General features: G+C 40.7%; 2 protein-coding genes and 2 long non-coding RNA genes across 10 annotated transcripts; all 4 read left to right on the forward strand.

Annotated features, from left to right (window-relative positions):
* Positions 1-168: 168 nt before the first annotated feature.
* On the forward strand, positions 169-1295 carry LOC307180509. The gene is made up of 3 exons (XR_013825756.1): positions 169-245; positions 611-731; positions 904-1295. It is a non-coding gene; the product is annotated as an uncharacterized lncRNA (long non-coding RNA).
* Positions 1296-278795: 277500 nt separating this feature from the next.
* On the forward strand, positions 278796-291605 carry ZIC3 (Zic family member 3). Of its 3 annotated transcripts, none has more exons than XM_079911313.1 (4): positions 278796-278909; positions 280530-281741; positions 282861-283024; positions 283845-285637. In XM_079911313.1, the coding sequence occupies exons 2-4, from the start codon at positions 280691-280693 to the stop codon at positions 284022-284024; spliced, it is 1395 nt and encodes a 464-aa protein (XP_079767439.1). In that variant the 5' UTR covers positions 278796-278909; positions 280530-280690; the 3' UTR covers positions 284025-285637. The 3 variants fall into 3 exon arrangements, with proteins under 3 accessions (XP_079767439.1, XP_079767441.1, XP_079767440.1); XM_079911315.1 differs by lacking the exon at positions 278796-278909 and adding an exon at positions 280073-280148 and having other exon boundaries at positions 280491-281741; XM_079911314.1 differs by lacking the exons at positions 278796-278909; positions 283845-285637 and adding an exon at positions 291063-291605 and having other exon boundaries at positions 280570-281741.
* Positions 291606-393702: 102097 nt separating this feature from the next.
* On the forward strand, positions 393703-904296 carry LOC307180943. Of its 5 annotated transcripts, none has more exons than XR_013825808.1 (13): positions 393703-393813; positions 403695-403828; positions 563598-563673; positions 654252-654529; positions 681116-681220; positions 728759-728833; positions 758245-758420; positions 759423-759557; positions 760050-760141; positions 783959-784062; positions 886163-886319; positions 889649-889686; positions 904243-904296. It is a non-coding gene; the product is annotated as an uncharacterized lncRNA (long non-coding RNA). The 5 variants fall into 5 exon arrangements; XR_013825809.1 differs by having other exon boundaries at positions 758282-758420; XR_013825810.1 differs by lacking the exon at positions 760050-760141 and having other exon boundaries at positions 758282-758420.
* Positions 904297-966660: 62364 nt separating this feature from the next.
* LOC307180942 (putative MAGE domain-containing protein MAGEA13P) lies at positions 966661-967723 on the forward strand (the record flags this gene model as incomplete). The annotated part of the gene is given in 4 exon segments (XM_079911605.1): positions 966661-966766; positions 966769-966845; positions 966847-967428; positions 967432-967723. Coding segments are annotated over 4 exon segments (1029 nt in total). The 3' UTR covers positions 967696-967723.
* Positions 967724-1075518: the final 107795 nt, after the last annotated feature.

The raw sequence follows: 1075518 nt of genomic DNA on the forward strand, positions 1-1075518 counted from the left end.
AGGAGGGAGGGGCGGGGCCTGCTCCAGCCTGAGCGCCGCGGGCGGGGCGCGGTGCAGCGGTCGAGGAGATGAACAGGAAGTGCTTTCTGTCAGCAGCCGCCACCACCACCACCACAGCAAAGCGTAGTCTTTCCTTACAGATGATTCCACCTGCCTTTGACACCGGGAGCCACACATCCCAGCCGGCTCGCCGGTGTTTCATTGAAATGGCCGCCTGTGTGGAGTTCAGAGGGGAAAATAATGAAGTAGGTTTTCCTCTTCCCTTTCTACAGTAGCCCCACGAGAGTATACATTTGATAAGGGCCAAAGTCTGTTTGTGAAAAGGAACCTCTGAGGGGAGATACGGCACCTAAGACCAAAGACCTTAATTTTGCCTCAAATTTTGGCTCTACTGTTTCTATAGAGACCAAAGGGAAGCTTTGGCTCCCCCATTCAGCTATTAAAGTTTAGTGCATTGAAAACTGTCTTCATGCTGTGATACCCTTTCAGGGAGGAGAATAGGGTCTGAACTAATCCATGAAAGTTGTCATGCTATGAACTAGTAGTCAAGCTTTTTCCTTTCAATTGAATCTAAAACTATACTGTACTTCACACTTGATTGGTCCTTCAGATGGAAGGATTCAATATCCCTGCTGGAAATCAGCTCGTCTTCTTCACACAGTGCTGTTGAACGTGGAAAGAACTTACTTCTGAGGCATAATTACCAGCTCTAACATATGAAAAGTCGTAAGGTTATTTAATTTTCTTCCTTTTCTTAAATTCTGGTCAAACTCTTTAAAAGTGCTGACTTTTATTTCCCCCTCTGACAAGCTTGTTTACCAGACTGTGTCTCCATTCTTGGGCTTGCTGTTTGTCAATAGATGTTGGGACCTATACATGCCTCACCAGCCTTTCTTTCCTCAGGATGATAGACAGACATACAGCATAAATGTATTGAAGACAAAAAATATCTTCTGAATGCAGCCGTCAGCAAGCCATTGAATGTCCTGTAGCAAAGGTAACGGGTCACTTATTTACCATGAAGACTGGGACAAGAACTCGAGGAATCTGAGCGGTGCTATGCCGATTGTCTAAGGGAAAGGACGCTTTTCCTTTCCCACTCAAAGAGTCAGCTTTGTTTGTTTGCACATGTTTTAGATCAATAACTGGTAAGAGTAAAGGCAGAACAAAAGCTCTAATAGCCATGAGCCATCTGCAGTGTGAATCGACATTTCCCAAGTTAAACACTACTGTCTTGTGAATGAATACGCAGAGTGTGTATGATTTTTTTTTTAATTGAAAAAAAAATGCCTTGATCTAGCTACACCAAAAGGGGGCACCAGGGTATTAAAGAAGTTATCATGTTTTCGGAGGCTATAAATGAAATTAAGTGAAGTTTGGAGAGGTTTTTAGTATAATTAATATGTACACGAGTTTTAAAACTTGTTATTCTAAAAAGTCGGTTGGGTGGTTTCAAGAATTTTGGTAAGAACGTTTTGATATCTCAGTGGAATTTTCTATTGGTTTAGGGTGATTTCTTTGGAGTTGGATGGCATAAAGGAACATATTTTACTTGATGAAAACTAATATAAAGAAAAATCGCGTATACGTCTCCTTAGAATTCTATGGGTATTAACACTCATGGTATTTTTCATTGAAATTTTGCTATATTGTCTTTAAAATAGAAGTTTGCCTCTTCTTTGTTGTCTAAGACACTTAGTAAATCTAAGAGTATTTGTTTTTATGTATCTGTGTCTAGGTGGAAAATATTCAGCATTCTGTACTGGCTTTTCTGAGAGAAGGATGCAGAAAGCAGGGACCTGGGGGTTATGTCAAATAGTCGCTAATTTAGAGATTGAGGACCATTGCTCCCAGAATCCAGAAGGAATAAGTAAAGAGAATAGAAAGCATTTTGTGGAAAGATTTTCAAACTGTACATTTTGGTTAATCCGGGGTTATTTTTGTGATTCCAGTGAAAAGAATTTAGTGGAGGAAAATAGAGAGATGAAATATTCTTAATGAGGTTATAAATATATACAGTGCAACCAGATGCCTCTTCTGCTTTAATGTCACCTATGAGGAGTAAAAACCAGTTCGATTTCTAATTTTGTTAGTGATAAAGTGCTATTTATGTTGTCTTCCCCATTACCCTGATCCCGTATCCTTTTCCCTCCCCCACGTGAAATAGAGACCTTTTATATGTAATCAAATCTGAACTGGTTGGTTAGCTAATAATTCCTCTTAAAAATGGAAATCAGTGGCTGCATGATCCTGTTTTCTCTGTATATCTCTACCGTTTCTAAAGATGGCTGCAATCTAAACAAAGTGGGTTGTCTTTTCACAGACAGTTTCTCCTTTTATTCTTAGATGTCCAGTCATAGCTTCTTAAAAAAAGATAAGATGATAAATTTATCTTTGACATCATGTTTTATAGTTTAATTTTTACCCAGCCTTTGGTCTTGCCCATTATTTTATACTTTGTGATGATTTATGGAATCACATATTATGCAATGCAAGGCAATTTACAAGCTGCTATTACATCCCTGTAACTTTTATGAAATATATGACTAATTAGTATATTGTTTAACTGGGAGAATTAGATTAAAAAAACAAACGTCTTTCAGTTTATTTGAAACATATGGACTTTATTCAATTGAAGTAAATATTCAGGTACAATAAATTATTATGTGTAGTGCTGGTTGATAGCTGTAAATTTATTTTAAAATATGGCAATACTAAAAAAAAGTTATAGACACCAAAAAATATGGCAATACTGAGAAGTTTTTATGACTCTTGTTTATTTGACATAAAACAGAATAGGATTATTGAATTTCATGTGTTTTTATTATCAACAGTGTAGTGATTAGCATGTACAGAAATGTCCACTTAAAGGCAGGGAAAGAAAGTTACTGTCGATTTCTGTTTGTTGGGGTTCTCCCCACATGTACTGTAGAGGATGTTTGGCTTGATCGTGAAATATTTAAAATGTGGTCAACAAACACTGCTCCCTCTAACTGGGTATTTTCAAAGTTGTATTTTTAAAAATAGTAGTTGTTTAGTTAATAATAATTGCATTATTTTACGTCTGCTTTAAGGAATTAATAGTCCTTAGTGGCACTGAAAAAGAAAAATCCTGTTTTCAGGGTAATGCTCTGTAACTTGCTTATATATAAAATATTGTATAGATATATAGATAGATATTCATATAAACATTTTATTTCTCTGTATGCTCTTCAGGAGGCCCCGCCACTTTGACAAAGGGTCGATATGACTGGCTAAATCAGTTGTTACACATTTTTGGAATAACAGAAAACCAGACGAGCCAAGATCTAAAAATGCAGTTAATCATGATGCTGATGACCAGTGTTTTGTTGCGGCCTCAGTCTGTGCTTTAGGAGATCTTGTGTTGGGTTTCAGTATTGTTCCATTTTGGAGAAATACGCATATGGTGGTATTTGTATAAGGTCAGAACAGGCAAAATAATAAGAAGTAGGTCCGTTTTTCATCTGTGCTTTTTAGTTCTTTTGCCTAGCATTTCTTATGACAAGATTTCACATCAGCAAGCCATAAAGAATTTTTCTTGCCTTAATTTTTTTCCAAAAAGTCAGTTTATTAATGCTTAAAAATTTGTCCATCCACATGTTCAGTGGCTTATTTTTGTGGTGTTTTCAAGTCACCTCTCCATGGAAGCAAATTAGTGGCCAAGTAGAGCTTATGAAAGAACCTGAAACACAGAAAGGTCTCCAAAGGAGCTATTCTCCTTCAGGGAAGCTATCTCTGGATTAAAAAAAAAAGAGAATCAAAATCACAGCTGAAAGGGTCCCTGATCTGTTCCCTGGCATGATGTGTTTGTTGAAAACTCTGTATAGAGCGGTTTCACGTTAGATAGGTAGTTGCTTTTTACAGATCGATTGCCTACATGGGCACAATCTGTGGGAGTTTTCAGTCACAAGTTTTGGGGTTTTTTCCATAATCCAGCTCGATTCCTGTATGTGGACTGAAAGGGACATTTTGGCCTCTGATTATAAAGACAGGAAAGAACTATAGAAAACCTGATGGAATTAAGGGGAAAAGAGTGTTCAAGGCAAGTAATCAAAAGGCAAAAGTTTCCTTTCAAATGAAGTTCTACCTTATTCTAAAACCAGACATTCCACATAAGAATCTTACCAAAAAGAGCTAGTTTCAGAGACTGAAGAATATGCATCCTGCCCAGCTTCTTGCAGCCCCTTCTACAAGTTGGGTTTTGATGTTTGAGGCAGTAAACTAAAACCTCAGAACAAAATTTGATCCCAAAGAAAACAAATGGGGCTACATGTTGTTTCTCTAAAAGAGACAAGCGGAATAGCTGAGGTAAACTTGAGGACTGATTTGACTTGTCATTCGGCAGAGCTACAGTCTCTAAATTCACAATGGACTTTCCAGCTTAACTGGCCTTAATGCAGCTGTTTATTAGAAATTGCAGTGTTATGTGTCGGTGTTGGTTGAGTGATGTGATTAGGGGTGGGATGACCAGAATGAAATTAAAGAGGTGTTCCAAACTTCACAATTTCAAACATTTCCCCGAACTGATGTGGAGACAATACCAATCTCTCTATTTATAAAACTGAATTCTCTCAGTTTGAATAGTGAGAACAAAGGTGCTAATCTGTAGTTCTGAGAAAGGCCAATTATGCCCTCTGCATCAGACAGGGTCTGATATGATTCTAAATAATTGCCAAATCAGATGCACATGAATGTAGTTTTATTATTTATTCAAAACCCATTAACCCAGTGTTTATGTCATGTGGAATTGGGTGCATTTGCAATAAGTTCACCTATATAGAAATGCTCCACCTCAACTTGCAAAAACGTGAAGAGACATTGAGGATCTGTTTGAAGCCATTGGGACTGTTCTGAATTAGAATGAGCTGGTTAGGCAAAGCAGCCAAAGCTGGAGTATCTCAGGAGTCCCACCCTTTGTAGTTTAAAAATACTTTTCTTAATCATTTTCACATTTTTAATTTCATTAGATTCCTTATCACACTCTGAGAAAATAGATATTTAACCCCATTTTCCGGGTGAGAAAACTGAGGCCCAGAGAAGAAGTCACGAGACTTTCACAAAATCAGGTGGCCAGTTAGCAGCGAAACCCCAGTCAGCGTGACTTTGTTAAAGCGAGCATGATACATTGGCAGCCTGCAGACTTCTGCAGTGGACTCACTGCCCTTGCATATTTGGCCCTTGCATGGTGTTAAATACATGTTTTTAAATTAGCTGCTAACATTAAAAAATTGAGAGAGATTTCACTTTATTAAAAATCAGGATTTCTGGATTTGGGGGAGAAGAAGCAAAAGATTTGGCAACCCTGGACCATTTCTCCAAGACAAGCCCTCACTAGGACTGAGCTGTGGCTCCCCTGCCCCACAGTGCAGACCTTCTCCACTTTGCCAGCCTCTGCCAGGCCCGGCTGGTTACTTGTCTAGGTCTTGTGAATATTTGAGCGCTAAATGCCCCACACTAAACCATTGATTAGCAATCTTTCTTCAGTATGAGGTTGCATTTTAAACTGAAAAAAAAAATGGCAACCTCTGCTTTAGATCTCTGTCTTCCTTATCAGGTACAGATATCTTCAAGGCCAAGTATGGAGTGTCATTCCTCTTGGAGCCTCCCCAGATCCTAGCACGATGACCAGCACACAGTGTGCTCTCAGGAAATTGCTAGGGTGGGGAGGGCATGATAGCTGTCCTATCACTAGAGTTTTCACCATACTGACCTGTAGAGAAGTTCTATAAATCGGGTTTTGAGAAGGGAATCAAGTCCATTAGACTTGAGAATTGCAAATCCTACTCCTAACTGGACAGAAACTCAAAAACTGCATTTTGCTCATTTGATCTGGAGGCTACATCTGCAAGATCCCAGACAACTCTATGGATAAAATGTATCGTTGAGATGATGCTCTGGATTTGTGTAGGTGTTTCCGATTGTGTAGACACAACCTCTATGGACTGACTACTCCAACCTGGGCCCGTTACTCAGAGTATGGGCCGGTCACATGAGGTGCCTGCTTCCTTGTGACCATGGCCTGAAAAGTGCCATTTGCAATTTTCCAAGCTTTTCCCTCAGAAAAAATTTAATAATTTAAAGATGCCAGTCAGCACAATGCCATGTCTGTGTTTTGGGGGTGGAGAGGTAGGGGTTGTAGAATGTCTTTATGTACAGTAGCCTCTCCCCTCTGAACTTTTCCAGCAGTTATGATCTGTATTATTTCTGGGGTATTCACATTCACAGAATTAGAGAATGTTAACTGGTGTCATGTTTTGGATACAAAATGGCAACCCAGAGAGACTCGTCCAAGTCATCTGGTTCCCGATTTGTGGATTCCATTTGTCTTCACTAGATGACAGATCTCCCTGAGGGCAACGACTGGGCATTAGTCATCTTTGTGCCCTTCCCAGCAGATAGTGTAGTACGTCTTGCATGTAGCTGGCACTGAGTCAGCTTGAGTTCTCATGAAAGCCATGACATTTTCAGACTGACTTGGGATATAGAGGCCATGATGATTTCCTTGTCAGGCTTGCGTTTTAGGACAGGAGACCCTCAGTATGGCTGCGCACTAGGATTTTCAAGTGAGCTCAAGCCAAGCATTTGGTGGCAAGTAAAATGGCCACTGAAGGCATGCTTTTGAAAAGGATTTGATGCTGTTTTTTAAGAGCTTTTTTGGAGGAGTACAGGAGACAGAAAAGTGTGTGTTTTTTTTTCTTTTATTAGTTATCCAATAGATATTCCTTTAAAAAATACTACACACAAAATTTGAAGGTTGCAAACTGATCTCACTCAATGAAATCCAAGAGAAAGTACTTCCTGATGCCCGAGGCCTTTCGTATTATCCTTTACCTAATTCTTTACAAGTGATTTTTAAGCTAGTAACTGCCAGAAATAGGCCCATCTGCAGAAACTGAGCACATTTTCCTCCACAATATGACAATGCTATCTGACAGCTATCAGAACTTGAAATTCAGGGGCTTGCAAAGTACACTTCTTCAAGTGTAGCTCGTTTCCAATAAAAGCATTCAGTGTTCTGTTTATTTCCCTTCATTGAAATTCATTTAAATTTTCTCTTCCGTGGAAACACTTCTGTGTTTCTATAATCATTATGTATGTGCTTTCTGGTCTTGTACTTTAATTTGTTTTATTTCCATAAGATCTTTTTAAAATTTAATATTGAGACAACAGAAACATGGCATGTATAAATGTTGTTTTGTTTCTTAAAAGTATTATAAAACCATTCCATTTTTATTCTCCATCACATTTGGGTTTTGGAGGTTCCCTCTCCAAATTCTGTTTCCAGTAGGAGTTGCTGAGAGATGCTGAGAACGGCGACTCAGTGCTATGGTATACACGTACAAGTTGACTAACTTCCAAAATGGCAGCAATCCCAAGAGTCCAGGAAGTTCTTTTTCTTTCCAAAGGAAGTATCACTCTATGTCGGGTCAAAATAAATTGGGTTCCGGCCTTAGCTCTGCCGTTTCCAATTAGTGAGAACTTCAGAAGTTACTTAGCCTTTCTAGGCCTCATCTATAAAATGAAGGGTCATCACAGGGACCAGACCCATAGGGTTGTTGTGAACATTAAATGGGCTAATGCAGGTAAAGTGCTTTGCCCAGTGCCCAGCACAGTAAATAGCATTTTCAGATTATTATTATCGGTAATAATGTTTGATTCCTAGCTCAGTTCTGAGTGGCATTTGGAACTCTGGTACAAAAAGTCAGGGAGGAAAGGAAGTGGCTTCTCTGGCTGGTGTTATAAAAAGACACGAAGCTTTTAGAAGTACAGTCAGTGCATAGCTCTATCCTCATCCCCAGAGAAATGGCAAGAGATGAGCAGGACTGCACAAAACCACCCTTGATTGCTGCAAAACAAACCTAAATTGCTCCAGTATATAGCTACTGGAACCCACAGGATGGTCAGCTACAGCAACCCCTGGCCTGCCTAGACCCCTCTCGCTCACTTTAAACTCGCTATCTTTAAGGCAGCAAGCGGGTGGTATTGCTTCTGTACCCATGAAGCTATCAAACACTCAACATAAATTGTTTCTGGGAAGAGATTATCTTGGGAAGCTAAAGGGCAGTCTTCGGCTGGCTGTATATGTAATCATTTATCATCTTGCTAAGCACCCTTGAAGACCAGGGAAACATTTTGCTCTCAGGAGCGCCAAAACACGTCAGCATCTTTTCATTTACAAAAATAAAAGTTGGTTTAGAGTTTTAGAAAAGTCTTCATTTGCCAGCCAGTCTATGTGAAAATGATTTTAGATTTGGAAAAGTCATGTTGCAATTGGAAGTGGCTTTGCTTTGTCTGGGCATTCTGCCTCCTTGTCCTCGTCTTGATGACTTCTCTTCCTACATGTCCTTTCAAATGCACACTGGCACCTCTGGGCCTCACACTGCAGATTAGACACTGGGTGTACCTTATGCCTAGGGTTGGGGGGAAACAAGAGATGTGGCAAGAAGGAGAACTAAAAGTAATGTAAGCAGCCATTTATTAGGCATTTTCCTAAGCCAGGGACTGCAATGAATGGCTTTCATGAGTTCTTACTTAATAACCGCCCAAACCTGTATGTTATAGGAACTATTATTTTCATTTTACAGAGGAGAAAACCGAGGCTCAGAGAGGTTAGATGACTTTCCCAAAGGTTGTACGGCTGGTTAAGTGATAGAAATGGAGATTCAAGACCAGGCTAGTTGCACTCTCATTCTCATTTAACCACTGTGCCATATTCTTCTTCTGATAATATAAAAATATTGGGTCCCCTTCCCCCCACCTCTCAGGAAATCGGTTCACAGTTTGGATTTCTCATCTTTGCCTTGGAAGACCTTGGTTGAGTGAAGAGAGGACACAATGGTGAAAACTTGAGGCTAGAAGCCTTGTCCAGGTCAGACCAAGCAAATCCCTGTACCTTACTCTACCAGGTTCAAGATGAGATTTTACAGAGAAACAAATTAACTTCAAATCCTGCTCTGTCACTTGCTAACTGTGAGAATGTAAACAAGTTTCTCTGACCCACAGTGTCCTCTTCTATAAAATGGTATAACTCCTACTTCATAGGACTAGTGAGAGAATTAAGTGACACATTGCACAAAAGAGAGATCATGGGGGTACTGCTTAGAGCCCAAACTACAGCACCAGAATCCCAGCTTCCCTGATTTACCAGTTGTGTGACCTAAGGCAATTTGCTTAAACTCATGTGGCCTCATCTGTAAAATGGTGGTAATAGCACCTACTTCATAGGACGGCTGTGAGGAGTAAGTGAGTTAATATATGTCAAGCCTTTAGACAGATTCTGGCCCATAATAAATATTCCGTAATTTTGCTATTATGCAAGGTACTTGACACCAAAAAATGGCAGTTTCTGTTGTCTTGGTATTGGCCACCAGTCCCAATCGCCTTCAGAAATTGTCCTAGCCTACACACAGTTCCTGAGAACCCAAACAGAGACCTATTTCAGATAAATCCCAAACAACTTGCTTTAGTTTTCCCCAAGTAAGGAGCCATGGCTCCTTATCATATCATTATGCCCAGGCAGAGGGAGACAGAGGAGAGACTAGGAATCCGTGGCCTCAGGATTTGGGTATGTGCTGGGGCAAAGGGGCAGCGAAGAAGATACTCAAAGTCACCCTGGAGGAACTCTCTCTGGAATTGTGATTTCCCATCTACAAGCTATCCAGAATCGAGAACTGTCATGTGTCTCCTTCCTCTCAGGCCTCTTACAGGTCCTGGGAATTGTTCCCTTTCTCCTGAGGCACAGGATGGGTAGCACAGAATGCTTTAAATAATGTATAACTCCCACCCCAGACTAGATTCCCTGTGTAGGAGTGGAGTGGAGAGGACTGCTAAGGGCGACTGGGGCAATCTTTCATTTTGGTGAAGAAACCTTCCAGAGGGATGCTATGTGGTTCATGGATATGCCAGATTGCTGTCGCACAGTGTTAAGTAGTGGCTGTGAGCTCCATAAAGACAGAGGCTGGGTCTGTTTACCACCGTACGCCTAGCCCAGGGCTTGGTGCACTGTAGGAAGGCTCAGAAAGGCTGGGGAACGTGAGAGGGGGGAATGGTTTGCAGGGATACCGTCAGAGCATATACATTTATCCTTCTCTCCAAAAAGAGGTGGCATTAAGTCCCAGCATCCATTGGTTACCTCAGTACCAACTTAGACAAAAATCTTTCTCCAAATCTCCCTTCTTTCCTGCCAAATAAACACAATTTAGGGCTACCATTGTTTCTCCTCAGTTCGGGTTACAAGTTTTTTTCCTTAGTTCTTTTCTTCCTACGGAACCTTGATTGCCCTGGGCATAGCATTTATGTAAATTTCAAGTGCCACTCCTATTTGTCTCTGGGTTAACCTAATGGTTTATGTTAATGTCAATCAGGTCTGCCATTCAGACCTCTTATCCCTTTCACCTTTCACCTAATTGCTGGGAGCCAATTTCCCTCAAGGACCTGGCTGTCAGGCCCAGTCTATTTCTTCATCCTCTTGCTTCTTTCCTTCCTTCCTTCCTTCCTTCCTTCCTTTCTCCCTCCCTTCCTTCCTTCCCTGTTGAATATCTATTCCATTTGATTGTTCTCAGAAGCAGTGAGTAGATGATTTCCTGTGTTCCTGACACATGATACCTATGTGCAACCATCACGAAACTAATTGCTTCCAGAAAGGTCTATATGCACAGTTACATGCAATAACAGGACCGATCTTGCAAACACAATGTGAGTGGAAGAAGCTTGACACAAAGGAGAAAATACTATCATGCTGCAAGCTTCCGGTTATATAAAGTTCGAAACCAAGCAAAATTAAACTCTTTAATCTTGGGGGGCAGTGACTGGGAGGGGGAACTGGAGGGGCTTCTGGAGTGCAGGTCAGGTTGTATTTCTTGATCTGGGTGCTGGTTACAAGAACATGTTCAATTTTTGAAAATTCATCAAACTGAACACTTGAGATTTGTGCATGTTTCTGTATGTAGGTTGTACATCAATGACGTTTTCCCCAAATAGGGGATTATCAAGCCTCCACTATGTAGAAACTCCTGTACTGTGTGACACTGGGGATTCTTTTCCCTTCCAAAGAGGTCAGAAAATAAAATCTGAGATAGGCAAAGTACCCCTTGAGTTTCCCCTTGATGGTTAGAGTACCTGCAGCCAAACCCTAGTCTGTCTTTGGGGTCCTCCAAAGACCCTTCCAAGTCTGCCTCAGCCCCCGCATCTTCCCTTGCTCAAATGCTTTACTTTTCTACTAAATGCTGTTAAATAATGTCTCTTCCCTTGCGTTGCAATTTACCGATTTCCAGTGAACTCGCCTGGACTCCCCAGCTTCACTTTAAGCCCCTCAAGAGCAGAAACCGGGCTTCCCTGGTGGTGCAGTGGTTGGGGGTCCGCCTGCCGGTGCAGGGGACGTGGGTTCGTGCCCCGGTCTGGGGGGATCCCGCATGCCCGTGGAGCGGCTGGGCCCGTGGGCCATGGCTGCTGGGCCTGCGCGTCCGGAGCCTGTGCTCCGCAATGGGGGGGGGGGGGGCGCAACGGTGAGAGGCCCGCATACTGCAAAAAAAAAAAAAGAGTAGAAACCTAGTTATACAATTCTTTGTAAATTCCCACAGCATAGCATAGCACAGGGCTGGGCACAAATGCCCCATTCATAGCTGCAGTCAAAATAGATTCTAATACCCAGACAAGAGGGAGCTGGAAAGTTCTTCCATGATCAGGATGGATCTGATTTTCCTTTCTCTTCCATTTCTAGGCCCACTCAACATATTCTCTGCTTTCACATGTAAGTCATGAGCCAACAGTTTTCCAGATTTCATGTTGGCATAATGTGGTCTTTCCCTTGAATTGGGACCTGTAACTCAAATACGTATTCAGGTTTGGTGAGGCTGTCACTTTAAAGAATCAGTAGACCCTGAGCATTTTTTGATATGACATCCATAGCTTCAGCTATTTATGAGTGGGTCTTAAAGGCCCATGACATGTAGTAATTTGTAATTTTGCTGAGGCATAAATTTGAATTGCACACATTTCAAGGCTGATGTGATAGAGCAATTGGCTTAGTAAGAATGTGATGGTCCTTAGGAGAAAAATAGAAGTTTTATGGAGGAAATTTATGCCAATTATATAATTGTGGGATTTGTGAATTGGAGGGGGGTTAGAGATGAAGTTTTCTGGGTGTCCTTCCTGAATGTCAAGGGTTCATTGTACTTAACAATTTCCTAATCACAATAGTCAGAGATTTAGTCTTGAGATATTTATTTCTCTTTAGCATTCATTTGTTTAAAACGTTCTTAAATGCAAGGCATATAATGAAATACTTATTGAGAGGTAGGAAGAGATTCAGAAGAAAATGAGCAGATTTTTCATAATGGGTGAGAGAGGAAGGGGGGGAGAAAGAGAGAGAGAGAGGGAGAGAAAGAAACAAGAAATGACATTGAGCAAAAAAATTGGGGGTCAAGGATCTTGGGGTTTTTTTGGTCCCAGCTCTGCACTGAAATCTGTTTGATAGATAAACTGACCAGCTTTTGGGCCGGTTGCTCGCCTTCTCTAGTCTTCAGTTTCCCTGTCTGTAAAGTGAGGAGGTTCAAGCGGATTATCTCTTAGGTACTTTCAGGCATGACATTATAGGAATTTATGACCAAAAGCTGCATTTCTGTTTTCATCTGAGCCTCTGTTCTCAGTGATGCCCTCCAGAACAGATTGATAAGTGTAATTACTGAGTATCCACTGGGCTAAAGCCCTCAGAGCATGAGGCTGCATTCACAAGTGGCTTTTCACCTCAGGAAAGGCGTGGACAGCCCCTAGGGCACCATCAGGTTTAAATAAACAACCAAATGAACAAATGACTCATACATTTTTATTAATTTGTAATTTTTAAAAACTTCTCTGGATTTTCTTTTGATTTCAAAAGAGAAACATTTTTACACTCTCTGTTATCTCTTCTGAGATTTAATGTTTCATTTCAGGAACTAGAAAAGTGGACCAAAGTGCCCTTAATTTCAGGAAGCTCAGCAGATGAAATGCAGTGATCCAGAAAGGTTGCTGGCCTCAGGAATTGGAGGTGAAAAGTGGGAATGGTGTCCAACCTGGAATCACAAACTAGTCAGAACTGGAAGAGAAAGTAAAACATTATCTATTCTTAGATGGAGGAGGAAATTGAAGCTTAAAGAAGAGAAATGACTTCCATTCAACTTTTATTTTGAAAATACATATTCAGTACCTACTATGTGCCAAATGCTGAGGATATAGCAGTGAACAAGGCAGACAAAGGCCCATCCTTACAGAGCTGACATTACGGTGATTGAGAGAGTAACGTTATTAAGTCACACAAATAAATATGTCAAGTCTTAGAAAGGAGAGGTACTTGGTGCCCTGGGAGCTGAGAATGAAGTGCTTGACTTGGTTAGGAAAATCAGCAAATGCCTTCCTGAGGGAGCCATGTTATGGTGAGAGCAGAAGGGTGTGTAGGAGCTGAGCAGGTGACAGAAGGGTGGTATGTTTGCAGGCTCCGTGGCAGGACAGAACACAACTAGACCCAGGAACTGGAGGCACGGCATTGGGGCTGGAGAGGAGAGAATCCGGGTAAAGGCAGTGCAAGATAAGACTGCAGCTGTGGGAAGGAGCCAGGCTGTGCAGAGTCTTTGTCCTACAGGTAATAGGAAGTCATTGGAGGGTTTTAAGCACAGGAAGGACATGGTAAGATTTGTGTTTTTAAAAGATCACTCTGACTACTATGGGGCTGAGAAGGTTATGTGGTGAGAGGCAAGGCTGGGTAAGTAGTTTGGGTCCAGCTGTGAAAGAGCTTGAACAACAGGCTAAGGTATTGGACTTAGTTCTGTGGACAGTGAGGACTCATCAAAAGGAGCCTCTGGGCCACTCAAGGGGATGGTTATAAGAGAGGCCTGTGTGAACTCAACAAATATTCTTTTTTTTTAAATAATTTTTTAATAGATTTATTTATTTTTATTTATTTAATTTTGGCTGCATTGGGTCTTCGTTGCTGTGTGCCGGTTTTCTCTAGTTGCGGCGAGCGGGGGCTACTCTTTGTTGAGGTGCGTGGCCCTCTTATTGCGGTGGCTTCTCTTGTTGCGGAGCACAGGCTCTAGGCATGCGGGCTTCAGTAGGTGTGGCACGTGGGCTCAGTATTTGTGGCTCGCGGGCTCTAGAGTGCAGGCTCAGTAGTTGTGGCACGCGGGCCTAGTTGCTTCTCGGCACGTGGGATCCTCCCGGACCAGGGCTCGCTCCAGTGTGTCCCCTGCACTGGCAGGCGGATTCTTAACCACTGCACCACCAGGGAAGTCCCCTCAACAAATATTCTTAATATTTGGTAGACACCATGAAGGGGTAGATGAGAAATAGATGCCCTGGTCTTCACCCTCCATATTCTGAAGTTAGCAGCTGACCCAGATAATCACTGAAAGTTCCTGGCCTTCATCTAACAAGAAGTGTGATGCTGTTTTCCCAAACATTTAAGTCACTGAAGAATATACCAAAAATATAATTCTCTCTCACATATCTCTGATTCAACAAGTGTTTATGGGGCCCTTGATATGAACCTAGTAGCAAGGTTCATAGTATTAGTTATCTATTGCTGTGTAACAAATTACCCCAAAACTTAGCAGCTTAAATCTAAACACATTTATTGTCTCACAGTTTCTATGGGAGAGAAATTCAGGCATGGATTAGCTGAGTATTCTGCTTAAAGGTCTCTCACAGGCTGCAATGGAGGTGTCATCCAGGGCTGGAATCTCATTTGAAAGTTGGATTGGGGAAGGATATGCTTCCTAGATCATGTGGTTGTTGGCAGAATTCAGTTCCTGGAGGGTTGTTGGATTGAGGGCTTCAGTTCCTTGTAGGCTGTTGGCTGGAGGTCACCCTCAGTTCCTTGCCCTGTGGGCCATTCCATCATGGCAGCTTGTGGTAGCCAGTGAAGCAAGAGAGAATCTTGATGCTTGCTCTCAGGGACTTTGCAGTCTCCTTGGGGAGGTGAGATCTGGATCTAGGAAACAGTCAGCAACAATGTATATTACTGAGTATAATTAAATGCTCAAATGTATAATAGGCATGAAAGATTCACAGACTTTTGGTGGGGAGGGTTAGTGACACAGGGAGGGATATAGTGTGTGCAGTGATGTGGAGGCAGGGCACTATGGTATGTTCAGAGAACGGTGAGACCGGCAGCCTGCGTGAGTGGAGGGTAAGTTTGGGGGGTGTAATGGAAAGCAGGAGAACTAAACAACAGACTCCAAGTGTACCTTAGAGATCTGAGAGAGAATCAGAGCCAATGAATGTTCCTGTTAATCCCCAAGGGGGTGACCACACGACTGGACCTCAAAAGTACACATGTTGATGAGTATGTACTTTGACAAGAGTTGTGATTTTTAGCATTTACAGTGTAATTTTATGTAAGTAATCATTGCTACTTTCAGGATGTTTTTCTGAACACTTCCCTTTCAGAACAAAATAATTGGGCCATAGCTCTTCCTTTGATTATTTTACATTTGTTTTGTTCCCAAATATAAGTGAGAAAGCCTTTTCTTGTCGTGGTAGTATATGATTTCTCTTTGAGGTCAATATTAGAATATCTTTCTCTCATGTCTGGTCCTCTGACCCTGAGCAGGCTCATCCCACTTTCAATACACAAGATTGTAAACTAATAAAATAGCCATCATTACTAAATAGTTGAAAATGATGGAGTTGGCACATTTTATTTGTAGTTCTCTATGGGGATTAAAAGCGATTTGGGGAAATGATTTGCTTTGTTCCAGCCCTGAGCACAGTGCCATGTAGCATCTGATAAATGTGCCCAGCAGATGACTTACTGAGTGCAATGCCAATGATTGTTAAATTTGACAAGGAATTTGACTTGACCTGGTACAGTTTTACCCAGTTCCTTGTGCAAAATGAGAGATCAGTCCGGATACCTATTGCATTTGTATCATTTAAAACTGCTCTGAGGGATCTCCACCTCCCAGGTAGAGGCTCTGTACAACAATAAACCAGTTTATCAAAGATGGGATTTAGTGCTCGTTGTTTTTCTATTAGGGAGGAATTACGCTAAGCCCAGCAGCAGACATTTTGTGTTACCATGGCAGCCCATATTTCCTGCAGGGTTGTGACCCCTAATGACTACAGTGGGAAGGCAGGAAAAATAGAGACTCTTTGAAGATTAGTAAATAAATGCATTACTTATGCAAACCGTCTCTGAGATGGTACCACAGTACAGAAGGAAAATGAGGAAGCTCTTCAGATTGAACAAATGCTTATATGCAAATACCTGCATTGGAAGAAAACAAATCACCTTTCATTTGATTATTTCTTTAAAAGTCCGTTTGGTCTGATAATGAAAGTAATATAAACTGGACTTCATACTGATAAAATAGTATTATTGTGCATGAAAATACAAACAGCCATTGATGTTTTCCTTTCATTCTCAACAACTAATTTTTTTCACTCATTGGTTCTTCGAATGTAACATGGCTCCTAAAATGACTGTGCAATATTCCTTTTTGGATCACAGACAGGAAAAAATAAATGAGCATATTCAACGTTATGTAGGCATTGAGAATTCTGTCCGCCTCTCCTTGGTGAAAGTGGTTTAGTATTGTTTTTGACAGACTTGGTTTGTCTTAATTGACCTGATACATTTCTGAGCAAGAGCTGAAAATAAGAGGAAATCAAGCATCAATCTGGGCCTACTGTTTGCAAGTGATTTTCTCAGTACATATTTCCTTTGACGTCACACCTACATTTATTCATACAAGAAATATTGAGTGCCTACTATACTACTCCTGTTCAAGGCACTGTGTTCCGGTGAAAATGAATCTGAACTTGCATTATGTGGGTAGATCAAATACAAATGGATTGTGTTTGCTTGGTATACACTCTGCTGCTCCTCAAATGACTTATTTTGTTGAGAATAAAGAGGGAAAATATGGTATAACGTGGTTAACCCCGTGTCTGGGGTGTTGCCCTCCATTTCTTTTCCTGGTGTATTTATGTCAGAAACGTTTATTTACGGGGCAGCTGTTCTGTGCCAGGCAGATCTCCAGCCATTGGAGATGGAGTTGTGGACAAGACCTAGCCTTTGCCCTCAAGGATAACACAGTACAGCCATGGTTGCAGCAGCTCACTTTGACTTACCAGTTTGCCCTGCTGGTATGCTAGTAATCAGCAAGGGCTGCACTGGGTAGAGTGTTTCCAGTGGTTTAGGTTGATTTGTGCTAACCTGTCAGTGGCCTCTTACCTTGTTCTCCTTGTATCAAGGGCACAGATCTTGGCCAGGCAGTGTTCACTTCCTTTTTATTACTTAGTTCTTCTGTAATATTTTTTTTACTATATCTTCTGCACATTCTCTCCAGTCAGGAAGATTTTTCAGAGCTTTACTCTCTATAGGTGTTTTTTTTTTTAAATTGGAGGAATATTGTCATTTTATTCCATACATTACCTCTGTCCCCTTCTTCAGAGATTCTGATATACCCTTCCTTTACCACCCCCTACCCCAGCCAAAGATTGAGACTGACTGGGAGGACTAGTCTAGAGATCCATTCTTTAATTTTGGCTTTAATAGCTCTTGGTAGGTCTAGAATGAATCCGCTGCATGAGTAAGCCAGTATTTTAAGTACTTGAAATTCCTTGGCCGAAAGTGCTAAATAAAATTGTATATGTTACCACTCTAAGAGGCAGGATGTCCTTTTAAATAATAATAATAATTTTAAAAACCTCAACTATCAACACAGTCCAAAATCGTTGTTGCACTCTGGCCATAAAGTTATGAGGTTTCAGTTGGAACAGTCCATGCCTTGTATGAATAAATCTGTTTACACTGGTTCCTTCTCCATCCGATCCATCCCAAAGGGTTGCTAGAGAAGGGAAGAAAGCTGAGACTAGACAAGACCATAGTGGGAAGGCAGTGCCCTGGAAAATGGGAAGGGTCGACTGGGTTGAACACTACTGAAAACAATGATGTCCTGTCTCCGTGCTAACTAGCCAAGGGTGGTAAGCCTTGACTGGGCTGACTTAGCTGCAGCTGATTGTGCTTGTAGATATCATTAGGAGCTATCCATATGGTGAGAAGCCGCCTCCTACTGCCTAGCTGTAAGGCTAAGAAATAAATACCTCTATTCATCAAGCGAGGGACCGACAGACCATAACCGTGTTCCTATCTCTCAGAGACAGCAAATAAGCATCATAAGTCATGGTGAAAATATTTATGAAAGTCCTTTCCAACTTTAAGACTCTTTGATTTTATGATAAAATCTTGGAGAGCAGTTTCTAAAACTCACTTAATATTCTGTCCTTTCTTGCCTTCTGGCTTTCCATACAATAATTCCACACAGCTTCCTAGATCATGGCCTTAGCAGGAAGAGAGAGCCTTTATCACTGTCCCTTTGCAAATTCTCTGAGATTACTAGGCTTAATTGCTGAGCGGCTGTGCAGCTGTCAAGCACAGGGTTTGGAAAACACTAGGGATTGGCATCAGGAAAAGGGCATATGGAGGGAGCTGTGCCAGTGAGAGTGATGTTTTGCCTCTACCTTGCCTCTACCTGTTCCCACCAGGTTCCAGGCATCTTTCCCAGACACCCCAGTATAGCTTCAAACCAGAGAAGTGGAATGGCTGAATTTGGGTCGTCCTGGCCTGTAAAAGGAAAAGGAGGAAGGGCAGCCCAGCTTCTGCACATCCTAATGTGTTTGCTTATGGGACCTGGCGTTGGTCTCACTCCTGTGTGTAGCTCTGACATCATAGAGACATCACATATGAAGCCAGGAGTGAGCCTTCCAATCTGTGATTGCCTCAGAAGTGAAAGATTAGCTGGAGGAGATAATGAAAAGAGCAAGTATCCTTAGCAGGCCACAGATTCTAGAGAAAAGTCTTTCAAAATCATACATGGATGGACTTGAGAGTAGTCTTCTTCATCTGGGCCAGAAGTGCTCGTAAGGGAAGAGAGACGTTAACAGTGTTCATAACACTGAAGAACTATTTTGCAGGCCATCTCCATGACAAGCCTGCTGGTGGCATCCGATGGCAATTCTAGGGGGAGGGGATTTATGGAAAGAAAAACTAGGGCTGTAGAGAGAAATCGGGGCTCAGAAAATGTAAGAAGAAAAAAATTAAAGAAAATAAAAATTAAAGAAAATGTAAGAAGACGGGTGAGACGACAGGATGATGGATGCAGCACGTGGCGCTGCACACGGGCTCCCAGGAGAGGAGCCCATTCACTGACCAGGGGTGAGTCAGCCGGCAATGGTTTGAAATCGAAGAGCAGTGGTGAGGGGATCGTTTGCTGGCTGGTCGCCAGAGCCTGAGAAGAGCACTTTGGAAGTAGCTCAGAGGAGGATACAGTCACTGGGTCAGGACTGGAGTGGCTTGGGGCAGAGACGGGTTTGCTTTGCATAAGATCAAAATTTCCTTTCATACCACGGATGTAAACATGCTGATAGTAGGAATTTTGGAACATGCAGAATATTATGCAGAAACTAAAAACAACTCATAATTCTACTACCCAGAGATAATCACTATTAACATTTGAAGTAATCCTTTAGGACTTTCCACGCTAAACCCATACGTATATTTCTGTACAAATTTGGGGTTGGTATGTTTTACAACCTACTTTTATCCACCACTTAATAACATATTGTGATTGTTCTCCTTTTCTTCACTTGTCTGAATCCTACTCATCTCTAAGAGCACAGCCTAAGCCTCACTCGCTTATAGCAAATTCCCCTGAACCCTAAACATGGTGCAGTCCCTATCCTCAGGTCTCCCTTGGCACCTTGTTCTTGACATTTGACAGCATTCATTTCTTCTGTTATTTCTTATCTCTTCTGTGAGAGTACAAGTCTGTCTTGTGTGCTGCTGTATCCCAAGAATCTGGCCCATATGGGCAAGAACTCAAAAATGCCTTTGTTAAATACGTGAGTGAGAGCATTTCTGACCTGCAACTTAGTGGACCTATAATTTAGGGCCAACATAAATAGATTTAGAAATCCCGAGCTTGGAACCTAGGCTGTGGGTCAAGAGAAGAAGCAACCAGAGCGAGAGTGCTTGACTAATGATTTCTATGTGTCGTGCTGGCTTCGCCTACAAGGCTGTCCACCCACAACTTGCCCCATCTGAATATGGTTTGAACCCTGAAGACTCCTTACTTTGCCGTCGACTTACTTCATTCCACACTGGCGATGAACCTGTGATGTGGGGAGGAGTTTCCAGAAGCACGATGCTGGGCTAAGGGAAAGGCTATGGTACGAGACCATCATAGGCCATGGGGAACCTGGACACATTCATTCGATTGGCTTTGCTTCAGCACTGAGGTGCTGTCAAAAAACATTCATTGGATCTTTAAGCCCCAAGGTAAGGAGCTACTAGATGCAGCCTGAGAGAAGGCTGGGTGGATGATGAGAAGATCTCAGCAGCTCAAGCACTTGATGGAACCCTAGCAAACTGCGTAGGGGAGGATTTTGATCTATTTCAGGAAAGCAAGGCTACCTGAGTCACATCTTGCTCAGCACAGCGCTACTCTATATTTATGTAAATAATCCAGTCACCAGCTAGTTTCTTCTCATACTTTTGATGAAGCTGGAGAATAGTAGACTCTTCTGACAATAATTTCATTGAGCAGAGTTTTTTTTAAGTCCAATAAAGTCTCACAAAGTCAATTACTGTCACTGATGTTCCTGCAACAATGAAGTTAAGAGAAAATGATCGTTTTGATTTTTGATGAAGAGAGAATTGTAAAGTAAAATTCCTAAGCGTTTGATCATCTGATAACTATTCTCTGGCATTTAAAGGCCAGTAATCTTTGCAGAAGTGGCAAAGCACATTTAGTATCCAAGCAGTGTATGTTTCTTGTACATTTCTACAGTTAATTACCTTTCTTGTTTTCCTGTTCCTAATCAAGTTTAAGACTACACTGAAATGTCCTGTAAATTTAAAAATAATTCCATTTGGAATTCTCTCTACAAAGACTAACCTCCTTAAGGTCGATCATAATTACTTCATCCATTCAGGATCCTACCATGTGTGAGCACTGTGCTAGGAGCACAGTGACAGATGAAGGAAGACAGTTGAAGGAAGCAGGGCCCCTGCTGCCAAGCCACTCACCATCCTGCTCCAAAGCTTTCAAAGGCTTTAATGTCAAAATTCTTCTGCTGGGCTTTCATGGCCTTTTGCCTCTGAGAGGGATACAATGTCATCTCCCCTGGCTATTCTCTCCTTTTCCTCTTCTTCCAGACACAACCTCTGTTCCAGTCCTATTACAGACACCGCATGCAACCTCGCATCCTTGTCCTCATGCTTGCTGTCCTCTCCCATCCTCTGAAGCCTCAGCTCAAAATCTCTTCCACGTGTCTTCTTGGCTGTACTTGCAAAATACATATCCAGAGTCTGATCACCTCTCACTGCCTCTACTGCTACCACCCTGATTCAAGCCACCATCGTGTCTCCCCAGGACTATTTGGAAGAGTCTCCTACCTACCTCTCTGCTTCACTTCTGTACGCCAAAGTCTATTCTTCACACATTAAAGTCATATCATGTCACCTCTCTGCTTAGAACCCTCCATCAACTCCCCATCTCACTCAGAGTCTAAGCCAAAGTCTTCTCCATGCCCTACAAGGCTGCACATGGTCTGGCCCCTCTGTTACTTTTCTGACCTATTTCTCACCACTCTTCCCCTCGTGTGCTCTACCCTAGAGGATCTCAACCCTAATAGATCTAGCACCCTCTTTTGATAATAAATACTTTTAATGCCCCTTTTAGTACCTTGAAAGGAGAGGTATAAATAATATAACTCGCCTATCCACATATTTGTAAGATGTCAGCGCCCCCAAAATAACATAAAAGAAATACGAGGAAGTAATTTACAATAAAATAGTACATATTTTAATATATAAATCCTGGGGCACAGCTACACTTGAAAATGTAATGAAGTAGGAAGAAGTTTTGTACCTGTAATGAAAAAGCATAGTGAAAGTGACAGCTCCAAATGCTGATTGATGAAAGCATGTTGTAGGGGCTATTCTAATGTCCACAACTGTGTGGCTGTCAGTGATACGATTTTTTTCTGAAATGGTGAATTTTCTTGGTAGAGTTCCAAACAAAATGAAATATGGTCTTTCCTGCCACCAACATCCCTCTTCTAAGTAGCGTCCTCCAATCGGTGGAACCGTTAAAAATCAAAACCCAAAACCATAAAAAACAAAAACAAAAAAACCCCCACCCACTCACATTTTCAAAATGTCCTCTAGGGGGCACTGATGCCGCATTGAGAATGATTGCTCAGCCCCTTGACCTTGCTTCCCCTCCACTAAGCAAAGCTTGTTCCCATCTCAGGGCCTTTGCACTTGCTGTTCTCTTTGCCTGGAAGGCTCTTCCCCCAAACATAAATAGATGACTCCTTCTCTCTTCCCTCAGGTCTCTGCTCAAATGACACTGCTTTAGAGAGAGCTTCCCTGACCATTCTGTCTAAAATAGTACCCCTGCTCCATAGAGCTCTATCTTTTCACTCTTCTTAAATTTTCTTCATGATGCTGTAACTGTTGCTATCTAACATTACTTTAGGTGTCTATTTGATTATGTATGTACTGCCTGGCTCTCCCACTAGACTCTGGTGACTAAAAGGAAATCTCCGAGACTTAAGAGACTTCTATCTTTTGCTTGGCTCTATTTCCAGAGTCTGGGATGGTGCCTGGCCTGTAGTAGGTGCTCAGTAAATATTTGTTGAAATGATGTCTGTCACCTCCACCTCCTGTGCACTCTTATGCAAGTCAGCACCATTATGAATTATGTGTGGCCACGGTGAGGTCGGTGACTGTTTTCTTCTCTGTGGCTTTTCTTATTATGAGCAGGTACCAGAGTATCCAAAGGCAGCCAGGTTGCTAACCAGCCAATCACCTGTCTGTGCCATGCTTATTTTTATCCTTTTCTTTTGTTCCCATCTACGGTAAGCATTTCTAAATCAGCATTTGAATTACACACAAAATGATGCCACTGCACTGCTTAGGAATGGTTTCTTTTCCTGGATAGGCTAAAACATTGTCCCTATGGCCTGGGTTACCTCTTTGATTTACCTAGTACTTCAACAAACCAAACAACGTGGTGTACTGGGTGTCTGATCCCCGATGTGGGGAGGGGGTATCAGCCAAGTGAGAAGATTAGGTCCCAAGGACAGGGGCTTGATGAGTGGAGGGGAGGGGCTCCCCAGAGTGGCAAGAGATAGAGGGGCCAGAGTGTGAATGCAAACTGCATACACGAGGATGCCCCAAGAATCAGGAGAAACGTACCTTGTCTTTTGGTGGCAGGGACAAAAGAGGAGAGGGAAAGAAAGATAAAAGGTCAGGAGTTGGATCACTTCCTCTGGGTCTCTGTTGAAATGTCATCTCATCCACCAGATCATCCCTGAACACCTTAAACAAAATGAGACTCCTTCACTGTCACACTGTATTCCTCTTAACACGCCTCTTCTTCTTTGTAGCATCATTACCACCTGACATCATATATTTAAATTGCTATTTGTTTATATTCTACCTCCCTGCCCAGCACACCCTCCCCGCAACTAGGATGTCAGAACAGTGGTCATCACACAATCCTCAGTAAACTTTTGTTGAATGAATGAAAGAAAATATACCAAGGTATGACTGACCAGGATATTATTTGATCTGGGTACTCCCAAGAGATATCTGCTTGGTGTCCTATGTGAAGGTGGGAATACCCTAATTCCTCTATCCCAGTGAGCTATGAGAGGGACCAGAGAGTAACATGGGAATAAACATGTTTGGGAAAGTATGGCCGCTGACTTTAATTGCAAGGGTCATCCGTAGATATATTAATTGTAATTGCTTACTTTTCCCGAACATATTCCTTTGTTCCCCTCCTTTCCTCTCTCTTTCACACTAAGATAGATTGAAAAACCACAGAAGAGGCCGTCACCAAAAGTGGTCCCTTGCCCTCAAATATTTGTGTAACTCAGACCAGCTTTTGGGTGATTAGAAATTCTACAGGATTGAAAGACCAATTTTTTCCTGGATGTCTAGTTCCTGCTCTTTTAGGAATTCATTCAAATACTGGGAGAATATATTAATGAATCCAGGTTTTCTATGATTCCAGGATGACACTAACAAACAGGCTTCCTAACCATTAAATAATCATAGTAAGAGCTACAATCAGGCTTCCTAACCATTAGATAATCATAGTAAGAGCTACAATCAGGCTTCCTAACCATTAAATAATCATAGTAAGAGCTATGCCATTTATTGACCTGTTGCTATACACCATGTACTGTACTATGTTCTAACAACAGCACTACGAAGTACGTATTATTATCATCCCCATCTTACAGAGGGGCAAACTGAGGCACAGACAGGTTATTTCATTTGTCCAAGGTCACAGAGCTGGTGATAAGTGACAGAGACCATGATTTTATTCATTACATCTTGCAGTAAGTGGGAAGGCTAGGAGTTAATTAAGAGGCAGTCCTACTCCCGACGGCTCTGCCAACCCAGGTCAGGAGTGGGGACTGATATCCAACCAGAAACCTCTAAAGTGATGCTCCACATAGTCAAACCTACAGAAATGTCAGCAAGCTTTGTACCCACCCAGCCTTTGCCAGGAGTGTTGGTAGGCTCAAAAACAAATGCTACTCCCTCCCCACCCCAGTGTCTCTCCAACCTTTCTGCTTTGTTGTAACAAGGAAACAAAGAATCAGGAAGACTGGTTTCTCTGCATGGGTACTTTCTGAACAGCTGTGTGTTGTATTCTGCTCCCAAGTTCTTCCATGAAAGGGATTTTAGCTGCTTTCAAATACAACTTTCTGCTGCACATAACTATTATTTGTTTATACATATCCTATGTTTCCTACTCAGTTGAAGCTCCTAAAAATCAGGGACCAAATCTTAGTCACCTTGTACTCTCCTCAGTAACCTTTGACCTTCAAGCCACACTAATCCCCCGATCCCCCTTGAACTTTATACATCTCACTAGATGGTTCCCAGAGCTCCATGTCGTGCCTTGACATGCAGTAGGCACTCAATATATACTTCTTGTTTGCTTCCTTTATCTTGGTCCTCTTTACAGCAAAACATTAGATCCTCTCACTTTGTTTTTGCCCTTAATCATTCACTCATTCATTCATTGTTTCTTTCATTCTTTTATTCAACATTGTTTCTTTCATTCTTTTATTCAACAAATCTCTCCCCTCAGAGAGAGTAGGAATTTCTCTCTCTCTCTCTGTCTCTGTCTCTCACTTTCTTCAAGGTTGACTCCTATAGTCTGAGTTCTGTGCAAATATATACCCATTCCTTTACATCATCAGTGTTCCCTGAGGGGGAGAACACTCTCCCCAGGGGCTGGGACCCCCAGGTAGGGACAGCAATGATACCTGACACTTAAATTGCTATTATCAGTTTCCTGAGTACCTTCTTACACCTCTTGTTTGCACACTACAACATTATTGTGAGTTAGGCATATATTATAAGAATTCTCATTTTACAGATAAGCAAACAATCTTGGGGAATTTTAATGATTTTCCCAAAGTCAAACAGCAAATTGAGTGGCAGAAGTGGGATTCATACCTGGAATTTTGGATGTCTACTTCAAAACGTACTCTTTCTGGGGCATGTTGGGGGAGCAGAAGAACCTGGGGACCACCTTGCCTCCAGACCTCAAATCCAACTTGCTGTCCCCAGTACCTCACAGTTTGGATAAACAGGAAGAACAGTTTCACTCTTCACTAGGTCTCTGTTGGGCAGTGTTCAGTTTGTTTACTAGGAACAAAAAACCGTAAGTAGGAAACTGTTCCAGATCTCCCAAGCAGAGATGTGTTTATATTCTCACCATAAGCCTGAGACCAGCCTTTCTGGACCAGGCTCCCATCTAAGAGTTTTGCACTGGGGCAGACCACAAGGGGCCTCTGACATCTGCTGAACACCAGACCCATGCTTTCTCAGACATCCCCTACTTCCATTCTGGAAGCTGCTTTTTCCCCATTTGAAAATTGCTGATATCATCAACATTTTGAAGTTCATCGCCATTCACTCCTGTTGGTAGCATGTGCTAAACTCAGCCTGTGTTAATCTAAGAAGGTGCCAGTCCCAACCCAAATGACTCTGCTCCAACTCACGTCAACACAGCTTTACTACAGTTTCTGTAGAAAGTTGAGCATCGAAATCCTTCTCCATGAAAGAAATTAAAGAAGACCTAAATAAATGGAAAGGCATCCTGTGTTCATGGATTGGAAAACTTAATATTGTTAAGATGACAGTACTATCCAAAGTGATGTACAGATTCAATGCAATTCCTTATCCAAATCCCTTCTTTTTGTTTTTTCTGAAGAAATGAAAATGTTGATCCTACAATTCATGTGGAACTACCAAGAAACCTGCATATCCAAAACAATCCTGAAAAAGAACAAAATTGGAGGACTTACACTAGCCAATTTCTAAATGTACTACAGAGGTACGGTAATCAAGTCATTGTGGGCTGGCATAAGCATAGATATATAAATACATGGAACAGAACTCAGAGTCCAGAAATAAACGCATATGTCTATGGTCACCTGACTTTTTTACAAGGATACCAGGACCCTTCAATGAGGGAAGAATCATTTCTATGGGAAATGGTGCTGGGACATCCAGATATCTATTTGCAAAAGAATGAAGTTGGACCCCTACCTCATACCATATACAAAAGTTAAGTCAAAACAAATCAAAGACTTAAGTGTAAGTGCTAATACTATAAAACTCTTAGAAGAAAACATAAGGATAAATATTCATGACCATGGATTTAACAATGGATTCCTAAAGATGAAGTTGTGATACATGCCACAGCATGGATGAACCTAGAAAATATTATGCTAAATGAAAGAAACCAGACACAAAAGGTTACATATTGTATGACTATTTAAATGAAATATCTAGAATAGGGAAAACCATAGAGACAGAAAGCAGATTAATGTTTGCCGGGGGCTGGGAGCAAGGAGGGGAAGTGACATGGAATGTGACTGTAACTGTGACTGCTTAATGTAACAGGGTTTCCTTTTGGGGTGATGAAATGTTTGGGGACTAAATGGAGGTGATGATTGCTCAACATTGTGAGTGTACTGAATGCCAATAAATTGTATACTTTAAAATGGTTAGCTCTTCTGAATAGCCAAAACAGTCTTGAGAAATAAGAACAGGGCTGGAGGAATCATGCTCCCTAACTTCAGACCATACTACAAAGCTACAGTCATCTAAACAGTATGGTACTGGCACAAAAACAGGCACATAGATCAGTGGCATGGCTTAGAGAGCCTAGAAATAAACCCACACATTTATGGTTAATTAATCTATTTCAAAGGAGGCAAGAATATACAGTGGAAAAAAGACAGTCTCTTCAATAAATGGTGCTGGGAAAACTGTATAGCTACATGCAAAAGAATGACATTAGAACATTTCTGACACCATATACAAAATAAACTCAAAATGGATTAAAGACCTAAATGTAAGACTGGATACTATAAAACTCCTAGAGGAAAATGTAGGCAGAACACTCTTTGGCACATACTGCAGCAATATTTTTTCGGATCCATCTCCTAGAATAATGGAATTAAAAACAAAAATAAACAAATGGGACCTAATTAAACTTAAAAGTTTTCGCACAGCAAAGTAAACCAAAAACTAAACGAAAAGACAACCCTCAGAATGGGAGAAAATATTTGCAAATGAAGCAACTGACAAGGGATTAATGTCCAAAATATACAAACATCTCATACAGCTTAATATAAAAAAAAAAACAACCAACCCAATCCAAAAATGGGCAGAAGACCTAAACAGACATTTCTCCAAAGATACACCAGATGGGCAACAGGCACATGAAAAGATGCTCAATATCGCTAATTATTAGAGAAATGCAGATCAAAACTACAATAAGGCATCACCTCACACCAGTCAGAATGGCCATCATCAAAAAATCTATAAACAGGGGCTTCCCTGGTGGTACAGTGGTTGAGAGTCCACCTGCCAATGCAGGGGACACTGGTTCGTGCCCCGATCTGGGAAGATCCCACATGCTGCAGAGTGGCTGGGCCTGTGAGCCATGGCCGCTGGGCCTGCACATCCGGAGCCTGTGCTCCGCAATGGGAGAGGCCACAGCAGTGAGAGGCCCGCGTACCGCAAAAAAAAAAAAAAAAAAAAAAAAAATCTACAAACAATAAATGCTGGAGAGGGTGTAGTAAAAAGGGAACCCTCCTACACTGTTGGTGGGAATGTAAATTGGTAAGCCACTATGGAGAACAGTATGGAGGTTCCTTAAAAAACTAAAAATAGAGCTATCATATGATGCAGCAACCCCACTCCTGGGCATATATCAGGAGAAAACCATAACTTGAAAAATACATGCACCCCAATGTTCATTGCATCAGTATTTGCAATAGCCAAGACATGGAAACAACCTAAATGTCCATCGGTAGATGAATGGATAAAGAAGATGTGGTGTATATACACAATGGAATATTACTCAGCCATAAAAAAGAATGAAATAATGCCATTTGCAGCAACATGGATGGGCCTAGAGATTATCATACTAAGCGAAGTAAGACAAAGACAGATATCATATGATATCACTTATTTGTGGAATCTTAAAAAAATGATACCAATGTTCTTATTTACAAAACAGAAACAGACCCACAGACTTAGAAAACAAACTTATGGTTACCAAAGGGGATAGCTGGGGGTCGGGGGGAGATAAATTAGGAGTTTGGGATTAACATATACACACTACTATATATAAAATAAACAACAAGGACCTACTGTATAGCACAGGGAACTATGTTCAATATCTTATAATAATGGAAAAGAATCTGAAAAAGATTATACATATATATGAATCATTTTGCTGTACACTTGAAGCTAGCACAACGTTGTAAGTTAACTGTATTTCAATTTTAAAAAATTAACTTCCCAAAGAGGAAAAAAAAAGGTTATGTCTACGTTATGTGAATTTTAATTCAATTTGTAAAATCCTGTTCCCATTCTATGCAGCACTGTCACCAAGAGGGCCTTTCTCCACGTACCAAGGAGTATGGCAGTCCAGCTAGGGTCACATGCAGTAGCTCTGCTTCTGTGGGCTTTCATATTTTCTCAACAGACTCGGAAAATTCTTCATGATCTGAGTCTTTAGCCAGCAGGTATCTTTGACTGAGGGACAGAATTCAATCACCCCTGCTCTGTGCACATAAATGGTGGTGCTGAATCATCTAAATGAGGATATGTCACACTCAGAGTGCACATGTGTCCCCTGCAGACTCACACATCACAGATACCTGTGAGTAGCACAGCAAACCCCCCATCCTGTTCTTCCCATAACAACTTCCAAGATTTGAGTTTTCCTCTATCTGAAGAGTCACTTTGGAGTTGATGGGCTTAGGAATGCCCCCTCCCTTGGAAGCAGGGAAGAGCACGTTCTGTCCTCAACAACAGTGTCTCAGCTAAGGCTCCTTGTGTCAGTGGAGTCAGAGGTTTGTAAATGATCCTAATGTGTTGAAGATGAGAAATCGGATCTCCGTTTCGGTGAAGGATAATGTTTATTGCATACTAAAGGGCACTCAAGGAGATGGCAGCTAATAATACAGTAGTTGTATGAACATGTGTGCCATTAAAAATTGTAATTAAGCCAGGTCCCTGAGCACCAATAACGAAACCCAATGAAATCGTCTGTCGGAGGGTTGGGTTACAATTCCACATTGTGAAGGGATTTGTGGCAGCATCTGCAATGGTGGCAAAAGCACCAGAGTTGACCATGGGTCTTGGAGCAGGAAGGGCCAGAAGATCCAGGGTCAGTGGGATTCACTTGCTTCCACTTAGGATTTGGCAAAAGTAGACACAGTGGCATAGATACAAATGATAGGAAATTCTCAGGAAGTTACTAAAAGGGAAAGCAAATATGTTTGGAGATCTCAGAAGTAATTTCCAGGGAACACAAAAACAAATGATAATATTCACTGTTATTTTACTGTTAGCAAGCTTTTATTAAATGTTTACCACATGCAAGCACTCTGCTGAGCTCTTTATAGGAATTATATAATTCTTACAACCCTGTAAGGTAGGTGTTGGTATTAGCCCAGATTTACAGATGAGGAAACTGAGACTTCAAAAAAGATTAAGTCACCTGCCCATGGGTTAACCAGCTCATAAATTATAGACCCAGGAATCAAATCTAGGACTGCTGACTCCAAGGCAGGGGAGTGGGGCCTTGTCCCAGTCCCAAGGTCTTACTCGGTGCCTTGCTAGGGATGAAGTATGTGAGGGATGGGGAACCAACCTTTATTGATAGCATAATTTGTGTCATTTAATCCTCACACACCCCTGGTGAGTTGGGTACTACTATTCCCACTTCATATATGAGGAAACTATTGAGTCTATCAGTGGCTGAGTCTCATGGGGAGAGCTGTTTTTCAGGATGAAGTTTTTTAAACCTTAAGAAAGAACTTTAGGGTACCTCCACTGGCATCCATAGACCTCCATAGGACGCTTTCAGGGTCTCCACTGACCTTTCCTGATTTTGAGTACCTGGTCTGTGCATATATGCACAAATGGCCATAATGGCCAGGACATAACACATTAGTGGCCCCACTACTCTAGGCCTGGCTACCCTCTAAGTGTGAACTGGAGGGGTAAATTGTGCTCAAGTGACCCCCCCTTCTGGTGGGGGGTCTGTTGGTTTGGCCATTTTATTGGGATCCCTTTTGATGCTCTAAGTTTCAAATAGACTACTGGAAAACTACTGGCTGCTGAGAGGGCAAGGCTGACATCAGAGAGGGGAAGTTCCTGAGACTGGAGATGGGAAATAATAAGGACTTAGGTGGCTGGTTCATGGAAACCATCAAATTCATTCTTCTTTTCTTAGCCATCCAAATTGCCACCTAAAACACCACCAGCTGCTCTGCTTCCTGTGGTCTATCTGGCGGTGGGTGGAAAAGAAGACCCCATTTGCAGTTACCTGACATAACCATAAAAACAACAGTTGCAGCAGCAACTAATGTCATCGAGCAGCACCCTGTATGTTTCATGTCCTTACATGCTTGGATGTGATCTAATTCAACCCTCACGACAGCCCTCTGCAGTAGATACTATTATACCGCTAGACCTACCCTGCCCCATTTTTACTGATGAGACACATGAGGCCTGGAGAAGTCAAGTGACCTGCCCAAGGGCACAGAGCTAGTAAGTGGTAGAGGCAGAATTCAAGTGCAGTCTTCCACTTCAGGACTAGTGCTCTGATGCTCTCCTGTTCCTTGGGGCTGCAGGATGTCTGCTGCCTTCCGTGCTGCCATTTTGTCATTGTCCTCCACCTCTTTGAGGGTCTTCTTGAGCCTGAAAGCCATAAGAGATTGCTCTGAGTGGGCTCAGTGGACAGAACTCAAAGGTGCAGAAAGACAGATGCTGATGTAGGTGGGAGAGGCCGGGGTGGGGGAAGTTAGACAATTTAAGCTGAAAATTGCCAGCTTCAGAAGTGCATCAGTAAGTGGAGTTGGGGAGAATGGGTAGGGTGAATTAAGTAAAATTGGTATTCGTCTTCTCTAATTTTCTTTCACTTTTGCCCTGAGAGGGCAATTAAGGAAACAAATGGTTTGTGGAGATTAGCTGACTGGTAGCTCTGCATATTAATATAATGACATTTGGCTATACCAGGCTGACTTTCTATTTAAGGTAGCTTTGTCTTTTCAGGCTGAAGAACTGACTTCAGAGAATTAGCTCCTGCAGATTAAAAATAAAATAAAATTAGTCTGCACCCCATCTCCACCCTACTTGTGTCCCCACCAAGAAAAATACGACCATTGGCAGAAAGCAAAAGGAATTTGAAAGGCTGAGATCCCTTCTGCTGACAGTCATCGGAGTGAAACCAGCCTAGGGGCCCACAGTGAGGCGAGAAGTGAGCCCAGGCTGGGGTGGGGGGGGGGTGCCATCAATTTGCAAGAAGATCCCCATCCAACATGAGTCAAAATTTAATTGCATTCAGCAAACCTTTGCTGGGCCCCATGTTTGCTAGGCACTGCAGATGCAGAGAAGGTTAATGCTGGGCCCCTTCTCTCAGGGGGTGTCTAGCCTAGTGGGGGTGAAGGACACATGATAATGTTGTCTGAGAGGCATCAAGGAGTTGACATCTGGCTTAGTCTAGAAGAATGGATAATAATTGGACAGCTATGGTACAGGGAATGGTTTCTTTCTAGAGGCAGAGGATGGTGATGCTAGTGCGTGGTGGGCACTGCAGTGCCCACAGTGACCCCTTCATAAGAAACCTGAGCATGCCTGTGCTACCTGCCCAAGGATCAATCAGCCCATTGGCAGTCCTAGCATCTGTGGCTCGATCAGTAAGCAAAATCTCAAAACACTGATTGAATCTTAGGGAGCAGTTTGGAAAGTGGTTAAGTACATGCACTTTTGACTCAGACCTAGTCTGGAATCATGTCTGTGCCTCTACCAAGCTGTGTGACCTTGGACAGGTAACTTAACCTCTCTGAGCCTCAGTTGACTCACCTTCTTCAGGTGAAAAGTAAAGATAAATAATAGTATCTGTCCCATGGGACTGTTGTGAAGCTTGAGATCCTGCTTATATAACACAGATGTCAGCTGTTGAAGTCTTCTTAGCCTTGAGGTCTTGGTAATAGTGGCTTAAACTCCCATTCCCTCTCCCCAAGACATCTGCAAATTCCTGGGGGGGTTTACAATTGCATGGGAACCTATATCTCTGGCTTTCTCCCACTTCTGAGTTCCTGTTCTTCAAATTATGGCCATTTGAGGGTTTTTTAAACCTCTCTCTCAGTATTAACCCAAACTTAGAATCGAAATTCATTTTTTGATTTCAACAGCAACACAACAACCCCCCAATATTAACAACAGCAAAACCAATGATTCACAGAGCCTGTATCGTCTAACATACTTTATTGAAGGTTTAGGAAAGTAGAAGAAGTTGTTGCAGCACAGCAAACACCTTGAAATTGAAAAAAGTCCTTTGGCTCCTCCTCCAAGTTGTTTAGCTGGCTTCTCTCAGCTCTCTCCTCTGCTCCCTCTCTTTTGTAAATGAAGGTACCAATTTTTTTTCCATTTTCTGATGCAGAGCAACTCATCTCTCTTTAGCCCTTAATCCCCAAGCTTAGCATTCGGCTTTTTTTGTATTTGAATAAGCAAGTGTCTGGCTGAGGCTTAGAAACGATCCCCTAGAAGGACCTAATTAAGTTTTTGGACAAGTTGCCATCTACCTCCCTGTTTTCATGGAGTGGAGGGTGATTTTTTTTCTCATTATGCATGTTAAGCACTTTATACAAATCTCATCGATACTAGGCACACAATAAAATAATAGCTGTTGTTATTGTAATAATTTTAATATTTTGGACTGATTTGGGTATAAATTAATAAATGTATTATACATTTATATTGGTGGAAAAGTCAAAGGAGATTATCTCTAGAAGAGCCCTTACAGATCCAGTATTTCTCAAAATGTGTTTCTTGGAACACTGTTTGCACAGGCTGTTTGTAGCTCATCCAAGAAATAAGGTTTCCTTCCTTGATTATATTAGAGTCATGCTGCATACTGTATCCCACTCTTGGAAATCTGAAATTCACATTAGCCCCTTAAAGGCTCTAAGAAATCCTGAAATAAAGATAATCTATTTAACTTTGTTTAGCCTTGTGTTCTCCAGTTATATATGACTACAAAATTTTTTTGTGTTCAACAAACAAATGCTGCAATTACTGTGTCATGAAATTTACTTTGGGATATGTTAACCTGCCACCAACGAATCGTTTTACAAATGATTAAAGTGAGATGCAAAAAGGGGCAGGACCTGAACCAAGGGCACCCAGCTAGCTAGCAGTTTCTGATTGTGAGGCAGCAAGTGGAATGGAGATTGTGAAGAGTGTCTCAGAAAAGATCTAAGTATACCCACAGTCTTTTCACACTCTTCACCTACTTCAGCTTGATACAACCTGAAGGCCTTTGTTCAGAAAGAGCCTACTGCAAGAGTTTGGTCTACATTCTCTGTCTACCTTTCTTTGTCTCCTCCTATCTACACTAATCAGGCTTCAAATCCCACTGTTTAACTAAAACTGCTCTTATGAAAGTCATCAATGAACTTCATGTTAACAAATTCAGTGGTCATTTCTATGTCCTCATCTTAAATAACTTCTTGGCAGCATGCAACACATCTGACCATTTCCTTTTTCTTGAAATACTCTCCTTTCCTGGTTTCATATACTATGGAATCTTCTGGTTTCCCTCCAGCAACTCTTGCCACAGTTCACTGTTGTTGCTTTTTATTGTTGTTATTGTTTTTTCAGTGACTTTTCTGAACGAAATCTGTAAAGTCTTTATTCTTTGTCATGTGTGACCACTGAAGTCTCGTTTGGCTTAGTTTAGTGGTCAGCTAATGGTTGGACAGAGATGTCTTTAAACGTCTGGAAATGGTAAGTCCCCTAATCTTTTTGAGGGGCTATGTGTACATGTTGGGGCACATCGCCTACATTCTGACAGGCAGTTGTCAACTCTGCCTTAGTCTTCACTTCCTGCTTTCATATAGCTTCAGAGTTGTCCAGAGGTGAGAGATTAGGGCTTTCTCAGGTGAGAGGTTAGGGCCTTCTCAGGTGTGAGTATGTGCACAACCTTGTGTTCATGTGCACAGTCCTACACATGCACATGGCCTTCTAGATTCCCAGGAATAAGTCAGGTCTCTTCAAAGGCCCTTATGGACATCTCATTTCCCAGATTTTCCTTTTAAGCTTTTTAGTTAGTCTTTTGTTTGCCCCAGCTTTTATATACTGCCTCAGGAAGCTGTTTTGTTAAACAATTGCTGCTGATTGTTTTTGACAAATAGCCCTGGGAAAAAACTACTTGCTCTAGGCATACTTGAGTCCAGCTGGTGCTCTCTTTAGTCTGTATCCTGAATCCCAGCACTTCTCACCACCCTACTGCCATCATCCTGATCCAAGCCACCGTTGTCTCTCACCTGAATTACTGTCATAATCTCCTGTTACTCCTGACTCCATTCTTGCCCTCCTATAATCCATTCTCCACACAGTGGATCTTTTAGAAATGCTCTTCAAATGAGGTGATCCAACTGCTTAAAAACTTTTAGTGGCTTTTCTGTTGTCCTTTGGAGAAAAGCCAAGCTCTTCCCATGGTGCTCCAGGCCCTTTATAATCTTGCCCCTGCCTGCCTAATTGCCTCAACTCATTTTTCCCCTAAGCTATCAACCTTGTTTGTGTCTTTCAATTTCTTGACTACATCATACTCTTTCGCACTATAGGGCCTTCACACTTCAGGTTGTGACATGCCAGTTTCCCAGGGTTTTCTAGTTTTAGCACTGAAAGTCCCATATTTCAGGAATCCCTCAATCCTGGGCACACCAGGACAGTTGGTCACCCTACTTCATACACAGTGTCATCCCTAATTAGACTACTGTTCTCCCAATTCATCATGTAGATATATCCTGTTCACCCTTTAATCTCAGTTTAAATATTCCTCCTTTAGTGAGGCCTTCCTTGAACACTCAGTTGAAGTAGGGCCTCCCTGTTTTCCCCTCCTATTATTCTCTACTATTCCCCTTAGCACAACTTATAATGATTTGTAATTATGTATTCATTTGTTTGTTTACTTTTATTGCATGTCTCTTCCACTAGACTGTACTCTATGGGGGTAGTAGCTGTTTTTGTCTTACCCATGTATTCCTGGCATCCAGCACAACACGTGGTACATAGTAGGAGCTCAGTAAATACTTGTTGAATGAATGGATGCCCTACCACCATAGATTGATCTGCCACTCCCTATTTAATGTTAAAGCATTTGTATTCAATGGAGGTTTTCCTCTGTGGCCTATCTGTATTCCCTAGACGAGGTTAATGCACCCTTCTTAGATAGCGATGTTGTGTGACTCCTTCATACTTTTTTTTTTTAGATGTTGGGGGCAGGAGTTTATTAATTAATTAATTTTTTTTTTTGCTGTGTTGGGTCTTCGTTTCTGTGCGAGGGCTTTCTCTAGTTGTGGCAAGTGGGGGCCACTCTTCATCGCGGTGCGCGGGCCTCTCACTATCGCGGCCTCTCTTGTTGCGGAGCACAGGCTCCAGACGCGCAGGCTCAGTAGTTGTGGCTCACGGGCCTAGATGCTCCGCAGCATGTGGGATCCTCCCAGACCAGGGCTCGAACCCGTGTCCCCTGCATTAGCAGGCAGATTTTCAACCACTGTGCCATCAGGGAAGCCCCCTCCTTCATACTTTTTAAAATCCTAAAAACCCGAAGAAGTAAGCAAGTCCAGTGGAAACTGTTTATGGTACAACTTTGATCTGAATAAGAACAGGGCTAGCCCATGTAGTGCCTTCATGTGAATTGTAGAAAAGTGTCCCCTCAACTTTTACAAGTTGGCTTTTAAAAAACCATTTAAGGAGATGGAGTAAAGAGAGATCGGCTCAATTCTCTCAACTCATGTCTTACTCTCTAGCCACATGGCCTTGTACACTCACAAATTGCACAACTATAAGCCACAGCCCTGATTCTGAGGGAAAATTTGTTAGCGAGGTGAGAGGAAGAGTGATGAGAAAGCAACAGAGCCCCAGGAGATACAGTGCCTGCCTCTGGTAGAAACTGGACTTCTTTTGCAAATTGGCTTTTAAAAAGCCATTTAAGGAGAGGTAATAAAAAGAGATTGACTCAATCATCTCAACTCGTGTCAGCGGTTAAGCGTCAAGAGCACATATTCTGGAATCCCACAGGCCTGGGTTTGCATTCTAGCTCAGCCTTTTACTAGCTGTGTGACCTTGGAGAAGTGCCTCCATTTTCTCATCTGTAAAATGGCTCACAAGGTCCTTATGAACATTAAATAAGAGCATGTGTATAATATATGTTTATTTCAGTGTCTTATATATAGCAAGTCTTAAATAACTAGTTATTAGTAATATTGATACATAATATTATTTATATTATATAAAATATAATATACAGAATACTAGATTTCTAAGAAAAAATTAGAATGAGCTTCAAAGGTAGCTTTGAACAGGCGGCCCCTTCCCCTGCAGCCAGCTTGGAGTTTGAAACTTGGGTTTTTATTAAAAGATAGAATTGGAAAGCTTCCCAGATTGTACATCTGGCCCGGTCCCTAGCCAGCCTGGTGACGGTGTAGGGTGACGAGCAAGGTGACTCACTTGTCCCAGTAGAAGCCTCATCTCCTGTGAAACAGCAGGGGTGGGGGCAGGGATGCTGAGCAAGATGTAAATAAGGCCCCCCAGAGCGATGGCCATGCCAAATATCCAAGTATTGTACAGGTGGCTGGCTACAGGCCTATCCTCAGGAAGAAGGCACGTGGGCTCCAGGGATGACTTATCTCTCTTTTCACTAAAAGAAAAGACTTCCAGGCTTCCAAGACAGCTCTTTGCCAGGGGAAGGCATAACCCAGAGCACTGTGGGACCCTGGGTGGTGTCTAGGTGGCAGACTGGGTAGGCAACGGGAAGATGTTGGACCTAGAGGAGGCCAAGGACACGGAGAGGAGAGAGTCAGCCCAGTGTTGGAGCACCTCTGTGTGCTACCACTTTGTCTCCGATTCAGGAAGACATCTAAACCCAGGGAAAATGGTTCGAGTGAACAGCCATAAAGGCAACCTTGAAAGGGAAAGAAAGGATGGAAGAATAGCTTGGGGTACCGAGTACCAGGACATTTGAGTTTTGATAGGGATACCACATCCTTTACCCAAGATCACTCAGGCAGGGGAAATCTCCAAACCCTAGTTGGCTTTATAATATAATGGATAGTGACGATACTAATAACAATGACAACAGTAATAGTAGTTAGCAGTTGATGAACATCATAGCCTGGCCCTGCACTAAGTGCCTACACAGACTACCTTGTTTTGTCCTCTCAACAGCCCAGTGAAGTGGGAACCATTACCATCCTTATTTTACAGGTGAGGAAACTGAGGTTTAGAGAGGCAAAGGAGTCTAGCCCAGGTCAGGCCACGGAGCCCACATTTGAACCAAGGTCTCTCTGACACTAAAGTTCCTAACCCCAAATCAGAACACATGGCCTAACATTCCACAAACATGGGGTTCATCAGACATCTCCAGGAGGAAAATTCAGGGCCTTTGGTCACCACCTCCCTGCACAGCCTGGGCTCTGAGAGGCCCAGGTTATTTTTTAACTTGTTCACTCTATCATTTACCATCACATAACTTTACTAGCCATGCAACCTTGAGCAAGGGCTTACACAGAACCTAGCACACAGCCAGCACTCCATAATGCTAGCTGGTATTATTATTGTTATTAGCTTCCCTGAGCCTGTTTCACCCGGATAAAAATGGGATAGTAGGGCCCACACTATCTCTCTCACAGGCTTATTGTGAGGTCAAATGAGATGATGAATGAAAAGGACTTTGTAAACTGAGGTCAGTGGGAATGCACTATGCTCTCATTAATGAATTCATTAGTTCCTTCAGCAAACTTGTCCTAGACGATTATTATGGGCTGGGGTAGACACTAAGCTGAAATAGACAGAGGCTCTGCCTTTGTACCTTCACATTCTCCCTGAAGATCTTAATAATTATGTCTTTCTGTACCACAGGCTAGAGATTTTCACTGCCATTTCACAGATGAGGTTAAGTAATACATCCAAAATCATATAGTAATACAGAATTAATAATAATAGGTATCTGGGACTTCCCTGGTGGCGCAGTGGTTAAGAATCCGCCTGCCAATGCAGGGGACTGGGGTTCGAGCCCTGGTCCGGGAAGATCCCACATGCCACGGAGCAACTAAGCCCGTGCACCACAACTACTGAGCCTGTGCTCTAGAGCCCGCAAGCCACAACTACTGAGCCCACGTGCCACAACTACTGAAGCCTGCATGCCTAAAGCCCGTGCTCCGTAGCAAGAGAAGCCACCGCAATGAGAAGCCCGCACACCGCAACGAAGAGTAGCCCCCGCTCGCCGCAACTAGAGAAAGCCTGCGTGCAGCAATGAAGACCCAATGCAGCCAAAAATAAATAAATTAAATAAATACATTTTAAAAAATAATAGGTATCTGTGTGATCTTGGGCTGGTTACTTAACCTCTCCATGATAGGTTGAATAATGGCCCCCAAAATATCTAGGTTCTTATCCCTGGGTCTGTATATATTACCTTATGTGGAAAAAGGGACTTTGCCCATGTGATTAAATTAAGGACCTTGAGATGAGAAGATTATCTTGGATGATCTAGGTGGGTCCTAAATGCAATCACATGTATCCTTGTAAGAGAGGGGCAGAGGGAGATTTGACATAGACAGAAGAGGAGAAGGCAATGTGATCGTGGAGTAATGGCAGATTAGGGTGATTTGGCCAAAAGCCAAGGAGTTCTGGCAGCCACCAAAGCTGGAAGTGGCGAAGAATGGATTCCCCTGCAGAGCCTTCTGAGAAGTGGCTCAGCTGACACCTTGATTTCCACCCTATAGTACTGGTTTTGGACTTCTGGCCTCCAGAATTATTCTGTGAGAGATCATTTCCTTTTGTTTTAAGCCAACAAGTTTGAGGTACTTTGTTACAGCAGCCATAGGAAATGGCTAATATACTCTCCATGCCTCAGTTTCCTCACTTGGAAAATAGAGTTAATAATAAGATCCATTTCATACGGTTGTTGTAAGGATTCATGGGGTTAATACATGCAAATGACTTTCAAACAGTGCATGTCATATTCATATTGAAATCACCGTATAACTATTAGCTGTTGTCCCTGCTATTATTGTTGTTGCCATTGTTGTTATCATCAACAGAGTATTTACTGTATGCCAGGTCCTATACTTCGGTCTCTAGAGACATTCTTCATGCAAGTGAGAGTGCTGGGCTTGTAACTCAAGTTTTCTGGATTCCAAAACTGTGCATTTATTTTTCACATTTAATTATAGTTATTATCACATAAAGGTCCTATAAAAGAAGTTTATCTCCAGCCTTTGCAGCACCTCTATTCTACACCTGGCCCTCAACCTATTATCCCAGAATTCAGGGTTTATTGGGCAGGAACTCTACCTTAGGAGGGCAGGTGCTCCTTGCTGAGTGAGTCCAGCCCATCCCCGGTTCCGAGCTCCCTGCTGGAAATGCTGGAGAGGAGTGGGATGGAATGAAGCACCGTTCCCTCCGGAGACTGAAATAGCATCTCATATTCGTAGGACCAAGGGCATCACTGCCTTTCTCATTTCTCCTCTGAGCATCTGGCACATACTAGCATTCCATAAATATTTGGTAAATTACTGAATCTCTTTGGGATGGTTGGAAAACAAAATTCCATTACCCAAACAGAGACTTTGAGGCCAACAGATGTTACATGAGTGGTGCATTTATCAGGGCACTGGGAGGAATGAGACGGTGTACCTAAAGGGGTAACTTGAGGAGAGTCTAAGGAGGGGACTACTTACAAAAGTGTTTGTTAGCTGGGTAAAGGGAACCCACAAGGGATGGTGAAAAACCCTGGGTCTAGGCAGAGCAGGGAGCTGTTCCCACCCCTAGCCAGAAGGAGCAATGGGAGGGAGTAGACATAGAACCCAATGAAAGCTGTAGCTGTGGGAGGGGGAGTACGTAGCAGAAGATGTGGCTTTTGGTGAAAGATTGCAAGCTCTGCCAACCTGTGGCCCAGTGTCTTAGTCTATTCAGGCTGCTATTACAAAATATCATAAACTGGGTGGCTTATAGACAAATTTATTTCTCAGTTCTGGAAGCTGGGAAGCCCAAGATCAAGGCGCTGGCAGATTCAGTGTCTAGTGAGGACCTGCTTCCTCGTTCACAGACTGTGGTCTTTCTGCTGTGTCTTCACATGAGGGAAGGGGTGAAGGAACTCTCCGGGGTCTCTTTTATAAGGGCACTAATCCCATTCCTAAGGACTCTGCTCTCATGACCTATTCACCTCCCAAGGGCCCCATCTCCAAATACCATCACATTGGGGATTAGGTTTCAATTTAGGAATTTGGGGGGAAGGGGGACACAAACATTCAGTCTATAGTACCCAGACAGTAAGGGAGCCAGAGAAATAAATACCCCATTTTCTTTCGCCTTCAGCCATTCAGTCTTCTGCCAGAGCTTTTCATTGACCAAATCCAACCAGAAGCCAGAGGGCTAGGGAACCCAGGTGCAGTCCTCTTGGGTCTGCCTCTTGGGGCACAGAGCAGGATGGAGAAGGGTGGAGAGCAGATCTGGAGGGACAAATGGAGAACATCTAGCAGGGCTACCTTCCCAAGGTCATCTAGCAAGACCAGTGCTAGGCTGAAAATAGGGCTTTTAGTGATTCCAGGCTCATTTCCTGCCACTTTCGTGCTTGTGAACAACTTAACCTCATGGTGCATTTAGTGATTGGCCAGGTACTTGTCATTTTCATTTGGTCTTAGAACTTCTGACAGTTTTTTTTCCCCTTGTCAATGGGTTTGAAAAGTAAAATCTCTCTATCATTGCTCAATTCTTTTCATTGTTTTTTGTGACATCTCATTTTTAATTATACTTTCCACAGGCCATGAGTGAATTAATATAGGGGATAAATTAATAAAATCTCTATAGTCTGCCTACAGGCTATACTTACCCACTTATGCAAAATGAGAACTAAACTCTATAAATTTTTCTGAAAGTTTTAGTTGCTGATAAATTAGAATCAGAAATGGGAATTTTTCTTGTCCTCTGGGAGATTGAACTTAATTGCCTGGAGATATGTTGGCAAAGGACAAAAAATCCTGACCTGTCTGCTGCAGGTATTACAGGCATCAGATCCTTTATTCTCAGGGCTGGAAAGGTCTGGCCCCTCTGCCTCTGGGCCTTCAAGGTGGCCACTCACCAGTATATAGAGTTGACCCTTGAACAAGGCAGGGGTTGGGGCATTGCCCCTCCACGCAGCCGAAAATCTGCGTATAACATATAGTTGTCCCTACGTATATATGCAGTTCCTCTGTATCTGCGGATTCAACCAACTGTGGACCGTGTAGTACTATAGTCTTTACTACTGAAAAAATTTCCATGTGTAAGTGGACCCACGCTGTTCAGATCTGTATTGTTCAAAGGTCAACTGTACTTACCGCACATAGGTCAGAAGGATTGGCCACCAGAAGCCTGGAATCTGGAGTCAGCCAGATCTGAGTTGATTTCCAGCTCTGCTATGTGGCTTTGGCCAAGTCACTTAATCTCTCTGAGCCTCAGTTTCCCCTCTGACAAAGTGGGGATATGACGTGCCTACCTTTCTGGATTGCTGTCAGGGTGAAATGAGGTCGTGCCATCCATCCCTTCGTGTGCTGCCTGAGGGGTGGTCAGTGCTCCTTAAATAATGGAACAGCCAGTGGGAGCCTCTCTCTTCCCCCACCCCTCCTGGCTCCCAGCCAGCTTGTGTTACTGATACATCCATCTCCTCGTCCCGTATCCCAACCTGCATACCCACCTCTGGCTCCCTTGTGTGCAAAAGCCCTCTGAACACATTCCTGGCACTTTGGCTCTTAGCCATCCTGTGTACTTTTCAGCTTTGGTCCTTGTTTTGGCCTCAACGCTCCTTCCCCATTGTCTCAGATCAGGACTCCCTGCCACAGCCTTGGCCTCCCAGAACCCAGCTCCCAGCCAGCCCAAGCTTTGTGTCCCTAGGAACCAAGGGGAATGAATAGTGGGGTGCAGATAGGGTCTTCAGCAATCTTGCAGTCCACCTCAGCCCCTTAAGACAGGAAGGAGACTTTGGTGAAAAGTCCAGGTACGAGCATCAGGCAGCCCTGGGTGTGAATTCCAGTTCTGCCACTTAGTAAGGGCAGGATCTTATGCAAGTCATTTAACATCTTTATGCCTCTATTTCCTCATCTGTAAAATAGTGAAAGATAGATCCTACCTCACGGGGTTGTTGGGAGGACTAAATGAGGCACCGTTTGGAGAATGCTTAGAAGAGTGCTCGATGATGATGATTTCACCTGACTGCACTCAGCAGTCCAGCAGTGGACCCTGAAGGTACAAGAGACAAAGCTCGAGCTTGGCACAAAGGCACCCACAACAGACACTCTTGCTGCAAAGCCCCCGCCATCTTTGGGGCCCTCTTCCTCCACCCCACCAGCAGCTCTATCCTCTCCATCCATTCCATTCCCGCTTCCAACAGTGGCAACGCTGCCCCGGAGCTATAAGGATCAGTTACCAGATGACCAAGCATTTGGTCGAATTTTTCACTCATTCATTTTCCATTCATCTTCCTCATACTTATGTGAGTTGGGCCGAAAGCAGGGCTTATGGGTTTTTTATTTTGTATTTTTTTGGACAAGAAGATAGACCATTTTTTTTCTCCTCAGCAGGGTCAGCCTGGCAGCCCAGGAGTTGCCAAGTGGGTGTCCAGCATAAGAGACCATCTGGGCCTTCTGGATTTTCTTTCCTTTTCTTTTTTTAATATTTATTTATTTGGCTGTGCCGGGTGTTAGTTGCAGCATGAGGGATCTGGTTCCCTGACCAGGGATCGAACCCGGGCTTCCTGCATTGGGAGCGCAGAGTCTTAACCACTGGACCACCAGGGAAGTCCCTTTCCGGATTTTCATACCATCATTACCTGGTCTGCCTGGGTACCCCGTGGGCTCATCTTTGTGGCGTGCAGCCCCATATCCGTCTATAGTCAACCCCGAGGAGTCTGCTGTGGTCATCATCCAGCTCCCCACATCTAGCAGTTGGAGAGAAACCCAGAGAACAGAAGCAAGGTGATTTGCCCAAGGTTACACAGCCACTCAGTTGCCTGAAAACTCTCAGTCGCTTCTCATTCTAGGAGTAGTTCATAGCACGTGACAGCGCCAAGTAGCTAAGAATGGGGACTCCAAGAGAGTGGGGCTCCTCCCCTGGCACCACCTCTCGTCACCTGGCAGATCTTGGACAGAGTACTTGACCTCATTGAGTTTGATTTCTCTGCTGTAAACTAGGAAGGATGGCAGCCTCTACCTCATAGAACGATGAGGATTCCAGGCAGCCCAGGCCTGAGTCATGGTTCTGGTAGTTATCTGTGCACCTGAAAGGCCCTGAGGGTCCCTACCCATAGAGTGAAAGTGAGACCCCACGTCACTCTGCCCCACACGGCCTGGCAAGTCGCTCCAAGGCCACTCCCTTTCCTCCCTGCCGGCATCCTTAGTGCAGCTTGTGTGTGAGGGGGCCATCAGCCTAGGTGCCAGCTTCCAGGTGAAAATGGCACTGACATCCCTTGAGTCCTCACTGGACCCAAACCAGACTGTGTTCTTCTCAGACAGCAGGAGAGTGACCCTGCCACCTCCGCCAGGGGACTCAGATCTAGTCTGTGCAGCCAGATGGGCAGCTGCCTGTGGTCCTCTTAGTGCTTCTCTTCCCTGCCACACCCCAGGGTGCAGAGGGACCGCTTAGTGCCGGGCCCCTGCTGCATGCTTCACGCACATCACCTCATCTAATCCTCCCAGGCATCCCCTCACTCAGCCCTTTCCACTCTTACTGGCTTCCTTGCTGTCCCCACACCTGTCAGCAGGTTCCCACCCTAGAGCCTTTGCACTTGCGGTGAACCTCTGCCTGGCACGTCCTTTCCCCAGGCATCCACATGGCTTGCTTCAGATCAACTTTTCAATAAGGCCTTCCCCGACTACTCTATTTAAAATTGCAATCCCCACTTCCCACCGTAACACTCTAGCCCCCTCTCATACATGCATAGCATTTATCACCATGTAACATGGTACATATTTACTTATTATCTTGTTATTTGTCTGTCTCCCTGAGGACCAAGATTTCTGTCTGCTTTATTCTCTGCTGTATCCTCAGAGCCTAGCACCATGCCTGGTACATAGTAGGCACACAATAAATATTTGCTGAATAAATGGAGGATCCCACGAGGTAGCTGTTATTTATGATGCCCACTTTACAGCCAGAGGTACAGAGAACTCATTTTAATTTGCTTTACACCACACGGTTGGGATCCGAACACAAAGCAGTCTGTTCTTAGAGCTCTAACACGCGACTCCTACACTGTACTGCCTTTGGCCACAGAGGGCTTCTTGGTGAGCCACAAGTGGATCCTCAAACTGGAGCTGGCTGTGGAACTGGACGCTTCCTGTCCGTTCCCCAGGACCCAGCCCCCAACTCTGGGAAGCAAAGGGGGAGCCATAGGCAGGGTGTAATGCCAGGGTGCAGAGGGTTTCAGCCTCTGACCTGGGGACATGTGGGTGGGTGGCCCTTACCCTGCCCAGCCAGCACCCCACCAGCCTTCCAGACAGACATTTCCCAGAGACTAGGGAAGGCGCAATTTGAATCCCACTTTCTTTGTCTCTGTTACTCTAACTGAAAAGAGCAGTGCTTCCTTGATACTGAGATCTGCTCAACCCTGTCCCCAGCCACCTGACATCCTGGCCACCTTTGAAAAGCCTCCGGAGCTTGCCCACTGCCTCCAGTCTCTAGGGCTTTGGCTTCTGGGTCATAGTCTGTCTACACTTGCCTTTGCCAGAATCTTTGGGGACTTCTGTGTCTCTTGTGATGACCCTGCAAACACCCAAGTCTCTGAGTTCCTTGACCTTCTTACGTTCAATGACCTCCCCCTTCCCTTCCCTTGGACCATAGGACCGCAGCAAAGGCCTCAGCATCTCTCAGAACTGCTGCCACCACCCGCATGATCTCAAACTCCGCAGTTTCTCCTGCTCATTCACGATCCCCTCGTCTCCTCCCACCTCTGCTACTGAAGCTGCTCTTGTTTCACGTCCCTTTCACTCTCCACTTGCCCTGGTTCCCTCCAACATTCCTCTTCTTCCAGACAATGGATCAAACTTCTAGTGTAGGCCATTTCAGCTACACTGGCCCCGATTCTAGAAACTCTCCTGTCTGAACTTCCAGTGGGACAGCCCTGCTGATCCGCGGCTCCACCCAGGCTGCCGGGCTGCACCTCTGCCCCTTGCGCTGCCCTCCGGCACTTTCCCTCTCGTGGATGCCGCCTCCGCTCTCTGCTCTCTGCAAACCCAGGCCTCACCACTCCCCTTACCTCCGGCAGAGGCCCTCGCCTTTGACTGAGGGGGTCTAGGCTCCTCAGGTCTCTCTCCTGCATTTCCCTATCAACCTGTGCCCTTCAAAGTCACTGATGCTCTCCTCCCCAGCCAGGGCAATGGCCTTGTACACTCTTTTGTATTTCCTCAAAGGTGGTGTTTATTTTTTTCCTTTCAGGACAGATAGGATTTTGGGGAGAGGGGTATGTTTAAAAGTCTTTATGTCCATCCCCGTGCATAATTTTGGGGATCAAGCTGTCAGACCATCGGTAGTTCAATAAACAAACCTCCTCCTTCATCCCAGGCCCTTCACTAGGTGCTGGAAGTGCTTCATAGATGAGACCCTTGGGCAGCTCCTGGGCTCATGCGGTAGGCCCCTATCCGGAGGGAGAAGAGTGCAGGGGAGGGCAACAAGAGGTAGTTTTGAAGTCAGACAAAATCAACTGCAAATTCTGACTTACTAGCTATGCTACTTTGGACAAGTCACTTTATCTCTCTGAGCCTTAGTTTCCTTGCCTGTAAAATGGGAATAATAGTAGTGCTCATTTTAGTTCTGAATTATGTTTCCATTCTTCAATGTCAGGAAAGAGGTGACTCATAGTAAACTAGCTAAAAATGGGGAAATCTTTTAATAGCTGCTCTGGGCTGAATTGTGTGTGCCCCCCCTCTGCCGCAATTCTTATGTTGAGGTCCTAACCCCAATGTGATTGTATTTGGAGGTAGGGTCTTTAGGTAGTAATTAAGGTTAAATGAGGTTATAAGGGTAGAGCCCTAATCTGATAGGACTGTGACCTTATTAGGAGAGGAAGATATTCTCTCTTTTTTCTCTGTCTCTCCACCATGTGAGGATGCAGCAAGAAGGCAGCCGTCTGTAAGCCAGAATGAGCATTCTCATCAGAAATCAAATCAGCCAGCACTTCGATCGTGTACTTCCCAGCCTCTGAAATTATGAGAAATAATTTCTGTTGTTTAAGCCACCAGTCTATGGTATTTTGTTATGGCAGCCTGACCTGACTGATAACCATAGCTTGCCTTGCAATATGGAGATATGCTTCAGTCAACAAAGATGGCAGGTGGAATCCAAAAAGGCCAAACTCATTGAAACAGAGAGTAAAATGGTGGTTATCAGGGATTGGGGGGTAGGGGGGATGGGACAGATGTTGTTTAAGCATACAAACTTGCAATAAGTAGTGACTAAGCCCTAGAGATCTAATGCACAGTGCAGTGAAAAGACAGCAGTGTTGTGTTATAATCATCAAACTTGCTGAGAGACTAAAACTCAACTATTCCAACCACTGAAAAGAAAGGATAATTATATAACATGACAGGGGTGCTAATTGTAGCTACATGGCCATCACATTACAACGTGAAATTTATCAAATTAACATGTTGTACACCTTAAATTCACACGTTATATGTCAAATATATTTCAATTAGAAAAAAACAAAGATGGTAGAACAGGCTTTACTATAAGAAATGCACAGAAATAGTCAACCTGGTAGCTTAAGCTAAAGCATTGGTAAAAGCCAAAATGTTAAAACTCGGTGTAGACAACATCTGAGTGCCTAGGCTAAATTTGCTATAAATTTTAATATAATTTTATATTATTTATTTTCATATATATATATATATATATATATATGTACATTCACACACAGAAAGCCTCAGAGTCAAATATTTGCAGAACTCCTGAAGCAGTTGCTCTGAACACTTAGGTTCATGGCCACCATTTGCAAACTATTGCACTGGAAAATAACAGGTGAATGGAAAGCCAAATCCTTAAAATGTATAGAAAGACTCTGGCTCCAGCAGATCACTGGGGAAGGAAATGTAGGCTAGTCTAATTCATAAGGGGGTGTTTTCTCAATAAATTCAAATAAGAAGCTTTCTGAGGATGGACTGCATTGCAATCTTTTGGAAGGGGTGTGGGCAAGTGAATAGAAAATGGGCAAGGTTATTTTTGTAAAGGAATATGCTAGAATGGCATTCTGGAATTTCTGTCTCCAAATGATGCCCACTGGTAGCAGCATCCCCAAGCATCACTTTTTTTTTTTCTTTTTTTTTTTGCGTTATGTGGGCCTCTCACTGTCGTGGCCTCTCTCGTTGCGGAGCACAGGCTCCGGACGTGCTGGCTCAGCGGCCATGGCTTGTGGGCCTAGCTGCTCCGCGGCATGTGGGATCTTCCCGGACCGGGGCACGAACCCGTGTCCCCTGCATCGGCAGGCGGACTCTCAACCACTGCGCCACCAGGGAAGCCCCCAAGCATCACTTTTTAAGGTCCATCAATTGCTGGTATAACAAAACACACCTATTAAACCACTGAAATTTTATGCCCTCAAATCAATTGAGAAAAATACTTTGCAATATATTTATATATCATGAAAGGAGCTGTATTTTTTCAGCTGTTTTCCTTAAGCCAGTGAGCAACTGCCTTTCATTTCATAATTTATTTCTATTTTTCTCCCCACATCCACTCGTGCCTCCCTAGAGTCCATTCTCCACATATCAGCCAGAAGAATTTTTTTTTTAAAGATGTTGGGGGATTTTATTAATTAATTTTATTATTTATTTTTGGCTGTGTTGGGTCTTCGTTTCTGTGCGAGGGCTTTCTCTAGTTGTGGCAAGCGGGGGCCACTCTTCATCGCAGTTCGCGGGCCTCTCACTATCGCGGCCTCTCTTGTTGCGGAGCACAGGCTCCAGACGCGCAGGCTCAGTAGTTGTGGCTCACGGGCCTAGTTGCTCCGCGGCACGTGGGATCTTCCCAGACCAGGGCTCGAACCCGTGTCCCCTGCATTAGCAGGCAGATTCTCAACCACTGCGCCACCAGGGAAGCCCAGCCAGAAAAATTTTTAAGATGACCTTTGGACATTTGAAAAAAACAACATGCCTTGGGGGCATTTGACATGAAAAGCATATACCCCTTCCTACCTGCACCCCTTCCGGTTGAGTATCACTACTTTATTCCTATACATTTTTCCTCTACTTTTTCCTTTAAAAGATTTTCCTGAAAAACTATGGTTAATATGTCTAGACCATCAGTTTCCTTTGTCCCCACTCCCCACAGATTTCTAGTATATGTTACTTGTTGGTCATCACTTTGATATGTAGTTCACAGAGTCAACTTTGAAGGAGAGTGACACAGGGACTCATGAGAGTCATTGAGTGTCAAGACATCTGAAGTCAGCGCAACTCAACAGCTGTTCACTGGCCTTCCATGGGCAAAGCACCACACATAGTCCAGTGGAGACTGCAGAGATCATGTGTTCTCTGGCCTCATAAGCTCTCAATTTAGTTCAAGCCCCAGCTCTGCCCCTCATCTGCTCTGTGACCCCAAGCAAGCCCGTTACTGTGCTTGTACATCAGTTTCTTCATCTATCAAGTGTGGGGACTCACACATGACCTCTCAGGTTCTTTGCAGTTCTCCCACTGCAGGAGACAATGGTGCCGTGGAACTCTGCTTCTCCACCTTGCATCGTGGAACTTCCCTGGCCTACTTAAAGGCAAGGAAACAATCGCACTGACAGCCACATGCCCAGTCAGCGTGTTAGGAAAATACCTGTGCTCAACTCCTTCTACTCTCTTCTTTCCTCCTAGGTTCTCCTCACAACTCCCTAGATTCTCTTGTGTCCATTCCTTTTCATCCTGCATCCTTATACTTTAGGAGGAGACAGCGATCAGGGCATCCTCTGAGGAAAGAGTCCATAGATATATGTGCATAGGGGCTTAAAGATGCATCTCCCCTTACTGAGCACTCTTCTCTTGGGAAGGGCTGTCTCCAAAACAGCTCAGAAGAAAGTCACTGTTTTAGCTACCCCAATATGCCAAATTGCTTTAAAATAGAAAAAGTCTCTTTCATTTTCTCAATCTAGATCAATCCTGATAGTTTCCTCCCTATGGGACATTAGTGAATAATAGAATTAAGTGCTAATAAGTTACAGAGAAAGGAGAAATATTCCTAATGCTTAGTCTCATCTTTTTAATATTCACGGTCATTGGGTTCCTTATTAATATTAGAATTAGGTACTGTTAAATATGGTTAAGAATAGTAACCTTTCTAGGCCTTTCATTTCTTCTTCAGTTGGGACTTACTTATGGTGTATTACATTGTATATAAACTTTGCCCCAGGAATTTTGATAACATGGGTCACTCCATTCCTCAAGCACACATGCATTCCCTGAAATAATGAAAGAGTTGCTATTAGAACTATGTGGGTGACTATGCTGAATACAGCCTCCTTTTCTGATTTTCCCCCTTGAAATGGAGTTGGTTATGGTATCACTGAAACCCCCATCTTGGTGCCCTAGTGATGTGATATGAAGAGGAAGGAAAGCATTTCATTTTACAGACTTGTTCCTTAGGACTTTATTTAACAGTCTGATAAAAGGGGAGGTGATGAGATCGTATGGAATATTGAAGGACACTTTGCTAAATGACCATTTGGGGGGAAAAGGAAATTCTTTTCAAGTCAGATTCCTAGCTATCTTCCTATTCTGGTTTAAAAGAGAAAACCCAAAGCTGTACATGACTGTGAGTATTCTGTCTGCTGTGTTCGAGGGAGAGTAGAAATGGGCAAGTTTTATGCACTATTATATCAATAGAGACGTATAAGTATGGATAATTATGCTTCTTGAGGTACAGTTTTGGGTGACTAAATAACTGAATCCTTGAAGTAAATGCTATAATATCTGGATTATTGAGACTGCCTCTTGGCATTGATGGAATTAGCCAGATAACTGCCGACCCTCATATGAGTTTGTACCATGGAGTACAGTGTCTGGGCTGAACTTTCCTGGAGGTCGACCCATTCATCAGACACTGCAGGTTAAGCTAAGAGAACACGCAGCAGCTCCACATGATTGGGTTTACCAGTTACAAGAACCGTGAACATTTAGGTCAGGCCCTTACATTTGACTGGTTATAAGCCAGGATGCACAGTTAATGGAAAGTGTCATCACTTTATCTGCTGTGATAACATCCAACCATTGTACTGTCCAGAAAGACTTTGGAAATAATAATGGTAATATAATTTTGTTTTGGCTTTAGCCAAGAAAACACCTAAAATTCATCTGACTAAATTTTGTTTCACTAACATTTACTCATGTAATGGAAATTTACCTACTGGGTTTGGCTTATGGACTGTGTCCTCTGCTAGAGTCTCTTTTTCTCCGCTCTGTTGTTATAGTAACTGAACATATAACAGCAAAAAAGATTATAACATGCTTCTTCAAAAGTTCTCTTTGTTACTTGAAATATTCATCCATACCACTCGCTTTGCACACCCTTTGGGACAACCAAATAATATAGAGCTGGGAAGTGGTCATGCACCCAAGAGAAGAAGAATAAGAAAAAAAGGAGAGAATAGGTAAGAATAATTAAAGGCCTGAGGGTCATTCCATTACTCTTCACCAAAACACACACACACACACACACACACACACATACACACACACTAAAAAAACTGCTTTTATTATGCAAACAAAAGGGATCTTATTATCTACCTTATTCACTTTAAAGAAGATAAATGCAGGAACAAAACACGCTTTTTATATTCAAATTGTCTGACAGAAGCAAATAGCATATATCTCACACCTTGTCTTCAAAGGGATGATGTATTATTTTTATTTTTACCATTTAGCATTATGTTTTCCAAAGGCTTTTAGATCTTTTCTTACGACTCTTCCCCCAACAGTCCCCTGGACTCAGCATAACCAACTCATTTTGTGTTTCCAGAAAAAAAGAAGTAGTGGATATGGGCCTCCATAACGGATCTTCCCAGAGACCTGGGAAGTCTCCAGTAGCAGGGTGGGCCTCTTCACTCTTCCTTACCATAGCCACTACTCATTGAGCACCTACTTTGTACTACTATGTGTGAGGCATTTAGCATACTTTATTGAATTTAATCCTGTCAGCAGCCCTGAAAGATAGGCAGTGTTTCTGTTACCACTTGCTTTTCTAACTTCATGTCTTAAATTGTTAAATGGCAATCAGAACACAGCTATAGGTAAAAAGGTACTAAGAAACATTTATTATAATTGTAGCTCCAGAGATATTAAATAATTTGGGTACCCCTGATAGAAACATGGAAAAGATCAGTTGGAAAATTTGCTTAAACTTTGTGATAGGCAAAATTCTAAGAGGGCCCTAATAATTCCCATACTCTGATACCTACAGTCTTATATAAGCCCCTCCCCTTGAATGTAGGTGGAGCTTGTTACTTGCTTCTGACCAATAGAATATGCAAAGGTGGTGGGATTTTGCGGATGTATATAAGGCCTCTAGTCAGTTAACTTTGAGTTAATTAAAAGAAGATTATCTTGGGTGGGCTTGACCTAATCAGGTAAGCCCTTTAAAAGAGGTTCCAGGCCTTCCCTGAAAAAAGAGACTCGAAGAAGACAGACTCTCTCCTGCTGGCCCTGAAGAGGAAGCTGCCATGAGTTTTTCTGCAGCAAGAGAATGAATTTGGCCAACAACCATGTGACCATGGAAGAGGACCTGGAGCCTTAGATGAGATCCTGGCCCCAGCTTGATTACAGCTTTGTGAAAGCCTGAGCAGAGGACCCAGCCACACTGTCCCCAGATTCCTGAGCCATGAAAGCTGTGCAATAATACATGGGTGTTGTTTTAAGCCACTGTGTTAGTGGTAATTTGTTACATAGCAATAGAAAACAAATACGAAGTTCATGAGCCTTACTTATCTCCTCTAAAAAAAAACAGGAATGCTTAGTCACACCTCAAGAAGAGGTTGAAAAGATTCAGGTAGTAAGTGCTTTAGCCATTTCAGCATTATTTGGGTAGTGATAAGAACATGGGCTCTGGAGTGAGGTAGACTTGAGTTCTGACACTTACTAGCTGTTCGACTTTAGCTAAGTCATTAGATCTCTCTGAAGATGCCATTTTCCATGGCTATGTTTCTGTTCCCATTTAACAATTAAAGACATGAAATTCCAAAGAGTTTGACTTGTTTACATAAGCAGATAGAGTCTAATTGGGGTTAATCCAAACACTGAATTCTCCAGGCCAGGGTTTCAATGGGGAAAAGTTTTGTAAAAGGAATTCCTGGGCCGTTCTTGTTTTAGGCAAGGTAGGAATGGTGAGGACTGGGATTAACGTAAATTCATTTTAAGGCCTCTTTAGTTGCTCAGTTTTTAGGCTTCTAGAATCTAGCTGAGTGTTTGCTGACTGCTCTTACTCCCTGTTCTGTTATCCAAAGGCAAATAAACAGATCATCAAATTATAGATAGGGAAAGTGGCCTGTTCAAAGTCACAGAATCAGGACCAGAACTCACGTTCCCTTGCCCTCCCTACCCTGCTCCTTCAACTATATCGTCCTGCTCTTCCTAGAATTTCTCCTGATTTGCTGTGAGGCCCCTAGAAAATAATTTCCACACTTGGTTTCTTTCTTTGTTGTTTTGCCCAAGGCCTGTATCCTTTAACTTGATTACATCTTGTCTGCCTGATAGAAAGTAATTTCAGCAAGTGCTTAGCTCTAATGGTTGCCGCCAATGCAGACTGCCAGCACCCGCTCACACATCCCACAGTACCATTCATCTCCATGATTTTTCACTTCCTGCTTGCCCCAAGATGCATGCATGGCTCACATGTAGTTTCCGTAGAAAAGTAAAGGTAGAAAAAAAAGCCATAATGAAAAATATGCTCACTTGGAAGTGAAAAAAAAAGTGAAGATAGAACTTAGTGGATTGCTGGAAGGGCAGTGTTGTTCTTCTTGACAAAATCCTACTCATCTTTCAAGACCAGCTTAGTTGACACCTCATCTAGGACTCATTCTCTGTCCCACCTCAGGCAGAGTTTATCTCTTTCTTCCTCCACCGTGTTCCCATTGCATTTTGACTAGAACTCTTCCTTGGTATTTATCAAGTGTTGCCTTGTAGTAAAGTCATTCTCCCCAACACAGAGGCAGTATACTCTCAGAGAACACAGACCAGCTTTTACTTATCTTTGCATCAGCTACCTGTTGTGCAGTGCCTGGCACAGAGAAGGCACTCAATCACTCTTTGCTGAGTTGAATCTAAAATAAAAATTTTTTAACTTGGAAATTTGCTGTAGCATATTTTGGATAAAGTTTCTTTACTGATTAATGAAATTGTTTATATTTTCAGAGTTAAGATCTGGGAGGGGGGGCGGGGGAATGTGATGCATAAGCATCTTCCAATTATAGACTTTCATCAGCATCTTACATGCAAAAAACCAAAGTTGATGAATGCAGTTTTGTTTTCAGTCTGCCCTGTTTTCCATTCCATATGGGTGCAGTACACAGTTGGTATATCAGTCAGGGTTCAGGGCAAGAAACAGAAACCACTCAAGGTATACCAATCAGAAATTTATACAGGGAATTCATACTGAAAAACTACTTGAAGGGCTAAAGGAGGGGACTCTTTGCTGGGCATCCAAAAATGACTCCCAGAGATTGGGATTGTCATGTATCACTACTATATATAAAATAGATAACTAATAAGGACTGACTGTATAGCACAGGGAACTCTACTCAATACTCTGTAATGACCTATATGGGAAAAGAATCTAAAAAAGAGGGTGTATATATATATATATATATATATATATGTATATATATATATATATATATATAAAAAACTGATTCACTTTGCTGTACACCTGAAACTAACACAACATTGTAAATCAACTATACTCCACTAAAAATTAATTAAAAAATAAAAAAGTAAAGAGTAGAGGAAGAGGAGGAAACTCTTAAACCCTATTGAATAAAAAATCCTGGGAAATAAATATAGCAAGAAATTGTAAAAAAAAAAAAAAAAATGACTCCCAGAACAAGGCCACCAATGGACTCATCAAATTCAAGAACACACTGCTGTTGCTGTTATCCTGGAATCAGGAAGATGAAATTAGGAAGCTGCTACGGCCACCATTTCTACCCCAACTGCCTCTAGGCCCACACGGAAATGGTGGCTGGGCACTAGACCATGCACTCTGGCAGGTGCCTCGGCTGCAACTGCTTCCCAACATCCAGGAAGCTAGAAAATGGACAGAAGGCCACCAGTACAGAAAAATCTCGCATCTCTGAGACCATGCTTGCTAGCAGAACACAACTAAAAGGGCAGAGAGATGGCCTCCATTTCACTTTTGTCTTCAAAAAAACCAAACAAGTGCATCCAATTGGTAGTATCTATTTTGCATTCAGAGCCCCAGTTGCAAGAGAGAATGGGAAATGTAGTTTCTAGCTTTCCAACCTCTGAAAGTAGGAGGGTGGGATGGAGACTGAGTGAGCTAAAATGCGACATCCCTACAAGCCGATTCTGGGATAGTCTGCTGGCCTTGCACAGCCATGGCACTTAGGAGCTTCCTGCCCCGTGGTCAGATGGACACATTGTCCTAAAGATGTAATTGTACGAAATATGTCAGTCATTTTCCACTCTGCCCACAGCAGGAGAAACTTCAAGAGAAACTTCCTGTCCCATAGCCTCGTTGACTGGTCAGTGGATTGTGTGGCCTGGTCTCCTTTCTGTACCCTATGTGACCAGGATGGGCCGTTGGCCCAATTGGGTCTCATATATATAGGCTGGCCAGGGACCCAAGTGGCTCAGATGGCCTGGTTTGAAAACAGGAGCTGAGCCAGTAGATTTGTGTCCTCAGGAACTTAGTATGGGGAACTGAGAATCTGTGCTGGGACAGCTGAGCCGGAAAGTCATCAGGGAGATGAGGGCTGGAGTGGCCATTGTAGGCTATGTACAAGGTAGAATTGTTATGAAATCAGATGGCTAAAAAGGTGGATGAAGCACACAGGCAGCTGTGAAACAGGCATGCCCAAGAGGAGAAACAGCAGCCTCTGAGTGATCCCCAGAGAAGGTAGCTGTCTCTGTGCTTGGCATCTTTGAGGCCAGTTCCAATCCAAGCTGCAAGACTCTCTCCATTTCCCTTGGGAGTAACTTGAGTGGGCTTACCACATAGGAAAAGAGCCCTGACTAATACCAGTACACAAGGGAAAGTGGGAGAGTCACTTCTTCCCCTGGACCATGTGGCAAAGACAATGCCATGTTCGCCACCCTATTTCCTCTTCCTTTAGCAGGAAGAGTACATTTGGCAGCCTTTCTTAGAGGGCTACTGTAAGTTCTTACCAGTGGGAATGTAAGCTGAAGTGATGTGTCATTTCCAGTCCAAGGTAGTTATTTTTCACATATTTTTAAATTAATTAATTAATTTGGCTGTGTCGGGTCTTAATTGCGGCACGCGGGATCTTCATTGCGGCATGCGGGATCTTTCACTGTGGTACATGCGCTTCTCTCTAGTTATTGCCTCGTGGGATGTGGGATCTTAGTTCCCCGGCCAGGGATCGAACACGCGTCCCCTGCATTGGAAGGCGGATTCTTAACCACTGGACCACCAGGGAAGTCCCCAAGGTAGTTCAAAATGGTGTGATCTCTCTTGCTCTGCTCCTCATCCGTGCAGCTGGAAGGTAAAATCCCTGAGATGGCGGCATTGCAGTATAGAAGTAGCCAGGATCTCTGAGTCACTTGTTGGAGGAAAACTGCCAAGGAGATCTGATTAACCTTCATCAGACTGTAGCATGACGTTTGTTGAGCTAAAACACAGATTAAGGGGATGGGAAGAATGTGTAGATTGCAGCAGCTAGTATTAATTGCCCTAGTCTGACAAGGCTGACATCCTGGACCACCATCCTAACACAAGAGAGGCTGGTGTCATGTCTGCATTGCTCTAGGGATGCTGTTGTTCATTTATGCTTGGGAGTTATATGTTGTCTGTCAGTTGCCAGGAACACTCTTAGTCTGATTTGGATGTGGGAAGAATTAATACCAGCAGTTGAGAAGAACTGAGTTTGCAGTGACATACCGTGGAAGCATTCCCTTACAGCTTTCTGAAAAACAGGTGAGGCACAAAGAACATTTAAAGCCCTCTGTATGCCCAGGGAGTGTTTCTCCCTTTCAGCAGATGGAAGCTACTTCTACCTAAGGGAGTCAAAAAGGGAAGAACATGGGCTCCTTAACTGAAGTCAATGGCAGTATTTCTGTGTAGTTCAGTGAATGACTTGACCATGCAAACTTCATAAGGAAGGGACCATGACTGCCTTGTTCAGCACTGTATCTCCTGAATCAGGAACAATGCCCACTGTAGGTGGTCAATAAACATTTGTTGAATGAAAGAGTGAGGTGAGATGAAGTCAGATTCTCACATCTTCGATTAGGAGATTATTTGACTTTAAAATCTCTGTAAAGGACTTTTAGTTAGCCAAGAACTGTAAGCTGGTCCTCATGAGCATTTCTAGGTGTTCATGAAAAGCTCATCAGAAGCGTCCTTAAGTAATTGTTACAGGCAACACCTGTAGACATGGGTGAGCCAGCTCTCTCAGCAATTCTCCTAATTTGCTGTGGGAACTTGGGCAAATGGTTTCACTGAGCCTCAGTTTCTTCATTTAAAAAAGAAGATACGAATCTTTGCCCTGTCTGCCTCAGGGAGTTGTGAGGTTCAAATGGCCCAATGGCCGTGGAAGACCTTTGTAAACTATAAAGTGTGTGAGGCTTTGTGTGTGTGTGTGTGTTTGTGTGTGTGCGTACATATATACACCTATGTATGTAGGTATGCATGTATAAAATAAATCATTAGCAGTCATGTGTTCTCCAAAGAACATAAAGCCTTATTCCTCCCACAGCGTTTATATATTTTTATTACTCCCTTTGGATATATATCCCCAAATTCTATGTCAGTGTAAGGGCAATTAGCTGCCACATCTGTATAATTGTGGACAGATGAAGAAGACAAAGGGGAATAGGTGATCCACATGTCTCAGGGTTACAAGTGAAGGACAAGGATGACTGAAGCCAAGGTAAATCAAGTAGGTCTAAGTGGTGTAGGAAGCAGAGCTGCCATCACAGATTTGGGTACTGTTTGGACTTGGTAATTGGTGTATACTTACAGGTGTGCCTCACTCTGCATAATGGATGAGTTCTCGTGACTAGATATGTAGACATTCAGTCACTTTAAGGGCAAGAGGTACTCACTAATTCATTCACTCACTCATTCATTCCCATGGAGCACTCCTCCTGTGGTTTGATAAAGCAAGAATTACTGTTTAAAGGGAATGTTTACTCTCGGATCTTTCTAGTCACCAGCTTTCATCTGCTCAGTGCTGTTCATTGTGTGAAGGCCTGCGTGCAGCACAGTGAGGGGCATAGTGATGTATAAGGCATGTCCCTGTTCTCAGCAGACCATATTAAACTGGGATTAGTTAGGGAAGCCTTGTCAGAAGAGGTGGTATGTTCATTTTCAACAAATTACCATATATATAGTGACTTCAAATCACACCCATTTGTTAGCGTGCACTCCTGTAGGGTAGAGCTCAAGTGACTTCTCTGCTCAGCGTATCACGAATCTGAAATCAAGGTGTTGGCTGGGCTGAGTTTTCATGTGGATAATCCGGGAACAGTCTGCTTCCAAGCGTATTCAGGTTATTGGCTGAATTCAGTTCATTGAGATTGCAGGACTGAAGTCCCTGTGTCCTTGCTGAATGTCAGCCAGGGATCACAGTCAGCTCCTAGGGCTGCCCACGTTCCTTGCCACGTGGTCTCCTCCACGTTCAAAGCAATAGTCGTGTGTCAAATTCTTCTCAAGCTTCAAATCTCTGACTTCCTCCTCTGCAACCAGCTGAAGGAAACTTTGCTTTTAAAGGGTCCACCTGATTAAATCAGACCCATGGAGGATAATCTCCCCTTGCCATATAATGCAACATAAATGTGGGAATGATATCTCACTATAGCCACAGATTCCACTCACACTTAAGGTTCATGGAGGGCATGTACACTGGGGGCAGACATCTTAAGGGCAATTTTAGGAGCTTACTTACCAGAGGTGGATGTCAGGCTAGTCCTTGAGAATGGCAAGCTGTACATGCTACAAAACCATGGTGGAGAGATCTGGAAGGTGCAGCTTTCCTATTCTGAGCCTCCCATACCTGCTTCCTTCATTGTTTTCTGATGATGGCTCTCCCTTCTTTACATTACTGAATACCAAATAAAGTCAGTTGGACCAGTTAGTGTCTATATCAGGTCTTTGGGAGTGGTTTTCTGTACGACAACTTTGAGGAGTGCTTCTCTCTGTAAATGCCTAGAAGGCAGGCACTGCATTTTCTTTTATGACTCCCACTCACAAAGTAAGTCAGAACAACAAACTTCCCCCAATCCTCATATTTCTTACACTTTTCTCTCCCAAACTTGATAGCTGGGCTTGGAAAAGAATCATCTGTATTCCCCTTCTTCGTCTCCTTGCTTATGAATATCTCCCCCATCCACTGCAATCTAGCCACTGCCCCCCACCATTCCATTTGGTTTGGCCCAACATAATAGACTGACCTGGATTCCAACACTGGCTCAGTCACTTACCTGATGTGTGACCTTGGGCAAATTACATAAGTCTCAGCCTCAGTTTCCTCTTCTATAAAAGGGAATGGTATCCATGCTGCAGTGTCGTGGTGAAGTTTAGCGATATTGCATACGAAGCACCAACACATGGATGCTATTACGCTTTCATGATTCTAAGCTTCTTGGTAGCAGAAAGCATATTTTAAAGGTGCACGGGACATTCTGATGCAGCTTTTTGGTGCTGACACTTTGATAAAATAGGAAGAAAATGCACCCATGTCCAAATGAGTCTAGGAAAACATCCCTATTGAGAATTTCACATCCTTATCTCCCACATTTCCTTGCACAGTGCCTGACGCATAATAGGAACTCTATCAGTGTTTGTTAATGGTAGAAATGAAGAATTAATCTGTTTTCTTCATCTCAATTGTAGTCTTCTTGAGGGCAGATATTTTTTTCTTGTTACTAAGATTCCATGTGTTTTGTTCTCTCAAAAGGAAATATTAATTTTATCATGACATTTTTCAAAAGATAAGTAATATTCGATGATGGATAATTCTTTCATTCATCCAGATTCTTAGACTTAGGTGAACCCTGAGGGAAGGCTGAACTCAAGCATTCCAGTAAGAAAAGATTAGCTCTTTAATGTTTAAGAGTCATCAGGGAAAACGAGATTCCACAACCTTCCTCAGTAACTTGATTCAGAGTTAGATAAGATAGCAGGAAGACAATAAGGATTATTAAAATCCCTCATGCTCGACTTGTCTATTTCCAAATGCTAATGGGATCCCCAGGAAGTCAGGCCACTTCCTTTTTCCTTCTTTCCGGGGTGTGTGTGTGTGTGTGTGTGTGTGTGTATGTGTGTGTGTGTGTGTGTGTGTGTGTGTGTGTTTAATGGACTGGAGAATGGAGAAGAGATTGTTTGCCCTGGCTGAAGTAGGGAAGGAAAATGGGCTCCCCCAGAGAATCTGAATCAAAGTTTTCCTATAGCAGAGTGGTTAAGAAATAGAGCTTAGGCTTTCAAAAATATGGACTCTGTTTCAAATTCAAACTCCACGGTCTGATTTTAGGTAGCAAGTTATTTAACCCCTCTGAGCTTCAGTTTCCTCATCTGAAACATGGGGATGATAATAGTAACTTCCCCAAGGATGGTCATTAAGATTAAATGAGAGAATTCATGGAAAGCCCTTAGCACATGCTTAGTAGTATAACAATAAATGCTAGCTGTTTATATCACAAGTAGAATTCTCTTTGAACAAGAGTATTTTCATGCCTAACTTGATATTGTGGTCATCATGAAGTTATTCCCATGCCTTGGCAGACAGTCAACGTTATACTGCTTTGCTGATGAAAATAAGCACTCCTGTGTGAGCACCACATTCCAAAGACCCCCATCACTTAGCAGGGGGATAAAATTATCGTTCTGTAAAATCAAAGGTAGGTCTGTGTTAGGACCATGTTGGGACAAAAGCTTCACGTTAAATACCATGTTAGTCATAATAAAATGTTATGCTTTTCCCAATGGGTTAGTGATATTTTGGTTGGGTGGATTGGGAAAAGAATTAGAGGGGTTGTTTTGGTTTTATTTTAAGAGTAAGTACTTCCTTAGAGGACTGAAAGATGCCTGCCCCAAATGGAGTTCCTATTTGGGGGCCTAATCCTGGCAATAAAGTACCTCCTTCCTTTAAGGAAAAGGCAGAATCCAGGGCTAATCAGATGTTTAGCTATCTGAGTTATTTAGGGGGCCTGGAACAGCGGTTTCTGATTCAGTAGGTTTTGGATGCAGCCTGAAATTTTGCATTTCCGACAAGTTCCCAGGTGATGCTAGTACTGCCGTTCCAGGGAGACCTTGGAGGACCGCTGCCTTAGAATAAAGTGAAGGAATAACAGCCCTTTCCACCTGTAGAGTGTTGTTTACTTTTGCCAGTCCCGTTCACATCCATTATCACATTGGAACCTCATGGATGTCCCATTTGACAAAAAGTCTTGTGGATATCAATTGCTCGTGAGAAATAAGAGGTTAAGCAGAAATGCACAAACTTTTGATTCTGCAGTATACTGTGATCCATTATGAACTGATATCCTGTCTGTGGGACAGTGATATTTTGTGTGTGGGGGAAGGCCCTGAGGGAAAGAAAACTCTAAAAAGGAGATGGGGAATGTGGGTCACCTATGCTTACTTCTCCCCACTGCATCTATGAGAACATTGCCAGCAGTCTTTTCCCCTTGGGCCCAAATTTGCTCTCAGAACCCTTCTGACCAAGGTGCTCCAGGCAGCCACTACCAGCCAATCAGAGTTGACACAAACTGCTATGTTCCATTCATTCTCCAAAGGGAAATGAAGATGAACTAAATTGAATGGAACTGACTGTGTGAATTACCAACTGCAGCTTAAACTGAAGATATAGTCACAAGACACAGTGATTCTAGTGACTTTCCGGGTACTTTAGCAGCCTGTGAAGTCCTTTAGAGGAAAACAAAGCTATTCTGGTAAACAAACTTCTCCAGCCCAGCAGATTCCAAGAACTGGCCAATATCAAGATATCATTCATTCATTTATTCAACTATTATTTATTCTTGTGCTAAACACTGTGCTAGACACTTTAGGGTACACAGATGGGTCGAACAGGATCTAGGAGAGAAGATAAAAGATGTGCAAAACTATACCTTAGGGCTTCAAGAGGCAAAGATAAGGGGTATGAGATGTCACTCTCAGGTGTGAACTTAGATCTGCCTGTGTTGTACCCATTTCCATGCCTGAGTCACAATGTCTCAGGGAACATTAGTTAACTCCCTGAAACCTCTGCTCTTTGGTAATTGTTTTTCAAGAGAGATTTAGCAATTGGCAGGTGACCAGTAGCTCAGTTCCCTGCTTAACATTAGCCAAGATTGAGACGAAATGGGATGGTTCTTTGTTATGACTTTCATGATTTAGCTGCAACCATCTTGGGTTTTGGTGATGAGAAATCATAGGCGTATAACATTCCCACAACTCAAGTCTGAAACAGAATTTGGGTCTGGATGGGAGTCTCCTGCAAGAATGGAGGAAAATGCGACCTGGAAAGGAAAGAGGCTCTGGGGAAAAAATGGGCCATTCATTATTTTTGAAGGCCAAAGATTAAAAATTTCTTGTTGAGTACCTGGAAATGGGTTCCTGCAGTAATACTGTAGCAGCAGGGCCCATGAAACAAATGGTCCAGGCTTCAGAAGTATTGGCAATAGCCAATTATTGGTAAAGTCCAGCTCAAAACCTCTCTCTCACTCTCTCTCTCTTTCACGCACACACACATCACTGTTGTTTAAATGTACGTACTCATATGATTATATCTCTTTTTGTGTTTTATAATAAGGAGAGAGACACTAGCATTGCTTCTAGAATCATGTCAAACAGCATGAGGAATCAAGAAGCCATGGAAACAGCATCTCTGGTTATGTGTAACTATAAAAAGCAATTGGATTTTGGAAAAACTAAACAACAATTAAAAAACCAACTAAGGGTTTTCTTATGAACTGTCTCACAACTACAGTAATGATGTGTTCATTTGTACCTCATTCCATATATATATATATATATATATATATATATATATATATACACACACACACATATATATATATAAAGAGAGAGAGACTGAGAGGGATATATATTTATATTAATATATATTAGAGTCATCCTGAAATAAGCCTTAGTAGCTTAGCTTTTCCCTTGATTCTGAGGTTTTGTTTTTCTGTAAAGTTTGTGCATTTTTACATGTTAATAATCTCTTACACATGTACAGCAAAGCTCTTTCACATTTGCTACCTCGTCTTGTCCTAACACCTTTGTGAGGCAGATAAAGCCACCAAATTTCAGACAGGAAGTTGAGGCTCTGGAATGTAAAATGGCCTGTGCAAAGGCACAGAGTCACCAGAAGTGGGAGTCTGGACGGTGATCCCTATTCTCAGCCTCTCAGAGCAATGTTCTCCCTGCTCTACTACCTGGGAGTGTGTAGTACGTGTATCTGTCCCATTGAATAAGTGGAACTCCCCCGCTGGCCATTCAGATCCACTCTGTGGGACCTATGCTTTATTCCTCCCCTGGATGAAAACCAGGGCTAGTTCTGTGACTTTTCTGGTCACTCTTGGATAATGAAAAGTTCTCTCGTCACTTCTGGTCCCAAAATATATCCCATTTTCAGTAAAGAGTCCAGTCCGGTCCCACTTAAGATTAAAATCCCAACAGTCTAAATGTCCATCAATAGATGAATGGATAAAGAAAATGTGAGATACACACACACACGCACACACGCACACACACACACAGAGGAATATTATTCAGCCATGAGAAAGAAGGAAATCCTGTCATTTGCAACAACATGGACGGACCTTGAGGGTAGTATGCTAAGTATATAAATAATAAGTTAGAGAAATATAAGTACTTTATTGTGGTAATCATTTCACAATACGTATGTCTGTCAAATCATCACATTGTACACCTTAAATGTACACAGTGCTATATGTCAAGTATATCTCAATAAAGCTGGAAACAAAATAAATTTTAAAATTAAAAAAAAGCCAAAATCCCTATCCTCATTTAAAGCAAAACTGTCTCCATTCCCTCAAATAGAGCCTGCAGTGGAAAGGGAGATAGTGGTCATCTTATTCTCAAGTTCCATGCCTTGCACTTCTACTCCCCACCCTTGCTTAGCTAACTATGGCTTCTGACCTCCTCAGATGTCAAAGCAGAGACAGACAAGTAAGGGGGCAAGAAAGACCTTATTTAATCAGTGCTGCCATGATAATCCAGCATCAGCGCTCTCTGATGTATTATGTAGTGTTATATTATGATCTTCCCATGTCCCTGCTTTAAAAAAAAAGGCTCCTCTACCCACAATCTCAACTCCTTCATTCTCAACAAACCAACTTACTTTCTTCCCTAACGAGTTGCTTGAGACTCTTTAAAGTACATTGGTTTAAGAACGGAGATTCTGAAATCACAGCAGCTTAACTTCAAGTCACAGTTCTATTCCTTACTAGCTGTGTGACTTTAGATAAGGCAGCCAACCTGTTTGAACCTCAATTTTCTCATCTGTAAAATGGGGACAATAATAGTGTTACCTTGCAGGTTTATAGTGAGGATTACAAGAGATAATGTATATAAAACACTTGGCATAAGTCCTGGAGCACAGTAAGTACTCAGTGAATGTTGCCTATTATTGCTTTTACTATTACTCATGCAACAATCATTCATTGACTACCTACCATGAGCTCCTCATTGTGATAGAACTTAGAGAGATGAAAGGCAAAGACCCAGTTCCTGCACTCAAGGAGTTGACAGTCTACAGCAGAGGTCCTCAAACTTGCACATTAGATTCACCTGAAGGGCTTTTAAAACTGTCAATGCAATTAAATCAGAATATCTGGGTGTGTGTGACCTGGGCATCAGGATGTTTTCAGGTGATATGACTATGTGGCCAGGGTTGAGAACCACTGATCCAGAGTAGCAGTTGGCAAATGTTTTTTGGAAAGGACCAGAGAGTAAATACTTTTGACTTTGTGGGCCATGTACTCTCTATTGCAACTACTGAACTCTGTGGCTGAAGCACAAAAGTAGCCATAGACAGTATGTAAATGAATGGGCGTGGCTGTGTTCCAATTAAACTTTATCTACAAAACAGAAGCCAGGGGCTTCCCTGGTGGCGCAGTGGTTGAGAGTCCGCCTACGATGCAGGGGACACGGGTTCGTGCCCCGGTCCGGGAAGACCCCACGTGCCGTGGAGCGGCTGGGCCCGTGAGCCATGGCCGCTGAGCCTGCGCGTCCAGAGCCTGTGCTCCGCAACGGGAGAGGCCACAGCAGTGAGAGGCCCGCGTACCGCAAGAAAACCAAAAAACAGAAGCCAGGCCCTAGCTTGCTGATTCCTGGTGTAGACTATTGAAGTAAATCAAAGATTACATTAAACCACGGTGGGTGCAATGATAGGTCAGGCAGCGCATTCTGGAAGCAGGGAAGTCTAAGCTGGATCTTGCAGAGTGTGTAGCAGCTAGCCAGGAGAGGCATGGGGTGGGGGCACAGATGGAGGACAGATCTTCCAAGGAGAAAGAAAACGGCAGCAATAGCTATTAGGTAAACCTGGAGAATTGGTGGACCTGAAAATAGTTGGTATAGCTTGAGTGTACAGTAGTTGCTAGGGGAGAGGTAGTAGATAAACCTGGAGAGATATGAACAAATATGCAGGAGCCAGACCACGACGAACTTTATTTGTTGAGTTAAGGAGTCTAAACTTTATCTTGCAGACCATGGGGAATAGTTGCGTTATGAGAGTCACATTTTTGAATGGGCACTCTGGCAGGTGAGGATGAGGGATGTGGGGATGTGTCACAGCAGACTGGTAGCAGTTAGGGAACAATTATAGTGATCTTGTAAGACATAATGAGTGTGAACAAAGTAATTGCTGTAGTGATGAGAAGTAGAGGAATTCAAAATACATGAAGAACTAGACTCGACAGCAGGAGATGGATTGATTGAATTGAGAGAGGGCAGTTTAAGGAGAGGAGTGCATCAAGAATGGAGCCTAGGGCTTCCCTGGTGGCGCAGTGGTTGGGGGTCCGCCTGCCGATGCAGGGGATGCGGGTTCGTGCCCCGGTTCGGGAGGATCCCACATGCCGCGGAGCGGCTGGGCCCGTGAGCCATGGCCGCTGAGCCTGCGCGTCCGGAGCCTGTGCTCCGCGACGGGAGAGGCCACAGCAGTGAGAGGCCTGCGTACTGCAAAAAAAAAAAAAAAAAAAAAGAATGGAGCCTACCTTTCTGGCTTGTGCAGAAAGCCATGAGAGCATTTGATGCTGTTTCCTGAGATAAGGAGCACTGGAAGAGGAGCACTGATGAAAAGATGACAGGAAGACTATGAGTGTGATTTAAAACATGTGGAGTTTGCGATGCCAGTGGGACGTTCATGTGGCTATATCCAATAAACAGTCTTGAGCAGAGGAGTGAGGTTAGGATGGATAATAGAGATGGGCAGTCGATAGCATATAGATGTAATTAATGCAGTGGTTTGGATGAGTTCACCCATGGACTGACTCCAGAGATGACTGTGGTCACCACTTCCATTGGGATGGGGAAGAAAGAGGAAGGACTACATGAGGATTCAGGAAATAATTGCAGGTTTTGAGGGAACTCCTACCCAATGGTCTCTACTGTCTCTGAAATAGGAGATCTATGCCTCCAGATCCACACTCCACCCTTTTCCATCGTGCTCTGTAAGCAAGAGGCTGACCTCCATGACACTTCAGGTTGAGTTTGGTCAGTGGAAGTGACTAGCAGGAGACAGAAGAATGCGAGAAGAGTGAGTCCTGGGTATTTGTTCCCCTAGTTCCTCCCTTACTGGGTTGCTTCAGGCCAACTACTTCTCTCTACAAAAGTCCATAGCACCCGTCAGTTGCCCTCCCAAGTTCTGGTGACTGCTTGTTTTCCTAGCCCCTGAACACACAGACATTTAACACTTCACACTGTTGCTAGCCCCAGAGTCTGTGCTCTGTCATATTGGTTTCCTGAAATTCTGCCCCCACCTTTCTAAATGATCTCTTCATTAAATTAATTTTCACTATCCAGTTTGCATATGACATCTGATGCCTGCAAGGACCCAGACTGATAGAGGAGGCAAAGTCATTTAGCGAGAATGAGGGAAATGATGTGAGAAGTAGTTTAAGAAGAAGGAATGAGGTTTGGAGTAACTTTCATGGAGAACGAAAGAAGGGGCTGATAAGAGACATTGACAGGATTGCTGGGCAGTGTTGAGGGAAAGCCCCAGTGGAGGCCGGAAGCTGCTCTTATATAGGAGCAGAGAAGCAGATGGTTGGCTTGATCCATGGGAAGAGTTATTTACCAGATGCCAAATGAGTTCAGAGTATTGGTAAAGAATAGTTGCAAAGCAAGCTAACTTAGAAACAAGACTGGAGAGAGAAGTCATAAAGCTATCTGGTTACTGATAGACTAGGGAAAATGGATAATATAATGACTACATTTCTCCCTACAAGTACACAATCCAATAGTCATTTGAAAAAGGGTTATTTAAAGAGTTGAAACCTTCACATCTCAGCCACCCTGGCAGGGCCCAGACTAGGATGAGGCAAGCAAAGTGTCTAGGGTCCAAACGTAAGATGCACTCACTGTCAGGTGCCAAAGCTGCACTCCCATGACCCTGAGAGTGAGTGCCTCCTTATATCTTGCACCCTTAGTGCTTCCGTTTCTCACCCGAGGAGCCCCTAGCACACAGAATCCTGATCCGGACATAACCGTTAACATTTTGGTACATTTCCTTCCAGTCTGTTCTCCTAATCATTTATCTATTTCACTAAGTTGAGGTCATACTGCTCATGCAATTTTGTACCCAGCTCCATTTATTTGACGTTATAATGAAATTGAATCTTCTTTAGAACTGCTTTTATGATGTTTCTGTTCATTTGGTAATGCACACTCACTGCAGCAAAACCAGACAATACAGATAAGCAAAAAAGAAAAAAAAAAGAATCATCTGTAATCTCACCATCCAGAGACAATGACTGCCGTCACTGTGCTGCATACTGAGATTGATTCATGAATCAAAGAAGTATTTCTGTTGTAGAAATATACTGCCAGCTTGTGGAAGGCTGTGCAGAGAAAGTTTGCAGTTAATCGAGTGTAGGGAAGTTGGGAGAAGGATTTTGGGGAAGAAGGGAAGGCACAGAGCCACAACCTCGAGTGGAAAACAAACACACCCTGTCAAAGGACCCTACATTTTACTCCCAACATCAAAGAGTCTGTTCTCCCACTCAAAGTGAAAAGATTTCATCTGTGGTGAAATTATATAGTAAAAAAAAAAAACACCTGCTGGTTTGAATACTTTGTAATAATGACACACTCTGTAAGCTAGTTTTTCTTTGGGGAGGGTGGGCAACTGTTTTCCTGTAGTCCTCCAAGTGAAAGATACATGATGTCACATTCCCTGGTGAGAGGCAGGATGTCTGGTCACGGCCACGATAAATGTGACTATGATCTTCCTTAGTAATATGTGATCACCATTTATAGAAGTATTTTAGATTCTAGCTTTCCATTAGAAAACTTTGGTAAGTCTTGATGGCTCCTCCATTACCTAGAGAATAATTTTTTAAGAACCCTCCTCATTATCTGGCCCTAGGCTAGCTTTTCAGCATTTTCTCTTTCTCCACTACCACCACCACCTTCGCCTCAATTGCTACCACCTCTTCCCTTCCTCCTGTAATTCTAGTTAGTAGGGTTAGTCCCCCGCCCCAAATTTATCCCTATTTTCCAGCTTCCCCCTCTTGTTCTGCTCAGATTGCCTCTAAAGCCTCACCTTCCCCCAGCTTTACCTGTTGAACTCCGCCTTCCCCAAAGATCCAACCCAAATGATAATTCTACTGTGAAGTCTTCCCAGATCCAGCCCATCAGAAGTATTATGAATTGGATTTCTGATACTGCTCAGGTTCTTATTGAAGTAAGGGATATAGTTTTGAGTAGAGTCAATAAGTATTTTCTTGTTAGGATATTTGATGTTAAGGCACAGAGATAAATAGGAAATTCTAATCAATAAGATGCAGTCTATAGATATCCTGATAAATGGCGACGTTTATATATGCAACCTAAGCAAGGTGTCACTTTGAAGGGTTGATAAGTGCTGAGGAAGCAAAAATCATATGTCTCATGAAGGTGGATGGTATAGGACCAGTTAAATAAAAGATGAGAATTGGGACCCACATGTGGGGATGTGGGTGGAGAGAGGAAGACTAAGAGATAAGAGAGAGAGAGGTAATATCCTCTCCCTTCACTAATGGTAGGTATAGTAGGAAACACCTGGAGTTTGGAGGGGAGGAATCTGAGAGCCAGGCCAGACCTTGCACTAAACATTTTATAAACACTGTCTTCTCTAGTCTCAAAAGCACACTTTGCTGGAATTGGCCAACCTAGATGTGAGTCATGGGTCTATCACTCACTAGCTTTGTTCATTTGGGCAAATAACTTCATGTACTCCAAGTCTCACATTTCTCATCTGTAAAATAGGACAAACAATGATGGCTTTCTAAAGGGTTCGTGCAACAATCCAATGAGATAATGTATGTAAAGGAGCTCTGTATACTGTGTATGCATCACCACAAAAATGCCTGACAAGGTACAAGTAAAAGAAAACATTTGTTATCGTTACTTTATTCATTCTGTCAATAAATTTTGCCCTGTTTGCCAAGAATCAAGGCTATAGAAGCTTTCTTCACCAAGTACAGTCTATGAATGCTAGGACCTAGCTGGGACTTGTCATTACAGGGGACCTGGGTGCTTGGAGCATTTTTTCTGGGTTACAGTTCATAACTTGGAAACCTACCTATGGGAATCTGCTTCCTTGAGGGGCTGAAGGGACCAAAGAATCAGAAGAGAGTGCAGTTGTCCCAGCAACCAGGGCCAGAGCTTACTCGGTTGAGTCTTCAAAGAGCAGGACGAAATGGTCCAAAATCTGACTTGTCTCCCACCCACTGGATGAGTCTGGATACCAGACCATGTATTGCATGGACATGCTGGTTTGCTTGTCATGTGACATGCACCCTGATCAGTCTCACACCTACAATAATGCATCTGTACACCCAAGACTGATGCAGTTGTTCTTGAGGATGGACTTGGATGTGAGAAAGGTAACAGGCTCAGGGCTATTTTTCCCCAAGGAAGTTCCTTGCAAAAGGAGGCCCCTAATCCTCAGCAGTGCCAGTGAAAGTAAAAGTAAACACAGGTTGATAAAAGCCTAAACCTGGAATTTGCTCACAGACTGAGTGAGTGGGAAATTTATTCTGGTGCTAGATTTGGACCTCTGCTTTCAGGTGGAAGGGACATGCTGGCTCCAATTCCATGCTTTCTCTCTCTCTCTCTGTTTCTCTCTGCCTCTCTGTCTCTCCCCCCCCTTCTCTCTTTCCTCTCTCTTCTCTCTCTAAAACAGCTTTATTGGCATTCAATAAAGGGAACATACTCAATATTGTACACTTTGATAACTATTGATGTATATATACACTCAGGAAACCATCACTACAATTAAGATAATGAACACATTAGCACCCCCAAAATTTCCTTCCCTTTCCTTCAGTACGTGGCCTTTTTGTTTTGTTTATGGTTTCCTTTGCTGTGCAAAAGCTTTTAGTTTGATGTAGACCCACTTGTTTATTTTTGCTTTTGTTTCCTTTGCCTGAAGAGACATATCCAAACAAATATTGCTAAGTCCGATGTCAAAGAGAATACTGCCTATGTTTTCTTCTAGGAGTTTTATGGTTTCACATCTTACATATAATTATTTAATCCATTTTATTTTGGTATGTGTTGTGAGAAAGTAGTCCAGCTTGATTCTTTTGCATGTAGTTGTCTAGTTTTTCCAACACCATTTATTGAAGAAGCTGTCTTTTCTCCCTTGTATATTCTTGACTCCTTTGTCATAGATTAATTGACCTTGCAAGTGTGGATTCGTTTCTAGCTCTCTATTATGTTCCATTGATATATGTGTTTGTGCCAGTAACATACTGTTTTGATTATTGTATCTTTGTAGTATAGTTTGAAATCAGGGACCATCACACCTCCAACTTTGTTCCTGCTTCTCAACATTGTTTTAGATAGTTGAGGGTTTTTTGTGTTTCCAATCAAATTTTTGAATTATGTACTCTAGTTCTGTGAAAAATGCCATTGGTATTTTGATACGGGTTGGATTATATCTGTAGATTGCCTTGGGTAATATGGTCATTTTAACAATATTAATTCTTCCAGTCCATGAACATGGTTTATCTGTTCACCTCTTTATGTCATCTCCAATTTCCTTTATCAATGGCTTATAGTTTTCCAAGTGCAAGTCTTTTACCTCCTTGGTTAGATTTATCCCTAGGTATTTTATTCTTTGTGATGCAATTGTAAATGGGATTGTTTTCTTAATTTCTCTTTCTGATAGTCCGCTATTAGTGTATAGAAATGCAACATTTCTGTATATTAATTTTTAATGTATTTTTATTGAAGTATAGTTGATTTGCAAAGTTGCTTTCTGACTTACTTCACTCTGTATGACAGACTCTAGGTCCATTCACCTCAGTACAGATAACTCAATTTCTTAATATTCCATTGTATATATGTGCCACATCTTCTTTATCCATTCATCTGTCGATGGACACTTAGGTTGCTTCCATGTCCTGGCTATTGTAAATAGAGCTGTAATGAACATTGTGGTACATGACTCTTTTTGAATTATGGTTTTCTCAGGGTATATGTCCAGTAGTGGGATTGCTGGGTCATACGGTAGTTCTATTTTTAGTTTTTTTAAGGAACCTCCATATTGTTTTCCATAGTGGTTATATCAATTTACATTCCCACCAACAGTGTAGGAGGGTTCCCTTTTCACCACACCCTTTCCAGCATTTATTGTTTCTAGCTTTTTTGATAATGGCCATTCTGACTGGCGTGAGGTGATACCTCATTGTAGTTTTCATTTGCATTTCTCTAATAATTAGTGATGTTGAGCAGCTTTTCATGTGCCTCTTGGCCGTCTATATGTCTTCCTTGGTGAAATGTCTATTTAGGTCTTCCACCCATCTTTTTTTTTTTTTTTTTTTTTTCTGTACGCGGGCCTCTCACTGCTGTGGCCTCTCCCAATGCGGAGCACAGGCTCCGGATGCGCAGGCTCAGCGGCCATGGCTCACGGGCCCAGCCGCTCCGCGGCATGTGGGATCTTCCCGGACCGGGGCACGAACCCGTGTCCCCTGCATCGGCAGGCGGACTCTCAAGCACTGCGCCACCAGGGAAGCCCATTCCACCCATCTTTTAACTGGATTGTTTGTTTTTTTGATATTGAGCTCCATGAGCTGTTTATATATTTTGGAGATAAATCCTTTGTCTGTTGTTTCATTTGCAAATATTTTCTCCCATTCTGAGGGTTGTCTTTTTGTCTTGTTTATGGCTTCCTTTGCTGTGCAAAAGCGTTTAAGTTTAATTAAGTCCAATTTGTATATTTTTGTTTTTATTTCTGTTACTCTAGGAGGTGGGTCAAAAAAGATCTTGCTGTGGTTTATGTTAAAGAGTGTTTTTCCTATGTTTTCCTCTAAGAGTTTCATAGTGTCTGGTCTTACATTTAAGTCTTTAAACCATTTGGAGTTTATTTTTGTGTATGGTGTTAGGAAGTGTTCTAATTTCATTCTTTTATATGTAGCTGTCCAGTTTTCCCAGCACCACTTATTGAAGAGGCTGTCTTTTCTCCATTGTATGTTCTTGCCTCCTTTGTCATAAATTAGGTGCCCATATGTGTGTGGGTTTATCTCTGGGCATTCTATCCTGTACCATTGATCTCTATTTCTGTTTTTGTGCCAGTACCATACTGTCTTGATTACTGTAGCTTTGTGGTATAGTTTGAAGTCGGGGAGCCTGACTCCTCCAACTCCGTTTTTCTTTCTCAAGATTGCTTTAGCTATTTGGGGTCTCTTGTGTTTCCATAAGAATTGTAAGATTTTTTGTTCTAATTCTGTGAAGAATGCCATTGGTAGTTTGATAGGGATTGCATTGAATCTGTAGAGTGCTTTGGATAGTATAGTCATTTTCACAATGTTGATTCTTCCAATCCAAGAACATGGTATATTTCTCCATCTGTTTATGTCATCTTTGATTTCTTTCATCAGTGTTTTATAGTTTTCTGAGTACAAGTCTTTTGCCTCCTTAGGTGCGTTTATTCCTAGGTATTTGATTCTTTTTGTTGCAATGGTAAATGGGAGTGTTTCCTTAATTTCTCTTTCTGATTTTTCATTGTTGGTGTACAGGAATACCAGAGATTTCTGTGCATTAATTTTGTATCCTGCAACCTTACCAAATTTATTGATTAGTTCTAGTAGTTTTCTGGTGGCATCTTTAGGATTTTCTCTGTATAGTATCATGTTATTGGCAAACAGTGACAGTTTTACTTCTTCTTTTCCAATTTGTATTCCTTTTATTTCTTTTGCTTCTCTGATTGCTGTGGCTAGGACTTCCAAAACTATGTTGAATAAGAGTGATGAGAGTGGACATCCTTGTCTTGTTCCTGATCTTAGTGGAAATGGTTTCAGTTTTTCACCATTGAGTATGATGCTTGCTGTGGGTTTGTCATATATGGCCTTTGTTATGTTGAGGTAGGTTCCCTCTATGCCCATTTTTCTGGAGAGTTTTTATCATAAATGGGTGTTGAATTTTGTCAAAAGCTTTTTCTGCATCTATTGAGATGATCATATGGTTTTTATTCCTTCATTTGTTAATGTGGTGTGTCACATTGATTGATTTGTGTATATTGAAGAATTCTTGCATCCCTGGGATAAATCCCACTTGATCATGGTGTATGATCCTTTTAACGTGCTGTTGGATTCTGTTTGCTAGTATTTTGTTCAGGATTTTTACATGGATGTTCATCAGTGATATTGATCTATAAGTTTCTTTTTTTGTGATATCTTTTTCTGGTTTTGGTATCAGGGTGATGGTGGCTTTGTAGAATGAATTTGGGAGTGTTTCTCCCTCCGCAATTTTTTGGAAGAGTTTGAGAAGGATTGGTGTTAGCTCTTCTCTAAATGTTTGGTAGAATTCACCTGTGAAGCCATCTGGTCGTGGACTTTTGTTTGTTGGAAGATTTTTAATTATGGTTTCAATTTCATTACTTGTGATAGGTCTGTTTATATTTTCTAATTCTTCCTGGTTCAGTCTTGGAAAATTGTACCTTTCCAAGAATTTGTCCATTTCTTCGTGGTTGTCCATTTCATTGGCATATAGTTGTTTGCAGTACTCTCTTATAATCCTTTGTATTTCTGCAGTGTCAGTTGTGATTTCTCCTTTTTCATTTATAATTTTATTGATTTGTGTCCTCCCCCTTTTTTTCTTGATGAGTCTGGCTAAGGGTTTATCAATTTTCTTTATCTTCTCAAAGAACCAGCTTTTAGTTTTATTGATCTTTGCTATTGTTTTCCTTGTTTCTATTTCATTTATTTCTGCTCTGATCTTTATGATTTCTTTCCTTCTACTGACTGGGTTTTCTTTGTTCCTCTTTCTCTAGTTGTTTTAAGTGTAGTGTTAGATTGTTTATTTGAGGTTTTTCTTGTTTCTTGAGGTGAGATTGAATTGCCGTAAACTTCCCTCTTAGAACTGCTTTTGCTGTGTCCCATAGGTTTTGGGTCATCGTGTTTTCATTGTCATATTTTTCTATGTATTTTTTAATTTCTTCTTTGATTTCTTCAGTGATCTCTTGGTTATTTAGTAGTGTACTGCTTAGCCTCCATTTATTTGTGTTTTTTACAGTTTTTTTTCTTGTAATTGATTTCCAATCTCATAGCACTGTGGTCAGAAAAGATGCTTGATACAATTTCAATTTTCTTAAATTTTCCGAGGCTTGATTTGTGCCCCAAGGTGTGATCTATCCTGGAGAATGTTCTGTGTGCACTTGAGAAGAAAGTGTATTCTGCCACTTTTGGGTGGAATGTTCTATAAATATCAATTAGATCTCTCTTGTCTATTGTGTCATTTAAAGCTTGAGTTCCTTATTTATTTTCTGTTTGGATGATCTGTCCATTGGTGTAAGTGGGGTGATAAAGTCCCCTACTATTATTGTGTCACTGTTGATTTCTCCTTTCATGGTTGTTAGCATTTGCCTTATGCATTGAGGTGCTCCTATGTTGTGTGCATAAACATTTATAATTGTTATATCTTCTTCTTGGATTGATCCTTTGATCATTATGTAGTGTCCCGCATTATCTCTTGTAACAGTCTTTACTTTAAAGTCTATTTTATCTGATACAAGTATTGCTACTCCAGCTTTCTTTTGATTTCCATTTGCATGGAATATCTTTTTCCATCCCCTCACTTTCAGTCTGTATGTGTCCCTGGGTCTGAATTGGGTCTCTTGTAGAGAGCATATATATGGGTCTTGTTTTTGTATCCATTCAGCCAGTCTGTGTCTTTTGGTTGGCTCATTTAATCCATTTACATTCAAGGTTATTATCGATATGTATGTTCCTACTACCATTTTCTTAATAGTTTTGGGTTTGTTATTGTAGGTCTTTTCCTTCTCTTGTATTTCCTGCCTAGAGAAGTTCCTTTAGCATTGGTTGCAAAGCTGGTTTGGTGTTGGTGAATTATCTTAGCTTTTGCTTGTCTGAAAAGCTTTTGACTTCTCCATTGGGTCTGAATGAGATCCTTGCTGGGTACAGTAGTCTTGGTTGTAGGTTTTTCTCTTTCATCACTTTAAGTATATCCTGCCACTCTCTTCTGGCCTGCAGAGTTTCCACTGAAAAACCAGCTGATAACCTTTTGGGGATTCCTTTGTATGTTATTTTTTGTTTTTCCCTTGCTGCTTGTAATATTTTTTCTTTGAATTTAATTTTTGTTATTTTGATTAATATGTGTCTTGGTGTGTTTTTCCTAGGGTTTATCCTGTATGGGACTATCTGTGCTTCCTGAACTTGGGTGACTATTTCCTTTCCCATGTTAGGGAAGTTTTCAACTATAATTTCTTGAAGTATTTTCTCAGACCCTTTCTTTTTCTTTTCTTCTTTTGGGATCCCTATAATTCGAATGTTGTTGCGTTTAGTGTTGTCCCAGATGTCTCTGAGATTGTCCTCAATTCTTTTCATTCTTTTTTCTTTGTTCTACTCCTTGGCAGTTATTTCCACCATTGTGACTTCCAGGTCACTTATTTGTTCTTCTGCCTCAGTTATTCTGTTATTGATTCCTTCTAGTGTATTTTTCATTTCAGTTATTGTGTTGTTCATCTCTGTTTGTTTGTTCTTTAGTTATTCTAGATCTTTGTTAAACATTTCTTGTATTTTCTCAATTCGTGCTTCCATTCTATTTCCGAGATTCTGGATCATCTTTACTATCATTACTCTGAATTCTTTATCAGGTAGATTGCCTATTTCCTCTTCATTTATTTGGTTTTGTAGATTTTTACCTTGCTCCTTCATCTGTGACGTATTTTTTTGCCATCTCATTTTTTTTATGAGTTTGTGCTCCTGTTTTACTGGTTGTTTGGCCTGAGGCTTCCAACATTGGAGTTTGTAGGCTATTGGGTAGATCTGGGTCTTGGTGCTGAGACGAGGACCTCTGTGAGACCTCTCTGTGAGACCTCACTCCTATGAATATTCCCTGGGGTCTGAGGTTCTCTGTTAGTCCAGTGGTTCGGACTTAGAGCTCCCACCGCAGGAGCTTCTGCCCAACCCCAGGCTCGCAAACCAAGATCCTGCAAGCCTCGTGGGGTGGCAAAAAAAAAAAAAAGAGAACAATAACAAAGTAAAAAAAAGTAGACTAGGAAACTAACTAACAGATATGTTAGAAAGAATGTAAAAATAAAAATATAGATGAATCAACAGCCAGAAGTTACTTTAGTACCAGTGTTAAAAACGAGGAGGAGGGAAAAGAAAAAAAAGGGAGGGGAGAGGCCTTGGCTGTGGAGGGCAGGGCCTAAGCAAGGGCGAGGTTTGGGTGGTGGGTGGGGCCAATGCTCAGGACCCACAGGGCTGGAAAAGGCCCTGGGGACTGTGGGGGGTGGGGCTTAGGCTCAAGGAACAGAAGGGGCCCAGGCGTGCCCCCCACCCCTGGTCTCAGAGGGCATGGGACTTCATCTGTGAGCACAGCAGGCTTCCTGGGCTCGAGGGGGTGGGGCAAATGCCCTCGTCTCCTGTCCTGCTCCTTCAGTCTGGGGTCTGGGAGGGCCCCTCCCACCTGCCTCTCCTGATCTCCCTGGTCTCCCTCCTATGTCCCCCAGACCAATGCGGCTGTCCGAGGGGACTTGGAGAGCAGGGGACCGGCCTGGGAGCTCAGCAGGTTCCCTGTGCCCAAGTGGGTGGGGCAAACGCCCTCTGCTCCTCTCCTGCTCCTCCTTCAGGGCCCCTCCTGCCTGCCTCTCCTGATCTCCCCGGCCTCCCTCCTATGCCTCCAGGACCCACGTGGCCTGGAGGGGGCTTTGGATTGCAGGGGACAGGCCTGGGAGCTCAGCAGGCTCCCCGGGCCCCAGTGGGTAGGGCAATCGCCCTCCACTCCTCTCCCACTCCTCCTGGATGGCTCCTCTCGCGTGCCACTCCTGATCTCCCTGGCCTCCCTCCTATGCCCCCAGGACCCACGCAGCCTGGATGGGGCTTTGGAGTCGGGGGAACTGGCTGGGGAGCTCAGCAGGCTCCCCAGCCTGAGCCCTCTGCTCCTCTCTCGCTCTTCCTGGAGAGTCCATCCCACCTGCCTCTCCTGATCTCCCTGGCCTCAGGGACACCGATCCTGTCTGGCCTCCACTTCTCCTCCCCCCTCAGTCCCCCTGTGTCCTACCAGTTCACGCTGGGGTTCCTCCTGTCTCCTTGGGCATTAGAGTCCCCCACCAGCAGTGGCAGGCACCCTAGTTGTGGGGAGACGCTAACTCAGCATCTTCCCACATGGCCATCTTGACTCCGCCTCCCGGGATTGTTTCTTAATTTCTCTTTCTGATAGTTCACTGTTAGTGTATAGAAATGCAGCATTTCTGTATGTAAATTTTGTATCCTGAAACATTACTGAATTCACTTATTAGTTCTAATAGTTTTTTGGTGGCATATTTAGGATTTTCGATGTATAGTATCATGATATTTGCAAACAGTGACACTTTTACTTCTTCCTTTCCAATCTGGATTCCTTTATTTATTTTTCTTGTCTGATTGCTGTGGCTAAGACTGCCAATAGTATGGGTGCTGGCCTGCTGGTATGCAGGGCTAGGTCCTGGGGTGAGTGGCTGCAGGGTCCATGAGGTCCCAGGACTGATGCCAGACTGCCAGTGGACAGCACTGGGTCCCAGGATGGCTGGCTGTGGGGCCTGGGGTGGGGGGTCATGGGACTGGTGCTGACCTGTTGGTGGGTGGTAAGCCCTGGGTGCTAATAGGCTAGAGGGAGGGCTCCAAGATGGCACTTATTAGCACAAGTGTCCTCATGGTAGAATAAGCTCCCCAAAATGGCTGCCTCCAGCATCTGTGTCCCCAGTGGGAGTCCCAGTTGCCTCTTGCCTCTCGGGGAGGCTCTCCAAGATCAGCAAGTGGGTCTGACCCAAGCTCCTTTCAAATTACTGCCTCTAGCATCTGTGTCCCCAGTGGGAGTCCCAGTTGCCTCCTACCTCTCCAGGAGGCTCTCCAAGATCAGCAAGTGGGTCTGACCCAAGCTCCTTTCAAATTACTGCCTCTCGCATCTGTGTCCCCAGTGGGATTCCCAGTTGCCTCCTACCTCTCCAGGAGGCTCTCCAAGATCAGCAAGTGGGTCTGACCCAAGCTCCTTTCAAATTACTGCCTCTGTGCTGGATATGGAGCATGTGAAATTTTGTGCACACAATTTACAGTCCTCTAGCTCTTCTGTATGCAAGCCCTGCTGGCCTTCAAAGCCAGACATTCTGGGGGCTTGTTTTCCGGGTGCAGGACCCCTAGGCTGAGGAGCCCAATGTGGGCCTTGAACCCCTCACTCCTTGGAGAAAACCTCTGCAGTTGTGATTATCCTCCCATTTGTGGGTTGCCTGCCTGGGGTGTGGGTCTTGACCATACTGCATCTCCACTCCTCCTACCCATCTCATTGTAGTTCCTTCTTTATATCTTTAGTTGTGGGGAATCTTTTCTGCAAATCTTCAGCTCATTCTCATAGGTAATTGCTCTGTAAACAGCTGTAATTTTTGTCTGTCCACAAGAAGAGGTAGGCTCAAGGTCTTCCTACTCCACCATTTTGGCCATATTCTGAACAGTTGCTTTCTTTTATCTTGGGTAAATACCTAGGAATAAAAAGGTTGGCCCATATGATAGGTATGTGTTTAGATTTTTAAGAAACTGCCAAGTAATTTTACAAAGTGATTGTGTCATTTTACATTCTTACCAGCAATATAAGAGGGTCCCAGTTCTTCTTCCTGGCCAACACTTGGAATGGTTAGTCTTTTAAAGTTTTGCCATTCTAATAGGTATATAATTGTATTTTTATTGTGCTTTTAATTTGTATTTCTGTAATGATTAATGATTTTGAGCACCTTCTCATGTACTTATTTCCCATGTGTATATCTTCTCCGGTGAAACGTCTTTTCAAATATTTTGTCCATTTTTAATGGATTATCTTTTCTTATTGTGTTTTGATAGTTAGTTATTTATTCTGGATACAAGTCCTTTATCCAATATGTGATTTGCAAATATTTACTCCCTGACTGTAGCTGCCTTTTAATTTTCGTGTTAGTGTCTTTTGAAGAGCAGTAGTGTTTACTTTTGACGCAGTTCAGTTTATCAGTTATTTTCTTTGATAGATCATTCTTTTGGTGCCATGTCTAAGAAATCTTTGCTTAACCGAAAGTCACAAAGATTTTTCTCCTACATTTTCATCTATAAGTTTTATAGTTTTAGGTTTCACTCAGGTCTGTGATCCACTTTGAGTTAATTTTTTTTTAATTAATTAATTTATTTTTGGCTGTGTTGGGTCTTTGTTTCTGTGAGAGGGCTTTCTCTAGTTGCGGCAAGCAGGGGCCACTCTTCATCACAGTGCGTGGGCCTCTCACTATCGCGGCCTCTCTTGTTGTGGAGCACAGGCTCCAGACGAGCAGGCTCAGTAGTTGTGGCTCACGGGCCCAGTTGCTCTGCGGCATGTGGGATCTTCCCAGACCAGGGCTCGAACCCGTGTCCCCTGCATTGGCAGGCAGATTCTCAACCACTGCACCACCAGGGAAGCCCGAGTTAATTTTTTATATGGTACAATTTTTTTATATCGATTGATGTTTTATTTATTTATTTATTTGCATGTAGAATTGTTCCAGAACCATTTGTTGAAAGGATTATCCTTTCTACATGAATTTCATTTGCACCTTTGTCAAAAATCAGTTGTCCTTATTTAGATGGGTCTATTTCTGGAGTCTCTATTCTGTTGATTTGTCTATTTTGATGCCAATACCACACGGACTTGATTACTGACATTTTATAGTAAGTCTTGAAATTCCCCAACTTTGTTATTTTTCAAAAGTGTTTTGTGTTGCTATTCTAGGTTTTTTTGTACTCCCATATGAAATGTGAGATCTGATTGTTGGGTTCAACAAAAGCCTACTGGGATTTTGATTGGGAGTGTATTGAATCTATAGATCATTTTGGGAGAATTTACATTTTAACAATATTATGTCTTTCAACTGATGAACAAGATAAATATCCCCATTTATTGAGATTTTGTTTAATTTCTCTCAGCAATATTTTGTAGTTTTTAGTATGCAGGTCTTGCACTTCTTTTCTAAAATGTGTTCCTAAGTATTTTATTATTTTTGATGCTATTGAAAACTCAATTATTTTATTAATTTCAATTTTGGATTGTTCATTTGTTCAAATTGAAATTGTTCAATTTGGAACAATTCTACATGCAAATAAATAAATAAATAAAACGTCAATCAATATAAAACAAAGTGTACCATATAAAAAATTAACTCAGGGGCTTCCCTGGTGGTGCAGTGGTTGGGAGTCCGCCTGCTGAGGCAGGGGACACAGGTTCATGCTCTGGTCCAGGAGGATCCCACGTGCCGCGGAGCGGCTGGGCTGGTGAGCCATGGCTGCTGGGCCTGTGCTTCTGGAGCCTGTGCTCCGCAATCGGAGAGGCCACGGCAGTGAGAGGCACGCGTACCACAAAAAACAAACAAAAAAAAAACCAATGTCATCTATGAATAGAGATAGTTCTACTTCTTCCTTTCCAATCTAGATGCGCCCCCCCCCCCTTTTTGTTACCTTATTGCACTGGCTAGAACCTCCAGTATAATGTTGAATAGAACTGATGAAAGATATCCATGTATTTTTCCTGAACTTTGGGGAAAGCATACAGGCTTTCATCATTAAGTATGGGGGGTTAGCTGTGGGGTTTTTGTAGATAGCCTTTATCAGGTTGAGGAAGTTGCCTTCTAGTTCTAGTTTGCTAGGACTTTGACCCATGGATTATTTAGAAGTATGTTATTTAATTTCCAAATATTTGAGAGTTTTCCAAATATCTTTCTGTTATTGATTTCTAATTTAATTCCTTTGTGCTCAGAGGACATATTTTGTATAAATGTTTCATGTACTCTTGAAAAGAATGTGGATTCTTCTGCCATTGGGTAGTGTGTTCTGTAAATGCCAGTTAAATCATTTTGGTTGATGGGGTTGTTGAATTCTTCTATATCACTGTAGATTTTCTGTCTAGTTGTTCTACCAGTTGTTGAAAAAGAGGTATCAAAATCTCCAAATATTGTGGATTAATTTATTTCCCCCTGCAGTTCTGATTTTGCTTTGTGTATTTTGAAGCTCTGTTATTAACTGCATAAGTTTTTAAGATTGATAATGTTCTTGGTGAGTTGACCACTTTATTACTAAGAAGTAAATTATAGTTCTGGTAAGAGCTCTCTTCCTGACATGCGTTTGGCTACCTTCTCCCTATATGCTCACATGGGCTTTCCTCTGTGTGTATGTATGGAGAGAGAGAGAGAGAGAGAGGTCTTTGTTTTCTCTTCTTGTTAGGACATCAGTCCTATCGGATTAATGCCCCAGCCTTATAACCTGATTTAACCTTAATTACTTCCCTAAAGGCCCTGTCTCCAAATAAAATTACGTTGGGGGTTAGAGCTTCAACATATGAATTCTGTAGGGGCACAAACATTCAGTCCATAAAAGGGCGACTTCTAAAAATACTGCTAAAAATATTGTGAAACTGTTGGGCAAAGAATTATGTTCATGATGGATAATGACAACTGTAATCACTGTTAACATGGATCATTGTTATGTAGAAATCTTTTCTAGCTAGGGAGGGGTGTGATAAATAAAAATAATCTGTGTAGAAATTTAGGAAGTACTTTAGTATAACTATCATCTTTCAGACCTGAACCCATGTTCCAGCTAGTGGAACATACTGCCCCCAGTGCACTATGAAGGAATGGTTTATGTTGGGGTGGGTGTGGTAAATAGTAAATAGTAAACGTAGTAAATAGTAAACGTAGTAGAATCCACTGGTTACCTTCCTTACTCATACTTTGTGTTTTTGAGATAAAAGAATTGTTCTTTATCAGTAATGTATCACCGATGTGTTTATGACTGCGGAAGTCGTCTGAATTGTTTTGGAAAGGAAGTGTTTTCACTGGTATGACTAATGCGGCAGGAATCAATTCATTGGAAATGGACATTATCTGATGATTGTCCTCTTTAACGTATTAAATAGCTTTTACTTCACATTGAGATATCCTGGACTCTGACTTGAGCTATTATCCTATAATATCAGCTTCATTGAGAATTAGCAGTTAATTGTGAGACACTTGAGGCTAATACCACATTGTGATTAGCTGATGAATTATTGGGGAAAGGAGACCGATGTGCATAAACGTCATACTGCCCTCATCCTTTCATCAGTCTCAGCCGCCTCGCTTTTCCTCTAGCACTTTAAGAATGCTGGTTCCCTGACTTTATCACAGAATCTGTCCTTGGCCTCACTAAGGTGCCCAAAATGCCCGCTCTGGCTACTTCTGGGATTATACAGAGTCAACTGAAGCCACTTCCTCTTGAGGACCCTGGGCCAGTGACTTCAAAGTCATTCCCATTTGTTCTGCTCATTAAGTTGCTTCTTGTCCTAAGAGCACACTGAATCCAGTTCTCTCTCCCACCCTAGGCCTCAGCGCCAAAGCTGACAAGATGTCACACAACTGAGGACTGGGAATTCAACTCCAGGCCCCAAGCCAGGTTGGGGCTTCCTGGATGAGTGTTTACAGGGACACTATGAGGCCTGGAGAAGGGGAAAGCCTGAAATAAGAGAAGAGTGGGAAGACAAGGCAGCTACTGCTGCTTAAAGGAGGGAGACAAGATTAGAAGCATGCTCAGTAGATAAAGAATGGCCACAGGGATTTGGTTATTTACTGCTGTCGTCATCTCTGGCAGCCTTCCTAAGACAATGGCAGATCCTATAAAGACTGTTGGAGGGACAGGTGAAATCTAATGGCAAGGGCTTCAATCTTGAGGGCTCTGGTCTTGTCTCTGCCTTTGATTTACTGAAATACCTTTGACTTTTCCTTCCTGCCCACCACACCCACCCCAACATACACCATTCCTTCATAGTGCACTGGGGGCAGTATGTTCCGCTAGCTGGAACATGGGTTTCTGGGATCTGGAATCCCATCATCTACTGTGCATTTGGCCTCCACTCAAAGTAAGTACACTTAGAGGTCATAGAGCTTTGGGAACTAAGGGGTTTCTATTAGTACAGTATATATATGAAAATTTACATGTGTGTTGGTGCTCTTAAAGTTGAATGAGAGATTCTTCATCATAATTTTGATTGTTTATTGTTTGGGGTTTGGTTTTGTTTAAATTGAATGAGGAAACTGGGAAATTTCCAGACTTTGAATTTCTTGAGCATGTCTTCATTATATGCAGGTTGGCTTATGTTTCATGGTTAATGAATCAGGAAAATTGGAATACTGCTTCCAGATCAAGAAAGCAAGTAGAAAATAGAAGTGTCCTTGGAGACATTCAGCCGCAAGGAGAAGAAAACTAGCATCATTTTCAGCACTTATTATGTGCCTGGCAATCAACACACATCACCTCTTCTAGTCCTCTCACCAACTCTGGGAGGTAGAGGTGGATATTTCCCCCATTGTAAAGTGAGGAAACCGAAGCATGAGAGAGTTAAATAATATGCCCCAAATCACGCAGCTAGTGAGTGTCCAAGCGGGGACTAAGAGGTCTAGGAGAGTCTAAAACTATTACACCATGCAGCCTCCAAGAAACATGCTTTCTCCTTTACACAACCTGTTACATTCTTATGTGAACAATCTTGCTGCTCGAAGAAGCCATTTTGAAGTTTGAGCCCTGTTCACACCTCTGATGTGACTGAGCTGAAGCCATCACAAGCTTAGAGCATCTGGCGAAATCTGCCAGATCTGGGCCAATGGAGAACTTCTCAGAGGCCCAGGCCATGTGAAAGGGGCTGGGTTAGCAATTGTGAATGCCAAGGAGTGACTGGGCCTGATAGGGAGAGTGGAAAAGAAGCCAAGCAGAGGAGCTGAGAGAGCAGGGCTTCAGACCCCAGGATAACCAGGCCAGGCAAGAGATTCTGCAGGGTGAATGGCGGCCAAGATACAGAGGATCCAAGGACAGAAGTAGGCAGATGGGTGGGGTAGATACCACCCTCTACAGAGCTCCCTGGTGCTGAAATGCAGGGTGTGGGGTGACAGAGAGAGTGAAACCGAGGTGGAGAAAAGGAGAAAGACAGAGACAGAGAGATACATAGGCAGAGAGGAACAGAATGTATCCAGGTAGCACTTTGGCGGCCCAAGCAGGTCAGTGCGAATGTCACAGAGCACTTCAACGGTCCCAGAAATGCCATAATCCTCACTCGGAGGACAACTTCTCCATGCAGACCATCCATTAGAGAGTTCCCAGATCTTCAGAAGACTCTTCTGACCTTCCTTCTGCCATCCCTAACCAGAAAGCCTGAACAACAATGAGCTTCCAAATTACAGATGCTTAGATAAAACATGAAATTTTGTCTCACCACAAAAACGTCCTAGCTGAGCTCACTCGTGTTTACGCGACTACCTAGTTTTGCCACCTTCCAAAATATCATCGCACAACCCCTGGTGGGGAAGCATCTGCATGTATGGGATGGGGAGGAGGGTGGGAGACAAGAAGAAGGCAGAGAGTTGCACATTTTATAGTTGAACCTCTCCCTCCTTTAATGATTTCCCTGCATTGTCTGCACAAAGCCCTTGCAGCCATTGTAGAGCAGAAGAACATGCCATTTACATGTTCACGTGTTTTTCTTCTCTGCTTCTCAGCAAGTCAGCAGGTATTCCTAGAGATGGCACTAGCAGGAGAAAGAATGTTGCCAAAGAAGGACCCAGGCACTGCTGAGCAGGAAAGGTGGTTACTGTCAGTACAAGGCAATTCTGCAGCTGGATCCCCACCCCTCAAAGAACAGGCAAAGCAGAGCCTGCCTCTCTCCCAAAGCTCCCGTCCACTTTCTGGACCCCTTGGCGAATTTGGAAAAAAAAAAAAGACAGCTCCTGTTCGCTTTCTTTTTTTTTTTTTTTATAACATCTTTATTCGAGTATAATTGCTTCACGATGATGTGTTAGTTTCTGCTTTATAACAAAGTGAATCAGCTATACATATACATATGTTCCCATATCTCTTCCCTCTTGTGTCTCCCTCCCACCCTCCCTATCCCACCCCTCTAGGTGGTCACAAAGCACCGAGCTGAGCTCCCTGTGCTATGCGGCTGCTTCCCACTAACTATCTATTTTACCTTTGGTAGTGTATATATATCCATGCCACTCTCTCACTTTGTCACAGCTTACCCTTCTCCCTCCCCATATCCTCAAGTCCATTCTCTAGTAGGTCTGTGTCTTTATTCCTGTCTAACCCCTAGGTTCTTCATGACATTGTTTTTTTCTTAAATTCCATATATATGTGTTAGCATACGGTATTTGTCTCTCTCTTTCTGACTTACTTCACTCTGTATGACAGACTCTAGGTCTATCCACCTCATTACAAATAGCTCAATTTCGTTTCTTTTTATGGCTGAGTAATATTCCATTGTATATATGTGCCACATCTTCTTTATCTGTTCATCTGTTGATGGACACTTAGGTTGCTTCCATCTCCTGGCTATTGTAAATAGAGCTGCAATGAACATTTTGCTACATGACTCTTTTTGAATTATGGTTTTCTCAGGGTATATGTCAGGAGAGGGATTGCTGAGTCGAATGGTAGTTCTATATTTAGTTTTTTAAGGAACCTCCATACTGTTCTCCGTAGTGGCTGTATCAATTTACATTGCTACCATAAATGCAAAAGGGTTCCCTTTTCTCCACACCCTCTCCAGAATTTATTGTTTGTAGATTTTTTGATGATGGCCATTCTAACTGGTGTGAGATGATATCTCATTGTAGTTTTGATTTGCATTTCTCTAATGATTAATGATGTTGAGCATTCTTTCATGTGTTCATTGGCAATCTGTATATCATCTTTGGAAAAATGTCTATTTAGGTTTTCTGCCCATTTTTGGAATGGGTTGTTTGTTTTTTTGTTATTGAGCTGCATGAGCTGCTTGTAAATTTTGTAGATTAATCCTTTCTCAGTTGCTTCATTTGCAAATATATTCTCCCATTCTGATGGTTGTCTTTTGGTCTTGTTTATGGTTTCCTTTGCTGTGCAAAAGCTTTGAACTTTCATTAGGTCCCATTTGTTTATTTTTGTTTTTATTTCCATTTCTCTAGGAGGTAGGTCAAAAAGTATCTTGCTGTGCTTTATGTCATAGAGTGTTCTGCCTATGTTTTCGTCTAAGAGTTTGATAGTTTCTGGCCTTACATTTAGGTGGTCTTTAATCCATTTTGAGCTTATTTTTGTGTATGGTGTTAGGGAGTGTTCTATTCTCATTCTTTTACATGTACTTGTCCAGTTTTCACAGCACCACTTACTGAAGAGGCTGTCCTTTCTCCACTGTATATTCTTGCCTCCTTTATCAAAGATAAGGTGACCATATGTGCGTGGGTTTATCTCTTGGCTTTCTATCCTTTTCCATTGATCTATATTTCTGTTTTTTTGTGCCAGTACCATACTGTCTTGATTACTGTAGCTTTGTAGTATAGTCTGAAGTCAGGGAGCCTGATTCCTCCACCTCCATTTTTCATTCTCAAAATTGCTTTGGCTATTTGGGGTCTTTTGTGTTTCCATACAAATTGTGAAATTTTTTGTTCTAGTTCTGTGAAAAATGCCAGTGGTAGTTTGATAGGGATTGCATTGAATCTGTAGACAGCTTTGGGTAGTAGAGTCATTTTCACAGTGTTGATTCTTCCAATCCAAGAACATGGTATCTCTCTCCATCTATTTGTGTTGTCTTTAATTTCTTTCATCAGTGTCTTATAATTTTCTGCATACAGGTCTTTTGTCTCCTTAGGTAGGTTTATTCCTAGATATTTTTTTCTTTTTGTTGCAGTGGTAAATGGGAGTGTTTTCTTGATTTCACTTTCAGATTTTTCATCATTAGTGTATAGGAATGCCAGAGATTTCTGTGCATTAATTTTGTATCCTGCTACTTTAACAAATTCATTGATTAGCTCTCGTAGTTTTCTGGTAGCATCTTTAGGATTCTCTATGTATAGTATCATGTCATCTGCAAACAGTGACAGCTTTACTTCTTTTCCGATTTGGATTCCTTTTATTTCCTTTTCTTCTCTGATTGCTGTGGCTAAAACTTCCACAGTTATGTTGAATAAGAGTGGTGAGAGTGGGCAACCTTATGTTCTTCCTGATCTTAGTGGAAATGCTTTCAGTTTTTCACCATTGAGGATGATGTTGGCTGTGGGTTTGTCATATATGGCCTTTATTATGTTGAGGAAAGTTCCCTCTATGCCTACTTTCTGCAGGGTTTTTATCATAAATGGGTGTTGAATTTTGTCGAAAGCTTTCCCTGCATCTATTGAGATGACCGTGTGGTTTTTCTCCTTCAATTTGTTAATGGTGTATCACATTGATTGACTTGTGTATATTGAAGAATCCTTGCATTCCTGGAATAAACCCCCCTTGATCATGGTGTATGATCCTTTTAATGTGCTGTTGGATTCTGTTTGCTAGTATTATTTTCAGGATTTTTGCATCTATGTTCATCAGTGATATTGGCCTGTAGTTTTCTTTCTTTGTGACATCCTTGTCTGGTTTTGGTATCATGGTGATGGTGGCCTCGTAGAATGAGTTTGGGAGTGTTCCTCCCTCTGCTATATTTTGGAAGATTTTGAGAAGGATAGGTGTTAGCTCTCCTCTAAATGTTTGATAGAATTCCCCTGTGAAGCCATCTGGTCCTGGTCTTTTGTTTGTTGGAAGATTTTTTTTGTTGTTCTTGGGTATGCGGGCCTCTCACTGTTGTGGCCTCTCCCGTTGAGGAGCACAGGCTCTGGACACGCAGGCTCAGTGGCCATGGCTCACAGGCCTCGCCACTTCACGGCATGTGGGATCTTCCCGGACTGGGGCACGAACCCATGTCCCCTGCATCGGCAGGCAGACTCTCAACCACTGCACCACCAGCGAAGACCTGTTGGAAGATTTTTACTCACAGTTTCAAATTCAGTGCTTGTGATTGGTCTGTTCATATTTTCTATTTCTTCCTGATTCAGTCTTTGCAGGCTGTGCATTTCTAAGAATTTTTCCATTTCCTCCAGGTTGTCCATTTTATTGGCATAGAGTTGCTTGTAGTAATCTCTCATGATCTTTTGTATTTCTGCAGTGTCAGTTGTTACTTCTCCTTTTTCATTTCTAATTCTATTGATTTGAGTCTTCCCCCTTTTCTTCTTGATGAGTCTGGCTAATGGTTTATTAATTTTTTTATCTTCTCAAAGAACCAGCTTTTAGTTTTATTGATCTTTGCTATCATTTTCCTTCATTTCTTTTTCATTTATTTCTGATCTGATCTTTATGATTTCTTTCACTCTGCTAACTTTGGGGTTTTTTGTTCTTCTTTCTCTAATTGCTTTAGGTACAAGGTTAGGTTGTTTATTCAAGATGCTTCCTGTTTCTTAAGGTAGCATTGTATTGCTATAAACTTCCCTCTCAGAACTGCTTTTGCTGCATCCCTTAGGTTTTGGGTCGTCGTGTCTCCATTGTCATTTGTTTCTAGGTACTTTTTGATTTCCTCTTTGATTTCTTCAGTGATCACTTCATTATTAAGTAGTGTATTGTTTAGCCTCCATGTGTTTATATTTTTTACAGATCTTTTCCTGTAATTGATATGTAGTCTCATAGCGTTGTGGTAGGAAGAGATACGTGATACAATTTCAATTTTGTTAAATTTACCAAGGCTTGATTTGTGACCCAAGATATGATCTATCCTGGAGAATGTTCCATGAGCACTTGAGAAAAATGTGTATTCTGTTGTTTTTGGATGGAATGTCGTATAAATATCAATTAAGTCCATCTTGTTTAATGTGTCATTTAAAGCTTGTGTTTCCTTATTTATTTTCATTTTGGATGATCTGTTCATTGGTGAAAGTGGGGTGTTAAAGTCCCCTACTATGAATGTGTTACTGTCGATTTCCCCTTTTATGGCTGTTAGTATTTGCCTTAGATATTGAGGTGCTCCTATGTTGGGTGCATAAATATTTATAATTGTTATATCTTCTTCTTGGATCTATCCCTTGATCATTATGTAGTGTCCTTCTTTGTCTCTTCTAATAGTCTTTATTTTAAAGTCTGTTTTGTCTGATACGAAAATTGCTACTCCAGCTTTCTTTTGGTTTCCATTTGCATGGAATATCTTTTTCCATCCCTTCACTTTCAGTCTGTATGTGTGTCTAGGTCTGAAGTGCGTGTCTTGTAGACAGCATATATATATGGGTCTTGTTTTTGTATCCATTCAGCCAGTCTCTGTCTTTTGGTGGGAGCATTTAATGCATTTACGTTTAAGGTAATTATCGATATGTATATTCCTATTCCCATTTTCTTAATTGTTTTGGGTTTGTTATTGTAGGTCTTTTCCTTCTCTTGTGTTTCTTGCCTAGAGAAGATCCTTTAGCATTTGTTGTAAAGCTGTTTTGGTGGTGCTGAACTCTCTCAGCTTTTTCTTGTCTGTAAAGGTTTTAATTTCTCCATCCAATCTGAATGAGATCTTTGCTGGGTAGAGTAATCTTGGTGGTAGGTTTTTCTCCTTCATCACTTTAAATATGTCCTGCCAGTCCCTTCTGGCTTGCAGAGTTTCTGCTGAAAGATCAGCTGTTAACCTTATGGGGATTCCCTTGTGTGTTATTTTCCCCTTGCTGCTTTTAATATGTTTTCTTTGTATTTAATTTTTGACAGTTTGATTAATATGTGTCTTGGCGTGTTTCTCCTTGGATTTATCCTGTATGGGACTCTCTGTGCTTCCTGGACTTGATTAACTATTTCCTTTCCCATATTAGGGAAGTTTTCAACTATAATCTCTTCAAATATTTTCTCAGTCCCTTTCTTTTTCTCTTCTTCTTCTGGAGCCCCTGTAATTCGAATGCTGTTGTGTTTAATGTTTTCCCAGAGGTCTCTGAGACTGTCCTCAGTTCTTTTCATTCTTTTTTCTTTATTCTGCTCTGCAGTAGTTACTTCCACTATTTTATCTTCCAGGTCACTTATCCGTTCTTCTGCCTCAGTTATTCTGCTATTGATCCCTTCTAGAGTATTTTTAATTTCATTTATTGTGTTGTTCATCATTGCTTGTTTCATCTTTAGTTCTTCTAGGTCCTTTTTAAATGTTTCTTGCATTTTGTCTATTCTATTTCCAAGATTTTGGATCATCTTTACTATCATTATTCTGAATTCTTTTTCAGGTAGACTGCCTATTTCCTCTTCATTTGTTAGGTCTGGTGCATTTTTATCTTGCTCCTTTATCTGCTGTGTGTTTTTCTGTCTTCTCATTTTGTTTATCTTACTGTGTTTGGGGTCTCCTTTTTGTAGGCTGCAGGTTCGTAGTTCCCGTTGTGTTTGGTGTCTGTCCCCAGTGGCTAAGGTTGGTTTAGTGGGTTGTGTAGGCTTCCTGGTGGAGGGGACTAGTGCCTCTGTTCTTGTGGATGAGGCTGGATCTTGTCTTTCTGGTGGACAGGTCCACGTCTGGTGGTGTGTTTTGGGGTGCCTGTGGACTTATTATGATTTTAGGCAGCCTCTCTGCTAATGGTTGGGGTTATGTTCCTGTCTTGCTAGTTGTTTGGCATAGGGTGTCCAGCACTGTCGCTTGCTCTTCATTGAGTGAAGCTGGATGTTGATGTTGAGATGGAGATCTCTGGGAGATTTTCGCCATTTGATATTATGTGGAGCTGGGAAGTCTCTTGTGGACCAGTGTCCTGAATTTGGCTCTCCCACCTCAGAGGCACAGCACTGACTCCTGGCTGTAGCACCAAGAGCCTTTCATCCACACAGCTCAGAATAAAAGGGAGAAAAAGTAGAGAGAAAGAAAGAGGATAAAATAAGATAAAGTAAGGTAAAATAAAATAAAGTTATTAAAATAAAAAAATAATTATTAAGAAAAAATTAAAAGAAAAAAAACGGACAGATAGAACCCTAGGACAAATGGTGAAAGCAAAGCTATACAGACAGAAACTCACACAGAAGCATACACATACACACTCACAAAAAGAAGAAAAGGGGAAAAAATAATAAATCTTGCTCTCAAAGTCCACCTCCTCATTTTGGGATGAGTCGTTGTCTATTCAGGTATTCCACAGATGCAGGGTACATCAAGTTGATTGTGGAGCTTTAATCTGCTGCTCCTGAGGCTGCTGGGAGAGATTTCCCTTTCTCTTCTTTGTTCGCACAGCTCCTGGGGTTCACCTTTGGATTTGGCCCCACCTCTGCATGTAGGTCGCCGGAGGGCATCTGTTCTTCGCTCAGACAGGACAGGGTTAAAGGAGCCGCTCCTTCGGGGGCTCTGGCTCACTCAGGCCGGGGGGAGGGAGGGGTACGGAGTGCGGGGCAAACCTGCGACGGCAGATGCCAGCGTGACTTTGCACCAGCTAGAGGCGTGCCGTGCGTTCTCCCGGGTAAGTTGTCCCTGGATCCCGGGACCCTGGCAGTGGCGGGCTGTACAGGCTCCCCAGAAGTGGGGTGTGGATAGTGACCTGTGCTCGCACACAGGCTTCTTGGTGGTGGCAGCAGAAGCCTTAGCATCTCATGCCCGTCTCTGGGGTCCGTGCTGTTAGCCGCGGCTCGCGCCCGTCTCTGGGGTTCGCGCTTTTAGCCACGGCTCGCGCCCGTCTCTGGAGCTCCTTTAAGCGGCGCTCTTAATCCCCTCTCCTCGCGCACCAGGAAACAAAGAGGGAAGAAAAAGTCTCTTGCCTCTTTGGCAGGTCCAGAGTTTTCCCCGGACTCCCTCCTGGCTAGCCGTGGTTCACTAACGCCCTGCAGGCTGTGTTCACACCGCCCACCCCAGTCAAAGCCCGATCCTCAGCTCCCAGCCCCGCCCGCCCTGGCGGGTGAGCAGACAAGCCTCTCGGGCTGGTGAGTGCCGGTCGGCCCTGACCCTCTGTTTGGGAATCTCTCCGCTTTGCCCTCCGCACACCTGTTGCTGCGCTCTCCTCTGCAGCGCCAAAGCTCCCCCGCTCCGCCACCCGCAGTCTACGCCCGCAAAGGGGCTTCTGGTGTGTAGAAACCTTTCCTCCTTCATGGCTACCTCCCACTGGTGCAGGTCCCGTCCCTATTCTTTTGTCTCTGTTTATTCTTTTTTCTTTTGCCCTACCTAGGTACGTGGGGAGTTTCTTGCTTTTTGGGAGATCTAAGGTCTCTGCCAGTGTTCAGTAGGTGTTCTGTAGGAGTTGTTCAACGTGTAGATATATTTCTGATGTATCTGTGGGGAGGAAGGTGATCTCCGCGTCTTACTCTTCCACCACCTTCCCCCTCTCTCTCTCCTGTTTGCTTTTAAGTGCCATTGTTTTTCAGGTCATATTTCACATTTTATCCTTTTAAAACAGGACTCCAGACATCAGTTGACAATGACATTAGAAGTGGATGATTGGGTTTCCCAGATTTGGGAGCAAGGCCTTAAACTCCCCACAAACCTGGGCCTTCAGGAACTACCATGCTTCCCCACCACCCAACCCAGTCTTAACCCACCAATCATAGAGAATCTTAAACAGCTGTTGGATTTTCTTGGCAGTCAGATTCAGTGTTATTTTGTAATCAGTGTGGAGAAAACTTCCTCTACTTGCTAGGAGTCAGGAGGTTGTACTTTGCCAACTCATAAATGAACACCCGCCCCCGACCTCCAATTTCAGAATCCCAGAACTCAGCAAGGTTCTCTCCTGTCAAAATGTATTCTGTTCTCTCTAAAAAAGGCGTGAGGGCCTCAACGGGCATTTTTGGATTCTTCTCATCTGCCTACAATTACCTTTAATAATAATGACGCATGAATGGAAACGTAATGAGTTAGCCTGGAACACTGGAGTGGGTGTTTAATTGGCCCTGCCATTCTCAAAATCTGAGATAAAAAAAAAAGACTGCTAAGGAAGGCCCTCTCCAGCTGGGCACTTTGGGAAGAATTTAGCTGTGCCACCAATTCCCGAGCAGCATTATATGTCCCTCTGCCAGTCCTTAAATTAGCCCATTCTGAGCCTGGGCAATCAGGCTGTTTAGCTTCCTGGACTGATTCAGTTCATGGAGGGCTATTCTTTTTTTTTTAAAAGAAACATCTTTATTGGAGTATAATTGCTTTACAATGGTGTGTTATTTTCTGCTTTATAACAAAGTGAATCAGCTATACGTATACATATGTTCCCATATCCCCTCCCTCTTGCGTCTCCCTCCCACCCTCCCTATCCCACCCCTCTAGGTGGTCACAGAGCACCGAGCTGATCTCCCTGTGCTATGCGGCTGCTTCCCACTAGCTATCTATTTTACATTTGGTTGTGTATATATGTCAATGGAGCCAAGTCTATTTTTGTGGTGGTCTGGCAGTTCTGAAATGTTTTTCTTCCTGAAAAGGCCGGCACTCTTTTGTTTTCCTTTGGCATAGATGTGGCCCTAATATAATGTTTCCAGGTAACAAGGAGACTTTAGAAGAGCAAGTCTCAAAGTCTGGGTTCTCAAAGTGGGATTGGAGGAACCCTGGGGATCCCTGAGATGCTTTCCTCCTTTTCCCAACTACATACCTGTGTGTGATAGGTTTTCCAACATATATTGCATCCCAAACAACATAGCTGCAGACTGAATGTAGAAGCAGATATGAGAACCCAGCCGTCTTCCGTTAAGCCAGACATTAAAGAGCTTTGCAAACGTAAGTGAATACCACTCTTCTCACTAAATTTAGTGTGGTTTTGGAAAATATAATTATTTTCCATAAAAATATTTGTGATGGACTTCTGATCTTCTTCTTCGTAAATGAAATAATAAATATTTTTCAATTTTTCAACTTTAATTTATAATCTGATACATAGCAATAAATACGACCCACAAAAACCAAAACACTTTGGAGGTTCTTAATAATTTTTAAGAGTGTAAAGGGATCCTGAGACAGAAACGTGTGAGAACCATGGTTATAGAGGGTTTAGAAGAAATTCTAGAAAAAGATCAAAACACCAGTGTGTTGAAGTTCTACCATTGAGGTGTGGTCCTTCAGCAGGGAGACAGGCGTACCTCTGTCCTTCCTTGGCTCCTGCGTCCAGACTTCTCTTGCTTCTGCCGGGTGTGGCTGGATCACAGGGACATTTGGAATAGGCGTCAGAGAGACTGCCAAAAAGCAATAAGCACCCAACTTAAAGTAAGCACAGCATTTTTTAGCATGGTGGCTATAAGCTCAGGCTTTCGACTCAGGCAGATTTTGTTCAAAAGTCCTATCTTTGCAATTTATTAGCTAAATGACTTTGAACATGTTACTTAATCTTTCTGAACCTAGTTATTTCTTTATGTATAAAATTGGGATGCCTATTCCAAAGGGTTTTCATGAGAATTAAAGATGACACATACACCAAGTACCAGGCACAGAGTAGGTGCTCAGCAAATGGTAGCTCTTATCATTATTATTCAGTGTAGCATCTTAGGAGGGCACAGTAGTTTATGGAGATGTGTAAATACTCCCGTAACCATCCAGCCCTTCCTCCAGGCTCTTCTTACCAACTGCCATCCCCTACATGCATATGCACTTGTGTATTTGCACATGTGTGTACAGACACAAATTCACTGGACCGGTATTTACTGAGCAATTTACTGAGCAGATATTCTTAGGAGTGAGAATAAAACAGCAAACACAACAGACCTGGTCCCTCCTCTCCAGGAGCTTCCCATCTAGCTGGAGAGCCAGAGAAGTAAACAGGCAATTGCAACCCGATGCTAGGACAGAGGTAAGCCAGGTGACTGTGGAAGCCAGAGGAGGACTACTCATTCTCAGATCTCAGCTCAAGCATCAGTCTCCTCTGGCAGTCTTCCTTGTCTGTTCCCCTGTCATCAGCCAGATCTCATAAAGCTGTGTGTTTTTCCCCATTAGAGCAGCTATCTCAAGGTATTATTACATTAATGGGATTGCTTGTCTGAAATTTGTCTTTCCCACAAGATTGTAAGCTCCCTGAAGGCTGAAAAGTGTGTGTTTTTGCTCACCACTGACTATTACAGTGCCTTAGACATAATAGCTGCTCAATAAGTGTGAGTTGAATGAGGGAGTGAGGACATGAATGCTCCTACTTACCAATTTATACTGTCTTTCAGCCAACCCACCTTCACTCTGCCCTAGAAAAACACAGGCTTATCATACCCACTTCTGCCTTTCCTCTACCTCATTCCCTGTCTGAAATGTCTCAGCCCAATGGCTTTACACTTGCACTACCTGGCTCAGAAAACACCTGCCCATTAAATGGATGGACTAACTCATCCCCAACCTGCCAGGCCCAAGCTCTCCCTGACTGGCCCTTCTCTCTCTCTCTCCATTAAATTTATGTGCTACTGTGTAATATTAGAAGTCATATTTTCATAAACAGGTCTTGTTTCCCCTGAGAAAGGAAGGAGACCTATTCCATATGTACAGTGTAGTGGCTAAGCATCTGACTTTGAACTTGGCCTGACCTGGCCTCAAATACTGGGTGTGCCACTTACTAGCTGTGCACCCTTGGGAGGTCACTTCCCACCCTCTGGCCCTCAGTTTTCTCATTTGAAATATTACAGAGTTGGATGACATGACCTCTTAGGTCATTTCCCACTCTGAGGATTCTAGACGTTCTATGAGATGTTAAAGAAATGGGTGCTCCTTTATTCCTGTGGAGTCTTGACGCACTGTCCCATGAAAAAGGGAGAAGTGAAAAAAGACAGATATGGTCCAATGGACCATCAAAATCAAGAGAAAAACAAAGACTATTCTAAAATGTGAAGAGTGGTGATTTCTGGATGGAATTGCAGGTGACTATTCTCCATTTTCAGAGGTATTGGCTCCCCACTCCATGGTTTCTAGCCTCTCCTTCCCACACTTAATTAAAACCAGCCCCCAAACCCAATGATATTGCCTATTTTCAGATTCTGTACACATCTTGGGTCTGCTCGCGGTCTAAGTAGGAGATATATAAACAGCAATCCCGCGAGCTCCCACTGCAGGCCAGACCCTGTGCTGGGCTTGAAGCAGTGAAAATTCAGGGATGGCAGGCATGTGGGCACAGTGGGGATGCGAGAGCAGCATGGCTCCCTGGGGGCAGAAATGGTGGAACTCCTCCATTCAGGACCGCCGTTCCACACTTGTCCTGATACAAGTGTCAGAGACAGAGGCATGATCACTGGATGAACATTTCTCCACACAGGATCAAAGCATTTGCCTTATTTTGGGGTGGTCTGTAGCTGGGGTGGTTTTCCCCACTTCTGAATGTGGTATGCATTTCCCCTGATCTGCTTTGCTCTGTGGCAGGCTTGCTTCTTTTTTTCTTTTTCTTGTTTTCCTTCTTTTCTTTTTTAGTCACAACAAAGCAAAGATCAGCCAAAAGGAATGATTTTTTCATTGGCTTTACAAATCTGGCCTGGCCCCAATAACATCATTCCCTACCTCTGAGGAACTGGAAACCTGAAGTGAACTTGAACTCTTATGTTGTGCTACTCGCTTTCCATGAAGTGTTATGAATAAAAAAATAAGCTGCTATTGTTGAGATGAACCCACTTCCAGAATACTGTGGGTGCTCATTAAGTGTTAAATAATCATATGTTTGGTGACGCAGCAAGCTTGATTTATACTCATTATTATAATTTTTGCCCTCTTCCTAATCCGTGGAGTTGGATCATGTGAGTTGGGCCACCCCATCGTTAGGGGAAATTAGTGAGGGAAATTCGTGACGGGCTACACACATTTCTCTCCACCTAGCACACCATAATGACAATTTACCTGTCAGCCTTCCTGACACTAATCTTTGCCTGTGGCTCTTTCTGGTCTGACTTTCTAAATCCCCTTGTAGTTATTTAAATCTTTGAAGGCTGATTCTTTAGGGAGATAGAGAAATGATGATCATGGGCAATATATTATTTCTGGAGTGGAAAAAACAGCCTTTTCAAAGCTTTCTCTCACTTCCATCAGAGCTTGAACTATATTGTGCTTCTCCCAGGTATCAGCATATATGTGGGTGGTTGCATGGAGGCTGCTTTATAGAGTGTGGGGAATTGCTTGGTCACGCCTATCAATCAGCAAGGGCTGTACTTGAATTTCTCTGATTAGCTACAGACATTTTGGGGGAATATTTGACTTGTGACCAAGTTTCCAAGACCCACACTTTCTCTTGAGGCTCATCTCCACATCTTAAAACATAACAATTAGCAAAGGACCTATTTGATGGTTTTAAGCATGCGGACAAGATGCTTAAATTGTCTAATTGTGTGGACTAGAAGGAGAAGGCAAAAATCCCTATACCCTTTATTTTTTTAAAAAATAAAAAGCTTTTAAACAGTCAAGTTCGATTCGGTGCCTTTCACTGCATGACCTTGGGCTGTCTCTGGGCCGCTGACTCTATAGTTCATCTGTTTCAAACTTCTTTCACTTTGCCCTGTTCCTGCAGACTTTTATGTACAGCTATCCAGTGGTGTTGGAGACAGGCTTCTACAATCAACCCATTGGGCTTTCACAGAATCCAGACAAGACAGAACATGAGTTTTCATGGGCAAAGACTGGGCCCTGTCTTCTTTCTCTTCTCTCCCACACCACACCCCCCAGCTCATAAGGGAAGAAAAGCCTCAAGACTGGTGGACTGGATTTTCCAGATCCTAAATGAAGACACTTCAGTCAGAGGGGCACAAGCATGAGGGTGAGGACAAAAAAGGTAGATGGTGTAAAACGGGGATGAGCATTCAAATTCTAAGCCCTTGGGATCACCATATGCTCAGGCCAGTGACCTCCTAGTATTGTGATGCTCTGTTATCGTGAGAGCTGACATGAACCTATCAAGGCAACACTTATATATACACTTGTGGATTAGGAGGCAGAAGACCCTGCCACCTGAGCCTGGGGGGCCAGCCAGATCCACATTCATACCCTGGGTCTGCCCCTTACTAAGTGCATAACCCTGGACTGGTGACAACCTTGGTGCCTCTTAGCTGTAAAATGAGGGTCATAACAGTACGTACTTCAAAGAGTTATTGCGAGGATTAAATGATGTGAGCATGTAGAGCAAGCAGAACAGTGCCCAACATACAGTAAGGGCTGAGTAAACATAAGCTATTGTACACATCATTGGATCTTCTTGTCTTTTTGCTTAAAAAAAAAATCAAACAGTGTGTAACCACTCAAGTGTTTGTAGTGGGAGAGGTGAATAGAGCAGTAGAATAAGCATGGCCAAATCAAAAGCCCGCAGACTCACAGGAGTCGAGGTATCAGTTCAATGCACAAAAGGGGGTTCTGTTTTGAGCCTGAAAGTACGCAAGTCTGTGTTTGGTCTCACCTCATTCTCTCTGGGTGTTCCAGACCATTCCTACCCAGACAAGACATTTGGGCTCTTCTGAGTTTAATCTCGATGTGTCAGGGTATACTGGTGCTGGCCCATGCTCACAATGATGTCACTCTTGTTGACACCGGTCAGGGAGATTAATTTTGAAACTGGTGGCTTAATGTCCTGAGAATGCCTGCAAGTGAGGGGGATTTTCAGGGTATGATAATTATTAGGTTAGCCCCAGGACAAACTTGTGATTAAACGACAATTCATTTTACAATTACTAAAGGAGAATATTTAACAATAGTTAATCTAAATTGTCCTTACATTTAAATACACGACAAGGTTTTGTTAATGTCATCTTAAGGTCAACATAGAAAACACAGGAAATGCAAAGAAAGGAAGGTGCCTTTAACAAAGCTCATGCCCATCCCAGGCAATTTTGGATTATTAAGCTATCGATGTCTTCAAGCCAAGAAAACTGACGTCCTCATCTTAATCTAAAATCAGGCTGTGATTCTGGGATGAGAACTTGCATTTCTATGTCCTGGGTGCTTTCTGACACCCACCCTCATCTTTCTCCTACCCTTGTTTAGCCTTGCCCTTTCATGTCCAGCCTCCAGATTTCTCAAGGTCTGTGCTTCCCATTTCCGAGCTCAGGTGTCCTCCAGCATAAAATGAGGTCATGTGGCTGAGAGGGTCTCCAGGGTCTCCCCAGTGCTGGCACTCAGACATGACGCCTATCAAGACTCACTTAAGGCTGTGTTTGGTTTGCTCGGCCACCAGGGGCAAGAGAGAGAAGGGGAGAGGTCCAGTATCCAAGCATCCTAGGGTGATAGTTGGATGCTAAAGGCGTCCTTGAGGGAACAATAAAACAAAATCAAAAGAAGTGTAAATGTCCGCGGGCTTTAGGTCCATCAGCTGCAGCATTTGAAATGCCACTACAGTTGTATTGGAGTGTGCTAACTTTTAAAATGAGCACCTAACCTTTTAGGGCTTTGTCGTGAGAGCTTTTAATCCAAATTCACATTTCAGTTGCATAACCAAAGTCCATTGCTCAGACATTCCTGGCCTAAGTCAAACACTCACAGTACTATTTGAGAGTTTACGTTTGCCGGATGGCTGAATCGAAGGAAATCTTCATTAAAGTCAATGGAGAAGAAAATTAAGTCATTCAAATTGCTATTTCTGGAGTTGTAGAACTTGAAAGTGTCCAAACAAGAAATATTCCATTATTTATGGTGGTGACTCCATTTGTGACCATTGAAGTGCTCAACTAGTCTCTTTCATCTTTCCCATAGAGTCTGCTGGCGGCAGCGCTGAGGAAGGAAAAGGTAGTAGATAAAATAAATAGTGGCTCTGGGGCCCAATACTAATTCTTCTTAGTGCAAATTGTGGAGATATAAAGAGGTAAATGACAGATTGTGAGCTGAAATTCTGAAACCATCTCTCGCCCAACAGGGAAGATGACTTTTCTGGAGTTTCACTCTTCTTTTATGCCTCCTTATTAGAATGGCCTTTAGGACCCACGAGGCATTCACTAGAGATAATATGGTTCCTTTGGTGGAAACTAGGGGTTGTTTGGTAATGAAATAGCACTGTTGCTTGGGACGATTAGGCCCCAGGTACTGATGAGGAAGTTTAACTGGCTGCTTCCCATTTCATTCAATACTGAGCTAGACACTGGACAGCTATTTTGTTATCTCTTGAGATTTGGAACTCCCAGCACATCTTGTGATACCAATTCCACTCTAACCTATCTCCTTGGATAGCAGAGATTCTTAATCTGAGCTTAATGTGGTCCATAAACCCCTTGAAATTGCATGTAACATTTTGTGGGTAGGAGTACATCTGCTTCTTTCCTGGGAGAATACATAGCTTTCATTGGATTTCCAAAAGAATCTGTGGCCATGAAGAGACTAACAGGAACTTTGCCATCTGAAGAAACTTGAACTAACCCCATCATGTTTTGTCTCTGTTCAGAAGGCATTGCATTAATCCAGAATGACCGCTGCATGTGCCATTTTTTCTGGTCGTAATGGCCTCTTTGTTTCTAAGAGACCTGTGTGTGTTCCTCTCCTGATAGAGGCCATATGTGTGGTCCATGTCGCCTGTGTGTGTTCCTCTCCTGAAAGAAGCCCTGATCAGTCAAGTCAGACTGCCTTGCTGCTTTGGATCCTTTTAAAAATTTCTTTTCTCCATGCCTAGACCCCTGTGGTCCTCTCCTGCCATTCTAGGCTTCTGGGGTTGGAGGTGACTGCTTTTTTGTTTGTTTGTTTGTTTTTACAGCTAGTACAGCTGAATTTCATAGTTAACAAGTACAAGAGCTGGGATTCAAACCCAATCTCCAAAGTCAGTGCTTATATTCTCTGCACACCTCGTATTGCCCTCCCAGTGAAACCAAAGGTAAAATGGCTGCTGCTCGTTGTTTGGCTAAAATCAGTATCTAAAGCTCCTCTGCTAATGGATTTGCTGCCATCAGCCCCCACTTTCTGAGCTGATGCGGAAGTCTTATCTGTGGTTACTTCGTTCATTTCCATTTAAATTCTTTTTCCGGAGTCAATACTGAGAGTCACAAAGGTTTCCTCAACTACTAGATCTCGAGTGAGTGACTCATCCAAACACAATGATTATGCCATCCTATTTGCCCATCATAATTACCTATCCATTTTAAACCTCCAAAATGCCTGTTTCAGTGGTTAATAGCAATGGAAAAATAAATTAAAGCATATATGCCAGTGTGTATGTGTGGTCATTACCGCCTTGTTATGTGCATCAGTGCCATTGTCCGCCTCAGAGCTGTGATCGCAGACGAGCTGCCCCTTCTCCCCAGCGCACTCCAGCAGCCGCCTGCTCCTGCTGTTCAGCCAGTATGTGCTTAGTGAATGCAAATTAATATTAATATCAATCAGCCTAAGCCAAGTCAGCCTCTCCTAAGTAGGGAGGTGAATCTGCATAAAATCAAATGAGATAATGTATGTGAAAGTACTCTGAAAATTATAAAGCACTATACAAATCAAGGTATTTTTACAATAAAATCATAACATATTCCTAAACCAAATATGAATTATTTTTTAAATGGTTTGCTGTTTTAGATTAGCTGTACCATTTACAGATGTTCAATAAATATTTGTTCAATTGTATTGTTGAACTGAGGTAATCAAGAGTTGACTGTACGTGAAAACAAAGACGTCTATGAAAGATTTAACTAGTACAGTAGGTTAGAGAGTGTGTCATAAATGAAGTTTAAAAGAAGATGGGTGATTCAAATACAAAAGAATATAATTTATGTTTTCATTCGAGAATAGAAGACTCACTTGAAATCTCTTCCTTTTCAAGATCGGGTGATTACAGCTTACCTTGTGAAAATCTTTTACAAGTTATATACAACAAGAGCTTCACTGGATTTCAATTTGAAGCAAACTGTGCGATCCTAATTAAACAATTTTTAATACTATTCAAGATGAAAAAGATGTCAGCTCACGTCAAAATACTTTGGTGGCGGGACTCAGGTTTGTGATGAAGCTTTTTGATGTTTTGTCACTTCTTTTCATCCCCCATCATTTACTAGTTTATAACTAATTTTGAAACATGCTGAAGGAGAATTCTGGTCTATCTCAAGACATACTGTTTGTAACAATGATCAATTTTATTTATTTAAATACAACCGGTTACTTTCAGTTCTAAAATAGTGCCCAGGAGAAATAAAGTGTAAGCACATTAGTGATTAAGGCACAGATTTTCTTTGTCTCATGGTATATTTACCCACCTTTTAGAAGGAAAACAAAAGATACCTGGACAATTGACTGAAATTTGTCAGTGAGTAAACAGATCCTTGTGCCTGGCATTTGGAAAAGTTGAATAGCTTGGTCTCTGGGTGCGTCTTAAGAATTTGATTCCATATATGAATTCCGAAATTTTTGTAGATCTTATCACTTGGAAGCTGTAAATGAAAACTGCTAACATTTGGAACATTTAAGTTAGGCTTAAAGAAGCAAGCTAGGCAGCCTAGTGGAAAATGGTAACAGCAGAAATAGATGAAACTTGCAAAACCCTTCCTGTGGCTTTATTTGCTAAGCGGATAAACCAGTAGCTTGCTAAATTTATGAACAGAGGAAATCCCAAGTGCAATTTCATGAGTTTCTGGAAATACATTTGCTAAGAGCATTTTTAAGAGAAATTTTGGGAAATAATGATGATTGGGGAATTAATATTGTAGCTTTTTTAAAGATTAAGAGTGCATTTTCTTACCCATTTCTTTAATATCAATGTACAACTAGTGTCAAACAGAAAATTTGACACTGAGCTAAGATAAGGATCCTATTTTTTCCCAGTACAACTATTCACATTAATATATGAGTATAAAAAGTAACGATATGTCTCCAGTATAACATTGTCTTAAAGTAGTGATTTAAAATAAAACAGTTTTTAACATAACATTGTAAATCAACTATACTTCAATTTAAAAAAATAAAAAATTGAAAATAAACAGTTTTTAAATCATAGTGCTACCTTGTTTTAGACCATTTTCATTAACTGTGGAATGTTGGGAGATTTAATGTAACTCAGCCATGGATTTTAGCAATATAATATAATATAATATGACTAAATATTATTTGAGTCCCATATTTATAAATTAATGTCAAATATAATATTGATTTCAAATTCAGTGTCATACCAAGTCACAATGAAAAGAAATATGAAAAGTTTAAAAGCTTATCACTTGGGCTTCCTTGGTGGTGCAGTGGTTAAGAATCCACCTGCCAATGTAGGGGACACGGGTTCGAGCCCTGGTCCGGGAAGATCCCGGACATGCCGCGGAGCAACTAAGCCCATGCGCCACAACTACTGAGCCTGCGCTCTAGACCCTCAAGCCACAACTACTGAGCCCGCACACCACAACTACTGAAGCCTGCAAGTCTAGAGCCCGTGCTCTGCAACAAGAGAAGCCACTGCAATGAGAAGCCCGCGCACCACAACGAAGAGTAACCCCCACTCGCCGCAACTAGAGAAAGCCCGCGCATAGCAAGGAAGACCCAAAACAGCCAAAAATAAATAAATAAAATAAAAAAATGAAAAAATAAAAGCTTACCACTTATCTCCCCTCCCAGTTCCCCCAGGGTCTAATATTGCCTGGTATGAAGAAGACATTTTATTTGTCTTTCCTATGATAGTATATTTTGCTTCAACCACAGTAGGACTACCGGAACTATGATTGCAACCAGATGATTCTGTCACCTAAAGAACACGACACTTGGTTTACCCATGATAGACTGTGGCCTGATTGCCATATAAAAACCTGCCTGCGGAGGAGCAAACAGGTCAAAGGAAGGCTGCCATAAGCCCTTGCTTGCATCTCATGGTCTCTCTATGGCTCAACAAACAGGTGGAGACCACTTTTCTACATTATACTTCCACAAGCTTTTGTTTATTCACACCTCTCTCCCTTAAAACACTCTCTTCTCCTGTTTTGGGGGACATACTCCTACTTCTCTATATCTTTTTTCTCTTCTTTCCAACTTGTGGAGAGTCTTTGAGGTTCACGCCTTGAACATCTGCTCACCTCTCTACTATCTGCTTCAAGGTTCTCACCCACTCTTATGGTTCCACCTATCACCCATTGAAAGGGGACTCTTCTAAACTTTGTCCAGCCCTGACGTCTGCTGTAAACTTCACTTTCCTGTCTTCAGATGCCTAGTACATGCTGCAACTCAAATGTCCAGCCATTACCTCTACTCTACTTGCCTACAACTGGACACATCTTACTCTCTGACTACTCTTTTCCCCAAATCCCAGTTCAACTTCCCTGTGTCTGTCAAGGTTAGCACTGTTCTCCTGTTTACCATTCATCAACACTACTGATCTTGACGACAACTTTCACTCAAGCCCTTGAGAATGAACTCTATTATTTATTAAGAACTTGACTATGTGCAAAAAAAAAAAAAAAATCAAACCAGACTCCTCTCTCATACCACATACAAAAATAAACTCAAAATGGATTCAATAGTTAAATGTAAGCTCTGAAACCATGAAACTTCTAGAAGAAAATGTAGGCAGTATGCTCTTAGCAATATTTTTTTGGATATGTCTCCTCAGGCAAAGGAACAAAAGCAAAAATAAACAAATGGGGTTACATCAAACTGAAAAGCTTTTGCACAGCGAAGGAAACTATCAACAAAATGAAAAGGCTGCCTACTGAATGGGAGAAGATATTTGCAGAAGATATAAAACATTTCCATCACCTCGGAAAGTTCCTTTGTGCTTCTTCCTAGTCAAATCTCTCCACCCAAGATAAGCACTGATCTGATTTTTTTCCACCATAGATTAATTTTCATATTCTAGAATTTCATGTACATAGACTCATACAGTATATACTCTTTTGTACTCAGCATAATGCTATTGAGAGTTATTCGTGTTGTCAGGCAACCTATCACATTTTTAAAGATCTCTGTGTAGAACAAAAAGTAAAACCCACATTTGCAATCCATGAGGTGTTAAGGTGCAAGCCCTGCACTGTGCTTGAATGTCTCTTCTCTCTCCTCATACCCAAGTGCCATCAAATTCATGTTCTTTTGAGAGATCTCATCTCTCTTCTTTCTCACTGCTACCCTCTGCCATCATTTGGTGATACTTTGGTTCCAGCAGGGCATTTGGACAAGGTTTCTTATGACATCCTAGAGAACAAGATGGTGATATAAGGGCTAAATGGTGGTTTAGTTAGCTATATCTACAAGTGCTTAGGTAGCTATGGCCAGAGTGTACAATATTCAATGGAGGACAACTTGGAGGAAGGCTCTCTATTAGAGCGCCCTAGAGCTCTCTTCTTGATCTTGCACCGTTCAACTTGTTTTTTTAAGACTTGGATGAAAATAGTTTTGTTTGTCAAGCTTGTAAATAACACAAAGATAAGGGAGAGTGTAACATAACGGATGACAGAACTGAGTTTCAAAATCTTGACATGCTATAAGGATAGGTCAAAACCAAGAAGATGAAATTTAACAAGGATAAAGTGAAAGAACTGCATTTACGTTTTAAAAAGTCAATTGCCAAAGTACATCACGAGGAATATTTGCCCTGACAGCACTCCAAGTGAAAAATATCTCAAGTATAGTGTGAGTCACCAGTATTTTGATAAGAACAAAAACAAATAGACCAAAGGAAAAACTAATAATGCAGTCACAGCTCACATTAATAGAGGTGTATGAGGAAGTAGCTCTAATTTAATACAATGGTTAAAAGCATGGGTCTTGGAGTAAGAAAATATTGTTTCTGCCAGGTTAAGTTAAAGATCCCTCTTGGACCTCCAACTGGAGATGTGGCATAGATAGTTGGCTATAAGAAATGGGTAGGCTAGTGATATAAATTTGGGGCTTGTCAGCAAGTAGATGGTATTTAGAGCCATACGACTAGATGAAATCAGAAAGATGATGAATATAGACACTGAAAACAGAGAAGAGAAGATGTCTGTATCAGTTTGCTAGGGCTGCCATAACAAAATATGGCAGACTGGGTGGCTTAAATAACAGACATTTCTTTTCTCACAGTTCTGGGGGCTAGAAGCCCAAGATCAAAGTGTCGGCAGGGTTGGTTTTTCCTGAGGTCTCCCTCCTTGGCTTGTAGATGGCCACTTTCTTGCTGTGTCCTCACATGGCCTTTCCTCTGTGCATGTGTGCCCTTGGTGTTTCTATGTGTCCAAATTTCTTCTTCTAATAAAGACACCAGTCAGATTGGATTAAGGCCCACTCCAAAGGCCTCATTTTAACTTAATCACCTGTTTAAAGGTTCTATCTCCAAACACAGTCACATTCTGAGGTACTGGGGGTTAGAGCTTCAACATATGATTTTGAGAGGGCACAATTCAGAATAATAAGGGCCAAGAATTGAGACTTCATACTACAACATTTAGAAGTCAGGCAAAGAGTAAAGGGGAGCCAGCAAAGAAGACTTAGAAGTAGCAGCCAAATAAAGGAAAAAGCATGAGAACATGAATTTCTAGAGCACTAAGGAAGAAAGAGGTTTCAGAAGGGAGGAGTAATCCGCCATGTCAAATACTGCTGAGACATGAATAAGGATAAGAACTGAGAAGGATCATTGAATTTGGCAAAGATAGAGGCCATTGTTGGCCTTGATAATTGCCATTTCAGCTGAATGGTGGAATTGGGAGCCTGAGAAAAGAGGAAGGGAAGTGAGGAAATAAAGATAGCAATTAGAGACAACCATTCTGAAAAGTTTTTCTGTGATTGGGGAGAGAAATTGAGAAGAAGTGAGAAATAAGAAAGTTGCAGGCACAGAGCACTTAAAAAGGTGAGATGAGCTGGAATCTAGTGTTTGAACTTGGATAAAAGACAGAGCATATTACCTATTACTACAAGAAGGAAGGCAGAGTGGGTGCATCTGGGTTGATGCAATTGGTGGTGAGAAGGTGAGGTAGTTCTGCTCTGATGCAAACATTGCTACATCTGTATCTCTTTTCCTGCTGTACCTCCTGCCTCATATTCTCTTTCCCTAACCAAATCCTCTCTACCTATCCAGGCTTAGCCTCTTTGCTTTGAAAAAAGCACTGCACCTGGAACCAGAAAACCTGGATTCAAGTCCCAGTTCTTCTCACTATAAGCTGTGTGACTTCAGACAAGTCACTTACCTTCTCTGAGCTCATTTCCTCATCAGTACACTTAGAACAAAAATCCCTCTTCATACATTTTAAAAATGCAAAGATGAAAATGAGATATCGTCTATAAATCCTACCTCCTCTAAGAAGCTTACATGACCATGTTAGCCTTTTTGGAACTCCTTCGGGTCTTTACCATTCATCTGCTGTCTGACACTCTTATCTAATTGCTCTCCAGTGTATTATTGCTGATTTGATCACAAGATAATACATTTCTGAAGAGCAGGAACTGAGTTTTCTATGAATTATATTGGGGGAGTAGGTAGGAAGAGACGAATTCATTAAGCATCTGCTACTTGCCAGGGTATTTAGGTACATTATCTGATTTAATTCTTACAACAATCTGAACATATGGACATTATTTTAAAGATGAGGAAACTGAGTCCTAGAGGGATTAAGCAGCTTCTCCAAAGCCACCCAGCTAGTAAGTGGCAGAGCCATAATTTGAACTCTGAACTCCAAACTCCAACCCTATCTAGTCTTTCCACTACTCCAACCCACACTCTCTGATGCCAGGCAATTTTGGCTGCAGTTGGATTTTTTTTGCCAAGGCTTTAATTACTGAGAGGAAATGACATTTTGATTAGCACATGTTTTTGCGGTTATAATGCCAAACAAACAGCTTCTGCTTTTCTCATAGAAATTTTTGATAGTGCTGGTTCATATCCAACTCTCTGGAAATTGGTAATCTTGCTACAAATAAAACTATTTTTATTTCATTTGCTTTGCTTGTTCCATCATCGTAAGAAAGTCAGAAATGATGACGAATCATAAATTGTTGACCCTCAAAGGGACCTCAGAAAGCATCTATCCCAACCTCCTTCCTTTTATAGAAGAGAAAACTGGGGCCCAGAGAGGGCAGCTACCCTGTTGAAGAGTACACAGTAGAAAGTGGCAGAGCCAAGACTGACCCTTTTTTTTTTTTTTTTTTTTGCGGTACGCGGGCCTCTCACTGTTGTGGCGTCTCCCGCTGCGGAGCACAGGCTCCGGACGCGCAGGCCCAGCGGCCATGGCTCACGGGCCCACCCACTCCGCGGCACGTGGGATCTTCCTGGACCGGGGCACGAACCCGTGTCCCCTGCATCGGCAGGCGGACTCTCAACCACTGCGCCACCAGGGAAACCCAAGACTGACCCTTTTTAATCCCCAGTCTCACACACTTTCCTTCAGTCTACCAACCCCTCCTTATAAGCTGGCCCTTTGTCCCTAAATTGGTAGCCCGAAGAACCCAGAGATTTTCTTCATTTCTGTATAGAGTTTAAAGGGCAAAGCCTCAAAGCATGCTTTGCTGGGTTAATGTCTAAAGAGGCTGGGAGAGGAGTGCCAGGAAAACCAGGGAAGTCTGTACTTCTGACATTTACTAGTTTTTTTTTAAGCATTGTTTTATTGCTTCTGTGCAATAAAATTCAGGGAATTAATATATGAACTCTTTGGAAGCAAGGTAATATTTACTTGCTTTAAGGTTTCATCACTGACCTTTTCTTCTCAAAACAGCCCTGAGAAATGGGCAGCTGCGGGTAGATTTTAAGGTTATTTTAAATCCAGCTGTCCTCCCTGGAATATTGGAACAACTCCTCTGATCAATAGCCTCCCTTTCAAGTTTATAAATGATGTGCAGGAAATGTCTTTATGAAAGACTGAACCAAGGGGACATCTAGATGAAGAATGGATGGTGCCAAAGGCCTCAGTTGCTGTTTCCATCTATCTCAGGAGATGAGCTTCTCCCTGACCGCTTTCTGCCCTTGAGTGAAGACAGATTAACATTAGTTGGAAGAGGCTTCATTCCTTAATTAGGACTACCTATGGCCCTGCTGGCTCTATAGCTAGGCAGTATGTGTATGTGTGTGTGTGCGTGCGCGTGTGCGTGCGCGTGTGCGTGTGTGTGTGTATGTGTTGGGGGTGGGTGGCGAGCACTTCTATATCATTGTGAACTTGGCAAAGTGCATGCTACAGTTTTCCCCAAACCATATTGTGACATAGGGTTAATTATCTCACACATTATAATTGAAATCTCAGGATTTCATATCTGGAGCCAAGGACAGAGTACTATACACAGATCTGTTTGGAGCTGAGTTACCCAGTGTATGGAGGGAAAAAACAATGCAAAATAAAGCAAATAATACTTGCAAACTTTCTTCTGTTTCATTCAAAGAGCCTCACAGAAGAGCAGATATCTCCTTTATGTCCTGTTTTAGGTTTCTTAAGTCCTTCTAAAAAGCGGGGTCCAGCCTTTGAACCTTGGTAATTTGAGCCAAACCCACCCATCAGTCATTGAATCAGCAATTATCGAGCACCTACTATATGCTATGATCTGTGTTTGGTGCCGAGAGACTGCAAAGCACGGACCAGGAGATAAATGGGAGGACAAATCCAGCACAATATGAAACCATTAGATATTCAATCTGAAACCCAATTCATTGATTTTCATTCGAGACCTGCACCAACCTTGGATAAACCCAGCAACAAAGTGTTGACTTCAGGCTTATGTGAAACACGTATTCGAATCCCTTCCAAAGAACCTCACTCTGCCTTACTTAAATATCGACCAGCATTCAAGCATGTAGAACAGCAGCCAAAATACATTTTCTTATTTTTAATAGATGATATTTTTTCTGGGTTTATTGAGAATGATTTTTGAAACTGCTCTTAGCTTTTCCCTAGTAATGGATGTACCAGGTAACCAGTGCCTAAAGCAGCCAATGAACTCAAGTCTGTTGAATCATTTTCTGCACAAAGACGGCTGTTCTGTGCCCCACTATCGACCTGCTTCCATTTGCCTGAGTATGCCCATTATGCAGCAGTGTACCCAGAAAGGGCTATTTTAAGGGACAGAAGATTTTCCTTTTTTCTTTTAATGAATAAGCTTTGCAAGACAAAAACAAGGTGCTTGGCTTTTGTTTTTAGTTTTTGTTGAACAAAGAACATTGATTTAACTGTCAGAAACATGTTCTATCTTCCTGAAGAGCTTAGAGGCTGGAAGCCATAGAAAGGGCACTAGATTAGGTGTCAGGAGGCTAGGCTTATAGCCCTGACTCTGCCACTGGGTAGCCGTACGACCTGGAAAAAATAGCTGATCATCTCTGGGCTTCAGTTTCTCTTTCTCTAGAATTAAGAAGACAAGACAGGACAGAAGTTAAGAGGCGGTTCTTCCACTTACCAGTCGTGTGGATTTGAAAAAGTCACTTAACCTCTCTAGGCCTCAGTTTCCTTGTCTGAGAAATGGAGATAATAACAATATCTACCTCACAGTGTTTCATGGGGATTAAATAAGAAAATACATGTAAATGATGAGTACAGTGCCTGGCACATAGTGATTGGGAAGTATAAGCAATTGTTAGTGTTCCAGGTTAAATTAAATCGTGATAGCCCCTTCTGGCTCTAAGTTTCTGTAAACACTTAAGATCAGTAAAATTTTTAGTATCATTTTAAGTGAACATTTTTCTTCATGTTTTGATTATTGCATTTATTAACTGGCCATAGCATGTTAAACAATTGCTACAAGTTGATTAATGTGAAATCTCATCAATAGTAACTCCTTTGCGTTATTTCATAGAATTGTTTCTGAAAAAAATTCTTCTCCCTGAAACTGAAAGAATGAGAAAGCAGGTATTTAATACTTCATGTCTACAGAAGAAATACCAGCAGATAGAGGCCACTGATTCTCATATCAACTGGTACTTTAACCCATAAGAAAGAAGAGAGGAAAGGATTTACTGTGTTTGTGAGGAATCCAAGACCTTTCTCTGTGATCTTTGTAGATGTAAGATTACAGAAGTTCGCCTTGAGCTATGGTTGTTTTATCAGTATTCAGTGAGTGGTGTGTGGTTTGGGAGACATTCATCTTACATATGTGGGAGAATAGATTGACTGAGGCAAGCCTATGGAACTTCCTAGAATAAAAATCCTCGGGCTTCCCTGGTGGCGCAGTGGTTGAGAGTCCGCCTGCTGATGCAGGGGACACGGGTTCGTGCCCCGGTCCAGGAAGATCCCACATGCCGTGGAGCGGCTGGGCCCGTGAGCCATGGCCGCTGAGCCTGCGCGTCCGGAGCCTGTGCTCCACAATGGAAGAGGCCACAACAGTGAGAGGCCCGCGTACAGCTAAAAAAAAAAAAAAAATCCTCAAGACAAACCCAATATTGTTTTAAAATGCTGAGCCCGTGTACGCATGTCCGTGCGTACATGTGTGTGTGTGAGATTACTGAATTCAGGCTAATGTTTCCTGTGTAGACCTTTAATAGTCAATATGCATAGAATATAGAATAGGGCTGTGAGAATTATTTTTTGATTCAGGTAACTAATTAAAAGTGCTTTATGAGAAGACAGGAGTCTGTGTCTTTCTCTGCATGGGACTTTCCTGTTTTTTCCTTGTCAACAAAGTTGAAGTCAAAGTGGCCATGTGAGATTGTGGAAGAGCTCGACATGAAAAGACGAGATCTAGGGTTGGTGCCAGGAGATCTCATTTTGCCCACCTAGGTGGGTATTATGTAATGTGTCTCCTAAAAGAAGAAGCTGTGTAGTAATTGTCTTTTAATCTGTTGCTGAAGAGCCTCTTGCTCATGTTAACATTTACAAGGACAGGATGGCCAGATCCAGTTGAGATCCAACTGTTTCTTAGCTTTCATCTGACCTTGGTAGCACTATCGCATCATTTACCAGTGCTCTCTGGCAAAGAGGACTGAAGCAATCATTTTGTATGTACGCGTGTGGAGGTGCAAGGTGGAGTTGTCTCTTTAGACTGAACCTGCACATAACAACATTGCTAAAAGGTTTGCCCTTTACCCCATCCGCATCTTCTATTATATATACTGAGCTAGTGACAGTTCAGAAAGTAATTGTCAGCTTGCCTGGAAGACCCAATTTGTGCATTAAGATAATGCTGTCCTGATCTCTTGCACCAGTTTGTTTATTGTTTCCTTTGTGAAATATTTTTATTCATCAGACCATAAACCCATACTTACCATATTGAACAGCTCACCCTCTAGATATGAAATAAAAAGTAGAATCTCCCTCTGAGGGCAGTGGGAACTCCAGAAATGTGAATTAGTGGTAGGAGTGATAGGGAAGACAGCTTCCTGTGACATTAGCTTCTCAAACTAATAGTGTACATGTGCAGTAAGTAATAACTCTTCAGGTTTAAGTGTAGATATTGCATCTTAGGAGTAACGTTAGTAGAATATACCTAGGAAAGCGACCAGGCTGAAGAGAGGTCTAGAAAACATAACGAACAAGAAAGGGCTGACGTAACTATATGTTTAGCCTGGAGAGAAGACTAAACCAACCCATGCTGACTCTTACAAGATTTGACAATGGAAGAGACAGTGCACTTGTTTTGTGTAACTACAGAAGCAAAATCTAGAATATATAGATAGAAATTGCAAGAAAGCAAATTTCAGATAAACAGTACAAATAAACAAAACCTTGTAAAAATGAAAACTATCCAAAAATAGAATACATTTACTCAGAAAGTAGCGGCAGCTTCCTAGAGATGTTGAAGTTAGTTGAGCCTTTGGTAGAGATGCTGTAGAAAGGATGCTTGCATGAGTGGGAGACTGGTTAAGTAATCTCTAAAGTTATCCCTTTCGTACTCTAAATTACTTTTTTCTATGATGCTGATCAAGAACTAGGAAAATAAAATCATATACCTTCATTCATTCATCCGTCCAAGTGTCCATTCTTTAATTTATTTAAAAAACACTTCTTGAGTGACTACTATGTGCCAGGTACTATGTTAAGCACAAGATATATGACACAGAAATGTATGATACAGAAATGTAAATATTGATAGGTCATTACAGTATAGGATGATGCGTGCAAAGACAGATGTATAAGTAACAGAAAGAGTCATGGAGATGTTATGGGGAAGTGGAATCTAGGAAGATCTGACGGAGGAGAAAGTCATGCCTGAGTAGAATCTGAAGGGATTCATTGGAATTTGCCCGGAAAGCATGGTGGTTAAGGTGGGAAGACCATTCTACTTTTTTTTTTTTTGCGGTACGCGGGCCTCTCACTGCTGTGGCCTCTCCCGTTGCGGAGCACAGGCTCCGGACGCGCAGGCCCAGCGGCCATGGCTCACGGGCCCAGCCTCTCCGCGGCACGTGGGCTCTTCCCGGACCGGGGCACGAACCCGTGTCCCCTGCATTGGCAGGCGGACTCTCAACCACTGCGCCACCAGGGAAGTGGAAGACCATTCTAAATGGGGAAAATATGTTCAAAGACATGGAGCAAGTTTGTAAAATTTTAGGTAACTCGTCATTGCTGGAGCATAACGTCTGTCAGGAGATAGGGGAGAGGAGATGGGATGAGGAAGAAAGTGTGAAACTGGGCTAGATCTTGAGTGGCCACTCCAAGGAGCCTGAACCTTTATGGATGCCAGGAAGCTGGGCACGAATGTGCCTTCCTTCTATTCCTGCCCTTGGCTTTGCCTACACAATCCTTGCATCTGAGTTGGAAGTCATTCATAGCAAAAACAAAATGAAAATAGAGATCAGTTATTTTCTGCTGCCACAAAGTCAGCTTAATTTCCAGAATCTCATTATCTGATTTCTCTATATCTGTTATCATTTTGATCCGAATGTAACAAAAAAAAAATCGAACATAAGAGTTTTACCATTTACCACAAATTGAACAATATTATGTGTTTTCTAAGCTATTTCAAATGTCTGTGGACAGGAAATGAAATAATATCCGTAGCTGTTCCTTCATAGAAAGCCTGTTTCCCAGTTGATATGGTATGTTCTTTTTAAGTTATAAGCAAATGGAATCATCTTAACAACAACAATATAAACCTTCCAGAGTTTAGCATTGTTTTGGTTCTGATTTTTAAAGAAAAGCTCTTATCTCTTTAGTCATACAATTCAAATGAGCTTTAATTTTTGTAAAATCTCCATAATTGGCCTTATTAATTAGATGGTCAATCAGATTTGGGGAGAACGCAGACTTATGGACTTTTAAAAAAATAACCTGCAATGTTATTATTTTCAAGTATTGTACTTGAGACTCCTGTAAGTGCTTTAAAAAAAAACGCACATTCTTGTTTAATGCAAATGCTGCTGTAACTACAGTTCTTGAAAACAGTTGGTCTGTATTGGGTTTTTAATATTCATATTTATTAATTTTATTCTGAATGCGCACAGGGAGTGTTCTGGATCAGAGACAGCTTATTGTTATTAAGTTAAAAAGCAAATAATGACCTCGATTCCCCATACCCTGATTTTTAGCCCTGGAGTAACACGATGAAAGCCACGTCAAATCTCCTACACATGCAAGGTCTGTATCACAGGGGAGGAACGGGAAAATGGGTTTTCTCTTTTTTAAATACAGAAGAAAGAAGCAGCTACCTCCTGCTTCCCTCTTGAAAGGAGGGAGTGAAACCTTTCTCTTTGGAGACAAAATGGAAAGGATTCTGGCTTCTTACTCCAGCCTTTTGGACTATAAATTCATCTTTCTAAGGACTAGATGTGTCTCTAAGTCTTATGACCTAGAAATGTCTCCAAGGTCCCTGGCCTCGCTTTTCCTTGAAATGTAAACATTTACCTCCAGAGTTAGATAAATCCCCCTGGAGTTCTGTCACTATCTATACAGTTGTAAATTACCTTCCCAAGGCTTACTCTTAGCCCAAGATCCCAAGTTTTCAACAACATTTATTTATAAGTCCCCAGTCTCTGCAGATACACAAAAATATTTTCTCTATACTCCATAGTCAGCCTACACTCTCAATGAGGCTAACATTTCTTTGTGTTAAGGATGCATGCTTGCTTAGCAAATCTTTTTCCCTATGCTCAGTAAAAATAAGCTTCAGCTCAGTATGTTCTCATCATAATAAATTTTAGTATAATTCATTCAACAAATTCAACAGATACTGGCAGAGTGCCTACTGTGTGCCAGGCCTTATTCTAAAGAGGTATTTAACTTAACTTGTAAGTAGATTTGTTCCAGAGTTGGCATTTTACTGTTCCCTGTGTACCTTCCCCTTCCATTAGAATGACTCTTCTCCAGTTAGATCAATTCTTGTTTCATTTGCTATTCCAACAGTTCTAAATGATCACAGTACCAAAAACATGCAATCTGAAAAAAATTTTGAGCAAGATTTGGAACATTGTTCTTTGGGGACTATTAAATTCAATCATTTTTCTTTGTACTTTGCCATCCTTCCTTATCACTTATAATCCTAACTGCTAATCTTCAAGACAGTCACATATCTTTCTTCACTAAACTCAAGCACATTAATTTGCATGCTAGACTAACTCAAATGACTTCTCAGCTTTAAAGCAAGGAAAGGTTTTCTCCAAAATATTTCCGACTATCAAACAGTTTTGTTTGCCAGATTTTAAAGTCCACTTTTATCACTAAGTCCATGGTTGCTTAAAAGTATATGGTTTTTTCATAACCTGCTTATCCTTCACTAAAAGAAAATCAAAGTATTTATACTGACAGCATCATAGGTAGTCAAAATCAAAGTGACCCTTCACTAACATGTCTCTGGGTCATTTCTTAAGATCATCTTAGAAAAGATAGTAGTTTTATGAGCAAAAAATAAAAATATAACCAAAAAGATAGTTTAGTACAGTTAAAGGACAAAACTTGGAATTCCAAGCATAGCAAACCATAATGAGTTATTTCTCCTAAAGCTTTGAATTTAGTGCAAAAATAGGTTGAAACAATAAGAAGTTAGTTATAGCATAGTTTTTGTTACTTTCCAGTCAATAAAACACCTGGGGAATTTAATATGATTTTTTAATGTTCATTTCATCCATTTATATCTTTCCATTATAGTTCAGAGCAAGTAAATAACTTGTGCCAGAAAATAATCAATAATAACATGTGTAGTGTATATTTTTCCAACCAAAGAGTGATTATGAGTTTGAGGCTAGGCCAGCCAGGTTAGCAACACATGGCTGAGTGTTGAAGACATGCTTCGACACACATATAGAGCCCTTTGACAAGGCTGGGAGACTTACTGCTTCCAGGAATTTAAGGTAAATTCTGTCCAATTATTAGCTGACCACTAAGCTAACCAAGCAGTGACTTCAGTGCCCACACACAGTAAAGAATACAGAGTTTACATAATTTATTCAGAAACGTCTCTAAACAAACAGCAGCAACAACAACAATGACAAACAGCAACAAAAAGAAACCCTGAGGAGAGGGGAATCTGATTTTCAGACTCGCCACATTATATTATGTAAAATGTCCAGTTTAAAACAAAAAATATGGGGTATACAAAAAAAAGAACAAGAAAATATATCCCCGGGGGCGGGGGGAGGCAATCAATAAAAACTGTCCTTGAGGGAGCCAAGACTTTGGACTTATTAGACAAAGACTGTAGATCAGCTATTTTAAACTTGTTCAAAGAACCAAATAAAAGCAGCTCTAAAGAACCTAAGAAAGCATGAGAATGATGTCTTACCAAATAGAAAATACCAGTAAAGAGATAGACTTTATAAAAGGGAACCAAATAGAAATTCTGGAGTTGAAAAGCACAATAATTGAAATGAAGAATCTACTTGCAGAACCCAACAGCAGATTTGAACAGTCAGCAGAAAGAATCAGTGGACTTGAAAATAGGTCGATTGAGATTATCCACTTCGAGGAACAGAAAGAAAAAAGAATGAAGAAAAATGAATAGAGCCTCAGAGACCTGTGGGGCACCATCAAGCATATTATCATATGGAAATCCCAGAAGGAGAGAAAAGAGAGAAGAGACAGGAAGAATATTTGAAGAAATAATGCCTGAAAACTGTTGAAATTTGAAAAAATACATTAATTTACATATCCAAGAAGCTCAATAAACTCAGAAAGATTCTTACGTAGATACATGATAATCAAAATGTCAAAAGAAAGAGACAAAGAGAGAATCTTGAAAGCAGCAAGAGAGAAATGACTCATTGTGTAAAAGAGATACACAACAATTATAAGAGCTGATTTCTCATCAGAAAACATGGAGGTCAAAAGGGGATGGGATGACATAGTCAAAGTTATAAAAGTGCTAAAAGAATTCTATATCCAGAAAAGACTATCCTTCAAAAATAAAGGAGAAATTAAGACAGTCCTAGGTAAACAAAAACTGAGAGATTTCAATTCTAGCAAACCTGCCCTACAAGAAATCAGGCTGAAATGAAAGGGCATTAATTCAAATCCACAGGAAAAAATAAAGAGCAATGGTAAAGGTAACTACATAATTAAATATAAAATAGTATAAATCTATTTTTGTAACTTTTTCTTGTATTTGATTTAAAAGACAACTGTATAATACACAAATACATCGGTGTTAATGGATACACAATGCATAATATGCAATTTGTATGAGGATAACAGCACAAAAGAATGGGGAGGGAATGAAGTTATATAGGAGCAAATATTTTGTACACTATTGAAATTAACTTGGTGTCAATCTGAATGAGATTGTTATAAATTAAGATATTATCATTTTTAATATTTTATTTTATTTTATTTTGGCCACGCCACATGGCTTGCAGGATCTTAATTCCTGACCAGGGATCGAAGCCGAGCCCCCTGTAGTGGAAGCGTGGAGTCTAATCACTGAAACACCAGGGAATTCCCAAGATATTATTAATTGTAATTCCCAAGTAATCCACTAAGAAATCCATTCAAAAACATATAGTGGAAATAAAATAAAAGATACCCAGATTGAAAGGAAGAAATAAAACTATCTCTGTTTACAGATGACATGATCTTGTATACAGAAAATCATAAATGATCTACTAAAAAACTGCTGTGTAATGAGTTCATCACAATTGCAGGATATAAAATCAATATACAAAAATCAGTTTCTATACACCTGCAATAAACAATCTAAAAACAAAATTAAAACAATTTTATTTACAATAGCATCAAAAATTTTTAAATATTTTGGAATATATTTAACAAAAGAATAATAAAACTAATACCCTGAAAACTATCAAAGATTGCTGAAAGAAATTAAACAATATCTAAACAACCGAAAAAATATCCCACGTTAATTGATTGGAAGACTTATTATTGTTAATATATCAATATTCCCCAAATTGATATACAGATTAAAAGCAATCCTTATGAGAATCCCAGTTGGTTTCTTTGTGGAAATTGATAAACGGATCCTAAAACTCATGTGGAGATTCAAGGGACCCAGAATAGCCAAAGCAATCTTGAAAAAGAACAAAGTTGGAGGACTCACACTTCCCAATTTTAGCACTTGACTGTAAAGCAACAGTAATCAAGACAGTGTGGTACTGGCCTAAGGATAAACACATACAACAGTGGAATAGAATTGAGAATCTAGAAATAAACCCATGTATCCATGGTCAATTGATTTTTAACAAGGATGCCAAGGGCCTTTAGTGGAGAAAGAGTCTTTTCAAAAAATCATGTCAGGACAACTGGATAGCCAAATGCAAAGGAATGAAGCTGTGCCTTTACCTTCACATCATATGCAAAAATTAACTCAAAATGGATCAAAGGGTTAAGTACTCTTTTTTAAATAATTATTTATTTATTTGGCTGCATTGGGTCTTAGTTTCAGCACTCGGGATCTTTGTTGCAGCATGCGGGATCTAGTTCCCCGACCAGGGGTCGAACCCCGGCCCCCTGCATTGGGAGCACGGAGTCTTAGCCACTGGACCACCAAAGAAGTCCCAGGTTATGTACTCTTAACCTATATAAAACTCTTAGGAGAAAACTGAGGCAAATATTTGTGACCTTGGACTTGGCAATGAATTCTCAAAAATGACACCATAAGCAACAAAAGAAAAATGGATAAAACTGGACTTCATCAAAATTAAAAAATTTTGTGCATTGAAAGGACACTATTGAGAAAGTGAAAAGTCAGTTAACATTTTGGTAGAAAATATTTGCAATCTATGTATTTGTTAAAGGACCCGTAGCTAGAATATAAAGAACTCTTACAACTCAATAAGGAAAAAGACAGATAACCTGGCTAAAAAATAGGCAAAAAATCTGAATAGCTACTTCTACAAAGAAGATATACAAGTGGCACATAAAAAGATGTTGGAAGTCATTAGCTATCAGGTAAATGCAGATCAAAACTAAGATGAGGGGCTTCCCTGGTGGCGCAGTGGTTGAGAGTCCGCCTGCCGATGCAGGGGACACGGGTTCGTGCCCCGGTCCGGGAAGATCCCCCATGCCGCAGAGCGGCTGGGCCCGTGAGCCATGGCCGCTGAGCCTGCGCGTCCGGAGCCTGTGCTCCGCGACGGGAGAGGCCACAACAGTGAGAGGCCCACGTACTGCAAAAACAAAACAAAACAAAACTACAATGAGGTATTACTTTGTGCTCACTAGGATGGATAAATCAAAAGGTGAGGTAAATGTTGAAGAAATCAGAGCCCTCACACACTGCTGCTAGTAATGTAAAATGGAGCAGCCACTTTGGAAAACAGTCTGCAATTCCTCAGAAAGTTAAGCATAAAGAAATGAAAATACACGTACACATAAAAACTTGTACACAAATGTTCATAACAACATTATTCATAATAGCTAAGAACTGGAAACAACCCAAATGTCTAGCAGCTGATGAATGGATAAAGAAATATATAGTATGTTCATATAATGGAATATTATTTGGCTATAAAAATGAATGAAATATTGATACATGCTACAGCTTGTATGAACATTGAGAATCTTATGCTAAGTGAAATAAGCCAGATACAAAAGGCCACACAATTGTATGATTCCATTAATATGAAATGTCCAGGACAGGCAAATCTGTAGAGACAGAAAGTACATTAGTGGTTTCCAGGGCATGGAGTATGGGGGTGGGGGAATTGGGACTAACTGATGAAGAATACAAGGTTTCTTACAGGGGTTATGAAAATATTCTAGAATTAGAGGGTGGTGATGATTGCACAACCTTGTGAATATACTAAAAAACCAAAGAACTGTATACTTTTCAAAAGATGAATTTTATGACATGTGAATTATATCCAAATAAGAAATGAGTTAAAAGGAGAATAAGAAGAATGAAGTTTTGTTATATCACCATTTGTTGGACTCAAAAGTTTTACCAAAAAAGTTTTACCATTGGCCCAGTACAAGACAATATAAACTCTAGTTACATCACAGTATGACTTCTATTTCTAGAAGGAACAATATATTGCAGGTAGGTGGCACAAGTGGTGAGGAGATATGAAATAAAGCCTATCAAAAAATGAGTTTAGGGCTTCCCTGGTGGCGCAGTGGTTGAGAGTCCGCCTGCCGATGCAGGGGACATGGGTTCGTGCCCCGGTCCGGGAAGATCCCACATGCCGCGGAGCGGCTGGGCCCGTGAGCCATGGCTGCTGGGCCTGCGCGTCCGGAGCCTGTGCTCCGCAACGGGAGAGGCCACAACAGTGAGAGGCCCGTGTACCGCAAAAAAAAAAAAAAATGAGTTTAACTACCACCTACATCACAGATAAGATCAGTGACTTTGTATCAGAGTGTTCTGAGCGATCTGCCTAGGCAAGTAAGTGTCAGTGACAAATAGAGTGACCAACTGTCTTAGTTTGCCTGAGACAGGATTTTCCTGCGGTCTGGTATTTTCGGTGCTAGACCTGGGATTATCTTGGACAAACCAGGATGGTAGGTCACCCTAGACAACAGTTGGGCCTGTGCCATGAATCTGGACTGCTCATGTACTGGGCTATGCCTGAATCTGCCCAAGCCCCTGGGGATCTTCAAAGCATCAGAGAAGAGTGGAGTATTCATGGGTTCCAGCTATCAATAACGCTCTTATATCAGGCCCCTCCCTACACACAAGAAGAACGACAAGTAGGGAGGCCATAAAAGATTTCATCGGATGGACTATTACTCTAGGTGACACCCTGCCTTCTTGCAGCCATTTTCTTGCCTTCTAAATTCAAAAGTGGCCAATGATAAGAGTGAAAGGGCAAGTGGTTGTACACAGAAATGTGCACACATCCCTTTTGAGGAAGATCTTCATTCCAAATGAAAAAAAAAATGTAATAGCACACTTACCATGTGCCAAGCCCTCTTCTAAACAGCGCAAATATAAATTCATTGTATCCTCTTATAACTCTGTGAAGTACATACTATTATTATCGTCATTTTTCATTATCCCCATTTTATGTATGAGGAAACTAATATGCAGACAGGTTAAGTAGCTTACTGAAGGTCACACAGCTAATAAATATTAAGCTCAAGGATTCGAACCCTGGAAACCTGACTCCAGAGTCCAAAGTCTTAGCCACTATGCTAAACTGCATCCTGAAATAAGACATATTATGAGTGGACAAAGAAGTGCAGACCCACAAAGACAAGGCAAGTGAGGAAGGGCTTGAGCCTGAAGGAATAATTCAAATAAATCAGGAAAATTACCTTCTCAGTCCTCTAATGCTAATTGACTCATAACCTATAATTACACCCTGCCAGAGGCAGGGCTTAGAAGAATTTTGTGTGGATCATCTTCTCCCCACATCTCTAACTCAAGATGCCTGCATTTGGGGCTTCTATTAAAAAGGGCAATGTGTAATTTCCAAAGAGATGAATTTGAATACTTGAGTATAAAATATTCAGTGTTTTTCAAAGTGATTGACATCTTTAATTCATAGTTTGTCTTGACTGTTGTCAGTCAAAGCATAAAAGTTCAGAAAATGGGGCTTCCCTGGTGGCGCAGTGGTTGAGAATCCGCCTGCCGATGCAGGGGACACAGGTTCGTGCCCCGGTCCGGGAGGATCCCACGTGCCGTGGAGCGGCTGGGCCCGTGACCCATGGCCACTGAGCCTGCATGTCTGGAGCCCGTGCTCCGCAATGGGAGAGGCCACAACAGTGAGAGGCCTGCGTACCGCAAAAAAAAAAAAAAAAAAAAATTCAGAAAATGGCATGGACAGGGGTGACAGTGGTGGGGCTTGGACAGTGGAGTGAAGTGGGGATCAACCAGGAAGCACATTAAAGGAAAACATTAAAGCCTATTTCCAGCAGACATTCTCAGAAACACTACAGGAAATTAATACAAATGACTGGCATAATCACACTCGATAAAACCGGGAGCAGGTGTCTGGTAGTCCTACAGTCAAAACAACTTAATAAGATTATAGTGCATAGAGGGCTTAAGGAGTTCATGGCTTAGGATAAGTAGGATTCAGTTTTCATTAGAGATACGTAAATAGGAGACATTCTGCTACAGCTAAAAGTCCCTCATTCAACAAGCATTTACGTTGAGTGCCTACTATGTGCCAGGGTCTGTAGTAGTGTTAAAGATACAGTAATGAAAGAGACAAACACAGTCCCTGCCTTCATGGTCTTAATAAGTAAAATAGATATTTTAAAAAGCATCACAGATAAATATATAAATTACAAATTCTGATAGGTTCTTGAAGGAAAAGAATAGGATTTTATGGAAAAGACTAACTACAGAGGCTGATTTGATAGAAGCCTCAGAGTCAGCTCCTCTGAGTCAGTGAAACTTAAGCCAAAACCTAAAGGATGAGTAGGAATTGGACACGGATTTGGAGGTAGAGTTGAAAGTGGACTTCTAGGTAAACAGTCTTGAGGTGGGAGAGAGCTTGGCAACATTCTAGGAATTGAGAAGGCCAGTATGGCTGCAGAGAAATGAGCAATGATCAGAGTGGTGCAAGATGAGAATGGACAGGTGGGAACAGGCTGGATCATATAGATCCTTGTAGACCAAGGAAGGGAGTCTAGATTTTATTTTAAGTACAATGGGAAGTCACTCACACCATGCCTAACCCAACCCTCTAGGTGGTCAGAAAGCACCGAGCTGATCTCCCTGTGCTATGCGGCTGCTTCCCACTAGCTATCTATTTTACATTTGGTAGTGTATATATGTCCATGCCACTCTCTCACTTTGTCCCAGCTTACCCTTCCCCTCCCCGTGTCCTCAAATCCATTCTCTACATCTGCGTGTTTATTCCTATCCTGCCTCTAGGTTCATCAGAACCTTTTATTTTTAGATTCCATATATATGTGCTAGCATATGGTATTTGTTTTTCTCTTTCTGACTTACGTCACTTTGTATGACAGGCTCTAGGTCCATCCACCTCACTACAAAAAACTCAATTTCATTTCTTTTTATGGCTGAGTAATATTCTGTTGTACATACGGGCCACATCTTCTTTATCCATTCATCTGTCGATGGACACTTAGGTTGTTTCCACGTCCTGGCTATTGTAAATAGTGCTGCAGTGAACAGTGTGGTACATGATTCTTTTTTTTTTTTTTTTTTTTTTGCAGTACGCGGGCCTCTCACTGTTGTGGCCTCTCCCGTTGCAGAGCACAGGCTCCGGACGCGCAGGCTCAGCGGCCATGGCTCACGAGCCCAGCTGCTCCGCAGCATGTGGGATCTTCCCGGACCGGGGCACAAAACCGGGTCCCCTGCATCGGCAGGCAGACTCTCAACCACTGTGCCACCAGGGAAGCCCACATGACTCTTTTTGAATTATGGTTTTCTCAGGGTATATGCCCAGTAGTGGGATTGCTGGGTCATATGGTAGTTCTATTTTTAGTTTTTTAAGGAACCTCCATACTGTTCTCCATAGTGGCTGTATCAATTTACATTCCCACCAACAGTGCAAGAGGGTTCACTTTTCTCCACACCCTCTCCAGCATTTATTGTTTGTAGAGGTTTTAATGATGGCCATTCTGACTGGTGTGAGGAGATACCTCATTGTCATTTTGATTTGCATTTCTCTAATGATTAGTGATGTTGAGGATCCTTTCATGTGCTAGTTGGCAATCTGTATATCTTCTTTGAGGAAATGTCTATTCAGGTCTTCTGCCCATTTTTGGATTGGGTTGGTTGTTTTTCTGATATTGAACTGCATGAGCTCCTTGTATATTTTGAAGACTAATCCTTTGTCAGTTGCTTGGTTTGCAACTATTTTCTCCCATTCTGAGGGTTGTGTTTCCATCTTGTTTACGGTTTCCTTTGCTGTACAAAAGCTTTTAAGTTTCATTAGGTCCCACTTGTTTATTTTTGTTTTTATTTCCATTTCTCTAGGAGGTGGATCAAAAGGGATCTTGCTGTGATTTTTGTCATAGAGTGTTCTGCCTATGTTTTCCTCTAAGAGTTTTATACTGTCTGGCCTTACATTTGGTCTTTAATCCATTTTGAGTATATTTGTGTGTATGGCGCTTGGGAGTGTTCTGATTTCATTCTGTTACATGTAGCTGTCCAGTTTTCCCAGCACCACTTACTGAAGAGGCTGTCTTTTCTCCATTGTATATTCTTGCCTCCATTATCAAAGATGAGGTGACCATATATGAGTGGGTTTATCTCCGGGCCTTCTATCCTGTTCCCTTGATCTATATTTCTGTGTTTGATGCCTTGATCATTATGTAGTGTCCTTCTTTGTCTCTAGTAATAGTCTTTATTTTAAAGTCTATTTTTTCTGATATGAGAATTGCTACTCCAGCTTTCTTTTGATTTCCATTTGCATGGAATATCTTTTTCCATCCCCTCAATTTCAGTCTGCATGTGTCCCTAGGTCTGAAGTGGGACTCTTGTAGACAGCATATATGTGGGTCTTGTTTCTTTATCCATTCAGCCAGTTGATGTCTTTTTGTTGGAGCATTTAATCCATTTACATTTAAGGTAATTATCAATATGTATGTTCCTATTACCAATTTCTTAATTTTTGGGGGTTTGTTTTTGTAGGTCTTTTCCTTCTCTTGTGTTTCTTGCCCAGAGAAGTTCCTTTAGCATTTATTGTAAAGCTGGTTTGGTGGTGCTGAATTCTCTTAACTTTTGCTTCTCTGTAAAGGTTTTAATTTCTCTGTCGAATCTGAATGAGATCCTTGCTGGGTAGAGTAATCTTGGTTGTCGGTTTTTCCCTTCATCACTTTAAATATGTCCTGCCACTCCTGTCTGGCTTGCAGAGTTTCTGCTGAAAGATCAGCTGTTAACCTTTTGGGGATTCCCTTGTATGTTATTTGTTGCTTTTCCCTTGCTGCTTTTAATACTTTTTATTTGTATTTAATTTTCGGTAGTTTGATTAGTATGTGTCTTGGCATGTTTCTCCTTCACTTTATCCTGTATGGGACTCTCTGCACTTCTTGGACTTGATTGACTATTTCCTTTCCCATGTTAGTGGAGTTTTCAACTATAATCTCTTCCAATATTTTCTCAGACCATTTCTTTTTCTCTTCTTCTTCTGGGACCCCTATAATTCAAACTGTTGCTGTGTTTAATGTTGTCCCAGAGGTCTCTGAGACTGTCCTCAATTCTTTTCATTCTTTTTTCTTTATTCTTCTCTGCAGTAGTTATTTCCAGTAGTTTATCTTCCAGGTCACTTATCCGTTCTTCTGCCTTAGTTATTCTGCTATTGATTCCTTCTAGAGAATTTTTAATTTCATTTATTGTGTTGTTCCTCATTGTTTGTTTGCTCTTTAGTTCTTCTAGGTCCTTGTTAAACGTTTCTTGTATTTTCTCCATCCTATTTCCAAGATTTTGGATCTTTACTCTCATTACTGTGAATTCTTTTTCAGGGAGACTGCCTATTTCCTCTTCATTTGGTTGGGCTGGTGGACTTTTACCTTTCTCCTTCATCTGCTGTGTGTTTCTCTGTCTTCTCATTTTGGTTATCTTACTGTGTTTGGGGTCTCCTTTTCGCAGGCTGCAGGTTCATAGTTCCCTTTGATTTTTGTGTCTGCCCCCAGTGGGTAAGGTTGGTTTAGTGGCTTGTGTAGGCTTCCTGGTGGAGGGGACTGGTGCCTGTGTTCTGGTGGGTGGGGCTGCATCTTGTCTTTCTGGTGAGCAGGGTCACGTCCAGTGGTGTGTTTTGGGGTTTCTGTGAACTTAGTATGATTTTGGGCAGCCTCTCTTCTAATGGGTGGGGCTGTGTTCCTATCCTGCTAGTTGTTTGGCATGGGGCGTTCGGCACTGGAGCTTGCTGGCCACTGGGTTGAGCTGGGTCTTAGCGTTGAGACGGAGATCTCTGGGAGAGCTTTTACTGATTGATTTTACGGGGGCTGTGAGGTCTCTGGTGGTCCAATGTCCTATACTCAGCTCTCCCACCTCAGAGGTTCAGGCCTGACACCAGGCCAGAGTACCAAGACCCTGTCAGCCACGCGGCTTTTGGGAAGTCTGAGGTCTTCTGCCAGTGTTCAGTAGGTGTTCTGTAGGAGTTGTTTCACATGTAGATGTATTTTTGATGTATTCGTGGGGAGGAAGATGATCTCCACGTCTTATTCCTCTGCCATCTTGAAGGTCCCCCCCCATTGTAGGATTATTAATTGTCCTAATTTCACTATTAATGTGTCTCAGGGAATAGGGAGGCCCGAGGGGAGGGAGAGAGATGGGGGAATGGCTGGTCAGTGGAGCAGTCAGAACACACACAACATTTACTGATTAAGTTTGCTGTCTCATATGGGTGGGTTTTGTGGTGCCCTGAAACAATTACAATAGTAACATCAGAGATCACTGATCACAGATAACCATAACAAATATAATAATACTGAAAATGTTTGGACTATTGTGATAATTACTAAAATGTGACACAGAGACATGAAGTGAGCAAATCCCATTGGAAAAGTGATGCCAATAGACTTGCTTGCTGCAAGTTTGCCACAAACTTTCAATATGTAAAAAGATTAATTAATTAATTTAAAAACACAAAAAAAACCTGTATCTGCGAAGTGCAATAAAATGAGTTATGCCTGTATTAGACGTCTCAGTCATTGCAAAGCAAGAAAAGGAAATAGAAGGTATACAGACTAAAAAAGAAGTAAAACTGTCTTTGTTATATTGGCACGTGACATGGTTGTGTACATTTTAAGGAATTCTAAAATATCTCCAAAAATGCTACTAGAACTAATAAGTGAATTTATAGATAAAAAGATACGCAGACAATATAAAAAGCAATTGTATTTCTATGTACTAACAGTAAAAATTTGAAAATTTAAATTTAAAAAATAGAATTTACAATAGCATCCAAAAACATGGCATGCTTAGGAGTAAATTTAACAAAATATGAGCAAGACCTATAAACTGAAAACTATAAAATATTGTCAAAAGAAATTAAGGAAAATATGTAAATTGCGAGATATACCATGATCATGGACTAGAAGGCCAAAAATTGGTATCAGTTCTCCCAAAAATGATTTATAAATGCAATACAATCCCAGTGAAAATGCCAGCGTACTTTTTGTAGAAATTGACAAACTGAATCTATGATATATATGGAAATGGAAAAATCTAGAAGGGCCAAAACAATTTAACAAATAAGCAAATAAACAAAATAGAACAAAGTTGAAGACAAACTATCTGATTTCAAGGCTTTCTATTGGGTTGGCCAAAAAGTTCGTTTGGGTTTTTCCATAAGATGTTATAGAAAGAACATTTTGGCCAACCCTATATAATGCTACATTAATCAAGGATAGGCATATAGATCAGTGGATTAGGATAGAGAGTCAAGAAATAAACCCTCACATATAGAGTCAGTTGATTTGGGGAATGGGTACTCTTCAATAAGTGGTGCTGGAACTACTGGATATCCATATGGGGAAAGAATAAACATCAACCATTGTCTCACACCATACACAAAAATTAACTTAAATGAATTATATATCTACATTAAAAACCTACAACTCCAAAACTTCTAGAAGAAAACATAGGGAAAAATTTTGACCTTGAATTAAGCAAAGATTTCCTATATAGTATGCAAAAGGCATAAACCATAAAAGAAAAAAATTGATAAAATAGACTTTATACAATATTAAAGTTTCTGCTCCTTGAAAGACACAAATAAGAAAATGAAAAGGCAAACCATAGACTAGGAGAAAATATTTGTAATGCATATATCTGATATAGGACTTGTATCAAGAATATATAAAGACCTCTTACAGCTCAATAAGAAGAAGACAGACAACCCCCCCTAAATGGTCAAGATGCATGAATAAAAGACCAAAAAAGAAGATATAAGAATAGCAGGGACAAAAAGAAAAGAAAAAAAAAAGAATAGCAGGGACTTCCCTGGTGGTCCAGTGGTAAAGAATCTGGTTTACAATGCAGGGGACGTGGGTTCGATCCCTGGTCAGGGAACTAAGATCCCACATGCCGCAGGCCAACTAAGCCCACATGCCACAGCTACTGAGCTCAGGCGCCTCAACTAGAGCCTGTGTGCTGCAAACTACAGAGCCCACGCACCCTGGAGCCTGCGTGCCACAACTAGAGAAGAGAAAACCCACACACCACAACTAGAGAGAAGCCTGCGCACCACAACAAAGATCCCACGTGCCGCAATGAAAGATCCTGCATGCCTCAACAAAGATCTTGCGTGCCACAACTAAGACCCAACACAGCCAGAATAAATTAAATAAATAATAAATAAGTTTTTTAAAAAAGAATAGCAAATAAGCCTCTGAAAAAATGCTCTACATTACTTGTCTTCATAGAAAGTCAAGTTAAAACCACATGAGGTACCACTACACAACCATTAGAATGGCTAAAATCAAAGACTGACCATACCAAGTACTGGTGAGGAGGTGGAACAAATGGAACTTTCACACATTGCTTGCAGGAATGGTAAAGTGGTACAACCACTTTGGAAAACTCCTTGGCAGTTTTTTATAAAATTAAACATTCAGTAACCATACAATTCAGAAATCATACTGTTAGGTACTTACCCACTATAAATAAAAACTTATGTCTACACAGAAACTTCTACACAGATATTTATTGCATCTTTATTCATAATAGCCAGTGCAGTTCTGGTAAAACTGGCTCACTGGGGGAAAAGAATTTCTGATTTGTCAATTTCCTTTGTGGAAATACCCCCGCCATGGTTGATTTCAAGCTACCAGCCTGTCATCACCAAACAGGGAGTTGAGAAGAGATGTGTACCATCAGCTCCTACAAGACAGTATGAGCCAGCTTCAGCACACCAGTAATTTTTAGCTCAAAATTGGAAACGACCCAAATGTCTATCAATGGTTGAGTGGATAAATGAGTTGTGGTATATACCATGTAATGGAATGCCATTCAGCAATGAAAAGGAATAAACTACTAATGCATGGTACAACATGGACGAATCTCAAAGACATGCAGAATGAAAGAAGCCAGACACAAAAGAGTATGTACAGTATAATTCCATTTATATGAAATTCTAGAAAATGCAAACTAAAACTTAGGTGACAGAAAGATCGATGGTTCTCCAAGTCTGGCAGTAGGGTGGGAGGTGGGGTGAAGGTGAATATATTTATCAGAACTCATCAAACTGTATCCTTTAAATGGGTGTAATTTATTGTATGTAAATTATACCTCAATAAAGTTCATTAAAAAGCTTATTTTCTAGTTTTTGCCCACTAACTAGTAAAATCTTCCTCTAGTTTATGTCCATTAATTTGACTTTTCACCACTGGAAAAACGTAATGTTATTTGCAGAAACAGACATTTATATATGTACTCTTACTGTCAGAGCATTCATAAAAACATTAAACAGGAGTAGTTCTGGCACTCAGAGAGAGCCCATTGTTAATACCTCTCTAACTAAAAATGTATCCTTTAATCCTTACCTTTTCTACAGTGTCTCTAAGTTGGTTTCCTATTTGTCTCTCCTCCCCTGCCTCTCATTCTCCATATCCTGGCTGTCTTCATGTGCTATGTGCAGAGTAGACATGATGTTCTTATGAACAGCCTGAGAAGGTGGTATTACTCTCACACAGTAATAGTATCACTAACCTAAAAGAAAAATTCTCCAAGATTTGGATACCCTAGCAGCAAACTAATTATTTAACCCCCAGAAAGCTAGTAAAATAATTCATATAGCAAACATTTACATAGCACTTACTATGTGTCAGGCATTGTTCTGTGAGCTTCATATTAAATTAATATGTTTGATCCTCTCAACTCTCTGAAATAGGTACACCATCATTATCCCAATTTTACTAAGGAGGAGACTGACGCACAGAGTGATTAAGTATCTTATCCAAGGTCACACAACTAGTAAGTGTAAGAGTTGGGATTCAATTACCTTTGTTTGCAAGGAACTTTGTTCTTCAAAGTATAGAACTTTTATAATAAATACAATTGTCAGTCAGTTCTGTGGCAAAGAAAATGGAACAAAACATCATTCTTTTTATTGCAGCCATGAAAAAGAAGAATTTGAACAGTATGTATAATACAACTCCAATTTTGTCACTGCATAGCACACACACAAATGGATGGATTGACAAAAATCCATTGACAGGTCTTGAAAGATAAAAACCAAAATGATAACAAAGACTATCTCTGGGTGGCAAAATTATATATGATATTTTTTCCTTCCTCGTGATTTTCTGTATTTTCCAAATATGCATTACATTTATAATTTGAAAAAAAAAGTCAATGTGTTTCAACTATGTGTGGCTTTTAAATATTTCCTGGCATTCTATGATATTGAAGAATCTATGCAGTCAGTCAAAAGTTCTCTTCCCACAAACTATACATCACAGTAAAGAGCAAGGAACATTCAAGTTTTACCTGATGTAATACCTGTTTTTTATATAGATTAATTTCATATACTATTTTATACTACTCATAATAGTTTGGCCTTGTGAATTTTAACTAGGATGGCTTTTATCAACTTGTTTTGCTGTACATTTTGGAAGAGATGGATTAATTGGAAATTTATATGCAATAGCATGGGAGGAATTATATGTCCTAAGCCAGATTTACTTATGATAATAGACTTAATTGGAAAATTCTTTAATGTAGAGTTTTAATAAGGGCATTAAAGAAACTGGGAAATTTGAAGAACATCTAATCATTTCTGAATTATAATTGTAAATGAGTGCAGATGACCTAATCTGCTTACGTAAATGATAATTATTAATTTAGCAATTGTACAAATGAGCTCAAAACATGAACTACAATAATTACAATACAAACCAATAACTTCCTTGTCTGCCATTTGCACAAATGATTAAATTATATGAGGAATGTTTTCTGTATACTTTAAAAGCTAATGTAAATTTAAGAACCCAGGGAAATTATTAGTGTAATTAAAACTAATAGGTATACACAAATATGGAAAACAAACAGCTCGATTTGTAAAGCTTGAAGAAAGAACATTTCATTCTACTTTAAATCCTAATATCATGCATCTTTCATTATAACTGTAATGAGTAATGAATCACTGGAAAAATATCACTTCCTGTAGTAGGTTACCATCCATAGTACTGGTTTTAAAAAAGCATTTTGCGCTTATGGCTTTCCCCAAGAACGATGTCTTCTCATTTCCATCTCACCGCAAATAATTTTACGCTTTGCAAATAATACTCTGTATTGTCAGTTAACCAAGAGCCTCAAGTGGAAACCCAAGGTAAATTTCAAAGCGTCTTTAAATGCCAGATGCCTTTCGTTATATTATGATTCTGGTTCAAAGAGTTTGTGCAGAAGAAAAAAAAAACTGGGGGAGTGAAATATCAGAAAAGTACAGTGTTTAAATCTATTTATTGTTGAGGGGTGGCGATAAAGCACAAATCTCATTGAAGGAGTAGCAGGACTGGGAACAGCGAGCCCAGACGGGGTGCGCAAGGCCCAGGCTCTGGGACCTCTGCTGGGCCGAGAGCCCCCAGCGGCTCCTGGGCCGCGCCTTGGACCTCGCGCTCCAGCGGCCCTTGGCGAGCCTAGCCTTTGTTTCCTTCTCCAAATCGTCCCAGTGCGGCCACGGAGAGACCCGCCCGTCCCTGGGTAACCGCGCGCTGCGAAGGGCTCCGGAATTCCCGTGGCACCGACGCAGGAGAGTCCAGGACCTTGATCGCCTTCTCGGGAGTGTGTCCTTCTAACCCAGGAGCGGTGCGGAGTAGGGATGGCTCAACGGCAGGCCAGGCCCGGTAACAACCAACTACCCCACCACCCCTATCACGCGCCTGGAAGCCACATGAGAGCGGTAGGCCCAGTTTACAGAGGGGAAGGGCAAGCGATGGCGTGGCCTTGAGGACCGGTCCAAGGGCCGTTCCCCCGGGAACGACTGCTCCGGCCACTACTGCTCCGGCGGCCTGCGCCCTCCGTGTTCAGGGCAGCTGCCCAGAGTCCTCCTTCCTACTATTGCAGAAACCCGGGGATTCACTAATCTTCATGCGAAGCTTTGGAATGCGGGTTTTGGAGATTAACAGAAGCTTTTCGAATCCCGGATATACCACCTGACCTCTCTGCATCTCAGTCTCCTTGTTTGTAAAAAGAGGACAATTATAGAACCTACTTTGAGGTTGCTTTAAGATTCAGTGAAGCAATACATGTATGGTGTCTGGCATAGAAATGCTCGTTATTAGCATTTTTATTATTATTATTATATATGATATGTACATGTGACTGGAGTTAGATCAGAGATGGACAACTGTTCTCTTGATAGCCTGATGGAATCTGAATCAAACTAGGACCATATGTTTAAATCATGAGGTATATCACACCCTTAGAAAAAGTGCACAAAACGTGTAAAGTTCACAACAGAGCTTCTCAAACTTTAACATGCACAGAAATCACATGGGGATCTGTTAAAATGCATGTTTGGGGTAAAGTCTGATATTCTCCACTTGCCACAAGGGTTGAAACAATAAATATAAATCAAACATCTATGTAGTTACCATCCACATCAAGAAAAAGAACATTGCCAGCATGGCATAATGGCATCAATCCATTCCACTTTACTTTCAGAGTTAACCATTTTCCTGACTGCTGTGGTAATCACTACCTTGCTTTTCTTTATAGTTTTGAATCTATGTATGTGTCCCTAAACAATGTGGTTTATTATGCTTGACTGTGTTTGAAGTTTATGCAAACAAAATTGTAATATGCATGTTCCTTTGTAATTTGCCTGTCTCTCATACTTGTGAGATTCATCCATGTTGATGAGTATAGCTGCCATTCATCCTTTTTTACTATTGTATGGTATTCTTTTGCAAAATTATTCCACATTTTAAGTTTTATTATATAGATCATAAAATTTGCTATTTTAACCATTTTTAAGTATACAATTCAGTGGCATTGACTACATTCACAATGTTGTACAACCATCACCACTATCAATTTCCAGAACTTTCTTATAACCCCAAACAAAAATTCTGTAACCATTAAGTGATAGCTCCCATTCACCTCTTCCTCCAGCCACCGGTAACCTCTAATCTACTTACCATTTCTATGAATTTACCTATTCTCGATATTTCATAGAGGTGGAATCATACAATATTTGTCCTTTTGTGTCTAGCTTATTTCAATTAGCATGTTTTCAAGGTTCATCCATGTTGTAGCATGTATCACAACTTCATTTCTTTTTATGGCTGAATAATTGTCCATTGTGTATATATACCACGTTTTGTTTATCCATTCATCTGTTGATGGATTCTTCCTGTCTTTTGGCTACTGTGAATAGTGCTGCAATGAATATTGGTGTACAGGTATCTGTTTGAGTTCCTATTTTCAATTCTTTCGGGTTTATATACCTAGGCATGGAATTACTAGGTCATATGGTAATTCTATGTTTAGCTTTTTGAGCAACTGCCAACTGTTTTCCACAGTGGCTGCACCATTTTACATTCCCACTACCAATGAATGAGGGTTCTGATTTCTCCACATCCTTGCCAACACTTCTTATTTTCTGATTTTTTTAAATTATAGCCATCTTAATAGGTGTGACGTAGTACCTCATTGTGGTTTTTATTTGCATTTCTCTAACAACTAATGATATTGAGCATGTTTTCATGTGCTTATTGGCCATTTGTATTTCTTTGAAAAATTCTTTTCTTGTCCTTTGCCCATTTTTTATTTGAGTTCTTTGTCTTTTTGGTTAAGTTTTAGGAGTTCTTTATATATTCTTTTTTCCCCAGGTTTATTGAAATAAAACAGATAAATAGGAATTGTATATGTTTAAGGTGTGCAACTTGATGTTTGATATATGTTGTGAAAAAATTAAAACTACCATGTGATCTTTATATATTCTTGATGCTAGACATTTATCAGATATATGATTTGAAAATACTTTCTCCCATTCTGTAGATTTTCTTTTTACTTTCTTGATAATGTCCTTTGAGGGACAGAAGCCTTAAATTTTGATGAAGTTCAATTTATCTGTTTTTCCTTTGTTGTTCAAGCTTTTGTTGTTATATCTAAGAATCCTTTGCCAAATTCAAGGCCATGAATATTTTTACCCCTATGTTTTCTTCTAATAGTTTAGGTCTTATCTTTAGGTCACTGATTCATTTTGAGTTAATTTTATATGTATTGTGAGGTAGGGATCAAACTTCATTCTTTTGCTTGTGGAAATCCAGTTGTCTCAGAACCATTTGCTGAAGAGGTCGCTCTTTCCCCATGGAATGAATTTGGCACCCTTGTCAAAAATCAATTGGCCATAGGTGTATGGGTTTATTTTTGTACTCTCAATTCTGCTACATTGGTCTATATGTCTATCCTTATGCCAGTACCATGCTTTAAAAAAATTTCTTTAGCTTTTCAGTAAGTTTTGAAATAAGAAGTGTGAGACCTCCAACTTTTTTCTTTTTTAACAAAATTGTCTTGGCTATTTGGAGTCCCATGCAATGCCATTTGAATTTGAGGATTGGCTTTTCCATCTCTGAAAAAAAATGCTGTTGGAATTTTGACAGGGATTGCATTTAATCTGTAGCCTACTTTGGGTAGTATTAACATCTTAACAATGTAGTCGTCCTACTCATGAACAACAAATGTCTTTCTATTTTTTTAGGTCTTCTTTAAATACTTTCAGCAATGTTTTGCATTTTTCAGTGTACAAGTATTTCACCTCTTTGACTAAATTTATTCATAGGTATTTTATTCATTTATATGCTATTGTAAATGGAATTGCTTTCTTAATTTCCTTCTCTGATTGTCCACTGCAGGTGTATAGAAACAGAACTGATTTTTGTGTTAATCTTGTACTCTGAAATTTTGCTGAATTCATTTATTAGCTTTAGTATCTTTCTTGTGGATTCTCTGGAGTTTTCTATGTATAGGATCACATTATCCTCAAATAGAAATAGTTTTATTTATTTCTTTTCAATTTGGATGCCTTTTATTATTTATTTTTCTTGTTTAGTTGCTTTGGCTAGAACTTTAAGTACAGTGTAGAATAGCCATGGTGAAAATGGGCATTCTTGTAATGTTCCTGATTTTAGAGGGAAAGTTTTCAGTTTTTCACCATTGAGTATGATGTTACCTGTGGGTTTGTTTTTTTTTTATAAATTCCCCTAACCATGTTGAAGAAGTTCCCTTATATGCATAGTTTTCAGTGTTTTTTATCATGAAAGGGTGTGGGATTTTTGTCAAATGCCTTTTCTGCATCAATTGAGATAATCATGTGGGGGTTTTTTCTGCATTATATTAGTGTGGTGTATTAAATTGATTGGTTTTCTTATGTTGAACCACCTCTTTTAATATGTTGTTGGATTCATTTTGCTAGTATTGTGTTGAGGATTTTTGTACCTCTATTCATAAGGGATTAGCCTATAATTCTCCTTTCTTAAGATATCTCTATCTGGCTTCAGTATTAGGGCAATGCTGAGTTAGGAATTGTTCCCTCCTCTTCTGTTTCTTGGAAGAATTTGATAAGAATTGGTGTTTATTTTTTAAATGTTTGGTAGAAGCCATCATTGAAGGCATTTTTTTTTCTTTTTCTTTTTTGGAAGGTTTTTGATTACCGATTAAATCTCTTTACTTGTTACAGGTCTGTTGAGATTTTCATTTCTTCTTGTGTCAGTTTAAGTAATATGTGTGTTCCTAGGAACGTGTCCGTTTCACTTAGGTTATCTAATTTATTGGTGTACAACAACTTGTTCATAGCATTCTCTTTAATCCTTTAATGTCCCCACTTTCATTTCTGATTTTAGTTATTTGTATATTCTTTTTTTCCCTTTGTCTAAAAGCTTATCTAAAGGTTTGCCAATTGTGTTGGTCTTTTCATTGAACCAGCTTTTGTTTTTGTTGATTATCTCTATTATTTTTCTATTCTCTTATTTATATCCATTGTAATCTTTATTATTCCTTTCCTTCTGCCGGCTTTGGGTTTACGTTACTCTTTTTCTGTATCCTCAAGGACTAAAGTTAGGTTATTGATTTAAGATCTTTCTTTTTAAAATGTAGGTATTTATTGCTATAACTTTCCAAGTACTGCCTTCACTGGGTCCCATAAGTTTTGGTATGTTGTGTTTTTATTTTCATTTGTCTCTATTTTCTAATTTCCTTTGTGATTTCTTCTTTGACCATTTGGATTTTTAAAGAGTGTGTTGTTTAATTTCCACATATTTGTGAATGTTCTAGTTTTCCTTCTGTTATTGATTTACAGCTTCATTCCACTGTAGTTGGAAAAGGTACTTTGCATGATTTCAATATTTTAAAATTTATTGGGACTTGTTTTGTGGTCTATCCTGGATAATATTCCATGTGCACTTGAGAAGAATGTTTATTCTGCTGTTGTTGAGTGGATTCTTCTATATATGTCTGATAGATCTCATTGGTTTTTAGTGTTATTCAAGTCCTCTGATTTACTATACCACATTTTATTTACCCATTCTACTACTGCTGGGCAATTGCATTGGTTATAGTTTCTTGCTATTATAAACAAAGAAGTAGAAAAATATCTCCCGGTGCACAAGTTTCTCATAACATATACTAAAGAGTGGTATTGCTATGTGTAGATTTTGCACATGTTCAAATTCACTAGCCAGTGCTTATTTCCCAAAATTACTGTACCAATTTACACTCCCATCCCAGTGTATAAGAGTTCCCAGGGCTTCCCTGGTGGCACAGTGGTTGAGAGTCTGCCTGCCGATGCAGGAGACACAGGTTCGTGCCCTGGTCCGGGAAGATCCCACATGCTGTGGAGCGGCTGGGCCTGTGAGCCATGGCCACTGAGCCTACGTGTCTGGAGCCCGTGCTCCGCAACGGGAGAGGCCACAACAGTGAGAGGCCCGCATACCGCAAAAAATAAATAAATAAATAAATAATAATAAAGAGTTCCCAGTACTCCACAACCTGACTACAGTTAGTATGGTCAGACTTGTTAGTTTTGTCAGTCTGGTGGGTGGGTTATGGCATCTCGTTGTGGACTTAATTTTTATTTTCCTGACTACAATAAATTAAATTTGTCACTTTGTCCTTTTCTCTCTTTTAGTTTCTCTCATATCCAATTCTTTTCCTCCATTCATGCCGTGTTCCTCCCCCTCCCATATGATTCAGAGAGTCAGCACAGTGGTTAAACATGCATGTTTGGAGTCAGAGTTGGGTTGTAGTCCTGCGCTATCACTTTCTAACTGTGTGATGTCTGGCAAGTTACTTAACAGAACTTGGCCTAAACACTTAACAATTGCTCACTATTATTATACAGCTTAACTTTAAAATCAGAAAAATTGACATTAAAATTCCAGCTTTGTACCCAATGTTTTAACAAACTTTTAAAAAACTTTTTATTTTGCAATAATTGTAGTTGCAAAAAATGTACATGGAGGTCCTACACACCTTTCATCCAGTTTCCCCCAAGGGTTTTATCTTACATAATTATAGTGTAATATCAAAACCAGAAGTTTGACATTGTACAATGTATATGTATGTCATTTTATGATGTGTAGATTCATATAGCTACCACTGCAATTAAAGTATACAACTATTCTCTTACCACAAGAATCTCCTTCATGCCTTTATAACCACACACACAGCACTCCTCCCACCATCCCTAGCCTCTGGCAAGTACTGTAATCTGTTCCACATCTCTATAATTTTGTTATTTCAGGAACGTTATATGAGCTGAATCATACAGTATGCACCCTTTTGAGACTGGCTTTTTTCACTCAGCATAATTCCCTGGAAATACATCCAAGTTGTTGCTTGTATAAATAGTTCATTCCTTTTTACTGCTGAGTAGTAGTCCATGCTAAATGTACCACAGTTTGTTTAGCTATACACCCATTGAAGGATATCTTGGCTACCTCCAATTTGGGCTATTATGAATAAAGCTGCTATGAACTTTTGTATAGAGGGTTTTTTTGTGAACATAAGTTTTCATTAGATGAAATTGAGCACATTCAGAGTGGTATGGACATAGACCCTAAATTTTCATTAGGAATAAATGCCTGATAGTACAATATCTGGATAATGTGGTGAGCTTATTTTTAGTTTTGACCAGAACTGCCAAACTATTATCCAAAGAGGCTGTACCATTTTACTTTCCCAACAATAATGTATGAATGATTCACTTTCTCCACATGCTCATCAGCATTTGATTTTGCCACTATTTACATTTTAGCACTTCTGATTGTTGTGTAGTGATATCTCATTGTGGTTTTAATTTCCCTAATGGCTAATGATGTTGAACAGCTTTCTATATGCTTATTTTCCATCTGCATACCTTCTTTAGTAAGGTGTCTCTTCAGCTCCTTAGCACATTTTTAAATTGAGTTGTTTGTTTTCTTACTGTAGAGTGTTGAGTTCTTTGTATGTTCTAGATTCTAATTCTTTGCCAATAGAGGCTTGCAAATATGTTCTCCCATTCAGTAGCTTGACTTATTTTTGTTAGTTTGAAGTATAGTTGATTTACAATATTATATTAGTTTCAGGTGTACAACATAGTGATTCAATATTTTTCTAGATCAGTCTCCATTTAAAGTTATTACAAAACAATGGCTATATTTCCTTGTGCTGAACAATATATCTTTGTTGCTTATTTATTTTCTCCAAGTACTTTGTATCTCTTAATCCCTTACCCCTGTTTTGCCTCTCCCCACTTCCCTCTCCCTACTGGTAGCCACTAGTGTGCTCTCTATATCTGTGAGTCTGTTTCTGTTTTGTTATATACATTTGTTTGTTTTATTTTTTAGATTCCATGTTTAAGTGATAACATAGAGTAGTTGTATTTTTCTGTCTGACTTATTTCACTAAGTTCTAAGTCCATCCAATGTTGTTGCAAATAGCAGAATTTCATTCTTTTTCATGGCTATTGTTAAAATGTCCAGATTTAATGCAATCCCTATCAAAATACCCACAACATTTTCCACAGAACTAGAACAAATAATCCTAAAATTTAAATGGAACTACAAAAGACCCAGAATTGCCAAAGCAATCTTGAGAAAAAAGAATAAAGCTGGAGGTATCACACTCCCTGACTTCAGACTGTACTACAAAGTTATAGTAATCAAAACTGCATGGTACTGGCACAAAAACAGACACAGATAATGGAATATAATAGAGAGCCCAGAAATAAACCCATGCACTTATGGTCAATTAATCGACAACAAAGAAGGCAAGAATATACAGTGGAGAAAAGACAATCTCTTCAATAAGAGATTGTCTGGGAAAACTGGACAGTTACATGTAAAAGAATGAGATTAGAACATTTCCTCACACCATATACGAAAGTGAATTCAAAATAGATTAAAGACCTAAATGTAAGACCTGAACCATAAAATCCCTAGAAGAGAACATAGGCAGAACACCCTTTGACATAAATCATAGCAATATTTTGGGGGATCTGTCTCCTAATGCAAAAGAAATGAAAGCAAAAATAAACAAATGGGACCTAATTAAACTTAAAAGCTTTTGCACAGCAAAAGAAACCATTGACAAAATGAAAATACAACCTGGTGAATGGGAGAAAGTACTTGCAAATGATATGACCAATAAGTGGTTAATATCCAAAATATATAAACGATAACTTGTCTTTTTAATAGAGTATTTCATATAGCAATAGTTTTTTATTTTTATGAGGTCAAAACTATCAATTTTTCCTTTTGTGGACCATACTTTTGGTGTCAAGTCTAAAAATTCTTCACTTAACTCTAGGTCCTAATGACTTTCTTCTATTTTTTCTTTAAGTTTTTATAGTTTTATGTTTTACATTTAAGTCTATAATCCATTTCAAGTTGATTTTTCAATTATAGTAGAAGGATCATTGTTCTTTTTGCCTATGGATATCGAGTTGCTTAGGCAGCAATTGTTGAAAAGGCTGTCTTGACTTCATTGAGTTGATTTTGTACCTTTGTCAAAAATAAGCTGGGTATATTTGTGTGGGTCTATTACTGGGTTACCTATTCTGTCCCATTAATCTATATGTCTATCTCTCAGTGCCACTCAGTCTTGATTACTGTAGCTATATAACAAATCTTAATATTGCCTAGAATGATTCTCCCACTTTTTATTTTTCAAAATTGTTTTAGCTCTTCCATATGAATTTGCCTTTCCATATAAATTGTATTTTTATTTTTTAGCTTTATAGAGATATAATTGACATAAAATCTTGGGTAAGTTTAAGGTGTACAACTTGTTGATTTGGTGCACTTATATATTACAGAATTCTTACCACCATAGCATTAGCTAACATCTATATCATGTCACATAATTACCATTTTTTGTGTGTGTGGTGAGAACAGTTAAGATTGACTCTCCTAGCCACTTTCAAGTATATAATACAGTATTATTAATTATGACCACTATGCTGTACATTATCCTCAGAATTCATTCATCTTACAAGTGGAAGTTTGTACCCTTTGACCAGCATCTTTCCACCAACCCAGCCCCTGGTAACCACCATTCTCCTCTGTTTCTATGGCTTTGGCTTTTTTAGATTCCACATATAAGTGATATCATACAGTATTTGTCTTTCTCTGAGTTATTTCACTTAGCATAATGCCCACAATGCCCATCCATGTTGTCACATATATATATATCACATCTTCTTTATCCATTCATCCACTGACAGACACTTAGGTCATTTCTATAACTTGGCTTTTGTGAATAATGCTTCAATAAGCATGGATGTCCAGATATCTCTTTGAGATCCTGATTTTATTTCCTTTTGATATACACCCAGAAGTGGGATTGCTGGATCATATGGTAATTCTATTTTTAATTTTTTGAGGAACCTTCATACTGTTTTCCACATTGGCTGCCACCAATTTACATTCCCATCAACAGTGTACAAAGGTTCCCTTTTCTCCACATCCTCACCAATATTCATGTCTTTTGTCTTTTTTATAATAGCCATTCTAACAGGTGTGAGGTGATATCACATTGTGGTTTGGGTTTGCATTTCCATGATGATAAGTGATGTTGAGCACCTTTTCATGTACTTGTTGGCCATTTGTATATTTTCTTTGGAAAAATGTCTATTTAGTTTCTCTGCCCATTTTTAATCCAGATTATTTGTTATTGTTGTTTTGTGTGAGTTATTGAGTTGTATGTTATATATTTTGGATATTAACTCCTTATCAGATACATGATTTGCAAATATTTTCTTCCATTCCTTAGGTTACCTTTTCATTTTGTTGATTGTTGTTATAAATTTTAGAACTTTATTGTCTATTTACACAAAACACTTACTGGGAGTTTGATAGAAATTGCATTCGACCTGTAGATAAATTTGGAAGAGAAATGACATCTTTACTCTTTTGAATCTTCCAATTCATGAAAATAGTATGCCTTACCATTTATTTAGATCTTCTTTGATTTATTTCATCAGCATTATGTTGTTTTCATTACATAAATCCTGTATGTGTTTTGTTAGATCTACATTTAAGCGTTTTACTTTTTTAGTGATTATAAATTGTATTGCATTTAAAATTTCCATGTCCACATGTTCATTGCTAGTATACAGAAATTCAATTGATTTTTGTATGTTAATCTTGTATCCTACAACCTTGTTAGACTCACTTATTAGTTCTAGGAGTTTTTGTGTGTTCTTAGGGGTTTCCTATATAGACAATCATGTCGTCTACAAATAGGGACAATTTTATTTGTTCCTTTCTGATTTACATACTTTTTAATTTACTTTGCTTGTTTTATTGCAGTGGTTAGGACTTCCAGTACTATGTTGAAAAAGAGTGATGAGAGCAGACATCCTTGCCTTTTTCCCATTCTTGGAGGGAAAGAATTCAGTCTTTCACTGAATTAAATATGTTAGATGTAGGTTTTTTGTAGATATTATTTATCAAGTTGGAGGATTCCCTCTCCAGTCCTACTTTGCTGAGAGTTTGAATTGGCATTGAATTAGGAAACATTTTTATGATAATTACTATGTGCTATACAAAGTTCACAATTCTTTTGATTAGCTCATTTAATTATCATAAAAATCTTAAGAGTTAGGTACTATCAATAGCATCTTCTTTTCAAAGATAAGAAAACTGAGGCACGGGAAGGGCAAATAAATTAAACAAGTTAAAACAGCTAGGAAGTAGCAAAGTCAGAATTAAAACCAAGCTGTCTAATTTCAGAATCTGTGTACTCAGTCAATGCCATATGCCAACTTTGAACAATTTACATTAGCTTTGGGGACTTAGGTTTCTTCATTTGTAAAATGGAGATGATGAATCCTAACTCATTGGGAAGATTAAGTGAAATAATGTATGTGCTTGGCATATGGTAAAAGTGCTCAATGGATGTCAGCTATGTCAGTTACTATAGCCTTACTATCAACTCTCTGGGCTGGAGAGATCGGTAGAGTCTGTGGCATATGAATCTGGTCTATAGAAATAGAGACATCCTTTCCAGCTAAGCTGGAAAATGAGTCAACTCATTCTAATTTAAGACTGTAGAACATACAGGATTAGAGACAGAGGAACTTGAGATCCCCCCTCCCACTCCCACGGTGAAGCTTTATATTATATTTATACCCAGTGTAGAATCTCCAGGACTGGAAGCCACCTTAAAATTCCCAGGACATACAAAGAAAAGATATAGAAAGTACTTAATGAGAAGTATAATATCATAGGCATTTATTGAGCTCTCTTTTGTGCAGGGCAGGGTCAGTAAGAAAATATATTCAGACCTTTCCTTTCTCAGTCTTCACACAAGTAGTTGTTATTTTGGTAGAAATTGGACGTTGTACTGAACAGGCTGCATTTGTCTGTAGTTACATTTTTTCCCCAATTTATTTTCAGGTGTGTATCAATTATTGGCTTTTTTTTTTAAACTCAGGAAGAAAGTGACTGAGGAAAAAACTTTGAATGCTTTTAGCAAATCACAGGTGTGTGTTCAGTGTTCCTGGATGGGATTAACAGGCATGCTGAGTGAGCAGAGTATTTCAATCAAAATATACACTGAGCACTCAGAGTATAGCAGGAAAAGAGGGAAAAGCATAATGTGAATAGAAATCCTTTTATTCCAAGGGTAGTGGAAACTCAGACAGCAGCTTATACACCTGGGTTCCTGTGATGCTCTTTCCATCACAGCCGTAAACAGCTTTTTGGACCTTTTGGCTGCCGTTCTTTTCCAGCCGAGAAGCTTTTCTTCTGTTTTATGCTACCACCACCTGCTGTCCTGTTCCTACCGCACAGAAACTCTTCTCCCCTTTTCCAGACAAGAACTAATCTGACTGCAAGCCCATGATAGGGGCATCTTTAACTGAGTTTAAGCAATGACACAACTTTTTAAGACTTAATTTTAAAAGCACAGACTTCTAAAATAGAAATGTCTTGTTTTAAATGCCTGTAAATAAAGTACTTTTCTTTGTCATGTGATGATGAAGGGCTGAATATATGATTTTCACCATGGCAAGAGGAAACAATTGCATGGGTGAACCATTTTTTTATTTAACAAGCATATAGTGTTTAGTATGTGTCAGTCACTGTCTTAAGTGCTCTACTAGAATAAGTCTTGTAGTCCTTATAACAAGGTACTATTATTACTGTGAGGTAGTTTCTATTACTCCCATTTTAAAAATGAGAGAACCAGGGCACAGAGGTCAAATAACATGCTCAAGGTCACTGTAGTGGATTATATTAGTGTTTAAAATATTAGGTGCTCCTCCCTGTTGGCAACAGTCTTAGCTATGTTACTGTGTTGCTTTCCTTTCTCCATTTACGTTCAGCTTGGCCATGTAACTTGCATTGTCCTATGACATATGAACAGAAGTAAAATGTTCTGAACAAAAGCCGTAAAGTCAGCTCAGAGTTCACCGTGTTCTTTTCCTCTTTATCCATGAGACCAACAGTGTGAGAGAGGGGACATTCTTTCATATTGGATTGGAGAATGAAGACAGATGGAGCAGATGGAGCTGACCCACATAGTACACATAACATGACCAAGAACTAAACCTTTGTGACTGTGAACCACCCAAATCCTTGGGTTATTTGTTCAGATGTTTGTAATCTTTGCCAGTGTAACATACAACCACCAGATCTCATTGGCATTTATTTATTATATTTATATTTACATTTATATTTATTTCTTGCTTTCAAGTTGGCAGGTCAGTGGGACACCCTGATCCATGTGTCTCATTCAAGGGCCCAAGGTGGAGGGCCATCAGCTATCAGTGGCTTTTCATGCAGTGGCAGAATCACAAGAGAGCAAGTCCAACTCATATTTTAAACTGTTCAAGTGGCATCATGTCCTCTAAAATCTTATTGGATAAAGCAAGTCACATGGCCAAGACCAAAGTCAAGATTTAGGGAAGAATAATCTGCTCTCCATAATGCAATGACAAGGGCATGGATGTAGTGAAGAGTTGGGACCAATTATTAAATCTAACATGGTTACTAATTCATAATTTAGCTAAGGTGAATGAGAGTGTCAACAGCTGAAATTCAAATCCAGGCAGGCTGGCTTTATACATTTGTATTTAAAAGTTTTTTGAGATATAATTCAAATTCCATAAAATTCACTCTTTTGAAGTGTACAATTCAGTGCTTTTTCGTATATTCACAAAAAATCACCACTATTTAATTCCAGAACATTTTAATCACCCCAAGGAAACAGCATATCTTTAGCAGTCACTTTCCATTTCCTCCTACTTCTAGCCCCTTGAAAACACTAGTATTTTTTCTGTCTCTATGGATTTGCCTTTTCTAAGGAGTTCATATAAATAAAATCATACAGTATGTGGCCTTTTGTGTCTGGCTTCTTTCACTTAGCATAATATTTTTAATGTATTTCCATGCTGTAGAATGTATCAGTATTTTATTCCTTTTATGGTTAAATAATATTCTATTATATGTATATATCACATTCTGTTTATCCCGTCATCAGTTAGATGGACTTTTGGGTTGTTTCCATTTCTGTTTCAGTTCGCTTCACTATATAACTAGGAGAAAATTGCTAGGTCATATGGTAGGTTATCTAATGTGTTGGCATACAAATATTCATAATATTCCCTTATAAACCTTTTTCTTTTGTAAACTCAGTAGTAATATATCCTCTTTTATTCCTGATTTTAGGAATTTGAGCTTTCTCACTTTTTTTCTTGGCCAATATGGCTAAAGATTTGTCAATTTTGTTGATCTTTTCAAAGAACCAATTTTCAGTTTTGTTGTCTTTCTCTATTGTTTTTCAGTTCTCTATTATTTTATTTACTCTAATCTTTATTATTGTCTTCCTTCTGCTTACTTTGAGTTTACTTTGATCTTCTTTTTCATAGTTTCTTAAGGTGGAAGTTTGTTAGTGATTTTGAGGTTTTATAATATCGGTATTACAGCTGTAAATTTCTTTCTTAGCACTATTATTGCTGCATTCCATAAATTTTGGTATGTTGTGTTTCATTTTTGCTCATCTCAAAGTATTTTGTAATATCCCTTGCAATTTCTTCTCTGACCTGTTGCTTATTTCAAACTGTGTTCTTTAATTTCTACATATTTGTTATTGAATTTTAATTTTATCCCATTGTGGTCAGAGTACACTTTATGATTTAAATCCTTTTACATTTATTGTTTTATGGCCTAACCTGTGGTCTATCCTAGAAAATCTTACATGTGCACTTGAAAAGGATTTGTGTTCTGCCACTGTTGCATGAACTGTTCTATAGATAAATGTTAATTCTAGTTTGTGTATAGTGTTGCTCAAGTCTTCTATTTCTTTTTTGATCTCCTGTCTGGTTGTTCTGTTCATTATTGAATATGGGTATTGAAGTCTCCAAGTATTATTATTGAATTGTATTTTTTGTTGGTTAACACTTTTTTCTCCTATCTGATTGACAGCTGCATAAAGTAATAAATTATAAGTGTATATTGGTGGACACACAGTAGATAAAGTTGTAATTTGTATGACAGTAACATCACAAAAAAAAGGAGGGAAGGAGGGAGGGAAAGAAGATATGTAGGATCAAAGTTTTTATGTATTATTGAAATTTAGTTGGTATTAATCTAAACTAGATTATTATGATAAAATGTTAATTGCAATTCCAAGGTAACCACTAAGAAAGTAACTCAAAAAATGCCATAAGGTAAATGACACAGGTGTTAAAATAGTAGATGAGAAAATATCTATTTAATATAGAAAGCACTAATGGGGGAATAAATGAACAAAATAAAAGCAAAACATATAGAAAACAAATAGCAAAATGGCAGATGAACATCCTACCTTATCACTAATTACACTAAATGTAAATCAATTAAGCACTCCAATTATAGGCAACGGTTTGGGCTTCCCTGGTGCGCAGTGGTTAAGAGTCCGCCTGCCAATGCAGGGGACACGTGTTCAAGCCCTAGTCTGGGAAGATCCCACATGCCGCAGAGCAACTAAGCTAGTGCGCCACAGCTACTGAGCCTGCGCTCTAGAGCCCGTGAGCCACAACTACTGAAGCCTGCGTGCTTAAAGTCCATGCTCCACAACAAGAGAAGCCACCGCAATGAGAAGCCCACACACCACAACAAAGAGTAGCCCCTGCTTGCCACAACTAGAGAAAGCCCGAGCACAGCAACAAAGACCCAACTCAACCAAAAATAAATAAATTAATTAATTTTTAAAAAAGGCAACGGTTTGCAGAATTGATACAAAATACATGATATAACTATATGCTGTTTACAAGAGACATACTTTAGATTCAAAGACACAGGTAGGTTGAAAGTAAAAGAATAGAAAAAAGATATACCATGAAATAGAGCTGGAACCAGAATAGAGCTGGAATGGCTACTAATATGAGACAAAATAGACTTTAAGACAAAAGTTGTTACTGGAGACAAAAGGGACATTTCATAATGCTAAAAGTGTCAATCATTCAAAAAAACCTATAAACATATATACACTTAACAAGAGAGATCCAAAACACCAATTTTATTTTATGTTTTTAATACTCTATTTTCAAAGCAGTTTTAGGTTCACAGCAAAATTAAGCAGAAAATACAGAGTTCCCACATACCACCTGAACAACTTCTCCCACTATCAACATCCCACACCGGAGTGGTACATTTTGTTACAATTGCTAAACTTACATTGACACATCATTATCATCCGAAGTCCATAGTTTATGTCAGGGCTCACTCTTGTATATTCTATGGGTTTTGAGGAATGTATTATGATATGTATCCACAATTATAATATTGTACGGAATATTTTCACTGCCCTAAAATAATTCCCTGTGCTTTACGTAAACCATTTATCTCTCCCTCCCTCCCACCGAACCCCTGGCAACCATTGATCTTTTTGCTGTCTCCATAGTTTTGCCTTTTCAGGATGTCATATAGTTGAAATCATACAGCATGTAGCCTTTTCAGATTGATTTCTTTCACTTAGTAATATGCATTTAAAGTTGTTGCATATCCTTTCATGGCTTGATAGCTCATTTCTTTTTAGCACTGAATAATATTCCATTGCACCGTTTAATTATTCACCTACTGAAGGACACCTTCGTTACTTCCAAGTTTTGGCAATGATGACTAAAGCTGCCATAAACATCCATGTGCAGGTTTTTGGTGTGGACATGAGTTTTCAACTTCTTTGGGTAAATACCAAGGAGGGTGATTGCTATATCATGTGGTAAAAGAATGTTTTATAAGAAACAACCAAACTGTCTTCCAAAGTCGTCTCATTTTACATTCCCAACAGCAATGAATGAATGTTTCTGTTGCTCCGCATCTTTTGCAGCACTTGGTGTTTCAGTGTTCTGGATTTTGGCTATTCTAATAAGTATATAATGGTATCTCGTTGTTTTAATTTGCAATTCCCCAATGACCCAAGTCTCTAGTGTTGAGAATGTTTCCAGATGCTTATTTGCCATCTGTATATCTTCTTTGGTGTGGTGTCTATTCAGATCTTTTACCCATTTTTCAGTTGGGTTGTTCATTTTCTTATTGTTGAATTTTTAATAGTTCTTTGTAGCTCTGTTCATTTTTCTTCATTCTTTTCTCTTTCTGTTCCTCAGACTGAATAATTTCAATTTACTTATGTTCCCTGGTTCTTCTGCTTAATCAAATTTGCTGATGAGTTCCTGTAGTGAATTTTTCATTGCAGTTATTCTGCTTTTCATCTCTAGAATTTCCATTTGATTCATTTTTTATAATTTATATCCCTTTAGTGAGGCATCTTTCTCATGCCATTCTTTAGTTCTCCAGACATGGTTGCCTTTAGTTATTAAATATATATAAAATGGCTGATGTTTAGTCATTGTCTAGTAAATACTACATCCAAACTTCCTCAAACACAGTTTTTCTTCATTACATTTTTCCTGTGTATAGACCATAATTTCTTGGGTTTTTTGCATGCCTCATAATTTTTTGTTGCAAAATGAGCATTCTAAATAATATAATGTGGCAGCTCTGGAAATCATATTCTTTCCTTTCCCAGAGTTTGTTGTTGTAATATGTTTGTTTAGTGACTTTTCTGAATGAATTTTCTAAAGTCTATGTTCTTTTTTGTGTGTGGTCTCTGAAGTATCTGCATCACTTGAGAGGGGTCTTATTAAAATGCTCCTTCCCTACCCTCAAATTCTACCATACAGTTCATACGATTTTACCCATACAATTCAGCCACACTGATCTGTGCTTAAGGGGGGAGATTAGTAATATATAGTGGTTAAGAAAAAGGGCTTGAGATCCAGGCTGCCTGGGTTTAAAGTCTTGTTCTGGCACTTACTAGCTGGTATCTGCTTCATTAATGATTAATAATGATATAATGAAAGGTGCTTAAAATAGTGCCTGGCACAGTACAAGTGACATAGTCAACAAACATTAGCTATTATTTTTAAGAGTATTGACATTATTATATTCCCTCAGTAGGTCCTTTGTGCTTGATGTACTCTCTGCCTGCACTCTTCTAGGACTTCTTGTGGCTGGCCTCTTCTTGTCATTTGAGTCTGTTCATATGTTACCTCTTCAGAGAGACTCTCCTGACTACTCAATATATGAAACCTTCTTCCATCATTCTCTGTTACATTACTCTGTTTTATTGTCTTCAGAACATGTGTCACTCTGCAATTATTCTATTTATTTATTACTTCTTCACTGTGTGCCTGTTCACTGCACCCCCCAAATACAATGCTGCATGAGGACAGGGGCCATGTCTACTTTTGGTTACTTGTCAGTGGATCCTCAGGACCTAGAGCAGTTCCTGATGCATAATGGGGACTCAATACATATTTGATTAATGTATTTCCTTTGTACAGCCTTTACAGAAAAAAAATAATAAAAGTTATAGAAAAGCAAGTGGAAGACCCAAGTAAACAGAGCAACATACTGTATTCATAGATAAGAAGACATGGTATCATAAAGATAAGAATTCCTTCTCCCCAAAAATCTAGAATTTAAATGGATTCCAAACATGGGTTTTTCATAGAGCTCAATAAGCTAATCTACAATCCATATATAATAATAACTGATCAAGCATAGTCATGACAATTTAGAAAAAGAATGTGGAGGAGAAAGTTGGAGAAGGATAGAACTGCAGGGAGAAAAAGAGAAACCCACAATTATGGTCAGAAATTTCAATAACCTTCTCTCAATAACTGATATAAAAAGTAAACAGAAAATCAGCAAGGATACAATAGTTTGGAAAAACACTATCAACTACCTTGACCTAAATGACATTATTATACTCTACCCAACAACAGCAGAATGCACATTCTTTTCTTGTGCACATGGAGCATTTACCAACATACACTACACTCTAGGCCATAAAACAAGTGTCAATAATTTTTCTTTTCATTGAATGATTCTTTAAATTCTATAGTGCTTTATAATTTTTGAAAGTTTCACACACATGATTTCATATAATCCCATAATAACATTTAATTGTATTTCTGGGTTTTTTTATTTTTTATACAATTTTGAAAGGTTACTTTCCATCTACAGTTATTACAAAATATTGGCTATATTCCCCGTGTTGTACAATATATCCTTGAGCCTATCTTACACCCAATAGTTTGTACCTCCTACTTTCTCATCCCTATATTGCCCCTCTCCCCTTCCTACTCCCCACTGGTACCCACTAGTTTCTTCTCTATATCTGTGAGTCTGCTTCTTTTTTGTTTTATTCACTAGTTTGTTGTACTTTTTAGATTCCATATATAAGTGACATCATACAGTATTTGTCTTCCTCTGTCTGAATTATTTCACTTAGCACAATGCCTTCCTAGTCCATCCATGTTGCTGCAAATGGCAAAACTTCATTCTTTCTTATGGCTGAGTAGTATTCCATTGTATATACATACCACATCTTCGTTATCCATTCATCTGTTGATGGACACTTATGTTGCTTCCATACCTTGGCAACTATAAATAATGCTGCTATGAACACTGGAGTGCATGTATCTTTTCAAATTAGTGTTTTTGGTTTTTTCAGATATATACCCAGGAGGGGAATTGCTGAGTCATATGGTAGTTCTATTTTTAGCTTTTTGAGAAACCTCCATACTGTTTTCCACAGTGGCTGCACCAATCTACATTCCCACCAACAGTGTACGAGGGTTCCCTTCTCTCCACATCGTCATCAACATTTGTTTTTTGTGTTCTTTTTGATGATAGCCATTCTGACCAGTGTGAAGTGATATCTCATTGTGGTTTTGATTTTCAGTCTGTTCTCTTAATGGAATTAAAATGGAAAATATGTCACAGAAAGCTAACCGGAAAATTCCCAAATATTTGGAAAGTAAAACAACAAAACAAAAACCCCACCCTTCTGGATATCCCATGGGTCAAAGAAAATAATCAAAAGAAAAAGTAGAATTTTTTACACTGACTAATAATGAAAAGAATTTATGGGATGTCACTTAAAGCAGTACTTGCAGGGAAATGTATGGCACTGAATACCTCTATTAGAAAAGGAAGAATGGTCTGAAATGAATGACCTCAATTTGCACCTTAAGAAGCTAAAAAAAAGAAGTACAAACAAAACCCAAAGTAAGTAGAAGAAAGCATAAGTCAATGAAATAGGGAGTATAAAAACAATAGAGAAAATCAGAGAAACCAAAAGCTGGTTCACTGGTGAGACCAATAACATTGATAAACCTCTATATAGACTGATCAGGAAGAAAGAAAAAACACCGTAAATTACCAATGTTAAGAGTGAGAGAGGGGACGTGATACAAGTGGTATCCTGGAAGGCAAGGAGGAAGTGTGTCAAGGTAGGAGGAAGTAATCAACTGTACCAAATGCTGCTGCTAGGTCAAGAAATAATGAGGATGCAAAACCGGCGTTGGCTGAATTCCCTTGCGACCTTGGTAAAAGTTTTGGCAGAGTAGTGGGGAGAAAAGCCTCAGTGAATCAGGTTCAAAAGAGAATGAAATTAATCCTTTGTCAGTTGCTTCGTTTGCAAATATTTTCTCCCATTCTGAGGGTTGCCTTTTCGTCTTGTTTATGGTTTCCTTTGCTGTGCAAAAGCTTTTACGTTTCATTAGGTCCCACTTGTTTATTTTTGTTTTCATTTCCATTTCTCTAGGAGGTGGGTCCAAAAGGATCTTGCTGTGATTTATGTCATAGAGTGTTCTGCCTAGGTTTTCCTCTAAGAGTTTTATAGTGTCTGGCCTTACATTTGGTCTTTAATCCACTTTGAGTTTATTTTTGTGTATGGTGTTAGGGAGTGTTCTAATTTCATTCTTTTACATGTAGCTGTCCAGTTTTCCCAGCACCACTTATTGAAGAGGCTGTCTTTCCTCCATTGTATTTGCAATGAAGCAACTGACAAAGGATGAATCTCCAAAATATACAAGCAGCTCATGCAGCTCAATATCAAAAAAACAAACAATCCAATCCAGAAATGGGCAGAAGACCTAAATAGACATTTCTCCAAAGAAGACATACAGATGGGCAACAAACACATGAAAGGATGCTCAACATCACTAATCATAAGAGAAATGCAAATCAAAACCACAATGAGGTATCACCTCACACCGGTCAGAATGGCCATCATCAAAAAATCTACAAACAATAAATGCTGGAGAGGGTGTGGAGAAAAGGGAACCTTCCTACACTGTTGGTGGGAATGTAAATTGATACAGCCACTATGGAGAACGGTATGGAGTTTCCTTAAAAAACTAAAAATAGAACTACCATATGACCCAGCAATCCCACTACTGGGCATATACCCTGAGAAAACCATAATTCAAAAAGAGACATGGACCACAATGTTCATTGCAGCACTATTTACAATAGCCAGGACATGGAAGCAACCTAAGTGTCCATCGACAGATGAATGGATAAAGAAGATGTGGCACATATATACAATGGAATATTACTCAGCCATAAAAAGAAACGAAATTGACTTATTTGTAGTGAGGTGGATGGACCTAGAGTCTGTCACACAGCGTGAAGTAAGTGAGAAAGAGAAAACCAAATACCGTATGCTAATGAATATATATGGAATCTAAAAAAAGAATATGGCAGTGAAGAACCTAGGGGCAGGACAGGAATAAAGACGTAGACTAGAGAATGGAGTTGAGGACACGGGGAGGGGAAAGGGTAAATTGGGACGAAGTGAGAGAGTAGCATTGACATATATACACTACCAAATGTAAAATAGATAGCTAGTCAGAAGCAGCTGCATAGCACAGAGAGATCAGCTCGGTGCTTTGTGACCACCTAGAGGGGTGGGATAGGGAGCGTGGGAGGGAGATGCAAGAGGGAGGGGATATGGGGATATATGTATACATATAGCTGATTCACTTTGTTATACAGAAGAAAGTAACACAACATTGTAAAGCAATTATACTCCAATAAAGATGTTAAAAAATATAATGAAAGAAGAATTTAAATCCATGAGTATAGACAACTCTTGAATTTTGCTGCAGAATGGAGCAGAGAAGTAGGTCGGTATCTAGGAGAGGAAGTAGGGTCAAGAAAGAGTATACTTTTTAAGACAGGAGAAATAACAACATGATTGTATGGTAATGGGAATGATCCATTAGAGAGAGAAAATTTGATGATGCAGAAGGGAGAAAGAAGAATTGTTAAGCTCATGTCTTTGAGTATGCAAAAAGAGTAGACTCTATTGTGTACACAAGAAGACGAGACGCTATCCTTAGCCAGTAGCACAGTGGCTCATTCATAATAACTGGAGAGAAGGACAAGGCCAGGGGTTCAGAATCTCCAGGTAGGTGTGAACACATGGTACTGGGAACTTGTGGATGATGTCTTCTGATTACTTCTATTTTCTGGAGGAAATGGGAAACAAGGTCATTAGCTGAGAATGGGGATGGGAGAGGAGGTAGTAGAGGCTTGAGTAGAGAGACGAAGATGTCTAAAGCCCCTTTCAATTCTGACATTCTGTGATCTTGAAGCACAGGATAAAAAACAGAAGAGCCTGCACTTTTTTCCCCTTGGAGGGAGAAGTAAGTTCTTTCTATATAAGAACCACAGAAAAAAAAAAACTGCATGAGATTGCATGTGATATCAAGAAAAATTAGAAATAACCTAAATATCCATTAGCTGCTGGAAAGGTTAACTAAATTATGACCCACCCACATTATGGAATAGTATGCAGTGGATTAATAAAATAAAGTAGTTCTATACTAGTCCACATGGAAAGATGCCCTCGGCTTGTAAGGAGATGGAGTAGATGTTGTTTTTCTTCTCATTGCTATTCTCTTCCTTCCTCCCTTAAAAAGTCCTCAGCTTTGAATCTTGTAATCAGACTAAACCCCTCATCACCCCCTCTTGTTGCTGTTGTTCACAGACCCCCATGTTTTGCTGAGACAAAGTGAACATCCCTCTATAGTTAAATGCAAACTCTAGCAAGCAGGTATTAGATCATTTTGTTTCCTTTGCCATCAAAAAGGCCCCAGAGCAGTGAAAAGAGGCAGGCCAAAGAAAGAAGTCCTATCCTGTGGTAATTGTTGCTAATACACAATGTCACACCTCTCAACCCACATTTCTGAGGATTTTAAAGTACAGAAGACAGAGTTAAGGCAGGGACCGAGGAGAGCAGGTGATGGAGACCATAAAGGAAGCATTCTTTTCACGCAAAAGTTCTCTATTATGGGATTTTTAAAGATGTCTTATTGGATCAATTTACCTAAAGTAATAAAACACTATTTAATGGAAAAAGCACTGATCATGTGAAGCTAATGTTTTTATTGAAAAAATTTTCTAATATTCCTAGGTCAATTATAGTTTATGCTTCTGTCTTTCCTACCATTTAAAAGCATAAAAACAATAACTAACTTTAAGGATCAAAAATTGTTTGCAAGCACTGAAAAAGTATGAATGAAGATGATGTGAACAACGAAGAAAAAGGAAGAAAAAAACGGAGGTGAAGGAAGAGGAAGAAGAGAAAGAGAAGGACAAAGGATGAAGAGACAATGATAGGAACCATCTCTGCCTTAGAGAAAGACGTCAACTTCAGAATCAGGGTAGTGATATTACAAAATGGACTTCTGGAGTAGATTTGCTTGCTTTCTTTTATAAGCTTATAGTTTCTGTTTACACTGTCAAAGCTTTTTGAAGAATATGATACTACTTCTAGCTTGTAAATTCCTTGAGGGCACAGGCCGTGTCTTATAGATCTTTGTATCTCACATAACATCTAGACAATTACTAGCCACAGTGGAGGTGCTCAATAAATATCTGTGGAAGGAATGACTGCAGAAGCCGAGGGATATTCTTTTTAAAAGGAGTAAGAAATGAAGTTTAATAAAATTTAAAATGCATTTTCCAAATATTAGGTTAATTGTAAATCCATACATTTCAAAGTAAATCTACTCTATATTTTGCCAAATAATTTCTATTTTATCTATATATTAGCTTTTTAATTATTTTAACATGCAATGAACTCTTTATGGCTCATGAAAACTTTTTTTTAATATGTTTTCTTAACTTTTCATTTTGGAAATTTCCAAACTACAAACAAATTTAAAGAATATAACCTTCACCTAAATTCACCAGTTGTTAATACTTTGCCAAATTTATTTTATAGCAAAAAAAATTCCTTTTGGAGCCACTTCAATAATACAAAGAATGTTGAAGCTTTTTTGTAGAAAGCAGAAAGGGTATTTCATCAACTCTGATGATGAAGTAAAACCTCAAACATTTCTAAGACTTTAAGACCTTGATGAAAGAGACTGCCAGGCCTATTTTAGTTCACAATTTTAAATCAACCTGAGACAAGTGTAATTAAAACAGTTCTTTTTAGACATTCACTTAAAGCATGGATATATTTTTAAATTAAAACATGAATTTTTTTGGTTATAAATCTGTGAATAATTTTGACCAATAAGTGTAACATCTATATTAGTCTTTTGATTGGTGGTATATATTTACTTTGATTTTTAGAAGATAAATATATGATTTAGCACAGAACCTGGCACAAAAGCATTCCATGTTCTTTTTATTTTACCTGTGTTATAGAGGAGAGTTCAATTTGTAAATCTAGAATTAAGTATGATATTTGTACACTGCATGTCAAAGTTGAATTGTAGGCTAGATAATAAACATTTCAAACCACAGCATATATATCCTGGGAGTTAACCATACATTTGAACTCGTTTCCTGCAATGCAGTTATCTTTGCTCACAATGGATTTCCAGGTTTCTTTTTTTAATAACATTAGATAAAAATTTAGAAATTCGCAGTTTGTCTCAGTTGAATTTTGGTGCCTTGATTTTTCATATGCAAATTAGGATAGCTTATCATTATATATCATATATATATATGTTTTAAGGAATAAAAATATTTATTTAGCTCTTCCACAATTCACAAAGTCTTTTCACTAACATTACCTCATTCATTCTTCACAATATTCCTATGAACAAGCTAAGGTTGTAGAGAGATCTGGAAATGTTTCACCCCATGAACAATTCAAAGACAGGCATTTTTTGAAGGGTAGATTCAGTTAGGTGGAAATTCTTCACATAGGCTAAATTCTGCCTTGAGGAAGAGGAATCGTATTTATTATATTGCTTTCCAGGGCAGAACTAAGACTAGTAGGTAAAAAATAATAGTAGTGATATAAAAAATAAGAAATATAAATAAAGCAATAATAAAGATCAATTTTACCATACATGATGTGGCAGGTACTTATAATTAGCACTTTACATACATTCTTTCATTTAATAATGGAAAATATATTATTATACCCATCTTACACATGAGGACACTGAAGCTTTGAAAGATTAGGTAACTTGCCTAAGGTCACACAGATAATCAGTGGTGGTGCAGGAATTTGAATATGTATCTGACTCCAGAGCCAGTGACCTCATCTTCCATGTTATACTATCTTTTCTTTATGCCATACTGCCCATACATGGGAAATGGAGTTACCTGAAGGATTCATTCCAGAATGTATAAGGGGTGAACTGAGAACTCTCAATGGTGTTAAACACTGATATTTGCCATGCAAACTGGCTCTGAACTACCGTTGGTTCATACTGAACACTAGGACTGAGTGGGGAGAACCTGGGGCATTCTGAGTGTTCTGGAAATAAAGCATTGACATTTGTCCCAGAAAAGAGTAAGAGGTAGTGGCTGAATAGTTCCTAGAGGTCAGGAAGGCAAGATGGCATCCAGAATCCACATGGGTAAAGAGCAGGAAAGAAGCTAAGTACCACCATCCATCTAGTTGCTCAAACACAAACCTATCAATCATCTCCGATTTGTTCCTGTCTTTCCACTTAACCTTTCCCAATCTGGCTCACCAGGAGGTCCCATCAACACTATCTCCAACGTATTTACTAAATCCCTCCATTTCTCTCCATCACCACCATCCTAGTTGAGATTCTCCTCATCTCCCACCTGAATAACTGCCATAGCCTCTAGCTGGTCTTGCTGACACTCCAACTCCTACAGTCTATCCTCACAAGAAGCCGGAGTGATCTTGTGAAAATGTAAACCAGATCACGTCACTCCTCTGCTCAGAATAGTTCAGGGGCTCCTCTCCGGTCATAGGATAAAGACAAATTCCTTCCTGAGACCTACAGAGTCCTCACATGGACTGGCCCCCACTTGCCTCCCCAGCCCCCTCACACCCCACGCTCACCCTTGCTCTGTCCATGCCCCGGGCAAGGTAGTGGAGTGGTTAAGAGTCTGGGCTCTGGACTCAGACTGCCTGGACTTGAATTCTGGCTCAACCGTTTAGTAACTCTGTGACCTTGGGCAATTTACTTAAGGGTTCTGTACCTCAATTTCTCCTCTCTGTAAAATGGAAATAATACCAGTACCTAGCTCGCAGACACTAAACTCACTATGCAGTCCAAAATGTCGATAGTGCTAGGTCGAAAAACCCTGTTGCAGGAAGAATGTTGAAGGCAAAAAAGGAAACAGGTTTCACTGGAAGAATGTATTAGGAGGAATGGAATTGTTTTAAGTGCCACGTTTTGTTTTCCCCTCATGACAGACTAATCTGAGGATTAAATGTAAAATATGCCTTTCGCTGTTTATCAATACAGGTCAAAATTAGCTAGCGCTTCTGAAAGTTATCATTCTTCAAATAGAATAAAGCACAGTGTTGAACTGCAGAACTGACCACCCATGATTTTGTCCACCAACACATTCTTTGCTCCTTTAATTCCCATTAATCCACGGTGGTGGATAGGGTTCAAAAATCTTTCTGAGCACACAACTCTGGGCCAGTCCTGACCTCTTGCTGCCATCTTACGGAAATAGCTTCTCCAATGGCCTCGGACCCTGTGGTCCTAGCTACATGAATGGTAGCTTCCATTTTGATTAAAATTCTTTAGCCACAGTCATATTTCCTTTCGTCTTTGCGGCAAACCGTGTGAAATAGATGAATGTGTCAGCACACACAAGAGCAAGGAGATGGGACTCTGACAATTGTAAGCTATTCACAAAGTTTTTCCATAATTGTGAATTCAGGGCACAGTTTTTATGCCCAGAAACAAATGGTTTGCAAAAAAACTCATCTTAGCACTCTTTTTTCCCAAAAGGTTGATGATAACTATTGCTTTGTTAAACTTTATGAATTACATTTCAAAAGAGAAAATACCACTCTAATCCACTTTCTATTGATGACAGCAAGATTAACTGTTGTCTCAAACTCATGTCCCTCCCACAATGACTAACAAAGTATTTGTATGTGTTGCCCAGGGATCTACCCGCTCATTAAAAAGACCCATGTTGCAAATACCAATCTAGAAACCTTCTATTGGCTTCTAGAACAAATACAAATAAGCAGATTATGTCGTTTATCCCCTCTCTCTTTGTATCTGTAGTTAGACGTATGGAATAGAATGTGATAAAATAGATTTTAAGGAAATAGTAGCAGACAGAAATTTTGCTGCTGAGGAAAATACTTGTTTTAAGAAATACAAGCACCAGTAAAAAGATCTGCCAGGAGATTGGAGTTGGGGAGAATGGGGAATAATGATTTACTGGGTACAGGGTTTTATTTGGGCTTGATGAATATTTTTTTGTTGGTTTGGTTTGGGTTGTTGTTTTTTTTTTTTAAGTGGGTGTTTTCATATGCTTGGATTAAGACTGAATTTAGTAATGAAAGTAAGTTAATTTTTTTTAATTACCATCTTAACCATTTTAAAGTGTACAGTTCAGAGGTATTAAGTACATTCACGTTATGGTCGTGCAACCATCATCACCGTCCTTGATGAACATGTTTTGTAGCTACATAGCGGTGGTGGTCGCACAACGTTGTGAATGTACTAAATATCGCTGCATTGTTCACCTTAAAATGGTTAATTTTGTTACGTAAATTGTACCTCTGTTCTAAAAAATGTATGCATGTGGCTATTGAAATATAGTGGTTATATAACGCACATTCAACTTGACATTCAGAGGGTTAACCTGCATCTCCAACATCAGAAAACGCCTCCTGCATGTTTGCATACTTAGGGTATTTGTACATATTATAATTTTCTCCTCCTTTTTGATAAAACAGGATTTCAGCTAATAAAGGTAACCAAATTACCAGGAAATATAATCCAAGAATATTAAAAATATGTCATTGAATTTTATATTATTGGTGAACCTAACTACTGAGAATGGAAGCTGTGTCCTGAATGTTTGTCAATTCCAGTTCTTCAGCTCTATAATGAACAGCAGTAGGTCTTTCACTCACTGAGACCAATATGATTTTTTTCCTACCTTGCATCTCTATTTCAGCTGAAAGAAAAGGAGAAAAACATCTTCTATGAAATAGTGGCCTTTCTATTTATTGTAGATCACTTCCGAGTTGCTTCAGACAACTGGCTTTTTTGTCCAGGTGTCTTGTTTATCTCTCCCTGTGTTCTGGCAACAACCCAACCATTCTGAATTCCCCATCTGCAAAACCAGGTGGGAAACTAACACACCATTACTCCATGCCTCCAGAGCCCCTTTTGAAAAAGGCTTCAACAGAAATAGATAAATTCCCCCCTCCTTCCAAGGCCAACATAACTCAAGGCAGCGAGATCAGACAAAAAATTCATTTATGGTTGGTTGGCCGAATCCCCTCCCCCTCCCCCAAAGGCCAATATATCTCCTGGGGTGTTTGGTATTTCCAGAGAGGTCCCTAAGTTGAGAGACAGAAGTAAATTGTTTTATATACACATAACACACACAGAGTCAGAAAAGTAGAAAGAAGTAACTCAGCGGGCCAGTGCTAAAACCTTGCGAGAGAGACACGTGCGCGCGCGCAGCCAATCTATAAAGCCTGGTGCCTTCCCTCAGACTGGTTTTCTATTCCCTCTTTTCTGCCCGGATACACGTGTTGGGGGAAGGGACCAGAGGCATATTTCGCAGGGCTTTCTTTCCGCAGCAACCCGGGCAAGGAGCTCCAGACTTCCCCTCCCCTCCCTCTCCCTTCATCCCAGAATGGCCCCCTGCATCTCCCCCCAGCCAAATCCTCCACCCTCCCCCAAATCAGATTGACGCCACCGTCGAGTTAGCTCCTAGGAAGAAGTCATCTTGCTATGGAGTGTGAGCCCGTCCACACGGGGGCATGGGCAGGGGCAGCGGGGGCGGTAACAACACCTCACACCAAACAAAAACGACGATTATCAGATTGTATTTAATTTCTAATGAATCATTAAGACAAATAGGACCATTTTCGTTTCCATTGGACCCCTTTCCTTTCCGTGGGCCTCTCTTGCCCGCGCGGACCGTCCCCACATCCCCGGAGCCTCGCCGCTCTAAGGCGAGCAAGGAGTCCCCAGATAACTATTTAGTATAAACAAACCGTGAGGCTTTAATGGAATTACCTCAGCCTGCTAGTAAATAATTTATAGTAGGCAGTAAATAAAATATGGTTCTATGTCTTTAAAAGAGTTGTCAAGTGGAAAACACCCACCAGAGGGATGTAAACCCCGAAGATTGCCACGCTTAAAGACGCCGGTTGGGATGGAGAGCCGGGGAAAAGACAACATGTTTTTATACCCTGAGGGAAGACGTTGGTGCTGCCAGAGCCGGAGCCGGCTGCTTTCAGGGAAGGTTTCCGCGGGCAGGAGGGAAGAGACCCGACGTCTCTTTCACTGAGCTGAGGGGCAAGTGATTAAAATGCAAAGGAAGGAGGCTGCACTTTCAGAATAATACCTTCCATTTGAAAGCCTAGACGCTTTCAAATTCGTTATCACACTTAATCCTCGCCACCACCCTTCCAGAAAGATCAGGCCAGGACCATGATTCCCATTTTGCAGATGGGTTAAAAAAAAAACGCTCTGAGGCTAAGGGCCAGCCTTCAGGTTAAGTGGATGACGGAAGTGTCCAGGTCTTTGCAGCTCCGGCCCGAGCAGTCGTTCTTCCCCGCGGCGCCCCCAGGCTAGTGCCCCCCACCAGACAACTCAGGCTGCCCGCCCAGCACACTAGTCCCGTTTTACAACACCCCGGCATCTCTTCTGTTTTCGGTGACCTGAGGGCCCTCTAAATAAATTTTCTGCCCCCCCTTCTCCGTATCACCCACCCCCCGAAGGCGCATCCCCAGTTCGGAGAGGAGGACAGATTTATGAGCGTCTCCTCAAGGTTACCCTCAAGACAACCTTGACCATGAAACCAGAATCTTGAACACTTGACCTAAATTTCCAAGGGCATCTGTTTCCGTCTGTAATTGTCACCAGGCTTCATTTGAAATTCGATCCTGTGTCACTAATGGTATTAACAGGAGCTAAGGTCCAACCTTCCAACGGGAGACTGTTGCATATGATTTTACTTCCAAACGAAAGTAAATCAGTTTCTATAAACCTGCAGCAATCCCCTCCCCGAGTACAATAAAACTGTTGTCGCAATCAATAAATCTCTGGTTTGGGGCAATGAAAATTAGATAACTGTTCTCTCTCTCTTTCTGTCTCTTCTCCCCCACCCCCCACCCCCATAAGACAAAGCCACTATTCAAAGAACGGGGCATCTTGTTAACCATTTCTGAAGTCCCTCGCTGTACCCGGCGCCTTTCAGACACGCACCTCTCAGTCATCGGAGAAAACCAGACGTTTAATTATGGTGACTTTTGTTCGATCATTACGGATAATAAAGGCAACCTTTTCGCTAGATACAATTATAACGCAGGCTGCTCCAACACCTGCACGGATCGCATTTTGTCTCCAGCGTGGTTTCTCTCTCCTCCTCTAAACTGCCTTTGAATTTCTCCTTCTCTTCTGACCAGAAGATTTAATATGTTGCAAGAGATAGATTTCACGAAAACGCCTTGTCCCTTCTGTAGCTACATCTGCTCCGACCTATTAAGAAAAGTAAGACATTTTGATACTAATTGCAAATAAATTGTGATGTGTTCACCGAGTAATTGATTTAATGAAGTTCATATGAAACTCCTGAGATTGGCCAAGTGAAAGGTCCCCTGGTGCGTCTATTGTGCAGGGAAAGGAAGGTTGGTTTTTCGTTTTCTTTCTTTCTTAAAACACACACACACACACACACACACACGCACGCACACACACACACACGTGGCGTGGCGGGTGGAGGGGGGATGAAGAGGGGGGTCGGCACAGATGTTACCTCCGCAGTCGACGCGGTGGCGGGAAGGAGCCCCCGGGATCGCGCCTCCCGCCCGCCCGCCGCGAGCTCCGAGTCCCGCCAAACGAAGCGCAGGCGGCCGCGCCCCGACTGGGCCCCGGCAGCCCAGTACGCGCGGTTCAGCGGCAGACACGGTCGCTAGCGTCCTCGGAGTTGCTGAGGTCGCATCGGGTGTTGCCTCTAGGTTCTGCTCCTCCGCTTCCCGCAGTCTCGATGCCGGCCTCTAAGCCACTTTCCCGGCCCAAAGGCCAGAGGCCAGGAGGCTGAGCGAGAAGGAGGGGGCACCAGGTGGCTCCTCGCCCGGTCCCGGCCCCCAGGCCGCAGCCGGGGAGAAAGCTGCCGTAGCTGGTACACGCCACCCCATGCGGCCCGGGGGTTCCGGGGTGCTGGGGGCCCAGGCCCACCCCGCAGCCGAGAATCTGGACAACGAGGCCGCCTTCGGCGCTCACGCCGATTTTCCTTTTCAACCTTTCTGACCAAATTGGCAAGTTAAGGGGCTGGGGCTTGCGGGCTGCAGAAACGGAGTAAGAATTTTCTGAACACCTGCTGAGCCACAATTAGCTCCCTTTTTCCCAGCAGAGGGTATTATTACTCCCCTTTAACAGATGCAGACACTGAGGCCGGAAGGACCCTTGGAGGTTCTCGAAAAACGTTCCCCAGTTTTCCCCCAGAGCCCTCCCAACATTCTCTTGGGTAACTTAGTCTGGAGGTCGTGGGGGCCAGGGCAGAACCGGCCACAGGGCCCGGCCCATGTCTCCGGGTTGGCTGCGCACAGCCGGCGGCTCGAGTTTGGAATTTTTGTTTCGTTTTGTTTTAAAGACAGAGGAGCTCGTTTGAATAATCAGAGCCTGAGCTGAGCTAGCGGCTGACTCAAGTTCCTCGGAGTTGCCCTGCTGATGAACTTTCCCCGAGCTGCTTCCTCCCGGGTCCGGGAGCCGCTAATCTGGGTCCCAGAGCGCTCGCAAGGCCCAGCGGGGCTGGGGGAGGTGCTGACTCTGCACCGCGGGCGTTCGCTGCCCGGACCCGCGAGCCCGGGTGGAGGGACGAAAGGGGGCCCTCCCAGCCGCCTCCACCCACTTCGGGGCAGCCGCGCCCACTGTGCACGGGGACTGGACCGCCCGCAGCGTGCAGGCCGGTTCTCCTTGGAGGTGGCAAAGAGTTTAAAACTCAGGCGAACGCAAACGGTCACCGCTGGGGTCCGACAGCGTCCACCTTCTCTCCCCGAGGGGCCAGCCCTGGCGCGAAACCAGGCGAAGGAATCAGCCCCTTGCTTTCCCCTTCGACATTTCCGACTGGCTGGTGTTCCAACGCCCGGCCCCGAGCGCCCAAGAAGTGAGTGGGACCCGCCTGGGCCAGGCCGCCATAAGTGCCAGCTTGTCCCGGGGCGGAACTGGGCACCAAGTGCTCAGCCTGCTCCTTCCCGGGAAGCTCTGCTCCCCACGCTTCTGTCGGGGTTCGCCCGGCGCAGGCCCACCCTTTCGGGGGCTCTCGGCCGGCCCCATTCGTTGTTGGGACCGAAGCACCTCTCCTTTTGTCTCGGTGGAGCCCTTTCCTCCTTATTTTTCCGGGACGCAAAAGGAATGGGGGGGCTAGGCCACCTCGCCCCGGTACGGGGGACCCCAGCTAGCCGCCCCTGCCCCAGGCTCAGCATTTCCGCGACCCAAGAGGGGGTCTGGACGTCTGGAGCCCCCTCCCCCACCTGTGGGCCTCGGAGTAGGTGAAGTAGGAGCAACCTTCTCCAGCCCAAGGTCACAAGCACACTTTCTGGGGCCGCGAAGCCCTGGCTGCCCCTTTCCCCCATCCGCTTCAGCACTGACGCCGGCCCGGAGGCCAGGGTGTCAGGACGCGGGTCGGCTCTAGCGTCGCGGGGCCGGGAAGTCGGGGGGCCTGGGCCGCAAGGGTCTTCGGGATTGCGGAGGGAGGCGCCGGTTGGGGGAGAAAAGTTAGATTTGAGAGGCTTGGCGGGCCAGGATTGTTTCGGATGACCTTTTCTCCCCAGGAAGTGGGCACCAGCAGCTGATAATCACGGGCGAGGGGCGTGCAGTCTTTGTGAACATTTTTCACATTCCTGGAACCTGGGCAAGATTGACAGGGGCCTTGGAAGGTATGGGACTCGCGGTAACCCGCCTAGTTTGAAGTTGCAGCCTGTGCGCCCCAGGGCCCTGCCCCTCCCGGGCTCAGTGGACCCCAGGACGTGGCTGCACCCCTGGTCCGGGCGCCCCGCTGCGGCGCCCCCTAAGGCCGGGAGGTGGGACCCGGCGGGGGCGGGGATCCCCGGGGCGGGGGCTGGGTCCGGATGGGGGGCGGGAAGCGGGGTGTGCGCGGGCCCCGCCTGGGAAGCGGTCACCCGCGGGGGCTTGGCATCTGAAAGTGCGATACGGGTAGCTGGGAGTGGAGATTTACGATCCTAGAGGACAGAGCGTGAAAGGGGTATCATCATCAGTTTTGACTGAAAGAAAGAAAACATATTTTTAACAAAAAGAAGGGCCCTTGCCATTCACCCGCGTTGTTAGGACAACGTGAACTATCCTTGAAATGATTAGTTCCACTTCAAAGGAATTTACATTCAACAGTGAAAACTCAGCCTCTTTTTATTTATTCGAAAAGACTTTTCACTACGGAGAGTCATATGTTCGGTCCTTCTATTTATTTTTCCGCATTCACGGTGCACTTGTATTAAATCAACAGAAAGAGCTGCACAACTCACTCATTATGCGGACCAGCCCGGGGTTCCGGGGACCCAGAGCTACAGGTAGACGGGGCGGGGGAGAGGGTGCTGGGCTTGAGGTCTGGGACCACGCAGGCGACCGCCAGGCAGAGGGGATGCGGTGGAGAGTTAGGGGAGCAGGTCTGCGGAGGGGGAAGCATGGCACCGAAAAAAACCTGACCTAAGCCCCACCCAAACGCGGTAACCGGAGCTCTCCAGCGCTGGGTACAGCTCCTGGCACGCTTCACTGTTTCTCGTGAAGAAAGTGGACCCGAAGTTTCCAGCGACACCCCAGAAAGCTGTTAAAAACTGATCGGGTTGACACAACTTCGCCGGTCACGATTCAATCCCATCTCCACAAATTGAGAAGACACACGCTCATGTCTTAGTAGCTTGGGATGTTTGCTCTCACACATATTCCCAGGGCCCACAAGTACACGCCCCAACGGCACCCCCGGGTCGCCACTTGTCACCAAATCCAGGAAACCTCTAATCAAAGGAACAAAAGTAAAAAGTTTAGGCGTGCCGCGTCTTGGGGGCGGGGTGGAGTGGGGTGCTACCTCACTGACAGTCTCCGAGCATCTCTGGCTGGGATAAGGTTCCACCGCCTCCGGCGACTGGGCAGCAGCCACCAATTCTCAGCTTCACCTCACACCCACCTCTAGCCCATGAACCCCATACTCCCTACCCCACTCCAAACTTGCTCTTTTCTTCAGCCCAGGGCTAAGTTTTTCTCAGCAGTAACTGGTGATGCTAAACTTTTTCTTGATGACCTTTTCCAGCTTCTAATTAAAGGGGAAGGAGAATCTGTGTTAGCCATTGTATTCAAGAGTTTGTCCACCATCTCCTAATGTATCTTGATTCACACACCCCCATTACACACACACACAAACTGAGCCTATACCTTGAATTATTGTCAACATGAATTCTAGCAGTTGCCCTTTCTAACCAGGTTTCTGGGTCTCCCTCACTTAGATTCAGAAGCAGTGGCCACAGGCTGCTTAGCTAGGAATTAAAGGTGGCCGACATTTGCCACCTGTAGCAAAGGTGTGAGCTGAGGTAGCGACTGGGGAAGGCCCTCATTTTCCTGTCTCTGCACAAGACCTTTCAGGGTTGAATGAGAAGTCGGGTTTTGTTCAGCAGCCTTCTTCCCCATGGATCCTCTTGGATTTATTTCACCCTCTTGCTCTGATGGTTTCCTTTTGCTTCTTCTCCTGCCCAAACCTGAAGTTTATCCTGAGACATCCCTTGACCTCTCCCTCTCCTTCTAAGAGCTCTCTGGGACAGCTTTCCTGTCCTCTCGTCCCTGACCCTTCACAGAGAATCAAACTACAGTAAGTCAGAACCCCAAGCAGAACTCTGGATGTGCCAGTCCCCCGGTGGTTTGAGAGAATGTGCAGACAATCATGAGATTCAGACCCCCACCCCTAACTAGATCTATGCCTTAGTCAGTGAACTCTTGGAGACTTCCACGTGGGTTGGTGTTTGTTCCTCAGTGGTATCTACACTTCGCTGCAGGTAGCAAATGCATTCCGGTGTCCAACCCTGTACGGTTGCCTTGGAGGTGCCTCTCTTGATCTCATGAAGGAAGGAAGGAAGGAAAGAAAAAGAAAGAAGGAAAAAAGAAGAAGGAAGGAAGGAAGGGAGGGAGAGAGGGAAAGGAGAGGCCCCAGTAGAAAGCAATACTGGGAGAGCTCTGGGAGGCCTCCAGCTGAAAAGGCTAGAGAATGAGAGGCTCCTGGCTCCCAAGGCAACTCTGGTGGGGGGAGGGCAGGAGGAGACGTGTGAGAAAAGTGACACATCCTAAAGCACACCCCAGGAGAGCTGGGGATCTAGGAAGGACTCAAAATGTATTTCTAATTACTTTTCATGCTCCCAAGAAAGAGGCTCCTTTTAAGTTCTATTTTAAAAGCTGGTTATTGTTCTGAGTCATAGTCTACGCTCTGAAAGCGCCGTTTATACATTTTAACTTTCTGTATAGGGTAGAAGGATGGTAAATGCTATCAATGTACTTTTCTGGCAAAATCTGTAGAAAATCAAAACTTGGCAACTTCTTCAGTAATAGTTTTCTCATTATAAGAACTGATTAGGAGTAGCAAAGACATTGATTTGTGAAAAAATTTATGGATTCTTTATAAGAAATGAGGAAACTCTCATTCATGTCTTGTTTCTGTTTAATGTATATCTCAGGTGCCTGAGGCTCCAAATGTGCAAATGTGAATTATGCAGACATGGCTGCAGAGCAGACATCCAGTCAGCAGAGGGCAGACTCGTCACTGTCAAACCCTGTTTCCAGATTCGGAGGTGACAATGGTAGGTAGGGGTCAGAATGGTGGATGCAATCTGGTTGGAATGGGGCTCCAGTGGAGATCTAGAAAATGAGAATAAATGTCTATTTCTTGAAAGTAAAAACAAAGAGAGCAAGAGAGGACATGTTGGTAAGTTTTATACCCAAAGAGAGTTCAAAAAGTAAAAGTATCTCAGGACTGGAAAAACAGACCTTGAAAATCTTGATTTGACCGCTCTGAGGTTGAGTTCAGAGTATCCACCGAATAAAGACCTGATGTTTGCTGTATGCCCATGATACCTGGAAACACTTATGCCTTCTCAAAACCACGAAGCAGCTGTAAAGATCACTGAATATGACAGTGAAAGCCCTTGGTCCTTGTACCTTCCAGTGAGTTCTTAGTCAAGTCACTTCCCCTCTCTGCGTTTCAGTTTCTTCATCTGTAATAGGAGTAGCTCACCTCTAAGGTCCCTTCTTGCTCTAACAGGATGGGGTCCTGGGAACAAAATGAGATCTGAGCCCACTTAGAATTTAATCCTCCTATTCTAGGATCCTCAAACCCTGGTTTCGAAAAGATGGTAGTACGCAGGCAGGGATGAAGGTAGCAAGCAATACTGACGACTGCTTTGTGATGCTAACTTTTTGCATTATCCAGCTTGAGAGCTGTTCTGAGAACAACACTTTAACTTGTGTGCTAGAAACAGTAGAAACAAAGATGCTCTCAGGCTGATGGACCCAGACAGCAAATGAGTTGTAAGTAGAAATTCTTGAGGGAAAAAAAAAAAAAGCCCTGAGACTGGGGCACTGTCCACCAGGGGAAGGCTGAGATTTCGGGGTCAGGCCAGAATGCTAAAGTTTGAGTGGACCCTTAACATTCTCCTGGCCTCGGTCTAGTGACCTTGGGGAACCATCAGATTCAAGAAGGCCACTGTCATGTCCGTTGACAGATTTGTGTTCCTCAGGCCTTTTCAACCCACAGTGAAGTTTTGGTTTTCCTCTGGTGAGCAGTTTTTACACTGATGGGAATACCTGAAGCAGTTGCTTGAATTGGACTTTCTTGTTTCTGTCTAGAGTGTATAGTAGATTGGTTAACACAAAGAGCAGGGCCACCGCTGATTTTGTTATTCCACTCTTAATTGGCATGAAGCTTCTAAAACTGACAACAACAAAGCCATTGCAGCTGTGGATGTGCACTTGTTCACTGGCTGAGTAGCTCAGAACGTGTCGTGAATAGGAAAAATCATGACATCCTTGAAGGCCTAAAGTCGACTGTGTTCTGGAATCTGCCTTCCTCTGTCGCCTCCACCTCACTTCCCAGCTTTATGTGGCCAAGCTGTGGGCTCATAGACGCTGAAGCTCCAGATAGACTAGTCTGGCATTCAGCAAAGTTAAGTGTTTGGGAGAAAGTGCTGACACTCGCCTTAGACCTGCCCAGTCCAGTACTGTGGTCACTAGCCACACGGGCACTTGAAATGTGGCTAGGCCAAACTGAGGTGTGCTGTAAGTGGCAAATGCACACTAGAGTTTAAAGACTTGGTACAAAAAAATGCTAAATATCTCAGTAATAATTTTCATATTTTACATGTGGAAATAATACTGGATTAAATATAATATATTATTAAAACAATTTCAACTGTTTTTCTTTTCACTTTTTAAATAGGACTACCAGAAAATAAAAATTACACATATGGTTCACAATTGTGCCTCAGATTCTGACTCTGTTGGGTAGCACTCCCTAGGCAGTTGGGAAAGGGCTCCTAAACACCTACTCGGTGCCCAGCACTAGAACAGACCATATTTTCTTGCTGATATATCTCCAGAGTCAAGTACAGTGCCTGACAGATAGTAGGGGCTTACACTTGAATGAATGCCCCCTCCAATACTCCAGACCTAGAAAACACTGACTTTGGAAGAGACAGCCAGGAAGGAGATGTTTTCCCCCAGGCAGCTCCACCCTGCTGTTGCATGGTTGCGAGTAAAAAGAGCTTGGGAAATTGCAGACCTTAGTTTAAGATTCAGCTCAGCAAGTCACTCACTCACTGTGTGACCTTGAGCAAGTCACTTGTCTCCTAACCTCCTTCCCTTCCTCGGTGTAGTAAGAAGGTTGTGCCACATAGCTATCCTAGGTGCCTTCCAGGGCTGATATTCTGGCTCTTTGAACAGGGAGGGGGAGAGAAACCTTTACCCACTCACAATCACCATGCCTCTCTCAAGTTCTCTTTGGGCTCCCTCTTGCTTGCTTTGCTTTTCCTCGTTTCCTCTTCACCTTTGTCCATTACACTCTGTGCTCTTGATTCTCTCTCTCCCCCCCATCCCCCCAAGCAATGCTAGTACTGTCTTTCTCCTGCTTTTGTATTGTTCTGCGTCGCCAGTTGCTGGGGATGGAAAATGAGGGAGGAAAAGAAAACCTTTCCCATCCCGGAAGTGACGACAGCAGGTTTTGGAGGGAGTGGAACTCCTCGCGTACCTTTACTTTTAGTACTCTGGCGGCGGCGGTAAGGGACAGTACTGGCCAACAAGAGGCCCAGGGTTTAGAGCAGTCAGGAGCTAGAGCAAGACTGCAGCCGAGACTTTTCAAGGAGGCCATCACGATCTCAGCTGACACTTGCTTCCCTGCTGGCGCTCTTAAAGTTTCCCCTAAAGTTAGGGGTCCTACAGTGCCAGTTTGAAGCATTTGCTCATCTAGCTGTTGAATGGGAACAAAAATCCTCTAGGTCATAAACCCAAATGCCTTCTCAGGGGTCAGGTAGGGAGCATCAGTGGGTAGGGTGGGTGAGTGTGAGACAGTAAGGAATGCTGGGAGCCATGGCAAACCCGAGAGGGCTTGTTCTGGCTAAAGGCATTCAAAGTCTTCTTCCTTTTTTTTTTCTTTTTACATCTTTATTGGAGTATAATTGCTTTACAATGGTGTGTTAGTTTCTGCTTTATAACAAAGTGAATCAGTTATACATATACATATGTTCCCCTCCCTCTTGCGTCTCCCTCCCTCCCACCCTCCCTATCCCACCCCTCTAGGTGGTCACAAAGCACCGAGCTGATCTCCCTGTGCTATGCGGCTGCTTCCCACTAGCTATCTACCTTACGTTTGGTAGTGTATATATGTCCATGCCTCTCTCTCGCTTTGTCACAGCTTACCCTTCCCCCTCCCCATATCCTCAAGTCCGTTCTCCAGTAGGTCTGTGTCTTTATTCCTGTCTAACCCCTAGGTTCTTCATGACATTTTTTTTTCTTGAATTCCATATATATGTGTTAGCATACGGTATTTGTCTTTCTCTTTCTGACTTACTTCAGTCTGTATGACAGACTCTAGGTCCATCCACCTCACTACAAATAACTCAATTTTGTTTCTTTTTATGGCTGAGTTCCTTTTGATTTTTAAGTGCTGTGGTGACGAAGCAAAACACAACTCTAGCCTGAATTTGGTTCACATCCAATGTACTTCAAAGTTTGCCATCCTGCCTAGCTTATCTATTGTCTAGGTTTTGGCTAGATTCTTTCTAGATTTTTTTTTAGGATGGTGGATGACATACTAAGACAAATAACTTTAGAATTCGTAGTCTATATTTAAAGTGTAATTTCCAATGAACATATGCAAACCTTCCCTTCCTTCCCATACTCTTTCGTCCTAGAAACATACTCATCTCCACCCTGGGGTCCTCTGTTGCTTTCAAGCGTTGCTTGAACATTAGTTATGTTTCAACTTCAAAGCAAAGCAAAGTGTCTTTTTGAGATTTGCATTCTTTGAGATATGATTATATATTTTCAGCAGATTTCTCCAAATACTTAAAATACTAGTACTTACATACACATAAGCTGAAGTTCTTGATAACTTGGCATTTCTTCTGATGGGAAGAGTTACTCTGAAACTGTCCAGGCTGTCATGGAATTGGAAGGTCTCAGAGCACATCTTGCCAAGGCCACATCTGCCTCGCTAATGCATCTTTCTACCTACTGAGGGGAAAAGATGCCTTCACACCCAAATGACCTAAATCCACAGTCACCACTCCTCTGTCATCCTGCGTCGAGCACTCTAAAGACAGGGCCTGTGTCTAAGCCATCCTGTAGCCCCAGCACCCACTCAAAATTTATTGAACTGAACTGTCCTTCTGGACTGTTATGGAGCTGAACTGGCTCCTTCCCTAAATATGCTTTTTCACTGTTCATTTATTTATTTAGCACACATCCATTGCAAATATGTTTTCTGCTATGAAAATGGAAGGAGAAAATGTTTAAGCAGATTCTTTCCCTTGTAACCTTTTCAAAGAAAGGCATACATCCTGAGTATCACTTGTTGAGTGCCAGCCACTCTTCTAGGTACCGAGGACGCACTGGTGAAATGACAGTCCCCACTCTCACAGAGCTCAGGATGGACGATGGCAGAGGCTGGGCCTTAGTGGAGCTCAGGCGTCGCTTCTTGGAGGAAGAGCCTCCACGCTCCCCATCTTCCTCCCTTGTGCCTCTTTAGTAATTTGTGTGCCCCTCGCCACAGACCTTGTTGTTCCGTGTTTTAGTTGGCTGTCCGCTTCTCGCAATCTGGACTCTCGGCTGCTCACGTCTGGAGACTTGGGTTCCATCACTGCTGCATCCCCAGGACGTAACTTGGCTCCTGCCATAGAAGTGGCACACAATCAAAGTGTGCTGACTTAGTGGATGAAGAATTGACAATTTTATACAGAGTTTGAAAATGACCAATGAGACTTAAGGATATTGGAGTCAGAACAATTTGTAGTTGAGGTCGAACACAAAGTAGTGAGTGGGTTACTAGAAGACAAAAGAGCATCTTGGCTCTGGGGTGATGGAAGTTCCGTGCTGGAATCTGCTCCCACTGCATTCATCTGAGCATTCCGTTTCAGAGTGACATGAAACACTGTAACATTGTAGTTCAGTGGAACACCACTGGATTTTGGAGGAGATGTTAATTTGAAGCAGAAGTTTAAGAATATCCTTGGAGTCTATTTCTTTCACCCTTCCTGCTACATATATAGAGAAAGACACTAAGTCTATAATCCATATCCAGATCGATATCTCTATCTTTCTATCTTCAATTTTCTTTTGCTCTTAGGATTTTAAAATGCTTTTGAAGCTGAAGAAGAATAATGTGGGGAAACTAAACCATATGAGGTTAGCATGTGGGAAGTGGGAGTGAGCGCCTTCAAAACATGTATTTTGCTTCCTGGATTTGAATTTTTTCTTTTCCTTTTCGTTCTTTCTTTCTTTCTTTCAAAATTGTGTGAAGCTTTTTTACTGAAAGGTAATTGTTGGGGAATTGAGCATTATGTTTCCAGTTGTACTGATATAAAAAATCCAGCCATTTAGATTCCTGTGTTGCAATTCCTTTTTCTATAGCTTTTCTGAATCATTTTCTAGCCCTTTCTCTGCCCATTGCACCTCTGTATTTTCTGGAGTAGCACCCTCTTAACCTCAAATACAAAACGCCATCAAAGACACTTTGGAAAGTCCCTTACACTGGGACAGTGTTTGAAGCATGTCCTTTTTTCCCCTAACATTTCCTGGGGAATTGTTTTAAACTAAATGCACCCTCATCTTCCAGCCTTTCATACGTCAGCTCTTGCCTTGCTATCATTCACTTAATAAGCTTCCAAAGACTGATGATTTCACCTGGGTGATGCCAAATGTCCTGTAAAACACTTCCTGTTTTCTTTCCTACGTGTATCCCTTTAATTCTGTGTTTTTTCGTAGCCCTTAACTTTGGGCTTAGGCAGGTTGCAGTCAGCATCTGCACCTCCTAAAATGCCCCAGCGCCTGCATTCTGCTGCTCTGGTGCTGGGTCATCACGATACCCACGGTCCCCACCTGTCTCCCCTGCATGTCTCTTGCACACAGGCATAGAGCCCTCACTGGCTTCCAGTCAGAGCACAGTATGGAAAAAGGAGCCCTTTGAGTTGAGGGTCGGGGCCTTAGTGGGGAAGCTTCAGTGATCACAACGCACTCAGTAAGCATTCTTTTCTGCCCCATTTTCTCCAGAGAGGAGGCTTGGGGCCTGTCATGTTGGAGGGCTGCTGAGAATGGTAGAGCTTCCTTCTGGGCCTGCCCCATGATTCTCCTAGACATTTCAACCCAGCCATGTGTTTGTTCCCAGTGGACTGAGTTCCTGTCATCTGAGGAGTACGTTTAAAGTGGTTCAAGTCTGAAGTGTAGTGGTTGGCTTGACCCCGGCTGACAGGGCTGCTCCTGTTATCAGCAATTAGAAGTGCTTCCAGCCATTCATCTGTCTCCTTGTCTCTTTTCCTTTCCCTATAACCTTCTCGGCTAGGGGAAAGAGACAGCATAATCACTTTTCCTGTCTGACCTCGGCCAGGGAAAAGCTAAAAGAGAATCAGTTAGTTCTAGGAGATGAGAAAGTGTGTGTGTGTGTCTGTGTGTGTGTGTGTGTGTGTGTGGTGGGCAGGGAGGAGGGAATACAAATCAATCTAAGATTTTCTGGCCCCATATTTTCATTTAAATATTTGAAAAGAAAAACTCTGAAGAATTAGTCATCCAGTTGCCAGTCGGAGATGTACAGCCAAGGCGAAAACACCTACTCTGTCCAACTCTGTTCCTGGTAGAGAAGAGACTTGGAGGACAAAGTCCTCACCCTCACGTTATGGCTCATCTTCCTTTGGCTCTTTGAGGACTTGGAAGAGCAGTCTATACTTGAAGCCTCTGCTTCTTTCCTTCAACCCATGTCTCAGGTTGGGTTCTCTGGGAAGCAGAGTCTGAGACAGAGTTAGAATGCAGGATATTTATGAATGAGTTCCCTTGGGGTTAACATCTGTGGAAGGGAAGGAGGGGAGACGGGCTTAGGCCGAGGGAAAAGATGGGCCGTTATTCAGGCCCAGTGATTGCTCAGCCAACCTCACAGGGCTCTCCAGGTGGAGGTGGTCCTTCAGAGTTGCCCTGAGCTAGACTGAGATGGCTGGGGCTTTATGCGCCCACGTAAATCAGTCATTAGATGTGTGCCACCCTGAAAAGAAGTGTGACCTTTAGGCGAGGGGTGTCTCTGAAGCTGAGGCCATCTCTGAAGGGGCTGGCTCCTGAAGACCCTGTGCAGGTAGTACTCCCAGCAGCTGAGCGACAGATTTTGCATTGAAGGGACAACTGGGTGGTACATCACGGTGGCTACCACAACCCACTGTAAGGTGGCTTTTCGGAAGCCAACTAAATCCCTTTTGCCAAGGTTAGCAATGAACCCCTCATTAGAAAGCTTAACAGCCTTGTCTTGATCCTCTTCTTACATGAATTTTCCTAGCACTTGGCATTGTTGATCAACTTCTCTGGCTTCGAAACCTCCCTTCACTTCTGCTGTAGTTCACTTTTACTTTTCTGAAACTCCTTCGAAGTCATCACTCTATTTTCCTCAGTGAACCATTCAATTATAGGTGCTGTCCCCACCCCCTTGTTGCATCCTAGCTCCCTCTCTCTCTCTCTCTCTCTTTTGGCTACACGGCACGGCTTCTGAGATCTTAGTTCCCTGATTCCCTGACCAGGGGTCGAAGCTGCACCCTTGGCGGTGAAAGCTCAGAGTCCTAACCGCTGGACCGCCAGGGAATTCCCTCTCCTTCTCTTTCTTTTCTGTGTTCTTTTTCCCTCTGGATGATCTATCCCACCCACCTCCAAATTCCAAAAGCTACATCTCTTTTCTGAGCTCCAGGTGTATTTCCAACTGACCACTAGATATCCACAACATAAGTGTCCTGCTGTCGCAAATTCAGCCTGTCTGTATTAGTCAGCTTGTGCTACCATAACAGAATCCCACAGGCTGGGCGGCTCAAGCAACAGAAATTTATTTCCTCACAGCTCTGGAGACTGGAATTATAAGATCAAGGTGCCAGTAGGGTTGGTGTCTGCTGAGAGCTCTCTCACTTTGAGTTGAAGGTTCCCGCCTTCTTGCTGTGTCCTCACACGGCCTCTTCTCCGTGCACAGATGAAGAGAGAGAGAGATCTCTAGTATCTTTTCCTCTTCTAATAAAGACACCAGCCCTATCTGAATAGGGCCCCACCCATATGACCTCATTTAACCTTAATTACCTCCCTAAAGGCCCTATCTCCAAATATGGTCACATTGGGGAATAGGGCTTCAACATATAAATTTTGTTTTGCAGGAGGCGGGGGACACAATTCAGTCCAAAAACTGTCCTAAAATGAACTCTTTATTCTATTTCTCCTATCACTGTCCCTCATACTTGCCCTTACCCTCTCTTCCCTTCTCAGTAAATCATACCACCCAGTGGCTTAAGCCAGAAACTTGAGAATCGTCATTGCCTTTTCTTTTCCCTCACCTTCTACATCTAAGCTGTAGTATTTATGTATTGCTGTGTAACAAATTATCCCTAAACTTAGCATCTTAATACAATAAACACTTGTTATCTCACTCAGTTTCTCTGGGTGATAAATCTAAGAACAGCTTAACTGGGTGATCCTGGCTCAGAGTCTCTCATGAGGTCGCAGTCAAAATGTTGGCTGAGGATGTAGTCATCTGAAGGCTTGATTAGAGCTGCAGGATCAGTATTAAAAATTGCTCACTTACGTGGCCATTGGCAGGAGACCTCACTTCCTCATTGGCTACTGGCAAAAAGTACTCATTCCTCAATAGATGGGCTTCTCCACTGGGCTGCTTGAGTGACCTCATGACATGACAGCTAGCTTCCCCAGAGTGAGTGATCCAAGAGAGCAAGGAGGAGACCAAATGTCTTTTATAACCTAGTCTCAGAAACTATACACCCTCACTTCTACCATATTCTATTCAATAGAGACAAGTTACTGAATACACACTAAAAGAGAGGACAACTAAAGTCCTTTGGAAAGGAGGCGTATCAGATAATTTATGGACATATCTTAAAATCTCCTAAACATCTCATATCCACCCAACTTCAATGCATTCTTAGACTGTTATACTGACCTCCTGAATTGTCTCCTTACTTTTAATTTTTCTAAAACCCAGATATAATCATGTGAACCCCAGTGGCTCTCTGGAACCTGCAGAATAAAGCCCACATTCATTAGCATGACATTCAAGGCTCTCCATAATTTTGCTAGAAACTTTTTAAAATTTAACTTCATTCTTTTTTTTTAACTTCATTCTTTTTTTTTTAACTTCATTCTTCATTCTTAGTACGTCCCTCTGAACAATCCATACACATTCATACTTCCATGCTTTTGATCATCTTTTTACTCTCTCTCTCTGCCTGGAATTTCTGTGGTTGTTCTAAATTGTTCATCTTCCCTGTATCTACACCCTCTGCCATGTAACTCTGCACTTCCTCTAGAGGCAGAATATACTTCTCACCTTTCAGCTTTGGACTTAGCTATGTGACTTACTTTGACCAATAGTTACGTTAGCAGCTGTGATGTAAGCAAGGGCTTGAATGTGCTTGAGTAGTTGGACTTGCTCTCTTGCACTTCGGCTATGGCCATGAGAAGAGCTTTCTTTGGGCAGCTACTGCCCTTTCAGCCTGGGCTCCAGAAGGAACACACACACACACACACACACACACACACAACCCCTGCATATTGGAGCCAAGCCCCAGTGGAGCCCAGCCTAGAGCAGCTGATCTCTGGGCAATCTATGGTTGTATGAGTAAGAATAAATGATTGCTGTTTAAAGTCACTTAGCTTTGGGATGGTTTGCTACACAGCATATGATCATGGCAATAGCTAACTAATCTACTCTTCCTTATTTTCTTTGCTTGCCAAAATGCTACTCAACCTTCAAACTCCAGCTCAGATGACACCTCCTCTATGAAGCCTTCCCAAGTTTTCACAATGAAAATGAATTACTCCCTTCTCTGAAATCTCACGTTTTATGTGCATTTTATTATAGTAACTTTTTTTGCTTTGTATTTTCAATTTCCTAATGGATTTGTAAGCTTGCTGAAAGCAGAGTTCATATTTTGTCCTTATGTGATCCTCTGAACACTGGGCACATAGTAGGCACCCAATAAATGTTCAATGACTAGATAAATGAATGAAATCAGCAGATAACTCACTACTAGAGTGGGTATTACAAAACGGAAGCATCATAAGTTTTCAGAGAGTCAATCACAATGGACCAGGATACTCCAGAGTTAGTAAGGTCTAGTAGCTTCTCAATAAAGGTTTTATTTGTCATTAGTCATTGGTTACAAGGAACAGATACTCACCCAACCTAGTTCGCAAACAAAGCAGAGTTTATTGAAAATAAATGACACAGGGGATTGTCACAGAACTCAGGGTCAGTAAACAAAGTAAGCCAGGCCTCATAGGGGCCGCAAAGCCATCGGGAATTGACACTACATGGGACCACCCAGTCTCTCTCCCGTGGCATCTCTGATCTACTCTTCTGTCTCATTGCCGACCTGCTTTCTCAGTTCACTCATCTGCTGCATATGGAGCATCGTGATCATCCTCAAGCAGCAGTTGCCCATAGATAAGCAGCTCAGTGTCCTGGGACCTCAATTCCAGATTCCCAGGAAGAGGATTGAATTGGTCCAGCTTTGAATTAGGTGGACTCAGTCAGCTGAGAGCAGGATGCATGGGTTAACTTGGGCAGCTTAGGCTCATCTCTTCGGCAGGGATTATGGATGGGAAGCAGTTCTCAGAGAAAGTGTGGGGAGGCAGGCACTTCAAACTTACCTACTAAATGTTTACTGCATCAGAAAGTCATGACTATGTCTTAGAGGAGCTTTTTCTTTTATGGGCCTACTCAATAGCCTTAAAGTTCAAGATCATCAGAACTTGTATGGGCTGGAGAAGGAGAATCTCCTTGGTCTGTGACTATCACTCTTGCATGACACTCACAATAGTCTGGCCTTTGGAAAGAGCTTAGCACAGTGCCTAGCATATAATAACGCACTCAATAAACGTTAGCTATTGTTATTTGTAGATGTGGCCAAGAGGCTGCATTACTGAAGATTTGAATCTGTAGGCTCCTAGATGTGAAGATCTTCCTACAGAATCTTCGGTCCCTAAGAACTCAGGATGGAACAGGAGCCTGAAAGGAAACATCAACCTCTAAGGGCCCTTTGTGAAGTGACTGCTTGTAGTTATCATTGTTCAAACAGCTAACCTTATTTACCAACTATTTGGAAGAAAGGGCAGTCTCAGATACCACTAGTTAAGCATAGATGAAAAACACAGGGATCAAGTATGTAAATGAGGTTGTATATAGTACATATTACTTCTTAAGAGATACTTGGGGCAAACAACCCTTTCCTGGGGTGAGCACAGTGATCTCAGCTCTCAGCCAGCTGAGTGAAACCAGAGAGATGGGAATGCAACTGCTCAGGAGTCATGCTGTTGAGTCATGAGGATGTTTTAAAGGAGAGGAAGTGTTTCAATAAGTGGTGTTGGGAAAACTGGAGAGCTGCATGCAAAAGAATCAATTTGGACTACTTTCTCACACTATATACAAAAATAAACTCAAAATGGATTAAAGACATAAGTGTAAGACCTGAAACCATAAAACTCCTAGAAGAAAACATAGGCAAGATGCTCTCTGACATCAGTCTTAGCAATATTTTTTGGATCTGTTTCCTGAGGCAAAGGATACAAAGGTAAAAATAAACAAATGGGACTTAATCAAACTAAAAAGCTTTTGCACAGCAAAGGAAACCATTGGCTAAACAAAAAGGGAGCCTACTGAATGGGAGAAGATATTTGCAAGCAATATATCCGATAACAGGCTAATATCCAAAATATACAAAGAATCCGTACAACTCAACATCAAACAAACAACCCAGTTCAAAAACAGGCAGAGGAAACTGAATAGACAGTTTTCCAAAGAAGACATACGGGTGGCCAACAGACACATGAAAAGATGCTCGACATCTAATTATTAGGGAAATGCAAGTTAAAACCACAATAAGATATAATCCCACACCTGTCAGGATGGCTATCATCAAAAAGACAACACATAAAAAGTGTTGGCAAGGATGTGGAGAAGAGGGAACCGTCGTGCACTGTTGGTGGATTTTAAATTGGTGCAGCCACTATGAAAAACAGTATGGAGGTTCCTTTAAAAATTAAAAATAGAATTGCCGTATGATCCAGCAATTTCACTTCTGGATATTTGCCCAAAGGAAACAAAAACACTAATTTGAAAAGATCTATGCAGCTGTGTGTTCATTAAATCATTATTTATAACAGCCAAGATATGGAAGCAACCAAAGTGTCCATCAATAGACAAATGGATAAAGAAGATGTGGGATATATATATGATGTGATATATAGATATAGAAATAGATGCAGTGGAATATTACTCAGCCATAAAAAATGAAATCTTGCCATTTGCAACAACATGGATGGATCTAGAGTGTATTAAGCTAAGTGAAATAAGTCAGACAGAGAAAGACAAATACTGTATGATTTCACTTATATGTGGAATGTATAAAAACAAAACAAACAAAACAAAATGGAAACAAACTTACAGATACACAGAATGAATGGGTGGCTGCCCATGGGGAGGGGGATGGGAGAGCAAAATAGGTAAAGAGGGTTAAGAAGTACAAACCTCCAGTTATATAATAAGTAAACCACAGAGATGTAATATACAGCATAAGGAATGTGGTCAATAATATAGTAATAAATATAAAAATAGTTATTTTTTATGTCCCCCCTTTGTATGGGGACAGATGGTTACTAGACTCTTGTGGTGATCATTTCATAACATTTGCAAATGTCAAATCATTATGTAGAACACCTGAAACTAACGTAATATTGTACAACTGTATTTCGGTTAAAAAAAAAAGAGGAAGTGTTATAGTGATGAGAGCTTTCAGGTGACTATCTGAGGAAAGGTGACTCAAAATGAGACATGGAAACCCCTAACCCAAGTAAAGAAAAAGTTGAGGGCTTTTAGAGCACTCCAAAGGCAAGAGAAATGTCAGTCTGGATAGAGGGGGAGGCTTTGCTGTTTGAGCAAAAGGTGCTCTGGGCTTAGAAAAGACATTGTGTTGGGCTGGCACTTCTAAGCTCCATTCAAGCTGGCCTTGGGTCTGTCCCATTCACCAGTATGTTCTGAGAGCCTGGCACAGTACCTGCCACACAGTACTGAGCTAGCTAGAATTCATTCATTCATTCATTCATTCATTTCTTTTCTCATTCATTCATTCTTTTGTCCATTCATTCAGGAATACATGCCTTATAGGTTTTCTCAACCTCAGCACCATTGTTATTTTGAGCCAGATAATTTTTTGTTGTGGGAGGCTGTCCTGTGAATTGTAGGAACTTTAGGGGATCCCTGACCTCTACACACTAGATATCAGTAGCTGACCTCTCCCAGTTGTGACACCAAATGTGTCTCCAGATGTTGCCAAATGTCCCCCGGGTGGGGGCGGGGGGCAAAGTCGTCTCTGGTTGAGAACACTTGTACCAGAATCCAAGAGTTTCACTATGATTCCCCAAGAATGGTGGTTTCAATCTGAAATCAAGAAGTGCGCCTCTAGCCATGGAAAAGTTTAGCTTTTCCATGGCTAGAGGGAACTGAGAAAAGTAATTCAGTCTTGGACTGGGAGTGTGTACAGTGTGCAAGTGAGGAGAAAGTGGCAAGAAAGGTCTCAAAGCAAGGATGTTCAAGCTTTTTGGCCCCTGTGCCTTTCTAAAACTATTTTGAAAAAATAAGAATCCCTCACACACATTTTGTTTTTATTTATTTATTCTTTAGGTTATTGGGGTATGGAGCACAATATCCTTTTTTTTTTTACATTTTCCCAGCTTTATTGTGCTATTACTGACACATAACCTATTAAGTTTAAAGTGTACAATGTGATGATTTGAAACATAAATATACTGGAAAATAATTACCACAATAATGTTAGTTAATACCTCCATCCCCTCACATAATTAGAATTGTTTTTTTTTGCGGTACGCGGGCCTCTCACTGTTGTGACCTCTCCCGTTGCGGAGCACAGGCTCCGGACGCGCAGGCTCAGCGGCCATGGCTCACGGGCCCAGCCGCTCCGTGGCATGTGGGAACCTCCCGGACCGGGGCACGAACCCGTGTCCCCTGCATCGGCAGGCGGACTCTCAACCACTGCGCCACCAGGGAAGCCCTGTGGTGATAAAATTTAAGATCCACTCTTTTAACAACTTTCAACGATCAATATATAATACAGTATTGTTAATTATCATCACTGTGTTCTACATTAGATTCCCAGAACTTATTCATCTTATAGGTGTAAGTTTGTATCCTTTGACCAACACCACCCCATTTCCCTCACCCCCCAGCCCCTGGCAACCACCGTTCTTTATTTCTGTGAGTTTGGCATTTTTAGATTCCACATATAAGTGAGAACATACCAAATTATTTTTCTCTGTCTGGCTTATCTCACTTAGCATAATGCCCTCAAGATCCATCCATGTTACCACAGAGTGTGTGCGCGTGTGTATGTGTGTGTGTGTATTAATATATATATTGCTTCCATATCTTGGCTATTGTAGATGATGCTTCAGTGAACATGAAGGTGCAGATATCTCTTCAAGATAGTGGTTTTTTTCTTTTCCATTATAGTTTATTACAAGACATTGAATATAGTTCCCTGTGCTATATAGTAGGACCTTGTTGTTTATTTTATATGTAGTAGTTTGTGTCTGCTAATCCCAAACTCCTAATTTGTCCCTCCCCCCTTTCCCTTTTTGTAACCAAAAGTTTGTTTTCTATGTCTGTGAGTCTGCTTCTGTTTTGTAAATAAGTTCATTTGTATCATTTTTTTAGATTCCACATATAAGTGATATCATATCATATTTGTCTTTGTCTGACTTACTTCACTTAGTATGATAATCTCTAGGTCAATCTATGTTGCTACAAATGGCATTATTTCATTCTTCTTTTATGGCTGAGTAGTATTCCATTGTATATATACACCACATCTTCTTTATCCATTCATCTGTCGATGGACATTTAGGTTGTTTCCATGTCTTGGCTATTGTAAATACTGCTGCAATGAACATTGGGGTGCACGTAACATTTCAAGTTATGGTTTTCTTCTGATATACACCGAGGAGTGGAGTTGCTGGATCATATGGTAACTCTATTTTTAGTTTTTTGAGGAACCTTACTGTTCTCCATAGTGGCTGCACCAATCTACATTCCCACCAACAGTGTAGGAGGGTTCCCTTTCTCCACACCGTCTTCAGCATTTATTATATGTAGACTTCTTTATGATGGCCATTCTGACTGGTGTGAGGTGATACCTCATTGTAGATTTGATTTGCATTTTTCTAATAATTAGTGATGTTGAGCATCTTTTCACGTGTCTATTGGCAATCTGTATGTCTTCTTTGGAGAAATGTCTAGTTAGGTCTTCTGCCCATTTTTTGATTGGGTTGTTTGGTTTTTTTTTGTTATTCAGCTGTATGAGCTGTTTGTATATTTTGGAAATTAATCCCTTGTCAATCACATCATTTGCAAATATTTTCTCCCAGTCCATAGGTTGTCTCTTTGTTTTGTTTATGGTGTCTTTTGCTGTGCAAAAGCTTATAAGTTTGATTAGGTCCCATTTGTTTATTTTTGCTTTTATTTCTCTTGCCTTGGGAGACTGACCTAAGAAAACATTGGTATGATTTATGTCAGAGAATGTTTTGCCTATGTTTTCTTCTAGGAGTCTTACAGTGTCCTGTCTTATATTTAAGTCTTTAAGCCATTTTGAGTTATTTTTGTGTGTGGTGAGAGGGTGTGTTCTAGCTTCAGTGATTTACATGCGGCTGCCCAGCTTTCCCAACACCACTTGCTGAAAACTGTCTTTTCTCCATTGTATATTCTTGCCTCCTTTGTCGAAAATTAATTGACATAGGTGTGTGGGTTTATTTCTGGGCTCTCTATTCTGTCCCATTGATCCATATGTCTGTTTCAAGATACTGGTTTTATTTACTTCAGGTATATACCCAGAAGTGGGATTGCTGGATCATGTGGTAATTCTATTTTTAATTTTTTGAGGAAACTTCATACTGTTTTCCATAGTGACTGTACCAATATGCATTCCCATCAGCAGTGCGTAAGGGTTTCCTTCTCTCCACTGTCTTGTCGTCAATTATTGATGAGGTTTTTCTGTGAAATTAGTTCATGTACCTGAGATAACTATTATTTAATGCTAAAATGAGACAGGAATCAACATTGATTTTATTTCTGTTTTTCATTTTTATAGATGTAAGTTCAAAGCAACTTTATTCACATAAGTAAGCATATTAGGTTAGGACGAGTGAAGTTTTGTTCAATGTCAGCTGATTTTTTAAACCTCTTTTCATGTTACATGCCCCCCAAATTACATAATAATTATCACTGAAAACTTTTAAAATTGTGGCAAAATATGCATCACAAAATTTACCATTTCCACCATTTAAAGTGTACAGTTAAATGGCATTAAGTGTATTCACATTGTGGAGCAACCATCACCACCATCCATTTCCAGAACTTTTCCATCTTCCCCAGCTGAAACCCTGTGAGCACTAAGCACTAACTCCCCAATCCCTCCTGCCCCTGGCGACTACCATTCTAGTTTCTGTCTCTATGAATTTGAGTCCTGTAAGTACCTCAGGTAAGTGGAACCACACAATATTTTTCATTTTGTATCTGGCTTATTTCACTTAGCATAGTGTCTTCAAGTCTCATCCATGTTGTATCATGTGTCAGAATTCCTTTCCTTTTAAAGGCTGAATAATATTCCATTGTATGGATAGACCACATTTGTTTATCCCTTCATTCATCAGTGGACAGTTGAGCTGCTCCTATTTTTGGCAATTGTGAATAATGAGTATACACATGTATGTCTGAGTCCTGCTTTTAGTTCTTTGGGGTTATACCCAGAAGAGGAATTACTGGATCATATGGTACTTCTATTTTTAACTTTTTGAGGAACTGTCATACTGTTTTCCACAGTGGCTGCACCATTTTACATTTCCACCAGCAATGCACAAGAGTTCCATTGAAAAATCTGTTTAATGATCAGTCAGCTGACAATCCAAGTAGGCCCTTCTTCAATTTTGTTAAAAGCGAAGCGTTAGCTACCACCTACTTGAAAAGAGACTTGTTACCCAGTTTTGATTAGAGTCATCCACTTTTTAAACACTGGCACAGTATTTCAAATTGCCTCCTTGTTTGTTTTCCCAGAGGTGTTTACATTCCTGGGTCAATGCACCATAGTGAGAGTTAGGATGGGTAAAAGTTAGCTTTTCTTTGGTGAACCGAGAGAAAGTTTGTGGTAAAAGGAGGTAGAAATGTAAAACTGGCTCCCTGCTTCCACCACGGACACTTTCTCAAGCAGATAGATTTTAGGAGAAAGTACGTAGTGAAATTGAGGATCTGAAACTTGGTTTCCTTAAAACCTCAGGGAGAGTCTTCATGTTCTCCCAGGGAAAATACAGACCCCAGTTTGAAGACCAATGGAATCTCTTTAAAGAAGGGGCAAGTCTAACTGGAAGAACTTGGAGAGACTGAGTAATGTCCTAAATCAGTGCTTCATAAACTGTAATGTGCATCAGAATCACCCGGGTGGGAGGGCTTGTTAAGACACAGATTGTTGAGCCCCGCCAATGGAGTTTCCGACTCAGTAGGTCTAGGTTGGGGCCCGAGAATTTGCATCACTCATAAGCTCCTGGTGATGAGGCTGCTGGGCCGGCACCACACTGAGAACCACTGCTCTAAGGTAAACCACGTGAATCTCGGGAGCCCATGCACTTACCTCTGTAACTGACTGATTCTTGTCTAGAGATTCTCCCACACTGTAGCACATGAGTTTATGCACTTAATTGATGGCTGCACTGTTTGGACACTGCAGGGGAGAAATTTAGCCTGTTACATTACTTGTTGTTTTGTATTATATCTCCATCCCCCATTGAGAGGCTTTTCTAAGGAGGAATTAGGTCTTACCTCTCTGTCATCCATTGTAGATGCCTGATGACTATTTGTAGAACTTGATACTAGGATTGTCTTCCCATGAAAAAGTTTGACTGATACACTTATTGACTTAGTATTTCCAACAGGAAAATGTAGACATCATTTCTTAGGATTAAAACGTGTTATTTACCCTTTTAAGATAAATTCAGATGTAATCAAGGAGAACATAAAAGGAAATAATGAGCTCTATGATGTCATCCAAATCTAATATTACCCTTTAAGCAACGGCACTGCATTAACTAAATCTGCCCTCTTTTTCTGTGACCATGAGGCTAATGGGCATACATATATAATGGGGGTTTTATAAAAAGATTTAAAATCTACTGATGCTACAGATATGTAAAACACTATAGGACGAAGAGGACAAAAAAGAATCAAACACGTACCCTACCATCAAGAAGCTCCCAGTGTAGTAGGAAAAAGCAAATTTGAACAGAAATACCTAGAGAAAGTGCCATAAGATAGAGAAGTAAAGGATTCTGGGATTTCACAGTACAGAAGTATAAACTTCAAGTTAGTCCTTGGAGAAGGTGGAACACTCAGGGAAACTTCCACGTAGGCAATGTCATGTGAGGCAGGCCACGGAGAACAGGTAGGAGCTGCCTGTGGAGAACTGGGGCAAAGAGTGGGAAGAGAGGGCTTCCCTGGTGGCGCAGTGGTTGAGAGTCCGCCTGCCAATGCAGTGGACGCGGGTTCGTGCCCCGGTCCGGGAAGATCCCACACGGCGCGGAGCAGCTGGGCCCGTGAGCCATGGCCACTGAGCCTGCGCGTCCGGAGCCTGTGCTCCGCAACGGGAGAGGCCACAACAGTGAGAGGCCCGCATACCTCAAAAAAAAAAAAAAAAAAGAGTGGGAAGAGAGAATTTCAGGCTGAGGGAACAAAGAGCAGGAACAAAGCCACTGAGGCAGGGAACCATGAGAGCTCTGGGAGGAGCAGATAGAGACCCCACATGATTGGAGGACAAAGTGCATGAAATAAGTAGGGACCAAGGATGGGACCAGTTCATATTGGGCCTTGAATGACTGACAAGCTAAGGAATTTGAACTTTATTCGGTAAACAATGGACAACCATTGATGGTGGTTGAGCAAGGAGTGGAATGTTCAGAGATGTACTTCAGGAAGATTCATTTGAAAGGAATGTGTAGGAGACATGAAAAAGGATAGAGCCCAACGGCAGGGAAACCAATTACAGTGGTCTATAAGGACAGAGAGGAGAGGACAGATGATGCCAGTTTAAGAATAGACAAAATTTAGTAATTCATTGGATGTGACAGATGGAGGGAAAAGAGGAATCATATACAATGCTGAGGTTTTAGGTCTGGGTAATTGGGTAAATGGCAATGTCAGAAATTGGGAATGGTGGTGGAGCAGACATCCTTTTGGATGTCTCACAGCAGTTAGTCAGAAGTGAAGTTCAGGAAGGCACCAAAGTTGTAGATGAAGATTTCAGACGTATTTCTATAAAGATGAGAACCAAAGGGGTATTATTAGAGAGGGGAGATATGAGGGGATTGCCATGGCAAAAACAGTAGAAGGGGAAGAAGTAAATATGAGAGTCAAGGACTGACCCTTGAGAGACTCTGTATTTATTCCGTCAGTCTGCCGATTTTTGTTAGTGTGCCTACTTTGACTTAGGCCACTTATTTAGTGGGTGGGAGGAGGAAGAGGAAGGGAGGTGGAGACAAGAAAGTAGTGATAGAGAGGTGGGAAGGTAAAGTGCCGTGCAGTTGCAGTGAAGAGAGCATTACAAGCTGGGGATGTTGCAAAAGTGAGTGGCTCCAGAAAGGTTGGAAAGGATAAAACATATAAAGAGTTCATTGAGGGGACTTCCCTGGCAGTCCAGTGGTTAGGACTCTGCACTCTCACTGCCAAGGCCTGGGTTCAATCCCTGGTCAGGGAACTAAAATCCCACAAGCCACGCGGTGTGGCCAAAAAAAATAAAAGAGTTCATTGGGTTTGGCAATGAGGTCTCAAGTGATCTCCATGTAGTAGACAGACTTCTAAGATGACCCTCAGTGATCTCTGCTTCCAGGAATTCATGCCTCTCTGTAAGCTCTTCCCTTTTTGTATGGTTTGGACCTAGTGACTTTTTTCTAGCGAACAGAATACAGTGAAAGTGATGGGATATTACTTCTAAGATTAAGTTTAAAAAGACTGTGACTTCCATCTTACATTCTATCTCTCTTGCTCTCTCACTTGCTCACGCTGATAAATCCAGCTGCCATGTTATGAGCTGCTCTTTGGAGAGGCCCATGGGGCAGGGAACTGGGGGTGGCCTCTGGCCAACAGCCAGCAAGAAACTGAGGCCCTCGTTCATTCCGCGTCCATGAAGAATTGCATCCTGCCAACAACTACATGACTGAACTTGAAATTGAATCCTTCCCCAGTCAAGCTTCGAAAAGAGTGCAGCTCCAGCCGACACCAGAATTGCCACCTGTGAAGAGACCCTGAGCCAGAGGCTCCGGTTATGCCAGGCCCAATTTCCTGAGCCACAGAAACTGTGAGATAATAAATGTATGTTGTCTTAAGTCATTAAATTTGGAGGTAATTTGTGATGCAGCGATAGGTAACTAACACACTGCACTTTGAGTAGAGTCCTGAGGGCAGGAGCCAAAGCACAAGGGATTACGGAGCACATGTAAAGAGACGCAGGCAGGAAATCCAAACAACCCTTCCAAGAGGTGCAATGGTGAAGGGAAGGAAGAAAGCGATATTTACTACCCCAAGCTGATTTTCCAATGGACATAATCAATTAAAATCTTATTTAGAACTATTAGGATTACACAGACTTACTGTAGCCTCAGGACTATTTGAAGTGACATTACTTAAACATGCAGAGATTTATGAGTCTTTATTAGGTCCGTTCTTGCTGAGAACCTACTAAGTGATAATAACCATCACCTTTCGTACTTGGATATCAATGTGCACCTGGCCACAGCCTTCTCATGTGATAGCTGTGAACGCTCACTTCCTGTGAAGTAGGCTTGACAGGCGCCACCGAAGCAAGATCCATCTTTATGTCTTCGTAATGGGATGAACTTGGTTCTTGTGACACAACACTTACTGCTGGCACAATAAAAACTGAGCTAGACAGATGTGACCATAAAGTACAAAGCTGGTTCCACAAACCTTGTATGGCAAAGGTGTGTGGACTCCATGCGGGGTGTGGAGTTGTAACGGGGGGAGGGGTGTCCCAGTGCAGCACGAACACATCGTCACAAGCGAATGTACTGAGAGCCACATATTGTCATGCTCCTGAGGATAAAGCCCGGCTTGATTATACAATCCACCCCCCTCTGCCAGCACAGAGGCCCCAGCTGTTGCTCTTAGCAAAGGACTGACATTAACTGACACTTTATCATTTTTATGGGCAGAACACTTGATACCAGCGATGTCTCTGCCAGCTTTGGAAAGAAAACTCTCCCAAGATCTCTGCATTTTGGTGACATCTGCAAAAGGCTACAACGGAGCCTACCCATTTGTGGGCACACTTTGGCATGTGCCTACGAAGCTTGACTTTCGGAGTCTTCCTAATTGACCCAGGCAATTACTCGGCACGTAATTCCTCAGACAACCAAGGGTTCCAGAAAGGCTGTGCAGAAGCTGCCAGTCAGCTCATCCGTCCCAACCCACCCTGCTGTGCTTCAGACAGTGACTTCCGATCTGCATCAGTTTGGGAAGGCAAGAAACAAACCCTGGGGCCCGTCCAGTGGCGTCAGAGGCCTAACAGCACACTCGTGCATGTGCTGGAATCCACAGCATCTTGACTCAGCTGGGCCATCCTGGGAGTATGTGAGCAAATGAAACAGGTGTTTATTCATGCCATACCGATTACTGGAAAGCATTCTTCCTCCTCCTAAGAGGTAATGATGGTGGTAAAATACACTTAGTGCTTTTATTTATTTTTCCATTCCTTTCATTTTGATCTTTCCATGGTTAAGAAAAATGATTTTCTCTACTCAGTGCTAGGGTTTCTAAAATGCTGCTTACAAAGAGGTAAAAACGAGTGGATTGGTCACCAAAACCTATTCACACAGATGAGTCTTCACTTTGTAAGCAATAGTAGCAGCAATAAAGACGTTTCTCCCTCTGATTTAACTTTCTTAGATCTGTAATATGTAACTAATAATTTGCTTAAAAATAATTCTGTCTTCTTGGTAATGAGAGAGGTTTTATCCCCCATCCTCACCCGCACCGAGAGGGGGAAAGACAGTGAAGACATCTGAAGTTTCATTTACAGGGTTTTACTAATTTATCTCTCTAATGTTTGTTTACATGGATAGTTCCTCTCAGCTTCTGTTTCGATATTGAGTGTTGCCATCATTTATTTATGTACTATTTAACAGACACTTACACAGCACGTACTCTGTACCAGTCACTGTTCTAAGCACTTTACGAATATGAACTCATTTCCTCTTCCTAATAACTCCATGAGGCAGGTATCATTCTCATCATCCTCCCTATTTAAGAGACGAAGAAACTAGGGCACAGAGAGGTGAGGAGCTTGCCCAGAGTTGCACAGCTGGGAATGATGGGGCTGAGATCCTTCCCCAGGCAATCCCTGCTCAAGCCTATTGCACTCTGCTGTCTCTGTCAGTCACTTCATTAGTTTGGCTTCTGAAGGTTTTCAAAGTGCTGTTTTAAGTCACATAAAACTGCCAACCACAGAGTGTGCCCAAGCACTGAGTCAATAGAAATGATGACAGCACTGTCCATTCTTGGTAAATGACTTTCAGCCAAGGTTGGGCCCCCAGGGGCCAGGAACATGTTGCCTGTGAGACTTGGACTCCTTGGGAACTCTTTGAAGGGTGTTCCAGTGCCTTTTTTCCATCTAGTGAACTGTTACTCATCCTTCAAGACCTAGTTCAAATGTCCCCTCCTTTGGACATTGCCCCTGAAATCCACGCAAGCAGGACACATTGATGGTGGATGTGCCAGAGGGCAGTCTGAGAGAATACTGTGAGGTGAACTACGCCCAAGCCTGGGATTTAACAAGCTCCCAGTGATGTGGGAGTAATTGCAAACATTTCTAGAGTGCTTACTATATATATATTTATATACATATAAATGTGTGTGTATATATATATATATATATATATATATATATATATATATATATCACATATTTTTAATGAGACGCAGTTTGGTGCGAGCCATGAGGTGGTGGCCTTTGGATTCCATTTCAGCTCTGACTGTGAGAACTGGGCAAGTCCTGAGCTCCTGGATGAATTTTCTCACCCATAAAAGAATAGGTGGTGCCTTCTGGTTCCAGCATCATCTTTTATTCGAGTAGCTTTATTTTACCCAGCTCTACATTGGAGATAATCATACATCGGCCCCCTTTTCTGCCCCAGTTCTCTCCTAACTCCTGAGGCAAGTGTGAGCCTCCTGGAAGTGGATGTGGGGACCTCAGTGGCTGTGTTTGGGCACATTTTTCCTCTTCTCCTAGAACCTGCCCTACCTAGCCCCCCTCTCAATACGTACACCCAATATCTGTAACTCTACCTCTCAGGAAATTAATTGTAAATACAGTGTATGTTTCAATAAGATTATTTGAAATGCAAAAACATATACTTAGAAAATATTCAAACTCGTAGGAAAGTTGCAAGACTCGTATCAATGTGTTTCTTTCCTGAATCATTTGATAGTAAGCAGTCGACATGATGCCCTATCACCCCTGAATGCTTTGGTGTATTTTCCTGCAAAGAAGTACATTCTCCTTTATAACCACAATATAACCATTCAACGCAGGATGTTAACACTGATGCATCACTACCATCTAATCCAAAAACTCCATTCAAGTTTCTCTAAATTCCCCAACAATGAATGTCCTTTATAACAAAAGGATCCAATCCAGGATCACGGGTAGCATTTAATTTTCTTGTCTTTTTAGTCTCCTTCAGTCTGGGATAGTTCCTCAGTCTTTCCTTGTTTTTCGTGATAATGACATTTTTGAAGACTACAGACCATTTCTTTTGCAGAGTGTCCCTTAGTTTCGGTTTGTCTGATGTTTCCTCATGATTAGGTCCAAGTTCTGTGTCTTTTGCAGGAATAGCACGGAAGCGATGCTGTGTTCTCATTGCATCCTATCAGGTGGCCCATGATTTCAATTTGTCCCATTACTAATGATGTTCACTTTGATCACTTCATTAAGGTGGCAGTATTTGCCAGCCTTCTCCACAGTAAAGTTATTCCCTTTGTAATTAATAAGTATTCTGTGGGGAGGGGAGGTACTCTGAGACTATGCCAATATCCCATTCCTCATCAAACTTCCACCCACTAATTTTAGCATCCATTGATGTTTCTTGGCTAAATTAATTATTACTATGACGGTTGCCAAATGGTGATATTTTTCCTAATTTAATCATCCCTTAAACATTTATTAGTAGATTTTTTATGCAAGAAGCTTTTCCTTCTCCCTATTTACTTATTTATTTAAAGATGGACCTATGGGTTCCTATGTTTCAGTAAAACTTTACAAATCTTTCTTCCCTGGCTCTTCTCAAATCTATTATGTAATCTTACACTTCTCCCTTCTGGCAGAATGTGGGGCAGACAGCAATTGAAAAATTCAGCCTGTTCTCAGAGACCTTGTCAATCTCTCCAAGCCACAGAGCCTGATTGCACAAGGTTGACCTCATAACGTAAGGACCTTGACCTTGTAACGTTAGGATTTTCATTATAAGATAATGATAGCTAATTTTATTATGCACTTAGACCATTTGCTAAGTTGTTGACATGCATTATTTGAATTCACCAATAATAAAACTCTGTGAAGTAGATGTTATCATCATCTACAATTTACATATAAAGGGGTCAAGGCATTGAGAAGTTTATTTACTTGCCCAAGGACACACAGCCTGTAAGTGTCCAAGTAAGGACCTCAATCTGTATGAGTCCTAAACTGCTGCCAATGATCACTTTGCTGTCTTGTCCCCAACTTACCTTCTGCAAACACAGAAGTCCCTGAGACCTGCCTGAGTAATCACTTTCCATTTGATCCCCATTTTTATTTGTTCTCTGGGCCAAAGTGCTAGCCTCTTCAGCAATCTGTCCTTGGAGTATAGCTTTCTTAAATCCATCATGGGGACTGAGGTTGAACTGGTTTGCTAGATAAAAACAGAGATTGTCAAACTCCAGGTGTGAAAAGTCAGCAGGCTTCAGAGACACTGAATTCAATGACAAAATAAAATCAGAAGAATGAAAAACCCAGCACCCTCCCTCACCCCCAATGTTAGCTTTAAGACCTAAGATTTTGGGGCTTAGACTTAAATTTCCCAACAAATGTTCCAGTCAGAGTGGGGCACGCACAATGAACTGGGCTCCGCGGTGACATTCCCTTCCCCGCCAACGTCTTTGCTGAGCTTGGACACATCAGGCTGCTTGGAGTTAAGCCCCTGAGGTCGTACAGTTTGCAATTCATGCTGAAAGTCTGAGGCATTAAGGCCAACACACAGCAAGCCTTCCCTGAGTGTGACTGTGGGAGACTGGTGCTGGGGTACCTCATTCCCCACCCCCGACCCCTGTTCATTCATTCATTCATCGAATGTTTATTAAGCACTGTTGTCCAGGTGATGTAGTACAAGGTGACTAAAATCCTTGATCACAGAATTCAGAGTCATCAAGTGGAGGAGTGAGACAAGCACGTGGGACTCCAGAAGTATGGCCAGTGCTAAGGGAATACAAATACAGTCCCTCACTCAACAGCTAGTCTCAAAACTCCATACTTCCCAGATGTCCCACAGAGATTATATGTTCCTTCATGCATTCAGTGAAGGACTATTTACTGACAACCTGCTCTGTGCTGGGCACCAGAAGCAGGGAGAAGGACAGCAGCCCTCAGAGAACTCACTGTCCTGCCCAGGAAATTGTCAAGCGGAGGGACAATGACAGTCCCCACTGGGAGAGACACAGGCTTCAAGAAGCACAGGGTAGGAATCCCCACCTAGTCTGCATGAGAGTTAAAGAAGGCTCGGAAGGCTTTCCGGAAGAAGCGGCCTTGAAGCTGTGAGGGGGAGTCTGCCAGATCACAGGGGAATTAGGTTTTCGTGAGACCCAGGAGGCCCGGAGAGCAAGACAGCAGGCGATGGGGGCTGGAGCTGAGGGGCTCGGGAAAGATGGGGCCTCAGGGGTCATGGGTGCAGCCCAGCTAATGGAGACTGAGCTGTAGCCTGAGGAAAGGAGGCTCCTGAGAGCAAATCAGGAAAAGCACGATAAGGGGAGAGGACCCCAGGCTGCCACTGCAGAGAGCCTATCTAGGCCCTATTTCTCCTGGCTGGCAACAATCTCAAAGGGGCACCAAATACCCCTGAAGGAATCCAAATATGGTTCTAGTTACTACAGGTTTTCACCAGATTCCCCTAACACAACGGGTGAAAAGTAAATAGCTCTTGTCCCTGCTCCAAGGAGTCCTCAAGTGGAGCTTGTGAACACACACATGTGCATGTGCAAACACACACACACTTCTTGCTAACCTTACTTATCTCTGTTGATATTGTTTGCACAGGCCTGTGCAAATTTCCAGGGGCAGCTCCGAGCCAGGCCTCTGGCTGGTGACCACGTTTTTCATGGCCTTGGCAGCCAGCCAAAAAGTTGAAACCACAAAATTCATGGCTTAGGGCAATTTACTAGAAATACTGGTTCACTTTACTGCATTTAAAAGATGTTAAGAGGCCTCCAAAGAAATATCCATTCCAGCCTGCTGTGACCTGCTCCTAGCTTAACTTCTGGGTCCTCAAGCTCGCTGTGGCCAGCAGCCTCGGGCTGTCTTCCCACCCCCCCACCCCCGCACTCTGCTGCCCTATCGCCCTGGGAGCTACAGAAGGAGGGGTCTGGAGAGGGAGGTGAGACTTCTGATGAGAATTTCACTGTAAGAGCCCAACCCTGCAGCGCTTAGGAAATCCAGTGCTGTGTTATGTAAAGTCCACAGGCAGACCTGGTAGATCACGGCTTTACTGCCTTCAACCTCTGCGACCTCGGGCGCCTCGCACAAGCTCTCTGAACCTCAGCTTCCTCTTCAGGAAAGTGAGAATAAGCCAATAATGGAGGCTTTGAGGGATGGTTAAACAAGATGACTGAAGCGCTCTGTAAACTCGGAAATATAAATATTTCTGTTGTCATTTTTCTCTCTGCCCAAAGGAAAGACCTGAGAGAGAGCCAACTGGTTACCTACTCAAGGCAGAAATGGCAGCATGGCCAGACCTGTGGCTGGACTCGAGACCGCTCGCTGCTCGTGCGGAGATGCTTCCTCCCCGGACTCCTCCTTGGAGTGCTCCCTTGCCCCCTTTCTGTTTTCCCTACTCTGACCAACCTATGTTGTGTGCTAATTGGGTGCAATCAGCTGAGTGATCTGTGAACTGAATATTGGCTACATTTGGTATATCTCCAATCCTGTGGTCCTTCCCTGGCCTCGCTGCTGGGCCCTGTGACAAAACAGGGAGTCACATGATCTGGCCAAAAGGTGGGGAATAAGTTGCAGGGAACAAGAGTGGCTGGAAGCAGGTAGAGGGTCAGGCAGCCATCGAAATAAGTAGCTCTGACTGGAGCTGCCAATGCTGGAGACAGAGTGAGGTGGGCAGATTCGGGATTCGCTGATGCACTGAGGATGGAGTAGTGAAAAGCAAGGAATCAGTGGTCAGAGGAACTGTGGGGGGGCGGAGCCATTCCTCAGAAGGAGAATCTGGTGAAGGAGTAGCTTGGTGGGGTAGGTTGGGGTGTGCTGTGAGACCCATGGGTTGGGGCAGGCCACGTTAAATTGGAGATATCTGTTCTAGGCACTGGGGGTTAAGTGATGGACAAGAATAGGTACAGTCCCTGTCCTCATTTCAACTGTGGTCTCCAGTAGAGCTTCTTAACTGGGGTCCATGAATATGCTTGAGGGGAGTCTGTGGACCTCCTGAAAGTCCATCACTAAATGTCCCTCCACCTGAATCCTTTTGGGATTGTGATCAAAACTATTGATTTCCCCAGAAAAAAAAAAAACAGACACACACACGCACACACACACACACACACACACACACACACAGTAGGGCTGATACTCCCTCTTGTAAGACATATTGTAATGCTATTGAACTCTATGCAGAGCCCTGCACCTACTCAGCAATTTCGCACATCCTAGCCTTTGCTCGTGAAGTCCGGCCACCCGGAAGGACTTCCCTTCATCTCGTGCCCCTGGTGCTTAACTAACCTCCGATCATATTTCTTATCTCTGTGCCTTTCTCTGAATGAGAAATATACACCTGGTCCAGGCCCTCCTTGAACTGATGGTCTAGCCAGGAAATACAGATATCAAACAAGGAATGACCATCAAGTGGGATGAGCGCCTTAAAGAAGTGCAGGGTGCTGGGGGACAGAGAAATCTAACCTCATCATAGGTGCTGGTGGCGAAGTCCATCAGGGGAGAGTTCCTGCAAGCAGGATCTGGACATCAAGAACTGAAAGAGAAACAGCATGGGGCAGGTGGGGAGGGGGACAGGGAAGAAGAGTGTGTCTGGCAGGGAGAGAGCATGTCTAAAGGCCTGGGGTGAGGGGACCATGGAGTATAAGGGAGAATACTCGGGAGAGGGCCTCATAGGTCCAGTAAAGCTTCAATGGGAAGGCACTGAGAAGTTTTAAGGGGGACAGGACGTGATCAGATTTTTACTGGGGAAAGAGCACTGACTGCTGGGTGCAGCATGGTTGGAGTAGGGGCTGAGAGGAGAGCAGGCGGCCCTGTTCCTGCTGTAACCATCCCAGGGACCGGCGAGCGTGCAGGAGGAGGGACCTGCCACTTCCTTCCTCCCACTCTACCTTAAGCCCCTTTTGAAACCACAGTCATTTCTACCAACACAAAGTGGCTTATTTTTCTTTGCCAAGAGGCCAAAACTCATCCTTTCTTGCCCGTAGCCCATTTGGGCATCTGACAGAAAAGAGACTGCGTCCCAGAGAATATGTCCCTGCTCCGTAGGAAGAAAGATGTGTTTAGACCCCACCTTTCTTCGGAACCCTCTAAGCCTGACCTTCTGAATTACTTGGAAGCACTTACTGCTGCGGATGATGAGTGGTGGGCTTGCAAGCCCCAGTATGGCATTCTCGGGCCACTCTCCCATCAGCCTGGCAGGAGGCGGAGAAATGGGATGGTCCCGGGGTATGGGGGAGGGTGTCAGGGGACCCACAGAGAGAGAGGGCTTGGATCTTCTCGAGTTGACACAAAGGATTTCTCTCAAGACTGGGAGGTATAGGAAGAATGTAGCATTTGATTCTGGTTTATAATTAACTGGCGGAGTAGTCATAGGGGTAGATTTTGGAGACAATAATGCTTTCAAAATCCCTTCTGCGGTTTCCTGTGCTTTAGGGCTTATTAGTGTCCGGAGGTTGGAGACTCTGTCCAAAACCTGCTCAGGGCATTGGAAATACTTCATGGGGTCATATCCTTATGCATGGCATAGGTTTTGAACACAGGCTCAAGAGTCAGACTGCCTGAATTCAGAACGTGACACTGCCACTTAGCTGGGTGACACTGGTTAACACAACCTCTGGGAGCCTCTGTTTACCCATTGGAAAATCAGGATGCTAATATTACCGACTTCACAGGATTGTTGTGAGGGTAGGACAGGATGGCACATGCCAAGTACCTGGTACATCATGTTAATAGTAGTTATTGAATACTTACTATTAACCTGTAACGAAACCATCTGGCAATTCAAACTCCCTCCCCACCCCCAGTGTTTGTTATCTTACTTCTTATGCTGCAAACAAACACTTTTAGAGACTTCCTTAAATACTCTGGAATAAAGAGTCTCAAACAAGATTAGCCTAAAAGCCAATGCTTGGAGCTATGAAAGAGTTGATTTGTTTTCTAACGTGATTGATTTTGCTCAATCTAAGGAAACACGAAAAAGTGGAGAAAAACAATAAGACCAAATTTTAAAGTTTGTATCATAATGCAGAAAAGGAGCAAACGTTTAGAAAGACAAACTCAGTGCCATCCACAATGAAACTAGAAAGCACAAACACTAACAATGGTTGTGTCTGAGTGATGAGGGCGTAGGTGTTCTTTCTTTTTTTTCAACAAACCTGCATTTTCTGACTTTCCTTTAAGGAACTTATATTACTTATACACAGTTTTAAAACTTACAAGTAAAAAGAAGAGAAAAAGCAGTGCAAATGCTGTCTTAAACTTCCATCTGAAAGTTCATAGCAGTGCAAAATAAGCTAATTACAGCTTCAAAAAATTAACTAGTTTAATTCATGCTGTTTGTTCACTGAGAGTTAATTTAATATACTTATCCTAGAAAATAATGCATTATTCAGTTTAATCAATATTCATTTGTTCTTTGCATAATCATATTTGCAAAAGCATTTATTAACAATGTGCCTGCAGACTCCCAGGGAAAGGCCATGCTATAAGTAGAGTAAAATTTTTGAAATAAAAGAAAAACAATGAATTTGCCAACATTAGGCAAATGATTGATTCTAATATGCTGCAGGTTTTCATTTAAAATGCAGCCAGGAGTCTTTTGCATAGTGTTTTCACTGGAAGCAGCAACAGATACACCGTCAAATTAATGAATATCATGTTAATTCAGAAGGAAATTAAATCTGGGTTGTTATTGAATAGTTGGCATATTGGTACATGTGACACTGGCTCTTTCTACATAACCTCAGTTGACTGGAACAGTCAATGCTATGGATATTTGCAAATGTTTGTTCTTCTGTAGCTAGGAAATACATATTTTTCCATTTAAGTCCAGATGCTTAACGTGATGTAGACACAGATAAAGACTCATGTTAGGTTTCTCAAACATCGGGATGTGAAAAACGTCACCTTTTAGGAATAAAGAGAAGTTTCCTATGAATGAGTCCTATTTGCATTGTTGAATTTTTCTTTGAAAATATTTCTTAGATTGTGATTATTATTTTTTATTGATTCATTTTATGTGGTTTTTCAGAGCTCAAACTTTCAAGAAAAAATGGGAAACTGGATTTAGAGAATTGTTGACTAGCCTCCGTATGACACTAAGGACAACACACCCTTTGGAGAATGGGTAACGTTACAGTGATACCTTCATTTCCATTTTATTTGTTGAGTATTTTTTAGCTGAAATATAGTTGCAAATATTTAAAAAAATAAAGTAACGAATTAAAGCTATTTTCAGGTAAGTTGGAAACCTGGAGGAAAATACAGCTTGGGGGCAGAGGTTGTGGGAGGCTAGGGTAAACACTAAATAAAGATATAATAGATTATATTCACTTCCAGATTGGAGAACTAACCCTGAAGAATTTTGCATGGTTCTTCCATGACATACAACTTAAACATTTTTTTAATCCTAAGGAGAAGTGTCTAAAGACTTAAATTCCATTATTATTCAGAAACAGCTATAAGAAAAAGGTGCCTACTAGTAGTAAGGTAATACCCCACAAATGGGGGCAGGTTGAGGAGAAAAAGTAGTATTAAGAAAATTTTCACTGTCAGAATGGTCATGGATATCTTCCGAATATAAGGGGATCCCATTTAAACACAACTCATTAGGTGGAATATACTTACAGAAGTAACAAAGTATGGTAATAATCCTTCAGCCAGCATCTGATGCCTCAACTATGCAAAAAGGTAAGATGTCTTCTCTCTACTGAACTTAAAAGGCCATTGAGCAAACATTGCAACTCCTGGCAGCCTTGAACAGGGTAATTAAATAAACAGTGAAGGGATTTCCTATAAGACAAACCTCTCTACAGAAGGGGCAGCTAAATGCTTTGAGTTTTCAAAGAAAATATTTATCTAGGGAGAGGTGAGCAATGGAACACATTTAACAACTAAGGTAACACACAGGACATTCCTCCTTCAGATGTAATTCCGTATCAAACTCAGAGGCTTCTCAGCTTGTGATTTTAGAAATGACCCTTAATATCATGGATGGTCCCAGGGACCCGATTTTTTCCTCCTCCACCAGCACAGTCTTAGAAGTTTGTTAAAGAAAAACTTCATTTGAATATCCTGCCAGATCAGCACAGGTACAGTAGCCCAGGCGAAAAATAGTTTACAACCCAACTCGTGGTTGTAGCACGGTGACTTTAATTCTTAAAGACACATGCCTACTTTGTAGATGCCTGTTGGTCAGAGTTTATCCTTGTCGGGCACTATCTCTTATGCAGGGGAGACCTTTCTCAGTTCAGGAGACGTTGTATTGGGACGGGATCATCTCAGAAAAAAAAAGGTCCTGTAGGACACAGAGTTAGTTACTCAGATGCCAGCAAACTCACCTGATAACCCAGCTGTAGACTCCAGAGGGCTGCAGCTGGATAAACAAAGCTGCTCTGTCATTTACTTAAAAAAAACAATATGATACGGCTTCGCTGGTGGCGCAGTGGTTGAGAGTCTGCCTGCCGATGCAGGGGACACGGGTTCATGCCCCGGTCCACGAAGATCCCACATGCCACGGAGCGGCTGGGCCCGTGAGCCATGGCCGCTGAGCCCGCACATCCGGAGCCTGTGCTCCGCAACGGGAGAGGCCACAACAGTGAGAGGCCTGCGTACTGAAAAAAAAAAAAACCCAATATGATAAAAACCCTCCAGAAAGTAGGCATAGAGGGAACTTCCTCAACATAATAAAGGCCACATATGACAAACCCACAGCCAACATCGTTCTCAATGGTGAAACTCTGAAATCATTTCCTCTAAAATCAGGAACAAGACAAGGTTGCCCACTCTCACCACTCTTATTCAACATAGTTTTGGAATTTTTAGCCACAGCAATCAGAGAAGAAAAAGAAATAAAAGGAATCCAAATCGGAAAAGAAAAAGTAAAGCTGTCACTGTTTGCAGATCACATGATACTACACATAGAGAATCCTAAGGATTCTACCAGAAAACTACTAGAGCTAATCAATAAATTTGGTAAAGTAGCAGGATACAAAATTAATGCACAGAAATCTCTTGCATTCCTATACACTAAAGATGAAAAATCTGAAAGAGGAATTAAGGAAACACTCCCATTTACCATTGCAACAAAAAGAATAAAATATCTAGGAATAAACCTACCTAAGGAGACAAAACACCTGTATGCAGAAAACTATAAGACACTGATGAAAGAAATTAAAGATGATACAAACAGATGGAGAGATATACCTTGTTCTTGGATTGGAAGAATCAATGTTGTGAAAATGACTATTCTACCCAAAGCAATCTACAGATTCAATGCAATCCCTATCAAACTACCAATGGCATTTTTCACAGGACTAGAACAAAAAAATTCACAATTTGTATGGAAACACAAAAGACCCTGAATAGCCAACGCAATCTTGAGAAATAAAAACGGAGCTGGAGGAATCAGGCTCCTTGACTTCAGACTATACTACAAAGCTACAGTAATCAAGACAGTATAGTACTGGCACAAAAACAGAAATATAGATCAATGGAACAGGATAGAAAGCCCAGAGATAAACCCACGCACATACGGTCACCTTATCTTTGATAAAGGAGGCAAGAATGTACAATGGAGAAAAGACAGCCTCTTCAATAAGTGGTGCTGGGAAAACTGGACAGCTACATGTAAAAGAATGAAATTAGAACACTCCCTAACACCATACACAAAAATAAACTCAAAGTGGATTAAAGACCTAAATGTAAGGCCAGAAACTATCAAACTCTTAGAGGAAAACATAGGCAGAACACTCTATGACATAAATCACAGCAAGATGCTTTTTGACCCACCTCCTAGAGAAATGGAAATAAAAACAAAAATAAACAAATGGGCCCTAATGAAACTTAAAAGCTTTTGCACAGCAAAGGAAACCATAAACAAGACAAAAAGATAACCCTCAGAATGGGAGAAAATATTTGCAAACGAAGCAACTGACAAGGGATTAATCTCCAAAATATACAAGCAGCTCATGCAGCTCAATATCAGAAAAACAAACAACCCAATCCAAAAATGGGCAGAAGACCTAAATAGACATTTCTCCAAAGAAGATATACAGATTGTCAGGAAACACATGAAAGAATGCTCAACATCACTAATCATTAGAGAAATGCAAATCAAAACTACAGTGAGATATCACCTCACACCAGCCAGAATGACCATCATCAAAAAATCTACAAACAATAAATGCTGGAGAAGGTGTGGAGAAAAGGGAACCCTCTTGCACTGTTGGTTGGAATGTAAGTTGATACAGCCACTATGGAGAACAGTATGGAGGTTCCTTAAAAAACTACAAATAGAACTACCATATGACCCTGCAATCCCACTACTGGGCATATACCCTGAGAAAACCATAATTCAAAAAGAGACATGTACCACAATGTTCATTGCAGCAGTATTTACAATAGCCATGACATGGAAGCAACCTAAATGTCCATCGACAGATGAATGGATAAAGAAGATGTGGCACATGTGTACAATGGAATATTACTCAGCCATAAAAAGAAACAAAACTGAGTTATTTGTAGTGAGGTGGGTGGACCTAGAGTCTGTCATACAGAGTGAAGTAAGTCAGAAAGAGAAAAACAAATACTGTATGCTAACACATATATATGGAATCTTAAAAAATAAAAAAGGTTCTGAAGAACCTAGGGGCAGGACAGGAATAAAGACGCAGACGTAGAGAATGGACTTGAGGACACGGGGAGGGGGAAGGGTAAGCTGGGACGAAGTGAGAGAGTGGCATGGACATATGTACACTACCATATGTCAAACAGATAGCTAGTGGGAAGCAGCCGCATAGGACAGGGAGATCAGCTCGGTGCTTTGTGACCACCTAGAGGGGTGGGATAGGGAGGGTGGGAGGGAGGGAGACGCAAGGGGGAAGAGATATGGGAACATATGTATATGTATAGCTGATTCACTTTGTTATAAAGCAGAAACTAACACACCATTGTAAAGCAATTATACTCCAATAAAGATATTTAAAAAATAAAAACAATAAACACTCTTCCAAATCCAAGGGGAAACAGTTTTATAAAGGACCCCAAGGAATGTATTCCATGTCGCCGAGAGGGGTTTTTAACTTCTTCACTCATGCCAATTTCTTGCCAAAGTGAAGAACTACCGTATTATATTTACAAATACACTTGTTAAACCAGGAACTCTTTTAGATTAATTACGCTGTGATTTAACAGTTGCTATGGTATGCCATTGTATGCAAAAATAAGGGTATAATCATAGCTAATCTCTGCCGCTACCTTTAGCAGGTCTCAGTGTTATCCCTTATTTAGCAAGACTTGGTATTTCCTACACATTCCACTCCCCCCAGTATTGCAGTGTTATACTGTGATTCACGCGTTTATTGCACCTGTATATCTCTAATAAGTCTGCATTTCTTAAGTGGGCTGGCTACAAGGATGAGTTTCTAGAACTGTGAGTTTGCTTAAAGCAGACAGTAATGTAAAGTCGTATAACATCAAGCAATGTTGCTCTTAATTCTTTGAAACTAGCCATCGCAAAGGATCTGCCTCCAAAATCCTATGAATCCAATAAGAAAAATATACCTGTGTTCCAATTAAGCCACTCATTTAAAACTCTTTTTAATAGGAAAACTTTCGAAATATACAAGTGAAAAGAATAGTACAGTTAAGCCCCATTGACCCAGCCTGAGCAGGAACTATGATTTTGCCATCCTTGCTTCATCTCTTCACCACCTACCTGTGTTGGGCTGAATTATGTTAAAGCAAATGCCAGAATCGTGTCATTTCTCCTCTGTGTACTTCAGGATACGTTTTAAAAATATATGGGCATTTTCTAAGTTAACCAGAATGCCAGTTTCATAGCAAATGTAATTAATGACAATTTCTTGTCATCATGTAATACCCAATTCATATTCACATTTCCCAGGTTTCCTCCAAATCCAAACCACTCCATTTAATCATTCCTCTATGGGAGCAAGGAGGAACATCGGGTTAGAGCTTCTTACCAAGTTTTCTATACAGAACAACCCTTCCAGTCCACACCCCGGGGCCCCCCACTTGTTTGTTGAACCTAGCCTTTCTCTTGTTTGAGGAAAGAAATCAAAGGTGACACAAGGAAAGGTAGTTTTGCCAGGGCAGCTGCAGCTCCTGGAATTGAAGCCCAAGAAAGCTGCTATTGATTTCTGCAGCCTTCTGCCCAAGTGCGGTAATTCTCCTAGTGAATATTGCAGGCATATTGAAAAGGCCACCTTCCTAGCTGTCTCTGTTCTCTGTCCACTGTGTGCATCGGCAGTTAATTGAGAAGCTGATTAAAGAATCAGCTAACCCAAATTGAGTGGTTTTGTTGTCTCCTTTTTCATTTGATTCAGCTATAAAAGATTAAGTAAATGCATTTCCCCTCCTTCCCAAAGGTGCAAAATCTCGAACGCATGCCAGCTAACTGTTCTCTCCTATGACTAATTGATGTTTTGCACTCACAGCCTTGAAAAATAATCCTTTCCATGCCCAGTGATGGTTGTAATGAGATATATTATGCTGACAGCTTGAGCCCTCATGAAGGTATGCAGCTCAGCTTGTAAATAATTGTGTGTGCAATTTTAAAATTTCCTATAAAATATGCACTGTTTGGGATGGAGTCTGTGCTTGCCAGCACTTGGCCAGCTGTGCCCAAAGGTGCATCTCAGACACTGTTTGGCCCCAGAGCCTCCAACCAGCCATGTGTAACCTGGGGATGCTGTATAAGTCGCCTGGCATCTAGCACCATGCTTGGCAAACGGGGATTAGTCAACAAATGTTTGTAGAATGAACGAATGAATAAATGAATGAGTGAGGACCAAAAGAAATCAATCTTACCACAGTAAAGGTTTATTTCTCACCAAAGAAAGAAAAAGAAAAACTAAATCAGCCCAGTCCCAGACGAGCACACAGGAGGCTAGCAGCTCAGTGGGGCTCTGACTGAGCTCAGTCCCACGTGCGATGAGCAGAGGCTATTGGTTGACTCATTTCAAATGAGTCTTTAATGTGTTTTTTCTCAAAAGATATGCTCATCTCCCCAGCACTCACAAATTCATATTTTTATTTGTGGGTAAGAAAGTAAAAAACCTCTGTTAAAAAATTCTCTAAAACCATAAATAACAATGTTTCAATTAGGAAAAGCAGGAAGACAGATTGACTCAAGTGGAACTATTGGGTGGCCTTGTAGATGACGGATTCAGGCAGGAGCTGCTGAATGGTACAAAGCTTTATACGAGACCTCTCAAACCATGCGTCTCCAACTACCCTTTGACCTAATAATCTCACGTATGGGACTATATCCCATGGAAATAAGCCAAAAGGCAAAACCTAATTTTATAAGGATATTTATAGCAAAGCCGCTTATAATAGAGGAAAATTGGAAACAACCCAAATGTCCAACAGTAAGGGGATTGGCTAAGCCAAGAATAGCATATCAACTCAGTGGTTCACCGCGCAGCCATTAGAGCATCGAGCAGGTGGTTAGTTCCAACGTGTGGCAATGTCTGCATGAAATAATGGTAATTAGAGAAAGCAGGACACAAAGCATCATGTGCCCTGTGATTACAACTCTGCAAAAATATACCTGGTATTTTGAAAAGGGTCAGAAAGTTATCTAGAGTGATATAAACACAGTTGTAAGTTCACTGAATTCCTTTTCAGCCTTGTGGATGGTTAAATGTGTAACACATGGAAGGAAGGAAGGGAGGGAGGGAGGGAGGGAGGGGAAACTGCTGACTGCAAAGGGGGACTACTATTTAAAACATTCTTTTATTCAGGGATGTTCATTGATTAAGAAACATCAGAGAGAAATACAAGTGGAAAATCAGAAAGACTCAGGAACATCTAGATCAAGTCTATATGCCTAAATAGAAAGTCGAAATTTATTTGGAACAAGATCCTTTCTGAATGCCTTGCAGCATTGGATCAACAATTGGAAGCCATAATGCCCAAGATGTGTTCAGACTCCTACAGGGAAAGACAACTTCCCGCGACCAGCAGTGTGTGTTCCTTAGAAAACCACTTTTCAAGTGATGATGTCACCATTAAAGAAAAAAAATCAGCATCTGCAGAATTCACCATCACCCAGCAGAGAACAGCATGCCAAAACCTTTCGAATTGATTTCTGGGCATTTACAGCACACCTTCCAGATTCTGTGGCTTAAATTAGTCAGTAATGAAAATTAGAAAGCATTAGTTTTGGATCGTATTACAGCATGACCTCTGCCACTAAACGGGGGAGGGTCTTAGAAAATAAGTACAAAAAAAAAAAGAAAAGAAAAGAAGTACAATCATTGCCTTAAGACTTAGTCCTAAACGTTTGCTGGAGGACATCTTCAAAGATGTTTTTAAATCTTTTTTCTATGTTAAAATTAGCCTTCATTGTTGCCGATTTTTTTCTCAGTATTTCTTACAGATGCAATTATAATTGAGAAGGGAGGATATAATGTGTTTTGGAAGAAGGAGCATCACATGCCTGTGGCTGTTGTAGCATTTTAAATATTACAGGATCAGATCCAGGGTGAAAATCCCTTAAAATTATTTTAGGTATCACGACATTCAATATCAATCAACATGCAAGTTGAGAAGAAGCCAAAGATGATGACGGACAGCCGAAATGTGTTTGATCTGAAAGTTTTCATTTGTGCCACCATTTTATTGCTGCAAAGGGACGACAGCAAAATGGTGGCTGCCTATACTGTGTTCCTGTGAACAGGACACATGTAAAACAGACACCCCCTGGGAGGTGTTAATATGCTACCTCAGCCTTAAAAGCAGTGCCCTTGCTGACACACAGACTGACTCTCTGGCATCTGTGCTGATATTAAAGTTGCAAAATCAAATATTAAGAAGCCGTATTTTTCTCAAAGGAAAAAGATTTACCAGTTTAATTAAACAGCACATCCCTTTTCTTTGCATCTCCCTCTCTTCCCTCCCCCATTGCCCCCTGGGGAATAGAAAGAATTCTGGTGCTACAAGAAACCTAGAGCTCTAAGGAGCCTAAGTGCTTTGACTGTATTTGTGAGCATGAGATCTATTTAAAGACAAGTGGCTAGGTCTAGCTTCTCCTCTTTTAGCCACCGTTGGAGGTTCATGCAGTGTGATTTCCTCTTAGTTGTTGAACAAGCAGTGATTCTGTCTATTTTGTGATTTTTTTTTAAATGAGGGAATAAAGAAGTAGACACCAATCAGTCCCCTGACCCTAAACAAAGCACTGGTTTTTATTCTCTATCCTTTGTCTCTCCCTCCTCCCATACTCTCTCAGGTTCTAAAGAAGTTCATCATCTTTGCCTTTTCACATGCACAGATAGTGTGTGTGTGTGTGTGTGTGTGTGTGTGTGTGTGATGGTTAAGTTTCTTTAACTATAAAATGGAGATAATACTTCTTGTATTCACCTCATAGGGTTCTTATGAGGATAAAATGAGATCAAGGATGTGAAAGTGCTTTGAAAAAAGTTAAAAGCACACTACAATTGAAAGTAATTGTGATGGCCATCTTTTCCTTTGAGGTCTTAATAGTATTTATGCTACAGGTAGAGTGTTGAATTAGACAATTTCTACATTTTGGTAGGTATTTGCTGAAAGTTAAATAGTTTTCCAATGACTTTAACCAAAGTGTTAGTAATGTTTGTCCTTTAGACAGGTTCTCACATTGTTCCCAAGTTGGTCACTCTTGAAGCTTTGGTTTAGCTCGGTGCTTCAGAGGCGGGAAAAAGATGACCAAGGGAGCCCCCAGATCAGCCTAGGCAAAGGGGAGGAATGGAGAACAGCATGGATAGGAGGGAGTGGAAAATGGGCTCTGTCATCACCAGTTACTTCTGGAAAAATATGCCTGGGGAGAGGAAAGAGGCTTGGATACCATTTTCTTTGGCAAAAGGTAATTAGATAAATATAAATCTTTATACCAAAATCTTGTTTAAAATATTCTTCGGCAAGTGCTGGGGTGCCCCTGGAACTGAGGCAGTTTGTAATTAAGATCATGAGCTCAAGTGGTTGCTACTCAGTTGCTAAGGAATATCAGCTCTCCAAAGCTGGGTGACTCCATTCACAATCGGAATGAAGTGGTAGGCCTGCTTGGCAAAGTTTTATTCAAACACCTTAGTAAGGCTTTCTTCAAAATGACTGGCTCTGTTGTTCTGCAATCGCACATTCGAGAATACATGGCACCCTCAGACCCCACCTCTTTCCAGGCATGAGCGTCCTTCCCTTCACACATTCAACACTTCTGCCATTCTACGTTGGTCTCCTAGAACTGCCATCTCTACACCCACTGCGGATTGCTGAGCAGTCACTGAATGAATGGGAATTTTGGGGTGTCTCATGAGGATACCACTTATTTCAGCAGCGTTAATTTTTTGGATACAGCGGTTCAGGCAACTTCTCACTTTGCATCCAGTCTTTATAAAAGTGAATGGATACAGAGAGCAAACTGGTGGTTGCCAGAGGGGAGGGGCAAAATATGTGAAGGGGATTAAGAGATATAATCTTCCAGTTATAAAATAAATAAGCCACGGGGATGTAATGTACAGCATGAGAAATAGAGTCAATAATACTGTAATAATTTCGTGTGGGGATAGATTATTACTGGAATTGTCATAGTGATCCGTTCATAATGTGTTTGGTGGATCGTTATGTTGTACAACAGAAACTAACACAATACTGTATGTCAACTATACTTCAATGGAAAGAATAATAAAGTGATATGCAGATTCCAAGTAATAAATGAATGGAAAGTAGAAAACAGAATAACAAAAGTGTTGGTACTAGTGAGAAGAAGCTCGGGTCTCTTAGACATAATACGATTAAGATAAAGATGGAAATCATTACACGGTCCAAAATTAGAGACTCATTAATCTTAGTCTTTAGATTCAGTTTTTTGACACAGAGAATGTGTACAAAAGGCTGTGAATGTATCCTTCAGGTTCATGTGGGTTTTTCAATACTATTTTTCATTTTCTGGGAATGGGACACCCCACTCTATCCCATATCATGTAAGACAATTTTCCACACTCTCAAACTTCTACATGGATTTTTAGTAGTCCATTAGGCGTGAAAACAGGAGACTCTGTATACGTCAGGTATTGCGGCACCAACTGCATTCTGGTGAGTTTCTCTCTGTCCCATGGACATAAAAATTCAGCCCTTTAATTGTACTGTTTCTCTGCCTGGAATAGCCTTCCTCTCTTTTACCCTGATCAAATTCCTAGCCATCAATCCAGCCCCACCTCCTCCACGTAAGCTGGCTTGGCACATAAGGAAACTGAGGCTTGGAGAAGTTAAATGACCAAATTTACTTAGTTAGTAAGTGGAGGAACCAGGTAACAAATGCAAAAGCAGTTTGACTTTACGGCAAATACTCTTATACTGGCCTAATACTGTGCTCGTTGAGCATGCTTTCAAGTGCTTTAACCTTGAAAACCTAAAGTATATTTTGCCAAATACCTTTGTCTATTTTAAACAATTTTACTGAGGTATAATTTAGGTACTATAAAATGCATCCAGTTTAAGTGTACAGTGCCTTAGTTTTTAAACTCTTCTGCACTTTGCGAGAAATGAAATATTTTGTTTCATCTTTACTTAGTTTATCAAAATGTTATCTCATAAAAAATATTTGATATTTAAGAATCCTCTGGTTCTTCACTCTAATTTACTTTTCTTAGAAACAGTCATTGCCACTAGTATAATGTAATAATATCCGACCCCAACCTATTTGAGTTCTTTTCAGCACTTCTAGCTACTAGTTCTCAAGTGGGTTCAAAAATCCAACACAGTATGAAATTTAAGCAATGGAATTTCTAAAACAGATTCTCCAGTATAGATTAAAAATGCGTCTCGAGAAGATCACTTTAAATTTGCTCAAACAAAACATGCTGAAGACTTGGAAGAATCCAGTGGAGTTGCATTACTGATGCATTACTATTGTCTTCTTGACACTAAAACAAAATGCTAAGATGTAAGAAAGCTACCCCCTGTGGTGGGACTGAACCGATTTTAGTTCCGTTTTGAGCTGAATCACAGAGTCTCCTCTGAGTTGCAAGGGAACCAAGTGATAAAGTTGTTCAAATCTTTTCTGGTACGTAAATGCCCTCAGCAACATGCAGCTTCTGCTTGAACACTTGATGGAGATCTCGCTACCCAGAGAAGCCTCAATCATGAGAAACCTTAAGTTGAATACAAATCTACTGCTCTGTAACTCCTGCTAATTTGTCTTTCTGCTGCTTTCCAAAACTATCCAGAAAACAATCCTTTCCCACTTCCTAGCGCCTCTAATATCTGAAGACAGCTCACAAGTCCCCAGCCTGTCAGCAGTTTGTTCATCCTTTCCCTCAGTAATACAGTTTTGAATCCCTAAATTATAGTAGGAATTCTCTGTGCATATTTATCAAAATTCCTTTTATAAAGTGTCCCCTAGAACCAAGCACAGTCCTCTAAATGCGGTCTAATCAGTGCAGAGCACAAAGGATATTCATCTTCTTTTTTTCTCCAGCTTTATTGAGGTATAGTTGACAAATTAGGGACTTCCCTGACGGTCCAGTGGTTAGGACTCCGCGCTTCCGCTGCAGCAGACATGGGTTAGATTCCTGGTCGGGGAACTAAGATCCTGCCTGCCGTGCAGCCAAAAAAAAAAAAAAAAATCGACAACTTAAAAATGTGTACATTTAAAGTGTACAATGTGATGATTCTACATAGGTATACACTGTGAAATGATTACCACAATCAAGTTAATTAACATATCTATAACCTCCTAAACCATAGTTACCATTTTTTGTGTGTGTGATGAGAACATCTAAGATCTACTCTCTTAGCACATTTCAAGTAAAAATCCAGTATTATTAACTGCAGTCATCATGCTGCACATTAGATTCCCAGAACTTATTCATCTAATAACTGAAAGTTTGTACCCCATTTCCCCCACCCCCAGCCCCTAACCACCATTCTATTCTCTGGTTCCATGAATTTGACGTTTTTGATTCCACATATAAGTGAGATCATACAGTATTTGTCCTTCTGTGTCTGGCTTATTTCACTTAGTATAATGTCCTCCGGGTTTAGGATCCCTCATCTTGTGCTTGGTGTTCTCTTTAACCAAATACAATTGCCATTTTGTAAGTCAAAAATCGTCAAGCATCAGCAACTTCAACTGGTCGATCTACTGTATTTCATTAATACAATCCACAATCGAATTATCTGTTTTTTTTATCTTTATTGGAGTGTAATTGCTTTACAATGGTGTGTTAGTTTCTGCTTTACAACAAAATGAATCAGTTATACATATACATATGTTCCCATATCTCTTCCCTCTTGCGTCTCCCTCCCTCCCACCCTCCCTATCCCACCCCTCCAGGCGATCACAAAGCACCGAGCTGATCTCCCTGTGCTATGCGGCTGCTTCCCACTAGCTATCTATTTTACATTTGGTAGTGTATATATGCCCATGCCTCTCTCTCGCTTTGTCACAGCTTACCCTTCCCCCTCCCCGTATTCTCTAGTAGGTCCGTGTCTTTATTCCTGTTTTACCCCTAGGTTTTTCATGACATATTTTTTCTTAAATTCCATATATATGTGTTAGCATACGGTATTTGTCTCTCTCTTTCTGACTTACTTCACTCTGTATGACAGACTCTAGGTCTATCCACATCATTACAAATAGCTCAATTTCATTTCTTTTTATGGCTGAGTAATATTCCATTGTATATATGTGCCACATCTTCTTTATCCATTCATCCGATGATGGGCACTTAGATTGTTTCCATCTCTGGGCTATTGTAAATAGAGTTGCAATGAACATTTTGGTACATGACTCTTTTTGAATTATGGTTTTCTCAGGGTATATGCCCACTAGTGGGATTGCTGGGTCATATGGTAGTTCTATTTGTAGTTTTTAAAGGAACCTCCATACTGTTCTCCACAGTGGCTGTATCAATTCACATTCCCACCAGCAGTGCAAGAGGGTTCCCTTTTCTCCACACCCTCTCCAGCATTTATTGTTTCTAGATTTTTTGATGATGGCCATTCTGACCGGTGTGAGATGATATCTCATCATAGTTTTGATTTGCATTTCTCTAATGATTAGTGATGTTGAGCATTCTTTCATGTGTTTGTTGGCAGTCTGTATATCTTCTTTGGAGAAATGTCTATTTAGGTCTTCTGCCCATTTTTGGATTGGGTTGTTTGTTTTTTTTGTTATTAAGCTTCATGAGCTGCTTATAAATTTTGGAGATTGATTGATTTGCATATATTGAAGAATCCTTGCATTCCTGGAATAAACCCCACTTGATCATGGTGTATGATCCGTTTAATGTGCTGTTGGATTCTGTTTGCTAGTATTTTTTTGAGGATTTTCGCATCTATGTTCATCAGTGATATTGGCCTGTAGTTTTCTTTCTTTGTGACATCCTTGTCTGGTTTTGGGAATTATCTGTTTCAGCAGCAGCATCATACTGTTGACTAATATAGAGCTTAGTCAACTAAAACTTACAACTCTTCCTATGCTTTATGCTTACTGTTAATCCACATTCTCCTGGTCTTGAAATTGTGCAGTTGCTTTTTTGAACCTAGGCGCTCACTTTACACTTATTGAAGATAATATTTGAAGAAGCCTTTGGAAATCCTGGTTATATCATCCAGAATATAGACTCTCCCCCACCATCTTTGTGTCATTGCAAATCAGATACTCATGCCCTCAAACTCCTCATATAGGTTGGTGATAATGAGGGTGAACATTATTGGGCCAAGGAAAAAATACTAAAGGGCAGAGATCTTGTTAGTTACCCACCTTCTGTTTCAGGGAAATAAGTACTTTGTACTCATTTCATCAGGGAGCATAAGGCTAACTTGAGAGGTCGCCCTCTCCCCTCCTGCTCTGTGGCCACTCATTCTCAGGCACCACACACACCTCTCAGTATGGTCAGCAAGGCAACAAACATGCTATTCAGAGAACTTCACTAAGTGGCCAGGTGCCTGCCGCTGGGCTCTTTTGTTTGAAATTTGGCTACTGCCTCCAGACCTGGTCACGCCCCCTTGGAAGGGCTGTTTGGCTCACTCTGAGGGAATTTTGTGCTTGACTCCAATGAAGCTTGTAAGACCTCCAGCAGAGTTTGACCCCTGACCCAAACCTTCCTAGGGTCCCCCCTCCCTAGCGCCAATATCCACCCGGCCAAGCCCCTTTGTGTGGAAATGCAGCCCTGCTTTCCAAGACCCTGCTTCAGACAGAACTCTTCCCAACGCTTGAGGAACTCAGTGTCAAGGAAACACAGTGGGGGGGCCTTGGAGTTGTCATATAACCAACCTTATCTGGCAACTTTGTTTCTTCTGATCCACAGGCAAGCCCTTTGCATCCCCAAACTTCTCCATTATCTTCTGGTTGATGCCAAGAATTCCATCATTGCCAATTTATTCCTTTAACTTAACGTTATTTCCTGTTAAACTAGTTTCTTCAAGGAAAGGTAAGCCATAGACTTTCTGGCAAGTCAGTGCAATGTTCTTCAGCTGTTTCTCTGACATGACTGTGGAAGAGGGGAAAGGAGCACGAGGAGGCCAGGAAGCCTAAAGAAACCAAGTACTTTGGGATTTAATTTCAGTTTGTAAGTGAATGAAATAAATATTAAACCTTGTTTAATAATAATAACAGTAAATACTTAACAATGTTTGCCTCACATCAACCCTGTGATACAGGTAAAATTGTTAGCCCCTTTTCCAGATGAGAAAACTGAGGCTCAGAGAAATTAAATAATTCGCCCAAGGTCATACAGCTAGTAAGGAATACAGTCAAGTTTTAAACACAGGAAGTCTTGCCCTAGAGCTTAAGCCTTACTGCCTCTGCCTGTGTCCCTTCTCGGTCCCTCCATGAGTCTTTCCTGTTGGTATTGAGAGCAGTCCACGGAGCTCAGTCAGTGAGTGGACATCAGTAGGAGAGGCCCCTGCAGCTGCTCTGTGGCAGGCCCTATGGGCACATTCCATATGGAGAAGGTCATTGTCCCCACCATGTGCCCTCTGATGGGCACACGGCAGAGTTAATGAGTGGATAGCAGATGAGCAGACTTGCCTCATCAAATTTTCTGTAAGGATCATTACAATTTGAGTAATGTAGTACAAGCTTCATAAACCAGAGGGGTTCAGTCTCTACAGGAGACCTGATATAAAATAGTGTTGTCGACTGAACAGTGCAGAGATTGGCTGATTGGTTTGGGTGAGCAAATAAACCCACAGGCGAGCTTAGGTACATCACAGAATCTCAGAGCTAGATGGGGCTTTAGAGAGTCATCTGGTCTAGCAACCCATAAAACAATTACCTCTAAATTACCCCCCCCGTACACACACCACCACCACAACCAGTTGTAGTCTAGCTTAAACACCTCTAAGAACGGGGAACTCACTACCTCCCAGAGCTGTCTTTTCTGTCTGTTAAGAGTGATAGAATGCAGTTCAGTCCTGGTGATTAAGAACGCATTTTGTGCCTGTCAGAAGTTCATCACTGAAGTGGCAGGGAAGGAGAATTCTCAATACCTCTAACAGGGCCTCTGTCCCTGAGAGGTCACTTATATTCAGGAGGAAAAAGGACTCCAGATTTTTCTTAGGCAACAATAATGAAAAGCCGGGTTAGGTAAATGAGAAACCCCACAGGAAGTCCTAGGAGTTCCCTGATTGAGCAGCTGCAGGGAGCTTCGGGGCTGAGCTTTTGGGACAGCTCCACTCGGCTCCACTGCCCTTTGTCTGGGCTCTGGGCCCCCCAGGGATGGGATTCCTATAGTGAACTTGACAAAGGAGAGCAGAGAAAGATATTCTTGAAGCACAACCTTCAGTCCTAGGGCTCTCTGGGAAACAGCTGGGAATCCCAAGCTAGGCAGCCAGCAATCCAGCAGACAGAAAGGGAATCTCTCTGCACCAGCAAGCACAGTCCAAGGCCCCAAAGAGAACATGTGCCAAAGCAGAAAGAATTGTTACAGACCCAACAGAGAAAGAATTTAGGCATCAGCCTCCTTAGCAAAAAGTCTTCCTTCTCGGAGGCCTCAGCACCCCAAAGGCAACCTGGGGTAATGCCTTTAATAACAGTAGTAGATGCCAGTTAGTGAGCACTTACTCTGTGGCAGGCCCGGTGTCCCCCTACTTTATATGTGTAATCTCCTTTGATCCCCACAATATCACCAGAAGGTAGATGCTATTGTTTTCCTCATTCTTCAGGTCCAGAGAGGTTAGGTAATATGCCCAAGGCCACACAGCTGGTAAATGGCAGGGCCAGAATTCTAACCAGAGCTGGAACCTAGGCTTCTCTGACTCCAGAGTCTATGTGGTAGCCACTTTGTCATGCTACCTGTCCCAGTGAGGCAGGACAAAGTCTCTCTCTGCTTCTCTAGCCACAATTTAATTAATTCTTCACATTGCCCCCAGAGTTACCATCTTGCTAATATTGCCAGCTCTACTCAAAATCTTCAGTGGCTGTCTTTCTGCTTCTAGCACAAAGTTCAAGATCTTAAGGATAGTATTGAAGGTCATCTCAGTTTGGCTCAACTTACTCTTTAGATCCATTTTCTATTACTAGCTTCATCCCCCCGTGTCCCACCTCACCTCATCCTGCCTTATGCTCCAACCATGCTGGCTGACTCGCCATTCTCTGAAAATGCCACACCTCATCCTCTCTTTTCTTCCACTGGTCCCTCTGCTTGGAAATTCCTTCCTTTCTTCACCTGGCTGATTTATTTCTTCTTCCAAGCCCAGTTGACGTATCAACTTCTTCCTGAACTCTTCCTCAAGTCTCTCAGTTAGAATTATCCCTGCCTCCTCCCATCTCTTATATCCTTTTGTGGTTAATAATCTTATAATGTTTTCACACTCCCTATATTACAGTTATTCCTGCAAGAGCATCTCTTCTAGTCAAAATAGAAAACGCCAGGAGCACACAGAAACCATGCCTTCTATTCAGCTCTGTCGCTGAATGAAGGGAATTGCAGGTTTGGGGGTTGCTCAACCCCAGGTCTCGCCTCTAAGGTGCGGTCTCCATAGGTCTAGGCCGCGCCAATAAATGCAATCCAGGAAGGAGCAAAAGAGGAGGCTGAAAGAGGCTCCAATGACAATCTTGCCTCATTCACTTGCAAGTGTTCCCATCAGCTGCTTCACCTCCTTTGTGGTTGTCTCCATTCAAAAAGCCTCAGCCTTCCCGCAATCTTGCCAAAACAAAACTTTCAAAATATTTTAAGAGAATTAAAGGCATCTCTTTGAGGGTAGACTGCTGCAACAACCCAGATGGATCTCAAAAATTTAATGTTGATCAAAAGAAGCCACACAAAGAAGAATGCATCCTGTATCATTTCATTCAATGAGATTTAAGAACAGGTAAAAGTGATCTATGGTTTTAGATGTCAGCATAGTGGTTACCTTTGGGGGAGGGGGGTTAATGGGTGGAAACACTGAAGGAAGCTTCTGGGGTGCTGAAAATGTTCTTTATCTTGACTTGGGGAGTGGTTACATAGATATGTGTATGTATAAACGTTTCCTGAGTTGTACTTAAACTTGATGCACTTCACTGTATGTGTGTTATACCTCGATTACAAAAAATAAATAAACCACCTTCCTTCCAAGTTCCCAGAAACCAGACTTTCAAAATATTTTAACTAATTTTTCCACGTGTCTTTTGAGGGCAGCCTGTATCTCTAAACCACAAAGACAACAAAAACCCTCCTAAGATTAAGAAAAAAATGATTGCACTTTAGGATCCACACACAGTTTAAGAAACGTTCAACCAAGATGATTTGAAGATTCAGATCCAGGAGTTTGGGCCTACAGAAAACACTGAGTCCTACAGAGGCTCTAAGCGGGAGTAAGTTATACATTTAAATTTCATAAGAGCAGGTAGCCTCTCAGAAACACCATTTCCCATCTCTCCTCCACTCTACTCAACCTCGAGCCTAATTGCCACATCACCTCTTCTGTGGTGCATTCTCTGGTCCCTTTTGTACCTCACACTCCAAGATCAAAGCAATCCCAACTAGTTAGTAGTAGAGCATGACTTAGGGCCTTGCTACTCAAAGTGTGGTCCACAGACAAGCAGCATAGGTATTACCTGAGAGTTTGCTTAGAAATGAAGAATCACTGGCTCCACCCCAGACCTACAGAATCAGAATATGCATTTTAATTTGATTCCAAGGGGACTCATGCACATGAAAGATTAAGATGAGGTTTAAGAGAGCTCTTACTCACATTTAAAAGTGCTTCCAAATCACCTGAGGCAATCCTTACAGTTGCAAATGCATGGGGGTCTTACCTCAGATGTTCTGATTCAAAAATTCTAGAGCTGGGAATCTGGATTGTAATAAGGCTGGGCTTGAAAGTTTCCAAGAAAGTTGGCTCAAACTTGAACAGTTTCTTGCTAATAGAGGCAACACCACAGATGGTAACTGAGTTCCTTGCCAGTTCCCAGAAGCCTGCTGAACAGGTAGGTGTCAATCATGATTTGAGACCTAGCTATCAAAAGAGAGGCTCATGGAAAATGTAGACACTAGGCCTCACCAATCAGGACTCAAAGCTGCCCTTTCCTTACAGTCCAGCGCCCGCCAGAGAATCCTAGGTCAAGTACTCATCCATTCTCTTTTTGGCATTTTCCATCTGCCTCAAAGAGGAGAAAACCCACCTCCTCCAGGATCTCGGTGTTCTTAGAACACAGACTGTTCCACCTAGACTGAACGCCAGGTGCCACTGCAAGCAAACCAGGGCCAGAAGGAGTCAAAGACCCTGTCACCTGTCACTGTGGGCAAAACCTCCCTGGACAATGGCAGCCACGGGTACCTGAAGGCTTCTCCCAAGCCTGGTACCCTGGAGCCAGAGAGCAAGGAAAAGGCTTGGCAGGAAATTCTAGTCACCATGTTAGGAAACACTCACAGCAGTTGAAAGTGGCAACGTTCAGATGTCCCATCCATTGTTGTCAAGTACAGGATTTTACTAAGCATTCAACTAAAGTGGCCAGTTATCAGATTGACAAAAATGAAAATGAATATAGTAACACCCAGGGTGGCTGAGGGGAAGAGAAGGGGACACTCACACCACTGGGGAGAAAATAAATGAAGACTAACTTTTAGAAGGCATTTTGGCAATATGTGTCCTGCAGGGAAGGTGCGAAGTGGGGTACTTGGAAATTCAGCGGAAATGACCTAAAACCCGATCAAGATTACAATCTCCTACCTTTTCTTGCCAATTATATTGGCTAACGCTGTAAAGAATGAGAACACCCATTGCTGGTGAGACTGTAAGGAAGTGGGCACTTTTGTTTACTGATGATGATAAGGCTAAACTTGGTATATCCTTTCTGGAGGGCATTTTGGAAATAATAATCAAAAGCCTTAAACGTGTGCCTACTTGCTGATCTAGAAATTCCATTCTAAGAATTTATTCAAAGGAAATGATTTTAAATGTGTGAACAGATGTTTACACAAAAATGTTTGTCACAAGTTTGCTTGTAATAGTGAAAACTGGAAACAACCTACATAGGCAACAAGACCGGTTAAAGAAATGATGTGCAGTCTGTACAGTGGGATTCCATGTAACCACGGAAAATGTTATTTCAGTCTATTTTTGTGGACCTACAAAGGTGTTAACAATATATTGTTAAATGAAAAATCAGTGTGTATCGTAGGATCCTGTTTTTCAAAATATATGTCTGCATAGATTTTTTAGCATAGGAAAATGTCTGGTGTGATAGATGGGTCTAGTCCTTGCATGGGAGGATTAGAGAGGCTTTTTTAAATTACTTTTGTTTTTTCACATTTTCATATTTTTCTATCATGACTATGAATTTTTATGAAAATTTTAAAAATAGTAATTCTTTCAAAAACTAAAGAAAGATCAGCCAGGATAAAGACCTAAAGGAGGAGGTGCCCTGTTATTAGTCTAACGTGCCGATCTTCAGAGCACAGAGAACCCCTAGAGTGAAATGCAAAGCAGTTACAATTTGTTCTTGAAATGAGACTTATCGTAAATGGCTAAGGAACAGAGATGAAGTGTCATCAATTTAAAAAAAAGAAGTGGAAGCTGAGCCCTTGTGTTCTCCCTAAAAAGATGTTACATTGGCAATCCTTCTAGCTTATCTACTTGACATATAAGGGCAGGAGGCTGAGAGAAAAGTACAGTTACTAGTCCTGTCATTTTATTTGGACACTCATATTTAGATCCCATTCATACTTAGATGACCTAGCCATTCTACTGACTTGCCCCACCATCAGACTACTCGCTGGGGAGCCCCAGAGCTTACAGGGCAGGGCAGAGGAAAACATGGACATATGGACATCTTTGAGAGTCAGCAGAGCTGCTGAGGGGACTTCATGAAATTGAGTCTCTCAAGCCTACCTGAAGAACGACTGTCCAGTAGTGGGGAGAGCTGCCGTCTCCCAATAAGCCATGAGGCACCCAGCCCAACGCAGCTGGACCAGGGCACTAGGGCAATGCAGAAGGGTGACCAAAAGGAGTTTTGTCATCAGTCATCCTCAGTACGATGCTTCTCTCACCCCAAATCCTACTGAGAGCTGTGGTTGTGAACACTGCTGTTCATGACCCATTCGTGGGTCATGACATCACAACCAGTATGTTTAAATATGCAATAGAACAGAATGATACAGGTTAAGATAGAATAGGAAAATATAGGACAGAAGCTATGAAAGTGCCTCCTGGGTAGCAAGAGAACAAGTATGTTGTGTGTGTGCCTGTGCGTGTGTGTATGTACTGGTAGTGATATTTAATGTATTATTTACTCTGGGACATGGTCAAAAAGTTGGAAAGTTGAAGAACTAGTGGTTTTGGGTCTGGATGCTTCTGCCCACTACACCACAGGGCATCGTCACTTGAATCCCCCAACCCACGTCTGCTGCCTGTTTGCTGCTTTGGACTCATCAACCTCTTCACCCAGATATGTTTTGACTGGGCCTGACTTTTAAAAAAATTTTTTTATTTTATATTGGAGTACAGTATAGTTGATTTACAATGTTGTGTCAGTAACCTATATGGGGAAAGGATCTGAAAAAGAATGGATATATGTATATGTATAACTGATTCATTTTGCTGTACACCTAACTGAGCCTGACTTTTAAAAAATACAGTCCCAATGCCATAATTTTTTTTCCAAGATGACCAAAAGCCTACGTAAAAATAACTATCAGTATAAAAATACCCTTTAGTCAGGGAACAATGCTTGAATTTAAGGCACTTTTTTCTCCCACCTACTCATGTGCAGAGGCTAGATTCATTTTATGAAACAAAAAAAGTCATACTTACTATGACTTTTTATACTTTTCTAAAATACTTTTATAAGTTTTATACTTTAGTTTTATACTTATAGTTTTATACTTTTATAAGTTTTATACTTTTCTAAAATATTCTGTCTTTAAAATATTCTCTCTATAGGCTTTAATGTTGATCGTTCCTAATAGATAATATTCGACTTACAGAAAAGGCATAGGTTTATTAAGTGGCCCGTTTTTAAAAAAACAAAACAAAACAACCTAAAGACATAATTGGATCAAGAAGTGAAAGAAAAAAATTAATCTCAACAAAATATCTCCTGGACTCAGTTTCTGAGCAATTGCCTTATAGTCTATAATTATGAATAAAATACCCTTTGAAAAGACCTCATCAGAATCAGAGAGAAATGAGAACAATAGGGTAGGTATTACAAAAGATTGGTTCTTCTCAGATAATTGTTTTTAATAAAATGGTAAAAGTGTAGAAAACACCAGGCAACTATAATTAGGATAATAATCTATTGTTATACAGGAATATATATACCCTGTTTTCGCTTCTATTGGAAAGCAACAAAGAAAATGAAGTAAAGGATGAGTGAATACGTTTGAATGATAGTTATACATTAAACTGTAGCGGTCATTAATTAATCTTTCCCTTACGGCAGAGCCAGCCTAATAACGAACAGTGGATGCTGTGTTGCACGCAGGCTCTGAGAGCACTCTACTTTTAGAGAGCAGCCCGGGGGACTACAGGACTGCTTTAACATATGACTGCCTACATTTTCTATTTATTTGCTTAGGTACAATGGTATTCAGACACAAAACATCTCCTCTAAACTGTTGAATTCTTTTCTGTCAGCTGTGAGTGTGTGAAGCTATCTCTGGTCTTTAGTTGAAAGAAATTCCAGGAGTGGAGGATCCATGAAGATCCATGAACACCTTAATTTGATTGTGACCTTGACAGAAAGATGTTTATGAGACACAGGACCTAACGGAAAAGATCTGGTTTTCATCTTCACTTTCCAGATAAAAAATAAGAGGGAGCAAAATCAAACCATCTCCCCTGCTCCAGGCTGGGGAGAAGAGGACCACCTTTGTCTAGGAGTTCCTGTCCCCTGGCTGCTCTGGGTCAGAGGACAGCCAGACCTTTCCCTGCCGCCTCTAGAGGAACATGCCTTTGCCCATTCCAAGGAGACTGCCACTACATGCTGGGCCTAGGGACCTGACATGGGAGCCATGCCAAGTGAGCTTCAGGGAGAGGTCCTCGCCTCCAGGGCCACAATTCTTTTTCTTCTCCCCTGAAGCTGGGAACCCTCAAACAGGTAGGCCCCAACAATCCTGATTTAAGTATAAACTTGGTGGTATTGTGCCAGTAGTTAATGGCACAGGCTTTGGAGGAGGACTGCATAAGCTCAGGTCCTCTGCCATCTATAGCAGAGGTTCCCTGAACCTCAGTTTATGCATCTATAAAATGGGAGTGAACACAGTGCCTCTCTCAAAGGGCTGTGATGAGGATTAAATAATTAAATACAAATAAAGTTCTTAGCCTGGAACATAGTGAACACTTAAATACTAGCTATTTTTACAGTTGTCATCAACTGGAAATATTCATCTCCCTTATTTTTCAGTCTAATAGAAGTTTGGGGACTGCATTAAAGAAGAGCTAAGTGATCACTGCTAGAAAAGTCTAGACTTTTAAACTAAACCCTAAGGATCTAGGATTGTCTTCTCTAAACAATTGTTAGTTTTCTATAACAACAGAGTCTTCTCTGCTCCCTTCCATTAGATGACTCCTGCTACCCAACACGCGCACGCATGTGTGCGCACACACACACACACACACACACACACACACACACACATATCTCTCCCCTCAGCTCAGGGTCCTTATAGAAAGCTGAGCTGGAATTATTAGTTTAGGTGTCCCACCAGATGAGTGTGTGTGTGTGCTTGGGGGAGTGTGTGTTGTGTGTGTGTGTGTGTGTGTGTGTGTGTGTGTGTGTGTTCACTGGAGTCTTTCTTTGCCAAGGTCAAATAGATGGATCTTTGCTTAAGGCGAGTACTTTGAGCTTCCCCTTCCCTGATTATGTTTGATTCCTCCCCACACCTCTCCTGCCGAATGGCATTGCATCTTCTGCTTTGAACACTCCCAGAGTAAGCTCACCATGCCCTAAGGCCACCATACTTATCTTTAGCAAACTCCTTCTATTTACAATTTCCTTCTTATTTTGGTCTGAAATCTCTACCCTTCTAGCTTCATCTAGATCCTACTTCTGCCTCCTCAGGGGCCCTAACACCATTGAGTAAAATAAAGCCATTTATATCATGAATATCAGTAAGAAAAGTCGTATTCCTTCCAAAGGGAGGGGTGGAGCAGCTCTGCATCTCCACTTACAGTTGTTTGAGATGACTGGTGTCTTGGGTTGGCATGAGTTTACCTTGGACCCAGAGCCCCCCTGTCTGGGGCAGCTCCCCTGGCTGTCTCCCATCTCCAGGAGCAATCTTCCACCTTTCTTTCCCCTGACTGCTCTTGGCCCAGCTTGGGTACATAATATCCACCTCACCTGACCTGACACTGGGTTTTAATCGGGATCCCCTCAGGAGTATAGGTTGCCCTGATTCACCTTGGGGTATAAATACTGACAGCTGAGAGCCTAGAAGCCCAGACTCTGTGAGGAGCAGCAATATCACCCCTCTTCCCTCTCCCTCCCCCCACACAGTGTGGACAGAATCATTTAAGTCTCACAAAGTGTCAGAGGTCAGGACATTGTTTTCCCTCAACACATTAAAACAGATAAAGTGAGGAAATAAAGTCACTCAGTCAAGGATACTGTCAGAGATGCTACTGGAGGGTGCCGTGTTCCCCGGGCATCCACACAACAGACCCACACATCTGTTGAGTTACAGCCGTATAAAGTGCAGTTGATTTGGCTTAAGCCCATCAGTGATCATCTACCCATCGCTGCAGGCAAGTCCTAAAATCAAGGAGGGGAGCACTGGTGTGTACACACTGTGTGTGTTTTGGGGGTAAAGGGTGCCACACCTATGAATGGCTGTACCACATGTACATTTTATGTTACAAATTTCCTTTGAAACTTAATTAATTTTGATCTCTGTATTAGTTATATAATTTATTTCACATTCTGCCAATTTTTAAAGTCATTTTACAGCCTTAGAAATATAACATTATCTTAGGCTTTCCCATCTATTATGTAATTAACACAGTGAAAAACAGAACTTTGGAAGTTGCACAGTATCAATGCCTGTCTGCTCTAGGAAGACTTAAAAATTGTGTTAGGGCTTCCCTGGTGGCGCAGTGGTTGAGAGTCCGCCTGCCGATGCAGGGGACACGGGTTCGTGCCCTGCTCTGGGAAGATCCCACATGCCGCGGAGCGGCTGGGCCCGTGAGCCATGGCCGCTGAGCCTGCGCGTCCGGAGCCTGTGCTCCGCAACGGGAGAGGTCACAACAGTGAGAGGCCAGCGTACCACACACACACACACACACACACACAAAAAAATTGTGTTAAATGCCATTTTCCATCACCTCTCTCTGCTGTGGAAAGACAACAAGCTCTCACATAGCTCTCCAAATTTTAAACCCAACTTTTTGTTCCATAAAATAGTGTTTCTAAATAATTACTCGGCAACTTTGTTTTCTAAATTAAAGAAAGAGATGGAAAAGGGGACTAGGATTTATTGAACTCCAATCATGAGCTACATGTTTTACTTATATGAGTGGTAAAAGTTTGAGGGAAAGTTTCCTTTGTCTAGTGAAAATGAAAGACTGTGCTTAGGGCTTCCCTGGTGGCGCAGTGGTTGAGAGTCCGCCTGCCGATGCAGGGGACACGGGTTCCTGCCCCGGTCCGGGAGGATCCCACATGCCGCGGAGCGGCCGGGCCCGTGAGCCATGGCCGCTGAGCCTGCGCGTCCGGAGCCTGTGCTCCGCAGCGGGAGAGGCCACAACGGTGAGAGGCCCGCGTACCGAAAAAAAAAAAAAAAAAAGAGTAAAAAAAAAAATACTGTGCTTATATTTGTAAATGCTAAGAAAATGAAATATATTATTAAACCTGGATTGTGCTTAAAATCAGTTTACACAACAATTTCCCAGAGTCTGTTTTGATGAACACGAATATTTTCAAACCTTTTTATTCTGAATTAATTTTAGATTTACAAAAGAACTGCAAAGAGTACGAAGAGCTTCCGTATATTGTTCCTTCAGCTTCCCCTGAGGTGAGCATCTTACATAACCAGAGTCAATTTGTCAAAACGAAGACATAAATATTAGTGCAATACTATTAACGAAACTCCAGATTTTACTCGGATTTCACCAGTTTTTCCACGAATGACCTTTTTCTGCACCAGGCTGCATTTATTCATCAAGTGCCCCTAGTCTCTCCAACCTATAACAATTTCTATGTCTTTTATTGTCTTCCACAACCTTGACACAGGTGAATACTCATGTTACTGGATCTTCTGTGGGGAAAAAAATATTTTATAATCAATTAAGTTTAGAAAATGCTAAATAAAACAGACTTCTTGGACACTAGAAAAATATGCTAATGTGTTTTATGAATATTCGAGAGGGGCCTGCAATAAGCAGCGTTTCCCGAACATTTGGCCCCAGAGGCCACGATTCACAGAGCTGCTCTCCAGGCTAGGGTTCTCCAGGCTAGGGAAAGTCCGGTTTATACGATTTGTATTACATGAATGTCCTACCTGTTCTTCCTACCTCTGGTCCTGTACGTCTTCCCTCCATTCTCCAGTCAACCCCTAGAGTGAACTTTGCATACTGCAAAACTGCTCCAAAACCTTTCTTTAGCCTACGCTGAACTACAGGACTGGAACTCACACTCTTCAGCGTACAGTCCAAGCCCACGGCAACCTAGTTGCAGCCCACCTTCCCAGCCACAGCCATTTCTTCCCCTGCGGTCCTCAGCCGCACTAGCTGCTCCAGTATCTCCCCAGCCTGTCTCTTGCCTTTTCAGCACTCTCACTCTGCCTTTCACTTCCTCCTTCTTGGTCTGTCAAAACCCATATCATCCTCCTGGTCCAGTACAAATGCTATCTCCTTTCTGAAGTCTCCCTCCCTCTTCCACTCCTACAAGCCTAAGATCAGAATGAATCACTCTGCTCCTGGTTCTCATCATCACAGTGTCCACAGCACTCATTTCATTTTGCCACCTATTAGAGTCAGCTGCATGTCTGTGCCCCGCTCTAGGCTGTGAGCTCCTTGAAGATGAGAAATGGACCTTGTTTGGCTTCTCGTCTTTGGACTTGAACAAAATAGGGGCTCATTAAATGCTTGACAAATGAATGAACAGAAGTCTATAGTACTTTACACTTTCTAAGTCTTTTGAGTCTCAAAATAATCCTATAAGGAAGGAGTGATAATCATTCCCAGATTACAGTTAAGGAAGCTGAGGCATAGGTTGGTTAAGTGACTTGCCCAGCTGTCACATAGGTAATCAGGTGTAGAGCAATATTCCCTGATCTCAGTTAGTAACTGTTCTTTTCAACCTCCCCACATAGCCTTCTTGAGCAAGTAAGTGGCCATCAAACATTAAGCATCTACCGTGTGCTGAGAACTAAGATGTGGGGGACCCAGAAATGAATAAGAATGAAGAAGCATTTCTGCTGAAACAGGTGGGAGTGGTATTACTTTATGGACAAAAACATCCTGACCTGAGAAAGGCAGTGAGAAGATAAAAGGATCAGAAAAGCCTCGGAGACAGGGACGTGTTGGTGGCAACCAGAGAGAGATAGCTACTGGTTGTCAAAGATCAGGCAAGCTGGGAAGAGCTGTGTCAAGCTGGAAATCTGTTCGGAGACAGTGATGAAGCCAGCACTCTTTGATTGCCTAAAATTGGCTGTGCAGAAATGGATGGCAATGGAGACGTTTGCTGCTGGGGAAAGAATATACTTTAAATTTAATGAGGACAACTCTAGAAGCCCTGCTGATTCCTGATTGATAAGTACTAAGGCGCCTCACTTAACTTGCAGGCACAGCTGTCTGCACTGAGCTTCGGTGGTTATTGGGCAGCAGCTCTGCCCGCAGGGAAACAGTCCCTGCCTTTTTGCCTGTTTGTGATTTCACCTCCTGGACAGCAAATGGGCGAAGGAGCAAGCCCAGAGCCCCGCAACCCCAAAAAGATTATTTTGTCCAAGGCCAATATTGCCTATTGAATTCTCACCAGCCTGATTAGAAAGGATTATTCCGAAGGCCTGTGAAGTATCTAGTAACCAATCTTCCTGAGTTATTTTTGAATAGCTATTGAATGGATAATTTCCATACCCATTATCAAAATGATATGCTGGAGGTGAAATTTAGCCGTATTGTATTTGATCAGTAATTGCAGAAATGTTTCCCTCAGATTTAATGCCTTATTGGCAGCAGGTCTCCCTACAGGCGCAGAAGACTTTGGGATACTTTTTGGTTGACACGAATGCTTTATTATTGTAATATTTTTGTTGCGGTGGGAGGAGGGGGGACTAGATTTATTTGGGCATCTGAAGATGAATTGAAAGGTTTTCTTTCACCTCCTGAGAGCAGCATTTGGCAACATAGCGTTTTCCACCAGCAACAGTGAGTGAATAATATATCTCCCAGTCGCCCAAGCCTCAGTGCCTGGAACAAGAGTAGACCCCGACGCTCCCCGTGGACAGCAAATCCGACGACAGCAGCCACTCATGCAGGTCCCTGTTAGCAGAAATAAATGGAATAGGAAATGAAGCTTGAGCTATTTGACTGTGGAAAGGTAACTCGAGTCCTGAGGTTCACTTTATGCCTCTGCCTTGTAAGATTCTAGATCAGCCGCTGCCAATAGTAATATAATGCAAGCCACATGTGTAATTTTAATTTTTCCCCATTTAAAAAAAGTGAAAAGAAACGACCAAAATTAATTTTAATATTTTATTTAACCAAATATATCCAAAATATTATCATTTCAACATAAAATCAATATAATATTATTAATTACATTTTTTTCATACTAGCTCTTCAAAATTGGGTGTATATTTTACCCTTACAGGACATCTCAATTCAACTAGCCACGTTTCAAGGGCTCGGTAACCACATGTGGCTAGGGGTCGCTGTACTGGACAGCACAGGTCTAGCTTGAGCTGCATACCAGGGATTGCAGCTTCCAATTTAGTCCCTGATTTGAACTGGTCCTTTTGGTTTGCTCTGCCCCTAGGCCAGGGAAAAGCTCAGATTGCCCTCATCTTTTATATGGAGCCCTGTCCCCATTCAATCCTGTAGTCCTATGCAGACCTTGCCAGGGTTGTCAAATCCCCAAATCAAAATCATCTGCTGACTGTTGGGACAAGTAAGGTTGCACAACGATTTATGCAAAGAAAGGAAAAGGCAGCCTCCCACATCACTTTCAGAAGGAAATGACTACGGTAGAGACTCAGCCAGTTTCATTTCAGTTTCATCAATTCATTAGAAATTTTGTTGAATGCTTACTATGTGCTAACCTGGACAATGGTTTCAAAGAGCTTGGCCTGTATGTTCAGCACTGTCTATTGGGGACATTTTGGAACAATTGTATTACATTTTTCTTTGTAAGAATAAATGGAAATTCAGAAAAACAAAAGGAATAATACTAATGACAAGAAACATCTCAAACTTAATTGAGACAAAGATGGAAATCATTGGATATGCTGTAACAGGGTAAATATTTAGCTTTGATTGGATTCCCATTGGGCTTAAGGCATTTATGTCTTCAGCTGTAAACAAAAGAATCACAATTCTGGAACATAAATAAAATTATAAACATCTATTTTTGAAAAATGTGACTGGAAAGTAAAGTATAATTGGGGATTTTTATATTATGTTTTAGCTCTCTGGGAATCAGCTCCCTCCCACGTTTCCAATAACATGTGGGTCTGCTATTTGACTCATATGTTGGATTTTTGCATATATTTTCAGGATTGCTTTCTATTGTTTTCTATATATTTTCAGGGAGCTACTTGAATAACGTTTGGAGTCATCAGCTTTAAGATGATAGTTAAACCTTGAAGTAGCTGCAGCTGTTTCCTAAATGTCTCACTGGTTGGCTAGTGTTCCTGTCAACACCTTATGCAGCCAAGTTTCTTGGTTGACAAAAATATATAAAGATAATTCATTAAGAAGCTTCACCACTGGAAAAGTCCCATTTTTGAAAATCACATTTTTCTAAATTTCTCCTATTATTTTTCATTTTATGCCACTCGGGATTGAAATGGACAGAGGGTCAAGTCAAGTAATAAAGTAAATTAAAATAAAAGAGTTAATGAAAGCTACCTTGTAAGCCTGCCAGGGTGGCCATGAAGAACAGCTTTTCTATAATAATCACGTTCTATGACTCCTAATATTTGAACATGTATTTTATATCCTGGTTGTGACTGAAAGTAGCCCAATATGTTTAGAAGCAAAGAAAAAATATTAGCCCATAAAAATTCCCTTTTAAAAACGGAAGCTATCCAATTTGCTTGGCTACAAGAAGCGTTGCCAGGAACTTCTACCTCTTTGGAAATTAATCCCAGCAGGTGAACTATTATGTTCCCACCTTGGGCTGGAAGAGCATGTGCTGGGAGTCACTAGCCTCGTAACCTTGGAATTTATGCAAAATAACATACCTGTGAACTTTACAAACCAAATGAATGCATTTAAGACAATTTAAATTCTGCTTGGTTGAAAGAAACAACTGAGAATGGATGTTTGAAGAATACTTCTTCTGCATACAGACTGCTCTTCTTTCTTATGCCAACATCTAGGTCAGGGATCGGCTGATAATAATAATAAAAAAGATATTCATATCCTATTGAGAACTTTCAAAAGTTGGATTTTATTTCCCCTTTTCTATTGTGAAACTCACTAAATATTGCAAACAAAACAAGGCAGTAGTCATCAGTGCCGTTATAATCACAGGTGTGATGTTGAGGTCTGTAAGTTAAGATGTACCTTAACCATTTGCGAATATTTTCTCCCACTCCGTAGGTTGTCTTTTCATTTCGTTTATGGCTTCTTCTGCTGAGCAAAAGCTTATAAGCTTGATTAGGTCCCATTTGTTTATTTTTGCTTTGCTTTCTTTTGCCTTGGGAGGTTGACCTAAGAAAACATGGCTATTATTTATGTTAGAGAATGTTTTGCCTATGTTCTCTTCTAGGAGTTTTAGCAACATGGATGGACCTAGAGATTATCATATTAAGTGAAGTAAGTCAGACAGAGAAAGACACAAATCGTATGATATCACTTATATGTGGAATCTAAAAAAATGATACAAATGAACTTGTTTACAAAACAGAAACAGACTCACAGACATAGAAAACAAACTTATGGTTACCAAAGGGGGAAGGGGGGGAGAGATAAATTAGGAGTTTGGGATTAACATATACACGCTACTATATATAAGACAGATAAACAACAAGGACCTACTCAATATATTATATCACCCAATATATATATTACTCAATATATTATAATAACCTATAATGGAAAAAATCTGTAAAAGAATATACGTATGTATAACTGAATCACTTTGCTGTACACCTGAAACTAACAAAGCATTGTAGATCAACTATACTTCAATTTAAAAAGTTTAAAAAAAAAATGTACCCTTAAGACAAACCAGATCACAACCTGTTGGGATGGCTTCCTGCTTTTTTCTGAAAGGCAGTACCTAGAGCTCTGCTTCTCAAAGTTTACTGTGCATGTGACTCACATGGGGATCTTGTTAAAATGTGTATTCTGATTCTGTGGGTCTCAGATAGGGTCTGAAACTGAAATTTGTTATGAGCTCCCAGGGGATGCTGGTGCTGCTGATTCACAGGGCACACTGAGTAGCAAGGGGTCTAGAATATAAGGCGAAGCTTATACACTCAGAAATGCACTGTGTCTTCCTTTACAGGAGGCATGATTCACTTAGGAAATGAATGTGTTTGCTCCTCTATCTAAATATTTATTTGGGGAGTGTTCGTCTTCGTGAAGGAAAGAAAGGACAAGGGAAGTAGCTTCCTGAGTGTACATTGTATGCCAGGGACTATTTGGGCACTTCCATTTAATTCTGACAAGTATCACGCAAGGAAAAAGGAACTGAGGGAGATGTCTTTGTCTAAGATCAAAGTTTCTTTCCTCTGGACCATCCTGTCTCCAAGTCTCCAATCTTATGGCCATGGCCAAAGGTGCCATCTAATTCACCTCTTTTTCAACATGATTTTCTGCGATTCTCAAAAGAAACATAATCCAAGCTGAAAATGCTTTACCTCATTTCATGAAATTTAATAGAGCCCCATGACAGCTCTGAATATACTACCAGTTAGTTACTTTGTGTCCCTGAAAATACAACAGTTATACTCAATAACAACCTAGTATTTCATCCTTAAGCAGAAAAGCAGGGTTTGGTGTTGTCCTCTGACCCCATGTGTCTGTCTTGAGTCACTCACTCCTGGCCACACCTCCGGGATGCCAAAACAAAGCCAATCCATCAGTTGTTTGATCAAAATGAAGTCAAGAAATCAGTTTGCATTCGTCATTGAACTGTCCCGCCACTAAGGCGAAGTCAAGAGGGCTTGAAACACTTCCAACAGGCATTCCAAGAAAACACATTTCAATCGGTCATGGATTAACATGACCCAAATCTATCGGGTTCCTTAAAAAACTACCAATAGAACTACCATACGACCCAGCAATCCCACTACTGGGCATATACCCTGAGAAAACCATAATTCAAAAAGAGTCATGGGGCTTCCCTGGTGGCGCAGTGGTTGAGAGTCCGCCTGCCGATGCAGGGGACACGGGTTCGTGCCCCGGTCTGGGAAGATCCCACATGCCGCGGAGCGGCTGGGCCCGTGAGCCATGGCTGCTGAGCCTGCGCGTCCAGAGCCTGTGCTCCGCAACGGGAGAGGCCACAGCAGTGAGAGGCCCGCATACCGCCAAAAAAAAAAAAAAAAAAAGAGTCATGTACCACAATGCTCATTGCAGCACTATTTACAATAACCAGGACATGGAAGCAACCTAAGTGTCCATCATCGGATGAATGGATAAAGAAGATGTGGCACATATATACAATGGAATATTACTCAGCCATAAAAAGAAATGAAATTGAGCTATTTGTAATGAGGTGGATGGACCCAGAGTCTGCCATACAGAGTGAAGTAAGTCAGAAAGAGAAAGACAAATACCGTATGCTAACACATATATATGGAATTTAAGAAAAAAAATGTCATGAAGAACCTAGGAGTAAGACAGGAATAAAGACACAGACCTACTAGAGAACGGACTTGAGGATATGTTGGGGGGAAGGGTAAGCTGTGACAAAGCGAGAGAGAGTGGCATGGACATATATACACTACAAAAGGTAAAATAGATAGCTAGTGGGAAGCAGCCGCATAGCACAGGGAGATCAGCTCGGTGCTTTGTGACCACCTAGAGGGGTGGGATAGGGAGGGTGGGAGGGAGGGAGACGCAAGAGGGAAGAGATATGGGAACATATGTATATGTATAACTGATTCACTTTGTTATAAAGCAGAAACTAACACACCATTGTAAAGCAATTATACTCCAATAAAGATGTTAAAAAAAATAAAAAAGAAAGAAAAAGGGAACAGGGGACCAATGGCAGAATCTATACCTACCATTTTGAAGCAACTTGGTTTCTGCTGCATCCTGAAAGCAGATCTCATTCTGCCTGGGAATAAGGGACATGATCAGGAGTAAATAGAACCACCAAGTTGTCCCACCAAATTCAATTCATCAGGCAATTACCAAGCCCCTGCTGCATGCACTGTGTTCAGGGAGACTGAAAAGAGTAAGGGCCAAGGTCTGCTCTCAAAACTGCATGGGCAGGTATACAAATGATTTGGACAAGGTCCAGGAAGTTAAGGGACAGAAAGAAAATGCCAAGCAAATGGCATCAAGATTCAGGGGAGGGAGAGATCATAACCTGTTAGGGACATCGGGAAAGCCTTCCTGGCCAAAGTGATATTTGAGGCGAGCCTTGTAGAATAAGTAGAATTTCCACATGTAGCTCTGACAAGGGGGTGGAGCCTGTATCCGGGAGAAGAAGCAGCCTAAGCAAAGAAATGCATGAAAGCAGAAAAGTGTAGACAATATTCAGGGGACTCTGGTTTGCCTGAAATGTAGGACGTGCTTACTGCACAAATAACTAAGAAGAGGAGATAAGGCCAGGCAAGTGGTTGGAGGCTGCATTGTAGAAGACCCTAAATAACCCATTTAACCGGGGAGGCTCTTATTATTAGAGAGCAAAATGATGGTTTATATGATTCCTAAATATATCTGCACAAAACACTCTTATCTTCGCTAAAATATCATCCAGCTTTGATATAATGTGGCAGATAGGCTACGCCAATGTTGTGTATTAAATCTGAAAACTTCAGTGCCACCCTGCCAGTTATTAAGGCATACGACAAAGCCAGGGTGATCAGAACAGTGTGGTATTGACCCCCAAGCAGACCAATAGTCCAGTGGATCAGAAGTGAGCACTCGGAAACAGTCACACACACACACACACACACACACACACACACACACACACACACACACATGCTGTTTCAGGTATGAATTGCTACCTAACAAGTTACCCTTGCCTGCCTGAGTCTGTGCTCCACAGAGCAGCCAGAGTGATCGCTTTAAAACTGTTTGAGTCACTCATATGCTCGAAATCCTCCAGTGGCTTCTCAACACGCTCCAGATAAAACCCAAATCCCTGGCATGACGTCTAAGGCCCTCTATGTTCCGGTACTTATTACCTTTCCATCCTTATCTTTTAACACTTTCTCCTTTGCTCACTCAGCTCCGCCCACCTCTTTGCTGGTCCTTTAACACACTTACCTCAGGAAACTTGCTGCTTCCAAAGCTTAAATGACAATTCCCCCATATAGCCCCATAACTCAAATCAAGTCTTCATTCAAATGTCACTGCTTCAGAGAGGCCTTCCCTGACCGATCTATCTGAAATAGGACCCCCATCACTCTCGGTCCCTTTGTATCTCAGCACTCACCACCACTTGATGTATCATCTCTTCATTTGTTTATTTCCGCCTCCTCCTACTAGAATATCAGTTCTGTGAGGAGAAGGATTTTTGTGGTTGGTTCTCTACTGTAGCCCTAGTACCCAGGACAGTGCCTGGTACACAGTAGCACTGAGAAGGTAGGGATCCAGGCTACTCTAACAACTAAGGAAACGCCCTTCCTGCCTGCCTTGCCCACTCCAATCTACTCTGCGCTTGCAGTCACGAATCTCATCCTTTCACTCTGATTCAAATTCCCCAGGGGTTCATTATCACTACTTACACAACAAGGCCCACATCCCTAGGCCTATATTCAAGGTCCTCCTTGCTTAAGCCCCAGCCTGACTTTTCTAGTTTTATGCCTCACTTTTCCTTGCCAATCAATTTATCTGTGCTCTGGTCCAACTGTTTTCAAGTTTATCAGTGGAACACTGATACTTTTCCCCCAAATAAGATCTTACATGGAACCCTAATGTAGAAAATAGATTAAAGCAGAGGTATTTTGGTTGAAACTGCACTAGGCATCCTAGGGATTCCTCCAATTTGACCTTCCTTCTTCCCTGCAGTACCCTCCGAAGCAGCCCCAGCAAACCTGGTTTGAAAAGCTCTAACAGTGTATGTCTCCCAATACTTCTGAACACCCCATGTCCCCTACCCTGAATGTCCTTCAAGACCATCTGTGCAGGTCCAAATCCTACCTACACTCAAGGTCCGGTCAAATATCATCTCCTCCACTAAGATTTCCCTGGTCTCATTAGATTTGACTCTTTCCTCCTCTGAACTTTGTTTATACATCCTTTATGGCCCTTACTTCCTTGCTTCCTGCATTAGGAAGATTGGTTTATAAGTTGTTTGTCTTACGAGGCTGTAAGCCATTAAAAGAAATGGGCAGTCAGTGTTTGCCCAACGAACGATTCATCTCTGTAGCCCTAATAATCCTAGTGCAGTGCCCTGTACCCAGTAGGTGCTCTAATACACATTTGTTTGTTGGATGAACGAATGATTAATGAGTTTCCTACATTATATGGAACAAAACCAGTTTTTAAATTGAGCTTATTTAGCCTGTGGTTTGTTTCTTTCCCTTTTGGTCATAAAAACAGACAATGCCTCCGGTCCCCTGTGGCTCCTGGAGGCTTCAGTAAGCTGCCGAATAGCATTACTGAATTTATGATTGGATTAATGAAAAGGTTGTAGCAAAATTATCCTAGTGAGGAAATGATCCTTCTGGGGACTTCAATTTCAACTGGTAGGGCAACATTCGTTTTAAATGAAAGAAAATATGTCATTGTGTAGACTTGTATAGCTGATAAAAATGCCAGAAGGAGTTCGTCCCACGGCACACTGTAGTAGATGCAAATGGGAAGAAACTCACCATGGCAAACTGAAGAAAAGGGAAGCATGCTGTGTGACCTTACAAGAGTTACTCCCCCACTTGGGGCCTCCCGTTTCTCAGTTTTTTTCGTGTGTAAATGGAGTTTCATTTCAACGATCTCCAAGTTTCCCTCCAGCCCAAGCCATCTATGGTTCTCTTGGATGATAAGCAGGCTACCGGTTTCCACTGGAGAAAGTCCCAGATAGCTACTCCCCTTAAGCACCTGGCATTCAATCCCACTCTTCCATGAGGACCCCCTTCTAGTAACCCTGCTGGGTACAAGGGACATTTGAACCTGTCCCTTGCCAATTACCCACTGGATACATTTCCACAGAAGGAAAGGCAAATGGAGATCTGTCCAGGGAAGAAGACCCATGCTGGCCAGCCAATTTACTGGATAAAATTATCCTTCTTGCTCCCAGATATCCAAGTGGTTGAAAAGGAATGAGACCGCTAACCACAGCCTCCACCTGATGCTGCAGTCATCACTGGGTGATCTCAACCACATACTGTAGCAGTAAGGAACCTGTTATGTGGACTGAATGCTTGTGTGTCTCCCAAACTTCAGATGTTGAAATCCTAACCCCCAAGTTGATGGTACTTGGAGGTGGTGCCTTTGGGTGGTGATTAGGTCATGAGGGCAGAGCCCTCATGAATGGGATTAGTGTCCTTGTAAAAGAGACCCCAGAGAACTCCCCACTTCCACCATGTGAGGATACAGCAAGAAGATAACCCTCTATGAACGAGGAAGTGGGCCCTCACCCGGTGCCGATATGCCAGTGCCTTGATTTTGGACTTCCAGCTTCCAGATCTGTGAGAAATATATCTGCTATTTAAGCACGCAGTCTATGGTGTTTTCGTTATAGCAGCCCGAATGGACTGAGACAGGCCTTCACTACACTGCATGATCCTCACCACCTTCAGCTCCTAGTACCTGTGCTGGGGTTCTGCAAGGCAGTCAGCTCTCACTCCTAAGTGGGAAGAGCTGCCTCCTCACATCCGCCTGTCCTTTTCTCTACACAGGTTTAAGGAGTCCATTCTCCGAGCTCCTCTTTTGAAAGCACCACCGTGAGTCTAACTGAAGTAGTAGGTTTGTTCTCAGCAACTTATCTCTATCCCCATCATTGGCATTAGAAGAATAGTAAACTTTCTGTTCAAGCAGCTCAGCAGACACAGTTTTGCACTCAGCAGACCATTGGTTTGAAATTTGGCTTCATCAGTAATGACCTCTGTGACCCTGATCAAGTTACTTCCCCTCTTTGATCTTCAGTTTCCTCATCTATCAAATGTGGATGATAATAGTACCTTCCTCAAGGATTGATGTGAGGAATAAATGAGCTGATGCTTTTAGTAAAACACTTAGAGCAGCGCCTCACATATAACAAAAATTCTATAGATATTGACTATTATCACTATTATTATTAATAATAAAATTTTCTAAGTATAGTTAAGCCCCACTAACTCTGAATAAGGTGTTAGTGGCTGGTGGTTGAGGGGGTAGAAAACTTCCTATCAGGATTTATTATAATGATATGAAAATCATATTTATATAGGGCTTACAGTGTGTCCATTCTAAACACCTTATATATATTAACTTAATTCCCACAACAACCCTATGAAGTAGGTATTATTATTACTACTATTATTCCCATGTTATAGAAACAAAGCAGTTGAGACACTTGTCTGTAGTCACACGGTTGGTAAGTGACAAAGTTGGGGCATGAGCCCAGGACACCCAGCCCCAGAGCCTGCACTCAGCCCCGCTGGTAAACTGCCCCTACACAGCTAACTATAGAATAATGTGAATGGAAATGTAGCTTCACTACCTCAGACTTGGGGTGGTAACCCTTCCAATCACTCACTGTATCTTCTCCTGTAATAAATGGTCACTAATTAATTGTGATTAGCACATTATTCGTGTGAAATTGTTGTAGGCAAACTGCTGCCACTAAAGGTAGAAAGTGGCAAGAAATGTATTCTTGTTCCCTGATGAGAAGGGAAATGTTTCTTCTTCCATCTTGAGTCTCTGTGGCTGGGCTTACCCGACCCTTCTTTCCATCAGTGGTAGACTTTACCTCAGCACACACAAAATTAATGCTTTTATGACAAATGACTCTTGTTTATACACATAAGATTTGCTCATTAAAGTATTTACAAGGTTCTTTGAGGTTGTTTCTACGTCTTTCTCACTCGCTACCCCACAAAAGCAACCAGTCTGTTCAGTTAATTCAGAGGGAGGAAAATCAAGCTGGCTACATTTTCATTCATTGAGCAATTACAACATGCCAGGTGCTATACATGCATTATCTCAAGTAATTCTCAATCCAACCCAATAAGTTAGGCCCTATTGTCAACCCCGTGGTGAAAATTAAAAAACAAAGGGTTACAAAATTTGTTACCTACCTGAAACCACAAAGAAAGTGGCAAGAGGGGCCCCATCCTCAGTTTGATACTTTAGAGTACCATGCTCTGGTGGTCCTCTAGCTGTGTCCCTCCCACGAGGCAAGGAATCTGTGGGGCCCAGTGAAAGTGTCCACCCAGAGCTGGGCCTCCGTCCACCCTGCTTCTAGAGCAAACACAGGGATCTTTGGACCCCAGATTTTCCTGCCCAGTGACTCCAAACTCACTTCTGGAGCCTGAGGGGGACTCGTCCTTGTGTCCATCCTCTCCAAGTACATGATGATGCTACTGGTATGACACCCCTAGGTCTGAGGAGTGATCAAGGGGTGGCTCTTTGCGGGGCTTTTGAGGAATTCTGGATCTGAGAGCTGAGGTGTATACTTGCTTGTGTAGGAAGCCCCCTGTGATGAGAACCAGAATCCAGGGTAGGAAGAAAGAAGAGACAAGCTGTAGGCCAGGGGACTGATTCTCCCCACGTGGCCATGTTCCAGCCCAGAATTCTAAGGAGTACAAGAATTTTAAGTTCCAACCCAACCTTTCTGATTATTATAAAGGTATGTGTGTCAGGATAGGAAGACAGAATATATTTTATTGGCTAGTCTGCTCATGTGTCCCAGGTAACTCTTGTTAGAGGCAGGCTTGCACCCACATATACACCAGACACAATCGTACTCTTCTTTTAGGGGATCAGCTCAAATACCACTTCTTCCAGAAATTTGTTTCAGAGGGCACAAACCAGAACTGTTATCCCTCTCTCCTCTGGTGCCAGCCTTTCTCCCACCCTGCCTGGCCACACTATCTACGCTCCATCTGTCTTCCCCAAGAGATTGTGAACTAAGAACTAAAATTCATCCATCTGCCTGCCCCTCAGTGCCCAGCATAGTGTCTCCCGCAAATATATGTCTGGGGCTTCCCTGGTGGCGCAGTGGTTGAGGGTCCGCCTGCCGATGCAGGGGACATGGGTTCGTGCCCCGGTCCGGGAGGATCCCACATGCCGCGGAGCGGCTGGGCCCGTGAGCCGTGGCCGCTGAGCCTGCGTGTCCGGAGCCTGTGCTCCGCAGCGGGAGAGGCCACAACAGTGAGAGGCCCGCGTACCGCAAACAAACAAAAAAAAAGAAAAAAAAAATATGTCTGGAGATGCTTGTTGAATGAAAAGACAACAAAGGAGAAAATAGAGGCAGTAGTACTCCTTGGGGAGAAAGGAAAGGGTGTGAAGCAATCAGGAAAGTCCTTGACATAAAGACAGGTGAGCTGACAAGAGTTTTCTTTTTTCTTTTCTTTTCTTTTTTTAATGGAAAATTTCCAACATATAAAAAAGGAGTGAGGAGTGTAATGAAGTTCCAAATGCCCTTCTCCGCTGCAGCAGTGATGAACTCACAGCCAACCTTGTTTCATCTGTACCCTCACTCACTCGCTCCACCTCAATCTTGGATTATTTTGAAGCAAGCCTCAGACGTATCTTTTCAACTCTAAGTATTTTCAGCATGAAAAGCAAGAGTTTGTTTATCCAGAATTTGATGCTGTACACCTTAAACTTATACAGTGATGTATGTCAATTATTTCTCAATAAAACTGGAAGAAAAAATTTGGTATCATCATGTCCAGCTGAGCAACCACTGGAAACTGACAAGACCTGAACAGAATTAATTTGGGCAAGTGCGGAGGCTTGCAGGACGGGGGCTCGTGCAGACTGGTAGCCTGTGTGTGAGCAGGGAAGGCAGTCTCTTCTCCTTCCCACTGTGCTTCTTGGTGGCAAGGAGCTAGGCCAGCATGGGGCCCATGGCCGTGGTTTCTCACTGAGCCCGCCATCTTTCTTTGCTCGTTGCAAACCCCATACTTAGGATTTTAGACACCTTTGTGCACATCCATGCTGACTTGTCTTAATTCTGTCAAAGCCTTCTCCCTCTCCCCTGGAGCTGTCTGGGAATTCTGGTTCATTGCTGCTGGCAGCTTTTTACTCCCTTTGTGCTTAACTTGTTGAAATACGAAAGGGGTTGGACAGTGTCGGACAATATGGCCCCCGTCACGCCACATTTTGCATTGAAATCATCTTTAAGGGCTTTGCTCCTTGACACAGACGGTCTCCATATCCTAGGAGATGGTCCTTTGGCGCGAAAATGAGAAAGCTGTGCCTCCTGTGAATCAAGAAACTTGGCGAGTTTATCCGGGCTCAAGTCAAAGGCACACTTCATTGTCCTAGGGCCTCTTAGTTTCTCCTCCTGGGGAGCATTTGTGACTCCTCTGTAACACATATATGAGTCTGTGCTCCTCTTTTCCATTTAGTGGTGGGCCCCATGCATGCTAAGGCTCCTTCTCTTTTCTGGCCAAAACCAGCCTTCACCTTTTTGTACTGCCACATGCAAGGTGACCTGCCTGAGTCCACTCCCTGCTTCCCCAGAGCCCTCCTAAGAAGGCTCGTGCTTCTTCCTCCTGTCTGCATCTGGTCCATCCTTTTACAGCCTGCTGCTAATTGTTCTGTTCTTGCCTGTTTTAGCTCTGTGATTGCCACCTCTTAGAAGCCTCTCTTTCTTCTTTAGTGACCTTTTTGGCTTCTTCAGTAATTAATACGTCTCTTACAGTAAGGGAAGTAAGCAAATCTATAATCACCCTTTCAGTCTCTTTTCCTGACTGCTTTTATACTTCACTGACTCCGTGGCTTAGAGAGCCGTCATGTCCTCATTCTCTCTCCCCCTATTTAGTAACTCTTTGCTTTCCATCTCTCTCTTATGAATTTTCCACCCACTGGGCCAAACTGACATCAGACACTTAATTCTCCTGGAAGACATTCCTTTTCCACTTCATTGATGTATTCCATACTTCTCCTTCATAGCATATATGACTACAGAATCAGCTATTTAATGAGTATTCCTCCTTGCTACTAAGCTCCAGGAGGGCAGAGATGGCATCTAGGCCACAGTAGGTCCTCAATAAGTATTTGTTGAAAAGGAAACAGAATAAATGAATGAATGAACATCCTTGAACCAATTTCTTTCAGCATATCTTCTAAAATTTGATCTCTCATTACTTTCTTTCAGTTTTATTTTATTATTATTACAAACCAAACCAATTGTTCCTTGGGAAAAACTCTTCTTCCAAAATTCCATATACTGCAAGCCAGACACTTCTTTTTTTGTTGCTCTTTTGTTTTTTCAGCTATTACATTTGCCTTAAATCCACAGTTTAAAGTATTCAATGGATTCCTGCTTTTATGGGGATTTTTTTTCATCTGACTTTAATAGCACAATCAATTGGATCAGCTATGCTACAACGTAAACATTCTTTTTTAAAAATATTTATTTATTTACTTGGCCACACCAAGTCTTAGTTGCGGCATGCGGGATCTTCGTTGCATCACACAGGATCTTTTAGTTGCAGCCTGTGAACTCTTAGTTGTAGCATGTGGGATCTAGTTCCCTGACCAGGGATCGAACCCGGGCCCCCAGCTTTGAGAGAGTGGAGTCTTAGCCGTTGGAGCACCAGGGAAGTCCCATAAACATTCTTTATGTAAACTGATCATTTCAATATTAACTACTTTTTAATAGTATCAATAATCCTCTAGGTTCTGTTATTTGGTAATAGGAAATGTCTAATTTTGTGTGGATATGTTATTAGTGTATAGATGTGTGAGTTGCATTTAAGAATTATGAAAAATAAAAGCAAATCCAAGGAGTTGTATGGACTTGAGAATAAAAGATGTTTGAATTTCTCTTACCTTATTTGAAGATATTAAGTTGAATCTTCCAAGATTAAGAGATTCTAAGAGGAACAATTTTGATGATCTCAGAAGCATGTATTTCAAAGGCTTCTTACTAATGAAGACTAAATGTAGGTGGATGGAATCCAGCTACTGCATTTTATGTTCAAATGTAGTCAGACCTGGACTAAAATCCTAGCTTCGCTAATCACTAGCTGTGTAAGATAAACAAACTCACTTTCCCTTTCTGAGCCTCTATTTCCTCATCTGTAAAACAGGATAAACAAACGTGTTTATGCTCTACGTACCAATACATAGAACTAACAAAGATTAGTATCTAGAATATATAAAAAGCCCCTTAAAATCAATTAAAAGAAAACTAACAACCCAAAAGAAAAATGGCCAAGTATATGATGAAGCAGTTCACAGAAGAGGAAACCTGAATGGTGACTAAACACATGACACTACATTAACTCTCCCTAGTTACCATGGAACAAAAATTAAGACCACAAAAGGTACATTATTACACACAATCCAATTGGCAAAAATATTAGAGTCTGGCAATGTAAAATATTGCAAGAAGACAGAGAAATAGATCCTTTCATATTTTACAGAGGGGATTGTAAATAGGAAGACTGTTCTAGCAATGTGTAGTAACAGATATTCCTACTACATGTTCTAGGAATCCCACTTCTTGATATTTACAAGAAGACATGTACAAAGTTGTCCACTACAGCATTGTAATGGCAAAAAGCTGGAGAGAAAATGTCCACCAACCAGAGGAGTACGCAGGGGGCTTTAACTATATTTCTGCTGTTTTATTTCTTGAGCTGGGCGATTGGTGCAGAGTTGCGAATTATCATATGGTCTATGGGTCTAAGTTTTTAAATGCCTACCTCATAATATGGCTGTAAAGTTTAAACGAGGTAATGGATTGAAAATACTCAGCACAATGTTTGACACCTAGCAAGTGCTCTATAAATGTTAATTTTCTGTCACATTAACACACACACACACACACACACACACACACCTGCCCACGCCTCCCCACCTCAGCCTTTACATTGCACGTTTAACTCTTTTTTTTTTTAAGATCTAAACTTAAAAATAAAAATACATTGCACTGCTTGCTTTTATTTTATTTTTGGCCACACCACACGGCATGCGGGAACTTAGTCCCCTAACCAGGGATCAAACCTGGGCCCCCTGCAATGGAAGCGTGGAGTCTTAACCACTGGACCGCCAGGAAAGTCCCAAGGTCTTTGTAAATATCCTTTGATGGTGACACAAGACTCCAAACACCTGAGCCCACTTTGTGCATCCTCACCTTACCCTGCAGCTTCCCTCCTCTCTACTCTAAGGAAGTTTGTCCCTTAGAACTAATGAAACTAAATTCCCCTTTTTAGGATTCATTTTTCGCCTTACCTGGAGATGGAAAGTCACAATCTACTCTAAAAGGGTTCCAACTGGGGACTTCCCTGGTGGTCCAGTGGGTAAGACTCCATGCTCCCAATGCAGGGAGCCCAGGTTCAGTCTCTGGTCAGGAAACTAGATCCCGCATGCCACAACTAAGACCCGGCCTAAATAAATAAATCAATATTTTAAAAAATAATAATAATAAATAAAAGGGTTCCAACTGTACACAGGCCAGTCCTCCCAATATTGTTTGTGAAATGTTTCGGTCACCTATTGCTATGTTAACAAAGTACCTCAAAATTTAGTGGCTTACAGCAAGGCCCATTTTCTTTGCTCCGGATTTTTCAGCTTGGGCTGGGCTCATCTGGGTAGGTAGCTCTTCTGCTGTTCTTGACAGGGGCCTCCTGTGTGGCTGCATTCAACTGTTGGGGCAGCTAGGGACTAGGCACAGCCCACACGTCAGGATGGCTGAGACCTCCGCTCTCCACGTAGTCGGAGAGCTTCTCTCTCTCCATGGGGGCTCTGCATGTTTTCTGCAGCAGGGTAGCTGGGCTTTTGACATGGTGGCTCAAAGCTCCTAAGAGCACAAAACCAAAAACTGCCAGATTATAAGACCCAGAACAGGCACAGTGTCATTTCTGCTGCATTTTATTAGTTAAATCAGGTTCCAGCCCCAGCCCAGATGCAAGGAGAGGGACATCTACACAGATGTGAATACTCACCTATCGCCTCATCCATCCAGCCTGGTGACTCGAGAGAACAGAGGTGAGCCCTCTATTCTAGCCTCTGGGTCACTGAGGAAGACAGACTGCCACTCCGCATGCTCTCCCTCCACCCCAGGCTCACTGGTAGACTCCTCTTGACTTAGAAGCTCTCTTTCAACTCCACATACATACATGGTGTGATTACTGGGTGCTGGGCATTATGCTGTGCTCTGGAAGGAACTCCAGAGTAAATAGCAGCGGTTTGTGCCCTTGAGGAGTTCATAGTGCAGCCAACAAAGAAGGGGGCTTAGAACCTATCTTCCCAGCTGACAGGAGGCGACCTCACAAACCAAATCAAGAGCTGGGAGACATCCGGGCTAGATGATGGCCACCATAGCCACTTGCCCTAACAGGCTGAGCCCTAGGTCACGAAAGGGCACTGATTAGTCTAACAGGCATCATTTTGCTAAGGGCGTGAGGCTGTTACTAGCCTGTGGCTTTATTGTTTAGATCAACATTTTTTAGATTCTGAAACTAAAAGCTAGCTACTTTTGCCCTGTACAACCTAGTACTATCTGCATTGTTCATAATAGGAGCCAAACAAAGATTTATTTTTAAGTTGAAATGAATGAGTGTTTTTTTAATGTCTAAGAAATGCTGTCATACATAGAACGCCACTATTACAAAAATACCCAGTAAACCTCCAAAGACACAGATACGCACCCATATATGCATACATAAAATAGCTATTAGTCCTAGATTATTTTAGTCTGCTTTTAGCCGATTACATTTTTTAAAGTTCTAGGACACTTCGAGAAGCAAATAGGCACCACTTGTACTCCATAGCTAATCACTTTTAATTCTTCCAGTAGTCATTTTGATAATGTCAGACATAATTAAATCACTTTTCAGTAACGTGGGTCTAATTCCCCCTATGCAAAGTAGTCCATTTTAATTCAGGTTTGGAATCCCTGCCAGAGCTCTTGAGGCTGCTCTTTCTATCGGGTCATTATTGAAGGAAGTTTATTTTTATGATCATAAATTCTTATACAAATAGATCTCACACAATAACACGGAACCCCTGCTAGTCTTTCCCAACTGTTGTCATGAGATGTTATCATACTCCATATTATATGAATAAATAAGAAGCTGGAAGTTTCTAAACTACACCAAGTATACTGTAGGGAGTTATGAAGGTGACTCCTGGATCCCTGATAATCTGTCCTTGCACTAAGAATCCAGATTAAATGGAATCTTATCAAATCAGGTATGAAGAAACTGAGGGCAGAGCTGCTTTTATCTTTAATGTAAATAAGGACTGGAGCGCATCTTTTTTTTTTTAAGGCATGATTTTTCTCTTGATGAACGATGTGGCTTGTCTGACATCATTAAGGCCCTTTGTGTGGTTTTAATCTGCAGTTTGGATACTAGAGAGTGTTACGCTATTTTCACTCCTTAAAGTGACATAAGCTTGGTTAATGGAAGAAAGAAGATGAACCCCTGAGGGTCCTCAGCTAAAAAGCATTACTTACGGATAAATCAGTCTTCTATTTGGGTTGGAGAAAATCAGCTGAAGAGAGGTGTTGAGTGGTCAGGAAATGGAAAGGAAGTTGAAGAAAGGAAAATGGGAAGGGAATGAGTCAAAGCCACCTTCGTGGTCTTGACCATTCTTCTTCACAATGGGACCCTTTCTCTTCTCCAAGCTCCTCCTTTCACACACAGAGCCTGACGGCCTAAAATTGCAGGAAGTGGAGAGTTGGTAACATTAATAGCTAAAAGAAAGAAACATCCAGCCCTGCCCCCAGATAAGCCAGATACTCTTTTGTCTTTCAGCATAAAACTTGGAAAATAAGGGCATGCATGGTATGAAATATAGCTTTGTCTTAAAGTATCTAAAGAGGAAAAAAAGACCAAATTGCAATCTTAAACTTACTGTGAAAATGTGTTTTAGTCACTGCATTTTCCTTTCTTGGTACATCTACATCCTTACAAATGGATTCATGTTAGAATCCTTGGACCAAATCTGCAGAGAAAGATTCAGCCCTAACTCTCTTGCATATTTGTTGTTGTTGTTTAACTCAACCAGACCTGGATTCATTAACTGCTTGTCATGTTTTGATATGTGGATCAAGAATTGATCAATAGCTGGCAAAATTTAATAAAAGGAGCTCATTTCTGGAGAAACGAGCTCGTTGCCATGCCAACTATCGATCTTCCCTGATGGAGGCTCGGCAGTCAGTCACAAAATGGGCCCTGTCAGGCAGACCCTACTGTCTGTCCATAGGAAATCACTGGGTCGCCAACCTCAAATGAGTTCCTAAAAATGACATCCGGTTCACAATGGAGAGAACTAGGCTACACTTGTCTGCAGGGAAGACTCTGCCTTACTATTGCTCGAAGCACATCTATTCCATTGAGCACCTGAGAATCTTGTCACATAGCTGGTATGGAATGCAACATGATGGAAATACAGCATTGCGTTCTGCTTGTGCAGTGCTTGCCATATTACAGCCATGGAGAAAAAATGAACAGCTTAATGTATTACTGCTTCATGTTTATGAAGTATAAATGGAAAGAAATCTGTGTACTCTGTGTCATTATGTACTCGCTTCCTAGGTGTGAGAAAGATTAATAGCACCTCTATCAAAGAGAGAACTGGGTCTGTACTATGTTGTATAACATAAAGGCCAGGGGAAAAAGAGAGTGAGAGAATAATAATCAAAGAACTCTTTGAACTTTTTCAAACTCTGAAAACTCCTTTTAAAGTTAAGAAGTCATCAGAATATTTGAAAATGTCACAGATTCTAATTTGGGGAATTTCATTTGCTTTTATAGGAACTAAGACATCTTTAAATATAGAAATTGCATTTTATTATATTGTTAAGTGAATAAAGTGCTTTCATATTTGTTCAACAAATATTCATTTGAACACCCACTATGTAGAAGGGAAAGCTCATGAATGTAACTTTTACCTGCAGAACAAGCTTTTGGAATCATACTGTCGTAAGGATTGAGATATGAGGTAATGGTCTCCTGTTTAAGCTTTGTCCAGCAATCTTCAAGCCTCAGGGACATGATTTCTCCCTCCCCAATCAACTGAACTCAGGAACCAGTTTGTGATGGTGAGAGAGGACCACACTCAAAACAGAACCAACCATCACATATATAGTCAATAGATTTTTGACAAGGGTGCCAAAATCATTCAATGGGGAAAGGACAGTTTTTTCAACAAATGGTGCTGGGGCAACTGGACACCCACATGCAAAAGAATGAAACTGGACCTTCACCTTACTTCATATATAAAAATGAACTCAAAATGGATCAAAGATCTAAAAGTAAGACCTGAAACTATAAACCTCTTAGAAGAAAACATTGGAGGAAATCTTCATGACATATGGTTTGGCAATGACTTTGTGGATATGACACCAAAACATAGGCAAAAAAAAGAAAAAAAATAGATAAATTGGACTTCATCAAAATTAAGAACTTTTATGCATTAAAGGATCTTATCAAGAAAGCAAAACGACAGCCTACTAAAAAAAAAAAGACAGCCTACTGAATGGGGAAAAATATTTGCAAATCATATACCTGATAAGGCAGCCATATCCACGATATGCAAAAAAACTCCTGTAATTCAACAACAACAAAAAACAACCTAATTCAAAAACGGGCAAAGGATTGAATGGATATATTTCCAAAGTAGATATGCAAATGACCAATAAGCACATAAAAAGATGTTCAACATCATTACTCATTAGGGAAATACAAATTAGAACCACAATAAGCTGCCACTTTTACACCTACTAGGACGGCTACAATTTTTAAAAAAATAGAAAAAAAGGTTGGTGAGGATATGAAGAAATTGGAACCCTCGTGCATTGCTGGTGGGAATGTTAAATGGTGCAACCACTGTGAAAAACAGATTGGTGGTTTCTCAAAAGGTTAAATGTAGAACTACCATGTTACCCAGCAATTCCACTCCAAAAGAATTGAAAGCAGGGACTCAAATAGATATTTGTACATAGTAGCATTATTCACAATAGCCAAAAGGTGGAAAGAACCCAAGTGTCCATCAACAGATGAATGGATAAACAGAAGGTGATATTTACATACAACAGGATATTATTCAGCCGTAAAAAGGGATGAAATTTGTTACCTTGCTACAACATGGATGAACCTTGAAACATTATGCTCAGTAAAATAAGCAAGACACAAAAGGACAAATATTATATAATTCTACTTACACGAGGTACCTAGAATAGTCAAATTCATAGAGATAGAAAGTAGAATACTGGTTACCAGCGACTTGGGTGAGAGGAAATGGGGAATTATTGTTTAATGGGTACAGAGTTGCAGTTTGGGAGGATGAAAAAGTTCTGGAGAAGGATGGTGGTGATGGCTGCACAGCGATGTGAATGTACTTAATGCCACTGAAATGTACACTTAAAACGGTTAAAATGATAATGTTATGCATATATTAACACAATTTTTTAAAACTTAACCTGAAACTAATATTGTATATCCATTATAATTCAGTTTTGAAAATAATTTAAATTGAAACAATACTAAACTTGAGAGATAGTCTGGTTTTAAAAAAACCAAAACAGAAGCAGAATCATCTGCTATCATTCCCTTTTCTAATTAATAAATACCCTCAGCAAAGACATATTTCTCCACTTTCATCCCAGCGTCCCATGGTGCTGTAATTGTCAGCTTCCTTCTCCATCTTCCCCACTGCTGTGAGCATCTTGAGGGCAGAGGTTGGCTTTTCTTTTCTTTTTTTTTTTTACATCTTTATTGGAGTAGACTTGCTTTACAATGGTGTGTTAGTTTCTGCTTTATAACAAAGTGAATCAGTTATACATATACATATGTTCCCATATCTCTTCCCTCTTGCATCTCCCTCCCTCCCACCCTCCCTATCCCACCCCTCTAGGTGGTCACAAAGCATCGAGCTGATCCTCCCAGTGCTATGCGGCTGCTTCCCACTAGCTATTTATTTTACATTTGGTAGTGTATATATGTCCATGCCACTCTCTCACTTTGGCCCAGCTTACCCTTCCCCCTCCCCATATCCTCAAGTCCATTCTCTAGTAGGTCTGTGTCTTTATTCCCATCTTATTCCTATGTTCTTCATGACATTTTTTTCTTAGATTCCATATATATGTGTTAGCATACTGTATTTGTCTTTCTCTTTCCGACTTACTTCACTCTGTATGACAGTCTCTAGGTCCATCCACCTCATTACAAATAGCTCAATTTTGTTTCTTTTCATGGCTGAGTAATATTCCATTGTATACATATGCCACATCTTTTTTTTTCTGCACTGTATTTTTTTTTCTTTTTTTTACATCTTTATTAGAGTATAATTGCTTTACAATGGTGTGTTAGTTTCTGCTTTATAACAAAGTGAATCAGTTACACATATGCATATATCCCCATATCCCCTTCCTCTTGCGTCTCCCTCCCACCTTCCCTATCCCACCCCTCTAGGTGGTCACAAAGCACCGAGCTGATCGCCCTGTGCTATGCGGCTGCTTCCCACTAGCTATCTATTTTACGTTTGGTAGTGTATATATGTCCATGCCACTCTCTCGCTTTGTCACAGCTTACCCTTCCCCCTCCCCGTATCCTCAAGTCCATTCTCTAGTAGGTCTGTGTCTTTATTCCCGTCTTACCCCTAGGTTCTTCATGACATTTTTTCTCTTAAATTCCATATATATGTGTTAGCATACGGTATTTGTCTTTCTCTTTCTGACTTACTTCACTCTGTATGACAGATTCTAGGTCTATCCACCTCATTACAAATAGCTCAATTTTGTTTCTTTTTATGGCTGAGTAATATTCCATTGTATATATGTGCCACATCTTCTTTATCGATTCATCCGATGATGGACACATAGGTTGTTTCCATCTCCGGGCTATTGTAAATAGAGCTGCAATGAACATTTTGGTACACGACTCTTTTTGAATTATGGTTTTCTCGGGGTATATGCCCACTAGTGGGATTGCTGGGTCATATGGTAGTTCTATTTGTAGTTTTTTAAGGAACCTCCATACTGTCCTCCATAGTGGCTGCACCAATTCACATTCCCACCAGCAGTGCAAGAGGGTTCCCTTTTCTCCACACCCTCTCCAGCATTTATTGTTTCTAGATTTTTTGATGATGGCCATTCTGACCGGTGTGAGATGATATCACATTGTAGTTTTGATTTGCATTTCTCTAATGATTAGTGATGTTGAGCATTCTTTCATGTGTTTGTTGGCAGTCTGTATATCTTCTTTGCAGAAATGTCTATTAGGTCTTCTGTCCATTTTTGGATTGGGTTGTTTGTTTTTTTGTTATTGAGCTGCATGATTTGCTTGGAAATTTTGGAGATTAATCCTTTGTCAGTTGCTTCATTTGCAAATATTTTCTCCCATTCTGAGGGCTGTCTTTTGGTCTTGTTTATGGTTTCCTTTGCTGTGCAAAAGCTTTTAAGTGTCATTACGTCCCATTTGTTTATTTTTGTTTTTATTTCCATTTCTCTAGGAGGTGGGTCAAAAAGGATCTTGCTGTCATTTATGTCATAGAGTGTTCTGCCTATGTTTTCCTCTAAGAGTTTGATAGTTTCTGGCCTTACATTTAGGTCTTTAGTCCATTTTGAGCTTATTTTTGTGTATGGTGTAAGGGAGTGTTCTAAACTCATATTTTACATGTACCTGTCCAGTTTTCCCAGCACCACTTATTGAAGAGGCTGTGCTTTTTCAACTGTACATTCCTGCCTCCTTTATCAAAGACAAGGTGACCATATGAGCATGGGTTTATCTCTGGGCTTTCTATCCTGTTCCATTGATCTCTATTTCAGTTTTTGTGCCAGTACCATACTGTCTTGATTACTGTAGCTTTGTAGTATACTCTGAAGTCAGGAATCCTGATTCCTCCAGCTCAATTTTTCGTTCTCAAGACTGCTTTGGCTATTCGGGGTCTTTTGTGTTTCCATACAAATTTTGAAATTTTTTGTTCTAGTTCTGTGAAAAATGCCAGTGGTAGTCTGATAGGGATTGCATTGAATCTGTGATTGCTTTGGGTAGTAGAGTCATTTACAAATGTTGATTTGTCCAATCCAAGAACATGGTATATCTCTCCATCTATTTGTATCATATTTAATTTCTTTCATCAGTGTCTTATAATTTTCTGCATACAGGTCTTTTGTCTCCTTAGGTAGGTTTATTCCTAGATATTTTATTCAGTTTGTTGCAATGTTAAATGGGAGTGTTTTCTTGATTTCACTTTCAGATTTTTCATCATTAGTATATAGGAATGCCAGAGGTTTCTGTGCATTAATTTTGTATCCTGCTACTTTACCAAATTCATTGATTAGCTCTAGTAGCTTTCTGGTAGCATCTTTAGGATTCTCTAGGTATAGTATCATGTAATCTGCAAACAGTAACAGCTTTACTTCTTCTTTTCTGATTTGGATTCCTTTTATTTCCTTTTCTTCTCTGACTGCTGTGGCTAAAACTTCCAAAACTATGTTGAATAATAGTGGTGAGAGTGGGCAACTTTGTCTTGTTCCTGATCTTAGTGGAAATGCTTTCAGTTTTTCAAAATTGAGGAAGATGTTGGCTGTGGGTTTGTCATAAATGGCCTTTATTATGTTGAGGAAAGTTCCATCTATGCCTACTTTCTGGAGGGTTTTTATCATAAATGGGTGTTGAACTTTGTCGAAAGATTTCTCTGCATCCATTGAGATGACCATGTGATTTTTCTCCTTCAATTTGTTAATATGGTGTATCACATTGATTGATTTGCATATATTGAAGAATCCTTGCATTCCTGGAATAAACCCCACTTGATCATGGTGTATGATCCTTTTAATGTGCTGTTGGATTCTGTTTGCTAGTATTTTGTTGAGGGTTTTTGCATCTATGTTCATCAGTGATATTGGCCTGTAATTTTCTTTCTTTGTGACACCCTTGTCTGGTTTTGGTATCAGGGTGATGGTGGCCTCGTAGAATGAGTTTGGGAGTGTTCCTCACTCTGCTATATTTTGGAAGAGTTTGAGAAAGATAGGTGTTAGCTCTTCTCTAAATGTTTGATAGAATTTGCCTGTGAAGCCATCTGGTCCTGGGCTTTTGTTTGTTGGAAGATTTTTAATCACAGTTTCAATTTCAGTGCTTGTGACTGGTCTGTTCATATTTTCTATTTCTTCCTGATTCAGTCTTGGCAGGTTGTGCATTTCTAAGAATTTGTCCATTTCTTCCAGGTTGTCCATTTTATTGGTATAGAGTTGTTTGTAGTAATCTCTCATGATCTTTTGTATTTCTGCAGTGTCAGTTGTTACTTCTCCTTTTTCATCTGTAATTCTATTGATTTGAGTTTTCTCCCTTTTTTATTAATGAGTCTGGCTAACGGTTTATCAATTTTGTTTATCTTCTCAAAGAACCAGCTTTTAGTTTTATTGATCTTTGCTATCATTTCCTTCATTTCTTTTTCTGATCTATTCTTTATGATTTCTTTCCTTCTGCTAACTTCGGGGGTTTTTTTGTTCTTCTTTCTCTAATTGCTTTAGGTGCAAGGTTAGGTTGTTTATTCGAAATGTTTCCTGTTTCTTAAGGTAGGCTTGTATTGCTATAAACTTCCCTCTTAGAACTGCTTTTGCTGCATCCCATAAGTTTTGGGTCGTCGTGTCTCCATTGTCATTTGTTTCTAGGTATTTTTTGATTTCCTCTTTGATGTCTTCAGTGATCACTTCGTTATTAAGTAGTGTATTGTTTAGCCTCCATCTGTCTGTATTTTTTACAGATCTTTTCCTGTAATTGATATCGAGTCTCATAGCATTGTGGTCGAAAAAGATAGTTGATACAATTTCAATTTTCTTAAATTTACCAAGGCTTGATTTGTGACCCAAGATATGATCTGTCCTGGAGAATGTTCCATGAGCACTTGAGAAAAATGTGTATTCTGTTGTTTGTGGATGGAATGTCCTATAAATACCAATTAAGTCCATCTTGTTTAATGTATCATTTAAAGCTTGTGTTTCCTTATTTACTTTCATTTTGGATGATCTGTCCATTGGTGAAAGTGGGGTGTTAAAATCCGCTACTCTGAATGTGTTACTGTCGATTTCCCCTTTTATGGCTGTTAGTATTTGCCTTATGTATTGAGGTGCTCCTATGTTGGGTGCATAAGTATTTACAATTGTTATATCTTCTTCTTGGATGAATCCCTTGATCATTATGTAGTGTCTTTCTTTGTCTCTTCTAATAGTCTTTATTTTTTTTTTTTTTTATTTTTTTTTTTTTACGTTACGCGGGCCTCTCACTGTTGTGGCCTCTCCTGTTGCGGAGCACAGGCTCCGGACGCGCAGGCTCAGCGGCCATGGCTCACGGGCGCAGCCACCCCGCGGCATGTGGGATCTTCCTGGACCGGGGCACGAACTCGTGTCCCCTGCATCGGCAGGCGGATTCTCAACCACTGCGCCACCAGGGAAGCCCCAATAGTCTTTATTTTAAAGTCTATTTTGTCTGATATGAGAATTGCTACTCCAGCTTTCTTTTGGTTTCCATTTGCATGAAATATCTTTTTCCATCCCCTTACTTTCAGTCTGTATGTGTCTCTAGGTCTGAAGTTGGTCTCTTGCAGACAGCATATATAAGGGTCTTGTTTTTGTATCCATTCAGCCAATCTGTGTCTTTTGGTGGGAGCATTTAATGCATCTACATTTAAGGTAATTATCTGTATGTATGTTCCCATTCCCAGTTTCTTAATTGTTTTGGGTTTGTTATTGTAGCTCTTTTCCTTCTCTTGTGTTTCTTGCCTAGAGGAGATCCTTTAGCATTTGTTGTAAAGCTGGTTTGGTGGTGCTGAACTCTCTCAGCTTTTGCTTGTCTGTAAAGGTTTTAATTTCTCCATCAAATCTGAATGAGATCCTTGCTGGGTAGAGTAATCTTGGTGGTAGGTTTTTCTCCTTCATCACTTTAAATATGTCCTGCCAGTCCCTTCCAGCTTGCAGAGTTTCTGCTGAAAGATCAGCTGTTAATCTTAGGGGGATTCCCTTGTGTATTATTTGTTTTTTTTCCCTTCCTGCTTTTAATATGTTTTCTTTGTATTTAATTTTACAGTTTGATTAATATATGTCTTGGTGTGTTTCTCCTTGGTTTTATCCTGTATGGGACTCTCTGTGCTTCCTAGACTTGATTAACTATTTCCTTTCCCATATTAGGGAAGTTTTCAACTATTATCTCTTCAAGTATTTTCTCAGTCCCTTTCTTTTTCTCTTCTTCTTCTGGAACCCCTATAATTCGAATGTTGTTGTGTTTAATGTTTTCCCAGAGGTCTCTGAGACTGTCCTCAGTTCTTTTCATTTTTTTGTTCTTTATTCTACTCTGCAGTCGTTATTTCCACTACTTTATCTTCCAGGTCACTTATCCGTTCTTCTGCCTCAGTTATTCTGCTATTGATCCCTTCTAGAGTATTTTTAATTTCATTTATTGTGTTGTTCATCATTGCTTGTTTCATCTTTAGTTCTTCTAGGTCCTTGTTAAATGTTTCTTGCATTTTCTCTATTCTATTTCCAAGATTTTGGATCATCTTTACTATCATTATTCTGAATTCTTTTTCAGGTAGACTGCCTATTTCCACTTCATTTGTTACGTCTAGTGGGGTTTTATCTTGCTCCTTCATCTGTGGTGTGTTTTTCTGTCTTTTCATTTTTCTTACCTTACTGTGTTTGGGGTCTCCTTTTTGCAGGCTGCAGGTTCGTAGTTCCCGTTGTTTTTGGTGTCTGTCCCCAGTGCCTAAGGTTGGTTGAGTGGGTTGTGTAGGCTTCCTGGTGGAGGAGACTAGTGCCCGTGTTCTGGTGGATGAGGCTGGATCTTGTCTTTCTGGTGGGCAGGTCCACGTGTGGTGGTGTGTTTTGGGGTGTCTGTGGACTTATTATGATTTTAGGCAGCCTCTCTGCTAATGGGTGGGGTTATGTTCCTGTCTTGCTAGTTGTTTGGCATAGGGTGTGCAGCACTGTCGCTTGCTGGTCGTTGAGTGAAGCTGGGTGCTGGTGTTGAGATGGAGATCTCTGGGAGATTTTCGCCATTTGGTGTTATGTGGAGCTGGGAGGTCTCTTGTGGACCAGAGTCCTGAATTTGGCTCTCCCATCTCAGAGGCACAGCACTGACTCCTGGCTGCAGCACCAAGAGCCTTTCATCCACACGGCTCAGAATAAAAGGAAGAAAAAGTAGAAAAAAAGAAAGAAAGAGGATTAAAGAAAATAAAGTAAGATAAAATAAAATAAAGTAATTAAAATCAAAAATAATTATTAAGAAAAAAAAATTTTTTAACAAAAACGGATGGATAGAACCCTAGGACAAATGGTGAAAGCAAAGCTATACAGACAGAATCTCATACAGAAGCATACACATACACACTCACAAAAAGAGGAAAAGGGGAAAAAATAATAAATCTTGCTCTCAAAGTCCACCTCCTCAATTTGGGATGATTCGTTGTCTATTCGTGTATTGCACAGATGCAGGGTACTCAGGTTGATTGTGGAGCTTTAATCCGCTGCTTCTGAGGCTGCTGGGAGAGATTTCCCTTTCTCTTCTTTGTTCTCACAGCTCCCAGGGCCTCGGCTTTGGATTTGGCCCCGCCTCTGCGTGTAGGTCGCTGGAGGGCGTCTGTTCTTCGCTCAGAGAGGACGGGGTTAAAGGAGCCGCTGATTCGGGGGCTCTGGCTCACTCAGGCCGGGGGGGAGGGAGGGGCACGGAGTGCGGGGCGGGCCTGCGGCGGCAGAGGCCAGCGTGACGTTGCAGCAGCCTGAGGCGCGCCGTGCGTTCTCCTGGGGAAGTTGTCCCTGGATCAAGGGACCCTGGCAGTGGCGGGCTGCACAGGCTTCCTGGAAGCGGGGTGTGGCTAGTGACCTGTGCTCTTACACAGGCTTCTTGGTGGCGGCAGCAGCAGCCTTAGCGTCTCATGCCTGTCTCTGGGGTCCGCGCTTTTAGCCGCGGCTCACGCCCTTCTCTGGAGCTCCTTTAAGCAGCGCTCTTAAACCCCTCTCCTCGCGCACCAGGAAACAAAGCGGGAAGAAAATGTCTCTTGCCTCTTCGGCAGGTCCAGACTTTTCCCCGGACTCCCTCCCGGCTAGCCGTGGCGCACTAGCCCCCTTCAGGCTGTGTTCACGCCACCAACCCCAGTCCTCTCCCTGCGCTCCGACCGAAGCCCGAGCCTCAGCTCCCAGCCCCGCCCGCCCCGGCGGGGGAGCAGACAAGCCTCTCGGGCTGGTGAGTGCCGGTCGGCACCGATCCTCTGTGCGGAAATCTCCTCTCTTTGCCCTCCGCACCCCGTGGCTGCGCTCTCCTCTGCGGCTCTGAAGCTCCCCACTCTGCCACCCGCAGTCTCCGCCCGCGAAGGGGCTTCTAGTGTGTGGAAACCTTTCCTCCTTCACGGCTCCCTCCCACTGGTGCAGGTCCTGTCCCTATCCTTTTGTCTCTGTTTATTCTTTTTTCTTTTTCCCTACCCAGGTACTTGGGGGCTTTCTTGCCTTTTGGGAGGTCTGAGGTCTTCTGCCAGCGTTCAGTAGGTGTTCTGTAGGAGTCGTTCCACGTGTAGCTGTATTTCTGGTGTATCTGTGGGGAGGAAGGTGATCTCCGCGTCTTACTCTTCCACCATCTTCCCCCTCTCTCTGGCTTTTCTTTATGATAGAGGGCTGGATGGAAGTGGGCTTTGGATTCAAATAGGCCTTAGAGTCCAATTCCAAATGTACCAATAACTAGCCAGGGGGCCTTAAGCCACCTCTTGAAGTCTCTGTGACTGCTTTCTCACCTGCAAAGTGGAGGTTGTTTTAAATAAGGTGATACATGTAAAGTGCCTGGAATCATAAGCATTCAAAACATCTCAGTTACAGGAACAACATTAATTTTAGTATTTAAAACTGGATGATGTTTAATGTAAAAAATTAATAACTTTAATCAATACAATGATTTCTATTATAATTATTATACCCAACATAGGCCTCACACATGCCTGGCTAGTGGCAGGGGAGTTTCAGGGGATGTGCTTTTACCACACTGTAATTGCCAAGTGCAATGGGCTCTTTTCTTGTTTGTCTTCCCACTAGATTGGGCTTTCCTGGAGGGCTGAAACAGTGTCTTATCTCGGTATCTGCAGCATGTTGTATAGTACTTGGTATACAGTAAACAAAAATCAGTACATGTTTATTGAATGAAGAAAATGAATGAATCGGGGACTGGGTACATTGGGAAACCAAGTGAGAGAACCCCAAAGGAGAGGGAGGAGAAATGAGGAAGGAGATGATAAGGACTGCTTGTGTGGCCACTTCCGTCTATGTGGAAGTTTTCCTAGAGCTCTTCTCAAGACTTGCGAGGTCTTCTGATTATTCTGAGAGAATGGCCTTTCCTTGTTCATGCTTCCTAATTAGAAGGTAGCAATGTAGAAAGTTACAAGGTATTTGCCTGTTTCCTTGTTTGCCTCCCGCCTCTAAGCTGGGAGCGCCTGGAGACAACAAACCATCCTTCATTCGTCTTTGTGTTCCAGTATCTAGAGCAGTGCCTGACACACACTGGTGGTGCTCAGTGCGTGTATAATGCACGAAAGAAGCAGAACAGTATTGGATCCTATGTTCACATTTTACTTTACTAAAGAACTCTTACATTGGGAAGGGGGCAGTCCTGGCACAGTCAACGCTCTTGAATAAATGAATGAATGAATGAATGAACCTTATTGGTTAATGTTAGGTTTGGGCTTTTCTTTCCCTGAGAAGAGGGGCACAGTAAAACATTCCTTCTTCAACATCCTTTAGGCATGTTTAAATGATCTCCTGCTCATCATGAACTTAGGCTTATACAAATAAATAGGAGTCTGTCCATGCTTTCAGGATTTTAGGAAGTAGGAGATGGTAACAAATTGAGGGAGGTATAACAGGGAAAATAATAAAGGCCCAAGAATTTTCCATCTGAAGGACGTTAAAATAGCAGACAAAGGGGAAGAGAAAGAAAAAATAAGGAATGCAGAAGAGAGAAAACTCATGGATGTTTGCACCCTGCAATCTGGAGGAAAGAAATTCATAGAGCATCACTTTTATTTAGAATGATAGTGTTGTCTTATTTTGATGCTGCTCTCTCCCTCCCCTGCAGTCTCTTCCTGCTGCAAAGCCCTTAGGAAATGTTTTTGAGTTTACTGGCTAGTTCACATCCTCTCACTATTTTCAGTTTGGGGAGTCTAGGTTAAAAACAGTCCAGTGACTTGACTCCATTTTGCATAATTGTCCCTGACTTCTGAGTTCTATATTGAGATCTCCTGACTTTCTTTTAAAATATCATTGCAAGATTTCCTAGAGTGGATTTTCATCGTAGGAAATGCTTTATCATTAGGAGCAATGAGTCACTCCAACCTGGAATATGTGTTAGTTCATCACCACCAGCAAGTACACCAATGTGTGGTCTAGCCAGGGAACAGTTGCCACCAGCCCAAACCTGCTCCTCCTGGTGACATAGGGCTGTCAGCTGGGCCTGCAAGCAGCCCTGCGTGGCATCCATTCTCCATGGCTGATCCTGTACTCCATCCACAGTCCAGTCAGGCCTCACAGGGACCCAAAATTTAGCTCCAGTGACAGGTTAAATCCTGCTAGAACAAACTGTGCAGTCTGGCGCCAAATTCCTTTGCTATAGAGGAACTCAGCTATAATAAATAGTGCTTGAAATCCAGCCATCAGTGGGACTTCCTGCCATATGGAGTTTTTTGGCGTGTGTGATGGTATTTCTTGTAACATAAGTTGACCTGCATCGTTTGGGGTCCTGCTGTACTTCCTTTCTGGGCATGAATGTCTGAAGAGGCCTGGTTACTCAGGCTATCACTTTGAAAGAGTCCTTCCATTTTTAAATATATGGTAGCAAAGGGAGTATTCAGATACACAAAAGTGGGAAGGCTCCGCTTTCACAAAGAAGAAGTCTATAAGTATCTCTAACTGAAAGGCAAACTGCCTTCAATTTGTCAAATATGCCAGCAAGACAACAATGCTAAAACCTTTTGGGAATTTACAAATAAATTGTACAAATTGTACACATGGTATACCTTTATGTCTCACAGTACAACCTCATCTTATCTGTAGACACCTCTTTTCAATTTCCTTTGCAGTTTTGGAGGAAAGGCAGTTTGAAAGTTCCTCCACATCTAGGTGTGCCCCATCCACAGAGTGTTTCAGGACTTCTTGAGCCACGGCCACTCAGAATTCCCATGTTATGTGACATCATGGCTTTGCTATATGCCATTAGCACCTAGAAATAATCTATTGTTCCAAAAAGAATAGCTCTTATATCATGAGAGCAGGGCACAAACTTGGCTACATTCTGAGGATACAATGAGGAGGAGGACACAGTTCTGATCCTTCCTTGGGGAGTTTACAGGCTAATGAAGAAGGGAGTCAAGGAGCTGTGATCTGTTGTGATTCACGGTGTAGCGAGGGGCACACAGCAGATACTTGAAACTAGTCATTGATTTATTTTCAGGTACACAACCAAGCCAATAACAAAATCCAAATTCCGGCCTTCTTTTTATTTGTGTATCTACTCTGCACTGCTTCTTAAAGTTGGATTGAATACAGATAGGCCCCAACCCAGTAATAATTTAAGCCAAATCTTTCCCTGTGTTTTTATTTTATTTATTTATTTATTTATTATTTTCGGCTGTGTTGGGTCTTTGTTGCTGCCCGCGGGCTTTCTCTAGTTGCAGCGAGCAGGGGCTACTCTTTGTTGCAGTGCACGGGCTTCTCATTGCACTGCAATGGCTTCTCTTGTTGTGGAGCACGGGCTCTAGGCACGCAGGCTTCAGTAGTTGTGGCTCGCGAGCTCAGTAGTTGTGGCTCACGGGCTCTAGAGCGCAGGCTCAGTAGTTGTGGCGCACAGGCTTAGCTGCTCCGCGGCATGTGGGATCTTCCCGGACCAGGGCTCGAACCCGTGTCCCCTGTATTGGCAGGCGGATTCTTAACCACTGTGCCATCAGAGAAGTCTCTCCCTGTGTTTTTATTTCCTAATTTTAAAGGTCTGAGGAGTTCTCTTATAGACACAGAAAGAGATTTTAAAAGAGCACCTACAACATCTACTCAGCACTGACTAGGTGCCAGACACTGTAATAACCCTTTAATCACCAACATAATTCTTTTTATAGATGGGGAAACTGAGGCTCGGGGAGTTTAAATAACTCACCAATGTGACACAACTAGTAAATGGGAGGGCCGAGAAGGATTCTCCACTTCTTAGGAGCATGTGAGGCTGTTTCTTGTACATAGGTGTTAACATAATTACAAATGACTCTTTCTCTTCCAATGACTGAGGCAGGACATCCCAGATTGGAATTTGAAATGCATTTTACCTAAGGAAATATGTAGATGGTATTCAGGTGTGGTTGAAATGAGGTAGAAAACATACAGGAAATTAAACCACAGAGAAAAGTCAAGTCAGAAACCACTGAACAATGAGAAAGATGTCTCTTACCGCTATACCCACCAAAACAGATTCATGTTTTACAAATCTGATAGATCGTCCCAGGTGTCAATGATTGTAAATCTCGACCCTGGAAGTTTAAAGAAGACTGCTACCTCTCCAAGCCAGAAAGAAAAAGACTGTTCTCAGCAAAGTGCACTTCCGTAAAATTATATTCAGCACTTCCCAGGTGGTGCAGTGGTTAAGAATCTGCCTGCCAATGCAGGTGACACTGGTTTGAGCTGTGGTCCGGGAAGATCCCACATGCTGCGGAGCAACTAAGCCCATGTGCCACAACTGCTGAGCCTGCGTGCTATAGCCTGTGAGCCACAACTACTGAGCACACGCGCCACGGCTACTGGTCCCGTGCGCCTAGAGCCCGTGCTCCACAACAAGAGAAGCCACTGCAATGAGAAGCCCACGCACCACAACGAAGAGTAGCCCCTGATCGCCGCAACTAGAGAAAGCCCAGGTGCAGCAACGAAGACCCAATGCAGCCAAAAATAAATAAATAAGTCTAAAAAATAAAAATAAAGAAATAAAATTATATTCAAAGCAAATATCTGAGCATAAGCTATGCAAAACCATGAACACTAAACTCACAGGGCCAAAGCCACATAATTCTACTTAGTAGCCAGGGCAAAGCCACGATATTTTTAGAGCCTTTTACTCTAACCACATTGTTTCTTCTTCTCCTCAGAAAGTCCAAAGCAGAGGAGAACCCAAGTGTGGATGTATTCTTCCTGAATCCAATGAGGCTGCCTGTCTAAATCCCCTACTGTTCAGTCTAACAGAGATAAGAGCCAAACTACAATCACCTAATGCCAAAAGAGTTTAGAATTCTCTTGCCTTTCTCCACACACGTGTTCAAACTTTTTGACACAAAGAAATGTAACAGCTATTAAAATGCAACTGAAAATATGCTGTGACTCAAGTCACGGTCACTTAAAGTTAGGGAGTCATTGATTCCAGAATGAGCTATTTAAAGTGAGTGTTACAGAGATTTAATAAGAACCTAAGTGGTACAAACCGAGTCCAAATGCAGGGACTACACTGAAATCATTTTCTTAATTGAGAAATCTCTTACCTGTCTCATTACTTGTCTGTTGGGAGATTATTTTTAATTGTCACAATACTCCTTGTGTTTGATATTTTCAGTTATGTGGATAGGCATCTGGGGACTCCAGAGTTACTTAGTCTGTGGCTCATAAGCGAAAATGGATGTGATCCTGACAGATATCAGTTGGCTAGGATTGCTAACCTGAGCACTGTCGGATGGTTCTGGAAGGTCTGGGAGACAGATGTGCCCTCCCTTGGAAGGATGGAGAGAAAAGATCCCACCTGATTTTTCACCAGTGAATTCCCTGGGGAACCAACACCACTCCTTGCAATTAGGTTAACCAAGGCCAAGCAAAACCAACTATGGTTGACAGATTCAGCTGGAACCTGGGATCACCATGACCCCAGGAAGGAGGTCAGGACATCCTTCTCAGGTAACCTGCTTCTACTTTCTCTGTTAGGTTGCACTTCCTCTTGATCTGAATTCTTGAAGGAATGGATCATGGGGATTTCTCATCTCATTCTTAGGAAAGAATCTTCTGCTCAGAAATAATCCAAAGGGCTTAGAAATGCCATAGCCACTCTCCCTCAGCCCCGTTCTGGCTCCACCCAGTTATTCTCTCAATGCTGTCAAACTTGATCTTGACTTTTTACGCAGGACTCTGGTCATAGATCCTTAGGAATGGAAGGGCTCGTAGGTGTCATCCAGTCCAGCTGCCTCCAGATTTGCACATGAGTTCAATAGAAACCCAGATAGCTTAAGTAACTTGTCCAAGGTCACTTGGCTAGTTTAGGGCACTCCATTCAGTTGCCCATTGTGTCTCCACTTCACCACCTTCTTTGTCTTGAGATCATATTTCCAGAACTCTGCTACTGGCAGAGCTCAGGCCCAGGACTGACTCTAGGCATTCTGAAATACTGTCATTCTTCTGGGTACCTTGTGAGGGTGAGAGTTGAGTTGAGCTATTGAGAACTGGGCAGTGATTAAGGAAAGGAAAACTGATGGGGTTGCAGGAGTTCCATTTTCCCAATCCCACGATGCATGTAGCTCGAGGCTTGCCCAATGGGTTCTCCTTCCTCACCTGGTACTTCCAGTTCCTTAGGTTGCATTTTGTGACTCCTCCCACACATTCTGGACTGCTACTGATAATCCTATTATCTTCACTTACCTGGGAACACATTGGAATGGAAATGAAGGGAAGGGCAGAGTCTCTTTGCTGGTCCACATCCCCTTGGGGCTGGGTCTTTGGCCGCCCTGGGTAGAGATGGGCCACTGGATCAGGGAAGACTTGCCCTATTTTAGAGAGAGGGGTTTCCAGCTTGGCCCTGGCTAGGTCTGAACTGATAAGGGGCTCAGTTAAGGTATCTCCAGGTGGCAATAGAGTTGCTCTTTGGGGATCTGAGGCACGAAAGCATCTGTCCTAAGTTGGTATGATGGCAGGTAGGATAAGGGGCTATAGTCATAGATTCAGGTTTGGAAGAGATTTTAAAAGTAACTTCATACAACACACTTTTCTCCAAGACCCCACAAAGATGGTGAAGCACATTAACCCCTTCTAGCCACTCTGCCTGCTCTGACACATTACAGAGGAAGCCACTTTACCAGAGATTACTTTATTCATGTTAGTAGCCATCACTGAGTGGCCACTATGATGTGGCTCTATTTCATCTAATTTACCCGAAGACCATAAAGATAGGCACCATTATTAACCTTCTTTCACAGATGTGGAAACTAAGGTTCAGAGCTCTTAAGTCACTTGTGCCAGGTCAAGAAGCTAGTTAACGGCAAGATGTAGAGAATCAAACCTTCCTAAAACTGTTTGACTAAAGTCTGTGCACTGATCGCAGGACTTTTGAGAAAGAGAGAGGATGAGTGAATGAATGAATGAAGTGTGTAAGAGAGAGAGCGAAAGAGAGAGAGACAGAGACAGAGGGAGAGAGACGGGGGGGGGCTGGGGGGGAGAGAGAGTTGTGTTGGGTCTTCTGTGGGGTGAAGAGTTTAGACTGGATTCCCCATAATCTCAGCTTGACCAGAGGGTGGGAATCAGTTAAAACTTTGCAAGGAATGGGACATTTTTAGGTGAGGCAGTGTGAGCCACTGTCCCCCAAGCCAGGAAGACTAACAGCAAAAGCCACTGCTTCCCCCAGAGCGCCCTTGAGGTCTTGTCCCAAAGCCCCTCAGGACCTACCCGGCAAGCTTGTGAACGCCAGGGCAGTATTTATGCCCTCCCTCCCTAGATCCCCGCCCCCGCCCCGCCCCGGTCCCGGCCTAAGACACGTCAGAGTGAGCAAAAAAGCGCCACCGCTCTTCCCACTTGAACTTTTCAAAGCAAAAATGCTGTGCCCATCCCCCCGCCCGGAGTCGGGGCCCTCAAGGCCAGGTTGGGTGCAGGTGGCGCTAGCCTGCACACCCCGATTCCCACTCTGTGCACAAGCTTTCTGGAATGTCTACCGGAACCGAGCGTCGGTACTTCTGTTTACACTTGACCCCGTGTTTTGCAGCCCCAAGCTGGGTGTGGCCCCAAGTAAGTTCGAAATAGCAAGCAGAGTAGCTGGGCCAGCTGGAACGCAAAGCATTTTCAGAACAGCCTCGGTCACCGGGGGCGGCGATTCTCAGGCTGCCAGGTGCGCCCGAAACTTTCCCCCAGACTCTGTGCGGGCCCGGCCCGGACAGTGGGACCGTCCTGCTCCAGAGGCGGCTCCAGGGTTGGGGGGGGTCGGGGGACTTCCCAGCCGCAGTCCCCGCAAGTCCGCTTCCCGTGAAGTGGGCTACTGGCATGCTGCCCGGCATCCTGGGCAGACAAGGACCCTCTAATCCTGCCTTTGCTCCCTGGATCAGCTAATTTCAACAGTGCACTGTGCTTGACAGTATCACAGACATCTTCTCCCCAGATTCTGACGTCCACCCAATGAAAGGATAGGTGATTATCATTATTCCCAATATAAAGATGGGGGTGAAGCAGAGAGGCGACGTGACTCCCCCAAGGCCCAGGGCTGGTCAACAGCAGTCTAGACAGGGCTCTAGATCCTGTACCTCATGCCAGGCAGTTGCTGAAGGCAGACTCGGTGGGCAGTTGTGCCTCCCACTCAAAGCCTCTTTCATTTTGACCCTTGTCTTCCAGCCTCAGGAGGAAAAGAAGAGGTTAGGGACCACTAAAACCGGTTAAGAAAGGAGGCTTCACAGTTGGATCAAGTTAGGTGGTGGAGGGGCCTACTAAGTTCTAAACACTTGCAAACAAGTCACTTCAGCCCTGTGCCTCAGCTTCCTGATATGTAAAATGAGGGATAATAGTACCAACCTCGGAGGGTTGTGGAGGGGATTTCTTGGCACGATGTACGTTCAGCGCCCTATATTTAGTAGGTGTTAAATAAATCGCTGTTTCGTTGCTCTCCCGGAGCGCTCTGAACACCCCAAGTCTCACAAAGTTGTGAAATCATTTTCTAAACGACTGGAAAGTCCAAGGTGAGGTGGGGAAGCTGAGAGAGGAGGCAACTTTGAACTGGCTGGAAGCAGATATTAATGGGGGACAACCAGTTGACATGGATGGAAGTCTAAAAAAATTATAAGCGCAAAGGGCAGAAGGGCCAGTCGGTGCACTGGGCAAACTGGATTAAGCCAGCAGATGTTTTTGTTTTTGTTTTTGTTTGTGGCCAGACTTTGACAGAAAGGAGCCAGTTTGGGGGCGGTGGGAGGAGCGGCCGTGCCGGGACCCTTGAGGGTCCTCCGGCCTCCCGTGCAGGGCACCAAGTGTTTGCCCCAGGCATGCTCGTTCCTAATTCTCAACCCCAGGAGAGCAAGGGGCACGTTCCTCCCACCTGCCTCTTGGCTGGGGAGGTAGTGCGCAACGCCGAGGCAGGGGGAAGTCAGATGAGAAGACGCGGGCTGGAAAGCGGTGGCCGGGGCAGCGGCGGGACAGCTGGGTAGTGGGGAGCCCCGCACCGCGGACGAGCATCCCGCCCGGCAGGGGCTCAGCCGACCGCCGGGATCTTCGCCTATCGTCTCTCTCTGGCCTGTGGGGAGAAGAGGTCCCACCGAGAAAACGGTCACACGGTGCGGGACAGGAGCTATTTGTGTCTGGTGTTCTCGACCCGTGAGGTTTCACAGCCAGGCAGCGATCTCAGCCCGGCAGTGGAGAGCGAGCAGTAGGGCTGCGTCTGCACGCTCGTGGACCGCTCGGAACTGCTTGAGCACAGCCTGGGCTTGGCCTCGGCTTCTTAGCAGGAGCTTGGACAGCCTTATTTTTGCGATCCCTAAACATTTAAAGCCCCCCGTTTTTTGAAGAGGCAGCCCGGGATCAAAGTGGCCCTCTGGCCCCCAGAGAAGGGGCGCAGTCAGCCCCTTAACGCGGAAGTCCAGGCAAGGCAGGGCAGATGGCCCGATAAGCCCTCACTCCACCCTGCTGCTGCTGAGCGACCACCCCTGTCCCTCAGGATCGTCGGGCTCAGGGACTGAGGTGAGGGGCGCTGCACCGCCAATACCCCAGCAACCTCTGGCTGCTGCAGTGAAAAACTTCCCGCGCTGGCAGGGCTCTGGGGACAGAGGAGGTGGTAGAAGATCAAGTCCGTCCAGGGGACAGAAGGGCTCAAAGGAAGTTTTTAGGAGTCTCTGTGAGAGGAGGGCAAAGGGGAGAGGCAGGAGTCCATCCGTTTGCCAAACAAACATATGGTGAGCCCGCGTCTACCGCCAAAAACCAGGCGCTGTGCGGAATGCCCTAGAAGGACCCTTCCTTTTACAGGGAAGAAATCGAGGCCTGGACAGGAGCCAGGATTGTCCCGACGTCAGTCAACTTGTAGGAGCCTAGCTGAGACTGGAAGCCAGGTCCTAATTCCAACTTGAATGATGTGTGACACTGTCCCTTCTCTCAAAGGTAGACGCAGTAAATCATCGGAGCTCCTTGGCCTCTGGCCCTTATTGCCAACCGCTTCTCCAGGTACGGCCTAAGACAACAGCGGGCTCCTGGGTGGCGGTGGCGCAGGTGGGCTTTGCCAGCCGGGGAGAGCGCGGCTGCTGGAGGTAAACGCTATCCGCAAGGTCCTGGGTTCGGTCTGGGCTTCCTGGCTTGGCCCTGGGACCCTCAGCAAGGACTGGTACCCAAGCCGTGGAGGGAGCCTGGGAAGGACGCATGCGGGGAGCTCAGTCGGGGCCCGGGGTGGTGGGCGACGACAGCTCGGGCCAGACTGGGCGCTGCCTTTGCTTCAGGCTCTTCCACCAGGGTTCGGGGAGCCACAGGCTTCCCAGCGGACCGCGGCTTGTCTCCTGCGTACGCGGAAGTCCTCGTCTCCCCGTCGCGGCTGTTGGCAAGCTGCCTATTACAGCCGTCGAGTTCACACTTGAACTGCTTTATGCCTGGAAGCAGAAACCTAAATGTTCACCCCGGATTCCCAGAGCCACGATGCAATATAAAAGAAGAGTAATAACGTGTTCACTGGAGACAAGCAATTCCCCGCATCAAAAGGACCCATTATGTCCAGGATTTTTTTTTTCTATATACATCCATACCAAGATTTCACCACGCTCCCCATTGCATCAAGCATTTCAGAAATTTCCGTGTGATCCGACGCTCAGAGACAGACTGGCGTGGTCCGGGGGTCACAGCAAAACCCCAGCCCCTGTCACCTTGCTAAACCGAGGCAGGTGAAACCCCTCGCGCCTGCATCCCTCCCGGTCCACAGGCTTCTGCGGCCCCCGGCGCCTGCACTGGGGCCACCTTCGCACTTGCAAACTTCGCCAAAGGCTGTGGCCAAAGCCCACACTTTGTCTTACAAAGCACGGAAGGGGAGCATTGCCTCGACACAGGCTTCCCGGCAGGCTCCTCAGGCCTCCCCGAGGGCACCAGGCATCAGCAACTTTCCTCCTCACGGGGAGCGGAGGCGTCCCTCTTCCGCCCGGCGGCCCTACCTGCGGGAGTCCGGGAAGGGAACTCCGGAGAAGCTACCGACCCGCAGGGCTTGCGCTCCACGGGGCGGGGCCTTGGGGAGAAGATGAGGGGAGCCCCTGGGAGTCACGGAGCGCCGGGCAGGGTTGGGCGAGGATTCCTGCTGATCTGCACCCCAGCCACCGCGTGGAACCCGAGGCCCAGCTGAAGGGGGGGGGAGGGCTGAGGGCTTCTTCTTCCCTCGTTTTAGAGTCAGCCTGAGGACCTTGTCGTCACTGAAGAGACCCCTGGGAAGGGGCAGGGGGAACGGCGATTTCCCTTCCAACGGGAGAGAGCCGGGGGGTGGGGTGAGGGGGGTTGAGCAAAAATCCAGGGAACCTGGGCCCCCTCCTCTCCCCGCCCTAGGCTCCTGGATGGACCCAGGCCCCTCCCAACGAGTGAGCCCTTTGGGGAATGCTAAAGAAAGAAACTGGCAGGTGGGGAAAGAGGTACTCTTGGGCGCTGGAGGGGAAGTGTCGCAGTCCGGTGGACATGGAACATGTGCGCGGAGGGCGCGTGTAACTGGAGACTAGGGCGGGTCTGCAGGAGTGTGTGAGAGAGAGTGAGCGAGAGACAGAGACAGAGAAATGAGAGACAGAGAGGCAGAATGGACTCACACTGGACTATTTCGAAATGCAGACTTTTGTCTATTCTACAAATGCATAAATCTCACACAGTTTTCACTTGTTCATCCCCTGAGACCTTAGCCAAACCGCACTCTCCTGGTTCAAGTTCGAAGTGGAACTGGAAACAAAAGCAGGCGACGATTCCGGCGCTGCCGGAAAGGAGGACCACAAAGCCTCCTCCCCCGTCTCCCCTCCCGGAGCCGGGAAGCCAATGTGAAGATCAAAAGCTTCCACAGCACCCCGGCGGGGCGCGCGCCCCCAGCCCTGACAGAGACTGACTAAAGGATGGGGGATCGGGGGGAGGGGGAAAATCTGTGGGACTCCGGAGCTGGGCGGCTCCTTCCAACCCTTCCTTGCATCCAGAGAAGGCGCGGGCGTAGGCCCTCATCCTCGTGGGTTCTCGGCAGTGGTTTACGAGTTTATATTTGGCCTTTCAGAGCCGCCCGCGCTGTCCCAGCGGCTCCGTGGTCCATTAGGCCAGTAAGCGTCCCAATTGGGGAACTGTAAGCTCTGTCCGGCCCGAGGCCACCAATTCGGTACTACCGGTGGGCGTCCCTAGCCGGGCCTCTCTTTCAGGGCTAGGGTTCTGCGAGAGCTGCTGGGGCCTGAGTGGTTTCGTGGCCGCTCCGGGGGCGGGAACGGCCTTGCCCAGAAGGCTGGGGAAGTCCCCCGAACCTCTGGCTAGGATGGGGCTGGGAGAGGGGGCCAGAGAGGAGAAACCTAGGCTAAACCGGGCAAAGCAGGAGCCCTCTCTCGTGGGTGTGGCCGGCCGTGCCTCCCTCTCCCCAAACTCGCGGGTCCCACAGCTCTGGAGGGGAGGCGCATCCCGAGGGCCCCAAGACTCCCTGTAGTCGAGGCGCAGCGTCAGGCTGCGCTGGGACTTGCTTTCCCGGGGCAGACGGGCCAGGAGGGCGGCTACTGAGCCTCGCCGATCCACGCCAGTGGCTGCTGGGTGGAAGCTGTCGCGCGGCCATGACAAGCCGGGTCCTCAGCATTGACCCGAGTTAGCGTCGGGATACCCCCGCCAAGTGACCGCCACCTGAGAAAGCCCAGGCGGCGCACAATGCGCCGGCGCCTCGTTAGGGCCGGGCGGGCGCTCAGGGAGCCAGGCCTGCACTGTCCGCGGCCTCATCATTCATTTCCCTGGACGTGCTGGTAAAAATGCATCAAAACAGGCTGCGGAGCGCGGTATAAAAGCACAGCGGGATGAGCTGCTTTCCAAAAAGGATCTCGGTGATTGGACCGGGCTCTGTGTGATTGACAAGAGCTTAGTTTGGTAAAGGGAAGACACGCAAGCTTTCACAGCGGGATCCCTTTTCTAAAATATATCACACTAGCCTTTGAAAAGCGCCGCACACTATAAGGAAATAGCGTTTCACGGCTCGCTTTATGGTGCGATGACATTTCTTTAAAACACAGCGAAGATCAAAAAAGGTAGAGAGAGAAATAAAATGTGTTGCAAACACAATGTTTTAATTAGTTTATTCTGCGCGTTGCTTTTATCTGACGTATACATTGCGGGTTCCCCTTTAATTAAACAGCCCCTCTCAAGCGGCGGCAGGCAAGGAAGGGAGGCGAGGCGCTGCGCCCCTTGGTTCCCTTTAGGGAAAACGGAAGGGCTGGCCGGCCCCGGAGCCAGGCTCGCAGGCCCTTGTGCCCTCTGGGCCAGGATCAGGCGGCTGAGGCTTTGGGGCTTCGGGAAGCGGCAGGACCTGAGCGCCCCACGGAGGCAGAGAGGAGGGAGGGGAAGGAGAGGAGAGGAAGGGGAGGAGGTTTCCCTCTTCTGGGAACAGAATGGCACGAAGGCCGTCCAAGTAGCTCGGGCTCTGAGCCAACATCTTACCCCTCCCCCAGCGTCCCCCCAGCACCACTACTACCCCCACCCCTGCTAGCGGCCGACGTCCCTCCTCCCCCGGGCCCTCTCGGCTCTCCAGGTTGGGCGGGTACGGGGGAACGATAGGCACCAGGATAAGCATTGGGGTCTCTGCCCACTCCCCGGCTTTGGGGCTCCGACTTCCGGCCACTTCGCCCTCCTTGGGTCCCAAAATAGCGGATCCTCTGTCCGGACCAACGGGAAGAGGAGACTTAGTCAGCGTCCGCTCACTGAAAGCGCGGGCGCCGCAAGCGCTGTTGTAAGTGACGCCTCAAGAAAGGCGAGGGAGAAGCTAAGGTAGGATGTGTTGTGAGACTAAGCAAGGCATGTTCTTACACACACACACACACTCACACAACGCGCTTACTTCTTGGGAAGCTCTGCAGACTTGAGCTCCACCAATAACTACCTTCTCCCTCCCAAACACGCCGTGGCCTGGCTTCAGTCTCAGCCCAGCCCTTGAGCCTAACACAGAGCAGGCCCATGCAGCACTCTCAGCAATATTTGCTGCTCCAGCTGGGAGGTAATGATGGTAGGCACGTTGTAGCCTTACACTCAGAGAGCATTGTTTGTTCATTCTGCGGTGAGACCAGAAAATTCAAAATATAAACCTTTGGGGGGCGAGGAGGGGGCGGAATAAGAGATGTAGATTTGGCCCTCTAGACAAAGCCAAACACAACCCCGTAAATTGATGGACTGGTCATAAGACCTCCTCTCCTGACCAAATTTGTTCCTTCTACTGAAACTAGTAATGAAAGTCAAGGTTTTCGGCCTGGGAGGAGAGATGGGGGTGAGGAGACCCACCACAGGGCTGGGATGCCTCCTTTCCACCTTTTGCTCAGAGGAAAATTTCCTTCTGACCTAATTCCACTCAAGGAAATGAGACAGAAGGCAGGATGGGCTGCTGAATACCTCTGTAGCGTGTTTGACTATGCAAGGAGGTCTGCAGTGTTGCCTCTCTTTGGAAAAGGGGAAGATCCGTTACTTCTCCCACCAAATGTTTTTTCTTTTTTTTTTTTTTTGGCCCGAGCCGCGCAGCTTTTGGGATCTCAGTTCCCCGATCAGGGATTGACCGGGCTGAAAGCGCTGAATATTAACCACTAGACCACCAGGAAACTCCCAGTATATTTTTTAAGTATTGGAGTTTGAATATTGGGATTTGTGAAAATGTCTGGAAGTCATGATCCTCAATATCAAGGACTCTTTTTATAATCATATACACTCTCTCTATGTAATAGCATACATAAGCAACATATGATATGTTTGGATGGAAATGTAAAAAAACAACTGCAAAGACCATTTGATAATAATCAAAATAATTCACTTAATATGTGGTTTCTATGAATCAGAAAATGTGGTGTTACAGAGCATAGGCATAATATGCTGTCTCCATTGTATTATCCTCTAAAGCTCTTTCTTTCATTAAATTATTTGTAATGAGTCTACCCTATAAAAACAATTAAGAAAAATTAACCGACGTGTGTGATGACAAAGCAGTGCCAAGCCCACTTCCAGAGCAGTCTGCCTTCCAACCTTTTTGAGCATTATACTCAAAACGATGATTTGAACCTACCACCGCTGTAGAATAACAACGTAGCTCAAGAAATGAAGCTCATGTATGGAACTGAGCTATAAAGGACTCTCCCATGCTAGTCTTCTCTCTCTCTCTCTTTCTCTGTGTGTGTGTATTTCAAGGAGTTACGGAATTGGAAAATTAATAATAATAAAAAATAAGCCTCCAGTTGTTACCAAGTGATCTTTAAAATTGTTTTAGAGGGGCCGGAGTGTAAGCAATATTAAATGAAGCCTCTGAAGAGGCTTGAAGACTTTATATTGCAGAATAGGACAAAAGAAGAATACAATGGAATAAGCCGCTCCCCAAGTTAAGAAAGTAATAAACTCAAGCTGATTTCTTTTTCCTCACAAAAAGATAAACTCTTCTATAAAAGTTCAATTTGGGTATTCATCCCAGCAAACTCCAGTAACATATCTGAGTTGGAAAAGACATAACTCAGAGAGGCATGTTTACAAAAATAAATAAGCTCTATTAGTTACTCCAAACTTCCAAGCAATCAATATAGTATTCATGAAATACCAATTGTAAAACTTCAAATCCTAGCATTTGTTTTTAAGGTATTCAAATATTCTGTTGGTCCATGTGCAAGACTGTCACAATGTGCCATCCTTTACTCTTCTCTCCCCCACAGTGCCTACGACAGTGTCCTGCATATAGCAGGCAAGTGGTAAATATTTTTTGAATAGAGTGAAACTAGCTAATGTATTGCTTGTGTGAATTTAAAAAAAGTTTTCTAAGGAAAAAAAGTTAAGTTTCAAATCACTCTGCAACCTGAGCTGCAACCACTTGCCCCCATCTCTCTCTGCCTTCCACAACTTCAGGGAGATGTCCCTGGAGCCTGAACCAAACTGCGTGATCCCTGGACAGCTCTGTTCCTCGTAATTGTCTAAACCTGAGAGGCCTAAGGCTCCCCTCACCAGTCGTGGCGAGTCCAGCTAGGGTAGGGAGGGGGAAGCAGAGAAAGTATTCCTGAGGAACAGTTCCAAGTGAGAGGAAATGCCTCCCCATCCACATCCACTTCTCCTTTCTTCTGGCAGGAAGTCAGGACTGGACTGGGTAAGATGGAGAGAAGTGGGATCAGAGCAGCCCTTTTGTTCAAGCAGCTCCGTCCCTCACTGTCTTCCTGTGGACTTTTTGTTCTGTGACAGCAAAACTGTAGCTCTTTAGTTGAAATAAAACAAATGGGACCAGAGCCAAGAGCAAACCATTTCTTGATCAGATGCTCGTGATTTCTTCCACCTCAGACCAGGGCACGGCAAGAGTGCATTTCTAGAAAGCAGAGAGTGAGGCAGGAGTTGAAGGTGAGGTTCTCCTTCATGGGAACATCTGGTGGGCAAAGGGAACAGATAGGGATAGCAGTCTGCAGTGGGGACTCCACGTTTACTCTCAGAGCACACCAAGTTTGTGTAGCTTAGACCTGCGTAGTGACGCCAGGGCCACAATGTGCCGGGGGAGGTTGCGGGGTTGGAGTAAAGAGGCTCCGGCCATTGACCTACCCTAGCCCAGTGATTCCCTCATTAGAATCACCTGGGGAGCTTTAAAATATAGTAATATGGTACCCCTCCCTAGACTAAGCTAGTCAGAAGTTCCGGGGTAGTCTGGGCATCTGAATCTTTCAAAGATCCCCGGGAGATTCCAATGTGGAGCTGGGGTTTCCAATCCTGGGAATCCTGGCTCCATTCTACTGTTTCGGTGGCAGAAGGCAGGCAATTCCTCCCTCTTCCAAATTTGAGGAGGTGTGATGTCTGCAAAGGAAACTAGATATTGCAATATAACTCTCTGAGAACCACAAAAATAACAGATCAGGCCAGAGTTGGAGCTTTTAAGTGTGTGCATAAAGGAAATGGGTCCCCCTCCACTCCTAGGGGGCGTATTAGAAACTGGGGAGGTCAGGCATGTGTATACTGATGTTCACAGTGGTAAAGGGCTATATATAAACCACCAAGAAGGCTAGTTTGCATCAGAAGGCAGTGGAGGCGCCCGTGGCTTCAGAAATACTTAGAGGCCAAAACCACTTCAGGAAGACTGGAGAGGTGAGAAATAAGAATTAGTGAACTTTTTGTAAAGTGGAAAAGGGGTACTTAGGTGATGGGGGGGTAGAGGGGTCTTCTGGAATGTTCTTGAGGCCACTGAGCTGAGGACAGATTCAGCCTGTGGAACTAGTACTGAGGGAGTGCGGAAAAGAATGTTCTAGGCCGTGCTTTTTTCCTCTACATTTTATAGGTAGATAGATAAGAACCTCTGTCAAGAAATGTGGGGGGCTTCCCTGGTGGCGCAGTGGTTGAGAGTCCGCCTGCCGAAGCAGGGGACACGGGTTCGTGCCCCGGTCCGGGAAGATCCCACATGCCGCAGAGCGGCTGGGCCCGTGAGCCATGGCCGCTGAGCCTGCGCGTCTGGAGCCTGGGCTCCGCGGCAGGAGAGGCCACAGCAGTGAGAGGCCCGCGTACCGCAAAAAAAAAAGAAAAAAAGAAAAAAGAAATGTGGGGTGGGGAAACAGGAGGGGAGGAAAATGGATGTCTGCTGATAAAATGTGTTTCACAAGGGCCTTGGTCCTGAGGAAAACTTGACCTTTTGCCCTGGAAGGCTGCAAAGGGGTTTCTGCACAACTGGTGTTGACTGAAGCGTGTGTGTGTGTGTGCGTGTGTGTGTGTGCGTGTGTGTGTGTGTGTGTGTGTGTGTGTGTGTGTGTGTGTGTAGATTGGGAGAAGGACAGGGCTGGGCAGAGGTACCCCAGACTCTGGGAACTCCTCAAGGGCCCATTGGGTGTTCTTGCTCAGATCGAAAGTCAGGGAGGGGGAGAGAGGGCAAGGAACAGTGTTCTTTGGGGTTCAGGTCGGTGTGGAATTTGGATCCTGGGGAGGGAGCCTCGGGTGCACACAGACAGAGCAAATTAGGAAAGGACAAGCAGACCGATCCCAGCCTCCAGTCCCACTGGGGTGGCAAGAGGTCACCGCACGGGACCTCGAGGCCTGCAGGGCACGGAGTCTCAAGGTCCCCAGTGCACGAGTCCTTCCGCAACATCTGCTGTTTATGGGGGCCCTGCAGTCAGTAGCACACGGGGTTTCCATCAAGGGGTTAAGGACCTGCTCTGAGAGGGGAGGCAGGAGCCCTAGGGGGCGCAGTTTGGAAGTGGCAGCAGGGGAGGGTGCTAGTCCCAGAGTTCTGCGGCCCCCTCTCGTCTTCCGAGAGCTGAGGGTTTCTCTAGGCAGGGCCAGGAGGGGGCTCGCTTTAAATATCGTGCCCTCGGGACTTCCCTGGTGGCTCAGTGGTTAAGACTCCGCGCTTCCACACCAGGGGGCACAAATGCCAGGGATCGGGGAACTAAGATCCCTCAGCGGCTCAGTGCAGCCAAAAAAAAAGTCAGTCTTCCACATAGCCCCACCAAGATGGCTCCTGGCCCGCTTGAAGAGAAATGGCACCCTTGGGCCTGCTGGGGTCACGGGTCCCCAAGCTGATTTTTCGCAAATGGCGCCTGTGGAAAACCCTAGGTTCAAGGAAGTCCCTCTTTCTCCACTCCCATAGGCACGTGATACCTGGTCCGGCCGCCTCTCCCGGTTGAGACAATTTAGCCTAGCTTCTCAGCTCATCTAGGCCTTCTAGGCCAGGTGCCTGAATCTTAGTGTTACCAGATAAGATACAGCTCGTTCAGTTAAATTCAAATTTCAGACAAAGAAGGAATAATCTTTCAATGTAAGTATCTCCCATGCAATATTTGGGACATACTTATACTTAAGAAAATCATTGTTTATTTGAAATTCAAATTTAACTGAGCATCCCAGATTTATGTGCTAAGTCTGGTAGCCCTACCAGAGTGGAGTGACTACTTGTGTCTGGAGGAACTGTTGACTCTGTTTGCCAGCCTGGGCCAGGTTCAAAAGGTGAAGTGTAGGGCTTCCCTGGTGGCGCAGTAGTTGAGAGTCCGCCTGCCGATGCAGGGAACACGGGTTCGTGCCCCGGTCCGGGAGGATCCCACATGCCGCGGAAGGGCTGGTCCCGTGAGCCGTGGCCGCTGAGCCTGCGCGTCCGGAGCCTGTGCTCCGCAACGGGAGAGGTAGCAACAGTGAGAGGCTCGCGTACCGGTTAAAAAAAAAAAAAAAGGTGAAGTGTAATCTACCAAAACCGAGTCTTGGTAGATTACAAGCGGGACAAAGGTTAAGGGCAGGGAGGAATTGCAACATTGTAGAGAAATTCCGGACAGGGCTGAAGTCTGAGAGGAAGGAAGAGGAGGGGAGAGATATACACAAGAGGCCAAGCTAAGGTTGTTGGGAGCACCCTGGGACCTTTATGGTTTTAAAGAAAGGAGGGGCATTCAAAGGGAGGGGGCCTAAAATCCTTGCCCAAGTGTACTGGCTGACAGCATTTGTCCATGGGAGAAAGGGAGGGAGTGTTTCTGGGAGAGAAAGAGGCGAGGGATGAAGTCCAGGCCCTCGCTGCGGAGGAGCAGTTGAATTGGGGAAGAGTTGTGACCTCTCTTCCTCAGAGACCCTCGGGCCTGGGGAACTGGGGTCGCTTCCCTTGGGCTTCCTGAAGGCAGGCTGCTCAACGGCCTTAGCCTGGACTCACATGTCTCGCTGGGTTTGGCGGCTGCAGTTGCCCCTCAGGGCTCAATCATGCAGAAAGGGTCAATAAACTATGTATATCTAGCCAAAGAAGAAAGACAATAAAACCACCCTCAGGGTCAGAGGTCACCCAGTCACGGATTGAGATATTCACAACCCTTTTTCCTTTCTCCTCTCTTCTTGTCCTCTCATTCTCCCTCAGGCTCATCCTCCCTTGACTCTACTTTTCGCCTTTCTCCAAAGCCAAAGTTATCCCCGGAAATAACTGAGGTGTGAGGCTGAAAAAAAAATCATCTCATGCAAAATGAAGCTTGAAAAGTAGGAGAGTGATGGTGGATAAAACCCACCGGTTAGGAATACCTAGCTTCCGTGCAGGCTGCCGTCCAACCTCTAGTCCACGGGTCAGCAAATGTTTTCTGTAAAGCATCATATAGAAAATATTTTAGCTTTGCAAGCCACATTCAGTCTCTGTAGCATAATCTCCCCACCCCATTTCTTCTCCTCCTCCTTCTTTTTCTACTTCTAACTCTTTAAAGATTAAAAAAAAATTCTTGGCTCCTGGGGCCATACAAATACAACAGGCCAGATTTGGTTTGCGAGTTGCTAAATCACATTCATGCTAGAAGTTAGTCTAATTCACCTCCACTCTGTTTGGGGCAGGGGTGTGTGTGTGTGGTGGGGGGAAGAGGTGAGAAGGGAGGCCCCCATGCTTTGTTTTAATATCAAAGCCCTTTCCTCCTGTCCCTTCACTAGGAAAGGACTAGAGGAGTGAATCCAAACCAAATGCAAAAACCACAGTCAATTCGATTTTTAAAATGCTGTTCCTGAACTATATAAAGTTCCTTGGGAGTTGAATGAGCCAGGGACAGCATTTCTTTAGGTGGCAGGGATTCTCACTCCAATTTGGTCAAAAGGGAAGATAACTCAGGTAATGCAGCATCTGCCCCCCACCCCCAGGGAGAAGGGGAGGAGGAAGGGGGAATGGTGGTAGAAGAGGCCTGGAATAGGTAAATGGAGCTCGGATGCTGGGGGCATCAAGGATGAGAGTCACTGCCAGAAACCATGATGTGCTACAGAGGTGCCCTTCCTGTCACCTTGGGTGCAGGATCCTGTCTCAAAGCAGAGAAATGAATAAGTAAGTACCTCAGGAGAGTCAAGGCTTCTCTCCACTTGTTTTGGAGCCGAAATCATTTACTAGAACTAATGGAACATTTAGCAGTTAGAAGGAACTTGGAACCCTGGGTAAATGAGAGCTCCAGAATGTTAGGCAAGCTTTGCACCCCAAATCCATTCTCCTTCCTCCATCTCTTCAGGTGACTGGGGAAGGACTTGGAATCACATATCAAATGCATCATTGCGTATTTCTGCCCCTGCCTGGATCTCTCGCTCCGCTTGCCTAAGTGCTTTCCTACCTACAAAGTGTTTTGATCCCAAGGGAAGGGGAAGTCTTCTTTCAATGTGACTTGTCCTTCTGGCATCCAGAGCCCCTCCCAGTGTACCTTAGAGTCTGGAGGCTAACATCTAGGCACCCCCAGGGCAATAAAGGTACTCATTGGCTGCAGGTCCTGGTGGGCCAGGACCACCGCTCACCATGAGCCTGGCACCCAGACTTGGCTAGTGACAGAACACTGCCCACTGCCTAGGGTTTCACTCCATTTCCCGTATTTCCAGGGCTCTCTTCATAATCTCAAACTAGATTCTGATAGCTCTAGTTCAACTTCCTGCCTTTCTCCAAGTTCAACCCTATTTACTTCAACCTGTGTCTCTGAAGTTCAAATATCTATCTATCGTTTATCTGTCTATCTATCTGCACAGCCTTGATTGACAAGTACAATGAATGAAAATGTCTCATTCCTGTCTGGTTTGCATTTCATTACATTGGGCAGCGATATGCGGTGGACTGCAGAGGACAAAGACAAAACAGATTTTTAAAAAGGGTTGGTTAACAATATCTATTTGTTCATTCTATATTGAATTTAAAGGTATCCAGGACTTATAAAATTTTTGTCAAATGATGAGAGGGTAGTGAAAACTCTGATCTAGCCAATAAAATCTGGACCCCAAATGAGCGGTTGGTGAGAGTGTCGCCTAGTCCCGGAGCTCCCGAGATCGATAGTTTAGCTCAGCCCCTGAAGCCAATTAAGAGCTTTATCTTAGCATAAAAATAAAGAGGAGTTAAAAACGCATTCCTTTCCCAGCTTTCTTCCCCCTTCATTTTTTATTGCGATTTGCAGTTTTTCTTTTAAAAAGATCTGGGACTCTGAAGAAAGGGTGGGGATTGATGTAAAGAAAGTGTCGTTTACCAGGGAAAAAAATTGCAAATAATGGTGAGTTTCAAGGACATGTTTCAACGAGAAACACTTTGTGCCTCGCTAGGAAGAGGCAGGGGCACCAAATTCAGCGTCTTGGAATAATTCCTTTCCTGGATTCAAAGATTCATTTATTGAAATAAATCAGGAAGCATTGGCAGAACGGAAATCCCCTTGCTGGGTTTAAAGGGTCTTTAAAATGTTGCGAGTGTTAGATTGCAAGTCTTTTCTAAATACAAAACAGAAGAAAAGACCGCAGTGTTTCCCTTGGACTTAAAATTGCTAGGTCTCCGACTTAGGATAATTTCATGTCCGCCACAGAAAATGTGTTTAGGAAGAAATTCCGCCCGATAGCACAACTGCTGTACATGTTTTGTTTTTTAGTAGGCTGGATTGAAGAGAAAAGTGCTGCAGAGTGGGGCTCTGGCTTGTATGGAGAAACCAGTTCGTCCCTACTGCCCCTCTGGACGTTCTGTTTCCCTCCTGCTTCTCCAAGATGGATCCTAAAATTCTGGCTCAAAAGCTTTGCTCGTTTGGCAATGATCAGTTTCTCTGATTTTATTTATTGCTTCAGATTTGGGCATGAAAATAAATCTTTTTCCTATTTACTGTTTGAACTCAGTGTGAGGGAAAGGATCCCATTATATTTCCTATCCGTACAGACATGTGGATATTTAGACCAGACCACATACAACTGGGGGACGCATAAAAGAGATTTATTGGTTAATTTACGCCGCCTAATACACATGTAAACCCCAGTAAGCCAAAGCTGCCGAGGGAGCCTCGGTTCTAGCGTAAAATAAGAACCACGACCCCTGGATTCCAGTCGCCCTGCCCTGCCCTGCCCTGCCCAGGGATTCTTTCCTCTACCTGAGAAACGAAGAAACCAGAGCTTTCTTCTGCCTCGCCTCAGCCTGTGTGCAGAAAAAAACTTTTCTTCACTTGCCTCTTTCCGCCACGACTCTGCTCTCAGACTCAGCTCCCTAAAGCCCCCTGTCCCCCGAAGTTGTTCCCAGGGTCTCCTCCGAAAAGTGAGTTGAGGGGCGGCGGGCTGCAGGTAATCAGGAGAACTTTGCTTATTATTATTATTGCCCAACAGGAGTGGTTTGCTTTGCTGGGGGGGGGGGTGTTTTCTTTTGCAGCAACTTGCTATATCTGGAGGTATTTCGCTTTCTATCGTGTTCCAAGGCTCAGGGTTCCCCTCCCCAAAAAGAAACCTCCACTCAGACCAACCGAAATAGAATTCGAAATGGCCTGCCTTTGCCCTGCTGCTCACATAGTCCCCAGCCTTGTCCTCTTGGGGGCATCGGGGGTCCCTGCGCCCCAACGAGCAACGACACCCCCTCAGAGTCGCACACTCGGGCTGGGCCGGGCTGCCCCAGGAAGGGCTCCACCGCCCGGGGTTTTGGCCTGGCTGAACCGCCTCAGGTCGGCCCCTTAACAAGCATCCCCCCTCCCCACTTCTCGGTTGATGACCTAATTGAATTATGCCTTTTTGTTCCTGGGACTACAGAGCACGTGCTGGAGGCAATTAATTATCGGAATGTGGCCATATCAAAACGGACACTGGGCACCGGGTAGGTCAGCGGCGGCGACATCCCCTGCCCTGCGCTCGGGACCCCTCCCCGCAAAGGGGCAGGCGAGGCTCCCTCGGCGCCCTCCTTCCTCGGCTCCACGTCCCGCTGCCAGCCCGGACTCCCAAACGCGCCGGGCCCCTGGTTCTCGGGGTACCTGGCGGGGCTCCCCGGAAACCCTCGCATCAGCGCTGGCCGGGTTAGGGCTCGGGAGTCGCCTCCTCCCCGCCCCAGAGCCCCGCTCTCCTCGGGGCTGGCGCCGGTAGGAAATCCAAACTTTTTCAGACCAACTGTGCGCCCAGGGTCCGTGGGGCTTGGTGGGAGGTGAAGAGAGGTAGAAGGAAGGGAGAATATTAAAGGGGGAAGGGGGAAGAAATGGGAAAAAGAAAGAAAAGCAATCATCCCTTTTTGTAAACCTGACTCCAGGGAATTCATTTGCATGATTTAGGCTTATTTGTTCTTCAGTGAACATTTCCTCCCCCCCGCCCCACCCCCCCCCCGCAAAGAAACCCTCTGCTGAGCGGCACGGAAGCCAGTCTTGGAGAGCTGTTTTCAGTAGATGTAATAATTTAAGTCAGCAGTGAACTCACCTTCCAACCTGGGGAGAGAGCTGTGATGTAGAGGGAGAATTGGGGCGAGTTTGAAGGGAGGGGGTGACTACGTAAGTGCGCTACCGGCAGGGTTTCCCCCCAGAAAACTGGCAAAGAAAGAAGGTGAAGTCTTGACCAGGCCAGGCGGATTGGGGGGGCAGGAAGTGAAAGGCTGCAGTTATAAAGCGCTGCTTGAGGCGGTCTCGCCAAGCGCCTCTGAACTTGATCAGATGTTCGGTTTCCTACAGAGACATGGCGGCCAGGCTGTGAGGCTGCCTCAAGGCGCAGACTTTGGGGCTCGGCTCTCTTCGGGGTGTGACAATCACAGCCATCTTTCTCTCCGCCTTTTCTTTTCACTCTCACTCTCCTACAGTCTTCGCAAATGCCCTGCTGGACAAAAAATGAGTGGATTTATAGCCCTGTCTGAACCTGCTCATTATGTCCAGAAAGACCTCGCACCAGACAGGAGAGGGGAGAGTGATCCCACACACAACCCTGGAAAGTCAATCCTTAAGGGTAAGAAGTTCCCGAGGTCACTATATGCTTCTCCAGGTAGGAGTAGAAGAGGGCAAAGCCTTGGCAGTTCAGAGGGAAGAAAATTCCACCTCACGATCCCCATTCCCGCCCCCCACTTTTGCATTTGAAAATGTTGAGAATTCGAAGCTGTTTAGCCCTGTGGTTTGAAAATGGCACTGATCCTGTGTGTGTCTAGTGAGTTTGCTGTGTAGTGTGCATGTTTGGTGTGCACAGGCTAAGTGTACACTGTGCATGTTTAGTATTTGTGCTTCTGTGTGTTTGCTGTTACGTGCGTGTGTTTATCCTGTTGTGTGTTTAATTTGTTGTGTGCCTGTTTACTGTTTTATGTGTAGTTTGTTGTGTTACTGGGTTGTGTGTACTTACTGTCGCTAGTTGTGTGTGTTTAGTGTGGTGTGTGTGAGCTTACTGTGTTATATGTGTTCGCCGTCTTATGCCTGGTGTGTCGTGTGGGGGGGGATGGCGGGGACAGTGGTGGGAACAGTATACTACAGCCACGACTCACAAACCAGAGTCAATGCGCGGCTCAGACGGAAGTAAGGGAGATGGCTCTAACTGTAACCATTTCTCCTCCTTCGGGCCTCGGCCGGCCGGCAGCACCTTCGGTCACAGACGGCGAGCTGGCCGACCTGGGTCCGGGCTCTCGGGGACATCAGGGCCCACCGTGGCGCGTGAGGAAGACGCGGCTAATGGGCCGCGAGGGTGGAACTGTTGTTCTCGCCCCGGGATCCGCGCCCTTAGGCCGCGGAAGGGGCACATTCTCTTGGCGTTGAGGCGGAGCGGGCCAAGCGGGGCTGGACGTCCAGCGCCGCGCCGACGGTGGGAACGATCCTCGCGCGGCAAAGAGTTCATTTGGCCAAAGCGGGTAAAGCTTGCCCGAGGGGTGCTCGCCCGCTTCTGGCGGGAGGGAAGCCAGGGAGAGGCCCTGGCTCCGCCCTGCCGGTCGCCAGCTTGAGCCTGGCTCCAGTTCCCCACGGCAGCGCCAGCCCCGCGGAGCCCACTCGCGGGCGCCCGGCCGCCGCCGCCTCACCTGCCAGGCTCCCGGCCACGGCCCAATCAGCGGCGGCCGCTGGGCCGCGGCTGCCATGTTCCCCGCTCCAAGCTGCCAATCAGTGTGGCGACAGCCAATAGGCTGCGGGGCCGGGGGTCAGGTGACCGCGGGCCAGCTGGCTCCCCATTGGCCCTCGCCGCGCGGCCTCCCGCTCGGTTTATGTGAGAGGAGTGAGTGAGTGACTTTATCAGTCCAAGGACATTACTCTGGAGGCGAAGAGGCTGGGACTGGCGCGGCGAGCCGCGAGGACCGAGCCTGCCTCCTGCCCGCCGGCCGCGAGCTGGCTCTGCTTCTAAGCGCAGTCTAGCCGTGAGGCCCGTGCCGAGGGAGCCTCCTGGCCCCGCGGTTGTGCGCTCTCGGGGAGAGGAGGGGTGCCCCGGACAGGATTGGCAAACTCCGCCCTCCACTTATTATTTTGCTTATTTTTCTTTGTGCGCGCTTGTTAGTTTGTTAAACCAGATCTAGTCCCAGAGTCTTTTCTCCTCCCTTCTCCCCCCTCCTCCCCCCTCCAGGTCCTTCTACTTCCCCTCCTCCCTCCTATCCCTCTGCAGGAGACTCGCAGCGACGGAAAGTTGCAGCCCCTGGTACTGCCTTGGGGGTCTCCCGACAGTGTCCAACCGCCTCCACCCCTCTCCGACTGCGACACTTCGGAGATCTCCTTCGCCCGCACCCTCGTTTCAGCCGGATCGCTGGTGACCAGAACGCCCCACCCATGACGATGCTCCTGGACGGAGGCCCGCAGTTCCCCGGGCTGGGAGTGGGCAGCTTCGGCGCGCCGCGCCACCACGAGATGCCCAACCGCGAGCCGGCGGGCATTGGGCTGAATCCCTTCGGGGACTCGCCCCACGCCGCCGCCGCCGCCGCTGCCTTCAAGCTGAGCCCCGCCGCGGCTCACGATCTGTCTTCCGGCCAGAGCTCGGCGTTCACGCCGCAGGGTTCGGGTTACGCCAACGCCCTGGGCCATCATCACCACCACCATCACCACCATCACCACGCCGGCCAGGTGCCCAGCTACGGCGGTGCCGCCTCCGCCGCCTTCAACTCCACTCGCGACTTTCTGTTCCGCCAGCGCGGCTCTGGGCTCGGCGAGGCGGCCTCGGGTGGCGGGCAGCACGGGCTCTTCGCCGGCTCGGCGAGCAGCCTGCACGCTCCGGCTGGCATTCCTGAGCCCCCTGGCTACCTGCTCTTCCCCGGGCTGCACGAGCAGGGCGCCGGTCACCCGTCGCCCACCGGGCACGTGGACAACAACCAGGTCCACCTGGGGCTGCGCGGAGAGCTGTTCGGCCGCGCCGACCCGTACCGCCCGGTGGCCAGCCCGCGCACGGACCCCTACACGGCCGGCGCGCAGTTCCCTAACTACAGCCCCATGAACATGAACATGGGCGTGAACGTGGCGGCCCACCACGGGCCCGGCGCCTTCTTCCGTTACATGCGGCAGCCCATCAAGCAGGAGCTGTCGTGCAAGTGGATCGACGAGGCTCAGCTGAGCCGGCCCAAGAAGAGCTGCGACCGGACCTTCAGCACCATGCACGAGTTGGTGACACACGTCACCATGGAGCATGTGGGGGGACCGGAGCAGAACAACCACGTCTGCTACTGGGAGGAGTGCCCCCGCGAGGGCAAGTCCTTCAAGGCGAAGTACAAACTGGTCAATCACATTCGGGTGCACACGGGCGAGAAGCCCTTCCCTTGCCCCTTCCCAGGCTGCGGGAAGATCTTTGCCCGCTCCGAGAACCTCAAGATCCACAAGAGGACCCACACAGGTAAGGGGGAGGGCGGGAGGGCGGGCGCGGGGTCCGCCGCGGCACCGCGCCACGAAGCCGACTTTCAGCGCGAGGGAGCGAGGGGTGGCGGCGAGAGAGAGGGGCGGCGCCCCGCCGGGGCCGCTCGAAAAAGTAGCGCTGTCACTGTCCCTCCACCTCTCGCCTTCCCCGCCCCGCGGCGCTTTTGCCCAGTTCTAGCTTCGCGGGCAGACGGCTCTGCGGTCTCAGGAACTAATTGGAACCTTCTCGCGCCCAGGAACAAACTGGCGCCGCCTCTTTTTGTCTCTTTCTGGGTTACTATGAAGGGACTCCGAACGTGTGGAGAGGAATTGCTTACAAGCGACTTAGTCTCGGCGCACAGTCGGGGGAGGCAACCATAGAAATGCTAATGAAAACTAACTTTCGGTTACTTCCGCTCTTTTTTACCATTGATTGGCACATCTCCTAATTAAATGATACTTTTGTCAAACTATTTTTATTTGGAGTTCCAGGTTCAATTCAGTCCTCCGGGAGGAAAGTTAAAGTAGAAAAGGCACCACAGTTTCGTGGCTTGTTCAGAGCATCTTGTAAAACTGTCCGGAGCCCCTGGATTTATGTAGTTTTCCCTTTTCGAACGTTAAGTACGACGACCCAAGCTTTTTAATACTGGGCTTAGCAAAACCGCTGCATTTGAAAGAGGCAAATTAAAAGGTACAAAGGAGGAACTAAAAGGGATTGTCCCGTCCCCGGTCCATTGTCCCGCCCAGCCTTGGCTGCAACGCCGAGATATCGGCGGAACGGGGCTGCGCTTGGAGGCCCCGGGCCGGGTAGGGGGGTACCGCTACTCAGGGGCAACTTTGGAGGAGCCAGGGGCTTTCCATCCCGCGCGAGAACAAAGGGCCGGGCAGGTTCTGGGCCGGCCCTGCCCCACCCCCGCCCCCGACCACCACTCCCCACCCCAGCAGGCTCAACCCGCGCTCTCCATTTTTCACCAGGGAAAAGAGATGCTACAGCCGCCCCCAGTCGGCGCTCCCTCTCGGGAGGGAGGACCGCCGGACGCTCTGTCTCCCGCTGCTTGGCCCAAGGAAGCTCGCGGCCCCTGACCATATTTACCCCCCTTTGCGTTTCTGCCTTCTGCAGGTGAGAAACCTTTCAAATGTGAATTTGAAGGCTGTGACAGACGCTTTGCCAACAGCAGCGACCGCAAGAAGCACATGCATGTGCACACCTCGGACAAGCCCTATATCTGCAAAGTGTGCGACAAGTCCTACACGCACCCGAGCTCCCTGCGCAAGCACATGAAGGTAATTACCTCTTTATTAGCGGTCGGCGGTTTATAAACACTCGGCCCGACACCGGGTCGCGGAACGGAAGCGCCTGCGCTGCCAACCCTGTATCTTCCACGTTAAATCCGATTTGCTCCAGCGTTGACACCTTGAACCCATTTTGGGGACCCGGAGGGGGGCGGGGGAGAGCACAGTGGGGAGGAGGAGGGAGCGGAGGGAACAATCAGTTGTTTACTGGGAAGCTCTAACCGAGCTCGCCAGGGCTGGAGGTCTCAGTGGCCGCCTCTACCCGGCTCAGCCCGCGGTGGGAACCGAGAGTGCCCGCGCCGAACCCGGGGGCGGGTGGTTCATTCCCTCTTCGGCTTTCGGTAAAACAATAGGGCCGAGGAGCGCGGTGGGATTCCCACGCATTTGTCTGAGACCTCGCAGCGCCCAGGGCGCCCGTGCCACCTTTCTCTGTACCTGCTTTCCCAAGCCGAAGCGGGCTTGGCGAAACCTGGGCCCGGAGTATTTTGTAGGGCCCCAAAGACTACGTGCTTACCCCGCTCCATCCGCGGAGAAAGCATTTCTGAAGGGGCATGAATAAATCAGAGTGCTTTATTTCTTTTCCATAATGCCAGTCTTAGGACTCAGACTGTTTTGTTGGTGAACATCTTGGGGTTTTCTAGACATCGGTAATGTGGAAATTAAAAACAAAACCCCCAAATCAGCAGCATTTCTCTTTTAAGTGGGTCACTGGGCGGTCTTGCTCTTACAGTGCTCTAATTCTGCTCTTGTTTTTGCTTGCACAATGCCAGTTGGAATTATATTCATTATAATATATACATGTTAATTTTAGGTTCATGAATCTCAAGGGTCAGATTCCTCCCCTGCTGCCAGTTCAGGCTATGAATCTTCCACTCCACCCGCTATAGCTTCTGCAAACAGTAAAGATACCACTAAAACCCCTTCTGCAGTTCAAACTAGCACCAGCCACAACCCTGGACTTCCTCCCAATTTTAACGAATGGTACGTCTGAGGACAAACACAAACACAAACCCTGTTAACCATAGAATGGACCAAATGCATTTAAAAAAGAAAACTGAGACCAATCAGATGGAAATGGAGTTTTAAGGCAAGAGGCCATACATAGGGCTACATCTTGTTAATTGCAATTGTCCAGGAAGGTTTTGGGGCAAGATCCCAAAGTAGCCATGCCCTTTTTTCTCAGGATTAGAAAATATGTTTTGGCATTTGAAGGATTAAAAAAAAAATCTTCTCACTGCTTTTTCCTCCCTTTTCTCTTGCTCTCTGCTCACCCCATCCCTAAATGCCTTCAGTTCATTTTAACTCTTGTCCTGTTTCCTGAGAGGAAGTTATAGAAGGCTTATTGGTGGTGGTGGTGGTGATGTTAAAACTGATGGAAAAATCTTCGCCTTAGTGGTGATTGTTTAAACTCTCACAGTCTTAAACCGTGCCAAAGTCCTGTTATGTCTTGAACTTTTCCTCAAAGCATTACACTTGTGAATGTATTTTTGTCTAATGGGGTCGAAACTGTTGTTCAGTATTTTTTCAGGCTGAGGATGTGATGTTACTCTACACAGATTGTGACGTTTAGTATACAGTTGCCTTTTGTAATAACTTTTTTTTTTGTAAATACATATCCATTGATGCCATATTTATCGTTTGTAATTTAATTATTGCTACAAGTGCCGGGAACTGAACAATATTTATGGAAAATGTTTTCTAACAAATTCTGTACAGCTTTTGATTATAACCGCTTTAGCATTAAATTTTATTGTTTTGAAAGAACACAATTTACAATTTTTGAACCACTGACTCCTTTCTCTTGTTTTGTAACAGCCTCCTTCTACAAAGAGGAGACGAGAGCAAATGAAACTTGTTTGTTGGTATTTATAACTCACTCAGATCCCTTTTTTAATTGTTAAATTATTTTTCTATTGCAGTATAGATTCTTTACAGTGTCAGTTTCCATCTGGGAAGACCCTCCTTTCTTTATCTCTAGCTCAGATGGTTGTTTAACTGCGAGTTTAAATGTGTTTGTCCTGGATTTTCGGCATGCAAATCAAGTATTACTGATCAATTCAGTTAGTGGCCATGACATCTCAATCTTGTACTTCAAAGACTGAGAAGCTGGATTTAATCATCCCTGCCCTACATATATAAACATAAGGTAACCTAATGAGTTTTCTGTCCCTTAGTTTTTTTTTTATTATCTTGCATAAAAATGAACATTGCGGCAAGATGCATGTCTGTCTATTCTATTGAGAGATCACCCATATACCTATATATGTTTGTATCTATGACGTATCTAATCTGCCTATCAAATCTATCTATCTATATATTTTCAAAAGTAAGCATATGTCTGAAACAGTGGTGATGAGTAAGGCCAGTCGAGCCGTGCTTACTTATGATTAAAGTGCTTCTTAAAAGAACCATAGTCCATTTACAATTTTGGAAGGCAAAGGCTGGTTTGTTTTGCTGTATATAGTTCAATTCGTAATTATCACAATTATTCATAACATTTTTATAGCGGTGTAATAACTGCAGCGGTTCTGAAATATTATGGAAAGAAAAAACATTTGCAAAATATGTATTTTTAAAGTTCATGGTTTGTAGGCAAAGATGTTAAGAGCATTGTTTCCATTAAAATCAATAACAATGAAAAATGGTTGTTTGCTTTGTGATAAAATATTAACAATCCATTTAATCTTCAGCGAAGCAACTCATTTGGACAAACAGTTCTCTTACAGTTATATGAAAAAGAAAGTGATTGCTATTTTGGGGGGGGTGGAGTGGGTAGAGTACTGAGAGAGGTTTTTTTTGTTTTTTTACTAATTTAGGGTGCTGTTTAATATTGAGAGCCCAATCTCTTCATGAATAACCAACTTGCAAATCAGCAAATAGAATGGTGGAGATAAGGAATTGTGAAGAATTTAGAAATGTAATGAATAGGCCAAGTACCTCCTTCTCTTGAAGGGGCAGTGCTCTAGGATTTTTGGTGGCAGTCAGTTTGGTATTATACATAATCATTTTGAATTCTAGAATTTTGTTTATTGTTCTTTTTGAAGAAATAAAGTCTTGGCACATCTATTTATAACTTTTTGTATTTGGTGCCTGATTTTCTTCCATGTTCAAATAAATCGACCTTAAATTGAAATGCTCAGAGAAGTTCTGATGATTAAACGAAACTTTGATTCCCTGGACACAGTGGAAGCAGTGTATTTTAAGTTATCTACTGATCTTTGTCAACAGTTAATTATTGACAGTTTCTAATTGCAAAATGCTTTGGATGCGATTTTTTGTTTGTGGAGAATGCGGTTTTTTGCACTTTCCTCCACCAATAGGCAAGGCAAGGGTCTGAATGCCATGAACGGATTGGGATGACTTCACAAGTGATGAGCAGGTAACCTGGTCAATCTACCACTCCTAGCCCAGACATTCCAATCTTGACCTTGACATTGAGGGTGCTGGACCAAATTCCTATTTCAGGATTTTTCCTTCACTTCAAACCAGAGACCATTTAAAATGCTCAGCAAGTTTTCAGAAAGTGCATACTCATAAGATTGGCTCTAAATGTGTTCCAACTGAAGTCTAAATAATGTTTTTCTTCCGAAATATGCATCTAACTTCCACAGTTTACTGTTTTCTCTATGAATTCCCTCTCCACCCCCAATGTAACCTAACCTTAAATGGCAGTAGAATGATGGGTTGGTTGAAAGATTATTTCAGAAACTTGCTTCCCCCACCCCTCCGCATTAAATATATTAAACATCTCCTTAGGACACAAAGAAGAGTTTGCTCTTTCTTTACTAGGCTTGAAATTACTCTACCATAAAAATTTACAGTAGAGCGTTGTGTCCTAAGAGGGGAAGATGCCAAGGAACAATGATGATAACCTATATTAAGATAATGTAAAAGTTTTGCCCCTCTACATGATTTCCTCTAATCTGGGTGTAGCATCATATTTCTCAAATAGTCTATCCCTATGCCCTTGTCACTTGTTGCAAAGAAAAGTTTACGTTAGTAGGAAACTTTTCACAGATTTTCTTCCTATAATCTGACTCTGGGAGTGCACATTGACATTCTTGAATTTTCAGTAAATACCTTAAAGAATACGCACCCCCCACCCCCCAACAAAAAAACCTTGTAGCCCTAAAGATAGATCAGCTGGAAACCATGAATGTCAGCTGGGTTCTTCGTAATCGACCTGTTATTTTACTTCTTGCACCTGGTAAGACCTTTGCGAAAAGTCCATCTTTTCCAAAATGGGTGGTTTAGTTTAAGATTTCCACGCTGGGTGGGGAAGGGGAAGGTGTCTATTTCCACGCAGACAGAAGTCTGGACTTCATCCAGCTTGGAAGGTTAAAGATCAGGGTCCAGGCTAAGCAGGGCAGTCGGTCTTAGCTACTGCGGAGGTTGGAGAGTTAGCAGGGACCTCCTCCGTTCACAAAGCCTCCCAGGAAAGTTGTGTTCAGGACTTCCTCGCCCCTCCCCCCCTCCGCGCTGCCTGCTGTCTCCTCGCCTCTTCGCCCCTGGCTCCTTCTCCTCCCCTTATAAAACCCCCCAAACAAACGAAAAAAGTCTAAGGGCCTCTTTCCACTTAAGTTTCTGAAAGAATCGCTACCAGCGTGCTCATCCCCTGAAGCGCGGGATCTCCGCCCGGCAGCTAGGCTGGTTTTCTCTCGGGCTGTCTGCCCCCTCGGGGCTCAAGTCTAGTCAGGCTTTGCCCCGGGACGAGGCCAGGCGTTGCGAAAGTCAGGGCTCCCGCTCGGGGTCCCTGTACACACACCAAGTTCTTGCAAGGCCCGTTCGAAGCTGGGGCCGGGAGGAGGGGACCTCATTTCCTAGGGTCAATTCTCTCGCGGTCTCGGCCAGCTGACCCTTTGACCTCCACCTACAGGGCCCTTGGCGGCCGTAAGCCGGCGGTCGCCCGGGCTCCGAGGACGCTTCGCGCCCCGTCGCCTTCCCGGCCTCATTAGGCCGGCGGGGCTGTAAAGCAGGAATCAGCCGCTACCTAATCCGGACCTGGGGTCAATACGAGCCCAAACAATGGTGAGCTCCGATGGCCACAGCGCAGGGCTGGCCGCAAACTTTGTGTTCCATTCATTTTCTTAAGGCGGTGCGGTGGGGTGGGGGAGGGAGGGAGGTACTCGCACGCCCGAAGGCCGATACCGGCGCCCGGGGCTCCTAAGCGAGCGTTCTCGCGCTCGGCCCTCCCGGTCTCGTCGCCGCGCCAGGGTTTTGGAGGGGGTGGCAAGGCTCGGGGCCTGGTTGGCGGCCCGCGCGAGGGCCCAGGGGCGGCCCCCGCGCCAAGAACAGACTTTGAAGTGGGTTTTTAGCGCGCACGTGTGAGAGCCGCGCCGAGGCTGGAGCGGTGACCCGCTGGGAGGAAAGAGTAGGCTCCGGCCCGGGCCCCAACCCCTCCCCCGCTCCCCGTCGCTCCGGCCTTTTCAAGCCGCGGCCGGGAGCCCGCCGGCCTCCCCCGCCCGCCCCCACGCCTGCTCCCGAGCCCGCGCCGCGCGCAGGCGCACAGCCGGCAGCCGTCGAGTCGGGTTTCGCTGCGAGGGGCGGCGGGGGAGAGTTGAAAGCGGCTTTGCAGCGCCGCGGCCTCGGCCGGGCCGGGCCGGGAGGGGGGCGGAGGGGAGGGCTGGTTTTGGGGGCGGCTCTCGGGTCAGGAACATGGCGGCCGGATGCGAACCCCCGCGGAGCGCAGCAAAGCGCTGACTGCGGGCTGCCGAACTGTTGTGTGGTTTCAACTCCCTTGTTATTCCTCGGCTAGGAGCGCCTCGCGGGAGAATGTAGGTCGTGGCGGCCGAGCGCAAAATTGTTTAAAAAAAAAACAAAAAACGGAAGCGAAGAAGTTCTTCCAGGGCATACTGGGCGTGGGAAGTTGGCGAGTCTTCTGGGGGCTGGGGTTCCCGGGGTGGGGGGCGGCTTGGACCTGAAACCCACTCGAGGCCGCCACTCCCTCCAGTCCCGACTGAAATCGTTTCTCCCGGGCCCTCTGGGGTGGGGGATGCCATTTTGAGCTTCGTGACCGTGTCGGGATCCCCCAGCACCTTCGAGTCTCGAAATGCCAAGGAGTGGACACTGTTCTCTTCCAGGACAATGGCGGGGCTCGTGAGCGGAGCACGGAGGCACCGTTTCCAAACCAAATGCCCTGGATTAGCGACACGGATGTGCCATTGCGATTTCGAACCCTACACTTTCCTCAGGCCCCGTTTTCTGCATATCTCATTTAAACGCGGACCTATGAAAAACAGTACTGTGTACGCTTTTGTGTGTGCTGTAACAGCTGGTGGTCTAACGAAAAAAAGAAAAAAAAAAGGCCACAATTCCGAAAACTTTCATTCAGCTTTTGCTTAACTGCCTTAATACTGGCGTGTGAAAGAACCCCTGGTAGCTCTGGGATCTCGAGTCCGTGTTTTCTCTGCAGAAAAATGTTGCAGATTCGCCTTCAGATGTCTTTCGTGAGGAAAAAACAATGTGGGGTTTTAAAAATGTAGTCATTGACCCCCGTCTCCTCTAGAAAAATAAGCGGCACGAATTCTTTCAGGTTGCGTCTTCGTGGAGGCCAGCAGCTAAACGAAAAGACAGCCTACTGGGGCTGCCCGCTGTCGAGTATTTGGGCTCCTGAAGGTGTGGGGCAGCTCCCGTGGGCCACCTTGGGAAGGGCCCCAGGTGGGTGGGCAGGTCATTAGCAAAGCTGGCTCAGATTTGGGGGAAAACTACAAAACAGTGCCTTTATCTGCAGAGAACAATTGATGGGGTTGTCTTTCCTCCTTTTCAGTGCACAAAGAAGACGGCTTTGGAGCAAGAATTTGGAATATGCATTTAAGTTGTCGCGCTTTGCATTGGAAACCCGTGGGCAATTAAAATAAGCCTGCCTTGTAGTGTTTTCTGTCCTTTTCTTATGTGTGGTTTCTGCAAGTCAAAGGGGCTGGAGTCCCTTCTGCAGTTTGGAAACTTGTTTTGAAATTGCCACCAAACAGATTTTTCCCCCTTTGGGTGAAGTTTCCTTACAGGGCTCAGCCACTTCACCCCACCCCCGGACTGGAATAGAGTGTTGACATCTTTGAGAGATCAAAGGGAGTAGATGGTGCTTGCTGTATACTTTATTTTTTCATGCTGTAGTTTGAACCCTGAGGTTTGAGCTTTTTCCTGGTTAAATCTCTTGGTACCAAAAGTGTGGCAAATGAAAAGTTCATTAACTTGAAAAATCTTTAGCCCATGGGTAGGCAGTTTGTCTCTGAGAACTGCAGCGCCCAGATTGTCTCTAAGGTTGACTTTAAAATCAAGCTAAAGATGCACTGGTGAACGATCTCCCCTGGATACCTGTGGTGTGCTTTGGGTCATTTGATATGGTAAAACTGTGGTTGATTTTCATAGGGGTTATGTGAATGGAATTTCTGCAAAGCTTGACAAGTGATAAATTGGTAGAACTCTTATATTTGTTTGAATGACAACTCCAAAGGGCACTGCTTTTCCCACTGAGGTTTGGTTTCTACCATAACTATTGAAATTTACAGCTTGAAAAACTAAGTTTGCAGGAAGCATTTAAAGGGGGGAGTGTTCAGAGCACTTGGACTGATAGTAACTTAACACAGGAGCAAAACTTTTTTGAATAAGATTCCTGTTGCCAAGAATCTGTTAAAACTAAAGAAAGTATATTTCTTTAAAAATCATCTAATAGAGCAAACAATTTTGTATATTTTTAATGTGATGACAGTTCAGCCCATTTACTGATCTGATTGAATAGAGAAACGTGAGCTCTATAGTAACTATAAAAATAGCCTTCACCAGCTGGCAAGTTTCTAATGTTCTCTAATAAGATGTGTATGTTGTCTAATGTGTTTTATTAAAACACAACCTATGTAAAGACCATACCTTTGATACCTTTGAACATGAGGTATTAAAAATAAAGGATTCCATCGTGTTTTATTATAAGCTAGCATTTAAAATGACATATCCAGTAATGTTTTATGAAATTTTTCTAAGAGTAAATGTAGCTTGTTTTGACCTATCTGCAGTTCACTTTTTGTTTTTTTGCCAGTGTTGTCCTGCTTGGTATCCGGGACAGTCTCTAATTCCTGATGAAGAACTTGATACTGACGTTGGTATGCAGCAGCCAGCCCTCCATAACACTACCTATCCTAAATGCAGGGTTAATGCCGAACCTACTGTGCAAGAAATGATTTACTGATGAGGTTTCAAAGAAAACCACATCAATTTGGATGTCTGTTACCTTGAAGTGATCATTTTAAGAGTAGTAGCTTCTTCCCTAGGTATAAAAAGACCATTTTCTTCTTTTGGTGTATTGCATTCTGTGTTGAGCAATCATTTGTGAAATGAAAAAGCAAAAAAGCACCCCCCCCACACACACACTCCCCCAGCCAATTTAGGATCATAAACGGGAAGATGGAGGTGAAGACTAGCCTAATCCATAACCCAGTGCGTATTATCTCATACATTGTGTTGACCTTGTTGAAAATCTCTTTCAAATATCTGCATTCCACATGTAGAACTAAAGTGTTTAAAACTAGAAATATGAATGCTTGTTTTGTTAATTTCCTATGTTTGTGTTCAAAAAGCAATATCTAGGATCTCTACAATTGTTGTTTGACTTAAATAAAACCATTTAAATGATTTTTTGTGATTATTTTATTACAGTGACAACTATAGCCCCTAAATAACCTTGATTAACCTGTTGAATTGGGACAATTTATATTCTATTCACATTTTTCATGATATACCTTGGCTTTCACTGAGCAATAAACTTGGGGAAAAAAACCCACTGAACAAACTCCAACCAACTGTTTTGAGCTCACAGTGTTTTCCCAGAGGGACTCAGGGCCAGGTGCTGGGGAGGTCAGGGGAAGAATTCAGAGTCAAGGATTGAATGGGATGATTAGAAGGAAGAACTGGAGGTAGGACTTTGGAGAGAAAAGAGCATTTGAACACCGCTATTTGGGTGAGAAAGAGAGGGAAAGACAAAGCCGAAAATAACCTTAAAGGAGAAAGGAGGGCCTCTGGAAAGGGGACATTGCAGCATAGCACATTACATGTACATTATTCAGAAGCTCCAAAGTGGTTCTTGGGGCAGACAACTTGGCAACCATTGATTAGAACACTTATAGAATCATGGACTATAGGTGTTATTAAAGCACAAGTTGTCGTTAATTAACTGTAGTGCTAGAGAAGATGAAGACACTTCAGAGAAATTCTTCGAACTCCAGATACTTGATTTCTCATTTTACATTTAACATCTGTAATCTAATGTAATCTGTGAGTGGCCATCATTCTATCTATTTGACGTGATTATGCCATGATGAGGTATTGTAAAACTGCGGACTGATAGAGTATATTGCTATTGGTTCTTTAGATCCAGTTTTATTAAAATTTCTGCTAAGTAGACTGATGATACTATAATTTTTTAAGTAGAGGGGAAAACTGCTCATCTCCCTCTGATTTTTGCTGTTCATTTACATCAAGAGTAGGCACACAGGCCGGTCAAGAAAGACTATGGTTCTTTGATTCTTAGCTCCCTAGAACTTGACATTCTTATATCCCCCCAGAGATATGTTGGTAGAATTTTTTGTTTTGTTTTTGTTTTTAAGAACAAGAACTGCGTTCTTTCAGACAGGCAGTGGAGTGTTATAATGGGATTATTAAAAAAGCCCTTGGAAAGGTAAACTACCAAGTTGTGCATGAGCCAGCTGCACTATGATAATAATACCTCCTAGGGTTATTCTAAGGATTAAACAAGAACATGTCCATAAAGAGCCTGGCACAGAGTAGGCCCTGGACAAATGTTAATTCGCTTCTTTTCCTCTTGCAGGTAGCTATTGTTTCATTGCTTTGGGGTAGTTTCCTATTTTTAATATTATGGAATATTTTACTAAAAACAGTGATTTGTACTGGGGTGCAAATTAATGCAGTTTTCAGACAATAGATGGAGAGTTAGGGCATATAAGAAATACTGCATTTCATAAGCATAATCACTAGATTAGGCATATGGGTTTATGAACATAGCTATGAATATTTAAACACATAAAATTAAAATGTTATTAAATGCCTGTTGTTCATTATCTTCTGATGAATACACTTATTCTTAGATTAAAAATAAGTTGTGTGCTTAAAAATCTGTAAACATAGTCATTTAATGGTTTACTTTTAATTTGACACAATTTTTACTCGAGGCAACAGCTTCTTACTATATGTAAATTAAATGACAATTTTACAATGTGAAAATTGGCATTCACATTTAAGGATAAGATTAAATCTCGTGGTGTCTTAAATTATTCAGTTTCCCCGTACTAAATTTATGCTAGTATTGTGCGGGTGTGACTATAGAGGAATGAGACTGATTTTCTTGTGGGGCTTGGAAGCTAGCTCTGAAGGCAGTTCCCAAAGAGGAGTCCCCGAAATGTTTTGACCAATGTCAGCATCCTTAGAATAAGTTTATGGACTCCCTAGGTGATGGCCTCACTTCAGTTTGTTACAAAACAAACATCAGCCCCCAGTCATTACTTTACAGCCATACTTTTGGTTTTACTATGTTTTTAAAGGGTACCCTGATTATTTTATGTTAATAAAATTGAGGCTTAAATGAAAGTGTAGAAATCCTCTATTATCGCATGATGAAATGTATTTTTTCTCAGCATACGTCTATTTATGCGGTAAAACAAGACAAAAACACCCACACACTAAGCTCTTCCCAGATGAACTGGTCTGAGTGGGAAGTATTTCCTTCCCACTGATTTTGGGGGCTTGGAGCTTCCCTGAGAGGCTGTACTGCTAAATGTTAATGGTTTTTGTACGGAGGCCTGGGGGACTTTTCATTATTCCTTTTTTCACCGGTTTATCACCTTTGTCTATTTCTTTCTTCTTGACGCTGCCCTATTAAAAGCGGGGGTCCGCCGTGGTGCTAATGTTATTTTGCGTATTGGTTGTTTGTCAGCGAGTAGGAGCAAGGTTATATTAAATGACCAGTTTGAAAACTGATGTCTAGTGCAGTGCTGTAGTGCCTCCCGTGGCCGGATCCTCCTATAGGTGAGATCACTCTGGAGTCCGAAAATCAAGTCGCTCAGTGCAGCCTTTTCCTATAGAACCGGGAAGGGGGGTGGGGGCGGGCAGGAGAACACCCTCTTATGTTCTTAGAAAAGAATCTAAGTTCCTGCTCCTATTTGTGTGTGTGTGTGTGTGTGTGTGTGTGTGTGTGTGTGTGTGTGTGTGTGTGTGTTTTGTACTCTGGGGGGAAAAAGTCCATTTTAAAAAAATTGGGTCATCAAAAACTTCATTGAAGAAATGAGAAAAATGTTATTGCCAATGATTCCCTCTGTAAATGTCCCAGAGTCGATAATAGGAGGCTATTTGTAGTACAGCTAAATAAATGTATTTTAACATCTTGATATAAATCCAGTGCATGGAAATTGCTTACAAATGATTCACTAATGTTACCCAGCCAGAACTTACACGGAAAAGCTACACTCATATTCTATTTTTGCAGCTAATCATCCGCAGAGTATGTAATTGGTTGGGCCAGCTGATAACATATTTTTGGCGACTTCACTCTTCTTTACAAAAATATTTAGCCAGGGTATCCCCTGAGATGTGACATCTTATTGGTTGTGGTGATAACCCAATACAGAAGGTGTTCCGTTAACTTCTGACCATTGACATATTAAATGAAGATGTTCAGTTGAGCAACATCAGTGATTTCAATTGATTCATCAGTCGCCAGTATCTAGCAGCCATCATGTTTCATTTTGCTAACAAGCCGATATCCCACATCTGATGCCAACAAGTCTGGTCTTTCAAACAAATGACATGTTTGATAAAGAAATCTTTTCAAAATCATTATGCACTTCAGCATTTGTCTTTTCTTCCGGCACAGCATCTGTGCATCTGTTCCATCAGGCGTCTATTCCTTGATCATTTCTCAGCCTTCCATGATTTTTGAGCCTGATTTGCGGGTATTTCAAGGATGTGAAATGAAGCTTCTTCCATTTGAATGTTCCAGCGAAACACAATGTTTATGTTCAAGGCACTAGATTTAATCTTGTGAATGAGACGGCAGGGAAGCGTTCTCACAAGACTTTCTGATAAGACATTGTTGTGAAAGAAATCGAGTGGGGGAGGGGAAAGAAGCCCTACTTTAGGAAAAACATTAAGGGCATCTTTTTTTGTTGTCTTTGCTATGGGTCCTCGAAACTTCACACCACTATTACAGTATTGAAAAGCTTCAGAGCTTTAAGGCACCTCTCTGAACTGGTGAAATGACAATTCGCATAGTCCAACTGGTTAAAAATGGATGCAATTCATTCTTTAGTGAGCCCTGTTTAACTGCATAATTTGCTTATATGCATAAAACCGAGGAAGTCTTAATCTCTAGTTTGCATGTATCTGGACTGCATGCATCTGGCTCCATTAGATTCCCTGTAATTGCATATTGACTAATTGCATAATACAGCTATCTGAACGCTGAATTTAAACCCAAATGCTTCTATTAGCACTGTAATCACTTTGGATAAGTGAATAGTTGGAATATAGTACCTGAAAATCACAACGCAGAACAATAACCACTTTCCTATCTGAAAAGAAGAAAAATCTAAAAGCAACTTTGAATTTATAAATTAACCAGTAATGCTTTCTCTTGGGCAAATGTTAAAATCAGAAAATGAATCAGTAATTGATAAATGCAGAATCTTCTTATGTAATATTTTATCAAATCTTCTACATTTGCTTCTTTTAAGTGTTTTAAATTGAACATCCACATGCAATATAAATATGTTAATTAAAATTAAATCATTTTGAAAAGGTAATTGTGCATTTGTTTTCAATTTGCATTCATTTCTTTAAATGTACGGCCTGGGGCATTTTGTGTTGGCGTGGGGGAGGATGGATTCTGTAGCCTGTGCTAATTGAAACTTATTTGGTGCATATGTGTTGTTCAATAAAGGACTCGCGGCTTGTGTGTGCACACATATAACATTCATTTAGACTAAAAGCGTGTGTTTATCGTCGTCCGGTGTTCAAAGCTGAAGTTCCTGGTAGAATCCAGAGAGAGCATCTTTAGCTAAAATAGGTGATAAAGACCACTTCTTCAGTGCTAGAAAAATATTGCAATTGCTGTGCTAAGTGTAGGTTGAATGGCTTAAATATTTATGTTTGAGTTTTAAATGTATTGTCTCGAATGAAAGAAATGGGGAACCTCATTTGTCCTCAAATTGAGCATTAATTAGCCTCCAGCATGTGTGGTGGATCACGGGCTTTTCCCCCTCTTACTTAAATGTTTCAATTCAGGGCACAATCCAAGGACCATTCTAGGAACTTCTCTACTTTAAGCTTTTTTTTTTAATGTAAAAATGATGTGTATTTTTGAATAGGTAATACATGTACATGATGAGAAATTCAGAAGTGTACACAGTGAAAAGAATGTTCTTTGCCCACCGACAACTCCCAGTCTCCCTGTTTCCGTCTCAAGAGACGGTCATTGTTTCTTATGTTCTACTTCAAGCTTTGAAGAATGTTCTCAGGCAAGACTTTCACTACCTTCCTCCTTGATTTCGTTAGGCATTCTAAATCTCAGAGAGTGGCTACATCTAGTCGAAGCCAAAACTTCAGTCATCTCAGAAAACATTGAATATTATTCGGGAAGTTATTGTGTATATTTAAACTGGTCGATACATTAAATCGACTGGATGTTCTGGCATTGTATAGGGACAACTGTATTTATATGGACAAGATGAAGTGGGAGTCAGGAGATTATACAGAGAGCTGGGTGTTAAAGAAATTGAGCTTTGCACCTACTCTGTGCCTGGCTTGCACAATGTCCAACCAGTAAATGAGTGTTGAATAAATGGATGAATATAACTCAAAGGGTGTTTGCATGGAATATACTATGTAACTTCATTGACATTTTAGTTTTGCTTATTTAGGTATTTCCGCAGAATTATGAGGGTCACAGGGCTGCCAGCTATGTGGCCTGCAGGTCACCTGTATCAAAATTTCTTGGACCCCGCTCAGATAAACAAAACCAAAGTTCTCAGTGTCAGGGCCTGGTGATGTGCCTTCAAAACAAGTGGTTCCAGGGAATTCCCTGGTGGTCCAGTGGTTAGGACTCTGTGCTTTCACTGCCAGGGCTTGGGTTTGATCCCTGGTCTGGGAACTAAGATCCCACAAGCTGCACTGTGCGGCCAAAAAAGAAAAACGGGACAAGTGGTCACTCCAGCTGAATTTGATATATATGAAAGTTTGAGAACCACTGTTTTACAGAGAATGGCAAAAAGCAAAACTCCTGAACCTCTTTCCTACCAATTTATCTACTTGTTCACCAGTGGTCTTTTAAGATTCAGTATATCAGTATGGCCTCCTCAATTAATAAACTCCAAAATGACTTTTGCCTGAGGCAAAATATTTTTTCCAGTGCGGACAAGTGTCTCAATTCTGTCTACTTCATTTTGCCAACGTAGAACTGCCAACCATTCAAAGACACATAGAGGTAGATCTGAGGACAAATTGGCATCTACAAGCAGGGGGTGGATTCCTCAGCGTGTGTGTGTTTGATTTAACATTTAACTTAAATGCAAAACCCAAGCCTTTTTGTATTTCTGATAATTTCCCATTCATTATGCCAAAAGTCCTCCTCCAGATTTCTGCAGCTTTCTGTGTCAATGATCATGACATATTAAAAATGGTAACATTATAAGTACTGTGCCCTTGCTTTTTTCTGTAATGAGTAAGAACAATAATTCTTTCACCTTCCCTACACTTCTGTTAGACAGACGTTACAACAGTTTTAGTCGGAAGGAAAAAGCAACTCTAAAGTTAACTTTTAGCATTACGGGTGCTAAAGGATTGTTTTTTCCATTATATTAAAGAAAATACCTGCTTGAATGCGGCAAGTTTTCTAAGCCATCGAGTGCTCTCTGCGGAGTCTTTTCAATACAGGCTGTCCCAACAAATGAGTTGGAAATGAGTTATGTTCCAAAATTTACTTTTGAAGTTTTAGGTTATTTTCAATTCACAATTTTATTTTTCTCTAGAATCAGTGATAGAATCCTTGGATTACCTCACCGAAAATTCTTTTAAAATTCTTCTCTTTGAACTTTAACTCACAATGTAGTCAGATGATGGTACCATAATAGTGTTTGGTGACCCAAGGACAGATGCCAAAGGGATACCTTGGCTCTCCTTCCCCAGCTGCCCAGATAAAATCGGGTCAGTAATGGTGGAAGGAGGAAAATAGGAGCCCACCTCCTCTTCTTCTGTATCACCCTCTTTTCTCATCCCCTTGGGTCTGGGGTGGGGCTGAGGAGAGCTCTGGAATTGGAGTGTGCGCTGAACTGGGTTTCTGAAGTAGGATGCAGCTTCTAACAGCAGGTAGGGAGTAGATAAAGGGAATAAATTGCCGTGAGTGTTGGAATTTGTAAGGCAGCATCTTCCTTCTTTTCAGAACCACCCCCCTGCTCTTCTTCCTATTCTGCTTTGAAAACCTCTCCCTATCTCGGTTTAAAGCTTTGGTTTCCTAGTCAGATACAAAGTAAACCAACTGATTCTACCCCAAACTAGGTAATAATGAAAGAGTGAAGGAAAAGTATTTCAGCAGTAGTCATTTATTTTTCACTTCACAAAAGGAACTGTATCCTTGAGTTGATTTTTGTATTTTTTGTTTCAGCGGTAACCAATTATTTTTCACTCCCAAAAAACAGAAACTGCATTCTCAACTTTGTGTTTGTCTTTGTGTCCCACGTGCTTTCAAAACATGCACATTTCCTTAAAACAGCACCTTAATTCATATCAAGCCTCTACTATCTTGAGGACAAACTACAATAATGTTTACCTAAACACTGTTTGCAGAAAGGAATTGTACAAAATCAGAAAGGAAGCTCTATTTTTGTCTGTGGCTTCTGGCTTTTTTAAGTTACCATTTCCTGAGAACTCTTTGTGCTTCCTAATTTTAGGCTAATTCTGTAAATCTTCCAATTTCTTATACTTTTTTTTAGTACTGATTTTTGTGTTTTTCAATGTGAAATTTTCTACTAAGGCTGTCAGAACAATTTTTAGTGAAGCAAGTAATGGAATAGATGTAATACATTTGCAGTAAGACGCAATAAATGTTTTGCCATTTGACTCCAACCTGATGTTAAAGAGAACACAGGTATGACAAACCGAGACCTTTCTAATAGCTTTGGAGCTCTAAATTCCTACATATTCAGGGATGCAATTGAAAGGCCACCCTTACAGGCTGCTGTTATGAAATGTCCTTATTCTTTCTTGTCCCTTGGACTCTGGAGAGGATTAGGGAGGTAGCTGACTGCACGCTCGGTAGACGGCCCCCTTCTTAGTGCTGCTGCCGCCGAGTAGTTTTCCTTGGCAGTTGGTGAACTTCCCTGGATTTTTAAAGACTCTCCTTATTGTTCCATCAAATGCAATTTCCTTTGTCTCTTCAGTTCCTTTTCTGCTGTTTTCAGAATAGGGCTTAAAAGTAAGATAAAAGGCCTGATACTTTTCATCATAAAAAGTTGTAATGACAGGTCTCACTAATTAAAGTGTAACAATGGGAAGATTAGCCTTTCAGTCTGCATTGTGTTGAATCTGTACTGTATTTTCAAAAGCCCTAACTCAGAACATATTGGAGCACAACATCTTTAAAATATAAACATTCACACATGGATTTTATTATCCTATGCACACCAAATAGAGGCACAGTACAGTAAGGCTTTCAGAACGCAGTGAATAGGAGAACTTCCCATTTCGGCACAAACCTTTTCGGTACTAACCGTTCTACTACTGAAATGGGAAAGAACGGAGGTAGAGTTGGAGGAACGCTCTGTGGAGCCAGGCTCTATGCTAATTTTGTGCGAGGAGCTTTCCTCTGGATTCCCTGGTATCAGAGAAGCAGAGCATATGTGCTTTTTACTGTGGCGTTTCCTTCCCTCAGTGAAAGAGCACATCTTCAACCCTGTCTTAATAAAGTAATATTCCTTTCTTGTGGTTTCAATACCACCACAATGTGCCTGACGCATTATTGGAACATTAGTAATTCCAAATATTTGAAGCTATGGAAATGTATTTGATGTGTAAAAACATGGTACACAGTGGGTCTTCCTCACTGGGGATCAGAGGATAACATTGGTCTGCGTAGCATCTAACCATGCACTTTTCTAGAGATACAAAAATAATCAAAAGAGATCTAGAAAAATCTAGTTGCAGGAGGCCTGATAGGAAAGACCAGAGAGCGAGTAGGAGAGAAAATACTCATGTTTGCATCCGGTTTCAAAAAACATTTAATTTAGGTGTTTAGATGTCTTTAAGATGAGTGATTAGCTCCTCATTAAGAAACAAAACACATGTGCAATTCTTTTCTTTCTTTTTGGTTAAACTTCTAGGTTAGGTTCAAATTCCTGACTTGAATACAAGTTAAGTATCTCTTATTTTCTGGAACATACTGTTTTTAAAAGAGGTCCCTGGTTCACACTTCGTCACCTTTACTTTCAATATCTTTGTCTCAGGCATTATGAAAGCTGAAGTGTCTGAACCAGCCAGAAACGTTGGGCATGTTTTACTGTATTTCAGCTGTGAAGATATAATACTGTGGCTCTGCTCCAAGTTGGAATAATCACAATTCTCACTTTTAAATGTTTGCATTCGTTAGGGAAAACTGAAACGCCTAACAGAAGAGTCTCGAGTAAGGTGACTGTAGCTCAGTCACAAGGGGAGAAAGGAGACAAGGATTCGAATAAAAGGGTGCAAATTAAAACTACGTTCATTTTGTATAATATTGAGAGATTATCCTTTTCTTCACTTCTTGGGCTCCAGAAACTGACTTAGGAGGGTTGTGTTGACATTCCTTCTCAATTTTTAGATAATCAGTACCCTCTTCTTTCTTGCACATCTGCCTCTCCCCTTCAAGTTCTAAGGACTGTTTCGCCTGGACTGTTGTCTTTCCTCACTAACTGATCTTCCACTTACCTACCCCCTTCAGGCTCTCACCACTCTCGTTCTCCACCCTACTGTTGGATTAATCTTCCTAACACCTAACACTGATCCTGTCATTTCTGTGCTCCAGAGCCTTCAATGGCACCCCATTGCTCATCAAATTAAGTACAAATTTCATAGCTTGATGCATAAGGCCCTTCTCACCTAGGCCGGCCTTATTTTGCAGTATACGTTTCCATACGTCCAATGGTCCAGTCGAAATAGACTCCTTGGGAAGTAGTTTGAGATAATAGATAAGAGAATATTCTGTGGGAGTCGGATCAGAATTGCTTCTGTGTGATCCAGCTGTGTGACTTCGGTGCCTCTGCTTCCTTTTCTGAATTTCATTGTCCTCGTTGATGGGGATAATACAAACACCTGCCGCATAGGGTTGTTGTGAGGACTGAACAAATGATATAAACTTCAGACATTTTGGGGAGTAACAGGATATTTTAGATTATTTCTATCAACCACCCAATGGTTACTTGTTGTGTGATGAGTATAGATAGAGCTGATCCTGGAGGGAATACGGAACCGGCTCTGAGGTGTCTGAAGCAGCCTGAGAGATGCTCTCACTGGCACTCTTTAAGTAGCTCAGGATGAAATGGGGGTGGTGGTGGTGGGGACAGATATTTATACACGAAGTTAAATGATAAAAGAGTTCAAAAGTTCATGGCCATAATACCAGAATAGTCTCGAGACCACGTGTGAGCAATTGCCAGGTGAACAAGATTGATAGTAACTGTTGCGATTTATTGGAAGGAGACATCATGATGGTCCAGGATGGTCGAGGAGGGCTTCCAGGAAGAAGAGGGATTTGAGCTGGGTAGGTTTTAGATAGGAGGACAATTTGCACTCCAAGGGTAGCAGGTCCTGGCTTTGTTTGGGGGAGCTCCGCTTCGATGAGCTCCTTTTGTCCTAAAAGCCTTAAGTCTTTGTTTAGGAGGAAACTTACTTCAGAGTGAGATGCTAATCAATCTGTTTGGTGATGTAAATTGGGTTTAAACAAACTACTCTCCAATAGAGTTAGAGAATTTCCCTCTTTCTAAAGATGGATTAAGCTTGGATTTTTCCACCTCCCCCCAGCCCCGTCACCCCCCCTCCCGTCACCGCCCCCCCCCCAGCCCCGGAGATGGGTGTGGTTTTTTGCCCTGAGATTTTCTCACAATAGACTTGGAATTGAGATTAGTTTGAAGCAGGGGAGGTGTGTACATTTGATTTTTCTTTAGCCTTAAATTGGAGGAAAGGCTGTGACAAGGAGCTGAGCCTGGGCCTAGCTTAGTGCTGGCTAAAATAGAAGAAAGATGGCCTCACTTGGAATCACTTGAGACATGTTTATGCCAGCCTTTGGGAGACAGACTGTGGACTCCTGATTATCCATCTGGGTCATGGTGTCTGGAGATACCAGGGACTAGGTTTCCTTAGGAGGAAATGGAGAATCTCAGTGTCATTCACTCTGGGGTGGGAAAGTGGGCCAAGGATCTTAGGTGGCAGGAAAGGAGGAGTTTCTCCTTTGGCTGGAGCCAAGGGGAGCTGGGTCTGGAATCTTAGCCATGGGAACTCCTAAAGATTCCTTTTGGTGTGGATTTTGAGCCGGTACTTGCTATAAGGATATTGCCAGGAGGTGGGCTAGAAATTGAACGTGGATTATAAATTACAAGCTAGTAGTTATAAGCTACTACCTCAGTCACCTCTATGCCACCCTCCAAGCATTCAGTAAAGTTCTGTTAAAAATTACAGCTTGGACTGAAGGAATTAGGGAGAGCAGGGTCCTCTCCTTGAAGTAGGAGTAGGGGAGCCATCTGAAATAGGCTCTCGCAAAGTTTCTTACTGTCAGACATTCCGATTCAGTAGTTTGCGGTAGGGTTCTGGAATCTGTATTTTTAGCAAATTCAGGTGATTCTGATGCACAATCAGGTTTGGGATCCACTTCTGTAGGCTGAAAATATTACTACCACTTCTTAGTGGGTTTTTCTATGAAGCATTAGAATGCCTTTAACTTGATGGAGAGAAGTTGTGAGAGTGACGTGCAAGATAGAGTTGTATATGTTAGACTTGGAATCATTTAGATATTTTACAACAAGAACATGTTCATGGTGTAGTAACCCCACCACCACCGCAATAAAGATGAAACAAAATAGAGGTGGGAAATTCTGCTCTGACCACCTCCCTCACAGGGCTGCCAGCACCAGCTTAAGAGTGGATGGGAGAGAGGCAAGGCTTGATCAGCACAAGCTGTCATACAAATCTCAAGTGCGCTTAAGTGATAAGTATTACTTTTTTAATCCAAAAAGAATCTATGAAAGTGGGATTTTTTTTTTTTTTTTTTTTTTTTTTTTTTTTTTGCGGTACGCGGGCCTCTCACTGCTGCGGCCTCTCCCGTTGCGGAGCACAGGCTCCGGACGCGCAGGCTCAGCGGCCATGGCTCACGGGCCCAGCCGCTCCGCGGCATGTGGGATCTTCCCGGACCGGGGCACGAACCCATGTCCCCTGCATCGGCAGGCGGACTCTCAACCACTGCGCCACCAGGGAAGTCCGAAAGTGGGATTTTTAAAAAATAAAACCAGGAAAAAGTTATGAGAGAATATATTTGGGTAACTTAAATCTCATACTACTCTATAGGGGATGAAGATGCTTTGGTTGGGCAAATAATCACTCTCTGTTTCTCCTTTGTATAGATGTAGAATTATTTATGGTATTCGCCTTGAGTGAGGCCCATTATAACGGAGAATGGCCTAGAAATTCCAAAACTAGTTATATGAAAGTCATTTGAGAACATTTGACACCTACTGTAAAAACGTTTGGAAACTTACTAATGTTATATCTGCCACTAAAGTGCCACATATTTCAGACCATCAGCTTTTTTTTTCTTGACACGTGTTATATCTTACCAATGACTAGATGTCATGGGAAATTATTAACCTAATTTATATGATTTGAAAGTGTTTCTTTTACTATTGAAGAATATGCAGAGTTACCTTTTGCCTTCTATAAGGATAGAGTATTTCCATATTCTTTCAGGTATTTTAAAAGAAGCCCCAGATAGATTTCCTACCATTTGAGCCTCTGTTGTGGGCCTTTCACACCACCAGGTTTACTTGACCTTGGCTCTAGTGCACTGAAACCCCAAGTGTGAACACTTCTCTTTCCCAGGAGCTTTAACTTCAAAGCCTCTGAGGACCATTTGCATGGTAATACTGTTAAGCACTAAGAAACAAACACTCATAAACTGTCTTCTGACCATCCTTCCACCACACTTGCATGTAGCGCATTTGTCCGTTCATTCCTAGCTGCACTGCCATGTGCCACTCTTTATGGAGAAAGCATTTCTTTGATTGTTTTACTTCCCCAATTCTCCCCGTGTGAGAACTGCAGTAGGGAGCTCTCGCTTTGGCCTAGCAGATGGGCACAAAGAAACTCTGTTTGAGGTGTGAGCTGACCTTTCTTGAAATTTGAGATCAACTCCTACTTGGATTTGAACTTTGAAGACCCAGAGATAGGAAGTTTCCATGTACGGATCAAAACACGTCAGAGTAGGACCCGTTGATTTGGGCTGGCAACCTTGGCAGGTAGGATTACTTTGCTCCACAGCTCGGAACAGTGTATCCTGAGCCCTGAAAAGCCACCTCACAAATGTCTACTGACTGGTCCTGATGGTAACTGGAGAGAGCGTGAGGATAAATCAGTTCAACCTATCTCCACCACTGGAAAAGCAAATCAAAGCATGTCCTAGTGAATATCATCCTTCATTCCACAGCTAATATTTGTGAGAGCCTGTTAGGTTCACAGCAGTGTGGCAATCGCAAAAAAATATATAATTGTAGTAGTGTCTGCAGGAGGCTGGTGCCTAGTGAACACGGTGGTATCTAGCAGAAGCGGCATTGGTGCCAGTGGGGAGCATTGGTGCCTGGCAGGGGTTGAGAGCAGGAAATGAGGAAAGGAAAGGTATATGCCACATGGAAGCAGACCTGGACAGCTGATGGGGGCTCAGTCATGAGCCAAGGTGAGATGCTGCTTGGAGACTCCCAGAAATACCTGAAGGGCACTTTACAGGAGGACAGGGTCCCACGTGAGCAGATAGGGACAAAAGTCAGGGAAGTATAGATTCCTGTGACCCTATTGTGCCCGCAGGCTGGCAAACCCTAAGGAAATTCAGGTTACATGATCTATTCATCAGTGTAAGAGACACGGTTTCCACTCTTAGGGAGCTTCTGCACACAGCTTAGGGACTTACACACATGGCAATAAAAGAAAGATTCTAAAAAATGATGAGGAAGACATTGCTGGGGCCCATAAAAATAAGTAGGTTCTCATAGTGGTACAGGTGGGTACTGAAGAACCCGTAGTATTCAGAGAGCTGGAAAGGCAGGAAGGGCCTTCCAGATAGGGGTCCTCATGATCGCAGAAGATCAGGCCATCATCACGTGGGGTCCTGGGAGGTAGGCCTGGCACTGTAGTCTGGGCCAGGCTGTGGGAGTGTGTCGACTGCCCAGCTGTCCTCTGGAGTTGGGACATTTAACAGTGGAAAGCACTCAAGGCTTTGGGCCAGCACACTGCTGGGGATTAGGAAACTCCGTATAGGACGGAGGGAAGGTTTGTGGCCTGGGAAGAGAAACTACAGGCTGGGAGAAATCGCAATAATTGAGGGGTGAGGTGATAAAGGTCTGGACTACCTGGTAGAGAAAGTGGAAAGGAAAAGGGAGGAAGAGAAAATCGAGAGAGGTGGGGAGACAGAGTTGATAGGACTAGTTAGAATTGGCAGCCTGGGCACTGGCTCTGGACTGATTTCCAAGAAAGAAATCAGTCAGGGACTTCCCTGGCAGTCCAGTGGTTAGGACTCAGCGCTCTCACTGCTGAGGGCCCGGGTGCAAGCCCTGGTCCGGGAACTAAGATCCCACAAGCCACACAGTGCGGCCCAAAAAAAACCTAAAAGAGGTCACTCAGAGAGAATGGAGATTTGAGCCGCACTAACTGGGAGACAGGCTGACAGAAAAAGGGAAGAGCTCCTTGACATTAGAATTACATTTTTTTTTTTTTTTTTTTTGCGGTACACGGGCCTCTCACCACTGCGGGCCCCCCCCACCGCGGAGCACAGGTTCCGGACGCGCAGGCCCAGCGGGCACGGCTCACGGGCCCAGCCGCTCCGTGGCATGCGGGATCCTCCCGAACTGGGGCACGAACCCGCGTCCACCTGCATCGGCAGGCGGACTCTCAACCACTGCGCCACCAGGGAAGCCCAGAATTACATTTTTGAGTAGGATTGATGACACATGTTTTTGATTCTCAGACCTACTAAACATAACCCAGCCTTCTCTTCCACCTTCCTTTTTTCTTCCATTCCCCTCCTTCTCAACACCACAACTCTGATCCTGGTTAAATTTCTATAATTTATAAGCACATGTTGGTGTTTTTGTTTTTAACAGAAATGGTAGCATGACATACATATTGTCCTGCAACTTCCTTTGATTAACAATACATCATGAATATCTTTCACTGCTGTTGCGTATAGATTCTCCTCAATCTTTTTAACAGCTATGTAACAGTCCGCTGTATGGCTGTACCATTATTTATTTTACCAATGCTCCATTGATATGCATTTATGTTGTTTCCAAATATATATTCTTATAGCTGATGCTTCAATTAATATCATGTTCCTATCCTTGTGCAAGTGTCAAGGATAAATTTCTAGAAGAGAAATTACTGGGTCAAAGGATATGTACAATTTTACATCAGTTGATACATATTGCAAAATTGCCTCCAGAATGTTTATCTGATTTTAATTCTTCCATTAACAGGTTAATCAAGACCTTTTTGTGGATGTCTGTGGCAATTTGTCAACCTGCTCTTCCTACAACTGCAATAAACACTAGTTTGCCCCATTGGAAAGGATTATATTAGTCAACAGAATTCTAATGAATGAAGGGTTTCTTAATTAAAATAACCAGAAAGTCATTACTTGTAAATATATAAACAAGTTGATTATAGCAAGAGGCTGAATACTTCTAATAAGCATGTGTGGATATTAAATTAACCATGGTTCACAAACCATCCATGGACGCATGGTTGATTGGAAATAACCACTTCACAATGGTTACCCGATTCCTCTTTGCCAACTGCCAAGTGGTATTCCCGTTTGTTTGATTATTATGGTTTGACATAACTCACCATACTCCCAAACACATATATATGTCAAGTAAAAGTGTGGGTTTATTTTAAGTGGACATTGAAGAAATGGAACACTTAATGGAGGATTAGGAAACCAGCTTTTCTTTCCTTTTTGATTCAACAGATATTTGTTCACCATATACAGTATGCTAGGAAGGTACCTTATTAATTGCTTTAGAGAGTACGTAGATGAGTAAAACCTGGTTCTTGCCCTCAAAGTGTTTATAGGAAACACAAAGGAAAAAAGGATGAATATAAAAATAAATATTAAAATGGGGGACTCCCCTGGTGGTCCAGTGGTTAAGAATCCACCTTCCAATGCAGGGCACGCGGGTTCGAGCCCTGGTCAGGGAACTAAGATCCCACATGCCGCGGGACAACTAAGCCTGTGCGCCACGATTAGAGAGAAGCCCGAGCGCCACAACAAAAGATCCCGCAAGCCGCAATGAAGATCCTGCATGCCGCAACTAAGACCCAACACAGCCAAATAAATAAATAAATATTTTAAAAAATACTCAAATGGCTATAAAACCAAGGCAGAGTGAAAACAGTGCTTAAGGAAAGGCACAAAGAAACTACAGTGAAAATTCAAAAGAGAGCAAACACGTCTGGTTAAGAGGGAAATAAGGGAAGGCTTCATATGAAGGAAATGCATTTGAGAGGGGCTTCCAAGAATGAGTAGGATTTTTTTTACTGAGACACTCATTTTTGGAACCTCAAGGCTACCATGCTGTGGAAAGCCAAGGTCACATGGGGAGTACATGTAAAGGTGCTTCTGTCAACAGCCCAGTTGAGTGGAATTTTTCAACCAACGCAGCCCAGGTGCCAGATGTGAGTAAAATTTTCAGCAGGGCAATTTCCAGTGAGTGCAGACACCCCTGGACATTTCTTGCCCCGAGCCACTGGATCACCCCAGCCGTTCAAGTCTTCCTGGCTGAGGTCCCTGACATGGTGGAGCAGAGGTAAGTCATGTCTGCTGTGCCCTGTCTGCATTTCTGACTCACAGAATTCATGAGCATCAATAAATGGTTGTTACACCCATACACACACAAATGGATAGGATTCCACAGGTAAGCTGGAGATAGGTAGATCATTTCCAGCAAAGGAAACCACGTGAACAGAGGCCCTGACCTGGGGGGAGCATGACTGTGTCTACAGAACAATAAACAGTCAAGATGGGCTGGTGTCAAGGATTTCGACAGGGGAGTGGCAGGAGAGCAGACTAGTCTGAGAACGAAGAATGTGAAATGGCAAGCAAGTGTACCCTATTTAGTAGGCAAGAGCAAGCCAGCAGAAGTCGATCATCAGGCCGTTCTTTTGAACCAGAAAGAGAAACATATTCATAAATGTTTGGCAAAAATTAAATTTCATATTACCTTATCCTTGCAATTCACTTTTTTTTCTTTTTTCTTTTGGCTGCATTGGGTCTTTCGTTGCTGTGCGCGGGCTTTCTCTAGTTGCTGAGAGCTGGGGCTGCTCTTCGTTGTAATGCGCGGGCTTCTCATTGTGGTGGCTTCTCTTATTGTGGAGCACGGGCTGTAGGCACGTGGGCTTCACTACTTGTGGTGGGCGTTCTCAGTAGTTGTGGCTCACGGGCTCTAGAGCATAGGCTCAGTAGTTGTGGCGCACGGGCTTAGTTGCTCCGCGGCATGTGGGATCTTCCTGGACCAGGGATCGAACCCATGTCCCCTGCATTGGCAGGTGGATTTTTAACCACTGCGCCACCAGGGAAGTCCCTCATCTTTTAATTTGATTAAAAACAAGTTCAACCTGTCATTCATTTAACAAATATTTGTTGAATGCTTCTACAAATGTAAAAGTACTAAATGTACATAAATTACCTTCTAAGTTTAAATAAGCTATTTGTTTCTTCTCTCTTACATTAGTTTGTGCGATGCCTACTGTGAAAATGGTTTTCTGTCTTCCATCTAATTTTGTGAAGAAAAAGGGTCATACCACTGGGATTGTGGGTAGGTTCTGGCCATGACACAAGGGTAACCTTTATTAGTAAAAATAAAAGTACTATTGTATAAACATGAAAGATTTAGTTTTCAGTTTGTTTTTAAAGTGGAATCAGATTTTTCACTATTGGGACTGAAACATGCAGTTTAACTAAATTTCAAAAGAGGCTATGTGGAAGTGCTTTGGAAATTATAAAAGCAATATTCAAATGCAAATTATTATTACTATTACTCAGCCGTATTCCAGAAGCATGAAGATCAACACGATATTGCCTATATTTTTCCTTTAAGTCTCTTTGGACTTGGTACCTTGCTAAAAAGAATATTGCCTCAAAATAAAAAATAAACACACATACGAATAAATCCTAAATAAGAATTAAATACATTCAGAGTAATTACGTCAATAATCATGTTCAATATCAAAAAAAAAAATGGTTATCACCAAAATTCATACTTTGAAAAACAGTGAATGCAAATAAAATAGAGTCCTACTCTAATCAGACTCTGTACCTTTGATTTGATACAATTCAAGTTCATACGTTCAGTAGGATACGTATGTGTGCTGGTGTGTATGCATCATGCGGCTGTTTAAAGCCATGTTAGAACTCTTGCGCTAACATTCAAAAGCACTTAATACGTAAAAATAACATTCTTGCTTGATAAGAATATAAAAATAATTATAAAACAAATTCGAAATCTGTCCCAGAATAGGAAAGTTTCTCCTTAAGATACAGAAGTAACAGCTTCCGTTTATTAAGCCTTTACTATTTCTATGTGTCAGGTACTATGCTAGGTACTTTATATGCAATAGCTCCCTTAAAACTCACAGCAACCTCAGGAGTTAAGTGCTAGTAAGAGGAAAGCAAGGTACAGGTGATTTAAGTAATTTTTCTAAGGTCACCCAGTTAGTAAGCAGGATTCAAATAAAAATGGGATCCAAACAAAGGTATTCTGAACACCAGGTACTGTGCTATTAACAACTTTGAATTACTTAACAAAGAGCCTCTCCCTGCGGGAAGGGACTTCAGAAGTCATCTAAAATAAACTAGAGAGAGACAGGTGTTAGTGGAATGGCAGGAGGATGCCAAAGACATCTTTGCCTGTTTTGAAGATTGCCCAGGTTCAGCCCTGTACCAGACAATGTGGAAGGACTATGGTCCCAAGAGTGTGGAGTAAATAAACATTATTTCTGTCTCTGCCCTCCTACCTCTTAGCGCCTAAAGGGTTCAGATGTGCCCCCCCCCCAAATATGGCACCTTGGCATTTGAATATTTCAAGCTGAAGGAATTTGAGAAATGGCAGGTGCTGGAAGGATTTTCTGACTTTCCCCTGAAGCAGGTCATAAAACCCTCCTGTGACAGGTCATCCCCCTATACCTGGCGGAAAGGAGCATCTTAATCTCCCAAGACAGAGGGATCCTGAAAGGAATTTGAATGAACAGATTTTGCTGTTTCCCCCAGTTTACCACATTTAGCTCATACTATTCTCTGTCCTTTTACATTTTTCCAGAACTTTCCCCTCTTCATCAAACCTAGCATAAAAACCCCCAGGTTTAACTGCTTCTTTGGGTCTTTCTTTCCTTATGAAGATTCCTATGTCATGTAAAACTTCTTCTATTTAATAAATCTGTATGGTTTCTTCTTGTTAATTTATTTTTTGTTACAGGGACCGCTGGCTATTACTTAGGAGGGTAGAGGAAAAGATTTTTCTTCCCTTACATACCATATGCAGACAATGGGAAGTGTTGCATCAGAACTCCCCAGCTTTCTGGCCAGAGGACTGTGAAGAGGGCCCCAGAGAGGCAGAAACTTGTCAGGGAGAGAGATCCTGTAAAGTGGTGTGTGAACGTCTGGGCACACCTCTGAGTTGCATACCAGAGACCATTAGACCACTGCCTAGTCTCAGAGTGGCCATTGAGTGGTGTATATGCAAGACAGATCCAAAACACACTGCAAATGCTCTGAAAACTAAATTGACATTGGAACCACAGCCCAGAGAAGTTGGGTTGAAACTTGTAGCCCGAATCTCACCAGGTCTATTAACTTCTAAAGCAAAAATAAAACAGCACAAAAACGAACACAAAACCACAACATTTTCCTTAGAAATCATACGAGACCCAGAGTCTCATATTCAAAATGTGCAGGATGCAATCCAAAATTACTCAGCATATGAAAAATCAGGAACCTCAACTTGCAAGGGAAAAAACAAAATGATCATCAGATTCCAGCTCCAAGATGACACATATGTTGGAATTATGACAATACTTTGAAGCATCTATTATAACCATGGTTCAATAAATAAGGGCAAATACTCTTTGTCTTCCTCTCTTTTCCTGCCTTCTCTGGTTTTAATTAAGCATTTTATGTGATTCCATTTTTCTTCTCTCTTAATATATCAATTATACTTTTTTTTTTTTTTTTTTTGCGGTACGCGGGCCTCTCACCGTTGTGGCCTCTCCCGTTGTGGAGCACAGGCTCCAGACGCGCAGGCCCAGCAGCCATGGCCCACGGGCCCAGCCGCTCCGCAGCAGGCGGGAGCCTCCCGGACCGGGGCACGAACCCGTGTCCCCTGCATCGGCAGGCGGACCCTCAACCACTGCGCCACAAGGGAAGCCCTATACTTCTTTTTTAAAAAGCTTTTTAAAGTGGTTGCCCTAGAGTTTGCAACGTACATTTACAACTACATCAATTTCAAATAACACTATACAACTTCACAGGTAGTGATGGTATCTTATAAAGGAGTATTCCCAATTCCTCCCTCCCATCCCTTATAACATTATTGTCATTCATTTCACTTATCTATAAGCTATAATCACCAAATACCTTGTTGCTACACTATTTTAACAAACTGTTATAGCAATTAAGAATGAGAAAAATAAAAGATTTTTTAACCTTCATTTATTCCTTCTTTAACACCCTTTCTTTATATAGATCTGAGTTCTGACCTATATAATTTTCCTTTTCTCTGAAAAACTTCTTTTATAATTTCTTGCCATATGTGCCACTGGTGATGAATTCCCTCAATTCCTGTTTGCCTGAGAAATTTAAATACTCTTGAAACAAATGGAAAGGTAGAAAGTTTCAGCAAAGAAATAGAAAATATAAGGATGGAATTGAAAAATACGATAATTGAAATAAAAATTCATTGGATGTGGTTGATAACAGAAAGGAGTTTTAAGAGGAAAAGTTCAGTGTACTTGAACATAGATCAGTAAAAATTATCTAGGAATTCCTTGGCAGTCCAGTGGTTAGGACTCTGAGCTTCCACAGCAAGGGTCACGGGTTCAATCGCTGGTGGGGGAACTAAGATCCCACATGCTGTAGGGTGTGGCCAAATAAATAAATAAATAAAAATAAAAATTATCTAAAAATGAACAAAATAGCGAAAAATGATTCAAAAAAATGAACACTCAGGGATCTGTAAAACAATATGAACATAAACATATAAATTAAATATTTGTTTCATCAGAGTCCCAGAAGAGAGAAAAAGAGTGTGGCACGGAAAGAATACTTGAAGAAATAACTGATGAGAACTTTCCAAATTTAGCAAAGGACATGAATTTGCATGTTCAAGAAGCTCAGGGAACACTACCCAGGATAAACTCAAGGAAATTCACATGTAGACACATCATAATCACACTACATAAAACTAAATATGAAGAAAAATATCGAAAGCAACCAGAAAAACACCACATTACATATAGTGATACAATGATAGTGGATTTCTCATCATAAACTATGGAGGCAAGACAAACATTAAAAAAATGACTCTAAAGATGAATTGTTAGTGCATAATTTTGTATCCAATGAAAATATTCTTCTGGAATGAGGGTAATATAAAGATATTCTCAGATGAAGGAAAACTGAAAGAATTTATCACCAGAATACCTGCTCCAAAAGAAATGCTAAAGGAAATTCTTCAGATGGAAGGAAAAGGATACCAGAGGAAAACCTGGAATATCAGGAATGGAGGAAGAACAACAGAAATGGTAATTGTATGGGTAAATATAATAAATGATTCTTCTCATTTATGTTCTTTAAAATATTATGAAGGTGGAAAGTAAAAATTATAACGTTGACTAATGCGATTTTTTAAAAATATTTATTTATTTATTTGGCTGTACCAGGTCTTAGTTGCAGAATGCGGGATTTTTAGTTGTGGCATGTGAACTCTTAGTTGCGTCATGTGGGATCTATTTCCCTGACCAGGGATCGAACCTGGGTCCCCTGCATTGGGAGTGCGGCGTCTTAGCCACTTGACCACCAGGAAAGTCCCTAATGCGATTTTCAATGTATGTAAATGAAATATGTAAGACAAGTACAACATAAAGTGAGGAGGTCGAAGGAACTCATATAGTGGTAAAGTTTCTACATTTCACTTGAAGTAGTAAAATATTGATTCTGAGTAGACAGTGCTAAGTTAAGTATGTATATGGTAATCCCTAGAGTAACCACCTAAGCAGACATGCAAAGAGATTTACTAAAAAACTCAATGGATAAATTAAAATAGAATACTAAATAATATTATTATAGTTGATATAATTAATTTATAATATAAGAAATATATTTGGATTAATAAATCTAAAAGAAGGTAAGAAAGAGTAACAGAGGAAAGACAAACAGAAGAGAAAACAAGTAATAAAATAGTAGACTTAAATCCAAACATGTTGATAAATATATGTAAATGATCTAATCACATTAATTAAAAGACACAGATTATCAGCATAGATTTTTTTAAAAAACGATTCAGTGGTATGCTTTCTACAGGAAAACCTTTTTTATGTAATGAAATAGGCTAGGTAAAAGGAAAGAATGGGAAAAGATGTATATCATGCAGTCACTAATCAAAATAAACTGGACCGACTATATTAATATCAGACAAAATGGACGTCAGAGCAAGGAAAATTACCAAGGATAAAGAACAACATTACACAATGATAAAAGAATCAAATCACCAAGAAGACATAAAATCCTAAATGTGTATGCAACTAAAACAAAACTTGAAAATACGTGAAGCAAAAAATGATAGAACTGGGAGAATTGGGTGAATCCCCAATTATAGTTACAGACTTAAACATTCCTTTCTCAGTAATTGATAGAATAAGTACACATGTTATCAACAAGGCTATAGAACTGAAAAACACCATCAGACAACAGTATTTATAGAACAGTCTACCCAATGACAGCAGAATACACATTCTTATCTGCTGCAAATGCAACATTTACCAAAATAGACCAAATCCTGGGTCATAAAACAAATTGTAACAGGTTTAAAATAATTAAAATAATAAAAAGCATGTTGACTGACCTTAATGGAATTAAACAAGAAATCAATAACATAAAGATAACTGGAAAATCACCAATTGATTAGAAACTAAATCATATGCTTCTTAATAATCCATGTGATAAAGAGGAAGTCAGGGGAAATGAGAAAATAATTTGAATTAAATGAAAATAAAAATACAACATATCAAAATTTGTGCTGTGTTCCTAAAACAATGGTTAGAGGAAAAATTATTGCTTTAAGTGATTATGTTGGAAAAAAAAAAGTTCTCAAATCAATAATCTAAACTTTTAGTGTATGAAACTAGAAAAGGCAGGAAGAGAAAAAGAAACTCAAAGTAGAAGGAAGGGAATAATAGCATAAATCACTGAAATTGAAGACAGAAAAGCAATAAACACAGTAAAATCAAAAGCTATTTTTTTTCATGAAATGATGAATAACATTGGCAAATCTCTAGCTAGGCTGACAAAGAAAAAGAATGAGGAGGCACAAATATTATGAATAAAAGAGGAAATGTCACTACAGACATCACCAACGTTAAATGGATAATAAGGGAATACTACAAATGACTATGCACATAAATTTGATTACTTAGATGTAATGGAACGATTCTTTAAAATTTTCAAAATATCAAAACTTACTCAGGAAGAAATAGATAACTTGATAATCATATTATTAAATAAAATGTGTATGAAAACACAGAAGACCCCAAATAGCCTCCCTCCCACCCCTCTAGGTGGTCACAAAGCACCGAGCTGATCTCCCTGTGCTGTGCGGCTGCTTCCCACTAGCTATCTATTTTACATTTGGTAGTGTATATATGTCCATGCCACTCTCTCACTTCGTCCCAGCTTACCCTTCCCCCTCCCCGTGTCCTCAAGTCCATTCTCTACGTCTGCGTCTTTATTCCTGTCTTGCCACTACGTCCATCAGTACCATTTTTCTGGATTCCATATACATGCGTTAGCATACGATATTTGTTTTTCTCTTTCCGACTTACTTCACTCTAGAGACTGTCATACAGAGTGAATGAAGTAAGTCAGAAAGAGAAAAACAAATACCGTATGCTGACGCATATCTATGGAATCTAGAAAAATGGTACAGATGGACCTAGTAGCAGGCTCAAGGAGGAAACCTTTCCAAACTCATTTTATGAGGCCAGGATTCTTCTGTAGCCAAATCCAGAAAAAGACAGTACAAGCAAAAAAACTATAGACCAATATCTCTCATAAATATAGGGGCAAAATACTCAAAAAATATTATCAGATAGAATACTGCAATGTATGATAAAAATAACACAACCAAGTAGAGTCTATTTTGGGAATGTAAAGCTGGTTCAGTATTTGAAAATCATCTATGTATTCCACCATATTTTTTTTTTCCGGTACGTGGGCCTCTCACTGTCGTGGCCTCTCCCGTTGCGGAGCACAGGCTCCGGACATGCAGGCTCAGTGGCCATGACTCACGGGCCCAGGCGCTCCGCGGCATGTGGGGTCTTCCCGGACCGGGGCACGAACCCGTGTCCCCTGCATCGGCAGGCGGACTCTCAACCACTGTGCCACCAGGGAAGCCCTCCACCATATTAATAGACTAACACATATGATCATATCAATTGATACAGAGAAAGCATTTGACAAAATGAGCATTACTCAACTCATATAATGCATACATGGTATGTAATATAGAATGTAGGTGTTTTTTAATATATCTGATCTGATACAAGGTGGGACCTTTGAGATAAGAGTGCCTAAGTTATTAAAAAGGTGCTAAAATATAGATGAAGATGGGAAGTAGCAATCTGTCTTAGGAAATAAGCATACAGAGAGAAGAGCTGATAGCTAAGGATTCGGCAAGAGCGAGGAGGAAGACAGTGAGTGAAGCAGAAGAGGGTCATTTAGAGATAGGCATCATATGGAATAATATGGTACAGGACTTTCAAGAAGGTAAGGTGGTCCCCCAGTGCCACCAGTAGCAAATCTAGCACTGCGGTGAGGTCAATAGAAAATAGAACAGATGAAAGATTAAAGATTTGGCAGTAAAAAAGTGATACTGAATCTTTGAAAGAGCAGCTTCCATATAATGTTGGGGCTGGAAGCTAGAATCTGGGCAGGCTGGGAGAGTATAAAAGAAATAGAACTATCAGGCAGAGCTACTTAAATTTCGGAGAGAGAAAGGGGGGTGATGTAAAGTAAAAATGCTGAGAACGGTAAATCTTTCTTACTTAATGGCAGAGGGGAATCATACATAGGAAGGAAAGGACTGGGGAGAGTAAGGTAGGCTCTCAAGAGCACAGGTGTGCCTCTGTCCATAAGTTCGACTTGCGCCAACTGCACGGCATATAAAGTAATTTTTTTCTTTGGAACTGTGGCAGTAGTACGGTTAAGCCAACCTCTTCTTATTTTAAATATCCATCATTCGTTATGGGAAGCAGCTTGGTGCGATGCAACAATTCTCAAACTTTTTTGGTCGTAGTACTACTTTACACTCCTCTTAAAAATTATCAAACACTCAAGAGAGCTTTGGGGTTTCCCTGGTGGCGCAGTGGTTAAGAATCCGCCTGCCGGGCTTCCCTGGTGGCACAGCGGTTGAGAGTCCACCTGCCGACGCAGGGAACACGGGTTCGTGCCCCAGTCCGGGAAGATCCCACATGCCGCGGAGCGGCTAGGCCCGTGAGCCATGGCCGCTGAGCCTGTGCATCTGGAGCCTGTGCTCCGCAACGGAAGAGGCCACAACAGTGACAGGCACGTGTACCGCAAAAAAAAAAAAAAAAAAAAAAGAATCCGCCTGCCAATTCAGGGGACACGGGTTCGAGCTCTGGTCTGGGAAGATCCCACATGCCCGTGGAGCAACTAAGCCCGTGTGCCACAACTACTGAGCCCGCATGCCACAACTACTGAAGCCCGTGCTCTGCAATAAGAGAAGCCACCGCAATGAGAAGCCCGTGCACCGCAACGAAGAGTAGGCCTGCTCACCGCAACTAGAGAAAGCCCGCGTGCAGCAATGAAGACCCAACGCCAAAAATAAATAAACAAATTTATAAAAAAAAAAGAAAAAGAGAGCTTTGGTTCATGTGGGTTATATCAATTGATATTTATTGTATTAGAAATTAGAACAGAAAATTCTAAAGTATTGATTAATTATAATATACATGATAAATATAATAATTATAAGCCCATTACATGTCAACAAAATAACATTTTTAAATTAAAAATAACCAAATTTCTCAAAGCAAGTAATTTAGTGCTACAAGTGGCATTGTTTTATATTTTTGCAAATTTCTTTAACGTTTGGCTTAATACAAAGTAGTTGTATTCTCATAACTGCCTCTACATTCAATCCGTTGCAATAAATGGTTTGGTTGAAGTATATGAAGATAATTCAGCCTCACACAGAAATGATGTAGAAAAGGGAGGGTTATTTAGCCTTTTCAGGTAGTGATGAATATTTTTCTTTGATAATATACCAAAACTTGACAAGGGTTAGTTTCTTAAAGGTAAGTTGCCTCGTGGAGTCTGAAATTATATTAATGAAATTTATGTACTCTGTTACATTAAAACCCATTGGAATACTCACCATTTTAAATAAATTTTTTACTTGTGCATGATTTTGTTGTTCAAATTGTTCCAGCTTTGGCCTTTTGGAGCTCTTTCGACTGGCTCCTTTGTCCCTTTGACATAATGATTGTGTGTGTGTGTGTTTTTTTTAAACCACTTCCTTACTTTTTGTTACTACAAGATGCTCTAGGCTTATCTTGAATATTCCCTGCCCCAACCCTAGAATGAACCAACTTTCCAAGGAGTCCTGGTTACTTTTATTGGAGAATGATACTAGAAACCAAGATCTGGAGTCTAGGTATACTCGTTGCTGTTGGAGTGCCATTGCTTCTAGACCCTCTCAGCTGATAGAACCAGGAAATATATCTGTGTATACTAACCCACATATCTATAAATATCTCTATTAAGGTAAACATGAGTTTACACTTACGTCTCCAACTCTAATCCATTACTACGTGGGTCATTTTAGCCACTCTTTCTTGCTTATCTGTAACTTTCCTCACCACCTGACTCCTACCATCCACTATCCATTAATGTGTGTGTGTATGTGTGTGTGTGTGTGTGTGTGTGCGCGCGCACGTGTGCTTGGTGGTGGTGGGGCGGGGGAGACCTCCAAGTTTATAAATAATAACCTCTGGGTTAAAATCTGAACTTTCTCTCTGCTTCCTGTGCCTCCCCCACTCAAGTGACCCTGACCCTTAAGAAACCTCTCTATATCTCTATGCTGGGAATTGCTCTTTCCCCTGTTCTTTTTTTTTTTAAACATCTTTATTAGAGTATAATTGCTTTACAACGGTGAGTTAGTTTCTGCTTTATAACAAAGTGAATCAGCTATACATATACATATATCCCCATATCCCCTCCCTCTTGCGTCTCCCTCCCACCCTCCCTATCCCACCCCTCTAGGTGGTCACAAAGCACGGAGCTGATCTCCCTGTGCTATGCGGCTGCTTCCCACTAGCTATGTATTTTACATTTGGTAGTGTAGATATGTCCATGCCACTCTCTCACTTCGTCCCAGCTTAACATTCCCCCTCCCCATGTCCTCTCCCCTGGGTTTTGAATAACTAGCCCGGGAGGCTGAAGTGGAATGGAATGCCTCTCCCTAAGGCTATGGTTATCTGCTCATGATGACAGCTATACTTGAGCGCTACCCAGATGTTACCCTGCATCCTCTGACTGGTGCTGTTCTTACTGTTTCCTATTCTGCAGTGATCAAAAAAGATCTTCCCAGCAAAATGTTGGTGAGACTGAAAAGCCTACCAACATTTTGGAAAGCTACGTTCAGCTCTCTGTGACAGGTGGCTCTAGACTGAACCCCCATCCCCTCCACCCTTGACAGTGGGATCCAACCACTTTCTCTGTCCCTAGGAATTCGTCACAATTTTCACTTTGGATTCTGGGATCTACAACCTCCTTCCCCTCAACACAGACACCCTTCTGGATCATTTCCAGGGTTGGGCTCAGGAGAAGAAGCCATCAACCTGTGCAAGTTCTCATGTCTGGAACTAGGCGGCCAACTTTAATATCATTGTTATAAGTGGTTATTAAAAAAGAAAAAGAAACCTCAGAATTGACTTATGAGAAAATCCTAAGTTACAAAGTCAGAACCAGTGACCTACTTGTTTATTGTGTTTCTTTGGGAAACACATTGGGTTGTGCTCTGGATGACTGATGCTTACACCAGGAGGCATGCTCTGATAACAACACGTTGTTCTTTACCTTCCCTAAAAAAATTGTATATACGAATCTGTAATTTTAAGACATAAGTTTTTAAAATCCAATTTCGTGTTTCAAGTTTTTCTAATGATTAAAATTGCTGCTTGGCAAAGTTTTCTAAGTTTATATTATATTGTAATAAGGAGTAAAAATCAAATCAACAAATATTGATGAAAAATTTACTAAATGCAAGACTATCAATATGTCGTACTATTTCATATCAACATAAATTCTCCCTCTCCCCATCCTGCCATAAATTGGAGTAGTTAAAAAAATAATTTTAGGGCTTCCCTGGTGGCGCAGTGGTTGAGAGTCCGCCTGCCGATGCAGGGGACACGGGTTTGTGCCCCGGTCCGGGAAGATCCCACATGCCGCAGAGCGGCTGGGCCCGTGAGCCATGGCCGCTGAGCCTGTGGGTCCGGAGCCTGTGCGTCCGGAGCCTGTGCTCCGTAGTGGGAGAGGTCACAACAGTGAGAGGCCTGCGTACCGCAAAAAAAAAAAAAAAAAAAAAAAAAGAATTTTAACTTTTAGGGCTCTGTAGTCTTAAAATTGTAGGTAGTAATTTTAAAGAAATTTAATACTCACATATATGCAAAAATCTCTCCAAGCTTAGATTTTACATGAAAATTTCAGAATATATATCTAAATTTTAACCGTGGAAAACAGGCTGTATAGAATTCCTCGCTGGGTTTGAGAAACACCACAATAATTAAGTTTGGGCAGCTGCTATATATTTGCGGTGTTCTTAAAGCTGCAAAATTCTAACATAGCTCAGGCATATGGAACCAAGGATGTCCTTATATTATCTTATTGAAAGACTCAGGTAACAAATATAGTGAGAAATATGTCAGCTTTAAGTATTTGATTAAGCATGTATCAATTTTAGTCTTGGCATTAAATCCCATTACAAAAAATGTTTTTCCAACAAAATTCTTTATATAATAATACTATAAAAAATATCTAAGTCCCAGTCAGTGATGAATCCATTTATTTCCAGAAATATTTGATGCAGCAAAATTCTGGTCTAGCTCACACACTTGGCCTGTTCTTTTGTGTTGAAGGGTTTTCACATCCCACTCTCAAAATTCTAGTTTCATTGCAAGAGATCAACCATTCCCATTTCCCTCATCCATCCAAATTATGCAGTGCTTGAATATCCAATTGAGCTAGCCATATAATGATTTTCTGGAGATGTGTCAGGAAGATATCAGCTCTGCTTCTATTAGGATTTGAATTTGATCATGTGTCTTTTAGAACACATACGCAGACCACCATAAAATAAATGTGAAATTAAATACTTACGACACAAAGCAGGTCAGGCCATTACTTCCTTGGAAGGAAATGTTGACCTTGAAGAACCTAGATGACCACTGTAATTCTTTGGATATTTGTCATTTAGTTTTATTACTTTTTTCCATATTGGCTTCTTTAAGAGTAACACTACTTAATGCCTTGTGACTATGCTCGGGAATATTTTAGTTTTTATAGTTGGTTTATATTTATATTTTTATATTTTCATAGTTGGTTCAAAAATATAACCTGGTCCGCCATTCTGCAATCTAGAAAGCCCCAAGGTTATTTAATGAATCACGAATAGCTCTCCACATCAGCCTTTGATTTGTCTTTGCTTTGCTTAAGGAGTTTCAGAATCATAAAATTCTGGAAGGGACTCCTTAATGTTCCCATAGCCCATCCTCCACTCCCAAACGTTCATGGAGAAATATCGAAAACATTTTTATGCTTAAGCCGGATCCTAGACATAGATAGTTCTTAAATATATACCAGAGGCGATTCTCTGCCTCTGTAATCTTTCTTGAACTTCTCTTCTTTAACTCCTTGTAGTTCAGTTATAGTTCATTTATTTAGAAACATAGTGGTTGGTGGTTAGAAGATTCTTCAGTCGTGTTGATTTTTTTGGACCAAGAACTTTTATCATGATGTTGGGATTCTGGCCCCAGTCTTTACCCCAACCATCTTGTGAATGCGTTGAATTGGAGATTTGGCCTTTTCACCCCTCAGTCTCTAGAGTTTATCACACTACCTGCGTATAGTAGGAGTTCAATAAATGTTGATTATAAGAATGAATGCATGTATGGCTCAATAAGTAGGGTAACACCAGGAACAGAGTGTTTTGGAAGGTTAACCTGGCCCTGGAAAACATCATAGATGGGAAGAAAGAGCTGCTAAGAAGAAATACCTATTAAAAGACTGTTTCAGTAAGACAAGCTGACGTGAAGAGACATAGACAAAGCTGGGGAGGGAGGAGAGAATTAAATGAAGGAGAGGGAATTGTATAGGAATCATTTTTGAAGGGACCTAGGTAAGACAATATAGGGGAAGGGAAGGAGTTAAATTTGAGACCATGGTGGTACCACTATTGAAGAAGAAATTCATTCCCAATGTTGTGTTTATGTTTATCGTTGCTGGGTAGCTTCATGCTTCTAATGGAGTGATTTAAAAGCCTATCGTTAATCGTATATTAAATTTTTAGTCAGAAGCTACAACAGCACTTTTTATCAGCACAGTTATAATTTCTGCATATGTAGGTCAAAGCCAGCTCCATTAATTTTATCCTGTAAAGATGCGCATACTTTCCAGACAAGTTCTGTCCTTTGAAGCACTTAACTGCAATTCAGAATACGGATGAATAGTCCTATCACAAAATAAATTGATTTGATTGAATATTTTGTGACTTATTCCTGCAGTGTAGTATTTCCAGGCTTTCCTCTCTAAATGTATATATAGAAAATGGGTTATTTTCTTATTGTACTTTTGAAAATACTGTGTACATTGTGAATGTAACAGTGTAAAAGATTTGTTTCCAAAAGTTCTAGAATGGAATGTCTTCAATTACTTCTTTTCCCACCTCTCCCCCAGCACTAGAGTGGTTTGAACTGTCTGTCAGTGTTGTTATGGCCAGAGTAGTGTATGGCTGGAGCTGCTACCCTGACAAGCTGGCAGAATGAGAGAAGCAAACTTTTGGTGACAAAATTACTCCATACTCCCTAATCACCAAGCACTTGTGTACTCTGTGGCTGGGTAGGCTTATAAATGGTATCCAAAGAGCAACCAGATTTCAGTTATGCCAGTACAAGACATGGGGTGAACTTGGTTAGGCTCATGACCACTCACTAGCATGGGGTTAAGGAGAGGGCTTGCAGTGGTAGTTTTCTTTCGTTAACTTCCATTTATTGAGCAATTACTACTTGCCAGACACCGTGCTACGTACTTAACGTGCATTATTTTATTTGACTTTCACAGCAACTGTATAACAGGTACTATAGCTCATTTGTAGACAGCAGGATTGAGGCACAGTGAGTTAAAATAATTTGTCGAAGGCAGCACAACTGGAAAAGAGCAAATCTAGGATTTGAGCCCATGTCAGTTTGACTCTGAAGTCCTTCCTTTTTTTGGCTTGTTTTTATTGGAATATAGTTGACATATATATTACGTTAGTTTCAGGTGTACTACATAGTGATATGGCATCTGTATACATTATGAAGTGACCACCACGTCTAGTAACCACCTGTTCCCATACAATATTATTGACCATATTCCTCATGCTGTGTATTACAACTCCATGACTTATTTAATTTATAACTGGAGTTTTGTACCTCTTAATTCTCCTATTTTACCCACCCACCTACCCCCTCTCTATGAGTCTGTTTTCATTTTGTTTGTTTTGTTTTTTAGATTCCACATATAAGTGAGAGCATGAGGTATTTATCTTTCTCTGGCTGACTTATTTCACTTAACATGATACCCTCTAGATTCATCCATGTTGTTGGAAATGGCAAGATTTTATTTTTTTATGGCCAAGTAATATTCCATTGTATATATATACCACATCTTATTTATGCATTCCTTTGTGGATAGACACTTAGGTTGCTTCCATATCTTGGCTATTGCAAATAATGTTACAATGAACATCGAGGATTATATACTTTTTCGAATTAATGTTTCTGTTTTCTTCTGGTAAATACTCAGAAGTGATATTGCTGGATCATATGGCAGTTCTATTTTTCATTTCTTGAGGAACCTCCATATTATTTTCTATAGTGGCTGGGCCGATTTACAATCCTGCCAACAGTGCACGAGAGTTCCCTTTGCTCCACATACTTGCCAACATTTGCTATTTGTAGTTTTTCTGATGATGCCCATTCTAACAGGTGAGGGACGATGGTTTTGATTTGCATTTCCCTGATTATTAGTAATATTGAGCATCTTTTTGTATGCCTGTTGTCCATCTGTATGTCTTCTTTGGAGAAATATCTGCTCAGGTCCACTGTCCATTTTTCAGTTGGGTTGTTTGTTTGATGTTGAGTTGTTTGAGTTCTTTGTGTATTTTGGATATTAACCCTTTATCACATATATTGTTTACAAATATCTTACCCCATTCAGTAGGTCGGCTTTTCATTTTATTGGTGGCTTCTTTCACTAAGTTTTTTAGTTTGATGTAGACCCTTTTTTTTTTTTTTTTTTTGCTTTTGTTTCCCTTGCCTGAGGAGACAGATCCAAAAAAATATTGCTAAGACTGATGTCAAAAAGCGTACGCCGGGCTTCCCTGGTGGCGCAGTGGTTGAGAGTCTGCCTGTCGATGCAGGGGACACGGGTTCGTGCCCCGGTCTGCGAAGATCCCACATGCCGCGGAGCGGCTGGGCCCGTGAGCCATGGTCGCTGAGCCTGCGCGTCCGGAGCCTGTGCTCCGCAATGGGAGAGGCCACAACAGTGAGAGGCGCGCATACCGCAAAAAAAAAAAAAAAAAAAAAGCATACGCCCATGTTTCCTTCTAAAAGTTTTATGGTTTCAAGTCTTACATTTAAGTCCATTTTGAGTTTATTTTTGTATATGGTGTGAGGAATTAGTCCAGTCTGACTCATTTGCATGTAACTGTACAGTTTTTCCAACACCATTTATTGAAGAGGCTATCTTTTCCCCATTGTATGTTCTTGCCTCCTTTGTTGTAGATTAATTGCCCATATAAGTGTGGGTTCATTTCTGGGCTCTCTATTCTGTTCCATTGATCTATGTGTCCATTTTCCTTCTTTCTTCCATATTCCTCCCTTCTCTCTAGTTAGTGATAAACTATATTAATGAGGGGCATTTCGGGAGATGCTCTGCAATAGGCACTTATAGTGGATTGGATTTTGACATTGGACCATGCTAACTTTGCTAATCATGTGGTGGAAAGCCATAACATTTCTTAGAGACTTTGGTATGTGATTTAGGATGCTGTTGGCATGAGAATTAGAAGCTATGGCTGTAAGTGGGATTGAAATAATAGAAATAATAATGATGATGGTGATGATGATCATGATAAATATACTATACTAATAATTATGGTGATTTGGACTTACAGAAAAGTGAAGCTGGGGAGATTAAGTGACTTGCCATATAGTCATATAAGTACAATCAGTGGTGTGCTGGGGCCAGTTTGTACTAGCTTGCGAGAGCCAATTGTTAAATTTTCAAGAATTTTGTGAGATGGTTGATATATTTCAGGAATTTGAAATTTGCCTGGTAGTTGTATTTACACCATGGAAATTGGCAAATGATATAAATCAGGGCTCCTGCCCCCCCCCACTTACCAGCACAACAGTGGCTGTATCTGTCTAATTTAACCACCATGCCTTATTATCTCCACGTTAAGCAGTGTGCTTTATTATCTGTTCATTTGTTCTATTTTTATCTTATTGAAGATTTTCTGACTCAAGTCATATACAAAAAAGATCACTAAATGTCAATGGGAATGAGATAACTAATAGATGGCATATTTTTTCCAACTAACCTTTCTCATTTCCAGGAGCAACTAATTGTTTTTTATCTTGCAGGCACAGATTTGACATAAATGAAATGAGTGGCTATTGGGTGGGGGTATCTGTATCTCACAAAAGATTTGTCTATTATCTAAGTTTGGAGATGGGTGGTACACAGAAACGTGTGTGTGTGCATGTGCACGTGTGTGTGCACGTGTGTGTGCTTGTGCACATGTGTGTGTGCATGTGCACGTGTGTGTGTGCTTGTGCACGTGTGTGTGTGCTTGTGCATGTATGTTGCAGGGTAGGGGATGAACAGTGTTTGACAAATATTCCCATGCAAGAAATTTATTTTTACTCTTTCTTGTTTCTCCTTTTCCTCATATCCTTACATCTAGTTTTCCTGTTTTTCTTTGTCCCTTCTCTTAAACAATGTTATTGTTAGGGTCACATGAAGGACCTGAACAAATGTTACTGATGCTCATACCATTCTCTTTGTCTATGTGAATTCCATTCTAGTCACCTTCATAGTCAGAATCAGCTCCTGTTGCTATAGCACACAGTCTATGATTTTTGATGAAAGAGCATGGGCCAATAAAATATTTTTAAATGGGAATATTGATATTTTGTCACTGATTCAAAGGGAATTCCATATGAAACAACTCACTAAGCCATAAAGATTAATTTGTTGTAGAGCAATTACCAAATTCAATAGAAATGCTACTTCACAAAAAGCCATTTCCTTTATTCTGCTGAAACATATGGAATAATTTGGATCAGTTTATTCACATCTGAAAGAGGTTGATTTTAATATGTGGGAAGAAGTGCTATATAACAGAGCAGTCCCTGCACAATATTTTTATATTCATGAATGTAGTAGTAGAAAGAAGAACCTAACATTTATTGAGTACTACTATGTGCACGCACTGGGTTCGGTGTTTTCATTTAATTCTCACAACTCCATGAAGTAAGTGTTTACTTGATCTCTCATTTTAGAGACGAATAAACTGAGTCTCAGAGTTCAAGGCACTTGCCCAGGTAGTAAGTGGTAGAGATACGATTTGAACTCAGGCAATTTGCCTCTGGAATCCTGCTTCTTTATTACAACATTCTCCTGCCTCCTGTTTCTACTGTTCATTTCTTTTAAAGGCTTAAGCCTTTCATTTATATTATGTCATTTATTCCCATCTTTTCCACTGGAGACATTTCTTCATTCCCATTTCATGCTTAGAGAAAGTTTGCCAACAGTTTGTTAAATGAATGGCCTCCATGGTTAATTGGTAACATTCCTGACACACCCTTCTGCAGCTGCTGTCCAAAAGCCCAATTTTGAATTTTCTTAAGAATTGACTAGATGGGCTATGACCATAAAGTCTCAAGATGCATCTATAAACGTGGCTTAAGGGAGGTAGTCTTGTTACCTCCTGGTCATGTCGTTTCTGTTGTCATTGTCCATATTGCACAGAACACCGCAATACATTTCATTTCCTGAATGAAAGCATTCTCATCTGTACATTGTTATCAGAAATCTTGTTTCCCTTTAGTATCAATTTCAGGGAAACATGCTATTCCCTAGTTGTCCCCAGAGAAAAGCGTTTCATCACTTATTCTTTTGAGAGTTCACATAGCTGCATGTACATTTTCAATTACTTTTCTCTTTCTTATAGAATGGTCCTGTAGAGTTCTGGAGGTGCCAGGTCTTTCTCTCCTGAGTGACCATATTTTTCAGTAAAATTACTTGAGAGTATTATTTTTGTGTGCACCTGCTGTGCTGAAATTTCCCTAATTCCTTTTCCTGTCCACTCCCTTGTCCTGGCAATGTACAGAAGCATAACATAAGTGTTTATCTGAAATATATTTACTTTGTGTGTGGGTGTGTGTGTGTGTTTTCTGTGAATGAACTGTTCACTGATTAGTTAGTCAACCTGGATGTCGTTATTATGCCGCTGTTTTGTTTATCCAACACAATAAGTGAAAATGATCTCTTTTTAGATTACTTAAAGCCAGTTAGAAAAAGTTTTCTACATTCAAAAATAGTTTTCTGAAGTACATGCTTTTCAATTACTTTGTCTTTTTTTGGAAAAGGAAGGAAATACTCTAACTTGACTTTAGGTTGTGCAATCTCACTCACATCTTCTCTGAATCTTGGTGTATTTTTCACAGGTTGAAACGATGGCAAAATAGTATCATGTCATCAGGAGCATAATGCTAATGCTACGATGGCAGGAGAATTATGTTCTGTGCTTTCTACAAATTGCTAATTTATTCACTCATTCATTCATCAGATATTTATTTAGTATTTATCATGTGCAAGGGCCTGTGAAAGCCCCAAGGAAGGTGCAAAACTACACAAGACCAAAACCAAACAATCCATATTTTTTAATGGACTAGAATGTACCAAACACATCAATGGAATCTATTATGAATCAGTTTATATTCTTGGGCTTATCAAATCATAATTGTCAAACTTACAGCAGGAGTCTTCCTTATTCTTTTGCTTAGGTCTTCCACACATGAAAAATAAAAGAATTGTCCAAAACAAATAAGTTTCTGGCATAGGGATTTTTTAATAGCACGGCATTGTTAAACCATTCAGGGCACATAATTGACTTTCTATATTTCCTATATTGTGGCTGTTTATTGTAGATACCAGTATGTGTTTATATACACTGTGTTATCTACATATAGCACTAGAAATTATACTGACTATCTTCCCAGCCATAGTTACCCATTTTCTCTTCATGTTTTAGATCCCGGTGTTTGATCAGTTAATCCTATCACTGTTGAAGTCGTCAACACCATTATTCTGTCATCATCATCAGCTGCTGCTGCAGGTACAGCTATCCCTGACAAGCTCAGCCCCTTTCTCCTTGCTGGTGAATCCCGTTTTGTTTTGGTGTTCCCTTTCCCATATGCTCAGGAAAAGCGACCCCTTCCTCAGCTACAAGGGGGTGACTCATGAGAGCTTCTAATCTATCATGCTCATTCCGTCCCCTGCTCCATCGATTGGTCTAGGTATGTGCATAAGGCTGATACATCATCTCCAACACTGAGTGAATCTCATTTCAAAGGCACCATGTTGTGAAGCTTTGGGCAAGAAAAATCACTGCTCTCTCAAGGAGTGTATGACTTAATTGGTAGATTAAATGTGTACATGAAAAAATAATAAAATATGTCAGTAATAATGCTAAATGCCAAATAACCTTTACAGACAATAAGTTCCACAGAAATGCAAAGGAGGGACAGACTACCAATCTCTACCTTGGAGGCTCCCTATGAAAATGTGTTGTTGATGACGGAAATGATTAATTTTATCTCTATTGATAGAATGAATTTATAGGCTCCAAGTTGCTGTGAGCAAGGAATTATAGTCTTGGAATAAATAAGCTCTGAATCTTTGAAGAGACTTGAAACTAAAAATCACTACTACCTGTCAGCAAAACCAAAGGTGTCCATGGAGACACTTGTAGCAATTGTCAAAAAAGTGACCTGGCCATAAATACATAGCAGTTTTCTTTAAGATGGAAAGAAACAATCTTTTCAGAATTTCACTTTCCATTTAAAGAAAATGCATATTCATTAAAGAAAATAAAAGGAAAGATGAAAGATAGAAAAAAAGTCATCTTTCATATTCCCAATCTTAGCGTTTTGATATCTATTCTAGCTTAGTGTGTGTGTGTGTGTGTGTGTGTGTGTGTATTTCTTTATTTTTCTTCTGAATGTGCTTTGTGTGATCACTGTATAATTTTTTAAACCACATTTTTAGTAAGCTAACTGTCCAGTACTGTTTTGTAAGGAACAAGCCTCATTACCTCATCCTTTGGATCTTCTCTGATCACCTGGCCCTCTCCTAAATATCCAAGGAAGACAGTGCAGTGGAGATGAGAACAAGGCCCCCTAATGAGATTTTTAAAAGAAGGGAATATGACATCTGGTTATATCAGAGAGTTTTAGCATACGAAAATATCCTGAAAAAAATGAACATTTGAATTAGGTTCTTTAAAATATGAAGTGCTGAAAACACCAATAATAGTAATTTATAATTTAGTATCTAACCAAACTAAACAGATTTCTTGTTGTGTACGTTAGGTTGGTTGTCTACACCACGGAAGTGGTTTTCTCTTGACTTAAACACACACACAAACACACACGCTCACAGAAGTGTACTTCCCGCTCTCAAAGGGACCTTGTTCTCTAAGCAGTAGAAGGGTATGATAAGTATGGGAAACATTTGTCAGGTAATTAAAGCTGCCTGTGGGAGGGACTTCACAGCTAACTGGCTTTAAAATTTTTCTTTTCAAATTGAAAAAAACAAAACACCTGTGACGGCAAACTAAATAAAAATGGGTTCAAAACAGTGTTAAATGAGCATTCAAAACACTTAAAAGTCAGGAAGTTTCAAAACATAGTGTGAACTTGGCTGTTTTCTTATCTCAGAGTTTTAGCTGTTAAAAAAATCATTTGCAAACTGCCACGTAGACTGGGTAGGCCAAAGGGGGTGTGTAGCTGAAAATTAAGTTGCTTTGAAATAGGCCTACATGCTGAACATAATTATGAAGCTGAAATGCTGTTCCTACAGGTCCATGTGTGAAAAAATCAAAGAGTGTATATAACCACACATGATGTTTTTGTTTTATTTCCAAGAAATTCATTCTGGATTTTTCATTGACTTTTTCCTCAGCGTCTCTTTTAGAGAAGAGTAATTAGTTCTGATCGGTCTTACATAAACATTTCGTTTAGCAACTTTGGGTTTCATATTCTAAAAGAAGAATATTAAGAGACAGCGTGTGCTAGGCTTTGTGTAAATAGGCTCTTGTGCTATGTCCTTCTGGCATATTTCAAGCAGGCACTTGTCAGATAAAATACATAATTTTGTTTGGAAAGGTAGTCGCTCCTTTAATTACAAAGTTTGGGAATTTGACATGATTTTTAAATGCTAGGGATTTTAGTTAATACCCTGAAATAAAAGACCTTAAGATTCTAGAAATACACAGACGAGATAAAAATCCTTCACCATGAAAGGATTTTATCATTTAAGACTACTAAATAATTTTAAAAGATAGCTGAGCCATGCTTCTCTGCACAAGTAGAGTTCTTAGCACAGGAAAAAGGCAGTCCTGTTCTCTTTAATCCTTTAATCATCTGAGGAAAAGAAGGGAAACAATTGAGAGAGTGTGCTCTTTTTCATACTGTACTGTGTTTTCTATGTGGCCACTTTGTGTAAGAACATGCATGCTTGGGACTTTGTGCCAATGCTGTCTTCTCCTCACTTATCTTTGTTACTTCTCTGCTTGAAGTGTGGCACTAGGTATAACACTGAGCACTATAAGGGTGTCTTTAAATCAGCGTCCTGGCTTTTTCCTTTACAAACACATCGTTAAATAACATTCAAATGCCTGACTGTGTCTGCAGGCTTGGAAGATTAAAGATCTTTTCTAAGACCCTGTGAAAAGTAGGAAATCAATTTGAGGTGGAGGAAAAAAATGGATGAAGTGAGGCTAGTCAAACCCAAGCAAAATCCTTAAATACGATGTCCTGAGCTAATGAAAAAGTGCTTTGGCAATATTTTGAAACAAATGCTGGTGTTTCAACTTTATAGTGTAAACCTTTAATAGTCTCAGGCCTATTTCATCACCCAGGGGACCCTCCAAAAGCCTGATCATTGCTCAATCACCTTAAAGGGACAGCCCTAGTTTTTGAGCCACCAGTCTTGGGTTGGAACCCACATTGCACAAAAAACTGGCTGGGTGATTTGTGACAAGTCACTTAATCTCCCTCAGCCTTTTTTTCCTTATCTATAAAACAAAGATAGTCACATGTACTTCACAAAATTGTTTTTTTAATTAAAGGTGATAACGAAGAGCTAGTACAGTGCCTGAAATATAGTAGGTGTACTGTGTTTGTCCCCTTTATATTAACTCTCTGGATTAGTGTAAATTCTTTAAAGTTCTCAATTTAATAATAAGAATACTAATAAAAAGTAGAAGAAAATATTGGTTTACCAGAAGTATAACATGATCAAATGGTAAAAAGTTTCTAAATGTCTTCTTATTCATGGCTCAGTATACCATAAATAGGAAAACTTAACCTAGATTTGGAGATATATTTAAATACCATATCATGAAAGACCTACCTCTTTATGGTTCATTTGGAGATAGATAAACTTGGGTCATTTTTACTTGGAATGTATAAGTGGAACTTTTAGTATTACAATATTTACACTGGGGACTTTAAAACATTTCTTGGCGAAAAATAGTATTATAAAGATTATTGTAATGCAATTTTGCTTCAGAGCCCCTTGTATTGGAATACTTCCAATCTGTGAGTTTGTTTCATATAATGATATTATGTGTGATTTGTTGTATGGCTATACTGAGAACTTATACACTAAACTTAAAGTTACCAACAGCATGGGTTTTCCTAGAGGAAGGGAGCAAAAAGTAAGTTTTTTTTTTTAAGGTCAGGTTTGCTGACATATAATTTGTATACTGTAAAATTCACCCTATTTAGTGCATAGTTCTATGAGTTTTGATAAATGCCTAACTACCATCCAAATCAACATACAAAGATTTTCCATCACCCCCCAGAACTCTCCCATGTCCCTATATAGTCAAGCACTCCCTCTTCACCAACTTCTGGCAACTACTGATCAGGTTTTTACCCTACAGTTTTGCCTTTTCTAAAATGACATATAAATGTAATCTTAAGATAGTAGCCATTTGAGTCTAGCTTCTTTCACTTAGCCTAATGCTTCAAGTGAGATTCATCTATATTGCTTTCCTTTTTATTGCTGAGTAGTATTCCCTTTTATGGCTATACCACTGTTTATCCATTCATGAGTTGAAGAACCATCAGTAGGTTTTTAATTAAATAAGTAACTTTGTGATGACTAAAGAGAAGAATTATGACATTTGATCTTTTCTCTAAGAGCACGTGTTGAAGGAATTAAAGGCTAATGTTTGAGACGTTTACAGTGATTAACTTGATAGTCTCTCTTCCAAGGGTTAAATTCAAGAGACTTGGTTAGGGAAAATGGAATTTTTGAAAAACGTTTCAGAATGAAGTGTGTATTTACAATTAGGCTTTCCCTAGGTATGTCTTGGTATTTAAGAAGCCATTCTTCCTTTAGTATATTTCTGAACAAGTGTGGCACGTGATTTGGAACATTCATAAGGTAGAGACGTCATTGCTCCAGTTAGTGTAAATGGAGAAGTGTGAAGTCAGGAGGCAGAAGAGAAGCCTACCAGACACACAGAACCATTCTGTTTCCTTGACGGCTTCCAGGGTTCTATACCTGGCCACAGTCTACTGAACTTCTGAGGCTAATGTCTTGTAAATATGAAGCTATTCTGCCTTGTTCCGTTTATTTCATTAGCTGCAAACACATTTTGATGAAATTGATTCTTTGTACGAAATCATTAAGACGTTTTGTAAATAGAAAAGCCATAAGTTGATTAGGAATTGGTTAAGAACTATATACTCTGATAACCTTACATATATTTGTAATTATATATTTCCAATCCAGAGTTTATTTGCTAAAGTAGCTGTAGTCTTTTCTTTCAGTAGGCTTAGAACAGTTCCTGAAGATGGGTCAATTGTATTTCTTTTAATGGATTTGGCCTGGGGCACAGAAAATCTATTCTTTCAAATAGGTCTCTTGACATGCTTATTGAAGTAGAGTCCAGTGTAGCTTAAAAGTCTCAAAAGTGGAAGCACAATTTTATTTTCTGTGAGGGGTACTGTTCTCCTTTCCCCACACACTCCTAAATAAGTAGCTAATTGTTAAAAGGAACAGACTAAAATGGTTAAAAAAAAAAAAAAGGTCTCAGTCTGCAAGACACTTCAAAACCAATTTTGAATTCCCTTCCTTTAAGGTGTGAAAAGTATGTCTGACAGCAACAGAATGTAGACTTTGAACTTTTCCTTTAAAACGAACTGAGGAAAAGTGTAAAGATTGGGAAGCTGAATTATCATACAGGGAATTCACTATTCGAGATAGTTGATCAGTCTGTTTGGAGAGAGATTATACTTTTGTGTTTCCATTTCTTTCTAGAAGAAGTATTTTTGGTCTTTTCCTGGTTTAATTACTCCCCAGGGCTCAACTTCTGGTTTGGCTTTTTCTGGGACTGGCCACCTTTCATTAGCCTGTGTACTTTCAGGCAGGCTTACCCAATTTAAAACTCTTGGTCCCAGAGCTCAGACATCAAATTATCAGATAGTTTATTTTCCTTTGTGTGTACTTTTCTGCATCAAAATTTAAAAAGCGAAAGCAAACCAAATCCAAATAATTTGATATTTCTTTGTTTTTATTTTCTTCTTTCTGTAAAATAATCCAGGCTTCAGCTGACTCCAGAAGTGGAACAAAAATCGTGTACAGGGCCAGGGAACTGGGGAAAGAGGGCTTCTCATCCTTTTAGAGGAAACACAGTAGCCAAGAGAATTAGAAACCACATGTTTATTGCACAATTTAAACAAGATGTTCCCAGACAGCCCATCCCCCAGGTTATTTAATTGTTTTTCATTTTGTCACTTTTTGCTGTAACTGAACCAAATCTTTCCACTACTGATAATAAAACATCGTGTTACGATGTAATTTTGAAGCTGCTCACATAAAGACACACTGAAGCTATATTCTAGAATTCTTTTTCTAATAATATTTTCATAGCCAGGTTACTGACAGTGTAGAATAATTCCCAGTATGGCTCTCCAAATGTTTTTAGAATTTTAAATTACAGAGGCTACACACCAAATTGCTCCTCCGATTTGCATTGTTTAGTAATCACTCTGCGGATTTGACAAGTGGGGAAAATCACTTTACAACATGTAAACTACATGAAAAGACTTCTGAGAATGTAGCTGCTTTCTAATAAGAAGTATGAAATTTAAGTAAGAAAGAAGGATATATTTGAGATCAATTTAATAAACTAAGATTTTCCTGCTCCTATAAGACAAGTTCTGGTTTATCATCTAGAAAATGAGGATGATGCTTACCTCATAGGAATGTGGTGAGGATGAATGAATGATGTCTGCCAAGTGCTTTTTCCATTTACAGGATAAAATTGTCTGTTGATTTTTACTGTTATGTAGTGTGCTTTTCTCCCAATTTGAAGAGCTATGGAAACTCAGTGACATAGGAATGTGTAGACTGGAGTGGGGAGGAGAAAAATGGGCTGAGACCAGCCTTTGCTAGATCTTGGTTTGCTGTTCATGAGCATCCGAGAAACTGGAGAAGCCAAAGTGTGTCAGTATTTAGCCACGATAACAATCACCACCATAATATGCTGCATCTCAACCAAAAGATAACACAACTCTGACACGTGGTATATTTACTTCCCTTTGGGGCTTTTTGGTTCCTATGCTTTTGAGACCACTTCAGCTCTAGGGGCTGGTTTTCATCCTGTGGGCACAGGAACACATTTTATCCTTTTAACCAAGGGGTGTTCTGGTTCCAGTGAATGAATTCACTCTTAAAAGAAAAACTCACAAGAGACCAAATGTAAATCAGAAAGTTGTTTAATTAGTTTACTATGAGGGTGGCCCCTAGGCTGATAAATGAGACCAGTTAGTTGTCTGAGAGGCACCCCACTTGGTAATGTAATCCAACACTCAGAAGCTTCTAGAGCAGAGAATCATAGCAAAAGGAAAGCAGAATTGGGTTTCTAGGATGCTTCCACCAAGCTCTGGGGTCCTAAAGACACCACTTCTTCACTCTTGGTACATTTCTGTCTGAACGACTAAAATTGCTGCTTAAAACAGACCATTCTCTCCTGATTAAGCTCTAGAAACACTGAGAAATTTTTATTCTCTTATACTATAAATTTTTTTTCTGGATTACATGTTGACTCTACAACTTTTAATTTTCATGTTTCTATGTCTTTTGTGCCTTGACAATATGTAATTTTAAGAAATCATTTTATGTTGAGTGTATTTCATCTCTTTATTGTCTTAGGAAAAGCTTGTTATAGTTACCTAACTAGGAGCCTTGAAACTCCCAGTTAGACTTTTTCTGATTTATTTTTTTTTTTAAGATTTTTTTGATGTGGGCCATTTTTAAAGAAGTCTTTATTGAATTTGTTACAATATTGCTTCTGTTTTATGGTTTTCTTTTCTTTTTTTTTTTTTTTTGGCGGCGAGGCATGTGGGAATCTTAGCTCCCCGAGCAGGGATCAAACCTGCACCGCCTGCATTGGAAGGCGAATTCTTAACCACTGGACCGCCAGGGAAGTCTCATAGACTTTTTCTGATTTAGACTCACAGAGTGTTGGAGTCAAACAAAATCTTAGAGCTCATTTAATGCAACCCCCTCATTCTGTAGGAGAAACTATGGCCCAGAAAACAAAGAGACTTTTGCTTAAGGTCAAAGAGTGAATTTATGGCAGAATTAGAACTGCAACTGGCTCTTAGTTTAATGTTTTAAACATAACTATGTCTCGTTTATTTTACATGCCATGTTATTTCACCTTTTTCCTGATTCCTGATGTTCAACCCCACATCTACCTTAGTTTTGCATCTACTGAAATATTTGTCTAATTTTTATATATATATATATATATATATATATATTGCGGTACGCGGGCCTCTCACTGTCGTGGCCTCTCCCGTTGCGGAGCACAGGCTCCGGACGCGCAGGCTCAGCGGCCATGGCTCACGGGCCCAGCCGCTCCGCGGCATGTGGGATCTTCTCAGACCGGGGCACGAACCCGCGTCCCCTGCATCGGCAGGCGGACTCTCAACCACTGCGCCACCAGGGAAGCCCTATATATTATTTTTAAAAGATTTTTTTTCTCATCAAGAATTATGTTACTTGATCCAGAATATCACTTTTAGCCAGAGAGTGACTTGTCCTTTCAAGTTGTATATTGCCAGTAGAAATACTAGTTAGTAAAATGGCCATTAGAAAAGCTCTGGTTTACTTTCTGAAGGTTATTTTGCCCCCGCATTGATCATAGGCAGTGCTGACCACACAGTAGACCTTTCCTCAATATATCTTAATGAATTCACTGGTTGAACACTGACTAAGAAGAGTAAGGTAAGTTAATTGGACTGAAACTAATCCTAGATGCTTTAGCGCAGAGATGATATTTGACAGCCCTTTATAAACATCTCTTAATTGAAAAGTACCCCAAAGTGCTATTTTGAGTTTCTAGGGTTCCCCACTCTGTGTCATGACCTCCCAACTAGCTACTAAAGCCCATACCCTGGAAGAGATTCTTCATACTTTTTCAGGCGTCACGCCTTGCAGCCTGTTGATCAACAAGTCTTGACATTTTTCTCTCTAAAATGTAGTAAATCTGTTTACTTTTCACCGCCTCCATTGCTGCAACACTAGTCTAAGCTACCATCATCTCTCACCTCGACACCTCAATAAGTTAGCTCACTGGTCTTATTTCCACTCTTCTCTCCCTCTTCTCTGTACTCTAAACTACAGCAGGAATGATCTTTTGGGAAAGCCAATAAGATCATATTGCTCACTTCATTCCACCTTTATCTATACATCCAGTGTAATTTTTTTCAATTACTTTCTAATAATCCTAGAATGACGATCACCTCCATCACTATGCCAGTCCCATTTGCTCCCACTCTCACCCTTGCTTCCCATTTTCCAACAATTGTGACCTCCCTTCAGTTCCTAGAAGAAGCCAAACTCTTTCCCATAGTTGGGCATTTGTCCCCTCTGTTCTTTCTTCCTGGATGGTTCTGTTGGGAGATCCAGGAAGGTTTATAAAGTCAGCATTTGAACTGGGATTTGACAGATAGGTAGCATTCCCACAGAGAAAGATGATTCATTTTAAGATTACTACATGTAAATAATTTTCTAATAAATTAGGGGGTGTGTTCAACCCATTTATTTAAATCTGGAAGGAGTTCATATTGTTATCTACTCTGATTAATCACTTCAAGCTATCTCATCCTTTAAATAAATGAATGTTCTTTCTTGAATACTGAGCCTCATCTGCCGCACCAATACTTTGCTCTCACTATTACATTTGAATATGTAGTCAGGCCCAAGTTATGAATATAAATCATTGAAACTGATGGTTAACAGTAATGGCAAATTGATTTCTTTTCAACAGCTTCACAATAATATCCAACCAATTAAACAATGGACCTAATATAGTATAAAATATTCCCTACCTATAGAAATGCTTGCACACTCATTGTTGTCAACCTGGGGAAGTTATTCCTCTGAGTAAACTGGCATTCTCAGAGAAACATTTGTTCATTAAGGCTACCAGGGCTCTGTTTAGTGTACTGTAATACTAATTTACGGAGTGATATCTTATTGGCTTCAGAAATTTGAAACAACTCCCAAAGTGCCTGACACACTTATTTTGTTTTCATCACCTCATATACAAGCAAAACAGTCCAGAGTCAAATGTTTGATTGGATTATATAAGTTTGGGGCAACAAATTAGACATCCAGTTATTTTTTTCTTAGGTTAATTATAAAATTGGCTTGTGTTGCTTGAGGCCATAACCAATTAAGAGAAAACAGCTAAGATATGTGTTGTGTGTGTGTGTGTGTGTGTGTGTGTGTGTGTGTGTGTGTGTTTTGAGGTGGAGCTGGGTGGAAGGCTGGGGGAGGAGGCAGAAAGCTAGTTTAGAGTTTCAAACTTTTTTTAGATAATCCATTGTTTGAATAATCTACATTTAGAATTGACTACATTAAGTAAAATCCTAATTTAATATATTAGGTTAGGACTGAGGTCATCCACAAGACAGAGATTTTGCATAAAAAAGGAAGGGCCAATATTTAATGTACATAAATATTGTGAGAGTTGGGTAGAAACTTGAACATGATTAAATTTCCATCAAGAAATCAATCGAGACCACTTAGAACTCTTCACTTCCATGTCATCCATCTACCACCATCATCACCACCACTATGACGATCACCTTCTGTTCTGATACAGCACAGGGGAAGACAAGAGGGTGAGAGAGAGACCACAAAAGTGATGTGATGAGGTTTCTTGGTGACAGATATAATTAAGTAAATGAATGCGAGTCTTTTGCAGGGCCAGCACAAGTAGGGCAGGAAGACATGTTTTCACCATCCTAATGGGGGCAGGAACACATTTTTTTTTTTTTTTAATAGTGTGCTCGGGGCACACTATCACCTATTCTGCCTTTTGTTAATTTTATTTATTTATTTTTGCTGTGTTGGGTCTTCGTTTCTGTGTGAGGGCTTTCTCTAGTTGTGGCAAGCAGGGGCCACTCTTCATCGCAGTGTGCGGGCCTCTCACTATCGTGGCCTCTCTTGTTGCGGAGCACAGGCTCCAGACGCGCAGGCTCAGTAGTTGTGGCTCTCGGGCCTAGTTGCTCCGCGGCATGTGGGATCCTCCCAGACCAGGGCTCGAACCCATGTCCCCTGCATTAGCAGGCAGATTCTCAACCACTGTGCCACCAGGGAAGCCCAGGAACACATTTCTTATAGTCCTCCAGCCACAGAACACTGTAGTGTGTATAATAGAATTGCAGTTGCTCAGTAATAGAATAATAGGTTACATACCCATAATACCACTCGCTCACAGCTTAACAACCCTCCTTACCAAGATCATCACGGAGAACCAGGAATTTAACAAAAAAACCCTGAGAAGCCCCAGAAGAGCCCACAAATCCCTGCAAAGAATACTCAGCCGCTTCTCCCATAGGTTATGAACAGTTGAAGTTTCACTGTACTTTTGGAATAAATGAATTCGTTGACTGTCTGACTGATTCATTGACTGCTTGGCTCACTCACTCATTCCTTCATTTCACAAATATACATGTTAAGCATCTGCCATGTGCCAGGCAACCGGGTGTCCTGGGGATTCAGAGAGGAATAAGATGTGGTCTCTGTTCTTAAAGGGCTCCTAGTCCAGTGGGACACAGATAAGTGAATAGGTGACGACAGTACAGGGGACAAAGGTGAGCTCTGGCTCTCTGGCAGGAGCAGCGAGGGAGAGGACTTCTGTGAGAATGCCTGTGAGGGAGCCATTGAAGGTTCTTGTCACACGGCCCATGAGAATGTGAACACTGTAGGGAAATGAAGGGGAATTGCTGACGGACAAGAACAGATGAACTCAGATGAAGTGCTAGGATAAGTGAGGAATGGTGGCAGGTTTTTGCATGATTTATTCCTAGAGAAAAGTAGGAAAGAAATAGGAAAGTCTTGGGGGTTCTACCAAGCCACTGCTGACAGAAAAGGAAATTGAGGATTGGGAAGTCTGGGTTAGAATGTATGATGGGGCTTCTGAGAAGAGATGTAGACCTGGAACCAGTGGTCCTGCTGCCTGCCCAGCTTTGGGGAGCCAGTCCTGGGGTGTCAGCAGAGAGGCTACTCTGGGACCTTTCTGAAATGTGTTTCTCTTTAGTACCAAATTACTTGGAAGCTTTTTGGCTTGTTTGGACTAAAAAAAAAATAAAAAGGTGATCTCCATGACAAAATGGTGCATGTGTTTTTGAAAACGCTGCAGCAAGTCGTCAAGATGATTTAACAGATTCAGAAGAGCCTGATAAATTCCTCATAGCAAGTATCAAGGGAGAGGAACCTTTGAGTTTCCAGACTTATGTTACAGATGCTCTGAATGGTGAGCTTCCAAAGAAACTTTTGGAGTATCTAATATTTCTGAGAAAAGCATTCTGGTTCCATTTTACAGCAACACAGAGGCAGCCTTAGCAACTAATGGATTTTACATCTGGAAAGGGAGAAAAGAACAAAATAGTTGGTCAATGACTAAAATATTTCCACATCATCTAGCCTTTGAAAGATCACCTATAAGACACTTCAGTTTTAGAACTGTAGAAGTTAAATAAAGTAAGTAATTAAGTCAAACTCTAGGTACTTTGGGAATACTTTTCAATATTCTGCCTAGTATAGATTACACCAGGGAGAATGTGGAGTTGAATCAGGTGGCTCAGCCACATAGGCTTGCCACTGAATCTGCTTTTGGAGAGAAAGGGAATTAATTTAATTTTAGGAAAACCTCCCAGAGCTCCAGAAGGAGTAGAGCAGAAGGGACCAGCATGTTTGCTCTTTTCTGAAGGATTTTATTTCCTCTACCGAGCATCCAAAGGGGCTCTGGAAATGCCTCCTGAAGCCCTTTTAAAAAATCGCCCTTTGAATCTTCCTTTTGCTTCTTTCTTCTGGGCATTCGGAGAATGAAGACCACAACAAGATAGGCGTGGGGCATGAATGATTTGTATTGATGACTCTATATTGATATATATATAGGTACAGGAGTCAAGGAAGAAAACTACATTGAAAGAATTTTTAAATAAATTTATTTATTTAATTTATTTATTTTTGGCTGTGTTGGGTCTTCGTTGCTTCACGCAGGCTTTCTCTAGTTGTGGCGAGTGGGGGCTACTCTTCGTTGTGGTGCGCGGGCTTCTCATTGTGGTGGCTTCTTTCATTGCAGAGCACGGGCTCTAGGCGTGCAGGCTTCAGTAGTTGCAGCACGCGGGCTCAGTAGTTGTGGCTCACGGGCTCTAGAGTGCAGGCTCAGTAGTTGTGGCGCATGGGCTTAGTTGCTCTGATGCATGTGGGATCTTCCCGGACCAGGGCTCGAACCCATGTTCCCTGCATTGGCAGGCAGATTCTCAACCACTGTGCCACCAGGGAAGCCCACATTAAAAGAATTTATATGCAATTTGCTAACCACTGGGATTCAGGTGCTCAACCAACTCTCAGTCAATGTGGAATATGGCTCAGTGTGACCATCCTTTTTCAGGGTATTAGTCACCTGGCCCCTCAACTACCAAGTAGAAGGGGCCCAGGTAGATTACTGTGTGGGTACCAATCCAAACACCAGAAGGGTGGTCAGTGAGGATATATATATATATATATTTTTTGATATTAACAATGCCATTTTGGGGGTTCTTAAGCTGTGACCTGTGCCCTAAAGATATTTGCTCAACAAGCCACATCTTATAGATGACTTTGAAACAGATTTACCCAGAAGTTAATATCAACTTTACAATTTGTTATAACCATGCTGTACCTGAGCTAGTTTTGCGTGACTGCTTTATCCAGGGCATTATCTAGCCACAGGGAGTTAGACTAATGTCTCAGTCCTGCTGCATTCTGCCTGGTCCTTATCTTCAGTTTTCCTTTCCTTTGTCTCCCTTCCTTCTTCCTGTGCTTGCCGCAGGAATCCGATGGCCCTTTAATAATAATTGTGAGTGCCTGCTATGTGGCAGTTTGCATTCTGAATGCTTTAGATGCGCTATGACTTAATCCTCTAAAAACCCAGTGAATGTGGCCGTATTTTCATTCTCATTTAGCAGACGAGGAAACTGAGGCTTGGTGAACTTACATACTTTATTAATATGTTAGTCATCTTTCGATGAGTTTATAAACAAATAACCCCAGTATCATGGGGCTTGAACCACAGTTTGACAAAATTTTTCTGTGAAAGGCCAGATAGTAAACGGTTAAGGCTTTGTGGGCCATGTGGTCTCTGTCACAGCTACTCAACTCTGCCCTTGTAGCACAAAGGTAGCCGTATACACTGTGCAAACAGACAAACATGGCTATGTTCCAATAAAACTTCCCTGAAAGACACAGAAATTGGAACTTCATATAACTTTTACATGTCATAAAATATTATCCTTTTGATATGTTTGTAACCATTTAAAACTGTAAGAAACATTCTTAGCTCATGGGCTACACAAAAACAGGCAGTGGGCCATATTTCGCCCATGGGCCGTAGTTTGTGGACCCTTGACTTAAACACCTATTTATTTCTTGTTCACATTATGTGGAGGCTGCAGGTCGGCTGTGGCACTGCTGGGCTCTATCCAGCTTGGCTGTGCTTGGCTCCAGAGTTCTCATTCTGGAAGCCGGGCTGAAAGAGCAGCCATTATGTGGGACATGCTGTTCTCATAGGGCAGAAGCAAGAGGGGCAGAGCCAAGTTAGACAAGCCCATTAAAAGCTTGCTTGTGTTGCTTGTGCTTATAAGTAGCACATGTCCTGTCCACTCATATTCCATTTGCCAAAGGAGGTGACATGGCCAAGTCCAAAGTAAATGGGGCAGGAAAGTATACCTTCAGGGAAGCCATGTTCAGGGAGGGAATGAATCATTGAAAACTAGTCATGCAATTGACTTTTTTTTTTTTTTTTTACAGTAGGCGGGCCTCTCAGTGTTTTGGTCTCTCCTGCTGCGGAGCACAGGCTCCAGACACGCAGGCTCAGCAGCCATGGCTCACGGGCCCAGCTGCTCCGCGGCATGTGGGATCTTCCCGGACCGGGGCACGAACCCGTGTCCCCTGCATCAGCAGGCGGACTCTCAACCACTGTGCCACCAGGGAAGCCCCCAGCAATTGACCTTTTTAACTGATTGTAGGATGGGATTTGAGGTCCAGGGTGTCTTCCCCCAAAGCCTATGCTTTTTAACCACCTCCAGAAGGACTTTGCTCCTCTCACACCTGTTCAGCTACTGTCTTCTGCAGCTCTCCCATACAATACTCCTTTTCTTTTGAGCTGCACTTCCCTTGGGCTCAGTCTTCACCATGCTGCATGGATTTCTTGTATTTTCCGTTCTCCTCCAGATCAGCAGGCCTCACTGCACACCTTAGACCATGAAAGCACCCCCTACCCCAACACCTGACCCGGGCAGCCTGGCCAAACCGTTCACTGTTTTCTCTCTTCGTCTCCACAGGAATGATGGAAAGGGCTGTGTATCTCCCTCAGGAAGCCTGCTTGTTTCACCGGGAAAGGACTGGCTTCCTGGCAGAGGACACCAGGAATAAACCCCAATTGCTCCCCCGACCTCCTGCCATCGCTCCCCTTTGAGGAAACAATAGCTGACATTTGTGTGGGGCTTTATAGTTTACAAAGCCCCTTCCCTTGATCACCGCACTTGATTCTCCCAACCATCCTGAATACAGACACGCTTATTACCATTTTATAGATAAAGAAACTGAGTCTGAGAGAAAATTAAAAGTTTCCTTGGAGATCAAAGAGTTATTTAGTTAGTTAGTTATTTAGTCAGTCAGTCGGTTAGTTAGTTAGTTAGTTAGTGGTGGAGCCAGAACTCAAACCCAAGGCTCTTTCTACTCACCCAGAAACACACCCTGTCTTTGATGTTTCCTAGTTTCCTCCCTTTAAAGCATTCCTACTACCATGAGGCAGGATTAGAGTTCTTCCTCCCCTGGGATTTCAAGAACCTTAAAAGGACTGGCAGAAGTGAGGTTTAACTCTTTATTGCTCACTGTGTGAGGATTATATCAGTCTTGACTCAAAGGTCTTAGTCACTTGAAGGTGGAAGATTGTGACCGCTAGTGCACTGGAGTCCTATACCATATCATTTCTCAGCCATTTCATCCTTGAAGACCTGGTTTAATGGTACCTCCTATGTGAAGCCCCTTCCCATCTTTCCCAGGCAGAGGAATGAGTTCTTTCTTCTGTGGCCCCATAGTCCCTGAGCTCCCTTCTCCCATGGACTATCACTGTAATTGTTTATTTGCTATTGTGTCTCTCCCACTAGGCCCTGAACTCCCTATGGGCACAGACCATATTTGCCTCACCTCTGTACTCCCTACCACAGCAGTCATCACTCTGCCTTGCACTCATCTGGTTGCTTGCCTATCTGCTCTACTGAACTCCATGAGGACAGACACTCCACCTATCTTCTTTACTGCTGTATCCCCATGCTCATACCGAGCATGGTACCTGACACATGGTAGATGCTCAATAAATGGCCAGTGGATGTTCAGACTTGGTTGTTTCCCACGGAGATGCAGCCACCTTAGATAGGGGCTGGTGAAACTTGTCTCGTGTGGTTGTAATCAGACACAGTAGAAACCGTCTCCTGTCCCAGAATCTTTAGAAAATAAGCAACTAAGCAAATTCAGTGGGCATTGGAAAGGTGGCACCATCGTTACCTGGTTGGTTTCAAGCCCAAGGGTTTGGATGGAGATCCAAGTTGCAAAGGGTCTTGACTTCAGTCTCAGTGTCCCAACCAAGTGTGTTTCTTCCCCCACGGAAGAAGAGTACCATTCCAATTCCTTTTGTTTCCTGACTCGGATTCCAATCATCTGAGCAATAAGCTATTTAAAACCTCAAAAATCCAAAACAGCATTGAAAAGGTGAAAGATGAAAGCCCCTTTTATCAGCCTGTTTCTCCGTGTTCTCACTCCACAAGCACTTGAGTTCTGAAGCAAAACTCAGCGTGATATGAAAAAGTTCCAATCACTTGATTTGCAACTTTCCTGGACAATGGAAAACCATTTGCTTGTCCACGAAAGTCCATTTCCCCCCCCCATCTGTACATGAACTCCAGTCAAAATTATTAGGAAACTCTTTTAGCCTGCTGAGCGTAATCTATTCAAGCTCACGTTTGTCAGAAGTTGCCAGAAGCTTTGTGTCTTCTAGTAGGCCCTCAATGTAATTCAGTATGTGACGAACCAAGTGCTGTTACTCAGGCATGGTTAAAATTAGGAGAGAGCAGCTTTCATCCGATATGGTCAGAAATACATCTTACAGATGGAAGCTATGATGAAATGCCACTTTAAATAAGCAGCCCCTATATTGTGCAAAGTCCCCCCATCCACTCCCTCAAGCCTCAGTGCACTCACTCCCTCTGTATTTTGTCATCATGGGCAGACAGAGAAATTCTAGCCAAGATGCATGATTTAACAGATGTTTTGCAAAAGTTCCATTCTTCTGGCCATCAGCACATGTGGAGCTGTCAGGAGCTCTGTAAAGATTTTACAAGCCTTATAAGTCATAGTTTACTGAGGCTGGGATGGAATTTAATATATCATCATGGTTCTGGAAGTTCCCTCCTTTTTGTCTGATATAGTCTATAGCTTTATTTAAACCAAAAATGTTGGATATAAAACTGTACAGGCGAAGCTCCCCATTGGTGCCCCTGTGTCGTCACCTTCTAGGACTGCCTGCTTGTTGGCTATGTGATAGCAACATTCTCACTTTCTTCTTCAGGACTGCTGCCATGAGCACACCAGATCAGTGTTTCAGCCAGATTTTCATTCATCTTATTTTCCTTTGGATGCGATACTTCCCAAAGTTTCTTAAGGATCCTAAAGTCTCAGAAAATTATCTAGCAGTCCTATTTTACCAAAACTGTCATCTGCTGTATGAAGTTTCAATCATGTCAAAAAGAGTCGGGATGTCTCAGCTCTTATAGCACTTATTAAAACTAGGAGTAAAAAGTGACATACCAAGCTTTATACAAAATCTAATATTCCAGGCAACTGGGATGCCTGGCCAGGTGAGTATATCTGTATGTTGGCTTGTTTTTGCCAAATTTGAAGAGTAGGTGAGCAGGTTCATTGGCAGCACTGGGAAGAAATTGCAGCTACCGTTTGTTAGGCACGTGACTCTCAACAGCTCTGTGAGATAGATACGTCGTTTTTTTTAAGTTCCTATTTTATACATGAGGAACCTGAGGTTTAGAGAGACGGAGCGCCAGGCCTGAGATTATAGAACGAGTCTTTGGCTAAGACTTGGATTTCTTGGCTTCTTACTACACCACGACTTTCCGCTTATGCACTGGGAGGGACCATAATGTCAATTATGGTCTGGAGTCAGCTTGGAAATAGTGAGGCATTGAAGCCAGAGAGATGCAGATTCAAACCCCCTTAGGAAGGAATGTTTTTCCATGTCATTTCTACTTACCAATATCTATCGCTTCCTTAAAGCTTTTCCTGACCCTTCTTTTTCTTTCCTGCCCTCAATAAATGTGTGGCTGTCCTTCTTCGAATCCCTGAAGCACTTTGCTTATAATTCTTTTGATCACAGGTTATTGTACTTGAACTATAATGATTTGTTCATTCCTTGAACAAAATACAGCTATTTTTGAGAGTCTCTCGTATGCAAGGTCATGTGCTCAATATTCTGGGAAGACGTAGATAAAAAAAAAAACACAACAACAACATTTGGATAATGCCTGCAAGGAGCTCACCCTTTAGTACAGGAGGTAAGGCATGTTTGTAATAAGTGGTGTTCCTTATTGAAGACCTACTATGTGCCAGGTCCTGTGCTAGGCATTTTACAGTATCTTTCCAACTGACTCTTTCCAACAGTGCTGTGAGACAGAGACTGTAAATCCCATTTTCAAGGTGAGGAAACCGAGGGCAAGGAAGGTGGAATGACTTAATCAACTTTACCCAGCTGCTTAAATGGAGTAGCTGGGATTTAGGGCAACGTCTGCTTGCCAAGCTCAGTACTTGCTATTACACCACACTGCCTCTCTACGGAACAACAGGCAGAAGGTAAGTGAAAGTGTCATAAGAGAGGCACAGCAAACGTGCTAAGGGAGCTCAGAGAGGGACAACGTTTTCTGTACTGGTCTTTTTTGCACTGCTCCTCTTCTTTCTTCTCCCCTTCCCCTCCAAACACAGGGAATGGGGACCGTCTTTTTTTTGGGGGGGGGAACTGTCTTTTTTTCACCTCCGTATCCTCTGTGTTGTGAGCCCATGTTGTGAGCCCATGGCAAGCGTTCAAAGGATGTGGGTGGAATTGCACACGGTGACTGCTTTCACGAATGGGACACGGTTGGCATTTGCTCCACATCGTGCAACACTCACTCTCCATTGTGAACCTTGCTGGACAGCTCTCCTTGGGCTCCCTCCCATGGGTGGCCCTGGGTAGTGGTAGCATCACACAGGCAGAGAGGGCATTTAAAACACAGCATTTCACTGTGGGCTTGGCTACGTTTTATTAGCTGCATTTCTATGATTTGGGAGGGAGGTGTTGGAGTTTAACTTCCTTTGTTCACGGGAATTTTTATGCATCAGTAAAGGGGTGCTTGGGTAGGATTTTAGGGAAGTCGCTTCCTTTCGTATTCCTTTTCTAGGGTAAATATTGGATATCCTGTCATGATTTTGACTGTTGAATGCAGTTATGAGGCAATGCAGTGTAGAAGGGGGTAGGAGAGCATTGTGGTTAAACACGTAGGCTTCGGAATCAGGTCCATCTGGGTTTGAACTCCAGCTTTGCCACTTAGCAACTATTGGACCTGGGATAAGTCACTTAACCTCCTCGAACCTCAGTCCTCTCATTTCAAAAATGGGAATGATGACAGTTCTTGTAAAGATTGAATGACGTGAGGCATGTAAAGTGTCCTACATATACTAAACTCTCAGGAAGTACAGTTAACGCTTGAACAGCAGGGGGTGAGGGGTGCCAACCCCTGGCGCATTCAGACTTCAGTATCCAGGATTCCTCTGTATCTGCGGATTCAGCCAACCACAGACTGTGTGCTATGGTAGCCTTTATTATTGAAGAAAATTCGCGTGTATGTGGACCTGTGCAGTTCAAACCTGTGAGGCTGAAGGGCCAACTGTATTAGCAATTATAATGCTAATTAGACCATTTAAATGAGACAAAATTTGGACTGACTTTCATCATCTTCTAATAGTATTCAATGTTTATTGCCCATACACTATGTATTAGACAGATGCAATCATTCTCATATCCTCATTGTCAAATATGGTTTTCAAGGAATGCTAATGTAACATAGGAAACACAAGTAATTCTCATAATGAAAATGTCATGCCAAAGGATATACTCACAATTTCTTTTTCTTTTGTTTTTTCATTTTTCTTAATTTCCTGAGAGTAAGAATTGGCACTGTGAGTTCTGGGAAGTGACCACCTAGAGGGGTGGGAGAGGGAGGGTGGGAGGGAGACGCAAGAGGGAGGGGATATGGGGATATATGTATATGTATAGCTGATTCACTTTGTTATAAAGCAGAAACTAACACATCATTGTAAAGCAATTGTACTCCAATAAAGATGTTAAAAAAAGTACCCAATCCCCTTTAAAATTATAGTCACTTACAAGTGAAAGAGTATGCTATTAATAATTAGGTTGGGAAAAGAGAAGTAAATCAGATTGTCCCAGACAAATCTGAACATATGGCACCCTACATAGAGTTTATGAGCACAGGCTGTGGTATCAGAAAGACTTGAGTTAATTGTGAGTCTATTAAGCTCTCTTCTCTACTCCTTTTTTATCTCTTCCATGCTGCCTATTCTGTTATGTTGTAAGTATCATGTATTTAAGAACACGGGCTCTGGAGTCCAAATAGATATGGAGTCCAATCTTGCTCCAGCACTTACTGGCTGTGTGACCTTGGACAAGTTATTTAACCTCTCTGAATCTCAGTTTCTTCATCTGTAAAATGGGTATAATGACTGTAACTGTATTATGTTGTTTTAAAGATTGCGGAAAGTAAGTATGGAAGACTTTCCAAGTGGGAATGTGTGAGACAGCTCTGATTAGAGTACAGAGTGTGTCCCGGGGTGTGAGTGAGGAAGAGGATTGGCTATGTTAGGTGGGTCCAGGTTGTGAAAGGCTTTGAAAGTCACACGGAAGTGTTTGCCCTCAATATGTTAGTAACTAATAGTAACTAGAGGTTAGTAGTGCTAACCTCTTTTTGAGGCCTTTGCTCAATTTTCACCTCCTCAGTGAGGACTTCCCTGACAATCCCAGTGGTGAACAAATAAGACAAAAATCTTTGCCTTCATGGAGCTTTCAGTCTGGAGTGAGGGGAGAAAGAAAATGAACAAAAACCAGATAATATCGAAGATTACCGTAAGTGTCTTGAAGGAAATGAGTAGGATGCTAATGGGGATTAATGGTAGTGTGTGTGAGGGGGTAGTGTGAGCTACTTTATATAGAGTGATCAGGAAAGTCCTTTCTGAGGAGGTGAGACTTCAGCTGAGATCTGAAGGCTGAGAAAGAGCCACATGAAGAGAAGGGGAGGAGCATTCCAGGGAGAGTAAATAGCATATGCAAAGACCCAGGGGCAGGAAGGAAAACTTGAGAAGAGGTCATCTTGGCTCGAGAGTAGTGAGCTATGAAGACAATAAAAGAGGGTGATGTGATAGAAAGTGACAGGGGTTGGGGGGGAAGGGGCAGGTCCTTTAAATAAGGGGTCAAGGAAGGCCTCTCTGAGAATGTGAATTAAGACCTGAGTGGAGACAAGGAATCAGCCATGCAAAGATCAGGGGAAAGAAATTTCCAGACTGAAAGAATGGCCACTGCAAGGGCTCCTAGGTACAGCATGCCTGGCCTGTTGAAGAGAAAGCAAGGAGGCCATTGTGGCTGGAGTAGAGTCGGGGTGGGGGTAGGGAGTGGGAAGTTGGAGAGCTGGGAAGGAGCCAGATCGCATAGAGCCTTGCAAGCCATGGTGAAGCCATTGGATTTTACTCTCAGTGAGATGGAAAGCATTACGGGGGCATGGGGGGAGGTCTTCGAGCCAAAGAGTGTTCCAGTCTCTGTCTCCTCTGGAGCCCGCAGACCTCTCTTTGCACACTGTTCATTGGCTTCAAAGGTAAACTAACTTACTCTGAGCTATCGTTGGGTGAGCATATCCTGTCTTGAAAACTGAACGGGAATCCCTCTGAGTCAGGCACCAGGGCTCAGGCATTTGAATATGAAGTGTGCGGCACAGTGACAGAACCTCAGTGTGTGTGTGTGTGTGTGTGTGTGTGTGTGTGTGTGTGGTGAAGTGATGAAACCCCAAGCTAGAAATGCAGGTAGAGAAGATAAAATGTATTGAGAGCATAATCCATAATTTAGGGGTTAGAAAAGTAGTACCTTCCTCATTGGACTTTCTGGGCCTAACCTTAATTTTCAGGCACAGCTACTTCCAGACTCTGATGGGGTAAGACTTTCCTGGCTTCCTATTGATAGTGACGTCTCAGAAACAAGTCTCTCCTTTTGCTGAACTGAGCCTTTAAGCAGTACGTCCTCTTGTCCAGAAAGGCCTCAAACCTTCATAATAATAATAATGTTAATAGTTAACACTTTAAAGGACTGCTTATTGTGCTTTATCTTAATGATTTCATTTAAGCCCCACAACAATCTTGTGAAACAGATAATCAATTATTAATATTACTACTTTATGGAGAGAAAACACATTCAGTGAGGTTAGGCTACACAGCTAGCAAGTGGTTTACGTCTGCTCTATCCCAAACTCAGGGAGAGCCTTAAAGCACAGGATGGACTTACACAGTAGATGCTCAATAAAGACTCAATTGACCTGAAGTCAGTTTCTAAAGCCCAAGATATTATGTGATTGACTCCCATTCCAGCCAGACAGGGCCACTCCAAATTTCTACATAATTTTTTAGAGGGCAGAGATCGGTTTAATGGGGCCCATGAATATGTCTGGGGTGAGTGGAGGGGAACTGCCATAGTTTTCTAAGTCTTATGAATGATATAGGAAGGGAAATGTGAGCTCTCTCCACCACCTCCCCCTCTGCTTCATTCAGTAATACATTCAGTTTATGAAAATCTGTGGTATTTTCTTAAAAGCAAGGGAGGCAAGGGGGAGCTCCATAATTTATACTTTGCCAGTCTCATCAGTGCCTTAACATAGCTCCCTTGTCAGGCAGTGACGGAGAACTGGATACTCTCGCTGGGAATTGGGACACATGCCAATGGTCGCAGAGAGCTCAGCAGCTTTGCCTGTATTCTAAGGTCTGGACTGGCCAGTCTAGCATGTGGATCAGATCATTTTGTTTTGACACTGAATTGAAATGAGGGGGAAGAAGGTGCCTGTTTTATGAGGTTAAAAGGAAAAGAATTCATTGGAAAAGTTCGAGTTTGGTGTACCATTAACAGAGGAATATGTGATTGATCCAGGCTTGGTTTAAAAACATGTAAGATTGTTTAAAACTAGAATTGTCCCAACAATCCTAGAATTAAGATTGTCCCAAATCTGGCCATGGTTTAGTTGTGTAGAGTTGGAAAGGGGCAGAAAATGTACAGGAACCTAATACTAAAAGCACTTCCGTTTCATATGTAGAGAGACATGTTTTTACATGTAGGTACAAATCCATACTGTAGAATAGACTTGTTTATCAAAAAGTCTATTTTTTGTCTACAATAGTAATGCAGTCACTGATTATCGAGCCTGATTTATTTGCCAGACTTTTTGCTGAGCACTTTGCATGCATTGTCTCATCTAATTCTCACAACAACCCTATGAAGTAGGTACTATTATGTACTTTTCATTGATGTGGAAACTGAGGCTCAGTGTGGTTAAGTAACTTGCCCAAGATCACACAACTAGTAAGTGGCAGAGTCAGAACTGTGAAGTGAATTCCTGGCCTGACAAAGGCTTTTAGTAAGTCTAGAGCCACCAACTCTGAGGACAAAGACCTGAACAGTTTATAAAATGAAGTACTGTAGAGGAATACACCCCAAGGACTCTGCCATGTGTGTGTGTGTGTGTGTGTGTGTGTGTGTGTGTGTGTGTGTGTATTTTAAATTTTTTAACAGAGAAAGTGGGTAATTTTCATTGTGCTTCTTAAATAATGATTGCCTAATTGCCTTTAACACTCACAGCCACTTAGTAGTTAAGTGATGTTTGTTAGGAAATTCTCTTGGCAGTCCCTTTTTGAGAAAGATGATCAAAAGCACATCAAGATTGCCAGTTAATGCCATCATTATTTACTTAGTATAAATTTACAATAACAGGAAAATATGTTCGTGGAAATAAAATATCATCTAAAGAATTTAAAGAATTGAAAATGATTCCCATCTTTGTTGTTTGGCCTTACCTTCCTTTAAAAAACAAACAAACCTGTTTATCACTTTGTCATAGGAAACAATGACTGTGTTGATAAAAAAAAGAAAAGGTAAGCTTAGGTAGGAATAATAAATAACTATCATCTTGGATGAAAAGCCTTTGTAAAAAGTTTTTTAAATCCTTGAAATATTCTTTTGAAGAAAGGCATGTGGTTTAAAGGTTAATTGAGAAATCAGACACCTAGGAACGCTACCTATGTCTACCCACTGCCAAAATAACATGAAAATTGATAGTGGAGCTGCTCCGAAATTAGGTCAACTTCGCTGCTTTCACTTTCTCCTTTATGGACCCTTTGCTCCCACTAAATCAGCTGCTCCTCAGTTATAACCTATGCTTTCATAACTTGCTGTCTTTGCTCATGCTGGCCCCTCTTCCTAATTCCTTCTTCCTCTATCCTCATATATCCAAATCCCCAGCCATTCTTCCAGGCCAGCTCAGGTGCTACATCCTCTATGCAACTTTCTCTGATCTCTTCACAGAAACACTATCTCTCTACCCCCACCTCTATTACCTTAGCAATCTCGCAGCATTTTGCTTTTCTATTTCTTGAGGCTCACCTCACTCTCCACCTTGAAATTTAGTTTTTAATGTATTTGTCTTATATCTTTTACTAGTATCTAGATCTCCTGCAAAGGAAGCAGAATATATTTTCACTCAGCCTTGGGTAGTCCTCAGATACCAAGCACAGTGCTTTAATTTAAAAGTCAATTAGAAGCATGCATTCAGATTTGAGTGCCTACCATGTGCCAGACACTGGGTTTGCAGAGTGAATGGAACAGTTCCTGCCCTCAAAGTATTCATGAGAGACAGACATGTTAACAAAGAGTTTTAATATGATCTGGCAAATAATATGATAGAGTCATGAACAGGGAAGTACGGGAGCCCAGAGTTGGAACCTGACCAGGGAGAAGGCCTAGTCTAGAAGATGAGTGGTCCTGGTCAGAAAGTGGGATATCCACATTTATTATTTCAAGGTGAAAGCATTCTAGAAGATGGCAATATTCATGTGACCATGAGAGCGGAGTAAGCCAACAAATGTGGCCAATGGCGCCGGGAATTGAGGTAGAGAGGACACCGGGGTGCCAGATGACAGAGTCCTCAGTGACTGAAGGGGAATGTCCAGGAGAAGGGTCAATAGTCAGACCAGGGAAAAGTAGAATATGGTACCTCCGGATGGCGTAAACATTATAGGCAGAGGGGCTTTTCATGAAGCTGGAAGAATGGCCTGGTAAGGCAATGGGGAGGCAGGAGGGTGTTGATTCCCTACTCTATTGCACCCTCTCCACTCCAGAATTTGAACGTTTAGAGATCAAGCAGCTTTAATTGGTGAGAGATACATGTGAGGCTCACTGTCTTTGTAGAGAGCCAAGTCTTTGTTAAGGCAGGAAGTAGAAGGCGTTCTGTGAAAACACCGAGGGTATACAGGTGCTTATTTCTAAGTTGAATAAATACAGATAAAGCTGATAAAATAGGACTGCTGGAAGGGACCTCAACGATATAACCTAGTCCACCTTTATTATTTTTATAGTTGAAGACTCTGAGGCCCAAGGAAAAGAAGTAATTTTTCTCCTGGACTTCAACAACTAAATTTCTTTTATTTTTCAAGCAGATATTTTGATACATAGATCAGTGTCTTCTTAGATATTTAAGTCTGATTTCTTCCCCCAGCCCCCAGCCCTAACCCAATAGTGTGTCTTCTGACCACATGGACCTTGAAGCTTCCACCCACACCACCCTGCTAAAGCAGCTTTCACTTAGGTCACCAATGACCATCAGGTCACTAAATCTAACAGAAAATTTTCAATCCTCATCATATTCAACCTCTCAGTAGCATTTGGTACTGACAATCAATCCTTCCTTCTTGAAGTACATTATATTCTTGCCTTCTATGAAACTACAGTCTCTCGGTTTTATTTGGCCACTTTTTGGGTCTCCTTTGCAGGTTTATCCTCCTCTTACTTGGCTATTAAACACTGAAGTTCATAAGGGCACTATTCTAGATACCCTTACCATCTCATTCCATACTCTTTTTTTTTCACTCCATACTCTTTAAGTGAGTGATTTAATCCATTTCCATGGCTTAAAATACTGTCTTCATGCTGTGGATAGCAAGATTTATATCCTCAACCCAGGTTTCTTCTCTGAGTTCTAGACCCCTATGTGCAACTCAACATTTCTACTTGGTTATCGCAAGAGTATCTCAAATTCAACTTGCTTGCAAGTGAACTCATGATTGTTCCACCCATACTTACTCCACCTCCAGTGTTTGGTATCACAGTGAGTGCCAAAACAATTTACTCCATTCGGCAAGCAAAAAATCTGAGTCATCCTCAACATTTCCCTTTCTCTCAACCTCCACATCAAAGTCTTCAGTGTATCCTGTTGATTTTACATCTGAAATATCTCTCAAATTCATCCACTTATCTTCATCTCCATTAATACCATATTTAGTCAAGCTGTTGAGGTAGACTTTTTTTTTTGGTAACAGCTTTTTTGAGATCTAATTCACATACCATAAAATTGACCCATTTAAGTATACAATTCAATGGTTTTTAATATATTTATAGCAATGTGCCACCATCACCACTATCTAATTTTAGAACATTTTCATCAACTCCAAAAGAACCCCATAACCTTTACTTTTTTTTTTTTTGCGGTACGCGGGCCCCTCACTGCTGTGGCCTCTCCCGCTGCGGAGCACAGGCTCCGGACGCGCAGGCTCAGCGGCCACGGCTCACGGGCCCAGCCGCTCCGCGGCATGTGGGATCTTCCCGGACCGGGGCACGAACCCGTGTCCCCTGCATCGGCAGGCAGACTCCCAACCACTGCGCCACCAGGGAAGCCCAACATTTACTTTTTTGATTAAATTTTTATTGGAGTGTAGTTGATTTACAATGTTGTGTTAGTTTCTGCTGCACAGCAAAGCGATTCATATATATATATATATCTCTCCACACTTTTTTAGATTCTATTCCCATATAGGTCATTACAGAGTACTGAGTAGAGTTCCCTGTGCTATACAGTAAGTTCTTGTTAGTTATCTATTTTATATATAGTGGTGTGTATATGTCAATCCCAATCTCCCAAGTTATCCCTCCCCCCTCTTATCCCCTGGTAACCATAAGTTTGTTTTCTACATCTGTGCCCCATAACCTTTAGTACTCACTCCCCATTCCTTCCTACCCACCCCATGGTCAGCCCTAGGTAACCATTAATCTATTTTCTCTATAGATTTGCCTATTCTGAGCATTTGCCTATTCTGAGCATTTCATTTAAATGGGTTCATACAATACGTAGTCTTTCATGACTGGCTTTTTTCACTTAGCATAATATTTCAAGGTTCATCCATGTTGCTAAATGTATCAGTTCTTCATTCCTTCTATGGATGAATAATATTCCCTTGTAAGGATATATCACATTTTGTTTATCCATTCATCAGTGGATGGATATTTGAGTTGTTTCCACTTATTGGCTGTTATGAATAATGCTGCTATGAACATTTGTTTACTAGTTTTTGTGTGGACATATGTTTTCATTTTCTCTTGGGTATATACCTAGGAATGGGATTGCTGGGTCATATGGTAATTTAATGTTTAACTTTTTGAGAAACTGCCAGACTCTTTTCTAAACACACCGCATGATTTTACATTCCCAAGAGCAGTATATGGTTTCAATTTCTCCACATCCTTGCCAATACTTGTTGTTATCTGACTTTTTAAAAAATTGAAGCACAGTTGATGTATAAGATTATGTAAGTTATAGGTGTACAATATAGTGATTCACAGTTTTTAAAGGTTATACTCCATTTATAGTTATTATAAAATATTGGCTATATTCCTTGTGTTGTACAATATGTCTTTGTAGCTTATTTTATACCTAATAATTTGTACTTCTTAGTCACCTACCCCTCTATTACCTCTTCCCCACTGGTAACCACTAGTTTGTTCTCTATATCTATGAGTCTGCTTCTTTTTTGTTATATTCACTAGTTGTACTTCTTAGATTCTACATATAAGTGATACCATACAGTATTTGTCTTTCTCTGTCTGACTTACTTCACTTAGCATAATACCCTCCAGGCCTATCCATGTTCTTGCAAATGGCAAAAATTCATTCTTTTTTATGGCTGAGTAGTATTCCATTGTATATATATACCACATCTTCTTTATCCATTCATCTGTTGATGGGCTCTTAGTTTGCTTCAATATCTTGGCAATTGTAAATAATGCTGCTACGAACATTGGGGTACATGTATCTTTTTGAATTAGTGATTTCATTGTTTTTAGATATATACCTAGGAGTGGACTATTTTTTTTTTTTTTTTGGAGTGGACTTTTTGATTCAAGCCATCGTAGTGGGTATGAAGTGGTAGCTCATTGGTTTTGATTTGCATTTCCTGAATGACTAATTATTTACTCATGTGTTTCCTGGATGTTTGTGCATATTTTTTGAAGGAATGTCTATATGGTTCCTTTTCCCATCTAGCAAATCAGGTCATTTGTCTTTTTTATTATTGAGTTATAAGAGCTCTTTATATATTCTGGATACATGTCTTCTTTTACCAGATGTAAAGAGTTTGCAAATATTTTTGTCCCATTCTGGGGGTCATCTTTTCACTTTATAGTGTCTTTCAAAGCATAAATCTTTATAATTTTGATGATGTCCAAGTTATCTATTTTTTTCTTTGAATGATTGTGCTTTTGCCTAGCCCATGGTCATGTAGGTTTAGACCTATGTTTTCCTTGAAGCATTTTATAGTTTCAGCTCTTATATTTTAGATTTTATATTTAGGTCCATTTTGGGTTAATATTTATATGTGACATTAAGTAAGAATCCAACTTTATGCTTTTGCATGTGGATGTCTGATTGTTCCAGACCCATTTTTCAAAAAGACTATTCTTTCCCCATTGAATTGTCTTGGCACTCTTGTCAAAAATCAATTGACCCTGAGTGAGAGAGTCACAGTAGACACTTGTTTTTCCCTGAGCCACTCTAGACTGTTTTCCAATCCATTCCCCACATGGAAGTTAGAGTGCCCTTTCTGAAGGGTGTATCCAATCCTATCTCCTCCTTCTCAGCAATACACTTAAAACCCTTCAGTGGGTGGGTCCTCATTATCTTTAGGATAAAGACCAAAATTCTTAAGATATGATTGAAGACCTTGAATGGCATTCTACAGAGATATAGACATTAATTAAATAATCACACATCTAAATGTAAAGCTTCAACTGTGACAAGTACTACAACAAAATATGTCATGAGAGTCTATAGTGGAGGGATTTGGCTCAGCCACAGGACTCTTGCATGTGCTGTTTTTTTACCTGCAAGGAAGGTGTCTGTTTTTATTCATTGCTATATTCTCAGTCAAAATTTTTAAAAACTCGATCAAGACTCTAGGTTCTAGTTTGATTCTACTGTTGATGTGGGAAACAGGAGAATAAACACCACTCAGCAATATTATTCAAATATAAACAGCTAAAAGTAAGATCATCCACATCTAACCAATTGGTGGTAGCATCTTGGAAAAGAATTACAATTATTACAACCAAAATCACAATAATAAACTTTGTCAAAGAAAAAATGATTTCATCAAAACTGTAGACACTCCGAGTCAAATGTTAAAAACAGACAAACACACCAGACTTCCAATCAAACAAAGTAATTGGATTGGTTCTTGTTTAAGACTTGTATGAGAGGCATCCTTTTCTTCTAGGACTCACTGAACCTTGCATGGTCAAACATCTCTAGCACATACACTCTAGACTTTGCTTTTTAATAGTCTGACACATTTTATGATATCCAAACTTTAAAGAGTAAATCTTCCTAGATGGTAAGTTTCAGTTGGTTTTAGTAACTACTGCTATTTAATGTGCAAGAATACAAATCATAGAGACCAGTCACATTTTGCCTGTTATGTGATATAGACATGCTTTTTGCTCCTTAGATTAAGGGATAGTATTTGGGAGTTACTTTTGTTGTGTTTTCGTGGAACTTCTTGGTTTTAATCGACACCTGGTTAGGTCTTCTGGCTATAGTTACCAGACAGCAGACAGAGAACTAAAGGTGAACAGCTACGTTGAACATGTAGAACACAAGAGGACAGATTTAGCAGAATGGAGTTTTACTATAAAATTTTTAAAAATCATAATACTCCGCTTCATATTTAGTTGAGCTTTTTCGTACATGTACAATTTCTAACGAGAAAGTGTTAGAAAATATTCTGATGAGGAAAATAATTTTTTTTTAATGTTGAGCCTTCTTCTAATTAATTAATTAAAAAATTTTTGGCTGTGTTGGGTCTTCGTTTCTGTGCGAGGGCTTTCTCTAGTTGTGGCAAGAGGGGGCCACTCTTCATCATGGTGCGCGGGCCTCTCACTGTCGTGGCCTATCTTGTTGCGGAGCACAGGCTCCAGATGCGCAGGCTCAATAGTTGTGGCTCACGGGCCCAGCTGCTCCGCGGCATGTGGGATCTTCCCAGACCAGGGCTCAAACCCGTGTCTCCTGCATTAGCAGGCAGCTTCTCAACCACTGCGCCACCAGGGAAACCCAAGGAAAACAATTTTTGCATGATAATTTCTGAGCAGAAATCATTGATTTCAATGATACTTACGTTAATTTTACCATTTTAGACAGAGCAAGGTAAAAAGAGTAGAAAAAATTCTTCCTGATAACTCAGAATTTGTTAATCATGAAACTGAATTATGATGTATAAAAACATTTTTTTACTTAATTCAGCTCTTTTATTCCCCATCCTTTCAGTGTGATGCTTTTGAAATAAATGAAAAAACCCACAATTTTTAAAATTCCTAAATAACGAACAAACACACAATATCAAATATCTTTAAATTTTAGGTTAGAGTACATCTGGAAACTTAACATCTAGGGCACAAATTCCCTTTTTTTTGTACAGAAGTTATTTACTACCTTTTTTTTTAAGCTGGAGAAGTCCTTAGAGACTTTTTATTAGCAGATCAGGAAATGTGGGTTTGGAGAGCTTAATAAACAAGTCAAAGTTCAAAAAGCTAGTTATAGGCAGACTCTGGATTTGAACCCACATCTCTTCACTCTCATTTTTGTCTCTTTCAGACATGATTCTGTAATGAGAAAGAGTAATGGGTACACATAGATATATGTTCTCACAATATATGTTATGTACTTTTTTCTGATTATAAAAGTGAGCATTGTTGGGCTTCCCTGGTGGCGCAGTGGTTGAGAGTCCGCCTGCCGATGCAGGGGACGCGGGTTCGTGCCCCGGTCCGGGAAGATCCCACATGCCGCGGAGCGGCTGGGCCCGTGAGCCATGGCCGCTGAGCCTGCGCGTCCGGAGCCTGTGCTCCGCAACAGGAGAGGCCGCAACAGTGAGAGGCCCGTGTACCGCAAAAAAAAAAAAAAATGTGATCATTGTAAAAATATTCAAACAACAGCCAAGTGCAGAAAGTAGAGTGAATTCTGACCTTCTATTCCAGTCAAAGGCCAGGTATTTCACATAGATCAAAAGGAAGATAAATCACCGTAGTATAGCTTAGAGCTTAAAGCTGGGAAAAGTCTAATTTTTTGAACTTGTGCTTCTTTCCCACACCATAGGAAAGCATTCATTCAAAGTCTGTCATTACTGTAGACCCAAATTTAGAAAGTTATGACCATGATATTGCTACTCTTGAAGGAAGACATCACACAGAGCAGTTTTGCAAAATGTTGTGAAATTGAGTGCTATGGAAACAGGACACCACCCGATTCCCCTTTGGAACACATGAGGTAATCATTTGAATTATACCTTTGCAAAGACATGTTAGAATGCATTTTTAGATCTCTGTTTGAAACAGTGATTAACATGACCCTTTTTGGGGAGGCTTGATCCGCTTGTCAGCTGCCTGGAAACACAACAGGCTCTAAGAAAGGGTTTATTATACAAGTAATACAACCCCAAAGGCAAGGTGCATGCAGAAAGAAAAAAGAGAGATTTTTTTCTGTCCTGGTGCGTCTCAGATATTTATTAATCGAGATGGCATTTGCAGCGGCAAATCCCATTTCCCCTTTCACACGCCCTCTGGCTGGCATATGATGATAGCATTAGAGCTGATGCCACTTGGCTGATCATGCATTGCTGATCACCATTCAAGGCAACAAGAAGAGACAAAAGAGAAGCCCAAGCAGTCCCCAGAGCACTAATGTGAGGGTGAAATTGCGCATTTGAAACGTTTTAAAATTTCATCGCATTTCTAAACAATAACAAACTGTATTAGTTTCCTTTTATTCTTATATGTTGTTAGATAGGATGCAGTCTATTATTTATGAACCACTTGGAAAGCTGCTCCTTCCATCTCTCTATCCCCCTCCCACCTCTATCTCCCAGTCCCCATCCTAAGTACTGCTCTGTCTTATTTAATAATCTTCCTTTTGTTCTACCCTATGCTTCTAGTTTAAATATGATAGTTATATGAGAGTGGTCACATTAGTAATATCAGGTGCCAGAAAAAAAGAGAAAAGCGCTAAAATCCTTATTTATAAATAATATTTGCATTCTGTGGGTTTCTCATGGTTTTACTAAACATTCATTGCTTCATGTTTAGAATTCATTTGACTTCATTTAGAATTCATTGCTTGACATAATAAGGTGCTATATAAAAGAGACGATTAGACATTTTTCCTAATTACCAGTTTTACTCTTTAAAGAGACATAAAATATTTATGGGGAAAAAGTGTGAGTTTATTGACAGTCAGGTTCTAGACCCACTTCCTCATTGACTGGAGTTTCTGTTAAAGGGTTGTAAAAGTACTGCCTTAAGAAAGTTCTGAAAAGATCTCTGTAGCTGCTACAAGAAGTCAGGAAGTTCATGAGAAAATGAGAAAATCTCTAGTATGTAGTGCCATCTTGGGTACTCTGCTAGTTTCTATGCAACAATTACATTATAGCCTCATTTTAATATTGAATTAAGTCATGATAAGAAGGAAATTTAAGTATGAAAACTGGGACTCAGAAAATAACACCTGCTCTTCTTTTCCTAAAAGCTAGGCATTGTTCTAGGCAATGCAGCAGCAAACAAAATGGACAAAACCTCTGCTCTCACAGAGCTTACATTCTAGTGAAAAAATGTTAATTGAATGGACTCAATAATATAAATGTAGGTATGTGACTTATATTATTACCGATTTAATGATGAGAAAACTGGAGGCTGCCTCCATGCTAGGACAGTTTATGTACAATCCTCTAAAGACATTTGATTCATCACTCTCACATGGATTTGACGCTAATATAAGTGATTTGGGATAAGTCTCTAACAAGACTTGCACACCAGGTTACATAATTTAGATGAGGGAGATGTAGGAGGGGTCATTCAGTTGCAAACCATATGCGTTGATACCAGCTTATTTCCTTCTTGTAGATTTCATCCAATGACTGACCGCTCATGAGCAAATGGGATCTGGCTAAAGAATTGGAATTTTCTAGGTATGTTCAACATCAAGCTACAGGGACTTCCCTGGTGGCACAGTGGTTAAGAATCCACCTGCCAATGCAGGGGACATGGGTTCAAGCCCTGGTCCAGGAAGATCCCACATGCCACGGAGCAACTAAGCCCATGCACCACAACTACTGAACCTGCGTGCCTAGAGCCCGTGCCCCACAACAAGAGAAGCCACCACAATGAGAAGCTCGTGCACTGCAATGAAGAGTAGCCCCATGTCGCCACAACTAGAGAAAGCCCGTGCGGAGCAACGAAGACCCAACGCAGCCAAAAATAAATAAATAAATTTATTACCAAAAAAAAGATCAAGTTACACATTTAAAGACTTTTTTTCTAAATCTCTTCACTTATGTCATCTACAGACTTGAAGGAAAAAAATGATATCTTTTGCAGTAAAAGATAGAGTAATAGAAAGAAGTCTTAATCAGGAGATGGAGGTTCTCATCTTGGTACTTTTCACATGCTGTGTCTCCTTTCTGGGCCACAATTTCTCCATCTGTAAAATCAGGAGTTTGGCAGATGATCCCTAATAGCCCTTCCAACTAATACATTCCATGCTCTATGACTCGATGAGCTAGGGTCATATAGATGATCCTTCCCAGACTACAAATACAGAGTTTAATTTCTTACTTTAAATTATATTCTTTCTTGGAATCAATTTAAACACTTTCTTTAAAGCTAAAAAGACATATAAGCAGTCCAGAAGAGCTATTTTATTTGATTCTCAAAGTTCCAAGTAAAATAAAATAATCTTTAAAAATAAATATGAATGCATATATGAAAATAAAAAAGTATGTGTTTGAGTAACACTAAAAAAATATTAATAATAACAATCAAGGGGCTTCCTATGTGGCACAGTGGTTGAGAGTCCGCCTGCTGATGCAGGGGACACGGGTTCGTGCCCCGGTCCGGGAAGATCCCACATGCCGCGGAGCGGCTAGGCCCGTGAGCCATGGCCGCTGAGCCTGCGCGTCCGGAGCCTGTGCTCCGCTACGGGAGAGGCCACAACAGTGAGAGGCCCGCGTACCGCAAAAAAAAAAAATAAAATAAATAACAATCAAGAGTTTTATGTATAAAGACGGAGTTCATTTCTGATCACTGTTCCAATCCTATAAATTCTTATATACTTTAACATGGAAGACTTCTTTTGAATTTAATGGAAATAAGTCAATAATACAGTGTGCCCAGAATAGTTAGCCATATGCTTTCATATCAAATAATTTTGTGAATATTAACACTGAATAATAATCACATGTTCATAGCACTCTGTTCATATTCATAAGACCCATCACCTATTGAGTGATATCAATATCTCTGGCAATGTGCTAAGCTCCTCACATACTTCAGGTCTATACGTATACCTCAAGTCACTATACCTCATACCTCAAGTTGCTATAACACTGAGATTTAGATAGTATGGTGCCTATATTTGCAAATGAGTAAACAGATATACACAAGTTAAGTAATTTGATAAGGGTCACATACCCAATAAGTGGTAGAGGCTGGATTCAAACCTAGGGCTCTGTGATTGCAAAAGTCTAATGCTTTTATCTACGACCTCATTTGATCCCCACAACAGCCATGTGAGATAGGTAAAGGCACGATAAGCCTCACTTTGTAGATGAGAAAACCAAGTCTGAGAGTTTACATGACTTGCCTCAAATCACAAAGCTACTAAGTAGTGGAGCAAGGGCTACAGCTTGATGACAAGTATGCAATCATGTGAAAACTTCCATTTTGTTCTTTTATATTAAGCAAACATTTGTGAGAACAATTAAAATATTGTGCCTATTCATGATATCAACCATGAGAGTGTTTTAGATTTTGGAGCAGTGGTTCAAATAAATAGATTTAGGCTATAAACTTAATTTACACAAGATATTGTTTGCTATAATTTTTCTATCAATCAAGACATTTTGAGGGAACCTCTATGTCCAGCATTCTTCTGGCATCTAACATGAGTACAGAAAAAGGTATAACACAGTATGTATCCTCAAGGAGTTCGTAATTTAGCTAGTATCTTACTCTGCTCCAGCTGCTATAACAAAATACCATAGACTGGGTGGCTTAAACAACAGAAATTTATTTCTCACAGTTCTGGAGGCTGGGAAGATCAAGATCAAGGTGCTGGCAGATTTGGTATCTGATAAGGTCCCTCCTTCTGGTTTGCAGACAGCTGCCTTCTCACTGTGTGCTCACGTGGCCTTTATCTGGTGGGTGTTCCTGGAGAGAGATTTCTCTCTCATCCTCTTTTTATAAGGGTCTGACTCTCATGACCTAATCTAAATCTAATTACCTACCAAAGGACCCACTTCTAAATACCAACAAATTGGGGCCTAAGGCTTAAACACATGAATTTCAGGGAGGGGGCACAAATAGCCCGAAACATTCTGTCTCTGCCCCGCCAAAATTCATGTCATTCTTACTCGCAAAATACATGCATTTCATCTCAACAGTCCCCCAAATCTTAACTCATTCCAGCATGAACTCCGACGTCTAAAGTTCAAAGTCTCATCTAAATATCATCTTGGTACGATTCACCCTGAGACAAAATTCTTCTCCAGCTATGAACCTGTGAAACAAGATATGTTACGTGCTTCTAAAATACAGTGATGGGACAGACATGGGATAGACACTCACATTCCAGAAGGAAGGAAGAAAGGGATGCTAGGTCCCAAGCAAGTCTAAAACCTTGTAAGGGAAATTCCATGAGACCTTAAGTCTCGAGAATTATCCTCTTTGGTCTAATGCTCTGCCCTCTAAGACCACTGGGGTGGCAATGTCACCCCCATGGCCCAGCAGAACACTGCCCATACTGAGAGTCGCTGCAGGGACCTTGTTGCTGAGGTTCTTGGGGAGGGTCATTCTGGCCTGCCAATCTGGAGAGGTGGTCCCACCCTTTGAAAGCTAGGAGGAACTGGCCCTGTTCCCCAGCCTGTGGTGGGAGCGGCAGCCCTGATGATCTCTGGATGGCCTTCGGTGTCATTCTTCCCTTTTCATAATGGGAACAGGGGTCCAGGAGGAGCTGGGGTTCTCTTAGATTATATCCTTCTTTTCCATCCCCATAGCTATGGCCTTAGTCCAGAACTGTGTCACCTCCCTCCTGGACTCCCACAATGTGCTGCCAGCTAGTATGGCTTTCCCTCTAGGCCATCCTGCAGGCCACAGCCAGACTATACTCCCAAAACACCAATCTCAGATGCCTGCTCAAGGATCTACAGTGGCTGCCCAGGATGAAGTACAAACTCCTTAGTGTGAATTTCTAGACCAGCTCTGTCCAATAGGAATATAAGGCTAACTGCATATGCATCTCTAAATTTTCTAGCAGCCAGATTTTAAACAGTAAGAAGAAACAGGTTAAATTAATGTTAATAATATATATTTACATTCTTTTTTTAATGCTATGTCTTCAAAATCTAGTATGTATTTTGCACTTAGAGCACATCTCAATTTGGACTTTTCACATTTCCAATGGTCAGTAGCCACATGTGGTTAGTGATGACTATATTACACAGTGCAGATATTGACGTTCAGATTTTGGCTGTTGTCTCACTAATATCCTTTTTCTGGTCCAGAATCCAATTTTGGAACCCACATTGCTTTTGGTGGGTGAAGGGAATTAGGATTTGCTGCTCCAAATTATGCTGCTTTGACATAAGGATTATTTTGAGCTGAAGGCAACTGAGAATCAACAAGTGCTGGAAGAGTTTTCTGCCCTCTCTTTATCCGCCTAAAAGCAGGGCATAAATTTCCCATCATGAAGGTGTCCCCTTCTCCTGTATCAGTAAGAGAGCAACTCATCACCAGAGATGGAAAGTTGACACAGATGAATCTGCATAGACAAACCTTACTAAAATAATCCTTATCTTCCGTTAATTCCCCCGTATATTTCCTAGGCACTTCTCCACAATTTATTGTTCCTTGAAGCCCAACCCCCCTTTCCTTTGTTAAAATGGTATATAATTCCCAGTGCCTAGCCACTTCTTTGAGTTTCATTTCTTTTCCATGAACTCTCATGCATGTAAAATATTAGTGAACATTGTATGCCTTTTCTCTTTTTAACTTGTCTTTTGTTAGTTTAATTCACAGACCCCCAAGGAGTTAACTTAAGAGGATATAGGAAAACTTTTTCCACCTTGACATTGTCATGTCTCCTTAATCTCCAATCTGGGACAGATAAATTAACTTCTGAGTTAACTAAGGCAATGCAACTTGGGGCTTAGAGGTAATTATAGATAAAACCCTGGAGTGCAGGTAAGAGGAAAGAATCCACATTAATAACCTACAGAATTTGGTATAGTCTATGTGAGTAAAAATTAGTTAACTTTGTTATTAACATTGACTTTTTGGACACCTGTAGTACATTTTTAAATTTGTATATGTAAATTAAGGATTGAATTCAACACTAATAAAATCAGATTTTTTCTTTTAGTTGAAATAATCATTTGAAATAGTTGAGAGAAATGACCAGATTTGATCTTGGGTGGCCTCGGCCTGCAGCGGCTTGAAGCAGGGTTTCGGTTCCTGGCCAGTGATCGAGGTCAGGTTGCAGCAGTGAGAGCACCGAATCCTAGCCACTAGACCAGTGGTCAGTGACAAGGCCCTGGCCCTGTGGCTTTGCAGAAGAAGAATTCCCACAAAGACGGAAAGTAGTGAAACAAGTAAAGTATTTATTAGGGAAAAAAGAAATACAGTACGTGTGGATAGACACATGGGCAGGCTCAGAGAGAGTTGCGCCGTCGTGGCAGTTTGAATCACTTTTGTGGGTCATTTCTTCCAGGTTTCCTTTGGCCAATCATTTTGATTTGCCTGGTTCAAAGTCCATATTTGGTACATCTAAGGATTTTCCCATGTGTGCGTGCACATCTCTTAGCCAAGATGGATTCTACTGAAGAGGCTTATGGGTAGTGAGCATCAGTTGGCATCAGTTAGCATCACTTCTCTTTTGACCTCCAAGGAGCCTTTCTGCATATGTGTAGTCAGGGAGGTCTCCTGACTTCGGGAATGAGGAATATGTGGTCTCTTATCTTCTATCTGGGCAGGGCCCAGCCTCCTCTCTCAATAGTCCTGTTATTCCTGTCTCGGAGTATCGGTCCACAAGGAATAAACTCAAACCCTTTGCTCCGGGGGCCATCTGTCTCCTGCCTCAGATTTATGGTTACAAATATCATTTTCTCCTTCTCTTCTCTGCCTCTTTTCTACTTTTGCCTTTCCTTCATTTTTCTTGTCTGCTGAATCCTCCGTCTTTCTTCTTTATGCTGACGGTTTGGCCAGTTGTTCAAATTTTATTGACCACCTACAATTTAGCTGCTTCTTTGTCCTTTAGAAGTAGTTATAACAGTGAGTGAAATATCTTAATTCTCCCATTATATTCTTAGATAAATAATTACTAGGAAGTTAACTCAAGGTATATGGATGTTTTGGTTTGTGCAAACTCATGAAAGATGTTGCTGTCATTTGATTTATATTGCGTTACAAACATTTATAGAAAATACTGTTCGGATTCTTGAATACCCATATCTATCTTCCTAAATTATACATATCTTCAGGTGTGTTAAAATACCTCAAGCACTAGAATTAATTTAAATGGCAGGTCCTAATTGACAGGGATGATTTAGTGAAATTTCTTTAAACTGCCTTTTTTTCAGGGGAAGAAGCTTGACTTTACTCTGAAATTTACCCTTGTCTCTTTGAAAAAAAGTTTAGTGAGAAAGACTTGATGTCAGTTAACAAAAAAATGACTGAAAATTTGCATACTTTTACCAATGGAATAAATGAACAAAGTTTGCAATTGAAAAGGCAGTTTACACCTTTTGTTGTTTTGGCCCATAGAAATCCTATTATACTTCAAGCACAGCTCTAAGGAATGTGCAAACAAGTATTAATTAGATCAATGACATGTCTTTGTAGTTTCTTTTATGAGTATATTTAAAACTGAATGTTCAAACCTTCATTCATATATCACACACCTGTCTCACCGGTACATTTATACCCTAGTATGTTTAATTGCTAAAGGTTATTTTCCAGATGAAGGTCCGAAATGCACTGAAACCTAGGCTACAGAGTCAGCAGTGTCCTGCCAAGGTGTTTGCGATTTAAGGGGCCACTGACTTTAAGCCCTTTAGTATTTGAAATTATTGTCTGTTACCTACCACAAATGGTGAATGCATTCAAAGGAATTCATGGAAAGATATTCCACAAAAGCAGTTTATTTTAGTTAGCGGACTGAAGGTGCACAAAAGAGCTTCATAAAATGTGATCAGACTGTGTGAAAATATAAGAGTTGAGTTTCCAAAAACATTCACCATCTAGATGGCCTCTGCGATATATGCCTGCGTTCTGCCTAACTTCTATTAGTCTTTTTGATCCAGAGGAAATGTCCTGCATATGTATTGACAGTTCAGCCTTGATCATTTTAAACTGCACTTTTACAGGCAGAGCTGAGACAATCAATCTAGTTAGAAGCTTGATCCCAATTCGCACAGATAAGGCATTTTAGGCAAAACTACAGAATGTTTTAGTAAGCACTATGTGACAAGTTATACTTCAGGGCAATATATCTCTATCAGTTATCTGTCTATCCATTTATCCATCTCTCTCTCTAATGTTTCCTACTTCATATGCCTCTTGACAACAGATACAAGTTTTTTTCTAGTATAAAACTATATGCATTATGCAATAAATAGACCACAGGTGGGTATTTCTCCTGTTTTACTAGTTCTTTTGGATTTCAAATTAACATTTTCCTTTCTGAAGTAGAAAGGAAAATTCTAAGAACTTTTCTAATGGTGATTTCTATTATTGTCTTCCGTAAAAATCCAGAGTAATTAACCCTACTAGTAACTGTAACATATTTTCTTGTGCAAAAAGTAATGGAAAAATGGGATGTAAAAAAGTAAAGCAACAGAGAACATAATGCATCTTTAACAGAATTTAAAGGTCGAGCTCATTGGTTAATATCATATGCTTGAATGTCACATTGAAAAGCTTTCTGAGGAGTAAATACCAAAATAAAATATTGTGCTATTTGATAAATAAGTTGAATTGAAAAAAGTTAAGACAAACCATATAAATATATATGTTCAAGTATTGCCTATAGGGTTATTTTAGTTAGAATGATTATACACATTCAGTCTGGAATAATAAAATTATATTGCAACATCATTACAGTGAATCATTTTATAGTTCTTTACTCTGGGAAAGAAATTGCATTCCCAGCTGTTTCTCAACTCCTGTAATTTAAAGAAGTAAACCTTTTGTTCTTAAAACTTACTTAGTTCCTTCTAATTCTGTTGATGGACATCCATTTCTACTGCCTTATTTTATGCTAATATCTAACAAAGGAATGCTGTTAGCCTCCTGCCAGTAAAGGCCCCACCTCCTTTGTTGGTGGGGTGGAGAGGAGGGGGTTCTCTTTTAGCCTCTTTTACTTTACAGAAGACTTTAAACTTCCTCTCTCTACATCTAGTCAAGAAGAGAATTTCTGCATGAGCTAAAAATTCCTAGGAAAAGGCTATAGCCCCCAAGTGTGGAAGGTGGTTCTTAGCTGTCAATTCCCTTTTGTTATTCGCTCAAATGGAATTATGAAATGTTCGTGGCTTTGTAGGACAGAACGCATTTCTCCGAGCAAATGCAAATGCATTAGGTGTGCCCAGGTAATTTGAAATGCTCATGCTGGCAGCTTTTCTGCATGAGTAAAGCTGTTTAATTAATGCATTTTCCCCTTCCTTCTGATTAGTTGATTCTGATTTTCCTTGAATAAATTAAACTCTCTGTAATATGCTTCCTATAGCTTCTTGGGCTACCCAAAGCCTGATACCTCCCACCAGGAGGGCAGATGCAAAGAAATGAAATGATTCCTCTGCATATTTCTCACAGAGATTTTTCTCCTATACAAAAGACTCTGATTTTTCTTGAAATATGGCTCGGATGAGAGATGTGTTCAAAGAGGATCTTAGGGTTTCTGTTGATGTTGCGCATTGATAATAGTCCTTCCAACTTGAACCCCGGAAGTGGGTGGTGGTTCCGTTTAGTTTTGTTTTATTGAGATTTGGGGAGTAAACATTCAGTGAGGTAGGAAAGAAGTGGCCTAAACACTTTCCCTCATAACAGTGCTCGTATTAACTGTCACGGTTTAGTACTCATGCCAGCTTCTATACTTGGCATAGGGTTAAAATTTTTTTGTAAGCGTTACAGGTTTCTAAAGGAAACGTTTGATTTGTGAAAATAATTTATTTGCATCAGAAAGGCAGAGTGGCCTGGATTAGGGAAAGACTGTGTTTAAAACACTAACTCTGCCACTAACCAGTTTCGGTCAAATCAAGGTCTTGTAGCAGACCTAATCTCTTAAGTGGGACCCTCCCAGCCCTTATATCCTCAATAGCCTTACAGGATATACACACATATCAGGCATCTTACCAAGAGTTGATATAAGGTCCCAAATGGCTGTCCCATCTTAGGTTTTTGCTTCTATAGCTACAAGGGAAATCCCTGAAGAGAATGTCCTCCTTTTTGCCCCACTGCATTTGGACACACTGCAGAGGTAAGGCAATCATGTTCTTGAGAAAATTGTTATTAAGCATAATGACAATAGTCACAAGATCACCAGCTGGTGTTTTGTAGCTTTTTTCTCCTAGATACTTGAGACTTGTAGTCAGTCTTTTAGATCGATTTTTGTGTATTTATGTCTTTAACAGACTCCTTGGTTTCATTTTTAAGGTTTTTGTCAAGGAACGTCGGAACTGAATGCCAATGCTACTGTTACAATCAGATTCTCTATTTTTTTATTAATATCTTCTACCCACCTCCATTGTTCACTTAATACATCCAATAACTCTATCTCAGGGCTAATTGACATGACTGATTTGCAGAAAGAGGTATAGCTCACTTTACACTCCAGAAGTGTTGGAGAAGTTCTGTATGATTAAGGATAGGTCAAGAGGGGAACAATATTTTTACAATGACTCATAATTATGTTAAGATCCTTTATGTTATGAATGGTTTTCCTTGAGGTCTCTTACCACTCAAAGTAGTTAATGAGTAAGTGTAGTAGTGTTTAAAGTAGACTAGTTTGATTAAGTAGACAACCCACTCCTTAATCTAGTATTTTGCAATGTGTATCCAGCTGTTTTCTTCTTAAGTTTTTATTTTGAAAGAATTCCAAACTTACAGGAAAGTTGCAAGAATAGTACATACAGCTCCATATACTTTTCATTTAGACTCACCAATTATTCAGTTTGCTTTATAATTCTCTATTTTTTATTATTATTATTTTTGGTTGTGCTGCGGGCTTGCGGGATCTTAGTTCCCCAACCAGGGATTGAACCTGCATCCACAGCAGTGAAAGCGCCGAGTCCTAACCACTGGACCGCCAGGGAACTCCCTCATTCTCTCTTTAAATAAAAATATATTTTATTATTTTTTCCTAACTAATCTTGAGTAAGTTGCAAATATGATATGCCCATTGCCCCCAGAATAGTTCAGTGTGTATTTCCTAAAAGACAAAGGTACTCTTCTGTATAATCAGTGCTACCATCAAAATCAGGAAATTGATATTTTTACAATACTTCCGTCTAATCCACAGACTCAATTTGTTTTTTTGGTGTTTTTTGTTTTGTTTTTATTGAAGTATAGTTGCTTTACAATGTTGTGTTAGTTTCAGGCGTACCACAGACTCTACTTGAATTTCACCTATGGGCCAATAATGTCTTTTATTTTATTTTATTTATTTATTTATTTATTTTTTGCGGTACGCGGGCCTCTCACCATTGTGACCTCTCCCGTTGCGGAGCACAGGCTCCGGACCCGCAGGCCCGGCAGCCATGGCTCACGGGCCCAGCCGCTCCGCAGCATGTGGGATCTTCCCGGACTGGGGTACGAACCCGCGTCCCCTGCATCGGCAGGCGGACTCTCAACCGCTGCGCCACCAGGGAAGCCCTAATAATGTCTTTTATAGCAATCAATTAGTCAATAAATAAGGTATATTTTTTCTTCTGGTCCAGGATCCAATCCAGGATCATGCGTTACATTTAGCTGTGACATCTTTTCAGTTCTGTTCAATCTAGAACATTTTCTCAGTTTTTCCTTGTCTTTCATGACCTAGACATCTTTAGAGTACAGTTCAGTGGTTTTATAGACTGTCCCTCAATTTGGGTCTGTCTGATATTTCCTTATGAGTAGATCCACTTATGCATTTTTTGGCAAAAATATAACAGAAGTAACGTTGTGCTTTTCTCAGTTTATCCTATCAGGAGGTACATTGAATTGTCCCATTACTAGTGATGTTAACTTTAATCACTGGTTAAGGTGATATCCATCAGATTTCTTCACTAAAAAGTTACTATTTTCCCTTTGTTATAAATAAGTATTTTCTGAGGGGATACTTTGAGACTATGTAGATATCCTGTTCCAATGGTGATTTTCTAATTCTCCCATTTATTTGTTAGCATTCTACTGTAAGGAACAACTTTCCTTTCCTCCCTATTTATTTATAAAAATATGGTATAAAATTTCTTCCCTATTTACTTATAAAAATATGGTATAAAATATGAATTTCTATTTTACAAACTGGGTTATAATATGTTACCATCATTATTTATTTTGATGTTCAAATTATATCAGATTTGGTCAATGAGAACCACCTCAGGTTGGTGCCTGTGTCCTTTTGACGTGCCCTCATCATTTTGGGGGTGCTTTCTTACTTTCTGGCACAATTAGATATCCCAGACTCACCTTGTCCTTTTCCCTTTCCCAGGTCTACAGTCAGTCATTTCTCTCCATTTATTGGAGAATGCTATTTAAAGCACCAAGATCTGGGAACTAGGTGTGCTCATTGCTGCTTGGCTGTTAGGGTTTCTAGGCCCCCTCAGTGGACAGAGATAAGAAGTTTTATATATACAATAAGCAGATTTACCATAAATAGCAGATTTACTATAAAGCAAATTAGGAATACATGTCAGTGCCCATCATTTACATGCTCCCTCCCAAGGCAATGTGTTCATGCGGTCTTATGTTTTGCAAAATTTGAAAATAGTTAAGACATTGCCTCTCCATTTCGACTTCCTCTCCATTATACCTGCCTTCTTGTAGAGTGGCATTTGAGTGGCTGCAGGTATTTTGGGGGTTGGGATAAGAGGAAGGTGAAGTGGGGATACATTTTTTAAACAACTTTACTGAGTCTAATTGACATACAGAAAGCTATCCATATTTAATGTGTACAACTTGATGAGTTTGGAGATAAGTATATGCCCATGAAAGCATCACCACAATCCATGCCGTAAACATATTCATCACCTCCAAAAGTTTCCTCCTCCTTCTTTCTTTATTTAAGATGATGATGATGATAAAAACACTTAATGTAAGATCTACCGTAGCAAATTTTTCAATGTTACAGTATGGTATTTTTAGCTCTAGACGTTATGCTGTACAGTTGATCTCTAGGACTTATTCATTTTATATGACTGAAACTTTGTGGAAGTGGGGATACATTTAGTTGGGATTAATGGAATACATTTATGCCGCTTGTAGTCTCCAGGGGTTATAATTATAACTACCTATAAAGGGTAGGAATAGCTTGCTTTACCACTCACTGTGCCATCTCACGTGGTGTCATGGCATGGAAGTGCAGGCCCAAAAGTAATGTCATGATATTGAATGTGTCCCATGGTGCCGATCACTGGAAGTATGTGGTTCATGCAGGAGAAACGAGGCTGAAGTCTACAGAGCTAGAAGCTAGTCTGTAGAAAATTCTTCCAAATCTTACAGGTCGGATATGAGAGAAACTTGAGAATTTTCACGCTATTTTCATTAAAAAACTATAAGCTTACATGATATTAATAATGAAGATTTGTGCTGATGAAAGAAACTTTTCAAAACTATCAATAATAATAAAACAAAATTTAATCAATCATGCTAGAGGAAAGATCGAATTATCTATTTTCCCTATGGAAATTTATATTACAAAATCGTTGTCATATGGAAAGATCATCAAAGAGTATGCAGCTTTAAAAGTGGGAAAATGTAGCTATGTCAGGCAGTTAATTAATATAAATACTATATTACTTTTATGGATTTTGTAATGTTTGTGCTATTTCAGCTTTTAAAAATTTATGATTTGTTGTGATTTCTAGATTCTAAATAAATATTTATTTTATTACTTTATTTTGTATTTACATTCTTTTGTACTCTTTTTCTTAAAGATAGTACTACAAATTGTATAAACCTTAAGACCCAGAAAACCTGGATCCACATCTGACAACATGGCAGGTGGTAGGCATTCAATAGATAATTGTTGAGTGAGTGAATGAATGAATGAGTTGAAAGCATATTTTTATGCATTCTTCGAGGACACAGAAGGCATTGGAAGAAATGCCAATCAGTTAGCAGCTGGGTAAGTGGGGTGGCAACTAGAGGCAAAGGGAGTCCCAGCTTGAGATCTCTGGTGGGTGGGGAACTGTACCAAAGTAGAAGTCATTGCCTCCTCGCCACCTCGTTAAGAGGCTGAGGAGATATGGTCTGAGTTAGGTGAGAAGTGGGGAATGATTTGCAGGGGTACTCGGTGGGGGAGGGGGGATCCGTGCTCTGGATCCATTCTCTCAACCTGGATATTATCTCTACCTTTGGTAATGAGGTTTCTAGCAGCAAAATGTGGGTCTGGCACATCGTTTCTTTGTTACTAGAGATATTACCATACAACTCTTTCCAAATAGTAAATTACACTAAAAGGACATCCATTTCTAGTTATTTGCAGTTTCAGTAGAGAAAAATAAAGGCCAAAAAATTTGCACTATTCTAAGATCACAGAGGTAAGAGAAAAGCTAGTGATAATTTGGAAAATAGACTCATAAATCATTGTCTTTTTTTATTTGCAATTAAACCACACCTCTGATAATATTGAGGACAATAATAATTTGATTTGGGCTTTGATCTTTTCAAAGTCAGTCATGGTTGCCTCTATTTTTTCAGGTGGATTGTTTGGAGTATTTAAAGTCCTCAAGGGGAAAACAACAACAAAAAATTAGGCAAAAGCCTTGCATCTTCATTATCAGTCACTTAATTTGTTTTTCAAATATCCATAAATGTGAAGTAGTCCACAAACAATCAGCCTTTATCCAGACATAGTGAAGACAAAGAAAATGTTGTCTTCCATAGAAGGTAAAATGCAAGGTTGCACAGGATAAGACATTATGTTTCACTAACTAATTATAATTTTTGCATAAAATGAATCCATGAAATCATCATATATGTATTACTTAACACTAGGTTATCAATCACTGCACATTTTTTAAATGATAAAAATGCTTCATTAGGACAATTGGAATAAATATAATGAACATAGTTATCTCCCTTTTACATTTGAAATACGTATAAGTGAAAAGACGATATAAAAATATCCAGGACAATTTTGATAAAAGAAAACCCATCCATAATCCCTGCAACCTATGAGTAATATTTTAATTTTTGTCTATTATCTTTGAAGACTTTTTATCCATATGCATAAATTTCTACATCATTGCAATCATTAGGTAACTATTATTTTATAGTTCGAATTTTTCATTCTGTGTTAAATATACATGCTACCATGTTTCCACAGTCTTCAAAATGATCCTGTTAATGGCTGTGTAACCTCCCAGTGAGTAAATGTATCCTTCTTTATTAAGTCATTCTCCTGTTGTCATGACTGGTAGGTAATGTGAGCTCTCAGGATGGTGTGTCCCCTTCTCCTGGGGAAGGAGGAGAGGAGGATGGGAAAGGAAAAATTGAACATAGTGACAAAATTATTATATTAGATTTGAATTGATTTCTCCCCATTATAAAAGTAATACATGGTAATTATGGAAAACCTAGGAAATCTCAGTGTATATTAATAGGAAAGTAAAAATCACCTAAAATGTGGCTGCTTGGTGGTCATCCTAGCTCCAACAGAAAGAATGGTTAAGTCTTGATTATTCAGGAGCTGATATATTTTGGACCATCACTTTTCAGTTTTTTCTAATTTTTGACAAATATAAGCCACAGGAGGAAAAAAAACAATCTTGTCATTTCTTAGACGTATTTCATTTGGACCCCAAACAGTGTCCCCCAGTCTTATCTCCAGGTGTTTGGGATGGGGTTTGAATATTTCCAGAAATTACAACCATTCCCAAAGCATGAATATTTGCTAACCATTAAGAGGAATGAGTAAAGAAAATAGAAAGCCATAATAATTCTTGGGAGAGAGGGGCATTAATTCTGAAAAAAACACATTTTTTTTAAAAAAAGTTAAAACTACTGGATTTATAGTTGGAATAGAGTGCAACTTCCTGGGACTTCCCTGCTGGGCCACTGGTTAAGACTCCATGCTCCCAATGCAGGGGTCCAGGTTCGACCCCTGCTTGGGGAACTAAGATCCCACACACCACAATTAAGCCCATGCACCGCAACTACTGAGCCCACGTGCCACAACTAGAGAAGCCCACATGCCGCAACGAAGAGCCCGTGTGCCACAGCGAAGACCCAGCGCAGCCTAAATAATAAATAAATTAATTAATTAAAAAAATAAAGTGGAGATAACAAAAAAATTAAAAATTGCTAAAAAAAAAGTTTGCAACTTCCTAAAAGGACTCCATTAAAGAGGACAATCCTCTTTTATTTTGTTTATTTTTTAAAATTTAATTTACTTTATTTTTTTATACCGCAGGTTATTTGTTACCTATTTTATACAAATTAGTGTATATATGTCAGTCCCAATCTCCCAATTCATCCCACCACCACCACCCAGCTTTCCCTCCTTTGTGTCCATACGTTTGTTCTCTACATCTGTGTCTCTATTTCTGTCTTGCAAACTGGTTCATCTGTACCATTTTTCTAGATTCCACATATATGCATTAATATACGATATTTGTTTTTCTCTTTCTGACTTACTTCACTGTATGACAGTCTCTAGGTCCATCCACATCTCTACAAATGACCCAATTTCGTTCCTTTTTATGGCTGAGTAATATTCCATTGTATATGTGTACCACATCTTCTTTATCCATCCGTCTGTTGATGGGCATTTAGATTGCTTCCATGACCCGGCTATCGTAAATAGCGCTGCAATGAACATTGGGGTACATGTGTCTTTTTGAATGATGGTTTTCTCTGGGTATATGCCCAGTAGTGGGATTGCTGGATCATATGGTAATTCTATTTTTGTTTTTTGTTTTTTGGGTTTTATTTGTGGTACACGGGCCTCTCACTGTTGTGGCCTCTCCCGCTGCGGAGCGCAGGCTCCGGACGCGCAGGCTCAGCGGCCATGGCTCACGGGCCCAGCCACTCCGCGGCATGTGGGATCTTCCCGGACCGAGGCACGAACCCGTGTCCCCTGCATCGGCAGGCGGGCTCTCAACCACTGCGCCACCAGGGAAGCCCGAGTGAATGTATTTGATGTGAGACATGGATAAAAATTAATGTCAATCTCAGGAAGTCCAGAACATTTTTTTCTTTTTTGCGGTACGTGGACCTCCCACTGTTGTGGCCTCTCCCGTTGCGGAGCACAGGCTCCGGACGTGCAGGCTCCGGACGCGCAGGCTCAGTGGCCATGGCTCATGGGCCCAGCCGCTCCGCAACATGTGGGATCTTCCCAGACTGGGGCACGAACCCGTGTCACCTGCATCGGCAGGCAGACTCTCAACCACTGCGCCACCAGGGAAGCCCTATTTTTAGTTTTTTAAGGAACCTCCATACTGTTCTCCATAGTGGCTGTATCAATTTACATTCCCACCAACAGTGTAGGAGGGTTCCCTTTTCTCCACACCCTCTCCAGCATTTATTGTTTGTAGACTTTCTGATGATGCCCATTCTAACTGGTGTGAGGTGATACCTCATTGTAGTTTAGATTTGCATTTCTCTAATAATTAGCGATGTCAAGCATCTTTTCATGTGCCTTTTGGCCATCTATATGTCTTCTTTGGAGAAATGTCTATTTAGATCTTCCCCCCATTCTTTGACTGGAGGACAACCCTCTTTTAGATGGTTGAGTTGTTGTGTATACCTTACGAGCAAAATTTACCCTTCAGTTTTTCAATGCAAGTCTCTCCTTAAGGGTGGGCAGAGAATTTTTATGAACTGTTGGCATTTGGATGGAACGGTTCTTCATTTCGTGCTGTTCATTGCAGGGCATTTAGTGCTGGCCTCTGTCCACTAAAGCTAGAAGTGTCCCTTGTTCTGACAAAACTGCCCTCTCCCCATTTTCACAAGTCCCCTCGGGATAGGTGGGGTCAACTTTGGTTGAGGACTACAGCTTTGGTTTCTAAAAGTACTAGAAAAGATACACCTATCTTGATGGGCAGCTGTAAATTGAGCAAGTTCTAATCTTTTCAACAAATAATCTTGTCTGCAGTAGAGGGATCATGTCAAACCACAATCTGATCATGAGCTAAAAATCAGATAAATCCATCACTGTGTGAACAAGAAGTGGAGATCTGAAGCTTATTTTATTTAGCACCGGAAAGACCTTTACCTTAGAGTAGTAACTTACTATTAATAATGCTTTGTAGTTCAGGAAGCCCCTCCAACCCTGTTATTTGTTTTAATCTAGGCTGCATCCCTGTAAATTAAGGACATTTATTATCTGAATTTTACAAACCAAAAACTGAGGCTCAGAAATCCCAAGGTCCTACAGGTCGGAAGAGAGAAAGCTGGGACTAGAATCTCGGTGTTCAAATTCCTAGGCTGTGCCTGATTTATCACATAACTCTTCACCATACTGGTTCTGGAAAATATGGAGAGAGGGCAGTGAGTAGGCACAAAAATAAAAATAAGGGCAAGAAAATATGGCCAGGAGGCTGAGGACCATTAAACCAAGAGAAGAAAAACTTAGGGAGCAAATTCTTTAGGAGCTTTAGCAACGAGAAGTGAATGTTAAGTGAATCTTTTCCATTTTGACTAATGGTGTACTCAAAATCAATGAAACGGAACTGTAAAAACACAAAACAAAAATAAAACATACAGCCACGTTTGATATTCATAAAGTAGTTTTGGACAGGGAAGAGTATTCAACACTGGATAAGTTACCAAGAGAAATTGGGGAAATTTCCTTAGATGCTTTCAAGCCCAGCAAGGTGTGTGTAGCTCATGATCACATGCATCCCATCGGTGGGAGAGGTGCTTGTTGAAGTTTTCAGCGTCTCTCACAGAACTGCACCGTCTGGGAAGTGTGTTTCTCACCCACTGAAATTTTATTTCTCTTTCCAACTCTGTGATGAGTAAAGAGCCTGAAAGTGGCGATGTGCTGCTGCAGGTCCCAGCTCAACACTAGAGTCCAGGGTGAGAGTGGAGCTGTGGGGATGACATGACACCCTTGGTGGAGGGGAAGAAGGACCTCCAGGTAGCTCTACAGTGTTTGGCCTGGGAAGGGGGAAATAATTGACCCTTTCTCCTGTATTCTCTCCTTACACTTTACTATAGGGGGAACTTGACTTGAAAGTGCTGGAAGCCCAGTTTTTTCATTATATACCTGCCAAGAGTATTCACCTCAAACTGACAGGAAGCAGCTCATAACCTATGAATTACTGTAACAGTTGCAGCCAGGTAGAACATTCTTTCCTCTTGCCTCATTATGTAAATCCTAACCTGCAAAGTGGTGTGTGCATTCCTCTACTGTGAGGCATCAGAAGATTTGATCGGTTTCTCAGAGGTCTGAGACTCAAAAAACGTATTTTCAAAAGCACTTTAAAGTTTGTCTAGCTAACCACTAAAGAAAAGCAAATAAGAAGTGAGAAAAATAGCAAACACAGGGAAACTACAAAATGACAGAGATCTCTGGAAGTCCCCACACCTGCCCTTGCCTTTCTTACAGGTAACCAGAAGGCCTGAAACCGCTCTCAGTGTTCACCTGCCTTCCCTAGCTCTCCACATTTCTCTAGGAAGTTTAGCCTGTCACTTTTAAATTTCATGTTTTTATTCCAATTAATGCTGGGTGGCTTCAGTTTTTGCACGAACTTACTCATTAGGTTCTTAAAATGCTATTTGTAATTATGAAGCATTTCAAACATTCAAGCTATATATAATATACCAGACACACACTCCCCAGGATAAAACTGACGTTAACATTTAAAGACTATCCCTTTTTGTAAAGAAACAGAATGGCACAAACACATATTTCCCATTCTTTCCCTCCCTAGAGGTAACCACCAATCAGAAAATCGGTGAGCATCATTCTTATGTATGTTTCCTGTGTATGCCTGTGTCTCCACAAAACAGTAGAGCTCCAAACTCTTTTCTATAGTGGCTGCACCAATCTACATCCCTACCAACAGTGTATGAGGGAGAACAGAAAGAATCAGGAAGTTTTTACCGCTGCTTCTGCTGTCTCTTAACACCTATGAAGCTGGTGACTGAGCAGGAGAACGGAATTTCTCAGTCATTATTGTTTCACATATTTCTTCTGTTGCTTTCTTTTTTCTCTTTCTGGTATTCTTATTATGTGTGTGTTACACATTTTCTAGTTGTCCCACAGTCCTTGTATATTCTGTTCCTTGTTTTTTTTTCACTGTTTGTTCTGTTTTTTCAGTTTCGGAGGTTTCTACTGAGATAGCCTCAAGCTCAGAGATTCTTTCCTGAGCTGTGTCCAGTCTACTAAAAAACTCATCAAAGGTACTCCACATTTCTTTCAGTGTTTTTGATCCCTTGAATTTCTTCTTGGTTCTCCCTTATGATTTCCGTCTCTCTGCTTGCATTCTCTACCTAATCTTGCATGCTACTTTATCCATTGGAGCTCTTAGCATATTAATCATAGCTGTTCTAAATTCCTGGTCTGATAATTCCAACATCCCTGCCATGTTAGGTTCTTGTGCTTGCTTTGTTTCTTCAAAATGTGTTTTCTGCCTTTTGGTATGCCTTGTGATTTTTTTCTCGATTGCCAGGCATGATGTACTGGGTAAAAGGAACTGATATAAACAAGCCTTCAGTAATGTGGTGCTAAGGTGTGGGGGAAGGGCAACCATTCTTTTGTCCTGTGATTAGGCCTCAGTCCTTCAGTGAGTCTATGCCTCTGGACTGTGAATTTCACAGGAGATTCTTAGATTTTTCTCCTGTCCTAGGTGGAACAGAATGGCTAGAGTGGGCTAGAGTTGGGCATTTCCCTTCTCCCACCTGGAAGGCTAGAACCAGCTGGAGTTGAATATGTCCCTTCCTCCAGGTCAGTTAGGCTCTGATAATACCCCACCAGATTAGGCCCCGGTTAACTAGTTTTTTTGACGATAGGCCTTATTAAGAACAGATTACTGTGGAAACAACTCAAATGTCCATCAAATGATGAATGGATAAACAAAATGTCTATTCAGTGGAATATTATTCAGTAATAAAAAGTTATGAAGTACTGATTCATACTACAATATGGATGATCCTTGAAAACATTACACTAAGTGAAAGAATCCAGTCATGGAAGGTCGCAGGTTGAATGATTCCAGTTATAAAAATTGTCCAGAATAGGGAAATCCACAGAGACAGAAAGTAAATTAGTGGCAGCCTATTGCTAGGGAGCTTGGGGGGAAATAGGGAGTGACTTCTCATTAGTACTGTGTTTCATTTTAGGGTGATGAATATGTTCTAGAATTGATTGGGTTTGATTGTACAACTTTATGAATATTCAACAAAACATTGGATTGCAAACTTGAAGTTGTGAATTGTACGGTATGTGAGCTATATCTCAGTAAAGCTGTTTCCAAAAATGCAAAATATAAATTAAGTGTGACTTCTGGGGATTACCTTGTGACCAGCATTTCAGACTATGGTGAAACCAGACCACTGGTGCAGTCTGGCCAGTTGCATGGCTGCCAGATTAGTTTGGGCATATAAAAGAGTTGGAGAAATATTGAATTTGGTGACTACTCCAGAATTTCTATGTAGAAGAGGCTCTGGGAAGGGATCTTGTTGGAAGGGGCTAAAATATTAGTTTTGAGACCGTGTTTACATAGCCTGCAGCTTTTTTTCATAGATTCTGTGTTTCTTTGCGGTGGCATTGAAGAGATGCTGGCTTTTTAGAGGCTATAGGAAGGAGATTAGACCTCTTTCCACCCCCAGCTGCTGTTTGCCTTCACCGTCATCTGACCTCTAAACTGGGAGTTGGAATGTAAACTTTGTCATGGCGGAGACTGTCTGACTCATTCACCACTATATCTCTTGTGCTTGCCATGTAACAGGTTTGCAATAAACGCTTATTGAATGAATAAATGATGCTATCACTTCTTAGAAGTGATGATGAAAAGAATGATGTAGTTGTGGGAGCTCCAATAAATTGCTCATCCTATTTTTGAAAAAAAGTTGAGCAAAAAGATGAAGAAGTGCCAGTTAGAGACTATAATGTCACCTTTATTACCATTAACTAATGGTTAAGTTAGAGGACATAGCTTATATCTGAAGGCATGTAGAACCATGAACACTTAACCTCAGACCTAGATATACTTACTGTGCTAGATTGTTGCAGTTATGGCCCCAATTTGTTCTTACCTTCCTGGGCAGTCCCTTCCCGCAGTTAACTCTGGGCTCAGCCATGTGACTTTCTTTGGTCAATAGAACATTAGAAAATATGACACAGGCAGATACTTGGAAAAACTCTTGCACATTGACGCTTTCCCCTTCTACTGCTGGGAAACCTTCTATCACTGTGAGAACAATCTCATGCTAGACTCTTGAAGAGTGAGAGATCATGTGGACAAAGGCCCCAGCTGTACCAGTTATCTCAGCTGTCCCAGATGAGACCCCAGACATGGGAGTGAAGCTATAGTAGACCATCTAGACCCAACTGAGCCAACCTTGATCAGAAGATCCTCTCCAGCTAGCCAATAGAATCATGAAGAATGATGTTTACTGTTTTAAGTACTGTTGTGGGTTGAATAATGTTTCCTAAAAAGATATGTTGAAGTCCAAACCCCTGCTACCTGTGAATGTGACCTTATTTGGAAATAAGGTTTTGCAAATATAATTAAGATGTAAGTTACAATGAGGTCATGCTGGAGTAGGGTGGGCCCTTAATGCAATATGACTGGTATCCTTATAAGAAGAGGGGAAGAAACACAGAGACTGACACACAAGGAGAATACCATGTGACTATGGAGGCAGAGATTGGAGTGATGCTTCTACAAGACACGGAATGCCAAGTATTGCTGGCTGTCACCAGAAACTAAGAGAAAGGCATGTGACAGAGTCTCCCCTAGAGACTTCAAAGATAGTGTGGTCTTGCTGACACCTTGATTTTAGATTTCTAACCACCCGGACTGTGAGAGAATAAGTTTCTGTTTTAAGCTACTCAGTTGGTGATACTGTGTTACAGCAGCCCTAGGAAACTAATACAGCCACTAAATTTGGGATTGGTTTGTCACATGGTAAAAGCTAACTGATATACGTACCTGATCATTCATGGCGGCAATGGACCAGGTCCAATGTGCATGCCCAGAGAAAATTTACAGTATGAAAGAGCATTCTATTAGAAAGCTTGATCTAAAAAAAAGAAAGAAGAAGCCTATGGGCCTAGCATACTTCATTTATTCTCCCCAGATTCATTAAATAGATAAGTCACTCCACCTCTTCTGTAGTTTGGTTTGTGAAGAGGTGGAAAGAGTCTAGGAATGCCACAATAATTGAACTCCCTCCTATGAAATAAAACATCAGGAACTGGAAAGAAGCATCCCCCTTAGCAGTTGTCATACACTTAAAAGATGAAAAACTAGATTTGGTACTACTAAGACTTATAAAGAAAAGCTTATAAAAAGGGTTCATCTAGGAAAATTGTGATCATGGGTGAACATCACACTTACAGCTGGATATAATGTTCTACTCCAAATGGCTGCAACACTTTACTTTTCCATCAGCCAGTATGGATACACCAAATCCCAGGTCATGAAGATTTACCCTTATCTTTTTTTCTAAGAGTTTTGTCTCTTACATTTAGGTTGTTGATTCATTTGAGTTAATTTTTGTATATGGTGTGAGGTAGGGGTCTAACTTGATTCTGTTGTATTCATCACCCAAAGGAAAAAAAACTCACATATATTTCTTTTTTGGGGGGAAGCAAATTTTTATTTATTTATTTTTTTCATTTTTTGCTTTATAACAAAGTGAATCAGCTATACATATACATATATCTCCATATCTCTTCCCTCTTGCATCTCCCTCCCTCCCACCCTCCCTATTCCACCCCTCTAGGTGGTCACAAAGCACCGAGTTGATCTCCCTGTGCTATGTGGCTGCTTCCCATTAGCTATGGGTTTTACATTTGGTAGTGTATATATGTCCATGCCACTCTCTCACTTTGTCCCAGCTTACCCTTCCCCCTCCCCATGTCCTCAAGTCCTTTCTCTAGGAGGTCTGTGTCTTTATTCCTGTTCTGCCCCTAGGTTCTTCATGACCATTTTTTTTTTTTTACATTCCATATATATGTGTTAGCATACGGTATTTGTTTTTCTCTTTCTGACTTACTTCACTCTGTATGACAGAGTCTAGGTCCATCTACCTCACTACAAATAACTCAATTTCGTTTCTTTTTATGGCTGAGTAATATTCCATTGTATATATGTGCCACATCTTCTTTATCCATTCATTGTCGATGGACACTTAGGTTGCTTCCATGTCCTGGCTATTGTAAACAGAGCTGTAATGAACATTGTGGTACATGACTCTTTTTGAATTATGGTTTTCTCAGGGTATATGTCCAGTAGAAAAACCCACATATATTTTGTCACTTGGGTTCTAGTAGAATAGAGAAGCATATAAATTGGGTTAGCATTTAGTATAATTCCTGAATATGTTTTAAAATGGCTGAGGACACATAATATTCTCTGTAGAATTTATCTGTTATGCCAAATCCCCAAATAAATTGTTGCTATTAGAAGTGACTTGAGAGTGTGGGAGTCTTAACCAGACATCTATACAAATTTTTAATAAAAAACAATAGAATTCTGTAATTTTTGTGCAAATTGGAAATGACTTTGCCATCTTGATGGATCTCACTGTATAGTTGGCTGAGTTCTGTAGCTTGTTTGAAGATGATCTTTTAAACCCTATGATTAGGGTTTTATTTACCTTAGGTCATAGGTCACATCCCCTTTGTTTACTACTAGCACTCCTGTGTGGGTAGTTCCCAGTCACAGGGACTCTGTGAGCAGAAGACCAAGGATTTCTGTGGAGATAAAGGTCATAATTCATCTAACGGACCTTTCATGGGTATTTACTACATTTAAAGCACTGTGCTAGATTCTGGGAGATACAAAGGCGGTGGGAAATTGTTTCTATATTCAAGGAGCTGGCAGTCTGGTTCAGAATATAAAACATGTTTATAAACTACTATAGCACTAAGGTAAAAGTAGTTAAGTGATTAAAGTAGTTAAAAGGAGAGTTACAAATAATTGAAGCCATCTACATATGCTCAGGAGGCAGTGTACCATACATCCATGTTATCTCTGAAAAACTCAAAGTAACACCTATTTCACCTGTATGACAGTGCCCCTTTCTCTCTAGAAAGTGTCATTGTTAGTATAGTAAGTATATGATCACTCATAAAAACAGATAAACAGCCAAATGAATTAGAGTGCTGAACAACCATATTGTGATTTCCTGGTAAAAGAAATAAAGTAGCAGCAAAAAGCAATTGTACCAAAAAAAAAGTTGCATTTCTATACACTAACAATGACCAATCCAAAAAGGAAATTAAGAAAAAAATTCCGTTTATAATAGTACCAAAAAGAATAAAGTTCTAAGGAATAAGTTTAACCAAAGGGAAGACTTGTACACTGAAAACTACAAAACACTGCTGAAAATAACTAAAGAAGACCTAAATAAAGGGAAAGCTACCTTGTATTCTCGGATTGGAAGACTTATTAGGATGACAGTACTATCCAAAGTGATCTACAGATTGACTATAATCTCTACCAAAATTCCAACGGTTTTTTGCAGAAATAGAAAATTCATAGGGACTTTCAAGGGAACCTGAATAGCCAGGATCAAAGAGGAACAAAGTTGGAAGACTAACACTTTTTGATTAAAAACTTACTACAAAGCAATAGCAAACAAAACAGTATGGAACTGGCATAAGGACAGATAAGCAGACTACTGGAATAGAATAGAGGGCCCAGAAATAAGTCCTCACCCCTATATGGTCAATAGAATTTTGTAAAGGGTGCCAAGGCCATTCAATGGGGAAAGGACAGTCTTTTCAACAAATGGTACTGGGAAAACTGGATATCCACATGCAAAAGAATGAATTTGGACCCTTACCTTACACCATATACAAAAATTAACTCAGAGTGGATCAAAGACCTAAATATAAGAACTAAAACTTTAGAAACACTTAGAAGAAAACATAGGGGTAATTCCTCAGGTACTTGGATTTGACAATGGATTCTTACATATGACACCAAAAAACGTGAGCAACAGAAGAAAACTTAGATAAACTGAACTTCAACAAAATGGAAATCTTTTGTTCATCAAAGAACATTATCAACACGGTGCATAGATAACCCACAAAACAGGAGAAACCATTTGCAAATCATATATCTGATAAGGGAGACAAAAACAACAAAAAACAAACAACCCAATTCAAAAATGAGCAAAGAACCTGAAAAGACATTCCCCCTTATGAAGATATACAAATGGTCAATAAGCACATGAAAAGATGCTCAACATCATTAGTCATTAAGGGAGTACAAATAAAAATCAAAATAAGATACCATTTCACATAACTATTATTATTGTTATTATTTTTTTAAATGTGTTGTTTCCTTTTTTTTTAAATTAATTAATTTATTTTGGGCTGTGTTGGGTCCTCGTTTCTGTGCGAGGGCTTTCTCTAGTTGCGGCGAGTGGGGGCCACTCTTCATCGCGGTGCGTGGGCCTCTCACTGTCGCGGTCTCTCTTGTTGCGGAGCACAGGCTCCAGACGTGCAGGCTCAGCAGTTGTGGCGAATGGACCTAGTCGCTCCGCGGCATGTGGGATCTTCCCAGACCAGGGCTCAAACCCGTGTCCCCTGCATTGGCAGGCAGATTCTCAACCAGTGTGCCACCAGGGAAGCCCAGGATAACTATTATTTTAAAAAATGGAAAGTAACAATTGTTGGGGAGATTGTAGAGAAATTAGAACCCTTGTGCACTGTTGGCAGGAATGTGAAATATTGCAGCTACTGTGGAAAACAGTTTGGCAGTTCATCAAAAATGTAAGCATAGGATTACCGTATAATCCAGTAATTCTACTCCTAGGTCTATACTCAAAAGAATTTAAAGCAGATGCTCAAACAGATATTTGTACACCAATGTTCATAGCAGCATTATTCACAATAGTCAAAAGGTGGAAGCAACCTGTGTCCATCAATAGATGAATGTGTATAGTCTGGCTGATAATATTTGTTGAATGTGGCAGGTTTGCTGCTAAGGTTTCTCATTATTTGTTGTCTCTCAAATTAAATAGTGAAATCCTGAATTGAGCTCACAGCAGAAGTTCAAGAAATATATATTGGTTGATTCCAACATTAAACTAAAACAATTTAGGATTGTCTGTTGCTTTGTGTTTTCTTTTCCTCTTCTTCTTGTAGTCAGTGTGTAGATAACTAAGAAATTACTGTGAAACTTAAAATTTTTGTCTGCTCTTCCCTTAATGAGAAATATCTTTCCTAAATTTGATCTCAATCATTTGTGTTATTTCTTAAGAGCTCATTTCTGTTGATTCCTGTGCGGGTCAAGTCTGATGTATTTATAGCTTCAAAATGAGGTGGTATTTTATTTAAAATACATACTTTCTGGAGGACCTGATGCAATTTACAGAATTATACATAAGGAAAAAAAAGAGGATTAAGGATTAAACAGAATAGATATGTTTTACAGAAATTGGGCAGAGTAGATGCTGACAGGGAAGTGAATTGTACTGTTTCCAAGCAGCAAAGGCAAAAAGGGAAAGAGATTGGATTGTACACTTTTCCCTATCTGAGAAGAGCCATTTTATAAATTTATGGGTAAAGACAGTTTTTTTCTCCTGAGATTAAGCCTAGGAGGGAATTTACTTTGTCAGATCTTTTATAAACCACTTTGAATAACAGTCAACAATACCCTCAGTGAGCGTTTTGTAGGAGGTACAGCAACTCTACTTAAATAAATGGATTGTTTATCAATTACAAGATTGAAGGTATAATGTTAAATTGTACAACCGTGTAGACATTTCTCAAAAGGATTCAAATTATATGATCTAGATATTTTGCTTTCTAGTGATCAAACTTCATAAGGGCTAGAGATTAGTCGTGATTATTCTGAGCAAGTTTACTAAAGGTGCTGGGGAGTGGTCAATTCAGAATTGAGCACCTGCAGTAAGCATGACTTTTGTGTTTGATTAGTTCCAGAGTGACACTCATGACATTCCAAATGTGATGGGGACAAAGCCATTATTCTATTGGGAAAGTTTCACAGCAGTCTTGTGTTCCCACTTGGTGAGAAGACCAACTCATTTCCACAGTGGGGTGGGCAACAGCAGCATTCACAAGTAGAGGCCGGAGTCTCTACAGTAAAGAGCTTTAGATCTTCTCATACATTCCATATACTGTGCACTGGTTGAGATCCTAACATCCTGTGTCCAATGGATGGAAAATCTAGAAAGTTTATTGAGCACTTTTCAATGATACTTTAACAAGTGGCTAGAATTTGTGGATTACAACCTATGAATCCAGGCTTTTCAAAAATGTTTGTGCAAAAATGCATATCTCCTCCAATCTAAAATGTGACCCTGAGAGAGATTATAGGAACTTTTGTGTGTGATGTGTGTGTATCATAAAATATAATTGTAAATTATATTATATTTGTTATATAATTTTATAATATATGTTATATATTACTAAATATTTGATAAATGTACAAGGAAAAGTATATTTGACCATAGGGTGCACAGGTTGCTCTAGCTCTTACTCTTTCTACCCTTAAAGATATAAGCCCTTAAAAAAAAAAAAAGATATAAGCCCTTAAAATCTAATCATTAAGCAAGTTCTCTCTGTGTCTCTTTCTTTCTCATTCTTTTCTTTCTGTTGCTGGGCAAGACTCTTAGTCTCTTAAGAGTTATATGTTATATGTTAATTATATCTCAATTAAAAAAAACTTTCATTATTGTGAAAAACTTCAAAATTCAAAACCAGGGAAAATAGTATAATGATGTCTCATTGTAAATTTCTCGTAAACCTTCTTGTAAATTTCTTATTCATAATTTGCCTTTCCAGTAAGACTTTAAGTTCCCATGAGATCAGGAACCGTGACTGACTTGTCTATTGCTTTATCCTTAGTGACTAGAACAGTGCTGGATACAGTAGATACTTAATAAAAATGAATAGATGCATCAGTCAATTAATGAGAGTGGTAGGTAACAAGGTTTGTTTTATTTTTTATTGTTAATATCAGAGTGATATAACCACTCCAGTGGTTATACCAGTGATATCTGGTTTTTTTTTTTTTTTTTTGCAGTACACGGGCCTCTCACTGTTGTGGCCTCTCCCGTTGCGGAGCACCGGCTCCGGACGTGCAGGCTCAGCGGCCATGGCTCAGAGGCCTAGCTGCTCCGTGGCATGTGGGATCTTCCCGGATCGAGGCACGAACCCGTGTCCCCTGCATCGGCAGGTGGACTCTCAACCACTGCGCCACCAGGGAAGCCCGATATAAGCATCTTTAATCCTTATCAGAAAAAGCAAATAAGAAGGAAGAGGTGAAGACACAACACAGGGGAAAATGGGGTTCCTGAAGAGGTAGGAGTGGGTCCAAGGAGATTAATTCTAGATTTGCATAGCTAATTTACCTGGCGGTCTCTGCTTGGATTGCAGAGGCATCCAAATTCAGATAATTCAAAACCTACTTCTCATCGTTCCCTCAAAATTTGTTCTCCCTTTTTCTATTAATAGTTCTACTGTCCCTTTAGGTGGGAATCAGGAGGCCTTAGTTCTAGTCCTGACTCCTCTATTTGCTTTCTGGACAAATCACTTACCTGTTTCAGCCTCAGATTTCCTATCTGTAGAGTCAGTGAGCAGGTCTAGATGACATCAAAGGTATCTTCCAACGCTAAGATTAAGAGTCTAATCCTGAGTTACCTTTGATTCTTCTCTTTTCTTCATTTAATAACACATCCAACGCACTGGCAGATCCATTCAAATTTTGTTCAGAATCTTGTTATCTCTCTGCTAGGCTAGTGTAACAGATTCCTGTGCAAAGTACACATTGCTGCAACATTCATCATCCTAAACACAATTCTGATCCAACCCTTCAGTATCTCCTAAGTATTTAATCAACAGAGTTCAAACTGCCTAGCCTAGCATTTGTGATGCTCTAAAATGGCCCCAACCAACCTCTCCAGACTTGTTTCTTACTTCCCTTTCAACCAGACAATCCAGCTGGATTGAATTGCCTATTCTCCCTGTGAAAGGCCAATGTGTTCCATCTCTCTGCCTTTGCTCCTGCTAGTTCCTCCCCCTAAAATGAATTTTCTTCTATTACTGCATGTGTTAGCCCTATTCATTATTTAAGATACAGCTCAAATGCCACTTTCTCCATGATGCCTCCTTTGATTCTTTCTAGGCAAAAGTTATCTGAATACTTTCTAGCCTGTTGTCTGTATACTTTGAATGTATTTTATAATATATATATATATTTACATACATACTATATATATAAGTTAGTTTTTTGAGTGACAAAGCCAATCTTTCTTTTTTGAGGTACATGGGCCTCTCACCGTTGTGGCCTCTCTCGTTGCGGAGCACAGGCTCCGGACGCGCAGGCTCAGCGGCCATGGCTCACGGGCCCAGCCGTTCCACGGCATGTGGGCTTTTCCCAGGGGGCACGAACCCGTGTTCCTTGCATTGGCAGGCGGACTCTCAACCACTGCGCCACCAGGGAAGCCCCAAAGCCAATGTTTTGATCATTCTTATTCATCCCATAGTAATTTGCTCAGTGCCTAGCACATAGCAGACACATGATAAATAATGTTAAGTGTATCAATTTATGTCTAAAATTTATAAATCTTCTCTAGTTCATAAATTTTTCAGGCACACCAAAACTATATTAGTCAGAGTTCTCCAGAGAAACAGAACCAACTGGGAGAGAGAGAGTGTGTGTGTGTGTGTGTGTGTGTGTGTGTGTGTGTGTGAGAGGGAGAGGGAGGGGGAGGGGGAGGGGGAGGGGGGAGGGGGAGAGGGCGAGGGCGAGGGCGAGGGCGAGGGCGAGGGCGAGATTGGTTTACTGTAAGGAATTGTCTTACATGATTTTGGTGGCTCACGAGTTCCAAGGTCTGCAGTCAACAAGCTGCAGACCAAGGAGGACTGATGTGTAGTTTCTGTCTGAAAGCTGGCAGGCTCAAGATTCAGAAGAGCTGATGTTTCAGTTCAAATTCGAATCCAGGAAAAAAAAGATGTCCCTGCTCAGTGACAGGCAGAAGGAACTCTCTCTTACTTAGCTTTTTTTTTCTAATCAGGCCTTTAACTGATTGGATATGGGTCACCCACATTAGGGAAGGCAATCTGCTTTACTCAGTCTACTGATTCAAATGTTAATCTCATCCAGAATAATGATTGACCAAATATCTGAGCACCCCCTGGCCCAGTCCAGTTAACACATAAAATTAACCATCACAAAAACCCAACTTAAATTAATCAATTTTACCTCACTTCAGCCACTCAACACTCTAAAGTGATAGAAAGAACCAGGGCCTAAATAAGTTAATAGATACAAATCATTAGTGAAATGCTAGGACATCTCCGTGCCAAAGCTCCATGTTTCCATTTTCCTTGATGCATGGACCTTCTCAGGTTCAATGACAGGAACCAGGATATTTCCCCTAGTATCAGGGATAGAACCTAGGCTCTTGTGCTCAACTTCCAAAAGAAGTGGTATTTGAATTACATACCCGTAGGTTCTGGTGATCTATAGAGGTACACCCTGAGGGTGGCCACTTTAGAGTGGCATATTTGTATCTTGACGTTGACCCTTGAGGACAATTATCTTTTGTTTATTGTTCCACAGTAAATTCACCATATTATATGGCCCAAGGTTGCAAGGACTGAGAATGACCCCCTGGTTACTTAAGTTTTGGCTTTTGATCTGTTTAAAGGATCCACATAAACTTATCTTTTTAATGTCAGGCTGGCCCTCCCAAGACTTTCACATGCCTTCATAATTGTTTCTCTCCACTGAAACAAATATCATCCTGGAAAAATCAAGGGTAAGAGCCATAAATAGGGTAGCACTATAGTGTCAAACTTGTATAGCTTTGACAGGGAAATGCTATAGTTTTGACAAGAAAATGCTGATTCCATCCTTGTTATGATCACTAGGCCTGTGAAAGAAATGGGAAGGTGGCATGGATTACATTTGCCAGCCAAGGGCACCTGCTGACTTATATAGGCACAGAGTTATCACTAGTTATGACTTCTTCCCCAAGTAAGAGAACAATGGGTTATCATAAGTGTGTGGTAGCCAGGCCTGCAAACACCCACTTTCCATTCCCATATCCATTCCATGATGGGTATAGAGTGCATTGACAAAAAGTCTCTGTTGCATTGAAAGGAAGATGGGGGCAGGATGACCAGCACTGGGGAGCAGAACATTGTATATTTTTCCAGTTTGGTTATTCAGCTATGGCCAGTTCTGAGTCTATAATGTTGTTTGCTTGTAGTGAGGACTAATCTGTTGATTTCGTATCTATTTTTGTTGGGTCCATTCCTAGCATATTGTTGAATGCTCAGGTCTCACTGACAGTCAAACTTGTGGTAAATCATCCTCTTCATCAAAAAGTATTCTAATGACCAAGGAACAGCAAAGTCTACTTTCAAGAGCATACAACTTACAGAGTTAACGAGGACAAATTGAGATTCCCTAAGTATCCAAACTGCTGCAATCATTGTAGTCACCACAGGAGCCTAGTCTGTAATGTGGTACTTAGGATGTGCTCACAGCCTAAGGGTGTAAATTCATGTGATTTGGGGCTTGTTATTTGCTTATGTGCTACAAAGAGAAGAAAATGAAGGCAGATTGAGCAATATGGCCATCTCATATTTTTAGCATTAAAGTTTCCAAAATCAAATTCTACACATTTGACAGGAAGCTTGGTTTTAAGCCAGGATCTCAAAGGCCTGGTGGGGGGGGGGGGGCTAGACCAGGAACATAAATGAGAAAAGGGGGCTGATGGGAGACTGGGGTGAAATGGAAATAATGTGTTCCATCTTCAGAGGCCAGAAATTCCTCAGCTGAAGCCAAATGACATCCCTTTGGGAATGCAGGCACAGTGTGGCTACTATCCTATCATTTTTCAAAAAATGCTGGAAATCTAGATTTTTTTCTGAAAAACGTCTGATTTTTAGATGTCAGCCACACATGTTTGGAGGCTGGGTTTGGCCTGCAGATTGTTAGTCTCTGGTTTAGTAGAAAGGGCAATAGACTAGAAATCAGAAGACCTGGGTTCAAACCTGATTATCCTCTATAGCTGTGAGATCTTTGACAAGTTAGGTAATCTTTGTGGGCTTCTGCCTCCTCATCTGTAAGATGCAGGTAAAAATGTTTACCTTGATTGTGCCACAGAACTGTGTGTGTGAAATTAATAGTGTATGTGAAAGGACTTCAACATAGTCCACTTGTTAGACAATTGTCCAGGTTGGTGAATGTTGGTTTGGTACACACTAGGGATGATGGTAAGGTTAACTGTTTCTCAATCAGCTTCATGAGCCTAAGGTAAAGACCCCAAGGAATTTTTAAAACTTTAAAGCCAAAGTGTTACCAACCCTTTCAAAGGTCCTCCAGCCCAGTGTCATTGCAGCCAGTAGAACGAGACGTTCTGTTGAGAAGAAAAGGAAAGCTTTCTTCTGTGGTCAAACAATGGAGAGGTGCTAGCTCGCTCTAAGAGCAGCAGTCCCCAACCTTTTTGGCACCAGGGACCGGTTTTGTGGAAGATGATTTTTCTACGCACAGGCGGGGCGGGGGGATGGTTCAGGCGGCAATGCGAGCGATGCGGAGCAGAAGATGAATCTTCGCTCGTTCACTGCTCACCTCCTGCTGTGCGGCAGGGGGAGGGGGGAGGGGCAGGGGGCGGGGGGGAGGTTGGGGACTCCTGCTCTAGAGCACACGCTCTCCCTGAGAGGCCGCGGGCAGGACTGCTTTACGGGTTCTCGGCAGTGAGGAGGTGAGGGGGAGGAGTTCTGCAGCGTCCAGCGCAGGCGTGTTGCTCACGGCTCCAGACTGCAGTTTCGTGCGCAGCCATTCTGCGCACGGCCCGCTGTCTCCATCTTGAACTGAGGGGTCCGGGCAGCCATTTTGCACCAGGAACTCTGGTCTGAAGTGCCCGGTGCAAGGCCTCTGCGCTCAGTACCCGTGAGCAAGTGACGCTAGACTAAGCACAAAGGAAAAGAAAAAGGTTAGACTTTATTTTATTACCCAGATTCTATTTTTATTTCCCGGGAATTGTTAATGGGCTTTGCGGTGAAAGAAGGACTTTCACATTTGGGCAAGATGTTAGAGGTCATGAGCCAAGGCAGCATCCCTAGACTAAAAATTCTTGTGCTTTGAAGAGAAGATGTGGTCTTCTTAAAGTCAATAGCCGGGCTTCCCTGGTGTCGCAGTGGTTGAGAGTCCGCCTGCCGGTGCAGGGGACACGGGTTTGTGCCCCGGTCCGGGAGGATCCCACATGCCGCGGAGCGGCTGGGCCCGTGAGCCATGGCCGCTGAGCCTGCGCGTCCGGAGCCTGTGCTCCGCGGCGGGAGAGGCCACAGCAGTGGGAGGGCCGCGTACCGCAAAAAAAAAAAAAAAAAAAGTCAATAGTCGTGGGCCAGAAATGAATTCTTGAGCAGAGGTGGGAGTGTGTGGCGGGATGGGAAGACCTGAGCATCTACCCAGGCCTCTCCTTAGCTCTGCGGGAGGGATCTTAAGAGTCTCCAGCCCTGGGAAGATGGACAACGCAGATTACATGGGATAAGCCTGGGCGTAAATTTTAAAGCATACTTCGTGCTATATTCGCCTATCATGAAGAAGCTCAGGGAAGCCATAGGTTGCAGATTTCAGTTCAGTGGCTACATGAATAATTCATCAGTCATTTTGTCAGGTTGCAGCAACCATTTTTTCTCTCAAACGCTTAGGCCTAGGTGTGAAGAATTAACTGGCAAGAAAGGGAGTATTTGCACGCTTTGCTGTAAGGCCTCAGAAGTAGCAGATGGAGAGATGTGTCTTTTCTTTTTTTACATCTTTATTGGAGTATAACTGCCTTACATTGTTGTGTTAGTTTTTGCTTTATAACAAAGTGAATCAGCTATACATATACATATATCCCCGTATCTCCTCCCTCTTGCTTCTCCCTCCCACCCTCCCTACCCCAACCCTCTAGGTGGTCACAAAGCCCCGAGATGATCTCCCTGTGCCATGTGGCTGCTTCCCACTGGCTGCTTCCCACTAGCTATCTGTTTTACATTTGGTAGTGTATATATGTCCATGCCGAGATGTGTCTTCTTGAACTCATTTTTCTAACTTACTTGCTGTTCCTTGGTTCCACCCTATTTGACTGCATTTTCTTGGTCATTGATTAAGTGGACTAGGTTAGGATGATTTACTATTTGAATAAGAGGGTCGTGTTCATTCTCAGAAAATCACATTCCTATCCTTGTAAAACTTGCCTTCTCTTCCTTTATGAAAACACATCTTCTTTAGGAAGTTGGTATGATCCTGAAAAGTTGCTTATATTGTTCTGTAGTTTCAGCTAAATATGTAAAGCATGTACAGATCAAATGATATAATGTTGGGGATTTGTTTTAACAAATTTAGTTGTGTGTGTGCTTAAGTGTATGAGGGAGTATGAATGAAATAAGATTAGCCAGGGATTGATAACTGTTGAAGCTGGATGATGAGTACATTGGGGTTTGCGATACTATTCTCTCTAATATTATGTAAAAAGGGAAAAAAGTAAATTATGTTGTGCTATATTTAAAATAGATAACCAACAAGGACCTACTGTATAGCACAGGGAACTCTGGTCAATGCTCTGTAATAACCTAAACGGGAAAAGAATTAGAAGAAGAATAGATACATGTATATGTATAACTGAATCACTTTGCTGTACACCTGAAACTAACACAACATTATTAATCAACTATACTCCAATATAAAATAAAAATTTTTTTTAAAAAGTAAATTATTTTGCATGGTGTTATAAGTGATGTTTTGTTAGTTGACTCACCCACTCCCCAATTCATGGAACTTCATTTGTCTTTATCTTTAAATTATTAATTATATACTCATTGTGAAAATAATTCAAAGAATACAGAATACATAAACAGTAAAAGTCCCCATTCACATTTCACTGTGACCTGTTTCCCATCCCACATGCCTCCCTAGAAGTAACTACAGTAAAGGTTGTATATTCTTTCAGAGCTTTCTGTATGCATATGCAGACATACGTTGAAATGAGTGATTTTTTAAAAAAGACTTGCTGTAGTATAAAGGGCAGCTTGATTTTATAGAAGAATCAGTTTCTTCCCAATCCTATAATGTAAATCAAGTGGAAAAATAGGTATCACAATAGAATTTTGTGTTTTGGCAGATTTTGCAACATCTGTAAAGAAATTTAATCCTTTTATTAATAGGATAAACTTTAATGAAATCAGAGAATGCAATGAATGTGTCTGAAATGCTTCCAATGCTGATTAAAGTATGGCCACCGAAAGCAATTTGAAGCAACTTAAAAAGAAATTGGTCAGTGACATCTTTTAGTTGAATACCTTTTCACATGCACACTCCAGAGGAAAAAGCAAACCCATTTAAGCTGAAGAAATCAGATTGTAATTTTGGTTAATTTTTAAAGAGTGAAGAGAAAAGAATCATCTTGTGGTAGTGTTTAGTACTGTTCATACTGGTGGCAACATAGGAATTCAGATTCAGTAACTCTTACTGAATGATGAGTGGTAGAAGCTCTCAATATATTTTGAAAGGATGCTCTGTCTCTTTTTTTATTGTGTAACATCTCTGTCTCCCCCTCCCCACCTCCTTGTCCTGTTCAGCTTTAGGTAAACTTTTGAATATAGGCTCTGTTTCTCCCAGATACCTCATATTTACTTCCAGCAGTGGTGAGAAACACAGATCTTAAGAGCAACCCTTCTTTGTTTTCTTTCTGATTCACTTTTAAGGCTCATGAAAGACACTAGGCTGACAGCTTTGGAGGCTCCAGACCTGTTTATCTGTGTGCCATGTGCAGCATGGCACATCTCTGTTGCATTAGCAGTAGTCCTCTCTTTGCACCTGCAGGAACCAGCATGGGGCAAAGGCCAGGCTGTTCCATCTTTGGTGCTTCTCCTGAAAGGAAGCAATTAGCCAGGATTCAGGGACAGGTCCTTCCTGTTTCTTATAACACTTACCTACTACCCCCTGTCCCCAATACACACACACACACACACACACACACACACACGCACACATACACACTCATTTATTCACAAAGTCTCTAATTGGCTTATATGATGAACTGGTGCTTGGATATTGTGCTAAAGAGACCCATTTCGTGAGGAAGCACTTAATAAATATTTGCCATGTATACAGCCTTGAATACACTAGAATCTGTGTAAGTGGTCCACAAATCCATATGCAGATTGAATAATCAATATATGTCATATTTATATGTAAGGCATTAGTGAATTCATAGTAGCTTCTTAATTTGCTTTTTAAAATTGTAGTAAACTAGGGGCTTCCCTGGTCACACAGTGGTTAGGAATCTGCCTGCCAATGCAGGGGACACGGGTTCGATCCCTGGTCTGGGAGGATCCCACATGCCACGGAGCAGCTGGGCCCGTGTGCCACAACTACTGAGCCTGTGTGCCACAACTGCTGAGGCCCGTGTGTCTGGAGCTCGTGCTCCACAAGGGTAGGGCCCGCCATGGTGAGAAGCCCATGCACTGCAGCGAAAGAGGGGCCTCCACTCGTGCAACTAGAGAAAGCCTGTGCACAGCAGCAAAGACCCAGCGCAGACAAAAATAAATAAAAAAAATTTATTTTAAAAAATTGTAGTAAACTATATATAACATAAAATTTATCATTTTAACCATTTTAAGTGTACAATTCAGTGGCATTAATTACATTCACAGTGTTGTGCGACTGTTACCACTATCTGTTTCCAAAATGTTTCCATCGTCCCAAACAGAAACTCTTGTACCCCTGAAGCAATAGTTCTCCATTCTCTTCTCCCTCAGCCCCTGGTAACCTCTCGTATACTTTGCCTTAATGGACTTGCCTATTCTGGATACCTCATATAAGTCAAATCATACAGTATTTGTCCTTTTGTGCCTGACATTTCACTTAGCATAATGTTTTCAAGGTTCATCCATGTTGGAGCATGTGTCAGAACTTCATTCCTTGTTATGGCTGAATAACAGACTGTGCTCAGATTAACTCAACAGAACATGCCGTGATAGGGCCTGCTTTTCATACATTCATTCATTTATTCATTCATTCATTTCTTTTAAATTTATTCATCCAATGAAACCATGATTATCCCACTTTAGTGTCAGACTTTGAGTTGAGGGCTAGGGATACAGAGAGGAGTGAGGAATAATACTGCCCCAGGGGAGCTTGCAATGAAGTAGTGAGGAGAAGACAGGCAGGAAAACAGTTAATACAGTGGGGGGCCTAAGTGCTGCTGCTCTGGGGCCACAGATAGACAATGGAGAGGGTGGGGTAGGTGGCTTAGTGAGAATTCCTCTTGGATGATCAGTCCTGTAGCTCAGCACAGAGGTCTAATGGGGAAGAAAGCAACCGCTGTGGCAACTATTCACCAGTAACACTGAGCACCTACCAGGACCCTGACTATATTATAACATAGTAGTCATAGTAATAACGTAATAACTAGCATTTATTGAATGCTTCCTATGTGACAGTCAGTGTACTGAACATTTTTTAAGAGACTTTAGTTGTTAGAGCAGCTTAAGGTTCACAGTAAAATTGAGGGGAAGGTACAAAGAGTTCCTGTATACCTCCTGTCTCCACACAGGCACATTATCTCCCATTATCAATATCTCCCACCAGAGTAGGATGTTTGTTACATTGATGAACCTGAACTGGCACATCATCACCATCCAAAGTCCATAGTTTACCTTACTGTTCAAGCTTGGTGTTGTACATTCTATGGATTTTGACAAGAGCATAATGACATGTACCCATCATTATAGTATCATGTAGAATAGTTTTACTGCTCTAAAAGTCCTCTGTGCTCTGCCTAAGCATTATACATATATTAACTTATTTAATTGTCACACTAACCTTATAAGGTGGGGACAAGTATTATTACCATTTTACAGATGGGAAACAGAGGTACAGAGGTACAGAAATTTCAAGAAAATTGCCCAACCAAGTATTCTGACTAAAACCCCCAGCACAGCTACTTTCATTTCTGCTTATCACTCCACAGATCCTTGTCTACCTACTTATAGCTTATGTTATTGCAATCATGCTGTATACCTAGATTTATAACCCGCTCCTTTCACTTAACAATACATTAATAGCATTTTTACTGTTTCTACATGGAGTGCTTAATACATCTAACTTTTTCAAACTTATTAGAGAAAAAATGTTAGAAGATATGTAAAACAAGTAAAATTTAAAATCTTCATAATCTTGGCTTTTAAACACAACTTCAAACACTATTTTAATATATTTCCTTTTAGAGTTTTTTCCTTTGCCCACTTTTCAAAAATTTTTGCTTGATGGACATTATGTTGTTGTTGTTAAGTAAAATTCCTGTAGGTCATGTTTTCATGGAACCCCTGAACCAAGCCTTATATTATGAAACTTTTTGAGAACGTTGTCTACAGTAACAGTCACAGTAAGATTTTCAGGAGAGAGTGTGGAATCTGTGATTTGGTTCACTTGCTGTTCTGGATTCTGAATAAGTTATGGAGCCTGGGTGACCCTTGAAAGCCTCATTCACTTTGTGCCTTCACTTCTCTGTTCAAATGCAAGCTCTATGAGACATTGGCCATGCTGGTTTTGCTTACTGCTTTATCCTCACCGAGCAGTACCTGGTGCTTAATCAACATCTGGTCTCCCAGCTTTCCCTCTTATCCCCCCCAAATCCAGATTTACGCACAGCAATAAGGGTGTTGTCTGTAAAATTTAAATCAGATCATGTGTTATCCTTGTAAGCCACGGCAGAGTTTTAATTTTATTCTGATTGTAACATAAGACCTTGGGAAAGGCAGGTGAGAAAGGAACCCAGAAGCATTAATGGCAGGGTTGGCTTTGGACAGGAGAGGCATTTCCTCAGTCATAACTAGAGGAAGAAATGGGGTAAGTGTAGTTTGGTTTGTAGGTTAGCAGTAGGAAGAGGAATCATTCTTGTTGGATTGGCTTCTGTTTTCTCAGTGAGCTAAGTGGCAAGGCCACCGCTAAGGAGGGTAGGAGGTAGGAATAGACTTGAAATGGTTGTCTTAGAAAATAGGAGAGATTTCTAAAGATATATAGTAGGATTTCCGTGCAAGGTTTGAAGATTCATTAGAGGTATGAAATCAGAAATTTAGAAGGAATCTAGTGTGCCCAGGTGTGGGATTCTCTGTCCTTAGCTGCATATAGTTGTTTTCCCTACAGACCTCCCTCAAAAGAAGTTTCCCTTTGTTTGAAGCCTAAGGCAAGGATTCACCTGGTATCCAGGAACCCACTTCAGGGGGCCCAAGAATCCCCTGAGCTTATATGCAAAATCTGTGCATATGTGCATTTTCTAGAGAATAGGTCCTTAGCTCTCATTCGATTTTCAAAGGAGTCTTTGAACCCCCAAAGATTAAGAACCACTGTTGAAATACCCTAATAGTATGGCCCTTCAGGACTGCCTCACAGGCGCCCTCATTGTCTCCCTAATTGCCTTATAAGGAGGCCCATTAGGTAACTCCCAGCTAAACCCCTAGTATGAACTTCAACTCCTGCATCTCTCAGCCCCAGCCACTCACCACAATGACCTATAGGGAGAGAAGACAGTGCCTTTGCTTTAAAATTGCAACATAAATAATCACCAGAAATATGGATATTCTTACCTTCATTTAACCAGTCTCCCCCATCAATAGACATTGAGGTTGTTTTCCAGTGTTGAATATACTAGATCAAAGAGTGTGTGCATTTAAAAAACTCCAAAGAGTTGTCACCAATGTATACTTCCATCAGTGGTGTGTGAACTTGCTTGTTTAACCTACAATAGGAATTGTTGAGCCTTTTACTCATTGCCAATCTGATAGTTGAAAATGGTGCATTGGTATCTTAATTTGTTTTAAGTATGTCACCATAACCTGGGGTTCTTGGATGGGCAGCAGACTCTTAAGAAATTTTATGCAAATGGTTTGTGCTTCTGTGCATTTTTCAGCAACCAGGGGAGGGATGGGAGGAGGTTTCATAACCTTCCTCAGATTCTCCAAGGGAGTCTAGGCCTCCAGAATGTTACAAAACAAAGCTGGGAGGGTTTTACAGCAAATCATTAAAGAAAAGTAGACAAAACAAAAAGGACAAAAAAACCCCGGGAAAATTACAAAATTAGAGCAATTTCATGAGATGCCCACAGCCCCCATCTATAGCTCTAAACATCCTTTCTTACTGGCATCCCAAATTCTTGAGCCTGTCCTAGTTTCTTTCCCTTGGGATGCTCCTGTTCTCTGGCACACAGAGACTATTTCTGTGTGTCTTAAAACTTTAAAAAATGCATTTCTTACCGAAATCTGTTAAAAAATGGACATTCTGGGAAGTTACCCCATGTTTGTCAGTGGCTCAAAAGACTCCTAGGTTGGGTTCAAATCCAGCTGATTTCCTCTGTGTTTAAAACTGTTGAGTACACATGAAGTTTAAATAAAGCATGTTTACAGGGTAGCCTTTTCAATTTCTTTCATTTGTACGATTTTCTTTCTCCGTAGATTCTATTTCAGTTCAAAAGAAGCTATTGAATTACATTTCCCAGAATATTCCTACTTTGTGGAAAACTCTTTTAACCTTAAGAAATGTCATTAAAGAATGCTGCCACAATTGAAGTTATTTTTTTCAATATCCCAGTTCAACCACCAAATGCTGTTCTGTGTTCAGAAAGGGTGGTTCCGTACCCTTGCCACCTGCAAGCACAATGTCTCTTTTGTCATCTTGGAGGAAGTACATGGTTTGCCTTTTGTTTATTATTGCCCTTCTGATTTTGTCTCTATCCATAATGAGGTAGGTGATACGATCCTGGAGTTACACCGCCTATATGGGCTAAGGAAATTGAGGTAGAGGATTTCTCTCAGGAAATCAGTGATAAAGTGGGACTAGAGACTTAATCTTCTGATACCCATTATCTTTCTGTGAGGGAGTGTGGTGTAATGATGAGAATGCCTATCTAATAATAGGTCTTGGTTCTACAACTTGCTAGCTACACGGCTTGTTGCAAGGCACGTAGCCTCTGTGGGCCTCTGTTTCCTCATCTATAAAATGGAGATAATAATGCTTACTTTGCAGAGTGGTTGTAAGGATTAAAGGAGATAATATCTGCAAAATGCCTGGCACATAGTAGATAAAAAGATAGGTCCATTCACCTGTCTCTCCACACTACAGGGAAAAGTTGAATAAGGAAAAGAATAAGAGTATGAACATTGATTTTGTTTTGGTAGGGAAATTATAGAATCTGAGATTCTTTGGAGCTGGAAGAGTGCTTAGAGATCAAATAGTTTATTAACTTGTTTACAGAAGAGGAAACAGGCCCAGAGGGGGCTATGACATGCCCAAGGTCTCAAGGTAACACACAAGGCCCCGTAAAGACACTTGTACTTAAGAGAAGAATATGTTTTTTAAGGAACATTTGTTTCAAAGGTTGTATTAAACATGAATTCTTTCAAAGTAAAAATGCATTTTGTGTTAAAATAAGAATCCCCATGCTTAAAGCTCATCAGATAATGAATGCAAACCAGTTACATTTAAGATGGTGCCAAAGTGAAATAAAACAAGGTGGGATTTTTTTAAAATTAAAGGGTAATATATATTTTAAAAATACAATGACACACAGATAATGAATAAATACATTAGTACATGTAGCTATTACAATGTATACCACATTGCTAACTTCCCTCACAACTGATGAAATAAATGGACTATCAAAATATTTTGGGGAATGTCAGATAAAATTTCACTTAAATTATTTCTTCTAGACTTTTTCCCCTACCCCAGAGTAGTTTGGTTCGTCTGTCATAAGAACAAAAATAAGCCTAATACATAAATAAATGCTTGTCTTCCTAACACTACAAAAGAAACATTTGTTCTTCCAGATAATTCTTAAGCAAACTGCTGTCAAAACAATTAGTGTTATTTTTCTATTATCCTCCTATTTGAGAGTAAATAACCAGTTCATGAATATGTTAATTATCTAGTAGGTGGAGAAGATAAGGAGAGCCCTATATCTCTAGAAGCAACTGATAAATCATCAGTTGCATACAAAAACAGGAGAATTGGCCCTAAGCTGGATAGTGTATGTCCGCATTTCACCTAGCCAGACTGTGATCCTTTGAAGAGAACCAGAAGAGAAGTGACAATGTTTTGACAGAACTAACCATGAATAAACCTTCATTTGTGCAAGGTTGCTGCAATGAGAGTCTCCTAGCTAACCAAATATTATATAGTTTTATTTTCTGGCCAACAAAGTTCTTTTATTTTCACACTGTTTAGAAGCCACGTTTTAGAATTTTGTAATGGTCATTTTAAAGCATTGGGGAAGTGAGGCTAAACCGTAGAGTATGCTCCATTAAAAAAACAAACAAACTTAGTTTATGGCATTAGTGCTGGACAGATATTTTTTCTATAAAATCATGTTTTAAAAATAAATGATTGTGCTTATTTTAAGCTTAATTTACCTTTAGTAATCATACCCAACTTTGGGCAGCTTTGAATGTGCCTTTTGAAATCTGCGGCACAGAATTCTCCACCATCCACAGTGGTTAAATGTTCTGCTGAAAGGGAACACATTTTGAGGGGGGAGCAAAGGTGGGGGTGGGGAGAAAACACAGAAAAGTGCTTTCTCTTCCTATTTTGAAGTGGCAAGATGTATTTTTCCATATTAAATATTTTGAAAAAGTTGAATGCAGCATTGTGCCAGATAATTAAAATGTAAATTTCAGTATCTATGCTTGCTTTGTGATTTTTTAAAATACATTTAAGTTAGTTGTCTTTTAAAACATGTGGTCAGCTGTTGTATTCACATATGGTCAAATGATCAAAGTCTGAACTCCTCTCTAATTGTCCCCCCGCTGCTCGTCTGCTCTGTCCGTGATCAAGGCCTCAGCAGGTGATGAGAAAGGCATGAGAACAGGCTGGAAGGAGAATGAGGCACCGAGAGGCCCAAGCTGAAAGAAATAAAGACTTCCAGTACATCACCCTGACAGTAAAGAGCGAAGGAAAAGTGACGTCTGGTTAGTAGTGCTTATATATTTTTTTGTTCGCCAATCTGCATACATTTTTTCCCTCGCTAAATGCAAATGGAGCCTAGCCTGCTCCCAGAGATGGAGCCCCACACATCAGCGCCACCGCTGAAGTGTTGCATTTGTTTACTTGCCTCGGGAGGAAGCTGCTAAGTCCCACAGTTTATAGTATTTCACATGTTTGTGGAAATCATTGCAATTCTTTTCACTTCTGCTTGTCATTGTTTGCCTAGAGTTCACTTTGCCAGATGGCGCTTTATTGTCACTAGTGGTTACACCTCGCTATTGGATCAGTTCAAGACCAAATGGTGTGAAGAGCTTTCATACTTAGAGGATTTAGTCAAACATTCATTCTCTGCTATTCAGGCCGCTTGAGCACTAATTCATAAACGAGCTGGCTGACCTAGGAATGAAGGGAGGAGAAAAGGGCCCAGGTCTTTTTTCCCTCTAAATTATTAATTTGCCTTCTATTTACAGTCCAAATTGGAATGAATCATAAATAAGCAGGAGTATCTTGCATAAACATACATAGATGCTAAGGCAGCGGTTGGGGGGGGGAGTGGGGGGGACGGGGGAGGGGTGATGGTGATGGTAGTGGAAAACAAGATACTGCATTATGTGAATTCTGCCAGAGCTTAAGGGGGTTTGCCAGTCCACACAAAAACACAAGCCATTCTCTCCCCACAAGTCCTGATTCCTGATATTCTCTGGTCTCTTATCTACCAGCCAGTTCGCTAAGCAAATGCCATGAATGATCTCATCAAGATTTTTTCCTTTGGTGTGTATTTTCTGTGAAAGTTTCTGGATGTGAAATATTTTCAAAAGTGAATACCTTTCAAATGTGAATAGGTTTTCAAGGTTGGGAAGGGACCTTTAAAATGCAAGAGATTCCATTCATCTTATGTAATTTCTAAAGGAGCTTTGGAGAGTCTGGACAAATTCTGAGTTGAAGCACTTTTCTGTTTAAGAGTTGGATAGTTTAGGGGCCTGAGATAGGTGGCATCACACTGTTTGTGTGTTTTAAAAAAATTGATACGGTAGTTGCCTTTGTGCAGGTAACTTTCATTAATGCATCTCTTGGCTGCTGCTTCAAGCTCTGGAACGTGTCTTCCTTTCTTCATCAAACCTATTTAAATGGCCGGAAAGATGGCATGTGGTGCAGTGAAACTAAGACAACGGCAGCAGGAAAAGGGTTACGCAAACAGTGACTCAATTGCTCTGCCTAATTTTGTTTCTTATTAAATATGAGGCCCTGTAGTTGTTGCCCTAGTTCTCTTTTTCCTTGGGATGGGAGTATCGCTTTACCTAACTATTCAAAGTGATGTTGAAAGGACAAAGAAAAGCACCGATGTGAAGAGGGAGGTTCTTTGGCAGAAGGCAGGTGCTGAGGGATTTGGAGGTTATTATAGAAAAAAATCCTTGAAGTCCTTGGTGCAATGCCTTGGTGTAGTAAGAAAGGCAAACAGGATAATGGGTTGTATCAACAGAGGGAGCGAACCCAAATCAAAAGACGTGATCTTGTTACTGTATGGCCTGATATTGTCCCTCTACAAAGAGCTGGTTGGCGCTAATCAAACACACTGCACTGCTGGCCTAATCACCTTGTCCTCAGAAGCCTATTGTCCTGGGCAGGGCCCAGTTCACAGAACAGCCCAGATGACGATACCCACTTTTCCAATGAAGGAAATGGAATGAGAGGTGTAGGCTTTTTCCTTCATTACCTTTCTTTTTTGCCTTGAGGTACAATGCAAAATTATGTAATAATAGTATCCCCGGGGCCTGACCCAAACCTGGAGGAAGCCACAGCTTGGGAAGTAAGCACAGCTGTGAGGAACAAAGCATCAACTGGGGGCCCTCTGGTTTTTCCACACAACATTTCTGGACTTCGGCTCTTTGCTATGCTAAGTGGGCTACCAAGTAATTGGGCCCACCCTTATCGGGGGGAGGAGACAGAAAGCTGCAAGGGCATAGTGAGAAAACAGGAACTGTTAAGCTACGGGTTCTGATGGGGGTGAGGGTGAGGGGGTGAGGATGTGGCTTTCATGCGGCTCCTGGAAACAAAACTATGAAGTAGAGAGAGTCAGTTTTAATATTAAACCAAAAGTCTTGACATTTTCCCTTTGAAAGTGGGACAAAATCCTGACTTCATAGCAAACGTCTGGAGTTAGGAGGATGCTTTTGTACACTTTGGCAAGTCGCCTTTGGAGGCCTCGGTTTCCTCATCTGAACAATTGAGAGGAGGGTTTCGACTTGAAATCGAAGTCCCCTTCCATTTCTGACATTTTGCAAGTGTGCATCCTTATGTTTTGATTTTCATCTTTCTGTAAGAGTCTGTGGGTGGGGTGGGGTGGGCTAACCGACCCAGCTGTATCGAGGCTCTGAATGACTTGGATCAGCTCAGGTACAGAATTAGATTAAACTCTTTGAATCTCTTGTACTGTACACAGGAACCTTCTTCGGGTCAACAGACTTACAAAGAATGAGTGACTAGCTAAAATGTGCTTGCTCCTTTAGGCATCAGTTTTAAGGGTGGAATCGCTGGAGGTTTAGAGCTGCTACATTTTACAGCTGTTTTAGAGGCTGTCCCCCACTGTTCCTCTCTCCTTGCAAGGTTCAGAAATTCCTGGCTTTGGGTTCATATGGCTGAGGCCAATCAGATGCTTTCATCAGCTCACCATTGGATGTTGAGTGATATATTGCCACCAGTTAAAATTTGACCTACTCAATGACCCTCTTGCAAACATTAATTGTGCAGAACATCTTTCTCCTCCAACAAGAGTATCTCCTTGAAAAGGCCACTCATTTACTTAAGACTTAGTCCAACGCATCCAACTTTGTTACAAAGCTTATCTTATGCTACTTGGTGAAAGGGTTCCTGGAGGAAAGAATCACATAGGTCTAAAATAAAGGTTAGGAAGAGACTGTTTTCCTCAGAGACTTTGCAAACGCTTACTAGAAAGGACCTTCTGAACTTTTATGAGATACTTATTTACCATAACAAAAACACAGCCCTAATCATCAGAGAATAGAAAGATGTATAACTAAGGGTTTACTTTAGCTGTGAAGGATTTTGTATAAAAGCTTTGATTTGCCATGGGAAAGGAACGGCAAATTTTAAAGTGTAGAGAAATATCAAAACAGTAAGCAGTGATGGTCCGTTTTTCAAACTGGTTGATGGCTAAAGATAGACTCTATTTAAGAAGAAAACAAACCACATTAAATAAGCATTTCTTATCATGGAGCTAATTTTATGCCATTTTATTCAGATTTTCTAGTTGATCTTATTGTGGGCCTTTGGAGGTATTAGGAGGGCATCATCCTGAGACGTGCAAGTATCTAAAAGGAGACTTTTTTCTTTGTAGTGAAAGTACAGAAGCTGCAAAAAGGGGAAAAAATGGGAACTGTCTTTGAAATTACCTAAATGAATCCAGCTAACCACTTTATTTGAAAACACTTCCCCAACCATTTTAGTAATACTGTGCTTTTTAGGAAAATGGTGTTAAATTGATCTGGAAATCATGACACTGTCTGCTGCATCCATGCTGTGTTTGTGTGCATATGCCAGTAAAGCCAGCAAAGGCGTTTGAACAGTTAGCTTTTCCTTCCTGGACTTAGAAGGTAGAGCAGCTTCTTTTTCAGGCTCATTTCTTCTTACACCTAATTGGTGGGGAGGAAAGAGCACTGAACTTGGAGTCAGGTGGATTTTGGTTTGAATCCTAGCTCTACCACTTTGTAACTGGGTGACTGTGGGCATGTCACTTAATCCCAGAACTTCATCTATCAAATGGAAGGGTCAGAATTCCCTCCTGCTTTCAGAATCTGTGAAAGAAAATGTTCACAAGCTTGCCTCGGTAATTATATCAACTATCAGATACAGAATCCCTTGGGAAAGCTCTATGTCACTCCTAGGGGCAGGACACAGTACTTTCTTTCCTACTGCACCTTTGCTTTTCCAAGTTGGGAGAAGGCCTGGAAACAACACTGTAGGGGAAGTTTTATTATCCTTATTTCATGAGGAAACTGAGGCCCAGTGAAGGGGTTTTCTTAATGTCGCACAGCTGGCAGGTGACCAAGCAAAGACTGAACCTCAAGTTTGCTAACTCCTCATCTAGCCTTACCACCATGCTTCTAAACAAATTGGGCCTTCACACAGCTAGCTTTCAGTGAGAAATTAGCTTTGTTTTGAAACGGATTTGCTGAAGAGAATTCTTCAAATCCTCTCCTAAAGGACATTTAGTGATTAATATAAAATCCCCAGCTAGGCAACTTTTATGCATTCATCCAAGTCAGAGAAATACAGAACCAAGGTTCCCATGGCAACCTTTAGCCTTCTCCTTTGAGGAAGTGCGTTACTACAGGGCCCTTCCTCAACCCGTCCCCTAACAAGGAAGCTTGAGTATAAAGACCCTGGTAACCTGGGCCTCTCCTACTCCGAGAACAAGGCAGATACTTTTGTCCCTTCCGTTCTCTCCTTCCCCTTCTCCAAATTTCCTTTGTGGACCATCCCCCTCCTCACCCCAGCCACAACCAGGCCTGAATTTTTGTGACAATTTTCTTCTTTTCCAGGGGGAATTATTTCTAAGTTTTTTTTTCCAGTGTGGGAAAATAGACTAGGACTAGAGGGAGAGTTTCAGTCCCTTCTTTCAAATTTCGGTGATGGTGGACAAGGTAATCATTATGGGTCCCAGGTTTATCTCTCCTTCTGTAGGGAGGCTTACAATTAGGGTGATAGTGTGGACTGAAATCATGGGCAAAAGATACCAATTCCTTTCCTCAGAGGTGGATTTGGGTCTTGTCTGGCCTCAGGCATGGATGGGAGGACTGGGAGGGGGATGCTTAGCTCTAGCCAGACTCAAATGATCTCCTAGCTAAACTGTCCCCACAGAAGTAAACTTACTTCGTGATAACTATAAGCCACTTTAGCCCTCAAGTATTTTAAGTATGAATCCCATTTTCACTTGCCCTTCTCTCCTTCTCTTCCAATCTAACAACTCTGGAAAAAAGTGACTCACATTAACTCCTTCCAACCTGGTATACTGGTCACTTTGATGTGAAATAAATCACCAGGCCCACTATCCCTCTGCAAGGAAGTCAGCAGTGACTAAGAGCCCTTTCTGCAAAACTCTTGAGAACAGTTTCTTGTTAACACAAACTTACCTTGGTAGTATGGAGAAATGGGCATTTTCTTTGCTATCCACCACCATTGACTCAATCTTCTAACAGTAACAAAGTGAAATTTAAGGAATCACTCTTTTCCTGGTTGATGTACTATTTTTTTCAGATTTACATAGATATTCTTCAGATCTGGAAGGGATTTTACTAGACTTGCTATTTTCAAACCGGTCTTTAGCAGTGAGACTTTTAAATTTTTCTGTTTTTAAAAATTGTGGTAAAATACACATGACAAAATTTACCGTCTTAACCATTTTTAAGTAGCATTAAGTACACTGTGTGCAATCATCACCATCATTCATCTCCAGAACTCTTGTCATCTTGCAGAATTGAAACTTGGTCCTCATTACACTGTAACTATTTACACAATAACTATATAAAAATAACATTTCCCCAGCGCCTGGAAACCACTATTTCACTTTCTTTCTGTATGAGTTTGTCAATTTTAGGTATTAAAATAAATGAAATCATTTAATATTTGGGTTGTGTCTGGCTTATTCCACTTAGTCTTATGTCTTCAAGGTTCATCCATGTGGTAGAATGTGTTAGAACTCCCTTCATTTTAAGGCTGAATAATATTCCATTGTATGTATATACCACATTTTATATTTCCATTCATCTACTGATGGTCACCTAGGTTGTTTCTACCTATTACCTATTGTGAATAATACTGCTATGAACATGGAATTAGGGGCTTTAAAACTTTTTTCCCATGAAATCTTGCAGATACTGATAAAAATGATAAAAGCATTCTCTTTGGTTGGTGGGAAGTATTTTGTTGTCAAGACACTGTAAAAGGCACTGGTCCATTCAACCCTCTCTTTTTCCAGGCAAAAAAAAGTTTAGTCCAGAGAGGGAAAGAACACATGGTAGGATACCCAGTGAGTTAAAGACAGAGCCTCCATGAGAACTGGGCTTCCTGACCTCAATCTGCTGCTATTTCCACTCTACTTGGCGTTACCAGTTTGGGACAATGATAGCATTCTTTCCTAATATCTACACTGGGAACATAGGAAACGTTAGTGTATTCCTGGGAAAGTACTTTGATAGAGAGCATGCTCTGTATTAGGACTTGCACTTTGAGATGGTTGTAAGTTTTTTCCCCTGGATCATTTCATTTTGCTCCAGTAGTCCTCTAGTAACAGTATGTGGTTTCCAGAGAGGAACTGCTTACACTGCTAACCAGCCACATCATGATACTCTAGCTTAGGAATGTGTTATTTGATTAATGAGATAATGGTTTCACAGCCCTTTGAGCTGCTCAGAACAAAGGCACTGGATAAATTCAAAGCATTATTATTGTGGCATTATCTAAGGATAGATATTTTGCTAAATATTTTCATGTCAGTATTAATCTTCAGATGTCTGCAAACATTCAGTTGCCTTTACAGAATGATGCTTTTAAATAAACCTGTGAAAACACTTGAATATCATGGGCCATACTTGACCCTTCTATTTCAAGATAACTGAAAATAGTTGGAAATGATGGTATCATGGCAACAAAATTAAACTTTAAACATTTTGAAACATATCTTTTATAGAAAACATTCTGTATTGGGTTTAATCTTTCTTTCCCATCTTTGACGAATTGCTTTTTACAATATTAATTTTTGTTATCTAATCTCATCTAGGATCAGTACAATTAAGATTTGAATGGTTATTTGTCACTTATCAAAAAGAAGGAAAACATTAAGCATTCTTCATTACAACATAATGGATTTCTGGATCTTCCTCATTTTAAAGAAGAGTCTGATTTTTTTTCAGGTCACTTCCACATCTTGAAATTCCATACCTCTCATATAAGGGCCATCAAAGTGACAGGGAAAGCAAATAATGAAATGGAAAAGCAGATCTTTTTGCTCTACCTTGGAGGTAGAGAAGTTCTTTTCCCCTGTGGCTCACCAGTGTCCTGGAGGTTGGAAGTAACTACAAAACAGAGGATACTCATACCTGAGGTTTGAAAGGCAGGAAAGAAACCAGCATTTACTTAGCTGCTATTAGGTGCCAGGTACTGGGCTTGGCCCATTCGTAAATATTATCTCATTTTCATCCTCATGACAGTGCTGTAAAGTCAGTAGTATCACTCTTTTTTACACTTGCAGAAATGGGCTCAGGTTATGTAAATTGCTGCAGTAAATTGACTGAGTCAGAATTTGAACACAGGTTTTTTTCTGTTCAACTTTTCTTCATTTGCAGCAGCCTCATTAATTCTGCTCATGGAGAGAAATGGACTGTTTGCCACTGTCAATATACCCTCGTCATTGTGGTCACATATACATTTTTTTTTTTTTGCGGTACGCGGGCCTCTCCCTGTTGCGGCCTCTCCCGTTGCGGAGCACAGGCTCCGGACGCGCAGACTCAGCGGCCATGGCTCACGGGTCCAGCCGCTCCGCGGCACGTGGGATCCTCCCGGACCGGGGCACGAACCCGTGTCCCCTGCATCGGCAGGCGGACTCTCAACCACTGCGCCACCAGGGAAGCCCACACATACATATTTTAATCCCCAAACACAAATGTCCAGGCTTGGGGTTGGGGAGAGGACTTTCAACAGCAGGAAGGAGACAGACAATGGGAGATAAGAGAGAAGGAGAGTAGAGCTTAGTGTTTAAGACCCAGATTTAAAGCCTTGCCTCACCACTTTTAGCTGTATGCGCTTGGGCAAGAAACAGCCTTGCTGAGGCTCAGTTTTCTCACTTGAAAAACAGGGCTAAATAGTACTCGTCTCGTAGGGTGGTTGTGAGCTTTGCTGATAGTGCCAGAAACATGTTCAAGCACAGAGCCTGGTGCTCAGGAAACCTTCTCTGTGGTTACTTTTATTTCCAGAGGACTCTGTGTTCTGACATATCATTGGATGTTTCCAGACAGAAGTGTAGATTGCTGATTGGGAAGGCAGCTGACAGGATTAACCAATCCAAGTCCAAACACACAGTATGGAGTGAGAGCATTTATACCCAGGGCTCCAAACTCTCCTCCTGATGCCCATTGGAGTTTCCAGAGCTGGACTGAAGTGCCAGCTGCTCATTGACAATAATGAAAACGTTTTCCACATGGCAGATTGTTGATATATTTTCTCAATTACAGTTTCTTCTCCCATAAATATTATTAAACATTTGGTGCCTGCTACTATTTATTCCTTCATCCAAAACACAGTTTCTGAGTGCCTTCTTTATACCAGGTACTATTCTTGGCACTGGGGAGACAGCAGTGAAACAAAAAGACAGACAAAAATCCCTACCCTTATGGAGATTACATTCTCGCGGGGGGTGGGGGGAAGAGATGAAAAATAAAATAAATAGATAAAATAGATGGTATGTCAGCGATGAGACCTAAGGAGACAAAAGCTGGGCAAATGGGCAAAGGGCATAGAAAGTGTGGATGGGGTTTCGAATATTTGGTGGGGAAGACAAGGAAAGCCTTTATGAGAAGGTGACATTTGACTTGAAGGAAGTAAAAGGGAGGATAATTCCAGGCAGAGAAAATAGCAAGTCCAAAGGCCCTGAGGAGGGGACGTGTTAGGAATGTTCTAGGAAGTCAGAAAAAGCTAGAGGGGCTGGCTGAATGAGTGGGAGACTGGTGATGGGGCAGGAGGGGAAGGTGGGAACAGGGAAAGGACAAGGTAAGACCTTGTAGAGATGATTTCTTATAGATAAAAAAATGAGTAAGGAACTGTCAAATGAGTAGAAGAGAAAACTTAGAAATAATATATTTCTTAAAAAATGTTTTGGCTACTGATACTATGGTTGTTGTTATTAATATTTTTATACAAAGATGTACACATATAATAAAGCTGAAAGTTTTCGCTGGCAGAGTGGTTGTCACTATTTTATGGTGCACCTCAGAGGTCCCCATGTCTTCCAAGTCCTTTGCCATCTTAACAAGTTGGACAACCACAGCTAGTAAGTAGCAAAGTTAGAACTAGAACCTGGGTCTCCTGACTTCCAGGCCAGGATTTATATGTCCGTCCTTCATGCCTGAGGTGTGTCCTCACTTAATACCAGAATTGGAATACCAGACTCACTTAATACCAGAATTGGAAGTGGCCTTGGAAGTCATCTAATCCAACTTTCTCCTTGTAGAGACGGGAAAACTGAGTCACAGAGAGGAAAAGTAACCTCTCAAAGGTTAGCCATCGTGTCAGTGATATAGCTCAAATTAGACTTCAGATCTTTGCTCCTTATAGGCAGGCTCTACACGCAGCTGTTGTTTTAGAGGCAGCTATGGCTAGGAGAAAATTTAGTCACTTCATACCCTGGACTGTGGCCAAGGATATCTAGGACCTCATGGGTAGAAATGAGCTGATTTTAGGGGATGAGGTAACTAAAGACCCTGGGCTGATGGATTGTCGCAACTAAGGCAGGGCCTGGTGTTAAAGGGAGCCTGTGTCTTTCAGGGACACAGGGACATAGGGATAGACCTGGTGGGTGTATATTCTAGAACATTTTTGAACATCTTAAGAAGACCACCCATGAAGGTCATATGTTTTCTTGTTGATTTGTGTCTTAGGTGATGTGCAGATGTGTCTGGAATCTGTTTAGCTGAGAAAATACCATGCGGTGGCAAATGTTCTTGCTGTGTGGGCTGAACTTGTTGCTTCTTGCTGCCACCAACCTATGTTGAACCTTATATTATAACAAGTTGGTCTAAAGTGGGCACGTGGCAGGAAGAGAGAGAAACTTCTGATAACCATCTGGGGCAGCCTAGATGTTAGGCCAGTGTGTGCAACGCAGATTCACTCAATATCAAAACTGGAAGTGACCTTGGAGGTCATCTAATCCTGCTTCCTTCTTGTGTAGATGGGAAAACTGAGTCACAGAGAATGAAAATGACCTGCCAAAGGTTAGCCATTGTGTCAATGACATGCTAGAACTAGGCCTCAGATTTAACTTTGTCCTGTGTACTGGAAAGTGTACTTATCATCCAGCTTGCAGATGCTACCATGACATTTCAGATAAGGAGTAAGCTCCATTCGTTATTACTATTTGCTTATTGTTAGAAACTTCCAGTTGATTGTCTTGGTCTCATAGACAAAGAAATGGCTCAGGAACTTTCCTGAGCTTTGTTGGGGGTGTGCAGTGATTAGTTCCAGGGTCAAGTTCCTTTGTCCACAACTTGGAGGTTGACCTGGGTTTTGGAGGGGTGGAAATGGGGCCAACAGGGGTCAGTAAGAGGCTGCTACTCTGGAAAACCTGTCTAATGCCCAGCAGTGTGGGATTTAGCCAGACCTGCTTCCTGGATGTCTTTCCACTCATGAGTGAGCACTTGTTGGAGCTCACATCCATTCCTTTCTTTTCCTAGCCCTCTCTCTCATGGAAGCTTGAGAAGCAGACATCACACACCCCGAAAAAGCCCACATCTGCAGTGGAGGTGCTGGGAGCCCACTAGTGAGACAGATGTGAGTCCTTAGACATGTGTTAGTGCTGATGGCTTGGGGCCAAGTGAAATCCCAGCCTCCAATCATGTGGCTACCCTCTGTAAAAGTTGGCTGTTCGAAAGAATGCGACAGGAAAATCAGAAACGCCTGCACACTTTTCCCTGTTGCCGTTGGTACCGAGCTGTAGTTCAATGCTACTCAAGTCCCAGTGATGTTAGGGAGATCCTTTAATATCATTTTGAAACCCAGACACCTGGTTTTGCCATTTGTAAGCTCTCATGACTCATCGCTGTACTCCACTCACCTCTGAGATGAGAGTGGCTTTCCCAGCTGGAGGTTGCCTTTATGTGGATTGTTGGTTGGCTGCATTTCCAGAAGGGAGTAAAAGGTTCATGGCTTAGGTGTTATCTTGAACATCAGGACAAAAAATTACAGAATAACACAACATTGCTCTGTGAAAACTGGAATGTAGTTATCTTGCTTCTGGGAAAATGTCATATCCTGGTCATCAACAGATAAAGTGAAGAGTCAGGGGTATATGAAATACGTTTGAGGCACTCTGCAAACCCCTTTTGCAGAGGCTGTAAACTAGCTACAAATAGACATACATTCTGTTCTACTGCAGCTCCTTTATGAAAAGTAATGGCACCAAAAACTGTGTGGGTTAGAAGTGGGGAGGTGCTTGGAACTGACACTATTGCATTATTTTCAGAGAACTGCAATGCGTTCCGCTTGAACAAAAGGAAGTTGGGTTGTGATAATATAATTCTGGATTCCATGGAATGTTGTGGCTCAGAGAGGCAAGAGATAAAAGACAGAGAAACAATATAGTGGTAACTTTCAGGGGTTTTATTTTATATTAAAACATCATTTTGTCACAAATATGGACTGAATGTGCATAAAAGAGTATTATATTTCTGTGCATCAAAATGGAAACATGCTTACCAGGCTGTGCTTTGTATTATCTGAAAAATACCAAGTGCTCCTCATCATAGCCTTTGTCCTAAAAGGCTTGCAAAATTATTCCAGAAAAGGTGCATTGGCAATCAATGGCTGATTACCCAGAGGGAAATAAATAGCCCTCTTGATGAAACTACTTGAGAGAAGCCTCTTTGCTGGCAGAACGTATGTCCATACCCCATTGCTCTGTGTCCGTGCATGTTTCTTCAATTATGGACCAGGGTGTGTGAGGTAGAGAACCATGGATCCATAGGCTGGACACAATTTATGCAGATTTGCCCAAGTTTATATAGTAGTTTGTTATTCAACACAAAAGCAGCCACCATAGCAACCTCAGGATCACAAAATGCTTATAGTACCTCTGAGGGACACATCATTGTCTTGCAAAGATGTTTGAAGTGAATGAATCTTCCACAGCCACATACTTCATCTTTGCCCTGTGCGAACTAGAGAGCTGCATGGCTAAAGGGCTTCTTTTTGGTGTGATCTTAACGTCCCATTAATGCACCGTGTGTGTTAAGTAACCTGGCTAGCAGGCGGATTTGCTCCTCTCTCGCAGTTTGTTTTTCATTTTCATTTCCTTAATGATTTGAAAAATTGTTTTCAAAGGTTCCTCGGACAGGGCCCAGTGGCACTGTGCTTGGCCTGGCTTCCTTTGCTGCCAAAATGCAGACTCTCTGCAGTGTGACAGAACAAGGCTTTTGAGCTGCTAACTGGTGAGGGATACAGTAATGAGCTCCAGCTGTGGAGTGCAGGCTCCAAGGAATTGGAGGGGAGCCCAAACGGAGAGGCTCTGGTTGACTCTGGGAAGCCTGTCTTTTGGTGCCCTTATCTTCCCTGTTTTGGTATCCAGAACCTAGGCCCAAACTCCAGCTGGTACCTCTGCTTCTGAAAATCCATAGGGACCTGCAAATGTCCTTCATGTGTTGGACATGACAGACTCGCAGCCCACAGCTCTTTCTTGGCTTTCACCTGTTTAAGGCCCCATAGTGGAGTGCAGATAACTCAGATTTCTGAAAAACAAATGACAATCCCTGATGTTTGGGGTCTGCAGATTTGTAGGGTCTGCAGATACTCCCACCATAGCCTGATTTCAAACTACCAACGGCTTAACAACTGGCTCACAAAACTGCTGGAAATTTAACAAATGGCTCCAGCACACTGTTGCCCCAGGTTATCTCATTTGCTATCCGCAGCTGATCTCATGATCTCATGATCTTATGGGTAGGTTGGTGTCCTCAACCCCATTTAACAGAAAAGAAAACAGGCCCAGAGGATTTAATGCAAGGCTTCTCAAACTTTACTGTGCATACGAATCACCTGGGGATCTTGTTAAGGGGGGAACCTGTGATTCTGCATTTTTAACAAGCTCCCAAGTGACAGGTTTCCACATTTAATTAAAGGTGTAGTCAACTTTCTGGAAAATAAGGGGAGGAGGCTAAATGATGGTCTCTCACAACTGAAAAGTCACACTCTGCCCCACACCTCCAAGCCATACCCTTTGATGCCTCAATCATTTCCACTCCTGCAATGTTTAGGGGTCCTACTGGGCCAGCAGCCACTTGCAAAGGACTGTAGGACACAACATAGTCTGCCATTTCAGGCAGAAGTGGAGCTGGTTTTCTCTCCAGTACTCACAGGTTAGTAACAGAACTGATTGCTTGAGGGCTGTAGGAAGGCCTTTTGCAATACCCAGTCCTAATCATATAAAGCACGCCCTCTCTCTCCTTGAGTTGGGTCACATTATGTGACTTTGGGGGTACTGCACCGCTAGGAATTTTCTCAAATTCCACATTTTCACTCCTCTCTGGATCTTAGAGGAAAACCTGTTGCTGCATATTGTACAGGAGCCCAGAGTTGATGCTATTTTCTACTCACCTGACAGTTATAAACTTAGGGGTCAAACCCAGCAACCCATAAAACAGTTACCAATGAGCTAATATGGGTCCTGTTTTCACTCAAATTTATCACCTAATAATGAAGATTTAGATGGACTGGAGAGATGACTGAGTGGAGAAAAACTCAAGCTAAAACTCAAACTCAAGGATGGTTCTGGATTCTGAGGACAGATGACAGTGTTCCTGACCTCAGAGCCAGTCAGGCAATGCATACTCATGGAACAGTTACGGTATGAGCCATTGTAGGGTACCAAGTCCAATTGTGCAGTAAGATTTAGATTATGTTTGTTGTACAGAATGCTGAAATGTGTAAAGGCAGGGCTACCGTCTAGACTGCCAGAGCACAATTTCCAAAGGAATGTCCTCCATCCCTGTTTTAAGACTTTTCATTCAATCGGGCAATCAAAAGATTCAGACGTATCCAAGATATTTTCTAGTTAATGGAATGCACGAGCAAAGGATTCTTTTCTTTTCCTTTGGAGATTGTCTCACAATCAAAACCATCTTTCTAGTAAAATGACTTTATTCTGATACTCAGCTCCAATTCTTTTTTTATTTTCTTCTCCTGAGTCTGGATAAAGCAAGCAATTCATGATGATTCATTTATTTGCTGCCAAAATGTATGTTTGTTGTTACAGAGACATAATCTTAACTGTGTCTCTCTCCTTTTCTTTATCACCTTACCAATTCCATTCTGTGTCTGGTACAGGAATACCTTTGTGTTTACAGGGCATGATAGCGCACAGGCACATATATTCCCCTTCCTACCTGTGGAAATTTCTCCTCATCCTCTCAGGCCCAATTTGAAATGCTGTATTCTCTGGGAAGCCTTCCCCAGTCCCCACAGTTAGTTGGAAATTATTATATTTTCCTCAATCTGCAACCTTGTGACTCCCCTTCTCAATGGTAGGTTATATTTCACTCTGCCTTGCATTAGAGGTAATTATCTCAATATCTTTCCCCTTTTCCTACCTCCAGCCCAGCTAGGATGTCAGGTTTTAAGGCTTTTAGGTCCATAATAATTATAATTATTGGTTACTTAACACGTAGTAAGTACCAGCCATTTTACAAGACAGTATTTTAAAACTTCAGAATAACACTGTCAGAGGCATTGCTGTCCCATTTCATTGAGGCTCGGTGAGGTCAGGCAACTGGTCTCAGATCTCCCAGCAACACTTTTAACCTGACCCAAAGCCCACATTTCTTCCATTCTACTCCCCAGGCATATGCTGTGTTTGAGGGCAGAGACTAAGGCTTCTAGCCGGAGTAAGTTTCAGTGAGTTGTCGAATGAATATGTACATGAAGAAGTATATGTTACTCTGCTCATGGTAGCAATAATGCTAGAAAAAGGGCCTGCCTCCAGGCTAATAACCCTTCTCTTGTGGCATCCCAGGTGGGTCACTCAGGTCTTCTTTCCCTCAATCCTTGTGTCCTGTGCTGGGTCCCCAGTTGTCTGTTCCTTTCCTGTCAGTCACCTAGCTAAACTTATAAATGAGCACACTCTGATGCTATTCTGTTAATAGATGCTAGTAAGATTTAAAAAAATGTACTCATTCAACATTTACATAAAAATATTTAATGTTTAGTGCCAGGCACATAAGAGGGACCTTATTGAATAGCCATTGAATAAATGCACTAGAGGTGGAACAGAACTATTTGTGGATATAAATGAAGGGGACACAGACATAGTTAGGTTAGAGCTATTTTCTAGCAGGCACATCTAGGTACCAAGGACCGTGCTAAATCGGGAACACCAAGATGACTAAGACAGGCAAGGTCTCTGCCCTCATGGAGCTTACTCTCTAGTAGGTGACACATTTGCATTTTATACTAAGGTCTATTTGAATCAGTGGTCTGATCTAAAGGACTAGGTTCGAAAAGATATTCTAGGGCAGGGGTAGGAGAGATTAAAATTACCATGTAGGAGTTCTTACTGTTGTACTTCATTATGAAGAAGATTCTAGGCTTGAAGTGTCCATAGGGGCTTCCCCTTCCTTCTCCTCTTAGTTCAGTTATTCTCCACTGGAGAAGGAAGTGGAGACATACCTCCTTAGCGGGTTGTAGCATCATTTGCAGTGAGTGCTTTTATCAATAAACAGTTGTATAACCACCAAATAAAAATATTTTCACCATAAAAAGCATCTGGGGCTTCCCTGGTGGCGCAGTGGTTGAGAATCTGCCTGCCAATGCAGGGGACACGGGTTCGAGCCCTGGTCTGGGAAGATCCCACATACCGTGGAGCAACTAGCCCCGTGAGCCATAATTACTGAGCCTGCACGTCTGGAGCCTGTGCTCTGCAACAAGAGAGGCCACGATAGTGAGAGGCCCGCGCACCGCGATGAGGAGTGGCCCCCACTTGCCGCAACTGGAGAAAGCCTCGCACAGAAATGAAGAGCCAACACAGCCATAAATAAATAAATAAATTAAAAAAAAAAAAAAGCATCTGATAATACCAGTGTTACCTTCAGACTTTGTCTCAAACCCATTCTCCAGAAGTAATAACAAAGTTTCTTCTGTCTCTATCCAAACATTTTTATCTTTATTTACAAATCGTATGTACATATACACATACATAGTAATATTTTTTTTAATATAAAAGCAACTGTTTTCTATATATTCTTAAGTAAATAGCTTTTGATTTAACAATATATCTTGGATGTCATTCCATGTTGCTACATATAGATCTACATTCTTCTTCCTTAAAAAAAAAATTAACCTTTTCCTTTTAAACTGCTGTGTAGTATTCTATTGTGTGGATGTACCACAGTTTATCTTACCATTTCTATACTGATAGGTATTTATTTAGGTTGTTTACAATTTCTTTAGTCTTATTAACAATGTCACAGTGAACGTCCTGGGCAATGTGCCTTCTGCACATGTGTATCAGTACTTCCCCAGGGTAACTATGCAGAAGTGGAATCGTTGGGTCATGGGGTATGCACGTCTAAAGTATTGCCATATTTCCCTCCAAAGTGGCTGAATCAATTGACATTATCACCAATAGTGTATGGATGCCCTTTTCCTATATCCTTGTCCAATGGATATTATAAATTTTAATTGTTCCCGATTTGATGAATATAAAGATTAGTTTCTCATTCTATTTAAAAACATTCTGGGGACTTCCCTCGCAGTCCAGTGGCTAAGACTCTGAGCTTCCACTGCAGGGGGTGCAGGTTTGATCCCTGGTCAGGTAACTAAGATCCTGCATGCCACAAAGTGTGGCCAAAAAAAAAAAATTCTGATTGTTAGTGAGTTTTTACATCTTTCTTTTTTTAAATTTATTTTTATTTTATTTATTATTTTTGGCTGCGTCGGATCTTAGTTGTGGCACGCAGGCTCTTCGTTGCAGCACATGGGGTTCTCTCTAGTTGTGGCGTGCGGGTTTTCTCTTCTCTAGTTGTGGCATGCAGGCTCCACGGTGCATGGGCTCTGTCTTTGTGGCTCATGGGTTCCAGAGCACACGGGCGCTTTCTTGTTGAAGCACGTGGGCTTAGTTGCCCCGCGGCATGTAGATCTTAGTTCCCTGACCAGGGGTGGAACTGTCGTCCCCTGCATTGGAAGGCGGATTCTTTACCACTGGACCACCAGGGAAGTCCCTACATCTTTTCTTTTTTTAAAAATATAGATTTATTTTATTTATTTATTTGTTTGATTTTTGGCTGCGTTGGGTCCTCGTTGCTGCGTTCAGGCTTTCTCTAGTTGCGGCGAGCGGGGGCTACTCTTCGTTGCGGTGTGCGAGCTTCTCATTGCGGTGGCTTCTCTTGTTGCGGAACACAAGCTCTAGGTGTGTGGGCTTCAGTAGTTGTGGCACACGGGCTCAGTAGTTGTGGCTCGCGGGCTCTAGAGCGCACGCTCAGTAGTTGTGGCGCACAGGCTTAGTTGCTCCGCGGCATGTGGGATCTTCCTGGACCAGGGCTTGAACCTGTGTCCCCTGCATTGGCAGGCGGATTCTTAACCACTGCACAACCAGGGTAGCCCCCCACGTCTTTTCTTATGTTTATTGGCCATTTGGGTTTCCTTTTCTGTGAATTGCTTGTTCATATCACTTATTTATTTTTTTGTTCCTCATTGGAACTCTTTGTATACTCCAGATAGCAATTATTTGTTATACAGTATATGTTGAAATTATTTTTGATGGTCTGTTACTTTTTAACTTTGCTTACTGTGTCTTTTTATGTACAGAACTTTTAACATTTTATGCAATCAACTTTGCTTATTTTGTGTTTTATGACTTAGGAATTTTTGTCTGGCTTTAGAAGGGCTTTCCCACCTCAAGAATATGAAAACATCTTCCTATATCTTCATATAATATTTATATTTTTTAACCTTTATATTTAGTTCTTTAAAACATCTGGAATTTATTTTTGCATATGGTATGAGATAGGGATCTATTTTATTTTCTGAAATGAATAGCCAATTGTCTTTATATCATTTCCTGAAAAGCCCATTTCTACCCACTGATTTTAAGTACTACCTTCACTATGTACTAATATTTTCATATATACACAGGTCTGTTTTCTCCCTCCATTCTGTTTCATCAAACTACCCATTGCCACAACCATTGAATGGAGTATTCTCATGGATACTGTTGATCCTTTAATACTTACTTCATTCTTTCAAAGAAAATTCTTAATTCTAGTCAGAAAAAAACTTTTAAACTAGGTAGTATACTAATAAAAATATTTTGTTTGAGAAAACTGTATCCGCATGCAATGACCTGAGTTACTTTATCCAATAAGAAATTAATCATTATAACAAAAGACAATAAAAGAGATAAGATGACATACTGGTTCATGTAACCACATTCTGATTTTCCCCACAAATATGAAGGGATATGCTGAGCACATTTTTATGTTAGAAGATATTGAACTTTATGCTTGATAGATTGACCTAAAGGACTCATGACTGTCCTATTTTACTCACATCTTGAAAGTAAATCTCACCCCAGACATTAACTTCGATAGAGGTCCTTTTAGAGACAGAGTTAAGAAAAAAATAAATCTGCAGAACGCTACGTAGTATAAATGGGGGAAAATAATATTCAGAGCACCAGTTTTTTGTAAGCACAGAAAAAATATAGAAACATTTATAGTAATGATGGAAATTGATTCTCCAAAGTGATTATCTATTAAGCAGGAAAGTTACATTTTGTCTCAAATGTTTGTGGCTTTCGTATAGGAATATGTTAGTTTTGCTTTTGCTTAGGAGACCAATACATTATGTGGATATTCCTCATGGAAGATGATGAACCTTATCTTGGGAAAAATAATGGTGGTGTTGTAGCTTTCAGTGGTGGCCTTTTGGTTTTTGATGCACAGTGGGTGACTTAGTGTCATATTTTTTTAAGTATAGGAGCATTTAGAGTCAAACAATCGTGGTTCTAGTTCCAGTTCTGCTGTTTACTTGCTGTGTGACTTTGGGTAAGTCATGTATCTCTTTGAGTCTCCGTTTTTTTATCTGTTCGATGGTGGATCAAACCACTAGTCTGCCTATTTCACCTCAGTGAATCAAATTATTATGAAAATCAAATGAGGAAATGAACAGAAAAAAGCTTTAATCACTGTAAAGATGAAATAAAAAAGAGATTATTATTAAAGGGCACCTGAAGAATATGCTCTGATGGTCTTCAAACACTACAAAGCGTCAGGAAAGGGGCCAAATGGAGACGGGAAAATAGAGAGAAAAATGGGAAGAAATCGAAGAGGAAGAAGGTCTGTAAGCAGAAAGCACAAGCTCTGAGGAGTATCTTAACCTCTTGCCCCTCCCCCCTTGTAACAAACCTAACAAAAGGGAGCCTCTAAGTGGTGCATAATATTTTAGTGTAGTAGTTAAGAGCTTTTAAAAAGTAGGTCTGATTCTAGTGTACTGGGAGTATCAAGGTATTGAGGGGTGGCGTGAGGAAAGCAAAACTTACTGGGTGTCTACCACAGGGCAAGCTCAGACGCCACATACTTTATACATTGATCTCAACTTGTCCTATAAAGAAACTTGCAAGTCTGGATCTTAACCCCATTTTACAGATGAGGAAATTGATTTGTGAATGTTCTGTGCCCCCTACTGGCTAGTGCAAAGAACTGACCTGTCTCTTCCCCACCAACTCCTTTCTTCTACCTGAGGGGTCTGAATCCCCTACATTTGTCTATCTACTCATCTTTAATTGCTTAATTACACTTCAGGTAATCTCTCCTTCATACATACACACATCTCTATGCTTTTTTACACATCTTCTTTCTTCACCTCTTTCTTCTAAATGTTGTCCTATCACCTCAAGAAAAGTTGTTTGTCCTCAATTTCTTTGAGTCTTGGTTTATTCATCTATAAAATAGGACAACTCACAGGCTAGATTTGAGGCTTAAATTTGATTATATATGTGCAAACATCTTATAATCTATACACCTATGCTCTCTAAATTTAAATGTAAGATATTTGTTACCTTTCTCTAGAGATGTTCATTATTGGAGAAAGATGTTTAGTGGGCTGCCACAGGGTTTTGTCCTGGACCATATTCTATTCAAATATATATCAATAATTGGAAAAATGTCATGAAAGTATGCTTAGTAAATTTATATATGTGATAAATCTGAAAATACTTATAGAAATTTTGACAGATTGGATCAATTGATTGAAATTAGTGAGATTATATTTAATCAAAATAAGTGTAAAGTTTTCATTTAAGTTCAGAGAATTGAAAAAGTACACGTTGGGGGAAAACTGAACCTATTTGGTATTAATGGGAAAACACTGTTTTGGTTGTGTTAGTACTGTAATGCACCCGTTAAAAAACCCAAGAATCATGTAGGCCACATTAATAGAAGTGGATTGTCCTGGTCAGGGGTGGTGATGGTTCCACTAACTCTTCAGAGACAAGCTGAACTAGTGTGTTATGCTAGTTATGGGCGTTAAAGTTTAAAGGACATTCATATTATAGAAACTTGCAAACATACACAAAAGTAGAGAAAATAATATCATGAATGTCCATGTACTCCTCTCATATTAAACAGTTATTAACATTTGCTACTGCTTCATCCACCGTCCTTTAGCTGTCTTTTTTTTTCTTTTTTTGGCCACATGGCATGTGTGACCAGAGATTGAACTCATGCCTCTGCAGTGGAAGCCCAGAGTTTTAACCACTGGACCACCACGGAAGTCCCCCTCCTTTAGTTGTCTTGCTGAGTATTTTAAAGCAAATCCCAGACTTCCTGTCATTTCACTCCTAAATACATCAGTATGCATCTGTAAGAAAACATAGGCATTTTCTTATATAACCGCATGGCATTATCACATCTGCCAAATTAACAGTAATTCCTTATTATCATCTAATATCCAGTCCATGTTTAAATTTCTTAGGTTGCCTTGGAGACAACTGGTTTTTTCAAAATAGCATCCTATCAAGGTTCACTACATTTGTTAGTAATGCCTCTCAAATCTCTTTGAAACTAGAGCAGTCTCCCCTTCATTACTTCCTGTCGTTGTCTTCTTTTAAAACCAATCAGTTGTCCCATCTTATATTATGGATTTTCTGATTGCTTTTCTGCGGTGCCATTTACCTTGTTCCTCTATCCCCCAGATTTTCTGTTCCCTTGGCACTAGCTCTAAAGGTGTGATTAGACTCAGGATGTAAACATTTTTGACAAGGCTATCTCATGGACCCTTCAGTGTACTTCCTATTGCATCCCGTTAGGAGTTACACAATGTCTGGTTTATCCTACTCTTAAGTGATGCTAAAAATTAATCAGTGGGCTCAGGTGGCAACAATCAACATAGTACTTTTCCAAAGGGTCATAAACAAATTGGAGTTTGGGCCAATGAGGCAGACTGATGGTGACAGGATGGAAACGCTGTGGTGTCAGGACTACTTGAAGAAACTGGGACTTGGTGATTGTATTAGTTTTCTACTGCTGCCGTGATAAATTACAATAAATTAAGCACCTTAAAACAACACCCATCTATTATCTCAAGAGTTCTGTAGGTCAGAAGTGTGGGTAGGCTTGATTGGGTTCTTAGACCAAAAATTAAGGTGTTGGCAGGGCTGTGTTCCTTATTAGAGGCTCCCGGGAAGAATCTGCTTCCACGTTCATTCAAGTGTTAGCTGAACTTAGTTCCTTCTGGTTGTAGGGCCCAGTTTCTTTGCTGGCTGCCAACTGGGACCAGTCTTTCATCCTAAATGTTGCCCTATTCCTTCTCACGCTTTCCATGTGGCCTCCCTTCAGCAACGGCTGGTTGAGTTCCTCTCAAGCTTTGAGTCTTTCTGACTTCTCCTGCTGCATCTCTCTTGCCTTCAGTTGGAGAAAGTTCTCTGCTTTTTAAGGGCTCATGTGATTAGATTGGCCTCACCTGGTTAATCCAGGTTCATTTCCTTAATTTTAAGGTCCTTAACTTTACTTTTATCTGCAAAATCACTTTTGCTGTGTGACGTAACCGTTCGCATTTCCAGGGATTAGAGCACTGACATCTTTGGTGGACCATTCTGCCCACCACAGTGAGGTTAGGGGTGGTGGAATTTGCTAACTGGCTTCAAATATTCGCTTCACGGTCATAGTGGGGCCGGCTGGGATGCAGTATAAAGCAAGACTCTCTGAAGACCTCAGCTGTTTGGTAACAGAATGGCCTGACCAGTGGCAGCATGGAAGCAGAGGCTGGCCAGCCCATATATCAGCTATGTGGGAGGCAAGCCCCTGCAGTGGGTCATAAGTCGAAAGTATAAAACAGTGGTTGAGAGCACAGACTCTGGTTAATACTGGTTAAGAGCCAGACTACCTAAGGTTGAAACCTGGGTTTGACCTTGGCAAATTACTTAATGTCTCTGTGCCTCAGTTTTCTGATCTGTAAAGTGGGGATAATAATCCTGTCTTCAAGGGTTGTTCTGAGGTTTGAATGAATAAATACTGAATTGAATGAGTTAATAAAATGTGCAAAATATTTAAAACAGTCCTTGACAAGAATGAGCACTTTATGTGTTAGCTATTATTTTCTGAAAGGAATGAAAATCTGTGAAAGTCACTTGGGATTTCAAATTCCTGTTGACTCGGAAAGTGACGTTTTGCCATAGTTGCTTCCATCATTTTTGTAGTGATACATTTGCAAAATATTTGCTTAACACACAGATTAATAGACTCTTGGTTACAAAAAAATGATTATATATCATCACAAAGTAAAAATTAGATGAGTTTATTTCATATTTCCAAAGAAACAGGAAAAAAAATCCAAAGTTCTTTACATGATATTCAAGATCCAGCTTACCAGCCCAGGCTTACCTTACAGTGCAGCCTTTGGTCTGGCTACAAGTTACCTCTGGGCCTTAGCTCATGCTGTGTTCTTTTTTGCCTGGAATGTCTTTTTCTTATATCCTCCACTGGTTCTCTCTCTACACATTCTCCAATACTTGGTTTATTTAAAGAAATTTATTTATTTATCCACTTATTATTTTTTTGGCTGCGTTGGGTCTTAGCTGTGGAACTCGGGATCTTTGTTGCGGCATGCAGGATCTTTTGTTGTGGTGCGCAGGCTCCTCCTTGCGGCACGCAGGCTTCTCTCTAGTTGTGGCACGTGGGCTCCAGAGTGCCTGGGCTCTGTAGCTGCGGCACGTGGGCTTAGTTGCCCCGGGTCATGTGGGATCTTAGTTCCCCAATCAGGGATTGAACCCGCTTCCCCTTCATTGGAAGGCAGATTCTTAACCACTGGACCACCAGGGAAGTCCCTCCAATACCTCGTTTAAATGATTTCTTTTCCTTGAAGCTTTTTCTCAGTCCCCCAAATCAAAATCCATTTTCTTCTACTTTTCTGCTTGTACTTATAATTTGTTATTCACATGTATGTTTTTCCTGTTAGCCTGTAAACTTATTAAGGGCAGGGCTTCTTTAATTTATCTCTGTGTCTCTGTTCGGTGCAGCTTTGTTATGGAATATACTCATATTTGTTGACTGTGGTCTACTAGAAAGACCACTAGACTTGAAGTCAGAAAAGCTCCATTGTTTTCTTTATCTAATATAAACTTTGCGTCCCAGCTTTGCTGCTAAGTAGCTTGTGTAACCTTAGGCAAGTTATTTAACTTTTCTATGCCTCAATATCTCCATCTTTAAAAAGATCATAATTATACCTATCTTACAGGATATTAGTTTATAACTTTTGTGGAAGTGCTTAATATTGCTTAGTATGATGTATGGCACATAGAGACATATGGTTTCTCCTCTCTAAGGTATGTACCATTAAACTCTGAACTGTAATTTAATGATGGTCAAACACAGAATTACAACACTAAACTCAGAATCATTGTCCTGATTATGAGATCTCTTATGAGGTTTAACATGTTTTTCCCCCACAAAGAAATCCTTTACTTTCAAAATAAAGATTCCATTCATTATCTTTGGAAGTCTGTTTATTCAGTATTTTCTAAAGGCTAATGATGGGTAAATTTAGATAGATAGGTAGATAGATATATAAAATTATAGATAGAAATATATGGAAGTATTTCTCCAGAAATTGTAGGTTTGTAACTTTGGCTATATAAAAATATGAAGTTTCTGCTTGATAAAAATACCATGGGGCTTCCCTGATGGCGCAGTGGTTGAGAGCCCGCCTGCCGGTGCAGGGGACACGGGTTCGTGCCCCGGGCCGGGAAGATCCCACATGCCACGGAGCGGCTGGGCCCGTGAGCCATGGCCGCTGAGCCTGCGTGTCCGGAGCCTGTGCTCCGCAACGGGAGGGACTGCAGCGGTGAGAGGCCCGCGTACTGCAAAAAAAAAAAAAAAATCCAATAAATGGGGAAAATATTAGCAATGCATACAACAGAGGGCTAACATCATAAATACACAGAGTGTTCCTAGAAATCAATATGTAAGTAAAATAACTCCATAGAAAACACTAAAGCATATGAACAGTCATAGGAAAAACAAATATAAATTGATAATAAAGATAGAAAAGATGCTCAATCTCATGTATAATTAAAGACATTCAAAGAAAATAATATTGAGATAGTATTTATTTTCCTCATCAGATTGTCAAATATTAAGTTGGATAAAGGCCAGTATTAACCATGGTGTAGGGAAATGGACATCTCATACATTTTTGGTAAGAGAGTAAGCTGGGCACTCTTTTTATAGGATAATCTGGCAGGATCTGTGACAGATTAAAAGGACAGGTACTCTTTGACTCAGAAGTTCCACTTTTAATAATTTTCTTAAAGATGACTGCACATATGATATACTCATTGCATCATTTATAATAGCAAAAAATTTAATAAACTGGAAATAGCCTAAATATCCATCAAAAAGCAGCTGTTTAAATAAATTATGGTGCATCTATGTAATGGAATACTTAATAGCCATTAAAATGAATAATCTATATTTGTTGATATGGAGAAATGTCTAATAAATATTAAGTACAGAATCTTAGGAGTAGAATGTAATTTATTTATGTAAAAGAACATACATATATCTATATACCTGTATATATCTAGTTTATTTCTTGAAGAACACACAAGAAACTCATCCCCCACCCTGTTGCACCCCTCTGCTTTTATAGTACTAGCAGATTTCTGGCTGCTCCTGAAGGAGTCCACCCTGACTTTCAAGAGGCTCAGACATAGTGCTACATAATAAAAGGCCCACTCTAGCTGGGTGTTATGTTGTGGTCTGTTCTTGAAGTTAAAAACAAAGATAATTTTTCACTTGAAGTGATGAGGAAAGACTTATAAGGTCACCTAATCAGGAAGCCGCTTGGCTTTGGGGGCAACAGTGAACCTATTTTCGTCTAGTGTGAGGGGAAGCGAGGGGCAGGGAGAAGAAATCTCGAAGTCAGAAAAGTGCTGGGAAATACTCAGCAGCACTTCTGGTGTAGAATAATGCCTTGTGCAATTCAGGCCTGCCTACCAGCTTGACTCCTTTCCTGCTAAAAGTTGTAAACTCAGAAAATCCATTGAGGGCTTTCCCCCCCATTCCATGAGAATTCATCTGCACATTTTTTTTTTTTTTTTTTTTTTGCTGTACGCGGGTCTCTCACTGTTGTGGCCTCTCCCGTTGCGGAGCACAGGCTCCGGACGCGCAGGCTCAGCGGCCATGGCTCACGGGCCCAGCCGCTCCGCGGCATGTGGGATCCTCCCGGACCGGGGCACGAACCCGTGTCCCCTGCATCGGCAGGCAGACTCGCAACCACTGCGCCACCAGGGAAGCCCATCTGCACATTTTTAATGAAAGTCATGGAATTTCAAGTTATAAGGGACCTGAGAGGCCATGAGGAACAGTGGTTTTCATGATAAAATCTTATAACACAGAGGTATTCATGTGACAAGATGGGATGAATATTACCCACTTATTAAATTAGAGGAAAAGTTAGATGAAGGAATTCTGTCACTCACTAGGTAGCTGGAGTTCATTTTATTCCTTAGGGAAGCTATTCCTCTTGATTCTATAGAAAGGGAGGGTCTGTCTCTTTCCAGTCTTTCCTGGCCCTTCCCTTATACAAAGGGCAGTAGTACAAGAATATTTCCCAATATATTTAAAAATTATTTTGTCTACTTCTGTGATTTCAGAGAGTTGTTTTGGGATAAGCATGCATGAAGGAATCAAAGTGGCCATGAGAGTGGGCAAAAGAAAATGTAGGTTTCATTTCTTCCTCCAGTCCTGTAGTCATCTATGACTGTTAGTTGATGTCTCCATCAAATTTTAGAAGTCTGCAATATCTGCCATGTATATTAGACAAATACCCAGGACCTCAAGTGAACTAATGAGCAGCTGCCCTGCAACAGAGCCCACCATGAGAACTTGTAGCATTGCATTATGTATTTCAACAGGGCAAATTATTTAAAGAGACCAAACAAAACTGCTGTTAAAGCAAGGAAAATTATTAAGATTAGGACTAACTGGGGAAAAAATTCAAGTCTTTCTGCTCTTTTCATTCTGTTTTCTTGTCCTAGATGCTTCCTTCCCCCTTGGCATGAGGCAGGTAAAAGATGTTTGCGGAGTTAAACAAAATCATCAGGATCTTGACATTTAGAATGATAAGAATAAGCCCTTCAATCAGTGATACTAATGCCATAAGTACCCAGCCACTCTGTCATTAAATGAAGATAATTTTCTGCTACAGGGAGTCAGGATGCTGGCCATACATTATTTAAGCAGGAAAGACAAAGGGTCCTCATTTTATGTCAAGTCATCTTTTCTGTAATCTGTCCTCTGCCCCAGGTTACTCCAAACATGGGCAGTTGCTCTTGTCAAGTTCTGAGCTCTCTCCAAATTTTACCTGAAAGGCATTTCTATATAACAACAAGAATGGAAAGAGTAATACCACTTACCAATAGGAACAGCTTCCATGTGCTGTGTGACAAGGGGTATATTAGAAGTTTCTGTGGTACCTCATTTATTCCTCGTATCGACCCTGGAAGACTAGCTTATTTATTCCCGTTTTACACTTAGGAAAACTGAGATACAGAGAGGGAAAATATCTTAACTGAGGTCACTCAGCTAGTAAGTTGGAATCCATATTCAGGTCTATGCTGAATCTAGATGTGCTCTTCTAATAATACAGGTTATACTACTCCACAATCTCCACTGTCTACGTGTGTGTGTGTGTGTGTGTGTCTCTGTGTGTGTGTGTGTGTGTGTGTGTGTGTGTGTGTGTGTGTGTGTATGTGTATGGTAGGAAAATGGAAAGGAAATAGTAACTAAGCACGGGCTTAGTTACTCCGCGGCATGTGGGATCTTCCCAGACCAGGGCTCGAACCCATGTCCCCTGCATTAGCAGGCGGATTCTTAACCACTGCACCATCAGGGAAGCCCTGCACCAATTTATATTCCCACCAACAGTGTAGGAAGGTTCCCTTTTCTCCACAACCTCCCCAACATTTGTTATCTGTGTTCTTTTTCGTGATAGCCATTCTGACAGGTGTGAGGTGATATCTCATTGTGGTTTTTTTTTTTTTTGCGGTACTCAGGCCTCTCCCTGCTGTGGCCTCTCCCGTTGCGGAGCATGGGCTCTGGACGCGCAGGCTCAGCGGCCATGGCTCACGGGCCCAGCCACTCAGCAGCACGTGGGATCTTCCCGGACTGGGGCACTAACCCGTGTCCCCTGCATTGGCAGGCAGACTCTCAACCACTGCGCCACCAGGGAAGCCCAGAAATAGTTTTATTGGGCTTAATACAGATACCCAATGAGCCAGAAACTAAAGAGGCACCATATGTAACATGCAAAATGAATATTGGGTGCCCTAAATCTCCCCCCAGAAGAGATGATAGCTGGCTGTCTTGCCTGCTGCCCACCTGTTAGAAATAACCCTCCAAGAAGGGCTCTTTCGTTAAAGATGCTTTTCTTTAAAAAATTTTATTGGAGTACAGTTGCTTTACAATGTTGTGTTAGTTTCAGGTGTACAGCATAGTGATTTAGTTATACATATACATATATTCATTCTTTTTAGATTCTTTTCCCATATAGGTCACTACAGAATATTGAGTAGAGTGCCCTGTGCTATACAATAGGACCTTGTTGGTTATCTATTTTATATATAGTAGTGTGTGTCTGTTAATCCCAAGCTCCTAATTTATCCCCCCACCCTGTGTTTCCCCTTTGATAACCATAACTTTGTTTTCGAAATCTGTGAGTCTTGTTTCTGTTTTGTAAATAAGTTCATTTATATCATTTAAAAAAATTAGATTCCACATATGAGTGATATGATATTTGTCTTTCTCTGTCTCGCTTACTTTACTTAGTATGATAACCTTTAGGTCCATCCATGTTGCTGCAAATGGCATTATTTCATTGTTTTTTATGGCTGAGTAATATTCCACTGTGTATATATGTACCACATCTTCTTTATCCATTCCTCTGTTGATGGACATTTAGGTTGCTTCCATGTCTCAGCTATTGTAAAAGGTGCTGCAATGACGTTGGGGTGCATGTACCTTTTGGAATTCTGGTTTTCTCCTGTTACATGCCCAGGATTGAGATTGCTGGGTCATATGGTAGTTCTATTGTTAGTTTTTTTAAGGAACCTCCATACTGTTTTCCATAGTGGCTGCACTAATTTACATGCCCACCAGCACTGTAGGAGGGTTCCCTTTTCTCCACACCCTCTCCGTCATTTATTGTTTGTAGACTTTTTGATGGTGGCCATTCTGACTGATGTGAGGTGATACCTCATTGTAGTTTTGATTTGCATTCCTCTGATAATTAGTCATGTTGAGTATCTTTTCATGTGCTTTTGAACATCTGTATGTCTTCTTTGGAGAATCGTTAAAGATTCTTGAGCCCTAGATAGTGAACCTTGAACCTTCTTCCTCACCTCACTTGTGCCGACTTTGGTCTCACTAGCCACTTTCACTGGCCATTCCCCAGATAGGCCTCCTACTCCTTCCCATGTGAGTATCACTACTCTTTTCCATTTTCCCAAATCTCCACCCTCATCTGTTTCTCCCTAGATTGTGGTTTCAGTGACTGCCATCTCTTATATTTTTCTATGTAGAAAATAACTCTTTGAGGTGCAAAAGCAGGTTCTTCTGGAGCATTCCACCTGATCAAATGCAATCTCCTTGTCAAAGGAAGCCCATAGAAGTCAGCTTTGGGTGTGTTTGCAAAATTGCCCTTTGATAATTTGGAGACCCAAGGTCTGAAAGCTTGAGTTTCTATAGGGAGCTCTGTGGGACCAAAATAGTCCTGGGAATGGTTTTTAAAACTTTATTAAGATAAAAATTTATAAAGAAATGCTCAAAAGATCTTACTTCTCATTATAGATTTTTTAAAGAGATGTACTTACAGGCCATTCAGTATGGGCAAAGAAAAAGTAGGGAGAAAGAAAATGTTCCATCTAATTAGCTGCCATAGGCAGAATTTTAAGATAGCCCCCAAGATTTCTCTTCCCTGGTATATATGCCCTGTAATCTCTCCTTGGGTGTGGGTGGGATTTGTGAATATGAAATGCTTTCGCTCTTGTAGTCAGGTCATGTTCTGTGGCAAAAGTGAAGGAATTGTGCATATGTAATTAAGGTGTCAACTCATTTTACTTTGAATTAATCAAAAGGGAGGATATTTGGGGTGGGCCTGACCTAATCAGGGGCACCCTTTAAAGGATGTCCAGGCCTTCCCTGAAGGGAGAGGTTTGGAGCCAGAGAACTGCTTACCTCCTGGCTTTGAGGAAGTAAACTGTTGTGTTGTGATGATCATATAGCAGGGAATAGCAGACAGCCTCTAGGAGTAGAGGGCCTCAGTTCTTCATCTACAAGGAGTGGAATTCTCCAATAATCAGTGAGCTTGGAAGAGAACCTCAGGCCTCAGATAAGACCACAGCTTCAGCCTGTGCCTTGCTATAGCCTAGTGAGACCCTGAGTACAGAACCCAACTAGACCATGCCTAGAGCCCTGGCCCATGAAAACTGTGAGATAATACATGGATGTTTTTTTAAGCCACTAAGTTTGCAGCAGTAGAAAATACAGTAACTTTGCATTTTCTCTCATTCTTTTCAGGATTATGTACCCACCATGGTAAGGAGCATTCTGTATGTGCAAGTAGACAGAACAACACAGTCCACAGCATTATTCAGACGTGCTGGGGCAATGGTATTCACTTTAAGGAGTAGTTTTGTAGCTATAGAGTAAAATCAATGAAATGTCAAAACCAGTGACCTTGCTGAAGTGATATCTGGAGGAAATTGGTAATGCCTGGCCTACAACTTCTTTGCTTTAAATCAGGGACTTATAATGTCTCAGGACTATACTACTCCTATACTCCATTTTACTCACCAGCTTCCTATTCAGTTTAATAACCAATTTACAAACATGATTTTGACTTTCAAGTATTCATTACTGTTTGATGTTGTGGCTGTCCCCTCACAAAATCACCATTTTCCCCCCTTAATCTTGGCCTCATCGCTACCTCGTTTCTATCTGTCCCAAAGATGGGCATTTTCCTTTCAGGTGTGTATATATATCTGTTTTTTCAAATTTAATCTTGTGCCTGGGGCATCTTGTCACATCCTCTCCTGGAGTAGTAATACTTACCTTTCTGCAGAGGAATTGTGGAGGAAGTATTTGTATATGCCATACTCCAATAAAATGTTTTAGACTTTCAGGCTTAGTTTTGCAGTTATTCACTCTGAACAAAATTAGTGAACTTCCATTTTCTCAAATCTCCATCTTTCTCGATTTCTCCCTAGATTGTGGTTTTTGTGACTGCCAGCTCATATATTTTTCGATGTAGAAAAGAACTCAGGTCCTTCTGAATAAGTCCATCTGGCCAATTCAGTCTCCTTGCCAAAGAAAGCCCACAGTAGTAAACTCTGGGTGTGTTTGCAACATTGTCCTTTGATTTGTGCTCCAAAGACAGAAGGTAATCTATTCTAATGTGATGAGGCTTTAGAAAGTAAGCTGCCATAGAAAAGTTGTGCTGTTTTTATATGTTTCTGGTTAATGTAGTTCTTTTAAAAACTTTTTTATTTTAAAAATTTAGGGGACCCAGGGAACTATATTCAATATCCTGTGATAAACCATAATGGAAAAAAATATGAAAAAGAATATAGATAATATGTATAACTGAATCACTTTTCTGTACAGTAGAAATTAACACAACATTGTAAACCAACTGTACAATAAAATAAATTTTAAAAATAAATTAAAAAAATAAAAATAAAATAAATTTTAAAAAAACTTAGGGGAAAAACTCAAGCACAGCCAAGATCAATGGTTGTTCAAGGGGAATCTTTCTTTTTTAAGCTTTAAGACTAGTAAGGAAATGTAAGTGTCAGAACACAGTCACTGTGTTGCTAAGGAGTACAGAAAAAAATAAGACATCTATGCACTGAAAGGGAGATTGTCATCCAGAAATACAATGAGATTCATCCCATTAATGGAAACATGTAATTAACAAGCTGCTGGATGTCAGTCTGTGGCAAAAACCATGGCTTGGGCTCTTGCTTCCTATAGAGTGGCAGTCTTGTCACTGCCTTCTGGCCCCCGGTGGGGGTAGTACAGATACAAGTACAAAGAGGAAATCAGCCTCCCACCCTCATAGAATCTTTGATGCTTGAAACTCCAGTCCAAGTTATATGAATAAGTAGACATGATTGACATTCTCCTACTGGACTGTAATCTTTTTCAATTTCAGTAAATAAGTTTTTGTTAGCCCTATTAACTAAAACAATAATCACAAACGAGGGAGGGTAGGAGTCGAGATGACAGAATAGGAGGACGCAGAATTCATCTCTCCTCACAAGTGCATCAAGAATACATCTACAGGGACTTCCCTGGTGGTGCAGTGGTTAAGAATCGACCTGCCAATGCAGGGGACACAGGTTCGAGCCCTGGTCTGTGAAGATCCCACATGCTGTGGAGCAACTAAGACCATGTGCCACAGCTACTGAGCCTGCGCTTTAGAGTCCATGAGCTACAACTACTGAGTCCGCGAGCCACAACTACTGAAGCCCGCGTGCTCTAGGGCCCATGTGCCACAACTACTGAGCCGACATGCTGCAACTACTGAAGCCCGTGTGCCTAGAGCCCGTGCTCCGCAACAAGAGAAGCCACCGCAGTGAGAAGCCCACGCACCGCAATGAAGAGTAGCCCCCACTCACTGCAACTAGAGAGAAAAGCCTGCACACAGCAACAAAGACCCAATGCAGCCAAATAAATAAATAAATAAATAAATAAATAAGGAATACATCTACAAATGGAACAGTTCTCATAGAGCACCTGTTGAACATTAGCGGAAGACTTTGGACACCTAAAAGGATAAGAAAAATCCCCTCACAACTGGGTAGGACAAAAGAAAAGAAGAAAAAAAGAAAAGAGGAATCAAAAAAGGGACAAGTAAACCTGGTGGTGAGGAGTTGAAGCTGAAGGTGAGCAGAGGTCCGTGCACTCAGAAAAACTCCCTCAGGGTGGGGAAATCAGCTGGGACAGTAAAGGACCTTCGGGGGATCAAAGGAGAATGCAGCAGATGGTCTGTGGAAGGCAGGACAAAGTAAGAACTGCACACATGGTCTACACCGCTGCTCTGCGCATTCCAGCAAGTCGTGAGTCGCCTGTTGCGAAGGGGGGCTGGGTGCTGGAAAGTGAAGTTTGGAGCATGGACCCAGGGAGGGAACAGCTGTTGTTTGTGAAAAGACAGCCTGAAGGGACAGGAGTAAGGAGCTCCACAATTGGAAAAGTCTGCAGAAAAAGCCTGGGACACCATAGTAGCAAGGTACCATTGCTGCGTGGCACAAAAGGGGTGGAGCCGCCATATGACCCCTTTCCCCACCCGCCAGCTTTGGTGGGCACTGGGAGGGGCTCCCATCTGAGAGGGCCTGCCTGCCCCTGGGCTGGAGTCTCCTCTGCCCGTGGGCTTCAGGGACCTGAGCACCGCCCATCCCAGAGCCTCCTTGGGAATCAGCCCTGGGTGCCCCTGCCTGGGATGAGAGTCTGCCAGTGCTAGTGGGGGCTGAGTGCTAAAGCGTGGGGTTGGGAGAATGGATCCAGGGAGAGGACCACTGTAGGCTGCGTGGATACAGCAGAGGGGACAGGAGTGAGGGGATGCGTAGCCGGGAATGCCCCTAGAGGAAGTGTGGTCTGCCTGGAAAGTGAGTTGCCATTGTTGACGGGCAAGTGGGGGGGGGCAGCGCTGACCCCACCCCCCCACACCAGCCCCTGCCTCCGTGGGCACTGGGAGGGACTCTTACCAGAGCGAGCACGCCACAGTCTGTTGCAACTGCCTGTTGGTTCCACTGCTGCAGGCAACTCACAAAAACCCCAACTGTGGCTGCCATACCCCTCCCCAGCTTGAGTGAGTAAGTGTGCCCCAAGCAGCCGCTGTTACCACTCCCTCTTGCCTGGGCAAGGGACAGACGCCTGAGGGTGGTGCACATGCAAAGGTGGGGTCAAAACCAAAGCTGAGCTCCAGAGGGGTTGCGACTAAGGAAGAGGAACGGAAATCTTTCCACGCAGCTGCACAAGCCACAGATTAAATCCCTGAGATTGGCTTGGTAAATCCTGTGTCTGTGGAATACCTGAATAGACAGTGAATGTTCCAACCATTGAGACTGGTCTAGCTTTGCAGCAGTGGACTTTGGGGGCAAGCACACACAGGAGCCGGGCCAGGTCAGAGTCTGAGCTGGCCTCACAGTACCCACAGCAGGTCCAGAACCTACCTAGAGGTATTGGAAGGCCACCTGGGGAGGCGGGGATTGGCTCTGGCTCAATGTAGGAGCAAGGATACTGACAGAGGAGGCCCCAGGAAAATATTCTTATCACTATTATTCTTTTTTTGGTTTGTTTTGTTCTGTTCAGTTGTTGCTTTTATTATTTTTTATCTTTTATTTTTATTAAAAATTTTTTTAATATGTATATATTTTCTTTTTCTTTTTTTAAAAATTTATTTCTTGGCTGTGTTGGGTCTTTGTTGCTGCACACAAGCTTTCTCTAACTGTGGCGAGTGGGGGCTACTCTTTGTTGCAGTGCACGGGCTTCGCATTGTAGTGGCTTCTCTCTTGTTGCGGAGCACAGGCTCTAGGCACGTGGGCTCAGTAGTTACGGTTCGTGAGCTCTAGAGCACAGGCTCAGTAGTTGTGGGGCACGGACTTAGTTGCTCTGCAGCATGTGGGATCTTCCCGGACCAGGGATTGAACTCGTGTCCCCTGCATTGGCAGCCGGATTCTTAACCACTGCGCCACCAGGGCAGTCTCTTATTTTTCTATTTTTACTTTACTTTTTTGTTGTTCTGTGTTTTTTTCTTGTTTTTGTTCTTTGTTTTCTATTTTATTTATTTCTTCGATTGTTTTTATGTGTATATTTTACGTTTTCTTCACTTGTTTGTTTGCTGTTTTTGTTTTATTTTTCATTTTTTGTTTTTGTTAGTTTAGTCCTTACTGACTGTTCTCATTTATGAATTCTTCTGTTTGTTCTCTTGTTTTTGTTTTTTCTCTTTCCTCTGTATATGTGTGTTGTGTTGTTGCTGCTGCTGTTTGTTTGCTGTTGTTTTTGCTATTTGCCTTGGGTTTTGTTTGTCTGTTTGCTTTCTTTCCTTTTCTTTCTTTTTTCTCCCTCTGGCTTCAGTGTAGGGCTTGTGGGTTCTTGGTTCCATAGCAAGGGGTCAGACCTGGGCCTCTGGGGTGGGAGCACCAAGTTCAGGATGCTGGACCACCAGAGAGTTCCTGGGCCTAGGGAATATTAATTGGTGTGTGTGCTCCCATGGGTATCCATATCAACACAAAGACCCAGCCCCACACAGCTGCCTTCAGGCTACAGTGCTGGACACCTCATGCCAAACAACCAGCAAGAGAGGAACACAGCCCCACCCATCAGTGGACAGGCTACCTAAAATTGTACTAACCTCACAGACAACCCAAAACACACAGACTGACAGGACCCTGCCCTTCAGAGGGAAAAGACTCAGCTCCAACCACCAGAGCACAGGCACCAGTCCCTCCCACCAGGAGGCCTACACAAGCCCCTGGACCAGTCTCATTCACCAGGGGGCAGGCAACAGAAGCAAAAGGAGCTATGATCCTGCAGCCTGCAGGAGAGGAGATCATAAACATAGTAGGCTAGACAAAATGAGATGACAGAGAAATATGTTGCAGATGAAGGAGCAAGGTAAAATCCCACAAGACCGAATAAATGAAGAGGAAATAGTCTACCTGAAAAAGAATTCAGAGTAATGATAGTAAAGATGATCCAAAATCTCGGAAATAGAATGGAGAAAATACAAGAAACGTTTACCAAGGACCTAGAAGAACTAAAGAGCAAACAAACAATGATGAAAAATGCAATAAATAAAATTAAAAATTGTCTAGAAGGAAACAATAGAAAAATAACTGAGGCAGAAGAACGGATAAGTGACCTGGAAGATAAAACAGTGGAAATAACTACTGCAGAGCAGAATAAAGAAAAAAGAATGAAAAGAATTGAGAACAGTCTCAGAGACCTCTGGGACAACATTAAATGCACCAACATTCGAATTATAGGGGTCCCAGAAGAAGAAGAGAAAGGGAAAGGGCCTGAGAGAATATTTGAAGAGATTGTAGTTGAAAATTTCCCTATAGAAAGGAAATAGTCAGTCAAGTCCAGGAAGTGCAGAGAGTCCCACACAGGATAAACCCAAGGAGAAACACACTGAGACACATATTAATAAAATGAGCAAAAATTAAATACAAAGAAAAGATATTAAAAGCAGCAAGGGAGAATCAACAAATAACCTATAAGGGAATCCCCATAAGGTTATCAGCTGATTTTTCAGCAGAAACTGTGAGCCAGAAGGGAGTGGCGGGACATATTTAAAGTGATGAAAGGCAAAATCCTATAACTAAGATTACTCTACCCAGCGAGGATCTCATTCAGATTTGATGGAGAAATGAAAACCTTTACAGAAAAGCAAACGTAAGACAATTCAGCACCACCAAACCAGCTTTACAACAAATGCTAAAGGAACTTCTCTAAGTGGGAAACACTAGAGAAGAAAAAGACCTACAAGAAAAAACCCAAAACAATTAAGAAAATGGTAATAGGAACGTATATATCTATAATTATCTTAAATGTAAATGGACTAAGTGCTCCAACCAAAAGACACAGACTCACTGAATGGATACAAAAACAAGACCTGCATGTATGCTGTCTACAAGAGACCCACTTCAGACCTAGGGACACATACAGACTGAAAGTGAGGGGATGGAAAAAGATATTCCATGCAAATGGAAATCAAAAGGAAGCTAGAGTAGCAATTGTCATATCAGACAAAATAGCCTTTAAAATAAAGATTACTAGAGACAAAGAAGGACACTACATAATGATCAAGGGATCAATCCAAGAATATATAACAATTGTAAATATTTATGCACCCAAGATAGGAGCACCTCAATACATAAGGCAAATGCTAACAGCCATAAAAGGGGAAATTGACAGTAACACAATAATAGTGGGAGACTTTAACACCCCACTTACACCAATGGACAGATCATCCAGACATAAAATAAGTAAGGAAACACAAGCTTTAAATGACACATTACACAAGATGGACTTAATTGATATTTATAGGACATTGCATCCCAAAACAACAGAATACACTTTCTTCTCAAGTGCTCATGGAACATTCTCCAGGATAGATCATATCTTGGGTCACAAATCAAGCCTTGGTAAATTAAAAAAAATTGAAACTGTAGCAAGCATCTATTCCAACCCCAACGCTATGAGATTAGAAATCAATTACAGGAAAAACCGTAAAAAATACAAACCCAAGGAGGATAAACAACATGCTATTAAATAACCAAGAGATCAACCACTGCGCACTCAACCACTGCGCCACCAGGGAAGCCCCCTGCCCATTTTTTAATTGGGTTTTTTTTTTGCTATTGAGTTGTATGAGTTCTTTATATAGTTTAGATATTAACCTCTTATCAGATATATCCTTTGCAAATGCCTTCTCCCATTCAGTAGGTTGACTTTTTGTCTTGTTGATGGTTTCCTTCACTATGTAAACACTTTTTTAGTTTTATGTAGTCCTATTTGTTTATTTTTACTTTTGTTGCCCTTGCTTGAGGAGACATTTAACAAGGAGGTGAAAGACCTATACTGTGAAAACTATAAGACATTGAGGAAAGAAACTGAAGATGACACAAATAAATGGAAATACATACTGTGCTCATGGATTGGAAAAATCAGCATTTTTTAAATGTCTATACTACCAAAGTAATCTATAGATTCAATACAATCCCTATCAAAATACCTGTGGCATTTTTCACAGAACTAGAACAAATAATCCTAAAATTTATATGGAACCACAAAAGACCCAGAATTGCCAAAGTAATCCTGTGGAAAAAGAGCAAAGCTGGAGGCATAACCCTCCCAGACTTCAGACAATACTGCAAAGGTACAGTAATCAAAACAGCATGGTACTGGCACAAAAACAGATACATAGATCAATGGAACAGAATAGAGAGCCCAGAAATAAACCCACACTTACATGGTCAATTATGACAAAGGAGGCAAAAATATACACTGAGTAAAAGAGAGTCTCTTCAATAAGTGGTGTTGGGAAAACTGGACCACTTCCTTATACCATATAAAAAATAAACCCAAAATGGATTAAAGGCTTAAATGTAAGACCTGAAACCATAAAACTCCTAAGGGAAAACCTAGGCAATATATTCTTTGACATAGGCCTTAGCAACGTTTCTTTGGATATGTCTCCTCAGGCAAGGGCGATAAAAGTAAAAACAAATGGGACTAAATGCTATTATAATCACCATTTTTCAGATGAGGAAATTGAGGCTCAGAGGTAAAGTAAATTTTATGATAAAAAAGGACATTTCAAAAAATGTTTCAGATATGCTCCTGGTCTCTGAGGACTGCACTCGCAGGCTGCTGGGGTTACATAATACCTTTTCTTTACCGTAGGAGCATTTGGTTAAAATATTTGCAGAAACAATAGACTGGGTGATATTTAAGGTTCTCTTCAGCTCTGACATTGTATAATTTCATTGACCCTCTTTGCATTTAATTATGTTGATTTTTCTTTCCGCTCTTTGCTCACCTCAAAAATATACCCTTGTTTTGTCCATGTGCAGGAGATGGAGTATTGAATAGAGAGCACCATAACAAACCCTTGTGACTATTCAGATGTTACTCTAAAATATTTATCATTTTGGTAAATCTCAAGCTAACATAACAGCTCACAGTGCAATAATGAATATCATGCTAACATTACTAAAATAGATATAACTCAGAATGATGCTTGTTAAGCTCATAATGAGTCTGTTCTCAAAGGACCTGCAATTTATCTCCTTTATGCTGCTTGATTGCCTGCCACATCCTGCAGGTTTGGGTAGCCTCCTTTTTGGTTTCATGTAATATGTGATATTCACAAACTGTGATGCAGCCCTCATCATGCAAATCAAAAATGCAAATAGAGCGCTAGCTGACTGTGTGATCTGAGTTTCCTGCTTGTTTAGAAGGACATAAACATGGGGAGAATATGAATCTGCTGTGTAATGGATTAAAAGTAATCAGACTTTTCATTCAAACTAAGTCAGGAAAGTTTATTTCAGAATGTCACTAGACCTTTCATTTAACAAGATTTTTCTTAAATTACTAAGCTACTTGCTGAAGAATACTTATAATTTTTTTTAAATTAAGGAAATATTAGGAAAAATCAGTAATTAGAATCATTTCATTTGAAAAACTTTCTAAACAATGTTTTAATAGTTAGACATTATTCTGATCTTCAGTAATACGTGTTATACATTCTGCAGAATGGTCCTGGGCACCTGTCCTCTTGCTAATGCTGGGTTGGCATGTATCTCACTCTTAGATTATCAATTGTCATGGATTTGGGAGACAAAGCGAATAACAAAATCTAAACTAGGTCTAATATAAAAGTTATTTCTCTTTGGTGGTTTAAAAGGCACATCAGTTTCTTAATGCTTATCGTTGTAAATCTACATTCTCTTTGTGTAGCAGATGTAAGAGTTTAGTTAGCTTGAGGATGTACTGACCTAATGACATGACCAAAAGTTGCTTTTTAGAACAAGCCCTGAGGAGGATTGGGGCTTGTTTATGTATTATTCGTCTCTTTCAAAAACAGAATGTCTGATATCCAAATTGATAACCTCTTGGGCCACACGATGTGGGCGACTTTCTGTAAATTTAATTATTTCCTCAAGGGCTGAAGCAGGACTTTGCCAAGTTATTTGCTTCCTTCCCTCAAAATCTTCCCCTACATAGCTTTAGCTTGTCTTTTGACTTTCTAGTGTTCAGAGACAATTTTTTATTATTGTTCTTGCACCCAGAGAATTTTCAGATTAAGCCCACTCTACTGTTTCTTTTACCTGCATCAAGTTTGTTAATTGAACAATTTCAAGAATTTACACTATTGTGGTTTAGAGTAAGACTCTACAACACTACATTACAACTGGTTTTTGCTGAAGGCATCTCTGTTACCTAATGGTATATGGCGCCTTTGTTTGAATTGGAAAAGGGCCCCCTCCCCACAGACACAGTGCCCTGCCAAGGTGAATGGAGGAAGGACTATGGATTTCAGTGTCCACTTGCTCTCCCTGCTAAGTGTCCTTGTGCACTGAACAACTTGTACAGCCATATGGGCAATTTGTGCTTTGTATACCTAATACCAGTCCCAAGCTTTCCCTAAACCCTCCTGAAATGTTTGACTTTGAAATAGAGTTTTATGCACAAGTGACAAAAGACAAATGGTCTCCTCTCTGCTCTCCTAGGATTGAGTATTGAACACTTCAACTATATCGTTGTATCTTTTCTGCTAAATATTTCACATTCTAAATAAAGCCCTGTTCAAAGATTGAAACCATTACTAAGCCTGCAGGAAGGGGAATGATAAAGTTTGCTTCTGATAAGAAGTACTCCCGTGCTCTAGCAATGGAGGAGCTCTTATAAACCTTTCTTTTTCATAGCCCTTTCTCTAAATGTATTAAAAAACACGGAGAAACAATTACAGAGGAGAAAAACCTATGGATCTATTTATTGAATTATACTGTTCTTTGTAAACAATAGGTAAATGTGTGACACCTGAAAAAGTTCTGAAATTACTATATGTTACAATCACCAAAGGTTTTATCTTATGTGAGTGTACAATAGGAAGTACAATAAACCTAACTTGTTTTTGTTCCTATATAAAATCCTCAGCAGTGGAATCCACTGTATCTGCATACTAGCAGTAGGCAAGTATAGTCTATTTTCATCAACCTTGTAGGATAATTGTCTCGAAGACTGACCATGTTCAGGAATTACATGTCTAAATAAGTCACCAAAAAATGTTCTTATGCTTTGTTTTGGTTTACTCCCAATTAATGAAATCACGGATTCACAACTGTTAGAGGTAGAAAGAGCCTTAGCAATGATGCAACCAAATTTCCTCAGTTTACACAGGAGGCAACTGAAACCCAGTGAGGGAAATTGACTTGCCCAGGGTCATACAAAATAAAGTGAGACTGGAACACAGGTCTTCAGCTTCCCTGTCCAGGCCTTGCTGTCTTCCTCCTCTTCCCCTGTAATCCATAGGAATTAAAAATCCAAGTTGTTAACTATTTTAACTTCCTGGTTCAGGAATGCTACAAAGAGGTGGGACTCAGTGGAGCTTTAGGGCTCTGTCCCACTCTTTGGTGGGTACTATTAATATTTACCCAATTTAACAAAAGTGTTAAGCAAACTGAGCTCTAAGTTTTCACTTCCAATCAGAGTGCCACCTCTAAGCCACTCCTTTATAGTAATTCTAGAGCTATCACTGTCCTGGCTTCACAGTCTCTAGAATGTTTTATCCTAAATTCCTCCCTATTTACTTTAGCTTGGTCACTAATCAGTGTGGCTATACACAGGGTTTCCCAATCATGGCACTATCGACATTTGGGGCTGGACAATTCTTTGTGGTAGGGGTCTGTCCTGTGCCTTTTGGGTGGTTAGCAGCATCTCTGTCTTCCATGCAATAGGTACCAGTAGCACCCCTTCCAACCTCAGACGTTGCATAATGCCCCTTGCAGGACCAAGTTGTCCCTGGTTGAGAGCTAGCGAACTATATTTTATACTTCCCTATCATAGGCCCATCTGAAATTAAGCTAACATGCCTTGTATATCCCAGTTATAAAAATGGATTTGTGTGAAGGCTCATGTTTGTATGTGTGTATATGGCATGGCTTAAGGTTGTTTGGATTTCTTCTACTTTTTTGATGAGCTTGCCTAGGGTTGCCACAGTGACCAAAAGACAGGAACTATTTGTAGATGCTAGTACCTGTAGATCTCAGATAGGAATGAAACTATGTTTATTGGCAACAAGCTATGTACCAGGTTGCTTAGTACACATTACTATTTTTCCAGGTTTATTGGGATATAATTGACATACAACACTGTGTAAATTTAAGGTGTTCAATGTGTTGGTTTGATATATACTACAAAATGATTACCACCATAGTTGTTAGCTGATGTCTTCATTACATCATATATTTATCATTTATTTTTTGTGGTGAGAAGGCTTTCTGGTACTTTTATTTCTCTTTTTGTTTTTTTTTTTCTTCCCGGACCAGGGCACGAACCCGCGTCCCCTGCATCGGCAGGCGGACTCTCAACCACTGCGCCACCAGGGAAGCCCTCTGGTACTTTTAATTAAAGGAGTCTTAACTAACATACTGCAAAGGGATAAAAATAAATATTGAAGATTGTCATAGACTGAATTTCTATGCCCCTCCCAAATTCATATGTTGAAACCTAAACCCCAGTGTGATAGTATTTGGAGGTGGAGCTTTTGGGAGGTGATTAGGTCTTAAGGGTGAAGCCCTCATGGAAAAGATTGGTTCCCTTATAAAAGAGACTCCAGGGAGCTCCCTTGCCCCTTCTGCCATGTGAAGACACAGGGAGAAGATGATCTTCTGTAAACCAGGAAATGGGTCCTCACTGAATCTGCTAGTGCCTTGATCTTAGACTTCTAGCCTCCAGAACTGTGAGAAATAAGTGTTTGTTATTTAAGCCACCTGGTCTGTGGTATTTTTGTTATATAGCAGCCCAGATGGACTACGACAAAGGTGTTCAGTGACTAGAAAATAATATGACCAAGAATAAGATCATCACGTGGAAATGTCATAAGCAATTCTTAGAGGTGAGATGGTGATTTGATTTTAAGCTTCCCAGAGGTTAGAGGAAAAGAGGAAAACCTAACCAAATAAATTAATCATATTATCTCATAAGATGCAAGCAAATTCCTTTTTCAAGAGAAGGTCAGCTTTTTAGATTACTGGCATCTCTGAGAATTATTCTTTGGATACTTGTAAAGAGAATAATTTCTTTGTACTAATGAAATGCAGTTTTCTATTCTTATCCTTTAATACAGGCCGATGTCTTAATGCCAGCAAGCATTGCAGTAAAAGCAATCCCAAATACTGACATCCAAAGAAAAAATTCAGAATATGGTTCCTAAACACCTGTCTGTGACAGCTTCAAAAGAACCCCCTGCACCTTTAATTGGAGGGGTGTCTGTGTGAAGGCATTGAGTACTAATTTCTTGTCATTTCATTTACTTATAAGTGATGACAGTGATGTAATGGGTGCCATGAAAGTTCACAGTGCACATATCTCATGATGAGTTGCCATCTAGATTCTCTGATATCTGAATCTAAATTTGGATAAAACTGTGATTATGAGGTTCGGCTCTGGGATCAAAACCTGAATCTACTGTTTCCTAGATGTGTGATTTTGTATAAATCTTTAATATTTCTGAACCTCAGTTTTGTCTTCTATAAAATGGGGATAATAGTAGTACCTACTTCAGAGAGTTGTTGTAAGAGTCAGAGAGAAAATCCATATAAAAGAGGTTGGTACATCATACATGCTCACTAAATATTAGACATTGTTTTTATTTTAAGCTCTAAATTCTTAAACAGCTTCAGTGACTATCACTCTACTTTCCTGGCCCAGGACTGGGCAATTTTCTTAAACATTAAGTTCTAACTTCCTTTGCATTGTGTGCTCTAGTATAAGGGATTTGAAATGATAACAAAGATACTATCTTTGAAGGTAAGATTTATAAAGTTCTTTCTCTTTGGTATATTTTAATTTCTTAAATTTTAGGAATAAACTTGCTTCATGCATTTTAAAAACAAAGATGGTAATTTCTCATTAACTGTTCATCTACAGTACAGAAACTAAAAAACAAAAAAATTTTATAAAAATGGAAAATCAAAACCATGTGATCTCATACTCAAGGACTTCCAAAAACACATGCTGATCTGTAAATAAAGATATGTAGAAACAAGAATGTCCTCATACATAGAAAAATACACAAACTCCAAAGCAAAACAGATTGTCTTTCTCATCTAAATCCGATGGACTCAAAGTGAGATATAGATTAGCAGACAGTATGTTTAAAGTAGACCGCTGCTAATAACTCATGCAAAAGAATCATTCTTGAAAATTAACAGGCAGGATGACACCATGCTAACCCTAACTGCACCAGTTTTAGGGCCAAATTTAGAGGACTAAGGAAGAAAACACTCAGGGTGATTTTGTGGATAAGGGCTTAATTAAAAACTTTAAAATTAGATTACTCCTTATAGATTATTATATAAATTATTATGGAACCATAATCATCTTTCTCTTAATATAAGTAAAAGCTAAAGTAGTACTTAATTATAATGCATTACTAGATTAAACCTTTTTCTTTTTTATTTCTTTCTTTACAGGCTGTTAACACAACCTTGATTTGAAGGCCAGCTCTGCCACTTATTGCTATGAGGCCTTAAGTAAAAGTATATTTTAAATGCATTTTAAACCTTTACTTTTACTTTTTTCATTAAATTAAAGCATGTGCATAGTTTTAAAAATCAAATATTATTCAAAGCCTTATAATGAGAAACAGCAGTCCCCTGCCCTTTGCCTTCTCATTGGCTAGTTTATTTAGTGTTTAAAATTTTATTGTGTTTAAAAATTACAAAAGTAATATACAAATATATTTCCACTGGGAATGATTCAGGTCATAAGTACAGAAAGTAAACCGTTCGAGTACTCCTTCCTGAAGTAAACATTGTCATCAGTTTGATGTGAATCTTTATAATCCATTCCCTATGGATTTACATATATGTGTACTTACAAATTCGTTTGGTTACATTATTGAGATCATAGCATAAAAATTGTTTAGCAACTTTTTTTCCTCACTGAACAACATGCTTTGGAGACCTTTCCATGTCAGTGCATACAGACCTACTTCATTTCTTTTAACTACTGCATAATATAGATTATATGGTTATTTAACAATTGATGAACATTTAGGTTGTTCCCCACTTTTTCTTTCTTTTTTTTTTTTTTTTCCGGTACGCGGACCTCTCACTGCTGTGGCCTCTCCCGTTGCGGAGCACAGGCTCTGGACGCGCAGGCTCAGCGGCCATGGCTCACGGGCCTAGCGGCTCTGCGGCATGTGGGATCCTCCCGACTGGAGCATGAACCCGTGTCCCCTGCATCGGCAGGCGGACCCTCAACCACTGCGCCACCAGGGAAGCCCTGTTTCCCACTTTTTACAACTAAAAATAATGCAGCAATAAACATCTTTGTCCTTGTTTCTTTGTATGCACACATAATGCTGGGTCCAAAAGTATGCATATTTTATATTTTGATAGCAACCGAGAAATTTCTCGCTGAAGATGTCATATTCTTCTACAGGCTTCCAGCAAAAGTGGAAATTGTGTCTCCTTAAATTTCATATGTTGAAACCCTAACCCTCCAGTGTGATGGTGTTTGGAGGTAGGGGAACCTTTGGGAAGTGATTAGATTACTAGGGTGGCACCTTCATGAATGGAATTAGTGCCCTTATAAAAGATACTCCAGGGAGTTCCCTTGTTCCTTCCCCCATGTGCGGACACAGCAAGAAGATGGCTGAATGGAAAAACTCTGTTCCTTCACTCTCTAGTATACTACACTCACACTTTGGGCCAAGAAATGTGTGTGGGTTTTTCCTACACCAAGGAATTCTCCATTCTCTGCAGACACCAGCTGGGTGTTTTATAATTCAATTCAATTCTGACACTGTCTACCTGGAGTCAGTGTCAGATCCACAGGATAAGGGCTCAGTTCCACAAGACTGCCCCCCCACTTCAGATGCCAGTTGCAAATCTGGGCCTCTGGTTCTTCTGACATCCAGTTATAAATTTAAGGTTCTCTTGACCCCCTCCTTGGGTTTGTTTGACTGGTTCACAGAACTCTGGAAAACAGTTTACTTACTAGATTACCAGTTTATTATAAATGGATACCACTCAGGAACAGCCAGATGGAAGAGATGCATAGGGCAAGGTGTCAGGGAGAGGTGCAGAGATTTTCCATGCTCTCTCCAGGTGTACCACCCTCCCAGCACCTGCATGTGTTCACCAACCTGGAAGCTCTCTGAACTCAGTACTTTCAGGATTTTTATGGAAGCTTTATCAGGTAGGCATGATTGATTATTAACTCAATCTCTAGCCCCTGTCCCCTCCCGGGAGGATGAGGGTTGGAGCTGAACGTTCTAAGCTTCTAATCATGGCTTGGTCTTCCTGGTGACCCACCCCCATACAGGAGCTATCTAGGAGCCCACCAAGAGTCACCTTATTAGAAAAAAAAGATGCTCTTGTCACTCAGGGAATTCCAAGGGATTTAGGATCTCTGTGTCAGGAACTAAGTTCAAATACCAAATATTAGAACAAAAGATTCTCCTAGCACCTTTATTGCTCAGGAAATTACAAAAAATTTGGGAGCTCTGGTCAGGAGCTTGGGATAACAACCAAAATGTATATTTCTTATTATATCACAATGGCTGTCTGTGAACCAGGATGCAGGCCCTTACCAAACAGTGAATCTGCTAGCACCTTGACCTTGAACTTCCCAACTTCCAGAACTGTAAGAAATAACTGTTTGTTGTTTAAACCATCTACTCTATGGTATGTTTTCTGGTAGCAGCCCAAACGTATTAAAACAAACATATTTCTCATAACATGGCAGTTCTAGTAGACAAAATATGTAAGACTATAAAGAATTTGAATAATATAGTTAAGAAATTTGATCTAATAAATATATATATATAGACAACCTTGTACTCAAAAAACAGCATACAGGGCTTCCCTGGTGGCTCAGTGGTTAAAAATCCACCTGCCAATGCAGGGGACATGGGTTCAAGCCCTGGTCCGGGAAGATCCCACATGCCGTGGAGCAACTAAACCCGTGCGCCACAACTGCTGAGCCTGTGCTCTAGAGCCCATGTGCCACAACTACTGAAGCCTGCGTGCCTAGGGCCTGTGCTCCGCAGCAAGAGAAGCCACCACAATGAGAAGCCCACTCACTGCAACAAAGAGTAACCCCCACTTGCCGCAACTAGAGAAAGCCCGCGTGCAGCAAGGAAGACCCAACGCAGTCAAAAATAAATGAACAAAGTAAATAAAAATAAAAAAACAGCATACGAATTATTTTCAAACTCACATGGAAATGTCTCAAATATTGACTACATGTTAAGCTACAAAGGATCTACAAATCTCCAAAAGTAAAAATCATACAGGCCAAATTCTCTGACTCAAATGTAATGCGATAACAAATAAGTAAAGAAAGTATATCAAAAAATAGTCCTATCTACTTAGAATCTGCAAAACAACTTTTAGAATAAATCTTAGGCTAAAGAGGGAATCAAGATAAATTTACAAACTATTGAGCAATGAACAAAAATGAGAACAGTATACATTCAAAGATACAGAACATAACTGAAGTGGTAAGAAGAGGAAATTTTAAGTAGTTATTCAAAAGTGAGAAAAGTTTAGAATAAATGGACAAAGCATTAAAAAATTCAGAAGGAATTTTCAGAAAAAAAGAATCTAAAATGGGGGAACTAGCAAATATAAAGAAAGAAATGGTGATTCTTATGTAGTCAAACATAGCAATTACTGATTTAGAAGTGACACTGTTCTAGTTCATGAGTTGGCAAACTTCTGTGAAGGGCCAGATAGAAAATATTTTTGGCTTTGCAGGCCATGTGGTCTCTGTCTCTGTCTCAGCTACTCAAATCTGCCATTATAGCACGAAAGCAGCCGTGCGCGATACATAAATGAATGGGTGTTGCTATGTTCCAATAAAACTATATATTTACAAAACATGCAGCCATGATCAAGAGTAATCAGTGTCCTTTGCACAGTCCTGCTTCAACATTATTGCTTGTAGACATGCTGTTCATAGGATTTCATGCAGAGTTTAATATTGTAACAGTCAAAAACACCTAAAATCACAGTGATAATTGTTCCCTTTAAATTGCCTGTGGTATAGCCTTTGTGATCAAGAGCCAGAAGAAAAGAGGCTTTTACTAGAGAAGTCAGGGAAATTGAGTGGAAAGCTTAGATCTAGGAACTTGTTGATATAAGAAACTTACATTATTTTAAACTACCTGAGTTATAGCAGCAAAGAAGGAACATGAGGTTTTCTTCTGGATAAAATGGGATGCTGCTATGAACTGATTTAAGCTTCTCTGGCTATCCACAGTATCACTGGCTCCTGACAATTGGAGGTGGCAGGAATATGCTTACCCCCAGCATACTACTGGGTAGTATATAACAATGATGGCAAGTCTCAGCTTCAAGTCTGCATCAAGTACAGATATTCACTAGGAAGCAGGCAGAAAAACCAACATAGCATCCCATTCTCTGTCCTTTTAGATTTTCCAGCAAGCACTTTGCATGAAAGTTTCATTCTGAGGAGGATGGAACTAACATTCTTGTGGTATGATTAGTCAGTTTTCTAGCTGGAACAGTGACAGAGTTCTCTCTTAAGCTGGAAACAGACATATTCAGGGTTCTCTTCATAGTTGTTAGACTGATGGATTTGCCAGATTGTTATACCTTGTTCATGTCAGGACAGAGGTACCTGTTTAATCTTTCTTCAACATGATTAATTTCTCCATAAAATTGTTTATTTCTAATAGCGCTTATGCTTAATAATGAACACTTGGGTGCATATCTGGATAAGATTTTAAAAGCACTTGCCGTAGTCACATAAAGGGTGTGGATTCCTGATTAGGGTCCTTCAAACACTAACTAATCTCCCCTGGAGTGAAGATTTCTGATTAGGATACTCCAAATGAAAACCAGCTGTCTCTCAGTGTATACATTCAAGGCTAACTTACATACTCACATATATTATGTTTATATTGAATTTTTTTGCTTTTAATTTCATTATTTTTCATTAAGGTGTAAACATTAACATTTATCAATTTTAAGTGAAAAATTTGATGTCTTAAAATGTATACTGTGATGTAACCACCATCACAATCATAATATAGAACGTATCTTTCATCTCAAAACATTCCCTCATGCCACTGTGCCCTCAAACTCTTGGTTTTTAAAGCTCATATATATTTATAATTTTTATGTATTCCTAATGTATTAATTCTTTTTCAAATGGTTTTTAAAAATTGAGATATAATTGACATATAACGTTGTATAAGTTTAAGGTGTATAACATAATCATTTGATATATGTGTATGTTGCAAAATGATTACCACAATAAGTTTAGTTAACATTCATCACCACACACATAGTTAAAATTCTTTTTCTTGTGGTGAGAATTTTTAAGATCTACTCTTAGCTACTTTCAGAGATCCAGTACAGTATTGTTTGTCACCATGCTGTACACTATATCCCCATGACATTTACTTTATAAGTGGAAGTTTATACCTTTTGACCACCTTCACTCATTTTGCCCATCTTTCACCCACCTTGTATTAACTTTTTTTTTTTTTTGCGGTACGTGGGCCTCTCACTGTTGTGGCCTCTCCTGTTGCAGAGCACAGGCTCTGGACGCGCAGGCTCAGCGGCCATGGCTCACGAGCCTAGCCTCTCGGCGGCATGTGGGATCTTCCTGGACCGGGGCACGAACCCGTGTCCCCTGCATCGGCAGGCGGACTCTCAACCACTGTGCCACCAGGGAAGCCCTATTAACTCTTTTGTCATTGTAATATTCTTTGTCTTGAACTTCATTTTGTCTGATATTAATGTATTCACTCCAGCTTTCTTATGCTTAATATTTTCATGGTATATTCTTCCAGCCTTTTACTTTTAGTCTACTTGTGTCAGAGTATATGTTTTTTTTTTCTTTAATCTGACAATCGCTGCAATTTGACTGGAGGATTTAGTTCATCTATTTGCATTTAATGTAGTTATTGATATGGTTATATGTAGGCTTGCAATTTACTATTTTTTATTACTTGTTTCATCTCTTTTTGTTCCTCCATTCGTCTTTTCACACTAATTAAATGTATCTTTTGTTATTTTATTTTAATTATTCTAATTGAAACATAGTTGACTTACAATATTATGTTTCAAGTGTACTGCATAATGATTCGACATTTACATAAGAAATGATCATCACGATAAGTCTAGTAACCATCTGTGCCCATATAAAGTTATTAAAATATTATTGACCATATTCCTCATGCAGTATATTACATCCTCATGGCCTATTTATTTTATAACTGGAAGTTTGTACCTCTTAACCATCTTCACCTATTTCACCCAACCTCTCCTCCCCTCTGGCAAACATCTGTTTGTTCTCTGTATCTATGAGTCTGTTTTCATTTCGTTTGTTTTTTAGAGTCCACATATAAGTGAGATCATGTGGTATTTGTCTTTCTCTATCTGACTTATTTCACTTAGCATAATACACTCTAGATCCATCCATATTGTCACAAATGGCAATATTTCATTTTTTATGGCTGAGTAATATTCCATTGTATATATATACTACATCTTCTTTATCTGTTTGTCTAATGAAGGACATTTATGTTGCTTCCATATCTTGGCTGTTGTAAATAATGCTTCAGTGAACATAGGGGTGCATATATCTCTTTGAATTAATGTTTTTATTTTCAGGTAAATACCCCGAAGTGAAATTGCTGGATCATATGGTAGTCCTAGTTTTGATTTTTTGAGGAACCTGTTTTCCATAGTGGCTGCACTAATTTACATTCCCACCAACAGTGCACGAGTGTTCCCTTTTCTCCACATCCTCACCAAAACTTGTTATTTTTTGTCTTCTTAATGATAGCCATTCTGACACGTGTGAGGTGGTAATCACATTGAGGTTTTCATTTGCACTTCCCTGCTGATTAGTGATGTTGAGCATCTTTGTATGTGTCTGTTGGCCATCTGTAGGTCTTCTTTGGACAAAATGTCTATTCAGGTCCTCTGTCCATTTTTAATTTGGGTTGTTTGATTTTTTTATATTGAGTTGTATGAGTTCTTTATATAGTCTGGATATTAACCCCCTATTGGATATATGATTTATAAATACCTTCTCCAATTTAGTAGGCTGCTTTTCTGTGTTGTTGCTGGTTTCCTTCACTGTGCAAAAGCTTTTAAGTTTAATGTAGTCCCATTTGTTTATTTTTTCTTTTGTTCTCCTTGCTTGAGGAGACAGATCCACAAATATATTGCTAAGACCAATGTCAAAGAGCGTACTGCCTATGCTTTCTTCTAGAAGTTTTATGGTTTAAGGTCTTAGATTTAACTCTTTAATCCATTTTGAGTTTATTTTTGTATTTGGTGTGAGAAAATGTTGGTCTAAGTTCATTCTCTTGCATGTAGCTGTTCTGTTTTCTGAACACCATTCATTGAAGAGGCTTTCTTTTCCCTATTGTATATTCTTGCCTCCTTTGTCAGACTAGTTGGCCATATATGTGAGGGTTTATTTCTGGACTCTATTTTCTTCCATTGATCTATGTGTCTTTGTGCCAGTACCATGCTGTTTTGAAGACTGTAGCTTTGTAGTATAGTTGGAAAGAGGGAGTGTGATACCTTCAGCTTTGTTCTTCTTTCTCAAGATTGTTTTGGCTATTTTAATTCTTGTATTGACATTTTAGCTATTTTTCATTGCAGTCCTGTTAAATTGTTGCTCTAGGATTTATAACATGCATCTTAAACTTAATATAACCTATTTAGATTTAATATTGAATTGCTTCAGGTAAAGTATAAGAAAATTACAGTAGTATATTTGCATTCCTCCCTTTCTTAGTGTTGGTATTGATATACATGCAAACATATATTACATGAACATATATTATAAACCCATCAATACAGTGTTATAATTTTCACTTTAAACAATTATATGTCTGCTAAAGAAATTAAAAGGAGAAAAATAATCTTTCTACTTAAACACATATTTACCATTTCTGGGAGCTGGAATCTAGTGTCATTTCCTTTCAGATGAAAAAAATATCTTCAACATTTTATGTGGTGTAGGTCTGCTGATAATAAATTCACTCATTTGTTGTTTTTCTGAAAATGTCTTTATTTATCTTTCTTTTACTGAATGAAACTTTCCTGGATATAGAATTCTTGGTTGGCACTTTTTGTTTTTCCCTTCGGCACTTTGAATATGTTGTTCCAATGGCTTTTGTAATTTCTCGTGAGATGCAAACTACTAATCTTACATCTGTACTTCTGTATGAAACATGTCTGCTATGGACTGAGTGTGTCCTCCCCCAGTTCATATTTTAAAGCTCTAATTCCCAATGCAATAATATTAGGAGGTGGGGCCTTTGGTAGATAATTAGGATTAGATGAGGTCATAAGAGTGGAGCCCCCACAATATGATTAGTGTCCTTATGAGAAGAGGGAGAGACCAGTGCCCTGTTTCTCTCTGCCATGTGAGGATGCAGCGAGAAGGAAGCTTTCTGCAAACCAGGAAGAAGGCTCTCATCAGAAATAAATTGCTGACACCTTGATCATGGACTTCTCAGACTTTAGAACTGTGAGAAATAAATCTTTGTTTAAGCTATACAGTCTATGGTATTCTTTTTTTTATGGAATTCTGTTATAGCAACCAGAACTAAGTAAAGTCTCTATTTTCTTGCTGCTTTCAAGACTTTCCTCTCATCTTACGCTTTCAGCTGATTGACCATGTGGTATCTAGGAGTAGTTTCTTTGTGTTTTTTTTTTTTCCTGTTTGGAGTTTGTTGAATTTCTTGGTTCTGTAAATTATATTTTACTCCAAATCTGGTAAATTTTTGTTTATTGTTTCTTTAAATATTTTTAAATTCTCTTTTTTCTACCTCTCCTTTTCTGGGATTATGATTATACTCTTGTTGAACTGCTTCATATCGTCCACAGGTCTCTGAGGTTCTTTGTATTAACATTCAGTCTTTTTTTTCTCCCTGTTCTTTGGATTGAGTGATTTATTTTGAAGTTTATGAATTCTTTATTCTGATATCTCTAATCTGATAACAGAGTTCATCTAGCAAGTTATTTTAGCTCTACAATTTCCTTTTTAAAAATTTTCATGTGTCTTGAGATTCCTTATCTGTTCACTGAAACATATTTTTCTTCAATTTCTGAACATATTTTTAAAAAGTCTTTGAACATGTTTATATTATCTGCTTTGAAGTCTTTGTCTGATAAATTCAACATTTGGTGCAAATCAGAACTACAGTGAGGTATCACCTCACACCGGTCAGAATGGCCATCATCAAAAACTCTACAAACAATGAATGCTGGAGAGGGTATGGAGAAAAGGGAACCCTCTTGCACTGTTGGTGGGAATGTGAATTGGTACAGCCACTATGGAGAACAGTATGGATGTTCCTTAAAAAACTAAAAATAGAACTACCATATGACCCAGCAGTCCCACTACTGGGCCTATACCCTGAGGAAACCATAATTCAAAAAGAGACATGTACCACGATGTTCATTGCAGCACTATTTACAATAGCCAGGACATGGAAGCAACCTAAGTGTCCATCCACAGATGAATGGATAAAGAAGATGTGGCACAAATATATACAATGGACTATTACTCAGCCATAAAAAGACAGGAAATTGAGTTATTTGTAGTGAGGTGGATGGACCTAGAGTCTGTCATACAGAGTGAAGTAAGTCAGAAAGAGAAAAATACCATATGCTAACACATACATATGGAATCTAAAACAAAATGGTTCTGAAGAACCCAGGGGCAGGACAGGAATAAAGACGCAGACATAGAGAATGGACTTGAGGACACGAGGAGGGGGAAGGGTAAGCTGGGATGAAGTGATAGAGTAGCATTGACATATACATACTACCAAATGTAAAATAGATAGCTAGTGGGAAGCAGCCGCATAGCACAGGGAGATCAGCTCGGTGCTTTGTGACCACCTAGAGGGGTGGGACAGGGAGGGTGGGAGGGAGACGCAAGAGGGAGGGGATATGGGGATATATGTATACGTATAGCTGATTCACGTTGTTATACAGCAGAAACTAACACAGCATTGTAAAGCAATTACACTCCAATAAAGATGTTAAAAAATATTCAACATTTGGACTCTCTTGGAGTCAGTTTCTATTGGCTGCCTTTTTTTCTCTGAGTATGAATCACACTTGCTTGTCCCTTTGCATGTCTAGTGATTTTTGGTTAAAAACTGGTTATCATAGATAGTATGTTATAGCAACTCTATCTCATGTTCTTCTGAAGATTATCATTTTTTCTAATATAAAGTTAACTGAATTCAACTTGTAAACCTTTTCTCCCCAAGGGATATAGTTGCTGATACCTATGCTCTGCTCTTATGCCTTCCCACTGTTGCTCTTTTAGGATGGCTCTGTGTGACTCTCCCTTGTGCCTGCAAAATTTGGTGAATGGCAAGGATGTAGGCAAAAATGGAGCTCACCTTCTCTGTGATATTCTTTTTTTTCAATATTTATTTATTTGGTTGCTTTGGGTCTTAGTTGTGGCAGGTGGGCTCCTTATTTGCAGCTCACAGGCTCCTTAGTTGCGGCTCACCGGCTTCTTTGTTGTGGTATGCATGTGGGATCTATTTCCCAGACCAGGGATCAAACCTGGGCCCCCTGCATTGGGAGCGTGGAATCTTAACCACTGCACCACTAGGGAAGTCCCTGTAATATTCTTGATTATAGGGATTTTCTCTCAATTTTCTAATTTCCAGTTGCTCTACCAGCTTTGGGGTCTGCATTCTGGTACTTCAACCCATTCAGCCTTCAGCTTTATGCTGCCCAACAGTGCACTCAGTTATGAAAAATATCAAGCTTACAGATTTTGCTTCACAGATCTCTATTTCTTTTTTAATTGTTTTATTATTTTTTAATTTATTTTTACTGAAGTATAGTTGATTTACAGTATTGTGTTAGTTTCAGGTGTACAGCATAGTGATTCTTATTTTTTGAGGATTATATTTCATTATAGGTTATTATAAGATATTAGGTATAATTCTCTGTGCTGTACAATAAATCCTTGTTGCTATCTCTTTTATGTACAGTAGGTTGTATCTTTTAATCCCATAATCCTAGTATATTCCTCCCTTCCTCCCTTTCCCCTTTTGTAACCATAAGTTTGTTTGCTATGTCTGTGAGTGTGTTTCTCTTTTGTAAGTAAGTTCGTTTGTGTCATATTTTAGGATCCACATATAAGTGATATCATAAGATATTTGTCTTTGACTTGCTTCACTTAGTATGACAATCTGTAGGTCCATCCATGTTGCTGCAAATGACATTATTTTGTTCTTTTTTATGGCTGAGTAATATTCCATTGCAGATGTGTACCGCATCTTCTTTATCCATTCACCTGTCAATGGACACTTTGGTTGTTTCCCTGTGTTCGCTATTGTAGATAGTGTCACTGTGAACATTGGGGTGCATGTATCTTTTCGAATTAGAATTTTCATCTTTTCTGGATATATGCCCAGGAGTGGGATTGCTGGATCTTATGGTAACTCTATTTTCAGTTTTTTGAGGAACCTCCATACTGTTCTCCATAGTGGCTGCACCAATTTACATTCCCGCCAACAGTGTAGGAGGCTCTCTTTTCTCCACACCCTCTCCAGCATTTATTATTTGTAAACTTTTTAATGATGACCATTCTGACCAGTGTGAGGTAGTACCTCATTGAATTTCTCTGATAATTAGCAATGCTGAGCAGCGTGCTTCTACTTTAGTTTATAGAGCCACCTAGCTCTCTTTGTGACATGTGACTTATACTACAAAAACCTGATTTTTCTCCATGTTCCCTGGCAGAGTCCCTCTCCCTCAAATTCATATGTAGTTGTGGCAGTAGCTGCTGTCTGTCTGGGGCCAGAGAAACTGACTTATAGTTGAGTTGTGGATTGTGATTGTTGTATTGTTCATATTATCTAGGAGAGACATCTTCTAAAGAGGTTTGAGAGTTTGTGAGCTTCTGGTGGTACAAAAGGGCTGGGGGGAGGGGAAGAATTGTCAAAGAGATAGCAGCCTGAAGAGAATAATTGTCAGGTCTTGAAGCTCCTCAGGGATTGAGTGATCGTGGGACTGAAGCAGCTGCCAGGGTTGAGGGAAGAAAGAGATTGGCTTCTGGTTACTGGGAAGAGGATGGTCTAGTTCAGAAAATTTCAGCAGGCATAGTCCAGGGATGCTGACTTGGGATTCACAAAGCTTCAAGGAGAACAATGTTAACTTGAAGGTGAGGGTGGGTCTGGGCCCAGAATAGGCAAAGCCTCTGCTTCATCAAGCATTTATGTATAAGAGGAAACTGGCTCAACCCTCTGGAAGTGGAAGAGTATGAATGAACAATAAAGACAAGTAACCCAAAGGGTCAGAGGATGAGCTGTAGAATATAAAAATGGTGAAACAGGGACGATCTAGAGGAGACTAAAGAGCAGTTTTATCCCAAAATTGCACTGAAATGAAGAAAAATAGTGAATGCACTTAAACTGACTATGGATATGCTCTATTGTAGTGGACAACGTGGGGCACAGAAACTACTGGAGAAATGAAATCCAAGGCCTGGGCTTTACAGGAAAAATTATCCTCTGTTCCCTCAATGGTAGCAGTACAATGTTACTCAGAGGCTGGGGACAAGGGTAGCGGGTTGCTTTTGGAGGCTGTCCTGGGTTATGCCCTGTCACATCCCTCTTCTATCTTATTTGAGAGTTTTCACTGCTTCATGTCTTATTCGAATGGCTACCTCATGTATGTTTGTCTTTCTGCTTACTCCCTATCAGTTTTTTCAGCCCTGGCAACTTAACTTTTGTAAGTTGACTGGTTACAATCTGGTCAAATTTTGTTTCAACCTCATGCTTTAATTTTTTTAAACATCCTTATTGGAGTATAATTGTTTTACAGTGGTGTGTTAGTTTCTGCTGTAAAGCAAAGTGAATCAGCTCTACGTATACATATATCCCCATATCCCCTCCCTTTTGCATCTCCCTCCCACCCTCCCTATCCCACCCCTCTAGGTGGTCACAAAACACCGAGCTGATCTCCCTGTGCTATGTGGCTGCTTCCCACTAGCTATCGATTTTACGTTTGGTAGTGTATATATGTCCATGCCACTCTCTCACTTCAGCCCAGCTTACCCTTCCCCCTCCTCGTGTCCTCAAGTCCATTCTCTATGTCTGCGTCTTTATTCCTGTCCTGCCCCTACGTTCTTCAGAACCATTTTTTTTCTTTTTAGATTCCATATATATGTGTTAGCATATGGTATTTGTTTTTCTCTTTCTGACTTACTTCACTCTGTATGACAGACTCTAGGTCCATCCACCTCACTACAAATAACTCAATTTCCTGTCTTTTTATGGCTGAGTAATATTCCATTGTATATACGTGCCACATCTTCTTTATCCATCATCTGTCGATGGACACTTAGGTTGCTTCCATGTCCTGACTATTGTAAATAGTGCTGCAGTGAACATCGTGGTAGATGCCTCTTTTTGAATTATGGTTTACTCAGGGTATATGCCCAGTAGTGGGATTGCTGGGTCGTATGGTAGTTCTATTTGTACTTTTTTAAGGAACCTCCATACTGTTCTCCATAGTGGCTGTATCAATTTACATTCCCACCAACAGTGCAAGAGGGTTCCCTTTTCTCCATACCCTCTCCAGCATTCATTGTTTGTAGAGTTTTTGATGATGGCCATTCTGACCGGTGTGAGGTGATATCTCACTGAAGTTTTGATTTGCATTTCTCTAATGATTAGTGATGTTGAGCATCCTTTCATGTATTTGTTGGCAATCTGTATGTCTTCTTTTGAGAAATGTCTTTAGGTCTTCTGCCCATTTTTGGATTGGGTTGTTTTTTCTTTTTGATTTTGAGCTGGATTCTTCAGTATATGCAAATCAATGTGATACACCATATTAACAAACTGAAGGATAAAAACCATATGATAATCTCAATAGATGCAGAAAAAGCTTTTGACAAAATTCAACACCCATTTATGATAAAAACTCTCCAGAAAGTACGCATAGAGGAAACCTACCTCAACATAATAAAGGCCATATAAATGACAAACCCACAGCAAACATCATTCTCAGTGGCGAAAAACTGAAACCATTTCTTCTAAGATTATGAGCGAGGCAAGGTTGCCCACTCTCACCACTATTATTCAACATAGTTTTGGAAGTGTTAGCCACGGCAATCAGAGAAGAAAAAGAAACAAATGGAATCGAAATTGGAAAAGAAGAAGTAAAACTGTCACTGTTTGCAGATGACATGATACTATACATAGAGAATCCTAAAGATGCTACCAGAAACCTACTAAAGCTAATCAATGAATTTGGTGAAGTAGCAGGATACAAAATTTATGCACAGAAATCTCTTGCATTCCTATAACCTCATGCTTTAGATCTACCTGGATCTTTTTCACTGGCCAATTTATTTTTTAGCACCTGACTTCTAATAAAAATATAAGACAATATTTGTATATGCTTTATATTTTTCACTATGACCTTTCATTTAGTCCTGCAGATAACCTGTGGCCTACAGTATTCAGTCATGGTGCCGGCAGGAATAACATTCTCAATTGGAATAACGGAGGAGAGTTTAATAATGGAAATATATTAATAGGTGTGGCCATAAGGTTAAAGGGAAACCAACAAGTGATGTTGAAGCTCTCTTAGCTGGTAGCCATTATCACTCCTAAGCTTCTAGGGCCCTAGGCCTGAAGGGGAAAGAGGAGAGAGTAGAGAGTGTAACTATTTGGAGAGGGCTATCAGGTAGGGGTAAAGGGACTCTTACTCTAGGTAAAAGGATGCAGCCAACTCAGGATAAGCTAGGAGGGAGGGAGCTAGGGGGAATAAAAGCCCTGACCTCATTCTCTTGAAGACCTCTGTCATCCTTTCAGTGCCTCCCATAGAATGAACCCAACTTAGGGACTTCCCTGGTGGCACAGTGTTTTAAGAATCTGCCTGCCAATGCAGGGGACATAGGTTCGAGCCCTGGTCCTGGAAGATCTCACGTGCTGTGGAATAACTAAGCCCATGCACCACAACTACTGAGCCTGTTCTCTAGAGCCCGTGAGCCACAACTATTGAGCCCATGTGCCACAAGTACTGAAGCCTGCATTCCCTAGAGCCTGTGCTCCGCAACAAGAGAAGCCACTGCAATGAGAAGCCCGTGCACCGCAATGAAGAGTAGCCTCTGCTCGCCACAACTAGAGAAAAAGCCTGCATGCAGCAACGAAGACCCAACGCAGCCACACACACACAAAAGAATGAACCCAACTTGAATCCAGAAATCAAGTAAGTCCATTGATGCAGCCCATACAAAGTTAGCTTCCTGGCCAAAAAGCTGGGTAGAGAAACAGGAAGAAAGTATCTGGAGGGGCAGATGAAAGCTTATTTAGCATACCTAGGTCAGCCCTATATTATTAGCTCTATTTTACCATTTCAGATGAGTAAATGGAGACTCAGTGAGGTTAAGTGGCTCACCAAAAGGCTCTATATTAAATCCAAAGACTTAGCTTCTCTTATGAAAGTACCTCCCATAAACTTTCCAAAAATCTATTGTCTCTTTGGCCAGTGAAGAACGTTAGGTTATCTGAGGTCAAAAATGATTGACAAATTTTTGTAGATTGACTGAATAGAATGAGTCCCTAAATATAGAAAGTAATTGATTTGTACTAACTTTCATCAAAGAACTAGATGAAATATTAATTTTTATTTAAAAAATTGATCTGCTTTGCAGCACACACTATTGGCTGTTATACCAGCAGTAGTACTTTTATTCACAATGCCAGCATGAAATTACAAACCAAGATTGTTTTGTGACTTAGCTGGTAAATCAGAATGCATGGTATACTTGGAAAACACTTTTCTGATGTCTGTGCTTGCCATTAATCAGTATTGTCCCTTCCCTCAGGGCTCACTTAATGTTGTGGGAAAAAATCTTCTCTGTTATCTGAATTAATAAGTACTACTTTCTAAGCTGGAACATACACCATGCCATTGTTGTAATTTCATTTGCTTTCCTGTTCCAGAAATATTAAAGGCGATGTAGGTCTTCTTCCAACTAATTAGAAAATCTGAGTAATCTGAGTATTCATTTCATTGATGATATCTAGAAATAGACTTTAGAAGATTCAGGAAGTCCTTTGGTACCATCCCTTGGAGGTATGGTGTAATAGAAATAATCATTCATAATGAAAATAATCATGATCAAAGTCATGCTCCTTTTATACTGAAAAGACAGCATATTTCAATACTTTGAACAATCTGGTTTAGGGAATTCAAATCTCCTTCTCAGATGCCAGTGGCATTTTCCCTGAACAGGAGTTCCTCACACACAAAGTATTTATGTTGGCATTTAAAGGGTGGCTTCGGCATATGTATCCTCTGGACAGGACTCAAACTCATTTACATGTTTTATACATGTAAATAATTATCGCAGTGTCCTTCCTACACAGAGATGATATTGCTAACCCAAAGTCAGGCATGTTCTTAAAGATGTGCTCTCCATAGCAAGGTAGGTTTCTACTATTTAACCCACATACCCTCCTTTTATTCTCCCTGTGATCAATAGGCACTGGGCCAAGTGGATCAAAAGAAGATTAAATATCTGACCTTGGCATTAGTGATGTGATGCTTTAACTGAGCTAACTGCTTGGTCCAGTATAATCTAGCTCTGAAGAATTTCCGACAAGTTTTGGAATACAGGGAAGAAGATATAGGAATGGCTTAATGTCTCATTTGAAAAGTAAAGTTCTGAGATGTGGGTTTGCATTTGGGGAAGAGGGACACTTAGGGACTCTAGCCCAGGAAAAAGGTTATAAATACCTAATGTGCTCCGCCCATGCTCACTTGAGTTTTGTACTCAAAGGTTAAATCTCACAGAATAATAAACCATTACTTTGTTCTCCTTGCTTCGTCTTGCATCTAGATATCTCTCAAGGAACTTATGTAGAGAAAGGATGGCTCTAATAGGAGCCTACAACAAAGCTGGGGACTGGAGAAAGCAAAATTGGCTTAGCTTGAGTTCCTTTCTTGTTACTGCTATCTCTGTCCCTTATTAATTTTATCCTTCAGTTCCTAAGGATCTTCTGGTTCCAGATTCCCTGATTTCAGACTTCCAATCTTCCTCTACCTTTGGAGGTCTTCCTCCTGCTGGTTCTTGTGAGTGTACCTGGATTCTGCCCCTTGTTTTATCCTGACCTTTATTCTTTGCGTGCCCTGACTCTGGCTCTTCTACTCACATGTGACCTACAGCCTTCCTCTTGCCTTCAGTATCTGAATTCACCACTACCCTGAGTTGACTAGCAGCTTCCAGACCTGTGAGTTTGCTTAGCCTGTGAGTCTGTGGCCAAGCTCAGTCATCGATCCATTCCTGAATCATCTTCTACCCTGTATTTTCAGTCTTATCCCATCTCTTCTGGTCCTTGCTCCTTATCCTGATGTCTAAAATTTGTTGGGACTTATTCAGGGATAGATTATACTGGATCAAGAAGTTAGTAGTGTCTTAGTTGGGCTTATGCTTATTTATCTTAAGAACTTTTATACTTAGAAAACTAGATCCATCCAGGGCCCAGGAGCCTAATCAATCATATCATCATTGTTCCTCTTTGGAGAGGAGTGGGATAGTGATGAGTGAAAGGAAAAAAAGTTGGATTTGAACTCATTTCCTTAAAGGTTAACAATTCACATGGTATAATGAAGGAAAAAAAGGGATCTGGTCATAGAAGACATGAGTACTCCCCTGCATAGTAACTGTATGACTTAGAAAAAGTCATTTAAACTCTCAGAGCTTCAGTTTACTTGCTTATAATATGGGGGTTCTACTGCCATATGTTTCAGAAGGACGCTGTGAATATCAAATGAGATTATACATTTATATACATACATATACATATAATACATACACATGTCTGTGTGTGTGTTTGAAAGCACTAAAGTAACATAACAACAGGCTTGTTCAGAGAAATTTCTTTTTGCCTAGCCAAAGAAGAAATAAGATTGGGAAATGAGTCATTTCACTTCAAAAAACTTAAATTTGGGGGTAAAACATGATACTGAAGCAAGTCTTCAGCCTCTAACCAAGATGGAGCAAAAGGGACTAAATTTACCCGCTGACCTGAAACAACTTTAAAACTAGACAAAATATACGAAACAATGGTTTTCAAGACACTGTATATCTGACAGTGAAGGACACTGATCCCTGTATCACAGGAAACAAATTAGGTGAGCACTCAATTGCGCTAACTTACTGCCTGAAGAGAATTTTTAGGCTGCGGCATGGGGAGTGGTGGTGGGGCAGTGTCTAGTCTTACACAGGGCTTGAGTACTTCCTGTTTCCACCAGCCAGGATGAAACACCTTGTAATTCATGGGGCACTTGATAGATTACTCAGAAAGATTTTACCTCAGTAGTTGGGCAAAATTAGCCTTAGACTAAACATTGCTCTGGTGCTGCCTAACAAATATTAAAAGCAAGATTTGAAAGGATAAGCTCTTTCCAACCAACTTAACTGCACCCCAGAATAAAGCTCAAGAATATTTATAAGAAAACAAGAATATCTAGCATTCAACAGTTAAAATTCACAATGTTTGGAATCCAAACAAAATTAACAAGCAACTGATGAATGGATAAATAAAATGTGTTATATACATACAATGGAATATTACTTGGCAATAAAAAGAAATGAAATACTGATATGTGCTGTAACATGAATGAATCTTGAAAACGTTATGCTGAGTGAAAGAAGCCAATCACAAAGGACCACATATTGTATGATTCCATTTGTATGAACTATTCAGGAAAGGCAAAGACATAGAGACAGAAAGTAGACTAATGGTTGCCTTAGTCTGGGGTGGGAGGGTTGGGGGGGATTGGAGGGAGGTCATGGCTAAGGAGTGCAAGGTTTCTTTCTGGGGTGATGAGAATGTTCTAAAATTGATTGTGGTGATGCATAACTCTGTAAATATACTAAAAATATTGAATTTTATACTTCAAATGAGTGAATTTTATGGCATATGAATGAGGTCTTAATAAAACTGTTAAAAATTAACAGGTATGCAAAGAAGCAGCAAAATATAGCATATAGTGAGGATTAACAATTCAGTCAATTGAAATTGAACTAGAAATGACACAGATGATAAAGTTAGTAGACAAGGACATGAAAATAATTATTATAACCATATCCTATATGTTCAAGAACCTTGAACATATTAAGTAGTGACATGGAAGATAGATGTAGAAAAGACCAAAATCAAATTTCTAAAGATGAAAACTACAGCGTCTGAGATGAAACATTCATGGATGGGATTAAGAGCAGATTAGATACTGCAGAAAAAAAGATTCATAAACTTGAAAACAAACTATTCAACATAACACAAAAGAATAAAAGAAAAATATATAGAACAGAGCATCAGGAACCTGATGGACAACTTTAAGCGACCTAAGATATGTAAAATTAGACTCTTAGAAAGGAGTAGTTGAAAAAAAGTGAAGAAATAATGGCGAAAAAATTTCCAAATTGAATAAAAACTAAACACCCACAGGTACAAGAAGCTCAGCAAGTCCCAGACTCACTCAAAAACATCAAGACAACTACCCCAAGGCATATCAAAATCAAATCACTTCAAAGCCAGTGACTAAGAGAAAATCTAAAATTAGAGAAAAAAAGACACTTTGTATACATAGGAAGAAAGATATGGATGACTGCAAATTAATAGTTGGAAACAATGCAAGCAAGAAGACATTGGAGCAACACATTTCAAGTGCTGAATGAAAACAAATTCTGCCCATCTGTAATACTATGCCCAGCAAAAATATATTTCAAAAACAAAGGTGCTATATCAAAACATCAGTTGTGTAGCTTAAATATATATAATTTTTGTCAATTATACCTCAATAAACCTGGAAAAATTATCCACCAGCCAAAAAAAATAAAGAGGTGAAATAAAGAACATATCAGATATACAAAAGATGAAAAAAAATCATCATCTGCACTACAAGAAATGTTAAAGTATTTATGGCAAGAAGAAAATGATATCAGATAGAACTCTAGATCTATACAAAAGAATGAAGAGAACTGAAAATTGTGAACTATTTGAGTAAATATAAACAAATTTTATCATTTAAATATTATTAAAAGATAATGAACTGTTCAAAGCAAGAATAGTACCAATGTACTGTGAGATTTATAACGTAGAAGTAAAATGTATGACAACAATAGCACAAAGGCTGGGATGGAAGGAATAGAGATATAATGCTCTAAAGTTCTTGTAGTGGTATACTGTCATTTGAAGGCAGATGTGATATATTAAATATGCATATGATAATTCCTAAAGCAACAACTAAAAAACAACAATGTTGTTTTATAATAAACCATAAAAAGGAGATAAGCAGAATTGTTAAAAATCCTCATTCCAAAAGAAGGCAGAAAGAGGAACAAAGAATAGATGAGAACAAGAACACAAATAACAAGATGGTAGATCTAAATCCAGTCATATTAATAATTGCATGAGATGTAAATGGTCTAAAAAACCAATTAAAAAGCAGATATTGTCAGGCTGGATATAAAGCTACTTTTCATTGCCTCCAAGAATCCCAGTTTAAGTATAAAGATACAAATAGGTTAAAAACAAAAGTAAAACTAGTGTAAAAGAAATATGTAAAATAATAGAAAAAATTTATTGGTTTCTGCCCCTGCTTCCTGGCACAGAGCTCCTAAAACCCTTGTAATTTCCTAAGTGATAAGAGTGCTAAGAGCATCTTTTGTTGTAATATTTGGTTTTTGATCCTGATTCCTGACTCAGAGCTTCTAAATCCCTTGGAATTTCCTGGGTGATAGGAGTGTCTTTTGTTCTAATGAGATGACTCTTGGTGGGCTCCTGGATAGTAAGACTTGGGTGTGGAGAAGGATGGAGATGAATAGGAAGGGACTGGAAAACAGATGATTTCTATTTTTCAATTATAAGCCTTACACTATTATTTGAATTTTTAAACATAAATGTATTACTTGATAAAAATATAACTTCAATCTAAAAAATAACTCTGGAGAGTTGAGTAAGAACTAATTGCTGAATGAAGTCAGGAAATACCAAGAAGAGTGATATTTGATAATTTTGTTGGTTTACAACCAGTGTGATAAATGGAGAGATATACTGTGTTTATGGTTCACAAAACTCAATAGAGTTAAGATGTCAGTTTTCTCCAAAGTGATCTGTAAATTTCACATAATACCAACCAAAATCTCATCGGGCTGTTTTTTTTTTTTTTTTGGTAGAAATTCATAAGCTAATTATAAAATGCATATGGAAATAAAAATGACCTATAATAGTCAAAGCAATATTGAAGAATAACAAATTTGGAGGACCGAATTCAAGACTTATTATAAAGCTACAGTAATAAAAAAAAAAGCAGAAAAATAAAAAAAAATAAAAAAAAATTAGACAAATAAAAAATAGAAACAAATAAAAATTAAATACAAAACAAAACAGCAAATTTTTTTAATTATTAAAAAATTTTTATAAATAAAAATTCTCTGGTGCCTCTGCTGTCAGTGTCCTTGCCCCATGATGAACTACATCCAACCCCCTGCCTCCCCAGGAAGGCCTCCAAGACCTCTAGGTAGGTCTCTGGACCCACTGTGTCAGCCCCACCTCTGCATGTGTTCCTTTCACCAGCGTGTGCTCCTGAAGCTGGACCGGAGCACATGTGCCCACGCAGGCCAGCTGGGGTGCAGGCTTCCATGAGCATGTCCACAGAGGCTGGTGCAGCTGGAGGAGGCTTTGGAGGCGGGTGGTGCTCAACATACCTGGACCCACACAGCCAGAAGAGGCTTTGTGTGGGGGCAGTGCTTGGGTCATGAAGAATAAAAACCATACTATCATCTCAATAGATGCAGAAAAAGCTTTTGACAAAATTCAATACCCATTTATGATGAAAACTCCCCAGAAACTGGGCATAGAGGGAACCTACTTCAACATAATAAAGGCCATATATGACAAACCCACAGCAAGTATCATTCTCAATGGTGAAAAACTGAAAGCATTTCCTCTAAGATCAGGAACAAGACAAGGGTGTCCACTTTCACCACTATTATTCAACATAGTTTTGGAAGTCCTAGCCATGGCAATCAGAGAAGAAGAAGAAATAAGAGGAATCCAAATTGGAAACAAAAAAGTAAAACTGTCACTGTTTGCAGATGACATGATACTATACATAAAAAATCCTAAACATGCCACCAGAAAACTACTGGTGCTAATCAATGAATTTGGAGAAAATTGCAGGACACAAAATTAATGCACAGAAATCTCTTGCATTCCTATACACTAGCAACAGAAGATCAGAAAGGGAAATTAAGGAAACCATCCCATTTACCATTGCAACAGAAAGAATAAAATACCTAGGAAAAAACCTACCTAAGGAGACAAAGGACCTGTACTCAGAAAACTATAAGGTACTGATGAAAGAAATCAAAGACGACACAAACAGATGGAGAGATACACCATGTTCTTGGATTGGAAGAATCAATATTGTGAAAATGACTATACTACCCAAAGCAATCTACACATTCAGTGCAATCCCTATCAAATTACCAATGGCATTTTGCACAGAATTAGAACAAAAAATTGCACAATTTGTATGGAAACATAAAAGATCCCGAATAGCCAAAGCAATCTTGAGAAAGAAAAATGGAGCTGGAGGAATCAGGCTCCCTGGCTTCAGACCATATTACAAAGCTACAGTAATCAAGAGAGTATGGTACTGGCACAAAAACAGAAATATAGATCAGTGGAACAGGATAGAAAGCCCAGAGATAAACCCATGCACCTATGGTCACCTAATCTATGACAAAGGAGGCAAGAATATACAATGGAGAAAAGACAGCCTCTTCAATAAGTGGTGCTGGGAAAACTGTACAGCTACATGTAAAAGAATGAAGTTAGAACACTCCATCACACCATACACAAAAATTAACTCAAAATGGGTTAAAGACAAATGTAAGGCCAGACACTATCAAACTCTTAGAGGAAAACATCAGCAGAACACTATTTGACATAAATCGCAGCAAGATCTTTTTTGACCCACCTCCTATAGTAATGAAAATAAAAACAAAAATAAACAAATGGGACCTAATGAAACAAAAGCGTTTGCACAGCAAAGGAAACCATAAACAAGACGAAAAGATAGTCCTCAGAATGGGAGAAAATATTTACAAACGAAACAACTGACAAAGAATCTCCAAAATATACAAGCAGTGCATGCAGCTCAATATCAAAGAAAAACAAACAACCCAAACCAAAAATGGGCCGGGGCTTCCCTGGTGGCGCAGTGGTTGAGAGTCTGCCTGCTGATGCAGGGGACACGGGTTCGTGCCCCGGTCTGGGAAGATCCCACATGCCGCGGAGCGGCTAGCAGCTAGGCCCGTGGGCCATGGACGCTGAGCCTGCACGTCTGGAGCCTGTGCTCCGCAACAGGAGAGGCTGCAACAGTGAGAGGCCCGCGTACCGCAAAAAAAAAACAACAACAAAACAAAAAATGGGCCGAAGGCCTAAATAGACATTTCTCCAAAGAAGATGTACAGATGGCCAAGAAGCACATGAAAAGATGCTCAGCATCACTAATTATTAGAGAAATACAAATCAAAACTACAATGAGGTAGAACCTCACATGGGTCAGAATGGCCATCATCAAAAAATCTACAAACAGTAAATGCTGGAGAAGGCATGGAGAAAAGGGAACCCTCTTGCACTGTCGGTGGGAATGTAAATTGATACAGCCACTATGGAGAACAGTATGGAGGTTCCTTAAAAAACTAAAAGTAGAGCTACCATATGACCCAGCAATGTCACTCCTGGGCATATACCCAGAGAAAACCATAATTCCAAAAGAGACATGTACCACAATGCTCATTGCAGCACTGTTTACAATAGCCAGGACATGGAAACAACCTAAATGTCCATCAACAGAGGAATGGATAAAGAAGATGTGGTACATATATACAATGGAATATTACTCAGCCATAAAAAGGAATGAAATTGTGCCATTTGCAGAGATGTGGATGGTCCTAGAGACAGTCATACAGAGTGAAGTATGTCAAAGAGAAAAACAAATATAGTATATCAACGCATATATGTGGAATCTAGAAAAATAGTATAGATGAACCTATTTACAAAGCAGAAATAGAGACACAGATGTAGAGAACAAATGTATGGATACCAAGGGGGGAAAGGGTGCGATAAATTGGGAGATTGGGATTCAACATATATACACTACTATGTATAAAACAGATAACTAATTGAGAATCTACTGTATAGCACAAGGAAAAAAAAGAAGGTACAATCTGTTTGTAGCGCATATATTAAGTTTACCTTAAAAATGCATTCCAATACACAGTAGGTGCAGACCAATACTGTTCGATTCCACTTAAACGAAGTACCTAGAACAGTCAAATTCACAGAGTCAGAAAGTACATTGGTAGGGCTTCCCTGGTGGCACAGTGATTGAGAGTCCACCTGCCGATGCAGGGGACACGGGTTCATGCCCCGGTCTGGGAAGGTCCCACGGAGCGTCTGGGCCCGTGAGCCATGGCCGCTGAACCTGCGCGTCCGGAGCCTGTGCTCCACAACGGGAGAGGCCACAACAGTCCTGCAAGGGGGTGGGGAGGGGGAGTGGGGAGTTAGTGTTTAATGGGGATAGAGTTTCAGTTTAGGAAGGTAAAAATTTAGGGAGATGGATGGTGGTGAGAGTTGCACAGCAATGTGAATGTTCTTAGTGCCACTGAACTGTACAGTTAAATGTGGTTAAAATAGTATGTTTTATATGATGTGGCTTTTACCACGATAAAAAAGCATTTTAAAAAATGGATCATAAGCCCATATATAATAATTAAATCTATAAACATTTGTGTTTTTGTGACCTGAAGTTAGGCCAAGATTTCTTCAATATCACACCAAAAATGTGAGCAAAGAAATAATTGATAAATTGTACTTCACCAAAATTAAGAACTCCTCTTTGAGCAACATTGTTAAGAGAATGAGAAAACAAGTGACAGATTAGGGGAAAATATTTACAAATCACGTAATCTGCTAAAATACTTATATCCATATACATAAATAATTCTCAAATCACAATAATAAGAATACAAACAACCCAATTTCAATAAGTGAGCAAAAAATTTGAAAAACAATTTCATGAAAGAAGACATATGAACACTCAATATCAGTCATTAGAGACATGCAAGCCAAAACCACAATAAGATACCACTACACCTATTAGAATGTCTAAAATTAAAATGACCATGTGTTGGCAAAGACATAGAATAACTAGAACCCTATTACACTGCTGGTGGGAATGCAAAATGTAGAACTACACTGGAAGCAGCTTGGCAGTTTCTTTTTTTTAATTTTTATTTATTTTTAACAACTTTATTGATATAGAATTCATACTATTCAGTTAACATATTCAAAGTGTTCAGTGGTTTTTGGTATAGTCACTGATTTGTGTACCTATCACCACAATTTTTTTTTTACATCTTTATTAGAGTGTAATTGCTTTACAGTGGTGTGTTAGTTTCTGCTTTGTAATAAATTGAATCAGTTATACATATACATATGTTCCCATATCTCTTCCCTCTTGCATCTCCCTCCCTCCCTCTCCCTAACCCACCTCTCTCGGTGGCCACAAAGCACCGAGCTGATCTACCTGTGCTATGCGGCTGCTTCCCACTAGCCATCTATTTTACATTTGGTAGTGTATATATGTCCATGCCACTCTCTCACTTCGTCACAGCTTACCCTTCCCCCTCCATATATCCTCAAGTCCATTCTCTAGTAGGTCTGTGTGTTTATTCCTGTCTTACCCCTAGGTTCTTCATGACATTTGTTGTTGTTAAATTCCACATATATGTGTTAGCATACGGTATTTGTCTTTCTCTTTCTGACTTACTTCACTCAGTATGACATACTCTAGGTCTATCCACCTCATTACAAATAGCTCAATTTCGTTTCTTTTTATGGCTGAGTAATATTCCATTGTATATATGTGCCAATCTCCTTTATCCATTCATCCGATGATGGACACTTAGGTTGTTTCCATCTCTGGGCTATTGTAAATAGAGCTGCAATGAACATTTTGGTACATGACTGTTTTTGAATTTTGGTTTTCTCAGGGTATATGCCCAGTAGTGGGATTGCTGGGTCATATGCTAGTTCTATTTGTAGTTTTTTAAGGAACCTCCATACTGTTCTCCATAGTGGCTGTACCAATTCAAATCCCACCAGCAGTGCAAGAGTGTTCCCTTTTCTCCACACCCTCACCAGCATTTATTGTTTCTATATTTTTTGATGATGGCCATTCTGACTGGTGTGAGATGATATCTCATTGTAGTTTTGATTTGCATTTCTCTAATGATTAATGATGTTGAGCATTCTTTCAGGTGTTTGTTGGCAGTCTGTATATCTTCTTTGGAGAAATGTCTATTTAGGTCTTCTGCCCATTTTTGGATTGGGTTGTTTGTTTTCTTGTTATTGAGCTGCATGAGCTGCTTGTAAATTTTGTAGATTAATCCTTTGTCGGTTGCTTCATTTGCAAATATTTTCTCCCATTCTGAGGGTTTTCTTTTGGTCTTGTTTATGGTTTCCTTTGCTGTGCAAAAGCTTTGAAGTTTCATTAGGTCCCATTTGTTTATTTTTGTTTTTATTTCCATTACTCTAGGAGGTGGGTCAGAAAGGATCTTGCTGTGATTTATGTCATAGAGTGTTCTGCCTATGTTTTCCTCTCAGAGTTTGATAGTTTCTGGCCTTACATTTAGGTCTTTAATCCATTTTGACCTTATTTTTGTATATGGTGTTAGGGAGTGATGTAATCTCATACTTTTACATGTACCTGTCCAGTTTTCCCAGCACCACTTATTGAAGAGGCTGTCCTTTCTCCACTGTACATTACTGCCACCTTTATCAAAGATAAGGTGTCCATATGTGGATGGGTTTATCTCTGGGCTTTCTATCCTGTTCCATTGATCTATCTTTCTGTTTTTGTGCCAGTACCATACCGTCTTGATAACTGTAGCTTTGTAGTATAGTCTGAAGTCAGGGAACCTGATTCCTCCAGTTCCTTCTTTCGTTCTCAAGATTGCTTTGGCTATTCGGGGTCTTTTGTGTTTCCATACAAATTGCAAAATTTTTTGTTCTAGTTCTGTGAAAAATGACAGTGGTAGTTTGATAGGGATTGCATTGAATCTATAGATTGCTTTGGGTAGTAGAGTCATTTTCACAATGTTGATTCTTCCAATCCAAGAACATGGTATATCTCTCCATCTATTTGTATCATCTTTAATTTCTTTCATCAGTGTCTTATAATTTTCTGCATACAGGTCTTTTGTCTCCTTAGGTAGGTTTATTCCTAGATATTTTATTCTTTTTGTTGCAATGGTAAATGGGAGTGTTTTCTTGATTTCACTTTCAGATTTTTCATCATTAGTATATAGGAATGCCAGAGATTTCTGTGCATTAATTTTGTATCCTGCCACTTTACCAAATTCATTGATTAGCTCTAGTAGTTTTCTGGTAGCATCTTTAGGGTTCTCTATGTATAGGATCATGTCATCTGCAAACAGTGACAGCTTTACTTCTTCTTTTCCGATTTGGATTCCTTTTATTTCCTTTTCTTCTCTGATTGCTGTGGCTAAAACTTCCAAAACTATGTTGAATAAGAGTGGTGAGAGTGGGCAACCTTGTCTTGTTCCTGATCTTAGTGGAAATGCTCTCAGTTTTTCACCATTGAGGATGATGTTTGCTGTGGGCTTGTCATATATGGCCTTTATTATGTTGAGGAAAATTCCCTCTATGCCTCCTTTCTGCAGGGTTTTTATCATAAATGGGTGTTGAATTTTGTCAAAAGCTTTCTCTGCATCTATTGAGATGATCATATGGTTTTTCTCCTTCAATTTGTTAATATGGTTTATCACATTGATAGATTTGCGTATATTGAAGAATCCTTGCATTCCTGGAATAAACCCCACTTGATCATGGTGTATGATCCTTTTAATGTGCTGTTGGATTCTGTTTGCTAGTATTTTGTTGAGGATTTTTGCATCTATGTTCATCAGTGATATTGGCCTGTAGTTTTCTTTCTTTGTGACATCCTTGTCTGGTTTTGGTATCAAGGTGATGGTGGCCTCGTAGAAGGAGTTTGGGAGTGTTCCTCCCTCTGCTATATTTTGGAAGAGTTTGAGAAGGATAGGTGTTAGCTCTTCTCTAAATGTTTGATAGAATTCGCCTGTGAAGCCATCTGGTCCTGGGCTTTTCTTTGTTGGAAGATTTTTAATCACAGTTTCAATTTCAGTGCTTGTGATTGGTCTATTCATATTTTCTATTTCTTCCTGGTTCAGTCTTGGCAGGTTGTGCATTTCTAAGAATTTGTCCATTTTTTCCAGATTGTCCATTTTATTGGCATAGAGTTGCTTGTAGTAATCTCTCATGATCTCTTTTATTTCTGCAGTGTCAGTTGTTACCTCTCCTTTTTCATTTCTAATTCTATTGATTTGAGTCTTCTCCCTTTTTTTCTTGATGAGTCTGGCTAGTGGTTTATCTATTTTGTTTATCTTCTCAAAGAACCAGCTTTTAGTTTTATTGATCTTTGCTATTGTTTCCTTCATTTCTTTTTCATTTATTTCTGATCTGATTTTTATGATTTCTTTCCTTCTGCTAGCTTTGGGGTTTTTTTGTTCTTCTTTCTCTAATTGCTTGAGGTGCAAGGTTAGGTTGTTTATTCGAGACGTTTCCTGTTGCTTAAGGTAGAATTATATTGCTATAAACTTCCCTCTTAGAACTGCTTTTGCGGTATCCCATAGGTTTTGGTCGTCGTGTCTCCATTGTCATTTGTTTCTAGGTATTTTTTGATTTCCTCTTTGATGTCTTCAGTGATCACTTCATTATTAAGTAGTGTATTGTTGAGCCTCCATGTGTTTGTATTTTTTACAGATCTTTTCCTGTAATTGATATCTTGTCTCATAGCGTTAAGAAAGTTTTCAATTTTCTTAAATTTACCAAGGCTTGATTTTTGACCCAAGATGTGATCTATCCTGGAGAATGTTCCATGAGCACTTGAGAAAAATGTGTATTCTGTTGTTTTTGGATGGAATTTCCTATAAATATCAATTAAGTCCATCTTGTTTAATGTATCATTTAAAGCTTGTGTTTCCTTATTCATTTTCATTTTGGATGATCTGTCCATTGGTGAAAGTGGGGTGTTAAAGTCCCCTACTATGAATGCATTACTGTCGATTTCCCCTTTTATGGCTGTTAGTATTTGCCTTTTGTATTGAGGTGCTCCTATGTTGGGTGCATAAATATTTACAATTGTTGTATCTTCTTTTTGGATTGATCCCTTGATCATTATGTAGTGTACTTCTTTGTCTCTTCTAATAGTCTTTATTTTAAAGTCTATTTTGTCTGATATGAGAATTGCTACTCCAGCTTTCTTTTGGTTTCCACTTACATGGAATAACTATTTCCATCCCCTCACTTTCAGTCTGTATGTGTCTCTAGGTCTGAAGTGGGTTTCTTATAGACAGTATATATATGGGTCTTGTTTTTGTATCCATTCAGCCAGTCTCTGTCTTTTGGTGGGAGCATTTACTCCATTTACAGTTAAGGTAATTATCGATATGTATGTTCCTATTTCCATTTTCTTAATTGTTTTGGGTTTGTTATTATAGGTCTTTTCATTCTCTTGTGTTTCTTGCCTAGAGAAGATCCTTTAGCATTTGTTATAAAGCTGGTTTGGTGGTGCTGAACTCTCTCAGCTTTTGCTTGTCTGTAAAGGTTTTAATTTCTCCATCAAATCTGAATGAGATCCTTGCTGGGTACAATAATCTTGGTGGTAGGCTTCTCTCCTTAATCACTTTAAATATGTCCTGCCAGTCCCTTCTGGCTTGCAGAGTTTCTGCTGAAAGATCAGCTGTTAAGCTTATGGGGATTCCCTTGTGTGTTATTTTTCCCTTGTTGCTTTAAATATGTTTTCTTTGTATTTAATTTTTGACAAATTGATTAATATGTGTCTTGGCGTATTTCTCCTTGGATTTATCCTGTATGGGACTCTCTGTGCTTCTTGGACTTGATTAACTATTTCCTTTCCCATATTAGGTAAGTTTTCAACTATAATCTCTTCAAATATTTTCTCAGTTCCTTTCTTTTTCTCTTCTTCTGTAACCTCTATAATTCGAATGTTGGTGCGTTTAATGTTGTCCCAGAGGTCTCTGAGAGTGTCCTCAGTTCTTTTCATTCTTTTTTCTTTATTCTGCTCTGCAGTAGTTATTTCCACTATTTTATCTTCCAGGTCACTTATGCGTTCTTCGCCCTCAGTTATTTTGCTATTGATCCCTTCTAGAGTATTTTTTATTTCTTTTATTGTGTTGTTCATCGTTGCTTGTTTCATCTTTAGTTCTTCTAGGTACTTGATAAATGTTTCTTGAATTTTCTGTATTCTATTTACAAGATTTTGGATCATCTTTACTATCATTATTCTGAATTCTTTTTCAGGTAGACTGCCTATTTCCTCTTCATTTGTTAGGTCTGGTGGGTTTTTATCTTGCTTCTTCATCTGCGGTGTGTTTTTCTGTCTTCTCATTTTGCTTATCTTACTGTGTTTGGGGTCTCCTTTTTGCAGACTGCAGGTTCGTAGTTTCCGTTGTTTTTGGTGTCTGTCTCCAGTGGCTAAAGTTGGTTCAGTGGGTTGTGTAGGCTTTGTGATGGAGCGGACTAGTGCCTGTGTTCTGGTGGATGAGGCTGGATCTTGTCTTTCTGGTGGGCAGGTTCACGTCTGGGGTGTGTTTTGGGGTGTCTGTGGCCTTATTATGATTTTAGGCAGCCTCTCTGCTAATTGGTGGGGTTGTGTTCTTGCCTTGCTGGTTGTTTGGCATAGGGTGTCCAGCACTGTATAGCTTGCTGGTCGTTGAGTGAAGCTGGGTGTTGGTGTTGAGATGGAGATCTTTGGAAGATTTTTGCCGTTTGATATTACATGGAGCTGGGAGGTCTCTTGTGGAGCAGGGTCCTGAATTTGGCTCTCCCACCTCAGAGGCACAGCAGTGACTCCTGGCTGCAGCACCAAGAGCCTTTCATCCACACAGCTCAGAATAAAAGGTAGAAAAAGTAGAAAGAAAGAAAGAAACAGGATAAAATAAAATAAAATAAAGTAAGGTAAAATAAAATAGTTATTAAAATAAAAAAAATTATTAAAAAAATTTAAAAAAACGGACGGGTAGAACCCTAGGACAAATGGTGGAAGCAAAGGTATACAGACAAAATCTCACACAGAAGCATACACATACACATTCACAAAACGAGGAAAAGGGGAAAAATAATAAATCTGGCTTTCAAAGTCCACCTCCTCAATTTGGGATGATTCGTTGTCTATTCATGTATTCCACAGATGCAGGTACATCAAGTTGATTGTGGAGCTTTAATCCGCTGCTCCTGAGGCTGCTGGGAGAGATTTCCCTTTCTCTTCTTTGTTCTCACAGCTCCCGGGGCTCAGCTTTGGATTTGGCCCCGCCTGTGCGTGTAGGTCGCTGGAGGGCGTCTGTTCTTTGCTCAGACAGGACGGGGTTAAAGGAGCCGCTGATTCGGGGGCTGTGGCGCACTCAGGCCGGGGGGCGGGGGGCACGGAGCGCGGGGCGGGCCTGCGGCGGCAGAGGCCGGCATGACGTTGCACCAGCCTGAGGCGCGCCGTGCGTTCTCCCGGGGAAGTTGTCCCTGGATCCCAGGACCCTGGCAGTGGCGGGCTGCACAGGCTCCCCGGAAGGGGGGTGTGGATAGTGCCCTGTGCTCGCACACAGGCTTCTTGGTGGTGGCAGCAGCAGCCTTAGCGTCTCCCGCCCGTCTCTGGGGTTCGCGCTTTTAGCCGGGGCTCGCGCCCGTCTCTGGAGCTCCTTTAAGCAGCGCTCTTAATCCCCTCTCCTCGCGCACCAGGAAACAAAGAGGGAAGAAAAAGTCTCTTGCCTCTTCGCCAGGTCCAGACTTTTCCCCGACTCCCTTCCGGCCAGCCGTGGTGCACTAACCCCTTCAGGCTGTGTTCACGCCGCCAACCCCAGTCCTCTCCCTGGGATCCAACCGAAGCCCGAGCCTCAGCTCCCAGACCCGCCTGCCCCGGCGGGTGAGCAGACAAGCCTCTTGAGCTGGTAAGTGCCGGTTGGCACCGATCCTCTGTGCGGGAATCTCGCTTTGCCCTCCGCACCCCTGTGGCTGTGCTCTCCTCCGCGGCTCCGAAGCTTCCCCCCCGCCGCCTCCCGCAGTCTCCGCCAGCGAAGGGGCTTCGTAGTGTGTAGAAACCTTTCCTCCTTCACAGCTCCCTCCCACTGGTGCAGGTCCCGTCCCTATCCCTTTGTCTCTGTTTATTCTTTTTTCTTTTGCCCTACCCAGGTACGTGGGGACTTTCTTGCCTTTTGGGAGGTCTGAGGTCTTCTGCCATCGTTCAGTAGGTGTTCTGTAGGAGTTGTTCCACGTGTAGATGTATTTCTGGTGTATCTGTGGGGAGGAAGGTGATCTCCGCGTCTTACTCTTTCGCTATCTTACCCCTCTCTTAGGTATCTGGCAGTTTCTTAAAGTTGAACATAAACCTACTGTACCACTCAGTCATTTCACTACAAGTTGCTAAACCAAGAGAAATGAAAGCATGTGTTTACACAAAGACTTGTACATGAATATTCATAGCAGTTTTATTTGTAAGGAAAATAAAAACGGGTAATTGGAAAAAAACAGGAAATGACCCAGATTTTCATAAGAAAGTGAAAGAATAAACAAATTGTGGTATATCCATATAATGGAATTTTTCTCAGCAAGAGAAAGGAACAAGCTATTGATAAATGCAACAACATGGATGAATCTCCAAATAATGATGCTGGGTGCAAGATGCCTGAGGAAAAAAAAAGATACTGTCTGATTCCATTTATATAAAATTCTGGAAAATGCAGATTAATCTGTCACGTCAAAAGGAGATCATTGATTTTCTGGGGATGGGAAGGGGTGTGGAGAGGACTGACAGGGAGAGATTATTTTAAAGGGACACCAGTGAACTTTTGGGGGTGACGGATACGTTTGTTACCTTTTTGGTGGTAATGACTTCTCTGGCGTATTCATATTCCACAACATATAAAATTGTGAATTTTGAGGATTGTCTTCTCTCTTTTGGGGTGGTTCTGTCCCTTGCCTCTTAAGTGTGATTTCCTTCTAAGTACTCAAGATGAAATTTAAGGGAGAGTCCCTACAGATTTCTGGAGCTCTCTTTCAGTGCAGCTCTCTCATCCCTGGGGTTCTACCCTCTGAGCCTTAGCCACTGTGGCCTCTCTGGACTCCCAGTTTTATGTCCTCAACTCAGGGCAGCCACCAGACTCCACCAGGGATGCCCTTCCTTGCTCCCTGGACTGCAAACTTTATCCGTGTAGTGAGCAATGACAGTCATAGCGTTCACCTTGTTTGTTTACTACCCAGGTTGTTGTCCTTTGTTGCCTGATGTTCAGTGTCTTAAAAACCATTGTTTCATATGTTTTTCCTTTTTAAAACTGTTAATTATCGTAAAAATAGACGTAACATGAAATATACCATCTTAACAATTTTACGTGTACAGTTGCATAGTGTTAGGTGTGTTTACAATGTTGTGGAATCAATCTTGAGAACTCCTTTCATCTTGCAAAACTGAAACTCTATTCCCATTTAACAACTCCCCATTCCCTCCTACCCTCTTTCTGTCTCTATGAATTTGACTCTTTTCTTGTATTTGTCCTTCTGTGACTGGCTTATTTCACTTAGCACAATGTCCTCAAGGTTCATCTCTGTGGTAGCATGTGTCAGAAGTTCCTTCCTTTTTAAGGCTGAATAATATTCCATTGTATGAATAGACAACATTTTGCTTATTCACTCACCTGCTGATGGATACTTGAGTTGCCTTTACTTTTTGGCTGCTGTGAATAATGCTGCTGTGAACATGGGTGTACACATAGCTCTTAGAGACCCTGCTTGCAATTCTTTTGTTATATACCCAGAAGTGAAATTCTAGATCATAGGGTAATTCTATTTTAATTATTTGAGGAACCACAATACTGTTTTCCATAGCGACTGCAACATTTTATACTCCCACCAACAGTGCACCAGGGTGCCAATTTGTGTATATCCTTGACAGCACTTGTCATTTTCTGTTTTTGGTAGTAAGCATACTAATGGGTGTGAGGTGGTATTTCATTGTGGTTTTGATTTAAATTTCCCTGAATGATTTGTGATGTTTGTGTGCTTGTTGGCCATTTGCATGTCTTCTTTGGACAAATGTCTATTCAAGTCCTTTGCCCATTTTAAAATCAGTTTATTTATTTTTTGTTATTGAGTTGTAAGAGTCCTTTATATATTCTGGCTCTTAACATCTTATCAGATATATGATTTGCAAATATTTTCTCCCATTGAGTAAATTGCCTTATGTTTCATATATTTCTCAAGTCTTTTAGTTGTTTCAGGCCAGAGTGTAAATTTGATCTCTGTTACTCTATCACGGCTGGAAGTAGAAGACTTCCTTTTCTCTTGAACCTGCCACTCCACAAAAACCGCACTTTCACGGTTAACAGTGACTTCCACATTGCCAAATCCAACAGTCAGTCTCGGTCTTCATCTTACTTGACCTAGCAGCAATATTTGAGTCAGTTGATCCCTCCTTCCTTCTTAAACATTTTCTTTTTGTTGCTTCCAATATACCACTTTCTGTTGGTTTTCCTACTCACTCAGTGACCCACTGCTATTTCAGTTACCACTTCTTTTCAGTTTCCTGTGCTTGCCTCTTCTCATCTCTCCAACTTCATAACATTGAAGGGCCCTAGGCTCTCAGTCCTGGGACCTTTACACTGTATATATTCTCTTCCCTGATGATCTCATTCAGTTGCGTGAGTTTAAATAACGTGTATACTGAAACTCACAAATTTACTTCTCCGGCCTGGACCTTCCTTCTGGTTTTTTGTTTGTTTGTTTGTTTTTGCGGTACGCGGGCCTCTCACCGTTGTGGCCTCTCCCGTTGCGGAGCACAGGCTCCAGACGCGCAGGCTCAGTGGCCATGGCTCACGGGCCCAGCCACTCCGCAGCATCTGGGATCCTCCTGGGCCGGGGCACGAACCCGTGTCCCCTGCATTGGCAGGCAGACTCTCAACCACTGCACCACCAGGGAAGCCCTGGACCTTCCTTCTGAACTCTACATTCCTATATCTAGCTACCAGTTCATAGCTCTATTTGGGTATTGAGATAGGCAGAATAATGCACACCCCCACCCCGCTGCCCAAGATGTCAACTTCCTAGTACTTTGAACCTGTGAATATGTAACGTTTATGTGGCATCAGGGATTTGCAGATGTGATTAAGTTGAGCTTCTTGAGAAGCAGATATTATCCTAGATTATCCAGGTGGGCCCAATGTAGTCACAAATGTTCTTATAATTAAAGGAGAGTAGGGAAGGAGATGTGATGATGGAAGCAGATGTCAGAGTCAGATAGAGATTTGAAGATGCTATGCTGCTAGCTTTGAAGGTTGAGGAAGGGGTCCCAGGCCAAATGCAGGTGACCTCTAGAAGATGGAAAAGGCAAGGAAACAGATTCTCTCTGAGAGCCTACAGAGAGAAGCACAGCCCTGCTAACCCCTTGATGTTAGCCCAGTGAAATCCATTTTGGACATCTGGCCTCCAAAACTGTAAGATAATAAATTTGTTTGGTTTACACCACTAAGTGGTTATTTGTCACTAGTAGAAATAGGAAACTAACACAGGTATCTAGCCAGCATTTCGCATATAATGCGAGCAAAACTATTCTCCTGATCTTCTGCCTAAACCCAGACCACCTCTGGACTCCATAGCCATATACAATTGCTTCCCCATCTATTCAACATAACTGTTTGAATGTCTAATAAGCATCTCAAACTTAATATATCTGATATTGTAATTCTCATCTATCCTTAAATCCTGCTCCTGTCACAGTCTTTCCCACCTCAGTGAAAGGCAAAAACCTTGGCACTGTTTTTATATCCTCTTTTTTCTCATATCTGACATCTAATCATTTGCAAATAATATTACCTTTATCTTCAAAATATATCCAGAACCTGACCAGTTTTTCACCTCTACCTCTTCTACCCTGGTCTCTGCCACTATCATTTCTCTGTCTGTTGCATTAAAAAGATTGAGATATAATTCACATACCATAAAATTCACTCTTTAAGGGGTACAATTCATTGATTTTTAGTACATTTGTGAAATTGTGGCATCACCACCACAGTCTGTTTCCAGAACATTTTCCTCACCCCAAAAAGAAACCTTGTAATCATTAGCAGTCCTGATCTTCACCTACTCCCAGCCTTAAGCAGTCACTAAATCTACTTCCTGTCTCTCCATTTCTATAAATTTGTTATTTCAAGAAAATCACACAGTGTTTAACCTTTTGGCATAATTCCCTGGAGATTCATTTGAGTTGCTGCATGTACCAATATTTCATTCCTTTTTATTGCTGAGTAGTATTTCATGGTATAGGTGTAGCACAGTTTGTTTCTGGAAGGACATCTGGGCTGTTTCCAATTTGGGGCTAATATGAATCTTCTGTGAACAATTGTTTACAGATTTTTGTGTGAACATGTTTTTATTTCTCTGTGTAAACTCCTAAGAGTGCAATTTCTAGGTAATGTGGTGAACCATGTCACATGCTTAGTAACTGCCAAAATTTTTTCCAGAGTGACTGTACCATTTTACATTCCCACCAGCAATGTGTGAGTGATCTAGTTTCTCTGTATTCTCACCAACATTTGGTATTGTCAATATTTTTTATTTTAGGCATTTTGATAGATACATTGTAATATCTCATTGTGGTCTTAATTTGTATTTCCCTAATGGCTAATGATGTCAAACATCTTTTCTTGTGCTTATTTGCCATCTGAATATCCTCTTCGAGGAAATGTCTGCTCATGTATTTTGGTGACTTCCTATTTTAATTGTTTTTTTTAAAATATTGACTCTTGAGGGTTCTTTATATATTCTAAATACTAGTTCTTTGTGCATATATGTGATTTGCAAATATTTTCTTTCAGGTTGTAGCTTGCCTTTTCATCCTCTTAACAGAGTCATTTGCAGAGCAAACAAAATTTTGATGAGGTCCAATTTATCAGGTTTTCCTTTCATAGGATATGTTTTTTGACTTCATTTTGTTGCATACTTATTAATGGGAAAGCATGGTGCTCAACACTTTACTTACATAATATTTATCAAATCCTCACAATAATCCTGTCAGCTAAGTGCTATCCTTTCTATTTTTATAGATGGAAAAAACTTCAGATCAGAGAAGTTTATTTTCCAACTTTACACAGTCAGTAACTGGCAGGGTTTGGATTCAAACCTAGGCTCTCTTGATTCTAAAGCCTGTGCTAACCACCACACTAGGTAAGATAACCACAGAACAGACTTTGGAAACTTATCTTCAGGGAAGATATAAAGAGGGACTTAGTCCTTGTATGCATACATGTAGACATCTCTCCATGAGAGTCAATCAGTGACTTTTGGAGATGGAAGTGGTTTAGAAATAGTCTAGGCTTGTCTACAGAATAAATTTTAGGGACTTCCCTGGTGGCCCAGTGGTTAAGACTCTGCACTTCCACTGCAGGGGGCACAGGTTCAATCCCTGGTTGGAGAAGTTCCACATGCCGTGCAGTGTGGCCAAAAAAAAAAAAAGTTACGGAATGCATTTTACTCTATTTTAGAGAGTAACCCATGTATGACCTCTTCTGCTGCCACAGATTCAGAATTTGGCATTTAAAGAAAATAAAATTAGGTTTGGGGGTATTGGTTAAGAAAACAATCACCATTCTAGTAAAATAATTAACGTCTAGTAAGTAATGCTTTCTATGCACCAGGAACTGCGCTTGGCACTTTAATATGCATCACGTCATCTAATATACAGATGAAGGAACTGAGGCTTAGTGGTTATAGGCATACAGCTCATAAGTGGCAGAACAGAATTGAAACTCAGGTCCGTCTGACTTCACAACCCATGCCTGTAGTATACTATACTACTTAACAAATAAGGCCCCAGTGGCCCAAGGATAGGCATAAATTAGAAGGAAATCTCTTTTCTATGTTTCTTCCTTAGAATTTAAAAAATTATTTAATCCAGTATTCTACTGCACAAAATCTCAGGTTGATGGGCAGGGTTGGGAGGGAGGAAGAAAGGTAGTGAAGAGAGGCTTCTTTCTGAAGAACTTTTAAACATGCAAAGGACGAAAGACACCATTAGAGCACTGTATTCAACAGTATCTATCCTAATTCTCACCTGTATGATGGAAATTGTTAGAACAAACTCCCTAGAACCTAGAGAGCATTGTTCCTAGGGTTACTAGGGAAAGCTTCAGGCCAAAAAAGTAGAGATAGTACCTTAAGATTGGACCTATTTTTTCCTCATCTCTTTTCCCAACCCTCATCATAATACCACTTATATAATGTACCCTCCATTAGTGTCTAGTGAAATGGGATATAAGGACAGACCAGGAGGGGAGAAAGGAAAAGTATGAAGTTGGGGATGTATAAGTAGGTATGGTGGCAGGAGTAGAGAAGGGAGACTTATAGGACTATAGCAGAGGGATTAAGTTGGCTAATGATAATATATATGTTTGGATAGGTGAGATGGTATCAGTTGGGCAAGGGCCTTTAATGCCAGTAGGAAGGTAGCACTCTTCATTGCAATCAACAGAAGTGGACTGTGGCTAACCTGAGCTATACAAACACACACATATGCACATATATATATCTACATATGTATACACACAAACAAAGGATATAGGGTAGTTTACAGAACTGAAGGGAATGTACAACAGCCAGGCCTTAGCAAAGACAAGAATTATGACAGCTCTGAGACCGCAGGAACTAAAATACATACTCCAGCATTCTGCTCTTAGATGAACCAGATCCCAATACTCTCAGTCTTTTGGGTCAAGATTCAAATTCTATGGAAAGTCTGATTGGCTTAGCCTAAGTTACATAACTGGCCCTTGGCCAGAGCAAGGTGGGACAGCATCCGATGGGAGGAATTGTTTTCCGAAGGAAAGTCATGATGCTGTTACCAACTGTGGGGGCATGGTTGCTATGCAGCTAGAAATGTCAGATGCACATTGTACCACTGAAGGTGGGACTAGGAAGAGCAGTTTTCTAGAAGAGCACAAAATGGGCTGGAGGGGGCAGGGAGGCAAATTAGGGAGGGGATTTGGAATAGCCTATATAGTGTTGATGTCAGTGGGGAAAAGAGAAGAATCAACTGATTTGACAGAAGAAATAAGACCAGCAAAGGAGCTGGAGAAAGAGAACTGGAAGAGAAGAATATCAAAGTAACCATGTTTTGAGCAGTGTCAAATATTCTGGTCAAGGAGAATACAATGGAGGAAAAAAGTCTTATTCTTCTGGAAGCATTTTTCTGTTCTTAACTTGCAGCAAGGACTATTTCTTACATATACACCCACCCACCCTCCTCCCAAACACACTTTAAAACCAGTTCTCCATTGTTCTCAGGATCAGGGTCTAAAATTCTTCATATGATATCAGAACCCTCCATGATCTGGTTTCTTCTTCCCTTCTCTCATGTTATGCCATCTCATGCTCTAGCTGTTTTGTACCTCTGCGACTTTTTACTGTGACTGATCTCCTCTCTCTACTCCCTAAAGCAAGTCTAATATTATACTCATCCTTTAAGACTCAGCTTAGGTGTCGTCTGCTTCAGAAAAAATTTTCTGATCATCTGAGTCTGCATTAATGCCATTATTATATGCTCCCATAACACACATGTTCTCTTGTTGCATCCCAACACCTAGCACAGTGCCTGACACATTGTAACTGCTCAAAAATACGTTGAATGACTGAATAAATGACGAATTAATGAATGAATGGGATTTGGTAGCCTTGGAAATCAGTTGCCTCAGTATGGTTGGTACAAAAGATGGCTTATTAAATAGAAATAAGAGATCAGTAGATACTGGATATGAGACTTAGTTTGTATCTGTGAAGTGTATAAAATTATTTAATCTTGGATAAAACATGGTGAATCTGTAGGCTTCCTGACCACTTTCAATTAGTCACTGTACTTTTTGAGCATTAGCTACAGGATATAATTTGTTAAATTTTAAAAGTAACCTATTGCATTTTGTTACAACACTAGTCACGACTCCTCATCTTCATTGCATGTAATTATGGTTGGTGTGCTGGTCCCCAGTGTTGGTGGCCTCTATCTTACCATGATGTTGACCTCCAGACCACCCCCTCAAAAATCCCTGCCAATGTCCAGTAGCTTCCAGTGCTTTCTTACTTGTGGAAGAGGGACTTCAATGTATTCTAACTCCTCAAAAGACAGTGACTGTGATGAAAAGTTCATGTCACATCGTGCCTTTGTACTTGTTCAAGCATGGGCTGATCCTCTCTGCTCATAATCATAATTAGATGATTCTTTTTTGAAAAGCTCATAGCACGCATCTAGTTTTTAATGCACAGAATCATATATTTTTTAACATCTTTATTGGAGTATGATTGCTTTACAATGGTGTGTTAGTTTCTGCTGTATAATAAAGTGAATCAGCTACATATACATGTATCCCCATATCTCCTCCCTCTTGTGTCTCCCTCCCACCCTCCCTATCTCACCCCTCTAGGTGGTCACAAAGCACCCAGCTGATCTCCCTGTGCTATGAGGCTGCTTCCCACTAGCTATCTATTTTACATTTGGTAGTGTATATATGTCCATGCCACTCTCTCAGTTCATCCCAGCTTACCCTTCCCCCTCCCCGTGTCCTCAAGTCCATTCTCTACGTCTGCGTCTTTATTCCTGTCCTGCCCCTAGGTTCTTCAGAACCTTTTTTTTTTTTTTTAGGTTCCATATACATGTGTTAGCATACAGTATTTGTTTTTCTCTTTCTGACTTCCTTCACTCTGTATGACAGACTCTAGGTCCATCCACCTCACTACAAATGACCCAACTTCGTTTCCTTTTATGGCTGAGTAATATTCCATTGTATATATGTGCCACATTTTCTTTATCCATTCATCTGTCGATGGACACTTAGGTTGCTTCCATGTCCTGGCTATTGTAAATAGTGCTGCAATGAACATTGTGGTCCATGTCTCTCTTTTTTTTCTTTATACTCTACTTTCTCCTACCCCACGAATACCAGTTCTCAACAATGCCTGAAATTTGCTCTAGTTCCTAATTCGAATCCAAGTTCTTCTGACTCTATTCTACTTAAATCACAGCTGCTTTATGGCCCTTGAAATGTAAGATAGAACATAAATGTAGGTAGAACTGTTTGTATCATTTTGAGTTACATGTGCATTCATTCACATAGATTTGCTTTTCCTTTTGCATGCCTAGTAACTGTCCATTCTGCGGGGTTTTTTTTTGTTTTTTTTTAACATCTTTGTTGGGGTATAATTGCTTTACAATGGTGTGTTAGTTTCTGCTTTATAACAAAGTGAATCAGTTATACATATACATATGTTCCCATATCTCTTCCCTCTTGCGTCTCCCTCCCTCCCACCCTCCCTATCCCACCCCTCTAGGTGGTCACAAAGCACCGAGCTGATCTTCCTGTGCTATGCGGCTGCTTCCCACTAGCTATCTACCTTACGTTTGGTAGTGTATATATGTCCATGCCTCTCTCTCGCTTTGTCACAGCTTACCCTTCCCCCTCCCCATATCCTCAAGTCCATTATCTAGTAGGTCTGTGTCTTTATTCCTGTCTTACCCCTAGGTTCTCCATGACATTTTTTCCCTTAAATTCCATATATATGTGTTAGCATACGGTATTTGTCTTTCTCTTTCTGACTTACTTCACTGTGTATGACAGACTCTAGGTCTATCCACCTAATTACAAATAGCTCAATTTCGTCTCTTTTTATGGCTGAGTAATATTCCATTGTATATATGTGCCACATCTTCTTTATCCATTCATCCAATGATGGGCACTTAGGTTGCTTCCATGTCCTGGCTATTGTAAATAGAGCTGTAGTGAACATTCTGATACATGACTCTTTTTGAATTATGGTTTTCTCAGGGTATATGCCTGGTAGTGGGATTGCTGGGTCGTATGGTAGTTCTATTTGTAGTTTTTTAAGGAACCTCCATACTGTTCTCCATAGTGGCTGTATCAATTTATATTCCCACCAACAGTGCAAGAGGGTTCCCTTTTCTCCACACCCTCTCCAGCATTTATTGTTTGTAGATTTTTTTATGATGGCCCAGAATCATATTTTAGACTTCTCTTTCACGTCTGACTTGTATGACCAGATTATTTTCGACAACTCCACGATTTTCTTAAAGGGCCTATAAAATGAAAAAAAAGTATCACTTCACTTTTTGGCTATTAAATATGCTTTATCTATTCCAGTCTGTTGTTGTGGAGATAGATACAACACAGGAGCCTTGGCAGTATGACAAGCAATTAAGACACCAAAATGTTTAGCCATGTATGAGTATTTCTCACAGCAAGACCTCAAAGCTCAGCCTGCCACTGACATTGTTAGTCATCGAATCAATTACAGAAGATGAGGTTGACAGGTGTAATTATATATTTCTATGGTGATTATGTATGGCCTGCCATAGAGACCAGCAAGCCTGTTACTTTGCACTCATTTAAGCAGTCACTTGTCTAACAAAGTTTTTGGAGTTGGAGAGCCTCTTTGGAGAAAACGAAATCCAAAACAAAATCCATTGCTCACTAATGTCATTAGGTTGAGAAACATTGGCATTGTCATTGGAATGATGTCCAGCTGCCAGGTGATTACTCCCTCACATGTTTTAGAAACTATGTGTGGTTATATGAGACTGGAGTGAAGACAATAACTGATACTGAAAGTACCAGATGTTGACTAAAATCAAACCGAGGTTAGTAATCTGTTTAGAAATGGAGTACAGTCTTTTTAAAAAAATTCAAACTAGTTTATGTGTGTAGATACAATTTATGTCTGTTTTCCTTTCATCAATTCAGATTCTATGGGAGGAAGGACCCAGACAGCATAGTTTAAGACATAATTTGCTTTCCACATGCAGTGTCCCTGTTAGAATAGCTTAAATTTGCTTTGGGAGATTATTCTTTTTCTATTCCCATTTTCCCCCCAGTGAGATTTTTTGAAAAGGTGGAATTAAACCAAGTCAGCCTCAAAGTATTTCACAGAGAACATGGGGGTTGATTTAAGAAATGTAATTGTCTTTTTAATCTCCCTCTAGTTCCACCAAGGCATCCCTCAAAGGCAGGATATTTTCGTTATTAATGAAATCTTGATTAGCATATGTCTAGATCAGTGTTTGGTGATCTGGGTCAAAGGCACCTATGATGCATCTGCGTTACCAGAGGGTTAAGATGAGTTCTGTAAATTAGGTCTGTGCTCCATGTGTAAGCATATTGGGAAATATCCAGCAGTGATCAGCAAATGCATGGATTGTACGCATGTTGTCACGTCTGTTCTCAACCTAATTTTACAAATGTACCTGTACTCTGAAATTCTCAGAACATTAAAGAAACGTAAAATAAATAAACAAAAACTTGAAAACAAAACAAGCCTAACTAGCCAAAATATACCATTTATTATTGTGCCAAGCTCCACCAGTTTTAAAAAATGTACTACACATCCTTAATTAATAAAACCGTATGTTAAAAAGGAATGTATTTATTGAGTTCATACTATTTGTCTAGCACTGCCATGGGTAGTGAAGGAGAGGCTAATGAAACACTGCTTAGGACGTGGCCCTTGAAGAAACTGAGTTTAGATACAAAGAGGAGACATATGTAAAACCACTCAACTTCCTGCTTGCTAAATGGAGGTGTACAAATTAGAACTGCTATTGGCCTTTATAGGAGATTAATGCAGCTAGAACAGTCAGGAAGGGCTAGTTAGAGGAAGTGGAACAACAGGAGCCAGAGGCTGTGGATATTGATGGGCAAAGGAAAGATGAAGGCATTTCCTTTGAGAGGAACAGCATGAAGCAAGGATTGAAGTCAGCAGTAAAAGTGTTAAGTTCAGGGCCAGTGAAGAAACCTTGCTGGCTGGATGGGAGGGTCTGTGTTTGTGAGTATTGACAGATAAGGTTGCAGAGAGAGGGTGAGTGGAGCTGGCAGTACCAGGCACTAGAGTCTGCGCTTTATTGTATTTGCAATTGTGAGCCACTGAAAGTATTTGAAAAGAGTGATACAAACAAACTCCATTTTCCCTGATCCATGGAGTCATACGTGTTTTGAGATGACTGCTTGGATGGCTGTACAGCATTTGTTCTCCAAGTGTGGTCTCTGGACTAGTGGTGTCCATAGCAGCGCAGCCGGGAACTTGTTAGAAATGCTAATTCTTGAGCCCTGCCCCAGACTTACTGAATCACAAATTCTGAGAGTGGGATCCAGAAGTCTGTGGTTGAGCAAGCTTTCCAGGTGATTCTAATGGACTCTCAAGTTTGAGAACCACTGTATAACAGGATGTGAGATAGGAAGCTCTTGCATAATTCAGTTCCTGGGCAATAAAGACCTGGATTAGGATCTTTCTCTCACTTGTTAGACCACTTACTTGAGAGCTCAAAAGGTAAAGGTTGTGTAATCTACTGATTTTCTCACCATGAAGTAGTTTATCTGATTGATGGACATAGGCAATGACGTATACATATGCATTTGTATACATATATTACTAAAAATATGTGACAAAGTAGGGTAGCTAGTGAATAAAATGGTGTGATGACTAGAATTTTTCTAAACATCTTTATTGGAGTATAATTGCTTTACAATGTTGTGTTAGTTTCTGCTGTATAACAAAGTGAATCAGCTATACGTATACCTATGTTCCCATATCTCTTCCCTCTTGTGTCTTCCTCCCTCCCACCCTCCCTATCCCACCCCTCTAGGTGGTCACAAACCATCTAGCTGATCTCCCTGTGCTATGCAGCTGCTTCCCACTACCTATCTATTTTACATTTAGTAGTGTATATATGTTCATGCCACTCGCTCACTTTGTCACAGCTTACCCTTCCCCCGCCCCGTGTCCTCAAGTCCATTCTCTCCGTCTGCGTCTTTATTCCTGTCCTGCCCCTAGGTTTGATGACTAGAATTTTTATAGACCTTTTGAGTCTCTCTGCCTAGCTCATCAGGTAGCTATTTATCTTGCTCCTATGTTTTCTCTGGCATCTATATCATCATAATACCCTCCAGGTTTTTTGACAGAGGCTAGTCACGACTCATCTATATAATACTACTGGAAATTCTTGTCTCTCTGATAACCTGTTGTTAATTTCTCCAATGCCATTTTTATGGTTGCCATGTGTTTTGGATTTCCTTAAGGTTAAAAGTCAAGTTTATTGCATTTGGGAGTTTGAGGTGGAGTTCCCCTGCCCATATGACACATAGACTATGTCTGCATGGTACCAGACCACCTGGTCAGTCCAGTCAGTGGAGGGTTGGAGGTGGGGTTGGAGAAAGGAAGCTCAGAAACTAGAAGTTTAGCACTGAGAAATCAAAGCAGTTAAGTTGGTGATTTTTTGTAGTCTTTTAACTAGTTGTTTTGCCAAAATGAAGGCAAACAAGTGTCTTAGCACTTAAAGAGTAGTGAACTTTGGGGTCAAAAGGAAGGGTTTGATTTTCAACTTTACCACTTATTGAGATATGTGACATTGAGCAAGTTACTTAGTCTCTCTGAACTTCAGTTTCCTCATTTGTAAAGTTGGGGGTGGTGGTGTTTCAGAGGGCAGTTGTTCCTTTGCAAACTGTAGAGTGCTGTACTATCTTACCTGCTAGTATAATTGCTCACTGTAGTTTTGGTGATATGATGCTAAATTAGGCAACAGAGCCTACCAGATTAGCAGAGCCGATCCATGTCTGCTCATTGCTTGAGGGATATTCCCTCAACCTGAGCCACCTCCATAGTTCCAGCTGGCACCGTTTTCCCTGATCTATGGAGTCATGTCCTTTGATGGTTGAGTAAATGTGGGGTAGTTTGACCTTTATAATTAATTGTGCTGGAAGTGCTTGATTGAGTTCACTGTTTTCCCTAACTTGGCTAGAATTTCAGACTATCGGACATTCAAGGATGTTTGAACAACAAGCAAATAGGAATTTTACTAAGTTTCAAGAGAATAACAACTAGAGGTATGGATTAATCACAGGATGTCCCAATTTGAAGTTTTGCAAAGAGAGTCTATTCAGGAGGCAGTGTGGTATGGTGAAAAGAATACAGGATTTAGAATAAAACAGATTGGTGTTTCAATCCTGTTTTGATCTACTATCTGAGGCTCAGTTTTTTCATCTGTAAAATGGGGATTATATTAGAACCTACCTCAGGGTTTTTTGATGAGAATTAAAGAATGTATGTACAAAGATTTTGTACAGTGTCTGCAAATGCTAGTTCCTTTTCTCAAGGATAGATTCACCAGGAACAGTGTTGCCGTGAGTTCTCAAGAGCTTTTCTTTCATAACCCCAAAGTCCTGTGCATTCCATAGTATGGGAATCTTTTGGAAGGACAAACAGTGTTGAGACTTAGTATAAAGAATGATACTGTTAAGAAGAAAATGCTTGCGAATCTGGGGAGTCAATCCTTGCTCCATATTTTTCCAAGTATAATGTTTGTAACATATATAGGCTACTGATTTCATGCAGTGCCTTAGACTGGAATTTGAGGTTCTTCATGATCTGACCCTACCTACCATGAGTTTGATTTCCCACTATTCCTCTGAATTGTGTTCCTGTCAAACTGGTTTATTCATTGTTCTCCAAACATGCTAAGCACATTCCTACTTCTGCATTTTTGCTCAGGCTATCCCCACTCTAGAATGTCTATCTTCTTCTTCTGTACTTGTGTACAAGCTCCATCCCCAAGACCTAGCTTGAGGATTGCCTCCTTCATTGAGCCTTGCCTGACTACCTCATGCCCTAGGGGATCAAGTTGCTCCTCTGAACTACTGTGGCATTCTTACCCATGATGGTTGAATGGAAGGGTTGGTTGGATGAATGGCCAATGCTTACGCCAATCTGGAACTAACCTGGGTCTGTGGGTAAGAGAGTCTGCTGGGTGGGAAGACTGCTTTCACGTTTTATCCTTAAGAAGGTACGAATATGATTTCTTCAAACTAGAACATAAATCTCCTGAAAGCAGAGGCATACAGGGAAGGTTAGTGGTGTTATCTATAAAACTAACATATGCATCTGGTTGTTCAGATGAAAATCTACCTTTTAAAACAATAGCACATATTCCCAAACTGTGCCCCAAACATTATCTTTTGTGTGAAGTTGACAGTTACATTTTAGCAATAAATGGATGATTACCCTTAAAGCACTAGCATCTAATTGTACATGTAGAATAGGCATACATTTTAAAAAAAAATATTTATTTATTTTGGCTGCACCAGGTCTTAGTTGCGTCACGCGGGATCTTTAGTTGCAGCCTGTGGGATCTTTTTTACTTGCGGCATACAGACTCAGTTGCAGCATGCGTGCAGGATCTAGCTTCCTGACCAGGGATCAAACCCAGGCCCCCTGCATTGGGAGCGTGGAGTCTTACCCACCTGACCACCAGGAAAGTCCCCAGAATAAGCATACATTTTCTGAGCACTTACTTGGCAACAGGCACTTTTCCAAACAGCTTTACAAATTCCACCCCTGAGACCCTTGCCTCAGACTGCCTTGAATTACAGTTACTTGTGTTCTTGCCAGTCTCTCCTCCTTCACATCCCTAAGAACCCAAATGTTATTTATCTTTTTGTTCCTCCCAGCATTTGGCACAGTGCCTGGCATATAGTAGGTGCTAAATAAATGTTGAACAAATGAATGCATGAATAAATAAATAAAATCATGCAAGACTCAAAATATAGCCTTTGATGCCTTTTGATTTTTCTCCCAGAAGTGGACAGAGCAAGTCCCCATTTAACATTCAGTCAAAGATAAAAAAATCCCATGTCTCTCAGCCAGTCATTGCACTGCCCTTTTGTGCCTCGCTTTATGAAGTTGTTAAAAAAGTTTTCCTTGGAAAACTTTCACCAAGAAACTACCTAATGGGGGCCAGCTGCAGCCCCAGGTTTTATGAACACTTCTATAGAAACCACATTAAATAGCAACACTGGTTCACACATCAATTTTGCCATGTTAAATCCCAGCTCAGGCACGTGGGGAGTTCATGCAATATTGACTTTTCATCATCATCATGGCAGAAAATATGGTTTGGTCTGGCTCAGTCATTAGCAGACATAAAGCAGAATAATCTCAAAGTACCTTAAGAAAACTGAACTTGGTCACAGTTTTTTTTTCCCATCTTTGGAGTTTAGTGAAGCAGGTGAGGGTCAAGGATTACCAGAGAAATACTCAAATGGTTCCCTAAGTGGTAGTAGTAGTTGGGCTGTTTCTTCTCATTGCAAACTTTGGTAGCTGTGTGGCCTCTCCAGTACTGAGAGAATTGTTTTTCCTTTTGCTTATTGCCACTGCTTTGGCATTTCCCTTTGGTGCAATCTCTGAACTTCATTGGTTCCAGATGTCTCACCCTTTTGCCTCTATTGGCACCCAAGTGGGAGAGGGTACAAATGGCCCAGCAACCACTTAATAGATCCATATGGAGAAAAAAAGAATAGGTGTGCCTTTTGAGCCACGAAAATCTAGATTGGAACCCTGGTTTTGCCAAGGGCTAGCTGTGTGCTATAGGTAAATCACTTAAGCTGGAAGAACTTCAGTTTGTTCATTTGTACAGTGGGGATAAGAAGTACCCTATATGAGTGTTGATCTGGGTTGAACAGTTGGTAAGTTTGGGTCAGGTTTGTGCTGTGTGGTCACTCCATAGCATCTCATGATATCATCTCAACACCTTGCTTCAGAGATAGCCAGGCCAGGGCAGGAGAGCTCTGGAAGCTCTTAAATGGAAGCAATTAAATGCTTCTACCCAGAATTAACACAGGCACTTTCACTCACACATCACTGGCCAAATCAAGTCACATGGCCATGCCTAACTACAAAGGGACTGGTTCTGTATGCCTCAGTCGTACGTGTTTCTTCTTCTAGCAAAGAACATCTTGTTTAGCAGTTGTAATGCCTATCACACTTGACAGCCAGCCAGGTGACAGGGCTGTCATTCTGTTTTGTAAATTAGGCAGAGTTTCTCGTGTTCTCACACAGATGGAGGGCCATCCCAAATATGCACGGGATTGGACTGCAGGGATATCTGCAAACAGGGCCACATGTCTTCTGAAAGAAAGAGCTTTGAAACTCCTCAGTCGCCTCTTTTGAAATCCACTACTCAAAACAGCTCAGTGTGTCTCTGTGACATGCCATTCCCATTCCCACTGGTTTAGAAGTGGGGATATGCTTTTAGCACCTATCAGACGATCACTCGGGTCTTTTCCATGTCTGTCAGTTTAGGACGGAAGAGGCTTTGGATAGTCAAGCGGGTCCGTGAGGCTATCTGACTTTCTGAGAACTTTTTATCTCCCAGTAGCAGAGTCAGGAACGGAACTCACAGGTCCTGTAGTTTTGTGCTTTTCAGTCTCACTCTTTATAGGCCTCTGACTTAAAAATGCAGGGACCAGAACCTTCAATCTGTGACGCAATCTGTTTCTGCTGCTACCAACTTGGAATAAAATGAGGTGGGCTTGGATGACCACAGCAAAGGATAACGATTTTGGGTAAGCTCAGGTAGAGAGCCTAGCAGCCCCTCTACCCTTTTCCTGCTGCCATCCTCCAAGTTGCAGAAAGTTGGAGCTGTAACGTTGACCATCCCACAGAACGCTAACAGGTGTGCCATATTAATTTTAGAAGTATTGACAGTGCTAGACTTTTTGAAAGGAATGACATTACAGCTGTTATTCTTTGTTACTGAATTTACTCAATTTACTTGTCTGCATACCATGAACCACATTGTTTATTGATGTACAAAAATTATTTAATCTTAGTGCATTAGTTATAATATACAACATGGTACAGGACAGCTGCAGCTAGCTGACTTAGCTGTCAAAATTTTCCAGTTGGTTCCGGTACAATTGTTCTTCCTTCTTCTGTAATCAGGAGTGTCTGAGAATGCTTGTTTTGGAGGGAACTTGAAGGAGAAAGGAACCGGGACCTTAAGAAGTGAGATCCACTGGGAACATAAGAATTATTAGACTTTCCAGGAAAATGCAAGGGGAGGGAGACATGGAGGGGAGTGGTTAGGAGCAAAGGGACTTGTAGGCCAGAAAAAAAATGTAAGCAGAAAGTATCTCACGGGGACGTGAAAAGGAACTTTCAGTAAAGGCTTACTGCATGACATCCATTCTGTAAATCTATTTTGTTGAAGTAACTGTGCCCACCACACCACCTTCTACCTCCCTCTGCCTCTTTTTTTTCTTTTTTTTATAACGGCTACCAAATGGCTTCAGTTTTTAATTCTTTACTTTCCGTTTTACGGCCTACAGCTTCATGCAAAAGTGTGAGTGCCCTCTCCAGATGGACTGTGCACCTCATTTGGAAAGAAGGGCGGCCGATTTTCATCATCTGGGCCTTTAAGAACTCTCTAGGTAGCCCTAAAATACATAAAAGTGCAAATGGTGGACAGGAAATTTAGCAATGTCTCTTGCTAACAGAGTTTGGATTTTAGTCTGTTCATTTTTCTTTTACTGTCGGTTAGAACTACCAGCCTTGCAGGCAGGCTAGAATATGGGGGAGGCGGGGAGGTGGAGTTGGGGGGCGGTCGGGGCAGAGGCGAGCAGAGAGCGCAAGTCTGCTCTTGCTAGGTGAAGCTTTTTATTGTGAAATTGCTTTCAGTGCCGACTTTCCCGGCTATCCTGGGTGCTTCATTCCGAGTTTGGCCATATGGCTCTGCTCAGGAAATTCCTCAGGCTCTTCCAACTGATGTTTTCCCACCACGTGGCCACAAATTGACTACTTGCTTTGCCTAGAGCTTTTAATTGGTTTAAATAATAAACTCCCCAAGTCTTTGTTTGTTGGCACACAGAACTGAGCACACAATTGCAAATGAGTTGGGCAACCTGCTTTGATTCGGTGATTAGTCATTGCTCTTAATTGTTTTTACAATTTCCACCTGAGCGATCAGGAAATGAAGCGCCGCCTCTCACTTCTAGCAAGTTGCAAAGAGCCTAACTGCGGTATTTCCTTACCGAGTGTTCCCTTGCCTGGGAGGACGCTGCGTTCAGATGTTGTGGCTTGGAAAGGCAGGCGCCCACACAGCTGAAGTCAAGCCTTGGCATTTTAAGCTGATTCCCGTCTGACTCTGGGAAGTGATGGAGACAGATTAAGCCATGTAGCATAAAAAGGGACAGGCCCCCAACAGGACTCTGAGGCCCCGGTCACACCACAGCATAAACACGGAAAACATGACCGTGGCTTTGGGAGACAGAGCTTTCCTCCTGTCTCAAAAGAAGACTTTTTTGTTTAAGGCGTTTTTGCTTTGTTTTGTTTTGCTTAGCTCTCGTTTATTTTCCTACATCATTGGTGCAGATGGCAGATTAGCGATGCCTTTGGTTTTTTTCTTTGGTTCTGTTGTATTTTCCTTTGGTGGTCGGGTCTCTGAACTTCTAAAACGGAACTATCAGCCACTGTAATACAGACTTTTTGCTTGAACAAAAGTTTGTTTTTTCATTCAAAAAGTTTTTATGACAGTTCCCATATGGACACTATTTCCTGTGTCAGGAATGTACTCCACACCCCCCAACCACCTACCACCTACTCCTTGTGTCCTTGGTGATTCTTATCAGGACTCAGCTCAAGGGGTTGCTCCTCTTAGAATACCTTCCTGACCACCCCTCCACCCCACACACCAAGCTGACTTGATGATAACACCTTCTTCCCTTCATGACCCACTGTGCCTTGAACAGGCCTCCAGCATGACTCAGCAGAGTTATTTGTTGGCATTTTCCTCCCTTACTGTTAGAGTGTATACCCCCAAGACAGGGGCCAGAAAGCACTGAGCACAGGTCTGCTGAGGCCCCGTGGTCTAGTGGAGAGAGCAAAGACCACAGATATTAGAGTCAGGCCGACCTAAGCTGGATCACAGCTCTGCACACTAATAAACTGGGTGACCTTAGGCAATTTACACAGCCTCTCTTCACTTCAGTTTCTTAATCTGCAAAGTAGAATCATGAGATTTACTTTGCGAGGTTGTTGGGAGAGTCCAATGGAGTATCGTATGTCGAGTATACAGCATGATGCTTAGCACAGAGCAGTGCTCCAGAAATAGCTGATCCTCCAGGTAACCCTCTTTGCTCCCCTCCCAGAGAAGGAATCTCTCTCATCTGATTCATAGCCTCCCCTTCCTTGGCTCTTCCAAACCCCAAGATAACATGGTTGTTTTCTGCCACTTGCACTTTGTCAGCCACCTGGTTGGAAGAAAGCCTTTGCAGCCTCTACTGTCCCCAGTTTGATGTTCCCTGCCTAATAGTGTGATTAGATACATCCATCTGCAACGTAAAACTGCGTTGAACTTACATGGCCTCTTTCATCATGATGAGCCGAAAGTGCTTTGTAAATGTAATGAGCTATGGCAGGGAGAGATGATGCTTAAAAGAAGGTTCCCTTCTCAAGTATACACAGGGTAATGCTGCGTACTCTAGTTCCCTCCTGGAGAGTCACACTGCATCTTAACATCCTTTGAGAGGCCCTACAATAAGGAAACACATTTCAAACTTTGTTGAATGCTACAATTCCCAGACTGGTTTTACAATGTGCTTAGGTACTTCCTCAAGAACTTATGTTTTATCCAGAGCATTCTTTGGAAAATGATGATTTATGGGAATAATATGTCTGTTGATGGAGCTTCATGATACTTAGAGGGAAAATAACTCATGTAAGGACTTGTAGAGAGTGCAGAGTGGTCAGCCTGGCCCTCTCCTCCCCACATCACACCTTAATGACAAGCACCGCCTCCCTGGTCTTGTCAAGGGTCTAATTCCAAAACTTGTCTTGGATTCTGCGTTCCCACTCTTGATCTCTACAGTTCACGATCTCTTGCCCATGGCCTCACTTCTCAGATATATACCTTTGGTACTGGTCTTAGCTTTCCTCCTCAATTTAGATTGGCACTCAGCCCTTGAACTAGTTCTGCCTCTGGCTGTTAAAGCTAATGAGCCCTTGCAATCCATCCAGTCTCAGTTCTCTAGAAAGGGATGCAGACATGTCAGCAGGTCATCCCAGAGACATTACAGTAATAGGAAACACTTAGCGCTTACTCTGTGACAGGAGGTCTGGCTCCAGAGTCCAAACACTTAACCCCTATGTGAATCTGCCTCTCTTTACAAAGTAGTAGCAGATATAGTTACCTTTCCCATACATCCTACGCTAAAGCTGAGGCCATCAGACAAGGTTGGTGGAACAGATCATTAGCACACAGGGCATTATGTGATCAGGTATAATACTACAGGGAACAGACCTCTAGAAATTTGTGTGGAGAGGAAAGCAGACTCCATCAAAACCCAAAATAAAACAAAAAACCAAAACTAAGCAAAAGTAAGGACAAGCTGCTATTTAAAGCTGCCAACAACTTCTTACTTTTGCTTTGAGAATTTATTGCTGGGAAAATATTGTTCCCTCTTTTTCAGAAAACCACTTTAACGGGCCTTTGAGTTAGTAAAGCTCTAGCTCAGATTCTGATCTAGGATGAATAGCTTGCGAAAATGAAGAGCTAAAGTGCCCTGTAGAAGGTGTACACCATGGACTTCCTGGGAGGGCAGAGTAGCATCTTTGTAGAGATTACAATGATTTCCACTGGAAGCAAGGGAATCTTTCCTTTACTCTCTGGGCATTGAAAATGAAGGTCAGGAGTGGCCTCTAGATAGTGTGGACAAGGTTGAAGATACTCTCCTCCCTGGGAGCTAGGCCAGCTAGCCCTTTGACATGGCAGTAGATGATGGAGTAAGGAAAGAGCCAGCCAATGGGAGCCCTTGTGAACAGACCTAGCCTATAAAGCCTAGGAAGCATAATAGTGAATAACCACATTTAAGATTTTCTCAATTTGGGCTGCTATAACAAAATATAACCGACTGGGTCGCTTACAAAAAACAGAAATTGATATCTCACAGTTCTAGAGGTTCAAAGTCCAGGATCAGGGTGCCAACGTAGTTGAAGTTTGGTGAGGGCCCTCTTCCTTGTTCGTAGCTGGGTCTTCTCACAGTGTCCTCAATGGTGTAAGGGGCTAGGGATTTCTCTGGAGCCTCTTTTATAAGATCACTAATCCCGTTCATAAGAGTACCACTCTCATGACTTGAGTATCTCCCAAAGGTCCCACTGTCTAATGCCAACATTTTTGGGAGTTAGGAATTCAGCATATGAATTCGGGGGGGAACGAACATTCAGACCATAGCACCCTCTGTGATTCCCAAGCCTTCAGTAAAATTTTGTTAAACTCCATAGCAGGCTTTAACTCTGTTGTCACTTGCCGTGACATGGTTTGCATGAAATAGCAGCAGCTGGGGGAACATTGGTTGCAGAGAGGCAAGAGCTGACCAACAGAGAAACCTAGAACAGGAGTCTAAATCTAGAGACGACAGATGACAGCCAGGATGCATGTATGAATTGTAGGCATTCTTCAATGACTTCCAGGAATTCTTGGCAAAGGGAACCAAATATAAAGATTAGCTTTTCTGAAAATTAGATGATAGTCAGCGCCTAGTCAGGTAAGACTGTGTTATGCTGAAATAACAACCCCCAAATTTCAGTGGCTTAAAACAACAAAGTCTGATTTCTTGCTCATACCATATAATGCATATCCATGGTGGGCGGACTGGCTTTTCTCTACCTAGTTCTTACACAGGGTCCAAAGCTGCGGGAGGATCCATCTTCATGCTTCCATGATTGCAGAGGCAGGGAAAAGTTCTTAAAGCTTCTGGTTGCACGTCATTGACTAAAACGAATCACAGGGCCATGCCTAACTTCAAAAGGAGTGAGTAATTACAATCCTGCCTCTGTGCCCGGAAAGCAGTGAGTTGGATATATTTGGTGAAGAGCACTAATGGCTGCCACAGAGGGCATTGGGAGCTCAGATTCTTATTTGTGTGTTTCAAGACTGGAGGCCTTGGAGATATCTGGTTTGCAGCTCAGGGTAGCAAGCTGGGCTCTGTCATTCATTCATTCTTGCATGCCTGAATTCATCAAATATTTATTGAGCACCTTCTATGTGCCAGGCACTGTGTAAGCACTGGGGATACATTCTTTTTTTTTTAAATTGTAATACTGAACTTTTATTGAAGTAAAGCACACTAAATCAAACCAACTACAAAAATACATGTGGGGATACATTCTTGTACAAAAAAAGAGACATGGTTACTGTGTTTAAGAGGTTACATTCTGGTGGGAGGAAGAGATAGACAATAAACCTGTTTCTCTGAGAAAAGCATTCCTTGAAATGATACCTTATCTGAGGGTCTTCACATTCTGTTAGATGATCTAGGGGTGAGTGGCTGTGGCCTTCTGACTGCAGATTGGTATGCTAAAGCACTTGCCAGATTTTCATATTTCCCTCTCTGAGTACAACATTCAGTGGCCTGGGTCCATTAATTGTTCTCTGAGCATCGTGATTTCTTGTTCTCGTTCTTTCAGTATTTCACTCTCTCTTAGCTCTTTTAATGCTTAGCTAGTAGCAGTGTCCATGCTAAGCCCTCTGTTGGCTTCTATGAGGCTCTGTATTCTTGCAGGAATCAGCTCCCTTGGAGACCTCTGGGGTATACAGGGTAACCCTATTGGTTCCATTCAGCTCTAGTCTTCTGAGCACTTAGCAAAGACCCAGGGTTTCTGATTCTTTTGTTATTACATGCAGTATGGTATAGTGGTTAGAGGCACTAGCTTTGGCCTCAGGCAAACCTAGCTTTGAGTAGCAGCTCTACCATTCCCAACTCTCAGTTTTCCCTCTGTAAAGTGCTGACAGTAATAGTATTTACTTCACAGAGTTAATTGATAATTAAATTAGTTATATTTAAAGTACTTAGCACAGTGCAAGGCAAATGGTAAGTGTTCAGTACTAACAAGTTGCCATCATTAGCTTAGAGGCAGCTCTCATGCTCTTAAAGGAAGCTCCCCTCCCCATAAATCCATGTAATCAGTAGTGTCAGTACCAATTCCCAAACTCTCCTTATATATAACTCATCAGACACAGGGCTTCGTATGCAAACTGAATCCTAGGAACAGCTCTGAAGAAATATTTCGCTAAGAAATATGCAATGTAAGCTGTAATAATCAGGGTGTTATCTAGCGTCATGGCCACGTCTGTCTGTCTTCCTGTTTCTCTCATCTCTCTGGGTCCCTAGGATTCTGTAATTTTCACATGCACTTCTAGCTTCAGTGTGATCCCATCCAAATAGTCTATATTTCCAAATGCATATTTTGGCAAGAAAATAAAGAAAATAACATATTACTTTTGTCATTGAAAATGTACTTGTGCATTTCCCTAAAACAGATGCCAAACAGTTGATGCTTAAAACAATGCACATCTTTTTACAGTATGGCCATGACCAGAATAGATGAGACGGGGGGAGAGTTCTCATTTTGTGGCTTTCCTGTCCTGGGATCAACATGCATGGCCCATTCGGGTCTTTCTTACCAGTCACCAGTGGCTTAATGTCTCAACTGAGTGGAGCGCAGTCATATGGTAAACTTGTCTGCCCTGAATGTGTGAAAACTAGGAAGAAACCAGAGAGGCCTCTGAGGGGCCAAAACAACAACCACAAAGCTGTACCCTGAAGAGTCCCTCATTCTGTAACAGTTTTCTTTTCTTTTACCCAAGATGTAAACATATTTGTCTGTCTTCATTCTGCAAGCTTGTATCAAGCTGGTAGAAGATTAGGAAGAGGAAGAAGAAGAAGAGCAGTGCGAGCAGTGCTGCCAGGCACATTAACGAGGAGGCAGAAAACAGCCAATAAGAAAGCTGAAGAATATCAAAAACACACAACTACGAGGCCACTTTGTGGGGGAGAAAGTGGCCCTGCTCACTTCACTGGCCTTAAAGACGTTGTTCATAATGTACCTGTGTCAGTACTGAAGTTGCTCTTTCAGAGTTGTGATACCAAGTTATCCAGAGAAGTCTAAAGTATTCTCAGTGTCCTCTCTTCAAGGAGGCAGAGAAAAGTGTAACATATCTGGGTGGCTTTCCCCCACAAAGTGGTTAAAATAAAACGATTTTGGTGTTTTGTTCAGGTTTTCTGGCACCCTGAGAACTTCTCCAGGCTTCTAGCCGGCTGAGATTTGACTTTAGTTTGCTTAGCACTTTCGTCAGTTTCACTGCAGATGAACAACCAGATTTCTCGAGAAGTATCATCTTTGGACTTCCCATAGGAAGTTGAAAGAAGTAAATCCCACTATATCAGATGCTAGCCTTGGAAGAAATAATGCACAGAAATATGCCCACTCTGCAGCCCAGATTGCCAGCATTATGTTTGAGATCTGATCAGAATTTGATGACTTCTCACCTCCTCCACCACTACCATCCTCTGTCACCATCATCGCTCATCTAGCCCTTTAACTGGTCTCCAGCTTTGAGTCTTGACGTCTACTGTCTAACGTCAACACAGCAGTTAGGGTGATCCTTTTAAATGAAAATCATTGAATACCTACCCTCATAGCAGCATTATTCATAATAGCCAAGGGGTGAAAACAACCCCATTATTCACTGGTGGATGAATGGGTAAACAAAGTGTGGTATATCCATAAAATGGAATATTATTCATCCTTAAAAAGGAAGGGAGTTCTGACACAACCTACAACATGGGTGAAAAAGACAAATAGTGTATGATTCCACTTATATGAGGTACGTAGAGCAGAATATTCATAGAGACAGAAAGTAGAATGGTAGTTGCCAGGGGCTGGGGAAAGAGGAGGGTGGGGAGTTGTTTAATGGATATAGTTGCAGTTTGGGATGATGAAAAAGCTCTGGAGACGGATGGTGGTGATGGTTGCACAGCAATATGAATATAATTAATGTCACTGAACTTGTACACTTAAAAATGGTTGAGGTGGTAAATTTTGTTTTATGTTTTTTAGCACAATTAAAAATAATTTAAAATTCCATTACAATAAAAAAATGAAAATCAGGTGCTGTCACCGCTCAAAACCCTCCTATAACTCCCCATCACCCTCAGAATAAAACCTGAAGTACTTACCCTGATCTCTAAGGCCTTGACTTATCTGGCCTATGGCTCCCTCTCTACCTCACTTTTTTTTTTTTAACATCTTTATTGGAGTATAATTGCTTTACAATGGTGTGTTAGTTTCTGCTGTATAACAAAGTGAATCAGCTATACGTATACATATATCCCCATATCCCCTCCCTCTTGCGTCTCCCTCCCTCCTACCCTCCCTATCCTACCCCTCTAGGTGGTCACAAAACACCGAGCTGATCTCCCTGTGCTATGCGGCTGCTTCCCACTAGCTATCTATTTGACATTTGTCTACCTCACTTTTTACCATCCATTCCCCCACTCTTTCTGCTATGGGTTGGTCCTTGAACACCCCGAAGCTTTTTTCTGCCTCACAGCCTTTGTCCTTGCTATTCCACTTGTTTAACGTACTTTTTCCCCAGGTAACTTGGTGGTTTGGTCTATTCCTTCCTTCAGCTACCTGTTCTGATGCCATCTCCTCAGAGATAATACCAGCCTGTCTTAAGATAACTGCGATCTTAATCCTGCCCTGGCTCTCTACACCCTCACATATTGCTTTATTTTTCTCTGTAGCACTCTAGGGTACATGTTTATTTATGTGTCAGTTGTCTGTTTCAGTCCTCTGCAAGGTAAGCTCCATGAGGGCTAGAATTTTGTCACTCACCACATTCCCAGCACCAAGAGAAGCAACAGGAACATAGCAAGTGCTCAGTAAATATTTGCTGATCAAATGAATGATACAGAGGTTCTTTGTAAAGCTCAGGCCTTGCAGAATAAGGTCATTCAACCTCACTGAATGAGATACATTCGACCTCAGAAGAAGGCAGCTGAATCCAGCAGTACCAGGCACTGCCATCTCAATATGATACCCAACCTGTTTGCTCTTTTATTGAACTCTTTCAGGTTTATATGGTAACATCCAAAACGGGTTTACTCAAGTGATTTAGAAATTAGGTTGATTTAGTGTAATCATAGCGCTCGGCAGTTTGGATGATTTTTAAATACTAATGTGACTCTTCATGCTCACTGGTAGAGAGCAATTATGGTGTTTCAGAATGTTTTTCGCAGACCGCAGTGTCACACCAGCTGCTTCTTCGCATGGAAAGCTACAGGGAACATTCTCTCTAGTGAGAGATGCTGCAGAGTTTCTCTTGGACTTTAGTGGGCATGATGGTGTCCCCTAGGGAGCTCTGTGAGAGGAGGGCTTCCACCAGTGAGCCTGGGCTGGATAGGGCTGCTCGAGACAAACTTGTGAAGTATGAGTTGATCCTCTCCAGGCCTCTGCCTCCCTTTTTCCGCCTCAGGACCCAGTGCTCTCCCTGGGAACTTTAATGAGTAGGAAAGTCTGTAATAAACTTCAGCCTGGATGGAGTCTCACAAATTCCTGTTCAAAAACATATCTGCATTTTAGAAGACAAGTGTCCTGGAGAAAAATCCTGGAGCGTAACAATAGTAGCTGTAATTTCTTCAGCAGCTGTTAAGGACCAGGCGCTATGCTAAGGATTTAACATTTTACATCAGGATCACAGTTCATCCTTACAGTTTCTCTGCGAGGTAGATACTATTATTTTCCCCATTTTAATAGGTAAGGAAAGCGGGGCTCAAGAAGTAAGTTACCCATGGTCAGGCAGCTGGTGAGTGGCAGCCAAGGTATTCAGGGAAGACTTCATGGAAGAGGCCTAGTATATGTCCTTGCCGAGTAATATTTAACAAATATTTGTTTAATTATGTTTTACACTAAAGAGTTTGGACGTTATCCTATAGATAATGGAGAGTTAGTCGAGGCTTTATTTTTCTTTCAGAAAGTCAAAGTTCTATGAAGGCAGGAACCATATTATATTCTGTTTGTACCCCATGCACACAGCACAGCGTCTGGCACATAGTAAGCGCTCACTAAATGTTTGTTGCATAAATAACAGAATTCATCACTGCATATGTTTGAATAAACCATGTCAAACAAAATTCCTGGAAATAACACTACATACAGTAGGGCTTCCCTGGTGGCGCAGTGGTTGAGAGTCCGCCTGCCGATGCGGGGGACACGGGTTCGTGCCCCGGTCCGGGAAGATCCCACATGCCGCAGAGCGGCTGGGCCCGTGAGCCATGGCCGCTGCGCCTGCGCGTCCGGAGCCTGTGCTCCGCAACGGGAGAGGCCACAGCAGTGAGAGGCCCGCGTACCGCAAACAAAAAACAAAAAAAACACAAAAAATGTACATACAATAAACTCCTGACATAATGTGGTTAAGGCCATAACATAGATATATAATGGTCTTGCCTACAACCACTGGAGAAAAGAGTTTCACCGTTATCGATGATAATTTTTAGGAAAATGACTTGGGTATACTTAAAATCAGGATAATTGTTCATTTTGAGCACTAAAGCATAAGTCCTGATAACCCCACTCAGCTTTTATCCTCTCACCTCTTTTCTCTTATTATTTAAGGCTTTTAGTGACATGATCAAGCCTGTGTTTTTAGAAAGCTCTCTCTCATGGTGGATGTGGAGGAGTGATTACAGGGAGAGGAAATTCGAGGATGGGGCTCAGTGGAGAAGCTGTTCAACACTGGGGGGGCATCAGAGGCCTGAATTAAGGGGACGTTTGTGAGAATGAAAAGGAGGGAAGAAATTGGAAAGAGATTGAAGAGGCTTAATTTAGTGATAGTTATAAAGAAATATTGGCAAGTGATGGGATGCATCTTAAGAGGGTCAGGAAACTGTCAGGGATGCCTTTGAGGTTTTCAGTGGGATGTGGATAGAAATAGGGAAATCAGGAGCCAAGGCCTTTTTGCAGGTGGTGGAAGTATAGATAATGATTTTAGGTGTAGCATCTTAAATTCCTTGTGCAAGAGAATATCGAAGGGGAGATGTCTAGCAGACAGTTAGAAATTATAATCCATTAACAGTTCTTTCTCCTCCACCTCCCCCCACCATGGCAAGGATTAATATCCATTTGAAAGAATCTGGTTCTACAAATCAAGAGTGTCCAACATTTAGATGCCTGACAGGCACGTGTATTGCAAGGGCTAGTGGCCTAATCAGCATCTCAGGGCTGGAATTTGGTTTTTGGTGGAGGGGGCAGCAGATGTGGCGATGGTATTATGGGGCAGAGTTGGAGAGAGTGGGCTGCCTCCCCCATTCAGGAAACATTGTGTGCTTGCACTTCTCCTCACTCTCCAAGGCAGGCTAGTGAGTAGTGATTTCCAAGAATGATAAGGCACTTAAATACTTAAGTACTTGGTAAGCAAGATTCTATATGAGCAATCAGTTGAAGAAGCAAATAAGATTCCGAGGGGAGCATTAATCATCTCTGTGTCTAATGGGTCTTCCCTAAGGCCACATGTACACGAGTTTGGAATTTTAAATAGGCTTTATTTTTGTAGACTTGCAAAAGGACAGGAATTTTTAAAAAATAGATATTTTCTGGTAACTCTTCCTACATGAAAATGAACTTGGGACTAAAGCCTGTTTTGAGAAATGCACATGATGGGTTTGCAAATGCTTCCTCAGGTTCTTGCCCCTAATAAAGCTGAATAAGTTTTCTTCAATTCACAAAACATTTGCTAGAGCATCTAGGGAGCTCAGCTAAGCCCGAAGGCTTTCGAAACGTAACCAAAAAGGCTTTTGCAGTTAAGGTGCTTCTTCCTGAAAGCGTTTGTGTCTGTCGACAACACTTTGCTTGCCAAAGTAGACTTCACATCTTCTAAATGAGTAAATTATAAAACTTGATTTCTTTCTTTAGGATTGGTGGCTATTTCACTTTGTTTGATATAAGAACTGGAAACATATTGGCAGATGTTAAGCGTTTCCTTTGTTTCATCTCCTGAAATGTAGCTTACTTCAAAAATTGAGGGGGCTTAAAATACTCATGCGTCTCTGACGAGAAATACACCAGGGAGACTGTTTCCTCCTTTTCCCTCAATGACAGAAACATGGAGAATTGTTAATAAAAGTTGTCAGCATTGAAATTCTTAACATGACTTGAAAGGAGAATTTGCATGGGACACAGCCACCCAAACTCACTCCAGGTGTGGCTACTTTCCTGGCTCTCCGACTGGAAGGGCAGGGTGCACACAGCTCTGCTGTGATTCTTGAGACATTTCAGAAAGGGGGCATGACTACCTTATTGGAGGAGATCTTTTGGTCTGGGGAGGAATATTCATTACTGTACAATATTTTGTCCCAATGCCTATAAATTTGAAGATTAAGCAAGATTTACATATTCTCAACCTGATTCTGAGGACTTGGTGAAATATATAGCCTTTGTAGGGCAAGGCAGCCAAGTTTTTATTACCATGAAGTTCCATTTCCTCCTCTACTGTATGGTGAGTGAAGGCAGGGAGCAAATTCATTAAAACCGTCTCTGTGTGAGAATATTATTTCAGAGGTAATTTTCTGTTCTGATGTATTTTTATATTTAGGAAGGAAAACCCTTCATAGTCAGATTCGTCTAGAAGGTTTAGAGTGTGACTCATATCTGGGGAGCCTTAGGAAATATGTCTCCAGGTTCTGCTCCAAATTCATTTTCAAAAAGCCTGAGAATGCTCAAATAACACTCAGAGAAAACAGACAGTTTTAATGGACACCACAACCTTTGGAATACTAAAAAAATTACCTACCAGTTTTAAATTTATGCCAAATCTGTGTCCAAATGAATAATCCATTCTACTTGAGAACAAATGATGATGATGATGGTAATGATGATTATGCTAATAATCATCATCATAATAATAATAGCTGCCATTACTAAGCAATTACTATGTACAAGGCACTATATTAAGCTCTTTGCATGCATTTTCTTACTTAATCCTCATAACAATACTGAGGAGTAGGTATATAATTATCCCTGTTGTAGAGATGAGAAAGTGAAGCTCAGGAAGGTTTAAGTAATGCACCCAAGGTCCACAACTGGTTAGTGGCAGAGTTGGGATTCAAAACCGGGCCAATGTGATCCCAAGACTCATATAATTGACCACTAGATTACATTGCCTATATAGTACATATAGAAATGCCAATGAAGTGGCGATAATATATCAAGGTGGCTTTAACAAACACGCACTGACTACTAGGAACACTTATTGTGCCAGGAACCTGAGTTGGTTATAGGAAAACATGACTCTAGACTTCTTTTGCCAGTGTCAATTGATTTTAAAAAATACACAAGGTATTTTTATTTTTATGTAAATTAACCACTTAAGTTGGAAAATACAATCCTTTTTGCCTAAAATCACAGAACATCACAGACTATCAGGAGAGACGTTAAGATTATGTAGACAAGTTCTCTCAAATTTGAGCATCAGAATCCCCTGGAGGGCTTGTTAAAACACTTGAGTTCTGGGTCCCACCCTCAGAGGTTCTGAGTTAGTAGGTCCAGGGTGGGCCTAAGAATTTACATTTCTGACAAGTGATTGCTGTGCTACTGACTGGGGAGAACAAGTTTGAGATCCACTGATCCAGTGATGTGAAAGCCAATGTAAAATATAAATTTATGGAAGATAACTACCCAATGGTCTTATGTTAGGCTCTAACCCAGGCTCTTTTGCTGACTAGCTTTGTGATCCTTGGAAAGTCACTTTGCTCTTTATGGGCCTGGCTGTTCCCTCCTCTGTAAAATAAGGGAGTTGGATTAGATGTTCATTTGCTTTTTCTTTTTTCAGTTGCAACGTTCTATGAGGAAGAACACCAGATAAATAGAGCTCACCTGAAATTCAAATACATGATCTTTGGGTCTGGAGACTTTATGTCACATAGGGAGCTTGAGACTAAATTTTTTTTCATGCATTTGACATATTTATTGAGTACCTACTATATGCAGAGTGCTATACTATGTACTGGGGATCCAGTTGTGGAAAAATGACATAATATATACCCTCATAGATGTTATAGGCTACAAACATTTTAGATAAAAGTAAAAACAAACATTAATAGAAGTTCTAGTCTATTTTCCTACCTAAATGGATCATAATACACACTCCTGATTTCATAATTAAACAACTTAGCTATAAAAATAATGTTAAATATTGGTTGATGACATCCAGTAGACTTTTTAGAACAAATTAATGTGAAGAAAAGGAATTACAAAGCAAAGAGCTACTTGAGACCATATCAACCTACAACTGAAATGAAATAAACTGCAACTTTTATCCTAAATCCTAAACAATAGGTCAGTTTTAAAGTATATTAAAGGGAATTCCCTGGTGGTCCAATGATTGGGACTCGGTGTGTTCACTGTCGAGGGGGCGGGTTTGATCTTTGGTCAGGGAACTAAAATCCCACAAGCCACATGGCACGCCCCCCCCCAAAAAAAACACTATTAAAATCTTTATATTTAAAAGTATAGTGATACAGTCCAAAAATGCTTTACTTTCTGTATATGTTTTCTTTACGCACACACAGGAATGCATGCACCCATGTGCACAGCAAGGCAAGAAGGCAGTGGTTATGTTTGCAACAGGACTCTATTTACAATACTAGTAGAGTGGAAGATGGCTGGGGTGTAGTCAGGAAACCTATGCTCAGCACTGGGCTCCACCACCGACAGTGACCTTGGGCAAATCATTGACTCTCTTAGGGCCTTGGTTTCTCCACCTGAAAATGAAGTGTGCAGAAGGTGTTTCATGATACCTTATCCTTCTAATATGAACATTTTATTAAGTCGGGTTCTTAAAAAAGCGCTAATTAAAATATAAAGTGCTGTATTTCCACTCCCTCTCTAGAAAGCAAGTATTTATTATATTAAATTTAGCATATTATTTCAAGAGTTGAAATCTTACACTATAAGGTGGTTTTTATTTTTAAAATCTCATAATATTCCACTGGCTTGGAAAGCAAATTGGGCACATCAAACACTTCCTTTTAGATGGTAATTTCACAAGGGGGCACATAAACACAGTGGGCCTCGCAAGCCTGCTATCAGACAGCCAGGGGATGGTCTAACTAATGGCTGGCTCTAAGGTTTCCTTTCACATGTGTGCCTACTGCCCAACTGACTATAATAAGGAAAGAACCATGGTGGTGATTCTTCCTGAACCAGACTTTTCAGTTTCTGTGATTAGTATCTATGATTTTAGTCCAACTGTGTTGGTGTTAGAAACTTCAAAGCAAATCCAAAGCCCAGTATTTAGGGGAATATATTTTAAAGGAATACTCACTACCAATTAGCCTAGGCGGTAATGAAAATCATCATATATTTTCAATGATGAAAGATCCCAGTAGGAGGTCTCCTAATGGATGACAGGTGCCAGAGTGAGAGGCGTCCAGTGGGAGGAGGGCAAAGCCTGTTTCTCAGTCAGCTTAAGAGAGCACAACATGCCCTTTGAGCTGGACTCAGAACACATACAGAGTGCAACCCACAATGTCTCCTTGTATTTCACTTAGAACACTGCTGCTTAGAGTCAAATCACCAAAACCTTCTAGGAAGACTGGACAGGTTACCGTGAGTTCATGATCTCTTCCAGTGTCTTGGTATAGCTGCTGATCACATAAAGCAAACCACGGTATAATCTCGTTGCTGAAGGTTTAGGTTTTGGGATCCCTTTATATTTCCTTCAAAAGGCTACCAAGGGCAGCGGTATGTGTTTTCTCGATGGATATGTCTCAAGCGTTTAGAATGGTGCCTGTTACATGATGGTCGTTCAAGAAATATTTATTGAAAGAATGAATAAATATGATAAGAATAATTCTTTGTCTGGCTTTCTCTTCTCTTTTATTTCTATTTTTCTTTTATATCAGCTATTCCAAGAAGTTCAACCACCTTATTCCTGTCTTTGTTTTGCTCCATTACTATTTGCCCCATTAAAATCCTCTTTATACTGTAGTTTTATTGGTATTGTCATTTATTGAACTTAACGAAGTGTAATATATAGAGAGAAAAGTGCAAAAATTGTGTTAGCTTGATGAATTTTCAAAAACTGAATATACCCTTGTAACAAGCACCTAGATCAAGAAACAACCTGGATAGCACCTAGAAGATTCCCTTAGTCACTACCTCCCCCTCCCAAGGGTAACCATCATCCTGACTTCGAACACCGTAGATTACTTTAGCCTGTGTCTGTACTTTATATAAATGTAATAACATCGCACATCCTCTTTGATTCTGGCTTCTTTTGCTCAACATTCTATTTGTGTAATTTATGCATATTGTTAAATGTGCTTGTATTTCATCCTCATTGCTGTATAATATTCGAATATGATGTAGTTTATCCATTTTACTGTTAATAGGCGCTTGGGTTGTTTCCAATTTGAGGAAATTATGAACAAGGCTACTATGAACATGCTTGTACCTGTCTTTTGGTACATTTATGTATGCATTTCTTTTGCATATTGTCTTAGTCATTTCAGGCTGCTGTAACAAAAACATCATAGACTGGATGGCTTAAACGACAAATATTTATTTTTTACAATTCTGGGGACTCAAAAATCCAAGATCAAGGCACTAACCAATTTGGTTCTGGTGTGGGCCGCCTTCCTGGTTTGCAGATGGCTACCCTCTTTCTGTATCCTCACATGGGAGAGACAGAAAGAGAGAGAGGGAGAGAGAAAGAGATAGAGAGAGAGAGAGAGAGAGAGAGAGGGAGAGAGAAAGAGAGAGAGAGAGGGAGAGGGAGAGAGAGAGAGGGAATGAATCTCTTTTGTATCTCTTCTTTTTAGGACACTAATATCCCATTCACGAAAGCTCCACCCTCACGGCTGAGTTATCTCCCAGAGGCCCGCCTCTATATGCCATCACAGTGTGCGGGCACAGATGTTCATTCAGTTCATAGCAGGTATATACATAGGTTTGCACAATTTTTAATGGTGTGCATCTGAACTATTCCTCCTCTGCGTTAGGTTTCCCCACCATGGTAGAGAGGATTAGCCTCACCAGTTACCATAAAAGCAGCCCTTTTAACAAGAGTTGAAGACTCTGAAAATTAGATCAGCTGTATGGCTGGTATTCCCACCATTAATATCCATTCTTAAGAGTTTTCTGGGAATCATCATTCAAGTAAATAAAATGTTATTGGTCATCTGAATGCATCAATGTTTGGACGTCATGTTCATTTTATTGGTTAAAGCATTGGGTTAACTTGGTGGTGACACATGAGTTAATCTGGATTAACCCATTACCACCCATTGAAATGTAGCCGAGAGCAGGGTCTTGAAAACTGGAGACACTAAACAGAAAAATTTTGAATGAGGCTGCTAGGGAAGAAGGGTGATGGGTAATTTACAGGACCAGTGCAACCTGAAACGCTAGGAGACAGCATGGGATTTGGGAGGGCAGGAGGAATAGGGACTTCAAGATGGGAATGAAAGTGCCGCTATGTGAAGCAGAGGGAGCCAGAAATCCAGCGACTTCGTTGACTTTGCGGCGTTGCACAGAGCTTATGCTGATGCTACTGTGTACTCTGTCCATAGTTACCTGCCTGATGGGGGCATACAGAGGTCAAATTAAAAACTATTAACTAGGACTTCCCTGATGGCGCAGTGGTTAAGAATCCACCTGCCAATGCAGGAGACAGGGGTTTGAGCCCTGGGCCGGGAAGATCCCACATGCCGCAGGGCAACTAAGCCTGTGCACCACAACTACTGAGCCTGTGCTCTAGAGCCCGCGAGCCACAACTACTGAGCTCATGTGCCACAACTACTGAAGCCCGCATGCCTAGAGCCCATGCTCTGCAACAAGAGAAGCCACCACAATGAGAAGCACATGCACCTCAACAAAGAGGAGCCACTGCTCACAGCAACTAGAGAAAGCCCACGTGCAGCAGCAACAAAGACCCAATGCAGCCAAAAATAAATTTATTAAAAAAACTATTAACTATAGTTAATAATACTGTATTGCATATTTGACAGTTGCCAAGAGAGTAGATCTTGAAAGTTCTCATCACAAGAAAAAGAACTGTAGCTATATGTGGTGATGGATGTTAACTAAACTTATTGTGGTGATCAATTCGCAGCGTACACGTATATCAGATCATTATGTCGTACACCTGAAACTGATATACTGTTATATATCAATTATATCTCTATAAAAAAGAAGCCACTAGGAAAACTAATTGACCACAAAAGCCTGAGGAACATCAAACCCAGAATGAAGCTAGAGATTATATAGTGCATACAGTCAGGTATCTCATTCATTAAAAAAAATTCTTTTAAGCACCCCCTCAACACAGCAAGAAAAGAACTCAGGAACAAATGAGTAATTTTGTAGTAATATGGGCAGGCCCTTTACATGCTAATGATCTAGCAGTACAGGGGTATTTAAGGTTAGTACTTAAGTATACAACCTGATGCCAGGGCTGTATTTACATGGTCTTGGTTTCTGTTTATAAAGAGTATTTTTATTGCCACAACTGTCAGTCAGCCTTGACTACAAACCCACCAGGTAGCAATCATGGGAGCTTAGGTCAAAGTGGGGGGGAAATGGTCAAACCAGCTGACTCCCAATGTTTTTAGAGATAAACAAGGTTGAGGTGATAGATGAATTCTGTCAAGGCTGAAATTAAGCATTTTGAGTCTCTTAAATGCCATCCACTGAAATGCTGATACGATCACTTAAAAAGTCAGCAGGAATTAATTTTTTATAAATGTAGGTTATTTTATTGGAGGTTTAAGAAAACACTGTTTTTGTCCAACCAGATTCCCTTTAGCTGATATCCTGCCTTAGGCAATGTTCAGGCTAATAATGATGTTTCTGACAAGGAAATATGGTCACATGCACTCTGCCTCCTTTTATTGCACAGCTTTATCATTTCAGGTATTTCATGTCAAATCAGGCTTTTTACTGGCTTGCCAGCTTTTGTCAAGTCATGTACTACATCACCTAGCTTGGATTCATTCAGTCAAACAAGTGTGTATTGAGCACAAATGAGCTAGGAAGGGATAGTTATTTGGGGGGAAACCAAAAGTGTGTAAAATCTGTTCTGTGCCCTCAAAGAGTTCACAGACTAGCAGGGGAGCTGAGGCAGGATTACAATTCTAATATAAGGTGGAATGGGAGAAGTGCCAACAGAGAAGTACAAAGGGCAATGGTGTTCAAAGGAGAGTGAGATCATTTCCAGATGGGGAGATCAAAGAAGGCTTCATGGAAGAAGTGGTATTTGTGTTGAGCCTCCAAGGGTAAGATTTCTACTGGAGGAGATGAGTGAACGAAAAGGGAAGCATTGTAGATTTAGGACTAGTGAGAGTTGAAGCTTATGGGTGGATAAAGTGGCTGGGCTGGAAAAAATATCTATCCTTGAAAAAACTGGGGACTTTGCAACAGATTCTGCTAACATTTGTTAAGTAGGCCCTACTAAAGCCCAGGGCTGTGGGAGTACTAGCACACAGCAGAAAATCATCATTGTTGACCAGAAGCTATAACAGAGAAGTTAGAGACATCCAAGTACATATCATTCATTCATTTCTTTGTTCTTTAAACAGTACTGAGTTCCTACTCTGTGCAGTGCCCTGAGCTGGGTGCCAAGGGTGGTGGTGGGGAGAAGTCATACAACACTGACATATGTGATTCTGACCTCTTAGGAATTTACCATGTTTATTTCCTTCTTCCCTGTTGGTAGAGACAATTAAATGGGAGTCAAAATAGCCTAGAACCTCAGAACTTTATATAAAGTTCAGGCCCTGGTCAGGTTCAGGAGCTAAAATATTCCACAGTCTTCCTGGATACCAAGAAACACCAATATTAACAGCTAAAACTTTTGACCTCTGCTTTTGTGCTGAACACTGGGCGAGGCATTTTATATCCACAACCTTTAAATTTTGCATCAGACCTGCCCAGGTAAGAATTCCCAGTTCACTGTGCTGTCTCAATATATTCAGGTAGATACTGTCAGGATAGGCATTCTCACAGTACGTTGCATGTGTGGGCACGAGTGGGGGAGTGTCTGTGTGTCTTGGGGGCCAGTGCTGGTGAGCAATGGGACAAGATGGAGCTTCTTTAGCAGAATATGACAAGTATTTCCCACTTCCTGGAGCCCAGGGAAGTCAGGGATGCCCCTTCATCTCCTGTAGTAGGGCTACTTAGGATCACCCTGGAATGAACAAATCCATAAAGAATTGCAGATTTGATCATGATGGCAGGCAGACTCCATGACCCAATCCCCTTACATAAATACTGACTGTGCACAGACTACACTAGGTACTTTTGCATGCATGAATTCACTTAATTCTCACAAGAATCTTGGAAGATTGCATTACCATTTTTCAGATGATAAAACTGAATTGCAGAGAGGTTGGGAGACTTCCCTAGAGTACACAGTCAATATAGAACAGAACCAGAACCCATAACTCAAGATTTTGTCCACATTTATTCTATGCTGATTCTATGAATGAGGGTGCCATATTTGGTCCCATGACAGGGACATTTTGACATCTAATGTTTTGGCATCCAATTGGGCACAGAAACCTAACCTGTCAGCCAGGAAAAGAACATGTATTTTTCCCCCAAGAGGTGCCTGTCTGAAATTGAGAGACAGAGAGACAAAGAGAGGGGAGGATTGAGAGAAAGAGGGAGAGAAGGAGAAGGAGAGGGGAAGGGAGAGGGAGAGAGAGCTCTTGCCCACAAAAGGCTCTCCGTAGGTAATCCTGAATTTGGGCAGCAGGCTGAAGAGGCACAGTCAAGGTTTTGATAAGAAAGTTCAGGTTGCTTGACCAGGAGCTGTCCTTTTTTTTTTTTTTTTTTTAAGTTTTTTCTTTGTTTACATCTTTATTGGAGTATAATTGGTTTACAATGGTGTGTTACTTTCTGCTTTATAACAAAGTGAATCAGTTATACATATACATATGTTCCCATATCTCTTCCCTCTTGCGTCTCCCTCCCTCCCACTCTCCCTGTCCCACGTCATGAAGAACCTAGGGGTAAGACAGGAATAAAGACACAGACCTACTAGAGAATGGACTTAAGGATAAGCGAGAGAGTGGCATGGACATATATACACTACCAAACGTAAAATAGATAGCTAGTGGGAAGCAGCCGCATAGCACAGGGAGGAGCTGTCTTTTTTAATGTATATTTTCATTTCTCACGAACTTCAGAAACATCCTGCCTTTGCCTTCAATCTCCATTCAGCCTGGGTTTGAATGACTCCTTGGAAATTTATCTGACTTTGTGCATCCCTATCTATAATAGCCTTGGGCACCTCTGAACATCAGTTTTATCGTCTTTAAAATGACTATACTATTAATAATAATCATAAAAATAGCAACAGTGACAGTAATAAATATATGTTTTATAGAGTGGTGATTACGAGACTTAAATAGGTAATGTACGTGAACTTTAATACAGTTTGCAAACATTAGATTTTGTAAAAACTTCTCCATTCGTTGTAAAAGCATCCTCATAGGAGAAACTTCACTGTCTAAATATCAAATTAAGTGTTCCCCCTCAGAACCACACCCATCAAAGAGTTCACACTCCACAACTTCTTTATTTTAGGGTTCAGGAAAAGTTATCAGCTGCTTTGTTCCTGTTACAAATCAGCTGATTCAGCCACTTCTCAAAGGGTGAAACATGCTTCTGATGTGGTGGTCTTTATTTTATTTTGTGTCTTAAAGTTTTTCATCCAGGGAAATATGTAGAGGGAACAAGGCTGCCAGAAATGATTTCATATGATTAATTAGTACTCATTACTCCAGAGAAAGTGAGTAGTGATTTCCTAAGAGCTCATCTGTGATTTTTTTGGAAGCTTCAGTTTCAAAGCCAAATACTCACATCTTAGTAGAATCCATGAGTCCTCCCACACCTCTACTCAAAAGCTCTTTACTATTCTGTGTGAATTCTATGTTTTCTAAGAGTCTGTCACTAAATAGTGGAGCTTAATATTCTTGTAACTTCCTTTAGAATAATCCAGTTGTTCAAGTTTATGTTGTCACTATAGTCAGCTTACCAGAAAACAAACCAGCACGGAATTATTTACAAAGTAATTGTGTCATTGACTAAAACAGCCTCACCCGAAACAGAAGGGACTTGCAAGAACCAAATTAGACTTTATTCAAATGACTGGGTATGCATAGCAAATGATCTTCAAAATGACAGAACAGAAAAAAAAATCACAAACATAACTCCAAATTTCCCTAAGCTTAGAACAATGGTTTTGCCTGTTTTTAATAAAATATAAAGCTTGAAAAATCTCACTGAAAATTTCAAAAGCCTTCTTTTGACATCAAATACCTCTTTTTTTTTTAAACATCGTTATTGGAGTATAATTGCTTTACAATGGTGTGTTGGTTTCTGCTTTATAACAAAGTGAATCAGTTATACATATACATATGTCCCCACATCGCTTCCCTCTTGCGTCTCCCTCGCTCCCACCCTCCTGATCCCACCCCTCTAGGTGGTCACAAAGCACGGAGCTGATCTCCCTGTGCTGTAAGGCTGCTTCCCACTAGCTATTTATTTTACATATGGTAGTGCATATATGTCCATGACACTCTCTCACTTTGTCCCAGCTGACCCTTCCCCCTCCCCGTATCCTCAAGTCCATTCTCTAATAGGTCTGTGTCTTTATTCCCGTCTTGCCCCTAGTTTCCTCATGATCATTTTTTTCTTTTTTAGATTCCATATATATGTGTTAGCATACGGTATTTGTTTTTCTCTTTCTGACTTACTTCACTCTGTATGACAGACTCTAGTTCCATCCACCTCACTACAAATAACTCAATTTAGTTTCTTTTTATGGCTGAGTAATATTCCACTCTATATGTGCCACATCTTCTTTATCCATTCATCTGATGATGGACACTTAGGTTGCTTCCATCCTCTGGCTATTGTAAATAGAGCTGCAGTGAACATTTTGGTACATGACTCTTTTTGAATTATGGTTTTCTCAGGGTATATGCCCAGTAGTGAGATTGCTGGGACATATGGTAGTTCTATTTGTACTTTTTTAAGGAACCTCCATACTGTTCTCCATAGTGGCTGCATCAATTTACATTCTCAACAACAGTACAAGAGGGTTCCCTTTTCTCCACACCCTCTCCAGCATTTATTGTTTGTAGATTTTTTGATGATTGCCATTTTGACGGGTGTGAGATGATATCTCATTATAGTTTTGATTTGCATTTCTCTAGTGATTAATGATGTTGAGCATTCTTTAACGTGTTGGTTGTCAGTCTTTATATCTTCTTTGGAGAAATGTCTATTTAGGTCTTCTGCACATTTTTGGATTGGGTTGTTTGTTTTTTTGATATTGAGCTGCATAAGCTGCTTGTAAATTTTGGAGATTAATCCTTTGTCAGTTGCTTCATTTGCAAATATTTTCTCCCATTCTGAGTGTTGTCTTTTCGTCTGGTTTATGGTTTCCTTTGCTGTGCAAAAGCTTTGAAGTTTCATTAGGTCCCATTTGTTTATTTTTGTTTTTATTTCCATTTCTCTAGGAGGTGGGTCAAAAAGGATCTTGCTGTGACTTATGTCATAGACTGTTCTGCCTGTACTTTCCTCTAAGAGTTTGATAGTGTCTGCCCTTACATTTAGGTCTTTAATCCACTTTGAGTTTATTTTTGTGTATGGTGTTAGGGAGTGTTGTAATTTCATTCTTTTCCATGTAGTTGTCCAGTTTTCCCAGCACCACTTATTGAAGAGACTGTCTTTTCTCCACTATATATTCTTGCCTCCTTTATAAAAGATAAGGTGACCATATGTGCATGGGTTTATCTCTGGGCTTTCTATCCTGTTCCATTGATCTATCTTTCTGTTTTTGTGCCAGTACCATACTGTCTTGATTACTGTAGCTTTGTAGTATAGTCTGAAGTCAGGGAACCTGATTCCTCCAGCTCCGTTTTTCTTTCTCAAGATTGCTTTGGCTATTCGGGGTCATTTGTGTTTCCATACAAATTGTGAAATTTTTTGTTTTAGTTCTGTGAAAAATGCCAGTGGTAGTTTGATAGGGATTGCACTGAATCTGTAGATTGCTTTGGGTAGTATAGTCATTTCACAATGTTGATTCTTCCAATCCAAGAACATGGTATATCTCTCCATCTATTTGTATTATCTTTAATTTCTGTCATCAGTGTCTTATAATTTTCTGCATACAGGTCTTTTGTCTCCTTAGGTAGGTTTATTCCTAGATATTTTAGTTTTTTGTTTTATTGGTAAATGGGAATGTTTTCTTAATTTAACTTACAGATTTTTCATCATTAGTGTATAGGAATGCAAGAGATTTCTGTGCATTAATTTTGTATCCTGCTACTTTACCAAATTCATTGATTAACTCCAGTAGTTTTCTGGTAGCATCTTTAGGATTCTCTATGTATAGTATCATGTCGTCTGCAAACAGTGATACCTTTACTTCTTCTTTTCTGATTTAGATTCTTTTATTTCTTTTTCTTCTCTGATGGCTGTGGGTAAAACTTCTAAAACTATGTTGAATAGTAGTGGTGAGAGTGGACAACCTTGTCTTGTTCCTGGTCTCAGAGGAAATGGTTTCAGTTTTTCACCAGTGATTGAAAATGACATTAACTGTGGGTTTGTCATATATGGCCTTTATTATGTTGAGGAAAGTTCCCTCTATGCCTACTTTCTGGAGGGTTTTTATCATAAATGGGTGTTGAATTTTGTCAAGAGCTTTCTCTGCATCTACTGAGATGATCATGTGGTTTTTCTCCTTCAGTTTGTTAATATGGTGTATCACATTTATTGATTTGCATATATTGAAGAACCCTTGCATTCCTCAGATAAGCCCCACTTGATCAGGGTGTAGTATCCTTTTAATGTGCTGTTGGATTCTGTTTGCTAGTATTTTGTTGAGGATTTTTGCATCTATGTTCATCAATGATATTGGCCTGTAGTTTTCTTTCTTTGTGACATCTTTGTCCAGTTTTGGTATCATGGTGATGGTGGCCTCGTAGAATGAGTTTGGGAGTGTTCCTCCCTCTGCTATATTTTGGAAGAGTTGGAGAAGAATTGGTGTTAGCTCTTCTCTAAATGTTTGATAGAATTTGCCTGTGAAGCCAGCTCGTCCTGGGCTTTGTTTTGTTGGAAAATTTTTGATCACAGTTTCAATTTCAGTGCTTGTGATTGGTCTGTTCATATTTTCTATTTCTTCCTGGTTCAGTCTTGGAAGGTTGTGCATTTCTAAGAATTTGTCCATTTCTTCCAGGGTGTCCATTTTATTGGCATAGGGTTGCTTGGAGTAATGTCTCATGATCTTTTGTATTTCTGCAGTGTCAGTTGTTACTTCTCCTTTTTCATTTCTAATTCTATTGATTTGAGTCTTCTCCCTTTTTTTCTTGATGAGTCTGGCTAATGGTTTATAAATTTTGTTTATCTTCTCAAAGAACCAGCTTTTAGTTTTATTGATCTTTGCTATCGTTTCCTTCATTTCTTTTTCTTTTATTTCTGATCTGATCTTTATGATTTCTTTCCTTCTGCTAACTTAGGGGTGTTTTTGTTCTTCTTTCTCTAATTGCTTTAGGTGCAAGGTTAGGTTGTTTATTCGAGATGTTTCCTGTTACTTAAGGTAGGATTATATTGCTATAAACTTCCCTCTTAGAACTGCTTTTGCTGCATCCCATAGGTTTTGGGTCATCGTGTCTCCACTGTCATCTGTTTCTAGGTATTTTTTGATTTTTTCTTTGACTTCTTCAGTGATCACTTTGTTATTAAGTAGTGTATTGTTTAGCATCCATGTGTTTGTATTTTTTACAGATCTTTTCCTGTAATTGATATCTAGTCTCATAGCTTTGTGGTTGGAAAAGATACTTGATACAATTTCAATTTTCTTAAATTTACCAAGGCTTGATTTTTGACCCAAGATATGATCTGTCCTGGAGAATGTTCCATGAGCACTTGAGAAAAATGTGTATTCTGTTGTTTTTGGATTCAGTGTCCTATAAATATCAATTAAGTTCCTGTTGTGTAATGCATCATTTAAAGCTTGTGTTTCCTTATTTATTTTCATTTTGGATGATCTGTCCGTGGGTGAAAGTGGGGTGTTTAAGTCCCCTAATATGAATGTGTTACTGTCGATTTCTCCTTTTATGGCTGTCAGTATTTGCCTTATGTATTGAGGTGCTCCTATGTTGGGTGCATAAATATTTACAATTGTTATATCTTCTTCTTGGATCGATCCCTTGATGATTATGTAATGTCCTTCTTTGTCTCTTGTAATTATCTTTGTTTTAAAGTCTGTTTTGTCTGATATGAGAATTGCTACTCCAGCTTTCTTTGATATCCATTTGCATGGAATATCTTTTTCCATCCTCTCACTTTCAGTGTATTTTTCCCTAGGTCAGAAGTGGGTCACTTGTAGACAGCGTATATACAGGTCTTGTTTTTGTATCCATTCAGCCAGTCTATGTCTTTTGGTTGGAGCATTTAATCCATTTACATTTAAGGTAATTATTGATACGTATGTTCCTATTACCATTTTCTTAATTGTTTTGCATTTGTTGTTGTATGTCTTTTCCTTCTCTTGTGTTTCCTGCCTCGAGAAGTTCCTTTAGCATTTGTTGTAAAGCTGGTTTGGTGGTGCTGACCTCTCTCAACTTTTGCTTGTCTGTAAAGGTTTTAATTTCTCCATCAAATCTGAGTCAGATCCTTGCTGGGTAGAGTAATCTTGGTTGCAGGTTTTTCTCCTTCATCACTTTAAATATGTCCTGCCACTCCCTTCTGGCTTGCAGAGTTTCTGCTGAAAGATCAGCTGTTAACCTTATGGGGATTCCCTTGTGTGTTATTTGTTGTTTTTCGCTTGCTGCTTTTAATATTTGTTCTTTTTATTTAATTTTTGATCGGTCAATATGTGTCTTGGCGTGTTTCTCCTTAGATTTATCCTGTACGGGATTCTCTATGCTTCCTTGACTTGATTAACTATTTCCTTTCCCATATTAGGGAAGTTTTCAACTATAATCTCTTCAAATATTTTCTCAGTCCCTTTCTTTTTCTCTTCTTCTTCTGGAACCCCTATAATTCAAATGTTGGTGCGTGTAATGTTGTCCCAGAGGTCTCTGAGAGTGTCCTCAATTCTTTTCATTCTTTTTTCTTTATTCTGCTCTGCAGTAGTTATTTCCACTATTTTATGTTCCAGGTCACCTATCTGTTCTTCTGCCTCAGTTATTCTGCTTTTGATCCCTTCTAGAGAATTTTTAATTTCATTTATTGTGTTGTTCATCACTTGTTTGTTTGCTCTTTAGTTCTTCTAGGTCCTTGTTAAACGTTTCTTATATTTTCTCCATTCTATTTCCAAGATTTTGGATCATCTTTACTATCATTATTCTGAATTCTTTTTCAGGTAGACTGTGTATTTCCTCTTCATTTGTTTGGTCTGGTGGGTTTATACCTTGCTCCTTCATCTGCTGTGTGTTTCTCTGTCTTCTCATTTTGCTTATCTTACTGTGTTTGGGGTCTCCTTTTTTTCAGGCTGCAGGTTCGTAGTTCCCATTGTTTTTGGTGTCTGTCCCCAGTGGGTAAGGTTGGTTCAGTGGGTTGTGTAGGCTTCCTGGTGGAGGGGACTAGTGCCTGTGTTCTGGTGGATGAGGCTGGATCTTGTCTTTCTGATGGGTGCGACTGAGTCCGGTGGTGTGTTTTGGGGTGTCCGTGGCCTTATTATGACTTTAGGCAACCTTCTGCTAATGGGTGGGATTGTGTTCCTGTCTTGCTAGTTGCTTGGCATAGGGTGTGCAGCACTGTAGCTTGCTGGTCGTTGAGTGAAACTGGGTGCTGGTGTTGAGATGGAGCTCTCTGGGAGATTTTCACCATTTGATATTTCATGGAGCTGGGACGTCTCTTGTGGACCAGTGTCCTGAAGTTGGCTCTCCCACCTCAGAGGCACAGCCCTGACGCCTGGCTGGAGCACCAAGAGCCTGTCATCCACACAGCTCACAATAAAAGGGAGAAAAGAAAGAAAGAACGAAAGAAAGAAGATGATAAAATAAAATAAAGTAAAATAAAATGAAGTTATTAAAATTAAAAATAATCATTAAAAAAATTTTAAGTAATTAAAAAAAAAAGAGAAAGAAGAAGAGAGCAACCAAACCAAAAAACAAGTCCACCAATGATAACAAGTGGCCAAAGAGTATACTAAAAGGAAAAAAAAACCAAAACCAAAACCAAACCAAAATGAAATGGACAGATAGAACCCTAGGGCAAATGGTAAAAGCAAAGCTACACAGACAAAATCACACACAGAAGCATACACATACACATACACACTCTGCGGCGGCAGAGGCCGGCGTGACGTTGCTCCAGCCTGAGGCGCGCCGTGCGTTCTCCCCGGGAGGTTGTCCCTGGATCCCGGGACACTGGCAGTGGTGGGCTGCAAAGGCTCCCCGGAAGGGGGGTGTGGATAGTGCCCTGTGCTCGCACACAGGCTTCTTGGTGGCGGCAGCAGCAGCCTTAGCGTCTCATGCCCGTCTCTGGGGTCCGCGCTGTTAGCCACGGCTCACGCCCGTCTCTGGAGCTCCTTTAAGCGGCACTCTGAATCCCCCTCCTCGCGCACCAGGAAACAGAGAGGCAAGAAAAAGTCTCTTGCCCGGACTCCCTCCCGGCTAGCTGTGGTGCACAGCTGTGGCGCACAGCCTTCAGGCTGTGTTCGCGCCACCAACCCCAGTCCTCTCTCTGGGATCCGACCGAATCCAGAGCCTCAGCTCCCAGCACCTGCCCGCCCTGGCAGGTGAGCAGACAAGCCTCTCGGGCAGGTGAGTGCTGGTCTGCACAGATCCTCTGTGTGGAAATCTCTCCACTTTGCCCTCCATACCCCTGTTGCTGCGCTCTCCACCGCAGCTCCGAAGCTTCCCCCCTCTGCCACCCACAGTCTCTGCCCTCGAAGGGGCTTCCTCTTGTGTGGAAACCTTTCCTCCTTCACAGCTCCCTCCCTCTGGTGCAGGTCCCGTCCCTATTCTTTTGTCTCTGTTTATTCTTTTTTCTTTTGCCCTACCCAGGTACGTGGGGAGTTTCTTGCCTTTTGGGAGGTCTGAGGTCTTCTGTCAGCGTTCAGTAGGTGTTCTGTAGGAGTTGTTCCACGTGTAGATGTATTTCTAGTGTATCTGTGGGGAGGAAGGTGATCTCCGCGTCTTACTCTTCCACCATCTTGAAGCTCTCCCTCAAATACCTCTTAAGAAGCAGTATTTGGAGGATTTTGGTGTAAATGAATCACAAACATGTGGATTAAATTTCCCAGAAAATATCCACAGTTCAAAAATTAAGTGAGAAAGTGTTTCAAAGAAATGTGCTTTGAGTTTTCTTAACTAAATTGGTATAATTAGTGAAATCCTTAAGAGGTCACAGACACAGTGAGTTGGTTTGCTTCTAATTCTACGAACAGCTGTGCACAGTTTGCAGTCAGACATACCCTTTCATTTACAAACTGCATGACCTTGGGCAGGTTCTTTTACTTTGCTGAGCTTCAATTTCCTCATCTGTACAATGGAGTTAGTACTACTTAACTCGCAGTGTTGTTTTGTGGGTTCAATAAAAGTGGCTCTTTTATGTATGACATTTGCTAAATGTTTATGTATGTGTATTTGTGAGTGTGTGTTATCAGTGTGTAAGTGTATAAATTTGTGCTTTACCTGTGTGAGTATGCATGTGGGTGTGAGTATACATGGGTGTATGTGTGTGAGACTCTGTGTAGGTGGTGTGTGATCATGCAAGTGTGTGTGAGAGTGTGCATGTGAATATATGAGAATGCATGTGCATGTGTATGTATATCTAGGTTTCTGTTTGCTGGGTGTCTCTCTTCTCCATAGAAGTGACAGGTTATGGATTATGAATCAGTATAAGAGAATGTACAGAGATGCTAACGTAGACTATATGTTGGCATTTTACCCAATGCTAATTTGTCTACTTGTTAGTGGAAATTAATCAATTCATTAAGTTTTGAATTTCCAGAAAGCTGGCATTTAGTGATTTCATTTCTGATTCACTTGGTACACTTGTTACCTAAACACAAGAATGCTATAAGCTGCTATATAATGTGTATAAAGTCATTTTATATCTTATGAAGAAAAGTTTCTGTTTCACAAAGAACAGGATGTATATATCTGAATGAAAGTACAATTGCTTAATTGGGTTGTTTGGGTTTTTTTTTTTTGTTATTGAGTTGTATGAACTATTTATATATTTTGGATATTAACCCCTTATCAGACATATCATTTGCAAATATTTTCTCTTATTCAGTAGGTTGTCTTGTTTTTTCCCCCAATGGTTTTCTTTGCTTGTCAAAGGCCTTCAAGTTTAATTAGGTCCCATTTGTTTATTTTTGCTTTTGTTTTCCTTGCCTGAGGATACAGATCCAAAAAAAATATTGCTAAGACTTATGTTCTTAAAAAAGTACAATTGCTTACTACAGTACACTTATGCTCTTGTCTTTTAAGATGGCAAAGGTACTTAGGCAGAAAAATTAAAGAGTCAACCCATGTATTTATCATGATGTTGGCAACTACTCCCTGTTGTCAAATAAAACTTTTTTGGGCCGGAGATGGTCTCCTGTAGTTGTCACTGCTACCCTTTGATGCATCTTAGCCCAAGGTTCCACCCAGAAACCTCCTCAGTTATGCACAGTCCAACAAGGAATATGCTCCCTGATCTCCTTGGGAGAATATTTCTTTGATAGAAGTCATGAGGTCTTTAGCAGCTCCTGGAGTGCTCACTGGTCTCTTCCAGCATGCTTGCTCCTCAGTTTCAGCTCTCCCTAGCATGTGGTCTTTCCAACTTCCCCAGGACCCAGTTTTTCTGCTGGACAGAATCTATCCACTGTTCCAGGAAAGGGTTTCTTTACTGGTGAGGATTAAAGCACATAATTCAAAGGGGGTCCCGTTTCTTCAGCTGGCTGCTTTGCCTTGACTTGGCTACTCTGCAAGGGCAGGCTGCTTAACTGTTCTTTGTGGGATGTGCTTCTCTCTTTGAGAGGCTTACACACTCCACCAGCATGGTTGGTTCAGTACTCTGTGCTGGGGTGTTTTGGTGCCACTGCTGTTGTCGCCTTGCTCAGATGTGGTCTTCTCTCCTCTGGTGTGGTTTGCTCTGTGCTCTCCACTGGCATTCATTTCTTTCTGGGGCACTTGCTTTGGGTTTTCTCTTAGCTGTTGGATTCTCGTAGGCATCCCTGCCCTGTTGAGCAATCCTCCTGATTTGATCTGGAGCGTCAGTGCCTTTCTGCTTCCCCACCCTCTGCTGCATTGCTCACAGCCCCAGAAATCTACAAGACTGTCTGCCCAGAGATCTTTCTCTCTATCTCCTGTCTGCACCCTGGGCCATCCCTTTGTTCCCAGCTCAGTGGCTCCTGAACACAAAGATGCACCTAAGAGCAGGGGTTAACACAAGCCTCCTCTCCTTTGGAGCTCACTCTTGTCCAGCTCTTGACCTCCTTGATTAGGTCTCAGTCTGCTTCTGTGAGGTACTGGAACTAATTATGCAGATTAAGAGCTTGCACGCAAATTCGAATAATCACCATGGGTTAGAGTAATAGGAAATTCAAGTGGGTTTTAGTACAGGTCAGATCCTTTACATTAAGCTCCTGATAACCTGTCCATATTCTCTGTTGTTCAAAAATAAATGTATCAAATATGTCTTGAATTTGTGATAACATAACTACAGTTTAGTCCCTTTTTTGTAATAAAGAGATTTTGGTTATAACAGAAATTGGCCAGTGGCATTTTGACAGCCATATACTATGACTGGTTGGCAAAGTTAACTCAATTTTTATTTCCATCTCCATCCATCAGCAGCGTTTATGAAAGAAGTGAAAAATAATCTTCAAGATTTTATAGCTCTTGCAACAATGTGTCAAGTTACATGGAGATAGTAAAAGAATGGTCATTACTGAGTTGGCACAGACTTCAAGAGTTTTTCTATCACATGCTTTGCCTGCACCCAAGACAAGTGCAGTTCTGAGTTCACGTACAGCAGCTCTGCTGCTTACTAGCTGTGTGACTTTGGGTATTGACGTAACCTCTCTGAACCTTGGTTTCTTCCTTTGTAAAATTGTTTAGTTATACACAGAGCTGTTTTACAAATAATAATGGCAGCTTACATTTATTCAGCCTTTAAATAGCAGGCACTGTGCTGAATTGGTTTATAGGTACTATCTCCTTATCATACTAGCCCTCAAGGCATGTATTATTACTATTAGACCCATTTTTACAAATGAGAAAAACAAGACTCATGAAGATAAAGTGATCTGCCCGAAGTCAACCAGCTGATAAGTTGAGACTGACAAGTTGAGACTTGAACCTAGATGACGGTGTGAAGATTCCCAATGTACTTTGCTCTTAACCACTATAAAGTGTTGCTGTGAGGACCAAATGAGATAAAATTGAGAGGGTATGGCAAATAAGGCACTATATAATTATTACTGTTAGAGCTATGATTACCCCCTGAGGTAATCATGATTAGCTTTTATTTTATTTTTATGTAGGTTTTAGTTTTATTTTTCTTAAGCTCCTTAAAGCAATAGACTCTGAAAGCATACAGGGAGTTATAGAAGGGTTATGAAATATGACTGTACAGAGCGAAGATTCCAGCTCCACTGATTGTAAGATTTGTGCTCCTATTTGATATTCCCAAATGATGGAAGATGCCACACATTCACTGCTGTTTTGAAGGGGCTTGATGCAGCGAGGATCTGTCCTTCTCCTTCATTTGAGGGGCACAGTGAGCTGCTCTCCTAATTATTTTGATGTTTTCCTTAATTTTAGTGATTCTTGACTCTGCTTTAGATAGTGCTCCCAAGGAGTCTAAAATTATCCACAAAATGGTTATGAAATTATCAAAAAATAAAAAGTGCAAGTAATATTTAGTTTAAAAGAAACGCTTACAGGCCTGTTAAAAGGTAGAAGAGAAGTTACAACATCAAGCAAGGCCCACTAACGCCTCCTGGTTAGGAGCACAGGCCTGCCATATAAGTCTCCACCGTTCTACTTACTTGTTGTGGGACCCTGGGCAAGGTACCCAATGCCATCAAATCTAACATGTCATCAATTATATGACACATTATTAATGTTCCATTAAGAAAAAAGAAATTTCTAATTAAACAGTGACATAATGCCTTAGCAATAGCGCTATGCAATGCATGAGTTGGCTCTCATTGAACGTCTTAAAAATTTCTTGCATTTCGGTGTGGAGGGATTTGAACTTCTCTCTTTCAAAAAAAATTTTTTTATCGGTGTATAATTGCTTTACAATGTTGTGTTAGTTTCTGCTGTACAGTGAAGTGAATCAGCTATATGTATACCTATATCCCCTCCCTCTTGGACCTCCCCCTCCCCATCTAGGTCATCACAGAGCACTGAGCTGAGCTTCCTAGCTTTATAGCATGTTCCCACTAGCTATCTATTTTACGCGTGATAGTGTATATATGTCATTCCTAATCTCCCAATTCATCCCACCCTGCCCTTTCTCCCTGTGTCCACATGTCCGTTCTCTACGTCCTCTGTTCCTGCCCCGCAAATAGGTTCATCTGTACCATTTTTCTCTTGCCTTCAGTTGCTTTGCTGGTCAATCCTTTTGGATATATCAGTAACAAAATATAACAAAGTTTTCTATTTGTGGGCATCTTTTTTTCATAGGTCCTGTAAATCACTTGTTACTTTGCAAGAAAATAAGGAATTGCATACATTATTCCAATGATACTTATATTTGTTTCACTAATAACAAATTGCTCCCCTGCCACTCTGTTTTCAGTGCCTTTCAGCATACACTATACCTTTTCCTTTCAATGTCAATTCATAGTGAACATTCTTTTTTTTTTTTTTTTTTTTTTTTTTTTGCGGTACGCAGGCCTCTCACTGTTCTGGCCTCTCCCGTGGCGGAGCGCAGGCTCAGTGGCCATGGCTCACAGGCCTAGCCGCTCCGTGGCACGTGGGATCTTCCCGGACCGGGGCACAAACCCGTGTCCCCTGCATCGGCAGGCGGACTCTCAACCACTGTGCCACCAGGGAAGCCCTCTTTTTTTTAATTAATTTTTATTGGAGTACAGTTGCTTTACAAATTTTTAAATTAATTTTTATTGGAGTATAGTTCTTTACACATCGTGAATGTTCTTAAAAAACATTTAAAATGACAATAAACCTCGTCATGTTTAGTACTAACATCGTACATAAATTCAAATAAATTGACAACAGTATCAACAAGTATGACCAAGTATTCACACACACAGTAAAAGCTACTATGCTAAGCTGTTGTCTGGACAATAGTGATTGTAAGACGCAGTTGATTTACAAGCTGCATCCTGACTTCAGAAATGTGAAATGTGTTCTTAGGATCAATTAAATACAGTCCTTAAGCTTTCTTAGCCTGTTTCCTCATTTGAAAACCTGAGACTAGTAATGGCACTTGCCTCTAAAGGAAAGCATGAAGATACAGTTGAATCCCTTACCACAATGTTGGACACATAGGAAGTGCTCAGAGAAAGTAGGGGGAAAAAACCTGCTATAGTGGGTATCACTGTGAAAACCAAACATAAGGCAGAAGATTAAAGGGAAGCTATAAGAATGCCTTAGACAAATACTAATGACATTATGGAGATGAAACTATAAAATATGACAGGCATATCTTGGAGATATTGCAGGTTTGTTTCCAGACCACAATAAAGCAAATATCACAATAAAGCAAGTCACACAAATTTTATGGTTTTCCAGTGCATATAAAAGTTATGTTTACACTATACTGTAAACTGTACGGTATACTATAAACTGCTTACACTATACTGTATACTATCAAGTGTGCAATAGCATTATGTCTAAAAATATAATGTACGTACTTTAATTTAAAAATACTTTATTGCTCATATGCCCTGGGAAGACCATAATACAAAAAGAGTCATGTAGGGGCTTCCCTGGTGGCACAGTGGTTGAGGGTCCGCCTGCCGATGCAGGGGACACGGGTTCATGCCCCGGTCTGAGAGGATCCCACGTGCCGCGGAGCGGCTGGGCCTGTGAGCCATGGCCGCTGAGCCTGCGCGTCCAGAGCCTATGCTCCACAATGGGAGAGGCCACAACAGTGAGAGGCACGCGTACCGCAAAAAAAAAAAAAAGAGTCATGTACCACAATGTTCATTGCAGCACTATTTACAATAGCCAGGAGATGGAAGCAACCTAAGTGTCCATCAACAGATGAATGGATAAAGAAGATGTGGCACATATATACAATGGAATATTACTCAGCCATAAAAAGAAATGAAATTGAGTTATTTCTGGTGAGGTGGATGGACCTAGAGACTGTCATACAGAGTGAAGTAAGTCAGAAAGAGAAAAACAAATACTGTATGCTAACATATATATATGGAATCTAAAAAAAAAAAAAGGTTCTGAAGAACCTAGGGGCAGGACAGGAATAAAGACACAGATGAAGAGAATGGACTTGAGGACACGGGATGGGGGAAGGGTAAGCTGGGACGAAGTGAGAGAGTGGCATGGAGATATATACACTACCAAATGTAAAATAGATAGCTAGTGGGAAGCAGCCGCATAGCACAGGGAGATCAGCTCCGTGCTTTGTGACCACCTAGAGGGGTGGGATAGGGAGGGTGGGAGGGAGACGCAAGAGGGAGGAGATATGGGGATATATGTATATGTATAGCTGATTCACTTTGTTATAAAGCAGAAACTAACACACCATTGTAGAGCAATTATATTCCAATAAAGATGTAAGAAAATAATAATAAATAAATTTTTAAAAAAATAAAATAAAAAAATAAATAAAATAAAAATACATTATTGCTAAAAATGCTATTATCTGACAATACAGGGTTACCACAAACCTTCAATTTGTAAGAAACACAATATCTGTGAAGTGTAATAAAGCAAAGCACAATAAAACAAGGTATGCCTCTGTTTGCTGACATAGGCCATGACTTCATAATACCCTAGTGACAACCTGTAAAGGGGATAGGTTGGCTTCTTTTAAACTGTTTAACTGTTTTTTCCATCAATTTTTTTTTTTTCGGTACGCGGTCCCCTCACCGTTGTGGCCTCTCCCGTTGCGGAGCACAGGCTCTGGACGCGCAGGCCCAGCGGCCATGGCTCGCAGGCCCAGCCGCTCCGTGGCATGTGGGATCCTCCCGGACCCAGGCACGAACCCATGTCCCCTGCATTGGCAGGCGGACTCTCAACCACTGCGTCACCAGGGAAGCCCTCCATCAATTTTTAATATTTTATTTTATTTTATTGAAGTATAGTTGTTTTACAATGTCATGTTAGTTTCAGGTGTATAGCACAGTGATTCAGTTTCACACACACACACACACACACACACACACACACACACACACATGTTCTTTTTCAGATTCCTTTCTCTTATAGGTTATTACAAAATATTGACTATAGTTCCCTGTGCTTTACAGCAGGTTGTTTTAATGACAGTGAAAAACAAACTTAGCTCATCTTTCATGGACTACTTTAGCATCCCAAAATACTTACTAAATATTTACTAAAATATTTACTAAAACCCTACATATGAACTTCTAGGCATTGTTTTCTCATTTAAAACTTTTTATGTATTATAAAATGGTACAACTTCTATGGAAAACAATATGTAGGTTCCTCAAAAAACTAAGAATAGAACTACCGTATGATCCAGCAGTCCCACTCCTGGGCATGTTTCTGGAGGAAACCATGATTCTAAAGGATACATGCACCCCAGTGTTCACTGCAGTGCTGTTTACAATAGCCAAGACATTTAGGAAGTAGCCTAAATGTCCATCGACAGATGAATGGATAAAGAAGATGTGGTACATATATACAATGGAATATTACTCAGCCATTAAAAAGAATAAAATAATACCATATGCAGCAACATGGATGGACCTGGAGATTATCATACTAAGTGAAGTAAGTCAGACAGAGAAAGACAAATATCATACGATATCGCTTATATGTGGAATCTTAAAAAATGATACAAATGGACTTACTTACAAAACAGAAACAGAATCAGACTTAGAGAATGAACTTATGGTTACCAGGGAGAAAGGGTGGCGAGGAGGGATAGGTTGGGAGCTTGGGATTGACATATACACACTGCTATATTTAAAATAGATAACCAACAAAGACCTATTGGTATGTGACAGGGAACTCTGTTCTATATTCTGTAATAACTTAAATGAAAAAAGAACTTGAAAAAAATAGACACATGTATACGTATAACTGAATCACTTTGCTGTACACCCAAAACTAACACAACATTGTTAATCAACTATACTCCAGTATAAAATAAAAATTAAAAATAAACGTTTTTACCCAGGCATACCCCCCCAAATCTTTTATACATTATAAAATGGTTCAACTTCTATGGAAAACAATATGTAGGTTCCTCAAAAAATTAAAAATAGAACTACCACATGATCCAGCAAACCCACTTTCTGGTATGTATCCAAAAGAATTGAAAGCAGAGTCTCAATGAGCTATTTGGACACTCATATTCATAGCAGCACTATTTACAATAGGCAAGATGTGGAAGCAATCCAAATGTCCAAGGGTGGATAAATGGATAAACAAAGTACGGTATGGAATATTATTCAGCCTTAAAAAGGAAGGAAATTCTGTCACATGTTACAACATGGATGAATCTTGAGGACATTATATTAAGTGAAGTAAGCCAGTCACACAAGACAAATTGTGATTCCACTTATATAAGGTACCTAAAGTAGTCAAATTCATAGAAACAGGAAGTAGAATGGTGGTTAGTATAGTAGGAGCTGAGGAGAGGGGGGAAAAGGGAGTTATTTTTTAATGGGTATAGAATTTCAGTTCTGCAAGGTTGAAAAAGTTAAAGGGATCTGTTTCAAAACAATGTGAATGCAGTTAACACTACTGAACTGTTCACTTAAAAATGGTTATAACGATAAATTTCATGTTATGGTTTTTTTTTAATCACAAAAATGTATACATCCTCAGTATATCCTTTTTAAAATTTTTTGGAAAGAATTAGTAGATTCCAAAACAATATTAACTTTTCCTCCAAAATCTCTTATTGTCTTTCTTCTGAAAGTGAAAATATATTGTTCTGAATAAAACATGTAAATGCAGAAATCAAAATAATAATGTTCCATTTAATTCAAGGCACATAAGGATATGGGGTGGTTTAAAATCAGGAAATAATCCCATTTTTTACTTCTCTGACCATACTGAATTTAAGCTAGAGATTAAGAACAAAAATGTAATTAGAAAACCACATGTATCTGGAAGTTTGAAAACAATTCTTTACAATTAATTCATGGATCAAAAAAAGAAAGCATACGGGCTTCCCTGGTGGCACAGTGGTTGAGGGTCTGCCTGCCGATGCAGGGGACACGGGTTCGTGCCCCGGACCGGGAGGATCCCATGTGCCGTGGAGTGGCTGGGCCCGTGAGCCATGGCTGCTGGGCCTGCGTGTCCGGGGCCTGTGCTCTGCAACGGGAGAGGCCACAGCAGTGAGAGGCCCGCGTCCGCACAAAAAAAAGAAAGCATAAAAGCAAATATAAAATATTTAGCACTAAATAAAAATGAATAGAATACATATACAAGCTCATGAGATACAGCTGAAACAATACTTACAAGGAAATTTATAATCTTAAATTTTTAGGGACTTCCCTGGTGGTCCAGTGGGTAAGACTCCATGCTCCCAATGCAGGGGGCCCTGGTTCTATCCCTGGTCAGGGAACTAGATCCTGAATGCATGCCACAACTAAAAGTTCAAATGCCTCAACTACAAAGTCTGCATGCTGCAACTAAGTCCACATGCTGCAACTAAAGATCCTGAGTGCTGCAACTAAGACCTGATGCAGCCTAAATAAATAAATATTAAAAATTTTTATATCAGAGGAGACTATTAATGAGCTAAGCATACAACTTAAGAAATTAGAAAAAGAACAACAGACTAAACCCAAAGAAAGTGGAATGAACCAAAGAATGAAGATAAGAGCAGAAAGCAATGAAATAGAAAACAAACCTTGACTACAGGCAATCAACAAAGCCAATAGTTGGTACTCGGAAAAGGCTAAAAAAATTTGCAAATCTTTCATAAGAATGATCAAGAGTAAAAGATGGAAGACACAAAAAGCAACATCAGGAATGAAAAAAGGGACTATAATTATAAATGCTTCAGAAAATAACAAAGTAATAAAAGGATATTATTGAAAATCATTAAGTTAATAGATTGAAAACATTGTGATGAAGTGGACAAATTCATATTGAGCTGTAACAAATATTCAAGGAACAAATAATTCCAATTTACACAGATTATTCCAGATTTTAAAAAAGAGGAAACACAAATTCATTTCATGAAGCCAGCATAATATTTATATCAAGCCAGATTAATTGATGAATATACATTAAAAAATTCTAAGTAAAATCTTAGCAAACTGAATCCAGCAATGCATAAAAAGAAGATGCTTTATAATCAAGTTCATTTATTTCCAGAAGCAAGATTGCTTTTACCTTAGAAAATCAATTCATGGAATTCCCTGCATTTTGAGATTAAATGAGAAGCAATATGATTATTTCAATAGAAGCAGAAAGATTATATGATAAAATTCAACATCTGTGCATGATAAAATTCTTAGTAAACAATGAAGAGAAGAGAATATCTTAAACCTATTTAATGAAAAAGAAAAGCATATTACAAACATCACACTTACGGTAAAACATTGAAAGCATTCCATTTGCAATTGGGAAAAGGACAAGCGTGCCTGCTATCACAACTTCTACTCAACATTATATTGGTGATCATAGCTAGTGAAATGAGATAAGAAAAAGAAATGGTTTGAGTATTGCAAAGGAAGAAACAAAAATATTATTCACAGATCTTATGATTGCCTACATAGAAAAAAATTAAGTGTACAGATAAATTAGTAGGATTATTAAGAGTGTTTGACAAAAGTTTCTGGATATAAACGTAATATATAACAATAAATTGAAATTCTACATATCAGAAGAAGAAACGTGAATAGCTAGTAAACATATGAAAATTTTCTCAACCTCATTAATAATCAGAGAAGTATAAATTGAAACCACAATGAGGTAATTATTTCACAGCTAACAGACTAGCAAAATGAGTAACCAGTATTCATGAAGATATTTAGCAACTGCAGTTTGGCATTATCTAGTATAGTGGAAAATGTGTACTTCTTTCCCTGAGCAATTCTATCGTGTCTTAAAATTGGGTACATTCATACTATGAAATGTGTGTGAAAATATTATAATAGCACTATTGTACTGGGAAAATAAAAACTAGTAACAACTTAAATATCTATGGATATTCAGAAAATGTATAAATACATTTTGGTAAGTACATCAATAGAAAACTGTACTTAATGAAAGTGATTTAATTCTAGTTACAAGACAGCATGGAGATTCCTCAAAAATTTAAAAATAGAACTACCATATGATCCAGCAAGCCCACTTCTGAGTATGTTTCCAAAGGAAATGAAGTCAGTATCTTGAAGAGATATCTGTACTCTCATGATCATTGCAGCATTTTTCACAACAGCCAAGATATGGAAGAAATCTAAGTATGTGTAGACAGCTGGATAAATAAAGAAAATATATAATGGAATATTATTCAACCATAAAAAGAAAGAAATCAAGACATTTGTTACAACATAGATGGATCTGGAGGGCATTATGATAAGTGAAATGTCAGACAAAGACAAACATTGTAAGATCTCATTTATATGTGGAATCTAAAAATATCGAACTTGTAGAAACAGGGAGTAGAATGGTGGTTCACAAGGTCTGAGGGGTGGGGAAATGGGGCAAGGTTGGCCAAAGTGTATAAACTTTCAGTTATAATATGAATAACTTCTGGGGATGTAATGTACAGCACGGTGACTATAGTTAACAATACTGTACTGTATACATGAAAGTTGCTAAGAGAGTAGAGCTTTAATGTTCTTACCATAACAATAACAATAAAATGGTAATTATGTAAGGTGGAGGATCTGTTAACTAACCCTATTTATTGGTAAACCTTTTGCGATATATACGTGTGTCAAACCACACTGTATACTTTAAATTTACACAATGTTGTATGTCATATCTCAATAGACCTGGGGAAAAAAAGAATTGGCTAACTGTATTAACATGCCACATCATAGACAGATGTTAGGAACATGATATTAGGGGGAAAAAAGTTGTAGGAGAATACCTAAATTGTTGTTCCATTTTATAGAATTCAAAACATGGAAAACTCAATAATATATTGTTAAGGAATACAAATACATATAGTAAACACTATAAAGAAAAGCAAGTGGGAGACAAACACAAAATTAAGAACAGTTCTTCCCTCTGGGTGCAGAGGGAAGGGTGTAGGTTTGTGGAAGTGCTGACAGGGGATTTCAGTGTAATGGTAATATTTTAAAAATCTAGGATACTTTATATTTTATATATATTCTTCTATGTATAATTTAACAAAACCCCAATTCTTTCTCCCTATTCCAGCTTCACTATTTCCCCCCCTCTCAATACTGTCATGAAAAAGAAAAACTAGTTAACACTCTTGATATTCCATCTTAATGAGGGAGAAGATTTTTTCAAGCAAGATCACTTATAATGCCCTGGAGTAGATGGCTTGAGACTAAGGGAAGTTCATGATAAGGGTGGAGGAAGTAGGGTGAGAGAGAGTGTATATATAAACAAATCGACTTACAGAATCCAGTTGTTTTCTCAGGTAATTGTCGACAGTTCAAAACACATTTTTGTTCAGCAACGTTTAAGAGCTGCAAACAGACTTACTGGCAGATTTTCTGATCTATTATGGCAATGGAAACCATCTGATGCTTGTTTTCAAACATATTTGCAGATGGTCAGAACTTATGACTCAATTAATAAAACAAACGTGTCTATGAACTTAATGTAATCCTTTTGACCTTAATAAAGTCTTAAATCCTGAGTAAGTCTGTTTTAAGATTGAAAAATGTACACAAAAGTGAAACATTGCATACACTCACTAGAGTTTATGACCCTTGCCTCCTACCACTGCACCCTGGCTAACTTAGTGCCATTTAAAGTGCTTCCTTTGGTGGTAGAAAATTATAAATCCATATCTCTGTAAGACGCTCTCATCAGCCCAAAGGCTTGTACATAAGCACACATGCATGCACACACACACAGTTTTCTCTCGCATTGATTTTGTTGGCGGGTTGAAAAATGACCGAGGACTTCCTGTTCTAATTCTAAATATCATTGTTTGTAATGATAATATGCTGTTCATTTTCCTGGATTTTCCGCTATGGAAATGCTAGACACATTACAATAAAATATATTCTTATGCAAATAATCCAAATAGGGTTTTTTTTAAACCCCAGAAGAAATCTTTGAAAGAACGTCCTGTCAAAAGCAAAATACGAAAGTTTCTCAATAGGCCACTATTCTTTATCTGAGCTGTTAAGTCTCTAAGTTATTATATCATTACTGAATTGAAAGAATAATAAAATAATACTGGATAGTCAGCCCCTAGCCCCTCCCCATACATAGCAATTACAACTGTAGCTGAAAATGACTGAAATTTTATCACATCAAAGAAGACACCAGCCAGCCATGGCCTCATGAACGCCTTTCTGGGGTTCTGAGTTAGATTTAAAAAGGGAGTTGTTTGGCATATTCTTCTTTTGTTTCAGAGGCCCCTGTCAGTCAGCACAGCAGTTAGTGAGGAACTCTATTGCTTGCTACCACCAACCAATAGGCAGACTGGTTTGGCTCTTTTAACCTAGCTGGTTATCTAATCTATTTTTATTATGAAAGAAGAGTATAGTTAATGGATTTGGTCAAGGCTGAAATTAAGCCTGGATGTTTTAATGACAACCGAATCATTCCTTATTTTATGTTAACTGTATTCAAACCTGTTTTGAATAATTATGTTAGTAGGGAGAGGAGCAAAGATCACTACACTGGAAATAAAGCAATGCAGGCTCTTTTCTCCCTATGAGTCCAGCTCCGTTCTTAAGATGCTTTGCAAGAACCTTGAGGATCCTGGCTTCATTTGGGGATGTGGTGGTGGTTTTGTCTTAGAAGGAAGATGAATAATTTCTTCTATAAGCCAATATAGCAGTATTAAAATTGAAAAAAATAAATGGGCTCAATATGTAACATTCAGTATTACCTGAAACTTATCTCATCTTGCTCTGGTGTGTCCAGTTTTGTTGATGGTGGAAAACTTAAACTTGCTACTGAAAAAAACTAAGTTTCTTCTAATTGAAGACCCTCTTTTAGATAGTCATTCCATGCAACGTTCAACCTCTCTCTCATAGGGTTGTATCAAAGGGTTTCCTCTCTCCCTTTTCCCCACAATGATGTCTGCATGCAGAGGAAGCCCTATGTATGGAGGCAACAGCAGCAGGACAGAAGCAACTTGTGGTTTTTCCTGGAATAGTCTGCGTCTTGCTGAGGTACAGAGCATCCAGTGCTGATGTCTGCCGTTTCCTTGTATTATCCACTATGATAGTCCAGGGCCACTTTGGTCTTGAGTTGTCTGAACATGTTCATCCTGCACCAGACCTCTTCCAGTTCATTAGTTCTCTCGAGTGTCTCCCATCCCCTGCCACTCACAGGCTGTGGGAAATTGGAAGTTTTATCTCAGAAACATCTACATAGACATCTCTCTTGCTGCTGATACTACACTTTATGTTTCCAGTACATCTTAATTACTCTTTCTGTATTAGAATATGGCCATAAAAGTAGACCAGCACCCAGTATGTTCAATATGCTCTCAATGTATGTAGGGTTTCTGTTTGACCTTGTCAGGGACGAGGTATCTTCTCCCTAGTCCATTATATGACATAGCCTTCCTGCTCTTTAATATTGTGGCCAACAATCAGCTCAGAGCCCCAAATTTAACTCTTGCTATATAATAGGATTTTAAAAAGAGATTTAGAAACCCTTCACTGAACCCAGCCTTCAAGATCATTGTCCTCCTATGGACTTAGAAAAATTTAGTTTAAAATCCAAGCTGAGCAAAGACTCCTTCAATCTAGGTTGTACCAGAAGCCCTGTCTCCCACCCTGCGTCATCATGCCACATTGATCCAATGGGTAAGGAGCCATAGAAAACAGATAAATATTATGTACATTATATAAATACATCTTTCTGTTAAATTACTGACCACCTTTTACAGCATAATTTTGATGCATTAGAATGCCTGCTAGGGAGCCAGTAGTTCTCAGTATTAGGCAGCAGACATCCAATACAGAGATTTAGGGAGAAAACACGGTTCATTTGCCAAGTAAGGTTTTTCAGATTGAAGAGGAAGATTCAGAATATCTTGGAATTCGTAGCCCTCTTGTGAAAGTGACTGAGGGTAAGTACTATCTCAAAGTGCTGGTGTGTTAGACAATGCAACTGTTTGAGAAGACATTGGAAGCGCATGTGAAGCAATGCCTTACGTTGTCCCTTTGATGAAGCAGGGTTGAAACTATCACTGGACAGAGATATGTAGACTCAGATTTATTGTTAATTTCTCACTCAAGCTTCTTCTGAGTTGGTCCTATCATTAATGATCTCGAACCCAATTAGCAGTACTTGAGAGTAGAGGAGACTAATATAACAATTTTATACTTATTGAAGAGATGGTTGGTCCACAGATATTTTTGAATTTGCTGCATTTTGGGGTTCATTGCCTTCTAACATTGTTTACCTCTATAGTTAATAAATCTTATTTTTTATTTTGAAAGTTAGAAACTGAGACCCAGGGAAGAAAAAAATGGTTTTTAAGAACATAGCTCAACTCATTACTGTGCTACAGTCCTGCTCACATTTTAATTACAAAATAAGTGTCTATATAAAGCATTTGTGTTCATAGTTACAGTATCATGAGATCATCATACTGCCACATTTTGTCATCCATATCTTTCTATAGCCTGAAAGGGGCTGAAGAGAGCAGAGAGTGTTTATTCAGATCAAATGTGGTAGAGGTAGAAAGCAAGTAAAGTATGGGGAATATTTAAATACTTTACGGTTTTCAGCTTTGGGGGTTTTAAGGTATAAGTAATGCTTATTATATTAATCTAGATGTTACATTAAATTTGTTGAAAAACTACTAAAGTAAGCTAGGAGCTTGGAGATCTTCGTCTTAGGCCCTGGACCACCACAAAATAGATTGGTTGACATGAATAAGTCAGTCAGATATTCTGGGTCTTCAGTTTCCTTATGGATAAAAATGAGAACATTTAACTGGATAATCTCTAAGTTCTCCTCTAATATTCAGTGAGTCTATGTGGATTCCAATCCCACAGATCTGTCATGTGTTTCCAGTTCCCAGATGTAATCAATCACCAAGTTCTGCTGACTTTCTCCTAATTATCACTTGACTTTATCAATACCCCTTCATTGCAGCTGCCATTCCCCTTGTTGAGAGCCTCAGTATTTTTCATCAGACTCCAAACTAGTTTCTCGGGCCCTCTTGACCCCTTCCAATATCTCTTCTTTTATGGTGCCCGAGTGATTTTTCTAAAATGCTAATTTGATCACATCATACTCTAGGTTATAAGCCTTTTGTGGTTCCTCTATTGCTATAGTATAAAGCATGGTTTGCATGATCTAGCTCTCCATTTCTTTCTCCCCTTTCGTCCTCATTTTCAATGATTAAACCAAGCTGATCTGGCCACTCCCCTGCTTAAAAACTGCAGACACTCGGTCAGTATTCCGAATGCCTAGTCCAGGGCCTGGAATGTAGTAGGTGCTCAGTAAAAGTTTGTGGCCTGTATTGAATGAATCAGTTATAAGCTTGGCTCTGCAATGACTGTGTGTCATGGCAATCACTCCAGGTTCTTGATCTAGAACCCCTGGTATGGGTTAGGTGCTCCTCCTCCATGCTTTATCAGCCCCCTCTGCTGACCCCTGTAGCAGCACTCATCACACTGGATGACAACTGCCTGCTTGCTGTTTTGTCTACTTCTATAGACAGTGAGCAACTTGGGGGCACGACCCAGGTCTTGGTCATCATTTTAGTCCCAGTGCCTAGCACATGGCAGGCACTCAACAACTGAATATTTGAATAAATGAATGAATGAAAGAATGGCACAACAGAGACTAGGTTATATTAATAAACACCTCTTTATGTCACACTGGCTTCTACTTTTGTAAAACTAAATGGTTAAAATCCTTATTTAAAGAAGAAAGAGACTTTACCCTCATAGCAAATGTTCAGAGCAATGGATTCTTTTGCCCTTGGAACTCTGACTTTAGCCAGTTGACCCACTGACATGCTGGTGGACAATGCAAGTATTGACCACCATAGGAGACTGCATCTTCAAGATGGGGAAAGGAAACAGTACTCCTTAAAGAATAGGGGACAGCTGAAACAGTGAGGATGGTGCAGCCACCTTGGGAAAGAAGGACAAATAAGGGGAAACCATCAGGCAGAAAAGGCTGAGAACCAGTTTCCATTGTGTGATGGTGTTGATTTTTGAAAATAAGAAGGTATTCATTTTACATGCTATGGTAATTAAGCAAACAAAAACCTATATGACCAAAAAAGTGAAGATTGATACATGCATTCAGTGAAAGCAGGGAAAATTACACTAGCGGAGGAAAAGATTCCATATGTTCTCCAATACCTAGGCACAACTGGGTGCCGCTTTAATGACTTTCCAAATGCACCCCGTTGCTCTTAGGTATTGAAGAACATATGGCACGTTTCCCCTTTAACTGTGAATTTCCTTGCTTTTGTCAGTTGGTGTCTCAAGCTTAATGTATTTTAATGCAGCTTTCGTGGGTGTGAATACAGTCCGAAGTTGTTATTAGAGAGACCATGTTAATGGTCTACACAGATGTTATCTCTTAGTCTTCCCCAAATATGCTGTGAAAATCTACATATACAGGTCTAACTTTGAAATTGTTAATAAAGGCCCTTCGAGAGTTTCCAAATCTTTCTTCTCAGCTCCAAACTTAGCATGGATGATAAATGACCATTTAGTTGCCAATATAGCACAATATTTCAATTTCCTGCCTTCCCAAAGGTATTTGAAAGGTTGTACGAAGTTCATACTCACAGTATGTGTTGTCTACAATGCTGTGATCTCCGACTGGCTAACTTTAACCAAAACCTTTTCAATTAACTCAACACATTCCTGGAGAAAAAACCAGCCCACTCAAGGCTCTGTGCAAATATGTCTTTATTGATATTCTTGGCAAAGACTCCCTAAATTATGGTGAAATCTGTTCTTTCAGATGATGTACAAAAGGGAATATTGTTCACATAAGGCAAACACTAAATGAACGGAAGGATGATCAACATTTTATCTACAAAAAACTACAGATTTAACTGTATTTTTTTTTTTTTGCACACACAGCCTCTGAGAATGTTGATGAAAATCTAAAGGAAAAGGGAAAACAAATCCTCATTCACAGTCCTGCCACCCCCTGCAAATCAAATTGTTTTCATTTTTTCCTCATCCCCTTCTAGACCCTGTTCATATGCATACATAATGTTTACATAATTACACTTCCAGTGTAGAAGCAATTTTGTAATCTGTTTTTTTTTCTATTTAAAATTATAGCCATTGGATTATAAGGAAAGCTATATAACCATTCTTGTGGACAAATAGAGCAGAACCTAGAGTAGAAAACTGAAACTCATGTATAGAAATTTGCCGGGCAGCTAAAGCCCAGCATTTCAAAGTATAGAAAGGTCCCTGACTAGACTAGGCTGGCTTGTTGTTTGCTTCTGAATCCTCATAGTGTAAGCAGGGGATCCAAAAGAGGGCTGCTTCTGGCTGTCGCATTATTCTGAGAGCCAGGCCGCCAGAGAAAGGAGCCCAGTGTGGGCCATGGACAACTCCACTGGGGGCTTAATATCAGCCAAATAAAAGAAAAACAAGGCTGATTTCTCGTGAGTCACCATTAGGCTGCCTGCAGAATGAGCATTTCTGAAGTGTATAACTTCTGGGAAAGCTATCCCTTTCTGTTGACCAAGGACTTTAAGCTCACCACATCAAGGAGCTGTGAGGGACTGTCTTAGGCTGTGAGAGTGAAACTCATTTTAGGGATGGTGAATAGCAACAGACACACTAATTAGTGCTGTTGATAAAAGTTATGGCCAGTTAACAGAGTGACAAAATCCCCAAGTAAAGATTTACACACACAGTGTGTGAGTTTAAAACAATTATGTATTTCAGCTAAAATCCAAGCTCTGCTTAATATTTATTGGTTGGCTAATCCAAAAAGTAGTTCACTTGAGGAAGAAAAAGAAATTTCTAATATTATTTTCACAAAATTGGCAATATTAGAGAAATAATTAAAATCCAAGTGTGTGGGTTTTCTCTCTAAGTTCATGTACTTAAACCAGTTCTCTCTGTTTATCCTTCATGAGTTTTAACAACAAGCAACCCCTTCTGGATAATACTGCATGCCTTTACCCAACTATGATTTTAGCCAGAATGTGGGTGGCAGCTGTTGTGCTCCTGTTTTTACCAATGTCTGGAATATCAGATTTGGAAGTCTTTGTTTAAAGAAATGTGGCTTGTTGCTATAGATACATAATTTTTTTTCAGTTTTTATTGCAAGTCTAACTTGCTCTTCTCCAGACTTATGAGCTAAGACTAACTTGCAAGACTTGCTTTGCTGAAATCATGACAGACTGAAATGTACATAGGAATTGGTGAAACTTTCAGACTAGTGGAATTACCTGATTTAGCAAATAACACTGCAGAGGTTCTTAAGCTCCCCCTCTCCAAGTACCCTTAACAACAGAGGTGTGTGAACTCTCCAGGGGCTCTGGAGCAGTCTGCCACAAGCTTGAAATTTCTTTGAAGATTCTGTTTTTCATCTTAAGATATCATAGGTTTTTGTATACTACTCCGTAATATGTTCATGTTTGTTTTGACTTTTCAAAATATTTTATGTTGTCAGATAAATTATGTAACTTTTCCTTCCAGATCTTTAAGGAAAATAGGTTCCAGAAAGATGTCATGTTTATTCCATGGCTTACACTGGTGCCTTTTGAAAAGCACAACATAGTGGTTTTAAGAATTTATTTTTTCAGCTATTAAAAAATTTTAGAATTAATTAAATACCAGGGAACATTAAATACCTGGAGTGTTTTTCCATTGAACTTCAGCCCACCAGACTACCAATATGTGATAATACATGTAAAACTGCTTTGAAATAGTCCAGTGCTATATTTGTGTTAAATTCTACCATTTGTTGATTTTTTCTTCTTCTCTGTGGAGTTGTGCACTTCAACTTTCCCCAGCTCATTTGCTCCTGTGAAGTTTTCATGTTAGAGTTTTAGAATGTGCTTTGAAGTGAGACAGGCCTAGATTTAAATCACATCTCTGTCACTTACCTTCTCTTACACTCAGTTTTCCCATCTGTAAAGTGGGAATAATAGTATCCATTTCTCAGGGTTGTTGTGAGGATTAAATGAGGCCATATGTATAATGTGCCTAGCACATAGAAGGTGGCCCCCAAGTGGTAGCTCCTCTTCCTGTATACCTCATTGTCCCCTAGTATGTCTGGGCTGAATTCTGTGACTGTGCTTGCTCCTGGGCTCTATGAGCTGGTGTACTTGGGTAAGGGAAGAACTCTGGGTCTCTTCTGCTAACATTCTCATTGTTCTGTTTTCTAGATGTGAGATGTGAGGTTCTTTGACATTTGCCAGCAAACGATGTCTGCACCTTTTTCATGCAAAAGACAAAAGCAATCATCTGGGTAAAAATAGTACCTTCCTGATTACATTCTGGTCTGAACCATGTGCGATTCTGAAATTCCAAGGATTCTAGGATTTTATTTGATGGATTTGCATATTGAAATATTGTGGTCCTTATCTGAGTGGATTTTGATAATTTCTTTGGAAAATATTGATTATTTGTTTTGGATAGGGGTTTAAAGGTAGGATCTGCAATCCCAAAACTTGAATCATATAATAATAACAAACACAGACATTGTCGCAGACACTAAGTGCCTTAAAAATATTAACTCATTTAATCTTACGAGCAACCCTGTGAGGAAGGTGGTCTTATCATTCTTTAATTTTTTTTTTTTTTTTTTGCGATACGCGGGCCTCTCACCGTTGTGGCCTCTCCCGTTGCGGAGCACAGGCTCCGGACGCGCAGGCTCAGCGGCCATGGCTCACAGGCCCAGCTGCTCCGCGGCATGTGGGATCTTCCCAGACTGGGGCACGAACCCGTGTCCCCTGCATCGGCAGGCAGACTCTCAACCACTGCGCCACCAGGGAAGCCCTTAAAAATTTTTATTGGGGTATATTTGATTTACAATGTTGTATTCGTTTCAGGTGTACAGCAAAGTGAATCAGTTATAAATATACATATATCCACTCTTTTTTGAGATTCTTTTCCCATATAGGCCATAACAGAATATTGAGTAGAGTTTCCTGTTCTATACAGTAGGCTCTTATTAGTTGTCTGTTTTGTCTATAGTAGTGTGTATATGTCAATCCCAATCTCCCAATTTATCCCTCCCCCCTCTTATCCTCTGGTAACCGTAAGTTTGTTTTCTGCATCTGTGACTCTACTTTTGTTTGTAACTAAGTTCATTTGTACCCATTTTTTAGATTCCACATATAAGTGATATATGATATTTGTCTTTCTGTGTATGACTTACTTCACTCAGTATGACAATCACTAGGTCCATCCATTTTGCTGCAAATGGCATTATTTTGTTCTTTTTTAATGGCTGAGTAATATTCCATTGTATATATGTGCCACGTATTCTTTATCCGTTCATCTGTCGATGGACACTTAGGTTGCTTCCATGTCCTGGCTATTGTAAATAGTGCTGCAGTGAACATTGGGGTGCATGTATCTTTTCGAACTATGGTTTTCTCCAGGTGTATGCCTAGGAGTGGGATTGCTGGGTCATATGGTAGTTCTATTTTTAGTTTTTTAAGGAACCTCCATACTGTTCTCCATAGTGACTGTACCAATTTGCATTCCTACCAACAGTGTAGGAGGGTTCCCTTTTCTCCACACCCTCTCCAGCATTTATTGTTTGTAGATTTTTTGATGATGGCCATTCTGAGCAGTGTGAGGTGGTACCTCATTGTAATTTTGATTTGCATTTCTGTAATAATTAGTGATGTTGAGCATCTTTTCATATGCCTTTGGCCATCTGTATGTCTTCTTTGGAAAAATGTCTATTTAGATCTTCCGCCCAATTTTTGATTGGGTTGTTTTTCTTTTTGATACTGAGCTGCAGGATCTGTTTGTATATTTTGGAGATTAATCCCTTGTTGGTTGCTTTGTTTGCAAATATTTTCTCCCATTCTGAGGGTTGTCTTTTTGTTTTGTCATTCTTACCTTATAAATGAAGAAATTGTGGTAAAGAGAAGTTAAGTAACTTGCCTTAGGCCACATAGCTAGTAAGTGGACGAGCCAGAATTTGAAACCAAGGAGGCTGGATTGCAATTCAGAATCTATGCATGTATACATGCATCTGCATGCATGTGCACACTCACACGCACACTATACACATGTCTGTGTGGGTGTGTTGGCTCTACCTATCTACCTATCTAGTTGCAGTAGTATCCTAGGGGGATGGTCTCTACGTTCTCACTTTTTTTTAGTGTAATACCTGGTGTCATATTGTCATCAAATCCCAGCTCCATCATTACCTAGCTGCACCTCAGTTTTCTCACTTATAAAATGTGGGCAATAACAGTACCCACTTTTGTCACCCAAGTTTCTTGGCTGCAAGCAACAGCAACCAACTCCAGTTGACATAAGCAAAACAGAAGATTTCTTGGAAAGGTATTAGGAAGGCTGGCAAATCAGGTTCAGAAAATGGCAGAAACCAAGGAAAACGGCAGGACCAGGTTAGGTACTGCTTCCATAGGTCCTAGACTCTGGAAGACACGTTTGGCACCACCACTGATTACTTGATGTCTCTACTGTTGCCAACACCTTGATGGGATTATCAAAGTAGCCCAGTTCAGGGCAACTGCTCACGCCCTAGCCCAGGAAACAGGCAGTATCTGGATCCGGCAGTGGGATTCTGCCTTTCATCAAGATTCACTCAATGGTGGTTTTTCAAAAAGAAAAGGGAAAAAGGTTCAGAACAACCAAAATGTTTTAGACAGGTACAAAGCAAATCAAAACAAAATGAAACAAACAAAAGCTACTGGACAAAAGTCTACAATTCACCTCATAGGGTTATTGCAAGGATTAAATGAAGGGCATGCATGTAGTAAGAACCCTGTAACTATTACCTTTTATTATTACTTACATACTATTTTGCAGCAGGCAAACTTATCAAACTTATTTAAATGTATAGCATCTGATATAATCGTCACAGCAGCCCGATGAGGTAGGTATTATTTTCCTCTATTTCCCGGTTGAGTAAATTGAGGCTCAGAGAATTAGTGTAAATATCACGTAAAGTCATAGCTAGTTGATGGTAGATCAAGATTTAAATGCAAATCTTCTGACTTGTTCAGTACTTTTGCCATACTGTGTGCAATCAGGGGAAGAGAACTTTCTCTCTACATTTGGGTCTTATCTTGACTTCCTGTCCTTAGAAATGTTATAACCATCTTCCCAAATGAGTTGTTGTGGTATAGGTTGGCAATTAAGAGTACAGAACCAAATTTGAATTCTGCCTCTACTACTTCCTAACTGTGCGACTTCTGCCAATTAATTAAGCCTCTTTGAACCTCGGTTTTCTCATCTGTAGAATGGGGACACTAGTACCTCACTCATAGGGTTACAGTGAAGATGATATTAGATAATAGATAAAAAGTGCTTGCCATAGTTCTTGGCACAAAATAATTCTCATTATTCAGGTATTATTATTATTGCTGGATAAATGCAAGAAGGGGTGAGTAGTAGAAGCAAGGTGTCCACTGACATAATTATCTTGGTAGTCTAGGTATCACCCCCCTTTTGCTTGAATTACCCATGTGTGCCTATGTGTATGGTCTCTCTGCTTAGCCAACTTTTGAGAGTCTTTTGAGGCCTAACCTAAGTTCCATTCTCTATGAGGTCTCCTGTTGTTCTATCCTCTATCAATCTTTCCCTTCTCTGCATGCCTATAGAGTCTGCATTGTCAGTACAGTCCTTCCTCGGTATCTGTGAGGGATTGATTCCAGGACCTCCATTGACACCAAAATCCATGGATGCTTAAATCCCTTATTTAAAATAGCATATTTGCATATAACCTACACGCATCCTCCCATATACTTTAAATCATCTATAGATTATTTATAATACCTATATCATGTAAATACTATATAAATAGTTATAAACACAATGTAAGTGCTATATAAATAGTTGCTGGGGTGTGGCAAGTTCAAGTTTTGCTTTTTTGGATCTTTCTGGAATTTAAAAAAGTATTTTCGATCTGTGATTGGTTGAATCTGCAGCTGTGGAACCTGTTGATACAGAGGGCTGACTGTACCATGTAACTACGCACTTCTAAAATCTTTCGTATGGTTTCAGCTAGTGCAGTGGACTGAATATTTGTACCCCCTAAAATTCAAACGTTGAAAACATATCCCCAGTGTGATGATATTTAGAGGTGTGGCCTTTGGGAGGTGATTAGGTCATGATGTTTGGAACCCTTATGAATGGAATTGGTGTCCTTACAGTCAGGCCCCAGAAAAATCCTCCACTGCTGCCATGTGAGGACACAGTGAGAAGACTGCCCTCTGCACACTGGAAGAGAGCTCTCACCAGAACCAGACCATGCTGGCACCCTGGTCTTGAACTTCCAGCCTCCAGAACTATGAGAAATAAATATCTGTTGTTTTAACCCACCCAGTCTATGGTACTTTGTTATAGCAGCCTGAACTAACTGAGATAGCTAGTCTGTAGACTTCTGGAGGATGGGTGGTTAGCGTCACACAGTGACAAACAGAGCTAAGTAACACAAAATAGTTGCCTAATAATTGCTTGTGATTAATTTTCCTGGATCATTAGTAGGAAAAGCCAATAAACCTTGGTGAATAATAATACCATTTATGACATAATTATTTTTAAAAGCCCATCACAAGTGTAATATCGTGCAAACCTCGTGCGTCCCTCTGAGGAAGACACAGAACATCTTTTGTTACTTTACTATAACCACAGAAAGGGCTCTCTTGTTTTCATTCCATTCTGCTGTGCTGCCCAGTAGAACTATCTGTGCTAAAATTTCCCTAGGAATAGATCTGCTTTTAACTAGGCAAACAGAGAATACTTTGATCCTATAGTTTTTAATTAGCATCATATGTAAAAGGTCAGGGCCTACTTGAAGGAGTCCTGAAGCAAAAGATCCATTGAGGTACCTTGGGCAGTGACTCCGAGCCCCAATGTCTGCTGCGTAATGGAGGAGATCTTTAAGGGTCTTTTCAGATCTGCTCTTCTATGACCTGGACAGTATATTAGTTAGGATAATGCTAGCTGCGGTAACCAATAAACCCCCAAAGTTCAGTGCCTTAACACAGTTTATTTATTGGTTATGCAGTGGTTCAATACTGGTGTTCCTAGTCAGTGGTAGTCATGACTAAGCTCTGCTCTGTGTATGCATTTAGGGACCGAGCCTTGTAGATGTTCCGATGCTTTCAACTTGGTGTATCCAAGGTTGCTCTGGGTGTCAACATCCAGCAAGTGGGAGGGAAAGAGCATAGAGGATTTTGCAGGTAAGGGGCCAGGCCTGGAAGTGTTGCACATAACTTTTGTTTACATTTTATTAGCCAGACATGACTACTATTAACTGCGATGGACGTTGGGAAGTGTAGTCTAGCTGGGTGCCAGGAAAAAGAGAACATGCACTTGGTGAAGTAGTTTCTGCCACAGATAATAGTCATCATCATCATAATTAACATTTTGGGATACTTCTGTGCCAGGTTCTGTGCTATGTGTTTACATGTATTGTTTCATTTAGGTCTTGCAACACTAATGAGGTGGGCACTATTTTCAATCCTATTTTTTGGATGAGAAAACTGAGGTTCCAATCATACAACAAGTTATTCTAAAGCTGTGCTTTGAACCTGGCTCTATTTGACCCCAGAGCTGGACCTCTTAACCTCTATACTTTTGTAACTGTCCTATGAGATTGTTCTGTGTTGGAACATATCCTACTGGGTTGTAACCTAATGGAAACACAGATCATTTAGTAAAAGGCTTTCTTTAGTTCTCTGGGTGTTTATATCATGTTATAGCTGGCCAACTTCCCAGTCATATTTCAGCTCTCCACAGGTGAGCCTTCAAAAAATGTCCGTAGATGAAATATACTGCTTCAAGCAGATTCTTATCCACAGTTTCTCTTGGAACGTTGTCCATGGAGGGTATATGAAGTGTTTATGAACCCAGGAAATGATGATTGGAAATGAGGTTAGAAATCTCACAAGCTACCTCTCTGATGAGGTTTCCAGCTCCCTTTGAGTCGTATGGGACACTGATCTAACTGCACTCTGGTGGTATTGAGAAAGTTCTGCTTTGGGTCTTGGCCATCGTCAGAAGGGCTAGGAAGTGAAGCATCCGAGGATGCGAATTAGCACAGCTCTGTGGCCAGAGCTATAAAGAAGCCAGACTGCCTGGAGTCAGGAGCCTCCCACACTGAAGGCAACTGGCCTTCAGGTGCCTGGTGTACCGAGGTGGAGCGTGCACCTGGAGAGAGCAGAGACCTGGTTACAGCAAAACCCCAGCTCTGTGAGTGGGGAGGGCTGTGGCAAACTTGGATTTCACACCAGTTGACCAGAGATGGTAGCCTGACTGGGGAGATTTAGAAGCCTGATAGGAGGTTAACCAATGTTGGGAGAAATATATATATCAACTCAAAGATTTGGATGAAATAGTACCAGTCTCAGAAAGTTGTGAGAATTAAATGAGCTATGCATGTAAAGTTCTCAGAACAGGGCCTGATACTTAGGAAGCACTCAAAAAATATTTGCTATTATTGTTAATTTTGTATATTTCTGATCATTTCCTGAAGATAGTCTTGGGAGTAGAATGGTGGGGTTGAGGAGTGTATCTGTTTTTAAGATCTGGAATGCATATTGCCAGATTGCTCGACGGAAAGGCATACTACTTTGCTCTCTCACCAGTAGTGCATGGCAGTGCCTTTTGTCTGAAACTCTCTTATTACTTGTCCTTATCCATCTCTATACAAATGATTCATGGGACAAGGATCATGTCTAATTCACCATTTTATCTTTATTACTTGATGCAGTGCCTGATAGGTAACAGTTGCTTAATAAATATTTGTGAAATTAATGACCTATGTCAACTCTGGGTACTTTTATTTAAAAATTTTGGCTTATTTTTAAGCAAAAGCTTTCTCTGAGTTTATTGTTTGCCTTTTAATGTTGTTTGTGACATTATTTTAATTTGCATTTCTCTGATTAGTAATAAGACAGAAGATATTTTCCTCATGTTTACTGATAATTTGTATTTCTTTTTTTTGTGAATTGTCCATATCATTTATTTATTTTTCCATTGGAGTGTTTGTCCTCTATTATTGATTTTAAGCATTTTCTATGTATTAGAGCTATTTAATCTTTTTTCATATATGGTATAAGTCTCTGACTTTGTTGTTTGTGTCTTAATTTTGTTTATGACATTTTTTTGACATGCAGAATATTTTATTATTATATGGTTAAATCTTTGCATCTTTATAGTTTTGTCTTTGGTGTTACACTTAGAATGATTTCTTTACTCCAAGATTATGCTTTCCTTTAGTTTTTATAGCTTCAGTTTTTTGCCTTTAACTTTTTACATCATCTGGAATTCATGTTGGCGCAATTTACCCCCAAATAGGTAACGATTGTCACAGTATCTTTCTTTCCCCACGGATTTGAAATATCATCCTTATCATATACTACAATTGGTATGTACTTTAGAGGCTGTTTCTGTCCTTCCTTTCTTTCCTGATCCATTGATCTACCAGTCTAGTCCTCTGCTGGTATCATGCTGTTTTAATTATTGTTGCTTTAAGGAACATTTAAGTATCTGGCAGGGCAAGTTCTTCATTACTCTTTTTTTTCCCAAAAATATCTTGTTTATTAAATAGATCAGCAAACATAAAAAACGTGCTATGTATGTATTTATCTTCTGAGATTTGCAATTCCCCAAAATACTTTTTTTCTTCTTTCAAAATATGCAGATATTTTTACAGATAGTGGTTCTAGAAGGCTGGTGTAACCAAAGCATATACTTTTTTGTGTGTGTGAAAACATTTCCAGCTCCTTATTTTGCAGAGTACTGTAGCATTTTACAGCTAGAAATTACCTTCAAGATCATCTAGTCCAGCTACCTTATTTCACAAATGAGGCATTCAAACTTCAACGGTCAGGCAGTTAGTGGCAAGACTAGGGAGAGAACCAAGCAAGGGCTCCTGACTCCACGATATCAGCACAAAAGAGATGATAATGAATAATTATCCTATCATCTCATGCACTGACATCCATGAGAGCATTTAACACATACCCTTTGACACAGAAGTCTCCTGAAATTCGCTTATTCTTTCCCTTCTCTTCCTCACACCCCAATTTAAAGGTCTAAACAAACCACTTTCTACTTCTATCATTTTATAAATATAAATGTTGTATGTAGTACTTAGTATTTTACCAGAAAACTACAATGAGATAAATTTAGACTATAGTTTGAGCATGTAATTATAGTATGTCAGGAAACAAAGAGAGTTAAAAATACAAAGCTAAGCCCACAGAAATAAATGTTGTACAAGACACTCATTACATTATGGAAATCCAAAATAATTTGCAAAATCTCTTTCTGAAGAGTTTTGTTCGGCCTTGTAGCACAGAATCATCAAATTGAGCTGTGCTTTTGGATGTGCCCAAACTGTACCTTTTAAAGTAAGTGTTAGCAGTTAAGGAGATTAGATTGCAGAGCTTTTGGAATAGATATGTAGCCTATCATATTTAGCTCACTTGGCCTAAATCACTCTGACCGACAAAGACCAAAAGTTATGTTCGCCTCAGATGTACATGTTGGCCTCTTGAGAAGTGTTTGGATTGTAACATTTACAACTCTGAGCCCAAGTAGCGTGATTGTACTCCAACAACCTGCAGGCTCAGAAATAAAGATCTTTGATGGGAGTTCTTGCCAAGGAGTCAATATTGAATAGGCAGAGATCATGCAAAGTTGAGAAGTAATTATCTAGCCGGGATTTAAATTGGCGTAGGAGGAGATTTGAAAGAGGATGGGGACCTATGACTCTATTCCTGTTTGAAAAGATCTGATACATAATTGCACATTTCAGTGTCAGCATTCAAGAATGTTTTATAGCTCTCACTAAAGGATTTGTTTATAATAATGGACAAGGGAGACCTTTGCCAGTCTTGGAAAAGAAATTGCCTTGGTGGAAGAAAGTCATGCACCAGTGAACTCCTCCTGTTGGATTATATTTTAATGTTACGCCCCTCATCCTCATCAGTAAAGAGTTGAACACTCTTTTGGTATGTTTCATGCCAGTAGGCATAGTGGAAGCTTATGGATTTGGGGCTAGGTTCCATGGTAAGGTGGACAGAAGTTAGGCAAAATGAGTTTTCGTTTCATTTCAGCCACTATGTGTCTGGGCACATCACCATCCTCCGGCTCAAGTATTACCCTTTCTGACTCATGGACGTCACTGAGAACCTGACGAATATTATGGCTGCTGCAGAGAAGTGTATACATATACATTACTCCCTTCCCCCAGCAACACACACAAAGTTCAGAATCTCTGGTTGAGGTGATAGCCAGATCCCTTCTTATTCTATTAGGCGCTCTGCTCAAAAAGGTTTCTTTACAAAGTAAATTATAGGTGGGATGCCAGAGAAAATATGAGAGGGTGGTTTCGAGTATATGAAAGTGAACAATATCCCCTTAGTGGTTCTATTTTTAATGATGGGCTTTTCCACATGGTCTGTGTGTGTATATGTACATGTGCATATGAAAAATTTGATGGAAGATGACCAATACAGTGCTTAGCAGTTACTCACCATCCTCTCATTTTGGGTAACTTTGGTAGTTGGTCTTCCCTAAGAAAGAAGGCAAATAGATGATTTTAGTCTAATTGTGAGACTTCTGTGGTCTCTAACTTCTGAAATATCTTGTATTCTCAGCATTATATACATGTGAATTTCTTGATGAAAGATAGAGTATATCTGCTGTCGTGTTATATTTAGTGAGAAAGTCTCTACATCTCTTATTTCTTCATTAATTTATCCATTTTGAAATATGGTAATTAAGAGGAAATCAAGAATATACTCAGATTTTTAGGGGCTTGAGACAAGAGTGTGTTATAAACATGCTTCTAACTCTTGGTCTCCACTTACCCCCTAGTAGCCTCTATTTCCAGCCCCCAGTTTTCTTATATAATGTCTGCTTGAAAATTTGGGTTCAAGTCCAATGTATAAACGTCAAACAGTTGGTTTGCATGATTTAAGTTGGTACTATTCTCAGAAAGCTAAAATATTATTTATTTGATAATTATACTTCTCATTTTAGACACACACTGCAATGGTTAATATGGCTAGAATTTTCCACATATTTTTACATTGAATTTTAAATTCATAATTGTACCTGCTGTTGGCCAATTTAAACCCAATACATGTCAGAATTAAGTTAAAAACCTGGCACTTGGGGTATGTCTAATGATCTTTGTCTCAACTGGGTTGTGTTTATGAGACTCTCATTTCCATTTACAGCCTTTTGTATAAAATAAGAGAACAAAATGCAATAAAATATTCAAATGATTGCATAAACACTGATGGCTGTATAAAGATGGTGACCCAGCTAAAAATGTAGTTGTTGGCTAGTAGTGTAGCTTGCATAAAAGTCTAATGTAAAAAAGCCAATGATCACCTTTACGTTGTAGGTAAATCTAACCTTTGGCAAAGTTAACACTTATCATATGTCCTGGGTAGCTCTAGGAAGCAGTTCCAATAAGCAGATCTATTCAGCTCTTTTTAAAATATATTTTTTAACATTAAAGTATTACATGCAACAAGTTTTTTTAAAAGGTCTAATAATGATAAAAGGCCTTTAATGAAAAACATCAGTCCCTTGCCCCATCTCATTCTCTAGTGGCAACCTTTTAAAATCTGTAGCTATTTCTTCTGATATTTACTTCCATTTTTCAAATTACACACACACACACACACACACACACACACAAACACACTTTTTATTAGAGTTTAGACATTACCTACTGATTCTTCATCATGTCAAATCTGGATTTTAGCTCACATAGTTACTCTTTTCTCCCTCATGCCACATATTCCCAATATATCGCATGTTTTTGTTTAAATCTATATTATACTTTTACTATACTATGTTTATGCAAATATCATTCACTGCTGAGCCTATTGGTGAACTAAGACTACATTTACTTTCTTTTTCAACTTTCTGTTTTTCCTGAAGTTACTTATTGACTGACTTTCATGGTTTTGTTGTTGTTGTTTGTTTGTTTTATGTTACATTTGTGCTGGACTGAGCTAGGATGCCCTTATATGGTGCACTCACATGGCTGGCAATTGGTGCTAACTGTTGACTATGAGCTCAGTTAGAACTTTCAACCAGAGTGCCTTTGGTTCTCCTCCATGTGACATTTCCTTTTGGCTTGAACTCTGATTGGATGGTACCTAGTTTCCAAAAAGAAGGAAGTGGTGCTGCCAGTCCTCTTAAAGCTTGTATTCAGCACTCTCAGAATGTCACTTTTGGTGTATTCCATTGGTCAAAGCCAGTTATAAGTCCAGCCTAGATTCAAGCGGAGGGAAAATAAGCTCCAACCGTTGATGTGAGGAACCGCAGGAGCACAGAGGAATTGCTAGGAATCATCTTTGGAGACTAGCTGCCATACCTAGTTTCATCAAAGATAGAATTTGTGTTGCTGCCCTCCATTCTTCTTATTGGTTTTGTGTGATTTTTCAAGAGGAAAAGGGGACAGCAATATTTTTACCATCTTGAAATCAGAAATCATTCAACTTAAAAAAATTGTTTGCTTATTAGATATCAAGACTTTATACTTATGATTTTAAAAAATATTATCATTGTTGGGATTTGATTCCTCAGACTGCCACAGCAGATTGTTGCTCAACATTAATTAACTTGGTCTGCACAGCGCTGGCCAATGAATTAAATTAAAAGGTGGCAGGGAGTGGGAGAAGGAAGCTGATACTCAACCATTCATTTATTTGTTCATTCTTCATTTGTAAAGGGATATTAAAACAGGACTCTTTATATCTCAGTTTTAGCTGAGGCCCCAAAAGGTTGAGGACAACATCTCCAATTCTAAAGTGGGACCCTTTCATATAGGACTTGCAATGGAGATTTCTAGAAACTGGTTTTGTAATCCATATCCCATCAGCAATCTTGAAGGTATTAAAGGGTTGAAGTTAAAGAAACAGGCAGAGGGAGAATTCCTTTGTAGAGAATTACTAGATTGCAGTGGCATGCTCTGTCATATCTCCACTGTGCCTCAATTAGGGTGGGGAAATGGGTACCTTTCCCACACCTTATGTCAAATGAGAGGGACTTAGAAGGGATCATTCTGAGAGCTTGCTATGTGTCTCTTGAAGATTAGGAGACACAGAACACAGGTTTCTGATTCTTCTCTGAGAAATCGATTAAAGTCTCTGTCTGTAGACCTGAGGAAGAAGAGAAGGGGATGCGGGAGGGAGCAAAAGTAAAAGAAACGGGGGGAAAGGAGATGCATTGTTTTGCTGTTATGGATGATTTGCTTTTGTGCTATGGGCGTATGGGAAAATCAGCTTGGAGACGTCTTTAAAAAAGACTTTCCAAGAGGTTATCTGGAGGGAGAGGCAAAGTGTGCAGCAGGAGGTGGAGCTCAGAATCGCAGAGCTGAAAGTTGGAATTTTAAGAGGCCACCCAGAAGGATAGACATATAGAGCAATGGAATAGAATTGAGACCCCAGACATAAGCCCATACATCTACAGTTGTCTGACTTCCAACAAGGATGTCAAGAGCATTCAATGGGGAAAGGATAGTGTTGGGACAACGGGATATCCACATGCAAAAGGAGGAAGTTGGACTCTGACTTTATACCATGTACAAAAATGAACTCAAAATGGATCAAAGGCTTAAACGTAAGAGCTAAAATTATAATAAAATCCTTAGATGAAAACATAAGGGTAAATATTCATGACCTTGGATTCTAATAATAAAAATGACAACAGCTATCATTTCTTGAGCCTAGTAGAGCCCAGGCACTTTCATTTGCATTATCACATTGAATTCTCATAACCACCTTGGGAGATAGGGAGTATTACTGTTTCCATTTTACAGACTGAGATTCAGAGAAGTTAAGTGACTTGCCCAAGGTCGTACAGCTAGTAAGTGGTAGGGCCCAGGATTCAAATGCTGTTCTACTTGACTCAACAGCTCAAACAGTTAGGCACAGCACTACACAGCCACCTTGAAGTCTGCAGTTGCAGACCTGGATTTCTTACTGGGGGAAGTCAGTCTGGACCCCTGAGGCCATTATTGCTGACTACCAGTGGATGAGCCCACCCCATTCACTGCAATTCAGCCCCATGCCTTACTCTCTCATCTCCTACTTTTGTACCATCTGCAGCTGGCCTACGTCTTCCCATTTCTGCAGGAGTGGAACATCTGGTTAACCCTTTCCTTCTGTAGGCGATCTCAGGGGAGGGTATGAGTGAGTCAAGGGCTGCTCCTGGAGAGGTCTGGCAATGCTTTTACTCTTCATTAAATGTTTATGTGCATTATATACTTTATTATATGCAATCGGGTTTCTTATATGGTACTCCAGTGCATAAATGACTCCCTAGACACATTTGTGAGTTTTCATTGTTATAATATAAAGGCCAGCCAAGTTACAAGGCAGACATGTTTTAAACTATTCATTTATTCCTGGTACAGTAACCAAATCCAGGGGAGATCTGGCTTTACACCCTCCACAGGATTGCTTGCTGGACAGCATCAGTATTTCTATTGGTCAAAACGTTTCAGTTTTGAATCTGAGTAGTCAGGAAGATGGGAAAGGCCATGGGTAGAATATTACCCCCATTTTCAGTTTTTTTTAGATTAACTTGTACCCTGTTGTTCTATGGGCTAGTTTATATAACATAAATTTAGATCTTAGGAAGGCTGATATCTTTATATTGAGAAGATGATGAAGCCATGGGTATTAAGAAATATGACTTCATACATTCATTCATTTTTTTAAGCTGACTTTTGCTGAGCATTTACTGTGTTCTCAGCAGAGTGCTAGGCACTAAATGTGTAGATACGAATGTAAGACATGGTGTTCATCTTCAGAGAACCCACCCTCTAGTGGGGCAACATGTGAATTTACAGTTTCAGTGTAGTGTGATAACTGCTACGAAAGAGATACGCCCAGAGTATTAGGAGAAAACAGATTAGAGAGTGGTGCATGAAGGAAAAATGGCTGATGAACAGCCATTCATTAAAGTCAACACTTTTCTTCACAGTAAAGTATTTGCTTCAGAGGAGTAGGTGTTTAGCTGGCTGCAATAGAGATGGCCCCCTGGACAACCTGGGAACCCATGTATTAGAGATGGTGGATTGCTGAGGGCCTGGCACCCTGCATGGAGAAGGGCTGATCTGCCTACTCTTTAGGTGCCCAGTACTGTTACATGAGCATGAAAGAAACTTCTATGAGGTCTGAGCGATTATACATTTCAGAGTTATCCCATCCTCATCAATATAGTTATGAGGTCATGTCAGCTTTCATAATAGCTTGATTCTGGCTCTTCCTCTCCATCAACTCTGCCACCATTAAGGTCCTCATTGTGGCCCTCCTGGACTACAGCAACAACCTTCTAACTGCTTTTTCTCCCTTGCCTTCAGCTCGCCTTGCTGACTAACTGGAAGACTATTATGTTTTACCCAACATGTTTCAGAGAAACAATGCTTTAGGCCAGAGAACTAAGACTAAAGAAAGGGGGCTTCCCTGGTGGCGCAGCGGTTGCGAGTCCGCCTGCCGATGCAGGGGACGCGGGTTCGTGCCCTGGTCTGGGAAGATCCCACATGCCGCGGAGCGGCTGGGCCCGTGAGCCATGGCCGCTGAGCCTGCGCGTCCGGAGCCTGTGCTCCGCAACGGGAGAGGCCACAACAGTGAGAGGCCCGCGTACCGCAAAAAAAAAAAAACAAAAAAAAAAGAAAGGACTGCTTCAGTGGTAGGCACGCCTCAGATGCTCATCGTGTGCAGGCAGCCTTCTCCTCTGCCCCTGTTCGAGGCAGTTTATAAAATAGCCCATGAGCTGGAACTCAACCAGAGTTGCTTAGCTTTTCTCTAATTTAGGGACCCAGAGAGACGTCGTATAACATTTGCTGTTGGACACTAGAGAAGCGAGTTTGAGAGTATGAATGGTTCAGGCAAATCCATTCCTATTACCAGAAGAACTCAAGGTAATGGGCTCCTGATTTGGTGGGAGAGTCAGGGTAAGTGATATTTTCATTCCAGCTCAGCTGCTTACTAGCTGTTGTGACATTGGACAAGTTACCTGACCTCCCTCTGACTTCAGTTTTTTCAGCTGTAATATAGGAATAAAAACAAATTAATAAAAATTAAATTCAAAAACAAAATTAAAAATGAAAATTATAGAAACCTCAGAGAGTTGTGAGGATTACATGAGGTGATGCATGTAAAGCAATTGGAATAGTGGCTGGCACATAGTAAGTTCTTAAATATTTTTACAGTTATTGCTTTTAATATTGCATAAAAAGAGTAGTTCTGTTATAGTGATTATCCCTCTGATTTAAAAAATTATTTCCATATTGAATAGAAGTTTCTAATAGTGTTTTAGAAAAATAAAGTTACCAAGTAGCCAAAGACTTCCATGGAGGGTACAGATTCTTCCTGGCTTGGAAATATAGCTTGCTCTGTTGCTGAAATGTATTTAAATCTATATCCCAATGACTTTCAGTTATTGCAGGTTCTTCCTCAGAGTTTGATCATGTTTAGAAATGCAGTATAGTTGTGTCACTTTCTTTCCAAGTTGAGGAACAAACACAAGCAAAAATGGAGAACAATTTTTAGGGAAAGCTCTTGAAGACCATTTAGCTAAAGCTGTGACCAAAAGGAATATTGAAGTTTCTGGAGCTGTTTCAGGGTCAGTACAAAGTGTTGTGTTTTGAGTTAGGTTCTCTCAGGGGCTCCTACCCTTGTATTTCTTGTCCTCTGAAGCATCTTCATCACCTGCGCTTTCTGTTACAAAGAAGTGATTTGTGGTTTCTTACGTGCCACTTAGATCTGAAAGGGAAGATTTCAGATTCTCCTATCTCACCTTTTCCAACAAGACAAGGGCAGATGGGCAAGGGCACAGAGCATAAGCTTCATTCCCTTCTGGATCTGGTTAAGGGAGATTGGAAATAGCCACTGTTTCATCGTGAAGTTTCCTACCTATTTTGAATTGAGGGTAAATAGGTGCTGAGGCAAGTTTAGATAAAGACAGTAACCACCAAATCTTCAAAATAGGAATACAACTAGCTCCAAAGAAAGACTAGCATAGCCCAACTAGCACTCTATAATACAAAGCCTTAGAACAGAAGTCAGAAAACTTTTCCTGTAAAGGGCTAGATAAGTATTTTAAGTTTTGTGGGCCATATTATCTCTGTCATGAATACTTAATTGTACTGGGACAGCCATAGTCTATACATAAACAAATAGGCAAAGTTGTGTTGCAGTAAAACTTTCTTTACAATAACAGGCAGTGGGCAGGATTTGGTCCAAGGGCTGTAGTTTCCTGACCTCCTATTTAGAGATTGATAAAACTCTAGGCTATGACAAGGAAGTGAGCCTGGGACAGAACTTAGGCTCCTTCTGATCCCAAGGGTGATAGGGGAGGAACACTAGCATGACCCTGCATTGAAATCTGTAGGGAGATGAAGGCACAGTAAGAACAGAGTCTATGGGTCCCTATCCCTTAGAAACTCTAAAGAGATGGGGTGGGGTGAGAGGAGGGGCATTCTTGCTAATCCACAATGATTTATACTTTGGTAGGTCATCAAAAGGGTTCAACTCAAGGTGAGATAATGGAGCTACCATGACCTATTGACCTTGTTATGTCATCAAAAGAAACAACTTTTGGGCTTCCCTGTTGGCGCAGTGGTTGAGAGTCCGCCTGCCGATGCAGGGGACACGGGTTCGTGCCCCGGTCCGGGAAGATCCCACGTGCCGCAGAGCGGCTGGGCCCGTGAGCCATGGCCGCTGAGCCTGCGCGTCCGGAGCCTGTGCTCCACAACGGCAGAGGCCACAACAGTGAGAGGACCGCGTACGGCAAAAAAAAAAAGAAAAGAAAAGAAACAACTTTTGACCAGAAAATGGTGGATTTCTTCCTAGCGATCTGCACATTACCCAGAACCCTCTAGGTTATTGCAGTTATTAATAAAATTCCAAATATGTCAATAACAATTTGCCAACACCATAGTGTGTGTGTGTGTGTTTTAAGCAAGCACTTTGGCAAATTCCTCTCTTTATTCCCTTGGGACAGAATCATAGGTTTGTCAAAGGGAATGGGCTGGTGGGCAGCCCTTCGGCAAGTTTTGCCTGAACTTTTCCATTGTTGGTGTGCATGCATTTGCACAAAGGAGAATATGATCCAGGGAAAGCAGCCCACACCAAGAGTGGGGATGACTGAAAAGGCATTTGATGTCTCATGTATTTAGAGGAGATTCAAAATACAAACGTTTGCTCATAGTTGCAGTGAGGAGAGGGGTCAACATTAGCTTAACAATGTAATACACTGAGTCTTGTCTACTTTCTAGAGGGGGAAGAAACAAAACGTATTTAGCAGAGGCAGACCTTTATGTAATTAGCTCTGATGTAAAGATTTCTTGTCTTTTGCAGCTACACGGCTTTAAGAGAGTTCCTGGTACCTGAAGTCCAGCTCCTACTGGGACTAATTCCATCCAGACAACTCCAAGTATGTTCATTAGGCGCTGATTAGGTTTCACACAGGTGGGGAAAGTTAGGGGCACAGATAGAGAGGCGGTGCTGATTGTGTTAAGCATAAAACACCATCTGTTTCCCACGTAAGAAAAGCAACTGCATCCATGCTCCTTGAGGGCTACCAGGCCACTGTTGAAGCTGTCGCTCCCTCCTTTACTTGCTTTCATTCTCCAGCTACATTTACAGGTCTCAAAACAAGTTGGTAAGAATTAAGAAAACACAAAATATCTGAAGGCTGTTGAAAAGGATGCTAAGTTCTTAACCATCACTTTCAGTCTTGCTGGTCAGAGTGGATGGGAATTTTTTTTCCCTAATGCAAGCATTGTACTTGGCATGAAAATAGAGTCCTACGTTGATTCCTTTTCAAGTGTAAGGAGTTTTTTTTCCCCAAGGCAAACAGCCTGCCCAGTTAGCCAGCTCTTCAAGGCCCTTTAATATTGTTTTGTTTGGGACCAAAGAATGCAAATGAGCTGACACGCAGATTCCCCTTTTCTAAGAAGATAAACAGCCTGGAGTCGCCTGGGGGAGGAGGGGCAGCAGTTGACGGAGTGAGCTGATGGGCACTTGAGTTCACCTGATAAGGGGTCCCCGCTACTTTGTTGCTTGCCCACACAGAGCCAGGGGCTCACAATGCTGCGCTCATTCCCTCCAGCTTCCCAGAGCAAACCACCGCACCACCTGGCCTTTCCCCATTCACCATTTCTCTTGCCTGCTGAAGAAAACTTTCCTGCCCAGCAGGTGGTACGGGGGGGGGCCATAGTGCGGTGCAAAGCTTGTCCCCACTTCTGCTCTTCAATTCATGACCTCACTGGCAAAGGGTCCCATCTTTATTATTGTAAGAGCTCAGCAAAGCCAGCTGGAAGCCAATCAGCATGACTCCCGCCCCCACCCCAGGCAAATGAGGGGAGCAGGCAGCCTGGCCCTAGCGTCGTGGCCAGCGAGCCATTCTGGGGCTCCCCCGGTAAACGTCAGTTCTGTGGGTGCAGCGTGGGGTGTGCAGCCTGCGGCCGGAATGGGGGGAGAGGAGAGCCTTGCCGATGCCTGCTCCCATCGGATTCTCTGGGGCAGCTTTGCTGTACTTCTGGGGGAGTAAGCCCCCAGCATGCTCTGAGGGCAGCTGCAGTGGGGGAAGGGATGCCTGTCACCACTCTTAGAAACAAAGGGCTGAGACTTCTTCACCATGGAGTCTGATGCTGGGTAACTAAACCTCCCAGCCTCCTTTCTGCAGCACAGCGGTCCTGGCTACTTCTTACGGTGGTCACTTTATATACATATGTAGGGCATGGCCTCAGCAGGAATGCTTCCCAAATTGGAAATCAGTTTTCCAATAACGTGACCCCTCAGTCTGCTCTTTGCCAATGATTAGTAATGTTATTCCTAACCTGGCACTCAAGGCCCTCCACCATCCAACACTCACTCGCTACACCTCTTACCTGATCTCTGAGGGATCCAGGTTTAGTTCTCTAACCCTTCTGAGCATACCTCCACCCTCGCGTCTGAACATATGCCATTTCTTCTGACTGGAATGCCCACATTCTATTCTTCCTTCCATTAAGTTCCAACCTATTCCTCAAAGGGCATTTAAGCCTTCTCCAAGTCTGTCAGACTATTTAGACCTCTTCCTCCTCTGAATACCTCTGGCATTGTCTGTTTTCCTTTGGGGCACTTAGCATATGCCTGCTGGGATTCTTTTTTTTTGGTAACATTTTAATTAATTAATTAATTAATTTTAACATCTTATTTGGAGTATAACTGCTTTACAATGGTTTGTCAATTTCTGCTGTATAACAAAGTGAATCAGCTATACATATACATATATCCCCATATCCCCTCCCTCTTGTGTCTCTCTCCCACCCTCCCTATCCCACCCCCTAGGTGGTCACAAAGCACTGAGCTGATCTCCCTGTGCTATGCGGCTACTTCCCACTAGCTATCTATTTTACGTTTGGTAGTGTATATATGTCCATGCCACTCTCTCACTTTGTCTCAGCTTACCCTTTCCCCTCCCCGTGTCCTCAAGTCCATTCTCTACATCTGTGTCTTTATTCCTGTCCTGCCCCTAGGTTCTTCAGAACCGTTTTTTTTCTAGATTCCGTACATATGTGTTAGCATACGGTATTTGTTTTTCTCTTTCTGACTTACTTCACTCTGTATGACAGACTCTAGGTCCATCCACCTCACTGCAGATAACTCAGTTTCATTGCTTTTTATGGCTGAGTAATATTCCATTGTGTGTATGTGCCACATCTTTTTTTTTAACATCTTTATTGGAGTATAGTTGCTTTACAATGGTGTGTTAGTTGCTGCTTTATAACAAAGTGAATCAGCTATACATATACATATATCCCCATATCTCATCCCTCTTGCGTCTCCCTCCCACCCTCCCTATCCCATCCTTCTAGGTGGACACAAAGCACCGAGCTGATCTCCCTGTGCCATGCAACTGCTTTCCACTAGCCATCTATTTTACATTTTGTAGTGTATATATGTCCATGCCACTCTCTCACTTCGCCTGCTGGGATTCTTAATGTGTGTCTCTCATGATTTTATTTTGCCTCTACCAATAGATTGTTAGCTTTCTGGAGGCAGAGGCTTTTTCTTATCTCCCTTATAGAACTTAGCACAGTGCTAGGAAAATAGTAGGGACCCAGTAAATATCAATTCATTTGGCCACTTGTAGGTTCACAACCCTTGATAGCATGGGTTAATGTTTCTTTTTCCTATATTGGGCCTTTTCCCTACCATAAAAAGGGACGAGATGGGAAGAGAAACTAAGGTTTGTGTGTGTGCAGTGTATGGCTCACACACATACATACCTACCTCATTTATTCCTTTTGGTAATTTAATGAGGGTTGTTATCCCCATTGTATAGATAAGGAAAACTGAAGCTCAGAGAGAGAAATGATTTGCCTAGGTTTACACAGCTAGGAAGTTGCAGTGCTGTATTTGAATCCAGGTTGGTCTGATGCCAAAGCCAACGTTTTTTCTTCTATTATAGCGACTCTCGTGTACCAGGGCCCAGGTAGGTGATGGGGGTAGGAACTGAAGTCTAGAAAGAATAGAGTTTATTTTTTATTATTCTTCAAATATGATTCAGCAAGCATTTGCTGTTTAGTAAAGCATTTGGTACACACTGTATTGGATACTAGGAGGGATACAGAGAAGACTAAGATAAAATCCCTGACTTCTGGGGCTTCCCTGGTGGCGCAGTGGTTGGGAGTCTGCCTGCTGATCAGGGGACACGGGTTCGTGCCCCGGTCCGGGAGGATCCCACATGTTGTGGAGCGGCTGGGCCCGTGGGCCATGGCCGCTGAGCCTGCATGTCTGTAGCCTAAAAAAAAAAAAAAAAAAAATCCCTGACTTCTCGGAGCTCAGCATCTCACAGAGGAAAAAATACCTATTGAATCAAATTCTTATAAAAAGCTAGCTCTGAAATAGAGCTATAGGTTAATGAGGAAATGAGAGAAGGATAGATTTTGACTGAAATTGTTGAAGTCATGTTGGAAAAGGTATAATTTTAGTTGTGTTTTAATGGAAATGTCAGATTTTTACAAGTAAACAGAGAGAGAAAGAACTTTCCAGATTAGGGGAAAGTTGGAGCAAAGAAACTAAGTTTGGAAGGGCCCTAGATGAATGTTCGGGTAAGGATTCGCTCCGGAGCCCAGCACCATCAGCTGAGTAGTGTTGCAGTCACAAAATCCTGGTTGGAGAGATGCTGTCTTGTTCTCTTGTCCTACGTCTAGGGCACAATCCATCTATAAATGAATAAGATTCTTGGTCTCAGTGATGATAGTACCTGAAGTCTTAAACTCAAGCAGTGAAGAGCCCATCACAGTGGCCTATGAACCTCTCCTCTGACTCAATGAATTGTTGCAGGGTCATGATTTCACAGACACTGTATATCCATATTTTTTTCTTCTTGATTGCCATATTGAATGATTATAGAAGGGAAATTCCTAATTAGAAGTAATTCAACAAGGCACATTAAAATTCCACAATCCATTTCCTTTAAAGTTGATGGGAAAGTTTCTTTGGGGAAAAATAGGTGAGTGCACGATTTTTAAATCATAGTAATTCTAACCATGAACAGAGGCCCCTGAGCAAAAGTCAACATTATGGACTGAATGTTTGTGTCTCTCCAAAATTTGTATACTGAAATCCTAACCCCACAATGTGATGGTATTAGGAGGTAGGGCCTTTGGGAGGTGATTAGATCATAAGAATGGAGCCCTCATGAATGGGATAAGTGCCCTTATAAAAGAGACCCCAGAGAGCTGTCTTCCCACCTACACCATGTGAGGACACAGCAAGACAGACATCTGTGAACCAGGAAGCAGGTTCTCACCAGATGCTGAATCTGCCAGCGCCTTGATCTTGGACTTCCCAGCCTCCAGTACTGTGAGAAATAAACTTCTGTTGTTTAAGCCACCCATCTATGGTATTCTGTTACAGCAGTCTGAACTAAGACAGTCAACATGAGGGGGGAAAAGAGATCTTGTTTGTCTAGGATAAGAAATTCTGATTGTTCTCTTAACTGCCTCTCTAGAGGCAGTACGGTGTTCTAGAAAGAACATAGGCTTTGGAATCAGACAGACATGTTTTTAAATCCCAGCTCTGCAACTTAGTAGCTACATGATCAAGTTACTTTACCTCTCTGATCTGCATTTCCTTCATCTGTAAAATAAGGATGATTAAGAGCCTCCTTGTTAGGCTGTTGTGAAGATTAAAACAGATAACGCATATACACGTACCTGGCCCAGTGCATGGCATACAGTAAGGCCTTGATATATAATACTGTTATTTTGATTATATTTAGTAAAATTTTTCTGCTTCCAACACAGTTGCACCCCCCCCCCATTTTGATTATAGTCCACATGAAGGGTAGGGACCATGCTTGCTTTGTCTAGCACCTCATAGCATTACTGTTGTAGGTACTCACTAAATATTTGTTGAATGAATGGATGGAAAGAACAGCATCTAGTAAAGTGCATAATACCTAGCTGACACTTAGTAATTATTTGTTAAACTGACTTGCAACCAGCCCAATTGCATAAGGAACAGAGAAACGGAAAGCCCAAGAATCCTTAAGATTCTATCAGCCATCATTTTCTCACCAATCTTTGTAAATGGAAAGTTATGAGTTTCCCCTCTCTACCTTTTAGTGACCTGGTCTGTCATCCTCTCCAAAATGGAAGTTAAACAAAAGGGTCAAAAGCTAACTCCTCAATGGAGAATAAAAACTGACCAGTCACAAGCGTTTCCCTTTTTAAGGCAATTGCTTGCTGCTAACCTCTTGAAAGGAGCATCTGCTGGGAGGTTGAGAGACTGAGGTGCTCATTGCTTGCACTAAGATTGAAATATAGCTTTGGTCACATCCTGAGAGGCCTGAAATCTGCTTGGGATCCAACAGAGAGGAAAGGATAGTGTTTAATTCATTTTGGATGAAAATATAAATCTCTACTTTAGAATTGCTCTTTCTTTTCATTTGGCCCTTCTGCAGTTTGAAACCAAATCTTTAACAGTTGCTTTATGTTCACTATCAGCCAATATTTATATAAAAATGTCAGCCTTCCATAAGACTTAGATTTCTATCTTCATTAAGCACATATTTACTGAGCACCCTGCCAGGCCCTGGGACCCTTCTAGGGACTCACACGAGTTTGCTTAATCAATCCCAAGAAAGTCTTCATTTGGCTAAATGGCATCACAATCTTTGCATGCTAAATTTGATTCCAAGATTTTTAGAGATGCTTTCATCTTGTTTATGTCAGAGTGGGCAGCTGCCTCCACGGCTGCATTGGCAGGACAAGGAAAATAAGTCTAACCTAAAATATCCCTTTATTCATTCCCAGGCTAAAAATCTCTATCCTTAGTATCACCAACAAAGTCAGTAGCAAAGGAGGGAGCATTATCATTGTTGTAGAGGGCCCCAGGTGACAAAAAATAAGTTTTATCATTTCTGTTAACATGGTGGCCCAGGTTCCCTGGTCTACTGTGGTACATAGAAGCTTGGCCTCTGAAGGGTTTCTGTGAGGGGCAAGAATGGCTAACGCCACCTGAGGCGGGTGGGCGCTAGAGAATAGAATACTTAACTGAGCAACTGTGAAATAAGAGGGAATGGAAAAGATGCCTGAGGGTGGAGCCAGAGATACGTACATACTTCCACATGATCCTGTGAATGACCCTCTCTTGCAGGAAGTCAAAATGTAGTCTGAGTAACTTCAGGTTCAAATTCAATGAAACCCATACTTCGGGACCACTGCCTGCCCTTTTGTTTGAATTGAATGTTATTTTCTTTGTTTGTTTGCTTGTTTGTCTGTGACCTAAGTACATTAGTGGTGCTCTCTTTACAAAGATCAGCAGCATTATCCCCTAAACTTAAGTTCGGAGGTCAGGGTATCCTTTGTCCACAATAAAAACTCTGCCAAAGGTCTTCTCATATCTGGAAGAACTTCTCTCTCAGAGTTCTAGGGAGGGCATTTTCCTTCCTCTGAGATTCATTTGAACAAACTGAGAAGTTGACAATGAGCATGAATTGTCCTCCATTACCCATATGTCCACCTTATCCCATCTTGAATGCCACAGCTCTAAGTGTATAAAGGGGTCGGTACAGTGTGACGAGAAGGAGAGAGAGAATTGGCGAGAAAGCCAGAACAGAGGGAGTGGGAGATAGAGGGGGAGGGGGAGAGGGAACCAAGGGAATGACGAGAGCTTTAAAGCTGTATTTTGTTATATGCCAGGGGTTGTTAAAGGTCCAGATGATGTAGCAGTAAACAGAACAGACATAACCCTTGCTCTCATGGAGTTTACAGTCCAGTGAGGGACGACAGACAATAAGCAAGATTGCTTGATTGAAAGATTGAAAAACATAGTGTTAAGTGTAATGGAGAAAAGTAAATTAGGCAAGAAGAATAACAAGCGTGAGACAGGGACTTGATCAACAAAGAAAGCCTCACTGAGAAGGTGACATTTGGGACACTTTCTCAGCTATTTCCTAACGCACAGTTCTTGGTCAGGGTCAATGCTGTCCACCATAAATGCTGTGGTGGCAGGAAATTGCAGGATATGGGGCGATGAGGCATGGTTCCAATGGAAACAGCAACTCCTCCAGTGGTAAGTGTTCTTAGAGGTCATCTCCTCCAGCCCCTGTATTTGAATATGGTGGTCAATGACTTGCCCAAGCACATAGGCAAGTGAGGAGCAAAGTTAAGAAAATAAATCACTTTTCTGATTCCTAATCCAGTGTCCTTTTCATGTTACCTAGGGGTAATAGGATACAGGTATTTCTTCTTACCCCCTTCAGAAATAGAAAATGTGGATATTACTCCCTAACTCAGTTATTCTCAGCCTTAAATGCATATGAGAATCTCCTTGGAAGCTTGTTACAAATGAAGATACAAGGGCCAACTCCAGAGGATTCTGACACAAGATGGTTCATCGATCTCACTTTGAGAACCCCGTCTAGACCCTCGAGTAGAGAAGAAGACCCTTTTATCAGAGTTTTGTCTTCAGTCATTTTCATATCTCACTTTCTCACTAAGGATAATTTTAAGTCACTGCATTTGTCCAGCAAGTCTTATCAGATTTTCTTGAAATTAGTCACCATTCTTCTCACCTGCATTCTCTTAGACTCTTCTGTTATGTTCATTAGTCATGTGAGCATTTGGACTAGAAATATCTACAGAATAGGTACTGTGAAAAAATATAGTGGATGTGAAGTTGAAAGATAGATTTGAAGGCAGATGATAGAGGAGCTTTAATGTCAGGCCAAGGAACTCAGGATTAAATCTATTGAACAGGCAGCCTTTGTGACTCTTCAAGAGAGACGTAATGTTAGCAGATTTGTTTTATCAGAGAAATAAGTCAGGCAAGACTGTGTAGGATAGATGGTGCTGGGCAACTAGTGGCAGTAGGATAATTTTAGGAGGTAAATTCAAGATTGCAGGCAAGAGTAGAAATGAGCTATGCCTTATGAGGATGAACAGGGCAGTGCAAGCTATTGGAGGGGTTAGAATCCACAGTACTTGATGACAGATTGGCTGTGCATCGTAAGAAAAGATAAAGGAGTCAAAATGACTTGAAACCTTCTAGGCTTGCAGTGCCTGGATCAGAGATAGGAACCACTGCGTGAAGAGCAAATTTGTTACAGGACGAGGTAATGGCTTCAATTTGTGCCACGTTAATCTTGACATGTCGGTATGATACACATGTGGAGGTATCTGGTCAAGAGAGGGGTTAGGTTTTGCGATCTGGATGTGGCAGTGATTATTCAACAAAATCTACTGAGCACTTACTGTGTTCCAGACACTATTCCAGGTGCTTGGTGTACATCAGTGAACAAACAGAAAAAAATCCCCTTCTTTAATGTAGCTGACATTCTAGCAGGGATGAGGTGTTGGGGGACATTAATAAACATAATTAAATTATCTCATAAGTCAGAACATGATAAGTGCTATGGAGAAAATAATTGAGATCAAGGGAATGCCTATGGCAGCCCAGGAAGAGAGGGATACAAGGGGAGAGCGCAGAGTGAGAAGCAAAGAAGGCTAAGGGCAGACCCTTTGGGACATTAACATTAAGAGTTTGATGGAGAAACAGAAGTGATTAATCAGCAGAGGAGGTTAAAAGTGAAATAAGAAGACTGAGAGGAGTATAAGGGAATATAAGGGAGGAAAATGTTTCTATCGGAGGGTGAGTATCAAGTGGTAAATTATGCCAATGCATCAAAGACAGAGACGAGGCCATTGAGATTGGAAACTATGAAGCCATCAGTGGAGTGGCAGAAGCCAACTCATAGGTGTGGCATTTACTTTATAATATGGTAGGTGCTTGTAGGAGATTAAAGAAAGAATGATAAAAAAGAGATGATGAATGAAGGCAACTTCGTTTAAAGTTTATAAAATAAAAGGTAGAATTGGAATTGGATCTCTAGTTAGGAAGAAATAAAGTTATGGAGCATATTTTTGGTTGAGGGGGGGTTAGTAAGGAAGACTTGAGAGAGTCTGCTGGCTGAGAGGAAGGACCCAATGGGAAGAGAGAGTGTGATAATTTAAAAGAATGGAAAACTAACACATCAAAGTAGAATCAAAAGCATAAGAGGGATTTGTTTTTTTAAGCTGATAAAATTGTTGGGGTTAACTTTGGAAGAAAAAGCAATACATAACAGGAGACAAGGAAAAGAGAGGTTGGGTAAAGATATGGGAAGATTGTGCTGGGAAGGAATGGGAGTTGAATACATTTATATTTTGTAACTTGACGCTTGAAAAGCATGAAAAGGGTCCGAGAAAAACAATTGTGAGGGAACAAAGAAGAGGATTGGGCAGCAGGGTGCTGGGTCCAACTGGGGTTGTATATATCAGTGTGTAATGGGGCCACTCAGCATGAGGAGTTGCATGTGTGTGTTCACTAGATCTTTATAGATGGGGAGGATTAAAACAATAGGAGTACACCCAGGATTGAGTTTAGAGTGTAGTTTCAGAAGACGAAATTAGGGATAGATTGTTCTTGAATTTGGAGTAGAAATGGTTGACCCTGGTTTCCAGAATGGGTAGAAATGGAGGTGAAAGCTAGTGGTATTAGGAAAATAGAATAGGGAAGTTTCCAAGGAGTGGAAAGTCCTACGAGGTGGGAGAGTATGTTTAGTGAGAGCAGAGCAGAAGTCTCCTGTCGGAGGCTGAGGTAATAGGGAGAAATTTTAAGATTTAAGATTTCAGCGCTACAGCCATTTCAGGTGATAACAAGGTCATGGTGTGGCCAGTGACTTGATCACTAAAAGTGAAAGAAGATGAAGGTCAGTGGAACAAAGGAGGTCAAGGCCAGTGTCATGAGTAAGTCATCCACGCGAAGATTGAAGGTGTTCAAGAAGAGGGCATACATGGAAAGAAGATGGTAATCTGGATTCCAAAACGTTCAGTGAATGCAGCGGAGCGCTTGAGATCTAGAGATGACTGTGAAGAGTATTTATCAGTCAGATGATGACGACTTCAGAAAAGGAGGAGTTATTGATGAAACGAAGTCTAGAAAATACAGTGAGGATTCTGGAAGCTCCTACCGGTCTTCTTTACCCCAGGATATATGGAGTGTGGATGAAGGAAGAAACTCCAGAGCTTTGCTAATTCACGTGTGGCGTGTGGACCAGCAGCATCCAGAAACGCCTGGGAGCTCGTTAGCTGTGTAGCATCTCCAGTCCTCCCCCGATCTACTGAATCAGAATCTGTGTTTTATCCAGCTCTTCATGGGATTAATATACATACTAAAATTCAGGAAGCGCTGAAGGAAGTGTCATTATCAGAGGAAAGCTAAAGTTCGGTGGAGTAAAAGAAACTTTTCAAAAGATGTATTAACAAGGCCTAGGGGTAGATGTAGTTGACCTAAGTGGAGAACTAACCAGCTATAATTGGAACTAAGATGTGAACTTAAAGTGCTAAGAGTTTCCACCACAGGTGGGGTGGACCCAGGCAGATGATCTTTGTCCTGGGTTAGCTTCAGGTGGTGGAGGGAACTGGGCTGGCCGTGGCCGCCCAGGCAATTGGTGAACGTTCCTAGAACCTTTAGCACTCATTGTACGAAGCTGGGGTCGTGCCTGAGGTCTGGTGGAGTTGTTTATAATAATGAGGCTCCTTGCTACGGAATGGAATTGATATTGAAAGGCAATGTGAGCATTTCTTGTTAGTTGAAGGACTAGATTAATTCCTTAATGAAGTGATCTTTTTTTTTTTTTTTTTTTTTTGCGGTACGCGGGCCTCTCACTGTTGCGGCCTCTCCCATTGCGGAGCACAGGCTCCGGACGCGCAGGCTCAGCGGCCATGGCTCACGGGCCCAGCCGCTCCGCGGCATGTGGGATCCTCCTGGACCGGGGCACGGACCCGTGTCCCCTGCATCGGCAGGCGTGACTCTCAACCACTGCGCCACCAGGGAAGCCCAAGTGATCTGTTTTGAGACCATAGGGCACAAGTGTGCAGTGATAGTGCCAGCCAAGTTCTTTACAGAATTTTTGCCCCGGTAATTTTGAGATGAGCCTGGGAAAAAGTTGAAGATGTCAACAAATGCCAGAGGACAAAGGTACTTTCAGCTAAAAACTTGTTTGAGTTGCCTTTACCTTTTCAAAGCTCTGTGTACTGCCTTTTATCTTTCTGTATTTACTAGCCTCATCATTTCCCCTTCCAAATAAGAGGTGAATATTAATCTAGGCAATATTGATTAAAATACCCTAAAAACGTAAAGCCTTAAAAGTTAAACATATACTGGCTGAACATATGTGCATGTAATAGTATCAATATTGAAAGCCCCTGCTGTGAGAAGCCATTGCAAAGCATTTTTAGCAGACTTACTTCTGGGATCACTAATGATTAATTAGTGTGTATCATAATGTAAAGCAAATGTCACCCTAGCTACCTGGGGTTGCTGTCATTTGAGAGTGGAGTGATTTCCTGTTCATTACCAACAGTAAAATGAAAACTGCCTGCCATCTTGTGGAAGATGGTGGGTATCTCACACCCAGAGAAAAAATAAGCAAGTTTTCTAGACTCTTGCATGTTCTCTTGGGGGTTTTCATGGATGCATTGTTTCCTGTAGAGAAGTATAGTAAGGATTAACATCTCAATTAAAAATTGCACAATTACATTTCCTTTCTCATCACATATTTTGAAACCATGGCATTTAGCCTGAACAGAAAACTGATAGTGTCTCTCTACCGGGTGGTTGCTTCTTGAAGAATTGTGAGTTGGCTCGACATGTTCAGTTTATTGGCTAGCCGCAAGAGAAATTGTAGCTGAATGAGTATTTCATATCGCTAGCTCAGAAGCAGAGTACAGACTATGGAAGAGTGAACTGAATGCTTTTTCGATTGAAGCAGAATTCTTGGAGCACTCAGGAATATAACCTGCTCCTCAGGGACCTTCACACGGTTCTGCCCAGGGCAGCCCTCAGCTCAGCTGATTACTGTAACTTGCTCAATCCCAGGGAAATGTGTGTCCTGGGGAACAAATAGTTATTCCCTAACTCCAACCACAATTGAGAAAATAATTGAATCAGTAAAGGGCTGCTTGGAGGAGACAGGTGGGTAGAGCAGTGGGAGGAATTGGTGTTTGGAAGGAGCAGCAAAATAAGGCTCTCCGCAAGTTCCTTAACAGGTGGCTTTGGTCATTTTGAGGTGGGAGGGTGTTAAGTGGCTCTTTCATTAAATTGACTGGTCAATTTAGTCAAAGTGGTCAATTTGGTAAACCTGTATAGATCCAGTCAGAGTCTTTTTCATGGGCACTTTGGCAACGTGGATTCAATCCAGTCTTATATGTCCAGTTCTTAGTCCTTAGTAGTGCATTTTATCTATCTATCTATCTATCTATCTATCTAACATCTGTTGACTTTAAATATCAAATTGGACTTCTGGTTTTCAAGTACATATATGTATTCCTGACTTTCTTATAGTAACGTAGGAGCTGATCTTAGCGATATCAAATTTTATTTTTAAAACATGGAAGGAGATGACATATTAAAAATAATATATATCTGTTGATGCATAACTTAGGACAGTTTTGACAAGAACTTAAATTATTTTTGCTACTTTGCAACCTGTATTTTAATTGAAGGACATCCATGCAAGCATTCTACAACAAATTATAGAGTCATCAAAAATAATAGAATGCTCTCAAACATTTATTATTAAGGAACCAGGTTATATATGAGCATGTAGTCAAAACTTGTATTTCTCCAATGGTTGGACATTTGGAAGGGTAACTCTACAATTTGCTACATACTACAATTTCATATAGCACCTAGTTACTGAGTAAACAATTGTGAAAGTGTTCACTTAGTTTTGAATCACCCTGTATTGTCACAGTTGCACCATCAAAATTGAAAGGAATAAAAAATACTACACTCAATCAGAAAATGTATCATTTGGTGACCTTTCTTCTTACTTTTAATCCAGTTTCTTTACTTCTTAGAATTTCAAAATGTGCCTCCCTCATTATAAATTCTGATTTGAGCATTTTTATACCTATAAGTTAACTAGAAATAGGAACTATATCTCCCAGGAACCTCAGTAGCGTTTTGACACAGTAATAGCCCGTGGTAAAGAAAACAGTTCAAGTGTCTTGTAGTGGTGTCATTCTCTCGTTGGATGTGTGGCACAAAAGTACATTTTTTGATAGAAAGCATGAAACCTGATTTGTAGATTGAAACCAAACTAATGGGGAAAAATTCTCATTTTCAGTTATGCTCTTGACAAGGTATGAGTTTTAAATATACACTCTTAAAATATGAATGAAGCTATGTATTTTACCTATAAGAATAAATGTCAACCATGAGCATTTCAATTTTCAAAGGTACTTAGAATTTAGTAAAGAACTGGAATTTTGGAAACCAAAATAAGAATTCATGTTTTCCAGCTGAGATAAAGCTTTCTGATGAGTGGAATATATTATAGGTCCAAAAGGTGCAGTGGTGAGAATAAATAAAATAATTTGCTTCCCAACTGCTGAAATCATGTAATACTCCTCAGTTTGATTGTTAACAAACTGCTGTTAAGGTTGTTCTAGGACCATTCAAACTGTGAGTTTTAGCTTTCTCTCCCTCAGCAGCAGATGATACACATCATTTAATGAAAGCAAGTTCATTAAATGTTTTACTCTTTATAATTTCTGGCTTCTGGTGATGGACAGAACTGTATTATAATAGGAAGTGAAAGTTATTGGTACAAAACCATTTTTTTTTCACTCATTGGGAAAGACCGGGTAGCTCATTTATGGTTATGCTACCCCGGGGCACAGCTATTATACTTTTAACTAATGGAAATACTCTATTAGATCTGAAACCATTATGCATTTTATTTGTTTATTAAAATAGTATTTAAAACTATATGTTTGTCACAGAAGATTACATACCAAACAGGAGAGCTGCAAAAAATAGCCTCTTTCTATAGTGAAGGATTAGAAATGATAACGAATGCATCTGCAATTTAAATTTCTTCTTCTATAGGTATTATCTCAGGTCCTCTTTGTGTGTTTCCTCCTGTTTTTCTTTGTGTTAGCTATGGCTTGTGCAATACGAAGACTCTGCCCTGCCTATGGCCCCCCAGTTGAGGCAGCCTTCATGACATCAGTGTCATCTTGTTCCTCCTCCTGATGTGCCTTTGTTTGATATGCGGTTTCATTTGGTGTCATTGTTTAGCTTAAGCAGTTGGCACTTGGGAAAGTCAATTCATCAAGTCAGGACTGACTGGGAAAAATATCACTTGCTAACACAGACGGCCCTATGTTTGGTTACTCAAAAATTGAACGTGGATTTCAGTCCTGATTAGAAAGAAAATCTTTGGTGGTCACACAGCTGCCAAGGTAAGGGGAGGTGCAGAGGATGGTTGGAGAGGCTTAGATGGGAAAAATCTTCAAGCAGGAATGACTTCAGGTGTCTAATATTTGTAGTCTTTAAAAAGGGGCATTTGAGAAGTGACAAAAGAGCCTGATACCTTATGGGGAGAGAGGACGCTGATTATACAAGGTCCCTAATTATATAAGTAGTGAAAAATTGATTCAATCGGTTGGGTATTTTGAAATTGTGACATCAAAGAACAGATCTAGTTGTTCTCCACCCCCAGCCCTGAGGTGACTAAAAGGAGTGGTTGTAGACACAGCCTTTTACCCCAGTGTTTAGTCTCTCAGATTCATGCTGATGGTTACAGTTTAAGACAGGGATGTAATTACATCTGTCAGACACCAGCATACTTTTTGATTTATTTCGTTTTCATTTGTTTGTTTATTTTGTCAATTCAGACAAAAATGTAGGCAACTGAGTAGAAAAAAATACCAGTTAAACTAATCATTTGGCTGGTTCTTTCCCTCCATTTACTGACCAGTTCTACAAAACCAACTGCTTCGGTAGCACTGTATAGATAAAGTCTGTGTCCCAGGGAGCAAACGCAAGACGAATTGGAACTTGAGTTGTGTATTTGCTGGCAACAAATGTTGACAACATGATTCGGTTGGGAGGGACACTGAGGTTGATTTAGGTTCAGTTGTTCATTCACTCATCCACGATGTTTCTTGAGCATCTACTATGTGGCAGTTCACTCTGCTGCTGATGAACAAGACAGATCAGTTCCTTGGATACAGAGACATTAAAGAGGAAGATAATAATACAGTGTGATAAAAAATGTGTAACTGTCACTTTGTGAAAACCTCCTTCCCTTCTTTAACCCCTATTTTCTCAGTCAGGATGGTTAGTGTCTGCTTCCTACACTCTCCCCCATCAGGTGATGCTTTGAAATTCTAAAATGTTGTAACACCAACACTTCTGTGCTATGTGACAGCACTTCACATCAACTTGAAACTGCCACTGAGTCTGGGAGCACACATGAAGGATTTCTCTGTGATTAGTTCCACAAAGGAAATCAATTGTGCTGCAGCCCAGCACCTGTGGGTCAGCTTTGCTTGCAGAATATCCTCTTGCCTGTGAAGTGCAAAAGGACATGTAATGGCCAGGATTTCTAGCTGTAGCTGTGGTTGGGTTCTTAACTCTTTTCTTACATCTGCACAGTGCATGCAGATCTCCTAGCCACCATCTCACCCTTAAACACAGCTTGAGATACTGTAACAATCGTTGCTACTTCAGAAGCCACCAAATATACATGCCTTAGTTTGTGTTGGAGGGTAAGCTCCAGGAGTAGTGAGACACAGCAAAGACCTCCTCAGTTTAGTCAGTCAAAACAGAAAACATTGGCTTTGGCCAATCCTAAGAAGTAAAGTGTCAATAAGATCACCTTTATTAATTTTAGTTTTTAAATTTTATTTATTTTTTTATACAGCAGGTTCTTAGTAGTTATCCATTTTATACATACTAGTGTATATATGTCAGTCCAATCCCCCAATTCATCACACCCCCAGCCCCCCTCCGCCACTTTCCCCCCTTGGTGTCCATACGTTTGTTCTCTACATCTGTGTCTCAATTTCTGCCCTGCAAACCAGTTCATCTGTACCATTTTTCTAGGTTGCACATACATGTGTTAACATACGATACTTATTTTTCTCTTTCTGACTTGCTTCACTCTGTATGACAGTCTCTAGATCCATCCATGTCTCTACAAATGACCCAATTTCGTTCCTTTTTATGGCTGAGTAATATTCCATTGTATATATGTACCACTTCTTCTTCATCTATTTGTCTGTCGATGGGCATTTAGGTTGCTTCCATGTCCTGGCTATTATAAATAGTGCTGCAATGAACATTGGGGTGCATGTGTCTTTTTGAATTATGGTTTTCTCTGGGTATATGCCCAGTACTGGGATTGCTGGGTCATTAGGTAATTCCATTTTTAGTTTTTTAAGGAACCTCCATACTGTTCTCCATAGTGGCTATATCAATTTACATTCCCACCAACAGTGCAAGAGGGTTCCCTTTTCTCCACACCCTCTCCAGCATTTGTTGTTTGTAGATTTTCTGATGATGCCCATTGTAACTGGTGTGAGGTGATACCTCATTGTAGTTTTGATTTGCATTTCTCTAATAATTAGTGATGTTGAGCAGCTTTTCATGAGCTTCTTGGTCATCTGTATGTCTTCTTTGGAGAAATGTCTGTTTAGGTCTTCTACCCAGTTTTGGACTGGGTTGTTTGTTTTGTGATATTGAGCTGCATGAGCTCTTTATATATTTTGGAGATTAATCCTTTGTCTGTTGATTCGTTTGCAAATATTTTCTCCCATTCTGAGGGTTGTCTTTTCGTCCTGTTTGTAGTTTCCTCTGCTGTGCAAAAGCTTTTAAGTTTCATTAGGTCCCATTTGTTTATTTTTGTTTTTATTTCCATTTCTCTAGGAGGTGGATCAAAAAAGATCATGCTGTGATTTATGTCAAAGAGTGTTCTTCCTATGTTTTCCTCTAAGAGTTTGATAGTGTCTGGTCTTACATTTAGGTCTCTAATCCATTTTGAGTTTATTTTTATGTATGGTGTAGGGAATGTTCAAATTTCATTCTTTTACATGTAGCTGTCCAGTTTACCCAGCACCACTTACTAAAGAGGCTGTCTTTTCTCCATTGAATATCCTTGCCTCCTGTGTCATAGATTAGTTGACCATAGGTGCATAGGTTTATCTCTGGGCTTTCGATCCTGTTCCATTGATCTGTGTTTCTGTTTTTGTGCCAGTACCGTATTGTCTTGGTTACTGTAGCTTTGTAGTATAGTCTGAAGTCAAGGAGTCTGATTCCTCCAGCTTGTTTTTTTTTTCCCTCAAGACTGCTTTGGCTATTTGGGGTCTTCTTTGTCTCCATACAAATTTAAAATTTTTTGTTCTAGTTCTGGAAAAAATGCCACTGGTAATTTGATAGAGATTGCTTTGAATCTGTGATTGCTTTGGGTAGAATAGTCATTTTCACAATATTGATTCTTCCAATACAAGAACATGGTATATCTCTCCATCTGTTTGTATCATCTTTAATTTCTTTCATCAGTGTCTTATAGTTTTCTGCATACAGGTCTTTTGTCTCCCTAGGTAGGTTTATTCCTAGCTATTTTATTCTTTTTGTTGCAATGGTAAATGGGATTGTTTCCTTAATTTCTCTTTCTGATCTTTTGTTGCTATTGTATAGGAATGCAAGAGATTTCTGTGCATTAATTTTGTATGCTGAAACTTTACCAAATTCATTGATTAGCTCCAGTAGTTTTCTGGTGGCGTCTTTAGGATTCTCTATGTATAGTATCATGTCATCTGCAAACAGTGACAGTTTTACTTCTTCTCTTCTAATTTGTATTCCTTTTATTTTTTTTCTTCTCTGATTGCTGTGGCTAGGACTTCTAAAACCATGTTGAATAATAGTGGTGAGAGTAGACATCCTTGTCTTGTTCCTGATCTTAGAGGAAATACTTTTCAGTTTTTCACCATTGAGAATGATGTTTGTTGTGGATTTATCGTATATGGCCTTTATTATGTTGAGGTAGATTCCCTCTATGCCCACTTACTGGAGAGTTTTTATTATAAATGGGTGTTGAAGTTTGTGAAAACCTTTTTCTGCATCTACTGAGATGATCATATGGTTTTACTGCTTCAATTTGTTAATATGGTGTATCACATTGATTGATCTGTGTATATTGAAGAATCCTTGCATCCCTGGGATAAATCCCACTTGATCATGGTGTATGATCCTTTTAATGTGTTGTTGGATTCTGTTTGCTAGTATTTTATTGAGGATTTTTGCATCTATATTCATGAGTGATATTGGTCTGTAATTTCCTTTTTTTGTAGTATCTTTGTCTGGTTTGGGTATCAGGGTGATGGTGGCCTCATAGTGAGTTTGCGAGGGTTCCTTCCTCTGCAATTTTTTGCCAGAGTTTGAGAAGGATGGGTGTTAGCTCTTCTCTAAATGTTTGATAAAATTCACCTGTGAAGCCATCTGGTCCTGGACTTTTGTTTGTTGGAAGATTTTTAATCACACTTTCAATTTCGTTACTTGTGATTGGTCTGTTCATATTTTCTATTACTTCCTGGTTCAGTCTTGGAAGGTTGTACCTTTCTAAGAATTTGTCCATTTCTTCCAGGTTGTCTGTTTTATTGGCATACAGTTGCTTGTAATAGTCTCTTAGGATGCTTTGTATTTCTGAGGTGTCTGTTGTAACTTCTCCTTTTTCATTTCTTCTTTTATTTGTTTTATTTATTTTATTTTATTTTATTATTATTTTATTTATTGGTACGCGGGCCTCTCACTGCTGTGGCCTCTCCCGTTGTGGAGCACAGGCTCCGGACGCGCAGGCTCAGCGGCCATGGCTCACGGGCCCAGCCGCTCCGCGGCATGTGGGATCTTCCTGGACCGGGGCACGAACCCGTGTCCCCTGCATCGGCAGGCGGACTCTCAACCACTGCGCCACCAGGGAAGCCCCATCATTTCTTCTTTTATTGATTTGAATCCTCTTCCTCTTTTTCTCCATGAGTCTGGCTAAATGTTTATCAATTTTGTTTATCTTCTCAGAGAACCAGCTTTTAGTTTTATTGATCTTTGCTATTATTTCCTTTGTTTCTATTTCATGTATTTCTGCTCTGATCTTTATGATTTCTTTCCTTCTGCTAACTTTCGGTTTTATTTGTTCTTCTTTCTCTAGTTCCTTTAGGTGTATGGTTAGATTGTTTATTTGAGATGTTTGTTTCTTGAGGTAGGATTGTATTGTTATAAACTTCCCTCTTAGAACTGCTTTTGCTGCATCCCATAGGTTTTGGATTGTCATGTTTTCATTGTCATTTGTCTAGGTATTTTTTGATTTCGTCTTTGATTTCTTCAGTGATCTCTTGGTTATTTAGTAACGTATTGTTTAGCCTCCATGTGTTTGTGTTTTTTATGGTTTTTTTTCCCTGTAATTGATTTCTAATCTCACAGCGTTGTCGTCAGAAAAGATGCTTGATATGATTTCAATTTTCTTAAATTTACTGAGGCTTGATTTGTGATACAAGATGATCTATACTGGAAAATGTACTGTGCGTACCTGAGAAGAAAGTGTAATCTGCTGTTTTTGGATGGAATGTCCTATAAATATCAATTAAGTCTATCTGGTCTATTGTGTCATTTAAAGCTTGTGTTTCCTTATTAATTTTCTGTCTGGGTGATCTGTTCATTGGTGTAAATGAGGTGTTTAAAGTCCCTGACCAGGGCTTTCCTTGTGGCGCAGTGGTTGAGAGTCTGCCTGCCGATGCAGGGGACATGGGTTCATGCCCCGGTCTGGGAGGATCCCACATGCCATGGAGCAGCTGGGCCAGTGAGCCATGGAGCTTGTGCTCAGCAATGGGAGAGGCCACAACAGTGAGAGGCCCACATACCACACACACACACAAAAAAAAGTCCCTGCCCATTATTGTGTCACTGTCAATTTCCTCTTTTATAGCTGTTAGCAGTTGCCTTATGTATTGAGGCGCTCCTATGTTGGGTGCATATATATTTATATTTTTTATATCTTCTTCTTGGATTGATCCCTTGATCATTATGTAGTGTCCTTTCTTGTCTCTTGTAACATTCTTTATTTTAAAGTCTATTTTATCTGATATGAGTATTGCTACTCCAGCTTTCTTTTGATTTCCATTTGCATGGAATATCTTTTTCCATCCCCTCATTTTCAGTCTGTATGTGTCCCTAGGTCTGAAGTGTATCTCTTGTAGACAGCATATATATGGGTCTTGTTTTTGTATCCATTCAGTGAGCCTGTGTCTTTTGGTTGGAGCATTTAATCCATTCACGTTTAAGGTAATTATTGATATGTATGTTCCTATTACCATTTTCTTAATTGTTTTGGGTTTGTTTTTGTAGGTCCTTTTCTTCTCTTGTGTTTCCCACTTAGAGAAGTTCCTTTAGCATTTGTTGTAGAGCTGGTTTCGTAGTGCTGAATTCTCTTAGCTTTTGCTTGTCTGTAAAGCTTTTGATTTCTCTGTCGAATCTGAATGAGATCCTTGCCAGGTAGAATAATCTTGGTTGTAGGTTCTTCCCTTTCATCACTTTAAATATGGCATGCCACTCCCTTCTGGCTTGTAGAGTTTCTGCTGAGAAATTAGCTGTTAACCTTATGGGAGTTCCCTTGTATGTTACTTGTTGTTTTTCCCTTCCTACTTTCAATAATTTTTCTTTACCTTTAATTTTTGTCAATTTGATTACTATGTGTCTCAGCGTGTTTCTCCTTGGGTTTATCCTGCCTGGGACTCTGAGCTTCCTCGACTTGGGTAGCTATTTCCTTTCCCACGTTAGGGAAGTTTTCGGCTATAATCTCTTCAAATATTTTCTCAGGTCCTTTCTCTCTCTCTTCTCCTTCTGGGACCCGTATAATGCGAATGTTGTTGCATTTAATGTTGTTCCAGAGGTCTCTTAGGCTGTCTTCATTTCTTTTAATTTCTTTTTCTTTATTGTGTTCCGCAGCAGTGAATTCCACCATTCTGTGTTCCAGGTCACTTATCCATTCTTCTGCCTCAGTTATTGTGCTATTGATTCCTTCTAGTGTATTTTTCATTTCAGTTATTGTATTGTTCATCTCTGTTTGTTCTTTAATTCTTCTAGGTCTTTGTTAAACATTTCTTGCACCTTCTCGATTTTGCTTCCATTCTTTTTCCGAGGTCCTGGATCATCTTCACTATCATTATTCTGAATTCTTTTTCTGGAAGGTTGCCTATCTCCACTTCATTTAGTTGTTTTTCTGGGATTTTATCTTGTTCCTTCATCTGGTATATAGCCCTGTGCCTTTTCATCTTGTCTGTCTTTCTGTAAATGTGGTTTTTGTTCCACAGGCTGTAGGATTGTAGTTCTTCTTGCTTGTGCTCTCTGCCCTCTGGTGTATGAGGCTATCTAAGAGGCTTGTGGAAGTTTCCTGATGGGAGGGACTGGTGGTTGGTAGAGTTGGCTGTTGCTCTAGTGGGCAGAGCTCAGTAAAACTTTAATCCACTTGTCTGTGGGGCTGGGTTCTCTCCCTGTTTGTTGTTTGGCCTGAGGTGACCCAGCACTGGAGCCTACCCGAGCTCTTTGGTGGGGCTACTGGTAGACTCTGGGAGGGCTCACACCAAGGAGTACTTCCCAGAACTTATGCTGCCAGTTTCCTTATTGTCACGGTGAGACACAGCCACCCCCGCCTCTGCAGGAAACCCTCCAACACTAGCAGGTAGGTCTGGTTCACTCTCCTGTGGGGTCATTGCTCCTTCCTCTGGGTCCTGATATGCACACTACTTTGTGTGTGCCCTCCAAGAGTGGAGTCTCTGTTTCCCCCAGACCTGTCGACATCCTATAATCAAATCCCTCTAGCCTTCAAAGTCTGATTCTCTAGGAATTCCTCCTCCCATTGCTGGACCCCCAGGTTAGAATGCTGATGTGGGGCTCAGAACCTTCACTCCAGTGGTGGACTTCTGTGGTATAAGTGTTCTCCAGTTTGTGAGTCACCCACCCAGCAGTTATGGGATTTGATTTTATTGTGGTTGCGCCCCTCCTACCATCTCACTGTGGCTTCTCCTTTGTCTTTGGATGCGGGGTATCTTTTTTGGTGAGTTCCAGTGTCTTCCTGTTGATGATTGTTCAGCAGTTAGTTGTGATGCCTGTGCTCTTGCATGAGGGAGTGAGAGCATGTCCTTCTACTCTGCCATCTTGAACCAAATCACCTCAATAAGATCATCTTGAAAAGAGAAATTGCTCCCTATATTTTCATATTTCTGTACTCTCTCATTCAACACACACATACTCTCTCCCTCTCTCTGTGTCTCTGTCTCTGTCTCTGTCTCTGTCTCTGTCTCTCTCTCTCTCTCTCTCTCTCTCTCTCACACACACACACACACACACACACACATTTCCCTTTTAGAACTGAAACCTTCCTGAGTTGTCCCTCAGTAATCTCTTCCTCCAACCCACTTACTGTCCAAATCATATTGTTCTCCATAGTGGCTGTATCAATTTACATTCTCACCAAAGGTGCACAGGGTTCCCATTTCTCCACACCCTCTCTAGCATTTATTGTTTGTAGATTTTCTGTGGATGGCATTCTAACTGGTGTGAGGTGATGCCTCATTGTAGTTTTGATTTGCATTTCTCTAATAACTAGTGATGTTGAACATCTTTTCATGTGTTTGTTGGCCATCTGTATGTCTTCTTTGTAGAAATGTCTATTTAGGTCTTCCGCCCATTTTTTGATTGGGTTGTTTGTTTTTTTGATATTGAGCTGCATGAGCTGCTTGTAAATTTTCAAGATTAATCCTTTGTCCATTGCTTCATTTGCAAATACGTTCTTCCATTCTGAGGGTTGTCTTTTCGTCTTATTTATGGTTTCCTTTGCTGTTCAACAGCTTTTGTTTCATTAGGTCCTATTTGTTTAGTTTTGTTTTTATTTCCATTTCTCTAGGAGGTGGGTTAAAAAGGATCTTGCTGTGATTCATGTCATAGAGTGTTCTGCCTATGTTTTCCTCTAAGAGTTTTATAGTTTCTGGCCTTAGATTTAGGTCTTTAATCCATTTTGAGTTTATTTTTGTGTATGGTAGAGAGTTTTCTAATTTCATTCTTTTACATGTAGGTGTCCAGTTTTCCCAGCACCACTTATTTTTTCTTTTTTTTAACATATTTATTCGAGTATATTTGGTTTACAATGGTGTGGTAGTTTCTGTTTTACAAGAAAGTGAATCAGTTATACATATACATATGTTCCCATATCTCTTCCCTCTTGTGTCTCCCTCCCTCCTACCCTCCCTATCCCACCCGTCTAGGCGGTCACAAAGCACCGAGCTGATCTCCCTGTGCTATGTGGCTGCTTCCCACTAGCTATCTGTTTTACGTTTGGTAGTGTATATATGTCCATGCCACTCTCTCACTTTGTCCCAGCTTACCCTTCCCCCTCCTCGTATCCTCAAGTCCATTCTCTAGTAGGTCTGTGTCTTTATTCTCGTCCTGCCCCTACGTTCTTCAGAACGTTTTTTTTTAAGATTCCATATATATGTGTTAGCATACGGTATTTTATTTCTCTTTCTGACTTACTTCACTCTGTATGACAGACTCTAGGTCCATCCACCTCACTACAAATAACTCAATTTCATTTCTTTTTATGGCTGAGTAATATTCCATTGTATATATGTGCCACATCTTCTTTATCCATTAATCTGTTGATGAACACTTAGGTTGCTTCCATGTCTTGGCTATTGTAATTAGAGCTGCAATGAACATTTTGGTACATGACTTTTTGAATTATGGTTTTCTCAGGGTATATGCCCAGTAGTGGGATTGCTGGGTCATACGGTAATTCTATTTTTAGATTTTTAAGGAACTTCCATACTGTTCTCCATAGTGGCTGTATCAATGTACATTCCCACCAACAGTTCAAGAGGGTTCCCTTTTCTCCACACCCTCTCCAGCATTTATTGTTTGTAGATTTTTTGATGATAGCCATTCTCACCTGTGTGAGATGATATTTCATTGTAGTTTTGATTTGCATTTCTCTAATGATTAATGATGTTGAGCACTCTTTCATGTGTTTGTTGGCAATCTGTATATCTTCTTTGGAGAAATGTCTATTTAGGTCTTCTGCCCATTTCTGGATTGGGTTGTTTGTTTTTTTGATATTGAGCTGCATGAGCTGCTCGTATATTTTGGAGATTAATCCTTTGTCAGTTGATTCGTTTGTAAATATTTTCTCCCATTCTGAGGTTTGTCTTTTTGTCTTGTTTATGGTTTTGTTTGCTGTGCAAAAGATTTTAAGTTTCATTAGGTCCCATTTGTTTATTTTTGGTTTTATTTCCATTTTTCTGGGAGGTGGGTCAAAAAGGATCTTTCTGTGATTCATGTCATAGAGTGTTCTACCTATGTTTTCCTCTAAGAGTTTGATAGTGTCTGGCCTTACATTTAGGTCTTTAATCTATTTTGAGTTTATTTTTGTGTATGGTGTTAGGGAGTGTTCTAATTTCATTCTTTTACATGTAGCTGTCCAGTTTTCCCAGCACCACTTATTGAAGTGGCTGTCTTTTATCCACTGTATATTCTTGCCACCTCTATCAAAGATAAGGTGACTGTATGTGCGTGGGTTTATCTCTGGGCTTTCTATCCTGTGCAGCACCACTTATTGAAGAGGCTATCTTTTCTCCATTGTATATTCTTGCCTCCTTTATCAAAAATAAGGTGACCGTATGTGCATGGGTTTATCTCTGGACTTTCTATCCTGTTTCATTGATATATATTTGTGTTTCTATGCCAGTACCATACTGTCTTGATTACTGTAGCTTTGTAGTATAGTCTGAAGTCCAGGAGCGTGATTCCTCCAGCTATGTTTTTCTTTCTCAAGATTGCTTTGGCTCTTCGGGGTCTTTTGTGTTTCCATACAAATTGTGAAATTTTTTGTTCTAGTCCTGTGAAAAATGCCATTGGCAATTTGATAGGGATTGCACTGAATGTGTAGATTGCTTTGGGTAATACATTCATTTTCTCAATGTTGATTCTTCCAATCCAAAAACATGGTATATCTCTCCATCTGTTTTTATCATCTTCAATTTCTTTCACCAGTGTCTTATAGTTTTCTGCATACAGGTCTTTTGCCTCTTTAGGTAGGTTTATTCCTAGGTATTTTATTCTTTTTGTTACAATGGTAGCATTCCTGTTTCTATTCTTAACCTTATATAGTCTATTTTATACACAGCTCCCAGAGAAATTCTTTTAAAACATGAGATAGATTATGTTACTCCAGTGCTTAGAATTTTCTATTGTCTTACCATTGTCCTTAGATAAAAATTATTTACTGTGACCTCCAGGGCTCTATGTAATCTGCCCAGTGCCTAGTCTTCAATCCCATTTTCTATGGTTTTCCCCTGTGTTCGCTAAGCTCCAGCCACGCTGGTCTTCTTTTTGATTCTCAAATATGCCAAGCTCGTTCGTAACTCAGGGCCTTTTTATCGGTTATTCTGATGTGTATCTGTCTGAAACTAACTGTCCACTGACTTTCTCATGTCTTGCTTCCTCACTTCACTCTGCTCTCAGCTCAAATGAAATTCTGCATAGATCTTCACATGACTAGATCCTTCTCATCATATGAGTGTCAGCTCAAGAATCATCTCCTCAGAAAAGCCTGCTTTGAATGCCCTATCTATATTAACTTTACAAATATTAAAAGTAAGTTAGTTGTTTTTGTGTTACTGTTTTATTATCATTACATCACTGATAACTATTTGAAATTTTCTTGCTTATTTACTCCTTATTTATTGTCTTCGCAACCCCTCTTCTAGAATTTGCTTTCCGTGAAGACAGAGACTCTCTATCTTGTTAATTACTGTGTTTCTAGCACTTAGAACAGTTTCTTACGCATAGTACGTGTAGGTGTGCAATCAGTATTATTGAATGAATGAATGAATGCTATGTAGGAGGTCCGGTCACATACAGAATTGATGAAGAAAGGAAATTAAGTTAGTAAATGATATGAATAATGGATATGGATATGTTTTTATATCAAGGTGAGAGTTTCCTTCTGTATTAGTGAAATGTACCAGGAATAGCCAGAGGAAAAGTGCAGTTGAAACTCACCACTGATAAAAGTCTTAAAAACTTCACTGCTATGGCATGCCAAAAGCTTTGAGTATTCCACCCACCTTGACTGAAATCCTCCCTAAGGAGTGATAAGTTTCCTAGGGAGATTCCCCCAGTACGCTCTTTCATACCTCATCTGCCAAGTTCTAAAGAGAAACATGGCTAGCTTGAAGATATTGGGCAATCATGTACTATGAGACTAAGCACCATATTTGCTACTCCTTTGTCATAATTCCATATCGCCACCACCATGACCCAAGGAGAAGGGGGACTGTAGTGGATTTTGTGATGTGCCACCCCAGTTCCCCATTTAGTACTGAGGCACTCATCCCCTAGAGTTCTAGGAGTGTTGGCTGCTAATGACTCGTAGCTGAGTCCCTCTCCAGGATCTGGCCTCATCTGAAGGGAACCACCTTATCCAGCATTACACCATCCCTCTCCTCTGGAGAGCAGCCCATATCTAGTGACTGGATGATGTAGGACTATAGGGATTAGTCCTCTTGCCTCAGTTAATGACAACTTTGAAGAGCCATTCCAACTGCATAACTCCCTGAAGGATTGGCTGAAACCTCTATTGTAACTGTATGGTAGTTTAAATCCTTCCTGTGTCCAGTCCTGCTTCCCTAATTCTCCTAGAGGTGTTATTTCTGAGAGAACTTTCCTCTAGAGCTCCTTTATACAGATATCCATCTCAGAGTATATTTCCCAAGGAATTTGACTTAAGAGCGGGTTCTAGGAAGAAAACTCTAAAATTTTAGATTTCGGCAATGGATTACCCACCAGCAAGCACAGAATGAGAACCATTTCACTGGTGGTAGATGGAATACTAACAGCTTTTGGCATTTCATAGCTGTGAAAATGTTTAGACTTTTATCAGTGCTGAACTGGGATGTAATACCAGAGGAAGTGAACACACTGGTAAGAGCAAATCTTGTGCATTTGAGTGTTTGAGTGAAGTGTTAATTATAAAGGACTATGGAATTGGATGGCTTTTTCTGGATGTTATTGATGCCTTTGACAAAGACAATGAAAAGCTAATAAGGACTAGTAGCCGATTGAAGGTGGAGTGTGAACACCGAATATCCTTGGCAACATATAAAGAGACACTCATCTCTTTCAGCTGCAAGGCAGAAAAAGCTGAGGATCAAGCCCAGGACTTAATTATAAGGATCTCAGATCTCCAGATAAGGTTGAATTCTCAACCCTAGCATATCAGCTATGCCAAGGCCAGGGTACTGTTGGGAAGAAGTGGGACTCTGAGGCATGGAATAAGGGCACCTGGGTCAATGCACTCTAAATTCTTACCTTCCAAGATTCCCCCAAACTCTCTATGCCTGTAGAAGTGGGCTCTTCCTCCTTGATAAAGTCTGGTGCTCTCCCCTTGCTGGAATATGTTACAGATATTTCTGCCTTGCAGAAAAACCTGTACTCCACTCTCAGAATCTACCCCTAACCCCACTTCTGGCCACCAGATCCATGACTAAAATTAAATACCTTACCCAGTTGGGGAAGTTCTGGGCCTCTTAAGAGAGAAAAGGGACTGTATACCAAAGGAGCTATAGGACCTAGGCAACATGTATTAACAGGAGCCAGGGCAGTATATGTGGGGCTGGATCCTAAGCGTCCTGGATCAAGAGGGACAAAACATAAAGTTGAATAAATGAGACTTTGTTGCTGTTACTCAAGACCCTGGGAGATAGTGCTAACATACTGCTAGGATGATTCTTTGAAGCTTGGTAAAAGTGATGATCCACACAGAGTGGAATAAAACATGCCAGAAATTGCATGGAAGATGGTAGAGGAAGGAGCCAAGGGTCTCCAGAATTGGTCATGCCAGGGAAAGGGAACATACTGCAGAACCAGAAAACCCACCCGTCAAATATTTTCTGCAGGAAGACAGAGGGCACTCCATTTACCAAAGCAATAAAGAATGGGCTGGTAAGAGGGGCACTATTATTGAGAAGCTTACTGGGTGTCCTATGCAGACCAGGGCTGACAGTAGGAAATGCTGTAATAAAATTGAGCTACTTGATAGCAAAGGTGATGTTAGGATCTGGAAATAATAGAGGCCAGATGTCAGTGATTTACTATCAGGAGCAAGGTGGATGCAATTACTGCAATGAACAGCAAGGTCAGAGTGGCAGCCAAGGGGTCCTGACCTGCAGAGAACTAAGGTGATGGTTAATAGAACATGGTGTTCTGAGGAGCAGGATAGATAGGAATCCAACAAGATTTTTTCTTAATTTTACAAGCCCCCTCAAAAAATCAAAAGTGGATGTTCAGAAAGGGCAGCTTCCCCAATAAAAACATCATTATCCTTTACCCAGTTTCCAGCCTTAAGCCTGTTTTCCTATCCAGCACTAAGGCAAGCAGAAAACCCTGTAATGTTTCCTCTAGTCCTTCCCAAAAGGGACTTGAGACAACCTATTTGAGTGACTGTACACTTGGGAAAAGGGAATACCCAAGTATTTTGAGGATTATTATGATCAGTTGACATTGATACCTGGATACTAGAAGTGTCATCATGGCTTCTCTGTTAGAGTGAGAGTGTATGTGAGCCAGGGACTAAATGGAGTCCTAAGCCAGGTTTAGCACACAGTAGGTCCACTCTATCCGTGGATTCACGTGTTGGTCATTCCCGCTTTCCACAAATGTATAATTAGAATGGACGTGCTTGGTATATACTTGGGAAGAGCCCCAACATTGGGTCCTTGTCCTGTGGAGTAAGAGCTATCATAGTGGAAGGTCCAAGCACAAGCCTCTGAATCACTCTCTCCCTCCCCTATCCCCAGTCAAGGCAGTAAATCAAAAATAAAATTGCATCCCGGGGGAATGGTAGATTAGGGCCATCTTAAAAACCTGAAAGATGCATGGATGGTAGTCCTCATCGTATCCTCATTAATTTACCAGTCTGGCCCCTACAAAATCAAACAGATGCTGAAGGGTGACAGTGGATTACAGCTGCTGGTCTAGATAACTTTACTAGAGCATGTTAACAGAGTTTCAGGTACATGGTATGTGATCACTGATACAGCAAATGCATTATTTTCATTCCTATCAGGAAGGAGGATCAAAAGCAGTTCACATTTTTGTGAACATGGGACAGACAGTAGTACAAATTTGCAGTCTTGCTCAGGGCTATGTTAACCCTCTTATCCTCTGTTATAATGTACTATGAAGAAACTGGAACCATTTGGAGGTCCTGCAGAATATCACATTGGTCCAATCTGTCAATGACATTAAAACAGAAAAGATGGGTAACAGGTGGGAAGCATATTGGATGTCTTGGTAGAACACTTAGACTCTAGAGTGTAGAAGGTAAACACTATGAAGATTCACGGTCCTACTATATCAGTAAAGTTTTCAGGAGTTCATTGGTCTGGGCCACGCAGGGACATCCCCTTCAAAGTAAACAACAAATTGCTGCATCTTTCCTCCCTTACCACAAAGAAGGGAGCAGAGAATTCAGATAGAGTATCTGGTCATGAAATATTAAAGTGACCAGCCGGACAGAGCTGCCTATCGTGAGTTGGATTCTGTCAAACCCAACAAGTCATAAGGTTGGGGAGGCCCAATAGCAATCCATCTTAATCTGGACATAGTACATCCTGGATTGGGCATGAACAAGGGCAAATAAACTGCGTGAGCTGTTGGTCCAACCCACACTGTTGCCTTTCAGCTCACACCTAACGGCCACCACATGGGGTAGGGGGAGTTCCTTATGACAAGCTAATGAAGTGGGGCGGGGTGGGAGGTTCATATGGTTTGTTTCAGTATGTGGATGCAAGCTGAAAATGGACTGCTGCTGCACTACAGCCCCACACAGGGGTGGCCCCGAAAGATAACACTGAGGGGAGATCTTCCCACTGAATACAACTTCACGCAGTGCATCTGTTCATCCATTTTGTGTGAAGAGAAGTAGCCTGATGCAAGGATATACACAGCTTCGTGGACACTAACAAATGGCTACGCTAGTTGGCCAGGGTCCTAGAAAGGTTAGAAGATCAAGGATGGGGAAGTCCGGGGAAGAGGCAAGTGGATGAACTGTCAGGATTGGGCACAATGTGTGAAGATCTTTAAATTGTGTATCAGTGCTCACCACAGAGCATTCTTCCCAGAAGAGGTACCAAGCAACCAGGTACACAGAATGACTCATCTGGTTGACATCAGCCAGCCTCTGTCACCAGTCATCCCAGGCTACGTGGAGAGGCCACCTGTGGGTATTCTGTTCAAACAGTCTCAGCTAGGCCCCTAGCAAAAACTAACATCGGCAACCAGACAAGCGAGTAAACAGTTTTTCACATGATTCTTGTACCCAGCCTTTGACTCTTCCACCCTTGGCCTCAGGACTTGCTATGCTCTAATTCCTGACCCATAAAGAATACCTGAGAGATAATAAGTGGTTATTATTGTTTCAAGCCACTAAGATTTGGAGTAATTTGCTATACCACGCTGTATAACTAATATACTCTGTAGACCAGACTAATGTTGTGTAACTAATACAATGACTAAAGGACTCACTACCCCAGCTGGGATGGGGTGTTGATGATTCTCTGTACTCTGGGAATTTCCCTTTATCAAATGATGAATTTTCTTTCATCAAAAGGAGCAACATTGACCAAAATTATGTGTCTCCCCCCCACCCAGCAGCTTGCATCCAATGGGTGGCTGATGCAGCCCTACAAAGACAGCACCCACTTGCCTTAGCTCAGAACAAGCCTGAAGGGCCATCCTAACTCAAGAGCAACCTTTGGGATCAGCTGAGACCTCTGTTACAAACGCATCATACTTCTCCTTCTGCCAGTCCTATTTCTCTCACCCCCTTATAGGTATTGCTCCTGAGAGCACACCTCCAATACATCTTCTGCATACAACTTCTAGCCTCTATTTCCCAGGGCACCTGAACTAAACCAGGGTGTAGGAAGAAAGGGTTAAAGCACCAATCTGGGATGCTTCGGAGGGCTGTAAACATGGGAGGATGGATTCATTCTTTCTAAAGGATGGCAGGTTAGACTAAAGCTTTATTGCCTAAAATTAGATTGTCTATAATCTATGCCACCTTTACTATCTTTCTTCCTCATCACTGAAGACAATCAGATCCTATACCCACAGACCTGTCTTAATATGGGCAGCTATGAATTTCGTTCAAAATCTAGACTGGCAGAAAATTATAGGGACTTCCACTGTCACCAAATGCTCTTCTACGATTTTTTGGCTCTGAAAGTGAAAAACAAAAATAAAAAGAAAATGTGTTTTCCCAACTATATTGGTATTTATAACATTTTCAATTCCAGATCAGAGGTAAATCACTGACTAATGATTTTTAGGGTCTAAGAAAATGTTTACAATTGTACAAATAAAGAATGCTATTTTCATTTCAGCATAAAAGTACATCTAGTAAGAAAACTACAAAAATTTTAGCATATAGACAAAGATAATCTTGGAGTACACTCTCTTATGAGCTACTTTTTAATTTAATTTTATTTTTTTTTGTGGTACGCGGGCCTCTCACTGTTGTGGCCGGAGCACAGGCTCCGGACGTGCAGGCTCAGCAGCCATGGCTCACGGGCCCAGCCGCTCCGCGGCATGTGGGATCTTCCCGCACCGGGGCACGAACCCGTGTCCCCTGCATCGGCAGGCGGACTCTCAACCACTGCGCCACCAGGGAAGCCCTCTTATGAGCTACTTTTGAGCTGAGTTTTCTTAAAAGAGCAGTGAGCATAGTATCAGTACCTAAACTCAGCTTGAATCTTTGCCAATTGCTTTAGACTTTTGAGAGGGATGATTCTGGTGAAAGTGCTGGTCAGATCCCATTATAAGTCCCAGGAACTTATTCGACTCCTTTTCGTGATGACAGCATTTTGTTCTACTGAAAAGAACATTGAAACACTGGATGGTAGACTTGTGTGGTAATAATTTTGACCTAAGATCTGAGCTGCTGTGGTTGAGGTTTCATGAAAAAAAATTTTTTTCATATCTATGTATTAAAATAGTATTTCTCTGTCATTTGTTTTCAGATAATATTTTACAATTTAATGTAATTTTTAAAAGAGCAACTTGCTCCTGGCTTTGAAGAAGATATTTTTATGTGTCATTTTTCTAACTAAAAAAAAGTGTTTTCTTTACAAACCTGCCTGTAACTTGCTGGATAAAATTAGCAAATTACATTTACATACTCTGTCTTATTTTACCTCTCTTTGCAATGGAGATAATAGCAGAGTGGCAAAAGACTATGAATGCTTGCAAAGAGACTTTACGTTCCAAAAAGATATGAGGATAAATACCAGAATTTATAAATTCATATTCTGTGTATTACAAACCCAGATTCTAGGACAGAAAATAGATTGAAAAACAAAGAAAATAGATGTCTATAGATAAATAATAGCACTAAAACCAGATATCAACCCTTACATGTATATAGTGCTTTGGAGTTTATAAAGCATGTTCACATACAGGTGATTGGCAAGGTGGATGTTACCATCAATTCTCTTTTACAAACAAGAGAGCTGAAACTTAGAGAGGTCAATGTCTCCTGGGTAATAACAACAGAACTGGGAACCTAGGTTTTCTTTCCTAGAAATTTCAGGAATCTTTCCACTAAAGTTGCCTTATGAAATGGAAGAAAGATAACATATAAATGAGTTAAAGAAAGTCCTAGAACATAGTAGAGAGCAAGAAAAAGCATTCAAACAGACATTTTCAGATACATATTTTTTAAAATGTGTTTTTCTCCTTTATAAATTTTAGCTGATATTTATAAAATGATTTGATCATATTAAATTCTCTTTCTAATAATCCATAGCTTATAAGGAGCAGCACTAGGATTTCAACCCAGGTTGTCTGACTTCAAAGCCCTTGTTACAGCAATTAATCAATCTTAATCCAGAAGCATCTAAGTGGCCCCAATTATGAGCTCATCGTTGTAAGCGTCTATACAAGAGGTATAAGATAGGATTCCTGCCCTCAGAGGCTTTATAACCTGTATGGAGAGGTAAAAGAGGTTAGGATTATTTAATTGTATGGTATAGACTTGTACTCTTAAAAACGTGGTCTGTGTATCAGCAGCATTTTCACCAACAGGGAGCCCAACAGAAATACAAAACTCAGTCCAGAACTACTGAATCAGAGCCTGCATTTTAATTAGATCCTCTGGTAACTTGCTTACAAAGTAAAGTTAGAGAAGTTCTTGTATAGGTCATCAGTGCTACAGGAAGTAGGCAGGAGAGCTGTCAAGGAAGAGATGCCTAGAACTAGGCTTTGAAGTTGGGGCTGAGGGGGGGACTTATTCTATCTTCTTCAAGTTGGCTTGTCTCTTTTGAGAGCCATTTCTAGTCTGCAAAGGGCCTGGGAAGGCTACTCTTAAGAATAGTGATGGGGGGATAGAGAGGTAGGGCTCTCTTTGCTTTAAGTATACGGGAAGGATTCAGTGTATTAAAAAGTATAAGGGAAGGGACTGAGGAGTGTCAGTGCAGGGGTGATCAGAGAGTTCCAATTCCACCAATAGGAATAGAGAACACATGTTATTTACACACTTACTCCACACCCCTCCCTCTTCCCTTGCAGGATCAGCACCTTAGGAGGTGGGCTGGGGACAGAGAGATGAACCGCTAGCTAACCGTCTCGTGTGTGTGTGTGTGTGTGTGTGTGTGTGTGTGTGTGTGTGTGTGTCCCTGTGTGTCTTTGGATGAGCATATACATGCATAAGCCTCTACCTCAGGACTCCTTTAATGCCATAGGCCTAATTGGTGCATTTTAATAATAAAGTCTCTTTACAAATAAGCTCATACCATAAAGCTGCATTTTCTTTGGTAAAGCTGAGTACAACTGGCCTTCAGTAAAATTTCCATTTGCTTTAGGGACTTAAGAACATTAAATGTCTTACTCTTAACTGATCACCATTCTAATTAGGAAAAAATTGCATTAGGGAGCCATGTGAATGTCTGAGAAGAATGCATTCATTCTTGATTTTGGTATTTTAAAATATAGCAGATTGCAGAAATGCAGATTACGACGTGGATATAGTGTTAAAATTGCTTTTGCCATTATAAAGATAAAAATAGCTCTTGGTTCAAATTTCCTGCTGCTTCTTTCTAAATGAAGGAGTTAAATACTGAAAGGCAGGTGGATGCTGACGCTCCTTTAGAAAGAGATGAATAGGGTTGATGGCAGGAGCTACAGGGAAGCTATTGAGGCTGCAGATGCATATGCTGCCCTTACTTCCCACAAAGTTCAAAGTGGGGTGAAGCTGCCTGGGTAATTGGCTATGAAATAGCAAACCCTCTGGATGAAAATGGCCCTTGTACTTAATTGCCCACGTTCCGGGCAGTGGGTAGCCACCTGGTTGATTAGTGACCCTACCTATATTCACAACCACCCAAGTTTAAGTGCGAGTGCAATTGTTAGGACACTGGCACCAAGTTCAATCAGGGGCCTTGGAGTTTGAATCAGTTCTGACCACCCCAGGTCCAGATCCCTGACCTTCCAGATCTAAGCAGATGGTCCTACAAAGCCCCAAGGCAAAAGCCCATTTTACAATTGAGCAGAATGTGGACATGCATATTTGTAAAATAGCAACTACAATAGCAACAACTGTGATGAGAAAAAGACATTTTATTTGCATAGTACTTAATAATTTGCCAAGCACGTTTCTTCAATTTCTATTACGGTCTTCACAAAAAACTTGTAACATAGGACTTTTAGTGCCCATTTTTTAGTTGGATAAATTAAGACTTAGTGAAGGTAAGTGAGTTTAACAAGGCTGCACGACTACTAGGCAACAGACTGGCCCTCAAATTTGGATCTTTTGGCAAAAAATCCAATCTCTTTTCACAGTAGTATTTTACCTTAGTTCTGTCCTCCCTTGCCGTTCTGCAGGACCTAATTCATAATGGCTTTAGCCACAGAATACCTTTGGATGGGAGATAACCATGTGTGAATCATACACAGGTTTACAGTCTGTGAATCAGCCAATCACAATGACTGTCTTTTATTTCATAATAGTCAGTGTCACAGCCTATTCTAAAGTAGTAACAATGGCTAACACTTAGTGTGTTCCAAGTGTTGTACTAATTATTTCACATGTATTATTTAATCCTTACCTTACAACAACTCTATGATGTAGGGTTTGTTTATTCGCTTTGCCAATTCTTTATTTTTTCCAGCTTTGTTGAGATATAATTGACATATAACATTGTGCAACTTTAGGGTATACAACTTCTTGATTCAATACATTTATATATTGCAACATAATCATACCAACATAGGATTAGCTAACACCTCCATCACATCATGTAATTACCATTTCTTTTTTGTGGTGAGAACATTTAAGATCTATTCTCTTAGCAACTTTCAAGTATATAGTACAGTAGTGTTATCTATAGTCACAATGCTGTGCATTAAATTTCCGGAACTTATTTATCTTATAACTAGAAGTTTGTACCCTTTGTTGAACCTCTCCCCATTTCCCCCAAACCTAAGCGCATGGTACCACCATTCTACTCTGTTTCTACGAGTTTGGCTTTTTAAGATTCCACATATAAGTGATATCATACAGTATTTGTCTTTCTCTGTCTGACTTATTTTACTTAGCATAATGCCCTCAAGAACTATCCATGTTATCACAAATGGCAGAATTTCATTTCTTCTCCTGGCTGAATAATATTCCGTCACATATCATATCTTCTTTATCCATTCATCTGTTAATGGATACAGGTTTTTTTCCCCCATATCTTGACTATTATGAATAATGCTGCAATAAATAGGGAGGTGCAGATATCTCTTTGATATCCTGTTTTCATTTCCTTTGGATGTAAACCAGAAGTGGAATCGCTGGATCATATGGCAGTTCTATTTTTAATTTTTTGAGAAACCTCCATACTATTTTCCATAGTACCAATTTAGATTCCCACCAATGGTGCACAAGGGTTCCCTTTTCTCCATATCCTCCCAAACAATTGTCATCTCTTGTCTTTTTGATGACAGTCATTCTAACAGGTGTTAGGTGATATCTCATCATGGTTTTGATTTGCATTTCCCTGATGATTAGTGATGTTGAGCACCTTTTCATCTGTCTATTGAACATTTTCATGTCTTTGGGAAAATGTCTATTCAATTCCTTTGCCCATTTAAAAAAATCAGATTTTGTTGTTTTGAGTTGTATAAGTTCTTTATATATTTTGGATATTAACCCCTTATATGACATATGGTTTGCAAATATATTCTCCCATTCTGGAAGTTGCCTTTTAATCTTGCTGATTGTTTCTTTTGCTGTGCAGAAAGTTTCAGGTTTAATGTCGTCACACATTTATTTTCACCTTTGTTACTTGTGCTTTTCGCTATCACATCCAAAAAATCATTGCCAAGACCTATGTCAGAGAGCTTTCCCCCGTATTTTATTCTAAGAGTTTTACAGTTTCAGGTCTTACATTTAAGTCTGTAATGCATTTCAAGTTAATTTTTGTGAGTGGTATAAAATAAGAGTCCAATTTCATTTTTATGCATGTGGTTATCTACTTTTCCGAGCACCATTTATTGAAGAGACTATCCTTTCCCCATTGAGTATTCTTGGCTTTCTTGCCAAATATTAGTTGACTGTAAACGGGGAGGATTATTTCTGGGCTCTTGATTCTGTTCTCTTAACCTATATGTCTGTTTTTAGGCCAGTACAATACTGTTTTGATTACTAAACTTTGTAGTATAGTTTGAAATCAGGAAGTGTGATGCTTTTTTCTTCTTTCCCAGGGTTGCTTCAGCTATACAGGGTCTTTTGTGGTTCCATACAAATTTTAGGATGTTTTTCCTTTTTTGTGAAAAATGCCATTGGAATTTTGATAGTGATTGCCTTGAATCTATAGATGGCTTTGGGTAGTATGGACATTCTAACAATATTCATTCTTCTGATTCGTGAACATGGGATACCTATTGTTTGTGTCTTCTTCAATTTCTTTCATCAGAGTCTTAAAGTTTTCAGTGTACAGATCTTTCATCTCCTTGGTTAAATTTATTCCTAACAGTTTTATTGATTTTGTTGCTGTTGTAAATGAAATTATTTTCTTTATTTCATTTTCAGGTATTTCATTGTTAGTGTATATAAATGCAACTGATTTCTGTATGTTGATTTTTTCTATCCTGTAACTTTACCAAATTCATTGATCAGTTCTAACAGTTTTTCGATTGAGTCTTTAAATTTTTCTCTATATAATATATCATCTACAAATGAAGACTGAAGACAGTTTTACTTCTTTCTTTCCAATTTGGATACCTATTTTTTCTTTTGTCAGATTGACGTCTCTAGCTAGAACTTTTAGTACTATGTTGAATAAGAGAGGTGAGGGTGGGCACTCTTGTCTTGTTCCTGATGCTGAAGGAAAAGCTTTCAACCTTTCACCATTGAGTATGATGTTAGCAGTGGGCTTGTCATATATGGTCTTTATTTTAAGGTATATTCCTTCTATATTCAATTTGTTGAGAGTTTTTATCATGAAAAGATGTTGTATTTTAACAAGTACTTTTTCTGCATCTACTAAGATGGTCATGTGATTTTTATCTTTTATTCTATTAATGTGGTTTATCATATTTATTGATTTTCATATGTCAAGCCATCCTTGCATCCCAAGGGTAAATCCCACTTGATCATACGTATGATCCTTTCAATGTGCTGTTGAACTCGGTTTGATACTATTTTGTTGAGGATTTTTGCATCTCTATTCATCAGGGATGTTGGTCTGTAGTTTTCTTTTCTTGTATTATCCTTATTTGGTTTTGGTATCAGGGTAATACTGGTCTCGTAAAATGAGTTTGAGAGAGTCCCTCCTCTTTAATTTTTGGGAAGAGTTTGAGAAGGATTGGTGTTAATTCTTATTTAAATGTTTGGTAGAATTTACCAATGAAACCATCTGGTGCTGGAATTTTCTTTGTTTAGAGGATGTTGAATACTGTTTCAATTTCCTTACCTGTTATTGGTCTATTCATGTTTCTATTCCTTCCTGATTCAGTCTTGGCAAGGTGTATATTCCCAGGAATTTATCCATTTCTTCTAGATTATCCAATCTGTTGGCATATGATTGTTAATAGTAGTCTCTTATGATCCTTGTAGGTATTATTTTTTATCCCCATTTTACAGTTGAAAAAACTGAGGCACAGATTAAATAACTTGTTCATGGTTATATAGTAACGGAGCCAAGATAGAAATCCAGACCGTGTGGTCCCTGAGTCAGTGCTTTTCGCACTATGCAACATTGTTTCTCTGTGGTAGAATTTGGAAATCCATCCATTGGTCTAAGATATTCACTCCCCAAATTGTTCCATATCAATCCTGCAAATGCCCCAGAAGTATGTATCCATTTTACTGAATTTGTGAGTGAGAGGTGTGAGGGTAGATGGCCAAATATAATTGCCATGTTGAGGTGAAGGGAGGCAAGAAACTAAAATTGGGGAAAAATGGCACCTTTATGGTGCCAGGTATCATATTAGTCAATTCACCTATGTCTTTCTTCTTTCACCTTTATAATCACTAGCATAAAACTTATTTTTCAGGTGAGGAAACTGAGGCTCAGAAACTGAGGCTCAATGAGTTTAAGTAAATTACCTAACATAGAAAGTGGCAGACCCGTGATTACACCCCAGACAGTCTGATTTTAGAGCTTGGACATTTGACCACTCTATCAGTGTTACATAATGGCAGTCATTAAACATTACCACTTACTGGGCACGTGCCATGTGCCAGGCACTGCTTTGAATGCTTTATCCTTACCAGCTCACTTAATCTTCACACTAACACTATAAGGCCGGTCTTATCATTATCCCCATTTCAAAGACAAGAAAACAGACACAGATCCAGTAAGTGGTGAAACCATGATTTGAAGCCCCTCTTGCTTATATCCAAAGCTCTTTCTAATAGAGGAGATGGTAGAAAGCTGAGCTTAGCCTGGGACCTGGCAGCATACCCCATATTTAGATCGGTCGCTGCTGGTTATTTGCCTAGCTGACTATGGGGTTTCAAAAGGAACTTGATAAAAAGCAGAGATTCGGATTTTCTCCATAATGAATGGCCCAACAAAAAACAGGTGTTGCTACTTCAATGTAACCTTCCTCTTGTTACACAATGGGCCACCTTGTGCCCATCTTTGTGTGCCCGTGGCATCCAAAACATCTTTTTCATCCATGGATACAGTAGTTGTAATGTCCATAAATATAGGTATATAAGTGAAAGTGGGCATAAATCATTCTTATCTGGTCCTTAAAACAGATCAGCTAAGGATTTCTATTTACTAGCCAGTTTCATTCATTTTATGCAATTGAAAGAACTTAACCTATTCTTTATAAATCAGAAGAAAGCAATTAATAGTCTCAAATTCAATCTTTTGATTCAGCCCAATCCTCTTCACAGTTACTGAGATTTTTCTGTATTTTGTTTTTCATGTATGCTGAAGTTTAGATTTAGAATTAAACCACTGTCAATATGGCAGCTGGAAATAAAACAGCAGTGTTTCCAACAACTTAGACGTTAAGAAATATGTTCTAGAACCAGATTGCCTGGCTTCAAATCCCAGCTCTGGAACTAGCTGGGAGACGTTGGACTGGTTATGTAACCTGTCTTTGCCCGAGTTACCCATCTGTAAAATGAGAATAATAACATTCTTGCCTTGTAGACATTATCGCTAGGATTGAATGAGTTAATGCGTATAGGTGCCTTTAACAGTATTTCAGTGGCAAATTCTCAATAAATGGTTGCTGCTATTTTTATTAGTCAAGGCCACAGAAGAGAAAAATTTGAGAGGTCCTGAAGGACTATTACCAATGCTGTTTTCCTTTGGTGGAAGACAGGTGAGGGTGGGTTATATCTTGAGGCAATAAAGGGGGATACGTGTGTTAAGCTGGGACTGCTCTAGGTTGAGATATGCAAGTTGGTTTGTGATTAGTGTCTTAGATGGTAGAATGGCCTTCAGGTGGTGGTCACTGTCTAGGAAGAATGCCATGTTCTAGGATAATTGCATCAGGGTTTCTGACCTTGCTGTTGGCCAAAGAATTTTTAGACCTGAGGTCTAGAACAGGTTCTGACACAGGTGAACTGCCCATTAAATGTTGAATGCACGATACATACAATATATTTAAACATGCCAGTTAATAAATTAGAGCATATATTTTATCATTTTCTAATGTCAACAACATGAAGATTACTCAGTCTCTTTACCTAAATAGCCCACCGTCTAATTGAGAAGACTTGACAGTGTAGATTTTATTGATTTCCTTTGGTGTTGCATGTGCCCACTTCCCTACCAGTGCTTACTGGGATCATTTCCCAACAGACTACTTGCACTGGAATCCTTATTTCAAGGTCTGCACTGGTGAGGGGAACTCAAACCAAGTTAGAAAAATAGTATGTGCTGTAAAATACTCAGAAACCATTTAACTGATCTATGAAAATAAAATTCCTATTTTCTCCCCAAAATCCTTTTGTTCCTCTAAAGTAGAACTGGAAGCATAATGCTCTTGCTCTGCATGGTGTTTTCTGTTGCTCCTTTTCACTTTTTCTTGCCCTCTCACTTTTCCATAGCAAGTAAAGCAAGACTTGAAGATTTCATGGAGCTAGGCAGACTTCTCTGGGTGGCAAGCCTGTGGTGGATCATGTCAACTTTCTTCTCCTTTTCTGTGACAGGTACAGAAAGTACATTATGTTGTTTAGGTCAAATATTATAATATACAATCCCATCTTTATATTTAAGTGCATTTGAGGCTCTCCTAGAGAAGAACATTGAGATCCAAATATATTTGGGGGAGAAGGCCATTACATCACCATTACACTTAGTGTTTTCCCTCAAACACTTAGCTGATTCTGGCACAAAATTCGCCTTGGGATTTGGCCTAAAGTCTGTAAGGACTTTTTGTTTTCTCCAGTTAAGTAAGGGTTACATTAGATGGAAGGTTATTTAGGTAAAGAAACAGAGTGTTTTTCATGATGTAAACATTAGTAAGGAATGACTTATGTGGTCCGAACACACACCCACATAGGCTTGCTCTTCCTAGCTCCCATGACAGGAACACAGTCTCTCACTCTAGGTCTCCCTTGACAAGTTATTTTTTTTTCCTGTCATAAGATGTAGTCACTGAACCAAGGCCTCGAGTGCAACACTCATATTTTCACTTTTGTTCCATTCATTTCTAAAAAATCATTTCTAAATGTATTCCAGTGCATGAAGAAGAGATTAACAATGATTCCATTGTGCACCTTCACAAATCTAGTGAGGTTTTCAGTTATTTAGAAGCCTTAGCAACTCACTCTATATAAATTGAGTCAGGGGGTTCATAGGGTGCTGTATTTCTCCTAAGACTGTCATAAGTAAGAAAGAAAGTACAGATCTAATTTATCTTGAGTTGTATTCTGTGAAGGATACAACTTGATCAAAATTGGCTTGTATTTTAAAAAGTCTAGGACCACGCTTCTGAAGAGGAGAGAACACTCCCAAAGACATTCTATGAAGCCACCATCACCCTGATACCAAAACCAGACAAAGACACCACCAAAAAAGAAAACTACAGGCCATTATCTTTGATGAATATCGATGTAAAAATTCTCAACAAAATATTAGCAAACTGAATCCAACAACACATAAAAAATATCATATACCACAACCAAGTTGGATTCATCCCAAGTTCACAATGATGGTTCAACATATGCAAATCAATATGTTACACCACATCGACAAAAGAAAAGACAAAAACCACATACATGATCATCTCAATAGATGCAGAAAAAAGCCTTTGATAAAATTCAACATTCATTCATGAAAAAAATGCTTGCCAAAGTGGGTATAGAGGGAACATATCTCAACATAATATAAGCTATTTATGACAAACCCACAGCCAATATAATACTCAATGGTGAAAAGCCAAAAGCCTTCCTGCTAAAATCTGGAACAAGACCAGGATGCCCACTCTCACCACTTCTATTCAACATGTACTGGATATCCTAGCCACAGCAATCAGGCAAGAAAAAGAAATAAAAGGTATCCAAGTTGTGAGGGAAGAGGTAAAATTGTCATTATATGCAGATGACATGATACTACATATAGAAAACCCTAAAGACTTCACACAAAAACTACTAGGACTGATAAACAAATTCAGCAAAGTAATGGGATACAAGATTAACATACAGAAATCAGATGCATTTCTTTACACTAACAATGAAATATCAGTAAGAGAACGTAAAAAACAATACATTTTAAAATCACATAAAAAAATACTTAGGCATAAACCTGACCAAGGAGGTGAAAGACTTATATGCTGAGAACTATAAAACATTAACAAAGGAAATTGAAGATGATTCAAAGAAATGGGACGATATCCCATGCTCTTGGATTGGAAGAATTAGTATTGCTAAAATGGCCACACTACCCAAAGCAATCTACAGATTTAATGTGATCCCTATCAAATTACCCATGACATTTTTCACAGAAATAGAACAAATAATCCTAAAATTTATATGGAACCATAAAAGATCCAGAACTGCCAAAGCAATCCTGAGGAAAAAGAACAAAGCACAAGGAATAACCCTCCCAGACTTCAGGCAATACTACAAAGCTACAGTAATCAAAACAGTGTGGTATTGGCACAAAGACAGACATATGGATAAATGGAATAGAATAGAGAGCCGAGAAATAAATCCACACATTTACGTCAATTAATCTTCAACAAAGGAGGCGAGAATATACAATAGGAAAAAGATAGTCTCTTTAGCAAGTGGTGTTGGGAAAGCTGGACAGCTGCATGTAAATCAATGAAGTTAGAACACACCCTCACACCATACACAAAAGTTAACTCAAAATGGCTTAAAGACTTAAATATAAGACATGACACCATAAAACTCCTAGAAGAGAACATAGGCAAAACATTCTCTGACATAAGTTGTACCAATGTTTTCTTAGGTCAGTCTCCCAAGGCAATAGAAATAAAAGCAAAAATAAAGAAATGGGTCCTAATCAAACTTACAAGCTTTTTCACAGCAAAGGAAAACATAAACAAAACAAAAAGATGACCTACAGACTGGGTGAAAATATTTGCAAATAATACGATTCACAAGAGATTAATTTCCAAAATATACAAATAGCTTATACAGATCAATATCAAAAAAGAGCATCAATTTTAAGGAAAGTCTGTCACTGAAAACTCTCACCAGCTTGGTTCCCATAGACTTTGTGGTATTTGGTGGGCCCAATAAATGGAATGCCTCTTTTCTACCTGAGTTTGGAACTAAAAGATTCAGACATGCAGATGGCCGACAGGTACAGGAAAAGACGCTCAACATCACTAATTATTAGAGAATTGCAAACCAAAACTACAATGAGACACCACCTCACGCCCTTCAGAATGGCTATCATTAAAAGGTCTACAAATAACAAATGCTGGAGTTGGTGTGGAGAAAAGGGAACCGTCCTACACTGTTGGTGGGAATGTAAGTTGGTGCAGCCACTATGGAGAACAGTATGGAGATTCCTCAAAAAAACTAAAAATAGAGTTGCCATATGATCTAGTGATCCCACTCCTGGGCATATATCCAGACAAAACTATGATTCAAAAAGATACATGCACCCCTATGTTCACAGCAGCACTATTCACAATAGTCAGGACATGGAAGCAACCTAAATGTCCATCAACAGAGGAACAGATGAAGATGTGGAATACTACTCAGCCACAGAAAAGAATGAAATAATGCCATTTGCAGCAACATTGATGGACCTAGAGATTATCATATTAAGTGAAGTAAGTCAGAAAGAGAAAGACAAAAATCACATGATATCACTTACATGTGGAAACTAAAATATGACACAAGTGAACTTATTTATGAAACAGAAACAGACTCATAGACATAGAGAACAGATTTGTGGTTACCATGTTGGAGGGGGTTGGGGGAGGGATGGATTGGGAGTTTGGAGTTAGCAGATGCAAACTATCATATATAGAATGGATAAACAACAAGGTCCTACTGTATAGCACAGGGAACTATATTCAATATCCTGTGATAAACCATAATGGAAAAGAATATCAAAAAGAGTGTATGTATATATGTGACTGAATCATTTTGCTGTACCGCAGAAATTAACACAACATTGTAAATCAACTATACTTCAATAAAATAAAATAAAATAAATAATTGGCTTGTATTTTATTAGACTTGTGACTTGCTATTTCTCAGTGCTGGAAAGGGCTTTGGGTGAGCAAATGTTCCATACCCTTCAAAGAAGGAACTATATGAAAATTGAGAGATCTCACTGGTCATTTATGCAGCCTTTGTGAGTCCCTAGAACTCTGCATTTATAAGTCAACTCCCACCACTTTAATTTATCCAGTGTGGAAGGATTAGATAAAGGAAGGAAAACCATTGTTTCATTTTGTCTGCTTAACTCCCAAGCTAAAGATAAATGTCCAAATTTTAGTCAGTCAGTAACATCTGCTGATTTTCAATAGTATGGTATACTTGTTGTGGTGTGAGATGTAGGAAAAACAGATAAAAATTCGTCACTGTTTTGTAGAAGCCTGAGAATATCTTTGAAAAGAAACAACTTAAAAAGTGATTTTTAAAAACGAAGGAAAACAGTATCTGGTCTTACATTTAGGTCTCTGATCCATTTTGAGTTTATTTTTGATTATGGTGTTAGAGAATGTTCTAATTTCAGTTTTTATATGTAGCTGTCCAGTTTTCCCAGCATCACTTACTGAAGAGACTGTCTTTTCTCAATTGTATATTCTTGCCTTCTTTGTCATAGACTAATTGACCATAAGTATGTGGATTTATTTCTGGGATTTCTATCCTGTTCCACTGATCTATATGTCTGTTTTTGTGCCAGTACCATACTGTCCTGATTACTGTAGCTTTGTAGTATAGTCTGAAGTCTTGGAGCCTGATTCCTCCAGCTCGGTTCTTCTTTCTCAAGATTGCTTTGGCTATTTGGGGTCTTTTGTGTTTCCACACAAATTAAAAAATTTTTTGTTTTAGTTCTGTGAAAAATGCCATTGGTAATTTGATAGGGATTGCATTGAATCTGTAGCTTGCCTTGGGTAGTATGGTCATTTTCACAATATTGATTCTTCCAATCCAAGAACATGGTACATCTTTCCATCTGTTTGTGCTGTCTTCAGTTTCTTTCATCAGTGTTTTATAGTTCTTGGAGTAAAGGTCTTTTGCCTCCTTAGGTAGGTTTATTCTTAGGTGTTTTATTCTTTATGATTTGATGGTAAATGAGATTCTTTCCATAATTTCTTTTTCTGACCTTTTGTTGTTAGTGTATAGAAATGCAACAGATTTCTGTATGTTAATTTTGTATCCAGCAACTTTACCAAATTCACTGATGAGCTTTAACAGTTTTCTGGTGGTATCTTTAGGATTTTCTATACATAGCACCATGTCGTCTTCAAACAGAGACAGTTTCACTTCTTTTCCAATTTGGATTTCTTTTATTTCTTCTCTGATTACTGCTGCTAGGGCTTCCATACTATGTATAATAAAAGTGAAAAGAGTGTGCATCCTTGTCTTGTTCCCAATCTTAGAGGGAATGCTTTCAGCTTTTCACCATTGAGTATGATGTTAGCTGTGGGTTTGTCATATATGGCCTTTATTATGTTGAGGTATGTTCCCTCTATGCCCACTTTCTGAAGCATTTTTATCATAAGTGGTTGTTGAATTTTATCAGAAGCTTTCTCTGCATCTATTGAGATGATCATATGGTTCTTAATCATCAGTTTGTTAATGTGGTGTATCACATCGATTGATTTGCAGATATTGAAAAATCCTTGCATCCCTGGAATAAATCCTATCTGGTCATTGTGTATGATCCTTTTAAAATATTGCTGGATTCGGTTTGCTAGTATTTTGTTGAGGATTTTTGTGTCCATGTTCATCAGTGATATTGGCCTGTAACTTTTTCTTGTGATATCTTTGGCTGGTTTTGGGATCAGGGTGATGGTGGCCTCATAGAATGAGTTCGGGAAAACTTCTAGAGGAAAACATAGAACACTCTGACATAAATCATAGCAATAGTTTTTTGAATCTGTCTCCTAAAGTAATGGAAATAAAAACAAAAATAAACAAATGGTACCTAATTAAAAGCTTTTGCACAGCAAAGGAAACCATCCACAAAACGAAAAGACAACCTATGGACTGGGAGAAAAAATTTGCAAATGATGCTACCGACAAGGTATTAATTTCCAAAATATACAAATGGCTCTTACAGCTTAATGTCAAAAGAAACAAACAACCCAATCACAAACTGGTCACAAGACCTAAATAGACATTTCTCCAAAGAAGATGGCCAACAGGAACATGAAAAGATGCTCAGTATTGCTAAATATTAGAGAAGTGCATATCAAAACTACATTGCACAGAAGTGCATATCAAAACTACATTTTCTACATTGTAGAAAACAAACTTATGGTTACCAAGGGGGAAAGGGAGGGGGAGGGATAAATTTGGAGATTGGGATTGACATATACACACTACTAGATATAAAATAGATAACTAATAAGAACCTACTGTGTAGCATAGGGAACTCTACTCAATACTCTGTAACGACTGTATGGGAATAGAATCTAAAAAAGAGTGGATATATGTATATGTATAACTGATTCACTTTGCTGTACAGCAGAAACTAGCACAGCATTGTAAATCAACTATACTCCAATAAAAATTAATTTAAAAAATCAAAACTACAATGAAGTATCACCTCACACTAGTTAGAATGGCCATCATTAAAAAGTCTACAAATAACAAATGCTGGAGAGGGTGTGGAGAAAAAGGAACCCTCCTACACTGTTGGTGGGAATATAAATTGGTACAGCCACTATGGAGGACAGTATGGAGGTTCCTTAAAAAACTAAAAATAGAGTTACCATATGATCCTGCAATCCCACTCCTGGGCATATATCCAGAGAAAACTCTAATTTGAAAAGATACGTGCACCCCAATGTTCATAGTAGCATTATTTACATTAACCAAGACATGGAAGCAACCCAAATGTCCATCGACAGATGAATGGATAAAGAAGACGTGGTACATATATACAATGGAATATTACTCAGCCATAAAAAAGAATGAAACAATGCCATTTGCAGCAACATGGATGGACCTGGAGATTGTCATATTAAGTGAAGTAAGTCAGACAGAGAAAGGCAAATATCATATGATATCACTTATATGTGGAATCTTAAAAAATGATACAAATGAACTTACTTACGAAACAGAAGTAGACTCACAGACATAGAAAACAAACTTATGGTTACCAAAGGGAATAGTGGCAGGGGAGGAGGAGAGATAAATTGGGAGTTTGGGATTAACATATACACACTACTCTATGTAAAACAGATAAACAAGGGCCTACTGTATAGCACAGGGAACTATATTCAATATCTTGTAACAACCTATAATGGAAAAGAATCTGAAAAAGAATATACATATATATATCTGAATCACTCTGCTGTACACCTGAAACTAACACAACATTGTACATTAACTATACTTCAATTAAAAAATGGTTATTAAAAAATGAAGGAAAAGATATTACTGGAAAATACGTAACAATTACAGAATTGCAGCAACTTAGCATCAAGAGTAAACCTGGAAGTCATCCAGTCCAGTGTCCTAACCAATGCAGTAGTCTCCTCTTAGTGTTCTGTTTGAGTATTTCCAATGATGGCATTTTTACCACCTCCTCAAGGCAGCTACTCCATATCTGGATAGCTCTAACACTTGGAAAATTATTCCTTTTGCTTAGCCATTTTCCCTGTAATGCATACGAAGATGATAGAAAAAAAAATAAAGCAAGCCATTTCCTAACAAAAGATTTAAAGACAGTCTTTATGATGAGCAATTCATGTTAAAACAATTTAATTTCCTTCTGTGACAGAGTTGCAGGTCTTGAATAAAGAAGAGAGAAATCAGCGTAGAACACATCTGGACTTCACTAAAGCTGTGTGGATCTGCAAGGCATTTCCATTAATGAGTTAGGGATATCAAGCCTGGGTCGTACTATTATATGTCTTATTCCAAGGGTACTAAATGACACTTTGGGAGGAACCTGGGACAACATATTCCAGAGACAACATAGGTTTGTCTCAGAGCTTTTAATTTTTTCCTGCAAAGTCTGGAATGAGAAAAATAAGGGAATTCCTACTACATTTGCAGAAGGTACTACAATGGGGCTGGAGGGTAAGGGAAATAAAAGCTGAAAATTCCCTGCAAGTCAAGAGCAAAATCCAAGGTGACCTTGACCAATTAGAAAAATGGTCTGTCAGAAAGAGGCTGACGTTTGATGTTCAACAGGGATAGTAGTGGGCAATCTGTATGCTCCCCAAATCCAAACCACATGAATACCTGCTGAGGAATGGCTGGTGAAACTATCACTCTGAATCACACCTTGAATAACTAGAAACAAGACAGGGTCATTGTTTAAAGGGCTAGTATGGGCCTGGGTTTTGTGAACAGAGTTATGATGTACAAAAGCCAGGAAATAATTCTTCTGCCATATATTCTGCATTAATAGGGACTGTATTAGACACACTCCAACATTCAGCATGTTGGTCTTCATGTAAAACATGAAATTAGAAAAGCTGGAGAAACTATCAAGGTAAAAGGGACAGAAAGCAGTCCTAGAGAATATGTGAGAAAAGTTGAAATGAGTAAATTCATTGAAAGAAAGACTCAGTGTTGATTCCTCATTTGCCTTTCTTTCAGCTGATTTTTCCACACTCACCTGACTATAGTACCTCTTCTCCACATTGCTCATGAATTTCTATCTAAAGATGTCCTTGTTAAGACCTGTTCATCAGGATATGCCAAATTTGGCTTAAACTGTTTCTTATGTTTTGTCACATGCCGTGTAGATAAAACCAGAGTGGAGGAAAACATTTGGTGCTAAATGATATGCCTTGTATATAACACTATCATGGCAATCGTCACACCGTTAGCTAATCTGAGCTGGCACACAGTAGGTACCTACTGACTATATGTTGCATGAAGCAATGGGAACAGGAAGTTGCCTAATTGTTTATTTTTTTTTCAAATCTGTGTTCCTCTTGTCAAAATCAAGTTAATATAAGAATGCCGTGAGGAAGAATATGATTAATTATAAACTGTAAGTTGCCTATTGCAGGGAGGAATTGTGAGGAATCTCCAGAAGTACACTTAGAAGAAAGTGAAGATGTAAATCTAGGGCAGTCTTATTGATGTCTCTAGTTGGTGACATGCTAATATTATTTAAGATAATTATTTGTTTTGCTAATAACCGGCCTTAATTAACCTGCCTGAATGTGTCTAAAGCACCTTGCGTGATACCTGGTACATACCAGATGTCAGATACATGCTAGTGATTATTGTATGAATTTCAGAATATTTCTTAAATTAAATCAATTTTACTGGCATTGATTTCCCTGATTCAGTGTTGACATTTCATGCTGTGCTCTGTGAAGTCTACTGAAAACATACTGTAAGAATTCACTCAACTAACCTCCAAAACATAGAATCCAGTGGCTATCTAGTTTAACCCTTGAGAACTGTTCAATTTGAAAATCTACTGAAGTGCTTCCCACCTGAGATCAGGTATAAGGCAAGGATATCTCCTCTCACCAGTCTTTTTCAGCATGATAGTGGAAGTCTTTGCTAACACAATAAGGCAAGAAAAGGAAATAAAAGGTATATAGTTCGGGAAGAAAATAAATAAATAAATAAATAAATAAATAAAATAAAAAAGAAATAAAACTGTCTTTGTTCACAGATGACATGAACATTTATGTAGAAAATCTAAAAGAATCAACAGAAATACTCCTGAAACTAATAATTGATTATAGCAAAGCTTCAGGATACAAGGTTACTATATAAAAATTAATCATTTTCCTGTATGTCAGCAATGAACAAGTGGAATTTAAAATAAAAAAATAACATATATATTAGCACCCCAAGTAGTGCAATACTTAGGTATATAACTCTAGCAAAATATATATAAGATCTATATGAGAAATACTACAAAACTCTGATGAAGAAATTGAAGGACTAAACAAATGGAGAGGTATTCCATGTTCATGGATGGAAAGATTCAAAAATGTCATGATGTCAGTTCTTCCCAACTTGACCTATAGATGCAATGCAATCCCAAACAAAATCACGGCAGGTTATTTAATGGATATTGGCAAGCTGATTCTAAAGTTTATATGGAGAGGCAAAAGACCCAGTATAGCCAACTCAATATCAAGGGAGAAGAAAAAAGTCAAAGAATTGACATTACGTGACTTCAAGACATGATAAAGCTACAGCAGTCAAGACGGTGTGGTACTGGTGAAAGAACAGACAGATCAATGGAACAGAATAGAGAGTCCAGAAAAAGATCCACATAAATATAGTCAGCTGAGTTTTGACAAAGGAGTGAAGGCAATACAATGAAGCAAATATAATCTTTTCAACAAATAGTGTTGGAACAATTGGAAGTTGACATGCTAACAACAGATTTAGACACAGACCTTACATCTTTCATAGTAATTGTCTCAAAATGGATCATAGACCTAAATGTAAAACACAAAATTATAAAACTCCTAGATGATAACATAGGAGAATACCTAGATGACCTTGGGTATGGTGATGACTTTTAGGATACAACATCAAAGTCATCGTCCATGAAAGAAATAATTAATAAGCTGGACTTTATTAAAATTTAAAATTTCTGCTTTGTGAGAGACAATGTCAAGAGACTTAGAAGACAAACCATAGACTAGGAGACATTTGCAAAAGACACATCTGATAATGAACTGTTATCCAAAATATACAAAGAACTCTGAAAGCCCAACAATAAGAAACAAACAACCTGATTAAAAAATAGGTCAAAGACCTTAACAGGCACCTCACCTGTAAATATTAATCAAAAAGACATACAGATGGCAAAAAAGATATACAGATGGCAATTAAGCATATGAAAAGATGCTCCAAATCATATGTCATCAGGGGAATGCAAATTAAAACAAAAATGAGATAACACTACACACATACTACAATGGCCAAAATCTGGAACACTGACACCGGCAAAGGCTGGTGAGGATGTGGAGCAACAGGAAGCTTCATACATTGCTGGTGAGAATGCAAAATGGTACAGCCACTTTGAAGACACTTTGGAAGTTTCTTACAAAGCTAAACATACTCTTACCATATGATCCAGCAATATCTCACCTTAATATTTACTCAGAGGAACTGAAAGTTATGTTCACACAAAAGCCTACACGTTCATGTATGTAGTAGCTTTATTTATCATTGACAAAACTTGGAAGCAACCGAGATGCCCTTCAGTAGTTCAGTGGATAAATAAATGATGGTACATGCAGAGAATGCAATATTATTCAGTACTTAAAAGAAATGAGCTATCGAGCCATGAAAAGACATGGAGGAACCTTAAATGTTACCCTATTACCCTAGAAAGAAGCCATTCTGGGAAGGCTGCATACTTTATGATTCCGACTATATGACATGCTGGAAAAGACAAAACCATGGAGACTGTAAAATGATTAGTGGTTTCCAGCAGGGAGGGATGAATAAGTAGAGCATAGAGGATTTGGAGGACAGTGAAAATACTCTGTATGATACCACAGTGTTGGACACATGTCATTATATGTTTGTCCAAATCCAAAGGATGTACACCACCAAGAATGAACCCTAATGTAAACTGTCCACTTTGGGTGTTTATGATTTATCAATGTAAGTTTATCAATTTTAACAAATGTAGCACTCGTGATTAATATTGAAAATGGGAGAGACTGTGCATGTGTGAGCTCAAGGGGTATATGGGAATTCTCTGTACTTTCCTCTCAATCTTGCTGTGAACCTAAAACTACTCTACAAAAATAAAGTCCTTTAAAGAATCTACTGAAGCTAAGGTCCCATGAGTCAACTTGAGGGAACCCCACCATTAATCCTTCTCAAACAATGGAATTAAGTACTTTCTTGATACTTCCAATATTAGAGGACACTTTCAATAGAAGCTTTTGCATTTAGCAGTGATGTTTAAATGGTAAATTTTTGATGTCTTCATAACTGAGAGCTATCCTAGGTGCCTGTGGTAACTACTCATTCAAGATAATGCTTACTATAGACGATAACAATGTAAATCAAGAGGAGATATTTTTAGCTGAAATAAAGAGAAAACATTTTGATGCTTCGTAACGTAAATTTCAACTAGGTTGAGTTCCTTAGTTTTGTTGACGCTTGCACTCTGTGAAATTGTTTGAGAGTGCAAATGACTGTGGAGAAATGATTGCAGATGTAAATGGCCAATCCGTGAGGAAGGGCACATTTCCTTCACCACCACACCCACCTAGCTGGGTGAAATTCAGCTCAGTTTATCCCCAGTGAAAGGAAGATTCCTTGAGCAATAGTTGCAGTATGCTCTGCCATTAGAGCTTTCGATGAGAAATCTGAAGAGGAAATTCTTGTTATTCGTGTGCCACTCCTTCATCCTGAGGCAAGAAGCAGAATCCTCAATTGCCTTCCATTCTCAGATATTTGTAACTAACTGATCATTGTTCCTGGAGAGTTTTGAACAGAACTCGTGTGATATGTTTAAAAATATTAATCAAAAAGACGTACATTCTCAAAAGGAAACATCATATAGTGGAATTTTACTGTGCTACAATTAGGGTGATCACTCATCCTGGTTTTCCCTAGACTATCCCATATTTAGAAGTGGAAGTCCTGCCTCCTGGGAAGCTCCGCAGTCCCAGGCAAACTGGGACATTTGGTCACCCTGACTAAGGTAGTCTGACCAAATAATACTAATTAGTTGCGTGACCTTGGGTAGTTCACTTCTCTCCAGGCCTCAGCTTTCACCTCTGTGGAATAGGGGACTTAGGGTGGGCTCTCTCTAAGTTCCATGATTCTGTGGAAGTGCATCCTCTGGGTCTGACTCGGTACATGATTTTGTACAGAGGTCTTGAGATGGTTGCAAGACCAAAGTTGTTCTCCCTGATACTGTTTCCCAAAGCTACATAAGGTCTCCGAACACTCCTACCTTCCTTGAGTAAAGAATCAGGTCATCGTGAGCCAAGCATTTACGTGGATTTATCTATGAAGCTTCTTTTATTTTACACCCGTACTATTTTCTTGAGGTAGAAATCTCCAGAATATTGCTTCCCATTTTGTAAAGTAGTGAATCCACTTTGCATTCTAAACTTGCTGATTTTTCTTCTCCAAATCTTTAAGTATCCTCCCTAGTTCTCTGACACTCTGACTCTTAGTAGTTTTGGTGAACAAGTCCGGGTTCTCTGAGAGTCTTTCTTTGCCTATAAATGGAATAATTATACCTACCCCCAAGGGTTGCTATGGGGATTAAATGAGATTATGTATTAGCAAGTGTCTAAGATGCCTGTCTCAGAGTAAGCACTAAGTAAACGTCATGCCCCTTCCCAGGTATTCCCACTCACTGACTTAGCACCTTCTCGAGCACCGCCACCATTTCCCCTATTTCTCCAACTTTCTGGAGCACACTACCACCAAACATCCTTACCTTCCTGATATTTCCACTTGGAGTTCATCTCTCCTTCCTCTGCACTTTCACAGAATTCTAGAATATTATTTATTTCATTCTGCTTTACGCTACAATCTCTAAACTCTTCTGTATTCTGTTCTGTGGTGCTAGGACTGAGACTTTGCAAACCACGTTTCTGCCGGGCTTGCTGGCTCTCTCTTAGGCTTTATCATTAGGGGTGGCAAGAGGAGACTACAAGGCTGGAGCAGGAAGAAGGGACATGCTCTTTTATGTTTATTCACAGTGGCCTTCCTGCTTGCTTGCTAATCCTGTGAGCATCACCCCAGTCTTGCTTCTTCACCCTGGCAGCAGTTGTACCTTCTGTGGCCCCAGCTGAATCCAGTTTACAGTTTTTCCGCCAGTCACAGAACAAGCTTCATTGAATTCACCTTCACCCTACCCACCCTTGACCCCAAAGACATCATCACCAGCCAGTACCCTTGCCTCAGAGGTTTGGATCCAAAACCTACAGGACACCTTCTCTGACTTTAGAGACACCAGCCCCAGCTGAGCAGCACTCCCTCCTCAGTGTTTCAGTTTCAGCTCTATGGGGTCCCTCTTCCAATCTTCTAAGTCTCAATGCTTCCAACTTTTCCCTTTGTTCCCCCATTCCTAGGGGTGGTAGCTTCTTCTGCAGTCCTACATCTGTGGTATGTTAGAGTTGTCATTTTCTCTTTTCAGTCATCTAGGCAATAACTTTAGGCCTAGTTAATAATTCTTTATACTAAATTCTTTCTTCTCAAATAATTGGTGTGGTTTCTCTCTCTGACTGGACCCTGACCACTATAAGGGCACTGGTTAGAGGAGCAACTTCACCATTTTCCTTGAGCTTCTTGAGGCTGAGATCTTTCTTATTCATCTTCATTTCATTCCTCCCAACTTCCCCCATACCCACTGTATCTCACACAACATCTGACATATAGCCAGTGTTCAATTAAGATTTGTTGATTTTTTGTTGTTGACTTGATTTGGTGAAATCAATAAAACTGTTTCATTCTGGCACATCTCAGCCTGAGTCATAAATAACCTCTCTTTTTTTTCATACAGGTGAACTCAAGGGTATAAAAGCAAAATCATCGACCTAAAAATGTGCCTGTGAACGAACCTACCAAATCTGCCTTTCTCAAAGCGTGGTTCTAGAATCACATCATAATCTTTTTTTTTTTAAAAACAGCTTCCCGGGTGATTCTTAGAAATTCTATAAAGTTCGGACCAGTATCAAGCATTGGCTCAAGAATGATTTGGAGTCCATGTATATGGCGTACTTACATCTCTGGGCCTTTGGATAAATTCTTTCCTCATTCTTGAAACATACCTCACCCCCTTTCTTTGAGCCCTCCCTTATTCCCAGGGCAGGGTCCAGTGCCTCATGTCTGCGCTCCCATGCCTTCCTCATGACAGTCATTGCATGGATTATCAATTATTCTCCCCGCCTCACTTGACTTGACCTCCTTGATGGCAGGGTATGAGCCTTTCATTTCTGTATATTTATAGAAGGCATACAGTAAGCACTGAGTAGTTTTTTAGAAACAGATTACTTAATGATTCATATCATCAGTACTCCTGGGGAGTTTGCTGTACGTGCTTACCAGATTATTTACAGAAAGGTTAAATAAAGTTCTAGTGTTGATCCTGGATTTCTACCATTTACTCTTCTCCACCATTTGTTCTGATTCTTTCTTTGGGCTTTAAAAAAACTTCTTCTCATTATTGCTAATTTGCATTTACTCTACAGATATCCTTTCCTCTAATAACTTATTAAAGATTATTAAAAATAGCCTATTAAAGGAACTTTTTGAAATATGTTTATTGTTACATTTGTTCTAATTATTACATAGAAAAAAGTAACTTTGGGTTTGTAGGGGGAAAACAAAAGAACCCCACTTTTAGATGACCTGTCTTATGTTGGTTCCTACAACAGCCTAGATTTGAGTTGGTGACAGCAGACATCAAATAAGGTATACAGAGATGGAATCTCAGAGAAAGATTATGTTAACAGCAATTTCCAACTTGATGAGAAAGTATGAATTAATGGGCTGGCGAGAAAAATTGTCTCCCTTGACTCTTTTATGGTATAATGAGGACCTTCTTCATATTTTTAAAATGAAACCGTTAGAAGCTAGCAACAAAAAGGGATCATTTCTATTTTTATGAATGGATATTTTAAATCATTTTCTAAGTTATAGATTTTAATATTTCTGTACCTTCATTTTTCAGTCTCCTCTGGAGGAGGTGTACAGTTCTTTGTGAATTAAAGGGATGTATAGAAATGCAAATGTTGCAGATTATAAAACGGTACAAAAGGATTGTCTGCTAAATTGATTTCAAGGCTATGGGGACATTGTCTGTATGCTTGGACAAAAGAGAACTGGAAGTTAACAAAAAAAAGAAGAGAGATTTAGGTAAAGAACTTAATGCAGAGAAGCGGGAATGGATACATAGCTTAATAAAAATGAATTTGTATAGAAGTCAGACATCAGATTGTTCAGTTTAATTATCCACCATTAGTATATATTATTTTACTCTCAAATTGCACAAGCTGTGTAAAATAGCATTCTTTATTTCGAATGTGGGATAATGTGAGAGATCCAAATACAAGCTATAGCACAGAAAGGAATTCATGGCATACATATCATATTAAGAGCAAATTTAGTGTCAATCAGGGTATATATACTGATTTCGGAGTTCTACGTATGTAAATCAGGCCTGTGTTATTATAATTATTAAGATTATGCTGACAGAGGAGGATCATTTAAAAACTTGCCCGAGGTCTCATTTGAAGAGAGAAGGTGACTGTGGATTAGAAGTAACAGTGATTAGTTTTAGGGAGTGCTGATAAGGTTCAGAAAGAGAGTGAATACTAGTTTATCTAGAGTCAGAATGCTTGTTTTTTTTTTTTTTTTAGAATGCTTGTTTTAAAATTATCCTCCCTCATCCGCCTCTCTATCATCAGCTTTCTGGAGAGCGGTGCTTTATTTGTACTCTCTCTTTTCATTTATAAGTGAGAACCCAAAATGGATTCTAGAGTTGAAGCATTTTGGAATGTGAGAGTAATCTAGTGCATTGAAGACTGAAGACAAGCTATTTCTCTTGGCTCTAGATTTCATAACCAAGTCAGACCTGTCAGCTTGCCATTTGCCAAATGGAGAGCTCCTCAGAAAAGAACTCATATGTCTCAGCAGAGACCAGTGACCAACATTAGAAAACCTGGCCCATCACCATCATGATCCACACATATTTTCAAACCCAATCAACTAATTCATCTTAAAATCATAACATCTGACGGGTTCCTTATAATTCACCAAATCCTCTATTACTTTATTGTTTCCAACTTCCTAAAAGATTTTTTTCTCGCATCTTACTATCATTATTGATTCATTGGAGCATTATTCTCTCCTCCACAGTCCCCAGGGCCTTGGCTCATGCCTTTATTATCCCATCTAGTTCATTCTGCCTTTTGTTAATTTTAAAAACAAATTAAAAAATAAAAACAAGCCAGTTTATTGAGCAGTTATTATGTGCAAAGCCATATGCTGGATGCTGCTACACAGGGAGAAGACACTGGGATGAATAACACACCTGCCTTCAAAGGGGTTTACAATTGTATGGTAGAAGAAGACACATTTTAAACTGTTATGACAGAGTGAGTTGAGTTTGAGGAGGGGGAGAAAAGAGAGGGGCAGTTTGCAAATATCAGTTTATTGTGGACTCTAACTCTCCAACACCCAAAATGAAATAATGGTGGTGTGATGTGCTCTAAGCATCGATGCCATTATTATTATAACCCCTGCCCACACTAGCATTAATTGGTTGTACACTGAAAAAATGACATAGATGCTTCTCACCAATGTTAATAAACAAGTCCCTTTGACAAGCTAGACAAACCCAACTGGTGGTTGGTTGGGAGTAGATCATAATAAAGATCCTCTCTGGAAGTCCTGGGCCTATGTTTTCCTTTCTCCATTCCAAGTGCCTTGTTAATAGCCAATAGCCAGAGTTTTTTCCCCCAAATACTAACTTCCACAACCACAGAATTTTCTTGTGGTTTTGTATTCAGCTAGCCTTGCCATCTTCATATTGCTGCCAGAAATAAGTAACAAAGAGGGTCACATGTTATTTATTAGCTTATTAAACCCATATGACTCCAGGGACACATTTTCTAGGAACTGAGAAACTCCTGCAAGCTTTGAGGACCTACAGAATGCAATGCCGGATTTCAACCTGTGAGCTAATGACACTGTAGATACCACTGATTATTCTCTTATTTAAGAGCAGTATTAAGAACTCAGTCAACCGACTAACTGAAAGGACAGGTGATAGAATGGGTGACTGGCTGCATTACCAAATTTGCACAGCAGTTCAGAGAACACCTTTCCTACCTAGTGTGGCATCAGGCCCTAATAGCTGATTGGTTTGGATATGATAATCAGAAATGAAGCAGTTAAAAGGATTGTTAATTTTAAAAACCCTGATTAGGGGTCAGGATGAGACTTGGAAGAAATCTGTAATGACAATGTGCTTTGGGGCAACATGCTTGCCTAACACAATGGGATAGCCATTAGCTGCCATTGTAGCGCTTCCTTTGTGACTGCAATCTCTGAAAATTGGAAGGATGCTATTTTTCAATGGAAGCACAGGTAATCTTTTCAGGGTGTTAGATTCCCGGGTATGTGTGTGTGGGGGGGTGAGGAATGGGGGTGGCAGGACACACTAGTGTGGCATGTTGAAGGCGGCCTTTTTTTCCAGAGTGATCCGGCCTGCGTATGCTTGTTTAATAATTTTCCTATTCTGTTTGACCCATCTGGCAGGAATACCATGCTAATACACCAAAGCCAATATAGAAGGGGGGAGGATGGAGAGAGACATTTTACTATTTATCAAGATCGAGAGATTGATTAATCATTTTGGAGAGGGAGCGAGAAAAACAGTGTCTCTGTTTCTGTTGTCTGTCTTTAAGTAGTTTGATGGTAGTAGCTTTTGTTGGTTTTTCTAGACTATCTCTGGAGGCAGTTTAAGACTGCACCTAACACAGTGCATATCACACAGTAGGAACTTGGGAATAATTTATTGTGAAAAATGAAGGCAGTATGATATGTACAGTAAGACAGATGGTCCATGGACTTATTATGTGAAGGGAAGAAAATAAATGGGAAGTCCATCCAGGAATCTCATCCTGCATTAATGTTTTTAAGATATGTGATCCTTCTCATCATGAAGAGAAACTTTTTCTTATGTCTATCTGAGATGATGGATGTGAACTAAACCTATTGGGGTCATCATTTCACAGTATATGTAAATCAAACCATCATGCTGTACACCTTAAACTTATACAATGATGTATGTCAATTTTATTTCTCAATAAAATTGGGGAAAAAGATACGTATGCAAACAGTGCTACTCGTTTAGCAAAACTGTACTCTAAGAATGATACAGCAATAGCTTGCTAGAGTGAATGAAACTACACATGCAAATGATAGTCTTTCAGCTCATGTGGGACAATTTAGCTATTTTATTAAAATGGTAATCACCAGAACCCTTGAAACAACTCATGTTGGACTCATTTGGATTTGGACTAGTTGATCCATCTAAGAAGTAACATATATTCTTAGTTCCTAATTGTAAGCTTTCTGTGGTATATATAGAGATATAATCGAGTTTCAAGCCATTGATTCCAACATTACGTAATATACATTGGACTTCTGCACCGGATGAATTATTGTGCTAAGAACAGTGGGGTGCTTTCTTTTTTTCCTTGTTAATATTGCTTATTCCTGATTTTAATACTATAGTAATAATTAACCCGTCACTTGAAACTATTTTCTACGGAGCGGAAGGAAGCAGAAAAGGGAAAAAATGATACGGTGAATTCCAGTCAACCAGCAGTAAAATAATGACAGTGGGACACATTTTTTTAAAAATATTTATTTATTTGGCTGCGTTGGGTCTTAATTGCGGCATGTGGGATCTTTGTTGCGGCACGCGGGATCTTTCGTGTGGCACACAGGCTCTTCGTTGCAGTGCGCAGGCTTCTCTCTAGTTGTGTCGCACGGGCTCAGTAGTTGTGGCATGTGGGCTCTCTAGTTGTGGCGCGTGGGCTCTAGAGTGCGCAGGCTTAGTTGCCCCGCAGCGTGTGGGATCTTAGTTCCCCAACCAGGGATTGAACCCACGTTCCCTGCATTGGAAGGCAGGTTTTGAACCACTGGACCACGAAGGAATTCCCTGGGATACTTTCTTAAGGGTAGGAAACTTGCCTATTTTTTCCTACATTGTATCCCCAGCATCTAGCATAATACATACAATCATAGCATGTACTTAATAGAGGCTGGTTGACCAGTGAGTGAATGAATGAAAGAATAAGAGAGGTGACAGACAAAGAGATGTAATTATAATGCCAGACAAAGTGAAACAAGTGGTGTAAGCTTAGTGTTATGGAGTCCAAGGGAAAGCAGTTAGCCCCAGCTTGGCTGAAGTTGATCAAGAAAGGCTTCAGGTATAATATAACATTTGAATTAATTCCTTTGGAACAAATAAGAGAGGAAACACACACACAGAAGAGGAAGTGCATTCAAGGCTACAGTAACATCACAGACAAAGATTGGAGCGGTGTAAAAGTGTATGCCGTGTTTTAGGAATGCTGAGAATGCAGGGTGGTTGGAAGGGTGTGGTGATGGATGGGGCTGGAAAAGAAGGACAGTGCCCAGCCACATAAGGCTCTGAATGTCCTACTAAGAAGTTGTGTTCCATTGAAGATTTTAGAAGAGAATGATAGGATTCAACCTGCTAACCAAGGCTTTATTAAGCACTCATTAAGTGCCTGTATTGTATACTGTAGGAATTATTTGCTTTTAAAGAACATACAGTTTGGATTTGCAGGTAACTGTCATTTCCTTCAAGAAGTATTTCCTGACCCAAGTCCATGTCACTCTATATTTCCCTCTTCATAGCAGTTATCACAGTGTGTTTTAATTTCTTGCTTAGTTTTTAGTTCCCTACACTGGACTAAGAGCTCAGTGAGGGCAGGAACGATGTATGTTTTGTTCATCATTGTAATCCAGTGCTTGTTCATCAGTGCTTAGAACAGTGTCTGGCACATAGTAGGTATTCAATAAACATGTATTGAATAAACGAAAAAGAAATGAATGAGTGATGAATCATGTGATTGTTAATTTGCCGTATCTAAAAAATGCAGGGGAACCATTTATGGAGCATTTCTACAGTAAGATGAAGAGAATTCATTTTTTGAGATTGAAGAGTCAGTGTCTGTTAAAGGTGAAAGGCCCAAATAAATGGCAGGCCTCTGTAAGATACTGGGGACTCAGTGACAAGTCCTGAATTTCTGTTTAGTATTGGGATTTCTCTAGGATGCTTTAAGTCTCAGAGTTACAGCTCAATAAATATTGGTAATAGGACTAGATCAGTTACCTATGCAAACTGTAGGATTCCAGTAAATATTTGTTGAAGGCCTACATTCACTGTTGTGGCAGATTGTATTTTCCAGAACGGCCCAACCCACATATTTATCCCTTCTCCTTTGCCAGTGAGAGGTAGAGTCTGTGTTCTCTTTATCCTGAGACTGTGAATCTTTGTAACTGCTTTCACCAGTAGAATACATTAGAAGTAACGCTATGGAAATTCTGGCTAGGTCAGAAAAAATGGTATGGCTTCTGCTGGTGTGCACTCTCTTTTTCTCTGGCTCTTTCTTGGCATGATCACCTGTGGAGCCCCACTGCCATTCTGTGAAGAAGCTCAAACTTGCCCATAAAGAGACCACACAAAGAAACACATGTGGAGAGGAACCAAGGCCCCTAACCAACAGCAGGAATGAACCATTGGACGTGTGACTGAATGAAACTTCAGATGACTACAGATCCCAGTCATTGAGTCTTCCAGCTGAGACCTCAGATGCTGGAGCAGATACAAGCCCTTCACACTGCTTTGTCTGAATTCCTGACCCACAGAAACCATGAAAGATAACAAGTGATTATTACTGTTACAAGACACTAAGTTTTTGTGCTAATCTGTGACTCAGCAATAAATAATAATATACATGTACTCTGTAGACCAGACCAGTGGTTTATAACGTAAAAAAAAAATCTTATATCCATTTGAAAATCTGAAAAATTAAGGTGGCCTCTATTTTCCCTGCCCCCTGGTGTTTGCAGCCTTGTATACTCCCTTCCTCTTGAATGTGGGCAGTATATGTGGCTTTCTTATAATGAATAGAATATGGCAAAGTTGATGCACTGTCACTCTACCTTATATAAGACTCTTTCTTGCTGTCAGACTGACTGTAGGGTCTTGCTCTCCTTGTTGGCTTTGATGAAATAAGCTGCCGTGAGTCCTACAACCACAAGGAAATGAATTCTGCCAATAATCAGAGTGAACTAGGAAGGAGACCCTTCTGCAGTCAAGTCTGGAGATGAGAATGAAATCTTGGCTGACACCTTGACGGCAGCCTCCCAAGGGATCCTGGTAAGCCATGCAAGACACCTGACCAACAGATCCTGTGAAATAAATGTGTGTGTTGTTTTAAGCCACTGAATTTGAGGTAATTTGTTACACAGCATAGAAAATTAATACAAAAGCTATGGATCCTCTCTGAGAAAAATGTACGAAGACTCATATTCACATAGAATTCTTAGGCAACATTTTAAGTTGTTTAATGGACCCCTGATTCCCATGAATGGATCCTAGGTTAAGAACCACTATTCTAGATTATTTGCCCTGCAGCCATATGCAGAAGGGTGCAAAGCCTAGATTTTGTTCGTAATGTTTTATATTGAACATTTTATTTACTCACTTTATAGCTCACTGCCTTATAATCGAGCATTGTCTACTTCAGGACTGAATTTTCTTTACTTCAGCATCTTTGGAGGTGGGTCTTTTGTACAGTTTTATATTGTTTTTCCACTCAGAAGAATTCCCAGCCCCAGTCACTCTCTCCATCTTTCATCCCTGTCTTTCTAGAGGCAAAACCAAGGGAAGATCAGCAGATTTCAATAAGCAGTAAACAGGAACAGCTGATAGAGTGAGGCTAATGAGTTAATCATTGCGTAAAGGCTAATGAACACAATTCGGTAAATGGTTTACATTTTTCCTATATTTCATTGGGAAGTTAAATTTAGGATACAACAAAGTTTTTTCTTTTGATCATAATTAAAATGCAATACAAAAAAAACTCTCTTCTAATCTCACTGTTTAAGCAAGTGTTTTCCTTACCGTCATTCTTCATTAATAATTGCTATGCTCTAATAAAATTAGAGGATGTAGAAAATAATACTTATTATGAATTCTCTAACACTGGCATGCAAACATCCTCATTAAAGCCAGTAATCTATGTTTTGTTGTTTAGAAAAATGTCTGTAATTCTTGCTTTTTATTCTGACTATCCATTTCTTTGCTAAAGAAACACAGTCAAGCTCTGACAGTGTCAACTCCCATTTTTGATGGTACTGAAAGGAAGGGTCAATTTTTCTAAGGGACAAATGGAATTGTAGGGGTAGCTCCAAAGCATTGAGAAGCATAGTACACGTGTCAACTGCTTTCTGTCTTCTCTTCCCCCTCAATTACACTGTTAAGGGTTAATCCAGGGAAGGCAGCAAGCCAGTGTCCACAAGGCTCCCTGGAACTAGCTTCTGCACTTGTAATATCCGGCTCGTGGAGATGTCCCCATCTGCACCACACATGGGGAAGGCAGCCCACATCTGGGCCAAGTACGGATGACATGGAAGAGTCCACTTGCTTGCTTGGTAAAATGACAGTGACACAAGTCACATGTAGGCATGCCAAGTGATTTAATCTTTCTCTACTTCCCCAATCACAAACAATTTGGCTTTGCCTGTTAATTTTTGTAGGTACCATTAAAAGGAATACCATAGCTAATGTTATATCAGACCCAATTACGCTAGTGAACTGCTTCTATTTTTTTTCTTTCATGCTGTGGCATTTCCTTTCCCCTGAAAACACTCTTTCACTCAGTCTAGCAATTAACTGCTTGAACAGTATAATAAGGAAGCAATTAAGAGGTGACAGAGAAAAATTAACACTCCATTTCACATTAAAGGCTAAGTGAGTATCCTTGCCATTGTGAGTTAAATGTGTCTTTGAAAACCTTAGTTTGGATGTATTTTCCTTTTGAATAAGGAAGCTAGCTCCATGTTTTTTGTCTAACATCCCAAACTGAAAATGGATAACTAATTGGGTGCTGTCTGCTTAAACAGGCTATATTAATTGCAGTTTGTTCTGTAAGTGTCAAGGAAAACAAAATCTTTGCAATGTGTAGGCATAATGTACGGCTGCCTTCATTTGAATATGCAGGCCATGTTCTAGTGCAAATAAAGCAAACTCCTGGATGCAGTGTTGCCATGGCAGGCTGCATTTGCATAATAAATAACAGCTATCATGAGACTTTCTTTATGAAGTTCTCTGTTGTGTTGTCAGCTGTAAGAGCCCCCACTAAAGCAGCCAATATTGAGGAAGTACAGTGTGTTTTGCTTGCAAATGTGACATCCAAACCCGAGTCACTGTCAAGAATCCATTATTTTAGTGTTGCTGTCTAAATGGGAAGGACTGTGTTAAGTACGTGCAAGGGATACATGTTGAACTGTATCAACACACATCCACAAGATGACAAGAGTATGACTTAACTCCAAGACATTTGGTTGGTTTAACTCAGGGACATACTAGCTTGTTCTTCTGTGCCAAGGTCTTTCAGCACGATAGTGGTATCTGCAATCTCATCCTCTGTTATCACTTAAGCCTGGGTCAAGCAAGTTAGAAAATCCCTCTTGTTTCTGGTGATAGTGATTGGAACGATATTTATTAAAGGAAAGTGGGGTTCTCAACGGCTTTATCCTGTGAGATTCTATTCTGACACAATCTTAGGGCTACTAGAAGTTTCCTGATACTTATTTGTGGGCTTTTCTTTAGGCACTATATCAATTTTCTTTAAGTTGGTATTAGCACAGGAGACTGGTAAATAAGTGGTTATTTTTCCATTGATTTTATATCTTCCTTCCCTTTTTCTACTTTCAGAAACTTTTCTTTACTGAATATTTCCTGAGACTCAGAAAGATGGGAGGTTAATTGTGTGTATGTATGTGTGTGTGTGCGTGCGCCTGTGTGTGTGCATGGGTGTGTGTTTCCCAAACATTAACTGAACTGCATGGAATGTGATTAATAAGAGCTTTGCCTTACATGAATTTACACCTTCTGCCAATCTTTTTGGCCCAGATGAGATCCTATATTTTTGTTCCCAAGAAAAGAAATCATGGCCACCATCATCATCACTTTGGCTACTATTTATTGTGTGCCTACAGCCACCCGGCACTGTGTTAAGTGATATAGTGTGCCTCGTCTCATGTAATCCTTACAATTCATATGGTCCCTATTTTAAGCCTGAGAAAACTGAGGCTCTGAGTCTGGAGCCAGGATTTGAATTTTGTGCTATTTTACTCCAAAGCTCATGCTCTCTTCACCACTTAATGCCCCAAGGGCAGAATTTTTTAAAGTGAACATTAATGAGAGCTTCCTTAAACAGTGTCTATTTTATTTATTTTTTATTTATTTATTTTTTTTGCGGTACGCGGGCCTCTCACTGTTGTGACCTCTCCCGTTGCGGAGCACAGGCTCCGGATGCGCAGGCTCAGCGGCCATGGCTCACGGGCCCAGCCGCTCCGCGGCATGTGGGATCTTCCCGGACCGGAGCACGAACCCGTGTCCCCTGCATCTGCAGGCGGACTCTCAACCACTGTGCCACCAGGGAAGCCCAACAATATCTATTTTAATGACTACAAACAGCACTGTATTTTTTTCTAAAGTCAATGAAAATAGCAATATTCATGACTCTAGAAAAGAAATGTGAAACAAATCTGGAGCTGATTCTCACCTCTTTATAGCCTGATTTATAAGGGCAAAGAAGTTAGAAGTCTGCTCTAGATGGAGGCCTAATAGGTTGTCTTTTATTTCCAAAAAGCAAAAAATGAAAAAGAAAAAACCAACAGCAAAACCTCAACAACTCATTTTCAACTTTTAAGAGCTCAGAAAGGTAGTCTAAGCTATTAAAGACTATTTATTATCTTCTTTTTTTTTTAACATTTCATCATCTTAAATTTTCCTTGATCATATGAGAACTTGCTGTTCAGGTATCTTTATAGAGCAATTTTCTGTAGCCAGGTTCCACGTCTTAAAATCATGACTCATAATGGAATTCAGGCATGAGGTGGCTATAGCATTAGCTAAAGAGCACCATTAGAATATGCTGTATTACAAGAAGTAAACAGTTGGGTACTTCAGGTTTTAAAATGAAATCCTTAAAAGCAAGGTATCTATGGCAAATGCAGTAGTAATATTTAATAATTATGTAGAGAGTGGTGAAAATGGCAAAAAGTGACCAAACAGTTGGAGAACCTGGGCAGGTTTGTGTAGTTACAATCTGTCCTGCACCTTTCAGAAGGATTTAGGTATAAGAAAGAATTTCTTGCAACCTAGTTTTCTTTCTCTTCTTTGTGGTTGACGTAATGTCTGATCTGCTGTGTGTTGGGAGGCAAAAATTTTTCCTCTTTCAATATTTCTTTTAAATGAACATGTTCTTCAAGCTATATCATTGTCTATCCAATGAGGTCATTCTTGGATTATTGAAGTTATAATACCAAAGACTCTAGCTGTTCTTTTACTCTTGAAAATAAATCTTTGCAAAAATAAAATCATTGTTCTTTTTTATTACTCTGATATTATGCCAGTCCTTCGATGTGAAGCAGTAACAAATTCATGTTTCATTATTAGGAAGTAGCTGGAATCTTTTACCATCTGTGGGCTGGGCAGCATTTTCCCCAGTGAGGGCTCACCCACAGTCACATTTCAATGAATAGTTCGAAATTTGACTATGAGAGTACTCATATATAGCAGTATTGCTACCCAGTCAGGAACTTGCACAAAAAAGCCCTTCGTCTGATCATGAAGGGGATGAGTGGAGGTAGGAGGGATGGAAAAAGGAGAGTGTCTGTATAACATATTTCAAGCGACCCCACTCATGTCTGAGACTTCAGGTACCATGTGCCTGTGTGTGTGTGTGTGCCGGGGGCTGGGGATTAAAAAATATGTGCCTAGTGCCTTTCCTCCAGAAAGCATGAGACCTTTGCAGAATTTTCACGGGAGAGAAAGGCCAGGATTCTGTGAAAAGGTCACTGTGGTGGACTGAATGTTTACCCCTCCAAAATTCATGTGTTGAGATCCTAATGCCCAATGTGATGGTATTAGGAGGGATGACTTCTGGGAGTTAATTAGGTCATGAGGGTAGAGTCCTGATGAATGGGATTAGTACCCTTATAAAAGAGACCACAGAGAGCTCTCTCTTCCCTTCTACATGAGGACACAGAGAGAAGAGAGTCATATATGAACCAGGAAGTAGGCTCTCACCAGAACCCGACCAAGCTGGCACCCTGATATTGGGCTTCCAGCCAGCGGAACTGTGAGAAAGATATTCCTGTTGTTTATAAGCCACCAGTCTATTAGGTATGTGTTAATAACAGCCCGAGCAGACTGACAGTCACCCCCATGAATGCCAAATGGCAGGAGCAGATGGGACATGACTCTTTGTACATTTAATGCCCTCTAAAGAGAGATTACTTTCTGATACTCGCTCTCCTCTTGTCTCCAGTCTACTGCCCTTGGCGATGCAGAGAGTCCCCAAGTCTCTTACTTCTCTCATTCTCTGCCTAGCTCTGGAGATAACACATACTCTAAAGCTCACCATATCTATCACAAGAGGTTCTCTAAGAAGTTCTCTCCACCAGTATCCCAAACTTATCTGAATTTGTCAAAGAATTTGTTACCAGGACATTTTCTGTTAGACTTGTCCATTGCCACCATCTAAGACATTAAAGGAGAGGTCCCAAACACTTCTAGGATGGAGATCCCTTTTTAAAAATGTCAGGTAGCTCAACATGATTTAGTGATTGATAAAGTACAAAACACCTGAGTACAACTACAACTCATGAGTGTACAGCTGACCCTTGAACAACACAAGTTTGAACTGCGTGGGTCCACTTATATGCAGATATTTTTTTCAGTAGGAAATACTACGCTAGTACATGATCTGCAGTTGGTTGAATCTGGAGACGTAGAACTGCATTATATGCAGGTTTTTGACTGTGAGGGTTGGCACCTCTAACCCCTGCTGTTGTTGAAGGATCAACTGTTTTTATCTAAAGATAGAGTTTTGTTTTATTAATCACAAAGAGATAAACAGTTACCTGAAAAACAAAAAGTAGCGGAAAATGGTGGTATATATGTACGTGAGGAACACACTGGATATGCTGTCTATATATAATGCATGATGAGGTTTTCTTCCAAGATCCCTGGTCCTCAGGATGGGAACCTTGAGATTAAAGGGGTTTTCGTCTTTAGCCAAAAACCCGGAGACTCTCCTGCTCTTTTGTTTTCCTGAATGCCATTCGCCCTAGTAGTCCAGTCCTCTCGCGCCCCTCCAGCCATTTACAGAACAAATTGTATTTCAGTGCAGGACGACTGTTCTCAGCCCCAAATATTATATAGGTGGATATATTTGTAATTTACCACTCTGTGATATCAGAATCCAATTTGTTCTGGCAGGATAAAAACAAAAAACAAAAAACTAGCTTTTCAGTTCCTGTTTTCCTCAGCTACTAGTAGAAAGAAAAAGCCAGGTCCTTTCTAGCGACATTTCTCCGTAGTCATCTACTCGTTCTGCTTCCTTCCCCCACCACACACATCCATGCCAGTCACTTTCTCTCCTAAATCCCACATTCTTTGGCATGTGCTCAGCCTAGGACAGAGTCCAATACCTTTTTTCTCTTGACATTCTAAGCTGAATTTAATTCTTTCAGACACTCCTTCCTAATCAGATACCTTTAAAAATGCATCTCATTGTACTTGCAACATCTCTACCACCATATCTGCTCGGTCCCCTTGGGGCAAGTGTGTGAGGGCAATAGGGCAGAGGAAGAAGTGTTCATGCTTCTATCCCAGAGCCATCTTTAGGACCCTCAGATCTCCTCTTTCTCTTTGTTCTCTTTCCTGCCAGTCAAATTCTGTCTCATTACAGATGAATATTTTCAAGTACTCACATTTACACATAACATCCATAAGACAACTTTTGTCTACTGCAAAAAACAGGAGGGTGATTACATTTCACATATAATTGAAAATGCGGTTGTTCATCACACACATGAAAACCTCCATCAGTTATTTGTAATTTGTCTTTGGTCCTCACATCAGTGCCTTGTTGAAGCCTTTCATTGAACGTGAATGTTGGGCTTCCCTGGTGGCGCAGTGGTTGAGAGTCCGCCTGCCGATGCAGGGGACACGGGTTTGTGCCCCGGTCCGGGAAGATCCCACATGCCGCGGAGCGGCTAGGCCCGTGAGCCATGGCCGCTGAGCCTGTGCGTCCGGAGCCTGCGCTTTGCAACGGGAGAGGCCACAACAGTGAAAGGCCCGCATACCGCAAAAAAAAAAAAAAAAAAAAAAAAGTAAGTGAATGTTACTTACCTTGTGAAAGAACTTTCTGGTAATATGTTAGTATTTATTATGTAATTATTGGGAAGAGTATAAGATATTTAGCTCTCTAATTCTGCTGCTGTCAGTAAAGCCTCATAGGGAGCTAAAGCAGAATTTAAAAAGCAAGTAATAGAGACTTCAGATCGAAACCAAAATGCCACTGGGAAAAAGCAGAGTCAGCTGGCCTTTAGGCCTTAACAGAGTCTCACATTGTATTATCACAAGTTTAAGAATAAGCATTTTAGAGCTGGGTGAAACTTTGAGATCATCTAGTCCAGCAGTCTAATTTTGCATGTGGAGAAACAGGCCTAGTGAGAGAAAGGAAATCACCTCAGGTCATATAGTCAGTGGCAAAGATTCCCAGACATGCAAAGACAGGAACCAAGGTACTCAGTACGGCTAAAAATTAGCATTAGAGATGTGGTTAAATCACACAATTAATTTCAACATCCTTATTGCCCCCAACATATTTTAAAAAAACACATACGGAAAAAAGTATGAATAGTAGGTTTGTTACTTACAGCCACTAGTACTTGCTTCCGTACAAAAGTGTTTCTTTAGATTTGTGACCCCCAGATCTAATCCAGAAACACAGCATGTGTCAGTTCACACTGTGTTATGTGACATAAAACTACTTAATATAACCTGACTTAGAGTGACATTTCTATTGCACTGCACTGCTGTAGAAAGAAGTAACACGTTTGTTCACAAGTGGGTAATTATCTTTGCCAGTTGATATTGGTTTGCTATTTGCAGGTAGAAATGAAAAGAGGTATGTTCTTTGAGAGTGTATCCTTAAAAGAGATACCAGGATAAGGAATTTGTGGGATATCTATTTGATAGGGTCACAGGAGTTCAGGCAACATGAGTGAAAGAAAACATTTAACGAAAGATGTATGTTTGCGTTGAGAAGAAATTTGATTGGAAGACAAAGTATAAAAACTTACATAGGAAGCAACCTTAAAGTGGGATAGTGATTATAAGCTAAGAGGAGCTTGCTGAAAGTAAAAGGCAAATATCTAAACCTTCCTTATAGAGATATCCACAAGGAAGTTATTTGGTTGTAGAAAGATAAATGGTTTGACAGAAAAAAAATAACATCCATAATATAAATACCACACACTTGCTTATATTTTGAGCATCACTCTAAGCAGTTTTTGGATTTTAAGTCTTCGTTCATCACAACTGCCCTATAAGGCAGTTACTATTATGGCCATTTTACATTTGGGTTCGGAAACTGAAGCCTGAGAGGTTAGGTGTATGAGTTTTCTAGGGCTTCTCTAACAAAGTACCACAAGCTGGTGGCTAAATAAAAGAAACTTATTGTCTTACAGTTCTGCAGTCTAGAAGTCAGAGATCAAAGTCTTGGCAGAGTTGGTTCTTTCTGAGGCTGTGAGGGAAGGATCTGTTCTGGGCCTCTCTCCTTCGCTTGTAGGTAGCTGGCTTTTGCCTGTATCTCTTCCTATCGTTTTCTGTGCATTTTCTGTGCATGTCTGTGCATGTCTTCTATGCATCTTCGGTGTATGTCTGTCTGTGTGTCCAAATTTGCCCTTTTTATAAGGACACTGGTTATATTTGATTAGGGCCCACTGTAACTTTAACTTAATTATCTCTGTAAAAACCATCTCTCAAAATTAGGTCACACTCTGAGGTACTGAGGGTTAGGACTTATTAAACATATGAATTTTGGTGGGACACATTTCAACCCATAACACTAGGTAATGGTTCTAATGTCACCAGCTAGTCATTCAAACCCAGGCAGTCTGCCCCAGAGTCTGCTCTGAACCACTACTTTATCTCTCTCAATTTTGGCATCAATATCAATGTTATGCCAAGTGGAACAAAACTTGAGAAACTCATGGGGCTTAATGATGTAAACGTGCTTCCTCTCAATCCAAAATTTATCTGAGGTTGAAACCAGACATTGTCCATGCCGAAAACAGTGTCTGATGGAAATCTCACCTGGAGGTCAAGCGTGAGGCTGGCTTCCCTTCCCTGACTGATCTCGCATTAGACACTACACACAGCCTGTGTTCTAAGCACAATCGTTGCCTTGTCCCAAACACTTTTATCTGCACTTTCCCACCTCTAGGCCTTTGCCTCTGCTATTCCTTCTACTTTAAATGCCTTCAAAATTTTAATTTGAAAATTTTATAATCCTTTGAAGTTTATCTCCAACCTCATCTCTGTCTCTTGAGATCCTCAACTATATCAAGTCTTTCCCTCTTTTTTTTTTTTTTTTTTTTGCGGTACGCGGGCCTCTCACTGCTGTGGCCTCTCCCGCTGCAGAGCACAGGCTCCGGACGCGCAGGCCCAGCGGCCATGGCTCACGGGCCCAACAGCTCCGCGGCATGTGGGATCTTCCCGGACCGGGGCACGAACCCGTGTCCCCTGCATGGGCAGGAGGACTCTCAACCACTGCGCCACCAGGGAAGCCCAAGTCTTTCCCTCTTTTGAACTCAAAAAGCTTTTCGAGGATATCATAGCACTTCATGTCATACTTTCTCTTAGGACACTTATCATATCTGTGCATCTGAACCTTTTACTATTGCCGCCGCTCCATTCACACACTCCTATTGACCATACCTTTCAGTACCCTTAGTGCTTTTTAAAAAAAAATTTCCCCAGCCTTATACATGTATAATTGACAAATAAAAATTTTATATATTTAAAGTGTACAAAGTGATGTTTCGATATAGGTGTATATTGTGACATGATTACTGCAATCAGCTTAATTAACATATCCATTACCTCACATAGTTACCTTTTTGTGGTGAAGACACAGATCTACTCGCAACAAATTTCGAGTATACAATATACTTTTATTACGTATAATTACCATGCTGTAGATTAGATCCCCAGAACTTATTCATCCTGCATAGCTGAAATTTTGTACTTCTTGACCAATATCTTCCCATTTTCCCCACTCCCCCAGCCCCTGGCAACCACCATTCTACTCTCTGCTTCTATGGGTTCGACATTGTTAGATTCCACATGTAAGTGAGGTCATACAGTATTTATTTATCTTCCTGTGTCTCACTTATTTCACTTAGCATAATGTCCTCAAGGCACATTCATATTGTTACAAACGGTAGGATTTCCATGTTTTTAAAGGCTGGATTTCATATATATATATAATCTTTATCCATTTATTAATCTATATACACTATTTTTTGCCTTTAATTTTTTTTATACAACAGGTTCTTATTAGTTATCCATTTTATACATATTAGTGTCTACATGTCAGTCCCACTCTCCCAATTCATCCCATCACCACCCCAGCCCCCCCCCCAACTTTCCCACCTTGGTGTCCATACATTTGTTCTCTACATCTGTGTCTCTATTTCTGACTTGCAAACCGGTTCATCTGTACCATTTTTCTAGGTTCCACATATATGCATTAATATACGGTATTTGTTTTTCTCTTTCTGACTTACTTCCCTCTGTAGGACAGACTCTAGGTCCATCCATGTCTCTACAAATGACCCAGTTTCGTTCCTTTTTATGGCTGAGTAATATTCCATTGTATATATGTACCACATCTTCTTTATCCATTCGTCTGTCGATGGCATTTAAGTTGCTTCCATGACCTGGCTATTGTAAATAGTGCTGCAATGAACATTGGGGTGCATGTGTCTTTTAGAATTATGGTTTTCTCAGGGTATATGCCCAGTAGTGGGATTGCTGGGTCGTATGGTAGTACTGTTTTTAGTTTTTTAAGGAACTTCCATACTGTTCTCCATAGTGGCTGTATCAATTTACATTCCTACCAACAGTGCAAGAGGGTTCCCTTTTCTCCACACCCTCTGCAGCATTTGTTGTTTGTAGATTTTCTGATGATGCCCGTTCTAACTGGTGTGAGGTGATAATACCTCACTGTAGTTTTGATTTGCATTTCTCTAATAGTGATGTTGAGCAGCTTTTCATTTGCTTCTTGGTCATCTGTATGTCTTCTTTGGAGAAATGTCCATTTAGGTCTTCTGCCATTTTTGGATTGGGTTTTTTTTTAATATTGAGCTGCATGAGCTCTTTATATATTTTGGAGATTAATCTTTTGTCCATTGATTCATTTGCAAATATTTTCTCCCATTCTGAGGATTGTCTTTTCATTTTGCTTCATTTCCTTTGCTGTGCAAAAGGTTTTAAGCTTCGTTAGATCCCATTTGTTTATTTTTGTATTTATTTCCATTACTCTAGGAGATGGGTCAAAAACGATCTTGATGTGATTTATGTCAAAGAGTGTTCTTCCTATGTTTTCCTCTAAGAGTTTTTTAGTGTCCGGTCTTACATTTAGGTCTTGAATCCATTTTGAGTTTATTTTTGTGTATCATGTTAGGGAGTGTTCTGATTTCATTCTTCTACATGTAGCTGTCCAGTTTTCCCAGCACCACTTATTGAAGAGACTGTCTTTTCTCCATTGCATACCCTTGCCTCCTTTATCATAGATTTGTTGACCATGGGTGCGTGGGTTTATCTCTGGGCTTTCTATCCTGTTCCATTGATCTATATTTCTGTTTTTGTGCCAGTACCATATTGTCTTGGTTACTGTAGCTTTGTAGTATAAGCTGAAGTCAGGGAATCTGATTCCTCCAACTCTGTTTTTTTCCCTCAAGACTGCTTTGGCTATTCGGGGGGTCTTTTGTGTCTCCATACAAATTTTAAGATTTTTTGTTCTAGTTCTGGAAAAAATGCCACTGGTAATTTGATAAGGATTGCATTGAATCTGTAGATTGCTTTGGGTAGTATAGTCATTTTCACAGTATTGATTCTTCCAATCCAAGAACATGGTATATCTCTCCATCTGTTTGTGTCACCTTTGATTTCTTTCATCAGTGTTTTATAGTTTTCTGAGTACAGGTCTTTTCCTCCTTAGGTAGGTTTATTCCTAGGTATTTTATTCTTTTTGTTGCAGTGGTGAATGGGATTGTTTCCTTAACTTCTCTTTCTAATCTTTTGTTGTTAGTGTACAGGAATGCAAGATATTTCTGTGCATTAATTTTGTCTCCTGCAACTTTAGCAAATTCATTGATTAGGTCTAGTAGTTTTCTGGTGGCATCTTTAAGATTCTCTATGTATAGTAGCATGTCATCTGCAAACAGTGACAGTTTTACTTCTTCTTTTCCAGTTTGTATTCCTTTTATTTCTTTTTCTTCTCTGATTGCCATGGCTAGGACTTCCAAAACTATGTTGAATAATAGTGGTGAGAGTGGACATCCTTGTCTTGTTCCTGATCTTAGAGGAAATGCTTTCAGTTTTTCACCATTCAGAATGATGTTTGCTGTGGGTTTGTCGTATATGGCCTTTATTATGTTGAGCTCGGTTCCCTCTATGCCCACTTTCTGGAGAGTTTTTATCATAAGTTTATGGTAAAATTTAAATGTTAAATTTAATGAAAAGCTTTTTCTGCATCTATTGAGATGATCATATGATTTTTATTCTTCAGTTTGTTAATATGGTGTATCACATTGATTGATTTGCATATATTGAAGAATACTTGCATCGCTGGGATATATCCCACTTGATCATGGTGTATGATCCTTTTAATGTGCTGTTGGATTCTGTTTGCTAGTATTTTGTTGAGGATTTTTACATCTATATTCATCAGTGATATTGGTCTGTAATTTTCTGTGTTTTGTCGTATCTCTGTCTGGTATTGGTATCAGGGTGATGGTGGCCTTTTAGAATGAGTTTGGGAGTGTTCCTTCCTCTGCAATTTTCTGGAAGACTTTGAGAAGGATAGGTGTTAGCTCTTCTCTATATGTTTGATAGAATTTACCTGTGAAGCCATCTGGTCCTAGGCTTTTGTTTGTTGGAAGATTTTTAATCACAGTTTCAATTTCATTACCTGTGATTGGTCTGTTTATATTTTCTGTTTCTTCCTGGTTCAGTCTTGGAAGGTTATAACTTTCTACGAATTCATCCATTTCTTCCAGGTTGTCCATTTCATTGGCATAGAGTTGCTTGTAGTAGTCTTTTATGATGCTTTGTATTTCTGCGGTGTCTGTTGTAACTTCTCCTTTTTCATTTCTAAGTTCATTGTTTTGAGTCCTCTCCTTCTTTTTCTTGATGAGTCTGACTAAATGTTTATCAATCTTGTTTATCTTCTCAAAGAGCCATCTTTTAGTTTTATTGATCTTTGCTATTGGTTTCTTTGTTTCTATTTCATTTATTTCTGCTCTGATCTTTATGGTGTCTTTCCTTCTACTAATTTTGGGTTTTGTTTGTTCTTCTTTCTCTAGTTCCTTTAAGTGTAAGGTTAGATTTTTTCTTTGAGATTTTTCTGGTTTCTTGAGGTAGGATTGTACTGCTGTAAACTTCCCTCTTAGAACTGCTTTGGCTGCATCCCATAGGTTTTGGATCGTCATGTTTTCAATGAGGTTTGTCTCTAGGTATTTTTTGATTTCCTCTTTGATTTCTTCAGTGATCTCTTGGTTATTTAGTAATGTATTGTTTAGTCTCCATGTGTTTGTGTTTTTTTCATTTTTTTCCCTGTAATTGATTTCTACTATCCTAGTGTTGTGGTCAGAAAAGATGCTTGATATGATTTCAATTTTCTTAATTTACCAAGGATTCATCTGTGACCCAAGATGTAATCTATCCTGGAGTATTTTCCGTGTACACTTGAGAAGAAAGTGTAATCTGCTGTTTTTGGATGGAATGTCCTATTAATATCAATTAAATCTATCTGTTTTATTGTGTCATTTAAAGCTTGTGTTTCCTTATTAATTTTCTGTCTGGATGATCTGTCCATTGGTGTAAGTGAGGTGGTAAAGTCTCCCACTATTATTGTGTTACTGTCGATTTCCTCGTGTATAGCTGTTAGCAGTTGCCTCATATTGAGGTGCTCCTATGTTGGGTGAATATATATTTTTAATTGTTATATCTTCTTGGATTGGTCACTTGATCATTATGTAGTGTCCTTCCTTGTCTCTTGTAACATTGTTTATTTTAAAGACTATCTGATATGAGTATTGCTACTCCAGCTTTCTTTTGATTTCTATTTGCATGGAATATCTTTTTCCATCCCTTCACTTTTAGTCTGTATGTGTCCCTTTTTTTAAATGCAGATGTTTATTGCCAAAAAAATTCCCTCTTAGAAATGCTTTTGCTGCATTCCATAAATTTTGGTATTTTATGTTTCCATTTTCATTTGTCTCAATACATTTTTTAAATTTCCCTTTAGATTTCTTCTTTGATCCATTAGTTGTTCAGGAGTGTGTTTTTTAGTTTCCACATATTTGTGAATTTTTCAGTTTTCCTCTTGTTGTTGATTTCTCATTGCCTATCATTGTGGTCAGAAAGGATACTTGATATGATTTCTGTCTTCTTAAACTTTTTTTTTTTGGCCGTGTCACATGGCAAGTGGGATCTTAGTTCCCCAACCAGGGATCGAACCCACGTCCCCTGCAGTGGAAGCGTGGAGTCTTAACCACTGGACTGCCAGGGAAGTCTTCTTCTTAAACTTTTTAAGACTTGTTTTGTGACCTAACATCTGATCTATCCTGGGGAGTGTTCTGTACACTTTAGAAGAATGTGTATTCTGTTGCTGCTGAATGGAGTGTTCTGCATATGCATGTTATATCCATTTTGGTTTTATTATTATTCAAGTTCTCTGTTTCCTTATTGATTTTCTGTTTGGATGATCAGTCCATTCTTGAAAATGGGGTATTGAAGTCTCCTACTATTATTGTATTGCTGTCTGTTTGTCCCTTCAGTTCTGTTAATATTTGCTTTATATATTGTTAGTGATTCTAATGTGAGCAGGAAGGGGCCTTCCATAGTCTAAAGGAGTATGTGAAAATTGTCATATAGGGAAAGAAATGGAACTGGAAGAGTGGGCAGTGTGATTTCAGAAAGCCCTTATCATACACTAAACATCCCAGAATATTATGTGGCTCAACTATTTCAGAAAATGTACATTATAAACTTAGAATATTTTGCTTCATTACAACCACAAATGGCATCCACAACAAAATCCTCCATTGCATGGATCCTAAAGGCCCTTCTTGGGAAGAGAATACCTCCCCTCCTATTTGAGAAGCCCTGTATACCTTGAATTATTTCCCCACTTGATTTATTGACAACCAGTCTTGAAGCTCCTTGAAGGAATGATACTTCTTATTTTTAAATATTTATTTCCCTGACAGTTGCCAACACACGGACCTGCACATAATAAAAGCTGAAGAAATTCCTGTTGAACATAATTAAAATATAACTCCTCATCAAGGAATCTGAGAATGGTGTGTTTAAAAATCCCAAATAAATGCTTAAAAATAGAATGGTTTAATTTCCCAATTATATGGACTGATTCTTCAGTGTAGTAAAACTCACTACGCAATCTGTTTATGCGAAAATTTCCTTGCTTAAATAACTCAGGCCACAACTTTGATCATGGCATGAACCAGAATAATCATTTGTGTTTGAGTTTGTGAATCAGGCCTTGCCTGGTTATTTAATTTACATCTTACCAAGGTCTTACAGAAGGTGTAATCTGGGCTGGTTGTGTCTATAGGTACATGGAACATGGCTCAAACCAGTTCCTTTGCTTGTAGCTTAAAGGAGTGGATAAGTGACTCTCAAGCAGCTACGAGTATTTGGGGTGATAGAAGGGGTACTAGAATGACCTGTGGAGCATTGGAAAGTCACATCCGCATCCAGACATGTTCTGCCCCTTGGGACATGCCATATTTTGGGGATAAGAACACCCCTTATGAAATACATCAGAATTTTGAGATCAGGACCTGGAGTGTGGGAGCATGCATGTGTAAGTTGACAAAGTTCCCCATGTGATTCTGATACCACGCTCACTGTATGCCCCCTGTTGAAAACTGCTGGTATAAAACAAGCTGAGGAGTAAATGCTGTACCAATGGATTGTTTGCTCACTCTGCAAAAATAATGCCGTTTTTTGCTTTGACTCATCCATAAATATCATCTGGGAATACAAAAAGGGCCACTGCACATGTTTGTACAGGTTGTTCACTGCACAAGGGCTTCTGGCCAACATGGTGAATGGGGACTGAAATCCAGCCCATGCTCTACTTACCAAGCTATGAACTCTGGCTAGGAGCTGTAATTACCGGATGGAAGAAGCCCATGTGGGCTAGGGATGGAAGCCCTGAGCATGATACAATCATTTTAGAGGTTATTACATCTTTCAGGGAACCAAAGCTCCTCCTAGGATAGAGAAGAGTGCTTCAGTGATCTCTAGACTGTTTGATCCTAATGTGATCTAACTTATCTCCAATAGGAAGCACTGGGGTTCCTGTGTTTATTTACTCGTTTGCTCGTAATTTTTATATTTCTAGAGATTGTGTGAAGTCCAACTACTTTTCTTCAGAGTTAGTATCTTGAAATTCCCTAATGAAGGGCATCTTTGTGATAGTTCTGAATATTCATTTAATCATATGACAGGCTCTGTAACAGACATTGAGATAAATAAGATAGTCTGTGCTCTCAACAAGCTTCTAGACCAATGATGAAAGCGGAGAAGTAATCACATCATGACAGGAAGTGTGACAAGTGCCATGAAAAAGAGACACCCTAGAGATATTGAGAGTACCAAGGAGGAGCCCCAACCTTGACTACTTCTGGTGTGTGTGTGTGTGTGTGTGTGCGCATATGCACATGCATATATGTACATTGGGGAAAAGACTGAGGCTTACCAGAGGGAAGGCGATGACTGAGCTGAGTCTTGAGGGAGGAGGAGTTTGAGTAACACTTCAAGTATGGAAGTGAGGTGGGGAGGAGTCACCCAAGCAGGAGAGGCCTGAAAACAAGAAGACCTGGGAGACTAAAGAATGTGTATGTGCAGAAAGACAAATATTGTGAGATCTCACTTACATGTGGAGTCTAAACAGTCAAATTCATAGGAGCAGAGAGGGTAATGGTGGTTGCCAGGTGTAAGTAGGGTTGGGGGAGGGGGAGATGGGGAGATGTTGATCAAAGGGTACAGCTTTCAGTTGTGCAAGATGGATGAGTTCTGGAGATCTAATGTACAGCATGCTTATGATAGTTAGCAATATTGTACTGTATACTTGAAATTTGGTAGGAGGATAGATCTTAAATATTCTCACCACCACCCCCACACACAAGATAACTGTGCAGAGGTGATGGATAAGTTATTTAACTTGAGTGTGGTGATCTTTTCACAATGTATACATATATCAAAACATCAAGTTGTACACTTTAAATATATACACCTTTTATATGTCAAAGATATGTTAATAAAGTTGTTTAAAAAATAAAGACACATGTATAAAGAAAAGGATGCGTGCGGGGGGTGCCTGTTGGGGGTTAATGATGGGAGTCAGGTTTGGAAACATAGTGAGGGAGGGTGAGAAGATGATGGGAAACTACTGCCCAGTTCTAAGTAGGGGAATTGGGCTTCCCTGGTGGTGCAGTGGTTAAGAATCCGCCTGCCAATGCAGGGGACACGGGTTCGAGCCCTGCTCCGGGAAGACCCCACGTGCTGCAGAGCAACTAAGCCCGTGTGCCACAACTACTGAGCCTGTGCTCTAGAGCCTGCTAGCCACAACTACTGAGCCCGCGTGCCACAACTACTGAAGCCCGTGCTCCTAGACCCCGTGATCCACAACAAGAGAAGCCACCATCATGAGAAGCCCACGCACCATAATGAAGAGTAGCCCCCGCTCGCCACAACTAGAGAAAAGCCAGCGCGCAGCAACGAAGACCCAATGCAGCCAAAAATAAATAAATAAATAAATTAATTAATTAAAAAAATAAGTAGGGGAACTGCCACTGTCAATCTATAAGGGATGGAGTGGAGTGAGGACAAGTCTGAATGGAAGGAGATGGGTAAGAGGGTTGTAAGAGAGTCCTCGCACTCTGGGTTAGAGTAGATGAGTGCTTCAATTAGAGCAGGGGTCAGCAAACTACAGCGCATGGGCTAAATCTGGCCCATCACCTGCCTGTTTTTGTAAATAAAGTTTTATTGGAAAAAACCATGCCCATTCATTTATGTATTGTCAATGGCTGCTTTTGTGCTACAGTGGCAGAGTTGAGTAGTTGTTACAGAGATTGTATGGCCCATGGAATCTAAAATATTCATCAATACTATCTGGCCCCTTATAGGAAAAATTTGCCAATCTCTAAACTAGAGCAGTGGTTGAGAATGAAGAGAAAGTAGATGATTCTAGAGATATCACAGATAGACTTTTAATCTTGTGTTTATTCTTTTTATTTCTTTATTTTACTTCTTATTTATTAAAATTTTCAAACAAGAAGAGAAATAGAGAATAGGTTAATGAATACCCATCATGTAAATTTAAAAATTGTTAATATTTTGTCGTATATGCATCATCTATTTTTCCCTGGAGATATAAAGTAAATTAGATAGTTACATCATAAATACATCCATATGAATCTCTAAAAAATGTAAGAACATTTTCTCAAATGGCCATACTGGACTTTACGCACCTAACAAAATTAATTTCCTGATAACATGTAATAACCATAAATTTTAAATTTTCTCAATTACTTCAGAAATACTTTTTCTAGATTGTTTATTCAAACCAGGTTAAGAATCTAATTTAATAATAAGAATAACTAACCATTATAAAGCTCTTACTGATTTTCTTATATGGGAATCATGACACAAATGGTTGTCAAGAATTATTTCCTTGAAAACTCATATTTATGCTGAGAAATATATATTATTACATTTTCAAGCTTAAAGACATAAACAGAGAAGCCGCTTTCCCTAAATTATGTAACTAGTAAATGGCAGAGCCTGGACTTGAACCCAAGACTGTCTTTTTTTTAAGGGCTGTAGTTTACACTGTATGCTTTAAAGGACTTGGTGCCTGATTGTGAGTTGTGGACGAGTGGGTAGAGGTCAAGGATAAAGCCCAACGTTTTGGATTGGAGAACTGGGGGCCATTCAGTGAAAGAGAGAATTCAGAAAAAGGAGCAGGTTTGGGGTCAGGTTTGAGTTCAGTTTTGAAACTTTTGTGCCTAAAGTACTTATGGGATAGAAATGCAAGTTTTAGAAAGAGCCCTCTAGGGGCAGTGTAGGGCAAGAATAGAGGGCGGCTAGCTAGGAGGCTATTACTGTGGTCAAGAAGAGAAATGATTGGGGGTCTGGACTGGGGCGAAGGTAGAAATGAATGGAAAGTTTGTGGCAGTTTGGTTCTATTTGCTGAGATGGGAAACACTGGAGGAGGAAAATCAAGAGAAGATCAGAGTGACCAGGGTGTAAAACATGAGGCAGAGACATGAGGCGAGAAGAGGTGGGAGACGTGGGCAGCAGTGGTAAGGGGTTTAGACTTTCTTCTCAGGGCAACGGGAAAGTATGGATGGGTTTTAAGGAAGGGAATGCAGGATCCGATTTATGTTTTTGCAAATTTACTCTGGCTTCTCTGTGGAAAATGGATAAGAGGAAGCAGGGTGGAGGCAGAGAGATCATTTAGAAAATGATTGCAGTGTTCCATTGAAGAGAAGACAAAGACCTGAACTAGAGCAGTGGTGGAGGGGATGGAGAGAAGGCAGTAGTTATGAGAGGTGTTGAGGCATCATAAACAAAAGGTGCCACGAAAGGGGTTGTGGCAGTTTAACAAGATGGCCACGATTCTTTGACACTCTGCCCATTGATAAGTGGAGTCTATTCCCTCCCCTTAAATCTAGTTGGGCTTGTGGCTGCTTTGACCAGTAGAGTATGACAGAAGTGACACAATGTAAGTTCTGAGGCTTGGTCATAAAAGCCAAACCACTCCATCTTGTTCTCTAGAATACTTGCTCTTGGAGTTGTGAGCCGCCATGTAAGAAGGAAAACTACCCTGAGATGGGCATCTTGAAGAAAACACAGCTAGCGTTTCCTACGGATAGTCCCAGCTAAGTCACTTCTTCAGCCATTCCCACCCAGGCACTAGATATGTGAGTGATGAAGCCAACTTGGAAGTGGATCCCCCAGCCCCAGCTATTGTAGCTCCCAGCTGTTCATGTTACTCCACCAGTCATTTGGGTCGTGGAGCTGACCCTCAAGCCGTCATGATGTAGAGAAGAGCCAACCCTGCTGTCTCCTTTCTGAATTCCTGGCCCACAGAATTGGTGAGCATAAGAAAATGGTTGCTGTTTTATGCCACTAAGTTGTGGGGTTGTTTCTGACACAACTATTGATAATCAGAACAGGGCTAAATATAAAGATGTATTGGATATGGTCTTTGCCTCCCAGGAGCCTACAATACAGGGAGGGAAGTGAGAAAAATACAAAGATGCAAAGTAAAGGAATCATATGCATGTTAATAGTCGTGTAAGCCACACTTTATGAAAATACTGGGCAAAGGCACTCAATAATAGCAATACTGTAGTACTTTCTGCCAGTGCTTTATAAGTATTTTACATATTAAATGAATAAGGTCTTATGCATTTACTGCTCACAACAGACCTATGAGACATAACCACTTATCGTGCCTGTTTTTCAGATGAGAAAGATTAAGGCACAGAGAGGGTAAGTAACTTGTCTAAAGTCTCAGCAGTTTGGATTTAAACCCATAGGCTTGGCCTTAAAGAGTCCTTGCCTAGTACCCCTATGGTGTATGTCTTCTTTTAGTCACGAGATATTAGTCATGGGATAATAGGGAATCTGAGAACATGTGCTCACACCCCATGTTATCTTCCATAGGAAATTTTGAATTGGTTTTTCAGTGACAGGGGGATTATGGAAAACTCCAATCCTCAATATAATTAAATAAATTACAAGTTCTCAAAACTCCTCTTTCTTCTTTACCTTTGCATGGCTTGCGTCTTCACGTTTTTTGTCTGTCTTTAGTTAAAACTCCATGTTTTCTTTCGAAACAAACTTCATTTGACAATCCTCTGAGTTTCTGCATGCATGCAAGGGTGAATGGAATGTTTCCTGAGCCCAGCATCTTACAGCTACGTAGCAGCAGCAGCATCTTGTGGCTCCTAAGGAGAAGGGCACTTTGGGATTATTCCACGCACCTCCTCTTTTGCTGGATCACACCCACTAACTTGCCTTCTTAGAACATTCTCCCTGATCCTGGATTTCATTCTATTCTTGGCTCAAAAATATTGTTTGACTTGGGCAGAGTTGGTCAAATACAAATATAATTACTCCACCAGGACCCCCACTGCTGCTCAACAATCCTTTTGATTAATTTGGATTTCCTAGGACACTCCTGCTCAGAACATTCCAAACTCCCTTGCTTTCTTCACAACTGCAAGCCCACCCCTCACCTCCTATCGTATGAGCTCCCCTTCTGCCTCAACACATCTCCCACGTAACTGTCCTCTCCTCACGTCCCAACTCACCTCGCAGATTGTACTTCTTCCCTCCACGTCTCCCTATACCTCTGGGTGTTCCTAAGGCCATTGTGTGTCACTACCTTCAAAACCGTGCTTCTCCAGTTACCCCTTTGTCAGCTATATTCAGTGTCTCCTACAAAATAAATTTTAAAAGGCATAGGTCACCTCTGTCTTGACACAGACAAGCAGTCCCGCTCTCCAGGTTAGTGTCAGGTTTATTTTCCTCATTCTCTTTCAACCCCTTTCCGTATATGCTGTATTTCCATATAAGTCTGTTTTATCCCCTCCCCTCCATGCCTCCTTGAAACCTGATTATTAAGCGTTGTACTCTACCTGTACTGTTAGAGGTCCAGTGACCTCCCGAACTCCAGTCTACTGGCCTTGTAACAGTCCTTGCCCCCTTGAACGTCTTGCAAGCTTCTCATAACACTTCTTCAAAACCTTTCATTCCTTGCAAATCTGGGATTTAGAGGAAGGCTGATTCTCCTCCTTTCTCAATAATGGCACCTTCTGTGATTCCTTTGCCATCTTTGCTCTGCTTCCAGCTGCGGCCATTCCCTGAGATTCCCTTCTACCTCTGTGGAAGATAGAGAACCCCAGTGCTCAAGACTGAGCATTTTCGCAGCACTCATCCTCCTGTATCAACTCCAAATCATGTCTGAAACATTGTCCTCCCTTAAAGCTACTTCTCTTCCTAATAATGACTCTGAACTTCAGAGTTGCCTTTGACTTCTCCCTCTTTCTGCCACTAATTATGTGCTTGAGGCATAGAAATCCATGCAAATATTAGCATAAGAAAAAGTAATTAGGAGGCTACACCTGCCACACATACACACAAATCACATAGTGAATTCTCAGAACCAAATCTAAGTGATTTTTGGATTATTTACTGTTTCAGCATAATGTGTGCTCAGGCTTGGATTGTTGAGAGTGTGCATTAACAGCCCCTTCCAGAGCTGTAGTCTGGCATCCTAATCGGGTTACATTGTGGAACAGCCATCTTATTTAATAGTTTGAAATTTGGGATTCTCCTTTCTTCGAACGCAGAAGAAAGCAATGTTCAAACCATGTTAATTGATGTGTTTTGATCAAGAAGAAACCAAGGTTAGTATGAGGCTTATTTCCACAGTGACTAAGTGGAAGAGTCAACACATCAGTCTTTCCGAGCCCACCACAGAACTCTCATTTCCATTCTTCTATCCAACAACTGACACTCTAAGTAGCTCAGATTCAAATGCAAATGCAAGCACGAGAATGCAGACACTTTGAAATCAATAACATCGTTTTGTCAGGCAATTCATTTAGTATTTCTAAAAACCAGTGAAGTTTAAAAAACAAGGGAGTTGAAAGCTTGCTTTCCTGTTCCTCGAGTTTTAATGAGCCTATTCCTCACTCTGGGACAGAGAAGCTCTCATTATAACTTGTCAATAGAACATTAGCACCCAAGATGGAGGGAGCCCTATGATCCCAGTTAATTTTCTTTCTTTTCTTCCCCATCTGGATATAGTTGAAAAATCTTCTAATGGGAAAACTAGCCATTTATTTGAACTGCCTCTTTCTAAATCATAGATTCATCTACTTAAGCGTAGCATGTTACTCTTACCATGTTGGTAAAAATGTTTTTGACTGAGACTTTCTATGCTGAGATACTATGTGCTCATAAATAACATGCAGCTCTCTTCTCTCTCAGATGAGCTCTGTGAGAGCAGTCCGTGCTGCCGGAGCGCTTTTATGCGCCCCTCCCCCATACTTCGCCTTAGCCTTTGGAAACGGGGGAAATCAGATTTAGGATTCCGTTTTAGAGGGGGCTTTTGGAGTTAGAGATGAATGCAGGGGAAGAGTGGGTAGCGGAGGGACCAACTCGCCTTCGCCCTGAAGTTTTCACTTGATGTTACAGCCCTTGAAACCGTCAACAAATGTGAGACGAAGCAAAGTAAAGCCACCCTGGTTTCCTTTGCTGTGCCTGGTAAGTGGTTTCATGTGCTACCGTGTTATATGAGTTAGGTTTTGCTGTTTTTAATTATGAGGTCTCACTGACCATTAGGTATTGCTGTGATGGAACCTTTTAGGGAAAAAAATCTTGCTGCTTTTTTCTCCATCTGCTGTACAGGTCAATCTAGTGCATGTAATAGACCCTTTGATCACATAATGCTCTTTCACTCCCCAGATCATCTACCGTACACCCACTAGCCGAGCCTAGTATTCAAAACTGAAAGAACCAGGCTCACGTTCCGTGTCTTGGTGGAGTAGTCTAAGAGACTTCTAGAAATTGAACTGGATGTCCTTGTTCATTTCCCAAAGCTGTTTAAAGCAGCGAAATAATCCCAGAGACTAGAATTTTCATGGTCATTCATATTCTACCAGAAGCCCTATTTGGTTCGGTTTCTAGGATGCTCTGTTAAGTCCTGTGGATGTAGCTACAGTGAATTCACTCAGTAAACACGCATTCAGTTCCACAAGCCTTTTTATGAACATCTGTATGTGTCAGGCACTGTGCTTGGCACCAGGAATACAAAGGAGAAAACACAAGGTCCTCACTCTTTAGGGAGACTGTGTTCTGTCTGAAAGGAAAGATTTGTGAACAAAAAAATTACACTAAGGTGTGCTGAGCATTCAAATAGAAGGAGAAGCCAAAAAACTGAGCGCCATGAGGAATAACTAACGAACAGCCCAAGGCTGTCTTGGCTCAAGTTCTTTTCTTTAACTTCCCTTTAGTTCCTTTTGCCCTCACCAATTTTAGACAATTGTGAGTCAAAGCCCTTTACATGTGTCTTTGCACCAAAAATATCTGATTAACAAAGAGATCATCAAATTCGTGCAGCTAGCCTGCTTAGTGATGCAATATTCTCCACAAAAAATTGGATTATGTTTACTGCATTTGGAGACATTTCTTGCGCCTTATGAGACTCCAGGTTCTGCAATGTTAGTCAAAGTTTAAAATACAGCCTGGCAGGATACTTAAAAGCACACTCTTGACTCAGTACTTTCATCTTCTTCACCTCATTCTAGAAGCAAGATGGCAATGTGCTTTATAGTCACATAGGTCCGAGTTAGAATTCTGGCTCTGATTCTTGCTAGTTGTGTAGCCCTGAGCAAGTTACTTTGTCCATCAGTTTCTGCATCTGTAAAATGGGGATAATAATAGTATGGGTTAACGTGTGGAAAGGGTTTATCTTTGTGCCTGAGGTATAGTCAGTGCTCAGCAAATAACAGCTCTTACTTTTATAATTCTCTGTCCTTGCTTAAGAAAACATACAAATAAAAATGATACCTGGATTCTAGTCCCAGCTTTGGGACTAGCCCCATGGTTTGGAGTAAACTGCTAGTGTCTATGTTTCCACCTGCACTATAATGACAGCTGCATTGTCCCTTTTAGTGCTGACAATCTGTGGTTGGCTTATTGCTTGGAGTGACATTGTGAGCTCCCGGGCCTAACAGTCACCCTGGATGTCCCGCAGGGTCTAGGAGCACCCTACGTCCTGTGCAGTATCAGGATAATGTTCTGCTCCCAGAAGGAGGTTCCAAAGGCGTTAAAAATGATGTCCCAGAAGGCTTGATAATGATTTGTTACCCAGAGTTTTAAATGGTATGTAACTGCTGAGGAGGCAAAGTCTTCTATTAACCCCATAGGGGTTCTCTTAACTGTGTAGAACTAAAGAGATTGTCACTCAAAAGAGATCTTAATTCTAGGGTTTATTCAGTTATGCTTCTTTTTCTTTTCTAGCAAAGACGCTGAAAATGAAAAAAAGGAGGAAAGATCGAGCATTTTGCCATTACTGTTCAAAATTTCTTTGAACTTGTTAACCCTGTGGTATTCTCAGAAGCATCTGAGTGCTTGTTATAAAACTACCCTGCATTTTTATTACACCTTGAGTATAAGCAACTCAGAGCGCTTGAGTTGAAATCTCATCCTATCATCATGAAATCTCATCCTATCTCTGAAGTATTTCTCTGCAAAAAAGCAAGCACCGTGTCAGCCATGAGTCAAATTAGTCACTTTACTCGGCTAGCCGTAGAGGATCACATTCCAGTGACTCTTATCTCTCTAGCCAACACTCCTTGATGTTGTTTGAATTTCCACAAGGTTTGAGGCAAAGGGTCTTGTACACTAGGAATCTATTTGATGACACTCCTCTGTCCGCCCCCTTCTGTCTGCCAGGGTCAGGGTGAGCCAACCCTTATTTGGCTTTTCCTATACCAAATAAGAAACAAAAGTGGGGTAATGTTGGAGGGTCCCCAAAGGGGAAGTACCCTGTTCCACTTTCATAATTCAGCCCATGAAGATTACTTCCACACAGTTTTATCTAGAAGGTTCGCACATTGAAATAAAGCAACTGAGCGACTCTGCTAGAGCATCTCTAAAAGGTGTTGGTCCAAGCCAGTTTATTCCCAGGCTGTGTCCTGTGTAGACATTATCTGACTAATTCTTGTTTTTCTCTCAAAGCTGCTTTCAGGTAACAGCAAGGATGTTGTGATGAAATGCTTAGAACAGCCTCAGGACTCAGTCTGATTTCCTCTATCGGTTTGGTTTCCTCTATCGCCATACCCCACACTCACACTCCATATCCTAACTGGACTGAACTTTTGATTTCTAGGATGAGTTACGTTCTCTAAACAACTTAAGGCGCGCGCGCGCGCGCACACACACACACACACACACACACACACACACACACACACCATGAACAACGCTTATATTTTAGGTCTCAACTTAAATGTCACTCCAGGAAGCTTTTGTCTCCCATAAATGACTCTGCTCTGTGCTCTATGGTATCCTGTCCTTTCCCCAAACAGCACTAATCATATAGTTATCATTTTGCTCTCTTCCATTAGACTTATAGGTATTCTGAAAGTAAAGATGTTGTCTACTCAACTGTTTTGCCACCAATGCCTAGTACAATGTGCCACAACTGTCTGTTGAGTAAATTAAGAGATTGATTGGGTATTTTACTTTCACTTATTTATTTTGGCATTTCACATTTAACCTCATCAAATACCACAGCTTTTGTTAGATAATCACTCGAATGTCTTTAACTGAGTCTTTTAATAAACCATACCTGTAGATTCCTGGTCTTTTGGGGCCTTTATATCCTAATCACATCACCATGAATGTGTGATGCAAACATTTAGATCTTTGTGGTCCCTTCTGCTTCCAAACTGAAACATATCTCCAGGTTAAACTGCTATGATACTAAATGGTTGCATATCCGTTTCAGATTACAACTAATTTTCCAAGAGAAATTAAAGAAACTGGCTACTAAATGTCATGTGTAAATGCATATCTCTCTGTACTAACAATGGATCTGAACATTGATAAATCCCCCTACTTTACTATCACCACTACATACCCTGTGATGAATGTAAACATTTTCAAATGAACTCTCCATTTGAAGACGAAGATTTACTTGCTATTGGTTTTGTTGCCTTGGAGTTGACTCTTCCTAACTTTCTAGAATGAAGATGTATAAAACTTGTTTTTGTATCTAGAGGAATATCTGTTCATCCAGTTATCACTTGACGTATGTATGCTTGTGCATATTGGAAGCAGTTGTAATATTTGTTGGGCAAAGTGTAAATAGAAGTGGATAAAAATATAGACTCTGAACTGTATGCTTATCATCCATCCAAATCATTCCATACAAAGAGTAAAGAAGAATGTTTGCACGTCACTACCTGCTCAGCGGGGCCACCAGACCTGGCTTTCTATGCCTCTTACTCCTCATTTCTACCTACTGAAATTCTAACCATCTTTTAAAGATATCCTTAAATTTATCCTCATTAACAACCTCCCCTCCCCACCACCACCATGGAAAGGGATCTCAGTTTCGCACAGGAACTCGGAAATCATCTGACTCAGTAGTTCTCAACCTTGGCAAAATGTTAGAATTGCTCGAGCGAATTTATAGAAAATACCAAAGTCTGGATCCCAAATGAGATCCATTAAATCAGAACCTCTTGGTCTGAGATACAGCCTGAGCATCAGGGTGATTCAAAGTATGCCAGATGATTCAAATGTGCAGCCAGAGTTGATAGCCATTGCTCCAGTGTGGCTGGATCATGAAGGGTGAGGGTGTAGGGTGGCGGCAAGGAGGAGAGAATGGAAATGTTGGCAAGGCTCAGCTATGTAGGCCTTATAATCCCTGCCAAGGAGTTTGGCCTCTGTCCTGGAGGCCATGGGAGCCAAAAAAGGGTTTTAACTGGGAAGCAGTGTGATCACTTTGGTGTTCAAAGAATTAAAGTTCTTTCATTTCTCAGAGCTTTCTTTTAACAATCATTTAAGCTGTGAGTGGAGTAGATGACTTCCAACGACCTTTCTTATCTAACAGGAAATTATTGGCAGAGTCATCATTCCTAATAGAAATGCTAGAACTAATGCCTCCTATAAACAGAGGCTCTTCATCTTACCCTAAATACAGGCTTGTGCACAACATAGTAATTCTTTTAGAGGGAGGATTCTTCTAAGGGATTTTTAGAGGGCATGGCTGCTAACAATCAGCTTCTGCATCACCAAGGAACTGACCTCGATGGGCTAGAGGGCCTGTTAATTAGCAGAAAAAGCCACGCAGGCCAAAGCTTACAGAAACGTTTCTCCTTGCTCTGGAAACAGAGACTGGCAGCTGTGGGACACTAGCTCCAGGCTCTTCCCTGCCCTTATAAGTATGGGTCAACAGTCTGACATGGATATTTGTTGAATTGAATTGCACACTGCTTTTTAAAATCATACTTGAAATAATTATAAGCAGACAGGCCTTTAGTTTCTGACCCTCTAGTTCTTGGCTATATCATGGGTAAGTGAGGCTCCCAGAGAGGCGACCTCTGAACATGGCATTAGGTGAGCATGCACATAGAAACATGTGCAGATACTGTCCGTAATTCATAATTGTCACTTTGTGAAAGGCTAGGGAAACATTACCAGCTGAAATAATGGAAACTGAATCTAGCGAAGTTGTCTTCAGTGGCATTTCAGGTCACCCTTCCTAAAACTAATAATGCCCATCATTTGCATTGGGCTGGGAAACAGTCTGCTTGGTAGGTATTGTAAGTAGTTGCTTGGGCATGGGCAGACTTCATTGCGATGCAGAGGCGGCCGTGCACGTGGATCTAGTTCAGAATATGCTCCAGAGATCCACGCTGTGTGCGTTTAAGTGCTGGAGTCTCATCTCTCCTGCCTTCAGCCAATGCCAGCTTCTTTTTTCCTCTTTCAGATTCATAGAAAAACCAGCACATCTGTTTGAAATTATATTTACTTTTCATTGTCATCTGGAAGAAAAGGCTTTTGCTAATGAAACTGGTGAATTAATATGGAGTGCTTGGGACTAAATATGATGGATACTCTCGACAAACACCTGCACCATTAAAGGCAATTTTCTGAGACCAAATGCTGTTTTAGGGAAGATAGAAGCTACTGTAATTGAAGTCTTGGGGAAACGTGACCCTTTATGCCTTCCGTTGCACAGAAATCATCACATGTTGTTATGTTGAGGTAAGCATAAAATTTCAATTGCATTTTGAATCTGAAAATGAGAATGCCCTAGTTTGCCCCCATTTAATTCTCTGACTATATCAGCTGTTTATCCCTTCCTTTGCTGGGCAAGAAAGAATTAGGGATTAAAAAAAAAAGAAGAAGAAGAAACCACCAGAAACAAGAAATCTTAATCCATGTAATTACTCTAATTGGCTAATGGGAATCTTTTCTCAATAGCAGACAATTCCTTGCAGTTTACGGACACGTGTTTACATTTCAAGAGGATTCAGTAAGAGGGGTTCACTTTTCTGTCTCTCGCTACATGGACGAGCAGAAAACATGAACATGCATGGTGCAAATTCTGGGCAAACAGATGCAGCCCTTGAAATTTTCCTCCAAACAACTTATTTTTCTTAAGTTTCCACTCCACTTTTTTCGTTGAGATGATGGCTAATGAAGTATTCCTTAATGGCAGCACCACTAATAAAACATAAATCAAATTGGGCTCAACATACCGTTCATACGCTGGAAAGAGGCAGCAGTGTGAGCCGGCACTTGTTTCCAGCTGTTTTCTTGTCATTAGCTTTTAATTTCAACAGCTACCTACTTGGGCCGCCCCTCTCTTTTCTCAGCTCAGGTATTTGTGCTGTTAGTGTGATTGTCAGTTCTGTTCTGCTTGAAAGGTTTCAGTGTACGTTGCTATGGTTACAGGTGCCAGAATTGGAAAGAAATGAAGGAGGTATCAAGTGTTTGACGTAGCTGTGATGAAGGCTTAGTGCTGAAATATTAGCTATTACTTTGGCGGATTCTATGTTATTTGACAATGAATCCATTTTAATAGAATATTTAAATGCATCCTTGAATATATGGTACATCAAAATGGAAATACGGAAAGTTGGATTTAAAGTAAATGAAGATTTTAAAACAGTTTTGAGTGCATACCCTATGGGACACTTGGGAACTAAATGAACACTGTTAGTGTAATAGGTAGTATCACCTGAGTAAGTAATATGGGCAATTTTATTAGCTCCCTGCGACTCCTTAGCATACCACTGTCTTCCTGTTTTCTCTTCATTTGTTTTCTTTTTTCCTCAGCAGCAGGGCTTGAATTCTGTAAATTTGGTATTTTGGAGATGAGTGCTGCAGTTGTTAAGGTACGTGGGGAGACAGGACTGGTTCTGAGGTTCCACAAAAGTCCCTTTTCTGTTTGCTGCTGGAAATGTTAGAGGACAGGCCTGGGGTATTGGCTGTCTCCCTCTTTCCAACGGGAGACGCTCAGGAAAGCTGATTACAGGGTGTCACCCTGGATCTTGCTGCGATGCTCTATGTGCCTACCTTGCTGTTCAAGATGATCATCCCTTCTGAAAGCAGTCAGACATGCTGCTCCCTGTTGCTAATCTTCCTCCCCAGCCCCCATTCTTTGTGTCTCTGGGGCCTTGCTACTCTTCTCTTCACTCCCATGGTCTCCACGGTGGCCTCCCCAGCTTCCCACAGCACTCGCACCAAGCTTTTCCTGGCCTACTGTATTTCGTATCCATCTCCTTTCACTCAGTGATTTGAGGGAGTGAAGACCTTTGTTTCTTTTAAAATAATTTTGATTTGAACAAACCTTGGAGCGGTCTTACTGCCTTCGTACTACTCTCTGCACGAGGAAAACCACTGTCTTACTATTCTTGGTGTCTACAGCATGCTTGGAATAGAGCATAGTGGTTAAGAACATGGACAGGACATTGGAGCCCAAAGCCTGGATTCCCAGCTCTGCCACTTACTAGCTCTGTGACCTTAGGGAGATTGTCACTTAATGTCTATGGGCCTCAGTCTCCTCATCTGTAAACTGGGATTAATAATTGAAACTAGTCCATATAGTTTTCATTTTATATATATATATATATATATATATATATACACACACACACACACACATATATATATGTATATATATATATGAAGAGAGAGTCAGTCTTAGAATATTAGATAGGCACACATTAAGTAGTATATAAATGTTTGCTTTTATTCAACAAATATTTATTTTCTACTATGTGCCAAGCTCTGTACTTGACCCTGGGCATAGAATAGAGCAGGGGGAAATATAGATTTGGTCTCATAGAGCTTATATCTAGTGGAGAAGGCAAGCAGTAAGGAAGTAATTACAGTAAAGGGTGATGAAAGCTAACAATTCTCGCAACCCCCAGTTTTCAGAACTGTCTAAACATGTCATCTCATGAAAAACACCTGTGGAACCATGACAAGGAATGCTCTGCTCTCTGAAGTGTTTGGGTCTACCTAGACAGATCCAAGAATGAGTGAAGGTAGTGGGCCTTTCAGGAAGAACTCCCACAGGCGATTCAGGCTGGAGGGACCGTGTGACTGACAGCAATAAAAGTTTCACTTAAGCCAGGGTCTGGCTGGGACTTTCGTGCTTTTACAAACAACACAAAGGAGCTAATTCTCTAATAAGCAGAGCTACCAACAGCAGTCTGTACAATAACTTTTAGAAACCTGACCTTGTGACCCAGAGGCCATCCTGAAACCACCGCGCCCGCCTCCCCCGCTTTCCCCCATCACTCAATAAACGTCCAGCCTGATCTATTGTCCTGTCGAAGAGAAGGCCCATGAAATAATTAACAATCCCCTCTCTGTTCTGCAATACTTACTCCAAGCGTTGACCATTCAGAGGCTCTGGAAAGACTAAGCAAAGATGATGTTCTTACCAGGTGATTAGATGACAAAGAGCCCGCTGCCAGTCTTCCGGAGCACTGTTGAATGCAGACCATGCCTCAGCATTCCTGGAAGCAGCATAATTAAGAGCTGGCCCTTGTTAAAGGACTAACTTCTTCCCACCCTAGAGGCTTGTCTGGTTACAACAGGACTACTAAAAAAAAAATTGCGACTTTGCCTTGTTTTGAGTCTCTCTATTGAAAGATTCAAAGCTGTGGTTGTGCTAATGCTTCTAGTTACAAGGGAATGGTTTAGCAGTCGATGTACCACTATGGTAACTTTCTATTGAAAAACAAGCCCTATTATGTAGGTTTGTGGAGCTCTTTGCTTTTAACATGTCCTTGCAGAAATTTCTGAGCAGTAACTTTGGTGGGAAATAGGCGGAGCAGAGGTTTAGAGTTCTAAAAGGGAAGGCTTGGCCTTTGTTTTGTCCCTAGTGCCAGGACTGAGAAAAATCACACAGCCTGTGGTCAGAGTAGATGGAGAGACTTGCCTGGGTTGGCCTGGAATGTATCTTAACAGAAGAAGGGAGCCACAGGTCAGAACCAGAAGGGCTGCATCCACTTTCAGAGCCAGAGTCATATGCGAGGCCACAGTGAAGAGTTGGAGCAAAAGCTCAGAAGATGAGGCTATAAGGACAAGAAGGCAGTAAAAACAGTGATTAAGAGCATATGGCCTCGGAGACAGGCTACCTGTGTGGGTGTAAATCCGGGCTTTGCCACTTCCTTGCTGTGTATGACAGTTACGTGACTGTTCTGTGTTTCTGTTTCCTCATCTGTAAAATACAGGGAGAATAATGCTACGTGCATGTGCCATTCATTTATCTGCTTGGTCTTAGACTTATTTCTCGCCCTTCCCCTGCCTCATAGGGTTTTGGGGAGGACCAATAAAGCTTTTGCATATAAAGCATTTGGAAGAGTGCAGGCAGTTAGTAAGTGCCCAAGACATGGTGGTGTTTGAAAAGTCAAGGTCTGGACAATATGAGCAAATGTGACTAAGAGATTAAACATGGCAGCATAGTGACATTGCTTTCTACCGCCCCTAGGACCGCCTCCAAACAGCTCCTTGAGCAGACATCTCCACGGCCTGCTTGGGTACCTTTCTGTTGTCTGCCACCACACAAAGAAGAACCTGGGAGGGAGGAAGAGATCTTTGTCCAAAATACAAGGCTTCTATGAGGGATGACATTTGCCTCTCACTTCTTTGAGGGCACTAGAAGAACGTACAGGTGGTACAGGCAGCCATCCAAAAACATTTTTACCGCAGCCAAATATGTGCTGTGAACAAGTTGTGTGATGCAGCACTGAACAAAGTACCTTAGTTTTTAAATCTGGTAGAACAGAATTTCAATTCCTGTATCGTCACTTTCTCCCCTATAACCATGGACAAGCCACAAACGTTCTCTGCACCTCAATTTCCTCACCTTTAAAATGAGTGATGGTACTACTTATTGCATTGTGAGGATTAAATAAAACATGTGTAAAGCAGCCAGCACACTGCCTGGCTTAGGATCACTGCTTAATAATAGATGCCAGTTTCTATCCTCCTTCTCCTAGAGAAATTACAGACGCAGTCGTGACCTCTCAGTTTACTTAACGTGGGGTAAAATGTCACTCACCCTCTTCAAGTCTGCCATCGTATTACCTCCTGTCGGCCGTCGTTCTTCCTTGCTGGTTTACCTCCTTGTCCAGGGCTGAGCTGTTTAGCACATCTGTTTGGAGCTTTAGCAATGCCCTTTTCTGTCCATGCACTGACAGAGTGCAATCTAAATCATCATGCACAGAGAGAAAAAGTGGGCTTGGGCTCCCTCCAGACCAGTGTTGCTGTCCAAAGAAGCCCACTGCGGCGTGGCAGCAGGAATCCCAGACAGTTCTGACCCTTGAGGTGAGAAGAGAGGGAGCAGAGTGGTACAGGGTGGTCTGGTTTAGCTGGAATGGGACCCCAGACTGTGGCTGGAGAACCTGGAGCGGTATCCGTCCTCTAGTGAGGAGGACTAACGGGTACATGGTCAGCGGCCCTGGCTCTAGCCGAATGGGCTTCAAGTCAGGGTAGGTCTCACTGCCCAGTAGGATAGTAGTATAAGTTCATAACTGACGTGACTACATAGATTTATGGGTTATCTTCTACGTGGCAGTGGATGGGACTTGAGCATGACAGTGCCTGAGCTTAGGGTAGTGAGACTCATGGTAGGCCCTACCAGCTGGTGGGGCTGAGTCTTCGCGGGTCTCCCAGGCCCAGGGGCTGTGTGGATGGTGCCTGTAGCTGCAAGGGCTGGGGGAAAACTGTCTCTCCTGCCGGACCTTCCGTGCTGAATAATCATAGTTTCTGCCATTCCCACAGCCCTGTTCTCTTACACAGTACCTCGTTTTACAGCCCTTGCTAATGGGCCAGCCCTAAGCAGCCAGGTCGTACGCCACATGATCTCGCCCTCACCGCTCTCTCCACCCAGAGACTACAGCTTATTGAAGAGCAGGTAGAAACCTGGCCAAAGAGCAGCCATTCATTAAACCAGCCATTCGCCTATGAGGTGGCCTGGCACTGACAACTCTATTCAATAGGAATAAGCTAGACCAGGCAGGTTCTAGCTGCACGAAATATAAAGGGAACCAGATAGCAGTGGGATTCTAAGGTGTGAAAGGCCCAAGTAGAAGCGGTTATGAGGGTCCAGGAGCAGGTTGAGGTCATAAGGAAACAAGAACTATGAGCAGGCTGGAGCTAGGTCATTGACAAAAATAGAGAGAAGTGGAAGGAAGCCAGATGCAAGTGAGAGAAGCGAGAAAGAACCCAAAGGTCAGGTTATACATGAGTCAGATTAATCATAGAGCACTAGAGAAAAAGTCCAAGAATTCCTGCTATCGAGGTTCCCAGGGGTATCTTTGATCCAGTTCCAGTGATCTTAAGGCCTGGTCATAGTTTGGTCTCTGGATGTGGTGGTTAAGGGATGGATAGCTGTTGTAACAATGAACCTGCATTCTCAGTGGCTTAACACAATCACCCTTTCTCACTTCATGTCTAATACAGGTGCTTCCAGTGAAGCGCCCTTCCACCTGTGCTCACTCAGGGACTCAGGCTCCTTCCGTCTTGTGGCTCTGCACTCCTCTAGGTCCTTGGAGTCTCCTGCATTCAGCTGTTGGATGGGGAAAGAGACCATGAGGAAGTCATACCTCCTCCTTTTTATCCACTTTGTCCTGTAAGTGACACACACTAGCTTCTCCACATTCCATTAGTGAAAACTAGTTTCATGGCTGTACCTGGGTTCAAGGAGTCTGGGAACTAGAGTCCCTGGCTGGGCAGCCTCATTCCAACAACAGTTCTACATTTTGGAAGGGCAGCGTCAATGTTTGTCAGCTGACCTTCCCTACCACAGTTCTTGGATCCCCTTGAACTCTGTTTCCCTTATGGCGCCATATCTATAATATCCTTCTTTTCTCTGTCCCCCTTACTTAAGCTAAGCTGAACAAGTCACTCTTCTTCTCAACTGATGAGCTTAGTTAAAACCAGTGCCTTTGGGAGAGAGTGTCTTTCCCATGGTCAGTGGAAGTCTATGTATTGTTAGTGCTTCCAGAGGAGAGTTTTTGGGCAGGGAACACGTTCTATTGTCTAGGTCCCTTGTCATCACACCTGAACAGGACAAATGATACTGTCTCTCACTCCCTAAGCTTTTCTGTCATCTTGGGTCCTGTTTCTCGTTTCTGCCTTTTGTCTGCAAGTTAGGAACCCACCAGCTCCAGAGAGCTCTTTCACAAAACCTGGGCTCTTCCAGGCATCCCCATAGGATGAGGGGGATTTTTCTCTCAAGGTCAGGGAGTTCGTAGCATTGCCATATGTATGGGAGTGCTGTCACTCCAAGTTCCTCCTCATCCTATCAAGCTAGGTTTAGCATTCTCTGGAATATGCTCACTTACTTGGGAAAAACCTAGGGAAACAGACTCTTAGGTTTGATGTTTTATTTGGGTCACTCCTAATTTCATATTGATATTGGGCGTCTCTCTGCCATTTGCGTCCTTTTATGAATCAGGCCAACTCTGGGTGGGAAGGAGAAAGAGAGAAGCAGAGGAAGGGCCGTGAAATTGAGGTCTGCCCCCCCCCCCCGCATTGAAGCAGGGGCAAAACTGGGTTGGAGATTCTGTAGCATGATGATTTTTAACAATGTTTTGGATAAAAGTAAACATTTTTATTTTCAAATTGTTTTAAACAGTATCAGTTTAATACTGTCAGTCATTGAAATAATAAAAAAAACAGACAATAAAAACTAGAAATGAAAAGTGATGAAAATAAGCCATTTTATCATGGAGCTCCATCAGGAAATATAAAGAATATTCCTTTTCTAATATGTGTATTTCCAGTTTTTGTTTTTTAAAATGTCTCCTCTTGCCTTTCAGATGACAACTTGTTTTTATACCCAAAAGCTAAAATCACATTTCTTCTAATAAACTCCCTCCCTAGGGTCACACTAGAGCTGTACCACTTCAGTCAATTACATATTTAGATTTTCCCTGTCAAGTGTGAACTGAATATATGGGCAATGCTATGCAGTAATCCCAGAGCAGTACAAACACCATTGATTAGAATTTCTGAGCTCCTCTTTTTTTTTTTTTTTTTTGCGGTACACGGGCCTCTCACTGCTGTGGCCTCTCCCGTTGCGGAGCACAGCCTTCAGACGCGCGGGCTCAGCGGCCATGGCTCACGGGCCCAGCCGCTCCACGGCATGTGGGATCCTCCCGGACCGGGGCACGAACCCGCGTCCCTGCATCGGCAGGCAGACTCTCAACCACTGCGCCACCAGGGAAGCCCTGAGCTCCTCTTTTGAGGGTACCTAAATTTACTGAGGATTCCAGCCAAGTGGGACAAGCTTAGCATTTGTTTCTGAAGGGGCTTGTGCTAGGACAGGGCCCTACTTGAGGTTTCTGGGAGCTGAGAGAACCGTAGAGTGAGTCTGAGCCAAAGTCCTTAGTGGCTATAAAGGGCCGTGCCAGAAAAACCAGGTACCAGATGCAAAGTCTAGAGGCGTAATATTAGGGCTGTAAGCCCATGACCAAGCTGAGGCAGGATTCTTGTGGAAGTAAACGCAGAATAAGAGCAGCCTGCAAGGGAAGTAAGAATGGTCTGGGACGAGTCCTGGGGTTCATTTATTCATTCAATCACTTATTCACCAAATTTTTACTAAGCATTTATTATATACCATGAATTGTATATGACCTTATTAGCAGTAATGATCAGCCTCATTTGAAGGTGTAGATTTAAGCAAGACAGTCTGAATTTAAGTCCTGGTTTAGCAGCTTACTAATGGTGTGACATTAACGTCATATAACCTTTCTGTGTGCCAGCTTCCCATCTATAAAATGAGGGACGATAGAAACCTACTTCACAGGGTTGCAATAAGAATTCTTGTAAAGCACTTTTAACATCTGGCACATGATAAATACATCGAGATGTTTTGTAAATAACTAAGAGTTGGAGAGGACCCCTGTTATCAAGTTGAGATGGAATAGATATTGGGCTAAAGGATTCCTTTGTACTGTATGAAGAAAGGCTTTGAAAAGCAAATGAGTGGCATACAGTAGATTTTAGAAATAATTTTTAAACCAGAAAGAGAACATATCCATTTTATTTTATTTATATACATACTTTTTAAAATTTTTTATTGAGATTTAATTGATATATAACATTATATTGGTTTCAGGTGTACATCATAATGATTTGATATTTGTATCCATTGCGAAATGATCACCAAGATAAGTCTAGTTATCATTCATCACAATACAAAGTTAAACTTTAGGATTTATTCTCTTGGCAACTTTTAAGTATGCTCTAAAATATTATTGGCTGTAGTCATCATGCTGTATGTCACATCCCCATGACTTATTTACAAGTGGAAGTTTGTACCTCTTGACCCTCTTCACCCATTTTGTCCACTCCCCAAGCCCCTCCCCTATGTCAGTCACCATTCTGTTCTATGTATCCATGATTTTTGTTTGGTTTTGTTTGTTTGCTTTTTAGCCACAAAAGATTCTGTGTCTTACAACAAAAAATAATCACACAGAACTAATAATAAAAATAGAAATTGAAAATTCAGTCTAAGGAAAGAAAATCCCTCAAATACCCCAAGCATGAGGGCCAACATAATTGCTGTGGTTGAGCTTCAAATTTGGTTCTCAACTTTTGAGTGGTGAAGGTAAAGAAGGAAACACAATCAACTGTGTAGTTCTTACTATCACTAAGTGGGAAGCATACAAATTCATTATTAGAAACCAAACATTTTTCCTCCAATCATTTTAAAATACATTTCTCACATCAGACTTATCCCTCACTATATGAGGGATAGTAGATTTGTACAGAGGTACAGAATCAAGCAGATCTGGTTTCATTCAGTAACTCTGTGATCTGGGGCATATAACTTAAATTCTTTGAGACTGACTCATCTGTAAAACATGGGTAATAATAGCTCCTCCATCTTAGAGAATTAAATGAGATATATAGTCTCTAACGGTGCCTGGTACACATCAATCCCTCAATAAATGGAAGGTATTTTTTTTCTATTTCCTCCTCTTCTTCTTCTTCTCCTCTCCTTCCTATTTTTCATCTCCACCCCTTCCTCCTCCTCTCCCACTACCTGATATATCATATTTGGAAACCTCTCAATGTTCATTCTGGTGCATATAATACAAAAACAATGACAGCTAACAGATATGGGACACTTACTATGTGCCAAGTAGTATTCTAAGCACTTTACACTCCTTGATTCATTTAATCTTCGTTTAAAAAAACTAGGCCAATTATGTGCAAAGGGTAAAAACCATGTGAATATTTAAAGGAAAGTGTTTTATTGGAATCCAGTGAAATATCAACAAATAGATGATGTCAAATGAGTTGCAGGGCTTAACGGGTATGTTTTATTAACATTTTAACCTTCCCACGCACTTATCTCTCCTTTGGTTAAAAGGTAGAGTGGGAGCCCAAAAGAGAAAGGAGACCTGGGGTGGATGGCTTATGCCAACTCAGATCTATACCTTGTGGATAATGGCTCTTACTTGCCTTGGCTCTGCCTTCATTGCTAGACCCCTTCACTCAATCACAAGCGTAAGACTCAGTAACCCAAACAAAGATATGATTCTAATAGAGGTTTATATCCTGGGGCCCATCCCTATGACCCCCCTCAGTGTCTCTGCATGGGCTGCAGGGGGTCTGGAAAACTTGTGTTGTTACATATGACCTTGTGTTTAGTCTATATGTGTAGGTTCCTGGGGTGGTTTTTCACATATTCCATTAGATTCCTCAAGAGATCTACGCTCCCACAATGTCAGGAAGTACTACTGTAAAGAAACCAAGAAGACTCACATGCATAGTTCAGTCTAGCTCACCAAAGTAGGATCGCTCCTTGATGTGGGGGGATTTTCTGGGAGGTATTTTGAAACCATACGTTAAGTGTCTTGGGAAACTATAGCAATGATAAGTGGCTAAACAGTAAGGATGTTGGTATTTGGGCATTCTGAGATCTTAATGCTCTCACCGTTCTCAAAACTGACAGGAACATAAGTGTTAGCTGAAGCCATGGATGTGAAGTGGTGACTTATGAATACTCAACAGACGGAAAAAAGCAGAGAGCCAAAGAAAGATCCATGGGGAACAACAAATGTTAAAATATGAGTATAGGAATCAAAATAGCAGCATGTAATATGCTTCAGACACTATCATACATGTTTTACCTTTATTAAGGAACTTAATTTTGTGACAACTCCATGAAGTAGGTACCACTATTCTTCCTCTTTTACAGAGGGGGAAATTGGAGCACAGAGAAGTTAAGCAATTTGCCAGAGCTCACACAGTATATGGCATAACTGAGACTCAAACCCAGGGAGTGTGGCACCAAGGTCCACCCTCTTAACCATTATACTATACTTCTTCACCCACTTGGTCATTGGAACGTGTGTTTCATTGGTACCTGTCTCACATGGTAAGTCTTAGCCCATAAAGACAGTAATGAGCCTTCACATATCTTTTGGGTTCTCTTCTGGACCTAGCATAAGTACTTATGTGCATCTAATAGGTCAACAACAAGTAATTGTTGAATGAGTGGCCTGGACTACAGACCCCCTTGGTAGCTACAGACTCATTACGAGTGGCCTGTGACCCCGTAAAAGGGCACTGAGCATTGTCTGATGATGGAACAAACAAGATATCATTACAACTATTGTAATTTTTTAACAGATATGTGGATCCCCTCATTATCTGTAAAATACACATTCATTTAAAGGTGTTATAGAATTCCTAGTAGCTTTGTGTTATTATGAATTATCTTAATCAGTAGATACTTAAAATATAACTTCTATTATCTGTGATGTTTTTATAGAGTCATAGTATTTTGAAAGTTAGTAGCCACTGAGTTGAGAGCGTGTTAGAAGAACACTTATCAGTCATGATAGGCTGGGTTATTCTGTGACAAACACACTCCAAATCTCAGTGGTTTAAAACAACAAAGACTTATTTATTGCTCACACTACATGTCACGAGACAGCTGAAGATGCTGTTCTATGTCCTCTCACTCTAGGACACAGAATGTTGCAAGAGCAACCATTTAGAATTTTGCCTGTTGCTGTGGCACAGAAAAACAAGGAACTTAAATTTTCTGCTAGGAAGTAACATACATTACTTCTATTAACTTTTTATTGACCAAAGCAAGTCACATTGTCACATCTAAGTTCAGATGCGTGGGGAAGTGTCATTTTACCGTGTGCTAACAAGAAAAACTAGAAATATTTTGTGAGCAGTGCTAATAACTCCTATACATGTGGGCTTCACTTTCTGCAATGTCTGGGTGAAAAGCAAGTTTGTGTAGAGTCAACTTCCAAATGATGAATGGTATTTACTCTCTGAAGGACTCCTAATAGCTCATTATTTTTGCAATAAAGCAAAGACCCAACTCATAACGCAAAAAATCAAGTCCTTTTTAAATTTCCATCCTCTTATAGACTTTTAGACTTTTGTGTAGTTTGTGCCCATACACAAATGTTTTAGTAGATGACATGGCAAGACCTCCAGGCAGAAATGTAGTCAAGAAGAAGGAAAAGATGACTAAGAGAAGAGGGAAACGGCAAAAATGGTACCACTTGTTACGTCACTTACTGGTGTCGTCACAGAATGATATCTGACTCCATCCAGGTAAGGCTGGCCAGACTGTCTGCATTTGCAAGGAGCATCCTTTATGCTTCAGAAAGCAACTTCATACACAGTCTGTGTAATATCGATTTGACTTTTTGAATGTTTCTCTGTGTCTTTGCTAGTAATCACAGGAAACTCTGAGGTCTGAATCTATTTTTTTTCCATTTTTTTACCTTAAATATTTAAAAATTGAGGTAAAATTCATATAACATCAAATTAACCATTTTAAACTGAACAATTCAGTGTCATTTAGTACACTCAAAATATTGTGCCAACACAAACTGTGTCTAGCTGTAAAACATTTTCATCACCCCAAAATGAAACCCCTTACCTCTTAAGCGATAACTTCCATTGTCCCCTCCCTTGGAAACCATCAGTTTGCTTTCTGTGTCTAATGGATTTACCTGGATAATTCACATAAATGAAATCATTTCATATATTACCTTGTGTCTGACTCCTTTCACTTAGCATAATCTCAAGAGTTATCCATGTTGTAGCACGTATCAGTAGTTCATTCGTTTTTGTGGCTGAATAATATTCCATTGTGTGTTGTAATGTAATAAGATATATATTTGGTTTCTTCCCACAATTCCTGAACATAGAGCTCCTAAAACCCTTGTAATTTCTTTAGTGATGGGGGTTATAGGAGCATCCTACACAGAGCTCCTAAATCCCTTCGAATTTCCTGTTCTAATGAGGCAACTCTTGGTGGACTCCTGGATAGCTTCAGGATGCGGGCTGGTCACTAGAAAGACCAAGCCATGATTAGAAGCTTGGAACTTTCAGCCTCACACCCACCAATCCTCCGTGGATGGAAGAGGGGCTGGAGGTTGAGTTAATAATCGATCACACCTATGTGATAGAGCTTTCATGAAAATCTGTAAACTATGGGATTCTGAGAGCTTCTGGGTGGATGAATACGTCTGTGAGCCAGGAGAGTGATGCAGACTGACGCTACAAGGGACAGCAGCTCCTGTGCTTAACCCGTCCAAACCTCACCCTATTCATCTGGTTGTTCATTTGTATCCTTTATTACAACAGTCCCCAACCTTTTTGGCACCAGGGACCAGTTTCATGGAAGACAATTTTTCCATGGACCGGGGTGGAGGGGGATGGTTCAGGCAGTAATGCAATTGATGGGGAGCGGCACGTGAAGCTTCGCTCACTCGCCCACCGGCCACTCACCTCCTGCAGCCCGGGGGTTGGGGACCCCTGGTTTATTATATACTTTAGAATAAACCGATACATGTGTATCTGAGTTCTGTGAACCATTACAGCAGGGGGGGCCATGGGAACCCTTGATTTGTAGTCAAGTCAGACAGATATGTGGGTAATCTTGGGACCCACTACTTATTATTGATCATGTTTCTTTTTTTTCCCATTAATATAGTGTATCACATTGACTGATTTTCTTATGTTTGTATTACTTTGCATTCCTGGGACAAATCCCGCTTGGTCATGGGGTATAATCCTTTTAATATGCTGTTGGATTTGGTTGTTAGTATTTTATGAAGCATCTTGGCATCTGTATCCACAAGGGATTACTTGTCTGTAGATTTCTTGTGCTGTCTTTGGTATCATAGTAATGCTTACCTTATGGAATGAGTTAGGAAGTGTTACTCCCTCTTCTGTTTGGGGGAAGAGTTTGAGAATGATTGGCACTAATTCTTTTTTAAATGCTTGGTAGAATTTACCTATGAGGCCATCTGGTTCTGGACTTCTGTTGTTGTTGGGAGATTTTCAATAACTGATTCAATCTCTTCACTTATTATAGGCTTTGTATATGTTTTATTCATTCTTGAGTCAATTTTGATAGTTCATGTGTTTTAAAGAATTTGCTCATGTCATCTAGGTTATCTAATTTGTTGGTCTACAATTGTTCACAGTATTCTCTTATAATCTTTTCTGTATCTGTAAGGTCTGTAGTAAGGTCCCCACTTTGATTTCTGATATTAGTTATTTTTACCTTCTCTCTCTTTTTTTAGTCATTCTAACTAAAAGTTTGTCAATTGTATTGATCTTTTCAAAGAAGCAACTTTTACTTTTGTTGTTTCTCTCTGTTGTTTTTCTATTCTCTATTGCATTTATCCAACTCTAATCTATTGCTTCTTTCCTTCTGGTAGCTTTAAGTTTAACTTACCGTTCTTTTTCTCATTTCTTCAGGTGTAAAGTTAGGTTATTGATTTGTGATCTTTCTTCTTTTTAATGTAGGCGTTTACATCTAAAATCTCCCTCTGAGCTTTGCTTTCACTGTATCACATACACTTTGGTGTCTATATCTTCTGTTTTCACTCACCTCTAAGTATTTTCTAATTTCTCTAGGGATTTCTCCTTTGACCCCTTGGTTATGAATATGGTGTTTAATTTCCACATATTTGTGAATCTTCTAGTTTTCTTGTTATTGATTTCTAGCTTTATTCCGTGTGGTCAGAGAAGATATTTTGTATGATTTCCATCATTTTAAATTTATTGGGTCTTGTTCTGTGGGCGTGGGACTTTAGTCCAGTGAAAATTTGGGGTCCTCTTGGTAAAGGTCAACTTGCTAGTAGATATGAAAAAATAAACCCACTTAACATGTCTTTTGTACAAACTTACTTTCTAATATCATTGTTTTCATTTGTAACATTGGAGACGAAGGCATTATCATATGGTAGTTAAAAGCATGGTCTTGAATAAAAAGATATGGGGATTAATATTGCTTCTGTTATTTACCATCTGTACACTATCTCACTTAATTTTCACAGTAAACTTGCTAGGAATGTATTATTATTATTTTTACTTTTGGCTTCGTTGGGTCTTCGTTGCTGCACATGGGCTTTCTCTAGTTGCAACAAGCAGGGGCTACTCTTCATTGCGATGCGTGGGCTTCTCATTGCTGTGGCTTCTCTTGTTGCGAAGTATGGGCTCTAGGCCTGTGGGCTTCAGTAGTTGTGGCACGCAGGCCCAGCAGTTGTGGCTGATGGGCTCTAGAGTGCAGGCTCAGTAGTTGTGGTGCATGGGCTTAGCTGCTCTGCGGCACGTGGGATCTTCCTGGACCAGGGGTCGAACCCGTGTCCCCTGCATTGGCAGGCAGATTCTTAACCACTGCGCCACCAGGGAAGCCCAGGAATGTATTATTTATTCCCACTCTTACAGATGAGGAAATAGAGCGTCAGAGAAGTCTAGCAACTTGCCCAGTGTCAGGCAGCAAGCAAGCAGCAGGAATGGAGTTCATTCCTAGATTTCATTCCAGAGCTTATAATCCTCCTCTTTAAAAATGCTACCTCCAATATTATAAAGTGATTACTAGCACAACGTCACAAGAACTCAGAGAATTAAATAAACTTAGACTCTCTTTACGAAAGTTCTTATAATCTAGATGATGAGCTCAGAATTCCATTCATTAAAATAAAGTGAATTATAAATTACTTAAAATTTATTTATTGTCTTTTGCCCCAAATTCTGATCACAAACCTACCTTTTAATGATAGCATGTTATCTTCTACTTTTCAATGTTTGGTTTGAATCTTGATGAAAAGGTTGACAGCATTCTCAGATTAAAGAAAAGTGTTTGGAAAAAATGGAAACTAGAAAAATGGAAAATAATTTCTCATGAAAAGAAAGCATGTCATCTCCCTGAGGAATAGAATACTGTTTTGTAGTTTAGTTATGTCATTAGCCATCAAGCAGTGCTTCCCTGCTGTAAAAATATTTTCTGTGAGCAGTGTAAGTTTAGCTGTTTCTGACTTTGTTTGTTATTCTAAATATGATTGACATAAACATTTATTAGCCCGTTACATGACGAATAAATAAACAGGATTGTGGAAAGATTGTTGCTGTATTAATTCTGATTTTATTCCTCCGTTCTTTTCTCCTCTTTTGACTCTTCACCTTCCCATCAGAAATAGCTTTAAGTTCGGAAGCTCAACAGTGTCCACTAGTGGGCAAATAAAAGAATAACATGTAAGGAAAACGTATGATACTGAAATTCAGGCAGAAAGAAAAGACTTTCTCTAAAGACTACCAGATATGTTACCAAAATGACATTTCCAGGTAATGTCCAGATTTTGTAACAGGTTAGAAAATAATGTTTTCGAGGAAAAACCTCCATTCTGTATTTGATTAATGAAGAAACCCTTATTCCACGTTGAACTCAGGTAACAATATTAGAAATAGTTTCTAAAATTGCTGAAACTTTTGATTTTCACTATTTGAATATCATAGAAAATCAAAAGTGTCTTTATTTTTGAAAGCCCATCTTGTCCTTAATCCTCACCTGAAATTCCAACTCTTACAGAAATACTTTAAGGATAGTGAAGGCAAGTGTATATTTGATCTCCTGGGGCAGTTATTCTCAAACTTCAGTGTGCATCAGAAACACCTGGAGAGTTTGATAAAAATGCATAAGTAATGAATGCTCTGCTGCTGCCAACGCCATGTCCCCACTTCAGGACTGAAGAACTCATTTCCCCAGGTGGTAGGCGTGCTCTTCAGTGCCAGCTTATAGCTGCCAGTACTCTAGGAATTTCCCTCAGTTGAAGACCTCATCCAAGGTCATACCACATTCTCAACATAGGGACATCTGGATCAATTCACTTCAAAATCTTGAATCCTGACATTCTTTTCCTGCATAAAAGTACATTCCTCCTTGTTAAGAGACAGCGCTTTCCCTTTACTTGACAACAATGCAGAGGCTTCTCCTCATCAAGAAAACATCTTCCCCCTATAGATCGGACCCACCTCACCTTATAGCTTCTAGGACAGTAACTAAGGTCACTCGCAACATAATTCAGCTGGGGTATGTTGGCTTGCTGAAAGGGGAAAGGGAGTAGACCCCAAAGGAGCTATAGGACTTAGCTAGCATGTACTAGCCACATGCACCAGGGAAGTAAGTATTGGGCCAGGTTCTAAGGCATCTATATTATGGAACAAGGAGTGGGGAAATAAAGGTGAAAAAGGATGAGTTTAATAATTGGGAACCACTCTTCCAGGATACAGGGTTTAACGATTTGTCCAGGACCCTGGGCCACAGGGTAAACCTGTTGCTAGAATAAATCCTAGAAAGCTGGAGAAAGTGATGGCCCACTCAAAGTGAAGTAGAAGTGGCAGAACTGTCTTAGCAGACAATGGAGGAAGGGATTAAAAGGCATAGAGATGTGGGCATCCTAGATACATTTACATAAGGGTAGAAAACTATGTTCCACAGGTGGACCTGAAGGATACTCCATTTACCAAAGCAATAAGAAGTGGACTGGTGAGAGGTGCATCAGCATTCATGGGAAGTGCACTGGTTGCTCTTCTCTGTATGCTGGGGCTGGCGGTAGGTGAGGCTGTCACAGAACTGAGCTCACTGATGGCAATAAGGATAATAGGTTTCTGAAATAATCAACGACAGATGGTGGAACTTAACTGTCAGAAGCCAGGTAGATGCAATTATCGCAAGGAGCATCAACGACAGAGTAGTAATCAGGGGCTCTGACCATCAGGAAGCTGTGGAAATGGTTCATTGAATGCAGTGTTCCTAGTTCAAGATAGACGGACAGCCATGTATTGCTCAATATATAGCATCAAACAACCAAGATGGATGATCAGGAAGTTGAGGACAGCTGCCCTAATAAAAGAGTACAATCCTATGTCTAGTTTCCAGACGTGGGCCTGGTTTCTGACACAGAACCTGTCTGAAGGAGAAGATGGCTCCTTAGGAGTGAAGCCTCTGGAATATCATGGAAATGTATACTGTATTGATTCCTCCAGTCCTTCTCAAAAAGGACACATGACCACTTACCTGGGGGCCTGTACACTGGGGAAAGATGAGCACTCAAACATTTTGAAGACAATTGGGCACATTGTTCAAGTTAATATTGATATTTGGTGATCCAAAGTGTCACCATGGTTTCATTCTTAGGGAGGGGGTATATGAGGACCTGATAATAAATGAATTCTTGGCCTAGGGCTGCTTCGCAGTGAGTACACTAGGACCACAGGCCCACCCATGGATTGTTTCCCTATTTCCAAGTGTATAATTAGAATGGACATACATGGTAGTTGGCAAAACTCCTGTGAGGCAAGAGCACTTGTAGTAGGAAAGGTCAAATAAAACCCTCTAAGATTTATTTATTTATTTGTTGGCTGTGTTGGGTCTTAGTTGCAGCACATGGGACCTTTCGTTGCAGCGTGCAGGCTCTTCACTGTGGTGCGCGGGCTTTTCTCTAGTTGTGGCACATGGGCTCCTCTCTTGTTGTGGCGTGTGGGCTCCTAGGCGCGCGGGCTCAGTAGTTGTGGCGTGCAGGCTCTCTAGAGGTGGTGCATGGGCTCCAGAGCCCACGGGCTCAGTAGTTGCAGCACGCGGGCTTAGTTGCCCCATGGTATGTGGGATCTTAGTTCCCCAACCAGGGATTGAACCGGCATAAATATTAAAAAAAAAACCCAAAAACCTCTAAGATGTGCCTCCCTACAACTATACTTGACTGAGGCAGTAAAAAAAAAAAATCCCATGTTATGGGTTGAACTATGTCCTCCTGTAAAAAACATATTGGAGTCCTCTCAGTTACCTCAGAATGGGACACTTTTTGATGATAGCATCTTTACAGAGTAATCAAGTTAAAATGAGGTCATAAAGGTGGGCTCTAATCCAATATGACTGGTGTTATTATAAAAAGGGGAAATTTGGATACAGAGGCAGACACACATAGAGAGAAGACAATGTGAAGAGACACAGGGAAAAGACAGCCATCTACAAGCCAAGGAGAGAGGCTTGGAACAGATCCTTCCCTCACAGCCTCAGAAAAAACCAACCCTGCTCACACCTTGACTTCAGACTTCTAGCCTCCAGAACTTTGAGACAATAAATTTCTGTTGTTTATGCCACTCAGTTTGTAGTACTTTCTTTTTTTTATATATATTTATTTTTGTCTGTGTTGGGTCTTCATTTCTGTGCGAGGGCTTTCTCTAGTTGCAGCAAGCGGGGGCCACTCTTCATCGTGGTCCGCGGGCCTCTCACTATTACAGCCTCTCTTGTTGCAGAGCACAGGCTCCAGAGGCGCAGGCTCAGTAGTTGTGGCTCACGGGCCTAGTTGCTCCGTGGCATGTGGGATCTTCCCGGAACAGGGCTCGAACCCGTGTCCCCTGCATTGGCAGGCAGATTCTCAACCACTGCGCCACCAGGGAAGCCCCTGTAGTACTTTCTTATAGCAGCCCTGGCAAACTAGCACAGGATAGAGTTTTGACATCACTGACTCTCAACTAATATTCTCCCATTGTTATACAAAAATTTATCCTCCTTGTCTTGTAGTAGCCTCCTGGTCTAGTCACTATATTCATTCAACTTCCCCAACCTTCTTTGTTGTCCTAAATGCTGTCATTATCCTGTAAGACCTCATTATCCACACAGAAAGCCCACCAGAGAGTTCCCGGTCCTCTTTAGTGAGTGACCCTTATTTCTTTAGTGAGTGACCCTTATTTCTGTTTCACTTCAGCTATTCTTATGGTCACCCTGTGGACCTTGTTATTACCAAAAACTTTTCAACCTATGAAATCCTAATCTTAAGTATCTCATTCATTGACTGCAACACCAGAACAAAAGGTAATCTCCCCTGCTAATTCTAGCAGAAAAGTACCAGGTACAATTAAACTAATACCTTTCTAGATCCCTCATGCCTTCATTCCTGCCATATCTGCTTGAGGGCTGCAGTGAATGGAGAAGGGAAATCCAGGACATCTTAGAACTTCTCAAGGCTCCTTTGGCTGGCATGACTAAGGGTCCTCCAGTTATTGAATATTCCTTCCATGCTGTCTTGCTCTGTACCTCACCTTGCTCTGTACCAGCCCCTTAAAAGTAAACTCTTTTTTTAAAATTTATTTTATTGAAGTATAGTTGATTTACAATGTTGTGTTAATTTCTGCTGTACAGCAAAGTGATTCAGTTATACATATATATACATTCTTTTTCATATTCTTTTCCATTATGGTTTATCACAGGATATTGAATATAGTTCCCTGTGCTATACAGTAGGACTTTGTTGTTTATCCATTCTAAATATAATCATTTGCATCTGCTAATCCCAAACTCCCAATCCATCCCTCCCACTGCCCGCTCCCTGACCCCCCGGTTGGCAACCACAAGTCTCTTCTCTATCTGTTTTTGTTTCATAGATGGTTCATTTGTGTAATATTTTAGATTCCACATATAAGTGATATCATATGATATTTGTCTTTCTCTGTGTGGCTTACTTCTCTTAGTATGATAACCTCTAAGTCCATCCATGTTGCTGCAAATGGCATTATTTCACGTTTTTATGGCTGAGTACTATTCCATTGTATATATGTACCACATCTTCATTATCCATTTATCTTATCAATGGACATTTAGGTTGTTTCCATGTATTGGCTATTGTAAATAGCGCTGCTATGAACACAGGGGTGCATGTATCTTTTTGAATTATAGTTGTGTCTCGATATATTCCCAGGAGTGGGATTGTTGGGTCATATGGTAATTCTATTTTTAGTTTTCTGAGGAACCTCCATACTGTTTTCCATAGTGGCTGTACCAACTTACATTCCTACCAACAGTGTAGGAGGGTTCCTTTTCTCTACAGTCTCTCCAGGATTTGCTATTTGCAGACTTTTTAATGATGACCATTCTGGCTGGTGTGAGATGGTGCCTCACTGTACCTTTTTTTAAATTAATTAATTAATTTAGTTTTGGCTGCATTGGGTCTTCGTTGCTGCACACGGGCTTTCTCTAGTTGTGGCAAGTGGGGGCTACTGTTCGTTGTGGTGCCCGGGCTTCTCATTGCGGTGGCTTCTCTTGTTGTAGAGAGCGGTTTCTAGACAAACGGGCTTCAATAGTTGTGGCACATGGGCTCAGTAGTTGTGGCTTGCAGGCTCTAGAGCACAGGCTCTGTAGTCGTGGCGCACAGGCTTAGTTGCTCCACGGCATGTGGGATCTTCCCAGACCAGGGCTCGAACCCGTGTCCCCTGCATTGGCAGGCAGATTCTTAACCACTGCACCACCAGGGAAGTCCTGCTCACTGTACTTTTGATTTGCATTTCTCTAATAATCAGCAATGTTGAAAATCTTTTCATGTGCTTATTGGCCATCTGTATGTCTTCTTTGGAGAAATGTCTAGGTCTTCTGCCCATTTTTCAATTGGGTTGTTTGTTTTATCGTTGTTGAGTTGTATGAGCTGTTTGTATATTTTTGAAATTAATCCCTTGTTGGTCAAATCATTTGCAGATATTTTCGCCCAGTTCTTAGCTTGTCATTTTGTTTTGTTTATGGTTTCCTTTGCTGCATAAAAGCTTGTAAGTTTGATTGGATCTCACCTGTTTATTTTTGCTTTTATTTCTATTGCCTTGGGAGACTGACCTAAGAAAACACTGGTACAATTTATGTCAGAGAATGTTTTTCCTATGTTCCCTTCTAGGAGTTTTATGGTGTCATATCTTAGATTTAAGTCTTTAAGCCATTTTGAGTTAATTTTTGTGTATGGTGTGAGGGTGTGTTCTAATTTCATTGATTTACATGCAGCTGTTCAGCTTTCCCAACACCACTTGCTAAGGAGACTGTCTTTTTCCCATTGTATATTTTTGCCTCCTTTGTCGAAGATTAATTGACCATAGGCGTGTGGGTTTATTTCTGGGCTCTCTATTCTATTCCATTGATCCATATGTCTGTTTTTGTGCCAATACCATGCTGTTTTGATTACTGTAGCTTTGTGGTATTGTCTAAAGTCTGGGAGGGTTATGCCTCCTGCTTTGTTCTTTTTCCTCAGGATTGTTTTGGCAGGTCTGGGTCTTTTATGGTTCCATATAAATTTTAGGATTATTTGTTCTATTTCTGTGAAAAATGTCATGAGTAATTTGATAGGGATTGCATTAAATCTGTAGATTGCTTTGGGTAGTGTGGCCATTTTAACAATGTTATTATTTCTTCCAATCCAAGAGCATGTGATATCTTTCCATTTCTTTGAATCCTCTTCAGTTTCCTTTATTAATGTTTTATAGTTCTCAGCATATAAGTCTTTCACCTCCTTGGTCAGGTTTATTCCTAAGTATTTCATTTTTTGATGTGATTTTTTAAAAGATATATTTTTTTTACATTCCCTTTCTGGTCTTTCATTGTTTGTATAAAGAAATGCAACCGATTTCTGTATGTTAATCTTGTATCCTGGTATACCTTGCTGAATTTGTTTATCAGTTCTAGTAGTTTTTATGTGGAGTCTTTAGTGTTTATATATAGAATCATGTCATCTGCATATAATGACAGTTTTATCTCTTCCCTTCCAATTTGGATACATTTTATTTCTCTTTCTTGTCTGATAGCTGTGGCTAGAACTTCCAATATTATGTTGAATAGAAGTGGTGAGAGTGGATATCCTTGTCTTGTTTCAGATTTTAGCAGGAAGGCCTTCAGCTTTTCACTGTTGAATATTATATTGGCTGTGGATTTGTCATAAATAGCTTTCATTATGTTGAGAAAACTGTTAATTCACATTAATACATATGTGAGCTTGATCAGGCCAGTGATCTGAATTTGTAAACAACTATACTGAATATTTTAGAGGACAATGAAAGCTCATGTGTTGTCAAAGAAATGTTCTTATCCCCCTCATTGTTTTTCTATTTACAACACTCTGTTCCTTTGGTATACTCTTCCATCACTGTATGTGGTTTGGGAATATCTACTGAGTTCCCACTGTGTATAGTTACTGTGCTAGGAAATGAGACTACAGAAATGAGTAACACAGATGTGAATTCTGTTCTCATAAGAAACCTGAAAGGTTTCTGCTGAGATATTTGATGATAGCCTTGTGAGGGTTTTCTTGTATATGAGGAGTTTCTATTCTCTTGCTGCTCTCAAAATTCTCTTTTTTTCTTTGATTTTTGACAGTTTTATTATTATGTATCTCATTGAAAACCACATTGGGTTGAATCTGTCTGAGCTTTATGTAACTGGATGTCCATATTGCTCCCCAGATTTGGAAAGTTTTCAGCCATTATTCATTTTGAAAAAGTTTTCTGCCAGTTTCTCTCTCATTTCTCCTTCTGGGATTCCCATAATGTATATATTGTTTCCCCCCAGAATTAAAAAATAGAACTACCATATGATCCAGCAATATCATTCCTGGGTATATATCCAAAGGAAAGGAAATCAGTATCTCAAAGGGACATCTGCACTCCCATGTTCATTGCAGCATTATTCACAATAGCCAAGGTATTGAAACAACCTAAGTGTCTATCAATGGATGAATGGATAAATAAAATGTGGTATATATACAATGGAATATTATTCAGCCATAAAAAGGGAATGAAATCCTGGTAACAATATGGATGGACCTTGAGGGCATTATGCTGAGTGAAATAAATCAGATAATGACAAATACTGTATGATCTCATTTATGTGTAGAAAGGAAAAAGAAAAAGCCAAACTCATAGAAACAGAGAAGAATGTCAGTGTGGTTACCAGGGGCTAGGGAGTGGGGGAAATGGGGAGATATTGGTCAAAGCATATAAACTTTCAATACTAAGACAAATAAGTTCTGAGGATATAAAATACAGCATGCTGACTATAATTAATAATATTATATTGTATACTTGAAATTTGCTGAGAGTAGATGTTAACCATTCTGACCACAAAAAAGGTAACTATGTGAGATGCTGGAAGTATTAATAACTTGATGGTGCTAATCATTTCAATGTATATATATATATAAAATCTTCACAGTTTTCACTTTATATATGTAACATTTTATTTGTCAATTATACCTCAATAAGGCTGAGGAAAAAAAGAGCATTAGCTATGCCACAGGCATCATGAGATATTCTGATCAACTTTGACACTTCTTGAAAATATGCTTTCACTCATTGCCAGAGCAAATTCTAGGCACTTCCGGAGATCCAGCATTGTGAGCATTGAGGTTCTGTCAGGTGGTTCTGATTGACAAAGGATAGATGGCAAAATAATGATCTCCCAAAAAGGTCCATGTTCTAATCCTCAGCATCTGTGAACATATTACTTTTATGTGTCAGTAAGGGTTTTGCAGATGTGACCAAGTTAAAGATCTTGGGATGGAGAGATTTCCTGGATTATCTGTGTAGGCCCAATCTAATCACAGGCATCCTTGTAACTGTAAAGGAGAGTCAGAGTGAGAGAGAGATTTGAAAATGCAGTGTTATTGGCTTTGAAGATGGAGGAAGAAGGCTGTGAGCCAAGGAATGTGAGCGGCCTCTAAAAGCTAGAAAGGCAAAGCAATGGACTCTCCCTTGGAGCTTCCAGAAGTAACATAGCCCTAATGACACCTTGATTTTCACCCACTGAGACCCATTTTGGACTTCTGACCTCCACTATTGTCAGATAATAAATTTTTTGTTTAAAAACACTGTGGTAATTCGTTACAGCAGCAGTAGGAACCTAACCGAACCCCCAAAGATCATGATGTGAAGGCTGCAGTAGGTCTGCCATAGTAACAGGGGAAGCTGAGGGTCGGATGCATATTCCTTCCTGATTATCCCAGAAGAGCTGGGCTTCTGACTCTTGACAGTGATTCCATTTAGGGGTGCGTGTGTGACACTGTGTTCAGTCCTTTGTAATATATTTTGGAGACATCTACTCTGTATCCGGTAGCACGCTGGGCCCTGAGAATATGAGGATGAATCAGACATGATTCTACCCTTAAGGAGCAATCTGTCTCATATGGAAGTTGATTAAATAAGCTGGGCATACAATTACATCAGTGTGGTCAGGTGCTAAGACAAGCAAGGTCAAGGCCCTGAGGGGGAGGGCCACCTCACCCAGCCTGTGCTCAGTCTGAGAAGGTTCCAGGAGGAAGGGGAAATCTAAGCTGAAGGTTTGATTGTGGGTCAGCACTAGAGAGCAATGTGGGAAGGGAGGAGGTGTGGAAAAGAGATGGAATGGAGAGTAGATATGCCCCTAAGCACCAAGTCAACTGAAGCTCTAGTGTGGCAAAAATGCCTCTTTCTTAGTTCAAAATCATCTGCTGGCTTTCAGAGTATTTGTTTAAGACTCCAGGAATGTCAGGGAGTTGGGGAGAGAGAGTCATACAGGCATCATCAGATGCAAAGCTAAGTTTTCAGACCATCAAGTCGGGATTCTTGATTGCAAACAACAGAAACAGTCTCTGGTTGGGTTAAGAAAGAAAGGATTTATGGGAAAGATCTTGGGAATCGATGTAAATGCTGGCAAACCATGGTGGGACAAGACCCAAATGAAGCTCAGTGGTCAGAGTCCCAGCTAACATAGGAATGGAGTGTAGATGCTGAGCAGTCAGCCACTTCCCCTGCTGCCCAGTACATGATAGAGTGGTACATTGTAGGTTTCCATTCAGATAAGACCAGGGATGACAGGGAATGTGGGTAGTAAGTGTTGGTTGGCCGCAGTCATTTGAGGGGTTCCTCAAGCTGAGTTCTTCAGGAATGACTTGTGACTGACAGGGCCGCCCAGCCACAAGTGTTCATCTATCCCAACTATCTAAGATCACATTCCAGGAGCCACCATTGGGTAGTTTCCAAAATGCCTGTGTTTCTTTGTGCCGTTTGCTTCAGAAATTGAGAACACTTGATTGGTCTAGTACAGATTATATGGCTATGACTTGGTCCCACGGGCAGGAAGAGTGATTATCTTGCCTTTTCAGTTTCCTTTATGGGATCTGGAGCCCTGCCGCCCACCAAGGCTAGCAATGAGAGATTCCCCAAACATAAGAATGTGATGTGGATACTAAGTGGTCAGCTGTCCCCTTGCTGCCCCCACATAAGGCCAAGGATGGTAAGAATGTGGATGGTGGCACTATTCACTCTGAGCAATCCCTCAAGCTGAGCTATTCAAGGGTGGCTGCGGCCAGCAGGTTCCCCCTGCCCCAGACTCAGATGTCCATCTATCACCCCACCCATGGATGAGGGCTTAGGCTGAAATGAGCTACCAAGTTGGTCAATCCCCCAGAATCCACCGGTAGGTCCAGCCATTCTCAGTGTGATTAGCAGCCAACATACGCATGGGAAAGTTCGGGAAGTAGACTCAGCCTGGATCAAGGACTGGAGTGCCCTGGTTCTCTGATGCTGGATGGTTGTGACATTTCTTAGGATCAGCTGTACTGGGACTGTATGCCCCAGGTGATCTGTCCTACATGGTGTCACACAGTATCCACCATGTCAGACATGTGGCATAGGACATAAACTTCCCTTTTCATAGGCAGAGTCATCAGCTGTCTCTGTCAATTATGTTTTCCTAGGCAGTGTCATCAGACAACTCCCAAGTTGACCAAAATCCCGGTGTAATTCTCCCAGCAGGAATTTTAAGGTGGTTAAATAAAAAGGAGAGGTTAAGAACATGGGATTTGGAGTCAGACAGATTTGGGTTTGAATCTCTACTCAGCCATTTTATTAGCTGTGTTATCTTGGGTGTATTACCTAACCTCTCTGATCCTCACTTTCTACATATGTAAAATGAGGATAATCATAATATCTACCTTGTAAAATTTTTCTGAGGGTTAAATAAAAACAGTAATATATGTTAAGTCCTTAGCCCGGTGCTTGGCACATAGCGAGCAATTGTTAGCTATTGTTGTTATTATTAACAATGTCTTTTTGATCTGTTAAGTACAGCATAAATTTCTTCCTTTCCCGGCCCACCACCACCACCAAATCGTACTTCCTAGGTGTCCATAAAGAATTGAGGCTGCTTAAAACAATAGAGGCAGTTTAACTATGTTGCCCCTATTTTTCTTTCTACAGGGAAACGGGACAGAACTGAGGATGCGTCAGCTCTCAACAGCAGAGGGTGAGCAGCTTTGCCCTCCTCATCCAACTAAGGAAAGAAGTTCGGCACCTGCTCTAGAGGTCTGTGTTTTCTCCTTCACTTCCATGTTCACTAGGCTTGGATTAGAAGGCAGCTGTCAGCTTATTTTTATTGCTATGGTAACAAGAGTTCTGTGGAATTAATTATTCACAGAAAATTCCCAAATCTCTTTCTTACAGGGGATGAGGTTAGTTGGCCAAACCAGTGGTTCTGGGCCAGGGGTGGATGCCTAAGGGACTGGTTAGGGTCTGGGGTAGGAAGAGCTCGTGGTCTAGCACCCACTGGCCAAAGCACGTGATGAGGATCTGTGAGCCAGGCACACCGGAGAGCAGATGCAACTTCTTCTGTTCAAAGTGACAGGCACCAGACCATAAACAGGAGAGAAGGCTGCAGAAGAACTGTCAACAAACTAGGGTTTGGGGGCATTGGAAAGGGACTGGCTTAAAGTGGGAGAAAATCTAAAGCAAGGGACAGGGCTTTGCAATCATCTTGTCCTATAGAAACATGTTTCTGAGTCTGTTTCCCCCTAGACTTTGTGATTCTTGAGCTCAAATTTCTCATCTCCTTTGCCTTTGTCTCCTCAATGCGTGGAACATATTAGGAGCATAATGGTTAAGAATATTTACCTTGGATCCAGGTTGACTGAGTTTGAATCCCAGCTGTGCTACTTAATACCTTTGTGAACTTGTACAAGTTACTTAACCTGTCTGTGTCTCAGTTTTCTCATCTGTAAAATGAAGATAAAAATATTACTTATCTCATAGTGTTATTTCAGGTTTACCGTATGCAAACTTGTGATGGGTATGTATTAAGAATCATTTAAAGGTTTTGCATATTATTGTTATATCATTATTTTTATTATTTTAAAATTCAAAGTCTTTAGTATGGCACACAAGGAGCTTCAGGATGAGACCCTCTTGCTTACCTCTCCAGCTCCCTCTAACACACATTTTCCCCATACATACTGTAATATTTACTGTTCCCAGATCCCACCTGGGTGCTTTATACCTCCATACTCTGCTCACTCTGCTGTCTCTCCCCAGACAGTCTGTGAACTTCTACTCAACTTCCAAAACTCACCTTAAGAGCCATTTCCTCTAAAAAGGACTGCTTCTTTTGTTTTACTCTTGCCTGTATGAAGAGTTGTCACCACGCATAGGACATCCTTTTACCCATCTTTATGTACATATCTGTCTGTCCACTAGAATATGAGCCACTCAAGGATCAGGTCATAATTCGTCTCTGCATTACAGCACTTAGCACAAGGCTTGCCATATATTAGGCACTCAACACACACTTATTACATGAATGAATAAATGAACAAACAAATGAAGAAAGGAATGAATACATGTCTTGGGTGTGGCTGCAGCTACTTCTGAGATGACAGTGAAAACTAGTGAAGGTGACCCTTGACAGAAGACTTCAATAGACTTGGTCTTCTGCAGGAAGATTTTATCCTTTGTAGAAAGGGCTTGCCTCTATCTGGATCAGGAGGAAGAGCCTCAGGTTCCTTCCTGATGATGCCCAGAGTGTCTGAGAGACCTGCAAACTTCTAGAAGTTGCTGTGCCTGGACAGGCTTGGAAGCATCTCACTTCGCCATCGGGGTGCAGTAGCTGACAGCTGCCAAGACACTGGCTGCCACCAATGTCCCTGAACATCAAAGATCCCGGGAAGTGTTCAGCGACTGAGGATCGTGGGGCTGTTGTTATCCTTGATATTGCTCAGTGACAGTATTTTTCTTGGATAAAGTTTTTCCTGAAGTCAAGGTGCAAATTTCTTATACTCAAAAATAATCTGGTTTGGGTCTATAGGTTCCTTAATTGGATGGATCCAAAGTGATAGGTACATTCACGTTGTGGATATATGTCCTGTGCCATTTGAAGATTGTATCAGTCGGAAAACAAATGACACACTCAGAGAGTTTACTTGAAAACTATTGCATGAGGAGAGTAGTCATAGAGTAGGATGGGCAGGGTTAGGGAACATTATGGGATGCTAAAGCACCAGGAATTTCTACCTGTGGGAAGCCCTTCCATCCCTAAGCCTGAAGGGACAAGTGGAAGGAATGGAATTACCAGAACCTGGAGAGAACTTGGAACCATGCAGTAGAGGCTACCAGGCAGGATTTATGGCTAATTATGAATGTAGTCACTGCCAGAAGCATGAGGGAGAGAGATATGTAGCTGCCTTTTTTCTCCTTCCACCCTTATATCTCATTCCAGCACTTTGCATTGGCCACACTCAAAGGAAAGCCAGAAAGCATAGGGAGCCCTAGTTTTGCAATCTGTAATCAGCTTCCCAAGACACAGAGCCGGATGTGGACAGAGACATTTTAGCAGGGTTGCCAGATTTAGTGAATAAAAATACAGGGTGGGCAGTTAAGTTTGAATTTCAGGTAAACAATGAAAACTGTATGTCCCATGCAATATTTGGTACATACTTATGTTTTTTAAATTATTCATTGTTTTTCTGATATTCAAATTTCACTTGGCATCTGTATTTTATCTGGCAACTCTAACTATAGAATAACCAGCACAGAGACGTTTTTGTATTCAGGCTTATGACTAAACAATGACTTTATTACTTTAAACACCTCTGTGTGTATCTCACTAACGTTGAGATTACATTTTTCCATATATAAGAAGAGATGATCTTTGACCCAGACCCCATCCTCACGCCCATCCCCAGATAAGCTCACTGGGTCCATTGAGATGAAGGACAGTTTCTCAGGAGGAACCTGCTAGATTTTAGTGAGTGTGGGAAGCCTGCCACATGTGAAGCATTTCAGCCAAATAGCGAATAGGTGGCAGTCTTGATCAATTTATCAAAGAGAGTAACATTTGCTCTTTTAAAATAAATCTCTGCCAGTAAGGGGGAAAATTATGTAGATAGCTGAATATAAAATAAGACATTTTGATTAATTTTGATATGACTCAGGGTTGACACATTGTACTATAGTGAGACTTCATTTGTGTCTTAATGAGTTGTTTTTTCCTTTTCTGAGTTATTTTTAAGATTCGAACTGACTTTATTCTTGAAATTCCAAGCAGCCATGCTTGAAACTAAAGGGCAGTGTTGAGCCATAAGTGGGAGAACTGTGTGCTTAACCTGGTAGGGTAGCTTCACCCTGGCTTCGCAGTAGGGCAGGGTGGCAGAGAAGAGGGTGCATGGCCAATCTCATGTAATTCACTCAAAAACATAAGTGCCTGCCAGGGCCAGACATTGAGCTAGGTGCCTGGGGTGCATAGGAGTATCAGGCTCAGTTACTTTCCTCAAGAAGCCTGCAATATAAGCTTATAATATAATGAGGGTAAGTGGCATTGATTAAGCTAGCCAGCTGATTTACATGTATTACTTCAATTAATCTTCACAATAACCCTGTTGGTAGAAGCTATGATTGTCCCATTTTTCAAAAGAGAAACTGACGTACCCAATCTCACACACCTAGGAAGTGACAAGACCAGGTTCTGAACACATATACAAGTAACAGTAGGATGTACCAGTATTAGTGTTTTCTGAATAATTCAATGTGTTTCAGATCAAATGGCAGAGTAATCCCTTTCCTTGTGTATAATCAGAGGAAGGTTTAATGGAGGAATAAGTATTTGAACTGGGTTTTCCTTGGAAAAGAACAGATTTAGTACAATGATGGAGGTAACAAGGTCTAAAGAGTGGCGATTAGGAGAGAATAGCAAGTGGACCAGTTTGATTCCAACATGGCAATAATGCAAGTTGGGGGAGTTAGAGGAACTCAAAAGAAAGTTGGTAAGATAGATTGAGGCCTGAGTTGGATGGGCTTTGAATGCCATAGACAGCTATTTTTTTAAGTAAATATGAGAAAGCCATTGTAACTCTAAGCAGAGTAACAACACGATCAGACTGATGCTTTAGGAATGGATGAATACTTAAGGATGAATTGGAAAGATGAGACAACATGGGCATAAGGTCTGTTAGAGATCATTGCAATAGATCAAACAAGAGGGCTGGAAGGAGAGTATTAGGGAAGACAGTGCATTGTTTGCCTGGAGAAATCATGGATGAAGTTAGTCTTCAAAACATATAGCTAGTGGGAAGCAGCTGCACCGCACGGGGAGATCAGCTCAGTGCTTTGTGACCACCTAGAGGGGTGGGATAGGGAGGGTGGGAGGGAGATGCAAGAGGGAGGGGATAGGGGGATATATGTATACATATAGCTGATTCACTTTGTTGTACAGCAGAAACTAATACAGTATTGTAAAGCAATTATACTCCAGTAAAGATGTTTAAAAAAAAGCATATATACTGAAATGAGTACAAGAGAGTTGTTCTAATTGATGCTAGGAGGCAGAAAGCAGCTGGATAGAAATTGCTCTACATCAGAACATTGTCTTAGTTCATTCAGGCTGCAGTAACAGAAGAGCATAAATTGGGTGGCTTATAAACAGCAAACATTTATTTCTCACAGTTCTGGAGGCTGGGAAGTCCGAGATCAAGGCACTAGCTAATTCTGTGTCTGGTGAAAGCCCACTTCCTGGTTCATAGATGGCTGTTTTCGCCTGTGTCCTCACACAGCCAAAGGGTGAAGGGATCTCTCTGGGGTGTCTTTTATAAGGGCACTAATCCCATTCATGAGGGCTCCACCCTCATGATCCAGGCACCTCTCAATAGCCCACCTCCAAATACCCTCTCATTGGGGATTAGGTTTCTAGGTTTCAACATACGAATTTTCGGGAGACACAAACAATCTATAGCAAACACCATCATCAGTGATCTGTAAGACTTAAGTCCAAAATGCTGTTTTGAATCTAATCCTGTTCTCTGCAATAGCATTACCCAACATGAGTTCCAAAGAACAGTTGTCCCTTGTGCTGATCCAAAAATAAAGAGTTCTAAGATCAAATAAGTGTGGAAAATGCTGTGCATTCTTGATTCTTCTTGGAGGATCACAATACATATCAGCATAGGGAAGGCTCTAAGAATTTCTGTAGCAAGGAAAGTAGCTTAACTTTTATTGGCTGAAAATTTCCCATACTTATTTGACCCCGGAACCCTTTTTTAATGTTGAAATCTAGTAACGCCTGGCAGAAATTGTATTTTATGAAATTCATACCAGTGTTATCATCTTCATCTGCGATGCATTCCCTCTGATGGACTCTAGAGAGCAGTCCCTTCTTTCAAACTTAGTTCACATAAAACTGAATGTCAGTGTTTGGTGGACACCTGCCAGCAGTGACCTCTGCTGCAGCAAGTATTGATTCTGATGTTGACTGCTGGTGTCACATAAAATAAAATAAAAAAAACCCGAGGATGATGTTGATGTCACCACGGTAGATGATGGTCATCAGACTGGGAGTCCAGTTCCCAGAAGTTGTCAATTAATTTTCTCTTCAAAGATGTTTTCATCAGTTGTTTATTCATGTGAACAAACTTTGGTAGCTTTCTAATTTTTCTCCCAACCCTAGCAGCCTTAGTGATGGTGGAAAATATGTCTGAGTAATTTTGAAGTGTCATTATCTAGTAATAAAACTCAAAATGTTTAGTTAATTTCATCATTCATCATTGTTCAAAATCTTCCTCAGACTCGTATCACAGAAATGAAGATCAGAATTATTTGCATGGCCATCATGGCTCTCCATGGTCTGACCCCAGTACACATGCACACACGTGTGTGAGAACACACACACACACACACACACACACACACACACACACACACACATACCACTATTAATCATTTACCAATAAGAAGGTCTGCTCTTTCTTTCTTCCTTGTAGTTAGTTGTTCTCTGTGACTGAAATGTTCTTTCCCTTGGCTGTCAAAATCTCAATTAGTCCCAAGGTCCATATCAAATGCTTCCTTCTCCTAAGAGATTTCTCAGTTTCCTCCAGTTGGAATTAGTCCCAAGTGCACTTTTTGTACTTTCTACGTAACCTTTATCAGAGATTAAGTGCAAACTAGCTTTGTATGAATCAGTCTTTCCCACTAGATGTTAGTACCTTGAAGGTAGAGAATGTTGTATTAACTTTGGTAATCCCTCTAACCAATTAATCAATCCATCAACAAATATTTGAGTGTCTACTCTGAGCCAGGTACAAAGTCTTACACACTGTAGGGGCTCTATTGACGTTTATGGACTCAAAACACAAGCACTGGAAGTGGAAGTGGGCTATCTGATGCAAGGCCTCAGGGGGTGATTCATGTCACCGCCATCAAACATGCCTGATGGGACCACACGATAAGTGTTGTCGTGGCCACCCTAGGTGTGATTTTGGTGCGAGAAGCCGCGGATTGCCAGGGAAGCATACGAGAGGAGCCTGCAGTTCTGCTGGGAATGCTGATCAAGTCTAAGTGAACCAAAGAAGAAGAGGGGCTCTTGTAATTATTTTATAGATTTCTGGCTTAAGCCAGCCTGGATAAACCCTCGACAGGAAAGCCTCTGCCATGTTTCTGTAGTTGGACTAACATCTTTACACTGCCACCATTTCAGGAAAAGGGTGAAGGAGATCAGGGCTCCTGGATTTGACTCTTCCTTTTTCTTTTCATCTATGGAAACTCTAACCCCAGTTTAATAATAATGACTACCCCGATGGATCAGACACTAGGAACACGTCTCTATGACTCTGATAACGATGCTAAGGCATTGCTATTGTTGTTATACTCATTTAACAGATCAGGAGATGCAGCTCAGAGAGCGAAAGTGCTCTTATACTTTCATCAAGGAAAAGCAGATACATTAACGAGCCAAGTCACTCTGTGTCTGAATTCTGTGGACCTGTTCACTCTCAGCTGATCAACATTAATACCAGCTAGCAGGTGTGAGTACGTGCTATGTTCCAGGCATTCTCACAAGTCTTATTTTATTGTAATCTTGCCAAAAATCCTTTGAGATTCCTTGCATTTTAAAGATGAGGAAAATGAGGGTTAGAGAAGGTCAGCAACTTGTCCAAGGTCATACAAAAGGTAAGGCCAGGATACAAATTCAAGTCTGTCCGACGCCAGACTCTCCACTCTTATCCGCTATACTACATGGCCTCCTCTTACAGTGTGGCAGGCAGGCCTAGGAGCTGCTACCTAAAGGGTGAATATCCTGTTGGTGGAATCTAAGTGACTATATTCCATACAGAATAGTTCCATGTTAGTGACTCAGTCTCAACCTTACTTAATGCTCCTCCAAGCCCTCCCTGTTACTCCCTTGGGTTAGTTGGCCCCTCTTGTCATTCCATCTGCAGGGTCACTCTGAGCTTCCTTGCCATCACAGCCTGTGTTTTCCAGGGTTTCATGCAGAGGCAGAACCACTTCCTTTAGCATCATTAGTGTCTGGAAAAACAAATCCCTTTCCCAGGTTCCTCATCAGTTTCCCTGAACAGTATGAGGGTGCTGTCCATAGCACTGAATTTGTCTCATCTCCTCTGGGCACATAGCTCTATGCTCAGCTCTCTTTAGCTGCTCCTGATGGGAACAGTCCTCTAAGGAAGGACAGCCTTTCTGCCTTAGATGGTTTCTAAGCCCCAAGCCCCTTCTTAGCTCATATCCCTACATTCCCTTCATCTCTTGGACCTTGTCTCTTTTGTTTGATAAATACTGGCAGGTTCTAATAGGAAGTGCAGGTGTGAAACCCATCTCAACCACTGGCTTGTCGTCTGACCTTGGACAAATTACTTCCCCTTTTGAGCCTCAGTGACGTTATCTGTAAAAGGTGATGAGATGATCTCTAAGGCTCCTTGTAGCTGTGACATTCTGTGTTTCAAACTTCAATGTCAAAGGACAGTATTGCATGAACAGTACTGGGATCTTACCCATTCTCATCTGACTGCCTGGGAAGGGGATTTTACTATAGAGATAGAAACTCTTCTTATCCCTCCACCTACCTCCCAAGTTCGCAAATGTGTACCACAGAGGGAAGAAAAACTTTTTAATTACACATGACCCAAGTGATTAGGATTGTCCACAATTAAAACAGTGTACTTGTTGAGAACTTTAGTCGTGCCACTGATGGAATGGTTACAGAAACCACTTTTTCAAATTGAAAATTAAAACACACGTATGAGTGGGACAGGATACTTGAAAAGGGAATTCTCCTGGAAAATCCAGGACGCATGGTCTCCCCTCTGTATAAGACAAAACTTCAGAATTCTGACTGTAGGGTGTGAATTGGACAACAAGGCCCAAGGCCAGGCAAGAGCTTCATCACATTGGTGCTGCAGCAGCTGCTGCTACATCTGCCTCTTGTCGCCTCTGTCACCCCAAAGGGAGTATGTAGCTTTGGCTTGGCCTGGTGGGAGAATTAGGAAGGAATGATGGTCTTTTTCGTTCTATCTGCATTTAGCACACCCACTGAAGGGAAAGTTAGCAACTTCAAACAACACCTTGGTAATGACAAACAGTGAAGTTAGTGCAGGCTCTGATATCCCCTGGAACATACTCTGACTAAAACAAAGGGTTCTGGCTCAGAAGGGGGTCCCCCAAACCAAATGAAAGAGCAGTTCCCAAATGGATAGCAAAATCCAGAGGAAGAAAGAGAAATGAAGGGTGGGCGATGAGACTGTTTACTTGGAATTTGACTGTTCACACTAAGCCCAGCGACCCCTGTGGTCTTGAGCTTACTTTGAAAACACAACTTTGCTAGAAAGATCAGGATTCGATGGGAACTTTCACACTTGAACATTTGCCCAGCTCTTCAGAGAAGTGCTGAAATCAGAGGGAGGGGCTCCAGCACCTGTGTGATTGCCGTCATGGCCAAGCCCAGGCTCTTTGTCCAGGGATCAGTCTTCCTAAAACATCTCCAAGCTCAAGCACTTAAGCCTGATCTGGCCTAAGAAATCCAAGCTATTCAAGCCCATGACAGTGCACTGAAGTCACAGTTTATGCAGAAATCAAAGTGGTGGCGGGAAGTATTTAAATTTAGTTGTTTGCTGAATTCTATGTAAGCAGTGTTTGCCCAAGGTTCTTAACATAGAAGAAAAAAACTGAGCTTTACTCTGAAAGGAGGAGATAGGAACAAATAGCAACAACAAAAAGCCTGCTTTCACATCTCTGTGTTTTTATCTTCCAGGATTGAAAAAACACAGAATGGTGATAAACTTGGAAGGCCTCTATAGATAATCTTATTCAACTTCTCAGTTTACAGATAGGGCAACAGAAGCCCACAGAAGACAAAGGACTTGCCCAATGTCCCACAGCTAGTAAGTGGCAGGATTGAGAGTAATAACCAGGGCTTCTGACTTCCTGTCCTGGGTTCTCTTTGGCTCATGTGTACGTAGTACATGTATGAAAACCAGGCCTTCGGCTATCTAATATTCACTGCTTCCTTCTAGCACCGCCACCCCACCTTGTGATATGGGTGGGAGTGGTGTTGATTATCCTTCCATCCAGTGGAATCTTTGGACTGGATTGTTTTAACAACCACCCGCTTTGTCAGCCTCCATCCTTTCTAGGCTTCCGGCTTCTACTGAAGGGCATCTCACACTCTTCGCTGTCACTGAATTTCCTCTCCCTGGCTGACTGCAGAAGCTCAGTTTTCTCTCCTTGATTACCCTGTCGTCTAAATCCCACTCCTATCGTCATACTTGCGCTGGTCTCCTTCTCTTCTATGCGTAAGAAGTAGAGGTCAGAGTGAGTCTGTAAAACATGTGCTGGCCATCTTGAGCTCAGCAAGTCTTCCCCTTGTTTTTAACGTCATGGCAAATTTCTGTGAACAGCGCTTTCCCTCATTTCATTCTGTGACTTTAATACTAGGCTCTACATTTACCAAAAAAAAAAAAAAAAAAAAAATGCTTGTAGCACTTCTCCGGAACATTCTGAAGTCCAACCCCTTGAAAATTCAAGCAAGCACCTTATTCCTTTGTCTTGAAAGATAAAACAAAATAGAATGATATATTATGGTGTTTAACAGTAAGTTCCAAAAATAAACTACATCAAATATAGATCAGTAGAAGACAAACAATCCTTAGTCAAAGGAATATCTGGATCCTTGTGGATATTATTCAACTAAAAATAAATCCCTTAGAAGAAGAAAGCAAAAGATAGAGACCACAGTAAGCTGTTTCGGTTTCTATCACTGCTTAAAGGTAGTGGCCACATTGCATTGTGACCTGACTTATTTGATAAAACATGTACTTGTAAACTACAGAGAAATGAAAACAACTAGTATTATTGAGCACCTGCTGTGTGCCAGGTGCTATATTCTAGGTGCTTTGCAAATTACATCCCCTTTACTCTTCTTGACAATTCTAAAATGTAGATGGTGTTTTCCCTACTCTCATAGGACAAAGCTGAGACTCACACTGAAAGGTAGAATGACTCTCAGTATTATACAGCTAGTAAAAACAGAGCTGGGACTTATGTGCTTATACTTGGGACACTAATGCTTTCAAAAAGCTAATATCTATTCATAAAGGGGAATTGTAAGTGATACTTAGAGTTAAGTGATTCTTGCTAGAATAATAACTCTAAAAGAGCAAAAAGTGTTTATTACTTTTAAGTGATAATCCAGTCAGTTTTTTTTTTTATCAGCGCTTACAAAAACTGATCTTAAAGGTTCAGAATTTGTGACAAAGAGCCACAAATGGGAATGGAGTCCCACTGTAGTTCATTTAAGGTCTGAACTCGCAAAAGCAATCCCACAGCCAGTTGGTAATTGCCTTTTAGAAGTCCATGTCCATTTTGGTGAAGCACTCATCCTAGGCAAGTACACAAAACATCCAAACACCTGCACTGCACTCATATGTTTAGATAAGTATCCATAGCGTTTGGTTGTTATCTTGACTTTAAGCAACAATCACAGGTAATGCATAATCTTTTCAAAAACTGAGTTACACTCAGAGTGGCAGGAAACAGTTTGATATCAATATTTAATGCAAATTTATTGATTTTTTAAAACCGGAGATGCTCTCTTAAGCACTTTCAAAGCACATGGGGTTCATATAGTGTTTATGCACCCACTGTTTCCAGAGAGAAGTTCAGCCTGCTCCAACAAACACCTCTTTGGGGATAGTTTTGACAGATCAAAGTAATGTGTGGGAAACCAAACTCCAATACTAGTATGGCAATCACCAAAGAAAGATGGAATGAATTCTCTCTGGTTAGTAGTACTCGTGGTCCTAGAGATATTAGCCAGAAGGAGAGGAGAGAGTGTCAAAAATGGAAGCACCAAGTCTAATAGTTTGTATCTTCAGCTCCATCACTCTGGACAGCTTTCCCTTTAGACAGATGTCTTAGATATAGCTAAAGCCTCAAGTTATGTCTAGGTCAGAAGTGGTCTTTAAACATTCTCCAAATATAGAGACAGTTGGGCTACCCCTTCCATCACGTATCATCTTGGTGTGTTTCAATGCATAGTCATGCCATGGGGCGGGACAGAAATCAAATGGATCTTGGGGTCAGAAGGCAAAGCTTTTGGGCGTGACAGCAGTAGTAAGCTGATAGGCCTGCCGGGAGTGCTACAGGCTCTAAAGGGGCAGTCCACAGGTTAGACCCTGAACCCACTGAGGGCAACTCCTAGTGCCTTTTTACTAACTCTCTTCTTGGGTAACAATGTGCATGTGTGTGTGCACACACACTTCTCTCCCACTCCCATTCTCCTCTTTCAGCTGAATCCACCAGAGACCCAGCCTGTTGTCCTCAGTCATTTAAATTTTTTTTTTGTTCTGAGGTTGTCCCCTCCTTCCTCTGTCTCACCTTTGCATGGCTCCTCTAATTCCTTGTTAAACAGATTTTCTGGATTTTCCCTCACTGTGCCACTTCAAATATTCAGTTCCATTATCAGCCCAGGTGTGCCCACCTGAGGCTCAGAGAAGATTATCAGCAGGTGGATCACATCTGCTAATTGGGTTCCTTCTTTAGAAGGACTGTGTAATATCTGAAGCTATTCCAAAATGGGAGGGACTGCTTCAGTGGGCAGTGAGCTACCAGAGGCGTTAAAGCAGACGAGGTGATTCCTACATTTGATGTGAAACTGGACTTAGAGATTGTTAGTCCCTACCAATGTTTTTGTTTGTTTGTTTGTTTTGTAAATTAGTTTTTATTAGAAAATTTAGAAAAATTAATACACACACTATTCAATTGTTTAAACAACTCTAATCAGTGGTACTATTAAACTTCAAAAGTCTGAAAGATTTCTTTTAACTGTATTGGTTTTATGATGATTCTGGTGATTTTATTGCTGTTTCTATTTTCTGATTCTATTTGTATTAGGAAGAAATGAAAAATTATTTTTATTTCATGTTTATGGGTATTGGATTTTTTCCCCATAATCCCCCTCCAGCTTTTATGTTTTTATTATATTAAATCTAAAATTCCATACCTAAACACATTTTTCATAAGTATTATTGCCAATTGTAGTGTATTTTTATGGTTATTAAAATATAATTTATTAAATCATATGTGCTTTTACTGAAATTTTACAAATTAAATACTTCATATTAGTTTTTAAAATTATTCTGGCTTACTTTCGTAGAGTATAATTCCCACAGGATTCTCATATGAGAAGAAAATTGTTTGTTCTTGTCACCTTTATTATAAATGTCCATATTGTTCTTCAGAATACTTGTGCTATTTTACATTTTCACCAGTTATGAGATTAAGGTCCTGTCTAGCTGTCTGGTATTGAGCATTTATTACCATTTTTAGAATCCATTATTTCAAAGAAGATTGATATGCAATGACATCATTTCCTTTAATTTCATTTTCATCTAAGTTTGAATATATTAATTTGATATACATTTTATTTTATTTTATCTTTTTGATGATTAACTGATGATTTTTTCTTAATAGACTATTCTATTTTTTATTACAGATTTTGTGCATTTTTGTTTTATGTTTTTTTAATTTAATTTTTATTTTATATTGGAGTATAGTTGATTTACAATGTTGCATTTGTTTCAGGTGTACAGCAAACTGATTCAGTTATACATTCTTTTTCACATTATTTCCCCATATAGGTTATTACAGAATATTGAATATAGTTCCCTGTACTATACGGTAGGTCCCTGTTGATTATCTATTTTATATATAGTAGTGTGTATATGTTAATCCCAATCTCCTAATTTATCCCAATATTTTTCTTTGAGGATTTCACCCTTTTGAGGATCTGCATGAGAAAGTGATAGAAAGGGCAGACTTGCTTGAAAGAGCATTGAGAAGGTGGGAATTGGTGGGAAAGTAGAGAAGAAAGGCAGAGATGTTGTAGAAGGAACTCTTGGTGTAGCTGCATTATCTGTTGGAGCAACTACTTTTGGGGGAAGGAGACGGAGGTGCTGCCTTCATCTCTGCTAAAGACTTTTCCTGCCTGACAAGCTGGGCTTATGGGATGGGATAGAAACTAACATTTGTTGACTACTTTGTATATACCAGACACCTTGCTAGGCACATTATTTTTTTTCAGTGCCCACAGCAATGCTGAAAAATAGAGTCACGTTTATGTTGTGGATGACAAATTTAAAATTCAGAAAGGAGGAGTTCACTTGTCCAATGTTTCCTTCTCAATTACAGAGTTGGAAATGCAATCTAGGCCTGTGTGACTCCACATCTCTGCTCTGTGCCCAGCACTGTATTTCCCCTTCATTCCTCCCTGCCAGCTCCTCTTAGGAATTTCCTCGTGAGCACAGTCAGAAAAGGAAGAAAAGGGTGGGAAGCATTTTGTCATTTTCTTGGCATTCCCTCTGATTTCTCAAAGTTCCAAGCTGAGCTGGGACAAAGTGATGGGTTTCTCATCTCATTCATCCTTCAGTCACGGATGAGATGAGCAGGGTGAAACAGAGTCTTCAAAGGGGACCCTATAATGAGCACTCATCACAGCAATACCCAGGATCACCAGCCCTTGAAACAGTCCTCTGCTGTTCCTTGCTTCTTCCAGAGGTAGCCTCCTAGGAGATGCTGGCAGAAAGCAGCAGGTTGAGTACCCACAGCTGACCTTGCCTGAGGCATGGTTTTCAACTATCCCAAGACTACTAGGCTCTGCAGTATTTTACTCAGGGTATTAGTGTGGAGCTTCCTGTGCTCCATTTGAGTGACACCCACCCCCAAGCTGTGAGCCAATGTGGCAATGCCTTTGATGGTACACACCCATGCCCCTGAAGTAGCTGAAGCCTAAAGACTGTTTGAAGACAACAACTTGCCCAAGGATTCCACATAACCAGTGTTGTGGCCAGGCCCTGGCCAGGCCCTGTTGTGGCCAGGCCCTGGAGTGGGGGATGGACTGCCCCAGTAGCTGAATCCAGCTTTGATCCAAACTTTGGACCCCAACTGGATCTCAGGACAAAGAAAGCACTTTGGGTGTTACTGGTACCGCAAAGAGTACTGATGATATAGTCCCAGGTAGCAGAATGGACCTTTAAATGTGGGCCGATGGAGAGGTTGATTCCTTAATATAATCTGTGAGGCTGTTGGAAGTTTTATCTGCTTCACAGTATCTATATTTCAGGCAAGACCTGACTGCCCCATCTTCAGCCATTCTTTTGGGCTAAGGATTTGCTAAATACAAATCAATCCCACTGTCTCCTAGCCACATGGTGATTTACCCCATGTGACAGTCATTGAAGCAGTCCACAAACACATGTTAGGCATTTACTACATGCCAGTGAGTGTGCTGGGGCCAGAATGAAAAGCCACACAGGCATGATTGCTGCCCTCTGGGAACTTGCAGTCTAGTGGGGCAGGCATATTTTAACTGAGTGATTATGAAAAGTAAGTACACAATTGCCAAGAGGCACAGAATTGGAGAAAGGGCAACCATGGAATCTGACTTGGGCTGGGTATCTCTGAGGAAGTGATGATCCTGTTGAGACCCTAACAAGGTTTCAGCCAAACAAAACAGGAGGGAGAGGAGGTTCTAGGCCAAGAGAGCAACATGTGTAAATAACCAAGGAGGGGTGTTTTCTAAAACCATATATATATTATTTTTAAAATAGAAATCTTAAGTAGAACTGTACTGTATAACATAAACAAATCAGAGCTGCTCCAGCTGAAACTGAAATGGGGCCTAGGCCACATCCACCTGGCTCAGCCTATCTATCATCCCCCTAGTCCCACGCCCTCATAGATAATCCCATGGAACACATTTAAAAAGTACTAGAATAGAGCACTAGTGTAGAGGAATGTGTTGGAGTCAGACATACAGGCTCAAATCCTGGCCTGTAAGTATGTGATTTTGAGCAATGTACTTCATCTCTCTGAGTTCCATTTCTTCATGAGTGAAAGATGAATACTGATACCTATCTCACAATGGAGATACGGGGATTAATTCAATTCAGAGATTTCTCAGAGTTTAGTTCAGCAACTGGTATTAAGTAGGCTTTTGGTAATGTTTGTTCTCTTCCCTTTCTCTTCCCTTCTCAGGCACACCTTCCATTCTCTGCCCCAAGTCGCTCATCCCTTCACTGTATCAGTCAGGGTTCCTAGTAACAAGCAACAAGAAATAAAATCTTTGACTATTCTAATCAGAAAGGAATTTATAGGAAAGGTTATTGATTAATCCCTGGAATCACAGAGAGGTCTGGAGAACCAGGTTTGGGGTTACATAACCAGGAGCAATGGCTGAAATCTCACTGCAAAAGTGATCAAGTGAGAATACTATTTTTGCTACTGCCACTGAACACACTGAAGATTGCCACTGCTGCCCCTGGAACTTGAGCTTCCTATAACTGTCACCACATCTTCAAAGAGTATTCCTCTCTGTCCCATAACTCTGGGACAGGAGTGTTTGTTGTGTGGTGTCTAGATGACCTGCCCGTGTAAGGGCAGCTGGTAATCTTGTACAGTAGGAGATGGCTTTGTTTTCTATTAATACTCATAAGGTAGGAGAAAAATCCCCAAGCATAGAAGTTGGTGTCTGCATTTTGGCAGTGTAGTGGATGCTACAATGCACTTCCCAGAACCATTAAACAATTACTCCTCATTTCTCCATTCCCCCTTCCCCAACCCCTGACAACCAACATTCTATTCTCTGTCTCTATGAACTTGAGTAATCTATTGTAAAATAAAATTCATATTTTATGGCAAGACAAGAAAAATTTAAACATAAAAATTCTTCTCTGCCCTTTGGCCTCCTCTCTCCCCCTACTGTGCATCGTGTATCTGCATTATGGATCCACCAAACCTCCCCCATTTAGAGGAAGACCTGCTCAACCATAAAGAGCAACATTCTCCCAGCATCAACAAGACAACTCCTTAAAGATAACGTTCATTCTTGATCATGTAAGGGGCCATATGACCCACCACGATGACACTTAGATATGGAGTATGTAAATTGTCAATAATATATCTTTTGATGTATAACCCTCGGTCTCAAAAAATTTATATAAACTATGTCTTGACTTCTAACAGGTGGATCAGTTCTCAGAGCTTTCTGAGATACTCTTCCCAGGTTATAATCCTCAAATTTGGCTTGCATAAAGTTTTCCAGTTCTTTCTTTGATCAACCAATTAATTTTTCATTGACACTATAAACCTCATATAAGTAGAATCATACAATAGATGTCCTTTTGTGTCTGGCTTGTTTCGCTTAGCATAATGTTTTCAAGTTTCACCCATGTTTTAGCACATATCAATATTTCATCCTTTTTAAGTCTGAATTATATTCCATTTTGTGCATGTGTGTGTATATATATATTTTTTTTATCCACTCAAATATTAGTGGACACTTTGGTTGTTTACACTTTTTAGATATTGTATTCAATTATTCAATGCTGCTATAAACATTAGTGTACAAATATCAGTTTGAGGCCCTTCTTTCATTTTTTTTTTTTTGGTGGTACGCGGGCCTCTCACTGTTGTGGCCTCTCCCGTCGCAGAGCACAGGCTCCGGACGCGCAGGCTCAGCGGCCATGGCTCACGGGCCCAGCCGCTCCGCGGCATGTGGGATCTTCCCGGACCGGGGCACGAACCCGTGTCCCCTGCATCGGCAGGCAGACTCCCAACCACTGCGCCACCAGGGAAGCCCCCTTCTTTCATTTTTGAGTTATTTTGAGTTAGTTCTTAATGGTTGTCCTTAGGGTTACAATTAACATGCTAATTTATAACAATCTCATTTGGATTACTATCCATTTAATTTTAGTAGCATACAAAAACTTTGCTCTGTATAGCTCTATTCATTCCTCCTGAATGAATGACTTGTCTTTAGTATTTCTAGGAGGGCAGCTTTGCTAGCAGTGAATTCTTTCAGTTTTGGTTATCTGGTAATATCTTAATTCCTCCTTCATTTTTGAAGGAAAATTTTGCTATATATAGAATATTGGGTTGACAGTGTTTCTTTTCAGCACTTTAAATATATCATCCCATTATCTTCTGGTCTCCGTGGTTTATAATGAAAAAATCAACTCTTAATCTTATTGAGGATCCCTTATAGTGAATTGCTTCTCTTTTGTTGATTTCAAGGGTTTCATTTTGTCTATAGGTTGTTTTTTTTTTGTGTGGTATGCGGGCTTCTCACTGCTGTGGCCTCTCCCACTGCGGAGCACAGGCTCCGGACGTGCAGGCTCAGTGGCCATGGCTCACGGGCCCAGCCACTCCGTGGCATGTGGGATCCTCCCGGACCGGGGCACGAACCCATGTCCCCTGCATCGGCAGGCAGACTCTCAACCACTGCGCCACCAGGGAAGCCCTGTCTATAGGTTTTGACAGTTTGACTATGATGCATCTAGGTATAGATCTTTCTGAGTTTTTCTCACTTGAAGTTTGTTGAGATTCTTGGGTGTGTAAGATAATTTTTTTATCAAAACATTGTTTCTTCATATTTTCTTTTTGCCATTTTCTCCTTCTCCTCTGCTTGTGGGACTCCTATTATACATACATTGGTGTGCTTGGTGGGTTTGCATAGGTCTCTGAGGCTCTCTTCCTTTTTCTTTTCTTTTTTTTTTTTCTGTACGCAGGCCTCTCACTGTCATGGCCTCTCCCGTTGTGGAGCACAGGCTCCGGACACACAAGCTCAGCGGCCATGGCTCACGGGCCCAGCCGCTCCGCGGCATGTGGGATCCTCCCGGACTGGGGCACGAACCCGTGTCCCCTGCATCAGCAGGCGGACTCTCAACCACTGCGCCACCAGGGAAGCCCTCTTCCTTTTTCTTAATTTTTTTTTCTGTTCCTCAGACTACATAATCTCAACTGATCTATCTTCAAGTTCTCCATTCTTTCTGCTGTCTGCTCAAATTTTCTGTTCATCTCTGCTATGGTCTGAAAGTTTATGTCCCCCTATAATTCATATATTGAAATTCTAACCTCCAAAGGTGATGGTCTTAGGAAGTGGGGCCTTTGGGAAGTACTTAAGTCATGAAGGTGGGATCTTCATGAATGGGATTAGTGTTTTCTAAAAGGGGCTCCAGAGAGATGCCTAGCCACTTCCACCAAGTGAGGATACAAAAAGAAGAAATCCCTCACCTGACAGTGCTGGCACCCTGATCTTGGACTTCCAGTCTCCAAAACTGTGAAAAATAAGTTTCTGTTGTTTGTAAGCTACCAAATATTTTGTTATAGCAATCTTAATTGACTAAGACAGAAAATTAGCTCTGAGAAGTGGGGGTGTCACTGTAACAAATACCTAAAAATGTGGAAGTAGCTTTGGAACTTGGAAATGGGTAGAGGCTAGAAGAGTTTGGAGGTGCATGCTAGAAAAACCCTACATTGCTTTAAGTAGACTGTTAAAAGCATGTGTGGTGAGGGCTCAGAAAAGGAAGAGGAGAGCTATAGATAAAGCCTCAATCTTCTTAGAGAATAAGTGAATAGAATGTGAATAGAATGTGAATAGAATGTTCATAGAAACATGGATGGTAAAGGCCATTCTGATTAGGTCTTGGAAATGAGGAATATGTTATTGAAAACTGGAGGAAAGGTGATCCTTATTATAAAGTGGCAAAGAAGTCATCTGAATTGTGTTCCTGTCCTAGTGTTCTGTGGAAGGAAGAACTTGTGAGTGATGAAATTGGGTATTTGTATGAAGCTGTTTGTAAGCAAAGTGTTGAAGGTGAAGCTTAGCTTCACTTGAATGCTTACTATAAAATGCAAGGAAGGAGATAGGAAGGAATGAAGGAAGGTTGTTGGACTTATTATATTTTATAGAATAGGACTATAAACTATTCAGCTGTGAATGTGTGTATTCTTCAGGACAAAGTAAGAAGGACTTCAGAGATGGTTCAGACATCATCAGGGATGCCTCCTCAGTTTCAAAAGGAGGCACCATCACCTGGGTTTCAAAAGATCAGATGACCCTACTCAAAGTCGTGGGGACCAGAGAACTGTGAGAGTAAGGCCTCCCTTGAGACATCAGACCAGTAAAGCCACAGGCATGTGATTCCAGCTTGGGAGAGCTCCCATGTGCACTGCAAAGAAATGGGGGCAAGAATGCCCCAATGTGTCTGGAAGGGAGTACCCCTGCCTCAGGGGAGAACATGAAGGTAAAGAAGATTATACTCAAGCCTTAGATTTAATGTTGTTATAATGGGGAACTGAGAAGGCCACTTTAATGCCCAAGACTGAAAATTGTTCCAGAAAATGACTGAGACAACCCTAACATTTCATCTCTAATTGGCCTTCAGGTTCTGCACAAACAGTAAATAAAGGCAAGGGCAGAGTTGTAAACAGACTGTCTAAGAACTGAAGTGTTCAGTAGAGAACGAATCTTCAAAGACTGAAAGAGTATTTTTTTTTCCTTTTTTTTTTTGGCTCCAGGTGTTTAAGGTAACAGGTAACTTTGTCAAAATACAAGCTGACCATTAAGGTAACAGAAATCAGGCCTCAGTGAAAATACATGACAAAGAATACAGACTTTACAAAAATATTTTAGAAAAATCACTAGACAAGCAAAGAGCAACAACCCACAAGAAGCAACAACAATACCTGGGAAGAATCTGATTTCCAGAATTGCCACATTATAATATTCAAAGTGTTTAGTTTTTGATAAAAATTATGACGTATACAAAAAATGAGAAAAATGGGCCATTCATAAGGAAAAATGAAATTAATAGAAACTATGCATGAGGAAGCTGAGACATTGGACTTAACAGACAAAGATTTTAAATCAGCTGTCTTGAATATGCACAAAGAGTTAAAGGAATCATTGACAAAGTACTAAAGGAACCAGGAGAGTGATTTTTTTTTTTTTTACCAAATAAAGAATATCAATAAAGAGAGAGAAATTATAAAAAAGAAACCAAATAAAAATTTTGGAGCTTAAAAGTACAATAATTGAAGTGAAAAATTCATTAGAGGGTTTCAACAGCAGATTTGAGCAGGCAGAAGAAAGAGTCATTGGACTTAAAGATACGTCAATTGAAATTATCCAGCCTGAGGAACAGGAAGAGAAAATAATTTTTAAAAATGAACAAGGTCTAAGAGAACTGTGGAACACAAGCAAAAATACCAACATATGCATAATAAGAGTCACAGAGGAAGGGGTGAAGAAAGAATATTTGAAGAAATATGGTCAAACTTCCCAACTTTGATGAAAAACAAAAATCGACACATCCAAAAAGCTCAATGAACTCCAAACACAATAAACTAAAAAAGATTTACACCAAGATACATTATAATCAAATTATCAAAAGACAAAGATTTTTTAAACCAGCAATAGAGAAATGACTAATCATATACAAAGCATATTTAATAAGATTAACATCCAGTTTCTCATCAGAAGCCATGAAGGCCAGAAGCGGTGAGGTGATATGCTTCTCAGTGAAGTGCTGAGAGAGGAAAAAACTGTTCACAAATAAATGTATATTCAGTAAAACTACCCTTCAAAAATGAAGGAGAAAACAAAGATTTCTCAGATTAACTAAACTGAAGGAGTTCATCACTAGCAGACTTATCCTACAATAAATGCTAAAGGGAGTCCTCCCGGATAAAAGAAAAGGACACTAGACAGTAACTTGTATTAGACAGTGGAAAAAATAAAAACAGTAAAGTTAGATGCATGGGTAAATCCACATGCAAAAGAATCAAGTTGATGGGTGTTAGCTGAACCTATTATGGTAATTATTTTACAATATGTATAAATCAAACCATCATGCTGTACACTTTAAACTTACAGAGTGATGTACATCAATTATTTTTCAATTAAACTGGATAAAGAAAAGAATGAAATTAGACCATTTCCTCACACCATATACAAAAAGTAACTCAAAATGGAGCAACAAACTAAATGTAAGGGCTAAAATTATAAAATTCTAAGACAAAAGCAGGAGTAAATCTTAGTGATCTTAGAATTGGCAATGGATTATTATGTATAACACCAAAAGCACAAATAAGAGAAAAATATATATATTGTACTTTATCAAAATTAAAAACTTTTTGCATCAAAGGATATTATCAAGAAAGTGAAAAGACAACTTAAAAATGGGAGCAAATGTTTGCAAATCATATGTCTAACAAGGATTTAATTTCCAAAATATATAAAGAACCCCTACAACTCAAAGACAAAAAGAAAAAAAATTAAATGAGCAAAGGACTTCAGTATGTAGTTCTCCAAACAACATACATAAATGGCCCATAAGCACATGCAAGATGCTCAACATCATTAGTAATCAGGAAAATGCAAATTAAAACCATAATGAGATATTACTTCACACTCATTTATTCCTTGCGTGAATGTAAAATGCTGCAGTCACTTTGGAAAACAATTTTGTGTTTCCTTAAAATGTTGAACATAGAGATAGAATACAACCCAGCAATTCCTTTCCTAGTTATACACCCAAAATAATTGAAAACAGGTATTTGAACATAGCCTTGTACAGAAATTTTCATAGCAGCAACTATTTACAATAGCCAAAAGGTAGAAATAGGCGTCCATCACCAGATGAACAAATAAACAAAATGTGATCTATCCATTCAATGAAATATTCAGCCACAGAAAGGCTTGAAGTAGAGGCACATTTGTGATGGTTAATTTTGTGTGTCAACTTGATTGGGCCATGATAAGCATTATTTTGGGTGTGTCTGTGAGGGTGTTTCCAGACGAGATTAGCACCTGAATCAATGGACTGAGCAAAGCAGATTGCTGTTCCCAATGTAAATGGGCGTCATCCAGTTCACTGAGGTGCCTGAATAGAACAAAAGGTGGAAGAAGGGAGAATTCGGTCTCCTCAGCCTAACTAAACTACAGAGTCAGTCTTCTCCTGCCCCTGGACTCAGATTTCCACCATACTCTCTTTGTTCTCAGGCGTTTGGACCTAGACTGAATTATGCCATCAGCTTTCCTGGGTCTCCAACTTACATATGACAGATGATGAGACTTCTCAGCCTCCATAACTGCTTGAGCCAATTCCTCATAATAAATCTCTCTCTATATATATAGATGATAGATAGATAAGAGATAGAGATATATACCTTCTATTGGTTCTGCTTCCTGGAGAGCCCTGACTAACACAACATGTTATAACACGGATGAATCTCCAAAACATTATGCTAAGTGGAAAGAAACAGTCATAAAAGATTGTATATTATATGATTCAGTTTATATGAAATATCTAGAATAGGTAAATTCATAGAAATAAAAAGCAGAATAGTGATTGTCAGGGGCTCTGGGAGAGGGAAATGGGAAGTAACTATTTAATGGATATGGGGTTTCCTTTTGGGGTGACAAAAATGCTTTCAAACTAGATAATGATGATGGTTGCACAATAATGTGAATGTGTTACCAAGTCCAAGCTCACTCCACTTGCCGCACAACAGGCCAATAAATCCAGAGACAAGGTGTTGAGGCAAGGAATAGCGACTTTATTTGGAAAGCAGGGCATCTGAGAAGATGGTGGACTAGCGTCCCAGAGCACTATCTTATCGGGGTCTGGATGCTGGTTTCTTTTATAGAACAGAGAGGGGGAGGAGGTGAGTAAGTAAAGTAAAAAGGCCATTCACAGGTGGGCGGGGTCAGAATGTCTCCCTGTGAGCTGGACAGAGGCACTTTAGCTCAACATTCAGGCAGAGGGGCAGGGTTGCGTGAGGCAGGCCATTATGTATGATTATAATAACAAGAGCAACGAAAAGCAAGTTAAAGTAAGAGAAACAGATCCAACATGGAGTCAGATTTTGCTCTTCCCTGTTACAAATGTACTAAATGCCACTGAAATGTACACTTTAAAATGGTTGACTTTGTTATATGAATCTTACTTCTATAAAAAGAATTTTTTAAAAGGCAAATTTTGCCTCAGTCTGACCAATATTTAATAAGAACCTGTTGTGCACCAGCCCTGTGATGGGCACCTGAAAGCCTATGATCCACATTAGAAGCAGAAACTGCTTTGCAAGGTTTCCTAGAGGAGGAACGCACACATATACCTACGCTGAGACCTTTAAAATATTGTGAGGCAAACTAAGGATGCCACAAGAATGCACAGAGGGCATGGGAGAGTAGAGCTGGGAGGTGGGTGAAGAGGGCTGCATGGAGGAGGTGACACTGGAGCTACCTCATTCGAAAGACATCTTGATGTGGTAGAAAGAACATGGGCATTGAAGTGAGACTATGTAGGTTAAAGTCCTGCCTATTCTAGCTGCATATTGTGGACAGGTACCTTCATTTATTGAAGGCTTTGTATCCTCCTTGTAAAATAGAGATATTAATAACCCCTACTTCCTGGGGTTGTTTTGAGGATAAGATGAGAAATGCTAGTGAGTACTTGGTTGAGACAGGCAGGTGTGTTGCTCCTTTACTCATCTAGCTCACCTCCTCTGTTTAGTCCATCGCTCTACAGGCTGTGGAATTACAGCCTTCACAAGAGGTGAAGGGGTTGGGCTAGAGGTCAGAGGAGGTAAGGTGATGTTATTTAAGAAGTCTTCCCCTTCCAGAATCTCAGAGAGGACTCGGGAATTTCCACTAATTTCCTTTACCACCTAGATTTGTGTGCAACCCCTAGGAAAATACTTCACCCTAGGAGTCTCAAATCCAGTATGCAGATGGTTTCAGGGGGAATTCATCTTTGATAAGACTTTAAGGCCTATTGGCGCCCTCTGTGTGCTGCTCTCTTACTTGGTATGCTGATAGCTGTCTGGTGATTTGGACCCCAGTAACTCTGGGGCACACGGTTGCGGTGTCTGATTTCAGGAAAACCCCAATGTGCTACACAACAGCGCATAAATAGATTAAATGAATTGTTCAGCCATAACCTTGCATCTAATCATTTCACTGCTTTTTGCTTTGTAAGTGTTTTTCTGTCCTGAGGAACTAAAAATGATGAAATAGCCTTGGCTAAAAACAAGTGAGCCAGCTGAGTAGCTCTTCATTTGCATAGCAGCTCCTCCTTTCTGCAGGGGCAGTGCAGTCTGAGGTTGCTGGTGTCTGCACAAAGGCAGCAGCTGACAAGGCAAGGGAGGTAGAGGCCGATTTTTTAACGGCATATATTTTTATAGGTTTTTTAGGGGTTTTAACACATTAGCTGCCCAAATTTCTTTAAATATGTTTATGCAGTAACTTAACAATAAAAATGTACTGTCAACCAAATGATTAAGTAAACATCCCCACCCCTGCACTGCTTGGCTGGGTTCTAAACTTGGGTATTTTTGCCTACCAAAGGATTAAGGTAAGTTTTTCTTCAAAGATTGAGCCCTTAGGATTTTAGGTAAATGCTCCTTTCACCTTTCTTGTGGTATACTGTAGCCCTCAATGTCCACTACAGTGTGGCCCATACACTGCCACTGTGTAAAATAACTATTTTATCAGAGCAAATGAATATGATACAGTGGAAATGACACCACTCCAAAAGTTAGCAATCTTAGAGACTTTTTCCTACTAACTAGCTGTGTGACTCAATGTATTTCTTGACCTCTCTGTGCCTCACACACTAAAGGTCATATCAGATGATCGCTACAGTCTCCCCAGATATATCATTCATTATGAACATGGTAAATTGCAAGTACATAATCACACATTCTTCTATCCAGTTTGGCTTGCCTTGAAAACATTGTGAGTCCCATCCGAGTCCTCCTTGTTCACTTATTGGCTTACCAGCACTTACAGCCTAACCTACTGAGTCATCTACTCCTTCCAGTTATTTTCTGATCCTTTTATTCTTGAGGAAGCAAGGTCCTTGAACTCTGGGTCCTAGGTTGGTTTTTGCTAACTTGTTTGAAATATGAACTCTTTTCCTAAGAGCAACCTGAAACTGGAGTGAGCCATGTCCCTGAGAGCTATTCCAGAACTTCCCCAAACTATCTTTGCACTGACCTGGCCACACAGAACTTGTTCTTCTAAGTCTTCTGCCTAATGATTCATTTCTTCATAATCAAAAAAACTTTCTTTATTCTGCCACCAAAAACTCCAAGTCATCGCTTGATCTTTCTCAGACAAGCAGTAGTTCTAACCATTATTTCACCCTTCGGTTGTGTGTTGATCATCTGCATATATTAACACAAAACTTTTTACATTAGCAGTCCTCACATGTTTCTTTTTGGGGTGACAAATATGTTCTGCAATTAGATAGCATGGATGTTGGTTCAATCTGTGGATATACTAAAAACTATTGAACTGTATAAATGGTAAGTTTATGGTAGGTGGAGTATACTCAATTTTAAAAACTCTATAAGGTAAAAAGCCTGTTACCACTTAAAAAAATGCTCAAGCTCTGGAGCCAGAACAGCTCAGATTTGAATTGCAGCCTTTTCACTTACTGGCTGTGTGACATTGAGTAAGTTACCAAATATCTTTGAGCCTCAGTTTCCTCACATTAAATGAGGAAAATCATAAGGTCCACAGGCAACGCCTGTAAAAACCTTAGATTGGTGTCGGGTGTATAATAAGTGCTTAATAAATATGAACAATTATCACTGTCTTTAAGCCATAGTGGTGTTATGGGAAGTTGGGAGTCCCATCCTCTGAGTCCTTGGAAATCCTCTACTGTTCCACCTACTCTTGCACCATATTAACTGGGTTTAATACTCTGATATTTACTGTGAAGAAGGAAATTAGAACTCTAGTTGTTTTTACCGTCTATATTGACATTTTTGTAACTATAAAAATCTAGTTTCTTCAGCAAACTATTATAATGCTGATAAATATGCTCACTCATCCACACTATTCTTTTAAAATAGACTTGATTTTATTACATAAAATAAAATACACATATTTAAAGTGTATACTTTGACGAGATTTGATCAATACATACACCCATGTAATCACCATACATTCACAATAGAGAGCATTTCCGTCATCCTAAAAAGTTCCATTGTGTCTCTCTGCAGTCATCCTAACCTTTACTCCTGGCTCCAGGCAACCTTTAATCTACTGTAAATAATTATAGATTATGTTTTCCCTTCAGTTTTGTATAAATGGAATCATATACATTTACTCTTTTGTATCTGTTTTGCTCAACAAAATGTTTTTCAGGTTTATTCATGTTGTTGTGTATATGAGTAGTTTGCTCATTTTTTTTTTATTGGAGTATAATTGCTTTACAGTTTTGTGTTAGTTTCTGCTGTACAGTGAAGTGAATCAGCTATATGTGTACCTATATCCCCTCCCTCTTGGACCTTCCTCCCACCCACCCCCATCCCACCCATCTAGGTCATCACAGAGCACCGAGCTGAGCTCCCTGTGCTATACAGCAGGTTTCCACTAGCTATCAATCCTACACATGGTAGTGTATTTATGTCAAGCCTAATCTCCCAATTCGTCCCACCCTACCCTTCCCCTGCCGTGTCCACATGTCTGTTCTCTACGTCTGCGTCTCTATTCCTGCCGTGCTAATAGGTTCATCTGTACCATTTTTCTAGATTCCACAAATTTACGTTAATATATGATATTTGGTTTTCTCTTTCTGGCTTACTCTACTCTGTATGACAGGCTCTAGGTCCACCCACATCTCTACAAATGACCCAATTTCGTTCTTTTTTATGGCTAATATTCCACTGTATATATGTACCACATCTTCTTTATCCATTCATCTGTCTTTGGACATTTAAGTTGTTTCCATGTCCTGGCTATTGTAAATAGTGATGCAATGAATGTTGGGGTACATGTGTCCTTTTGAATTATGGTTTTCTCAGGATATATGTACAGTAGTGGGCTGCTGGGTCATATGCCAGTTCCATTTTTAGTTTTCTAGGGAACCTCCATACTGTTCTCCATAGTGGCTGTATCAGTTTACATCTCCACCAACAGTGCAAAAGGTTCCCCTTTTCTCCACACCCTCTCCAGCATTTATTGTTTGTAGATTTTTTGTGTGTGTGTGTGGTACGCGGGCCTCTCACTGTTGTGGCCTCTCCCGTTGCAGAGCACAGGCTCTGGATGCGCAGGCTCAGCGGCCATGGCCCACTGGCCCAGCCGCCCCACGGCCTGTGGGATCCTCCCGGACCGGGGCACGAACCCGCGTCCCCGGCATCGGCAGGTGGACTCTCAACCACTGCGCCACCAGGGAAGCCCTGTTTGTAGATTTTTTGATAATGGCCATTTGACCAGTGTGAGGTGATACCTCACTGTAGTTTTGATTTGCATTTCTCTAATAATTAGTGATGTTCAGCATCTTTTTATGTGTGGCCATCTGTATATTTTCTTTGGTGAAATGTCTATTTAGGTCTTCCACCCAGTTTTTAATTGGGTTGTTTGTTTTTTTGATATTGAGCTCCATGAGCTATTTGTATATTTTGGAGATTAATCCTTTGTCCATTGCTTCATTTGCAAATATTTTCTCCCATTCTGAGGGTTGGCTTTTTGTCTCATTTATGGTTTCCTTTGTTATGCAAAAGATTGTGTGTGTGTGTGTGTGTATTATAGGTTTTATTTTTTTCCCCTTTTTTCTCTTTTTTTAACGTCTTTACTGGAGTATAATTGCTTTACAATGGTGTGTTAGTTTCTGCTTTATAACAGTGTTAATTTCTGCTTTATAACAAAGTGATTCAGCTATACATATACATATATCCCCATATCTCTTCCCTCTTACGTCTCCCTCCCTCCCACCCTCCGTATCCCACCCCTCTAGGTGGTCACAAGGCACCAAGCTGATCTCCCTGTGCTATGCGGCTGCTTCCCACTAGCTATCTATTTTACGTTTGGTAGTGTATATAAGTCCATGCCACTATCTCACTTCGTCCCAGCTTACCCTTCCCCCTCCCGTGTCCTCAAGTCCATTCTCTACGTCCATGTCTTTATTCCTGTCTTGCCCCTAGGTTCTTCAGAACCACTTTTTGTTTTGTTTTGTTTTGTTTTAGAGTCCATATATATGTGTTAGCGTACGGTATTTGTTTTCCTCTTTCTGACTTACTTCACTCTGTATGACAGACTCTAGGTCCATCCACCTCACTACAAATAACTCAATTTCATTTCTTTTTATGGCTGAGTAATATTCCATTGTATATATGTGCCACATCTTCTTTATTCATTCATCTGTCGATGGACACTTAGGTTGCTTCCATGTCCTGGCTATTGTAAATAGAGCTGCAATGAACATTGTGGTACATGACACTTATTGAATTATGGTTTTCTCAGGGTGTATGCCCAGTAGTGGGATTGCTGGGTTGTATGGTAGTTGTACTTGTAGTTTTTTAAGGAACCTCCATAGTGTTCTCCATAGTGGCTGTATCAATTTACATTCCCACCAGCAGTGCAAGAGGGTTCCTTTTTCTCCACACCCTGTCCAGCATTTATTGTTTGTAGAGTTTTTGATGATGGCCATTCTGATTGGTGTGAGGTGATACCTCATTGTAGTTTTGATTTGCATTTCTCTAATGATTAGTTATGTTGAGCATCCTTTCATGTGTCTGTTGGCAATCTGTATATCTTCTTTGGAGAAATGTCTGTTTAGGTCTTCTGCCCATTTCTGGATTGGGTTGTTTTTTCAATATTGAACTGCATGTGCTGCTTGTATATTTTGGAGATTAATGCTTTGTCAGTTCCTTGGTTTGCAAATACTTTCTCCCATTCTGAGGGTTGTCTTTTTGTCTTGTTTATGGTTTCCTTTGCTGTGCAAAAGCTTTTAAGTTTCTTTAGGTCCCATTTGTTTATTTTTGTTTTTATTTCTATTTCTCTAGGTGGTGGGTCAAAAAGGATCTTGCTGTGATTTATGTCATAGAGTGTTCTGCCTATGTTTTCCTCTAAGAGTTTGATAGTTTCTGGTCTTACATTTAGGTCTTTAATCCATTTGGAGTATATTTTTGTGTATGGTGTTAGGGAGTGTTCTAATTTCATTCTTTTACATGTAGCTGTCCAGTTTTCCCAGCACCATTTATTGAAGAGGCTGTCTTTTCTCCATTGTATATTCTTGCCTCCTTTATCAAAAATAAGGTGACCATATGTGTGTGGGCTTATCTCTGGGCTTTCTATCCTGTCCCATTGATCTATATTTCTGTTTTTGTGCCAGTACCATACTGTCTTGATTACTGTAGCTTTGTAGTATGGTCTGAAGTCCAGGAACCTGATTCCTCCAGCTCCATTTTTCTTTCTCAAGATTACTTTGGCTATTTGGGGTCTTTTGTGTTTCCATATAAATTGTGAATTTTTTGTTGTGGTTCTGTGCAAAATGCCATTGGTAGTTTGATATCCCCTGCTGCTTTTAATATTCTCTATTTATCTTTAATTTTTGCCACATTAATTACAGGGTGTCTTGGTGTGGTCCTCCTTGGGTTGATCCTGTTTGTGATCCTCTGTGCTTCCTGGACCTGGATGTCTGTTTCCTTTCTCAGATTAGGGAAGTTTTCAGCTATTATGTCTCTAAATATGTTCCCTGCACCTTTCTTTCTTCTCCTTCTGGGACCCCTGTAATATGAATTTTAGTATACTAGATGTTGTTTCAGAGGTGTCTTCATTTGTCTCCATTAAAAAATTTTTTTTTCTGTGTAGCTTGAGTGATTTCCACTATTTTCTTCCAGTTCACTGATCTGTTCCTCTGTATTATCTAATCTACTGTTGATTCCTTCTAGTGTATTCTTTTTGTTTCAGTTATTATATTCTTCAGCTCTATTTGGTGCTTCTTTATATTTTCTAACTCTGTTAGAAACTTCTAACTTCTCACTGTGTTCATTGACTCTTCTCCCAAGTTGTTTGAGTGTCTTTATGATCATTACCTTGAACTCTTTTTTGGGTAGATGCTTATCTCCACTTGACTTAGTTCTTCTCCTAGGGTTTTATGTTGTTCTTTCATTTAGAACATATTCCTCCATCATCTCATTTTGCCTAATTTGCTGTTTTTATTTCTATATATTTGGTAGGTTGGTTACATTTCCCAATTTTGGAGAAGCAGCCTTGTGTAGGAGACATCCTAAGGGGCCCAGCAACACACCCCACTCTGGTCACCAGAGCTATATGTGCTATGTTTGCCCTCCATGTGGGTCCTTCTTTTTGGCAGGCTGACTACTCTGGGAACACTGGTAGGCATGGCTGGCCCCCAGTCTGTTTGGTTTGGTTTCACTAGGTCCCTACCTAGTGCAGAGGCTGCTGGCAGCTTGTGGACAAGGCCAGATCCTGGCACAGCTGGCTGCATGGCCAGAGAGTCCTGGTCCTGATGCTTGCCCACTGGTGGGCAGAGCCGGCTCTTGGGTGGCTGGCTGTGGGGAGGGCGTCCCAGAGCTAGTGTCAGCCTGCTGGCAGGCAGGGCCATGGCACAGGGGGTCTCGGGTTTGTGTTCACTTGTTGGTGTGTGAGGCCAGTTACTTACATGGCTGGCTGTGGAGTCCAGGGTGCCTCAGAGCTGGTGTCAGCCCACTGGTGGATAGGGCCAGGGCCTGAGCTTTCTGGTGGGCAGGGCCAAGTCCCAGGGCAGCTGAAGCCTCTGGGGTTTCTATGGCAGTCAGCCTGCTGGTTGGTGGGTCTGTGTCCTTGCTCCACGAGCTGCTTGGCCTGGGGTGTCCCAGGACTAGTGCCAATAGGCTGGTGGGTGGGGCCAAGTTCCAGCACTAATATGCTTAAGGGAGGATTCCAAAATGATGCTTACCAACACAGGTGTAATCATGGTAGAATGAGCTCCCCAAAATGGCTGTTGCTAATGTCTGTGTCCCCGGAGTGTCCCAGTTGCTTCCTGCCTCTCTGGAGGACTGTCCAAGATCAGCAAGTGGGTCTTACCCAGGCCCCATTCAAATTATTCCTTTTTCCCTGGGTCTTGGAGTGAGATTTTGTGTGCACCCTTTAAGAGTAGAGTTTCTCTTTCTTACGGCCCTCTGGCCCCCCTGAAAGTAAACCCCACTGGCCTTCAAAGCCAAATGTTCTGGTGGCTCTTATTCCCAGTGCAGGACCTCCAGGCTGGGGATCCTGATGTGGGTCTCAGACCCCTCACTCCTTGGGGAGAACCTCTGCAATTGTAATTATCATCCTATTTGTGGGTCACCCACCCAGGAGTATGAGTCTTGACTATATCATGTTTCCACCCTTCCTAACCATCTCATTGTGGTTCCTTCTTTATAAGTTGGTTGTAGAAGATCTTTTCTGCTAGTTTTCAGGTCATTCTCATAAGTAGTTGCTCTGTAAATAGTTGTAATTTTGGTATGACCGTGGGAGGAGATGAGCTCAGGGTCTTCCTATTCTGCCATCTTGGCCACTCTTCTCTGCCTTCCTTTGGATTTGTGGAGTTTTTCTTTTAATGATTCTATTTTATTTCCACTGTTGGCTTATTTTCTATATTCTGAGCTGCGGCTCTGGCGCTGGGGGCAGGAGTGACACCCATGCTCTATGAGCAGAGTGCTGGGTGAGAGCAGCAGCCTCTAGTCTCCTTGGTTTGCTTCTCCTGGTGTGGAACCTCTGCCCTACAAGCAGGCTGGGGTAATGGCAACCGTGGTCCCAGTATTCTTGATGCCATGCCTGGGGCAGAGCCTCCAGCCTACAAGTCAGGACTGGGTAGAGGTCATGACCTCTCTGCCAACTCAACAGGAATTTAGCCTCTGCAACTTGGAGAGATGGAAAAGATGAGAAATGCTGGTAGCCTGCTATTCCCAGGAAGATCCTGAAGGGAGAGGGAGCCCTGTCCTCTTGACCACGTGCACTCAGAGTAGAGCTTCTGTCACCCTGATCTGAAAGGAAGAAGGAGGGAGGAAGTCATGTCTCACATGCCATGGACTCGCTCTGCTTTTACTGAGATTTCATTTATTTTCTTGAATGTATGTTATTTCATTTGCTGTTTGCCTTCATAACCATTTCCAGACACTTTAAGTGGTTTTTTTTTCTGTTTGAGGAATAATCTTCGCCAGTATGGCTGTTTCCCTGAGGAGCAGGTCCACAGAGCTCCTCACACTCCTGTTTCATATGTTTCCCTGAGGGGCAGGTCCACAGAGCTCCTCACACTCCCGTTTCATATGTGGGACTCCTGTTTGTTTACTTAAAAAATATTGTCCATTTTTCTCCTTACCGAGTTTACCTTTTCTTTCAAATACATGAATATAGTTATAATACTCTTTTCCCTTTCTCATAGTTCTGTCTCACTCATTTCTGAGTTTTTTTCTATTGAGTCATTTTTCTTCAGTTGATGGGTCATATTTTCCTGCTAGTACAGCTAGGCCATGTCCAGCCATATTTTATTGTAGGCTGAATAACTGTGGTTCAGTTCGATCACTTTGAGGCTTTTTAAAAAGCTTTGTAAGGGAAAGTCTAGAATAGTTTCTACTCTAGAGATAGTTCAACACCACTATGAAGATGTGATCCTTCTGGATTTTCTACTGAATGTCCTAGTCATCAATGAGGATTCTCGACTCTGGCTTGTTGGAACACACATACCTCACATGTGACCTCTGATGACTGATTAGCTCACAACTTCTTGGTTGCACTTAGCTTAGTTTCAAAAAGATTCAGTGTACCCATGTAGATTTTATTGTTCAACTAACAGTAAAGGGAACCCGTCTGATATTTTCTGTAGCTTTTTATTTCTGTTAGCTAACTACTTTCCAGAATTCTGCCCTGAAACTCACAATTGTCTCAGCCTCCCTGAACTCCAGCTCTGTCTTTTCAACTCAGTGAGCCCACTGTGCTCTGTTTTTGATCACCCTGCTTACTCTGTGATCCAGAAGGTTTTACCAGATAGAAAGCTAGGGTGATTGTAGGATTGATCTCATCTGTTTCCATTCACTCAGGAATCACGGTTCAATGATACCTATTATTCAATGTCTAAAATGAGTTTCATATACCTTGTCCAGTTTCTAGTTTTTATAGTGGTTACTGAAGTCCATCATGGCCAGAAGCAAAATCTTGAGATCTGTTTGTTTTAGGCTTTGCTAGCATGAATCTAGAATATACTCTAGATTTTACTCTTGGGCTAGTTTAGAGCTTCCTAGATTCACTACTAAATTTCCACAGTGTTCAAGGAAGTCTCTTTATTCTAGCTGGTCAGAACTTGAATATCTGCCAGCCTTATGTGAGTTCTGGGGTGTGTTTATAGCTCTTCAGTAATTGTTTCCTCACTAGTAGTTGCTCTTCTGCATGCCTCATGGAGTTTCTCCCAGTGCATGCAGTCTAGCACTCAGCAACAGTCTTAAGGGGACCTCTAGGTAAACTGATGAAGCTCTTTCTCTTGAGAGCTCCATCTTTTCTAGTATTCTTCTCAACAGATTCCAACTGCCTCAGGGTCCGTAAACTCTGATGTCTCTGTCCTCAACTCAGAGAGACTACTATGTTCTGCTTGGGATCCTCCTCCCTATGCCTCAGTTCAGAAAATGCCCCCTTGCCCCAAACTGGGACAATTGTAGAGTTTTCTCTCAGGCATTACAGCTCTCACCTGCCTATTGTCCAATATCTAAAGCAGCTATTTCATATATTTTTTTCTGCTTTCTAGTTGTTTATGGCAGAAGGATAAGTCCCATAACCAAATACTTTATCATGACTGGAAGCCCACTAGTCCATTTTTATTTCATTTTTTATTGTGATATTTATTTTTCTAATCAAATGTGGTCAAGACATAGTTTATAACTTCCATTCTCTCTATAAAATTATGATCTAGTTTAAAAGCAAGATTTTTCCCCTTGAGTAATTGGGGGAACAAAAACAGTTTCACTCTAATTGATGGTCATCATCAGAAAAAAACGTGTCCAGAACATTGGGCTGGTTATTTTGTCTGCACAGAAATGTAAGGTAAAGGAAAGTTATAGTATGCTTAAAAACCTTCTCAATTCATTGGTAAAAAAAATACTTTCTAAGAATTTTTTTCTAAAACTAAGTTTATGTATGTAAAATATTTTATGGAGAACAAGAGGAAAAGGGACACGAATATAAATAAATCCAAGGTTAGTTTAAAAATTAATTCCAGAACTCGTTCAAGATTTTAATGGCCTCAAACGTTCTTTTGTAATGAAGCTGTATTCTCAGAGAGAATAAGAGCTATGTAACCAATTGGGTTTAGTGTTTTTACTTGAAAGCCAGGAAGTGCAAGTTGAAAATTAGTGTTCAGTTACAGTAAATATATCATTTATCTTTTCTGGTAAAATGAACTGTCAGTTTTCGCTGTGTACTTTCAAATTTCTGGTATTATAATTTTAAGGGCCATTTTGTGCACACACATTTGAAACTGCCTCAATTGCTTCTTTTGAATTATGAGAGGTACATTAGAGCTCAATAATAAAAATGATAAAAATTAAGAAATACATGAAATGGGGCATACCTTCAGTTTCCGACAGGTAGGAAAGATTTTACATATGATCATTTATTTTTAGTTGTCTATACTCACTCTTTCTACCGCTACTTCATCAATTCTGGAGCTCACCACTTCACTGAACATTCTCTAGACGAAGTCCATACTGAACTTTGTACTGCAAGATCCAACAGACACCCGTGAGACCTTATTTTCCTAGATCTCTCTATGGTGTTCAAGGCAAATGACCGCATTACTCCTTCTTGAAACTCTACTTCCTTGACTTCTAAAATACTACTCTCCTGGTTGTACTAGTTTAAATTCTCAGACTGCTTCTTTACTATCTATTTTTCAGAGTCTTTACTGGCTGATTAAACTGGTTTGCCAGAGATCCATCATTGGCTCACTTTTCTTCTACATGTACAAACTCTTTGATTGCTTTTACACAGTTTCATTCTTAGCTATATGCAAACGATTCTCAAAGTGAATAGTGCAGTCTTCTTGCCTAAGCTCCAGATGCATATGTGGCAGAATAAAGAAACTTCACATGGGAGTATTTACAGGCTTCTCTCATTCACCATCCCTCCAAGGTAAATCTTGTAACTGTCATCTAATTTCTCCCCTCCTCTTAGTATCCTAAAAAGGAACAATTATTTCTTGCTGGAACAGAGGCCGCTTATGTACATAATAAAATTTTGAGGGGTGGAGAAGAGAAAGAAGACCAAAAGCCAGGAAGGCTGGGGGAAGAAAAGTGTTATCTCCACCTTGGGGAGTGCAAGAGATTACAGTCTTAGGGTCTTCGTGGCTTTGTGGTATAAGATTAGTTGATCAGAGAGGAAAGAGGTTTAAACAAGGATTGCTGTAGATTGTGTATAGGGATGTCCTCTAAAGTCTTTAAAGAAAAGCAAATAAATTAGTTTTGGCTATTAAATAATGATTCTTTAAATCCCACTTCATACAGAGACTGAGCCACATGCCTTCTCTATCAAGACTTATTATGATTAAACATATGAATATCTAACAGTTAATGGATTTCCTTATGGGCATCTCAGATGCAATGTGTCCAAAACTGAACTTGTCCAAAACTTATATGCAAAGCTGAACTCAGTAGCATGTAAAGTGGTTAAGAGCACGGATTCTAGAGATGAACTCACTGAATCTGAAGCTTTATTTACATCACTTAACATCTGGATGATCTTGGGAATATTCCTGAATCTTATCTATGCTTCAATTTTATCTGTATAAGGGAGATTCTATAAGTACCTACCACAGAGGATTATTATGATGATTAAATGAGTTAATATTTGTAAAGCACTTAAAACAGTATCTGATGCTTACTAAACAATAAATGTATTAAATGAATAAAACACAAATCTTCATCCTCTCCCTCACTTTCAATCTTGTCTTCTTCCAGTGATCACCATCTCAGTGAATGAAACCACCATGTATCCAAGAGCCCATGCCATGCCTTGACCTTTCCTTCCTCATTTCTCACCTCCAATAGGCTGCCAGATACCATTAATTATGTGTCCCCAATTATTATCCCCTACTCCCTGAAACTATCAGAACATTAACTCATAATTTCTGTGCTGGGCACTAGGAATACAATGAACAGATGGGCGAGACTTTTCTTCTCATGAAATCTATGGTTTAAAAGAGGAAGACAGTATATATAAGTCCATGCCATTCTCACTTCGTCCCAGCTTACTCTTCCCCCTCCCCGTGTCCTCAAGTCCATTCTCTACATCTGTGTCTTTATTCCTGTTCTGCCCCTAGGTTCTTCAGAACCTTTTTTTTTCTTTTAGATTCCATATATATGTGATAGCATACAGTATTTATATATACTACCAAATGTAAAATAGCTAGCTAGTGGGAAGCAGCCACATAGCACGGGGAGATCAGCTTGGTGCTTTGTGACCACCTAGAGGGGTGGGATAGGGAGAGTGAGAGGGAGGGAGATGCAAGAGGGAGGGGATATGGGGATATATGTATATGTATAGCTGATTCCCTTTGTTATAAAGCAGAAACTAACACACACACAAAAAAATAATAATAAAAGAGGAAGCCAGGCATGGAACAATTAATTACAAATGTTAGGTTTTCTTCTAGGTAATATGGCTATAAAGATGGTTACTTGGTCCCTTGAGGAGTCCACAGTGTATAAGAGAAACTGACACATAAAGAGAAAATTTCAAATTACAATTGTGTGATTAGTGTTCTAGTGGAGAGATTTGCAAAAGGCAGTGGGAACTCTGTAGTCCACACAACCAAATCTTCTTTAGTGGGAAGTCAGGTAGTTCTTCCTAGGGAAAGTGACATTTTTTTCTACTCTGGAAGGAAATTAAGGAGTTTATTATATGGCAAAGGAAGTAAAGACCATTTCAGGGGTAGGAAATAATATGTGTAAAGGCATTCAGTCATAAAAAAGATATTGTTTTAAAGAGAATTATGATAAACTCAGTAGGACTGGAACATAGAGATAGAAGAAAGGGGATGACAGGAGGAGCTAAGTAAGGTAGGTTAGGGTTTGATGGTGACAATCTTTCTGACAGGCTAAGGAGTTTAGCCCTTGATCCTCAGGAAATAGGCACTACCAGAAGATTCGGAGCAGCAGGGTGAGGTGATTCTACCAAAATTCTTCCTTGATAAAACAAGATTAAGTCAACATTACCTTATTCATTTTGCAAAACTGTAATATTTCCTAGAAATTTTCATTTGATTAAGCCCTTATCAAACCCCTGAAACTGCTGATTTGGGCTTATGGAACTTACACCGTAAACTCTTCAGGTTTTATGAAAATCAAGACCAAGACCAAACAACAAGTTGATCTGTTCCTTTTCCTCTGCTCCTGTTGACTCTCACGTTATTTGTTCTCTCCTTAAATGTTTCTGATTTCTCACTTTATTGTTTTTCAATTTTACTCATTGACTTTCTTTCCTTCCCATTCTCAGGCCTTAGAGCTTATCACATCATTTCCTTAATCCATCCCCCAAATTCCTTATCTCATAACAGATTTCACCATCAGTAAAGGATACCATTTGCTTAAATCTGAAACCTGGGAGTCATCTTCAACCTCTCCCACTTCCTCATCACTCATACTGCATTTCTCAGTAAACCATGCTGATTCTGCCTCCAAATTTACACAAGTTTCCAAGACCACTTCTAGAAGTAGCTCATATGATACTGCATTTTGTAGACACCGTTTCATTTCTTTGATTTTTCTGGTAAGTGGGTAGGGAATTTTCCAACTCTGAGCTTCCAAAAGTGTAGTTTTATTCCAGAGTTCTCACATCAAATTTTCTCCAAACCTATCTTCCAAATATCCACTGCAAGCACCATGGTTGCCAATAGCATTTAGAGACCCTGACCAGATCTGGGATAATGTAGACGAATTGCTTAGTCATGTCTATGGATATAAGAACCTTACAAATTCCATCCTCTTTCCTACTCCAAGAACCAAATTGCTTCACCTGGGTTTATGGTGGATGAATCTAAACAGTGATTTTCCAGTTTCGGGGGCTCAGAGAAATGTTTATTACTTGCTATGAACTTTTCCCACCTATTTAATCTTGCAAAACTTTGTCTTGAGTTTCCAATATTTTCCCTGTATCTTCCAAAGCTAATAAATACCAGTTTTAAAAAAGAAAAAGAAACCAACCATAGCTTCTGTTGGTACTTGGCAGGAAGGGAATGAAATCAAGGAAAAGAGAAACGGGATGAAATTGCAGGAGAGAAAATTTACAATAAGCCATCACACAAAGCTTCCTGGAAGTAAAGTCTGTTTGCTGTAGAGTTGGAAAACGTTGGAAGTACTATCCCTAGAGATAGTGGCTGAGGTCTGTGGATGAAAAACAAGATGTAAATAGTATCCAAAACAAACCCATTTAGATAGCCATTAATCCATTTGCTTCACAGGATCTTTTTATCTCAAATGTATGAATATTCCATAACAACATCAAGAAAATTGAGCTTAGTACTTAGGACTCAAGTTGCTCACCTTACAAACAGTATCTATGACACACTAAAAATCATTTTTTATAATAAAACTTCTGTAAAGAGCCACAGGGTTTTAGAATGTTAGAACTAAAAGGATCTACCTTAGAGTGTCTAGTCTACCCTGTCATTTTCTAGATGGGGAAACTGAGGCCCAAAAAAGGGAAGGGACTTGCTCAATGGAAGACAGACAACTGGCAGAGCTGAACCCAGGGCCCTGCACTTCCATCCCTTTTTCTCTACATACTGGCCACATGGGCACATATTTGTAATTAATGAGAATATTTTTTATTTGTTAAATTTACAGAGTTTTAAACTGTTGTGAAAAATAATAAAAGAGGAAAGGAGCTATAATCCCTGCAAACGCTTTCTTCATTAGACTTCAAATAATAGCCCCCATTTTCCCTTTATTCCAAGGCCTTATGGACAGTTGATTGCTGAGCGTTTTTTTTAACCCAATCTTGTTTTGCTTTATTTCATCCTTGATTGCATTCAGCTTCTCTCTCCAGCAGCCACTTCTTAACTGCTACCATTTTGTAAGCTTCCCTGCTGCTCTAAGGCTGTCATTGTGACTGATTAATTTCATTAGCACAATGATGCACTTAAGCAGGACTAACTCATCTCTTTTGTTTTGTGTTCTGTAGTACACATCACAGACAAGAGTGTTTGCAGGAGGAGATAGCTGCTTAGATGCCGGATGGGAAGAGAAAAATATAGGGACCTTTGCTTGTATTTCTTTAAGTAAATGTTCAGTACCTCCCGGGTCCTTGAGGAACCCAGCTAAGGTGTTCATCTACACAATCAGAATCCTATTGTTTTGCAAGTGCTTTCCTTATCCTGGCAGTTGGGAACATGACTTTCAATCTATCATTTGTCAAGTGAAGAGGAGAAAGAAGGGCACTAACATTTATTTAACATCTACCAACTGCCAGACACTATCCTACTAGACCTTTTGTCATCGAATGAAATGCCTGCTTCACAATGATAAATCCTTTGCTGCTCAGGAAAGCTTTTTAACTAGATGTACAGTTCCCCAAAATCATGTCACTATTTCAATCGCTGGCTTCTACCCATGCAAGTTAACCCTATTAAAAGATAAGAAATGGGGGCTTCCCTGGTGGCGCAGTGGTTGAGAGTCCGCCTGCCGATGCAGGGGACACGGGTTCGTGCCCCAGTCCGGGAGGATCCCACATGCCGAGGAGCGACTGGGCCCGTGAGCCATGGCCACTGAGCCTGCGCGTCTGGAGCCTGTGCTCCGCAATGGGAGAGGCCACAACAGTGAGAGGCCCACGTACCAGAAGAAAAAAAAAAAGAAATGGGAATGAGGAGATCGTAGGGAAGATGGCGGAAGAGTAAGACGCGGAGATCACCTTCCTCCCCACAGATACATCAGAAATACATCTACACGTGGAACAACTCCTACAGAAACACCTACTGAACGCTGGCAGAAGACCTCAGACCTCCCAAAAGGCAAGCAAGTCCACATGTCCCTGGGTAGGGCAAAGAGAAAAGAGAGACAAAAGAATAGGGACGGGACCTGCACCAGTGGGAGGGAGCTGTGAAGGAGGAAAGGTTTCCACACACTAGAAGCCCCTTCACGGGCAGAGACTGCGGGTGGCGGAGGGGCAAAGCTTCGGGGCCGCGGAGGAGAGCACAGCAACAGGGGTGCGGGGGGCAAAGCGGAGAGATCCCCGCACAGAGGATCGGTGCGGACCAGCACTCACCAGCCCAGAAGGCTTGTCTGCTCACCCGCCGGGGCGGGCGGGGCTGGGAGCTGAGGCTCGGGCTTCGGTTGGAGCGCAGGGAGAGGACTGGGGTTGGTGCGTGAACACAGCCTGAAGGGGTTAGTGCACCAGGGCTGGCCGGGAGGGAGTCCGGGGAAAAGTTTGGACTTGCCGAAGAGGCAGGAGACTTTTTCTTCCCTCTGTTTCCTGGCGCGCGAGGAGAGGGGATTAAGAGCACTGCTTAAAGGAGCTCCAGAGACGGGCCTGAGCCATGGCTATCAGTGTGGACCCCAGAGACGGGCATGAGACGCCAAGGCTGCTGCTGCCGCCACCAAGAAGCCTGTGTGCGAGCACAGGTCACTCTCCACACCCCCCTTCCGGGGAGCCTGTGCAGCCCGCCACTACCAGGGTCCCGGGATCCAGGGACAACTCCCCCGGGAGAACGCACAGTGCGCCTCAGGCTGGTGCAACGTCACGCTGGCCTCTGCCGCCGCAGGCTCGCCCCGCATCTGCACCTCTCCCTCCCCCCGGCCTGAGTGAGCCAGAGCCCCCGAATCAGCGGCTCCTTTAACCCCGTCCTGTCTGAGCGAAGAACAGACGCCCTCCAGCGACCTACACGCAGAGGCGGGGCCAAATCCAAAGCTGAGCCCCTGGGAGCTGTGAGAACAAAGAAGAGAAAGGGAAATCTCTCCCAGCAGCCGCAGAAGCAGCGGATTAAAGCTCCACAATCAACTTGATATACCCTGCATCTGTGGAATACCTGAATAGACAACGAATCATCCCGAATTAAGGAGGTGGACTTTGAGAGCAAGATTTATGATTTTTTCCCCTTTTCCTCCTTTTGTGAGTGTATATGTGTATGCTTCTGTGTGAGATTTTGTCTGTATAGCTTTGCTTCCACTGTTTGTCCTAGGGTTCTATCCGTCTGCTTTTTGTTGTTGTTGTTGTTGTTTTCTTTTAAAAAAAATTGTTTTTCCTAATAATTATTTTTTATTTTAATAACTTTATTTTATCTTACTTTATTTTATTTTACTTTATCGTCTTCCTTTCTTTCTTTTCTTTCCTTCCTTCCCTCCTTGCTTCCTCCCTCCCTCCCTCCCTCCTTTCTTCCTTTCTTTCTTTCTTTCCTTCTTTCTTTCTTTCCTTCCTTCCTTCCTTCCTTTCTTCCTTTGTCCCTTCCTTTCTTTCTTCCTTCCTTCCTTCCTTCCTTCCTTCCTTCCTTCCTTCCTTCCTTCCTTCCTTTCTTTCTTTTTCTTTCTTTCTTTTTCTCCCTTTTATTCTGAGCCGGGTGGATGAAAGGCTCTTGGTGCTGCAGCCAGCAGTCACTGCTGTGCCTCTGAGGTGGGAGAGCCAACTTCAGGACACTGGTCCACAAGAGACCTCCCAGCTCCACATAATATCAAACGGCGAAAATCTCCCAGAGATCTCCATCTCAACACCAGCACCCAGCTTCACTCAACGACCAGCAAGCTACAGTGCTGGACACCCTTTGCCAAACAACTAGCAAGACAGGAACACAACCCCACACATTAGCAGAGAGGCTGCCTAAAATCACAATAAGTCCACAGCCACCTCAAAACACACCACCAGACGTGGACCTGCCCACCAGAAAGACAAGATCCAGCGTCATCCACCAGAACACAGGCACTAGTCCCCTCCATCAGGAAGCCTACACAACCCACTGAACCAACTTTAGCCACTGGGGACAGACACCAAAAACAACGGGAACTACGAACCTGCAGCCTGCACAAAGGAGACCCCAAACACAGTAAGATAAGCAAAATGAGAAGACAGAAAAACACACAGCAGATGAAGGAGCAAGATAAAAACCCACCAGACCTAACAAATGAAGAGGAAATAGGCAGACTACCTGAAAAAGAATTCGGAATAATGATAGTAAAGATGATCCAAAATCTTGGAAATAGAATAGAGAAAATGCAAGAAACATTTAACAAGGACCTAGAGAACTAAAGATGAAACAAGCAACGATGAACAACACAATAAATGAAATTAAAAATACTCTAGATAGGATCAATAGCAGAATAACTAAGGTAGAAGAACAGATAAGTGACCTGGAAGATAAAATAGTGGAAATAACTACTACAGAGCAGAATAAAGAAAAAAGAATGAAAAGAACCGAGGACACTCTCAGAGACCTCTGGGACAACATTAAATGCACCAGCATTCGAATTATAGGGGTTCCAGAAGAAGAAGAGAAAAAGAAAGGGACTGAGAAAATATTTGAAGAGATTATAGTTGAAACTTCCCTAATATGGGAAAGGAAATAGTTGATCAAGTCCAGGAAGCACAGAGAGTCCCATACAGGATAAATCCAAGGAGCAACACGCCAAGACACATATTAATCAAACTGTCAAAAATTAAACACAAACAAAACATATTAAAAGCAGCAAGGGAAAAACAACAAATAACACACAAGGGAATCCCCATAAGGTTAACAGCTGATCTTTCAGCAGAAACTCTGCAAGCCAGAAGGGAGTGGCAGGACATATTTAAAGTGATGAAGGAGAAAAACCTGCAACCAAGATTACTCTACCTAGCAAGGATCTCATTCAGATTTGATGGAGAAATTAAAAACTTTGCAGACAAGCAAAAGTTGAGAGAGTTCAGCACCACCAAACCAGCTTTACAACAAATGCTAAAGGAACTTCTCTAGCCAAGAGACACAAGAGAAGGAAAAGATCTACAATAATGAACCCAAAATAGTTAAGAAAATGGGAATAGGAACATACATATCGATAATTACCTTAAATGTAAATGGACTAAATGCTCCCACCAAAAGAAACAGATTGGGTGAATGGATACAAAAACAAAACCCATATATATGCTGTCTGCAAGAGACCCACTTCAGACCTAGAGACACAGACTGAAAGTAAGGGGATGGAAAAAGATATTCCATGCAAATGGACACCAAAAGAAAGCTGGAGTAGCAATTCTCATATCAGACAAAATAGACTTTAAAATAAAGACTATTAGAAGAGACAAAGAAGGACACTACATAATGATCAAGGGATCGATCCAAGAAGAAGATAGAACAATTGTAAATATTTATGCACCCAACATAGGAGCCCCTCAGTACATAAGCAAATACTAACAGCCATAAAAGGGGAAATCGACAGTAACACATTCATAGTAGGGGACTTTAACACCCCACTTTCACCCATGGACAGATCATCCAAAATGAAAATAAGGAAACCCAAGCTTTAAATGATACATTAAACAAGATGGACTTAATTGATATTTATAGGACATTCCACCCAAAAACAACACAATACACATTTCTTTCCAGTGCTCATGGAACAGTCTCCAGGATAGATCATGTCTTGGGTCACAAATCAAGCCTTGGTAAATTTAAGAAAATTGAAATTGTATCAAGTATCTCATCCGACCACAACGCTATGAGATTAGATATCAGTTACAGGAAAAGATCTGTAAAAACTACAAACACATGGAGGCTAAACAATACACTACTTAATAACGAAGTGATCACTGAGGAAATCAAAGAGGAAATAAAAAAAACACCTAGAAACAAATGACAATGGAGACACGACGACCCAAAACCTATGGAATGCAGCAAAAGCGGTTCTAAGAGGGAAGTTTATAGCAATACAAGCCTACCTTAAGAAACAGGAAACATCTCAAATAAATAACCTAACCTTGCAACTAAAGCAATTAGAGAAAGAAGAACAAAAAAACCCAAAATTAGCAGAAGGAAAGAAATCATAAAAATCAGATCAGAAATAAATGAAAAAGAAATGAAGGAAACGATAGCAAAGATCAGTAAAACTAAAAGCTGGTTCTTTGAGAAGAGAAACAAAATTGATAAACTATTAGCCAGAATCATCAAGAAAAAAAGGGAGAAGACTCAAATAAATAGAATTGGAAATGAATAAGGAGAAGTAACAACTGAAACTGCAGAAATACAAAAGATCATGAGAGATTACTAAAAGCAACTCTATGCCAATAAAATGGACAACCTGGAAGAAATAGACAAATTCTTAGAAATGCACAGCCTGCCAAGACTGAATCAGGAAGAAATAGAAAATATGAACAGACCAATCACAAGCACTGAAATTGAAACTGTGATTAAAAATCTTCCAACAAACAAAAGCCCAGGACCAGATGGCTTCACAGGCGAATTCTGTCAAACATTTAGAGAAGAACTAACACCTATCCTTCTCAGACCATCCCAAAATATAGCAGAGGGAGGAACACTCCCAAATTCATTCTACGAGGCCACCATCACCCTGATACCAAAACCAGACAAGGATGTCGCAAAGAAAGAAAACTACAGGCCAATATCACTGATGAACATAGATGCAAAAATCCTCAACAAAATACTAGCAAACAGAATCCAACAGCACATTAAAAGGATCATACACCATCATCAAGTGGGGTTTATTCCAGGAACGCAAGGATTCTTCAATAAACGCAAATCAATCAATGTGATACACCATATTAACAAACTGAAGGAGAAAAACCATATGATCATCTCAATAGATGCAGAGAAAGCTTTTGACAAAATTCAACACCCATTTATGATAAAAACCCTGCAGAAAGCAGGCATAGAGGGAACTTTCCTCAACATAATAAAGGCCATATATGACAAACCCACAGCCAACATCGTCCTCAATGGTGAAAAACTGAAAGCATTTCCACTAAGATCAGAAACAAGGCAAGGTTGCCCACTCTCACCACTCTTATTAAACATAGTTTTGGAGGTTTTAGCCACAGCAACCAGAGAAGCAAAGGAAATAAAAGGAATACAAATCGGAAATGAAGAAGTAAATCTGTCACTGTTTGCAGATGACATGATACTGTACATAGAGACTCCTAAAGATGCTGCCAGAAAACTACTAGAGCTAATTAATGAATTTGGTAAATTAGCAGGATACAAAATTAATGCACAGAAATCTCTGGCATTCCTATACACTAATGATGAAAAATCTGAAAGTGAAATCAAGAAAACACTCCCATTTACCACTGCAACAAAAAGAATAAAATATCTAGGACTAAACCTACCTAAGGAGTCAAAAGACCTGTATGCAGAAAATTATAAGACACTGATGAAAGAAATTAAAGATGATACAAATAGATGGAGAGATATACCATGTTCTTGGATTGGAAGAATCAACATTGTGAAAATGACTCTACTACCCAAAGCAATCTACAGATTCAATGCAATCCTTATCAAACTACCACTGGCATTTTTCATAGTACTAGAACAAAAAATTTCGCAATTTGTATGGATACTCAAAAGACCCCGACTAGCCAAAGCAATCTTGAGAACGAAAAATGGAGCTGGAGGAATCAGGCTCCCTGACTTCAGACTATACTACAAAGCTACAGTAATCAAGACAGTATGGTACTGGCACAAAATCAGGAAGATAGATCAATGGAACAGGATAGAAATCCCAGAGACAAACCCACGCACATATGGTCACCTTATCTTTGATAAAGGAGGCAGGAATGTACAGTGGAGAAAGGACAGCCTCTTCAGTAAGTGGTGCTGGGGAAACTGGACAGGTACATGTAAAAGTATGAGATTAGATCACTCCCTAACACCATACACAAAAATAAGCTCAAAATGGATTAAAGACCTAAATGTAAGGCCAGAAACTATCAAACTCTTAGAGGAAAACATAGGCAGAACACTCTGTGACATAAGTCACAGCAAGATCCTTTTTGACCCACCTCCTAGAGAAATGGAAATAAAAACAAGAACAAACAAATGGGACCTAATGAAACTTCAAAGCTTTTGCACAGCAAAGGAAACCATAAACCAGACCAAAAGACAATCGTCAGAATGGGAGAAAATATTTGCAAATGGAGCAACCGACAAAGGATTAATCTCCAAAATTTATAAGCAGCTCATGCAGCTCAATAACAAAAAAACAAACAACCCAATCCAAAAATGGGCTGAAGGCCTAAATAGACATTTCTCCAAAGAAGATATACTTTGTTGCCAGTGTTGGCAACAAACAAATGAAAGAATGCTCAACATCGTTAATCATTAGAGAAATGCAAATCAGAAGTACAATGAGATATCATCTCACACCAGTCAGAATGGCCATCATCAAAAAACCTAGAAACAATAAATGCTGGAGAGGGTGTGGAGAAATGGGAACACTCCTGCACTGCTTGTGGGAATGTGAATTGGTACAGCCACTATGGAGAACAGTATGGACGTTCCTTAAAAAACTAGAAATAGAACTACCATATGACCCAGCAATCCCACTACTGGGCATATACCCTGAGAAAACCATAATTGAAAAAGTGTCATGTACCAAAATGTTCATTGCAGCTCTATTTACAATAGCCCAGAGATGGAAACAACCTAAGTGTCCATCATCGGATGAATGGATAAAGAAGATGTGGCACATATATACAATGGAATATTACTCAGCCATAAAAAGAAATGAAATTGAGCTATTTGTAATGAGGTGGATAGACCTAGAGTCTGTCATACAGAGTGAAGTAAGTCAGAAAGAGAAAGACAAATACCGTATGCTAACACATATATATGGAATTTAAGGAAAAAAATGTCATGAAGAACCTAGGGGTAAGATAGGAATAAAGACACAGACATACTAGATAATGGACTTGAGGATATGGGGAGGGGGAAGGGTAAGCTGTGACAAAGTGAGAGAGTGGCATGGACATATATACACTACCAAACGTAAAATAGATAGCTAGTGGGAAGCAGCCGCATAGCACAGGGAGATCAGCTCGGTGCTTTGTGACCACCTTAGGGGTGGGATAGGGAGGGTGGGAGGGAGATGCAAGAGGGAAGAGATATGGGAACATATGTATATGTATAACTGATTCACTTTGTTATAAAGCAGAAACTAACACACCATTGTAAAGCATTTATACTCCAGTAAAGATGTGAAAAAAATAAAAATATAATAATTAAAATGTGGGAGTGAGATAATAACCCAAGACTTAGACGTGAGAGCACTAACACGGAAGGCCTCCCCCTCACGTAAACTGGACATAATGAAAATAAGTTTATTATTGCTTTCTGAAAAGTTTGCAGACTTCTCAGAAATATGGTACAGGAGAAAACACTTTGGGCTGAAAGACCAGGGTTCTACTCACAACTGTGCTGCTGACTAGCCTAGTGATATTGAATAAGGCTCATCCTCCCTCTGGGGCTCGGTTTCCCCACATGAAAAGGTGTGCCTTTTAGAGTTCTTTCAGGAGTCAAATGGCAGAGATTGCGGAGTTATGATTTGGAGAAGGGTTGTGAAGCTAGCAGTACTCTGAGCTTCCTATCCCTGCTTTAATCAAGGCACCACTTTTTGTATATCTTTTCGATAGTGGGGTTCCAAGAAATATTTCATGTTAACAAAGATTTATATTGCTATAAAAGTTTGAAAATCATTTGATTAGATGATGTCTACTGTTCTTTTCAGCTCTGAGTCCTGCGGGTCTGTGATATTTGTGAATCCAGCTGTTGACTGCCCAGCCCTTGAGGCTACAAAAGGGAGGTAAGATTCTAGAATATTTGCTTTCACTTCTAACTCCATTTGTTTTCATTCTTCTGCTCTTGAAAACCCACTTTAAATAAACTGGTCTTGCCACTGTTTATTTCATAAAAAGCACATCCGAAACCATTATTGTTTGATTATTTCTTTCTGGAGAGAAAACAACACCTTTGTTTCTCCTTAAGAATAATCACATGGTTTAGGATAAGCTATATGTTTTTTAATTAGAGATGGGGGAAAAAATCCAACCATTGCTGAAATTCTTTGGGGAGAGGCAACAACCTTTCCAGACAGTAAGCCCTGGAGTGAGAGAATAGACTCTGATATATTGACTCACCAACAGAGTGCCAAATTCAAGATCCCCTTGATCATTCATTCCTATATGAATCCCAGGTATGCCTCTGAGATTTCCTTCATATTTTACTGTAGAGCAAGCCAGAACAGAGAGACATTCATTTGGTATTATTATCATCAGCCAAACTTGATCAGAAAAATATGGGTCTGGAGTGTATGTTTGTTCAACAACCTCCAAGTTTTTCTAGCCATTCCAGACCCAGAGGGCTCCAAGGTCTATATTCAATGGCCAGGTTATCTTTCCCACAAATCCTAAACTGCTCCTCTCTTGGCTAAGAGAATCAGTTAGAAGTTCTGGTGCTTTTCCATCAAGCCTGAGTGCAAAATTATTTTAAGACAACCTCTTTTAAAAGCCTGGAGTTTGGTGCCTCTTTTCCCAACCTTAAAGAAATACTATATATATATATATATATATATATATATATACTCATCAATATAAACTTGTATTTACTGCTTTAGGTAGTCCTTTAAATCAAATAGGAGGAAAACAGTTAAAATCAAAAATATATTTTTTATAATTATTGATGTAGAAAACTTTACCAGTTCTCTTTATTTCTTTATGTGGATTCAAATTATTGTCTAGTGAAGGATAAGTTTGCTGGGTATAGAACTCTTGGTAGATGGTCATTTCTTTCAGCACTTTGAACATATCATCCCACTGCTATCTGGCCTCCGTAGTTTCTAATGAGAAGTTATCTGTTTAATTTTTTTAATTATTTTATTGAAGTATAGTTATTGTACAATATTATATGTTACAGGTGTACAATATAGAGATTCACAATTTTTAAAGGTTATACTCCACTTATAGTTATAAAATATTGGCTATATTCCCTGTGTTGTACAATATATCCTTGTAGCTTATTTTATACATAATAGTTTGTACTTCTTAATTCCCTACCCCTATATTGCCCCTCCCCCTTGCCCAAGGTCAAACAGCTCAAAATAGCTGAGCTAGAATTCAAACACAGTTTGGTCTGATTCTTAACCATATGCATATCTCTCTAATGTAATGGCATATTTCCGTGCCTGTCTTTATCACTGTAAAGTAGCCTGTGTGCTCCCAGAAAGCAAGAGCCATGTCTTACTTATTTCTGCATTTTCAGCACTGAGCACAATCCCTAGTACATGGTAGGCTCTCATAATGCATGTTGACTGACTAAATAAATGAATAAAGGTTTGCAGCAGACAGAGGCTTGGCTTGGGGCAGATGTAGGTACTGGACTGAGACAGATTACAGAGGACCAGCCTATGTGGCAGAACACCAAAGAAGTCTAGTCAGGAAATACTTCATCCAAGATAAATAAATTCTGAAATCCAACCCAGATCACAAAACTTGCTTTAGTAGTAGACATGCATTCAGAATTTTACCTCAGCACGTCAGAGGTGAAAGAAAACGTGTAGTTCTTCAATCATTTGAGGAAGATACATTTCATATTTCAAATCTGTCAGAGGGTTTATGTGCTTTAAGAGATATGTGACCTCAAAGCTAATCCTTATCCTCTTGGCTTAGAATTTCATGTCAAGCTAAATTTGAAATGCCTTAATATAATTCTGTGGAGGCCAGAAACCCTGAAAAACATTCTGTTTCTTACGGCTTAAATGTTGAAGGTATTATCCTTCTAACATGAAGTTTGGGATAAATTTAGGGTCTATGAAAGCATAGGATTAAGAGGCTGGGGACAGCACAAATGGCTTGGCATTCATAAGCAGAAGGGTACATTGGCCTCTGCCCCTGAGTAAAGGGTGTGTGTTTTTACCTTTCTGAATATGTCAGACATGGTGAGACTTGAGCCATGTAATTGCTGCAAGTTGGAAATACCTTGGGTACTTTGCATGTTGCTTCCAGTGACATGCGCCTGTATCTTTGGGTTCAGAGATTTAAGAGACTAAGGGTGATCTGCCTCAGTGAAGAAGGCAGACATGAGAGGATTGGCCAAATTGCACTGTCCGAACCTGGCAGAACAGTATGTCCACACATACTTGCATTCTACCAAACTTTCTTGATCCTAACTCTGGGAATCACAATATATTTCACAGAGTCATAGCATGTCAGAGCTGGAAAGGGCCTTAGGGCTATCTAAACCCATCATAGCTGGATGGAGAAACTGAGACCCAGAAAGGGGAAATGATTTATCCAAGGTCTCAGAAATAGTACATGCTAGGACTAGAGCTCTGGTATCTGACACTTCAATCTGTTGTTCTTTCTACTACCCCAAAGTATCTCCTTGGAGAAAGAGCAAATCAAAGAAAATGTATCTCCTAGCTTAGCAAGTGGCACCATAACTTATGGCATTCCTATTCTTTCATTGAATCTTCCTGGCTAAATAACATCTGAAAATGTTCCCACACTCTGCTTCTCTGGTCCTGCCCTAGAGCTTCTTTGTGCTACAAAAGAAAATCTTGCTACAAATTCATAGCCCTCAATCTCAGCTGGGTCGTTGACACTTGTTGGCCCTATTTTTGCTTGTCATTTCTTTCAGTGATTCTCCCCAAAATTTCCTAATGCCTTTAAGTCGCTTACTCAACCATCAGCAGATGTTGTTGCACTATTTCACCAGTAGAATTAAAGTCGTCAGACATGAGTTTACCCAGCTTCTTACTCCTCCACTTATACTATATTTCACCTACACTCAATTTTTCTCCTTTCCTCCATTTTCAGCGGAAGATGTATTCTTTCTCACATTCAAGACTATTTCCTTACCCTGGCTTTTGGTCCCAGCTTCATCTCCTCTTCTGAGACCAATTAGCTACTCTTTATTCTATGTCTTCATGTTCCCTTTCTCTCTACTAATTTCCCCACTGTCTGCCTGTTTGTCTATCTATCATCTGTCTATGCATCTGTCTATCTCTTTGTGTACACATGTATGCACATATATTTAAACAATTCTCTTTGCAAAACAAACAAAAATTCCCATGAATTAACAGCCCCCATAATAATCACCCTATTTTCCCCTTTCCTTTTAAAACCATGCTTCTTGAAACAGTATTCTATGCTTGCTTTCTCCACTTCCTTACTTGCCATGCAAGCCTCATTGCAATGTAATTCGGCTTCTGTTCTTACCACTTCACTGAAAGGATTCTTACCAAGGTGGCCAGTGATCTCCAAGTTTAAAAATACAAGATACCTCTCTATTTTTAACTTATTGAATCTCTACTACATTTGAAATTGATTTCTACTCACGCTTGGTTTTAAAACATTCTATTTCCTGGGTTTCCATAATACTAGTTTTGTTTTTCTTCTCTGTCTCTCTGGCCACTCATTTTTAGTCTTCTTCATCAGTTCCTTCTCTCCTTTTTTTCCATTAAACATTGATGTGATTCAAGCATCCCTCCTTGGCCCAATGTTTTTCTGTCTTTACATGCTTTTACATAATCATATCCCATGGTTTCAGTGACAACTTGGATGGCCAGTGACACCTAAAATAGGATATTCTGTGGACTTCCCTGGTGGCTCAGTGGTTAGGAATCCCCCTACCAATGCAGGGGACATGGGTTCAAGCCGGGAAGATCCCACATGCCACGGAGCAACTAAGCCCGTGCACCACAACTACTGAGCCTGAGCTTTAGAGCCTGCGAGGCACAACTACTGAAGCCTGCACGCCTAGAGCCTGTGCTCCACAACAAGAGAAGCCACCGCAACGAGAAGCCTGCGTACCACAATGAAGAGTAGCCCCTGCTCACCACAACTAGAGAAAGCCTGCATGCAGCAACAAAGACCCAACGCAGGCAAAAATAAATAAATTTAAAATAGGATATTCTGCTCAGACCCCTCTCCTGAGCTCCAGATCCAAATTCTAACTGCCTGTTGCATGTCTCCAGTATCTTTGTCTAAATGTGACCCTCACGGAACTTATTATCGACCATTATTCTCAGTAAATTGCATCACCAATCTACCCAGGCACCTAATAATGCAACCTGAAAGTGATCCTAGACTCCTTCATTTTCTTCACTGCCTACCTTTTCCCCATCCTTTGTCAGTCACTAAGTACTCCTGATTTTATGTATTAAACATTTTTCAAACCTTTTTCTTCTTCTTTATTCAAGCTCTTTTCTGTCCTAGTTCACGCCCCCATCATCTTTTGTCGGTACTACTGCAACTGCCTCCAAACAGCTCTTCTTGTTTCTTGTGGTCAGGATGATCTTTCTAAGACACAAATCTGACCACTACACCCCCGTATTTAAAACTTTCAATGGATACTCATTATCTAGAGAATAAAGGTTGATTCTTTTGCCGTGGTTTACACGGTTCTTCATAATGTGGTCCCTATGTGACTCTTCAGCGTCATTTCCTGTCATTTCTCGCTCCCTCTGTATGGTCTGCTACTATTAAACAACACATCATTCTATGTAAATACTGCGCTGACTTAGACCTACTGTACTTTTCTTTCCCACCTTTTTTATCTAGAAAATTCCAACACACCCTCAGCAATAAGTTCTTCTAGAGGATGGGCTATATACTCCCCTTAAGAATTTCCATAATATCTACGTAGACTTTTAGTAAAACATGCCATATTATATTGAAATTATCAGTTCATGTGTCTATCTTCTCTATTTGACGATAGGATCCATGAGGGCTGGGCTTGTGTATTATTAATCTTTGTATTTCTGTGTTTGGCATATAATAGGCACTCAATAAATATTTGTAAACTATTTAATCATATTACTCACTCAGGGTAGATCCCTGGATTCTACGTAGACAACTGCCTTTCATTCATCTTTCTACATCTAATCATTCACCAACTTCTAGAATATTTCTCCAACCTGTCCTTTCCCTTCTGTCACTACAACAACTGCCTTACTTCTGGACTTCATATTTTTCTGCCCATACTATTATAAAAATTTTCTTATAGGCCTTTTCCTCTCCAATTTATCCTCTACGCTGCAGCCAGACTAACCTCTCTTACTTGCACATTTAACCGTGTCATTCATTTTCTTAATATTGTTTGATACTTTCACTTTTCTCTTGGGGCAAAGAGCAAACACCTTAGTCTGCTTTTCATTGATAACCCCTCCTTTTATTTTTTTGATGCCTCAAAACTTTTTAAAGTTTCCTAGTCATCTGAATCTATGTGATGCCACTGTGGCTTTTTCTATGAAACTCCTTCTGCTTAAAATGCTTTCCCTCACCCTTGTCCCCTGAGAAAAATACCTACTCAGTTGAGATACTCAAGACTGGTTAACTACTATATTCTCAGCATCTAGAATAGTGCCTGGCATGGAGCAGGTGCTCAATGATTATTGTCCAGTGAATGAATGTATGAATAAATATAGGTGATATTTCAGCTTAGGTACGATACAAAGACAAGAGGAAAAAGAATTTGAGGGGATAATGAACATGGAGTTGGGAAGTCTGTGAGATCACAGGAAATAATTCCTCTGGTCTCAGAGAGTTTTGAAGAAGGAACAAAGATGAAGAGATAATTATGGAATTAGACAAGTGATCTATTTCATACACCAGTCATACAATGCTGGTAGATGAAAAGGAAGTAACTTTTATATTCTACTGTCATTTCCCCTTCCCCCCACACATATATCCCATTTCTGTCTTCCCCTGTGGTAAGTACTCCTCAGATGGCTCAAGGAAAGGGACTTACTATGAATTAGATCAATCAACTTGCTTTTGTAACATTTGGTAAACAAGCTGCATGGAGAAAATAGAATGTTTAATACAGGAGGAGAGTAGGACCAGGGCTATGTGTTGAATCTTGGCATGGGAACTGGGCCATGAGCAAATCTCAGTGATCTTTGGATGAAGCAAGAGGGCATACAAAAGCACAGAATGGATTGGGTGGAGGAGGAGAAGGCTAAGAGTAGGATGAAAATGCATGAAAATAAATCATAAGTAGAGTTACGAATTGAGTCTAAGATGGTTTGAGCAAATGGGGAAATGAAAGGGCATCCAAAAACCAGAATTTGTACAAAACAGAGCATACAAGAAGAAGAAAGAGAAAAGGACTGAAAAGAGGCCTCCCAAATGGCCATTTAGTCAGGACAGAAACCAGGTTACTGTTAAACCTGCTGCCTGGTGTATTAGTTTTCTATTGCTGCTTAATAAATTACCACAAACTTAGTGGTTCTTAAAACATACAAATTCTTTTTCTTACAATTCGAGATGTCAGAAGTCCAAAATTAGTCTTGCTGGGTTAAAATCGAGGTGCTGACAGGGCTACATGCCTTCTGAAAGTTCTAAGGGAGAATCCACTTTCTCGCCTTTCCAACTTCTAGAGACGGTCCACATTCCTTGGTTCATGGCCCTCTTCCTCCATTTTCAAAACCAGCAGCATGGGGCCAATTCTTCTCATACTGTCACCTTACTGGTTCTCTCTCTTCTACCGCCCTCTTCTGCTTCTAAGGACGCATGTGGTTACGTTGAGCCATCTGGATAGTGCATCTCAAGGTCTGCTGATTAGCGACCTAGGAACCTTCATTCTCCTTTGCCACATAACCTAACATAATCACAGATTCCGGGGATTAGGACATGAGCATCTTTAGGGGGGAGGCTCATTATTCTGCCTCCCACACCTGGCCTACCCGATGCAACATGAAGACCTGAAGATCAGCCATAATTAGGGAGAGAAAAGTCAGAAGTTACCTTTCATTTTCCTGAAGGCTGCTCATGCTGAGCAGAGGCTCAAAACATTCCTTGGGCCTGGCCCTGAGGCATCGCTTAAGCACTAGGTAGCAGAACTTGCTGGATGGAACACCACGACCAGCAACTTATACGCTTGCTCTGGGAGTACAGATGGATGGATACCTGAGGTTCAGTGAGTCTCAGAGTTATATCCGCCCAGAGCCAGCGATCTGATAGATCCCCCTGAGACCCTCTCATATCTTGGCAGGGGTTGGTAATGCCATCACCATCCCTTCAGACTCCAAGCTTTTATTGTTCTCCACTTTAAATGGAAAAAAAGCAGTGTTAAAAGAAAGCATCTGACCAAATGATCTGTGGAATTACTACGGCTGCTCCTGCTGACTGCAATCACCCAGAGACAATTGAGCTGAGCTCAAGAGGAAGGCAGCCTATGCAGAAAATCTTTTATCAGATTGATTTTTTCAATGAGTATATTGTATATTCTGCCACCCATAATTTAACAGTGTCCAGTGTTCCCATTTTGATAGTCATCTTCATACTCATTACAAATATAATAGTCTTTTCTAAATCAGCACAGAAATAGAGGGTTGACAGGTTAAGTGAGGACAGAAACATGAAATTGCCTGACCCATATGAAGTCTTGGGTCAAAGGGACACCCCACTTGTTAGGTCTACTTTTAGCTTCAGCATTTCAAAATGCATTGACATATTAATTAGAACCTGAAATGCCAAATTATGCTCAGAGGCAGCACATTACAGGAAGAGAGATGAAAGAAGATTCCTATAAGAGAAATGACTTTTTTTTTTGCCTTTGAAAAGTAAACAAAACAGGTAAAGGACAGGGTTTGGTCAAAGAGGCAGAAACACAATGAGTGATACAAAATAAGAGATTTATTATAGGAATGTGATGTTATACTCTTGTAGGATCTTGTTACACCGTCTATGTAAGGCTGTTGCTTCTGCATCTGGTGTCAGGCATGAAGTCATCAAGTTCAGCAATGAGGGAGGAGAGATGAGCATGGAGTGGGGAGAGCAGGACCAAACTGAAACCTATGAGGATAAACTGGAATGTACGGGAATCAAAGGGAGTACAAAGTAAGCTACAAGAGCAAAGTGCAAAGGAAGTTACATGAGCAAAGAAACCTGTGAAGAAAAACTGGAATCCGTGAAGACAATTTGGAACCAATATCCCTCTCTCACCACCATGAACTTCAAAGATGTGGATGACCTACAGGTCTCCACTGCATGAGCCCATCACCACTCTTCATTGTCTGCTAAATGAGTCCCTTGGTCAGAAGCAATGCCGTGTGGAATATCATGAGGGGGAAGAAGATGCTGATAGTGGTTTTGGCAGAAGTACGGCAGGCATGAATGGTAAATCCAGATACAGCATAAGTGTCTATTCCAGTGAGAACGTACACTGCCCCATCCATTAATGCAAGTAGTCCAGTGCGGTCATTCTACCACCTGGAAGCTGGCTGATATCTCTGGGGAATGGTGCCGTATTAGGAGCTCACTGTCGATCTCTGTTTTGGCAGGTTGGACACTAGGCAGTGGCTGGAGCCAGATAAACCTTGGTGGGCAGAAGTCCATGTTGCTCATGTATCATCTCCAACCCTGTCACTAACTACTTTGTTCATGATAAGTAATGAGAAGAGTAGCTGGGGAAATAGGCTGGCTGGCTGACTTCCACAGAACAGATAAACTTATCCATCTGATTATTAAGATACTTTTCTGCTGAGTCACTCTTTGAGAGACATTCACTTGGGACACACATATCTTCACACTCTGTGCCCATTCAGAAAGGTCTGTCCTTACACTTCTTCCCAGGTCTTGTCATCACGTTTCCAATTTTTTTTTTCAATTCCCTGAACATCCAGCCAAACCATTAGCCAAGTTCGTGAATCAATGTAGACCTGTGCCTCCAGCCATCCTTCCTTTTTTTTTTTTTTTTTTTTTTGCGGTACGCGGGCCTCTCACTGTTGGGGCCTCTCCCACCGCGGAGCACAGGCTCCAGACGCGCAGGCTCAGCGGCCATGGCTCACGGGCCCAGCCGCTCTGCGGCATGTGGGATCTTCCCGGACGGGGACACAAACCCGTGTCCCCTGCATCGGCAGGTGGACTCTCAACCACTGCGCCACCAGGGAAGCCCCATCCTTCCTTTTAAGCACAATGAACAAACACTTGCGCTGATCAAAGTTTTGCCTACTAGGAGGATTTCTCTTCACAATTTTTTTTCCCAGGGCCATCCAGAGTGAGGCTAGAGTGGTGCATCTGTCTACTTTTGGGTGGCGCCTGCACATTGTAAACTGAGCTCAAGTTTTGTTCTTTTTCAGAAAACTCGTCATAGGTGACTCCCCATGAGATCATAGATGCGGGCTGGGAGAGAGAAGATAGTGTAGCAGTAAGAAGGATGATGGGCATCTGGGCCACTTGCTCATGCCGTTTACTTGGGCTTCCAGAACTTGCTTGAGTCTGAGCAACCCGAACGAACTTTTTGGCTGACCCAATATATACCTTCCACTTGCTGCTGTGCAGGACCAACTTTGTATGTCAGTGGGTCAGACAACATCCAATTTATGAGTGGCAAGTTAGGTCGCATAGTAACTTGAAGATCTCCACTGGGGCACAATAGCAAATAAGAAGCTATTTATCAAAAGGAGCATGCCTATAGAGGATGGCGTTTTTCTACTCCCAAACTGTAAAGGTGTATACTGTGATTCGCCAACAGGGGCCTGACAAAAGCTCTGTACAGCATCTCTGTCTATTACTGACACTTCAAGCACCATCAGCTCTGTCAGGTCATATAACCTAAGTTGCTGTGTAGCTTGCATAGGAGTCTGAACCTGATACAGAGCCTTCTCTTGTTCTGAGCCCACTCAAAACTGGCAACCTTTTGGGTTACTCAGTAGATGGATTGGACTCAAACTAGGACCAAAATGAAGACCCAAATGTCTCCAAAATCCAAAGAGGCCCAGTATGCATTGTGCCTCTGTCACCAGGGAATATGTTGATTTGTTCCAACAGTGAAACCACGTCTGAAAGAGCAACTGTAATTGGAGTTACAACTTGATTGAGTTTATGATAATACATTGTCATTCATTCCCCATACTCACTCTGCCTTCTGCACAAGCTAAACAGTCGACTTGGTTGGGGAGTGGTAGGTAGAGGCAGTTTTAATGGCTTCCACTTGTTATTTCTTACCCTTAATAACCCTCACTCCACAGATCATGAAACAAGGATTCAGCCAGTTGCTCAGTATGTCTATTCCAACTATGCATTTGGAACTGGAGAGATAACTACAGGGTGGGATTGAGGACTCACGGTCCGCTGTGAGATAGACCTGAGGTAACACTCTCCTGAAGACCTGACCCACAAAAACCCCTCTTCTGACCGGTGGACAGCAGTGGCATTTTGGATCTCCAACAGTCAGTGTCATTCATAGTCAGTGTCCAGTAATCCTCCAAATTTCTGATTATTCCCCTTTCCTCGATGCACAGTCACCCCGATAAGTGGCCACAGGTCTCTTTCTTCACCTTCTCCAGTGCACTTAGAAGCAACCAACCAAACCATTATGCTCCCTTTCTTTTCGCTAAAATGTTGACATTATGACAACAAATACTTGGTCCCCGCAAATCTCGTCCTTTATTACAGGTGTCTATACAGTTTATGCTTAAGTAGCTGTTTACCACTACCTAACATGGACTGGGTGTTCCTGGTATCTCTGGAAACAAGATAACTAGTGTCTTTTGATCTCATCGGTTCCTAAAATCAATTATAGGTAACCTAAAAACAATAAAGAGAATCTATCCTTAGGGCTCTGTGGTTACCCTGGAACTACTTCTGGTACCAGATTCTGCATCAGCATTTGATCAGAGAAACAGACCACTAGGGAAGATATAGAATAAGGGATTTATCATAGGGTTTTGACTTCTGGCAACTCCGGGATTCATGTAAGCAGTCTATGGCTCTTGCTTATGAATCTAGTGAGGGTATGAAGTGAGCAGAGCCAGCAGTCAGGAAGGGAAGTTGAATGTGCCATGGGGGATAGCATGGATAAACTGGAGCTTCTGAGGACAAATTAAAACCTGTCCTTTCTCTCACCTCCTCCACACTTGACGGAGACTTGCAGGATGAACTGACACCCTTAACCATAGGTGCACATGCTCCTGACTCAGGGCGCAGAGAAGCTGAAAGCAAAGTCCTGCAAGAAGTTAAGCCAGATCAGTGACAGTATGGCTGAGCTGCAAAATACCTGGTCCTGTACTAAATTTCAGAGCATAAGAACAGTTACTACTTCACTTTTGCCTTCCCAATCTCATGTAGGTTCCTCTTGTGGAAAAGCCTAACCCAAAACCACACAGGAAGAGAAATTCAGGGAAAAGTAGATCCAGCCTTAGCTAAGTTTACACAGTACTAAGGCACCATACTGTACATGAAGCCAACAAACGTTTCTCAGGCTCCTCCTACGATCAGGCTTTGTGCTAGGCATGGAGGATATAGAAATATGAGACACAGGCCCTGATGTCACGAAAGTTCACAGTCTAAAGAGGGGAGACAGTTATGTCACTGTGTCACAGTATGTGCTCTGACAAATATCATCTAGAATCATAGGTGATGCTCAATAAATATCTGTTAAATTACTGTATAGGATAGAAGTATACACAGGTGCTATAGGAATGCAAAGTTAGCGGGGGTGGCTAAAGTGGTCTAGAAGTACTAAAAGAAATGTATACTGGAAGAAGCAATTCCCGAACCAACTCTCGAAGACTGGGTTGAAGTTAACCAGGTTACAAAGAAAGAGAAAGAAATTCTAGAGAGAGGAGAAGCATGGGAATGAATTAGCATAACATGTTTGGGGAAACAAGTGGAGCATTGAGAAGCTGGGAGAGGTGGAGAGGTATGCAGGTCAAATAATGAAGGACTCGAATCGCATGTTAGGGAGTTTTGACCTCGGCCTTTAACAGTGTTCTTCTGGTATATTGTCAAATTATTCTGCTTCAAGAGTGTTTTGGCTATTCTCGACTCTTTGAAGTTTCATATAAGTATAAGAATTAGTATGTCAATTTTCATTTTTCAAATGTTATATTCCTCCATTTATTTAGGTATTTTAAATTTTTCTCTCCATAGTGCTTTGTAATTTTCTGGTCTTGCCTAGCTATTAATTTTTTCCTTAGTATTTTATGTTTCTGATGCTACTGTAAATGTATATTTTAAAAATTTCACTTCCTGATTGTTTGTTGCTGGCTTATGTGGAATACGTTTTTCACATTGACCAATGGCCTTGCAAAATTCACTTATTAATTCTCATACTTTGTTGAGTCTTCCGTATTTTCTTTGTATACATCAGATAATTTTCCAATACTAACACTTTATTTTGTTTTCTTTTCCAGTCTTTATACCTTTATTATTATTTTTAACTTGTCTTTCTGCATTGGTTCCTGTCTCCAGTGTAAGGTTTTATACAAGTACTAATATAAAATATCCTTTTCTTGTTCCTAACCTCAGGGTGACAGGTGGTGGGAACCTTAAATATTTTACCATCACCTAAGATGCTTGCTGTGAGCTTTTATTGGGCAAATATTCCTTATCAGATTAAGTATGTTCCCTTCTCTATATAATTTGCTAAGAGGGTTTTTTCCCTTAATTTTGAATGGATATTTAATCTTAACAAATGCTTTTTCAGTATCTATTGAAGATATCATATGATTTTTCTCCTCTTCTTCTGTTAATTAAGCAAATTGCATTGATTGATCTTTGAATACTGAACTATACCCCTGCATTCTGGAATCAATATCACTTGGAAATGTTATAGTATCTTTTTTTTTTAATCACTTGGTTCAACTTGATTATTGTCGCAGGTTGGGTTCCCCAGGAAGCAAACTCTAAGATAGAGTTCAATATGTGGAATGTGTATTAAGGAATACCTTTGGGAGCAACACTTGTGGAATGGAGGGGAAAGGAATAGGGATGGTCAGAGGGAGAAGTCATGATGTGATGAAGCCCAAGAACCTCAGCTGATGCTATGGAAAGCCCTAGAGCTAGAATGGCCCTTCAATATTGTGTTGAGGATATAGAGTGTTACAAGAAAAGAAGTCTGTCTCACTCTATTCTCAGCTTTAGCAGATTACCACCCCAGTATGGTAATCTGTATATCTATAGGACTAGCCAACAGAGACACTGTACTTTTGAACTAAATCCAGAGCGAGCTCCATGAGGGTAGGGAGCAGAGGATCTGGCGACTGTTTCCTTTTGGATTTGAGTGTCAATCCAACCATCCGTGCCCCTCTTCAAAAAGAAATTAAACTTTCTGCTACTCCATTTCCAAAGCATTCTATGAAGGGCACACACCTTTTTGAAGTTATTTCTGCTTTCATTTCAAACTCCATTTCTACTGATGTGCACAGTGAATATGCCAGCATTGATATTTACATTTAGTTATTCTTACCAGCAGTCAGAATGCCAGATGTCTGCTCACACACAGTTGAGAAGCTTTCCACTCTTTGCATCCCACTTTACTTTCTTAACCGCAGTAGATCTAAGAACAGTAACAAGATGCTGATGCACTAGTCATTAATTCAGTGTATTTAACTGGCAAGATGGTAACAGAACATCTAGCTCAGAGGGCAGCCAGAGCCTTAGAGGAAAGTCTTAACTCAAGAGCATTTCATGAGAATCAGTGTCTTACTTTCCACCACCACCTTCATGCCAGTAATCTATAAATATTCTTCAATAGCTCTTCCTGCACATTCAGAATTCACTCCATATCTTCAGCCACCTACTGGACATCACACACCTCAACATTACTACAAACTCAGTATTTTCAAAACCTAACATCACCCTCTAGCCCAAATCAGAGTCCTCTTCTAACTTATTCCTGTCAGTGGTACCACGATCCTTCCTGATATCTGGCTCAAGATTGTGTCATGCTTGATCCCTTCATCCCTTCTGCTTCATTCTCACACTCAAACCATACCTACATGCTCTGAAATCCTTGAGCCTGTATCTCTGAGCCCAGTCTCTACCCTCTTTAATCTATCCAGATACTGCTGTCAGATGAATCATTAAGTATCATATCAGTTGGCTCCTCTGTGAAATAGACACTAGTTGGAGTTAGGAGTTCAAGAGCTTTATCAGGAGTTGGGGGGAGTAGTACCTGTAAGAGATAAAAATGAGAAAAAACAGGACTGGGCATGAAGAGCATTCAGACCATGACACAGACCTGATACTTGCAAAGGGAAGAGGGAGAGGACACAGAATCTGGGCAGGGGATTCTTTAGACCACAGTGCAGATCTAGCAGTCTTGGCCAAACCAACATGGAACTGTGGAGCAAATACTAGAAGAGTCCTTTATTGAGCGGAGATGGCCAGGCCTTAATACTCCTACCACACTAAGTCATTGAATGCGGCTGCCTGGGGAAAACATGCCTCAGATCAAAAGTTAAGGAGGTCCCTGAAAATGCTAACAGCAGGAGGCTGGCAGCTAACTGCATCCCTTGCAGCTGAATGGCAAGCTCTTTGTGGAAGAAAAATCTAGGCAGCACACTTCCATGGCTCCCCAAAACATATTTTTCATTTTATTATAATTCCACTTAATAACTTGCTTAAGTTCAAATTTATTTCTAGCTTTTTAAGATCTCCACAGTTTTGCCTATTGAAAATGCACGCTTCTGACTATGGTTCAACCATCAGAAAAATATGTATCAAAGCCTGCCCTGTGCTGAGGAAAAAAAGTGACCAAGACACAGTATCCCTGCCATCAAAGAGCTCACAGTCAGTTATGTGAGACAGTCAAAAACGGATAATTACAATGAAATGTGGAAAGAGATAGGAATAATTGACTGGTTTCTTTAATGATGTTGGACAAATGGGAGGGATCAGTATTTCAAGTGGACGGACTAACATGTGTAAAACATGGAGATGTGAAAGAACCTGGTGTGTTCGGGAAGTGGTAAGGAGCTCTATTTGACCATACATGGTATGGTGGGAGCAAAATGGGGATTAATAGTGATGTCAAGTGCAGTTCTATGTCCATAGCTGTAAGGATCCTGATGGTGAAAATATAGGGCTATTATTAGATTATGAGGCAAGGATATTGCAAGTATATTATTCTCTGAAATGTGTCAACTTCAGTGATTACTTCTTGGTGGCTTAAACATCTGGTTCCCTTCACTTTTTACCCAGGCAACAGTCCTATCTTTAGAATTTTCAGTTGCTCTTCACAATTTTTTCCATGCAAGAATAACAATGCATTTCTTTTTATCCTGCATGTCGTGGCTGAATGAAGACATGAGTCTGAGCCACCATCCATTTTGTGAATAATGCTGCATAGGCAATGGAGAATCTTATGGTGGGGTGTGTGGAGATGTGTATATATGTGTGAAAGGATGTAGGTAAGGAATACACAGGTGTTCAAGGAAAATCATTTTTATAATGAGTCCATTATGAAAAAAATATTGCAAATTGCCTGTTGATTTACGTAGCTCTCAGATCAACTGCGAAAAATACTTTTTGTCAAATTCTGTAAAGCTTTCTGATGCACATTCACTCTAAATTTGGAACTCATTCTTAGTTTAGCAAATGTCACCCATGCCACTATCTACTATTTAGATGATGGTAGTTCAGTCAAATCTTGAAACGAGAATATTCAGGTACCATTCCCTTCTGAAAAAAATGAATGATCAGAAGTATTCATTTTGGCCAAAAATATGCAGTTTCTGTGAATATAATTTTGAACTCAGATTACTCCTAAAAAAGGAACATATACATGCTCTCTTATTTCCAGAGATAAGGCATTTTACTGTCAAGACTTTGACACATCTTAACAATGCAACAATTTATTGTTCATTTCAAGTTGTTGAAGTGTGAATAGACTGCTAATAGTCATACTTCTTTTCACTGAATGTTGACGCGACCTTAAGGTTTTTCTGTTGTTTCTATCCATTTCCTTATTTAACCATGTTTAATTCTATCTTGCCGATGATTTTTTTCATAAAATTTTGGAAATATTTTGAGATAATTTTATTGCATCATATCAGTGACACATGATAAACTTTCCTTATTACTGGTGATGTTAGCATCGATCATTTGGTTAAGATGGTGTCTACCAGACTTCAGGACTGCTAACCTGTACCACTTTGAGAAAAGAATACCAACTAGAGTAGGATATGTATGTATAGCTCTTTTTGCCTTTATCCTTACAATATCCAGTCAGCTCCAGGTTTTACCCACCCCTTTCAGTAAGTTCTGTCAGATATTTGTATTAAGGTTAACCTCATTCGTCACAGTTTGCATTCAATCCCAAGATCCCTAATATCCAGGTTACTTTCCATTAAAAAAAATAAATTCATACAGTTAAGTTCATTCTTTGTGATGTACAGTTCTATGTTTTTTTTTGTTTTTGGTACGCGGGCCTCTCACTGTTATGGCCTCTCCCGTTGTGGAGGACAGGCTCCGGACGCGCAGGCTCAGCGGCCATGGCTCACGGGCCTAGCCGCTCCGCGGCATGTGGGATCTTCCCGGACCAGGGCACGAACCCGTGTCCCCTGCATCGGCAGGCGGACTCTCAACCACTGCGCCACCAGGGAAGCCCCACATCAATTGATTTTAATTGTTGAACCAGTCATGTGTGATCTGAAGAGCAAAAGTTTTTACTTTTAATCTTTAAATGTAATTTAAATTTTTTATTTTTGAAAAAGTTTAATTTTTTTATGGATCGTGCTTTGGTGTTCTATCTAAAAACTCATTGCCAAAGTATCACAGATTTTCTTCTACGTTTTCATTGAGAACTTTTCTAGTGTTATGTTTTGCATTTAATTCTACAGTGCATTTTGAGTCAAGTTTTATAGAGATGTAAGGTCTGTATCTACATTCCTTTTTTTCTTTTTGCTTATTGATGTCCACTCACTCTAGCATAATTTGTTGAAAAGACTGTCCTTTATCCACTGAGTTGGCTTTGCACCTTTGTCAAAAAATTAGACGAATATATCCGTGTGGGCCATTACTGGGCTCTGTATTTTTTTCCATTGATTTGTGTCTGTCCTTTCACCAATGCCACACTGTCCTGATTATTATAATTTGGTAGCAGGTGTTGTAATCAGGTACTGTAATTCCTTCAACTTTTTGCAACATTGTTTTAGCTATTCTAATATCTTTGCCCTTCCAAATAAATTTTGGAATCAGTGCCTTGAATATAAGTTTGAACTCAGTAAGAGTGTGCTTATTTAGTAATGACAGCAACTACAATTCATTGAGTGCTTACTGTATACCAGGAACTTAAATCATTTCATTTTCACATTAAACTTATGTGATAGGGGACTAATTTCCTTCCTAATTACATACATAGGAACATTGGAATTCAGAGTGGTTGAGTATCTTGCCCAAATTCATGCAGCTTGTAGGCACTTGATAAGATCTAAGCCAAGGTGTTGCGAACCAATGTAAGGCACTTTGGTAGTTCAGCAATTGTTAGGTTATTTAGGGAAATATTGTAGGCCCTATGATCCTTCTACCTGGTGGGAAATTACAAAGAATGCAAGTCTCAGGCATATACAGCACTAATTAGGAAGCAGGCCCAAATGGTCCTGCCACCTGTTCCTGAGGACTTGGTGAAATCCCACTGTGTCCTTGGGCACTGGGCCAGTTTGTAATTTATTGCCTCTCAGCTCCAAAATCATCTTTCTTTGCCTACTTTATGACACTAGAGTTGGACCGTGCAAAATACATTTCTCCTTTGCTACTTGTTAAGCTCTGCCAATAGAGGGCACTGGATGCAGACTGCAAGGTGAGAGCTAGAGATTTTTCTTCTTCCAGTGTGCTGTTTTCCATGTGGTAGCAAGCAGATCGGCGTGTGGGGCGTCCCAGCAGCCTTCACAGTTCGTCGGGGGCTCCCTCTGGGAAATGTCTTCATCTCCAGAGCAGCAGGCTGCTCTTACACTTCAGAGGCAGGCACCCTCTGGCAAGTTTCTTTGTCACCGGAGTGGCTGCAGCGCTCACAGTTCTCCAGCAAATGCCCCCCAAACCCCAGTTTCTTCATTATCACAGAAGTGCAGCGTGTTTCTGTGGCAGCTACCACCTCTCCCCAGAAGCTCAGCCTTGCAGGGGCTCTGTGTCTGTTTCTAAGTTCTCTTCCTGCTCACATATCCCTCCGCATTTGCGACCTCTGTACCCCTTGGAATCTCTCTTAACCCTTTTAATAGTTAACTACCACTTACCTAATTAATCATTCCTTACATTAAAATTTCCATGTACAAATTACGAGTTTGAATTCTGTCTCATGACTGGACCTCCTGGCGCTCTATCAGTTGCCTTACATAAAAGGGTTTTCCCAAGGCCAGCACGATGGTACCCTGACAGCAGGAACAGCCAACTTCTAGTCAGATCATGGATCAGAGTCCTCCTTTTGTAGCAGCACTCTGGACCAAATGAGGTTCATTCAGGACTTACGATGATACTCTTCGTGGGTTATTAGACCTCGTTCATTCAAGGATGAATGAACTTATATAATCCTTCTTTATTGTCTTAATATAATATGGATATTTTATTGCATTTTCTACTTTTTTAAAGTGAGAACTCATTTTTTTTAACTTTTTGTTTTATATTGGAGTATAGTTGATTAGCAATGTTGTGTTTCAGGTGTACAGCAAAGTGATTCTGTTATACATATACATATATAATCTTTCTACTCAGTGACATATTTTGAACAACATTCATTTTGTCAATGATTAACTTTCTAATACCTTTTATGCCAATTAACAGTCTCTGGTATAGATTTGGATAACACTATTTGAAACATTTGCTCTAGGACACTTAGGACTATAGACCCCTGATTTAGGGTCCTTCAAATGCTTAAAGTTCAGTAAGCAGTCCTGGAGTGTGGATTCCTGATCAGGAAACTTTATATGGTAGCAAATTACCCGTGGGTATAGATTTAATGCTACTTTACATAATCGTGTACATCAACCTGTTTATACTAAAATATTTTAAAATATATCACCATAGCAAGTCTGCTGTGTAACACTATGCTTGACAACATATGGGCTATCACAATGACTTAATTTATCTAATCTGGCTAAGAACAAGGCCCAGTTCTGCATTATTCTTTGTCTATAGCAGTGGTCTATAAACTACAGCCCAGTGGACTAAAGCTGGCCCAAAACATGTTTTTGTAAAGGTTTATTGGATCATAACTGGACTCTATTCTTTATTTATAAACTTTGGCTGCTTTTGTCTAAAATGGCAGAGTTGAGTTGTGCTGGAGTCACAAAATCTAAAATATTAACTGTCTGGCTCTTCATAGAAAAAGTTGACTATCCTCTGGTCTAGAGTCATGTTTAAGAAAAAGATACTCATTTTGATTATTATCGTAAGAGAACTGAAAGCTACCAGGTTTCTTTGTTGAAGATTGGAAGGAATAATAGTGAAATCATAAGTGTAGATTTCATTCATTTCCAGTTCCCATTATCAATAAGCAATTTAAAAGCTCTAAAGTGATACAACATATTAGGTCTGGAAAGGCCTTAGAGATATTGCGTGCCTTCATTTTCAGAAGTGAAAATTAGTACGCAAAAGGATCTTATAGAGAGAGAGTAGTGACATGCAGCTTGCTGGCGTTATTTTCTTTTTAACATCTTTATTGGAGTATAATTGCTTTACAATGGTGTGTTAGTTTCTGCTTTATAACAAAGTGAATCAGGTATATGTATACATATATCCCCATATCTCTTCCCTCTTGCGTCTCCCTCCCTCCCACCCTCCCTATCCCACCCCTCTAGGTGGTCACAAAGCACCGAGCTGATCTCCCTGTGCTGTGCTTTCATTTTCACTAAACAATAAAGCAAGCCTAACCTTGTACCTAGGAGGCTAACAGTTGAGAGGCAGATGAGACAAATTTGGGATCTCACTAAAATCGAGTATATTATGATTTTTGAAATTAGAAACTCAAAATATATTGCATTAACATGACTAAGTTTGCCATTTGACTAAGTAAGTCACAAATTGATCAGTTTGGGGGAATGTCTAGACATAGCCTTTAAAGATTGGGACAAATTATTTCCCTAAAATATTTCCCCAAAATATTTCTTGATATTCTAGGAAGGATGTGAGGGTAGGAAAAATATTAATATTGCAGAAACCTCTAAATGTGAAGACTTCCAGGAAACACTTGGCTAAAGCAATTAGATAAATTCCTTGGAGGGGGTGGGTATAAAAGCAAACCAAATGAATGTCTGGGGTTGCAAAAAAGGGCCTGTCATTTTCTGAGAACCCAGTATGCATTAGGTGAAATGCTAGAAGCTGAGAACGTAGTGCTAAAAAGGGGAAATCTCGGTCTTGACAGAGCTCCTAGTTAAATGGAGGAGAAGAGAAGAAAGTAAGCAATTCTACAGTTCAGTCTAATAAGTAATAAGATAGAGGCATCCTATGGGAGCATAGCAAGGAGGAGCACCTAATGAGGCTTGGGGATAGCAAGGGAAGTCTTCTTGGAGAAGGCATCCCTTGAACTAATTTTAAAGGGGAAATAGTGAGGGAAAGTATAGGCACATTTACGTCGGGGGCAAGAAGGCTCCTGGCAAAGGAGGATGGACCTCAAGAATTTGAAAATAGAATATGATCCAGCAGTTTTATTTCTGGGTAGATATGAAAAGAATTGCAAGCAAGGATTCTAACAGATATTTGTATACCCAGGTTCATAGAAGCATTATTTACAATAGCAAAAATGTTGAAACAATCCAAATATCCATCAGTGGATGAATGGATAAGTAAAATGTGGTATATACATACAATGTAGTATTATTCAGCCTTAAGAAAGAAGGAAATTCTGACACATGCTACAACGTGTATGAACCTTGAAGGCATAATGCTAAGTGAAAGAAGCCAGACACAAAAAGGCAAATGTTGTGTGATTCCACTTGTATGAGGTACCTAGAATAGTCACATTTATAGAGACGGAAAGTAGAATAGTGGTTACCAGGGTCTAGGAACAAAGGGAAATGGGGAATTGTTGTTTAATGGGTACAGATTTTCAGTTTGGGAAGATGAGAACGTTCTGGAGATGGATAGTAGTGATTGCACTATAGTTGCAGAACAGTGTGAGTGTACTTAATGCCTCTGAACTGCACACTTAAAAGTGGTTAAAATGGGCTTCCCTGGTGGCGCAGTGGTTGAGAGTCCGCCTGCCGATGCAGGGGACGCGGGTTCGTGCCCCAGTCCGGGAAGATCCCACGTGCCGCAGAGTGGCTGGGCCCGTGAGCCATGGCCGTTGGGCCTGCGTGTCTGGAGCCTGTGCTCCACAACGGGAGAGGCCACAGCAGTGAGAGGCTCGCGTATCACAGGAAAAAATAAAAAAGTGGTTAAAATGCTAAATACTGTGTTATGTATATTTACCACAAAAAAATAAAAGAAGGGACGGAAATACCAATGTCTTTCCCTTTTGAGATTAAATGTTGTTAGGACATTTTTGATGTTTGAGATGAAATGGTCCCAGCTGAGATCAGTGGGCAGGTACAAAGACCAACAGTCCCTTAAGGAATAATTCATCATGGGGGGAATATGGAGTTTGGACTGGCCATCCAGGCTCAGCATTTGAGCCTACACTCTCCTTTGAGAGAAGAGGCTGCTTGCAGCATAGTATGTTGGGAGGCTGGAAACTGTGCCTGGCCTTGCCCCTCATGTACTGTAAGTATGCTTTTGAATTGATGGCTATATGACAGTGTATGAGTATAAAACGAAAAGCCCAGACCATGGGTGAAGGTGTTGAAAACCATAGCTGTTCATAACTCCGGAGGAGAGAATTTCCTCTTTTATCCTCCTCCCGACCATGGAAAGTTACTGCAGTAGTAGCTGTGAAGCCATCACAGTGATGAATAGGTAAAAAATCGGTATGTGGGATGGTTTACTTTTAACAGTGTATCTATTGTGAGCACATTTGCTGGTTCTGTAAGGTGCTTAAAAGAAGTGAGGTTGGCCTAATGGAAAACATGGTGGTAGTAATGCTGATATTTTGGTGGTAGTAGTGGTGTCAAGTCTCTTTGAAATTCCTGAGTATAGATTTATAGTCCTTTGCATGATGGCATAGTCCAGCAGGGCTTCCCAAAGCAAGAAAGTTCTGGTGTAAGTTGTAGCCTTCTCCAGTGTCAAGGGGGCTACCAGATTTCCACGTTAAGAGGCCAAGTGGGAGCTACCAGAGATGAGGAGTGCACTTATCCCAGTAGAGATGACCCTGTGGTGGAGAAAAAAGAGTTCTCATGGTGACAAAATGGGTGCTGAGTAATTAATTTTACTTTTAAAGACAAGTATGTGATCCTAGACTGGTAAAGTAGTGCATAGCTGTTACTAAGAGATAGACGGGATAAAAAAAAAAAAGAAATTCTAAACCAAAAATGCAACACTTATAATGTCATTTGGTCCTCCAAACAATCTCATGATGTCTGCATTATTATCCCTCATGTGCTGTTGAGGAAACTGAGATTCACCAAGTTTAAGTAACTTCTTAGGGCAAGCATCTAGTGAGTTGGTGGAACAGGAATTCCAGCTCAGATGTTGAATTCCAAGGTCTTTGCTCTCATTACCACAGTGTGTGACTTCCAGATATAATATCTGGCTGATGAACCCAGTAAAAAAATATATCAACATTTTAATCTTCATCCAGCAATTTTGACACTGTGTAGCCATAAACAAAGGCAAGTTTGCCAAGCATCTGACAGACTTACTGGGGCTGCTAACAAGCTTCCAAGTCCATCCAAATCAGGTGACACTCAGATAGCAAAATGAGTAAAATTTGAGAAGCCTTACTTTTCATACAATCTGTAGAAGACACCTGGTAATTTGCAAGTCATCATTAACTATCTTTTTATGTATATAAGGCCTGTTTCAAAAAAAACCCTCCAGAACTCAGTGCCTGGCACGTAAGTGTTATTCAGTATATATTATAGTTAAATTGAATGAAAACAAATCCCTGCCTGCTCCCACTATGTCTATACAAAACAGTATTTTGAATATATTTGCATTTTTAAAAATTCCAGATTTAATGAAAAAAAACCTGGTTCATTGGACTTCAATTTGATGATTTTTTCCTTCTTTAGTTGGTGCTTCTATCATTCTGTAAAAACTGCCAAAACTGGTGGGGGGCAGTGGCTAAGTAAATCAAAGAAAGGAGGCTACAGCCAGATGAAATGAAGTTTGCCTGTGCAGTTGAGGAGAAAGCTTTCCGCATGCAGCTCCTGTAACGTTTCTAGGTACACTTTATCCAGGACAACTGTCTCTGAGGCTGTCAGGATTTGCCTTTTCCCTTGGACGTTCATCATGGCAAAAAAGATTTTCCTTCCTAAAAATAGAGGACTAAGGTGGCAGCGATGTAATTTAGTATCCTAGCCCAATGCCAATACAACTTTTGATGAGAAACTGTTTCTACACAGCACTCCACAGACACTTTGGGAGAAATGCAGTGGTGCCTGGGGCGGGGGGGGGGGGCGCTCTGGCATTAACAGGTTCTACCCATCAAGCATTCATCCAAATTGTACTTTTTCTATATGAGCACTGGAGGGAGATTTCTGTATATGAGCTTCTGATTGGCTACTTCAGAGTCTATTTTGAAGATTCAAATATCAAACAAATCAGAACCTTTTTCAACTGGAATGGCCAAAAAGAGGTGCTCATTTAGGCCCCGATTAGTTTCAGATCAGTCATTGTTTTCCTTCAGGCAGCCTCTTCTCTCTGGTATACTGGAATGATGTAGATCTGTCTCCAGCATCCTCTTCTAAGGGAGAGCAAAATTAGGTGATACACTGGCTTAATTTTGAGAAACCTTTTTGGAAAATTCAAGCAAATGCTAAAGTAGAGAAAATAATATAACAAATTCCCATATATTCACTCTTCCCTCTACTGGATTATTTTAAGGCAAATCTTAGACACCAGACCATTTTATCCATAACTACTTTAGTATGTATCTCTAAAAGGAAAGGATTTCTTTTGTAAAACATAAGCACAAGACCATTAGCATGCCTAAAAATGTATCGATAATCCTTTCATATCACCAACTATCCAAGTAGTGTTTATATCTGGATGAATTTGATCAAGATTTTCCTTAACCATAGTTCTTTTTCAAAATTTTAGATTATTTTTTATTGAGGTCACATTGGTTTATAACATTAGATAAGTTTCATGTGTACAAAATTATATTTCTGCTTTTTTATACACTACAGTGATGCTCACCACCAAATATTTAGTTTCCATTCATCACCATACAGTTGATGCCCTTTACCATTTCACCCTCTCCCCACGCCTTCCCCTCTGATAACCACTCCTCTGTTCTCTGTATATCAGTGTTTGTTTTTGTTTTAATCTCAGTTCTCTTCCAGGTCCCTCTGGGGATTTTCTCTTACTCTTCTGAGTTCAGTTCCAGTGATGTATATATATATATACACAATATAATGAGGAGAATTTCACTCATCAGAAATTCTCCATGAGGAGGATTTATGGTTAAAAAACAAACCAACCAACCAACAGAGAGCGAGAGAGGAATTATGCCTTCCAAGCGGCTTTTTGCCTTTGTCTCCACTGTGATCAAGAGCAAACCAGGGGACATGGGGCCTCCAGCTTCTCTGGATTTCTGTTGGTACAGTGAGGCCAGTGGTGGGAGCACAGCACTGATAGACATTCTGGGGTACAGGTTAGGGTTTCCATATTTAGCAAGTAAAAACATGGGACACCTCATTAAATTTGAATTTCAGGTAAACAGCAAATAATCTTTTAGTATATATTTGTCCCAAATGTTGCATGGGACATAGTATAACAATAAAAAAGTCATTGTTTATTTGAAATTCCAGTTTAACTATATGTCCTATATTTTATCTTACAACCCTGAGACGGGTGGTAAAATGGATGTGGCACAGGGGAAAATAACTAGAGGTGCTCACGAGAACTTGGTTTCTTGTAGAGTTGAGAGTGCTTGTAGGAGCTGAAGGGCATAGGAGAAATGGAGGGGACAGGAGCTTTTAAAGGTGTTTTGGGGGTTAATGTTTTTGAATTATTTGAGTAAAATTCAGAATTATATTTTTAAATGTAATTGATTGCTGAGTTATATTTCTTTGAATGTGACACCACTCTGAGACTGAATCACAATTCTGAGTATGATTTTTTTTGTCTCTCCAGGTGGAATTGGGCTCCCTCACAGTGGTTTCTGGGATAACCTTCTATTTTTGCAGAACCATAATAGGGGAAACAAGAATATTTTTATATTTGCCTAGACACTTTAAATGCTCTCATTCTTTTCAGTTTGCTCCACATTTCTAGCCCCTGCCACAAAGTTGGAATAGTGTGCATGGTCTGTTTATTCAGTGGCAAAAGGAAAACTTTAATCTGATTTCCATTTCTCCTGTTCTGAAACTTGAACAGAGAAAGTAATTAGTATAAAATCACCAGGCATGACACCTGTATAGTAACTCACTAGCAGGACCTATTACACTAAGTCCCCTACATACCAAAGAGTTCCATTCTGAGAGTGTGTTTGTAAGTCCAGTTTGTTTGTAAGTCCCACAAAGTTAGCCCAGTTACCCAAGTAACACAATCGGCTACACTGTACCAGCTACATCACCTCTGCTTTTACACTTGCTTCCAGACATCCAGGGCTTGAAATAAAGATACTGTACTACTGTACTCTATACAGTACTATACAGTAAACCACACAAAAGCACAACCACTTGTAGAGGATGCACGCATATGACAATGAACGCCAGACAGGTGAACTAACTTATGTGATTGGACATGCAAACCCACGTTCGCATCTTTGAAAGTTCACAGCTTGAAGGTTCATATGTAGGGGACTTACTGTGCAAGATGAGATCTAGAAGAGCCATTTGGCCAAGATCTGAAATTCACAAATGGCCTCAAATTTAGGCTTTTGACATAGTTTCAAAAGATACATACAGGTATATTGTGTGTATATTAAATTTTTAAAGCACCCCAATTCTTATAAATATGTTTTGGCACTTCTTAATTTTCAGTATACATGGAACCTCAAAAAATAGAAACAGTAAAAAAAAATGTGTCTCAGGACTCCCTTCATTTCCAGTTGGCTCTGCTCATTGGTAATGAAAAAAGATCATATGTGGTTTCTAAGTCTTTGCATACACAGTACTCCACAGTTTGCAAAAGTCTTAGGTGTAACTCTTCATTTGTATATTATTCCACAGTTTGCAAAGCCTTTTCATATTCGGTTCCATATCTGATTGGGTTCCACAATAGTTCAGTGGAGTAAGCGTAACACAGATGTATAGATTAAGAAATTAAGCCATTTGCTCTTGGTTATGTGGCTAATAGGTGGCAGAATCCATACAAAGGCACAGTCGTTTACTTCCTAGCTGATTTTCCCATTGTACCAACACTCTTGGGTTCCAGCTTAAGAAAAATAACATATTTCATACACATATTCTGCCTGCTAGCTCTATTTGACAATAGTAGACTTAGATGTTATATAATTGCATTTTAATTTTTCCCTTATTTTAAAGACTCCCTTTCCCAACAGAGGGCCATGAAAATGAAATACGTCACAAGTAAAGCATTTGCTAGCCATTTACTCTTTGGAATATTTTTAAGACCTTTGCTTCATTATGAAATACCAAGCCAATGCTGAATGCCATTCAAAATGAAAAGGTCATCATTTTTCTGGCCCTGCTGCTATCTTCAGTATAATTGAAAGCAAGAATGATGCAGAAATTAAATAAACTTATCTGGGGAATGCACCTGTTTTTCATATTTTAATGTCACTTATCATTACTTTAGAAAGAGTGAAAGACTTCGCCAATGGAATGGGTGTTTTTCTAAAGCAAACTTTTTAGTTTGGGTAAGAGAGTTTTAAGGAAATAAAATAATAAATTAACATAAAATGCTCTTGAAGAAATGATGGAATTTTTCCAAAGAGCTGATTGTGCCTTTAAAATTCTTTTCATATTTGCATTTCAATCTGAATGCCCATTGGAGTGTTAAAAGCTAGTGAGTGACGATTCCAGCTCATGGCAGTGAGTCTCCGGTTCACAGCATTTCAGAACATCATCTGTCACTGCCAGGGGAGAGACAGTTTCTTACGCACTAGTACGCAAATACAGGATTAGAGCCCTCTGAATCATTGTCCACTGAATTAAGGCTTACCTCTCTGGAGAGAGAAAACGAACCCCACTAGTTATTTAGTCCCCAGCCAGTGGGAACAGGGATAGGATGATGAAGAGCTGCCATAGAATTAATAAACACTAATGGTAGTTGATTGGAGTGGGTGAACTGTAGCAGAGGGACACTGTGGAATGTGGGTTGATTATGTTGAGCATGGGACTAACCAACCACTTGATTCCAAATTTGAACTTTAAAATCATGGTGGAGAAGGAGGAAAGAACACTGTTAAATTCCTTTCCTAGCTGTATGGTCAACATCAGTCTTGACTGGTCCTGGCGGTGGATAACTAGGCCTCCATTTCTTAGGGAAGGCATATATGTACTTTAAATGCGTTCCTAGTTTTAAATTTGGCCTCGGTCCTCTGTTGAAATATCCACTTAGTCATCAGGATGTTACCAAGGAAGGAAACAAAGTATAATATTCTTTTCCTCATTATTGAAAGGATAATAGTGATGGCCAATATATCACGGATAGAGGAGGAGATTGGATTCTATTCCTAATCCATTGTTAACGACCCAACTTCACAAAAATACTTAGTCTTCATCATACCTACTATTGTGTTCATTGTGGAAGCAATGGGGTAACTCTTCCTGTAAGAACCAATTATCTACATGACACCTTTTAATTCTGTAATTCATTGATCCTTCTGAAGTTGAGAATTCGAAACCAAGTTTGGCAGTGAGCAGTTAATTATAATGGTCTTAGCTTAATGGCTAGAGTGAAAGCTTGGAAATATTCAAGAATAGAATATGTAATCATCACAACTGGATATAAATGTTTATCTGACTTTAAGGACTAGGCCAACTGATACCTCTGGTTTATATTGCAAATATTTATTGAGTACCTATTATGTGCCTGACACTTGTCTGACTGCATATATACAAGCTTTGTAGTGGGGAGAGGAATAAAAAGCACCTGCTTGAATTGAATTAAATAAACCATGTGAAAGAAGAGCAAGAAGGTTGAATCTTGTCAAAAAGCAAGGTGATTTGCAAACCACCAGTAGTATTCAATCAATCAGCTGTTAACTGGTTATTTCAAAATAACTGAATGCAACCAGTTGACTTAAAATCACAAACACTGTGAAGGTCAACTGGTTGGTATAGAACTACCCTACTTCCATTCTAGTTCTTTGTAGCATTCCTTTACATTCCAGATAAAGCAGGAAATGTCTTTTTGACCAGATTACAAGGTATAAAATCAGAGTTTCAAAGTTTCTGGTGATTTTTGGAAAACATATGCAATATATAAATATTCTGTCTCAATGGGAAGTATGCTTTAAGCTGAAATGCTTCATTACATTTGATTTTGCTTATTATTAAAGTATAATTTTCCTGTTGAAATACTGAAGTTAATGTATGGAAATAAAGATGTTTCCCCAAGTGACCTAACAAACACTGATTTAGTGCCTACTATGAGCTCAGCACTCTACTAGGTGCTGCATACTGGAGAGGATAATTTCCCTTATTGGTGTTTTACAGTAACCAGTTAAATGAAGTATCTGGGCTGGTATTTATTATGATGTTTTTCAGATAGATAATGGAGAGAGAAATCACCATTCTATTTAATAGAGAAAAGAAGTATAATTAACTTTGAAAGTAGTTTTTCCTTTTAACAACTCCTGATTTCTTTCTGAGAAGGAAGAATTAATTTAAGAGTCCACAAGTAATAATTCTAACAGATAGCTGTCACATATCTTACTAGGAAGAGCTCATTGGGCTGGACCTTGGAGTTGAGCATCAAAGAGGACCTAGGATATATCCATGCTAGAAAAGAGTACAAAACCTTAGGTCTTAGAAGGACATTAAAAGCTCATTTTTCTAACATCGTTTCACAGTTTAGGGAAGTTGAGGTCCAAGGAGAGGAAAAGACTTGTAGGAGATAATGCAGCAAGTTCGTTCACAGGACAGTTGGACTACAACCTGAACTTGTGCTCCCTAGTCCAGTACTCCTTTAGCCAACGCACAGCACCCACAGTGGTAAGATGCAGATAAATCTGGCCAGTGTGCTAAGCTCTTCTGACTTGTTGAAGAAACGAGACCACACATCTGTGACCTATAACATCTGTATATTATTTATTCTTTAAGAACTCTTCAAATAGTCATTTTTACATTTAGAATAACTGGCTCAGTGTGTGCTAGGTCAGGAAGTCGCTGGAATGGGAAAATGCTAGAGAAGAAGGAAAAAGGTACGATCTCAATATTTGAAAGAGAAACCTCTTCTTTTCCTTTGGATTATGGCATTGGGAATTTATCAACAGGGGAAATACAAACACTTAAGAAACTGTGTTCTCATTCTCTTCTGCCAGAGTTGTTCACAAGGAAAATCCAATCTTAAATTTCTAGGCATTCCTCTGGATTACCGAAGAACCAGAAACAGCCTTGGTGTTCTTCTAGGTGCCAGGAGAACAAGTCCTTCAACTTTCCAGCCAAAGATTTCCAGCAACGAAGGGGAAATAAAGTAACTCACTCTGATGAGCATCAAGTAAGTGCTCCTTGTCTGGGTAATTGGCTTCCTGGAAGGTGAATCAGAGCTCATTTAGCAGTCCAAGGCCCAGTGAGTCCTGGCCAAGGGAAAATGAAATGTTAACACATTTGGTGCTAAATTAGAGACAGGATCCACAAGCTGAGAGCCCACACGAATCAGAGACATGAGTCACAAAGTCTGTGCTGTTTAGGGCAAATTGGCCCTGAAGACAAGTAAAAAATCAATCATTAATTTTCACGCTCTGCTCTTGATATACTTTTTCATTTGAAGGCAATTACTATTATAATAACAATAATGACACCTTATAATTTTACTTTGTAAAGTGCTTTCCTGTCTACTCCTCATAGCTTTAATTTCTTTAAGTTCAGAGGTAAAAAGTATGATTTTTCAAAATTGTTGCAAAATGACAATTCAAAGAAAATCCAGAGATAATAAAGCTTCAATTCTATAGTGCCCAACCTAGAGTGATTATGTTTAAACCAGTATGAATGACATTTATCAGGTAGAATCCAGAAATTTTTATGAGTAATTTGTGGTGATGCTGGCTGAGAAAACATAATATGTAGCCTTGTGAATTGTGGAATAAAGGTTAAAAGTAGCTTGTGTGTTTGTCAAGGGTACATCAGTTCAACAGTCAGCAGTAACTGAGCACCTCCTAGTCAATTGCCACATGTGCTAGATTCTGAAGTTTCAAACTTGAATGAGACATTGCCCATGCCTTTGAGAGAGGAAGGGCATTCTCAGTAGAAAAAAGTAGCTGATACAGAGGCCCAGGCATATGAAACAGCATCCTTTGTCTGATGAAACAAAATAGTTCACTATGGGCAGATCAAAAAAGGGTGGAGAGCATGAAGGAGTAACAAAAGATGAGTCTAGGGCCAGATCTCGGAGACACTTACGGGTTAGGCTGAGGCATACAGACCTCAAGCCTGAAGACAAATGGACATCACTTAGGGGTTTTAAGATGGAGAGTGATATGAGCTGATTTTTCTTTCACAGAAAGGCCTCTTAGTTGACCTGTGGATGAGGGAAAGGAGGGAGTCCAAGTTTGGACCTTGTGATAATAATCCAGTGGCAAGATGATGAGGACTTGGGCTATGACAGTAGCAAATGGAGATGAACAGGATGTGCTTGGTATGTAAAATCAGAAAATATTGATGATGGAATATAGCAGGGAGGGGTGAAGGAAAGGGAAGTATTGAAGCATTAAGTTAACCCAGTAAGTGCTACCATGTCCAAATATCAACTGTACCTTAACCCCCGAATCTACTCCCCACCTCAGTCTACCCTGTCTCAGTAAATGACAACTCCATCTTTCCAGTTACTCTGCTTCAGACTATGGAATCATCCTGGACTTCTCTCTTCTCATTCCTCACATCCCATCTGGCAGTAAATTTTGTTGGTTCTACCTTCAAAACATACACAGAATGTGACCATTTCTCACCACCTCCACTGCTTCCACCCTATCCCGAGCCATCATCATCTCTCACCTGGAGTACTACTATAGCCTCCCGATTAGTTTCCTTGTCCCTACTCCCACTCCAAAGCATATTCTCCAATAAGTCAACCAGAGTGATTAATTTAAATATAAGCCAATCTAATCAAGCCATTATTTCTAATTTCCAGTTTATAAAAATACAGAAGATGAAGGAATAAGTTAAATAACTCAAAAAAACAATCAGACAAAGCTCTGCAGGATAACTGGCTCAGGCTCTTCAGTAAGTTAATGCCATGGGAAAAAAGTATGGGGGTGGGAGAGCTTTCTACATAAAACGGTATGTAAGAAGCTTAACAATCAAATGCAAATATATTAGCCTTGATTTAATTCTGGTTTAAACAAAACCACTATAATAAATTATGGGGACAATTAGGGAAATATAATTATCAGCTTGGGACTAGATTTGTTAGCTTTGGTAGATATGATAATGCATATAGTGATTACACAGGAAAATTTTTTTAAGAGATTTATAATGAGCATTTTGGGATAAAATGTCATGATATCTATGCTTTAAAATACTTTAACAAATAAAATATACCCGAAGCAAATATGGCATAATGTTAACAATTGTTAATTCTAGGTAATGGGTATATGAATACTTGTTGTGTTATTCCTTTCTCTTTTCTGTGTATATATATATATATATATTTTCTTCTTCCAGTTTTATTGAAATATAATTGACATACGACACTATGTAAGTTTAAGGTGTACAGCATAATGATTTGACTAATATACATCATAAAATAATTACCACAATAAGTTTAGTGAACATTCATCCTCTCATACAGATAAAAAATAAAAGAAAATAGAAAAACATGTTTTCCTTGTGATGAGAACTTTTAGGATTTACTCTCTTAACAACTTTCATATATAACACACAGCAGTGTTAATTCTATTTATCATGTTGCATATTGCATCCCTAGTACTTATTTATCTTATAACTGCAAGTTTGTACATTTTACCTTTTGACCCCTTTCATCCAATTCCCTCTCCCCTCACCCCCCACCCCCAGCTCTGGTCACCACAAATCTGATCTCTTTTTCTATGAGTTTCTTTGTTTTTGATCTACAACACTGTGTTAGTTCCTGGCACACAACATAGTCATTCGATATTTCTATACATTTCAATTGTTTTTAATTTTTAAATTAAATGTATATTTAAAAATTTTTGTAAGTTAAGAAAAGTAGCTCATATCTGGTACTCCTTAAAAAGCCTCCAAGGGCTTCCCTGGTGACGGAGTGGTTGAGAGTCCGCCTGCCGATGCGGGGGACACGGGTTCGTGCCCCAGTCCAGGAAGATCCCACATGCCGCGGAGCAGCTAGGCCCGTGAGCCGTGACCGCTGAGCCTGCACATCTGAAGCCTGTGCCCCACAACGGGAGAGGCCACGGCAGTGAGAGGCCCGCGTACCGCAAAAAAAAAAAAAAAAGCCTCCATTGGCTTCCCATCCCACTCAGAGTAAAATTCAACATTTTAACCATGATCTGACCCTTACTATCTCTCTGATCTCATCTTCTACCACTCTTTCCCTCACTGACTCTTTTCCAAGAACACATATCTCTTTGCTAAGTACAGTCCTGTCTCCTGGCCTATGCATCTGTTTTTCTAGTTGCCTGGATCACTCTTCTCTCAGATGTCCACATGACTCAAAGCTTCTCTTTATTTGGGTTTCTATTTTCCTTAATAGTGAAAACTTCCCATACTACCCTTTAAAAATATCCCTTCCATCAATTTTCCCTGTGCCTGTACCCTGGTTTTATTTTTCTTCTTAATATTCATCACCACCTGACATATAATATGTTTTGTTTGTTTATTGTCTGCCTCTCTCCACTCCAGCCCAGCACACACTAGAATGTAAGTTCAATATAAATAATAGTCTGCCTGTTTTTTTCTTATTGCAGTCCTCAGTGAGGACAGATGGAATAAATATTTGTTAAATCAAATTACAGGTAGGAAAAGCTGGTTTGGTGGAAAGACTAAATTAACTAAGTTCAAGGTGTGTTGACTCTGAGGACCTGTAGCATATTTAAGTGAAAATATCTTGTTCTCTGTTTAGCATGGAGAAGTTGTAGTTTAGATTTTAGGGTGAAAAGATAAATAATTTTGCATGTGGTAGTTTCCATTTGTTCATAAAAGAAGAAGATAATGTCATCAATTGAAAACAACACATGAGTGAAAATGAAAATCTTGGAAATTGATGGTCTCTTATTTTGTGTACTTTTCTAAGTGAAGAGAAGTGACAGGAAGAGAGCCAAGTTTAAAGTCTTTGAGAACAGCAATATTTAAGGGGCAGACAGACCAAGAGGAGGCCATGAAAAAAGACCAAAAAGATATGAGTAGAGATAAAGGAAAACAACAAGGAAGATCTGGTGTCATGTAAACTAAGGGAAATAAAAAGAGTGTTTTTAAGCTTTTCTTTTTCTTACTGAAGTAGAGTTGATGTACAATATTACATAAGTTACAGATGTACAATATAGTGATTCACAATTTTTAAAGGCTATACTCCATTTATAGTTATTATAGAATATTGGCTATATTCTTTGTGTCGTACAATATATCCTTGTAGCTTATTTTATACATAATAAAATGTATTATTTTTCTTACTCCCCTACCCCTATATTGCCCCTCCGCCTTCCCTCTCCCCATTGATAAGCACTAGCTTGTTCTCTATATCTGTGAGTCTGTTTCTGTGTTGTTATACTCACTACTTTGTTGTATTTTTTAGATTCCATATATGTGATATCATACAGTCTTTGTCTTTCTCTGACTTATTTCACTCAGCATAATACCCTCCAAGTACATCCATGTTGCTGCAAATGGGCACTTGGGTTATTTCCATATCTTGGCAGTTGTAAATAATGCTGCTATGCAACCTAAGTGTTCATCGACAGATGTATGGATAAATAAGATAAGATAGATATATACATATATATATATGTGTATATATATACAATGGAATATTACTCAGCCATAAAAAGAATGAAATAATGCTATTTGCAGCAATATGGATGGATGTCAAGATTATTATATTAAGTGAAGTCAGACAAAGATAAATATCATATGATATCACTTATATGTGGAACCTTAAAAAAATTATACAAGTGAATTTATTTACAAAACAGAATCAGCCTCACAGACATAGAGAACAGACTTGTGTTTGCCAAGGAGGCGATAGGAGAGGGATGGATTGGGAGTTTGGGATTAGTAGATGCAAACTATTCTATACAGAATGGATAAACAACAAGGGCCTACTGTGTAGCACAGGGAACAATATTCAATATCCTGTAATAAACTGTAATGGAAAAGAAAAAAATTTGTTTAATTTAAATAAATAGAAGAAGAACTACAATCCTGCAGCCTGTGGAATGAAAACCACATTCACAGAAAGATAGACAAAATGAAAAGGCAGAGAACTATGTACCAGATGAAGGAACAACATAGAACCCCAGAAAAACAACTAAATGAAGTGGAGATAGGCAACCTTCCAGAAAAAGAATTCAGAATAATGATAGTGAAGGTGATCCAGGATCTCGGAAAAAGAATGGAGGCAAAGATCAAGAAGATGCAAGAAATGTTTAACAAAGACCTAGAAGAATTAAAGAACAAACAAACAGAGATGAACAAAACAATAACTGAAATGAAAACTACACTAGAAGGAATCAATAGCAGAATAACTGAGGCAGAAGAATGGATAAGTGACCTGGAAGACAGAATGGTGGAATTCACTGCTGCAGAACAGAATAAAGAAAAAAGAATGAAAAGAAATGAAGACAGCCTAAGAGACCTCTAGGACAACATTAAACGCAGCAACATTCACATTATAGGGGTCCCAAAAGGAGAACAGAGAGAGAAAGGACCTGAGAAAATATTTGAAGAGATTACAGTCGAAAACTTCCCTAACATGGGAAAGGAAATAGCCACCCAACTCCAGGAAGAGCAGAGAGTCCAGGGCAGGATAAATCCAAGGAGAAACATGCCAAGACACATAGTAATCAAACTGACAAAAATTGAAGACAAAGAAAAATTATTAAAAGCAACAAGGGAAAAACGACAAATAACGTAAAAGGGAACTCCCATAAGGTTAACAGCTGATTTCTCAGCAGAAACTCTACAAGCCAGAAGGGAGTGGCATGATATATTTAAAGCGATGAAAGGGAAGAACCTACAGCCAAGACACTCTACCTGGCAAGGATTTCATTCAGATTTGACAGAGAAATCAAAAGCTTTACAGACATGCAAAAGCTAAGAGAATCCAGCACCACCAAACCAGCTCTACAACAACTGCTAAAGGAACTTCTCTAAGTGGGAAACACAAGAGAAGAAAAGGACCTACAAAAACAAATCCATAATAATTGAGAAAATGGTAATAGGAACATACATATCGATAATTACCTTAAATGTGCATGGATTAAATGCTCCAAACAAAAGACACAGGCTCGCTGAATGGATACAAAAACAAGACCCGTATATATGCTGTCTACAAGAGATGCACTTCAGACCTAGGGACACATACAGACTGTAAGTGAGGGGATGGAAAAAGATATTCCATGCAAATGGAAATCAAAAGAAAGCTGGGGTAGCAATACTCACACCAGATAAAATAGATTTTAAAATAAAGAATGTTAAAAGAGACAAGGAAGGACACTACATAATGATCAAAGGATAAATCCAAGAAGAAGATGTAACAATTATAAATACATATGCACCCAACCTAGGAGCACCTCAATGCATGAGGCAAATGCTAACAGCCATAAAAGGGGAAATCGACAGTAACACAATCATAGCAGGGGACTTTAACACCCCACTTTCACCAATGGACATATCATCCAAAATGAAAATAAATAAGGAAACACAAGCTTTAAATGACAGAATAGACCAGATAGATTTAAATGATATTTATAGGACATTCCATCCCAAAACAGCAGATTACATTTTCTTCTCAAGTGCACACGGAACATTCTCCAGGATAGATCACATCTTGTATCACAAATCAAGCCTCAGTAAATTTAAGAAAATTGAAATCATTTCAAGCATCTTTTCTGACCACAATGCTATGAGATTAGAAATCAATTACAGGGGAAAGAAACGTAAAAAACACAAAGACATGGAGGCTAAATAGTACATTACTAAATAACCAAGAGATCACTGAAGAAATCAAAGAGGAAATCAAAATACACCTAGAGACAAATGACAATGAAAACACGACGATCCAAAACCTATGGGATGTAGCAAAAGCAGTTCTAAGAGGGAAGTTTATAGCAATACAATCCTACCTCAAGAAACAAGAAAAATCTCAAATAAACAATCTAACCTTACACCTAGAGGAACTAGAGAAAGATGAACAAACAAAACCCAAAGTAAGTGGAAGGAAAGAAATCGTAACGATCAGAGCATAAGTAAATGAAATAGAAACAAAGAAAACAATAGCAAAGATCAATAAAACTAAAAGCTGGTTCTTTGAGAAGATAAACAAAACTTATAAACATTTAGCCAGACTCATCAGAGAGGAAGAGGATTCAAATCAATAAAATTAGAAATGAAAAAGGAGAAGTTACAACAGACATGACAGAAACACAACGCATCAAAAGAGACTACTACAAGCAACTCTATGCCAATGAAATGGACAACCTGGAAGAAATGGATGAATTCTTAGAAAGGTATAACCTACCAAGACTGAACCAGGAAGAAGTAGAAAGTATGAACAGACCAATCACAAGTAATGAAATTGAAAATATGATTAAAAATCTTCCAACAAACAAAAGTCCAGGACCAGATGGCTTCACAGGTGAATCCTATCAAACATTTAGAGAAGAGCTAACACCCATCCTTCTCAAACTCTTCCAAAAAATTGCAGAGAAAGGAAAACTCCCAAACTCATTCTACAAGGCCACCATCACCCTGATACCAATACCAGACAGAGATACTACAAAAAAAAATTACAGACCAATATCACTCATGAATATAGATGCAAAAATCCTCAACAAAATACTAGCAAACAGAATCCAACAACATATTAAAAGGATCATACCCCATGATCAAGTGGGATTTATCCCAGGGATGCAAGGATTCTTCAATATATGCAAATCAATCAATGTGATACACCATATTAACAAATGGAAGAATAAAAACTATATGATCATCTCAATAGATGCAGAAAAGCTTTTGACAAAATTCAACACCCATTTATGATAAAAACTCTCCAGAAAGTGAGAAGAGAGGGAACCTACCTCAACATAATAAGGCCGTATATGACAAACCCACAGCAAACACCATTCTCAATGGTGAAAAACTGAAAGCATTTCCACTAAGATCAGGAACAAGACAAGGATGTCCACTCTCACCACTATTATTCAACATAGTTTTGGAAGTCCTAGCCAAGGCAATCAGAGAAGAAAAATAAATAAAAGGGATACAAATTAGAAAAGAAGAAGTAAGACTGTCACTGTTTGCAGATAGGATGATACTATACATAGATAATCCTAAAGATGCCACCAGAAAACTACTAGAGCTAATCTATGAATTTGGTAAAGTTGCAGGATACAAAATTAATGCACAGAAATGTCTTGCATTCCTATACCCTAACAACAAAAATCAGAAAGAGAAATTAAGGAAACAATCCCTTTCACCATTGCAACAAAAAGAATAAAATAGCTAGGAATAAACCTACCTAAGTAGGTAAAAGACCTGTACTCAGAAAACTATAAAAGACTGATGAAAGAAATCAAAGGTGACACAAACAGATGGAGAGATATACCATGTTCTTGGATTGGAAGAATCAACATTGTGAAAATGACTATACTACCCAAAGCACTCTATAGATTCAATGCAATCCCTATCAGATTACCAGTGGCATTTTTTACAAAACTAGAACAAAATAATCTTAAAATTTGTATGGAAACACAAAAGACCTCGAAGATCCAAAGCAATCTTGAGAAAGAATAACAGAGCTGGAGCAATCAGACTCCCTGACTTCAGACTATACTACAAAGCTACAGTAATCAAGACAATATGGTACTGGCACAAAAACAGAGATATATATCAGTGGAACAGGATAGAAAGCCCAGAGATAATCCCACGCACCTGTGGTCAACTAATCTATGGAAAAAGGAGGCAAGGGTATACAATGGAGAAAAGGCAGTCTCTTCAATAAGTGGTGCTGGGAAAACTGGACAGCTACATGTAAAAGAATGAAATTAGAACACTCCCTAACACCATACACAAAAATAAACTCAAAGTGGATTAAAGACCTAAATGTAAGGCCAGACACTATCAAATTCTTAGAGGAAAACATAGGCAGAACACTCTATGACATAAATCACAGCAAGATCTTTTTTTATCCAGCTCCTAGAGTAATGGAAATAAAAACAAAAATAAACAAATGGGACCTAATGAAACATAAAAGCTTTTGCAGAGCAAAAATAAAGTATAAACAAGATGAAAAGCCAACCCTCAGAATGGGAGAAAATATTTGCAAACGAATCAACAAAGGATTAATCTCCAAAACATATTAACAGCTCATGCAGCTCAATATTAAAAAAACAAACAACCCAATCCAAAAATGTGCAGAAGACCTAAATAGACATCTCTCCAAAAAAGACATACAGTTGGCCAAGAGGTACATGAAAAGCTGCTCAGCATTACTAAGTATTAGAGAAATGCAAATCAAAAAACTACAATGCGGTATCACCTCACACCAGTTAGAACAGGCATCATCAGAAAATCTACAAACAACAAATGCTGGAGAGGGTGTGCAGAAAAGGGAACCCTCTTGCACTGTTGGTGGGAATGTAAATTGTTACAGCCACTATGAAGAACAGTATGGAGGTTCCTTAAAAAACTAAAAATAGAATTACAATATGACCCAGCAGTCCCACTCCTGGGCATATACCGAGAGAAAACCATAACTCAAAAAGAGTCATGTACCGCAGTGTTCATTGCAGCACTATATACAATAGCCAGGTCATGGAAGCAACCTAGATGCCCATCGACAGATAAATGGATAAAGAAGAGGTGGTACATATATATAATGGAATATTACTCAGGTATAAAAAGGAAAATAATTGGGTCATTTGTAGAGACGTGGATGGACCTGCAGTCTGTCGTACAGAGTGAAGTAAGTCAGAAGGAGAAAAACAAATATCGTATGTTAACGCATGTATGTGGAACCTAGAAAAATTGTACAGATGAACTGGTTTGCAGGGCAGAAATAGAGACACAGATGTAGAGAACAAACATGGACACCAAGGGGGAAAAGCGGTGGGGGATGGTAAAAAAAATAGTGCTTCAAACAAAATGGCATAAAACAAGAGAAACTGCTTGGAACAATTTGACAATAAATTAAGTCTCAAAAAAATTTTGAATAAATAAATAAAATAATGCTGCTATGAACATTGGGTGTATGTATCTTTTTGAATTAGTGTTTTTGGTTTTTTGCAGATATATACCCAGGATTGGAATTGCTGGGTCATATGGTAGTTCTATTTTTAGTTATTTGAGAAACCTCCATACTTTTTCCACAGCGGCTGCACCCATTTACATTCCCACAACAGTGTATGAGTGTAGAGAAATAGTAATTTTTAAAAGAGATAGAGACCAAATGACCTAGCATTGGCCAGGCAAAATAAAGATAGTCTCCTTAAGTATGCCAGTATGAAGGGAAATGGAAAAAGGTTAAGTGGGGTGTCAGAGGCTTAATTTCAGGAAGGAATGAGAAATATAGAAATAAATATTGAAAATAGGTTATTCTTTAAAAAAGATTTGCTAAGTAGGGAACCAGTAACTTGGGCACTGGGACTGGCTACAGCTCAAATTGAGTGACTTTTCTTTAGGATTAGAAGGCATTTAAACATATTTATATGCTGAGGGTGAGTGGATAATAGAGAGAAAGAAATTTAAAAAATCAAGTACTGAGAGAGAACATATGAAGGAGCAAGTCTGAGGAAGAAACAACAGGTGGCACAAGAGGCAGACCTTCAGTAGAAGAGAGACACTCCTGCTCATACAGTAGGGATGAAGAATGGATGGGTACAGAGAAAAATCTGTATGTGGACAATGGGGAAGATGAAGGATTTCATCCCAGTGGACTCAGTATTGATGATATACGAGTCTTTGAGTGTGAGGGAGTTGGGAATTGGGTAGAAAACTTGAGAGGCAAAGAATTGGAATAGTTACTGTGAGAAATTGGAAAAAATTCATGATAGGTAAAGGGATTGATATGTGCTATGCAGGATTCAACTGCAGTGAAAAATCAGGGATCTGTAGAGGCACTCGTTTGCACAATTTTCTGAGATTTTCTTTACCAGCCCTCTGGTTCTAAAAATGAGGAAGGAAGATGGTGTAGGGCAGGTACAACAGCATCGGGGAGTATTGTGTTGTGGTTAAGAGTGAAGGTTTTAGTCACAGACATGGCTTTGAGTCCTGGTTCTGCTACTTACTAAGTGTGTGGGCTTGGGCAACCTACTTATCCTCTCAAAAACTTAAGTTCCTCATCTTTAAAATGGAGGCAATAAAAGTAACTACCTCATAGGGTTGGTAAAATTAGATAGAAGAATCAGTGTAAATTGCGTGATACTTAAAAGCTTTCTTTGAATATTAACTAAACACAAAAGGAAACTAAAACAGGAGTGAGAGGGAGTTGAGAGGGCTGATGAAACAGGAATTCATGGTGTTGACCATGAGTTCCAGGCAGCATTGGGAAGAAAGTGAGACTCCGAGGGGCTGCTAAACTGGAAGCAAATAAAGGAATCAAGGGAACAGAGCCTTTTAGTAAGTGTGAAGAGCAGTAGTAAACGGGGTGAGAATATATAACAGGTAACTCTAAGACTGGTATTAATATTTGAGATGTAAGAGATGGAATATTTCTTGTTAATTACAAATCCAGGTCGTGGTCTTACACACTCAATATTGATGATATATAGGAGTCTTTGAGAGTGAGGGAGTTGGGAATTGGGAATTGGGTAGATATTAAGGGATGCTACCCCTTTTGTGAAAGGTCACCAGGGTCTGATCGTTCACCTTTGAGCCTTATTTTTCTGGAATGATGGTGATGATACTCTCATGAAGAAATTACCCAGCTCATGTTACCTAAACTCTCATTAGCCTTTTTGATAAATCATACCTTAAATCTATTAATTTAGAACGATAAATAAAAGTTACAAGGAATCTGAAAAGTCCCTGTTAGCCAAATAAGCCCAGTCTCCTTCCAGAAGATCACAAGATCTAAAGGAAGATTTGTGTGGATATTTTCCTGGTTGGGGGAGGATGCAGGAAGGTCATAAGCTCTTCCTGACAAATGAGTGTTTGCTCCACTCCAAGTGCCCCAAACCAGGTGTTAAGTGGTCAAGGCACTATCTTCCTGGACATAGCTGGTGACACTGACAAGGGCACCCTCCAATTATCCTTTTTCTGGACTCTGACATGATTGTTCTACAACTGGTACTTGCCATTACATCATCCTTCCCATTTTAATAGATTTGTAGAACCTCTTATCACTTTCAAGTTGATAACTTATTTTACACTGATTGCATTTAAGGTTGGCTGCTTCCTAGGAAGACACTTTTTAGTCTTATTAGTAATATATCATCCTGCCGAATGGGTAACTTTAGGGAAGGTTTCCAATAGCCAGCTGCTTCCATTCACAGACAAGTTTCAAGAAGAAAAGATTCCTTTTCAGATCTTTTCCTATTTTGCCCCTTTTACTCTTTCATGTCCACTTTGGTTCTACAACATCTTAGCTATTTTCAACCTCCGGGAGACTGTTCATAAACCAATCAAATAACTAGAGTGCATACTGCTTATGATGTGTAGTTTTCCATAAAAGCCATTGTTTGAAAATTTGTTTCAAATGTCAAAACATAAAACATCCAAGTTGTAAAATGTAAAATGAAGTTTAAATTTTCAGATGAATCTTTACTACACAACTTTCATTGGGAAAGCCTTTCTGCAGAGAATATATCAATTAACACCAAATCATCAAATTATTAGAGATAGCCTCAGACAATTTCTTCATTTTATACTTAATGAAACAAATCCACAAAAGTTAACCTCCTTTCTCAAGGTCATACAGCTAGATCAGTTGCAGTTCAGGACAAACAGGAGTGTTCCTATGGCTGTTAAAGTTATATGTGGGGGAACTTGTAACTCTCATCCTCTCCTTCAAATCAGTGCTATCTAACTTTATATGGAAAATCAGTCCTTGATCAGCGTTATATAGTGAACATCCATTTATTAGAAAAAAATCATGCCATTAGTCGTCTTGAACATGGTAATTATTGATACCCTCAAACTCACTTTTAAAGGAGTCTAAGAGAAAAGCAGGTGAAAGGGGTAGATGCACTGACATATGTATCACATATGGTTTTGTTGATTTGGAAACGCAAGTGTACACATCTCATTATGTCCAAACCAGAAGTCAAGAGAATCTTCACAGGCTACGTGGATTTTGCACAGATCCAATATTTAGGAATAAAGAGTAAAGTTAAACCACATTGCTCCAGGAGTATATGAAAGAAGCTTTGTTGACACGGATTTTGATTGAATTAGTCATTCAGGCTGTGCCTGATAAATGCCACAATTGCTGAGTTCATCAAAATGTGTGAATCAAGACACCATTTAATTTTATCTAACTGAAGAGGAGAAAAGGTTGCCCTTTTAGTATGGTTATTTTCATCTTGTGTACTTTAGTTTAGGTTATAGACGTTAGAAGAGACCAACTCTGCAGCCTTCTTGGGGCCAGCAGAGGGAGCTCAAAGACAAGTTGTGAAGCTGTAGCAACATGCAGGAAAATGGGGGCTTTGGGGAAGGGGGGTGGGAGGGTGCTCAATAATGTATATCACTTGAAAGAAAGACAGCAGCAAAAATAATTGCCAAAAAAGTGCAGAGATGACATAAATGAAGCCAAGTTTGGGAATCTGTTAAAAGGGTCATTTTTCAACACCCACATTTACCCCTCCCATTTCCTTCCATCTGCTAATTAAAATGAATTCAACAAGGTAATATTAACATCTTTTTCCAGACATATGGGAGGAGTAGCTAAGCAGTTTTGGAAACTTTCTACTTGGCTCTTTTTACCATTGCTCCAAAAAAATCTTAAAATATTTGCTCTGATAAAATCCAATTAATTCATTATATGAAGTTGGTTTTACCACACAGTGATTCTTCATCCATCTTTTAATGTTCGTGTACCTTTATTTTAAGAAATTTTTCTTTTCCTGAGCATATATTTACTCATAAGCTAGATCTAAGTAAATTCTATGCCTATATATACATGGAGTGCTAACTTGAACCATTGTTTTGTAAACTTGATGACTCACATACATTCATGCATTAATTTATCCAACATATATTTATTGAGGACCTATGGTGTTCCAGATACGGTGCTAGGACCTAGGGACCTGCCAGGGAATGTGACAGGGAAACTTACTTTCTAGTGGGGTTAACAGGTAATAACCAATCAAACAAGTAAGATAATTCAGAGCAGTTCTGTGAAGAAATTAAGAGGATAATGTGAAAGAGTGACTGGGGTGGGAGAGAGGACATGTCTCTCTGAGGGGGTGACATTAGCACCAAAACCTAAACAAGGAGACAGCCATGCAAAGACCCAGCTGGGTTTGGCAAACTTTTGTTTATAGGGCTTGTGGGTCATATATGATAGCTGTTTCAACTACTCAACTCTGTCATTGTAGCACAAAGCAGCCGAAGTCAGTAGTAAACTAACAGGCATGGCTGTGTTCCCATAGAACTTTACTTACAGAAACAGACCCATGAAAGGGGAAGAGTCTTCCAGGCAAAGGGAACGGCAGACTCAAGAGTCCTAAATCAGGGATGAATCTGGTGTTTTCTAGGAACAAAATATCCAGTGTGACTGTTGTATAATGAGCAAGGTAAAAGTGACACCGGCTTAAGTCAGAGAGGTAAACAGTGGTCAGATCACAGAGGGTTTTTAACTTGATCCACTGGGTAGGTGGTGATGTTTTTCACTGAGTTGGGAGAGATTAGGAGAGAAGCAGGATTTGGGGTAGGATAAAAATCATAAGTTTTGTCCTGGGCATAAAGTTTTATCTGCCTATCAGACATGCAAAGAGGCAATTGGATATACAAGACTGGAACTAGGTGCACAGGTCAAGTTTAAAGATACAACCTATGGGAGTCATTAGACAATATCAAAGCCATATAGTTGATGAGCTCAGCTAAGGAGAATGTGTCTGATAGAGAAGAAGAGGACTAGTGCCAAGCCCTGAAGCCCTCAATATTTAGATGATGGACACAGGAAGATAAGCAGAAAAGGAAACTAAAAAGGAATGGCCAGTGGGATAAGAGGAAATCCAGGAGAATGGGCACTTCCTGGAAGTTAAATGGAAAAATGTTCCCAGTTGAGAGAGAAGGCAATAGTGATCACTCAGTTCCAGTTACTGGTCAAGCAGGTAGCAAGCAGGGAAGCTGAAATCAGAGGACAAGGCCTGTTGTGCCTCTTAAGTGGGAAAACATGTATAGGGTATGTTAAGCACCAAATTATCACTGTACTTTTTTAAAAAAAATTATCAATTTTAACACTTTGGAGGTTGTGCTGTAAACTCAACCTATAATGTTCTTATTTTAATCATCTTAATCGTTTTCACATTTGTCCCCCAGTGACAAGGTAGTGTTCTCAATTAGAGAATGCCTAGTGCTGTTTTTTCCTTAAGATTGACTCCATCTTATCCAGCTTCCTTCTCAGCTTTCTGTTACCATCTCTAACCTGGAATGAAATGACACAAAACCTTATTTCAAAACCTAAGTGCTGGAATATTTGAAACCTCCATCTCTTGAATAAATGAGAAGAGGGGATAGGAGACCACAGCAGGCATCAGGGAAATGCCTGGCAGGAAAGCAGCATTATTCTGGGTGCATGAAGAGTATATTCCTTAATTTTAGAATATTTTCATCACTCCAGTACCCAGAGAAGTCATTCTCAATTCCCCTCTCACCCCATCCCCTGACTACTGCTATTTGGTATGTCTGTGGATTTGCCTGTTCTGGACATTTCATACAATGGAATCGTATAATATGTCTGACTTCTTTCACTTAGTGTAATGTTTTCGAGGTTTTTCCATGTTGTAGCATGTATTAAAACATTCCTTTTATGACGAAATAATATTCCATTGTATGGATATAGCACATTTTGTTTATCCATTCATCATTTAATAAACATTTGGCTTGTTTCCATTTGGGGGCTATTAAGAATAAGATTGTTATAAACACTCATGTAGAAGTTCTTGTGTGAACACATGTCTATAGCTCTCTTGGATATGATACTGGGAGTGGGATTGCTGAGTCATATGGTAACTGTATGTTGGACCTTTGAGGAACTGCCAAACTGTTTTGCACAGCGGCTCCACCATTTAACATTCCTACCAGCAATGTATGAGGGTTTTAATTTCTCCACATCTTCACTAACACTTGTTATTTTCCATTTTTAAAAGATTATTTTTATAGCCATCCTAGTGGATGTGAAATGGTATCTCCTTATAGTTGTGATTTGCATTTACGTGATGACTAATAATGTTGAGCACCTCTTGATGTGCTTATTGGCCATTTGTATATCTTCTTTTGAAAAACTATTCAAATCATTTGCATACTTTCATAGGGTTGTTTGTCTTTTTATTGTTGAGTCATAAGAGTTCTTTATGTATTCTGGATACTAGATCTTTGTCAAATGTATTGCAAATATTTTCTCCCACTCTGTGGGTTGATTTTTTACTTTCCTGATAGTATCCTTTGAAGCACTTTAAAGAAAAATTTTTGACGAAGTCCAGTTTGCCCAATTTTTCTTTTGTCACTTGTCATCTTGGTGTTGTATCTAAGAAACTGTTGCCGCATTTGAGGTCAAAAGATTAACCCATATGTTTCCTTCTAAGAGTTTTATAATTTTAGCTCTTACATTTAGGTCTTTGATCCATTTTGAGTTCACTTTGTATATGGTATAAGGTAGGGGTCCAAGTTCATTCTTTTGTATAGGGGATATCCAGTTGTCCCAGCATCATTGTTGAAAAGACTATTCTTTCCACCATTAAATAGCCTTGGTATCCTTGTCAGTTATCAATTGACCATAGATGAATGGGTTTATTTCTGGACTCTAAGTTCTATTCAGTTGATGTACATGTCTATTCTTATGTCAGAATCAGACTGTTTTGATTATTGTAGCTTTGTAGTAATTTTGAAATCAGGAAGTATGAATCCTTCAACTTTATTCTTATTTTTTCAAGATTGTTTTATCAGCACCCCTTGTATTTTCACAGGAATTTTAGGACCAGCTCGTCCATTTCTGCAAAAAAAAAAAGAAAAAGACACTTGGAATTTTGACAGATATTGTACTGAATATATAGATCAATTTGCAGAGTATTGCAAACTTAACAATACTAACTCTCCTATGAACATGGGATAGGTTTTCATTTATTTAAGTTTTCTTTAATTTCTTTCAATAATATTTTGTAGTTTTCAGAATATGTTTTGCAATTCTTTTGTAAAACGTATCCCTAAGTATTATATTCTATTTGAAATTAGACTGGAGTTTAGACTTAACTTGGTAAGCAATAACAGGTTATTGTAGGCTCAAATTGGAATATAATGAAAAATGGCATTTCTGGAAGTTATGGAGATATGCTGCTTGGATCTCTCTTCAAGAAAGAATTTGCCATTCAGCTGTAAGGAATGCATTTTCTGACAGCCTCCACCTGTTAGCACATTTAGGTTCTGCCTCAGCCGTGCTCCTCATGGGCATCTCTCTGTCAATGACTGAGTATAGTAAGGGTATTAGGGCTTGGACATCTCTCCTCATTGTGAGATTCCTGTAATGGGAAATTTTTGCTTGAGAGTTCTGCACTGGGTTGGATGCGGCTTTGTGAGATCTGAACCTCAGTCTGAGACTCTACCTAATCCTACTTCCTGTCCATTTTCTTTTCACAAGGATCACATCAGCATCACAGTCTGAAATTTTTCCCTACCCACTTCTGCCTACCCCTCCTTTTTCCTTTCACAGGCATTACCTCCAATAAACCTTTGCATTCCTAACTCTGTTTCAGTATCTGCTTCCCAGAGAGAGCCTAACTCACACCCAGCTGAAGAAAAGAAAATAATAAAAGGATTTTCAGAAAAAAACAACCTCTTTTAAAAATCTCTTCTCTTTGGGGTCTAATACAGTCCCAGTCAGGATGATACTGTTATAAATAATAAAAGTCAATTTAGTTATGCCATAGTTTGAAGAGTGACAGAATGTAAGTATAAACAGGCACTTATCAGTGCCAGTTTGCTGCCAAATATCAGATGTTGATCAGATTCCCATATAAATAAATTGTCCAAATTGCTCTAAGAAATATTTTATAAGCAAATAGTTAGCCCTTCATTCAACTGATATTAGCCAATGTGGCTTAGATCCACAAATCCAACACTTACCTGGTACTTAAACATGTGGATGAAAAATGGCTAAAAAACCATCCATCAAGATATTTGGTGTAAAGCAGCCAAACGCAAAGCTAAGTGCAGAATTCAGATGACCATCTGGTTAATTTGGGCTGTAAATGCTATCACCTGAGATATGTAACTAATCGAGTTATTGGGCTTCATGTGGTAGAAAGAACCTAAAGATCATCAAGGAGGATGTCTACTGTCTCACAGAACAGAAGCAGAAACTGAGGCCCAAAGGGAGCAAATGACTTTCCCAAGGTCACACAGCAAGCTAGTAGTTGAGCTAGGATTAGAACCAAAATCCTTGTAATTTGACAGAGCTCCTTCCCTCTCATTTTTGTGGTCACCATACTTGAAGTGTCACTGATTCTGGCATATTCCTGTCGCCAGGGAGCTGAATCCAATAAAGTATACTCATCCTCACTTTTTACCCTGCAACCCAACAGAAAATCTTCTTTTTACATCTTCAAGGGTGATCTTTGATATGCGGCAGAATAGAAATCCACTAGAGGTTACACAATTTAGATTATTCAACTCCAAAGCAAAAGAAGCCCTCAAGCAACACCATCTGATTATACAACTTTGCTGTTATAGAGAATTAATCAAATTCATCCTAGAGGCTCATCTGCTGCATGACACACTTATTCCTTCATATCAAAACTCCCGAACAAATTTTAACAGAATTGCTCTTGACTTCTTTTCCTAGTAATTTCTGATTTTATTAAACCCCCTAAGCTCCAGAAGTTGAAAATGTGTTGGTTACTAATCTTCAATTTTCCAAAATGTTTCATAGTCAGGCTTTCTGGCTCCAAGATGTCAAGAGATAGGTCAAGATAGATCAGCTCCAGGAAGGACAGCAAATTTATTGTTACCTTTGTAGGAAAAAAAAAAATGGAGAGCATGTACAATAGAATCAGGTGCAATTGGATGTTTCTCCCAAAACACCAGGTTTGGTGATAATTGTACCTTTTGGTGATTCAGTAGCTGGCACTTTCTCTTAGTCATTATTTAACTCATGTTCCAACAAGATATCAGGGAGTACAAGGCTCTATGAAGTACCAAGCTACTGGCCAAGCCTAGCTGCAGAAAATCCTATGACAAATGAAAGGATCTAGCTTGACTCCTCTGTGTCCTCTCTTTCTCACTTTTGATAGTTGTCTCTGAGGATGATCTTGTGGTTTGAGATTGGCACTGCCTTGAACTGGTGAAACTCAGGCAACTTGGCAGAGTGAGATAGGCAGAGGTTGGTAATGGCTACAGCTAATCAGGGCTATAAAAGGCTGTAAAGACTGTAGAGTTTATTTCTATATCCACCTTGGATGAGTAAATGCCCTTCCTGGGTAGGTGTAGGTTGGTATATGCTTCTATGTCAAATTTTCCTATAGCAGAATTAGGCTTAAATGAATTTCAATGATAGTTTACAAGGCAAAACTGTGTATGTATGCTTTTGATAGCCAAGATATTACAAAGACAACATTCATTCATTAATGTGTGTGTGTATCAGATACTGGGCCAGACAGTGGGATTATAATACTAAATAAGACAGAAAAAGTATCTGACCCCAGAGAACTTATGATTTAATGGGAAATAGAAACAGATAAATAGACGATTATAATACATTATACAGTGATGGGTCCTATGGGAGTGCCTAGAAAGGACTTGGTGGATAAATGAAAGACTTCTTAGAGGAAGCAATATCTAAGTTAAGACCTAAGGAAGGTGAGAAGTGAGGCACAACAGAGTGTGTGCTCAGTAGGGAGAATGACATGTACAAAGCAGATTAAGAGAGTGAGGAAACGTGGGAGAAAGGCTTGCTAGATGAAGGGACTGAAAGAAGTGATGTATAGATGGAGCATGACATGTGAAGTAAGGAACGATAAGGCTCTGAGGACTGGTTAATATTCTGAAGAATAAAGTTAGGACTTTAACATCATAATGCGTATATGTCTACTTCAAGGACACTATCTGTGAGTATTCACCTTATGTGGAACTCTGCATCGGGTACTCTGGGAGCCAGAGCTTTTAGTAATTTTTATAGCAAAAACTTTTGATCATTTAACTCTATGAATAGGTGCTATAGTTATCCTACCCCCATGTTGCATATGAGAAAACTGTTGAATAAATGAGAGAAAAATATAGAGCTAGACAGTAAGTACCATGGACATTCATGAAAAGAAAATGTCACAGAACTTGAGTAATCAAAGAAGATAGAAGACCTTGAGATGAAAATACAGGACTGTAAGGGAGAGGTCACAGTTGGATTTGTAACAATAGCCTTAGCTAGACCACCTCCCTGAAAGGAGTAACTGTTTCTAGAAACAAGCAGAGGCTGATGATTGAATCTTAGAAGATTCATGGTTTACTAAAGAGTGAAAAAGAGGAACCATCAAATGAGAACAAGCAGGAAATTAACCTACAGTGTCCTGGAGTCTAAAGGTGGAAGGAATTTCAAGGAATGTGTGAATGGGTATGTCAGCTAAAACCAAAGGAGGAGGTTACTGTGTCCTCCAACAATGCAGTTTTACTTTTTCTTTTTTTTTGGTTTTTTGTTTTGGTTTTTTGTTTTTGCGGTACGTGGGCCTCTCACTGTTGTGGCCTCTCCCGTTGCGGAGCACAGGCTCCGGACGCGCAGGCTCAGCGGCCATGGCTCACGGGCCCAGCCGCTCCGCAGCATGTGGGATCCTCCCGGACCGGGGCATGAACCCGTGTCCCCTGCATCGGCAGGCGGACTCTAAACCACTGCGCCACCGGGGAAGCCCAAGTTTTACTTTTTCTTTTCATTCCTCCCCGAAATGTACTATGTAATGAAGTAAATGTTGATAGTTTTCTTACAACATATGAAAACTGAGATGCAGAAACATGATGTGTTGACAGGTATTGAAGACAACTCTTTGATGTAGTCAGATCCTAGAGATGCATCAGCATTTCCACAGCCAGAAAATTTTTGGGCTCATCACCAGATCATTTCTTTGCAAAAGTATTTGATGTTTCAAAAATAAAATTATTGATTTATTTCACCAGAAGAAAGAAGAATCTTCTGCTCTAATAATTTCTTCTTCCCCCTCCAACAAAAGCCACTTCTCTTTAGTAGAGAAATCTGGCTCAATGGCATAAGCTTAGGATTCACAGAGTGCTTCAGTTAAAGCCGTATGTAACTGCTAGTTATGTGTTCCTGCTAGAATTAGAACCCAGGAATGTGAAGTTCTAAATTGTGTGCTTTTTCTTCTGGCGGGACTCTTAATATAAATCAAATTAAGAAGAAATTAATCCTTAAAATGGTAGCTCTCTTAAATTCATTCCTTCCCAAACAGTTAACATACCATTTGGATTTTTAAGGGGCCATGACATTTTAGTGAACAATTCCTAACTTATCATGAACCAGGCTGCTTGGTCCATTGATCTTTGACGCCACACACTAAACCACAGAAAGATAGGTTGAGAATATTACAATCCAAGTTTGCTTCTTTCACTTGATAAGCTACAACTTGTAGCTTGAGAAGCAGTACCTTATGTAAAGACATTTATAAAATATATGTCAAATTTTCCCCATAACTTTAATGGCTGTGCCCCTACACACGTGCCTATTTGAATCTAGCCAACACTCGCAAGGGTAAAGGGAATGTGCACCATTTCAACTAACTAAACTAATGGAATTTTTGTTTTCAGATACTTTATCTTCATGTAGACATGGTCTGATAAACACATTTTCAGGGCAAAAACAAGTTAAAGATGCAGAATAGATGAGAACAAAGGAAGGCTGAAAGAATAAAAGAAAACCAAGAGAAGCTTGAGGCATTCTCTTAGTCTATCTGACCTTCTACTTAGGTGGCCACTGGAAAAGGTCAAGTCTGTTTCTCTAGACAAAAGTGAATCTGATTTAAATGGAATTATTGGATTTTTCAGATCACTGCAGAATGGCAATCATGCTATTCAAATGATTCATTTCTTTTGTTGACTCCACTTTGTCTTCTAATCTTTATATAACTGAATAGCAAAAGAAAGCTCCTTAAATAATGAAAGGAACTTCAAACACACGAAGAGGCTATTTGTTTTTCTCTGTCCACCAGCTGTAAACTTCACATTAACCCTAGCTAGCCAGCTCTGAAAAATGCTCTACCAGTTGTAACGGTGATTTGTGGGGAAAGGAAGAAAGTCTAGGTCTACTTTCTAGGTTCCTCTTTCTATGAGAACGATGCATAGGGAACATTGTCTACAGAGGGGGCACATAGGGAGGTTAAGCGGAAGAAGGTATAATAGATATTTGGTGTGTCCTCAGATTCCCACATCAAGAATGAGGCGTCCTAACTACAGAGTGTTAGCTGTCTCCAAGCTGAGTTTCTCTCTGAGAATCACCATCATCCAAAGAGACTTGTCTCACCCAAGGTGATTCTCACTCCCCAGAAACAGCCCACATCTAATGCCTGGCAATGTGGATGTACAAATCCATAACCCCTTATGTTGGTTCAGGACAACTCAAAAGACCCATCCCAGCTCTAGAACTCCCCATAGGATCAGCTGAAGTCTCTGTTGCAACTGCATCTCAGTAGACCCTCTCTCTGCCAAATCCTGCTTCCTCCACTCCTTTACAGTGCTGTTCTACCCAAGAAAATGCCTGCACACAAATTTTCGTCTCAAGGTCTGTTTATTGGAAAATTTGGCCTAAGACAGAGTGGGAAAGTAGCGATGTTGCCGGCTAGCAAAAGAAGAAGGCCCCTAAGGAGTTAATGTTCTTCCTTTCTTCTGCCTTAGTGGTAAAATACCATATTCCTTGCCTACTAATTTCAGCCTAGGAGTTTCTGAGACTTTACCAGTACAGAGTGGATTTCTGATCTATCTATACTTTGCTATATCTAGTGTGACTCCATTCGGATGAATGAAATACCTTCTGATATTTCAACTGAATTAACTAATCAATTCAGTTAAGATGGTAGACCAACCCAGCTGTGTAGATAACAGTCAAAGAAAAGTGAGTAAAATTGGACTGGGGAATTTAAGAATAATGACTAAAGACTTATGTGACTCATAAATTTTAAACTTCTTTTCTCAGTAGAGTGAGTGACTAAATAAAGGGCTGAGGTACAGAGAAAAGGAATGTATTAGTGGAGGTGCTGAGACAGGCATTATTGATTAGTACATAAGCTATTACCCTTGCACTTTCAAGTGATCCAGGCTGACCAATAAGGGACAGGAATGTTTTGTGTCTCAGTTTGATCATCTTTAAAACAAGAGATTTTGACAAGTCCAGTGAGTTACAACTTTCTCACAACCAAAGACTCTTTTAAAAAATCCCTGTCCCCACCCCCAATAATACCATGGACTCCATGATTTGAGACATTAAACCCACTACACAAACTGCTTTTTATTAAGTAATAATTTATTTTCTTATATTTAAGTGATTATTTATACAGGGATCCTTCAATAAGACCTTCTGATGAATGTGAGGTAACCACACATTAAACCACTTTAAGCTGATAAATGTCCAGCCCAGCACAGAGACACTTGATATTCTAGTTAACCTGTGCAGCTTTATTTTGAGAAGCTAGAGTTTCCAATGGAAAATAAATCCAGATATCCCATTATTGGCTGAGAAAACCTATAGGAACCCCAGGACTTCAGATTGAAACATATTATTTTACCTTGAAAGTCCCTCTCAGGTCTAATGTTCTATGTTTTATGAAATTTCCAAATTATGTTTCATTTTAGCAATTTATTTTTACCCATTTTTGTTCAATAATGAAGAGTCACATCTGATTCTGAGCCTTTATAAATCCAAGAAGTAACTGCCTTGTCAATTGATTATACAGAAAATTTTAGTATAATTTTTATAATTGTCTAATTAGAGGTGAGAATCAGAAGTTCATTATAACGACCTACAAGACAGCTGGTATCAACAAAGTCACAATGACCTTCACCTCCTATTATAATTCACCATGGTAAATCCATGGGCCCCAGAAATCTGGGATTCATTTTTCTAGCAACATAGCCGATACCTTCCAGTGTATGAATCCTGCCCACAAAGCCAATTCTTTGCATATATAGTCACATCTATCATCTGAGTTCTATCTGCAATTCCACCTGATTTCATGGGTTTCTGTGTTTGTAAATGAAAAAGGAACATCATCTATCATCCATCAGGGTCAACATACATTTTGTACAGACATGGAAAACATTTGGCCCTGGCCTCACGGGAAAGTAATAGGATAGATTATCTGTGCTTATTGGCAGGACTGGTGCAATTTACTGGCATGCCTAAGGAATTCCCAACCAATATGCAAAACCTCTCCATTTATGGACAAGATGGCTTTATCATGCAGTAGCAGGGAGGCTCGGCTGAAAGGAAAGCCAAAGCCTCCCTTCGAGCTGCCTAGCTCCATACTACAAATATCAGCCTGAGTGTGAAAATTAAAATCTTATTTGATTCTAGGTAACATTCCACTTCGGTGTGAGGAGAGTGGAAACATGTCACATGTTAAATAATGATGACATATTAATTACTCTCTCTTGAAAAAAAAAGACTGAAGGCACAGAAGGACTACAGAAGAGCTTCTTGGGCTACTTTAAATATACTTCTACAGTGATAAAAGAATATGACATTAATAGGGTGCATTTTGGGTTCCTCTGATTCTTGTTTACCTGAATTCATCAAATGTTAATGGGCCAGGATTAATCAGTTTAGAAATGCATCCAAAGCCATGTTCAGAGACCAATGCAGTCAGATCACATATGCAGGTTTCTGCCAGTTTGGAAGTTACTTGACATCAATGCCTTGATTAATGGTTTTGCTACAATGCAGAGGTGGTACAGAATGCTTGTTGTGACTTTATAAGAACCACCTCTGTTAAATTGCTTCCTGTCGAGGTGCATTAGCTTTCTGGGAGACTATCACTGTCACTTAGACTCTATGAATTTAGTAATCTGGGATTTAGGAAGACTTACAGCTAATAGAACTGTGATTCTCTGTGCTTGAAAAACACCCAGGCTTCTTCTTTACTTGTTTACGAGATGCTTGGAGGGCAACCTTCTTTATTCTGTTCTTAGGATTCAATCAGGTAGCCTCTCAGAGGCATTGGGGAACAGGCACCTTTTTAATTCTATCACAGTTTCAGTAGAATGAGGGGTAACAACTGTGGTGTACTGAAAGGCATACTGGAGTGGAAATTGAGAAAGTTGCTTTAGCAGCAGTACTAACTTGCTCTCTGACTGAGGGCAATCACTTCATTCTCTAGGACGTGGTTCTCTGATCCATAAAGGGAGAGGCTCAGGGACATGGGAAGAGAAGGAGGTTCCCTTTTATTGAGAGTTTTCTATGTATTAGACACTTTACAAATGCTTCGGTATATTATCTCATTTTGTCTTCACAACTCCCCTAGGAGGTAGACAATAGCATTCTTCCCATTCCCAAAGGAGAAAGATGAGGCTCAGAGAATCTAGAAGTTTCGAATATTGCTCAGTAGAACCCTAAGAGTTCATAAAGGTGCCTCTGGAACCCTCAAGTTAGTGAGAAGGTAGATACCTTGACCCTCAATTTCAATCAAGTCTACTTTGTTTTCATAGGTTGTATATATTGAGCTTCCGTGTAAATTTTTCTTTGTATTCCAGATTCTGCCACAGAAAGACAGTTGAAAATGTTGAGTAATCCCAAAGACGCAGTCTGTCTCCAACATTCTGCACAGTGTCCAGATACCACAAGAAAATACGAAAAGGTAGGCATCTGCTGGGTATTCTCATCAGAGAGCGTCAATTTCTCACATGAGTTTGAAATAGTCCATGTTGTTCTTGCTCTTACTACAGAAACAGACATTCCTGAGCTTCATGTGACTCATGGTGTTTTTTGTTGTTTTTTTTTTTTTTTGACTCATGGTGTTTTGACTGTACACAGAAAGCCAGGTTGGTCTGGACAGGGCCAGGGTGAAATGCACATGTGGATTGGCTGGGTAAATTTATGCCTTCGATTCAGTTATCCTGGGCAAAACAAAACAAAGGGTGAAATCAGGACTGTCCCCAATTTTCTAAGTTACTTGAGGCAGAGGTGAGCTATTAGGCTTGTCCCACTTAGATGAGGCCTGGACAATCTCCAATTCCCTGGCTAATTAGGCAGCCCCTATTGCCCTGTGGAAGTTTCCAGTACTGCATACTGTCATAAATATGAGTAAAGCACCCCATCTTGGCTGTGAATTCACTCAAAATTACAGCTCGGTTTCACTCTAACACTCTTTACCATCCATCTCTGTCCAAGTTTATTGCTAACGACAATGTAAAAAAGGAAATCTCATATGAGAATGATATTTAAAGCCACCCAATCAACTTTAAAATGCTTTCCTGATCAATAAACCGTTTTTGAAAAGAATTAGGCAAACAAAACTACCCAATGTTACAAATTAGAGTTTGTACCAAAGCTGGGAATGTGACCTGGAACCACATCAGTGTATTAATTCCTCCAAATAGGCAGTAGATTCTGCCATCAGGAGCACCATTGTCTTTGTGACCCCCCAACCCGTCAAGGCCCTGGGTTCCTTGGCCTTCTCTCCCTCCCATGGCCCTACACCCTGGGTATAAGTGTAAGGAATAAGAGTCTACCCATTGGGCTCTAGTAATAATCTCTTGCTGTTGGTGTTTTATAGTCTCTACAGCCGTATGACAGTCATGTTTTTTCTCTTATTTCTCCAACAAATGTTCCTTTTCAAGAGGGAGAGATATGTTCACTATATCTTGATTGTGGTGATCGTTTTGCAGGTGTATAATATCAAAACTATCAGATTGTATAACTGAAATTTGGGCAGTTCACTGTATGTCAATTATACCTCAGTAAATCTGTTAAAATGTTTATTGGATGCTTCCTCTGTGCCAGGACAGTACTTGATACTGGAAAGACAGAGATAAATAAGACCTCACAAGTTGCATCCTGTTTGGTTGAACCATATGAAATTGCTGTTTGTATATGTGAAAAAATCAACAAATATTGGTAATGTTTCAACCTAACATAAGTTAACAACTACAGTCACCATGAAATAGGTAATGTGAGTATTAATACCAATGTATAGATGAGGAAATTGGGGCTCACACAGATAAGGTGACTTACCGGAGAATACTCCCCCTGGAATTTGCATGATTCAGCCACCCCTTGTCTGGGTTGTCTGGCCTGAGTGTACTGAGAAGACTGACCCATACAGGGCTGGACATACGGACGGACCGTTGATCAGAGTTACAGAAGAGTAAACTCTGGGCATGAGATTATGTGGTTTCTATGTTCCAAGTGGCCCTCACGAGTGCTACTCCTGAGACTCTGTTCTCCACGTTGACACTGGGCTCTTTGCTGAGGTAGCCTCTTGTGCTTGGGACTTGTGTGTGGGTCTCAGGACCTTGTCTCCATTTCTTGCCACCTCACATAGTTTTTGATGCTTTGGTTTCTACTCATCACCTGCTTTTTTACTCTATTTGCAAATGAACTGTCTTAGCCTCTGACTTTCATTTTTCAATGGCCCAACTATAGTTTTCCTGCCCAATAGTGAATATTACCCCCTCTAGTTAGAAACAGTGCCTTCAAGATCAGGGGCTAGAGGGTCCTCAAGACATCGCGGTGTAATAACTATTCGTTAAATATTTTTTGAGTTCATGAAATGATTCTTTCCATCAGTGGATATTTATTATCTATTCTTATTGAGTTACTTTACATAAAATGGGGACAACGATAACCCCGTAATTCACGGAGCTGATACAAGCATTAAGTAAGACAATCTATGCAGACAATTTAGAACAGTGCCTGGTGCATAGTTAAGAGTCAATAACATTAGCTAATATTACTATACACACAGCATTTATATTAAATGTCAGTCCATGGGTACGGGTTGGGGTGGAATAGGATTAAGGACACAACAGAGATGAATAGCACAAAGCTACTGCCTGCAAGGAACTTGCAATCTTATCATCTAATTTTAGTGTAAAGGTACAATATGATTATTAAAATTTAAAAAAAAGTATAGTAGAGGAAAGGTGAAATTCCAAGTTAGGAATAGGGGATTAGGGACAACCTCATGGAGAGTATGGCATTTGAAGAGGGCCCTGAAGGACAAGACAGCCTTTGACCTGAGAGACGGGTAGAAATGGAGAGGGTATGAAGGGCAAAGGGAACCACATGGGCAAAGGCACAGCGGTAGGAAAGTGTTCCTGGGCATTTGGAGGAAAGACAAAATAGGTAGCGTAGGAGGTGAAGCTATAGAGGCAAGCTAAGGCCATATTTCCAGTGGATTTTAGTGCGGACACACAAGTACCTGTCAAGGTCACTTTGTTCATTTGGAGTCCAGTGTTAAGTGCAGCTGGGTGTTTGTTGCAACCAGTGCTGAAACTGATTCAGAAGCTAACCATGATGAGTAGCCCTAAAATTTGCTTGTTTTTGAACCACGTGATAAGATGCTGTGAGAAGAACGCAGCATCACTTGTGTGGTATTGCTGCCAAATATGTACAGCTCGAATCTAATAATGAGGAAACGTCAGACAAACTCAAAAGGAAGGGCATTCTATAAATATAATAACTAGCTGGAAATATTCAAAAGTGACAAGATCTAGAAAGTCAAAGAGATTGAGGGGCTGTATAGGAAGGAGACTAGAAAGACATAACAACTAAATATAACACACGGTTGTGAACTGGATCCTTTTACTATAAAGGACATGATTGGGACAATTAGTGAAGCTTGGATGGGATCCGAGGATTAGACTATAGTTATGCATCAGTATTAATTTCCCATATTTCCAATATTAATTTTGATGGTCACATTGCAGTTATATAGGAGAATGCCCTTGTTTCTAAGAAATAGTAAAGTATTTGATGGAAATGGGGCATCAGTATGGCAATTTGCTTTTAAATGATTCAGGGAAGAAAAAAACTCTTGTACTATATTTACTGTATGTAAGACTTTTCTGTAAGTTTGGGATTGCTTCAAAAATATGTATAAAATTACTAAAATAGATTCCACAGGGGAAAAATAAGATTAAAATAAAGTTAGCAAGTTGCCTTTTAAAAAAACGCTGTCGACTGCCTGCCGTGGTTTCCTGAAGAAGGCCCCTTAGACTGCTAGCCATCTGTGTGTAGGATGTGGTCCAGGAGGCCTGCAAGGCGGAGACTGCCATGCCTTTTGAGGGACCACACAGAGAGAAGCAGTATCTGGGAATGGTCTTCTGCTTTGGACCCTTCAGTCATATATTGTGAGCTTTGGCCCCCTCTCCTTGCTGTATGAAATAGAGGGCAGAGAGAAATTAAACCGTGGCCCAATCAGAATTTGCTAATTGACACATGGGCTGCTCTGCTTTTTCTTGTAAGAAACATTAGCAGGTGTATTTATGCCCTACCTTATACATTTTGATAAGCTCTATGGGAACCTAGAAAATAATTTATCATGCCTCTCCTCTTTACCCCAGCATAATAAGAAACAAGCTCTGGATCAGTAGTTGAAATGCGCAGGGACCACCTACTTAAAGTGAGGTTTCAGCAGGCTAAATTCCTCTTTGAGCATGGTTAGGGATTGTCCGTGTCTTCAAAACCTGTCACAAAGGAAATAAAGTTTAGAACATTGTCAGTCCCCACTTTATACCTCAAGCACTACCATAGTCTCTGCCACCACCACTATTACCACAGCTACAACCTGCCATCCAAACACTGGCGGCATCTTTCTCAAAAGCCCAAGACGTGTGCTCCCTTGCCCAGTTGGCTGAAACCCCTCCTGCTATCCAGCCTGTGTGGTTCCAAGGGCCAATGAGTCAATCCCTCAGCCAGTTGCCTGTTAAGCACTTTGAGTAATTTATGCTAACATTTCTTTTGTGCTTACTGTATGCCAGGCACCATGCTACGTGCCTTATGTGTGTTAGTCCATTTGATTGTCATAAAATCTTATTAGGCGGGTGCTACTTCTATTCTTAATTTTATAGATGAGGATGCTGAGATTTGGAGAAGGAAAGTGACTTGCTCAATGTCACATACACGCCTCTTAAGTTGTAGAGCTGGGGTTTGATCCCAGATTGAGTTGACCCCAAAGCCAATCTCTTGGTCACTTTGCTATATTGTCTCTCAGGCCACTTGGTCATACCAACTAAATTATGTACAGATCTCAACACCTCAGTCTAATTCAGATTTTAGAGCCAGACTGTCACCTGTGAGTGAGACCTTGGGCAAGATACTTTAAGTCTTTGTGCCTCAATGTCCTCACCTGAAAAACGGGGATAACGTTACCTACCTCATAGGTGGTAGCGAGGATTAAATGAGTTAATGTAGGTAAAGCACATTTAGAACAACACCTGGCACATGGTAAGTACAGAATGGTTAGTATTACTATTTAAGTCCGAATGTGCCATGGGGAATACTGTGTCCCCTGAAACAATATCCAGATGATGCTAGCCTAGCAAACTATGGTAATCCCAGTGGGCAGAGATTATTTTTTGCTCTAACATCAGCATAATATATTTAGGAGTTCTGCTCTAGTCACTGTCTGTCTCCTATATAAATAGAGAAACTTTGTTTTTCCCTGTAAATCTCTTAATCCACAAGTATTATGGAGAAACTACTAGCTGTTTTAGCACTGTACTAAGAGTGAGACCATTACAAAAGAAATATGAGGTAGGAGCCCTGTCTTCAAAGAACCAACAGTCCAGTGGAAGAGACTAGCGCAGGACAGATAACAATGAGGTTGCTGGGCGGTACCAAGTAAGTGCTCGACGATACGGTCCTTATTTGAAGAGATGTAAGAGTTCAGCAGACAGGAAAGAGGTGAATTGGAATCAATGTTCACATCTAAGCCAATTGATGAGAATATTCACTCCTAAAGCATGCCGCAGAGCTGTCTGTTTGCGTGTTCACCAAAGCCAGAGTCAGTCTAGCCTAGTGGGCATTGGGGCAAATGTCACCTAGTCGCCCAGCAATTCCCTATTTACTCTCCGAACTGTTTCCTACCCAGCTACCTTCACTGTTTATCTCCTTAGCCTGTGTTCTTTTTCTTAATAGCGTTTATTACTATCTGACTGGACCATATATATTTACTCATTTTGTCCTTGTCCGTCTCTCCCACTGGATTCTCTGCTCCTTGACAGTGGGAACTTCGTTGTCTTCACTGCTCAATCCCCAGGCCCCACAAGAGTGCCTAGCTCACAAAATACTCTTTGGGACAAAGGAATAAACCCTCACCAGACCTGCTGTCTCCAGCTTTCTCCTTTGTTCTAAAGCCAGGCTGTCCCCACTGCTGCTGCAGATAATTATAATAGTTACTGTTTATTAAGACTTCCTATGGGCCAGGCTATGTAATGTGTTCCACACAGCCACCCCAATGAAATCAAGAATGTTATTCTTTCCAGCTTACCAATGCAGCAACTAAGGCCTAAAGACATTGTGTACCTTGTCCAGGTCCACATACTTAAGAAGTGACTGACTTCCAATAAGGGTTGACCTTATGCTCTCTGGCTTTAATCTAGCAGTATTGGGACATGGCCAAAATTTGACTCCTTTTTTTTTTTTTTTTTTGGCTACCCCATGCGGCTTGTGGGATTTTAGTTCCCCAACCAGGGACTGAACCCGCACCCTTGGCAGTGAGAGAGTGGAGTCCTAACCACTGGACAACCAGAGAATTCCCGAACATGCCCAGAATTTGAAGCAGAGAAGTAGAACCCTAAAGAGGCAGGAGTGGTAGAAGGGTGGATGTGAGAGTCAGTGGGTAGGTGTGATGGGTTGAATTATGCCCTGCCCCCCTCCCAAATTCACATGATGACGTGCTAACCTCAGTACTTTAGAATGTGACCTACGTGTAAATAAGATTGTTGGAAAAGTAATTGCTTCTGATGAGGTTATACTGAGGCGAGGTGGAGCCTAAATCCAGTATGAGTGCTGTTCTGATGAAAAGGGGCAATCTGGACACACACACACAAGGAGAATGCGCTGTGAAGATGAAAGCAGAGACTGGAGCGATGGCCAGCAAACCACCACAGACTAGGAGAGAGGTGTGGAATAGATGTCTTCCCCGCAGTTCTCAGAAAGTACCAACCCTGCCCATACCTTGATCTCAGACACCTAGCCTCCAGAGCTATGAAGCAATACATTTCTGTTGTTTAAGCCACGCAGCTTGTGACATTTTGTTACGGCAGTCCTAACAAATTAATACAGTAGGAGTAGGCAAGGAGAAGACTGAGAGAGAGGAAAAAACTCTCACAGCGCCTGGTGGGCGTTCTTGCTCGTATTCTGTCCTTGCCTCTTCTACCTTCACCCACAACCCAGTCTGGCATTCTGAAGACATAGCTTTTCTGAAGACATAGCTTTGGCAAGACCCTGGCGAGCCTTCTGAAGGAACTAGTGATTTCCTAGGAGATGAAAGCGAGCTTCCTGGTTGTCCTTGTTAACTCTGTTAACCAGGCCCACAAAGTGGATCATAGTGCGCAGACAGCCACTTAGAAATTTCACTGCTCCTTGCAAAGAAATCTGCAGAGACTTCAAGGCTCTGTGGCCTCTCCAAGGCCAATGTTGCCCTGAACTATCCCAGATCTTTGTATGAACGTAAGCTTTAGAAAATCCCATGAAGATAGCTCCCTCATAATTCATATGTTGGTGGCCCTGCTTGATGGGAAAAGTTGGAAACAGGACGTTCAGGAAGAAGATACATCCCTAATATCTGCAGCGTCTACTGTGGGATATTGATTCCATTGTCCTTGAACCCGCTGGCACTGGGTTGATAGTATATTACTGGTAATGAAGAGAAAATCCTGCCAGGAATTGTTAAATGGTTGCAAGTCACTATAACAAATCTTTTCACAGTAAAAATAATGAGGGCTCAAGACTGATTTCAAAAAGAACGGCAACAAAAAATGTTTCTCTCCATCCCAGGCCCAATACCCATCCTCACAAACCTACTCAGGGAATTTTAGTAACGTGTAGTCTCCTTCCAAGCCCCAGAAATTTCTGTATCGGACAGAAATTCCCTGTCATGACAAAAGGCACCTTTCCTCATGAGTGGGCTAAGTGTTTGATTTCTATAACACAGTGGTCAGCAAACTTTTTCTGTAAAGGGTCAGACAGTAAATAATTTAGGCTTTGAGGGCCGTCACTGTTGCAACTGCTCAGTCGTGCTGTTGTTGTGTGAAAGTGGCCATAGATCACACACAGAAATGAATGGCTCTGGTTATGTGCCAATAAAACTTTATTTAAAAAAATAGGCAGGGGCCAGATTTGGCCTATAGACCATAGTTTGCCGACCCCTGGTGTATAGCACAAAAAGACTAGAACTTTGCTGCCAATAGAAACAGTGCTCCTTTTTCCAAAGTTTTGGTGTCCAGCTCTTTGCTGGGAAGTGTCATCTCAGGGCTCACATTCTTTTGCATCGCTGTCATGAAACAGAAGAGAGAAATGAATGAATCTATCTCATTATTCCTTTTAGGGCTTCATATTGCCAACACTGAACTAAAGTGATGCCAACCTGTGACCCTTTAATTTCTTCCCCTAGACTTTATCAGCTCATAAATTTTGTGGTAAAGAACAAAGAAGAAATTGCCTTGCAGAATGTCTCCTTCAGTGATGAAATGGCATTGATAGAAGAGTACTAGACTTTGTCTAGAGCCCTGGCTTTTTGTCCCTGTCTCTGCCCCTGACAAGCCCAGTGACCCCTCACAAGTCATTTCATCTTTCTAGTGTGTCAACTCCTTCCCTTCCTACTTTATGGGATTGTCACAAGAATAAACTAAAAAGACCACAATAACAGACATGAAAGCATTTTACAGAAACTTAAATTGTCACAGATCTATTTGTCCAAGGAAGCAGGAGGATGAGAGGGGTACTTTTCTGCATAGATGGAAATGGTACAACTAAAATAGAACACTGAACCCTTGTGATGTAGAGGGACCAGGACAGGAGAGGGCAAAGGGCTGCACGTGAAGCTGTGGCAGTTTCAAGCCTTCCCATTAGACTGGCTGGCTGTTGTGTCATTTATATCTGGATTCCTTTCACCTTTGGTTGTTTCCCAGCAAGTCTGTTGGAAAGAGCAGGTGCTCATTATTGAATTCCCTTGTTTATTTTCCCCCAAATCTATTAAATCAGTACCAAACACTTAGAATTCTCTGACACTAAAGCAAGTGATTTATTTACCTATAGCTGTCTATTGCATCTGGCTTTGATAGGCTTTATTTCTATGTGCTAAAAACACAGAGCCCTTTAAAAGTTTGATTTTATTGCAAAAAGGAAAACAGCTGTATAGGGGAACCTGGATGGGAGTAAAGGAGAGCAACTCTCTGGCTGACAAGTCTAAATGTCAGTGCTCTTTTCAAGTGCATCAGAACATATAGAATCCAGTTGTGGACCAAGAGGCCAGACTTTCATAAATCCTTATAGGGAACTTTGTTTGGGTTTAAGCCTAGGGTGGGAGATTAGGTGTAGAGGAAAGAGCGGTGGGATCAGGAACCCTGATTTAAGTCTGGGTTCTGCCACTAACTTGCTGTGTGATTTTAGCTAAGTTACTCAGTCACCCTTGACCAGTGTCTTCTCGTTTGTAAAGTGAAGAGATTTTAATTTTAAGACTCCTTTTCCTACCCACTCTCTAGGAATTAAGGATTCAGTCACCATGATGCATAAACCAATAGTACCTACTATGGATCTCATCATTCATTTGTTCAGGAAACATTTATTGAGATGCTGCCGTGAGCTAGGCACTGAGGGTATAATGATAGACAAAGACAGGCTCTGATCCATCCCCTCTTGTATCCCATGGAGTAGAGATGATCTCTCTCCTCCCTCCTTTGAATCAGAGAAGCAGAAGGGCTTTGATACGATCATTGTTCAATTGCTATTTTATCTTATTTTATTATCTTTCACATTATTTTATTTTCAAATTTTTATTGGAGTATAGTTGCTTTATAATGTTGTGTTAATTTCTGCTGTACAACAAAGTGAATCAGCTATATGTATACATATATCAATTATTTTAGCCCATTCTTTTGAATAGCACAAATTTTACCCAAGTCTTAACACAACCTTGACCTGACCTAGAAACAGATTCTGATATGGTAGTGAACACGTAGTTTGACTATGCACGTGGAAGATATTTTTTGACTTAAGGCTTATTGTAGGCTGGTTTCCAGTTTGGCGCAAGCGTTGCCAAGCTTTTAGACCTTGTCTGTTCAGCGACTCTGGTTAGCCCTGTAACCTCACCAGAGGCCTTGAGCCCAGCTAGCTCTACCTGTGGACTGGGCCATGGGGGGCTGGACTGGATAGAGGAAAAAGCAGCTTGAACAGGCTCTCCAGAGGAAAAGACAAACCCAGAGCTCCAGAAAGCATAGGCTGTGAAAGAAATGGGTAGGATAGCACAGAAGTGTTTAAAAGGGCTGGAATGACTAGGAAGAATAGGTAAGGGACAGGAAGAAGGAAGAGTTGGGCACAGTTTTCTGGGCTCATAGTAGACAAGCAGAGCCATGCTGGGGCTGCTATATAGCTGTGAAAGTTAAATATTCACCCACTGACATTTATCTGCTGAGTGCCTAATAGGTACTTTGCTAGATTCTGGAGACGCAGAGGTAAATGAAGCCTTCATCCATGCTCTCAGAGAGCTCATGGTCCATTGAAGGAGGCAAATGAACAAACGGCCAATTAGAATACAGACCTGAACTAGGTGAGGACAGTGTTCTAGTCTGCTTCATTCACTGCTGTTTCCTTAGCTTAGTATATAAACCTGGGACAAGACTTTGTTGTAGACCAGTTGATGGCTCAGAGAAAGAGGGAAGTGGAAGAATCAAAGAGATATTAAGGAGAGAGACTAGACCACGTTTGATGATGAATTGGAGTTAAGGGCAGAGGGAAGATTCAAGGATGACCTTCAGCCCTCTGACTTGGACAATTAAGTGGACGGTGATGCCATTCCCTGAGAGGTGAACCCAGAAGTTTGAGGCAAGTACAGAGACTGCTGAATAAGGATTGGGAGGCTGGTAAGCCATGACTTACTGTGAAGCTCCAGAGGCAGCCAAAGGAGCTGACTGTGGTACTGACCTTTCTGTTTCTAACTTCGTTTCTGTCCCAGGATGTCTGTTTGTGTGTCATATACTGAGAAAAAAAGAATTTGGATCATTTTGAAGAGTTAGTAGAAAGTGAGCATGGTCTGCAGTCTGACATGATGAGAGTTAAACAGATGTGTGTTCAGTAAATAGTGTCTAGTCCCTCTGTCTTCAGGAATTCCAATGCTTGAGTAACATCTTGAGGTTTATGAAGGGATAAAAGAGAAAATCCACTTGGGGATAGTTCACCTAATGTTGGTGATGTATCTCAGCTGATAGACGTGAGTATAGGGTTTGCCTTTCATCTACAAAGGACTACGACCTCACGTGTGAGTCCTTGAAAATTTGAGATTATCATTCTCATAAAGGCTTCTTTTTAGCACTATTATGGCAATTAAGTTCAGGCAGAATGGAGCCACACCCCCAAATATTATATCGGGCAGCAAGATGAAAAACGAGCACGTTACCAGAGAAAAGTGCTTCTGTCTGGAACTTCTTCTTGATGGTTTCCTTGGGGACATAAGTTTGAGATTTTATTAGTTGAAACTGGCCATAATACAATACTTGGTATGTATTTATGTGTCTGTGGGGCAGGGGACCTGTATTGGCATATTTGACCTAGAAGTTTTAGTAACAGAAATTATTTATTTATTTATTTATTTATTTATTTGAAGCATAGTTGATTTACAATATTGTGTTAGTTTCAGGTGTACAGCAAAGTGATTGAGTTATGTATATATATTTTCAGATTATTTTCCATTATAGGTTATTACAAGATACTGAATATAGTTCCCTGTGTTATACAGTAAATCCTTGTTACTTATCTATTTTATATATAGTAGTTTGTATCTGTTAATTCCATACTCTTAATTTATCTTTCCCCCCTTTCCTTTCCCCTTTGGTAACCATAAGTTTGTTTCCTATGTCTGTGAATCAGTTTCTGTTTTGTATATAGATTAATTTGCATTATTTTTTAGATTCCGCATATAAGTGATATATGATATTTGTCTTTCTCTGCCTGACTTACTTCACTTAGTGTGATATTCTCTAGGCCCATCCATGTTGCTGCAAATGGCATGATTTCACTCTTTTTTTATGGCTGTGATATTCCTTTGTATCAAGATGTATATTTATACCACATCTTCTCAAACCAGTCATCTGTTGATGGGCACTTGGGTTGTTTCCATGTCTTGACTATTGTAAATAGTGCTGCTGTGAACATTGGGGTGCATCTTTTCAAATTTCCTGTTTTCCAGATGTGTTTTCATCTTTTCCGGATATATGCCCAAGAGTGGGGTTGCTCAATCACATGATAGCTCTACTTTTAGTTTTTTGAGGAACCTCCATACTGTTCTCCATAGTGGCTGCACCAATTTACATTCCCACCAACAGTGTAGGAGGGTTCCCTTTTCTCCACACCCTCACCAACACTTGTTATTTGTTGTCTTTTTAGAAGTTTTAGCAACGGAATTTAAATTGGGGGTTTCGTACAAAGGCAACCTTCATGAGTGAGTTAAGTGTGGAAGGAGCATTGGACTGGAGTCAGAAAACCTCTATTCCAGTTTTATCCCTGTTGTTAACTAGCTGCACGACCTGAAGCAAGTCCTTTCCCTTTGATAGATCTGTTTCCTCAGCTATAGAATAAGGGAATTGGACTTAACGGGCTTAGTCTCTTTCAGCTCCACTGTTCTAGGAAAATGAACTGAGAGTAAAACCACTATGACATAACTACTATAAACTACTACGAAATGAACTGAGAGTAAATAACTACTCTGCTCAACAGCTTTGCTGCAGAGTTCGTTGAAAAGGCAGTAACTGGGCTTCCCTGGTGGCGCAGCGGTTGAGAGTCCGCCTGCCGATGCAGGGGACACGGGTTCGTGTCCCGGTCCGGGAAGATCCCACATGCCGTGGAGCGGCTGGGCCCGTGAGCCATGGCCGCTGAGCCTGCGCATCCGGAGAATGTGCTCCGCAACGGGAGAGGCCACAACAGTGACAGGCCCGCGTACCGCAAAAAAAAAAAAAAAAAAAAAGGCAGTAACTGGTAGATGAAAAGATCATTAAAACAGCTTGTTATTTTCATTAATCATGTTTTTATCCTAGAGATTAATCTAATGCTTTTATCCCGAAGGAGCTGGCCTAAGGAGCCAAATTACAGTTCTGAGAAGTAAAGAGCTCTATGTTCCTTTGAGAGAACACCAGGTGGCCTTAGTTTAGCCCAAGTGTGCTAGCTTGGGAGGCTCTGCTAATACAGAAGGTGACTACAGACTCAGATAAGGGTAATCAGATGTTTCCATTCTGAGACTTAGGTGAGGGCTGTGGAGCGCCCCCTTCCCACACACACACACATGCTATCCCTGAGCGCTCTTCTCCCTTCCCCTGAGTGGAAAGGTGGAGTGCCCCCATAATGCACTGGGGAACTGGGACTGCTTCTCAAACAGCAAACACAGCCTTTCCGATTTCATAAAGAAAGAAGCTGAGCTAGCCGACACCTCTGCAGTTCGGCTGGGGACTGTAGGAACTAATCACCCCCACTAGAATTGTGGTGGGAGTCCTCATCACCTCTGGACACTGGGTCTCTCTGTCACTGTCAACCCAGAGCCCACAGGATAAACATAACCAAGTCATGTTCTCTTTAAAGGCAGAGGGTGGAAGGTGTGAAGCCAACTGTGTGGGGTGGGAGATGTAAAGTGCTTGACGAGTCTGAATCACTTTGCTGTACAGCAGAAATTAACACAACATTGTAAATCAACTGTACTTCAATTAAATAAATTTAAAGTTTTTAAAAATAAAAATAAATTAAAAAATAAATAACGTGCTTGACGAGCAGTGCCAGATGTTGGACTTAAGCCCCTGAAGTTTCCCCTTGTTGCTCTAGTTTGGGAATGGACCCATTTGATGACAGTATTATTCACAGCCTCTGCTGACTGTAGCAGTGCAAGAGAAAGAACATGAGTGTCCTCACCCTGTGAACCCCACCAGTGCCTCAGCACCCACAGCTCCTTTTCTCACACTTACAAAGTCAGCTGAGAGGGTCCCAAGAGGTCTTTCTGACCTCCTCCCCCAAATCTGTAGCTGAAGAACCAGGAGTGCAGAGCCTCAGCGGCCGGGCCAGAGACACGCCTCAGGTCACAGCAAATTAATCGAAAATTAGAACTCAAAATCAAACTTCCTCTGATGAATAGTGAACTATAGCTCGTTTCCTTACCAGTGATTGTCAACTGGAGGGACATTTGAAAATCGTGTGCAGACATTTTGGGTTGTCAGAATGATTCAGGGTAAGGGTGCTCCTGGCATTAATACTCAGGGGTCTGCAGTGCATCAGACAATCCCACGTTACAAAATGCCAGCATGTGCCATTGAGAACCATTGCGGGCCTACACCAGGCTGTATCCACTTAGAAAAGTACAGAAGAATACAGAGTCATGGCTTCACCTTGTCTCCTTCTTCTCCTCAGCAGAAAGCATGAGGAGGGTGAGACTGGAGACCTCGGTTCTAGCTCTAGCTCTGGCATTACGTCATTGTGATCATGGTAATCTGGCATTACATCATTCACACAAGCCTTCCTCTCTGGACCTCAGTTACCTCATTTGTAAAATAGTGGTTTTGCCAAGATGGCCCTCAAGAACTCTTCCGATTCGACATTCTGGGCCTTCTTCTTTCAGAATAGGGTCCAGGCAGTGCTTGGGCTGCAGCTTTTTAAGAACCTAGATTTCTGGACCCCGCCATAGACATGCTAAATCAGAACTGATGAAGGTGGGGTACTGGGATCTATATTCCCCTCCCGCCACAGTGATTCTGAAGTACAGTAAGTTTGAGAACCATGCTGCTGTGGCCCTGAATAGGAGGTGGGAATGATCTCTTTATACTCTGTACGTGCTAGCCGATCAAGTACAGCTCTGCCATTTAAAACACTAGAAGCCTGGTTCTCAAACTTACCGTGGGCTCCCTGCCAGACTGCTGAGGCCTGTGGGCAGGGGTGGGGGGGAGTCAGCTCAGGGACTGGGGCTGGTGGAGGCAAAAGGTCTCAGAGGGTGCAGTCTGACTTTTTAAGACTGTAGGGCTTACTTCTCTGACACCTGAGAGGAGACAGCCTGCGCCTGTTACCGCTGCCCACCTGGCACCTGCCTTCTCAAGCTGCTACCCTGACGAGGCTGCACGCTCAGGCTCCATGCTCCGATGGCTGCTAACTGCAGAACTTCTTTATTTGGTCTGCGTAGGGCCTCTGCAGCCTGTCTCCTTCATCCCAGCACCGGGGGGTGGAGCCTGCAGTGAGCATGTTGTGTACAGCACACCCAGAGTGAATTGATGGCTTCTTCCTGTTGGCGCGTAGAATGCTTTGCCCTTCCATCCACCAGTCCAAACTTGAAGGCCTTCATCAGCGCTCAACGCCAAAAGGCTAAGACATAGAGTTCACCTTTGGCTAGTTTGGTGGAAAAAAGGTTGGTTCTTTGAGCTTGGAAATAACGTGTCAAACAGACTGCTTTTATTCATCATGCAAAAGATGCGAGAGTTGTGTCCCAAGGAAGCTTTGAAGATCTATTGCCTGGCATTCTCGATGACCTTCAGGCTGACAGGCCATCGGTAATCACCCTACTAAATAATGCAAAACATGTTGGCCACAGTTTCCTCAGGGAGTCTCGGGGATTTCAAGGCCTCTCAAGAGAATGGAGGAAGGGAAGACGTTACTAGCCAAACATAAGCTAGTGTCCCAATTTAGGATGTACCCTCTCTCCTGTAGATAGCAATCTCTCTCAGTTTATTTTGCCTAAAGTCATAAAATATAAGATGGGAGGTTATGAGTGAAAGTTAAAATAGCAAAATTCCAGCATACTTTTCGTATGTATTTCTTAGAAATAAACTGTGTTTTCCCCTCTACTGCCCCCCACCCCCAGAGGGGAAAAAAATCACCATTAAAGTAGTGTTTACAGTTCCTAAGCGCCAGTTTCTGCTCAGAGGAAAGGCCAAAGAATGCATATGTCCATCATTCAATGGTTGGATGTAAAGATTTCATTACAGATGATTAATTTATTGAGAGTAAAAAATAAGTCAAAACAAAGGCCAAAATACGATGCACTGTCAGTGAGGTAGGGCCCACTTTACACCTGTTGGAAAGCTTGCTAGTTAATTAATCTGCCCTGACAGGAAGAAAGCATTTTTGTACCTGACAGCGTTGATAAATGTGGCGAACACTGGCCCTACATTTTAAAATCAATATGGAATGTTTTTCAGAGCAAACCTGGCTCAAGCCAGCATACCAAGCATAAATGGCTAACAACCAGCATGGAGACTAATTGTTTAAATGAGTTGCAGGGGACACACAAAAATCACAAGAGGGAAAGACAGAAGACAAGGCTGATAAAAGGAAAATGGGCTCAGCTTGGTTCAAGGAAACTTTTCTCTAATAAAAAGGATCTTTGGAATGTGAAAGGGACTTGTTATGACAGAAAGCAATAAAATGCAGGCAAGAAATGAGCAGGCATTCATAAAATACTTTACAGCTAGTATGCAATTTGGGGCTGAAAGTCTGAACTATGAATCAGAATCATACAAAGCTATAGTGCAGAAACCCTAACATAACCTCAGAATCTTCCAGGTTAGGAATATCCAACTGTAGCTTATAATTTGCCTGGATTCATTTATTTCCTCAACAAGCATTTATAAAGAATTCTGGAGAGTCGTTAGTGAACAGAACAGTGCCCCTGCCCTCAAGAGGTTCACAGGAGAGTAAGATAGAGATATAGAAGAAGATTTCCAGCACCATGCAATAGTGCTGTGATTGAAAGAGGCATGGGGGCCTGTGACAGCACAGAGCAGGGGAACCGAGTCCAGTGTGGCAGGAGGAGGATCCAGGCCAACCTTACTAGAGGGAGGCTATGGGCTCAGACAGGCCTGAGTTCTTACCCAGGCTCTACTGCCTTGTAGTTGTGTGTGGCTTTGAGCATTTACAGATGAAGAACAGGAGTCTCAGAGAGTCTGACCAACTTGTCATGATGGTTAACTTTATGTGCCAGCTTGACTGGGCCACGAAGTGGCCAGATATTTGGTCAAACTTTTGTCTGGATGTGTCTGTGAAGGTGTTTCTGTGTGAGATTAACGTTTGAATCAGCAGACAGAGCAGAGCAGATTGCCCTCCCTAATGTGGCTGGGCCTCGTCCAATCCACTGAAGGCCTGAAGAGGACAAGATGACTGAGGGGCCGCCTCCTACCAGACTGCCTTCTAGTGGAGATATAGGGGTTTTTTCCTGCCTTCAGATTCAAACTGAAACATTGGCTTTTGCTTATTGGCTTTTAAACTGGAGTAACACCATCAGCTTTCCTGGCTCTCAGGCTTTCCTACTCAGACGGGAGCTACACCCCGGGCTGTCCAGGGTCTCCACCTTGCTGACTGTAGGTCTTGGGGCTTGTCAACTTCCATAATCACATGAACCAATTCCTTATAATAAAACACACTCATTCCCCCTATTGATCCTGCTTCTCTGGAGAACCCTGACTAATATACTTGCTCAAGTTTACATTGCTGGAAAATGGCAGAGCTGAAATTTCGGATAGGGTCACTCTTCCTGCAAAGCCCATGCTCGTGACCACTGCACTGCCAGGGGAGTGCATGCTACCTGGGAGCTACCACCCCACACCGCCACCCCTTGGTAGGGCATTTCTGTATAGAGTGCTCAGGGAAAACTTGCTTTCTAGACCCCTTTCTTCTCTGACAAGGAAAGGAAGCACTTGTGCCTGCTTCTGATTCCCCTTACCCAGAGGCAGCCAAAGGAGCTGACTGTGGTACTGACCTTTCTGTTTCTAACTTCGTTTCTGTCCCAGGATGTCTGTTTGTGTGTCATATACTGAGTGTGGTTTTTACACCCAAGACAAATTTAGGATTCTTTCTGTTCTAGATATTTGAAATCATCTTTTTTGCATGAAGATCTCAGTTGCCTACAGATCAAACAAGAAACACAGGAATCATATGTGTATGTATTCAAGTTGATCAAAATGATATTGGGAGCTTGAGTTATACATACTTTGCCTAAATTATTTTCTCATTAAATAGATAAGCCTTCTAGTTGCTTTAACCGCTGTGGACTATATCACTACTGTTTAAAGGCAAAGAAAAGTAAAACTGTCATTTGTTGAACATCTATTATATGCCTGGCTCTGTCACTTTAATGGTTAATTTTATGTGTCAATCTGACGGGGCCACAGGGTACCCACATAATTGATGGAACATTATTCTGGGTGTTTTTGTGATGGCGTTTTCAGATGAAATTAACATTTCAATGTGTGGACTCTAAGTAAGGCAGATTGCCCTCCACAATAAGGGTGGGCCTCATCCTTAGCGGGAGGCCTGAACAGAGCAAAAAGATTGACCCTCCCCCGAGTGGAAGGGAATTCTCTAGCTGACAGCTTTGGACTTTGCACCATCAGCGTTCCCGGGTCTCCAGCCGGCCAGCCCACAATGCAGATTTGGACTTGCCAGTCTCCGTAATTACACAAGCCAGTGCCTTATAATAAGTCTCTTTAGCTAAATATACACATCCTATTGGTTCTCTTTCTCTGGAGAATCCTGACTAATATAGTCGCATATTTTATTTTATTCTTTAAAAAGTTCTGTGAGATTTAAACATTATTATGCACAGTTAACAGACAAAACAGTGAGGCACAGAGAGACTAAGGACGTGCCTAAGACTACACAGTTAACCCATGCTTTTCCCCTTCCCCAGGCTGATTCTAGACCCCTGTTTAAACTTCCCATGTGCACAGAGCAAAATGTTACCAGTGGCTTAGAAACGTTACCAGTGATACGAGTGTCACTAGTGGTTCCGGACTATAGTGCATGCAGCCCAAACCGTAACACCCATTGAAGGACATGGCACAGCGCACACAGACACGCAAATCTATTTGCTCGATGCAAACAGAGCTATCGAGGTGGGAGTGTACTTCAGTATTCACAGAAGCTACTTCCTTATCCAATATGCATTTCTCCAATCTGAGAGCCTGCTCTGCACAGCAAAGACAGACCTCCAGCAAATCTAATTTTTCTCCAATGCTGAAAAACTCCAAGTTTGGAAAACTCTTCCTCATTTCTTGTCAAGGTGCTGGATGTCCTGGGTTAAGTCCAGCCCCTTATGAAACTACTAAAGGAAAAGGGCATCACAGGACACTGGACAGCAAAGCAGAGTCAGGAAGAACTGGGGAGAGGATCAGGTGGTAGACAGGGATAGATTTAGTTGAGGAGTGGGCTGGCCTCAGGTTTTCCGGTGAAAGGTTGTTTCATCCAACATTTATTAAGAACCCGCGCTGTGCCAGGCATGGGAAATCCAAACACAAGTAAGACACTGGCTCTGCCTTCGAGTCCATAACCTAACATATCTCACAAGGTGACAGGGAATTCATTCATCTGTAGAACAAATAGAACAACTGCCGACTGTGTGCCAAGCCAGTGTGCCAAGTGCTGGGCATAGAGTGGTGAGTAAATCATGTATTATGTACAGCAGAAAGTAGCACAATGTTGGAAATCAACTCTACTCCAAGAAAAGATTTTAAAAAATGAAATAAAAAGGTATAGATGCATACATATAGACTCCCAGCCATAATTAGGCTCACAGTCTACTGGGCCATTACACCTGCCTTCAGAATCCCCAGAGTGGGGAGAGGACCCTGTAGCTCCTCTCAGAGCTCCTTTAGTTGGTCTCTTTTGAAACAATGTGCTGTGTCTCTCTTTGTAGATTCTGAATTCACTCCCTACCTCAGGAACATTACCCTATGACTGGGGAGAGATTATTGTATTTTCAATCATACAAAGCCTAATGCTTTGGGGAAAAAATAAGACAGACAGACACAATATTCAGACATTCAATCTCCCCAGCCAGGAAGCAAGGCAGCCAGGGGGAGCAGTGACGGCCATCAGTCTTCCCTAGCCCAGCCCAAGAACAAACAATCTTCTCTGAATATTAAAGGCCCGGGAACAATTTAGAGAAAAAGTCTGCGCTTGCTTTCTCTCCCCTACCATATTCAATGAAATGCAATTCTGATGCTCAGAGAGGCTCCAACGAAGTAGATAATACAGCCACATGTTTCAAAGGGCCTGTCGTGGCTTTTTATCCTCCACAGCATCTAACACCTGTCAAACATTTTAGATTAAAATGAGCATGACAAACACAGCCTCACTCAGCACTTCCTTTGCTCTGTAGACAAGGGACTGGGATGAAAATCAGCCTTGGGGTTTAAAGTCCATACTGGGATGCCCCCCACCCTGTGTATTAAGCATCTACTATATTCAGAAACAGTATATTAGAGATAGCATTGGCTTTGGAGTTGGGCATGCCACTGACCTGATGCTGACTTTGGGAAGTCACTTCAGCTCTATGAATTTCAATTTCCTCACTCTGAGACCAGGAATAATAATCCTTATTCCCCTGGCCATAGGATTATAATGAGAATGAAATGAGATCACACATATCAGAGCTCTGACACATTGTAGGCACTCCACTGATAGCCACCCATCTCCTTCATGTCCCTCATCTTGCCCTAAGATTAGCTGGAGAGCAGTCTCCTTCTCAGGGATTTTACCCCTGTTTTTGCCTGGGCTTCCTTTCTACTTCTTTATTCCCTTCAAGTAACCAGGAAATACCAGAATTTCTCCTGACTTTCCTTCAGGTTTTTACTGCTTCATTCTGGTCTCCCTTTTGCTGCTAATTAGGAGGTAAAGTCATCCACTCAGTATTTGTACAACCCAATCAAATGAGAACGCTCTGTCATCACTGAGAATCTGTATCATTTAGCTGATGCAAATCCTCCAATAATGAGAAAGTTTCATATTCTGTATGAAAACAAATCTCCGGTAATTAGCATCCTCTTGTCATCAGTGTGTTCCGGCAGGTTGGCTGAATGGCCTGGGCCGAGGGATTGGCAGCTCTCCAAAGCCTCAGTCTGTTGGGAGTTCAGGCCTCTCAATAGTCTGAAAGGAAATAACTTAAGAAAGAGGGAGAATGCTCAGCACTTCTCATTTCACACCACAGGAGTGGCCTAACACTCAGCACCCTCTGTGCAGAAAGCCCCCAAACACTGTCCTGTCATTGTCACTTTCCCATTCGACCTTCTTTGGTCTACTGCGAATTCAATGTTTGACTTGGGAAAGTCTCCTTCCTTCTCTTCGTCTCAACCTTTTCTGTTAATTGAGTAATCTAGGGGAGGGCCAGGAGGAACTCTGGATCTGCTGGATTTGTATTCTTTGACTGTCTTCACCCCCACCCCCACCACCAACACCAAAAAACTCCCCAGGTAACTAAAAGGGGTTCTACACTGAATTCCAGTGTGATGAGGGGAGGTTCCCCACACCAATGAGCATTTCTCAGACACCAGCTGGGCATTCTACAATTCGTCTCAATTCTGAAACTATCTACCCGGAGACAGCATCAGATTCCACAGGTTAAGGGTTCAGTCCTACAAGGCTGCCCCACCCCCTTCAGACGGCAGTCACAAGCCCAGGTTGTCACTTGTGCTTCTGACCGACCAGCTATGTATTAGAGGTTCCAATGGCTTCCTCCTTGGGTTTGATTAATGTGCTAGAGTGGCTCACAGAACTCAGAGAAACATTTTATTCACTAGATCACCAGTTTATTGTAAGCGAATATAACTCAGGAACAGCCAGATGGAAGAGAAGCATAGGGCGAGGTATGTGGGCCACCCTCCCAGCACCTCCAAGTGTTCACCAACCTGGAAGCTCCCTAAACCCAGTCCTTTTGGATTTTTATGGAGGATTCATACCCATCATACATGGGTATGATTGATTAATTCCTTGGCCATAGATGATTGATTCAACCTCCGGCCCCTCTCTTAGCCCCAGAAATCAGGGGGAGTTCCAACTCTCTATTCATGGTTGGTTCCCCTGACAAGTCCTCCATCCCCAGCTGCTTTCCAAAATTACCTCATTAACATAAACCTAGTTATGGTGCAAAGGGGCTTGTTATAAATACGAAGACTCATTTCACCTTCATGGCTCTGAAGTGATTTCAGGAGCTGAGGACAAGAGACCAAATTTATGACAGAAGATGCTCGCATTGCTCTTATTGTTCATGAAATTCCAAGGGTTTGGGGAGCTATGAGCCAGGAACTGTGGACAAATATTGCAGTAACTGAGACAACAGCGAAAAAGGGCTTTATTGGCAGGATACTGGGAAGCTTGCAGATGCAATGGGAGGCTGGAGACAAGGCTGGGAAACAGAAAGGAACCAGGACAGAAACAGTTTGAGCTTAGACTGCAGCTTGCATGGATGACTTTCAATCATGTGTATTTTGTGCTTACATCACTCTGCTCAAGATTGAAAGTGCTGGGATTTAGAATCTAGTTGTCTCTATTTAGGTCACCTGCTGGCCTCTTGGATTTGGAACAAGGGTAGGGCAGAAGGAGCCTCCAGGAACCCTTTTGACTTCCATTATGGGAAGGCAAGCTTCCTGATCGCCTCTGCAAATTCAAATAGCATGATCAAACTATTCCGTTTATTGACCCGTTAACAACAAACAATATCTTAGCTTCCTACTTTTGTAGCCTGAGAAGCTGGAGTCACATCCTTCCCTTTTCATCTCCTCACCACCTTCCTCCAGCTTTTATCTGCTTGTTCCTTTATTTTTCCTATTGCCAAGGTTGATAAGGTGTATGCTTTATTTTGCAACCATGCTTTTTCTATAGATTAATTTTTTAAATAAAGTTTAACATTTATTATTTTTATTTATTAACTATTTTGTTTACACGTCAGTCCAGTTGATGTCTCTCTAGTTATTTTGGTTGTCTAAAGCTCATTTTCTAGTAGATTCCTCAGGAAGGACTCATGGGAATAATATCCCCTGATTTCGTACATGTTGACAACAATTTGTGGGCCTTTATTCTTGAAAGTCAGTTTTGCTGGATAAAGAGTCCTTGGCGCCCACTTTTCTTTCCTAGACGTCTTAAATTTATTATTCCATTTTCTTCTGGCATAAGGCCTGATGATAATCTAATTTTCTTTCCTTTATAAGTAAAATGCTCTTTTTTTTCTATATGTCCAAGGGATTTTTCTCTTTCTTTAAAGTCCATTGGTTTTACTAGAATGTGCCTTGGTGTTGTTGGTTTGGGGTCAGTATTCCAACACATGCAGTGTATACTTTCAATATGTAATTTCAAAAAAATTTTTCTAACCAAGAAAGGTTTTTCAATTGTATTTATGGCATTCTGTTCCTTTGGCCTTCTTCAGCAATTTTTATTATGTATATATTCACTATCCTTTGCCTATAATCAATATTTATCATTTTTGTCTCTCAAACTCATTTTATCTCCATTTCTAAGTTATTAAAAATATAGTTTTACCTTTTATTTTAAAAGGCTCTATTGTGTTTTTTCACTCCTTTATTCCTTCTAGTTAGTCTTTGTTTTTCAAATGATTCTTCTTTGTTTATAATTCTTTCCTGAGTTCTGTCACCTACTTTCTGAGTGTTTTAACTTCTGACATATATTGTTCTTTCACATACTGTATCATTTTCATAATATCTTGTGAGCAGATCTTTCTGGCATACTTTCATCATCTGTGGGATGTTATGCTTCTTTCTTTTTTTCTTATAATAACTTTGTGGGAGATTTGGCCTTGATAAACTTCGGTTGTCCATTTTTAAGAGAAGTTAATTTTATGTTCTTTGGTGTAGTGTTCACAAACATCGCGTCTGGCTTTCTGAGATTCCCTGGCTTTCTCTTCTCCCCTAATTTATTCTGGACCTTCTCTCTGCTTCGTCTCTGTTGTCCCTCTCCTGATCAATTCTGATTCCATTACCATTAATTTCTCCTCACTCTGGGGCTCAAAGGAAGCCATGGGCCAATCAGTTTTTAGTTTTGACAGTTCCTCGGGGCTGGAGTGCTTCAGTCCGTTTAGCAGTTCTTTCAATTTTCAGTCGTATGATTTCATCCATGGAGGCCTGAGTTTGCTTGTTTGTGTGTTTGTCTGTGGGGCCTCTCGAGAACACGCCATGTACCCACTCTAATTCAAACTTCAAACTGGTCATGTTTCACAGCCTACAGTGATATCTTAAGAATTTCCTTCAATACTCTTCTAGGGTAGATCCAATAACTTCTTTTTTAATGATTTATTCTTATTTTGCTGGATTACATCTGCAGGGAATGCTTTAAGAAAAGGAGTTAGGAAGATGAACTTTCTGAGTCCTTACATGTCTAAAAATGTCTTTATTCTACTATGAGGTTTCACTAATAGTTTCAGTGAGATAAAATTGTAGTTTTCCTTATAACTTTGTATATCCTTCCTGATTGTATTCTAGTTTCCAGTGTTGTTTATGGGAAGTCTGATAGCAGTCTGATTCTTATTCCTTTAGAGGTGACCAATTTTGAACCTCTGGAAATCTTTAGGACTTTCTTTCTCTTTGTTGTTCTGAAATTTCTCAGTAATGTATGTGTGTGAGAGAGAGAAAACAAGTCATTCTTCATTATTCTTTTTTGAGGACTAGATGGGCCCCTTTCATCTGAAGACTTATGTCCTTCCACTCTGGAAGAAATCGTCTTCTACTGTTTTCAGGGACAATTTCCTTCCTTCCGTTTTATCTGTTCTTTTATTCCGGAATTCTTATCAGTTAGCTGTTGGACCTCTCTGTGTTAGTTTTTAAAAATCAATCTTATTGAACTATTGTTCAGTTAAAACAATAAGCACTTAGTTTGAGTCTGCATTTACCCACGTGACCACCACCACAATCAAGATATAGCATAGATTCATCATCACAAACATTTTTTTCATGCTTTCTTGCAGTTATTCCCCCCACCTCCAGCTGCAGTCAACTGCTCTGCTTTCTGTCTCTATAGATTACTTTGACCTGTTCTGCAACACCATATAAATAGGATGATATCAATACGATGTGTATCTGGCTTGTTTGTACCTGGCTTCTTTTGCTCAGCCTGATGGGTTTTTTTTTGAAATTTATCCATGTTGTTGTACTTATCGTCGTTGTTTCTAAGTAGTATTCCACTGTATGAATATACCAAATTTATTTACCTGGGTTGATATTTTATATCAGAGTTTAGCAGTTCAGAGTACATGCTCTGTAGTTCATGATCTTTGCCCTCTGGTGTCACACTTGTGGTTATGTTCTGTTACTTGGCAAAAGGGACTTTGAAGTATTACTAAACTGATCTTAAGATAAAAAGGATATTCTGTATTATTTGGTGGGCCCGATGTAATCACATGAGCCCTTAAAGTCATCAGAGGGGCTAAGAGTGATGTAGCAGTGGGGAAGTCAGAGAGATGTGAAGCAAGAGAAGGACTACATGTGCCTTTGCTGGCTTTGAAGATGAAGGGGACCATGGACTAAGGAATGTAGGCAGCCTCTGGAAGGTGAAAATGATCTCAGGCTGACAGTTAACAAGAAAATGGGAACTTCAGTCCTACTACCACCTCAAGAAACTGGATTCTGTCAATAACTGAATGATCTTGGAAATAAATTATTCCTAGAGCGTCCCAGTAATAGCCCAGCTGACCAACAACTTGATTTCAGCCTTCTGAGACCCTAAGCAGTGGACCCAGTTAAGCATGCCTGGACTTCTGACCTACAGAACTGTGAGATAATGCATGAGCACTGTGTAAAGCCACTGTCTCTGGTAATTCGTTACGGCATCAATAGAAGGGTAGCATAGAGCCAGACCGTCTGGATTCGAATCCTGGCTCCACTGCCTTGTAACTGTGTGACCTCGCTCATGAACTTCAGTTCAACACTTTGGATTACTGATATGGATGTCTTGCCAGCCCTCAAATTCAGTCAGTCTCAAAGTACACTTGCCTGTGCTTTTCAAGTCTGTCTTTTCCCTTGACTTTTTCTTTTTGTGAAATATTCATTTTCCAAGTGCCACTGAGAGAAATTCTGGCATTGGTTTTGCCTCATCCTTTTCTCAGTTCCCATATCTAATCATACACCAGACCCTGTTAAGTCTCCCTGCACAGTGATTTTTGAAAATAACCCATTCTTTTATTTTCACCCCTACTGCCTCTGCCTTAGTACAGCCTCTCACATTCTCTCACCTGGATCGTTGCTGCCTCTGCCTCTAATCTCAGCCTCTTTAATTCAACACTCCAGACAGCCATGAGTGCCTTCTTGTCTAAATACCACTCTCATCATGCTACTGCCTTATTTAAAACCAACAAACCAACTAACCAACTAACCAACCAGACAACCAAACAACCAACCTAAAAGCACCTTCTTTGGTTCCCAAAAGCTTCAGTACAAGTAAAAGTCAACTACTTATCCTGCCAGTCAAAGTCTTCCACAATCTTGTCCCTGTCTTCTTTTCAAACTTTGTATTGTGTTTCTCCCCAAAGGAACCCTTTCATTCCAGCCATATGGTCCATTTGACATCCCGATACTCATGCTGCTTATATGACCTGCAATGCAATTCTTTCACTTATTCTTACCTAATATTCTTTCCATCCATTAAAGCCCAACTTGACTCTCACTTGCTCCATCTGCCCTTCTTCCACCCAGGAAGGATGCTGGGAATACAATACTAAAATCAATAAGCCTTTTCATTCACCTTTACCGAAAATTATCTATCTCATCTTATAGAATCTTCTAATGCCAACACTGAAAATTCTCACTGTTCAGGAAAGTGAGGTCCAATGAGGAGAAGTGTCCTGCAATGGTGGCACAGTGAGTGGATGACTCAGAGGTGAGTCTAGAATCTAGATCTCTGACATCTCAAGTCAAAGCATTGACCACTCCCCCTGCTCATTGCATTATAATTTATCCTATGGTTCTTATACACTGCTGTCTTAGAATATAGATTTTTCAGTTGGTTCCCACATCCCTCATTAGTACTGAGTTCCAGGAAGGCAGGTGATATTTCTCCTACTTCTCTGAATTCCCCACAGCACGTAATCCATTGTTTTGGGCAGAACAGGCATTAAGCAAATACGTATTGATTGAACAAGATACGATACATCACAACCTGACATAAAGAATCAATTTTCATTGTCTCATTACCATATTCAATCAATTAAAATTAGTAGTGGCCTTGGGTCCCTGAGCAGTTACAATGACAAAGCATGATATTCCAAAATAGTCAGGTAAACTAGAGGCCCTAATGCATATTTCATAAAGTCGTTGAGGGGCAGAGCTGGAATTGCCCAGAAGGTCATTTGACATAGCAGTCTCCTTTATTCCCCCCATTTTATTGATGGGAAAATTGAGATTCACAGAAGAACAAACAGGGCTTGCCCAAATGTGCACATTAAATGAATGGCATAGTCAGGACCAGAAACTAAATCTCCAAATTCCTGAGCCCAAATTTTCCATAACCCAAGAGAACAGGTTACATACTACAATGGTTGAACTGTTAAGTCCCTAGAGTCTGGAGTCTGACTGACCTGGCTCAGCCACTTGAGCAAGTCGTCTCATCCCAGTGAACCTCAGTTTCTTCATTTTCAGTCATAAGCCAGCCGAGGAGACAGTACTCTCTATAGGTTGTGACACTTCCTGCACTGGATGGAAAAGACCCAACCATCAGCTGAGGTCCAAGGCCATGCAGGCCCCTAAAGACACTAAGGGGAAGCCATGGATGGCCCAGTACATGCACAGATGTGCCCCAGATGTTGTCCATAAGCCTGAGATCAAGCAGTGTGGTCCTGTGCCTGCCTGGCGTGGAGACAAACGTGAGGAGCATTGGGGAGATTAACTAATTACATACTGTGAGGAACCAGGGAGTAGGCACTGAAGTAATAGGACAGCACCCTCAGGAGCTGTCATTCCTCCATGAAGGGCCCATTGTGAAACTGTCAACAATGGCAGTTGAAAGTCAATGAGTGGAGGAGGACATCTTGTCTCCAAGGCACTCAGTTGGAACTGCTTAGTGCTAGGACAGCCAGAGGGACTTTGAGGTCTCACCAAAGGTTACCAACCAAAGCACCAGAAAATGTAGAGAATAGTATTTCAAGGGTAAGTAGCACCAGCCCCTTGAGAAATTGTGACTACAGGGACAAAGATACTAGGGGAATGCTCTGACCTCCAGATAGAGTTCAGACAGGACAAGGCTGGGTGTACGGACACCAGGGGCACTTAAGAATTAAGTCATGGGAGATGAGGTCTGATCCGAAGCATGGGAGACAAGAGGAAGAAACCCATGACATGGAGTCCGGATTTAAGAAGTGTAAAGTGCTCAGATATCCAAATAAGTGGTAGAAGGAAACTGTGGTTTATTGAACAGTTCCTGTACGTACTAAATCACCACAGACTTAGTGACTTAAAAACAATATCCATTTATTATCTCACAGTTCTGTGAGTTGAGTATAGAATGGCTTAACTGGAACCTTTGCTCAAGGTCTCACAGACTACTGTCAGAGTGTCACCAGGACTGCCGTCTCATCTGAGGCTTGGAGTCCTCTTCCAAGCGTATAGGTAGTTGTTGGCAGAATTCATTACCTTGCAACTTGCTTCTTCAAGGCCAGCAGGGGAGAGACTTTTATATCTGATCTCCACTGTCTTCTATAAAAGGCTCACCTGAATATCTCAGACCCACCTAGAATAATCTTTCTCTTGATTAAGTCAAACTAAATAGGGATCTCATTACATCCGTTAAGTTCCTTCATCTTTACCATACAACATAATCTAATACAGATGTGACATCATTCACATTCACAGATTCTGCTCACATTCAAGGGAAAGGATTATACACCAGGAGACAGGAATATTGAAGACTGTTTTAGAATTTTGCCAACCACTGTCTGTCCTCTGGCCTCCAATGACGCGCATCCCTTCTGAGTGCAAAATACATTCACAATGTTCCCAAGAGTCTCATCTCATTATAGCATCAGCTCAAAATCCAAAATCTCATTTAAATCTCATCAGCTAAAAGATCCAAATCTCATCATCTAAATGATCTCTATCAGGTACAGATGAGGCTTTCTCTCCATCTTTTAAGCTCTTTACATGTATTGTACTATTACACTTAATTCTGAGGACAGTCCTGTGCATAAATTTTCGTCATCCCCATTTTAAAAATAAGGAAACTGAGGCATTTAGAAGTTAATTAACTTGCCTAGGGTCATTTAGAGATTAAGTTTCACAGTTAAAACTTGAGCCCAGTTATGTGGAAATGTGCTAACTGTACTCAGTGTCTCTAGAGAAGCATGTTCTGAAGCCCTCTTGGCAAGTAGGGGATCTTAAATAATCATCCACGTCACCAGTAGCCACGCTTTGGGGACTGTTAAGATTCTCAGACTGGAGAGTTAAATGTCAGATAGCATCACTAACATTTTAGTATGGATGAAATTCCCTGCTTATGTTTCCACGGTGGAGGTGAGAATTGGGTTGAGAGAAGAGTATGAATTAATGAGAAGAATAAAACAAATGTTAGTAGCTCCAATTACATGATCTAAGAACCAAAAAAAGGAGGGGGAAATATGTGAGTACTAGCTCCTATCCTGCCATAACTTGATATATGACTTTGGGCAGATAGCTTTTTTCCTCTTTGAGCCTCAGTTTCTTTCTTTGTAAAATGAACATGTTGAATGCCAGATGGTCTCTCTAGGCCATTTTCAAAGGCCTGCAATGTTAACAAGAGGAGCAACCAACAATGCAGACAAATGTCATGATTTGGCATTTGGTAGAGCAAAGAGACCTGGTTATTTAAATTCCATGACATTGTTCTTAAACAGAAAATGCTTAAGCATATGGACATAGCCTTGACCTCAGAACATGTGATGGAGCCTTACACAATATTGCCAGGGAAGAGCCCAGGACCTTTGAGAAACAAAGGTGGTATTTAAGTCATCGATGACCATTATTTTTATAGTCTATGAAAATATAGACTGCTATATTTTTAAAAAGCGGGGTCCTGAGGAGCGTCAAAGTGAACAAAGCCACATTAGAAGTAGATATATCTTGACTGCCCTGCCCTGGTTGGGGAGGGCCAGAGGACTTGAATGCCTGGATAGAGGAAACGGAGCTGTGGGCATGGGGGTGCAAAGTTAAACGGGGAGTAAACACCTCCCTCTCAGGACTCCACCGATTGAACCCGAGTAACCATACACGTCCTGCAGTTCCCTTCCCTCCATTCATGAAGCCCTACCAGTTGGTTTCACTCATTCCACGAATGCTGATTGTACAACTACTATGTGCCAGACACTGTGGGGGACTATGTCAATGATAAATGATATATAGTCTAGAACCGTCCTACTCACTCTTTATTCATGATGTCTATCCCTTGATCTTCCACAGAGTATCTGAGACAATTATTCATCCTTCAAGTCTCAGGTCCATGTCTGCTTCTTGCATGAAATTTTCTCCGGTGACTATGCTCTTCTCTTTTCTCTTCTCTTTTCTCTCCCCTTCCCTTCCATTCTCAGCTCCTTCTGTGACCTCCTCACATAATACTTGCTGCGCCCAGTCTGATGCTTCAGATACACATGCACAGCTGTGGTCTCCCCTGGTGGTCTGTGTGAGGAACGTGAGAACAGGGAGTGCTTTGTTTATCATACAGTAGGTGTTCAGTGCTGCAAATTCTTCCTGGGGCTGCCCTTAGTGGCATGTTTCAGAATCATAAGCACTATTATCACTGTTCTAGGGACTGTACTGAACACTTCATATACACCATCTAATTTAATCCTCATTATTCTACAGAGTCAATTGGCTATTAAAATAGTACGCTTCCTACAAGAACCCAGGTCTGCCTGATCCTCAAACCTGTTAAAATACTATGCTAATCCACCTCCCAGAGGAGCCAGTAATGCACTGTCATCCTTTTCTGGCTCCTATAAAGGTAGTTTTAGTTAAAAGCTAGCTCTTCTCAGCTTTGTTTAGGTCCAGTCAATCCTGAAGTGAATTTGCACTTGCCACGCCCACCCAACTGCAGGTTTGGGTTTGGAAGAAGGGGAGTGGAGGAAAGTGGGATGAAAGCAACCCCAAAGGCCACTGAGCCAGGGGAGATGATCCTCCAGGATCCCCAGTGTTAGCGGATATGATGAAAAAGAATCTTGAGATAAGAGAAAGAGAGAAACCAGCCAGAGACAAAATGATGACAGGTGGCATAGCTAGGTTTGCCAAGTGGTTACTTGGAGGTTGTTTTCAGGGAAGAGCAGAAGAGGGAAAACCCCTACGTGACATATTCAGTTCCTTTGACCGCAGAAGGGAACATCGGAGGTGCTCAGCTCCTTGAAGCCACCCCACACATCCTGCTCACTTTTAGTAGGAGCTGCTTCAGTGTCACCTTCGTGCCCTCGGCAGTGAGAGACTCCACTTGACACTAGAGGCTTTTACCAGGTCTGTGACACATAGATGCATTTTTGGCTGAAAATGTAGAAAATACTAGAAAATAAACTGGCCATTGTTTGTTAACAAAAAGCAAAGAGCAAGCGTCACAGTGACCCTTCCACCTGAGCACTCCTTTTTACCTTTCTACACCAGAGGATGAATACTTCTTTATATATTTAGTCAGTTGCAATAAACCCTGGGCTTTACAAAACTCATTTACAAATTGAGTTTTTAATGCTGCATATCAGATACAAATTAGGTCCTCTCCCACTTTACTTAATAGTTTATATTCCAATCACCTTTCTTTGCTCATATTTTTTATTAACAATTTAAAATTTGTCTCTAGGGTGATTTTTAATAAATCATTTGGTGGTGCTCAGCCTGCATATTTCAGCATTCTCTGCACACACACATTCAGCTGCCCAAGACAGTTGTTCACACCTAAGCACTTGGAAGACTCCAAGAAGCTCCTTCTTCAAATATATTTTATCAACTGCAGATAGATAAGTCGCCATGTAAACGCATTGTTAATATTGAAAAATGTATTTGCACACACCTGTGCAAGAATATATTTATATCTATGTATTTATATATATTTGCTTCCATTTGTCAGAGATGCTGAAAGATTGCAGGTGATGATGGAGTTTTGCCTTTACCAAGGGCTTTAGAAGTTCACATTCTCCAGGGTGCAAACTAGAGCCCTAATAAGAGGATGAGGTACTGTCCCTTCCAAATGGGGCTGCTGGCTCCCCAGAAGTAAGAGCAAATGGCACTCCTGGAAGGGCAGGAGGAGATGGCATGACAGGAATGAGGATGTCCAGCTGCTACACACTCAAACTTCACTGTTCTGGAAGAAAGTAAGCTTCCTGGAGAAGTAGTCAGACTCACCCCCACTCCAAAGGGCAGCCAGGTACCCAGAAACCAGATACAGCCACTTCTTTGAAGCTGGAGCAAAACAGCCAGAGCACATCAAACAGGTTTAGAGTTCAGGGCAGTGCAAGCAGAGGGAAAACGCCCATCGTGGAAGGGCAGGATGAGGCGGAGATCCAGGGAGGCAGTAAGGTGGAGGTGTTTGTCAGCAGGTTCCAGGTCTCGTCTGAAGCTGGCTTCTGGAATGGGAGACGTTAAGTGATTAAAAGCACACAGTCTTTGGAGTCATACAGACCTAGGTTTACATCCTGGCCTTGGGACTTAAGAGTGCGACTCTGTGCAAGTTACTTATTACAGCTCTGATTCTCAGTTACATCATCTGTTGAACAGGTGTAACTGCAGCAGTCACCTCCTAGGGTTATGGGGATGACTGGATTTGTTGGTACAGGTTGCTCAGAAAAGTGCATAGCCCAGAGTGAGTGCTCAAAAACAGTACTCGTTATTAAAATTAGACTAAAATAAAATAAGACATTTAGACTTTAGAGGACGGGTAGGTGAGGATGGACCCTTACCCTTACCTGGAGAACCTGGGTGACCAGATCCCAGGTGGGCAAGTGTCTGATCATAAAGCTTTAGTTTAATGTGTGTCGGGGGGCAAAGCCACAGGAAAAAATAAGCTCAGTTGCTAGAATTTCGTCATTGCATTAGAGCAGGATTTTATGATGAGGTCCCTGAAATGTTTAACCAAGACTTCCTAAGTCCCCCTTATTGGTTAGGCATGATTCTCTGGTTCTGCAAGGGGTGGGGGGACGGTCGGCCGGTCCAGCTATAGAGAAAGAAAGGCTGAAGGGACAGAGCACTAGATGCTTCCCCATCTCGCGGCCACAGCCAAGATGTGGACAGAGACACTCAAAGCCAACTCGTGCTCCTCTGGTTCTCAAAGCACCTTCATCCAAGGCATCACCAGCTTTGGCCTAGATTATTATAACAGCTTCCTAACTGCTGTTGCTGCTTCCACCCTTGTTCCCTCTGCCCAAAATCTGTTCTCAAAATGCAGACGTAGTAATCCTGCTAAACAGTGATTCTCAGCCCATAATGCACATTAGAATCATCTGAGGAACTTTGGAAAATACCCTATTCCAGAAAGTTAAATCAGAACCTCTGATGTAACATTTTATTTCTTGCTCAAACCTTTTAGTGTCTTCTTTTCTCTCTCAGAGAAAAGACAGCTTCCTACCATAGCTTATATGATTAGTTCATATGCCTGTTTTTCTGACTTGATCTCCTACCATTTTCCTCCTTGCTCACTATGTTCCAGACACACTGTTCTCTTTGCTCTTTTTGAATGTGCCAGGCAAGCTTCTCTCTCACATACTTTTCACTTACTGTTACCTCTACCCAGAGCACTCTCACCCTGACACATACATGACTCACTCGCTCACTTTCTTTAGGTCTCTGCTTAAATGTCATCTCATCGGAAAGGCCTTCCATGCCGAGTCTATCTGCAGTACCACTCCAGTCACACTCTGTCCCTCTGTCCTGCTTTCTTTTTTTCACACACTATCACTACTTGACTTTATATTTCAGATCAATTTATTTCTGTTTTCCCCACTAGAATGTAACATCTATGAAGACAGGGATTTTTTTCTATCTTGTTCATATCTACATGCCCAGCTCTTAGAGCTGTGTCTGGCACATAACAAATATTTTGTGGTTCGTTGGTTGAATGAATGAACGAGTGAGTGAGTGAGTGAATCTCTGTTCCATCTTGCTAGGCTCTGAGTGTATGGGAAGAGCCAGAGGAAGCTCCCTGGCTGTAACAGTGCATATTCAGCACATGGGTAGGTAGAACTGGTGTGCAAAGTCTTAGCTCAGGACTACATTAATTAATTGAAAATCTATTAATAATCAATATGTCCAGATGGCTTTTGTTTCAACGGTCATAGGATGGATTTCTAGCCATCCTAAAAGCTTGTTGGTACATAACTTGATAGGTATCACAAAGCCTTGTTTAGAGTCTTGGAGTGGAAAGATTTCTGAGCTTAGCTCTAAAAATGTAGCAGATGGCTATGCAAATGTGGTAACTGATAGTAATACCACATTTGCATAAATACTGTATTTTCAAAGCAATTTATTGCTTTACAAAAAGCTGGCCCAGAAATGGTACATTATTTGTTTCCCATTAGCCCTTGAATGTGATTCCAGTTCATATAATAGGCTGGGTGGCTCTGCAGTGCTCGGATTTACCCTGTGAAACCTTGTGAAGCCACCATGTGGATCCAGGCAGATCTCGAAATAGCATGAACCTTCCCCAAAATGGTTATGCCCTATTTTTCGTCATTGAGGAGTGACAGAATTGGCCCTCATTGCTGCCTTTTTGCTTTATTTCCACTTTACCCAGCCCAGCCCAGCTGGACAGTTCACTGTCACAGGAACAGTCCTGCCTTGAGCATTGCCACTTCTACAGCTGTGCTTCTGGAATCTTCCCTGCCTAGAAAACTCTCTGTCTTTTCAGCCTGTTTGAATTCTAGCCCCCCTCCAGGGACACATCAAGTACCCTCTGCCCAGTAAAGCCTTCTCTGACCATCCCAGATCAAACCGATGACCCCTCTGAACTCCGGGGGAAACCACTGCTCATGCCATCGACTGGGCCCTTCAGTAGCTTCATCTCTGGACGTCACACTGTAGTAGCAGAACTAAAATAGTCCTAGACTTAAAACTATTCTAGACCCCACTTGACAAAGTATTTTTAGAAAGCCATAAAATGATCAAGTTGATCCACAAGTAAAATAACTGCCTGCCGAAGCAAGTTCTTCATTAAAGGAAGACAATAAAATGTAGACACTCAGTAAAGTAATTTTTACAATACCCATCAACCAATCAAAAATTAATAGGCCTCGGGGCTTCCCTGGTGGCTCAGTGGTTGAGAGTCCGCCTGCCGATGCAGGGGACGCGGTTTCGTGCCCTGGTCGGGGAGGATCCCACATACTGTGGAGCGGCTGGGCCCGTGAGCCATGGCCGCTGAGCCTGCGCGTCCGGAGCCTGTGCTCCGCAACGGGAGAGGCTACAACAGTGAGAGGCCCGTGTATCGCAAAAAAAAAAAAAAAAAAAAAAAAAAAAAATTAATAGGCCTACAAAGAATCAGCAAAATGTGATGTATAACCAGGGGAAATGTTAATTTAAAAAATAGACCCACGGCTTCCCTGGTGGCGCAGTGGTTAAGAATCCGCCTGCCAAGGCAGGGGACACGGGTTTGAGCCCTGGTCTGGGAAGATCCCACATGCCACAGAGCAACTAAGCCCATGTGCCACAAGTACTGAGCCTGCGCTCTAGAGTCCGTGAGCCACAACTACTGAGCCCGCGTGCCACAACTACCGAAGCCTACGCACCTAGAGCCCGTGCACCGCAACAAAGAGTAGTCCCCGCTCACTGCAACCAGAGAAAGCCCACGTGCAGCAACAAAGACCCAGCGCAGCCAAAAATAAATAAAATAAAAATTTATAATAAACAATAAAAATAGACCCAGAAATAACATAAATGGAGTTAGCATACAAATATTTTAAAACAGCTATTATAAATATGTTAAATAATGTAAAGAAAAACATACATATAATGAGAAGAGATCAAATCTCTAAAAATGAACTAAATAGAACTTCAAGAGCTGAAAAATACAATACCTGTAATGAAATGTTCACTGGATAGTTGTAGGAGCATATTAAACACTGCAGAAGAAAATATCATTGAACTTGAAGATGTTGTTGTAGAAACTATATAAACCAAAGCACAGAATAGAATGATTGAAAAGAGCAGAACAGCAGTGGTCTGTGGGACAATATCAACAGATAAAGCAAATGTGTAGTCACATTGCCAGGAGGAGAAGAGAGTGCAGAAAATTATTTTAAGTAATGATGGCCAGGGACTTCCCTGGTGGCGCAGTAGTTAAGAATCTGCCTGCCAATGCAGGGGACACAGGTTTGAGCCCTGGTCCAGGAAGATTCCACATGCCACGGAGCAACTAAGCCCATGCACCACAACTACTGAGCCTGTGCTCTAGAGCCCACTAGCCACAGCTCCTGACCCCATGTGCCACAACTACTGAAGCCTACATGCCTAGAGCCTGTTCTCCACAACAAGAGAAGCCACCGCAATGAGAAGCCCACGCACCACAACAAGGAGTAGCCCCCGCTCGCAGCAACCAGAGAAAGCTCACAGCACAGCAACGAAGACCCAATGCAGCCAAAAATTAAAAAATAATAATAATAAATAAATAAGTAAATTAGAGTGGATTCAAAAAAAAAGAGTAGAGAATATGTATGCCAATATTATCACTGATTCTAATTGGAAGAAAAGGCCTTTAGAAATTCATTATTTGGATCATCATTTGTGAAAATTATTAAAAGCTTTCATGAACCATTCTAAAGTAAAATGGGTTTTAAATATTGAGGTATAATTTACACAGAATCCCCAGATATTAAGTGTACAGCTTGATGAGTTTTGACAATTGTATACAACCAAGTAACTATTAGCCAATCAAAATATAGAAAATTTCCTTGTACCCCTTCCAAGTCAATTCCCACCACCCAGAAGTAACCAGTTTCTGATATCTATCACAACAGATTAGTTGTGTTTGTTATATAATTTTACATACATGGAAATCTACGATGTTTACTCTTTTGTGTATAACTTCTTCCACTTTTCATAATGGTTTTGAGGGTCATCCACATTGTTGCATATATTAGTAGTTCATTCCTTTTTATTGCTGAGTAGTGTGTTATTGGATGAATATAACACAAATTGTTTTTCAACCTCCTGCTAATGAATTTTTGAGTTGCTGTTGTTTTTTCATATTATGAATAAGGCTCTTGCCCAAGTCTCTTTGTAGACGTGTTTTTCATCTCTTGGATAAACACCTAAGAGTGGAATCTCTGGGTCATAGGGAAAATATAGGTCTAACTTTAAAAGAAATTGCCAGTTTTTCAAAGTAGTTGTCAGTTTTTACACCTCTACCATTAATGTATGAACATTCCAGTTGCTCCACATCCTTGCCTCTACCACGTGTGAGATGGTATCTCTTTATGGTTTTGTCTCTTAATTATTGATGTTGAGCACCTTTTCGAGTGCTTATTGGCCATTCATGTATCTTCTTTCATCAAGTGTCTGTTCAAGTCTTTTGCCCATTTTTTATTGTGTTATTTGTTTTCTTATTACTGAGTTATAGGAGTTCTTTATACATTCTTGGTACAAGTCCTTTATGAGATATATGTATTGCAAATACTTTCTCCATTTTGAGTCTTGTCATTTTCTTAACAGTATCTTTTGATGGGTAAAAATTTTAATTTTAATTAAGTCTACATTGTGAACTTTTTTTCTCTTAAAACGTCCACGTTTTGCATTCAACACTAACATACCATAGTATCCTCCCCCAGCAAAGACGGTTCCCTCAACCGCCTAACAGCCTGGCTGGCTTACTCCTATGAAGGCATATTGACCCTTGTTACTCAGCATAACAGAACGTACTAAAAATGTGTAATTTCGGGCTACACCCCAAATTGGCTGGATCAAAATCTACTCTTTAACAAGAACCCAGGTGGCTGGTAAGCACATGAAAGTTTGAGGAGCATTAATCTGTGTAAAAGTCCAACATCTCACCATTAGCCTAAAACCCCATTGTGAGTTTCCTCCATCAATGCCGTAAAGAGATTCCACTAAATACACAGTGCTCAAATAACTTTTTAACCTCTAACCTTTTTAACATTAGGGTAAAATAATTTATCAGCATTGCACGGGTGGATTTTCATGTTCATTTGTTTTCAGTCATCAATGTTTAGTTCAACTCCAGATACTCTACTGCAGCCAGGAATTCTAAGTAGAACAGCTGGATTTGTCTATATATTTTAGAAAACCTGTTTCTTGCCTCTCCTGAGAGACCATTGAGTCAAGCAATGCCTTTTTCCCACCATCCCGTTAGCTCCTGTGCTAATTCATTTTGTCGCTGCTCTGAAAAAGCTTCATTTGAAACTCATAATCTGGTTGAGCAATTGCTTTCTTTCCCTCTGTGTTCTTGGTTATTCTCAGAGGGACTTACTGAAAAATACACTTTTTTGCCCATGAATTTGCCCAACCATCTTTAAGACACGTCAGTGTAGGTGAACAACTAATTTATGCAACACCACGTTCTGCATAGAAAAGGACTCTAATTGCGCCATATTAAACCACACTGACATCTGCACTTGAAGACATTCAAATGGATATAGAGCTATGTGAGGCAGTTATTCTACTAGAGCATTTGTTGATCACTGCATGAAACCCACACTTGCATTCATTTATTCCATTGTGCTTCCCAAATGAAGGTTGATAGAGCCTGAATAACCCTTCAGATCTTGAACAAGGTTGCCATACTTTTCGTGGGCAGTGAAATCAATAACTAAAGAATGTGCCTAGTTGGTCAGGGAAACCTGGGCTGCAAGCCAAGTTCTTTTGCTCACTGACTGTGTGAACTTGGGCAAATTACTTAGACTCTCTGAGTCTCAATTTCCCTCATACATGACATGGTGATAAATGAAATGTGAGGCTCAAATTAAATAATGTTAAGAAAACATTTTGACAGTTTTCCTGGCCCATAGTATGCATTCAGTAAATGCATGCTCTAATCACTATTTCATAGAGCACAGCTAGCCTGGTCTGATGCTTAGAATCCTTACCTTTTTCCAGCCTGGGAGTGAAGGTTGCCTTTTATGTACTCTGTATGTGTGCACGTATGTATGTAAGCGTGCACGTGTGCACACATACATGTGTGTACATGTTTGAATTGGGGCTACCAAAGAGAGACTTGAAAAGCTATGGATGACTGGTGCGGGTTAGAATAGGCAAATCAAAAGTTTTCAAACTTTTGTCAATCGTTTCTAAAATATCTACACAAGTTATCTATTGTGTCATGCTTTGTTAGAACCTCATCGCATAGAGCGATAGCGGCTATATATGCTAAAAAACACAGAATTAAGTAGCTTATATAGGAATTATTCTTTTGTAGCCTTACTTACTCATCACACATTCAATTTTTAAGTATTTGAACACAACCTGTGGGCACAAGTGCTCTGGGATAGGACAGTTGCTTCAAATGCCCCTGCTCATTAGGCCAGCTGAGAGACTAAGGATGGATTCAGAATTCGCCATCTCTGCCTCCTAAAAGAAAATGTCACATCATTTTTGAATTTGCTGTATCAGAAATCCTGGGAGATTTCTTGACATAGGCTAGAAAGGTGATAATTAAGCATGTGAAGAATTTTCTCCTTGCTAGGACAAGATTTTAAAAAAAATGAGAGTGACTGTTGGGTTAGATAGTATTCCACATGAAGAATTGATTGGCAAAAGCGCAGAAAGAGTTTTCATTTTCTGATACCAGCTCTCTGAGCCGGGCTTATCCGTAAGGTTCCTTAAGTTCGGCTGACTCTTGGTAGGGACTGAAGGGCCGGTTGCAGACTGCTTCGTTTGGAATCGTGGGCAAGCACGTAAACGCAGAAACAGAGGAAGGCAATGGACTTCTTACTGCTGTTTATTAGGACAGTGAAAAGTCAGAGACTGAAGTTCTTCGTGGTGGGCTTCCTGAGTTAAGAAGGCCGCAGAGCCTCCCTACCTATATCCTCCTCCCTTACCCCTCAGCCGGGTTAGGGTGTGTTGAATGAGGTACCTGCCTATTGGGATTTTATGTGAGCATAAATTAGTGAGCTTCTACTGCAAAGGTAACAGCTTGATAGGCAATCAGCTTAATAGCTAAAGGTTACTCTTAAATATTACATTGCACATTTATTTTTATGTCCACCTTGCAAAAGTGCTTACCAAGGAGGGGTATGCCAGAAAGCACTATTGATTCGAGAGCCGTCTGCTGCACTGTGGTGTGTACTCTCATTAGGCCAGCGTCTGTGATGTGAAGGACTCTTCCTGCACCAGGAACTATGTGAAAACGGCCAGGAAACTGGTGTGTTGATGACATCACGCTCTCACTCCTGCGTTTCCACTGTTGAGTGCAAACACCCTTGGCCTTTGCTTGTGTTGTTCTTGGGAACTCTGAGGCCACTGGGCAGTGCAGGGACGCTTATCAGCCTGAATTCTCTCAGCATTCCGCAGCTACCTTGCCTTCCTTATGCGACGCTCTCCTACTGTCCACAATTGCCTCTTGCTCTCTTACTGGTCACTGGGACTCTGGATGGAGGTGCGCACGCTTCAGCGCGTTTAAAGCCAGCTGATACAGTGAAAGAAACTGTAAAGGGAGACAGACTTGGGTTCCACTCTGGACTCCGACCCTCACTAGCTGTGTGCCCTTGGGCTAGTGACTTCATGTCTCAGCCTCACTCTTCTGATCTACGAAATCAAGATAACAAGAGCTCATGTATAGAGATGACAAGAGAATGAAATGAAAGAATGTGTCTAACAATTGGCACAATGCCTGGTACATAGTAGCCCCTTGGCAAATATTACTCTTTACCTTTTGCTTAGCATGAAGCAATCCCCATGGCCCTCCAGGATCCCCCAGAGGCCCCAGGTTCTCTCTGCTCCCCTGACCCATTCACAGACTAAAATGTGTACATGCCATCTGTCTTCTTCCCCTGACTCTGCTCAGGGCCTTCCTGCTAAGATCTCCCCTCTCAGTCATGACCCCCTATTCCTCTTCTATCAGTATTCCAAGGGTTTACAGAAATTAAGAGCATCCCCTGTTCTCACAGTGGTTGAGGACCCTTGGCCTGGCCTGTAGCATCCAGAGATTAATCTTTTCCTTTACCTGGAGCCCTCTTTAATGGGACCGATGCCTTTGGTATCTTGACAACTGGTTTAAGCCTGGCTTTAGCCAGCAGATCCTTGATTCTAGCTGAGCTGGTAATGGAAGGGGGAGAGACACTAACTTACAGCTTCCACCGGACTCTGACCAAATGCCTCAAGGACTGGCCATAGCCAAGACCCAGCTCTAAGGCAGGCAGAGGCACTGGGCTTTATTTCACTCACTCCGCAACTCTGTGAGCTTGAACTTGGCAAAGGCATGGCTAGTGACAATGTCAGCCTCATGAGACTTCATGGAGGGAAGAGCAGAACTTTTAGTAGCAGTTGTCAGTTTTCTGATGCCTAAGCTCATGGAGCCCTGATGTTTACACTGCAGTCTGGGCTGCTTGTGCCTGAAAACCCTGAATGTCTGCAAGCCTCACAGAGCTTCACAGAGCTTCACAGAGCTTCACAGAGCTTCACAGAGCTAGGAGGCAGCAAAAGCATCCTTTGACTTTACTGAATTCCTTGGCTGCGTCTACATAAACATAAAGCAAGTGATAGAAAGAAGAACCAGTCTAGTCAAATGAGCTCTTTGGAAGACAGTCCAGCTGGTTTAGGTCAGAACTAGAGGGGCTTCCTCAGAGGTAGCTTTTTCGAAGCAACAGGCTAAAATATCATATATTCTTACAAAGCAGACTGGTACATTGGAAGACAGATGGGTGTGGAACTACCTACCCGATCATGCAATGTGGTGATGAGTTGCCAAACCCCAAGTCACTTTGTTCTCCTATGTAGTATACTTACAGAATACTTCCCTGTAATAATTATCTGATCTCTTTGGCCTTTCTAACTACAATCTGTGTTACCAATTTCAGGAGATAAGGAAAGAAGCTGCTTTACCCTTCTTATCCTCAGTGACGTATTTTTGATATTCTGATTTCAGCAGAGAATGAGCAAACAAGGCAGGGTACTAGCTCTGTGCCCTCCAGCAAGTCTTTCCACCTTGCAGGCTCGGCTTCCTCATCACAGAACGTATGCAATTATATATGTTGACTAAATGGATGAATAAATGAATATAAATGGGGATAATAATAACACTCAGCTTATAGCAGTTTTGTGGAGAGTAAATGAGAAGCTCCGTGCATTTATGTTCCTGGCACATAGCAGCAAGAGGTACAGTAGGTGTCAGCTCCTTCTCTCTCCCCTGCACACACATAGCCCCACCACCTTGCAGGCAGCCCTGTTCAGATCGCTGTAGCAAATATTTCGTTTCAGGCTGTCTTCCTTCAGCACCTCTCGAGACTGCCTTCCATGCAGCTGCTGTGCGCATGCTGACGGCAGGTGACTCAGGGACAGTGTTGTTAACAGGGTGATGGAAACCGCCACAAAAGAAGAGGATAGTCTGAAGGCAGAAATAACTACTGTGAGCGCAAGTGCCCATTGATCATTGTTCTCAGCAAGCTGAAAAGGTGCACTTTGGGGCTTCCCTGGTGGCGCAGTGGTTGAGAGTCCACCTGCCGATGCGGGGGACGCGGGTTCGTGCCCCGGTCTGGGAAGATCCCACATGCCGCGGAGCGGCTGGGCCCGTGAGCCATGGCCGCTGAGCCTGCGCGTCCAGAGCCTGTGCTCCGCAACAGGAGAGGCCACGGCAGTGAGAGGCCCGCGTACCGCAAAAAAAAAAAAAAAAAAAAAAGGTGCACTTTGGCTCATTGGAAGTTTTACTGAAACTAAATTTCTTAGAATATTTCAAGATTCTTAGTCATTTAGATACTTTGCCAAAGCAGAGAAATCCCAGCAGGAAACAAACCTGATAGTTTACACGCAGTACTGGAGGGCATGAACTAGGCTTCAGATTTCTTTGAGAGCTGATGTGTGCTCAGTGGTGTACGAAGGAAATGGGGGATATGGGGTTAGCTGCTGTCGCCACTGAAGACCCTCGTGGCCCACCCCATGTCAATGAAATGTTGCTCTCTTTGTGGTCTCATCCTCCTGGCCTTAGCAGCTTTTTCTCGACATGCTTCTTTTTGACCCTTTCTATGTCATATCTGATATTTTTATCCTCTTCTTCCCTTTCCCTCTTGTGAACTCACTTCTTACAGGTTGTTGATTTCCCCCCTCTATCACATTGTCCATTCTCCTGTGCTGGACGTGGCCTTCAATTTGATCTGCCAGATTATCCCAGATATCTCTTCAAGTTTGCAGCTAGAAAGGATATCATTCAAGAAAATAAAACTGCCCAAGAATTAGAGTTGCATTAAAACAAATGGGCTTCCTGGATAGGTGGTGAGATCCCCTTCACAGGACGTATGCAAGCAGTGGCTCATGGCCCACTGATGTAGACGTTAGAGGGAAGGTTTTCATATCTGATGGGTCTCAAGAATTCTGAGATTCTATGAACCTTAGCAAGACCAACCTTCTCATTTTACAAATGAAAAAATTAAAGTTAGAGGTTTAAGGAGATGCATTCAGTACATAAACAGGAATAAGAGCCCAGATTTCCTGACCTGTAGTCCAGGGCTTTTCTCACTATAACATACTGGTGTCCTAATCCCACATTTGGTCTGACTTTCCCTGAAAAGTTCTCCTGGATTAGATGCGTTTTGGCCTAAGTTGCACTCTACCTCAAGTATAACACCTTATCTTCCAAAAACATTTCACCACCACCATGACCCCCACTCACACACCCACAACGTGAGGGAGGGGCATTAAAATTTTTATTAAGAAATGTCTTTGCGCCAAGCTATTGGATGTACCATTGCCAATTAAAATAATCAAATTTGGAAGAGGTATCTAGGAAGTTAGGTTAATACCCTTCCCTTTCAGGTGCTGTCCATGCCTTCCTTCTTGGTTACTTATAGCTACTTAGGCACAAAGACATAACTGAACCTTTAGGTGGGCCCTGCTAAGTTCAGCATTACACAGGATGAAGAAAACTAGAGTCTTGCCTTTGGGGAGCTGAGATTCTTGTTGGGAAGATAGCACACATGTGAGAAAAATACTTGAGGACAATTACAAGTAACATGGTAGCAAGTATGCGATCATATGCTTCTAACTGAAACTGTAGGTAAGAGCTTAGGGTACATGAAGGGGAAAGATTAGGGCTATTTTTCCATCGATTTTTTTTCACAATAATTGCTCTACCATCATCATCATCAACAAACAACATTGACGTGTGCCTGCCCTGCTGGACGGGGAAAAGAGGAGGCATTCATGTCAGGATGGAGGTCAAGGCCACGCACGTATCAGGCAGCAAGTGCTTCAAGGCCAAGAATGTTCAGGTACATAGGTGGGCAGAGGAGGTGGTGAAAGCAGAGATCCCCAAGGGCCTGAAGAGAAAGGGAGGACTTTCCTGCAGAATGCTGGTCTCAAGCTGCTTCTTAAGGAATAGCTAGGAAACAGAGAAGTACAGTGTATGTCAGGTGAGAGAAACTATGGAGAAAGGTTTAGTTTACTATGAGGTTGTAGAAGATAACATTGAAGAAGGAGGCGCCCAACTGTGAAAAACCACAAAGGACACATTAAATAAGGAGTTTGTGCTTTATCCTATAGCCACTAGAATACAACTGAGGATTTTGAAAGGAAGAGGAGAGGGGTAAACTTTACAGAAAGTCTTTTAGAAGGATTCATTTGACTTCCAGGTGTGGGCTGTTAGTTGTAGTGATAGTGGGGGAGCGATCACTTAGATGTGCATATGGAGTCAAAGCCTAGAGCTATGGATTTCACGAAGAAATGGGTAAAACCAGAGCCCTTCTTTTGGTGTGAATATGTATGGAAAACAATACACTACATTTGAAAAACAAAGATCAAAGGAAGTTGTTTACTTAAAATCAATAGGTAAGTCTTTAGTGATTTGAGGTATTTCGCCTCTTCCAGTTTCATGTTTTAAAGGGAATATAAGAACAAGGTGAATATTGATTTCTTCTTTTAATTATGCATGAGTAAAAGTATCTTATATTACTGTGAATATCTTTTCTTTTTTAAACCTAAATATACCTAAAATACTACTTATTGCTAAATTAACAATTCAACAACATTAAAGTGAATATTTAAAAATAAGCTCTTGTTCCTGATAGTACAACCCTTTTTCTTTCCCATATTCCCTTCCAGACTTAATCCTTATATACAATTTATTTCACATGATTGTCATTACAGTTATTTATGTAACTGTCATTAAAACCTACATATTAAATGAATGTGTTTTAATTGAAAACTCACAAGAATAAACCAAAATGTTACAGAGTTTAAAATAAAATGCTGTGTTGACACAATTTTTTTATGATTCCCCAGCTTCTCTCTAAACTACACCTAAAGTCATGCAAGATGTTAAAAGGCCCACTCATGTTTAAAAACCTGAGACTTGGCATCCCAAGAACATACAGTGTTGATATTTTTAGGATCATTATACTTTTCATAAAGATATAAAATGGGCTTTAAGATCTGGAGCTAATAGTGGCAATACTTATTTAATTTTTCCAATAATAACAGCAGTTGCATCTTTTGTATGTCTATCAATTGCCAGGCACAGGCGCTAAGCAATTTACGTACTTTAATGATCTCACTAATTCCCTACAGCATCCTAATGGGGTAGGTATTATCCTCATTTTACATGAAAGGGAACTGATGCTAGAAAGATTAGTGACTTAGACAAGATCACAAAGTTCAAAATAGCGAAGGGGGATTTCAGATTTAAGTTGGCCTCATTCCTGTGTCTGAACTCTTAACTGGCTCTCAAGATAATATTTTCAATTTTAACAGGAAAGGAGCAATTTTTGTTCCTCTTATTTAGTGCCTCAGTCCCAGCTCCCATGTAACTTTTTGTTTCAGCAGTAGCAACGCTACGGAATCCTTGATCAGAGCCGTAAGCGGAGTGTGACCAACCCTGTGGCTGACACTAAAGGCATGAATCCCAGGGGAAGTGGGCACATTGAGAAACTGCCCTGACCAAGCCTTTGGAGGATGCTACCTAGTAGGAAATTGCTTCTTCCTCCAATGATATGGAGCCCAGGTTCTGAGCTGCTGGGAATCACTTACATAATCCATGTGTTCTCATATTTCCATATTATAATACCTGTACGAGTTAGGAGATGGGGTAGGTATGTGACTAAGCACAAATCCATCCCATTAGTCTTTTGACAAATATTCTTTGAGTACCTACTCTATGTCTGCCATCATATTTGATCAACTCTTGTCACTCTCATTTGTGTTTGCACAAATGTCTTCTGTTTCTTTTATTGGAGCTTCAGTTAATCCCTTCATCTTACTTTTTGCTTATTTTTCTCTACTGTATATTTGAGGAAACAGAAACTTCCGTGGTAGTTTCTTGTAGGCAGTCCGGGCTAGCCATGCCAGGCACTCTCTGGTCACTTTCCTGATGGAGTACTGCCTGAGGAAAAGTCTTCCGAACACTCACTATTAGTGCTTTGGGTGGGGCAGGGCCCAGGTCCAGCCTCCTGAGCATGCAACCCATGTAGTCAGAGGGCTGTGCTTAGAAGGGCCCCAGACTTGGTTGAATGCTCTGCTGTTGCTGTCTTGAAATGCTTAATGATTTTTGAACAAGGAGCCCTGCACTTTCATTTTGCACTTGGCCTCACAAATTATGCAGCTGGTTCTGGATGGGGCCGTGGCGCACTGAAGCCAAAGGGAGCTGTGCTCACATACACAATCTTTCCCAGCCTCGCCTAGATCCCCTTATTGGATTGCAGGTGGATGTGAAGATGCATGGCCAATTCACCTCACTAAATGGTAGTCTGCTCTCCAATAACCAGGGTTAAACATCTTTCAGTTATATTTTGAAAATTGCTCTGCAGTCAGACATCCTCTAGGTATAGAATGGTAGAGCCAGAAAAGTGGCTTACCCTTAGCTCTGCCACTTGCAAGATGATCTTAGTCACTTAATGTCTTGGGGCCTCAATTTTCTATCTGTAAAATGGAAATAACAGGGTCTGCCTTACAGACAGGGTGTTTGTGAGACAAATAAGATAATGTATTTGAATATCATTGAGTGCTATTCAAGCTTTGAGATCAGTATAATCGTTTATTCTTTCCAAGGTATATGTACAATAGCTTAGAAGTTTTTCTACTTAACAGAAGTGATTATTTTAAGAAATAACTGTAGGAGTTAGGAAATCCACAAAGAAATAGATCAAAGGAAACATAAAACTTTGCAGAGAATACATGACATTTCTGGTGTTATAAACTACCAAAGTGATTAAATAACCACCATGATATTTTTAAGTTCTTGTTGCAGTTCTCATTACTTTAAATAACAATTAAGATCTCAGGAGCATCATTTCTCAGCTACAAATCTATTGTCTTTCTGCACATTAGCCTAACACTTCAAAAAGTAGAACTGGAAATATTTGGGAAGAATTTGCGACTGTGTGTCTAACTTCCAAATCCCTGTACTCATCTTTCTCCTGTCCTTCCATTTGTTGACAGCTGATATTAAATTCTTGTTGTGGTTGTTTTTAAAAAAGAAAGAAAAATGTTTAAAATAGTTTTTCTCTTGGTAGTGTATATATGTCCATGCCACTCTCTCACTTTGTTCCTTCCCCCTCCCCGTGTCCTCAAATCCATTCTCTACATCTGCATCTTTATTCCTGTCCTGCCCCTAGGTTCTTCAGGACCTTGTTTTATTTTTTTCTCTTAGATTCCGTATATATGTGTTAGCAGACGGTATTTGTTTTTCTCTTCCTGACTTACTTCGCTCTGTATGACAGACTCTAGGTCCATCCACCTCACTACAAACAACTCAATTTCATTTCTTTTTATGGCTGAGTAATATTCCGTTGTATATATGTGCCACATCTTCTTTATCCATTCATCTGTCGATGGACACTTAGGTTGCTTCCATGTCCTGGCTATTGTAAATACAGCTGCAATGAGCATTGTGGTACATGACTCTTTGAATTATGGTTTTCTCAGGGTATATCCCCAGTAGTGGGATTGCTGGGTCGTATGGTAGTTCTATTTTTAGTTTTCTAAGGAACCTCCATACTGTTCTCCATAGTGGCTGTATCAATTTACATTCCCACCAACAGTGCAAGAGGGTTCCCTTCTCTCCACACCTTCTCCAGCATTTATTGTTTGTAGATTTTTTGATGATGGCCATTCTGACTGGTGAGGTGATACCTCACTGTAGTTTTGATTTGCATTTCTCTAATGATTAGTGATGTTGAACATCCTTTCATGTGTTTGTTGGCAATCTTGGATATCTTCTTCTGAGAAATGTCTATTTAGGTTTTCATACACTACCAAATGTAAAATAGATAGCTAGTAGGAAGCAGCCACATAGCACAGAGAGATCAGCTTGGTGCTTTGTGACCACCTAGAGGGGTGGGATAGGGAGGGTGGGAGAGAGACGCAAGAGGGAGGAGGTATGGGGATATATGTATATGTATAGCTGATTCACTTTGTTATGCAGCAGAAACTATCACACCATTGTAAAGCAATTATACTCCAATAAAGATGTTAAAAATAAAATAAAATAAAATAGTATTTCTCCTGTGTGTCAGAAGATGCTGTTAATTTATTACCTCCCCTCCATTTCCACCCAGCTATAGGCAGTTACCCTGGTATAACTTTTATTAAAAGTTTTTTTTTAAACCAGGGTAAACTATACCCACCAGAACTTGCCAGTCTTCTGTCTTGTTATAGTATGAGGTGAAGAGCCTAGCCATTTTTGAAGGTTGTGCTCTTTTTTTTAAATTTATTTTTTCTAAAGTTTAGTTGTTTTATTGACACAATGTTGTGTTAGTTTCTGTTGTACAGCAAAGTGATTCAGTTTTATATATATATATATGTGTGTGTGTGTGTTTATATACATATATTTCTATATATATGTGTGTATATGTATTCTTTTTCATATTCTTTTCCATTATGGTTTATCACAGGGTATTGAATATAGTTCCCTGTATTATGCAGTAGGACCTTGTTGTTTATCCATTCCATATATAATAGCTTCCATCTGCTAACCCCAACTTCCCACTCCGTCCCTCCCCCACCTCCCTCCCCCTTGGCAACCACAAGTCTGTTCTCTGTGTCTGTGAGTTTCTTTCTGTTTCATAGTTAGGTTCGTTTGTGTCAATATTTTAGATTCCACATATAAGTGATATCATATGGTATTTGTCTTTCTGTTTCTGACTTAGTATGATAATCTCTAGGTCCATCCATGTTGCTGCAAACGGCATTTCATTCTTTTTATGTCTGAGTAGTATTCCATTGTGTGTGTGTGTGTGTGTGTGTGTGTGTGTGTATACCACATTTGAAGGACGTGCTCGTAAATAAGCTTTCTCTTATCCTCCATGGCTGTTCTGACAGTTTTCTGGAAAGTTGGCTCATCCACTGATTTATCTAGTGAGTTCATTTGCTACATTTCCAGAGTAAAATGCATAATGTGCATTTCTGATTTACAAGCTGTGCTTTGTATCTATTTCTTCCAATCTAGAATTTGCTTCTTGGTTAAAAACATCATAATTCCAAGTTAGCAGAGAAATAGATGGAGCGTATGCTGCTCCAAAAATTTAGGGAGGGGCTATCTCACAACCACTGCTAGGGCTGTTTCATCCCCAATCAGCTCATTCTAGAGGTGGTCAGCCTGGCCTGATTTGTGCATAAATGATCCCAGCACCCAAGCAGTGCATACCATTTGACCATTAAGATGGTCAAAAGCATCGATCAACCATTTGTGGTGCTGTTTTGCTTATCATATACACATGGCTTCACGGTGTAAAATAAAATGTAAAGTTAAAAAGTAATTTTACAGTTCCTTATATTTCATTTCATTCTGTCATATCACCAAGAGCCATTCATAAAAGAATCTTCATACTCCTACGGCTCAGCCCCTGGTCTTACACAGATCCTGCTTTAGCACTTCGGCTATTTAAAAAAAAAATAGGCAATAACCCTCCTGGATTAGTGTCCTCTGAGGTGTTTCACTAGATTTGTCAAACTCGCCTTCCCCGTAATACTGCGAGGCTGATAGGTTGGAGGACTTTGGAAGGTGCATATGTGCACAGCCTTAAGCAAAATATACCCTCATTCACAATATTAATGACAAAAGGGAAACAAAATGGAATGATTCCATTTGCCTTCAAGCCAGCAAAGGGACTTTCTTTCTGCCCGGCTATGCTCAAGCCCTTGAAATCAAGGCTGCTAATGACAGCGGGACCAGAATTGTGTAAGGTGCTCACAGAGAAGATGCCGCCCACCCAGCCCAGGAGGCTGGCTGCCCAACGTCAAGGACAGAGCAGGTTATGGCTGAAGTACGGGCCCTACCAGCGGCCACTTGGGCCCAAGGCAAGCTGCTTCTCCTCTCCAGGCTCCTTTTTCTGCAGCTGTAAAAGGAGAGTGTTGGGGTCCTCAGAATAAGTGGGTTTTGATAGGGAGATGACAGATAAGAGACTGTAGAGCATCGTGACAAAGAGCATGGGCTCTGTAGCCAGGCTGCCTGGCTCTGCCGTTTAGGGGTTGAGTGGCCTGAGGGAAGTTGCTTAAACACTCTGTGCCTTCAGTTTCTTCCTCCAGAGTAAACAGGAAGTTATAGTGCCTCCTGCACAGCACTGTTAGAAGAGTGAAATGAACTCATACAGGGAAAGACCTTAGCACACAGGACCTGGCACACGGCAAATGCTCAATAAATTGTAGCTATTATTACTGGTGGTGGTCTGCAAGCTAAGAAAGATCCAGAATTTCTGATTAAGATAATGTCTGGTTCCAGAGTCCCAGAAAGCCCAAAATATCAGGCACCCCCCCCCCAGTTCCCCTCAGCCACCCCACTGCTGAATACTAAGTCACTCTCCTCTTCACCTAGCTGAGCCATTGGTGACTGGAAGGTTCCCCCGCTCTGCCCCCATCAGCACACACACCACATACACCCTAATGCCCCCATCCCTTCACAGTGCTTTACCCAAACCGAAAGGACATCCACAGGAACCCAGCACACGCAGGTCCACCATATCACACTTCCACACGCACACATCATTCAGAGCATGCTCTCACATACACACACATACACAAAGTCTCTCTCTCTTGCTTGTTCCAGGACCATTAAATGCAATCATGACATTTACAACATGTAGGCTTAGGATAGTGGCCCAAGCCTACGGTGTGTCCCAGGAGGCCGCCTCCCTCGCAGCACTCTGCACCTCGCCTCTGCGCTCCGGCTGGGCTTGCGCTGCCCCTGTGCAGCTAGCCGCCGGGCGCACGACCGCGCCTCGCATTCACTGACCGACTGAGACCGTCGTTACCTGAAGTTCAAAGCCCTTCTCTTTCCAACTCTGTATGGGCCCCAAATAACAGAAGGAGTCCCTTCCTGCATCACGATCACTGCCATAATTGCCGATTCAGAGGTCAGAGCAAAATTACAGCAAGAAACACCAGTGATCTATTCTCCTTCCTGAGCCTCTCCGCTGCTTCTGTGACCTGTGTAAACTGTAAGTTGTTCTAACAAACAAATCATGTTCTTCCATAGTTTAAGGTCCGGGTGCTAATTGTTGGGCCTGAAGAACATAGCATGTTTGGAGCTCTAACTTATTTGGTTAGCTTGAATTCTCTGCAACACTGGTTCAGGGGTCAGGTCAGTCGCTGAGAACAGTGGGAAGCAGGAAAAGCTGCTAGTGATGGAAATTCAGTTTAAGCAAATGAGTTCCCCCTATTCCAGCTGCCACCTTACACAGTGACCATCCCTTCAAGGTTATCGAACCTCTATGGAGCACCCTCTAGCCTCAAATTTTCTTTCACTCTGTTAAGACGCTTTCTCTCCACCGCCCTGTCAGCTGAAGCACTAGAGCAGCAATGCGGGTGTCAGCGTGCTACAGGGAAAGCACCAGGTTCCAGTAGACCACAGTCCTGCTGGGAGACCCTGTGCCAGACATGTCTCCACTTCTCCCTGGGCAGCAGTTCCTCCATTGGCTACGTAAAGGTTATAGGCCATGTTCCTGAACTTCCTCTTTGGTGAACTGTCTGAGATTATCATTTGAGCTGTGCTCACTTATTTCTAAGACCATACAAGGTCATGTCCTAGATTTGAAAAGTACCCCGGACCTAGGAGCTGCCCCTGTACCTGTAGTCGTTCCCTGAACTCCACAGCATTCACTGATCAGGGCACTGAGTGAGGGAGTGTGGCTTAAAAGCCTTTACCACTTATAATTGTAAAGCCGCTCTGAAGAAATCAGATCTCAACTTCCACAACTAAAGACACCTGAAGGCAGAAGCCAGGACTAAAAAGCCCAAGAGCCAGAACGGTGGGGAGGAAGGGGGTTGTTCTTGCGGTCGGAGGACCCAGCTTCTGGTCCTGCTTTGCCACCCATCTGCTGGGTGACCCATTGATGTCTCCTCTCAGGACCCTTATTTTTCCTTCTTAAAGAGAGTTGGACTAAATGGTCTCTAAGGTCTCTTCCAATTTTGAGATCTGTTTTTTCTCCTAACGCTTTTACATAGAATGTAACCCACTCTAGAGTTACACACTCTGTCCCCAGTCCTGGGCCAGTGTTTGGTTGCTAGGGGAAACAGGCAAGCAGACGTGTATGACAATCCTTCCTGCCCTCACCAGTCACCAAGGGCACATCCGTCCTCCTGACAGTGTCAGCAGGGTCACCTTTGTGTCTGGACAACAGCATATTCACATTATTTCTTGATTGAATAAGAGCGCCATTGACTACCTGACAGACAAAAAGGCAGTGGGTCCTGCATGACTGCAGTATGCGCTCCCACTGTCAAGGAAACCATTTGATCATGTGAGCTGATAGATGTGGAGGGGCTGTGTAAAATACAAAGTATGGTGGGAACGGGAGCTGTTATGAAAGTAGTAAAACGCTTATCCAGTGTTCCACTGTGGCTAGTTCTTGCCATTTTTGTTGAAATAGGTAATTGATCTCAGCATCTGCGTAACCACAGGAAGATTACCCAGCATGTTGTTTTTATAAGCTCCTTCTTACCTAAGTGAAAGAAAAAAAAATTATCTAGCCTTTTTATTCCTGGGGCACTGAATTCAATTTTAGTCAAGGTTTTAGACCTTCCTTAATAAGAAAATGCCAGCTTTTCTAGCCTGTAATCTGGTTATCTAATATCTTGCTAAAGTGATTAAAACTGATTAAAATGAGGAGGGAACGCTCTTTTAAAAAAAGACAGGAAAAAGAAAACGATTGGATTTCTATGCCTTAGGTTGCACTTAAGGAAAGATTGAATTAACTTGATCTTGACTGAATAAAGGACACTCTAAACAATTCTAAATTTATTCCAGGTCTGAACGTTGTTTTCTGGAATGCTTCAGCACAAAATGTCACTGTCACTTTTATTTCATAAGCACAGATATCTTTTAATACATAGATAATGTACTTTATAGAGGCTCTTTAAGAGCATTCACACATGCATAGATATTTATTTACAACTGTTTTTGCCAGACCAAAATAGAAAAGGCTTAGTTGACTTTCAAGCACTTGCATTTTCCAATCTGAAGACGAGAATTATGACTGCAGAGTACCTCATTTACATAACCAAGAGGTGGCAGTGTTACATCCATTATGTATTCACTGCACCAAGTATCATTGAACAGTAAAAAAGTGCAACGTGTAAATAAAAATATGTAACAAATATTTCTGTCCTTTTTAAATGGCTGCTTCAGTGATAGCCACTAAAAACATTCATTAAAGTGTGATGTTTCCTTGTAAACAGCAATCCCCCCTCTCCCCCCAAAGAATCAGAGCTAGGAACCACAATTTATTACCACCAGTGAGTTTATGGCAGCTCTGGGAATCCATACACATCCCCTTCAGTAATCACTTGTTTTCTGGTAAAACATTCACCTCCTTCCCAAATATAGATAAAAATCAACGTAAAAAAAGCAATCACAAGATTCCCCAAAGTAAGAACTTCTATGTAAAAAGCAATTTAGGAAAAAAAGTCAAAGAGTTGAATACAAACAGCATCCTACACACTGATTATTATCCCAGAAAAATAACTATTTGAAATCAAACCCTTTTGGTGACCTCCCAAGGTTGTTTTGAGCATCTGCTAAATTATGCCTTGTGACTTGGGTTACAGTCCAATAAAATTTTACCTAAGCTACCTGAATCTGTTCTGTTTTATTTTGGGTTTTCTATTTCCAACCAGTCTAGGAGATTGAAAAACAACAGCAGCCAAAGCAAAGGAACATTTAAAAACTGGAACTGTTGGGCCACCAGTTTCCTATAAGACTGCTCTTGGTGAAAATCAATACCGTAAATGTATCTGAGCAGTCAGGAATGGATATTTGGAATAGAAGTTCTTAGAAAAGTAGTTTAAATAGAAACTGAGTACTTTACATCTGGCCTTATAGAAAGTTAGGCAGCTCAAACTTTCTGTCACTCATAGGAAAATACATTATTTATTGGCCGCACCTAGCGGCATGTGGGATCTTAGTTTCCTGACCGGGAATCGAGCCCGTGCCCTGTGCCTTGGAAGCGTGGAGTCTCAATCACTGGACCGCCAGGGAAGTCCCCCAAAATATGTTATTTTAAACCGCAAACTACATAATGCAACATCTCTAAATGAACACCATCCCCTAGAACTAAACCATTTGAATATTTGGAAATATTTTTATGTTATTTAGATACTTCCGCTACCTATTAGCCCACATCCAGAGTGTTTGTTGTACAGGTTCTAAAAGTTACCTAAAAACAAGTAAAGGGCATTTAGAACATTAGTATCTGACACATACCGAAATATTACGAGCTTTCAATTTCTAAAAGACATATTCTATGGAGGAGTCATGAGACTGGCAGTTCTGACTGATTGTGGGCATGTGAGTATTTTAGATCTGTCCTTTTCATTTCTTCTTCTGTATTTCATTTTAAGTCAGAAATTGTGGTTGCGATGGAGAGTACTGAATATTTTTTTTACATATGGCACAAACAGCAAACATTCAATGTATAGACTGAGAACCTAGTCTGGGAAAATTCGATCTATGGGCAGGATTCAAAGAGCACGTTACGTAGTGAGGATTATGTAGTAGGATGGTAGAGAGGAGTAGTATTGTGCCAATAGCCACATGAGTGGATCACGTACTCCCTTCCAATAACTTCAAAGTGGGCAAGGGTTTCAATTTCTGAAAAGGGCTGGGGGAGTGAATTTAATTCTTACAGTCGCCCCTAAGAAATCTTCCAGTTTCATCACTTTGTGGAATAATTTCTAGTCTCAATTTCATTCTTAATCAAATTGATGCATTACGTTATTTCCTCCAGCATGAAAATAACAATGTATTTTAATGTTTTAATTGAATTTATATTCTCATCCTGTGTATGAATTCTGTGGTTGTGTCATGATATTTGATGTCTCATCAATCAGGGACTGATGAGACTATCACCTTCCTCTGTATAGATACTCCTGTCATGCACTGAGATTCTCCCCACATACCCACCATGCCTCTATTTTTCCTCCTCACTAAGAGATTTCTTATTCTGAGGAAAGATATAGGTTGGTCAAGAAAAGGAGGAATAAACAAGAATAATATCAACATTTATTCATTTGTTTACAGCACGTCAGGTACTCTGCTAAGGGCTTTACACTGATTATTCTACATGATCCTCACAAGGCCGTTTCAGGTAGATACTATTATTATCCCTATTTGAAAAATGAGAACACTGAGACTCAGAGATGTGAACTGACTTGCCTAAAGTCACACAGCTGGTAAATGCCGAAGATACAACACAGTGCCACTTAAAGGAGGCACCACCACCACCAATAACTTCCATTTACTGAATTGCATTATGTGTTGGGCACCATGCTAAGCATTTTACAAGCATCAGTTCGTTTAATCCTCACAAACTTTATGAAGCAGGGGCTAACATCATCTCTACTTTATAGATAAGCAAATGGAGGCACAAAAGTTATGTAACCTGCATAAGGGCAGATATCCTGTAACCTGGGATTCAAGCCCAGCTCTCTCTTGACTCCAAAACTCTTTAATGTCCTGCCCTAAAATAGACAGAACTGAAGGTGAAGGTGGGCTCCAAGGATGACTCACCTTATGAAAGCACATTCAGATAATCCTGGAGCTGTCCAAAGATGTGAAATCCGACTTTATGCTTCTGATTGGTAGCTCCCCTTCAAAAGCAGAGCCAGGGGCTCTTTCTGCACACGCACTCACATTTCCCTTTCACTCAATACAGTGTTTGGGTCTGTCCCGTAAGTAGGAGTCAATCCAGAAAGAAACATGCTGATATCAACCTTCTGACTTAGAAAAAAATCTTTTTTTTAATTAAAAGAAACATTTGGGGGGGCTGCATTGTGTCTTCCTTGCTGCGCGCAGGCTTTCTCTAGTTGCAGAGAGCAGGGGCTACTCTTCGTTGCGGTACGCAGGCTTCTCATTGCGGTGGTTTCTCTTGTTGCGGAGCACAGGCTCTAGGCGCTCAGGCTTCAGTAGTTGCAGCATGCAGGCTCAGTAGTTGTGGCTCACAGGCTCTAGAATGCAGGCTCAGTAGTTGTGGCGCACAGGCTCAGTAGTTGTGGCTCGCGGGCTCTAGAGCACAGCCTTAGTAGTTGTGGCCTGTGGGCTTAGTTGCTCCGAGGCATGTGGGATCTTCCCAGACCAGGGCTTGAACCTGTGTCCCGTGCATTGGCAGGCAGATTCTTAACCACTGCACCACCATGGAAGTCCCCAGAAAAAAATCTTAATTGACCAGTTTCATCAAAAGAGTTGAAGATCTTGCCCATATAGATACCACTTACAGATGCAAGTGATTCCTTGCCAACACTTATACCACCAAAACATCATGGATGGAACAGATCCCTTTGGATTTCACAGATCCTTTAAAGAGTGGTGCTGGTTGAAGAGGGAGGGGACTCTGGCCCTGAATATTTGCATTTGAAGGGACAAATCATTGAACAGTAAGGTATAAGAGATCCAAAGAAATGAATTAGAAATGGTAGAATTTCATACACATTTTATGGACTACAGTGCAAACCTAGGACTACAGAGCATTCTTATTCTCAGAAAGAAAGCTTCTTGGCACTAATGCACCAGGAAGCAGAGCTATCTACAAAAGACCACAATTTTTAAAAAAACTTTCTTTTACTTTGTACCAAAGAAATGATTTCTATCTTAGTCTCCAAAGATTAAAAAAGCTCATGTGCAAAGATAGAGACATCTATGTCTTGAATTATTAAAGTTGTCAGTCCCTATTTTTAAAAAGTTAAATTAATGTGCAGTCCTGGATGTCTGAGCCTCACTTCCATTTGCAGGAGGCAGCAGGAAGGATGCTGGATCCCTCTCTCCATTTCTTTGTTAAGTAATGAACAATCTGAAAAGATGAGTTATTTGTAATCAACCCATCCACTTAAAAAAAAAGGGCATGTCTAAGAGAAATCCAATCATCATCAGTTGAGTTTGGGTTCAGTGGCAGGCTTGTCTTTGGAAAGCTAAGTATTAAATCTTATCTGTTGGTTTGTGCATCAGAAATTTATTGCAGGCTAGTCCACTGGGCTTTGCCTTGTGCGATGCAGTATGTTGCTGGTATATATAATGAAAGAGCTTGGGACCATGAAGATATAACTTCAAGTCAAAGCTCTGTCTCTCTGACCTTGGACAAATTACTTAACCTTTCATGCTTTAGTTTTCTCTTGTGTAAAGTACGATGTTTGATGCATTCATCCCACAGGTGTTTTGGGTATCTATTGTATGCTCAACACTAAGGTTGTCATGGTAAACAAGACAAACCCCTTGCCTTCACATGGGTTATAGTCTAAGTGGAGAGACATCCAATAAATGTATAAACAAATAATATAATGTATAATTTCACAGAGTAGTATGTTCTGTGAGAAATAAAGCAGAATAAAGGAATGGAGGAGGATGGGTAGGATGGATGGACTGTCTTTTTGGTAGAATATTTCACAAAAGCTTCTTTGAAGTAGAGACTTCTGAGCAGAGACCTGAATGAAAGAAAGAATCCATCCATGCAAAAATTTAGGGGAAGAGCTTTCCAGGCAGAAAGAGACAGCACAAAAACTCTAAGGCAAGTTGCTTAACATGTTGGAGGTACCGGCTGGAACACAGGAAAGAAAATTGAGAGCAGTAGGAGATACGGCAAGATCATAGAGCGCTTTCTAGGCCATTGTGACTTCGGGTTTTATTCGAAGTCTGACGGGCAGTTACTGGGAGTTTAAGCAAGGAAGTGACTTGATCTGACTTACATTTTTAAAAAGAGAATTCTGTCTGCTCTGCAGAGAATAGACTATAAGGGGGCAAGGGTGGAAACAGAGAGCGCTTGGAAACTATTAGAATAATCCAGGCCAGAAATGACAGTGGCTTAGATCCTGATTGTCTTGAGCAGAGGTGGCAAGAAATGGTCAGATGTGGGACATTATCTTGGAGGCAGAGCCAACAGAATTTCTTCATAGATTAGGTTTGATCTGTGAGGGCAAGAGAGGTGCCAAGGATGATTCTGAAGTTTTAGGCCTGATCAACTGAAAAGTTCAAATTGATATCAGCTGGGATAGGGAAGACTGAGGGGACGGTTTGGGGCCTTCAGAAGTTCTTATGGACGTGTGAAGTCTGACATTCCTATGAGATACTTAAGTGAAGATGTCGAGTCAGCTATTGAATATATGTGTCTGGAACTTAGCAATCATGGAAAGGAAAGGGAAATAAAACTTGTATTGGAATGAAACTTTCAAAAAGACCTTGAGGGATAGACATGTGATTGTCATTTTTTTTTTCATTCCAAGTTATTTAAGGAGTTCCTTAGAACCTGATCCCATTCAGTTAAAAAACGAAGATGGAGGAGGAGATTACGCCAATAAGTGGCTGACAGTATTCATTAGTTCTGGAAGTTCTGGCTCTCGCCAAGATTCTCTGTATTCTCAAATGGTATTTAGAGTAAAAGAGAAACAGAATTTGACCTAAGGCGAAGTAAATACTGACTGCCATCTCAAGGGTTTATCTGGCAGGCATGGTAAAAGCAAACGATGGCCAGTGTGCCAAAGAGAGAAAGGGCTCCAGTCACCGGGTACAGAGTCTGTAATCATCACCCACAGACATTTAGGTCAGGAAAGGGAGCTCTCAGCTTGGAAAACAACCTACAGTGTGGATTTTAGCCTACATACACTCACATGCGTGCACACACACACACATGCACACAACCTTTATGCAGCCTAATACCTAAAGACCAACTCCAGATAATGTTCTTCATGGAGAGAGCAGTCAGCAGATGCATAAACTCTGTTTGTTGACATATTTATTCCCAGGGCTGATTGTGTTAATTTCCAAACACTCTTGCCTTGATGAGAGCTAGTGGGGAGGAAAAGGAAACAAACTCTGTGGCATTGTATAATTATATCCACAGTTAAAATTTTCTTTTTGTTTCTCATCAAGATGCAAGGCTTACCCTATATCACTGTGCACTGACAGCTCTAATAGAAGAAAAAATAAAGCAAACAATTAGCCTTGGGGAAAAGATGAACTAATGCACAATTCATGAATTTGCTACTCATTCAACCTGCTGTGATTCTAACAGAGTTGAGGAAATATAACAGTGAGTGATTTTGAACAATTTTGACTTACTCTTCTGAAAAAACACTTGGTGTTGGGATTATTTAAAATGTGACTTCTTCTTATGGATTATACGCAGAATACTCTTTCTCTGAGAGAGATTGTTTCATAATATAATTTGGTACAACCTTTCTAAGTAAGCCTGGGATGAGAATCAGGGCAGCTTTATTACTGACCACAAAGCACCCTTCGATGGCATACGGTTTCACAGACATGGGTTCCATCTGCAGTAGTCAGAACTCTAGGTAGATTCCAACCCAAGCCAGCTTATGCAAAATGAGAAGTTACTGGTTTAGGTTACCAAGTATAGAAGAAGGAGGGGTATAGCTGGTTGTCAACAATAACTGGAGCCAGGAACTTCCCTATCCCCTAAAAGAGCTCTTTTTCTCCATTGTCAGTTTCTATATCAGTTTTATTCTTTCAGGTTAGCTTTTAAAATACTAGGGAAGAGAGACCTTCAAGATGGCAGAGGAGTAGGACGTGGAGATCACCTTCCTCCCCACAGATACACCAGAAATACATCTACACGTGGAACAACTCCTACAGAACACCTACTGAACACTGGCAGAGACCTCAGACCTCCCAAAAAGCAAGAAACTCCCCACGTACCTAGGTAGGGCAAAAGAAAAAAGAATAAACAGAGACAGAAGAATAGGGAGGGGACCTGCACCAGTGGGAGGGAGCTGCGAAGGAGGAAAGGTTTCCACACACTAGAAGCCCCTTCGCGGGCGGAGACTGCGGGTGGCGGAGGGGGGAAGCTTCGGAGCCGTGGAGGGGAGCGCAGCAACAGGGGAGTGGGGGGCAAAGCGGAGAGATTCCCGCACAGAGGATCGGTGCCGACCGGCACTCACCAGCCCGAGAGGCTTGTCTGCTCCCCCGCCGGGGTGGGCGGGGCTGGGAGCCTCACTCGGGCTTCGGTCGGAGCCCAGGGAGAGGACTGGGGTTGGCGGCGTGAACACAGCCTGAAGCGGTTAGTGCACCACGCCTAGCTGGGAGGGAGTCCGGGGAAAAGTCTGGACCTGCCTAAGAGGCAAGAGAACATTGTGTTGGGATGCGCGAGGACAGGGGATACAGAGCACTACCTAAAGGAGCTCCAGAGATGGACGCGAGCCGCGGCTATCAGCGTGGACCCCAGAGACGGGCATGAGACGCTAAGGCTGCTGCTGCTGCCACCAAGAAGCCTGTGTGCGAGCACAGGTCACTCTCCACACCTCCCTTCCGGGGAGCCTGTGCAGCCCGCCACTGCCAGGGTCCTGGGATCCAGGGACAATTCCCCCAGGAGAACGCATGGCGTGCCTCACGCTGGTGCAACGTCACGCCGGCCTCTGCCGCTGCAGGCCCGCCCCGCACTCCGTGCCCCTCCCTCCCCCCCGCCCTGAGTGAGCCAGAGCCCCCGAAACAGCGGCTCCTTTAACCCCGTCCTGTCTGAGCGAAGAACAGACGCCCTCAGGTGACCTACACTCAGAGGCGGGGCCAAATCCAAAGCTGAGCCCCTGGGAGCTGTGAGAACAAAGAAGAGAAAGGGAAATCTCTCCCAGCAGCCGCAGAAGCAGCGGATTAAATCTCCACAATCAACTTGATGTACCTGCATCTGTGGAACACCTGAATAGACAAGGAATCATCCCAAATTGAGGCGGTGGACTTTGGGAGCAACTGTAGACTTGGGGTTTGCTTTCTGCATCTAACTTGTTTCTGGTTTTATGTTTGTCTTAGTTTAGTATTTAGAGTTTATTATTGTTGGTAGATTAGTTTATTGATTTGGTTGCTCACTTCCTTTTTTAAAAAATATAGATATATATATTTTTTTGCTTTTTCTCTTTTTTTGAGTGTGTATGTGTATGCTTCTCTTGTGATTGTGATTTTGTCTGTATAGCTTTGCTTTTACCATTTGTCCAAGCGTTCTGTCCATTTTTTTTTTTTCTTTTTAGTGTAATTTTTAGTGCTTGTTATCATTTGGTGGATTTGTGTTTTGGTTTGGTTGCTCTCTTCTTTCTTTCTTTCTTTTTTTCTTTTTGTATTACTTTTCAATTTTTTTATTTTTTAATAACTTTATTTTATTTTATTTTTCTTTCTTTTTTTTTCTCCCTTTCTTCTGGGCCATGTGGCTGACAGTGTCTTGGAGCTCTGGGCAAGTGTCAGGCCTGAGCCTCTGTGGTGGGACAGCTGAGTTCAGGACATTGGTTCACCACAGACCTCCCAGCTCCACGTAATATCAAACAGCAGAAATCTCCCAGAGATCTCCATCTCAATGCTAAGACCCAGCTCCACTCAACGACCAGCAAGCTACAGTGCTGGACACCCTATGCCAAACAACTAGCAAGACAGGAACACAAACCCACCCATTAGCAGAGAGGCTGCCTAAAATCATAACAAGGTCACAGAAACCCCCAAACACACCACCAGACGTGGAACTGCCCACCAGAAAGACAAGATCCAGCCTCATCCACCAGAACACATGCACCAGTCCCCTCCACCAGGAAACCTACACAACCCACTGAACCAACCTTAGCCACTGGGAGCAGACACCAAAAACAATGGGAACTATGAACCTGCGGCCTGCAAAAAAAAAGACTCCAAACACAGTAAGTTAAACAAAATGAGAAGACAGAGAAACACACAGCAGATGAAAGGGCAAGGCAAAAACCCACCAGGCCTAACAAATGAACAGGAAATAGGCAGTCTACCTGAAAAAGAATTCAGAGTACTGAGAGTAAAGATGATCCAAAATCTTGGAAACAGAATAGAGAAAATACAAGAAACGTTTAACAAGGACCTAGAAGAACTAAAGAGCAAACAAACAATAATGAACAACACAATAAATGAAGTTAAAAATTCTCTAGAAGGAATCAATAGCAGAATAACTGAGGCAGAAGAACATATAAGTGACCTGAAAGATAAAACAGTGGAAGTAACTACCACAGAGCAGAATAAAGAAAAAAGAATTGAGGACACTCTCAGAGACCTCTGGGACAACATTATGCACCAACATTCGAATTATAGTGGTCCCAGAAGAAGAAGAGAAAAAGAAAGGGACTGAGAAAATATTTGAAGAGATTATAGTTGAAAACTTCCCTAATATTGGAAAGGAAATAGTCAATCAAGTCCAGGAAGCACAGAGAGTCCCATACAGGATAAATCCAAAGGGAAACATGCGAAGACACATATTAAGCAAACTACCAAAAATTAAATACAAAGAACAAATATTAAAAGCAGCAAGGGAAAAACAACAAATGATATACACAGGAATCCCCATAAGGTTAACAGCTGATCTTTCAGCAGAAAGTCTGCAAGCCAGAAAGGAGTGGCAGGACATATTTAAAGCGATGAAAGGGAAAAATCTACAACCAAGATTTCTCTACCTAGCAAGCATCTCATTCAGATTTGATGGAAAAATTAAAACCTTTACAGACAAGCAAAAACTAAGACAATTCAGCACCACCAAACCAGCTTTACAACAAATGCTAAAGGAACTTCTCTAGGCAGGAAACACAAGATAGGGAAAATGCGGCGAGCCGTTTCTGACCGGCAGAATAACGAGCCGCCACACGCAAGATTCTTCTCGTATCACACTTTATTGGAGCACAGCTTGGTTGAAGAAAGATGGAAGGAAGACCCCGCAATCCTATAGCAGTCTGCTTATATAGGGATTAAGAACATGTGTCGCTCTGTGATTGGCTTTCGCCGATGGTGCGATTTGTGAGCCAGCATCGGATAGGTCGCTACTTTAAAACCTCATTAGTACTTAGCGCAAGCGCAGTGGCCACAGGAAGGATGACTCAGCTTATTTCAGCTTCCTGCCGCGTAGCAGTTAGCTGACCGCGCCCTACATCTCCCCCTTTTTTATTTATTAGAACACCAAGCAGAATGTAGCCCGTACAAGTGTTCACCTCATGATGTGCTCACTGTTCGAGGGCAGTTTTCTGTTGGCATGTCTGAGACACCTTCCTGCGTGCAATGCCAACAAGGGCTGCAGGGTGCAAAGGCTGACTCAGAATAATGGCTGATTCCCTATAGAGGTGCAATGGCAACAAGGCCTCTCTGTGCAAGGGCAATCAGGACAATGGCTGACTCCCTATAGAGGTGCAATGGCAACAAGGCCTCTCTGTGCAAGGGCAATCAGGACAATGAATGAATGACTCCCTATAGAGGTGCAATGGCAACAAGGCCTCTCTGTGCAAGGGCAATCAGGACAATGGATGACTCCCTATAGAGGTGCAATGGCAACAAGGCCTCTCTGTGCAAGGGCAATCATTTCGAATTATTCAGGGCGGAGAGCCAGGCTGCGGGAGAATCTCCTTCCTTAATAGCCAGAAGTGCCTGAGTGAGCAGGACCCTATCTCGATGTGCCCTGATGCGCACACGACAGACCAACCAGAGACACAGCATAATCCCAAATACACAGCAGACTCCAAAGATTCCTACCCCCACCCACTCCCCAAAGAAGGAAAAGGCAGAAGAGAGCCAAGAGGCAAAATCTCCAAAGGCAACGGGCTCCAGCCCGGCAGCACTCAGTTGCACAATTTGAATAATCCTTTGTGGAATTCCAACTAATACAAAGACTTCGATTAAGAATCATCAGGAACATTCAGCTCAGCATCTTCTCTGAAGTTTTCTTCAACAATTCTCGTCAGTCTTGATGGCACCCAGATCGGATCTTGATCCTGTGGGGAGACACAAAGAGATCCCCTGGATCGAGTAATAACACGATCCGGGCCCTTCCATTGATTGGACAACACATCTTTCCACATCACTTTGCCATAATTTTTATGGTTTGTTGCCACATGGCGTTCAGCAGAGGTTTCTTTATCATCATTTAAATGTAAAAAATTTATGGTAAATAAGGCAAGTGAAAGTCTCTGTCTAGGGGTACAGTTCTCTGCGATTCCCCCTTTTTGTTTTATTAAGAGTTCTTTAAGCTGATCTGCCTCATTGACAAACCCTGTCGTTCACAATAGGCTTTCATTAGTTTCCTTGTGGATTATAGGGCAAGCCTGTAATATGAATCACCTGCATTTCTTGACAAAAAAGAGCAAAGCTTTTGGAATGCCTCTGGGGTCAATTGGCGTGGGGAATTAAGCAAGCAACTCCATACAAGGGGTTTTATCTCGACTATTCAAAGGAATAGAAAAGAAACAATCTTTACACCATTTCCCTAATTTTTTCTTAATTATTCCAGGGTGACTGGGAGGGTTCTAAATGCCCTAACTGTAACTGCTCATCCACTAGTTTGGATGCCGCCTCCAGCTTTTCCTTTGACAAAGGCCACTGAGGTACCCACACAGGTGTTGTGGTCCTCCATGTAATCATAAACTCAGTGACCCTTGAGAAAAACCCAAGCCTCGGCGGTTTAAATTTCCGCGGGCTTCTATAGGGGCGGTCATGCCTTATAACTTACGTCTTATCCCTCTATTAGATATCAGGTTGAAACAAATATAATCCCTTAAACTCATCTAGGATTGGATATAATCCTGGCACCGTTTCTTGCTTTTCCTTTTGTTTTCTTTTTTCTCTTTTCATAATTTCAGGCCTATCTACCGTAGTCCCTGTTTGTTCATTCTCTGATGCGCTATCTTGAAAACATACCTGACTGGACTACTCACCGACGGTTCACTCCGTGTGTCGAGTTCTGAATCGGTCCTCCATGCAGGGCGCGAAGTTCCCGGGTTTCGGCACCACTTGCGGCGGGCCGCCTCCGACCGGCAGAATAACGAGCCGCCACACGCAAGATTCTTCTCGTATCACACTTTATTGGAGCACAGCTTGGTTGAAGAAAGATGGAAGGAAGACACCGCAATCCTATAGCAGTCTGCTTATATAGGGATTAAGAACATGTGTCGCTCTGTGATTGGTTTTCGCCGATGGTGCGATTTGTGAGCCAGCATCGGATAGGTCGCTACTTTAAAACCTCATTAGTATACTTAGCGCAAGCGCAGTGGCCACAGGAAGGATGACTCAGCTTATTTCAGCTTCCTGCCGCGTAGCAGTTAGCTGACCGCGCCCTACATCTCCCCCTTTTTTATTTATTAGAACACCAAGCAGAATGTAGCCCGTACAAGTGTTCACCTCATGATGTGCTCACTGTTCGAGGGCAGTTTTCTGTTGGCATGTCTGAGACACCTTCCTGCGTGCAATGCCAACAAGGGCTGCAGGGTGCAAAGGCTGACTCAGAATAATGGCTGATTCCCTATAGAGGTGCAATGGCAACAAGGCCTCTCTGTGCAAGGGCAATCAGGACAATGGCTGACTCCCTATAGAGGTGCAATGGCAACAAGGCCTCTCTGTGCAAGGGCAATCAGGACAATGGATGACTCCCTATAGAGGTGCAATGGCAACAAGGCCTCTCTGTGCAAGGGCAATCATTTCGAATTATTCAGGGCGGAGAGCCAGGCTGCGGGAGAATCTCCTTCATTAATAGCCAGAAGTGCCTGAGTGAGCAGGACCCTATCTCGATGTGCCCTGATGCGCACACGACAGACCAACCAGAGACACAGCATAATCCCAAATACACAGCAGACTCCAAAGATTCCTACCCCCACCCACTCCCCAAAGAAGGAAAAGGCAGAAGAGAGCCAAGAGGCAAAATCTCCAAAGGCAACGGGCTCCAGCCCGGCAGCACTCAGTTGCACAATTTGAATAATCCTTTGTGGAATTCCAACTAATACAAAGACTTCGATTAAGAATCATCAGGAACATCCAGCTCAGCATCTTCTCTGAAGTTTTCTTCAACAATTCTCGTCAGTCTTGATGGCACCCAGATCGGATCTTGATCCTGTGGGGAGACACTAGAGATCCCCTGGATCGAGTAATAACACGATCCGGGCCCTTCCATTGATTGGCATCATTTAAATGTGTAAATAAGGCAAGTGAAAGTCTCTGTCTAGGGGTACAGTTCTCTGCGATTCCCCCTTTTTGTTTTATTAAGAGTTCTTTAAGCTGATCTGCCTCATTGACAAACCCTGTCGTTCACAATAGGCTTTCATTAGTTTACTAAGTGGTGTATGCCTCTTAATCTTAAACTGCACCACAGAACCATCCTGCCCCGCCACCTTCAAATTAATATGATCGTTGTTCTCAGTCTTGACTCCTTCCTTGGGCTTTTCGTCGGCCATGGCCTTGTGGATTATAGGGCAAGCCTGTAATATGAATCACCTGCATTTTTTGACAAAAAAGAACAAAGCTTTTGGAATGCCTCTGGGGTTAACCCCAGTCTTTTGGGTAACAACTCTTCACAATATTCCTAGCCAAAGCTCTGGTAATGTTAGGGTTAAACTTAAATATGGCCGAATCCAATTCACATCTCCAAGCAACCTCCAAAAATCATTCAATGCTTCTAAGCAATTAGTCCCAATCTCAATTTCTTGAGGTACTATCTTATTCCCATGTACAGCAGCTCCTTAAAAATTTACAACATCTCCCTTCTGTATTCCCTCGGGAGCAAGAAACAATCCCCCATTCCCTAAATATTTAATCAAAACGCCTAAGGCCTGTTCAAGCAACTCCATACAAGGGGCTTTATCTCGACTATTCAAAGGAATAGAAAAGAAACAATCTTTACACCATTTCCCTAATTTTTTCTTAATTATTCCAGGGTGACTGGGAGGGTTCTAAATGCCCTAATTGTAACTGCTCATCCACTAGTTTGGATGCCGCCTCCAGCTTTTCCTTTGACAAAGGCCACTGAGGTACCCACACAGGTGTTGTGGTCCTCCATGTAATCATAAACTCAGTGACCCTTGAGAAAAACCCAAGCCTCGGCGGTTTAAATTTCCGCGGGCTTCTATAGGGGCGGTCATGCCTTATAACTTACGTCTTATCCCTCTATTAGATATCAGGTTGAAACAAATATAATCCCTTAAACTCATCTAGGATTGGATATAATCCTGGCACCGTTTCTTGCTTTTCCTTTTGTTTTCTTTTTTCTCTTTTCATAATTTCAGGCCTGTCTACCGTAGTCCCTGTTTGTTCATTCTCTGATGCGCTATCTTGACACATGCTAAGAGCCTTGCGTCCTCGTTGAATAATTTCTTCACATTTTCCTTCCTTTAGGCAAGAAAGTATCATGCTCCACAAGGGGAGAGCGCCTCGAGAAAGTTCTCCCCTTGTGTTACACTCCTCTAGGTCTTTTCCGAGTTTTTCCCATGACGGAACAGTCAAGCTGCCTGATACCCCAAACCACGGCGCGGCACTTTCGATATCTTGTAGCAGCCTACTTATGGTTTTATGAGAGAGCTTTAGCCCTCGATCCCTTAAAAGGGCTTGAATAGGCTCATGAAAATCAGTTGTAGGCTCCGTGGACGAACTATTCCCAAGAATGCTTGACTTATCTATCGGCCAGGGAAGACACACTCGATCGGGCTGGTGGCACCGTAGCCACAAGCAAACGAAAAACATGAGAAACACTAAAAGGACAAAAGCGAAAGTAAAAACTTCAGGCTCCAAACCCCCGAAAAACATACCTAACTGGACTACTCACCGACGGTTACCACTCCGTGTGTCGAGTTCTGAATCGGTCCTCCATGCAGGGCGCGAAGTTCCCGGGTTTCGGCACCACTTGCGGCGAGCCGTTTCCGACCAGCAGAATAACGAGCCGCCACACGCAAGATTCTTCTCGTATCACACTTTATTGGAGCACAGCTTGGTTGAAGAAAGATGGAAGGAAGACACCGCAATCCTATAGCAGTCTGCTTATATAGGGATTAAGAACATGTGTCGCTCTGTGATTGGTTTTCGCCGATGGTGCGATTTGTGAGCCAGCATCGGATAGGTCGCTACTTTAAAACCTCATTAGTATACTTAGCGCAAGCGCAGTGGCCACAGGAAGGATGACTCAGCTTATTTCAGCTTCCTGCCGCGTAGCAGTTAGCTGACCGCGCCCTACAGGAAAAGACCTAAATAACAAACCGAAAACAATTAAGAAAATTGTAATATGAACACACATATTGATAATTACCTTAAAGGTAAATGGATTAAATGCTCCAACCAAAAGACATCGATTGGCTGAATAGGAACAAAAACAAGACCTGTATATATGCTGTCTACAAGAGACCCACTTCAGACCTAAGGACACATAAAGACTGAAAGTGAGGGGATGGAAAAAGATATTCCATGCAAATGGAAATCAAAGGAAAGCTGGAGTAGTAATTCTCATATCAGATAAAATAGACTTTAAAATTAAGACTATTAGAAGAGACAAAGAAAGACACTACATAATGATCAAGGGATCAATCCAAGAAGAAGACATAACAATTGTAAATATTTATGCACCCAACATAGAAGCACCTCAATATATAAGGCAAATACTAACAGCCATAAAAGGGGAAATTGACAGTAACACAATAATAGGGGACTTTACCACCCCACTTTCACCAATGGACAGATCATCCAAAATGAAAATAAATAAGGAAACACAAGCTTTAAATGATACATTAAACAAGATGGACTTAATTGATATTTATAGGACATTCACTCCAAAAACAACAGAATACACTTTCTTTTCAAGTGCTCATGGAACATTCTCCAGGATAGACCATAGCTTGGGTCACAAATGAAGCCTTGGTAAATTTAGCAATATTGAAATCGTTATCAAGTATCGTTTCCGACCACAACACTATGAGACTAGATATCAATTACAGGAAAAATACTGTAAAAAATACAAACACATGGAGGCTAAACACTACTAAATAACGAAGAGATCACTGAAGAAATCAAAGAGGAAAGCAAAAAATACCTAGAAACAAATGACAATGAAAACACGATGACCCAAAAGCTATGGGATGCTGCAAAAGCAGTTCTAAGAGGGAAGTTTGTAGCAATACAATCCTACCTCAAGAATCAAGAAAAATCTCAAATTAACAACCTAGCCTTACTCCTAAAGCAATTAGAGAGAGAAGAAAAAAAGACCCCAAAGTTAGCAGAAGGAAAGAAATCATAAAGATCAGATCAGAAATAAATGTAAAAGAAATGAAAGAAACAATAGCAAAGACCAATAAAACTAAAAGCTGGCTCTTTGAGAAGCTAAACAAAATTGATAAACCACTGCCAGACTCATCAAGAAAAAAATGGGAGAAGACTCAAATCAACAGAATTAGAAATGAAAACGGAGAAATAATAGCTGACACTGCAGAAATACAAAGGATCATCAGAGATTGCTACAAGCAACTATATGCCAATAAAATGGACAACCTGGAGAAATGGACAAATTCTTAGAAAAGCACAACCTTCTCAGACTGAACCAGGAAGAAATAGAAAATATGAACAGACCAATCACAAGCACTGAAATTGAAACTGAGATTAAAAATCTTCCAACAAACAATAGCCCAGGACCTGCTGGCTTCACTGGCGAATTCTATCAAACATTTAGAGAAGAGCTAACACCTATCTTTCTCAAACTCTTCCAAAATATAGCAGAGGGAGGAACACTCCCAAACTCATTCTATGAGGCCACCATCACCCTGATACCAAAACAAGACAAAGCTGTCACAAAAAACAGAAAACTGCAGGCCAATATCACTGATGAATATAGATGCAAAAATCCTCAACAAAATACTGGACAACTACATGTAGCAGAATGCAGTTAGAACCCTTCATAACACCATACACAAAAATAAACTCAGAATGGATTAAAGACCTAAATGTAAGGCCAAACACTATCAAACTCTTAGAGGAAAACATAGGCAGAACACTCTATGACATAAATCACAGCAAGATCCTTTTTGACCCACCTCCTAGAGAAATGGAAATAAAAATAAACAAATGGGACCTAATGAAACTTAAAAGTTTTTGCACAGCAAAGGAAACCATAAACACGGCAAAAAGACAACCCTCAGAATGGGAGAAAATATTTGCTAATGAAGCCACTGACAAAGGATTAATCTCCAAAATTTAAAAGCAACTCATGCAGCTCAGTATCAAAAAAACAAACAACCCAATCCAAAAGTGGGCAGAAGACCTAAAAAGACATTTCTCTGAAGAAGATATACAGATGGCCAAGAAGCACATGAAAGGATGCTCAACATCGCTAATCATTAGAGAAATGCAAATCAAAACTACAATGAGATATCATCTCACACCGGTCAGAATGGCTATCATCCAAAAATCTACAAACAATAAATGCTGGAGAGGGTGTGGAGAAAAGGGAACCCTCTTGCACTGTTGGTGGGAATGTAAATTGATACAGCCACTATGGAGAACTGTATGGAGGTTCCTTAGAAAACTAAAAATAGAACTAAGTATCATACGACCCAGCAATCCCACTACTGGGCATATACCCTGAGAAAACCATAAATCAAAAAGAATCATGTAACACAATGTTCATTGCAGCTCTATTTACAATAGCCAGGACATGGAAGCAACCTAAGTGTCCATCGACAGATGAATGGATAAAGAAGATGAGGCACATGTATACAATGGAATATTACTTAGCCATAAAAAGAAACGAAATTGAGTTATTTGTAGTGAGGTGGATGGACCTAGAGACTGTCATACACAGTGAAGTAAGTCAGAAAGAGAAAAACAAATACTGTATGCTAACACATATATATGGAATCTAAAAAAAAAAAAAAGGTTCTGAAGAACCTAGGGGCAGACGTAGAGAATGGACTTGAGGACACTGGGAGGGGGAAGGGTAAGCTTGATTGAAGTGAGAGAGTGGCAAGTACTTATATATGCTACCAATTGTAAAATAGATAGCTAGTGGGAAGCAGCCACATAGCACAGGGAGATCAGCTCGGTGCCTTGTGACCACCTGGAGGGGTGGGATAGAGAGAGTGGGAGGGAGATGCAAGAGGGAGGGGATATGGGGATATATGTATACGTATAGCCGATGCACTTTGTTATAAAGCAGAAACTAACACAGCATTGTAAAGCAATTATACTTCAATAAAGGTGTTAAAAAAATAAGGATAAAGACAAAAACAAATAATACTAGGGAAGAGATCTTATTGATCCAGTTTGTGTTAAGTTCCCATTCTTACACCAGTGAATAGTCCCTTGAGAGCTACCTCTGGGAAATACAAAACTATCCATGCCCCCGCAAAGCTTTCCAAAGCCCTTTTCTGAAGTGGTTTCTGGGTGTCTGCCAGCCACATAGCATTACCTGGACTAAGACCAGGAGAAGTAGTTACTACCTGCCTAGAGTTTGGACCTATTCATTTCTCAGACAAGATCAATGGAAAATCAAATGAAAGAAAAGGAAAGAATTCACAACCGTATTTTATCTCCCCAATAAATCAAATGGATTTAATTTTGCCGGACTCCCTTCTAGGGCATGAGCACCCAAGTTGGGGTTGAGGGGAATTCATTTGTCAGCCTTTTTTTTTTCTTCTTTCTGAAAGCAGTCGAGAACTAGACACAGGAACCAGGTGGAACTCATATCTTGGTAGTTGGTAAAGATGGATTGGAAGAAGCATTTTGGACTGGTTGCCGAAGTGCATGTTCCATATTACTCCCTCTCCAGTCTATATCATGGGATTTACATATGGGGAGAGTTGGGCATTTCCCCAGTTACCCACACAGAAGGTCATGGCCTGGATGAGCAGGGGGCAGAGGGACAATGAGGAGGGAGACTTGCAGTCTTACCTGTGGAAGCTAGGTCCTGAGCCCCCATCCAGCTCTCTTTACCATATATGGGAGCAGGGTTAGGGAGTAGAGCAAGTGCCCCCAAAGAGAGCAAGCAATAAACATATGTTTGCATGTATCCAGTGACACCTTCCCTATCTCGTTAATCAGATAAATCATTTTTCCTCCCTAGGAGAGGAGAATGTGACACATAAAGAGAAGGCCTTAAAATGTCACTTTGATACTACTTCCTCCTGGGGAGTGGAGCAAAACTTCTGTCATGGGAATATGAGGACAGGGGAATTGGGTTCCGGCCAACATAATATTATAACCATGATTATACTGTAGTTATATTCTTTATACTTTTTTCAGTTTTTATGTCGTAAGCTTTTTCTGTGTTATGTACATTATCTTCCAAATCATAATTATAATGACCGCATAATGTCTCATCATTTAGATCGGGGTCCCCAGACCCCGGGGTGGGACCAGTACTGTTAGGAAGCGGGCCGCACAGCAGGAGCGGAGCGGCGGACGAGCCAGCGAAGCTTCCTCTGCCGCTCCCCATCGCTCGCATTATCGCCTGAACCATCCCCCACCGTCCCCCGCCTCAGTCCGTGGAAAAATTATCTTCCACGAAACCGGTCCCTGGTGCCATAAAGGTTGGGGACCGCTGCTTTAGATGGTTACTGCTTCACCAGATAATTCACCTTTATTAAATATTTAGGTGATTTCCTGTTTTTCTACCCTAGGTACTACTTAAATGGACATTTTTATGACTATAGTTTATTCTCTCCTTTTGGATTCTTTCCTGAGGTGGAATTCTCAGAAGTAAGACTCCTATGCCAAAGGCTATGCATATCCAAATACAAAATGTTCACCCTAACCTACACTGCCACCAGTGATATAGGCATGTGCCAATTTTACCACAACATCATGGATAGCCAATAGCATTTTGGTTTTGACTAGTTTACTGGCCATAAAAAGCACTTCATTAGTGTTCTCTTTTGTATTTCTTTGCTTGCTAGAGGGTTTAAATATTTTCCCATATGCTTGTTTACTAACAACACTTCCTTTTATAAATTGTTCACCTCCATCGCCCACTTATCTATTGAGCTTCTTAATGTTTTTCTTAACAATTTGTATGAGCTTCTTAGATTATATACATCCTAGCCTTTTGTCATGTTTACTTGTAATTTTTTCTCATCGGTTGTTTGCCTTATTATTTTAACCATTTTTATGTGTATGTAGAGGTTTAGAAATTATGGAGTCTACAGCATCCATTTCTCCCTTGTAAATTCTTCCGTGGCTTCGAAGCTAATAATGTTATCAATCTCTTGTTCTGATATCTCTTGGGGGATAGAGTTATAAAAAAAAAAAGACATGTCACACTTCGAAAAAAGTTTCATTAAGGATCAAAGCAACCTTGAACTCAACCACAGTTTGTAAAGGAATTAGTTAAGCTGCGAGTTGATTTTTCCTTATTCATGCTGAAAAAGACTTTTTCTCTTTAAGCAACCAGATATGGATCACAGCGGGAAGTATTAACGTCTAACACTTTCCGGAGAGCACAAACCTTCTGTTATTCCATTCACATAAAATACCGGTTGACAGATGGTATTTGCCAGAAAATAGGGGAGAAAAGCATTCAAACAGAGATTTATAAATTGAAAATTCTCTCAAGAAAAGTACCTGTCTATTTGGTTGGATATTAAAGAGATAGTAAGTCCGGGGTTAGTGTAGGAAAATGAAAAGATAGGATGAAAGGAATTTCGATCCTAAGCCTGGTTCAATTCTTAACTAGCTATGTGACTTTCATCAGCTATTTACCCTCTCTGGGCCTAAGTTTTCTCATAGATTTAATAAGGAAATTGGACTGGAAAATTTATTAAATTCCTTTTGGTGCTGGCATTCTATTCTTCTTCATTCATTCTTTCATTCATTCAACAAATACATCTTGAGCCCATAATATGTAGCCGGCACTCTGCTGGTTGCTAGGAATGCAACGTTAAATAAGAAAGAGTCCCCATATTCATTGACCTCTAGTAGGGAAGAGAGAAAACATTGACGTGTCATGTGGTCAGTTCTAGAATGGTGGTGGAAAGCTAAGAGAGCAGAGCAGGGGAGCACCCCATCCTCATGCCTGTCTCAGCACAAGCTGGGCTGTCAAGGGGAAGATTTCTGGGGGAGGTGACACAAAACTGAACCTTAAAGATGAATCGGATTTCATTAAGGAGAGAAGAGATGTGGGCCTATGAGGCAGTCTATGCAGAGGAATCAGTAGGAGCAAAGACTGAAAAGGATAAAATGGCAGAAGCGGGCAGAGAACTACAAGTTCTGATGTTACAGGAGCTTGGAGTTTGAGGCACAGAGACAAAGCCAGAAGACAGGGCTCAGCTCATGGAGGACCCCTTGTATTAGGCTAAGAAATCTGGAATTTATTCTCGAAGAAATGGAGAGCCATCCTAGGACTTCAGGCATGAGGATACCATGGTCAGATTTGTATGCTGGCAGAAGCAGGCAGGTAATCTACTGAAAAGCTATTGTCATAATCTAGGTATGACCCCATGGCTTAAATGAGAAGAGTAAGGGTGGCTGCATACAGTTGTTCAGGTTTTTCACTGCACAAGGGTGCTTGGCTGAGGGGGCAAATGGGAGCTGAAATCTAGTCTGTGTTCCAGTTGGCAAGTACCTCAGTGAGAGGTGTCGCCCTCCTGGAGAAAGAGACACTGTTCTAATTCACACAAAGAAGTCATGAGAGCTAGCATTGACCCCGAGGGTAGCAGTCATAGATATAGAATAGATTTGAGAAATATTTAGGATGGATGTAGGCAGGACTTTAAAAAATTACTATTAATATTAAAGAATCTAATTATTTGGTATTTTTAAACTATCCTATTAGGTGGCATTGATCTTTCCCCTCATTAAATTGGCAAACATAAGTTCTGAACTATATCAAAATCAAGTTTATTTAAGAAAAATTACTAGAGTTAACAGAAATTATCAGTCCAGATATTTCCCCCACCTGTGTGGCATACAAGTGCTGTCCCATGGGCTGGGCTATGAAAGATGGAGAATAATAACTCTTATGACTATAGTGCTTCATGGTCTCTTGGTATATTTATTTATTATATTGCTTTTGATTTTCACACAAATCTTCTAAGGAAGGCAGAGCAAATGGCCTTATTCCATTTTTGTAAATGAATAAACTTAAGATCAGAAAAGCTAAGGGACTTGGCTATGGTCACACACACAGAGACTCAGATACAAGATTAGAACCCAGCTTCCCAGGCTGTGAGGCCAGTGCTGGTCATTTCTTCACACCAACTGGCATCCATGACTACCCTGCCTATTATAATCTCACTGCTAGACTAGTCTGAGAGACACCATGGCTGAAAATTCCTATGTTAACTTTCAATAATCATCATGCAGAAATTATACTGGTACTTAGAGTTCATTAGTTAAGACTGTTTATTCAACTAGACAAAAATACTCAGTGTCATTCCCATTAGAGTAATGAAGCTGACAGAATTGGAGGAGCCATCCTTTCTCTGGCGTTCTTTCCAGCGTCTGGGCCTTTGGTTCCCATATTAATTATTGGGGGCTGCATAACAAATTACCCCAAGCCTTAGTGACTTAAAACAACAAAGAATTATTTATTATCTCTCGTGGTTCCTGTGGATCAAGAATTTAGACAGACCACTGTGCAAATAACTTACCTCTGCTCCACGGTACCTGGGGCCTCAGCTGGAAGAAAGGCAGGCTGCTCACTCACCCACATGTGCAGTGGTTGGTGCTGGCTGTAAGTTGATGGCTAAGCTGGGATGCACAGCCAGAACGTACCATGTAGCCTGGGCTTACAAAGTGGTGGCTGAGTTCCAGAGAGCTAGAGAGAAAGGGGTGGGGGTGGGGGGGAAGCTGAAGGAGAGGGATTGAGAGAGATTGATTTATTGTAAGAAATTGGCTTACACAGTTATAGAGGCTGACAAGTCCCATGATATTCAGTCAGCAAGCTGGAAACCCAGGAGAGCCAGCGATGCAATTCTAGTCCAAGTCTGAAAGCCTGAGAAGCAGGATAGACGACGTAAGTTTCAGTCCAAAAACCAGTGGCTTAAGACCCAAGAAGAATTAATGTTTCAGTTCAAGTCTGAAGGCAGGAAAATACTGATGTCCCAGCTCAGCGGTCAGGCAAGAGGAATCCCCTTTCACTCATAGAAGAGTCAGCTTTTTTGTTTTATTCAGGCTTTTCAACTAATAAAATGAGGCTCACCCACATCATGGAGGGCGATCTACTTCACTCAGTTTACTGATTCAAACGTCAGTCTCACCTATAAATACCCTTGCGGACGTGCCTAGAGTAATGTTTGACCAAATATCTGGGCACCTCGTGGCCCACTCAAGTTGACACGTAAAATTAACCATCACAGTAGATATGTCATAAATATTTATGAAATGGATAAATGGATTCAACAAACAGTCGTCAGTATCTACTCTGTGCCAACCTCTGTAGTAGGTGTTGGGGATACTGTAAGACACAGTCCCTGCCCTCACGGGTCTCACAATTTAGTGGGAAGGGCAAACATGCCAGAGAAATGGACTGTGGTGAGGGCTTTGGTCGCAGTAAGCCGCAGGTGCTCTGGAAGTGCAAAGAATGTAAGCTCCTCTCTCAAATTCTGTGATGAGGGGAGAATAAAGAAGGTTGTCACAGAGGAGTTAGCCTATGGTCATAATCCTGAAGTAGAAGTAAGTAAGCCAATGGGAACAGGAGCCAGGGGGAGGAAATAGCATTCCTGGAAGCCAGAAAAGAAGGTGCAACGGTCTAATGAAGTAATTTTGGGTGACTCTATTAGTGAGGTTTCTCCAGAGAAACAGAGTCAATAGGGTGTTTGTGTATTTCTCCCTCCCCCACCCCCTCTCTAATAGAGAGACAGAGACAGAGAAAGAGAGACAGAAAGACAGAGAGAGAGAGAGATTAAGGAATTGGCCCACACAATTGTGGATGCTGGCAAGTCCAAATCTGCAGGTTAGGCCAGCAGGCTGGAGACCCAGGGGAGAGTTGGCGCTGCGGTTCGAGTCTGAAGGGTGTCTGCCGGCAGAATTCCTTCTTGCTCAGGGGAGGTCAGTCTTTTCTATTCAGGCATTCAAGTGATTGGATGAGCACCCCTATGCTATGGAGGGTAATCTGCTTCTCTCAAAATCTACTCATTTAAATGTTAATCTCGTCTTCAACAACTTTCAAAGAAACATCTGGAAAAATGTTTTACCAAATATCTGTGTACCACAGCCTAGCCAAGTTGACATACAAAATTAACCTTTACAGCTGTTAAACGTGGTTGAGTATGCCGAGAGCAGAACTCATGTGGAAAGAGATGAAACTAAAGAGGCAAATAAGGTCCAAATCCTTAAGGATCTGATAAGTCAAGCAAGGAACTGAAGATTTTACCCTCAGGGCAATGAATAGCTATGGAAGGGACAGATTTTCATTTTAGATGAATTTTTCTGATGGTAGAATTTTAATTGGAGAGTGTAGAGCATGGAGAACTAACAACAGGAAGACCAAAGAGGAGAAAATTACCACAGTTCCAACAAGAGACAATGGTAGCCAGGACTAGGGAGGTGATGGAGATGGAGATAAATGATTGTAATCTGGAGATAATTTGGAGGTAAAAGTCCTAGGAATTGGTCAGGGATCTGATGGATTAGGGAGGGAGAAAGAGCCTAGGATGGCACTCAGTTTGCTGGTTGGGGCCCTGGGTACATAGAGATTTCAATTCCTAACGTGAAGAAGAGAACAGGAGGAAGAGGTGTGAGAGAAATGAGGAAGGGTTCATTTTGGTACACGTTGAGTTTGAGATACTGTGAGATCCCGGGTAGGGTCATGATGGAATGGAGATAGGCAGGAATATCCCCCTATCCTTTCTAAAGCAGCGAAAGGTGTCTTGAATCTACTATGATTCATCTGCCCTTTTCTCTTCAATAGGGAAATACATTCATCATAAATTCCTTATAATGTTTCTCTGATCTAACGAATATCACCCTCCTCTCCGGATTCACTGTGGACGCCATCTAGAATGACACAGTGGAGCTGCACACACCAGCAACAGCAACAAAAATTCCTGAATCTCCTTGAGGTTTTTAGATTAAAACAATAGAGTGTGTGTGTGTGTGTGTGTGTGTGTGTGTGTGTGTGTGTGTGTGTGTGTGTGTGTGTGTGTGTGTGTGTGTGTTGGCACTAGATTCCAAGCCATTCCTATTGTCTCCAGAGTTCTGGCAACTTATTTGACTTAGATGATGTCAAGTAAACTCCTGCAGTACCTCCTAAGTTGTCCTTCTACATTTTTATCCATACAGAAGCCAGTGGATCCTTTTTAAATGTAAGGTCATGTTACTCCTCTGCTCAAAGCCCTCCCATGACTCCCCATTTCATTCTGAGTAAAAACCAAAACCAAAACCCTAATAATGACCCAGAAAGTCCTACAGGATCTGTCCCCTGGCGATTTCTCTGACCTTCTTCCATCCTTATTCTCAGCACCTCTGCTCTAGCCACAGTGATTTCCCCGCTGCTTCACAAATGCACCAGTACACTTCTATCTTCGGCCTGAAATGTGTCTGCCAAATACCGACATAAACCCTTTCAGTCTGTACTCCAACATCACCTCCTCTATGAGGCCCTCCTTGGTCATCCTAAATAAATCTTGCGTAAGTATGCCAAATGCAACACCTGCCCCTCTCCCCCACCCCACACGCATGCAGATTCAGACATTTCTCTATGTAAGGAGAGTTGCCTGGCAAAAATGCATGTCATTTTACAAAAGGTCTCCTGGGATAAGGCAGTGTGGTGTGCTGGGAATGGGGTAATCCATGGAAGGAGGATGAAGTCAGCTTCCTTTGGGGGCACAGGTGGCCTGGTCCTGCCTAGACCGTACGCCCACTTCTAACGGCTTTCTCCTCTTTTCCTAACACTCCACTGTACTTCCCTAACATTGCCTTCTCCCATTAAAATGGCAAGTCTTCAGTTTTGTCCCCAACTCCAGGTTCTCTGTGTTGACCTTCAGAAGGAGCCCTGACCCAGCTATGCGAGTCAACGGCACTTCCTAGAAGTAGTCAGGCCCGCGGGACCACCAGTGCCTCTTCTCTCTCCCTGAGCCTTAGTGTCTTACATCTCTCCTCTGTACTGCAGTAATCACGTTTTTGTACATTTACAGCTCTTCTTCAAACAAGGACATAAGCTATCCTTCAAGAGAGGGGCTTAAAATCTCCCTGAAATGATGAATGGTTGTCTTGGCTCAGAAGCCATGTGAGGGCTGTACCGGCAGAGGGCGCCATCTCGGATCTAGATCTCACCGTCTCAGGAGTCTATGTCTTATTTCCCATTTGAGCCTCTGGAAGTAAATGTTCTATTCTCAAGTCGTAGAGAATATGATTATGCTCTTTACTGGACATTTATGTTCCCAGCCAACAACTTATTAGATATGCTAGGGAAAAAAATGGGGGTTGGGGGGCTGCTGTGAGGAGTAGGCCAAAGGGACAGAATGTCCTGAAACACTGCATTTGCTTTAGGCTCTATTCCTGTCATGCCGCCCCCATCACATCATCCGCAACCCCATTACGGTCCTCACACCAGTCTAACAAACACACCGTTATAACTGAGGAGCATTTCACTATTGTCTGAAGGCATTAGGAGTTGGCTTAACAACTTGGCTATTATATTCAACAGAGACTATTCAAATTATAAATAATGATTCATCACTAGCTCTTTTCATTTTAATTTTTCGCCCATGTACGGTATCTCTGCTTGCCAGAACGACAGCTCACTATCAGTGAGCTAACACGAGTAGAGAAAGAAAATACCCAAAAGAGAAAATGAAACTAGCTGAGAAGTTCAACATACATCCTTCTATGCTGAGTCTGATCTTGGAAGAGAGGAGAACACTTTCAGTGAGAGTTGGAAATCTAGGACAATGTGTCTCTAAGAAATGGAAATTGCAAACCCTGTAGCTAGTTTGTTTCTCCAAACTGGGAAGCTATTTTATGCCCCTGCAGCTTTCCCAGGGGACTCACTGTGCCTAGAGTGTCCTCTCTGGAGTGGCCTCCCTTTCCTTGTCTACCTAGCAAGCATCTACTTTTCTTTCAAGACTCAACTCAAGCCCCACTTCCTCTGGAAAACCCTCCAGTAATATTCAAAGATTGGCTTTATTTTCATGTACCTGTAACAGTTTTACACTTTTCAGTTTCAAATACGTTTATATTTACAAAAGAGTTGCAAAGATAGTACAGTTTCCATAAACCATTCGCTTAGCTTCCTCTAATGTTAACATTTAACATCTCACAGAATCATTACACGTTAATCAAAACTAAGAAATTAACATTGCTACAATCCTACTAACTCAACTATAGAGCTTATGTGAATTTTACCAGTTTTTCCACCGATATCCTTTTTCTCTTCCAGGATCCCACATTGCATTTAGCTGTCAGTGTCTCCTTAGTTCTCTACAATCTCTGACAGTTTCTCACTCTTTCCTTATTTTTAACCTTGACACTTCTGAAGAGAGTACTGGTCAGATATTATTTTAAATGTCGTGTTTCTCCACTGTAAAGTTATTATCTTTCCTATTCATTAGAAGTGAGTCACTAAGTCCAACCCACACAGAAGAAGAGAGAAATGAAGTTACACCTCCTGGAAGAAAAAACATCAAATAATTTGTGGAGGGCTTCCCTGGTGGCGCAGTGGTTGAGAGTCCGCCTGCCGATGCAGGAGACACAGGTTCGTGCCCCGGTCTGGGAAGATCCCACATGCTGCGGAGCGGCTGGGCCCGTGAGCCATGGCCGCTGGGCCTGCACGTCCGGAGCCTGTGCTCTGCAATGGGAGAGGCCACAACAGTGAGAGGCCCGCGTACCGCAAAAAAAAAAAATAATAATAATAATAATAATTTGTGGATGTTTGTTAAAACCACCACAGTAACTAATAAATATTTGGAGGAATACTTTGAGGCTGTACAATTATCCCATTTTGCCTTAAAGTTTCACCTACTGACTTTAGCATTCATCATATCTTGCCTGCAGTACTTATCACTATAGTGTTCTAAGAGTGATTTTATATTTCTCTCATTCCTTCTGCATTTTAATTGGAATTCTTCTATAAGGAAGATTCGTCCCTTCTTCCCACTAATTTATTCATTTATTTATATCCATGTGGACTTATGGGAGTTGCTTTACACTTCGGGTTATAATTCAATACTATAACAATTTATTTTGTTGCTCAAATTTTCAAGTGTTTGTTAGATATAGGAGCAATTTTAGTTGGGTTCTTGTGTGAGTTTAACATCACCTGTAATATTGTATTACGACTTGCCTGGGTATGTGTCCATCTCACCCAATTAGACTGTAAATCCTTGAAGACAGAAATGTTGTCTTATCTATGTTTGTGTTCCTAGTGTTGAACACAGTGCCAGACACATAGTAGGTCCTTGATGAAAACCTGTTGAATGCATTAGCAGTCAAGAAATGGGAGTGGGAGAATTTTCTCACTTTATAAAAGAATCTGTCACTTCAGTCCCACACAAGCCCGTATGAGGCCAAAGGAAACTGGAATCCGAGTTGTTTGCGAAGAGTTCATCGTTCTTATTTGGATATCATCTAACACAGTTGTAGACCAATTTGTGGACAGAACTGCTGCAGCCAAAGAAGAAGGGGTGTTGTTGAATGGGTGAGCAGAGATAAAGTGTCTGAAATAGTGAGAGTGCTCCCAGAATCCTGGCCTCCCAGGTTGGCAATGTGCTTTGTAAAAGCACTTGGAAGCGGTCTGTTCCCTGACACCCCAGGCAGGAGCCGGAGAGCAGCATAGGTTTGAAAGTAAGGCTGTTCAGGCAATCAGAATGTTTGGCCGAGCAATGTAACGCTTTAAGATGACATCTTCTATATCTCAGCGTTTTTGACATTTATTTTAATTTTTGGTTTATGTTATTCTGGTAGAAAAAGCCAGCAAATGGCAGAATTTTAGAAAATCTCTGACTTTCACCCATTTTTGTCTTTGGTGAGGACCATCAATCCAAGATTCTCGACGGAAAGCCCAAAGCTCCTGCAGGCAAAGCTGTATGAAACTGTGCCTGGATGTTCTGCCCAGGTATCAGAGAGCTAGAAAGGCTGCCCTCAGGCAACCATAGCACCTCTGATCTTTCAATGTCCAGAAGAGGAAGATAACCAATGATCTTTGGGGCAGGGTGAAAACCTTTCTAGTAGCAGAGTTGGCTAAGGCGTCCATCAGACTTGAGTTGGAATCTTTTCAACCTCTTTCTTGCTATATTAACTTGAACAAATCACTTAGCTCTCCAGACCTCAGTTTCTTCATCTGTAAAACGGTGATGATAATAGTGCCAACTGGATAGGTGGGTATAATGATATCGTGGATGTGAAGCCCTAATGGAGTGATTGACTCATAGAAGGTGCTCAAGAATGACACCTGTCATGAATGTATTCCCAAGGCTCCAAACACTAACATTCCCCGAGCACTTCCTCTTGCGCTTTCAGAGTTCTTACCTAGTCTGCGGTAAGTAAATACCTGATGCTGCTCTGTGCTGTCGCAAATGGGAAAACAATTAGCAAGACTTCCTCCTGCAGCCCCCAGGCCCCCAGCCTGTGACCTTACCTTCTAAGCCTTTGATCATGTTTCTAGCTCTCCTCAAAATGGCTCCAAAAAAAGTTTTAAATGGTTGCCAGCTTCCAAAGCCCCCAAAGTCAACCCCCTGCTTGTGTTTGTTGCCCTCTCTTCAGACCATCCTGTGGCTCTCTTGACAATACACCATGTTCCCGCGGTTTGTTCCAGTAAAAGGAGATGAAGTCTCTTGTGTTTGTCCCTAGGTATCCATGTTGCTTCCTGATCAAGTGTTACAAGCTTTTTTTGTTTTTCAGTAAGACTAGAGATGGGGAAAAATTCACTCCTTGTCAGCCAGAATCCCAGAAAAATCCTCCTGCGTGAGAACTGATCATTGCCTGGAAGCCCTGATTAGAATGCAGCGATTAGTTTGGAATGTTGCCTGACTTCTGAGTAGCACGCCCCTAAAAACACAGAGCTCGAGCATGCATCTCAGCTTCGTCTGCAGCCAGGCTTCCCATCAGGCTAATGGAGATGAGTCTTTGAGAACAAGCCTTTAGGGCAGACTCTGGCCAGCACAGCACTGAACATTCTATAAGCTGGCAATAAATAGTAGAAACACGTCATAAGCACCTATAAAAACTATATGGCCTGACCTCATGCAGTGCAAGATATAACTCCTGTAATCAGGAGCTAATTGGCCATTTTTAGGACACTGGTTCCCTGCCATCCATCTCCTGCCTCCAGGACTGTGATTTGATCTGTGCCGTTGAGAAGAAAGTTGGTAACTGGGCAGGATATTTGTCTCTAAATATCTGAGGAGAAACCATAAAAGGAAGAGCTGAAAATTATTCACTGTGGTCAGTGGGGCAAGAAAGAGATTACGAAGCTTAAATTGTGTTTTTCCAAGCATCAGGCTAGCTGCATCATTAATGAAAACAGCATGTAACCAAAGGTGAAACAGAGGGCATTCTTGAGACTCATCATTAAAATAATTTTACTGCCTTACATTTGTAGGCAAGTTAGTCAGGGATAGAAGGCAACGAGCCTCCTTATGAGCCTCCAGAACTGGGGGACAAGGTCAGACAGTGTCATTCTGATTGGGATAATAAGAATTGAAAACGAAATAGATGGGGTTAGCCATCTGTGGAAATCTTTTCAGAAGCAACCAACCCTAAGAGATAACTTGAAAATGTGTTGCTAATGAAATGAAGGCAAGTCCCTAAAATTTCCTCAGGAAGCTGCCAATCAAAATGTCACGCATTTAGGATCTGCTGTGATCTCAGAATTGTTCATTAGATTGGGAGTCAGTAACAGCTGGCATCTTACACTTACTTGCTGAGTGACCTTGGGAGAGTTCTTTGACCTCTCTGAGACTCGGTTTCTTCATCTGCAACATGGTAAAGGCTAATACCTACCTGATAGAATTGCTGTATTATATGAAAACGTTCATTAGAAAGTGTTTTGTAAATGATACGAACCCTAAAATATTCGTTTGATGATGATGATGAAAGTGACAGAAATGCAAATGGGTGTGGGATATAGACAAAGGACCACTGCCTTGTATATTTCTTTTAAGTGATTGTGACTAGGACTTTCTGTCTGCTTTAGTAATATCTTAGGATGAAAGTGTCCCCTGCCTATCTCCTTTAACCCTCAAATCGCTACAATTACCAGGATTTGTCCTCCAAAGCCCCCACTCATCTCAGAGTCATTCTTCCCACCTGGAGGCATGTATCTGCCCTTACTTTGCTGAGCATCCCCCTTTCCTTCTTTCCTTTTTCCTACCACTTTTCTTTTGCTTATTACTCTCTCAAATACAAATATATATATATATATATATATATATATATATAAAATAAGTTAAGTCAAAAGTATGTGCCTTTGCTTAGGTCAATAACCTTAGCCTTTGATCTAAAGTCCCCTCATCCCCCAGTGGGGTAGGGACCATATTGGTTGATTTATTTTGTTTGGAATCTAGCTCAGAACTCCCCAAGTATTCCAGAATATTTTGGGGTTAATGGTGCTACAGTCCCAAGGGATCACCAAGTCTCTATACAATATGATATTTTATCATGTCATTCTGCTGTTGATTTCAATTATATACATATCTTCTACCCACGCCTCCATCTCCACCAGTTTTTTTGTAATTTCTGCTCTACTGTTGACATGTCAACATTGTGTTCTACATTGGCTATTCATTGTCAATACACATAATATCATTTGATTGCATTGGAGATAGACTTCTGCAGTGAAAGGAACATTATAGCAAAGAATCAGGAAAACTGGGTTCAAGTACTCAGGCTACCATTAACTGGCTATGTGACCTTGGACAAGTCACTTTATTTGTTGAACCTCAGTTTCCTCATCCATAAAACTGAGATGATCGCTGCTTGGTGTGCTTGTTTTACAAGCCATTGTAAGGATTTCACACTTATGCTTCTCATAACATCTATTACATTGTGCTTTAACTGTCTGTTTACTTTTCTGTGTCCTCCATCAGAGTAACAGTTTCCTGAGAGCAGGACCATCTGTATCCCCAGAATTTGGCAGAAAGCCAGGCACATAGTAGGTTCTCAGTGATATTTGTGGAAAGAATGAGCACATGAATAAATAAGGTCATGATTGTGAAAGTGCTCTGCAAATATGAAAACGTGCAAAATTATTTCAAAATGTTCTAGTGAGGCAAGTATTTTAGTATTTGCATACCCATTTTGCAGATAGAGAATACTCATAGGGATAAAGTGCACTATCCAGGGTGATACAATGAGTTGGTCAAGGGGAAAAGAAAAGCTCCCTGTCTCTTGACACCTTAACCAGCTCATTTCCCACCATGGTACACTGTCTCTAATTTTGCTATCAGTACTGTTATTCTTTTTTTTTTTTTTTTTGCGGTACACGGGCCTCTCACTGTTGTGGCCTCTCCCGTTGCGGAGCACAGACTCCGGATGCTCAGGCTCAGCGGCCATGGCTCACGGGCCCAGCCGCTCCGCGGCATGTGGGATCTTCCCGGACCGGGGCACGAACCCGTGTCCCCTGCATTGGCAGGCGGACTCTCAACCACTGTGCCACCAGGGAAGCCCAGTACTGTTATTCTTATTGGTTGGAGTTTTCAGGTATTCTACCTTGGGCTGTGTGGGATGAAGTTGTGGTAGTGCCTAGTTTGGCTTGGACCTTTCAGAGATATTACAGGGTGTAAAAAGTAGTTGGTTGTATATAAATACCATTCTGCAGCTTTGGGGGCTTTTTGTTTGTTTGTTTGTTTTGTGGTACGCGGGCCTCTCACTGTTGTGGCCTCTCCCGTTGCGGAGCACAGGCTCCGGACGCACAGCCTCAGCGGCCATGGCTCACGGGCCCAGCCACTCCGCAGCATGTGGGAACCTCCCGGACCGGGGCACGAACCCGTGTCCCCTGCATCGGCAGGCGGACTCTCAACCACTGTGCCACCAGGGAAGCCCCAGTAGCTTTGTTTTTTATCAGTTTGGTTGTAAGGTAATCTCTTAGGCCAGTAAAGTCAGTGCAAAAATACACAACTTTTGAGCAGTCCAGCTCAGTAAGAAACTGGTACCGAAGAAATGGAGTTAAAAATATTCCCAGGAGTGATTATTTGCAGATTATCAGACAATTGACAGGAAGCCAGGCTCTCCTAAAGCTCTTTAAACCACTTTTTTTTCCTCAGGAAACCAAGTAACTCGCCTTTACTTTATTAAGAAATTGTTACCCTAGGATTTTTCCAGCTAGAATGGATGCTAAAGGAGTAGCAATCACCTTTGTGAAACAAGTGTAGGACCGCTTTCAGGAGCCCCGTGATTGCAATGTGGTGTCTCAGTCAATTACTGAAATAGCAGCAGCTGCAGAGGCATTGTTACCATAGAAATATAATAAGCATAGCTTATAGAAGTGGACAACTGGACCTAAGCACCCCACACACCTCTATGTGAAGATGGTTCAGACCGTAATTATGCCAACTCATGCCACACACAAATACCCATTTTAATATGTAGAGCACAGTCCCTGGAATCTTCCCTAAATTTCCCTTTTGGGATTGTATACATCCCTTTTGGGATTGTATCAGATATACTGAGTAACCAAACCTAGACGCACTCCAAGAAAACCCTGTGTTTTGATTCAGTTCCACACTACAATAGTCATCCTTTCTGCTGCACTGTCATCCTCCTGCCCCAAGCAGGCCCTTAACTTTTCCCATCTGGGCTCTTGCAGTTACCCCTTAGATGGTCCCTCTGCCCTATTTTTGGATCACCTACAACTCTTCCTTTACATTGTTCCTGGAGTGGTCTCTCTAAATTTCAAATATATGATTGTGTTACTATCCTACAAAAATCCTTTCCAGTGGTTTCCCATAACCTCAGCTGTGTTTCCAAAAATGTATTCTGGGGTTCCATTGTCAAATAAGTTTGAGAAGTGTTTCTGAAAATATCCCTGCTTCTGGGCATTCACTGTGCATTCTGGTATATTGAGAGCTCTGAGAAGAGTATTATAGGAAGACTGATTTGTTTAATCCCACTGCTTCCATACTTATTTGCCTACAGAATCCTTTTTTGTACCACCTTTATCAATGTGTCCAGAGCACTGATTTACCAATTTGACGCTGAAGACAGCGTCAAAGCAATGTACCACTTTCCAAAAAATGGTTTGATAAGATGTGTTCTCTTTTAGTTACAAGTTACCTAGAAAACCTTCAGTTCTTTTTTTTAAAGCTCATTGACTTGTATATTTTATTAATTCATAAACGTTATTTTATAGAGAAATTTTAGATTCACAGCAAAATTGACTGGCCATCATCATAAAATCTACAAACAATAAATGCTGGAGAGGGTGTGGAGAAAAGGGAACCCTCTTGCACTGTTGGTGGGAATGTAAATTGATACAGCCACTATGGAGAACAGTATGGAGGTTCCTTAAAAAACTAAAAATAGAACTAATATATGACCCAGCAATCCCACTACTGGGCATATACCCTGAGAAAACCATAATTCAAAAAGAGTCATGGACCAAAATGTTCATTGCAGCTCTATTTACAATAGCCAGGAGATGGAAGCAACCTGAATGCCCATCGACAGGCGAATGGATATAGAAGATGTGGCACATATATACAGTGGAATACTACTCAGCCGTAAAAAGGAACGAACTTGGGTCTTTTGTCGAGACCTGGATGCATCTAGAGACTGTCATACAGAGTGAAGTAAGTCAGAAAGAGAAAAATATCGTATATTAACGCATATATGTGGAACTTAGAAAATGGTACAGATGAACCGGTTTGCAGAGCAGAAATTGCGACACAGAAGTAGAGAAAAAACGTATGGACACCAAGGGGCAAAGCGGCGGGGGTGGGGGATGAATTGGGAGATTGGGATTGACATGTATACACTGATGTGTATAAAATGGATGACTAATAAGGAAATAAACATTAAAAAAAAGGCTAATCCTTTCCTATCATCAAGGGTATGATACCAAGAACAGTATTCAAACAGAAGAGATGTGTGCTGAATTTTGAAGGAGGGATAGAAGTTTGCCAGTTGAGAAGTGAAGTACTGGCATTTGCTATGGACTGAATTGTGTCCTCCCCAAATTCATATGTTGAAGCCCTAACTCCCCCCCACAATGTGACTATATTGAAGAGAGGGTCTTTAAGGAGGTGATTAAGGTTAAATAAGGTCAAAAGTATGAAGCCCTAACCCAACAGAACTGGTACCTTAATAAGAAGAGGAAGAGTCACCAGCACTCTCTCCCACAGAGAGAAGGTGGCTGTCTGCAAGACAGGAAGAGATTCCTCACCAGAACCCAACCATGCTAGTACTTGATCTCAAACTTCCAGCTTCCAGAACTGTGAGAAATAAATTTCTGTTGTTTAAGCTGCCCTGTCTATGATATTATATAGTCCGTGGCAGCTCCACCAGACTAAGGCAGCATCCAAGCAGGGAGAATAGCGACATAAGAAGAGTTTGCATAGAGTAGTAGGGAATGAAGCCAGATTGTGAAAGCCCTTTATATCATGCTAAGAGTTTTCAGAAGCACTAGGCTATAGGATTAAGTCCAATGTGTGTTCTCTTCAGCAGTAGTTATGGTGTTTTGGGAAAAATGTACAAGAAAAGTGAAACCAGTCCGGAAATAGGACTGGAAACACTGAAAGTTCTGGGAACTGATTTTTTTAAAAAAGCAAGATTGATAAAGGATGATCTGATTTTCAGGAGTGGAATCTTCAGCACCCACATCATTTCTGAACTGAATTATCATAATAACTTCTTAACCATTCTCCCCACATCCAGTCTTGTCCCCTCCCACCTCCGACAACCCAGTTTTTCTTTTGCAGCTAGAGTCATAGATCAGTGGTTCTCAAAATTGAGTGTGCATCAGAATGGCCAGGAGGGCTTGTTAAAACAGATTGCTGGGCCCACTCCCAGAGGCTCTGCATCAGCAGGTCTAAGTTAGGGCCCGAGAATTTGCACTTCTGAACGCTCCCAGGTGATAACTTTTGCTGCAAAATCTTGGACCATACTTGGAAGGCCAATGATAGACAAATCTGATCAGTCTCTTGCTAAAACTCCTCAGTATCTCCTTAGTGCCTCAGGATAAAGTCCTTAATCTGGCTAACAAAGTTCTAGACTGTCTGGCCTTCGTTGTTGTCTTCCGCCTCATATCTCATCCCTTCCCTTGTTGAGCTGTGTGATGCTCCCTATTCTTGCTTTCCGTTTAATCTTCTATGACTGAGCATGTATTTCTCCATCTGTCTGGAACTCACAATAGAACCCTTCCTCCATCCAACTACTTCATATTTATCTTTAAAAACTTAATATACCTATAACCTACAGGACTCCTCCATTCAACAACTGATCTGAAGGCAACGCCCTTTATCTGTGCTGCTAAAGCATCCCGTACCAACACCCACTGTTGTACTTACCACGTGGTATTTTAAGAATCTATTTGCGTGTTTGTTTTTCTCCTTTAGAACATAGCATGTTGAAGGACAGGCTCTTGTATTTCGTTCATTTATCTGTTTTCCACGTGCCTAGCACAGTGCCTCCGCATACAGTAAGTTCAATTAGTGCAGGATAATGAAGAAAATAAATGAGTGCACGGGCTCTGACTTCGGTAAAGACCACAAGTCACTGCTGCAATTTATCTCTTTAACAACCTCGGAGGTAGGTACTAATAGAACAGCCATTGTACAGATGAGGAAACTGAGTCTCAGAAGTCAAGTAGTCTGCCCACAGTCACACAACTAGTGATTGATGAACCATGAGAGGAACCCACATATGTCTGACTCCAAAGTTTGCTCTTTTAACCACTCTCCTATTCCATCCAAATGACTGGCTATATAGAAATCAAACATCCTGTAAGCTGCATCTACTTGCAAACATGTAGGAAGTAGAATGTGCCATTCTGGAAGCCATATAGGAGAAGTCATGTTACTGCTAATAGGCCCTTGCAACAGATCTGAGAGATGCTTCTTTCCGCCATCCTTTAATATAGTGTTTGAGGAATATGTGTCCATCCATGAGACTCCACAGCAAATCAAGGGGAAGAGACTCAGCTTACCCTTGTAGGACATCAAAATCTAATGTACACACACACACACACACGCACACACACACAGTGGAAATGTTCCACGTAGTTTCTGTTGGTCAGAATTGGAGAGAATTGGAGAGAATTCTTGTAGAGAATTGTAGGTAGTTTTTTCCCAGAGCTCTGATTATTGCATTCAGAGAAACCCAGTTTGTGGGTACATTGCTGTTTATATTTGTAAACACCAAATATGTAAAGATGGGCATGAATTTAATCAGTCAATCAGTTAGTTTTGGGCAGGAAATAAGTCAGATCTCTGGCTCATTAATTCAATTAAAATATTTCAACTGTAGCATATTATAGCCCCTGGATATATGTAGGCATTTTCTGTAATGCTTAAACACAGCTATTTTAGAAAATAAATTTTATAAATAGTGTTAAGAATTGACAATGCAAACCTAAGACCACATACTTGAGGAATCTACCACTTCTTTTTGGTATCATGAGCCATTCCATGAGGACTAAAAGAGCATCATGTCAATTTGCCTCTTGCCACCCTCCCACTGCCACCCAACCAACTTATGCAGCAAAGTCAAAGATGGAGGTGAGGGTCAGGAGAACAGGGAGGCCAAATATGTGGTCAGCCCACATTCTGTTCTTCAATATTGTCCCTAACCAGTAAATAGCAACAGCAATTCTGGAACATGTCAAGTAGGAAGCAGGTAGCACTAAAACCCTAGTTCTAGCGAGCACTTTATCACAGTGGCTCTAATTGCCACTCCCCTACTTGGCACTGGTCTGTGAGAAGGTATTCATTTGGGCAGTGGGAAAAGGTAAAATAAGTACACACACACACACACACACACACACACACACACACACACAGAGCTCTCCAGAAGCATACTATGAGACAGTATCTATTGTGAGTGATGTCTAGGCTTAGCACTTTGGGAAGGAAAGGGGAGAAAGTGGGATTATGCAGAGGAAGAAGTTGAACAGCAGGTCCCGCAAAGCCCCAGCCAACCCAGTGAGGAGCTCTGGAGTGCAGATTCCCTGACAGGGGTATCTCTGGTTGGTCTGGAATGTCCAGGCTCTTCTACTCTGACCTTGTTCAGTCATCGTGAGCCACCTCACGTTCGATTTCTCCACCGTCTAATCTAAATAGATTCCTCTTTTCTCCAGCCACCACACGTGCTGGTCTTGGTGGCTTTCCTGATGGCGTAATCTTGACCCTCATGGTATAACCTAAGCCCCTGATTACCATATCTTTCTCAGGCTGGGGTTGCTGCTCTCGCACATTGAGAGTTACAGTGGGCAAACAGGGGAGTCGAGAGATGCCCAGGTTGAACGCCTGTGTCCCATAAGTGTTCACCCTGTTTCCATTGCGTAGCAACAGCCCTACCTCTTCCTGCTGATTAGAGTGAATGACTCTTGCCAAGATGATAACTTCTTTTCTTGCTTGTGGTCCCAGAACGCGAGGAGCCCCAGGTGCTCTACTGGTAGTTGTAGCTTATAATTCAGTGTTACCTCCACTGTGTGCCCTGGTCAAAGCAGGCTTTCTTTGGCGACAAGGACTTCTACTCTAACTCTATTGAGCTCATAGTTCCAGGGACAAGAAACACAAGGTCTCCCATTAGGTGACAGGGAGGAATAGTAAGTGGGGGCATCCTGCTTTTGTATCCATTGTTTCCCAGACTATGTCTTTATCCTGTTATATCACAGAACCATATATAAGTCTTTGATTTTATTCGTACACTGCATCCTAAAAAAGGGAATCCCATGCTTTCAGAGTATCGCCTTCAAGGTAGCCCTACGGCTGGGACTTCAGCAGGCCTACTGACATACTATCAGGCTGGCAATTTCTGTGTGATACAATATGTGAAACAACCAGTGGAACTCGTGGTTTGGAGCCTACTCCCATACTCCTTTTCCTGCAAATTGGGCTCTCTTTACTGTTGATATGTTATGTGGGATCCTACTTCAGTGGATCCTTTTATAAGCCTTCAGATAGTGGTGCTGGCTGAAGCCCTGCAGACAAGAAAGCTAATCACATACCTGGGATACCTACCTATTTCTGAGAACAAACCACTGCCCTTCTAGGATACAAAGGGACCGAGTGGCCACACTCATGGCCAACTGATATCCTCAAGGAAAGATAGCATATTGGAAGGGCAGTGCTGGCCTCTATTGCTGGCCCGTTGGGCATTTGACACCCGAAGCTACATCAGCCTTGATGAATGGAAGTCCATGATGCTGGGCTCATGTATAGCCTCAATTTCTGCCTCCGTGTGTCTAGCCTGCAGTTTTGGGGTAGCTGATGTCAAAGGTTAGCTAACATCAACTGATCAAGACATCTTAGCAATTTGGTTGTTCAGTCCCTCTCCCATAGTAGGTGCTCTCTGGTTAGTGTTAAAGGATGAAACAAAGACCTTCACAGGTTGTGCCCACTCTGATGTCTATCCACATGGCTTTACTCCAGAGTTCCTTCTCCCAGACCTTTCGATCCTTTTTCTTTTCAGGCCCCTACCAGCCAGACAAGCCATTTGCCACTGCTCATGAGCCTGTACATATATTCCAACCCCTAAACACTTCTCCTTCCACAAAAGGTGGACAGTAAGGTGAACCGCCTGAAACTCCACCCATTGGGAGAATTTTCCCTCATTGTTGTCTTTCCTGGCCTCCCCTGAATGAGATGATGATGCAATTGCTATCCATTTTTGGTTTTATGCTCATCTACCAAGCTGACCCATCTTTAAACCAAGCTTGGGATTTCTCAAAATCAGTTGATCACACGGGACTCCCAATATGGACATAGGCATGGCTGAGGGAGAGGAGATGGTGCAAATGTGGTAGATGACACTGGGATCTGGGCTACTATTTCATTCAGCTTGCTGGTACCCTCTGGTTTTCCTTGCACTCAGTCTCAGATGTAGCACTTCCATCTTATGATGGGTTATTTCTGGGCTCACCAGACCTTACTGATTGATCTGACAGAACCCAACTCATAGTGGGGAATTCCAGATGCATGGTCACTCGGTGTCCTACAGTTAGATAATCTCTCACGCTACCAGTATCCAGTACCATAACAAGAGTTGTTTTTCAAAAGGTCTTAATTCTCTAATGAGTATGGCGTGGCCTTACTCCAGAACTCTAGCGGCTCATGTTATGATTCTCCCTCCAAGCCTTCCACAAACTCAGTGTAACTTCTTCTTCCCCCTCCCCAATATCTGTAAAATCCTAGTCTGCAGAAGTCATATGGCTCAAGCAGCAGGACTGCTTGTACCTTGACCTGCTGCAAAGCTCCTTCTTGCTCTATGCCCCACTCAAAGCTGATAGCTTTACTTTTTACCTGGTATATGGGCTGGAGCAGTATTGCAAGGTGTGAAATACGCAGCTCGCATGACCTAAAGAGGCCTACCAGGCACAAATGCTGCTTTCTCTGTGGTGGAGCAAGTGCAAAAATTGGCCTTTTCCTTTGATGAGAAGGTCCCAGCACTCTACTGATAGCTGGGCTCCTAAAAACTATAGTGATCTGGCAGACTCCTGAATCTTTTAGCATTTATCTCCTACTTCCTGTGTAGGAAGCATGTGTCTTACCAAGGTCTCCAGCAGCTTCACCTTTTCATCCTGCTACAGTCCAATTAGCGTGAACTCATTGATTTAAAAGATCAATGTGATATTCTACAGGATGTGCAGATTGTCCAGATTCCTTCAGATTACTTTATATCCAAGGGTCAGACATTTTTCATAACCCAAGGGCAAAACTAATCAATGGTTATTGATTTCCATCCTTGAGAATATGAACTAGTTTTGATCCTCTTTGATTGGGTAGAAAAGAAAGAATTTGCCAAATCTGCAGCCACATGTCACGTACCTGAGACCATCTTAATCTCCTCTACTGAGCATATCTGACACTGTGGCTGTGATTTGAGCTACCACTTGCTTGAGTTTATGGTACTCTGTGGTCATCATCTAGGATCGATTCCCTTTCTCCGGGGACCAGACTGCTGAATTAAATGGAAATATGATGGAAATTACAACCTCTGCATCCTTCAGCTCCATCCTTACTGTGATACCAATTTCTCCCACTCCCAGAATGTGATATTGGTTTAAATTTACCACCTTCATCTGGGTCGGGGTCGGGGCAGCTCTAACCCTGCAGACCAAGGTTCCAGTGTGTGTGTTATTCCAACTTCCAAGTATGCCAATCCAATTATACATATGGGACCAGGGAAATGACCAGTAGATGGGTTCATGGACCCACTAGACCCACAGTAAGCAAATCTTGGCCAGGACATTGCTCATTTTCTGGCCTCTAATATTTCTCCACTCTAACAGAGGAGTCATGACTTTTGATTATATCTCATTTTCCAGAACTGGGTCCCATAGCCACTCTTAGCTGTAAGAGAGGCTAGGAAGATGAGCATTTTTAGTATGGTGAATGGCTGGGGAAGTTGTCAATGCAAACAAAATGTGAGTTCTGTAGGTAAGGAAGAAGTGGAAAATGGATGTTGAGTAGGTAACTAACTAGCTGCGTCTGCAACAGCAATACCTGTTGGAGCCAAGAGGGTTAATTTTTTTGATATGCCATATCCCTTTTACTCTTGATGTTTACATAGCCATCCTAGAAGAATGACAACAACGTTCAGTATTATTCCATTTAAGGTAATGTTTACAAAATACTGAGGTCTCCTGGCATCAGTGAGGCCATGTCCTCAGAGTAAGTGCCCACATGACTCTGAACAATATCTCTGTCTCCAGCTTTCCAACCTTCCAGAATCACATTTTCCCCAAATTAACATGAATTATTAAAAACATTTTCTGTTTTCTGCTGTCTGTAAGGGAGATAGAGAGGGCTAGTTGTTCATTAGTCTTTCCTGCTTTTTTGATGATAAAATTACCTCTGTTATGAAGATGATAAAAGCTGGTAATTAGATAGTAATTAATTTACCTAAAATCCTTATTTAGAAAAATTAATTTGTCAAACGTATGTAGGATCAGAATTTAACCCCTAAGAGTAAAGTAAAAATAAGAGTAAAAATAGAGAGTAAAGCAGACCTTAACCAAACTGTCTGTCAGATAATACACAAATGCCTGAGTCCACAGAACATAAACGTGTCCTCTACTTTTGGTTTAACTGTATATTTCAAATCATTTGACATCCATAGAATAAAGACTGTCTCCTGTATATCATTCAAGTCATTCCAAGTTTCCTAATGGACATGAGGTCTTTTCTCTCTTCTCTCCGCTTACCCCATTTGACTAACCCTTCTCCGTTGGAGAGAAACCTCTTCCTTCTGAAATTACTCCAACTCATTTCTCTCTTTTGCAGCCACTTAGACCCACTGATTTTTCCTCTTGCCTGTGAAAAGGGTAATCAAGCATTCTGCTCCTTGGACACTTGAAGGATTGCTTAGTGTATTAGAAAAAGGGGAATTTTCTATTCTGAGGAATAAAAAGAGAAAGTGTGAAAGAAGCTGTTACTTTCATCTGCCTTCAGAGTGGAGTATTTACAAAACAATCAGATATTTAACATGCCCAACATCAAACTACTCTTAGCACTTTCACTCTGCATTATTCAGCTAAAAGAATTCTAGTTCTTTATCAGCATGGAGTTGCATAACCAGAGAACAATTTTAGTTATTCTGGCCTAGATATGCTTTGTGCATCGATAAGGAAAGCAGGAACAAAGATAAAAAAAATACGCATCCCATCGCACCTATATTACTCTCTATCTCGAATTGATTTTTGAAATTTGATGGGTCTAATGAACTCCAGATGTATGCCAGTTAAATTATAGACCTGCACCATGTAGTTACAATCATCTCTTACATCTAATGCCACTTTAAAGTTACAGAAGACCTGCTTTTATACATCACCTCATTTGATTTTTCCTTGGACTCCTATGATGGTACCTGAATATGGTAGTCATTAGCACTGATCACAGATGTTTAGACTCTTTCTCCTTCTTGGTACATGGAAAGATTGTACTGCCCTGACCTCTTGAATTTATGTATAGTCACATGACTTGTTTTGGCCAATGAAATATGAGCAGTTGCATCATTTCCTGGTGGAATTTTTTACAGCCTGTCTATGCTTTGACACACCCTCTTTTCCCTCCATCAGAGCAACTAATCTCTATCTGGATTTTTATCTCTGTTTCTGTCTCTGTCTCCATCTCCATCTCTATCTCACTCATTCTCTTGCTCTTACTGTCTCTCTCTTAGTCACACACACACACACACACACACACACACGCCGCGTGTGTTTCTCTCTACATCTCTGCTTCATTCTTTACTTCTCACTTGTCCATTTGCATATGGCCAGCATGCCTGCCTCCAGCAAATGGCAGCGCTGGGCCCCAGGTCTACATGATCAGCTTTCCGGAAAAGAAAAGCTGATTGCCCAAGCTTGAGACAGGTTTTCATCCCTGGATCACTCAGCTGCAGCTAGGGGGTACAGGGTCATACGGAAAGTAGCTGCTCACTTTATGCTAAAGGCAAGGCACATTCTCTAAGAAAAGGGAATAGGCACAGTGGAATGATGGGCTTTTAAAGAACACCAGTCAAAGCTAGTAGGCTTCAGAACAAGAAAGAGAACTCAGGTGTTCTGACTTACAGTTCAGGATCATTTTCTACCACACTCCCTGCTGCAGCTTCAAACTCTCGTATTTGGAAGAAATGATTGGGCCTAAACCCTATCTAAACCCATGCAATAATACTGTTTCTAACAGGACACTACTATACTTTTTAAAAATAGGCATATACAGCAACACAAAAATAAACTGGTATCTGACAGAAGACATTCATTTTTCATTGAACAAAAAAGCTGTAGAAGATTTTAAAGACTCTTTTCCCTTGTCTTTTCCCAATGTTTCTGTATTGAATGGTCTGTTTTTGTCCTAAATCCATCTAAAAGAACTTGTCTTTGATTCTCTTCTCCAACTTTCATAGTTATATGTATTTTATATCAGATAGTTTGGGCTTAATTTATATTTTCCTAAGTTAACATTAACTCTTTAACTGTTAGTGTTCCCTAGGAATTTGTAACAGCATGAAGATGAACTTAGTAACTTGTGCTTCCCTCAGATTAATAAATATATTATTTTTATGACTCCTCTGATGTTACTGTCACCATATGCATAGTCTTTACAAGTTCAACATGCAAAACTCAATTTCCTCTGAAGGATTTTTGTGTAATTTGGGTAAGCTACCATTACGACAAATGAGCAGTGGCAACTTAGTCATGGTTCTACGAATAGAACTTCTCCTCACAGGGTTAGTTCATCCAGAGGAAGGATGATAATTCTTCTATCCTCAGTAAAGAAATAGGATATATCTTCTTCATTCACTTGTCCTCACCTGATGTATCATATATCTATACCTGACTATAGTGTAAAAAAAAAATTTTTTTTTTGCAGTATGTGGGCCTCTTACCGTTGTGGCCTCTCCCGTTGCAGAGCACAGGCTCTGGATGCGCAGGCTCAGTGGCCAGGAGCGGCATGTGGGATCTTCCCAGACCAGGGCACGAACCCGTGTCCCCTGCGTTGGCAGGCGGACTCAACCACTGCGCCACCAGAGAAGCCCAGTGTAAAATATTTTTATCATATGTTCTCTTTAACAACCAATAATTGGGCTATGTTTCTTAAATCCAGAGTTTAAAGTTATCCAGATATCTGCTTAAGTTTTTGAGGCAGAATGATGTGGTAGAAAGAGCTCAATCCAGGATTGAGAAACATGGATTCTATCCTACTAGCTTTGTTCCTTTATTAACAGCAGAGAACCTTCTACAAGCCATCCAAACTCTGAACTTCTATTTCCTCAATTGGAAAGGATTTATTATAATACTGTTCAACCCATTTCTCAGGCTCACTGAAGGCTCAAAGTCGATCCATGTGGGAATTGTTTTGGAAACTGAGACACAATATATAAATGTGGTTTGCCATTAGTATTATTTTCCATAGGAGTCTACCTCTTAACAAACCCTTCAAGATCAACATTCAAAGAGAAAACTTAAGAATAATCTTAAATAGAAAGATAAGCAATCCCTGACTTAGCAGCATCTGAGTCATAAATGATTCATATATGCAGTTTGCCACAGTTATCCCAACGGTTGCTGTCAATGCAAAAACACTGGAAACTTTTAGACAAGCTGTAGGTTCACAAATGGAAGGAGGGAAGACACTGTTTAATAAAGAAATCACTTTAAGAAGAGACCCAATGACAGATTCATAGTCACACCGTGTAGCTGATGCCTAAATCCAAAATTTCACACACACCCTCAAATTTTTCACTGCAAGAAATCCTACCAGTTATAGACTCCATTGCATTAATATGTATCTTCTTCCTTCCTCTCCTGCCTCTTCCTCTTCTTCCTCTCCTTCCTCTTCTTCCTCTTCCTCTTCTTTCTCTCCTGCCTCTTCCTCTTCTTCCTCTTCCTCCTCTCCTGCCTCTTCCTCTTCTTCCTCTTCCTCTTCTTCCTCTCCTTCCTCTTCCTCTCCTTCCTCTTCTTCTTCTTCCTCTCCTGCCTCTTCCTCTTCTTCCTCTCCTTCCTCTTCCTCTTCTTTGTCTCCTTCCTCTTCTTCTTCTTCCTCTCCTGCCTCTTCCTCTTCCTCTTCTTCTTCTTCCTCTCCTTCCTCTTCCTCTCCTTCCTCTTCTTCTTCTTCCTCTCCTTCCTCTTCTTCTTCCTCTCCTTCCTCTTCCTCTCCTTCATCTCCTTCCTCTTCTTCTTCTTCCTCTCCTGCCTCTTCCTCTTCTTCCTCTTCCTCTTCTTCCTCTCCTTCCTCTTCTTCTTCCTCTCCTTCCTCTTCCTCTCCTTCCTCTTCCTCTTCTTCCTCTCCTTCCTCTTCCTCCTCTTCCTCTCCTTCCTCTTCCTCTTCTTCCTCTTCCTCTTCTTCCTCTCCTTCCTCTTCTTCTTCTTCCTCTCCTTCCTCTTCCTCTTCTTCCTCTCCTTCCTCTCCTCCTTCTCCTTCTCCGTCTTCTAACAATGAGCCCTGTAGGACTATAGAAAGTACATGGTTCTTAATACCTAAGGAGCTTCCTCACCCCTACATTTCAGGAACACAACTCTCAGGATCCAGATATCAGACCAGTGACATTATCTAAAGTTCCATTTCCAACTATAGTTTGATCTCTGCCACCTTTCAGATCAATCCCCTTAGACTGGTCAGTCTGCTGCCTCTTAGATCCGTCTGCCTGTCTTACCACCCTCTGACTGTGTATATGGGAAGGATGCAAGTGGGTTATGCCAATGGTTACATTTATATTAGGCAGCTGAAGGAAATGACCCTGCTTTTCCATTTAAGATTCTATTTTTATTGAGGGGAAATTAGACTCTTTATCTTGAACTACATGCAAAAGGTTAATCCCTCCAATAAACATTTATTGAGCACCTGCTGTGTGCCAAGCACTGTGTTAGATAATGTGGTATATGTAGAGAAGAGTAAGCCACTATCAACATCTTCAGGGAGCTTACTGTCTAATGGGAAAAGGGGTATCAAATTACAATGCAATATGATAAGTACTGTGCTGAGGAATATACAGGGTTCTATGAGATATCAGGAAAGACTTTCTGGAAGACAAGTTTTTAGAGAGGTGAGGAGGAAGTTGGAAGAGTGCTCCAAACAGGGGGAATAGAGTATGCAAAGTTCAACATTGAGATAAGGCATGACATATTTGAAGAAGTGCAAATAGTTCAGTGTATCTATACGATAGAGTTAGCTGAGAAGGTGGGAAGATTAGCAAGAGACCAGGCTGTGACAGAGAGCTTTATAGGTTTTAGTAACATATTACTGTGGTTTCCCAATTATGTGTAATAGGAAGTCTGAGAAATCTTGGAGTTGAATGAGGTCAATAAAAAATAGGTGGTTGCCAAGGGGGAGGGTGATGGGAGAGGGTTGGATTGGGAGTCTGGGATTAGCAGATGCAAACTGGTATATATAGAATAGATAAATAACAAAGTCCTGCTGTATGGCACAGGGAACTACATTCAATATCCTGTGATAAACCATAATGGAAAAGAATATGAAAAAGAATGTACATATATGTATAACTTAGTCACTTTGCTGTACACCAGTAATTAACACAACATTGTAATTCAACTATACTTCAATAAAAAATAAATTTTAAAAAATACCCCTCTACCACATCTAAGATCAGAACGTGCTAAGGGAGAAAACACAAGTCAGGCAAACAGAGGTAAAAATATCAACTTTATGTTGGAGAGCATGACTTTACATCTGTCAGTCAAGTAGACTTGTTAATGTTGCATCCTTAATTTGAATCTATTCCCCCAACGCCAGGCACCACTGGAAAGTCATAGGTTTCTCTTGTAGCAGGTCACAAAGTGAGTTCACAAAATATGGTAATTCATATTAACGAGCATATACTTTGCTATGCATAATTGCTATACCAATCGACCCTGTTTATTTTCCTTTAGAAAGTTTTGTAAACTATATCATTAGACATAGACAACACAGGGATTTAGCATTTGCAAAGTCAAATCTGATTCTGATAAATGATAAGATGCAATGAAATGACACATGGGAAATATCAAGTATGTGGAGGGAAATTTAAAGAGTCATTTTCATTGCTTTGTTTTCTGCATATCTAAACTCAGGTCCTGGGTTCAGAAAGCAGGGGAATTGACACTGAGATGTTAGGGCAAAGTAAATGTAAATGAGATATCTATTCGTGCCCCAGGAAATTGCTACCTACATAAAGGAGATTTTGTCTCTGGGCCATCAGTTAAAATCAAGCTGGTACTAGTCAATACTGCTACTAGGGCACTGGCCACACTCCTTTCTTGCACAAGAATTTGAATGCACTTAATATTACTTAGAATACGTGAGAGCCAGAATCTGGGCTTTGTCATCTTGTTACAGAGGTTTATGTTGTGTGTCGGTGTGTCTCTGTGTGTGCGTGTGAGTGTGTGTGGCAGCGGCGGGGGAGGGGTGAAAAAAATAAAAACAGAGCCTTCTGTTTTTTACTTGTGGTATGGATTAATTAGGTTGAACATGTTTCAATATAGACTTTCTTTTCAAAACAGAATACTTCACTCGGAAGTGAGTCAGTCAGAAGCACTTTATGACAGACAGCCCTTCAGTATATAGAAGTAGCAAAAGAGCCAGGAAAAATGGACGAATATTGGGTCTATGCAAGGGCCAGTCCTCCTCCTTAAGGGCGACTTCTCCCAGAGACCAGAAGCCATGGATCTCACAGTGTTATGGAAGTGTCCGTTAGGGGAAATTCAGCAAAAGGAGTCTCTAAGTAAATGAGTGAGCAATGAAATAATGTAAGCCTGGCACTGAATGCTGCTGAGACTTAAGAGTGCTTAAATTGACAAAGAATTGGCTGAGGGAGTAGGTCAAGGCCACCTATGTCAAATAAGTTAAAAGAAAGAAATTACCATTCCTTTTTTGTATTTATTTTGGTTCTTGAGTTGGCTACTTTATTATATTAAACACATAGCACTGTGCTGAGCATTTTGTTTGTCCATTCTACAAATATTTATTGAGCAGCTATTAGGTGGCAGATACTTTGCTCAGTGCAGGTATAAAGTGAGGGACAAAATAGATATTGTCTCTGTACTCACCAATTTAACAGTCTAGCAAGATAGGCAAATATTCAGCAAATTAATCTATAAATATATGAATGAATGTATACATACAAATTGAGATAAGTGCTCTAAAGGAAAATAATTGTGTGCAACAAGGAAACATTACAGTTGATTGTGTTAGGGAAGGCTTCTCGGAGAAAGCGACGCATTTCATTTAAAACTCAAATAACTGTAAGTGAAAAGTGTTATTACCTGTATTTTACAACAAGAAAGGGGAGATTTGTAGTGAGTAAGGAAAGTGCCAGCAGGTAACTCAGCTAGTAATTGAAAGAAATGGAATGAAACCAGGCCTGCCTGATACTGCAGTTCATACTCTGCGCTCCTAGCCTACGCTGAGCACCAGGTTGAGGAGCAGGTGTCTGTGAGTTTCTCTCAGCTGCTTGTTCAGGTTCATGCGTGTTATCAGCAACAATCCTGTCCTTACCACTTACTTAACCACCAGCACTACTCTCCCTTCCGGCAGTGAGCAGGGCACATGGCGTGGTCCCAAGTAACAAAGAGACAACAGACCTAACCACAGAGCAGTGCTCATGGTTTCAGAGTAGGATGCATTGTAACAGCATTTGATTGCTGTGAAGTACTCACTCCATATTTTGGGTTAAACTGGTTTCTTTCTACGTAAATCTGTTCCCAAATTGAAGTTCAGTTATCATTGTAGAGTTGTGGAACTCTCTCCACCTTTTCCAGAAAATTGGTTAAAGATAGTGTCAGGCTGGGCACCTTATAGAACTGTTCTTGTTAATAAAGCACCTAGCTATGTATAGATCAAGTATTTGATCCAAATAGTCAGGAGAACAACCGAGGAAAATCAAATAACAGAGAAAAAATTAACAGAAGGACAAGAGCAAAAATGAATAAACTGACACCAAAATCATAGAGAATATTAACAAAAGCAAAAGCTGTTCTTTGGAGGGGAAAAAAGATAGACAAGCAGGTAGCAAGAGCCAGTGTCAGGTCCAGGAAACATTCTTCTATATTCTTCATTGTCAAATGTGCCATCTTAGACTAATTTCATTTCTCTCACCACAAGCAGAAGGTAGCTACACTGTTATTTCACACAGTGCCAGGCTTTTCTGTTTGTATTGAAACAATATATATTTTCTTTCCTCTGCAGTTTCCTAATACGATTTACGTAGAGCTGGCTACATCATTGCTCTGGACCCAGACCCCATGGCTGAGAACCCATCTTGGCCAGGTGGAATGGTGGGACCACAAGTGAGCTGAGACTCCACTGTGCCATCTGAATTCACTTACAAAACACAATGTCAAAGGTAAAATTATTAAGAATTTCAAAGAGTGGATATATGTATATGTGTGGCTGATTCACTTTGCTATACAGCAGAAACTAACACAACGTTGTAAATCAACTGTACTCCGATAGAAATTAATTTTAAAAAATAACGAATTTCAAGACTGCAACCAAACAGCTTCTGTCCCCAACTGCAAGGTCCTCCTGAGCACAGGGCACTGCATGGCTACACTGATAACATGCTCAGGAAGCCAGCTCTGCTGGATCACATGGTTGTTCATTACATTGGGACTTTTGCCAATTCAGCTCTTAGAGCTTTAATAAGCAGACATACAGACCTAATTCCACCAGATGGTACATTCTCAAGACCGTACCAGTACAATAACTCTTCCAACTAAAGGCTGCTTCTTTTACTTTAAAGAAATGGAGCCAATGAGCAATCATATCAATCAGAAAATACTTGAGCTCCCACTGTGCTGTGGAGGAAATCAGCGAAGGTAGAGACAGACAAGCTTCCTGTCCTCCAAGAGCTCACAATCTAGTTGGAAACAGAAACAAAAGATGACTAACAGATGCATATCTAACTTATTTTTCTTAGTAGCGGCATAATGTCTCATAATATGCCACTATTTGTTCAAGTGTTCCCTTACTCATGGGCTCATATTGTTGCCAGTTACATGTTAGCTTTTTAAAAAAATAGATCAGTTAACTCTTGCTGTGTGACTAACCACTCTCCCAAATGGAGTGGCTTAAACAGCAATCGTTTACTAATTCCTATGATGCTGTGGATTGACTGGGAAGTTTTCCTCATCTGGGTCAACTCAGCTCATCTCTGCTGAACTCACTCTTATTTCTATGATGTACTGGCACAGTACAGAAGGTTGGATGTTCAGGATGGCCTCAATCATATCGCTGACAGTTGGCAAGCTGTTGGCCACAGTGACGGGACTGACAAGTGCACACGTCTCTTGTCACCAGCATTCTGGCTAGGTTAATTCACGTGGCAGGCTTAAGCTTCCAAGAAAGCAAACAATCAAGTTTCAATGCACAGGCACTTTTGAAGCCTGTTTGTATCATATTGGCTAATGTCTTATTGGCCAAACAAGTCGCATGGTCAATCCGGATTAAAGGAATAGAGAAATAGAATCTACCTCTTAATGGAAGGATTTGATCACTTTTACAATATATCACATCAGTTTTTTTACACCGAATAATTTGCTACAATAAATGTATCTATATGAGTATGGTGGCTTTATTTCTATGAGATAGATTTCCTGAAATGGAATCATCAGGCTAAAGGGTATGTGAATTTTTAACTTTAATAGGTATTACAAAATTGTTTCTAGAAGACTAGTAATTTACAGTTAAACAGCAATTCATCAGTGTTCTTTTTTCTGCCTCCTCACCAGGAAAAGATGTTATCATTATATTTTTTTGACAATCGAATGAGTGAAAAACAGTATCTCCCTGTTGTTTAATTTGTGTTATCTTGACGACTAATGTGTAGTAACCTTCAGAAGACAGTTATATTTATAAAAGGTGATGTGTTAAGGTGACTGAGGACAAGTAAAGAGGAATGCTCAAGTGATTTACACATGGTGCCTGCTGGTGGTTTAGTTGTTGAGATAAGTCATGCATAGAAGTCCAGCATTTGGACTTATTGTGAAACACCATAACAGAAGTACAGATAGAGTGCATGTAATAGAAGTACTGAGCGAGTTTTGTCTGACTGGGGAGATCAGGGAGGTTCCTCAATGAGGTGATACAGGAAGTGCCGTTTCTTGACTCGTGGGCATATTTTATCACGTTTTGCATATCCGTCTTATCTTCATAGCTCTATTTTGCTTTCGCTATTAGAGTGAGGAACGAGAGAATATAACATATGCCAGTGGGTGGTTGGACAAAGCTAAACATAATGAAAATTTCACTGGAAAAAAAGTACACAGAGATGATTAGGTGTTTCAGTAGTATGGAAATTAGTCTTTTGGGGAATTGATCCTGAAAAAAATAATTCTGTCATTTCTTATTTTTTATACCAAACCCTGGGTTCTTTCTGATAAAGGTGGTGGGGTAATCATTTGTTTATGAGTTTCCTCTCATCCTCAACCTTGTGGTTGAGTTGTTGATGCTAAGTTTTAAATGCAGATATCAGACAAAAACACAAGCCAGCTCCAGGCAGTCTGGAAGGAGAAAGAGAGAATGCTCCCAGACGTGGAACTAGCTGAAGGAGCGTTCCTGGGCACCAGCAAGGGGAGGGCACATCCTCACAGGTGCCCAGAGGCCTTGCCCCACGACATGGGATGTGCTCACATACTCGCTCAGGCCTGACTGCTGCCGGATGGCCCCTCCCACCAGCCACTGGACCTATGCACTGCACCCTAGATGGGGGAGTGTTCTGGAGAAGTCCACGTAGGCATCTTACCAACCCACGGCAGACAAGTGACTCTTAAAGATCCTTAAACCTCTGCATTGGGCTGTGCTTGGTACTTGGATTGGGGATGAGTGGGCAAGTGGCTTCCCGCAACCAAGATGCAGACCCAGGCTGGCCATGCACTAGACACGCCATTGTGCTGCTAGCCTGGAGTGGGCATGGCTACCACCAAGCCCCATCCCGAGATGCCCTGGGGCGTGCACAGCCAACTCCAACTCTCCCCATACGTGTGCCCAGGTTCCTGCTCAGAGCAGAGGACAGCAGGGCCCAGGCAGAGAGGACAGACCTAGCAGGGCCTAGGGTGCCAGAGGGTGGGAGAGCAGGTGGCTAAGAACTGATCCTGGGAGGTGGCAGGATATGAGACCTCATGCAAACCAAGACTCCAAGCCTCTGGTGCACACTCCAATGCCTCATCTGACTTAACTTACAAAACACAATTTTTAAGATAAAATCACTTTTTAAATTTAAGACAGCAACTGTGGAGCAGTTCTAAACATGGAGCCCTCTGCAACTGCACTGATCACACAGTTACGAAGCTGGTCCTTGTAGCAGGAATGTAAAAGGTAGATGCAAAGGATGGGTGAAGTTAAAAAATGGATACAACTGTGAGGCTATTGTAATAGTTTGAAAGTGCTGACCCTTCACACTCCTACTTCACACTTCTCACTAACACCTGCCACTTCCCTTTGCACACTTCACAAGTATAATAATCTCACAACAACCTAATCCCATTTACTCACCTCTTGCCACTTCTGCTACTGGTGTCATATTTATTACTTCTACACACATTATGAACCTCATCTTATGGTATTATTACTTTTACTTTAATCAGTCAGTTGTGTTTTAATTGTATTTGATAAGAAAAGTAAAACCTATTATTTCATATCTGTAATTTCTGATATTCTTCTTTCTTTTTTTAGATGCTGTTTTCCATCTGGTATCGTTTCCCTTCAGCTTGGTAAGAATCATTTAGCATTTCTTGTATTACAAGTCACCTGATGACAAATAATATTAGTTTTTATTCATCTGAAAATGTCTTTATTTTATCCTCATTCTTAAACAATATTTTTGTTGGATATAGACAGGTTGACAAGGTTTTTTTTCCTTTTAAATACTTTAAAAATGCTGTTTCACAATCTTCTAGTCTACACTACTTTTGATGAGAAGCCAGTAGGCATTCTTACCATTGTTCACTATATGCAATGGCATTCCCTGTTATAGCTGTCCTCAAGATTTTCTCTATTTTTGGTTTGGTAATTTGATTATGATGTGACCAATTCTGATTTATTTTTAGTGGCTTTGCTTGGGGCTTTTTGAGATATTCGGGTCTATAAGTTAATATTTTCTATCTTATTTGGGAAATTTTTGACCATTACTTTAATATTCTTTCTGCTCTATTACTTATCTCTTCTATTCTTGGGATTCTAGTCATAAGTACAGTGTATCTCTCAGTATTCCACAAGCCTGTGAGGCTTTTTTCATTTTTGTCAATTTTTTCCCTCCATCTTTCAGATTGGATAACATCTATTGTTTTGTCTTCAAGATCACTGACTCATTATTCTGCCGTCTGCCATCTACAATCTGATATTAAGCCCATTTAGTAAATTATTCCTTCTAATTATTGTACTTTTCATGTCTAAAAATTCCATTTTTATACTTTCACTTTATCTGTTAAGGTCCTTTCTCCTTCACTCATTAAGGCCAGGCTTTACTTTAATTCTTTAAGGACATCTTCTTTTGGTTCTTTGAACATTTTTATAATGGCTGCTTTAAAGTCTTTATCTGCTGAATGTGAAGTCTGGACCATCAGTGGGTCAGTTGCTATAGACGTTTTTTTCTTTACTATGAGTCACACTTTCCTGTTTATTTGCATGTCTACTAATTTGTTTTAATTCTCTTTATGGATATTGTTGATGACACAATTTAAATACTTTAGATTCTTGTATCTTTGTCTGGAGAGTGTTGAGCTTTTAAATTATTGGCCCATCATCTTAAACTTGTGTCAGCTTAAGTTTGTACTTTGGTAGTTAAAATGTATGGAAATTCCACAGTGTTTTTCAAGCTCCTCTTATTTGGTGGACTCAACTTTCAAACTTTGTATCGCCTCCAAATTTTGTCAGGGTTTGGTTTTAGTCTTTGTTAGAGTAGATCTAGAGTCAGCCATAGCGTAGTTCTTAATCTTAAGGCACACACTTTCTGGTGACTCACCTCAGGATGTTATTGATTTTTTTTTTTTTTTTTGGCCCTGCCACGTGGCTTGTGGCATCTTAGTTCACCGACCGGGGATTGAACCTGGTCCTGCAGCAGTGAAAGCTCTGAGTCTTAACCACTGGACTACCAGAGAATTCCTTTTTTTTTTTCTTTTTTTAGGATGTTATTGAATTTTTAATGAGAACTTTATACAGGCATGCCTCATTTTGTTGCACTTCGCAGATAACGTTTTTTTACAAACTGAAGATTTGTGGTAACTCTGCATTGTCAGATGATGGTTAACATTTTTAACAATAAACTATTTTTAATTAAGGTATGTACATTGTTTTTTAGACATAATACTATCACACACTTAATAGACTACAGTATAGTGTAAACATAACTTTTATATGCACTGGGACACCAAAAAATTCATGTGACTTGCTTTATTGTGATATTCGTTTTATTGTGGTGGTCTGGAACCAAACGTGTAGTATCTCCGAGGTCTGCCTCTACTCTGGCTAGGTCAGACTTCCAATGTCCCCCAATGCCAACCGACCTCTAGTGTCTCTGTTCTCTTCTCAACCTCATAGCAGCTGCTCTCTAGTAAGCATCGTGCACTCTCAACCAGCACTTGCACAGGTCAGTCTAGAACTCATGGGGTACTTCTGACTCAGACTCCTGGGCACTCCCCCGCCTTGCAGCTCCTTTCTCTTCAAGTGCCCTGCCCTGCAGGTTCTAGCCATTTCTGATTCCTTGAACTCTGATTTCCTCCTTTTCATTTCAGTGAGACCACTGTGCTTGGATTCCAGTCCTCTGCACCATGTTTGGGAAATTGTCCTTGGGCAGAGAGCCATCTGTTGTCCAAAGTCTGAAAACTGTTGCTTTATGTATTTTATCCAGTTTTATGGTTCTTATGGTGAGGAGGTTTATCTGGTACCAGTTACTCCATCATGTTTGGAAACCGTATTATTTTTTAGTCAACTCCTTTCCTACTGGTGGTTGCTTGCAATCACCAGGCCTTTGGCCAGAGACATGGGGTATAATTCTGGGTCTTTAAGTGGCCTACTTCTAATATACTGAATACTTATATAATTATATATAATTTATATAATTACATTTAAAAAGCCAGAATTAGTGAGTTGATGGTAAGGAGACAGTGTTGTTAAAGTATAGCATCATTTGTGCTGCTGTTTAATACTTCATCAATTAGCAGTTATTTTTAAGATTGGTGACTTGTTTTTCATTATGCCTCCCATCTACCTTCACATTAATGAGCTTTCTAGTTTTTCATACAAGTAATATTTATTGAACCTTTACTATGTAATACACACACATGCACGCACACACACTATACTGTGTACTGTGGATACAGAGATTAAATGCAGTCCTACAAGAAAATTACTGTCTGTGTGCCAGTACCATACTGTCTTGATTACTGTAGCTTTGTAGTATAGCCTGAAGTCAGGGAGCCTGATTCCTCCAGCTCCATTTTTTTTTCTCAGGATTGCTTTGGCTATTCGGGGTCTTTTAGATCAATGGAACAGGATAGGAACCCCAAGATAAACCCACACACCTATGGTTAACTAATCTATGACAAAGGAGGCAAGAATATACAATGGAGGAAAGACAGTCTCTTCAGTAAATGGTGCTGGGAAAACTGGACAGCTACATGTAAAAAAATGAAATTAGAACACTTTAACACAACACACAAAAATAAACTCAAAATGGATTAAAGACTTAAATGTAAGACTGGACACTATAAAACTCCTAGAGGAAAACATAGGAAGAACACTCTTTGACATAAATCACAGCAAGATCTTTTTTGACCCACCTCCTAGAGAAATGGAAATAAAAACAAAAATAAACAAATGGGACCTAGTGAAACTTAAAAGCTTCTGCACAGCAAAGGAAACCATAAAAAGACAAAAAGACAACCCTCAGAATGGGAGAAAATATTTGCAAATGAATCAACTGACAAAGGATTAATCTCCAAAATATACAAAGAGCTCATGCAGCGCAATACCAAAAAAAAAAAAAAAAAAAAACCCATCCAAAAATGGGTGGAAGACCTAAATAGACATTTCTCCAAAGAAGACATACAGATGGCCAAGAGGAACATGAAAAGTTGTTCAACATCACTAATTATTAGAGAAATGCAAATCAAAACTACAATGAGGTATCACCTCACACTGGTCAGAATGTCCATTATCAAAAAATCTACAAACAATAAATGCTGGAGTGTGCAGAAAAGGGAACCCTCTTGCACTGTTAATGGGAATATAAATTGATACAGCCACTATGGAGAACAGTATGGAGTTTCCTTAAAAACCTAAAAATAGAATTACCATATGACCCAACAATCCCACTAATGGGCATATACCCAGAGAAAACCATAACTCAAAAAGACACATGCACCCCAATGTTCATAGCAGCACTATTTACAATAGCCAGGACATGGAAGCAACCTAAATGCCCATCAACAGACGAATGGATAAAGAAGATGTGGCGCATATATACGATGGAATATTACACAGCCATAAAAAGGAACGAAGTTGGGTCATTTGTAGAGATGTGGATGGACCTAGAGACTGTCATACAGACTGAAGTAAGTCAGAAAGAGAAAAACAACTATTGTATATTAACGCATATATATGGAATCTAGAAAAATGGTACAGATGAACCTGTTTGCAAGGCAAAAATAGAGACACAGGTGTAGAGAACAAACTTATGGACACCAAACGTGGGAATGGGGGGTGGGATGAATTGGGAGATTGGGATTGACATATATACACTAACTAATATGTATAAAATAGGTAACTAATGAGAACCTGCTTATAGCACTGAGAACTCCACTTCACTGTACAGTAGAAACTAACACAACATTATAAGACAACTATACCCCAATTTAAAAAAAAAGGAAAGAAAAGTACTGTCTAGTGAGGGAGGCAGACAAGTAAATAGATCATTAACATAATGCCTAACTTGTTGGAATATTTAGTAAAATATCTGGGAAATGACAAATAGGGAAGTGTTGATACCTTTCTCACTGATCTGTCATAAATGATCCATTCATTTGATTGAGCCCATGCTCAAACTTGTGTGTCATTCAAAAATCTTCCTGTGTTTTACTTTCCATCTACAAAGTTAGTCTCCTTAATTCTGGCTACATTGAGTAACACAATATAAATGTTTTCATATATAACATTTTAGACACAAATATAAATTAAGTTTTAAATAGGTGTTTTGATCAAACCTTATAAATATGAAATTAAATTAGTAGAAAAAATGAAATACAATTTTATTACTCCTTTTTCTATGTTAGAAAAATAATAAAGCCATTCATTCAATATACTGTACATTTTATGATTAATCCACAATTGAGGATACTATACTTGGCTTCTCCAAATGTATGGTGACACAGAAGGGATTGAGAGGAAGCACATGAAACACCTATCCCCTCTTTATTAAAAGGCTAAGAGTTGTAATAGTTCTTTTTGATGGGTTAAGTACTGACCTATAAAAGTGAAGAAAATAGGCCAAGGAAGAAGGGGTAAGCCGGGTGGAAAGAGGTTGAAGTGTGGTTGCGTTGCTATAGAGTTATAAAACTCCTAGACCTGATCAAAGAGAGGAAAGCCAAAGTTCTTTCATGTGCTAGAATAGGATGTCTCAGAACATTCTTATGGAAAATAAGCAATGATCTTGCTTAACTGCTAACTGGGCTTCTTGGAGACTTTTTCTGTCTTTTTATTCCAACATCAGCAGTTTAATCAGGTTTATGAAGAGAGAGAAGAGCTTGTTAAAACTCCTTCTTTGTCTTTTCTTTTTTTCCCTCTTTTCTGCACACTGTTCAAAATCAACCAATAAATGAAAAACCTACATGGTAATGTCTCAGCTCATTAATGTGAAGAAAAATGGGAGGCATATTGGATAACAAATAAGTAACCAATCTTAAAAATAACTAATTGATGAAGTGCAAATGATGGCCCTTTCATAGTGCTATATTTAGTATGACTGAGATTCTTCCATAAAAACTTCGTTTCAGAGGAGATGGGAAATTTAAGCTTTAGAAGAGCAAAAAGTTGGTTTTCAAAAATGAGGAGGAAATGAATGCAGAATATCCAGATGCTTAGGAAGATGGAAAGACTATAATCTCAGCGATAATCTGTTCGTTTCTCTTGTTTCCCTGAATTTTTATCTTAGAGCGTCCAGGCTCTTAATACATTGAACATAAAATTTGCATTAGATCAGTGGCAAATATTTAGCATCAGCGAAAATAAAAATTACCAATCACTTCTTGGTGTTTGTGGCATGGGATAAGAGGAGAAGGAAGAAAATGAACGTCTTCTCTATTTTGATTGCTAAATTTCAATGCAAAGGACAAGACTAGCATATATGTTTGTGGACAGAAATGCAAACATTTTTAGAAATGCCATGAGTCACTGCTTAATCAAAAGGTCAAAGTAGACTTTTTAGATATAGGTTTCTCTATGGTCTTTTAAGATTGATTCTGTGTGAAAATTTGTGATCTGTGGAGCCAAACTACTTGGGTTCACATCACATCTCTCTGGTTTGTTAATTTAATCTCTCTATGCCTCAGTTTATTTGTTTTTTAATGGGCAGGGAATAATACCTTCCCTTTAATGTTGTAAAGATTTAATGAAATTATGTATGTAAAGCGCCTAAGGTAAATTTTGGCATAAAAATAGATGGTAAATGAGTGGAAGTTATGTTATTCACCAGAACTGAAACACCATGAGGGTATAAACTATGCATTATTTGTGATTGTATCCGCAATATTTTCATAAGTGCCAAGCACAAAATAAACACAATAAATGTTGAATGAATGCATGAACTCCAGTCCCCCACTGCATAAACTCATATGTAAATTGGTCATATCAATGATGGTGTTGGCTGCTGTTAGTGAATTCTCATTGACCACAACCAATGTAGTCAATAACAGGGTCCTCGTAGGAAACGGTTATTCTGGCTCTGCTTCTATGTAATGCAGGTGCTTGAACTACAATACGGGACCACTAGAGGGCAGAGAGACAGCAACTGGCTCTCTGACAGTAAACAGTTGGAATAAATGAAGGGCATATGGTTTGGGTTTTAACCTTTGGGTATTTCTTCTTTAAACTATTTCATCCAGGGGACTTCCCTGGTGGCACAGTGGTTAAGAATCTGCCTGCCAATGCAGGGGACATGGGTTCAAGCCCTGGTTCAGGAAGATCCCACATGCCACGGAGCAACAAAGCCTGTGCACCACAGCTACTGAGCCCGCGTGCCACAGCTACTGAAGCCCGCGTGCCTAGGGCCCATGCTCCACAATAAGAGAAGCCACTGCAATGAGAAGCCCATGCACCACAACGAAGAGTAGTCCATGCACCGCAACAAAGAGTAGCCCCTGCTTGCCACAACTAGAGAAAGCCTGTGCACAGCAACGCAGACCCAACACAGCCAAAAATAAAAATTAATTAATTAATTTTTTAAAAAGTACTAGTAAAATAAGAAGAAATAATACCCAGATAATACAAGTTTAAAGTGTTATCTTTAGGATTTTCCATGATAGTATCATGTCATCTGCAAACAGTGACAGTTCTACTTCTTCCTTTCCAATTTGGATTCCTTTTATTTCTTTTTCATCTCTGATTGCTGTGGCTAGGACTTCTAAAACTATGTTGAATAAACGTGGCGAGAGTGGGCATCCTTGTCTTGTTCCTGATCTCAGAGGAAATGCTTTCAGCTTTTTCACTGAGTTGAGTATGATGTTAACTGTGGGTTTGTCATATATGGCCTTTATTATGTTGAGGTATGTTCCTCTATGCCCACTTTCTGGAGAGTTTTTATCATAAATGGATGTTGAATGTTGAATTTTATCAAAAGCTTTTTTTGCATCTATTGAGATGATCGTATGGTTCCTATTCTTCAATTTGTTAATGTGGTGTATCACATTGATTGATGTGTGAATATGGAAAAATCCTTGCATTCCTGGGTTAAATTCCACTTGATCATGGTGTATGATCCTTTTAATGTATTGTTGGATTCGGTTTGCTAGTAGTTTTTGAGGATTTTTGCATCCATGTTCATCAGTGATATTAGCCTGTAATTTTCTTTTTTTTGTGATAACTTTGTGTGGTTCTGGTATCAGGGTAATGCTGGCCTCATGTAATGAGTATCACCTCACACCTGTCAGAATGGCTATCACCAAAAAGAACGCAAATAACAGATGTTGGCAAGGATATGGAGAAACAGGAGCCCTCGTACACTGTTGGAGGAAATGTAAATTGGTACAACCACTGTGGAAAACAGTATGGAGGTTTCTCAAAAAACTAAAAATAGAACTACCGTATGACCCAGGAATTACACTCCTTGGTATATATCAAAACAAAACAAAACAAAACACTAATTTGAAAAGATACATGCACCTGAATGTTCATAACAGCATTATTTATAATTGCCAAGATATGGAAGCAACCTAAGTGTCCATCAACAGATGAATGGATAAAGAAGATGTGGCATACACACACACACACACACACACACACACACACACACACACACACACACAATGGAATACTACTCAGCCATAAAAAAGAATGGAATGTTGCCATTTGCAGCAACATGGATGGACTTGGAGGGCATTATGCTAAGTGAAATAAGTCAGACAGAGAAAGACAAATACTGTATAATATCACTTATATGTGGAATCTTAAAAATACAACAAACTAGTGAGTATAACAAAAAAGAAGCTAAATCACAGATATAGAGAACAAACTAGTGGTTACCAGTGGGGAGAGGGAAGCGGGGAGGGGAAGAATAGGGATGGGAGACTGGGAGGTACAAAGTATTGGGAGTAAGGTAGGCTACAAGGATGTATTGTACAACATGGGGAATATAGCCAATATTTTGTAATAACTGTAAATGGAAAGTAACATTCAAAATTTTTAAAATTAAGTGTTAAGTGTCAAATCCTCTTTTTTATCCATTCTAAACTTATTATATAAAGTTAAGAGTCAGAGAGAGGTGCAGTTTACAGATATTTTTGAGTTTTAGATATGCAAATTTTTATATTCTTTTGTTGGTTGCTAGTCAGTATAATTAATTACATTTCACTGCATACATGGGACTTTTCCAAAATAGTAGAGAAAGTACCGAGCGTTGTCATTGCATTTCAGGAGAAAAGTAACACACTTTAAAAAATGTTTGCCAAAATGATGAAATGTTCTTTCTGATTGCAATATAAGTAATATACTTAAGTAGCTTTCAGTGAGTAGAAAATCTAGCTGTGTCACTTGGTTTAAAGAATTATAGCTATCATTTTTTAGATTAGAAGTGTGGTAGCTAGGACGTTATCCTGCCTTTCAAAACTATGCCATCTATGTGTAAGGGAAATGGGAATGACTAAGCTCATTTAGATAGGCACACAGATGCCTGTCAACCAGTGACCCACGTCTTCCCTCAGAACCAGTACAGTTGGAGAAACTGACCTCTTTCGTTTTAGGCTGCATTATGAACAAGAAGCAAATATGGAACTATAAAATGTACAAATGAAATTGGGCTAAACTGGGGGGAAAAAGGCAAAAACTGAAAGGTTAAAAAAAATCCAGAAAATTGCTATCCCATTATAGAGGTAAGACCAATGCAAATAACTTAATTTTTAACAGTTTTATTGAAGAATAATTCATGTCATAAAAATCACCAATATAACATAGAGAATTCAGTGGGTTTTAGTATATTCATAGTGTTATGCAACCATCATCATTATCCAGTTTTAGAACTTTTTCATCACCCCAAAGAGAAACTCTATACTCATTAAGCTGTCAATCCCCATTCTCCCCTTCCACCTTCAGACCCTGAAAACCACGAACCTCCTTTCTGTTTCTATAAATTTGCCTATTCTAAACATTTCATAAAAGTGGGGCCATACAATATATGGCCTTCTGTATCTGCTTACTTCATTTAGAATGATGTGTTGAAAGGTTGATCTGTGTTGAAGCATATATCAGTACATATTCCATGTTATTGCCTAATAATATTTAATTGTATAGATACATCAAGTTTTATTTATCATTCATCATGTGATAGACATTTGGGTTATTTCCACTTTTAGGCTTTTATGAATTGTGCCGCTATGAACACTCATATACAAGTTTTTGTGTGGACATATGTTTTCATTACACCTGGATGTATACCTAGGACTAGAATTCCTGGGCCCTATGATTCCTATGTGTTTACCCTTTTGAGGAATTGTCAGACTGTCTCCCAAAGCAGCTACACCATTTTACATTCCCATGATCAGTGCTTGAGGTTTTCAGTTTCTCCACATCCTTGCCAACACTTGCTATTACTTGTCTTTTTAATTATAGGTATCCTGATGGGTATGAAGTGGTACCTCATTATGATTTTGATTTGCATTTCCAGGATGAATAATAATATTGAGCATCTTTCCCTGTGCTTATAGGACATTTGTGTTTCTTCTCTGGAGAAATGCTTAAGACCCTTTGACCAATTTTTAGTTTTTAATATTTGTCATTTTATGAGTTCTTATATTCTGAAAATGTCTCTTATGAGATGTATCATTTGCAAACATTTTATCCCATTCTGAGGGTTATTTTTCACTTTTTTTTTTTTTTTTTTTTTTTGCGGTACGCGGGCCTCTCACCGTTGTGGCCTCTCCCGTTGCGGAGCACAGGCTCCGGACGCGCAGGCTCAGCGGCCATGGCTCACGGGCCCAGCCGCTCCGTGACATGTGGGATCTTCCCAGACTGGGGCACGAACCGTGTCCCCTGCATCGACAGGCAGACTCTCAACCACTGTGCCACCAGGGAAGCCCCTATTTTTCACTTTTTTGAAGATATCCCTTGACACACAATTTTTAAAATTTTGGTGAAGTCCAATTCATCTATTTTTTCTTTTGTTGCCTGTGCTTATGTCATGTCTAAGAAACTGTTGCCTGATCCAAGATCATATGATTTATTCTTAGGGTTATTTTTAGATATAAACTTATTTATTTATGGCTGCGTTGGGTCTTCATTGCTGCGTGCGGGCTTTCTGTAGTTGCAGTGAGTGGGGGCTACTCTTCCTTGCGGTGTGCAGGCTTCTCATCATGGTGGCTTGCTTTTGTTGTGGAGCACGGGCTCTAGGCGCACGGTCTTCAGTAGCTGTGGCACGTGGGCTCAGTAGTTGTGGCTTGCGGGCTCTAGAGCACAGGCTCAGTAGTTGTGGTGCACGGACTTAGCTGCTCCGCAGCATGTGGGATCTTCCCGGACCAGGGCTCAAACCCATGTCCCCTGCATTGGCTGGCGGATCCTTAACCACTGCGCCACCAGGGAAGTCCAATTCTTAGGTTTTCTTCTAATAGTTGTATAGTTTTAGCTGTTACATTTAGGTCATTGATCCATTTTGAGTTCAATTTTTTTTAATATGGTATAAGGTAGATATCCAACTACATTCTCTTGCATGTGGGTATCCAGTTGTTCCAGCACCATTTGTTGAAAAGACTATTATTTTTCCATTAGATGATCTTGGCACCACTGTCAAAAATCAATTGCTCAATGGACTTGTAAAATAGATAGCTAGTGGGAAGCAGCCGCATAGCACAGGGAGATCAGCTTGGTGGTTTGTGACCACCTAGAGGGGTGCGATAGGGAGGGTGGGAGGGAGACGCAAGAGGGAAAGGATATGGGGATCTATGTATACGTATAGCTGATTCACTTTGTTATAAAGCAGAAACTAACACACCGTTGTAAAGCAATTATACTCCAATAAAGATGTTAAAAAAATCAATTGCTCATAATCATAGATTTATTATCCAATAACCTTTAAAATTTATTTTTTACTAGAGTCTTGATTTTTTAGGCAATCAGTTATGTCAACTACAAATAGATAGGATTTTTTCCTGAATATTTATAATGATTATTTTATTATTCTTATTGTAATAGAAATAATTTCCAGAATAAGATTTAGGATTAGTGGTGATAGCAGGCATCTAGTTGTTTTTCCCAACTTAATGGAAATCACTTAGCATAATGTTTGCTCTGTGTTTGAGGTAAACAGACATTGTGTGGTTCACTTGTTTCCTTCAGTCCCTACTTCTTAACTTTTTTTTTTTATTAAAAATGCCTACTGAATATTGTCAGATGCCTTTTGGCACATTGATACATTTTTCTTCTTGAATTTGTTAATGTGATAAGGTGTACTTTTGTCATTAAGGCAACATGATACCGATGCAAAATGAACAAGTAGACCAATGGAACAAAATAAAGAGCTCTGAAATAGAAAAAAAAGAAATCAATTGCTCATGGATGTATGGGTTTATTTATAGATTCTCAATTTGATTACATTGATTTATATGTCTACCTTTAGGCCAGTAGTACACTATCTTTATTACTGTGGCTTTGTCGTAAGTCTTTACAGATTGTTTTGCCTATTCTGGGTCCCTTACCTTTCCATATGAACTTTAAGATCAACTTGTTAATCTCTGCAGAAAAAGCAACCAGGATTTTGATAGGGATTGCACTGTATCTGTAGATCAATGTGAAGATTATTGCCATCTTAACAATATTGTCTTGCATTTCATAAACATGAGATATAATTCCATTTATTTAGCTTTTCTTTCATTTATTTCAACCTAATCATCTTTAATAACTTAATTCTGTAGAAGGAACTTTTTTACGGGGTGGGCTTTGGCAGTCATCCATCTCCTGTCACATTGTGATGCCTCTTTCTGGCATTTGTATTGTCTTATGCTTTAGGTATTTTCTTGGAAAATATAATAGATGATGTGCAATTGGACTTGGGTTAATACAATCTCTGTCACTTAAGAACCGTGGGATCATAGGGAAATTAAATCATTTTTGGTGCCCCAATATCCTCTTCTTTAAAATGGAGAAAATGCCAGCTTCAGGATTACTGTAGGGAATCAGTAAGTATTGGAAAGTGTCTGCATCCTCTGGCGCATCATGCTCATTCAATAAATGGTACTCTCCTTTATACCCCTTGCTGACATACAGAAGAAATCTTTCCTTAAGATGAGTGCTAAGGGATAATGGGAAAACCAATCACTGATACTGTGCTACCCTTGCAGGCAGTAGATCCAACTTCCTTAAAATAATAGTCATCTCAAGAATCTTTTGGGGGAGATTTTAGGACATGTGTCTTTCAAATCACACACTATAGACTACTCTCCCACAATTGTATTAAGCATTTACTACACACATAATTTTGTTAAGAATCACAGTCTTGTGAAAGGCAAAAATAACACTTTGCCTAAAGGTACTGCCATTTGAGGCGAGGAGACGAGAAATAAAAAATAAGTAAGTTAGAGCTGTCACGGAGATCATACCTGTTAGTATCTTCTCAAGAGAATTATCCCAAATAAGCGATATGAGGCTTCAGAGGAAGGAATGATCGAATATGGACTGGACTGATCTACAAGGCTTCAAGTAAATGAGGTGAACTTTGCCTTGGACTTAGGAAGCCTTAGATAGGAAGAGTAACGGGGGAGGAAAGGGAGGCATGAGTAAGAGAAAATTTGTGTGATTTTTTCATGCCCAATCATAGGGAATTATAAAGCTTTCCCTGGCTTCGTGGGGTAAAGCTGCCCTGCCCATGCTAGACTTGGGTCTCAGTCACAGCACTGCAGCCTCTGAGGGGAGCTGCGCTCAAGGACTCTGATCCCTCTGACCAGTCACCCACTTCACATATTTGCATTCCTAACTCCTGTGCCTTCATTCCTAGGTCTCGTTATCTGAGGCCTTGGACAGAAGTCCTCTTCAGGGGCCCTTGCCTAGGCCTCCTTATCAGGAGAGGAGGGGAAAACCTTAAAGACACTTGCACACTCTGATTTAGTACCCAGTGCTTTTCCACACCAGCTCAGGGTCTGTAAAAATATCAGAGCCCTTATGTTCCAGACTCTCTCAACAGTGAGATGACCCTCCCATCTGTACAGATCACCCGACCCTCAATGGGTACGCAGTTCCACAGAGCAAAATGGGACAGGGGCTATCGGCACTTGCTTCGGGTTTAGCCTCTTGCTTATATTATCACAGAGAGTGATTAAAGGCTTAACTCTTTCATTTTTGGCTCATGGCTTTAATGGGCTACTCCAACAGCTGACAGCTCATCAATCTCTCCAAGCTCAGCTGAGCTCTTGATAATAAGAGCAACTTGCCCTGACTATGCGAAAGAGCACATTTCTTGGAAGAATATGAGATAGCTTAGAAAATTGAAGGAAAAGCGAAGGAAGCAAACTTCAGAAAGGACAGAGGGCAGAGAATCCTAGGGAGTAATATCTAATTAACAATACTTCAGGGATCACTTTCTAGGTGAATCAGGCCCAAGCCTTGTGTTTAGTACTTATATAACTTCATTCTGAGTGAAAATTCCAGACAGAGAGAGTTTGGCCCAATTAGAGTCACATTCCCACTTTGGGTACCTTGCTTGATGGTCCACCAAGCTTGTATCCAGTAGGGGTTGGGTTGTTCCCAAGAGAAACATTTGCTACGGGAAGAGGATGACTGCATACTGGTAGAGGGGGAAAAAAAAAAAAGACACGTAAATTGTAGGGAAGCATTTGGAGGAATAGTAAGGATCCCAGCTTCCTAGGGCCACAGGGTTCATGTAGAATAAATAGTAGGGGATACACTAGGAATATCAGAGGTGTATTGTGGGGAATCTTAAAAGTCAGACTAAGGAGTTTATTCTTTATCCTACAGCCACAGGGAGACATTTAAAATATTTTGTCAGTGAAGCAAATGATAAAAGTAATCATTTAGGAACGTTGCCCTGGTAACATGAGGATGAATTGGGGAGGGAAGGGGAGCAAGCTAGGAGGTTACTATAAGAACAGGCATGAAGTATTACGCCTGAAGGAGGATGAATGGAAGGAAATGGCTAGCCATTGCAAAGGTAGATTTTGGCAATTGACTGGTTGGATGAGAGTTAGGAGAATCAAGATGGAAGCTGACCAAGAGATATATTGGGAAGTGAGGGAGAGCACCTTGTTTTAGGTGAAAAGAAAACCTCAGCTTCTCCATCCATCAAACAGAGTAAGAGCTAGATCTCTAAGGTGACTTCTAGCTCTCAATTTTTCTGATTATGTGAGTTTTGTTTTAGACACATCTGTATGTATATTAGGCTTGTGCATGCATTGTTTAAACACATAGGCCTGTTCTCTGGGGCTTAGGGCTGGATCTATTATTCAGTCAGCCATTTTACTTTCTGTCCCTAGACTATTCTTAGTCAGGAGACAGTGGCGCTGTTCGCTGCCATCCCGCAGCAACAGGGGCCCAGTGCCTTATATTTGCATATCCCTTTGCAGGTGGAGTATTCTTCACACCCATGATGGAGGATGCATTTCACTCTGCGAGGTAAGCAGTATGGTAATATAACCATTTTATTGATGAAGAAATTGAGGCCTAATAAGATGAAGAGACTTGTCCAGAGCCACACAGCTAGGAGGTGGAGTGAGGACTAAGATTCAGTTATTCTGCTTTAGTCCAGGACTCTTACACTGTACTAGCTATGAAAAAGTCCTGGCCTTTGAAGAAATTAAGACAGCATACAGGGCTTGCCTGGTGGCGCAGTGGTTGAGAGCCCGCCTGCCGATGCAGGGGACACGGGTTTGTGCCCCGGTCCAGGGAGATCCCACATGCCGCGGAGCGGCTGGGCCCGTGAGCCATGGCCGCTGAGCCTGCGCGTCCGGAGCCTGTGCTCCGCAACGGCAGAGGCCACAGCAGTGAGAGGCCCGCGTACCGCAAAAAAAATAAATAAATAAAAGACAGCATACAAAGGACTAGCTGACAGGGTGCTATAGCAAATGAAAATATTATAAGCATTTGGGTCCTTGAAAATCAGGTCTGCCTGCTTTCTTTCCAAAAGTCAGAATATGGATTGAACAGAAGAGGGAGATGTGTGTGTTATAGAATGATTTCTGTGAGCTGGTTTCAATAATTTACTTTCTATTTCACTTCTCCCTAACATAACCACATAGTTCAATGAAATTAAGTATCCTTCAAAATTGGGCATTTAAAAAGAAGCTTATTGGGGCTTCCCTGGTGGCGCAGTGGTTGGGAGTCCGCCTGCCGATGCAGGGGACAAGGGTTTGTGCCCCGGTCCGGGAAGATCCCACATGCCGCGGAACAGCTGGGCCCGTGAGCCATGGCCACTGGGCCTGCATGTCTGGAGCCTGTGTTCCGCAACGGGAGAGGCCACAACAGTGAGAGGCCCGCGTACCGGAAAAAAAAAAAAAAAAAAAAAAGCTTGTTGTTGAAAGGACTGATAAAAATAGAAAGATATAAGAAATGAGACCAACCACTCAGTATTTCCGCCTCTCATCCATTGTCCTTTGGCTGAAGTATGGAACGCTCTTATGGTTTGGGCATATGCGTCACCACAGGGATGAATGTCACTCCTGGTGGACAATGTTAATGGCTCCTCCTGGACCATGGCTCAGCTGCATGAGTACCCTGATAGCCGCCGTTCCTCATTTTTTCCTATTCCAGGGAGCACTAGTGAATAGTCAAGTTGACTCTTAGGGCATCGTCCTGAGAGGCAGGGATGTTTGTAATGGCTTTTACCATTCTTGCCTATCACAGTAGAAACACCTTCCTATTGGATCTTCTCCCCCAAGCCCGCAACTCTCTAGAAGTGGAGAAAGGCGCTTATGATTCATTGATTTATTGCTTCCTAAAATACAGACAAAGGAGAGGGAGGTCTAGCAATATTGGTTCAGCTACATTATCTTCTTTAAGGAGAAAATTTTAAAAACTCAAAACACTCCTCTGATTGGGTCATGCAGACCGGTACAAAGTTATCTTTTGAACCCTGAGGTATTTTGAAAGGATGTTTTAAAAAGCCATGCTAATAAAATCTAAGCATCAGTTTGGCCTTTATTTGTTACAAAAAGAGGAAAACTCATGTGCGGAATCTCAAATCTGCTTCCCCATTCTTTAGCCCAACCCCTATGATCAGATAATCACAAATAGAGCTTTCAGAACTGTCCTCTGCTGTCCATCAGTCCGTCTATCTCATAAAGGCAGAGGCAGAGAAATCATCCTTTTGAGCCACTGCCTTTATCTTCAAACCTGACAAATTCTGGCTAAGCAAAAGGCCAACATAACAAACTAGGTTTCACGGAATACTGATTATACCTGTTTACCATTAAGTTGTCTGTCTCTGTGTGTGTGATGGAGGGGGGAGGGCTGGGGGCAGGTAAGTCAATAGATATACTGTTTTTCTATTTTAATTATTTATTCCCATAAATATTTTTTTCTTAAACCTCTAGCTCTTGTTACAATATGTCTGCTAGTGAGTACTCACAGATAACAAAAATGAATTAGCAAAAATGGAAAACAGGCACTAACAGAAAAAAAGCTACCAAAATCTTATCCACACCCTGTCACATGCGTACAGCTTTAGGTAAAATTTTTCAAGTTCATTTTTCAGGCAAGTTTTTCCTCAACGTATATGCATTCATGATCACTCTCAGCTTGGGACCCTTTTGAGAACTTTCATCTAAGTCAGTGTTTTATCTTCTGTTGAAGCTCTACCCTAAAAGAAATGACTGAGTATCTTGTCCCAAATATTAGCAGTTTGAATCTGATGAACTAATTTGAGGAGTAGAAATGACACTTCAGTTAAACTAGGCCTCTACGTTTCTTTTTTAATTTACTTACACCCATCCCCAGAACTTGAGTTCCAATGAACTGAGCCCACATGAAGTGCCAGGCACTTTGCTCGTTGATGGAGATAGAAGCCCAGATAGAGCATGGCCCTTACACTCAAGACCCTCAGAGCCTACTAGGAAATACAGAAATAAAAGCAAATAATTCTAACACGATGCAGAGTGATACCTGTGACAACAGAGATTTGTTCCAAGCACTATATGTACCAAACAGAAAAGGTACAAATCTACTTAGGTGTAAGGAGGGGCTTTTCTGAAGAGGGGATATTTACTTAGGGTGTTGAAATATGATTAGGAGCTTTTCAGACAAAGCAAAATGAGTAAAGGCAATGTGAAAAGAGTAAAAACTGATAGGAAGCTAAGATGACTGTTAGAGCCAAATATATGGGGCAAAATAAAAAATTCAAAAAAGCCCACTGATTTACAGCTTAATCATATGAGCACAATGAATATTTAGAGACTGTATGATATAAAAAGAACAATCAGAATAAGCTATTATGTCTTCCTGAATCTCATTTAAAACCTAATTAGATCTGGGGGGAAGCTGGCAGAATCCTGTCTGGGTGGAAGGAGATAGATCTGTCAGTGTAAAAAAAAAAAATAATGAAAAGTCAGCTTATTTCTCTACAAGCCCAGCGTTTATCTTTAAACTCTATTTTGCAATGCTAGAAGAGTAGACACTCGTGTTAGAAGAGATATTCTGGTTTATACATTTTTTAAATATATTTTCATCTGATCCATACAACCACCCTTTGGGGTCTGGACAAATAGAACAAGTATTCTTATCCATTTTACCCATATATAAACTAAGCTCAGAGAATTAAAATCCTTGTCTGAAGTCACAAAGCCTGTCAGTTTGCAGAGTCAGAACCAAAACCCAGATCTTCTGACGCTAAGTTCTCTGTTCTCTACTATGCCGCATACTTTATTTACCAAAATCTGCAACCAATGTACAGAGCAAATTATGCCATAAAATTGTAACTGTACTCAAATTGTTCTATGGTAATCTTCAATTATATCAATTAATTAAAATGAATTAATTCACTTCTTCACAGTAAATCTATTTATAATCATATCCACCTTGAGAGACATGTAGGCATGAGGTAACTTTTTTCCAGAAAGCCTTACAAGTGGAAAACTCTGTATTTTTCTGCACCTTGCTTATTGCCCTGGGAGGCTGACTTACGTAGACTTACATCAATAAGGTCCCTTGCCTTCAACTTCTTGTTGGGTTTGGCCAGTGGGAGACAATGACAGGTGAGAGAAAAAGATGAAAGTGAGATTGGGGTATGTATTCCCCTGCCTTGCCCCCTGCTGTTCTACAATGGGACGACAATGTCCCTCTCCTAAAGGCCACAGCTCCTGTCCTGTGGCCCTCTCCATATTACTACAGGCACACCTCGTTTTATCATGCTTCAGTTTATTGTGTTTCACAGATAATGCATTTTTTACAAACTGAAGGTGTGTGGCCACCCTGCATCCAGCACGTATATCAGTGCCGTTTTTCCAACAGCATTGGCTCACTTTGTGTCTCTGGGTCACATTTTGGTAATTCTCACCATATTTCAAACTTTTCATTATTATTATGTTTGTTATGGTGATCTGTGATCAGTGATCTTTGATGTTACTATTGTCATTGTTTTGAGGCCACGAACTGCGCCCGTATAAGATGGTGAACTTAAGAATCGCATGTCTCTCACTTCACATCAAAACCTAGAAATGATTAAGCTTAGTGAGGAGGGCACGTTGAAAGCCAAGGTAGGCCAAAAGTTTGTTGTCTGTGCTCGATAGTTAGCCAAGTTGTGAATGCAAAGGGGGGTTCTTGAAGGAAATTAAAAGCGCTACTCCAGGAAACACATGAATGATAAGAAAGCAAAACAGCCTTATTGCCGATATGGCGAGTTTTACTGGTCTGGATAGAAGATCATACCAGCCACAACATTCCCTTAAGCCAAGGCCTAATCCAGAGCAAGGTCCTAACTCTCTAAAATTCTATAAAAGCTAAGAAGAAAAGTTTGAATCTAGCTGAGGTTGGTTTATGAGGTTTAAGGGAAGAAGCCATCCCCATAACATAAAAGTGCCAGGTGAAGCAACAAGTGCTGATGTACAATCTGCAGCAAGTTATCCAGAAGATCTAGCTAATATCATTAGTGAAGATGGCTACATTAACAACAGATTTTCAACGGAGATGAAACAACCTTCCATTGGAAGAAGATGCCATGTAAGACTTTCATAGCTAGAGAGGAGAAGTCAATGCCTGGTTTCAAAGCTTCAAAGGACAGGCTGACTCTCTTGTTAGGGGCTAATGCAGCTGGTGACTTTCAGTTGAAGCCAATGCTCATTTACCATTCTGAAAATCTCAGGGCCCTTAAGAATTATGTTACATCTACTCTGCCTGTGCTCTACAAGTGGAACAACAGAGTCTGGATGACAGCATATCTGTTTACAACATGGTTTACTGAATATTTTAAGCCTACCATTGAGACCTACTGCTCAGAAAAGAAGATTCCTCTCAAAATATTACTGCTCATTGATAAGTGTCTGGTCACCCAAAAGCTCTGATGGAGATGTACAATGAGATTAATATTTTTTTCACACCTGCTAACACAGCATCCATTCTGCAGCCCATGGATCAAGGAGTAATTTTGGCTTTCAAGTCTTATTATTTAAGAAATACATTTCATAAGGTGATAGCTACCATAGATAGTAATTTCTCGGATGGATCTGGGCAAAGTACATTGAATACCTTCTGGAAAGAATTCACCATTCTAGATGCCGTTAAGCACATTTGTGGTTCGTGGGAAGAGGTTAAAATAGGAATATTCACAGGAGTTTGGAAGAAGTTGATTCCAACCCTCATGGATGACGCTGTGGGGTTCAAGACTTCAGTGGAGGCAGTAACTGCATTTGTGGTGGAAATAGCAAGAGAACTATTAGAATTAGAAGCGGAGGCTGAAGATGTGACGGGATTGCTGCAATCTCATGATAAAACTTTAAGGGATGAGGAGTTGCTTCTTAAGGATGAGCAAAGAAAGTGGTTTCTTGAGATGGAATCTACTCCTGGGTGAAGATGCTGAGAAGATTGTTGAAATGGCAACACAGGATGTAGAATATGACATCAACTTAGTTGATAAAGCAGCAGCAGGTTTTGAGAGGACTGACTCTGATTTTGAAAGAAGTTCTACTGTGGGTAAAATGCTATCAAACACTGTTGCATGCTACGGAGAAATCTTTTGTGAGAGGAAGAGTCAATCTGTACAGCCAACTTCATTGTTGTCCTACTTTAAGAAAGTGCCACGGCCACCCCAGCCTTCGGCAACCATCACCCTGATTGGTCAGCAGCCGTCAACATCAAAGCAAGACCCTCTGCAAGCAAAAAGATTACAACTCTCTGAAGGCCCAGATGATGGTTAGCATTTTTAGCAATAAAGTATTTTTAATTCAGGTATGTACTTGTTTTTAGACATAATGCTATTGCTACAATATAACTTTCACATGCACTGGGAAACCAAAACATTCATGACTCATGTTATTGCTATATTCGCTTTATGGCAGTGGTGTGGAATCAAACCCACAATATCTCTGAGCTATTTCTATATGCTTTCTGGGTACCAATAATCATTCTCTCCTTTGCCCCTTCAAGCCTAGCGTTGGTAACAGCTCCTGTTGTTATCCCTGGGGCACTTCACAATTCCTTGTTGCTTTTCCTAAATGCTCCCATGCTTTTGCAAATAGTCCCTATGCTAATTCCTCCTCAAATTATCCAAGAAGAGTGTGCCGTCCATTTCCCGCTTGGACCCTGGCTGATAAAGCCCCTCACTTTTTGTTTCCTTGTATCCATCTTCTCATACAGGCTTCTGGTTTTCTAATAACCATCATACATTCACTGAAGCATTCTTATTCTCACTGTTTCCCCAAATCCCCATGTTCTGGTCAGTGCTAGCTCTTAGTTGTGAAAGCATTCATATGAATATCTCTGTCAGATGTGTTTAGTGTTTAAGGGGGAAAACCTTTAGTCCCTAAAGGGCTATGGAGTTGTTGGTGCTTAAAATGTAATTGCACTAGAGTCATGGCAAGACTCACGCCACGTTTCACAAATATGACATATGTATATGTATCTCAGCTGGATGTAGGTTTGTTAAAAATTTTCAGCTTTAAGCTGTTGATAGTGCAGTAGCAAATCCAAGCTGAACTATTTAATTATGATGACCATGCATCCTAGAAACTGTTTTTGTAACTTGGACACAGTGCCTTTCTCAACACAGTTTATTTTCTTGAAAGAAAGAAAACTAAGAAAACCAACAATGGGTTCTTATGCAAAGAATATTTCTAATAGGAAGAGAGCTGTTATTTTAAGTATTAACATTGTCATGGACACAGCACAAACTGGCTTTTCTGTGACTACATTTTTCTTCCTACATTTAAAATGGGAACCCTTTGAATATGGGTTACTGTGTTGCAAGTTAGCACCTGCAGCTCAGGCAAGAGTCTCTACAAAAATCAGAGAGCTACTGGGAACAATTATCTATCCATATGTCAGAGCAAAGCCTGTATATGTGCATGCCCATGGAAGAGCTCAAATGAACATGAACATCTGAGATTCTGCAGAGCTGTTTTACTGAATAGTATTTTCTTATTGAAGTATAGTTTATTTACAGTGTTGGGTTAGTTTCTGGTGTACAGCAAAGTGATTCAGTTATATATATATTCTTATTCATATTCTTTTCCATTATAGGTTATTACAAGATATTAAATATAGTTAGTTCCCTTTGCTATACAGAAGGACCTTGTTGTTTATCTATTTTATATATAGTAGGGTGTATATGTTAATCCCAAACTCCTCATTTATCCCCCCACCTTTGGTTACCATAAATTTGTTTTCTATGTCCGTGGGTCTGTTTCTGTTTTGTATATAAGTTCATTTGTATCATATTTTAGATTCCACATGTAAGTGATATCATGTCATATTTGTCTTTCTCTGTCTGGCTTACTTCACTTAGTATGATAATCTCTAGGTCCATCCATGTAGCTGCAAATGGCATGATTTCATTCTTTTTTATGGCTGAGTAGTGTTCTATTGTGTATATATATATATATATATATATATATATATATATATATATATATATATATATGTATACCACATCTTCTTTATCCATTCATCTGTTGATGGATACTTAGGTTGCTTCCATGTCTTGGCTAATGTAAATAGTGCTGCTGTGAACATTTAGGTGCATGTATCTTTTTGAATTAGAGTTTTCTCTGGATATATGCCCAGGTGTGGGATTGCTGGATCATATGTTAGCTCTATTTTTAGTTTTTTAAGGAACCTTCATACTGTTCTCCATAGTGGCTGTGCCAATTTACATCCCCACCAACAGTGCAAGAGGGTTCCCTTTTCTCCATACCCTCTCCAGCATTTATTGTTTGTAGATTTTATGATGATGGCCATTCTGACGGTGTGAGATGATATCTCATTGTAGTTTTGATTTGCATTTCTTTAGTAATTAGCGATGTTGAGCACCTTTTCATGTGCCTCTTGGCCATCTGTATGTCTTCCTGAGTAGTATTTCTGAAGTCTTACCTCAGAATACTGTAGTACAGAGGAAGTTCGAGCAAATATGTCAACAGCAAACATGCTTGTTTGGTGTTAGAAAACTGCATCAGTTCATTTTGTTGTATTTACTGATCTGATCTGTGAAACAAACTCTCAGCTGATTCATATAACTCTTGTGTTTTGCTGTTATTGCCCACTAAATTGACCATTTGACCAAATTATTAGTTGCTGTGGCTTTCTGTAGAAGAGGGTAAGTTCTGACAAACTGTGGGGGATGGAGGAAAGCACTTTAGTTAGCTTTGTAATGAACATCCACAAATGATCCCCAGAAACAAAGCATCTATTATGGGATGGCAGATTCCTAAACCATCATCACAACCTGATTCTTTAAAATAGCACAACAATGCAAACAATTTAGTGATAACTTCTAAAGCTGTACTTGAAATAGGGCAACTTCCACGCACAGAAATAGAGAATTTGTTGCTGGGATGTCTGTAGTGTCTGTGGATTTTTAAAATAAGTCCCAGTTTTACTCTTGATCTGGAACATCTCATTATCATTATCAAAAGGGAGACTTGGTTCTGATGTCTTACATGTTTACTATCTTTAAAATATAGCCAGGGGATTGCAGTCCCTGACATTTACATTTATCTGATTTATTGTCCACAGGCTTTGAATTGCTTATTTAATTTAAATTAATGGGCCGTGTTCAAATCAAAGAAAGCTAAACAAATTAAGGCAGAATAGTCTAATCTGGCACTTTAAACTCTAAGATTTATTGCAGACATTCAAGATTTGAATTTGATTGCATTTATTGAATCAAGCCAGGAAGCTATTTGACTCTAATGGTTGGGCTAGGTTAATCTATAATGAAGTCCAACCTAAGATTAGAGGTGGGAGTTCAACTCAGTTCAACATCTGAGCACTGCATGCGCTATAGGTTCTGGGTACTGGGGAGAGAGAGAGGCTAGGCCTCATACCTCACCTTCAAGGAGCCCACAGTTTATTGAGAAGAATCAAAGGGAGGGATAATATCACAAAGGATGAATTTTCCTATCTTCTCTCAATTTGAAGCCTACCCTCTGAAGACGATATAACTTCCAGAGATACATTCACTTCAAAAAATTTTCCCTAAGCACCTACTACTATGTGTCAGAAACTGGTACCAGTGCTAGCGACTGGGAATACATAGATGATTTATTTTTTTTTTTTGGTAACTGAGATGTACATGGAGAAGACAGAGAAAAGAGACAAATATTTACAATAGAGTAGGACTTAGGAAGATACATGGACCCTGTGAAGAGAAGCACAGTTTGTTCTGGAAGAATTAGGGGTTATGAGATGTTGCTAGCTGATACATTCAATAAGCATTTAATAAGTGCCCACTGTGTGACAGGCCATGAGGGTAAAAAGATGAATAAGAAATACTTCTTTTCCTGGAGGAGCTCATGATTTAGTGGACCTATGTATTGCAAAGTTCTAAAAATGTCTGCATCAGACGGGTTATTGTTCTTAACAACAACAAAAAATTTAGAAGCCTTGACCTTCTGAAAGAATAACTGGCTTAAGGTTAAAAACAAATAGAAAATGCTGTGGACAAAATAATGAACAATGTACATTTAAAGACTCAGAAATATCTATTAGACAAAGATTAATAAACAATTTATTTTACTGAGTTGTATTGTATATAAAAAATAATTTAAAAGCTGAAGTTCAAAAATGACTGGCAATGCAATTATGATTTCCATAAATTAAATTACATTAAGTTGCCTCAAATATTTTCCTTGGTTTAAATTCCAAGTTATGACACTAGATTGTTTATACAATATTAAAGTCACTGGTTGAAATGTGTAAGACTTGGTCAACTAGCTCTTATCTACTTTATGCTAAATGATTTAATTGTAACAACAATACTTTTCTATAAATATAACAATGTTCAAACACTGATTCACAAAATTTTTGCCTTAGTATACTTCTGTATGATCAGGAGTTGTTGAATTGCTTGGGTACAGAACTTTTTGCAGTTACATAAAGCAGTTTGTTTGCATTTACAGATGACAATACTTTTCAAGTTCCGAAATTCACAAATATTAAGATTACATATAATTTCCCCCCTAAAACTTCTGTGTTATGGCTAAGAATAATAAATTTTGGAGAATTTTTATACATTCATCACCAACAGTGGACTTTCTTGTGGGGTCTGTTTTTACCCACACAAGTTTTTATCACTTAGAATTATGTGAGGTTGACTAGAGAACAATCATGCCCCTTGCAGAGGAAGTGCTTGCCAGTCCACCGGCCTAACCTGCCAGCTAAGTGACTCCTGAAGGTCGCTAACAGGGTGGGAGAGAGACAAATTATTACATCGTCAACCTTAAGGGTAACTTGAAATTATTTTAAACTTTCAATATGAAATCTATAAATGCTATACTGTAGTATATAAAAAATCATATCCTTATATTTTTAACATATGTACCTGGCATTATCTCTAACTCTTTCCAAGGAACATAGACATCTTAGGTAACTCCAGTCACCTCTCCTATCTTCCATGTTTTTGTTTTCTAGTATTATAGTCCCACCTTTTTTTATCACATCACCCCAAAATTCATCATTAATATAATTGTTTGTACCCAAATCAGTCATTAACATGATTAGCCGTTGATTTGAAGTTAGCAAGCTTGTTCTGTAAAGATGAGGTAGTAAATATGTTCATCTTTGCAGGCCATACAGTCCCTATCACTACTACTCAATTCTACTGTAGTAGGAAAGTGACCACAGACAGTAGGTGAATGAATGAGAGTAGCTGTGTTTCAATAAAACTATAGGTACAAAAATAGGCAGTGGGCTGCATTTGGCCCAGAGGCCATAGTTTGCCAAATTCTGGTTTATACAGTCAGAGCTTTGTTCAGCTTTAGTTTCCCAGTCCCCCCTTCCTTTTCTTAACTTTTGCATCCTGCTCTTTGTAGGTTCAATTTCCTTCTTTCTGAAATGAATCCTCATGTAGGTTTTTCAGAAGAGATCTCTAAAGTGTAACCACTCTTTGACAGTGAGGAATTCCTGAAGCCCTTCAGTCTAGAGTTCCTAATCACATTTGACTTGCAAGGATTTTAGGCTCTGTGTAAAAAAAAAAACAAGTTCCAAGTTCGGATTTTTTTCTTCAAAAGGTCCTACTCTAACACAAAATTTTATCTACCTTATATTTAAAACTATTTAATCATGATATAAATAGGGACAAGGACTGAAAAGGAATGTGAGAATATAAAAATAATTTGATAGAAAGATAGGATTGGTAGGTGATTTTTTTTCTAGTTATGTTTGTTCAATAAATAAAAATTTTAAGTACTTGTCTCAACTGATTCAACTTTCTTTTCCTTAGAGAAAAAAGATAATTCTAGCTTTCAAGTAAATTGGTATAATATCAATATCTAAATAGAATGACACTGATTCCCCTTTGTAAGCTCCCAGTTTCTCAAAGAATACCTTAGGGAAAGCTCCTGCCAACTCCCTGCAGTTGTACTGTCTGGATGACACAAATGCTTTGAACACTGATTCCCAGAAGTGTATGCTGGATCCTTCCCCAGAGACCTGTGTGCCCACCTCATGTGCTGGCAGTTGCATCCTCTTGGCATAGGAGTTGTACTGCATAGTCAAACCCAGCTTCTATCAGTAGCATGTGAGTTGCTGATTTAATCTCAAATATATGTTGATTTTAATGCCCTTGGCCATGGCTGTTTGGAAAAAAAAAAACCTGTTACTAACACTACAACTAGAATAACCTTAATCTTACACTCACAGCCTTTAACGATTACTGTTACAGTGTAATATAATGTAATCTTTTGTATCAGTCGTCGATCACTATATAATAAACTGCCTCAAAGCTTAATGGCTTAAATAAGCAACTATTTCTTATCTCTCAAGATTCTGTGAGTCACCTAGGATGTTTTTCTGGTCTGGGCTGGTTTGATTTATCTCTGCTGGGCTCACTGACGTGTGTGGTCAGGTAGTGGGTTGAATGGCACCCGAACGATCTAGGGTGGACTCACTCACATGGTTTGGCACTTGCCAGGCTACTGAATGGAACACTTAGATTCACCTCTGTAGTGAGTACTATGGCATGCAAGCCAGATCCCCCTCTTCAAGGCCAAGACATTTTTCCCACAGTGACTAGAAGTGTTGCCTGTTGACAACTTACTGCTGAATCTCTACCCCAATAGTTGTCAAAAGCACCTGCCTAGCCCAAGATCATACTCCCTCCTTGAGGGCAGCCCTCATCCAGTGACTGGCTGATGCAGACATCAAAGTGCCTGGCCCTTTGCCTTAAATTGAAACAACTTTGAAGGGCCATCTCAGCTCCAGAGTTCCCCAAGGGATCAGCTGAGACCTCTGTTTCAACTGTGCTGCAGCTTCACTTTCCCCATGACCAATCCTACGTTTATTCCTGCCTCACAGCTGTTGCCAACAGCACTCCCCAGTAAACTTCCTGCTTGAAAATCTCCATTCCAGAATCTGTCTTCTGGGGATCATGACCTAAGACATCCTGAATGTGGCCTCTCATCCTCCAGCAGGTCTTGTGCTCACCCACGTAGGTGCTTACAGGGTTCCCGAGACCATAAAAATAAACTGCAAAGTCTTTTAAGGAATGGGCTCAGAACTTGCACAATTTCTTTTCTGTCACATAATTTTGGTCAAACATATCAGTTATTAAAATAAGTGAGAATGGGTTAAATAATATTAATAGCGTTGGTGGTGATGACAATGCCTTTGCAATGCTTACTTTGTGCCAGGCACTATTTTAAGCATTATATGTATAATAACAGCTTTAATACCATAACTTTATGAGGCAAGTGCTGTTGTTATTCTTTTTTACAGATGAACAAAGAGTAGAGTTTCATCAAATATTTCCCCAAACAAGCTAATCTACTACATGAAATCTGTGAAATACCTCTGATCCTAAAATGGGGATGGGTGACACAGCTCTGTGATGTACAGAACAGTCATTCCAATCAGCTGATTTCACGCTGGGACTTTAAATCACTGAGCAGTGCTGATGCTACTGAGAAGTTTCATTAATGAAATTAAGTTTCATTAATTTCATTAATTTTTTAAATTAATTAATTTCATTAATTAACCATCAAATGACTAAGACTTGGGTGAAGCAGGGACGTTCTGAACTTTTTTGGACTCTTCAAATGTTATGGCCTTCAGTTCACTTATGCTCATAGACCTTTCCTGTATTTTATTCACTGAGGGATTCCTATGCCAAAAGAATTTCAGTTGAAGGATTAGTCTGGTGAAGTCAAACCCTCTGTCGTGCATCAGAGCAGACATTTTAAGCATCAGTCCAGCTCACATTTGAGGAGAAGTGGATTTAGTTGCTGATCCCATGTATTTATGCTGTCTGCCTTTTATTTTAATGATTGCTTTTCTCCAATCTCCCTTGATAATCAGAAACTCTGTATTTATGGCTACCCGAATACTACAGTGGCAGCACGGATTTAGCATAGAACTTTAGACAGCTAAGAACTGACTCACCATCCCCTCATTCCCCTAACTTAACCATTTCTAATGGAATGTAAGAGCGATGTTGTTGCACCCTTGTCACCCCACTGATTGGCAGGGTGCATGTTTGGTCTAGCTGGCTGGGTAGGGATTCACTTTCTCCCTCACTACTTGACGCAGACATGACAAAAAGGCTGATCTGGCCATGGGAATGCAAGTTGCTATCCTCTTATACTAGAATTTCCAAGAAAGCTTCTGGAGAACAAAAAGGACAGCTTAAATACCCTACATTTACAGCCTATGCATTTTCACCATTGTGATATTGTAAGTGGCCTAGTGTTGTCTCCGTGGATTCTCGACCTGAAGCATTAACACTTCCTTGTCACTTTTACTGCAGCTAGAACACAACAGATATGATTCATGATGCAAACACATGTACTTTTTCCCTTAATAAAATCAAATCTCCGAAGTCATTTTCCAAAGTGGGGCACTGTTCAGTTGTGTTTTTAAACAACTTGTCTATAATGCGTTATCAGAAAATTTTGGCTGAGAAGGGAAGATGTGATTACTTCCTCTAAAATGTAGTCATTGACTTAAAAAAATCATAAGCATGCCCCTGGGACAGTTAGTAAAATCATTCATGAAAGGTGACTGAGCATCAATCAAGTTTGAAATGTTCCCCAATGAACAGCTGCTAGCCGAGTCAGAATAATAATTTTGATTTTATTGTATTTCCGTTTGTTGAGTATATTAAATTAACAGAGCTCAATGTTAGGCTTCTTGACCTCAGTATTATTGCTATTACTCATGGAGTAAGATTTTCACCCAGGGAAATTATTTTGATTAATTTCTCAGTGGACTAAGGAAAGATTTTATCTCATTTCTGACTCATAAAGTTACTATTTCATTCACTTCAGTTGGCAATGGAGAAGAGAATTCTCTGAAATTGCCGTGCTGCAAGAGGGAAGAGATATGGGGATATATGTATATGTATAGCTGATTCACTTTGTTATAAAGCAGAAACTAACACACCATTGTAAAAAAAATACATTTACTGAAGAGTTTATGTGCAAAGAGAATTTTAATTTCTGATGAAAAGATAAGTGGCTTTTTTTCTTCCCTAGGAAAGAAACTTGAAAGTCTATATGCAAACTGGCTTTAGGAGACTGTACCTTCCTTAGATGCAAGGGGAATGTTTCAATGTTTGAACACTTTTGTATGTTTGTATATAAAATGTCAAGTGACGTATTAAATAGCATATTATAAATAAAACCTAAATGCTGATAGATATGGCAAAAAAAGAAAAAGAAATTGCCGGGCCACTCATGCCCTATTTTGTATTGTATTTGGGGTTGTCTACTTCCATAATTAGGAGAGGACCATAACCTTGACAACAGAGTTCCCAGAGTTCCTGACTACTCTCCACAGACCACTGGGTGTTGTGTGCACCTGACTCAGGGAAAGTCTCACCTCACTAAATATTAGGGCGAACCTTCTCAAAATGAGAGAACACTGGCATTTTCATTCATACAGTAATGTGCTAAAAATGCTTTCAGCAAATGGTTTGTTATAGCTGAGTTTAAAATGTGTAGAAATCCCTCGTTTTTTCAGCTGGGTCTCTATTCATTCTTGCCTTACATGACTGAGATGTCAAATAAGAGGTAGGGAAATGATTTTTTTTACTTGCCCCAAATAAGAACACATAAAGGCATTAATGCAGTTTGTTTTTTTTTCTTCTTTTTCTTTTCTTCCCAATTCCACAGAAGACATCCTGTTCCAAGAGAATTAAAATCAAATCATCAGTTAATTGTATCTATATACACAGATATTTTCTTCAATGTTCAAATCCCTTTGAAATTGTCTTCCCTTTAGCTCTTAACTTCTTATTAAGTATGTTTTTGGTGCAAGCCTGAAATCATCATTAAATTGCCACAGATGGTTCTGCTTTGATCACATTTTTCCTCAGTCAGTCTTGCCCTTGATGTAGCTAAGGGCTAGCTTTCTGCTTTGATTTTCCTGAGATTTTGAAAGCTAGAAATGCAAATGTCATTTTACACCATAAACTGGACTAAATTCTGTTTCCTCTTCATAATTCCTTGGCGGATCTTTGTTAATGTTGGTTTAAGTCTTGTGGCTATTTCTAACCATGTAGCATGTGGATTATTTCCCTGAAATTTGTTTGATTTAATTTAGTCTTCATGATCAACTGAAGCATTTATCAAAATCATTAAAATAAACCCACTTTTCATTCATTCATCTCTCTGGATGTTGTAGAAAAATGTGTTTAGGATCAACATTTCAAGCCACTTCCCCTAGCTTTCCACTTTCTTATGCCACCATAAACCCAAATAGCGATAGTCCCTAGTAATAGCCAATTGTCCACTTGCCCCCCCCCCGCCAAAATAATGGATTTGCAGATGCCAATGCTGATTTTTGTAACCAGTTTTCCAAAATCCATCTGCAAAACGTTGTTTTATATGCTGGATACATAGTAGAATTCCCCTCCAAATATCTGTAGACAAAGGGCCACCTCTTAATTCAAGCTTTGAGTTCTTTAAGGATGGAGACCTCATTAACCTTGATTATGGACCTTCAAGAGCCAGCCGAGTGCTGGGCTCTGAGAAGATTCTTAGTGAATTACAGACTGATTACCTGAAAATCACAGGCTGTTAAAAGGCTGCTAGTTAGGAATTGTAGAATTGATTAAATAATATTTTATACATTCTATGAAATTAAATTGAATCTAAAAGATATACTAGAGCCCTTTAAAAAGGATCAACACTATAGAAACCATAATTGGAGGTAAACATGAATGCAAACAGTCCAGAAGAATAAAAGGCAGCATCAGATTGTTGCTTGAACCGCCCCTACACACACACATACACCTGAAGTGTGCCCCTCCTTCTTTCTCCTTTCCCGTTATCTGGAGAAGAGTTGAAGAAGGGAAATCATATGGGAGATGATACTGTGCTTATCTTTCTTGTTCACTTAATGTGCTTATAATTCTTGTCACTTTTGGTTTACTTTGTTCCTTATAAGTGTTTGTATTTGTATATGTGGGAAGTAAATAGTAGTAACAACATAGAAATCAATTGTAGCTTAAAACAACATAACTAAATTTCTATTACTGTGACCCCAAACAATTGCAGAAAGTGGGTGGGTCTGGTTAATGTCCAACTTGCCTGAATATCCAAGTATTGATGTTAAAATAAAGGAGATAGTTTATAGTAGTTAACTTTAATTTCCTCATCTCTTTAGCAACCCCATGTGAAGCAGGAAGAAGTGTCCAATGACAATACCATATTTTTTTCCCTCTCTCTCTACTGGTCACCTCCAAGTGAGGATTGGCAAAAACTGCCTTTAGTGGCTTTCCACAGTCTGGTGACCCAAATGCATGTGTTCCTTTGTACCCTTCTGCTGAATCCCTAGTGAAATAGTTAATGGATTTTGTAGAAATATTATAGAATATTACCAATAAACCTTTTTCATTTTACAAGTGAGAAAACCAAGGTTCAGGGAGGTAAAGCTAGTTAGTTACACTCAGTGCAAATACAATTATGCCATATGACACAGTAAGTATCATGAAAACAAAGGGTACTTAGGTTATAATTTCAGCATTGGGGGAAAATAAAAATAATCATACCTCCAATAATAATAATTCTCCTTATTTATTTTTGTCCTTTTCTTTTCTTTTTTCTTTTTTTCTTTTTTTTGTGGTACACGGGCCTCTCACTGTTGTGGCCTCTCCCGTTGCGGAGCACAGGCTCCGGATGCGCAGGCTCAGCGGCCATGGCTCACAGACCCAGCCGCTCCACAGCATGTGGGATCTTCCTGGACCGGGGCACGAACCTGTGTCCCCTGCATCGGCAGGCAGACTCTCAACCACTGCACCCCCAGGGAAGCCCTGTCCTTTTCTTTTATCATCAAATTTACATATAGAGAATGCACATACAATATTTTAAGTGTACCATTGGTTTAATTTTGACAGTTACAAATACCTGTGTAAATACTATGTAATCAAGAATATAAACTATACCCATCACCTCAGAAAGTACCCTAGTTCCCCTTTGCAGTCAGTTCCAACCCAACCCTAATACAACCATGTTTGGATTTTTACTACCATAGATTTATTTTCCCTGTTTTTGTACTTAATATAAATGAAATAATAAAGGGTTTACTTTTTTATTTTTCTGGCTTCTTTAACTCAACACACCATGAGATTCATTTAAATTGTCCACATATACCAGTGTTCTTTTTTTCTTTTTTTTTTTTGGATTAAAAAAAACCCAGATATTTATTTTTCACAGTTCTAGAGGCTAGAAGTCCAAGATTAGGGTGCCAGTATGATCTACCAGAAAACTACTAGAGCTAATCAATGAATTTGGTAAAGTAGCAGGATGCAAAATTAATGCACAGAAATCTCTTGCATTCCTATACGCTAATGATGAAAAATCTGAAAGAAATTAAAGAAACACTCCCATTTACCATTGCAAAAACAACAAAAAATACCTAGGAATAAACCTACCTAAGGAGACAAAAGACCTGTATGCAGAAAACTATAAGACACTGATGAAGGAAATTAAAGATATCACAAAAAGATGGAGAGATATACCATGTTTTTGTATTGGAAGAATCAATATTGTGAAATGACTATACTACCCAAAGCAATCTACAGATTCAGTGCAATCCCTATCAAATTACCAATGGCATTTTTCACAGAACTAGAACAAAAAAGTTCACAATTTGTATGGAAACAAAAAAGACCCCAAATAGCCAAAGCAATCTTAAGGGGAAAAAACGGAGCTGGAGGAATCAGACTCCTTGACTTCAGACTATACTACAAAGCTACAGTAATCAAGACAGTATGGTGCTGGCACAAAAACAGAAAGATAGATCAATGAGGATAGAAAGCCCGGAGATAAACCCACGCACATATGGTCACCCTATCTTTGATAAAGGAGGCAAGAATATACAGTGGAGAAAAGACAGCCTCTTCAATAAATGGTGCTGGGAAAACTGGACAGCTGCATGTAAAAGAATGAAATTAGAACAGTTCCTAACACCATACACAAAAGTAAACTCAAAATGGATTGAAGACTTAAATGTAAGGCCAGACAATATAAAACTCTTACAGGAAAACATAAGCAGAACACTCTATGACATAAATCATAGCAAGATCCTTTTTGACCCACCTCCTAGGGAAATGGAAATAAAAACAAATGGGGCCTAATGAAACTTCAAAGCTTTTGCACAGCAAAGGAAACCATAAACAAGACGAAAAGACAACCCTCAGAATGGGAGAAAGTATTTGCAAACGAAGCAACTGACAAGGGATTAATCTCCAAAATATACAAGCAGTGCATGCAGCTCGATATCAAAAACCAAACAACCCAATCCAAAAATGGGCAGAAGACCTAAATAGACATTTCTCCAAAGAAGATATACAGGTAGCCAACAAACACATGAAAGGATGCTCAACATCACTAATCATTAGAGAAATGCAAATCAAAACTACAGTGAGGCATCACCTCACACCAGTCAGAATGGCCATCATCAAAAAATCTACAAACAACACTAAATTCTGGAGAGGGTGTGGAGAGAAGGGAACCCTCTTGCACTGTTGGTGGGAATGTAAATTGATACAGCCACTATGGAGAACAGTATGGAGTTTCCTTAAAAACCTAAAAATAGAACTACCATATGACCCAGCAATCACACTACTAGGCATATACCTTGAGAAAACCATAATTCAAAAAGAGTCATGTACCACAATGTTCATTGCAGCACTATTTACAATAGCCAGGACATGGAAGCAACCTAAGTGTCCATCAACAGATGAATGGATAAAGAAGATGTGGCACATATATACAATGGAATATTACTCAGCCATAAAAAGAAATGAAATTGAGTTATTTGTAGTGAGGTGGATGGACCTAGAGTCTGTCATACAGAGTGAGGTAAGTCAGAAAGAGAAAAACAAATACTGTATGCTAACACATATATATGGAATCTTTAAAAAAATGGTTCTGAAGAACCTAGGGGCAGGACAGGAATAAAGACGCAGACGTAGAGAATGGACTTGAGGACACGGGCAGGGGGAAGGATAAGCTGGGACGAAGTGAGAGAGCGGCACTGACATATATACACTACCAAATGTAAAATAGATAGCTGGTGGGAAGCAACCGCATAACACAGGGAGATCAGCTTGGTGCTTTGTGACCACCTAGAGGCGTGGGATAGGGAGGGTGGGAGGGAGACGCAAGAGGGAGGAGATATGGGGATATATGGACACCTACAGAGGAATGGATAAAGAAGATGTGGTACATATATACAATGGAATATTACTCAGCCGTAAAAAAGAATGAAATAATGCCATTTGCAGCAACATGGACGAACCTAGAGCTTGTCATACTGAGTGAAGTAAGTCAGACACAGATAGACAAATATCATATGTTATCACTTATATGTGGAATCTAAAAACAGGGTACAAGTGAGCTTATCTACCAAACAGAAATAAAGTTACAGATGTAGAAAACAAACTTATGGTTACCAGGGTGTAAGGGGCGGGTATAAATTGTGAGATTGGGATTGACATATACACACTACTATGTATAAAGTAGATAACCAATAAGGACCCACTGTAAAGTACAGGGAACTCTACTCAGTACTCTGTAATGGCCTATATGGGAAAAGAATCTAAAAAAGAATGGATATATGTATAACTGATTCACTTTGCTGTACACCTGAAACTAACATGACATTGTAAATCAACTATACTCCAATAAAAATTTAGAGAGAGAAAATAAATAAATAAATTCTGGAGGATGTTGAGGTTTTGAGTAGGGTCACCATCCTGGTACTTCTTCTCTGAGCGTATCCCAGTATAGAGTCTTCCAACTGTCAAAGCGTAAATTTTTCAGGGTAAAGTTTTCAGGTATCTTTTGATCTGTGCAAAATAGAGCAAGCCTGTTGCCTCTTCTAGATATTAAACATCTGTTAGTATAACCTCATAATGCTATTGATTCATGGAACCTACTAAGACAGCTAGTCTTTTTTACAGGTCCCTCACTTTTTTAATATGTCACCCCAAAACTGCACTACTGCATTTATAGAGCTTGTTTTATACACGAAAGCAGGACATTGAAATGTGTCACTATTAAATTTCATCTTTTTAAAATCAGAATCTAAAACCAAGAGGCTACAGAGATGGGCAAAATCTATTTTTCATAATAAGTCATTATCCCTACTGGCTTTGTGTCTACTAATGGTTGGGTAAGCATGTCAGCTATGCTCTCATTTAATTCATTAATATAAGTGATTACTAGGACAAGGCATAAGATAGAGACTCATTAGAGATGTGTTAATTTTGACCTATTAATTAAGACAAAGATAATTTAACCCAATATGTAGCAGTACAATTGTCTGGTCACAATTTATCCCTCTTATGGATAGGATATGAGGAAAGGCTTTGTAAAATGCCACCTAGAAATCCAGTTACACCATTTTCACAGAATACCCTTGATATGTCAGTCTGACAAAAATTCAACATAGTCCATCTCATCACCTTACTCCATAACATATCTGCTTCTTAATTTCCCTATTTCTGACAAAGAGGCCCTTTCTCCTTCAGGCCACCCAGGCTTGAGAGTTAAACCATTTTTGATACCTCCACCTCCCTCTCCTTCTGGTCAGTTAATCACGAAACCAACTGTTTGCTCTTCATTATAATGCTCTGCAACTCTTATGTCTCCATTTTCCACTTTTACCACCCTAATCCAGGCCTTTATCACTTCAGACATGGAGCACTGCAGAAGCTTAACGATTTCCCTCATTCTTTTATGTAGTGACAGTGTGAAGAATGGCTCCTTTTATTCCTGTCACTCCCATCTAAGATGCATTCACTCATTTCTTCTGTACACATTTATTAGACATGGGGGGCATGCTTTTTCTTGTCTCTTCAAGGAACAACCTCTTACAATCTCTTTGTAAGCAACTTGAAGGCAAAGATTATAGTATCAACGCCCCCATCATTGTCCACACAAATATTGCACAAATACTGTTTAATAGCTGTACAGTACACAAATACAGTAAATAGCTGTTAACTAGAGATCAAATCCATTGAATCGATTCAGTTATTTCACTCATTCTCTTATTTCATACTTATTAAAGATAGGTAGGGAATTTTTTGTAGTACCGTAGTTATGTGAAGATAATTATATGCAACTTTTTAGAACCAAGAACACCACATTGAATTCATCTGGGTGGTCTTGTGGTAAAGTATTAGAAATGTGTCATTTGAGAATCTTCCAAATGTATAGGATACTACTCCAAGCAGAAATCTATTGGCAGACAAAGCGCCCCAAGTTCGATACTTCACTTGCAGTGTTAGGCTGAATGGTATTTGGCAGCAAAATCCATCCAGAGACCTCCAGAGACTCATTAAAAGCAGATAGTGCTGAAGCATAGCAAAATGGTTTCCATTTGGACCATGGTGCCAACTTAGATGTATGAGAAATAAAATGATTAAGTAGTTCCTCGCAAGGACATTCATCTAACTAGGCAGTTCTTAAAAACAGTTAATGTGTGTACACTTATTAGGTCAATGTAGTTGACCCCTAACTCCTTTGAACCGTACAACCTAAACACAAGTTACAGGAGAGATGGCCTAATACCAGGCCATGTATGTGCTAGAAAAGTAAAAACAACTTATGTGACTTTAAAGTTGAAGTGCTCGTACATAAAGACGCCTGATTTGTATGACATAAGAAATGAGAATAGTCGCTCTGTGAGAGAACAACTTACTGATGGGCACATAGCTCGGTGGTTCCCAATCCTGTATATGATATACATTTATTTCAAACCTCAGAGCAAGTACAAATCTTTTTCTAGTCGCTAGAGTAATTCATTGTCATTGTAGAGCATTTGGAAAGTATGTAAGCACAAAAGGAAAATGAAATTCACCTGGAATCCTACTACTCATTATGACTCCTGTTACCATGTGGTGAAACTATGTAATTTTAGTATGCTTTTATAAATAGGGATCTTATTGTGCATATAGGCAAAAGAAATATTTTCTACAATCAAAAACATATTTCATTTTCTTATGTCATTGATGCTGTGTAATTAATATCCACACATCTGTTTTTATCTATTTGAATTTTTTGTTGATTTTTATTAGTGCTTTAATGGGGAAACTCAAGAGCATATGCATTATAAATATAACTGTATGATGTTTGTTTTGGCAATTTTGCCAGCTATTACGAAGCCTCTTTTTAAAAGACCTCACTGAAGACATAGTAACCTCCTATGAAATATGAAGCACTTTTGTAGCTGCCAACAAGTGTTGAGTAGGCCCCTTGCAGAGAAGACTGAGGGTCTTACTTCTTGGAGCCTGTATGGTAAGGAACATTGGAACACTGGACATTGTTTGTCTGGGAATTAAGGAGATCTGAGCTCTAATTTTGACTCTGCCACTAAATCACCACTAACCTCATTTTCTTATCTAGATACGGAATTAGGGGGGTATTAGGAGAGGGAGAATATTTGAAATGATCCAAAAACTCATCAAAAACCTATTCTGATCTAGACAGAAGGTACAGGTGCTCAATGTTTTACATATTGGATGTTGAATGATTGAACAGCATATCCAGGTCAAAAAGTTCATGATACTAAGCAGTTATAGCTATAGCATTAAATTAACTGGAAATGTGGTAAAGGGTAAAGGAAAAAGAAATTGTGTCAGCCCTTCTAAAAATGCTTTTCAGTGAAAAACACAACATAAAGTTCTCCTTTACAACTATAAATATTTGTAAATAGTCAGATAACTCTAGGTCACTGGTTTGCTGAGGTTGGAGTCTTGACTCCCATTGCCCCCTTCCTATCATAACATTCCTTTTTCTGTGCCTATTTTTTATTCTTTCTAATCTCATAGCAATGGGTCAACACAGGCCCATGGTAAATACCAAGTCTCAAGTAGGGCAGTTCATTATATTAAGGCTTTGAATTATAATATCTTGTACCCAATTCATATTCTTATTAAAGTAGTTACAGTTAAGCCTTCCTGAACTACATCCGCTGTTAATTCCTTTCAAAATGGACTAGGAGAACAATTGTTATGTACACTAATAAGGTTTACTAGTGAGACCTTTTTGGTTTGGGGGGGCTCAATTTTATGGAATGAAAGTTGGAGAATGACATTATTTGGCTCTTCAAGACCTCACAGACTAGATTATAAATGATACAAGGGACAGAGCTCTGACAAGGTCTCACAGTGATAAAGCACTAGGGCCAGAGGCAGGCAAAAAAATGTAAGAATCTCAAATCCCTGTCACAGAAACCTCTAAGTTTTCAAAACTAATCACATCCACACTTTCAGAATATGAGAGCGAAATTCCACTTTCTTAGCCACCTGCCATTTCCCCGTCACTGCTCCTGTGTTCACCTTCCTTAGATCTGGTTCCTCTTCCCTTCATTCAAACTGTTTATTGGTTTGCTTTGACCACTTAGAACACAAAGTCAGCAAGAAGTCTTTGAGGGGTGGGAAGAGACAAGAACACTCTAGGGGAATCAACAGATTTTGCCTGGGAAGCGCATTGCCCTGCTATTCCGTTACTAGCCATAGGGAACTGGGGAAAAGGATTGGGTGTCAGATGAAGAGCAGACTGAAAGCAAGGAAGCACCAAGGATCTTTTTTCTCTCTCTGGGATCTCTGGGGGCCTCTCTCTGAAAGATGTGGTGAAATATGAGGGCAAGTGACAAAGCACTGTCACATGTAATTTGAAGTTTGCCGGCAGGAGAACAGACTGAATGACACGTAAACCTTCCTCATTGGCACTTGGACCCACGTGCCACTTGTTTCCAAAAGCACAACCATAAACACCAACGGAGGACTTTTTAGAAAAGAACAGAGGACCAAGGACTTTACATGGAAGTAGTGGCCAGTTTATAGCCTCTCCAGGGAATAAGGCAGTGTGATAAGGGAGAAGGGCATTTAGAGAACCAGCCAAAAGCTCCATCTTCTTTTATTAAGTGTTCTGCTCACACCCATGAAAGTTTCTCCAAGACAGCTCTTGGAAGAGCCTTGGGAGAAACAAAAATTCAAGTTTCTGTCTAATAATGGAAAACAAAGACTTAACTAGATGACTGCTAAAGCATGTCTTCAATTGCTCTTGGTCATACATCCCTATGAGGAAAATAAGAGCAACTCCCAGCAGGGCTAATGTTCAGCTAGTACATTCTCGTACGACCCTACCTATTGTTTGCATCTGTTCTAACTGGCCAGTACCCATTTAGGCTATCGTACTTCTGAAGGGGATTTTTGAAACAGAGTTTCCTCTCATGATTTTGCCCGAGATACACTGCTCATGGACGGGAAGGCCTCTTCCAGAGGGTCACTAGAGAGGTCTAGGGAGTCCACGTGAAGGAAACTTCTGTCCTTTACATTTGACAGCCCATTGCTGCCGGTTCTTTAAGGGTTGACAAAGTTAATAAGCCACAGAAGACTTGGGGAATGTGTGCATATAAGTGAAAACGACTATGTTTAAGCTCTAACTATGTCAAAAGCCACACAGCCAAAAGAAGTCGAGGAAACCTCAAATAGCTGCAGGGACATTCTGAACAGCACCTATAGTAGGTGGGGCGGCTGAGCAACAACAGCTGTGCAAAGTGGTTAGCAGTGACATCACTAAGTTTACCAAACCCCAGGGTGAGCCCCACATCCTACCTGGTTCCCTGAGATTTGGAAGCATTTAGTGTCTCTGGTCACACGGCTCTAACTAGTTTCCTGCTGCCTTTGCAGTCCAGCTCGTGGCTATTGGGTGAGGAGGAAAGCACCAGAGAACAAAGCCAACACCAGTCATTCGCCCGTTCAATTTGAGGGGTGAGTGGGAGAAAAGAATCATGAAAATGCAAGCGTTCTGATCTAAAAGTGAAGATTAAATCCATTCCTATAAGCAAGTATAGGAGGATCTTGGAGGTTCACGATTCCTGCATGTCATCTCACAGTGGACGTGCAGCCCTACGAAGAGGCAGAGAGATGGGCTATAATAACCAAACATCTTTTTTAGTTTGATACACTGTTATCCAGCAATGAAGACCTGGTTCAAAACGTACACGAAACTCAGGGAGATGGGTGCCTTACAAAGTGGGCTGTATCATGCTATAACGAAAATTGCACAGATTTCGGGGCCAGGTAAACCTGGATTCAGATCCCGGATCTGCCATTGAAGGTATATTCTGTGACTTCAATCAACATGGTTTCAGTTTTCTCATTTGTCAAGCGGAACTAGTAATAGCACCTATTTACTAAGGTTTAATGGGGATTAACTAGAATACTGTATATAAAGCCCCTAGTACAAAGATCTGGCACAGAATAGGTGCTCAGTAAATGGTTATTCCTTTTCCCTCCACTTTGCCCTCATTTTTCCTTGGCTTCTTGGAGCGCAAGGGTTTAAGTCATAGACACAGACATGAGCCCAGGAAGGCCAGAAAATGAAGGGTGACTAAGCATGACCCTCCTTTTCTCCAGACAGCAGGTAAAGATAAGCCATTGCTGCCTTGCGGGCTCTGAAAGGTTCTTCTATATCAATGTGGGGCACGTAGAAGGAAGTTAAAGTAAGTCATTTATTAAACCAGTGCAAGAGGCAGGAGAGAAAATGTAATGACTTCTCAAGTTTCCTTGGTCTTCTCTGTGCATCTTTGCTCTGAAGACTTCAGCCAGGTGACTTGATAGGGTATGGGCTTGTCAGGGTTAGGGTATGCTATGGGAAGCTCAGCAGTTCCCCAGCTTCACCCCAAATGCCTAATAAAGATACCCACTCATGAAAACTCATAACGACTGATCAGAGAAGTCTAAGAATTGAGGAACTTAGCTAAAAATCTTTATGGGCAGCCTTTTGTGAGAATACTGAAGAGGAAAACCAAGAAAGAGGATGCAAGCAGCAGTGTCGCCAAGTAGGCTGCCCTACTTACCTTGCTTAGGATCAGTACTAAGTCTTGTCTCAGACAAACCTAATGGAGTAGTGGCGTAAAGCTCAGACATTACAAAGAATTTAGTTCAGAGAATAGCCGAAAGTTACAAATGCTTATCAGAGTCAAGTTGTTTCCCTAGCTCGTCTCTGCAGGTGCTTTAAGGAATGCCAGGAAAAAGCAAACATGTTACAATCATGCCGTATTTTATATGTAAAATTGGAATTTCCTATGTTGAATCTGCTTGAAGATCAATTAGAAATGATTTCTTTATAAAAAGATTCACATCAGGATTTCTTCCAACAGTGTGTTTTAGAAGGGCTTTTCTCCATACGCAACTCCTCGTGAACGCACCTATTGGGCAAAGGCAGGAAGTCCTGTACAAAGACGGAAAGAAGTGATGATTTATGAAGAGCCAAGGAAAGCAAGAGTGAACTGAAGACAATTCTTTCCATTTGTTCAAGTGCCTTCTCCGTTGGTTTTCCTATACTAACTACCAATCGCAAGGAGAAAAAGTTACCCGGGGGCTGAAAGTATAAGTATGGCTCCTGAATTGTCTGTTTGGAATCAGACATTGCAACAATGTTGCTATATGTGCAACAGAATCTCTGGTAATAAGTATTATGTTCGATAGTAGCTATATACTATCATTAAACCTCTTAAATACTGATTCTAGGGACCCAGGCAGTTCACATGTGGCAGCTATAGCTTTTTTGCTGCTGATAGAGGAGAAATTATAATTTAGAAAGGCAAGAAGGAAATGAAATTAGTTTCTATTAAAATTAAAGGAAAGGGCTTCCCTGGTGGCGCAGTGGTTGAGAGTCCGCCTGCCGATGCAGGGGACACGGGTTCGTGCCCCGGTCCGGGAAGATCGCACATGCCGCGGAGCAGCTGGGCCCGTGAGCCATGGCCGCTGAGCCTGCGCGTCCGGAGCCTGTGCTCCGCAACGGGAGAGGCCACAACAGTGAGAGGCCCGCGTACCGAAAAAAAAAAAATTAAACGAAAGCATTAGCTGACATCATTCAGACAAGTCAGAGCCATTAGGAAATCAAGTTGCATGTCTAAGATCATGAAGCCCACAGATAAAGCAATAAGTATGGAATCCATTTCTCTTCTAAATTTATCCGATATTACTTCAAAACCCTGCTAGAAACATAGTTCATTTCCTCATGCCCATTTCCTAGTTAGAGTTATAAAACTTTATATAAAAGACTGAAATTATCCTATATTGTAAGACACTTACAAAGTTGTTATTTTGTATTTACTCCGGAGTTGCATCCTGGCCCCAAACACTGCATACAGTCAAAAGTAATTTTAAAACAAGCCAAGTCCTTACTTGTATTTCTTAACCTTGAAATATATCAGAGTCTCAGCTGGACATAGATGGCGTACTCAAAGGGTATAAGTCGGGAAGGTTTAATATAGGGCCCATTTTTACAGAGGGGTAGGCAGGGTAAGAGAAACCCACAAAGATATAGAGTGTCTGGGGACTAAGAACAGAGGGAAGCTGCTACTGCTTAGGATTGAAGGAGCCAGGGGACGGAAGTGGTGTTACTAGAACTCAGTGAGAGCTGTAGTCATGGAGAAGGGCTCCTCAACAGGAATCGTGGCTTTTGTCAAGGACTGCGGCCACTGCCCAAAGCATGGGCAGGTTGGGTGTGAGGTGGGAAATCAATACCCTACCCAACTTCTCTTTCTTCCCATCCTTTGATCTTATGCTAGTGCCTCCCACTGACTGAATCTGATCCTAGCCCAGCTAGAGACCCAGGAGATGCGGTACCTGGAGCCTCCAGGGGTACAAAACAGAGCAGAGAAGGGTAAAGAATGACTCTGCAAGAACGAATGGAGAATAACCATCACAACTGTGAATAGGGATTCCTAAACCACATCAACACTTCCTTGAAGTGTCCTTAAGATGTCCCATTTCTCTTTCATCCATTTCCTTCATAAATCACAGCTCTCCTCTCCACAACCCCTGAAAAACCCTCCGTCTCTCCACTCTACATGCCTCTTATTAATGTCTTATGCTGCTACTCTTTACCCTTGATTCATTCTGTGTCACAGAACCCCTAGAGTAAATCTGATCAGGCAGAACCCCATCTTTCCAGGATGCAGGAAAAGAAGAGACTGACCATACCACACTAGAATTCTCTTTAGCAAACAGGAGGGAAACACTAGAGGACTTCATTTATTAATCACTTTTGTCCTTTTACGATAAGGTTTTCTAAAATTCTAACCCCACCACCCATTCCTTACCATCATAATTAGTATACCTTTAAAGTGTCCTTATTCTTTTTTCTTTTCATCCTTAAAACACAGGCATACACTCAAACATATACAATGCTGTACAATTCCATTAAGATCTCAAGCTCATTAATTAGAAGGATACCTCTGATGGAAGCCAGGGTTGCTTTCCACTAACACTTTCACACTGAGTGGTACCATGTCTGTCCTGAGCCCAAATGGCTTTTCAGGTTGCTAAAGGGAGTTTTTCCTCATCATCGAAGTGAAATGCCAGGCTTATAATAACCACTGCCTGGAGACAGGAGCTAACAATCTATTACACCAAACCCTGAGAATCAATTAAACTACTTTAGTGAATCAATGAGTCAAACTTTCATCAAGCATCCTCTCTAAGTCCCTGAAGCAGAGCCATCCTTTCCTTGGATATCCATTTATCTCAGTGTTTTCCCTCTTTTTCAGTTCTCCCATATATCTGTCCATTTTCTGTTTTGGCAAAAGATACATGGTATATTTATTTGTTAGGCCAGGGAAGTGGCTGTTAGCATAAGACCACAAAATAAAATTTTTAGTGAAGAAGAGAACCATATGGTGAAGTTGGGAGGAGGAAGAAATAAAATACCTAAGGACTTTATTATTCTAAGAATAAACTATTAAGAAATATTTAAAATACACTAAAACAGCACAAAATCTTGTTTAAGGAAACAAAACTGCACAAGTATAAAAGAAGCCATGTTACCAGATACGAAGACTCAGTATTACACAAATGTTCATTTTTCCAAATTACTGTATACATTGAACACAATTTTAAAAACAGTGAGGGACTTCCCTGGTGGTGCAGTGGTTAAGACTCCACCCTCCCAATGCAGGGGGCCTGGGTTCATTCCCCGGTCAGGGAACCAGATCCCACACGCATGCCGCAACTAAGAGTTCACATGCCGCAACTAAGGAGCCCATGTGCTGCAACTAAGGAGCTGGCGAGCCACAACTAAGGAGCCCACCTGCCACAACTGCCACAACTAAGACCCTGCATAAATAAATAAATAAATAAATATTTTAAAAATAAATAAAAGTGAAATTTACTCTGGAACTTAAAATGAATCTTGTGCTTATAAACACAGGAAAAATAAACATTTGTGATCCATCAAGAAAATTGTGTAAAAAAAAATTAGAGGGTTCTTGTATCAAAAAATAACTTTAAAAGCATAATATTACCACAGAAGGAGTCAACTCAATGAAACAATAGAGACTTTTGAGAGAGATTATCAGATATAAATATATATATATGATTAAAATGTCATGTCAATTTAATAAGAATAGTGTCATATATGACGTTTAAAAAAAATCCAGCAAACCAACAAAACCTTATGTAAGGAAAAACTATGAAGAAACTTGAAGTCAAATGACAAATCAAAAAAAAAAAGCCCTAATCTGTAAACCACTATTACAAATCAAAAAGGAGTAACATTTTCCCCAAATTGGTAACTATATGAATTTTAAAAAGAAATACAGAAGGCAAACAAACATGAGGACAAGATAAAACATGAAAAAGTTCAATCTCACAAATAATAGTGACGTAAATAGACACAATTTTCAATTAAATTCATGGAACATTACAAATTGTAATAACTAGTGTTGGCAATGGAATGGGGAACGGGAATGTTGATAGGCTGAAATTGAGAGAGTGATCTGGTGAGTCTCTGGAGGCATTTTGGCAGCATGTACCAAAAAACCTTAAAAATATACATCAGCTGGGACACAGCAATTCTGCTTCTAGGAATTTGTCTGAAGGAAAAAAATCATGTTAATTTATAGAGATTTAGCTACTAGAATGCTCATTTCAGTGTTACATGTGACACCAAAAATGATTCCTTTTATTTTCTTTCTATCTCCTTTCCCTACATTTCTATAATGAACAGTTACTTTTGTTATAGGAGAAAAATAACTTGTTTATGAGCAGACCTAAATAAACAAGGGAGCCATGATGATTTAATGGAAAGAACACTGAGCTAGTTACCAGAGATGGTGGATTCCAAAACTAGATGGACGTCAGAAGCACCTGAACGACTCGTTTTTAAAGATCATCTTTATTTGAGAATGTGTCAGTTTTGGCTTCTACCCTCTACTACTTGATTACCCGTCACTCCCATGGCTGTTGACAAGCCAAGCTCGGTGGTGACGTCTTCTAGCATCATCCCTGGCCTGCAGAAGAGAGCCACCTTTTAACCTTTTAGTGATGCTAGTGCCACTCTCACTAGCACATTCCTGAGGTCCTTGGTGAATTCTTGAGGTCCTTTGGGTTCCCCTGTGGAACATAATTATCTGGTGGTTTTTATGGCCCCACTTAATATATCTCTTACAATATCCCCACTTTCCTGAGCTTTTTTATTCTTTCCTCTCCCATCTGCCAGGGTAACTCTGGCATTTCCACTTCCTACAACATAAGATGTATCTTTCTCCAGGTTTCTAAGAGACACACTAAGTGAATTTGTAACACTCACAGGGGTCCTTGCCAGGTGTTAAACCCTGTGCCCTAAGAAAATACCCTGAGTCAATTAATTCTTGATAACTCATTCTTAAATTCCACCTCTCTTGTAGAAGCATCCACAAAATTCAATCCCAGGGAGTACGATGGCTTTTACAGGACATGCTAACAAATTCTTGCAGCCCCTTCAGAGTATAATCTCTTTCCTCCTTATCAGACCCACCACATCCTGAGCTAGGTTACCCTGGGATTTAACCCATTATTGTCCTGGCAACCAGGAGAGGAGATGCATGATCCTTTTAATGTGCTGTCGCATTCTGTTTGCTAGTATTCTGTTGAGGATTTTTGCATCTATGTTCATCAGAGATATTGGCCTGTAGCTTTCTTGTTTTGTGACATCTTTGTCTGGCTTTGGTATCAGGGTGATGGTGGCCTCGTAGAATGAGTTTCAGAGTGTTCCTCTCTCTGCTATATTTTGGAAGACTTTGAGAAGGATAGGTGTTAGCTCTTCTCTAAATGTTTGATAGAATTTGCCTCTGAAGCCATCTGGTCCTGGGCTTTTGTTTGTTGGAAGATTTTTAGTCACAGTTTCAATTTCAGTGCTTGTGATTTGTCCATTCATATTTTCTATTTCTTCCTGCTTCAGTCTCAGCAGGTTGTGCATTTCTAAGAATTTGTCCATTTCTTCCAGGTTGTCCATTTTATTGGCATAGAGTTGCTTGTAGTAATCTCTCATGATCCTTTGTATCTCTGCCGTGTCAGTTGTTACTTCACCTTTTTCATTTCTAATTCTGTTGATTTCAGTCTTCTCCCTTTTTTCTTAATGAGTCTGGCTAATGGTTTATCAATTTTGTTTATCTTCTCAAAGAACCAGCTTTTAGTGTTATTGATCTTTGCCATCGTTTCCTTCATTTCTTTTTTATTTATTTCTGATCTGATCTTTATGATATCTTTCCTTCTGCTAACTTTGGGGGTTTCTTGTTCTTCTTTCTGTAAGTGCTTTAGGTGTAAGGTTAGGTTGTTTATTTGAGATGTTTCTTGTTTCTTGAGGTAGGATTGTATTGCTATAAACTTTCCTCTTAGAACTGGTTTTGCTGCATCCCATAGGTTTTGGGTCATCGTGTTTTCATTGTCATTTGTTTCTAGGTATTTTTTCATTATCTCTTTGATTTCTTCAGTGATATCTTGGTTATTTAGTAGCGTATTGTTTAGCCTCCATGTGTTTGCATTTCTTACATTTTTTTTCACGGTAATTGATATCTAGTCTCTTAGCGTTGTGGTCAGGAAAGATACTTGATATGATTTCAATTTTCTTAAATTTACCAAAGCTTGATTTGTAACCCAAGATATGATCTCTCCTGGAGAATGTTCCATGAGCACTTGAGAAGAAAGTGTATTCTGTTGTTTTTGGATGGAATGTCCTATAAATATCAATTAAGTCCATCTTGTTTAATGTGTCATTTAAAGCTTGTGTTTCCTTATATATTTTCATTTTGGATGATCTGTCCATTGGTGAAAGTGGGGTGTTAAAGTCCCCTACTATTATTGTGTTACTGTCGATTTCCTCTTTTATGGCTGTTAACATTTGCTTTATGTATTGAGGTGCTCTGATGTTGGGTGCATAAATATTTACAATTGTTATATCTTCTTCTTGGATTGATCCCTTGATCATTATGTAGTGTCCTTCTTTGTCTCTTGTAACAGTCTTTATTTTAAAGTCTATTTTGTCTGATATGAGGATTGCTACTCCAGCTTTGTTTTGATTTCCATTTGCATGGAATATCTTTTTCCATCCCCTCACTTTCAGTCTGTATGTATCCCTAGGTCTGAAGTGGGTCTCTTGTAGACAGCATATATATGGGTCTTGTTTTTGTATCCATTCAGCCAGTCTATGTCTTTTGGTTGGAGCATTTAATCCATTTACATTTAAGGTAGTTATCAATATGTACATTCCTATTACCATTTTCTTAATTGTTTTGGGTGTGTTATTGTATGTCTTTTCCTTCTCTTGTGTTTCCTTCCTAGAAAAGTTCCTTTAACATTTGTTGTAAAGCTGGTTTGGTGGTGTTGAATTCTCTTAGCTTTTGCTTTTCTCTAAAGATTTTAATTTCTCCATTGAATCTGAATGAGATCCTTGCTGAGTAGAGTACTCTTGGTTGTAGGTTTTTCCCTTTCATCACTTTAAATATGTCCTGCCACTCCCTTCTGGCTTGCAGAGTTTCTGCTGAAAGATTGGCTATTAACCTTATGGGGATTCCCTTGTATGCTATTTGTTGTTTTTCCCTTGCTGCTTTTAATATGTTTTCTTTGTATTTAATTTTTGACAGTTCGATTAATATGTGTCTTGGCGTGTTTCTCCTTGGATTTATCCTGTATGAGACTCTCTGTGCTTCCTGGACTTGACTATTTCCTTTCCCATATTAGGGAAGTTTTCAACTATAATCTCTTCAAATATTTTCTCAGTCCCTTTCTTTTTCTCTTCTTCTTCTGGAACCCCTATAATTCGAACGTTGGTGCGTTTAATGTTGTCCCAGAGGTCTCTGAGACTGTCCTCAGTTCTTTTCATTCTTTTTTCTTTATTCTGCTCTGCAGTAGTTATTTCCATTATTTTATCTTCCAGGTCACTTATCCGTTCTTCTGCCTCAGTTATTCTGCTATTGATCCCTTCTAGAGTATTTTTAATTTCATTTATTGTGTTGTTCATCGTTCCTTGTTTCATCTTTAGTTCTTCTAGGTCCTTGTTAAACGTTTCTTGCATTTTGTCTCTTCTATTTCCAAGATTTTGGATCATCTTTACTATCATTATTCTGAATTCTTTTTCAGGTAGTCTGCCTATTTCCTGTTCATTTGTTTGGTCTGGTGAGTTTTTGCCTTGCTCTTTCATCTGCTATGTGTTTTTCTGTCTTCTCAATTTGCTTAACTTACTGTGTTTGGGTTCTCCTTTTTGCAGGCTGCAGGTTCGTAGTTCCCATTGTTTTTGGTGTCTGCCCCCAGTGGTTAAGATTGGTTCAGTGGTTTGTGTAGGTTTCCTGGTAGAGGGGACTGGTGACTTTGTTCTGGTCTATGAGGCTCGATCTTGTCTTTCTGATGGGCAGGACCGTATCCATTGGTGTGTTTTGGGGTGTATATGACCTTATTATGATTTTCGGCAGCCTCTCTGCTGGTGGGTGGGGTTGTGTTCCTGTCTTGCTAGTTGTTTGGCATAGGGTGTCCAGCACTGTAGCTTGCTGGTCGTTGAGTGGAGCTGGGTCTTAGTGTTGAGATGGAGATTTCTGGGAGAGCTTTCGCCATTTGATATTATGTGGGGCTGGGAGGTCTCTGGTGGACCAGTGTCCTGAACTCAGCTCTCCCACCTCAGAGGCATGGGCCTGACACCTGGCCAGAGCACGAAGACCCTGTCAGCCACAGAAGAGAAGGGAGAAAGAAAGAAAAACATAAAATGAAATAAAGGTATTAAAATAAAGAATTTTTTAAATTATTAAAAATTAAAAGTAATAAAAAAGAAAGAAAGAAAGCGGAGAGAAACCAAACCAAAAAACAAATCCACCAATGATAACAAGTGCTAAAAACTATACAGAAAAAGAAACAGACAGACAGAACCCTAGGAAAATGGCAAAAGCAAAGCTATACGGACAAAGTCACACAAAGAAGCATACACATACACACTAAAAGAGAAAAAGGAAATATATATTTATATATATTTTTTTTAAAAAAGGAGGAGAGAGAGCAACCAAATCAATAAACAAATCTACCCATGATTACAAACTCTAAATACTAAACTAAGATAAACATAAAACCAGAAACAAGTTAGATGCAGAAAGCAAACCCCAAGCCTACAGTTGCTCCCAAAGTCCACTGCCTCAATTTTGGAATGATTCATTGTCTATTCATGTATTCCAGAGATGCAGGGTACATCAAGTTGATTGTGGAGCTTTAATCTGCTGCTCCTGAGGCTGCTGGGAGAAATTTCCCTTTCTCTTCTTTGTTCGCTCAGCTCCTGGGGTTCAGCTTTGGATTTGGACCCGCCTCTGCGTGTAGGTCGCCTGAGGGCATCTGTTCTTCACTCAGACAGGACAGGGTTAAAAGAGCAGCTGATTAGGGGACTCTGGCTCACTCAGGCCGGGGGGGAGGGAGGGGCATGGAGTGCGGAGGCAGAGGCCGGCGAGACGTTGCACCAGCCTGAGGCGGGCCGTGTGTGCTCCCGGGAAAGCTGTCCCTGGATCATGGGACCCTGGCAGTGGCGGGCTGCACAGGCTCCCGGGAGGGGAGGTGTGGAGAGTGACCTGTGCTTGCACACAGGCTTCTTGGTGGCTGCAGTAGCAGCCTTAGCATTTCATGCCCATCTCTGGTGTCCGCGCTGATAGCCACGGCTCCCGCATGTCTCTGGAGCTCATTTAGGCCTCTCAGGATGGTGAGTGCTGCTCGACACCAATCATCTGTGCGGAATTTCTCCACTTTGCCCTCTGCACCCCTATTGCTGCACTCTCCTCTATGGCTCCGAAGCTTCCCCCCCTGCCACCCCCCGTCTCCGCCAGTGAAGGGGCTTCCTAGTGTGTGGAAACTTTTCCTCCTTTGCAGCTCCCTCCCAGAGGGGCAGGTCCCATCCCTATTCTTTTGTCTCTGTTTTTTCATTTTCTTTTGCCTTACCCAGGTACGTGGAGAGTTTCTTGCCTTTTGGGAAGTCTGAGGTCTTCTGCCAGCATTCAGTAACGGTTCTGTAGGCGTTGTTCCACATGTAGATGTATTTCTGATGTATTTGTGGGGAGGAAGGTGATCTCCATGTCTTACTCCTCTGCCATCTTGAAGGTCTCCTCCAAAAAATAAATATTCTGTAGAATCCCCAGAGGTCAAAGTGGAAATCACAAGGGAAATGAGAAAATATTCTGAGTTGAAGTATAACAGAAACACAACATACCAGAATTCATGAGACAGCTAAAGCAGTACTGAGAGGAAAATTTATAACATTTAAGGCTTATAATATAAAAGAAGGAAAATCTATCATGACTTAAGATTTCACCAAAAAACAAAACAAAACAAAAACTAGCTAAAGAAGAGCAAATTTAAGAAAAAGCAAGGAGAAGGAAAAATACAAAAATAAGAGCAGTGAAAATGGAAACAAAAATCAGTAGAGAGAATCAATGAAATGAAAAGTAATTTCCTTGAAAAAATCAATAAAATTGATAAACTAGCTGAAATGACCAAAAAAAAGACACCAATTACAAATATAAGAAATGACAGACAGGAAGTCACTATAGACAATGCAAATCTTAAGAGGATAATAAGGAATACTTCAAACAATGGTGTGACAATAAATAAATTTTACAACTTAGATGAAATGGATGAATTCCTCAAAAGATATGAGCTTCCAAAGCTCACTGAAGGAAACAGTGATAACTTGAATAGTGCTGTTATCCAAAGAAATTGAATTTGTAATTTAAAAACTTCTAACAAAGAAAAATCCTAGTCCAGATGGCTTCTCTGGCAAATCTTAACACACATTTGAGGAAACAATAATAACAATTCCACACAAATTCCTCCAAAATATGTAACAAAAGGAAACCCTTTCTAACTCAATTTATGAGATCAGCATTACGCTGATAAGGAAACCAGACAAAAACATTCCAACAAAAGAAAACTACACAAGAATATCCCTAACATGAATGTAAAATCTTCAACAAAACACAAAATAGACACAAAACACAAAAAAATAGAATCCAACAGTATATTAAAACAGATAATGCATTATGACAAAGTGGGGTTTATCTCAGGAATACAAGGCTAGTTCAATATTCAAATCCCAGTCTGAGGAATTCACCATATCAACTGACAAAAGAAGAAAACCATATCATCATCTCAATAGATGAAGAAAAAGCCTTTAACAAAATTTTACATCTATTCATGATAAAAAGGATAACTCCCAGAAATCTAACAGTAGAAAGGAACTTCCTCAATCTGATAAAGGCTATCTCCCAAAAAATTTTCATTTCTCCATTGATGATCTAATTTCACTATTTCTTTAGTCACAGAAAAAATTTATTTTTCAGTTTATACTGAACCATGACTTTTATTCACATGCTAAAAATTCACCATAATCTTTTGAGATATTGGATTAATGGGGAATATTCTAACCTTACCAATGATTAAACATCACACCAGACAGTCTAGAACCTCTTTAGCATGTATAATTTCCCCAGAAAATAAATGTCATTTCAATTTGTTGGGACAGACATGAGGCTACACAGATTGACATAGGAGACTAGGAAGTCTAAACAGCATTTTTTTTTTTTTAGATTTTTAACTAGTTCGTATGCTTTCATATCACCTCAACTTTTACCCATGCTTTCTGTGGTACTCGGGACCTCCAATCAAAGTCTTGCTTAAGTTTGACAAAGAAAGATTAGTTCAGGTCTTATCATTATTCCCCTCTATAGCTACTTAGGCTTCAGTTCTTTATGTTCTAAGTCATTTACCAATCTTCTATCTACTGTAGCTCTTTCAGATTTTTGTTTATCTCTCGTGCTGTAGTCTTCTCTCCTGTTCTCTTTGTGGTTATGGTTTACATGTGTCTTATTTCTTTGTTGCTGTTTTTAATGGGATTTAAGGTAGTAGCATAGATAACCACATGTTTTCATCTGCCATTTTTTATAGCTTTACTGTGGTATAGTTTATATAACATAAAATTTACCCACTCTAAGTATAGATTTCAATGATTTTAGTAAATTTACAGAGTTGTCTAGTTTTACAACGTTTCCATCACTCCAAAAAGTTCCTTCATGTCCATGTGTAGTCAGTACCCACCCCCAGACCCAACCCCAGGCAACCAGTGAACTGTTTTGTCTCTACAGATTTATCTTCTCTGGAAATGACATATGAATAGAATCATACAATATATAATCTTTTGCATTTGGCTTTTTCTCACTTAGCATTATGTTTTTGAGATTCATTCATGATTCATGTTGTGGAATGTATCAGTAGTCTATTTCTTTTTATTGATGAACACTTTTGCAATAAAACCACATTTTGTTTATCCTTTCACCAATTGATTGATAGATATTTGGATTGTAGCTATTATGAAAAAATACTTCTGTAAACATTCCCCCACAAGTCTTTGTGGAAACATGTTTTCATATCTCTCAGATAGGTATCTAGGCATAGAATTGTTGTGTTGTGTGGTATGTTTATGATTAACTATCTAAGAGACTGTCAAACTGTTTTTAAAAGTGGATGCAGCATTTTACATTCCCACCAGCAATGTATGACCATTCTAGGGTTTGCATTTTCGTGGTGTATCACTGTGATTTTAATTTGCATTTTCATAATGAGTAATGATGTTGAACATTTTTTCATGTTTTTATTCACCCATTCCTATATCTTTTTTGCTGAAATATCTGAATCTTTTGAGCATTTCTTAATTGCGTTTCCTTCTTATTATTGACATATGAGTAATTATTCTTGATACCACTTCTTTAGCAGATATGACTTGCAAATGTTTTTCTTCCAGTTTATGGGTTGCCTTTTCATTTTATCAGTGTTGTCTATTGAAACACAAAAACTTTCTATTTATGTAAAGTGCAATTTATCAATCTTTTCTTTTATGGATCATGCATTTGGTGTCATATTTATGTGCTTACCTAATCCAGGGTCACAAAGATTTTATGCCATAAGTATTATAGTTTGATATCTCACATTTTGGTATGATATATTTTGAATCACTTTTTTGTGTTTTGTGTGGAGTAACGGTATAATTTTTTTTTTTACATATGCTACCCAATTGTCTCAGGACCACTTGTTGAAAAATCTATCTTTTCTCTATCAAATTGACTTCTCAACTCTGTCAAACATCAATTGACCATAAATGTAAAGGTATTTTGAGAAGTTCAGTTCTGTGCCATTAATTGATATGCCTATTTGTACACCACTCCCATACTGTCTTTACTAATGTAGTAACTTATGAATTGGGAAGTGTGAGCCCTCCAGCTTTGTTCTTTTTTAATGTTGTTTTGGTTATTCTGGGTCACTACATTTCCCTATGGATTTCAGGGATACTTTGTCAATTTCTGCAAAAATGCCAATTGAGAATTTGATTGCAGTGAATCTATAAATCAATTTGCCACCTAATGTTAAAACTTAAAATGCATGAACATGGAATGTCTGTCCATTTGTTTGTCTTCTTTAATTTCTGCCAACAATGTTTTACAGTTTTCAGATACAAGACTTGCACTTCTTCTGTTAAATTTGTTCCTAAGCATTTGTTTTCTTTTTGATGTTGTTGTGAGTGAAATTTTCTTAATTTTATTTTTGGATTATTCATTGCCTTACATGAAACACTCTTTTATGCTCACTCCCAGCCCTTTCCTGTAAAATGCTAATTGCATGTTAGTGTGTGAAAATGTACATAAATATAGCTTCCAGGACTGTTTGCGATAACTCCATACACCCTCTCCCTGAGAAATCCAAGGCCCAATGCTTAAGAATTACTTTCATATAAACACCTAGGTACATTAAAATGGGATTTTAAAAAAGAATAAATATTGCTCTCTGAATTTAGATGCAGATTTTGTGAATTTAGATTATCTTAGTTGGTTTAATTCCTGACAATCAACTTTTATTAAAGAATATAGCTAGGCTTTAGAGTTATAATAAGTAGACAGGCTGAGAGATGGAAATAAAATTATTCTGATTGGGTACATCTGTGTAATAACCTATAAATCTGTTTGGTCTTCGCTCATGATAATAGAGTTCTTGTTATGACATAATATTACAAAACTTTTTACATGTCTGTACACAACTTATCAGCTTCCTATGGCCACAGTAACATGTAAACAATTACAAAATCTCAGTGGCATAAATGGTAAGTATCTTTTTAGCTCACAACACTGGGTCAACTAATCTAGGCTGGACCCTGCTGGACCCTGCTGGACAGATCTGCTAATCTCAATTTTGCTTGCTCATACATCTAGGGGTTGGTTTATCTATGTTGAGCTCAGCTGGGCAGCTCTTTTTATCTCAGATATGTTTGCTCACACATCCGGTGGTTGTTTGATCTAGTCTGGGATACACTAGGCAGCTCTGCTAACGTCAGATATGCTTGTTCACACACCTGGGAGTTGGCTGATCTAAGCCCGGCTCAGCTGTGGTAGAAACTCTGCATCACTTTTCTCTCATCCTCCTTTGGAATTCAGTGAGCTATCCGCGTTCCTTCAGCAACAGCAGACGTTCAAGAGCAAGTGGAAAGAAACAAAACTGAGTTATTGGTAGTGAGGTGGATGGACCTAGAGTCTGTCATACAGAGTGAAGTAAATAAGAAAGAGAAAAACAAATACTGTATGCTAACACATATATATGGAATCTTAAAAAAAAAAATGGTTCTGAGGAACCTAGAGGCAGGACAGGAATAAAAACTCAGACACAGAGAATGGACTTGAGGACACGGGGAGGGGGAAGGGTAAGCTGGGACGAAGTGAGAGAGTGGCATGAATATATATACACTACCAAACGTAAAATAGATAGCTAGTGGGAAGCAGCTGCATAGCACAGGGAGATCAGCTCGGTGCTTTGTGACCACCTAGAGGGGTGGGATAGGGACGGTGGGAGGGAGGGAGACGCAAGAGGGAGGAGATATGGGGATATATGTATACATATAGCTGATTCACTTTGTTATACAGCAGAAACTAACACAACATTGTAAAGCAACTATACTCCAATAAAGATGTTAAAAAAAAAAAAGAGCAGGGGCTTCCCTGGTGGCGCAGTGGTTGAGAGTCCACCTGCCGATGCAGGGGACGCGGGTTCATGCCCCGGTCTGGGAAGATCCCACATGCCGCGGAGCGGCTGGGCCCGTGAGCCATGGCCGCTGAGCCTGCGCGTCCGGAGCCTGTGCTCCGCAACGGGAGAGGCCACAACAGTGAGAGGCCCGCGTACCGCAAAAAAAAAAAAAAAAAAAAAGAGCAAGTGGAAAAATGCAAGCCTCTTGAGGGCTACGTTTGGAATTGGCTCACTGTTACTTCCAGCTTATTCTACAGTCCAAGGCAAATCACACAGTCCTACTCAAGTTTGAGTTTGGGAGGACACTGCTGCACCATAGACATATGGAAGGATGAGGAATTTGAAGCAAATAATACAATCTACAATGTAACTTTAGAAATAACTGACTATTAAAATTCCGAAATCATTATGAATCTGTCAGGATTATTCAAACCCATACTTGAGAGTCTCACCCTCAGGCCCTCTCAAAATGGCCTCCAAAACTGCCCACTCAGTATGAGAGCCAGAGACTACTGAGTGTCTTAGTATCTGTGCCTTTGTTCTGCTTTCTGCAATTTAAGTAAATACATGCATTTCTAGTACAGGGCTACACTGGTGTGCTGACCTATACAGTGTGCCCTGAACTACAGACATCTATCTAAATGATGCTTTGGAATATCACAACTAATATATTCAATTTGATAAGAAAAACAAATGGCTTTGTGCTTTTGAAACTGTGCTCTAAGCATTTGTTAGCCCTTTGTACACTGCTCCCTCTGTTATCCGCCTCTAATGGATATATGTTTCAACGCTCCCTAAGCCTCTTGTGTTGAGGAGACTCTGAGTAGGATGTTCAGCAGTTGGCATATGATTCCTAGTTGGCAAGATTACAAATAATCACTAAATGGTAGAAAAAGATCTCAGTGTGTCACAGAAAGAGAAAAAAAAATTGACATGTAATTAGACTGTATTCACTTAGTAAATTATATTGGGAGCAAAGGAAAATTGCATTTTGAACAAATATATCAAGAAGCTAGTATTTTACTCTAATTCGTAGTTTGACTATGGGTTTCAATCCAACTGTGACTAGGAAATTATTTCACCCAGTGAACTCTAAATATAGGAAAAAATGAAAAACAAGAATCAATTTATGTAAACTTGAAATTTCTTACAAATATTCTTCTGTTATTAAACCAAAAAATAACCTAACATTATTTCATAATCTGAAACGCCATAAGAAGTCACACAACACTCAGATAATACCATGTCTACAGAATGTTGTGAAACTTAGGAGAATCATAAGTTTAGTTATAGTCAGATGTATGTTTGGATAAGAACAAACAATTGGCTCAGTACAAATCCTCATCTATTCACAGATCTGTTGATTCACTAGGGAACTGGTCATAGTTCCTTTTGAATAATTCATTTTAACAACTGCTTCTTGGGTCCTCATCAGGTACAACACCCGTGATAAGTGTTGTGTGCATCATCCAGACATGTCTTTGGAAGACTCAGTCCAAAAAGGGAGAGAGACACTTAGAGAAATACTAATGAAAGAACTAACATTTATTGAGTGATTACTGGACACTGTGTTATGGTAATTATGTCATTTAATCCTCACCACCCTCCTATGACAGAGGTATTATCATTATTCCCATTTTACAGATGAGGGAACAGAGGTCCCTCAAAATGGTTAATTAACTGGTGCATTGTTTCACAGCTAGTAAAAAAGGCAGAGCTTCAATTTGAACACAGTTCTTTTGGACTCAGTAGTAATCACCATGGTCTAATAGGTGAGAAGTGCTCCTCAAAGAAAAGTGATACATTAAATATTATGGAAGGGAGCCAGAAAGGGGTGGGGTGTGATGAGGAATGGCATTCTAGGCAGAGAGATACATGAGCAAAGCTAAAGCTCTACAGATGATATTCAGGCAATGGCAAGGAATTCTGGCATGGCTGGTGTGTTCAGGGTGTGAAGGGGAGGGAAAATGCAGGGAAAGGAGCCTGGAATAGAAGTTTGGGGTGAATTTGTCCCAGGTTTTGAATGCTTTACATAGGAAATTGGGCTTTATTTTTTAAAGCAGTGGGCTGCCGTAGAAAGTGTTTTAGGAAGGGGGTGAGGAGTTTTAAATTATGAGATCTCTGTGCTTACCTAAGTGGTGCTGCCATGTGCTATTATTCAGAGAACTGCAAGTTTCCATTACTATGGCATGCTGGCCCCAGGGTGGGTGGGGAAGAAAGTCAGCTTGAAAAGCCCAGGCTTGGGCCAATTTCAGTACTAAATATATAGTGAAGCTATCACATCAGTGCTATATTAGTCTCCATATGTAGATATTTGTAAAAGCTGGGCCATTTGAAAGTTATTTCTCAAATGGATAAAATTGATAGTAAACATTCAGAAATCACACTTTTGGGAAATGCATGAGTTATAAAGTGAAAGAAATATACCATCTATATAGAGGTGACTTCCAAAATGAATTGTTTAGTGAGGTGATGAGATATCACATTAGGACTAAAAATAACCTTTTCTATTCCATTGAAGTTCTTGTTTGTTTTGTTACTTCCAGAACTCCCATCCTGACTCCCTCATAGTCCTAGCTCAATGTTTTGCACATACTGATCTCTCTGCCTGAAAAACCTTTTCCCTGTCTCTTTTCTTGATTCAGTCTTAATGGGCATGCAAAACTTGGGTTGGTCATCACCACCTGCTCCAGTAAGCTACCCTAGCATGTTTTCCCTACTCCATTCTTAATTAGGTGTACATGTTGTGAGCAACCAAAGCCTCTTGTTCTCACTTCCAGCTTCTCTTATAGTCCCTCTTACACTGGATTGCAGTATTCTGTTTACTTTTCCATGTCCCAATGACTGTGAGCTCCATGAATTAAAGGATAGGTCCCCGTCTTTTGTATTATTTTTCCACGTAACTACATATGCAATAAAAGTATGTTGACTGTGACTTCAAATTATATTACAAAGTGATCATAATCAAAACAGTATGGTACTGGCATAAAAACAGACATATAGACCAATGGAACAGAATAGAGAACCCAGAAATAAACCCATGCATTTACGGTCAATTGATATTCACCACAGGACAGTAGAACTGAGTTCTATATATATATATATATATATATATATATATACATATATATATATATATATATGTATATATACTTTTAAAATATTGGGGTTTCCCTGGTGGTCCAGTGGCTAAGACTCCACACTCCCAATTCAGGGGGCCTGGGTTTGATCCCTGGTCAGGGAACTAGATTCCGCATGCCACAACAAAAGATCATGCCACAACTAAAGATCCCGTGTGCCGCAACTAAGACCCAGTGCAGCCAAATAAATAAATTTAAATATATATATATATATATATCTTGTTATATAGAATAGCATGATGAATAAAGTAAAGAAATTAAAGGCCCTTTCCTACCAACAAAACACGAAGAAACAGGAGATTACATTTTCATATGATGTACTGAGTTGACTTACTTTATGTAATATTTTTAAAGTTTTTTGCATTAGCTATCTCTTCAAAAAGACATTATCAACATAGCTTCCCTTCATATTGTATTAGTGTTCTCTTAAAATCCAAGCATTTCTTTTTAAGACATCCTCAAGGATGAACATGGTTTAATTACAAGGAGAGAAGCCAACAGAAATACTTTTGGCACTGAAAGTTTGCACTCTGCCAGAGTATAATTTATTCCTGGATTCACATAGTTAAGAGTATATATATTCTCTTCACAGAGCACATTGTTTACTACATCCCCATAAAGATGAAGGGAAGAAAGGTTAAATAACACACAAAGCCCATGATTTTCATATTTTTCAGAAGAAATGAGCATTCATCCATTCATTCATTCAACTAACCTTTGACTACCTTACAAATGCCACAGTTGTGGGTTGGATTCCCTAGGGAGCCAGTTCTGAGTTGGACGTCAATGTGCAGGATGTTTACTAAGGAGTGCCTTTGAGATAAACACCTATGGAAGGGAGAAGAAAGGAAACAGGAGTGGGCAGTGGGAGATCTCAAATTATGATGCAGCCCAATGATAGCCTTGTCCAACCCCACAGGGATCTCTGAAGCTATAGTTGCCCTTCAGAATTGCCATCCCCAAGGATGGATATCACCAGGCCTGTATATTTCTAAATCAATTACTCACTGTGTCTCTACCTTGGGGGGGGATGTGACCTTGAACAAAGCAGCTCTGTGTAGCTGAGATGTTTCCTGAAGGGGCTGACAACTGAAGACTTTCTGCTGAGAGTACTCCCAACAGCTAGGGGAATAAGTCCTTCACTGAAGGGGGATCTGGGTGGCATGTCATCTGGTCTACCATAGCTATGCCCTATACCAGGAAACACGAAAATAGGTACAACTCTTACCCTTGGAAAGGTCAAAGTCTGGTAGGGTAGATTGTCTTGGAAACACACAAACAAATATAGTATTTTATTTGTTTTGTGGTTATGGTATTTAAGACATTGTTCCAAACACTTCACATATATTATCTCTTTTAATCCCCACCGGGACCCAGCGTGGGTGGTACTATTAATACAATAAGTCCCCTATATACGGACCTTCAAGTTGCAAACTTTCAAAGATGCAAACGTGCGTTCGCATGTCCAGTCACGTAAGTTAGTTCATGTGTCAGGTGTACATTGTCACGTGCGTGCATCCTCTACAAGTGGTTGTGCTTTTGTGTACTTTACTTTTGTGTGAAAAGTATTATAAACCTAGTACAGTACCGTACTACATAGCCGATTGTGTTAGTTGGGTACCTAGGCTAACTTTTCTGGACTTGCAAACAAATTGGAAGTATGAACTCGCTCTTGGAATGGAACTTATTCATATGTAGGGGACTTACTGTATCTCCATTTAACAGAGGAGGAAAAAGAACCTATGGTAAAATGACTGGCCCAAGGTCTAATGGTAAGTGGCTGATGGACACAGGATTCAAACCTTTTCAGTTTGATTTAAGTCTGATAAGTGATAAAACAGTGGGTACCATAGAAACAGACACAAAAAACAGAATCAACTTTGTTCGCATAACTCTGTTTCAAAGAGCAGAATCATTTCTAAAGAGATAAATTAGGAGTTGGGATTAATATATACACACTACTATATATAAAATAGGTAAACAACAAGGGCCTACTGTATACCACAGGGAACTATACTCAATACCTTGTAATAACCTATAAGGGAAAAGAATCTGAAAATGAGTGTGTGTATGTGTATATATATATATGTGTGTGTGTGTGTGTGTGTGTGTGTGTGTGTGTATATATATATATATATATATATATATATATATATATCCGAATCACTTTGCTGTACACTTGAAACTAACACAACATTGTAAATTAACTGTACTTCGATTAAAAGGTTAAAAAGAATAAAAAATAAAATGCAGTGGAGACAATGTCAGTTCTTTGTTTTAAAGCCTCCAATGACTACTCATTGCCTTTTTAGGACAAAGCCAAACTCATCAGCATGTGGTTTTCCAATGCACTTTATGAGGTAACCATTCTAGTTCTTCACCCTTATCTTTTATTAATTGCTATGGCCTCTCGCATCCCTCACCCCCTCATTCACCCACACTGTCAGATCAAAAAACTTGAAGTTTCATTACCAAGTAAGGTCATGTTCTCTTAAACTTATGAGCCTTTGCACACACAGCTCCCTCTTCCAGGAATGATTTTACCAGGATGATCCATGATCATCCAACCAATTCCTATATGTTCCTGAAGGCTCATTTCAAGTGCTACCGCCTCTCTGAAGCCTCCCTCAAGTTTCCCAGGTAAAGTAAATCATTTCCTCCTCTTCATGCCCCACTGTAGCTCGTGCATAATTTTACTGTAGTTCCATCACACTGTTTTATAATTATTTATATGCATTGCTACTTCTTTCACCTGAAAACAAGGATTGTGTTTTACTTACCTTCAGATTTCTAGGTTCTAGCTGTTTGTGGCACGAAGTAGGAGATGAATATATTTTTTGAATGAATGGACAGTCAGCCTTGTGGCATCTGCCTCTTAATAACGCTTCTGAATTTCTGATATCCTCTTCATTTCCACAAGCACTGACTAGCTCAATACCTCATCATTTCAGACCCAGACTATGCCAGCAGCCTCCTAGGTAGTGTTCTTGCCTGTAATCGTACTCCTTCCTCTCCCTGCTCAGGCTATCTTCTACATGACTAGCAGAGTGATTTGTCTGAAACATAAATGGGATTACACCGATCCCTAGTTAAACGCTTTCCGTGGATCCCAATGACACATAAGATAAATTTTATATTTTACGTTGCTTATATTTTCTGCTAGTTATTTGTCCCCTGCTGATCTCTGTAACCTCATCTCTCATTACTCCCCTATATTCAGAGCCAGAATGATAAAAAGTGGTACTCCCCGGATGGCTACTAATTTGGCACCCAATCAAGGCGATATTCTTTTTTTTTTAATTAATTAATTTATTTTTTGGCTGTGTTGCGTCTTCATTGCTGCGCACAGGCTTTCTCTAGTTGTGGCGAGCAAGGGCTACTCTTCATTTTGGCGCACGGGCTTCTCATTGCGGTGGCTTCTCTTGTTGTGCAGCACGGACTCTAGGCGCATGGGCTTCAGTAGTTGTGGCACGCAGGCTCAGTAGTTGTGGCTCACAGGCTCTAGAGCACAGGCTCAGTAGTTGTGGCTGATGGGCTTAGTTGCTCCACGGCATGTGGGATCTTCCCAGGCCAGGGCTCGAACCCGTGTCCCCTGCATTGGCAGGCGGATTCTTAACCACTGCACCACCAGAGAAGTCCCAAGGCAATATTCTTTAAACACATACTTCTTCAGCCTCATTTTTTCAAGTGAGGATGGAAAGATATGAATTTTCTAATAATAAAATTTGATGCTTCTTTACGTTTAAGGTAAAGGATTTATGACATTAATTTATTCCATACAATTTCCAAATCCTGACAACCCCTTGGGAGGCATGGTGAACCATTTAAAATGTAGCTACTAGATGACATTTCTTATTCCAAATAACTAGTCCTATACTTTGCTGCGGAATTTAGGTGACTGTCCTCTGACTGGTCTTGGGTTTGGTTGTGCCACCTGCCTGTAGTTGGAACCTGCAACTTGCACATGTGTGTTGCAACAACCGTTCAACCATGAGAAGTCAGCACCACTAGGAGTATTTTTATTTCTACTTGAGGTACTGAATATTTCAGTCAAAAGCTGTCCGATTTCTGTTTTGCCAGTTATATAATGATTGGTAGATAGAAGCATGAATTAACTGGTTTCATTTACTATTTAACACTTTAATGTTTTAGCGCCCAGAATAGATTGACACCCTGTGCAGCCGCCTGTCTGCCCTCCTCCTAAATCTGATTCTGTCTCTACCCACCTTGCTTAACCAAACCATATATCTGCAAGGACCCGTGATTGCCTAGAAAACTCCAATTCATCTTTTTTATTCTCAACCTAAGGGCCGCCATCTCTATGAAACCTTCCCAAATTCCCCAGAAAACTTAAGTTTCCTTTGTCTGTTGTATATTTATATTGTTATGTACTTTAGTCGATCACTTATCACACAGTATTTTTACTGCTGGTTTATATGTTTGTCTTTTCTGCTAGGGCAAAAAATATCTTAATAAAATACAAAGAACAGGGTTTCCCTGGTGGTGCAGTGGTTAAGAATCCGCCTGCCAATGCAGGGGACACGGGTTTGAGCCCTGGTCCGGGAAGATCCCACATGTCGCGGAGCTACTAAACCCATGCGCCACAACTACTGAGCCTGTGCTCTAGAGCCCATGAACCACAACTACGGAAGCCCGCATGCCTGAGCTCCGCAACAAGAGAAGCCACCGCAATGAGAAGCCCGCGCACCGCAACTAAGAGTAGCCCCAGCTCACCGCAACTAGAGAAAGCGGCGCACAGAAACAGAGACCCAATGCAGCCAAAAATAAATAATAAATAAATTTATAAAAAAACATACAAAGAACACACTCATTTTTCTTAAGGTATATTTATTGTAAGTGAGTTTGATGAAAAAAGAGAGGGATATCTGAAATTAGGCTGATACAGGACAACCGTAAGTGTCCACATCCTGAATAATCTCACACAGGGCAGAAGTATGATCGTGTTGTAGGGTAGGTTAGACAGGCTAAATTAATTTGATTATCAAATTCCTTTTTTCACAGACCACCCATTGCCATCTCTCATGACACTAGCATCAGATTAGTTTGGGAAGTGCTACACTCCACCATGACAGCAAATGTCACCCACGTAGAAATCTTATCTGTATTTACAGAGGAAATGTATCAAAACAAAACTTGCATTATTTTTACCCACTCATTGTCACTCATCAGTTTTATTTTTTAAAAAATGGATCATGTGGCTCAGAGCTCCTACGAGCCAGTTCACATTGTTTGTTGTTAACTTACCATTCCATTACAGAGGTATCAAATGGAATGATTCCATGCCAGGGGCACTGACATTTCGCTTCTGACTGGCTCTGGATAGGAAAATGTTCCTCTCTACCTTAGAAATACTATCCAAGTGTAATTATACATGAACAAAAAAATCTGCCAGTGATCTCACACCAATTTTAGAAACACCAGTGTGAGTCTTCTTACACTAATCAGACTTCGTATGTAAAAGTCTTGATTACAAACTCTTCAGGAAAAAATACAGTATTCACTATTGCACACAGCTAAGCCGTTTACTCACAATTCCTCGATCATTGTTCTACTTTATATGACCATTTGGTATTTAATTGCTCACCTTATTGGAGAACCCAGCCCACATTGTCTGCAAGATTATAAAGGCAAAGGAAGTTGGAGATATTAACTACCTAGTGGGGACCTTTTTTATATTTCCATATAGGTATAATTTAAGATGGTTGCATTTTTCTCGCAACCTCAAAATAAATGTAACCCATACTAACTGTATTTTATTATAGGCAAGTGACATTACAGTTCCATCTGCTATTTAAAGTAAATGTATTCGAATAAAAGTTTCAATTTGGCATAGTAGTTAAAAGCATGGACTCTAGAACCACACCATGTGGACCCCATCCCTTACTAGCCATGTGACATGGAACAAGTAACATATTCTCCCTGTGCCTTAGATTTCTCAACAACAGAATAAAGGTAATAATAGTCCTTGTCTCACAGAATTTTAGGTGGATTTAATGAACTAACACTTATAAAGCACTTAGAATAGTAACTGAAACATTAGTAACGCTATATAACTGGTAGCAGATGTATTAACTGCAAGCCTTCGCCATGCCTTTAATATGCTTACGTTCCTTGTGAATCCATGGGAGTCTAGCTATTAAGAAATGGACTAGCATCCTATTTATTCAACACTGCACTAGAGTTCCTAGCACTGTAAATAAGAAAGGATTCAGCTACACTGCTGAAAGTGGTTTCAGTATACAAAAATTCATTTTATTTCTACACACTAGGAATGAAGAGTTATAAATGCAATCGAAATGTCTAAATGTCATTTATACTAGCAACAAAAATACTAGATAGCTAGAAATAATCCAGTGAAAGTTGTGCAAGACCATTATATACAAAATCATAAAATTTTAATTGAAAGTTATCTTAAAAATCTAAATAAATGGAGAACAGTGGTCAGGGGAAGACTCAAAAGAGTAATGATATCAATTCTTGCCAAATTAATCTATAAATTCAATGTAATTCCAATTAGGAGAGTAAGTTGTGGGTTAGACTCCCAGGGCTCAAATTCCAAATCAGCCACTTACTACAGGGGTCCCCAACCCTCAGGCCCGTGGACCACTATCAGTCCGAAGCCTGTTAGGAACCAGGCCTCACAGCAGGAGGTGAGCGGTGGGCGAAACGTCACCTGCCGCTCCCCATCACTCGCATTACTGCCTGAACCATCTCTCGCATTACCACCTAAACCATCCCCCCCAACCCCGCCCATCCGTGGAAAAATTGTCTTCCACGAAACCAGTCCCTGGTGCCAAAAAGTTGGGGACCGCTGACTTACTATATGACCTTGGGCAGGTTACTTCACCATTCTGTACTTTAGTTATGTTGTCAGATGAACACAGATAATGTACTCTTTTCCTTTTGGGTTTTTGTGAGGAATAAATAAAATAAATATAAAGTGCTTAAAATATTCCTGGCACGTAGTCAGGTCCTCTAAAAATGTTATATATCGTTGATGTTATATTAAGAACTGCAGGTCCATAAAGAAAAGAAACAAACAACCTAATAGAAAATAGGCAAGCAAATGAAAAATACTTTACAGAATAAGAAATAAAACTGTCCAAAATGCATTTAAAACAATCTTTACTAATAATTGTAAAAGGCAAATTAAAACTCTAAATACTTCTTCAGTCATATTGGCAAAGATTAAAATGTGTTGGCAAGAATGTAAGAGAAACAAGTGTTTTTGAACACTGTGAGAATATAAATTGGCACCATTTTATAGGAAAATATAACAGTAACTAACAAATTATAAAGTGTACATACATTTAAAAAAATTATGTACATACATTTTTGATTGAGCAATTCCATTTATGAGACTTATCCTACAAAAACTGTCATGTAAGTACACTAAGATGGAAGGATGTTTATTGTCATATTGTTTGTAATACAAGAACCTGGGAAAATCCTAAGGATCCATATTATTCGGTCAATGAAAATAAAGTGATAGAAAGTATACATTAACATGGAAAAATGTCCAAGATCTAATGTTAAGTGCAGAAAAATGAGTCCAACAAGGTAACATAATTTAAAATTTTTCACATAAATGTTAGTATGCACATAAAAATCCTCTGGAAGGATGTACAGAAATTGTTCACAGTGGTAAACTTTGAGGGTGTGAGTGGAAAGGGAATGTATGTGACTTTTATTTTCTATTTGAAGCATGTCTCAATTGTCTAAAAATATTGCAAGGTGAGAGCATCATTTTTATAGTAAATAGATTTAATTCTTCTAAGCTTTATTTAATTAACATGGTTCCCACTGTTAAGCATGTTTCTTAGCTTGATATAACTATGTTAAACTATTTATCTTAAATTATTTGAAGAAGTACTAAAGACTTCCCCAATTCAGTAGGATAGAGTGTTTAGTTTTTAAACTTATGAAAACTTTGTGTTTTTTTGTTTTGTTTTGTATTTTTTACATCTTTATTGGAGTATAATTGCTTTACAATGGTGTGTTAGTTTCTGCTTTATAACAAAGTGAATCAGTTATACATATACATATGTTCCCATATCTCTTCCCTCTTGCGTCTCCCTCCCTCCCACCCTCCCTATCCCACCCCTCCAGGCGGTCACAAAGCACCGAGCTGATCTCCCTGTGCTATGCGGCTGCTTCCCACTAGCTATCAATTTTACGTTTGGTAGTGTATATATGTCCATGCCCCTCTCTCGCTTTGTCACAGCTTACCCTTCCCCCTCCCCATATCCTCAACTTTGGAATGATGATTCATGAATGTTTTAATTCTACCTTTTCAGGTGCATCCTAAAACTGATTATATATTTCACCAGAGCCAAATAGCAAATGTTTTAGTTCTCTGAATGTTTCAACACTTTTTGTCAGTTCCCTATATATCCCTCCCCAAGACAATGAAGAACCATGCCCTTGGGCTTTCTTTAGTCACCAAGGAATTTACCCAGCGATAGTAACTCTGCAGTGGCTTGGACATAAAAAAGCACCACTCTTGATACCTTGGGATGGGGGTGTAAGGAGACCCTGGAAGACAACATGCTCTAATTGCATAAAGGGAGCATCTATTTTTAGCACTTCTAAAGACCCTTCCCAAAATGACCTTCCACTTTTCCTCATCTCCCCACCATCAGTTCTGACAGCCGACATGCCAGAGAGGGTATTTCCTCCAAGACTTTCACCACAGCCACTACATTCGGTGGTTCATTCTGTTCTTTTTCTCCACCCTTCACCATGCATGACCTATTATTTTGGATGTCTTACCTAAAATCCCTCCAACATAATGTGACTACATTTAATATGTAAGTCTCAGTGGATATGTGAATCGTCTCAGTTCCTTCCTACAAATTTCCCTTGTATGCCTTGAAGATCATTCACTTCTTGGCTACCACCAGGTAACTTCTCCATTCTTCCTCATTTTCACAATGTCCACGTAGCTCTTCTCAGTTCTCTGTTTCTAGCCTGAGATCACTGCCTTCATTCTGTCAAGACTTTAGTGAATTAAACTTGCCCTACTGAGTATCCTACTCTTGTTTTAAATCTGAGGGGTTATGTTCAACTCAGAAAATGTATTACCCAGGCTTAGGTTTTTTCAGTGTAGATGGTGAGGAGGCAAATATTCACATGCTGAAAGTTGTTCTGGGTGTTTGCATTCAGGAAACCACCATCTAAACTGATGTGCACTCCCAGAGCAGGGAAGGGTTGTTCAACTTCATACTGAAGGTTCTGTCAAGTGCAACATGAGGGGGAAAAAGGCCTCCAGATCACAAAGGGAGATGTAAAAATGTCTTTATTCAGACTCTAAAATAGTGTATGTAGAATACTCTATCAATCGTAAAAAAAAACTTCAAAAACTAATATTTGGATTTAGCAAGGTTGCAGTATACAAACTCTATACACACACAAAATATTTTATTTTTACATATTAGCAATGAACAACTGCAAACTGAAATGAAAAAGAGTGTATTTTAAAATAGCATCAGAAAATATGAAATACATAGGGATAAATCTGACCAAAGTTGTAGAAAAACCGTACACAAAAAAACTAAAAGTCACTGCAGATATAAACTAAAGAAGACCTAAGTAAATGATAATATGAGGGGTAAAACATCTTATCTATAGAGAAAGAGGTTTTAGTACGTTGAATTGTGGTCCCCAAAAAGATACGTATAAGTCCTAACCCCCAGTAGCTGTGAATGTGACTTTTTTTGAAAAAATGTTCTTTGCAAATGTCATTAAGTGAAGAATCTGAAGATGAGATCATCCTGGGTTATCTAGATGGGCCCTAAATCTAATGACAAATGTTTTTGTAAGAAAAAGATGAGATACAGAATACCTCAGATAATACCATGTCTACAGAATGCTGTGAAACCTAAGAGAATCATAAGTTTAGTTATAGTCAGATATATGTTTGGATAAGAACAAACAATTGGCTCAGCACATATTCTCATCTATTCACAAAACTGTTGATCCACTAGGGAACTGGCCATAGCTCCTTTTGAATAATTCATTTTAACAACTGCTTATTGGGTCCTCATTAGGTACAACACCCATAAGTGTTGTGTGCATCATCCAGACATGACTTTGGAAGACTCAGTCCAAAAAGGGAGAGAGACCCTTAAAGAAATACTAATGAAAGAACTAACATTTATTGAGTGATTACTGAGCACTGTGTTATGGTAATTATGTCTGTCCTCCAAAACAAGGACTGGAACCACCAGAAGATGGAATAAACAAGGAAGTATTCTGCACTAGAGCCTTGGGAAAGACAGCAGTCCTGCCAGCTCCTTGATTTCAGACTTCAGGCCTCCAGAATTGTGAAAGAATAAATTTATTTTAAGGCACCCAGTTTGTGGTAATTTGGCAGCTCTAGGAAACGAATATACAGATGCAAGAATTACACTGGACATCTCATCAGAAACTATGGAGAAAAGAGTGAAAAGTGAAATATTTAAAGTATTGAAAGAAAAAAAACCCATCAACATAGTATTCTGTATCCAGCAAAATTGTTCTTCAAAAGTGAAGAGAAGTCGCTGGGTGAGGCGGGGATTTTGGTGCCAGGAGCCCAGTTAGAAGAAATGATACATTTCCTCACTGCCCTCGTGTTCTCTTTGTGAACAACATGTGTTTTCCAAGAAGTTAAGTGAAACTAAGGATCCAGTTGGTGGCCACTGAACAGAGCGAAGCCGTGTGGATGAAAGGCTCTTGGTGCTGCAGCCAGCAGTCAGTGCTGTGCCTCTGAGGTGGGAGAGCCAACTTCAGGACACTGGTCCACAAGAGACCTCCCAGCTCCACATAATATCAAACAGCGAAAATCTCCCAGAGATCTCCATCTCAACACCAACACCCAGCTTCACTCAATGACCAGCAAGCTACAGTGCTGGACACCCTATGCCAAACAACTAGAAAGACAGGAACACAACCCCACCCATTAGCAGAGAGGCTGCCTAAAATCATAATAAGTCCACAGACACCCCAAAACACACCACTAGACGTGGACCTGCCCACCAGAAAGACAAGATCCAGCCTCATCCCCCATAACACAGGCACTAGTCCCCTCCACCAGGAAGCCTACACAACCCACTGAATCAACTTTAGCCACTGGGGGCAGACACCAAAAACAACGGGAAATACGAACCTGCAGCCTGCACAAAGGAGACCCCAAACACAGTAAGATAAGCAAAATGAGAAGACAGAAAAACACACAGCAGATGAAGGAGCAAGATAAAAACCCACCAGACCTAACAAATGAAGAGGAAATAGGCAGACTACCTGAAAAAGAATTCAGAATAATGATAGTAAAGATGATCCAAAATCTTGGAAATAGAATAGACAAAATGCAAGAAACGTTTAACAAGGACCTAGAAGAACTAAAGATGAAACAAGGAACGATGAACAACACAATAAATGAAATTAAAAATACTCTAGAAGGGATCAATAGCAGAATAACTGAGGCAGAAGAACGGATAAGTGACCTGGAGGATAAAATAATGGAAATAACTACTGCAGAGCAGAATAAAGAAAAAAGAATGAAAAGAACTGAGGACAGTCTCAGAGACCTCTGGGACAACATTAAACGCACCAACATTCGAATTATAGGAGTTCCAGAAGAAAAAGAGAAACAGAAAGGGACTGAGAAAATATTTGAAGAGATTATAGTTGAAAACTTCCCTAATATGAGAAAGGAAATAGTTGATCAAGTCCAGGAAGCACAGAGAGTCCTATACAGGATAAATCCAAGGAGAAACATGCCAAGACACATATTAATCAAACTGTAAAAAATTAAATACAAAGAAAACATATTAAAAGCAGCAAGGGAAAAATAACACACAAGGGAATCCCCATAAGGTTAACAGCTGATCTTTCAACAGAAACTCTGCAAGCCAGAAGGCAGTGGCAAGACATATTTAAAGTGATGAAGGAGAAAAACCTACAACCAAGATTACTCTACCCAGCAAGGATCTCATTCAGATTTGATGGAGAAATTAAACCTTTACAGACAAGCAAAAGCTGAGAGAGTTCAGCACCACCAAACCAGCTTTACAACAAATGCTAAAGGATCTTCTCTAGGCAAGAAACACAAGAGAAAGAAAAGACCTATAATAACAAACCCAAAACAATTAAGAAAATGGGAATAGGAACATACATATTGATAATTACCTTAAATGTAAATGGATTAAATGCTCCCACCAAAAGACACAGACTGGCTGAATGGATACAAAAACAAGACCCATATATATGCTGTCTACAAGAGACCCACTTCAGACCTAGAGACACATACAGACTGAAAGTGAGGGGTTGGAAAAAGATATTCCATGCAAATGGAAACCAAAAGAAAGCTGGAGTAGCAATTCTCATATCAGACAAAATAGACTTTAAAATAATGACTATTAGAAGAGACAAAGAAGGACACCACATAATGATCAAGGGATCGATCCAAGAAGAAGATATAACAATTGTAAATATTTATGCACCCAACATAGAAGCACCTCAATACATAAGGCAAATACTAACAGCCATAAAAGGGGAAATCGACAGTAACACATTCATAGTAGGGGACTTTAACACCCCACTTTCACCAATGAACAGATCATCCAAAATGAAAATAAATAAGGAAACACAAGCTTTAAATGATACATTAAACAAGGTGGACTTAATTGATATTTATAGGACATTCCATCCAAAAACGACAGAATACACATTTTTCTCGAGTGCTCAAGGAACATTCTCCAGGATAGAACATAGCTTGGTCACAAATCAAGCCTTGATAAATTTAAGAAAATTGAAATTGTATCAAGTATCTTTTCCGACAACAATGCTATGAGACTAGATATCAATTACAGGAAAAAATCTGTAAAAAATACAAACACATGGAGGCTAAACAGTACACTACTTAATAACCAAGAGATCACTGAATAAATCAAAGAGGAAATCAAAAACTACCTAGAAAAAGGTGACAATGAAAACACGACGACCCAAAACCTATGGGATGCAGCAAAAGCAGTTCTAAGAGGTAAGTTTATAGCAATACAATCCTACCTTAAGAAACAAGAAACATCTCAAATAAACAACCTAACCTTACACCTAAAGCAATTAGAGAAAGAAGAACAAAAATACCCCCAAAGTTAGCAGAAGGAAAGAAATCATAAAGATCAGATCAGAAATAAATGAAGGAAATGATAGCAGAGATCAATAAAACTGAAAGCTGGTTCTTTGAGAAGATAAACAATATTGATAAACCATTAGCCAGACTCATCAAGAAAAAAAGGGAGAAGACTCAAATCAATTTGAGTTAGAAATGAAAAAGGAGAAGTAACAACTGACATGGCAGAGATACAAAGGATCATGAGAGATTACTACAAGCAACTCTATGCCAATAAAATGGACAACCTGGAAGAAATGGACAAATTCTTAGAAATGCACAACCTGCTGAGACTGAAGCAGGAAGAAATAGAAAATATGAACGGACCAATCACAAGCACTGAAATTGAAACTGTGACTAAAAATCTTCCAACAAACAAAAGCCCAGGACCAGACGGCTTCACAGGCAAATTCTATGAAACATTTAGAGAAGAGCTAACACCTTTCCTTCTCAAACTCTTCCAAAATATAGCAGAGGGAGGAACACTCCCAAACTCATTCTACGAGGCCACCATCACTCTGATACCAAAACCAGACAAAAGTGTCACAAAGACAACTATAGGCCAATATCACTGCTGAACATAGATGCAAAAATCCTCAACAAAATACTAGCAAACAGAATCCAACAGCACATTAAAAGGATCATACACCATGATCAAGTGGGGTTTATCCCAGGAATGCAAGGATTCTTCAATATATGCAAATCAAGCAATGTGATACACCATATTAAGAAATTGAAGGAGAAAAACCAAATGATCATCTCAATCGATGCAGAGAAAGCTTTCGACAAAATTCAACATCCATTTATGATAAAAACCCTGCAGAAAGTAGGCATAGAGGGAACTTTCCTCAACATAATAAAGGCCATATATGACAAACCCACAGCCAACATCGTCCTCAGTGGTGAAAAACTAAAACCATTTCCACTAAGATCAGGAAAAAGACAAGGTTTCCCACTCTCACCACTATTATTCAACATAGTTTTGGAAGTTTTAGCCCCAGCAATCAGAGAAGAAAAAGAAATAAAAAGAATCCAAATCGGAAAAGAAGAAGTAAAGCTGTCACTGTTTGTAGATGACATGATACTATACATAGAGAATCCTAAAGATGCAACCAGAAAACTACTAGAGCTAATCAATGAATTTGGTAAAGTAGCAGGACACAAAATTAATGCACAGACATCTCTTGCATTCCTATACACTAGTGATCAAAAATCTAAAAGAGAAATTAAGGAAACACTCCCATTTACCACTGCAACAAAAAGAATAAAATATCTAGGAATAAACCTACCTAAGGAGACAAAAGACCTGTATGCAGAAAACTATAAGACACTGAGGAAAGAAATTAAAGATGACACAAACAGATGGAGAGATATACCATGTTCTTGTATTGGAAGAATCCACATTGTGAAATGACTATACTACCCTAAGCAATCTACAGATTCAATGCAACCCCTATCAAACTACCACTGGCATTTTTCACAGAACTAGAACAAAAAATCCCACAATTTGTATGGAAACACAAAAGACCCCGAATAGCCAAATCAATCTTGAGAACGAAAAATGGAGCTGGAGGAATCAGGCTCCCTGACTTCAGACTATACTACAAAGCTACAGTAATCAAGACACTATGGTACTGGCACAAAAACAGAAATATAGAGCAATGGAACAGGATAGAAAGCCCAGAGATAAACCCACGCACATATGGTCACCGTATCTTTGATAAAGGAGGCAAGAATATACAGTGGAGAAAAGACAGCCTCTTCAATAAGTGTTGCTGTGATAACTGGACAGGTACATGTAAAAGTATGAAAGTAGAACACTCTCTAACACCATACACAAAAATAAACTCCAAATGGATTAAAGACCAAAATGTAAGGTCAGACACTATCCAACTCTTAGAGGAAAACATAGGCAGAACACTCCATGACATAAATCACAGCAAGATCCTTTTTGACCCACTTCCTAGAGAAATGGAAATAAACACAAAAATAAACAAATGGGACCTAATGAAACTTAAAAGCTTTTGCACAGCAAAGGAAACCATAAACAAGACCAAAAGACAACCCTCAGAATGGGAGAAAATATTTGCAAATGAAGCAACTGACAAAGGATTAATCTCCAAAATTTACAAGCAGCTCATGCAGCTCAATATCAAAAAAACAAACAACCCAATCCAAAAATGGGCAGAAGGCCTAAATTGACATTTCTCCAAAGAAGATACACAGACTGCAAACAAACACATGAAAGAATGCTCAACATCATTAATCATTAGAGAAATGCAAATCAAAATTACAATGAGATATCATCTCACACCAGTCAGAATGACCATCATCAAAAAATCTACAAACAATAAATGCTGGAGAGGGTGTGGAGAGCAGGGAACCCTCTTGCCCTGTTGGTGGGAATGTAAATTGATACAGCCACTATTGAGAACAGTATGGAGGTTCCTTAAAAAACTAAAAATAGAACTACCATATGACCCAGCAATCCCACTACTGGGCATATACCCTGAGAAAACCATAATTCAAAAAAAGTCATGTACCAAAATGTTCATTGCAGCTCTATTTACCATAGCCAGGACATGGAAGCAACCTAAGTGTCCATCAACAGATGAATGGATAAAGAAGATGTGGCACATATATGCAATGGAATATTACTCAGCCAGAAAAAGAAATGAAATTGAGTTATTTGTAATGAGGTGGATGGACCTAGAGTCTGTCATACAGAGTGAAAGAAGTCAGAAAGAGAAAAACAAATACCGTATGCTAACACATATATATGGAATCTAAGAAAAAAAGTCATGAAGAACCTAGGGGCAAGAAGGGAATAAAGACAGAGACCTACTAGAGAATGGACTTGAGGATACTGGGATGGGAAAGGGTAAGCTGTGACAAAGTGAGAGAGTGGCATGGACATATATACACTACCAAACGTAAAATAGATAGCTAGTGGGAAGCAGCCGCATAGCACAGGGAGATCAGCTCGGTGCTTCTTGACCACCTAGAGGGGTGGTATAGGGAGGGTGGGAGGGAGGGAGACGCAAGAGAGAAGAGGTATGGGAACATATGTATATGTATAACTGATTCACTTTGTTATAAAGCAGAAACTAACACACCATTGTAAAGCAATTATACTCCAATAAAGATGTTAAAAAAAAAAGACACAGGTAGTCAAGGTGATAGAATACAATATCTAATCACATTTTGTCTAATGGATGAAGAAATTCATTTTAAATATAAAGATTCAGATAGGCTAAAAGTAAAAGTATGGAAAAAATATTCCACATTAACAATAATCAAAAGAAAGCTGTTGTAGCTATATTAATTTCACAGAAGCAGACTTTAGGACAAGGGAAATCATCAGGGATTCAGAGGGGCACAACATCATGAAAAAGAAGTCAATTCTCCAAGAAGATGTAGCAATGTTAAACGCATATGCAACTAAAAACAAAGTGTCAGAATATGTGAAGCAAAATCTGATAGAGATGAAAGGAGAAATAGACAAGTCCACTATTACATTTGGAGACTTCAATACCACTCTGTCGGTAATTGATAGATCAAACACGCAGAAAATCAGTAGGTGACCTGAACAGCACTATCAGTCAACTTGATCTACTTGACATTTATAAAATACTCCATCCAACAATAGAATACATATTACTCTCAAGTGACATAAAGCATTTATCAAGATAGGACAAAATCAAAGCCATTAAACATACCTAAAAGAATAGAAATTATACAAAGTTTGTTCACAAACCACAATGGAATTAAACTGAAAATCAGTAACAAGAAGGTAGTTAGAGTATCCCCGAAATATTTGGAAATGAAATAACATGCTTCTGTATAATTTGTAGGTTAATGAAAAACCCCAAAGAGAGATTGAAAATATATTTTTTAATCTAAATGAAAATGTGTTTAACAAAATTGTAAAGAAAGCAGAGAGAAAAATAGAGTAAAAAATCAGTGAAATTGAAAACAGAAAAACAATAGAGAAAATCAAGGAAACCCAAAGTCGGTTCTTTGGAAAGATCAGTAAAATTAATAAGCTTCTAGTTAGGCTAACCAAGAGAAAAGAAGACAGAATTACAAATATCAGAAATATCAAATATTACACATATCAGGTCAGCTGAGGGGGAAGGACCCACTCGCACCTGCTGGTCTCGCGGAGCCTCAGTGCGCCAGAGGGATGAATCTCAGGCTGTGCCAGGAGTGAAGTGGAAGGTGGAGGGCGGGGCGGACCCCCTGCTGCAGCACAGATGGGGCCCGGCGCCTCTCTGCCCCTGCTGTCAGCCATGAGAGGACACAGGGAGTGGTGGTTGAGTGTGGCGCCCCTTCGCTTCCTCCTCCGCTATCTCAGGGAAGTGAGGCCTTGGTTTAAGGAGGGTGACCTCGGGTCAACAGAGGGGGTGTCCCAGGCCTTAAGATAGGGACCGTGATGATCCGTCTATTCCAGGAGAGCAGGGTCCGCGGAGTTCATCCAGCCCTTACTGTCACCCCAGGTAGGCCCTGGGCAGGTGTGGCCAGATGCGATGCCCTCCTCTTGGTCTCGGGAGAGTGAGCTCTCGTTCTGCGAGTTCTGCCTCAGAGCAGCTGAGGGGTGGGGTGCAGGCCTGCCTGGCCAGGAGAAAGCCGAGGACTCCGAGTGGGCACTGATGGGACCATCCACCCCAGGACGGTGCGAGCAACCCAAAGGCCGGCCTTCCCCCTCCCGTCAGCGCTGGGGACTGGGGGCAGGATTTTGATTGCAGTCTGCGGCCTGAAGTGGCCCTCAGTTCCTCTTACAGGGACTCAAGTAACCCCGGGAGCAAGGATCTTGGTCTGAGGCAAGTGTCCTCGGGTGAGCAGAGCGGAGGAAGCCCAGGAATGGCCGGGAGTCAGTCAAGGTGAGCACCCTGAATGTCGACCAGTGGGCCCCCCCACACCAGAGCAGAGGGGACACCACAGTGCCTGAGCTCGCACAGCCTACTGTCTTACCTGGAATCTGCAGGCTGAGCGGGCTGGTGTCACCCTGAGGAGTTTCACCGATCCTCCCACTGGTCCTTAGGGCACAGACCAGTCAGGAAGACAGGGGACCCCCCAGAGCACTGTCTAAGGGAAGACCTATTAAGATGGCCTTGGTCAGAGCTGACAGGGTCGAGTTTCTCACACTCTTCCTCTCTCCCTCAGACCAATTGGCCGCCATCACCACGCCCTGCCCACACCCCTGCCTGCTGCCCCAGCACAGGTCATCATGCTTCACAGTTGGAAGAGTCAGTGCGACGTGCTTGAAGTAGGCCTTCAGGCCGGAAAAGAGGCTCAGGGCCTGGTGGGCGCACAGGTCCCTGTAGCTGAGGAGGAGGGGCCAGTGCCTCCTCGCTCTGTCCTTTGACCCAGGGCCCCTCAGAGGCTGTGCCTGCTGCTGGGACGCGGAGTGTGTCCCCGGAGGTCGCAGAGAGCCCGCTCCTCCGTGGCCGTCGCAGCCATTCCACTGAGCAAGTCAAATGAGGGCTGCAGCGGGCAAGCAGAGGGTGTGAGCACCTCCCAGGCTCCCGGGTTCTTGCTCTGTGACGTGCTAAACAAGAAGGTGGCCAAACTGTTGCAGTTCTTAAGTGTCAAGTATGTAAAACAGGAGCCCATCACAAAGGCAGAAATGCTGAGGAATGTCATCAAAGAGCACAAGGACCACTTCCCTGCCATCTTCAGCAAAGCCTGTGAGTGCATGGAGGTTGTCTTTGGCATTGAAGTGAAGGAAGTGGACCCCACCAGCCACTCCTATGTGCTCGTGAAGACACTAGACCTCACCTACGCCGGGATGCTGAGTGATGACCAGCGCGTGCCCAAGGCCGGCCTCGTGGTACTTATCCTGGGTGTGATCTTCATGCAGGGCAACCGTGCCCCTGAGGAGAAAATCTGGGAAGTGCTGAGTGTTATTGGGATGTATGCTGGGCAGGAGGATTTCGTCTACGGGGAGACCAAGAAGCTCATCACCAAAGAGTTGGTGGAGGAGAAGTACCTGGAGTAGCGCCAGGTGCCCGACAGTGATCCCCCACACTGCGAATTCCTGTGGGGTCCAAGGGCCCACGCTGAAAGCAGCAAGATGAAAGTCCTGGAGTTTTTTGCCAAGATCGATGAGACTGACCCCACTGCATTCTCACGCTGGTATGAGGAAGCTTTGAGAGATGAGAAAAAGAGAGCTCAGGCCAGAGCTGCCGCGGGGGCTAATACTTCTGCCATGGCCAGTGGCAGCTCCAGTGTCATGCCCAGCAGCCTCTCCTGCCCTGAGTGAAGTCAGAGGAAGATTCTCCACTCTGTGTTTGAGGTCAAGTTTCTAAATAGTGGAGGGCTGAATTGCAGATTTTATCTTTTTTTTTCCTAAAGGTTTTTAGCTTTAGAGTCTAGGTTCGTGAATAACATTGGTCACATATTTACTGCCGTTTGTCAGGCTTTAGAATAAAAATTTTGCTAGTCTGTAACACAAATTGGGAAATCTTTCATCATATTTTGTGATCTGGAACAGGATAACATGGCATTGGAATAGGAATTTCCTTAGAAACATGCAAGGGCCCAGGAATAAAATAGATGGGAGCGAGAAATAGAAGAAAAAAATGTAAAAGATGGTTATCCTAAGAATCCTGTATCCCATTTAGTCTGTTGTTTTGTAAGATTAAAGTTATACACCTCGATTTGCTTGGCTAATTAAACAAGGTGTGAGAAATTAAATCTTAATAAATGAGAGTCCTGGCTCACTAGCTCATTTATGCTTATAGGTGGGTGTTAGAGGTGAGAGAAAAGCCTAGAATGGAAAACTGGTCCTGGCAGTTTCTCTGGGATCGTGGAGAAGCATAGCCCAGTCTCCACCTGGAGCAGGTGTCCTGCCCTTCTGTCCCCACGCCACTGAACAGTGCACAGACTTGCTGTTCTATACACATCATCTGCAAGGATTTCCTGAGAAAAGGCTGATATTTCTTTGAGGTGGTGCCCAGAGGCTGGCACTTTTTCCCTAGCCTGGGAGAGCCAGAGCCCATGCCACTGAGAGGACATTTTAATTAAGTTATCTTGAGTGCAGTTTGGTCAACTCTAAGCAAGGGCTAGATTTTTGGTGGGGGTGAGATGAATGAAAATAGTTGTTTGGATGGAAAAGCAGCTGAGAGGGGGGAAAGGAGTTAGTCCTTGACTCAAATTCCGGAAGCTTTGAGTTGCATTCAACTGGGGAAGACCTCCCAATATCCAAATTAAAGATCATATCCACTAACAGGGAAAATGTACTGAGTTTTATTTACAAAGCAGCATTTGGGGCTCACTTGTTTTATGTCCTAGAGTGCTACGTGTTCTCTGAGATGCCATGGAGCGCGCGCACACACACACACACACACACACACACACACACACACACAGTCCCAGGAGAGACTGATAGAGTCTGGGGTCAAAATCATATTAGAATTACTGCTATTATTAAACATCCATTAAATGCCAGGCCATGTGCTTGACTTACATTATATACTGTACATTCCAGCAGTCCCACAAGTCAGGGCTTATTAGACCCACTTCACAAATGAAGAAACTAAGGCTCATATTGGCCACTTAGCCATGGACCCAGTATCACATGTCCAGTAAGTGACAGAGCTGGGACTGGATCCCTGGTCTGAATTCATCGAGGTCCAGGCTGTCCCCACTACTCCCAGCCTGAGGCCGACCTTTTGTCTCTTAGTTCGTTTCCCTCCCCAGTACTGCATCATGGCAACAAAAAGAAGGGCCCTGTGTCCAGTGTGCTCAAAGCAGGCCTAAGGAAGGAAGGAGACGGTGAGAAACTGGACTTGGGGATTGTCTGTGGGCTTCATTTACCTCTGGGCCTCCTGCCTGGGTCCCAGGGCTTCCTGGCAATTCTGTCCGGGCCTGGCACTTTCCTGTACTATGCGCCCTTCCACTGGTCTTCCGTCATGTGCCCTCCTGTCCAGCTCTGGATCCTGGCCTGCTGGCCGGCTCATCACTTCCTCTTCTCTGAAGACTGGACCCTGCTCCCAGTGGAACAGCCCCAAATATTGTGTCCAAGTTATTTTAGTATGTCTCCCATTTTCTCATTAAGTTAAGCAGAAAATTAACTTAATCCCTCACGCATATAAAACTGGATTTGTTCAGTGATGTCCTGAGAGAAGGGATTCCTCTGGGCATGACTTAAAGTTCTGAAATGTCAGCAGGACCTTTCTCCTTTACTTTGAGAAGCAAGGATTTGGCCAGAATGACCAGGAGCCAGGGAAGGGTACTCTCAGTCAGTGAGGGTCATTGAGAGCATCCTGGCGAGAGCGATTGCCAGAGCCCACGAGAGAGCACGTACAAAACCGAGTCCAGAGAGCCCCAGGCAGGCTGGCGGTCAGGGCTCTCTGAGCCCAGAGTTCAGGGCCCAGAAGGAGAGATGGTGGGGAACCTGGGCGGGTGGTACTGGACGCCTTACAAGAATAGGCTGGGGAATCTCGGCATCCTCATGACTAGCTGGAAGTCCCAGTGTGGTCTGAGTGGGTAGGTCATTGGAGGAGTGGACCAGCCACATGCCAGACACCACCCGCTGCCTTAGAGTCGCCCGTGTGTCCTGTCAGGAAGAGCACAGCTGCTCCCCTGCATCATTTGGGTGAGCTACATTTCTTGACACCTCTAGTGGTCCAGTGCTCCCTTGCCAGTGTCCCCGCGCTGGGAGCTGTCTTGATGCCTGCTGGAGGCTGGGATGTGCCCCTGTGCGCAGTGGACGCCTCCGTAGCAGCTGGGCTATGTGAGTGAGTGGGGTGGTGACCGACGTCTGCCAGGTGAGACAGGCCAGGGGCACCAATGAAGAGTGGAAGGCAGTGCGCAGCCACAAGGAGGGGGCAATTGGAGGGGCGATCCCTGGGACTAATCACCTCAGAGACTCTGCAGCAAAAGGGCTGGGTGTGAACGTGCATTGAAACATGATCCAGGTGTTGTCCCCAGCTCAGGCTGCCTCCCGCGGATTCTGAGCTGTTGGGACACTAGAGGGCGGGTGTCCTGTGGCTCTGACTGCCGGTCTATGTTGCCACCAGACACTGTTTGGGATACAGGATTGGCCTGCATTATCTTCCCAGGCAGTAAACTGGGATATCGTAGGACTTTACTCATTTGCTTTCCATTTCTTAGAGATCACTGTCCTTCATGGCCTGATGTCCAATCAGTTAAAACTTGTTTCATATATTTCATCTGGATTTTTAGGTATATCAGGTAGGAGTTCAGTTCCTCTTACTCCATTACGGCCAGAAGCAGAAGTCCTATAATGCAAATTAAAACCAGGATTGAAAGACTATGGGACACATTTATGTTAATATAGACATACTTACATACAGCTAGGAGAATATACAGAAAATGTCAACAATGTATTTCTCTGCTAGTGGGTATATAATTGATTTCTTTATTTTCTTATTCACGGTTTTAAAATTTTCCAACAGTTTGGAAACACATATGAATTACCTTTATAAATATTTTAAAATGTGATTTTGACTGCCAGAAATAAATACACATCCTCTAAATGGTTTGTTTGCAAAAAATTGATCAACCTCTTGCTGGATTCTACCCAGCTTCTGGCATGCCTACTGCTTGTCTGACTAGAAAGAAAAAGAAATGCAATCCAATTAGTAAGCTATGTGTAGCCATCCAACTTCCTTCATACTTTCAAAGACAGTGCTGCACAGATAAGAATGCATCTCCTTTTTAAAGCCCTCTCTCCAGAAAAAGTATATTTACATCTAAATCATATTCTCCATGATATGATTAGATCCAATATTTATACGCAGGACAGTACACAGGCAATTTGGGGAGAAGGAATTATAATGATCACGTTCATTACTATGAGTGTTGTTTATATGTCTCTTGTCAGAGCGCATAATAAATAAATCATGTTATTTTAAAAATACGTTCTTCCGTCATTACTGCATTAATTCCAAGTTGTGCCTGAAAATGCACTTTTATTTTCTTATGACTGACGCAACATTTTCATTAGAATGTTTATCATTTTCTTTCATAGACTATTATCAACACACAGTTTCTCAACACATGGTTATCTTTCACAAAGTAAGTATCATGTAAAAAGTGCTATAATTGATCATTTTGACAGTCTTCTCTACTGTATATGTTATTAGCTGTAATTCACATACTCATTTTCTACACTCAACAATTCCACTATTTTAATGGTTTCATTCACACACTGCCCTAACAGAGCCATTAATGCTTATTGATGTGATTCAATATTATTTATACCTTAGGATATTCTCATCACTGTATTGTTTGTTCCTTGTTCTTTACTTTTCTTTCTTTTTCTCTTTCTTTCTTTTTATTAGAACAACCACATAGCCGCTTTCTTCATGTGAACAATTTCTCTTTATTAGACCATGGCCAACTTTCTGGAACTAGTCAATCCCTGAGTTTTACCAAATGATTTTGATCCAATTGTGTTTCTATGGATTTTTCAGTTGTAAAATATATACACATTATTTATTTCTTTGCAATGGAATAATCTTACAATACTTTTATTTTTCCATTTTTACAACGTAGGTTCACATTCTCCAAAAAAAAGGATGCAAGTGAAACTATACTTCAATTTAAGAAAAAAATAATAATAAAAATACAAGTGAATTAATAAGCACCAGTAACTCTGCCAATACTATTTTTTTACCAATACCACTTAATAAATTGGCTAGCATTTTCCTCTTGAAAATTAAAACTGTTCCTAATTTTCCCACATTATCACCTTGTTTCCTTTATATGCATTTGCTCTAGATCTAAATAATTTGATCACTATTCTACACTTTTAAACAATTACAAATTACTACTATAAGACATTTTTTTGTTTATATGATTATAAGTATCCTGTCATTTTTGCCCTTTCTGCAAACTCCTATATTATCTGTCATTTTCTCTATATGCACAGTTTCATATACTTTAAACTATGTCTGCAATGGGCTGAATAGCTGTGTCTCCCCCAAATCCTTATGTGTTTGGAGGTGAGGTCTTTGGGAGGTAATTAGTTCGTGAAGGTGGAGCCCTCATGAATGGGATTGGTGCCCTTATAAGAGTCCAGAAAGCTAGCTAGTTCTCTTTCTGCCATGTAAGGATACTGAGAAGTTAACAGTCTGCAGCCTGGAAGAGAGCTTTCACCAGAACCCAACCATGCTGGCACCATGATCTCACCCTTCTAGCCTTCGGAACTATGAGATATAAAGTTCTGTTGTTAATAAGTCACTCAGTTTATGGTATCTTTTTATAGGAGCCTAAGCTGACCAAGACAGTGTCCAAAACCATTGTTTTATAACAGTCTTTTAAAAAAATTCTCAGATATTTCAGCTTCTTTGATCTTTTCGAAGGAACAGTTTTTGTTCCATTGATATTATTTATTGTTTTTCTAATTTCAATTTCATTGGTTTCTGCTCTTATCTATATTATTACTATCATTCTTCTTGCCTTGGGTTTAATTTAGTTTTATCATTTCTCACGGTAGGAGCTGATGTTATCAAGTTGAGTCTTTTCTTCCTTTCTAATATAAGCATTAATGACATAAATTTCCCACTTAGCTCTTCTTTAGCCAAGTCCCAAAAATTGTGATATGGTGTATTTAGATTTTCATTCAGTTCAAAATATTTTCTAATTTCCTTCAATAATTCCTTTTGAAGCATGTGTTAGTAAAAATGTGTTGTTTAATTTCCAAATATCTGGGAACCGTGATGATATTTGAAAAAAATATTGAGGCCTTAAGTGCTAGAGTGAGGAGTTGGTAACTAATGTGTTGAGCGATGGGGAGCCTTGCTGACATGATCTGAGCTATGTGTGAGGAAGGACAATCTTGAGGGATAGAATGGATTGGAGGCAGGAAGTAGGGAGGTAGCTAAGAGTCAGCTACTCATTCTAGCCAACTATGCCGGATCATGCACTTACATCTATTGAATTTCTATTTCTGAAAGACCGTTTCTCTAAGTATTCAAGTCACTTTGAATTTAAATCCCAATTTAAATGTACTAGCAAATTCACTAGTTAATGTCATCTGCAAACCTAATTAGCACATCCTTTATCTCCATGAATGACTGGTTTAACCATTACCATGGCCAAGCCAGTTAAATTGCTCAATTTGGGCTAAAGTTGTTGCTACTGGAATAGATATTTGCATTTAATATATGCATTTCAAACTATAAGCAATTGCTACTTAGCTACTTAGAACCTAAAACGTAATTGTCAGGAGATGTAATTAGTATGAAATCAGAATCTTATGAATCTCTGCCTAATTATTCTGAGTTATATATCTAGATGTCTGGTTGCTATATATTTTTCCAAGGTTTCATACTCTTTTAAACCAAAGCATTTAAACCAGAGAACTGTGAGACAATAAAGTTCTGTTGTTTTTAGCTATCCAGTTTGTAGTACTTTGTTTTGGCAGCCCAAGAAAACGAATACAGATTTTGGTACCAGGAAGTGCGGTGCTACTGTAACAAATATCTAAAATATAGAAGCAGATTTGGAATTGGATAATGGGTAGAGCTTGGAAGAATTCCTAAGTGTTGATTTTTTTAAAAAGCTTAGATTGCCTTTAAGAGAGGATGGTAAAAATATGAACAATAAAGCACTTCTGGTGAGGCCTGAAAAGGGAATGATGAATGCATTATTGAGCACTGAAGGAAAAGCAATCCACATTATAAAGTGGCAGAAAATTTGTTTGAATTGTGTTTTTTTGTTGGGTGAAATGTAGAACTTATAAACTGTAAACCTGAATATTCAGCTGAGAAAATTTTCGAAGTGTGGAAGATACAGCCTGATTTCTTCTTACTGCTTATATTAAAATGCGAGAGTAAAGATATAAATTAAAGAATAAATTATTAAGCCAAAAGCAACTAGCACTTAATGATTTGGAAAATTCTCAGTCTATCTAGATATCATGATCTGGAAACAAGGCCAAGGGTGCGGCTGAACAACTGTTGGCTAAATTGATTAGGTACGTGCTTTGTGGATCCAATCAACCATCTCAGCAATAGGAATGTGGTGATCCTGGAAGGATCTGGGAGAAACCCCATGTCAAATGGGGTGAATTCCCTTGACATTCATGGAAGACAGAAAAGGTTTTTGAGAAGTATACCAACATGGCATTTCTAGCCTAGATTGAAAGGGACAGAGGTGGGACAAAGTGAAGGAAGCATGACTCTAAGGGCAGAGCCATGGATGCAAAGGCCAGAAAGAGCACAGGCCAAGGGGGCAGAGTGGCCACCTCCTTGTTTCCAGAGGGTAGGGCTGCTGCCCAGGGCTACGAGGGCAGAGCATTCTTAGGTCCTGGAACCTAGTGAAACTTGCCCTGCTGTGTTGTGAACTTACTTTAGATTAATGACACCTTTTTTTTCTTCTTCCAATCCCTCCCTTTTAGAATAGGACGTCTATCTTTATATATATATATATATATATATATATATATATATATATATATATATATATATATATATAAATATAATTTATTTATTTTTTGGCCACGCCGCACAGCATGCAGGATCTTAGTCCCCAACCGGGGATTGAACCCGGACCACTTGCAGTGGAAGCGCTGAACCACTGCACCGCCAGGGAAATCCCTAGGATGTCTATCTTAAGCCTGTTCTATAATTGTGTCTTTGAAGCAGATAATTTCTTTTCCAGTTTTCACGGGTCTATAGATGGAGAAGAACTATGCCCCAAGATGGACCATACTCATAGTCTCACCTGTAACTTATTTAAATGATGTATATGATACGATTTGAGACTTTAGTTGATTATACTTAGATGGTATTTTGGACTTAAAGTTGATGCTGGAATGGGTTAAGACTTTGGGGGATGTTGGGATGGGATTAATGTATTTTGTACGTGGGAAGTACATGAATTTGGGAGGATGCAAAGGGAAGATTGTTATGGGTTGAACTGTGCCCCCCCCAAAAAAAGATATGTTGAAGTTCTAATTCTCAGTATCTGTGAAGTGACAATATGACACAGCAAGTCCACTCCTGGGTATATACCCAAAGATTTGAAAACATTCAAACAAAAACTTGTGCATAAATGCTCTCAGCCTTACTATTCACAATAGCCAAAAAGTGGGAACAACTGAATTGTCCATCAGTGGATGAGTGAATAAACAATTGTGGTGTGTCCATACAATGGGACATAATTAAGCCATAAAAAGGAATGAAGTACTGATACATGCTATGATGTGGATGGGCCTTGAAAATATGCTGAGTGAAAGAAACCAGATACAAAATGTCACATGTTGCATGATCCCATGTGTATGAAATATCCAGAATTGGTCAATCTATAGAGACAGAAAGCAGATTGGTTTTGCCAGGGGCTGGGAGAAGGTTGAGTGGGGAATGACTACTTAATGGGTACAGCGTTTCCTTTTGGGATGATGAAAATGATTGGAACTTGATATAAGTGGTGGTTGCACAACATTGTGGATGTCCTAAATGCTGCTGAAATGTATGCTTTAAAATGGTTAATTTTATGTTATGTGAATTTCATCACAACAAAAAATGAAAAGTATATAAATGCAATCATACAGCGTGTAACCTTTTGAGATCAGCTGGTTTCATTCAGAATAATTCCCTTGAGATTCATCCAAGCCATTTGCCTTCTATGTCTTCAGAGAAACTGATGAAATGGCCAAGGCTAAGCACAAAGCCAGCTAGCATGTGAAGGCATTCTCTAGCCATGTTAACATTGCTCCATTCATATTTGTGTATACTTCCACCAGGTGTGACACCACTTACCTATCCTATCATCTAGTCCATGTTTCTCCCTTTTGTTTCTAAAGCTATAAACTCTTTACCTAATTTAGTGAGTATCAGTATTAGTTACTATAGCTGCTGTAACAAATTGCTACAAGCAGAGAAGCTTAAAGCAAGGCGAATTTATTATCTTAAAATTCTGAGAGGCAGAAGTCTGAAGTGTGCATGACTCAGTGAAAAAGGTATTGGTAGGGCTGCATTCCTTCTAGAGACTCCAGGGGAGACTATATCTCCTTGCCTTTTCCAGGTTTCAGAGAATGCTGGCGTTCCTTGCGTCAAAGTCCCTTCATCAATCTTCAGAGCATCATTCCAACCTCTGCTTCCACCATCACAGCCCCTCTCTCTCTGTGACCCTAATTCTACTACCTTCCTTTCATAAGATTGATTACATTGGACCCACCTGGGTATTTCACCTTAATCTCCCCATCGCATTTCCTTAATTTAACCTCCCTTTTGCTATGTAAATTAACATATTCACAGATTCTAGGGTTTAGAATGTGAACATATTTGATTCTGCCTACCTCAGTGTTTGTTTTTTTTTGAATTCCAGACATATTGGTTCAACAGCATTCCCTTGATTTACCAGCCTAGTTAGACTTTCAAGGCTCCTCAACTGAATCCATTAATTTAACTGCAATGCATTGAATGAATTGAGTAGAAAGTACCACAATAAACTGGACATGCCAATCATCCTGCATGTGTCTGGACACACACAAAATGACTTCTCAAGAGTCATGACTTTTATTAAAGTATTAATACAAGCCTTGCTTACTGCTTTCCACACTCTGCCTATTTGGGAGCGATGCTTGAGATATTTTGCAGACTAAATATGCATTGATTAATGGTTCTTTCCACATCTTTTCACCAAGATAGTATTTTAATGGTACGTATTATTGATTTTCACTTTCCCACAGTAATAATTTGTATTGGTAAATAAAACAAAGAGATGCTTAAATATTCACTTGAGTTGTTTTTCTAATTCTTTTTTTAAATTAATTTATTTATTCATATTTTATTTTTGGCTGCATTGGGTCTTCATTGCTGCACACGGGCTTTCTCTAGTTGCGGCGAGCGGGGGCTTCTCTTGTTGTGGAGCACGGGCTCTAGGCACACGGGCTTCAGTGGTTGTGGCTCACGGGCTTAGTCGTTCCTCGGCATAAGGGGTCTTTGCGGACCCAGGCTCAAACCTGTGTCCCCTGCATTGGCAGGTGGATTCTTAACCACTGCGCCACCAGGGTAGTCCTCACTTGAGCTATATTATGATCAGTACTTTCAGAGGCACAAGATAATAGAGACAATATAAATAATCTCATAGAAGCTAAGCAATTCTTCCCACACTAAAATGTGAAGGCATGTCCAAATGGCAGCATTTTTTCCTAATCCCTACCATACTGGGTTTTCAAACATAAGTTTCTCACTACCAAACTAAAGTTGATTCTCAATTTATAAAACTAAATCACTTTTAAAAGGCGTTCAGACTCCTTAAAACGTTCCATTATTACTTGTGACAATTACTAGTTGTAAATGTAAAAAATATACAAAATCCCACCATATATTCTGGGCCAGTTGACACCAATGAGAGTGCTGGGACATTTATCCCCTCTTTAGTCTGAGATACCAAAGGAACGTTAAGAGGTCTTCTGGCCTAAAATCCAGCTCCCTAGATTTGTGGCATCTGCTCATTTAATAAACATGCCTCTGTGTATTCCTTGAATATGTTGACTTAATAGGGCCAAAGACAGAGACCAAAGCAGGAAGTTTCCTTGAGGACAATCTTGGTAGATAGACCTTCAAGCTTTGCTTGGACAGTTCCTAAGATTACTCTGGGGTTTTCTGAGTTACCTCTGCCCTCTCCCTTCTCTCCCTGCCCTCCCACCCCATGCTAACTGCTTTGCTGATCATGCTCTTTGCTTGTATTTTCATATGTATCTGGTTGGACTGCTTTGATATAAGGGAGGATCTCTCTTTAAGCTTCAGTTTTACTGTGTGTCACTAAGTCCAAAGGATAGAAAGCCCTTTTTATAGGCTGTGGGCTGTAAACGTTTCTGGGATATCTTTAGCGCAGTCTGTAGCAACTGAGGATTTGCATTACCTTGCCTTTTCCTTATATGTCAAGACACATAATTTACTAACTTTTTAAATGGACTGGTATATATTGATATTTCATTGTTTCTTTGTTTTTCTTTGTTTCCACTTGTCTCGCTAAGCTGTGAGCTGAGAGGTTTGAGAGCCAGACTTTGAAATGAGTCAGCTGTTTAGAGCCCAGACACTGAAAGAGGTTTCCGTAGCAACGGAGATGTGTGGGAAAGCCTTATGCACACTATAGCTTAGGAAGCAAGATTTACTGGCTGAAGTGCAAAGCTTCCCCTCCGTCCAGGAGTTATTTTCTTAGTACAGGGATACTTGATTTGTGTTAGTTTTAGCTAACATTCAAACATGGTAAAATTTCTTCTCAGGGTGAACTTTGCATTTTGTGGAAATATATTAAATACTGATATTAAACACATACTCTTTCAAAAATAATCATAAAATCAATAAAGCACTATTAACTAAGGGAGCTAAGCTTTAGTCAATGGTAAATAACAAAAGTATCTTATTGATCTCATCACAAACATATTCACTGCTACAATGAATTCGGTCTGGCCAATGTCTTGCCTCCATTCCTATCTATAAAGTGGTCATTAAATATATGGAAAACATCTGACACCTAGCAGGTTTCCTAGAAGAGATTTCAGACAACCAATCCTTATTCGACCTATGGCCAGCTGATTTAATTGGTTAGAAACTGACTAAGCAAACCAACACTTCTGGTCTGATTCAATATTCCACTCAACCCTAGGTAGTTGCATTGTGATGGAGCCATTGGGCAGAAGTGAAAGAATCAGTGTATTTCCACACATCCACTATTGGAGAAACAACTCCAAGGGCATTCCCTTGGTAACTCATTCCCAGGAAACTCAGCTTTCTGCAATATAGAGGGCACATATACTGCCTGGAGTTTTGCAAACTAATTACAAAAAGACTTGTGATCTAAGAAATATTGCGGTTGGACCATGAGGATAACTATAAACAAATTCTGCCATATGGAAAATTTTACAAAATATTATATCTCAACCTAGAGCTAAACACTGTAATTTGCTAGGCCAGGGTTTTCCTCCCATAATCTTTGGGGCTATTGTGAGAACATTAAGAACCATTCTTTTCTCTTTATTTCTGTTGATGACCTCTGCACTCTTGTCACCATTCTGCTGAAAGGAAGCCTTATCTCCCCTACAGAATCATTTTGATTTCTAACATGACCTCAAAATCTTCAGCTAAAAACTGCCTCAAATTTGTGGTCATGATAATTTAAATATTAAATGGTCTTTTAAAGGTGGCTATCACTGGGCTTCCCTGGTGGCGCAGTGGTTGAGAGTCCGCCTGCCGATGCAGGGGACACGGGTTCGTGCCCAGGTCCAGAAAGATCCCACATGCCGCGGAGCAGCTGGGCCCGTGAGCCATGGCCGCTGAGCCTGCGCGTCCGGAGCCTGTGCTCCGCAACGGGAGAGGCCACAACAGTGAGAGGCCCGCGTACCGCAAAAAAAAAAAAAAAGTGGCTATCACTAAAAGCTATGTGGGAGTGCATACAAACTAGCAGCAATGCTTTGTAACTTCAAAATATGCCATGATTCGAGATTTGATTCCATATTTATAGAAACAGCAAGAATTGCTTGCGTGATCAAGTAGTACAACTTCCTCACTTTACGGATGCTGAAACCAAGGCTTTTATTGAGAGAAGAGCATTTCTCCTTCAATTACGTTAAATTAAGTGAGGTTTGGAGATGATTTAATTTGAAATACATTTTTAATTCCCTGCTAACATATATTTTAATGTCAAATTACATTTGGTTTACATACCTGTATTTCTTCAAAAGATCTTACATATCTGTAAGGTATTTAATGGAATTGGAAATAAAACTTAATCTTCTGTGTCTAGGGTCTATAACTTTTCTTTGACAACTAAAATGGCCTTCCCTCTTGGTTGATGATAAAGTGGAAAATTTTGAAAAGGCCTGGTATCATCCAGACTTCTCTGCAATGGTCATAAACGCTAAGTATGTAAGTGGCACTAACTCTTATTTCTGCGTGAATACAGCAATATTAAAGCCATAGCTACAGACTCAACAAGCTACCTCGTTCAAGACAAATAGTATCTTATGGTTCAAATGAAAGAATTTTTGTACTGGTTGTCTTTCATCAGGTAGGCTCTAAATAGAAAGAATGCCTGTAAAACAACGTGTACTTTTCAAATACGTGTACTGATTTAACTATTGTGCCTGCTTTCCATATTGGAAGCACTGAGATAGTTGAGTAATTAATATGTTTTAACAAATATACATGACAAATAGTTTGCGCTTAGTAAATGCTTGTCGAATGAGTGAATGAACATCCCCAGTTGGTTTTTACCAGTCTGTCTCATGAACTCCTTATCCTCTATCCCATCCTCCCAAGTTGGGAGTACTAATGTATGCATCACATATCATGTACATTTCCAACTGGATCTTTTTATTTGAGTCTCAGGGCTAATAGTTCTGCCCAGATACTAGACATATCTTCTTGAATTATGAGCTCTTTCCTCCCAAACCAATTATATCCATAAGCGAACACCCTTTTCCATAGTTACCCCTTCCAATCAAATTCAGTTCTATTCCAAATAAGTTTGTCCCTGTTAATAACACTTTTATTCTCGTAAGCTATTCAGGCTTAAAACTTTGAATCATCTTTGGCAGTTTCTACTCACAGAGCTCTCATTTCATTCAGTCACAGACGCTATCCATTTTCTTTCAAAATGACTGTCATTTTCATCCACCTTATTTCCCTTCTCAATGCCCATTTCCAAATATTTATCCCCTCACCCTTGGATTATTGCAACAGCCTCCCAGCCTAGCCCTCAGGTTCCAAGTTCTCCCTCACCCCAAATTATCCCCATTGTCCTCCCTCTCTGCTATACCTCCTTACAGCATTTCTAATTTGCATCTCTCAGTTTAGCACTGAATTCCATAATTTTGCACTGGTGTTTGTTGCTGTGTGGAAAGCTCGTTTCCCCAATGTATTATAAACCCCTTAAAGGCAGGCATAGTATCTTAAACTGCTCTGTATTTCCTACAGCCCTGAGCACAGAGTGGCCACTCAAAAAAATAAGAAAAGCGTAGGAGTAAAAAATAAATAGAAGGCAGAATAATAGGAAGCAGACAAGAAGAGGAGACAATAATCAAAGAGGAAATGAAAGGGGGTTTTCTATGCAAAAATACCTTTATGGAGTGAGATCTCCCAATCCTGTCCCAGTCTGCCTCTGTTCCACTCGCCCTGTGGAGCAGCTACCAGGCTTCTATTCCATGTGTTACTTAGCATGAAAATAGGACCCACTACAGAGCTGATACCTTGGCTGGAGTACTGAATTTTGAGATGGTTTGGAAAGACAATGGGAAATGAAGAGTCTTTGCTAGGACTTCCCTGGTGACCAGTGGTTAAGAATCCGCCTGCCAATGCAGGGGACGTGGGTTCGAGCCCTGGTCCGGGAAGATGCCACATGCCGCGGAGCAACTAAGCCCGTGCACCACAATTACTGTGCCTGTGCTCTAGAGCCCGCGCGCCACAACTACTGAAGCCCGTGCGCCTAGAGCCCGTGCTCCGCAACAAGAGAAGCCACCACAATGACAAGCCCACGCACCACAACGAAGAGTAGCCCCCGCTCGCCACAACTAGAGAAAGCCTGCGCGCAGCAGCGAAGACCCAACGCAGCCAAAAAATAAATAAATAAATTTATTTTTTTAAAAAGAGTCTTTGCTAAAGAAACAATAAACAGAAAATCTCGAGTAACCATGCCTTATGCTTGTGACACTGTTCACCAGAAGAGGCTTAGATATGTTTCAGTAACACATAACCCCCAAATCTCAGAGACTAAAGACACAAAACTTTATTTCTCACTCACACAAAGTCACTTGGGGGTCATTTAGGAGGCGGAGTTTTCAGCCATTTAGTGACTCAGAGATTGATGCTCCTTCTGTCCTTACAATGTATCCTCTTCCTGGTTACTGAAGAAGGGGAAGAGACAGCTTGGAGATGGCCTAGGAACTCTTAATGCTTTGAATTAGCAGTTACTTGTGTCACACCCACTCACAGCCCATTAGCCAGAGTTTTCACATGGTTCCAACATAAGTAAAAAGATACTAGGCTGGGCTTCCCTGGTGGCGCAGCGGTTGAGAGTCCGCCTGCCGATGCAGGGGACACGGGTTCGTGCCCCGGTCTGGGAAGATCCCACATGCCGCGGAGCGGCTGGGCCCGTGAGCCATGGCCGCTGGGCCTGCGCATCCGGAGCCTGTGCTCCGCAACGGGAGAGGCCACAACAGTGCGAGGCCCGCGTACAGAAAAAAAAAAAAAAAAAAAAAAAGATACTAGGCTATATATGGAAACACGTGGAAAACTGGGAGAGCACTAGTGTCTTCCACAAGCACCTTTGTGTTATCCAAGGAGTTTTACATCTATTGAACACTTGGTTCCCACAATTCTGTGAGGTGTCTGGGACAGACAGCAGCTCCTTCGTAAAGAAGTAGCAACCAAGGCCCGGAGGGCAAAAGTGACTTTTCTCGGTTACAAATTTAACTAGTGACAGAGGTAGAATTAGAAACACGGTGCCTCTTTTCACTCCTGAGTTCTTTATGCTTTAAAATATTTCCTGCTGAAAAGAAAAAACTCGACAGCCAGGAGCAAGCCAAGAAGATGAAGATGGTTGACTCACTTCATACTCAGCCACTTTCAGGCACTTCCAGATTAAATGAAAATATCTCTCTTCAGATTGTAATAATAATAAATAAATAAAATTATCCAGAAACTTTTCGAAGATATTATCAGATGTTTGACGATTTTTAACTAGACCCATGGATTTCTTTCACTGGCAAAAAAGAAAAAAAAAATCTCTGTTGACCACAAAGCAGTTTAAAAGAATTAGTAAAGAACATCTTGCTTAACAGTCAAAAGAGATGCTGAAAGGAAATCCAATCAGAGGAAGCTTAATATTAAATAGGTAGTCTTATGTTGGTCGTGTGACATTACCCACATACCCATGAATATACTATGCCATACAGATAACTGGTCAACTGGACTTCAAAATAACGGATGTGTCCCATGCGTTACTATGCTTCTCCTTATACTCATCTCTCCTGCATGAATATACCCCTGATGTAATACTTGTCACATTGTGTTGCAATCATTGATGTGCTTGTCCCTCCCCTTTCTCCAACCTTTGAAGACAAAGATCATGTGTTATTGGTTGTTATAGTCACAACACATAGTGAAATGGTCCTACCTCTCTTGTTCCCCCTTTGAAGGTTCCTTGGCTTTAGTTGATCACGTCCATGTTCCTCAGTGCTCTGCCCCAGGTCCTATACTCTTCTCAACGTATACTAACCTCTTGGGTGGTTTCATCTACTCCCATGGATTTAAGTACCATTAATATTGTGGTTATGCCTAATCTCTGACTCTCATTGAACTTTAGACCCACCAGTCATTGTCTACAGGACCTGTCCATTGGTCCTGAAAGTCAATACAATGCTGGCTGACCCAGTTCTCTCCCTCACCACCCCCAAACTACTACTGTTCCTTTGCTCCCTGACTCTTTCAGTGGCACCAATATCCAACCAGTGACTCAAGCCAGATATTTGGGAGTCATTCTCCTACTCCCTATTCATTTTCCACCACGATCAATCAATCAATCACCAAATCCTGACCTTTCAATTTCCTAAAACATCTCTCAAATCTGTAAAATTTCTCCCCATCTCCACTTTCACTGCATTAGTCATGACACTATCACCTCCCAACTGGAATACTCCAATCTTTCCTCTTCTACCCCATTTTCTTTACATCAAAGAGAGTGATCTTTCTAAAATGCCAGTATGATCTTGTCACTGCCATATGTAAAAAAGTAATCAATTATCTGTTATTACTAGGTGCTTTGAGTACACAAAGATAAAAATCTAGATGAGGGTGGTGTTATGGACTGAATGTTTGTGCCCCCCTCCAAATTCATATGTAGAAACCCCAATCCCAATGTGATGGTATTAATTAGGTGGGGTCTTTGGGAGGTAATTAGGTTTAGATGAAGTCCTGCGGGTGGAATTCTCATGAATGGGATTAGTGCCTATATAAAAAGAGGCCAGAGATCTGGTTAACTCTCTTTCCAACCTGTGAGGATACAAGGAGATGTCAGCAATCTATAGGCTGGAAGAGCATTCTCATCAGAACCTGACCATGCTGGCACCCTGACATTGAACTTCCAGTCTCCAGAAATGTGAGAAATAAATTTCTGTTGTGTTTATAAGCTACCCAACCTATGGTACTTTTTTATAGGAGCCTGAATTGACTAAGACAGGTGAAGGTGGAAGGAAAAGATAGTCTATAATCAGTTAAGGTTTTTGGATACAAATAATAGAAACTAACTCTGGCTAACTGAAGGGGAAAAGTTTATTGAAAAGATATTGGATAGTTCACAGAATCAACAGGAAATCTGTCAAAGTAGGTTCAAAATAGTCAAGAACCAAAGGTAACTAGGCAGCAAGAAATACAGCCAGTCACTCCACAGGAACAGCTGGTGTTGGCAACACTGCCACAGGTCACTTGACTACTGCCTCAGTGAATAATCTCTAACTTTCCCTGTTCCTTTTCATCTCTCTCAGAATTCCAAGTCCCAAGATGGAGCATTCAATTGGTGAAACCTAGGTTATACATCCATGACCAAATACCAGGGAAGAAGAGGTTGAAATGCCAGGTAACTTCAAAGTCCATGATGGAGATGGAGCCCTAATTCCCACCAAGACTTACACAGTGGCAGATTCTCTCGGAATAGAATGGTGGTCTAGATATTAGGTAGCCAAAAAAAAAAAAAAAGACAACTGTATATAATCAAGTTTACAATCCCTATCCAAGAACCTTGGAAACAGATATATTTCAAGATTCATACATTTTCAGAGTTAGAACAGTAATAAGACCCACATACTGCATATGAAATAACACAATGAGAGTAGCCCATTATCAAACACATTTATATTTCTGAACTGAAATAAATGCTTATTAACACTAAACTGAGATAAATAAAGACTAGAGAGAGTCTCACATCACTTCAGATTAAATTTTACTACCAAATAAGTTCAGATCAGATCAGATTTTTTTTAATGATTTTGAAAACTTTTCTATTTTCATAGCTTTGGGGGTTTGAGAATTGCAAGAAAGAGATGGTCAACCTATCTGTGTTAGCACCATAAAGACTCATCAGAGTTTCTGGAGAAAGGAGAATGTGATTATTCTGAAAGAATCAAGGATGACTTACTGAAGAAAGTAACATTTGAACCCAGTCTAACATAAAGAATGGATAAAATCTGAATGGACCTGAACGTGAGGGAGGACATACACATTAGAAGGCATAGCAGGAGGGAAAATCCCTGGATGGAAAGACAAGGAAACATGTGAAGAATAGCTGCGGTCAAGTTTCAGCGTCTGTGAAGGAGAACAGGATATAACCTTGAAACGTAGACTAAATCATAGAGCACCAGATTAAAGGATTCATTTCATTCTCCAGCCAATGGGGAGCCGTCGAAGTTTTTTGAGTATGGAATTATAAAATCAGAGCTATGCTTTTGGAAGTTTAATCTGGCTATATTGTGTCAGTTTCAAATAATCCATATAGATAAATTTTATCTGATATCACAGGAGATGTTTAATTTATACAATTGAAATCCATTTTCTCTTGCCCTTGTCTCAGTAAAGATAGCTGCTTGACACCGCCCAGTCAATATTCCTATCCTTTCAGAACACTCCTACTCAATTGCCTACTAAGAAGTGTTGGAGAATTGTCGGAAGACTTGTGAGGAACTAAGTTATTGGTGTAAGATAAACCACAAATAGACAATGTAATGCAGAATAATGGACTTAAAGGTTAATATTTAACGACTTCTTCAGTTGTTTCATTTAATGGTCTGGTATCAGTACGCCAGATACTGATCAGAATAATGAGTTAATTATAATTATTCCAAGTGAGGGAAAGAGTTAAAGAGAAGATCAACCCCAACCAACATTTATTGAACATTCAGTGAGAACCAGACATTATCCTAGATAATTTCTGTACATGATACTCATGTCAGGAATGAACTATTTCTTGGCCATGCACCAGGAAAACAATCTCTCTCCCTTCCATTCTCACCCCAAATTCACCCTCCTTTCTTGGATACAAAACAAAACTTCCATCTTCGGCATACTTTGTCCTTAGGAACAGGAACTGGTAATTTTCTTCATTACAAAGTATCTGTAGTCACAGCTACCACAGAGACCTATGTATTAAAGACCATTGGCTGCCCCAGCTGATTAGCAGCCAAAGGCACAAACGAAGTGCATTCTCAGCACTTTTTTCTGACATTAGCCCATTACTTCCCACTAAGTGTGAGTTATAAAAGCATCTTCCCTGCCCCCACCCTAACTACTGCATTTGACTCAGTGTCCTCCCTACAAGCTGTTATCTGCAGACTCTGCCATGACACATATTGGCCAGTTATGGATGAGATCAAACTGCAGAATATTTTTGTTCTATGGGCTAGAATATTTCCAGTAATTAAAGGGATTTAAGAATAAGTTGGTTTTTTAAATTATATTATTTAATATAATTAATTCAAAATATTAACCAATCAATACAGAATCGGTTTAAAATATTAATGACAGGGCTTCCCTGGTGGTGCAGTGGTTGAGAATCTGCCTGCCAGTGCAGGGGACATGGGTTCGAGCCCTGGTCTGGGAAGATCCCACATGCCGCGGAGCAACTGGGCCCGTGAGCCACAACTACTGAGCCTGCGCATCTGGAGCCTGTGCTCCGCAATGGGAGAGGCCCGTGCACCGCGATGAAGAGTGGCCCCCACTTGCCGCAACTAGAGAAAGCCCTGGCACAGAAACGAAGACCCAACACAGCCAAAAATAAATAAATAAATTTATAAAAATATATATATATATTAATGACATAGCTTACAAGGAAAAAGTTGTTTTAAAACCATTTATTTTTCATGTGTTTCACCAATGTCATTAAAATACTATATACTCCATCCCTTTAAATCCCATAATCCCTCCCACCAACAACTCATCCTCCAAAGTTACTCCTCCTTAGCTTGGAGAAAACATTTTTACCTCAATAGTCAGTAGTCTTGAAATTTCCTGGCTATAGTTAAAGAGATTTTTTTAAAAAAACTTCATATGTATCTGGCTACTGAAAGATAGTATGACTCAATGCAACAATTCTTGACTTGCTTCTCCCATGACACATGGAATGGAAAGCCTGAATATGCTTACCCCATTCCTCTGAGCAAGTCCCAGTACGCTCGTCATAACTGCATCCCTTTTCTTCTCATTCAAGAAAGCAAATCAGAATATAAGGGACTGAGAGTGACCCCACGTTGTTCTGTTTTTTTTCTACTCAGTGTTCTTTCTTGGCCCTTCCTCCACAACCTGATTTCAAGCTAATGGTTCAGTCATAGGGACATCTCTTCTTATACTGTATTCTTTTTTAGGGACTTCCCTTGATATCTAAAGATCTATTTGATGTCTATATATTGACAACTCCAAAAATTTATATTTCCAAGGCAAATCTCTCTTCTGAACCCCGGAAACCCATCTGTTCCTCTGTCTACTTGATATTCAATTTTTCAGAGGCATTTCAAACTCAATTTTTCCTTGTAATCTTCCCCCACCAGCTAGATCCTCTCTCACTACGCCATGCCTCAGTGAAGCGTTTCCATTCAGTTCAGTAAGTCAGAATCCTAGGTGTCAGCTATAATACCTCCTTCTCCCTCAACATCTGTATCTAATCTAAGTCCAAGTCCTGTCAATATCCCCAGCTAAAGATTTCTTGAATCTGTCCATATTTCTCCTTTCCTACAGCTTTTCCCCTAGTCTAAGCCATCACCCAATTTCACCTGGACCACTGTAATTTACTTTCTACACAGCATATATGGAATATAATGTTAATGGTGCCCTAAGGAGTTGCTCAACTCAGCAGTTCTCAAGCCACTGGAGAGGAGTAAAATCAGGGGATCATGGCCAGAAGTCAGTTTCCGGAATTGTGGAAGAAGAGATGCTCATCTTTAAGCAGATTATTGTGAAAGACACCCATCTCTCTGTGGAACAGTCTAAGATCACAGTTGATAGGAAAAGATTAGTAGAGTCTACAGGAGGTAAGATTCAGGAGCTGAGAAGCCTGGATTCATTTTCTGGGGAGAAATTAGCATGCACCCATAACTCTTATGACAATCCTAAACCTGCCTTTGAGGATGCAACGTGGCCACCTTAAAAGCTCAGTACTCTGAACTGGCATTTATTTTCTACAAATGTCTGCTTTAGCTTCTGGATTTATTCAGCTATATCTGATAAATTCAATTTTCTGGAAGAGGGGAGAGAATGAACAGAGAGATGTGGATGAAGACAGGGATAAAAGGAACAGAGGGTCAATACTGGAAAAGAAAGGGACACATAAGATGATCTAAAACCATGAGAAAATGTTTCACCCATAGCCTCCTCTGTCCTCTTGCAAAATCACGCAATCAATCTCACCATACATTTCTAATTAGACAGGAGCCATGGTAATGGTAATGTTCCTCATCTCTTACCACTCCCACTGCATTATTCCCTTCCAGCCACATTGTTTCTTTCCTATTCCTGGAGTATACTAGGCTTGCCCCAGCCTTAGGGATTTATACTTACTGTTGCCTCTGCCTGGACCCATCTTCTCCCAGGTATTCTCATCACCTTCTCCCTCACGTCCTTCATGCCTCTGCTCAGACAATTTTCTATCAGAGAGGATTCCCTAGCCTCCCTCACCTGCACTTACTATCCCTCTTGTCTTTATACCCCCAGTAAAGGGGTTACCCTCAGAGGAGTAAGATCTTCTCTCTCTTTTTCTTTTTCTTTTCCTTTTCTTCCCTGTGGTATCTACAGCATTTTTTCTAATTGATATAATTGACATACAACATTGCATTAGCTTCAGGTTTACAACATAATGATTCAATACTTGTATACATTGCAAAATGATCACCACGATAAACATTTAGTTAACATCCGTCACCCATACATGGTTACATTTTTTTTCTTGCAGTGAGAACTTTTAAAATCTACTCTCTTAACAACTTTCAAATATGCAATACAGTATTTTTAATTAGAGTCATTATGCTGTACATTACATCTGCATGACAGTTATTTTATAACTGGAAGATCGTACCTTTTGACCCCATCACCCATTTCACTCCCCCTCCCACCCCCTGCCTCTGGCAGCCATCAATCTGTTCTCTGTATCTATGAGCTTGGTTTTTTTTTTAGATTCCACATATAAGTGTGATCATATGGTGTTTGTCATTCTCACTACAACATTTTAGAACAATACCAGACTTATAGTAGGTATTCAATAAATATTTGTTATATGGAAAAAAGAATAAATAATCCAATGCAACCTAGTGATGAAATACCCTAGTGAAAATTTTTCCTATTAATTACTAACAAGTGCTAACAAAGAAAGTCTTACATATTTAAGCAGCATCAATTTGGTTGGATAGAATCCAGGAACTATGACAATCCTTGCCGACACCCACTCAAAACCCCTTTTGCCCCATCCATCTGCTAAATGTTTCTATTCATATATTTGCCTTGTGGCTTTGTTTTCAGTCCCATCCAAACTTTTTCTTGTCCAAAGGAAGAAACACAATCTCAGTGTCTGGTACATATTTAGCCTTTTCCCATTCGAGATTTGGTGTTCTATCTTTTCCCAGGCATTCTGAACCACAGCCTCATCTTCTCAATCGTTATTATACAGCCACGCCACCTGCTTTGCTCACCACATTGCGGATCTGAAACAGGTTCAGATCCTGTACAGACTGAGTTAAGTACCTACCTCCTATTGGGAATGTATAGGCAAGCTGAGCTGTGTGTAGGCGCTACAACCGTGGGAACGGGTTTTCAAGCAGCTTTTAGGAGCTGTTTGAGTTGTTATGCTTATGACAGTATGCAGCAGAAGATTGTATTAATGCTCACTAAACTCTAGAAAAAAATACTAAGAACTGAGTTTTTCAGAATTTAAAAATAGAAATGTATACATATTTATACAGAACCAAAATAAAACACTAATTATTCTACTGAAATTATATTGGGCCTTTTGCCTGTGAAGGTTTTACATGGAGCATTTTATAAATGTGGCTAAATCAGTCTAGCAGAGAGAATAAGAGGAAATGCAACTCTTATGCAATGGTTAAATGGCTATGGAAAGTCCATGAAATTTATACTAGAGTCATACCCAGAATCCCAACTCTTAATTTCTTCAGGGTGATTTTTCCAACAGACGATACTAATTTAGGACACAAGGAATAAAAATATTTCCTGGTTTATTTTACATTTTAGTTATAGTTAAGATATTTTTCATGCCCAATCTCAGAGCATGGTACAGCTAAAAGAGAATGGAAATGAGAACCAGGGTTTAGTCATAGTTCTGTTAAAAAAAAATTGGTGTTCAACTTTAAGCCAGTTACCTATCCTCTCTGAATCTCAGTTTCTCCATCTGGACAATGCAGTCATGTAGTAATAATGGTTCTTTTAAAAAAATTTTATTGGAGTGTAGACTTACAACGTTGTGTTAGTTTCAGGTGTACAGCAAAGTGAATCAGTTACACATATACATATATCCACTCTTTTTTGGATTCTTTTCCCATATAGGTCATTACAGAGCAATGCTTCTTAACTGAGGGTTGTATAATACTCCCAGTTGGGACTTTGGAAATGTATGATGGCATTTTTTGGCAGTTAGCAGGCAAGTGTATGAGCAAGAATTGTCTCCCTCAAAATACCAGTCGTGTTCCTCTGAGGAAACACTGGACTGGATTTTTAATATTCCTTCCAGCTCTGACATTCTATGATCCTGTGATACTGCCTCTCTTAGATTCACTATGTTAAAATGTAAAATACTAACATTTGGAACCTATAAAATCCCTTTTCAAATGATTTGGAAATGGTTTTTCTTTAGGATGTGATATAAATTTTCAACTTTTCTTACAGATGATAAGTTGTCTTGGGTAGAAATACACACTGAATATGACAAAAATAGCATAAAGGATGAGAAAAGGAGAAAATGGACCTATACAGCTCAAGGTTTCTACATATTCTATGAAGCAATAAAATATCAACTCTAAGTAGACTGTTAAAATTTAAGGACGTATACTGTAATCTCTAGAGGAAACACTAAAATAAAAATATAAAAGAGATATAGCTACAAAGCCAAAAGATAAAATAAAAATGGATTTTTAGAAATAAATATTCAATTAATCCAATAGGGGGAAGGGAAAGAGGACTAGTAGAATAAACGACAATGGAGACCTCAGAAAATAAATAGTAAAATGGTAGACCTAAATCTAACTCTATCAAATTTTACAGTAAATGCTGATGGCACAAAAACACTCCAATTAAAATGCAGAAGTTGTTAGAATGGATAAAAACCGAGACCAAGTATGTGCTATCAACTAGAGATACGCTTTAAATTTACAGACACAAATCGATGGAAATAATATGGATGGGAAAAAGATACATGCTATATAGAAGTATGCATAGGTTAATTGCAGTAAAAAAAAGTATGCATAGGAAAGTAGGGGTCACAATATTAATATCAGATAAGATAGACTTCAATAAAATTATTACAAAAAATAAAACAAAATCTAAATTACACAATAAATCTTAAGGAATTTGAATTTGTTATATTTTAAAAATTACCCCAAAAGAAAACTTCAGGCAATTATAGATTCAATGATAAGTCTTATCAAGCATTTAAGGAGGAAATAGCATGAATCTTAAAGTCTTTCAGAAATAGAGGAAGAGGAATTGATTCACAACTTATTTCATAAGGCAAAGCACAAACCTCATTTTAAAATCTGAGACAGTCATTACAAAAGAAGAAACTAATAGACCAGTATCCCTCATGAATATAGGCACAAAACACTTAACACAATTTGAGCAAATAAAATTCAAAAACATAGAAAGATATAATATATCATAATCATGGAACATTTATCCCAGGAATATAGGATTGATTTATTTCAAAAATTAATCGATGTAATTTGCCATATTTATTGAATAAAGGAAAACACCACATATGGCAAAATTCAACACCCACCCAGTGTAAGAACCTGCAGTAAACTAGATATAGAAGGGAAATTCTTATTCCAATAAAAGACATTTACGAAATACCTAGAGTCAGCATCACATTTAATAGTGAAATATTGAATGCTTTTCCCCTTAGAACAAGGGGTGAATAGCCACTTTCACCACCTATTCAGCACTTTCCTGGAGGTACTATCCACTGCAATAAAGCAAGAAAAAAAAAAGAAAGAAAGAAAGGTATAAAGATCAGCAAGGAGGAAACAAAAATCTTCTTAGGTTTAGATCTCATGAAGGTATATGTAAAATATCACAAAGAATGTATAATTAAAATTACCAGAACTAATTTATATCATTTAGCAAGGTTGTAGGATACAAGGTTAACATATAAAATCAATTATATTTTCATATGAAACAGTTCCAATTGCAAATTAAAATTAAAGCAATGCAGTTTACAACAGCAACAAAAAGCATTATATTCCTAGGAGTAAATCTAACAACAGATGTACAAGACCTCTATACTGAAAACTACAAACCATTGCTGAGAGAAATTAAGAACTAAATGGAGACATTTGTTATGTTCATGAATTGGAAGATGTAATATTTTAAAGATATCAGTAATCTCCAAATGGATCTACAGATTCAGTGCAATCTCAAACATAATTCCACCATGCTTTTTGTTGTAGAAACTGATAACCTAATGCCCTAAATGTATAAGGCATTAAAAGGATCTAGAACAGTGAAAGCAGTTAGAAAAAGAACAACAAATTTGGAGACGTACACTACCTTATTTCAAAGATTATTGAAAAGTTACATTACTCAAGGCAGTATAGTACTGTCATAAAGGCTAATGAAACGGAGTCCAGAAAAAGACCCACACTTATAACAGTTATTTAATTTTTGAAAAAGTCACTAAAGCAATCCAATGTTGAAAGGAACATCTTTTCAACAAACGATAGTGGGAAAATTAGGTATCTGTATGGAAAAACAGTGAAACTCAATCCCTGCCTCACATTGTAAACAAAAGTTTGTTTGAGATAGGTCATTGACATAAATGTAAAATAATGTATATTGCATATTTATACAATGGAATACAACTTAGCAAGAAAAGGGAACATACTACTGATACACACAATGTGAATGAAACTCAAAAATATTATGCTGAATAAAGAAAAGCCTTACACAAGAGAGTACATTACACACCATAGATTCCACTTACATGAAGTTCTAGAACAGGCCAAACTAATCTACTGTGAAAAAAATCAGAATATTGCCTCTGGTGGGGGTGTGGGTGGGATGTGACAGGAAATGAAGCATTAGGGAAATTTTTGGAGTGATGGTAATATTTCTATATTTTGATAGAATTTTGGATTACATGGTGTATTCCTTTATCAACACTCATTGAATTTCTGCATTTCATTTTATGTAAATTTCACCTTAAGAAAAGAGCTATAAACAAACATTTAACTATGGTTGATGATATGCATTCTGTAGTGTTTCCTGATGAAGTGAACTGATGTCTGCGACTTATTTTGAAATGCATTAAAGAAAATAAGATGAATTGATTGGTGTATATGTGATACATGATGAAACAGGTATTGTAAACTGTTAATTCTAATATCTACATAATGTGTATATTCATACTCACTGTATAATTCTTTCAATTTTCTGTGTTGTGCTTCAAAGATTTAATTGTAAAATGTTGGTAAAAATCAAACAAACAGATAGGGGTAAATATGTATATTTATAATGATAAGGAATTGTCTCCAGGATAAATCATTGAGTGAAAAAACATCGAAGTACAGATACTTCCATTTGTGGAATACATATGTAATATGTGTGTGTGTGTGTGTGTGTTTGTGTAGTTTCTTGTGTTCTATGCATAAACTATTTTGGAAAGATAGACAAGAAAGCATTAATGGTGGTTGTGTTGTGGCTACCTCAAGGGGTAGGGACTGGATTAGAGGAAGACTTACATTTCATTGTATAACATTCTACACTGTAGGAAATTTTATCCTTATGATAATGTATTACTTTTTCAAAAAGACCTACATAAAAACCTAAAAATAAGGAAAATAATAAAATTAAAATCTCCTTATCATCTCTATTTAATGAGCTAGCAATGAGCAAAGCTTAGGAGACTAGGACTTGGAATCCAACAAGGTCATGCCTGTGCTACTCATCTGAGCAGGCAAGTAATCGATTTCAGGAAGATCAGTCAGTATACACATACTCACACACCTGTGTGGACTTTAGGCAAGTTAAATTTCCTGAGCCTTTGCTCATCTGTCAAAATAGAGATAATCATATAAGGCTGCAACTTTTAATTACATGGCATATTCAAATGCATGGGTGGAGCAAGGTCTACTTTTAAGGTCTTAGCCCACACGATAATAGACCAAAATAGAGTGTAAAAAAAAAAATTGATTGACGATCATTTGAATTGCTGGATTTCAATGAAGCAAGGTACATTTCTTCAGAAGAACCACCATAAGAGCCCAAATGCTCAGGAAATCATTGATAAACTGCCAGGATAAATTTATTAACTCGAGGGACTGTAGCATTCTACACGTGCAGATAAAGGGGCTTCAGTTCATCCTTAATGAATCCCTGATGTCTGAATGCCTGGGAATCTTTACTCAGGTGAACCAAAGTCATATGGCTGGTTCCCTGCCCTTAATACATTTATTAAGGCCAAGAAGTACTCTTCTGGTGTTCTAAGACTCAATTTCCAATGTGTGGGGGGGGCGGGGCAGGTGGAGGGAGTTTCCCCCCACACCAACGAAGGGACACCACCACGGTGCCTGAGAATTTAACTTACTTCTGACACAGTTTCTACCAGAGATAGCATTAGATGCCACAGGTTCAGGGCTGTCCTGCAAGACTGCCCTCCACCCCCTCCCTGCCCCAACTTCAGACACCAGTCACAAGTCCAGGTTATCACCTGCATTTCTGACCAACTGACTACAAACTGGGGGTTCCAACAACCCCCCAACCTGGGTTTCAGACACCAGCCTCAAGTCCAGGTTGGTACCTGTACTTCTGACTGACTGGCTTTAAATCAGAGGTTCCCACAACCTCCTCCTTGGGGTTGATTATTTGCTAGAGCAGCTCACAGAACTCACAGAAACATTTTACAATACTTACTAGATCACCAGTTTATTATAAAACGATATACCTCAGGAACAACCAAACAGAGGAGATGTATAGGGCAAAGTATGAGGAAAGAGCGCAGAGCTTCCATGCCCTTTCCATGTAAACCCCCGCCCCCAAATCTCCAAGTGTTCACCAACCTGGAAGCTCTCCAAACCCTTTCCTCTGGGGTTTTATGGAGGCTTCATTACATAGGCATGATTGACTAACCCATTGGCCATTGGTGATTGAACTCAACCTCCAGCCCCTCTTCCCTCCTTGGAGGTCTTGGGGGTGGGACTGAAATTTCCAACCTTCTAATCACGTGATTGGCTGCTCTGGCAACCAGCCCCCATCCTTAGGTGCTTTACAAAAGTCATCTCATTAATATAACAAAAGACCTTTAAACTCTTATCACTTAGGAAATTTCTAGGGTTTTGGGAGCTGTGAGCCAGGAAGTATGGGCAATGACCAAATATATATGATAAGTATATTTTGGTCATCTGAATGACCAAATATAGATTTCTTATAAATTATAATATCACAAATACATTAAAAATTATAGAAAAATTCCAGTAAACTATTAATACTTTTCTGGCACTGAAGGGTTAATCTTCACCTATCTAGAAAAAGTGTTTATTCAAACAACTACTTCTTTAAAGATTTCAATTTTATAAGGCTTATTCAACTGCTGGAAGGTTGTAGGAATATGACACAACCATTGTGGCATATTCAAAATGCACATACCTATCTGCTTCAGATTTAATTTTATATATTCCCACATCTGGCTTTATACAAAGGAGAAAGGAAGGTGTTGAGTAGGCAGGAGAAGGCAAACAGCTCCTCTGTTCTCACTGATCTAATATACCGTGGCGTTCCGGTATCTGAGTGTTTCCACTAGATCAGTGTTTAATTCAGCAAATATTTATTGAGTATCTACCTATTCTGTGTCAGGCACTATCATAGGCACAGGAAGAAAGTGCTGTGAAAGAAAGATCAGAGTCTTGCTTTTGTGGAGTTTGCATTCTCACTGGGGAAGATAGACAATACACAAGTAAAGATATATACAGGAAGATAATTTTACATAGTGTTAACTGCTGTGAAGAAAATAAAAGAGGATGATATGAGAATGATTTAAAGCGGGGGCAGGGCATCTTTCTCTAGAGTGGCCTGGGAAACCCTCTATGAAATGGTGACATATCATCTGAGACCTGAGTGATGAGAAAAAGTAAGCTATACGTGAACTTGGGGGAAGGAATAGCAAGGAACAGCAAGCAACAAGGACTGGTTCTTAAATATTCAGGCAGGTGAAAATCTCCCAGAGGACTGATTTAAATGACGATTTCTGGGCTCCAACTTCCCTATTCTGGTTCGGTAGATCTGAGCTGAGCCCCCAGATCTGCATTTTAGCAAGCTTCATGCCCACCCCAAGGCATTTCTGATTCTCATGATCTATGAACCACATTTGGAGAAACACAAGTCTCGGGCCTGCTTATTGGTTTGTGGGATGAATTTTCATACTGAAGCCCAAGAAAGGTTGGGGAATCCAGAGCTTTGGGCCTAGAGAAAGGCTCCCTAGAATCTTGTGACCCTAGAGGCACAGACAGTGGAATAGACAAGCCAGGTGGAACCTCGAAGGCTTGTTATTCAAGGCTGGAAAGGGGATGAAGGTATGGAGATCAACTAAGGTAGGGAGATCAACATCGACAGGTTTAGTCAATGTTCCAACTAGCAGAAATCAGGAAATCGGTGAGATCCGCAAGAGTTGAAGGCTTTTCCTAAGGCAGGCTGGCTCTCTGCCGTGTGGAGGTGGCCCTGAGCTCATAGGTGTTGATTGAAGACAGAAGGACCTCAGGAGCCTGCAGGTGTCTCTAAGGGAGAAAAGGGTCCATTTTACCTCTTGCATTGTTTTATCTCACCAGTAGAAATATCTCAATGTTGACTGAGAGCAAATTGAGTAAGGAGGAGATGCAATCTTTTTATTTCCAACCCAGATGATGATAACGAGCTTCACCACATTCTAATTACTGATTTCTGCCTCGAGGAACATCTTGGCTTTTCCAATTAACAATAATTTAATATGTTTTTGCTTATCCTTTGTTCTTTTTCTTTGAGCTCATCCAATTACTGCATACTGCTTTTGTTTTCATAGTCCTAAACACTAACTTTATTATTTTTTCTTATGAGATTTTTTTCTTAGATCTTGTCCTAATTATAAAGTATTTCCAGTTGTATTTAAAATCATGGTTAAATGCTTCATTTGGGGGGTATATAACAAAAGAGTGGATGAAGTATCAGCTTTTTGTTACTGGGGAAATAATGCAAGTAACAAAAAAAAGTTTTGAAATTTTTAAACAGCCCATTTTTATCTATTTAAACTATTATCAGCTCAAGGTATATGCAATTTAAACTAAATTGCATCTTCTTTGCAAATCAATGTCTTCGGAAGCAACCCCCTTGTTTGATTGTATAATCAGTCCAGGAGTCATTCTGCACTTTCCAGCCTTTCACACAGTGTGGGGCTCAAACCATCCTAGGAACACAGTGGTTTTACGGTATTCCTAAAATATTTTAGAAAGAAACCAACCACGGGCACAAGATTTCCCCAGATGCTACTCTACCAATTTTTATGGAGTAGTAACTATCTGCTAGGCATTGTAATTAGTGTCTTCCAAACAGTGCTTGCAGGCTATACCTCATAATTAACTGTGTCACAATGTTTTACAGTTCAACTGTAAAACATTGAACTGCTTTACAGTTCAATGCAACTATAAACTTCCTGAAGACAGAAAACATATCACGCCTTTGTTTGCCCCCATAATAACAAGCAAAAAAAAAAAAAAAAAAAAATAGGGTCAGTGTGGGTTTCCAAAAGTAAACGGATTGATATGTTTCAGTGACATTTCTCATTCAATGCACTGGCTGCATTTGTGCTATATGAATCTGTCCAAGTACAAAATCCAATAAAATTAATCTTTTTAACCCAGTCGATCATCTACAACTGCACTGAGACCATGCTTTGTCCCTTCTGTGGGCTCTTAGATAGGCTTACTGATCTGTTGATGGGAGAAAAAAGAAGTGTAAATTAGACACATTTCTAACAGTTTTTCCAGTCTCTATTAAAAAGTTCCATAGCCTTGTGGCCAAAGGACAATTTTCATGACCACTCTATTAAGAGAACTCATCAGCTTTATTTCACTGACTTCATTTATAGCATTTCTAGTCTAATAGAAGAAATGATGTAACTTCTGAACCATTTATTAGTAGAAGAATACACTCTTAATCAGATTGTATACTTTGAAAAATGTTAAACATATTGGAATATCCCAATTACCCTTCCCAAGGGATTGGGCAGTTTGCCCCACTGCAATAAATCATTGCCTTGTACAAATAAATTATTAGCAGTGTCGCTGTGAGCACTGTCATCCCATTCAAATATGCTAAAAAGCTCTTTGGTTGATTTGTGCTTCTGTAAGAGAATGTGTTGTAAATGTTGATCTAACTTCAGCTGTGAGAATGTGGAATAGACAGAGGGTAGTAGAATAAATTTTGAACTTAAAATAGGAAGAACCGGTTCTAGGCCTAACCCCATCATTACTGGGTAACATTGGGCAAGTCATTGTACCTCTCTCAGGCTTTGACTTGTCCCCTGTAAAATGAGGATAATGCTGCCTGCCCTCCCACCTCTCAAGGCTGTGAGGATTTACAAACTTTGCAAGCAGCGGAGCACAGTACAAATTTAAGGGTGATAGCCACGGCACGACAAACAAATTCCTTCACCTTGAGCTTTTCTTTATGAACAGAGCATAAATTTTCCCGGGAGAAATTCTAGTTTCTAAATGAATAAAACTTACAGCTCTACTGACTAAAATGTGTTCTTCTTTTCTTTTTTCTTTTTATTGAAGAAGTGTTGATTTACAATGTTGTGTTGTTAGTTTCAGGTGTACAGAAAGTGATTCCGTTATATATATGTATTATTTTTCAGATTCTTTTCCATTATAGGTTATTACAGAATACTGAGTATAGTTCCCTGTGCTATACAGTAGGTCCTTGTTGGTTATCTATTTTATATACAGTAGTGTGTATATGTTAATCCCAAACTCCTAATTTGTCTCTCCCCTGCCCTTTCCCCTTTGGTAACCATAAGTTTGTTTTCTATGTCAGTGGGTCTTTTTCTGAAAGATGTGTTCTTTGCATGGAAACATTGTCCAGCTGTCTCTAGAAATGTGTCTCTACCCCCTCTCTCTGACTTAGCTACCTTATTTCCAACTACTGCTCTCACCATGCAAATCCTCTCCATTCTTTCAGGCCCATTTAAAGCCTAGGTCTTCAGTGTTGATTCCACGCCACATTGATTTCTTCCTACAATGAGCTCCCAGAGATCTTATTATGGTCTAAACCATGTGATTAATGCCAGGTCCTCTAGCAATCCTTCCCTGACCACCTCTACCAGGTCTAGGTTATGGGCCCTTTCTCTGTGTTCCCAGAGGCCCCTGGGCAAACCTCTTTTCTAGCACCTGTTACACTTCACGTTTTAAAGAGCATTATGCAATATATCTGACATGAAATTGAACAAAATGATATTTTGATTATTTATTCACTCATCATGCAGCTTAAGAAATAATGGCATCATCAATATACTGAAGCCTCCTAGGCACCCCTCCCAAACTGCGTCACCCTCCCTAACTCTCAGAGGTGGCTACTTCTTTGAACTGATGTCCATTATTCCATGCAATTCTATATCACTTAACGACAGCTAGATGTAGAACTATACACCATACAGTATTATTTGGCGTATTTTAAAAACCTTATATGGAATTATACTGGAATGATCTTTCTGTGATGTTTGCTTCTGCTCAATATTGTTTGTGAGATTGCTCCATGTTGTATCCTTGAGTAGACAACAACATAGTCATCAGTTCTTCTAATTGGTAGACTATTTTTTCAAAAAATATTTTAAGATAATTATGCTATGAACTTTCTTATACTTGTTTTTTGCTGCATGTGTATATATTTTTCTGTAGAGCATATACATAGAAGTGAAACTGTTGAGTCATAAGGTATATATGAGGTAAGCTTTAATAAATATTGACAAGTCACCCTCGAAAGTGGTTGTGTGAATTCACACTCCCATCAGAATTGTATGGGATTTGCCCTCAGTCTACATACTCTCCAACACTTCGTACGGTTAGACTTGTAAAATCTGATGGATCTTGTGCCCCTCCAGATCCACACTTCATTCTTTTCTATCCTGCGACGTGATCCAGGGGGTTGAACTCTATGCATGACCGCAAAGGGTTCCCTTGTCTTTGACTTCTATTTGGTTTCACATGGGGAACATCAGAAGGAAATTGAATGGAAGGTAGAATTTTAAGTCCTTCAGTCCTCTCTCTGGGAGTCATCACATCATGAGCTAGAATTATACCTTCATAGCTTCTATTGAAGTGACATTTTCCTTACTGATTTGTAGGATTTCTTTACATATTCTGGAAAGTAATCCTGCTTTCAGTTATGTACACTGCAAATATTTTCTCCCAATGTGTGGTATGTCTTTTTACTTAAAAAATATTTTTGTGCTAATTTTTTTTACAGTGGTTCTATTTATCAAATTGTTCCCTTTATAGTGTATGTTTTCCTTGTCTTCTTAAAAAATGATTTCTCTACTCTAAAGTCATTAAGATATTGTCCTAAATTTTCTTCTAGAAGATTAATAAAAGTTTTACTTTTCACATTAGACTTTTAAGCCACCTAGAACTGATTTTTGTATATACTATGGAACAGAAATCCACATTTACTTAATTTTCATGTGGGTAGCCTATTTTTCTAGAACAAAGTATTGAACTGCTATTCTTTCCCTACTATGAAACATTTCATGTTTCTGTTTCATGCTACCTTTCTCTTTATCACTCCAGGTTTAGTATATGTGCTGACAAAGTGAGCACTCCCATTTCACTTTATTATCTGGTTCTGTGACTGTCTCCCTGTAATAATTTGCTGCTATAACAAATTACCACAAACTTGAAGCTTTAAAACAACACAGATGTATTCTCTGAACTGTGTGTTCTGGAAGCCAGAAGAAGTCTAAAATCAATTTCACTAGGCTGAAACCAAGGTGTCAGCAGGGCCAAGCTCCCTCTGGAGGCTCTAGGGGACAATCCATTTCCTTTCCTTTTCCAGCCTTTAGAGGCCTTCTGAATTCCATAAATTCATTGGCTCATGACCCCTTCCTTCATGTTTCAAAGCCCAATAACTTCAAATGTCTCTCTCTCTGCTGAGCTTGTCACATCGTCTTCTCTGTTCTGTAGTAGAATCTGCCTCTGCCTCCCTCTTGTAAGGACGTTTGTAGTTATATTCAGGGTCCATCTGGACAAACCAGGATAGTCTCCCCATCTCAAGATTCTTAATCACATCTGCAAAGCCCCTGTTACTATATAAGGTAACAGTCACAGGTTCCAGGGATTAGGACCTGGATATCTTTGGGGGCCATTATTCAGCCAATCACACTTTCCATCAATCTTATGAGCTCCTTGAAGGCCTATACCCTTATTGGTCTTTAAACTCCTAGTGCATCAAAAGTAGCAAACGTTCAGCACACATTTTCTGAATAAATAAAATTTTGTTTCATCTCCGTACTATTATTGTAAACTCCTTCAAGGAAGCCTTTGTATCTTTAGCTTCTTTCATACCTTCCAATGTGTCTACAATAGCACAGATCCCTAATAAATTCAATACTCTTTTGAGGCAATATGGTAGAATAGAAACAGATCTAGAATCCGGTCCTGGTTGTATCACTTATAAACAAGGAATTTTAAGGCAAATTCATTTTTCCTTCTCTGGAATTCTCTTTCTTCATTGATAAAATAAGAGGAGGAAAGAGTAAGCCTAGATGGTGAGGGCCGAAGCCCCCTACTTCTAATTCATTCAGAGCATTTCTGCTTTTATCTGTTTTATATAACTACTGAACATTTTTATACAAAATTTTGTTTGAAAAAATAAAAGGTTCTCTTCCTTTAAACCCTTTTGAAAATTACTGTCCTCATCACAGTCTACCTTGGGAATACTGAAACTCAGGTGTACTCTTTGCCTTCTGAATTTATTTTCTGAAACCACTGCCTTGAAATTATTCTGTTGAAACCACTGCCTTGAAACCATTGTGTTGAAAAGACCACTAGGACAACTTGTGCCCTCGTCCTGGTGGTTGCTAATGTCTTCTCTTGTCTTAACATACAAATCCAACTGTGTAAGCGCTAAGATACCAAATGAATATGTGATCAGACACATATTTCCTACAGGAAAATCAAGATCTAAATCTGCTACACAGACTGATCAAATTGCAAACCACAGTGATCGCTTGGGGAGAAGGGATAGAGGAACACCGAGTCAATCAATAAGCCAGGGAATTTACTGTATTCAGTGTAGAGGGGTATACAAAATGCTCCTTGAAAGTGAGAATGGTGTCTTATTCATATTCATCTGCACACATTTATACTGAACAGATGACACAGTATCTGCCCCCAAGGGGCTTATATCTTAGTATCTTGCATCGTATGCACAGCTTTAATCTACCTCCATCAGTGAGACTGCTGAGCTGATTAGATTGACTGTAGCCAATATTTGCAGTTACTCAGATATGACTTACATTGTTTCTCTCTAAACTTCATCACGGAGCCCCTAGAACACACTGCCATATATCCCAGAGATGGTCAATAAAATTACTGATAAGGAAGATCTTAGTTTTGTTGTTTTGGGGTTTTTTTTTTTTGCGGTACACGGGCCTCTCATTGTTGTGGCCTCTCCCTTTGCGGAGCACAGGCTCCGGACGCGCAGGCTCAGCGGCCATGGCTCACAGGCCCAGCTGCTCCGCGGCATGTGGGATCTTCCCGGACCGGGCCACGAACCCGTATCCCCTGCATTGGCAGGTGGACTCTCAACCACTGTGCCGCCAGGGAAGCCCGATCTTAGTTTTTTTTCATGTATTTCCATAGCTTTTCTGAAAAATAAAATAAAATCCCAGCCTCATTTTGTTATATGAGAAAGGATCATGTTTATGTATTCTGATAACTTACTATCTGTGTGACCTTAATCAGTCCCTTTCTACCCCTGTGCATCATTTTTTCCCATCTGAAAAAATGAAATGAGAATATTCAGACTAAATGATCTCTGAATTCCTCTTCAGACTCAAGGCTTTACTATCTATTATTACAGGAGTAAATGTATCAGTTTAACCCACTGAATTGGTTTTCTTAGCTGTCTGCACCATTCAATAACTATTCATTTAATGTTTACTAGGTGCAAGAATTTCACTCAGAAAGAAAAAAGAGCAGCAGGAAAGTGTTGATTCTGTTAGTGATTGATAGTATTATTCATTGGCACAAATTGTGGTTTCTGAATTTTGTTGTCAAGTCAACCAAGAGTAACCATGGCGAAATAGGTTAAGTTGACTATTGCCCTATGTTGAAGTGTCAAAGTCTTAAATTCCTCCTCTGCAGCAAAGGTAGGGAAATAAGAAACATGCCACTCTTTTCTGAAGCTCAATTGGTTAAAATTAATGCAGGAAGCTGGGTTATTTCAATCGACGTTTCAGAAATTCTGTGACAGATCATTTAAGGGTGAAAGTGTGATCCAACTACTACTGACAAAATTAGATTACTATTTTTTAACGCCCCGTTACAGCCATACAACTTAAAATCAATAGTCTGGGTTCTTGAGGAATGTGGTAATCAAGAAGAGATTAATATTGTAAGTTTTGTTATAAAAGTGAAGTCTGGTCAATTTTTTAAATGATTAAAATCAGGAAAGAATTTATATTTTAATTGCATCATAAATAGTATAAGAAAAGATGGATGGAAAAATCACATGATGTGTGAAAAAAAATGAAAAATAAACCAGGCATCATAGAAAAGAATTTTTTAAAAGGTAGAAAAATTTAGAAACACCACTCAAAAAAATCACTTGACATGTAAGTGAAATTAGTTACATTTGAACTGGTTTTTTTTTTTTTCTCTTGATTCTATCATTGTGTTATAGTGACTTTTTTCATTAGAAGATATATATTGGCAGTGTTTGTTAACAAGTTGCTTCCTAGATAAAGCTATTTGAATATTTCTTATCAATTTCTTAGTATGACATGTTAGGAGTGATGACACTGCATGCTTTTCATGCAAAGAATTTTCTGAACATTTCCTACACAGGTCAAGTCCCTAATCCTTCTTTAGCTCTTCTTACTCTCAATTCAAACTTTACAGAGAAGACTCAAGAAGATCAAAGTCAGCTTTTGTGAGTTTCCTCGAGGTCCTTCCCTTCTACCTCTGAAGTCCTCTCTCTGTTCACTTACTCCCTCATTTTCTTTTTGTATTTTAGAGAAAGAAACATCTCCCCACTATTTTAAGTCAAATTCATCCCTACAGTGTCTTTGATTCCATTACTCTCCGCTGGTTCTTTCCTCCAAACATACTCATCTCTGCTCTTCTGTATTCACTTCCTGTACTTTCATCTCTAGCACTCATCTTTCATCTAGGCTCCAGATCTAACCTTACCAGCTGCTGGGTGGATATTTTCAGGTAAATGTTCCTTAGACTCTGTAAACTCAATGTTATTTTATTTTCTGCTAATACTGGCTTAGAATTTGTGCTTTTTTTAAAAAATTGGAGTGTAGTTGCTTTACACTGCTGTGTACAGTTTCAGGTGTACAGCAAAGTGAATTAGTTATACATATACATATATCCCCTCTTTTTTGGATTTCCTTCCTGTTTAGGTCACCACAGAGCACTGAGTAGTGTTCCCTGTGCTATACAGTAGGTTCTTATTAGTTATCTACTTTATACATAATATGAATAGTTACTATAATTGCTCTCATTTTGCAAATTGGTTAAAAATACCTGAGGTCACACCACCTAGAGGGGTGGGATAGGGAGGGTGGGAGGGAGACACAAGAGGGAGGGGATATGGGGATATATGTATACATATAGCTGATTCACTTTGTTATACAGCAGAAACTAACACAACATTGTAAAGCAATTATACTCCAATAAAGATGTTAAAAAAAAAAAAAAAACTCAAGGCCAGTTCAACTCCTCCATGAAGACTTTTTCATCCTTCTGTTTGAAATCACTCCTTCTTGCTTTGCGTTCCCTTCAAGTTCCACTTGTTCTTACGAGGTTTTCCTTCTAGTTGCTATGTTCCTACAGATCCTGGCATAGCATAGGCGCTTGTTTGAAGTGAATTGAATCAATACATAATTGATACAATACACTGAGCTATGATTATGGTAATATGTTATACCATGAGAAATCAGTTTCTCTTAGTAAAAAATGATTACCAGTTGGTTATTCCATATGGTTTAACCTAATACTCAGCTCCCTAATTGAATTTTCTACTATTAGTTCTTTTTTCTGGAAATGAATTTTTACAGTATAGATGGGTCGTGATTCAGTCTGAGTCCATGGTTCTCATAGTTAGAACAGAAAATGTCAGTTAGATCTTCTTATTTGTATTCCTGCCTTTTCAGCAGTCTCATTTTATTCCCTAGATCATGTCACCTAAATCACAGCACTAAGGTCATGTACACTCAAGGCTAACAGCTAAACACAGTGTATGGCTGGAAAAAGGTCAGCACAGGCACTTAATGGAAAGCAGTCATTCTGGCCAAAAATAGTATGGCCAAACACCCTGAGTCATTGGAAAAGTTTAATTTTGCTTCAGCGGATCTTGTTCCACCAAGGAGATCCTACCACATTTTTGCTGCACTTTACAAATGAACTGAATTCAAATTCCCTTCTTTAAATTCATGATGATCTGTTCATAGGAATTACTAAAACCTTTTCACACATGCAAATTGAATACACTAGTAACCTCTCTATAATTCCCTCTACTCTGCGGAGCCCACCGAGGTAAATGATTTCCCGGAAATAGGTGGCTTCTCAGGATGCCAGGCCGTACATCTGAGTTACACTTTGCATTTCCCCAACTATCAAATATGTTCTTTGGAAGTCAACAATCAGTGGAAAGGATATAGTTTTATTCTCCTATATTTAAAGTATTCTATTTTTATTATTCTGGTCAATTAATCTCTTTGATGGTTATAATCCATTTTTAACTGTATCTCAGATGTTACATTGTTCCGGTCATTTTACATAGTAGCAAATTATGGGGTTTTTTTGTTTTGTTTTGTTTTGTTTTGTTTGCGGTACGCGGGCCTCTCACTGTTGTGGCCTCTCCCGTTGCGGAGCCCAGGCTCTGGACGCGCAGGCTCAGCGGCCATGGCTCACGGGCCCAGCCGCTCTGCGGCATGTGGGATCTTCCCAGACCGGGGCACGAACCCGTGTCCCCTGCATCGGCAGGCGGACTCTCAACCACTGCGCCACCAGGCAAGCCCAGTAGCAAATTATGGAAAGGATAGAATGATTCTTTAAACTTGACTGGCTAATGTCCAATTAATTCTATACAAATGTTCAATACATTATAATTTGGAAATATATCGAGTTTTCTTATGTCATATATCCTTAAATACAATCAAGCATCTAATCATTGCCCCTTTGGAATCAATAAGGAAAGAAGTAGGTGCCTTGCCAGCTCGAATTCTGAAATAATTTCTAGGTTTACCCTATGTATCTGAGCCATCATGACACCCTTAAAAACTCTCTTCTCATTCATTGCCAAAGCTACCCGTGCACTGAAAAGAGGCTTAGTAAATTTCCCTAAGTTCTTCCTTCTACTCTCCGTCATCCATTTTGCTCTGGTGCTACATTGCAGGTCCCTATCCCACTTCTTCACTCCTGGATTCTACCCATCTGCCTTACTCTCTTGTTTAGAATCCTTGTTTGAATTGTATGTTTTTCTGGCTTCAATTTGGATACTGTCATTCAACACCCTATACACCACCGGCCAGATCCCTATGCCCTTGGGATTACAGCCCAGGTACAACACCCCAGGCTTCAGCTTGTCCAAGAACAGAGTTCAGACACTCTGCCTGATCTAATATTGACCATTCTGCTGCCACAAAACCAAACCCACATACCAAATGCTTTTGAAAGTTTTCAAAATCCAGGAGTCAAGGCCAATGCATTTTGATAACTATATTAAAGATGTTAAAAAAAAAAAAAAGAACAAGGGAGAAAGGAGCCAATCAACAAACTGATTCGGAGTCAGTGGATGTAAGTTTGAGTCCCTGCTCAGCCATATACTATAGCTGATGACACTGGACAAGTTCATAGTTTCTAGGGGCTTCTCTTCCTCATCTGTAAAATAGGGTAACAGCTTTCCTGCCAATTTCTTAGGGCTGTCGTAAGGACTAAACAAGGTAACAGAAGCAGAAATGCTTTTCAAGCAAAGGAAAATTATCCTTATTGAAATAATAAGGACAAATAAGTAACATTTTGAAAGGCATAAAGCCTTTGACACTTTACAAAGTGGCTAAGAAAATAATTATCTAAAACATAAAGGTATCCCAGCAAATTCTAGTTTCCTGTGGCTCCTGGAGCGTCCTAGAAAAGTTAATTATTCATGCTAACTGGCTCTTGCCATTTTTTTACTTACAATTTCTCCCATTACTCCATCACTCTTGTTTATTACATGCAGAAATGGCTGCCTTTATATTTCATGTATTCTTTTCAATATCAAGACGAATACAGCACGGTGACATGAATAATAGCCAATCTGCCACAGCATACGCTACAGCTCATAACATGATTCATCGCTGCAGTTTTGGTCGTGCAATGCTCCTTGATTTGACGTTCTGGAGGTCTATGGTTTCCCTCTATATTAACTTTGAGCATGTCCTGTCAGTATTCTAAAGCACAGTGGCTTTGGACTGAAGGGATGCTCTATTTTAAGGGACAAGGGCTCTTAACATGTAGTACAGAACGTTTAGTCCGTAGACTAATTCAATCCTTTTCTTAGTTTTCATGCCCTTGTTTATATCAGAAATAGCTGCCACACCACAGTTTACATAAATATTGGCTTCACAGAATCTTCCATTGCTTTTCCTTAATTTTCTTTTCCTAAAGAGTAAGGCTCAGTTAGTAGAGCTACCACCAAAAGCGTTTTAATTGAATGAGCAGTCTATAAAGTAATCAGTGGTCATGCTGAGGGCAGTCCCATTTATGGCTTGTCTGCTTGCTTGTAATTTAAAAAAAAAAAAAACAGCACTTTCTGGGAGATTCTTTCTTCAAGTCTCTGAGATATTCTCTTTGTTCTAGGACATCAACCATTTTCATATCCCCATACCTGTAAAGTCACTTATCTATAGAAGAGTCAATTCTCTATTTTTAGCGGTGCTAATGGTCAATTTTCACACAATAGAGCAACCTGACCAAACAGTGACCTGAAACAGCATGTTGAGACAGATGACATGCAGACTTTCTGTTACAATCCGAAATACTGGCTGTTAAAAGCTATATGTGGTAACAGTCAGATCCGGGCTGTTTAAAGATGGCAACCACAGCACAACTTTGCGAGAGTTATTTTCAGCTCAGCTTCAGATAGACATTGAATTCTTGCTCTGGGACAATGGAGCGAGCTCTTTTATGAGCCAAGGTTGACATTTCAACTGATTGATACATATTTCTTGAGCCCTTGCCATGGCTGTCAAAGTGACTGAATTGTTGGATTGAGTCAGAAGGCAAAAGCCAGGTTTTAAAGCACAAATTAAATTTATGAAGTGAAAAACTAAAATGAAAATGCCTGGGCGAACAAAGCTGAGATACCTTAAAAATTCCCCCAAACAGTGTGTCCAAAGAGCAGGCTGAAGGACAGCCAGCCACAGCAAGGGGCAGCGAGAGTCGTGGTGCATATGGTCTCCAAAAGGGATGGGGAGATGTGGGCAGATCGCCAGGCATTCTGTCTGTTTTCTCCCGTAGCCACTGGCTCTCTTGGAGGGGAAAAATGGATACCTCTATTCTCTTTGGCAGGCAGGCATTAATCAACTGGTAAATATGAAATGCCTACCGTGTATAGTATTCTCTAGGTGCTGTAAGAAGGGGATACAAAGAAATATGTACTACGAACTCCAGGCTCTAGCTGTTTAGTTAGGGAGTGAAGATACCTCTGCATAACAATCCTACACTAAAAGTTTGTGCCATGTGCCAACTGAGAGGTATACCTTATGAAGGTTATGGAAGTTTGTAGTTCTCCATCTGTTTGGACCATTTCCACCTTCCTTCCCTGACTTCACAAGCTAAGGCAAGTCCTTTCAGTGTAGGCTCTCCCAGAACCTCCACTTTCCTTCCTAGTCCTTTTTTGGAGTAACTCTGTGATTATTTTGTTTCTTGCCACCTCCTTCTATAACTGTAATTAACATGAAAGACCAGGGCATTTTCCTGCTCAACATTTTCCTGTATCTTCAGTATTTAGCACATTGCTTAGTTTCCCTCTCATGTAACGTAGCATGTTTTTTTGATATTTATTTTTAGTTAACTTTAATTGAATATGATTTACATACAATAAGCTAAATTCATTCAACGTACAGGTTTTGATAGATGCATACAGCCACAACCAAGATACAGGCCATTTGCATCACCTCCAAAAGTTCTCTTGAGCCTCTTTGCAATCCACCACTACCTCTGATCCTGGCTGCAGGCAACCACTAATGCTTTTGTCCACACTTTTTAGAATTTCTACAAAATTTCATTTTCTAGAATTTCGAGAGTTTCATATACATGGAATTATACAGCATGTACCCTTGTATCAAGCTTCTTTCATTCAGCATAATGATTTTTTAAAATAAATTTATTTATTTATTTTTGGCTGCGTTGGGTGTTTGTTGCTGCGTGAGGACTTTCTCTAGTTGCGGCGAGCGGGGGCTACTCTTCGTTGCAGTGTGCGGGCTTCTCATTGCGGTGACTTCTCTTGTTGTGGAGCACAGGCTCTAGGTGCGTGGGCCCCAGTAGTTGCAGCACACAGGCTCAGTAGTTGCAGCTCATGGGCTCTAGAACGCAGGCTCAGTAGTTGTGGCACACGGGCTTAGTTGCTCCGCAGCATGTGGGATCTTCCCGGACCAGGGATTGAACCTGTGTTCCCTGCATTGGCAGGCAGATTCTTAACCACTGTGCCAACAGGGAAGTCCCCAGCATAATGATTTTTGAGAATCCTTCATGTTATTGTGTTGCCACAATAATTTTTATACATCTTACAACAGTATCTTCTGACAAAGAATGCATTTCTGTTTTATTATCATGTTTCCCTCATATATTATTTCAGTCATTTTATCATGGCAAATGAACAAGTGTGTTCCAAGTAGTGTGTGAAATTTTGTAGTTTGTTAATAAGTGAGAATCCTCAACAAAGGCTGCACATTTTCATCATTGTTAAATGAACTTGGGTGAAGTATTGGAACGAGGATCACATGATTTTATACATTTGAAACTCTGGAGTTAACTTTTTTTTTTGGCTCTTTGTCATGTCTATGAGATGGTCATTGTTTTCACCTTGTAATATAGCTAAGCGCTTGTACCAGGACTAGGAAATGTGTCAGATCTGCCAATTATTTGTCATTCATTTCTGCTTATGTTATTTATATAAGCCCCAAAGCTGAGTTTCCTTGAAGGAATATTTTTAAGTGACTTATCAATTTTTCAAAAAGTTTCTTTATTTCCAGCTAGATTTTTGAAAATCCACAAGTTGGCTTTTCCGGGCTCACGGAAACTGTAATTAGTTGGAATCAGGAGAAAGTGAAAGGATGAGCAAGGGCATCACCTTAAGGCCCTTTGTGGGGTGGACCGCCCCGCTTTCCTTGGGACACCTTGCCTCCCTTATGCAATAGATGGTCACGTAAACACCAAGGGAGGGTGTCAGTATATATGCATGTATTCAATGTCAATAGTTTTTTCTTTCTTACTATTTGAGCTAAATATATATAAATAGAACATCCCTCATTTTGAAGACCATTGCTAGGCAGTGGAGAGTTATTGAGACTTGGTGAGCGGAGGAGTGACATAATAAAAACGGGTAATATCATTATATTAACTCAGTGCTACTATACAGAATGTGTTGCAAAGAGTAGTGACTGGTGGCAAGAGGAATAGTTAGAGGTTGTGTTTGTTTTTACTTCCATTTATTTATTTATTTTGGCTGCATAGGGTCTTTGTTGCTGTGCAGTCTTTCTCTAATTGCAGCGAGCAGGGGCTGCTCTTCGTTGCGGTGCGCGGGCTTCTCATTGCGGTGGCTTCTCTTGTTGCCGAGCATGGGCTCTAGGGCGCATGGGCTTCAGTCGTTGTGGCATGCAGGCTCAGTAGTTGTGGCTCGTAGGCTCTAGAATGCAGGCTCAGTAGTTGTGGCTCGCAGGCTCAGTAGTTGTGGCGCTCAGGCTTAGTTGCTCCACGGCATGTGGGATCTTCCCGGACCAGGGCTCAAACCCATGTCCCCTGTAATAGCAGGCAGATTCTTAACCACTGCACTACCAGGGAAGTTCCTTCCATTTATTTTTTAGTTAATATATTTAAGTAATATACACTCAAAGGACAATATATAAAGGAATAAAGAGGATAAAGTCCTCTTCCTCTCAACTTTCAGACCAACTCCTTAGCTAACTGTTAATAGTTTCTTGTGCATCCTGCTGGATGACTTCTACGTGGATGCAACATATGCACGCGTGCCTAGACTTGTCTATCTGCGTAAATGTGATTAACTGTTCACACTATTGTGAACATTGCTTTTTCATTTAACAATATACCTTAGACATCTTCCCACACGTGTAAATAGAGAACCACCTGATTCCTTTTCAGGGCTACTGAGTATTCCACCACATGGATATGCCATGATTTGTAAACCAGCTCTCTTTTTTTCCCCTATTTTTATCCTTATTAGAAAAAACTCCAGTGGCCGTATGTGTACATATGTCTTGCATAGGGTTATTTTTAGAAGCAAAATTTGCTGAGTAGAAGCACATATCGGTTCCTATTGTTGCATAACACACTGCTCAGTCAAACACTAGCTGTTTGTTCGTTCGTGATTTCCTGGGTTGGCAACTTGGACGGGGCTCAGAGGGCGTGGCTCATCTCTGCTCCCCACGATGCCAGATGGACCCACTCCCGCATTTTCAGTCTGTTTGTGGGTTGTCTGCTCCTAGATGTCCCTCTCCCCTGTCAGGGGCCCCAGCATTAAGGACTGGGATGCCTGGACCCCTCTTTCTCACCTCATGATCTCTCTCTCCGTGTGGTGTCTCATCCTCAGAATTCGCCCGGGATGATTCACAAGGTTGTAGTGATACAAGCGAGTGAGAACAGAAGCTGAAAAGCTTCTTAAGGCCTAGAGTTGGAAGTCATACAATAGTTTTTTTATACATTTATTTATTTATTTGTTTGTTTGTTTTTGGCTGCATTGGGTCTTCGTTGCTGTGCGCGGGCATTCTCTAGTTGCAACGAGCAGGGGCTACTCTTCGTTGCGGTGCACGGGCTTCTCATTGTGGTGGCTTCTCTTATTGTGGAGCACGGGTTCTAGGTGCGTGGGCTTCAGTAGTTGTGGCACGCGGGCTCTAGAGCACAGGCTCAGTAGTTGCGGTGCACGGGCTTAGTTGCTCCGCGGCATGTGGGATCTTCCTGGACCAGGGCTCAAACCCATGTCCCCTGCTTTGGCAGGCAGATTCTTAACCACTGCACCACTAGGGAAGTCCGGAAGTCACACGATATTAATTCTACCACATTCTATTGGTCAGAGAAAACTCATAGCATCCCAGACTAAAGGAGTGGGAAGATAAGTCACCTTTTGATGGAAGTTGCAACAATGTTACACGACAAAGACACCTGTGTACAGAGATGGAAGAAGATGTTTAACCATCATTGTAAACAATTTTTGTAAACAATGCTCCCCAAAGAATGTGCACATTTTAATTTTGATATATCTTTTCAATTAGGAGAATATTGTAATATTCAGATCACTGTAGAATAATAATGCAAGAATGATACAACACACATTGTAAAGGAACTCATTAACTGATTAGATATGAGGTGCTAGGCAAGAATAGAAGATTCTTTTAATGTTGTTCAGAACTAGGTCTCTAACGTCATTGACCAAGTTTAGAATATTAGGACTGGGGGAGACCATAGGACTAATTTGTTCCAACCCCATCTAATGTTGAGATTCCCTCTTCAAACACATTCCTAACGTACTTGAGCACCTCCATTTGTAGGCACATCTCTGTCTCCTAGGATAGCCCATTCCTTTTTTGAAGAGTCCTGCTAAATGGGTCTCTCCTGACTTGAGCCAAATATTGCTTCCCTCCTCAGTCCTGCTGTTAATCTGTAGAGGCCAGAGAATGATTGCCTTCATCCTTTGCCATAAGGGCTTCAATAACTGAAGTTCACTACTGTGTCCTCCTTTAGTCTTTTCTTCTCTTGATTAAACTTGCCCAGGTCCTTCTCCCATTCCCCATATCACGTAACTTTAAGAATTGTCATCCTCTCTAAGGATAGCAGAATTTGGATATGTTCCTCATCGTCAATCTCTCTCAAACCACAGTGTCCAGAACAGAACACAGTTCACAAGGATGGCCTGACTAGCATATAACAAAGCAGAGCCATTAACTCTTTTTCTTGGACGTGTCATTTTGGTTAATAAAACCAAGGCTGCACTAGCTTTTTGGGAAGCTACATTTTATACTTTACTCATTTCTACTTTCAGTACTTTCAGTTTCTTTTTTTCCAAGTATACTCCTTTCAGTACTGTGCCAGGAGTCACTTGAAAAATCCTATCCTTCCAAGCCAGGAGGTTTTTGCTAGTTTTCCATGCGACAATCCTTTATTTTTAAAAAAATAGGTTTAATAAACTCTCATTCGTATTCCTACAGAGTGGTATTACCGTACTTGGCCATTCTTTTCCCAAATGATAATTTATGCATTGCACGCTTTACAAGGGAAGGGAACAAAACATGAGGTGCTCTGCAAAAAATGCTATATCTTGCTTTCTGCCCTGAGGCAATACGTATGTTGGCTATTTTGTAATTTTTCAGTATAGAGGAAGCCCACTTCTCGCTGTCCCAAATGAGAAAGGAAAACTCCGGTTAGACGTTAAGACTAAGATGAAATAAACAGGTGATGCCAACGGAGCTTGGTTCTCCTGAGAGAGTGAAGAAGGGTGGGGTTTATACTTTTCAGCAAGAAACATTATAAATAGGATTGAAAAACCATTACAGGTAAAAACGAATTGCTCTTTAATATTATCTCTATTATCTTTTGTTGAAAAATTCTTTTTTTTTTTTTTTGAGTTCAAAATCGTTCACTTGCTCCCTTATGAAAATAATCAGTTGATCAATTTAGAGCCTGGAAAGGAGACGTATTCCCTCATCTTTGACTAAGAATTCCCCTAAAATAAGAACAGGCTTTTTCTCAACATAAATATAAAGTTTTATATTTATTTATATATCTGTATACATATAGCTGACTCACTTTGTTATACAGCAGAAACTAACACGCCATTGTAAAGCAATTATACTCCAGTAAAGATGTTAAAAAATATATATTTATTTATATCAGTCAAGGTTCAGCTTTTAGATTCAGAGGAAGTGTCTAGCTTGGAAAGATCTTTAAGGCTCCTGATTATGTCACAAAAATACATTCACTGTCCTTACCAAGTTCTTGTGATGAGCAGATTTTATACATATGCTATGGATGTCCTCCTCCAAGTCATTGAAAAATTGTTGAACAGGTCAAGACCAAATTTCCAGCTCTGATGTATGACACTAGAAAGTTCCCTCCAGGATTGCAATGAGCCATAATCAGCATCTTTTGGCTACAGTAGATCGACCACGGCTGAATCCACCAAGCTCTACTGGGCATCCAGCCCATGCTTCTGTAACTCATCCAAAAGGACAACATGAAACACACTGATATCTGCTTTCCCAGTGCGATGCCATCTTTTTTCTTTCTCCCTGAATTCCTAGTTTTGAACTCAGCAAGTTTAAAGTTGTTCCACAGATTGGTGTTTATTTAACCCTTCGTAAGGAGAGGCATACCTAATGCAGAGATGTGTTTTTAAATGTCTGTAAAGTTCTCTAATTTAAAAATGCCGAATTCATCTATGCACCAAATAAAGTGAAGTAGCCCAATGCACACTATTCTTAGCTCAATCTGCCAGAGGACATTTGCATAATATCACAATGTACTGATTTCAGCTGTTTGTAATATCAGGCCCAGACGGAGTAAGGCTAAGAAACAGAGTGGAAGTGGTGATAGATGCTACAATACTGCTTTTCATTAATGAGAAGTTTAAAGAATGGCCTCTAAAAAAATAACACTTGTCAGAGCCTTAAATGGGTACTGTCTAAGGAGTATTGATTGATCCCGACTAGCCAGGAAATTAGAAAGAGGAGAGTCATAGTGGAACAATTCATCTTTGTCAATAAAAGGAATTTCTGTTTCTATTGGAAACCATCTCTCTCCTGGTTCGTAGCATGCAGTCTTTAAGAACGGTATATTCTGTAGCAATTTTCATGTGTTACCTTGGAAAGTCCTCCAATTGCCATAATTATGTGTGCTTATACTTGTCCCCTTAAACCACTCTTAATCACATTCACCGACCAACGTGAAGTGCTATAGAAGCGAAATGTTGACCCAATGCACCCAAGAGTTGTTTAGTATGGTAACATTGAAAATGGGGAAGAGGTGTCATTTATGTCAATGAAAAGTAAAAATTACATTCTGTTATGTTGTCTAGATGGTATTGTTTTCATTAGAATGTAAGTCCCATGAGAGCAGGGATGTTACTTTGCTCAATGACATGTCCTCAGCACCTGGCAGAGTGCCTGGCACATAGCAGACACTCAATAATATTCGTGAGATGAATAAATGGATTAATGGATAACTTCTTCAATACACATATCTACTGAATGTCTACTATGGGCCAGGCACCAGAAAACATGCTGTTGGAAGTAGTCGTTCATTTATTCAGCAAATATTGAATGCCGACTATGTCTCAGGTACTGAACTAGGTTCTAAGGGTATAACTGTGGAGAAGATGGAGTGTGCCTTCTTCGGAGCTTATAGCCCAATGACAAGTAGCCAGGAGTAAAAGATAGATTCTCTGCTCTTGGGAGCTAGCTATTTAAAAAATCAAGTTGGGGAGGCAAGACATAAACATAAGAAAGTTAAATAATGAAGAATTTAACCTATATAACACAAAGACTATCATCCTTCTTTAATGTATGGTCCCAAGGCTTAAAGACTCCACCTGCAACTAAGTTCATGTCCAGTTTTTTTCTTTTCCTTTACGAGGGCTTCACACTACTTTATTTTCATTTATCATTTTTTCTTTCCTGCATACTATAAACCCCCGACCAAACAGGAAGCAAAATAAAGTGTGATACATCTTGTTTACTTTAAAACATCACAACCTTTCTGCCTACACCACCAAAAGCAATCATACTTCAAAGTCCGTTGGCTGTATCATCTCAGCACTTTTAATTTAGATGTAGTTACATTTGCATAACAGTTTAGCTGTGAATTTGGCAGGAAATCTCTGAAGAGTTATTTTGGTTCTACAGAGAGCGTGCCCAATGTCTAATAAGCAGATCTCCTGTGCAGTATTGCATTTTTATCTTCACAAAAAAAGTACCCTGGAGGCTCATACCTTGGCAAAAGCTTTTTTTGCTAACCAATAATATGATTAGCAGCATTGTTTTCCCTGAGAGTGATAATGTGGTAAAGCCTGTTGAATTTTTGAAACCATAGTAACTATACAGGAGAAACTCAATGAAAGTGATATTTTAAAATTTTTGTACGGTTTACTTTTCTGATTATAAAAGAAATGCATATTCATAGTTATATATTTGGAAGATACAGAAAAATAGAGAGAGGATAAAAATCACTCATAATCCTACCACCTGAAGCTAAACAGTTTAATATATTGGAGTAAGTTGTTCTAGTTATTTTTTTTCGCTGTGTGTGTGTGTGTGTGTGTGTGTGTGTGTGTGTGTGACAAACTCAGAAGTGTATGCTACAGGCCAAGGGCAAAAAAACACGTTATGTCACATGTGCTTCTGACTGATTATTAGAGACTACTCATGGACTAAAGCGGATTCTGAGGCAAGGACACCGTGAGGATTAATAATGGCTGCCTTCTTTCCTTCATTCTTTCATCCTTTGTTTCTTTTTAAAAAAAAATTTTTTAATTACAGAAAATTTCAAACATAAAACAGAATAAGCAAAATAATGGGAAACCCCATGTACCCATTACCTAGCTTCCACAACTATCAACATTCTGCCATTTTTGTTTCATCTATATCTCCCGCCCAATTCCCAAGCTACTTGATTATTACATTTGTACACTTCTTTTATTGGTAAGAATGGCATATGTTAAAATGTACGTATTTCAACTGCACAATTTTGAAAAATTGATACATCCATGTAATCTACACCCATGTCCAGAGTTCCCTTTGCAATCAATCCTGCCCCTCCTCCATGGGCAACCAGAATTCTGACTCATCTAGAACTTCATATACATATCCAAATACATATACATAAACTTATACACAGACATAAACATATACATATACAGTATGTTCTCTTTTGTGTCTGGGTTCTTCATTCAGCATAGTACCTGTGAGATCCATCCGTGTGATTGTGTGTTTCAGAAGTTCGTTTTGGGTTTTGCTGAATGTATGAAGATACAATGGTTTGTTTATCCATTTTTCTGAGCTATTTCCAGTTTGGGCTCTTATGAATAAAAGTGATGTAAACATTCTGGTGCACATTGTGTGTGTGCTTGTGTGTGGGGGGGGTAGATATAATTTTATTTTTTTTTGAATAAATACCCAGAAAAAGAATGGCTGGGTCACAAAGCAGGAGTATGTTAGTTTTATAAGAAACGGTCAGGCTTTTTTCCAAAGTGGTTGTAACCTTTTCCCACATCACCAACAATGTAGGAAAGTTCTAGTTGTTCTACATTCTCACACACATTACGTATTATCAACCATTCCAGAGAGTATGTTAGTGTTACATGCTGGTCCAGTCATTAGGATGACCTAACACCCACACTTCTAGGTTAAGGTCGCAATGTCTATGGTGTCGCGAGGGCTGCTTCCTGACCAGCTAGCGGCTGCGTTATGGAGACAGAGTTGGCGGGAATAAGCACCGGTGACGGTGTCTTGAAAGGCTCAGGCCAGCTGAACGATCAAGCTAGGTCTACAGAGCAGACCATCATGCTGGAAATAGAAGCTGTCAGAACTCTTGTGGGCTTAGGAAGCATACACCCTCCTGCCGCACGGAAACCAAGCCGCACTTCCCTGAGAGCCACGTGGACCACCGCGCGCACGAAAAGCGCTCTGCCCAGCGCCTGAGCTTGTCCGCGCAGGTTCTCCTCTCTGCCATTCTCTAATACGTGAGCTCCAGCCACCAGCAACGGCAGGATTTGGAGGGCAGTGGCCGACAACTCGCAACTCAGTCACCTCTTTGAAGATGACACCAATTCTCAGGTTCGTGAAATGTTGTATCGCAGGAAGGACAGCTGGTGCCTGGGCCCCAGCGCCCGGAAGGAGCCCCACATGGCCTCATCCAGCGCCAAAACCTCTCACGGCAGAAGAAGCCCTGTGCTGCTAACACCTGTCCAGGTTATTCAAGAATTTAAATCCGTGGGCGTGCTTGTGGCTCCTGTCACCTGTAATCCTACTAACTTGAAGGTGTGTGTGAGGCATCCAAGAGAAGATGATTGCACAGAGAGTTGGAGGGATAGAGGATGTGGTCAGTGGGGTGGGGGGGCTTGAATCAGGGGTTCCAGAGGAGCGGTTTCCAACGGTAACGGTGAGGGGAGTGACCCCGGCGGGGGGACTACCGGGTTGAGGTGGTGGGGAAAGAGGACTCCCTCACTGGCTCTGAGAAAGCAAGGGCTTGACACCAGGAAGTCGGCTGCGTGCGTTGTAGGCAGAGTTGACTTCCCAGAGTGATGGTGGTAGCTGAGGCGGAGCTGAGCATGATGACTAGGCTACAGAAGGCTCCATTCGTAGTGGGCAAATGTCTACAGGTCAGAAGGGGACAGCAATGGGGACGGGGAGCAGAGGGCTGCACAGCAATTGGCATGAACTTGGGGCAGAGACTTTCACAGGAAGATTGAGGAGTGATGGAAGAAATATTGGTTTGGCCAAAAAGTTTGGTTGGGTTTTTCTGTAACATCTTATGGTCATGCTGATTTCATTGATTATTTATACCCTGCCTCAGTCCCAAAAAAGGACTCGAAGCAGGGATTATTGGTTAGATAGTGCCATGATTCTTTCTGTGGAATGTATCCTTCTGTCCTCTCTTGTGAAAACATAAATAGGAATATTACATATAAGCCACTCTCTGGCCTTAAGGCATGCAATTCAAGCAGTTCTTAATGATTATTAAATATTAATGAATGGATTTATTTCTTTTTCAAACTTTTTGCGTGCTGTCTGTCTTGCGGGATCTTAGTTCCCTGACCAGGGATTGAACCTGGGTCATGGTGGTGAAAGAGCCGAGTACTAACCACTGGACCGCCAGGGAACTCCCATGAATAGATTTATTTGTTAATGTATTCCATTGTAAATACAATGATTAATCTCATTCTCAGATGAAACACCAATAAGTCTAATGATCTCATATTTGATAGAGCACCATAGAATTATCAGTAGTTGAATAACTGTTTTAAAAAGTATAAGTATATTCTACGTAAATTCTGTTCCAGGTGGTGAACTCAAAAGAAAATACATAGGAGGGGTGGGGGAAGGAAGGCTTGGGAGTTTGGGGTTAGCAGATGCCAACTATTATATAGAGACTGCATAAACAACGAGGTCCTACTGTATAGCCCAGGGAACTATATACAATATCTTGTGATAAACAGTAATGGAAAAGAATATAAAAAAGAATGCATGTATATGTATAACTGAATCACTTTGCTGTACAGCAGAAATTAACACAACATTGTATACTTCAATTAAAAAAAAGAAAATACAATTCTTAGAAACACTTTCATGCACTGTATTAAGTTAAAAATAGCTGTCACATTACATGGTGTGGAAATCTGAGATTCATTTTTATGAACAGTAACTATTCACCCTCCCCTGTGAGTGTCAACATTTGAGGTTTTCACTTGACCATCGGATGCTCAAAGACAACCCTCTGCTGCTTCTGGGCCTTTTCATAGAGGGCTGGTAAGAGGCTGTCCAGATAACCTGAATAACAGAATTAGATGGGCTGGGTTCAAGATAGCAGTTCACCACTTACTGGCCATGTGATCTTGGACATCCATTTATTCCCTCTAAACATGTTTCCTCATCTGTAAAATGGGAATAATAAGAGTTCCTTCATCTTTGGGTTTTCACAAGGATTAAGACAATGTTTGCCTGTAAACTGCAGTTTAGCACAGTGCCTAGCACAGAGCACTCTTAACGAGTAGCTACATGCAGCTTCTTCCATAAATACTAGATGTTTAGGCATGCTTCCCTAAGGTGCAGCTGGATCCAGTTCTCACATGATGACTGGATGCTTGGGCCACTGGCTCTGAAAACCATACCCTGCTAAACGTCGTGGAGAGACAAAGGAGTGCGATGAAGGTAAGTCAGAGTTAGAACAGAGAACTAGACGGTCCAGACACAGGTTTCCTCTTTCCTCTGCCTGGTGATCTACTCTCTCTCTCTGCTTTCCACCACGTGTCCAAGCAGAAGGACCCATCTTGGCCTTTGCCTGCTACACAGCAGTCTCCTGAGAATAAAAGAAATAGTATTAGGATTGGCTTTACAGCTCTTTGCAATATGTGCTTGTTATAGAGCCAAGAAACCTTTCTTGCCACATAATTTCATTAAACACCATACTCATAGATCACTCATTGTCCCAATGTTCACACCACAGAATTGTGATTCGTTACAGGCACCCATGAAGCCCTCCTAGCGTTAGCCAAGCCCAACCCTTACTCTGCTCTTCGTTGCAGTTGACAAGCAGGCCTGTGCCCAATAACTGCCTGTGGAGATTCACCTTCAAGACTGCTACCACCACCCCATCCCAAAATGAAGTATCTGTTTGTCCAGGGCATTGGTTTCTCATATTATGGTGCCCTTCAGCCTACAGTGAATGCCTCTATGGTGGGTAATGCCAGGAAATTAATCATTATACTAAGAACATAGCATGTTGGCTAAATAGCTAATTTTTTAAAACTGCTTTTTTGACCTATAGTTGTTGCTTGTAGCACAAAACATAATCTCCTGGATATGTCACTGAGCAACACAACAAAGGATATTAATGGTGTCAAGAAGCCATAGCTGGTGGGTAAACCATGTCAAGGTTAGCAATTCTCTGTGGCCAGGTCATCAGTCCTTACAGTCCATGAAGCGGCCAAGAAGTACTCCTGTAAGGAGGCAGGCTTCTGAGGTCTTTCAGACACCCTTTGATTTCTGTGGTGAAGCTTGGAAGCTGAGGATTTAGGAGCTCATGTTGGAAAGCCCTCTGGGGAGTCACATAGGTGTGGGAGAATCAGCAATACTACGATGCCTTTAAAGAATTATGTTTCAGCTATGCTTGTGGTTTTTACAGGAAACCTGGGGACCATGACAAACATAGCATCTGGCCTAGAGCCTGCTTATTCATTTCCTAAATGGTATCTTGTGAGGAGGAGAAATTTTTAATTTTTGTGAAATATAATTTTTCAATATTTAATCTTACTTTCTTTAATATGGTGAATTATGTAGAATATTTTTACCTTATATTGCTAGGATAATTCCACTCAGTCATGAAGTATTTTATATTTTACATATTGCTAGATACAATTGCTAATACTTGATACAATATTTTTGGATTTGTGCTTCCCTTATTGGAATGCCTTTGACAAGTTTTAGTATCAGGGTTATTCTATTTTCTGAAAGACCTTGTGTAAAATTGTTATTATTTCTTTTTGAGATGTTCAATAGAATTTACCAGTGAAATAATTTGAGCCTGGGGTTTTGTTTGCATAGATGTTTCTAATAATAATTTCAATTACTTTGACACATATAAGGCTATTCAGATTTTCTATTTCATCTTGTATCAGTTTGGACTGTTTTGTTTTTCAAGTGCATTTTATCTCGTTTGTCTAATGTACTGGCATAATATTTCCCTTTTGACATCTGTAGAATCTATAGGGATATCTGCTCCTTCATTCCTAATACTGGTTGTTTGGTTTTATTCTCTCTCTTTTTTTTTTTTTTGGTCTGTCTTGCTAGGGATTCATCAATTTTATTAACCTCTTAAAAAAACCAACGTTTGACTTAGTACAATTTTTATGTTGTTTTTATATTTTTCATTTCATTGATGTCTGCTCTTATCTTTATAATTTCCTTTCTACTAACTTTGGATTCAGTTTGGTATTTTTTCTAGGATCATAAGATAGAAATGTAACAATTATTTTTACCCATTCTTTTTCTGTAATATAAGCATTTATTATGAATTAATTCCAAGCATGCTTTAGCTGCCAATAACAAAGTTTGCTATTTCGTATTTCCATTTTCTTTCCATTTGAAATATTATCTACCTTCCCTTTTGATTTATTTGTGCCATGAGTTATTTAGAAATATGTTGTTTTATTTCCAAATAATTAGGGCTTTTCTAGCTTCATTATTGTAATTGATATCAAATGTAATTTCATTGCAATCAGAAAAGTAAACTCTCAAAACAAACTTCTGAAATGTATTAAAACTTGATTTATTTCCTTGTATATGGTCTATGTTGGTGTACATTCCATACGTATGTAAAAAGAAAGGAGGATGTATATTCTGCAGTTGTTTGGTGTTGTATTTTATAAATGCCAATTTGGTTAAAGTGGTTGATAGTGTTCTACAAATCTTCTGTATGTTTACTTATTTTCTGTCTAGCTCTATCAGTTATTGAGATGGGGTGTTTATTTCTGATTACGTTTGTGTGTTTATCTTTTTCTCTCTCTAATATAGACAAATTTGTTTCACTGACATTTTTGGCTGTGTTTTAGGCACACGTAGAGTTAGAATTTTTATGTCCTCCTAATGTATTGTTTATTATCATTAAGAAACGCCCCTCTTTCTCTCTAATAAAACTGTTTATTTTGAACTGTATTTAGTATAGTCACTCTGGATTTCTTATAGTATTATTTATATATTATTTTCCATCTTCTAGCTTTCAACCTATTTGTGAATGTTCATTTAAAGTTCATTTTTTGTAGATATAGGTAGGTCCACCTGTTGTTTTGTCTGTTTAAACTATATTTTTTACATTTCGCCCCAGCTTTATTGAGATATTATTGTCATATAATGTACATAAGTTCAAGGTCTACAACATGATTTGATACACATATATATTACAAAATTATTACCACCATAATGTAACACCTCCATCCCCTCATATAACTACCACTTCTTTTCTGTGGGGAGAATATTTAAGATCTACTCTCTTAACAATTTTCAAATATATAATACAGTATTGTTAATTATAGTCACCATGCTGTATATCAGATCTCCAGAACTTAGTCATATTTTATTTAGTTGGGAGTTTGTACATTTGACCAACATCTCTCCATTTTCCCTACCCCCCAGCCCCTGCAAACACCACTCTACTCTCTATGAGTTCAGCTTTTTCAGATTCTGCATATAAGTAAGAATATACAGTATTTGTCTTTCTCTGTCTGACTTATTTAATGTAGCATAATGCCCTCAAGATTCATCCATGTTGTCGCAAAGAGCAGGATTTCCTTCTTTTTCGTGGCCGAATAATATTCTAGTGTGTGTGTGTGTGTGTGTGTGTGTGTGTGTGTGTGTGTTTTATATATATATATATATATATATATATATATATATATCTCACATTTTCCTTATCAATTCATCCATCAGTGGGCATTTAAGTTGTTTCCGTGTCTTAGCTATTGTGAATAATGCTGCAATGAATGTGGTATGGATATTTCTTTGAGACAGTGTTTTCATTTCCTTCAGATGTACACCCAGAAGTGTGATTGCTGAATCACATCGTATTACTATCTTTAGTTTTCTGAGGACCCTCCATACCATACCAATTTCCATTCCCACCAACAGTGCAAGAGGGTTCCCTTTCCTCCACACCCTCATCAGCACTTATCTCTTGTCTTTTTGACAACAGCCATTCTGACTGGTGTGAGGTGACATCTCACTGTGGTTTTGATTTGCATTTCCCTGATGATTAGTGATGTTGAGCAACTTTCCTTGTACCAGTTGGCCATTCATATATCTTCTTTAGAAAAACATCTATTCAAGTCCTTTGCCCATTTTTGAATCAGATTGGTTAGGTTTTTGCTTTTTTTTTTGCTATTGAATTGTATGAGTCCGTTGCATATTTTAGATATTAACCCCCTATCAGAGAGATGGCTTGCAAATATTTTCTCCCATTCTATAGGTTGCCTTTTGTTGTACAGAGCTCTTTAGTTTGATGTCCTCCCACTTGTTCATTTTTGCATTTGTTGCTTGCACTTTTGGTGTCATATCTAAAAAATCTTTGCCAAGACCAATGTTAAGGAGGCTTTAAGCCTTATTAGACGTCCTTTACTCAAGATTTAATATATCTCCTCTGCTATGGTGCTATCTTCCTGACAACTCTACCGTATGCCCTTTGTGAGATGAAGTTTTTCACTCTGGCTGGTGAGAACACGGAATATTCCCATCCCTGTGGGAGCTTTGGAAATTGTTCAGCCTAATGGTTTACAGTGATTCTATTTCCTGTGCCTGGTAGTTTCCTCTCATGCATGCACAGGAGTAACAAGCCTAAGACTCAAGGGAACACTTCTGCAGACCTCTGGAGTTTTCTCTCTGCAGCTTTCTCCTCTCTGGTACTCTGTCCCATGATTACCAGCTGCTTAGGCCTCCCTGAATCTTGTTCTTTGACTTTTCAAATTCAGGCTGTGTTTGGGTCCCCCTCACTCTGCGCTGTAGCTTGAAAACACCTCCCAGCAATAAGTTGGGGCAACTGGGGGGAGCACCTCATTTATTTCTTTTCTCTTATGATAATAGTCCTGTGCTTCCTGTTGTCCAGCCTGAAAACAATTGATTCATTTATTTATCCAGTTTTATAGTTGCCTAAGCCAGGAGAGTAAATCTGATCTTGATCACTCTACTGTGACAAATTTCATGGCTTCTTATTTCGTGTTGATCTTTTTTTTTTTAATGTTTTTTTTTGTTTGTTTGTTTTTGCGGTACACAGACCTCTCAGTGTTGTGGCCTCTCCCGCTGCGGAGCACAGGCTCCAGACGCACAGGCTCAGCGGCCATGGCTCACGGGCCCAGCCGCTCCATGGCATGTGGGATCCTCCCGGACCGGGGCACGAACCCGTGTCCCCTGCGTCGGCAGGCGGACTCTCAACCACTGCACCACCAGGGTAGCCCTCGTGTTGATCTTTTAAAGCTTTTCTTTTCTTTCTTTAAGTACAGCAAGCGTAGCTCTTTTATAGTTGATTACACATTGTTCCAATTTCCCAGGTCTTCGTGGATTATGATTTTTCTATTGTTGTATAACAAGTTACTACAAATTTAGTCACTTAAATCAACAACCACTTACCAGCTCACAGTTCTGCCTGTCAGAAATTCAGGCAGAATTCTTTGCTTGGGGTTTCACAAACCTAAAATCCAGGATTTGGGCTGGCTGCATGCTCATGTGTAGCTGAGAGTCTTCTTCCAAGCTGACATTGTTGTGACAGAGTTAAATTTCTTGCAGTTGTAGGACTGAGTTCACGGTTTCCGTGTTGACTGTCAGCTGGGGGGCGCTCTTGTTCCCAGATACTGTCTGCATCCCTTGCCACGTGGCCTTCTCCATCTTCAGAGCCAGCAACAGAGATTCTCCCTTGTGCCAAATTCCTCTCATGCTTCAAATCTCTTCATCAGAAAGAGTCCAGTAAATTATCCTCTGTAGGCCTGATTAAGTCAGGCCCACTGAGGATAATCTCCTTATCTTAAAGTCAGCTGATTTGAGACCTTAATTATGTCTGCAAAATCCCACTACAGCAGCACCTAGATTAATGTTTGATTGAATAACTAGGGCAGGAATCTTGGGGACTTAGAATTTTGCCTACCGCATTTGGTATGTTTCTATTGCCTATAGTTTCTCTTGGTTCTTGCTCATGGTGTCCTGTTTCCTAATGTATCTAGTTCTAGTTGCCTGTTTTCTTGATATTTTATTAGAAGCTTTATTAACAGGAATTATATGAGGCCTAGAATGATAGCTTCCTCCTCCAGAGGACTTTTTGTTTGCTTACAGGAGGGGCCTGTGGGCATTACTTTTCCAGGAACACCTTAATACAAATTTAAGGTGTGTGTTTGTCCAGACCTTCCAAGACCATTCGTGGTCTGGTTTACTTCTGGTTCACCTCTACCCTGAGGATATAACCCTTTGGTGTGGCAACTTAAGAGTGGCTGGTAATTTATTCAGTCTTTTCCCCGCTACGAGGACCCTGGGATTTTATCACTGTCCTCCTCATGCCAGGATGTTGCCCAAAATGCAGGGCTGTTTTTTCAGGTCAGTTTCACAGTTGTTTCTCTCACAGTGGAAAATACGCCCAGAGCCAAAGTGGCTCTGAGTGTTGGGACTCCCTCTTCGTTCTCCTCTTCTCCTAGATTTTGGTTATTTCTCTAGTTCTTTTGTGCTTTCATAATATGTTTTATATTGCATCTAACTTGTTTTAAATGTGCTCTATAGAAGATTATTCTGGTTGTCTAGCTGCCAGTTTTAGAAGTGGATGCTATCTCCATTGTTTTCTAGTTTTAATGTTATTTTTAAGGAACTTGATGCCATTTTGATTCCTGTTCCCTTGTACGTGACCAGTTATTTTTTTCTCCATGCAACATTTTAGGACCCAGCTCTGGTTTTGTATAATTTCATGATGATGTGCCTAGTATGGCTAATTTTTCCCATTGTGCTGAGCACTTAGTGGGTTCTTTTGATCTGGAAACTCATCCTTCAGTTCCAGGAAGTTGTCTAATATACTTTGTAATTTCCTTGTCTATGATTTTACTATTCTCCCTTTCTAAAACTTTAAGTAATGGGATGTTTGGCTTCTTGTAATGATCCTCTAATTTTCTTGTCTTTATTCCCTTGTATTCCCTTTATTCCCCTTTTCTCTTTTTCTTCTATTTCACTGAGATTTGCTCAAATTTATCTTCCAATCTTTCATTAAATTTTCACATCAGCAATTACATATTTAATTTCTGAGAGCTCTACCTTGTTTTCAGAATATTCCTTTAAAATACCATCCTGTTTGGGACTTCCCTGTTGGCGCAGTGGTTGAGAGTCCGCCTGCCTATGCAGGGGACATGGTTTCGTGCCCCGGTCTGCAAAGATCCCACGTGCCGCGGAGCGGCTGGGCCCGTGAGCCATGGCTGCTGAGCCTGCGCGTCCGGAGCCTGTGCTCCGCAACAGGAGAGGCCACAACAGTGAGAGGCCGCAAAAACAAACAAACAAAAAAAACCATCCTGTTCATGTTCAGTGATGGGATTTTCTCTGATTATCAGGGGATATAAATTACAATGTCATTTAAAGTTTTCTTTTATTCACTGCATTATCTCTATTTCCTCCAAGTTCTTTACTTTTGTTCATTCTGAACTCTGTTGTTAATAGTAGAGTCTTTGCTTGAATGTGTAGTGATTATTTGCTATCCATTCATATTTATTAGTGAGTTACTAAAAATCTCACTGGAATTTCTACATTTGGGGAACAAGACTTTCTGTATGTGAAATGACCATGAATCAGGAACCTGACTCTTGGTGGGAGACAGCTAAGTGTGTGTGTGTGTGTGTGTGTGTGTGTGTGTGTGTGTGTGTGTGTGTGTGTGTAGCATTTTGTTTAGGGCCAATTTTCACAAAGAAGATTTCTCTGATCTTTAATCTTTGGGGCCCCTGTTTTGGGAGCCAACAGAGAAAACGGGGCTGTGGACTTTCAATGTTCAATATGAAAACTTGTAACTAATTCCCTTATTTTCAGTATAGAACCTTACTTCAGGCCTCATCAGTTCAATCTGGTATCCTCCAGTCCAAAATCCCTCCTGTCATTTCACTCTTTTGTCTTTTCTCTATATATTTGCTTCATTCTTGTAGTGACAAAGTGACTTTCTCTGAAATCTCTTAGATTTCCCTCTTCCATATCATTTACTTGCATGAGGCTGTGGTATATCATGGCGGCAACTCCCAGCCAGCATTCTATTATATTTTTTTCAATCATATAAGTGTTCCAGTGTATCGATGTTTCAAATTCAAGTTCTTAGGAAAAAGAATCAAATTAACCCAACTTAGACCAGGGGTTCCATTTTGGTCATATCAGCTGCAAGGGGGGAAAGCAGGTCATCTACAGTTTATAGAAACCTTTTAAAACTTCTATATAGCAGAAAAACGTCATAAACAAAATTAAAAGGCAAAGTACAAACTAGGGAAAACATTTGCAATCCATATAAGAGACAAAGGGTTAATAGATGCATAGATGAGGAGACAATACATACGAATAGAACTAAAGTAAACACCTGATAGCAGAAAAATGGGTAAAGGGCTTGAAAATGCCATTCACACTAGTGACAAGTAAATATATGGGAAAACATTCAACATCAAACAGTAATAAAAGCAATAAAATTTAAACAGAAAAGTTTTTACCTATGACATAAAAAGGAATAATGATATTCAGGATTAATGGTAGCCCATGTAAGTAGTCACCCTCAGACACTGCTGATAAATTTGTAAATTGAAATTGGTATAATCTTTCTTGCGGCTTTTTGGTATCATGTCTAAAAGGAATTAAAAGGAAGCATTCCTGGAGCGCTTGGTGTGCTGGGCACTTGGGCAGAGGCTGGGGGTTGGCTGCAGGGAGCTGGGGGGCGTGGGATGCTGACAGTATGCAGCTCTGAGGCCCGGTATGGGGCCCCAGGGACCTGAGGTGAGGTACCCAACCAACCACGATGGGGCACCAGTGCCGAGGCTCTCAGTGGGCTTTAGACCACCCTTCCCTTTTCTGAGAGTGCTCCTGGGGAGTCTGAGGACCTCACAGTCAAGGCCTTGCCCTTAGGATCTGCAAAGCCAAAGGTCCCATTGACTGCATCAATCATCATGGTGGCCACTTCACCTGGATTCTCACATTTAACCCTCACACATCCATGGAGTGAGTGCTACTACCCTGGGTCTTGCAGAAGATGTCAATATTACTTTTGAAGATCAACAAGAGATAATTTTGCATGGACCGACTAGAAGAACAGAGCTAAAGGAAGAAATAGAAGTGATAAAGCAACAATTCCAAAAGCTAGAAGATGCTTGTGATGACATCACGCTGCCAGATGACTACTTAATGACACCTTATCCAACTGGTGATGCTTTCACTAGCCATTTTCAAGAAGAAACACCATAAATGGTAGAAGAAAAATTTGCAAGAGGAAAATGACATCTTAGAATTCATAGTGGAATCAAATCAGCAAGTGTGAACAGATTGGAAAGTTCAATTACATGCCAAAATTAGGATCAACATAAACCTCAAAGCTGATGAGCATTAAAAGTTCTATACCTTTTTTTTTGGCCATGCCACGTGGCATGCAGGATCTTACTTCCCCAACCAGGGCCCGAATCCGGGCCCCTTGCAGTGGAAGCATAGAGTCCTAACCACTGGACCACCAGGGAATTCCCAATATACTTCAAAATTTTTATTTAATACATCCAAATATTGTTTAAAATGAAAAAATAAGCATTTCTTTTGACCCAGCAATTTCACTTCTAAAAACTGCATCCTAAGAAAAATAAACATAGATGTATATTAAAAGCGACACGTGTTCAACAGAATATTACTGACAGTAGAGAAAAACAGTAAACAACCTTAATGTCAAACAATAGGAGACTGGTTAAAGATATGTATGACACAAGCATGCAATGGAATAATGGAATATAATATGTATACTGTATATAATAATGGAATATATTTATTCACTATGTACATACATATTTATTAACATTCATGTTCTGAACATATTTAATGACATGAATTATGTCATTTTAAATCTAAAAGCAAGTTACAAAATTTTATGTATCTAACATGCTCTTATTTTTGTAAAAAATAGAATAATGCATAAAAACAAAAGGCTATACATTCTCAAGCTAATAATAGTTATCTCTGGGTAGTGACATTAAGAGTCATTTTATTTTTTTCTTTGTAGTTTTTTTAATTTTCAGAAATTCCACAGTGAACACATATCCCTTCTGTAAATATGAAAAACAAGTAAATGTTATTTTATATATTAAATAAAGAGATCTTGTATTGTGGAACAATTTATTGGTTACTTCAAAGCACAGGGGTCTTATAATAGGCAAACGCTTGTCCAATTTTCAGGTCTGTACAGACCTGGAATTTCTGTGCTAAAGGGCAAGTAGAAAATAAGAGATAATATGCCTTCCTGTCTTCTTGCGGGGAGGCCAGGCTACCCTGTTACATGGGGAAATGGGGAGGCGGCTGCTGATGGGGAACTGATCATTTTTTCAGTGCTCAATCGGTCTCTCTCTCTCTCTCTCTCTCTTTTTTTTTTTTTTTGGCCACGCCACATGGCATGCAGGATCTTAGTTCCCCCACCAGGGATTGAACCCGTGCCCCCTACATCGGGAGAGTGGAGTCTTAACCACTGGACCAACAGGGAAGTCACTCAATCAGTCTTATAATTGGTAGAAATTCTTTCCAGAGTCTGTCAGTAGGTTGTCTCTCAATCTTACTTTTCATTGCTGCTGAGTTTTCATCTTTTTATGTGCATTTTAGAGGGAAATTGTATGAGACTGCAATAGATATGCTAGCCTGAAATCCTTTTAAAACTGAATGTATAGGAAGAATTCTCTCTCTTGATCTACAACTTTCTTGTCATATATGTGATGGTACCTTAAGTGGGCCTTTTTTCTTTTATAATATTGCTTCACAGAGACCAGTAACTCCTCCCACTTCATCATCACTCTAGGAAGCTGGGCATGGATTCCTGACATATTGGGGGGAATTGCCTTGTTTTTTGTATTTATCCCAGATCTCTGAAACAGAGGACCTGTAACCCACTCCCAGATGCAGAAGAAAGGAATGCGACAGGCAGGGACTGGGTTCTGGGAACAACGAGCTTTGTCATTTCCAAAGATCACCTCTGGGAGCTGAGGCTGCTTTGGCTCTGGTTTTCTGAATCGTGACTCTGAGATCTTTTCTGAAACGGGAACATTATTAGGAGCCCAAGTGGAAGGCCCTGGAATCAGTTCTGCTCTCTTGGTCTGCAGGAAATCCAGACACCTTGTAGTTGTTAATGTGTTTGGGGTAAAATCACCCTGAAAGTTTGATCACACTTATATAGAAATTAAAGTGGCTGCAAGAAAAAAAATAACTGTACATAGATCCCACTTCTGGCATATCATGTGTTGATAAAACCACTTTTCGAATTTTTTTGCTAAAGTGCTAATAAAATGGATGGACAAAATGGCTAGTTACATGCGGCTTTCTTAGAAGGTCACTGCAATTTTCTCCTAATATAATTTGCTTTGACCTGTCAAAATAAACCTTCTTTTGAATTACATATTTGCTTTTAATCCTAATACCTTATGTGTGCTCTCCTGCAAATGTATCATTAAGTTATACAGTTTTAAGCTTGAAATGGAGCGAATTGAAAAAATGTAAAAATTATCTTTTGAAAATAATGATGTAGCTCTAGAGAGGAGTTGTGATTCAGTTTTGTGTGTGTCTTTGATTTATTCTCACCCAAATTCACAAACCTGAAAAATCCTGAAAGCCAGTCTCAGATTTTTTTTTTTTTAGCTTGAAGAAAGTTTGGATATCATCTAAACCTAATTCCTAATTTTATAGAAGAGAAAACTAGGATTCTCTAAGATTAAATATGTAAACCTAGGATCATACAGCAGAGTCTTAAAATCACTCTTTCCAGCATATTTATGAGATGATGAAATGAACGATACGCAGCCTGCAGAGGACACCACTGCAAAATCCCATGATAACGAAGTCCTGTACTCATTTGTGGAGCAAATATTTTCTTTCTGTGAAGAAAGAAGAATCAGAGCATCTACTGCTTCTGCTATCCCTTAGCTATAAATTGAGCTCAGAATTTTTTTCAAAAGCCTATTTGGTAATTGCATAAAATCACAATTAGGGATGAGTCACTCTGCACTCAAGCAAATTTTTATTGAGATTAATTTACGCTAATCAAGGTGAATGGGCTGACCATAAGCAATGGTATTAGCTAATGTAAATACATGGTCAAATTATCAGAGTGGTGGTGCTTTTACTAATAAGACAGTTTTTAATGAAACAGGCTCCCTCAACCCCTGCGCTACCGCTATAGACCTGTCAGTCCTTTACACCCCCTAAGGCCTATTCTTCCTAAGCTTTGACGTTAGCTAGCAGAAACTAAAAACGATTTCATAATTCTTTCACAAAAATCTTTCTGGCATTTAGTGTCTCGTTAGGCACCTAAGCAGTAGATAAATCTCAGCTTCATGGAATCCAACTGCCTCTGTCTCTAATGGAGATAAAACTAAAGAAAAAGACCATCGATTTCTGACACCATCATGATTTCCTCCAAAATTATGTGAATATATTATTGTCCTTCTGATACGGACCCCTCTAGTGGTTTCCTTGTGGACTTTTAGAGAATAGTTACTAATAGACTTCCCTGGGAATGCACTGGTTGTCTAATGATGCTTCATTTTTCCATATAGTCCCTCCTTTTCAGAATGTGTTTATTGCCCCCAATTCTACAAGCACTGACACCCCCATCTCCTTCCCCATCTCTCAGCCTAAAAATGCTGCAGTGACTTCAAACCAGTACACAGTTTCATTTGATTTCATCTTCAATACATGTATGCATACCTGAAATATTTAAGAGGCCAGTTTGGATTAATGAAAATTTGATATTTCTGAATGTTTTAGATGACTAGCAATAAAAAAAATTGTGTATGTAGAATGCTTTTATGCTTCCAGAAGAATTTCAAACCCATTGTTTCATGTGATCTCAGAACCTCACTGAGAAGTTCACAGCACAGTTATTAGCACCCTCATTTTCCATGTGAGGATCCAGAGGCTGAGAGGCTGAATGATTTTTACCAGCTTATTCACCGAGTAAGTCTTGTAGTAGAAACTGGCACCTACGTACCTGAACTCCTACCTAAATGACTTTTTTTCTACATGCAGCTAAAATGTTTCACTTTTTAGGCAATCTCATTGGTCTTGGTGTTAGGCAATTTGCACCAAAGAATTGAACAATATTATTTAAATGAACTTTACCATAACTAATAACTGAGTATTTCTAAAGTGTTTGAAAAGAGTTCATGAAAATTGTTATTACAAAACTATTCCTGAGATATTTGGAATTCTAAATAGAAAAGGCAAGAAGTCAGAGGATTATAGGTAGAAGGGGAGAAAACAGTCCATCATTTTCTGATCCAAAGTTGGCATTTTAAAAATGACAGCATGAGGTTAACCGGATTGCCATTCCCATTTAGCACAAGGAAACGAGTGTTTCTAGTGGTGAGTGCAAACCATGAACGTTGAAGAATAAGACATTTTCACTCTTTCGTAAGACATTGTGTGTCCTCTTTACTTCTCTCTCACTTAACTGTACGTCTTGGACCTAGCAAGTTGGCTCTATTTGGAAGCTTTTCTTTTCTGATTCTTTGAACTCCAGGGAAACACATGCTGTGCACTGCAGCTGGTACTACTGGGCTTAGAACCTCCTCCTCGTCTCATATTTATTAGTCATATCTCTCACTCCTTACCTTAACGTGCTACCTTTCAAGGGGGTGGCAGTATAGTGAACTTATTAAAAACATAGATTTAGGGGTTAGATCGTATGAGGTTTGATCTTATTACTTACTGCCCTCATCAGTTTCTAGCCATATGACCTTGGATTTCTTACTCAGGGTCACTGATTCCTTTTCTGTAAAATGGTGTTCACATATTAATCTGCAGGTGTCTGGATGAAGCTCTCACATAGCAGGTGTATGGCTGAGACAATGCAGGGATGAGCCCTAAAAGTAGCTCAAATTGATCATTAAGCCAGACTGTTTAGACTGAGGAAGGCTGTGTCACGTGGTTGCTATAGCAACCGAATTATAGATAGGTAGGTAGATAGCTAGATAGATAGATAGATGGAAAATAGACAAATAGGCATAGATATTGATAGACAAAATCTACATTCCACCGTGGCTAATTAATTATGCTACCATCCAAGTATAGAAGTTTGTCCCATATATATGTGTTTTTCAAAGAGTTTCTGCAGTTCATTCAACTTGAATTCTTCTGGGACGCTAGTTAGGATATTTAGGTTGCAAGTAACAGAATACCTGACTTAAAAAATAACTTAAAATATAGGGATTTATTATCTCACTTAATAAAACTCCATAGTTAGACTTTCCCTGGGGTCTGTAATGGCAGGACTCTCACTTGATTTCTCTGTGATTATTTTGGCTTCCCCCTCATGGTTGCAAGATAACTGCCACAGCTCAATATATCACATCGTCAGAGGACTCATCAAAAAGTGAGAAGAGGACACTTTCTCCTACTGCATCCTCTGCTCTTCTTCAGGAAGGAAACCTTTCACAGAAGTACAAAATTCTCACCCTGAAAGAGTTCCCCTTACATTTTTTTAGACAAAACTGGATCACATGCTCAACCCTAAACCAATCACTGGCAAGAGAGCAATGGGGTTACCATGCTTGGTTTAGATTGGAGAGGTACCCGCCTTCTCTGGGCACTTTGCTACCTATCCTGAACAAAATCAGAGTCTGTTAGCAAGGTGGCAGTGGAGCATGGCTGTTAGATAGGTAATAACCGGCAGTATCTGCCATGGGGATGCAGAGACTGGTATCTGGCAATAGATTTCTGTCTGATGTAACCTTACACAAAGATCAACCTTCCCTGTGTCATAATACTGAAAAGTGATGAGATTTACTAAAAAGTGGTGCTAATTATGGACCACTGCTTTGCGTTTTTTCTTTCTTTTTTGATATAGAAGTGAAATTTGATACACAAAACCACATAGGCTAAAGCTGAAGTTGGGAAGGAGGGTAATTTGGAATATTAACAATTCATAGAACTTTTCAAGATCGGAAGGAACATTAGAAAATATCTATATTTATAACTCAGAATCCTTTGTCCAGTGTTTGTTTTCAATAGAGCATCCATGTCAAATAATTGTTCCCCTCTTCTTGAACACTTTCAATGATGGGCATCTCACTACCTCATGATGCAGTCCAGTGCTCCTTTAAACAAGTCTATTAAATACTTCAAGTTTATGCTGACCCCCAAATCTATCATCTTCAGCCATTCATCCTAGTACTTGAATCCAGCGCCATACAGAACTGATCTAATCTCTCTTCTAAGTTCTAGACATCCAGAAATTGCTTGGTCCTTCTTCCATGCAACAACGCTGCAAATATTTGAAGAAAGCTATTGTGTGCTTTTATGTCTCCTCTTCATGAAGTTATTTGTCCCCAGATCCTGCATGGTTCCATAGCCCATCACCATCCTGGTCCCTTGCTTGTAGCCTTTGCTCATCTTAAAGGAGGCAGCCAGAGAAGGATAACAAGTGCAAAGGGGGACTTATCTCCTTCATTCGAAATACTAAATATCTATTAAGGCAGTCCAAGTGGGCACTACATTTATATTTAAACTGTGGCCTTATACTAAAATAGATACTTAGTATACCTAAGTCTTTTTTTTATGTGCAAATTTTCAGCCTATCACCTGTATCCTGTAAAGGTAGTATATTTATTATTTGTGGCATTTTAAAGGGGGGGGTGTAATTTGAGTAAAGGATGTTAAATTGATTTGCTTAAATTCATCTCATCAGATTAAGATTTCTCTTCTTAAAAATCTTATGACTTTTTTTTAACATCTTTATTGGAGTATAATTGCTTTACAATGTTGTGTTAGTTTCTGCTGTATAACAAAGTGAATCAGCTATATGCATATGTATATCCCCATATCTCTTCCCTCTTGCGACTCCCTTCCACCCTCCTATCGCACCCCTCTAGGTGGTCACAAAGCCCAGAGCTGATCTCCCTGTGCTATGCTGCTGCTTCCCACCAGCTATCTATTTTACATTTTGCAGTGTATATATGTCAATGTTACTCTCTCACTTCATCCCAGCTTACCCTTCCCCCTCCCCGTGTCCTCAAGTCCATTCTCTACATCTGTGTCTTTATTCCTGTCCTTCCGCTAGGCTCATCAGAACCTTTTTTTTTTTTAGATTCCATATATATGTGTTAGCATACGGCATTTGTTTTTCTCTCTCTGTCTTACTTCACTCTGTATGACAGACTCTAGGTCCAGCCACCTGACTACAAATAACTCAATTTCATTTCTTTTTTATGGCTGAGTAATATTCCACTGTATATATGTGCCACATCTTCTTTATGCATTCATCTGTCGATGGACACTTAGGTTGCTTCCATGTCCTGGCTATTGTAAATAGAGCTGCAATGAACATTTTGGTACATGACTCTTTTTGAATTATGGTTTTCTCAGGGTATATGCCCAGTAGTGGGATTGCTGGGTCATATGGTAGTTCTATTTTTAGTTTTTTAAGGACCTTCCATACTGTTCTCCATAGTGGCTGTATCAATTCACATTCCCACCAACAGCGTAAGAGGGTTTCCTTTTCTCCACACCCTCTCCAGCATTTATTATCTCTAGATTTTTTGATGATGGCCATTCTGACTGGTGTGAGATGATATCTCATTGTAGTTTTGATTTGCATTTCTCTAATGATTAATAATGTTGAGCATTCTTTCATGTGCTTGTTGGCAGTCTGTGTATCTTCTTTGGAGAAATGTCAATTTAGGTCTTCTGCCCATTTTTGGATTGGGTTGTTTGTTTTTTTGTTATTGAGCTGCTTGTAAATTTTGGAGATTAATCCTTTGTCAGTTGCTTCATTTGCAAATATTTTCTCCCATTCTGAGGGTTGTCTTTTGGTCTTGTTTATGGTTTCCTTTGCTGTGCAAAAGCTTTGAAGTTTCATTAGGTCCCATTTGTTTATTTTTGTTTTTATTTCCATTTCTCTAGGAGGTGGGTCAGAAAGGATCTCGCTGTAATTTATGTCATAAAGTGTTCTGCGTGTGTTTTCCTCTAAAAGTTTTATAGTGTCTGGTCTTACATTTAGGTCTTTAATCCATTTCGAGTTTATTTTTGTGTATGGTGTTAGGAAGTGTTCTAATTTCATTCTTTTACATGTAGCTGTCCAGTTTTCCCAGCACCACATATTGAAGAGACTGTCTTTTCTCCATTGTATATCCTTGCCTCCTTTGTCATAGATTAGTTGACCATAGGTGCATGGGTTTATCTCTAGACTTTCTATCCTGTTCCATTGATCTATATTTTTCTTTTTGTGTCAGTACCACAACTGTCTTGATTACTGTCGCTTTGTAGTATAGTCTGAAGTCAGGGAGCCTGATTCCTCCAGCTCCATTTTTCTTTCTCAAGATTGCTTTGGCTCTTCAGGGTCTTTTGTGTTTCCATACAAATTGTGAAAGTTTTTGTTCTAGTTCTGTGAAAAATGCCAGTGGTAGTTTGATAGGGATTGCATTGAATCTGTAGATTGCTTAGGGTAGTATAGTCATTTTCACAATGTTGATTATTCCAATCCAAGAACATGGTATATCTCTCCATCTGTTTGTGTCATCTTTAATTTCTTTCATCAGTGTCTTATAGTTTTCTGAGTACAGGTCTTTTACCTCCTTACATAGGTTTATTCCTAGGTACTTTATTCTTTTTGTTACAATGGTAAATGGGAGTCTTTCCTTAATTTCTCTTTCAGATTTTTCATCATTAGTGTATAGGAATGCCAGAGATTTCTGTGCATTAATTTTGTATCCTGCTACTCTACCAAATTCATTGATTAGCTCTAGTAGTTTTCTGGTAGCATCTTTAGGATTCTCTATGTACAGTATCATGTCATCTGCAAACAGTGAGAGTTTTACTTCTTTTCCGATTTGGATTCCTTTTTTTTCCTTTTCTTCTCTGATTGCTGTGGCTAAAACTTCCAAAACTATGTTGAATAAGAGTGGTGAGAGTGGGCATCCTTGTCTTGTTCCTGATCTTAGTGGAAATGGTTTCAGTTTTTCACCATTGAGAATGATGTTGGCTGTGGGTTTGTCATATATGGCCTTTATTATGTTGAGGTAAGTTCCCTCTATGCCCACTTTCTGAAGAGTTTTTATGAAAAATGAGTGTTGAATTTTCTCAAAAGCTTTTTCTGCATCTATTAAGATTATCATATAGATTTTATCCTTCAATTTGTTAATATGGTGTATCACATTGATTGATTTGCACATAATGAAGAATCCTTGCAGTCCTGGGATAAAACCCACTTGATCATGGTGTATGATCCTTTTTTTTTTTTGGTATGATCCTTTTTATGTGCTGTTGGATTCTGTTTGCTAGTATTTTGTTGAGGCTTTTTGCATCTATGTTCATCAGAGATATTGGCCTGTAGTTTTCTTTTTTTTTTTGTGACACCTTTGTCTGGTTTTGGTGTCAGGATGATGGTGGCCTCGCAGAATGAGTTTGGGAGTTTTCCTCCCTCTGCTATATTTTGGAAGAGTTTGAGAAGGATAGATGTTAGCTCTTCTCTAAATGTTTGATAGAATTCGCCTGTGAAGCCAGCTGGTCCTGGGCTTTTGTTTGTTGGAAGATTTTTAATCACAGTTTCAATTTCAGTGCTTGTGATTGGTCTGTTTATATTTTCTATTTCTTCATGGTTCAGTCTCAGAAAGATGTGCTTTTCTGAGAATTTGTCCATTTCTTCCAGATTGTCCATTTTATTGGCATATAGTTGCTTGTAGTAATCTCTCATGATCCTTTGTATTTCTGCAGTGTCAGTGTTTACTTCTTTTTCATTTCTAATTCTGTTGATTTGAGTCTTTTCCCTTTTTTTCTTGATTAGTCTGGTTAAGGGTTTATCAATTTTGTTTGCCTTCTCAAAGACAGCTTTTAGTTTTATTGATCTTTGCTATTGTTTCCTTCATTTCTTTTTCATTTATTTCTGATCTGGTCTTTATTGTTTCTTTCTTTCTGCTAACTTTGGGGTTTTTTTGTTCTTTCTCTAGTTGCTTTAGTTGTAAGGTTAGGTTGATTATTTGAGATTTTTCTTATTTCTTGAGGTAGGATTGTATTGCTATAAACTTCCCTCTTAGAACTGTTTTTGCTGCATCCCATAGGTTTTGGGTCATCGTGTTTTCATTGTCATTTGTTTCTAGGTAGTTTTTGATTTCTTCAGTGATCTCTTGGTTATTTAGTAGCATATTGGTTAGCCTCCCTGTGTCTGTATTTTTTACAGTTTTCTTTCTGTAATTGATATCTAGTCTCATAGCGTTGTGGTCAGAAAAGATACTTGATACGATTTCAATTTTCTTAAACTTACCAAGGCTTGATTTGTGACCCAAGATATGGTCTATCCTGGAGAATGTTCCTTGAGCACTTGAAAAGAAAGTGTCTTCTGTTTTTTCTGGATGGAATGTCCTATAAATATCAATTAAGTCCATCTTGTTTAACGTGTCATTTAAAGCTTGTATTTCCTTATGTATTTTCATTTTGGATGATCTCTCCATTGGTGAAAGTGAGGAGTTAAAGTCCCCTACTATTATTGTGTTACTGTCAATTTCCCCTTTTATGGCTGTTAGCATTTGCCTTATGCATTGAGGTGCTCCAATGTTGGGTGCATAAATATTTACATTTGTTGTATCTCCTTCTTGGATTGATCCCTTGATCATTATGTAGTGTCCTTGTCTCTTGTAATAGTCTTTATTTTGAACTCTATTTTTTCTGATATGAGAATTGCTACTCCAAGTTTCTTTTGATTTCCATTTGCATGGAATATCTTTTTCCATTCCCTTACTTTCACCCTGTATATGTCCCTAGGTCTGAAGTGGGTCTCTTGTAGACACCATATTGTGGGTCTTTTTTTTGGTATCCATTCAGTGAGTCTATGTCTTTTGGTTGGAGCATTTAATCCATTTACATTTAAGATAATTAATGATATGTATGTTCCTCTTACATTTTCTTAATTGTTTTGGGTTTGTGTTTGTAAGTCTTTTCCTTCTCTCATATTTTCTGCCTAGAGAAGTTCCTTTAGCATTTGTTGTAAAGCTGGTTTGGTGGTGCTGAATTCTCTTAACTTTTGCTTATCTGTAAAGGTTTTAATTTCTCCATCGAATCCGAATGAGATCCTTGCTGGGTAGAGTAATCTTGATTGTCGATTCTTCCCTTTCATCACCTTAAATATGTCCTGCCACTCCCTTCTGGCTTGCAGAGTTTCTGCTGAGAAATCAGCTGTTAACATTATGGGGATTCCCTTGTATGTTATTTGTTGCTTTTCCCTTGCTGCTTTTAATATTTTTTCTTTGTATTTAATTTTTGATAGTTTGATTAATATGTGTCTCAGCATGTTTCTCTTTGGGATTATCTTGTATGGTACTCTCTGTGCTTCCTGGACTTGATTGACTATTTCCCTTCCCATTTTAGGGAAGTTTTCAACTATAATCTCTTCAAATATTTTCGCAGACCCTTTCTTTTTCTCTTCTTCTTCTATAATTCGAATGTTGGTGTGTTTAATGTCCCAGCGGTTTCTGACACTGTCCTCAATTCTTTTCATTCCTTTTCCTTTATTCTGCTCCCTGGCAGTTATTTCCACTATTTTATCTTCCAGGTCACTTATCTGTCCTACTGCCTCAGCCATTCTGCTATTGATCCCTTCTACAGTATTTTTAATTTTATTTATTGTGTTGTTCATCACTGTTTGTTTGCTCTTTAGTTCTTCTAGATCCTTGTTAAATGTTTCTTGTTTTTTCTCCATCTGTTTCCGATATTTTGGATCATCTCTACTATCATTACTCAGAATTCTTTTTCAGTAGGTTGCCTATTTTGTCCTGATTTATTTGGTCTTGTAGGTTTTTACCTTGCTCCTTCGTCTGTAACGTATTTATTTGGTGGTGGTGCTGTATTCCTGTCTTACTTGTTGTTTGGCCTGAGACGTCCAGCACTGGAGTTTGCAGGCAGTTGGATAGAGCTGGGTCTTGGTGCTGAGATGAGGACCTCTGGGAAGCCTCACTCTGATTAATGTTCCCTGAGGTCTGAGGTTCTCTGTTAGTCCAGCCGTTTGGACTTGGAGCTCCCACCACAGGAGCTCAGGCCCAACCTCTGGCCTGGGACCCAAGATCCTGCAAGCTTCGTGGTGTGGTGAAAAAAGAAAGAAAGAAAGAAAAAAGGAGCAGTACAATATCAAAGAATAAAAAACAAAATAAAATTAGAAAGATAAAAAATATATTAGGAAAAATAAAACTGTAATTGAAACAACTGGTTGCTGGGGGTTCCTCCCATCTCCTTAGGTGTCCGTGGTCTCCCAGCAGTGCTTGGTAAGTGCCCTAGTTGTGCGGAGATGCGAATTCCATGTCCTCCTAGTACACCATCTTGACTCTGCCCCACCTCGTGTGTTTCTCAGTTCTTTCATGTATTCACTTTTTTATTCCTTTATTTATTTTTATTTAGGGGGCTCAATTTTCTTTTCCTATGGTGAAGAAATCATTTCTTGTGTTCATTGTGGTTGTCAAGGCCAATGAGCGCCAGATCAAACAGGCTGTGAAGATGCTCTACAACCTTGATGTGGCCAAGGTCAACACCGGATCAGGCTGTGTCCTAATGCTGGGCAGCAAGCCACAGCTCCCAGTTGAGACAGGAAGTAAGGGGCATGGCACAACCATTAAAAGAATGACACAGCCCAGCCATTGAAGATATGACAAAACTCCTTATGCCTTTTTAAATGCAGCTTAGTTGTGGTAACTGTTGAAGTTCTGTAAGAAAAGGGGCTTTCAAATTTGTTTAGGTTGGGGATCTCAGTCCTGGCTACATAATATCATCTGGAAAATGGAAAATAAAACAAATCAAAACAAATATCACAAATAAAACCCTTGATGGTCAGGCCCAACCCTACACCAATTTAATCAGAACCTCTGGAGATGGACCTGGGCATCACCAGTTTTTGGAAAACTTTCCAGATAATTCTTATGAATAGCCAGGATTGAAAATAATTGCTTTATAGTGACACAAGTCCAGAAGTTCTGGATACATTAGGAAATGGGTCTCTAATTTTAATATTATAGCCTAGTATCTTAGAAACAAGATAGTCTTCTCAGGTTCAGATGTTTTTCCAAATTTTTTAAATATTTTGGACAAAAGTTAGAAACCCCTTACATTTATTCATGTACAGTAGTTCCCCCTTGTCCATGAGAGGTACGTTCCAAGACCCCCAGTGGATGCCTGAAACCACGCGTAGTACTGAACCCTATATAGACTATGCTTTTTCCTATACTAACAGGCGGGTAGCATATACTGGGTGGATAAGCCATGCAAAGGGATGAATTCCTGGCCCAGAGCAAGCAGGAGCACGGGAAATTTTATCACACTGTTCAGATGGTACTCAATTTAAAACTTATGAATTGCTTATTTCTGGAATTTTCCATTTAATATTTTTGGACCATAGTTGACCTGGGTAACTGAAACCATGAAAAAGGAAGCCACAGATAAGGAGGGGGGTAATCCTTTGTAAATATATAATCCCTTTTCCTCTCTAGTATAACTACTAGCATTTTTGTATGTTTTCTTACAGTTTCCCATGAATCTCTTTTTTATAGTTTGAATCATAATGATATTAAGCCAAAATATTTTCAAGTATTATTCTTTATACTTATCTTTTTAATGAATGTATAATATCCTAATGAAAGGATGTATCATACTTTCTTTACCCATTTCCCTGCTGTCAGACATTTAAGATGGCTGTTTTAGGTAATGCTATATGGAGTACTTTCATCCACATAACTATATTTTGAAAATTTTCCCAAGCATAAGTCCCAGAAGTGGAAGTAATTAGTCAAAAGGCATAAATATTTTACTGCATATTTTATAATTGCTTTCCAAGAGATCTCTAAAATTTGCAATAAAAGTTTTTACATATGATAATACTGGTTCTGCCACACTGTAGTCAACATTAGGACTAACTTAATTTTTTACAACTTAATAAGCAAAAATGACTTTATATTGTTTTTTTCAAATTGCCTTTCCTTGATCATCCACATAATTAAATGTGTGCCTTCTTGTAAATATTTTCCCACTCTACTATTTTCTTTGTTATATTGGAGTAAAGGGGTAAGATTGAGGGGGAAATAATAATAATAATATTTTTAAAGTGACCATGGGGCTTCCCTGGTGGCGCGGTGGTTGAGAGTCCACCTGCCGATGCAGGGGACACAGGTTCGTGCCCCGGTCCGGGAAGATCCCACATGCCGCGGAGCGGCTGGGCCCGTGGGCCATGGCCGTGGAGCCTGCGTGTCCGGAGCCTGTGCTCCGCAACGGGAGAGGCCATAGCAGTGAGAGGCCCGCGTACCGCAAAATAAATAAATAAATAAATAAAGTGACCATGAATAGCTCAACAATAATGTGATATGATCTGAAGATTTTTACCACTACAGTTTGGTGCCCCTAAAGATTTATATTTGTATACACAAACCAAAATAAATAAATGCTTACCCAGGTCAAGGGAAACCACACTTGCAGGAAAAAAGCCCTGGCTACCCTGGGGTAGGGGTAAAGAAGGGGAGGGAAGGGGAGCAGAGAATTGCCTTTCATTCTCTTATTTTGCAAATGTCGGCAAAATAAAAAAATATGACATGACAAATTTTGCAATCTGATTATATGTACTATACCACACAGAAAAAAAATACCTGGAAATAATATAAATTATAAGAACACACTATTATCTATTTTATGTGTATCTTTTCAATCTGCCTTCCAGACCTTTATGTACATATTATAAGTATCCACAGTATTTTCTTTTCACTCGACATCATGTTGAAATTGACCCCAATTTCATTGGTTTTTATTACTGTAGAATATTCCATCCTTTGCATATATCTCACTTTATTTATGCATTCCTCTACTTGCAAACATTTAGGTTGCTTCCAATGCTTAGTTATTTCTTATTACATCACTGCTACTTTGAGCACACCCCTACATATGTTTGTGGACCTGTGCAGTAATTTCTCTGGGCTCTATACTTAGGGGTGAAATTGCTGGGCCCTGGGAAATTCACATATCTCTTTTCAGTAACAACTTCCAAATGACTTTTCATAATAGCTGCATGAGTTTACACCTCTATCAAGCATACCTGATGATTCCTGATTATGCATATCCTTTCTAGCACTGGATATTATTCATGTTTTAAAGTTTGGGCTATCTGTAAGTATAAAGTAATATTATGCAGCTGCTTCATCTTGCATATTTCTAATTACTAATGAAGTTGATCATCTCATACGTTCATTCATGTTGCCCTTCTGTGAACTATCTTTTCATAATCTTTACCCATTTTTCTATTCTGCAGAGTCTGTTGTCTGTTTATCTTGTAGATGTGCATGAGTTTCTTCCAATTGTTCTCCATGGAGATAGCATTCCTCCCAAGAGAACATTTTAGAAATTTGTGAGGACATGTTTAGTTGTCCCTATGCCTTGTGGGTGTTATTGAGCCTCAGTCAGTGAGGGCCAGGAATGTTAGATATCCTACACACACACACACACACACACACACACACACACACACACACACACAATGTTCCCTATTCCTCCTAACTTTCAGATGTCTTGTCATATATTCATGCAGATGACAAATCCGTTTGTATATAAAACACATTAGGTTCTTATTAGTTATCCATTTTATTTTATTTTATTTTATTTTGCGGTACGCGGGCCTCTCACTGTTGTGGCCTCTCCCGTTGTAGAGCACAGGCTCCGGATGCGCATGTGGGATCCTCCCGGACCGGGGCACGAACCCGCGTCCCCTGCATCGGCAGGCGGACTCTCAACTACTGCGCCACCAGGGAAGCCCTGCTTCTATTTTTTAATTGTGGAAAATTTTAATTTTTAATCAAAGTTGGAGAAAAACACATATATATTGTTTTCCTATTCTACCTTAATACAGTGATTTCCACAATTTTGCTCATACACCTCTATCAGTTAGAGACTGATCATTCACCATTTAAATTATATATGTGACAAATCAACTATAGTACGCCATTTTGTGTTCTACAAAAATACATGTCAAATGAGACAAAGGTGAAGTTAATTAAAATAATTTGACTTGATTTAATTTGATTTATTAGTAGTATTATTAAAAGTACTATATGGGACTTCTGGTCCAGAAAAGATGGCACAGACCTGTTTCTCCCTGCCCTTCTGCACTAGGATCAGCCATAAATAAGCCCTGGGAATAATGCAAAAGGCAATACTGCAAAGGAGAACTCAACAGTGGCTCAGTTCATTTCTATGTGATCAGCTTAATCAAGTTTTCTAATTTTTGTGCCAATTTTGGCATGTTATATTTTTCCAGAAATTAAGTCAACTTGTGTAAGTTTAAAAATGCTATTTCTTAGTGAATGTTTCTCCTAGTACGTATCCAATGGATAGATCCAATTTTCCTCATGCATTTTTTTCACTGGTGGTTTCAAGATTTTACATTTTATTATTATTGCTGTCAGATGTCTCTAGATTCACATAGATATAAGCCTAGACTGTTTGATAAGAAGTGTTTAAGAGCTGGGTTTCCCAATGCTGAAGGGATGCATGGTTCCTGGACTCTGTGAACGTTGAGACTATGTAGCATTCTTGCATACAAAGTTAGGAGTTGTCAGGCTTTTTCACAGGGGTACTTGTGTAGTAGTTGCAAGAGACTGATCTCTAGGCATCACAGCTTTCCAAGGGACAGTGGATATCCTGGTGGCTGAATTTCTCTCAGAAGAATTGTAGGCTGTGAGCAGGAGAACTGACAGTATCTGAATGTATCATATAGCTGCATAGGTTTCACTTGATTTTTTAAAAAATAAAGAAATGCACTGTTACTTTCACGCAAGTGCCATGGAGCAAATTCATATGATGTTATTGATGTGTGTGTATGTATATATATATATTTATATTTATGTATGTAATAGATAGATAGATGATAGATAGACCTATTTCTTCCATCTATAGGCTCCCATAGTATTAATAGCCTGTATCAGTTTATTCATTACTTACATTTTTATATTCTCCTCTTACCTGCCCAGCTGGGTTGTAAGTACCTCAGTCACTAACATTTACTCCTTTTTCTGCCACTGATTGCAGCCTTAAGCCTTTCCTTCTCTGTATATTGGGCATTCTCATGGTCATCTGTATAATGAAGGAGTGTAGAAGCTCCATGTAGTGTCTTCCAAATCTAACGTCCTAGAATTACAAAGCTATCTTTGATGAAGAGCAGGTGTTCAAAAACTCATGTTGATTTCATTATCACTTTGTGGCAGGGGAAGCTGATGTGAAAGATCGTTAGCATCCTTTTCATGCAAATGTCATGTTTCTCACTGTAAGCTGGGAATCATAGAAATATATAAGCTTCCACACTGATAGCAATCCATGCCACTGAGCTTAGGGACTCAGAGAATGAAACTAATCCTCAGATCTGAAAGTCCATTGGTCATTGAACATTCTCTACAAAGCACTGTGTTCAGTGCTATGGGTTGTACAATATATTAGTCAGAATAGGCTTGTTATGCTGCAGAAACAAACAACCCCAAAATATGAGAGCGTCAAAATGACAAAAATATGGTTTTTCATTCATGCTACGTGTCCATCACATGTTGGCTGGGGAAAATCTTCTGCATCTCATCCTCACTCACAGGCTAAGGGAAGCTCTACCTCTGTGCTTCCATAATTTCTGAGCCAAAAAATGAGAATGTGGTGGATCATATCTTAGTTCTAAAGCCTTCACTTGGAAGTGACAAGCGCACTTTCCACTCACATTTAATTGACCAAGAAATGATGAGGCTGGACTTAACTTCAAGGGCACAGGGAAGTGTCACCTACCTCCTACCATTTCTGGAAGGAGAATCAGAAATATTTGGTGAATAGCTATAATGACTACCATGTTTGATGATTAATATGAGATAATATATAGCTTTGAGGAACTCTAAGTTTATGACTCATACCCACAAAAAACTACAAAACAAGGCAGATTGTAATAAATGCCAAAAGAGAAATGAAATCAAGTATTGTGGGGCTTTAGTGGAGAAAAAGATCTATTTGGCCATGGTGGTCTAAGAGTACACCATTCCTTTCTGTAAAGGTACCTCTTTTACTTCAAGTTTGTGGGACCAAACTCATCTTTATGGGAATCATGTCCACTATCTAGATGTGGTCTTCAGATACCTCACACTATATATAAGCACAAGATTTCCAGTAGTACTGCAGAGGAAAGGTAAAAATAAATGTGAGATGGAGTCAAAGCTCCATCAGCCATTGGGCTTGATCTATGATTTAGCTTAGGAGAGAGAATAAATTTTTGGTTCATGTATGCAAGTCAGTTCAACTGCTGTTACTGTGATGATCTATTTCAAACTTTCTTCCAAATGTGCGACTCATATCTGAAATGTTTCCCACCAACACCGGCAAAGTGAAAGTGAATCTCATAGTAAACTTTTCAGGATGGTAGTTAGACCTTGGGCATTGAAACTGATTACACTTGGAAGCTTTCTATTTGCAGTACAAGTTCACTGAATTACTGCTCAATTCCTTTTAATCATGCTCTGAGCACTTCTCAGTGGATTTGAATTGAGCCATGTTTTATTTATTCATTTATCATTGATGGAGCTATTAGAATGCCAATTCCAAGCCTCATTATATATGTAGCTTCTTAGATGGTTTTGCTTTTGTATCTGTGGATTTCTAATTCTTTCATTATTTTGTAACCCTTGATAATTCTTAGCTGACCACCCAGCCAATTCCTGTTCTCCAGTTCTGACTGAGGCCAGGTTACTTAGTTCAAATTACACTGACTGGACATTAGTGGACCCAGATATCACAGCTCACAAATCCTAATCCCAGTTCCAGTGTTTGTCTCAATAGTGTGAGCTCTAAATGCCAAAGTTCCTCTATGACACCCTCAAATGCATATTCTTCTCCGTATTATTTGTCTGTGTATATGGTCCTCACAGATAGATCCTGCAAAGAAAACTTCCTGGGAATTTCTGTGGCAATTCTATTTAGCTGTGGTAAAGTTTATATTTATTAGATCTTTATGTAATTTAGGGAGAAGGATGCACAGTGTAAAAGCTTAAAGGAGCATTTTGACAACAGCTGAAAGAAATCAGAGTTACTTTGTACTGGCAATGGTTTTATTGTTCGCCAATGTATGAACTGTCTTTCTACCATAGGTTAATTGTTATAAAAGATTGCATATCACTAATTTAGTTTCATTGTCTCTCTTCATTCTTAGGTGGTGACCTTCCTTCTTTTACCGAGAAAATAGAAGCAATCAGAAAAGAATTTACACATCCTCCCACCGCCAAATCCACTAACCCCACTACATGGTACACAAACACAGTGCCTCATCCTTTTTTCCTATATAACAGCAACCCTTCCGCCTCAGTCCAGGATCCCTACACAAGGATTATAATTCGTGTCCCTCTCCACTGCATCATTGTATGCTGATGAGCATGATCTATGACAAACAGAAAAAAAAACCATGCTGTAAAATCTCTCCATTAAAAAGGAAACCCTTCTGAGACATCCTCCCCACTCCTCCACCCCCGAACTTGTTATCTTTTGCCATGTAACAAAGTCTCCCAACCTTGGTAGCTGAAAACAATACGGATTATCTCACAGTTCATGTGGATCAGGAAGTTGGGAGCAAATGAGTTGGTGGCTTTACCTCAGGTTCTCTCCGGAGGCTGTCATCAAGCTGTTGGCCAGGGCTGCAGTCCCAACTCTACTGGAGCTGAAGGGTTCACGCCCATGCTCAATTCCCAGGTTGTTGTTGGGCCTCGATTTCCTGTGGGCTATTGGACGGAGGTCCCTAGTTCCTGGCCACACCACCTGGTCTTCTCCATAGAGAAAGAATTGCTTGCTTCCCCCGTGCCAGTGTTCAGAGAGATAGAGAAAGAGAGAAGCTACAGTCTTTATGTAAATTAATCTCCCAGAAGTGACACCCTATAACTTCTGACGCATTCTATTCTTAGGAGTGAGTCACTAACTTCAGCCAGAACTCCAGGGGAGAGGATTACACAGGGGCGTGAATACCAGGAGCCGGGGAATCATGGGAGAGCAGTTTAGAGACCGACTACCATACTCCCCTAGGTATTGCCATAGTCCTCTGCTTCCCTTTCTAGCTCAACTCAAAGGAGTATCCAATACTTACTGTCTTTATTTTCTCACCTCCCACACCTGTATGGTTTTTACCCCCTCCACCCCATTGAAACAACTTTCACCTTGTCAAATCTAATGAGCCATTTTCATTCCTTATATTAAGGATTTATCAACAATATTTGGCCCAATTAATTAGTGTCTCCTTCTTGAAACAGTCTCTTCACTTGGTTTTTAGAATTCCTTAGTCCCTTTGTTCTCCTGACACCCCACTGGCTTTTCCATGTCAACCTCCTTTGTTAGTTTTCCCTCCTCTTTTATCTAATCTCTAAATCCTATCTCATCTTATCACCTAGATTACTTCATCCAGATTTACATCTCATAAGCATCTAAATCTTAAAATGTCCCAAACAAGACCCTTGATTTCAACCCACAAAATTAATTTCCCCAGTGTTCCCCATCTCGCTGAAGAGCACCTCCACAAGCCAGATTGCATAAGTAGAGATCTTAAGTGCCTTCATGGCTTATCTCCCCTTCGGACACGGATTCAGTGTTTCAGCAAATTCAGTGTACTCTACCTTCAAATACATCCCAAACTAAACCCCTGCTCTCACCACTAGCATTTTGGTGTGACATACCAAAACTTAAGAGATGGACTTAAGCAGTGCTTAAAGGGAAATTTATAGCTGTAAATGCCGAGTGCTTATCTCTTTATTGATATTCTCTATTTGGTGATACATGGGTCTCCTGGTGTCCTTTTGTTCTTCATCCACACTTTGCTTTAGCTCTTGAGCATATTGAAGATAGTTGATTTAAACTGTGCTAAAGTGCAACATCTGTGCTTCTTCAGGGCCAGTTTCTCTCGACTACTTCTCTTGCTGTTTGTGGGCCATACTTCTTGTTTCTTTGCATGTCTCACATTTCTTTGGTTGAAAATTGGGCATTTTACATAATATAATGTGTCAATGCTGGAAATCAAATTCCTCCTCTTCCTTAGGATTTGCTATTTCTGCTGTTGTTGTTTGCTGGTTTAGTCACCTTCCTGAACTAATTCTCTAAAGTCTGTGGGGTTATTTGTTTGTTTGTTTTTGTTTGTTTTTGGCCATGCACTTTGTGGCATGCTGTATCATGCGGGATCTTAGTTCCCTGACCAGGGATCGAACCTGTGCCCCTGCAGTGGAAGCACGGAGTCCTAACCACTGGACCACCAGGGAATTCCCAGTCTGTGTTTATTATAAGGAAATCATTTGTTGTGTGTGACCACTGAAGTCTCTGCTCAGCTGATAGTCTAATGGTTGGACTAATGATTAGACAGAGATTTCTTAAACGCTTGCATTGTGAGCCCAGGGGCGCTGTTCTCATGCTCGGCACGCTGTCCACACTTAAGCAAATAGTTTCCAATTCTAGTCTTTACTTCCTGCTTGAGAAGAGCCTTAAGTTCAGCTCAAGGCGAGAGATTAGGACCTTCTCATGTCTTCCCTGAGCGTTCGCACAGCCCTGGGGGTGCACGCAGCCCTACCCATGTGCTTAGCCTTCTAGATTTCCAGGAATATATTGGAGCTTTCCAAAGCCCTCTATGGACATCTTGTTCCCAAGCTTTCCTTTTAAGCTTTTTGGTTAGCCTCTTGTTTGCCCCAGCTGTTAACCACATCTTCAAATAGCTATGATTTTAAACAACTGCTGTAATTGTTTTCAACAAAGACCTTCAAGAAAAGGTAGTTAGCATTGGGTGAGTTCTGAGTCAGCTCAGGTAAAGATAAGCTTTGGGGGTTTGTATCTACCAGGGAGCCACCAGGTAAAATAATGATGAGAATGGGGCTTTCACAGAGCTCCAATGCCACTCTGTCCCCTCCAGTGGCTGCCAGAATTTTTTGGCTACTGTGGGGAAGAGGGGCTTAGGAATAGGGCTAATTGAAATGCCACAAAGCTCGCTGTCCTTACCAAGATTCAACTACTTTTCTTGAACAGATGCTCCCAGATTGTTCTCAGCCTTTGGTTAATTTTCAGAGTTCTGAGAAAGTTGATTCTGATAATGACAATCTTTTCATCACTTTTATGGAGGAGAGCGTTTTCAAAGTTTTCTTACTCCATCATTCCCACTGATGGCACCTAACTGCTGTTATTTTGACTAGAACGTTCCTTCTCTCAATTTTTGCATAGTTGGCTACCTCACTTCGGTCAGGTCTTTGATAATATTGTAACTCCTCAGAGTTACATCCACTTTTCCTGAAATACCCACCATCACCTTACCCTGATATATTGTCCTGATAGTATCTGGTATTGTGCTATATAGTGATCGTTCGCCCTGTAGAATGTCACTCTATAGGGATGAGAACTTTGTAAATTTTGTTTACAACTTTAACTCCCTCATGTAGCACCATCTTTGGTACATAGTATAAGCTCCATAATTATTTGTTGAATCAATCAATAAATTGGACTATTTAATTTATTATTCCCCATAATAAAATATCTGGCTTAATTACATCTGTTTTTAATAAAATAATATTCATGGTTTTGTATGAATATTAATGTAGTATATACTAATTAAAGTATGGAAAATGTAGAAACATAACCATAGATGCTCTTGTGAACATTTTGGTATATATCAAATCAATTTGTTCTGTAGAACCGGATTGTTTTTACCTGAACACATTTCTGTATGTGGATGAACCATAATTTATTTAACCTTGATGGACATTTAAGTTGTCTCTAATATTTTTTTGTTAAACTGTGGTGAACAGCTTTGTAAATTTTTTTTTCATTTTTATGGCTATTTCCTAAGAGATTAAAAGCCTACAGTTAAATTTTCTGATCATGGAATATATAGAATGTTAAGTCATTTTTATACGTATTGCTAAATTTCTCTCAAGAAATGATTTTATTAACTTTTACTAACTTATACCCTCATTAACAGTGTCGTAGTTTTCCTATTCCCTCAAAGCATTAACTTTACTTTTATATTTTCTTTATCAATTCTTAGGCCAATAAAAATGATGTCTTATCTCAATGTTCATTAAGATAAATACTAATGAGGCTGTGCAGTTTTATATGTTTATTGAAAATGTTTAATTTTACAATTATTCACACTTTGACTTTAAAAATTTTTTTATTATTCAATTTTTCCTTATTGATAAGGGAGCACTCTATTAAGCAAATAATTCTTTATTGAACATATAAGCTCTTTGTTAGTTTCTCCTTTCTGTTTTTATATAAATTTTAATGCTTTTATTTCTAATGCAGCCAAATGTCACAATTTTATTTATGTAAACACTAAACATTATTTGTTGTGTTTAATAATTGATATTTTCTATTTCCTTGCTACGGTGAATAGGACTTTTGTCCTTTATATTTTTAAGTGATTATATTGGTATGTAAAAAGGGTATTGATATTTATTTAATTTTAATAAACCCTCTTTTATATTCTAGATAGTGTTATTTGTGATGTCTGTTTAAGGAAAGCTAAGAAAATATAAAAGTACTTACTCATATGGAAAATAAGCAGCAAAGCCTACCCCATTATTTATGGCTTGACTTCCTAGGCAGATTCTTAAGCTATAATACTCAAAGTGAAACCGAGCATGTGGTTAAAATGTAATACAGAGGGTATTTACCTAACTGTCCATGTGCTTTTCTGAAGATTGCAAGTTCCTCTTGCTCCAAAATTTATAGAAGCAACTGCAGTAGCTCTGGGTTGAAAATTCTCACCCCCCAAATCTGCAGCTACTCCATCCCTGGCCAAAAAAATAAAGCTCACATTCTTATCTTGCAAAAATACGATCACTACATCCTCTCACTAATGATTTGTCCATTGCAGTTCCTTTCCTTTCTAATATTTTACCCCATCCCTGTTCTATTTTTTCTGCCTCATTTCTCTCTATTTTTCATTAACTTTCACTTCTTTCAAGCTCTTACTCATTTTTCCTCTGTTGCTCTTAAAACAGATCCTCTTTTATTTTTCTTAACAATTTATCAGTTTTTTTCTCTTTTTTATTTCCATTTTAATTATAATGTCACTTGAAAATAATGATTTACTCATCCCTTCTTTCAACACATATTTATTCAGTACCTACTCTAGGCCAGACATTGTTCCTCACACTGGGGATATGTCCCCAGCTACAAAACAAGACAGACAATAACTCTACACTCACAGCAGAAACAAGATAATGATCAAACCAAACCTTCTACAGTATATCAGTTGGTGATGTGTTATGAAGAAAAATCAGCAGAGAAAGAGGATATTGAGTGATGATGGCAAAGAGAGGTTACAATTTTAGGTAGGGTGGTTCAGGAAGGATGCTCTGATAAAATGACATTTGAGAAGAGACTAGAAAGAAGGTAGAGAGGGGCTTCCCTGGTGGCGCAGTGGTTAAGAATCTGCCTGCCGTTACAGGGGACACGGGTCCGAGCCCTGATCCGGGAAGATCCCACATGCCGCAGAGCAACTAAGCCTGTGCACCACAACTACTGAGCCTGCGCTCTAGAGCCCGGAAGCCACAGCTACTGAACCCGCGTGCCACAACTACTGAAGCCCACGCACCTAGAGCCCATGCTCTGCAACAAGAGAAGCCCCTGCAACGAGAAGCCTGCGCACCCCAATGAAGAGTAGCCCCCGCTCGCCGCAATTAGAGAAAGCTTGTGTGCAGCAACGAAGACTCAACGCAGCCAAAAAAATTGTTTTAATAAATAAATCAATTTATAAAAAAAAAAGAAAGAAAGAAGGTAGGGAGTCAGCCATGCAAAGATCTTGATCTGGGTAAGCAGATCAAGCAGAACAGCTTGTGAAAAGTGCCGCTCTAAATCAGAAATGAGTCTGAAAAGTAAGGAGGCCAGTGTACCTTGTGCAGAGTGAACAAGGGGGAGAGAGTTAAGAGATGAGGTCAGAGAAGTAGTAAGGATGGTAATGTGTATAACCTTGTAATGTGGTTATAATGTGTATAACCTTGTAGACTTTTACCAAAGTGTTTAACAGGTTTCAGAAGTCACATGTTCCATTTTGGGGGCTATTCATTTTGATATATATCACTTTGGCTGATGAACAGAAACGATATTTTGGTCATTTTTTTCAGTTATGCCAAGGCTCAGAAATTACATCTATAATAATAAATTACTTGAGTTGATAATATTTGACTTAAAACATTTCTCTCAAAACTATGTCTGGGCTTCCCTGGTGGCGCAGTGGTTGAGAGTCCGCCTGCCGATGCCGGGGACGCGAGTTCGTGCCCCGGTCCGGGAGGATCCCACATGCCGCAGAGCGGCTGGGCCCATGAGCAATGGCCGCTGAGTCTGCGCGTCCGGAGCCTGTGCTCCGCAACGGGAGAGGCCACAACAGTAAAAGGCCTGCGTACCGCAAATAAATAAATAAATAAACTATGTCTGACATTTCCCCAAATCCATTCTATGAATGTGGAATACCAATCACTATTACACGAAAAAAGGGAATTCTATGGTCAAATGAATTTGGGGAACTATGGACTTAAAAATTAAATTTGTGTGGTTTCTTTGCCATACAAATTCTCAGAATTTTAAAATATATTGAATCTGCTTTACTGAACCACCAAAACAGACACATACCTGCAGCATTTCATAAACTTCTTTGATCAAACAAACAAAAACCCAAAACATTTTTCTGATGGAGAATGTCTTGGAACTTGCTGAAGCAAAAAATATTTTGGAACGTTGTCTTTCAAACAAGCTCCATTATCTTCCATAAGCCTCAATAATCTGAGGCCAATCTGATTTCTCCTCCTCTGCAAATTCACTATATTTTCCTGCATGCTTGCTTTCTTGACTATAAAAATTAAAAGTTTTTGCCTGATTTTTTCCCCATATCTTCAAAGAAAAGTCTTTCAGTTTGCAGATCCAGATCTTTACTTCTTCAGAAACGTTTTCCTTCTTGAATCTTGCTTATTTTGGTTTCTCATCTTGTTCTGGTTCCTTGTACAAGAGCATGAATTGTCTGCATTTGCCTGATCCCTCATACCCACCCTTCCTTCCCTTTTCATAATCATCTTTTTAACTGGCAGAACCTCGATACCCTTGCAGTGTTGTTCTGATTGCTGTCACTTCTTCTAAAGATTCTAATTCTCTTGGTGAATTATGATTTTCCTTATATGTTTTCATTATTTCATCCAATTCCTTTTGATTTTTTCATTCTCTTAGCCAAAGACTTTCCATAAGTTTCTTTTCTTATACTCTCATATTTAATTTCTTATTTTATACTGTCCATTTTAATAATACCCATTAAAAATGTTTCCTTAAATGTACTTTTCTTTTCTTCCATAAATTCTTCTTTTTCTATTTAAAAAAAAATTTTTGCCCACGTCATACAGCATCTTAGTTCCTGACCAGGGATTGAACCCATGCCCCAGACCACCAGGGAAGTCCCCATAAATTATCTTTTAAAATATGCCCTTTCTCTTGAAAGAGGAGAGGTCGTCCATGATCACTATTTCCCCATTTGCAATGTGTGACTGACACAGGGGATGTGACATCCCAAAGACATTCATAATACCCTTTACCTTGTCTTTCTTCCTAGACTTCCTTGCAGCTGAGTGTGGCCACGTGACACAGTTTCCAGACAATGAAATTCAAGCAAATGTGTGTCTAGGGGAGTAGGGCTTGCTGAAAACTTTTTATATGGCGCATACTAAGTTGGCATGTCCCGTTGACACTTTGTGTCTTCCTGCCTGAAATTCAGATGTGAGGCTTGGAGATCAAATAGCCACCTTGCAACCAGAAGGTGAAAAGCCACACACTAAGTCCCACACTAAGAAGATAGAAAAAGCTTAGATTTCTTATGACATCTCTGAGTATATCACTGAAATAAATAGACTCATCTTTTTAGACACTGCTAGTCTGTTTCCTGATACACACAGACAAATGTGAGTGGATTTTCCTTTTATACATTTACTTTTTACCAGTTTGCTATGCAAGGGGACAGGCTGTTATATATTCGAAAACACTGTGTGATGGAGGAGAGTATGGAGAAGGAGTTGGTGCTTTGGGAAGTCCCAGAAAGAGATTTCCATCTCACTGTGATATTTTCCTTCTGTTTCGTAAAGACATTGAGCAATGGGACAGCTTTATATATTCAGATGTCTTTTAGCTTAGCCTCCATTCCAGTTCTTTGATGGCTCTGTTTGGCCTTCTTCCCAGGGCTGTTGTCAGAAATGCAGCCATCTGTACAGCTGACTATCTGCTCCTGGTAGCTCTGTGCCTCCTGGAGCTTTCCAGGGTAGTTGTCGATATTATGGCTCTTTATTGACAAAGGGGTCTCAAAGAGGCTTGTTTCATATCTGCCCTAAGTTTCTTCCTTGCCTGCAGCCCTTGCCCTTCCAAATGAGGTGGTCACTGTGATACCGAGCAGGACCCTATGGGGCTCCTGGGCACAACAGCCTTTCTGTGTCCCACGTTTCTTGATTACAGGAAATAGGCTTCATTCAGCCTCCATGACCTTCCCTGAGTTCCAAAGGGCAGGTTCAAGCAGTTGCTAATTAGGGAAGGGAGGGGATGCGGAGACAAGAGAGGAGCAGTTCAGAAACAATAGTGCATTTCTGCAGTGTCAGTTGTTACTTCTCCTTTTTCATTTCTAATTCTGTTGACTTGAGTCTCCTCCCTTTTTTTTTGATGAGTCTGGCTAGTGGTTTATCAATTTTTTTTATCTTCTCAAAGAACCAGGTTTTAAGTTTATTGATTTTTGCTTTCGTATCCTTCATTTCTTTTTCATTTATTTCTGATCTGATATTTATTATTTCTTTCCTTCTGCTAACTTTGGGGTTTTTGTTCTTCTTTCTCTAATTGCTTTAGGTGTGAGGTTAGGTTGTTTATTTGAGATTTTTCTTGTTTCCTGAGGTAGGATTGTATTGCTATAAACTTCCCCCTTAAAACTGCTTTTGCTGCATCTCATAGGTTTTGGGTCATCATGTTTTCATTGTCATTTGTTTCTAGGTATTTTTGGACAACTACATGTAAAAGAAAGAAATTAGAACACTTCCTAACACCATAGACAAAGATAAACTCAAAATGGAATAAAGACCTAAATGTAAGGCCAGACACAGTAAAACTCTTAGAGGAAAACATAGGAAGGACACTCTTTGACATAAATCACAGCAAGATCCTTTTTGGCCCACCTCCTAGAGAAATGGAAATAAAGACAAAAATAAACAAATGGGACCTAATTAAACTTAAAAGCTTTTGAACATCAAAGGAAACCATAAATAAGACAAAAAGACAACCCTCAGAATGGGAGAAAATATTTGCAAACGAAGCAACTGACAAAGGATTAATCTCCAAAATTTACAAGCAGCTCATGCAGCTCAATATCAAAAAAACAAACAACCCAATCCAAAAATGGGCAGAAGCTCTAAATAGACATTTCTCCAAAGAAGATATACAGATTGCCAACTAACACATGAAAGGATGCTCAACATCACTAAGCATTAGAGAAATGCAAATCAAAACTACAATGAGGTATCACCTCACACCGGTCAGAATGGCCATCATCAAAAAATCTACAAACAATAAATGCTGGAGAGGGTGTGGAGAAAAGGGAACCCTCTTGCCCTGTTGGTGGGAAAGTAAATTGATACAGCCACTATAGAGAACAGTATGGAGGTTCCTTAAAAAACTAAAATAGAACTACCATATGACCCAGCAATCCCACTACTGGGCATATACCCAGAGAAAACCATAATTCAAAAAGACACATGCACCCCAATGTTCATTGCAGCACTATTTACAATAGCCAGAACATGGAAGCAACCTAAGTGTCCATTGACAGATGAATGGATAAAGAAGATGTGGCACATATATACAGTGGAATATTACTCAGCCATAAAAAGAAAGGAAATTGAGTTATTTGTAGTGAGGTGGATGGACGTAGAGTCTGTCCTACAGAGTGAAGTAAGTCAAAAAGAGAAAAATAAATACCGTATGCTAACACATATTATATGGAATCTAAAAAAAAAATTTTTATGAAGAATCTAGGGGCAGAACAGGTATAAAGATGCAGACATAGGAATATACTTGAGGACATGGGGAGGGGGAAGGGTAAGCTGGGATGAAGTGAGAGAGTGGCATGGACATATATACACTACCAAATATAAAATAGCTAGTGGGAAGCAGCCACATAGCACAGGGAGATCAGCTCGGTGCTTTGTGACCACCTAGAGGGGTGGGATAGGGAGGGTGGGAGGGAGATGCAAGAGGGAGGGGATATGGGGATATATGTATACATATAGCTGATTCACTTTGTTATACAGCAGAAACTAATGCAACATTGTAAAGCAATTATACTCCAATAAAGATGTTAAAAAAAAAAGAAACAATAGTGCAATCGTGGGGCAGGGTCCTGGTTCCCCCCAAGTGATATACATAGCAATATCTTTGAACTGTTTTGCAGATACTGAAATCTCCACCAGGTGGTAGAAATTAACGGTATGCTCCCCACAAGCACGTCGACCCCAGACCAGTTGGAACCAGAAAGTTGATGATGCTGACGCCTACTTACCTCACCACCAACCGGTCAGAAGAAAGTCCATGAGCTGATCACAACCTCTTTGAACCATTTCTATAAAACTCCTCACTCTCCCCTCCATGTTGGGACACACAGTTTTGAGGGCATTAGCCCACTGTGGCCCCCTTTGCCTAGCAAAGCAATAAAACTATTCTTTTCTACTTCACCCAAAACTCTGTCTCCAAGATTTAATTCAGTGTTGGGGTACAGAGGCCGGATTCAGCTTCCACTGTTGCCTTTTTCCATGATGGCCTCTCCATATGACCATCATTCTCTGATGTCTTTTCAGAAGAGAGTTAAGACCAGGATTAGCACTTTTCTTCAATATGCTGACATGTTCATAATATTTAGAAGAAATTTCTTAAAATTTCAAGTAGGTGAATAGCACCCTTACCTGGTTTCCAGAGATGAAATAGATCCCCTGCCACCCTTTTAATTCCTTTGCTTATTCCATAGGTGGATACTTGGGAAGAAGTAGACCCTTTTATTCAAGTCCCATCTTAGGCAGAGTTCCCAAAGTTTAGTTTAAACTTATGAACACACATAAACATTCAGAAAGGAAATTAAATTTCTCAGTTCCATATATAAATGTCCTGCTACATGACATTTGCCACTTAATCTAATGCACCTCAGTCCAATCAGTGAGGTACAGTCTGAAGTGCACTGGTCTGGGACCGGGAGGGTCAGGTAACGAAGTTTGTGACCAAGGTAAAGGGATTTAATTTTCAATTTCTCCTTTTTCTCATCTGTAAAAAAAATGTTTGGATTAGAGTGAAGTTCTCAATCAAACTATACAGAAAAATAGTAAACTATCCAATATCTGTACTGTGAACCTCAGGAATGAACAAATAGGATACAAGGCGGAAGAGCGGAAGAGGGTATGTTTTCAAGGCATGAAATAGAAGGTACTAAATTAACATTCCTTCTAGCTCTGATATTCTGCTACAGCATGTGTTTTAGTGTGTGACAAGACATTTCTTGAAATTACCACACTCTCATCAAAAATGGCTTCCACATTCCCAAGTGGGAAAAGTGTATATATGTATTTACACACACATACCATAGTGGTTATTTATTTTTATATTTTTAGAAAGTTTATGCCTTTGTACAGTTCTCAAATTTTCTACCCAGCCATATATTACATATTTTATAATTAAAAAAAGAAAATGATCATTCTCTCCCCATAATGACATACTCATTTGGTAGGGGGTTGTCCAACAAAAACCAATAGACTACATAATATGTCCCTGTCAGTTTCCAAAAGGGATCATACAGTAGCAGCAGCAATAATGATGATAGAAAACATTAAACTCTTATTTGAGCCCCACTTTTTGTTTTATACCTCTATTTTTGTGTTATATAATACAGTGAAACTTTCTTATTTACCATCTGCTAGGCCCTGTTCTAAGCTCTTTAATTTAATCTTCATAAGAAATCTATAAAAAAGGCACTATTATGATCCCTATTTAATAGATAAAGAAACCTAGGGATATGGAGTTCTACAATAACAGAATGACACAGCAGCACATGAAATAGCAATGGGGGATCACATCAACACAAAGAACTCTGCCAAGGTGAAGTCCACTTCTCTGTCAGCAGAGCATTAAGGAAGTGCTTTCTCTCTTTGTTCCCTAGAGCTGTGGGTCTCAATTGTATTTACCTGACACATAAGTTTTGAGAGATGTGAGACATATTTTGTTACTAATACTAGTTCAAAGACCAAAGTTTGCTAATTATGTACTTTTTATTTTATTTTATTTTTACTTTTGCTGTGCCATTCAGCTTGCGGGATCTTAGTTCCCCAACCAGGGACTGAACCTGGGCCCAGGCAGTGAAAGCGTAGTCTTAACCACTGGACCTCCAGGAAATTCCCAATTATGTACTTTTTAAAGTTAAAAAAATTGTGTACAATTTAGTGGTTTTTATTATATTCACAAAGTTGTACAAACAACACCACTAATTCCAGAATATTTCAACACCTCAGAAGGAAATCCCATACCCATTAAAAGTCACTCCTCAGTCTTCCTTTCCCCCAGCTCATGGTAACTGCTAATCTACTTTCTGGCTCTATCAATTTGCCTACTCTGGACATTCCATATAAATGGACTTGTACAAATATGTGTTTTTTTTTGTTGTTTTTTTTTTTTTTGTGGTACGCGGGCCTCTCACTGTTGTGGCCTCTCCCGTTGCGGAGCACAGGCTCCGGACGCGCAGGTTCAGCGGCCATGGCTCACGGGCCCAGCCGCTCCGCGGCATGTGGGATCTTCCCAGATCGGGGCACGAACCCGTGTCCCCTGCATCGGCAGGCGGATTCTCAACCACTGCGCCACCAGGGAAGCCCCTATGTGTCCTTTTTTGTCTGCCTTCTTTCTCTTAGCATCTTTTCAAGGTTCATTCATGTTGTAGATATGTCTGTACTTTGTTCCTGTATGGCTAATAATATTCCATTGTATAGATACACCACATTTTGTTTATCCAGTCATCAGTTGGTGGACATTTGTGTTGTTTCCACTTTTTAGTTATAGTGAATAATGCTGCTGTGAATATTCATGTACAAATTTTTGTAAGCTACTATATGTAAAATAGATAACCAACAAGGACTTACTGTATAGCGCAGGGAACTATATTCAATATAGTTGAATATAGTTGTAATAACCTATAATGGAAAAGAATCTGAAAAAGTTTTATATATATATATATAAGTGAAAAAGTTATATATATATATATATATATAAAACTAAATCACTCTACTGTACACCTGAAACATTATAAATCAACTATACTTAAAAAAAAGTTTTTGTGTATATACCTAGGAATGGAATTGCTGTGTCATATGGTAACTTTATGTTTAGGTTTCTGAGGAATTGCCAGACTTTTTTCCAAAGTGGCTGCACCAGTTTACATTCCCACCATTGGTGTATGAAGATTCCAGTTTCATCACATCCTCACTAATATGTGTTACTGTCTTTTAAAAAAATGTAGCCATTTTACTGGGTGTGTTTACTGCAATTTCATTGTGGTTGTGATTTGAATTATATAAATGATTAGCAATGCTGAGCATCATTTCATGTACTTATTGGCCATTTTTATGTAGTTTTCAGAGAAATAACTATTCAAATCACTTAACCATTTTTAAGTGGGTTATTGTCTTTTTATCATCAAGTTGTAAGAGTTATTTATGTGTTTTGGTTAATTTCCAGAGTTCTCAAAAAGTTGATTTAGAATTTTTGCCAGTGCTCTCATGGCTTTTATGAAGGAAAATATTTTCATAGGCCCTAACTCCAACATTCCCAAAGGCCTTCCCTAATTAGATACATTTTTTAAAATAAATTTATTTATTTATTATTTTTGGCTGTGTTGGGTCTTTATTGCTGCATGTGGGTTTTCTCTAGCTGCGGCGAGCAGGGGCTACTCTTCATTGCGGTGTGCGGGCTTCTCATTGAAGTGGCTTCTCTTGTGGCAGAGCATGGGCTCTAGGCATGCAGGCTTCAGTAGTTGTGGCAGGCAGGCTCAGTAGTTGTGGCTTGTGGGCTCTAGAGTGCAGGCTCAGTAGTTGTGGCTCATGGGCTTAGTTGCTCCGTGGCATGTGGGATCTTCCTGGACCAGGGCTCGAACCCATGTCCCCTGCACTGGCAGGCAGATTCTTAACCACTGTGCCACTAGGGAAGTCCCACTAATTATATACTTTTAATAACCAATCACTGGAAGATAATTTGCAAGCTATATAACTGCCAAAGGATTCATACCTAGAATACATAACAAACTCATAAAACTGTATGGTAAATTCTTAAAAATCCAATAGAAAATAGATAAAAGTCATGAACAGACATTTCAAAAAATAGGATATAATAATGGAAAATTAAAACATGAAAAAAATGTTCAATATCATTAGCCACTAAGGAAAATGCAATTAAAATCATAATGTTATATGTTATGCACCTATCAGAATGGTTAAAATAAAATAGAATATTGACAACGGCAAATGCTGGTGAAGATGCAGAGTTTGGATCACTGTATGTTTATGGTGGAACCTATAATAATACAGCCATGTGGAATGTAGTGTGTCAGTTTCTTTTAAAACTAATTATCATATGACCCAGCAATTACACTCATGCATTTAGCCCAGAGAAACAAAAACTAATGTCCACACAAAATCCTGTATGTGAATGTTCATAGCAACTTTATTTGTAATAGCTGAAAACTGGAAGCAACACAAATCTAGTTCAGCAGGTTGATAATTAAACCAACTGTGGCACATCCATACCCAGAAATACTATGCAACAATAAAAATGCACTACTGGTACATGTAACAACGTGAACGAACCTCAAGGGAATTTGGCTCAGTGGGAAAAACCAATCTCAAAGTGTTACATTATGTATGCTGCCATTTATGTAACATTTTTTTATGTAACATTCTTGAAATAACAAAATTATAGAAGTGGGGAACAGATCAGTGGTTGCCAGCTTTTACGGATGGGAAGGATGAGAGGGAAATGGATGTGACTATAAAAGAACAATACATGGGGTCTTAGTGGTAGTTACACGAATCCATACACGTGATAAAATTACATGGATCTTCACACACACGAGTGCATTGTAAAACTGATGAAATCTGAATAAGCTCTGTAGATTGTACCCATGTCGATTTCCTTGTTTTGATATTGTAGGATAGCTCCCATTGGGGGAAGGAGGTAAAGAGCACACAAAGTTCTCTGTACTCTCTGCATCTTCCATGAATCTATAATTATTTCAAGACGAAAATATAAAGAAATCAACCAGAGAAGACTTGTGCTTAGTCCTACAGTTGTAATGTTGCCCTCTACATTCTGAGAGCTTCCCTAAAGTGCAGAGAAGAGGTGAGAAGGAGTCAGAGCTAGTAATCAGGAAATTGAAAGGAACCACAATAGATCCATGTGAGTGAATATCATGGCAGAAAGAAATGTTCAGAAACTCCACCTTCTGTTATCAGAGAGTAAAGTACAAGGATAATGTAATAATGGGGGAGAGTTGTGAGAGTATAAGTTTGCTTATTTATGTGTCTTTGTTGTTAAAATTTTACCCTGTAAATGTTTTAATAGTGGATTTCAAAATGACAGTCTCTCAACCTCACTAAGGGTAGTTTTAGATCTAGGGCATTTTCCCACTATATTTCTATTTTATACTGTGGGAACAATTCTGGTTCTGAGAAAATGTAAAATCTTTGATGTGTTCTCACACTAGCAATGCCAGGGAAGAAGAGGCAGATGAGTTTTCCTTAAAAAACCCAAGGGACTGAACTGACTCTAGTTCCATAATTGGTGGCAGAAACTCTATTATTTGCTATGATATTGCTAACATCAGAACGTGGTCCTCGAACACTTTCTAAAGATTATACCTAGCATTCTAGTCAATAGGGTAATTTAATTGTAGACATCCGATCTTCCTCATTAGATTATATTCTTTTCCAGGACAAGGATCATATTTATTTCATCCCCATATTCTGAGCGCCTACGTAAGGCCTGGACCTTAGTAAGAACCCAATACATTTTTGATAAATAAATGATTGAGTGTAGCAGATGAGGTCATCATTCTTGGAAAATGTTTCTTTTGGGGTCCCCAGTCTTGATAGTAAGGGTAGCATATTTCATTCTCTTTACCATTTCTGTGAGTTTTACTTTCAGCGTTTGAGGTCCAAATATGGTCCAGTGATAGAATAGTTCTAGATCCAGGGCCAAGGTAATGTATGAATAGACTGGAAATTGCCTACGTACTATGTTTTGAGGGAAGGACTTCACACCCAGTTACCCAGAAAACCTTTATCTTGGTCCATTCTGGTTGCTATAACAAAATACCACAGACTGGTATTTTCCTGGTAAAAAACAGGAATTTATTTCTCACAGTTCTGGAGGCTGCAAGTCTGAGATCAGGGTGCCAGCACTGTCGGGTGAGGGCCCCTCTTCTAGGGTGCAGATTTCTCGTTGTGTCCTCCTGTGGAGGAAGGGGTGATGGATCTCTGTGTGGTGGCTTCTAAAAAACACTGATCTCATTCAATAGGCGTCCACCCTCATGACCTAAGCCCCTCCCAAAGGCCCCACCTCCTAATACCATTACACTGAGAATTGAGTTCAACATATGAAATTTAGGAGGGACGTGTTCAGACCATAGCAGCCCTCAGTAGAATCCTAGACTGGGTTAACTGGAGTATCCTTAAACATTGACTCCAAAACCCTCGTCTTCCAAATAAAAAACCTGAGAGAGGAGAAGTGACTCATTGTAGATCAAGCAGGTGAGGGAGATGGCTAGAACTGGAGTGTCTATCTCCAAAATTCTAATAAAATGAAAACCACACTCAGCTTCTTTCTCCAATGATAGGCATTTCTTTAAGAAACAATGAGCTGGAATGGTCTGGAGCATGGACTGAGGGATGCAGTGTGGGATTAGACATGTATAAAATACAAACAGGAAACTTGTCAGTATTTCCTAATGCACATTTTGAAAATAACTTCCTTGTTGTCATTAGAGCAAGAGAACAAAAGAATGAATGCCTAAAGTGTGCTCCCTACAGAAGTGTCTAGGAACACAACCAAGAGAAAATTCCTGTTCAGCATCCTTGGTCATGTCGCAGAGGACTTCAAGTTCTGATGGTCAGACTGGTCAATGACATGGTCAATGCCGAGTAGAAAGTGACAGCACAATGAAGGGATCTAAGGTGGCTCTGGGAGCTTTAACCATCAACAGATGCAAGAATACTTTGAAAAGGTGGGACTTATTGGTTAAATAATCGAAGTTTATGCTGAAATGATTATTGAAAGGTGAGAACATTTAATGTAGTGTGGTTACTAAATAATAGGAATGGTTTTTTCCTTCTGACCTGAGAAAAGTTTTTGTAGCTACACCTTGTAATATCTGGAAAGGCTGAATTTTATGGAGTTAGAAAAACATTGTTGAAAGGCTCAAATAACTACCAGATAGCACCTTTATTTATAAAGGCTACCAGGAGAGGAGGTGAGAGAGTTGGAGGAAGACCACACGTGGAAGAGCCTCCAAGGGCCAAATCCAGAGGTTTAGAACTGATCAGACATTGTCTAATAAGGAAATAATATGGCCTAAAGGATTTTTAGGACGTTTATCTAGCTGGGATAGGGAGGGGAGATAGTGGGAGACAATAGCATTAATTCAGGTGAAATGTTCCAGAGAAGGTGGCTGTAAGAATGGTTAAAAAATAGAAAACCAAAAGCAAATAAATATTTGGCAACCCTCAATGATTAGCCATGGGAGATGAAGAGGCAATGCAAAGAACTTGTTTTTCTGAGCTTGAAGCTGGTAAGAATGGTCTTACTCCTGATTTGAGCCAGCTTATGGGAAAGCCTAGTGAGTTCAATTCGTTATTGATGTGGAGAAATAGCTAAGCTTTAGGGGAATGTCTACATGGGCTTGGGGCATGAATTAGACTTAGCCAGATATTACGATTTGGAGATTCATTAGTCAGCAATGATTTGTGAAAACAGGAGATCAGGTGAGCACTTGGAGTGGATGGAAAGGTAGAAGATTAAAGTGCGAGCCTGTGGGACATCTTCAGCTACCCAGATAAGGACCTAGAATGTTTAAAAGCTACCTGGGAAAGAAGAACAAAGTGGAAGGAATTATTACCAGACTTCAAGACCTACTACAGAGTTACAGTAATTTAGACAGTGTAGTACTGGCATAAGAATCAATAAATATACCAGTAGGACTGAATAGAGAGTCTGGAAATAGACTCACACATATGTGGTTATTTGATTTCTGTCAAAGACACCACAGCAGCCTAATGTGGAAAGAAAAGTCTTTTCAGCCAGTGGGGCTGGATATCCATATTTAAAAATTAACCTCAACTAGGACCTTACACCATACACAAAAATTAATTTGAGCTGGATCATAGTTGTAAATTTAGAAGCTAAGGAAAAGACACAAAAATCAATAATAAAAAGAAATTTATAAATTAGATTTTATCAAAATTAAAATTTCTGCTCACTAAAAGACACCATTAAGACAATCAATACAAAGGCCATAAAGTGGAAAAGAATATTCACAAATCATATATCTGACAAAGAACTGGTATCTGGGTTATATAAAGAATTCCTACAGCTCAATAATAAAAAGACAATGAGATATACATGGGCAAATCAGGGGAGCACACACGTCGCACAGGAGGATACATGAATGGCCAATAAGCACATGAAAACGTGCTTGACGTCAGTAATCATCAGGGAAATGCAGATTAAAGCCAAATGCGATACCTCTACACACATACCAGAATGGCTAAAATTAACAAGACTGGATACACCAAATGTTGACAAGGATTTGGAGCAACTGGAACTTTTATACACTGCTGGCAGGAGTGTAAAAGAAAGTACTACTTTGGCAAAAGTTCTGACAGGCTCATGAAATGAACCATACACCTACTCTAGGACACAGAAAATCCACTCCTTGGTATTTACCTAAGAGAAATGAGAGTCTATGTCCACAAAAACCTGTGTAAAACTGTTTATAGCAGCTCTCTTCCAAGCAGCCCAAATTTGGAAACAGCCCAGGTGTTGTCAACTGGAAATGGGTAAGCAAACTGTGGATATAGTCATATTTTGTAATACTACTTATCAGTAAAAAGGGATGAAAGACTGATAACACACGACAACATGGATGGATCTCAGAAACATTTTCCTGAGCAAAAGAAGTCTTACAGGGCTTCCCTGGTGGCGCAGTGGTTGAGAGTCCGCCTGCCGATGCAGGGGACACGGGTTCGTGCCTCGGTCCGGGAAGATCCCACATGCCGCAGAGCGGCTGGGCCCGTGAGCCATGGCCACTGAGCCTGCGCGTCCGGAGCCTGTGCTCTGCAACGGGAGAGGCCACAACAGTGAGAGGCCCGCGTACCGCAAAAAAAAAAAAAAAAAAAAAAAAAAAAAAAAAAGTCTTACACAAAGAGCACATATGTATGACAATATTTGTAATAAGTTCTAAAACAAAAACAAGCCATCTAAGGTGAAAAAAAATCAGACCACTGGTTGCCTGTGGGTGGTGGGTGCATATTGACTGGGAAGTGGCTCAAGAAAACTTGCTGTGGTGCTGGAAACACTCTATATTACAGGGGTTTGCTTTCCATGGTGTATGCGTTTGTCAAACCAAACTAATTGGTACACTTAAGAAGTCTGTATATTACATTATATCAAAATTTTAGCTCTCCTTCCCAAAGAAGTATACAAATAGTGTGTGTGTGTGTGTGTGTGTGTGTGTGTGTGTATGCGGGCATGCGTAGGTGCATGTATGTGGTGGTGTATGGAGAGGGATGGAGAGAGGTTATTTTAAATAAATGTGTAAATCTGAAAATTCCAAATAAACTGTATTCAAAGGAAAAATTAAAATGTACATTTTAGATGGAAGGAATTTGCTTGAAGAAAGTTTTCCTTTCATTATCTTGCTGCTGCTTTTCTTTCTCTATATGATTGTACTGGTCAAACAACCCATATTGCTTGACAAATTCTTTTTAGAGCAGGCAAAGAACAGATTGTTCAGTAGAGAAGGGGGAATTAGTAAGACCCATCCACTCCAGTCTAATAAGCAAGGCTGTGAATCATAATTTGCTCAAACAATTATCTTTGATTTTTGTCTACTGAAGAGAGTAATTTACTCATCAGGTTTTTACAAAACATATAGAGCAACTAGGTTTCAAAGACAGGCCAATAATCCAGACTTAGGTGGCTCACAGCCTCTTTCTGGCAGTGAGACATAGTGGAATGAAGCATTGCGGGGAGGTTATTCTTCTCCAGAGCATCACTTGCATAGCAGGGGCTCTGCCTCCTATCGTCCAGCTACACTAGGCTAACTAATGTTTTCTGGACACTCAATGCTATTTAATGACTGTGCTTTGCTTATATTGTTTTTTGTCCTAGAGCCACCTACACTACCTTTCTAGCTCATCTTTTAAGACTCAACTCAAAGATCAACTCCTCTTTGAAACTTTTTCAGTTTCCCTAATCAATTTCTTCCTCCACTGTGTTCTCCCGACACCTTGATTATGCGTTTTACAGTGTTTATACTAACTGACTAAATTTGATAGTTGCATGTCTACTATTCTAGACTGAGCGTCTCTGGAAAGCAGAACCTGTGTATTTGGTTCCTAGCGCAGTATAGTCACATGATATTCTACTTGATGCAGGTGACTCCAAGGAGATTTGAAGACCTCCTGACTGAAACCTCCGAGAGCAGGTAGCAGGACTCTTTATTCACTGCCCTGGCCGCTACACACACACACGCACACACACCATAGGGCAGTGTTTTGTGTGGATTCGGCATACAGTACGTTGGTGAACGTAATGATGATGTACTTTGAAATGTCCCTAAGACCCAGGAAACTCAAATGTTGTGCAAGCTGTTTTGTTCAGCTGTTTTATATTCAAGGCAAAACTGTAGTACAGCCAGCCTTTGAGAACTAATTGAACCTAGTTTTGCAACTTTTAAAGAAGAAAAGAACACTTGGGTTGTGACCATCCAGTTTGTACCATTAGTGATGCAGAGGTTTACATATATGAAGAATGTCAAGCTGAACAATTATTTCCAGTTGGAATTCCACTTTATTAATTCCAGTAAGGAAGGGAAATTTCCACGTTGCTAAAACCCCAGAATCTCTCTTTTTCTGCAAGACTGACTCAGTCTCAATCCATTTGTCCTTGCGTGAATGCTTTCTCCACGGCTCAGCTACGTGCCGCGCTGCACTGACAGCTTATAAGGTGATAGATATCCACTGAGCCAACGACCTGAGCAATTGACTCCAGGAAGCCAAGCTTTTACTCACTCATCGCCCTTGTACATTTCTCTTACTTTAAGCATTAACTTTACAGAATCAAAAACAAATTATTTTAAGAGTGCACACAATTATTTAGAGTACAGAATGTTGCAGGCATGCTCATTTGTTGTGAGGACACACCTGGGCAATCCTCCTTAGTGAACAGAAGTGTCATAGCTTCAGAAGCCATCTTACTTTATTCTTCCTGGTATTTTTTGAAGTATAGCTGACATATAATATTCTGTTAGTTTCAGGTGTACAACATAGTGATTGATATTTTTATGCATTATAAAATGATCACTGTAAGTCTAGTTACTATCTGGCCCCGCACACAATTATTAAAGTATTACTGGCTATATTCTTTGTGCTGTACGTTATATCCCCGTGACTTGTCTATTTTATAAGTGGAAGTTTGTACCTCTTAATCCCCTCACCGCCCCCCCCCCCCCCCCCGGTAACCACCAGTTTGTACTTATGAGTCCGTTTCTGTTTTGTCTTGCTTTTTTTGTTTTGTTTTTTCCGTGTTGTCACAAATGGCAAGATTTCATTCTTTTTCCTGGCTCGTATTCCACTGTATATTTATATACCACATCTTCTCTAGCCATTCATCTATCAGTGGGCACTTAGGTGGCTTCCATATCTTGGCTATTGTCAATAATGCTGCAATAAACTTAGGGGAGCACATATCTTTTTTAGGTTATCTTATTCACATTTTTTTTTCAGTTGAAGTATAGTTGATTTACAATGTGTTAGTTTCAAGTGTACAGCATAGTGATTCAGTTATACATACATATATATATTCTTTTTCAGATTCTTTAAAATTAGTGTTTTTGTTTTCTTTGAGTAAATATCGAGAGGTGGAATTGCTGGATCATATGGTAGCTCTATTTTTGACTTTTTGAGGAATCTCTATACTGTTTTCCATAGTGGCTGCACCAATTTACATTCCTACCAACAGTGTAGGAGGATTCCCTTTTCTCCACGGCCTCACAACTCATTATTTCTTGTCTTTTTTTTTTTGCAGTACGCGGGCCTCTCACTGTTGTGGCCTCTCCCATTGCGGAGCACAGGCTCCGGACACGCAGGCTCAGCGGCCATGGCTCACAGGCCCAGCCGCTCCGCGGCATGTGGGATCTTCCCGGACTGGGGCACGAACCCGTGTCCCCTGCATCGGCAGGCGGACTCTCAACCACTGTGCCACCAGGGAAGCCCTCTTGTCTTTTTGATAATAGCCATTCTGACAGGTGTGAGGTTAGGTATCTCACTGTGGTTTTAATTTGCACTTCCCTGATGACTAGTGATGTTGAGCATCTTTTCATGTACCTGTTGGCCATCTCTATGTCTTGAGTCCTGGCTTTTGAAACTTAGCTGTCCCAGCCTCCCTACTGAATAGACATACGTCATCTTCCCAGAGGAACAGAGCGTCTCTGAGAACTTTTGGGGGCACATCTATGTGTGTATGTGTGAAGCGACTGATGAGAGACAGAGAGGCAGAGTGTATGAAACAAAAATTAACAGAAAAGGAAATATTGGGTTGACATTTGGTAAATTAGTTTAGAATCCTAATACTGAAAACCATCCATTGGGTGTTCTAGAAAGACTTCCTGCATAATGACAGAATTGCAGCTGTTACAAACCTCTTCGAGAATGCCCACATAGAAAATGAAACATTCCCCTAATGATGCCATGTACTTTTCTGTATTTATTATTAGAGTAACTGTGATGAAGAAAATACCATGTACTCACGTGATATTAGCAAAATCACGTGATTTGTACTCATGTGATATTAGCAAAAGGGCTGACTGATTTGGCATAGATTATTGTTCTCTGTGCAACAAATTCAGACTAACCCTTAAAGAGCAGTACAATGTTTAGCGATTAAAGAGGTCCAGGATGTGATGATCCATGAAAGAATAGCACTCAAATGCTAGTTCTCTGTCTGGATTTTTCTCCTTTCTTTTTCCCCCCATTTAGAGCTAAAGAGCAGCCCAGAATTTGAGGCACACTCTGTTGTGTGTACATGCTTGTAGCATTCCCATTCACTAGGGGGGAAAGAGTGTACCCAAGGTGACAGAACAAGCTAGCACGGCGGCCGGGTATCTTCATTCCAGGATAGCTAAACACATGAAGTCAAACCATGGGACCACATGTTGGCATATAGAGTAATGGAAAGTATGAAAAGTTGTCATTGTCAATAAGGTTAATAATTTGGGGCACAAGTGGCCTACCCTAGCTACAGTTCTCCACTTGTTTTTTGTTTTTGTTTTTAACATCTTTATTGGAGTATAATTGCTTTACAATGGTGTGTTAGTTTCTGCTTTATAACAAAGTGAATCAGTTATACATATGTCCCCATATCTCTTCCCTCTTGCGTCTCCCTCCCTCCCACCCTCCCTATCCCACCCCTCTAGGTGGTCACAAAGCACCGAGCTGATCTCCCTGTGCTATGTGGCTGCTTCCCACTAGCTATCTATTTTACGTTTGGTAGCGTATATATGTCCATGCCACTCTCTCACTTCGTCCCAGCTTCCCCTTCCCCTTCCCCGTATCCTCAAGTCCATTCTCTATGTCTGTGCCCCTATTCCTGTCCTGCCCCTAGGTTCTTCAGCACCTTTTTTTTTTTGGATTCCATATATATGTGTTAACATATGGTATTTATTTTTGTCTTTCTGACTTACTTCACTCTATATGACAGACTCTAGGTCCATCCACCTCACTTCAAATAACTCAGTTTTGTTTCTTCTTATGGCTGAGTAATATTCCATTGTATATATGTGCCACATCTTCTTTATCCATTCATCTGTTGATGGACACTTAGGTTGCTTCCATGTCCTGGCTATTGTAAATAGAGCTGCAGTGAACATTGTGGTACATGACTCTTTTTGCATTATGGTTTTCTCAGGGTATATGCCCAGTACTGGGATTGCTGGGTCGTATGGTAGTTCTATTTTTAGTTTTTTAAGGAACCTCCATACCGTTCTCCATTCCACTTGGGTTTCCATTGGAAATGGTCATCCATCATGCCTCTGTCATATCCCTGTAGAGATTTTGGTACTGTAGTGCGATGCTGCTATAACCAAGAACTAAAATGTGGAAATGGCTTTGACCAGAGGTTGGAAGAAGTTTGAGAAGCATGATAGGAAAAGCCTAGATTGCCTTGAAAAGACTGTTCGTAGGAATACAGTCGTGCCAGTGAAGGCACATTTCAGTTTAACCCGTGAGTGACACGCCTCAGCTAAATGAGGCTTCTAAGGCCCATGTGGACGACATTTATTCAAAACGGTTCTCAGCCCTGATTCCACCACCCCTTCTATGCAGACTGGCTATAATCAGACGGTGCAGATGAAAAGGTGGTCCTACTGGATATTCACTTTCCCCCATGTGTTCACTTGGACAATGGGTGCTTGGAAAATTCGGAAACATGTAGCTGGCTCCTTTGAAAAGTTCTTCGGTGAAATTGACTGGCTTAGGACTGGGACGGTGTGCTGGGGAGGGAGGTGAGGGCGAGGGCTACAGGTCACTTCTCCCCTCAATCCTTTAAGGATTCCATGGCAATGAGTACGTGTTCTCTCCAGGTACAAGCACAAGTCCTGGAGGAAAATGCTGGCATTTGTTTTTCTTTTAAACAACTGCAAGTAGCTTGAAGAAAGTCGCTGCAGTGGTGGTTGTTTTCCTTATTGGTCTCCTAGGCTCAATACAACGCAAGGATTGGATATACACTCACAGAGAGTGTGACGACGTGAGATTGGGCACCACAGAGCAGTGGGCTCAGACTGTGGTGGGAGCCCAATCCAGCATGTTCCCAGGCCTGGCCTAAAACCACAGATGGTTCTGGCACTGCCAAAGGCCTGAGGACCACCGTTCTCTGGCAGGGTTAGTATGTGCTCTGTGAAACTATGGCTTCATGGCCAAATAAGTTTGTTCATCCCAGCAGCTCCCAAAGTTAAGCAGGCTTCCTTAACAGAAGACTTTCTAGAATTCAATGTGCTAATGCTCATTTTCAATCCTGAAAGAGAGTGTGTGGGCCAGTGGTTCTCCAAGTGTGGTTCCCCAGGACCAGAGGCCTCAGCATCACCTGGAAACGTAAACATCCCAACACTTGAGCCCACCCCAGACCTACTGAATCAGAAACGCCGGAGGTGGAGTCCACCAATCTGTGTCTTACAAGCCCTCCAGGTGTTTCTGATGTGGACAAAGGTCTGAGAGCCAATAGTCCTTGTGGTGTTTTTCCAAAAATATTTCATCAAACATGTGGCAGGACTAATATTTTCAACCATGAGAAATGATACTGAAGTGTGTGTGTGTGTGTGTGTGTGTGTGTGTGTGTGTGTGTAATGAAGATGTGTGAAAGTATCACTGTTTGTAGGGAGGTATTTTGGAGGACGATTTAATCATTGATTTATTTAAACACCACCTTCTGTTAAAAACAACTTGCGGCAGCTCGTTGAGAATGTTGTGACTAAAGGATTATTCCTGGGCATTTTAGCCCCTTCTTTTTATGCCAGGCCTCCCCAAGACACCAAGGTTCTGACTTGTTTATGACTAGCAGACCTATGCTATTCCTGAACAATGAAAAAGCAAGAGCCACAAGCAAACTAATCAATAACCAAACCTTAAAGCCCTTGGAGCAAGAGTGAGACAATAGGGCTCCCCTGGTGGCGCAGTGGTTGAGAGTCCGCCTGCCGAAGCTAGGGGACACGGGTTCGTGCCCCGGTCCGGGAAGATCCCACATGCTGCAGAGCGGCTGGGCCCGTGAGCCATGGCTGCTGAGCCTGCACGTCCGGAGCCTGTGCTCCGCAACGGGAGAGGCTACAATAGTGAGAGGCCCATGTACCGCAAAAAAAAAAAAAAAAAGAGTGAGACAATGCACTACTTTTCTCTACGGACTGAAAATAAGTGAGACTGAATAGGGTGCAGGGTTGAGCAAGTCTGCTTATGGTATATGGTACCCAGGCTCCTGTCCAAGCTGGGCAGGCAGGCTCTTTCATGCAAGCTGGACCTTAGAGCTCTGGCAGGATGAAGGCTTAAGACGGGATCACAAGGTGACTGAGCTGAGCTGGGCTGGACTAGGAGATCCTGCTGAACCTGGCCCAGACATCTTAGGAATGGGCAGCCTCCCCTCTGTGCAAAAGCATGCTGCTTGGGGCCCGGGTAACTTTATCTGATGGATGCCCTGAAAAGTGCCAGTCAATTATGTTTCACCTGTTCCTCCACTCTTACTTACCTACATCGACTACTCTGAAAGCATCATAACCAGGCAATGGCAGCTTTGGGGAGCTAGTGAAAAGTCATCAACATTGAAAATGTTTATGGTTACACAAATGTATGCCTTTGTCAACTCAACAAACATACACTAAAGATACGTGCACTTCATTGTAAGTTTTATATTAAGAGAAAAAACTGCAGGCACTTCCCTGGTGGTCTAGTGGTTAAGACTCTGCACTTCCAATGCAGCGGGCGCGGGTTCGATCCCTGGTCAGGGAGTAAGATTCCCCATGCTGCGCGGTGCGGCCAAAAGATTAAAAATAAGAGAAAAAACTGCAACGAACATTGAACTCTAGTTACAGATATACATAAGGAATTAGGAGGAAGTGTACATATGTCTG

Source organism: Stenella coeruleoalba (assembly GCF_951394435.1).
Source record: "Stenella coeruleoalba genome assembly, chromosome: X".
NCBI classification, from domain to species: Eukaryota; Metazoa; Chordata; class Mammalia; order Artiodactyla; family Delphinidae; genus Stenella; species Stenella coeruleoalba.

Coding starts and splice junctions, on each gene's coding strand:
- ZIC3 (XM_079911313.1), top strand. CDS start 280,691: ATGACGATGCTCCTGGACGGAGGCCCGCAGTTCCCCGGGCTGGGAGTG. Junction 281,742..282,860: donor CCACAAGAGGACCCACACAG/GTAAGGGGGAGG, acceptor TGCCTTCTGCAG/GTGAGAAACCTTTCAAATGT. Junction 283,025..283,844: donor CCCTGCGCAAGCACATGAAG/GTAATTACCTCT, acceptor TGTTAATTTTAG/GTTCATGAATCTCAAGGGTC.